Source organism: Balearica regulorum, chromosome 4 (genome assembly GCF_011004875.1).
Source record: "Balearica regulorum gibbericeps isolate bBalReg1 chromosome 4, bBalReg1.pri, whole genome shotgun sequence".
NCBI classification, from domain to species: domain Eukaryota; kingdom Metazoa; phylum Chordata; class Aves; order Gruiformes; family Gruidae; genus Balearica; species Balearica regulorum.
Window position 1 is genome coordinate 50203086 of NC_046187.1, and position 1069937 is coordinate 51273022.

General features: G+C 37.0%; 2 protein-coding genes and 2 long non-coding RNA genes across 5 annotated transcripts; 3 read left to right on the top strand and 1 right to left on the bottom strand.

Annotated features, from left to right (window-relative positions):
- Positions 1-149068: 149068 nt before the first annotated feature.
- Positions 149069-631349, top strand: SGCZ (sarcoglycan zeta). The gene is made up of 8 exons (XM_075752098.1): positions 149069-149140; positions 413477-413671; positions 506179-506280; positions 556935-557022; positions 579838-579960; positions 605610-605682; positions 619904-620027; positions 630652-631349. Exons 1-8 carry the CDS (start codon positions 149102-149104, stop codon positions 630871-630873), a joined length of 966 nt encoding a protein of 321 aa, XP_075608213.1. The 5' UTR covers positions 149069-149101; the 3' UTR covers positions 630874-631349.
- A 153816-nt stretch (positions 631350-785165) lies between these two features.
- Positions 785166-798947, bottom strand: LOC142601756 (uncharacterized). 2 transcript variants are annotated; one of them, XR_012835357.1, is made up of 3 exons: positions 798375-798947; positions 785532-785689; positions 785166-785385 (listed from the first exon to the last, which is right to left on the bottom strand). It is a non-coding gene; the product is annotated as an uncharacterized LOC142601756 (long non-coding RNA). The 2 variants fall into 2 exon arrangements; XR_012835356.1 differs by lacking the exon at positions 798375-798947 and adding an exon at positions 794598-794712.
- A 23271-nt stretch (positions 798948-822218) lies between these two features.
- DLC1 (DLC1 Rho GTPase activating protein) lies at positions 822219-1060113 on the top strand. Its single transcript, XM_075752097.1, is given in 18 exon segments — positions 822219-822764; positions 838518-839685; positions 882203-882352; positions 885031-885171; positions 923181-923214; positions 1032937-1033008; positions 1036458-1036539; positions 1043818-1043881; positions 1046807-1048233; positions 1049409-1049585; positions 1051499-1051658; positions 1051902-1052100; positions 1054473-1054686; positions 1055077-1055191; positions 1056099-1056320; positions 1057022-1057239; positions 1057416-1057589; positions 1058128-1060113. Coding segments are annotated over 17 exon segments (4626 nt in total). The 5' UTR covers positions 822219-822764; positions 838518-838629; the 3' UTR covers positions 1058249-1060113.
- LOC142601755 (uncharacterized) lies at positions 897660-905122 on the top strand. Its single transcript, XR_012835355.1, has 3 exons — positions 897660-897940; positions 900043-900142; positions 901832-905122. It is a non-coding gene; the product is annotated as an uncharacterized LOC142601755 (long non-coding RNA).
- Positions 1060114-1069937: the final 9824 nt, after the last annotated feature.

Below are 1069937 nucleotides of genomic sequence, written 5' to 3' on the forward strand. Positions count from 1 at the left end.
TGAATGAATGGAAAGTGGTCTGCATTTTGAAGTACAGTCACTACAATTACTTCCTTGAGAACCCAGAACCTTGCATTTCCTAATGGTTACCTAGAATAGGAGCTTTCTTTCAGACACAAAGTCTGGCTTTTAACTTCTGGAGAAACAACGGTAGATATATAGTTGGTATAGGACCTATGAGGAACACAGGAATATGTTGAAGGACAAAGTGCGCAAAACTTTTAAAAATTTATAGTATTGAAAAATTATAGTCCCAGTTTCAATCATTGTCTTTATAACTGTCATGATGGATGCTGATTTAGGGATGTGACGCAGCACACCAAGCTCATAGGTCATTTTTTACTAAGTCATGAGGATCATCAAAATTAAGGACATGTGAAATACTAGTCTTAGGTATGAATATTTCACTAACAAATGAAAAAAGAGGAGTATGAAAAAATCCCCAGTTAAGCAGCACAGGTGGTTATTTTGGAACAATCTCTCTTACATGTCTCCCTGTGGAAAGGTTTAAATAAAAATAACACCTTTGAGAATGCTATTTGTTTCTTCTCAAGGAAATTTAAGACAAACGTACATCATTGCCACATCAATAATGAGTCTTTTTATTGCACAGAATTAGGTTTAATCTGTTCCAGTAATAATTGTAATAGAGTATTGAAATGCTGTTTTACTTGAAGATACTAAATATTTGTGTTAAACACCAGTTCAGATTGTGTACTTTTCATGGAAGAACAAATTAATGTTTGATTAGTCAAAAGAATATAATTTAAGGAGCACTGAATATTGTTTAGTTTAATGTAGATAGCCAAAATAATTTTTAATCAGTAAAGGTGACAAGAATATCAGATGAAACTAAAAATAAGTGTTTAGTCTCTTTAAATAAGCCATAACAGAGTTAGTCAGCTGTAATAGCAACATTTCAGTTATAAATAATCTCTTAAGGAATGATATTAAGAGAGAATTAACATGCATTCACCTAAGCATACTCTTAGGTTAACGCTGATAGCACACAAAATTTTAATTCCCCCTTTTTAGTACTCATCACTTTCAGACTTCTTTGTCTGAGTATAAAAGGTCCAATTTTCTCTAGAAAGTGTGCGATGAATGAAAATATGATAAAGGGCCCTAGACTCAGTTTGTGAGAGGTGGCTAGACCATGGATGGATAGGCAACATATGAACCTCATTAAGGTCCAAGGAAAAAAATACAGTTCTTCAAATAAGCAGCAGGATTCTGCTCTGTAAGAAATTCTTCTGTGCTGTTTATTGTTTTAACCAAAACAGTAAGTTTAGTTAAAACAGTAAGTTCCAGCTTTCAATAGCTCTCCCTATGACCTAGAAAAATCAAATGGTTCTAGCAAGACAAAACCAAAACATGGTAACTTACAGTAAGGTGTATCTCTTTGGCATAGCAAAAATAGATGTGCATATTGAAGCCTTTTGCATATGACATTTTCAGAGGAAAAGGATTTTGTAAGTTTAACTATCTTAAATATTTTACTTAATAAAGTAAGCAACAACATAAATATGTAAATTATTATATTCATCAAACATATGAGGATAATTTTAAACATCTGATATTAAGTGAAGGTAATGGAAACATTTTAATGACCTATAATAATCAGAGTAAAATATTATAATTTTCTTAATGACTTCGTTTGCATCCCTATGGATATTTATTCCTCACAGAAAGCAATTCTAACTTACTGTGGATAGAAAATGACACTGGCTAGGCTTCTAACTATTATTACTTTTAATACTAATGTTTCTGAAGGATGACATATTTCAAACTACTGGTATGTCTCCTGCTTTCTATTTAATATGGGACATATTGCTGATACCTGTTTATTTCCTAAAAAATCATTAATTCCACTGGAGACAGGCCTTAGTCACCCTCTTGAAAGTCTTCAGAAGAGATTCACCAAATGGGAAGACTAGCTGTTGGATGGCAGCGCAGTTTACAGGCTGTGAACATCTCCCAGTAGTACTTCATATTCATCATGCTGAAATCATTTCAGCATTCTTTGAATGCTGCAAGCTATTTAATACTCATACTAAGAAAAAGAGGTTTTCTCCACTGAATAAGTCTTTCAAGCTATCAAAAGGCAGTCTTCTCCCCTATATACAGATGAATTTTTAACATTTAATTTCCATGTATTTTAAAGCTTACCTATATGGCTGTATTAGAGGGAAGAGATGGAATACAGTATCAGAAGTCTTGTGGGCAATAAGCACAGAGTTCTGAAGCACCACAGTTCTCTGCCATCAGCGGCTGGCAATGCCAGAGTGCAAAAAGGCAATTCCCTGATCTAATTCAGAGTTAAAACTCCACAAATTCTGACGAAACTACCTATCCACTCGGAGCTCAGGGCATGCCACTGCCTGCAGAGGCGGAGGTATATAATGGCACAGCAGCTTGCCGGGGCAGCCAAAGGAGGTGCTGCTCTCTGTGTTCCCAGGTGCTTCTGGACCCCTTGTGTCTGGGACATGCAGGTGTGGGCAGGGGCTAACCCACGGGGGTTCTCCCTCCCACATGGCACAGCAACCCCCTCCAGGGTAACCCCTCTGAAGTCATCATGGGCATCACCAGTCAGCTCTCGTGATGTCTTAAACCTGCTGCCCTCCATAAAACCCTATGCTGCAGAGGTGGGCAGCGCTGTGAAGCAGAGTGCTTTCAGCAGCTAGTGCATGCCTAGAGAAGAGGTCCTTGGGTCTCGGGAAGAGAGCAGGCTTTTCCTCAGCCTGGCCAGCGTGCTGAGGTTGCAGAGATGTCAGCCAGGTTGGGCAGGTGGGTGCAAGACGGCCCAGAAAGCGGGGAGGGATCAGGCCAGAAGCCTTGTGTGCTGCCTGGCTTCCCGGCAGAAGCCGGTGGCCCCAGAGCATGGGGGCTCTCTGCACTACTGCCCTCCCGCCAGGCAGCCCAGCAACCTCATTCTGTGGGCATGGCCCTGCCCCTTCTCTGGGGAGAGCCAAGTGCGGCCATGCTGCTGGCCCTGTGTCAGGCCAGAGGTCTTTGTGTCCCAGGGGTGGTGTGCCACGGGCCGGACCTTCCCGAAGGCCCTTGAGCCTGCAGCTGTGCTGAGCACAGGAACCTGGTAGCAAGCAAGCTCCTAAAGGGATCCCTGGCAAACATGTGTCCCAGCTTTGCACTTTGGTAACAACAGTGTTCCCTCTCTTATAGACAATGCAATGCCCACCAGAAGGGCAGGAGGTTCCTGAGGCTCCTTTTCCTGCTCCTTCCCGTCCTGTCTGGTGAGTACCCCTGGCCGAAAATGGTCCTGTCAGACCTAGGGAGAGGGACAAGCTCCAGAGGAAAATAACCATCTCTTGACAATGTGACCCACAGCTGTTTTCTACTGCTGGAGCTCAATGGTGTGGGGAAAGGGAGTGTTGTGGGTAAGTGTCTCTTGCTGTGGGAAAGCCAATGACTGCAAAGGCTATGGCTCTGCCCTCCTGCCTCCCCTGGGAACACAGGGTGCCTCGTCGAAAAAAGCCCATCACAGCTGAGGCAGAGGGTGTTGGGGAGCGGGGAGGCACTTCTGTTTGTCCTTCAGTCTCCTTAGCACCTTAGTGGGGTTCAAGGCTCAGACGGATCTTTCCGAGTGACCTCTGCAGAATGGCAGGCTGAAGTGCAGAACACTTTGGCAGAAGGTGCCTCTGCTGCCTGCATATCTCTTCGATAGCCGTGGGGGTCAGGCAGAGACCCCAAAGATGCTCTGCTGAACATGGCTGGTTAAAGAGCCCAACCTTTTGGTCGGGATCTCTCCAAAGTGACTCAAAGTAGCAGGAAATTCTGCCAGCTCTCCCTTAGGGGAGTCTCCTTTGGGAAGCCCTGGCAGTGCTCCTCGTGCTTGGTGCAGTGGAGTGTCTCTAAAGTGTCAGTTTTGGCAGTAAAAAAGCTACTCAAGGAGTCCATCCCACCCCCTCTTTATCTTGCAGGAGATGTCAGGGCTTCCTGAAGCAGAGCTGCAGTCTCTGGGGTAAGAGCGCTTTCTTGCCAAGGAATGCGCTCGGTGGAGCCATTGTGTTACCTGCACTCACTGGCTTCACATCCAGGGCTCCTGACCTTCCCCATCTACTACCCACAGTGGTGGAAGGGAGCCATTTGTAAAGCAGAGGATGGAAAGGGGGTGGGGGGTTGGGGGTAACCCAAGCACATGGTACCCTTCTCTGCACAGCGTTTGGAGCCTGCCTGCAGAGGCTGGGCAGCTGCTGGACAAGATCTGCTTTCTCTTTGCCTCCAGGAACTCACAGCACATGCGGGAGCTCAAGGAGACAGTGGCTCAGGTGTCTGCTGCAATAGGGAACATACTGCAGGCAGTGAGAGAGGTCCTTAGTGACCACGGTGTCCAAGAGGAGAAGAGAGAGGTAGGGGTGCTGGGCATAGATCAGAGACCTCGCTGCCTTTCCGGGCTCCCTCCTGCTGCTTCCTCTTGGCACGCTCAAAGTTGGCACCTTTTCTGACAGGCCTTGCCTTGGGTTTTCTGACACAGAGGCACTCCTTGGCTCTGCGCTAGGACCGAGTGTTCAAGCAGAACACTTCGTGCATGCGTTCTGTGTTCACTTCCTGTGGGATGCCGGACTTGTCCAGGCTTGTTGGTGCCGAATACAGGGCCATTATGAGCCAGCAGAAGGGGCCCTGGGGGAGTCGAGCTTGGGCGGGAGCAGGGATTGAGCAACTTGCTTATCTTGCACTGATAAGCACTGGACCTGAACAGGGGCAGGAGATGAGCAATTTGTTCATTTTAACAAGATGCAGCGCCTGACAGGTCTACTCCTTAATCAACTAAGTGACGCCTGGGGTGAGGGGGAGCCTTCACAGCTTGACGTTACTTTGGTAAAACTAAACAGACCACCGCTCCTCTACACTGAACACCTCTGTTCTTCGCCACTTCCCCCCCACCAGCCCCGATCAACTGCACAACAAGCCTTGTTAAGGGCCAATTGGCACACGATACCTGACTTAGTCCCACCTCACCAAAAGTATAAATCTGGCATTTAGAATCCTCTTTTTTGAGGACGAGAACTCCAACTATCCGGATGGGTTGACAGGCCTGGACCTCTCTCCTCCCCAAGCAGGGACACCTCTTTGGTAAGACTTGTGCCTCCGATTATGTCGGATGTTACCCTGGGAAAACTATCATTAACAAAAGCGCTGAACTATTAACTTGAGCTCAAAATTGTTGCAGTTAGTGCATTTATCAATGGCAATTCCGAACTTTTATATCTCTCACCTCAATAAATTACCTATTTTTCTTTTCAACTTTGTGAAACTGTTTCAGTGAAAGTCCTTAGTGGGGCTCTGACAGGCAAACGTTGACTCTGATAAGTGGCTACACACATAATCCTTTAGACATAAACCGTTGACCAAGTCTGGGACTAAGACTGGACCTAGCCGCCGCACCTAGGCTCCTCTCTGAGAAGGAGTTTAGAAAGCAAGGGAGTCCTTTCTGAACCTCGTAACTCAACGGGAGGGCCTCCCTCAGCCACACATCAGACTTGTATCCTTTCACGCAACACTGCCATCCCTCCATTCCCGATTCTTTCCCAGCAAATTCTGCAGTTGACCCAGGTGACAATTAAGGTGTTTGAAAACTACAGCCCAATGACTGACAGGGCTCTGGAAGCCATAGCTATGCAGACAGGAAGTCTGGCTGCCCTCCATTTATGTCTGTCCCTCCTCCAAAGTCTCCCATGCTCTGCTTTCAAGCCAGAGAAATGCATTCTAATGCATCACTTCAACTCCTAATCTCTGTCCACCTTCATGCCAGGTGCCACCATTGATAAGGAGAGGACAGCCAAGAGGAAAGCAATGGGGCTTTGCTCTGCTGGCCAAGGCAGCTGCCTCACCTTTGCAAGGGCTTTCCTTTTCTTTCAGGTAGTGTAGAGAAAGCAGCAGTGGGAAGGGGTCCAGTAAGGGAAACAGTCTTCTCTCAGGGAAGATGGCGAGAGAGAGGATGGCAGACATCTTGCCATGTCCCACAGCGGCCCAGGCAGCAAAACGTCTCTGGCTTCCACAGCTCCCCTCAGCACGCCTCTGAGGCCAGGCCTTTGATTTCTAGGCACAGAGGGTCCCTCCATGGCCCTGGCAAAGGAGGGTCTGGTTGCTCTGGCTTGCTCCTTCATCAGGGCTGCCATTTGGCCCTCAGCAGGAGTGTGGGCACAGGGGCTCCCTGGATGAGCTGTGACTCTTGCCACCTGCGTAATGATGGCATCCCCCCATTTCTTTACAGAAGGCACTTCCCAGGACCTTTTGATACATCAAATTCCAGGTGCACAGCAACTAGGGAAACCCAGAGTACACCTGTGTCTACCGGGTTCAGGTTCATGGGAAGATGGCGAGCCATAACAACCATGTGCAGGCCCAAGAGCTCCTTTGAGAAGAATAATAAAACGAGATGTTTGGCAGCTCGACTTGTGTGTGTTCCTTGTAAAAGGTGTTCCAGGGAGCTTCCAGCATCTTGTGCCTCTGTTGGGGAAGTGAGTTTTCTGTCTCAGGAGAAGGACGCTCATGGTCCAGGCTGCCAGGGACAGGGCAGGGGAACGGGGCTTGAGGCCCAGGCTGCCAGGGACAGGGCAGGGGAACGGGGCATGAAGGAGAGGTCCCCAATGGTCCAGCTCCAGCTTCGGCACCGCAGGGTCACTCTCCAAAGCTCCAGTCTCACTGGGAGAGTAGAATCGCAGCCCCAGGAAAGCTCTCCCACTGGCAGAGGAGTGAAGCATACCTTTCTGCAAAGCCCTGTGCCCTCTCTCCATTCCTAAGCAGCGCCAGGTGGCACAGAGGCCTTGGGGGCCATCGTAGCTGGCAGGCACCCCTTCTCGCTGGAGCTGCTTCATGCAGGAGGGGGGCTTCCCTCAGGGCTCCTGCACTGGTTGGCCTTGCCCCAGCTGTGCAAGGCAATGAGGAGGAGAGCCCTTCTTCAGACAGGCCACATCAACGTGCGGTGTGTGTCTAGGCAGGAACAGGGCGGCAGGAACACAGTTCAGAGGGGCCGAGGACAGCCTCTGGCTACAGACCCAGCACCCTGTTCTCTGGGCCCAGCACCTTGCCTTGCTGTAAGGGCAGGGCTTTTCCCAGCAGCCACAGGAGAAGGCAGCCCTCCTGCCCTCCCTCCCAAGAGTGCTCCAGCCAAAACACCCTGAGTAGTTCTTGTGGCAAGGCAACAGCCTGGAGAGGGCTCAGCTCAGCTCACACCCTTTCTTTCTGGGCTGCTCCCATGCTGGGCCAGATGGAAGGTAGCAGCTTCACTCTGCTTCCCCTGGTAGTCTGTGAAGACATGGATCTGATGCACAACTTTTTCACTACATCTTTCTTTTTCCCTCATAGGGGTTAGGATGATATCTTAAAGGATACAAATTATGTTACCTGTAAGAACTGCCAACTTGCATCTTTTGAACTTCATAAATTAAGCACTGCTGTACCTCCTAAGATGAGTGCTATCATGCCCCCATAAGCTGTGTCTATTGAGAGCTTCAGGAATGACTATTGCCAGTCATGCATCATCTCTCTGGCAGTTCACTGGTAAAGACAACCTCTCACCTCACCCTTACCCCATCCAGCTACAATATGTTCTCTAACCTCTTATACAAATTTGTAAACCATCCATCTCAAACAACTGGTTATACACATCGCACACATATCCTACATAATGATTCAGCTGTTGTCTGTGGTGCTGTGACCCAATACCTGATTTTGTTATGGTATGACCATTACAGAGGCAGTGTTCAAATGCTTGCATGATTAAGTAAAGTTTTCCAGATGTGGTATTTAATAGGTTCTTCCTTTTGTGAACTTCATTGCAGCTGCTTCCACTAATAGAATCAGTTTCACAACAGGTGAGGAAATCTTTGTCCTCTTGCATTTTGTGAAAAATATAATTTACATTAATTTATTAAACTTGGGTAACATGTTCTACTAGCACTAAATGAAAGCCAAAACAGAAGAACAAATTTAGAGAACAGTTACAGGATAGAAAAAACAGCAATTACATGTGATCTAGAGATTATGTTAGTAACTTGTATAATATGACCTCTCATTCCCATGCATTAACCATGTGATGGTTCTCTAACAATTCTTTGATGCATAAGCAAAAAGATAAAATTGAATTAGGAGAGTATTATTGCTTTTCTGTAGCAACTAGTGAGACCAAAATTGGAACTTTACATATAGTACATACACTTCGTGAAATACAGTTAAAAGCAGAATAATGTATAAAGGCTAATTATTCACAAGAATAATGTGAGTTCTAGTTTATCTTACAGTAAAGACTGAGTAAGTTCAAACTGTTTAATTCCAAAGAAAAGTACAGCATAACATGATTACAGTCCACAGGTATATGTGTAGAAAAAATACATCTGACAATACCTCTTTAACATATATGAAAAAGACATTAACAAGAATCAGTGATTAGAAACTGAAGTTAGATTAATTCAAAAAAAAGTAAGGTGCAAAATGTCAACAGTATTAGCAGTGTGCTGTTTGAAAGGCTTCTGTAGATATCCTCTATCACTTGAAATCAAAACCGAATGCCATTCTTACAGATATATTGTAGTCCAAAGTTACAGCTTTTTTCAGGAGTGACCAAATGAAATTCAGTGGCCTCTTTCAGATAACTGAAAGCATGTTTATAAGAGTGCTCTTTGCATTTATAATCTGTGTGATGTTTTAATACAATGGGTTACCTTGAGTTTTATTTTGTTTCATTAATGGATATTTTAAGTTTTATTTTCAAAGCTCTTAACATTCAAACATTGAAAAAATCTGCAGCTTTTTAAGAATAAGTTAACAGTAAAGAAGCTGAAAAGATGTCTTTCAGCTCAAGGACATTTATGGAAAGTAAAATTACTTGATTTTATTTGCAAAAAACTGAAATATTATGTCAAACCAAATTATTCTTGACAAAAACGTAATCAGAAATATGTAAAAATGGTTGATTAAGCAACTTGTTTTGTTTCACTCAGATTGTAGTCATAATTTCCTAAAAATTTGCCTTAGTGTACAAAACCTCTTGGATATGTTTGTTCACTAAGTACGGTTGACAAGTTTCTTGCCAAACAACTGAAGTTTATATGTGCTGTGGTATAGGTGGAATCCAGAGGATGGAATCTGTGATGAAACAAATTTTATTCAGATGATCTAGAAGAAATAGAACTGCAGGAAGAAACAACTTCTGTTCCTTCATTTTCCGAAACTCAGTCAGCAGGAAGACTTGCTGTGATTTGGGTGTGATCACCAGTCCTACAGAATCAATATGCTTAAGTTCTTGTTTGTGACAAAAATCAGCGCAGACAAAAGTAATGTGTTCCAGACTTACCATTTATGCTATGATGCTTGTTTAATTGATATCAATAGATAAAATTACTTGAATGAAACAATTATGTCTGGGAACATATGCCTGGTACCAAAATAACTATATTCTTTATTTCTGTCTATATATAAATTACTATATGATTTACATACATATTTACCATCTACACAGAGTATAAAAAGAAAATGCTAACTGTGCAGAAAGTGTGTGTTGTGATTAAAACCAATAAAAGACATTGTGCTTTAAATGTTTGTAGCCTTCAAATCAGCTTTTACATCTAAAGTTGTAGAAGTGGACTGAAATTAGTAAAATATAATCAGTATTCTCACAATCTAGTGTTCTCCATCATTCTTTAAAAATTTAATTAAAAGATGGGAAATGAATCTTATGTCAGCAGATGAGTGTATCACCATACACTGTGAAACAAATTAATCAGCAAAAATACAGCACTGCAGAATAGTCTTGCAATAACCTTTTGCTATATAAGCAAGGATTTAGATTTAATGTTTAAACAAACAACTAACTGTTCATTTCTTGACTGAAGGTAAGGTAACTGTTATGTCATGCTTGTGTTATCATTATCATGGCAAATGAAAAAAAATCACACTCTTTAATAAGTGCTTTAACGGGAGTCTTAGATTGAATCATCTCTCCCAATTAGGGGGTATTCAAAAAAATATGACATGCAAGTGCTCTTCAGCTCTGTATTAATATGATGGCTTAGTCACAATTTAGGGTTATATAAGCATGAAAAGGATAGAACCTCTTGAAAAATGAATCCCAGCAGTCTAATTAATCTAATCACCACAAATTATATTCTCCCTCACTAATATATTTATTAGTCCAATAAGCTAATCTGCTTTCTGTGTTACTATACTGTTACTACCTCCAGTATCATGAGGTGCATTAATATTTATTGATATTTTGGTTATTTTTCTTTGAAAAAAACACTTGTCAGAGCCATGTCAACATTGTATCGTAAGAACATATCTACACTGCTATTTTCGTGTGCATTGGATCTAAGCACAGTGACACAAGTGGTGTGAGGACACCTGAGCTAATTTGGCTTTACAGCTGTGAGCTGTGTGTGCCACAGAGTCTCAGTGCGGTGCTGGCCTGGAGGAGCCTCCACAACACTCTGTCATGTCAGAGGACTTGGAAAAAACAGCTGAGTATATGTCCACTCTGCAGTCAATACAACAAAGTAAAAAAAACGAAAAACAAAAAACAAAAAACCCAAACAAAAAAAACCCAACCCCAAACAACAAAAACCCCAAACAAAAAGCCCAAACCAAAACCATGAGTGTACTACATCAATAAATTACATTCAGGACTTGTGTCAGGGAGGGCAAAGGTGAATGTTTGCATGAATGTGGCTGTTGTAGTTGTATGGAAGGAGGCATTTCGTCCCTTTAGATAAGTGTAATGGAAGAAAGGTTTGTTCAGATTATTACATTCCTTAGAGAACAACGGTGTTTCTGCTAGTACCACTTACCATTTAATTTAGGAAGAATCACAATTTGGGAGCATTACAAAGTATGACCTCTGCCTCCACCATTGTTACTGCCCTAGCCTAACTAATTGCAGCTTCCAGTTTATATCTGACCAGCCAGCACATACAACTGTGAATGCAACCACATGAACATTCAGGAATTATGATTAGCTATAAATATATATATTAATGAGATAAATGACCGTGCAAACTGAAGCATCCTAGGGGAAACAAAAGAAGGAAGCATAGTAAAATAAAAAAACCACAAATATGGCAATCTGACAACACTACCCATTCTGTTATCATTTCATTATAGAATGGGCATCAAAGGGAGTGCTGGCTAGCTTTTTAGTGTAGTAGTCCACCTAGGGCTTGAGCATAATAAACTTCATGTTAGGTCATGACCTAAGTTGTTATTTCTTCAAGTAGCCTGCCAAATACTCCACCAACAGCTTCACTGTTCTGCTGCAGTGCAAGGAGACTTTAGCTAATAGTTTCTCTTGAAAGGTACTTCTCCCTAAATAGTTCTCTGTGATACCAGCTTTCAGTCAGCCTTTGGAGCCTTGAGAAGCTGTTAGGGGATATATGACCTTGCGCTGGGCACGTGAGGATAGACAAGTCTCACCATTTAGACCTGTCTCTTCCTAGGCAATGAAATTTCTGTGACTTGGCAGCTCCCCCGAAATCACTTAAAATTACCTGGAATGCTCTGATGTAAAAGCTAAGTAGGTTTATTATAGTAAAAATCAAAGCTAGTGGAATCAAATATTATGCTGGGAAACAGATACAGGAGGGTAAAGCAGGACATATATGATTGGTTTGATTTTTGGTTTCCTCTCTTCAGTTAGTGACTCTGATGCCACGCTAACTCCCAAGAAAATTCCTCCAGCCTATCAGAGTTGGGTTACGATCCCATAGTCAGGGCATGCACCCAAGTTTGTCTTCACAAAGATATTGATGATTGGGTTGTTACTGTACTCAGTAAGATTTCTGTTGCGCATGAAATAATTTAAAGGCTTGTGGTAACTTTTAGTCCTGATGACCAATCCAACCTCTTCAACCTTGTGTGCCTGGCCATGCTTGTGTGCTGTGCCTGACATGGACTCATACTTACCTCATGAGGATACCTTTGAATGTAAGTTACAGCTAAGTGGAGTTCACTTAGTCTTCATACGTTTGTTTACAGTCAGATGTGTCAAACGAATGTAAATATCCCCTTTTTTGGCAGCCAGTTGGTGAAAGTAATGTCTTCTCTGACTGCATTTATTTAAATTTTTATAATATGTAGCTTAGCATCATTCATTACATAAATTTACAAATGGAAATAGTGACTGTTTAATAGCTTTTGTTAGAAATTAGATGTGACTAAGCAACAATGCTGTGTTAAAAATTGGTAAATCCACAATATAGGTAAAACTGAGAACTATGGAGTAAGGGAGATTTGTTATACTTTGTTACAACAGCTTTACAACAGTTTGGTTCTCTGACCATTTTAGAGTCTGTGCTAAACTAGAAATGGAAAGTACAGTACTGAAGAGGTGCTCAAAAAGGACAGAATGGAACTTAAAAGGTTTGAACAGAAAGACAACCAGAATGATCAAAGATACGAAACAACTTCAGTACAGGGTGCTGGGCTGCTTTACCTGCAGGAGAGAGTCATGGAAAAGGCAAGCAGCCAATGCCCATCTCTCGTAATACCTAACTAAAATTAGAACATGGCAATCTCAGAGAAACCAGAAATATCATTTGTAGTCCACTTTTATACTTTTCCCTGGACATCTACTACTGCTCACGGTTCAAGGTCAGATATCGGGCTACACGCTCTGAGTACAGCCATTCTGATGTTCTATGGGCCCATGCTAAAGGTAACATGATAAAAATGTGTGTAATTTAGGTGTGGATTTTGTCTGGCTTTTAAGATTTATATAGTCTTTGTGGTGTTCCTAATACAACAGAGCTCCTATTGTCCCAGTCAGTTGGGAGGGAGGGATAGGAGAGGGAAATCCTGGGCATCTTTGGGCACTCCTGTTTTAGCTACACAAGGTAGAACTGCTTTCGTTTGTAAAAGTCTGTTTGCAAACCACATAATCTCAGGGGACACCGGCAGCAGTCACATCCCTTTTTCTGGATCATGAATGGCTATGATACAATGAAGGCAGCAGCTCTGTGCCTCCCAAGGATCCCAGGGAAAGGAAGATTCTCATAAGTCCAGCCCTACTTACCTTACAGGTTTGTGTCTAGATTTGCAAAAGTCAGATGGAAGAAAGTCCATAATTTTGCTGCAATCCTTTCACAAGCACTAAAGCAAGCTTCTAAAAGATATTGTGCTGAGCATTAATTTTAAAAATCATAAACATATGGTTTATCTGTTCCCAGATGAAAAGAAATCAGAGAAAGAATCGTAGTTGGCTTGAAAGCCATTTAAACATCAGCTTATATAAAATGTCTTCAATCTGTGTTAATTTCTATCAGGAGGGTGTTTCAGCTAATTATTTAAAAAATACATATCCATACAAAAGTAAGTACTCAGAGCAAAGAGATTCTGCTCTGGATTAGGGAATGCAGATCAGCTCCAGGAATACAAGCAGCAAAGCTAACAAGAGATTAGCATAGAAGCTACAAAGCTAACAGGGGATTAACTTTCAGAAGAGCTTACCAGTTTGTCATTATGAACAAAAAATATAACACAAAAATGGAGATGAGAACAAAAATAACCATGAAGGAAAATATACGGGCTAAAACTACTAAACTATAGATGCAGTATATATATTGCACTGCATTTCTAAGCACAGGCCTGAACATACATTTCACACCAAACCTGCCTTACATCCAAACTGGGTGCAAGCCCAAGGTAAAACAAGGTGCTTTTTAAATTAATTTCAAAACCTCACCCGCATTATTCAGCAGTTGAGCTTCAAGCATGCTTCCTTCCAGAGTTAGATGGAGTCCTACTGTAAACAGGTAAAATGGGTCTGCCTTGGAAATCATGCCAGGTGGTCACAGAGCTTGGCTACTTGATTGATACTACTTATATTCACAACATAATACACACACACACACACATATATAAAAGTACAATGGTACAACCCTGGATAACCCATCAGTCAAAAGAAGGGTTTTTACCGTACAGTTGAGAAGCACTAAGGACAAGAAGTTAGAAGGTTTGTACAAATAACAGATCATATAAATAAAATGTTAAAACAATGCCCTGGGGAACACTGGAAATTGTACGAGTGCAACTGAAATTTGTCCTGAAACGTGGAACCTAGCACCCAAAGTTTATTTTTTCTGCAGAATAGTAGAACTGCATTGGTTGTTATTTCACATACAGCTTTTATTTGTATATGTTCACAGTATAATTATATCTCACTTAAAAACCCCCAAGCTCAATATGCTGAACTGTGCCATCTATCTGCATGGGAAATTTGAAAAGACTGAGAAAGCTGAATTCAGTTTAGAGAGAGCGTCACCATAAATCATGAACCAGGTTTTTCTAGTAAGCTGAATGCTCCAAGTTCTGCTTCAATGAGAACGAGCATTTGCCTTTCTTTACCTCTGCTCTGTAGAGTGGGTAGCAGATACCTTGCTGATAAGAAGCTTGGAACGGATTGTTCTGGTGATTATGAGACATAACCAACCTAATTCTGATACTTTTACCTGCACTGGTTTTCTATCAAAATATTTGTTTGACCTGCTTTTTAAAATTTTGGCTGTCAATGATTGCATACTGGTTTCCATTCCAGAAGAAATAGGACAGTTACAACACATAAGGGATCTGAAAGTTAATTGCAGTGAACTTTAGGTCCTTTCCCAACAGGCAACAAAACTGCAGTCCCTTAGCAAGTTAAACATTGGAAGAAAAAAACCTCCAAACACTGGCAGATGAATTAGGAAATCTTCCCCTGGTAAAGCTGGGAGTATATATAAAGCATAATAAAAATATTATGAAAGCCACTGTTTGTTACAGCCACTACCATAGTGGATATATGTGAAACTTCATATGTATTAATTTCTGTCCATCTGAAACAACTATTTTGTCCTTAACTTTATAATGAGTTAACATACTTATTCGATGTTCATTTTGCTCGTAATGAGAGGCACTTAAATTTTTAAACATTTAAAATTTTTAAATGTCAAGGCATTCCAGTCTTGTTTTTAGATAGCAGACAATATAAGTTGATTTCCATGTTGTATGATGTTCACTAAACTTCAGGTACACATTTCTGATGATCTGAACTAAAATCATTCGGAAACATTTGCTCTTCACAAATATTTTGATGAATCGTACCTGTCACAGATGAATTAGCAGCATCCCGAAAGGATACTTAAGTAAATCTATGTACCTAATACTCCGCTGACAGCACCTTGCAAAGACCTTTAAACCACTGCAAGGGCAAATCCTTTACCATCCCTATTTGGTAGGCTGTTACACTGCCTTTGGACAGGTGTAAATTAAAATTATCCATACAAATTTACTTGAGATGCTACATTAATTACATTTTTCAATTTAATTACGCTGACGTAATATCTGTGACAGCCATATTGCACATTATTCCACTTTTGGGTCAGTCAGTCTCAAACCATTCATACTTGAAGTCCCATCATTATTTTGTTGGCAATAAACTGAAGAGTGTATTTGTGCTGGTGTCACACCCGAATGGTGCAGGTTAAGGTGGACATGGTACCGTTTGCCAAGCTCTCTTCCCTCCGTTGCTAAAGGTAACTAACCTTCAAGACAAGGGTGCCTGCATATTTTATTCAGATTTCTGTGCTTATTACTACTGAAACGCAGAATAATATCTGCAACTTTTGAACTGCAGCACTACCTTTAAAATTTAAAAATCTAATCTTTAAGTTGAAAGAAATTATGTGGATTTTTCTGGGGAACCCATAGAAGTAGATGTCCTGTCCTATGACAGTTGTGTGGGATGTAAGCGTCTTAATCTTGTAGGCTTTACTGCCAGTCTCCTAAGAGTCTGGGAAAACAATTTCAGGCTGATGGCAGTTAAGCCTCCGGTAGTGAGATCACCTGTTTCTATTTAACTGTGATGTAACTGCCACAGTTATAACCCTCTAACACATCAGTCATGGAATATGGTATCAGGCAATAACAGAAAACAGCAGAGTTACTTCAGAGAAATCTGAACACTTGACTTTTTAATTCCCTTAACATATGGTAAGTGAAGAATTTAGTCTATTTTCAGAGTTTGAAGTCTCCTATGTGCTGCTGGATAGTCTTAGCTTAAATAAAGCCATGAGTACTTTGCATGCTATGCTCTGTTCAGTGTTCAAGTTCATCTTCCTCCCTCCTTTTTTCTTCCCCTGATGCCCCTCCTGAAAGGTAGAGTCAATAATACCACCCATGTTAGCACTACTTTCAAGAGATGTAACCCATCTTTACAAGATCAGCTGTTTAGCAATTCCTCCCTGAGCACCTTATTTGGCCAGGTGATTCTGGTTTTGTTTTTTTCCAATAGTATGGGAGTAACAATGCCTCCCACTGATTCTTCACGTGGTGCAAATACTTCTAGGACTGTCCACTGGCAGCGGCAAAGCCTGAGCTCGCCATTGCAGGTACATGGAGCAGTGCAGGCACTTTAGCTCACTGCTGCTGCACTTTTTCCTGAGACCACTGTCACTCTCACTTCTTTTGAGGCATTATGAGGTACTTCATTTTTCAAAAATAACAACACACTGGCAGGCCAGCATATTTGAGCTGTGTACCTCTTACCATCTACATGAACACATCTCAATTTACCCTTGCATCGTTCAGTGTGACTTTGCTGCTTCTTTCCTTTTATGATATTTGAACAGAATTTGGGCTAAACCGAGATGCTGATGGTGCAAGATGCCTTTACTACAGACTTTATGTACAATTTCTTGCTACACAGTCTAAATCTAGATGTGGCAGACTTCTGGAAACAATGGTATGCACAAAGTTTTTCTGTTGGTTATTTCCCTACTTGTGTGCTTGTTTCAATTTGCAAAACCAGTTCTCTTGGTATATTTTTATTTGAATATTTAGCATTAAAAATGCAAAAAATATGGAAGTACAGCCAGCTATTTCTTGAACAGATGCTTGACTAAAAACTGTGGTGATACAGGCACACACTTGCTACACTTGCACACTGGGGTTTTTTTGTAAGTTTTTTCCCTTTTATTTTCTTATGACTCTGTTGAAATTCTCTGTGTTAAATATTGCAATACATAGCATAGTACAAGAGAAACAAAGCAGTATTGTATGTTTTTGCTATGTTCAGAAACTGTAGATAAGAGAATATAAAGAAAGAAATAATAGGCAATTTTTATCCCAAAGCTCTGCATTAAAAAAAATTGGGATGACAACCATAAAATCATAAGTGTCCTAGTGAAATTGAGGCAGGTGGCAATGACAGCTGTTTCAAAATTCATCAAAATCTTTGGGGTTTTTGAATTATTGGGGATATAATATATCTGCATGGACTATATTCAGCTTTTGATGAGATTACAGTTTTGGTGAATAAAGGTAACATTAAATCTAATAAACCTGGTCTTTTGACAGATTTTTTTTTACATACAACAACATGTTTTTTTAACAAATTAACATTAAGTAGCTTCAACAAAGTAGATCTAGAACAGCTACTTAGCAGATATTCTGATATATAAGAGTAAAGAATCATTAAACTGGGATGCTTCTAGCAGGGCTCTGCAGAAAGCTGCTGAATGCTATTATTAAACATTTTTATTAATGTTCTAGGAAAAAAAAAAAGTCCATAGGCACACTGCTGACAAAACGTGGAGACTGGTGATACTAACAAAACAGTCTTGTTGAATCACTTAGAACACATAGCAGGCTGAAGGTATTCCAGAAAATAATGTTTTATACATCCATAAAGAAGAGTTGTGGTCCTTGATCACAGACAGGGGAATCCTGAAAAGGATTTACAAGAGAAAACCAATTCACAGTAACCTCGGTGTAATCTGATCCTTGGCTGTAAACAAAGAAGTGGGGACTTAATCTCTCAGGGTGATGTTGCTGACTGCAGTGTTGGAATACTACATATTCTGCTGTTCACATTTAACAAATTGTAGAAGGCAGAGAAAAGAACCAAAAATCACCGAGTGCTGAGAAAAAGCCTTAGAGGAAGAGACTTAAAAACATAATCTGTTTAGCATGCCAAAAAGAAGATTGAAAGGTGACTTGACACAATGCGTAAGTATTTCCTTGAGGAGCAAATACCTGGCATCAAAGGTCTTTCTACCTCAGCAAAGAAAGCCTTTAATAAACCATATTAACTAGAAGCCAGACACAGTCAAGGTAGAAAGAGGACATGCATTTTTAAAAAGAAGGATGTTTGTGCACTGATTCAAACTAAGGGAAAGAGACAGACTCTAACTGTTGATCTTTAGTACAAGAACAAATGTCTTTTTGTAAAATAAGTTGTTGGCATCATCTGGCTGAAATTCAATGGCAGATAACGTACAAAAGGTCAGAGTAGATGATCTAATGCTCCCTTCTGGCCTTAAACACAAGTAAAAAATACCTTCCCCCAAAAACCTATGAATATTAAGTATCAGAACTACAAAGCTAAATGATATCTGCTTTCACTAGCGTGTTTCAGGGTAGATGTTAATAATTAGTTTCATTAGTAGATGCTAATAATATGCATCTACTTCTGTGAGTGTTTAACTCTACAATCAGAAATCTGAGCAGAATATTATGGCAAACAAAGCTACTTAATTCATGTAACATAATCAACTCAAACAACGGCATATAAATTGAGTTAGAGTCTTGATGTGGTGAGGACAAAATCTGAGTGACAATAGCCCAGTGCAGTAAAATATAGTTCTGCTTCTGTATCAACAAGAGGAAGTGACTTGTACCCTTCATCAAGTTAGTAAGCAGATAACCGGTAGATGAGTTTTCACCACGCATATTATGTTGTCTACCAATATGATTGCTCCTACTTCTTAGGCATATATAACCTGCTAGACTATGAAACATTTTTTTTTCAGCAGAAGAATCAAGTGCATGTTAAGGGCCAAGTCCTTTCAAAAAGGAGCTTCATGCAGCTATTGAGAGCCCAGGAATACTTAACAAATCATGAGTGACTACATTGCAATGCAAACACCTCTTCTATATCAGGAGGCTGGCATCAGCAATGCCTGGCTCTCACCTAACTCGCTATGTTATGTACTTTCCCACCTCATAACAGCATGCCAAACTAATCAATGGTAATCGGTCAAAACTATCCAAAACTTTGGATCAAAGACTGTAAGTTAATTTCAGTCATTCTTCTTGCTTAGATAAATTAAATCTGTGCTCTTCTTTTGCCTCTGACTGCCATTTATGTATTAAAACATAAGAATTGATCCAATTACTTGGATGATAAAACAGAAGAAAATCAACAGTCTTAACAGTACCCCTTTTTTAATAGACAATAAAACCTTAATTGGGTATCTTACCTTATACTATCCTATAATACTAGTACAGGTAGTACTAGAAAAGAATATCTGGAAATGTTTGCCAGCAATAAAAACATTGAGGATTTAATTTCAATTGTGATTCATGCAAAACAATCTTGACCTCTTTTATATATTTTCTTAAAGATTGAATGTTAATTCTTTGAATGGAAAAATGCCCTATATTTTGCAAAGAATAGAATGAATAAAAAAAAAATTAGTAAAAGTCAAAATTCATATGGTGATGATATTTGTTTCTGTGGCCAAATCTAAAAACATAGGTAGTATTAAGTCCTAATACCTAGAAAAGGCAGTTTCATTTGTGTTATTTAAAGATGAAGCTTCCAGGGCATAATAGTTTGCTAGTGGTTTTAATAGAGTTTAAACCCTGTGAAATCAACAGGAATATTTTTGGCAGCTATTTATTGCAATTCAGAGTAATCCTGAATGAAGGACAGAACTGGTAACAGTCTAGGTAAGAAAAAGTCCTGTACAGAAAAATAAAATAAAAATAATAAAAAAATCAGCATTAGTATCTCCAAAAAAACCCATGAACGCAAGACCTTAGTATTCCTCATTAGGATTGCATTTTACATAATGTATGGATAGAAATTAGGTTTCTTTTAATGACTTTTGAAACATTTCATTGAAATATTTGCTGTGTCTCAGTTTAAAGTACAAACACACAGTTTTTAGAGAAATTAATTAAGAGTACAATAAAAGATTATTCCTATGTTGGTATAGTGAGGTCCAGAACATCTCAATTTCAGAAGCAAGTCCAGTACTTCGTAGTTAGATTTTCATAAGCAGCTCTATAACTTTATAATTAAAGGTTCATAATCAATATCTAAATTGCATGTTAATGAGTAAGCTTGAAGCCTTCACAGTTCAGAAACTGATGCAGGGAATTCGCCCTTGGGAATAAGTTGAGACGTTGCTTAGTTTGTTTCTAGAGGTAATTACTATTAACTTAGGGTTTTTCTCAGTAATGCCTCAAGGGCAAATGTGTAAATCAAGCGTGTTTGATAATTTGCATATAAGGTACCTTCTTAATTGTATTTAGCCATAAAGCCAAGGCACTTGAACAGTGCTTGGGTAATTGATCTCCAAAGTGCGTCACCTATGTTCTCTCCTCTACATATTTCAAGTTGACATATATGGCTTAGAAGAAGCATTTTTCTTCTCCCATTTCCCTTTTGGGGCAGTCTCACACTCCTAGCAATGCAGTGAGGAACAATCCCTGTGTTCCACCAAGTCCAAAGGCTACAATTATGCAATGTCCTTATTTAAACCTCACAGGCTCTGGACGAAGAGAAAAAGTTGATTCCCTTCTCTGTCTGCATACATCTGCATAATTTCTGGGCACAGTATGGCCTCTTGTGAGGTAATATACATCTGTTTTGCAAGAAAACCATCCTTCCTGGTTTAGCAACATCTTTGAAGGTACTTGCCAGTGGCAAAAGGAGTTGTAGCTCTTAAAGAATGATCACAATGATCACTTCAGTTAGCAGTGAGCGTGCTGGGGCCCTAGAAAGACTGATCTGATCTGGTCTGAATCGTCAAACCTTCACTGTAAAGTTGTATAACCCCTATTTCAGCATTACAGATGCTGCTGACTCGGGACTGTACATCTTTGCCTGTGAAACAAAGCATGCTGTCTGTCATGGTTCAATCATTGGCCTGTTACAAGTGTCAAAATGGGAATCATTTGTGCCTTATTTCCTCCTCTAAAACCAATGGACTGACCTCTTTGAATGCGCCTTCCAAAAGGCACATGTGAAATGCAGCTGAATCAAGAAAAAAACCCTTCACTTCCATGAACTAACTCCAAAGACATCTAAAAAGATGCAGCTTTTGCTTTAGAGCAGTTTAATGCTGTCCTCTTACCCAACCTTTAGTACTATATTGAATTTTCCCTTTATGGAGATGTAATAGAAATAATAGTTTACATTTTGAGGTAATTCTATCCTAATAAAAATGTAATAGTCCGTATGTAATTAAGTCTTTGTATAGCTCCTTTCTTTTATATGGAAGATACTGTAATTGGCTCATGGTAAAAAGAAAAATATCCATCTTTCTTACAAAGATCAGTGTTAGAGAAAGTAGTTTTAATGGTTTACTGTTCATACAACTACTTTACTAATTTTCTAAAACAACCTCTACTAAAGAGAAAAGAAAAAGGTTTGTTTAGCTTACATCTCCAAATATGACAATGGCAGCCCTTTTAAGATTTATCTGAAGTTAATTTCAACTAGTTTAGGTTGTGAGTTTATAGTTCCTCTAGCTAAACCGTTATTAGTTCCTGGCCTGTATACTCTGAATATATACTGAAGGCAGATACATGTCATAACATGAATTAAAGAACTCATCTGAGCAATGGACACCTAGAGTGCTCAGGCCACAGGGTATTAGCTCATGTCTAGATGAAGTGTCATTTACTAATCTGTAGCATTAAAACCAGAACAACAAAACCCAATCAGAATGTGACCATTGCATCCAGAGATGTTCTTTTTCCCTTGCACTTTTGGAGACAGTGTAGGCAGAAATGTCTGCCTTCACTTGCTGGCTCATGCACCCAGGGCAGGGAAACTTTAAGTTTGTGAGCAACTAATGCTCCTTATGAGTTCCAACATGTAGAAGTAGTATCAAGTAGCAAGTGCTCTACGTCACAGCCTTGAATGCTGTGTACTAATATCCACTTGTAGACAACCTGCCATAAATCTTTTAATACAACTGCTAGGATGAAAATGTGTTGAACCTTTACATTGTTTAAAATGCCTTTCCACAAGACTTTGCACAGACTACAGTTGTTAATGGCAAGACACAAAAGAACACAAATATCTCCACATTTGAGGTCAGAATGTAGATGCCCATTGAGTAACATCTTTAATAACTCAAAGGAAGCCCTGAGCATGGAAAGCTCTTTCTTTACAAGTGTACAGGATAGGTTGCCAGTTTGCTAAGCACTGTCTTCTGTTACCTACCGTTGCCCAATAAACCCTTTATATGCTTGAAAGAACATATGAGCTTCCTTGTAGATGAGAAAGTTTCAGTCCCAAGTATTTATCTGCTTCGCCTAACTTTTATGGCGTTTCAACTCCTTTCCAGTGACAAGCGATTCCTCCTAGAACTGAGCCCTGTCTCTTAGTTTTGCACTTCTAGATAAGCGTTAAGTCAACCAGAGGTTTCTCTGCACTCTACGTTTTGATTTTCTCACTCAGTCCTATGATACAGTGGTGCTACCAAGAAAAGGTTTCTGTATATGGGATCTTGCTTCTGTCATATGCAGAAATACAAACTGTGACTGTTTCATGTCAACAAGCCTAGTAACACCATTCCCCAGGTATCTAATCATATCAAATACATAATTTTGAACTGGGAGTGTAATACAACTTATTTTCTGCTTTAAATGGATGACTACATTCTTAAAAATCAAATACTTTTTATTATTTTTTAAACTATCCTCGGTGCTGTTCCTATTCAATGCTGCTGTTGTCATGGATTTACTAACTGTGGTATTATGTGTTAACCCCGGTTGGCAGCTCAGCACCACGCAGCTGCTTGCTCAGCCCTCCTGCCCAGTGGGATGGGAGAGAGAATTAGAAGAGTAAAAGTGAGAGAACTCATGGGTTGAGATAGAGACAGTTTAATAAGTAAAGCAAAAGCTGCATGCATGAGAAAAGCAAAAACAAAACAAAAAAAAAAAGGGGAATTCATTCACTACTTCCCAGTTCACTACTTTCCATCAGCAGGCAGATGTTTATCCATTTCAAGGAAAGCAGTGCTTCATCACACATAACAGTGGCTTGGGAAGACAAATGCCATAACTCCAAATGTCTCTCCTTCTTCCCCCAGCTTTTATTGCTGAGCACGGTGCCGTATGGTATATCCCTTCGGTCAGCTGGCTTCAACTTCTTGTGCACCCCCAGCCTACTTGCTGGCAGGGCAATGTGAAAGGCACCAAATGTTGCATTATTGTGGGTTTGGAAATGGGGAATTTTTTTCAATCTTTATTAGGTAACACTATTTGAAATGCCAGTGAGGTTGATTGATAAATTGTATCCCCACCACTCAAGGTTTGATGAGAGAGAATGGATTTTGGACTGCTAGTTGTCATTGTTAACTATTTAATTACAGAAAAACTCTGATCAGGCATCCCTCTTCCCTTCTCCATTCTTCTCCAAAAAAAAGAAAAAAATACATTTTCCTTGTAGAAAGTGAATAGTCTTCACTATCACTGTGACCACATATACAATTTTAAAGTAAAATACTTATAAATCTTTGGCAACACTTTTTTAAAGGACAATTAAGCTCTATTTTTTATGATATGCATCAATATTATTTCAGCTCTTAATTATGTGCCTTAATATGACCAGCAGCAAAACTTCTGATTAACCAAATAATCTATGATATTAAACCAGAAATTTTGTTCACAGTATAATGATTTCTTAACTGGCCATGTATTCTATAATGGATTAATTAATCAATTAAATAATGACTGATTTCTTCTTAAAAATATCCTTTCCTCTACTAGTTCTGAACAAGATGACTCATAGTGCTAAACTTTAAGCCCAAAAATGTAAGTCTTAAATATACTTCACTTTTGTTAATAAATTGCATTTCTTTTTCATTTTTTTCCCCACAAAAGTACTTGCCAGAATAACAGTCATTTTAGTGCAGCTAACTCTGGCATTATAATTTACAGGGGAAAATTACACTGTTTATAAATTGGTTTTATTGTCTACATTAATCTTTTTTGGAATATATGCCAGCTAATTTTCAAGGAAAGACTGCCTTATTTCTGGCTGGGACTCTTCTGAGCAGGGGTATGTACACAGGTGCTGTTTAGCATGCGTGCAGTGAGCCTCATACCTTCTGGAAGAGTCAGACCAGCTAGGCATGAACTGCAAATGTATGGAAAATATATATACCATGCATCCTGAGCAAGTCAAATCATTTGTGTAATACATGCGCAGCTGGTGTGACATTGGCCTTAATGTAGATGCACTGTATGGTTGAACTGGTTATACTGCACGGACATGACCAGATGTCTGCAAATCTCAGTGATCCAAGAATACAGTAGAAAAACCCACATGTCAGTGTTTCACATTCCCTCCTTGTCTCAAAGTAAAATTGAAAGTTCAGGTGTCAAGTTTGAATGATAAAATCTGATGAAATCTGATTTCCAGATTCCAGATCTAGTTTGTTTCTCTAAATGACTGATTCTCACCTCTAGCAACACAGCTTCAGTCTAAAAAAAAAAAAAAAAAGACATACAACAAAATTAGATTTCTAGAAAAATATGAAGTGTCTTTAGCACAAAAAAGTCCACCCTTAATGTCATCTACTTTGTGTGGGCAGGGCAGCTATAAACTTTAACGTCTTTGGAGCTACACAGTTTGAGAAAGTACTTTTTCTCTGTGCAGTTACCAACCCGAGATGGCTTCTGGACATGATCTACAGCTTCTGTAGATTATATTTAAGTACTTACAGCTTTCAGGAAAAAAACAGAATTCAGCAACAGATCAGGATAAGCACCGCTGAAATTGAGGCAGAAGTAGCATATCCTGAATGTAAATAATGGGCTGAAAACTGCCTGAGATCTCAGCAAAAAAAAGTTGAACGAGGAGCAGATCTAGAGGAACTAAGTTGCTGGTAAAATGATTTTATTTGTTCTCTTTAGAACAGTCACAGAAGGCTTCAACTGTTTTTCAACCTCCATAAGACAGAAAGCTTTTCTAGGTAGTAGCTCTTTGCTGCTTCATCTATAAAGCCTTAAGCAACAGCTGTAAGAATGTGGAGTAAAATACAAAGCTTATGGACATTTGAGCAAATCAATAAATGCAAATCAGACCTTGTTATCAGACAAATACCTACTGCATCACTTACTACAATCCAGGTTCTTGACTGCTCTGTATAAAACTAGGAAATGACTACACACAACCACCTTCCCCTGACTAATTTAGAATGAAAATTGCACACTATATTTCAAGGCTGTAAGAGAAATAAGAGTCTGATCTGCATTTGATGTGAACTGGGAAACAGTGGAATTGTACGAGAGAAAGCTATCAGTTTAAATCTGCTCAGACAAGTTAAAGCAACATTTACAGCTAACTAAAGTGCAACCTGCAAGAACCGCACCTGTATCAGCGGAAGTTTAGAGATAAGAGCTGCTGAGGCTTTCTCTGAAGGGGAGTTAATGCAGACACATCACCATACCTGTCAGATGATTATATGTAAGCAATGAAACTTTCTTCCTGACTCTCTGGAAAAATCCAGTCTTGTAAATAGCCTCTCTAACAGACAGAAGCCTCAATTTGAAGATGCGGGGCTTGTGGAAACACTATGGCTTAAGGAGTTTCTGCCTTGGCAAGCTGTCCCAGCTCACTGGCCCCTTTGTTCAGCTGTTTGCTGGATTCCCCTGTGGGCTGAGGGCAGCTTAAAACACAAGCATACATCGAGAAAAAGGGAGGGAGGAAGAGAGACCAGTATTTACAGAGGGTATTTTGATCCAGGTTGAACATGGCTATGCAATCATTTGGTTTGACACAGCTGACAACCTGGCAAGTTGCAGGAGCAATAACAAGAGCAGGCATGGTGAGGGATCCAAGGGTGACAGGAACTCCTGAAATCAACATTGCCACCAAAGCCTTTCATCCAAAAATGGAAACACTGCTTTCATATTACAAGGCTATTCTAGGCAGTGAATGACAAAATGAAAATCAGGTTGTGTGGCTCAGCAGAAAATCTTCCTACCACTTAAGAATAAGGAAACAAGGGAAGGATAAATAACATTGCATTAACAGCATTTGATCTTTAAAGTTAACTAAAATATAAATAACTGCATCTTGTCATTCAAAATCAGCCATGCTCCAGTTACGAGACAGACAATTAAAAGTTAATAAAGGAAATGCTTTAGTTACCTAAATGTGTAATTAATCCATTGTAGAATCTACATATCTTTTTATAAATGTATGGATTCTAGAGGCAAGTTCAGAATTCACCATAAGATCTTCCACATTATGTTAGAGAAAATGAGAAGAATCCATTGACATTTTCGTGCTTCAGGACATGTGCAACCACTAACTGGAGGGAATTGAAAAGTAACTTCTAAAAGTAGGTTACCACACTGTTCATGCGTTTTTCTCTGACTTACACTGATCATAGTCAGGCAGAATATATTGGATTAGAGTGATCAATGTTCTCATCTGCAGCATATCTGTGATTTCTACTGAACAGAATCAGACTTGCCCGATTTTGTGTTATGGGTATAACATTGCTAATAACTAATGCTGATTCTCCTAGTCTAAGTGATAAAAGACTAAACATTATAGCAGTAGGCATAGCAACGTATCTCCAGTGTCATACAACACTTGACATGCTGTGGCATGCAATTTAAGAATGTTTTGATTGTCTTCAAGGGCCGAGTTCAGCTCCAGATGAAGTGGTGCAAGTCTTCAATGAATTAAGCATAAGCTTAACCCTACTCTAAACCAACCCATAGGGTTTGTTTTTTTTTTTTTCCTCAATGATTTTGTATACGGCTTCCTGTATATCTCTTATTTTGTTGTAAAATAGATCAGATCTACTTCTCTCTAAAGTACATATAAAGGGACTATTTAAAAGTGCATGACAATCTGCCATTTTTGCCCATTTAGGATCATGATTAAGTCGAGGAAAACACATACCGTAATGATTGGAGCAACAGTCTGCATAATGGCATTTTCCTATAGGTTTTCCCAAGAACACTGCTATGATTTCTACCACCACTGTTATGGGCTACTTGTCTTTGAAGGAAACCTAGCAATCCTGAGTGACTGGCTTTACAGACATGTTTAAAACCTGACATAAGCCAAAAAGAACCAGGCAATAAGCAGCCATCATTGGTGAGGAATAAGTTTTTTGGCAAGAATTAAAACTAAATAAGGACATAAAATGAAACAAATCAAGTGTGTGAACAAAACCAGAATTTGGAGGAAAATATGCCAATTTAAAGGGGACATACAAACTAAAACATTCTAAATAATCAACAAATAATGAAGTCTGAATTTCAGTGCAAGATATATTGAATGTACTGGCAGAAAATATCACTTGGTCAAAGACTCAAGCAAATTGTGTGTCATCTTTAATGGACTGCAGTGTAGGCACTGAGGTCATCTGCCAGATGAAGGGCTTCATGCAACTCAGATCTTACTGGCTTAGGGACTGTCCAACAAATCTTTCAGCTGCTAGTTTGCAGAGTTACATGCCAGTATATGGACATGTATGGGCAAAGATATGCTGACATGCATATGTCAGCAAATTAATCTCATGTTTCTTCTCTGCTACTGAAATTTTCTACAAGTCTAACAAAGACAGGTAAAAAGTAGCATTTTCTATGCAGACAGCTTACAGGCAGAAAAGCTTTACTTTTTGTGGTATCTGAGATTTGAAACTTAAATAACTAAAATACTTTCTGAGAGAGATTTTATTGAATTTCTTTAATTTTTTTTTTCCCCTTATGTTCACTGAACTAGAATTTCAGGACTGCTGAGTGATATTTTCCTTAATAAAATTAGCTGGAGGGTCTTCGAAATTTTATGGCTTGTACTTCTGCAGCATAAGAAATCAAAACCATGCGGTATTCCCAGTCCTTGGCAAGCGTTCCCAGAGGAAGGAATTAGTTTTCACTGAACCACAAGAGTGCTTAGGTCATGGGGAGAAAGACACAGGGAGCATCAAACTAAGGTTTGTTTCTGAAAATGCTAAGACTCATTTGATGTTTCATACTTTGAAGAGAAGCTTAGCTTTGCTGAAGACTGAAGCTGCAATGAAGGATGACAACTTGTTCAGAAGTGCTTTGAACAGAACTTTAGCACTAATTACAGCAAAGGCCAGACAGGGACCCAGGCACTAACATTTCTGCTAAAGAGGCACAGCAGGAACTAAGGATGAGCCAGTTTTGAAATAAAACTGATTACTAGAGCAAAGAATTTAGTCTTTTCTTCTTCTAGTTTCTGTTGTTGTTTTTGTTAGGGTTTTGGCTTTGTTTTTACTTTAGTGTAGCTTGAAAGCCTTTCAATGTTTCTGCAATAATTTCAAGTAACGTATCCTGAAATTATTGGAAAGTACAAATGAACAAAGTCTATAACCTGAGTTTTAATACATATAAGCTATATATTAAATTCAGATTAATTTTTCTTTTTTCAATTTCTGTTGATTTTTGCTTTGAGTGTTTGAGGAGTCAGTATAATTTTGCAAGAAAAATTATGCCTGAGATAGATATAAGAATGAAGTCTGTCAGATTGAAGGTGGCAAAGGAGAACTCCTTTGCATAATTCATTTGGACATTTAAAACTCTTTGAAAAGCCATGGGGGAGAGAAGAATTGTGTAGGAAAAATAGTTGTGCAAAATCAGAATTAGTTAATCCAGTAATTAGAACTTAGAAGGGACCTGCCCAATCATCAGGTCTAGTCCTGAGATAATCACAGCTCAGTATGGCATGGAATTCTTTCCTTAGACTAACCACACTACCTGTAAGAGAAGTTTTCTTGGTTCCTGCTTCTCCAGTTGGATGCTTCATTCATTCAGACAATCACGCCCACAGTACTTAAACCTTCTAATTTCTAGATGAATTTTGTTGTGACATGTTTAGCCCCTCTGTTCCCCACCAGCAAAGTCATTTAGTTCAAACAGTTCTCCCTCCCAATATATATCCGTGCCCCTGATTTATTTATGGAGAGAAATCTTATCCCCTCAGACCTTATTTCCTTGAACTGAGCAGACTTCTAGTTCTCCCGCGCGTCGCTACTGGAAGTGCTCATTCCAAAACATCAGGTACCACAGCTGCTTTTCGCCCTCCCTCTTTCAGCACGGCCAGATGCCAGCAGTAGTTCAGGCACCCTGTGCCCCTCTGGTACGCCAAGCTTGTGGACGCACCACTCAACGATTTCTTCTCCTCAGTTATTTCTCTCTAAAGAGATAGAGGTCGAAGCAAGAATTATTAATAATAATATAATAAAAATATAATATAATATAATAAATATAATAAATATAATAATATAATAAATATAATAATAAAATAAATATAATAAGAGGTGCCTTGCATGTTGCACCACTGGCTTCCATCCATTCTTTGAGCAAGTGCAGTGCAATATCTCCTCTGTTTTCTGCACTGACACCATTTTCCTTCTTAGTGACACCTGCACCTTTCATCAGGAATCTTCCTACTTTTCTGCGACTATTGTTTTAAAAAAAGAAAAGTCAAATTGTTTGTTGACATCTTTGCTTTCACTATGTGTATACATACAGAGTCACGTGGTACATGCTGACCTACTAAAAATCCTTGTTACCAAATCAGACACTTCATTTGTTCATTACTGTGGTGGGGTTCTTCTTCAGTGAATTTCCTAGTAAGAGTTTATTGGTTCCTCAAAATATCAGTGCATTAAACTCTTAGAGAATGATTTCAACTTGAATTGGCAATGGAAATTTCTCTATCCTTAATTCTGCTAGTCTGTTTTTTCAATTTATTTACCATTTTCCCTTGTTAGGAAAAACTGAGATGAAGGTTTCATTTTGTCTTTTGGCCTGTATCTAATTAATGTGCTATATCAGTATCGTCCAAACTGCTAATGACCACTCTTACCTTATTCTACTTTTATTTGTGTTTAATTTGTTTTTTGTATGTAGAGTGTTTAATGTTTGCTATTGGTTTTAATAATTTAAGGTCAAACTCAGCCCCACTTTAGGCTGTATTAATTTTATCCCTACATTTCTTGATCTCTAACATTCAGCTTTTTTATAAATCAAGTTTTTTGTCCCACTTTTTCTAAATTCACCCTTTAATCCTAATATGCCCTGTGAAGGGATTTTGAATCTATTTAAATTTCTAATAACATTTTTACCTAGCTTAGAAATCAGATTTATTTGATTTCAAGAAATTTTGAGCCTCTTTTATATTCAAGCCCCTAAGCTCTTAGTTCAGATACTTTTACTAACTAGTTTTCTTCACTGATCAAATTTGAGCTTCTGAAATCCAAAGTTTATCAAAGAACCCTATCAATCTTCTATTGAACAGAAATAAATAAAGTTATGATTGTTGATAACACTTTCCCCCACACCTATCTAACCATATTTTGATCATGTTTTCATATCTTACCAGAATCACTCCTGGCATCACTTTTTGTTAGTGAGTAGCCAATGAAAAACTTTGCCAGCTACGAGATTCAAGAATGTAACTATATTGTCAGGTCTATCATTAAAAAAATTAAGGTCTTCAATACTGACATATTCTTCTGTTCTAATTCTCCTGCTTTATTTCTGCATCATTTTTTTCTATACAAATCCGATCCAGAGACTCTATTACAGTACTATCCCAATACAATCTGGTTCATTAACCTTTCCCAAAATGAATCTTGTCTCAAAGCACATTTTAGTTTATTGCTGGCTATCTCTTCAGCTCTCTCTTTTTTTTTTTTTTTCTCTCCTTTCCCCCCCCCCCATCTGATACAGCACTACATGCAGTGGTATTCATCACTTTCACTTTTATATCTATCTTTCCTGAACAATTTGTGCCTGTCAGTAGCTGTACTCTGCCATGATTGTCATGTTAATACCTGCTTTCAGGTTCTACACTAGTAATTCTGGTTACTTACTGGCACTATTTGATGTCTGAGGTCTTGAACTGAGCACAAGCCTTTCAGCTACGCCGCGCAGTTTTGTTGTCCCATCCAAGCCTTGCACTAATTACATTACCTGAAGTTCTCACCCGTGGCTATACATCCTTCTGATATCTGATACTGTTTTACTTACTGCCATACCCTCATTTATCAGTACTTCTCTGTGTGTTTTAGTCATCTGTAAAGCTACATATGTACCTCTCAAAACTATGAATTTTTTAAAGCTTTTCTTGCCAATTCAGACCAACCTCAGCCCAAACAATGTTATTTCCTAGGCTGCAAGGTAAGTAATGCCTTCTCTATTCACACTTCCAAGTGCTCCAGCCTCCCTTGAAGATTTATTAACCTTTGAGCCATTTGTTCATCTTTGTGGTATTTCCCTTTCCTCCCACAGGTCAAAAAAATTTCACTGAAGAGGTTTCCACTGCTTTAACTATCTTCCCTGCCTGCCCCAATGGACTTTTTCCATCTGTTCAGGTAAGTCCTAATAAGCATTATTTTCCAAAATTTGCCAGATGATCTTATGTGTATTGAAATGGATACCTTTTAGCTTCAGGTGCATATCTTGTAACAATAATTCTGGTGCTATATTTTATATCTGTTCTTGGCATTCAAGCTGGTGACAAACAGCTTTTGGTAGGAGCCTAGAAATCTCTCTCCCTTTGCCGCCGTGATCAAAGAGAGGGAGTTTCTCTCCAGCTCTGAGCTGATGCCTTACAATGCAAAGCCTTCCGCTGGCAGAAATACAGCAAAACTAACCCCTGGCGCAACGAGGTGTGCTCTTCTCCCACTAGGCACAAGTCCCTTTCATATTCCCTCTTTCAGCTTTCAAATTCATCTCACAACAAGAGACTAAAGCTCATTAAACCCAATGAGAAAATTTGTCATATTTTCGATAAGGGGTCAAGTCTATACCATCTGTAGTACTTCTAATTTAGTGTTTTCCTGCAAATATACTTAGCTTTACAGTGTATTGTCTTCCAGTTACTTTTAATGTTCTTTCATTGTGAGAGAGGGTCTGACTATATAATTTATGTCTCCATTTTGTTCTTTATTCAGTATACTTCTTACATGCCCTCTTATTCACCTCTTGTCTAAAGTAATTCATCCTATGAAATAAATTTTAAAGAAAATAAAAGCCCGTACATTTCTTTTCAGCTATCGTGTTAGTCACAGGATGAAAGCAAAGCTGATGAAAGCATCTAACAGACATTCCTAACAGCTGTTATGACTGGCAGAGACATATGAATTGTTCACTACATCCTTAATCTTTCTTTTTTTTCCTCCAGATTTATCTAGTTTGATTACTAATTTGTGGTAAGTGATGTCATCTAAAATAGGCAGTTCCTGAACAGATCAAATACTTCAATCATGCATAGGAGTGACACAGATTTCGCATCTGGCCATTACAAGTTTATAGACTGAAACTACCTAATTTTCTCTTTTGGTTGCTGCTACAAAAACAACAAAAAAAAACCCAACAGAAAGCACCACCAACAACAGCAAATTTCTCTTTCACACTCTAAGACTTGCAAGATGTCAAGAAAATTTACAGATAAAACACAGAGACCAATGTTAAGCAGTAATTCATCAACACACAGTATATCAAGCAAAGAGCCTCAGTCTTTACATTACATTAGAAATATCAGAGGGAGCCCTGTAACTGGAGTCAACATAGGGTACAGAGCTAAGTAGCATTCGACAGACATAAATTTCTCTCCTGGCTTTTTCCCAAATTGAGTTATTTTAAAGGGATTATAATGAGGAGCTATCCTAGCACCACAGATGCAAACAAATCACAGAACCATTACTGAAGACGATGACAGATACAATCTTTGATGGGATGTAAAAGTCTTGTTTAGCGAAACTGCCCAGATTCATATAATCTAAGAATTTTTCACTGAAATTGCAAACTTATCCCACTGAAACTCTGCTTCTGTTCTGATTGCCACCCTTTGCAACACATCATTTGACCAAGTATTTTTTGTCTAAAGGGAGAGAGTCAGCATATTTTCTTGCCATCCTTACTCCAGATTGGAAGGTATAGAAACTTGATTTATGCCAAAGTGTTGAGCTGTTCCCATAATTAAGTAACTGGCATGTCACTTCACCAATTAAAGCAAAGCCAAAGAGAGATTTTTAATTTTTTTTTTTTTTTTTTTGAAAACAAACTACTTCAGGTAGTGTTTCTAAATTTTAGCAGGGGAACAAGATTTTAAAAATTCTTGGAAAAATAAAACGTGTTTTCTCAATGAAACGGTTGCAAGCGATGCCTGTTAAACTCAACACCTGTTTTAGGGAGCTTAAATTTCAACACAGAGCCGGAGGCAAGTCAGTGCCCTGGGATGGGATATAGCTTCCCATCAAGCTGAGCAGGAAGCCACTGAGTTAATAGGAAATACTAGGTGTAAGAACTGTTCTTCAAATTCCCTTGGTCATCTTATTTCAGAGCATTAAGGTGACCCTCTATCCATCACCCAAAATAATCCCCTAAAAGAGATTTCCTTACCCCTCCTCCCCCTCCCCTCCCCTCCCCAGATTTGACCAGGGTGGTGGTTTTCCTTTTCATCTCCGTTTCCCCAATACCTATGTCGCTGGAGAGGCTTCTGCTCCCCCTCCTAACAGTCCCTGGGAAGCAAAAGACTAAGTCAGCTTTCATCTGCTGCATGGGCCAAAGCCACTTTCACAGGAGTGCTCTAGCTGCCAGATGAAAGGTTCTTTCAGGGTGCAGAAGGGAAAATCATGTTGGCTTTCAAGTCCTCACCACCTTTTCTGAGTTCTTTTTCAGCTGGGGACAGTGTGCTGGGTTTTGCACCCATTAGGAGCTTTCAGTTGCTGTGATCTTTTGTCTCCAGCCTCAAGGCAGTGAGTCACTAGGCATCTCTGCTGATGGTATGCTGATGAGCACGATGCTCGTACTCACTGGCTTCTGTCTCCTCATCTCGGTGTCTAATGGCTACAACTTGTTCGTTATTTTCTTGCCATCATCTCTTACTGGTTTCAACCTATTGTTCAGTTCAATCTGTCCCTCACTTTCTTCTGGATGTCTCCTTTGCCGTTTGTTTTAAGCTGTCTTTTTTTTTTCTTTTTCTTTTTTTCTGATCTAGGTGTCTTGGAAGCTCTATGTAGATGTATGGTCATATTCACGACCTTCTGACAAAGATGCTATTAACCCATGCAAATTTTATTCTTCTACCCTTCCTTCGCTGCTTCCACACCTGGACTTTCCTATTCAGATCTCAGCCTTTTGACCTTTGTCTTCTTTTCTCGTGTAGAGGGAACAGGCATTTGAGAATTTTTATTATGCTATTTAAAAAGTTAATTATTTAAAAGCAGCACAACTTGGTCGAATTAAAAAGAAAGTTTATACTAAACTTTTAGTTTAGAAAACTCGATTCTCAGCATATTCCTGTGAATAGAATTCTGTTTCATCCCCCAAGGGCTGAAGGATGGATCTGATATCCTTCAGGTTTTTAGTGAAACTCAGATATTATTTGGGGTTTTTGCTAGCTTTCTTTCTGTGTCTGTTGATTCAGCAGAGTCCAATTCACAGTGTGGAACTTCAACAAAATCAGCTGTAAGTATAAAACACAAGACTAATATTAGGGGGTTTGGGCAAACTTTCCTCTGCTTACTCTTTCTGTGTGTATCCTCCACCTTTTTTCTGCCTCATTCTTTTAGGCTCAAAATCTATACTAAATTTCCCCTAACTCCTGATTTACATTATCACAGTGTTATTCATTTAGAAATAAGAAAGAGGTTCCAAGACTCGTTGCATCATGGGCACCAGACAGAATACCTTTTTTTTTGCGTATTTTTGTGAAATACCAGATCTAATTGGTACCACCAACTACTATCACAAAAGAACAGCAGCAATAGCAACAAACAAGGGAAAAAGACAGTGGGAGGTATGTTCACATACTTTTTTTTGTTCTTAAGGTTGAGAAGATGGAGCTGCTTTACCAAATTCCACTCTTTGAATAGACAGGTTCCTATGTTAACTGTGTATTGCATTTTGACCAAATAGGCTTTAATGATTATTATTCTGCATATATTGATAGTTTTCTTTGCATATGCTATGTAAATCTCAAAAGTTATTATAATATTCATGTCTATAAGAATAATGCGACTCTGCAGAAATAATATAAACTGGAGGCATGCTTATCACTTTAAGAAAGTTTCAAAAGTGTTTTTCGGTGATTTAAGATTCGATTCACTGGCTCTCAAATGTCCATAATGTCATTGTCTTTGCCCACATAGCCTTCCATGATAAGTGGTTTATCTAAAAGCAATTATTATTTTGAACCTCGCCTTTTGGGAAGCTGAGGAGTTTCAATTTGCTTAAAGGCTGTGCTTCTATGTTCAACCATTCGATTCAGCTGTTTACAAATGACTGCCTGTCATGTTAAGACTGCAATTAGACAGCTTGGCAAATACCATCCACTAATACTGTAATTCAGCTTTAAATGTATTTTTTCCTTCCATGAGGAAATGTGTAAAGAAAGTGATTTGATACATTTCTTAAACAAGAGTAACTTTCAGTACACCACCAAGAATTCTCGTAATGGACCTAATCCTGCTAACGCTTATACAAATACTGCTTTACATATCTGATTAGGGTGAACCTCTTCCCTTAAGAGCTCATGGGATGGGATCCTATGGTAGTTTTCAAGGAAAGGCACGACCACATCTTAACACTTGCAGGATGTTAGGTATCTTCAACATACACTGTTCTTGGGAGAATAAGGTGTTACTCAAATTCAACAGGAGATGCTAAGTAAATAAAGAAAACATTTTTTTGAATGGTGTTTCTACCAGACTTTTTCCCAGTGACACTGGACAGACATTTGTATAAATGGGTAGAACTGTTATATTCCTGTTTCAGTAAGTAAAATGCTTCCAGGAAGCATCAGGCATATTGAGATTGCTTTGCACAGATGGTCTGTTCAGGCACAGTAATTGGAAACTTTTGGGACATGTCAGACTTATTGTGCATATAATCATAGGAAAATAAACCTAGAAGGAACCTGGGGAGATCATCTAGCCTAGTGTCCTCTCTAAAGCAGGATCTGTATCTCCCAGAAGGTGCTTGTTTAACTTGTCATTAAGTATTTCCAGTGATGAAGATTCCAGTCTCCTTAAGCCACACATTTCAGTGCTTTGCAGTTCTTACACATAAGAAAACATAGCCAGTGTCTGACTGGAAACCTTCTGCTGCCATTTAAAGCCATTCCTTTGCATTCTGCGTACCGCAGACATAGAGAGCAGTTCATCCTCTCCCCTCTACAGTAGCCTTTAAATGTCAGAAAACGGTGTAACCCCTTCTCAGTTTTGCAGGTATGCATCACCGCGGCTTAGCAGCAGTGCAGTCAGTCTCACTGCAGGTGTGCAGCACATCGGTGTTTCATTCCACTCTTCTGAACATTCCTGGGTCTGCTGTAACCCGGACCAGCTACTCTCCTGCAATGCCGTAGTCGGTGTGACAGCTCTCAAGAGCATCCCCTCTACGGTGTGTGTGTACCCTTGGACTGAGCTGCTCATGGTGAATGTGTGCAGAATGTCCTGGATGCGCAGAAGCTACCTGAGGACACAGAGCTAAAATACATTTGGAAATCCCAAATGCAGTCTCCAAGGTCATCCGAAGCAATCCTGCACAAGAAAAACTGCTTGGGAGAGCCCAGATGTGTGGCAGTTCTGTCAACAGGGTAGCAGGCTAACAGTGGCTTTTTTAAGTTCTAGTTGTTTAAACATGCAGATATAAATCTGGAAAACATAGCAGTAAACTTTCTGATGGTAATCAGCTGCCCCATTTGCAGTGCTCCACTATCAGCACTGAGCCAAAGTTAGCAAGAGAAAATGTCTCTGTGTACATTATGCTGTAGAGAAATGACAGCTTGAAAATATAGTCTTAGAAATAGTCATTTGCAGCCTTGCCAGTAACAGTTAATTAATGCACTTGCTAAGGACCTATATTCAGTCTCTGAAAATTCTAGGATTAGCATCTATATGGGTTTTATCTCTTTGATCTCAAGAGTGAGACTCCTCCTTTCCCCTGTTCATCTTGCCCAGTAAGCTGAAATTTAAATGAAACTTCTTTGCACTTGTAAGATAGAGGAATAAAACTCATTAAATTATGTCCATGTGCTAACAAACACTGTGGTAGTTATTAGTAATGTGGATTCTTGCAAATCTCCCAGTATTTCAAGGAGAAAGAGAGTAAGTAGGAGTTTTCACTTTAGGAAAGAGGCACAGGCAATTAACTATGCCATTTCAGTTTGGGAACAATGTATTACAGAGGGCATTCACAACTAAATGGAGGAAAACAGTTTAAAATAATAATAAAATTAAAAAAAAAAAAAAGTGAGGAAGTTTCTTTTCAGTCTTGTTGGGATTTTTTTTTCCCCCCAAGAATAATCATGTTCATATGGGAAAATTTTGAGAGGAAATTATTTTCAATTTCAGCACGGAAAGTATATTTGGAATTACTAGAATCTGGGGCATATGGAAATGAAGCTTCCTAAGCAGACAGCTGAAAATGGCCCATTTGGAAAGCAACAGAGATCTATAGGGAATGGATAGCTGCCAGGCCTTGGGAATGTTTCAAGACTACCACTGAAGCCCCCCAAAAACCCTGTCACCATTTGCTGAAAGTATGGGATATGAAAGAAACAAAATATTATGAAATAGAAAGCACCCTAAACAACTTTTTTCCATTAAAGTAAAATTTCTCCATCTAAGATTCACTGTTCTCTTATATTAAGGATATTTTTTCTCAAAAAAGTAATGAGGTTCTAGTTTTATGAGACAGAAAAAAATTTGCAGAAATGTGACGTTCTCTGCAATCAATGAGCTATATCACCACTAAACATGTGTCTAACACTAAAATTATGCAATGAGATATAAAACAATTACCTACCATCCCTGGCTAAGTACCACACAAATCAGTGAAGGAAGATCTATATATAGAAATCCTTTTGATACCTAGTAAAGGTATGCTGGGAGAAAAACAAAAATAACTTTGAAATGGCAAGTTAGATGTTGGAGTTTCTTGGCTAATGCCCGTCCTCTTCCTTATTTATCCACCCCCTTACTATTTTTCTCCAAACATTTCCTCCTCCAGTCCTTCCCTGTACTGATCTTAATGCCTTCAGTGTTACAAGGTTGTTAATAGCCATTTTATACAAATTGCCATCTTGGGACTCATTTTGGCATAACATTTAGTATTTGCTTAATTCTTTCCCAGTCTTGCAAATAAAAAACAATAAAACTTATCAAATAGAACTCATCTAATATTCAGTGCGATATGATGTGAAACAATCTGTGTCCTCAGGTCAGACATTGTTCCTCACTGAACAAAGTCTTAATTTATTTATATCTGTCCGATAGAAATACAGATAGTGGGTGTCATCACCAGGTTTTATTTGGTACTAGGGTAAAGTTGGGTATATTAGGGCATTTGTTAAAGTTGGAGGATATGATTGTCAACAGCTTCTTTGTCTCACAGCTTGGCCAAGTTCTGTGATCAGAGGGAGATTGACTCTGGTAGGAGAGTCCTGCAGGTATGAGTTGAGTGGCTCTACAGTACAGACGTCCCCAGCTTTTGCAGGCAAGGCAACCATCACTTCATCACACACAATGACAACAGTGTCTTCTAACTCAACCAGAGACCGTATAGGTCCACAGAGTGTCTGAAATGTGGTAGCACCTCACAGTTCTTTCTCAACAAAAAGGAGATATACTCTGAAAATAGAAGGGCAGAAAGCCAAAAGGCTGGGATAGCCCATTTCACATCACATTAAGCACCAACTGTGGTATTGGAGTCCTTCAGAATGGTGGTGGGCTCTAATTCCATCAATTATCTGCCATTTCCCAAAGCAGACAGCAACAGTAGCTCCTTCAGTCTATTGAGTGGCTCCAGCTGAGAGGAGGAAGAAGGAAAAGGGAGCCAGACTCTGGGAACAGCAAGGAACTGAGACTCTACAAAAGAGTCTGGTGAGGGAATTGGTGCTTGGCACTGGAAGACAGTCTGATCATTGTTCCTGCACAGAGAAGAGATTTTCAGGAAGTGAATTGCTGTTCATGGATTTTATAGCACAACAGTTCTATGTAGTTTGTCCTACAAAGAGATGGAAGTCCTTGAAGAAAAGAATTGTAGAACAATTTTTCTCCCTCCTCAGCTGATTTACATTACAAAATAAGCCTCTCCAAATTTTAACTCCTTTTCACTTTCTAAACACTACTGCCTCTCACGCAGTTCTTAGCATAGCACAAGTAATATATTTCTATTCCCCCCGCCCTCTTGGTATTCAGGAATAGCAAAAATCCAGACATTCCCATCAAGGCCTGTGTTTTTAAACATAAACATCTTTTTGAAGTCCAAAGAATTCTGAACATGGACCCAAATCCTCACCTCTATAAAGTCATTCGTGTCCGTGGGATTTGTGTACATGTTGCAAAAGATAACTATGCCTGCAGTTTTCTACTGTGTCTGTCCAGCACATTTATGTCACACTCTGAGAGTTAGAAACTAACAGGACATAATGGAGAGCAAATACTAAACTTTCAGAACACTTCATGGAAAGTTGGATGTTCAGATAATATTCTTGAGATAGACTTTCAGCACATAATTTCTCCACATATTTGGAGTTCTTGTTCTTCATTATATTCTTTTAAACATAACTGAGTATTGCCACCAGGGCTGATAAAACTGAATTCTGTACTACACCAAAATATCTGTTCCGTAGACCCATACACAAATTCTTTTGTGGTCTCCATCACTAACACTTGATCTTTGATTGCTTTTGCTAAGTAATATTTACTTTTCATAAGTATTAGAGGTCCTAAATATCTATTGGAAAGAAACTCTAGTAAGTTATTTAACTGAAACCAAAATCGTGAATTTGTTTGAACTTCGTATGACTCCAGATTTGGACCTGGAAATCTAATGAGTGCAAATACCCCTACAAATACAAAAAACAATTCAGTTCTGGCTCTGCTAACAAAAATATAACAATTCCCTTGGTAGTCTTCAAAACTGCAAAATTAATAATCAGAAGTTCATCCAGTTTGTCAGATTAAGTTATAGAAGAAACAATCAAAATACTTTTTAAAGCCCATTATTTGACAAATAATATAAAGCCTGTCTCTCAGAGCATGAGAATTTTGAATTAGGAAAAGTATTTAGCATCCATGCTTGTAGAAATTATTATTCTTCAGTACCCAGCAACTCACTTCAGACTTTTGCAGTATCTTAGTTTCCTCTTATCAAACACACGGTGCAAAGAGAAAGTTGTCCGAGCCTTAGGATCGGTGTGGAAAAGAGTTTTAAACCTTATGTCTTACATTGTAGCTTGATTCATAAGGATTATTAGGAGGAAAATATAGACGGTAGGACAGGGATTATCTGTGTAACTAACGCAAGGAAATAGATGTATATTAAGATGCATCTCTGATCCACATCTTATTTCAGTCAAACTGAATAACTTTGTGCTGCATAATAGTGACAGCTGGATAAGAGCACATTGCAGTGCTTTACACCTCATCTGCTCTGCCTGCTCTCACACCATAACCCCAGTTTGATAAGTGCTGCTTTACAAGACTGTTAAAACTGTCAAAAACTCCTGCAAAAGGTGCAGGACAGTCTCAGCAGAATATATTCAGTTACAAGTGAAATTTTGCCAAAATCCCATGCTGAAAAACAAGGGTAATAGTGCAAAAATCACTAATAAATAGTGTTACGTATACCTTCATTCCAGTGAATAATCAAAGAAAATTGATTCAATAAGCTAAAGCCTTCAATAGCAGATATTTGAGTTCAAGTCTTCTTGCTGAAAGCTATGCTCCCTCCAACATTTCACTTAAATATACTTGACATGAAGATAATCTTTGAACCTTTCAGAGTCAAGAGAGAAAGTTTCTATTTGTACAAATTATCTATACTTCATTTTACCAGAAAAAAACAGATCAAGCATATCATTGCTGATCCTATCAATCAGCTCAATGAGTTGTTTTCTTTAGAATATCACCAAACAGCAGGATTCTTCAAACCCAGGGTAGGATCAGGCTTTTTTTCCAGGTTTCCTTTTGTGTCTGTGGCTCATCAGGTTGCAGCACCTTTTGCTAAAGATGTATCTCAGCAGTTCCTTAAACCCAATTTAAAGTCTGGAAGGACTGCGGGCTCACAGAGCTAGGTGTAAACAAGTCTTTCATCCTAGAATTTTCTGAAAGCCTCTAGTCTTCTGAAGGCTGGACTTCTTTCATCCTTCCTTCATCTGTTCTTGGACTTTACTCACTCGTTTTGCTCTTGAAGTATTAGGGAATACCCCAAAAATCTTGTTCATTTTTACATTTCCAAAATCCCCAGTCCTATAACGTTATTCCTGAACCTAAACTCCTGTTTCTTTATTTTGTGTGTCCATGTCTCCCTCGTCCTAAAAATTTTCCTACGTAACTTTGGCCTTAGAAGATTACTATTCCCCTTTCCAAGCCTCAGTTCCTAACAAAACCTTCACCTATTCCCCTTTCACTTTTGCAGTTTTCTTTTTGGGGTGGCTATTATTTCTCAGAGTTATTTCCCAGAGTTATCAGTAAGTCTTTCTGTCTAAAAGAGCAAGTGAAAAATCAACAAAAGAACACGTAGTCAAGTTCTTACAGTGCCGCCCTATAATAAGAAAAAAAAAAATCCTGTTTGAGAGATTAGAAAGTAAAGGGAGGAAAAAAGAGAAAGTTCTATAGAAAATACAAAGCTCCAAGGGTGTTAAGAGATGTGTATTGGTATTATGCAAAAGAATCATTTGTAAGTTTGAACTTTTGGTCATTTAGTTAATATGTTCCTCTTAATGCACAAAAATGATTAGTTCTTGTGTCTAAGTAATATTAGAAGGTTAGGTATCCTATTAATTAGGCATTTAGAATTCAAAGCATAGATAAATATTCAGTGATTCTTGAAAATGAAAGAACATTAGCTATTACTAGTTCCACCTGTCAAATCTTATTCACTTTGATATTAGGAAGAGGGAATTTGCTAGAATAATAGAAAACATCCTAAAAGTTTTATGAAGCATCTCACAGAAATCAGTAATGAATTTCTTTCCTGCTGTATGCTGTTTGAACTGTGTAGAATGGGTCAAAGAGATTGGGGGGAAAAATATCTCTAATCTATACATTTTCAGACTGTTTTCAATATTCTGATGCTCTTTATATGCTAATCATGTTTTAATCATGAGAAAAATCTCCAGAAGATCTAGAGTTGCTTTATGGGATGACTGCCGTAGAATTTGGAGATAGCTGTGGAAAGCTTTGTAAAAATGATGTTAAGGATTAGTGTAATGTGTAATATAAAGCAATGACAGAAATGCTTTTACAACACTAGTCAGAGCTTTCCCCTCCCATCTTCTAGAGTTTCCAATCCGATGCTTTTACAGTTATGTAGTGTGATTCAGTGTTGCTCACAGAACTAGGTTACATGCTATATTGTGATTCGTATTTTTTCCTCCCACTTCTGCTAGTTCAGGAGCCAATGTGCTATCTATCTAGTGCTTTTCATATTAAATATTGCAGAGCTAAAGATAAGTGTCTGCCACAAATATTTCAACTCTACAAAAACCCAAACCTTCATACTTGTCTTTGAAGCACAGTATAAAGATCTTTGGCTGTTAGTTTTCTGGAATATGCTGTTTTAAGGTTGCTTTATCATGAAACACACTGCTACCAGGTTTTGGGGACAATCATCGTACTAAATTCTTGAGGTGATGCACGGCTCAGAAGGATGCAAGCAGATATTGAGACCTTTATATGCCGGTGCTACACATACAGCGAATGAAGTGGAGAAGCATGCACAGTGGATGTAAGAGCCATCCACCTAGCCTATTAAATGAGAAAATTACTCCAGTCCCTGCATTTGTAAATCTAGTACTGACTTCTCTGAAATATATATGTATCTAGAAAAAAATCAATTACTGATTCATTTCCTGAGCACAGACACAAAGAATAAACAGCATCTATGTGTTCTCATGAATAGTGTAAAGTTAGAAGCTAAATTTATTAGTATTTACTTTAATAGAGGCATAGAGAATCTGAAAGGCTACACATCGACTGCCTCTCTAGGTAAGTGTGCACAAGTTTGCCAATCCAACTGAGTACCAAGGTGAATGTTAGTGTAGACCCACAGCACCTTTGCTGGGACAAACTTCAATGTGCCTTTACAAATTTATACTCGATCACTATTAGTCTGACACAGACACCTCAGCTTACTTGCCTGTATCACACATACCGATCTTGTCTGTGTGCCTGTTTTGGCTCCTTGATAGCCACACTGTACTTTCAGTGCAATCTCCTTGCCTGCTTTGATTGCTGGCGTGAGAAATATGACCAGAAAGCCAAGCTCAGCATCATTCTGACACTCCAGCCTGCAACACCGTTCAAAAGAGAGAAACAAGCAAGACTTTAGTTCCTAATCTACAAATGAGAGAAATGTCGTAGCCAAAAGGCAGAGAAGTCAGAACATCAAGCAGGCAATAGTACTAATGGATTTTATAGTCCCAATCCTAGTCGGCTGGACCAAAAGTGATTATTTGCAGCTGAACCTTCCCTCTGCCTAAACCCTAATATACAAGGTTCTCCTAGTTTGGGAAGGATGGATTCTGTGCGCTGAAGCATGGGGATTCTACAAGATATACATAAGTACAAGCACCATTGAACACATTTGAAGGGGACTGAATTGATTGAAATACTGCAATGGAATTTTGTAAGGCAGGCAGCTGAATATGTTTATGCTTTCAGCCTGCATTCATTTTTCAGTTAACCCTTTTACCATAATTGGTTGTTCTGGTTTTTTTGTTTTTTTTTTTTTTTTTTTTTTTTTGATAAAGGCTAATTACTAGTAGTAATAGCATAATACCAGTCACCGTAACTACTTGTCTCATGATAACTTGAAGATTTGGTCAGACTAGTGGATGCAGTGTAGCTCATTTTCTATACTTGCTCCAGGCTAATAGCTTCTTGATGGAAAAACTTAGCTTTTGAGAATATTGTCTGACCCACACAATACTTTTGAGTTTCACTACATTCCTAATATTCTGATAATCTGAATCTTTCTAATAAGCAAACAGTACTTATACTGACACCGGTACTACTTAATAAAACCTACAAGTAGTGAACTTGTCATTTTAGCCAATATCCATGTGTTAAACTGAGAAACACCTATCAGAGAAGAAATGAGTTTATAGGCATCATTAGTCTAAGCTTTATATTGCTTGAAAGCCACGCATCCAGGAAGCCTTTTTTATTTAAAGGAAAATTTAGAGAAATAGAGCGTGATAGTGCATAATCTCCAATGTGCATATACAGCAATATGCAAGCAAACAGTGGGTGGCCTACTGAAGAGCAGCAGAGGCACAGATGACTGAAAAGAAATGTCAGCAGCTGTAGTGCTGTGGTTTCAGCTGGGTGGCTATAGGCTAATACTGCAATGGCTTGCTCAGCTTGCTTTCCACAGCTTTAGTGATGACTGATCCCTACAGTTTCTTAACCAGAAGCAAAATTCAGCTGAAGTATAATACAAGAATATTTGCACAGACTATATACAGCTTGTTCGGATTTCTACTTCCCTTTGATTTTCATGCCTATTTACTGGTAGTCTAAGCAGCTGATTATATGATCTTATTTAGACTTTAATAAACTTACTGTTAGATGACAACTCTAACAGACACAAGGTGCTTCCTGGATCCAAGCATCTTTTCCACTTGGAAAAAAAGACTTGCAGGAATAGAAACATTTGATAAGCAGCTGAACAGAGTCTCCACCCAGCGTAACAGGGAAGGAAAGTGCTTCTAAACTTTGCTGAGTACTTATCGCTGCAGTCATTATTATAAACCACAAGTCAAATGTTACAATTAAAAGCCTATTGATGGTTGACCACACTCTTTGCCTCCAAAGTTTAAAGTATTTCCAGGCATTGCAGGAAAAATCTGCAGGAGATAATTATGTCAAGCATTCAGAATCTTCTAATACTGACAGAAAGTATGTCTTCTTTAGGATACACATTATAGTGCTAATAGCAGTGTTTAACTACAAGTTCATTTCTGTTCAGATATTAGCATTACATCCACAAAATGCATATTCTGAAGTGCCCTTAAACATTTAGATATGTAATGGTGACAAAGGCTACCAGATAAATCCTTTATCTCTCATGTCTAGATATAGCCCTTAGAGTCCTATGTAGTTATGTAGACCCATATATATGCCTATAAAATTTAAATGTTGTGAATGGACTTTTGTGGTATCTCCTGTGACTAAGTATAGTAAGAATGTTTTGCCTTGTTATTGTGTTGTATAATTATTAAGTGAAGAGAACAAAGAGGTATCTGAAATCCTACTTCTTAGATGCTAGTCTTTATCATTTTCCATCTTGCAGCATTTCTTATGTACCCTAAATACCTCACATGTTGACACATTACATCTCGGCACTCAAAAAAGCTTCTACTTCCACATTAAGTTGTATTACAGAACTAAAGCTTTAGCACTTTCCTAGTCATTTTGATGCTTGGAGGACTCCCCCTTGATTCGGTAGGCTCTGTAAAGACTGCTGTTTATACACATTTGAAACACTTATCAGGAAGATGTAGGGAACATCCACAGTTGAGTTGCTCCTCAACAGTGGACAAGCCAGGACCTGAGACTCACTAGCAAGCAATACAGTCCTTAAGAACTTAGGAAAAGCAGAGCAAGTCCCACAGCAGTAATTGGGGCTAGCCACAGCTCAGTGACTGCTGGAAAAGCCTGTAGCAATAAGGTAGGTCTAAAGTCAAGCCAGGAAGTCAAATCAACAAGCCAAGGTGAAGTGAAGCACGGATTAGCAAGGTGGAAGGCTAGGCACACGCATGCCTAGAAGGCGGTATGTGAGAAAGAAAAGCCAGGGCAGGAGTTTAAATGCAGCTCCCAAAGCAAAGAGAAGAGGGTGTGTGGGTGCTCTCTTGCATGTCTTAGCTGTTGCCACAGGTGCCCGGTGCAGGGCTGTGGCATGTCAGGGACAGCCTTCAGTTCTGGGGCCTCAGTGCCCTGTGGGGAAGAGCAGAGGTGGTAGCGTCTGTCAGTGCACTCGGAAGGCTTCTCAGGGAGGGCTGCAAGGTGAACACACTCCTCTTTCCATGCACTTTTCCCTGGTGGTGTTGAGTGTGATTGACTCTACAGGATCATTCATTTGTGAATACTTGTCTGACTATAGTTCTCTTTAAGTTACTCCTGTGCAGTGTCTTTGAGCTTGCAGTTCAACTTCCAGTTTTCAATATTGTAATTCTTCTTTTTTTATGTTCCACAAGTTTATCTTCTGTTCTTTGATTCTGTCATTGTCTGTAATTGGCTGTTTCTGCATGACATTTGTATCAATAAGTACAAATGTTTCTGTAAGTAAAATTGATTTCCAGGAAATGGAAGAGTTCTGTTTACTCAACACTCCCAAACTTACATGTTCAAAATCTTGTTCTTCTGAAAATAATAACATACAGAAATCCTTTTTTATTGCGTTTTAAACACTTGGGGTTTAGATTTACAAGGTCTCTGCAATGACATCTTTGCAACTGTCAACAGAATTTGATGGAGAGTGTTGTGGGTTTTTTTTTTTTAAGTGCATGCTAAAAGTGTAATAAAATCATTGGAATCCACAGTGTAAGGCTCTATGAAAAGATACAGCAACTGCATCAAAACTTCCCTGCAGTGCTGTCATGGTAGTTTCATACAAAAAATATTAAAAACTTCACAAATATTTTCTCTAGGTAACTTTAAAGTGAATATTACAGCAATGTGTGATAGCAAAGCATTAGCCATATACTGCAGGAGCCATTTTTCCTTTTTAGGCCTGATTCAGCAGATAAGTGTCCCTTCATTTCCAATCTTCCAGCATCTTTGAGAAATCTCACCTTGATCATGAAAACAGTATCTTAGGTTACATATAAATTTCTTATTTAATGGCAACACACCAGTGTTTTCATTCTTTTCTATGTGAGTTTCTGAAATATACTCTTCAGACATATTTCAGAAGGGCCACAAAATATATTCAGGCTGCTATTTGCCATTTCTTACAAACAGCAAGTTTTATTCCGCTCTCATCAAACAAGTCAGTTTTGCAGTGATGATATAATAGCTCAGAAAATGTAGATTTTGAGATATGAGCTAGGTTCATAACACATATATTATTTAACTTAAGCTGGAATACAATGACCATGAGACAACAGAGCTATCTATTTCCTGAGCTGTAGAACAATCTTGACTTCTGTCATTGTAACAGCAGCATGATAGGACTTTTTTATGATCGGTGACTATTATATTTGCTCAGGTTCTAGGTAAAAAATGAAAATCCTCCCAGCTGCAGCCCTGCATGCTCAGCCTGAGATCTCAGACATGATATATCCTTTCGGGCTGTCATATATTTACTGGCAAAAAAAGCATCTACAAGGCCAAAGTCTCTCTTTGCATGCGCTCTTCTCTCCATTAGGGTTTCACAGGTGTAATTGAAGGCAAAATTTGACACCATTAATGGAATTTAGTTCACACTTCTGTTGAAGATATATGAGATGGAAAACCCTCCCTAGTACATTATTCAGCTTTTATCTCAGCCCTGTGGCTATTTTGGCTCTCTAATGTTAGCAGGTGTAGAAAGTAATAACGGTTTATTTTTTCCCTTGAAGCAATCCGATGGAAATCTGAAAACCCTTGAAGAGCAAGTCTTGGAAGAAGATGCCAATGTTACACGAGTGCTTTACGAGTTAAATGGATGGAAAACCATGTTAACTGAGACTATTCAAAGTGTCCAAATTCGATGAACTACAATGTCCAGCTTTACACAGCACTAGCAACAGACAGCAATTATACAATAGTTTTTGAGTGTATAACAGTATGTAGTATGCGCCAAGCAAACAAGCATTGTGCTGTTTAAAGCTGGTCCCCATGGATATACATGGAATTCAAATTATGACCGATTATGAATTTACAGCTAAGCATGTATTTCCCCTCTTCACCTCTGTGAAGATATTCCAGCTATAGAAAAAGAGTAACTAATTTTGAATTTGCTTAATCTCTTTTCTGATATTTTACCTGATATTTTACGATAACAGAGGTAATTATTATGGTCTCTCTTCAGACAAGAAACAGGAATCATGTACAAGAAAGATGTACATCAGGAAAATCAGGTGCCTACAGGCTTGGTCACAGACAGATTTACAAAAGTCAGTTCTGGCACGTCCTATTTCCAGTACCTGCATCCCTAAATGGATTTAGTAGAAAGGTTTAGACTGTTGGTTATACTCACCCGGAGCCTACTGGAATCGCTACCAGTCCATCAGAGGTGCCCCAGGCTGAAACAGCACAGTCCCTCGGTGTGGGCGGACAGTCCCAGGCCTGTGTGCGCTGCGTTAGCTGAGTGCCAGCCCTGGGGTACCTGTGGCCACAAGTACTTGCGACGCTATTGCACAGGCTGCTCTGACACCCCTTTAGATTTCACCATGCTGCCCCTACATCAGGTTCCTCTAGTGTCAGTGTGTGCTTCAGTTTTGGATATTCTCTTGCCCCATACGCATATGCTCAATTATCTGCTTAGTGTTCACAATTATTTAAGCTTTTTTTTTGCCCGTGACACAGCGTCTGCATGGTGCTGTGGTGGGCTGACCTTGGCAGAATGCCAGGTGCCCACGAAGCTGCTCTATCACTCCCCTTCTCAGCAGGATGGGGAAGGGGGAGAAAATAACATGGAAAAAACCCCTTGTGGGTCAAAATCAAGGCAGTTTAATAAAAGCAAAAGCAAAGGTTGTGTGTAAGCAAAGGAAAACCAAAAGATTTATTCTCTACTTTCCATTAACAGGTGATGTCCGTCCACTTCCCGGGAAGCAGGGCTTCAGTACATGTAGCAGTTGCTCCAGAAGACAAACATAAATAACGAATGTCCCCCCTCCTCCTCCTTTCTCTCAGCTTTTATTGCTGAGCAGATGTCATATGGCATGGAATATCCCTTTGGTCAGCTTGGGTCAGCTGTCCTGGCTGTGTCCCCTCCCAGGATCTTGCCCACCCCCGGCCTACTGGTGGTGGTGTGGGAATGTTGGGGAGACAGCCTTGGTGTGGTGCCAGCACTGCTCAGCAGCAGCCACAACACCGGTGTGTGATCAGCACCTTGCTGGCTACCGATACACAGCACAGCGCTGTGAGGGCTGCTGCGGGGAAAGTTAACTCCACCTCGGCCTGACCCAGTACAGGTGCAAATGTACACTAAAAAACAGCATTTCAAAAACAGATGATAATTGAATGCCAGAATCAGTAAGATCTTCAAAATTTGGAATATTTTACAGGGTTTTCGCCCTTTATGTTTGTCTCTGAAAATCAACCTGCAGGGACTGCTAACCCACCTTCAGGAATCCTGAGAGAAACAAGGGACCACAAATCAGAATGTTATACAGCACATACTAGGACAGAAGAAAATACAGAACACTTTCAATCCTTTCACTGGAAAAAACCCTACAGTCAGCAGCAGTATTCAGAGCAATTCTTTAATAAGATCACCAATAGGCAATTGGGTATTGTTGTTTCTCATTGGAGAAAATTAATTATTGGTCTAAAGACTTTTAAAGTTATGGGCATATAGGGAAATTTAGTAAAAAAAGTTCCTGGTGAGAATATGGCAAAGGGCTCAGATTTATCATGTTACTATCCTGAAACAGTGGTAGACATAGAAGACACATGGCAAGAGGCTTGTTTCAGAAGCACCTGGAACCTTAGAAGTCTGATGAAAGGACCAGAAATACCATTTAGGATTACTCAGCTCTTGGGCAGCATGGAGAAGTTAGATAGCTAATTAAAAGCTTTTGGATGTCATTACTTCTATAGCAGAAACACCTGAACCTGGAAGATGTTTACAAATGACTCGGATCTCGAACAGTTATGGAATATAGTAAAAGGCAAATTATGGAAGATGCTACAGTTAGTAATTACAGCATTACACAGAGAATGCTGCAGCCTAATTACATTAGTTCCGGAACCTTACCAGCATATCTGATTTCTGTATTGATTTCTGGGAAGTAAATGTAATATCCGGTTCAGATGTACATCCAATACCTCAGATTAATGAAATGCTACTGGGCTTGGGTGATGGCCAATATGTAACTAAACTTGACTTACCAAGTGATATTTGCAGATGCTTTTGGCTTCCCAGATTCCAGAAGCCAACTGTCTTTTCTATACTCTATGAGGCATACTAGTTTTAGCAGTTCATTTAATTTATATTAAGTTCCAGCAGCATTTCCAAGACTGATGGAGAAAATAACTTGTCTTAACCAGAGATGCACACCTTGATGCAGTGATCTATATCCCTCACTTATCTAGATATAAGTGGTACACCTACTGAAGGTGAAGATGGCCCTGGAACCTTTTAGGATGCTCACGTTTTGAATTTGTTGCTGAAACAGTGTTGATAACACACCAGTGTTTGGGCTGTTGCTAAACAATGTTTGCACAGCCTCACAGCTATCTCTGTGTTTCCCACTCTGCTCCCCATAGCGAGTAGGCTGGGAGCAGGCAAGGAGTTTGAAAGGGACACAGCCAGGACACACTCAGGAACATAAAACACCATGTTCAACAATAAAAACTGGGGAGAGGGAATTTTGGGGAGGTAGCCATTGCTTTGAGGCTGGCTGGGTATCAGTCTGCTTGTGGGATGGTGAGTGAATGCCTTGGTATAACTTGTTTTGTGTAATTTTTTTCTTCCTCTTTCCTTCACTTATTAAACTGTATTTAGCTTGACCCATGAGTTTTCTCATTTTTGCTCTTGCTATTCTCTCCCCCGTCCTGTTACAGGAGGGAGAGCGAGCGAGTGGCTCTGTGGTGCAGAGCCATTGGCCAGGGTCAACTCATCACAGACTGATGAAGAAAGAGCTTCTGCAAAGTGCCCCATTCTTACCAGTAAGCAAAAGATACTTCTCCTGTTGGTTTTATCTGAAAACCAACAAGTTACAGACGTTTTTTTACCTTAGTATGTTTGTTACAGAACAATACATTCTGTAAGGCATACTCATAAGGAACATGCGTGAGTGCAGTAGATGAGACAACACGCATCTTTTGCAATACCTCATTTTGTATGTGAAGACTTTCATTGGAGCCTCAGAGTTAAAGGTGTTCAGATCCATTCCTTGATCTTAATTCTCTCTCTTCCATGAAAGAACAATTAGATGGTGATAGAAGATGACTGTCTGTTTACCCAGAGGACAATTAAGATCTTAAATACCACCTGCTTGAAGCCTGTTCTTTCAGGTGACTGATGTTTAGCCATTAAAATATTTGCCATTTATACATGAGAGAAATCCTATACTGACTGTGTCATACCTACAGGTAAGACCCTAGCATAGAGACACTGATTCACTGTCAAATTATGACATTAATCGGGACCACATATATAATTTAGACTTTTTCTTAATGTGCAATATTCAGTAAAAGAACCTATGCAGGACATCCTGTTTTACAGATTATACAAGGGAGAAAAAATGCAACCTTTCCTTCTGCCTCATGGTCCTCAATCACCCTGTCATGTCTTCTGCAGTCCCAAGCCAGCAGCCCATGTCTATCCCAAACTATGACTATGACTGCCTGGCTGACTATTTTTAAGATGAAGCTTTTGAATAACTGAATGTTTCAGTCAAGAAAAAAATAAAACAACCAAACAAGGAAACATCCTGTGGCTGCAGAGAAGTTCCTAGATGTGAATATTACTTCTATAGAGTAGTCATGTCAGAAAAGGAGAAACAACCCAATGCAAATTAGAGCCAGTAACAATATGTGACATAGCGCAGCAGCATGTGGATTTTGCCAGATCAGGACCAGACGGAATTTAGATGCAAGAGTCCACAATAACATGGAAAAACCAGTTAATGCATTTTTTTAAACAAAACAACAGTTGTATAATTGCATTAGTGTGGGGCCAAGCCATAGCTAGCATTAGTTTCATAAACCCAAAATAAGGTTGCATTTGATTCTAGTGTCTCTGAGATCACATAGATTCTTGCATGTATCTCTGCCAGACTTTGCAACGGGTGTTGAGTCTCCATCAAACTTTTGAACGTAATCGATTTATTCAGGGTTGACTCGGCTCTATGCTGCACTTAAGAAATCCCTTTTCTTTTCTATCTATCTGCAGTTTCATTAACAGTGACTGCTTCTGTTTTCACATGCATAAATGCATGGATTTTTTTATTTTTTTTAAAATAGCTCAGAACTAAACAGGCGACAAAAATATGCATATTGAGTTCTGCTATGGGCAGTCTCTTGGGACCACACATAAATTGCACTGAGTTGGAGTATACGAAGGAAAGAATCTATACACAGTTTTTAAAGTTGCCCTCAGCTCCTCCATTACTATCTCTGCTTTCACTGAAAGCAGTCCTATTTAATATAGATAAGCAACATATGCAAGTGTTGACCACAGAATAGGCACTGCACTTAAAATCCACTTCCTTGTCTCCTCTGCAGTAACTTGTTTATTGGAGTACAGCCCCACTATATATGTGACCTAACAAATACCTTCTTTTCTTACTTTATGTGTATAAACTCTAAAGCAGATTGTGTTCCCTATCACTGCTTTTTTTATGGGACCAATGTTTAGACATTAAAGTAGGTAAGATCAATTGTCTTACACATGGCTATGAAAGATTAAATGAGCTCCAAGCAGTTTGACACCATTTAGTTCCTGGATGACGAAAAGGCAGAGAAGAGAGTGAATGGAGCAGTCCCTACTGGAAAGACAACAGAGAGACAATGATTGACCCAACTTTGGGACTGTCTCAAATGTCTAGAAAGAAAACACTGTCATTCACTAGTATTACTCTATCCACAAGTCACTTAGAAAAATAACATATACATTTATTCCTACCTCTTGAAAAATAACTGCAACTTCGGTATTGACTCTAGTATGAAGAAGACCAAGCCATTATTGCAATATTACTATTAAAGTTTCATAGGATTTTTCTGTGAGGATAAGTAACATTCTTCTGAGTTGGGGGTTCCAATGAGATGCCCCTTTTGTTTTCCCTGCCCCAACTTATTCCACTTTTCCTTCTTTTTCATTAATTCTTTTCACTCCATCATGATTATTAAATAACCACATTTGGTCATGATCTATTTGTCCTTGGGTGCACTATCTTGGTCCTTCTTTTGGTTAAAAATGCACATTTGTTTTAAACCTAAATTCCAGGGAGACTCCCACTGTACTGAAGAATCTTCTACACAGGTGCTAATCAAGCACAGACCCTAGCTTGATTACAAGGGTGTTTCCATAGGACTGAGGCTGTTTTTCAAAGATAATAGAAATCAAGATGTTATGAAAGGTCTTTGGTCAGATGTTTAATGGTTGTACATATGGTAGGCATAATAGATTACATTCAATGTGACTGTGAGAAGTAAATAAACTCTAAGCAATTTCACATAATTTCATTCCTGAAAGAAACTTTGACCTTGATATTTCTTGTTAGGTATATAAATAAAAATAAATGAAGATGCTTTGTGCTGAGCTGACTAGCAGGTTCTAGAATAGCAATGCAGCTCTACATTGAATCAAGGTGTTCCATAAACCTTTAATTTCCTTGAAAAAAACAGTAATTTATTTCACGGTAATCTCCTTTTTGCTGAACAAGTGGTTGCATTTTCTCAGTGGCAAAATAAACCAGCTGGAGATTTAATGTAAGGAGTAACTCAGCATTGCAAAATACTGTGATGCAAAGAGATTTGCAGTTTAATTCAGAGGTCAAAAGGCATGTTGCTTCTAAATGATATTGGAGAAATGGCTTGGAATGATGCCCCTTCCTTAATTCTGAGCAGTAAAGAACAGACAAATTAAAGTGTCAGTATACTGAATTGAAAACTGTTTTATGATAAGACACTTGGGCCAGCAACCAACTTTCCAAATACCACACGTGACAGCAGATTTACACTTTTTGATGAGAAGACTAGTGCTAATTTTCAGCATTCAACATATCAGTGAGATAGTGCTGGAATTCAGTGCTCACTTTTATATCATAATGGTATTTAAAAACTAAAAAAAATCAAAAGTTGAGGTAGATATGGCACCCTAATTCAGACAGCTAGAGCTATTTCTGTTGGTAAGAATTGGGTTTACTTCTTACAGGCACTGATAGTTGTAATTTTACTTAGTAAAATGCTGTGAATAACTTCATATCAGCTTATACAACTGACAGAAAAATATTCTATTTGAGACTGAAGGAAATAGATAACTATGAATTAAAAAGAATAGCTTTCTCCATGGCACAAGATGATGATGAAATAATGGTATTTCACTAATTCTGCTGCAAGCCTATAAATTCTGGTGATATGTATGCTGAGCAGATTCCTTTGTTTAGCTATGAGTTCAATACGCTCTTTACTTAATAACAGTTGATTTGGAATGCAAGTATATTTGGAGTATAAAATCCAAAAGTGATGGCTCAGTCAATATTTTCATTGGTTAAAAAAAATTACCAGCTGATTCATAGCCTTATCTTCTACTTCTCAGGATAAACTTCTTGTTCTCAGAAAAGTGCCTGAATATTCAGATAGTGGGATAAAAATGCTGTTGTCGGATGATGAATTTTTGTATTGCTAAGCTTTCTTAAGTGCTATATTGTATTAAAGTCAAGCAGTTGAATCTCCCACACTATTTCACCACTACAAACATTCATCTTGAGACTTGCTTTATCAATTTGAATCCAAATAATGAAAGAAAAAATTTGGTTCATTTTTTCTCTGCAAATATGGGTGTTCCTTTAGGACTTCTTTGTCTCAGTCTCATCAGCTTACAGGCATCTAAAAGCTCTTTTAAATTTGCTTTTAAAATTTCAAGTCCTACTGTACATGCAACTACATCAATACACAGAGGTAATCTGATGCACTTTTCTGTATTTGGATTCAGAGGGCAAACAGTGGGTGGCAAGAGGAGCAGCTACAGAAACAGCTACAATATGAGGTGAAAACCAGAAAGTAAGAAATGGAAAAACATTTACTCTCTGATGTCCCAATAATAGGCTGTCAATTCTTCTTTCCTTAGGATAGTGTCAGCTTCCCAATAGATAGATTCGCTGTCCTCTTAGCGAACCACTATTCATTACATCTCAGTCCCACGATTGTTTTGAATTCTCTAGGAATAAAATGTGTCTATAAGTACACGCATCGTGTGCTTACACTATTTAGGATTAATTCAAATCAGAGTAATGTTTGGCCTTTCTTTAAAGAGAAACATCTCTTCTGCAACCTGGTTTTCTTGTAGGAATATTCTAATCTCTGAACCTCCATGTGTCACTTCTCTTATTTTTCTCTTATTTTTGCATATGAGATTAGACATGTTTATCCACTGGATAGAATTTGCAAATCAGAGTTATTTGTTTGTCCTAAATCTATTTTATAGACATGTGCTAAGTTACAAATTCAAACTTACCCTTTCCAAAGCAGAGTGATATTTGGGTCGGGAGAGCTTAGAAGAATATTTGTCCATTTGATCCATTACAGATATCAAGAATCAACCTAAAGTTATACAAATCAAGACTAGAAATAAGACACATATTTTAACAGTAAGAATAATTAATCTCTGAAATATTTTATCTATAGAGGATGTGTATCCTCAACTCCATGGAGAATTTAAGTCAAGACAATTAGCTATTTTTCTACTCTGTAAGTGTTAGCTTATCCAGATGATGTTTTCTGAGATAATAAATGACTGAAATTCTGTGGTCTTCACTAACTCCCTCTGGCTATAAAATGTATGGGTGAATTTAGAAAATCACATTTCTCTAGAAAATACATTGATCTCTTCTATTTGATGTGGAACTGATCTTCATAAAAGCACGATGGTCCTCACCTGAGACTTTTAGTTCGGTATTTTTTATGTGCTTTGGAGGACCATGACCAAGATGATAGAAATAGCCGGAAGGTCACCTATCTTCTGTTGTGACCGCATTCTTGGAGGCTTTTTGCCTCTCACATGACACCGGCTGACAGGCAGCTCCTATTCTTTCTTTCCTCCCACGTGTGAATATTTCTGTTGGCAGATTAGCCAATTTGCTGGCAGCATAAAAGAGAATAGCATGCATGTAAGACCAGTAAAGTGAACACAAATAATTTCTACTGATGAGAATCACAATTTGGAATTAAAAAAATTCCTTAGATACTACTCTCTGGAAACTGCTGGCAATTGCTGAATTTAACAGCAATCCCAGCACCTGCAATTAGGTCAGCTATTTGCAGAGTGCCCCCAGGGAACCGTGGCCAGCCAGGTGTTCCAGTGCCTATTTATCACTGCTACCCACCCAAAAAAAAAAAAAAAAAAAAAAGAAGTGTATCTGTGCTATATGTTGCTGTATCATTTTTCCTCTATCTTTGTCATTTATTCTACATTTTATCAGAATAGTTTTCTGCCTAGCTAGATGCTAATGTAGCCTTTGGTTCAATCCCTCAGCTGATCTGTATGTGTGGGAAAGGCAGAAACAAGCGTGCTGTCAAAAGCAGAAAGTATCTTAACCGTGCTCATACGCAGTAACCAGCAGACATGCTCCAGTGTTAGAGATGTAAATGTCACCCCAAATCCGCAGGGTACCCATTAGATTTCTTCAGCATATAGGTTAATAAAAATGCATTTGTAAAATGATGGTATTCTTGTGAGGAAATAGCCATTGGCAGTAAACACAAGTAAAGTGTGTACTAAAGATTATTTTCTATGAATTAATGTTCTTTTTCATTGAATGTCTGTTGTCTACTTAAATTACTTAATTTAATTTTTTCTAGGGACAGTGTTGTCTCAGCTTAGCAGGTGACTACCATTCTCTGACATTTAAATAAAGTGACACAGTATTTTAGGACTCTGTTTCAAATCTATGCTTAGTAAAACAGACATCATTTTAGGACCTCCTTATTCTCCATTTTCAAAGGCATGGTTTTTGATTTTTCTCAAACTCCTAAGCTCTTATTGTGAACCTATTAGATGCACGCCTTGGTTTCTAAATGTGTGTAGCTAGATGACTTTCTAGTTAAAAAATATAAAACTTTTAAACGATAAGAAAAAAAGAGCATTCCTCCAGTATTATAATTTATGCCTTACTTCATAATATTTGATTTGTAAAATATTTTACTTATTTTTCCACATTTTCTCCTTTCCTTTTCTCTCTGTAATGGGAGATAGTCTGGTCTATCAGTTTTGTTTATTCAGATTGTTGTTTTGTACGATGAGTTATACATTATCCAACAATGTCATGATGGAACTGAGATGAAAATTAGGAGTCAGAGGTTAATGCTAATACAATTCAGGACTCTTCAAAACTGGATTTTTAGTTCAGGCCTCTACTTTGATCAGAACATTTTTTTTTTTTTAATTTTTTTTTTTTTTTACTATGACCTTATTGGGACATTCCTGAAAAGCAAGAAAACAGAAGAACGTTGAAAGGAAGAAACACAAATAATCAAACAATGAATCTACAATGGTCTTTTGGGGCTTAAAAAAAAATCCATTCACGTTCTCTTTCATTTTCTCATGTTGCATCTTCTCTCAGGGAAAGCAGCTTGGAAGGATTCATGTGGAAGCATTAGCAAGCAAATGAAATTGTGGATGGGCAATGATAAAACTAGTTAGCTCCTCAGCTCATCACCTTCTAACTACAATAAGAACTGCTTTGGGCAAGAGAGGTGCACCATTAAGCAAGCTAAAAGATGTGAAAAGAAATATCTATTAAATTTCTAAGTAGATTTTCTACTGACTGGGACTGAAGACCATTTTACTTGCTCACAGATTAACATGCAATCAATATTAATTATCAAAGAAAGGAGTGAATAATAATCTCATGATAAGATCAGCACAGGGTAATGAACTGAAGCAACATAAAAGCATTCTTTCAGTATAGTGAACTCATACATGACATCAGAATTTAAAAAACTCAAAATATTATTACCAGAAAGCTAGAGACATTTGACTAGGCTTCACTTTCATCTTTTTGTCTGTCTGCAAAGTTAGGTATAGCGCACTGCACAGTTATCTCAGAGAATAAGTAATAATGGCACTCTGAAGTTTTTTCAATAATACTATATTCAGATAGGAGAAGTCCAGTTCAGTTTTTAGTGCTAATTCCTTATAAAGTACCAAGAATCCCAGTGTTTTACAATGTGGCATTATCAGTTGTTTAATCAATATGCTCTGCTGGAGTATGTTGTCATAAAAGGCATTCTAAAATAAAATGAAACATCCTTCACTATGCATTGTTAAGCTCTATAGTCTGACCATTTTCAGCAGTTGTTATGCACTGCATAGCAATAATGATGATCCATTTTACTAGGTAACAAAATAGATTTGGTGGGAGGTGGAAAAAAGGAAATGGAAGAATTTCGTCGCTCAAATTCTTTTCCTTCATTTAATATTAAACAAGTACTGATTAAAGAGTTAACAAATAAAAGTAAATTGGAAAATAATCACTTTTCAGCTTGATCCCTCCTATTGATAGGACTCTCTTTTTTTGTAGGATGGTAGACTGCGAAACAATATTTCTGTCACACAGAAGTGATGAGAATGTGGTGGAGATATATCAATGTTTATATTGCTCTGGACTACAAAGTTGTGGAATGAACTGAGTTGCCTTTGTGCATAGAATATGCCCAGTCAACACAAGTATGATCTGGCTGGGTAGTGTGCAGTAGTGAGGCAAGATGTCTGGACTGTTCACACATCCTACAAAAAGTACCCAATGCAGCTGCCAGAAATATCTTCCTAGACTTAGACTACTTTATCTCAGACTCTAAATTGTTGAGAACATTCAGCCACACCACTCTAAATCAGATTCTTATACCACTGCTTTTATAGATTAATTCCATATTGCACTTGCAGCAAAATTGACACAGTGCCACAATTCTGAAACCTTTAGATGGGACAAAACATGTGAGTTACTGAATATGAATGCTAATGAATGATTCATAATCTGGCCAAACAGGAATACTCATGGAATAAGATTCTACTAAATCACAGTGTAATGATCCAAATCCTGCTTTTACAGAAGCCACTATTGTAAAAGCCAGCACGTGCCATACGATGATAGAGATGATGTCATGGTTATTCACTGCTCCAGAAAACAGCTACTTGCTCGATTTATAGAATGTGTTGAAAGCATCAGATGAATCAAAGGAAATAATTATACTGAAGTATTTTCAAGCAATGCACCATCTCCTTACTACTACTGATTTTTATTAATTTCCTTTTTTGAAGTATTTTTCCAATTTCATTTTTCAGATGCTTATAACTGGATTTTACATTTTTCTTTATTTAATGAAAACAAAAGAAATGTGACTAGTATTTCTTAGTAGAAAATATTCTGTATGCAATTTTCATCTCTCTTCCAGCGTAGCTCTTTTGTTCTTGAATAGCTTTTAAGGGAAGCTTCCAGTCAGACTATATTTTTAGTTCTAGTTCGAATCTTGCACAATCTGTCTTGACTGATAAAATTGTGGATTCTTGTACCTATCTAGTTTATCAGACTAAGGGATGTTGACCCCCCAGGCCATAAATGTAATAGTGTGGGACTGACTATTCTTCTGGATCATGGATTCATGAGACAGTATCTAGCTTGTATTCTTACTTTGACAGAGCCTCTTCTCTCATTTCTGTCAGTCTTCAGAGACTTATTCAGCACCGGAATTTTATTCTGTAGTTACTATAGAGAGATATATAGTTCCTTTAGGATCAAACTCTGCAAGATATTCCACTTGCATTAAAATCTTTGGAGACTGATGCTGTTTAGTATGCAGAAAGACCAGACCCTTCAGCTCCCCAAGTAAGTATTTATAATAGAGTTGGTCAGAAATTGGAATACTTCCATGGAAACATCTTGGTCTTGGCAAAACTACAACTTTTGACAGCAAACTGGTCAATATTTTTCTTTAGTTCTAATGTGTAGCTTCTATCAAAAACCAATATCGTTATTCTTTTCAGGAAGAATGTACATTTAACAGGGACTTCAGTTAAGGGTTTAGTATTCCTTTTTTCCAAATAACGTTCTCATTGTTCTGCTTGCAATTACTCTTACCTATTTATTGTTGTGATGTTGATAATATTGATTAAAAGAATGTTGTTAGACTCTCTTTCTCTCTCCACAAATTTTACCTCATGACAGGGTGTTGTCAGTAGAGGGGGAGAAAAAAAGGTCTGTTTTCTGTTTTATGTATTCTTTTAATATTCTCTTTCTAGAGAAATATATCCTGCGAGGACATCATTTCTCACTATTGCAAACTTGTCCAAATAGACATTGGAAAACAAAGACCATTAGTGCAATCTGGGTATTCTGAGGTATGGTGCCTGCTGCAGTTCTTCATCAAACCAGATGGAAATTATGCCACTTCAGATTTTTATCTAGTCAAATCTAAAGATTAATCTGCAATGTAATAAGGGCTTCAAATGGGAATTTTTTGACACATTAAAGGAATTAGGAATGACATGATCTAGGCTGAAGAACTTAGAGACCTCAGCATGAAAGCTTTAAAGGCACAGAGATTTTCTGCAAACTGTATTTCAAATAAAGGAGAAAAAAAACTTATTAAAAAAGACTCCAGACCTAATTTATTGAAAAGTGCATTAGGAATAGCAGCAATGATACAAAATAAAAAAGGTGAATTGTCAAAAGGCAATTTGATCTTGAAAATAATAAATACAACAATAACAAAAAGACAATATGAACTTAGGAAGGTTATATTTTAAAGGCAAACTAAGTTTTGCTGAAAAGCTAAAGAAATATTTTATCTCAGCTTTTGATAAGGAATATGCAATTAGGAAGGACAGAGAGGCCCTGATGGGTAAAAGTAACTGAATTGTTTACAGCCAAGTGGAAGGAAACCTCAGAATTTAGTGCACTCTGTGCTGAGTGTTAAGAAGGCAAAAAAGATGTCCATCTTCTGACAGAACTAATGAACCTTGTCATAATTTAGAGGTGTATAAGCTAATGGAAAAAGTAATAAAATGCAACGTGTTGACCAACAGTGAATAATGATGGACAAGTGCATTGTCTTTTTGAAGAAATAACTGAATGCATATTTAATCTATGTGAAGAAGTCACATACATATTTGCATGGGAAATTACTGGCTAATTTCAGAAGTGCAGAACTGTAAATTCCAACTGTGGACAGGATACAGAAGAAGAACTTTAGACATGAATAAGAGATTTATGAAAAGGGGAAATATCAGGCTGCAGGGAAGTGTTTTGTGGAGTTATACAAGGATTGGTTCTGGGACAGATCTTAATAATGTTTGCTGCTTTGGCATAACACAAAGAACTGTCATTATGAAATTTGCTGATAACTAAGTTGACAGACATCATCAATAAACTGGAGAATTGCAATATTCTATAGGAAAAACTAGAGCTTAGTGGTAGAAATAAGATGGCATTTATTATTATGAAGTCAAAGTTATTGCAATGTAGCAGACAATAGTTTTGTTATTGGCCTCTACCAGTGAGTGCCTGTCACCTGGAAAAAACAGGACAGAAGGAAAAAAACATTGTGCTGCCAGTGTGAAATCAGTTTAAAGATCTTCCAAATTTTACAGGTCTTATTTATGGGATGACTAATAATGTATCCAAGTAATACACCATGAAGAAGGCGTAGAGACTGTAAACAGTAAGATGATTCTATTAGATATTACAAAATATTACTGTTATTGTACAAGGACCTGCTGAATCTCCATCTGGAATACCATATATAAATCTGGTCATCAAAACAACTGCTGAGAAGGACTGTTGAAATGCTGAAGGGAGAACTAAGCTTGTTTAGCCTAGCAAAAAAATAGAGGTTGTAAGGGCATTGCATTGTTCTCAGTAAACACATAGGAAATATAAATGCTGGGAAGGAAAAGCAATATATAAAATCATAAAACATTTTTTGAAAGAATACATTTTAACAAGAGAAGAGTAACTTTGAAAAAGACTTATAGCCATGAAATTAACAAAATCCCAGAAGCGGCTATGCAGGAGGCCACTTCCTCTTCAGAAACAAATTCAGAACCATAATAGCTGCCATTCAGGCATGCTATCCAGACTATTGCACAGTTTTCAGCTTTACTTCACAAACAGAACACCTCCTAAATTTGGGTACTGTAAAATATTATATCAAAATCCTCTACTTCAGCTGTAGCATCTTTTGTTTCCTCATGTGTGTCAGAAGGGGAACCATTAAGCAGAACGATGATACTGTTAAAGTTTCTTGACGAGGACTTAGTCAATTGATTTTAGTTTTGGAAGTGAGGAACATTTTTCTGTATGATATTTTGGAACTTCCTCACCAACATTAATCCCCTTGCAGGATCTTCTATCACATGTGCAACAAAAAAGGACAGTTTACTGTTTCTCTCTTCTTGGGACTCATGACAGAGAGTTTGTGGAAGGCACTGGAACTAGAATTGGCCACCCAATACATCATTTGATAAAAGTTACTTCTGTCCCTGGGCTGCTGCAATTTGTACGACAGCAGAGTGAGAGTGCTGCGACAGAGTATCTGACAGCTGCATTCATTGGCTGTGGCCAGTGTATTCTGCTGAGGAGAAATAAGTATTTTGCCCTTACTTACTGAAGTCAATACGTTTGACTAAGTGCTGAGTGAAAACTGAGACATATTTCAGTAGCTCACTCTTTCCTAAAGTAGCAAAGCTGTAATAATTATGAATATCATTGATGGAAAATTTTATTCACTCACCCTTAAGCTGTACAGTTCATACAGCATTCATTCCAATAATCTTGTAATTCTGCCCTCATAAATAGTAATCATTATACCTCCCTGGATTTCATACAAGGAGCGCCTGAAAAACACATGAACAATATAATTTAATTACAGAGACATAAAAGATGTTAAGGGTGATAAATGTATTTTATGACCTTTAAAATGAAGCCAGACAACATTCATATCATTTCTGAGTTTGCAAGCCTTGGTGAATGTCTTGAGTTTCAGAAAAAAACCCTATTTTGATGGAAACTGATTCTTATTCCACATTCATAGGGGATTGCATTGCTGGTGCTGTGAATGATATATCAGTTTTACAGTCACCACACAAGGTGCTCAGATAAACTTTCTCCAGGTCCTGTCATACAAAATTGTATTAGAATAGACAGAAATTACTCATTTAATGGCAGACTAAAATTCAATAGCGTCACTCCAGAATGCATTGTAAGTACTAGGGGTGTTTGAAACCAAAAGGAATTCAAAATATAAAATGCTAGCTGCACCTGATACTACTAATAACTATGCACAATATTGTATATAGTGATATTGCATTGGACACATTCTTTCCTACATACAGTTATTTACAATTTCACTGTCAACAGAAATCATTACAAGAATAATCTCTGCCAAACATTAGAATTCCAAACATCATCAGGCTGGATGATTGGAACTGTAAAATAAAGGTCATATAGATGTTTCCTTACACTCTAGGAGATTATATATTTATTGCCTTTCTTTGTTTTTTCTCTCTTTTTTTTTTTTTTTCCCTTCCAGAATACACTGCATTCATTTATTAACAGAAATTGGAGCCCCAGCAGAGAAGCCCAAATAGTGCGTGGCTTTACATTGTTTGAATATAAATCTTGAACTGGTTCTATTGTAAATGGCTTAGAGTTATTCCAGTTTTATATCAGAAAAGACAATTTGGTGCAGAAATCTTTCCATTTTTAGATCCTAGTTCTAATGTTAGTATACCAATGATTAGTAATGTATAAACATTATTTCTCATATATATTTGACTGTTTATTCCTTTTATTTTATTAGTCTTATTTCTATTTCAGAGATATTGGTGGCCAGAGTTATAAAATACATTTGATACCTAACAATTATTTTTATTTTCCACGAGACCACTTATTTTAATTGATCTGATTGCTTTAGTACAGAGATCATATCACATCACATGCAAAGGTAAGTAAAAATCCCTCATGATAGTCTGCAAGCTTAATTTAGCACTTGAAAAGTTGTGAGTTTCCCATCTGCTGAGATTTAGACAATATATCTTTGCAATGGTATCTTTCTGCAGATGTTAAAATTGTAACTATGATAATTTTTAGCTGTGAATAAAATTGTCAGCGTAGAGAGAGCAGGTATGTTCCACAAGTAACAAACAATACCAATTTGTCTTTTTTTTTTCTTTTTTTTTTTTTTCCCCAATTACTTTTCAGGCCCAAGGCAAAGGAGTTGGTCTGGTACTGAAAGGAGATTCACTACTGCTTAGCTGTTATTGCCTAGCTGGATGACAAAGACCAGAAGAGAAAGATCATGGGGAGGATTCCGTCTGGCCAAGGCTATATAATCTGTAATTAATTTCCTTTTCCTTTCTTTACTGGAAACCACATCAAGGCCATCAGCCATCAAGTGAATGTAACAATTTATGCTGCTTAGAAGAGGAAGTATCTGAATGTCTTACATAACACACTGAATAACTGCTGGCATCCAACTTTATTTTGACCACTGCACATATGGAATTTTGGTTGTCGTGGGAGTTATTTCATTTGCTAAATAAAAGTTGCTCTTCTCTTTTGCATATATTATGCCTGAGTCAATCCAGATTTTCTTTGGCTTTGCTGTGCAAGTCTGTATTTATATCCTTCTTTCTGCAGACAGAAAACCATGTGTTGATCACTTACTTTTATTATCTCATTTTTGTTATGGCATAAGCATATTACCTTTTCTCTCTGTGAATAAGCACTTCAACATGAGCTTTCTGAAGCTGTGCTGCAACAGCTTAATTCTGCTTATAACTTACTTTCAGGCTCTAAAATCTACTTGTAAATTGATTTTCATGCTGTCAGTTGAAGGTCTTTTCCTGATACCTTCTTCTAAGCCATGGCAAGCATACTTTTGTCTCATACTAGCCACTGTTCTTGACAATACTCACCATTCTTACAGGAAGTAAAATTTCACTTACCTTATTCATAGCATCTGGATATATGTCAATCATACACAGGTTTTAATTATAAAGAGCAAGGCATTTTACCATCTCTGCCAAATTGAATAAACATCAAAATATCCTAAGGTCTGGAATATCACTTCACACAAATAAACATTTGAATGTTTGCTTACATGCTAAAAATAATAATCACTAAAGACAGTGTGAAAAATATGATTTTTACTCTATAATCAACTCTGTGTAAGCATACACTCTAATGGAACTAATTACCAATAGAAAAAAATTCTGAGAGAGTTACCCTGAGAGAATTCTGAGAGAAGGGTATGTTTTGTCTGTGTGTAATCTAACTTTATAATAGCTAATATATACCAGAACTCCCCAAACGCTATCCACGTAGTATTAGAGAAAGGGGATTTCTACACTAACTCTAAACAAGCTTTGATTCATTCAGATCCGCTGAGGCTTATTCACCCTTCCAAGCAAGGCTGAAGTTTCCTCTCCAGTGCCAGGACTAGGCAGGTGGGTATCTCTTCTGTACGTCCTCCCGGAACTCGGTTCTCTTTCCTTTTGCTGTATAACAAGTTGAAATGATAAACAACTTCACGTATGTGAAAGGCATTCTTTAACATAAGATTTCTTTAGCATTTCTTTAGCATCTTCCTTTCTCACTACACAACCTTCTTCCTTGATGGCTATGAAAATTATTTCCTGTCAAACAGTAAAAAGGACACTTTTATCAGCTATTAGCGCTGTACTATGACTTCAGCTGTGAATGTGTCTGCACCCAGTAGCTAGAAAGACTTGGTCAAGCGCTGCTCTTGCTTACACTGCAAATACTCTGGAGTCAACAGCAGTGAAAAAGTCCAGTTATGTTGACCCGCCCTTTTCTACTGTGTTCGGGGAGATGATGAACTTAGTTCCCTTCCTAGATTCTCTGCAATCTCTTGAAAGCGTGTTCATGCTCAGCTTGCACAAATATTTCCTGGAGCTTGATAAACAGGGTTCATACTTTTTGGAAGAAATATCACCAAAATAACCAAGTATCTATCTGAGGATAATAAATAGGAAGAAGAGAAATACCACTCTGAGTGAAAGCTAGAAAGCTTGAGGGAAATCTTTATAACCAAAGTTTTAAAAAATACCATTTGATCCCAAAAGGGGCAGAACAGAGAAGAAAGTCACAAGGAAATGCAAGAAATACATTCATGCAGAACAGCAGTAGCTCAAAACGGAAGTTAACGAGGTAATAGACTATCTTTCCAACTCACAGGATATTAAAACTAAAATAAAAACAAGACATGACCACAACTGATTTGGACACCTATTAAGATGTGTATAGTAGTAGTCTCCCCGGTTTCCTTATTCTGAAGATGTCAGGGCAGCTTCCCCTCAAGGTGAGTTGGAATACTATGAATTATCAGCTAGCTGTTTGTTGTTTGGGGTTTTTTTTTTTCCCCTGCCGTTAACTGTCCTTGAGTTTCATGCATATCTTTGCTGTTAGTACATGATTTTCTTCTCATCTTCAACATTTTGCTGTTGATGATAGAAAAATGTACATGCTTTGAATATGTATGAATGTATGGTACCTAGCACAATGGCCATCTAACTAGGACACTTGGGTACTAGTAGTATAAAAATAGAGGAGGAGATAGAATTATCCACAGATGAAGTAATCCCTGAAGTGTAGATCCATCAAACTGCAAAATTTTAACTGCAATGCCTCTCTTAGCTGTAAGTGAAATGTTAGCTTTCAAAATGGAGAAGTCATTTATAGGCAGGAGTCTTGCTTTTATGAACTTTTTAAAGTATGGAACTAAACACAGAGCTCAGGTTCAGATCAGAAGTTTTTCTGGGGTATAGTAACTATATGCAGATAGGTATATAGCATAAAATTCCGAGTTTAGTCTGGATTTACTTACTGCAGTTCTTCCAAAGCATATAACAAGCCGTACTCTTATTTTTAATAACTAGTTTCAGTCAGTCCCTAATGTCATTAGTACAGCTCATTAATATCAGCTCTTTCCTGCACCCTCTTGCGCTTTCAAAATTAATTAAGCTAGTGGCACATTAACTGGAAAGAAGAGGCCATAGCTTTATTTATGCAGAGAACAATAAGAGCATAAATCAAGAAGAGTAACCCTAATGTTTTAGAATTGACCTTACGAAGGGGTACTTTGCCAAATGACAACAGCATCTGTTCAAAAGGAAAAAAACATACCAAGTGAAAGGAATATCATCCACTCCTCTCTCAAATATCGTGGAAACGTTGCTCATTTCTTACTGCCCCCATCAGGAATGCTGTTTGGTACCTATCATCCAGTCCATTACACCATTAGCAGTCAGGTCTTCCTTTTACTGTGTATTTTTTTCATCCACCAAAAATCTTGGAATCTTTATTTGAATATAAAGATACATAATAGAAATATAATAACTGATGTGATATTTCTCTTCTGTGTCTGATAATATTTTTAAAGGAAGGTTAGCCTTCTAAGTTATATACTCTTATATAAATAAATATGTATTTATACATGAACACTACCACAGAATTAGCTTAAAACAGCCACAGAAAGTGGATAAACTAGATATTTGCAGATAGGCATGGAAAAGGACTGGTTTTTTCTGCAGCTGTTAAAACAGGTGGCAGCATGTATCAGGGAGAAATGTTTGTGAGGACTGATATTTTATTGGGTTTCAATTCAAATATTGGTGATTAAAAGGTGATACACGTTCCCCTGTGGGTCAGCCACTACTGCATCCAGAGCTGCAGGCAGCGTTTTGGCTGGGAGCAGGAAACCCCAGTGCGATGCCTCGATGTTATGCCGAGGATGCCTCCTTAGGCACACAATGGGAGAAGGCTTTCCATCACATGCCCTACAGTGCTGCATGGCTCCAGTTCCTTGCTCATCCTGCACAGCTACAGGGTTACGAGCCTCAGCCCGGCTGAGGCAACATCTTCTGGGAGGGAAGAAGGAGGGGTGTCAGGGAATCCCTACCATCTAAGCACAACCTGAAGGGTGTTGGGAGACCCCTGAGCTTTCACCAGCCTTTCCTCCTGAGGCCAAGGACCCGTGTGCAACTACCCATCTCCTAGGGTCACTGTTGACTTTTCAGATTTATTTCCACATGCAACCTGCACCTACTCTGTGTTAAACAGATGCTAACCAACCCTTGGGACTGACTTTTCTCACACGTTCTGGACACACTGGTGATTGCTATTTAGAGTAAAAATTCAAGAGACCCATCTTCCCACAAGCTTACATGTCTTTGTAGGTCCATGAGATCTGATTATGTTCAGTCCGGCTGCTTGTGATCTGTCTTTTGTGATTTTGTATAGGTGAGGAGTTAGACCACCCCTCCCTTCCTTCCTACTACAGAGCCCTCTTTTTCTCTCCCCCTTGGGCCCATGCCACCAGCCCAGCGTGCAAGTAACTGCCTTTCTGATCAACACCAGGCTCCTCCTCAGTTTCTCCATTTCTGAAAGTACTGGTGATATCCACAGAATACACTGGAAACAAACAAATGTGACATTTTTGACTCTTCATTAGAAGAAAGTATTTGGCAAAACTATTGTCATGGTTACCAGGCTAACAGAAACCTTTCAGGACCCCTTCTTTGCAGGGTCTCACTGAGTGCACCCACTCAGGTGTGTGGCCTTCAGCAGAGTATGATGCAGTAATATCACTCAGAACAAGGCCTGAGTCATCTTTGGGTACTAATTTGAATTAATATAGAGGGTTTAAGGTTTCCCTTCAAGGGCTTCCTTCTGGGAGCCTGTGGCAAAAGTTCATTGAAGAAACTAATAGAGCTTTTTCCGCATACAGCACGTTCTCTTCATGCCTCAAAGGCAGGAAACATTTAGAATAAAGATGGCTGATTGCTGATGCACGTGTATTATTTGGACTGTTTTATGCTGCTCTCAGCCTAGCCAGATCCCTCTCTGACGGACCCACCCCAAAGTGCTTATAGACTTCACTCTTCTTGGGGCCTTTCAGCCCACCAGCTTCTTCCTCTTTAGAAAAAGTAAAGGAGTTTTTGAATTGTGCCTGGTTCCTTGTGTGTCCTTTAATATAACCTTGAGACTAATAAAATTGAGAGGCAGAAGATTAAGTACTTCCTTGTTTTGCCCTTATGACGACGCTTGCCACTGCTTTGACTGGATCTACTCAGGCAGCCTGCCACCTCCAAAAAGCTACAAGGATTTTTAAGCTCAGAATCCCGGTTTTACTTGAGCAAAAGCTGAAACAGTGTTAAAAATATATTTTAAACCAGAAAATCTTGTGAGGAGTTAAGTGAGACAGAATGAAAGGCACCACAAACACGCTCCCTGTGCAGCCTCTTTCTCCCAGGCTTTCCCTCGGCCTTTCAGGGACTTCCTGTGGTGCGGCCACACAATCCACATGCGGCTTCACACCATATTGTCCGCTTCCTGGAATATCACTTTTTTTCCCCCCCGTCAAGTCCTGGAGTTGCCTTTGTGTCACACTTTACACTGCTCATGGTTTTCCCAGTTTTTGTGATGCCCAGTCTCCCCTGTGAAACCCATCCTGCCCCAGGGAAGCTTCCCTTCCCAGCACGCTCAGCTAGTGCCCGCTACGTGATGGGATGGGCAAAATCCCTTGCATTTCAGAGATTTACACCTAATCCAAGGATTCCTTACTTAAAGGAATCTGGCACAGCAAAATACAGCAAACATGAAAAGCAAATGCCATCTATCATGGTCCTAAAAAAGAGAAAAAAATTATTTGACCTTATACATACAGATATTTATGTACATGTATATGCATATATACATAGATCTCTCTCACACACAAAACTAGATATATAGAAATTCAGAAATGAGAAGCAAAAGATAATAACTGTAGATGGGATGCAATATTTTCATGATATGAAACACAATTTTATTTCTATTTTGATAATATTTACTGGGGGAAAAAAAAAAAGAGCCTGATTAAATAACATTCACAGAACTGAAGGATAAATATAGTGATGCTGATGACAACCCTCCTCTTACATACTCCAGACCCTGTGGTTTGTGCATCCTTCCCATACCTACCCCACCATGGTGCCCAACCTAAATTCAGAGTTGTCCTCTGACTCATCCGATTTCATCTACCTCCAGGGTGTGCTAAGTATCACATAATAAAATGCTAGACTTACAAGACAAAGTCTGTCAGACCTGGGGGAATGACTGAAACACCCTTAAAACCATCAGCTTCTAGAACCAGTCTTCATGATACATATCCAATACTTACAGGGTCACAGTCAAGGGGAGATACTGAGTGTAACCCACCTCAAAATACATCACAGTATTGTGGGAAGGAGTCCTTGTTACACTATGGGATTAATCCCTTTCAAGCAGGGGAGAAAATTGATTTTGTGCCTCCATCAACTGAGATGAATGCTGTAACCACTAGGTGGGAAGAGAAAGAAGCAGAATTCTTCCAAGTTTTATTAATCTACTCTTTCTTACTTTTTTTTCAGAAGAAACTATTGAGTAATTTTAGGTCAACTGGACTATTGTTAAAGAACTAGTTTATCAAGAAGGAAAACATTTCCTACATTACATCAAGGCTCCTACATTGAATACGGGCAGTTAACAATTTCTCCCCCAAAAGTTGTTCCATCCATTCTTAAGTTGCATGACATAGGGCACATAAGCCTGACTCGTGTTAGCTGCTTACCCTGTCTTTCGGTTTCTTAACACAATCTTCATAAACTCCTTTTAATGATTCAGGCAGCCTACAGCAATATACAGTTGGAACACAGTAAATCATATAAGATTCACAAAGTTAACACAGTTTCCCAGAAAATCCCAGCCATAACAAATAAAGCGACTTCATTAAGAGGTAATCCATAAACCTAAAGGTTATATATTAATGCATAACATGGTTTTGTATAGAATTTATATTACAATGAAACCTTTGAATTTCTTGCTGTCTCATGTTAAGTAGTAATGAAATGAGAACAAAACACTATTTTAAAACTTCTAATTTGAAGTTATGCTTTAATTGTAATTAGACTTTTAACAGACTTCTTAAAAGTTTAAAATTCTCTATGACTTCAGTTTCCAAGTAACTTCCAGCACTCACAATCACACATGCACACTGACTCCCACTCACCACTCAAGATCAGCCCACTATGAATGATAATTCCTCACTGAGACATACCAGGTAGGAGACAGACATTTGAGGACTAACATTTATGAACAGGCAAAACTTCATTTCAATGAATGAAACTACAATATTTACAGCAGCTAAACATCTGACCTTCATATTTCAACTTCTTCAAGTTATTTGTATTCTAAGAAAAATAAGCTTTTAAAAATACATCCTGTTTTTTAAATAGATGTTGTTTTGTTTGTATACAGATTCTTGTTGTAAAACATGTTTGGCTAACTATAAAAAAAGCTGAACCAACTTCAGTCAACCAGTCAACCAAAATGTTTCAGCTTAACCTAAGCATAAGATGTTTGAGCCCAAAAAGAGAAGTTTGGAACGTTATAATAGTGGACAGGGAGCTGTAAGGCTGCAACTCAGTTGTCACTAACAATAGAATTTACTGTGGAGAAAACAGCAATAATAGTAAATTTCATTTATAAAGTGCCATTCTCAGAGTCCCAGGGAATTTTGCATCCCAAGCAAGTAAAAGCAACATGGAAAATAGATCTTTCAAATTCTACTTTAAAAAGCCAAATCCACAACCAGCTTTCCAAATATAAATAGGAATTTCATTTCATTGTGAAAACACACACTAAAAGCTCAGACACCCACAGCTTTCAAATTATATTTAGGACAAAATCATGAATCAGAATGTTCTGACCTAAAAATTATACCAATAGGAAAAGGAAGTAAAGAAAACTTTAAGTACTAGGGCCCAATATTGCCAGAGGCCTTACAAATAAGGAAAAAATACTTTAAAATCAATAACATATTGAAAAGAATAAGGAAACAGCTAATGTATTTTTATATTTTCATGCATGTTTATTGCATTTGTAATTCTGAAGAAAAATCTAACTCAGTAAAACAATATACCAGATTTTATATATATGTATTTAGCATTGTGATAGCTAATATCCCACAGGACAATGAAATAGGAAAAAAAAAAAAGTTTGACTTGTGATCCCAAAGATATGATGCTCTGGTCCTTGAGGGCAACCATATTAAGAAAACAAGTGTATTTCCTGAAGAACATGGGAACAGAACAGGACTTCTTGTGCTGTACCTGTATTCAAATTTCTACGCTGAAAGGACTGAATTTGTTCCTTGCTATGCAGAAGAGGCAAGATCAATATGCTGCAAAGACAGATCAGCTCTGACTCTTGAACATGCTACTCTGACGCTCCATAGGAAAGCCCTCACCAAAACACTAAAATCCTCTTCGGAGCTCTCAAAAGGGAAAGGAGGAGGCAGGTGGTGCATGGAATGGCTCTCTGCTGGCAGTCAACCCATTTCCACCTGCTTTTCCCCAGTGGCAAGGACAAGGTTCTGGCTGGGAACGTCTCTCCCATGTCCTTTCTCTCTTATGGACTATGGTTTGTCAGCAGCGTAAAGTGTGGCTACAGATGAGACATGGCATCTGAAGCAGGACACGAAAAGTTGTGCTATGGCCAAATCCTTATCATTAACCTGGTTGTATGCCATTATGTGAAATTTTTTAGTGGTACCTGTAGTAAGAAGCTATAATCACAAGTATTTTACATCATGTCTTCACTTTGAGTCACATTATCTGGACAAATCCATATTTGGTTTCTAACTGACAAGTTCTATCACAAAATTACTAATTATTCATCATTGATCAAAAATTTGTTAACACTGATATTGTGTAGATAAAAGGCTCCAATACTCTGTTTATTTGGTCTATATGAAAGCTAAGAAACAAACCCCCATATTTTCAAGCACATAACTGGGTATTGAAAATCATGGGACATACTTTCAAGCCAAAAATTATTTTGGCTGGATGATGATACTTCCAACCATGCTCTATTATTGTCTGCATTTTCCAAATCCAGACTGGCCCAATGTTATGTATGTGCCATTACAATCTTTTAATGGGACACATTCATCTTTGGGTGCACGAGAAAGGTCCTTTCCCAAAAATAAGTATTGAAATTAGCTAACAGTGTTTACTGATGTGCATTTTTATTCTTTTTCTTTAAGAGAATCTATATTACATGGTAAACAAGGCAGCAGAGAATATATCATGCCACCAAACAGAAGACACACCAGCGGAAGAGGGTATTACTTAGTATTACACTTTAGATTAATTATATCTGTTCATAAAAACAAATCATTATACTAGAAGGATCTTAAGGTTGAATTGGAAATTGACATTTTCAAATGTGTCAATGAAGTAGATATTGTCTGTTATGTTAACAAGGCACATATATTTATACTATAATTACATGTATCAAATAGGCAAAAAATAAAGCCTCCAGCCCCATTCAGTGTCCAAAAAAAAAGTATTCTTTTTCTGGGTGTGCAATCAATTACCAATGATAATTACAAAGGGAGAGAAGCTTCATTAATGAAACAAGGGGAAAAAATAGAATGCTAAAGCCAAATGCCAAGAGTAAGGTCAACATTAATTCACAGAAGTGCACTATGCATTAAACTATGTCATGTCTATACTGCTTTACAGCAGGCTACAGCAGTTTGTCTGTAATAAACAAGGCAAAGTTTCAGCCCCGGTTTAGTCTAGGCTCCCAAACCTTCAGTGTAATGCCAACATTCATTTCTTTACCTCTCCCCATTTCCTTATCGTTCAGAAATATATTCAGTGCTCAACTGTCATTGCTTGAAAAACTGTATATACATCTTTCCTTTTGCTTCATTTAAAGCTTCTGTAGACAGTCCAGCATTTTTTTGTCAATGTGCTAACTGAAATTACATTTTTCTACAGTCATCCTCTACTTCTAGATGAGAAATAGTTTTACTTCCTCGGTGCTAAAAGCCATTGTTCATGACATTTGAAACGTGAGGTTTGCAGAGCTCTTATAGCTGAGCTCAGGCAGAAAAGTCCTTACAGTGTGGGTGGTTAACTGAAAAGCTGCAGAGTGGTACCAACTGGGTGATGAATATAAAAGAACCTGTTGACCTTTGAGTCTGCACTTCAGCAAGGCACAGTGAAAAAAGGTCTATCAATTTTCTTTGACTAAGATTCTGCCTGATAAATAGAAAGCCACATGCTCTAAGGAGTTGAGCCTTACCAGGTGTTGCCACCTAGCCTCCATGATGAAGCACAAGGGATTCGTCCTGATGTTACAGCCCTTCATTTGGGACTTTTTCTCCAGGCATCTTTAGCCAGGTGCAAAGAGACTCTGCAAGTAGGGTATACACAACTTTAAAGGAATTTTAGGGAGCTGTTTGGCCAAGCATTGTCATGCTCACCTCCTCTGATACAGCACACCAAGACCACACAGCACAGCGTACAGGTGCCAGAAAGGTGGCCTCTAGGAGAGAAGAGTTAGCCTCTATAGCTATGTGGGACTGGTCCTGGATGTTGCTGAGCCACTGTCTTCCTGAGGTACTGACAACTTGACCCAACAACCTCCAGCTTCCTTGTTTTCCTTTTGGGCTTTATACCATTCCTTGCTGTTGTTTTTCTTCTTGATTTATTAATGATCCTGTCTCAGCAATCCTACTTCTGTAACTTTTACCTCTTCCTGTCTCTACAGGCTGTCTCATGGCTCTTTCTCTGGCAGTGTGGGTCAGGCAGCTAAGCCACGTCAGGGCTGGACCCTGTGTTCTTTGTACCCACACAACTAAACCCCTGGGAGTGGGGGAGTTCATGGCAGGGATTTCGGGGAGAAGGTTTCATCAGAAATCCTTGAGAAGATCTACAGGCACAAAGCTGGCACGGAAGCTGCAGGTTTTGTAAACATCAGCAACAATAACCTATATTCTTCACTGCTATATACTTGTATTTTGATCTAGTACCTACTTGTTTATGCATATGCAGGCAATTTTTTTTATTAATGAGCCCCATAATAACTCCGATCCTCACACACATATAGAAAAGGACCAGTTGCAGCAAGTGAGATCATGAATGCAGCTAGAACAGGTTGCACAGCATCTGCACTCTTTACTCTTAAAGTTCTTTCGTGTTGTTAAATAATTGTCATCCTAAAATCTATCACAGTCTTCTATGCAATATTACAAAGCTGTGTACTTTCATGACTCAAAACCATTTTTCTTAGTGTTCCAGGAGAGCAGTATAAGGTTAACGCTGAACTGATTATCCAATTAATAATTAAAAAGCAATCATTAATTGTTTCAAGACCTTGCTTATGAGAATAAATTAAAAAAGAAATAGTGCATATTTCAAAAAAATTGAATAGATCTTTGTTTATGAAATAAGTCAATTAGGTTGCTTTTCAAAAGCAATCTGTTTCACAAATTGTGCCTGAAGACAGTAAGAAATATTTGCCTCCAAAGGTTAAATCAGAAATGGCAGAAGTAGCAAAACCTCCATCCACTGTATTGTTCTGTGTTAACGGTGATTTTCATTTTCCAAAGCAACACAGTAGTTGTAAATTTCTACATCTGTGTCTTCGTCTGAATAATGGGCAAAATATCCACTGACCTTTTTTTTCCGCCTGCAGTCATGGAGCAGAGATTGCACTGTAGTGCACTCTGTTTCACAGGGTAGTCAAGGTTCGCTGCCAATGTGCAAATTCGAAACCATATTACAAGTATCTATTTTAAGACATGAGAAATACCATTTTATATAAGACAAAGTATTTTCTGAAACACTACAACAGAGCTCATGAGGTGAATAAAGAGTGGTTTTATGTCAGTAATGGCACCACTCCATGAACTGCTGAACTCTTGTACAAAATGTTCTCCACATGCCTCATTGATAGAGACCATTTGATTGCAAATGTGCTCTCTGATATTAATCAGGAGGTTGTGAATCTTAATATCATCATGTGTTGTCACTAGGCATTTCCAGTAGGAAAGCGATATTATAGGGAACTTTTTACATAGATACAACAAAAATATGCATTAGTCATCTCCACATGCAGTGAAAAACTGCAATATAGCATGGGAAAATTCATCTGGCAACATCACAAAAATCATAGTAGTTTTTTATATAGCCTCCAACATTTTGCTACATAGTTTTAAGATAAAATTTGCAACAGGCCTCTTGCCTTCTGTTATCTTCAGGTGTTACGGTAGAATACAGAGGAGCGTGTTAGCAGCTCCAGGTTTTCCATGTAGTAATATATCCTAAACTAAAGATTTCCTAGAGCTTGCTCCATTTTTCTTTGATGCCTCTTTTCCTTTAACAGTGACCTCATTGAATGGCAGATTTTCATTTGTACCACCTGGAAAGAGACAACAAGCATGTCGCAGAAATAAAGACACAAGGGCTAGAATTTGGTTTATATTTTAAACAAAAGGTAAATATTTTGGGCATGGTATGAATGAAGTAAATTATTTACTTGTAAAGAATAAGGTTATAAGAAAAAGAATATTAAATGGTCCTGGCACAGAAACACTGCAGATTATCTTGCTATCACTGTAACACATAATCTTATTCTTGTGTTTATTAAGTTCTGCCTCAAAGCTTGTTAAGTGGCTTGTCTCCTCTCCACTCTTAAATCTATTTTGGAAGGTCACTGCACCGAAAGTAGGACATGTTTTTTCCCCTTAATTTCCAACCAAAGCTATTTTTCGCAACACCTATGTCTACTTTTTCTTGTTTTGAATTTGCTCCTTTGAATTTTAAAGAGATTTCCCCATAGCTGGTGTGTAGTCCTTGGGACATTCAGTCTTCACCTTCAAACTTTCATTTTGCTAGATTAAATAAACTGACCGCTCTATTTACTCTCACAGAAGACCACTGGTTCTCTGGTTCTCCTATTACCCCACCTCTGTACCAAAATCAGCGGGAATTCTCTCTTGCGCATGAATGTCTTGGAAGTCTATAGAGAAGTTTAGATCACAAATGTTATTAAACAATTATATTAATATTTCCTCATCACTAGAAAAAAAAAACCCAGCTATTTTTGCTGGTGGTTTCTTTCAGGATCAATCTTCTGCTGGCCACTGGGCATTTTGTCTCACTGGCCATTACTGGCACTGCAGAGACTCCTTCTTCGGTGAGCACAAGTGACTGCTTAGAAGCTATTTCTAACATCGGTCCCAAGATGACACTTATTTAACCTTGTCCAGCCACAAAGCTTGGTCGAATACCAGAGCTGTCACTCAGTGTCCTTTATCCTACAGTCTGGCAAATAATGAGCATAACATTGTGTAGCAGTGATTAAACGGCACACAGGAGATTTCAGCAGCTGGCAGCCAGGGATTGCAAGTGATGGCTATCCTTTATATCCATACGCTTTTCCTATTTGATACTGTCTTCTGTCATACATCTATCATGCATTTTAATAGGTACTTAGATTAGCCAAACACTAAGCATGTTTTCAAGGTCAGATGGCAAATGTTTAAATCTTTCCATGTTATCTTGGGCCATCTCCTCATCTGCTCATCCTTCCTGCATTATATTACATCTGTCTTGCATAGATCCTCGTTAGTCCTTCAATGGACCACAGACATCCTGCTTTTTAGTGTATGATCAGTTGCACATCTGCAACTGTTTTGAATGGTTTTCAGGCCTTTCATAGCTGCATAAAAATGGTAATATATTTGTGTGTACATGTATACATATATATAATACACACATATGCACACTGAAATGAAAAATATACTATGAACTCTCCAGCTGATGAACTGAAGTTTATAGAGTAAATATAGGTTAGTCCCTAAGTGTTTAGCTTGTTAAAATTTTGTCCGATTTATGTTTTGCTGAATCTCAGGATCATCTGTTATTTTCCGTCCTACATCTTGGAATTCCTCTACACGATGGCCATGTGGCTTCATGCAATCAACAGATTTACCCTTAGTCTTTCTTTCTGTGCCAAGATTCTCATGAAAGGTAGACCTTTATAGCCCAATAGTTGTCTTTTCAATGTAGTCCATTGTCTCACCTTTACTTAGTTGGTTTTTTCCCTACAATTACTGCATTAATCCTGTTTTCCCTCTTTGAACTTGTAGTCTTCTGTGTGGTACCATATCAAAACCTTTACTAAGTGGTTATTAAAAGAGACAGAAAAGTCTCTCATCTTGAAAAATTAAGTGTTCTCTCAAAGCCAGAAATTACTATCTTTAATATGAACTATCTTTGATAAACCTATATTATAGGGTTTTTTAACTTTGTTTTTACTTCCTGTTGAAGATTTAGTGTTGAAATCTTCAATACTCGTTCAGTACCATTGCATGCCGGATCTAACTGTTAAAACTACGGTCTTTCATGTTATCTTCTTTCACACACCCTCCACCCCACATAAGGACTATATTTGCAACTTTTAAGTCAGGCCATGTCATGAGTAATTAATAATATTTCCTTTCAAACTTTCATTTTTCATGCTAAATACTTGAGTTTCCTGTAATCAACAGTCTATTCCTGTTAATTTGAGAGAGGAAGCCTTCCATTCACATTGACAATTGCCATTAGTAGCTATTTGGTAAAGAAACTTTCATCTAAATATAAACACAGTGGTCACAAAACCTGCAGTTCCTACTAATGTCATCATAGAACCTTTCATTATTAATCTCCAAAGGTAATTTAGCCCGAACAGATCTTAAATTGTCCGTGTTAAGGGAAGGCTCAGGAGGACCTCATCACAGTATTCCAGTATTTAAATGGCAGCTACAAAGAAGACAAAGGCTCTCTCTCTTTGCAAGGAGCCACATGGAGAGGACAAGGGGCAACAGTACAAGTTGCATTGGGAGAGGTTTCATCTTGATATAAGAAAGAAATTTTTTTACAGCGAGAGCAATTCATCATTGAAACAACCTCCCCAGAGATGTGGAGGAATCCCCATCACTGAAGGTTTTCAAGGTGTGACTGGACAATGTGCTAGAAAATCTCATCTAGCCTCCCTTTCACATGAAAGCTTGGACCAGATGATCTTTCGAGGTCTCTTCCAATGATTCCATGATTCTATGTTACCTGTCTAGAATGTTTTATATTGTTACTATGCAATAGGACACCACAAATTTTACCTTTTTATAAATAAATATATATATTAAATTTCCCATTTTTTTGTTCTCATTTGCAATGTCTTTTAATCATGTCTTTGGTAACCACATTACTATAACAGGTCTTGCACATCAGTTCCATTTTCTTTCTTGAACTCCGCAATGTACCCTCATTTTCATTATTTCCTTTATCTTGATCGTTACAGCCAAAAGTGGAAATCATTAATTTATCTCATCCCATTCTCTATATTCTTTAGTAAAAGGTGTTCTTTCATGCCAGCTTCAATCCTAAATGACTAATACCTTAGTTAGAATCAATTCATCAAAAAAGCTTCCTTTGTTCCATCAATGGTCCCAGTAGTCATATATTCCTCACAATACTAATCCTTGAGCTTATCACTCTCTAATCAACTTTGACAAGACTTGGAAAAATGTGACTGAATATCACCTAAGTTGTCACTTTTTGAATATCTGCAATCACTGGGCATATGCATTTTGTTCCTGTAATTTAATTTACCCCAGCATAAATCAGTGAATTCTTCTATGCTCCAATCAAGGGTATTTCTCACCTTCTGCGCTACACCTAAATACTTACTCCTGCATCTTTTGGTCCTCTGTATCCTCTTTAAATTATCAGTTGTTATTAATAAAGGATCTTGAAATATATTGCATTGGCTATATTCAGTGGATGCCTACGGATGTTGTAATTTAGAATGTGAATGCCATCCCTTCCTTGTTCTTCCCCATTGTCATGTCTGAAACTTACCAATACCTCTAGTTGAATCCCTAGTCATTGGATCTTCTCTTCCACAAGACTGATTACATGGCATTTTCTACATATCAGCTTTCATTTCCTTTCATCAGATGACCTTCTTGCTTTATTTCTGTCTCTTCTTAATTTGGTTTCTATTTGTTTTCTCCCAAACATTTCTGTTGCATTCTTTCCACATAATCTACTTCTCCAGTCCTTCTTGTTTGTCTTCTTGAGAAAGTACTCATTTTGTGACTACTGAGTTCAAGAAAACATCCAATCTCTACTCTCTATGCTTTCCCCATCTTATCCTATTAAAAGGAAATAAAGCTTTTACCCAACATCTCAAAGACCAGCAGAATGCAGGTGAAAGCTAGACCACCATGAAGACTGCTATGAGATGTTCACTGTCACTCACTACACCACTAATTTCTAGGTCAACTAAGATGTCTTTTTCCATCTCGGCAGTGTGATTATAGTAGTGGAACTTGCAATACATCAAACTGCCACCTTTGCATTCATCTTCAAACAGGAACCAATTCCTGACATTATTAAAATCTTGAATACAGTGTTATATACCTAATGCCCCAATTTAACAGTTAACCGCTCTGTGTCCTGAATATTTCTTTGTATCAAACTAAGCAGTGAGAAGCCAAGGAAAAAATTAAAAGAACACCGTATATCTCAGTCATATAAAAATATTAGAACAGGTACTGAAAATGAATAGATTTGAATAGCGGATTTGTGAGAAAGACTAATTTGTTTTGTCTTTTTCAGAGCAAGTGGGTTCACTTCTTTTACTTCACCTCTATTCACCATAGAAACTTGTTATGTAATATAAAATTCTAATTTAATTTTATATGATCCCAGAAGCTAAATCTCTCAGAAAAGCTTTAAGATGGTTGGATTTTGTGATACTATAATATTAATATCAGCTACCCCTTAGCTCTTTTTTCCTGGAAGAGTGAAGCATCTCAAGACAATCTACTATGTCTCCTTACAAGACTATCCTCCAGGAAGGAAAGAAAAGCAAAAAAAAAGGTAAAAAAAAAAAAAAAGCAGCTAATAAAGGTTTGGCTGATTCAGTTTTCATTTCTGTGAAGTCTCTATACCTTCATGGAACTAAAGAGAGTAGAAATAAAATTTTGAATACAAAAACATAAATAGGGGTTTCATAGCTCTTAAATGTCATCCCTGAAGGATAAGGCTATTAGTAGGAGAGCAGGAAAATCTTGTTAATTTTATAGAAAGGTAATGATTTGCTTTCAGCCTATGCTTTAAACTTAGGCTAGCCTGCATTTTCACAGTTATATTTTGCATGGGAAAGAACGGCAAGTTGACACTTTTAAAATGTGAACAGTAATTTATCCAGTTCAAAAAGATCAACCTCCTAATTCCATGAACATTTCTTTGTGTAGACCAGTGAGAACTTGAACAACTACTGTTCATTACTTCACAAATCATCCTTAAAAAGGCATTTTTGTTTGAACTGATAACATTATTTCCACTAAGCAAAAAGGCAGGAAGATATTTTTTATTCCACTTTCCAAATAAAGATATATTTTTCAAGCTTCCTGAAAATATGTTTACCAGATCCATATTGTTAAATATAAAAGGTCAAAAGTTCTCATTTGGTGTCATTGAAATGGATGCTCTTATTTGAGTTCTAATTGAACTATGAGAGCCTTGAATACTATAGTTGAAGATGTGTTTACTTTTTGCAACACACATACTCATCCATTTTCACTGTCTTTAGTCAAGGTTTCTGTTCTTCTTTAGCAAACATCAACAAACAACATAAAAAAAGATATTGCTGATTTTGAATGAACTCATTTACTTTGTTGTAACTGATTCTCTGTAGTGTAAAAATGCAATAGCAATTACCTTATACTCTACATCACCTGGGTCTGTTATATTTGCCTGTGTTGTTTAAAATTTTCCATTTCCACTCCTGTAGAATCACTGTATAAAGTACAGCCATATGCCATACACAAGATGGATATATAAAGCTAAAATAGAGTGTGCACCTTCAAAATTCCTTTGTTATAACTAAATATCATGTTTTTATTTCTGCTAAAAAACCTCAATTCCTTTACACATATTCTAAGTTCCATTGTAAATTTATTAATGAGTATTTATAATAGACTAATCTGTACTCTGCAGAACCTCTATATTATCTTCTTTTTTAAAAAAAAAAAAATTATTACATATCAGACAACAAAAATTTCCTGGCTGTAGCCAGTGCTCAGGGACAGAATGCAGTGTGCAAAATTTTGCCCCTAAACAGCCTTGTGAAAGAGTTTTGTTCCTGAGACATTTAGAATTTGATTTTTATTAATTTTTAATAGCATTATGTTTAATATCAAGAGTGATCTCCAAGCAACTACTCTAATAACATTAAAACAATGAGTATCTAGAAATGCTTTGTATAATAAAGTAAGTGCATGTCATAAGTATCAAGACTAAGGGAATGAAAGCAATGCATGTAATTATTTTAAATTGATTATTTTAAACGAACAGTAATTAAAAAATAAGTAAAATGCATTTATGTACAGTTTAACCAAATAGTAATTTATGCCCTGTAGACCCAATCTGTTATAAATATTCATTATTTCTATTCTTGTAAAGAAAATACAAACAAATTTTCATATTTGTCACTACAACGTTAAAAGATAAGGCAATAGCACATTCCACAGGCAGATATCATGGTAAAAAAAAAAAAAAAAAATGAAGGGGGGGGTCTTGCTTAAGATTACATTTCTCTGCATGAAATTATTGTCAGAAGACCCAGTGGAGGGCTCAGTTGCCAGCTGTTTGTTTTGGAGCTCTGATGAGGGGTGAGGCAGCACTCAAGCCAGTGGGACGTATGGAGATCTTGTTTTTCAGCACAATCCTTCTTAAGAATTGCAGCTTGAAATCCAGCAATGTCTTATAAGTCCCATCCCAGAGCATTTTACATTGTACCAAAACCTTCCACCTTTAGTATAAGCTTGTCTGTCCTGTTGTGCACAAAGAAAACACTGAGAGGGGCAGACTGCTGCTGCTACTGAATCTGTTAGCTCTGCTTAGAAGTTAAAGCAGAGGAAAATGCAGACATAACCAGGTGTTTTTCCTTTCCAGAGTTCTTTTGCAAAATCTGTTTTCAGAAGGGGAAAATTTACCACATTTTAATCGGATAGAACTACTTTAGGTTTAAGCAGCTGAAAATAGCAAATGCCATAGGTTAGCCTTATACTTTGTATTCCAGCTGTGGTGTAGTTCATTAACAAGTCCGCTGCAGGGAATGACAGGCATTTACTAGGAAACTTCTTTTCTAAGGTTATTTTCCCAGCTTTCTCCCAGCACTATTAATAGAAGTTACCATTTAGCTTACCTTAACATTTAAGTCACTGACCTACTGTTATTCTCTGTCAGAACTTCTTAATAATTTTAGTTCAAATGGAAAAATGAAAAGCAGGAGGAAAGAAAATATCAATATGTGGCTTTTTTCTTATAATGAAAAATGAGATCATAATCTCAGGATGAATTAATAGACACAGGACCTACATCATTGCAGTATCCAAATAAAAATACCAAAACATCACTCAGCTTTTTAAAAATGCTGAAGTAACCCAAGTCTACTAAAACTTGACTGCTAGGAATGAACCACAGAGGCACATATCTTCTAAGGAAGCAGACATTACTCCTTTTGCATATAGATTGACTCATGAAATCCAAGCATACAGAGATGGATTTTGTTACTGGCCTAATGTTATTGGAGAAAAAGGTAAAGACATTTAATATGATGTGCCAGCTGAAGAGATAAAAATCAGTGTCAGCATGAAAGATAAAAGTGCATGTGACATACATTTTTGTAACTAAATAGAAGATGTCAGAACATCTAAGTGTAATGATAAAGTAAAAAATTGACACCTGTATTTGTGTTATATATAAAATTACTTGAGCCAGGATAATATTTGAAATAAAATCTCCAAAGTCAAAGAATTATTGCTGAGTTTCATTTACTGGGAGTAGTAAATAAATACTTTTAAACCAGTTGATACAGTCCTCAAATTCTGTTTATAATCAAATAGGAGCAAAAATTACATGCATAGTTTTAAGTAGCACAAAAGCAACAGCATAAGCCATCAGCCAGTGTGCATGGCTGAAAGGGAACGGAAAAGGAAGTGGTGTTTTGAAAGTGTGGGAAAAGGGGTAAAGGAGATGAACATCCAGCAAATATTTAAAAGTCAAGCCATTTTAAAGGAGATATGAAAAACACAAAAAATACATAGTCTCAATTAGAAGCTTCAACAGAGAACATATTTATGTGGAAGCAAACACCAATGCTAGCTCAGCAGCAGCAACAATTTTAGCTACAACAGCTCAGCCAGGTACAGGCCAAATGTTTATAGAGATTACAGGAGGGAAAAATTCAGTGGGCTAAGTTTAAATTAGAGATTGATGTGTAATTCAGTGTAATATCCATAAGGGCATACAAACAATTACTGCTTTGAAAACTTCACATCTGCCACAAGAAGATTGCTTGGCCACGGAGGGGAGAGGTTACACCAAAGGCAAGGAGTAGGAATGGTGATCACAGATCACACAGAAGGTCTATTTCACACTGAAAACTGAGAAATACCCCAAGGCTTGATCCAAAAATGTGCTTGGCTCTTTCATTAATTAAATTAATAACAACATAGTAAGCATTCCAAGTCTACCTACACAGGAGGTGATTTACTCAAGGTCAGTGCAGGTGTACGTTATGGTATGGGCATTGTTTTGTTGAATATAGATCTCAGATGTGTACAACTATAAATCTTTCAGTAAGTCATCCCGCTCTCCTCCCTCATGGATTGTTTTTACATGGGTTTTTCATACAGGAAAGAAATAGGAATAACTGTGAAATAAACTACATAACAGGAAAATCTACAGAAAAGCTGAAGCTGCATGGAATCAGCAGCATCAATGAATGTAAATGGAAACCAGACTATTAGCAGATGAGGTAATAAGCTAAACTGAATGACATTTAATTTTTCAGTGTATAGGCCCTGGAAGATAAACTCAACACCAGCTATGAAAAAAGAGATTCAATGTAAAGAAATGTCAAAAGATATACTTATTGAAAGAATTGGGGGATACGAATCTTCAGTACTGTAAATACAGGTTTTTGCCTCTATGTGAAAGAATATGATACTCTGGACCATGCCACATTGGAAAGATAATGGGGCAGAGAAGGTGCATTAAATCCAATCAGATACAGCACCACAGCTACAGAGATTTAATGTCCTACTTATATGTCTTCATTAGAAAATATCAAGCTACTTTGGTGGAGACAGGAAAGGGGTAATCAGGAATGAGGATATATTACCTGTACCCAGGTCCTGTATGTATGTACCCAGGAGCAGTGTGTTTGTATTGTTTCATTCTATAATTGTACCTATATGTATGAAGTCTTATATATGAAAGAGAGATCTATCCATCTGGGTTTCTGAAAGGAGTAAATTATGTCTCCTGTATTATCTTTTTAGCATTCTTGTAGCATAAACTTGTAGCATGCTTGTTGTTGCCATTATGAGAAGTTTGGATGTCATGCAAATATTGTCTTTTTAGTTATACAGGGTGTAGACTTTTTTTTTTTTTTAATCACATTTGATTGATTTTGTCATAACCAACCTTTGGTGAGGACAGGCAGAGAATTGCTGGAACCTCTAGGAGTTAATTTCCTCTATCTCAATAGTTTGCTATCTTCCAATCTTGTTACTCCATGTGCTGTAACTTGTGCATACATATAGTTGTTTTCATAAAGAAAATATTTTTTTTTATTCAAGCCCTGTTGCTTAGTAATATTCATTTAAAGCAAGCATCTTTTCATTTGGTCCTTGGTCCTAAACCTACAGATATCAGAGAATAATTGTGTGAACAATTCATTTCTTGCTGAAAACTCTTGAAAGATCCTCAGAAAAAAAAAAATTAATTACATCATTTACAAACTTACGTTCAAAACGATGCTACAATTGCCTGTTTCAAATGTGGGTTCATACTTTTGCAAATGATTTATCCTGATTTTCACCAAGCTATATGATGAACAATATCAGGCACAACCAGCTTCATAACAAACATACATAAATTCTGTTTTTCATATTGTATGATCAACTTGGTCTCTTCTCCGATAAAGTTGTATTTTAATGTTAATTACATTTGTTGTAGAGAAAAGATAGGTAGCAATTAGCTGTATCATTTCCATTCTGCTGTTAACTAAAGAGGGACATACAGACATAAATATACTTTTGGTCTGCTTTTCAGTCTCTCTGTATGTGAATATACACCATCGAACAAAAAATCCCTTCAATTCCCTCCACAAATAATATAAACTATGTTTTATGAAAAAGGATGTACATTGATTACATTCATATAGGATTCTGCTTTAAATGATGGAACTCTTATACAAATTCACAGAAGTAATTTTAGGCTAAATCCTCCCTATGTAGCAAAAAACCCCAAAACACCCGCAAACAAACCCTTAAAATATTTCTATATTTAGCATCTTGCCAATATTCACCAGAATAAAACCCACAAACATATATATATAAAATTCATTCTGCTAGTTATTGTTCTGCTCAGGAACTTTTGAAAATGCTTTCTGTGAGGGCATGATGTCGGTTCAATAGTGGCATTGCCAAACAGGTGAAATGTTAACTGTTGAAATTTCCAGAGAGCGAACCTCAACTCTTCTCTTTTTTTTTTTTTTATTTTTTTTAAACATCACTTCTAGGCATACTTCAGGTGCTTTATTCTCTGAATCTGTTACAGCAGTAAGGTAGTAGAAAGTTGGAGGGATAAGATTAGCACATGCTTCTCCCTCTTGGCTTACAAACATTGTGCCATTTGGTTTCTGACTTCTTAAATGAAAGGTGGAAACTTTCCCATAAAACCCTAGGGATTCAATTTCTCAGAAAGGTTCCTTTGTTAAGGAGGAGATAGCAGGGATAACTATTATAGCACAGCTAAAAATTTTAAAAGGGCCTGGATAGGCAAGTCTTCTGCCCTGTAGTATTAATATATGAAAAAAAATATATTAGAAGCCTCATACATTTTGACATCTTTGACCTACATTATTGGTGGATCTTATTGTTGTGATTAAAGAACTCCTTTTCATTGTGGTCACAAGTTATGAGATATATACACTGCCGTGTATGCAATGCCGCAGCTTTTTTGCTAACAGCATTGGTCTGTGACCCAGCTGGCCTATAGAACCACTTTTAAAAATTGAGATAGTTCAGAGTGACACTCCACAGTCAGATGCAGACAGTCTGAGGAGGGATGAAGTGTGACAGCCAGGACCAGCGAGGCACGTGCACCATGTCCCTGGCCAGGGAGTGGGCAGCATTATGCTAACGTGCACATGAGGCAAGAACATCACATGGTGGCACTATGCTGAAATATCGAAGTGAGGTATTTGCAGTTGAGAATAAAATAGGGAAACTCTGAGCTGAAGCCATTTTTATCACTTAATTGTCCTTAGCAAGCTCTGGAATAGTATGACTATAAATGGGCTACCTTCCTCCTAGCTGCAGCAGAACAGACATTTCACTTGGGTGAAGATCTGGCTTTTGTTTTAAATGAAATCTGCAACACAGATTGATAACAATTTCTATCTGTTCTTCTCATTTACTTTCATATATTTTACCTCCACACAATTATGAGATTATTGAATCATATTCTACCCATCATGATACATATCTCCTCTCAAAGCATTTTCCACAGAAATTATTCCCCACTCTGTATAGGACAAGATACACTTCATTCTCTCAGAAACAGGTCTTGAAATCACTAAAGGGAAGAGTTTCACAAGCTTTACCATATTCTTCACAGCTGACAGTAATTTCAGAAGAACGCTTTCAGCTCTTTAACTGTTTCATTTATAGCTACAGCAAATGTCAATAAAATTAATATGAATGGCAGAACATTTTTTTAAAAGCATTTAAAATTGTAGCAAAGAGCAGTGTTCACAGGAGCGCCTCATTGGAATTTTTATTCACATAAAATTATGTTGTGGCTTCTGTGTTATACAAGGCCACTGTATTGCCTGTAATTAGGTCCCACCTGCACTGCTGATTTAGCCAAGAAGTCATCCAGCCACTTGCACACACTTTTTAAAATATTGTCTTTGTTCTTTGGTGCCAAGCTTGAGAGATGCACTAAGCTAATTGAGAAAATAACAAGGAGATCAGCAAATAAATGAGTCTTTTGGAATTAATAATCTCTCACATAATTACTTTTTTTTTTTTTGGAGTATGTAGCTTACCTATGTGCTGTTCCATAAGCACCTCAATTGAGCATCAGGTTAAAGCTGTTCCCCTTAAAATAGGATTTTAAATTTTTAAGGGCTTGAGGCTATGCTTTCTTTGTTTGTTTATACTATTATGTAACTGTCTGGGTTGGAAACTTTTTTTTTTAAAAAAAAAGTTCCAATAACTGTCCAACATGATGGAACCTATTGGCAGCGCCAAATGGAGCACAGACAGCAGCAATGGCTTAGGGCTGTCATTTCCATTCCCAATGTGGTTTTATCTATTGAAGATGGTATTTGATACAGGATGTTTTTTCAGGAATTTCATAAAAAGGAGTGCCACCCTAGAACAGGCAAGCACCAGCTAATAGGAGCCTGGTGCTTATGGTCCCAATCAATAATTTTTGCAATAGTGATTTAAATCTGGGTCATTTAATCAGACTTCTTAGGGGTAAAGGTGCAATTTCATCCTTATCACAAAGAATCGTTTAAGGTACAGAACGAAATAAAATTTTAACTCTTTATAAGACATTGGTTTTTACTGTCTGAGTGTATTCTAGTGAGAAGGGCACAGGTTAAAGAATCATATCTTTCTGTAAGGTATTCAAGGAACTACATGTATTCCAAACATAACCAACCCAACAACCCAAATTGTAATTGCTCTTTGCTATCTATCTGGCGACTTCTCTCTCTGTCTCAGGCACCCATTGCTTTCAGAAGAATATTTATATCTTTATCAATGAAGCTTATGAGGTCTAGATGCCAGATTTCAAAAATATAGCTCTTGCCATCTAATAGGAAAGGTAATACTTTTTCTCACTTAGCAATGCAAGCCAAATGGTTTTAAAGAGAGCTCTAAAACTAAGCACATAAAAGCAGCCCTTGCAGATAATAAAGCCTACATGATGAATGTTTATTCCTAGTGCTACTAATAATGAAGATTCTTGGCTTGAATGATAAGTGGGCTTGGTATCTATCACTACAATGTCAGCAGATTAGAGGGCAGACTTTTAGCTGTAAGGACAGGAGTTACTGAATACCTTCACTCGTTAGTTACTGCCTGTGCACAAGGTTAAATCCTGTTATGGACAGTCATTCTCTGTCCTGAGTTAATCAAAGTAATAGTTAACATCAATACACGCTTGAAATAAAACTTATATGCAAGTGGGGCAAGAAGTTAACAAAACGTGCTGATGGTGTTGGAGCAACGTGGTAGGCTGACCTTGGTGGGACGCCAGGTGCCCACCAAGCTGCTCTATCATTCCCTTCCTCAGCAGGATGGGGGGGGGGGGGGGGGGAAATAAGATGGAAAAAACCTCATGGGTCAAGATCAAGGCAGTTTAATAAAACAAAAGCAAAGGTCACACATGAAAGCAAAGGAAAAACCAAAAGATTTATTCTCTAATTCCTATCAGCAGGTGATGTCCAGTCACTTCCCGGGAAGCAGGGCTTCTGTATGCATAGTGGTTGCTCTGGAAGACATTGTAAATAACGAATGTCCCCCTTCCTCCTCCTTTCTCTCAGCTTTTATTGCTGAGCAGATGTCATATGGCATGGAATATCCCTTTGGTCAGCTTGGGTCAGCTGTCCTGGCTGTGTCCCCTCCCAGGATCTTGCCCACCCCCGGCCTACTGGTGGTGGTGTGGGAATGTTGGGGAGACAGCCTTGGTGCGGTGCCAGCACTGCTCAGCAGCAGCCACAACACCGGTGTGTGATCAGCACCTTGCTGGCTACCGATACACAGCACAGCGCTGTGAGGGCTGCTGCGGGGAAAGTTAACTCCACCTCAGCCTGACCCAGTACAAGCAATCACTAGGGGAACGCGAAGTTCATATTAAGAGTGGTTAACCCTTCAGAAATAATATGATTTGTGTAATAATTTTAGTTTTTCTGTGTAATATACAGGACACTTTCTTTAAATTCAGAGGAATCCTAGAATGGTTGAGTATTCCAAGAAAGCTTATCTGATTAGGATTTTACAGCTGATTCCAGAAATGGTGTAAATCTGCACTGCTGCTCCTTTAAGATATGGAGTATTTCCAGTATCAAGTCTGAGGTATTATTAATCTGAAGAACACAACAGAGGTTAAGGAAAAATAGCAATAGGAGAAAAGTGTATTGTATAATCTCACCATGCTGCACTACAAATGAAAGCACTGACTCATCATTTTGTTAATTACTGCTCTAACATCATGCTGAATTAATTGGGTTTGGGAATCAGTTGGAGAAGAAACAAACAGGAATTCAGAGCAATGTACAGAAGTAATGGTGAGAGTTTTTGAATGAAAAAAAATGTATTCTCAGCAGAGATGATCTACTATTGGGACTCTCTTTTTGGTAAGAAAAATGGCATAGAATAGAAATATAATATTTGTTTACATTTAGGCATTTGGTTTTAGTGGCACTTAGTGATATGCTATAAAGTAGGCCCATTTTGAGTACTGAAGACACCATAATCTAGGTATCAACTTTTCAGGTGATGTGAATCAGTATAACACTAAACTTTAATAGAGGTGACATGGGTTCTTACTGGTGATGGCTCTTTCCAGCATGTAAAAATCTATGAATAAAGGCAAGAACGTGATTCCTGTCAAAAGGATGGAGATATTCTAGATTTTCGTTATTTCCATAGAGGAGAATGAGCCTCACTGTGATTTCTGGAAATAGTTTCAAGTTTGCCTTCATGGAGAGCAATAATACTTGAATTCTGATTTTCTTACATTTTGACGCTAGAGAACTATTGTCTTTGCCAGTTCATACATATGGGAAGAAAGAAATTAGCATTACTTCTGTTCTATGGCAGGAAGGAGGGGACTACTAAACCAAGGAATCTTGTATATGGCTTTTACGTCTGTAGAGACAATTTACAAGATGGCCTTTACACCTTCTTTGTGGTGTAGCCTCTACCAAAGTAAAATCTGCAGTTTCCTTGGAAACAAAATTTCATGCCATTCAAGACTTTGAAGTTAAAAAGGATTTTTACTCTTTTCTTAGTTGTGCTGCATTTTGGTTCTGGAGTCAAACATGGCTCTCTGATATGACATGAAAAATCCAAATGGAACAGAAAATTAGGTAATGAAATGATAGCTGATGTCTGTGAGGAATCTGAATTAAGAGAAGCTTCAGGAAGTTGCTTTTTTTTCTTTTTTTAAGTTTTATGCTACATGTTCTATACTTTGAATTCAATAATCAATGGACAAGTGATATGGACTAGAACATAGAAAGAAACACATGCTTCATATTCTGTTCCTACCAGAAACTTCACATGTGACTTGAGCAAATCACCTTATTTCTCATCAAAACTTTTGAAAGCTTTTAATCAAAAGTTGCCATTTGAAGGAGGTTGAATTGTTTAAAATTTTCAGAAACATCAAAATAGCTTATGTTGGCAATTCTGAAACCTTTTTGATGACAATAAAAGAAAGTAAAGTCTACTTTCTCTAATTCATTAGAATGTGAACTCCGTCATTTTTATAACATATAATGTCCTGGAAATTATTGGAACCTCTCTCAATTATCTCCTCATCCTGGAGGACTTTGAATACTTTTTTTAACCCTTTAAGGTACTCCATAACATCTTGGTGTAGATTGCTTTCAACTGCTTTCCACCAAAGCCATTCCATCTTACATGGAATACTTACATAAGCATTGAAAAAGAGAGATAATAACTCTAATAATGACTAGAAACAGCAGAGTTCTATATTATAGATATTTATGTAAAGTAGAACTGAAGTCAACAGAAAAAATGAAAATAATTACCTCATTTTGTTCACCCTCAACATACACAAGAGTACTGTTATTAGGAACTTGACTGGTAAGATGGAGTTAAGATAAAGAGAAAATTCATTCTAGAAGAGCTCTATGACTAAGATAAAGAATAGAAGGGAGAAAGACATCTTCCTTAGAAATGGAGTGACATCCTGTGAATTTAGTGATTTCTTTCCATGGTTTTCCTCAAAAAAAACCCCCCAAAAACCCCACAACAAAAAAACCCCAAACATGTTGAATGGAGCACACTTCTCAATATAAAAGAGATACTTTTAATTTTTTGACCAAAAAGAAGTTTGTTTTCAGTCTGTACCAATGTGGGGTTTTTTTCCCTTCAGTCTTCCTCCAGAAAATATTCATACATCTCTTGAGTGTGTGCCTCAGCTTCTCATCTGTAATATGTGGATAACAATACTTCCTTTCTTCTGCTGTTTGCCCATCTATTCTATTTAGATGGTAACCTTCCAAGAGCAAAAGCTATTTCTCATTTAATTAGAGGAATTTATAGCACTCTAGTCTCGGAGAGGGCAACTAGATACTATTGTAACATAAATAATGAAAGTATATCTATGAACAGTAGATTCACAGAGAAATTTCACTGGGACAGTTGATAACACACACAACACATTGAAATGCACTGAATGCATTGAAATGGTGAGACCGTTGCTATGCAGTGTAATTCATGTATGGCTCTGTCTGGTTTTAGTTGCTTTTCCAAATTATTAAAACTTTGGGGGGGGGGGGGGGGGGGGCAGGTGGAAAGGTTGGTGTTGGAAGATAATGCTGTAGCAACTATTCCAGAGCATTGTCTTGGTAGGAGACTGTTACAGCCAGGACAATAGTTTTGTGATTATGAATAAGGCAAGAATCTAAACCTAATTATTTACTGCTGATGTGTTTTCCTTTATATTTAGTTCACGAGAATGCTCAGTCATAGGGACTCCTTTTTTTCATACTTTTCAGTATTACTGTTGGCTGTTGTTTCTCTTAATTGTTTAACCGTTACCTTTAATAAAGATTTACTTTGCCATCACTATCATTAATCATGGTGTATTCCAGGAGAGACACAATCAGCAAAACCTTAAACTACTGCTCATGTCACCTGTCAGGACTCATATGGAGACAACAGATAGCAACTAATTCAGGTTTTTGAGCTTTTTCACAGGCCGCTTGAAAAGAAGCATATACTCAGAAGCATTAATGAAATGTATGCAACTTTTTGCTTGAAAAATTGATGCATTAAGCACATCAGAGAGGAAATGGAAATGTAACAATTCATATTTTAACCTATTCTAAATTAAGCCTAGAACATGAACTCTTGACTCAACTTTATGAATTATTTGTAGTAGTGAATCTGAATACACATTATCAGTATTGAACAACTCAGCACATCAGGTTCTGAAGTTGAAGTTCCTGTGACATTAGTGGGTAAAGTATTTAATCAAGGCAATAAGCATGTGTATGCATTCATGCATGGATCCACATGTCCAGATTCATTCTCCATGGGATGATACACACCACCATACTTCAGTCTTTTGTTCTTAAATGCAAATATGTAGCAGCTGGCCCTGTTGATGTCATAAATGAGCAAAGGGAGAGCTTCTAACAGAATTTAGGAAGTAAGTAAATGCAAAACCTAATGGAACTACATTAACCACAATAGAAGATAAAGTTATGAATATGTTTCTGAAAAGGTTAAGCAGAAATATATAGCCATGACAAAATAATTACAATGTTGGTTGATGTCTACCTTGCTTTAATATCCAGCTTTTAACATTACAAAGATGGAAATATTCCAGCAATACCAGAATTATATAGATGATGAAAATAAACATTCAAAATGAGAAACTGCAATTTCTGCTATGGTCTGTGTGTGAAAGAGTGAAACGATGCAAAGAATGTATTGACCAAACACCTATCACATATCTGGAAAGACTCTAAACATTAAGATTGCATTCAAGTCTGCAGTCATTCACTATCTTTATAAAAACCTTCAACCTCAGAAGTTCAGCTAAAAAGCATCTGGATCAAACAGAGAACTCACTCCTGACAGTCTCAAACTTATAATGAGAAAAACTGTCACAAACTTACTCAGCACATTTGAAATTCAGTGTTTCTCTCTGCTTTAATACCATGATGTAAGATATCTAGAGCAAACATGTTTTACCAAGGCTGTTCAAGAGACACACTTCTTGAATCACCTTGGAGAACCACCTAAGGTGGTGTTTATGAAGAGCTCACGTTTTTTTTTCACTTCTCTGCCCCAAGATACACCCTATGAATTTAACTTTAAGTCTTCAGGACCTAGCCTGATTCTTCTCCCTCCTGCTTCCACCAACCTGCCTCATTTTGCAAACAATCTGACACCTTGGTATTTCTGTCATGCCCACCAAAAGCCTTGTATAGCTGTGGTCTAAACCTTCTCAGTTGTTGTGAGGGAGAAAGGAGGAGATATAAATAAGGATGCAATTGAGCAAAATAGTTGTTGGTCACAAAAAACCTGCCAGGCAGAAAACAAAAGCTTAAAGGAAGGAATCTACTTTTAAAACATAATTGCCATGAGCTAGACAAAGAGCGTGCTAATATAGCCCTAATTTGAAAGCACAGTTGGCCAAAAAAAAGAGGAAACAAAATGGAGTGTAATTGAAACAGCACAAAGGGTAACTTAATATACGCTGATATTAACGAGGAATGGGTAAAATAATCTGTTTCATTGCAACCACAACCTTTTATAACAGTGTTATGGATCATCTTGTTTAGATCTAATAGAGATTCCTAAATAATGCATCTGGGTTTGTATCACATCAGAGAGCTTTACTGACTGTCACTGGCAGGTAACTCTTCATCTCCTGGTCTTTTCAGTGCTAATTACCAAAGGGACTTGTACACATTTTATAGAGGTTATTACTATGTAATATGCACATGAGGAAAAATGACTGCTTTCCTCCCTGACATAATAAGATTTCCCAATATTGTAAAGTTGTGTTTATCCCTTTTGTACAGAATCACAGAATGGTAGATATTGGAAGAGACCTCTGGAGATCATCCAGTCCAACCCCCCTGCTAAAGCAGAAGCATGTTTGGTTTCATAACCATTCACATGCATGTAGCCTTCCAAGGCTTTTATGCAGACTGAGCTTTTCTACCTTCTACACCTCTAAAAAAGGTATTCCCCTTGCCATCATCATTTGTGCTTCTATCCACTTTCTATCTATTTTACATCTTCCTGTACACTGACTGATTTACCTCACTTAATAATCTAAGTAAAATAAATTAATGAAGTTCATTACTTCACTGAGAGCAGAACAAGTTGAGCAACAATATTGGATGGAAACAGTTTTAGATTTAGACCTCCAAAATTTGTATGCTTTAATACAAACTAGAAAGGATCAAGAAGCAAAAACTAGAGAGTTTTTATTTTTGCAAGTAGTAGGCTATGATATAAGCAGAAAAGGGTGGTTTGTGTAACTTCTGTTGGATGAGCGTGACCTGTAGAATTGACAGTTTAGGCGTGCCTTAGGCATGTTTAGTGTAACCTCACCTACAAAACCAAATGCGTATATGGATTATTTGCCACATTTGCCTTTATCTTTAGGCAAGTACAGAATTGCCAGGTGGTAGACAGACCAATTTCTATATCAGCTTAAAAACAGCAGCAACAATATGTGGATTGTTTTAGACTGTGAAATCACAGTGGGTGACAGAGTTAATTAAATGAACTCTAGAGAACAAGCACTAGTAGATCAGAATTTCTATGAGACATTTGACAAGTCATGGAGTACCTAAATCCCACATCTGAACAAGGAGAGCATTGTATGATTTTTGTGCACACTTTGAGCATTTGAAGCTGACTCCCAGCCAGCCAATTCTCACCATATTAGACACTATGCAAGTATAATATATTAGAAATATATTTATAAACATATTTACAAATTTATAAATATAATATATTATATAATTTTTATATATATAAATTCTCACTGTACACTTGAAATATTACATGCACTGTGCAAGACATGGTGAGGAGTAATACATTCTACATCAATGCAACAGTAGTCATTAATGTTAATAGCCTATCCCAAATCTGGGAAGTATCTAACAAAAACAGGAAGAAAGCAGATATTCTGCCTGCTGAATGGGGCAGATGTATGTCCAAGACAGGAGAATTCAAAGGGCTGACAGTGAGCACAGCCACAAACTCGCAGCATCAGCTAGTCCAGGGTTGATGGCTCAAGAAGATTATGTCAATACAAGGAACACATTGGTCAGTGCCTAACGAAACTTACCTATGCAAGGAGGCCAGAAATCAGGAAGTCACTGAGAATATTTCCTGCCATGATTGTACATCACACTGTTATTAAAGAGCATTATTTTGGAGCATACCCTTGTTTCAAGATAGTTAATGTTTAATACTGCTAAATAAAGCAAGGTCAGAGAGCAAGCCAACACATGGGACCACTGACTGTTCACTCTTTTTAGTTGTTAACATACTTCCTGACCCCAAGACAACAATTTCCAAAAGAAATTATGGGAAAGGCAGAACCAGGTTTGTTTCCTTTTAGACTAGAGAGTCTTCTGTACCATCCCAGCAGTCTCTTCAGGGGTGTGTGGGCACCACATGGGGCCTATGGAAGCACAGGGAAAAGCTGAATATACCATTAATTCAGCCATTCCAGACCACTTGCACACAAGACCTGACCATAGCTCTGTTATATCTAAAAGGGCAAATTTAGTTTATAAGTTTCAAGATTAATTCCATCAGTGTTCTGGGGTGCAACAAACTAGGAAACAGTAATATGGAAGTACACCCCCAAAACAAAATAGAAAACAAACAACCAATCAAAAACCAGCAAAAAATACAAATATGTAGAATGGGAACAAGGAAGTTTTAATGAATATATAAGCAGGTAAAAATCAACAGATATTAAAAATAAAAATGGGATAAAATTCTAAATAGTAAGAACTTAAATTAATTTAACTGTCCTTTAAATTAAGAAAGAACAATCAGTAAGTATTAACTCTAAATGCTAGTGGCAACTAAGTAGAAGTTATTAGCTTAATGTTTGGAATTATTTTATTAGAGTACTAATCCATCTTTTGACAGATGTTTCTTCTTCTGCAGGTACAGGAAGAATATATTCTTTGATTCAGTTTCCAACTAATTCACTTCAATAACAACTTCACACAAAACTGGAAAATCAAATAAGAGCAGAAAAAGGAGGGAAAGATTTTTTTTCTCTGTTTCAATCCGAGAATATAATAAGGGTATGTGGTAGTGAGATCTCAAAGACTTCTGAAACCTTGAAGGAACTGGCAGTGACATTTGCTTTAAATAGTTTGAATCAATTTTTGTGTGTGTGTGTGTCTGTGGTCAAAATATAATTTGACATGGTGTTGGGAACCTATTCCTGTCAGAAATTATCTTCCTTGTGATTTTTCACTGGATGAATCGATGGTCTTTTGAGGTGCTTCAGGGCCTCTTGAACTCATGCTCACCCTGTGACTGAAGGTTTGTGGGTCTGATTTTACACTTGGATGGCAACTCTTTGCCTGCCTGTCTGATGAAAAACTGTATAGGAAGCAGCAGCAGCAGCAGCAGCAGCAGCAGGGCTTTCCTGGACAAAAAGGGCTGCCAGATTATCTGTTTCTTGGCCTCCAACCAGCACTGGCAGGCTGTTGAGTGCTATTTTATCAGGTAACAATTACTCACTGATATCACCTCAAGCCCATGATGCCTTTTTCCATCTCATCTCTTTCACAAGATGGAAAAGTTGCCTCAGGTTTAGAAAAGAAATTTGTCCAGCACCACCACAGCAGCTTCTGAGAGCTCTTAGTTCATCTGAGAGACTAAAGCAGCAGGAGGATGGCTAGTACTATTCTTGTGACATACTTAAAAGTACAAAAAAAAAAAAAAAAAAAAAAGAAAGAAAGAAATCCTATCCTTCCTGAGGTCTGCTAAGTTGGAAAAATTGCCAGGATGTTGGGAGTACTGGTAGCAAAAGGAAAGGAAGGATCAGGATTGATTTTGTGTGAGGCAGTCAGTTTCTTTGATGACAAGTTATAAATACTTTTTACCACTTTCCATGAAAAAGCTGGTGATAATAATGATGATGTGGGAATGAGAGCTTCTCCCTGTAGTGCAATACCATCTATTACTCTTCTGGAGCTATGACAGTACTGTATATATATATATATAAAAGTGTGCATTCTCAGGCTGTACTCAGCTTTCTCCATACTGGAATGGATATTACTGTGTCACTCATGTGAGCAAGATGTGGCAAAAGATTTCTCCTAGATCAGACATGGCACAGGTGAGAAAATGAGACTGTGTCTCATCCTCACTGACCAACTTCATAACGGTTGTGTAGGATGATCAGATTCTCAATATATTCCTTCCTGACACTTGCTCAGGCTATTGCCTATGTGTGCCTGTGTGGACCCACTGATGTAAAATGCCTGTTATCACTGTTTATACAGAAGAGGCATCACATAAAAAAAGGAATCGTGCCTGATCACTACTTACTGCTTCATTTAATTATGAGGCTGTTTGTCCTGCAGGTTTGCAGTGGATGTGAACTGGAATGACCAGCCCTTTGTCAGCACTTCTTGTATCTCTGCAGCACAACTCCTCCTGATGAATATTTCTTTTTATAGCATTATTTTAGAGCACTTTCTAATATCTTTAATAGTAATAAGGTGCCTAGATACCAGCTGTCTAAAAATACCTATGATGGTCTGATAGACTGATTAGGCACAAAGAGTGAAGTCATGAAGAAGGAACTGAAACACAAAGTAAAAGGTTTGGAAAGTGCTCAGGCAATCCAAGTCTTCCAGAAACTGCAGCTTGATATAAAAAGCTTGAGCAAAAATCCAGAAAGTACATGGAAAAATGAAGAAAACTTATTAAAAGAACAAAATTATGTTAAATAATGAAGAGCTCGGAATGTAAGTAGAGCGATGTGGGAAAGTGGTAAAAAAAATGAAGCAGCTGGATGTACATTTTAAATGCGGTTTGGAGAGACTAAAAACATAACAACTATAATTTTGTAATTCTGTTTTCTTCAGCAATGTTTAACTCCTTCCTGAAATACAGGTCAGAACTGATTGTTTTCTGGAATTTTTGCATTGCTGCATTTGACATGCTGATGCTTATGGTTCTTATACTCTTCAAAGATTGAATATCATGTATTCTTTTTGCTCAATAATAAAGTAATACCAAGAAACAACAAACAAATTATGTGTACCATTTAGATTAAAGAGGAGCCATTAGTAGATCAACTGGCATTTTCCTTAAAATCTATGGTACATTGTTGCTCTTTATATTAAATATAAGTTTCCACCAGAACATAAAATATAGTTTACATACACACATAGAGTCTTCTGATCTGTATTCAAAACTGATTTGTTAGTCTCCATAACACGATCATAACATGTGTTGTATGCTATCCACACTCTTCAGAGCTTGAACTGAATTACTTCCTCATACTAATTTTTAAAATGCTCAGGAACTGGCCAATAAATAGACTGTCTGTGATCTCTACAGCTGGTGGAACATCCCTTTGGCCAGTAGCTAACCGCTTCTTATTTGTTTGTGGTGTATGTTAGCAGACCCATCTCTGTTAGCAGGCAAATCTTTAACTCATTTATTAGTTCTACATAGTGGTCTTTAAGACCACATTTATAACCTTTCTCCTTAACTCTGTATCTGACTGAATGTTTGTTTTCATTGTACTGACCCCAACTGCAAACTCCAGAAAAATCCTTGTCCCCTTCCACTCTTTCTTTTCCTCTGTTTTGTACAAAGTCAAAAATTGCCGTGTCAAGGACATGAGCCATGATCTGACAGTTTAGCTGAGAGGAAAGAGAATGAGGAAGAGAAATATATCATTTTGTCTTCTACTCAGGGTTGTTCAAGAATATCGAGAAAAGAATACAAGAAGTTCCTCGATGGAAGAAAATTTTGTGCAGAATCATTGAAAATGCAGGTCATCTGATGACGATAAGAAGTCTTCAGACAACTTTGCACTAGTCAGCAAGAATTCCAACTTTACAACATTTAACCAAAAATCTTTTCCTTTCTTAAAACCGTTGCAGATAAGAGAGGACAAGGAGACTTCAGAATGTGATCAAATATGAAAAATATGCTTGTAGAAGATAAATAATATAGGTAAGTGTTATTGCACCTTTTTATATGAAGAAGCCTATAGGATGACTTTAAATCCCTGTGCATAATGAACTTATTAGGCCTCTTGGAAGTTTCTAAAGCATTTGGGGACAGATTGTTAGGAAGCGTTTCTTTAAACCAAGATGCATTTTTAAGCTAACATGGGAAGCTCAACTCTGCTGACAGCTGTTTAAAGTGAGACTTTGTTCACTGTACAGCTAGAGATCTTCTAAGAAGAGTGAAAACCTGCACTTGTGATTTACCTTCTACAAGGCGGTACATGTTTCAGTACCCTTCACAGGAATTCAAGTTGGGAATATGCTGTAAAGGTTTCTCTTAGTGGAACACTGGTAGCCCAGTGAACTTTAATGATTGCTCGTGGGTTAAACTGGAGGGGTATATGAACACTTGGAAAAAACTGATTCAATTCATCAAGACTCCTGAAAATAAAACACCTCCTACTTATCTCTCATAGACCTGATTGTGCCTTGTTGTTTCATAGCTTTAAATTTTTCCCTCTTTACTGATGAGCTAATTATCATTCCACCAACTCTGACAAAGACACCATTTTTCAAAGTAAAATTCCATACAAGATGTGGAGGGGAAAAGAAAACATTTAGAGAAGACTATTAATAAGATGAACTTGCACGTGAATTTTGAGAGCATGCTTTTTACTCACTTTGAGTTCTAGTTTAATTTAGCACTGCTACACTTCAACAGAAACTTAAGTGCATCTTAATCAGACCTGAAAAATGCACAATTATTTTTTAAATACTATGTAGAGTATATTATGCCTGATAGACTGGTGAACAAAATGTAATGTGTGTAAGTATGTAAATATATGTATGTATATCCACATCTACACACAAATATGTGCACACCTGGAGGTATTTAAAAGATGTGTAGATGTAGCATTTAGGGACAAGGTTTAGTGGTGGACTTGGCAGTGTTAGGTTTCTGGTTGGACTCGATGATCTTAAAGGTCTTTTCCAACCTAAATGATTCTGTGATTCTATGATTCTAAGGTATGCAGATGACATCACCCTAGGGACATCAGCTGATATGCTCCTGTGCAGGACTGCCATCTAGGTGGACCCAGACAGGCTGGAGGAATGGACCAACAGGACCCTTACGAAATCCAGTGAGGGCAAAGGCCCACTCCTGCACCTGTAAAGAAACAAGCCCCTGCAGCGGTACAGCATAGGGACTGCTGGGCTGGAGCAGCTCTGTGGAAGAGGCCATGGGGGTGCTGGTGGTCAGCGAGCTGAACATGAGCCAGCAGCACCCGGGCAGCAGAGAGGGCCACCAGCTTCCTGGGCTGCATTAGCAGGGGCATGGCCGGCGGGTCAAGGGAAGGGATTATCCCCCTCCACACATCACTCAGAGCACATAGAGAGCATTGCCCCTAGCTTTGGGCCCCCCAACATAACAAAGATGCACATCTATGGGAGGGTGACCAAGCTGGTAGGGACTGGATCACTCATCCTCTGAGCAGAGGCTGCATGACCAGGGCTTGTTCAGCCTGGAGAAGTTTTTACTGTGTGGGACCTAACAGCAGACCCCAAGACCTTCAGGGAGGGCATTGAGAAGATGGAGCCAGGGTCTTCATGGTGGTGGGTGGATGAGAGACTGGGTATAAATTGAAATGAGAGGTTCAGACTGGATGTAAAGAGGAATGTTTTCCCATGAGGAAAGTCCATCAGGTCACCCAAAGAGGTTGAGCAGGCTCCGTTCTTGGAGGTTTTCATGGCCAGACTGGGTAAAGCCCTGAGTAACCTGGACCGATCTCACAGCTAGCCCTGCTTCCTTAGCAGGAGGATGGATTTCACACCTTCACAATGCCCTTTCTGCTTGAGTTATGCTATGATACTATAATATACAATATATTTAAGCTATATATCTGTATGTATATTGATGCTAGATATGTTAGAGAAACTAATAGACTAGACTAGATGGGCTATACTAGTAGAATATGATAAATTATGTATAGAATTTAATTGCAGGGACAATGTAGGAAATGTTCTTAAGCTGCGCTGCTTTCCCTAGATCAAAGTTTCTACAGGTATTTGAGCCTGAGAGTAATTTTATATATTCAAATCATTTACTGAAATCAATAGGACTTTTCAAAAAATGAAACTAGGCACTTGAGGGCATATTGCTATACTGGAATCCTTTTGTGTGCTTTATTCCACAGAAACCATTTCTGAGAATAAGAACAGCAGGATGGAGTTCAATGTTTGCATACTGAAAAATTGAGAAAAAATACTAATAAGCACTATGAAGAGTGCTTACTTCATCAAAAAGCAAGATTTTAAGTATATGGAAACAGAATTTTTGTACTCTGACTGGAATGTTTATCAAGGTGCACAAGACAAAGAGGGTCTTCTGTGTCACTGAATCATCTGTGGTGAATAACTTGTACAATCCTTTTTCATAAACTGATAAGACACATCTTAAGAGTATTCTATTTGAAATTTTACATGTGGAATTTTAAAATATCTCTGATAGAAAATCAAAACTGATTTGCATTGGCTGCATAAACAAAAGAGAATATCCATTTTCTTCCAAGAACAATATCAGTAAATAGGTAGCCAAGCAATACTTAGTAGGAAATGGCATATTTTTAAAAAAATATCCATTCAGATATAAATAGAATAAATTAAGCATTCTCAGTTCTCATATTTCAGCAGTTCACTTCGACATTATTAAGAGGTCCAATCATTTAAAATTTACTTTGATAGGAAAAAAAAAATTGAGGTAACATTTCGAGGCAGAATGCTGTTCTGTTCACCTCTGCATTTTACTTTTCATTGCTTTTTTATGGTCTAGTTTATATTCCTCACAGTTTATGTCCAATGGCTGAGGTACTGGAACTAGCCAGAAGGTGGCTACAAGAAATATTTAAATTAACATATATAGCCATATGTGTAAAAAAATTACATAACTTATTGATGGAAGGTATTTTTAAACAACAAAAAGCAGATCATATAGTATAATCAGATTTGGGGGTATGACACCTCTTGTCTAATATAGTTATATAACTATGAATTCAGTCTTATGACAACAGGACAAAGCTTTATGCATGGGAATAGTGCTGCATTATTTAATTGGGATTACTGAGAATTTACAAAAGCAAGAACCTGATGGATTATGCTTTCACTTTGTGAAAAGAAAAACATTTCTTATACATCACATAGAGTTTTGTAATGAAAATACAGAAAGCATTTATTTAGAAACGCAATAAAGGTATTACAGTCTAGCTTGTACCCATCTTATTGATTTAAAAATAATCTAATTTGCAGTGTGTTAAAGGGAAACAAAACTTCCTAGAAGGAATTGTCTATATTAGATGGTGCCTCATGAAGGCACTGCCTTCTTTGCTACAGAAATCTAAGATGACATTAAAGTAAATACTAAACCCATGGTTGGTCAGAAGTTGATCTTAGAAGTCCAGTCTTACTCTGTGATCTCTGTGGTTCAGAGAGCACGTTTAACCTTGGAAATATGAGCATATGGATCACTTTTTTTTCTAATTTGGAATGTCACCTAGACTTTTGTGTTATCCCCTTTCAAAGCATGTTAAACACCACAAACTTTAAGAATTCTTGTGCTTTTTTTCTTTTCGTGTGACCTGTCCCCTGGCATATTATACTTGAGTTCACTTCTACAAGCGCTTACACTTAATGCTTGTTCATTTAACCAATCTTCAACCAAAGAATAGACCCAGTGTGGATAGTTTTCTTCTACCCCACAAAAGTTTTGAAAAATCTGAACATTTTTAAAATAAAATTTAAATTAATCTCTTCACTTTGTCTTTTGGAGTAAGCAAGAGATCTGTCAGAGACCACATGTAAAAGTAGAAAAGGGTGAGACAGAAAGGCAGGATGCAGCAAAGCCAGTAATTTCATGGTTGAAGAAGACACCAAAGACAAGAAGAATCAATCCCCCTTACTGGGATGGCAAGTGTGGATTGTCTGTCTTGGTATCACCAGTAGCTTAGTTTCCCATGACGGGAGTGAAATCTGCACTCCAAGGTTACCAAGCACATCCCCTGCACTGTGAGTAAGGCGTATGGCAGTGGGGCAGAGCAGCTCCAGCTGGAGGTGCTGTGGGGCTCTGAGCCAGTACTTCGTTCATAACACCAAGAAATCCAATTCCGTACTAAGAGTCTGTCAGAGCTGACACAAACGAGCATCCTGAACAAATAGTTTGTGATGGTTTTGCATAAGCACATGCTTTCTGCTGGTCAATGGTAGTTAAAGATTTATCTCTGCTCCGTTACAGCACTAGTCATGCTACTGGGAAAACAAATGTCCATAAGACATATTCATGACAACATGTGTCTTCTTTGGAACTTCTTCACACTTAGGGGTTTTTGGCTGTCAGACATCCTTTACTCTGATGTGCTTGTTTTATCTGTCTGTAGATCATGTCAGAGAACAATCAAGTTTGTGGTGACCAAACTGTGATGTAGCTACAATACCTGAATATAGCCAAATGCAATATATATAGCCAAATTGATATATAAGCACCATGCCATAACACTGCTGAATTTCTTCAGTGGTAGCTTTAATCTACTAATAGTCTCAGCACATCCACTGAGTCAGAGTGTATACAATCTATCTTTTCAGTCAGAAGCAATGTCCCACTGATGCTCTCTATTCCTCTATTGAGAACAATGAGGAGGAGGAGGCAACGTCAGTGTTTTAGGAGTTTCTCGTGGTGAATTTGTTGCAGGTTCCGCTGCTGTAGAGATCCCATCCATTTCCCCATCATTCTTATTACAAAGTATTTCTTAGGTAGCCTGCCTCTGAGGTTTTACTGGACACACATGATGACCTTTCTGCCAGTGAAATCCAGCCACAAGTGGAATTTTAGAGTGTGTATAAAATAATGGATACTGGCACCTCCAAAATCCAGATTTTTTTGAAATAATATTGCTTTTCCCAGAGTCACTTAAGAGTACTATTAAGTGCTTGAAAACTACAAGGTAATCATCTGTCACCTATCTGACATGCTGTAGTACTCAGTATAAGGCAAGAGAACACTCTCCCTTGACAGATGTAAAATAGCTGCCTGTAGTTCAAATGGTTAGTTAAAGCTTAAGATCTGTTTCAAATCAGAGGAGAAACTGATTTATACAGTCAGGAACATATTTTGGGTGACTACATCTTCTTTTTCTTTCTTTTTTTTCTTTTTCTTTCTTTTTCCCCCAAAAATATTTCCGGTGTCCCTGGACAGTGACAGAATAAACAACAAAAGGCAGTTTTCATTCTTCAGAAGTTCATACTGTCTTTCTAGCAAGATATCTGCCAAAAAGAACCTTTCCTCATTGTTTCCTCCTTCAGCTAAACTCATTTTTTCTATCTTTTCAGTTCTTTACCCTTGAGATTTTCCATACAGCTTGGCAATTCCTCTGCCATAGCATTTGTTATTTGTAACAGAAGCAGCTTTACTTTTCCAGAGTTCTTGTTCCAGCCTCTCTATGAAGAACAGTGCCTCTATCAGTAGCTTCTGTTCCTTCAGCTGTCTCCAGATATTCCTTCATTTAACCTGAAAGAGAGTTGATCGAGCATGCTATCATCTTCAGTGAAGTATGATTGTTGATAGATTAAATACATTATTAGCAACCAACAATACCACCAAACATAGTGAGAGAACAGTACTGAGAGTTCCTTTTTTGAACTAGGAAGCAAAATAAAATACTTGGGGCTTTATTGTTACTCTTTAGTCCTCATAACAGAAACTGTGTAGGTAAGATATTGGCCTTTTGGTACATTTGGTAAAATGGGTACTTATTTTATATTGTAATAATGTTAATAAATAACAGCGTACAATCCATACTTGGATTGTAAGATATAACCAGCCACCTAATCCCAATGGCCACATATCACTCGAATTAAATAACTCGTTAAATAACTGGGGGATTGATTACATTATTCAAGTGTGCTTTCAGCCCAGTAATAATTCAGCAATTTTAACAGGAAAAGAAAGGAAGACAAGAGACAAAAAACGATAAATAATAATTTCCTTCCAGGAAGCCTGCTTTCTTTTCCTCTCAGGGTCAGAGAGTGAGGTGTGTCTGTTTCCGAATGAGCGTACGAGCATCTGCTCATATGACAACGTTATTACTGGCAGATGAGATTAGGTGCTCCCTGTGTGTCAAATAGCTAGTTCCTACCAACTTATTTGTGCTTAGGTGTCAATTCTTGAGAAATTAGTTTTCATTGTTTTTCACATGAACGATGCCCATCTATTTACTCTCAGTGTAATTCCAATGGCTGGAAACTCGGACTGGGTGGCATCCACTGACCACACAATACAGATTCGGTCAGGAGAGCATCAGGGTTCTGGCTATCAGTGTTGGCATACAAAATACATTTCTGGGAAAAGTTTTTTTCATAAAATGAGGTGTAACTATGCCTTGTGGAATAGCATGATATGAAGACCATGTTTATTAATATGCATAAACCTTCAGTATGTACAATTCACACAATTTGATTGTCAGAGCCTGTGTCAACACAGCGTATCATTTACTTGGCTCTCCATGATGGGTGTGAAGTATTTAGAGCAGTTATATCTTCCACAGAATGCAACAATGCTCTTGAATTTTTCCAGGGTACAGATAATTCTCCATAGTTATTTGAAATTTTTTATCCTCAAAATTTTTTTTTTGACAAAAATATGTGCTTTCCTTGAAATTGTTTTTTAATGTTAAGAATGTACTTTTCACATAAACATTTTGATATTCTATGTGAAAATTCAAAACAAAATGGTATTATGAAATGTAAACACAGTGACATTTTGAAAATGTTTTATTGGAATCAATTTTTAGAAACAAAACATTTTGCTATCTACAGTAAACTCCTTCTAGCATAATTTTTTTTTTTGGCATGTCAGTACTGGCATATTGCAAGACAAAGTCTTTCCAAAGACTAAGAACACTTTATGGGGCATGAATCCTATTTTTCACACAGCTCTACCTACCTTTTCTCTTTAGAGATCTTTGTGACAAGCAATTCCTTGTGAAAGTTCTCCATCTTTTTCTTCCATGTCTCTGTGTTTCTCCATCAACCAGCAGTTTGTTAGGGTTATGGCCAGCACTGTTGCCTTAGATTCTGATCATAAAACCTCTAACCTCTGTAAAAGTCAAAAAAATCAGTCTCTTACAGGGGAAAGAAGACCAAACGTCCCCAAATGTACCATTTTATACGTACAAGTAATTTTGTGCTTTTAGTCAGTTCCATCATAGTAGATTGGTTTACTTATCTCAGTAAAGTTGCAGGTATGTATATTTCCAGGATTTTAGTTGTTGCACAGATAAGAAGTCCAAGCTTGTAACTGATAAATGAGAGGAATATGAGATGTTTTGATTGTGTTTATAAAGTTTGTAATTTACCATTGCATTGCATTTTCTTAGTTTATATATTTTCTGTCCATGTATTTTTATATTTTTTGTAATTGCATTTGCATAGGAGTGTACTGACAAAATGCTTAACGAAGACACGGAAAACATAAAAAATGCACCACCTCTCCCAAAAATCTCACTACCAAGAGAAAAAAATCTGTCCCTTTCAGGATCTACTTCCACAGGCATTTGAGAAGTCCTCACCACTTAGCGAAGTGAATGAAAGTCTCTATTTACACTTCAGAGGAAGTGAAGCTGTTATTTGAGTTACTATATTACATAATATATTTCTAACCTAGGAATGGGGAATGTTTAGACTGTAAGTTTGTCCTAGTCAGGATTTAACATTTTTTGGAACAGAAGGAGGATGTTATTTAAAGAATTATCAGGGCTCAGTGAACACTAGGATATATTATTTTAAAATTGATATATAAGCACAACCTGTTATTGAAAGCAACAGAAGTTAGAAATTTTATTATTCTATTATATGAAATTTATTTTAAATCGCAGGTTATCCTTTGGCTCAATCAGCAATAAGATTGGTGTTATTAAGCACCAAAAGAAATACATTGCTTATATCAAAATAAGGGCTATAATACATAAAATATTCTCATTAGTAGAGCCTATAGGCATATTATTAGCATAGGGCATAATATCAAGGAAAGGAGTATTTGGAAGAAAAATTGTGACAAAAATGGTATTTGCCACATATTTAGTTCTCTTTGGTGTTGACTGTGCTGCTTTAGATGAATTACTGCAGAACTATGTTAATTTGGCAGGTTTGAATATGGTTTAAAGCTATGGTTTTTGTCATATTTTATTATTTCTGGTTTTCTAATGGACTTCATATTATCATGTCATTCTGTTTAAGTTGTTTAAAAAGCAAGAGCTTAGGAGCAAATCTGTTTTAAACTTAATGGATTCTAGGCTGCTCTTTTAAAACACACACACACACACACACACACACAGAGAACAAAAATGAAGTGTATTTCTGTTCCTTATCGGAACAATATTGGGGTATTTCCTTCTCTGCATAAACTGAAGGAAGTTATAGTTGACTATTTACATAGTGATCCACATCTTTGAACCCTGACGGTCACAAATGTCAAACAGATGCCTCAATACCTTGAATTCCAGCCGCTTCCATAAAACCATGTTGACTGTCGCTCTAGTTAGGGAAGTTAAGTCAGAAAGAAGTATTTTGCTGTTTACAGTAATTTGCCTGAAAAAGTTCACTTCACTGAAGCAAGCAATAAGACAAGAGTCTTAAAGTACTATACACTGTTACCATGCTAAGATAAAGACTTCAGAAGCCTCCCTAACATTTAATATTACAATATATTTTTCTTAAACAAACAAAAAACCCCACAAAACACCAAAACAACAACAACAACAAAAACCCAAAAGCCCAAACCAACAAAGTTTGAATGACAGTGAACTTTGAGCATATGCTCTATGTTGAAGCCCACAGAATTTACTGAAGTTCTCTGAAATACAGTGCTTTCCTTATGGAGGAGTAACATGACTGTACTGATAGAGCACTACTTCAGTATGTGTTGTCACTTGCTGCTTTTAAATCTGATGCTCTGGTTGAATGGTGAGTGAAAAAAAGCAAATGACCATAAAAAACCCCAAACAAACAAAAAAACCCAAACAAAAACCAAACACAAAAAAGTCCAGTCTGTTATTAATGTGGAAGACAAAACAATCCTTGCCTCCTAACTTCTGCAAGTTTTCCCACCTGGGCTGAGTTAAAATTATGAGCCGATGCATCTTTCCAGGGTATCCTAGGTGATACTGATATGAACAGTTCTGAGAGAAAACGAAATAGATAGATAAAAAAAAAAGATGCTTGTTTTTTCTGTGTTCTCATTGTTTGAATTAATTCAACATTCTTGCAAATGAAGGAGCACTGTCCTTGGATACAAAGCAGATTCTATTTGCATTCCTTGCACCGCAATCTCATTGACACATACCATGTATCTGTGTCCAGAATGGGCAAAGTCAGCGACCCATATTCCTTAGTAAATGAAGTTCAAGCTTACTATTGCATCCTTAAAAATGAATGTATTTCAGTCCTGACCTTCATCACTTGTTCTGATCCCAGCCCTGAGCCTTTCTAACCAGAAGCTGCCAGTTGTAAATAATGTGCTACATTTTGTAATGGTTCTTCACTGTGAAAAGAGTATCACATAGAAATTGAATGAGATCACTGGCTGTATTTCTACTTGTGGTTGACAGAAACATAGCTTTCAAATCTGAAAGGTGCTTTACATGCTTTACACCCAAGACACCCAGGTCAAGCAGTAACACAGCTATTACAAATACAGATTCTTTAGATAAATATAGTGTTATTTCAACTCATTTTAAGAAAATGAGTAATAGAAAAGTTAAATAGTACAATCTTTGTTAGTTTAATTCACAGAAAAAAAGGTCAAAAGAAAGTACCTAGGTAAGCCCTATGTATGATCATGCTTCTCTAGAGCAGTAAGTCTCAAAGAGACCTTCTGTGTTATCTTTGTGCCATATTCTTAACTGGAATAATATTCTCTGTTTCCAATGACAAAATAAGATGGTTTTGTAAGTTTGTGATCTTTCTCATATTCAACCAAAGGTTTCAGAAGCTTTACTGTTGGGTCGTTGTATCATTTAACCTTGATCCAACAACTAGTGCAAAACAAGAATATCTGTATTCTTATACAGATATGTACAAGCATATGCAGGAATGTGTGCATGTTCATGTATGTATATGCATTATATAAAGGTGAAATAATGAGTTAATAAGAGACACAGAGCTGTTCAGCAAATGAGTTGGTATATGTTTCCCCAGTATCTACTTATGCTTCAGATTTAGACATATACAGATACCTTTTAGAAGTTTAATAATTGTAAATTTTATTCTATTTAAGACATAGTAAGCATTTAAAATAATGAGACGAGAGTCAAGACATTTGCAATTTTTTAAATTTTTTTTTTTTATAAGGGATCCTCTGGAAAAGACTCTGCTTTAACATCTAGCTAGTTAGAAGCTTAGGAAATGCAAACACTCTTCAGATAACATTCTGACTTTTGTATCCATATTAAAAAACCCCCCACAAAACCAAAACCAACCTTCAAATTTTCTATAGCCATGGATGTGATGGTAATTAAATGGTCTTCAGTGAACCAATGGCATTGGATCCACTGAATGATGCAGAAGTGATGTATTGAAACTGACTGACTTCTACAAACTAACTGAATAGTTGAAATAATTAGAAAATCAGATAATTTAATTGTACAGATGACCCAGGTCAGAGTTTGTGTACATTAGGACCAGAGAAGCTGTCATTACTGCTGACTTTGTTGTGGCCTCAGGTAGGCCTTATGTGAAACACAGGTGATACAATGGCTTTGAAATAGCTCTGTTTGTGGAGCCCAGCTCTGCTCGAGAGAGAGATGCTGTTAATCAGCACCTTGAAAAGTGCCTAACTCATTATAAAAATACAATAATAATTCTAAAACGTGATTAAATTCATAATATTTTAAAAATATTGCAGTTTATCAACTCTTAGTGATACCTGGCTCTATTTTAAATTAGATGTGTCTTACTGGAAAATCTTACTTTTGCCCCAATATTACTCCAAGCATAAGCAGAGAATCTTCTTTGATGTCCCAAGCTCTAGTTTATGAAAACTTCAATGTGAGAAAGACAGGCATCTATGCAGTCTATTTTTTTGCTACTTTCTTTAAAATGAACATGATTATCTTTCAAGGAACCCAAATTAACTAGAGTATGAGAGTGCAGTAACAAACCTGCTGAGTAAAGAGGAGTTTATTATTTATAAGACTGAATTAAATATGAGAGCCCCAGATGTGTTGTATCAAGCTTAATGTGAGACTGCAGCTGACAGGGATTCCCTAATTTACAGCTAGTAACTATTCCTTCAGCCTTTCCACTGCATTCTAGGTGGAATATATTAGAATGTGGAATTGTAATTTCATTGTCTATGATTCTCAAATATAGCCAAAATTGAGGGAATTTTGATTAACCTGTATTCAGAACAGATTAAAATTTCCTGATATTTCAGCAAACGGTCTTGCTTCAAAACATTAGGGGCTTAAAAATTACAGGAATCAAGTTGTATAAGTAAAATAATATTATCATATAGTAAAAGTACAAAAAGAATCTCCTGCCTCTCCTTAATATCAACAACCATATTTACAAGTCTTAAATATTTTCAAATCCCTTTTTATTTTATTTATTTAATTTATTATTTTAAGACTTCTCATGACAACAATATATTTAAATTTAGACAATGCTTTAAAATACATCAATTTTAAGCCTTGTTGTTGTTTAACCCCAGCCAGCAGCTGAGCACCACATGGCCACTTGCTCACTCCTCCAGCCCCAGGAGTGATGGGAAAGAGAATTTGAAGAAAAAGGTAAAACTTGTAGGTTGGGATAAGGACAGTTAACTAGGTCAGCAAAAGAAGAGGAAAATAACAAGATCAGTACAGAGTGGGCAATACACAATGTAATTTGCTCACTGCCTAGAACCCAATGCCAAGCCCTGTCCTGAGCAGCCATCCTTCCTCCCTGGCCAGCTCTCCCCTTATATGCTGAGCATGATATCAAATATCCCTTTGGCTATTTTGGGTCAGCTGTCCTGGCTGTTCCCCTCCCAGCTTCTTGTGAAAATTAACTCTATCCCAGCTGAAAACCAGGACAAGCCTATATCAGGAAATGCATATAATAGAAATAGCAGTTAAAAATTTCCTATAAGGTACTTGTGTTTAGAAGAAAGTGAAATGATTCTTAACATAAGGGTAAAAAAAATGCCCTTTCCACTGGTAGGTTATTCATTTTATACAATATATAAATTAAGTCAATAAAAAATTAAAGCAGTATATGAAACTTATCTCCAAGACATGGTGCCTAATATCAATTATTACTGCAGGCTAAACAGATACAGGTTGCCAAACTTGCATTTCTAATTCTCCTGTTTATAAATCACCATCTGTCCTACAGCCGCTGTTGTATCAGGAGACAAAGTTTCTATCAAACCTATAAAATGCAATCCAGTTTTACCTTCTCAAGATTTTGTGGAGTGTATTTCCTCCTCTTAGATTTTAAATCATCTTCCTCTGCTGCCATATTACCTTACAAAACTTTGAGGGAAGGAAGAGATGGGTTGACTTTATGTTTACATGAAATAAAAACACACACACATGTGTATAGTGTATTATAGCCTTTGGCACAAACAACTGTTTATAAAGGCATGCTTATGATCAATTACACTAGACCAGACCCTTTTGTCCTCCGTTCTCTCCGTTTTCCCAATCTTGTTCTTTCCCCAAACACCTTGACCCCCTCCCTTTCTCTGCTCTTATCTCCATCCAAGTAAAAAGCCCAACCATAATTACTTTTTTCCCCAGTGGGTTTGCTATATGTGTACCAAAATTTGGTATTTCTGGTACTTTTCCCTGGGTAATATCAGCCCTATATAGTATGACCTACTGGTATTACTTAAACGGTTACTGTGATAGTACTGATACACTTACCTAGGTACTGCTGGCAACACAAGATTGTACTCCCCCAAAGGTCCTCAATACTCCCCTCTAATTGTCTGCGAAGACTGTCCATTTTTCACATAACTCCCCCTTAAAAGTCTGTGAAAGCTGGTCATTCCTCCTAGCGCTATCTGTAATTTTTGTCAGCTTCTCACTTTGTTATTTGTTATGTCCAGCAATTTCTGCTCAGTAGTTTCTCATTTTCTGTTCAGTAAACCTCAGGCCAGGGTCCCCTGCCTGCATACTCTAACAATGTTCTCCCATGAAGATGAAAAATTAGAAAGCCAAAGAACTGCCTGTGGTTATATCTGAGCTCCCTGAGAATTTTTCCAAAGAGCAATTAAGTCTAGCATTCTGCTAAATTTAGCTTTCGGTAACAACATTCCACTTAGGTAATAACAATTTTGTACATGCTTTTTTTCACCACTCAAAAGAAGGAAAAAACCTCACTCCTTCTCCCCTCAGTTCCTACCATTATCACACCTACTGGTGGAAAGTCTGACCTCAGGAAATTCCCCAGCCCCTTCATGTTTTCAGCTGCCTGATGCAAAATCTCTCTATTAGCAAGTGAGTGGAGGGAAGCGGTTAGAGACTTCTTCTCTGGAACATATATTTGCACCATATGTTTATGTGAAGGCCCTTTGAGCTATGGTTTTCTTCAGTCATGACACAAGATGAGGATATCTGCTTAAAACGTGGAATAGTTCATTGTTCCCAGAGGCAGGAAGGGGGCAAGGTCAGTCCCCCCAAGTTCCAGGTGAGTGAGGACAGCCCCTCCTTCCACTGTCTATTCGCCATCATTAGGTAGAAGTGATTCAACTAACCCTAAACACAACTCTTGGGTCCTTCTCCTCTCATGACGCACCAGCTAATGGCAAATTGCAAGTGTTCATAAGTCCCCAAGCCAAATAATAACAAGTAAGGACAGCTTCAGAGAATGAGATGCAAGATGAATATGGGAAAACAGTAAAGAGAAAAAATTGTAGAAAAAGAAAAGGAGGGGAGGAGTAAATCCAACCACATATTAAAAATGTATGAAACAAACAAACAAACAAATAAAACCCCCAAAAGCCTAGAGTAGAGGAGAAAAAGCCCAGAAACCTTTCCAGAAAGAAAAGAGGAAGAGAAAGCCAATGATATGGGAAATTAAAAGAAAAATTTTGCCAAAATGTGAGAAAAATATAGAGAGTGATGGTTGATCTATAAGAAAGATCTTGAGAGAAATTATTTTAGGTGAAAAAAGAAGCAGAAAGACCTATTTCTGTGGAGGAGGGAATATAATTGTCCTGTTAATCATAAAGATTTGAATAATGTCTGTTAAAATTTTAATGGAAAATATAGCAGGAAATGAAGTCCTAATTAAAGGATGGAGAGCTGCTTTAATTTGCCAGGGTATATTTTTAATAAGCTTTCTTCTGAACTGAGAAGGTGTTCAGCAATTTTTAAATTCAGATTGTAAATTTAGTTGCTTGTGGAGAATTTTGAAACTGAATGTTCATTACCCATTTAGAAATCCTTTAAAACATTTTAATCAACTGAATCTCAAAAATCTTTTTCAGGTGAGTCTTTTTTCAGATGAGTCTACCAACCCATTTCTAACTTTCCAGTCAAGTCTGAAGTTAGGTGATGTGACGAAGAGCACAATAGAAATAGTCATGCTAAGCAATTCCACTCCTCATATGCAAATGGAAAATTTGTCAGACCATATAGCCCTAAACTAAATAATAAAATATTAAGCAAAATTAGGCTGAGGAATTGAAAATAAAATGTTAATATTTGGTTAGAAACCTTACTTGTATGTAAGCTTTGGTTTGCAAGAGAGGGATTTTTTTTTTTTAATTGGGAAAATCAGGAATGTTTTGAATTTCTATCTCAGGTTAAATAATCTCTTTTTAGCCTTGAAAAATCTTTTCACTGCTACAGTCACTGAGCACTTATGGACATAATGCCTAAAAGCGACATCCCGTTTGAACACTTAGTTCTTGTAATAGATATATCTAATGCAGCCAGAAGGAAGAAAGTCTGGTAGATGGGACTATTCGCTCTTGTATGAGTCAGAGATCAATTTTGCAAACTTAGGGAGTGGTATGGTTTAATCCTGCAGGTAGCGTAGCACCACTGTAGTTTTCTGTACAAAAGATCTTGTGTACCTTGGGATGTGCCCTGGAGGCGAGGACCTGTGGGTGGACAGGGCTGAACAAACTTGCGGCAGTATCTTTGGAGCCACGTTCAACGTGCGGGTGCATGCCCCAAATTGAACCTGAAGACCAAACCGTCCGAAGCATTGTCACGATGACAAAATAATGGGCTCTGGGTGTGCATCAAAATTAATTTCCATCTCCCTTCCCATCAGCACCTTATGTGTGAAAAGGGAGATAAGCCAAAGAGAGGCTTTTTATGCTGTGCCATTTAAAAGGTTTATTTAAAGAGGTGTACAAGCCTCAGATGGATTTTGGCCAAATCGTTGCACAGCTCATCTGAGCTGTCTCCCAGGGTGCTCAGCTGGAGGCATTTGCACTTTCACGTGTAATGTATTTGTTGACTAGAGAGCTAAATCATTAACTGTATATGTTTAAAATCTGACTTGAAAATTAAGAATCAATGTGTATCCAGTCCATGATTTGAATTATAAACTGCTCTTGGAACTCAGTAATATTTACTAAGTAAATATAATCTTTAAAAAGCACTTTGGGAGTGTATACACAGCCTTGTACCATTGGAATGGAAACTGCATGTAATTGGCAAAATATCAGAGAAAATAGGAGATTTTTTTATTAGATGTGACCTGCTACCCTCAATATCACTGGAATGCTGAGGAAATATTTTTTATTGGAATGTCTATTATCACCCCAGAAAACACTACCGACTTTTTCACAATTATTAGATAGCCAGAGGTTTGATATTGAAATCTGAATATTCAAGAACCTAAAGATGCAACAGAGCTGTAGCGCTTGCTAAACAGAAATGCAGCACAGTTTATAAAATGTTAAAGCTTTCACATATCTCATGAATATTATTTATAATAATAAAATAAATAGGTCCATTTTAAAATGAGGAAAGTGGAGAAATAAAGAAAGAATTCCAGCTGTGTTTGCACTACATGATTAAAGGTAATAAAACAATGTGGACATGGTTTCCTGCGAAGAGAAGTCATATTTTATTTATACCAATTCCCTTTTGCTTTAATAAACCATGATTTAAACACATGCACGCACACATACACCTTTATTTATATTTAAACCTAGCTTCCAGTCTAATTTCTTTGTCGGGGTGCCAAATGAAACCTGGAAGCCATTCTGAAGAGTTAAAACACAACTGGAGGTAGAGATGCTCTTCCAGCTTAACCTGAACTCCTCCAGGTGGCAGTGACTCGCAGGCATCGCCACTCCTCGGGGCATCATTGAAAACCTAGTCACAGATACCTGGGTCATGTGTGAGAGTGCACCAAAACAACAGGGTTTTTGGCTTGGCAGACAGCCTGCTTGCCTGCCTACCGAGCAAAGAAAGTTCAGCATTCAAGGAGGGAGAGTCTGTAAGGCTGGGACACTGGAAGGAAATTATGACGACCTGGCAGTGACCTCATCTTTTTTGCATTAATTAAAAAAAACCCCAAAACCTCCTAACTCCTTCTTGAAGCCCCTTGAACTGAAACAGAGGCACACACACAAAGTTTTCTGACGTAGAGTTAAAGGGGTACCCGAGCCTGTCGGCATGGCGGCAGCTGGCATGGGCATTGCATCCGCGTCGCAGCCCCAGCGGTGCTGGCAGCCTTGGCCCCGCAGCTGGCTGCCGAGCCTGCCAAGCAGCCACCAGCTGCTGCTGCTGCTGCTGCTGCTGGAGAAAATGTTTTCTACAGCTGAGCAGCTGAGGCCATGCAAAGGCTTGAAATAACAGTTTCAAATGGTGAGGGGTCGTGGCGCTGGGAATCGAGCATTAAAATTTTCTGTTACAAAACACTACGAAAATGTTTAAGCAAAGAAAAATGGCCTCGAAAACACTAAGTGGTGATTTGTTTGAAATAACAGAAGTTAGGAAAAATTAAGCACATCAAGTGTTTGCAGAAGTAAAGGTTGGGAGGGGGGGTTGCTCAGTTCAATCCCTAATTTGGCTGCAATGTGCCAATAAACAAAAGGCATGTAAAAAAATATTAAATCTTACCTAGTCTTTCAGTGATAAATTGAAGTAACTCCTACGATGCAGTTGTAAGAGCCCAAAAAACATGTAAAGAAATTCAAAACTAAACAAAGGTTTAGAGAAAGCATGTTCAATGTTTGGTCTTAGGCCCAAATCTGGGTGCCTGAAGGAATATTCTGAGTCACAAAAGTGTAACACTTCCACCAGCTCAAAGTTTAAAACAAACCCCTCAAATGGCTCTTTATCAGGCTCTTAAACATGGATTTAGGAACTGGACTCTAGACTTATTTTTACAGGCTTCCTGCTTTTGGCTTGGAGGTGCAGCTGCACTCAGGAAATGAGGATGTAAAAATAGCATCTTCTTAGTCAAGGATTTGGCCCATATAAGTATGTATCTCTTCCAGCTCATAGCTGCGTATTTCACTGATGATAAAAAAAACCAACAAATACCAAAAAGAACTCACATAGCAAGCTTCCCATTTATTTCTATCACATGGATTTCAGGACAAATGTGCTAAAAGAACACACACCGGTTTCTATTCTACTTGAATACGTGTTAACGTAGAGCTATCCAAGGTATTACTTCCAGGCAGGCTGGAGAGCACATTTTTATTTGTCTGGTTGGTTTGGGGGTTGTTGGGTTTTTTTGCAACAAATCTATGCCCTGACAGCTGCGTTCCTTAGGAGCAATGAAGCTGTCAATCATGAGAGCGAAGCCCATAAGAGCAGAAGATGGCTTGCTCAGCAGCAGCACCCAGGCTTGGGAACTCATTACCAGCAGAGATTAGAATGACCGCAAATCTCCCTGGCTTCAGAGCAAAGTGAAAAACTCACTTCCTTGGCTTAGCTCTCTGTGCTGGTTTCGGCTGGGATAGAGTTAATTTTCTTCAAAGTAGCTGGTATGGAGCTATGTTTTGGGTTTGTGCTGAAACCAGTGCTGACAACACAGGGATGTTTTTGTTACTGCTGAGCAGTGCTTACACAGAGCCAAGGGCTTTGCTGCCTCTCACACCACCCCACCAGCGAGGAGGCTGGGGGGGCACAAGGAGTTGGGAGGGGACACAGCCAGGACAGCTGACCCCAACTGACCAAAGGGATATTCCATACCGTATGGTATCACACTCGGTATAAAACTGGGGAAGCTTGCCAAGAGGCAGGATCACTGCTGGGAAACAGACTGGGCATCAGGTTTTGGGTTTTTTCTCCACAAGTGGTGAGCAACTGCATTTGTGCATCACTTTTTTTTTTATATTTATATTTTTATATATAAAAATCATATTAAACTGTCTTTATCTCAACCCACGAGTTGGGGTTTTTTTGTTTTGTTTTGTTTTTTTTTAAATTCTCCTCCCTATCCCACTGGGGGGGGGGTGGGGGCAGAGGGAGCTAGTGGCTGCCTGGTGCTTAGTTACTGGCTGGGGTTAAACCATGACACTCTCTGTCTTTCATGTCACCAAATGAAGGTGAGAAAAAGGAAGAGGAGAGAAAAGAGAAAAAGGGAAAAAGAACACTGGGAGAAGAAAGTAAAGAAAAGGAAGAGATTGAGGAAGGTAGAGAATACCCCACTGCTCCTTCAAAGTATCTTCACTGAGTGATAAAGAACATGAAACGTTACACAGAAACCATTATCAGCTATGAGGTTTAAAACATGTTTAAGAACATTAAAAGGTGTTCAGAAATCATAATTTCAAACTAGGAAATCTAAACATATAGATTACTGCACTTTTTAAGCGTGACATGACAAAAGATTCATGGGTTTCAGGACCAGAAGTGACCATTACAACCATTTCGTTTATCTGCAGTTTAAAACAGCCCTGTACCATCTGACAGGTCCGTCATTGGGTCCATGATTTTGGTTTGATTGGTGGTGTCACCTTTAGGAAGACCATGAGGAATGCATCTCACACTGCAATGAGGTATGTGCAAACAGCTATGCTCTCACCTTCTAAGCACTTGTGGCCTGGACCACTGTTTGTAATCCAGAGGGTGTATTTCTATTTATGTGGTCTGAATGTAGCTCCCCATTGGTTTTCATCAGTTATGTGTAGACCAGCACCTCTTACATTCTAAGTAACTCCACAGACTTATGTCAAGCACTGCAGCTTATTATGGGGGAAGTATTTGCATTTTTTAAAAATATTCAGTGTAATTCAAATTCTCCCTTACCTCAAGTGCATGGAGTAATCATCAAATTGGTGCATACGCAGAAAAAACAGTATGACTGGGATTTACAAGTCTGCCTTAGTTGTTCTGTTTTCTAATTATTGTATATTACACTTTACTCCATTAATGCTGTGTTAATGGAGGATTTTTTGGATGTAAAATATGATACAATAATTAAGTAGGTCTTGAAAGTCTCCATCACCTGGAGTTCCTTGGTGTTACAGAGATAAAATGATTGTTTTCTGACTTATCTACTTTCCATGCTCCAATTAACATGATAACAGAATAGCCAATGAAAATGTCACTGCCTTGTTACATCATTTTTTAAACTGGCATTTAAATTACTGGGGGAAGGGGGGAGGCAGGCAGGGACCATCCAGCTACAAGAAAAAATAGTGCTTATAATCTACAGTACATCTGCATCTTCATTGAACTGTACAATTTCATGTGGAATGGTTTGATCAATCACTGCTTTTTTGCCATGATGTAAAAGCTGCCTTCTCTTTGGAAACCCTAAATTCAGTTGAAAGTTTACATTTTCAATTGTTTACTTCACTGGTGAAAGTGACAGTATGCCTCTCACTGACTTTCATGAAGATTAAATGTTTAACAATTTAATACACAGAACCATGAAGTTACACTGAGTTAATTTAATATTTTGTTTTAATAATGGATTTAATTTGAGTATTTGCACATTCTGGAGATAAGAGGTCTTGTTTTACTGATAAGCAGATGTAGATACATATGTATAGATTATCTATTTTTAAGGCAAGGACTGAAGTCTTTGAGGGGATAAAAGCTTTTTCCTAAGGGATTGCAGTATTGAGAATGATTCTGCACGTCAGACAGCAATCCCAGAAGTGATCCTTTTATTCTGTCAAGTAGACTGTAGCACAGAAGTTTACAGTATGCTGGATTGGTCAACCATGAAGACTACGTACAAGTTGGATTTAGATCACATCAGTCGATGTCAATTTACTTTCAGAAAGCAGGGCATCAAACAGGAAGAGTGTTTCCAGTGCTCCCGCCATTCCTACTTCAGCTGGGTTACTTTCCTCAAAGTAGACTCAGCTGATCCTCCTCCTCTCACAGGAATGTCAGAAGAATGGTTTAATATGATATTTTAGTTATTAATTACTCATTACTCTCTCCCACTTGCCATATTGGTATGACTATGCAAGTAATATTTGACCCATTGCTATGAAATGCACAGTGACTAGATGTTCCAATTGCTGTATCAGAACTTCATTATTCCTGTCACTGTAAAGATGCAAGAACAGTCTGGATGAAGTATTGATTCATCAATTAATCATCAGTTCATCCTAGGCAATAACTCTGTACTGCAGAGAGTAAACATAGCAAAAGAACTTTTCTACTTATGCCTGTGATTTTTCCATCTATTTTTCACTGATCTGACTGTAATTAAATCAAAAAGCCATACTGAGTAGTAGTATTTTCTTTAAGTAGAAAAATGTTGCAAGTCAAGTTTTTACTTTCTCCAGCACTGAATAGGGATATTTCTTGGACACAGGAAGCTTACACGATAGTAAGTTAGTTTAGCAGACTGACAATGAGTGTATCTGTCCTATTTCTTATATGTCACTTTTTTTTCCCCCCAATTTGCTCTTTATGATTATCTATAGCCTTTATTAAATTACTTTTTACTGCATATTTTATTTGAGTATCTTTCATTGAAATAGGTCAGGGCAGATAAGTCCCATGATGTAGATAGTGGTCTGAAAAGTTATTAGCTCCTTAAAAGCCCAATATGAAGAACAGTCTTATTCATATTTTATACTTTGGCTCTCCTAATTATTTTTTACATCTAGAAAGGGAAACTCTGGATTTCAAAGAAAAGGAAATTTAAAGGAAATACAAACTATTGCGCTGCATGGAAGTGAAGTACTATCTCTTCATGTTCCTGAAAATAGTCTATTAATGCTTCTTATGATTACCCTTCAGACAATCACAATAGCCTTATTACTGGTTTGTGCTTTATTCCATGTCATCATTATATCTGACTTAAAGAGGCATGACTGGAGATACTGATTCTGCTGATGCTGTTTATCCGATACAAAGGGAGCCCAGACAATACAAAATAACAGTCTACCTGAAAGTCCATGAGCATGGCAGTTTCTACTGGAACAGAAAGCATTCAGAAGTTAACCCAGCACTCTTTGCACTTAAACTGACACTGTAAAAATAGAGAGACAATTCTCATAGAAAGGAATGAGTACCTGGATCACAGCTTTATTTGAAGTACACTAACCATTACCTTATAGTCTTGTGTGCACGCACTTGTGTGTCTCCAGTAAAATGAATTCTGAATTCTTTTCTCTGACATTAAACAATTTCAGATGATGGACAAGGAGGTGCCTGCCGACCTCTCAGGCTACGGCTACACTAAGAAGTACAGCGCAGTAGCAGTAGATGTGAACAGAGCAGACAGTGCTGATGACTAATGTGTACTGTATACGCTCTTTCTTCAGGATTTTATTTCAGGCTAGCTCTAGCCTCTGAGAACCGAATGCCCATCAGTAGTTGGGGGGCACAAGGGTGCTCCTGGAACACATCTTCTGGTTTATCACCACCCAGGATTGTATGAGAAAACACACTTCAAGGGCTTGCAGTAGAGACAACTGGAAAGGCAATGCTAACCACAGGGCACCAAATGGAGACGTGAGGAAGGGCTCTTCAAAAGTGCACCACCAATCCAAAATAAAACACTAATGAAGAAGCACCTGCAGAAGAAGCATTAGGTGTGAATTTTAATCCCTCCTGACAGGTGAAGGGAATGAAGTGTGGCCTTCCCAGCTTGGGTGAGTGATATAATTAGATAAAACAGTGGTAGTATCAGCAGTGCTCTGTCTGGCTGCTATTTTCTGAAAGAGAACCTACTGTGTACCTTAATGAAGTCTACTGTACAACCACTTTGTGTGCTTTATGGTGCCTGGTGTGCTTGCACTTGAGAATACCCGCCAATGGGATTTAGGCATATGTTTTGCAATCAGATTCTGAGAATCAGGCTCCACAAATTTCCTGTGAAATTGGCTTTGGAGGTTTTCCAGTTGGTGGGCAGCTTCTTCTTGTGGCCTTTAGCGAATCACTACGTTGAGTGGACGGCAGGTGCTGCGCTGTCTCCTAAACTGTGGGCGCACAGCTATTTATATGGTGCATGTACACCCAAAAATGAATGGGATAAGTGAATTTGGTTTGTTTGTTGTGGGTTTTTTTTCTTTTTTTCTCTGATGATACCATTTTCTTGAACTGTTGCAATGTGGGTTGGAATTAGGTCAGTTAAACTGCATAAGGAATGCGCATTGAATCTGTCATACAGCTTCATCAAAACCTCCACCTAGATAGGTAAGTGTGTAAGGGGAACTTTTAGAGCATTTGAGGGTAAACTTTACTGACTATAAATAAAAAGAGACAAGCTGGAAAAAATAGTAAATAAAAATAGCACTGAAAGGGAAGTAAATCTTGTGTTGGCTTTAAGCCTGGAACTAATGAAGTCAAGTAAGGGTGTGCTTGTGTGACCAATATTTCAAAAAGGGAACATACACTTCCCTGAATTTATTTTTTCATACTAATCTGGAACCCATTGCATCACCACTGAGCAAAAACATCATGTATCCAGGCAATCCAGAAATCTAATCTTTCATACATTGGAGAAATATACAATGCTATATCAACATACACAATGAAAATATTTTCTTACTATATCTATATTGAAACATTGTCGTTTCAGCCAGCTTCTTACCTTTTGACTGCTTGTTGACATCATAATTATAATTAAAATTGTTTTTTGTGGTTTCTTATCTTTAATAACCAATTGAGTTATAAAGAGAGTGATAATCCAAATATTATTAATAATAATAATAACAACACATTTATGTTTATATATTTATTCTGATATTGAGTTAATTGAACTGTGGAGATCCACAAAGAACCCCAAAGTCATTAGCTTCATTCTTTCAATTAATCAGGGAAAGCCTCAAAACCAGCCCTGGAAACTTCATGACACAAAGGGTCTGTCTTTAAGCTACAAGCATAGGAAAGTAGTTAAAGTGCAGATATATGCTGGTAAACACTGAAGGTCTCGGAATGAGATCTTTGTTCTTAGAACTTAAAACCACTTTAAGGACATAATGAGTAAAACATGATGAATTTCTAGCCATAGAAAACCCTGTAGCCTACTGATAGGGTATTTATTCAACAATTTCACTTTAATTCATAAAAGCCATTTATTCCCACAGGGGGATGAATGAGAACAGATAAGTTTAGGTAGATATAGATCAGCATATAGACCTCAGCTGCTGGTAGATCACCTTTTCCAAAGCCTTAAAGAACAATAACATGAGTAAGACTTAGTATCCTATGTGGCTCTAGAGAAAGGTCTGGTAAAAATAAAGACGACTCTACTGATGCTCCTTTGTGAGGAGCAGCAAGCAAAAATGAATGTGGTTTTATTTCGGTAAATAACATGTGGTAATGCAAATTGGGGCTGAAATGCTTTTACCATTTTAATCTCTTCATTTTGATCAAGCCAAGAATGTATTTCATGTGATAGCAGTTGAGCTTGTGATTGTGAACATATATGTAAAGACAGTAATGAACAGATATTGTCCTGGTCTAGCACTACAGATGATTATTCTATGAATCTCTCTATTGTGTATAATATCTAGCTCTGCAGAATCAGCTCTGTTCAGAGCTTCAGCAAATAAAATCTCAAACAACGCACTGATCAGGTACACTTTAAGTAGCTATGATTTATGATATTCAGTTGCTAAATTCAGACACTGTACATTATATTGTCATTTTGTAGACTCAAGAGTCTACAGTGATACCAATAACTTATGGAGTTCTTTTTTTCTGACAGCAATTGGAGATTTTACATTTGTAAGCTTTCATTATCCAAAGGCAAAGAGGAGATGAGGCTGGTTTAGAAGACTGCAGTCAAATTGGTTGAATTGCTAATTTTGTTCCAGATAAAATTGAAATCTTTTCAAGTATGGTAAGAAGGCTGGTTTGAAAAACAGTTGAGCCGAAGCAAAAGAAACATGGCTATGTGATACTGCTGGGGTAGTCACAGGATGCACTTCTGAAGCAACAGCTGTCGCTGGTGGGACTCCACCGGAGGAAAGTTTGTAGCCGTGTATTCACTTCATCATTACCAGTAAGTTTTAGTGATAACTGATGTTGAGAAGACAAAATATGCAGACGTGTGAGGCAGTGTAATAGCAAAACAAAGAAAATTAGGAAAAAATTTCATATGTTATTCAATTCATAAAGAATTCCTGACATTTCCTGTTAATAGCATAAATTTACTTTTTAAATATTCACATTCTCAGAGATATATATTTATATATTTCAGTAATATTTTACCATTTCATAACATGATAGAAACAATCAATGCAGGAAATACATATTATAAAAACAAGAGGAGACAATGTATTTTTTTTAAATTCTGTAGGGGGCCTACAGGAAAGATGGTGAGGGACTGTTTATGAGGGAGTGTAGTGACAGGACAAGGGGTAATGGGTTCAAGCTGAAGGAAGGTCGATTTAGATTAGATGTTAGAAAGAAATTACTGTGAGAGTGGTGAGGCACTGGAACAGGTTGACCAGAGAGATTGTGGATGCCCCATCCCTGGAAGTGTTCAAGGCCAGGTTGGATGGGGCTTTGGGCAACGTGGTCTAGTGGCGGGTGTCCCCGCCCATGGCAGGGGGGTTAGAACTAGATGATCTTTAAGGTCCCTTCCAACCCAAACCATTCTATGGTTCTGTGATAAATATCCATGTCAATCTGACATTTTTACATGGGTTCTATGTACGTGATCTCTATAAAAGGACATTTTATATATAGATATATGTAAAGTATTAATGTAACAAGAGAGACAATTATTCTTGCCCAGAATTTGTTTCTGGCTGAGACAGCACAATCCTGCACCATCCAGTCTCAGCAATTCTCACCATGAAGATTAAAAAATACGGACCTTTGTTTAACATTAAAGATATTACTAAAACATACCATGGAATGGTTCCAATAATTGCTATACTAGTATAAAAATAGCCCTAGTTTTGAAACCCTCTTATTTCTACATTCAAAGATCGCATTGACCCTTTGAGGGAGCGGGAGCATGAAAGGTTAGTTCATGTGTAAGTAACCTTACTCCCCCTTCCTTCTTGCTGTATCCCAAAATCTTTTCTTTCACTGCTTCCTAGGATACAGTCACTGCTCTGCAAAGAATTATTTTGCTCCTCTGTCCTTGATATGCAACCACATCCTTGATGGGATTAAAATACATTTTGTTTGCTTGTACCCAGCTTAACAAACGATCAAGTTGCTTTCACCAATTTCTTGTCATCACCAATGAAACTTATTGTTCCCCAATTTTTGTGCGAGTCCTTTAAGTTGCATCAACCGTATTTTTGTTTCTTTGAAAGTATTGTTAATTTAAACATGGAGATAGAAGAACAGATTTGATAAGAACCTCCCTTTCCTCCAATGTGCAGTCGTACATCTGTGCTTTGGAAGGCACGATCCAACTCAAAAATTCCCTGCTCATCACTAAAATAAAGCTATCTCTAAGGCAGAGTCTGACAGCCATTTAGTAACTCAATCTCATACAATAAAAAAGGTCTGGGGGAAAAAAATCATATAAAAAATCCTTCCTCTCATTAATGTACAATGTTGCTTTATAACCACTAAAACAAAATTTTTGTTAATGGATGGAATCTTTCCAGGTTAGTTAAATTCATATTATTTCAATATATTCTTATTTATTTAATAAGTTCAACAGGACAAATGAAGAGCGTGCTTTTTCACTGGCTTATTTCCCACCATATCTGAAACAAAACTCAGTGAGGAATAGGATAGGCTTTAGATAATGTGATCAGTAAATTATCTGTCAAAACAAATTCTCTTTCAGACGCTTCACAAAAGCCCTATTTAAATGAATTACAAAGCTTTCTGTCTTAAATGTTTATTTAAAAAAAAAAAAAAAATGCGGTCCAAACTGGATGCTTTGTACAGTAGGAAAACTTGCACCTCAGAGTCTTGTGACTGGCTATAGAAAAAACAACACTGATGATTCTTAAATTTTAAGGCAGGGAGAACCTTTGTTGTTAATTCTACAGCACTTTTGAAAATTCCTGTCTATCAACACATCTTTAATATGATAAGTAGCATTTATTTACAGGAGGTGATTCACCAAAAAAGTATGGTTTTGGACACAGCTCAGAAAAAGAGAACACAAATGCCATGAGAATCTCTTGTATCAAACCCAGCAAGCCTCTCACCAGGTCTCAGAAGTGACATTGGTGGATGATTCAAGAGAAAGGATAAAGACAGTGTAAGCATAAAAAAAGTTGCACCTCTCCTGGTGCAGTAACTCAGTTGTTGGTAAGCAGCAGTTTATGGACTTTTTATCTTGAGATTGCCTCTGGACCTTTGTTTTTATTGAGTCTTGATAGACCTATCATACATGAGTTTATTAATTTATCTTTTAGACAGACTTTTGAGCTCTGTCATTCCCTGGAAACTGTGACTGCATTGCATTTATTTACTATGAATAAGGCCTTCTCTTTAATTTTTTTTAAGCCTGTTGCCTAACAATTTTGTTATGAGATACAAAGGGTAAACTTTCCTTGGTTGTATTATCTGTGCTGTTCAAGATTTTTCATAATTCTATCATGCACTCCTCCTATCAGTCATCTCTTTTCCAAAGTAAAGAGTATTTTTAATCTCCATATTTCTGACCTGACTTATCTTCCACCTCTGAAACTGCCTTAGTTCCGCTGCATCTTTTTAACTGGCATGATCAGAATTACACCCACAAGTCAAGATGTAGACTCACCAGACATTATATAGTGTCATAATGACAATTTCTGTTCTTTATTACTTTCCTAATATTTCCTAAGTTCTATTTACAACTTTAACTGCCTCTGAACATTCAGCTGATGTTTTCAGAAATCTACTCATAATGACTACAAGATCTTTCAGAGCTCATTATTGTGCATCTATAGTAAAGTTGTTGTGTTTTTCCCACCAAACACATTATTTTGCATTCATTGACACTGAATTTCATCTGCCATTTCATTCCCATTTACAGACTTAATATCACAAAATATTCCTGCAGGTCTTCACAGTCAGCTGTAGATTTTAGCATACCGTTCTGAACATATCTTTTACCCACACCACTGACTCCATCAAAGGACTACAGCAGATCTGTGAAGCAAAAATTATGGTGCAAATCACATTCCCTTTGCATAAAGCACATTGACCTTTTCCAATGTAGTATAGTAACTTCACTATCTAATAAATCTAACTTTCTCATAGCATTTATTGATAGTCTCAGTTTTGAAGTCACGCACTTATTTTGTCTAGAAATATCTGGATACCTCTTGCTGCTCTTCAGTGAGGCTGATTTGACCAACAGATTACTTACCATAATCAGCATTTCAGCAGTTTAATATTTGAATTTCCTTAGTTGTCCTAGTTATCAAATGTATTATATTGATGCTTTGCTACAACGTATTCTATTGAATTATTCTGACATCTGACACTTCAATATGAGACAGTTGCTCCCTCCTCCGCCTCCTCCTTCTTTGTGTGTTGGTGAATAGAATTCATTTCACTTTTATACTATGGCCTTGTCTTTCTCAAGTTCAGTCAGTATATTTCAATTGTCTATTAAACTATTTCTGGTTGGATTCCTGCTTCTGATGTATTGGGGGGGGGGGGGGGGGGGGAGATTTTATTCCTCAGTAACTTTTATGCAATTAACAGCTTATTCCTTGAAATCTCTTTTGCCTTTTATTATTAGGGGTTTATATTTAGCAAAATAAATACGTATTAATGGATTAAAGTTTTTATGTTATTTCATATTTTTCTTCTAGGACGTGGCTTTAATTTTTGTGCAAATTATTTTTATTTCTAAGAGCTTCTTCTACTTTCCTGGTTTAGTACAATAGGTTCCTTGCTTGATTGCTTACTTCCATTTTTAAGAGGAATTTTGATAAACAATGTGCAGGATAATATATAGTCTTAAGCAGTCGTCTTTGTCATTGGAATTTCACTCTTCTAGCTGTTCCTTCTCATACCTTTAGTTTCCAAATTGCTGCACACCCCAGCACTGCATGCATGGAGAAAACACAAAAGAATGGGAGCAACATGCAGTGATACTTCCCCAGACTCCAACAATGTGTGGATCTTGGATTTCCTGAGCAAAGGTCTTTGTATTTATCTTTTGAATTGATTTTCTGTGTATTTGTCAAGTAGATTTTTAACTCATGTGCTGCTGTTTTTCTGTTCTTCAGTCCCATGGATATCAGCTTCTACTTCCAAGCCCTTTCATTAACAAATACTACAAATATAGATACTGAGCAGACATACAGATTTTTTTTTTTTTTTTTTAATGAACAGCAATTTTTGCAAAAAACATCAGTGAGAGAAGTCTTCTGAAGTTACTACTAAGGCAATAAAGCTGGATGATTTGGTAGGATTTTATTTCTATTTATTTATTTATTTCCATAATCCTGGGTAAATGATCAATATTAAAAGAAAGATTTTTGATCTAGTGATTGTAGCATATTCAGTTGAGACTGCAATTTACTTTGTAAATATAGATGACCAGAAAGTGTACGACCATGTAAAAAGGGGATAGTTTAATAGGATTGCCACTGAAAGACCTATTAACACACATTTTATTAACATCAAAACATGTGATTATTTTGACTATTGCAATTATGGGGCCATTAGGAACGTGATAGAAAGATTACGCTAATGAGGACTGCATTTCAAGCTCTTCACTTCTGCCTAAGTCAGCTCATCAGACTTCGAGGCTAGAGACATTCAATCTTTTGGTCATACTAGGCACTTTATTTTGAGGAATTGAAGAAGGGAAAATGTAGGCCTGTGAATTCTGACTAATATAAGGGAGTACTTCAAAGGCAAGTTAATGTATAGAAGACTCCATAAACTACAGATAAGTAACTCAGTTTGACAGTAAGAAAATAAAAGGCACAATACTTCTATCAATTATGCTGAGCCATTTGCTAGAATTTCAAATTTGCACATAGTAAAAATTTAACTACCTTAACAAGCCAAGGTATTTGCTCAATTTTCACAAAAACAAAACATATATGTGATGTGGTTAAACACTTGTAATTAAATGTTTACAAGATACTTATAAATGAATGCATAAATTAGGTGGAAAATTAATCAAATTAGATTACGAGAAAGTGGTTTGGATCTTTCTCCAAGGTTATGTTTACTGGGGACTGTGCCACAGCATTTCTCCTTAGATTAACTAACACAAACAACTGGTTTCATCTACCAACCACAAAATCTGAATTGTTCCTTTTAGTTTTTGTGTCAGTATGCCTTTGACTTTTTAAAATAATTCGGGTGTGACCAGAAGCCAGAAACAAATGCAGTTAAGGATTTATGAAGTTAGGAACTGTTTAAACTCAGCCTTTTGGCTGCAATTGAGTAAGACTCGAGAGTTGCTGTCTGACACCCTAATATGGTATAAGAAAACTTCTTCAAATCCAGAAGTTCACGAGCTTCACTTTCCTCGCTTCTGTGATGGATGGGTTAAAAGCCCTGAAGTATTCAGCTTTGAAAATGAGCTTTCTTGGATCTACACTCGGCAGTCTAGGAAACGGCCGGAGGCGGCGGCTGGGGGCAGCGCCTGGCTCTGCCGGGGGCCGGGACTCATCCCACCCGAGAGGTTTTGTGCATCTCCCTCTCTGGGAAGAAGAGGCCAGAAGTGGGGGGGGAGGCAATAACAGAAGCAATTCTGGAAATGTGTGTTGTTCCTGCTTCGTGTTTGGGTCGTTGGGCTTTGTTTTGATCTGGTTTATCTCTTGCCCTGTGGTATTTGGGTTGCAAGGTGCCAAAGCAGAGCTGTTAGCGGAGCACTAGAAACTCAAACTTTCTTCTTCACCTTTCAGTTTAAAATCATGCATTCTGCTGCCGGGATTCAGCTTGCATCAGGAAAGGATGGTGTAGAGTTTCACCACTGAAACACAGTAAAAACCAGTTCTGTGGAGATTTAACAGAATATCTGAAACGTCTGAAGAGCTTTTGTGGGGATCCACAGGCAGAATTAGAGGCCCTCTGGGAGCCGGGTTCAAATATTTTATCATCAGAACTATGGTTTTCTGTAAGGATGATGTGCTCAAAAAACACACAGAGGTTGTTTTAACCATAGCTTAAGCAAAATGCTACCTCCATTCTGTCCATAATGAGACTGTTCCCACAGCTGGGATTAATTCAGCACTTTTTCCAAGAAAAAACATCAGAGCAGTTTCCTAATTCCAGCAAAACCAGCATGAGACCACAGACACTGCTGGGCCCAGGCATCAGGAAGCGCCTGCCAGGGAAAGGATGGAAAGAGAAGATCCTGAACTTCCACCTGTGAACTGAAAGTGGCTGACTTCTTGCCTGAGCTTGATTATAATTAATCTGAAGAGGGGTGGGATTTTTTTTTTTTTTTTTTGGCAAAGCTTCTGGGTTTATTCTCTTTTGTTTTGATTTTGCATCTTTAAAAGACACTCTTTGGACTATTGGGGGCTTGCTGTTTTTGTTTTGAGTTGGTTGGTTTTGGGGTATTTTTTGCCAGTGAAAATGCTTCCTTCAAGCTATTTGACCATTGCCAAGGGCCTGTGGTTTATTTGCTCTCCAGTGTGGTGGCTTGTATTTAGCTTGCTGGATGGCAGCCTGGTTCCTGGCAGCTACTTTAAATCTGCATGACCAGGAAGGTTGGGAGGATGAGATGGAGTGAACAGCCCCATGTGCTGTTCCAGAGGTAAAAATCTATTCAAGTTTTAGAATGTTTTAAACATCAATGCACTGTGAATGTGACTAATTAGTCTTGTAATATACTTCTGCAACAAACCAAGAAGTACTTATTTTCTACGAGCTACCAAAGCAGTTACCTCTTGTGGTCTATTTTGCATATTAAAGAAAAAAGGTTGCACTAAGTTTTTATGACTCTGCTTTTAACAGCATTTGCATTTTTCTTTTAATAGTTTAAATGAAATATGATTAAATGAAAAAAAAGTGTTTAAATAGTTTTCCTATAGCATCTGATAGTTTAAATGAAAGCCAAAAAGTTATTGTTTTTAACTATAAAGTCTGTACTTTGTATTTAGATATCAATATTCGGGAACATTAGTAAGTTAGTATGTCATGACAAAACTTAAGAATATTAATGGAAGGAAATTTTCTTTGGACTGCCTGTCTGAATTCAACAGGAGCTGGAAGCAGCATAGTCACTTTAGTTTAAGAAAAAAGATGTTTTAAAGACTTTAAATTTAAGAATTTGTTCAAAATGGCCCTGCTCAAATTGAATCTCTCTCCGTGGCTTGGTTGTTTTACACCATGGGTGGGGTTCACAGTGCAACCATAGAGAGAAGAAAAATGGTAGCAGGGATGGGAGTACAGCGTCTTTTGTATGTGGAGCAACTAAGTACTTCTTTTGATTTGGGTTATGATCAGAATAATAAATATATTATGGGTTTTGTTTTTAAAAAAATTTCACAAGGTAATGTCCCTGAAAAAAATCTTCTGACAGCTGTCTTAAAATAAATGAGGTGAATGATCGCTGAGATGCCAAGGGAAAGGACTTCATCTTTTCAATCTACTCAAAGAAGCTTGTGGCATTTTGTGATAAAGTCACTTGCTCCTTGCATCAAGTCCTGTCATACAAGGACCAAGGCCAGGACACAGCACAAACTCCTAGAGCCCTGCTTTGAAAAGAAGAACCACATCAGAGGAAGGACAGAAGAAATCTGGTGTGCTTTTGCCAAGAACAATGAATTTGAGCCCAAAATATGGGACTGTCTGTTAGTCCTAGTCATCATGACAATTCCTCTGTTTGGCCTGGGTAAAGAGCCTGATAATTTTGCTCTTTTGAACTGGGAAGCATAATAGGTGCCTAAATACCTATTAAGTACCTATTATGTACCCATTAGGTACAATAATAGCCTATCTGAATATGGCCTTAATTGCTTCTATGTAAATGCTCCAGAAATTTGTGTGTTAACAACAATAAAGACTTTCACTGCTGGAAGAAAACCTATGAACAAGGTCACAGCTTCTTGATAATGGGCCATTATCCATTAACTGTATGCACATAAAAAGACATCTCTGTTGTAAAATGCCCTTACAATGGGACTACAGCTGAGAGATGATATTTTGCCAACCTTGTCCTGGGCTGCATCAAAAGAGGCGTGACCAGCAGGTTGAGGGAGGTGATCCTGCCCCTCTACTCCTCTCTTGTGAGACCCCACCTGGAGTACTGCGTCCAGCTCTGGGGGCCCCAGTACCGGAAAGACATGGAGCTGTTGGAATGAGTCCAGAGGAGGGCCACGAAGCTGATCGGAGGGCTGGAGCACCTCTCCTGTGAGGACAGGCTGAGAGAGTTGGAATTGTTCAGCCTGGGGAAAAGAAGGCTCCAGGGAGATCTAATTGCGGCTTACCAGTACCTGAAGGGGGCCTACAGGAAAGATGGTGAGGGACTGTTTATCAGGGAGTGTAGTGACAGGACAAGGGGTAAGGGGTTTAAGCTGAAGGAGGGTCAATTTAGATTAGATGTTAGAAAGAAATTCTTTACTGTTAGAGTGGTGAGGTGCTGGAACAGGTTGCCCAGAGAGGTTGTGGATGCCCCCTCCCTGGAAGTGTTGAAGACCAGGTTGGATGGGGCTTTGGGCAACGTGGTCTAGTTGGGGGTGTCTCTGCCTGCAGCAGGGGGGTTGGAACTAGATGATCTTTAAGGTCCTTTCCAACCCAAACCATTCTATGATTCCTATAACAAGTGTTGTCTAATCAGAGGCAGCAATTTTCAAAGGCGAGGAGGGCAGCACAGAAAGGATTTTGAAGCACTAAAGGTGAGTGGGGTGCTGGGGAGTCGGCTGTAAAATAGGGTAGGAGGATCTGAGGGGTTCTCTGGGCAGGGGAATCTGCAGGAATTGGCCAAGGCAGAGTAAATGACTCGTACAAAAGTACAGTCAAAAGTTCGAGGAGGAAATTGAGAACAGACCATCTGTAACATAGGGATGTATCCAGTTTCATCCCTTTGCCTGCAACAGAGACAGCATATTGTCATTCCTCTGTGTTGTTCTCATCATTTTCCTGCTGAAGAAAAAGACTACCAAGAGCAAAGAACAGACTTTTCACTGGATATGAAGAAATCAATTTTCTTTTTATGTGGTCAACATTCTTCAAGTCCAAGTCCATCAAACTCTATCTTTACAATACCCAAAATCACTTAGTAAAAATTCAAATCTTTTGCATGCAGAAGTTGAATTCTCTCTTCATTCCTGTGACAACAGAGGAATGAGCAGCCAGAAGATCCAAAGCAGGAGACTGAAGGTAAAGGCCAAGGAAGCAGAGCCCAAGTTTCGCATGTACTTTCCTACACAAAGATGCTGCAGCATTTCTGTATGAGTTCAACACGTACTGGAAGTAAAAGAGGTCCAGAGAGGTTTCTCTCCTCCTCATTTTTTTTTCTCTCAGTGATGTAGGGAACCAATGAAAAAGTGCTATTATACATGAGGAATGCAGGAGTTATCACAAGCCCTGTGATACAGTATTCCAGTGAGTCTTCAGGCATTTCTATTGTTTGGAGTGAATATAAAGCTATGAGGGCATTTGAATGAGATGAAGGGTATTCTGAAACTTCCTGTGTTCAGGTGATAACCGGCTCTCTGTATCATCACACATGTATTCTCAAGCAGTTTACCTATCCTGGCAAATCCCAGTGCTGTATGTTGGCTTCGAACTATGAAATTGATTGTTTTGGTCTTTCATCTAGGGACTCCAAATGACAAGAACTAATTAAACATACCTGTGATATGGGATTGACAAGCATAACAATTTCCTTTTTTGCTTTTGACCATTATCTAATGGGATTTTTTTCTCTTACTGAAAAATTAAAGTAATCTTTAATTAAAAATGCCACCATTTGAATGACTTCTGATGAGAGTGAGGTTAAAGAACATTATTTCTGGCAGCTTTAATCACAAAGTCATGAGACTAGCATACATGAATAATACAATCAAAATAATAGACTATATGCTAGTAATAGTGATTTATGTTTGCCACTTGTTTGCTTTTGTTTGTGTTTATGCAGAAAGAACTACTACGTGTTTTGCTAACTGCATAAATAAATACACCAACTTCCAGCTCTTGTTCACATGGTATCATCTCTACCATATAATGAAGCCCTTAATGTATTACAACACTGCTGTCCAGCCTCTGGCGTGCAAGTTGACTCTATCCCCCAAATGACTCATCACATTATAAAGTTTATTTGTTCTCTGGTCCATGAGCAACTCACTATAATAAAATGTGGCTATAGTTGTTAAAAAGTTGAACAGTCTTGTTTTATATCACCCTTTTGCTAGCTAAGTTAGAGCGAGCTTCAGAATGAATGCAGTTACCTAGTCATCGGAGGGGTTAAGAAAAAATCCCTAAGGCAATCAGATGGTTTTCTGAGGTCTTTTATTCAAGCATTAAAGCTAAAACTGAAATAATAATAAAAAAAAAAATCCTTTCCATGTGTAAAGAAATACCATATTTTTGTTCATTTAGGGCAGCTGACTTGCCTGGGGAGCTTTTCTCTTGGCAACATTCCCCTAAGAGGTGGGGAATGACCAGACAGGATAGGTAAAGGATGCATTACACTGAACCACCACCCCTGTTTTTCCTAGGCAAATAAAGTTTAGGAAAATACTAAGATATTCATTAATATCTTTTCATTGTCAGGATCTCCTCTGAATTAATTTATTCCAGATGAGGAAAGTTTGTGTTACTTTTTTTAAAAGTTTTTATTTTAAAAATGTAATAATTGTATACCTGCCTCTAATCTAGCATGTTTCACTCCTGACTTTAAAAATAAAGAGGTGCAAACTGAATTATTTTCTTTATTCAATAGCTCATGTAATGAAGTGCTGTGCTGAAAATAAATTGGATGGAATTGAATGCAGCACAGTTCTAAAATACTTTATGTATTTATACAGCTCGTTACCTTTGACAAATTTTTATCAAAGTTATAAGCAGCCATAGTTTATATCTGATTGTTATCTTGTCATATTTCTACAAATATTCTACTATATTTTAAGGTAACAACTGGTATAGATCCTTTCTGAACAAATTTTGTAGCTTTTTTTTTTCACATGCAACTGTTATGGCTCAGACTGAATGAACAATGGGTGAAACTGGTGAGTACACTAGTCATGGCAAGTTCAAGATTAATTTAAATAACTGTTAAAGCCTAAGTTTTGTCAGGTTACTCAAACCCAGTTCCCAGGTTGGATAACATTACGAAAGGCTGATCAGAGGCAGAGTCATGGGAGTGGAGGCTGAGGGAAGGTCTCGAACGCAGCAGCAGTGCATACGGTTTGCATCAACAGGCAAAAAGAAATCTCAGAATATCACAAACTGAGAGGGGAGAGAGGCTGAGGAAAAGAGTGCCCTTTGGAACTCTAAGCAGACAAACTACCCTAAGCTCTCTTTGTTTCCTTGAACACAGAACTCATATCTATCAGCTGATGCTAATGATGATAATGGGTAACAATATCTTAAACCCAAAGTAATTCAGTCATTTTTTTTCTTTGATATCAACAGATATTTTTGTATTACTTGGGAAAAAGACCCTAAGACTTCGTAGTTCAGAAACAGAGGTTATCTCAGGGAAGGGATTTGTTTTTTGGTTGTTTTTTTTTTTTTTTCCCCACACATCCAAAGCTTTATCTGAACAATTTTGAGTCCTGGAAGCCACCTAGCCTCCTAGCAAGATTGAAGTGGCCAGCATCTCCCACGTTCAAAAGCCACGCAGCTTCTGCTCGCTCTGCCTGGGTGCCCCTGCTCTGGGCAGCGCTGCAGGGCAGCAGGGATACATCCAGCACACGCCGCCGACGCTGCTGCTGGGGCTTCCCAGGCCAGCGGGGAATTTCCTTCTCTGCTAACTGTTTTGGGAGCTGGAGGAGTATGAAAAGGGGGTATCACCTCCCTGATCTATCAGAGGTGATGGAAGAGGCTAAATTAATTGCATCACGGGGGCGGCAGCAGACGTTCGCCACGCTGCCCGGTGCGGTGCCGGCGCGGCAGGTATGGGGGATCGCGGCAGCTCTTGGCACGGACCCAGCCAGCCCTGGTTGTGTGAGGCAGAGACAGTGCCTGGGAGACTTGGAGACATTTTCTTGAATAAAAGGGAAGGTTTCCATAGAAACTTCTCTTTTATTTTAAACAGATTTAAAAGAGAAATTTAGCAAACTATAAAATCAAGCTTCCAGAGCCCAATTTAAGCTATTCCTTATTGATTGCATTACAAATGAACATAAAAGCCTGCAGACTGGAACTGACAGCGAGAGACAGGCTTCTGCCAGCTCTCTTGTTCCCTCTATCAGTGCGTAACCTCTATTAGGTGATAGTGGCAGTGACACACACTTTCTAGCACCCTCCATGTTATAAAAGGAGCTTTCTTAGATCATGTCATCTAAAGGCTTTTTGTTTGTTAACGAAAACGCATCTCTTGGACTTAACATGCAATGCAGCCATCGCCCTTGTTCTGAATACCCCTTAGTTTAAATTCAGTTATTTACAAACAAGCTGAGCAGATGCAAAATGGCCACTTCACTGCTACACTACATTTCCCAGAATACCAAAATGTGGGAGTGGGGGCAAACACCCCTCTACCAGCTGGAGGTGTGGGAGATGGTATCCCTCCTTTGCAGGGGAGAGGGCATCTGGAAGAGGCTCTGACACAAGCAAGCACACATTTTAGTTCAACAAGAGCATAATAAAGTATCTCTTTGACAATCATTCATTTTTGCAGTTAGTAATTTTAAAGCTGCATCAAAACAAAACAAATTCCTTGATAAGGAGTAGCTACAAAACCTTCCACGCTGTTTTAGAGGAGGATTATATGCTGGCAGTGCCCTGTGCACTCCCATAAAAGCCTTGCTGCCATTCCACTCCATCCCATTCAAGACATGGCTCTCTACTTACTTCATATAAAGATACTTAAATTTTCGTTAAAGAACAAGTATCTGTGATCTGAGATGATGGACTAATCCATTAGGGATGAGAGCCACCGTCACCTAATCCTTCAGTGATCCAGCAGAAAGGTTGTTTTGCATTTCTTTTTTTTTTTCTAGTGGAAAATTAAAATAAACGCCACATGATGCATAAAAGAGGGCGGCTTTTCATCCTGGAATGTCCAAAACATCGGAGGATAGCACATTTACCCTTATAGTGCTGGTTTGCATCTACCCTGACAAAAGAGGACTCGGAATTTGAGTCTTCGTGAGCGGCAGGGTGCTCAGGAGGCTGAAAGGGCAGATGGCACAACCTCTCAGCTGCGGAGAGGGAGCGAAGGATGGGATTGCCTGTACAGCCAGTTCTTTGTAATTTGGCACCGCTATGCTTCTGCTGCTTTCTTTCCCTCATCTTGTGAAAGGACCCTGAAAATTGGAAATATTCCCACTTTTAGCAAGAATAAAACAAGACACTGGTCTGAACATTTCTTTTTCTTTCACTTTATTTTAAAGCTGGATGTCTACCCTGAAAGTCTGCTGCCAGGTTTCTGATGTGAGAATAGCTAGAAATAACTGAAAGATGGGGTAGCAGCAGTGTAAAGGAGGTTCTGGTGGCACATGCTACCTGTGTATCCCCGATCAGGAGGAATTATCTTACCTGTCTATCACGAAAACAGCCAAATAGATTTAACATCTCAGAAAAGAACTGTGCAATTCAACTGCTGTTCTTCTGCTTTTTGTCCTGTGTGAGCTTAAATCTAGATTCCAAGTTATAAAATATAGAACAGGTTGGAAATCACATATGCTGACTCACTGTGAATTGTTATGAGTAACTTAATAGCTTAGTCATCTAACATAGAGATACATTTGCAAAAATATTGAAATCTGGGAAGAAGAATGAAGTATAACAGAGCATAAATAAAATGCTCTTGTGTTTTTCTGAGATGAGTGGTTTGATTTTCGTCTGATCCCTGACAAATGTTAGAAAAGTACTGCCTCAAATATTGAAAAATAGTAATGGTACAATATAACTTTTTTTTCTTTTTTTTTAATTTCCACCTTGAAATGGAGGAAGACCCTGAAAAAGAAGTACTTCCTCACATTTTGGTTGTATCTCTCATAATTACAATTTTAACCTATTCACAGAGATAGTATAGTTTACAAAGATTAAAAATGCATTTTCATAATAGTCAGAATTTAAATATTTTTAGCCATTTGTTTTAAAGCTAAGAGTCAGTAGGAAGTGGACATTAAAAAGTTATGAGCAAAGACCACTTTATGGTCTCAGTGCCAATCAGCATATATCTAAAGAAGTTGTTGACTTCTGGTTTTGTGTCTTAAACTGCAACAATTAGCAGAATATTACTTTTCCTTTCTCCTGGTGGATATATCTGTACTTTATTCATTCCTCACCAATTTACTTACAAGGATGTTTTCACCATCAGTATGTGCTTAGGAATCTTAGCTATGTGTGAGATCACGTGTTCATAGGCATTGGTCCAGAAGACATATGTGTATTATACATAAAAATAACTTCCTTATACATTTCCACTCCATCTGTTGTTACGTCAGAAAAGATAAGCAATTTATCTTCGTATAGGTTGTCTTTAGATGATTAACATTTATCTTCAAGTGAACTTACTGAGAGGCACATTCTACTGGTGCAAACAGGAAAAAATAAAAGATACTGTGCCACTCAGGCGCTGCTGGCTGGCCACCTGGTGGGGTGCGGATAAAAGCCAGGCTGGAGACAGCTCTACAGCTGCCAAGAAGGCCAACATTTCAGAGCAAAACAGCTGGAACTGCTGACATTGGTAGAAATATTTAAAGTAGTTCCAGAGAGCACCCTTAGAGTTTCAGGTGGAGGAACTCCTGAAGGTGCCATGTATTTGTGTGGTATAAATATCATAACAGATCATTTTGCATTTGCTTGTAAATCATTTCAGTATATAAACTTGCATAAAGTCAGAGAATATTTCAGAGCACTGATATAGGACCACTATTACTATTATTCATTTATTTAGTTGTTCTAAAAATGGAAAAATATATTCCTTGAATTTAGACCACTGAATTTAAACATGGTACAATAAAAAGGAGTAGCAAAAAAAAAAAAAAAAAACCCGTAGAGAAGGATTTACAAAATCTGTAAACAGGTCTATTTGGATAAATAGTTTAGACAAGTGCACATCTTGCATTGCAAAGGGGTTTTGCTTGGTGGTTGGTTTTTGAAGTTTTGTCCCTTAGAACAAAACCTTCCTTTGGAACTGTCTCATAATTTTGTTTGTTGCAAATCCTAGCCCCTGCCAGCATTCCACACACAAAGAAGCAGGAATAATCCCTTGGAAAAGAAGTGAAAAAAAGTAGGCTAGGATTATGGAAAAAATATTAGCAGCAGTAGAGAAGTTAGTAGCACAGTTAATATTCTGTCATTCTTGGATTTAACTTTCACTATCAAGCTTGTACTGTTTTCTTTAAAAAATGAACAACTACATCTATCAATCTTTGCTGGCAGAGATAACCCTGTGTGCACACTCTATATATTAGGAGCTGAATGAATGGCTCATAAAAAGTAGATAAAAGAACAGTTGCTAATAATTTATTTAAACATAGCCTTCTTGAAAAGGTTAACTCGTCACATTGCATCTTCAATCATAAACCCCCTATTTTTATAATCAGCAATATTGACTATCTGCTTTTCCTTTTATTGGATGGGAAAGAACACACAATAAGTATTAAAAATAGCCTAAAAAATCAGCCCTTCTCTCTTTGTGGAAAGTGATGCCTTGACACTTATGGAGAAAGTTCTTAACGTGTACAAAGACATTGCAGTTTCACTCTTTCTGCCACCTAAAATTCCTTTATTTCTGCCTCTTAGTTCAACCCATTCAAACCCTGGCCCTCTAAAACCAATAGGCGCTGTGAACAAATTTCAGGCTGCTGTCAGAGTCGCTATTTATTAAGTGCTCCTGGCATCTTATTTGCCTTTAATTTATCTTTAAGACAGATCTTTTGATCATTAAGATTTTATATAATTTGAGTAGAAAAGGGGGAAAGTGAAATGGACTCTGCTACTCAGTCATCACTTGTATATGTCACTTTTCTGGGAGAGCATCCTCTTCTGTGCAGTTAGATATACGGTGGTAGTAGGTGGTAACATTCAGTTTTGTAGTTGTTATGTGCTTATTAGTGCATGCCACATACGTCTCTAAATAGTCATCAATAGTCATTTATTAGGACTAGGTTGGATTTGAGCTAGTGGCCTGAGGAAACAGAATCATCAGTACAACCCAGTCATCATTTGTTGCAAGTTTACTGAACATTAGTGAGAAATGGAGATGAGTATAGGAACCTTCATCTGTCTTGAGGTGTTCAAGAAATTCTCAGTGTGTGCATGAACCTGAGAGGAACGGTGAAACTGCAGAGCACTTCCTTATGAAACTTAAGAGTAATGCCTCACAGACATTAAGCACAGTGGCTTCTTTCCAGACTTCATTTCTTAGAACAAAAAGTATCTCCCTCCAGCACTAAGACTTGATTATGCCCTCAGATATGCACACCACTGCAAAGAGGAATACTTTATGCATTGGAAGGGCTAGCAGCAGCCTCCGTGATGGACTGTTGTTCCTTAGGGATACTGTCTTCCAAAAAGTGGTGCATTATTCCAGTTACGCACAGTGCTTCTGCACTTAAATATTTCCCCAAATGCAGGATAAGTTTGACCAGAAGTAATGTTGTATTCCTACTTTTTTTTTTTTTTAATGCTGAGACATATAGAACAATTTTTGTTCTATACCTTATTCTGTACATAAATAGAAAATGGCCAAGATTTCTGGATGTGATTCTGTGATTACACCATTTCTGTGATTCACCAAAATTCAAGTACTAAGCTCCAGCAGTATGCTGGAATACACATCCAACAGTAACTTAGATCCATAACCTAATATATACAAAAAGAAATGACCTTTGTGCTTTTCATATTGCCCAAAAAGACGTGTATGGGAACGCCAGGCTGTGTTTGCCATTTGACAGGACTACAGGACGTGGCCAGCTGTATTCAGTCCAGCAACAGAGATGCTTCTTTTTTTTTCACACATTCTCTAGTGCAATTGACATTCTAAAGTTTACAAGCTGCACTGATACAAGTAAGCCTGTTGAAAGCATTAAAATGGATATGTTAGCGTATATGTGTACACAAAGACTATATAACAGGAATTTAATATATAAATGCAGTAAGTATAGCAATAGCATATAAAAATTGCGTAGCAAGAAGTTGTCTGAGTACTGCACCTAACAACGACTGGTTTTCATTAGATTCGTCTCATGGTTGATTGACATTTTAACTGAATTATACTAAGGTTGCACCAGGAGCTTACCCCTAATTAGACAGCAGAGAATCCACTGGGGAGGTAAATGTAACTTTTTTGACAAAAGCTTTTTGTCAAAGAGTGTTCATTGCTAGACACAAGAGGATCAGCAAGGGATACTAAGCTTGACTGAGAAGGGACTGCTTTCATGCCTGATAAATACAGACTTATGATTAAAGCTTTTTAAACTTACCATTTACCTGCAGATTTTTGGATAGCTGGTAAGGTACACAAGGTGCACTGACTTTACCCTGCAGTTGTCCCTTTAGTGAAGGTATTGGCACGGTCTTTCACAAATGGCTGAGAGGATCTATGTAAGACCTCTGTTAACACAGGCTGAAGGTTGTCATTAGGTTCAAAGGTTACTAATAGGGCTCCGACAGAGGCCCATGCACGCGTCCAAACACGCAGTTAATCACACAATTCTCAAGCAGCACAAATCCCCCAGTCTCAAAAATCTGACTGACAAATATGTACAGATTGCAAACACACAGGACTCAGGTATTTCGTGTCATTACTTTGGAATAGCTCTAGTTACAATTGTAAGACTGTCATATTTACATTCAGAGCTGTAATCTAACATGATTTGGTGAGAAAGTATTCTCCTCACTCAGAGGTATTATTAATATTTGTGTATTAAATATTAATGTATACATGTATCTTTGCATGGCACTTTCTAGATATTAAAAAGAAAAGGTCTCTGTCCTCAAGAGCTTACAGTCTAAATACCATTGTTGTAAAAAGCATTTACCTCCTGATGAAACTGAACATAACTCTGAAACTATTTCTTTCCTATGGAAATGACCAACCTCTCTAAGCAGAGCACTAGAAAATGAATGTTTTTTTCTACATGAAGTGGGAATTTTTTTCCTGATTCATAACATTTATTTTAATTATAGCTAAAGGTTTACAGATTTTTCAACCTAATTATCTATTTGCATATTTACTCATTAAAATGCTCACATTACTTGCTAGAGATCAGTAAATAATTTTGCTAGGAAGCTTAGTTATTCAGGAATCCATATGCATTAAAAAGAATTATGCATATGGATTATGCATTATTAGAATACCTTAAATTCTTTGAGCTATAGAAATGTTGTAGTTTGTTGAGCTGGAAGTGTGAACAGCGTTTCTTTTTTGAATATCTAAACTGGTAGGCTGCAATTTGGATTACTATATGGTAATACTTTGCAGATTCTTTCATTCATAAACTTACACAGATGGATAAGTATAATTTCCTTCATCTTACAGTTGTGGAAACTGAAGCAATAAGGGAAGTGAGTTATTGAATTACATAAGGTCATAGAGCATGTCATTGGCAGAGCAAAAGGAGCATTCCTAACTATGTCATCTCTGTTGGACTATTCTATGCATAAATTTGATCTCTTGGAGCAATTTGGTAGAAAATGCATCTTTTCATGAGAAATACTATCTTATTTTTGCCCTTACTAAAAAAAAAAATAATTCCTTATTGTCATCAACTTGCAATTTCTCTGAATATCATATTGCTCACTGTGTGTTAATTTAATTGACAGGCTATAATGAATTTTTCCAACAAGTATTATTTTTACTGTACAATTTCTAACACATCAGGGAACTGCAAGTTTGATAGGCAATATCTGAATCTCAAATCCTAAGAGTGAACATAATCTGAATTAGTTGTATTAGAAAGTTAAGAACTACTTCCCCTGTATTAGCTTTCAAATAGGCCTTATACTGAAGCCTTCACGTGTAACTTTGCAAGTAGTTAGTGGTAGAGTCTTTGGAAAAGGAGAAAGAAACAGCACAGAGATGGAGAAAAAAGGGGAAGAGTTATTTGGATTGGGTGGATTGATGAGAAAGGCAAGCCCAAAAGTTTTGGGAAGGCAGCACCTGAACTTCCCAGGCCTAATTCAAGTCAAACTACTTCATCTCTTAAGAATTACTTATTATTTATAAGAATCTAAATATTGCCTTTATTTCTCCAGCTGTCCTATTTACCTTCAGATTTCATTCAAAGATCTGTAGACTTTTCTAGGATGACACAGAAGGGTGGTATAGAAAAGGTTATATGGCCCACAAGTTAGAGACCAACATGCAGCACAGTGCTGCAACTATATTCATTTGTATTCACGGTCATAATAATTCCAAGTCAATGCAAACTGAGACCATCATCCACAATATCTCTTTAAATATCACATTTTTTTGTTCTATATAAAAGTACTTCTGCAGTGAATAGAAGAATGATTGGGATGAGTCTTAGACATTTCCTTTGCCAAAACATTTTTTTTGCTCACATGATAAATCTAAACATAACAGCTCATGGGAAACATATTTTTTTGCTCTCCACTCTGGTTTTTTTTTTTTTTTTTTTAATTATAGTGTTATGGTCCCTCCTTATTCTTAGCTCTCATAAGCCCCAGGGCACAACAAAGGTTTGCAGGCCCCTCTGCACCTTAGAAGCCTTTGCTAGGCCAAGGAAAATTATTCTTTCTGCCTTGTGATGGGTTCTGAAGCATGGAAGACAGATTGGTATTTTATTGACTTCAGCCCAAAGGTCTCCAATTTTATGTTACTCAGAATACTCTCACTAAGAGATAATTATAATGTAACATACATATACCTATGTTAGTCTGACATTCACTGTTTAAAAAAAAATACACATTGTATAAAAAAAATTTCTCGGTATACAGGTTTCCCTTACAACTAGGGAAAAATGTAGTCATTCTGTAACAACTATATTAGTACTCGTATGTACTCATATTCCGTGCTGAAGTCTGTATCCCTAGCCTTAAATGTTGGGTTTATGAGTTTAGGTGTTTTTTTTAAAATGGGAAATACTTATGAAATGTATCGAAAGGGCTGTATTGACTTTTGAATTACTCTTCCCTTCTTTATTAATAGTACATTGGGAAAATTGTCCTCTGTATTTTAAAAAGATGAGAAACAAGAAAGCACAACACCTGTGGCTTCACTGTGAAAGATTCCATCATTTTCCATGGTTTCATTACGATTGACATCTTTTTTCAGATGTATATATGTAGCTCTGGCTTGAGTCCAATCGTATCTGTATTAAGCTACTGAGCATGTGGTCCCCGATTCAGCCATCTAACTTCAGGAACTCCCTGTACAGTCAGAAGGAAACAGTCGCTTCCAGAGATGATTCAGACCTTTATGAAAGTCACCCTTTGGAAGTGTTTATCTTCCTGCACGGGCTATACCCAAAGCCTAAAGCAACCTAGTAAATTATCTGTGCCTAGAGAAGACAAGCCCACCCAAGCAAGTTTTCTAGGCAACCCTATCTTGGAAACTCCTCAACTGGAGAAAAAAAATCTCTTTCAAAGATGAGCCCAATGTGCTGCTGAGAGGACAGAGCACTCTGTGCCATGTCGTTTGGGACGTACGCCCATCTCTCCATCTCTGGAAAGATAAAGAAATCATGCTAGCTATTTTGCACTGGAACTACTGTGCCTGTTTAAAAAGCATGATTTGTTGCTGAACAACTGTACTTTCTCACTGCTCCCAGCGCAGGTTTGAACTGCACTTGCTCACTCTTCAGATGTATCACAGAAGTTGGCCGCCATCTCTACGTTAGCTTGTTAATACCTTATGATTATAAAAATGTTTTTACAGACTTTATTTAGGAAAACAGCTCCCCTGTTTTTTGCATGCAGTCTTGAATGACTGCAGAATTTATTTTTTTTTTTAAGTCCAGGAAGCAACTTTTCGAGATTGGGTAAAATTCTGCTCTGATCTGGGGGACCATTGCAAAGTCCTGCATACATTCTCTATCCTGCTCTTGTACTTCAGAGTCAACGCCACAACAAAAATATGCAACAAGGATCTGCAGAAAGCAAGCCTTTCTAGCCTTAATAAAAGGGGAGAAAAATAAACCCAAACAAACCAAAAACCAAAACCAACCACCAAACAACCTAGAAGACTAAATACCAAAGAATAATCTAAACTTGACCTTAACCTCAGTGAAGTACTTCAACATTAAACACTCAGTTTTTAAGGATGCTTATTCTTCCAGGATTCTTCTCTCATACAGTCTTTAATTATATCCTGACAGTACAATCTTTAATTATATCCTATATATAATCCTTAATTATGCTTACCAGGAATGCCTGACATCATAGGAAGACTGGGGCAAAGGAAAGACATAGGACTAGGCAGTGAATGATTTTTGCATAGTGGTTTGTTAGTGGGGGGAAAAAAAAAAAAAGCAAAGCTGGAAGGCTTAGCAGATGAATGCACGAATAAAGGTGATATAGTAGCTAAGGCGGTTGGATTTACACAAAATAACAGAATTTTTGCATTGGTTTGCCACATGTTGACCTGACGAACAAAGAACTTAAGGCCAAAGTCACAGCTTGGTGACTTTGCAGACTGCTGCTTGCTTTGTGTTCTTCATTTCCAGACACTCATTTGCAAGCACCAGGCTCAGGGCTCATTTTCGGAGCTCAGACTCTGATTTGCTTAAAGATTTGCTGGTTCTGCTTTGGATCTAGCCTCTTGGCTTGGTTTCAGTTTTCCCCTGTATTAATAGTAGTGATAATATTTACCCTTATAGTAAAATTTTGTGTTGACATGGAGAATACAGTTGTTAACAGTGCTGAATGATACAGAAAACCCTCTTTAAGGAAAATAATAATTGCACTGTATGCAACGACTAAGACACAGGGCCATACATGAATAATGAGAATGAAAATGTCAGTCCTGTCTTCTGAATGAGGGCCCTGCAATGAGAAAAGAGATGTCTTACAGATTATAAGATATTTGAAGCAACTAGAAGCTTGGTATTAATTAACTCTGGAGTGCCTGCCTTAGCAACAAAAAACACTTTTAAAGTCACTTGTTAGGGTACATTACCTATGAAGAGTGAAACATATTTTAAAGTATTATTCAAGTGACTGTCAAAATCAATTTGTTTTGCCAGATTTTCTAAGGAAACTAGGCTTATATGATTGGCCTGTCAAATTTCCTTGTCTCTTCCCTGAACTCTTTACAGATATCAATCAACTCCAGCAGAGGATTCTCAAATGTATCACATCCCCACACATTTTGTACCAATATGAAAACAAACTGAGGAGTGCCCTGCTCAAGAAAGTTTGTGGTAAGGGAGCAACAAGACAGCAGAAGGTCATGGTGCCGCAGGACATTTTGTTTTTAAAAAACTGCATTTTGTGCAGCTATTTGTTGGTCTGCTAAGCACTACGCAAACAGGTGTAGATGTATGCTCCATACATCTACAGGGGGCTCAGGGGTCTTCTGGTTATCCAGTGGCAACGGCAGGGCACCAAGGTGCTCTCATACTACGTCCCTTGGTTGATGTCATACATTGGGGCAGTCCTCTCCCCTTCCCAGGACTGCATATTGACACATTTGGGGAGGCTTAGAAGTGCCTTCTGAAAGAGGTTTTCCTTCAGCAAGGTCTCTTACAGAAGCCTCTCCAGGTTTTTTATTTGGGGGTGTGTGTGGGGTACAGTGATATTTTTGTGTCCGGGAAAAACACTCTTTTAAATTTCTATAAGTCCTAAAACTTGATTTAGTGTCCACTTTGGCAATCTTTTATTTGGACATGAGTCTGTTGGCTCACACAGGAATGCCAGACCAAGTCTTTAATCTTTACAAATGGCAGTTCTAGATTAATGATAATAATGATATTTACAGTGCATTCACAATGAACCTGGAATTCATGTACAATTTGTGCTAAGAGGAGAAACGTCATTTGCCTGTGTCTGCCTTGCATCTGTGGAGTTTTCCAGAAGATGAGGGCTCTGTTCAGTCTCCAGAAATGGCTATTACTGGCCATCACCCAGGGTTTAAGCTTATGTTAACCTTGAAGTGTTGGAAGCTGAAAACAAATCTATATTGAACTGGAAACAGAGTATGCACTTTGAGCTATTAGATCTGTCTACTTATGTCGAATTATCAGGGATACCAGTTCTATTTAAAGTACTGTAGAAAGGAGATGATAGTACTAGAAAGTGATAGTTCTGAATTTGCCATTCATGGGGTTAATAAATAAGGCCCCCTAAAGACTGATAGCAGGAAACCCAAAATCACAGCCTTGTTCTCCAAAACTGCAAGTGACAGATTTATGATAACGGACCGTGATAAAATCAGGATCTTGGTGGGGAGCAATATGAATTTTTAAATCTAATTTTGATTCTCTTTGGAGTGATGTGAGAGCCTCAAGACACTGAATCCTTTGGAAAAAGAGATTAGTAAAGTAACACCCTGAGAGAGACTCAGACTTAATCCATGTGCCATCAGAAATGCTGCTCCACCAAAGCTGCAGCACGTTAATGAGACACTCAACAGCTGAACAAAAGCCCTGCACCTCAAGCCTAAGATTGAGAAGTTTCCCATCACCTTATTAATTTAGATACACCTGCAGATATAAATATGTATACATATGTTTTTATGGGGAGCGATACATGAGGCATTAAGGGTTTCTTAAATTGGTGAGTGTGGGTATTATTCCAGACACGTGGGGCTAGCGAGAGGAGCCATTTGGGGAGGGTGGCGGGGGCCGGGGCGCCGCGGAGGGGTGCGCGGGTGGGGGCCGTGCTCCCCCCCCCCCCCCGGGGCCGCGGCGGGGCGGCGCTGGCGGGGCGGCGGCCGCCGGCGTTAAGACCCGGGGGCTGCGCTGCTCGGAAAGACGACGTCGCTTTTTGAGAGCTGGAGAAATCCCCCCCCCCCACCCGTGCGGTCCGTGAGGCGAGAGGAGAGAAGTCAGTCACCTGGCGGTGAAGGACAGTAAAACAGGAACGAAGGGGGAAATCTCTGCCTCTCTCCCTCTCTCTTCTGCAAAAGATCCACCTCCTGTTTTCCTCCCAACTCTTTTAGCATAACCTTCAAAGAAGACCATCCCCTACAGACTTTCTTATCTTTTTTTTTTTTTTACTATTATTATTGTTATTATTGACAGAATACCTTTAGCCGCAAAACAATTTTTGAGTCTATGCAGGACTTAGGGGATTTTGTTATCTTACCAGCGAAATTGTTCATCGCTAATGTCTTGCCCTCACAGGGTGCGAAATTAGCTACCAGACTAGGCATGACGGAGAAAGGCTTTTATCATAGACTATTCTCTCCAGTTTGAACACATTTGCTTGAAATTTGCTGCATGATGCTGTCCAGGAAAGCAGGATTTTTTCTCGGGATGCAGCGATTCGCTGGTTTCTGAGCTTATTGCAGAAGAAAAAATAATCTTTAAACTGACTGGGTTGGTTTTTTTTTGTTGCTGTCTCCTCCTTTCATTGCCAGAGGACGCGAATCTCTTTCACCAGAGAAGGATCACCTGTCGCTTTAATCCTTAAGGGAGTTCTTTTTAAAAAAAAAAAAAAAAAAAAAGTGAAATAGTTTATTTATTTATTTATTTATTTATTTATTTATTTATTTATTTATTTTAATCGGTGGAGGCGTGATCGCGGAGAATGAGACTGAGGGGAGCTGCCAGGGTTTGGAGGACAAGGCTGAGTTTAGGCTGGAAACTGAGACACTAGATTTCCCCCTCCCTTCCCCCCCCCCCCCCCCCCCCCCTTTTATTTTTTTATTTATTTATTTTTTGGCACAACTTCGCTAGTTCCCCCTTCGCTCCGCTTCGCTCAGTTTCGCTCTATGGACAGATCAGCAAACCTGGACACGGAGGAGCTCAAGGTAGGCGACCCGCCGGGTGCCGTCATGATGATTTGGGTTGGATTCCGTCCTGTCCTCTCCGCTGCCTGGCCGCGGGGGCGGGGGCTGCGCGGGGCGGTGCGGGGCGGTGCGCGGGGCTCCCGCAGCCCCGGGCGGGGGGCGCGGAGCCGGGCGCAGCCGCCCCGCGGTTGGGGGGAAGCGCTGGAGAGCAGCTGCCACAGCCGAGCGCGGCTTCCCCCTCCGCCTGCGCGGCCGCGAGCTTCGTCATAATAGTATTAATAATAATGATGATGAGAGTGATGATGATGGTCATGATGGTGGTGATGATGGTGATGGTGCTGCCCGTGTGCTCTCGGCGTTGCATCAGCGCTGGGGGCAGCGCCGGGCGCAGCAGTAATCTCGCCCGGGGAGGAGGCGGCAGCGGAGCTGCGGGTTTCCCGGCAGAAGTTGCCTCTGAAGCCTTCCTCACCAGGGCATCTCCTCTTCCTCCTCCTCCCCTCGCCGCCGGGAGCGAGGGGGAACCCCTCTCCCCCCCCCGCCCCCCCACCAGCCCCCGGCGCGGCGCCCGGGTCCCCTCCCCGAGCCGAGGACGCGGCGGCGGGGTGCGGGGCAGGGGGCGCCGGGTCGGCCCCCGGTTCCGGGGCCTCCTGAACAATAAAACTTTGCATTAGGACGGTGCAAGTGTGAGGCTTCCCCCCCGGCCCAGCTCTGGCTCCCTCCCTGCTGAAGGAGCATGCCTGAGAGCGCTGAGCATGCTCCTTTGCGGAGATGGAGAGCATGACCACACCTGCTGTTAGACCCCCCCCCAGCCCTTAGTGAAATTGGGCTTAAATAATAATAATAGTACAAATATAAATCTCTCTGTCAATCTATAGGGGGGTTAAGAGGGTGGGGCAGAGGCGGCGAGGGGGAGCGGGCGCATGGGGCGAGCGCGGAGGGGCCGCCGGGAGGGCGGGAAGCGACGGCTGAGCAGGAGCCGGAGGGGCGGTGGGGGGACACACACACACCTCGCCGCGGGGGTGGCGGAGGTATCGCTGCAGGGCTAAAGAAGCGATGGGAGAGGAAGGGGAAGATAGCCTTCCTCCCCCGCCGCACGCACAGCCATCCTCGGGACACCCACTCAGGACGCCGGCTTCCCCGCGGATAAGGAGGGCTCTCCGCGGGGGAGGTAAACTCCGGTGAGCACTGAAGTGCTGCCGTGGGCTCCTTTCCTTCTCGGACAAGGCTGTCTGTATGACATCAATGAATAAATAGATTCACTCCCCCAGTCTTGCTCGCAACTGCTATAAATCCCCTGAGGAAAGGCAGACCAGAACCGTAGCACTGCTTGGGAATTTGACGTGACGGAAGCACAGGACGGAGAAGGTAATAAAACAATTGCTTGCTTGAGAACCACTGATCTTCATAGCGCTTCAAGTACCGCCACGCCGCAAATGCTGCCTGCCTGAGCTGGGGAGTCCTCTCCCTCCTGCCTCAGCCTTTCCAGGATTTACAGGAGACAGCTGGCGTGGGAAAGGCAGGAGCGGAGTCTTCCAGTTAACGGGGAAAAAAGTTTTATTTCAATGGTTTATTTTTAAAGGGTCTTTAAAGAAAATACGCTAAAAGGGGACAGCACTTCGCAGGAATTGTCCTTAAAGCCTGAGAGGCGCGTCCCGCTGTGAGGGGGCATCCAGGCGCAGGGCTGGTGTAGAGGAAGGGGCTTCCATTAATCTCGTAGTCATCTGCGCTGCAATTAAGACTAATGTTGCAGCGTGTACAGACTGAGCGACCTTGAGCAAAGCAGCATAGCTGAGAAGTGGCACTGCTCCTGAGCATCAGCACTTTAATTTTTATTTTTTTTTTTAATTTCCCCCCTTCCCCTCACACGAGTGAGAAGAGCTTCAAAAGGAGGCATTTCTGTAGATGCTGTTAGGATCCGGGAGGCTTTCTGGGACGAGCCGCTTTGGCACAATGCTTTTTCCTGGCTTTCCCAGGTGGTGTATCGGTGCGTGGCTGCTGGGGAGTGATTTCAAAGGCAAGCAGGGTGCCGGCGGAACCGGGAGCGGTGCCCGGAGCGGCTGCTGACGGGCTGCTCCGCCCGCGTCGCCGCCGGCAGGGGGCGGTACGGGCCCGGCCGACAGCCCCGCGCCTCGCCCCGCGCCCGCTGCAGCCGGCAGGAATTTCCCACCCGGACAGGGCTCCTTGTGCCAAACGGTGATGCAAAGCAGCCGTACGTCTTGCACCAGCAATTTTGGGTTTTCCCGCAGTGCGAAGCGTCCGGCCGCTTTCCCACCAGTAGGAATATAAGGGGTGCAAAGCTCTTGGGAACTAAAGCGATTCCCAGCTGGTGACCTTGCTGTAGTTGGGCACAATAACGAGTGGCTCCAACACTGCTCTGAGTTGTGAAAAGCTTTCCTCATTTTCTGGCTAGTCTCAGGAGAGCTTAAGTCATTTCAGTGTTCCACTCCTTCTCCCTTAGGCCATCAGCAGTCCCTTGGCAAACCAAAGGGACGGAGTCAGGGTGTACCTTTAGCAGGCAGCTGTAGGTCCTGAGGTGTTGAGTGAGCTCTTACCCACATCCTACCGCACAGAGGGTTCATTTAAAGAATGTCAAACATGGCAGCGCGTTGTCATAGCAGAACTTGCTAAGAATTTAAGAAGCAGGCTGGACACTCTCTTTCATTGATACTGGGTTTTCTCCATTATGACAAATGTATGCCAGTAAGCATAAAAAAAAAAAAAAAAAGATAACTTCTCTACTAATACTACAAGTCAAATGTGCTGATTCTAATGATAAGAAGTAATAATGATATTGAAAATACATACCATGTGATATAGAAAGCTTTTATACATCTCAGATCAGGCATTAAATATAAATTTGAAATCTGTGTCTTATGCATTGCACTGATTGTAATGAATTCTGAATCATATATACAATGATATATAATAAATATATGTTTTGAAAGGTCATTTGTGGAAAACAGAACAAGTATCATGTGTGCAACACCTGCTAATGAGGGTAGGTGTGCTTCCTCTTACTAGTCCATGCACGAATTCCTGATGAAACAGATCAGTACTGAAAAGAGAGACTACTCTTCTAGAGATTTTGAGCTGTTCTTTTGATCTGTCTCATCTTCTGTCTCAGATGCATACATGAACTTTCTTCTGACTTTTTAACTCACAAGCCTGTGGGGCTTTTGTTTTAAAGGAGTAGTACTGAAAACACAGACTAAATAATTCTGTCATAGTTGCACTGTAGTCTTGGGATTAGTGTTGTGAAGCACTTTCTGTTACCTAAAGTATATGTGATTGTCCATACCTACATTTTAAACATACATGAAACTGTATGACTGTGAGTATTATGTACTTTGTAGGGCTTTGTAATTTGTATGTGTGTATAAAATATGATGAATTAACTTACAAACTTTACATTTAATGTATTCAAAACTTACGTTGATGCATTTGTATTTAATTGCTTGAAATTGTTCGAGTTTGTCTTGCAAGGAAGAGTGGAGAGACCTTTGCATTTACTGGACTGCTGTTGACTTGTGATTGTCATTGACACTGGATAGGTTGTTACAGATTTTGTCCATCACATTTGTCCAGTTGTTTGACATACAATTCCTTTAATGTATATCGTGACCATTTCTTTTATGGTTGTTTAGTAACCAAAATTTGTGTAAGGTCTTAGAGAGTGGGAGATAGTATTCCTTGTGGTCTATAAAACACTCATACTTTTGTTGAGGAAAGTTAGTTTGTAACTGAACGTATGCTAACAGTGAGATTATTAGCATGATGGAATTAAAAACATCCTGGAAACCATTTCTTATTACTTGAAGATGCTGGTTCAGTGAGAATTTTTCATTACAAACCCATGATGTTATTTTTAATAGTGTGTTTAAGTGTCTTGAAATTATCACTTTTAATATGCAAAAAATGTTAAACACTACAGTATTTCTAGATCATCTTGTAAACATTAGCTGAATTTATTTATTCATTTCATGAGAAAATATTTACAGTCTGTTTACGGTTTTACATTTTCTGGTGATATAAAACTACTTACTTAACATCCTCATGAAACTGGTCACGGATGAGGTTTTGCGATATTAGTCTTCCAATGTGATTTATGTAATCTATCAAATATTTGATAAAGAAGTTGAAATAAGGAAACCACAAGAGTTTAAATAAGAGTTCGATTCAGTAGTTTTGTGGTCTTAAACATGTAAATGACTTCACTGTTTAAATTAACAGGAGAACTAATACCCAGAGGAATTCTGTATTTTTTATTTTTTTATTTATTTTTTAAAGAAGGAGTCAAAGAAACTCATGTGCTTGGTGTGGTGTGGGAGGACTTTTGATGAGACTAGGTAGGTGGTTATATTTCTGTTTTAAGTTAGTCATTCCATAATGAAAAGTATAGTACTCTATAGCACTCAACATATTCTTATGAAAGTCTACTTCATTTATTCAGGTCTCTGCTTAGGACACAGACATCTTAGTGTGGATACTAAGGGATTTATCTTTTAATGCAAAACCTGCTCTCTCCTACCCTTCTCTACCTACAGCCCTCCAAGAAGCCATCATGGTTTACCAGGGCCCTATAAGCAATACTCAATAAAGACAATTAACCTTTGCATTCACAGTCAGAGAATTCAGCCTTTAAACCATTCTTCATGAAAGGTCAAGCTGAATTGACTTTAAAGTAATATACATGCAAATTCCTTTTCTCTGTGTTCTTATTGTGGATTTCCTCTTTGTCTCCCAATATGTGTAAGAACTAGACATAGTCCAGGAGGCTGGCGAGAATTCTATGCATAAGATATAGTTGTTCAGCAGACATAGAAGAAAGGTCAAGACAACGGCAGTGCTCTCAGTATACACTTTAGAAATCATTCCTGTACTATCACTACCAAGAAACAGTACTGACCTGTGGCCGAGCTTTTTGACATTGTACATTACAGCTTTGCTAAGCTCAACACTCTTTAAATGGAAAATACATCAAAATCTGAAGGCTTGGTTAAAGGGAAAAAAAGCACTTTATCTTCCTGTTCTCCATGGCTTTTGTGATAAATTTTGTGTTTTCTTCTGCCACCATATTCTGTACTTTAAAAAAAATAGATGTAAGAGATTTGCATAAAGGTTGGCAACACGTTATTTTTTTCTGGAAAGGAAGAGGTTAGTGTGTGATGCTACTGTAGGTTGTTTTATAGGTCTGACTGTAAGACTTGGAGACAATGTATAACTCATGCTAGAGCCTTTGAAAGATAAATCAGTCTAATGTGAAGGAATGTTTGGGAGTCCAAGTCATGCTTTCTTAGTATGTCCCTTAACATTTTGGAAATTGATATCGCCTTCCCAGCTTGCTGGTTAGGCCACGAGCAAGATTGTTTGTAAGGTATTATGGCAGAAATGTCACAATAGAGTTTTTCTGTGAAATCATTTCACCTTGTGCTATTTTGTATTAACTTTGTAAATCCGTGTCCAACGTAGTTGTTTCTTCATCCTCTAAGGATCCAGCATTCCAAAGGACAAGGATCAGGATTCAAATATGAAAAAAAATATGCACTGAGTTACAAATAAACACTTTTCTCACTTTAACATGGAAGTTCCAGGGGCCTCTTCATAGGGAAAACACTCTCATTTTATTCTCTCTTCATTTGAAAGAAACCTGGGGAACATGGCTTAGAAGTTATACCATTGTCTTTATTTTGAAATACTCTTAAATACATTTAAAGAGCTTACAGAAACCTACTTAACATCCCGTTGTACATTTAGCTTTAGCCATATATAATGGCTAAAGCTAGAATTACTTAACAGTCCAAGAATGAAGATTGACATTTATCTACTAAGCCATCAGATCCTTTGCTAATTCTAAGATATTACATGTTAACTGTTTGTTCCACAACAAAACCCTTCTTTGTGAAGAAAGATGTTGGGAGGTTGCTATCCCCAAGCACTGGGTTTTGTTCCTTGTCACAGGAACGAATGTCTGTTGCCTAAGCCACAGCAGTAGGAGACACAAAATGTGAGATTTTATTCTCTCAGTTAGCAATATTACTGCAGCTAATCACATAAGGCCAGATTTACAGAGGTACTGAGTAAGTTAAAGCAAGCTTGTGGTGCTCAACAACTTTAATTAAAAAAAAAAAGAAGAAAAAAATTGTGCTGTCTGTACCCCCCTTCTTATACCTCTAGATAACGTATTAAGGAGGATTGTGTGATTTAACTTCTGTGTATTTGCTCTACTTGAAAAGTACTGTATGAAGACAGAGTATCTTTCTGCAATTTTAAATTAGCAGTAGTTCGTTAAAACAGTGCAGTTACATCAGCAGAAGTACATCAGTGATATGTCTAAAAATCGCTGCCACAAGCAGTAGCATGCCTCAGGCATAAAAATCTGGCCTTTAGTCATATTTCTCTGTTTTATCAGTCCTCTTCAGTTCATCTGGGCAGCATGGTCTGGAATTTATAGGTTCCACCTTCCTGCTCCTACAACTCTTGAACAGACAAATTATGTTAGTAAACGGATGCCGCCACTCCTGAAAAAATCACTTCCTTTCCAGTTTCTAAGGAGGTAATCATGTACATTTAATGAAAGTACATAAACTGAAAACACAATTAATTTGAATTTGTGCTTTCTAAATGCATTGTTCTTTGTACTATGATCCTGAGTGAGAATGTATTATTACAGCATTTTGGATTGGGCAGGTTTTTTTAGGCTTTATCATCTGTATCAGTCTGGAAAGAGCAGATTGTTGAACCAGATCCACACAGGTATTTTTGCTGTTCAAGAGCAGTGTTGATGATACTTGTACTTCTCAGTTATGTGGGTCGTCTTCTACTCAAAACTGTTTCTACAGTATTTGGAGTCATGAAAGGGGAAAAACTCGCTAACTTCATATTGAGTATAAGCAATGCAATTGCCCCAGTTCAGAAGGTACATGGCACAACAGCGCTTTAAAAATCAGTATAGATTTTAATTCAGGAAAAACTTTAGAGAAAATAAATTTATTTTAAAATAGCAAAATTATCTGATTGATTGGTACATTGGTAGTTGATATATTGTGGTGTGTTGGGACCTGTAGCTGAGAAAAAATGCTATAAGCCACTGAATTTACAGGTAGCATTATTTCCAGGTGAAGTGATTCAGTAATACTAAATTATGTTCTTTCTAGTTAAAGCTAGTCCTCATGCACAAAGTACTCCATAAACAGCTCTGCTCCTTAACTAGTAGAAGACAAGTAAATTAACTGGGTTACAAGAAGGTTTCACGTTTGCTAAACTTAGAGTTGCATTTAATGAATCACCAACATACATAAAACAATCAAAACTAAAAGTAGAAAATCAATAGAGCCCTTGCTGCTTTATAAGCTGGTATGTTTCTGCACATAGATCAACAGTGATGACAAAAGTTGAAAGGCAATCTAAAATTTCACAAGTTACCTATAATAAAGAGGAAGAGAGCCAATTGAATCGAACCTCAGAATCTGGATTTTATCTTGCATTCAATTTAAAGCCTTTTATTGGAAAGAGTGTTAAATCTGAGCTCAGAAAGGTGCCTAGCCATCACACATCCAGCCTGCGTGCCATGTGCTGGGAGGGTGTCAGGGCTGGGTAGCCCCCTCTCCGTTCTCTGTCTTTCCTGATTGCACTTGTGGCTTGGGCATAGATGTGGTTTGGCTGTAAGTAGCTTTGGAAGTAGACAAGCCATTAACAGGTCATTATGAGAGCTCAAAGTCCTGTGTTTTCCAGAAACATTCATTACTGCCTTTAGGAGCTGCTACAAGGAAGGTGCCTACAGTGCAGTAGAGGCTCAGCCCTGGAAAGCCATCCGCAAAGACCCCACCAGGCACTGAGCATCTGCAGATGCCTCAGTTTTCCCTAGCGATGCTGCTTAGGCACGTCATGCTAATGGCTAATGCATATGCTTGCATATTTCCCATCTGGACTGAGAGGACTATCTTAGGGGCATTGATATTCATCTACTAGCTATGTCAGATTCTCCTGAGGACTGTGATACAGTGAGGGTGCTCAAATGATGAATTCTTTGCAAGCGTGAGTGCACACAATAGTAGCTCCAATGGCTTTCACTTGATAAATGGCCAAATGAGGTAAAAATGCCTGGATCTTCCCCTTTATGGGAAAGATTTTTTTACTATTAGCTTAAATCACATATATTTCTAACAATAAAAGGTGATTGTAGCACAACTTGGAGGGGCTGTTTCTATTTTGAAGAAAAGATTGAGCCAATTTTCTTCACTCAAAGCGATTGCTTGGTCATCATAGTCCAGTAAAACATTCAAGAATGTGAATCTCAGTCTAAAAGAGAGACTCCTGTCAAGGTTGTGAGGCTTCAGGAGGTACATAAGATTTCAGTTTGCATCTTGTTGTTGGTGGTGGTGGTGGTGGTTTTTGTTTTTTTTTTTTGGGCGGGGGGGGATTGGTAGTAATTTGTCTTGGCTAATTCAGGAGTCTCTCCGCTGAGCAGGTTGGCTGTCGTAAATCCCATTCACCGGGAAATATATGTGTGAGGAACGAAGCTGAATGATCTATGCCCCAATAAACGGCAGAGAGCATTTCAGAATGCATTACAAAGAGACTGGAAGTTTTTCCAAGAACACTACTTAGCCTTAAAGCTGAAACTCATGGCATCATTTATTACCTTCAATAGTTCAAATATTAGCTGTGAATAAGTACAAACTAGGAGTTACTCACTATAAAAATACACTCCTCCAAAATGATACAAAATCCTAATCATCTCTGAAGTTTAGAAGAGTTCAGGCAAAAAAAGAAAAAGACAAAAATTTGGACTAAGATCCATCTGTGCTTTGTTTTGCTTGAGTCATCACCAACAGATGGCAAATACTCTGTAGAAATCACTCAGCTGAGTTACTCCAGTTTGTGGGGTACCTAAGGCATCTACCCATAGTTCTAACTTTATACTCTTTGGCAGAAACTCAGTTTCCTTTGAAGGTTCAGACAGGTACCAGCACGCAGGCTTGTGCATAATTATGCCTTCAGATACAGGACCCATTATGTAAATATTGGTAATAATTATCTTCCCTTTTATTTCTTCCAAAACAATAGGTTTAAGTTCTAACACAAGCCTGTCTAGCTGTGTCAAATTTTATAGGCGGTTGCAAAAATAGCTAGCAACAAGCTGGTATTGACTGTCACTTCCTGTAGGACTCAAGCTGACATCTATTATTTCAGATATACTTCAGTTTAGAAATATTCTACATGCCATTTCCCAAAGACTTCTGCAGTTGAGCAGACATGAGATGAATGCAAAAACTGTCTGTTGTGTAGAGTCATGTTCCCACTTAATCTTCATGCAGGGAAAATTATTATTACATTTCATCAATGTTTTATTAGATTTGCTTGAAAAAGTTGGCAGAAGAATATCATCCTTCAGAGACTAACAACAAGTTAGTTAGTGTGTGCTGTTTCCCCAATACTGGCACTGATACTCTCATTTTGGTAAGTATATCTTGTTTTCAGGGGAGCGAGATACTATTTTTAGAATTGATCTCATACCTTCCTTTGTTTCTCCCCCAACTCATTATGAGGTGCAAGTGTGTATGTGATTGGAAAATGATCTATTTGCCCAGAAGAGACCTCTACCTAGTTAAGCTCCTATTTTGTTCAGTATTAATTTAGATGAGGTAGATAATATTCACTGTTCATGTAAATATGTCATCTACCCAGTCTACCGAGACCACTTGCGCTATTGCTTAATAAAATTATGGGTATGTGAGTAGTGTCTCTGTGTCTCATGATAAAATTTCCATCATACTGCTGACGGGCATAAAACAGAAGGCACCCTTTGCCAAGGTGCTGTCTGTCCTATTGAGCCTGGACTTGTGTAAGCCTTGATCAATGAATAAATGTATCTAGCAGGCAGCAAACTGCAGCATGATGAGCAGAGCAAAGAGGGAGCGCCTAGGAGAGCTGCACTGAAGCCTAGCACCTGATATGTCAAGAATTATAGATTATATTGAGTAAAATTCATTTCAGTTTTGGGCATATGCTGCTGCATCAGACTACAATGCTATTATTTTGTAATAGACATACAGAGCTTGCCAATGCAGTTTTAGAATAGCCAAGTGGAATGTAAAGATTTCAAGTCAAAAGGGAAGGTTGAGCGGTGCAATAACAAATGACAGCACAGTGATCATGTGCTGAGCTGGTGGCAAACTGAATCAAAATGGCTATATAGCTGTCTGCACTATTGTTCATGCTGATTCCTCACTGACGTATCTTAATTATTCACAGATTTAGCACTATGTTCTGTAATTTTTTAAAATACAGGATAACGGAGTGTTTTGTGCTAATATTACCATTCAGTAAACAATGTGTGGGTGGCATGTGCAACATTTAGATGCATGTGGGAAAGATAATGGGCAAAATTTATTTTTCTAGGTGCTAGAAAAGTCAAATGACTACTCAGAAAATTTGTAGGAAGCACACGTCTGTGGATATGGTCTTGCATAGGAGGTAATGGAAGCAGAAAAATCTGAAAATCTGTGAAAGCAGCTGATGTTGCTATTGTCAGTATGAGTTGGATGGTGTTAAGACAGATAGGTCTTACTGTCCCAATGGAACATTACCAATGAATTGGTATGCCATGTGTTTTATAGTTTTCTGATCTAAGTATAGGATCAAAACCTGCGCTCCTGGGCACTGCAAATTTCCCTTAAATCTATGGTTGGGACCCATTTCACTTAGTATTCACTGGATATTATTTTAGGGAAAACCTGTCCTCTTCTGTTGAACAGGTGCACTTTTCAGTTTCTCATAATGCCAAATAATTTTTTTGCTACCTCACTCTTCAAGAAAGAGCCAACGGTACTAGCAACTACAGGTATCAATATTGTTTTCTCCATCTGTGGAGAAGATAGCTTACGTCTGCTTATAAAACTAATAAAATCAATTACATTTGTCTTATGATGCTGCTGTGATTTTTCTTTAAAACAGAGGCTACTTAAGCTGCAATTTCTATGACTCTATCATCACAGCTTTGTCTATGTGCGTAAGAGGACTCATTTACATTTTAAATTATGGGAGGTTTAATAATTTATCACAATGCCAAAATATTCTATAGCATTTATATGTAAATGCTTCCTGAATCTTCATGTGACTCCCTCCAGATAAAACTGGTAGCATGAAGAGGAAGGGAACAGGAGAGGATGACAAGATGCAAGTCTACTGGAAGAAGCCAGTAGCACGATGTGAGCCAAATGAAGGTGCCTGCCATTGTCTTACCCAAGCCAGTTCAATACAGTTCTGTGCTTTTCTCTCACTCTCACCTGACCTGCCAGCAAGTTGCACATATTGAATGTGCTTAACTTTTCTAGCAATGATAAAGTGCCATAAATTTTAATTTTAGAGGGAATGAACACTTTTAAACCAAGATCCAAAGGAAAATGCACCTGAATCAGCAGTAGTGCAGAGGTAGTACGCTCTGTTGGAGGGCTGTGGGGGGCAGCTGGCAGCTGGAGCATCTTAAATTGGATCACCACTCACAAAATGGAAGTGGGGAACTGCAAGTGCATATAATGTTTTTCAGAGTGTGTATATGCTGTGAGTTACTGCTATTCACATTATTCCAGAATTTGGCCCAAGAATCATGATGTAAGGGCAGATGGTTGAGACATATTTTACACAAATTGCGTACTTGCTGCAGAAGGTTATGATGGTGGTTTTATTTGTTGTTTCTTTTATTATTATCATTAGATGTCTGGTTTAAATAAAGAGGTCTAAAATTGCCTAAATTTTTTTTTTCTTTTGATCTTGTTAACTAAAAAACAATTGTGAAAGTTTCACTATGGAAAGAATATTTTCTACATGAGGAAGTTAAATACCTATTTCCACTTCAGATAAAAGCCCAGTTTCCCTTACCTTGCAATGACTTGGAGTTCATTCATATGTATTTTTACCCCAGTAACATAGAAATTATTGTTCTTTGTGAAAGAATTTACCTGAAACAGATTTAAATGCAATCTCAGAGCACAAAACATGAAACAAGAAAACAGAGTTAAACTTTTAAAACAACCAATTTTATTCTGCACACAGCAATTACTTCTGCTGTCAGAAGGAATAAAGTTTATTGCTGTTGGAAACTTGTAAAAAGTCAAATGTGTTCCTGTAAAATGCCTTGTCAACTGCAAGTAAACAAGACCACACCTTTCAAGAAGCAGGCATCTCCTTATTTTAGTATCAATACGCTTTGTGTCCTAAATAACTGCTCAGAAGTAGTTACAAAAATGTGATTTGAATGAAGAGAAGGAAATGTTACATTCCTATGTGGCAAAGAAATCTTGCTCACTGACTTTCTAAACTGCCTCAGCCAGAATACACGTGATTCAACTGTTCATCTCACAGGGAGTTGAGAGATGTCTATATCCAAAAGTTGAAGTGGGATTCATATGGATGTCTTTGTGATTGTTATTACACTTTGTTGTGGTTTAACGTGGCAGGCAGCTAAAACAACCACACAGTCCTTCCCTCACTCTGTCCCCCTCCCCGCCAGGGGGATAGGGAAGAGAATTGGAGAGAAGAAAAATGTAAAACTCATGGGTTGAGATAAAGATAGTTTAATAGGACAGAAAAGGAAGATGATGATGATGATAACAACAATAGAAATAATAATAAAAAAACCAAACAAGGGCTGCACAATTGCTCACCACCTGCAGACCATCGATGCCCAGCTAGTTCCCAAGCCCCAGTCCAGCCCCGGGCCAACTTTTCCCAAGTTATATACTGAGCATGACATCATATAGTATGGAACAGTCCTTTGGCCAGTTTGGGTCAGCTGTCCTGGCTGTGTCCCCTCACAGCTTCTTGTGTGCTGCCAGCCTCCTTGTTAGCCAGGCAGTGTGAGATGCTGAAAAGTCCTTGACTTGGTGTAAATATTGCCTAGCAACAATGAAAAACATCAGTGTGTTATCAACATTATTCTCATACTAAATCCAAAACACAGCACTATACCAGCTACTAAAAATAAAATAAACTCTATCCCAGCTGAAACCAGGACACACTTCAAGAAAACTAATCCTTATATCAGTACGAGTCATATCACAATCAAGTCTAATGACAGATGCAATCTCTGGGTTTTTTTATTAAAAAAATACCTTTCAGGAGAAGAGGAGAAAGGAGGAGGAAGAATTACCTGTCTGCTCAATTTATTCTTTTTTAATCTAGAGCCCATGATTTTTTTTTTTTTTAAACATACCTCTAAAAAAACCATATGTTTTAAAAGAAATAGGTAAAATTGTAATGCATTCCTCATATACAGTCTGTATCAGGATCAGTTTGATGGGTAGTTTGCTTTTATTGGTACCTTCTTCTGAAAAAAACCAAACAAATGAAACCCCCAAAGCTGTAAATTTTCACAGACCAGGACTAAGAATGAGATGGCAATGCTGTTTACTGGGATAAATCAGGTGCTACTAACAGAATTTCAATACCAAAGGTTAATAATATCATCATCAGTAGCTCCTGAAAGAGACCTGACTGCCTAAAGGCAACTTAATTTTAAACACTGAGACAAGTCAATCAGTATACACCTAAAAATATGCATTGAGGGATGCGGTTTGCATACATTACAGCCTTGTTTTTTCTTTCTAACTTGTGACATCTTGAATTCTTTTGTTCACTTATAAAGAATGTAGGCACATATATATTTCTTTGTAGGGTGTGGGTCTGCTTGCTGCTGGTCATTGGGTAGAGAAGGAGAGTTTCTAGGGGAAAGACAGGGCACAGAGAAATAGCCTTCCACTCAAAATTCTGTACTTCCCATCCTAGTGTTAAAACATCTCTCTCACCAGGCTATTTGTCCAGTGATAGGGGGATGTTGATGTGTTAAAAATATAAATGTCAGCTCAGCCAATGTACATTGACTACAGCCTGAGCAGTTAGAAGGTGGGCCTGTTTCCCCATTTTTACATTTTGCATTATCAGAACTGATAGCCTGTAACATTTAAAGTGGCTGAGGGCACAGTGAAAAGCAAAATACAGAGATGTCAGTAAAGCTGTCTCAGTGCTCTTGGGAGCAGTACCCTGGATCATGACTAAATGGATCTTTCTGACCAAGTGCCAACAATTCTGGCAAGGCTGTGTGAAGGAATAAATCTATGGAACTCAACTTTAAAAAAAAAAAAAAAACCAAAAAAACCCACGCCTATTATGAGCTCCAAGTATGGGGTTTTTTTATGATTTGTGTTTCATGGAACCCAATGAAACTCCCAAATGAAGGGAGAAACCCACTTTCACTTGACACACTTTGTTACACTTTTTGCTCTGAATATGCTATGATTAGACTTATTATGTGAGGAAATATCCACATAGGCTAGCAGAGAAGGTATTTCTGTTCATGGTCATAGGATAAATTAAGAAAATTATTTCCTAGACATGTGCTTTGACTATCAGCCTCAGAAAGCAAATGGTTCTGGACCTTTTAAGTCATGTGGAAGAATAAGATTTATTGAAGGAAATGTAGTTACCTATTGACTCCTGGAAAGCAGTACAGCAACCCTGATTTTAGGTGTAATTTAGAACATAATGAATTCAGGAAAGTTGTAGTTTTATCAAGAGCATTGCTCTTAAAACTTTTCTGAAAAGTCATGTTGAAAGACTGTCACTAGCTAGGCCCAATAATTAATACTGCAGCAAAATATCAGTGAAAAAAAATAGCTGACGGCAAAATACCATATCCACGAGGTATCAGTTCTGGGGCTTCCTCCAGTTCCCCCATCCGTGGGATATATGTATGCTTGCCTGTAGCACTCTCTGCAGAAGCAGTATGGAGGAAGCAGGTCCATCATCCATCAGGTGGGTCATGCCTCTGCTGTGAGCAAGGTTATGGGAAGGAGATGCACCTATAAGTCAGTGGCTGCCTTGCCTCCACCACTGAGGCTTCTTTGACACAGAAATTGACATTAAAGCTAATATATTGCGTCACAATTTAGGAAATCTAAAATTTGCTTCTGGGAAAGACTTCTGTTTCCTAACTTCTCTAAAAAAGGCAAAATCTACAGGAGACATCTGCTTTATCTGCACAAGGGAAGATCATGTGCTATTTTACAAATACGTAAGCAGAAAAAGATTTTCCTTCAATAGCTTTACAGCTGATATGGAGAAAGAGAACCCAACATAATGAGGATAATACCAGACCTTTGATTCTGTTTATTTTAATTTTCTATTGCCTTTTTACCTTACCTCTTCTGAGTTATCTTTGTGGCCTTTCAGTAGTTTTCCAAAAAACATTCCTAAGAAAAAAGATTTTTGCTGGCCAGTTTGCTGATATAGTGTTCTACAGTAGCTGAACCACAGCCATCTTTTGCTTTGAATTCTGCTAAGCATAATTCCTCAGCCCTTTTCTGAGTAGTATGTGTATTAAAAACGTATATATGTACATATAGAGTCATATGTGTGTACAGCTTTTATAGGACAGTATAGTTTTTCTTTTTTTTCTTTATTTTTAATTTTTAGACTTTTTTTTTAATAACAGTGCTTTAAAAAGTCTGTTATTGTAGAATTAGTCTGCGTTGATTTGGATCTGAGTTTGTAAGTACTCATCAGAACAATCTCATTAATTTCAGTAAAATGAGGAAAATCTTGCTGAAATTTTTAGATTAATATTCATTTTCCAGACTTGAAAATATGAGCCATGTATTGTGACATGATTGCAACAGAAGAAATATTCACAGAAGCAGGTGGGAAAAATTTTCGTATGTCATGACCAGTGAGATAGGCACCAGTTTTGTGCTCATTGACCTTGTTGCTGTCTAGTGGCTTTCTGTACCACACACCCTCATTAATGGCAGCAAAGTTCAATCAACATGTAGAACCAGGGCAGCGTGTGAGTCTAATTACTGCAGCAGTGTGCATGTGTGTGATAATGGGCATTTTGTAGCCGAGAGCATAACAACAAAGACAATAGGGGTCAAAATTCGAAGGTCTTGACAATAACTGGCAAGGACATCTTAGTTTTTAGTAACTGCCGTAGCAATTAATCACAGTGAGGATCTTTTGATTGAATCTTTCCTTGGCCAAGGTTTCGCACCCACCTCGGCTCGGCAGCGGCGCCAGGGATGGACTGACCCACGCTCCAGGGGAGGAGGTGTTGGGCAGCTCTGGCTCTCCTGGTGGTGCAGCACCCATGACTCTTCAGCCGGCTCTGACTCGGACACCTTTCCCTTCTACGTTGTAAAAGCAACTCCGCTGAAAAAAGTGAGGTTTCAGGCGGTATTATTTTCCCTTTATGAAGTCTATAAAAGAAGGCAGTCCCTGCTGTTACCTTTCTCTGGCTCAAGCCCCTTGAAGCATCTTCCCTTTCTGCTTGGAGTTGGCTGAGTCTTCTTTGATGAGGTGATGGGGAATTGGTGTATATGGAGGATGGATTCTCCATTGCTGCTAGCTTCAACTCAGATTAAACTTCAGCTCAGCTTCAACTCAAACAATCAAGCACAAGCATTTTTTTTAGAGCTTTTCACTACTTATGGATGGAAGAAAATGTAGGCTAGTCATAAAAATAAGGGTCAGTGTTGCAGCTTTTGCAGCCATGTCATCACAAATATTCTTTCTTGCACTGAACCACTTACAGCCTGTAATACACTGAACAGAGATTTTACGTCTCCTTTTTCCTTCAGTTTCCAGCAAGGAAAACAAGTGCTCTGCTTCAGCAAGTGAATCCACCCATGCTTGTGATACATACACAGGCTATGTATGTGAGAATTATACCAACAATTACTGTTTAGGAGTGCTCTGCATGCAGATGCCGCAGAGAGTATTGAAAATGTATCACATAGTTATGGGAAACACAATAGGAATCTTTCTGCGAGTGAAATAATTATATTTTAGCCACGTTGGAACCAAACAATCTAGCCAGCTCTAAGTCTTTATTCACATGTAAAAAGATCATTTATGCATTGTAATGCACCCTTGTCCAAATAATTGTGCTGGAATATTGTATGAAAGTTTTTGAACAGCTCTGTAATAGCCATACTGTTGGATGACAGCAGTATCATTAGTAGCCTGCGTAAGTATTTCTAACCATGTGCAAATTCATCTTTTATTCCATTGTAATTTATCACACAGTTTTCACCTCCTATATATTTCAAGAGAAATTAACTGTACTTGAAATGCTTCCCAAGCCCAATCAGCTCCGCGTGTAGGTTAGACAATTTCCTGTTGGTGTAGGGTGGAAGTGCTGTTCCAAGGCTCACATCTGCAGAGGGGTGCTGGAAGACGCGGTGGTTCAGAGGAGAGCCACAAAACAGGGAAGGTTGCTGTTCAAGGTCTGTTTATCTGGTGAGGCACAGTGATTTGTAAGGCAACCAGAGGCATATCTCAAAGATCTCTAATGTGTCTGTTTGAAATAATTTTAATGAAGTTCTTCAGCAAAGGTTCTTAACCTTTAAGCATCAAAATCCTCTCGTGAACTGTAACTGAATAAAGGACATATGTAATCAGTGTCAGTTCTCCAGGAATGGAAATTGAAGAAAATATCCCTAAGTACTTGTACTGTCTTTATATGGTGTCCCCAAGCATCCTCCTATGATCACCAATTACTTTTCTGATCTGCTGTGGCTGGTTTTGTGGTCTTAAATAACCGAACCACCTTGGTTCTAATGCTTGCACTAGCTCATGTATTTTGAACATCTTGAAAAATACCCGCCCAGTGAAAGTCTGAATGAGCTTGGCCTGCTTAATTTAACAAACAAACAAAAAAATGAGACTTGACTTGATAGAATACAGAGTAACTTCGGCATATTAAGGGACTTCATTGTAGTGGAGAAGGGCATAATAATATGTGCTCAGGGCACGAAGGTAAACATATCCCCATCAGGCACACGAATTTATAAAAGGGAGCATGATTAGCTGCTGGAGTAAACTTACCAGGAAAGAGATGAATTGTCAGTCTCTTGATGTTTACAGGTTGAGACTGAATGCCTTTCAAGACGGTATGCCTAAGGCAGTCATAAATTATGCTTTAGTTTAATTTGTGTTACCAGCTCAATATGAGTAAATAAGCTAAATGGGTGAAAGAAACCTGTGACATTGAGGATAATCCAATTGTTCCTTAAGACATTAAATATCTGGAAAAATGGAGTAATCTCAAAATCTCTGACTGAAACATTAACAAAATGAAGCAATGTTTGCAAGTGCCATAAGCACATTTTCAAATGAGCTGCAGATTTTTTAGTAGGTATGTGCAGAGTAATTAATTTTATCGCTTTTTATTTTAGCCAAGGTTTTGTGGAAGAGATATATTGCATTTCTGAAAGCAGTGTAGCTATCCCAAAATCAACTGAATGTATGTGCTATAGCACCTTTCACAGGTGCATGTATATAGCACACAAATGGCAACCATGGCTTGACGTTAATTGCATTTGTTGTGAAGCCAAACTTCTTGCTGACTTTTTCAAAAGAATTCAGTTGCACAAAGATTTAAAAAATAAATTTGCAGGGCATTCCTTTGTCAAAAAGACATAGCATCTTTCATCTGGAAAATGAAACCCCCTGTTCTTCTAGAATCTAATAGAAAGTATTTTCAAATGGTAATAGTATTCTAGGCAGAAATCCAGAGCAGTATATTTGCTGCCTGAAAATATAATTTAGGAGTTGTAATATATTCCCTAATTAAAAGTATCATGCACAGTAGTGATTTTATTATTCATGTATTATCTGGACCATTGAACTAATCTGAAGAAAAGCACTATTCTCAAGGTCACAAGTGAAGGGGTTCCCTTCCTATTTTTACAAACAAACTATTTGCTTTCCAGTAAAAAGGACTTTTTTGTTTGTTTGTTTGAAAAGTGACTTACTATAACTTGCTATGCAATTATTGTTAGACTTCAGCTAAATACAGGTTATATTTCTTGTCTGAAGGAACACACAGAATTACTTTCATGACTTTTTGTTTTGTGGTATATGGGTAATACTTCATAAATGTAAATAAATAGATTGAGAACTAAAATAAATACTATGTAAATCTTATTATTTTTAACTATAAGAGTAAAGCTAATTTTAAATAATTTGAAAGAAATTGGAATACATAAAATGTGGTTGCTCTATAGTGTCATGGTTTTGTCCCAGACGGCAGCTAATCACCAGGCAGCTGCTTGCTCACTCCTCTGACCACCAAGGGGATGGGGAGGAGAATGAAAAAACATTGTGGGTTGAGATAAAGACAGTTTAATAGAATAACAAAGGTAGATAACAACAACAACAATAATAAAAAACAAGTGATGCAGAAATTCAATTGCTCACCACAATAGAAGGAAAAAACCAACAACCAGATGCCCAGTCTGTTTCTGAGCAGCGATCCCGCTTCCTGGTGGGATTCCCCAGTTCTATCCAGAGCATGACGTTCTATGGCAGGGAATATCCCTGTGGCCAGCCTGGCCCAGCTGTCCTGGCTGTGCTCTCCCAGCTTCTGCTGCACCTGGCAGGGCGTGGGAAGCTGAAAAGTCCTTGTCCTAGTGTAGACACTACAACTACCTAGCAACAACTAAAACCATCAGTGTGTTATCAACATTATTCTCATACTAAATCCAAAACACAGACGTATACCAGCTACTAGAAAGATTATCTCAGCCAAAACCAGGATATATAGTTATTTTCTGTTGCATCAAGCCTACAAGTATAAAGTTTTGGTTCATGTGTATTACAAGTTTTTGTCTGTATCAATGATGAGTGGAGTCAGTTTGTTCCAGATTCAAGCTGCAGAGACTTGGCTCTAAAGCTCAGACTGTAGCAGTAAACCCAGGCGAGGTCTGCAGGTCCAAAATTCAGTCCCTGTGGATGGCCCAAAGACATAAATTCTTCTACATGGCAGAATATACTGGTCAATACTATACAATCTGGAATATATAGTCTATAAAATCTACTATGTACTTTCAAAAAATTTATCCACTTTTTCAATTGTATTAGGTGGTCTGATGAAAGATGTTGGGCTGTTTTTCCTTAAACATCTGTGCCTACAAATACTACTGCTTTTGCTCTTCAGAGCATTCAGCGCATTCAGATATTTCATTAACACTAAGCTAAAAAGTTATATTTTACTAGATCTGCTTTACATTTTCTAGAAAAAAAAAAAAAGCCATTTTTTCCAGATCATGTTTTTGAATTTTCATTGCTTTTTCACTATATGTCTTTTAACTAAAACATCTTTATCTCTGCTCTCCAAAACTCTGAAATCAAGAACTCAGAAATCTCTTTATGTAGTACAAACATGCAGTCCATATTTACTTTCTTAGTAAATTAGCCTAGGGTAAAAATTTGAGATTCAGGACAAATCATTTGGAAAACTAAAGTTTGAACCCTAGAACTGAGCAATGCTGTTGATTGACACAATGATCACCTGAAATGATCTGAAATGATCACCTTTCCTGTGTAGATTTCCAGATACTGAAGTTCCTTATATTTTACTAGAATTAAAATAAAATGTCAAGTATGTATATGTTCTCTAATCTCTTTCTTTTGGAAAATAGCATTATTTGTATTGTAAAAACTTCTGCTCAATACATTTTATTTTATGTTTTTGTTGTGTGATGAGTGAATTTTTTTACAGTATGCTACTTTTGCACTGCATTACAAAAATAAAAATTTTTTTTTTTTTAATAATTAAACCAAATTTGTAATGATGTTTATGCAGCTGAGTTCTAATGTTGATTCTGTCTAGCTGAAACCAATACAAGTTCAAAACTAACTCTTCCGGACTAATTGTTTGATTCATGGCAAGGCATTGTATTCAACAAATGCAGCATAAAATGTAAGGATTATGTAGACAAAGCTCAAAGGTAAACTCAGCGTTCCAGTCTGCTGACAAAACTTACTTATTTGTCTTAAAATTCTGAGCTGTTACACTTCAATAATTCTCTTTTATACCACAGAATATATCTGGAGAATTCCACAGCATTTCTAAATTTTCTATCAAACACAACACAGAAATTATACTGCGCTTTTATTTGCTGAGTGCTGTCTCAAAAAGAAGTAATAAGATAGAGAGAGAAGATAGCCTGAAGCCCAGGATACAGTTATGGCCTATAACTGCTTTGTTTTTTCTCAGCATGAGTTTGCTAATTCGCATATGAATTGGTGTTCATATATCATCACTTTGTCATTAGGAATCCAGTTACTGCATTCAAGCACAATATTAAGAAGGCTATCTCACTGTATTTTCTGTTGGCACAGGGTACTTTTCCTTTCTATTAAAAAAAAAAAAAAGTAAGCCCATGCAATACTGGAGTGGAAATGCCAGTTACAAAAGGTTATATATATACATGTGTAGCAAAATTTTTTATAGGTCGTGTGTTAATGAAATTAAATAAGAAAGTTCAGTACATATCTCTTAAATCCATTGCTAAATACAGCTTTACCTTCAGAGAAAACCAGATTAAGCCCTTTAGTGTTGTCTAACACTAGGTCATAACCAGCATTTTTTTTCCTTCATGCTAAAGTAGCTTAATCCATTAATCCTTATGCAAAATGTAAATGTTTATATTAGGCAATTAAAACAAGGTTTTGTTGTGCTCTTGTTCTTTTTCTCTTTCAATATACAGCTAATTTATTACTCAATAAATTCTGTCTTTAATATTTTTTCTTGCTGCACTGAATCTCTGTGCTTGAAAATCCAGACATACGTTCTAGATGATACTAGGGAAAACCAAGTTTTCATCTGGCTGGAAATTTTAAGCAAGTGTTCATTACATTCAAAACTGAATTTCTATCTATTTTGGATTTTTCTAATGAAATAGCTAAATGTTATTGATTGAAGGTTTAATGTTATTCCTTACCCTAGCAGCCAAAATATGCAAAATAATTGCAACCGTATATGCATTAAGCCCACCAAAATGCAGAATTGTGGTGGAAACTAATACCTCGGTATGGTGAAGTGAAAAACTCTTGCATGATACTTATTAAACCAAAGGAAGCTGGAGAGAATCATCTCAGAACGGTGTAAGATGACGTATTCTTTTATATAAAGTGAAAATGGATGGGGGCCTATCTGCAAGTACTTTGGAGGAGAGGTTTAAGATCTAAAACAATCTCGTTAATTGGTGATTTGGTCTGAAAAGCAGGATGCAGTTCAAGCAGGACAAATGCAAATTACTCCACTTCAGTAAGAATAATCAGCTGAGCAATGAAAGATAGAAACTAGCTAGCTAGGCAAAAGTTGCAGGGAAAAAGAAAAAAAAAAAAAAAAAAAGAGATGTTTTATTGAAGGGAACACCAGTTGCCAAATTCATATTGTTGTGAGGGAAAAAAAAGAGAAAACCCCAAACATCTGGGTATCCTGGTTTGGTTATTGCTTTTCAAACAAAATACTGGCCAGCTGAAGAGCCTGTAGAGAAAAGCATGGAGAGTGATCAACGGTCTAGAAAGCATGACCTGAGGAGGAAGGAAATAATCTATTTCCTTCATCCAGTGACAAGAAGGAATGAGCTAATGTTGCACCAAGGGATTTGTCGACATTAAGAAATAATTTCTAAGATCTGGGATAGACTAAAGAGAGCTGTTGTGGAGTATTCATCACTGGGGTTTTTTATGAATGGGTTACACAAAGGCCTGTGAAGATGCTTTTGGTGCAGTTGATACTAACTTAGGAGGAAGAAATAGATGAAGATCTTATGAGATAATTCCAGTTCTATTTTGTATGGTTAGTAAATACAGATATTCCAGCATAGAATTACGTAGAAGAAAGAGTAATCTTAAAAAAGAAGCAAACAAAAACTACTAGTTCAAAATATTTACATGCTTTTTGGTTTAAGTATTTTTTTTTATAATTATGACCCTCCTTGAATAACTTTAATTCACCCTTCATACTATGTAATTCAGTCTATGCTTTGCCAGTTAAATCAACATCAAATTTCACCACCATTGTTTCCTGCACAGCTCCTTCTGCATGATAGGAACTTCCCAGAGAGATCTATAAAGGCATTACTTTATCTTCCCCTATAACTCTCCTTAAAACTTACCATGGCTCTAAGGCTTACCCAGTCTTCAGCAAGTTACACTTTTGGAATGTTGTAAGAAAAATTGTTATTTTGTGGTTTCCATGGGGACAACCCCCCCCCCCCCCCTTTTTTTTTTCCTTTCCTCTTTCCGCATTTATTACTTGCAGCATAACAATATGTTTTTGGATGTATGAAGAATCTGAGAAATCTCTCAAAATACTGTCTCCCAGGCCAAATGCCAATGTTTCGGCAGGAATGCCCACTGCTTTTATCAATATTGCTGTAAAATCCAAGTCTCATCTCACTTGAGTTTGTTTCTGTCAGCTGATTTATGTTTCTAGTCAAAATGCATTGAAAGCAGAAAATGGAGCTGAATGGCCTTCAAAAAAGTGGAATACAAATTGAAACTCTGAACATAGGAAAACCTTTCTAATCTTACAGTTTTCTTCAGACTGTATTACTTCAACATTTTATTCTTCCTTTAACATGTTTTCAACCTTCTTTGATTTTTTGCCACCTTAGAAAGAAGTCTGTTTCTTTGACAAGATTACCTTGGGAAATGACATTTTCATGTACTCTACTGCAATGTACTCAAATGGTGCTTAGATATAAGATTGCCTATAATTTACAATTGCGAAGATTCTAGAGAAATGAAACAAATGAAGGTAATTTCCATTCTTCAACCTCTCAGATCCAGCACTGACACCTAAAACGACCTTCCTCACTTCTGTTCTCCCAAGCTCGCTCTATCTCTTCTTTCCTTATGCTGTACCCTTACATCTCTGAAACCAGAACAGCAGCCCAGTGCTATGTCTGCCATTTAATGCACAACCACCTCACATTTTCACTATTTTCTAAATACTCTCTGTCCCCATGTGCTCAGGCAGGACAGGAGGTCCTAGAACTAAGTCCTTATAACTGGCTCCCATGCATGTCAGCATCTCCCATGCTTGTTCTTCTCTTCACATATTTTGTCCCAGGTACAACTTCTTCCACACAGCTGTGATAAATCCCTAGGCAGAGAAAATATACTTGTCCAGTAAGCCTATATAGAACATGAGTTTTAGAAGCACATTTCTGAGAAGGAAAGAAAAAAAAAGTTGAGAGGAGTAACAAAAAAAAATAAATCGGTCACACGATTTGCTGATGCAGAGTAGGACTTCTGTATTATATCACACTCTCTTGCTGTCTTTAGCAGGAAGCCAAATATAATTTGCTTCCTGAGATAGTGGGAGTATGGTATCAAGGAAAGAAAGGGAGAGGAACATTTTATAACACAGTTCCTCTTTTATGGGAGTCATGAATTAAAACACTCCACAAGACTGAATTTCTCATTCATGGCCTCTGTTCCCCACAGATGGATGAAAAGTGGATAATTACAAGTGAGGAAGCCAGAAGACCTGGTGCTGTAAGTACCATCGCTGTGAGTCATGAGCCTGGAACAAATTTCTTTACGGCAACTTGGTCTCTCTTACTCTTTCCATGAGGTTATTCATTCTACAGCAGTAATCAGCAGCACAATGGGTCAGTCTTCTTCCACATATATTCTTCCCTAGTACCGAAGAAGATGATAGCAGCATGGAGATACCTTTCTTTGACTGCTTTAACTGGTGATAATTATTAGACTTCATTTTCAGACATACAGAAATTGTGAGAGACTGGAGAGTATCTCTAATAGAACATCGAGCTTGACTTACCAAGAAGTTCTTTCTTTAAAGGGGAGCTGATCAGCAGGCCCATTATCACAAGCAATCTGCCCCCTTTGGCTACTTGAGTATAATTTGCCAGGTGGTTGAAAACTTGATCATCTGTTAAAACTGATTTTTTTATTTATTTATTTATTTTTAATCAGACTGGCATATTTATTTCCACAGTCACAGATATTAAACTAGACTTTTGTGGCATTTGTCCAAGTTAAAAAAATACCTAATTTGTAGCCCATGAGAAATATTTTTCTCCTCTACTAGAGAAGGACCGACTGCTCTTCAGTTTGTAATCTTCTTAGATGTTTTGGACTGTCTATAATTTTATCTCCAAGCTTCCTTGACTCAAAAGCATCACCCTGGCTTCTCGCCCCAAACCCGTGTATTTCTTGAGTTTGGTGGAGGTATCAGTACAGACTCTAGAGTACTGATGAATAGAAATTTTCACTTAAAGAGATAGTAAGATCCTCTCTCTCACTCTGTTCACTCTTTCTAATTTAATTGTAAATTAGAAAATAACTGAATTTTCCAAGATACAATTTTTGTACAATTTTTATTGAAACAATTTACAAATCAGAGTGTTTGATAATCTTGCTCTTTTTGACAAGATTCTAGAACAAAATGAATCAAGACAAAGAAAACTCTAGAGTGCTAAGGTGCATTCTTCCACTGAGGATTTTTAAAAACAAGTGTAATGCCCCACACGCAACACACACATTTTTCATGATGCCCATATGTCAAAGTTTTTGAAATTATTCTCACAGTTTACCGTATTTTTGTGTGTCTTCTTGGTTGTATTCATGTCATTAGCTAACACTAGACAAATGACAGTGACAAAGATTATTTTGCAAATGGTACACCTTGCTTCTCTTGCTATTTTCTGTTTTGTTTAGTTGCCCCATTTTTAGACTCTAGGCTGGTCATTGAGAAAGACATAGCAAAAGAGCCACAATTCTGAAGCTCTTTTTCTCTTTATAAGAATATATGCATATTATTTTGCTAAGGCAGATCTTGATTGACATTCGCTGTTGGCTTATTGGTATATCTGGAACGTCAGAAGCTCCACATGACCGGGCAGCTGCAGGGTAGGCACACTTGAGCAACAGTGAACAATTTGACTTTCATGTCAAACAGTTCAGTGACTGCATAACTCAAGAAAACCAGTGTAATATATGGCTGAATAGCCATGGAGTCAAAACTTTGTAAAAGTGTAAAATTCACATTTATTGGGATAAATGTGAAAAGACAGAAAAATGTAGAATTGAAATAACTTCTAGAGTTAAAATAATGTCTAGAGATTACATATTACAGTTGAAGACATTTCTTTTGCCTAACTTAGAAACAACAGATTTTAGCTTTTGTTTAGTTGTGTAGTCAAATATTAATTCACTTAATGGATAATTTATAGGAGAAAGAAAGAAAGAAGAAAAGATATAAAACTAAATAGGGTGGAATATGTACATAATATGTTTCTCATGGAAAGAGATGAAAAAGGCTGTTTTTCCCACCACTGGTGATAGAATAAGATTAACTTAACCAAGAAGACAAATTTAGTCAAGGATACTTGCACAAAAATTAGCAAAGAAAAAATTAATTTTACAATAGATAAGATGATTCAACCAACTTGCTCTAGTTTAGATTCTTCAGTGATTTCTTCAAGGAAGCTGCAGAATAGCATGAGTTTCTTAGTATCCCTCTTTCCACGGTTAGCATATAGTAAATGGCCAGTTAATAAAAATTTTTCTACTCTCCTGTTTTTTAAATAAGGTGTTTTTAATTTACCAGCTTATTTTAAACCTCTAAGTGTACTTGTAAAAATGACTAGAAACCTTTTAGCTAGAATATTTGCATGTGTTACATTACTTTGTATTTGGCAATTGACTTCAATTATTATTCTTGTTACAGTTTTCAATGTAGACTATAATCTGTTAATGCTGTCTGCCTAATGTTACTGAAAGCTTGACTGTATTTTTTTTCAGTTTGTTCAGTCACTGGTGAGACATTTCATTATGGTGTCTTTTGTTAGCTTCAGAACAGAAAATGACTGACATTAAATGGCAGAAGTTTTTTATAAAAGATATTAAAAGTTTGTGCTTCTGTTTTTGAAAGTAACTGAGTCAAAAAGTACTCAAAAAACTTATTAGATGCTCACTTACAGATAAAAATTCTAGGACTGCAATACCCTGAATCTTAAGCAGCTCGAAACTTCAGGCTTTAACTTGTTCTCAGTGAACTTCTTTCTGTAGGAACACTGCTGACAAATTGGTTGACTCCTTTGAACTACGGTATGTCTAGCGAAACTTATGTAAGTTCCAATTTTACCAAGTTGCTCGTTCTTCTGTCACAGGAGGAAAAAAATGGCATTTCTCCTCCTTGTCCCTTCTGTAGTAGATGACCATTCATTTTATATAATCAGTTCTAACATTGTAATCTGTAAGAGAAGCAGCAGGAAGTGTGATCAGAAGTGCGCGTAAAATTGTGTCTTTTCAGATTAAAAAAGAGCTCTTCAAAAGGCATCGATAGGAAAAGAAATATACTTGCTAATTGGGTGTGGTAGAAATGTATGCCTGATTTCTAACTTCAATATGTGTCACTTCAGCTTCTAACTTTTGCTTCTTGTTTCTTTTTCTAACTAGATTAAAGAGCTCTTTCCTACCTAGTTTTTTCTCTCTGTGGACATACTTTCATGGAGTACTCAAGCTGTTCCTGCTTTTTATTAAAAGAAACAGCTCGAGCTCTTTGAATCTTTAATTGTAAAACAGGTTCTTAGGTATTCAAATTTTGTTTGTTGCTTTCTTTCAACATAGTCCACAATCCTTCAGCATCCATTTTGAGAAGGGAGCACCAGAACTATTGAGATCTTTCCGATGAGCAGAAAAGTCAGATACACTGCAGGGTCTACCTCGGAGTATATATTAATATGCAAATATATTTATATGTATATTTTTATATATATATATGAATCTTTGTGTGTGTATGCAAAGTTTATATTAGTCCTTTTTATGATGGCATTTCATAGATGACTTGGGTTCATGATCATCTTCTCATTGTTGGCCAATGCTTTCCAAAGCCTTAGTCCATTCTTTTCTCTCTTTAGTCTATATTTAATTTGTATCCTTTGTTCCTAGGTATGTATGTGAATATTTAAATTCACACAGTCCAGAGAGGCTCTGTCTCTTGTAGCACCCAGTATCACAGCCCTGAGGTGACGTACCGCAGCTGTGTGGTACAGCCTGTACTGTTTTCCCTCTGTGGGATTTGTTTCCTTGGTCATGCTGACCAGAAGGCTGACACGGCATCCCCTGTGATACCAAGTCTTGACAACAAGGAAAATGGAAAGAAACAATGACTTGACTTCTCCAATAATTAAGATAAAACTATGGTCTTACAGTTTATATGCCCACAGTGAGCTTCTTAATGTATAATTTCAGTAAACCATCTCTTTGTGGATTGTGACTGGGTAGCCATGATATTCACAGTGATATTCACTGCTGCCCAGTGGCAGATGCAACAAGAGATCTCAGAGAATCCAAACTTTTATGAGTGCTTCAATAAAATAACAAAAGCATGAACCTCAGCAGTAGGAAAATGGAGCGCTACCATCCTGGAATCTGGTCCTTAGCAAAAGAATACATGAAAGCGCATGAAAATACACAGTAAATATGTGTTTCAACTACTCAGTAATGCACGTATCATCAATCTGATTTTTCAAGTGCCTCTTTATTTTTCAAAATATTCCTAAAATGATGAATAAATTATGAAAATTGTCACTGTACATAATGTATTCACATCATGACTGTAAATCCTTGAACCGTAACACCACATTTATCATCTATCTTGTCACATTTACGGTAATATTTTCAACTTGGTCTGTGATTATATGTAGGTTCTAGCTATGGAGACCTTTTGGATTTATGAAGTGAAAATTTAGCTACTTGAAATACTGTATAATTTTAAAATTATTTTCAAATATTGAAGGTTCTTTTCTTGTTGTATGCAGATTTCAGCAATAACATGACATATCTCATAATAGCATTTAATAACTGTACAGTATGCTCCCTGCAGTACTGTGTAGCTCTTTATGAGCCAAGAAAATATGTAAGGCACTTACTGAGTGAATCTTTCATAGTTGAACACAATCGCTGTAGAGCTGACATATTAAACAACATTAAACACATTGAAATTAATGAAGTACTCTCTCTCCGTGTCCAGTGGGTGCTGTATTAAGCTTTTGTTCAGGCAAGTATAGAGGTAGATTTACAGAAACTATGAAAAAACAACCAACTTCGATTACTTGGGATTCAGTACCAGATTGATAGCCACAGGCATAATTCCTGTGCTTTTTACCAGTCTTACCACTATCAGAAGGACACTATGTTCCTGCTAGCTTACTTTCAATATTACAGTCTGCCTCCTGATTTTTGGCATAAAGCAGATAAACAGATTTCCTCCAAAGACATGGCTCTAACTTTGTCAGTAAAATATAGGAACCATAAAACGTGTTGCATACCCTGCTGCTACTATCTGTGGCTGAGCTGTAAGCAGTGTTTCCATCCACTCTTCAAGTGTGCTAAAAAAATCAGTATACAAACTTTATAATGAAATGTTGGTGGAAATAGAACAGGTATGAGTGATCCTCAAAAGGAAAGCAGCATTTTCATCCTTTTTTTTGTGTGTGTTTGTTACTGAATGACAGAGTATAGGGTAACTCAGATTGGAAGCAAACTCAGGAGGTCTGCAGCCCAAATTTTTGAAAGAAGATCAGACAAGGTTGCTCAGGGCTTTACCCAGTCAGGCTTTGCACCATCTCTCTGGGAAACCTGTGCCACTGCTGGACTGTCCTCTCCATGAAAAAGGGGGGTTTTTTATATCCAATTCGATGGGGTTTGGTTGTTTTTCTTTTGTTTCTCAGTGTGCGTTACTCAGTCCATATACTTAATAATGTATTATTTTTTTCAGGTAAGAGAAATGTTACTTTCCAGGGAAAATTAAGTAAGTATACATCTAGTGTCAGAATTCAGAGTCCTGGGACCTCAGTACATAGGAAACACTTCTGCAACTCTTTGTGTTTAAATGACCCAAGTCTGCTGAGGAATTATATTTCCCATTGCAGAAATGGCACATGTAAAGCCTGTAGTCTGTCGTAAATAGCTTCTCTTTTGTTTACACTTTGCCAGGATTTGGACGTGTTTTTTGACACATATCGATAAGTTAAAGGAATCCTTCTTGTATGTTGCATGTAGAAAAGCTTCAGACAAAAAACCAGATCTACTCTAAAGAGATTGTCCAATTACATTACACACAATTACATTGTGTGTTTATTCTGAAAGGGCAATTGGATAGGTGAACTGAACTTACAAATTATTACCAAAACAGGAAAATACACAAAAGGAACTGGAACATGGAAATAAAATTAGTAATTACTATGGATATACAAAGACAATTCATTAGAATAAACAGCTCAGAACATTAAAAGCATTAATACATAGTAGACAATTTTTGCTAATTGGCTGTATTTTTATACACTTGGACTATCTAGTTTATTCAAAAGGCTACTGGCCTGTTCACTGTGCTATGCTTCTCTTTTTGCAGTGCATCGCTACAGTACTTGAAACACAGTAGGGGGTATTCTTCAGTCAGTGTAGGAGTGAATTAAGCATGGTTTCCTGCAAAATGCCTGCACGGTCCGTACGAGCTGCAATTTGCCTATATAACTTTGACATCATGCAAACAACTTAGTGAGTAGGTGCAATGTCCGTCTGATTTAAACATTGACTGATTTAATGATTTTGCCTGTTTCAGCTTTCATAGGCCTAATTGTGGGCATTACACATAGCTGAGTTCCTCATCCTCATTATATTCTGGCTCAATGATTTCTCATGATTTAACTGCTAATGGCATAGGACTGTAATAAACTGCTTTTTTCATTAAAGCAAGTATTCTCAAATGGCCTGTTTTTTTTTCATTTTTCATTTGAAAATTTAGAAATGTCAGAATCAAATAGTATAATACCTGTTTTTCTTTGAATCTCATGCTATATGGACCTTATTTAAATCAAAATGGAGAAGTTAAAGAACATTTTCCTTAGTGTAGAATACTGGTGTGGAAGACTGCAATTTTCAATGTCCAGCTCAGTGATAGATCCCATTTTTCCAGAACTTTCTGACCCAATCTAATTTCAATTAGTACTTAACATCTGGGTTTATGTCTCTGACATAGTGCAACTACTACATGTTAGAATTCATAATCTACAGAAATTCTCAGGATACCTGAGTGACTGAAGTAAAATCTCCTGTGTAAACACAACCAGAATTAGTCAATTTAAGGTCTCACCTTCATCTATGAACTAATGGATATTTAATGGGTCTTTCTCATCTTCAGTTTCAAACAAAACCACAATGTTTGGGCTTTGTCTTTTTAGACTTCCTAGGCTGCTTCTTGAAAGATATAACATCAGGTGACTTTTTTTTACTTTAAAGCTCCCTCTGTGTATTTGGACTTGCCAAGGGCCTGACTGCAACTCTGGAGAAACACTTGAACTTGAATAATTCTACCAGAGATCTGGACCTGAAACTTCTATCAGATTTAGTACTTAGAACTAAAAATAGTTTAATTAATTTAGTTATGTATAGACACCAGTAAAAGTGAATAAAACTGTTTACAGCAGAGAGCACTACATTAGCTGGCAATCTGCAGGATTGGTTCATGACATAGAGCTTACTGTTTTCCACTTTTAACAATTTCAGGTGCAAACAGATAGGAGAAAAGGGTTTGAACAGTGGTCCTATACTCTCTAGTTCCAGCAGTGATAAGGCGCTGGTGCTGAAGTGGTTTCGAGTTAGTGTCTATAAGCAGGAATTCTTTTTAAAAAATCATGCATCATATAGAAGATGAGAAAAGTTCATCATTAAATATCTAAGAGAAGAACTGAGAAAGAATATTCATACTATCACCAGATATAGAGCAAATGTATGTTGAAGACTTCTGCAATATGCAGTGCAGAAAACAAGACAGGACATATTTATGACCTGAAAAACTGGGAAATATTGTTAATCTGGACCAAATTGACCAAATTCAATTGTTTCTGATTTTTTTAGATAAGAGACAAGAGGTTTTATCTGAATGTAATTTTTGTGTTTTGCTCTTCACTAGGCAGACAGTTGTTACCCCTTTGAAAACATTTATTTCTGAGAAAGCATTGCAGTCCAATATCAGAAGTATAGAGATTTAATTTCATTCTTTTAAGAGAAAAGCCTCACCAACTTCGGTTACTTCATAATCCTTAGTATGATGTCCTTAAAAGTCAGAAATAGCTGTGACAACTGATTTTTTTGGAAGTATGGTCATGTCAAGAAGAGGTTGCACTCATTCCTACATTTATTTCAGTTTATTCAGTGAAAATGGAGATGGTGTGTTTTCTATTAGATTTTTCGCAGGTACAGAATGCAACAATCCCATAAAGTGATACACAGGGTGGAATTTAACAATATTTTATCTTTTCTAAAGGCAGTGCAGAATCATGAATTTTTGTATATGGTACTTAAAGTATGTAATGTTAATTAGCAATTGATAAAAAGAAGTGGCTTTGTGAAAATCGGGTATTTCTGCAGAAATGCAAGCATGATTTATATTCAAACCTAATATGATTACTTAATTGAAATGTAATATTTTTATTCCTTATATTAAGTAAATTCTGCCATTTTGTTTTGAAGTACTGTATATTACCTTAGCTGAGTTAACATGCTGCCTGATAAGCATGTGTTTGCTTTTATTAATAATTGCATTTTCATACTTGCAACAAAAGAAGTGAATTTCTCATAGTAAAAGTTTAGGCAAATTAAGAACATTAAGGCATAAGAAGGCCCAGCTGAGTCAGAGCAATAGGCCATCCGGCTTAGTATTCTCCAGCTGAGAGCATGGCAATGGGAAGTGCTATTTAGGGAAAGTACACGAGCTTCTCTGGTTTTTGCAGTCTGCTCTTCCTTCTCTTCTTCTTCAGTGTCTCAGAATGACTGTTTTAGGGCTGTTGGCAGGTAAGATCTTCCTTATGCCTTTTAATTTCTCTTTATGCACCTATTGACTGTGAAGGGAGATTTTTTATAGTCTATTTTTTAATTTACTGGTAGTGTTTGCTTCCACAGGCTTGAGATGTAGCAACAAATTTTAGAAAGTACTATTGTCTCCGTACGGTGTTTTAAAATAGTTTCTTGCTAGTTTTATCAAATGGTTCCTAGTACTATGCATTTTAGTGACTAATAGTTCTGTGCTTATTCACCACATTCAGAAATTTCTAAAGCTTAATCATGTTCCCTTTGTGTTGTTCCCTTCAAATTAAGGAGTCCTAGCTTTGTTAATCTTTCACTATATGGCAGCTGCTGCAAGCCTTTAATCATTTTAGTAGCCCTTGTTTGTATTTTGTTGGAGTGTCCTGTACTTTAGCGTCTAACTCAACTCTGTCCTTGAGATGTAGAGTTGCATGTGCTGCTCAGGGTGTGGGTTTGCTAAGGTTTTCTGGAGGGGCCTTTTGTAAATGTATTCTCTGCCTTATTCTTAATACCTCTCCTAAGGGAGACTCAATGCTTAGTTGTCTCGGTTTGTGTCTTGCTGTATGTTGTCCTGAGGACATCAGAGAAACATCAATAATGATGCTAGGAAGTGTTTCCTATGTTGTCCCTTACAAATCCAGATCTGAGATAGACAGTTAAGATTATTTTTGCTATGCATTCACGAACTTTGAAGCTAATCTGCTATCTTTTGCATGCTCAGTGTGTGAGGATTTCCTTACTGTCTACATGAAGAGCTTAGTATCAGCTGCCTGCTGTGCGCTCACCCTGTAAACCACCCCTACAAGTCACTGATGTTGAATAAAACTGGTCCCAGCAGTGATTCATGGTGGGCTGCCCTTCTGAGTCATCTCCATGGTCATGGAAAAGTGGCTAATAAGTCCTGCCTGTTGCTTCTTGCTTTTTGACCAGTTTTATATCTTCCACTTTTCATTCAATCCGGGGGTAACTTAGTTTCTCTGTTAACCTCTGATGTGAATGCTTGTCAGAGGCTTCTTCAAAATCCAAATAATTTTTTTCCCCATTGATCCCCTTAAATATCTGCTTACTGATACCCAGGGAGATCCTCAGGAGATGTGTAAGCAAGGTTTCTCTTCACAGTATTTGTGGTGACTCTCAACAGACCTGGTCTTTCCATGTGCTAAGTTGAAGAGATATGTCTTAATCCGTTTTTCAGAGGATTTTTTTTGTTTTGCTGAGGATGGGTAGCTGAAGAAGGCCCTGGTAAAAGTTGATATCTGCATAACAGAGTAGCATGACTGTGAAACACGATTTTACATGGCAAAGGGTCCAATCTCACCATGGGAATTTTACCAGAGTTTTGGGACTGTGGATTCTACCCTGACTGAATTACTGAAAGACACTAGCTACCGGCACCTACAATGTTCAGCAGACAGGCTGAATTTGTAACTGGAATTCCTTTGTAAAGAAATACTGTGATTACTGATTTTGTGTGAGCATACACACAGACTTCTTGTCTTGTACCTTGTTGCAGCCCTTTTAGTTTTGGGAGTAATTGTAAGAAATAAATGTTATATTGTGTGTGTAGCCAATGGGGTTTTTTGGGCTCACATGCATGTATCTTGTTATTAAACACATTAAAAATGTTCTTCTAATGTAGGGAGGTCAATGCTTTAGTGTCAAACAAAAAAAAAAAAGGAACACTGCAGTTGTGATTGTCTGTGTCATTTCAGGCTGTGAGCAAAACAAGTTTCTAATTTCATGATTATATATTGTTCTTCACTATGCTGGGCCTTCGTATAGTATGCAGATGCAACTGGTAGTAGTAAACTGTAAGATTAAAAAAAACCTGAAAGGTCTTCTAGTGCATTTTTCCAAGAAAAATAAATTTCCTCGGGTAATGAGTGTCTAGTCTCAGGTCTAAGTTTTCCTGTTTTTGTATTCAAGTGCTCTGTACAGTCAAGAATTATATTGCTTCACACTAGTCTCTTGTACTCTGTGGCTGGTAATTCAAAAATGTATCACTTTAGCTATTTTTTTTGTCATATAGAGATTTCTGTCTCTTCCTAAAGTTGGTTGTTGCTGACCGTGTTGAAAGTTTCAGGTCTTTTGATGCTGTCTCTTATTTGAAATACTATATCTGTAAATACAGGTGACTGCTTTTATGTGATACTGATTTTCCTGGCCAAAACTTTATTGAGTGTGAGAAATCCTTTTAGGCTGATGATAATGCACATAATGAAGTTTCATGTCTGTGTATATATAAAATGGACATAGGCAGCATATGGCTTGCTTTCCAGATTTTTAATACTTAAGTGTGAGCAGCCAAGACATGTTTGTCAATTTTAGTTAAATATTTTGGCAGCTCATTGGTGGATGCTAATAAAGTGCTAATGTTAGATGGGTGAACTGATTCTGAAGAGTAGACAAGAAAAAATAGCTCAGATAAAGTCATTACTCTTGTTATTATTACTGTGTACTTTGGTAGCTCCCACAATACTCCTGGTGCTACCTGTGAAGATAGGGATACTCGTTCTGTGCTCCAAAGAGATCACAAGAGGTGCAAGTAACTGGTGACAGTTGGGGGTGAGATTATACATGGTTTAAAACATAATTCAGCTATTGCCAGCTGCATGTCAAACTGTGAGCATAATGAAAGCAAAATGTGGGGAAAAAGAATTTAATTAAAACATGAGGAAAAAGGAATTCAGAAATGTAAATAGATAAAATTTACATTCCATTAATCTAATGGTAGCTTCTCTACTCATGTATAAGCTTCCCTCAAGAGAAAAGATCCTTTAATAAAAACTCCAATTCAAACACATAATTTCCTTTTAATAATTTAAAATTATCACCAAATTCAAGCTAACTTTCCAAAGCAAAACTGAGCTCGAAGGACTGAAAGAAATGTCTAGAATCAGACATTTCTTTTAGCAAAGAGTGTTTGCACTATTTTAGTACTTTGAAGCATGTTACCAAAGAGTAGTTTTTAATCTACTTCTAGGCACCTAAAACAAGACTTCCATGCAACAATATCCTGTACTTTCTGCAAGTTTCCACACACCTTCACATTCAAAATTAGTTCCAACTATTTCCGCATCTGTCTTCAAACTTGTGTTAGATTCCTCCTCTGTTTTGCTTGTATGAAATAATATACATGGAATAAAATGCCTTTCACCTGTCTGCAGCTATTTAAACCAAAAACATCTAGTTTGAGCTCACCCTCTACTATCTGCTTTTGATAAGTAAAGGTCTATTGCCTTTCTTAAGTCCTGGAGCTGCTTATGGCTCATCTACCGTTCCAGGAGGGTGCGGGCTTTCCTCTGGTCCCCTATCATATGTGACAGCCCTGTACAGAGAGCTGAAATGGCATAAGCAGCTTGCATTTGGGCACCTGCCAGCATTTTCTTCCATAGCCAGCTAAGAATGAATCTCTCTTAGGCATAGAGTTAGCCCAACTACCATTTTGGACTAAACAGCTAGAATTTACGTTGTTCTAGAATCATAGAATGGTTTGGGTTGGAAGGGACCTTAAAGATCATCTAGCTTTAATTTTAAAATAAAAATTATTATTTACAATGTAAAAAATTATTTGGAAAATAAGCCTTCTAGATTCAGGTTTTCCTCTGTTTTGGTTTTTTTGCTGTATATATGAAACAAAATGTCTGTGCTTTTAATTTTGTAGAGTTATAATAGCAGCAGTGAATTTTCTTGTATGGATCTGTTTTAAATACTACCATTAGTAGCATTTTATGAATTACTAAAAGGTAATTATAATCCACAGAACGATCCACTGACTTAAGTTCTTCTTGACGTGGTATGTGCTGGATACCTAGATATATAAAAGATATACCTCTTTCCTGAGTTCTGCCTTTTCAAAGCATATTTGCTACAGATTTATTTGCTTATTATCTAGTGAATCAGTTCTAAAGTGTCAGAAACGTAATATTATTCCCTGAAAGCTGCTAATAATAATCAAATAAACTTAGATCTAGCTGCAATTTTTATTTAAGGTTGTGTGTGGTCTTTGTTGCACAAGAATTACTTTTTCCACATACTGAAAAATAAATCACTCTGGCTAATTCCAAAATAAAAAATAATGCCAGTTTGGTACCACAGTTCAAAGTATTGGCTACATATAGTTGATGTTCATTAAATAATTAAATGAAAGGTAGGTTTTTCCTTGGACATTTGATTAATGTTTCTTAAAAGATTTATAAAATAACTCTAGTAATTCAGAAACTTTTCTCAAAATGTAGTTATTCTTTGTTCAAAAAATAGGCCAGACAAAGCCGCCTCTTCAGAGTTGTGCTGTGTGATTTGTGCTGTGTGTCAGTGGATTTTTAAATGATGTTTAAGCAGCCATACAAAGCCAGTAATTTTTTGTTTGTTTCCGGAGAAAGGAAGGAAATATATTCCTATTGTTATTAACCGCAGCATAAAACCAGCGAAAGATCAGAAACAGAAATGAAAGGGCTTAGCACATTCCAGGATAAATAAAGGATATTTCCAATACAGGTTTTTGTCTAAGGAGGGGTGTAGAAAAGAAGTAAATCAGAACTGATAAGAGGATATTCCAGGGGAGGAAAGTACAGATTGGCTATTCTAAGCATATGCATCCCAGGATCCAAAGGATGGTGACCACATCACCTGTAGTGACTTATGAAAGGTCACTGAGAAGCTGCCACTGAGATAAATGTGCTGCCGATCGAAAGTATGATCCTGAAAATTACAGCACTGTGCAGGAGTCCTAACTTTAAGTCTTAGTCATATACTCAAACAAATACTGCTTTCACAAACACTCCAAGCTTACTGAGCAATAGAATAGGCAAAGAACAAAGAATATCAGGCACACACAGCTTCTAAATCATCTAATACATAACTGACAAAGGAAGTGTAGTAATACAGGATGGTTTATGTAGAATTTAATGAAGTATTTGTGATAGCAGGAATCAGTAAACCAGCGATTTGCGAAGTCTCATTGAAAAATGAATGGAGATTGACTCGAATAATGCAGGGGTTGAAAACTGTCCAAAAATCATAAACAAAAGATAATGGTAAGAAACAGGATATTGAATGTGAAGGGTGAGAAGTGTGTAGTGGGATGTTGGAGATCAATTTTATGTCTAATCTAATTTAACGTTTTCATTAGTGATTGGCAAATGATGTAACCAGCATGATAATGAGTTTCCTCAGATAAAGATGTACTAAGAAGCAATACAGACCAAAACAGTCAGTTCAGAGATCTAGAGAGGTTAAAAAACATGAGCAAGCTATTTGATCCAAGAGGTTACAAACTTACATGTGTAGTGAAAAGTCATCAAAGCATAGATAATTGTGGAATTTTTGTATTAAAAATGCACCTAATGTTGGGATAACAGGAAAATCATTGTGTGTAAGTGCTGATCAATAGGTGCCATATATCTGCAAGTAGGTCTGTGTGCCAGGCAAGAGGAAGATGATGAGTCCCTTGGTGTTCTCTAGTGTTTTCACATGGATACGGGTTGGCATTGCCACGTTTGTCATTGTGTCCAAAACGGCTAGTTCTTTGCTTTCTGGCATCATCCATACTTCATATTTTCCACTCACCTGCAGACAGCAACATAAATTGGTATAACCAATGTAAAGAGAGGAAAAGAAAGGAATGTTCTCTTATTTGAGTCCATTTGTGTGAATTTCCAGGCTCAGAGAGGAAATACTTCTCTAAGGAGTGAATCAGAAATGCATGTTTATCAGCAAGTTTTCATAGAAAAAAACCTTGAAAAGCACACCTGGGCTGTAAAGGCTGAATGCTGCTCTGAACTTCTTGCTCAAATATTCGATTCCTTTGCTGGTTATCTGATTAATTTTGGTTAATGTTCCAAACCCAACCTGCAACAAATGACCAGTATGTCTTTCATGCCATGTCTGTTCCTACATTTGTTTACTTCTTGCATGGCATGATTACTTAATGCAATGTTTTGTGTTGGGGGCCAGGATTTTCCAGAACAATTTACAGTTCAAGCTGAAAGTTACCTTTCAGGAGGCTGTATCTTTCCTTTTCTCCTCCTATGAACCCACAGTGACTTGGATTAGCAGTAGATCTGAGAGCTACAAAAGCTGCTCTGTTTTTTCCAGAAAGTGAGAAAATAAAATCTGGGTGGAGGGATTAAAAATGTTTAAGTATACTTTACGTAAGACTTTAAGTGTTTATCCTACTGTGCAATGGAGTTTCAACACTTGAAATCTCAAGGCACTGAAGTACGAAGTAGAGCACAGTGGAGCTGGATGGTTTCCCCACATCATTTAGTAGTGATGATGGAAAGAACTTTTCTGTTGTGTTGATTTCCAGACTCTCACCTTGCAGAAAGACATGCTGATACTGGCTGAGAAGAAAAATTGCAAAAAGCTTGATAAGAGTAATCACACCTGTCTGGGACGCTGTCAAATTCAAAGTTTGATTTCCATCCTTTGCTTTTTGACTTTGAATGTTCCATTCTTAAACTGGGGAGGTTAAAGTCTGCCTTTACTCTATAAATTGGAAGCAGATGATAGGTTTTTCTAACATGACTGCATCTTGGAAGGGTTGCTGCACTGCATGTGCTGGATCTGAATAATATGTATTTATCCTGAACAAAATAAAATACACAGTTCCTGGGTCTCATAATTTATTTTCCCTGTATCATTTCATCTACTAAAAGATACAACCCGCATGGAGTATGAGAGGTCACAGTCAGAGCTCAAGTGAGTTTCCTGGTTGTTCTTAGCTTATATGTCAAAATGGAAAGCTGAGTGTTTCTTAGACAGCTGAAGTGGAATAAGATCAATGCTTCAGGTTACAACTTTCTCAATTTTGCTTCCATTTTGCGTGTAACTTTGCATATGCTTCTGATTATAGCATAAAACCATGTCTACAATGTTCCTTCAGATAGGTATGCAATCATTAACATGCAAATTGTGCTGCCATGCACAGCCTTCATTTTAATCTTTAATGTATGTGAATGTATATGCCTGGATTGTCAAATGCAGATACCTACACTTATAGTAAACATCTTAAATCCATATTTAGGCACATATTGATTTATAGATGTGCTTTCATGCATTTCGGAACTGTGAATGCTCCCAGCACAGCTGGGAATTGGGAACTTTTATCTACCTCATTGTGGAGTGGTAGCTCAGTATAAGCTCTACTAATGTTTGGGCTTTGAGGTTCTAATGGCTTCCTTCATGTATATTATCCTTATTGATAGAACACAACAATTGGAAAACTCTTTTTCAGACTTGGAGGAAAAAGGAGGAGGTGTATTCTTAATCTAAATCCTGCTTGAAAATGATAGGATTAAAGGTTAGTTTTCTGTGCTCAGTTAGTTGAGAAACATATTCACAGTGAAATTATTTATAAATGACACTAAAGCTCTGCTAAATTACACAGCTAGGTATTTTTTTATTAAATTATTTGGCTGATGCTTTCTAGTCTGTGTATTCTGCACTAGCAAGCTCACAATTCAATAAATCTTTTCATTTTCACACAAGGGATATACAATGCAAAACAATTCAGCACAAGACGTTTTAGACACCTGGTCATGAGTCAGTCATCTGTGCTAGTCCTTGAATAAACTGGAGTAGCATCAGATATCCAGAGGAGGGCACTTGTGGCCCTCCAGTCAGTCTCTTCAAACCAAAACACTGTATTGCAAAGTTCTTGTGACTGAGAGGGGGGAAAAGACTTCAGAGAGTCTTATTTGAATTGAGCCAAAGTACTATTAAGCAATTATGGGTTGCGTGTGGCATCGGTTTGAAGATTCGCTTGTAGGTTTCTGCAATTAATTGGCATATTTATCACACAAGCTGCTATCAAGTAAGAGCAAGACCTTTTAAGTGCTTTCAGAACTGTAGCTGGTGGCTGTAGAAAGCCACCCTTGTACCGTGAGCACCAAAAGCATTTTCTGCTCAAAATTCAGTCCAACCTATTAGGCATGATAAATATTTACAATGACACTAGGTTTTTCTGGGCAAGAAATACTGGTTTTCTAGGTTTGGACAAAAAAAAAAAATCATGCAATGTTGTACTTGATGCAATATAATCCATTTCTGAGGTCTCACATGGAAAAATAACTTAATATATAAACAATTTTATTTGACTGTTAAAGTTTTTAGTCTCCAGCAAATTATGCATGTGAACCCAAAGTAGGTATTTGAGTATGATAGATGGACATCATGGTGTTTGATAATCTAGCATCAAAACCATGACACCTAAGTTCTAGCATATGAACAGAGCGGCCAAATTTGCTCTTGAAGAGTCTGTAGTCAAGTTAGGTAGACTAGCCTAATAGATCAGACATAAAATGTAATAACTTTTTTGTGGCTATGTTAATATGTGTGAGGATAGAGAAATAAAACTTAATCTCAGTTTTTTCCTCAAATAAGCAGATTTGGTAGTAGAACAAACATGAAAATACTCATGTTGCAAAAAATCATAGTATTCAGTAGGCTAAATTATTGTTATAAGTAATTCCAGTTAAATAAATCTCTTTTGGTATGAAAAGTTACAGCTGAACTGACTGAGACCTTGTATTACTGTGCGAAAAATAAACCCACCCCAAGTAAATCACTTTTCCAAGGGTCACTGAAGTTTTCTAGCCATGTTTTCCTTCACTGTTCTGTTGAAACTAACAGGACTGACTTCTGAGATCTGTGAACATGTATCATGCAACATAGAGCATTCTGAAGACTAGAATTTAATGCTCTTCTGGGCTAGAGAAATTTTTTAAAACTAATTGCAATGTCAAAAATGTGCTTCCTGTTTTAAATACTTTGTTAAATTTTAGTGGAGACTTATTTTTTTTAATTGAAAAATGTATCTCTTGCACCTACTGTTTACTGGATACTAGAAACAAATCTTGCTAAGGTAGAAAACAACTATTTCAACATTTATTGATGACGTTTAGTTTCCAACGGATGTCTTCTACAATTAAATCAGCTAAAACTTCTCCATTGTGTTGATGGTAAAAGTGCCAGGTGAGTGCATGTATTCTCTATCTATGGGGGGGAATGTGCAGGGGTGTGTGGCAGTGGCATCTCTTTGCTTTTTTTACTAAGTACTTTTTGTGAATTAGTCTTACTGAATGGGTTAGTCTTAATGAATGAATTAATCATACATTTTATTGGCAACTCTCCTTTAATTGCTGCAGTGATGCTGTGGCTATCGTGAGGTATGTATGAGGAAAGGATTAGCTTTCAGGAAGATACTGCTAGACTAGCTGATGTGGTTTGGAGGAAAGGGAGAAGCTATCTGATGTAGTCCTTCTGACCTGAAAGTTTGATATTAGTCAAGAGATAAGTTTCTTCTTATAAATCTTGCCTTGCTTAGTTTTTTCCTCTGAGATTTCAACTTATCAAACTAATTGAATAACACTAGATACAATTTGTAAAGTAGTATCATCAAATTCATTCCAGTTATCCCTCTCTACCATATTTCTCACCAGTGCCCTCTTGAGTTCTCATTAAGTGAAATTTGATGAGCTGTGGTGATAGCAGGGTCACCTTCCCTGATTCACAAAGAAGCTGCTGAGAGACAACATTCTACAAAGGATTACAGAACTAATCCCCTAATTTCTCTCCCTCCAAAGACTGTATTGCTTATCTGTTCAGGCTGGCATGACAAAAAGAAAAATAGCAATTTTTATTAACATATCTGTACAGTACCTGTGGCTGAGATGATCCTAAATTTAGACTGTCATAATAATGCTGACTGAAAAACAGGTAATAAAAAAAGAGCTGTGTGCATCCTCAGGAAATAAGAGATACCTAGAAGATATTTGACTGATGAAAATATCTGCTCCATTTAAGAGGGTAGAGCTGTGCTGTATTGTATCAGCTGAGGTTTGTCTTTCCCAAATTCAAATTCTACGTGTTGAAAAGCACATACCAAAGTTGCGAAAAAGGTTGTATGGAAAATCATGAATTCACCTCTTCTATGAGATAATAGGGATGAGGAATTGAGGGGGTGTGAGGGGGTGGGGAGGATGTCCATGCATAACAGTTATGAAAACAGTTGCTTGTTACAGTTGCGAAAACCCATGAAGGCCTAGTCTTGTATCTGCTTTAAAAAAAAAAATCCCATGCATTTAAAAGTGTCAGGCAAATGCCCATTATCATGAATTTAGTTAGTTGTCTTGTGTTAAATCCAACAGGCTTGTCCATGATTAGTGTCTGTAGGACCAGGATCACTTTATGAAGAGCAGTCCGAGGACTATTACAATATTGATTATGCGTGCATTCTTGGTGTAGGTGGGAAGGTGTTAAATAGCTCCACTACGTGGCAAATACAAAGACTACTGTTGTAACTGGTATCAATTTTTCCATTCCTTCTGTCCTTAGAAGGAAGAAAACATGAAAAATAGAGCCATACTTTCAGAAAGGGCTGCTAGCACTTTCTAACGAAAGCATCATTTATTTTCCTCAATATTTTCAGAGACATTCATTAGTGGCAGACTCATGATTGAATGTGCAATAAGTATGAATCTGCCCTTAGTCTATAATGTGTATGATGAACAGAGCTGGTACTAATTAATACACCCCATAGTTCTATTTTCTTCAGCTTGCTAGAAGTATTTTTCTGCTGGGAAGTTGTCTGAATTTTCTTCAGCACAGACATTTGTGGTGATTGTTACTAAAGATAGCAAAATTAAGTATATGAACTTTTTCTGAGGCTTTAGATAAGCATTTTTAAAGATTAAACAAAATAGAAAAAAATTTATGGTAAGTCTGTCCTGCAACACATGACATGCATTTGAAGTCACATGTGGTGGTAAGGAACTTGGAAAACTGCTTCAGGTTAGAGGCCTGATGAGAGAGCAGATAGTTTTGCTAATTAAACCCTACTGTAGGTAGCGGTGAATAAGGAATAGTGAGGAAAAGGGAAGCATGCCTCATGATTACGGGGTGCCTGCATAGAGGCTGCTGTAAGCTCTGATACCACACATCTGATTCCTGTCACCTAAAACATGCATGTGCATCATAGTGCCTAGATCATTGTCAATTGCTCAAAACCAGAATTTATCTTTTGGTCTAATGACCTGCCTCATTCTCTAAAACTGTTTTTAATTCTCATGTCAACCAATGGGCATTTAATTCTGCTAGAGGGTGCCAGAAGTTAAGGGATGGCTAGAAGAACTTTTCTAGCCAGTTGGGTCATTATCTATAAAAGCATGCAAAAAATCTTCACGTGCAAAACCAGATATCAAGGTGCTCCAATATGGAACAAAACAATTTTATACAGTTATAATAATGTACTATAAACTGTTCAGTTAAGTAAATGTTTTCTTAACTGATGCAAATTGTATCCTCTCAACACTAGTGGATTTTATTTATTGCCTAGTGTAACTTTGGCATACTAATTCAATGAATATGCTCTACTTTAGCAGCAAAACTGATATGCATAAGGAGGTCTTTTGTTTAATCTCTTTTGCAGTCTGTCAGTAGTCAGACATCTCCAATAGATTTATTCTTCCATCCCATATGCCCCTCAGGCACTGACTGTACGTTTCCTTCTTCCACCAGTTCACTCTTGTGCCATACTGGTTCCTGTTTTAATTTGATTTCAGTCTCTTTCCACTAGCATTTTCCTCTCTAATACAAAACACGTCATGATTTCGTATAATCTGAGAAGAACTTTGAATCTTAATTACTCCGCATGTTTCTCCCTGTATTTCTTCCCTTTCAGTGCTTCCTGCTTTGCTTCTGTGAATTTCATTCTTTGCTTTTTCAATCTGGCTTTGGATTTAATTCTACCGAGAGCATAGTAATCTCACTAGAAATACTACTGAATAAACAGCCTAATTTACTGTCTTTACTGTCAACACTTCTTATCTGGTGGGTTCTGGTTCTGATAATAATTAAGCAATTACCTCTGAGTAACCAGTTCACTCCTCCTGTGTTTGCTCAGTTCTCCAATTATTTTGTCTTTCTTCTCTTAATGGAGTGATTTGGAGAAAATTATTTGCGTAGAGTTAGTGAAAATAGAATTGTAGAACTGCAGAATGTTTTAAGTTGCAAGGGGCCTCTGAAGCTCTTATTCCTACGCCCTGCTCGAAGCAGGTCCAGTCATCTCAGTGTGTTCAGCTGACTTTTGAATATATCCAGGGGCACAAATTGCACAACCTCCCTGGGCAACCTGTCTCAGTGTTTGACTGTTCTCTGATTTTATCCCCCGCTGCCCCCCTCAGGATTTGGTATTGTTGCTGAGAGTTTGCTCTCCCCTATTGTCCAGGGGTCTTCTACTTGGAATCTAATATGCTTCACTCCTGGAAAGACACTTTATATTTGAGCTGAAGTTTGCCACTCTAGAAAATTCTGAGGGTAACTTTTCTTAGCACTACATTTGTCTTAAATTACAAAATTAAAAAATGAAATTAAATAAAAATTATTCTTCATTCTAGAAAAAAGTTTGCATATGAAAAATTTCAACTAAGATCATAATTACAAAATTAAAAGAAAAATAACATAAAACTCTCCTGGTTGTATTGTCCAGTAGATAACAACTCAATATGTCTTTTTGGCAAATACAGTAGTGATTTAAGAGCAATACTTTCAATTTTGTCAATCTTTCGGTGTATGTTTTTGGGTATTCAGTAATTGTTTTCATTGACACCAAAGTGAAGAACATGACAGCTGCATTTTCAAACGTTGAAGCAAAAATTCTCTGATTTCTAGATGCATGTTACAGGCAACTCTTGAAGTCAATATTGATTTAGGTGCCAAAGCACCTCTCATAGTAACAGTAAAATTGAGAACCCTGAGGAATATGGCAGACTACTGTATGATTGAATATGACAGCATTTTGCCATAGCTGATAAAATTGTATGCAAATTAACCAGTCATAACTAAAATAACATATGCAATCTACAACTGCAACCATTTGCAGTGGGATATGCTCACTCCAAGAGCTGTTATAACTATTACTGTGCAGCTCCCAGTTGTATCACCCTGGATGAATAGATGGGTACTGCCTTTGCATTATTATTACTGCATGACTAAAGATGCTGTTTCCTACATATGCTTGTATAAATCCAGCCTTCAGAACTGAAAACTAAGCTCTAATCGAAGGTTTCCACAGGGCAGATCTGTATACATATGCAGTTTAGAAATATTAAAGGGCAAAGATAACCTGCTTGGACAGATAAATTATATGGGCCAGGATATCCCCATATCTCCTTCCTTCAGTTTGAAATGATATTAGTTTAAGACTTACTTTTAAACACAAAAGACAATAAAGGTAGAATTTTTTATTAACTGTCATCTTTCCAATATCTCTTAATCCTACCTAGTCTTTCTCTGTAATCAGATTGATTTCAGACTGAGTGATTATTCCTACCTGTCCTGAGAAGTGAGACTTCATTTTTGACAGTTGCCAAGCACTTGCTAGAGTAGGCAAACTTGTGAGAGAAGTAAGATAATTTTGGAAGTAATTTGTGAAAAGAGTGGTTCTTCCCACTTCAATTTTGCTTGATTTATATCTTGTAGCAGATCTGAGCATTAACAGAGTAAGTTCTGTGCTTTCGTTTGGCTATTCTGTGCTTCCCTTTTTGATTAGAGTGATGATCTTGGTGAATGTTCAGAGCATTCATCTGTGTTTCTGCCATCTGCTTCTTGCCAGAGAGTTGCTGGTCTGTGCCTGCCAGACAGGAAGGGCATTTCCTCAAAATCGTCACTTGATGCTGACATCTGGAGTTTAAAAAGCATTACTGCAGGATCCTGGTCTTTCAAATTGGTCTCAGGTTTGTGTATGTGCAATTTAATGGGATTTACAAAGACTTTTAAAAATCCTCACTCTATCCTTATTAGCTATCTTCATCTGGACTCACTTTTAAAACTAGATAAGATTAAGGTTACAGCACAACAAGTTTCTAACAAAATAAAAGAAAGCCTGTGATTAGAGGTGGAAAACATGGTCATCAAGAAGAATCATAAAGCAGTGTAACAATTCCAAATTATATTTAACAACAATTCATTTTCATCTTAGTGCTTATCTTCCAAGAATCTCAAGGCAAGTTTTGGCCTTGAAGGCTAAGCAAAATGACATACCTGATGCTCCTAGACTGACTGATGTTGTTACCTCAAAGTAGCCTAGAGGTCTAGTATGTTAGCCCTCTGTTTCCCAGTTCCAAGTGTCTTTTTCCCTTTTTTCTCCAGATAAAATATGCTCTGCCTTTTCTTAAGCTTAAGAAATGTAATTTCCTTTTTCTTATGAATGCTTTTGACTTATATACCTTTGTTAAAGTTGATGTGGTAACTTGTGTTTTTGACAGTTTTCTCTCCAGTTGCTTCCCTTGCATATAAACACCCTTTGCCTTTAGGAAATAGCCATGGAATCACTGAAGACCACTGAGCTCTTCATAAAGGTTAAACTTGAAGATAGCACCTCAGTCAGTACTTAAATTTAGTTTTGTGTTGCCCCAGAGGAAATAACAAATCTTAATAAATCACCTTCAGGCCAAATGCTGGGCTTTGGAGATCTTCCAGTTTACTTTGTTCCCATTTAATGTGCCAGGTCTTTTACTGCAGCAGTTGGGTAAAACTTGTCGGTAGATAAATGCTTTTGATGTGTTTATAGTAATGTTCATATCAATAAATGTATGTCAGTATATTATGCTATGGCCTGAGCTTTACTGTATGTTTCCTGTTGTGCGCTTCTGTATTCTTACTCCTTTGGAAAACGAAATCATATTGCTGATTAAATTGGTATCAAAGTTGAAAAATCTTGGACTGTCAGTGAAACATCTTGGCTTTAGTAGGCTGTGCCTCTCTGTATACAATATATAGGCATAAATATTCAGCATTTCTAACCTGATTGTGTCAAAGATACTTTAACCAACATATAAAGAGCAAAAAGATGAGATGCAAATGAGTCAGGAGAAAACCCATTAAAAAAAAGACATTAAAATGACAGCTGCTTTCTGAAAATGGTCTTTTAAAATATTAACAGAAACCTTTCCACATGCACTTCTATAGCAGATGGGATGGAAGTAAAGGCAGCGTTAGCAGGGTTAGGGCCCAAAATCTTGCAGATTCCACAACCTGAACAAGTGATGCAATAAGCAGTTTACAGTCTGGTTTATCACTGCAGAACAAAGAAGCAAACTATAATTAATTGCTCTTATGTGCATCCTTGTCCAAGAAATAGAATTGGAAAAAAGGATCCTAAAAGAATATTGCTATAGATGTGAACTATGTCTAACGTAAATATGAAGTAGCTTTTTTATGCCTTACCTAATTACTTCCTTGAGTTATGTTTCAGTAACTTTAGAACTGCTATTTAACACTTTTCAGTTTAATTGCTGAGAATAGCATTAAAATCTCACTCATTTCATAACCAACATTCATCATAGCCAATTTATACAGGATTATCTTCTGTGAAAGAGCATCTCTGTATCCTCCCTCCCCCACTCCCCCCCCATTCCTTTGGATACCTTGAATATCACTGATGATCTGGAGTTCCTTGGAAAACTGTTAATATCTCAGTTTTCTTAATCCCTTAATTAAATGTTTATGTCTTAATTTTCATGTAAAAAGATTCAAAACCTAAATAGATTTAGAAGTGGATAGTTATTACTATGCCTCTAGTGAACTGGAAGGTATCAGTTCTGTTGTATCTGTATGGGCCCACAAAGAGCAATTAGGACATAGGCTGAACTTTAAGGTTTATAGTAGTGGCTCACTTTGGTGTGCCTCCTGACTCTTGCGTGTGTAACCATATAACCTTTATGTTATACTCAAGTACTTTCCAGTGGATTTGGAAATTGGGGTTTAAGAAATGTATGGGAGAAAGGTGGAAATAAAGGAGTGTGTGTCTATACACACACATGTACATATAAAGTACAAAGTAACTGAGCAGTGGTAAAACACCCTCACTCAAAATCTTTTGGAGGTCTGAGTAATAAGTCTAATCACTATTGAAACTTGATTAGAGATAGGTGTGGGTTTCAGACTCTAAGCTCTCATAAAACATCTTTTCACTCTTCCTCAGCAGAGTGTAGTGGGAGAATGGGCTGAGCAAAGCTTAGATGATTGCATCTATCTTTTCCCATTTGAACTCATTTTACTTGGTTCTCAGAAATATTGTTGAAGTGATATTGACAAGTTGCCCATAAGTGTCAAAATAAGACATGGATTTTTATCCTCTGGAAAATGTAGGAATAATTGTGCTAGCCTTTGCAAAATGTGCAAATAATTGGTGTTAATCATGATTTTCCTTGAAAATTAGCAGAATTATTAACTGAAAATTATAGTCATGCAATGCATACTGGAAGGGCCTCATCTGTCTTATAGGTCTTGCAAGTTGTCATAAACATCTCTTCCAGACTTCCAGCTTCCTGAGAATCAATATTGCAGTGTATTACATGATTGATTTAATTACACAGGGATTAAAAAGTAGGAACAAAGCCCCATGTATTAAAATGAGTATTGTTTTCAGATGTTCTACTTGAAAACACAATGATTTGGGAGTAATGTAACACGAGTATATAACCACTGAGTGTCTTAAGATATGATGGACAGATCATACAGATATGTATGCCCATCTGTATACATCTGCAGATGTGTTGATTTTACAGGAAAAACGTGTATGTAGTAAACAAAATACAGCATCAATCTTATTTTACTCATATTAGGCTTAGACATCAAAACTTCTTGAACAATCAATACTGCTATTTAGAATATAAAAAGTAAAGCCTTACAGTTATTTGAGCATATCAAGCTTTAAATTATACACACATAATATCTGAAAGTTCTAACCCAGACTTTCTCAAGACTTTGCATGTGAACTTCCCTCATGATGTAGGGAGGTAAGACTTTTTACTTTTAGTGTAAATTTTCTTAAATGTAATAGAGATAACAGTGGCAATCTCCTTAATCTGTAATGCACCTATTTTCCTTCATAATTTTTGTTGGGGAACTTTCACAGGAAATGAAAGAGCAGGGTTGCTTTGGAGATATGAAGGCAACTAGAGACTGAGGATGGGAGTAAACACTGAGGAAAAAATGATTAAACTGAATTGAAGAGTGGGAAAAGTGTGTGGGGGGGGTTGTTTTGGTTTGGTTTTTTCCCTGATAAGGCTGGAATGGGAAAGATCTGACAGGGACACAAAAGGAGACACGTTACTGATGACAGACATATTTAAGAATGAAATTGAGCTAGAATCATAAGCTAATACTGACCTACTTTTTCATGCATGTATATTCTATTAGAAAATAAAATGGCATTTTCCCTGTATAACACCTTTTTAAAAAGTTTTACTGTTTTTTGAAAACACTTGTCACCTTAGACCTGTTACATAAAAACATAAAATAAAAGAAAAGCTGGTGTTTTTCCCAGGGAGTTCACAACTTTGGGAGTAGGAAATATCTTCCTATCCTTTAATAAAGCAAACAAAGGATAAATAGTAAAATGCATTTAAAAGATACACTGAAATAAATTATGTCCCTGTGCAAGTTGCTAGTGGTGTGTTTTCTAGTCAAAAGCACATCACGGGAAATGACTTCATATTCTAGAAAACCCAAGTAAAGAGAAGATGGCAGATTTCACATCAGGAAGTATATGACTTTATTTGGAGTAACATCCTTGCTTCAGTAGTGAAACATAGATAGAAAATGTGCATAGTGTGGACTTCAGGTCTGATTCACTCTATAGATCTTCTGTTTCCTCATGCAGGTGTAGCCTCAGGCAGGCAAGGGAAAAGAAAACCCTTGTGGTACAAATTTGAATGACAGCTGGAAGGAAAAATATGATAGAACTGGAGGTGAGGTGAGATAGAGAAATGATGGCAGCCTTGCTTTAAAGGGTCTGGAGCACAGCATGGGAAAAGTGAGACTGATTCTGACGGCTCTGGAGAGCACCACCCTGTAGTATGAAAGCTAATTCTTGCTGTTTGCAGGCTGTCTTTGAAGTTTATGGATGTGTGTTGCTTGTTCCACCTCCTGTGCTAGCCCATGGGGATACTTTGTCATTGCTAGAGAATGCTCCCTATACTCATGCCACAGTTCTGAAATAGATTTTAATGCTTCAGTTCTGGTGCCAAGCAGTGCAGACACTTCAGATAATGCTGTAGATGGAATATGATTTTAGTTTCTGAATTGCAAATGAGGCGAGTTTTGCCCTGATGGTGTTGATTTATGGCATCTTCCACATCTTGAGCAGCTGTGTTTGCAGCCTGACCCTTTTTCAAAGGGTTTGTGTGTTAGCCTGTGTCGGTACACAGTAAACGTGAAAAATTTTGCTTGGTTGCAGTGTCTGAATACCACCAGATTCCACTGCTTAATGGAAGTTTGCTGGAATTTCATTTGGGTTCTGACGCTGCTCCAAATGTTTGGTACCTTTTAAAAAATAAGAAAAAAGCTCTTTAGGCTTCATATCCACCTAGTAGTTTACTTAGGCATTTGAGTTCATTCATTGCCATAGGTTCTCACAACTATGATATGATGCATCAAGATTTTAATCCAGTAGCTCAGTAAACAATAATGCTGTGGCATTAGAGGGAGTTAGTCTCCAGGGATACAAATATGCTACTCAGTGGTCAGCCACTGAAGAGTGACAGTGGCTGCCAAGTGCTAAGGCTACTGGTTATTGATGGTAAAGGCTGATAGGACAAGGGGTAATGGCTTTAAGCTGAAGAAGGGTAGATTTAGAGTAGATATTGGAAGAAATTCTTTACTATGAGGGTGGTGAAGCACTGGAACAGGTTGCCCAGAGAAGCTGTGGGTGCCCCATCCCTGGAAGTGTTTAAGACCAGGTTGGATGGGGCTTTGGGCAACGTGGTCTAGTGGAGGGTGTCCCTGCCCATGGCAGGGGGGTTGGAACTAGATGATCTTTGAGGTCCCTTCCAACCCAAACCATTCTGTGATTATATGAATGCCCACTGTCAGGACCACGCTTCAGCCAGTGGCTCGGGAGTGCTACTGATGGAGGAGGAGGATGTGAGGAAAGCAGTCACAAATTATATTTGGCTTGAGATATAATGCTGAAGTTTTTTCTGCTGCTGAAGCCAATAGGGATTTGTCACTATCTTCCACATGTGGCCTCTGGCACCACAGGAACATTTCTGTGCATGGATCTGGCCAGCATGTCTCCACATTAGGCATTAAACCCCCTAACTAGTTAAAAGAGAAACAGAGCCACTTAATAGGGTTTTAGATGATCCCCACCTGTTACAGTGCAATAATTCTGTAACCATTCTGTAACTTTTTAGCTATCGAAAGGCGAAAATGTGGAATTTTCTGTTCACTAGGGATCTCTCTGTGACAGCAATTAAAGACTTTCTATTAACCACATGCTAAGTGTATCTGCTTTTCTCTCTAACTGATATTAGTGATGCATATTAGCGTGTTACACTAATAGTTCTGTAAAAATCTTCAGTTTCAGGTTTTAAGTTTTCAGGTTAAACTTTTTGCACTTTACTTAAACTCTTTTTATCTTATTTCTTGTTTGTTTTGAAAAAAATGAAAGCCAAATACAAAATTAATCACAAATTACCAACTTTAGCTTTGGAAACAAAATAAGCAAACTTTGATTTCCACCCCCAGGCTGCAAATCTAACCTAAGATTAATATGTTTAAAGAAAATCCAGAATCATGAAAGCTTACTCTGTTTTTGACTTCTTTCAGCAGTTTAGCATGGTTTCAATTGCAGCCAAAATGCATCTGTATGTTGTATTTTCCATTTTAAATTTCAGCTTTTTAGTTTATATTGAAATATATTCTCTATCTATATAAGTATGTATAGATGAACTTACAAGATTCCATCTTACAGCGTTTTCTATTATACTAAATTATAACTAAGAGATTTCTCTTTAGCTTTTAACTCCATAAAAGCTAGTTTTTGAGATCTATTAGGAGAGATTCACCTGGTAGCAGAAGAAATCTTGAGTTCCTCCTGGGACAGTATGAGACTGCTGATTCCTTTTTTCAGGTCCAAGTTTCCAATCCCAGAGACTGGAAGTTCAATTTACTCTGGTGGCTGGAAAGAAGCCTACTCTGTCCTGTGAGTAGAAAAGAAAGTGTGGGTCATCTTCCTGTTGGGCACTTTCATTATGGGAGTCAGGTTATATCTTTTTAAAGAGCTTTAGCAGTTGTGAGGTCACTTGTTTTGTGAAGGTCATGCTCTCTCCTTTGTGTTGCAGCTGTAACAAGTGCGAAAGAAAAAAAAGGAAATTTTGGAGACTTAAGCTCTTATCAAATTCAGTAGCCTTTTATGCAGGTTCCTCTCCTTTTTTTTAGTCGTCTCAGTGTATGTGTTTGCATCATTTTTGCTAAAGGAAGAGAGAGATGAAACTATAAAGATAACACTGATTTTATTTCCTGTTACTGCTTAAGATGAATGACCTCCTTGTCACTTAAAGGTGACATCAATCAGATAGAGGAAAACTTCATTACAGTCCTTTTTGAGTAGAGATGTTAATTTAGTCTACTTGAATACATTCATTTTTCATGCTTTCGAAGCTATATCGGTGATCTAGGCATAATTTGGACACATGAAAGACCTGAAAATATTTCTGCCAATGTCTGTCCATAATATCTTCACTTTTTGACATAATTGTGTGCAGACTTCTACATGCAGGGTGAATAAACGTGACAGTTTTTGCTTCGTAAAAGTATCTATCAGCTTTGTATAATTGCATTTTTCACAGCACTGCCAACTGGGAAGAATCTTTGATAAATAAGTAGTGCTCAGACTAAACTCAAGATGCAGCACACCGCTAAAACTTGCAAGTCTTATTTGAATAAGGAAAATAAACAGATTAAGCAAGAAGGTATTGTGGTGCTTTGATTCAATAGTTATAAATAAGCAAAGAAACACATTCTCTGCTTTTGCGGTGATCAGCCTGACAGTATTGCAACAACTTCAGATTTTCTGCTTCTGCTTATTCCATTCTTGTTATTGCTAAAAACTAGATACACAACTTGCATTTTGTTGGAGTAACATTCCTTTCTTTATAAGCCTCAGAAAATGAAAATACAATTTCCATCTATAAATAAACTGAAAACTGGAAAAGGTCCCCTCCAATGTGTGTATGTGAAAGAGTGAAAGATTATTTTTTGAGAAGCCAGCATTATATATGTCAAAAATGTCTGATTACCATTTCTATATTGCTGCAACAACATAGTGTTTTTTTCTGTAATTAACCTTGCACAATACACATTTCATGGATGAAAATCTGTTTTTATGGGACAAATACTGATGTGACTGAAGTCAGAGTCAAGTTCCCAGTAGTGTAAGGTCTGAATTTTGCTTTCCTGATTTATTTTTTTTTATCCCTAGGAGTATAATCCTAACTTCTTAAGGAAAAATGTCCCATACAGTTTTAGATCACACACTGGTCCGCTCTGAGTGACTGTTTCTATAACTTCTGGTCAAAGAAAGGGAAAATAATTGTTGGTGATGTGACTACTGGTCATAGCCTGCCTGCATGGAGGTCTGAGGAGGGGCAGAACTGGAATACCCAGATGATTTGAAAATAGTAGACTCAAAGACAATGCCAACCTTTCCTTAGGCAATTGTGGAAAAGTAGACAATTACTTCAGAAATAATTCCCTATCATCATTTTACTGAAGCTGATCAGCCTCACATATTTGAAAAACATGCATGTCAAATCACATCCTCACAGTCCTTTCATGTTTGAAGAAATGATAGTGCTACCACTGTTATTCTTGTCAGAGGTACACTTATCAAAGAGGAAAGGAGATGTGGAAATGTGTGCTGCTTCCTGTGTTAATGACCAGCCTTAGCATGACTACAGATCATGTGCTAGAGAACGAGTTGTGCTTCCTTACAGCTGCTCTATCCTGATTGCAACTGCATTTCAGTCATGGCAAAACTAATACTGAACATGAATGGCAAAGGCCGTTCTTCTGTAGTTGAAAGAACTCAAGATAATCTATGTGATGCTTCTGGAATTATCTACATAAACAATAAACTTAGGTTTTAGCTAGACTTTACTTGGAGAAAAGAAAGCTGGAAAAGTTTTGATTGTGAGAAAAACGTACAATAGGAAGTTCAAATTCTTGAAATCTAGGTTGAGAGGAAGTACAGTTATTTATGGTAATGTGCAAATATTTTTTAACTTTAAGTGCTCTGAACTGCTTGTTGAAGATGGGCTTATGTGAGCTGATTTTAGGTCTCGAAGTTATTTTGTGAAATCAGATCACATAGGCTTAGAAGATCATGTACTAGAATGACAACTACACAGATCACAAAAGCAAAAAATGCCAGGAGACTATCTTGCATGTTAAGATTTTAAGCAGACCTATGCTTTTCCTCATAGTAAGGTCAATCATAAAATAGATATTTTTTTTTTAGAAATATTTACCTTCCTTGCATTTTGACCACTTATTTTCAATATCTCAAATATGTTGGGATTTAGATCTCTCATTTAACTTAATCTGGTAGTGTATGCCTTCATCCTAAAGTAGCGATGCCAGCCAGCAAGGGGAAGAGATGCTTGGATTTGTTCATTGAGAGAAGTAGAACATGTATGTGTCTGCACACACCAGTCTCAGTTACCTAATACTCAGAAATATACTATATATTTCACAATTAAAATTCATTAACTTTCTACTGAAATATATTGGATTATGATTTTGAGAAATCTAGAAATGGTGGTACATGTAATTTTGTGGGAAAGGTGGGGAAAAGAAGTTTAGTAACACAAAAGGTAATGTTGATCTGTTACTAAAAGAAGTAATATCACATTGGATTTCATGCTTTTGCTGTAATAATGATTGTGTCTTTCTCAGAAGTTTTATCAAAGACATGGGAAATGTAACACCAAAGGTCTGTATTTGTCATACATGACAGCTAGCAATTTGCAAGCCATTTTACATGCTAAAGCTCTATGATGTCATTTCATTTTACTTTTGTTACAGGTACTATAACAAAAAAGCTCCTAGCAGGTCAATTTGAAGTATTTTAGATGTCTTCATTTAAATATATACTGTTATAAACAATCTTCCATTTAATTTAATCTAAATTAACTACTCTGTTGGAGGTAGTTTATTAAAATCATAGAGTAGTTTTCATTGAAGATCATCTAGTCCAACCCCCCTGCAATGAGCGGGGACATCCTCAATTTGATCAGGTCGCTCAAAGTCCTGTCCAGCATGACCTTGAATGTTTCCAGGGATTGGGCATCTACTACTTCTCTGGGCAATCTGTTCCAGTGTTTCACAACTCTCATAGTTAAGAATTTCTTCCTTATACCTAGTCTACATGCACCTTCTTTTGGATTAAAACCCCTTGTCCTATGGCATCAGGCCCTACTAAAGTCTGTTCGCCATCCTTCTTATAAGCCCCTTTTGAGTATTGAAAGGACCCAATAAGGTCTCCCTGGAGCCTTGTCTTCTCCAGGTTGATCAACCTCAACTCTCTCAGCCTTTCCTCATAGGAGAGGTGCTCCATCCCTCTGATCATTTTTGTGGTCCTCCTCTGGACCCACTCCAACAGGTCCAAGTGGTTCTTATGCTGAGGACTCCAAAGCTGGATGCAGTACTCCAGGTAGAGTCTCACCAGAGCAGAGCAGAGGAGGAAGAATCACCTCCCTCAACCTGCTGGCCACACTTTTTCTGATGCAGCCCAGGGTATGGTTGGCTTTCTGGGCTGTGAGCGCACATTGCTGGGTCATGTCCAGCTTTTTATCCACCAGGGCCCCCAAGTCCTTCTTGGCAGGGCTGCTCTCAATCCCTTCGTCCCCCTACTCTGTATTGATACCAGGGGTTGCCCTGACCCAGGTGCAGGACCTTGCACTTGGCCTTATCAAACCTCATGAGGTTCACATAGGCTTGCTTCTTGAGCTTGCCCAGGTCCTCTGAATGGCATCCTGTCCCTCAGGCATGTCAACCATATCACTTAGCTCAGAAACATCTATGGATAAAAATGGATGTGGATTATTTTATAAACATCTTAAGGTTCAAATAGCTGCTTCTGTGGAATAGAACAGAAAACACTTCCTGCATTTATTTTCTTTGACGTGATTTTTCATTATTCCTTAATTTCACAGAGAAACTTTAAATATAAACCAGTTATTCCACAGCTTTCCCATACACCTTATTGTAAATACTGAGATACCAGCATTAAGAACACTTTAAAATGACAATTATCTTGCTATGTTGAAGTACATAAATATTCATATCCTTTTTTGTAAATATGCTTTTCTCCAGTATTTTCAGGGTATGGAAAAATAATCATGTGTAAAACCATACATGACTTTACATTTCTCCAAGTATGCATTTATAATTAATATAATGGATAATCTGAAAATAGGAAAAAACATTAATAAGACTACATGTGTTTTGAACACTGGGAAACTGAAATGTGGCTGTTGCTTAAAGATGGTTACAAATTGTGAAACTAGGATATGCTAAAGATACTGTACTTCTCCTGACTTTATTTCCTGTCTAGTGGCTTTTTTCATCTATTTGCTCTGTCCTCAATTGAGGGCAGAAATCGTTTTCTGTCTGATAATGCAGTATGTATCCTAAAGGGATCCCAACGTTTTTCAAAACTGCTGGCTATTAAGACCAATACAATTATTAAAAATAAACTAAGTAACCCAAAATTTTGAGAACTTTGAAAATAATTGTTACTAGATTCTCAGAATTACTTTTCCTTATCAAGGTGAAAGCTTCTGTTCCAAGTAAGTTTTGGGGTGGATTAAGGGACTTGTAATTTGTTTTCTTTAATATTAAATGCAGACTAGAATGACATACTTCTGCACTTGTAACATCCTGAACCTACCTTTTGAGGTAAAGTTGGTCTAAGAAAGCTTTTTCTAGAAGAAAATGTTTTAGTTTAAAACTGTAAACAGTTTAAAAATCAGGGCATATAATAAATTAATGCTAACATCAAGTATCTATTGAAACTTTGTCCTACTTCTTTGTAGTTAATATTTCTACAATATTGTTTTGTCACTGGTTTAGTCTGACACACAACAGTAATACATGTGAGTAGTAACCAAGAAAAATTTACTAGTTTTTTACTTTCATGTTTATGTTCTTTTGAATTTGCATATGTAGCAAGTAGTAAGAATATGCACCTGAGAGAATAAACTGAATTTTTAGCAAGCCACAGATACTCTTTATATACTAGATATAAATAGAGATAGTGGTTTGCCATAAATTATAATTTCAATAACACTTTCACCAGCACGGCCACCAGAATCGCACTGCCTGACTTAACTATTTCTGAAGCAGATATGTGCAACTTCCCTGTTAAACTACTGAATGCCAGCAAATCATTCCTTCAAGTGTATTTCCACTTGGAAAAGCTATGGATAAATTTGGGAAGACTGAAGGGGAGTAAAAAAAAAAGTTCTTTTTCCCTTCAGCTCTTTCCCTGTGTGAGTTGGTTTTGCTCTCGCTGAGCCCAAATGATGGTTGAAGAAAAAGGCACAGCAGCAGACTAACTAAAAATAGTAGGAAAGAGTAGGGGCAGCAAGAAATAAGAGAAAAGACTGAGGGAGGAAAGAGATAACTGAAGAAAGAGAAAAGAAAGGAGGACTACTATACTGAAAACATAGATGTTAAGAGGAAAGGAGAAAACAAATGCCTAATACAGGAAAGAGTAAAATCAGAGTCAAAGTGATACTTGATATTAGATCTCTTTCACCATGTTTCATTTTGTTTGAAATATTTTCTTATAACATTAATTCTTATAGCTCCTATTTTTTGTAATACACAGTACAAAGAAATGTAAAACATTAAACAATCAGAAAACATTATTCAATATTCATATAGCATTCATGAAAAATATTGCACTTCTCAGGTAATTTATTTCAACTTGATGTCACCGTATCACTGGGATTGATTTAGATATGTACACTGATTATGTATCCATGGCAAACCAAGGAGTATAATAAATTTGTTTTACCAATTAAATTATATTTCAAACAAAAAAAAGACCTTTTATTTTAAAGCAAGAGGATATCTCTAATCTGGATACATAGGAGAAAAATATGTATTTGCATTATACATCAGGTGACAGGGAGTGTCTTGTTTCCCAGACCCTGATAAATTTAGGTCTGCAAAATTATACTGATGAGCTACTCTAGTTCTCACAAAACAGTATGGGCTTGAGACTTTGTTGTTCTTGTCAGAAAGTTACTTTCAGCCCTTCTGTTTCTGCTCTGTTCATCTTGCATGTGTGCTGAGAAATACCATTTTCCACACACCTTTTTGTAGACTGGCTCCCCATTACTTTCTGCTTCTGCCTTATTCCTTTGTTTTTCTTGGTTCCTGCTTATGGTTGCTCTTATTCACTCTGCAAATCTTTTCTGTTATGAATTTTTTGTTTTGTTGTGGTTTAACCCTGGTCGGCAACTAAGTCCCACACAGCTGCTTGCTTACTCCCCCTACAGAGGGGTGGGGGAGAGAATCAGAAAGGTAAAAGTGAGAAAACTCATAGGTTGAGATAAAGACAGTTTAATAGGTAAAGCAAAAGCTGTGCACAAGCAAAGCAAAATAAGGAATTAATTCACCACTCCCCATGGGCAGGCAGGTGTTCAGCCATCCCCAGGGAAGCAGGGCTCCATCATGCGTAACGGTGACTTGGGAAGGCAAACCCCATCACTCCCAATGTCCCCCACTTCCTCCTTCTTCCCCCAGCTTTATATGCTAGGCTTGGCATCATATGGTATGCAATATCCCTTTGATCACTTGGGGTCAGCTGTCCCAACCGTGTCCCCTCCCAACTCCTTGTGCCCCCCCCAGCCTCCTCGCTGGTGGCGTGGTGTGAGAGGCAGCAAAGCCCTTGGCTCTGTGTAAGCACTGCTCAGCAGTAACGAAAACATCCCTGTGTTGTCAGCACTGGTTTCAGCACAAACCCAAAACACAGCCCCATACTAGCTACTATGAAGAAAATTAACTCTATCCCAGCCAAAATCAGCACGGATGTAGAACTTAATTTTAAGCTAGAACATAATCATCAATTCAACAGTTTTCCCTCTCTGTACTTGTTGCAATGGGCCAACTCTTCTACTGAAGAGAATAAATGTGGAAGGTCACCAGCTGATATGAAAATATACAAGTGTATTTTTGAAATCTTAATTTATGAATTTGAATTATCTGCTATGAATTCTGAAGTATCTAGTAACAATGACAAATTTAAGTTAGTAAGGAAATCGGTGTACTGAAGCACCTGACAACCAGACTTTCTTGTGAGCTGAGAGTTATGAGCATTTCTCCAAGGACACAAAATGCCAGTTTACAAGTGGAAAAGCAGAGTGCTATAGTTAAACATTATGTAGAGTTACAGATAAGGGTTTAAAGGGTGAAAAGAAGGCATCAGTCTTGTATATTTCTACAATTCAAACTATTCATTACTCAAACTATTCATTTTCCCTCTGCAGAAAAAGAAACTCCTGTAGATTAAGAACAGTAGTTTCTAAAAAGCTGATTGATTCACATAGCTTGCTTAAGGTTGTGTAATCCAACAAATATATCTAATTTTTCTCACAAAAGTTTCCCATTTGCTAAATAAGTACAGTGGGAGAGGAGGGTAGTCATGTAGAATGTACTTAGATCGTGCAATCTGGCTGCATCTGCTGTTTTGGAGCATGGTACACCTAGTTATAGGGATATACAAATTCACCAGCTGTGCAGTGAAGATACCAGACTTTCCATCCGTACATGCCACACCAGATGGATAAAAGGTGAAATCTCATTCCGCATGTGCAGTTGTGAGGTGATTCCTGGGGCACAGCTGAAGCTGCTGCCTCTTCTTTTACAAGTCACTTCCAAGCAGGCTCCAGTAACTGCCTCAAAGGACTGCTGTGGTCACAGGCCAACCTAACCCAAACCCACCTTCCCTCCCTTTTTCATCAAACTGAAGGGGAAACTCAACCTAAAAGTGTTACACAACTCATCCTGCAGGTATTACTGCATTGCAAAGTTGTCTGAGAACAGGAGAAATGGAGGCTACAGAAGGAAGAGGAATTTTCAGGAAGAGTAAAATTCCTTTTATGTAGAGGTCCCATCTCATTTGGGCATTGAGGATCAGGAGAATTGTGGGAAGGCACTTGGAGGAAGGAAAAGAGAGGGAGGCAAATGTAGCCTTTCAGGCCAACAGCTGTAAGAGCTGTACTGAACACGGAGCAGAACTGTGTGCTTGCTATAAACACCTATATGTCTCATTTAAAAACTAAAATACTTGCCTTTTACTTCCATTTCTTTAAGAATCTTTTTTCTGTTTTGTACCTACCTGTTTATTATTAAGGGGATTCTTCTCTTCTAACAGTGTTGATAGGGTTTATGTCAAATAAGCAGCTGATGAAGACCTAGCACAATGGTACACACCATTGTGACCTTTGTATGTGTTAGAACTACTTAACACTTTGATGTGTAACTGGAAAATGCTTATACAACCATTTCAGCAGAGATGCTTAAGAGAAACAAAGATTGCTAGAACTGCACAATTTGCAGAAAATAACTTTATGCCCTTGTTATTGCCTGGAAACATGGATTTTCAAAGCAAAAGCTACTAGGATGAAAGAGAATAGAAAATGAAAGAAGCATGCTTTCTTCTAGCAAAAATAATCTCTTAAATTTCTGTAGTGATTATTTACACACATTGGCAGTTGAAAACTTGCATATTGTTTCTTTGTGTAGTCCAAAAATGCATCTGTGCATTTAAACTAAGATAGATGGCAATGATCATGACATAAGATGAAACCAATAAAACAAAGAAAACCATAAAAAGTCAGCTATGCTTGACATAAAATAATTAGCCCTAGTGGCAAGAATACACCTAGTGGAAACCATAGAGACTATGGAGTATTATTGAAAAGGCAGCAGGAATTAAATACAAATCAGGCCATACCTTCTAAAAAGTGAAAATTACTATGCTAATGTTTAAATGCTAAGTCCATTATTTAGTGGTAGCTGTACAATTCTATGTAAAGTATAACAAATACTGTGCCTCCATAATTCTGTATTTTTTGGTGGCAGAAAGTAGGTGATTCTTAAAGCAGAGGCTCAATTTTAAAAGAAAGGTAACCTGAAGTTATACCTTGAGTTATGTTTATTACTTTAAGAAAATAATGCATAGTTATGACCATCTTTCAGGATTTTAAAGTAAATAGCCTTGTCATAGTATACTTTGAAATAATTTGTAGGAAAGAGTCACTGTTGGTGTATTTGAATATGAAATAAGAATTACTTCTGGTAAATTTTTGCTTGATCTCAAATTACAGGACAATAAGTGAACTGATAGCTAGAAACACTCCATTTTTGTAAGCATTGATCACGATAGATTTTTAGAAGCACTTTTTCTTCCTACTTTTCTTTTACTTCAAGTCTTGAAATAAAGTTTATAAAACAATGAAAGAACCAAACAGGACCTGAAATCATTAATCTAGAATTTTATCCATTTAGGGTTTTTTTTGCCAAAAGAGAGCGCTCATGGCTTTAAGAAAATTTATTTTAAAAGGGTGTTTTATAATCGTCACACAACACAGAATCCAATTCTTTATTTTTTTCATTAGTCTGACTCTACTTGCTTAAATTAATCTGGATTACAGCAGTGTAAATTAGACCAAAAGCTGGGTTTTTTTAATAGCCTACAAAAATACTATGAAAAGCGTGAATGTATGTAGAATTTGGAGTTCACTTTATATTGCATTATATTGTAATTAAGAATGTGAATATGATCATTTATTTTTATCATGTATTTAACTTTCATTTAGTGGGCATTACAATAACTTTTTAGAGCGTGACTTTGTTAATGTCCTGAGTAAATTTACAGTTATGACCCTCTTACGTTTCATTCAGTAGCATAAGGAGTGCTTATTGCTTTATCACTTATTTGAAAATATTGCACAGAGCAGCTGGTACATAATTAATGTTGCCCTCAGAAATTAACAGATCCTTTCTGATCAGATAAGGCTGTAAGCAGTTGATTTAATTTTGATGAACTTGTGTTTGAAACTAAGCCCTAGGAAAAGCATTTATGTGCTCTTATAAACTGGGTCCTTAACTCTTTGGCTTTTGCATCTAAGGGTTGTTTGAGTGAAAAAATAAGGAAAGAATCAGTATTTGCTGTATTTTGTCACGTAACAAGTTACACTGAGGAAGTTCTCTGTGTGGGGTGGAGGACTGCTGATAACTGAAGAATATTTTCTTTCCACTTTGAGGACATGTGAGATTGATAATTGTTTATGGTTATGCCTCCATGCACGCGTGATGCATGTACCCACTGCCTGCCACTGGCACCCAGTCAGAGTCTAGCACTGTTTGCCTGAGTAGTTACAATAAACTTTCTACTCTCCTCATGTGCTGAAAGGAACGCATGCTGACTGAGCGGAGTAAACGGAGGAGTACGAACATCCTTCTGTCCCTGAGGTCGCTGTCGCTGCAGTAAGCCTTTAGCTGTTTGCAGAGCAGTGCCCCAGCCTTGCCAGGCAGTGCTCATCCCCACTCTCTCCGGAGAGAAAAATTCAAGGTACCTCATTGATGCAGAGCTTACGTTTATTCTCACTCATTTTCACACTACTAAAGAGTCCCAGTTCTGTTTCCTAAAATTTGGGCTGAATGTTACCATCTGCTTTTCTACTGTGCCATAATTTCAAGACAACCCTGGGAACAGTTTTGAAAGCTTAGGAAGGGTCCAGGTTAACAGGCTGGATACTTCACTTATAAACAAATTGATTCCATCAAAGCATAAACAGGGTTTCAAAGATGGCAGAAAACTTCTAAAAAGGATGTGCTGAATGTCTTTGTGTGCTAATGTACAAAACCAAAGGACTTGAGTTATTTCAGTTGCAACAGAAAGGAATCTAAAGGAATAGGTAAAGGCATTGCCAATATGTAACAGTCTTAGAAGTTATGGAGGAAATATGTTCCTCATGCATAGTGTCAGGGCAAGAAGAAAGTAGCAATATTTCCTATATTTATACAGGCAAAGGTGTTGATATTATTGCTATGATGGTATATCTACTTCTGTTACAACTATTGTTGCTGTTTTCACAATAACAGCAATGTAATGTGACCACCCATCATCTGGCATACCAAGTAATCGATTTCTATAGAGAATGACATATAATATGTTATATTTAGTATACACACACAATTATGTTACTTTTGGGAAATAGTATGCATTTTTAATAATTTTTGAGCATATAATTTTTATTCTATTTTATTAATTTCAAAAGCTGTCCTCACAAAGCAAAGAACTATGCAGAATGAAATACAGCCTTCAGTAATGGTTCAGTTTCCTGATAATTGTTTCTCCAACACTTTTAAGAGAAAACATTGGGCTAAATGCAATACTACTAGTTTGCCAATTTCTGAAACTGGCCTTTATGATAATTTTTGCTCAGAGTAATCAAAAATAATACAGACTGAGTAGCCACACTAATAAAGGTATTAGATCTATGTTCACTTAAATTGTTGGAAGGAATACAGTATGCTTTTCCTTACCACTTCAAATAAAATTGCATAGCAGGTAACTTCCTACAAATCCTTATGCTCAATGGAACTAACAAGCAGAATCGTATTTGTACTACAATGACACTTTTTTGGCAAAAAGAATATTTATTAACTCAAAATATTTAGCAAATTAATGTCCATTTCAATAACTTGCTTGGTTTCAAATAGGCTCCTCCGGAACCTCAGAAACAAAATATTTTGGCTTTTAGATGTCTTGAAAATTTCCTTTGTTTGGAAAGTCTATTTTTCATATGAGCAGGTTTAAGGGGCAAAATGAAACCAATTATTTCAGCTTTTAAAAATATTTTTGGCCCAACTTAGTGAATAATTTTTTCCAGACTTTCAGGATGGACTGAAAAATCCATCCACCCCTGTCTCTGAACAGAACAAACTAAGAATTTTGAAGGAGTAATGTTGAATGCTTTATCTAAATGGCAAGCTTTTGGCACTTTCATTGGATTCTTTGGTGGTTCTCAGAATTTTGGAAAGTTCTTGAGACACTGGAAAGTCTTTAGTCCACAGCCCCACTTATGTTGCTCAGGTCACAGATCAGCATGTGTCCCCAGGCAGTGGAATACTTTGGAAAGAGGGCTTCTGTACCTGAGATGTTGTCTGGATTAACTGTTTTAGGTGGACACATAAGACAAATGGTTGAACTCCATCCTTTGTATTTCCATGGGATATAACAGAAGTGTAGACAAGTAGCTTCAAATAGGCATTGACATGCGGACAGCCCTCACAGTTGCCTCTTTAGGTAAAATGTTTTTCTAAAAAGTTGCAGTAGTGACTGTTTAGTTTCCTTTCTCCTGGTGCAGATCATGATATGCCTTTTGAAGAGCACGGAACTCTTAATTCAGCACTTTGAGAGATGTCACAAAATAACTGTTTGTGGCTGAAGCTCTGATTTTAGAGTTGCAGGAGCACAAGCCCCCAGTGACAGTTGCTTGACGTGGAGAGAGGAGTTTTACACCTGAAATTACTGTTTTGGGGGAAAAATGTTCTGATGTTTTCAAGTACACCACGAACTCTACAAGCAGAAAAGAAATATCAAATTATGAAAAGCTAACCAAAGGCCTTGCTGGTGTGAGATGTTTATAGCTAGGCAATTGATTTCTCATGATTTATTTGGCAATTGATTTCTCATGATTTATTTGGCAATTGTTTTCTCATGATTTATTTTGCTTTTAAATTGAACCATCATTTCTAAATAACTTAATAGCTCCCACCTACTTTTCATATAGCTACTTTCCAAGTTGTTTTTTTTTTTTTGGGGGGGGGGGGGGGGCGCGCAGAATGGGAGGGTGTTCTTTAATCTCTGACTTGCAGAGATGTCCTTGCTTGTCCTCATAGCCGTATTGGCACAATGTTTCAGACCAGGTCCAGTGAGGACAGTGACTCATTAAGTTCTACCACTTTCCTATGAAAGGCTTGTTGCCACAATTTTGTGCTTAGCATAACTGATATTATCTCAATATTTGCTTTCTTAGTTATAACACAGACAGTTAGTATTCCAGAGCTAAGATAACAATTAGTGATGTGACTGCTGGAAAGTCAAGGAAAGCTGGAAGCAAATGCAGTGAATCCTACAAATGAAAGATTCCCAATCACAGTGAAAAATACATGTTCCAGTATTCCAATATGTTGTTAATTATTGTTCTTTATCAAGCTAATCAGGCTGCAGACAAATATAACACAAATGATTATCACTCTCAATAATACCAGACATTGAATGAACCTACAGGTTCATTCAATAACCCCTAGGTCAATGTCTCCTAATACAACTTAGTGATTAATTATTAGAGAAGTAGAGCATGTGTGATGTGCAAAGGGCTACTGACTGATTAAATAGACTGTTAATCTTGGACTGAGTCTTTTTCCTAATTGAATACTGTCAGTGGACTAAAGTACATACATGTGGGTTGTGAATCACTTCATTCTGTATGGGTTGCAAGGAGTAACAAGATGGTTGTAACTTTTGTATGCTAATAAACTCAGGTTGAAGGAGGTCACTTACATTAGGAAAAGGTGTGAATAACTTTATGGATCCTGTTTGCCACCAACCTTCCAGCCTGATTTTTTTTGTATATCATTATTTAGGGTTTTTTTTCTTTTAAAAGAACATTCTTTTACTTTCAGTTATTTTTTTTACTTTTTTCACTTAGTTTTGGTTGACAGTTCAATAATAGAATATTTATTTTTCTATAAAGTATCAGGACTTGTACCCTATACATTAAATAAGGCAAAGATTGAAGAGGGAAAAAATTAATTAAAAACTGCATTTTACAAATGTATAGGAAATTGCTTCTAGAATTTTGCAGACAACTTTAGTCTTAACTTCTGAATTATGTTTTTTAAAATCTGTTTTTAATGTAGGCTTGCATGTACAGTTATTTGTAAAGCAACAGCATTATGGTCAACTGTTTGAGATAAAATATCATTGTCCCTCTTTGTAAAGAATTTACCTTCTAATAGCAAGTCAATCTAAATTAATAAATTTAATGACATATTCAATAACCCCTTGAAATGGCTACTGCTAAATCTTCGTTCATTGTACTTCTGCTTTCTGTTTCTTATGTGGCTTTCATTTGATATAAATGCATTCCCTAATGATCTTACAGGGGAATCTTATTGGATTAGAAAAAGGGCTTAACAAAACACCTTATTTTATTGAAATGCACAAAAAAATCCATGTGCATCGCCTATGGTCCATACAGATATAATGGAAATTGGGTGTAGCTCTCTACTATTAATCTTTCTGCACATCTAGAACTGACATAAGTTACCATGCCCAGAGAGTAAAATGAACTCAAAGCATGTTTCAACCTCTTCAACCTTAATTAATGTGGTTGAAATTTATTTTCTGAAATTAAACTTTTAAATCAATGTATTCATGCGTTGGATTTTACAAAAAAATATATTCAAGTGCTCTGATTTAAGACTTGTAGAGCATGTTAGTCTTAAAAGCCTTGTGCCCATCAAAGCAAGCACAAATAATTGAATTTCTTCCTAGCTATTGAATAAAATTAGCTTAATCACACCACCCACACAGCAGAATTTCTTTCCAGCCATCTAGCATATAACTGTTCAGCATCTTTGAATGAAGAACCCCATCCCTCCAGCAACTTTTGGTATACCTGAATGCTGGTTATTCTTTGACAGAATAAAGTTGCTAAAAAGACTCAAAATATTCCAAAGTCCTCTTAAGCACTCATCTGCCCCTCAAATAACAGTTTGGTTTTTTTTTTTTTAAAAACCCAAACACCAACCCACAATCAGGTGCTTTATACTGTAGGAAGAAAAACTGTCACATTCTGCAGCTGCAATTCATGCCTCTTCCATCTGGCACAGATTTTCATCAGCCTCAACAGATGTATTACAGTAGGTCAACACAGGACAACCTAGCTCATCAGATCAGACTAACACGTTGCTTCCTTTTATGGCAGTAGTAAATTAAAATTCTTGCAGTATTCTTGGACATTACAGCACAGCAGTAATTTGTTGCATGTTGTTGTGTCTAAGCATATTTTAAACTATTGAATGGATAGGTTACTGAAGGTTAGTTTCCATGTTGGCTTAAACCTCATTCATTACTCAGTTACTACATCCAAGTCTTAAATGTTTTTCCTCCTCATTAGCAATAGATCAGTCCATTAAACTTTGCCCAACAACAGGAAAGGAAGAATCTAGGTGGTGAATGTTCAGTATGTGCTATTATACAGTGATTCTTAAACAGATAAAAACTACTGAGGCTTTCAATAAATGACAATCTCATGCTAGAAGGTTAATATTTGCTAGTTCATTACAGTTGTTTAAAACTATGCAAAATTAAATTGGAAGCATCTTAATATATTCCCTACCTTCAGACGTGTAACAAACTTCTCTATATTTCTACACACAAATAGTATGTTTTCAAAATACAGTGACCATATTCTTGGATCTTTCAATCAACAATTGTTTAAAATATTTTCTAAAAGTTCCCCCTAAGCCATTAAGGTAGCACAGATTCACAGTATGATTAAAAAAAAAAAAACAAAAAAAAAACCAAAACACAACAAACCACCAAAAACCAAACAAAAAACCCCCCTTGGAGACATGATCCAGTCTTAAAACAAATATATAAACTTCTTTGTGGATGATAACACTTGACACTGCTGTACTGAATGAACTGCTTGGTAGGACTAAGTCAGTATTATATCTATTAACAAGGTAGTATCTGAAATTGGATATTCTGAATTTGACCAAAACTGAATTCTTTCACAAACTGTAGGAATTTTACAGTCCTCAGAGGGTGTTACTGGACTTTAGATATCCTTTTGGGGTGATGGAGCATTAGATTTGTATACTTATTCCTAAATGCAGATTTCTCTCTTCCTCATGAGTAGAGAGTTTAAAAAAGGGATCTTTTGCCTGCCAATTTTCCAACAACTTGCATCCTTTCCGATCTTCTTTGTAACTAGTGGAGCTGTATGAATAGGAAGGAAACAAGAAATGCCATGGTCTTTCTCCAGACATTCCTTGATGCCATTTAGTGATAATGAGATGAAGTAGGTTATCTAGCAGAAGAGGCATTCTTATTTTTCCCCACACATGTCTATAAGCAACATTTCAGTGCTGTGCTACAAGGATGGGTTTTTGATGGGTCTTCCTTAAACACACTGGACAAGGTATCCACTGTGGTTAGAGAAATTGAAGCAGCATGACCAAACTGCTTTATGTGTAGATCTGTACAGCAGATAAGAAATTTTCAAACAATGTCTAGCAAATACTATGACTTTTTCATTTGTCTAGTACACCTGCACTTCTGATGTGCCCGTTGCTATATGATTGTTTAGTCTTTATGGTATTTCAGCACTCAGAGCCAGAGAACCTGGTAGAAATCTGCTTCATTTTAGGAAAAAAAACCATTTCATTTAGAATATACATTCTAAATATTTATCATTAATTTATTAAGCATTAACCTATTCCTACTTTCTTTTAAATCTACAGTCCTTCCACATCATATTTCAGTCAACTCTAACAAAATGATTAACACTATATGAAACCAAATGCAGACTGTAAATGCCTGTAACTCATCTGCTTAGAACTGCTCAGTTCATATCTTGGGTGTTTTGACTTGCTAAAGATATGCTGGCTCTCTATTTAAGTTTCAGAAACTATTGTTGTCAAAGAGCAAGAAATCTGATATTTTTGGTTGTGCCTTAAGGGATCATTTGTGGACAACTCATATCACAGCATCTGATGTGCAAGTGCATTTACTTATGCCTGCACTATTATATTCCTCACTTTGAAAATCTGGCCCCAAGTCTCCTGATACAGTGATGTAAATGCCATTTTAGTATGCAATCCGGTAGTTGAGCAAGAAGAAAAAAATATTTAGGCCACTTCAGCATAAGAAAAAAGCTTTTTCAAAAATTGAGCTCTAATTGTTTAGTGCTGGAAGCTTCTCTTAATTTTTTTTTTGTTTTTTAAAAAAGCCCTCTTCACATTCAGTTTTTGCACTAGCAGATACAGTTACTATATCTATTTAATGTTAACTAATATTAATTGTATAAATATACTAGTAAGAATCCTGGCTTATTGCTGTTGTCCACCAGGTATAAACCATGCTGACAAACATGCCAAATATAAACTGTAATAAACACAAATAAACTATTTTCTATTAAATTAACTCTCTTAGTCATGTCCAGGACATCTACCTGAGGACAATAACCAATTGAATATTAAGTAAGTTTCACAGAACCTTAAGATATATTATGAACTGGAATTGTAAAAGGCCTCAAATTATTTTATTCTAATTAATTTTTTTATATGGAACAGGAAAATTTGGAAGTAACTGACCTTTAAGTGCTAAAACCATTTCTGCTGCAGATGATATTGTAAATGAAATTCCATTATAATGAGGGTAATGTAGCAACTACAGTAATTGCATTACAACAAGGAAATTTTTGCCTTGAAAGTTTTAAAAGCTAATTACTGAATGCCATAGTGAAACAAATGGAACTCTTTATTTCTATTGCCATAATATCTGAATTGCTACTAAGCATTTTCTCAGTGAAGACACTTTCTAAATGATGGTAGGTCTAAATATTCCTATTTAAGCTCTGAAACAGTTTTTGCACAGCAGTCACATTCAATCTTACTGGCACAGTTGCCTGCTGTGCACCAGCAGAGAAGCGGCCCTGAGGAAAAGGTGAAGTATTTCTTCATCAGGGTGGGTGATGAAGAAATAATTGTCTCTGTAAGAGATGATGGGAATCAGTGTGGTCTGAGTCACATCTGCCTTGTTCAAGTGCAGCTGCCAGGTTGTCCCTGGGGCATCAGCACAGACCTTGTGGGGTTCTCTCTTTGTTGGGGTCATCCCTTCTCCCCCCCCCACTCTCTGAATACCCTTTGAAAATCTTTCAAGAATAAAACCTTAACAGAATAAGACTTTTGAAAGGCAATGGGAGAAGCCATGAGTAAATTTGGTTTCTGATGTGAAATATAACTCACAAAAGAACCTGCTATCCATGTGTAATTGTAAATTTTTTAGATTAGCCCTCCATATTTAAACTCTACATAAAAGAAAAAAAGGAAATAAATAGCACAGTCTGAATTTTGTTTATCCTTTAGTCATTTAAATTTTAAAATAACCTTAAATTATCTTCAGGGAGAGTAACTACTTGAAATTATATGTTATTCTTTCAAATCAAACAGGCAAACAGAAATGTTTCTAGTTAATGCATTTTGAGTTTATATCCTCCTTTAAACAGTGAATATAAGTATTTATCAGGGTACTTTCTGGAGCTAGTATGTGCAGCCTAAATAGACATTGACATTTCAACATAAATGATTGCCATGAAAAGCAGTGGAAAAACTCTAGCATATGTATGTCTGCTGCTGTTGTAAATGACTTATAGAAGTTTATGATGCTTATATTGTATCAGGCTCCTGGAGTCTGCGAAACTCTTGGACTAGCGGCACTAGAAGGAAGCATTTTATCTTCCTGGATAGAAGCAAAATGTCAGGAATGTTAGTAGGACACAGACGTGCTTCACAGCTTTCCAAAGGAACAAGGTGTACTGCCTCATACTCGGTAACTATAAAACCAGAATTACAAGAGGTTGAGCCCCTGTCTGCTTTCTCACCATGCACAACAATGTTTTTGGGGGGTGGTTATGGGAGGGTAGTGTACAATGTCGCAACGACAGGATTCTTGTGAGTGTGAATTTAATTAAAGGTCAGCATTGGAATATTTCTTTCTCATATAAAAGTATTGATTATCTGGATACGGCTAATTTCTTTTGGAAGGGAAAGAAGACAGACATCAGACACCCCACTAAAATATTAGCATCTTAGATTATTTGCCTGTGGGGTACCGTTCAGTCGATCAGGCTTTGAAGAGGACTGACTTCCCCAGAAAAGCAACAGTGCACAACACATAGTTTTGCAGAGAAATGAGCACCAAAGCGTCTCACTGTGTGTTCTTGATTCAACCCCGTTGGTCTTTTTCCACAGTGCCCCACATTCCTTTATTGCAATGAATAATTCTTATTCTTAGACCCACAGTGACTGTCCCTCCTTTCATCAAAGACAACGTGGAAAATAGAGACAGGAATAAGTCATTTATTCTCTACCATCCGCACACATAAAAGTTTGTCAGTGTATGAATAGGTAGTTTCATCCTTTTCTTATTTTAGAATCTATTCAAATTTTCAGGCACTAGACCGTCAATGAAAAAACTTAACTAGCCTGGGCTACTTACTTAGAGACCTGGATACTATGAATAACACTCTCCTGAAATAAACTAATTTTTTCAGACACTATTACTGTAGAATATTAGTGGTACAGGCTGCATTATTTACAGATTTCCCAAAAGACATAACTTCCCAAGATTGTTCTACCTTTTTTTTTAATGGACATCAGCAAGTGAAAACGAGAATAAGTTCAGTTTCAGTTGTGAAATTAATCACCCGTAATTTCACAACCTAGCTGTGGTGTTGAATGTGTTTTTCTTAGTCGTTCCTGCTTCTCTAGTTAAATATGCAACTGACTGGTATTTTACATTCTCTGGAATTAACAGAATTGGGTTATGATGCAGGAGAGAGAATGGAACCCAACCACAGAAATGCCTTAAGACAACCCTTCAGGGGAATATTTGGGAATATTTGAACTGCAAGTTCAAATGAATTTTCACACTGAATAATCCTTGCAGAGTTGAATTTCATGAAAGAGTGAACTTGGTTTTCAAGACTCAGGAGAGAAGATTATTAGCTGAACAGCTTTGTTTCATTATATGACTGCTAATTTAATATTCTCTTACAAGCTTAAAAATAGACATTTTCCTGTCATTTCCCTTAAAATCATGCTTGTTTGACTTCTCTATCTTAAAAGGTACAAAAATACTTGAAAGAGCAGTTCTTATGCAGAAACATTTTTTTCTGGCAGCTATGGAGACTTGTTATATTTGGAATGTTTCGCATTGATTATGTTTTTTGCAGAAGGAGTTTTTTCAAAATTATCGTACCACATTAGTTATCACAGAACAAATGAGGATGGCCAGGACTTCTGGAGATCATCTGATCCAACCCCCCCCTGCTCAAAGCATGGTCAGCTAGAGTAGGTCACGACCATGTCCAGTTAGGTTTCCAACATCCGCAAGGATAGTCGCTCCACAATCTCTCTGGGCAACTTGTGCAACTCTCCCAAGAAAAATGTTTTATTACATTTAAACGGAGTTTCTTGTATTTCAGTTTGCACCCGTTGTCTCTTGTCCTGTCACTGGGCACTACTGAAAAGGGTCTGGCCCCATCTACCTCTCTTCATCAGATTTTTATATACATTGATGGGATCCCTCCGAGCCTTCTCTTCCCGAGGCTGAACAGTCCAAGCTCTCTCAGGTTGGACCTTATATGAGAAGTGCTCCAGTCCCTTAATCATCTTTCTGGCTTTTTGTTGGATTTGTTCCAGTATTTCCAATTACTACTTGTGTCAGGGAGCCCAGCACTCTGGATGTATCTTATCAGGGTTGAGTAGAGGGGAAGGATCCCCACTTGGGCCTGCTAGCAATGCTCAGCAGTCCAGAAAGCTGTTGGCCACCTTTGCCAGAGGGGAATGTTGCTGGCTCACAGCCAACTTGTTCTCCACCAGGCCCTTTTTTCAAGCTGCTTTCCATGGTTTATATATGGCTAGAGGAAAATATTAGAGGAATTACTGAAGAAACTAAATTTTCTTTCCAAATATGACTACTTTTACTTACATTGCTGTGATGACAGAAACAGACCAAACTGGAAATTTAAGCATCTGATTCTAATTAACCTTCTTGACTCTAACTAGTCTCATCAGTTGCAAATGAAGGGGAAAGGGTGAGTTGGTATGTTGTTTAAAGGCTGCTTAGAGGATGGATTCCTGAAGAGCATTGGGAGAGCAAAGCAAGGAGCTAATTTAGGTGATTTGAAGTTACTGTGTCGAAAGTTGCTAGCGAGGTATGTCTACATTGCTTGTGATTTAAGCCCCAAATTAGGGTGAGGGGGAAGGGAAGCACAAGGAAGGAAGTTCAAGGACTAACTTTGTCTGTCAGTGGTTCCTCAAGCTTCTGGAAAGTTAAAGTACTTTGAATCTGTGGAGGAGGTCTAGTTATGTTCAGTGACTAGAAGGACAGCTGAGTAACCTGTCCTCCTCCGTAATCTAAATCTGTGTTATAGATATATCCCTGAACTGAAAGGGTTCACTTGTCAACAAAACTCTGGGCTTTCTTTATTTGAGAATTTTTTCTCCCCCAGTAATATATGTCTGTGTGCCCCCTCCCTCCAATCAGCTCTGTGGCGCTCAGCTGCTCTGATGCGTAAGCAGCACTTCTGAAGCATGCTGTCTATGCAGTTCGTGTGTAATTGAGCTACGCAGATGCAGCAGCTGAGTCTTTCTTAGAATTGCTGCCTGTGTGATTGAGCTGAAATACTGGAGTTGTGGTGATTATGCAGCTGAATTATATTTGTTTATGCAGGACTCTCTAGCACAAGTAATGTTGCAAGTATCCAAAAAATCTCTTTACATCACTACTATTGCCAGAAGCACATCTGGTTTAGACTCCTGCCCAAAGCAGCTGCAGTGGTAGATACATCTTTGCCTCTAGTGATCTTCAGAGTATCTGACTGTGCCCTACAGCTGCCTTCTGCCTTTGAAGGATTAAAAAACCAAGTAAGATATAGGCACTAGACTTCTATAGATAGCTGTGAAAGGCTAATTGAGTGTTTGTAATTTCTAGTATTTTCAACAGTGGTTGAACCTGCTGAAAGGTAAAGCTTTGGTGTGTGGAGGGAAACATTAGGTTGTTGTTTGCTGTCAATATTAAAATGCACAAGCTTATGTAAGAGTATCTGCTGTGTACAGGCTATGTTTGGTAAACTATCAGTTACTGCTCTTCAAGCAAGCCAAAGCTCCCTATTAAGTCTCAGTTGTTGCTTTTGACTTTTCCACAGTTGTCTCAGCACGTGATAGTGAAGTAAATGCAAATTTTTACTTCTAGTAGAGAAGTTGTGGGTTTTCTCAGTTATTTTAGTTGCTTTGTTTCTGAGTGACTTTTCTGTGTCACTCTGAATCATTTTGTGCTATTTTGTTAGCAACATTTAGTTACTTCTGCATTTAGGCAGTAATTTCTAGGGGAGAAATCAGTATATCAAAGTGCCTTGAATAACACAAGGAAATTGCACAGTTCTATCTGTTGGTCTCTCTAAGTAAATGTTCCTATTTAAAGAAAGGCATGACCTGGCTTATCAGCAAAACTCACAAAGAGGTGAGCATGATTCCTAACTTGCAGTTCTTACCTGCTGGAATGATTTCTCTGAAATCCCAGGTGGTCTAGGGTGGTTACTCACTGCTATTGATGGAGGTATTTCTTCTCTGTTGTAAGATTATTCAGGTAGCTGTTATAAAAACAGCACAACCATTTTGCTGCCTCCTTGAGGTGTATCAGGATGTTGGGGAAAAAAACCAAAATTGTTTAATGTGATAAACTGCCCTTTTATTTAAGCTGCGGTATTGACAAAATACTGTCAGTTTTCTCTGATGCTTCTTAGCCATTTCTGGTTTTATTCAATGCCTTTAGAAAAAAACAGTAGCCAGATAGATGAGTTTAGGGGAATTACAGCAGTCAGTGGAATCTAAACTCTACCTGTTTAACTGGGTTTTCTTCCTGTTGTTTTTGGGTAAGGGGCGAGTGTGGGACACGGGGTTTGTTTGCTTAAGGCTTTACTTAAGTAGCCTTAAATGCAAGCAGTCATTCCATTTGAAGTCTCTTTTCATCTTCAGGGTATTGTAGTATGTCTCTGAAAAGCTGACATAACTGTCGAATTGGATTTTGTTTTTATTATGCTACTCAACAGAAAGTGCCATCACTCATGGACATCCCTTCCATTTCACCGTGACCATGGGTATTTCACTGTTACCTTGAGTTGCTGTACAACAGCGCAGACTGTCCGTAACACTGTCTAGCCTTATTACGCCAGTTGTTGAGAAGCTGCTGTTTATTTTAAGTCTTGGATCGGAAAGAAAAGTATCAGCATATTAAAGGCAAGGAATAGCTTTGTTCTCACTCAGGTCATAAGGCTTTACTCTCATTTTCTTTGTCCACAGGACTGCCATGGCTCTCCTAGAAAAGATATTGACAGCAGGGCGAAGGGGGGGAGGTGTGGAAGATAGAGGAGCAGAAGGAAGCACAAATGGCCCCTTAGTGGTCACGATAAAATAGCCCTAACCCTAAAGTGCTGAAGGCATTTGCTGTTTATTCAGCAATGTATGACAGAAACAAGTAGATCCTTATTTAATGTTTGTGTAAGCCTGTACCCTTTATGGGGAATTTAGTAAATTGTAACTAAATGTGTGGTCTTGAATGAAAAAATGTTGGATTTTGGGTGAAGTAATAACAGGAGCTATAAAAAAAAAAAAATAAAGGAAGTGAGCATTTATTTAACTTTCTTCCCTAGAATAGTAATTTCCAACATAAAGGACTGTTGACATGACAGGAGGCACTAAATTAAATTTAAGTGCTGTATTTAGAGCCTGTTTTCTGAATCTAGCTAGTAGCACTACTTGACTCCTGGCCTTACGACTTCATGCTTTTTAGATACTCTTATCTAAAATAATAGTAATGAAACATGGGAAACTCAGTTTGAAATACTAATCCAAATAGTGCCTTTCTAAGGAAGGCTCTTTTTCACACTTTGTGTAAGACTGCAACTTTCTGAAGTGTTGAGTACTTGTTTTTGAAATAACAAAATACTTAATTGCCTATTGCCAAGTGGTAGGGATGAGGAAATCATCAAGAGGTGTATTAAAATGTAAAATGGTTGGTATGATATCTCACTTAAAACTTGTAATATTTTGCTGTGACCGTTGTGAGCTGTGTGGTGTTATTAATGTCAACCATCTACTAAGGAAAAATTTGTAGATTGGCTGGTTGCTTTTCAAACAGCTGTTGGTGAACTGTTTTGAAAAAAAAAATCAGTTTTATGAGAATGAGATTTCACAACATGGTAATTATAACATGAAGTATTAGAGCTATTTAGCTGTTCTTTCCACAATGACAACTTGATGCAAGGTTGCTAAATTCTGTGGTATTCATCCGTAAACCTAGAAGAAGGAGGTAGAAGTGACAAAATCTAGTGCACCAGGACAAACCTACCTGTAACGGCAAGGTAACAAGGGAGTCTTAAGGAATAGGTCTTTTGGGTACTTACCTGATACATTCCTCCCAGTTAAGCACAGGAAGAAAATTTCAAGCAAGCATTCAACTGAGTCCTAAAAATAGGTAGCTACTTGTTTACTTTGTCACAGTGATGATATTGGACCTTGACAGTAAGGGCAAACAGCTTAGCTGCTCTTTACTGAAAGCTTGGAGGAAACAAAGGTTTGCAAGAAGGATTAACTTGTGGAAGTCCTCTGTGCCATAGGACACTGGGATGGCAGCAGATTCTGAATGATCCTTGCAGCAGGGCATGCTTTTGTGTCCAGGATCATCAGCTGTTTGAAAGAAAATAAAAATGACACCTGATATCACATTTGAATAGTAACAAACTATGACAGTGCTTTGTCAAACACAATGAAAAGTTAGAGCACTGTACCAAATTTTGTATGATCAATGTGCTGTGACATGACAATTAAAGATCTTTTGGATCAAGCAATAACTGTCTTATCCAGTCAGTAGGGAGTGTTTGACTACCAATTTGGCATATGAGCACATGGCTGGAGTCCATAATGGCTGATACAGTGGTAGACCCCTCTGAATTTGCAGCTGTACCTCATCTGATGCAATTCAAGCACCATGAGATAAAGATGTTAAAATATTTCAGGTTGCCACGACAAACTGTGCAAGCATGTGAAAGTGATGATTATAAGTGTCTTCAATGTATAAATTTTCAAATTGGTCTATTATAATTATTACATGTATATTTCTTACCTACATCCAACCAACACAAATTATGTGCTGTATTTTTCAACTTTATAAACAATGTCAATGAATTCAGCAAAATTAGATGGACTATGCCTTTTTATTTTGGTGAGATTTACACTCCTCTAAAATAAATCCTGGCTCATTTGAAAGGCGCTTTCTGATTATCTGCAAGAGAGTACTTCTACACATACATTACACTTATTGGCAATGGTATCAAAATATCTATCTAGGCACCAATTCAGTAACTTATTTAATCACTTCTGGAATTTATTGATGTTTTATTTCTTTTTTTTTTAACAGAATTGCAGACAAGCTTAGTTTATTGCAGGAATAGTGTCTTGAAGAGAGTGGATTAACATAGCATGGTTTTTGTTGTCTGGATACCTATGGAGATGCAAATATACCATTGACCTACATTAAGGTGGTAGGAAAAAAATTGCTGAGTTTTAAACTAAATCCTTACTGGGTAGGTTAGCTTACCAAAATGTGTAAATGGTACCTCTGTAAAATAAAAAAAAAAGCTCTAAAGCACTAAAACCAGTGAGATATACATATACTTTCACTGAAGTAATTTCTTTGCTCATTTAAATCAACAATTACCACCAATGCTAAATATGGTTAAGTGAAGATAACATGTGCAGCTCATTCTGGTGTGAATTTTCCTTAAGCACCTAGTACCTGAGATAGTTAACTAGCTCAATATCTGAGACAACACGTGTGACTCTAAATGTTCTGAATATTCACTTCCTATGAAAGGCTTCATAACAAAGACCCATGTTTTATTTCATAAGTGTTATGCCATCTGTTTTTTTGGAAGAAGTTAGGTCCACTGCTGAATTTGCAGAGGTGCCACTTTCCTGAAGTACTTGCATTAGTTTGAAATCACCTTGTGTCTTTCGGAGGCTAAGCTATCAAGGGCCTGCCTGGTTTAGCTGATATTTGGGATCATGTATTGCCATTAATTCTCTTTCATTAAGCTTTGCCACCCCTTTTAGGAGTTCAGGTATCTCCATTTCAGTTCTGCCTACATCCTGTTCATAATGCCAAAGGTTTGTTTAATGGAACATAGGGGAGTGCTGGGCAACCAATACTATAATTATCCAAATAATTATCCTACTTATTGCCAGCATCCAAGATCAGATGGCCAGGGTTTGCTTAGATAATCAAGGCTCCCTTCTCACAGGCTCCTCCTTGCTGTAGTTAATTTTGTCTTCATTGAAGGGTAGGGGGGCATTTCTATAGTTGATTTGTAGCTATTCATTTGCTGTTCTATCAATACTATTGTAACATTTATTCTTAATTTTACAACCTTATTTAAAACTTAGCTACCTCATTGCAAGCCTCAAACATAATTACTATGCAGTATTGGTTTACATTTTAATGGAAAAAAGGCACACCTATTCTACTTATTTTATGGATGAGGGCATCTTAGAGCAGTAGTGCTTTTTTTTTCCCCATGTCATTAAAACAGGATCTTTTTGCCAACAGAGCTAAACTCCTTTCTCCTACAGCTACTAGTTTCATTGCCCACTTCAGCAAATAAACCATTCACTTCAGGGAAGAAATTTCTCAGCAGAATTTTAAGATGATACTTGAAAAATACTACCAAACTGCTCCAAAATTTGTTTCGCTAGTAAACAGGCAAATTAAAGTTGTGAACAAAAGATCCAGATGATCTAATCATGAAATACCTTCATATCAGACTCATCAAGGAAAAACTGAGCCAAAAGTGCTCTCATAAATATTTTGTACCAAAGTATAAGCTTGAATGTGCTTTTATATACATATGCATACATTACACAATATAAAACAAGTATTTTAAAGTAATATTGCTGTCTTAGACTCAAGTGATCTACGGTGAGGGAAATGCTAGTTCTAGCTGTCAGTATAACCTTAACTCTGCTTCCAGTTATGCGTAGTACTACACATTGCATATAGAAGGGAGTGCTGCTGTTACATTGCTATCTCCCTGAGACCTGCTTTGTGCAGCGGTGTAAGTACGAGGGTTATAATGAAGCCAGATCTGTTTTGTTCCAGTGGCTTTGTTTACTTAGCTATATATATGGCTTTAACCCACTGTGATTTAATTTGGCCAGTGATTTCACTTTCTTCTCAGAAAAAGCACCTTATGTCACTAATCAAATATGACTTAATATATAGAATGTGGTTGTTGAAGATGTTTGCTATGGCACTCTAGTGAAGCTTTATTGAACCAATGAAGTTCTTGCCTGTGCAATGAATGAACCAGCAGCATAAAACACATGTTGCAGAGTAGTTTTTGTTTTAACAAAACACTAAGGCCTCCATGTATGGCAATGCGTGCAGGTCAAAACATCCACCTGGCATCCATTAGATCTCTAATGCAAACTGCTTTCAGAACCAGAAAGGAAGAACTTCATCCCAGCAACCACCTGGTAATTGCTTGTACTTATTGCTGTTACGTACTATAATTCTATAATAATATTATGAAATCTGGGATGTTATTAATGATTGCTTTGAGGCACTAAGGCCTCATCAGAAAGAATCTCTTAATTACATGTGGTAGACCATCATGCAGTGTCATTGAAATGGACAGTTCATTGTCCCTGGTTCCTAGAACTCAAACTAAGCTAACAAAACTGAGCATACCCAGCTCACAGACAATGCTTCACACTTGGAAACAACTTATTTGGTGATGTGTCTATGTACCAAAGCTGTGGACTGCCATTTGATACAAGCAATTGAGGGTGACTCTGTTACCAAGAAGAAATCTGTGTCAGCAGCCTCTGAAAAGTATTTGAAAAGGCTTTCAAAACTGTAGTTTCATTAAAAAATGTGTGATAATGGATCTGTTAATGTGATCTTTGAAGCATCACTAAACTTTTTTAGGAACAGATAGAGAATAGGGAAGAACTATTTTTAAGCACTCTGGCTTAGAATATGGTTCTTTATCAAGAATCTAATTTCTTATTTGAAAGTAAACATCTTACTGAGTGCACTAAAACCAGCGTTTTAGACAGGAGCTATTAATATTGCAAAGTAACCGGTAGGAGGGTGTTCCATTACACCTGCCAAAAAGGATCTTTCTGATTTCATTGTCTGTGGTGGAAATAAGGAGCCAGAGTCTCAGCTGGAGCATGCTAGTGAGCTTGCATTGACTCTGAGTGGGTGTTCAAAGCATTGCTGCTATTGATTCATAGGATGGATCATTCTTGAATGTCATCATGCAAATATTGCAGTATAGCTAAAACTAATAAGTTAGAGAATGCAAAAATTTAGAACCCTTTACAAGTGAAAGGACACTTTATCCTTGGCCAGCATACATAAATATACATGTGTGTATATATATAAATGTGTATATACATAAATATTTGTGTGTATATATATTTATGTCTATACATACATGCATCTATATAGTAATATACTACTAGTGATTAAAAAAAGGAGGGAGTTATGATGAAGATGCTAACCTGCTGTTTTTTCTAAGAATGTAATTTACAACAGGTTATTGGAACAGATGCGAGTTTTGTCAGAGACTGGAGGCTACAGTGACTTCATGGTCAAATGTATCTTCATGTTAATTGCCATGATTAACTTATGTTATAACTAACATAATTCTAAGAGTTCTGCTTTTTTAAGAGTAGAGAGGAGTAAAGGAGAATCTTATAAAGCTGACAGTCATCCTAGCCATGACAGCTGGGGCTGATAGCACTGTGCTTCCTTCAGATGGGTGATTTATGTATTTTTATCAGTGCTTTGACATTAAAAATTCAGGTTCAGAAAACACAAAATGCCATACCTAAATAAAGTACTGAAAATCCATATATTGTATCTAGCACTAATGCTCAGTCCATCTTTGTTATTAATCTTCTCCAATAACCTGCATGTGTTTAAGCACATACTAGTAAGTACAGCTAGTTATTGGGCTACTTTCCTTATGCTCCTTCTACTGTATCCTTCATTCAGAAAGAAAACCTAACTTATTTTGCACTGAATTTTGAAATGTACATTTAAAAATTTCATTCAAAGCCATTTAATATTCATACATTCAAAGTTGGTTTATATTTTAACTTAAACCCTTGTTTTTCTTTAATTTTATTTTTCTATTCTTTTGATTTATTTTTCTTGTAATATTTATTGTCCTTATTGTAGTATCCTTATAAGGAAGATGTGAAGAAATATTTCTCTAAATCAGGTATGCAATAATAATGTCTTCCCTTTTAGTTACTAAAAAATTAGCTGTTGTTTGATATTGAACAATAGTTGGCTTCACCTTTAGCTGCAGCTCTGGATCATCTCCAAGGAAGTCCTCTGTCCCTCCGTCCTTCTTTTCCCCCCACCTCCTGTGATCTTCCCCATATCCTGAGAGGTTAGTTGGTTGGAGATTTGAATCCTTTTAGAAAGGAAGGAAACATCTGAAATGTAGATGTTTGCCATAACATTCACACTCATTGATTAGTTTGTCGTTTAAGAAAGCGATTAAACTGAAGGTTGTTATTCAAAATTATTTCAAGAAAATGTTTTCAAATTTGTTTCCTCCATTTTTTTTTCCCCCACTAAGGGAAAATTTTGCTTTGTATAGCTTAGTAAAAGAATAAGGGAAGGTATCCTTTCAGATGAGGCATCTTTTACAACAGATGTTGACTGAAAGCAAATGCAAACCCTTCTTTGTATTTGCAATAGTATTGCAAAAGGTATTCTGACTTCTTCAGGTTTTTTTGGTGGTCTTATTAATAAGTACCTTTTATACCATACTACTGACTTACAGGGCCATGTGCACTCAGAAGTCATGGATGTCATTAAATGTTCCTGTACTACCAGCTTTGCTCTGACTGATACTAATTATTTTGTGATGCTACAGACTGTAAGGGAAACAAGGAAATATTTCTTTTCTTTCCTAAGTTGTAAAACAAAAATGAAACCTCGTAACTCCTAAAAAGCAAGCAGTAAGGAGTTGTGTAAAGAAGGTAGCTTTAAAAATCCTTGTTTAAGACCTTATAGTACAAGTAGTGTTTCCTGAACATCTGGCTCATGGATCCTTTTTTCATGGAGGTAACTAATTAGCAACCTCTGTCATGCACTGTAGATACTATTACATCTCAAACCAGTAATTGGCCATTAAGTCTTCTTAAATCAACTCATCTATAGGCAGTTCATCTATATGGAGTTAAGTGACATAAAAGAACTTTTCTCTTTTCTAAGTAGGATCAATTTTTCAATACAGAGCAAGCTCTTTGATTTCTTTTTTTTGTGGGATAGCTTTTGCATGTTCAAGTGAAGGTGAAAGAGAGGATGAGGACCAGCTCGTCTTGCTGTCTGCACCTTTAATTACATACTGTCAACTGGGTGAATCTTTCAGGCTGAAAAACCTTTCTGCGTGTGGTGGGTTGACCCTGGCTGGAGCCAGGTGCCCACCAGAACCACTCTATCAGTCCCCTTGTTCACTAGACAAGGGAGAAAAAGTACAACGAAAAGCTTATGGGTCGAGATAAGAACAGGGAGAGATCACTCACTAGTTATCGTCACGAGCAAAACAGACCGAACTTAGAGAGGGAATTCATCTAATTTATTACTAAGCAAAACAGAGTAGAGGAATGAGAAATAAAATCAAATCTTAAAAACACCTCCCCCCACTCCTCCCATCTTCCCGGGCTCAACTTCACTCCTGGCTTCAATCTCCTCCCCCCGCCCAGCAGCACAGGGGGACGGGGAGTGGGGGTTACGGTCAGTTCATCACACGGTGTTTCTGCCGCTTCTTCATCCTCGGGGGAGGACTCCTCTCATTGTTCCCCTGCTCCAGCATGGAGTCCCTCCCACGGGAGAAAGTCCTTCATGACCTTCTCCAACGTGAGTCTCTCCCACGGGCTACGGTCCTTCACGAACTGCTCCAGTGTGGGGGTCTTCCATGGGGTGCAGACCTTCAGGAGCAAACTGCTCCAGCGTGGGGTCCCCCACAGGGTTACAAGTCCTGCCAGCAAACCTGCTCTGGCGTGGGCTCCTCTCTCCATGGGTCCACAGGTCCTGCCAGGAGCTTGCTCCAGCGTGGGCTTCCCATGGGGTCACAGCCTCCTTCAGGTGTCTCCACCTGCTCCGGCGTGGGGTCCTCCACGGGCTGCAGGGGGAATCGCTACACCCCCTCATCCTCCCTCCATGGGCTGCAGGGGGACAGCCTGCTTCACCATGGTCTTCACCACAGGCTGCAGGGGGATCTCTGCTCCAGCGCCTGGAGCACCTCCTGCCTCTCCTTCTGCACTGACCTTGGTGTCTGCAGAGTTTCTTACATCTTCTCCCTCCTCTCTCTGGCTGCAAAAGCTCTCTCTAGCTGTTTTTTTCTTTCTTAAATATGTTATCACAGAGGCGCTGATTGGCTTGGCCTTGGCCAGCGGCAGGCCTGTCTTGGAGCCGGCTGGCATTGGCTCTGTCAGACACAGGGGAAGCTTCTAGCAGCTTCTCACAGAAGCCACCCCTGTAGCCCCCCGGCTACCAAAACCTTGCCATGCAAACCCAAAACGCTGCAGCATTGGTTAATTAAAGGGCCTGCTAAAAGACACATTTATTTCAACAAATCTTTTTTTTTTTATGCATGCCAGCAGTTTTGGATGAAACCTGAGGGTACCAAATAATGATGTGTATGTGTATTGTTTATCTGGCATTCTTGCCCTCCTCTGAGCTTCTGGAGAGCCTTACTATTATGAGTGTACTGTTTCAGGATACCAGCCCCACTGCCATTCACACTGAAAACCTACTACTGACCTTTCACGTGCTGCCCGTGCTGTCCAGAATAGGGTTGCTGTGACTGTAACTCCACGTGAATGCCAAAACCAGCTTAAAAGCCATTTAATGGAACACAAAAAATTTGAGTGTCTTGGGATGTGCCAACTGGTGGGATCCTCAGTGGATACTTCTGCCAAATTACATTTAGTTAATAGCTGTGCTTTTAAATCACAGGGAAGTGTGCAGCGGCTGTTCACCTGGTAGAAGAGGGATGTTTTCTACTGTATGCTGAACTGAAACTCTGGGATATTGGGAGACTTTTCATTTCCTTGCAGTTATCTGTTTCAGCTTATTTCTCAGAGTGGTGTCAGGAACATGGCTCAACTGTTTGTATCAGTAACACTTGATATGGCAGCCTAGCTGCAGTGTTTTCCTGCCTACATAGCTGGGTGATGCTCTGAGGTTTGGGCGTTCTGCTTTGTATTTGTACTGCTCCTCTTCATGCACTTTCTTAAACTCCTTCCACTCAGTCTTATGGGTAGTAGCTGGTAGAGCAGCCCAAATTCAGTATTCGAGCACTTCTGTCCCCTTCGAGTATGTCCTCTTTCTACTTTTCTACTATGGCTGCTGCTGCTGCCTAATCTCCTGAAAGGTAAAAACGTCTGTCCTGTATCGTCTGCAGATTTGCGCCATACCCTGGGCTCTGGCAACTGAGAAACAACCGTGGTCTGGCCCAGGATCTTACGATATTGCTGTACTTCGGCATGGAGGTGACATTTTTCTGAATGTACGATTCGACTTGGGTATTAAAACATATCCAAATCATGTCTGGGGCTTTAATATAGCTTCAGATCAAAGAGGAAGTTAATTTAAACTAATCCACAATTATCATTAAAACTTGTTCTGATACATTAGTCATAAGGTATTAGCTGGAAAAACAAAAGCTGAAAATGACAAAGGAAATTAGACTCAGTCATTGAGACTTCCCTATGCCTTTCTTTTATTTTACTGAACAGAACTTGTTGAGTCTCCACTTTTCATTTTGTTTTCCCCTAGCAGGAATAGACATTCAAGAACAATTTCCTTAAAATTAGCTGTAGAAAGTGAATGCTATCTAGTTGCTAGGAGATAACTATTTGTCTCTCTAATGAGGGATCACTTTGGCTGCTTCATGTAAAAGACCCCAGTTACAGATCTCCGCTGTCACATTTTTACCTAGAGATATTAGGCTAGCAAAAGGTTTTATATAGCAGTACATATCAGCAGACTACCAAAACAAGAACTCCAAGGAACGTTGGCAGTCCTTCAGACTTGTGCATTGTTTTAAGGAAACCAATGACTTGGAAATCTTGAAAGAAACAAAGGAGAAAGAAGGCTTCCAGTTGTTATAAACATCAAATTTATGTATGAACAGCCTCACATATCTGAAATTTGTGTATGCCATCTTCTGTGGTGCCATTTCAGTGTCAAAAAGCTGTAAAATGTGGGTGGCAGGTTCAGGAAAGGGGAAAACAGAGTTTTAAGGGTCGATAGAGATGTTCATTCGCTAACGTTGTAGAGTAGTAAGTTCTTGAACAGGTAAGTGTACTGTTCAATATCTTTTCTGTTCAAAAACAACAGTTTTCTCCTGTGAGACTTCTCAGCATTCATCTTAAGAAATAGCGTGGGAGGAAAAACCTAAATTGCTTCTTTCAGTGTTCTGTGTGCTGAACTCTGTATGTTCAAGGACAATACTGAATCAGAATTGATATGCTACGTTAGAGTCCCAGAAAACCTACAAAATGAGTCAAAAGGAAGAAAATAAAAACTACATAATGGCATGTCAGCAACTAAAACTATTTTTGGGTCTTCCTCACCCTGCACTGCTAGCTTTGGTTCTTTTTCACTCTGCCTGCTTGAAAGCACAGCAAGTCTAAAAGTATCATTTTATAGTAAGTATTACTCAACACAGACCTGGGTCTGGATGTTATGTATGGTGTCTTCTTAGATTTGACTAAGTAAAAGCTGGCTGAATTGATCTTAAGCTCATAGTTATCCCATGTTATAGATGACTTCAAATTTGAAATTATTCCCGTTGGCTTTGTATAACTTTAACCATCTTATGAGAATAATCTCACTGACTGTTTAATTAGATACATTTTGGATTCTCTAACTCTGCAGATGCTCATTTCAGAAGACAGAGCACTAATTATTAACAAATCTGCAAAGACACTGCCATCATCTGTGGGTCATCTGTACGTAAGCATCCCACCTGCAGTGAGCGACTCTGTGCACTATATCAAACTGAACAAATGGCTACTTCTGCGAGCTCAAACAAGTTAATCAGAGTAGCGTGTCTGTCTTGTTCTTGGTCAAAATAATACTATCTCCAATTGGATAATAGACTTGCTTCATTTTGGAAAAAAATTAAAGCATTTAAAAAATTTATATTTCTTCTCAGAGTATAGGGCTAGGAAGGATATCAAGAGGTCATTGGCTCAACTTTGGTAGAGTTGATCCTTTCAGACCACTCATTTTATTTCTGCAAGGTTCTGCTTCTGCAAGGCTCCTCCATCCCAATGCACATTAGGAGATACAACTTTCCAATTAAAAGCACCCTTTGCTCTGAAGGGCTGATGTTCCTAGGCTGACAGCCTGGCTCCCAGCTGGATCTTCTCCACTTTCCTCCATCTGCCTTTTCAGGGTCCAGGTCTCTTCTCACCTGTCCCACTCAGATGACCATCTCATGCTTCTGGCAAATATACGAGCTGCAGGAGCCAGTTCGTATGGTTATTCCCCATGTTGTTCTGCTTTCTTCACTCTCAACCTTTACGTAGGCAAGCCTCCTGCATCTTGCTGTGCTGCCACAGAGTAGCTAGAAAAATGGTGATAACTAAGTTACCTAATGTCTCACCTGAGAGATCTTAGATTTTGAATCATCAAGTCCTCACAGCACATTGATCTTAATTTTACCATCTTTGCTAACTCTTTAGTACCTTGTCTTGCAAACAGAATTATTTGCTTTCTGGGGGCTGGGTTTTTGATATGGTGCTGTCTACCATAGCATTTCCATTCTAAAGATTGTTGATCGTTGGTTGTCAACCTAATATTCATATACATGTGTGTATATATATGTATTAGTTTGGCAACCAAAGACTGTTTGTAAAACAAAAATCATGAGTGCAACTGATGTGAGTTGCACATACCTAGCATATCATATTTCTGTATTGGTTTGCTGTTATGCCTTAAAAACTGACAATCCAAAAAAACCCCCAAACCAAAAAAACCAACCAGTTGAGAGAACATCAGGCTTCATTTGTTCAAATAGCATCTTCTGCTTACTTGACTTGAGGACTGATGTAAAAGTTATTTTCTGTTTTAAAAAAAAAAAAAAAAGTTTAAAAAAAAGTGCTCTTTTGTAACAGGCCTTTATTTTTATTGAAGGGATGAAAGTAACAAAAAAAAAAGTCTCTTCTTTTGAAGGTGGGATACCAAATTCATAATTCCCCCATCATTATTTTCCTCAGGAGCTAGAATACTGTTCCCAAGCAGAGTGAATTAGTTTTGACACACATATGATGTATATGTTTGACGTTCTCCTGATGGTCTATATTGTATGATTGCTACCATTCACCTGTTTGACAAAGGACTATATCTGGAAACTACAGTTTTAAGTTGATCTAACCAAAAACTAGAGTACAAATGTAAGTTTAGAAACCTCTTTCAAAAGACATTAGTGTGATCATCATTGTATCTAGTATAATATCTCTGTAGCTGAGAAAATAACAGAGCTAATGTTGACTAAATGTTCTTTATTAATGACACAAATAATTTTAACTGGAAATCTTTCAGCTGACTTCTATAATCTTTGTATAAATGTTTGTACTGTAGAATAGGGCCTGCATCTTAATGTGTCCTTTACTTTGCCAGCAGTAGCACATTGGCTGAGATGCAGTGCTCGTTTTCTATAATACACTACAAACATGATGCAAGCAATGTTAATGGATGTTTTAATAGTAAAATAGTTGGAGGTCAGTGCTGGAATACTTTGAGGCTAAATGATGGTGCAGTCCACAGCAATATTCAAAATATCTGCAGTAGAAAGAGTTTTGTTGTTCCTTTAATCTCGCATTGAATCTAAATTTTCTGAAAACAAGACTGAATAGTCTGGAATCCTGGATGGTTTCATTCCATAGCACACTCATCTAAATGACCCATTGCATTCTGTCTCTTATTTAGCGGTCTCTTGTTGTAAAACCCTAATTTTAGCAGCACAACTCAGCTGTTCTAGGAATTAAGCTGCAGATTTAGGAAACAATAATGATGGCATGTGATTTTTGTTTCCCGCTGCTTGGTACATGAGAGCCATAAACAACCTTTTATTTAATATTTTTGGTGTTTTTTCTAATATGTTTTGAAGATGTTTCTGCCAGATGCTGTATCTTACAAAATAATTGGCCCACTGTACAGGTAAATGTGGTCTCTGAATATTTCTGAATTGTAGTCGTAATAGAAACTACAACAGGTAGAACTACTAGCATAGTGTACAGCGAGCCAATCTGTCAAACTCCACCCTAAAGCTTCTTGGTAAGTTAAAAATGGTGGGATTGGAATGGGCTCTCACTTGTCGTGATGCAGGTAATCCCATTTTCTTCTATAATTTCAAGTTGGAGTTTAGCATGACCTTCTCCTAGGGATAAAATGAAAAACCTTGTGCTGGCAAGAGTTGGACTGTGCTGTTGATGGAATATTTCTAGGACACTTTTTTGGTTTTGTGATTTCTAATTTTTTTTTTTCCCAAAAGTTGTAAAGGTGGTCAGATAAGTCATTGCAACAACATAGTGCTGTTTTGTGATAGTAACATGGTATTAAAGTTCTTGTAGGCAGCATTTTAAAGTTTGAGAAACACAGATTAGAAGACAAAAATGGCAAAAGAATAAGGGTTAGATAGCAATGGTATGGGGGGGGAAAAAAAGTCATCCCACAGAAACATTCTGAGCAAATAATGATAGTAAAAAAATATGCAACCTATCTCAGACACTTTTAATAATAAAACTATAAACTCCAATACTGATTTATTTTTCCCAAACTTTATTTCTTCTCCTGTATTTCTTACCTGGTATAAGTCGTATTTTAGAAAGTACTGGTAAAACATCATTATTAAAGTTAATTTCAGGTCTTACTAAACCTGAGTAGCTAAACTTCTTGCAGAAGTTGTTGGTACTTTTTATTTTATTTAGAAGCAGTATATCAGTATCTATGTAAACAGTCTTTCTAAATATAAAATGCCTATGCAGTAAATGTTTGATTATACAAAGTAAACTAACAGCATGTGAAAATATTTGTGGATTCAACTTAAATATTTTATAGCCTTGGAATACACAGAAATTTGTAACTCAGCAATTTATGCTATAGTCAGATGTCATTAGAAATCTGAAATTATGATGATACAACAACCATGGGCAACTTGCAATTAGGTACATGCTCTGAAAATTTTTAGAGGTAATAGATTACTAAAATAATTTTCAGTGCCTACAGACTGGGCTTTAAAAGTGGCTTTACTAATCCTCGATTCTTAAATTCATGCACAAGATATTTATTAAGGTGAAACCTTTGATTAATATTTGAACACAAAATTATGTGATAGGTTTTATACTTCTGGCTATGTCAGACAACCTGCTACCCCCCTTGCATTGTCTTTTCAGCTTCAAATTCTGCTCTAAACTAGAGTAAATACTCAGATTTCCTTTTATCGATGCAGTAGATGAAAAAGGATGAGGAGAGAATATGTTCACTATCTGCCACGATTCATGGTTTAACATTCAGTAACTACTCAGCCTGCCATTGCTGCTTTTATGTAAAATAACTATTCAATATACTCAATATACTGTTTCATGCTTTTTTTATTTTATTTTTTTTTTTATTGCTTTGCTATGTAGCAGGTTTGCCTGAGGGCTAGGTGGGTACCCGCACTACTGTTTTCTTAATATACATTAGAATTATTTCTGCTGTTTGTAGCTGTACCAAGGAACCAGCACCCCTGAGGGGGAAACCACCCTAAATTTGTTGTTTTAACTGGTAGCTAGTTCCTTCACAATAGTCTGCCAAATGACAAATACAGTGTTAGCCAGGCTCAGCTGTGAGCATTGTTGTCAGTCCTGGAAACCTGAGGAAGCCCAAGTGGTATAAACATGGAGCTGTTGGGTTTTACGGACAGTGCTGGCAACATGCATGTGAATGGTAGCAGTGCAGTGATGACCTACAGATGCAGGCAAGACAAGGGTGGTTGGTAGAAGTGGTGTGGTGTTAGACCCTCAGTAGTAACTGAGGAACGTAAATATTCCTTTAGTGGCTTGTTCTTCAACAGATACAGATCTCCTCTTAGTCTAGGTGGCACTTAGTTCAACAGTCAATTAGAATCACGACTACTGGTATTTCTAACAACGCATTAGATTACAAAGCTTTAATAAAATGGTAGGATAGTTTCTTACAGCTCTGTACTTATCAGTGTCATGGGCTTCAGAGCATTCCTAGAAGAAACCAGAGTTCCTAGTGGTCATACACTTCACCAGTATTGACTTTTGAGGTCGTCTTCACGTTTTGTTGTCATGGCAAGGATTGATTTATGGTACATGTACATCCTCATTTCACACAGTAATTGTTTTTCAATACTAGATTTGCTGATCCTCTTTTGTCTTTGCTACCTCTGTTTCTCCAGTCCTATCACAGTTTGAACCTCAGAATCTGGAAGCAAGCTTCTCCTTAGGGGAGAAAAATGAAAGTAACTTCAGGCTAAAATATCTGTTTTCAGAATGCTTTTTTACAGGATCAGTCAGTGTTAGCACTTTCATCGTATAACAGATTCTAGCCATTGCTGCAGTATTACAGCTTTCTCCTGATGCCACCTTGTATGTTTGTCTTGATTGACAAAGCTGCTGACAAGATAATATGTTTCATAAAATTGATTATTAAAACCCCACATCAATGCATCTACATTCCTGAAGTTCTGACTAATGTGTGATAGCTATGTAGTGATAATGGCTATAACTGTAGTAACAGTAGTAATTTTTCAGTTGCACTGGCTTTCAAGTGTAAATTGTCCTTGAGATGTAGCTGATTCTTAAGAAATCACTTGTAAAGACAAACATGGGAAAGTACTATAGTACTATCCCTATTTTATGAAAGTGTTAATCCACTCTCTATACTTAATTTATTTTACCTGATAACTCCATGCTTTAATAGTCCATTTAATTTAATTAAATTGAGATTCTGAGCAAGTGTAGTAATTCTGATTCTCAATAGAAAAATGTAATTAGGAATCAAAAATAATATTTTCTTTCATAATTGTCTATGAACATAGGCTATTTGACAAAATAATCCATGGGTATTCTGTGTTCATTGATATCTTAATTCACTGCAACACCTTCCCTTCATTATGTTTCACTTGGAATTTTCAATGGACAAGTATAGGAAGCTGAGGCACCAGGAGACACATTTAGGTATGCTCAAAAAGAACACTTTGATAATGTTCATCCTTGAGCAGCCATTACAACTATTGATATTGTACGAGCAGTTACACAGGCATACATAAAACCCGGTAACCACTAGTGGGTAGCCCCAGGAATTCTCTGTGTAGCTAAGGGCAGAGGAAAGCTCTTGAGATTGGGGTAAAAGTGGGTACTATAAAACAGTGTGTGTATTTATATACATCTGCACACTTAGTTTTACTACTTTTGTGTTGAATATCACATCCATATACATTTCTTTCAGGGAGAGGACACTTTTTTAGTTTCTGTGTACCACCTAGAACATTAGCATATAATAACTGGACATATTTAGATAGAGAAAAAATATTTAACAGATAGTAATGTTCGGTAATATATTTGATATCAAAGAAATTTCTATGAACTATTTCTCAAGTCTTAAGAAAGCCCAAAATTATTTAATATGTGATGCTTTCAGGATTTTTTCTCAGATAAGGTCTCTGATTTTGCATTATTCTGAAGTCATTACTGCAGCAAATATTTAGACATTTTTTGTTAGACTTGTTAACAGCCTTAAGGTTAAATGATCAGCTGAGGTTAATGAAACTGCTGATTTTGTCAGTGAAGTGGCTTCTCAACTGGTATATTTTTTATGGAGACATGACTGAGTTTGATTTACTAAACAAAATAAAAGGATCCATTATGCTCTTCTCCCCATATAATGAGTTTCTGTAACATAAAGTTGTTATGCTGATTGGTGCTCTTGCTGGAAAATGATTTGTTTCCTGTGGCTTTGTGTAAAAGTGTGACAAAGGGGAACTCAAGTTCTGCTAATGCTCTAAAATGTAATAGAAATCTTCCTTTTGCTCTCTAGTCATCTTAAATTGAAAAAAGAAATAACTGATTCTTAGTCATTAGAAGCACTTATAAAATCAGATCCCTTAGGATTGGAATGTTGGGTTTATGCATAAACTGGTGTTGTTATTAATGTCAGCATTCTTGCTATAACTTTATTTGAGTCTCTTTATGTAATTTGTTTCCTAAAATTGTCTTAGAGTAATCTCAAACCCAGAATGTTTTAAAGGCTTGAAAAGTACCAAACTAGCTGAAATACAGCATGTAATGGAACCACCAGTTTCATTAGTAGCTGTCACGATATTTCATCCGTGGTTCTTTTAGACTGAGTTGTACACATCAAGTAGAGTACTCTAATCAATGGAGACATTGAACTCTATCTCGATGTTCATAAGTCTTGTGCGAATTGAGGAGTAAAAATGGTTTTGGTGCTTTTAATTGAAAGGGAACTAATGAGCAGAAAGGAAAGATAGCAGGTGCCACTTTTTAAAATGAAAGTGCTAGAAAATCAATTTACTACAGACAATTGTACATACAGTCTGAACTTGTTGCTTTAATTTCACAAATACTATAAATAACAAAAACAGTTTCTACATCTCCCTGTGGAATGTAAATAGCAACTGTTGTTTACACACTTACTGCCTGGAGCCTCAACATGGAGCTATGGAAAGAAAAAATCTTGCTGAATAATACCCATCCCATGGTGAGACTTCTTTCTAATGTAAGCTTTTTGCAAAGACTATTTATGTCTCCCAGGTTCAGAGTGAATGAAAAATATTACCATTACAGAAAGGTTGAACCACTTGCTTTGAACACTCTCTGGAATAAGCATAAGAATAAGAACAAAAGTGGAAGTATAGATTGGCTTATCAGTGGGAATGGCAACGTCTTTGCCGGGTTTTGTACCACATGCATGTTTGATTCTGGTTCCACAAACCTAAATGTTGATTTCCACCACTGCCTCCACATGCACCCAGGCTCCCTGCTCTGATTTTCTGTAGTGTTACATTATTAATACTACGCATACAAACAAAGCTAAATTTGATTTATTTAACAAACATATTATCCACTAGAGTGCTATATTATCTGTGTTATCCAAGTTTGCTCAACTATATAGGGGCGGGTAGAAGCCTATAGAAGAAGAGAGCCTACAGGTAGAGAGCCTGGGAGATTCATGTCCTAGATGTTGGTATGGTGCTGTTTTATGTGAGTGAAATAACAAAAAAGGGTTGGGGTGAGGAGCAGCAGATTGGAATTCTATTCTGGGATAAGCGTTCAATATGACCCTCCTGTTTTTCATCAAAAAGACTTTCCAGTTTGGTTTTAACTGAATTAATTCCACCTGTAACACAAAACCCCACCCCAAAATAACAATAAACCCCCCCAGCAAAATCAACCAAACAAAAACCAACCCAAACTTTTCAAACAAATAAACAAAAACCTTTTAGTCGATCCATTAGATTAAGTATATGTTGTGTACTCGGTGTTATAAACTTGAAATATTGTCTTGTGTATAAATTCTGTTGGTGTAAGACTTTTCTCTTGAGTTGACACATGTACGTGTTTGTTTTAAAAAAAAAAACAAACAACCAAACAAACCCCAAGTAATTTTTCCAATTAATTTTCGAGGATTATTTGTAAATATCAAGATGATGGATATATGTGAACTCATGAATATTCCAAGTATGAAGCGTTCTATCCTCTACAGCATTTAAACTTGTTTGACTTGTAGATATCAATGTAGTCTATTGGGAAGCCAGTCTTCTGTGACATGTTTTCATAACTAGCTTTCACTGAAACCTCTTTTCACACTTTTCCTCATGTGACTATTTAGATACAGTTACACAGAGGCAGCCACTAAAGCATTCAAACAATGGTGCATAAATCTTTGTCAGCATTCATTAGCATTTTAGAGAATGCAAAATACTTAAATTGGAATCAAGTCAGATCTTTATCTGAATCCTCCTTGCAATCTAGTAGTAAAGACCCGCTGTACTTTCAGTAGGCATATGGATGATGGACTTCTTCAATATTTGTGTCTTCCGAAGTGCATTGTATGTAATGCTTTAGCACAGGCTGGATTTTCTGTAGGCTTTCTCTTCTAAATAGACCTCTCTGTGCATGCTTCTGTGATGCTCCAAAAACATCTTCTCAATAAATATATCCTTTTTGATGGGTGCACCTTAAACATTTTATCTATGAAAGGTATTTCCTGCTTGTAATTAAAAAGGGACATCTCAATTCTGGGTGTGACTGGTATAATTGAACCAGACCTTCTCTTTGTACACTTTTAACTCAGTAGAGGAAAAAATAACTATAAGGAGTTGTAGAAAAATATCTGTCACACCATGTTATGGCTCTATATTTGGTATTCTTGCCGTATGCAAATAAACTGTATCTTTAAAAATGAATGCTTTAAGAATCAGATGGAAACACAATCTTCATCAACAAACACCTGCTGTGTGAGATGAGTAGAAAAGAGATCAACAGTAGTTGGGAAGCCAGCCAGCTGAAACTTAGTTCAAGGAAATTGTCAAGGGAAAGAGTGAATCTCTGCAACATTGTCTGAATGAGAGGCATGAACCAAAAACATCTAACTTAGGCTTAGGAGAAACTTAGAAATATGAAGACCGTGTTGATTTAAGATACGATCTTTAAGAGCTAGTGGCCTGAGGGAACAACTATTATGCGAAAGCTGGAGCTTGATGTACAGAATATGGGTTTCTTCCATATTGTCATCTAGTGGCTATTGGAATGGAAAGAGACCAAAGCTGTGATCAAGAAACTGAAATAATAGAGATTTTTAATTTAATTTTCACTTTGATTTGACTCCTACCAGGACTGGGAGAACTATTTGATTTGATTGCAATGCTAGACTGCATAGTTACTGTTGTGTTAAAATGAAAAAAAATGGTGGGAGGGAATGGAAAGGGAAACTGAAGAAACGGTGAACTTACACATTATCATTTATGTGTTACTCATACTTATTTTAAAAACAAACAAACAAAAACAAACAAAAAAACCCCAACCCCAAACCACAGCAAAGCAGAGCAGTAGGAAGAGTGAAGGGTAGGAGGAATGTAAATGCAAAGCAAAAAAGGAACAACCGATATCTATACAATTATATTGCAGGTGTCAGTGAGAACACTGGTTAGATAAAAGATCTTTCTCAGTTTTGTTGTGCTAAACATGAAATAGAATTTTTCATTGCTGATACTGTGTAGTCATCAATTCTACATTCCATCTGCAGTGTACTTCCACTAAAAAGGAGCTCGTTTACTGCTTGTGTGTTTACTTTTATCTCTATTTGGTGGTAAGTGGAAATCAAAGCTTTGACATGTTCCATATATAACACTGAATAGAAAGCTTCAAAATGCAAATCCAATCATAGCACATTTAAAAAAAAAAAAAAAAAAAACAAAAAACACAAAAAACCCCTAAAGAAATTGAAGGATGTTTGAGAGGATGAGGTGAGTGGGACTGGTGAAAGCTTGTCAAAAGATGAAAGAAAGTACATTCTGGGCACTTGAATTATGAAAATAGAAAACAGGAGCCAGATGCAAATATTTTTTCTAATGGCCTTATGTGTACTGGTCTCCCTTGGTATGAATAGTAACTACTGCTCAGAGTGGAAGAGGTGCAAGGGGAGGGGAGACTTACTTCCCTATAGTAGATCTAGACAAGTAGCAGCTTCCCCACCCCTTAATTTTTTTTCAGTTTTGTAGAAATTCTGTTTCATTCTGATGTGAAGCCCTTTGAATTTATTGCATATAAGACACCTTAAATTTTCTTTTGGTCCATATCTCAGTGAGAACTGATCACACCTCCAAGACTGAGCAGAAAAAAAGAATAAAATTACTTGCTATTTTGTTGAGGTCAAGGACTCTGACTCGGTCTCCCATATGCTTTGAAAGTTTTATAATAGGCAATCTTTGCCAAATGTTTGTCACGTGTTTGGAATTTGGTCACTATAGAAGAGCAAAGACCAGTGTGCTCCATATTACTTGAATGTTAACAAAGGATGGAGGTGATGTTGTGTAATTTAGGCATGAATATGATTCTTCTATGATTCCCACAGTCTAGACCAAATGGCTGTAGAGGGATATGGATCTGAGCAGAAATCTACTATGAAAAGAAGCAACCTTCTCCAGTAGGATCTTCACTGGACATTTTCCTGGAAAATCTTTAGCATGATGAACGGCTATTCTCTAAGATTTTTATACAAATTTGCTAACAAACTTATGACAGAGAATGTGACACTCATGTCCATGACTGTCTCTAAGTCCACTGGAGAACTGGCATAATGAACCAGTATAAGACATTATCTTTCCTTGTCTCCGATCATTATTTTTTATTTCATTTAATGTCTATTACAATAGAAAATTATAGATAATAAAGATATGATATATAAATAGAGTCTAAAAACCAGCCAATTAATACTTAATCAAAGGAATATTCAGTAAAAGGGGTAAAATATGTAAAATAAACTACTGAAAGAGGTCTATTAGGACCCAAAATACCTGAAATTTAAACAGTGTTTAAATAGTTGCTAATTGAGATAAATATAGAAGAAATATGCTTAGATTCTGCAGACAGATAAGCAGGTGGTGGGAATCCTGAAGCTTTTTTTTTTCCCCTGTGAAGTAGGATATTTTCACCTGAAGTCAGGAGATAAGACAAATCAATCCATTTCACTTGTAATTCCACACTGATCACTATATGACCTTTGAGGTAATCACTCAGAGCCTCATTTCTCCCAGCCTATAAAACAAAATAGCATTCCTGTGAAGTCCTCCAGGAAAATGTTTCAGTAACACCCTTCATTTTGTTACCATGCATATGAGATAGTGGTTTGATGGCTCAGAATGTGACTTTGCAGTGTTTCTGCATATTAAGTCAAGCTTCCATGAAATGTTGGTTCTACAGGAAATTTAAATGAGCCAATAACTTTTGCCCCACCATGCCTAGAAAGCTACAGATATTTTTCTGCCTAGCAAATAGAACTGCAAGCATACTGTAGTATTCATTTCAGAATGGTTTGTTGGCTCAGTAGCATATTCTGTTTGAGTATTTCCATATCACTTGATGTCTTCTTCCTGTGCTGCTGGGGAACATATCATACAAGACAACCTAAACTGGGAGAAGCTGCCATATAAACACCCAGTGCCACAGATGATTGAATTCATAGCTGTATGTAACTTATCCAAAACAGAGCTCCGTAACCCAAGTTATTCAGAGGCAGATGTTGCTGGGCAGATACAAATAGAAATGAGTACTGCAAGTGGCTGTGAATTGCAATGGCATGAAGAACTATCTGTAACTTCTTAGCTACAGAATCATGATTAACTTTTAACTTCGATGCTGGATATCAGGCTGATTTTGAAACTCTTTGCCAGGGCAGATCTCTAGTGCAGCGCTCTGTCTTGGGCTTGGAGACAAGTTCTGTCTTCAGCAATCACCGCAGAAGGAAGGACAGCACCTGAGATCAGTCAAATATCCTTAAAGGTTGCCTAAACATGTTCACTGGAAGTGAGAGATCTGGTGAAGTAGATCTCAAAGAAACTCGTGAATGTTAGCTTGAAGCAAGTTGTTTGGAGATTGATGTTAATCAATGTCCATAGCTGCTGATGGAAGCTGACCTTCGGTGGACTCCTTTGGTCTGAGGAGTCCTACATCACTGCCGTAGGCAATGAACAGGATTTGCTGCTGGCTGATCCTGGGGGGGTGGGGGGCAGGGGAAAATGGGCTGTAAACAGAGGACTTTTCTTCAACACATCTGGGGCCAGAATGACAAGGAGCCCTATGAATAGCTTTAACTTCTATTTGATCTAACCATATGCTTATCTCTACTCAATAGATATTTGTCAGAGACTTTGAATAGTATTAGCTTTTTCCCCCCACATTCTTCATGCTGTACAGTACTGCTAACTTGTAGTCTCATAAGACAGTTTTACAACTTGAAGTATGTATTAATTTGCTAAATACACAAGTAGTCATCAAACACACCTGTAATTGAAAAACAGTCAGTCTGTAGTAGTAGAAGAAAACTTCCTTACAGTTCCTACATAGTAGGGTTCTTAGAACTCTCAAACCTGTAACTTTTGGTGTTTGTAACAAAGAAAAATATTTGCATTTGGCAACAAATAAAATGAAAACAAATCAAATTAGTGACATGAGCTCTGCAACTGCTAGGCTGTGTTGCCTCACAGCTACAACTTTGTTAATGAACTGGTTATAAGCAATGTTTCCTTGAAGGAATATGGGGCAATTAAATGCTGCCTTGCTATGAGCTCCTTTTCTTCCTGCCTAAAAACATTACACAGTGCAGTGTTGTGACAGAAGAAAACTTCAAAGTCCTGCTGCTAATGGAAGGGGGGAGAGGGGAGCTAGGGAGAATTGTGTGTTGAAGTGTTTTATGGCTGTGAAATGACAGCCTGTGTCTGGGATGAGAGGGACAAGGAGCAACGGGTGTGCACAGAGTCCTTCTGGTATGAGTCAGAGTGCCCTCATAGGCAGTGGTTGGAAACTTTGCAATATTTCAGAAATTTCTGCATGTCTATACTTTGAAAAGTAATATCTTTGACTAGCTCCAGATACTCTCTAAAGAAGAAACACGGTGTCATGTTAAACTCTACTGCATGTGTCTAATTTTGATGCTACTGCATTTGAAGATCTACTTTATCATTATTCAGACCTTGTGCATAACTATTCAAAATAATCACCCATTCTCATTTTATCATACTTTGGTTTGCATTTCCTTTAAGTTTATATAAATAACCTCAGAAAAATGGGAGAAAATACAAACTAGGCTTTAAATTCTTGTGTTTGCTAAAGGGAAGTGCTGTAATTATGGTTGTCCTCTATCACTGAAAATACTTTATAGCCATTTTCTCTGATGGGAGAATAAGCAAATGTATTCATTCTTACTTATTAGTAACAGTTTGATAAAATGCTAATAGTGATTCCTACAAATGTAATATAGAAAAACTGTACACCTCCAGCCCACTCTTAAAAAAATGCCAGAAGATACCATCAACATTGAAGGAAGGAAATAAAAATAGTGCACTGTTTTAAGAATGAGACATATTACTTCACCTTTTCTTTTTTAAAAGCTAGCTGCTTATTTCATGGAGGAAGGAATAAAGAACAAATAAAGACCCTCATAGCTTTTTAGCTTCTAAACTGAAAACCAGCATAACATAAATGAATAACAAAAGTCTTTTGTTACTGATCCAGAAAGGGGGGGCAGGGGGGGAACCTCACAAGAAACTACAAGCCTTGTAGTTGTCCTTAGTTTAATGTAGATAGTGCCTCTAATAAGTACTCAAATCATTAGAGGTTTTCTTTTTTTCATGAATATGCTATTTCTTCTAGGAGAAAATGCGTCACTGTATTTGAATTTCTACAGCCTTTGTTTTTAGTGGAGACAAGATGAAATTATTTATCACAGGGGAAATAATTGGGAATTTTTTCTTTTTCTTATCAATCCTTCTCATACCACATATACACATTCTTTTTTTATGGTATTTGTTTCTGTCATCTGGTACCATGATGTATTTATTTGGCAGCATGACTGTCATCTTCAGAAAGTCACCAACAGTTGGGAAAAATCAGTCCTCTGGCAACTCTAGGTTGCAACTCCGACTCATTTGCAACTTAAGACCTGCACTTTAGAGCATGCAGACCTTTTAGCTGGGATAACCCTGGAGTAGCTAACTTTTCTAGGCAGACCTCACAGCTGCTGCATCCTCTGTTTATCCCTCAGTGCTGTAGGAACAGGGAGAGGAAATCCATTTGACATGATCTTTTCCTTCTGTTTATGGTCTTGCAGCAGCAAAAGGAGGGGAAGACGAGACAACGATGTAAAGTCTATTATTCATCATCTTGCCCAAATTCTTCTCTGTGGAGTGTATTCTTCTCACTCTAGACCTCATTGAATTCCTATATGGAAACAAGTACTGTATATTTTGTGTAAAAGGATTTCTGTCTCCAAAGCCTTAATCTTAACACTCTGGACAAAGTTGATGCACCATTGGTGTCTGGTGCCATTTTAGATCCCTGCAATGTGTGAAATATCCTTGTGGAATTGCAGATATCACACATCAGATACCTATACCCTTCTGATGTGAGAGTTGGGCACCCAGTGATGTTTAAAATGTCAAACACCTGTTTCCCACCATCTGGGATCTTAGAGCAGGGCACTCAAGCCCTCCCAAGGAAGATGAGGCCCAGGTCAAGCTGCTGCCTTCCCTCCCTGGAGGAGCGTGTGCTGTGCCTCCCTGCTTGGGAAGTCTAGCTCATGACCAAGCAGGTTACTGTCCATCCCACCTGCATTTTCTTCCCATTGATGAGGAGGTGGAGTATGTTGGGACTGATAAAAGTTAGTGTGCATATTCTTTAACTCAAGTACCTCTCCAAGTCCAGTCCATATATGAAAATGAATTAACCATCACTGGTATATTCAAGTTTTCTCTAGGCTTTTGAAAATCACCAAATTTGCCACTTTTAGTATCCCACAATATTCTATGGAATTCCTACTGTACCAAGTAATGCAAACAAGGAAAGTAAAATTGCCTATCAAACTATGCAGAGTATAAAAATGATGCCTGCGTATACTGAGAAAAGGAAAAGATGTTTCTAAGGAAGCTGCTGTTCTAAGCAGAAAAAAGGGACACAGAAATTGTTAATCCATTTTGCAGCTTGGCAGATTTACAAGACGTTTTCCTTTTCAACTGAAAATATAGCAATAAAGCACTAAGGTTTAAATTATTCAAAATCAAGTCCCAAACTGGCCGATAATCTCTTAAACGTAGAAGTTTCAAATACATTATCCATTCTAAGGAGCCATGATACATTTTTATACCTAGTAAAATGTATTTCTGTCAAAATATGCGATGATTTTGACAGAAGTTGAAGAAACAGGATTTAAATTTTTTCATATAAAGTTTGTGCAGACCCTTTAGCAGCTAGATAGATTCTTATTAGAAGGTGGATGCTTAAAGTTTAAGATTATTGCAATCTTCATTTCCTAACAGGAATTATATGAAATTGCATTCATGTATTTTACCTGAAATTACTTGAAGATCAAATAGGTATGTAAAATATTTTCCCATTAAGGCCAAGCAACTCATTAAAGAGCTATAAGTAGATCTGGAACGGCACACAGTATCATCTTGTGAGACGAGTAATAAATACTCCTCAAGGCCATTCTACAGAATAGTCTTTTTTCTTGACATATATCAGCTTAATACAGGCTTCTAGATCAGAAGTTTCCTAGATAAAGAAAAAGAGTGTTGACTCAATTTTTCTAAGGTTCTGAGGCTCCTCACATGGGAATCTGACAGTAAATATATTTGGAAAAGTTAATGCAGAGTAAAATAATTTCAAAATATATACCTTGCTCTGCATCTTACTATTGCTAGCAACAGCAGTGGTGCTTGAACAGATAAGAGGAGATAACTAGTTGCTCAGGCAGTGTACACTTACCAAAGTATAGAATCTCTATTTTTTTTATGGGAATATTTTTCTCTTTTTTTATAAAATTCTCCTAGAATATTTAGTAGAAACTCCATCACGCTAAAAAGTAAACATAAAGAACCCCCAGAAAATCTTACAACCCTAAAACCTTACTTTTGCTTGAGTGTGCCAGATGAAGTCTGAAGTCCAGGAATTCTTTGCAGGTCTTAATGTGAGCTGGGGTGGGTATGTACCCAGCGTGCAAACTCTTACTGCAGCTTTGTGGGATGTTTAGCTGCCCTGACCAGTGTGTTTTAGTGCTGGGGAGACTGGAAACCTGGCAAACATCTCCATACCATGTCTCCACTACTGACTCAGGTTCAAGTTGGTTTTGGTTTTGTTTTGATTTTTTTTTGTTTTGTTTTTGTTTTTTTCTGCAGAGCCACTAGCAAACCAGTCAGTGCTGTACTGTGGCGTAGGTTAACTTATTGCAGGTCCAGGACTTTCTGTTTTCAAACTTGATGAAGTTCTTGTTGGCCCATTATCTGCCTGGCTGCCCTGTCCTGGATCACATCAGCCATGCACTTAGTAAGCTAGATAAAGCAAATAGAGGGAGGAGGCATTACGGACAGCACTGATGTTTCCCACTCTCTCTGTCAATAGTAGGAATACTAGTAATGAAAGCTGACAAAACTTAAACCCTTTCTCTGCAATCTGCCAGAAACTTTTCATTTATTTGTGCTTTTCTGATCCTTAAAATATACCCTACTTTCCAAGCTCCTTTCTCTTGTCCCTCCAACAAACAATGCCGGTCTCCTTGTGTTGCCTCCCAATCTCCACCACAAAGCACCCTGAAACTCTTCTGAGGGTGAGAGAATCACTGGTAGGTATATAACTCATTTGAAAATGTCAGTGCGGTGTATTTGTAAAACCAAGTAAGCCTAGAACTTAGGTTTTTCAATAATGAGTGATAGTTGATGGAAGTTAAGCTAATTAGGATTCTGATCAAAAAAAGTTAAAACTCTTGATCGTGCACACCACATTTAATATCTGATCTCAGTTTAAGAGTATGAAATGATGCCCGATTTCTTTTAAGATATGTATTATTTTTCATACTAATCTGTTTCTGCTGGTCAATACTTTTAATTGCCTTTGTCCTGGTTTAGGGTTCTAAGATTTTATTCTGCTCCATTTCTCAGAGAACTGGGTATTTTGGTAGCAAAGCGAGCAACTCGGATAGCACATGCCATAGGAATCATAAATTCAGATTCTCAGCAAACTACTTAGCTTCAATCTCTGTCACATCAACATTCTTTATGTTCCCAGCCTGAGAACTTTCCTTAATGAAAACCAGTGTGTTGATTTCTCTGGTTGGAACATAATCAAAAAGAGGCTGTGATCACTATACACCTTATACTTAGGTTGATTTCATATTCAGTAAAAACCACCGAGTTTCTGCCACCAGCCACTATCTCTACTTTTACTATGTAAGCATCATTTCAGCTCACAACTGTGCAAGTGGAATTCATCAACTGTTATTTTTCTGCTAAAGATCAAAACAAATGTCTGAAGCTGCTATTTGCTTTCCATCTTTGTCATAATCTTTGAGTGATGCCTTACTGCATCAGTTCAGTTTATTGTCCTGTGTTACTTCTAAGGGTCTGTCTTGTTTCTAGTAATAATGCAGTTGATTTTATTCCTCCTATAATTAAACATTTCTTCTCCTCATGTGTTGCTTCCATGTAAGATGATGCAAACATTCAATAATTTTTTCAAATTGCTGCACAAATCTGATAGCTGTTGGACAACTACAGCAGGCTCTTCAGAAGTATTTGCTTCTTTATGCATGCATGTTACTTTACACCTTGACTCTTTTCTGTAACAACCTGAAATTGTTTTGCCTTTAGTAATATCAGAAAACTATTTTCTTTTAGAATGTGATCACTGTTAGTCATTATTAGTCTCCTCCTAATTTAAGGTAAAATGTAAACTCTTGGTTTGACTGACTTTGGAGTGCATCTCAGAGAGTTTTGAACAAACTGTAGCAGTTTGTATTACTCGTTATCTTTTTGTTTTCCAGTTCAGTTTCTTCCTTATGTCACTTTCAAGTATAACCTTGGATGTCATTTCTGTGATGAAGAGATGAAATGTTATATTCACTGATTCTTTTCAATTACTGTTTTCTCCCTTGTTCACATCTGTTTGTTCAATATTTTCCTTTTTAGATTTGCAAAGAAGTAGTTCTTTTACTAATTACAGTTTTTGAACACATGTTTTGTCAGGCTTCTCAGGTCTTAGACAATATAGAAATCTAGGTGTTTGATGCCTTTCATTTATTTTCAAATGATTGCTATTATTGTAATCAGCTGAATGACTAATCTTCATTCTACTTCAAGAGAAATCCAAACAATACATTTAATTGCTCCAATTCTAACTTTGATTTCTAAGCAAGGTATCATGGATACATGTTTTGTAGACAAGCACTTACCAAGTAAAGTAATCCAGATCATAATACCCAAATGACCTACTAAGTTTACTAAAATATCAGAGTTGTGATTCTTAACTTGCTGCATTTCCTTGTTTCTTGCCAAGAAGAATGATTAGAAACAAGAATTAAAAAATCTTCATGGATCTTTTTAACTCTTCATTAGATGTAGATTGACAGAAATTATTTAAGTTAATCATGCCTATTTAGACAACACCTACTTAGACAACACGCATAGTTCTCATGTTATTCTTCAAAATAATGTAAAGGAGTTCTTAGTGGAAAGATATTCCTATGGATGAACCAATATCCAAGTCATCACCTTGTAATATTTGCAAGCGCATTGCTCCCTGTTTCTTTCATTCTGTAAAACTGAAATTACTGAGCAAAATGTCCACTGCTCCACGTATCACCTGTAACTGTAAATGTGTAAATGTATTGATTTTGGTGCAGAAGGAATTTATAAACAATGTAAGTGTTGGATCAACTTGGTAATTATACTGCATCCATTTTGAGATGTGTTGATTGAGCTTGAAAATGATTTAAAAAAAAAGTAAAATACCTCTACCAACAGGGATAAGTTGAATTCCTAAGTAAATTGTCATTCTATCATCACTTGTCCCTTAATTTATGAGATATTCTTGTATAGAATCAGCAACTGTACAGACATGATAGCAGTAACTGCTGTTTATTACAGAAATTTTATCTAAATATGAGGTGTGTTGTTTTGTGATTTAGTAAAATCCTAACTTCTCTGGAAGAGAGATGATTGCAAAGAATATTTCTGAAAATTTGTGAAATGATCACTTTGCACACTTAGGCTTAATGCTAGATGTTTTCAAGTACTCCAAGAATACTTTTGGGGGTAATATTTCATATTATTCTATTGCAGAAGAAACAAATATAATAAAACTTTCTGATCCTACTAGACACTGTGTCATTTAAAAGATGTCACCTTGAGTTAAAGCTGGCAGATTTGTTGGTAGTGTAGATTATTCATTTATTTCCCTTTTTGCTAACTGATGAGAAAATTCTTTTTCTTTTAAAAGCAAGCAATCTTTCAATAATAATTTTCATCAAATGTTTTAAAAGGATTTTTAAAGTGTTGAAATGGTACGTAGTAGCAGGTGTTTCTTATGACAAATGGTCTATATTGACAGGCAGTATATATTATTGTCATGGGGTTGTGTAAATAATGCCATTTTTGATACTAATGGAAGGTGAGGGAAGAAGACTTATTATTTTTCTTGTTGGACATGAAATGTTGTTACTTAGCCAAAGAAAAAAAATCTATTCAACTTCTCTACTCCAAACAAAATAGGACAGCCTTAATTACATGAAAAATACTTCCTCAAACTTAAAGCTTGATTTAGTTGTTGATATTTCACTCTTCAAAAATTGTCTGCACAACAAATACCCATCACTTACAAATTTTTTCATGTATTATTATTGTTGTTACTGCAACACAAATACCTAAATCAAAACTCTTGATTTTAGCATTATCTTCCCTTAGTTTTGGTTGAAAAGTTTTGCCAAATTTAGTCATTCTGAAATTGCTAAACTTTTAAACTCATTTGTCTGCCCAAAAGAAATAATTATTACTACCAGGTAGTCCAAGGAGGGGGTTCCATACATTCATCAGTTGTTTCTCCTGAGTCAGCCATTGATTTTTTCTTTCTTTGTTTTTGGAAAGCTAATGGAAAGAGTTTATTATAAGCAGAGACCAGGTCCTGGTTCTTGAAAATCCCATGAGAGATGGAGTCAGGTGGCACTTGAGAGAAGCAAGCAGTGAGCTTGGTGTGGCTACTGCATCAGCTGGGGAGAAAGTGGGGAATGTCTTTCACATAGAGGGATTTGTGCCAGGAAAAATATGGGTGAACCTGGCCACCTCTTTCTGCAGATACTGACTAGGATCATTACCTAGTTTCCATGACTGGTCCTCAACCACCTTCTCTCCCCACCTCACTCGTGTGCAGTGCAGTTCTCCCTCCTCTTCTCTGTTTTGCCATCAGAAAAACAAGTGCCATAGATCTGAGACAAGCTTGGCTTTATCCTGACTCTCGTGTGGTAAAGAAATTATGGATGGTAATAAGCCTCATGGTATCTGTGTTTTCCTGGAGTACTTCATTTTATAAATCACAGAATCATAGAATCATTTAGGCTGGAAAAGACCCTTAAGATCATCAAGTCCAACTGCAAACTAAACACTGCCAAGTCCACCATAAACCATGTCCCTAGTGACACATCTACATGTCTTTTAAATACCTCCAAGGATGGTGACTCAACCACTTCACTGGGCAGCTTGTTCCAATGATTGACAGCCCTCTTGATGGAAGAAATTTTAGCTAATATCCAATCTAAAACTCCCCTGGCACAACTTGAGGCCATTTCGCCTTGTCCCGTCGGTTGTAACCTGGGAGAAGGGACTGACATCCACCTTACTACAACCTCCTTTGAGGTAGTCGTAGAGAGCGACAAGGTCTCCCCTCAGCCTCCTTTTCTCCAGGCTAAACCACCCCAGGTCCCTCAGCCATTCCTCGTAAGACTTCTTCTCTAGACCCTTCACCACCTTCGTTGCTCCAGCACCTCAATGTTTATCTTGTAGTGAGGTGCCCAAAACTGAACACAGTATTTGCAGTATGGTTGGGTATAGGGGGATGATCACTTTCCTAGTCCTGCTGGCCACACTATTGCTGATACAAGCCAGGATGCTGTTGGCCTCCTTAGCCACGTGGTCACACTGCCAGATGTATGGTACTTCTGTTAATGAAAGCATGTCATTCTGGTGAACTAGTTCTCATTCAGGAAAACACAAATTTGAAGGTGTCTCTTGATTTAATGCTGTGTGCCTGCTCCTTCTTTCTTCTGGGAGGTGACTGCCCTGTCAGGGGGATGATTGGGAAGGGAGAAGCTGGAAGTGGAGGTACTGGGCACTCCTGGGGACCTGCAGCCATAAAAAATGCGAGTTGAAGATGACAGATGTGCCCCAACCCCCACCTTGGTGTTGTTTTCTAAATAGGATATGTTTTATTTAGGTTGGGGGCTCAGAAATGTTTTGGTTTTTTCTAGATTACTTTAAGGAACAAAGGCCTTAAAGTTTGTTCCTCTGCACTCAGGTTTACTCTTTAAAAAATCCAGCTCCTTCTCCAAGTGAGGTATTAGAAAATACCTCAATTTAGAAACTGGTCTTAAAAACCACTTCAGTCACAACATATATGTATACATTTATGAATTAATTTGAATTTATTAATTGATAGCTTAGACTAATATTTATTGATCTTAGATGTGTAAATGAATTTAAATATATCTTTCAGGTTAATATCAAAATGTCTTGGCACTGTACCCAGATTAGTCATTAGCAGTCAATTAACTTTTTCTTTCATGTGGAAACACTAAATAAAAACAAAAAAATAATTTATTTTTAGAAATTAATTAGAGGATGGAAGAATATAAACACTAGTTTAACACCTCAAAGGAATGTCTTGATTTTCACTGCCATTAAAAAGTTCGGGGTTTTATGAGTATGTTTGTGAGTATCTATGATGCAGTTTCATACCAAGTAGTGTTATAGCTTGTCCTGTTTTTGGCTGGGGTAGAGTTAATTTTCACAAGAATGCTGGGAAGGGACACAGCGAGCACAGCTGACCCAAACTAGCCAAAGGGATATTCCATACCATATGATGTCATGCTCAGTATATAAAGGGGGCTGGCCAGGGAGGAGAAGTTGCTGCTCAGAAAAGGGCTGGCCATTGGGTTCTGGGTAGTGAGCAAATTGCATTGTGTATGACCTGCTTTGTACATTCTTTTATTAGTATTGTTGTTATTTTCCTCTCCCTTTGCTGTCCTAGTAAACAGTCCTTATCCCAACCTATGAATTTTACCTTCTTCTGATTCACCTCCTCATCCCACCGGGATGGGGGGAAGGAGTGGGTGGCTGCATGGTGCTTTGCTGGTGACTGGGACTAAACCATGACAGTCCTTTTTGGTGCCCAATGTGGGGCTCGAAGGATTGAGATAATGACACATCTGACCAGAGCGTGTTAAAATAAATTGTTATAAGTGTGTGTTATATTAGGTAAATAGTTGCTGCTCACAATGGTGTTTTGTTTGTTTACATGGTTATGTAAATGCTTACTTGCTGTATGTATTCCCTGTGCTGCTGTTTATCACCTCTGGGAGAATGATCAGGGTTCTCATTTCGCTGTACTGTGTAATATCGACTTATGATATAACAACATCACTGGTCATGAGGTTAAGCTGGTATTTGTGGTATTGCTGTCATGCCCGTACCTTGGATGACATCTCTCGGAATTGATTAATAATCACTCCCAATCTATGGGGAAGATGGGGGGGGGGATACTTTTTTCCTCCCCTTTTTCCTTCAGGCTAGTTACAACAGCTTTTGAGAATGTTGAACTCCCTTGGGATGTTCAAGCCAGCATGCTCCTTTGCTATGTCTCCTGAATGTAGTTCAGGTCTTGTGTAAGGTTACAAAAAATTATTTTAAGAATACTCTCAGAAATCTGCCCTGAGGCTGGATAGTCAGGGGTGGCATGGCATGTGGGAGGATACAGGCAGGTATCTAGAGAACTCGCCTCCAATGGTTTGGAACTTCACTCCCAAACAACTACAGGACCCTGATAAAGTGGTAGAATATTTGAAAGGCAAATGCTGTGGCTATTCCAAGGAGGCACAACTGACAGCACTGTGCTGGGCCCTGGCCACTCTCTGCCAAAGTCTGGTCGATAGAAGGCAGCGCCATCAGGGGGGAGAGGGGGAAAACAGGGCGATAGGCACTGCAGCTACTAAACCCCTGGTGACAGGCACTGCACCTGAACGAAGAAAACAACCCATGCTGGTATCAGTCACCCCTATACACAAGAAGAAATACACAAAAAAGTCAGTTTGCTTAGTAAGGGATGATGATGAACCAGGACCATCACAAGAACAGGAGGAAGAGCCAGAACCAGAGATAATCACCCGACCCCTGTCCCAGAGTAAGCTGCGAGATATGAGAAAAGATTTCAGCTGCCATCTAGCAAGCACATCATTACCTGGCTGCTCCAATGCTGGGATAACGGGGCCGGCAGCCTGGAATTAGGGAAGCCAAGCACCTGGGATCCCTGTCTAAGGAAGGGGGCATTGACAAAGGGATTGAAGACACAAGCCCTCAGCCTCTGGAGGTGACTTCTGTCAGATGTGAGGGAAAGGTATCCCTTCAGTGAAGATGTATGTCATTCAGGTAAGTGTACAAGCTGATTTGTCATCTGGAGAGCCAGGGAATGATCAGCAGAAGTCACTCATGTTTTAGGAGTGGCCATATGGCCAGTATAAAAATCTAATGAAGACATGCAACATATATATATAGGCTCATGATCAAGGAGTGGATTTGACCATGGATACCATTGCACAGGTTCTCCATGATTGTGAAACGTGCTGCAATCAAGCAAGCCAAGTGGTTAAAGCCTCTCTGGTATGAAGGATGATGGCTGAAATATAAATATGGGGAGGCCTGGCAGATCGATTATATCACACTCCCACAACCCTACCAAGGCAAGCACCATGTGCTTGCAATGGTGGAAGTGACCGCCAGATGGCTGGAAACATATCCCGTGCCCCATGCCACCACCCACAACACTATCCTGGGCCTTGAAAAGCAACTCCTGTGGTGACATGGCACCCCAGAAAGAATCGAGTCAGACAATGGGAAACATTTCTGAACCAACTTCAAGAGACACCTGGGTCTAAGACCACGGTATTGAGTGGGTGTATCACATCCCCTGTCATGCACCAGCCTTCAGGAAAATCAAATGATACAATGGACTACACTCAGAGAAATGGGTGGTGGGACCCTCAAACATTGGGTTACACATTTAGCAAAGGCCACTTAACACTAGGGGATCTACCAATGAAGCTGGCCCTGCCCAATCAAAACTTCCACGTACTGTAGAAGGGGATAAAGTTCCCGTATTGCACGTGCAGAATATGTTGGGGAAGACAGTCTGGGTTACTCCTGCCTCGGGCAAAGGCAAACCCATCTGTGGGATTGCTTTTGCTCAGGGACGAGGGTGCACCTGGTGGGTGATGCAGAAGGATGGGGAAGTCTGGTGTGTACCTCAAGGGGGTTTGATTTTGGGTGAGAACAGCCAATAAATTAAATTGTATGATGTTAATGGCTAAATAACCCTGCCATTGTATGTCATCATTGTTACAATTGCTATATGCTGCATCAATGGTATTACAGAAAGAATCACCCAAATTAGTGCAGGATGAATTTTGATGAAACCAAGCAAAGTGTCACGATGATGGAACTAGAACTGGCTTCAGCAACCAGCGCCCATCAACTTCCTTGAAATCAACATTTTCAACACGCAGATCACAGACATGGGCCATGCCAGATACACCAGCTGTGAGCTCCTGATGCAGCATGCAACAATCCAACATCACATCATCTCTCCTGTCCTGAAAGACTATTATAACAGATGGCGCCCAAAGTCATGGATTGAATTAACTCAACGGACATTTTAGAGGGATGGCTTATAGACTAAGGGAATGATATCTGTGTGTGTGTATATATATCAAAGGCAGGAAGAGTGGTGGTGATTAATTGGAAAGTGTAGGACCAGGGCACAACGTAGATAGTATACCATAAGGGGTGGATAATATCCTGGGTTTTGGTTGGGATAGAATTATTTTTCACAAAAAAGCTGGGAGGGGACACAGCTTCTTCCAATTGTCCATCCCATCCTACAGGGGAGGGGAAGGGGTGAGTGAGCGAGCAGCAGCATGGTGCTTAGCTGTGAGCTGGGGGCTAAACCACAATGTGGCTAAAATATTCTAACTAATTTTCTAATTCCTGCCCTTACATTCTTTTCTACTTGAAGAGCAGGTCAACTCAGTGAGGAGATTTCTACTCTCTCTTAGCTGTTAGTGATTACGTTTGATTTTTTTCATTATCTATATTTCATGCTTATCAGATAAAAGCTGACCTGTGAAGCAAGCCCAGTGATATGTGGAGTCCAATACGCAATTCCTGATGGTAGATGATGTACAAAAAGAAGGTACAATGACCTTGCAGAGATTATTATAGAACAACTTGATGACAGGGAAAATTTCTTAACACACAATATTTTAAGATTTACTCATTCCCTCTAGATTTCTAGAGCCTCTGTAACTAATATCCTCAGTTATTTAGTTTTTGTGTGCTTGCTTTTTTAATCTCCCAAAGTATTGCTGTCTGATAGATTTCTTCCTTGCAAGATATTGCCTTTGGCAGCTAAAATATTACTATTAAGTTAGCTATAGTATACTACACATTCTGGACTCCATCCTAAACTTTCCTATTGAAACCTGTGCACATAACTATTTGCTCACTTTTAAAGTCCTGGTCTGTGACATTTTAGTATTTAGTTTGTGGTAGCTGATATTTGTGATTATTATTATTTTATTATGTATTGTATACATTATATATACACAATATTCTATGATTCTATGATTGTTGCCTTTCAATTCATATTTTACATTGAATTATAACTAGGAAGCTTGTAATATAATGCCCTATATTGCTCTCATGCAGTTTAGTAGTTTTGTCAGAGTCTCAGTTTGGTGAGTATGTGGAAGCAGTTAAGACTAGGTTTACATCATTATACAGATTTGGCATTTCCCTGCTTTTCTCTTCCTCCGTCCTGCTTCCCTCCATCCTGGACCCCCTTTCTGTAACCTTTTCTGTGCCCAGAGGAGGATTTTGGCATGCTTACTTGGTAATTTCCAGAGCAATATTGAGATAAGTGAGTGCTATAAGACTGCAGCTTGATGGTATCTTTGATTGGACCTATGAAGTGGCTAAAAGGCTTCAGCCATAAGTTCCTACCTCTATCCTTGTCATTATCCAGCTGTGCTGGATCCATTCACAGCTTCCCAGAGTGGTGGTGTTTTCATACAATCATACAGATGTTGACTGGGAGTCACCTCTGGGGATCCCTAGTCTCAAAGTCTAACTACTGCAGAGAATTGAGACAGTTTTATCTGTTTGCAATTTTTTTAAATGCCAAACGGAAATTTAGTGTGGTAAGTCCCATACCTTATTCACGTGTATCCATCTGTATTAATAAACTGGAATTGGTGAATAACGCAAACCCCAGGATCGTAGTAATGGTAGAGGTGGGCGGAAGGGTAGGAGGCAAGGCTTCCCTTTTGGGGAGAATATAACTGAGGATTAGGTGACTCCATTTTAATTTGGAGCTCTTATTGAGTACAACTTAGCTGCGTACTAGAATGCAAAAATTATAATTAGTCTAACTGGACACTGATATATTCCTAGAAACTTGCATCTGTTATTTCTGGCAATATCATATGACATCTACAGATCCATAGTAGATGTTGCTTTGGATTTATCCTGTTTTTCTTTAAGAGAGCATTGTTTAGGATAATTAGATAAGTAATTTCTTACTGTTTTCTGGCAGGCTGTATTCTCCATTACCTGTGCTTCAGGCTTAATAACTCTAATCTTGGGGTGAGGGGAAAAAGAGGAAGAACTTAAGGAGAGCAAACAACAATAGCTAATCAAGTATAGCAATGATGGAAAGCTTATTTTCTTGTTTATCTAATCTGTTTGTGCCAAACCAGGGCCTGATTCAACACCTCTGTAAGTTAATGACTGGCAGTTTGATGTCACTTTACAGTATCCAGCTCAAAATCTTCTTATATAACCAAACTGAAGAATTACTTAGCTTTTGCTAAAAATTTGTAGACAGAATTATTTATTCACAACTTTTTGCTCTGCTCCATTCTGATGTCTGTGGTTGATTATTTTGATCCTTTTAACCAAACAGCCTCCCCTCAAATAACTTGTCCTCACCAGATCTGTCAGATAAGTATCTGCATAAATATGATAGGCAATCATGACAAAATTATATCCTTTTCTCTTAAGTAGCATTACATGCTTGCAATAAATTCAAGTAAAACATCATTGAATTGTTAAGATGCAAAAATGCATGGAATGGTTTATTTCTGTAGCCATAAAAGTAAAAAGTATCATTTCATTAGAGAAGTAATAGAATTGGTGTCAAAAGTTATAAATATTAAATTTTATTTAAGAGCTTGATAGTTTCCTTTTGCAGAATATTCCTAAAAAAGTTTAGAAAGAGGAGAAAGCTTTTCCCCCATCCCACTCTTCTTTGTGGGAAACAAATCGCTGCAGGAACACTCAGATTTGCAGTTTTGATGGATTTCTAGGTGCTGTGCCCTGCTCCTTCCCCACTAGCCAGGTCTGCCCCCCATCTTGTTGCCTCCATTGCTCTTGCCTTATGCTAGTCTGTACTTTTCCTAACAAACTCTCTGCAAGTGTCTGTGGCCCTTGGAAGTGATTCATCCTATTTTGCATTCTGTGTCTGTTTCCTATATCCATAATCAGAATTATCTACTCTGACTGTAAACTTGTGGAGATAAGCGCTGTTTCTCCTCAGGGCACTATTGCAGTCTTGGTTGGGTCTGCAGCACTACTGCAGGGCTGTGCAATAATGATGATTAATGACTTCGCAAAAATCCTATTACTACAGCTGGCTTGAAACGTCCCTGTGAACGTTTCATCTGTAGATGTTGATTCACAGAGCTCAAAATGTGTCACCTGAAACTTCTTCAAACTGAGCCCCAGAGCTGCTGTCTGGACTCTGCCAGCCTGCTCTGTCCCTGACAGCTGCCCAAAGCCTCGTCCTCCTTTCCCCACCGGCATGATACTGCCATGCACTAAGCTGTTCAGCTCTTATGGTGGCACATGTCACCTCAGAAACCTCACTGACCAACCAATGAACCCTTGCAGTTTTGCTCAGGAGAGGTAGTGCTCTTTTTCTCCCTTTGTAGTGGCTGAGAGTGCATCTTTCAGTGTAAAATAGCTTCTCTGCTAAGCTTTCTGCTTTGTACTAACCTGTATGCAACAAACATATCTGATCCAGACTTCTGCCCGGCATAAATATGCAACAGTGGGTTTGTGCTGATTCTTGACATCATCTAGGATGCTATAAAATCTGGTACTGGATCTTTCATCAACATTCATGTGCCCAGGTCAAGAACTGGCTTAGGCCAAACTCCAGAGCATTCCCAGGAGCTGGAGATTGAATTAATACAGACCCAAGCTCCCAGCAATTTATTTGGACCAGATGGAGTGGGGAAGGTAGGGGTAGAGAATTTCAGAGTGTGATGGAGTGTAGTCCATCAAAAGGTAATGTATACTGAGCTCTATGTACGTGCAGCGTGAACACTTTGATCCTAAGGAAAAACTAGTGGTACAGATGTAAGACATGGAAATCACAGGTCTTTTGCACGTCTGCTGCTGCTGTTTCATGTGGGCACCAGTGATACAGTCAGGAGCAGTCTGAAGAGTATCAAGAAGGATTACAGAGCCCTGGGAGCAGCAGTGAGGGACTCTGGAGCACAGGTAGTTTTTTCATCAATCCTCCCGGTCAAAGGGAAGGGGTTTGAAAGGTCCAGTCAAATCTGGCAAGTCAAGAAGTGGTTACAGGACTGGTGCCACAGCCAGCAGTTTGGCTACTTAGACCATGGGATTTGCTTTGAGAAACCTGTTCTACTGGGGGCTGATGGGGTCCATCTGTCAGAGAAGGGGAAGAGCATCTTTGCTCATGGGCTTGCCAAGCTGGTGAAGAGGGCTTTAAACTAAAGGTTCTGGGAAGGGGGAACCTAAATCCATCCCACTCCTGCCAGTTTGATGCCAGTGCCAGCAATAAATGCCCAGAGCCAGGACAAGGATCACAGGTCAGCAGGAGAACACCTGAAGTGCAGCACAAAGGAATTCCAGCCACTCCAGCCAGCCAGCCAGTCACCTTAATCAGGGGCCCAACTTAATGCCTCTATGCAAATGCACATGGCATGGGGAACAAACAAGAGGAGTTGGAGGTGTGCCCACACCTGCAGGGCTATGATGTACATGCGTCAGGGCAATCCCAAACACAACTACAGGCTGGGCAGAGAATAGATTGAGAGCAGCCCTGAGGAGAAGGACTTGGATGCGTTGGTGGATGAGAAGCTCAACATGGGCCAGCAATGTGCGCTTGCAGCACAGAAAGCCAACCGCACCCTAGGCTGCCTCAAAACAGGTGTGACCAGTAGGTTGAAGGAGGTGATTCTCCCCTCTATTCTGCTCTTGTAAGACCCCAGCTGTAGTACTGCATCCAGCTCTGGAGTCCCCAGTACAAGAAAGAGATGGACCTGTTGGAATGAGTCCAGAGGAGGGCCATGAAGATGATCAGAGGGCTGGAGCACCTCTGCTGTGAAGACAGGCTGAGAGAGTTGGGATTGTTCAGCCGGGAGAAGAGAAGGCTCCAAGGAGACCTTATAGCAGCCTTCCAGTACCTGACGGGGCCTACAAGAAAGTAGGAAAGGGACTGTTTACAAGCGCATGTAGCATCAGGCCAAGGGGTAATGGCCTTAAGCTGAAGGAGGGTAGATTTAGATTAGACATGAGGAAGAAATTCTTCACTATGAGGGTGGTGAGGCACTGGAACAGGTTGCCCAGAGAAGCTGTGGATATCCCCTCCCTGGAAGTGTTCAAGGCCAGGTTGGATGGGGCTTTGGGCAATGTGGTCTAGTGGAGGGTGTCCCTGCCCATGGCAGGGGGGTTGGAACTAGATAGTCTTTGAGGTCCCTTCCAATCCAAACCATTCTGTGATTCTATGATTCTATGAAATTTGCTTTTGGACATTCTCTTCACCATAAAACATGTAGTGCATGTAAGGCCTGTCAGACCTTAACTTGCATGCTTTGGGACCCTGGGCAGCAGCCCCAAACTGATAGGTAATAAATATAAATTTCTGTGACTTCCGAACTTTATTCTAGAATGAAAATTTTCAATTCTTCCAGAAGGACTGACCTTCCTTTTACTTGGAAAGGCAATAGTCCACAAAATTAATTTGCCTTCAAAATTAAATTTGTGCATGAAATGTTTGCAGTGAGTTCGGAGTTGAGCAATAAGGAGTTTCTATTGGCACAAGTGTTTTGAGAAATAAAATACACTTTTTGGTCCTAGTACTTAAAATTATCTCTGAGTTAAGGTTAGGAATCAGATTTCAAAGTTAACTTCTGCTGTGAATACTTGTGCAAGTATATTTTAAATGTATGTTTGCTAATGTGGATTTTTTCATTTGTTCAATTACAAAGGAGAAATTTTATCAAAGTTTTCAGATGAATAAAATATTCCTCTAAAATCTCCAGTAGGGAATAACTAGAAGGGAAAAACTGCCTGCTGTATCACAGATCAATCCTGAAATATAAAAATGCATAATAACATATTGAATTATTTGAGTTTTATATGTTAAACAAAATATCTTTGATATTTAATGAGTAGGAGAAACATTGAATATGCTAAGTTTTTCTTATTATTTTTCCTTTGTAATTATGCTTTAACATAAATTCATTCAGAAATCAGTGCCTCCTTGTTCCAAAGGAGAAAATCTATCTAGACAGAATTATGCCAGAATTAAAAAAGAAAATGAGGAAGCTGTACAAGCTACACTAAGAACTTCAGTCACTGCACCCATAAGTTTAGGTCCTTCTTGACCTCTGGTCATGAAGGCACTGATATCATAAGACATTTATCTTATATATGATTTCTAACATGGTGATAACTGATTAAAGGTACCTACTCTTTAGATGCTGAAGGAAACCTATACAAGAGTGAGGACGTATTTTTTAGAGACTGATCAGCCTGATGGCTTGTTGGGTTCTACTTGCTAAGACAGTGTCTGATGGGTAAACCTTCAGAGTAATGGAATAAAAGATTTTTCAAGGAAAGTTTAGATCTACAGGAAACTTTTATTAATCCTTAGATCAATGAGGCTGTGCAATACTTCTCAGAAAAACCTTGCTCGAGCTGTTCCATAAGGAATAGTAAATCAGATAAAAGACGTGAAAATGTACATGAGAGGAGGAAAGATACTGTTTCAAGTAAGGCATCTAAGAAGGTTGTTCTCAGCACTTCTAAATTTAATAAGTAATATTTTTGGTTCAGCAATAATTCAAAGTTTTTTCTAATCTGCAATGTTACTGAATATACCATATCTTGCTAGTAGTGTTAATCTCAAACTTTTATGATATATTCAAAAGCAGTACCAAAACATATTAACACCTCCTCAAGAAAAGACAAGCTCTTTATTATTCTGGCTTAGGTATTTTATTTTTAAAATAATGCACAGTTTCAGTCTTATTCGTTTCATTTTCTACAACAACTTTTTATTTAATTTTTATTCTTTATAGTAATGCTGATTTAACGCCAGTTTTGTTTTCTTTGACATAAATGCATCCTGCTGGAAAGGACCCTTGCTGTTGAAGTGCAAGAATTACAGCATGGCAATTGTTCAATTAAAAAAAATCTTCTTAAATGATTTAAAAAACCTGGTCGTATTAGGGAAAAAAAATGGCATTTTAAGCTAAAAATCTTTTTCCTCAAGTGAGGACCTTACCATTTTTCCAGAACATACAACATTAATTCATGTGAAGTGGTTGAATTTACTGAAAACTGTCACATTTCTTTAAAAAATGCTACACAAAAGCCATGCACATACTCACGTGTGGATTTGAAATCTCAGTCTTTATGCAGTAGGAACATCTTATTTTATTTTTCACATGAGGTTATTTGTTCCTCATTTATGAATTAACGTGATACCTATTGGCACATGTAGTTTTAATGTACTGATAAAAACTAGATATATTTGGCATATAATTGGATTTTATTTTTGTATGCATCCCTAAAACTCAGTTACCTCTTTTGGTTTGAATGCAAACGTCTTTGAGAAGGTACAGCTTATTATTCAGGAAGCATCCTTAACTGTATCAAAAGGGAAAACAGATGACTACAGTATAATGCAACAAGGTGGCCTTTATTCGCAGCAATTAGCTAGAAGCTCTTTATGAAGTAAGAATTGTGCAGCAGTACTGAATAGGGAATTCAGAATTAAGAATCATTGGAGGCCTAAGGACTCTGTCCTCAGCAATTGCTTAATGTAGCTTAAATTGCATAATGGGAAAAATCTATTTTGTGTTACAAAAATGAAACAAATATTTATTTTCTTGTTAATGTTTACTGCAGTGCTGGTATGATTTTGGTGTAAAGCATTTATTTAAAGATTAATGTAAGCATGTGTTCAGCTGCATGTAAGAAATGTTATATGAGGCAGTAAGAAGCTGAGCAGTTTTCTTCTGTTACCTCGAACCTGTTTTCTTTGTGATGTATGCATACACAGATATGCCCAACAGAAAACATGGAGAAGACAGATAAAGGACAAGGGGCTTCTGGGGGTTGGAAGTGAGTCTTACAGATTTGCTGTAATGTAAACTAGATTAAGTGATTATACAATTGACATTTGGAAAAGCAAATAATAAATTGGGACTAATCAAGATGAAAATTTCATTAAGGATAAAAAAAAATATCTCTTCCTCCAGGTTCTACTATGGCATAGATTTAAGGACCTTGCCCTTGTCCAAAATTTTACCATGTTTAGTATTGTTTGGCATGCTCTACTTTGGGCTTCAAGACAAAAAATGTATTTTAAGCAGTTGTCTTAGGAATATAGAAGACAGGTCTAAAGTGAAGGCTTTATTAACCTGCTAATTAGTAGATTTGACAGCTGAAAGCTGCAAAGTTTGAGATATTTGCATATAACCCATAGATGCAGTACTGGTGAAAAGTAGAGGCAGGGGAGAGGCAGAGAGGTCTTTTCACTATCCACAGTAGTATTATGAGAATATTTGCTCCTGTGTTTCTCTGGAATTATTAATTCTGATAGGCATAAAATGTAGCTGTGAACATTTTAGTATTAGCTATAAACAGCAAAAAGAACACTCCTGGGATAAAGGTTTGGATCAATTTACCAATTACAATTCTTAAATGCTTCGAATTATGAACAAGAAGTACATTAGCTTTCAGTTGTACAAATTACCATTGTATTTTCCTCTGCCTTAAGGGACAGAATATTGTAGTCCCTCTTGATTGCAGTAACTAGCCTGCTGCTATTTGGTCCTTTCTGTATGGTACTCTTCCTGATGTTTTTATATTTTTTCTTTGGTGGCTGTGTAATTCTGCTCTTTATGGGAGTTGGCCTGAAATAGGAAATTTCTTCTCTGTGACTAAGCCTGTATGATACCAACTTTACTGTACAGTATTTGCTACATACTGAACTTTTTGTCTTTTTGCAAGACATGCAGAAAAAAGGCTGTAGTTAATGATGGCCTTGTCATTTTGCTGCCCAGCTGTGACAGCCAGAGTTAGCTATAGGCTAAAACAGAGCCCAGAGAAACGCAAGCTCTGTGGCTTCAGAAATTCTTCAATCTTGCAGTGCCTGTAACTGATACCATAGTTGTTTCAGCAATTTCTGGGTTCCGTCAAATCCCCAGCAACTTACTGAACTTTTGAAGGTGTCATATCCTTGATAAAAGGCAAAAGGTCTGCTGCAGCATGTTTTGCCTGCTGGGATGTTGAACTAACTGCTTGTCCAAGCCTGTGAGGCTTGGCTTGTTGAATCATAGTATCGGGGAAAAAAAAAAAAAGGAATATGAGCCATATACCCCATATAATCTTTTCAGTAATGGATATGAAACTTTAGAATAAAAAGTCCAAATCTTACCTTTCTGGGCTTAAATGATTTGAAACTGTGTTCTACTGCATGAATGAAGACTAAAAATAAAAATAAAAAACAAACCACCAGGGAGGAGGATTCTCAAGAGAAAACAGCAATGCCAGAGTGTGCAAAAATATGTATATGCATATAAAGGCAAATGCTTATATGCATATAAACAATTTCATTGGAAGTTCATGCCTCTAGGCTGGGAAAGGGAAGGTGTTAATGCCAAACACACTACATAATTATTTGGTTGTGAACAGATACTACTTTTTTTGTTGTTGTTTTTCTTTTAACTAAGTGAAACTTTAACCAGTCATTATCAGTCTTACATTATTGTACTGGACAGCAAAAATGTCTTTTCAGAACTCCATAATTATTAACTGTATGACTAAAAGTACTTTTCTGAGAAATTGTATAGTAGTCTATATTCTTTATAGTACATAGGCAAGGTATTCATTCCAACAGCTTCACCTAGCCAAATATATAATAAAGGTATACAATTAAGATTTACCAGTGCTTCACAGATCTTGTCCCTTCTTGATTTTTCCATGGCAAATTTCAAGTGCAGCCTGTCTTCTGATTTTGTAAACATATAATATTTGCACTTGAATAAAATAATTTAGCAAATTCATGTTAGGAAGAGAATGAATATCTAGTATTCAGTGTAAGCTACTGGATGGCATAGACCTGTTAGGCTAGTTTCTGTTGCTGAATTTGCAAAAAACTAGATTGCTCAGGCTGTCCTGCCTGCTAATGTACTTGATAGAGCAACTCACTCACCTAAGCTTCATATAGGGATCACTAGTGAAATGCCCTGTAAATTAAATCTTCAGATTTACTACTTCTCAGTAAGCCATCAATTCTGGCTGACTTTTTTTTCAGTTGAGAAGGTCAATTAGGTTCTAAAGACACTACTGTTTTCAAAGTTTATGAAAATGGCTGTTTTAATGATAACAGTAGGTGGGATCAGTGGATATCCTATGAACTACATATACAAAATGAATAGTCTTTATTCTGCTAAGGGGGAATGTGTCGAAGGAGCAGCAGCCTTTTTCATTGCAATGGTGTTCCCTGGTGGGGATCTGCTTATCTGTAGCTCAGCCAGTCCCCAAAAGATGGACGCCAAGCAAAATTCTATTTGGATGAAAGCTGGAGAAAGAGAGATTAAGAGAACTGAAGTATTTTTCTTTTTAGCTTGCTTTCATGTTGCAATGACAAGCTGCTGGGTAAAAAGGGTCAGAAAATACAAGCCTATAGGTAAGTAAAAACAACAGTTCAGTAAATCCGAGTGTAAACTTTAGGAAGTCACACTGACTTGCAGCATGAAGCAAAATGTGTTTTTCTGGGGTGTTATGGTGTCGATTTATACACTGTAGCCTGCAAACTCTGTAGGGCTAGTTATATATCTTTATAAAGAGTGCTACAAATGTCCTGGTTCAGGAGGGAATGGTCTAATTAGACCTTGCAGGACATAGAGAAGGCAAATGGACAAACATAATTTTGGAAAGGCAGACAGATTCCGTCATGGGAGAGTCTGCTTTACACAAGGAGTTGAGATTCTTCTGCTTTTACCTCTGATTCATCTTCCACATCTTCTAAGACCTCTATATCCAGGTTTTACACAACTCTGTTAGAAACTGTGCACCTTTCCACTGACAAAGAGTTCTCGTATCTCTGCAGATCAAGGTTTTTTTTTTTACTTTGGGAGAGCACAGAAAATTGTACTTGGCAAGAAAAGTAATAATCTGGAGAAAAGCTAACTTTGAGATACCAATCTTTAATCCTACAATGGTTTCATTAGAGGAAAAAATGATAAAAACAGAGTGTACTGTAAAAACAGACTATTAACTTTCACACTCTTTCCCCATTGTTTAATCCTGACCATAAACCCAGGGAACCAGAGGTGTGGAATATCGCTCATCACATTTGGAAATTAGATGGCCCTATCCTACATGTTCAAACACAGATATTTACCAATTTGCTACTAGCATCTTCTTGAAAAACTTCTTGAAATTCCAATAGTTCTAATCACAGCTGTTAGCTATGAAGACAAGGATGTGATGGTTTATAATGTAACATGTTTGTTTTCAAGTGAAATTGCTTTTGATCTGAAATTTTATCGTACCTAGGATTAGTTCTAGGCTTTATTCCAAACCCATTGTGGTCTGCTACAAGGTACCAGATGTTGTTTTTATCTAGTCTCACCTTCCTCTGCTTTCTCAAGGTGCTTGCCTGTATGTTAACCTTGTTTCTAAACTACTGAGATCTCCTGTCTCTACTTTTCACCTGCTGATCATGAAGGAAATTGATAACCTGACAGTGGCCACCTGTAAAGGGACTGTCAGAGAGAAAGAAGTTAACTACTAATACAAAACAGGTGTTTGCTGTTTCCTGTTTATCCCAGTGAAGTGATAACTATCAGCAAGAATTTCTCCAGAGAATAAAACCCTCTGCCATGCCCTGACCACTTCTTTTTCAGCCCTTGCATTTGCTGTAATTCTAGGATGATAGCTGGAAAATGAAGTAGGCTCTCCTGCTTTTTCCCTAATCTGAGACAAAACTGATCTCCAGGATGATGCTGTGGAAAACAGAAGAACATGGTATGTCCCTGTGAAACCATTACCTTATTGCTGATCTGCATTTAATGTCTTTGGTCTCTTCTGTGGCTGTAGTACACGCTGCTTGTTTTCTTACCCAAGGCTAATGGTGTGCACCATGCTGAGGAAGCCCAAGTGCTGCCCTTTGACCATACCTTTCTCTTTTGATGCACTTTGATTTCAAAGAACAAACCAAGTAGCTGTAAAGTTATTGCTTGATTTTTATGTTGTCTCCCAAGCTGACTTGCTGCTTCTCAGAGTATGTTTCAAGAGGCATGGTTTTGGGATAAACACTGGTGTGGAAAGCAGATTGTCAGAGATTGCTGTATTTTAATTTATAGTGATTTCTTTTAATCCAGATTTGTAATCTTAATGAACTTTTTCCATCACATAACTAGATTACAGAAGCTGAAAGCTAGTTGATTTTTGTGGTTGTTGCCTAAACTTCACAGAACTTTATAGAAAGAAATGTGTGTAGGGATGGGGGTCCTTAAAAGGCAGCGACTCACCCAGAGTCTCTCTCCTGCTACAGCATGACAGACCATAGTACCTGGCCAACACGGCAAGAACACCTAGGCAGAACAGTAGCTTACCGGCTGTTGTTCACGTTGCTCAATGCTGAGAACCCACATGCTTATTGGTTTTGACTGTTTCTGCCTTGGAAATCAGATGGATACCTCTGGGGTTTTTCAGGGCTTTTTTGTTTGTTTGGGGTTTTTAAAGTTAAAATATTAGGAGGCAAAGCTTCTTGTACAATTAACAAAACTAATTATGTTTAGAAAGCAAATTGATATGGCGTATATCATGACCTGTGATATATCACAGGCTGTTTAGAATGAGGAAACATTAAACAATGTTCCTAGAGAAACATGTTAACCTCATTTTAAGCTGCTAATACCAGTGCTGAAGAAATTGAACCAGTGTCGATTACTCTTAGCCTGGAAAGAGGAAAAATACAACAGTGATTCTGTGGATAGGGTGTTGGTACAGAAGAACTACATTTTTTATTTATTTCTTGCCTCTTTCAAAGAGAATGTCTTCATGTTGTTCTTTTTATAGACTTGTTTCATTTTTCAACTCTTGCCCTAAGATAATGGTATCTCAAGTTAGAAGCAATCACATTGGCACGGTTGTAACTGATTTTACTAGATCAGTTATTTCAGTGACACCAACTATCACTATGGTAAATCTGCCAGCTATTAAAGGTAAAAGAATGGTTCTGGTATGCTTAGTGATAAAAGTAATGATTTCAGATGAAGAAATTATAAAAAAAATGTATTCATGTGCAATGGTTAGCCCTCAAATTTTCTTGATATAGAAAAGTTTAATAAACCCTTATCAGTTGCACATTGGGTCAGTGAATACATTTTGTCTTGTGGTAATGTGCAAATTCAGCCTCCCAAAAATACCATCCCAAGTAGTGCCAAATTGAAGTCTCTGTCCTGGTTTCAGCTGAGATAGAGTTAATTTTCTTTCTAGTAGCTGGTATACGTCTGTGTTTTGGATTTAGTATGAGAATAATGCTGATAACACACTGATTGTTTTAGTTGTAGCCAGGCAGTTGTAGTGTCTACACTAGGACAAGGACTTTTCAGCTTCCCACACCCTGCCAGGTGCAGCAGAAGCTGGGAGAGCACAGCCAGGACAGCTGGGCCAGGCTGGCCAAAGGGACATTCCCTGCCATACAACATCATGCTCCAGATAGAACTGGGGAGGCGAGCTGGGAGGTGGGATCACTGCTCAGAAACAGACTGGGCATCAGGGTTTTTTTTCCTTCTGCACATGGTGAGCAATTGCATTTGTGCATCCCTTGTTTTGTATTTAATATCCTTCTTCTCTTCCTTTGTTATTCTATTAAACTGTCTTTATCTCAACCCACGAGGTTTTTTTCCCCATTCTCCTGCCCATCCCCTTGGTGGGGGGAGGGGTGAGTGAGCAGCTGTGTGGTACTTAGTTACCGGCTGGGGTTAAACCACAGCAGTCTCATAAATCAAAATAGAGATGATGTTTATTGGGATGAAATGGCAATGGCCAAAATTCAGTGTTGGTATGTAGCTATTGAATCATAATTGTGGCCACACTGGTCTACATGTGGCCAGATGTTGGTGACACGGTATGCAACAATGAATCACCAGATTGCATTACTGTTATAACCAAAAATTTGGTTTCAAAGCTGTATAGATTTAATGAAGGGAATGTTGAACTGCCTGCTTTATAGTGATATAAAGGCAGTTCATTTAGAAGAAAAAAAAAAGGGGGGGGGGGGAGTGAGGAGCAGCAAGTTAGTGTAATTAAGACTCTAATGACAAAAACAAAGCCACATCATAGAAGATCATATTGGAGAAGTCAATAGCTTGTGTAAGTTGATGATAACCAGTACCTCTAAACAGTAACATTACAGACAATTTCCAACTTTCTGTTTTGTATTCTACTTTGCTTCTATATCTTTTCACTCTTCCCATGAAGCTGATGAATGATGATTTGGAAGAAGTGAGATTTGCTCGGTAGCATTTTTGATTCGCCAAATTTTTCTGCTGTCTCTCCGGAATAAGCCAACACATCTCTTAACTAATGGATCTGATAGAGATTCTGAAAGTCCAATCAAGAAAGATCAACTGCTGAGAAGAATCCACAATTTAACTAAATAAATACTGGTTCAAATATTAAACTTGACAGAGAATGCTTTTTATTTGAAAGAAAGTAAAACTGGTTAATCATTGTGAGATTGTGTGAAATAATATAGAAACTCAGTAATTCATGCGGTTTATGACGTGCGGTTCATTCTAAAATATTTCTACTTGAGTACTCAACCACCAGCTTGTACTACTGTGTCTGTGGATGCACCTGCACCAATGTAATCTTGGTCAGGCAATGAATCTCCATTTTAATATAAATTATAAAAATAGTCTCTTTTCTGAATATAGGTGTGGTGGGTTGACCCTGGCTGAGGGCCAGGTGCCCACCAGAGCCGCTCTATCACTCCCCTCCTTCTCTAGACAGGGGAGAAAAAGTACAACGAAAAGCTTATGGGTCGAGATAAGGACAGGGAGAGATCATTCACTAGTTATCGTCACGAGCAAAACAGACCGAACTTAGAGAGGGAATTCATCTTATTTATTACTAAGCAAAACAGAGTAGAGGAATGAGAAATAAAACCAAATCCTAAAACACTTCCCGCCACCCCTCCCATCTTCCCGGGCTCAACTTCACTCCCGGCTTCAGCCTCCGCCCCCCTCAGCGGCACAGGGGGACGGGGAATGGGGGTTACGGTCAGTTCATCACACGGTGTTTCTGCTGCTTCTTCATCCTCAGGGGGAGGACTCCTCTCATCGTTCCCCCGCTCCAGTGTGGGGTCCCTCTCATGGGAGACAGTCCTTCACGGCCTTCTCCAATGTGAGTCTCTCCCACGGGGTGCAGACCTTTGGGAGCAAACTGCTCCAGCGTGGGTCTCTCCCACGGGGTCACAAGTCCTGCCAGCAAACCTGCTCTGGCGTGGGCTCCTCTCTCCACGGGTCCACAGGTTCTGCCAGGAGCTTGCTCCAGTGTGGGCTTCCCACGGGGCCACAGCCTCCTTCAGGTGCCTCCACCTGCTCCGGCGTGGGGTCCTCCACAGGCTGCAGGTGGAATCTCTACACCCCCCTCATCCTCCCTCCATGGGCTGCAGGGGGACAGCCTGCTTCACCATGGTCTTCACCACAGGCTGCAGGGGAATCTTGCTCCGGTGCCTGGAGCACCTCCTGCCCCTCCTTCTGCACTGACCTTGGTGTCTGCAGAGTTTCTTACATCTTCTCACTCCTCTCTCTGGCTGCAAAAGCACTCTCTGTTTTTTTTCTTTCTTAAATATGTTATCACAGAGGCGCTGATTGGCTTGGCCTTGGCCAGTGGTGGGTCCGTCTTGGAGCTGGCTGGCATTGGCTCTGTCAGACACAGGGGAAGCTTCTAGCAGCTTCTCACAGAAGCCACCCCTGTAGAACCCCCCTGCCCCGCTACCAAAACCTTGCCATGCAAAACCAACACAATAGGTTAATGAGCTGTTACAGCTTTGTAGCACTCATTTCAGAGGGCAGCAGCTTGGAAGCGAAGGCTTGCAGCATTCAGGTTGCCCATGCAGTCTTGGATACCTTCAATGTTTCTTGTATGTTTTATTGCTCACACCTTTGTCTTTCTCATGCTTCTTTCAACAGCTATAGCTATCTTTCTCTTCTCCCTTTCCTTTTCAACCTGTTCAGTTTTGCTGTCTAACTTGCATTAATCTTCAGTCTGATCATATCTGTTCCTTCTCTCCAACCCAGCATGATACATTAGCATTACTATTTTTGAATGATAGAGACAGATATTCTCATAAGGGTTTTAATGCCCCTACAAGTCTGACCTTTCAAAGTCCGTATTATGTTGTTTCTTGCCTCTTCGCGCTTGTACTGCAAAATTCAAGAGTTGCTTCCTTTCCGTATTCTCTCTGCTGGAAGCACAACAGCGTGCAAAATAGAATGAGGGCCACGTATAGCTTCTATGCAGCTTCTCTCTATTTGTGCGTACAAACCAAAACTGCAATATTTGGTTGTCTTTGAACAATACGTTACTTGCCCATGTGTGAACTTTTTTTAGGTTTAGTATAAGTGTGACAAGTTAATTTGATAAATACATCTTCCTATGGGATTTTCACTGGTAGAATAAAAGTGTAATTATGGTACAGTGTGAACTGCTTGCACAGAAATGCAGGAAATGTTTGGCTGACCCTGCAACAAAGATGACTAGAAAGAAGAATAGAGGGAGTTGTGTACACAAGCGCACACAAGGATTTTGTTTTCATTTAAATATTTTGATCTTTTGATTTTTTTTTTTCCACTTAGAAATGCACCTTTAATACTTCTCTGGGCATTTTCTAATGCAAGACAATACCTCATTCAGTGATTGTGTCTGTAAAGGCTTGTAAGGACTTGAAGACTTACTAATATATATGCATAGATATACCTCCTATTGCAAGTATTTTGTAAAGTTTTCCTTATCTTTGACTTTCACTTTAAGTACTTTTCTTTGGACTACTCTATAGCAGAAACTTGTAACTAGGATTTTTATCATTCTTTTGCTAGAGACAGATGTTAAGTTTTAAGAAAATACAATTTTTTACTTTTTTTTCAGAGTATGAAACTGTCCATCTTTAAAGATAGGTGAGCTTATGGTTCTTCATATTTTTTCATAAATAGCTAGGTAAATGTGCAGTGGAAAAAATGGAGAAATATTAAAAATTTCCTACTTTACTGAAGATAAATATCTCATTAGTGAAGAATAATGTCTTTAGCTGTCAAGCCATATTCTTGGCTGATGTAAGATGTACAATTTCAGTCTCTCTCTTCAGTTTTCTCTCTAGAGTTTATCCATTTCAGTTTAAGGCATTAACAATGCTATCTTTTTGTATTATGGCCAGGGAATTAATGTGTATTTCTGCCCTGTGCCACTTGGACCCCCTTCTGTGGGGATTTAGATACCTCTGTGCAACAAGTTAATTAGGATGATGTTGGTTCTTGAACTCTTGGCAACACTGTCAGAGCTGAACACTGTTTCTTTTGTAATGTTTCTCTCAGCCTCTGCTCAAAATACTGCTAATAGGTTAGTAGAAACTAAGCCTAGTACTACCATTTTAAACAGGAAGGATTTTCTTTATTCCCTAACGTGTTCTAGTTAAGAAAAATCATGACCTTTTGTATATAGAGTTCATTTAGGATCTCCAGCACTTTTTTTTTTTTTTTAAAGCTTGTATTCGTAGCATAGATCTCTTCTTGTTTCCTTTCCCCCTGGAAACTTGATCTTGCAGCTGAGACACTTTACAGTGAATCAAAACACTGTGTGTAAACTTACGAATCCTGAGTTCATAGATTGGTATCATTGTATTCTAGTTTGTGTAACTGTAAATGCCTGAGTAGCCAAGATATCCATCTAGGACTTGCATATGCTCCAACGTACCCATGGTGGGTGTTGCTGTTTAGGTTTAAGGGTAGTAAAGCTGGCTTTATGTGCTTGATAGCCTGAGGTCAATATAAATAAATAAATAAAACCCCACTTGAATCTGAACACTTCCGTATTTTGAGTAAGAGCTATATACACAGCACAGGTTTTCAGCTAGTTCCTGTCTCAGTAATGATTAAGGATTGTAACAAAGAGCTTTCACATTGCAAAATATTTATAAAGGGAAAAGGAACTTGGCTAAAACACTTTTTTTTTTTTTAAACAAAAAAATCTGTCCTGTTATTCAAACAAAAAAAAAAAAAAAAAAAAAAAAGGGGGGGGGCAAGAAAAAAACCTACTTTAAATAATTTTTGCAATAAAAAAATAAGCCTGTGTGGAAAGGTCACTCAAATACTCGCCACTTACTGCTTTTTATTGTGGTTAGAAGATTTAAATTTAATTTTCCCTCTTATTTTGCAAAACTCATAGCAGGTAAATTTGCTTGATGAATTAAAGTACAGATGTGTAGCAAGTGAACAGGTTCACCTGTGTTCACTCTTAAGTGGGAAACAGTGATGGTGTTTTGTGGGTTTTTTAGAGACAATACACACTTTATTTATTGATGTGTGGCTGTCCTCTGATTTTTTATATACAGTTTCGCACAACTTAATGTTGTAAAGTACTCATGGAATTATCAGCTAAAAATGTTAGTTTTAAAAGTAGGGGAAACATAAGATCATGAAGTTTAGAATTGTGTGTGCAAAAAACCACCATGATAAAAGCTTCTGCAATGGTCCTAGTTTCTGAAGAGGCAAAATAGAAAGGTGAGAACAGATTTTTATTTTTTTATACTTTGTTGGTCTCTAGGCGAGATGAAAGAATTGAAATAACAAAAAATGGAGGGGCAAGTTAAGCAGTTTTCAATCTTAAAATGGTTTTATTTTAAACTTTATTCTGAAAAGGCTAGGAATGGAGTTTTGACTCTTTCTAAACATATTTCTACTAATCAAAAGTAATTTTACTCTTTCAAAACAGAAAGATTCACTTATATCTCCTAGGATCCTAAAGAACTTCTTTCATCAAAGTAAATAAGACTTATGTGTTCAAGTTTATTTTTTATTGTTTTATTGATGCTTGGTTTGGTCTTGCTGACTTTTAGACAAAATATTCAGTGCTTTAGACAGCACTGAAGCAAACACCTTGCCCATTTCCATTACCATCTCCATGGCGAATCTGTTAAGTTTTAGCAAAGTATGAGTTTACTCCACAGCTAGACATATTAAGATGATAAGAATGATAAGAATCCAAATGAGAAATGATAGAACTTAAAATAGTGAGGTATTAAATTAATTTCACTTACTGCAGTTGCTACTCAACATGGTAACAGGACTTTTAAAAACATTAATTGGATTACAAAACGAAAATGCATGCTGACTCTAGCTTGTTCTATTTCTTCTGGCACTCTGCATGGGCTTGGTTTCTGTTTTGAAAGCTGCAGTATGAAACTCCCTATGAAACAGAGCTGTCTATCTGAGACATATCCATTAAAAATACTCAAGCAGAGAACTCTTTTTGCTCAGCAGGATTTGAAGAGGATTGCTAAGAAAATATAAATTTCTAAATTTATCTAATTTTATGTTGAACTGAAGCCACATGTCACAAAGATGAAAACATACCATAGTTACTGATACCTCAGCCTTTCCTTTTGCCCCAGTTGAGTTAGTTTAAGTACAGAGAAATGTACTTAATGAATCTACGGAGACAATGATTCGCTAATTTTCCTTTATTTAGATTCAGAGCAGGATGGTTTCCAAAGGTACTAGATATCCACTAATCCTAATATAGTCCGCACAAGCTGCAGGTGTTTCATACTGCTGGAAATAGGGCCATAATGGTTTAATGAAAAATATATAGCAAGCCTATTTATATAGCATAGAATGGTGTTTATCAGATTCTGACAGAGATACAGCTAGCCAAAAGTCTTATGCATACTAGCACCATATTTTAATGAGTTATATTCATCTATCATAATTCTGTGAGCTTCAGAGAAAATACTACATGAATTACCTTGGTTTGAGTGCTTTGCAAAAAGTATAACAAAAATCCAGGATAAAAATATATTCCACAGCTAAGAATGTAGAAACAAAAAGCTTAAGAAATTCTACTGGCTTTTTGCCAAGAAAATCTTTGAGCCTTCCTATTCCATGTCTGCCTGTATTGAGCAGATGAGCTTTAGTTCTTCACAGTTCTTGTTTGAATTGTGTTTTCTGCTGTGAAGTGCTTGGCACTTCAAAAACTATCACTTCCTAGTCTCTCAGTGTCTCTGTCCATGGCATGTGTTGAGTTGCATCTGTAGACATTCAAGGCAAAAAATAAGCTTTTTCCTTTTCAGTTTACTTTGGTGCATTGATTTGGCAGCATTGATTGATTTCTTCCCTAAGAGGAAGCATGGGGGTTTTCCTGTAAATTAACACTACAGTTTTCTAATTTTCTTACTCTGGAACAGGGTGCAGGGAGTTAAGTTGCATAATGGTCTCTGCAGATAAAACAAAGACCCTCAGGTCTCAGCTGTCTCTTGCCTGCAATTCTGAAGATGTGCTTCCCTCTTGGATATTGCAGTGACTGTGAAAAGCTGGTGATCCCTTTTAAAGTGAGAGCACCTCTGGTTATACACAAAGTAAGTAAATACTATTGCTGGAGATGGGCAAAAGCAAAGTCATATTACATTTATCTTCTATGTCTGCATTCAACTGAAGGCAGGAATTCTGTTCTTTGTAAGATTTGGCAGAAAGAAGCAAACAGAGCTTCATCTTAGGGTCTCTTTCAAAGAGATAATACCTTTCACAGAGTTGCATGATACCATATGTATCCACAGAAATAATCACTATTAAACACTGACAAATATTTTTACAGTACTTTTTTACAGTTAGAATTTTTCATTCAAAAAATTAATGAAGCATTGCTAAGCTTTCACTATAAGCTTGCTTTCTTGCTGTTACTATACACTTCAAATATTCAGTATTGACATAGTAACTGCGTATGTGGACTTAGAGATGTATGTTCAACACTTGAAAATAAGACCATAAGAAATTTAATAATATTTTCTAGTTGAATACCTGCCCAAATAAGGACCACCTTTGTATTTTGAGATACCTACCCTTTATTTAAAAAAGCCAAACAACCCAACAAAACCACAAAAAACCAACCAAAACCAAATCCTGCAATGATAGTGATTCCACAATCAATTTGTGCAATCTATTCTCTTACGTAATTGTTCTCTCTCTTAGAAATATTTTCCTAATGCCTAACCTAAGCTCAGGTATGATCCCCTTCTTTTGCTGTCTAATGCGAGGTTGACAAGAATGAAATTTGTTTTTTCCTTGTAGCTTTCTCTGTATTTGAAGACTCTTGTGCAGACCCTTGTCAGACTTCAATTCCAAGCTGTCTGGATAGGGACTCTCATCTTAGTGCCTGTCCGCACAGCACCATCAGTTCTTGTGAGCTGTAACAATGTACAAAAGGAACTGTCAATATACTATTGTTCCAGCATCCTATTATGCTATTCCTAATGCCCTACTAGATGGCATCTGTGTTAAATATATTAGTTCTCCTATTAAAGAGCAATGGAGCAAAAAATGAAGATAAGTCTCTTGCTTTCTCTCCTAAATATCAACAACTTTTATTCCATATATTTATTGAACCAAAAAGTTTGCACAGAAGTTCTGAGTTAGTTACAACCTAATGGCAAGCCGTTACGGTGCATTTCTTCTACAGCCTGATTCTCAGATTGTTACCTAGAGACATTCCGAAAATCCTCTGTGGTCCTGCCTTAAGATGGTATAAAAGTATCTTCAAGTTCCTGGTGTAAATCAATCTGATGAGAATGTTATCACAAATAACCATATCATAACAGAACATGTGTTGATGTTGCTACAGAACTCGTAGCTTTCCATCAAGCATAACCTCCTTAGTCTTTTGCAAGATAAAAATGATATCAACACCCTTATGTATGCTGGTTTGAGTCTGCTAATAGTAATATTTGCGAATTTGCCCCAGGAAGGAATTTACCAATTTCATGGAAATATGTTGTTCTTGCCTTTAGTGGAGGAGGAGTTGAAGGGGAAAAGGAAAAAAAGGAAGAATGTGATGGAATTTTCTGTGCTGTCATACTAATAGGCTTTTCTCTGACTTTTATTTGTAGTTAGTATTTTGCAGAGCTTGAATACAAATTTAAGGGTCCTTTTTCTTCTTAAATGAGTAGAAACTTTATATTCATGAGGATGCAACTTCCCCAGTGGCTTCAGCCTTCTCCTGGGAGGCTTTTGTTGTGCTCTTTGGTATCCCATTAGTCTTCAGCATTTTGGTCCCTTCCATCCTTTTGATTTACTCATTTTTAAATGAAAATCGCACTGCTACCTCAGTAGCTAAAAGTAAAAAAGCTACTCCAGGCAAGTGGTGGTCACAGCAGCATTTGCAATTTACTGCTTCCAGTGATCTGACTTCTGTCTGGTATGAAAAGGAGATACCGCTTGTCTCATTTTGTTTCCTAAATTACATTTTCTATCATGTATCCTTTCTGCCATGGCAATCTGGGCTGCTGAGAAGAGCCATATATTAGGGAAACAATGATCTGAAGAAAAAAACCCCAACAAAAAACCCTGAAAAGAGGAAAGTGCTGCTTTGATGTTTTTTCCACCAGATTTGCTGAGATAGCCGCTTCCGCGGAGCACTGCTCACAGGAGCACTCCTTGCTCATCATGGTGAAAGTAGACTTGTGCCCTGGTTATGCTGTGCCTGGGCTCTCAGCGGAGCTGGAGGAGGGTGCGCTGGCTGCCTGGGGTGGCAGCTGTGCTAATGCCAAAATAGAACCAAATGCTATTATCTCCTTCTGTGTTGTTACCGGGGGCATTGGTACAGCCCCTAAGCTTTTTTGAAATGAAATTGAGTCAAGGCTTCTTGTTTAGGAGCTATGATATTTCTTCCATTTCCATGCAACAAATTTCCCTTTTGACTGGAACAAATTATGTAGCTCTCACTGCAAAGAGAAATGAAAGAAATGCCAGGGCTATCATCCAAGGTGGAATTCAATTCTTACCTTTTCTATTATGTAAATGTGAAGCAGAACTATTATCTCTTTGATGGAGGCTATACTTACTGAACATAAAGTAATACAGTTCAAGTGAAATTGCTAATGATTTTGTATAGAATTACCGGTAAGGAAAATAACCTTTTTGGGAAAATATGACTTACTAAGAGATGATTCGTAACTTTAGACAGAAGTATAGTTACTATTATTACATACTGAAATATATAGCTTTATATCCTTTTTGCTCGGAGTATTCAGTTTTAAACCCAGTTGTTCACATTATCTAGCAGATACGTATCTTTCCTGCAGATTATTTCTTGAAAAACTAATGCTACGTATTTATATGGTTTGCTGTAACACTAAGGCTAGGGAAGGGAGGGAAGTCTTAGGTAGTTAAATGTATTTCTTCTTTTTTTTCCAGCATCTTTTGTCTTTCCGCTTCATGTCATGATTATTTGGATTTGTTGTGCTCCAAACTACAGTAATGTAACTGTTATATACTTTAAAACATTTACTATGCGCATCTAAATACAGGGAGTATCTATCCATTTATATTTGTCAGGCATTATATGCAAGATTAAAAAAAAAAAAAAAATCAGTTGGATAAATTTTGAATCACCGTTTCCATTCTTGGAGGGGGGTGTGTGTGTGTAGATATTCTCTAATAATGAACTATTTTCCAATAATTTCCTCTGTATTCTGGGATAATACCTCTGTTGAGCCAGCAGGATGATTCTGTTTTGAACCTGACTGGCAGTTTATTCTGTTTGATCAACAGTCACAAGTTAGGCATTTCATTTTCTATAAACCTGAGTCACTTCCAGATCTGTCAGTAAGCTCTTGTTATCTTTTTCATATATATATTTATATCTTGCTCTGAGAAGTTTAAAAAACACACTAGTACAAAAGAAGATGATGGGCTTCAACCAGTGCTAGAAGAGGAAGGAATTAGTTTAGTTTGGGGCAGATTCTTGTGACAGAAAGCACTTCAGAGTAGAAATTTATGCATTCTTCCCAACACTACCTCTTCTGCTGAGTACATTACTTTGAAAATACTGGATTATCATTAATCTTCCTGTACACATAAATAATCAAAAAAATATGCACTTTATTGACAGCCTAAATCACATTAACAGTAAATATCTCTGTGCATAACCAGCACTGATGATTAGAAAGCACTGAAGTATCTCTGATCATCTGCTTTATCCTTCTCCAAATCTACACATCCATTCATCCCCTGCCGCCCATGTGCGACCTGAAGCCAAGGCTCTGGGTGAGCGCGCTTTCACAAATCACTGCCTGCTTCTTTCTGAAGCTAACTAGAAGGACAGAGATTTGGTCTTTTTCTGTGTAATGAAAAATGAGAATCTGGCTCTTCCTTTGAGGCTATGGCATTGACAGTCAATTATCTCTTCAAGAATAGGAATTAATTTTCAGAAAATGAATGCATATACTTAAATGTGCGCTTCAAAAGATGTCTAAAGAAAGTGATGAGAAGAATTAATTTCATTGTAGGTGGCTAATACTTTTTTAATAAATAAACTCCTGCAGTTATTTCCCTTTGAAACTGAGGTTTATCTGAACTTTTTGAGGAGCAAAGGAAGAAGGTTGAAACAAAAGCATGTGTATATGATAAACAGTGTGAATTTCTCACATCTTTTTGTAAGCATGAATGGCTCCTTTCTTGTAATAACTTGGATTCTATTCATTTAGGAAATGTACAGTACCTCAAAGCAAACTTCATTTCTCTTCAAAATACATCTTTTATTTATTTTAAGAAGCTGATATCTCCCTAATTTTATTAGTTTCCCCACTCAACCCTAGTTGCAAAGATTTGGTTTTTTCTAAAATATTATATACGTAATAAAACCCAAATTTCTTTAATTTCTATCTCATGCACAGAGGTCGGTGTTTCTCCCAAGCCTGCTATTGCTCCCTGGTTTTGATGAAGCCATGCAAGATGTTACAGTTGTGACAAGTACAGTACCTTAGAGATATAAGTGTTATAGACTGAAAGGGGTGAGGGGAGCAGGGCACAAAATAAAATATCAATGTCTTCCCACCAACATAACCCAGCCTGCCATCATGGACAGATGTATAAACTGGGCATTGGTTATGGCGACTCAGAAGAAATTAAGTATTGTAAGTCTGAATAGTTTATCATATTTTTATTATATGAAACACTTTTGCTAAGCATACTAGGGATGAAAACAGACCTCTAGTTGTATATAATGTGACCAAATATATTCATAACCATAATTACTTTTTTCCTTTAGTACGATTTATTTTCCATCCTCCTTACTTGTTGTATGCTAGCTGCCAGCATTTCCCCCCCGCCCAAATCATGGGTGAAGACAGTATTGGTGAGCGAAATCCCCAACAAGGGACATAGTCTATGCAGTCAAAAAAGGCTCTGTAACAATATTCTTATGTTGTAGCATTGCGCAGGACCAGTTTAATCTCTCTGTATGTACGTATGTATGTGATTGTTTATTGGATGTTGTTGGAGAGACTATAGAAACTATTGGGAACTGGTGGAAAAAAATGAAAGAGATTAAGAGAATTTATTTAAATGAATGCTAAGTATATTCAATTGTTTTTACTATTGTTCCAAGAGTTCAATGACTGTTTTGTCTAACCTGCTTCTAATACATATAATCTACTATAAGAATTAGTGATAAAAAGAAAGCATGCGTGTCAGATAGTTAGTTTACCTATGCATGCCATCTTACCAATGATTTAGGGGGCTGCTACTGGAGAGAAAAAGATTACAGAAACGTGAGGCCAAATTTAGACAGAGTCACTGAAAAGGTTCCTTTCAGTATTTTTGTCTTTTCTTCTCCAGTTACCTATATGAGTTTACAGTACTATGATCTCTGCATACTTTTGCTTTCTGTTGAGGGAGCTTCACCAGATCAAATAGTTGTATTATCTCACTGAAAACTTTGAAATTTATATGTGTTACATTAAGAGGATAATACTTCATATACCTATTTACTCTAGTTTATGTATTTACATATAGAACATTGCTTGCAATTTACATAAACATACAAACCACATTTATCTATGGAACAGTTGAGAACATGACTATATGTTTGCTTAGAATAAAGTAGTATCTGACAAACTAGATACATGACAGAGAAATCATGTACAATTTTTGTTATTTCTAGGAAGTTCCTGAAAATATTTTCTACTGATTTCTGCTCTATCTCCATATGAAACTCTATTTTGCCTTAGAAGCACTGAAGGACTCCAGGCCATGTCACCTTGCCTGTTCCCAGTTAGTATTTTTGTGATGACATCAAGAGCAGGAGCTCCCCCTCTATTGTATATTACTGTAAAAAAGTGTGAAAGGGGCTGTCTTGTATCAGTTGACCTATATTCAGGAATACAAGTAGTAGGATGGTATGCAATGGTTCAATGGACTGAACAAATAAAAGTAGAGGGAAAACAAGATGAATTGTTACCATCCTAACTTATCCTCTGCTTTAATCTTGGTGGCAAATCTATGTGCTTGCTCACAGCAGACTGTAAAATTTTAGTGTTGTTCATGTCTCTTGCGTGTGTGTAACAGAAAAACTGCATCTGGCTTTAGGTTGTCACACAGACTACAGCTAACAAAAGAGGTCTGGTATTTCAACTTAATGCCTCTAAGAAATCTAACAGATTTCTTCCTAATTTTGGTAGATAGAAGGTAACATGCCTTTGAGAGACATCTAGCATGACTGTAAAATGCATGATCTTATGCATATCCTATTTCATATTCCCTGCATAATAATTAGTGTCATTCCATGTTAAGTAGGTTGGCTATTTATGAAGTATGTGCATGAGATAATTGCAGTTTGAGTAATTAAATCAGGTTTGGAATTTCTGTGCTCTGCTTTCAGTGTAAGGATTCATTCAAGTACTTGACAAATACTGTACTGTCAAGTACTGTCATAGGAACTAACACCTTATGTGATTCTGGAAAAACAGTGGAGAGAGTTGTAAATCTAATCAGCAAGCCTGCTGCAGGACTATTACCTTATTAGCCCTTTGTTACATCTTTCTGGCTGTATGTTCATATAGGAGATTGGACATGCTGTAAAGAAATTTCCATTTATGCTCACATGTATGATCAGAAAATCTGGTAGTGTTGGTATAATGGCAAAGCTCTGGAATTACCTTTGTTCTATATTTTTGAAAATATAATATTTAAACATGAAATGGATGATGGCATTATTCAGTGTCTAATTAAAAAGCATGATCTGCAAACAAATCACAGAATACTTTTGATGATTTTGTTTAGTATCTAACCCTCATGTTGTGCTGATTTCTTATGTAGGATTCTGCTTTGGCAAAAGTATTTTAGGAAAAAAGCATATTTTGGCAAGCTGGTTTGACTTTTTTTAATGAAAAAGCCAGATTTTTGTAAAAGAAATGTTGCTGAGTTTGTGAATAATCACAGTTTTCTGTAGATAGAATGGGGATTGCAGCCCGACAACCGTGTCCTAGAGGAACTCCTTACTGCTTGATTCTCCTCTTTTCCTTCTGTCTACTTTTGTTTCTAATTTTCCTCTAAGCAAATCTTGATTCCTTTCTACACTATACCTAAGTAAGCAAGCAAAGGCTTGCCATTGTATGCTTTACATGCATGAAGTTGTTCACATCACTTCTCTTACCTAAGGACTTTGAAACTTCCTATGTTTTCTGCCATCATTTAATTTCAAGTGACATTAAATATAATTCCATCTCTGAATTCAAAGGGCATACTGAAAATATTTTCCACTATATTAGATGTAGGAGAGAGCAAGAAGACTAAAAAAAAGTATTGCTTTTCAGCAGCAAGTTCATGGGAAGACTAGACAAACACGAAACATAAAAAGAACAGCATATTTTTGCCAGAGATCCATTTCATTTTAAAGCATCTGTGCACGACTGTCCATAGAAATAGGAGTTCACATCTGTGAAGAGATCACAGAAATTATCTCATTTCAAAACTTTAGTAAGTCTCAAGCATTTTTGATCTACTCCCACCTAGCTTTCCAAAATGTGCCCTCGATAGCTCAGGTAACCAGGAGTCCTACGGTTTGACAGACACTACTCCTTTACAGCCTGCCAGCCCAGCCAGCAAAGAGCTCTCAGAGGCCTTGCACATAAATTTTTAAGAATTGAGGAAGCCATGGGCATTGGCATTGCGTGCACAATGAATTTTGACTATGTGATGTGGAATATTTTTTCTGCATATGCAGTACACAGAAATTGTGCATATGTACCTTGGCAGCTACCCAAGGGGATTGTGGCAAAATAGCGAAGCAGATGAAAATTTGCTTTAAGTGACAAGTTTCAGTAAAGTATTTCATTTCCAATTTGTGTATCTCTAACCAAAACCATAAAATGAAATACTAAACTTAGACACTGCTGTAAAAATTTGATTTATAATTAAATTCATAAGAGATATTCCACTGATCACAGAAAAATCTACTAAGAGGTTGGATGGGACCTAGGTTTATTTCCTCCTTCTGTTGGGAACAAGTTTGCTTCTCTCAACTCCTATCTGTTTCTTTTAACCAGCTAGGAATATTGGCTACCTGCGTGGGCATATGATTGAAAACAACGATCCAAAATAATAAAAAAACCCCCTAAAACTCACTTATTTGACAGGTTTCAAGGAGTGGTAGCCAGATATCTAATCTGGAATGATCAGCTACTAGCCTGCTATGTCCCTCTTAATTTTTTAAAATTTGTTTGTTTTTTTTCCCCCTTTTAAATGGATCAGCATTGCTAGGATGAAGGAGATAATTTCTGGAATATCCACTAGAGTCCTTGCCAAAATGTTTGTGGGATAACTGGATGACCTAAGCACAACTCCCCTTTCTTTCTGATTCAGAGCAAGGATGTCAGGTTTTCTCATCCTAAGAGGTTAAGTATTGGGTAAAGATCAGCAAGAACACTGGCTATATCAGTCTAGCTAGCCTTTCAGAAACTTACTCCAAGTTAATAAATACAAATCAAATCCACAAATAGTTTTAGGATAAGAAGGAAAAACAGATTTCCTTTTTTTTCCCCCATGAATTAAGCTAATATAATTAGAATTCTAGGCTGTCATAATGTTATTTTTATAGACCCTTCACAACTGTAAAACAATATTTTGAAATTTTAATAAAGTTGCTTTTGATACCTCTTGTTACTTTTGACTATTTTCTGTTAACGGTAAGAGGTATCCATGTCATTATTGACCTTTTAGTCTGAAGAAAATGTTCATTATATGAACAACTTTGTCCTCTATTCTGTCCATATGAATACATCAGCATTTTCTTTATACTTTTCTGTTATACTTGGTCACAAGTTTGCCAAAGTAAACCTATTGTGGGGACACAAAAATTATTTCTGAAGAATTAGGAGCCACAGAATTTGACCATGGGCAAAATATAACATCACTTTTCTTGTGCTCATTGTTTAGGTATAAATGGACAAAGTAAGAAAATGCAGAAGAAAATCCCCAACAACTTGGAGCAAAACATATTGTCAGAATTGGTTAAAAATAAGCGTTCAGCAGTATCAGAAAAAAATAAGTGCATAGGGAGGTGATAAGTGTGGGTTTGTACGCATGTTTCCGTATGCACACTTTTGGGTCTGAGAACAAAAATAATGGATTATACAGTAAAAAAAAAGTTTGACATATTCTATCTTTAAAATTGCCATGGCTTTTCAAAAACCATGTAATTCAAACTCCTCAGTGATCCTCAATACTTTTAGTGTAAGAGAATCAGACTGCTCTATATATGCTATACAAGAATATGAAACACTAAATTGTTCATGCCTTACAAAAGGTAATGCTTTGCCCTTCATTTCTTAGTGTCATAAAAGTCATGCTACATCAGTTCCATACCCTTCTGCAACAAGGACATGCAGTGAGAAAATCCTCTAATAATTTGCCATGTAGAGAGCTGAATATACAAATTTGAAGGAGTTTTGGTTTGTTTTTTAAGGTTTTTTGTATACTGTATTTATTCATAAGTTAAATACATCAAACTTTAAGCTTACCACTAAAGGACACCCCATCTTTGCCTCTATAAAATTAATGTGATTTTTTTAAGAATCCAGTTTTCTATTAAAATCATAATCTATAATATATAAAAAGCACTATAAATAGATAAGTACACACACATGCATATAGTTAATATAGAAGTATCGAGTACTAGTTGTATGAAATGATCTATCTTTAGTAGACAGATTTGCAAGTGTTTTCATAATCTACTTCTCAAATAGTCAACTTCTGTTATGCCTATATCTTGACTCTTATTAAGGAAAAAAAGATATTTTTTTTTTCCATGTTACTGTTGTGTGATGAGAATTAAACTGTTCTGGATGAGGCAAAATATGCCATTTAATTCGGGTTTGTGTACTTTTTGGTGTTACTCATATGTAGAAATTCTAACTTTACAATGAAAAATTGGGTCAGTCTAGAAAATGCGTACTAATAAAACTTTCAAGCTCTATTATTATGATCTGTTGTTTTGGTTGGTACAAAACCACATTTTAAGCAAGGAATTACTTGAAAATGGTATTATGTTAGTAAAATTGTACTAAGCTAAAACTTTTGCAGCTGTTAGCTAATTAATACAGCACACTTCAGTGCTGAGCTAGTTAAATAGCAAATAACTTAATCTTAGTTTGGATCTTCACTCTTTCTATATCAAATAACACCTAGAACTGACGTGGTCATAGCTTGTGCTCTCTTCCTTATCTTCAACTTTTCAATGAAAAATTAGTGGTTTTAATCTTGGGGATTTTGGTTTCGTTTGGTTTTAAGGGAGATTATTACAGTCTTGATCTATGAGGTTGTTCTAAAGCCACTTCTTTACATTAATATTAATAACTTCTCTTATACTGGGCTAAGTGGGCTATATTGCTGAGCAGAGACTCTGAATCTCTCTCATCAGAATTTAGTCAATCTCTTTCCCTGAATTTCACATGCTCTTGCAAAGAGTGTTTCCTTTCTTGCTGAATACATACAATCATAATTTCATTATTGATCTGTCCTTTGGCGAAATAAATTCTAATAAGTGGAAGAGGAAGATACTGGGAACAGAAAAGGAAGAATATGAACACACACACACTTGTTTCTGCTAATTGTTTAATGCAATATTTGTCTATAAGTGAAATGAGCTTACTTCATTGAAATTGTAATAAACACTGCAACTTGTATGAGAATGTGAAAAAAGCCACAGATGCTTTTATGATGCCTTTCTGTTAGAAGGGAAAACATATTCAGTGCAGTAGCTTCTAGATTTACAAGACCAAGTGAATCTTGGCATTCGGTTAAACAAGAAGATATGGCAACAGGGTTATTGCTTCAAGACTGTCTTGCTGGCAGTGCAGAGCTGTGCGTGTAAGCATTTCTATAGCAACTGATTAAAAATTCCACGGAAATCTCTGATCTTGGTAACTAAAGAAAATCAACTTGAAAGTCTGAAGTCCCAGATTACATACTTAAATTTATCGTTTTCACGCTCAACAACCTACTGATCACCTTACAGAAGCTTAGTTGGATTATTGTGTTCTCATTTCTACCAAATTGTTCTCTGTGGCCGTTTTGTTAGATACGTCAGACAACTGCATGACCATGTTCTATGTCCAAGCACAGAAATTTGACACTCTTGTCTCTCTATTAAAGGTCTTTTTCCTTACCATGAATTTATAGAGAATGAAACAATTGATATTTATGGTCTTTTCATGACCTGCAGCTTTCAAAGAGTCAGAGGTGTTAGGGAGAAGGGCTATTCCAGAGAGCAGGGAAAAGAACCAGAACCTGGTTTCCCTGTTCCCCAAAACAGTAAGGTAACAGCTAGGCTGAAATCACATTTCTCTCCTATTTAGAGACAGGATAGCTCCTCTTTTTCCTCAAAGTAGCCTGCAGCCCTATGATTATCATTGTTCAAGGTAAAGGAAAGGTAGACTGGAGCTCCTTCTGAAGAGCAGGGCAAACTGGTCTCCCACTTGCTGAATAATTTAACCACTTGGTTTCAATGCAAAAGAGAGCTGTGACCTCTTCATTCACCCTGTGTCTTCAAAAGTAACAGTTGGTTGTGCTGGAATGAAGGTACAGTTAGACATATAGATGATTAATTCATTTTATGACAGGTGCCTAACTCTTGAGTTAGGTGCTTAAGCTTGGCCAGAGTGAATTTCAGAAACGGTGGGGGTTGTTCCCAAATGGTATAGGTGCAGTGTGCTGCTCCTGCAAGGCTTCCCATTAGAGGCTTATATTTTGCCATTCAATAACAGTGAAATCAAGGACCTGACTTTGAACTTAAACTCCAGCAGCTACCTTTTAGGCACTGCAATACTGTTTGTGTCAGCAACCATGTACTTTTTTGAAACAGCAGCACGTTACTACCAGTCAAATACTTAATGTTGTATAACTCAGCAGAAATGTAAGTTATATGCTACAGAAGTTATCACGGTGTAAATTCAAAGTGTTCAGTTCCATATTTGTTACCAGCTTGTATTTGGACAAATTACTGCTAAGTGGGCATTTTGCCTTGAGAAAGGTACCTCTAATTGCTGTAGCACAGTAACGGTGGTGCTAAAATACTTCCATCAGATTTATATTCAAGTTTTGGATATTTTTTTTTTCTGATGCAGGTTATATTTTGTTAGTTAGTAATATATATAGATATTAATGGTGGATTACTTACTGATCCAGATGGTCATCTGTGCCTCTCTCCTTCCCCCAGCCCCAGGGAGGACATAGTGTGGTGTCATGCACTGAACCTTACTCATTTGAATCGTTGCATTATGAGTAATGTAGCAAAGGTTTGTATTAAATTAAAGTTCATAATTCAACCTGAAAAAATGCTAGATTTTATAGGGAAAATAAAAAAATCTGCTTAACAAAACCAAAAGTTAATAAAATCATAATTATTAAAAAAAAACCCAAACCAAACAGAATGACATATTTTGGATTTTTTAGAGTATTTTTTAAGCTTTTCTGCATCTTTGTTATGATGGATTGCTTCTAGATCAAGTTCTTTATGTAAAATCTGAATACTCTTCAGTAGTTTTTTTTTTTTTTTCTCAGTAGACTTTGAGGGCTCTTAATGGTACTTTAGAAATGGGTTGTTTTTTTTTTTTCCCTACAAATGCTCTGTTATAGTGATTATTTTCACATTTGGTAATTGTCCAGCACATTAAATTGATATGGAGAGATGTATTGCTGTTATACTTTTAACCTGATTGCATGCATTTCCACAGTTCTAATTGCTATGCCTGAGAAGTTAGCCTGCTTGTAATACATAGCAAGAACTTTTTTAATTTGGCAGTGATTGTCAAAGCCTCTTTATCTGATTATTTAATTTCATATTTGGTGTTATATTACTGGACATGTGTGTATAGATATTCTGCTTTTCAGAGCACAAAAGGCTGAGAAACGTTCCTGAGCTGATGCCTCAGGAACTCCCTGTGAGAATGCCATTACAATCTCAACCGTGCATATCCTTTTAGTATTTTTGATAACTTTTCAGCACCAGGTAGTTTATCTGCACTGATAAAAAAGAACCTTAGTTACAAGGGTTATCTTGAGATTGAGAGGCCAGGAGATAACTTCCCTGTGAGAGTTTACTTTAAAAATCTGAGCGATGAGTACAAAATACTTGTACTCCTAGGAGGAAGAGAAAAGCATCCTGGTAGAAAATAACCAAAGACAAGACAAAACAAATCCCACCCCAGAAATGAAAGGAACTAACTGTATAGTGATTATTAAGTCTCAGAAGCAGCTGGTTATTCTCTAGTTTGATCAAATCTGGAATATGATCTTCCAGCATAGACTCAATTTATTCAGTATTTCCTTCACGATTTTTATAGCATATGTTTAACAGATTATAGTAGTTATTTTCTAATGATATTTATTATTTTTTTCAAAGAATATGTAAACCAGTGTCTTGTGTCATAGAACAGAAAGATTACTGAAATGTTTTGCTATTTTAATCTAATGTTATTAGAAACATCCTAAATTTATGGTTCAGTTTAATCATTATGTTATAATGTATTGGATATTGTAAAATAAAAAAGTTGCTTTAATAAGAATATGCACATGTAAGATTGTACTTTATTAATTTTTAAACATACACTGAAATGACTGACCAAAATCTGGATTTTTTTGTCTGTTAATTTTTATAGCAGCAGGCAATGGCTATATATTTGAAAGAGAAACTTGCACAGTATCTCTTTGGTCTGTTCTTGGTAACTAAGAAAGTGCTGCTTCATACTCTGAAGCACAGGATTAATTTGAATTGTTTGAGGCTTGGGTGCCTATTAGGAAAGGAAATCAGTCCTTTACCACTGAGTAGAATTACTCTGAGCTTTTCTGCAGATTTATCTTTCTTATTTAGCAGTGGAGCATAGATAACCTTAAAGATCCAGCACTGTCGTATTATAAGCCATTTATGATAGATGATGATGCATTGGACCAATTCTCAAAAGGGCAAAGTAAACTGTCTGGGTGACTAGAATACTACTTAATCTTTTATAGTCTACCTTGTCATGACTGTGCATAGCAATCAGAATGGAAGAGAATCACAAAGTCACCTGCTCCTCAGATCAGAAGGTGATTGTGGCTTTGAGTAGATATTAAGCAGCCACAGCACTGCCTGGTCAGAAAGAGCAAGTGTACTAGCCTTTTACTTCTTGAAGATCTTGGTCCTCATCAAGCGCTAAGGTTTGAAACCCGGAAGAGAATGATGTCACTTCCCTGTGGACACCACATCACAAACTGCCTTTCCACATAATCTGGTATCGTGCACCACAACATCTCTCCAGAAGAATCCTGGAGTGGAGGCAACACAGGTTAGTGATAGAGTGCTGGCGTCAGTGATGGAAAGTATTTCTTGTACTTTGCCCTAGGAAAGGAAATTAATTTCTTCATTTTCTTGGTTATACCCGTAATCACTTTTGCAATTAAAAACAAAGACATGCTTAGCCAGAAATATTGTAATGTAAAGATTCTCCCTAAATGTGAACAAATGCAAACTTTTACGGAGCTGATACCTATTTAATTTCTGTTACAGAAGTAAAGAATTATGTGGATGCTTTGAAATTCTAAGAAAGAACATAGTATTTTGGAAGAGCAATACTGTAGTTTCTGTGGACTAAAACCACGTACCATGTTCACTTCAGACTGTAATTAAATCCTAAAGATTATGGCTACTTCAGTGTGATTGTCTTGCATAAATATACTCTGTTATTCAAGAGTATCTGAGGGCAGCAAGACCAGAAGAGGAATTGGTTAAAAAAAAAATAAGGAAATCGTGGCCTGCCTAGACCATAAAACTTTTGTCTGGATCATCAGCCAACAACTGTTCAGAGAAGTTAGTCTTAATTAAATTATCTCTCACCAAATTCTGGGACTGCCTAGTTCATTGATTCGCTTTCTTTTGTAAAGCAGGTTTGTCACTCCGATATTAAGTGGCAGTAAAGCATCATGCTTTACAAAGGAAGGAAGTAATCAAGCATTCTGTAATTCTTTGAATTATAAAGCGATGTTCTGGATATTTTACAATGTGTTCATTGCTCAGGTAGAAACTTTATTCCACTATAAATTCTAAAATCTATTAGTTAGGGTATTATTGCAAATGAAGTTTATAAAAGACAGCCACTAGCACTAAACAGGAAGCATGACAGCAAGTATTAGGCCTTGGAGCTGCTGTCTATAATACAAAACAGCCATAATCCAGAACCTAGACCAGACCTAATTCTATTTCTTTAGTGTTAAATGCTTTGCCACATTTGCCCTCCCAACTCTTCTTAGACCTATGCAGTTAAACTCTTAACTTTAATACTTGTATAATGCCTTTTGACACTTAGTGTTTTTTGCCAAAATAGCTATCTTATCAAGATATCTTCCCAAAATTAATTCATAATAAGTATAGCATAATCCAGCTAAATTTCTTTCACTAACACATTTCCAGATTCCAGCACAGCTTGTATTTAATGCTATGAACAATACTACAACTTCATCTTTCCTACTAGTGATTAAACCCCAGTGATTTTGAAGCCTGGCATGTGTGGGCTCTTTTTCTTCCTCTCTATTCCCCGACTCCAGCTGATGTCTCTCCCAACATTTCCATCTGCTTGAGTGAGCTCAAGAGACCAAGAACTGTGCAAGAAATGTTCTAATCTGAGGGGACAGTTTGCTTGGCAAGCTTGATTTCTTTGGGAATGCGGCACATACTGTGAGATAGGAGTTTATTATGTGAAATATTGTTATAGGCTTTCAAAGAGGCTTCAGTAGTTGTTCTATACTGGGCAATAAAAATGTTTATCTTATGTTTACAATTTCCTGAGTTGTTTAAGGGGCAATAAAAAAAGGAATGGAAAATCTTAAAATAAGGTATCTCATCTCACCTACTTAACAAACTTTCTAAAGAAAGATACAGATCAGAAGTTATACATGTCATAAAACAATAAAATCTATTTTATGTCTAAAATGAAGGGCATTCAACAAACCCTGTTTCTGCAATATGAATTATATGAGCAATTAGTTACCTTGGTGAGTATGTGATTTTAACTAATAAGTTTACTGACTTAGTTTCATGTACAGAACCCATTCAATTAAAAGGAAATTCTAAAGGTGAATTTTCACAAAATTGTAAAATGCCAAGATTTCAGTTCTTCAGTAACACTGTAGTCATGTTCAAATGCTTAACTATTTTATTTGATGAAACTACATTTCTCAATATTGTGAAGCTCAGATGTTCTGGAGAAAATAGAGCTTCCTCTGAAAAAGTAAACTAAAAAATGGGATGTTGGAGACCCCATTGTGGTTAACATATTGGCTCTTTTCTGTTTGAATGATCTGGTGTCCAGCAACTGTTCTCTATGCCCCACTGAAGGAACAGCTGAAGCAATAAGAGGGTCTCTCTCATCTGTCTCACTGCTGTTTTAATGAAAAAAGTAGAACTTGGTTGTGTTCTAGAGCTGCTTACCAATGTCAAATTTGGTTGAAGGTAGACACTGATGTTAAAAATTATAGGAGGGTTTTGTTGTGTTTGAAAGCAGCTAGAGTACACCTAGAGAAAGGACTTGGCACATTGCTTAATGTCACTTCCCTAGGAAACCAAGCTAAGAAACATCCTTGTACATTCTAAATGTAAGCAAGGAAAAAGAGAAGTCAACTTCTTCGTCAGTATTTCCTCACTGATATTTCTTGTATTTCTTGGAGAAAATACAGCATATGTGTGCAGCAGTAGCCACATCAGGGAGAGAATTATTTTCAACTAACTGTAATGAAAGGGCTTCAGAATTCTAAATACAATAAAATGTAGCCCTAAGTATGTATGTATGCTGTGTCTGGTCACTTTGATTCTGCATCTATGCTTTATTTTTTTAACAGTGGCAACCTACTCTCATGCACTAAGTCCAAATGTAACAAGTAGCTGAATTCTTAAATACTTTAATTTGTTTTAGATGAATATTTTGGAAGTGTTGTTCATTACGATGCATAGTATGAAAAATGTGACGTGTTCTGTTTAACAGAAAATGCTACAACCATTTGGGTGTTCCTCAAAACACAATGTAAGTGAAGAGGAGTTCTATTGTTTCTACATTCTATTGCATCCTTTTTTGCTTCCTAATTAATATTGATTTGCATTTATGTTTGCTTTTTCTACAGGAGCAGTGCATAACTTATACTAGCTTTCTGTATGTATGATAGCAATGTAGAGATAATCTTACACATTTGACTTGTTTTACAGTACGTACTTCAATATGTGTACCTTTAAGTCAAAGATTGTTTTGCCTGAAGCTGCATGTGAAAATGAGAGTAAAAGCAATATATGACAAAAATCTCAAACTTCTGAACCTGCATTTGTTATAGTTTGTACAGATAAATTCCTGGTAAGATTTATTCCAGTGTGACTGAGAGACAAACTGACTTGTGCTCATATCTAATTTCTCCGCCAAACTCCAATAAGAATTTGCAGTGCTTTACACGGATTACAAAGTGTGTATTGTGATTAATGGAAACCTCTATTCCAATCATTATTTGGAAAAGCATTTGTGTTCAAGACATTACCCATACATGCTTATTTGAGTAAGTGAAACTGGTCTTGAGGTGGCAATGATACTTTTACTTCTTTGTAATCTTATCCTGAAGAACATGGGTACACAAGTGTGTCACTGTACTTGTGCAGACCTACCTTACCTAGCTTAGATTCTACCAATCTGATGCAATGCTAACAACAGAGCACTCTGCGTGCTGAGGACTACCTTAGGTTTTATAGCCCATGCTAAAATTGCTGTTTGCTGATAGAAGGACCTGAGTCAGGAAGTTAGAGCTAGCCTGAATATGTCTGTAGGATTTGCCCCATTAATTTGTCTTTTATTTCTCATAGGAGAGCCTTGGTATCGGAGACAATTAGTTTTTATTGCTGGTATGTTTTTGGTATCAGAATTTTTCAGTATAGATATGATCCTTGCTAATGACAGATTTTGCTGCTCTTTTCCTATTGTTTACAGTAAACAGACTCCTCTCTTGTTTAGTCTGGAAAGATCAAACATACATATTTAATTTCTGAACAAGGAAAGCGAAAGAATAGTTCTGATGCTGATCAGTGTTTTTAAAGAAAAATAACGCTTTGGAAAAAATGTTTATTTCATGTTTTTATGCTTCAATTTAACTTGTTTTTCATTGTTTTTTATAGTTTCTTACTTTACAAGAGTGTACTTTTCAAAAAGTACAGTTTTCTATTATGCTGTATATAAAATATTAGCACATTTTGTCATTTATAGGGCTTTCAAATACTTTTATATGTCACAAGTTACTAGTTCTCATTATTTGCCAGTGCCAAGAGTGAATTCTCTGACACACAATACCACATGGATTTAAGGAGGTCCAGAATGTATTCAGTGACCATCTGTCACTACGTGCACAGCAAGCTTGACTTCTGTGCAGTTGAGGTTCTTCCCAGAAGGACTGGAAATTGTGGCCTCACAGTAAAATTAAACTGTCTGGCTGGTGCAGAAGATGAGGAAGGGAATGGGCACCAAACTGTTCAAAGCTCAGGGACGTTGATGGTTCCTGGTGGAGCTAGTAGGTGTTTTGTGCATGACTCTGACCACATAAAAGTGTGGGAGGTTTTTTTTTATTGTTGTTTTCTCTTTTTTTTTTTTCCTCTGATCTGTTGATAATGACAGTCTATATGAAATGAAGAAAGTCTCCAATCACTTCTACAGGTCTAACATTTTCTTGGTTCTCTGTCCAACCTGTAAGCTTTTTCATTAGAAGAACTATAACAGGGATATATATACCAGTTGAGACTATAGGACTCAAATATAAACTTCACCTCAAATTAAAATCAAATGCATGAGTGTTCCATGTGTGATTTATGAAAAAAAGCTAAAATATCCAAATACCATTTTAATGAAAATTAGTGCTTTCCAGCCAACAGGTGAAAAAAAATGCAAGTCTGACACCTTTTTTTCTTTAAAAAACAAACACCATCCTGCCCCCCCAATTATTCAAAATTTAAATTTAAGACTGCTGGAATGTACATTCATTATATTGCTAGTATGTTTTAAGCAGCATAGTGAGGACAATTTGAGGTAAGCTTAAGGTGTTCAACTTTTAACTGTTCCTGAGCATTGCATTCTGAGGGAATAATTAAAAAAAAAAAAAGGGGGGAGGGGGGCAATACAGTAAGTTAGGTCATTAGGACAAAGAAGGGAACTCTTTTCTTATTTTACTCAAGTTATCTATTCATAACAAATAATTCATCACATATATTTGCTAGTTACTTAATTTCATAGTACTGAGACTAGAATTTTATGAAAGCATAGTCTCAGTTTGTGTGAAATGAGGACTTCAATATAGGATGTTAAAGCAGAATTTAATCTTTATTCAGTCCAAAACAATTTGGAAATAAGGAACTTTTCCTGTATTTTCTGAGACAGAGAGAGATACAGAAACTAATGTTACTAATATTCTGATAGATGTGTGTAGCCCTGGAGATTGGTAACCTGTTGGTAACCTTCCTCCTAGCTGGTTGTAACAGTAGTATTGCAAGACTAGCAATGTGGCAAACTATGGGGTACATATGAAAAATATGCAAAAAGTTGTGCCTCAGCTTCTGTAACACAAAAGCTTGTGTGCATCATTCAAACCTGTGATTGCAAGACATTATTCATGCAAATTATGTACTCATTTCCAGTCTTAGTCCATTTGCATTCAGCTGAACTGCACCTGAATAGAGTTTAAAACCAAGAACAGAACCGAAAGTTTAGGAAGAAAGTATTAGTCAAAAAAAGGATCCCCTTCATTCCCTTCCACCCACATTTCATGGCACAGGTGTCATGTCATATACTGTTGTATATGATATTTTTTAGGCAGTGAAAACAATCATACTAATGGCTGCACTACTCTCCAGGGTCATTAGTCCCATAGCTGTTAGTTACTATCATGTCTGTCTGAAGACTTTGGCCCTGGGAGTAAAAAAAAAAACAGATTTTTAAAATATTTTTTTTCTTCTTATTGACTAATAGGTGTATTGTTTTAAATATTGCTGCCATGTTTCCAGGTATCTGCATGCACAGTAATTGCAGGTGCACAGGAAATACAGAATGACACTACTAAATATTAAAAAAACCCAAACCAACCAAACAAAATCTACTAAAAAACCCAAACAAACAAAAAAACCATTTAGCTTGATTTCACATTGGTCTGATTTTCTAGAAAGCTGGGTCTCAAGTTTAAATTTACACTGCTCAATAGATTGTTCCTTAGATTGATAAAATATTTTCTATTGAAGAATTGAAGACCGTACTTTTCAGGTATTAGAAGCATGTTTTCCCCTACAATTAGCAAAAATGTATATAGAAAATGAGAGCTTACCAGTGGTAATAAATGGAATAGAGAAAAAAAAAAAAAAGACTGTTATGTCTTTCCAAGCTTCGGAATTGTTTCACCAAAAGTTTAGAAGAATATGTACTTTAGAGCATGACATACTGACTAAAAGGTAGCTAGAAGGACCCTCTTTTGTATACCAAGGCCATTTCTCCCTGCTGACTACAGATTACTGGCAAATTATTACACAGAGGGAAACAGACAGTTGAAATTAATAAATCTAAGCCATACACTGCTTGAATTGGGAAAATGGGGAGAAAACTCAATGCCTTGAATGCCCACAATACATAACAGTGTAAATCACAGGATTAATTCTAACATTAAACAAAATATTTCTGTAGGTTTCTTAGAAGGAAACAAAGTCTGTACAAAATTCAACTGTGCATTTTTGGAAATGCACACACTTAGCCACGTTTAAGAATCTGGCATGAACACTTCCTTCACGAGAAAAGAAACTGAATATGTCTATTGACTGTGAGAACAAAATACCTTTTTTGCCAAAACTGGTACAAATCATCAGTGCCAAGGCAAAGTGCTTTCAAAAGTTTGGCAGGAGTCCACTAAGACTTATTTTAATCAGCTATAAGGAGAAAGGAAAAATGTCAAGCTATTATGTCACATTAATTTTAGCCTATGTTAGCTAAAAAGAAAACCTTCACCAAACAAAACCCTTACATTCTTTAAAAAAGTTTGATTAAACTGTGTTGTACTTTGTCACAAAGCTGTTTCCTTTTATTCTAATTTTGATAGCAATTCTTGCAAAGCAATACTGATATTGGCTACCAACAGATAATGCTGTGGACCCCTATCAGTTGTACAGGCTAGTACCTGATGAAGTCCTTCACCTCTAACTCCATCTACAGTGGTTTGTAAGGTAAGCATCTTCAGGAGCTAACGGTTCTGAGAGCTACAAAAGTTTATTGCAGTTGAAATGCAAAAGACCAAAGAGCACAGCATGCTATTCATGTCTCAACAAATACATTTAGATATAGACAAGTGCATATCTTTCTAACTGTAATGGTACTTTTTAATGCTCTTTCTGTATGTTTGAACTTACAAAGATAAAAAGCTGCTACAGAATAGACCAAAAAGAACCAGGTTGTACGACACAGTGACATTCATCTGAGGGAGTCTGAGGCTCAGGGGCTCAATCAGAGTATTGGTAAGAAAGGCGGAGGGGGAATAGATGAGTGTTCATAAAATAAAGTATTACTATGCCAAGAAAAATAATTTGAATCTTCCTGTTGTCTCCTGCTTCTAAAGAAGCTAAGAAAGGCATGCTCAGGAAAACAACTACTGAACCCCACTGAAAATCATAAATTGTTGTGTGTGCCACGCCTTCAGGTGAGACTATGTCACTTCACTAACAGTTTTAAGATAGCCAAAATATCCAATGTAGCTTCACAATTTATAATATTTCTGACAAGTTTCATTTCTCACATTCTAAAATAGTTATAGAAATATCACTGGGTCTGCACTGAAGTAATTAAATTAGCCTCAGTAAGGAATGAGGAAACCTATATTTTAGCATTGCTTCTGTGCAATTTTTTACAGTTGTTTAAAAAACAAAGCAAACAAACAAAAAAACCCAGAACAAAACAATACCCCTGTGTCTGTCCGTGTCTGTCGTCCCCACGCCCCAGTTGTGGGACTTCACAGCCTCCATATAACAATTCTAAGGAGCTATTTAGGTAAAGAGATAGTAATTTCTTCATTTCACAGCTTGAAAAGTAAAACAGATTAAATTATTTTTTTGCCATACTGCCTTGAAGAACTGAAAAAAAAAATATCTGAATTTCAGTAATGCATTAAGGCATTTAATCACTCATTCTCATGATATCTGTCTATTTTATTCTCTTCATATTTTTTCTCATTTAGTCTAAAATACCAATTTGCTCTAGAATTTCACATTGCTTTGAATACAATCATAAGTATTTTGCTAATCTGTGCACTCCTATGGGATACACTGATGCTTCAGAATGAATAATATTTTACTATTAAAAGAGGAAATAAGTTTCGCAAGAAATTTTAGTTCCAGTTATAAATTAAATTGGCCTGTTTGTCTTATTCATCCCAATTTAGAATTTGCAGGTTTTAGTTTTGGGCTACTGTTTGGTTAGCATGTTTTCACTCTGTCATAGCTTATGTTGATTATTAACTGTTATTATTTATTATGTTGATATTAACTGTTTTTATTATTTGTTTTGATTGCTTAGATTGTATGCAACTGTACGTGCTACCATGAAAGGTCTCATGTCATCTTCCCATTTATACAAGAGTTTTCACACTTTGATGAATAATATAGTTTGTGTCTGAAGCTACTGAGGATAATGGGAATATATATCTTGCACTCTTTTAATTAAGTATGAAGTAGTACCCTTATGGAAAGTATTCATAGTAGTTACAGTATTTTAGGTGAGGCTATTTTCCAGTTTTAGTGAATAGGCTTAATTGTTGTGGGACTTCAATACACTAAATAACTCTGACTTGTTTTTTAGTTTAATGGTAAAAGCTACTGCTTACTTAAACCATTGAATCCATGAATCCTGAGAAGTTCTAATCTGCAGTAGAAGTTCTTTGTTTCTGTCTTTTTTTATTCTAATCACTCACAGTAATGCTTATTAATTGCATACTAATTTCTCTAACCTTTACTTAGGTCTTGGATAACAGTTCCTACAGATGTTTCATAAACCTGAATTTTATCACTTTAAACCTTGATGCTTCATATTTTGATAAAACCAGAATTCTGAAATGGGTGAAAGCCTGGAAGTAACTTGATTAGCAGAATAGAAATATTTCAGAGAGTTATCCCATTTCTTTTGCAGTTCAGGTTTAGTGAGGTTTATTTTCTAGCCTCTCTTTGATGGTATTCTCTCACCCCCTTCTCCTTTTAGACATGCTAAAAAGAGTAAAGGATACAATCAGAATTAGTGGGACTTGAATAAAATGTTGAAATGTTATGAAGACAACTCTGGGACCACTCTCCAAAGGCTCATCTTGCTCTCCTCTGGGTGTTTAACATTTGCATGCAGAGACACCAGTAATCCTCATCTGAGCTGACAAAAACCCCACCTGCTCCTTAATGTAGTTCTAGGAAGAAAAAGCCATTAGAGCTGAGACTGCTAGCAGGCAGCATATCTGCAAGCAGCACCACTACATCCCATCTAGTCGTGTATCTGACTCATTGGGCAGTCCAAAGGCTTTGAAGCTTGCATTTAATGGTATGACTAATGGTGTGGTTTGCTTGTGGTTTTTTTTTTTATTCTTTCCCTAAAAAGAGAATTATGTGCATAGTGAGGTGCTTTCTCCTGCAATGTATTTTTCTAATATTTTATTTTTTATTTATTTTTCATCATCTTTCTTCCAGAGTAATATGGTTAGTCCATGATCCTAAAGTACAGATCACAATGATTTCCATTCCCCTTTATTAAAGGATGCAGAATATCAAAATGTGCTAAAGATGGCAATCTGACAGGATTATGACACATCAGATAGGGCCACATGCCTGGCCTTGCATGGCTGCAGTTACATGATGTAATTAATCTTTCACTGTCATCAGCTAACAGCTGCCTTGTACCACAGGAACAATGGGGAAAATGGCAAAATAGTCCTGCTCTCTTTGTACATTCACCAGGGAGAGCAAGGAGATTTCCTATTGCAACTCTGCCTGTTCATGTAACCAGCCCTGTGCATACGTAGCAGAGTTTTTCTTCAGTCCTCCAAAGCTGGAGAGAAGTCGAGGTGCTGCCCCGGAGCCAGAAGTCTGTCTTCTCATTTCACTTCTTCCCACTTCAGCTCTAGGGGATGGATTTATTCCCCAGACTTGACATTATCTGGGGAGTATGATGCAGTGTAGAACTTAGGAGAAAAAGGCTCGTACTCTCCCATTCAAACTGAGTTTGTATTCATGCTGGGTAGTCTCTGTAAGGTAAGGCAACAGCCTACAGCAATAAACAACGAACTTTCTAATCCACCAGCTCCAAACACTTTGAACTGACCTATCTGCTACGAAAACAATAGTGTTTGCCACAAATATTTGCACATATTCGATACTGCAAAATTACACATGGCTGAAAGACTATTGATTTTCTTTTTTCTATGCTTGTTTTGATTCCCTAGAACAATACATTGTATGTAATGTTTTGGGGTTTTTCTCTTCTGGGAGTCCATGCTTTTTCAGATCAGACAGTAATTTTGAAAGTTGCTGCTGCTTTATCGATTTTTCTGCCCGAATCTATTTTGCTAAGTAAACTGATATAGGAAGTAGGGCTTGAGATCATCTCACAGGCACAATAACCAAGCCCTACCCCATTCCAAAACACCAAAGCTTTATAATCTTTAAAACTGATTTTTATTAGACCCAGGTGACCTGTAAAATAGAAAAACTTCAGATCTGCTGGGTAAGATGGAATAAAAATGAGCAAGTTTGCAAACCCATTGTCCCTTGCTTGCTGCGTCCTTGAAGGGGCAAGCCCTTTACTGTGGGCTTCCTCTCAGTCACCTCAGACACCAACTGCAAAATTCCTTCAGTCTCATGGTTCCTGAGAAAAGGCCTTTCTCTCCATTCCCAGAGAGACACAGCCTGCCTACACCTCTTCCTGCAGCAAGTAAGCCAGTCCTCCGTCTGGTCCTCGGTACGTGCTGCCTCTCCAGCACTAGAAGGTTCTGCCAGGCCAATGGCCCTGGGCTCCCTCCTACCTGGGGTGCAGCTGCTGCAGCCCACCCTCTTCTCCCCTGCTGCCCCTGTCTGCTTCACTAAAAACCTCTCCTACTACTCTGGTTGCTCTCTCTTGGAGACCCTTTCCATGGCAGGATGGTGAGTCAGGGAAGTTAAGGAGGGGAGCTACCCTTTTCCCAGTTAGCGTGGTCTTGGTAATGGTTTCCAGGACAACAAAATGGCTGCCAGGCATGTGAGGCACTAGTTCTCCTTGGCCCATTCATATTCCTGTAATGGCTGCTTTATTTTTTTTCTGCTGCTATGCTTCTTGCCCTGGCAGCGGTGGAGCTCGTAGCGCTTCAGTACGTAGGTGTAAAGGGGCACTAGGCCACACAGCCCTCTGCTGACACCAAGCAAAGCATCAGCGTAAGCACAGTGGCATCTGGGCCCAAGACTCAGTAAATGGCAGGTTTTAGGCTTTTTTTTTCTTTTTGTTTTCCTCCTTTTTCTTTTAACAAGAGTGAGAGAAAGAGCAATTACCATTCAATTTGCAGTAACTGAGGTCTAGACTGGACTTCCCTGATTTCTGTGCCTTTCAGGAGAGAAGTAGCTTGCAGTTAAATGATCTTTCAGGTACGGTTTCCTTGGGGGTGCCCCACTGCAGCACTTTTACAGGCAAGTAATGTTCCGTTACCAAGTTGTTGCATAGTGATGATAGAGACTTTTCATGCTCAGAAAGAAACCATTCATAGAGTCTGGGGACCCTAACCCTCCCAAATGGGGTTAGCTCAAATGACGTTCTGTGGTTTATTTGCTTACGTTTACAAGGATATGCTATATCACATTTTTGCTCATATGAAGCCAGATGCAAGTTCAATACTTCAAATGCACTGGCTCATTTTAATGATAAACTTTATAAAACATCTGTGTGAAAGTTTTGTAATAATGCTGGGTGTTGATTTCTACATTTTACATGGTCAGTCTGAAAACCCATGTATGTTGCAATATTAAAAAAACCCCTATTGATGAATAGTGTTTTGCATAGTTATGGTATTTTCCTTACTTGTGTCATAATATCTCTGACTTCTCAGAAGACGTTTATTTGCATTCCATGAATAGTGTGTTAGGAATTTCATGGCATTTTATTCATTTTGGTTTTACCTGCAAGAAGGTTGAATTAGTTTTGTGAGCCTTCACTCATTTCACATCTCCTGGTTTTGGGTACAGTACTGCTGTTTTAAAATTCAAGTCCTATTAGGACCATTATTAAATTTTATAGTGATTTTTTTTTTTCTTGGAATAGTAAGCTATATCACCAGGGATCCATTTGATTATATTACCTGATCTCTTGTATAGAAGACTGCAGACTTCTCAGACATAGTTTGGTTAAACTAATATGTATCTTTTTCAAATAAACCTTGGTTTACAAATGATTTGGTGTTTTTAATTAAAAATAACTTAAAAAGCTACTAATCATCTAAGTTTATTTAACTTTTACTAACTGAAGGTATTGATAATAGTGTGTGCATTAGAAAAGTATAAGGTTACAGTTCTTTCAAACTGAGAATGTTTGAGTTCTTGGCACCTTATTTTCAGACCTAAAGTAAAATCATCTATGCCATGTACTATAGTAAGGCCTTTGTCTCATGCAATGTATTTGATTTTTTTTTACCAAATAATTATAGCTTTTGCAAAAGTAAGTTGTTTTCAAAGATGTAAAAAATGGTTCTATGTACAGTTATTACCCAACATCAATGGTAAGAGACATTCTTGGTTATTTACATCAGTTTGCTTTTTGAAGTACTAATTCTCTGTGGGTTCATATTTGAGATACTACCAGCAAAGTTTTGAGAAATAGGGTTTAAGATTAGTAATCTCATGGAATAATGTATACGGAGTTGAAACAAATTGTCAAATTTCTGTACATTAGTGGATAATTTCATAAAATCATTTTCCTGAATGTGCTGTTGTGTCGAATATATGAAAGATTATACGAGGCCAAAACCAGGTTTGTAAAGAGCTCGCCAGTTGTTTCTCTAGATAGGTTTCCAATTGGCACAGTGTACAGCTTTCTTTTAAAATAACTGTTTGGAAAGTAGCTTGCTACTTCAAAAGTTTTAAGTGAAGCCATTTTTAAGGCCAGATCTATGGTTATTTAAAAAACCCACAAAACCAAACAACAACAAAAAACCAAACCATCAAACTGTAATCTGAAAGAGTATGGTGGCTTTGGGTAAAGGATGGAGAAATGTGGCTGGAGACACTGATCGCACTGTTTCTGTGTAGAGTGTGACAAGGGCAGGTGAATTTAAGTTACGGTCAGAAAGGATATATTTTACATGCTATGAGTGACAACTGTAGTTACAGGTATTTTGCTTTCAAATACATGTTTGCTTTATTTGTAAGCTATGTAAACTAACATAAAGACAGAACAGGTTCTGTAATGGAAATAATGGAGACAAGGAAAGGAGTGTATAGATTTCTAACACTATTTCTTAAGTGTGAATGGAGATAGAGAAGTATGGAGAAGTTTACTTTTGTGGATGAGGTTTTGGTTTAGGTGATTTCATAATTTCTTATTGCAGTCCTTTAGGAAGGAACTTATGGTGAGGTGGAAAGGGAACTAGTTTTTCCATTGTCATGCTACTATCCTGTGACATCTGCTATGTATGGTTACACAGGAAACTATGCTCACCTTGAGCAATGGGGGGGGGGGGGGGGGGGGGGGGAGAAGCTGACTGATTGCAGGCCAGAGGGAGAAAAATTGTTTTTCCAGCCAGTGGAGGAAAGAGTGACAATACCCTTTGATATTCTTCCCTAAGGTTTAGCAGCTTCTCATTTCAGTGAAAGCCTAAACATAACATCAGTGACACGTTTGGGTCAAATGAATGACATGAATCCTTGCATTGATGAAAGTCTACTTTATAAAGACTAGTTTCAGGGAGAAGGAAGATGGACTTGAGGTGGCCAGGGTCTAGCATCAGGTAGGTTTTTCCTTAGTAGTTAGGGAAGAGAAGCTGACTGTGAAACAGGTGACTAGCTGGCACCTACTGCTTGGCCATGAGACTATGACGTTTATTTTGGCATTCTATAGTATGATGTATGAGGAGAAGGTGGACTGTGGTAATTTTAATATTTAAACATTTTGATTTGTGGATTTTGTAAGCCATTTACTCTTCTAATTGTTAGAAATTTGTTTAGCCCCTAACTTCTTTTAATATGATCAATTAACAGAAGGCATAATGTCATGACATATTTAAGAACTTCTACTACTTTTAAGTATAATTCCTTATGTGAAAAATGCTGACTTTTTCTATGAATAAAATAACTTTGTCATTTTGTTCACTTATGTATAGGACTGAGATTTTTATCAGTTGGCTTCATATTTCTTTGCTGCCCAGCAAACATAAAATTTCTGTCTCCGTTTTCCTTCTCTCCACATTAAATGTAGTGACAAAACTCCTCCAAACCCAGGAGCTATGTAGAACAACCGTCTGCCCAAACAGAACAACTTTCTTTTCTATTCATTGGCAACTGCACTCTTTTATAGCATAAGGCACACAGTAGAATTTCTTTTTTCCAGACTGAAATTACATCATTATTTACATTTTTTCATTTTTCATTTTTCTCTTTTCTCAAAAAGTAATGAGTACAAAGTTGTGTTGTGCATTATAATACTATTGGTAGAACTGACGTAGGCAACCCATTTGCATTACTTGAAGAAAAAATGTCTTTGTGTTCATTTTTGCTTAATTTTAATAGAGAATATCCCACAGAGCTAACTTTCTGGTAGTTCAGAACTGTTCATTGGAATTTACCACTGCAGCTTCACAGGGATTAGCAAAGGTTGGACCTCAAAACCAGAGTGAGTAGTATACATGATATTCTACTGTGCTGCAGTGAACTGCAAACAATGTCTTTGGATGTGTTGACATTTCATAAGAATTAGTGTGTTTGTCCTGAGCTGTTTGAGGATAGTCAGTATAGTATGTTAAAAGAGGGAAGTTATAACATCAAAAGCACTTTATGTCACTTCTACATTTGTTTTGGCAACAGAAACTGTAAAAGAAGTCTGAAAATTATGTAGCAGCTTTTAATGAGAACTGCCATTAACAGCTGAATTTCCCCACTTCTTAGTAATTTCGTGCCTGTATTGTGTTGCAGCTCTGTGTAAAGGAGAAACTAGTTGATACCTTAGTCTCAGGGCACCAGATTGTGCCTGCACAGCCCCTGTGAATGAAATGCTTCTCTCTGCACCAGGACCACAAACCAAAACAGGGTTGGTTATAATCAGCTGGCTTGGCCTACTGCATTTTCAGGTAGAAACTTTAAAATCCCCTGTCATGCCCATTGCCTGCCCCTATTGCCAACACCATGTCCTAGCACTGACAGTATTTGGGTGCTGCGGCTCCACTGAAACCCAAATGTTCCTAGTTCTCTGGGAGTCAGAGAATAGTGGAGAAGGCAGTAAGTTGATGCTGTGGGATGCTCTAGTGAGCCAGGTAAATCTGTGCTCAGCGTACCTGTTGTCAGGCAATGCCTGAGGTGTATAGAAATAAACACCACTTGGCCTTGAAGTTAACATAAAAACATTAAATGTCATAAAAAGCAGAATCCTGTTCCTTTTTTCTAAAAAAGCATAGCATATATTTAGGAAAAGTTGAAGTCCCTTGGTATACTTTTAATTAACATTTTTATAGTGGCAATGGATAAATTCAGGAATCCTTAAATATACAAACTGTTTTTTAACTACCAGTTCAGATTTTTATGAAAAATTGCTTTATGAAAATTGCAAGACAAAACAATCTTGCCACCTAGGAGCTGAATTCTAGTAGTTTATATGTAACAACCAAGCTGTATCAAGGCAGTCTTTTTCCAGATATATTTTATGCTTCAAATTATTTCACATAGAAATCACACAAGCCTTAAATAAAATTATATGGTTAAATACATTTTGAAAAGCTTGCTAACATTTGTTTTTGAACGTTCTTAGCTTGCTTTGGGAATAGCATGGCTGAAACATTCTTTGTGTCTTGGACACCTGTGGCCACCAAAACTATGTTTAGGAGGTAGCTCATGTGGCTTTACATTAAAGCAGGTGTTTTTCTGGTGTTCATTCTCGGTTGCTCAAACTTATGTATGATAGTGGAAATGGCTACTAATCACCAGGATTGAGGAAACATAAAAAGCAGCATAAAACTATGATTTTGATTGAATGGATCCATCAAATATTACTTTGAATTTGCAGTGAGTGGGAGGATTTGTACATTTCTGCATAAGCTTTAGGAATAAGTTTTGTGCAGGAAATCTAGTTATGGATATTTATATCAAGAGTTGCCATTCTGAAAACTCCACTGTGTTTTTACAATTTTTTTTAATATACCAGCATAAAATTGCACTATTAAGGAGTGCAACTCCTTAAAACCACACAAAACACCAGCAAATCAAAGTTCTATGATTACGTTAATGAACTTTAAGCATGACACTGTTTTTAAATGCCTATGATTAGACTGAGATTAATTGGAAAGAGAAAATAACAATGTTGATCTCTTGAGAAAACAAGGCTGACATTTAATACAGCTTTTACATAAGACAAATCAGTTTTATTGTATATTGTGCATGTTTTATAACCATTAATACACTTGAAAATGGAAAATCCTTGTGGCTGTAAGAATCTTAAGCTTCTGTACATTTACCTGTATTCAGTTATAAGACCTGTCTTTCCTTCTTTCATCCACCCCATCTCTCCTTCCATCCACAGCAATTTTCTCATTTCCTTGGATTTGTTTTATTCATCTTCACCAGGTCTCTCCTCGTCCAGGAAGAATATTATTTTTGTTGTGAGCTAAGAAAAAGTAGATTATGAAGACTGTGGATGGGTCTAGTCATCAAACAAAGGTGTATCATACATTTTATCAGTTAGTAGTAGTAGTCAGATAAAGCAGCATGTAATTCAAAACACGTTAACAACGCAAATTTGGCACAACATGCTGTTGGATATTTTTTAGTCAGCTAGCCAGCCCAAGGCCGTATCACCATGGTATCTTTCCCACTGTTATTTCTGTTAATAATGTTACTCATGCTACAGATGACCCTTATGTTTTAGATGTATATTTTGAAAGACTATAATCAGTCTCTGGATTTCTTGCATCTCAGTCTGGGGCCTTGATCATTGGACAATATTCCTTTCTTACTAACACAGTGTATGCTGTTTCCTTTCTAAAATGCAGTAGCCGTCGTTATCTTGTGTCACTTGCAACAGCTTTTGCCAAAGACTTATTCCTCCCTAGCTGATGAAGTCACTGAAATTACAAATGATGGAAAAAAAAAATAAAAAAAAAAAAAAGGGACTCCATAAATAAATGAGGTGGGGGAAAAAAAACCCAAAACCTGCAACCTGTTGTGTATATTCAGTTCTTAATTTTAATATCTAACACTAGTGTCTGGTATCTACTTTGAATTCTTTCTATAATGTATTTGTATCCTTCTTGATTAGAATTTAGTTCACCAAAAATTGTAATTTATGTCCAGCTTGAGTTTTATGTAAATGATTTTTCTGGTTTTTTATTAATAGTTAATATTGAAATGAATATTTCCGTAACTTAATACAATTATGAGTTATTATGGACCAAGGAACAGGAATATAATTGAAAAATATCCTAAGGCTGAGCAACTGTGAGTAATAGAGACAAAAAAGATAATAGCAAGTTAGTGGTATTTTTCACTAACATCTTGCATTAACATCTTTTGCCACAGATGTTAAAGACCTTATGCATCTTGTAATGGGTCTTATCTGGAGCAGTGTTCTCTGCTTCATGGGGGAAGCTTTAAACATTTACGTGTGAGCCTGCTTTTTTTTCACTTTGCACCCTCACCTGCTGCAGAGGCGACGCATGATATTGTTACAGATGCACGTACATCAGACTTGAATGCAAACTCTTTTTTTTCTCATGTTTCTCCTTTCATAGTTGTACTAGAAAGGTAAACATATATGCCTAATATTACTCCTCAAATATTTTTTCTAGCTTTTTTTCAATGTCCATAAGAACTGACTCAACTCAGATATTCATGCTTTATCAGTTTTCTGCTAACACATGCAAAATTGCATATTTATTGGGGAAAACCCAGAAATTTGGCTATGTGTGTTTGAATCCTTATGCACACATCTCTAGTTTACAATGGTGTATACATTTGTGTGTAGTATAATAATTATATGTATATTCATATGTAGATACAGAAGATGCATATATGCATTTCTGTATGTAAATGCATTTGAAAGAATTTTTATGAAAAAATAATTGGTAGAATTGGAGATAACTAAATATGGATCTATGCCTAATTTTAATAATCTAGCTTTTATCTGTCCTAAGTTTTTTGATATAAGGAAAAATATACACATGGAATCCGTTTTAATACTTTTCTAATAGTCCTGTGGTAGGTATACTTAGATTAAACTGAAGAAGTGTGGGGGAAACACTTTCCTCCTCTTCATATAAAGACCAGGGTAGAATTATTGATACAAGTTACAGGTTAGTGGTGGACATGGTAAACAGCACTTGTTTTCTTCATAGAGAAAATGAAAATATTTGTTCACCACTGAATACCTGTGTACTGTATGCAGTTCAGCTCTCCAAAAAAATCAGAGTAGTTTTGAGGTTGTCAAGTATATTGGCAACAACTTCAAATTCAGTATCTCGGTCCATGGATGCTGCTATATGATACAGTGAACACTTTAATACTACATTTAAGATCTGATCAAGGCCATGCATTGACCTGTATTCCAGGACTGGAAGAAGTTTCTTTTGAGTTCTATTTGAGGGTGAGATAGATTGACCTATAATGGTGATACTTATACAACTATTACAGCAATTGGATTACTATATATTTCATGGACAGCAGTGAACAGAATGCTTTAAGTTAGGGCACAATTTCATTTCTATGTGGAGTTCTTAATTTTTTTAGTATTTGGTGTCAATGGTGGAACAAGCATACCTCGTATTAAATTATTTCCAGCATTTAAAGAGAGAGCAAATCAATAGGAGAACATTTAATGTTGCCAGTAATAGGTAAAGGTTGGTTTGTAATAGACCTTTTCTAAAAAGTGGCAAAAATCTACCCCGATTGCAAACTTCATATAGAAATTTTATAATGGTTAATATATATAAATTATATGATTTATATGGTAATTTTATAATAACTGTTCATGTCTAAATCAAAACGCTGCAAATATGTATAGCCATGTAACATGGTCAGCTGATTCAAAATACCTACTGGTCTTCAGAGGCTTTCTTACATGGTAGGATAATATTTGTGAAAAAGTCTAAAATTGCAGTAGTGTAATTTGAAATCTCAGAGACATCTTGGAAAGTTGTTTCAAATGGAGTAAGACAACTGGAAGAAAAACTGGTAACATGGATACTCTGAATCACTTGCTGGAATAGCCTGCTTGTTTGGTTTTTTTTTTAACTGAAGATAGAGAAGGAGTTTACATACTTGAATTTGACGTGTAAACTTGCCAACTAAGGTTAAATGGCAGAATATAAATGTGTTTAAAACAAAGTCCAAAGCATCTGCAGTATCTAGTGACGTTGACAAACAAGGAAAAGTTACAATGAGAAATTTTGCGAGATGAAGTAGTGCTTGGAAAGCGAATGAATACCTGGAAAAATGGAAATGCTATGGGAGCTAGCTATGATTATAAAAGAAGATGGAAACATTTTTGAGTTATAAGGAAAGTAAGGAGGAGTAGAATGTATCAAAAACTATTTAAAAAAATCACATTGAAATATCATGTGAATTTTTATGACAATGGTGAGTATTTCTAGAAGTTCTAGAGAAATGGAGAGGTTCCAGGGTACTTTGTCAATTTAAATGTTAATTATAAGCTGGGTTGGTTGATTTTTAGGGTGAGTTCAAAGGGAGGAAGGAGTGGCGGGGTGGCAATTTGGATTGAATTGGTGAGTCTTGCCTGTGTTTGAATAGGAACACCCATTGCTTCACCTAAGCATCATTTCTAGAAAAGGGGGTGTCAAACAGTTTTTGTAGGAGTGATAAAGAGCAGCAAAAGCTGTCTGTGACTTTTTTAAACTCCTTTTTTTTAAGGTTTTGCAGAGGATTTCTACTTGCTTATTGTGTGTAATACACTTTTTCATAATCTGATGTTTTAATGTTTTATTAAACTCCTCAGCTGATACATTTTTGAGGTTTTTTGTCTGTGTGATGCTAACAATAACCAGAAAAATGTGTTGTCAAGAGCTTTTTGTTAAAATGGTCTGAATAATTAACAACAAATTGTTTGGTATAAGGGACCTACATTTAGATATAGTCAATTTATGCCTAAAATAAGATGAAAACTTGGTCTCTCTATAATAAAAGCTGTTCATTTATTCCCAAGAACATGGAGGTTTATATGTCAGTTCTTTCTTCCAAGTCAGGCTGACAATGTATAATCTTGTTATGAATAGTTTGAGAGAGTGGAATATGACTATATCATGTTACTGAAGCAAAACTACTCAGTATTAATTTAAATGTGGGGAAACCATACCATTCATCCCAGTATTACGTTCCAGTTTTTTTCTTTCAGAATTGTTTAAATGTAGGTAACTGTACATCTGTACATACAAGTACACTTACATGATACAATGTAAGGAGAATTAGTTCTTTGGTTCTTCTGAAGAAGAATGGATTATACAAAACCGTTAGGAACAACTAGAGTTGTTTTTCTCCAGATCATTATTGTGAATTCAACTTGATTTAGGACTGAGAAATGTTACAATTTGATGGCTGATTTTTGACACAGTCACAAAATTGAGAACAGGGAAAGGGGTTGAGTGCATTGTAACCAGCGTAAGCAGAAGAAAAAGAACATTGAGATATAGGTAAAAGTTTAAAAAGAAAAAGATGTGATTGATTTTGAGTCTAGCAAGCAAAGTAGCTAGCTGTGTCATTGTTTTGAAAGCTTTTCAAACTAAAGGGAAGGTTTTTTTCTGATTCTATATATAGATTGGATAGAAATGTAATGGAGTAATACCTCAAAGTAAGTTAACTGTGGTTGCATGTGAATAAAAGTAAGCTTAATAACCTTTATAAAATATAAAATGTATCTTAGTTCCTCTGGAAATCTGTGCAGTAGTTACAAAAGTAAGAATTTTGATCTTTAATTTTCAGTTTCATTAAAGTGCTAGTTTATTATTGGAAAATATTTTGCATTTGCCATCTTGTATTATCAAAGGAAAAAAGAATCCCCAAAGTATTTTAAGTATTATATGCTTTTAGAAGGTAAGCTATTCTAATTATCATTAAAGGCTTGTTTTATAAGGTGGGAAAAAAATCCAAGACACTGCACACCATACTTAGTCAACCTTTTAAATCAGAAGGAAGATCGTGTCATGATAAGCAACAGCAATGAAACGCGTGTGAAATCTGATCTTCCACTGATTTATTTTTATCTTTTAGAAGGGCTCTACATAACAGAAATGAAGCACTGTGACTTAATGTTCAGAAATATGTAATGAGTTCATTCTTCAGAAATGTTTAAGACTGAGTCTTTAGGGATTGCTGCACTCAAACTCAAATTTCTCTTGAGATTCAAAACCCACAGTGAGTAACATATGCACACAGAATAATATTCTTTAGTTCTTACATTATACTTTTATGGATAAAAACACTACTTCTCAAAAACTATCTAGATATTTTGTTCTCATGTGGAAGACACTATGGCATAAAGTATTTTTAGAAGGCATAAGAATTATATTAGTACTTCTATTAAAAAAAACCTGGTTCCCCAGCTGTGACTAAGCATGGAAAACTGAAGTGGACAGGAAGCTGTTTTTGAAAGGGTGGGAGGAACAGATGTTATGAAAGAGCAATGATAAAGTTTATAATGAAATATGCCTTAGACTTATGGGGTTCTTGTTCCTCATTTAGGATTTTATAGAGCTTTTTTTTTTAAAGTCTGTTTACATGTTTTATTTCACAGAAGTCTATACAGACAGTGGAGAGAAAGGTGTCCATGTTTCTTGCCTTGTACTTCTTGCTAACTTTCTTCTAGATCTATTGCAGAAATTCACTTCATTTCTACATCTTCACTACTGCACTACTACTTCACTACTACCTTGCTTCCAGAGTTCCTAATTTCATAAAAGTAATTTGTCAGATGCATTGCTGAAGCCGTTTCTCATCTAGAGTCTGTCACGCTTTGCAGCTCAATAAATCATAGATAATTAAATATTCTCATTTAGTGGTTACTTGAATTCACACTGATTATGTAATTAGATGTAATGACACAAACCATTGTGCAAAAAGAGCCAATAATCTAAGGATGAGGAAAAAACCCACAACAATTTACAAGATAATATATAGGCATAAGGCTGTGGGATGAGTGGTCCCTGATTGCTCTATTTTGCATTTTCTTGGCATTGTGTACTTCAGTTTGAACACCTAACATTCTGTTTAAAAACCTGCATGTAAGATGTCCTAGAAATATTCAGAAAGGCATAAATGCTCTTGAGAAAGATATGCGAGGTTGTCCCAGCGTTATTCCCCATTTAGGAAGAACTGCAGGAAAAATTACTCTTGTGGTTCCTAATTGCAAGTATGAATCTTGAGCATGTAAGAGACTTGTAAACTCACTCTTCCTCAAATTGCAGGTGAAATGTCCACACTTGACCTCTTGCAAAGAACTATAGAAAATTGCAGCGCCCCCCCATATTGTTAACTTCTTCCATATATTCTTGCATGTAATTGTTACAGTGTTGGCTTCAATAACAGCTGCTTCTTTAATCTTTGGTCTATAAATTAGGTCTTTTACAACTGAGCGTAAGTGACGGATGATGATCTGTGATGTGCTGTCTCATTTGCTGATACAAAGTTTAATTTAAAAATTTATGAAATGTAAGCTTTCTCTATAATCAATAAGCATTTATTCTATAAACTGTATTTACTGAAAGATTAGGACATTTGCTGAGTCCTTTGATAATTTTGCATTGAAGTTGTAAATCATTCCAATGTGTGCTGTATGTATCATGTCTGTCACTTTCAGTGAAGTCTGTCTTGCATAAAAGATTTTGTGTGTGATGATATTTTACAGAATTTTTTAAATTATCAAATGCTTGAAAAATAGCTAATAGATGATGCTGCTGTAGTTGGAAGAAAAACTGTAAAAGATATGGGTTTTTTTTTTTCTTTTCACTTTGCTCAAGGAGAGCCTTTTATTGTTTCTAACAGTAACGTATAGAAGAATGGATCTTTAAATTCTGTGCATCTCTATCTGACACCCATCCTTTATCACACTCTTTAATGACAATAAGTCATGAATTATTTACTATATAGTGCCATCTAATGTTTTCCTGTTTTATCTACCTTCACTGTGAATTTGTTCCCGATTCAATTCTTGCACTGCTCTGGCTTTTGGATGAAGCCTAGAAAACAAATCTTGCAGGTGTTTTTATACTAGAAGGTCATAAGTTTTGCTGACAATTACTCCTGTATGACAAGATGCAGTAATTTGTTTTTCTTACATTATATGTTAAATCTTTACCATAGATTATACCCAGAGTTAACTTCACTCAGTTTCACAGTTTAAAATAAATGGTAGCCTTCAACATTCAGATTAGCTGAATAACAAGATTTCAAGATTCCAGAGCTCCTTCAGGAGCTTCAACTTCGCAAGCTCTATCTTATGCTGATCTTCTGCTTTTCAGGATCAGTGTTCTCCAGGGCACCTGCCATAGTGTCCCTTTATTTTGAGCACGTTCCTACTATCATGACAGAAATGTTGGAGAGGAGAATCAAAGACTGTGCTAGTAGCAAGATCTCTAAGGCACTCAGTTCATCCTCTTTTGAGTAGCTTTGAAGATGTTTGAAACACACTGTTCATAAACATGAGTTCATTGCATCAAGGAACCTCATCCTATAAAAAGATTAGTTTATTTTGTATGTCATTAGGAAATTCCAATTAATTTGGAATTATTAAATTTTTGTTAGCAAAGTAATGATGAGGTCAAGAATATGAACAGAATTTTTTAAAAGGTGAAATGTGTCATCAATTCATAGGAGGAGTGTAAGAAGGGCTGTTGGACATGAGGTATAGATTTATTCTCAAATTCAGGTGGTGGTACTTAGCAGAAATTACTAAGGTTGAGAAGAATTTAGTGGTGAGAGTACTGCTCTGTATTTTCCCTGTTCTTACGCTCTTTTTCTGTTCATTGTCATCTGGATATTAACACAAACACAGGACAGTAGTTAGATGGACTTTCCCTCTAATACATTATGGGTAGAATCATAGAATCATTTAGACCCTTAAGATCATCAAGTCCATCTGTAAACCCAAGTCCACCACTAATGTATGTCCCCAAGTGCCACATCTACATGTCTTTTCAATACCTCCAGGGATGGTGACTCAACCACTTCCCTGGGCAGCCTGTTCCCATGCTTGACAACCCTTTGAGTGAAGAAATTTTTGGTAACATCCAAACTAAACCTCCCCTGGCGCAACTTGACGCTATAATGGAATAAGTTAGTACTTGCTGCTTGTGAACTGTAGTACTGTCATAATGGCCATAGATAATCACTCTGATACCCAAAATAATCAAATTCTGCAAAAGACTCTCCATAAATGTTAACAATCTGGTAATTATAATTTTAAGCAAATAAATACATGTTTCTCCCCTCAAGTGTATTGTTGAGTAATGTGGGTCAGAGCTTTTAGATATACCATAGCAAATCTGTACCACATTTTCAGCAACTTGCCTTTAATACCCTATTGTTGTTAGTGTCTTTCACAGTTTCACACTGGAGAGTAAGAGAGGAATTAATTTAGGACGCTCATGGCTAAACGTAGCTATTCTGAGTTTGATTCAGGCCTGGTATGCTTTAAAAAAAAAAAAGATTAAAAGATAACATTTGTATTTGAAAATTTAGAGAAGAAATTCACTGCATCTTTATTTTATAGTTGCTGCTAATTGGTAGAAATGTTAGTCAAAGACTATACACTCAGAAGCCAAAATAATTCTGGATCAAAATCAGCTATGTTGAGTTGTATATCAGATGAAGACTCACATTTCTAGATAACTCCTTATGAGGAGTAAAAACAATATTCCAGTTCTGCTTAATTTTTAAAAATGTCACACCTTTACTATGATTAAGTGAAGGAAATATAGGCCCGTGGTTCTATTTTGACTTCTTATGGAACTCATCTTACATGTCAAAGAAAAAAGTTAAAGAGGATTTGAATGGGAAGAAAATATATTCAGGTACTCTTAGACTTATTCATATCGTGCCTTCTGATCCAAATTTGCATTATTCTTAAATTGTTAAAGCACTGTTCCAAGTATGCTTTTATATTGCAAACTCAAAAAAAACCCTCCCTGACTTATCTATCTACCTATCTGAAGAATCTACTAGTTAATAAAATCTTTTCCATACAAGTGCATGCCAATGTATTATCTCTATGTTAATACAACTGTAGTTCTATTAAAATTAATATAGAAAAAAATTAGGCTTAATAATTCCAAGGTTATGACTTTGGTAACTGACAATGGTTCTAATAGTACGTGGATGATCCCTACTTGCCATGTGGGGATGTATATTTTTGGTTAATTGGATAATGAGGAAATAAACCTTGTATGTTCAGTTGTTAGGATTTACAAAACTTTATGCTAAGTAGTAAGTTTGCTTGCATGCTTACCTCTGTAGTGAAAATACAATTCCCTACCCTAACAGGGATTTACCAGGATGACTGTAACAAACTAACAAACTTTCCTACTTAGAAGCTAAAGAGCTACATCGTTATTCATGTTGTGATCCACTAAACTCACTAGATTTCTGCGGAGAGTATTTACCTGGCAGGTTGTTTTCCCATCCCACCTTTGTACATTTTATTATTTTAGGGACCCGAACAAATCCTTCATGGTACTGTAAATAATTGTGGCAGAAATATTGATGGCTGACCTTGAGCTAGTGGTCAGCTTAGTTCTTAAGTTACACAGGTAAAGGGAAAGTATTATTTTGGAAAATAAAATAAGTGGAATGTAGAGGATTGGCCTCTTAAAATTAATAGACTAAGTCCAGTAGTATGGGTGGCTAAGTTTTAATACCATAAACTATAGTATTATTTTTGCAAAGAGAGAATCACTGAATTTTGTGATTATGACAGGAGAAGTCAGTGGATTTTGTGACATAATAATAAACACAAACAGTTTTTTTATGGTAATCATGAAAGAATCCAAGACAAAAATATCTGTGCCATTTTGAGGTAAAACCTATAGACATTATGAAAAAAAAAATATATTTTGAACTCTCCTAGTTAGCAGCAATGGTATTTGAAAATGATCCAAAGCTATATTGTAAATGAAAAATTACTAAAGATCCAAACTTTTCCTTGATAAAATGTTTTCAAAAATGTAATAAGATGTATCCATCTTATTCAGACATGAAATTCTTTTCTAGTTCTTGGCAACAAGATAAGTTACTCTTCCCTTGCAATGGTCTAAATAAAGGAGTTGACAAATAGCAAAAACAATTAGCACAGATACCTAATTGTCCATTTGGATTAATTTCTCAGTAGCTCAATTTGTATGCTGCTGATTTCATTAGCAACAAATAGTAAGTGTGGTTTTATGGAGAAGTCGATAGTGAACACAGTTGAAAAAAAACAGCAGGATAAAAAAGACATCAAAGAGATAACTAATTGTTTGAAAAAAAATCACATTAGAATGCTTGGAAACAAAGAGGTGATGTACTAAACTCAGGTCTCAGTTTTCTTTTAACATTTTGCAGCAATTTTAAGGTTATATCATTTCCATATATATAGAATTATGTGAAATTTGGAACTTATATTGTTGCTTGTAAGGCTGTAAATAGGTATTCATAACTTAGAATATTTTTTTATTGTGCTAAAATTGTTTTTCCACTCTTAAAACCTGCGGAGAACTAGCTTCAGAATTAGCTGCAAAAGACATAGAGAAAGAAGACTGTTGAGGACACCTGAATATCAGCATAATGAGAAATGTGAATTGTAGTATCTTCACTTTAAAGATTAGTGTAGAGTGGATGTCAGTGCGTTAACATGATAAGGTTCAGTGTGGTCATGTGTGCAGATTTTAATTATAACTGGTTTTACAGTAATTATATAAATTTTCATGTATAATATTTCAGGATTCTTTCTTGGGTTTTTGTAGAGTTTAGTCAAGAAGTTAATGTAATGAAATATGATGCTGAAATCTTTTGTTTTGGATTTAAGTATTGCTGTGGTAGGAAATACTCAAAAGTTATGCTATATGTGACAGAATATTATTGCATACTATTTTAGATGTGTATCTCATCCTGAGATGTTTGCTTGCCCTAAATATAGGACATAGTAATGTCTCTATTTCGGCTTGTTTTGGTCTTTGATGAATATGAAACGAACACTGAGTGTAATTTTTATCTTTGTGGGAAAGTGAGTTTTTTGCATGGTGCTTGTATGAAGAAGCTTATGCTAAATGATTTAACTTTAAAATCAATACAAACTAACTCATTAAAATGGTGCTATTAGCTGCCCCTCAGTGAAAATACACTTCCAGAGAGTAGAGGAACCCTGTTTTTTAGTACTGTTTTGTCTCAAGTTTGTATTCATGATTAAATGAGGGAAATAAAAGTTGTAACAATAATAGATCTGAAATGTATGCATTAGCTGTGATATCTACATGTCCAGATGCATGCAAAAAAACACATACGAGCTGAGTTTTATCTTTTTCTTAAACTCAGTCGAGAAACAACTCACATGGAGTAACAATGGCAGATTTAATATTTAGGAAAAAAGCAATTCCAATTTAGTCTATAATGATGCTTTAGGAGAAGCTCCTGTTATTAACCATGTCAGTCTGATTGCTTTTCTGACTGCAGTTTTCAATTAGGCATAATGTGTTCTATTCAAGTGTGAAAGGAGAGGAGGATTTTTTTGTTAGCAAATCATGAATTTGAGTAAGCAGTTAAAAGAAAACAGTGTATTGTAGCTGTATACAAGTTATTTTCTAGATTGAAATAAATGTAGCTACCTTGATTAAAGGTACACTTCCTGAAATGCCATCTATCACAAAAAGGTTTAGAGTTCTTTTTTTGTTAGATAGTTTGAAAGTGGTCATATGATAACAAGCCAGTAAAAATCTAAGTGACTTCGCATATACTAGTCAGTAAAGAACTTGTACATTTTATACAGAAGAAACTGTCTAAACACATTGAATCTTATTTTGCAGAAGGATGTTTTCCTACTTTTGAATGTTTTGGTTTGTTTAATGAGTTATAAAATAAAAATTCATTCTAGTATTAAAAAGGTAAGTTACTTTGTATCTGTGATAGTATCTGTATCATAGTATCTGTCCCTATCCCATACACGTTCTGTGCCTTGATAGAAAGATTGTAGTGTGGAGAGGTAAAGGGAGAACCTCTGTTCAGAATCCCCAGGTGTGCATATGTGTCTGTATAGAGGGACAACTGCATATGTATTCTATGTGTGGGTTTAATGAATGTAGAAGGAAGCACTGTCACCTCCAAACTGTAGTGGCTTTGGGATGATGTTTGTTGGTGGGTTGTTTCTGGTTTTTCCTGTTTGTTTTGTGTTGGTTGGTTGGCTTACTGTAGTGGCTAGTGGATTGCAGGTATTCTGGCTGGAATTTGGGAGCAAAGACCCAAATCATCATAGGAGAAAAGACCTGAGGAACCAACCTTACAAACAAAAGTAATACCTTTTCATTTACAATCACTTAACTATTAAAAATTAAACTTAATTAAAAAACTGAGTGCAAAAGCCAAAGAAAATCCTTAGTTTAGTTGAAAGGTGTACCCTTCAACTTCTTCACAGGGCTGAACATTTTGGCTGGATTATTTTTGTAGTATTGTTGCTTTAAAAATGACTTTTTCATTTAAGCAGCACTTCTCCCTGGCAAGCTAGTTGCTGTGATCGGTACCAGTTGAGAGATAGCCCTTTTGCTTTCTTCCCTAAAGTGCCAAGCTGTCCAAGTCCTGTTTAAATTTCCATTATAAGTTGTAACCAGTAAGCTGTGAATACTCCCACATAAGTTCTTATAACTGAGAACTGAAATGATTGCCCAGTAATGCACTGTGGCTGAATGAGAAGTAGTAGGATTCTTCAGAATAAGAGTGGAATCCTGGGACGAGAAAAAAAAATTGCATATAATTGTTAAGAAAGCTTTTGGAAAATAATGTTAAACTACCCTACTCAGCAGAAAAGTACTTAAAAATCCATAATGTGATCTTACGTCTTTTTTTTTTTTTTTTTTAATACTGTATCTTCTATTTCCTTCCTATGAAGAAGTATTTAATGGACAGGTAGATGCACACTGCCTGTCTCTCCAAAGATCACGATATTCTGCTCAAACCCCCTTCACAACCTGCAGTGGCCTATTGTTCTTTTTTTGGCTTCCTACCCCTGGGAGAAGTAGGTTAGAGACAATCACAGAGGGATGTTCTGCCAAAGTGGTAACATTGATTTAGATGATTGCAATTTATTGCTTTTAAGAGTATAGTTCTGGTTTTTATGCATCATTCTAGATCAGAAATAAGTAGTGGCAGAAGCTGTAAATTTTCCTCTGATTGTAGTGCACAAGAGCTATTCCTCTTCATTTTTTGTAGAGAAATCCTGTGACCTTCCAGATGGGCTTTGCTACAACAGTAGGTAAAACTTCAAATGGTCCATTACACAGGGCAGAATCTATTGTCTTTATGGTAGTCCAGTTCAGATGAAATATGCTAGTTAGAAGAAAGGACAAATTGATAAGACTGGACACCATTTACAAAAAATCATAATATCTGGAGATGGGACTTTCAGTTCAACAAAAACCCATCCATTTAATTACTGGCTGGTAGTTAACTAAATGTTCCTTTTTACTAAATACCTTTCCTTTTCTGCCTCTGCTTTTGGACCTTCTTGCATCATGACATGTAACTCAAGTTAGTATTACTGGCAGGCTTCAGCTTTGTTCCTTTTTGGTGGTTTGGATTCATGCTTTTTGCTCTCACTTACATTTCCTGGTCTATATAGCCTTATGTCATACTCCTAACCTTTGTCAGTGATGAGTGACCTTGCAGTTATTTTTTGACATGAACTGCACTCATACCATTACCTTGGACTGTCAGTTAATGCCTTCTTTTCTGGACCGAGATCTAGTTACTAGTTTCTGGGACAGGGAACAACACATACAGAACCTATTTTAGTGCTCCCGTCTGCTAAAGGCTGATAGAGTAACTAAAGCCCTCCTGGCAGGGACCATGTGCAAAGCAGCTGATGTTAATTTGCCTTGAGCTTTCAACATTGCTCCAGCTCTTATTGACTATACCTGATTTTGACAGCGTTTTCACACATTAGTTGTCTTTAGACAGGCTGTAGTTCTGCATTAGGATGCTACTATTAATTTTTTTCTTAGTGGCTCCTCAGCCTCTCCAAACCCTTCTTCTACCAACCTAGAAATCTAATCATCATATCCTGGGTTTCAGGCAACTCAGTGCAATTTTCTAGTTTGCCCTCCCAACTTGCATTTGGTCTTTAATCTGTCCTCACTTATACCTGACTTTTTAATATACAAACCCTGCATTTTTATACTGTTAACATTAATAATTTTTAACTCAAGGATTTCAAACATAACCCGTGCATGTTGGAAGATTGCTGTTTTTCCCTTTATAGTTAGAAACTTGGAAGGGACAGAAGGTTAGAGCTGTCCTCTATTGAAAGAAACACATTAGAGGTGTGGAATGCTCCTACAGATGAACTCTGGAACAGCTTAGGTTTTAAATAAAATTTATTCCAAAACCTTTTACAGTTTGAGTAACTTTTTGTGGTAAAGCTTCTGTCTTTAATACTTGTGGCATCAAGCTGTGGAACACATACCACATTAAAAAAAGGCTAGATCAATATTTTACTTTATGAAGGATAGCCATCTGGTACGGTATATTATTTATTCAGAATTTGTTTTATCTGAGAAAGAGGTACACCTATCATGATGCTTTGGTTGCTGTAGCAGAAATTAAAGAATTCATTTCTGATTTTAGCCTTTCTGTTACTTTCCATGGATGGCAGGCATTCTTAAAAAAATACTTCTTAAATTTGGTTTTGGTTTTGTTTCCGAAGAGCAGTAATCCTTATGCCTTACTGCCAATGTGCTGATGGCCAAAGCACTTATTTTCACAACCAAAAATACTAGTAATTACACATTCTTTTAATGGATGGTCACTGCTGTTGGCCTAAAAATTTGAAACAGCCTGTCAGTCTTTCTTGAAAGTCAAGAACTTTCTGTTATTGGACAATGGGTTTAAAAAGGAAACAAAACAAATGACCTAGCCAGTTTTAAGTAGGAGACCAGTTCAAAAGTACTTGAACATGTTGCGTATTATTAACATGGTCCTGGCAGCAATAATTTTCACTGTATAAGTATTCCTTTTTGGATAATAAATGTCACAGAAAATGTTGTTTGCTCATATCTATATGAGCTTCTTGCAATCCTAAATCATATTCTCCAGAAGTAGACATCACTGAGTTATTTCAGCATTGCCCTGAAAGTCACATGTATGAACTTGGAGTCAGAAGATTTGAGCAGTGATGACAAATAAATAAATCCACATCTTATATTTTTCCAACGTATGTTTGGTTACAAGCTAATTCTGAAAGATAAAAGCAGTACAGTAACAGACTGCAGAGATTTATCTTCCTCAACTACCTCATTACAGTTCTGTTTGGCTGACTTGAAAATATTAATTAGCTAACGCTAAATATATGGCCAGAAAATTTAAAAAACAAAAAGTTGTTTTTAAAAAATATTTTAAAAATACTGTGGTCATTTTGTGTCCATTTTTCCTGAACTGATGTACTCAGAAATTAAAACTGAATCTTCTCAATATATAAATAAAAAATGGAACCTGTTTCATGAATGAATTTAAGAAATGTTGTCATGCTTCAATGGATAGAATATTTAAAGATAGGGTTTCTACATTTGTCAATAAGAATTATAACAATATGTTGTACATTTTCTATTTGTTTACAAGTAGAATCTATTTTCAGGATTTTGGATTGGGCTAAAAATAAGTTGTCGTGATTATCAAACTGCACCTGCTTTATCATGCATGGGAATTCAAATCCAGAGAGTTCATTATTTTTTTACAAGATTTTCTTTTAATCTTGAAGCTCTGTGATAGCCTCTTTCTCCACTAAATATATACTGTGGGATTTATGTAAACAACATAAAATGTTGTTAAGGCACCTGAAAGCATAATTTCATTCAGTGGTTAATAAATAAACTAATAAACCAATTGTCTTTTGGGTTTATAGAGCTCTGTGTACATTTGGCAGAACAAACTATCTTTTAGGAAGAATTTAGTCAACTTACTAAAGGATTTAGATGTTTTAAAAGAAAGCACACCTCTGAGGAGAGGGTGTCTAAAAATTTGAAATAAGGCTAAGTTCTAAAATCTGCACCTTGTCTGTGAAATGCAGGTTTCATTCCCTGCTCAACTCTGGGCAAAAAGGCCTCTTTTTTTTTTTTTTTTTTTTTTTTTTTTTTTTTACCTTAATATTGGAAACAAAAGTGAGTGTTTGGAACAACTGTGCAAATTCTATAATTAATTATTTTAGACGATTGTAAGTGAGCTAAATGCAAAATTGCTGTGATTTTATAACTTCTAAATGTGCTCTTCAGAGAAATATTTTACCTGTATAGTCCCTATCTAATATTCCTACAGTGGGATCATGTATTAGAATTCAGATAGGTTATTATATCATTATACACATAAGTGTAGTTATGCGTGAATTTTTTTTTCCTGCTTCACAACCACTGAAATACCAATGCAGAGGAAGTATTTTCTAGCCAGCACCTCATGGGACTTTGGATATTATTTAATACTTTCTTGAATAAACAGATACTTTATACTATATATATTTTTCACGTGATACTGTATAAACTTCAAGAGAATTTTCAGCTTCAGAATCTAAAATGGTGGTTCCCAAACTCTACTGGGTTTTACTAGAAGTTGTTTCAGGTTTGCAACTACAAGTTTAGGCCATTTATTTTTCTGTAAAGGTCTATATTCCCCTTCTCTTTCCAACTTCTTTCCCCTTTTCCCCGCACCCCTGAGCCCAGGGTTTTCGAACTGAGATTTGAATGGTAGAGGTATAGTTTTACATTTAAAAATATCAGATCCTTTTTGCTAGAACTTGGAAAGCTTAATTAAAATTTGAAATGGAAAAACTCCTGAAAATAATCGTGATTACATGAAATAACCAAACTTTGGTGTTTTGGTAATTGTACTGTTAATCTGAAGCTTATATTTGTGAGTGAATATTTGTGGTTTTGCATATATTCAAAATGTTAACTGTATGAAAATGAAAGATGGGTTAATATAGAATTAGTAATATAGGATAAAGAGGTTTTAGAGAGATGTCACGCTGAGTATTAAGAAAAATTAAATGTTATGATTAAATGTGACATTTGAATATATTTAGATGAAGGCATCATTAAGACAGTCAAATAACCTTAATTCTGGGTTTTTTTAGTACTATTCACTAGCACCATGATTGCTGTTCTGGTATTTCAGTATTTCTGCAGATTAAAGTGATTTAAAAAAAAAGTCTTTGTTTCCTTTTCTACCTCTTACCTATTTTGGCAGATATTTCCTGTAAGATATTGTATTACTTTTCTATATCTTCTGTAGAGAAGCTTTTGAGGCTCACAGCCTTGTTTTGCTCAGACTAGCTCCTGTTGTTTCTAAAGGTTTAGAAAAAGAATTATGCGCCCAGGGCTACAGTATGCTTGGTAAAAAAAAAAAAAAAAAAAATTAATGAAGTTCTCCATAATAGAGAATGTATTTTAAGTTATAACTGCCTGTCATGAATACATATTTTAGGAGCATCATTCCTTAAAGCATTATTGAAGGATACGTTTTGTTGTATAAACAGTTTGTATTCTAATGCAGGTTATGGTTATTAGTTTATAGAAATAGTTTATAGAAACTAGTTTAGAATTAACATCAACAAAAAAAACCTTCTAAAAACCTTTAAAGAAAATATAAGTATCTTGGTTAATCTGAAAGTTTTGACAAGAAGTTCAGTTAGAAAGTAAAGTCATGTTTTAAAGACATCAGCATTTAAATCAAATGTTTAAATGTTTAATTGGGACCCTTCTACATTATTCCTCAAACAATTTAATTTGTAAGAAAGTAATATTGGAAATTGTAAAGGAGAGAGACTACTGTTTGCAGCATTGTAAATTGCCTGAATTTTTCATCTATGAGATTTCGAAGCATTTGATCTGAGTCCTTACGTATTTTTGAATAAAGAATGTGCCAATTCTTAATTAGTATTGCTTCAAAACTGTGAAGGAAGATTTAAAGCAGTAGGATAACATTATTCAGCAATTGTAAGAAATGAGAAGCAGTATTAATGTACGTTCTTGCCCCCTGTCTGCATCTAATTATTTTGAGGTTCTCACAATAAAAACAGGTCCCAGGTAGTAGACAATCAGTGCTAAAACTTAAGCAAAGTAGCTGTTGCTGAAGGGTCCTGTTATGGAAAGTGTTTTGCTAGATAAATGGTATTAGTGAAATAAAATAGTATAATAGAACCTTTGTAACCAACCTGATAATATAATTAAGGATTTCAGAGTTAGGAAATATGAGAAATAAGACTAACTGTATAACCTTATATCACATCTCATCTGCTTGTATTTATGTATAATCTGTAATTCTGTATGTGTATAGTGTTTCCATGGAAACTTTCTCATTCATTTTATAGGATGGACAAAGTTCAAAGACTAACTGCTAATTAATACTTTTTTTTCCTTTTCTTTACTCTGTGCATCACCCCGTTCCCCATTCATTAGTAAGTATTAAGTTATGCTCTAAAGACAGAATTCTTATGTGCCCTACCTTTTTTTCTATAAGAATTATCTTTGTGGTACACAAAAGTTTCACAATTCTTAATTAATTTATTTTTATAGTATCATGGAAGATGATCTCCCCATTTTCATCCTTACTCTCATAGTAAGTGATAAAGTATGCGTAGTGGGATTTTCAGTCTGAAGTATCAGCTAAAATTAAATATTCCATCTGGAACAGCGAATATTTACAAACGGGTATCAGCATATAAGCTCAGTATGTTCAAGCACAGCTCCTTTGGCTTCAGCTGCAGATAGAAGCTCTGAGCGTTTCTGCACGTTAGATCCTGTAGTCTAATTTAAATCTCCCTTATTTTGTTTGTGGAAAGATACCAGTGTTAGTGTCTGACATCTCAAATTTTTTACTTGTAGATTCATTAAGGTACTTTGGTCTGTTTCTTCTGCTGCATTGCAGAAGTAAAAGAAAGTATAATAACAGAAATTCAATACTTGCTGCAGTACAGAAACAGTTTTAAACTGCTTGTGTGGTAACTAAGGTAACCAGTTATTCCAAGAAATTGAATTTATATTTATCAGTTTTCAGTATGTGGTTTTATGTGTTTATATTTTTAATGGATTTTTTCAAATTAATATCTAAAAGTAGGCTAATAAATAGACTTGAGCTTTTACTTGATGTACATCATGTGATATACATGTATCAGTCATAGATGAGTCATTTGACTTGAAAGAAATTAACCCGGCACAGGAAAAGAAACAGTCACTGAACTACTTAATACTCCTTGATCTTTGTTTTGAAGTTTTGCTTTGATATATATTCAGGCCTGTGAGAAATGTTGCCAGCTTATGTTTGTACTAGCTTTTCCAGTAATTTGCATCCCAAATTGAATTATAGACTTATTGAGGGTGGGAGGGAGGTCTTCTTGTCCAATCTCTTGCTCATTGCAGGTCCATTTAGATCAGACTCTGCAGGTCTTGCCCCATCAAGTTTCAAATATTTCTAAGGATTGAAATTGTGCAATCTTCCATTATTTGACCGCTCTCATGGTATATTATTTTTTCTGTTATACATAATCAGAATTTCCTGTGTTACATTTTATATTTGTAGTCCCTTGACTTAGCTCTGTGAACTTCTGAGGAGAGTCTGGCTGTGTCTTCTCTATCTCTTCCCATTAAAGAAGGTAGTAAGGTCTTTCGCAGTCTTCTGTTCTTAAGGGTGGGGAAAACAGTTCTCATTCTTTCTTCAACGATCATGCACTTTGGGCACCTAACCCTACTGTACTTGCCGTATATCAATTTTTTCCTTGTGCTGGGGAGCCCAATGCTGCACCCAGTACTCAAGGTGTGGTCTCACAAGTGCTGAACAGAGGGAATAATCACATCCTTCCATCTCCTGCAGTCTTACTACTACAGTCCGTTGTGTGGCTGAATATCTTTGCCACGAGCGTGCACTGCTAATTCAACTTGTTATCCACCAAGACTGAATTTTGGGCCTGCTAGTGCAGGAAAGAGGTTCTGACATGCTGAAGAAGCTATCAAACGCTACCAAGATGGTTAGGGGTAGGAGTGCATGCTGAAAGAAGGTCAAGGGGTCAGGATTTTGTTCAGATTGAAGAAAGGAAGGCTGGGCATCTAGTTGCTGTCTTTCCATTTAAAGGCATTTAGAGAGAAGACACAGCCACACTTTCCTTGAAGACACACAATGAAAGGGCAAGTGGAAACAGTCACCAACTGTAACAGGGAAAACCTTAATTTGGACATAAGGAGAAGATTCTTCACCATGAGAGTGTTAGTGATTGGAACAAGCTAGCTGGAGACTGACAGGACTGGGCCAGAAATAGCTCTGAGGAGCCTGGTCCAAGGTGGAAGGTAATCTTGCTTTAAGCAGCCTTGGACTAGATGACTTCCAAGAGTCCCTACCAACTTCAATATATCTATGATTCTTTATTAGGACATTTCTCAGGCTACAGTTCCCCCAGTTGTGATAGCTCATTATCTTTACAATATCTATCTCTTCTCCTTCAGTGTACCTCTGGTGGAGAAGTCTATGGAAATTAGCAGACATACCTTTTTATATGATGAAAAATATTGCTGTCCTTTCATGCACAACAGTAAGGTACTGTAGACTTTTTTTTTAACTGCTTCATTGTGCTTTTTATTAGCTGTTCTTTCTTTTTTCTTTCTGTCAAACATAATGCACTTAGAAAGGTATAATTATTTGGTCATAGGAAAAGTCATTGGAAAGGTGAGAGTAGTACAGTTCATTGCTAAATCCATAGCCCAGGATAGTTCAACTTCTGATTTAAGTTGGATTGCTGGAATAGTGGTCTGGCAAACTAAGACATTTTTATGTGCATGTGTGTGTTTTGAGAGAATACTACTAGAAGAATACTACTACTAGCTTGAGAGTGACTGCTTTAGGAATATTATAACTTTTGGGTAAGGTAGGAGAATCTTATAACAGGGAACAGCATCATAAGAAAATAAAATACATGAATAAAGTATGCCTAATAGTAGTATGCAGCTGAAAGGATATGTAGTATTTATAATTAAGAGCATCTGATTTTTAGGAAGTTTGCTTTAACAGATTGCACATCCTCTGTATTATCTCTGAAAGAAAAGCTGAAATGCATACATTCACCATTTTCACATTAAGGTAATTACATACTTAACATTATATTTAATGTTCAAATAAGTTTCTGGGTTGTATGTATGGTATTTAGAGTTGCTATTTGAGGATGCAGGTACTTGTGCACACTAAATGCTTGGTTTGTCATTAAAATCAGTCAATTCTTTGACTTACCTGATTTGGACTTGGGATAACTGTGCTGTTCAAGAAACTTCCTTTCTCACACATACTCATGAGATTTCTCATGCTTCCCTCTATGCTATGATTCCCTCACCACCACCATATTTATTCTTTATTTTCAACAATATATTGGTTTTATTTTTTTGTAGCATGCTTTTTAAACTATTTTAGTAGTTTACTATTTATACATGAGATGCAATGAGAATCTTGTCCACAAACCCTTGCACAGACTTTATCTGCTACAAGTGGTTTGGACATCGTATGAAGCGACTGAAATATTACAAGATTTTTGCTGTTTACTGCCCGAGATTTTTTTATGAGAGATTAATGACTAGATATCAAAATCCTAGAGGCCTTGTTAGAGAATGTGGTGGGTTGACCCTGGCTGAGGGTCAGGTGCCCACCAGAGCCGCTCTATCACTCCCCTCCTTCTCTAGACAGGGGAGAAAAGGTACAACGAAAATCTTGTGGGTCGAGATAAGGACAGGGAGAGATCATTCACCAATTATCATCACGAGCAAAACAGACAGAACTTAGAAAGGGAATTCATCTAATTTATTACTAGACAAAACAGAGCAGAGGAATGAGAAATAAAATCAAATCTTAAAAACACCTCCCCCCACCCCTCCCATCTTCCCGGGCTCAACTTCACTCCCGGCTTCAACCTCCGCCCCCCTCAGCGGCACAGGGGGACGGGGAGTGGGGGTTACGGTCAGTTCATCACACAGTGTTTCTGCCGCTTCTTCGTCCTCAGGGGGAGGACTCCTCTCATCGTTCCCCTGCTCCAGCATGGGGTCCCTCCCACAGAAGACAGTCCTTCACGACCTTCTCCAATGTGAGTCTCTCCCACAGGGTGCAGACCTTCAGGAGCAAACTGCTCCAGCGTGGGTCTCTCCCACGGGGTCACAAGTCCTGCCAGCAAACCTGCTCTGGCGTGGGCTCCTCTCTCCATGGGTCCACAGGTCCTGCCAGGAGCTTGCTCCAGTGTGGGCTTCCCACGGGGCCACAGCCTCCTTCAGGTGCCTCCACCTGCTCTGGTGTGGGGTCCTCCACAGGTTGCAGGTGGAATTGCTACACCCCCTCATCCTTCCTCCATGGGCTGCAGGGGGACGGCCTGCTTCACCATGGTCTTCACCACAGGCTGCAGGGGGATCTCTGCTCCGGCGCCTGGAGCACCTCCTGCCCCTCCTTCTGCACTGACTTTGGTGTCTGCAGATGTTCTTACATCTTCTCACTCCTCTCTCTGGCTGCAAAAGCTCTCCCTAACTGTTTTTTTTTCCCTTCTTAAATATGTTATCACAGAGGCGCTGATTGGCTTGGCCTTGGCCAGCGGCGGGTCCATCTTGGAGCCGGCTGGCATTGGCTCTGTCAGACACAGGGGAAGCTTCTAGCAGCTTCTCACAGAAGCCACCCCTGTAGCCCCTCTGCTACCAAAACCTTGCCATGCAAATCCAACACAGAGAACAATATCGGTTTAGAAAATTTGGAAGATAAGCAGTTAGTCTTTATTTTCTTTCACAATTGTAGGTAGAAATTGTAAGTTAATGATTTTCAGTGTATGGACAGTATTTCTACGTAATTGTTATTTATTTTTTTAAGGTGTATAATAAATCAAGAACTTGATGCATTTGGATGTCAAACACAAGTAATAAACTAAATAGTCATATAATGGTCTAAATACAAGTTTGTACCACTCTGACTTGGTCTAATTTGTGTCAGGTCTCAAAATACCTGTCTAGTTTGTGGTCTTTTAGATTAAAAAAAACCCAACAACAAAGTTATTTCCTGAGCAATAATGGTCTAATTTATTCAGAATTTTGTTTTGTTTTGAACCTTATGCTTTCATTTACTAAGGTAACACCGTTCACAAATTCATCACTGATTCCTGATATTTATTCCTTCTCTTGTGTAAAGAACTGTTTTGGTTTTGTTAATGTTATTTTTACTCCTTTTTAGAATTTATGCTTAAGGAAGTAAGTTGGTTTTGTCACAGTATTTTCTGCCTGGTTTTGAAATTCATAATGCATTTCAGTTACTTTCTTACTATAGACTTCTCCACATCTTACAGTGCTTTGGTCTGACTTCTTGATGTTTTGTTTATATGATTGCAGCCTTATTTGTTATATATTTATTATATTTCATGGTTCGTAACTGCTCAGCATTGTGTCCACTGTCCATCTTGCAGTCTGTAGAAGGTGGAGATTTGTGGCATTTTTTTTGTTGGGTTTTCTTGTGTGGATTTTTTTTTACTGTGATCTTTAGCTTGATTAGAACTTCAGATTGGTCTCTGAGGGAGAAACTATACATTATATTGATTAATCATGAAAGTATTGCTTGCTTACAGCTTTTATGGTCTCTTTTGGTGTGTTTGTTGTCCATGTGTACAAGAATGCTGCAGTTAGAATATTCTTTTTTTTTTTTTTATCTAGATGTATGGCTTCCCATTAGTAAGAGTCAGAATAAAAAAAGAATAAAATAGACATTCTAATTTTCTACAGTTATAATACTGCCCATGGATATCTTTTTCTTATTCCAAAGTTATAAATTAGGTTTAATTTTACACTAATCTTTACAGAAATTTGAATAAATATATATTTAATAATTCGCAGTTACATAGAATTCCTACAGGTAATACTATTGAAGGAATTTTGCTTCTCATTCATGAGACAGATCTAAAATCTCAAATGTGGAACTAATGAAAAATGCTACATTAAAGGAATGAAATAAGGAGTCGTGCTTGAATTGGAAGTTTCTTGTGACAGTCTAAATACCTGAGAAGTTTTACCTAAAAAGTGAAGATAATTTACTGTAATGTCAAAAAGAAAAAAGTGCAATTTAAATGCAAAACATACAGGGGAAAAACCCCCAGTGTTTAGCAATATTACTGAGAGAAGGCAATACTGCTTTCTATTGAATCAGAGTGACAATGCAAAATATTAATGTAGGTAGTTTTCTATGAAAAAAATGTAAATTATTTGAAGCTAAGTAGAGTAATACTGATTCTACTTTTCTTTCTTGTAGAATCAGTATTAGCTGAGAAATAACTGGGCTAAAAAAGACTTACGGCTGAGTTGTTGAAATCTTGAGGAAAATATGTGGAAGGTATATATGTGGAATGCATGTATTAGTATCTATATAGCATATAAAATACATACAGGTAACAGTACAATATACGCAATCATTGCATAGAAATTGTTAAAATTATAGGCAATTTTTTTTTTCTTTATGACAGAATATAAAGTCTAGGATGTCTGAATACCATAACAGAGCTGCTGTTAGCTTAACACAAACCCTGTGACCTCTTCTCCTAAGGGCAGCCCTGTATGTAAGTCTACAGTTGCTTCTATAGTATTTTCTACTGATGTTTTGAATAGTGAGAAAAATAGTCCTACTCCTATGTATTTTCTCTATGTTTTATCTTATCATGAAATAGTTATCTTTCCAGTTAAGGGCTGAATGATATTTTTGTCTGTATCTTTTGCTGTTGCTTGAGACATTTTAAACCTGTATTATTTTTCTGTAAACTCATCATGAAAAGACAGAGCTTTGGTCACAGAAATAACACTCTGTTTTACTTATCAAATGCCAAGAGTTAAAGCAGGAACAGACTTTGAACTAGAAAACCATTTCGAATTGGATAGTAAAAAAGTCCAAAATACAGTATAGAGAATCAAAACTGAAGGAGGTTTGGGATGATATTCCTAACTGGACTTCAACTTAAACATTGTGTTTGTCTGGAATAAGGTTATTGAACAGAATTTATAGGAGCTTTGAGCAACTAATATATATAATTATGAAAGGGATTAGATTAGCACTTTCCTAAGTCTTTTTTTTTTTTAAATGTGTGAAGTATCAGTGAAACTTGTAGATATTTTTCTTTCAGTTTTTTTTGCTGCATATCAGGTGAATCCTAACAGTTTATCTTCTGAAATTTTACTTACAATTCCTACTTTGTAATGAACACACATTCCTATTAGATGCATTTCTGTTACTCTTGTTTTTAAAGCCTTTTAAATCCATGTCTAGGTATTAGCAATCTTTTAACAAAACACCTTGAGGAAAAATATGTTAACATATATTTAGCATTTTCTTTCATACGTTAACAGACAAAAAACAAGATAGCACTTTCCTATTTTATAAAATTGAACTGATTTTTACAAGCATTCACAATATCAATTATGCCAATGAGACAAATGTTTGGGGCAATAGGTAAGTGAAGTGTTTCAGAAGTGGAGATGTTTCCTGAAGGACACTATTATCTGCTGCTTCTTGTGGAAGACAAAAACTTTCAAAGAATGTTAAATTAATACTCTCTGTCCTTTTTAACATAGGATTTTTCTCTCTTAAAGTAATAAGGTGAGACAGGTTGACAATATATTTCAAAGGAGATTTTAGATAAATAATTAAAATCAAGACTAAATCATTTAAATAGACTGAATCAGAAAGGCACTTGCAAGGGTGTGTCTCTATACACACACACGTGTATATAAAACTTCTGAAAATTATAAATGAATGAATGAACTGAATGCAGGATGAGGATTAGGAATGTTACTGTCTCACAAATTAGTTCCCACATCACTATTTAGGAAGGTCCAGGGGAAATGATTTCTTTAGACCACGATAGCAGCAAAACACTGGGGTTAGAGGATCTCTAAACCACTGAGTATTGTGCAGTTGCTGCTCTGCACTTCACACAGTGGTCATGCCTTATATCTGATTTTGATTGTTTCAGTTTGCCTTTAAAATTCCTCTTAATTGACTGATATTTTTCATGGTTCATCTGATCTGTTTCATGTAACTACTATAGATGAGATGAAATCTACATCCTTTTCGATAACTTTCTTTCACTTACTATAAGGTTAGCTTAGAGTAGTTCAGATGTACAAGTTCATACTATAGGTTGAGTTTCATCAGACTAAATTTGAAGATATCTCTCACTACAAGGAAAATTACTTCAAGCAGTAATAACAGAAGTTAAAACTTCATGGTGAAAGTGTCATTATAGACAAAAGCATTGATTCCACAAGATTGGTTCCTATTATCATCATGTGAATGACAGCTGAAAGGTAGCCAGCTTAAGGTGGATAAAAATGTAGGTCAAAAACAATTAACAGTTCAGAGGGCTGGAGCACCTCTCCTACAAAGAAAGGCTGAGTTGGAGTTGTCCAGCCTGGAGAAGAGAAGTCTCGAGTGAGACCTTATTGCAGCTTTTCAATAGTAAAGGGGACTGATAATAAAGACTGAGAGAGACTTTTTACCAGACCCTGTAGTGACAGGACAAGAGGTAATGGTTTTGAACTAAAAGAGAGTAGATTTGGATTGGACATAAGGAAGAAATTTTTACAATAAGGGTGGTAAGGCACTGGAAGGAGGTTACCCAGAGAGGTTGTGGAGGCCCCATCCCTAGAAGTGTTGAAGGTCAGGTTTGATGGGTTTTTGAGCAACCTGATCTAGTGAAAGGTGTTCCAGCCTATGGCAGGGGGAGTTGGACTAGGTGATCTTTAAAGGTCCCTTCCAACCCAAACCATTCTGTGATTCTATGTTGCGCTTTCTAGTGGTCTTTCTATTGGAGGCACCTGTTAATGCCTAAGGGTTTCTTACTTGGATTGAAAGCTGGAATCCCTCTTTTTGGCACAGGAAAGAATTCATCAGTGCCGTATTACTCCAGGCAGAAGAGAATCTTAAGATCAGTGTTTATCTGCTATCAGCAGGGAGATTGAAGTATAATTCTTACAAATCATCATATACCAGATTATTTTTAAATATAACCAGGTGAACGAAATGGAAACCATTTTAAAGGACATGGACAGGCTTTGTCAGTTTTATATAATACAAATATGTAATTTTTTTCCTTGTACTTGAGATCTTAAGTTTATTATTTAAATAGTAGCCAGTCATTGACATAGATCAGTGAGAAGACAGTATTAGTTTGCTGTTGCTGCTCTTGTGGGTTTTGGTTTTTTTTTTTTTTTTTTGTTTAAAGAAGTGGATTGGGAAGGGAGACAGAGGTTCTGTTTTCTACTTAGACTGGAATAATAGCTGGTCCCCAAAACCAAGCTTATGCTGGAATTTTTTCCTCCTTTAGGATTGAAAAAGTTACATATATCAGTCATAAAAGACCTCCCAAGCGATAACAGAATGAAGAAAGATTAAGCACAACCTTGACTTCATTGCTCAACACTTCATCTTTCTGCTTAGTAAAACATGAACTGAATAGAAGAGCAAAGATCCCACAGTAATTTAGAAGTAGAGCATTGGTTGAATTCTTTAGCCAAATATGCCAAAACTTTAGCTTTTATATAATTCCTTGTGATTGATATTAGATCCTTTTGTGCATTATCTGCCAGTTGGAATGAAGTCTGGCATCCTAAAAGTGGCAGTTTTGACATTAATACAGCTTCAGAGAAATTAGATTTTCTGTAAAGCTTTAGCAGCACTGAAGATAAATACAAAGGGTAATAAGCAGTGTAATGATCTTTGAATCTGAAGCTTCATCTTATCCAGTATCCCGGAAGGCTAATGTAATTTCACAGGAAAAGGTACTGAGATGTACCTTTTCTTTCTAAGATGTACCTTATCTTTCTCTTCCATGCCTATGCTATCAACTCAGATGTAATATGTTAACATGTGAATGAAAAAAAAATTGTCAATCAAGAAATAGAGGCATACATTTGACGGTGGAAAGAAAGGGGACATGCAAGCATGCTGATGCAGAGTTTTGTTATGAATTTTGACATGTATTTAATGTATTAAAATCTCTGTTTTGAAATATAAATAAAAAGCACATATTCTGTCACTGATGCTATCATATTGATTTTGATAGCCTTTTATTTATGCAGTACTAATATGAAGACTATTCTGTAAAGTAATTGTGCAATTCCGAGTTAATCAAGGTATTTCAATACAAAATGTAAAAGGAAAAAAGCCTCAATGGTTTTAAAAGCTGTGAATAGATTACAACACAGGTATGAATTAATTGAAATGTAAATTTTTGCTATGACAGAAATGAGTTCAAAGTAGCATCAGTCCTCATTCTCTTTATTCTACCAACTATACTGGCTATATTTAGGTTTTTAAGGAAATCTGTAGAGCTTCTAACTGGCTAAAATATCATAATTAACAATTTCCTCATTATTTTATATTTTCAGGTAACATGCAGTTGGAACAGGAATTAATACATTTCAGGGCCAAAAAAATTTTAATACCCCATCTAGGCAGTCTTACATAACTGAAAGTCTAATATCAATATGCAGAAATGCCTATTTTTTCAACCACATTTCTGATCCAGAATCTGTTTCTGTGGTTTCACAGTTACTGTTATTTATATTCAGTGTTTATTTCCCTCTCTAGTCACTTTATGATTTTTATTTTTTTTTTTACCTCAAGTGGCCAAGAAAAGCAAAATCCTTATTTTCTGACCCTAATAGTAGAAATCAGAACAGCATAATCTGACTAAATTTTTTTCTTGAGTGTTTATAGATTCCTGTTTCAAATTGTGTTCTGGATTGTTTGAACTTTTAGTCTTCCAGTGAACACTGAAACCCAGAAAGTACTACCTGTTTTGAGATGGCAAAAATCATAAAAATCTTAGGGTTTCTTTGGCATAAATTCTACCTTAAATCCATAATTTCATGTAAGCTTTTAGAAACATGTAAATTCTAGGGAAATATTAGCTTGAATTTGGGCTGTTTAAGTTCTGCCTACCTGTATCCTAAATCTTATTTTCTCTGTAGAACTAATTTTGAGAAAGCGCTGAGAATCTGTAGCTGCTCAGTGCTCATTAGAAATAGTCAGTATCTCAGAGTTATTTGCTTCTGATCTAATGAAAATACACTGATAAAAGAAGTTTTTAAAACAGTGAAATAAATTTATAAAGTATCATTACTCAGAAGAAGGAAACTGAATGAATTCAATTCTGCTTGTTAGGTAGATCTTTAGTTCCATTTTAATGTGAAGCTAGGAAAAAAAGAAAGATAAACCAGTTTGATTTACAAACTTGAAAGGAAATTACGTCTTTTAAGTAGTAAATTTGGTTTTATATAATGGAAGCATGAGCATTCATATCATGCTTTGATAATAGCCACTTTGATGGCCTCTGTGCATTCCAGTTATTTTTATGCTGGTGAAATGGGAGTTCTGCCATAAGCATTTTTCTTTCATTTATGGAATTATGAATACTGAACCCTAATTTAGCTGTGAGAATTTTTTTATAATTATTATTATTAATTGCTTGGAGACTCTTTGGAAGCTGAAGAAAGACCAAAGAGGTCTATGTCAGTATTTAGAGTAAGCAAGCATTTAATTAAGCTTAGTTGCTTTGATGTATGTAAAATACAGTCAGTGCTTATTGACTGTGACATTTTAAGTCAGATTGTATTTTCAGAATAAGAAATGTTCAGAACATTTCAGAATAAGATCCATGAATTGGATATGAGATCAATGAGAAACTGCAATGATTTCTGTTGATCTTGGGTTAGGCTACATAACTCTTGGAAATCAATGTATCTACTCCAGTTGCATGTCTGAGTAGTTGAAAGCTGTATCTGGACCTGCATCTACATACACTTTGCATAAACGGCAACCTTTAACTTAGGAATTTTCCGGTTACAATGATTGATGAATTGCAAAAATATCTTCAGGGGAAAGATGTCCCACATTTTTGGACAGAAAGTTAGACAAGACATATATTAAGCTTAAAGCACCACCTGTCTTGAGAGGCAAGACTGTTAGTTTGCAAGTGCTATTTTATGTCTAAGACCCTTGAACTCATTATCAAGTAACTAAGTGTAACAGAGTGAGTCTCTTAATTGATTTTTGAAATTATATTTTAAGTAACATTACAATGAATTTTGTACGTGGAAATCTGTGAAACTTCAACTTTTTGAAGCCATAACTGATTCTTATATCTGATAATTATAGTAGTGTTTTTCATCAGTCCATGAAGATGGAGTTCATAATTTTCTTTCATTCGTTTTCATACAGGTACTATCCTATAAATAATAGAAAATATATAACAAAAATAATCCTCAGCAGAATTACTTTTAAGTAATAGAAGTTAATGAGATGAACTGCCCTACCTTAAGAAATGTTCTCTGCTCTGAATTCATTGATGTCTTTCACAGGCCTTAGATTTAAGAAAATGATTTTTAGAAATGCTACAGGTTACTTTATTTAATAGAACATAGTGTCGAACCTGAGAGAATAATTTTTGTCTTAGATATGCTTCTTAAATACCAACTAGTCAGCTTTATCTTAAATATTTTGGAAAGCAAAGCATTCTGTCTGGTATGGAAACTATTTTAAGTGTTTAGTTCATGAATGGTAGATTTTTAACTTATCTAATGTAGAAAATATAGCTTTCACTTCAAATTCATATCCCAATAATAAATGTATTTGCAAATTAATCCCAATTTGGAAATAAAGATACTCATTACACAAGCCATATACTAGGTTTGTTGTTTGCTCCTAGCAATTATTTTTCCAATTCGGTATTCTTGGAGGTATTTAACCATTTGTTTCCTAACACAGGAGAGCGGTTTTGTACTATTTGTTAGATGGATTATACCTTTGGTTTGGTAAGAACGGAATATTTAAGAATGCAGAAGAAATAAGATGTAACACTGTATGTGTTGATGTCATTATCCAAAGAACTGTTGTACAAGACTCTCCTACCTATTTTTTGTGGGTGCACTACAAAGATAAACTATTTTTATCTATTGATGACTGAGTTAAAAGAGGTATTTCAGCATACCCTATACATTATTGAAGGCTGGCCATGAAAATTGACTTTAATCAATATCATAATTCAGACAAAGACACAATCATCATAATTGTCATGTAAACAATAATAACCTAGAGACTAGTTCTTTTACTGGATTGTTTACTATAACATTATAATGTGAGATAGAAGATTTGGTATCTGTCTTGCTGCTTTTTCACTGGACAGTGATGGTTTTCATTGGGCAGGGATCATGTCCAAGCACTTTTAACTGTGTGTTCTGTGAAGTTAGATTTTTGCAATTGTTCATTTTAGCTACGTGGAACATTTTAAAGGGTGTGGGTTTGTTAATGGTAGTGTAACTTATTGATAGCTAGGAATCCTTGATTATCCTTGTATAGAGGCTTTGTTTGTATGTTTCCATGTTGGTGTTTTGAAAATAAAAAAGATGCTGTGACTCTCCTTAGATTTGAGAACCAGAAACCAAAATAGTCTTACTGCCGTTCAGTTAAACTGTTTCCTTGGCTACAACATAAACCACAGCTCTCAAGCAAGACCTTCTGCATGAACTGTCATAATATTCAGAGAGGGGCTTGTGCATTCTTTCTTAATTTATTGTAGTTGAAACCAAACACGCAACTGTAAAATTAACAAAATAAATTATTTCATTCTTAAAACTACAATGCTTAGGAATTGCTATGTTTCCTTTAACTACCAGCATTAATGTCACATCTCTGCATATGAAAGCAATGACTTAATGCTGCTGCTTTGAAATTTTTACTTTTGGGACTACGAAACCCTTAGAGCTTTCTACAGACTGTTAAACTATAGTGTTTCTCTGAAGATGCTTTGCATCGTTTCATGGAATATAAAATGTGTATCTAGTACACGTTCTCTAGAGTAGTTACCTCTCTGTTTTGGCATAGGATACTGTTCTCTGTCACTGATGAATGACAGTTTATGTAGGATCTTCTTTTTATAGTAGCTGTAAAATATAATGTCTGTCTTTTAAATTTATATAGGCAGAAAATTTCAGGGAAAAGAAGAGTGAATGTCAGGTCATGTAACAAAGAAATGATTGGAAAATGTGCAGATTTTTTCTTTCTGTTTATTCTTTTTTGCTAAACGATGTATGCTAGCAAGAACTTTAAGGATAAGTCTATATCATTAGACTGGATCTCTTTCCTTCTGGGAGACACTTAGAATTAGGTAACCTATTGGTAATTGATTGCAGATAATCAGTACACCTTTGTTGTACACACAGTTACTTGCATTCTGATTTTTGTTGTGTGTGTGGTCTAAGGACTGTTGTGGAATTAGGGGTTATCAGATTAAGATATCAGCTGAAGTTTTTGTAGTCTCTGAACATAAAGTACGGGTGACCAGATTACTGGGCTTTGCATGCCATGTTTTTTTTTTTCTCATTTTGCTCAAGGTGTGTATTTGTTCCTCTTCTTCCAGAATTACTTTCGCAGGCAAACTTAAAAGTTTCTCCAATTATTTTGAAAGGTTTGTATTACAATTTGTAAATCTAATCTTGTGATTAAATCATTGAGGAACCAAAATGTAGACTTCAGTTGAAGAATCTTAAGTGCATCTGGGAGTTTGTGAAGGTACTGTTTAATTCTCCATTTTCATTGTATGTTTTTCTCATGTTTTTGATTTGCCTACAATATTTATATCAAAATCATGATTAATCTTGGGATTAAGCCTTTTTTAGTACTGACTGGTATCCTGGAGAGGATCAATAATTACACATTAGATTTTGTATACTCTTTAAAAATGCTGCATACAAAAGACTTGTGGGGATTTTGAACAAGCTATCACTTACTAGGCAGATGGGACCATTGAGAAAGTATGTAAAACAATTTAAGCAAAAAACCCTCAATAACCAAACCTTCTAATGTTCCTGAATCCTTTGCATTTATTTTCAATTCTTCATTTTTTTTTTCTTAATACATTTCTTGATCTTTTTTTTTTTCTTCCTACTACTACCTTTTTTAATCATGTGCTAGCTGCTGAGCAAATTCCGAAATAATCTTTGTAAATACCAGAGAGATTCTGAGCAGAAGACACTAATGATTCTACAGGGAATCTACACAGATGTGTTGCAGAAATTATTTTCATAATGTATCAAAAAACCCCAAAAACCAAACAGAATAAAATTTCTTGGGTCTATTTACTTCTAACCCCTCTTCTCTAACTTATATCTTTCCTAGTCTTGAAGCTACAGAAAGATAGTCCTCCTTCATTAACATTATGGTCCCTCTTAATCTTTTTAAACCAAGTCTGTCCAGGCTCTTCCTCTAGTCAGTGAAAAATAGGTCCTTCACAGTTCATGGTAAACATCTATTCTGAATCACCTAGTATTTGTGATCCATGAAGGGACCCACCCACTGGATGCGAAATACTGATTGGGGTAAGCAGCCACCGTGCCTCACTGCAACAGAATCTTCTTCAACTTTTCATAGTATATTTTACACCTGAAAACATGCTGTGGTATTTCTGGCAAGTTAAAATGATGTTTTAGTGCTAAGAAGTATATGTAAGGAATACGATGGGATGGATAAAATGCATTGACAACATCTGACTGTGTATAAAATAATGAAGTGAAATTTCTGATAAGCAAAAGAGCTTTCAAAATATTCGGCATAGGTATGCTGATCCTCCTCAATGTGTTCAGTGGTCTGAAACCTATTGTGACAAAGGTAGTTGAGAACCTTCCCTGTTTGTAATACAACAAAGCAGTGACTCCTTGAATACATTTAAATAGCCTTTCCAGTGAGGGAGGCCTACTCATTTGGAGAGACTGTGTAGATGAGAATGCTGGTAAGAAGACTGGTTTAGTAATGTTTAAAACAGTACCAGAAAGTCTTTCCAGGAGGGAAAAATGTAGTGAACTCAGGCTTACTGTCATTTCCTAAGAGTTGACTGTGCTAATCATTCAATGGATATACTCAGCTGAGGTAATAACACACTTGGCCCTGAATAGCCGTAGTGATAATGAAGGGAGCATAAACAGTAAAGTGATATGATTCAGAGATAAGATGAGCAGTACCTACTCAGATAGGAAATATAATAACAGTGAAATCTGTCCAAAACTGAAATTTGTCTAAATTTTCTCTGGCTAAAGCTGGGGGACTGAACAGTTAATAAGCCATCAATAATGCAATCTTTACGGACTGTTGGATTTACCTGGAAAGAGGTGAATTCCAGGAAGAGGCTACAGACGATCTGAGAAACACTTCTTGGGCTTCTGTTGTTTGGATGTCTTAGCAGGAGAAAGAATTGTGGATATGTTGTAAGGAATGCGAGTAAGAGAAGAACAAACTATGAAATGAGAAAAAGAAGAGGAAGAGAAAAAAAGGAGAAAGAATAAAGGGTAGACAATGATGAAAACTAAGAAGAAAGATCATGTAAATATGATAACAAAATAGAAGGAAAGAAGGAATTAAGAACTTCAGAATGAAAGAAAAGACTTTATGTGCTTATGTGCCTGTATTTTATTATTTACTACAATAAATAGTAACTGCAGTCATAAAGAGGTTTACTGTTTTCCTAGGAGCTCTAGAATCTTTTAGGAGTCAGTCTTGGCAGTTTGTTCTGTCTTGTGAGACAGGGATAGAATAAGGAGTTTTTATTTTAAATTTGACCTTCATTTTCTTGACTTGCTCTTTTGTGTTTTTGGAGATGTTCACTTTGTCTAAAACTCTGGTTGTCTTCTGATTTTTTTTTTTTAATGCAATCAAAGCTCTTAATTTATTTCCATATTTCTTATATATAATGTTAGTGCTGAACCCCTTAGAAGTGTTACAAAAACTTCTATTGACTTAATTTTCCAGTCTCTGTAGGAGTCCAAGTTAATTCATACTTTATTAAATTTGTTTTTCTCTTTCCTTTTCTCCAATAATTAATATCACAATCCTTTATTTTGTACTTTGTTTTGATTTTTTTTACTCATGTTCAAATACTATATAAGAACAACGGAAGGTAAGAGGAGAAAAACATTGAACTTTCTTTTAGATCTTGATTTTAATTTGAGTGCTAGTATATAAAAGACGTTTTGAATGTATTCTGATACTGCAGTAAGTAGGAGTGACAGGCAATAGAATAATTTCTGCAATTGAACCCAGCACTCTTAGAGATTTCATTAGGTCTAATTATAACTAATTTCTTTAAATTCCCATGAAAATAACTTAATAGGCTGGAAACTATTCTATTGTACTTAGTTAATTACTTTTTAGTAAAAATGAGCAACCGGGGGCCTGCAAAAAAGAATAGCAAACGAATACATCAGTCACTGATACTTTCTAAAATCATTAGTTTAAATATTAGCATGACTTGCCCATTTATGAATTAGTTCTTTTAGCATGTTTTGGAGCCATATCTATGCTATTTCCCCTCAGAAAGTGAGATAATACACCAGTCAAGGTTATCTGTGTTTAGCAAAGCCATACTGATGGTGTTCCTGGGAAGAGGTGGGATCAGATTCTGCAAAGTTTTATGTATTCTCATCTTAGCAAAGTCAGTGAAGCTGCTGAACCTCCCAAAGTTATCTTTACTATTGCTACAACAGCCATGCCCATTGATATGACTTTTTTTTGGGGGGGGGGGGAAAGATAAAACCTTTCTTTTTCAACAGCGTTGTTGTACTAGAGAAAGGTTAATAGGCCTATCAGTGCAACAGTTCCTTCATCATAGGGAGGAATTGTTTAATATTGTTGTAATGACACTCCTTGCCCAAACCTCCCCCTCACCAAAACAAAAAAGAAAAAAAAAAAAGGAGGAGGAATTGTAGTGACTTCTTCGTACAGTGAAAGATACCTTTCTGGAGAGTCTTGAATATATTAAATGGTCTTCCAGCCTTTCAATACTCTAAATAACAGTTAGCTATTTGTATGTGGTCTTCACTTTTAACTATGTTGAAGAACATTGTGTTTAACTTTTTTTTTTTTTGCTTTCATTTGATTGAGGAAAAGGCTAGAATGATTTGTTCTCCCTGATTCTTGATACTTGCCACATCAATGAATCTTGAGCCTAAGACAGAGAAGATTATTCACAAGATGCTATGCAGGCTTGGTCAGGAAAAATAGAGATAAAAGAGAACTGTAGTCCACTGCACATTTCTTTCATGTACAGTCTCTTTTCAGAACAAAACTATTAAAAATCTGTTCAGACTTTCAGATGTAGTGAGACTTTCTTAGCTGCACTTAGCCGAAAGCAAGGGTCTCAATCTACAAAGTACTAACTCTGTAAGTACCATCTTGGTATTTCCTTTTTCCTTTTGTTCAGATGACCTGTGACTCTAATGACAAATATTTTTCATAAAGCCTCTGCACAGTATTCCTAAGAGGACACCTCTGTTTCTGCTTGCTTTTTATAAAAATGAGGGGAAAAAAACCCTTGAAAATGTCACCTAGACAGATGCAAATATGACATAAGTTTTTTAAAGAACCAGTAAAGAAAGAAAAAAGTCTTGAAATTCCTCACACTTTACACTTAGGATGATGCTTCATGTCTATAGGGTACAGAAACTTGACATACAATGTTTGAACTGCTTTCAGGCTGAGAAAATTATATTATTTGAAGACAAGGAAAATTCAAACCAGCAAATTTGGAGTTAAACTACCTGATAATACAGCTAAACTTACAATACAGTTTCTTTTGAGCAAAGAGATTGAATAGATGATGAGAACTAGGACTCTAATATATGCTATGCATTCAAATTCAAGTCCTATTTTATTAAGTGTAGTACAGTTGTGCAGATGAGAAAAGGAAGATGGAAATTGCTTCTAAATTACTACAGTCAGATCCTATTCAATTCTGCCTGTCTCTGAATAGGCAATAATATTTTTCAGCTTATGAAATGGGAAACTGTGTTAGTTACTTTAGTTCACTTTACACTCCTTAAAAAGAAATACGGGAATTGCCCTATATCCAGTAGAACACCATGGCTTTTTTAATGTCAAATTAAATGGTGGAGTGACTGTCCCTGGAGGTGTTAAAAAATGTGTAGATGTGGCACTTCGGGACATGGTTTAGTAGACGTGGTGGTGTTGGGTTGACGGTTGGACTTGATGATCTTAGAGGTCTTTTCCAACCTTAAGATTCTATGATTCTATGAACTGCTGTATCAGGGGCCAAATACTTAAAAAGTGGCTGCAATATCTAGCAGTAGATTGTTCAGACAGACATTTCTTTTATACTTTTTGCTTCATAATACTCAAAAGTAAGAAAGTTAACAGTGAGATATCTAGTTTTGTAATCTTTCATTGCAGAAAAATGGAGGTTTCCTTTGCATGTTTGATTATAGTGTGCCCTGAAGTAATTAAATAGAAAGAACTATACACTTGAGGGGGTTTTTGGTTTTGATTTTTTCCTCATCTGTTTTGATAATATGGAAGATTCCTTAATAAATGCTGAATGGTTACTTTTTGTCTTTTTATTTTCTTCAACATCACATGTTGACATGCATTCATTTATATAAATTAGTGAGGGTTTTGAGCTGTTAGAGATGAGTTGCCACAAGGCCAGGATATGTTTTCTTTACAAATATGCTTTAAGCTTTTCAGGTCAAAGAGTGTGTTCTTCAATCTTATTTTGACGATTACACTTCATAAGTAAAATGAGAAGTAGGTAGCATGCTTTTGGGATTTCTACAGTTCCCTTTCCTTTTCCACTTTATTCTGCTGACAGATGTGGATGAGCTTGCTGCCTCTAAAGCTGTCAGTTTTGTCTGTATGTGTGTACAAGTGTGTCATTTTTAGCTTCCTGAAGAGAGGTTAGAAATACCTTTTTCCAGGCCAGTTGTGGTCTGAACTCAGTGCTATTTCTTGGAAGGTTTGGATCCTGCTTTGGTATAGGAAGGAATCATATATGCATCTTTCTTGAGTGAATGCTTTAGCCATAGTTCTCCTAAAACAAAGGACTTGACCCTTGTTTTGTTTATTTACATCACAAGATAAGATTCTTAACTTTTGAAGAATGTTTTAAAAGCAAGGGGTCTTCCATCAGCCTAGCAAGGGACAATGTTGAAGAGGGTTGGGGGATCATGTTAATATTTCCTACTAGTTACTTAGATTTTTTTATCAGGAGCAAAATATCTCTTTTTTTTTTTTTTTTTTTTTTTTAAATTTAAAAAACAAATAAATAAAAGCATTTCAGTGTTGAGAATGTGCCCATAATACAAGTTTTTGGAAACCTAACAGCATGAGACATATCCATCCCATGTGCTCTTTAAATGGTCCTATTATTTATTAAAGACTTAATAAATAACACCTGGCCCACTTTAAGAGGGTGGTCAAACACTGGAACAGGCTTCCTAGAGAGGTGGCCAAGGCCCCAAGGCTGGCAGTGTTTAAGAAGCATTTGGACAATGCTCTTAACAACATGCTTTAACTTTTGGTCAGCCCTGAAGTGGTTAGGCATTTGGACTAGATGATTGTTGTCAGTCCCTTCCAGCTGAAATAGTCTAGTCCTATTCATGCAGTACTTGAGGGATTCTCACTTTCAAAAGCAGATTAAAGTTAAATTTTTAGATCTAACCTTCTTTTCATTATCAATTTCCTTTTTCCACTTTTGTGCTCAAAAATCCACCATTAGATATATTTGTGAACCACTGTTGTACATGGTAGGAGTGTCAGGACTGTAAGTATTGACTAGAACCACTGTTTTAGCCTTTCCTTTCTTTTTTGTTCATGAAAGGCTTTAAAGAGTCTTATGATCTTAGTGAAGTAATTTATCCTATGTGCTTTACTTCTTATTCTGTCTGGTCACGATGCTTTTGATTCCATCCTTCGAAATTTCATTCTGATGCATTCTTATGGCATTATTCATTCCTAGTTGGTCTGTTTATTTTGAACAAAAGCACTAGGAAAGAACACCCTGCTCTGTAAAGCGTGATGCAAGCCATGAATTTATAGCAAGTGAAAAGAAAAAAATGAACTAAAACAAAGCCCAAGCCTTTCATTTATCATGCATGATCTGTAAGTGTGTCAAACTAAAATGAGGAGGTTTTGTGTTTCTTTTCTTCAAACAGATGACTCAAGAAAACCCGGGGACTCGGTCTGTTTGGATGAGGTTTGTTTATGGGGTAGCACAAACATAATTTTGAAGGAAACTTTGTATCAATAGGTAATTATGAGAGGATAAATGTGTTTTGGCACTTAACAGGTTACTATCTTACAACTATAAGAGGGGAAAAAGGCACAGTTGCTGCAAGAAACATAGGTTACCTTCTCTTTTCTTCCAACTGCTTACTCTCAAGGGATGCTAATGAGCCAGCAGTTGAGGTTTCCACCCCACTGCCCAGCTGCAGTTTTCTGGCAGTGCAGGTAGAAGTGCAGGGGCTTGTTTAACCCACATTCTTATTCATTAGGGCAAATTCTAGTAGTAGGATACATGTATGGGGTAAGTATTGGGGAGGCAGGTCTGGTGACAATAATGCTTATTTCCTTCAGGGGAGCGTATACAACCACAAAATATCCTGTCACAAAATGAAGAGAATTGTCTTGTTACTTTGGTCTGTGTAAAGTGCCAGTCCCTCTGAGAGATGAAATAGGGACTTGTAATGCCAACTGTTCATATATAACCATTCATAACATTTATCAGAGATATCATAGTAGTTATAAGAGACATTGGAAGACTTTATTTATAGGCCTTTGTTTTAGATCTTTTTGCTTATGCTTTGAAGAGACTGATATTTATCCCTGGAGCAGATTTCCTATGCCTGCAACAGGAAAGCAGAATGTGCTAAGCAAGCTGTCAGCACTTCTGTCTTCATTGGGTTCCATGATAAACTATATTTTTTTTTAGTATCTGTAATGAAAATATGGACTGTTAATATGCTTGGAAGTGAATTCTGAAGGCCAAATTTCATCCTCTATTCTGACGAGTTACAAATGCAGTGGAGGTGCTGGAGTGTTGCCTGCTTACATTAGAGATGAAGTTTGGCCCAGAACATGATGGAAGATAATTTTGAATATCATTTAACCAACAGCTGGGACTCAGCCTTTTCTGATTAAAATATAAAAACATAGGTTTGTTTTTCACCAAAGCCTACTGCAATATATTTCACTCCAAGTCATTTCAGGATGGCAAGTAAGAATGCCAAATGAAAATAGCCACAAAATAACTGTAAAGATATATCTATAAAGATATTGTATAAACCACGTATATTTTCCCTAATGCTAAGTTGAAAGCAAAGAAGCAACAGGTAAAATCTAAACTGCTTAGGGATCCATAAAGAAAGTCAAAGAACAGTTAGTCTTGGTAGTATGTAATTCCGCATAGATAGACGAGAACTCACGCAGTTACAATTTGACAAATGGCCAGGAGACCAGAAAGACTAACACAAAGACTGTCATTGCTGCTGTTTTAGTCATGGGGATCAAGCTCCAGATGTAAGATGATATGAATCAATTATTGAATGAGGTCAAAATGAATATGTTCCTAGCACTTTCCTTTCCCTGTCGTTTCCAATTTTTCCAGATTTACTTTTGTTACTGTAAACATGGTAAAGGGACTATTTCTTATTCACTATGATCTAAAATATTTAAAGGATATTACTTTATTCATGCACATGTGCATTTCAGTATGCTCTCCTGTATGCATTTGGCCTCAGAAGATATTACTGTCTCATAGTGATTATTTTGTGTGTCATTTGCATAGACATTTTTACAGTTCCTGTTTAATACATGGTACTGGGGAAAATACATAGAGTGAACCAAAAGATTTTTTCTTTTTAAATATCTAAACAGAAGTGAATTGGTCATTAAACCTTATACCTTTGTCCTTATAAAATGCCATGTTAGAAGTTGATCTGTAAACCTCACTTTATGGGATACAGGTACTTGCTTCCTCATTTTAGATTACAAGTCTGGGTTATTTGAGAAGCTTGTCTCTAGTACTTAGCTTATGAGCACTGAATTTATGAGTAATTGGGGATATGGAGAAAGAAATGTCTTTAAATGCAAAAATTAGAAAAACATCCTGATTATCTTAATGAGTACAACCAAATAAAAGCAGTAGTGAAAACATAGAGATAGTTTTCAGAGGAGCACATTGGTAATATCACATGCAGCGCATTGCACACTGCAAATGCAAAACAGACTTCTATTTGCATCCTTGTTATTTAAGCTGTGAATAATGTACATTTTCATTTCTTGGGTTGAGGGTAGTGATGTGCAGCTTGTTATCAAGCAGTATTCATTTTGCCTTAACTTGGTATTACCAGTCCCTTCAACCAGCTGAGAATCTTTTTGTTATTAATAAAGTGATGTTTTTGTGCATCTTTGAAGTTTGCTCTTTAATTATTTTCCAATTAAAATATCCATTTTAAAAGTTTATTAGATTAAGCAGAGACAGTTAGTAAAATGTGTATGTTGTAGATTAAAAGATTGAGTCAGATGTGAGTAACATTTAACCTGATCTTTTTTGGAAGTCACTAATCAAACAGAAGGACTGTGAAGTGTGGCATAACTTCAATAATGAGAGCCCAAATACGTATCAAACTTACAATGCAATCAATGTTTTTCAGGCTTTCCTCTGAGATTGCTTCAGGAATAGGAAAACTTAATTAGCAGGCTATAGTCCTACAAAATTCCAGTGATAGACTGTCACTAGGGAATACAGACTTATTTTTCATCAAAATGTATATAAACACATTTTCAGGTTGTTTGCACCCCCTCCATTCCTCCTGTTGCAATTGAACTTCCAACAGGACCTGGGATATCAGAAGAAAAAGAAATTTTTGTGTGTGTGCTGCTGTCTTGTTGATCCATGAATTATTAGAAAGACACATGTCAAAACATACCCTTTACCTTCGAGAATACTGCAGCCACATTACTGGTGAGATTAATCTTTTCCATATTAATTAAAGATTGGTAGTTCCTAGTACATTTGACACAGAAAATCAATAAAAAGCAATGTTGGATCTTTTCAGTACAGAATTGTTTTCTTTTTTTATTGCAGAGCCACCCTCCCTTCCTTGCTGTCTGTCTCTATGTTGAGAAGTTCATCGGGGAGCATTCATTATTTGAGAACATAATGGAGTTGAGTGCCAGGTTTTACCAAATACTATTATAATCTTTCACATACTGATGAGCCTAATAAAGAAGGCAGGAAAGAAGCTAAAATAAAATTCAAATTTCAATCTAGTTAACGTTGTTAATATGTGCAAAATAGTTTTTGTTCAATAATGGGGAGTAAATAGAATACCTGTGTCCTAGTTGAGTATCTGTAGTAATCTAAGAATGTATATTGAAAACTCTTGAAACATAAAGGACTTGACTGTGACATGAGATCAAGTGACAATTAATCCTGCTTTTGCATGTGGGTGGAATTGTCAGTGTGGTTAGTGCTCTTTACTAGCACTAAAGAGAGTAAAATGAATCTTCATTTGTGACTTCAGTGATACCACAAAGAGGGCTTATCTCTGAAGAGGTGGCATATAAAATTCAGTAGTTCTGATGTTTTATGAAGGCATCTTTTTCCCAACTGACACACTGGCAGATGGCATGAAGCCTCTTTTATCTGAAAGCATTGGGTTTTTTATCTGGCATGACTATTAATGGACATAGTAATACTTTCTATTGAATAAAAGGCACATTTCATTTAAATAGAATGTAAGTTGGAGGTCTTTTTCTGTGTAATGGTGATATACCACAAAAATTAGATACTGTTTTCTCTGCAGAATAACATGTCTTGAAGAATCGTAGCCTGTCGCTGCCTGGAAAAAACAAAACTGAAAAACATGAATGAGATGAAATTATTTTAAGATGTATATTTAGAGATGGAAGTAAGTAGAAAAGCTGACTGTACTACAGCACACTGCTACAACGTGCATGTAAGCCCTTTTTTTTTTTTAGTCAGTTCATGCATAAAAAAACCAAACCTAGTTATGTTAGCCCAAAATATAAGCTTACCCAAGAAGCAGGACTAAAATAGTTGTGCAGTTTGTTTTGATCTGAGCTGTTTGGTGGCACAGCAAGAATGCTAGCAGCTATTTTAGATTTTCTATAGTCTAGTCCAGTCGCAATATGATGATGACAGACATGTGCTATCTGAGATTACTACCTATTAACAGGATACAAATGAAGTGGATATCCATAACAGATTTTATTATCTTTAATTTATCAAAAGACAGAATCTCTTCTGCTAGGATTTTGGATCTCTGTACTGGGGTTGGATTGAAGAAAAAAGAAACACATAAGTAAAATAAGGGCCTTTTTCATGCACTTCCACCCACCCTCCTTCTTTCTTTCAAAAGTGTGTCTCAATGCTTTATTGATCTGCCTTTACTTGCATTCTAGTGAAAATTTCTGTTGTGGTTGTTTAGTCACCGATGTGTTTGCTTTTCTTTCAGTCTGAAATTGTAAATTGCCAATAAAATTATTATAAGTCAATTTTAAACAGGATTTATGTGGCAGTTGGTAGTTGGAGATGCCAAAGAAAATTGAGCTGTAATCTTAGAGGAGACAGTGGAACGTGAAGGGAATTAGGTTTGCATGGATCACAAGGGGAGAGTTGACTGTGGTCGTTGCAGCAGAGAGATAGTATGTCTACTCAGGGCTGCTGAAAAGAGTGAGAGAACCAAGTATAAGGTACTTCCCTTGCCTCTAAATAAGCTAGAAAAACAAATACATTTTCATGATGTAGTACTACTATGAGTTACCTGCAGATTAGAATAGTTACCAGTAGACTGTGAAATACCATATTTTACGAAATGATAGCACAGAAGAGTTGTGAGCACAGTTCCTTGGAGGCAGACTACTTAAAGGAAATTCTGGCTGCACTGAAATGGAAATAGTGGCTCATTTGGGACTGATTTCTGGAAAACTAACGTCTTTAAAAGCGTTTATTACTGGTGATACTGTTGGAGGAATAGAAACTCAGGAAAAACTCAGTTAATTTCTATATAGACATTTTCTTTCTCAATCTCATATAGTTTCTGATCTCCTGTTATACAAGATTGATTGTTTCATTGTTTCCAATAATTAATTTTCATTTTGTTTGCTCTAATTCTCTTCTGAATTATCTTCTAACAATGCATTGTCCCCAACTGTCAAATGTGAGAGATTTGCTGCTTGGAATTTTAATCAAGCTCTTCAATGTCATGTTGTATTGTGGTTTAAATGTCTAGAGTCTCTGAATCAAAACTGTCAAAATTTTTCTTCTAACCTCCAGAAAAGCAAATTCTAATTTATTTTTGTACTTTATAATTGAATTTTTAAGTAAACAAAGTAAAGGCATTACTTTACCATAATATAACTGAGTTTTACAAGAAATATTCAGAGAACTTTCAACATTAAAATTTGTGCCAATCTTTAGCCAGTCTTCCCTCAGAGAAAATCTACGATTGATTTGTCAGCTCTTGTGAAGATTAATGGGCTCATAAGTTGGAAAATTAAAGAAAGAAGGGAATTTAGAAGTGACCAGGAAGTTTACAAAGAGATTGCTTCCAGGAAAAGTGAAATACTCCTTAGGATCTCATATGCATTTATGTTCTGTGTATATATTTCTGCACACTTATGCTTGCAGTGTTGTCTTGAATTTGTGATCACTTGCAGATTCTCTTGTTTTGCTTCAGATTTTTCTCTGGTTGGAGGGAGTATTTTTCCATGACTAGACAATCCTATCTGAGTGCTCCTCTGATGAAATGTAAATTCTTAAACCCATTTTGAAATATTAGCTTCATCTTAGACCATAGGTTCTAGAGAGAAAGCAGAAAGATGTACTTGTTGGTACAGTTAATATAAGTTAGAATGATTCCTGCTTAGGATAGACTAAATAATTTCAAGAGAAGGGAAATTAGAATAGTCAGATATGCTTCAGAAACAACACACAATTCAAAAATACTATTTTTAATTGATAACTTTTGATCCATTGACCGGTATAATGTGACTTGCGTGCAATACCTTTTCTTTCAGCTGTGTCCCAAGATTTATGGATGTCAAATCACTGTGATTTAATATGAATCTTATTTAAGGCATTGGAGGATTAGAATAAGAGGTAATGCATAGATTAGACTAATCCAGGGCAATGTATAAACAAAATGCCACTCTGAAATTACAGGCACAATTTGAATGAAATACCACTGTAATACATGAAATTCAGAGCAGGAACATAAATGTACGGTAATTATCTTTGCGACATGTGAATTTTCTTACTTTTTTGTTCTTCATTAGTAACATAGATTTTAGTAGGAAACTCATCATAGAAGACCAGGGAAAGACTATTGTAAATATAAATTAGGATGGCCATGAGATGTTAATAGTTAGTACTGAATCTAAAAAGATGTGGCTCAAATAATACATTTGATTTGTTTTTCCTGGGTTCATGCTACTGCTTTAGGTTGCTGGAAACTTGAAGTGATTTCATAAATACATTTATAAACTTAAAACAGCTTGCAGGTATCAGCCAACTTCAAATGTCAGTGCACATGGATAAAACATCCATCAGTTAGGAAGCAACCTATAATCATGTAGGACAAACGTCCTTTGGGAATGCTGTGGGCAGGATAAAGTAGATCTCTTCTGAATTGAAAACTATACTATTTACGATTACTTTTAAGTGACGTTATTGTAGTTCAAAGCTCACCACATTAACATTCTCTCTGCAGTTAAAGAATTCATTAAATATGGCTTATGAAACAGCATGTATCCTAAGGATCACTGCACTTTTGTACTTCCATGCTGAGCTCTAGAGTGGAGAGCTAAGTAATGTAAACATCAAGTTTAATCAAAGTTTCTTGGATTAGATTAAAACTGAAAAGATGATTTCCAAACAGTTATACCAAATGCTATTCATTACATTATGGAAGGGCTAGGTTATATTTTGAGTTTGGGTCTAAACATGTGTTCCAATCCAAACTCCCATCTGAATTCCCAGTCTCCCATCCAAACATTTTGGTCACTAGTTCATGTTCACTTGTTCAGCAAGATGTTAATTTATGATCCTCATGGATCACAATAACTAGGTCAGGACTCTTAATGGTTTGTTTAAGGTAAAATAAAATAAGGGGATTATGTAGTAGATTAAATGTTAAATTCAAAATCCTTAAATTTCAAAGCTTCAAAAATGTTGGGTGTAAGTGTTGGGTTTTATTTAGCTTTGTGCATTGCTAAATGTTTGGGAATAAATTATCTGATTTCTGATTTCTAAACAGCAGTAAAAAAATATATGATTTATCTTAGAAGTGTGTTCTTTAAGCTCTTTATATATAAATTTATTGGTTCATTATTTTACAGAGAATAGCAGCTAGGAAAGGTGTACAAAATAAGATGATTTTATTTTATGAAACCTTTGAAAACTTTGTTGAATTATTTGATAAACTGTCATAATGAGATAATAATAAAGATGGGATGCCCTTTTTTAATGATCATAGTTGTAATGTTCATGGAAAGAGCTTATTTTATATGTGAATGTGTATATTCCAAATAAGTAACTAATAATTAAGAAAGATAGGTGTAGAAAGTGATGATACCATACCATTGGTACTCGTTTCTGGAAGTGGGTGAGATCTGCATCAAATTGCTTTTTGAAAATGGATCTTTGATAATAAAACATCAGCCCAGCTCAGTGGTTGCTCAGATGGCTGTTGTTTGGCACACACTACTTAAAAATCCATATAGCAGCAGAACAAGAAGCTTAGTGAAATCACAGGAGCTTTGAAGGCAGTAAGGAATGTGCCACTGACTGTATGATATAATTGGAGTTAACATTTCTAGATCATCGAATCGTTTAGGTTGGAAAAGACCCTTGAGATCACTGAGTTGAACTGTAGCATTAGAGATTAGAGATCTCTCTCTTTTTTTTTTTTGTTTTTGTTTTTTTTATTCTCTCTTTTTATAATATGCCCAAAATTGTCAGCAAGAAATGAATAATTCCACAAAAATGGGTTGATTATAGAGGAAACAAATTTATTCTGTGACCAGTATGCTCAGAAGGTGTAAGATAAAATCACTACTATTTTACTTTCCAAAATAAATTTGCCTCCTTATCCAAAACAAGAATTTTGACAAACTGTGAAAAGTAGCTAAAGACAGGCAGAGAGACTTTGATACTGCAGGACAAAAGGCAGGTTTTCTTCTTCCTCCTGTTTTGTAAAATCTCCTTCAGTGATCTGTATTCTAGTTTGTGTGGGCTTTACTAAGATTCTTTTTATGAAATACACATAGATTTGCACATTTTAATACGTTTAAGATTTCATCTCAGTCACTGTTACTTCTTAGTCCCTAAAAAAAAGTTCTTACTCAGTGTTCTACATTTATGCAGAGAATACCTGAGTCAGGAAAATGTAACAGTGCATGCACAGTTTAATGCTATAGATATGAGCAGGTGTGGCTGTAAATAGTCCCTCATTAACAATTTATTTAAATATTGTAACAAAGTTCTGTAGAGCAAACTACTCCAGCTGGAAGGGAGGAGGTACTTGGGGAAAAAAAAATCAATAAACTTGGAATTTAATTATATCAGCAATATCAAAGACTTTTACTGTGCCAGAAAAATTAAAACACACTGGCATTTTCTGTAAGAATAACTAAAACAAGACAAATGAATTATTAGAAATGGTTTTTATGGAGCATAAATGTAAAATACATATTTCAACAGTGTTCACTGTGTCATGAAGAAATCAAATAGTGAGACTTAAAATGATGGACCAAAGATAATTTTTAAATATAAACACACAGACTAAAAGCATGCAAGTCTAAATATGAAAGATCACTTCTTACTGGGAAAGAAGAATAATAATTATATATAATTATAATTATATAATTATATAATAATTATATAATTATAATTATATATAATAATATATATAAATAATATATATATAATAAAAAAGATGCAGTTAGCTTGGAAAACTTTTCTAAAGGACTCTGAGTTTTCCTAGTATTAGAAAATGAAGGTGTTGTGGGTTTTATTCAATTTGTTAGAAAGTATTGTAAATTACTGCTTGGAATTAGATATGACTAGGTATGCAGAAAAAGGAAATATTTCCTTATTTATTTAGTAAAGTTCATCTTCTATGATTTAATTTTGCAGTTATTCAAAAACTAGGCAGGTACTGGAATGTCTTCTTGTTGAGGATTCAATAATAGTAGGTAAGTCTTTGGAGTCTTGCTACTGAAAATAAAGCTGAATGCAGATGAGTGATATAGTTGTTAGGAAAGAAGAGGTTTTTTGGTTTTCTCAAAAGATGAATGATGAAAGCTGTGAAGAATGAAACCATTGGAAAGACTGATTAGAGAACTGATGCAGTTAAAAATAAGAGGTAGAAGAAAAATATAGTTGGAAAAGATCTTGTGAAGAAAGCTTGCATTTATAGAGAAATTTTTTTTTTAATAGTTCTAGGGAGGGCAGAATTTGAGACACAGCTAGAGATTTGTAGATAGATTACAGTAAGATTTTTGAGGCAATATCGAACCCCTACTTTCCTTTGACTTTCAAAATAAATATGAAACCTTCAGAGCCTCCAAAGGAAAAAAAAAAAAAAAAAAAAAACAAAAAACCCAAAACCAAAACAAAAACTGTTGCAGGTTTTGTGAGGATGCAATTGAGGCAAGGACAGCATTTACCTCAAGGGACAAGTAATTATAAAAATGGAAGCTTTATCTTTAAATGTAAGCTGTTTAATTGAACTGATTTCAAATAACTCTAAATTGAGAGGTACTGAAGTTCTTAGTATGACCAAGCTTCAATTGCTCATATTAATGAGTGTTAGTAAAGGTGATCCTTGCAACTAAGGTTTCTTAAACCTCTTTTGAAAAAATCTGCTTGGATGTAGTAACTGGCTGCTGCAGCTTTCAGTAGGATGTTAATGTCTTGTTCAGGTGAAGTTTTAGAAAAGTCATCTTTTCCAGCAATAGATGCCCTGTAAGTCAGAGGTGGTTTTTGTGGTTTTTTAGTTTAAGTGTAGGAGTCTATATAAGTAGCACAGAGAGCAACAAGAAACTACACTAATAAAGCTATTCAGAATGTCACCATGTGTCTGCCCTGCAGACAAAACACTTCTAAGTCCTGCTATATTTAGTGTTCTTTCTCCTGTTGCTTCCCCCTCAATGTTTAACAAAAAATCCATCTTTTCTTCTATTAACAGCTGCATTAACAACCATGATTATTTCACCTGTGTTATGTTGTCCTTTCCACTGTGTAGCAATAGACTGCTAACTTTTTCTTCGCTACACTCCACCCTTTTCTGCTGTGTCTCATTTAGTCATGCAACACATGCATTAAAGGTGAAATACTGTGAAATACTGTTTAATTTCATTTAATCATCAATCTGTATACTTCTTATTGTTAAGATTGTTTTCCATCTTCACATTCCAGTAATACCAGCTGGATTCCTCAAATTGAGTTCATGAGGGTTTTGTTTGGGTTGTTGGGGTTTTTTAAAATTATTTTTCTGCAATAGAGAATGCTCTTTTGGTTCATTCCAATCCTAGTTCTAGATTCAAAAGTTTATTTCATTCTTCTGAAATACATGAGATAATAATAAGTATTCGAATACCTTGTGTGTCCCAGTACATTGTGTCTTTTTTATTTTTGTCAGTATGCAAGTTTTCCAGAATATAGATTTTGTTTTACACTGCTTTAAGTGCGCTTTCAGTCAGTTGTAGTCAAAATAATAATGGACATCAATTTTCTACCGCTAAGATTAGACTAGAAATAGTTTGGTCTTGTAAAAAGCAGGAGAAGTAATGGGTGGTTGGGAACGTGTAAGACACAGAGGTCTGTGGAAGTGAAAGCTGTTTCCTGCTTTGAAAATCTAGTAATTGCCTTAATGGGTAGATGGAAAATTAAGGCTGACTCAGTGGGAAGAAAAGGTGCTCCAGTGGGTAAGAAGATATAAATAATGAAATAGAATAGGTATGGAATTGCTTTTTGGTGGAATAAGGGAAGAAATTCTGTGGAAATGTTTCTATATGCTCTTTTTCTTTTTTTCTTTTCTTTCCTCCTTCTTTACTCCAAGATACAACCTTTTTGCATATAAAACTTCTTTTTACAATACTGTAATGGATGGATACGTTATCATCTGGTGCAAGTGCTTTGTCAATGCTAGTCGCAAGTTTGTGAGTGGTAAAATATGGTGCTTCACCCTATTGCCTTTCCTACTGGTTTTGTGGAACAAGGAACTACACTCTTGTTACACTGTGAATCCCTTTCAGGTGACTGAAAAAGGCTGAATGTGATAGATGTGTGTTCGTGCGTACAGAGAAAGAAGAAAATACAATATTTTTGTCATTGCCTAAGACCATGAGTTTTCCAGTATTGAAATCACAGTAGGTGCAAAGTGGCTAAGATGTAGAAAATATGAACAAAAATGCATTCATTTTTAAAGAATGCACTGAGTGACATATATGGTTGGAATTTGTAAATATTATGAAATACTAAAGGTAGAAACTGAAACTAGACTCATAAATTTGAAATGGAATTTGAGTCTCATAAACAATGTATGTCACTTCATATAAGTGACAGAGGTGTATGTGTGGGAGACATACCTTGAGCATCAGTCAGTGTGTTTTTATAGGTCTGTACTAAATGGAAGCATTATTTAATATGTAATGTAAGGTTTTAGTCATTCATTGTGAGAATGGAATAAACCTTAAATTTTATAGTTAGGACCAATACCATACACGCAGATGACAAATACCAAACAGACAATTCTCTGGAGCGAGTCCAGAGGAGGGCCACGAAGCTGATCAGAGAGCTGGAGCACCTCTCCTATGAGGACAGGCTGAGAGAGTTGGGGTTGTTCAGCCTGGAGAAGAGAAGGCTCCGGGGAGATCTAATTGCGGCCTTCCAGTACCTGAAGGGGCCTACAGGAAAGATGGTGAGGGACTGTTTATCAGGGAGTGTAGTGACAGGACAAGGGGTAATGGGTTCAAGCTGAAGGAGGGTCGATTTAGATTAGATGTTAGAAAGAAATTCTTTACTGTTAGAGTGGTGAGGCACTGGAACAGGTTGTCCAGAGAGGCTGTGGATGCCCCCTCCCTGGAAGTGTTTAAGACCAGGTTGGATGAGGCTTTGGGCAACGTGGTCTAGTTGGGGGTGTCCCTGCCCGCAGCAGGGGGGTTGGAACTAGATGATCTTTAAGGTCCCTTCCAACCCAAACCATTCTATGAATAAAAGGGCCTGATAATCTTGGGTTGGGGGGGTTGGAGTGTAGTGCCTCCCCCGCCCCGCCATTGCCATAATAGTAATATGGTGACATAAACTCATGTATTTTTGCTAAACTTCACAGCATGAAAATTTATAAGTTAAAATCAGCTTTTCGCTTACTCGATTTAATAGCCATATTTACTGCTTTTCACCTCCAATAAATAGTTTCACTGAATGCAGTTTGCTCTTTTGAATATTTTTGTAGACAGACTGCAAGTCAATTGGTGAAAGTAAATGCTGTAAATTTTGTCTCTATTCGTAAAGTTACATCAAATGGTAACTTCCTTATGGAAATCTATGAAAATCCTATGAAAAAACCCAAATAATTTTAAATGATTTTGTCAATTTGATCTTTTCAGGCTACCATATACATTATTTATCTGTGTTTAGATATCATTCATTTTATGCCATTCACTGAAAATCAGCATAAAAGGATTCTATGATATATATAACTTTAGGTTGTCATATATTTATCCCATTTTGTTATTCCAGTTTCTGATGCAAACAGGTATGGGAACAGTATAAAATGGTATCTTTCATCTGGATGAAAACACATTTGATTCTGTGAATAACACTGCAGATCCTAGCTAGCAGTTTCTCAGCAGATTTTCAGGCATTTCCTTCAGGAGATAAATATTTTCTGGATGGAAAAAATTAAAGATTGAAGTGAAGGTATGTTTAAGATTATTCAGCTAACCTCTGGAATTTAGAGCCCCTTTCTCTAAGTCCAATTAACTGGACTGCAAATACACCTGGAAAATATTCACAAGTAGTTTTATATTTTTGCATGCATTTTTAATTGCATAAATATAAGCCTGACTTTTTAAAAATACTTTGCAATTAGATGTTAGTTATTATTACAGACTTGGCTGGAAGACTTCTTAATAGTATTGAAAGTAATAACTTTAGTGCTATGATCTAAAATTTCTAAAAAGTACTTAAGCAATTAACTTGCATGAGTATTTTGCCCAGCAGCAGAAAGGGTGAGGTTTTCAGAATGTCAGTAAATTTGAAGAAAGCTGATGTTTTTCAGGTGCTTCAAGGTGCTGTTTGGTTGAAACAATTTAGTGATATAATGAAACAGAAAAAGAAATATTTTTCACACTGTTAGTCCTGTCAGAGGAAAGACCCAAGTCTCTGACTGTGCAGGTCTTTGCATGAGTGGTGCTGCAGCTATGAACAGCAAAGATATCAAAAAAAAAGCACTTCCAGAAATGGGGGAAAAAAAAAAGAAAAAAGGTGCAAACAAGTTTTGTGTCCTCAAGCTCATTTATAAAACCTTACCTTATTACCTTTTTGCTCATTAGTGACAATCTGGTAGCTTCTGATAGGTAGTCTTTTCATTTAAAAAATCACACATTTTATAGCTCAAATAAAGCTGGCAGTAGGTGATGATACCTAACCATTAGTGTTGCTAAATTTAAAATATTCACTTAACTACACTGGTAAGGATTATTATTATTATTTTTTTTTTTAATCTAATATCTCTTAAATACGGAAAAAGCCTCCCAAAAATCTCAAGGAAACAGGAAAAACTTCATGCACAAGTTTTTTCTCATTATTTTATACTTTTTTTTTTTCTTGTGAACTTTTGGAGCAAAACTATAGCTGAGTGCCTGGAGGATATTTGTTTATAATGGTTCATATTTTTACCACTTTCTTAGCAGCATGTGGGAAGGCAAATCCCAGCTATTTCAATGACTTTGAGTATAACTAAACATAAATAAATATCTATAAAATGTATATGAAGTTAATATCTGTGAATGATTTCTGTTTGGCTAATATTAAGCTACAGCATGATACTATCATCTGTTAAATCCTTCATTTGTTTTATAATGGGATAAAAATGCATTATTTAAAAAAAAAAATACTTGGAGGAAGAGACTTAATTTTCCCAATCACTTAGGCCAGTAAATACATTACAGTATATGTAAATTATCATTAGAAGCCTTATGTGTTAATGCCCTGTTGAAATATGTAGAATGATTAATTCAAAAATTAGGGGTAGTAATGAGGCTCACATCTCAAATATATCACTGCCTAATTTTCTGTAGCTTAGGCATGTTTAATTCATTTTATGTGTTTATATCATTTCAAGAATATGTTACTACTGCCATTTGTCCAAAGTCACATCAAGAATTTTAACATCCTTAGAGCATTTGTAACACACTGGATAGGAGCATGCGTGCTTTCCCCCCTTTTTTTCTTTTCTGTTTTTTTTTACATTTACGTAGATGTGTTTCACAGTAGATAAGATGAAATCAAGTATTTTGTAAAATAATAGCAGGAGTTTTGTGATTATAACTGAGTATTTTAGGCAATGCAAACTGGAATAAGAATGTAGAACGTGACATTTGTAAGAAAAACACCAATTTGATGTTTTCAGAATTTAATGTCAAAATAACTGTAAAAATCTCTCTGCTTGAAAATAGTAAATGTCATCATTCAGTTCACTTATGTACTAACATGGATATTTAGTCAGGATAATTTCCAGTTGTTGTTCACTATTTAGTTGCTGATTACTTGGCATACAAAAATGCTTCGTCTGATATTCTTAGGTATGTTTTGTAATGTTTGCACTAATACTTCTGTAGATTCGATAGACAATAACTTGGAGAAATTCAAACTTCAGATTTGTTTACCTCTTGGAGAGTAACCTTCATAGTAGGAAAGAATGGATTATACATCCTTAAAAGTCAAAAGCCTGAACAATTCTGTTGTGATTAACATATGAATTGCCATGCACAACCTTCCAAGAGAGTGCAACTGCTCTCCCTTCATGCTGCTGCCAAAAATTAGCACATAAGACAATTATGTTTGGTCAATATGTGCTTCTGTATTACGTTGAAAAAGATGGTACAAGAATTCGTTTTTACTGTAAAATAAGGGAAGACAGAAATATAATAGTGAGTGGATGAGAAGGTGAATCCTTCTGCACTTGTGTTCTTCTGACATTCTTTTTTGTTGGATTTTTTGCTTGAGAGTTACCCAATCCAGGCCACCAGGCTGCGTATCTCTGCCTGGTTTGCCACAGAATCCATAGTTATCTGGTTTTACAGAAATTACTTTTTGGTACAGAGAGAGTTGTCCTTCATTTGTTTATTGTTGCAAGACAATTTAGTGTGGTCCCAGCACATCTAAGTGTAACAATGTATAGCACTACAATTTTAAACAAGAATGATAACATATTTACCTTTGATTGTAGGTCTGTTCTTGCATATAATTAATATCACCCTCGAATTGCAATCCTAGTTTGTCTGGTAGTGTTGTAGAATTAGTAGGCAGGTAGCTGGTTCTAGTAAAGTAAAAATATGGTCGGTGGCTAAGAAAATGCTCATAGTGGAAACATTGAATTTTCTTTTAGTCTTACAAACTATCAGTCCTTAATTTTTGTTTGTTTTCTTGTGCAAAACAATTGCAGAGAATATGCGTTTCATTTAAAACCAACCAGCTTTTGAACTTTACAATGGCTGTAGAAATCTGTGGAAAACATGGAAATAGTCCTGAAAAGCATAAAGCAAAGAGAATCACTGGCTGTCTTGGAAAATGTTCTCCAGAACAGTATTTTACCATGGATCTCTATATGGACTTTGGGAATTTTCCATTTTTCCTACTTAATATAGTTTTTTAGGAACATGCACATTCTTCTTACAGCAGGAATTTAGTAAAGGAAATACAGGCGCTTTTTTGTGCACTGAAGGAAGCTCAGTCAGTTTTCACACTGACATACCCTTATTGTTGCTTTGTGACCTGAGCCTGAACATAAGCTTGGCACTGAAAGTAATTTCCACAATGTTGTCTTGATTCTTTTTTTTTTTATATATATTTTAAAGATCCAGTCAGGTAATATCAATTTATTTTTAGGAAAAGTCTCGTTTTTGTGATTTTTATTAGTTATTTTCTAAACTTGAGATTGACAATATGCTCAAAATTTTGAAATTATTAGGATGCAGTAATTTTTTTCCACTTCTAGATCATTCACAATAGAAAATTAATGTTTATTTGCAACAGCTGCTGTGTGAATAGCTGTTTGCTGACATGAGTGGTAACAGTTGAAAACAGTACCCGTATAAATGAGTCTCAGAATTAATCTGTTTTTATGCTAATGTATTTTAAATGACAGAAAATTATAAAATTTAAGTCTCAAAATAGTAATGCTTCTGAAAGCCTGGATATCATTATCAATAGCTAGTACTAAAATCCCTTACTTATTAGAATAGTAAGGGCGGGTGTACACTTAAAAATACTTTCTCTTTGCAACTTATGGCACACATACAAAGGTGAACAGGGAAAAATTGTCTTGTGCTGTCTTAGAGTTGTGTAAATGTTTTATTTACTGAATCCAAAAAGTGGAAGTAAAACTGCTTTCTGATCTCTGCTAAATTAAAAAGACTGACTTTAATTTAGTCTATGTCTCTAATTCTGGACAAAAGGGAATCTAAACTAACTTTTATATTCTTGTCACACACTGTCCTTTCTAACCAGTTATTGCATATCTCTTTAACTGCTGGATATAAAAAAAAATATACTCTGGATTAAAATAAAACCAATTCTGTGTTTTGGGATGGCACTTTCTTTAGCTGTCATTGTGGTGGGTTTTTTTACCTGTTATGGTACAAGTTGGGCTTTCCTTTTTTGTCACTCATTTTAAACTTACATAGGGCTTTTGGAAAAGGTATGAATTGCAGTTGACTAAGAAAAGGGTTTTAAATATCAATAAAGAAAATACATATTAACTTTTCCAAATTGTTTAAATGATAGTTTGAGTACATGGCTTTGATTAATTTGTAAATTAAGCATTTCTATGCTGTTAGTGTATTTTATGTAATTTATCTAGGTTTATTATTATTTTTATTTTCATATATTGGATTTCAGAATAGTAGAGTTTGACAGAGATTGCCACTTCAGTTTCAAAAGTAGGAGGGCATTTAATTTTTACATTAGAATTAAGATCTTAAAAGTAAGCACTCTCACATTAGAACTGTTATTAAGAATTTTGAAATATGCTTTAGGAAAGATGCAAAGCTTACGTTACCTGAACAAAATGGAGCACTAATGTCACTGGAAACCTTGTAATATTAGTGAGATGGTGCTTGATTTCAGCCAACATGTGTGTAATGAAAAATTTCACATTGTCCTTTTTTAGCTTTAAAGTAAAAGTTAATACCATTCAGGTCTGTCTGCAGAGAGCTTTGAAAGTAGCAGTTATGACCCTTGGGCAGTAAGGATGGTTTTGTTTTCATTTTTTTTCTCTAGAATGCATATTGTCAAGTGTCTTTTGATATACATAAGACACAAATTCAACAAGCAAGCAAAATAGTTGTGCTTTGTTGTTTATGATGATGGAAAGGATTTGTGGCAAGATAATTGGTTCATCTACAATCTGTAATTCTACCTCAACAAGTGAGAATGTATATAGACATGGTTGATGGGCAATTCTGTCTTCTGGACTCCTGCATAAACAGTCACAAGTAATTTTTTTGATAGATTGTGATAAAAAGCATACATGTATTTCCTGAAGAAATGTCATCTTTAGCTACACAAACATGCATTTTTTTATGTATTATGTTTAAAGTGATCAAAGCATTTTTGCCTCTGTGTAAATTCTGAATAAAGGTTAGGAGCTACAGATTGTGGTCATACAAAAACAGCTGGAAGGACTGAAGGACTAGCATACCGCAAGAGGGTTGTTCTACTGCTGTTGATGTATGGACCTCTATCAGCCAGCTTAGAGCCATAGAGAGAGGCTTAGGAAAGCTGCTATGTATGTAACTTAGGTTTGGGTGTTGCTGTAAGTTTTTCTTTTTGTAACAGTTTTGTTCTATGTTTTTGATGTGATGTGACTGGTAGCCAGAGAATTATCCTTGCTGGTGCCTACAGTAGGGATATAGTGTGTTAAAATGGTGGGTTTGCCTGTAACTTTTTCAGTGTAGTTTGGTTTGTCTGGATTAAGACATGTCAAGAAGAGAAGGCAAACTATATTTAGTTTAAAAGTTATTTCCTAGTTTAGTATGTTAGTATGGATGTAGCTTATATTGAATCTCTGTAAACCAAGTAAATGAGTGGATGTATTTTTAGGCAATATAAACTCCATTCAGTTATCCAGTTCAGGCAGATGGAAGCAATATAAACTGCGTTTGCTTATCCAGTTCAGGCAGATGGGTTACTATTACACAAATGTTTTGTATTTTCAATGCCCGTATTCATTGCATTGCTGAAGTTCTAGCAGATACTGCAAACAGTGGGTGGTAGGTGGCAGCTGAAAGCTGGTAACAGCTCAGTTCCCATGTAAACCATGATCCTAGTGGTGGAGGAAGAAATGTATGGTAACAGAGATCACACCTTAGATCCATGTAATCTGTGCAGAGGACTTCTGCAAATCTCTTGGCTATCAGTTTTATTGTTGATTGTTTCTGTGATTGTTCCTTGTTATGCCAGTATGATACACTGGTCTGTCTCTTAGAAGTGAAATGTGTAGTTGACATCTAGTCTGGCTTGTGACTTATGGTTCCTTTTTATGAGGTTTTACTTTGAATTAGAAATCATGCCCTGTCTGATGATGGCTAAATCAATGCATTCGGGGGGGGGGGGGGGGGGGGGGGGGGAACAAACACAACAACAAAAAACAAACAAAAAACCCAACAAAAAACAAACCAAACAAAACCCCCCCAAAAAACCCCCAATCAAACAAACCAACCAAAAAAAAAAACCCCAACACACAAAATATATGAGAAATGCTGAGGGGTTTTGTGCAGTCAGGATTTCTGATTCATTTTGCCACTCCATGGCAAATCAGAACCAAGTAGCAGGCTTAAAAGTATTGCAAGAAAAGTGTATTGCTTTTGAAAAATTTTTGGGGGACGATTTGCTAGGTACTGCTATTGACAATAGCACAGTTTAATAAAAGAAATCTTTGATTTGCTATTGATAAAGTTAAATGGTATATATTGCAGTTTCAAGCTAGTGGAAGAAATTTATCTTTTGGTAGCATCTGCATAAGTCAGATACACAGATATCAGAGGGTGGCTTACATACACCGCCTGTTTCTCTAGAAGGTGCTAGCAATGCTAAACATATAACAGTCCATGATCAAACACAGGGATGATGAATCCTCTAATGAGGATTACTTATACAGGGTAAGGAATAAATACTGATTATAGGAAGTGTTCTCCTACTTTTCCAGTTGATGTTAGAAGCTACCTCTGACAAAAGATACATCCTCTACCAAGTTGTGGAAAGTGTTGGACTTTTCTTCACAGTTTTCAGCAATTGCACTAGCATTGTCTTAAATGGAATTTATTGCAGACTCAAAACCAAAGCAAATTTGCTTGAATGGTTTTGAAAGTGTTGGAGGTCTTTTTGTGTTGGGGTGGGCTTTTTTTTTTTTTTGCCAGTCTCTGGTTTTGTTTATTATTAATTACACTGGCTTGTCATAGGCTTCAGAAGCTTTTTTACCAGAATCGTTGCCGTGTACTTATTGCAGAGGTTAAGCTGAAGCTCTTTGCTGCACTAGACCCTGCATAAGTAGTGTAGTCTTCTGGTAGAAAGTTCTTCTGTGCTCAAGGCTTAGTGCTGTTGAGTGTGAGGTTTAAGCCAGCCTATAATGAAATCTGAGAGGAACTGGAACTGAGCATTTTAAAAAGCTTAACGCTATGTTAGAGGCACTCGTAGAAGTCTGGGATAACCTATAACATTGAGCAGTTTCTTAAGTTTCTCAAATGGCTGATGGCTTCATGTCGTGCTACACAAACAGATGTGAGGCAGCAGAAAGTGTGGCCAGCTTTGATCTTTCATCTAAAGATGGTGTTTCCTAGCTAGAAGCATTGGAAAGTGTTACTTGGTGAGACTGTCCTACCAAGGAAATTAATGGTCAATGAAAACATGCACATTGCTGAGAATAAATTCAATATGATGCAAAGATGTGCATAGAAAAAGCAAGATGGCTTTTACTCTGTTTGAATGTTTGCTCTAGATGGGCAGGTGCATTTCTCTCTTTTTGCCCTAAAAAAAAAAAAAAAAAAAGAGCAGACCATGTTCTTTTATATTTTATTCAAGACCTGAAATTATACAGTGAATATTAACATATCTGAACTATTTTTTTAATAATTCTGATTTACCTGGTGAATGTCTTCCACCAATAATTCTGTTGAATTATTACCCATACTGTGAATGTTCCTAGTTTATATCATGTATATTAATTTTAAAATTACTTAGACTACTGAAAGTTACTACTGCTTAGATCTGCTTTTATGATTAACCATCTCAGTTGTGAAAATTTTAAAACCTTTAGTCACATGATTTACTGTTTACTTCTACTTGTGAACTTGCACACTGATGTAACTTATTTGAATAAAGAAAAAATTAGTCCACGATTTAACTTCTTATTCTCTGTATAAGATTTAATGTATGATGAAGAGTTTTAAGAGGTTAATTACTGATCAGCAAATTGCACATGTGACTCGCAGTAATATCTAGACCTGAAATCTGTAATTAAAAAACCCTTAAGATTTGGGGTAAAGATGAAGGGGAGTAGGGCTCTTTGTGATCAAAAAAATGGCAGTGTCTTCTGCTTTAATTAGGGTTTTGTATCTTTACTTTTGTGATTAAGTTTCAGAGGTAGCCCATGTTATTAATTATTTAAATTAAAAAGTGTTTTTGATATGGAGAAAGAATTTGCAAACACTCGTATTCATGGGTATGATTAATACAGTTTGTTGCATGTTTTGCATGGGAGTAAATCTCTAGTAATCATATTCTTAATTATAATTTATACTTACCTCAGCAACTGATGATTAATGTTAAACAATCTATTGTAGTACAATTTAGTTAATTTTAAGCTTTCCTTTCGGTTGCATCAGCTGTGACACCTATTTCTGTCTGTGTATTTATATATAGTTTTTCTTCAAACTTTTAATCTTATGGGAGGCATCAGAGCAAGTAGTTTTGTGCAATTCAGTGTTGTTGGTCTAGTCCAAAGTCTAGTGTCTGCCACTTATTTTCTAGCATCCAATATATTTATGACGTGTTTTTTCTGTGTTCCCTATCTGTACTTTACAAGCACTTCCACTTAATAAAGGAGTGTAGCCTAATCACAGATCGAATAAAACATAAAATTATGTTGCCGAGTGCCACTTCAGTAGTTCAGTGTTCTTGATGGAAGGCTATGTATAATAAACAGAAAAAGCGGGTCAGTGTGATTGCTAATGCACTATTACAGTAGTTTGAATAGAGAATTTTATCATCAAAACATTGGAAATAAAGGAAATAATTCTTACACAGAAATAGGATACTTCATATCCTCTCTGCATTACACATAGAAATTCTTCACTGATAAGTCAGAGAAATATATTTAAATTATAACACTTATTTGGTAATTTGTTTCTGTGGTTCTCAGTTTCTTTCTGGGGTTGCTAGAATAGCCTGTTTGTAAATGTAGCTGAAAGGAGTTTTGTTCATTACAGTGTAAATTCAGGCTACTGTTTGCTTATACTTTAGCAAATGAACATGATAACCAGAAGGGAAACCTGCTGGGCTCTAAGTCTAATAAGTACTGTTTTTGAAATCATGGATCAACTACTGGAATCTACTGGCTTTTCTTTTAATTACAATATCATGTGTGACCAAGAACTCCATCTACACAATTGCCTTGCAATTAGGTGCTTTAATACGAATAGTTTTGCCATTGACATTGGAAATCAAAGCCAGGGTTTACCTGCTACATCCCCTGTAGTGCGAGGGAGGGGAAGGCACCTCTGGCTGGAACCCAGACATGTGCAGTGTGTGGTCTGGGGCTGTCCACTGCCAGGCACTGAGCGTGGCGTGGGATCATTGTACAAGCTACGTTTGAGAGGGCAGAGTTTCCTTTGGACCTGCTGCTTAATATGTAGCTGTGGAACAGCCTAACTATATTTAATGTTAGTTCAATTTATATATGATGAATTAAATCTCATCAGAATAAAACATCAGCTGTTTGTTGTAACAAATTAGGTGTTTATGTTATATTACACTTTAATGCTTTCATGATTATGCTGATAGCTAGTTTCCCACAATTTTGTCTCAATATTGTCAATGTAATCTGCTCATGTCATTTGCCCTTTTATTTTTGCAAACTTCAGGCTTTTCTTCCCCCTCTTCTTTCAAAATTACCAAATCTTTCACATCGGCATTATATCATGTCTGCATCACATCTTCAGAATCCATATTAATGTTCTGAAGTGTTTCTTACACAGTTTTCTTAACAGTATCAATGCTCATTAAAACTTTTAGATTTCACTTAACAGTAAAGTGTTAAACACCTTTCCAATAACTCCTGAGATTCGTATCCTTTTTTTAATTTTAATAGTTACGTCATGCCTCTATTTCTTAAATACTTTTTCTACATCATAATTAGTGATTTTATGCTTCCAGTCTAGTTTCAGACAAGACAGTTACAATTTTTTTGAGTTGTGTTCATAAAGATTTTAACTTAGTGAGGTTTAACTTACATAATCAGGATTTTTAAATTGAGCGTGTGTAGTTCTGTCTATATTATATCTGTATAATTTCCTGGACTGTAACAGCTTTCTGTTCGCTTGTGCTTAAGCAAGGGATATAGAACATGACTGCTTGCACCTAGAAAGCAGATTGCAGTTTATTTTTCATTGATCAGTTCACCTTTATCTGAGGGAGGAATTACAAAATAGTTACAAAATTTTTAGAAGGTATAATATTCTGAATTCAGTTCTGGGTCATGAGATCATGTATACAAGGGCAGAATCATGAAATGCCTATAGAAGAGGTTATGGAAAATGTAGTGGATATTATAACAACATTGAGTCTGACTTGTATGAATCATATTTCTTTTTATGATTCTCATTCTTTTATTTGCTGAACAGTAGCTTACAATGAAGGGTACGTGGTTTTGATTTTGTTTTCTGTTTGGTTTTCTTATGTTCGGACATTATTCTTCAATTCTACAAATATGAGACAGGGAGACTCTGTAACAGCAGACTAACAAATTACAACTCATGCCTGCTTTTTAGTTGTAGTAACATAATTCTGTTCTCATTGCTCAAAGTCTAGGAACCAAGTATTTATCATCTTATCTGGAAAACCTCAGCATTTTAACTTCTATTCAGATGCGTAATGAAAATCTTACGGAACTTAGTAGGAAGTCTTTAGGATAAGCCTCTGTTTTTAATAGCTTCATTGTTGATGCACTTTAGGATGCTTTTATTAGTAAAAAGCTACATCTAGAATTTCTCCCCCCCCCCCCGCCCCCCTTAAGCTGCATTTCTGTGGACTTTCATCTGGTTTTGGACAGTAAAATTCCTGACCTGCTAAAAGAATGTCAATTCCGACCAGATACAGGTTTGCTAGAAGAACTTGGCAAGACTGGTTTTAATCCTGCTGTCATTTTTAAGAACCCAATAAGGTCATGACATTTGAAGCAGGAAAACTGACTGTGTACTCTGAGTGCCAAAAGCCTTCTCAGTCAAGTCTGTGCTGGTTTGCTTTCCTTCTGCGTTTCTGTTCATCAGTGTAGTTAAAGACAGCATTTATGGAGATATGCAACCACTCTGCTAGTATGTAGATATCTGTAGCCTAAGTCTTGTGCCCTATCTCTAACCTAGTGATTGGACATTGATCCTAGAAGCATGAATTTAAACACAAGCTCGGAATTAGGCAACAAAAAGCTTTAAAAGTTTCCGATGTTTCTAATATATGTGCTACTGATTGAAAGCTAAGAGATGAAAAGCAGGGTGTTCAAAGACTATTCCAGTAAACCATGTAATCCGTACTCGTGGATCCAGCTATGGTCTTTTTAGCATACTCTATTCTAGCTGCGTTGTTCCCTATTTCTTTTGCCTCTCAGTGCAGCAAAGCAGCATTAGCTGGTGAAATCGTCCTCCAAAACGGAGACCAAGGGGGGTGAGGAGAAGGAAGTCTTTCCCAGTCTACATCTCAAATTGCATTCACACAAGCTTAGCAGATTCATGGAACAATTTGTATTGTGAAGACCTAGACAGAATTTGCGTTGTAACATATCAGGTCGTAAAAATACGTATTTCTGCATTGAATCTTGCAATGCATTTTCAGTGTTGAATTATTACTGGCTTGATTATTAAGTGATTCAAAATGGGTGTGTTTTCAAAAAATGTTTGAATGAGTAGTAACTGCAAGTCAGTGAGAGTTGCAAATAATAAAAATGGAAGCTTAAAGCAGGAGTTGAAAAGTTTGTGTAGAGAAAACGAAAGGTACAGAAGGAGAAATATTCAGAATACAATACAGCTGAAGGGAAAGCAAAAGATAATTGTGGTAGAAAGGTGTCAGTTACAAAGATCTGAGAAAGACTGATGAAGTCTTAGAGAGTCATGACAGTCTGTTTGCAGAGATTCCAAGCAAAGAGTGAAAATAAATAGGTTTGGGTAGGTCTAGGAAAAAAAAAAAACAAAACCAAAACAAAACACAAGAAAATACCCAAACTTGTAAGATCATATGGGAACCTGTTCTGGTGTTGCTGTCACTGAGTCTCTCTGCCTGTATTATGATGGCTGCAAAGAAGTGGGACAGAGATGGGAAAATAAGCCTCCTTTTTTACTTAACCTTAAGTTATTTTATCCATCTATAAAAGGTTTGTAAAGGATGGAAATGTGAAGATCTCAGAGATGATTAAAATGAAAAGCAGCTAGTAAGTTTCTAAATAAGAATTCAAAGTCATAGGCACACTGCAGTTTTTCTTATTCATTTATTCCTATATTCTATATACAGTTCCTATACATTTACTGTGTACAGTACATTTATATGTAAATATATATTATTTAAATTATTTTTGTATGTTTCTTCAGTACTCAGGAAACACTAATTTACTAAACATATTTTGAGGTATATTAGGCCCAATAATGTCTTTTTCTGCTGTTTTGGTTTATTGCAGTGCTCAAATTCATTAGTATAATTTCAGGCATTTATCACAGGATGCCTGTGCTGAGAGAAGCTTAGTTTCTCTGGATGGTTAATATTTTGTTGCTGGACAGTGAGTGAAACTTCCAGAGGGAAGTTTATCTCAACTTAGAGCTGAATTACCATGTCGAGGTGCTTATCTTTTGCTACTATAATAGAGAAAGCTTTAGATAAATAGGCTGCTAATCTGAGAACTCATTTAAATGACTGAATTGCACTGCTGAGTTAGATGTGAGTACAGTCAGTGTGTGCGTATGTGTGGGTCTGGTGTGGTTTTTGTTTGTTTGTAGAGTTGTTTGGGGTTTTTTTCCTCCCTCAGGAGATATTCTGAAAAGGTCCTGCTTATTGTATATTATACATATTGTTTAGTATACTTACACATTGTTTGGTATACTTAAGCTACTTGTTGACTAGCACAAATCAGGAGCAGAACAACTTTGCACTTGTGTCTTGGGTAAGAGAAAAAACTACACCCTTCACTTCTAAAATTCCCCGGAGAACTAAGCTTGTCTCTTCTGTATTGATGGGGATGCAGCTAACTCTGCAATACAAAGCAACAGAAAATTCAGTAGTAATTGATATACTTTAAACTAAATAGTTGATGATTAGTATTATTTATTTATAAGTTGTAAATTTGCCTTTTAATTATGTACGCTGAGAAAACTGAATAATATTACAAGTAGGTAAAGGAAATGAGCACTGCATGAAGAGTTGCCAACTTTTAATTATGCAAATGAGCACCACTGCAGAAGAATTATTTAGTAATCTTTTTGTGTTAGAATTGCAAATCTATCTCCACGATTGTGTTTAGAACAAATGAAACTGGATTTGTGTAACCTCTTTTCTGTAGATCTTTGCAATTAATGAGATTGAGCAGAAGTATCAGTAGTCTTAAGAGATTGTAATGTGCAATGGGTGAGGGGTGTAGAACTAAAATATTACTGCCAGTATTCTTCTTGTAGGAAATCCTGTTATATTGTACTACGTTACTCAAGAAACAACAATTACCTAATTTTTTTCCCTGATTTGTTTTATATTTTTATTAAATGTTTTACTAACTTTTTATAGCTATAAGTTTTTACGTTCTCTTTCCCCTGTGGAGCCCAGTTGGGTATCTAAGCTGTGGCTCTTCCCAAGTGGTCTATTTTGTCATAGTCTCTTCCCACTCTTGCAATGCCCTAGATTATTTTCCTGGGGTGCCTCTCCTTCTCATTTGTCTTTTTGTCTCGTGAATTCTACAGCCTGGTGCTGCTCTTGCTGGCACAGTACTTAGCACTCTGGCACTGGCTCAATGAGTAAAGAGTGCTGAAAGAGCAGGCTAATTTATAGTCTCTTCACATCACCCTAAAAATGTATCTGAGCTTCAGTAATGCTGGTAGGCAGTAGGAAGTATATTTTTAAAATTCATTGGGAAAAAAAGAAGGAATTAAAAGCCCTGCAGAATAGTATTATGACAGAGGGATACGTGATGAATAAAGTGCATTTAGGAGATTGTATGCTAAACAGTGAATATCCTTTCCTAGTCAGGGAAACTGATGGGAGTTAGGTGACAGACTGTTGTCTGTCACTGTCCAGCTGGATTGAGCTTTCCTTTTCTGAGTGAGAACGCTTGACTTTCCAAGTGTAAAAGTCAAACTATGCTACAGAAAACATACACAGGGGCACATGTCTTCCCCAACACTGAAGAATAGACATATATAGGTGAGTAATGGAGGTAATCTGGTAGCTACCCATACCCAGAAATTTTATTTCTTACATTTTAGTGATTTATCTATGCTACACAAAAAGGACTGATATGAGACATTGCATATCATTGTATAGTATTAACTTTTTTTTTTCTTTCCCTTTGTGTGTGACTGTGGCATGGAAATGCTGTTTGAAAAAAGAAAAATGTATATTTTTGGAGGTGTAAAACCTGAAATTCAGAATGTGACCATAATTGACTCTTGCCTATTGACACTTTGGATGAGATCTCCCAAAATCTAGGAATATCAGTTCTGAAAGGCAGCATTCCCGAGAATATCATTAAAATATCACCCTTTGATATCTTTTACAGTGGTTTTTTTTCGCAATGCCATTTTATGAATGGTGACAGAATCATGGCAGATCAGCCTCAAAAGGTTTTATTTTTATGTCTTGAGCGTTCAAGAAGTCTAACTACTTAGTTTAAGTACAAACATTAACCTAGATATGAAATAAGACTCTAAAAGGGTAACTGGTATTATTTTGTTTCTATTGATTTTTTTATAAGATTATGGCTAAACAAGGACTCAAAAATTAATACTCTCAAATTTTAAGAAATTGTATGTCATTTCCTATGGAGGTCAGCTGTAAAGTTTAGCTGATAATTTATGTTAAATGATTTATTTTCAGTTAAAATGGATATGAAATTTTAGTTCTCAAATTTGGAATGCTATTGGGAGGACAAGTAGTTAATGGGGAAATTATTTTTATAGACAGAGATTAAAAAACAATTAGTAAGTCTGATATCCAAACAAACCCTTTCTTAAGATAGGAAGGAGAATTTGCTGTAAAAATTATGTCAAGTCATAATCCAACATACACTGCGAGTGAAACACAGCAAAAGAAACTGTATAGTTTGATTTACCAGTTGAACTCTTGTAATGAAGTGTTGCACAATCTGTGTTCTTTGCTCTGAATGGGGAAGTTGTGTTGTGACAATGTTCCAAATTTCACAACTTTTAGGAAGTTTTGCACTTTTCAAGTAGCTTGTTTATTTTTTAGTTAAATATTCTACTCAATCCAAAATCATAACACAGATTTCATTCTCATGTCAGTTGTTTATGAGCACTGCTCATTTGTTTGATAAACAAGACACTGCAAACCACCAAAATGTTTGTTTAAATGGAAAAACCATAGAGGCATTTCTTTGTATTTGACTGCATGTTCTGCTCAAGCCTTTGAGGGACTCAGTTTGCAGAACAATAAGATACTCTATATTGTTTACTATCTTAATAAATCTTTCTTGTTCAGAATTACAGTTCGGTCTTGTTCCCCTGTACTTTTTCTTCTATCTCCTCCGTACATAAAATTTATCTTTTTAGAGTTTTATCCCTTTAATTCTTACACTCTTTCAATCCAATATATTTATTTATATGTTTAAGTACATTTACTACCTTTCTATTACATACAGAAACTGTTCTTTCAAATTATTATTGTAACCTTGATCTTGGTCTCTTTTTTTCTTGCCATCTCCTTCTATGACTGTTTTAAGTCTGCCATATGGGAATGGCTGGTATAAATCTGAGGTCTTGGTACCACAAACACTCACAAAAGAAACCTCCTCACACCAAGCACCTTAAAATTCAGATACATGTTTCTACTTGGTGTGTGCATAATATAAAATTGTTCCTCATAAAAATTATTAAACATTAAAATGTTTGGGGGAAAAAAAAAAAAAAAAAGGAAAACAGACCAAAACATTATTCTGAACAGGATAGATTTATGAAGATGGCAATCATAATATAGAGTTTATTGTTGTCCACCATTAATTTTGAATGGTTCTGCTGAGATTATTATTAGCATAGAAATAAACATGACCACTCAGTCATTCAGGTTATTGTCCATGAACAAGTTCTGTTTACTGAACAACTTCATTGTAATGTGTTACAAGAGGTTATAACTGCTTGGTATTTTGTTCACCTTTTGACATGTCCGAAACCATAAATTGCAGGTTTGTGTTTGCTTTTCCTGCAAGGGCTCTAAAACCTGTCCCGAATTATTTATACATGCAGCCATCAACACAATTCAATAGCCAAAGTCATGCTTGCGTGTAGCTCTGGACAGGGAAATTGAGTCTAGTGATTGGAAAAAGGAATTTACCATGCTGCTAGCTCTTGCATCCATGAAGAAATAAACATTCTTCACACTCCCAAATACTGATAAGTTTTCAATTTCAGCTTTCATTGTCATTACAATTTACTCTCATCAATTCCAAGAAATGAAATGTTCAAGGCTGGAAAAAACTCATTGTAATGTTAGTTCTGCTACATTCAGATTTAAAAAACAATAAGGGCATATTCACAGTAAATATTATGAGATTTTACATTGTTCTTGCTACAAGGTTAGTCAGACCAGCATGCTGTTTTCTCCTTATGCTCTTGCAACGGAGTCATTGGTGCTGTTTATCAGAAGGCTGGCATAGCATTGGTGTATTCTGCTCGTTAACTGTTGATGTATAGGATAAAGAAATACATACTGAAAAATGGTGAAAAAATAATGGTTCTTTGCTCTTCTGAATTCAGAAAAGTAATGCTCAGTCATTAGAAAGAAATTTAGTCCTGTAGGTAGGTGTAATTCTGTCTCTTCTGCTTCATTCGCTTCTAGTTGGAGAAGTACTAATTTGGAGTCTGGGCAATGAGCAACTTTGGTCATTCCTTGCAATTTAGAAAGACTTTAGGAAGATGGAAAATGCTTCTTCTAGAAATTGTGTGTTTTATAAGGGAGAAGGTAAAATAAGAAAGTAGAATAGTTAATGCTAATAGTCCTAATAACGCTAGGGAAAAAGAAAGAGTTTCTAGGTTCAAAGGGATAGCTTGTCTTTTTTTATGTACAATATAAGAAATATATAATTATTTTCCAGTTGATGGGTATTTTTACAGGATACTTGATGTGCTGCCTATCAAAGCTGTAGGTAGTTGAAGATACTTTAAACAGTTCCTATTTGCCTCTGTTCATTTAGGATTCATGAATTTCCATTTAAGCAGAAGTGTATGCTTTTTACAAAAAGGAAGAGAAATGTGTCATTTTTAGAAGCTCCTTAGCTTGAAAACCAAAACCCAAATTATATGTATCAGTGAATGACGTAAAAAACCCCTTATACATAGAAACCAGTGGAAAAACACATTTCCCACAGGACTTTCAATTACACATAATCTTATCATCACAACTTCAGTGTTTCTGTCAATATGCATATGCAGCTTGGCTTTAGGGAATTTTTTTTTCCAGTATTCAAAATAAAAGTCACTATTGCTTCTTATCTAATGTTTTATAATGATTATGTAGCGTTAACTGTTCCTTTCAAAGGCTGCTGGTGGTAAAATGTAACAACTCTGGAAAATTCTAAATAAATGCTGCTTATTGTAGTTGGCTGTTGAGAAGATTGAAAAAACAGAATAGATCCCTTTTCTCCTCTGTCAAATTTTGAAACCTAGCTTTTATTAGTTTAGTTGTCAGTAAGGTAAAATCTCATGTTAGTAACTGGCTCCATGTGTAAATAAGTGCACATAATTCCTTAATTTAAAAAGTCTAAGTAGCTTTTATAAGTTTTGCTCTATTTGGATGGGATTTTTTCAGAGTGTGTTTTTTTGTGGGTTTTGTTCGTATGTTTGGTGGTTCAGGTTTTTTTTGTAATTCCTGAAACTAGTCTAAGGTGTCTTGGTATTTCAATAAGACCTAAACCTCAGAATTCAAGCAACCCTCCTCTTTAAATGATGTTTCTCCTGGAATAATCCAAGGCTACAAATAATGCTAAGGAGTTTGACTATAGATTCAGGACTGAATGCATGGTCCATTAATGTGTCTTTGGAGTACTGATGAATTTCTCTTAAATTTCTCTCAAATTCACTGTCAGAGTAGAGCTTTATTTCATGGTTGTGGATGAGTTACTTGCCACTGCATTATAGCTAATGTATTCCCGAAATTTTCCAGCATCCTATAGTTCCATATTCAACTCTTCATGAGGTATTTGAGGAGCTTTAAAATGTTTTGATGACTTTGTAAGTGTTAAGCTGATGCTCCATTTTCTTTTTTCTTGTTTGTTTTTTTAAAAAAAATTTTAAAGTATTTTTGAAATATGCAGAATGTAATTTGAATAAAACTTGAATTTTCCAGAATATGTTGCTATTTCTAAGATTGTAATATATTATTCACTCAGTTGAGTCAAAATATTTATGTACTGCTTCTGTTAACTTTTTATTGTAAAAGTAAACATGGACGTTCATATTTGTTGTAAGCACTTAGGCTTGTATAATTACTTGGTCACCTCTCAGAAAATTAGTACTGCAGTAGCTGAATCCTGCGTTCTCCAATTAGTCAGCCAAGATTGATTCATGACCATAACGACCTTCTTAAAGTGGTTGTACTATTTTGAAATATCACAAATTTATGTAGTGTTTTGTGTTTCGTCTTTTGAAATAGCTAAACAATTTATACAAAACAAAATGCATGCAGATTTCTTTTCTTGAATTTCACATAAGTTGTTGAGGTTTTTTTTTCCTTTACTATTTGCTTTTTATTCTTATTGCAGCAGCACTTACATAATGAAATGTCATTTAATTTTATTTTTTTTCCCATTTCATGGTTGAATTTTGAAGGGTTAATAACTCCAGATATAATTTGCATCGAAAACTTGACGCTGAAGAACCTTCTGCAAGCATGCTTCTTTTTATTTTTTTTTTTTTGTGATTTGAATGACTGTGAATATTCTTAACTAAGAAGAAAGAGCAGTATTTCAGACTACTACTTCTCCTGCAAAGCAAACGTGTCTGAAATATACAATATGAAATGTAACAAATACTTTTTTGTTACCTATCTACATTCCATCCAAGAAAGAGAGGGGAGTCAAAATTAAAAAAATAAAAATAAAAATGTTTGATACAGAATATAATGTCTCCTGGTGCAGGAGAGAAGCCCAGGATCAGCATATGCATCAATTTAATCCAATAAATTTTTAAAAAGATTACTGCAAAGGCCATCTAATCTCAGGCAGTTGTGAAAAGTTGTGTTGAAGCTGGGAGATATATTGCTATTCCACTATGAGTATCTTCATAGTGGTGTGTTATCTCAAAAATAGATACTTATTAGGGTAGGATTCTACCTATACCTTGAGATTTGCATTGTATTATTTGGAATATGATAAGCCTGTAAGAAGAATATTCTGGAGATCTTACCGATAAAAAGAAATGAATAATACAAAAGTTCTTTCTGTAAAAGGAATGGTCCTAAAGGTTACTTCTGGAATCTAATGTGTTCCAAGATTATGTTAATTCTGCGGAGACTTTAGTAACCTCTTGAAAAGATACTTTCTTTCAAGGTGTTTCATTTGTCATTATATTTTATGGAGTTATCTTACTAAATGTTGACTTTACATATGCGTTGTATATGTTGTACGGGGTTAAATTATTAATTTTATTGGTAATCTAAACTGTAATACTTTCATAGCATTTATTTTGGTCATTTTGACTTTGCCAGACAGTTCAGAGAAATATTGCTACATTTAGAATGGGATGCAACTGTTTTCACTGTGTATGTGGCTGGCATCTTGAGATGTTTTAAAAGGAAAGCTGTTACAAAATGATGTGGAGGATCAAAGAGATATGTATTGTCTGGACACAAGAAAGGATGAAGAGCAATTTTAGAGGAAGATTTTGGACAGGAGGTAGGCAAATGAAGACAGACTTTGGTGGTGGTTGCCTGGAAATGTTTGTAATACTTGATGGAGGGGCAAAGTCATAGTGTGTGGCTGGCAGGATAGTGCAGGACAGAGCAGCTCACATCCTGTGGGCACTGTCGTAATTTCTGAAGCTGTGGGAGCTCCTGAAGTGATGAGAAGCATCATGAAAAGCCAAAGGGAAGTGGTTTAATACTTAGGTAAATTGAACTGAATTACATACAAGTTAATTTAAATGGTTATTTATAGAGCTTCTTAACAAAAGCAGCAGGAAATAATACATGTGAAACAGCAAGAGGTAGAGGATAACGTGTTTTAGAAATGAACTCATATATAAGTTCTGTTTCTTCAACCAGTCGATAAATAGTGGCAAAATTAAAGTGTAAAACGTGAAGAAACAGCCAGGAGAGTGAGAGTCCCAAACAGGCTGGAGACAGAGAGAAAAGTAAAAGACAAAACTGTTTCAGTTGCAAGTATTCACAAAATCGATGAGGGAAGAGAAATACTGTCTTTTTGTGAGGTTAATGACCTAACTGGCACAAATTTGGTGGAAGGAAGATAGTCGAGGAGAACTGTAATGCAAAAGTAGAGAGTGTATAGGAAAGTTTAGGACAGGGAGATTGATAGTGATGATACATAATTTAGAATGACATTATAAAAACTAATAATAAATCCTTTTGGTTTTTTGGTGGCATCAGAAACAGAAAATCTTTCAGACATTGTAGGAGCAATCCACAATCAAGAAGGCAAAGCCTCTGAAAGATAAGGCCATGGAATGAAGAAAAAGCGATTTTTTTGCTTTTTTTCCTCACAGCATGTTAGAAAAGCTGTTTCAAATCAAACTATTGATAGAAGACAAAATTGACAAAATCAACTATAGCAAACTACTTACTCTTTCCTTAAGAATTCTTAAGCAATGCAGCAATGGGATAGAGGAGCTAAGCATCACATATAGCCTCTTGCTTGAAGATACCTTTGTATCAGGGGATGAGAAAGTGGCAAATATGATGCAGATTCTTAAAAAGGCCCGTAGAGTGCTAACCCCCACCGTGAACTGAGGTAGGAGACAACAAAGTTTAGAGAACCTTCTTACGGAAATCTATGACTATTAGATAACAGATTTTAAATAATTTTCTTTAGAACTTTAAATATATTAGAAGAAATCATAATAAAGAATAGAATTAGTGGCATAATAAAAAAAATCAGGAAAAAACAAATACAGCATTTGTAAAAGGAGCTGATTGATACAATCTATTAGAAGTTTTGAAGGATTCACTCAGTATGTGGATAGGGGAGAATTTCTTGGTGGTTTTTAGTTGACCTGGATTGTCAATGGTCATGCAGCAATAACTCTTGCCAGATGGAGAAAGTGAAGTAAATTATTATCCATAGGATGAGAAGGAAGGTCCTGACATATATGAAGACCTATCTAGAAAACAGAAAACAAAGGATATTATAATAGGTTAATGATAAAGTTTAGAATTGAGCTAATTCTGCTCCTTTGTGGCCTGATTCTCTACACATGTATTGATGTTAAAGTACAGAAAATAAATGCAGTTCAAGTGTGTAAAATAAGCATGTTTGAAAATCTTTTCAGGAGCCTATATTTAGATACTCTTGTGTTATTTAAATAGTATGGGATGGTTACATAAGTGATGTGCTGGAATACAATAAAAGTAATGTCAGTCTCATCTTGAGGTTATATTAAATGATGTAAGCAATTTTTAGTTTTGTGGTGAATGGGGCTTCACTTCTGTATACCAATCTAAAACAATTTTCCCATAAATATTTCAGTATTAGTGTGATACATAAGTGTGTGTGATATATATCTTATCCCTTTTTCCTCTTCAAATTTGTCTTCCCATCATCAATTTTGTACAATATCTCTAATATAGAAATCTGTGTAAAGCTAAGCAGTAAGAAGATGACTCTAACATAAAATTAATGAATATTCATGATTCTTATATTGATTGTTCATGAGAGTCCCTTTTTTCACTTGTTTCATCTGGCAGTAACTTTTTCACTATTTTAGATGGTTTTATTCCATATACACAGTTTTATCTCTTTCATTGGTTACTGTCCTTGTAATATTACCACTCATCTCACTTATCACAGTAGTTCTGTTCATTTAAGTGGCTTTTTAGGTATTTCAGAAAATTGGATAGCAGTTATGATATTTGACTTCATCTTTTTACTAATGGAAATGATTTTTTTTGGGCATGTTAAATCATGTCACAGTTATTTTCCTCTGAAGACATCTGACACTAATTCTTGCAATTTTGTATTAGTTAAGTAATCCATTACCAAATATTGGACAATTTTCCCTTTTTTTTCTTTTATTTTGATAAAAAAGTAGAACTGAATAGTATTAGTAACAAGAAGAAAGTTACTTTAAGGAAGCAGTAGATGTATTCTTCAGTCTAGCTAAATGTGTGAGAGTTGACGTTTGTTTTACTGCTGTGATGAGTGTGTTTTCTTGAACTTACTGTTCCATCTGTGGAGTCAACCTAAAGAACTTAATGTGGAAGTATCTCATGATTTACTTTAAAACAGCTGTTGTTTTATATTTACATAGCGAATCCTAGACAAACAGCAGGCTGTAGGAAAACATTAATCGAGGTTTTCTACAGTGTCAGGATGACACTACATTCTCAATATCCTTCCTAACGCATTCCCAACACTTTATTGGCTCATTTTGGCTGCTGTTGTACATTGAGCTGATAATTTCAGAGAAACATTGCTAATGACCTCAAGATCTCTTTCCTTCATTGTACCTTTTAGATCTGAGTTCACGGTTATGTAGGCATGGCTTAGATTAATTTCCCTAGATACATTACCTTAAAATTATCAACTCTGAAGGTCATCTGCCAACATGTTGCACAGTCACTTGATTTGGCAAAGTCTTCAGAAATTGCACCACCACCCAGAAGATCTTAATATCGTCTGCGACACAGACTGCACAGCGTACTGCCTTCTGCAAAGCACTAATGAAGTCATTCAATGAATCCAGTACCAGTCTTAACCAAGACCTTTTACCCTATCCAACAGCTGCTTAGCTTTTCTAACTCACTTTGATGTGGAAGCTTGTTAGTGCCTTTCTGAAAATCTAAATAACTTTTGCCCTTCACGCGGTCTCCGAGCCAGGATTTCCCTCTGCAGAAGTTGTGCTGGCTCTTTCCCACAGACTGTGTTGTACCTAGTGACATTATTCTGTTTTACAGAGTTCTTAAGAGATTGCCAGGAATGGAAGTCAGGTTTGGTGATCTGTAGTTCCTTGAATTGCTTCTTTGGAAAGTAATGGACTTCCTTTGCAGGTGGAGGTTGCACTGACAACCTGACACTGCCCTGCTGCCTCAGCTTTTTGCAGTGGCATTGCAAAGCTTTGCCAGCAGTTCTGCAGTTTCCAGTTGGTACTTGGGGGTGAAAGCTACTCAGTTGCAGTGACTTACTAACATCTGACTTACCTATTGATCTATAGATGCTGTTAGACTGTTAAACACCTTTTTTTTTTTTTTTTTTTCTTTTTTTTTGGTGTGGAATGTGTGATAGGAAACTGTTTCACTGTTTTACCTATTTATTTTTTCTATTTGCTTGCTATGTGTCTGTGACCAGTTGTCAGTTGTTTTTGTCAAAATGCCAATTGCACCCTTGGATGTTTTCACAAAAAGTACTTAAGAAAAATTAGATAAAATTGAAGACATAACCTTACCCTAAGGCCATTGGTGAGTATTACCAAAACATAGGGATATCAGTGTGTGTAAATATGTAGGAATAGTTAAAAATAGGTGGAATAGTTAAAGGAAAAATGCTAGCAACAGTTAGATGCAAAACTCAGTCTTAAATATATAAATTATAAGATTCAGAAAATAGAATAAACTGAATTGGGAAGTTGGGAAAACTTTTATTTATAAGAGTGGCCTTTGAATCTCTGATAGTCTTGTTATCTTCCAGGCCATCGATAAAGCAGTGTTAATCTGAAAATAGTTCCATATGAGGAGTGTTAGGATCAAATATGTGTGATTCTGCACAAATATAAATACTAACTAGCTTTGAAAGCTAGAGTTGGATTTTCTATCCACTGTTTTATGATAAGCCAAGAATTCTCCTTTAGTTAATGATGCTTCTACCTTATGAATCTCTTCAGCATTTGTTAGATATTACAATTATCTGTAATCTCTATACATTGTGAAAAGTGTCAGATGGCATCTAGTCATGGTGATAATCAAAACCAGTCTTAGTTTCTCAATTCATATAATACTTATCAGGATAAAATTGCTCCACATATATATGTTTAAATATGTTTATAAACAGTTAAAAACTTTTTTCTCTTATGTCCCTCCTGATAATAGATGTGACTCTCCAGGATTTCTTTTAATATCAGGTGTAGTTGTGAATATAGTTAGCATAGTTAGGATTCTTAATTAAGCAATTCTTTGCTGCCAGATATTTTACCATAAGAAAATGCTGTGCACATTGGTTTTCTTTTGTGGGGGGTGTGTGTGTGTGTGTGCACGTATAAATGTCATTGTAGATTGTGTTTGGATTTCAGACTCACATATTTGTGGTTCAACATCAAGTTTTTCACTTCACAGGGGATGTAATGTCTTTGCATTGTTTAGCTTTCTTAATGAATGTTTTATAACCAGAGGAATCTAGATTTGAAAACAATCCTGCCATAACATTATCATTCCTGGATTGCACATGATAAAAATGAGTTGACTGGAGTGTGCTGGCCAGTTTCAGTTCAGATTTGATCTCTCTAGACTGATTCTACTTTGCATGTACCTTAACCAGTGATACTCTGAAAGATAGATATAGAGAGAGATATATATATATATAGCTTTTGTTTTGTTTTGCTTTCCAGTGATGTTAATGATCTTGAACTCCATTTCTGGATATCATGTGCTTAGCTGGCTTCCAAACAGCATGTTACACATGGCCATTCTGAGACAAATCACATTATGGATGCTGCCAGATTTTTTTTCCATCTATTTCATGTGGCCACATTTGTAAGCAATAGTCTAGAAGGATAATTTTAATAAAGAAACAAGTTCTTTCATTGGTGAATAATTTCCAATATACAGTTCTAAGAGTTCCTTCTGGAGGGTTAAACTCATCTTTGTCTGATGGACAGCTTAGGTTAGATTGGTGAAAGAGATTATTTTGAGTGGCACTCCGGTACTGATTAGATGCAAATTGAACTACTACTCAGGGAAATTTTTTTGTCATATTGCACATTTTAAAGTTGAGATGGAGCTGTGTTATGTAGTTTCCTCTTGGCTGAATGTGTCAGTCTACATGTAGCTTCCTGCTTGCCTTTATTTCATAGGTAAAAGGTTTGTATGTTAAGACATTTCAGTCTCTTTCCTTCTTTCTTTCAACTCATCCAGTGACTTTCCATGAGTATTGGTTATTCTGGAAAGTACAGGGTAATGACTGATTTGTTAATAGAAGGTGCCAAGCAGCTTCAGTGATTTTAGGTGAAAGCTGAATTGTGGATGTTAAATTTCAAACTTTATTTTCTTAAGGTACTTGTTTAATGAAGGAAAAATATGTAGAGAACATTCTTTGTAGTGATTAATTCATTGTAATTCTATATTGTATTTAAGTTTCAAAGCTTTTTACGATTAGTGGTTAGTAATTAAATAATGGTAATTCTGGTATTAGTAATGATAAAATTAATAGTTGTTTAATAGGATTTTAGTCTTTGATAGCTTTCAGAAGTTCTTTGGATAAATGCTATTCTTTCAGATATTTTAAAACATCTCATGTAAGCATAATCTTCAAGGGGATGCCCTGCATATGAGCTGTGATTCTGCCCATGGCAAGCTTTTGATGATGCAAGGAGGAGAAATATATCCCTGTTTAAATCTTTAGTATGTTGATATATGCACTGACTAGCTAGACCACTCCTATTGACAAATACAGTTTTATAGGACAGTAAATATCTGTTAAATGGAAAACCAGAGCCACGTGCTGGTTATTTCTTTAAACTGTGATCATATTAGGGAGAAAGGAAGTACAGGGCATAGTGGGGTAAAATGCTTGTAAATACCATTTTGTTTCTCTTTAAAGCTACGAGTTGTACAAAAGATGATATAGAAGAAGTAATAAATTATTTAATTTCCTTTATGCAGCACCTGGTGTATAGCTTCATAAAATCTTGTACATCTGTCTGAAATATTAGCAGAATGAAAATAGAGCATAAATTAAGAGTTTGTCATAACTAATGACAAGAGGTAATTTGGCTGTCAAATACAACGCAACACAATAATTCAAGCAAGCAAATACTAATATGGCTAGAAAGAAATGCATTACCTTTCAAGTCTGTCTTTGAAGTTAACTTGAGATGACTTAGATGGGAAGAAGAAACATTTGGAAGGCATTGAGTACTGCATAACAGGAAAATGGATACAGGTCTTCCTAAAAATACTGCTTGAAGTTCTGAAGTCACTTAATCAGACCATCATATGACACACAACATCATTCTGGATAAAGTTTCAGTTGAAAATAAGGACCTATTTCCTAATCAACTTTATTAGGTTTCATAGTAATTATTAAAAAAAACCCCAAGCAAATGAACAACTCCCCCCCCCCCCCCCCCAAATCCATGGCATCGCAAAGGCTAAGAGTAACTCTGCGTTCTTTTGTGACTTCAGGCACTAGGTCCCTGTTCACACATTTATCTAAGAAAATTACTTCACAATGCAGTTTAAAAACAAATGAAGCTCCCACTTTGGAATCATCCTGCGAAAATAAAAAGGGACAGGCAAGGATTAACATCAGCTTCCAAAAAAATAGGACCTTAGCTCACTAAGAAAATAATGAAATTAAGATATGGTTAGAAAAAAACCGTAAGAATAAATTTGCTCCAGACCAAAATCAATGTACTGATTGAAAAGAGAGGAATATTTACAAAAGAGATGGATTTTAACGTGCTTACAAAATAAACAGGAAACAAACCAATGCAAAACTATTCATCTTAAAGCCTTGAAGAAAATGCCATCACACAGTGATTCTGGATGTTCCTGTAAGGAACTCCAAAGTGAAGTTTTAAAGACCTGTTCATTTTTAGTTTTGCCAAATGGTGTGGTAGGAACAGATTATTTTCCTTCTCTTTTTAAGAAGCAGTGCTTTGAGTTTCTAGTAAAATGGGACATTATCAATTTCTTCCAGTGATGTCTCTGTGGGTAACCTATTATACAAGTGTAACTCTTTACCTTCAAATACAAATATTTGAAAGCCATGTATTGAAGAAAATGAGTGCAGTAACAGTGCACCATCTCATCACTGTCTTTTGTAGACAAATTCTACATACTTAGCACATGCATTTTTTGATATGGACTTTCTTGGATGTTCCAGAAGGAAGAAAACTTTTAAAATATGGGACGCTTTCTTGCAATGAACTTTATAGGGAAGATTGTGCTGCTGTTGAAGGATTTCCCAAAGAATGAAAAGCTGTCTGCAGGTCCCTCATTTGAGGGAGGATTAAATTCCCTTTTTTTTCTTTTTTCCCTTCACTTATATCAGACAGCGTAAAGAACTCTTGTTCCCTTGTCAGGAAGGTGATACCAAAATCTCTTTAGATTAGAATACTGCATGAACAAAGATCAGTTTAATGATTTGCTTTTTAAAAACTTCATCCACTGCTATTCAAGTTTCTATCTATTTTTTTCTCCAACAGATTGGTGTTGTATGTTTTATTATGGAAAAACAGATAATTTAAAGTGAAGATTAACATAATGTTATTGTCCTTTTTTTAAATGACAAATTTTTATTCAGAATAATTCTGACATACTGCATATTTTAGACAAAGTTCAATTAATAGTGGAACCTATTTTACTACATATACTACAGCTGGTAGTTTCAAAATTAATTATTAATAAAATTCTACTATTTCCTTAATTGAGTATGGCTTAGTAGAGATTTTATCAGGTTTTATCTCCTCACAGGCAGGTAAATGTGTTGTCTGGTGAGTGCATTCTTTTATGACAAAATTAAAAAGTTTTATTTAACTACTTGTAGTTGTTTCTGACACTTTTTTTTAAATAAATAGTATTTATTAAAACATGTAAATGTACTTTGGAGAGGTCTGATCACTACATTTGGAAGTTTCATGCAAAATATTTTTTTTTTTTTTTAACCACCAGAGATGGTGATGTCTCTGAAATAGGGCTACAGATTGAGATTAGATTTGCACTTCCAGAGCATTTTAAACTATATTCGTGGTTGGCAGACCTTATTAGGGATGGATATATCCTAAATCAAATGTGACAACTAATTAATTGATTTGGGGCACATTGTTCTCTCCTATTCTTCTCCTTGTCTCCTTGTTTTCACTGCTTCCTTGTTTTTTTGAAAATAGGTAGGAGATTTTTGTCCAAATGACAACAGTGATCAGAACAATTATATGACTGAGAAGGGATGGAGTGGGCAACCTGTGTTTAGGAGCTTAAGGATCCTTCAGTCCTCCTGCCAGTAATAGGTATTGAGACTGATCTTGCGCTTGCCCAACGTAATTATTTCTAAATATCCCTGGATCACAAAGACATCTTTGCTCCTACCTGGCAGTCTTTGCATCAAACTTTTACAATATGTCAACCTGCAGTTTTTGTAAATGTAAGATGTACTTTCAGATGGCATATTTAAAACTTTTAAAATTATATTTTAAGATCGTATATATTAAAAGAAAAAATGAAATACTTTTTGCAACACTGTGATGATATTTTAAGGTGTTATAACAATTATAGTATAAAAATATTGATAATGTATCTATTTTTCAAACAGCAAAAAGTCATTAGTTATAAGCTCAGAAGAAAAGGACCAGTTTTTAAGTAGTGTAGAATGGTGAGTTATTCACAGTAATACCATTATAGTAATGCTTTTGAGTTCAGAATTTATGTGAAGAAGATAGAAATCCATAGGTTGTAAGCTAATTAACCTCAGAAATTTTGATTTGGATGTGCTTTTTGTTTAAAACAACTAATCAAATAGGAAAACTGAGTTTTATACACAGTATAAAATCACAGTAAGTTTAAACAGCTCTCTTGTGAATCCATTTATTCATAATATTATCCCCGTGAATCATGAACACACTATGAGTATCTACAAAAACTGTATTTTGTAGTGAAGCATTGCTATTAGAGGCTTCTGAAAGTATACAATAATTATGCTTCCTACATGTTTTAAGTAGACATGTATATATAATTACATTTTACTAAAATATAGTCTAACACAGAAATTACAGCAGCACACAAACAGGTCAAAAATCAATTGCTAGTGTATCATAAGTACACTATTGACTGTAGAAAATGATGCCAGAACACTGTTGAATATTGATTTTAAGTTCAAACATCTCTTCAACAGTCAGTAAAGACATGGTCTGTCACTCTTGCAGTAGAAACAGCTTGCTGCTTTTCTTACCTATAATGTTTCCTAATTGTCATAAATAAGGTCCTTGGTACACTGCTTTGATGTATTTTTTCCCCTTCTTTCCCTTCTTTTTGTTCAGTGTTGCTACTTTTATAGCATACATAACTCATTTTATGGCACAGTCATTGAAATACAGCTAAAGTGTATTTTACTTTTTTTTTACATTGTGGAGTCTAGAAAATACACAGTAGAGGGTTTCCCAGTGTGTGATGCTATAGGTAGAATTAGGCAGGCTAAGCAAGTTCTGGTTTCTTTCTTTTCTACGCAGAAGCGTATATTTTTTTTCTCTGTCTCATTTGGACTGGCAAGGAACACATAAGTAGTGTGCAAGGATTGCATCTGTAGCAAAGTCTGGCCATTTAATTTCAGTTTCCTAATTGTCTTTTCTGCTGCATGTTGCTGGAACTCGCAACTTGGATGACTAAGTGAAATATGCCATTTGTGTACGACTCTGCAGTGCCTTCTTGCTTTCAGTATTAACTGAGTTTGCATGTATATTTAGGCATATATCCTCAGTACTCATTGACGTCTTCATTTTTTTTTTCCCCCACTAGTTTAGAAATAGCAGGGTTTTTAAAGTCAGGACAAAGACCTTTGATTAGCTGAAATAATGATACAATGGGGGACTTGATTCCTCTGTTTATTCCAAATCATCATAAGCTGTAGATGCCTTTAGTGCCTTTCAGTTCTTTTCCGTAGCAAGGCTCTATCACCAGTCTTAGGTGAATGATATGATGAATGATTCAAATGAACAAACAGTACAGTGAATAAAGTTGCAGCAGGAAATTTTTACAGACAAATATAAAGCAAATAAATATATTTTTGCAGATACCAGTTCTTACACCTTGAAGAATCTGCATCATCCTGAAAAGAGCAGAAAGGAAAATTCCTGCTCAGAAAAAGGAATTTCTTAGATAGAAATGTTATCTTTATCTTTACACAGAACTGGATTTCCAAGGAGTTAGATAATCAGGGTATGCTCATATACCTGACCTAGAAATTTAAACTGCAATATTAAATTCATTCCCTCTCTAGGACAGAGGCCTCACTTTTAATTGTATACATGCCAGATTGCCTTGTAAATATTTCCCACTGATCTCATGAGATGATGTCGCAGAAACTTGGCTTTTAAGGCAAGAATGACTCACTTTCTACAGAGTGAATCTATAAGACATAAAGTAGGGGTAAAAGTTACTTGCTACCCAATTTTGTCAGTGTTTCAGAGAATAAAGTATTTCTGTGGTGTTTCCTAATATAGTAAAGTAGATTTTTATTTCATTTTCTTTTGACAATAGTTACTTGGTAATTGAAGCTAATTATAATTAAAGGATGCAGTAAATGTCTCCTTTAAGCATAAATATTTTTAAACTTTTTTTTCTTTTTAACTTTTACCCATATTAAATCAGACCAGTTAGCCTTTCTCAGGAACAATGCTGCTCATCATTAAATTGATATAAGCTTAAATTGCAGTACTTTTCATTCTCCTACACTAAGTATAATACAGACAAGGAAGAGCCCAGAAGAAAAATTTTTGTATTCACTAGGTGAAATATCTTCCTGTATAGAGGGCTCAGGGAAAAACTTAGCAGCTTTTCATTTTTTTGATCTGTCTGAAATTTAAGAGCCTGTATGATAAAATGAGATACTTCTTACATAAACAAGAAGATCAATCTAACCTCTCAGAGAGAAACATATTATGAATGATAGTGATTCCTCTGCTTTTTTTTGTCTGCTACATTGATTTATGCGCTATAAATGTTTGATTTCAGTCTAGATATATGAAAATGGGACTACTGTAACATACTATGCATAGATTTTATTTAATTTAGCAGGCCATAACATCACCAAAATTTTGGGTTGAAATATTTACTGACTGCAAAAGCCAGGCATATTGTTCTAAAACAAAGTGGTAAGCCTATCCCTGGAGTTAAAGAAAAAAATCAATTTTTTAGATCTTGTAAGCAAATTAATTGCCTTTTTGGCCTTATAATTCCAAAAGGGATTGATTACCCACTCTCTTCCAGTGTTGCAAATAAAAAACTCTTATCCAGTCATAGAGTCCTGAAGAGGCGGGCATTACTTTTCCAGCCTAGTTGTACATATCATGAGTTTACATATGAACTGTACAATATTGCCTTTCTGATAATGAATAGTATTGTAGGCTCAGGGAAAAACAATACTTTGGATCGACATTTTTCTTTGTCACATGTGCGTCATTGTAGTACTTACTGTCAATATTTTATTAAGTTTTCCCAAGGTGGTTTAGTGGAAAAAAAATGAAGCCACTGATGGCTGTACATGTGCTTGGTGTATGGATGTGGAAGAGGTTGGAGTTGACTGAAGACCTTGTGCTTGATTACAGGGGTAGAGGCTTCGGATGGGAAGAAGTCTACACTATTTTGGCAAAGCTCAATGCAAGCTTTACCTGCACTAAGAAGGTTTGAGAAGGAATTGCGTTTCATCAGACAGCCTAACGTTTAGCTGTGCAATGCTTCACTACACCAGTAGCAGTTTCTAGTGATGAGCATGTAATGTGAAGCCCTTCTAGAGAACTTAGAGTAATTGTGTATTTCCACTAGTGAGAATCTCTGTGCAGAAATTGCGTGATTGACTTTAGAAGCCAAAGATAATTCACTTTGTGTGTGTCAGTCCAGTTGTTTTTCTTTTTTCCTTTTCTTTGTGAGGTATCAGAAATGCAGTATTTGAAGTTCTGTCTTCTCTGATGTGTAGAAATAACGTTATTAGCCTTCTCTACAATATGATACTTTTGACTATAAATTTTGAAGGTGATGGCTTTTCTCGTCTGTGCCAAACCATCTTGGCTCCACTTACCTTTTTTTCCTGTTCAGCACCAGCCTCGCTTTTCATGGTTCCTTTCATGATTTCTAAAATTCTTTTTCCCATTTAACAACTGACTTTTTATTCTCGGTTTATTTCCAAGAACTAGCTTGCCTTTTGGAATAAAAAAGTGCTGTATGATTAGTTTAGCATTCATAATTCTAGGATTTTTAAAGTTCTGTGAACACAGTTTCTTTATCTTCACTGCCATTTGCATGCATAAATGATGCTGTGTACCGTTCTCTGAAGTTTTTAATGAAAATATTAAGTAAAAAGAGACTCACAATTGCTGAATCCAATCAGGTAATTTGCTAATCAGTTCAGCAAAATACCGTTATATAATGTCATAGCTAATCCACTGGAAATTAGTTTTGCAAAGCTTTTATGAGCACTAGTGTAAATGTTTTATGAAACCATGTTTGCATATTGTTCTTAATTCTATTGTTAATTTTTAGGTTGTTATTTTCCATTTTGCAATTCATTAGAAAATTAATTATTCTTTGAAACAGATATGTGAAGTGTTTACATTTTACCTTTTTTTCCTCAGTTAATAAATACTTTCTGAACGGATCCTGATTTGTTGACCAACATTTATGCTAAACAATGCCCCTTAAATTAATCAAGTATTTATGTTGCTGCTTACTTTCACAAGCCTACTCCACTGTTCTTCATGTAAAGCTCAGTATATATGTTAGCTAATTCCCATAATTCCCTGAGGTGTATAGTTCCTATGTTTGATCTGTATTCCTTCAGCCTCTCTTAACTATTCTTTTACCTGACTTCATAGGAACTATTTTTCATGATCTCTCATGAGTTATAAATTGAAACCAAAAACAAAACCAGGAATTCGGAGCCATAGTGATACTGTGCTGATTACTCATTTGGATTCTTATTGTTGTGTAAGATTTCACAATAGGTTGATGTTCACCAAATAGATCCTGTCTCCAATGATGTATTTGTCATATATCAAAAGAATTCCAACTAAATAAAATTAAGGCTTTGAGAAAATATTCTCTCATTGATTAGTCTGTGAGATTTTGCTTGCCAACTTCTTTTCTGTATTTATGTAGTACTAACATTTAAAATGATCTGTTCTAAATTATAAAAACACAATCCACTCACTTATTCACTCTGATTCCAAAACTGCAGCACCATTTTAATTATTTGCTCAGGTAATATGAGTTTTCTGATGTAACTGCTGTATGAAAGCTATGTCTATTAATTATTAGAAGTTAACTATTTTACAAAGGAAATTTTCCCAGCATCGCAAAGTGATAAGATTAGAGTAATGCTTCTGCATGTTCCAGATTCTTCCTTGTAACTACTGTCTTCAGTTCAGGAAATTAAATTAGTTTATTAAGAACTTTGGTACATATAGACTACTATAGTGCATATTTAAAACTTTTGATCTGTTTTCCACCATTACCAGTGTACCTTCCAGTAATGCATTATTAGGCTAATGTTTTTTTATTTCTCTCTTTCTACAAGGAGGATAATGGAATGTCTTGGATTTTATTATTAAATACTACATTTTTGTTATTTAATTGTGCTAGAAAAGCCAAGATTGAAGAAATGTGACTTTTAAGTTTTGCAGCATGGTATCATTTGTAATAGCCTCCAGTAGTTTTTGCAATTAGTGAGGATGCTGATTCTCTAGGTGCATGTAATCCTGCTTGACAAAACGCTGATTATGTCTCCAGCAAATTAGTCTTTTTGAATCTGAATGCTAGAAGAAGTAAATAAAGATCAAAATGGCTTTTAAGCCTGATCATGGGCTACTTGAAGAGATGGGAGGCTGAAAAAAAGCAAGTTTAGTAGCCATTTTAGAAATTAAGCAGAAGGAGATGGTTTTCAGAAGGAGTGCTGCTTTAAGTCACGTTGCATGGGACTCAGACCACAGTCTATGAATTCGGTATGGAGGTCATAATCCAACAGCAAATTATAGAGTCACCAAATATTATAATGAGATTTCTCACATTAACGGTTAAATTCCTAATATTTTACAGAACTCATAAAGAAGACAGATTTTTGTTTTTCTGCAGCTCCCAAGTACCTTTTCAGGTGTCCAGAAAAGCAGTTCTCTCAACGACACAGATATACATGGGCTGGATGCATGGCATTTGTCAAACATCCTATTTGGTTAATCTGAAGAAATGTACGGTGGAGAATCAGTCTGTTTTATTAAGTCTGTGTGTTGTGGATGTCACATGGTATGTCATGTAGTCTGTCATGCAGTACATACAGACTTTGGAAGGTATATAGAGATTCATTTATTCACACTGTGAAATAATTACTCACTGCTTGTTCCAGTAGAAAAATACTGTTTATGTGTGACTCACTTGCCTGAGGAATTAGGTGTCAGCAGCTGGCGTTGCCTATAAAATCCTTGAAATTAATCCATGCCAAAGAAAATGATGCTTCTCTCTGAAGGAGAAGTCACAGTTTGGGGAGAAGGGACAAGGAGTGGGATATTTAATTTCTAAGAGAATTCTGATCAGAATCCCTAAAATAATTCAGATAACTAAGGAAATTGAGTCAATAAAATAATTATAAGCATTTATTATTTTCAGTGTGTTTGTTTATTATGTTCTTGCAAGGAATGGAAAGCTTTGGAACCCTAAAAATGGTAGGTTCGTTGTTGCTTTAGCAGATGGAAGAGAGCTTGACAGGGATGATGGGAGTAGAAGGAATAGCTAGTGTTAAAGCAATGATGAGGTCACTTTCTATAAAGGAATAACTGCCTCAATAATATGCTGAAGTTAGCAAGGAATTAGCTTTCCACAGAGCTGGAGTTTACTGTGGAATGGCCCTAGCATCTTGAGTGAAGATCCTAAGTCCATTAATGTCTGGAAACAGGAAGTGTGCAAAGGCTGCATCACCAGAGGTTTGCATAAAGAGGAGATAATAGACCAAGAAATAGGATGCATCGACCAAAAATTAATGTTACTGAGGAAAAATGCATCAATGCAGTAGGAATTTTCTTAAATGTTAGAGACTTTATTTTCAGACTTTGATATCAAGTATCAGTAAGTCTGTTGATCAGAAATATAAAATTTAGGAATTCTTTGTAGAGGATAGTCCTCATCAGAAATACAATATAGAGAAAGAATTAGATTTTTGCAAACTCTGCCTTTATGCATCATTAATCACTACAAGAAAAAGAGGAAGTATTCTAAATTTTTCAGATCAGAAGGCTTGATTCATTGAACGTGGGTGAAGTATAGCAAATTGGTCAAATGGGACATTCTTTTCTGGTTCCACTATACTTCAAGTATGTTGTCTCTGCCACACTTACAAAGTTATTCATTCATATTGAAATACTGATGAGAGTGTTCATGAATGATTCTTAATTACTGGTGAGCTTACACAAGCCAAATTAACTCTGAAGAGTAACATACGTTGTTTATTAACCTGACAGAATTTATCTATAGGAAACTGCAGAGGCTTTCACTTACTGATAAGATAGGGTGGTAGAGGCAAACTATTGAAGAAATAATCTCTTCAATTTGGGGTTTTTTTGTTTTGATTTTTTGGGGGGGTTGGTGGTTTGTTTTTTGTTTGTTTTTTTTTTTTTTTTGGTTGTTGTGTTGCTGAAGATTTTTGCTGGCTCTTGAAGTTTCATGAATTTCCTAGATTGTGCTCAGTAAGAGTTTCTTCTTGCTTTTTGACAGTCACAGCTAGTTTCCAGGCTATGCAAAGGTGTTTTCTGCTGATGTGCTAGCTGCCTTCCCAAAATACACAGAGAATTACCTTACTTTTGCCAATTTTAACAGTGAATGTTTGGCTTCTCTCCCAGTTCTTTGTTTACTGCAAAATCTGTTGCTTCTTGAGCCACAGCTCTGTACCTTCTTTTTTTTGGTGTGTTTCTTCTTTTTCTTTCCATACATTCTTCCTTTGCATAACTGTACTGATTGGATCATGCCAATCTTCCTCACAGCTCATTAAGTAGGCTTTTACCCCTTGTCCATGGATATCTAATTAGTTATAAATTCCAGTCTGAATCACTGGTACAGCTAAAATGGACTTTTGGAGGACATCTGTTCATTGTTCTGTCTTTTTATAGCTGTCTCCACACTACCATCTTCAAAAATCTTTGTTTTCCAGTCTTTTGTCTTCTTCCAGATCATTAAGGAGTTTGTCTATCTCTCCTTGCTGCACCTAATCTCCCCTGAATATCCTGTTCACAAGAATCATACCGAGTAGTGACATCTGAATACACAGTCTCCAACAAATCAAGTGTGTCACGTTTGTCAATTTTCCATTTTGCTGACCCAAGCTTCTTGCAGGGACAGGCAGGCACACTGTCTATTCATAAAGCTACCCCAGTATCGTTCCAGAGAAGAGTAGTTATTTTTTTTTCCATTCTTCCAACAGTGCTTACAAGTATCTTAGAAGAAAGAATGGCATAGGCACTGGATCCTCTTTCAATCTCTTAGTATAAAAAGAAGGCTTCATTTGTTCAATTCCAATCAGTCTTCTCTTTATCAAGCTATATTTTTTTCTTTTTACAGCAGGGAGAACGCACATATATAGGGTGAGTCTCATTTAATTTTCATTACTTATTTGAGGAAAGTAGGGAAAAACCTCTAACTGCAGTAGACTAACAAAGGATTTATCCCAGTTCCTTCCAGTAAAGAACTGAAGGTAGTTGAATGCAGTAAAGATGAGATACAGAAGAGATATAGATGACCACATATAGATAAATCTCTCTAGATTTCCCACAGTGCTTGAAAGATTGGAGATTTTTACCCCAGAAATTATTTGAATTCAGTTCTATTGTTTAACCCATGACGTTGGCACCATCCTTTTGATTAATTTAAAAAAAAAAGAAAAAAGAAAAAAGAAAAATTTAGGAAAAGGAAAAAGGACTTGTTAATGTGCCTGGCAAAAATGTGACATTTAATAATTAGATATTTAATATCTTCAATATTAGCAAGTTCTTGAAACCCCTGTTCAATAAGGAAACAACTCTTGTGTGGTTGAGCTTCTGTTCTCAGTGCTTTGTAACCTGCTAAATCTGAACAGGTTGACTGTTAGGGAATGAATGTACTTCTGCATGCATTTTCTGGAAGGAGAAAATGCAAACAGAAATGCAATGGAGAAATGTGGATATAATTATGAGAATAAAATAAAGGATGTGCTTCCATTTTTGATGAACAAAATTTCCAAGGTGAAAATTTTGCCAAGGTGATTTAGGAGTTTAGATCTCCTTTTCCAAAGGAATATTATGTCTTTAATACTGTCAGCCACATTTAAAATAGGTTTTGAAAATATTGTCAAAATGTTTTTCACCTTGAGATCTTAAGTAATTTAGGAGCATTCAAATATACTTGTTACGTTTCTTTCCAAAATATCAACTAAAATCTGAAAAGAAAGTAAAAATTCTTTTGCTTTCTAAAATATAGAACTGAATTGTTTAGTTATTAAAGATAGTTTTAAAAGTACAACAACATAATTTCAAATTTAATGTAATAAAAAAGTAGATGTTGATTCACTGTTGTATTTAATGCTTTTTTTCAGATCATTGAGGAAGATGATTCTGAAGGTTATTCTTATTTGAAAGTTTTACAAATTGCACTTCATGTTCATCATCTGTTGGTATAAGGTTTTTTTTGTGTGAGATGTCATTGGTGGCTGCTGGAAAGATGAGAAGAGTTTTGTTATAATGTTAATATGCCATGGCTGCTGTTTATAAAGAGGCAGGCACAGGTACAGGCCATTACTGTGAAACCATATTTATAGATTATGAGACTACTAATCACAGGGAACTGTTACATCCATTATTAACAAGGAAGATGAGGGAGCTTAATGTAAGGGAGGAAATGCTGAAGACAAAAAGGCAAAGAAATTAGGGACTTTGTCCGATATATAATATTAAATTAAGAACATGTAAAGTTAAGCAATGGAACTGTAATTTCATCTTAGATTCCTGGTGTCTGCACTAACAACTCGAGTGTTTTCCCTTGCTTTATGGTATCATCTGAAATACATGGTCAAATTATAGATAATAACTGAAATCTGTATTTATTTTGCTTGTTTCTCCAACCATTTCCATCAATACAATTTCATTAAAATATTCTCAGAATATTGTAATTATTGGGTTGTTCATAAGTGTTATCTCAGCACAATGGTGGTAACAAAAAATGTTAATATTAATCCCATGGTAAAACCTGTCTCTTGTTTTAATTTTTAAATTTTGTTCTTTTAGACTGGAGCAGGACCCCATGTTGGTAGGTGCTATAAAATGAGAGATTACGAGAGAGAGAGAGAGAGAGAGATGTATTTTTTAAAATCTAATTCTGGCAATGTGATCTATCTTTTTTTATTAAGATAAATTCTGCTATTTTCTGGCTGTACTCTATTAGGAAGACAGGTTAAATATAGGTTATATTTTTAGAGCTGTGGATAGCAGTAAGATTTGATGCATGCTTGTGTTCATGTAAAAACAAGACTTTTGTTTGCACATTGATATCGTTATAGTTACTATTGATTCAGATATCTTCTGAAAGGATGGGGAATCTGATTCGTATTGAATATGAGGTCATCAAATTCACATTAAGATTAAACTGGTGAATTAAAAGCTCAGTGTCACTTTGGGGTATGGTATTGTTGCCTCCTTACATCACAGAAGCAGCTCAACAAATACAAGTCAAATCCAAAATGTAATCATTGTCTTTTTAAGGCATACTCCTGTTCTTCATATAATAGCACTTAGTGCAGCTCATTCTGTATGCTTTAATATCTGGTCCATGTATTTTTAATTTGAATTAACGGAGATGAACGTGTTAGGCCAGAAGACACATACTTGTGGCTTTAGATCTACAAGCATTTGTTTCCCAGCCATACAGGAGAGTTGCACTACACGTGTGTGCAAATAAGAGGAAAAGGAACTGTACTTAAAAGCTTGTTCTTCAGCTGTCTAGCAACCTGTTACTTGGTTCACATTTCCCATCTCTTTCCTGTTCTTTGATCGTGGACTACATGATTACCCACCACAAGAATTTTAGACTTCAACCTACAGGTAGGAATGAACTAGTTAGAGGACATTCCTCTCATAGTTCAAGTGTTCATTCCACCTGTTTCTTCCGGTCCAGCTAAGTTTGTTTCCCTTGGGGAATCTGCTTCTCTTAAAACTTCTTTCCTGACTCTTGAAGATTATGCTTTTCTATGCCACCGTCTACTAGAACTGATTTAACCAAATGTATCAGAGAGAAAAGCTAGTGCCAGTTTGTGTGAAGCTACTGAAATATTGGTCCTGCCATCTTCCATTGATGTGGTTGCCAGGTTTTCTCCTGATGGAATATCCTTAACAAAGACGTTCTCCATCTTAGTGGAGAACGTCTCCTTCTTCTCAGTGGCTTTAAGAGAGGGAGTTGAGCAGAAGATATAAAGTGCTGGTCACAGTGCTTGTGGCCATGCCCTGGCTTACTGAGATGTGTAGAGTGACAGAGATGAAGGCCCATGAGGATTAAAAGTGGTGGGCTTTGAACCAAAATCTAGTGATTTACTGTGGCTTTCCTGATTTTGTTGCTATTTTAATAGACTTTTAGAATTTATTCAGTAAAACAAATTTAATCTGTTTATCTAGTAGTAGGAATATTTGAGATAAAGTCCAGAGATCTATAACGGGTGCTAGTGCTGTATGCTGCTGTATCTTTCAGCAGTCTACTCATCATCTACTTGTCTCCTCAGGCATCTGCTTTTCTCTAAGGCAACTTAGCTATACTGAATCTTGTGTTGCTGCTACTAAACTGCTTCTGTGATTCCACCTAGTTTAATTAAGGTTATGTTTATAATATACCATGTTGACAGTGAGGCTAGATAGAACACCTCAAAAGTTATTCTAAAACACAACATGCAAGTTTAGGTGATTATAAAGCTAAATAAAGTGAAGTAATGAGTAAGCTTTTGAAACCAAAGCTTCTTTAAAAATACACTGAAAATATACTGGAAGTGTTCTGGTTGTTAAAAATGTAACTTAAAAAGAATATTACTATGAAACATCATAGTCTGAGATGTATTTGAATCCAGCTTCCTGAAGAATTCAGTATAACACATTACGATTTAGAAACATTTCACAGAATAGTGGGAAAAATATGATTCAATTCATTACATGATTATTTATTCTTGTTAACATGCTGTGAACTTCATTGTGCAGTGAACATTACAATTAAATATCTTAAACACAGAACAGCCATAAATGTTCTGAGTAATAATGGGAATAGTATCAGCTCACTGGTATCCATTTTTGTGAAGTGATAATTTTATTGGAGGACAATATTCAAGATGCAAACATTTATTGTCCTTTTATAGACAATTGTTCCGATAACTGTTTAGTGAGTACTGGCATCATAGGGAGAAAATTGTGTACCTCAGCTGCTGTCCTGCCTGTGGCTGTAATGAAGTCTCTGTAGTAATCTAATTGTATTGACATAGCAAAAGAAATGGAATTCTAATTGACAACATAAAGCCAAGGAAACTGTCAGTAAAGACATGCTGACTTAAGCCTTGTTGACACTGATGTCAAAACTGTTCTTTGTGGCCAAGAATTAAAAACAGATTCTTCTTCTGAATTATTAGACTTAAAACCACATAAATTATGTAATCAACTGACTTTATGTACACCTTGATCGTGAACTTATTTGTATGTTCTTTCCTTTGGATTTTCAGGGGTGCAAAGGGGTTTCCAAGTGTGTTGCTTAAGAAACACAATTTTGGAGTTTTGAGTACAGTTGCACCTCTGTTTCTGAAAGTAGCCAGAGCAAAAATCCATGCCTGAATCAAAAAGACATCAAACTCTCAGATTAGAATATTGAAGTCCCTCAGATTTCACACCTTTTCCTGGCAGTAGTAGTTGGATCTCCCTATGTAGTCAATCTGGAAGTACGTTTTTTCAAGTTGGAGATTGAAGAGTGAACGAGTGAAGCCTCCCCTGAATCATCTTTCACTGTAATGTGGTACTGACTAGGATGTGGTCTAGCCATAGCCAATATAAAATATGGAGCATAAAATTTTTCCAAAATCCCAGTGGTCCCTAAACTTTGACTGAGGGCCTACTTAATGTAAGTACTTTCTACTCAGCAATCAGTTCCTGAAGAGATTAATTTTAAGATTAAGTGCTTTTTAAAAAGAAGTGGTCTGTGTTTGTATCCCAACTGGGAGTATTTTTCAACAGAAGGTAGAACATGCACCTGCAATGAGCCCTTGCCACAAAGAAAGCTAACAGTATCCTGGGCTGCATCGGGGAGGAGTGATACCAGCAGGCTGAGGAAGGTGATCCTTCCTCTCTATTCAGCACCAGTGAGGCCACACCTTGGGTGCTGTATCCAGTTCTGGGCTCCCCATTAGAAAAAAAGACATGCACATATTGGAGAGAATCCAGTGACAGGCCATGGGAATGACTAAGGGACTGGAGCATCTCTTCTATGAGGAAATGCTGAGAGCTGTGACTGTTTAGCCTGGAGAAGGTTCAGGGCGGATCTTATCTATGTGTACAGATACCCGAAGGGAAGGTCCAAAGGGGGTGGAACCAGACTCTTTTCAGTGGTGCCTGATAACAGAACAAGAGGCAATAAGCACAGACTGAAACACAGGAGGTTCCCTTTGAACATCAGGAAATACCCTTTTACTGTGAGGGGGGCTGAGCAGTGGCACAGGTTGCCTAGAGAGGTTGTGGAGTCTCCGTCCTTGGAGATATTCAAAAGCCAGTTGGATATGGTCCTGAGCAACCTGCTCTAGGGTGCCCTGCTTGAGCAGTAGGTTGGACTAGATGACATTTAGAGATGCTTTCCAACTTCAAGCATTCTGTGGTTCTGTGACATACTCTAGTGCAGGTCTCAGAAGGACTATAGTCTCTCAAAGCTTTTGAATTACTGTTGCAGTTTTAATAGTGATTGACCTCAATTATACTAAACAGGAAAAAAAAACAAACCTGAGAAATGTTAAAATTGCCCATCAGGGCAATAAGGATTTACACTGATTTCTGCTGCCAGTAATGTACAATAGAGATGTGGCTTTTATGATATCTGGCCAACAATTTGTGGCCCAGTGACCACTTATACCAGGATCAGTTGCTGACATGATTTTGGCTGCCTTTAGAAAGGCTCGAATTGCTCACACCATAAGGAGAAGACTTTGTAGGTGTCAATTGTAGCCCAGATAAAGATGTTTTCAGAGGAAGCTGCTCTCTCCCTCCAATATTTAATTGTCTAAGAATGCAGGTCTACTACCTTGTCAGTCTATTCACAGTAGTTAATATATCCCCACTAACTCAAGATGATACCATCTGTTTCTATTATTTTTTGGAAATCAATTGTAGAGTACCAAACCCTTGCAGAAGAGAAGAAACAATTTAGCTGCTTCAACACATGCTGGAAGTGACAGCAAGAGTTTTGTATATAGCTGTCTGGCATTTTAAAAACCTTCGAATAACATCCATCCTTTTATTCATAAGGCCTTTTCAAGAGATACAAGCCGCTTGCTTGCCATCTTTGTATTTATTGTTGTAACGAACTCCTCATTGATTTCATCCCAACTCTTGATTTTAGAGTCAAGGTTGGGGTGTAACTTAAGTATTTGTGTATTTGCTGTGTAAGAAATGTTACGGTTCTTACAGCACTTCCTGCTCTGTGTGATACTTTTTTCACTATGTATGGTAAACTTCCAGCTAAAGTCTATAAAGAGAACAGTAAAATAACATTTCAACTGTAAGCTTAATTAATGCCACATACTGCGTAGAGTGGAAGCAAAATGAATGACCTGCTGTAGCATCATACAGAAAGAGAGCTGTCCGCAGCACGAGCTGCTGGCCAGAGGCTGTGTTACTGTCAGGATGAGTGGAGAGAGCCAGCTGGTTCTGGTAAATCATCTATGTCCTGAGCTACAGCTAGTTATGAGCAGATTGATTTTTAGTTATTATTTCTTTTTCTCTAAATGCTGATGTGAAGAATTTTCCCTGGTAGCTATAGTTTTTCTTCACCTCTACAGCTCATCTGATTGCTAATATGTTCCTTACCAACTCAAATCATTATTGGGTCTAGCTGCTGTCATACTGTATTTTTATATTTTATATTTTAAACTCATTTATGCTTTTGTCCTGGTTGCAGCTGGGATAGAGCTAATTGTAGTCCTAGTAGCTGGTATAGTGCTATGTTTTGGATTTATTTATACGAAAGTAATGTCGAAACACACTGATGTTTAGTTGTTGCTAAGCAGTGTCTACAATTAAGTCAAGGACTTTTCAGCTTCCCAGGCCCTGCCAGCAAGGAGTCATGAGCCTTCTGCAGGAGGTGCACAAGAAGCTGGGAGAGGCATGGCCAGGACAGCTGATCCAAACTGGCTAAAGGGATATTCCATATGATATGATGTCGAGTTGGCCAGGGAGGGCCGTGGCACAGGAGCTAGCTGTGGTCAGCGGTTGGTGATCAGTTGTGCTGTGCTTCACTTGTTTTGTGTAATCTATTATTATTGTTGTCATCATCATCATCATCATGCTCTTCCTTTTCCGTCATATGAAACTGTTTTTATCTGAGCTCATGAGTTTTACTTTTTTCAATTCTCTTCCCCTTCCCACAGTGGGGAGGAGTGAGCAGATGGCTGTGTGGTTGTTTTAGCTCCCTGCTGGGTTAAACCACAGTGGTTTTTCTGTCTATGAATTAAGAAAATAATGCACAAAGAATCAATCAGTCATGAAAATGTTTAGAAGCAGTGTCATGTGCCGGGCTACAATTACAATACCTGAGGTAACAAAAATCATATTAGTTTTTGGCTTATCTGTTTCATGATGTGAGTAGTAAACAGTTTCAGATTTGTATCTGTCAAATTAGATGTTTGATTTCTTAGGTTTTTTGAATATAGACAAGTACTTACTGTGATAATATCTTGTCATACTTGAAAATTGCTTTTAGCTTTAAATAAATATTTTCCATTTATAATAATTATCCAGTCTTTCCCAGAGGTACATTTCTACCACCATTAAGGTTATTTTTTTACTAAGTCTTGATATACCTTTGTCAGTAATTCTTGTTAATAAGAAATATCACAAAAAAATTGAAGTCTCAAAAGAATGGTCATGAAAAGAAGTAATGCTCTTGTTTTTATTTCATATAGAAATATAACAAAATAGTTGTGTTGAAGTTGTAAATGTTGAATGTTCTAAAAAATGTTGGCAGTTTAAAAAAAAAGAAAAAAAGAAAGAAAAGAAGAAAAGTTTTTCTGTCACTCCAGAGTATGGGTGAACGTCTGATGGCATCCATCTCCATTTTATTGGGAGTTGGTTCAAATGGGTAAATTTCAATAAATCGACATGCTTACAATAAGAGTACTCTTCACTGATAATTTCAAATCACTTTTAATGATTGTATTGATGTTTCAAACATACTCAGTTTGACTTTTCTGCTCTATACTCTTGGGAATGTAGACAGGCTTTATTAAATACTTTAAAAATATCTGTTAATATTTTTCTCAAAGGTAGGAGTAGGAAAGCTTGGTTAATAGCAAGGACTGTCAAGTGAAATTGATTCACTGAAGCTAGCAGAAAATCTGGGTAAGATTAGAGAGCACTGAGGGTCTCTAAGCAATCTGAGTTACAGCATTTGCTGCAGGGATTGTGGAACTCTTGAGACCTTAAACTTGAGCTTCTCAGAAAGCTAAAAAGAAATTGGGAGAGAACATGAACTAGAAAAACTATTTTTTGACCAGCTCTCATTGTAATTCCCCCAAACCTGTATTCTCTCTAAAACAGGAAAAAAACCCTGAAAGCAATGCTAAATGGAAGGCAGTGGAATGAGACTTAAGTGATTTGGTTCTTCAGGTTTTCCACTAGTTTGCTTGTTGTCTATGGAGAACTTTCTCTCTCTCCCTTCCGTTCCTCATATGCACAATGACACTGACAGAGATCTTGTTTGTTGTAAAGAGTTTTGCTTGCTTGAGACATAGATTTGGGATAGGAAAAACACTGGAGTCTCAGCCTGAATTATGAGAGAAGAATGCTTGTTTTAGATCTGAAGAAAATTGCAGTTATCTTGAAAAATCATTTGTGAAGTTTCTTTCTTTCTTCTTACCTTCACCCATCCCTGCTGAGATACCAGTTTTTTATTAGATTGCCTGATTTTCAAACATGTAGAAGCCATATCAAGCTGTGTAAAAGCCCTCTGATAACTTCTGTTTCTGTTAAGTATAATCACATTCTTCTGTAGTTATCTTTGTTTCTTAAAGCATCTTGTGCTTTGATCAAAGATATTGCACCCAGTTTAGCCTTCCACCTGTTTAAGCATCTGGATGCACATGGAGAGAGGTGATCTTCCTTAGAGCTTCTCGGTGTGTCATGGAGAAGCTACTGCATTAATCTTGTTTTTTATTCAACCACACTTTGAGAAGAATGTTTGAATTGCCTTACTGGGATGGTATTACCATGTGGCACCCAACCTCTACCATTTAAGTATATTGTATCTAAATGTATCTCTTATAATTTTTTTTTCCCCCCCTGCAAAATGGTAAAAAAGTTACCTTTTAATACATTTAATTGTATTCTTGGGTGACTTTAAAAAATGTAAGATGAATGAAATCAACATAGGTTTAGAGTATATGTACAGATGATCCTGAACTAAAAATCATATTTTGTCTTCAAAATACACAAAATAATAAAATTTTCTTTTCAGAAAATTAGTAAGCTGGAAGCCAAATTGCCTGCTCAGATCTTAACAGTAAATATTAGATTGTTTCTCCTGTTTGACTAACAATTTGTAATTAAGAACAATGATCCTTTTATTTCATTCCTTAGTTTTGAATCTGATTCTTCTTTTATGGCACTTAGAAAAGAGCCGTTACCCATTAAGATAAATTTAAATTTGTCTAGAGAATTATTTGCAAGGCATAATCATGTTCTAAACATTTTTAGTTAACACTTGTTTAAGTAGATTGCTACCCTAACTTCAGGAATTATACCAACAATCTTACCCTCTAGATTTAGTTCATTTGCTCATTGTCTTCTCCTTCATTTTTCTGATTTGAAAATTTACCTCTGTAAGAGATTTTCCCAAAGACTAAAATAAACTTTGAAAATGTAAAATGTCTCTGGTCCATTCTTTAATTACTTCTATAAGTCTAAGATATCTGTTCCAATAGTACGTTATGGCCCTAAAATATCAATAGTTTAAAGGTCATTGGCTTGATTGCGATCTAGATTTCATGCTGTGTGCTTACTCAGATTCACCTGTGCTTAGTGAACATGCATAATCATATTTTTATGGTACTGGAAAAGATCAAAAAGCGTAGGAGTAGCGGAAAATAAAAATTGCAAAATATATTCAGGTACAGTTGTGACATGACTAAATAGTTTACAGTGCTATGATAGTTTCCTTTATCTTGTTTATGATACTTATTCAGTGTAAGAACTGATGTAATTTCTTTGTAGTTACTGAATAACGTATCCCATAGTACATTGGGTTTGAATTAGAAATCTCAATAATTATCAGGGCACAGAAGTTATTTCTAATTTCTTTAGTGTGTGGCTCTGGGCTACTTATGACTTTGTGTATATATGCATGTGTGCACCATGGAGGTTACCAGTTTAAGATGCTAACATTGAAACCCTTCAAATATTTAATGGAGTACTTCTGTAATTAAATTATTTTTGGTTTCAGACCCTCAAGCATTCTAATGTCAGAAACCCACTTAAACTTTGAAACCATAGTTCTTTTCTCGTCTTGAAATGTGACCAGTTGTTTCGTATTTACAAGACCTGAATAATGGAATAGCATTAGGTATATACTGCAGTGAGATTTTTTTAAAATGTCCATTTAATAATAATTCCTCATCAATAAGATGTTAGTCACCTAGTTTAAAATGTTTATTTTTATAATGTATTTTGAAAGTTCAATAGGATAAAATAGCAACTCAGTCATCAAAAGTTTGTGTGTATATTTGTATGCATTTCTATGATCTGCATATGTACATATTTATTCATAAATACCTGTATGTATGTGGTTTTGCATAGAAAGTGTATGTGCACTTTATCAATCAGAATTCTTGGCAAAAACTTGTCAGGTTTTTTTACATGTGACCAGTTTTTTGAAAGATGTTCTATCATATTGCATGGTTTATCAAGGCTTATGCAAGTCACTTTCAAAAAATATTTTAATAGCTTGTCTTGCTACTGTTCTGGAATTTCTTTGCCTTTTCATGATTTACAAAAGCACAGAGCTCACAGCAGTTCCTCCTCAGTTAGAAACTTATCTGAAGTAGATAATGGCCTAGTATCTATTCAGTTACTGGTGATAAAAACATGATACTAAATGGGGGTATTTATCAAACATGTGTTTTTTCTTAATACATTTAAAATCTCCAGGTACTAGTTACCAGACCAACTAGGATTTGTTTTGGTTTTCAATAGTTTAAAAATCAGCTGATGAGTTTTCACAGGAGTATACAAATCAGTGGTGAGAGTTCTGCTAATAATTTTAACTGGCCAGATTAATAACCTTAAAAAATAAAGCCAAAATCACAATAATATTTTTATATTCATAGAAAATGGCAAATTCTTTGGGCCTGTTTATTATGTATATATGTGCAGTTCTTAGAAAACAGAGTTTTTGATCCTTGTGAGTGGCTGGGAAGGATTGATGTCACATGAATTGGGTCTGACCAACTTGCCTGAGGTCCAAAGGCAACTGGTGGTGTGTGATTTTATATTGAACAGTTTCAGAATTAAAATGTTTATTGGAAAAATATTCAACAGATTTAAGAAAAAAAATTGCTTGTACATGATTGTGGTAATAAGGTCTCCCCTAAGCCTTCTTTTCTCAAGGCTGAAAAAACCCAGTTCTCTCAGCCTTTCCTCATATGGCAGGCTTTCTGGTCCTTTGATCATCTTCATGGCCCTTCTCTGGACCCTCTCCAGCCTTTCTATGTCTGTCTTGTATAGCAGGGACCAAAACTGAACACAGCATTCTAGATGTGGCCTGACAAGTGTCAAGTAGAGTGGGATAATGACTACTTTATCTCTGCTGGTGTTGGCCTTGTTGATGCAATCCAGCATCCTGTTAGCTTTCTTTGCTGCTGCAGCACACTGTTCACTCATATTGAACTTATTGTCCACCAGGACCCCCAGGTCGTTTTCCACAGAGCTGCTTCCCAGTCAGGTAGATCCCAGGCTGTGCTTCACTCCTGGATTGTGTTTTCCCAGGTGCAAGACCTTACATTTGTCTCGTTGAAATTCATAAGGTTCTTGTTAGCCCACTCTTTCAGCTTATCCAGGTCTTCCTGCTGGGTGGCTCTCCCTTCCCAAGTGTCCGCTTCCTCACTCAGTTCGCTATCATTGGTAAACTTCATCAGGGTACATTTGATCCCATCATCCAGATCAGTTATGAAGATATTAAACACCCTTGAGCCCAATATCAATCCCTGGGAGACCCAGGGAAAGGATAATTAGGGTTGGGTAATGAGAAATAAAAACAGTCCTTCATGAACTTCTCCAATGTGAGTCCTTCCCATGGGGATGCAGTTCTTCATGAACTGCTTCAGCATGGGTCCTTTCCACAGGGTGCAGTCCTTCAGGACCACACTGCTCCAGCATGGGTCCCCCATGGGGTCACAAGTCCTGCCAGAAAACCTGCTCCAGCCTGGACTCCTCTCTCCACGGGTCCACAGGTCCTGCCAGGAGCCCGCTCCAGTGTGGTCTTCCCACGGGGTCACAGCCTCCTTCAGGTGCCTCTGCATCCTTCAACGTGGGGTCCTCCATGGGCTACAGGGGAATGTCTGCTCCTTCATTATCCTCCATGGGCTGCAGGGGGGACGGCCTGCCTCACCAAGCCTCGTTCAGTTGAACAGTATGCACTAAGGGAACTGACTGATGCCTGGCTGTGGTGATGGAATAAAATATTGTATTTAATCATATGCAAAGGGTGTATTTCATTGGGCCACATTCATAATTTTAGGGGGAATGTTATTTCTGGCATTCTCACAATCTGGAAGTTGAATTTTCAACTTTTTTTAAGGGTAGTAATTGTTTTGTAATAATATATAAACTAAGGTCACAAGACAATGGAAATGGTGTAAAAAATACTAATTACTTTAAATCTCAAAATGTAATCATGGATTGCATTTTTGTTACAATGGCTGGCTAAATAAATGTGTAGAAACTCATTATAAGGAGGATGATTAATTCTTTCATGCATTCAGTTTCTGAATTCATAAGGAATTCAGACACAGCTAGGATGAATACTGCCAGGATACAATAAGGGAGTGATCTAAGGTCTTGAAGCCTGGTGACTCTTTGCTCTGGGAGGACTGAGAAATGACGTTTAAGGAAGTTCTGTTTGTAAAGGTTTGCTACGTAAACAAACTGCTAAATGTTACATTTAATTGAAATTACAGGCAAAGAGAAGCAATTCTGTTTGAGAAGAATAAAAATGATAAAATGCTTGTTTATTAGCTTATTTGAAACTGCTTTATAAATTCATTATTTCTGTTTTAACTTATTCCGGTGATAGATGTATTGGTTTAATATGAATGTGTATTCTGTGACTTGTGGCTGTAATTATTCACAGTGAGTTAATTTATACCATTAATATATCATTCACTAACAAGTGCATGGTAAAACCTCAAGAGTTTTGATTTGGATAAATATCTAGCAATACAGATGTTTACGTAAACATTTTTGAGCTTTACATTTTAAAAATCTTATAAAATCAACATTTGTTTGATCCTTCAAATGGGTTCAAACTCTTTCTTGTTTCTACTGACCCATTTTTTTGCATTTTTTACTTTTTAGCGAAAAGAAAGGCAGATTTAATCATCATACTGATCACTCTATCTGGTTTATAAGTTTGTTGGGGTTTTGTTTGGTTTTGGTATTTCTTTGTTTTGGGTTTTCTTCCTCCTTCTGAGCAAAAAGCCTATTAAATCAATCTTTTTAATGGGCATGTTTCAGGAAGAACTTTTATGTAAACAGACTGAGATTGCTTTATTTTCATTTTTAAGTCATGGAGAAAAGTAAATACCTTCCAGTCTAAAGGCAATGTGACGGCTGAATATGAATGTAAATATCTGTAAAAGAAAGTTAAGGATGTAAAAAAATGTTAAACGGTAAACATTTTTGCTCCAAAGAAGAATTGAATTAGTGATAACTTCTTTAAGCAGTTTGCAAACAGTTACTGCTTGCTTGTATGCTAGAAGAACTTAAACTGGTTTAGGAAGACAACAGGTGATGGTAGTATCCCTCTCTCCTAACAGGCCAAATTAAAGCTTTGAAGAGTTTTGTTGTTTCTTTTTGTGTAAAATATGGCATACTTTTGTGTAAAATATGGGCGTATGTATATTGGCATAAATTATTCATTTAATTTACTAAATACAAAAAAAGAATGATGATTCCATTTATGATAGATGCATTTCTAGAAAGAATAGGGTTTTCTTCTATTTGTATGAAAGAGTGTACTTTTTTTGGCTACAAGCTACTTTGAAGAAAATAACTTTTATCTCAATCAAAACCAGTTAAAAAAAAAGTTACATGAAGTTTTTTCTCCAATTTCTCCAAAAACAAATTTTCCTGAATGACCTCTTAAAGGACAATAAAACAGTCTTCAGAAATAGAAAGTAAAATATATACATGGATTACATTAATATTTTTTTACGGTTTCTTGCTGATAAATTCAAAATGCAAGTCCAATTTGAAATATCAAACCAAAGGTTTATTTTAAATTAATGAAACCCACCAAATTCTTACTAAATGCCTAGCAAAAATAACATTGATGTGGTTGATGATGAATGAATGCATCCCTTCTGTGCCTGTAGAAACTGATTTTCTATACATTCTCAGATAATCTTTATGTAATAAAATCTATGAAAACCAGACCTCTCATTTGCTTACTTAGACTTATATCTTTCTTTTCCAGATGACACGAGAGCAGTATATATTAGCAACACAACAGAACAGCCTTCCAAGAACTGAACATCCTCAGTTTTACCCAGTAGGGATTTATGGATGGCGAAAGAGGTGCTTATACTTCTTTGTCCTTCTGCTGTTGGTTACCATGATTGTTAACTTAGCAATGACAATATGGATTTTGAAGGTTATGAATTTCACAGTGGTAAGTATCGCAGTAACTTTATGTACCCTGTTTCTTGAAGTAAGAACTTGTAGTTTTAGTTCTCTTTCCTTTACCATGCTATATACAAATCTTGTAATTTTGGATTAAAAATCATGTATCCTTCTTTGAGCGTTACTTCAGATATTTATACCTTTTTTGTATATTCTGCAGTGAGTGGACCTGTGCCCTGTATTTTCAGATATTTTTCGTTAATCTTTGCAGATTAACAAAACATATCTTTGCTCTAAGATATCTGGATCTTAGATTTATTTATATTTTTGCCCAACCAAAATCACCATCATGGTGACTGCCCCAAGGATCTCTTGGTTGCTTGTTAGTTAGGTCAACTTAGGGTGGCTTTTTTAGTTTATGTTATTCTTAGTATTTTGATAGAGTTTACTGACCATTTGGACTGCGTTTCACCTAGAACTTAGAGTAGCTGTTTTGATGTTGATAAGAAGGGGTAGGTGGGTATAAAAGCCACAGGCTTTTATGAAACAGCCTCCATCTATCTGGAATCTTTAATAGCAGCAAAGTGTTACCGAGTCTGTATTTCACATGTACACCTGAAAGAACACCTGCGTTCAGTGGAAACTGTGTTATCTGCCCAGCTGTTCTCAAAGCTTTGTTTGGATAAAGGTGGTAGAAGTGCTCACTAGTTGGCAGTGGAGTAGTGTGGTTTTGTACATCAAAAGCAAAGATAGAACACTCCACAGTTTAAAATAGCAGTGCTTCTGCTAGGATCAGTGTATTCTCTCTCTCTGGATTTTGAACTTCATAAGCCACATTTTGATGTAGCTAATAATACATTTCTAATTCCTAGGTTCAGAGCATATTTCTATTTTCCATTAGTTTATTGGAAATAAAAAACAGCCAACAGAACCAGAATTAAACATATGTATAAAATCGTTCTATATCGGCTGATGTTCTGTAATGCGTAGGGTTATCTGATACCCTTGTCTGGTGAGACGTATTGTGGAAACACATTGCTCCTTCTGAGTTGTCACTAGTGGATGAATATGTTGGATTCATATTTTGACAACTGTATGAATTTAATATGTACTGAAGAGCTGGAAGTTTTTTGGGGTTTTTTTTTGGGGGGGGGTGCTTGGGGTTTTTTTGTGTGTGTTTGTTTTCATTCATAATGTGCTTTCAAGCATAATGTGCTTGCAAAACAGAATATTCACATATGCTTTTGCTATTTGTATTAGAATCATATTTAGGCATACCTGTTGATTTCAGTAAAATGATCTGCTATTATTCCAGAGAAGAATTAAGCATAGAAATTTAAATAGATTAAGAAGGTGGTTTAAAAAGCACAGATTTTTTTCTTCGTGCAGAAGATTGCATTCCAGTAAAATATTTGAAAATACAGCTTCGATATCTAGGCAATGTTTGACCTTCCACATTACAAGCTACTATAGCACTATCCAGTTTAAAACTTACAATTTGAATGTAAAATCTTTTAAAAAAGAAACTGAAAAAGATATTTTGAAATATTTTTATTTCATGCGTGTCAAAGCTTTGTTAGAAAGTTAAAGATTTATGGTGAATCACTAAATCAGTGTAGGAAACTCGTGCAGGGAACAACTGGATTTTTTTAGCAGTTCTGTTTAGTAGTTAGTAGATTGCAGACCTTGCTTCAATAGCTTGAGGAATGTATGTATTTGAAATAATTACGCGAATACTGGCTTAACAATTTCATGAAAATAGTCTTTGAAATGTAATGCACTTGATTTATAAGCTTGTTATTTCACTATTACAATTCAGAAACCACAAAGCTTATGTCCATCTTTAATAGTCCTGAATTTTTTATAAATACAGATAAATGGTATGGCACTCACTAGTGTGAGTTAATCTTTAACCTTCCTGTTACAGAATTAAAATTAATTTTGTATATTCACATTTACCATAGTCATATATACCAGTAAGCGATTTGGAAAACAGAAGTGGAGCATATCACTCCTCTTTCATATGACCCCCCCTCAAAAACATTGCATATGCTTGGGAACATTGTTCGTTTTGGAATATCATATACCCCTTAACTGCCTCAGAAATGAAAATTGCTACTTAACAGTTTGTTATGAATAATCTGCAAAAATTACTGTTTCCAAATGATTTTGTACTTAAAAAGAATAACAGAAGCATTTCAATGTTTATACCACCACCAGATCATTCTTAATCAAATTCATATGTAGTATATCCCTGTTGACATAAAATTATTAAGCATTAATTTTTTAATGGCAATATATTTCATGCTTTTGTTTAATGAAATGTACTGCTTCAGGACTGATTTGTTTTTGTCTTCCAACTTTTATATAAATTTATGGAATCATCTGTGGTTAAACTGTTGCAAAAACCAGAATCCATAGGCATAAAACTGTGGTTTATGACCAGAAATTGTTTATTTTAAGGTGCACACATTTGTTTTACAAAGAGACTGTTAAAAAATATAGTACTTAAATGACATGACAATAGGTTATTTAATGTTATAAAGCTATATATGATAGCTGTAGGCATATCATATAACTTAAGGCTGAAAGAATGAAAAAAATCTGTCACTATTTACTTCTGCTTTTATAACAACCATTACTTTGGATCATGTTTGAATCCATTTTGTTAATCATACACTGAAGAATTCCAGGTTTCCTCTGCAGATTCATGGAATGGTAGTCTTCTACTTTGACTAGTTAGTATCCACATTAAGGTCTCTGTATGGGTTCAAAAACTGATTGCTAGAAGATTGTTGTTAAGAAATTCAGTAAAATCTTGATGCTTATGTCCACACATGCACAGTTGAGCACCAGTGGGAAATTTGTATCAAGTCTGAAGGAGTCACATTCTTAGTGACAGATGTCTGAGAGTAAAATAGTTTAGTTTATGAACCTAAACTTTGTGTATTGAAAGAATGCAGTAGCTTTGAAACACACATATTTCTTCCATGCACACATATATATGTACAGATATAAACTTAGAAATTGTATTTGTGTATCTGGGCAGTGGTAGGAAGTCAGAAGTATAGCTAGAAACCTTTTGAAAAGGAAAATACTTTTGCTAAACTAGTTTAAAGAGTATTTGCACAAAAGACGAATCTAGCCATGATAAAATAATTTTTGAAATTGAACTGATTGACATTTTGATATAATTTTAAATTATTGCTGTTTTAGCATAAGCCAATGTTGAACTTCTTATGAAAACAATAGTAATCTTCACTTCGAGGGGTCGTGAAGAGCCAGGGCATGAGTTTGTCATTGCTGGCTGACAATTGCAGCAATGTTAATTTGTATTAGCTGTTGACTTTCTATTTTTAACTGTGCAGCTGCAGCCACTGGCCAAATGGCACAATAAAAGCCTTTCTGAGTTCAATATATAGATTTTCCAGTTGGAAAAATTTTCTGAATACCCTGACCTTGCATGTAAAAGTCACATTCTGAATCTGAGCTAGTTATCCCATACTTGTTTTATACTGAGAGGAGAAATTGGGTCTCCTATAAGGCATTCATCTCATAGCAAGAGAGGCAACTGAAGTGAATTGTCCTTAAGGATGTTGAATATCTTATCAAAGTAGTAATTAAAAAGGAAATATGGCTTATTTGCAATTGTGTAAAAACATACTACAGGCAAGTTGTGCAAGTCTCCTTGTATCAGATCAAGCAGTATAGCTGGGAAAGATAGAGAAACCTTCAGGTATACAATCCAGTGTACAATGTAAGAAAGAAACTTGAAAGGTAAATAGAAGTTACTTATAATTGCCCTGATATAATATGTATCAGATGAGCAAAACTGAAGGTAATAAGTATCTATGTAGCAGAAGGAATATTAGATGGAGGAATCAGAGATATAGTAATCATTTTTTGAAAGATATTCCCCTACTGGTATCTTAGTACTGTCCTTTAACATCTAGTCGAGATCTGTTACCTCCCTGTTCGATCATCTGTTTAGAAAGATACGTGTGAAAGCATGTAAGAACTTCAGGACATTCCACTGATGGATGCACGTAGCTGTAACACACAATACTATCCTGGGTTTATGTGGAAAGTGATCATTCAGGAGTAGACTATATCAGAGGAAGATCTCATCTTGAGCAAAATACTTTGCCAATAACTCAGCCCTGAAATAATCCCCGGGCTAAACTCGTCATTGGAATAAAACTCTGTGTTGTTTTATGTGCATCAAGTGGATCTACTCTGTCCTGACTGGTAAAGATAAAATAATTTGACAGCCTCTACAATATGTTGTCCCCTAATGGAACCATCAAAATCTCTGAATCACAAGCTTGAACTGCAGACTCCATTTATTGTATTAAATGCTTTCCTGAAAAGTAAACAACTGCTATCTTCAAGAATGAACTCAGCTTTCCTCATGTCTCTTAAGCCTGATCTTCAAAGGAGACATACAGAACTTCTTGGGAAAATCAAGCCGGGAACTAAAATCTATAGCTTTTGTCAATATCAAAATAATAGACTGAGAAGACGTGAGTTTTACAGAACACTTATAATTTTCTTTCCTTGTACTAACCTTCCCATGGTCCACAGGCTTCCCCATGGAAATGTCTGTCTTTCACCTTCGCTCAGGATGTAATTATTTCTCACTTTGTCTAGGTTATATGTGTCTAATGAAGCTCAAAGCTGTTAGTTACTTTTTTGTGTCTATTCAATTAGCATACTAGGTGTTTCAAGAAGGATGGGACACTCAAGTCATAACTTGGTGACATAACCATAGGGTAAAGTATGGATACCTTGTCTTTACTACATCCTGGTTATTTCACTTATGTAATATATATGTATTTTAAAGAATAACAAGGAAAGAAATATTTTTTTACTGTGCCTGCACTCTTCTCATCATGTACTTGTATGGTTCATAGAATAGGTAATTAGCTTACTTTTTCTTTGAAGATTTAATAACTTGAACATTATTATCTGAATAGAACTATAATTTTATATAAATTATTCTTTATATAGCTGTTAAATAAAGCATATTGACAGTTTGTCAGTCTGAATACTTACTCTGTAAAAGAGATTTACCTTACATTTTTGTCACTAAACATCTACCAGTGTAGAAATATGTGACTGAAAGTTTTCTGCAGCTATTTCAAATTACAGTTTAAAAAAAAAAAAAAGAAATTCAAAGTATTCTTCTTACTGCTGTGAAGTGACATGGGGCAAACGGCATAGAAACTTAAGTCCCTCTCTTGGTGAGGGAGACGTTTAATATCAGTGCCTTTATATATTTACTAATATGTACACAATTGACATTGATACTGGCATTTACTTGATATTACATTATTCTGTTGCTTATTATATTACATTAAAGTTTGGAGTTTACTAAAACTGAAAAAATTGTAATGGAAGGAAAATGCAAATGTGAACCCCTTTAGTTCTTTGGATCTCTTTTGGGTTGGCCAGTAACTCAGCCAGATATCCTAGGAAGTATCAGCACCAAATCGTTTTACTGGTTTTGGTTGTACATCTGATTTTGTATGCCTCCATATTCTGCTTTCCCATTAGGGATCGATGTATGAAAAAGACTTATTTTTTGTACCTGTTTAAGAATGCAGTCGCCCAGTTCAGGTATTTTCTCTTGCTGTAGTTACTTCCATGTTGTAGTCAGTTTTGACTGCTGTCATAGCACGGTATTTTCTGTATTCATACGTGTTAAAACCCTCTTGCCAGTAGTACCATGGGAATTTTAAGATCAGGAATGAGACAACTTATCATCTGGGCTGAGACAGTTATTTCTCAAGGGAGCTTGAACCTAAATTTAGGTTCAAGTATAAGCAAAGCATAAACAGCAGTTTGAATTTCCTGGCTAGAATTCACGTGCTTCAAACTCACAATTGAACATACTCTGATTGCTGGCTGCCTGGCTCCAACTTCACATTGTTTGGACAGCAGGTAGTTTGCAAGATGGTTGAATGTCTGCCAGAAGATATACATACCAGCTAAGCATGATTTCTTTTTATGTGACAGCATATATAATAATGCAGATATATGCAACCATTAACTCTTCTCTGTTTGCATCTTTATAGATTGTCCCTATATTCCTTTAGGAGTTTAACTTTTGGAGTTAGAATCTTTCAGATCTGCAAAAATGTAAATCTGAATGATAAGATTTTCTTGAAATCACTTATGGAAACCAGTAAACACAAGTATATTTTTCTGGGTTTTGGTTGCTATGCAAGAATGTGGAAATCTTTCAAATTTTTAACTATGTTGTTGGGATACACACACATTCTTCTGATCTTAATATCCAATATGGAAAAAATACTTATAATTTCTTTAAAAGTAAAATTTGTCCCTGAAAGCTATAAATTGATACTTAAGGTTTTAGTGGTGCCCAAATAAAGCAACTGTGTGTGATGCTTTTATTTAGACCTATAGAAAACTGTCTTGGCATACTGTAGAATAAGAAAATAATTTCTTTGCAAAACTATACTGTAATACTCATTATCTGTTTCTCAAAAAGCATGACAGTGATATGAGCTGTCAGGTTTCTAAGATTCTGTAACCACCCAGATCTCTTTATTTGATGTTCAAAACAATATTTGTTCTGTTATCAGTTCCGTTGGTTCTGCTGATCTATGCAATGAAGATAGTATTTGCCCATGGCAGCTAATATAATTTCAAGTAGAACTAAGAAAAAGCTCTTTTCCATTTCTTAGCTAATTTTTGTTGAGAAATACCCAATTCGTAGCAGATTGGCATTTGAGAATTATGAAGTTGTATAATAGCTGTACTTATCTCCACTCAAAAATAATTTGGTTGTTTGGCAAACAGACAACTTCTTTCATTTTACAAAGGCAGCAGTTTGTTATTAGGTTTTGAATAAATATTATTATTATTTAATAGTAGCAGTTGCTGGGTGCTTGATAAAAATGTTCTGTCACATCTGCAAATTTCATTTATTACAATGGCAATCATTTATTGTAAATAATTTATTTTAAACTGTAAATGATCTCATTTTCAAAACTTGTTATCTCTTAACTAGATAGAAAACTATTTCTCTACATCCTTCAATATTTTAGTTTTCAAGAACCTGATGTCCCATTTTGGGAGGAATACAAGAAAGCTTTTGTTTCCTTTTTGTTTGTTTTTTGTAGTGAGAAAGATCCAGTCCAGAGCAGGCAATATCATTAATTATTAATGATTAAGAGACTTAGTCAAGATATCGGAGACCAAGGTTCAAATTCATGCAGTCTCCAAAATAGATCATATCGCAGGTAAGTGTCCTACTTATAGGCTATTAGTCCTTCTGATTTCTGGTATTCCTTTTTAATAGATACATGACCTCTATCTTACTATCTTTTAGTCTCAAACATTAGGTACCATCCTTATAACAAATTTTATTGAAAATTCCTGTGAAATAGCTGTATATTCCTGAAGATTTATAATTCCTTTGAAAAAATGTTTAGAAAATTGTCAGCTGGCTAAAATGAGTATTAGTTAGAAAACCATACACATGTGTGTACGTGCACACCTGCACACACACACAGAGCCTTATTTGTGTAATTGGCTGTTCTTTTTATGTTGCACTGGAAAACAGAAACTTAATGAATGAACCTGTCAGCTCTCAAATGCTTGCTCATAGCATGTCAGCGAAAGAATCTTGCTATGAGTTGATTTTACTTGTACTTTTTTATCCCATTTATTAACATTCATGTAAAAGCACAACTTTATGCATCTGGAGGGTGTTTTGTAAAACTCATATTCTCTGTCATTTGGAGTGCAGTGGGTAGGAATGAACTGATTTATTCTTACTCTCTTTCGAGTGTGTCACATAGTTGCTGTTCTAAGTACAATGAAGAGCTCATTTTAAGTATTTCTAATACCATTCTTCTAAATCACTTTGTATATGTACCTCCTTTGCTAGCACTTATGGGGGAAACAATCAATCAGTGCAAATATGGTGTAGATTTACTTGACTGTACAGTAATTAATGTGCACGATTCTAATTTCTGTAAATCTCTGTTATCTCCTCTCTTTTTTTTAATGAAAGGGAAAAAGTCAAAATCTGTCATGTCACAGTGGAAAGGCAGCTCATCTGAAATCAAGTTTGCAATCTCCTATTTGTTACATATATGCACAGCAATGGTTTACATGAATAGTCAAGCCACTGTTACACATATTTGGTTAGCTATTCTATAGTAGTAGGCATCTCATGCAAAGGCATCTTCCTGTAAGCATTAGGAAGATTTTATTTAAAACAGTGCTATCTAATAGCACTTCTCAGCAAATATGAATTGCCTTGTGCCTGCCTATGTGCAGATTACATTGTTGATTCTGGGTGGCTGAATGCAGATTTTAAATATTTTATTTTATTCCTGAGATATATATCTGTATGTTTTGGTGTTTATTGCTACAAATTATCTCTGATGAAGAAAAAAATGGAATAAAATTAATTTCTTATTTTTATATTTGCATATTTCATGCAAATTTAATAGCAGAATACTAGTAAAGTTCCCAATAGAAAAAGGGAATAAAAATTTTGCACCCTACTTAACCTTCTAGAAATGTGATTTCATTCACTGTGAAAAAAAAATAAAAAATATATGTTTATACTGTAGTTTAAGCAATTTCAACCTGACCTTGTATTTGGGGCTTTGGAAAATTGTATTACAGTATCCAGAACTTGAATGCTTAGGGAAAACTGCCTATAAACAATGTTTACTTTATAGAGGTGCATTGAGAACATAAAGAGGTATTTGCCTGTACAAGGTCACTGCTTGCTCATTTGTCTGATTGCTTCAGATTTGTTTCATGAAGCGTCAGCACCGATTTAGAATCAGCTTAAGGGGCACAGATCTGTAACTTGTACCTTTACCCCATGTCAGCAGTCCAGCATGCCACAGGTAGCTTGCCCCATGTTTCAAAAACAGTGTGGATGGCTGCATCTTCTTTCACCATTCACTGCAGTGATTCTGATGTGCATTCAACTATGACTTGTGCAACCTCTTGTAACAGTTTTAACATTCAAAAAAAATGCTGAGTGTGGCTATAGAAAGTACAGAAGAGGGCAACAGCAACTTCAATTCATGTGATAGGTTAGATGACAATGAAAATATATATTTATTTTCAGTTTGTGGACATTTGCCTTCTATTAAATAATAATGATGTGCTTTAGCTGAGTAAACAAGGTTTACTAGACAGCTTATTGTTAATCATTCACTGTGTAAATAGGCTGATACAAGTATCAGAAAATTTTTTCAAATATTTGTTTTCATGAAAATTGAATTAAGTTAATTCCAATTATCGGCTTTTAGCTGTGTTGCCTTTCCATGTGTATTCTAGCATGACATTGGTGTTTGTGGAAAGTGAGACTTTCAAGAGAATATTATACAAAGATAATTTGAATTCTTAAAGGTTTATCCAATAAGCCAGTTCTGAGATTTAGATTAGTCCAATTGCATAGCTTGAATAGTAGATGTTTGAAGAGAGTTGTTGATGTGCAATCATTTCTAATGGGTAAAAAAATAAAAGAGAAGAAACTTAATTTTGCATATTAAGGTTCAAGAAAATAATCAACAGAAAGTCATTACATGAAAAGAAAAGGCGGCTAATGCTTCAGCATATTTGTCACAAATAGGGCAACTAAAGCAGACCGAGCTAATTTTATAGGTCAGGCCAAGCAGTCATGTTTTGTAATGTTATTTAGCAGTAACTAGAAAGATATCAAACCACTTGAACCAACTTTAGTTACTTAAAGGCACCAACAATCTGTATGAATAATGAAATGTGTCATGGTTTCTTCTTTCCCTTGTATTATTGGGGCGATTTATGTGAATATAGAGTACAAATAAAAAATTACAGTCTGTGGTTGGAATCCTGCTTTTATTTGTATTAATCTTCCCTCCTGAAATCAATACAAGTCTGCGTACAGAGGCAGAATGTACTTATGTCAATCTAGTCTAAATTAGATCTAGTACATCTAGAAATTATAATAAAAAAGAAATAGGAAGATAAGATAGAATATGTAGTGATATGTATCTTATGTGGCCGAGTATTTCCTCCTCTTTTTTACAAGTCAGGATATTAGATGTGTGGTTGGAATCACAGGCAGGATTAAATGATGAAATCAAATGTTTTAAGTAGGAATAATACAGTAGCAAGAATTTTTTTTTTTTTTAATCAAAAATGTGAGTAAGATATTTGTGTGTCCTGCAGGGGATTAGGAAACATTTATAAGACCTTCATCTAAAAGATGCAACACTGATGGAATATCTTGTTTATATTTGACAATCATATTTTACTATACTGCTAGATACAATCAAGGAATAAAAATCAAGAAATACAATAAAAGCAGAATATAAATGATATTGTCAAAGGCAATGTAGAAATAGTGGAACCACCACTAAAATAGAAGTCAATGTTATTACATTGTCCTAAAGCTCTGAATTGCAATATAAATTTGGTTGTCTAATGACTCGTTATTTCCGGCAACACAGTGCATACCCTTTTTGTCACATCAGTGTCCATCACGCCAATACCGTATTCAGTTGAGCATCAACTCTCAGAGACTCAGTGCAAGTTTTTTTTACTGTGCCATTTATTATACCAGTTAAGTAAAACAAATAGTACAGGACCTCTTGTAAGATCTTGAGAGTTTCAAGTCTATTTATTGCATCTTACAAAAAACCCAAACAACAACAAAAAAACCCAAACCCAGATACATATTTTAATATCTCTAATAATGAAATGTATGTTTTTCTGGTGTGCAGAATTGTTTTTAATTATATATCTTTCTTTCCTCTGACCCCACTGAAAACTGTCTACACAATAGAGCAATACCAAGAAACTATTTCCCAAGCAAAAATTCTAGTCACTGTGTTTACTTTTCATATTATGTTCAAAGCTCAGGTTTATAAAAGCAAGGATGTGCAAGAGGGTAGCAGATTTCTGTCTACTTCAACAAAACCTAATTGAAATAATTCGTACTCTATTTTATTACACTTAATATATATAAATTTTGATTGACTAATTCAACTTTTAATCAGTCATTTTATTTTTGTATACTGTGACGGCACAAGTCAAAAAAGGAAAAGGAGTTCTTTTCTTTGAATGAAAATCAAAATTACTGTCCTGCTCTCCTGCTCAGTAGAGATGATATTTTGATAATGAAAATAGATGAAGGTAGATGTATAGGTAGAGATAAATAAATATATATGTATACACACACACTTGGTCATCTTCAAATCACGCTTTTAAGGCATTTTTTATAGAGATGGAGCCTTTTCCCATTTCCTTTATTGTCTTCAGGAATATACAACTCATTGAGACCATCTTTCTTGGTCTGGGCATGCTACATAGAAATAGTAGAGGAGACAAAAATCTATGTTAGCTCTATTGGATGAACATGCAATCCAAAACACCTCTGTTTGAAATAATTTTTGTCCCATTAGATGTTAACACACATACTTGGTTTAATTTATTTATCAAATTATGATAATAACTATTAAAGAACTTATTCATTTTTACAGTAGTTAACTTAAAAGAAAAATGTGTGATGTGAACAGTTAATAATAAAAAGAAATTTGCCCGTGGATTTGTTCTCAGGGCTGATTGATATAATCTTATGTCTATATACACATCCAAAACGTGTGTGTGGTCTTGTTTTTGTTTTTTTTTTTCTCAGGAGGGATGTAAACTGTTTACATTTTAATTTTCTTATGGTTTCATGTTGGGTTTGGCTTTTCCATAATTAAAATGTTAATTATAAAGGAAGAAGATTGATTTTTATGTTTATTTCTACATTATCTTCCTCTCAGTTTTAAATTTCATAAATGATTTGCAAAGTGATTTAAATCGCCTTATGACTCAATAACTAGATTTAGAATTATTTTATTGATTATTATCATTATCTTGAGTGTAATTTTTAATATGGATACATTCAAATGCTTAAAGAGAAACAAATTTATTAATAAAAGTAAGAGGCATACAATTTTAAAAGATGGTATAGAATTACTCAAGCTAGAATCTAGTGTGAGCTAGCAACCTCATCTTTATGGCACTTCTTAAGTTTTAATGGAAGGAACTGGAAAGATGGAAATTAGCAAAGCAAGGGTTATCTATTTCAATCACTGGGCTAAGAGATCATATTACTGTTATGTGTTTTGGAAAGATTACTTATGTAAAAATACATTTTAGTGGATATTGTCATTATTTCAGTTATTAAGGCTATATTGCTACTCCATAACATTTGAAAGTAACTGTTTCCATTTCTGCCATTTTGTAAACCAGTTCTGTTAATGTGATCAATGGTGGCTGGAGATGGAAAGAGTTAAAGCCGAAAAGAAAAGACTAGGAGAGAGATCAAGCTTGCATCCTGAGCCTTTCCTACTGCATGTGGACTTCATCACATGATGTGGATGCTAAAAAATTATAGAAGTTTAAGAAGTGATTGGGAAATACAGAGAAGAAAAATGTACCAAAGTGTGTCAAAGAATGAGGCAAAATTATTGAAGGGCAAAAATATCCTATTCTTATGTTTGGGTGTCCTCTGTGTGCTGCTGTCAGAAATGATATGTTGGACTAGGCTGACATTTTGTCCCATCCAGAATGTCCATTCTTATGTTTTTATGAAAGCAATGGTGAGGATGTAGTTGTCAGTTTATACATTATATTGATAAACCAATGGTTTGTATTGTGTGTTACAGTACATCGTAGTGTGCAGTAAAATTAAAAATTTAATGAGCACGTTTTGGCTAGAGAAGTAGGTGGTTTATTCCCAATGCTTGTTTCTGCATCAAATTAGAAATTATTTAGGTTCTTTAGGAAAAATAGGAAAGAAAATTAAGTGGTATGCTAAGTAGCAGTGTTGTGACACAATGGAACAAAACTAAACTGAGATACCTGGTCAAACCAAATGTTGGATTTGGATCCCTATATCAATGCTCTCTGCCATGAAAGTGTGACTTAGTTTACTAAATTATCTCCAAGCATTGTCTGCCTTCATATAATTTTACAAACAGATGAAGCTAAATTCTGATGAGATGGTAGAAAGAATAACGCAAGTTATTGGAATAACAGTTTATGAATCCGTTTAGGGTATTTTCTTAGAATTTTGAAGTTTTTCCTTCACATTTACAAATGCAATTCTGTTGGCATTGGTTGTATAACTTCTGAAAAATACTTCAAAATCTATAATGTATTTTCTTGATTAGAAAACATAGAATAGAATCATAGAATCATAGAATCATTTAGGTCAGAAAAGACCCTTAAGATCGAGTCCAACCACAAACCAAACACTGCCAAATCCACCTTAAACCATGTCTCTAGTGCCACATCTACATGTCTTTTCAATACCTCCAGAGATGGTGACTCAACCACTTCCCTGGGCAGCCTGTTCCAGTGCTTGACAACCCTTTCAATGAAGAAATTTTTCCTAATATCCAATCTAAACCTCCCCTGGCACAACTCAAGGCCATTTCCCCTTGTCCTATCACTTGTTACTTGGGAGAAGAGACTGACACCCACCTTACTACAACCTCCTTTCAGGTAGTCGTAGAGAGCGATAAGGTCTCCCCTCGGCCTCCTTTTCTCCAGGCTAAACAACCCCAGTTCCCTCAGCCGCACCTCATAAGACTTGTGTTCTAGAGCCTTCACCAGCTTCGATGCCCTTCTCTGGACACACTCCAGCACCTCAATGTCTTTCTTGTAGTGAGGGGCCCAAAACTGAACACAGCACTCGAGGTGCAGCCTCACCAGCGCCGAGTACAGGGGAACGATCACTTCCCTGGTCCTGCTGGCCACACTATTTCTGATACAAGCCAGGATGCTGTTGGCCTCCTTGGCCACCACATCAGTCAGTTGATTCACAATTTCTGCCTTTGGCTTCAGATAATACCTTAGGCAACACATTGTTACACTTGTGTAAATTTCTCAAGCAAAATCTTATGGGTGTTCTTTTACAAATAATTTGTTTCACTTCACTAAAATGGATTAAACCCTCTTCTAAAAAAAAAATCTATATACCTAGATTAATTTCTGTTCTTATTCTCAGGTATGTCTCTGTCCCTCTGTAAAGTCTACAAGGAAGAGGCCACTATATGGGGAACTCAGATCACTTTCATTTACCTTTTTTTCTTAATTGCTGCTTATTACAACAAGTTAGGGAAGCAAAAGTATGGTTTGGCTATCTCTTTCTTTTTTAGAATTCATTATGGGTCTGTTACACTCTGGTGTATAACTTCTATGTGTGTGCATGTGTGCCCTTTGTGTTTCCATACGCATGCATGGAACATACATATGTGTAGTTATGCAGGTATGCATGTGAACCATAGGCAGTCTTTCTTATGCTGACTGCACTTTAATATTGATCTGTTGTTTGCCCTCTGATCTTGATCAACTCAACGTGTAAGCCGGGATTTCCAGAAGCTTGTCCATACATTCAGATTTGAATATACTTTAGGATTTAGCTCTAGAAACATGATATCATGAGAATTTTAATTTACTTTGGCTATGTTGTTGGAGTTGATTAATCTGTTTGAAATAGAGCATCGTCACAGAATACTAGAATATTTTCCATAGTTCGTTTTGAAAGTACCAATACTTCAAAAAAATCCCTCCGTTATTTTTTTTATAGAATGGCAGTTTTTATTCACCTATCAACCAAAGGAAATGAAAAATGCAATCACCTCTGATCCACATACAGCAGGTTGAAGGTATGGTGTTAGTATTACTGAGATATGAGTTATTGGAAAACTCACATGAATATTTAAAAACTGGATAATGAAATTAACATGAATGTAAAAGTTACTAGAATTTTACAACTGAAGAAATATATGACCCAATGGATCAATTAAAGTATCCTTGTTTTTTGGCAGCTAGTATATTCCTCTCAGAGGGAATAAATGCAAGATGGCTTGATTACAATGTAGTGACAGAGTATGTTTTGCTCTGGGGGGGTGTTCATTTAATTCTTACGCATCTTCTGTCTTTGCTCTTTCACACTGAGTAAAAAGAGAATGTCCTTGGGGGAGGTAGAATAAGCATTTTTGTTTATTAAGAAGGTTGATTTTTGAACGATTGGTGGCTTTCAAAAAGTACTTGATTCTTGATTTTACTTCATGGATTTTCTCATGCTCTTTAGTCATCCACTGTCTTTAACTAAATAAACATTGTAATTTAAAAAAGCTTTTCTGATAGTAATCAACTTAATTATGGAAACAAGCTTTTTAATATATAGTTTTGGAAAGGAAAAGGAAATGAGAGTCAAGAAAAAAAAATGTGGGAGAGAACAAGAAAAAGGAAAGGAAAAAATATTCATTAAAAGCAGAACAAAACCAGTAACTGTACTCCTTATTCTTTCAAGGAGTCTAATGTGGGACTATGCCAAGTTCTACTAGCACAGAGAGATACTCTGAAATATACCTAAAACTGGGTTCTTGAAATGATTCTTGCATTTTTTTCACACAGAATAATACTAGATATACTTTATTATCTTTCATTGGAAATTAGCACTTGGTTCAACTTCCTCTGAAAGTCTCTCCTAGAGGAAATACAAGTCTATTCTTATCAGTTATGATTACCTTTCATGTCACTGTAAGATAAATTCTGACATATTTAACAATACCAGTAATGTGGGTGTGGGTTTTCACAGTGCTACTGTAGATGCTCGCATGTATGTGTTAGCAAAGAAGCAGGAAGTACATGGGACATTCATTTTTATATGATTTATAGTTTTAAATGTATCTTGAAATATTTAAGTATGCTAAAAGTGCTTGGAATATCTAAAGCTATTCATTAGTTGTTCCTTTATTACTTTGCCCAATTAATGAAGGGCTATAAATTTTATATTAATTTAGAAATGCATTTGGCCAATAGCCATTATGATCTTTCATGATGTGATGGTGACATAAAATAAACACAATTGCTGGATGCCTGAATGATTTTAGAAATATTTATTACTTACAATAAAACTGTCTCTAAACTCTATAATGATACTATAAAATTTGCAGTACCAAGAGAGAAAGGTCTTTAGTAAGAAGTGGTTTAAGGCTGATAGTAGGGCAGAACAAAAAGGAGAATACAGGCTTAGTCTTGGAAATGAGAGAAGATTGAAAAGAAACAAAAGGAAGAAAAGAGAGAGAAAAGAAGAAAATACCGTCTCTTCAATACGAATTAAGTTGAGAGTTTCTAGGTGTTGATCTGAGGCTCATTAGCCAGGTATAGCTAGCTACACAAGCTCTAAGGAGAGTAATTGGTGAGACAAAACATAGGTAAAGGTTGATGGATTAGCATAGAATTGTCAATGCTGACAGCCCTGGGTTTTCCAGAGAAATGTTTGTGTGAAGTCAGGAACAGATGCTGAACAATGTGGCACATCTGATTTCATGCTGCTCATGCAAGCTGACCCCTGGCATTCTGTGTGAGGTCAAAAGGTTTCTGAAATTTCAGTCAGCAGGAACAGTGGACATGTAGGTTGATGTCTCAAATCAGGTTCATGTCTTGCCTTTCAGCAAGTGTCTGATGATCGTGGGTTTAAAATAAAACCTAAGGCTCAGAAAAGAACAACTGAAGTGCTAGTTGTATAATTTTGCTGCTTTTTAAGATGTGTCATATCTGTAGTAATTTATTCCTCTCTTCATTTGATTATTCAGGGTAGAAACTATTATTACAAATTACTCTTTACCATTGAGAATTAATTTCAATAAAACAACTTGTAATGCACAGTTTAGGAAAGGATCTATGGAGATAAACAGCTAGAGTTAGCTAGAATTGCATTTATTACCTGAAGCACTATAAATTAATTTTTTTAATTGCATAGGAAAAATAATGATTCATCCAAATAAAGATCCAGTTTTCATTTAAAACTTAAATAACTGTTCTCCCTGTCCCAAAAGTTTACATGCTGATTTTTAACATTTAAATATTGTTACTTAAGCAAACTCTGTGTTTTAGAATCTAGCAGTTGAGACACACATTTGTCTCTAGCTGCTTTCTCGCATGAACTTTTGGTACAGATATGGAGAAAGGGATCTGAGATAGTCAGCAGAGAACTATTCAAAACCTGTGTTCCTCCATGGCCTTCGCTAAAATTAACATTGTTGGGATAAACTACTTGATGACATATTTATCACATATGAGACCCAAGTTCTGTATCTTATCTCTGACAACAGCAAATAGTGCAAGTGTAGGAAAGAATGTAGACCAGAGCAAGTGTATAGTAGTGCTTCCCCAGGGCTGTCCCATGTGACAGCTTCAAGATTTGGAGATTTTGAGCACTAGGTGACAGCCTTGTGTTAAGAGGCAGTAGATGGAGTTGGGGAAGAACAACTAAGGTTTGACACCATCACCCATAGTGGAATAGAAGGCAGACAAAATTGGCTCTAGCTTCTTGCTTCACAGAATTTAACTTTCTTGGATCCAGAAACATCAGGAAAAAACCTACTTTTTGATATTGAGAATTTAAAGGAAAGAGGAAACAATTGCTACTGTGTTTCATTTCGTTTTTCTTAAAACTGTGACTGACATCTTCAAGGTAGTGTTGGTCATCTCGGACTACCATACTCATAAAAGAAGACAAAGTATTAATCGAAAAGATCTGTTGTTTTGGACCAACTTCTTTCTTAATATGAACAATATGATTATATTTGATGGCAGTGTTCTAGGATAGCATTTTTGCTTTCCAATAGCAATGGAATGCAACATGTTTTTAATACTCAAGGACATAGTATGAAACCTGTTATTATTTGATTCATTTGCCATAAACTCTAGAATGTATTCACCTTCAATTGATTAAAAGATCTTGCTTTTATTTTCTGAATTGATAAGCTCTTACATATAGATGCCATTACAATGCCATAGAAATATTTATTACCCGAAAAAGCTAGATAGAAAATTTTATTAATTTTCTAACAAGGTAAAAAAAAGCTCTAATAAAGATATAATCTAGAATAACATAGCAAATAGCACAAGATATAATGAAAAACATAAGCAAATACAACAATTTTCCTGAACAACTATTGGCAGAAAGAAACCAATATAATGAACACCTGGTGCTGGACAATTTTATAGAAAATCTCATTATTTATTATTTTTAAAAAAATTTGCAGAATATTCTTAGTGCTGTTGTAGGAAAAAACTATGTGTGATGGTAAATGATGATAAAACTGAGGAAGGCATTTGCAGTGTTGTAGAGTGACTGCTTTGATCCTAGGCTTTCCTTAAAAAGGTGATTTATTCATACAGTGCTCTTTTGGCACTCAAGGACATACAGTATTTATTACTATAAAGCAACATGGAGAAGAAACAGCAGGAGTTGTCTACAAAACTGTGTTTGTTGTTAATATTGTGATAATTAACCCCATGAGCTAGATGAAAAGACCTTCTGAGTTGTTAATGCAGTTATCCAGAGCACCGACCTAGGATGGAAGACAGGATCCAGAAAGCAGATCACCAGCGAAATGGAAACTCTTGAGAAGCAAAGGAGGTAGTAGATGAAGAGTCAAGCCAGTGGTGTTAGCTTTCAATTTTTTTATTTTCCAATTTTAATAACATTTTATTTTGGTTTTAAGTAGACTAAACCAACATTATTTCTGGGGGCAATGTTTTGTTTGGGCTTTCTGAGATAATAGTACCTTAGGCAGGCAAGGAAAGCTTGTCAAATAGAAAAACTCTTACCTATAATAAACCTATAATATTATATAATAAATAATAGTAAACCTTTAACCTATAAAGTGAATGAAGTACCCAATGTTTTTCTGCATATAGTGTGTGCTTGTTAAGTCCATATTTGCAGTACTGATTCCTATGAAACAAAAATACTGACCATATATTACAGAGAATATATTTCTGTGTTTATAACTGTGGAACTGGTTGGCCAATTCCAAGGAGTATTCACAAAATACAGTAAAATTTGTGTAAAAAATAAGGAGACATACAGACAAAAGAGACACCATAAATATCTCAAGTAAAGGGAGGGCTTTACTTGGCAGATCTGACTTTAAGAGATGGGAAAGAATTCACTTGGACAGAGTCCTTCCTATATGTTCAAACAACGTGGACAATCTCCAGTCACAGCTCATGCCTCCCTTAACAGCAAAATCAATCATCCGTGAGACAAGCTGCAGAATACCTGGAATTACTAGTCCAATACTTAAAGAATTACTTGGGTTTATATCTTCTTCATTAACTTTGTTCCGTCACCACTGTATATATCAGATTTCTTGACTTCCCCCTACTTGCAGAACCCCTTGTTCTTTATCTGAAGCAGTAACACAACTAGGATTCAGGGCTAAACTCTTTCAAGAAAAAAAAAAAAAAAAGGTACTGATCCTTCTAGTGGCAGTGAATTCATATAAATTGGGATGCACTGAAGATTTCCAGAGAGAAAAAAAGGAAGAAACCAGAACAGCCCCTCCCCCATTACTAACAGCTTCACAGAAGGAGTGAGTTACCTTAATGAATGTTCGTTCTCAAAATCTGTAGCTTGACTGCCCTTTAGATATAATTTTTTTGTGGTCATAGAACTCATAAAAATGAGGAGAGTTCTGACACCTCCATTTCTGAGGTGAAAGACAGAGAAAGGGTCAATGGCACAGGTCACCACAAGATAATTTGTCATCAAATAGGGATTAGTTGAACAATTGTCTCCCATAGTTCTTGGCAGGATCTAGGTGGATTACCCATCTTCTGAAAATTAGATTCAGGTCCAAATACATGTATCCTTTCTCATTTTTATTTTGGGTAGTCCTCAAGATAAGTTTCTAAGTAAAAAATACTTTAAAACTTTATTTATTGGGATTTTCATAGATATCTCTCCCTGCATCCTCAATTGCGATGCAAGTTAACAAGATAAACTCTGGGAAAGCCTGAAAAGGAAAACTAGGAATTCATTCTTGTTTGTGGTGGGGTTTTTTTGTTTCATTTTCTTTTTTTTTTTTTTTTTTTCTTTTCCTGACTTTGGACACTATTATGATGCAGTCTTTATTAAGTAGGGAGAAATGAAAGATTGTGGAATCATAAAGATACTGAGATACTCCAGACTGGCCAAATTAAATTTGCATTGATCATTAAACATGTGTTGACAGAAGGATGTGTCTGAGAGTGAGAGACACAGACATGCTCTGATACGGGTCCTCCTGACATTTCCCTAGGATAGTATTAGAATTTAAAGTTATTGTAGTTATTTGCCCCAGAATCAGAAAGTTAGGTCAGAAAAGTGAGCTGAAATCAAGGTTCTGTGCTTTGGCCAGGAAGAAATCTATGGCAGTGGTGCTGGAACTGGGAGACATTGTTACTGCTTGATTTGATTGTTCTGAAAAGCAGATTGACAGAATTTCAACACATTTGAAGAAGAAAATTCAGGGAGTGATTTCTCAGACAAGGGTTTTGTTTGTTTGTTTAAAACACTATGTCCTGTGCTTCTCTTTCCTCCCACAGCTTCTTTGGCTTTTGCACTGTCTCACTAAGTATTTCCTTCAAGATAAAAGATCCAAATATTTATGAACCTTAAATTGAAATATAGGAGTAAGAACTAAAACTCTTTGTTATCTTTCCTGAAATTGAGAGTTAATTTTCACTGAGGTAGTCTGAGAGAAATTGTCAGTTAATACTCAGTGAAGTATGTTAACCGTATGCAAGAGTAATTAGCGAGTAGATGATGGTTTCATTTTCATGTCAGTACGAACTATAGGGGATTATGAGAAACTGCAGGTGAATTTAACACACAGAGTGTGGAATATCGCAACTGTAGATATAATTTCACAGGGATAAATGTGTAACAAGCATGTACTGACAGAGCTGCTCAGACTCAGGGTTTTTCTTGATTCTTTGAGAAATAGTTGAACATATATTATAGCTGAGTCAATAAACATGTCTGCTGAATGTATTTTCAATATAAGTAAAATGTACTAAATTACAAAGATGAATGGATTGTACAACAGATTAATGCAATCTGAATAGATCTGATGGAGATTACTTGAATGCTTTTCTTGAAACAAGCTATACTAATGACTGAGATGAGGGCAACAAAAAAGTTTGATTTGGATTGGGAAAACTTGCATTTAGGCAGTCACTGTTATCTTTTGCAAAGGATTCAGTCAGCCTCTTTGAAGAAGTGTAAAAAACTTGGATGTGGTGACAAACATTAATTGTTACACATGTTTACACAGAGAGATTTATAAAAGTAAAAGATAATTAGGTAGTAAAAAAGGATATGCATAGGACAACAAAATTTTTTGTGTTTTGTATAAAGTCCAAGGTAGTAAATATAATGGAATGATACAAAAGGCTAACTTCTGTTTGGTATTACTTTTTTGTCATAGATGGTCAGCCATCTGATTTATGATGATAATTTTTAAAAGTGTGATGCAGTATTATTTTTTTGGATGTATATTGAATATTTGCTGGAAAGGGTAAAACTATTTTCTCTCCTTAGCTGTTGAGCTACTGTATTGTATACTTTCTATTGAAATCTTTATTTTTGCCAAGTAAAGATTACCGTGGCATTGCTCTGGTACCTAGTAGTGTGAAAACTGTAACTTTATTGTAACACGAGGAAAAAAAATTATGAGTAAGGCTTATGTATTAGTAACAACAACATACCTGGGGAGCATTTTAAGTGCTGTGTACCATTTTGCCATTCTAGATTAACCTTGCTGGCCTTTTATATCTTGGGTACTCTTTTAGGTTGTTGGTGGTGGCCTTTAATTTCTTGAAGGTGACACGTATCTTACAGGTCCTGTGTCATGTATCAGTGATGATGTCTTGCATATTCCTGGGCATTTTACATGGTGATAAATGCCTACCCTCAGCAACTTGGAAGGTTTTATTAGTTTTCTGGTTTATGAGTCTTTACTATTCGTGATTTCAACATCTTTTCTGTAACATTTTTATATTTTACTGAAAACTGAAGGAATCAAGTGATTCCAGGTGTTGAGACACTTGGAATGGAAGAAAAAAGTCCTCATATAGTAGGATTTTATCATCATAGGAACTGGTAGGCCTTTGTTGTTGGCAAAAGATGTATCTGATATGTAAACTTGTTATTACTATCAACATGATAAAGGCACGTTGATTTACATCTTTTATAAAGTTGAGCAGAAGAAGAGCTGTAAACTAAGAAGTCCCAGATTCATGTGGTCTCATAGCTTTGGAATAATTTAGGTTGGAAGGGACCTGTTATTTGGTCTGACCCCAGTCGAAGCTGGGCCGGGTTTTAGAGACTTCTGCAGTCTGGCTGGTGTGTGTTGTGTTCCTCAGGGGGTGATGCATTGCCGCAGCCCTTTGGGAGGCAGCAGATCTCTCCTCTTTGAATCTGACTAATCCTTTTAGCCTGTGATACGCCCAGAGAACATGATCTGATTGATCCTTTCTGCCCTTTATAGATTCTTTCTGCATGTGAGAAGGTAATTGCTGCCTTCAAGTAAACACTGAAATTACCACTAAGTAATTACAACCTGGTCTCTTCCCTAACCCTGTTCTGCTGTACTTACCTCTGGGAAGCAGCTGAGCAAACCAGAGTCTAAATATATAAACAGATCCCTACCTGCAAGAACCAAGTCCGCAATACTCATTTCAACAGACTCCATAATGACCTTCATAGGAACAGTATGCATCCTAAAGGAAGGACTATAGCCTTTCTCCTTGTGAAGTTTCTAACAGCTTAGGAGAGATTTTTGTTAACAAAATTAGTTTGGTACTTTTGACTGTGTACTTTAATAACACATTATGGAGATACATGAGCACGGCAATGAAAAAATCCTTTCTAGTAATGGGAAAATTGATGCATATTAAGCATGTTACACAAGCTATTTTTTCTTATTTTTTGTCCAAATAGTTATGTCTGGGATTTGAGGACATTGAAAAGCAGGTGATTTGAGGCACTCTGTTCTCTGAGTCCCCCTTAACTCTGTGATCAAATAAATTCCCATTCACTTGAGGAGCGCAAATAATCTACTTAGCGAAAAAAATTAGGTTTACTGAGGTGGTTTTAAAATTTACTAGAGCGTCCTCTTGTGGAATAGTTATTCTTAGCAATACAAACATGTTAAGACCAAAAAACACCCGTGTATTGTTAATCAGGCAAAACTGTTCTGTTCTTAATGCAAATCACTCAACGTTTGCTGTTTATATGCTCCACTTTCTTTATGTTGAAGTGAGACAATGACAGGTACTTTTGGTGGGTCAATCTGAAATTCATTTTTTAGACTGTGGATTATGTCATACCTTGTCCTTAAACTGTCAGTTGGCTAAAGATATGTTGCAAAATATTTCTTAATTTTCCTAATGGAAGAAAGGAAATTTTTCAGTAAGGAAACTATATTTTCCTATTGTACAGAGAAAATATTGTATAATTAATGTCATTCTTACACGTGCACTAGAGAATAAAATGCATTGTACAGTTATCACAGAGAAGGTTTGTTTATCAGATCAGATAATCTCCATGTTTCAAAATAAGTTCATCCAGAAAATCTCAGTGAAGAGTGGGAAAACACTTGTCCCAAAATAGTTGTTCCATTTCTGACCTCATTTCTGATCCCTAATTCTAGAGGGAAACTTGCAAAATATTTTCAGCAAATAAATCTTGGAACTAAAACTAGCAGCACCAAAAGATACAGCAAGAATGAACTCAGTGGAAATACTGAGTTTATGACACATTATAATTTTCCTCATACCTCTGTCAGATCACCCTTAATTTTCCATAGATAATAACTACCTTTCTCTCTTTTGCTGTTCCTCCAAAGCTAATGACTTATTCCCTTGCTAATATCTCTTCCGCTCCACGGGTGCTAACCATACTTGTCTCTCACATTATCTGGCTGATTAACATAATTAAGTTAGAGCCAAAGCAATTGTACTCAATTTGTATTTGCTTCTATTTCAGTGTGAGTTCATTTCAGCGTATGAGTTTATCCCTTCAGCTATAGCTGTTGGGCTAAGAAGTGATATTACTTTTTTCTGCTTTCCAGCTAGTTACTTCTGATATTTTTCATATGTCATGGGGGAAAGGTGGTGAGAAGATGATCTACACTTCCACATGATCTATGTAAATCTTCATTGATCCTGCCAAATTATCAGAATATAAACACAGGGGAGTGCCACAAGATAAGAGATTTGGTAGCAATACTGGCTTGTAAAATTCCTGTCCAAACTGTAGCCACCACCCTTTCAGCCATTACAGTTGAGTTTTTGTGTCACTAGGTGACTGAAATAACCCATTAAAAAAAAAAAAAAAAAAAAAGGAAAGCACTCTGGTCAGTGTTACAGTTTACAGGGGAGCACAGCTAATAGAGGTGAGCTGTGGCTGCGGGATGCGGATGAACAGCCAGGAAAGTTACCACTTCAGGCTGCCTGTATTGCTTTGAACCTAGTTCTTGCTGAACTACAAACCAGTTGTTCTCTGAGGGTTACTTACAGTCAGGTCTAGGAAAAACAGATTTCTAAAAAGCAGCATCCCTTTTTTAAGAACAGATTTATGCTTTTTCTTTGGATTTCACATCAAGTTGGTCACAAAGTCCCCCTATGTCATTACTACTCTGTCTCATGAGATGAAAAAAATTAGCCTTATGTTCCAGCACATAAACAAATGGTCTTTAATTCACAGCCTTCTTATATTAAACAATAACTTAGTTAAATGAATGTTTGATTTTATATTTTTCTATTTTTGTGTATTGTTTTTCACACTGTACCACAACTTGATGTGCTCTTTCCTGATTCCTTGTGAGCAAGACTCTGCAACTTTATTTACCAGGCATTCAGTTTAGAGTGAGAAAACCCAAAGATTAATGAGATTATAGTAAATGAATGGAAAGTTGAGGCTGTCAGAAGACTAGAAGAGCATTTAGAAGGTGTCAGCAAGGAATGCAGGAATAAAGATCTATTACATAATCGTATTAAACAGAAACCTCACTGAGTCATGGACTCATCTTTGCTGCTATGGAAACTGTTTTCTGGTTAGTCATAGAAGCAGTGCGCTAAAGTGATTACAAGCAGGGAAAGACGTGAAATACAATGAGAAGCTTCTTTTTGAAATACTGATGAATGTCTGGACAGATAAAAAATGAGGAATATATAGTAAAATATTTTGAGGTTTTCATAAACTTTTCTTGTTCCACACTGAAATGAAAATAAACTTTTCATTATTTTTAAGAACAATCCAGTAGTCTGGCACAGACAATGCAATTATGGGATGTAGGAAACAAAGTTCAAAGGAGGTAATATAGCAGCTTGAATGTGTTTGATCATGCATTCCACTGTTTTTGAAGAAATCCTTCTAAATTAGAAGTCAGCACAGCTGATACATTTTCTGGTAATCACGGGGAGGTATCTTGTGAATTAGTATTTTCATCAGAAAAGTTTATTACTTGGAAATTTTGCAGTTACCTGAATAATGACAAATAATGTATCTGAGTTAATGGGATGCATTTCTTGGGATTACATCAATGGAACATATAATTCAATTTCACAATTTTCTTTGTGAAAATTTGTCATTGTTTTCTTTAGTTTCCACCACAGAAAAGCTCCCCATAGTGAATCCTCAGCTTTGAAATTATCTCTGATTATTTTTAATGAGATATCCTGCACGTAAAATTGCTTACAATGTTTAGTTACTGCTTCTTGATTTAGCAGAAGATTGTTTGTTTAAAAAAACAAACCAACCTACCTTTTCTTTCACAATAGTGATCTACAGACAAGGTTAAAATACTGTGTCTGTTCACTGGGAAGGCATATGTCCAAAATTAAACATTTTTAAACTGGTGTACAGCTGAAAATTATTTACTCACCAAGTGTTCACTTGGATATATGAACACAGTCCTGCAAAAATGACCACTCCAGCTCTTCTCTCATGTTCTCTTATCAGCGTAAGGAGTTCATTGAGCTTGTCATGGTGTCTGAGGAAGCACTGGCAGTTAATATGGGGAAGGCAGTGTCAGAACTCCCTTTCAGCTGTCATGGGTTGTTACATCAGGTCACTTTTCTCTCAGGACTGCAGCCTGAGACCGGGTGGACTCATACCTTCTTAGACACTTGTAAACCTCTGTTGATCTCTTGATTTTAAAACAAGGAATAATGTAGCTTATGCGTTGTACTCCAGTGCCAAGATAGGAAATTTCCATCAACAATACCAGTTTCAGATATTCTCTCCTCTCTCCCACTACACATTTCTGTCCCTTCAACACAATAGACCAGCTGTGAAGTACTTCCGATGTCAATAGTTTGGGTTTTTTTTGCATTGGGGCACAGAATCAGGAACTGTAGGGAACTGTAAGAAAAATTAAATAATTTTTGTTTTGTATGTGTATAATTTTATATATATATATATATTTATTTTTTTTCTCCTGCCAGTTCATTTTCCCCATGGTAAAGGGCTGGAAAAGAAAAATAAAAGGAACTGGAACAGCAGATGCTGCTGCTGCCGATTTCATGTTGTGAGACCACATCTCGAGGCAGTGTCAGTCAGTGCTGATGCAGCTACTGTTGCCCAGGCTGTCTGCTGCTGTGGGTGTCTCCTGGCTGTCATGCATTCATCTTCCATTCTCTCCCATTTGATTTTGTAGAGTCTCACAGGGACCTCGATGGGTGGGTTTTGTGCTCCCTTGATTCAAGTAATAACATGGAATCACAGATAGATGACAGGGTTTGTCTGTGGCCGTCACACCTACGTGAAAAGATCTCACGATTACAGTCAGTTCTTGTATGGTGGGCAATTTATGTCTTTGTTTGGAGGACATATATTTTAAAAGTTGGTGGTAAAATAAGCTATTGCAAACTTAATAGAACCTTTACAGAAAGGCCTTGGTCTCAGCTTTTACACATACTTTCTGTCAGTTTTACAAATCCCAGAATCTTAATTTTGGCAATACTGGATAGCCAGTTCAGATCTCCTGTAACTGGTATTAAGTTATATCATTTGCAAGTTAATAAGGATAAAGTACACATTTAGAAGAAAAGAATTTAACACGCATGTATTTCATTACATATCTCGCCTTCCCTACGGTGTGTTAAGGTGTTCTCATTTATATGAAATCCCTACAAGAGTCTGCCACAGGAACCTATTGGCAACACAGTTATGAACTTGGGAACACTTGCCAAAGAAGCAATAATTTTATTGTAGACAGGTAAGGGAAAATCAAATGCACCGACTCTCCAATTATGTCACTTCTGGGTATGAGAAGATGTTAGTAAAATATTGTTTTTATTATCTACTTTAGAACTGAAGTAGTAGAGATTGAACCAAATCTTGAGATAACTGCATAGCAGTTGGAACTGGACAGGACAGGCCTACTGCAATGAATTCTTAGATATTTTGAAAAATAATAATATATTATTAGATCTGTTTGGTACTCTCATATGAGAAGATAATTACAAATGATGAAAAGTACCAATAACATAAGCTATTACTGTGATACAGTATGTTTGTTTGAGTGGTGGATAGATAAAACCATTTCTGAAACAGTTCTAATTGTGCCAAAACCTTCAGCAGTGAAATAGGTATTATATAGGTAGTGTATAACTTAGTTTTGCTAAATATTATTTCTGTAAAAGCACAAATTAATTATGCTGCTTGAAAAAGAAATATATTTAATGAAAGGACTGAACATTCATGTCACTTAACACACAGGTTCTAAAAATGAAATAGAGCACTTTCTGATGTGTGGAATTCTTAGCTACTTGTGCCACAGTTATTTGGTAGGTAAGAAAGTGCAGAGGGAAAGATGAATAGCTTGTTGTTCTCTGCTAGCAGTAAGGTTTCAAAGCCACCACGTTACTGCGCTGTAGGTTGCTTTTTTCAGGCTTTTGTGTGAAATTAAACTGCTCATTTGAAACCCTGAAAACTGTTTTGGGACACTAATTCTGCTTCAGAAGGAGAGGTATTCTCTTTTATGGGATTTAGTATGAAGAAGTCTCTTCATAGGATTCTGCTCTATCTGCATCCTTCTCTCCACCCAGGCCTACTCATTCACTTAAAATGAACCCTTTATGAAAAGATTAAGGGTGCTCTGTTTCCCTACAAACAGCAAGGAAATAGGAGTCTGCAAAGGGAACGTGTGGGGTGGGACTGGGTCTCCGTCTCTCTTCAGATGCCTTCAGAGCAAAGGGAGTGAGGTGGGTATGAGTCTCTCTTCAGAGACTTTCCTTCCATTTGACACTACCCTGAAATGGACTCTCTGAAGTGGGATCTGTAACTCTGTATAAAAGACTACGCTTGTATTCAAAAGTCTGTATAGGCTCAGTAGCATAAGAAATGGGAATCTGTGCAAAGCAATGGAACATGCATTTTTCAGTCAATAATTGATAGAGACAGAAGACAATCAGGAAATTGCTTCAGTAGCTAAAAATGATTCAGTGATATAGTTGAAAATTATTTACTTGAGATTTTTGATATAACATTGTATTTCCATATGCCGAAATAGATGTTTCCCCACAGACATTTGTAATGGTATCTTGAATTACAGATCAGTGACTTCTTTATACATTGTGGTAACAGGATCTATTTCTTTGAGTGCTCCAATGTTACCTTCATGTAGATTTATGGAACTGTGCTTTTGTGCTTTCTGGAAGCTATGCAAAAATCTAATGAATTAAAGAACATATTCTCGAACTTTCTGTGGTATTTCTAATTTACTCCAATGTCTTTCATGGAATTTTTTTATGCTTTTATAATATTGGAATTCAGTATTATAACTAAGCTGTAAATGTAAGTGAATTTGGAAGATCAAAAGGAAGGGACTTTAACATAAATGTTTTAGTTGAAATTCTTTTATTAAGTCCAGTGGGAACTTTACTTCAGTAAACAGTGAAAAGGATAAGATTTGATTCTAAAAATTTTTAAAACCTAGATATAAGGAAATGGGATATATGTTAGGATACCCTAAGATTCAAGAGTTTAATTTTTTTTTTAAATGATTTTGCTGTAACAGTTTTTCAGCATACGCAATTTATGCAGGAATTATCTAATAATGTTGGAGAATTAACTCCTAATTACACAGTCATAAATAGTGATGCAAGGCATGGTAAAATAAGTCTCTTACAGATAAGTGTTATCATCCTTTCTTTCACAATGCTGTGTGGTTACTTCTTTTGATGCAGAAATATCTGACATTTTCTGTGCTTTTTGACAGTTTGACAGGCCATGTACTAGGAGTGTTTACCATGATTCATTGAAAACTTTACACTTAAAATCCCTAAAACTTAACAGCTTATATGAATGACAAGAATTTGTAATTAGAGTCAAATACTGTGCCTAAACAGCAGCTGATTCAAAAATATGAAATGCCATTTGCTCAATGACTCTATGCTGTGTATTTGAATAATACTCATTTTTCTTTACTCTGGTTGAAACTTTCTCTGCTTACATTTAAATGACAACATGAAAGTAAGGATTAAAGTTAAAAAGCAGGAAGTGTTTGTTTTAACTTACAGGCCGCTGCAATTTTTTGTGTATTAACTTCTGTGTGAGCTCTTCCTCTGTGTGCAGACTTCCTTCATCAGCATCCTTGATGATCTATTGATTAATTTTTCTGAACATTCATAAAGTGCTCAAGAATATTAATCAACATTTAGCGGGATGTAAAATCCAACTGGGTAAGATGGCCTCTCTTACCCCATGAAAATCAATCTATTGTTTTTATTTTGCTGTAGTTTGAAAAAGTTCTTGTTTGTCAATGACAATTTTCATTTGTATTTTCCTTTCAGAAGGCTTAAATCTCCACTAAGTAGGTTAAAAATTATGTCCAGGTCATAATTTGTACATAATAACATGCATATGGCAATTTATAAATCTCTTTCTATATGCTGCTACTTTATATACACTTAAGTACTTATTTACATAGATCTAAACTAATAAAGTAGAAGGCTTGATTATACTGTCCAAATTAATAGTCTCCCTGCACAACTCTGAAGGTACATTAGCACAGTCTAGACCTAAGGAAAGAGGAAGTACAGAACCTCCTCATATGTCTGTTTATTACTGGACTCTGACACATCATTCTGTCTATGTGAATAATAACAGAATAGTTAGATTTTTTAGGGTAATGGCTACTAGACAAAAAAGTTTGGAGGTGGTTGATTTTGCTGCTGTGTGTTGTGATGTGCTACTTAGTCATATGGCATTGCTTATCAGTGTTGCTTTGTTGCTCCTTGTAAGTTTTCTCCTTGGCTGTTCTTGTGGTATTGATGGTTTGGCCAATTTTCTGCCAATTTTACAATTCACTCATCTGGTCCACATCGTCTTTGTTTGGCTACCAGGATACAGGGTGCTACTGTATCCAAAAGCTTTGCTAGCTCAGGATAAATTACGTTATCTGCTCTCCCTTTCATCTACAGAACCAGTCATCTGATTGTAGAAAGTTACTTTAATCAGGTGTGATTTCGTAAAAATCACTTTTTTGTCCTCTTTGTCCTTTAGTTAGAATATTAAATGTCAGCTACAAATGAGTTTAACACAATATATTTAGAATATTAAACCACAAATTTAATATTAAATCTTTCATCAGAGAAAACACTGTTTGCTTTGCAATCAAATAAATTGTGCTTACTGTTAGCTTTTGACATTTTAATGAGTTACATTTAAATTTTCTCTCCACAGGAGCTGGGATTGGAAGAATAGATTACAAATAAATGAGAAGCAAAGTAATATGTTAATTATTAATACCTCTGTGCTGCTTGGTAATTAATAGATTAATAAAGTAACCTCAGGGAAACCCCTTGGTATTAAGAGTTAAACTCAGTTTGAAGAGAATAACTGAGTGGTCCATGGAACATCTGCACTTGAATTGAAATGAATTACCAGAAACTTAGCAGATGAACAGCTACACTTCCCTATATAGGTTCAATTATTTTTAGGCAATAAATACAATAAAACTTCAGATCGATTGATATATCACATGATATAGTCCCTATATTAGGAAACTATATAGCACTTACATCTTGTATTTCGAATACAAGAAATTCAGGCAAATGAATCAACAGCAACAGGAAGAATCAGCTGCAGTCTAAACAAGTTCTAACTCTGGAAACTTTTCAGCAGTATTTTTTACAGCACTTTGGATTTATCTGGAATCATTGTACTTTGTGTAAATTAAAAGCTAGTCAACCATTCACAAAAAAACCCCGACAACAACAACAAACAACAACCCACAAAAAACCCCCACCAAAACTAAAAAATCCCACCAAACTAACTCAAATACTCTGGACATTGTCTTTTTACTTTGAAAGTATCAGTAATTCTGGTTACAGTGAAGACAGAAATGTATCAAGAGGTCATTCCAGTAACAAAAAAAGGGATCCTTATCTGCTCCCGCCCCCGACACATATTAGATGGTAATGGTAGAGGAAAATGCTTTTCAACTCTGGTTGTAAAGATTTCCACCACCAATATGAAAAAAATACATACTTTCTTTAAATTGAGTACATTTAGATGCAAAAAGAACACAAAACTTACATGAAAGAATTTGGGAGAACTGTTTTATGGGCAAAAAAGTCAAAAGAAAGTATAGTAAACGCAACTGATATACTGTTTATTTTGAGTTGAAATTGAAGCCTGTGGTCACTTCTTTTGATAATATCTTAATGTGAAATTTAGCCCTAAAAGATACAGGACATTAGATGTGACTAGATAGTAGAACAGGTACCAGATGAAATAACTTTCTATCTTGAGAGTGTTAGTCTCTGTAAGTGCCTTAGCTAGCTAAGACTCTTGCAGTGGGCAATTTAACTAACTGTCTGTGCCTTGTTTCTGTAACTATTTCTTTGCAGATGATTTTTGTTTCAGACAAAGGTTTACTTCCATACAATATTAACTGTGTTGGTTTATTGCTAGTATTTTAATAAGGTCCATCATAAAACTAAAGTTGGAAAAGGTGTTTCTTGTTTTAAAAGAAGTCACCTATGCTTAACTCCTTGTGCAGCACAAAATCTTGATGATATAAGCCAAACTTGTCTTATGCAAAGATGCAAGCATATTTTGAAATTTCATCATTATCTACTGAGATATTAACATATTTTAAAAATACTGTAGTAGATGATAATCCCGTTTCAGAATAATCTTGTAGTGATGCAGAACTCTGTTACTAGAGAGGCACTGAGCTGGTAATATAGCACACATTCAATAACACTGCTAGAGAAATAAATTTATATTTCATGGGCCAAATTTCAGAAACTCATAGCACAAATTTTGTGTTATTTAAGTGTCCTATTATCTATATGCCTTCATGGTTTGATTATGTAGCAATCATTATCTTTACAGAATGGGGTGTATGGGATGGTGGTAGCACAGAGGTAAATTCACTGGGAGAGGGGATAACTAAAGCTCCGAGAGCATTGCCAGATGCAGGGCATGCTCTCAGGGTTACATGACTGGGAGATGTGCCACGCTGCTGCGTGCTGCTTCTCTACTCTCATTTCCAGTGAGTGCAGCTGTGTCTGCCATAGATTATTTTTAGACTAGTCTACATTTGTGCATGTCTTGTGTTGTTCATTAGAAACCTCAAAAATAGAATGTAAGTGGTGATAGAATAATTTAGAACAGTTTGAGGGGGAGGGAGAAAATAGCAAAATGGATTCATCCCTAGGAGAGAAGAAGAAAGTTCACAGAAAGATTTGGAATAGACTCCAGCGATGCTCCAAACCATAAATCTTACCCTTATGGAAAATGTCATGTTAATCAAAGGTCATGGTGTCTTTGTATCTCTTTCCCCTGCTTTCCCTTACCTCTCCCGCTGCTGGGGTGTGGAAGGGATGCTTGAGTGTCTGTATCTCTGTGTTTGTGGGAGACCAAACTTTGCTATAGTCTCTTACAACTGATGGCAGTAGGAGCAGCTTGTCCTAGATCTTCCAGTCAGTCTTCGGGACAACCTACCTCTCTTCTTGTCTCTCTGGGACTTTGTCCTTCTTGGAATGCGTAACCTACCTCTTTCTCCTCCATCTTTGAGGGAAACAGTCTGAGAGGAACAAGACAGACCACAAGGAGAGGGAACAAAGTGTAAGCATAGAGCAGGAGAGCAAAGGCATATTTGGAGACTTCTCTTGTTACCCCCCAAAATTCCCACTTGACCTCATAGTTCCTGTGTTTCCACAGACTCCTATTTCTTCTCCATTGGTTTCACCACCCTGGAGTAACTCCTCTATCCACTTTTCTCTGATAACATCTGCATTTCAAACTGGTGAAGATGATACTGCTTTAGTCATTACTACATTTTCTATCAGGAATTGTTATTAAGGATTATTATAAGTATTTCAAAGGTTATTAAAATGCTAAAATAATTCCTATTGTATTTTGTGGCACAAAAGGTTATTACAATAGAACAGTCTTTTCCCCTGTTTCCAGAGCAATGAGTTCGTTATCTGACTTTAAAGAAAAATGCCTCATATTTGGTAACTTGCCCAAAGCCACCAAGACCACAAATATCTGAGTATTTAGGTCAGAGCTCCATCTGGAAAAGAGAAGCAACTACAGTCTTTGTCAGTGAGTTCTGGAAAATATCACTGACTGTTTTAATCATGACCAAAAAAAGTAAATAAATAAAATGGCATGCTAGAGACATTGAAACTTAATCGTACAAAAACCTAAAAATTATAGACTGTGATCTGAGAATGCTAAATATATTATAATCAATTACATCAGTAAAATTCTAGTACATAGATTTCCAACTAGAATGGAAACTGAAGTAGCATTTCCAGCTAGTATGTAAAAGGAAAAAACACGACCGTATAGAAGTATATAAAAAGAAAAAAATATGAAGGCTAAAAATGAATGATATTTCCAGGTTTGATTCTTCCTTTTTGTTACAGAAATATATAAAAGCCATCCTATCCCTTCTTTACCTTGGCAAATGCTACACTGGCACACAATTCTAGTGCAAATGCTGGGGAGGCAGGGGGAGGACACTTGCAGACTAACTGTATCTGGAGGTATCCAATCCTGCCCTAAAGAAAAACCTTTTTTCTTCCTTACAGGTTTCTTTGTCACTAATCCCAAAAGCGAAAACTCGTTAAAGTGCAGTGCTGCTTTAATGCCAAGTAAATCGTGCAGTAAGTTCTAGTCGCTCTGATCAGAAAGACAAAGTGTGATCCACCACTAGAAACCAACTTAACATTTAACCTGTCTTTTATAGAAGTTTTATGAGAGTTACTCAGATAACATCAGTACAAATAGGTTAAATGGGAATTGCTGGGTAATAAAACAGTGGTTTAGCTGTAGTAGTATAGGTTGTCATCTAGATTACCAATCAAAGAATTGAGTAGAGATTGTATAATAAGTCCATGAGCAATGAGAAAATCTTCATATTGTTAAAGTTGCTTTAACATGAAACAGCCCAGGTTTTTATCAGTTCTGCGGTTTCGATCATTAGTTTAACTGCAGCAATACAATGTTGTCTTTGCAATGCCAATGCAATTCACCTCATTATTCTTGGCTAAGCCACATTTTTTAAATCGTGAAAAAAATGTTAATGTATGTGTGTTTTTATATGGGAGACTATATTAGTGGCTGATGCAATTACTACATCAAGCACCTAAGAGAAATATTAAAAACAAATTGCAGGAAAAGATCTGGTTTGGATTTCAGGTAGAATAAAAGCATCTTGTGCTCAGACTAGAGGAAAATAGAAAAAATACTCTCTCCAATGAATGAATCTAACTGTTGTGGGGGGTTTTTTGTTTTTGGTTTTGGTTTTGGGTTTTTTGGGTTTGGTTTTTTTTTTGCCAGCACACAAATCTTGAATATAGCAAACAATTTGCAGTATCACTCTACAGACATTCATGTGGCTACTAAAGGATCATAAAAGCTAAGACAAACTATTTGGTAGCTGTATAATATTAGTCTTTGAACTGAACAAATCCAGCAAGATAACAGCACATACAAGTTATGACATAAGCTAGGTTCTATGATATTTTATAGAAATGAATGGAAGCAATATAAATATTTCAGTGTCTATGCATACTTGCACTGCACTAAATATTGATGTTGGAGGAATGTTTGCTATATCATTACAAAAGAAATATATCTTAAATTAGATGGTTTTAGACATTAAAGTCATGCAATTGTATCAGAAATTCTGTTTAAATGTTAACTATTCAGTATTCTTAAGGGAAAATATACGTTATAATGTTGCTTTAGCAGAAATTCTATATAATATTTCAAGGCAACATTGGTGTTATTCAACTGGCTTTAAAATTCTGAATGAGAAGTTCTTAGATTATTAATTTTCTTTATCATCTAGATTTTATCAAGATTTATTTTAAATTCATGTGTCTGTGAAAAGTGTTTTTGAAAAAATGCATAAATTCTACAAATTTCACCATGTTAAGGGTTAAATTTCTAAATTCTAAATTTCCAGACTAGATGCAATCAAATTATCCTAAGTAGCCATTAGAGCAGCTACCAGAGAACTCACCTGGGATATACTAGACAATCTTTATAATGCTTTCTGACATAGGGTGTGGAGCGTGGATCCACCACCAGCATTGCTACCATCACATACAGCTAAAGACCAGTGTCCAGAGGTTCCTGATAATGTTGGTGGCATACACATGGTACAGCTCAATAGTTTTTACTGAACATCCGGAAAAAACTGTGTATCTGCACAAAATTGACCTATATTTTACCTGAGTCTGTAACAAATTTGGTTGTTGCTTGTGGATTTCTATTTTTGATGTTGAACAGAAAAGTTTTTCTAATAGGTTTCTGTTTAGGCTGATTCACAACACCTGTAGATTGTTCAGTTTTATTCTCGTAGAGAATTTACACAACCTGTTTTCTGGTAGTTTATTACGTACAGAGCTGGAAATAAATTTAATTTGGAGCAAGTCTTTCATATTGGTCATTTTAATATTGTGAATTGGAAATGTGCTGCATGCTGGAATTATTTATAATTATTATTATATTTCTCATCAAAACTGATGCCATAGAATCATATAAATCCTAGGAAGAAAGATATATTTAACCCAGTCAATAAATTGCAAGGATAAGATTACACTGGAAGAATTCACACAAAATTGTTTTTTCATTTGTCCTTAACATTTATTTAGACTCTACATGCAGATTTGATATACTAAATAAGTGAACAAAAATCTTAAGCCCTGGCTATTATCTTTAAGGAGGACATACTATCAAGGTAATTTGAAATTACTTCAGGTAATGGCTAGGGAGGTGAAGGTAGTAGAAAAAGGCCCTCAAAGACAGTTTCCTACACCTCTACCTAGATCTTCAGTTTAGTGGGCTTCATTGCTTGGATTTCCCCCACCCCCACCTCCTTCCATTTCTGGCACTAATCAACTTACAGCATAATTGGCTGATTTTATTTATGTTTAGTTGCTTTCCTTTTATGTAATTGTTGAAGAAGAATTTCGATGCTTACTGGAATGAGTATTTTAAATTAATTTTTGAATTCTTGATGTTTGAAGTGACACTATTAAAATAGGGGAACACAAGAGAAAAAGGAAAAATATGGCCAATTCCTTTCAAATAATTCTGTATGACCTGTACATTTCTGAGACTTTCACTTCTTTTTATGGGTGTTCCCTCACTGCAGGAAGAATTCCTTTGCTTTGAACTTTATTGTGTGAGAGCAAGGAGATCTGTTAAGACTTTATGAAATGTGGCATAGAACGGAGTGTCAACCAAAAGAATAGGTTGCACAGAGCTACCACTGGCAGGGCAATCACATTTTCATACTTTAGAGTCGTCTTTGTCTGTCAGATTATGTTTCACTCTACTGTTAAATCCCTATGGTAAAACAATGCTGAACTAATGCAAAGTGTGTTTCTTGAATTATATTCCTGAAAAAGATACAGGTAAGATATTAGTAACAAAATGAATGGTGGACAAAATAAAATGGGCTAACATATTTGTAAATATTGTTTTCCTAGAGGTCTTAAAGATCTCATTGGCAACTATAATGCAGCAGAGAACTCTCGAGCTGACTGATCAATGCTTTCATCTCCTAGTGTAGTAGAGAAGTAAAAAGAGACTGATAATCTATCTCCCTATAGACTCTATCTTCATATGATAGGTAGAAATATCCATCAACTTTGGCAAAAGGAAGGACTGACTGAAAGAGCTATGGTGGTTGTTTTTGAATGCAAAGGCACCATATTTTAACTGAATGCAAAGAAGTTTTCAAAGCTCCAATTTTTCATCCATAGAAATTGTTTGAATTTTCAAAAAATTGAATTTTTGAAACAAAGTCAGAATATTTTAGAGAGGAAATGGAAAATTCATTTCTAAAGACCTCAATGATACTTCCATTTTCTGTTTCTGTAAAACATCACAGCAATATGGCAGAGAGAACAATTTGGGGCATGACAAAATTTGAGGGATTTTAAATGGAGACTTTATGAATTGTGTTTTCTGAGATTTTGCATGTAAATCTTAGACTAGAAAGAAAAATTGCTGCACACAATTAATGGGATTATGGAAAAGATTGCAGAGCAAATAACTGAGTTTAGGGATAGATTTGTTGTGTTCAATCTAGAATCTAAAACATGTTTATTCCTGAACAGTGCCTTACGTGCTTTACTGAATGGATACATAGGAGCATGGAAACTAAAATCCTGCAGTCACGCTTCAGTCAGTTACATTAAGGTCATCTTATTTCAAACAGTTCAATCTGACCTTCCTTTTCTTCCTTATATGAAAATGAAAACCAAGAAAGGCAACTATGACAGTGCTAAAAGAATATACCACTGTCTCCTGAAATCAGACAGTACAGAGCAAGAAAATACAAAGTATGACTCAGTAACCTATAGATGGGATTTGAATCCCCAATGTTTAAACTCAGTGCTGCTCTCCATGTTGTTTCCCTGCCACACCGCTGTCATCCAAGCGTGGAGAGCATTTAGCACAGGTTAGATAAGCATTTCTTCTGTGAAATCCTCCCTTGTATTTTTTAGATCATCTCTCTATTCATTTTGGTGTTATCTACAGCCTAAGTATTTTCCAGAATATTTTTTACGAATGTGTGTGTCATGAGAATACTTTAGGATTAATTTTCCTGATGTTATTAGTACTAACACATATCAACATGAAGTCATTTGATATTCCTGTGATTAACACTGTTGTCAAATGGGTGGCATTTTAATTCAGCAGCAGTAAGCAGATGTTACGTGTGTTAGTATGTATTCTGATATCTGGTACCTTTACAGTTCCTTGTTAGTTCTTAATCATTGTGAATAGCTTTAAAAGTCCATTGGTTTGCAGAAGAGTTAGGTGTAATTCAGACATGCACCTAAAGCAAGTGTGTTTATTTATGAACAGCTTATTTGTTTGGCATTTAATTAATCCTTTGTTGTTGTTTTCCCAATTTCTCATTTCTTTTTCTCCAGCCCCTGAAATTAAATGGTTAGAAACTGTGTGTTCTGTTTCTTATAAAAAAATAGATAACTTACAGTATACATGTGTAAGTTGTTTCTGTACTTGCTGTGATTATGGAAATTGTTTGTACACATATTTACTGAACTTAAAATAATACATGAATATAGAAGGGTAGGAAAGATGATTATAATTTTAAAATACTTAATTTTTTTAGAAGCAGAAGTCTTGGCATTTGCTTCAGTAGTTTTAAAGAATATAATAAATTATAAGTTAATATACTTTTATTTCATGAATACTTTTCCTGGATCATGTTAACATACATTTAAAAAATAAAAAACTCGCACAGTGATTATTGAAGAAAACTGTAGAGGAGTATAAAAAAGCATGCAGTGTATGTGGGATTTTCATTAACATTCCTGGTTCATTCTGTTACATTTAACTCTAAATTGTTTCTTGATTCTGCTGATCAGCATTGAAGAGGTACAGTGTAAAACTGCTATAGTAATGCACTTGTTAATGTCACAGTTTCTGCCTCATATTACTCATTTTGATCATCTAGGATCTTTGCATGTCATTATGTACTGTGTCTGTGGGACTAGGAAGAGTATGACTAAAAGAAATATAATCAAATCTTCCAAGAGTTATTTAAGTAACAGTGTTCTTGTTCCCTTCCCAATTCGACCTTAATTTAACTTCTTATCAGCCTTCCATTTAGTAAAAGAAAATGAAATCAAAGATATTTAGTCACATGGACCTAATTTATATTTGTGCCTGAGGTGTTCATGAAGGAATTTAGTGTAGGTCTAAGAAAAAGGTCTAGACTTTTTCCATACATGGATTACTGATATTAGAGAAATGTTCAGTGACTTAAAGGCTCAATAAGCATTGGCAAATTTGTCTGAGTCAGGAAGTCTCAGTCTGGTAAGTTCACTAATCACCTCTCAGCAAGGGAATGATTAAGTTGGGACATGGTATCTTGAAAATGTGAGAAAACCTGTTAGTACTATGCCTTCTGTGAAATAGCAAGGACTTCATGAATTGATGCACAATAACTCAATATAAATGACTACAGAAGACTATCATAAAAGCAGTCTCTGAAACATTTCAATATCAAAGGCAACCAATATCAGTATGTATGCCAAAATAACTTAGATCAGGATTTGCTACCATACAGCTCCTTGCTGAAGCAAAATCTCAAACATAATATATTACTGAATCACACAGTCTGCATGTGGAAGTGAAGTTGCCTCATATACTCTTGCTCCCAGAGCTGCTTGGTCATGGCCACATTCTTACACTTGTTGGTATGAAAGCTCCTGAAACATCTGGATTTACTACTATTTCCCCCCAAGGAGAAATCTGAACACCATACTTCTAAGCTGTTGTCTCTAACCATTATCTGTCCATTATGGTTTTTTGGTTGCAAGACTTTTTTTTATTTTTTCTTTATTTGTCTTAAAGAGTCTGATAGTGTGTTGGTGAAATTATACCTTATGAAATACACTTCAAGCTGTTTCACAAGGACAGAATTATGCTACAGTCCTATCTCACATTCCTCCATAAGGGAATTCCAGAAGTCCACCTGAATCAGCCAATTCATCTATTGGCTTTCAAATTATACATGACAGATATATTGGCTTTCAAATTATACAGAATAGGTTAGTCCTATTCTGTTACTATAATGAAATGGAAGTTGATCAGATTCTATTGCTGGGCTTAATATAATTATCTCAGGGGTCCCAAAATACTTATATTAGTTGAATGTGAATCTTTAATGTGAACTCATCTTAATACACCATGGCATACATCCTGCTCCATACTCCTACCAGACCATTCCTTAATTTTATCAATAGAAGAAAGCCAAATCTAGTGTGTGTGTGTGTGTCTGCTGATGACCATATATGGCCCTTCAGAAAGGGGTCTATTTAGTAACAAAGAATCTATAATTAACTGAGCAGTCTATTTAGTTTTAGATGTCTATTACTTGCCCCAAAATTTCTAAGCTTGTTGCAACACAATCCAGGCAACATCTTCTGCCCCTTTTAGTAACAGGCTGATCACTCAGTCTGCAAGGCAGCAGTGTGTCAAATAATGTGTCTTGGCTCTGTGGTTAGATCAGATATTTTCATTTGACTACTGAGTTGAAACCTGCCTCCCACCAAGAATGTTTCTTAGCTGTCACCTAAATGGGAATTAACAATGACATACCTGGAAAAAAAGTCGATGTACTGCAAGACATAGTTTCTGAGTATCTTAAAGTCTATGACTCATTTTCTGAGTTCTTCCTCTTCCAAATCCTCACCATCAATGTACTTATAATTATTGAAGCCATGAAGACTGATAAACTTTTTTATGCCCTTCTTGTAGGGTGCTCACACAACCGCAGCAAATTCTGGTATTCAGTGACTCAGAGCATGGATTCATGTATAGAGTTGGATTTTTCCTGGGTTTATTTCTAAAACTTGCTAGAAGTCAGGTCAGTAGAAAAAAGCCTAAACAATGAACTATCAAAAAAATCAATTTTTTCCCAACTTCAGTGTATGGATGTGTTTTGATGAGCTCTGTAGTGTCATTAGAAGATCTTGTCATGAAGGAATACAATGAACTTCCTACAGCTAGGTAGAAATCTGTTTAGATGAAGTAAACCTCTCATTTTTACATTCTTTGAAATGAATACTGATAGCTATTTTAAGAGGTGTGGAAAATGGCAGAAAACTTGCTCAGGTTCTAGTCTAATGACCTTCGTACAATGCTGTGTTCTTTCCTTCCTGAATGGCACTGTTGATTGATACAGTCATACAAGAAAGAAAACTAAGCTTCATCTTTCCTAGCACAGACAAACTGTATCAAGGAGCTTACTGAGCTTTAACTTCATAGCTTATCTGCAACAAAGCAATGCCAATCCCAAGCTGTATTGTTATTAAGATAAAGAAGCATGTTGAAATTGTTGCAGGTTAATCTAGTGTGAAGCTATCTTTGACAAAAAGATAGTGGATGTGAATATTCTAAGCATATTTTGAAAATGATATTGTGATAGTATCGAAATACACATTTTCAAGTTATACAGGAGTACAGAAAGCCTTAGAAAATGTTGATTATGTTTTCTAAATTCGCTATGGGAAGTTTTGCATAATATATTAATTCTCTAGTAGGTTAAGCCAGTAACAGCTTCTTACCAAGTTATTCTCAGTTGTAGCGTGCTCTAGGATCATTGCTGATGGTGCTGACCTCTCCTCCTCTCATAATTCATCAAAGCATAAATAACATTCTTAATTATTTGTACAGTGATGATAAATATCCACATGAAGTTCAGAAAAAATAAATCTTAACCTGAAATAAAAAGCTTTGCTTGGATTCAAATGCAAGAAATAAGAGTTGATGTTATTTTTCATTGATATATAGCTGATTGATTTCTTTCGTCTTTAGGAATTATTGAAAAATTTTGAACCTATCCCCCACCTTCCTCTTCTTCAAGCATCTAAAGTAAAAAAACACAGTTATCGAGTGGTTTTTTTAGAGAAAAGTTTCTTTCAATTTTTTTTCTTGAAATTCAGAGATTTATACTTCTTTGTTGGATAAGGTCAATAATGCTACAACTTAAAGGGAACATTTTCTTAAAAGCATTCCACAAGCTGCTATGCTATGCAACTAATGATTCACAGAACCGAACATGCACAGAAAGTTCAGTGAAGGACCGTAACTGGGACCTACTTAAGGGATAAACCTCATTAGTGTTTTAGATCAGATATATTTATCAGAAAAAGAGGGGAAAGAAAGCTGCAGAGCTTTAGCTGAAGGACAGATCTCAAGCCTTCAAGAAATGTTAGAAACAATGCTTAAATATCAGAATGAAGGAAATGATAATTTCTTATAAATGAAAACCACCATTGTTTTTAGAATGGCAAAATAATATTCGTAGCCAGAATCATGGATTATCATTCTGGAAGTTATACCTCAAAAGTTATTCCAGTACTACATAAGAAGCACACAAAAAATATTTGAAGTGACTAAATAGTAATAATGTTAATATATTAGATTAAGATTTAAATACAGACTTTCCAGCGCCTTATATTCAGATCATTGTTTTCGTCAGTGAAAATACACGGCTTTGAATTTACTTGGGAAATTAATATAACCCAGATTATATATTCAAGTACAGTGGAACTCGAAATTTTGTATGTAGAACCAAAAGACTACTGGCAGTATCAAAAGGAGAGGAAACTTGGAAATCTAGCAAGCAGATGCCATACATAAGTTCCTTTTGCTGTGTTCGGGTAGGTAAAGCCAGTGCATTGTGACACGCATTATAAAAATCTTGTATAAGTTCCAGGATGTCATCTTTGCTATACAAGCTATAAAAACTAGATGTGATCATGTAAGTCTGATATAGGCTGGTATATATAAAACTCAGGAAATGTGTTTTCATCCTGTTAGTGGCACATTTCCCTGCTACCACCACCACCTTAATTTTCCGAACTTGTATTTAAGAATGAATAACTTCTGAAAATGAAAAGTTGAAGAGAACATTGCTATTTTGGGGGTAGTTGGTGTGATGAATTAAAGGTTCCGTAGTCTAGAAAATAAGCAATTTGGAATCCACATAACTGATAGAGATGTAGTTAATTTATATCTCTGTTTCAGTGTGTATCCTGGACAGCTACATTTTTCTGTGGACATATTTAACTGCATTCACACATCAAAATTCACTACAGAAAATAAATATTTAAATGCATTAACCATATCACACTGATGCACAGACCTGCAGTGTTTAAAAGACTTCATTGTTTGACTAGGGCTTAACTACAAATCACCTTACACGATGAGGTAATACAGGAATCTGAGGCTGGAGACTCACAAGACTATCTGTATCTGTTTCTTTCATGTGATCAAACAGGAATGGGGGAAGAGGGTGAGCGGAGTCTTGGTGTTCACCCACTGATAATGTCAGACAAGGCACGGTGTTGCAACCAGGAAGTACCCAGGACCAGCAGAACTTGAACTAAATGTGATGTACAAATAGGTTCTGCCTATTCCATCCCATAAACCATTCATTGCAGTCTAAGATTACACTGGAGAAGTAATCTTGATTCTTAGTAGAAATTAGCAATCAATTGCTGTCTAAATCAAAGTCTGGCTGTCCTTGGAAGGAGTAAACACACACTGCCCCTTATGACAAGGATGTCGTCATTTACAATTTAGAAAAATAACAACTCTCTGCTGCTGCCAAGAACACTTTATTTTATTTATTTACTTACTTGCTAACTGCACTTCAGTGTAGATGTGATTTTCTTACATGCCTTTCCATCGACATTCCCGCAGCGTGTGTGTGAATATTCATGATGCTGCGCTTTTCTGGCTGTTCTTCGATAAAGCCAGTGCCTGGCATTGAAAGGATGATAAAGTCAGAGACCTAACTGAGTGAATAATGTTACTGTCCAGTGAAAGCCAAGGGACTGGACTTTATGAGTAGGGATATCTCTTCTAGTTGTATAACCCTGTTTTAAGTCACTAATGTTCCTGTCTCAGCAAGTAAAAAAGTATTCACTTTAAGAAAAACAAAATAGGATTGAAACAGAATCCTATTTTTTACATGTCTCTCCTCAGATAATGTTTTTTAAGGCTTAAAAATCAGGTTTTTACAGTCCTCTCTGACTGTGGCACCAAAATTATTTTCATAATGATCATGCTTTGAGAAATCTAAGATTTTATGAATATGATCTTGAGCTTAGTAGAATTATGACTAATGGAAAAGTCTGATGAATACATGGAATTATATTTTAGTTGCATTTGATGATTGACTCAATTCATACCGATTAGTGCTCATGTAAACTAGAAATGAAACAGTGAAAGAGAACAGAATACAGACACTACGGTATAATTTGCTTCTGATGATTTATTTTCATCTGTTTATAGTCTAAAGCATTAGCATCTGGTATGTGACCACACACCAAAGATGTAAATAGGCCATATTTGAAAAGAAAACAAAAAAAATACAAACCAACACTGACAAAAATATTCTGTTGTTCACCCAAGTATTATTATTGCATTTTTTAAAAGCTTAGCCCAAACTTTAAAGCATAGGCTGCACTTTTGTATATGGAAAGCTATTTTCTAACTGACTTCTTCAGATTGGATTGACAGATATGATAATTTCAGTTAGTCTTTCTTGCTGGTACTAGAGTAGTGGCTTTGTGTAATCCTTTGCCATCTTAGGTAATGTGCCTCAGCAATGGATTCAGTACCATATGACTACTCACAAGATGTGCTTGGCAGCAGTAGACTCCAGATGGTGAACTAAAAAAATCTGTTTTTTCTGCAAGCAGCAGTAGCATCTGGGTATGTGGCTGCCTTTCTTGTTGATTTCTGCTCAACCTACTGGTCTCATTTTCGTGTTTTATATCATCATAGATATCAAAACACTCATGAGAAAGGCTCCTTTTAGGATGTATTTTCTTGTTCATGAAAAGTGATTAACTCTTTTGATCTCCTTTATAAAGTTAAAAGTTTTGGGGTGCAAGTGGTAAAATATGAAGCATCCTTTTATTGTTATGAATTGAATTTCCCATGGACTGAATACCCGTTACTGGTTAGAACATGTTAGGAGTTTCCCTAGAAAAGACTGCTTTTTCCTGTGCTTTGAGAATTAAGCAGTGTAAGTGGGAATGATCTGGAGATAATCTTCAGCAGATTCACACCTGAACTAAAACGAAAATTCACCCCTAGAGTTGTTCCCAAGGCTTCTGCGGGCCTGCAAGAAGTTTAGAAAATCAGTATCAAGCGAGATAAGGAATATAAAGCACAACTGTTTTGCAGTGAAATTTGAGGTGCAGGAATTTAGGATGAATACTTGTCAAATATACTGATATGTCCTGCTGTATCAAGAGCTTGATCTAGATGAAAACAAAGCATCTTTTTCTGTGATAAGAAGATGAAGTTCTGACACTAGTCATCTTTTCACATCCAGAGTTGAAAACTAGATCTGTCACTATTTTTGGTAGGGGAAAAACATGGAAACTCTTTGTTGGTGTTTGACAGTGTCAAAAATGATAGAAAACCGATATTGGTCAGTCCTCGAACTTTGGTAAAGATACTTGGAAGATACTAAGGGCATCCACACTAGCAATCCAAGCAAAGGCTGCCTGCAGTTGTCATGTATGCACCACATCATGTTCTAAGACAAATTGTGTAACTGAAGCTGTTTAGATATAACTGTCAGGTGAGAACAGCTGGGATACAGCCTGACAGTTGCGTCATACAGCATGTAGATGTGTACGCAGACCTGTGCAAAGGGGCAGTGAAGATCTGTATCTTCCACTCCTGAACGCTTTCATTGATAGGTTGGATTTGTCCATGATTTAAGAAAACATTGTCACAGGTAAAAGAGGTGTCACACAAGCAGGGAATTCCACACTACTTTGTTTCTGTATTAAAGCAAGCAGGATATCTTATATCAAGTTAAGCAATAATCTACTATTGAGGTTCAGGGATGAAATTCTAAATCACAGAATCATAGAATGGGATGAGAATCTTGCTATTAGCCTTACTGGAACCACAGTTTTACTATGTTTTTTTGTTTTTTTTTTTTTTTCTGACTATTACAAATCCCAAAAGGAGCTTGACAAATCACGGTACTCAGATCTCAGTTTTAGAACACCCAAGTTAAAGCTCAAATTCAGCTTCAAAGTAGGATTTCTGATGCCTCCGTTTCACAGAAGGAACTGTTTGGTTGCAATAGGTAGTTGAGGTGCTACTCTCTAATAACTCATGGAAAAGGCCCAAGCATAAATGTCATTATTTGTAACACTTACAAGGTGATAACTTTTACAGCTTTATTTGTCAGTTTAGATCTTACACTTTTTTTGTGAGATTGGTTTGAAAATCCTTTTTGATAATGACTCTCTGAAAAACTATAAACGTTTTCTGTTAATAAACATACTAGATTGCCTTGGTCTTATCCAAATGCTTGTTTATTGTAAGTTTATGTAATTGTACATCCCAGAAGCAATACAAAAACTATTCATGCAAGTATTTGACTTCGCAGTACATTATCTGTCTCTCATTTACACTGTGTGTTGCACTGGCTCAAATATTTCTTTTTTCAAAAGAAGTTTAAGTTTTGGTTTTTTTCTTCTGTGAGGTTCTGCCTTTACACTCTAATGTAGAGCAATAGTAATTTCCTAAATGTACTGAAAATTAATACATGCAGCTTACATAAATTCATATTGAAATAATACTAAATGCTTCATGGTCTCTGAAACCGAGAATATAATTGCAGTTATTTAAAAGTAACCAAGTCCCTACAGATTGTGCTATATGGCCACTAGTAATTTAAAATATTCACTTGCATTAAAGAACTGTTTATATAGTAACAACTTCATGTATTTGAATAATGAAGGCAAGATTATTTCAGGTAAATTGTGGATGCCCCCTCCCTGGAAGTGTTCAAGGCCAGGTTGGATAAGGCTTTGGGCAACCTGGTCTAGTGGAGGGTGTCCCTGCCCATGGCAGGGGGGTTGGTCTTTAAGGTCCCTTCCACTCCAAACCATTCCATGGTTCTATGAATATCCTTCAGCATTTCTTCAGTGTAAAAGGGAATAATGCACAATTTGCATACTTGTTCTGTTGGATCATGCTTCTAGAAACTACAAAAAAGTTAAAATAGAAAATGAATAATGCTACACTGTTCTTTTTATAATGGGACATGACCTTTAAGAAATTTACTTACCTCTCATATGTACTGATATAAACGGGATAAGTCCTGCTATTCTAATCAGACAAAACAAATTGGCAACAATATAATAGCCCAGTTTAGGACTGGAAAATGGGAGTCTAATAAAGAAACAGAGAAGTGTATGCTTGTCAATCTTTTTTTATAGATTTTCATACTGGGGCTGCAGAGAAGATAAAAAAGACTAGTGTGCTAAGAGGAGAGTATGTGTCGGTGTGCCTGTATCTGTTTTTCCCTTAGAGGATTTTTCAGTGTAACACAGTGTGTTGGTTTTGCGTGGCAAGGTTTTGGTAGTGGGGGGGCTACAGGGGTGGCTTCTGTGAGAAGCTGCTAGAAGCTTCCCCTGTGTCTGATAGAGCCAATGCCAGCCGGCTCCAAGATGGACCCGCTGCTGGCCAAGGCCAAGCCAATCAGCGCCTCTGTGATAACATATTTAAGAAAGACAAAAACAGTTAGAGAGCGCTTTTGCAGCCAGAGAGAGGAGGGAGAAGATGTAAGAAACTCTGCAGACACCAAGGTCAGTGCAGAAGGAGGGGGAGGAGGTGCTCCAGGCGCTGGAGCAGAGATCCCCCTGCAGCCCATGGTGAAGACCATGGTGAAGCAGGCTGTTCCCCTGCAGCCCATGGAGGGAGGATGAGGGGGTGTAGCGATTCCACCTGCAGCCCGTGGAGGACCCCATGCCAGAGCAGGTGGAGACACCTGAAGGAGTCTGTGACCCCGTGGGAAGCCCGCGCTGGAGGAAGCTCCTGGCAGGACCTGTGGACCCGTGGAGAGAGGAGCCCACGCCAGAGCAGCTTTGCTGACAGGACTTGTGACCCCGTGGGGGACCCACGCTGGAGCAGTCTGCTCCCGAAGGTCTGCACCCCGTGGAGGAGACTCACGTTGGAGAAGGCCGTGAAGGACTGTCTCCCGTGAGAGGGACCCCACGCTGGAGCGGGGGAACAATGAGTCCTCCCCCTGAGGATGAAGAAGCGGCAGAAACACTGTGTGATGAACTGACCGTAACCCCCACTCCCCGTCCCCCTGTGCTGCTGAGGGGGGCGGAGGTTGAAGCCGGGAGTGAAGTTGAGCCCGGGAAGATGGGAGGGGTGGGGGGAGGTGTTTTTAAGATTTGGTTTTATTTCTCATTCCTCTGCTCTGTTTTGCTTAGTAATAAATTAGATGAATTCCCTAAGTTCAGTCTGTTTTGCTCGTGACGATAATTGGTGAATGATCTCTCCCTGTCCTTATCTCGACCCGTAAGTTTTTTTTTTCATTGTATCTTTTCTCCCCTGTCTAATGAAAGAGGGGAGTGATAGAGCGGCTCTGGTGGGCACCTGGCCCTCAGCCAGGGTCAACCCATGACACACAGATGAACATATTTATTGTAAATAAACATTAACATGTTTAGCGCAAAACTATTGTGTGGAAATGCCTGACTTTTTACCTTTCAACAGTGGAAAAAAAAAAAAAGTCGGGTGATCACAAACAAGGGAAGGATGACTTTTGGTATAATATGGATAATGAAATACAGGCGGTGTGGTTTTAGTTGCTGTTACTGTTGCACCACAGAAGTGTAGAGAAGGGCCTCATGTCTGTCTCGGGAGAGCTAGGCTTCTTTCTCCAAAACACTATCTGGTTCCTAATAAAAGAAAGATGATGGAAATAAAAAAAGATTATCCTCCTCATTTTACATTTGAAATGAGGCACAAGAAGATCTTGATCTACCCAATCTCACAGTGGCAGCCTGAGGCACAGCTGGGAAGAGCAGTTTGAGTCTTTGTCCGATGTTACTCATTTGCCTCATCAACTAAAACCTCAGGGTTCCCCGAAGGGAACCTGAAATTACCAGTAGCACCACAAAACCTCTGTGAATAATTCTGAGATACATGCAAGCCAATTGGCAGCATTAACTCAGTTGAAGTCATTTTCTACTTGATAATTTTCCCCAATAGCTAGTTATACAAGCTATTTGTGTGTACTTGATTGCACCGATTAATGCTAGTGCGTAGTTTTTTTATTGCACAGCTGAAACCTGTCAAACTATGTAATATGTACAGACTTCTTGAAACTCTTAGCTCAGTGGTCACCCAGAAAAAATGTTTTACCTTCAACCAGATTAGTTCTTGAATCTAAGAGCAGCACCACCTGCAGAAGTGCTAACGTTGGCACAATGGAAAGGTCAGGTACACTTGGCCAACGACAAGGGTGACCAGTTGCCCCAGAACCAGCATCAGCCTACACTTAAATCATCTTCAGCTGTCTTCGGTTTCACAAAAGGAGAAAGAAACAGCAACAGCAAGTAAAATATCAAGGATGGAAATAAAATGCTCATTTTTAAGTCTCCATCCAAAGGAAAGGGGGGGCCTCTTGTATCACTTGTAAGACAAAGGAGATAGACTTCCACTTTGGCTCTGATCCCATTCATATCACATTCCCTTAGTGCAGCGGGTACTTGTCATCATTGTGGCCTTAGAGGAATTTAGGTTAAACTGAGGAGATCAGAACTGCATCCAAATGTGCTAACTTACAGGATTTGACAACCAATAGGGAGCAGATAAACTCTGTAGGCTGTAGAAGAATGCAAGAAATAGCAGTTTATGACTCTGCACTCCTTGACCTTCTACCCCTACTTTAGGAAGGCTCTTCTTCACAAATGAAGTTGTTTTCTCTCATTTCACCCATATTGATTTGCTTTGCTTAATTCTTCCTTGTACAGCTTTTGTAATCATTCAATTTGCGTTCCAATCGTCCAGTCTAACTGTGGTAAGGGGAGTTTGGCAAAGAGTACTGAGCAGTGCAACTACTCAATTAGTCATGAGGTTAGTCTTAGTGCTTCATTTTTCTGGATAATGAGTAGACTATCATAAATACCATGTTACTATTGATTTTGGTTTTCAATTTATGCTTGTAGTCTTTTTTTTTTTTAATTAATTTTTTTGGATAATCGAATAGTGCATATCTAAACAGAGCTCCACTGTTTAAAATTCTTGGATGTTCACTGAATCAGTTTAAAAGGAGTAGCCACATCCACTGGTACTTAAAAATCCCTTCCAAAGGGCTTGTCTTTGTTAGCTACAATAGGATTCATCCAGTACTGCTTAAATTAAATTAATCTTCATAAAAATTCAAGTACAATAAACTGTCATACTGTTTTTTGACAACATAGACTTTTCTGTTAGGAACACTGGCCATGCTTTTTAGGGAGGATACTGTATTTGCAATTATGGGATCAGAGTATCTCATATTTTATACAATATCAGTGATTTGCAAAAGTGTCACTTATAACAAAAAATATTACCATGTGTATATTGGATGGATATTTTGAACTTGTATTTTATGAGTTTAGGTGCTGCTTGTTAAATTTTCTGTGATGCCTTTTCAAGATGCCCTGAACTTAGGGGAGAGTAAATTTACCTATTTCCTAAAGCTACACTGAAGCTGTCATTCTGAAATACTGTTTGCATGTGTAATAAATGTTCTCAGAGAACATTTTTTGTTGTCTGGGGAAAATAATGGAAAAAGAACTGTTGTCATGGCTTCATATTGTCCGTGATTCTTCATGGTTGGGTTTTTTTTCGGGTTTTGAGGGTTTTATTTGTTTGGGTTGTTTTGTGTTGTTGGCTTTGTGTTGGGTTTTTTTTTTTTTATGACAGACAGCACGAGAAAACTATGCTAACTGAACCTGATTTTGTGTACTGAAGGGGAGTCAAACTCCTGTGGCTATGACTTAGCAGAAATAATCATAAAAAAGGTGATGGTTGTTTTGAGACACTTTTGCCAGAGGGTTATTGCTAAAGAAATGATGTTCACTGAAGAAGAGTTCAGATCAAGAAGGTTCGTCTTAAGCTGTGAGTGTAGGGAAGGAGTTACATGTATTCTCCTTCTTTATAAGTGACAGAATAAAGCTACATTTTGCCTTTGTTTCAAGGCGTTAATGATGGATTCATGTCTTAAAATTATGTAAGTGATAAAACATATTATTTTTTTGCCTGAACATCTTACTATTTGAGCATCTTATAAGTAATAAGTGATACTCCTATTCTGTCATTTTTGGCTATGTGTTTATTGCTAAATTAAAGAGGACCAAAGAATGACCACTGTCCTAGAGACCAAGTAGCATAGATTAGCTACATCTATACTACCTAGCATTTGGCTTGTCTCCTCTCTGGATCCCATATGGCCCCTTCTTGTTCAAAAATGCAATTCCTATTTTTAGGTTTTAGTTTGAGTTGTCTGAAATAATGTACATACTTTTTGCATAGTATGAAAGTGAAGCAGTTGCATACTCTAATGTGTAATGCAGTCATTTTGAGTTTGAGGGTGCAGTTTCCTTGACTGGTGAAGGACGGTGTGTAACAGGAGGATGCAAGTCTGATTCAGGCTGGCACATGCTGGCTACAGCAATGGTCCATGGAGGGGTGTGAGGGTGTGTGTGTGTGCTCTCCCGTTACCCTGCTTGTGTGCTTGAGTGGAAAACTTGGGCAAAAACTGTGCCAGGAGGCATGCTAACAGTCATTCAATGAGCAGAGCTGGTGGTCCAGCTCTTGAGCTAACTCCCTAGCCTTATTTAGCAGTGTAGATGTAGACATTTCCCAATTTTTTTTTTATAGTATATCTGTACATTTCACAGTTTTACTGCTATTACCAGGAGCATCCGAGATAGTCATTAAAGAACTTCTGGGTCAAGATTTTAGTTCAAGATATAGTTAAAAGTTTTGAAATGCTATTTTTTCATATCCATGAAAAATGGATGGAGTTCTTCTATTTTAGAATCTAAGCTTTGCTTGTGAGTTACATGGATTTATTGGTTCTAACCAGAAGTCTGTATTTTATGGTACAAACATCATATTTTCATCCTATTTCTTCCTTTATGTACTGTGATCAATATCTAAATCCAACGAGTGATTAAAGAATTATGATTAAGGTAATTACTAAGAATTATGCAGTAATTCTTTAAGGTAAGATATACAGTGAACATTCTGGATTGATTTTAGCTAACCAGTTTGTAGGCTATTCATTGGTTTAGCATCATATAGATCAGAAAGTTGTGACAAACAATTTATTTAATATGCATATGTTATTTATGCATGTATTATTTTTATGTAAGGAACAGATGTAGGTCCTGTTTGCAAAATTACACCCAGTCAATAATATTCTTTGTAATTTTTGCCAGGAAATCACACTTTTGTTCTTACTGTTCTTACTGTATTTCTTTTACAATATCTTATCTGTGTTATTTTTTTAAAGTTCATAATTGCTAAATTCTGACCACATGGAGCTTCCATTTTGGTCAGCAAGATCCAATCAACAGTGCCTCTTTTCTTCACCTACTCTTACACGTATCTGTCAGAGTGGTTTAATTATACACAATATTCTGAATTTGGCTGTTTTATAGCACTCTCTTCATAAATGAACCTACACAAAAATGGGGTTATTGATTAGAAAGGTATGGATGTTTTCAGATCCCTAAAGTGGCCATCAACCAAGATACCTCTGTATAACCAGTCAGTAAAGAGATATTTCATTGCTACCTCACTGTAATATTTCTTTCCTGTTGTGTTAATTTGCAAACATCAAAAATAGCATTTTTTTTGTGTCTGTGTAGCAGCTATCATAATCACTTTAATGTGATTAGCTTCTCTAAGCAATACTGTATTTAAAAAAAAAAAAAAAAAGGAGGAGGAGGGGGAATTAATTCATCACACAGCTGGTAAAAGATCTACTGTGGTCATTTACTCTAGCTTCCTGTGTAATACACACCAAGGAAGTATATTCATTTTATCTGTATTGTACCTTGCTTTTATAGTTAATTTCTAGGTACTGGAACAACATCATTATAGAATTTTTCTTCCACATAATGGGTGTTCTCTTTCAGATTGTAGTCCGTTAACTTTGACTCCTGTCTGTAACTTTAAAGATTGAGCTCCTTGAATCTTTCAAAATAAAGTATAAGGTTCTGCAGTATTTTTCCCAGTCCTTTAATAGTTTGTCACTTCTCTAAACTTTTTTTCAATTTAACAATGTATTTTCTTCTTGAGTTTCTATTGACCTTTACACTTTGAATTTCATATAAAGAAGAAAGAGCCAATATTTTACCTCCCCAAACTTGGCAGGTACATATCTTTCTGTTCCAACATGAAGATTCAGAATAAAGTTTTCACTTTTGAGATGAATGTTTTGCAGAAACTACTTTCTCATCTTAAAGTATTTTTACTTAATATAAAGACATAGTTTGTCAGAAGTAATACCAATTATGAATAATTCTGCAATTTCCTTTGCTTCCCTAACTATGTCTCAGCAGTGAAATACTCTCAGTTTGAAACCTGCGGCCAAATATTTATATCTAAAAGGTGGTTTTTTTTGTAATCAAGATAGTGAAAGCCTAACATGCAGTGATTTATTTTGAGAAATTAATTATTTCATTTCTAATGAAACAAGAAATGGTAGATTTTTTATCAGCTGTGCTACCAAACTTTACAAAGGTCATAAACTAAATGCTCTAAGTTTATATCTACTCTTCTTGTGGTTGCATTTTGAGTCACAGAAGAACAAAAACTTTAAAATAGTTTAGTTAGGTTATTTGTTCATCTGCTGCTGTAGGAAATAATTTTGCCAAACACCTTCTGGGTAAGGACTTAGAAAAATTACATCTGTCATTGATTTCTTTATTTACTTCTTGGCCTCTTATTTGATGCAGAACAATAATCTGCCTAATTCACCTGAGCCGTTTAAAGGGTAATGGTTGTAATGAAAGGTGGATACAGGGCATAGGTGCCTATCTCATAGTGAATGTATTTTGTATAAAGTGTATATGTATTTATATATATAACTGATACATAATGTTTACAAGGACTATGCAATATCACATTACATGTAACAGTTATTATCTCATACATAATATTTAATATATTTTTATGTTTTCAGGTAAAATGAATTGTCTCCTGTGATTTCTTTTTCTTTTCTTTTTTTTTTTTTCTCTGTATTATCAGTATTTGTAAAACAACATAAATCTGCTGTTTAAAAATTAACATTTACTGTTAAAATTCAGCATTTTACAGCTATCCTGTTTTGATAAAAAAACAGAAATCCCTGTTTTGATGGCTGTGTTCTTTGAATTTTTCATGTAACTGACTGATAGAATAACTTGACTAGTAGAATCTAAGCTAAATTGGAATTCATTACCATTGTTTGTAGGATTAGGCTTAGAGAAATAAAAGAAGAAAACAGGTTTCTGTTTTGGTTGGTTGGTTCAGGGGTTTTTGTTTTGTTTTGTTTTTTTCTACTTTAACAAAGTAAATCCTCATCAGAACCCTGCTGTTAGTGATTGCCAATTACCTGCAACTGCAGGAGCACTAGTAAAGCATTGCCTTAATTAGGGAGGCCTAAAAATGCCCTTGGGAACTAAGTAAGCATAAATGTAGCTGAAAGGGTTTGTTTCTCCTTGACAGGCATCAAATTTTGTGCAGAAACCATTGATAGGCATTCTTGGAAGCACCTTCACTGAGCTGCTATGAATGTGCTGTTATTCAAATTAGGTAAATTCACCATCTCGATATTAAGATTTATTTTTTTATGGTACTTTCTTAAAATGCAGTTTTTGTAATCATAGGCAGGTATACAATGCCCCTTCCTTCAGAATTATTTGTAATAATGTTCTTGTTGTTTCACTTGACACATAGTTAAAGAGAAAAGCAAGAACAGTCACCTTGAAGTTAAAAAGAACAAAATTACTTTGGGTGGTTTAAAAACCTGAAACTATTAGCATTGTAGACGTACCTGGCTTTAAGGTCCATGTTTCACTGTGTTATAAGTCTTGTGATGACTCTGATGTTTCTTTTTACTTCTCCATCTTTATGTAATGCTTGACCTTTGAGTGTGAATTTACTATTACATATGACTTCTAATAAGTCTTTTTACTGTTATGTTTGCAATATTATAATTGTGTTGCAAATTTAACATTAAGGAAGTTTTAGCATGGTTGCATTTATAGACAGGAAACCTTGTTTGTTCTAATTTATCCAGGGATTAAGTTATGAAATTTATTTTTTTCCCAAATTGAAAACACCCTTCAAATTAACCTTTTAGTGTACTGTAAGATATACAGTGAAAGCTCACTTAATAGTGTTAATAAAAGATACTGTCTGATGCTTTGATGGGCATTTACAGCAGTTATTCATTTAGCTGCTCCACAGTTATTCTCTAAACTTGCTTATTTTCTGACCAATAGAACATTTATACTAGAATGTTTCTTGGAAACAAGATGTGAAAAGTATCCTTCTCCTATACTCTCCATTAGATTATATAGCCCTGCTAGCGTTACCTTGGTAGAACACCGGTTAAAGTATAGATGACTTAAAAGCAACAAGAGTATGTTTTGCAGGTTTTTTCTTGGTTTTCCTTTGATTTTTTGTTTGATTGTTTGGAGGGGGTTTTGGGTTTTTTAATGTTCAAGGCTTTATTTTTATTCAAAACTGGATCAATAATATAATAAAAGATCATCTTTTCTATATACAGATAACTAGATACCATGCAGTGTTCAGGCAGTAATTTTTAATTTGTGAAAACAAAATTATATTGGAGGTGATGATGGTTTCTACATGTGTAAACATCCTGTGGCTGTAGGAGGAATGGAGTGAACTGGATTTGGAGGAACGGTTGTGAAGGAGGAGGATGCCAGCCTGATTCTTGAGAAAGCAATGCCTTACTTGCTAGGTCCTAAAATAAGTGTCTCTAACTGTAAAGCCAGAAATTGAAAAGGTTCCTAGAAAAAATCATCAGAAGAGAAATATCTGCGCAAAGGAATTCCATTTAATTTGAAACGGTATATTTTGCCATAATCTCATTTGTTTAGAATTAACTCTAACAAAAAGCTACCTGGGTCCTTTTCACAATACTTCTGTGACTTTTCTGTACAAGCTGTGATAAATAACTACGAACCAGATTATTCCTGCTGCTTTTCAAGGAGGAAGGAAGAATTACAAGCTTTTTGTTCTCTCACACAGTATAATACAGGTTAATTTTATATCGGTAGGTCATCTGAGCAACCAGGCTTTAACTCTTGTACTTACCATATCTGAAAGAAGAAATACAGGTAAGAACAGCAGTGTCTGGATGCCTTTTCTTTGTTTCTGAGGGAGAAGAGGAGTATTTTTCTTGTGATGATTTCTTAATTCATAGGTCTGGATTCTTTTATTTTTAAATTAATTTTTAAGTAGACATTCCTTATTGAAATAATGATTTTTTTTCATGTGCAGCCAAATAATAGAAAAGCAATTTTCTTTAGAAGTGAGGACACTAGGCAATAATTCCAGAATAAAAATTTCAAACTGGCTATTTTGGTGAAGTTTCAAGTTTAAACAAACCTTTTAATATCAATAATAGTGGTATATTTTTATTGTTTGTAGATTGTATTACCTTCTTTATCCCTTATTTTGGTCTTGCTTATCTTGTATGAATCTAAAATTTCTTTGAAATTGAGCACTAGGATCAAAAAATAATGGAGCGAAGAGCTTTCTAGCCTTTATTTTTCTTCTTGGATTCAGGTCTTTTTGTCTCTACAGTACTCTTTCATTTTTCAAAGCATTGTATCTACAGATTTGACATAGACATTGTGAAAATTTCACTAGGGCAGTATCTCTGAATTTCAAATGTTCTTACTTTTTGAGGAGGAAATCTGATTTTACTAGGCTTTTTGGAAAAAGAAGAGGCAAGTTGAATTTTTGAATTCTGCATTTAGTGATATTTTCATGGGTTCATGACCACTGTGGGCAGCAATGTTGTGAAGGGATAGAAAAATCAGTGTGTGGTTTGTTGGTTTAGGAGGGTTCTTTGTTTGTTTGTTTGGGATTTTTTTCCTTTATATGAGTTAAATTGTGTGGAGTATTGATTTATGCACTAGTCTGTGCTTTGCAAGTGGCTGAGGAGTGACAGACTAGTGACCCTCCGGATAAGAGGGAAATCTGCTGGTGATCCACCCAAGGCTCACTGATTTTGGAGGTGAGGGTGTACTCCTGTGTAGCCATTGTTCTCCCTTATTTGTTATTTTATTCTGAAAAATGGTTGCATTTGAATATTTTAAGTATCAGAATTATGAAAAATAGTAATGTTTTTATAATAACAAACTGAAAAGTGAAGCTGGGATGAAACAAAGCTGTAAAAGAGAGGACTGCTGGTACAAATTGCTCAAGTGAAGAATAGGTGTATGGGCTTGGCATTAGTTTTGCATAATGCAATTGAATGTAATCAGGAAATGTTCACACTGAGTATTTAATTAGACTCTAGGTGATCAATCTTGGTAGGGACTTTGCTAATTATCAAGTGGCTGAGTCACTGAGAAAGTCAAAGTAATGTTTCAGAGGACTGTACTTCACCGAGAAATTTGGATGTGTGATTAGAAGTGTTTGCAGTGATAAATGTTAAAGAAGGTGGATGGAATAGGAAAAGATTTAATAAATGGTTTAAAGTTAATCATGATCCCTTCCCAGGTAGCAGGAATAATGAATGGAGCTACAGATATATGAAAAACTGGAACTGTAGCCTAAAATAATCTGTATAAACTATAATTGAGCATCCAAGAAGACAATGCACTTCTGTGAGGGCCAGTATGTAGAGGTTAAAAATAAATATACAACTTAATACAAGAGGGGCTTGCAGTGAGCAGAAATAGTTAAGAGAAAAGCCCTACCTCTCCTGAAGAGGCTATGTTAGGTTTGAACTACAATGATAGGAGTAATTCTGTTTTTCTCCTACTCTTCCTTCTTTCCGTCCTCTCTTGTGCACATCTCCTTGCTGTATTAAGTGTGAATTTTACAGACCTGCATATACTTATGCAGAGCAAGTAAAGTGTGTGTAGACTTTCTCCCAAAAAGAGATAACAGTTCTACTGACTGCAAGAAGGGATGAAAGTCTGCAGAATCAGCATCTCTCTGTCTCATCTCTTTCCCTCTCTATCCAAACATTAGTAACATTCTTTTAAATTCTGCTTTGTTTCTACATGGCTTCTGTTAATGCTTTGCATTTCCCCACCATTCCAGTGTTTTCTGGAATTTGTTATTTATAGCATCTAAGACACATGTAGAATGCTGAATCGGGGCACATGTTATTTCTCAAACATTGGAGCTGCGTGTTCTGTGACTCTGCCAAAAAAATTCATATCCATTGAAATCTGTTGCTGATCAACTACTGTGATCCTGATGCCCCACCTAAATTTTTGTTATTGGATTATTCATTTATTATTTATTTATGTATTGGTTTATTTATTTGAATATTTAAATTAATGTACTTAAAACATCTATGTATGAATAATTCTTATATATATATATAAATTTAAGTTCTTACTAATGCTTCCATATTTTTCCATTACTTGTTTCTTGCCGTTACATTCATTATTCAATGCCTATGATTTATTAGATTATGAGCTTTATGTTATAGATAGCAGTTGTTTTCATTTTTTCTTTCTGCAACACTAAGCACAGTTGGATTTTTACCAGGTAAACTGTTAAACACTGTTGTAACACAACTAATAAATCAAATGTGGGATATTACTGCAGTCACAGAAGAAGTAAAATTAGTTTTGAAGCATTTAGGCAAATAACTTGTTTTTAACAGTACATGCTTAGACATACATTCTTCTACTCTCAGAATGCTGACAATAGTTTCAGTATTCTCAAATACTCAAAGTATTTTAATGAGTATTTAAAGACTTACTTACATATGTATTTATCTGTAAAGTTACAAATACTAAACATTTACTTGTGAAATAAAAATAACAATTTCAGCAAGAATGGCAAAAACTAATACAATGATAGTTTATGTGGAATGTGTAGCTTAACTTCAGTGGCCCTTTCAGAAGACAGGGGTTCACACTTTCAGGTCTACGCAGAAGAGACAGTCAGGTGCTCTGCAGAGCAAAAATAAATTAGTGTGTTCATAATCCATAGGCATGATGAATCTATACTGTCTATTTTGTTTTTGAAAGAAAAATATTTTCATAGAGCTATGAGTGGGATGCTATTTTTTAAATTTCTTCTTTCTTTGAATGATCTCTGCATGATTTAATCTCCTTATTGTCTTGCCTCATCAGTTATTATTTTACAAGGATTAGTTTAATCCTTACTTGCATTAGTGGTCACAGTGCAATAGAGAACACATACCCAGGAATGTTTTACTGAGAATTACAAAGTTCTGGTGGGGATAGACATCATAATTCCCAAGCCAATAACTGTCTATGGGTTGTATGAACTCTAATGTGGAATGCGGTGAATTTTAGCTGACAATGTAGGCAGATATCTTGTGTGGTTTTTGGTTTGGTGGTTGGTTTGATGTTTTTTGTTGTTGTTGTTGGTTGCAAAATGTAATTTTATGAAGTTTAATTATGAAAAAGCTAAGCATTGAGATTATTTTCCTAGTTCTTTCAGTGTCACAGTGACTAATATTTTTCTGAAGATTATCAGGTGAACTCAGGAACAGAAAATAGTTTCCCTTTGAAGTATTTTACTAAATAGGAGTATCATTCTTTGTCACTGTCTGAAAAAAAAAAAAAAAAAAAATAGCTGTAATCTGCAGATATCTGTCCCCTGCTAAGGAAAGTGTAGTTTTTAATTACATTTAATAAGTTATTTAATGAGAAATTTAAACAGAGTAGGATGAATTTGTTTTGTAATTGTAAGCACATTTATTGAGGTGACATTTATTTTTAATCCTTGTCTAATTTAATTTTTTTCTGTTTTTATGAAGTGTCTCTGATGTCATCACCTCTTATATTTGAAAACTAAACACTGCATTCATGGAGTGAGAATGTTTATTTACTCGACAGAAGATAGGTACACTTAAAGCTTTTTCATTCTGTTTTGGTTCGATTTTATTCTTTTCCTAATCAAATATTACTGACAGCTGGTGGCACAAGGTGTGCTGCTGGACAGACCTTGGGTCTGACTCAGTACAGCAGTTCTTGAGTTCTTGAAACTTCTTATAAGAATATTATAATGTTAATCCTATTGTTCTGGACTAGATTTTTTTCGGAGCAGTTTCAGAACTTTTGGAGTGGTTTTTTTACTTTGTTTTGATAAATCTATATTTTTAAACAAAACCCTCTTGAACCCATTACTGAATGTGTCAGGATTGATGTTGCTGTTATTCAGAAATGTTTCTAGTCTTTCAGTTGTGTGTGCGTTTGTTTTAATTTTTCTGATCGAAACTTTTTTTGACTGTATGACATATTAAGAGTTGATCAGATCAATACATCCAGCCTGCAACGCTTGCTAGTGACCACCTTCTTCATGGGCGTTTCAGAGAAAGTGGTGAGCTGAGCAAAGTACTCTGGTCACATTAGTCCGCTCCTAACATATAAAACTTCTGGGGGTCGCCAGAAACAGGGTCCAAGCAATTTCTACAACTTGCACCTGTCTGTCTCTCCAAGGGAAGGATTGGATCTCCTGTTCATATTGAATCTACCATACTGCATGTGTGCAGTAGTCCTACGGTGTGAGCAGAGGAATCCTTGTGTTCAGCCCTTCTCTGTACTTGTTAGAAGCTGCATGGGCTATTCAGCTAGAAGTACTGGAGATCAGTGGACCACACAGAGATTACATCTTTAACTTAGCTGTTATGACACATTATTTTTATCTACTGGGGTGTGAGATAATGTCAGAACAGGTTTCTACCCTCCAGGGTATCTTATATCACACGTTACTGATAAGCCCTTCAACCTACAGAAATATCAGCTACTTGAAAGCGATGTCATCTTTCACTTTAGTCCCTGATATGAAAAAGTAAAACTAACACTTACAAGAATAATAAAAAGTGCCAAAAACGTTGGGAGTGACCTTTAAAAGCTCTTAAATTTTTTTCATAAAAGAGAACATTCCAAAATGTCACATTTCCATTAGGTAGGGATGCCTGGTTTCCATCTATCTGTTTTATATATACATGTATCACGCTATATTTGGAGGTTTTGCTTCTTTGTTTTGTTATGAGTTAACATAAGCATTTAACATAAAAAAATATGTTGGAAACTTCTGTAAGTGATCAATGTTCATGTTTTCCATGCTTCAGGCAAGTTACAGTGATGTAATACAAATAGAACATAAAATAATTCCTTTCCAGCTCAAAAATAATTCCTCTAGTGTTTTACAGTATATCATTTTCTCAAAGCACTGGAAGAACACTGTAAAATTTTTAATTTATATCTTAAATTTTTCCTGTAATGAAAATTTTAGCAAATATTATTGAACATATTTGTCTCCTTTTGAGAAGACAGAATAAAAAGGAAAATACTGTGTTAGTCTCTCAAAGTAGCTCCAGTTCAGAGACACCTTTATTTTGATTTTGCATGAGAGTTATGCTATGCACATACTTGCATATGTGTTAGAAAGTTGATGTTCTCCTCTCTGTTGTTTGGGTCACCCTACTTGTCCCTGCACTTGCATCTGGAGGGTAGTGGTCAACGGCTCAATGTCCAGAGAGGGATCAGGGGTGAGTGGTATCCCTCAGGGGTCCATACTGGGACCAGTACTGTTTAATATCTTCATCAATGACATGGACAGTGGGATCAAGTGCACCCTCAGCAAATTTCCAGATGACACCAAGCAGAGTGATGTGGTTGAACACACCTGAGGAAAAGGATGCCATTCAGAGGGACCTGGGCAAGGTCGAGAAGTAGGCCTATGTGAACTGCATGAGGTGCAACAAGGCCAAGTGCACTGGTATCAATACAGAGTAGGGGGACGAAGGGATTGAGAGCAGCCCTGCCAAGAAGGACTTGGGGGCCCTGGTGGATAAAAAGCTGGACATGACCCAGCAATGTGTGCTCACAGCCCAGAAAGCCAACCACACCCTGGGCTGCATCAGAAGAAGTGTGACCAGCAGGTCGAGGGAGGTGATTCTCCCTCCTCTGCTCTGCTCTGGTGAGATTCTACCTGGAGTACTGCATCCAGCTTTGGAGTCCTCAGCATAAGAACCTGTTGGAGTGGGTCCAGAGGAGGACCACAAAAATGATCAGAGGGATGGAGCACCTCTCCTATGAGGAAAGGCTGAGAGTGTTGGGGTTGTTCAGCCTGGGGAAGACAAGGCTCCAGGGAGACCTTATTGGGCCCTTTCAGTACTTAAAGGGGGCTTATAAGAAGGATGGGGACAGACTTTAGTAGGGCCTGATGCAATAGGACAAGGGGCCTTAATCTAAAAGAAGGTACATGTAGACTAGGTATAAGGAAGAAATTCTTAACTATGAGAGTTGTGAAACACTGGAACAGATTGCCCAGAGAAGTAGTAGATGCCCGATCCCTGGAAACATTCAAGGTTACACTGGACGGGGCTTTGAGTGACCTGATCAAATTGAGGATGTCCCTGCTCATTGCAGGGGGGTTGGACTAGATGACCTTTACAGATCCCTTCCAACCCAAAACATTCTATGATCAAGAAAGTGAATGCCATTAGAGGTCTTTATGCAAGGCTGGTATGAGTTGTTTTGACAAGAAACAAAACCACCTACCTATGCTTCTGTAAATATAGTGACTGTGCCATCTCTGAAAGTTTTAATTTTAAATGAGAAATTAGCAATTTGAATTCCCTGAGCTTGCAGTACTGTGTTGAAATCCTGTACTGTGGAAACCTGTATTGTCTTTAATTGTTTTTTATTGCCTCAATTTTCTCATAACCATGGCCCCATTAAAAAAAGCTGTAGTGTCAGTCTGGGAAAATTTTATCCCTTGCCTTCAGGTAGAAAGGAGTAAATTTCTCCCAATCCCAACTGCTGATGCTACTCTTCAGCAGAAATCATAGCTACAAACTCCTTACTTTGCTGTTGTCATCTGTTAAGTGACATAATTTAAGCATCTGCTTTGCATAACATGACTTCTTAAAATGCCTAATACTGAAGAATCAGGCATGACTTATAGAGGGAATGTACAGCATTCATATTGTAATAACTGTACGATTGGAGCCCCACACTACTCTTTCTACCTCCAACTATAAACCTCTGAAATAACATTCCCTTCCTATAAAGATAGTTCATGATCAATTTATTTCCTGATTTGTTTCTCCCTTCCCATGAAACCTGCTCGGTTACATTATGCAGTGCTACCATTAGATTTGGTGGATGTTTGGTGCATTTATTTGCCCCCGATTTGGAGTCTGTTCACATATTTTTGACTCTGTCATTATTTCTAACCAGGAAATAAAAGAGCATTTAGAAGTAAATTTTTAAAAAAAGATGATCACATATACTTACAGAAGTATAATGTAATAATGTATAAGATATATAAATATAAGATAATAATGTAATAATTTTAATAGTCTTTGAATAAATTTGGGTTCCTTTTTCCCCTTTAGGATTTTTTTTTAAAAATATAATATTCTAGATTATAATTGTTGCCAAAGCTAAATGTTAATTACTAGATAGAATTAATTTTTTTGCCTGATTATACTTCTGCTTATTTAAAGAAGAGAACATCCTCTGGAATTATTGAAACTTTAACCTGATACCTGGCCTAATGTACCAGCCAGGCTGATTTTCATTTTTTGCAGTCTCTATCTATCATGGTTTGGAATGTCAAATAGCTTACGAAACCAATCCTTTTTAATTAAAGCAATGTCATTCCTATATCTATGAAGAGAATTTTGATGCCTTGTCATCTTGATGGAAAATACCTTTTTTTTTTTTTTTTTTTTTGTCTTGACTACTTGCAAGCATAGTGTGCTGTTCACTGCAAAAGCTTCCACCACAGTTGGTGGTTATTCCTATTTGCTAAAAAGTGTACTCTAAAACTAGGAATATAATGTTCCTCATAGAAGATGCTCTCTGTAAATTGCAAAAATCTAATTTTGATGCAAAGCTTGTTGAATTACCTAGTAAATAGGTGGCTTACTTAAACTGAACAGCACAAAGCATTTCTGATAAATTCATATAATTTGATGGATTTAAACTGGAAAGATACCCAACTGGAAGATTTATGATGCTTTTAAATTTCAAAGGATATACATCAAAGGAGACTTCATATCCTTATTTTACATTTTAAGAGTTGAATTGGCTTTGCCCTATAAATAATTAATACCACTAAGAATTTAACATCTGAAATGAAATATAGCATTTGGCTGTAATAATGTATTGTTTTGGAGCTGAGAGCGCATAATTCTAACAGCTGGACTTCAAAAGGCATAGTAGAATAAATTGTATCGTCACTTGATTTATTATTATGGAAAAAATGAAAGATCATACTCCAGGGTCTCCTCACATAGGTACTTCAGTGCTGTCAACGTTTTAAAAGGTAGAAGCTGCTTCAAATCTGTCTTTTGTGTGTGTGAGCCTTTCTGCTGTTCAAAGCCTTCTCCAGGTACACCAGTGAACTGCCTTGCCCTACGTATTCTCAGTGGCCAGTACTCGTCTTGGGAAGTACTTCAGAAAGTCTATTAGTGAATGTTCAGTTACTGAAATCCTAATTGCATTTTTTTCCCCCTGTAAATGTCTGTTGCTTAATGATTGGCTTATATTTTGAATCACAGGGATTTACTGTTGAATTTTGGCAGAGTACTACAATTTAGTTGTGTAGACAGACTTCTCTCCCTCCCCCAAGTTTTAATTTTATTTTCTTTCCTCTCTTTCATTTTTATATAAGACAGCTTTTTGTAGCACTCACTTCTTTTTTTCTGCTCTACTTCTAGCTGTGTTTTATCTTTCTGCTACGTTCCACCTTATTCATGCCATCTCTAAATTAAATAATTTCCTTTTTTCAACCTTGGTTTTTATGTGCAAGGCTTTCTTTAGTCATTTCTTGTTCCATTTCTACGCTATTTTATCTTACAGGAAGCAAGATGTTTCAAATGCTTATACCTTTTCTGTAGCAGTAAATATATGTAGATACTTCCAATGGAATCTTTTAGTTACAAAGACTCACAGGAATATCAGCAGAAGGCACCACTGGAAGTCATCTATCCCACACTCCTGTGTGAAGCGTCAGAAACACCAGAGCAGGTTCAGCTGGTGTCTTGACAACCTCCAAGGATGGAGCTTCTACAGTGTTTCTCAGCATCGTGCTCACACGCTGTCCTCCTCTCTGAGGAAAATAGATTTTCCTAATGTTCAGTCTGAGTCTCGCAGACTGCAATTTGTGGTGATGAATCTTTGTTCTATTGCCGTTACCAAGGCTCCACAGCTTTGTAACTGCTCCCCACTAGTTAAAATCTGTGTCATGTCTCCCCTCAGCCACCTCTTCACCAGACTAAAGAGGTCCAGCTCCCTCAACATCATCTTGTAAGGCCTGTGCTCTGGTTCTTAGCAGCCCTGCACAAGACTTTCTTTGGTATTAAACAGCTGGGGTGGAGTGGGGATGCAGAATTTGCCACGTATTCCAAATATGGCTTCATCAAGACCAAGAAGAAGGAGCTAGAAATTTCCTTCAGTCTGCTGGTGCACCTCTTCTTATTACTGCACCATGTGCAATTTGCTTCAGCCTCACTGAGAGCATGCTGTTGTCTCATAGTCAGCTTGGCATCTGCTGTAACCCTCAGATGCTTTTCAGGAGGGTTGAAACTCAGCTAGTTGTTTACCAGCCTGTACATGTGTTGTTATTTTTGCCAAATGCATAACTATGCATGTCTCAATATAAACTCTGGGATTCTTGTTGCCCCTGTCCTTGCGTCTCCTAAGGCACTTAGATTCTGCTGTTCACCATTATCAGCTCCTCACTTATTATCCTCCCCATTTAGCATCATTTGCAAATTTGCTCTGGATGTGTTCTGTCTCCTCATGCAGGTGTTGAGCAATTGTTTTAATAGAGTAGGACTTGTTATAGAATCACAGAATGTTTTGGGTTGGAAGGGATCTGTAAAGGTCATCTAGTCCAACCCCCCTGCAATGAGCAGGGACATCCTCAATTTCATGAGGTCGCTCAAAGCCCCGTCCAGCGTGACCTTGAATGTTTCCAGGGATTGGGCATCTACTACTTCTCTGGGCAATCTGTTCCAGTGTTTCACAACTCTCATAGTTAAGAATTTCTTCCTTATACCTAGTCTACATGTACCTTCTTTTAGATTAAGGCCCCTTGTCCTATCACAACAGGCCCTACTAAAAAGTCTGTCCCCATCCTTCTTATAAGCCCCCTTTAAGTACTGAAAGGGCCCAATAAGGTCTCCCTGGAGCCTTGTCTTCCCCAGGCTGAACAACCCCAACACTCTCAGCCTTTCCTCATAGGAGAGGTGCTCCATCCCTCTGATCATTTTTGTGGTCCTCCTCTGGACCCACTCCAACAGGTTCTTATGCTGAGGACTCCAAAGCTGGATGCAGTACTCCAGGTAGAATCTCACCAGAGCAGAGTAGAGGAGGGAGAATCACCTCCCTCGACCTGCTGGTCACACTTCTTCTGATGCAGCCCAGGGTGTGGTTGGCTTTCTGGGCTGTGAGCACACATTGCTGGGTCATGTCCAGCTTTTTATCCACCAGGGCCCCCAAGTCCTTCTTGGCAGGGCTGCTCTCAATCCCTTCGTCCCCCTACTCTGTATTGATACCAGTGCACTTGGCCTTGTTGCACCTCATGCAGTTCACATAGGCCTACTTCTCGACCTTGCCCAGGTCCCTCTGAATGGCATCCTTTTCCTCAGGTGTGTTCAACCACATCACTCTGCTTGGTGTCATCTGGAAATTTGCTGAGGGTGCACTTGATCCCACTGTCCATGTCATTGATGAAGATATTAAACAGTACTGGTCCCAGTATGGACCCCTGAGGTACATCTGTAGCTCTTCCCTTGTCCGCTGATGTAGTCACTCCATCACAGAAGGCCACTAGGTTGGTCAGAAAAGACTTGCTCTTGATGAAGCCATGCTTGTTGTCTCAAATTATCTCCCTGTCCTCCATGTGCCTTAGCATAGCTTTTAGGAGGATCTGTTCTATGATCTTCGTAGGCACAGATGTGAGGCTGAGAGGTTGGTAGTTCCCAGGGTCCCTCTTTCTACTGTTTTTAAAAATGGGTGCAACATTTCCCTTTTTCCAGTCACCACAGACTTCACCTGACTGCCACAACTTTTCAAACATCATGGAGTGGCTTGGCAGCTTTGTCAGCCGATTCCCTCATGACTCTGGGATGTATCTCGTCAGGTCCCATAGACTTATGCATGTTCAGGTTCCTCAGGTGGTCTTGAACCGGATCTTCTCTTACAGTGGGAGGGACTTTGTTCCCTCAGTCCTTGCCTCAAGGTCCATCCGCTCTAGAGGTGTGGGAAGAGAGGTCGTCAGTGCAGACTGAGGCAAAAAAGTTGTTGAATACCTCAGCCTTCTCCTTGTCCATTGTTACCAGTTTGCCGGTCATGTTCATCAGGGGGTATGCTTTCTTTGACCTTTCTTTTCTGGCTGCCATACCTATAGAAACCCTTCTTATTATTCTTTGTGTCCCTTTCCAAGTTCAGCTCCAGCTACACCTTGGCCCTCCTGACCCCATCCCTACACAACCAGGCAACGTCTTTATACTCTTCACAGGATACCTGTCCCTCCTTCCACTGCGCGTATTCTTCTCGCCCTTTAGTTTGACCAGCAGGTCTTGACTCACCCATGCTGGTCTCTTGCTATCCTTTCCTTACGTGATTTCTAACACATAAGGATCAAGACCTCTTATACTCTATGGCAAGCATCCTTTCCAGATCTGTCAGCTCTGTTCTGCTCCCTTGTCCCTGAGGGTAGTTTCCCAGGGGGTCCTGTTGACTAGCTTATTGATGCCTGGGGCACTCTGCTTGGAACTGGCTACCAAGCTTTGACTACTGCCTTACGTATCTAGCGACCAGCCTTTTCCTACCCAACTAGTGGTTTGTTCTCACAGTTTGTGCTTCCTCAGGTTCCACAGGAAGACGTGGAGGGAAGTGGTGTCAAAAGCCTTTTCTAAAGTAATGTTTGTCATTGTCTGCATACATACGCATTTCCATATGGAAGTCTCTTGCTGACCACATAGAGTGTGGGGACTTTTTACATGCAGGCTGTTGAATTTACTGAGCCATTTCTTCAAGTATATATGACTCAGAAGTATTATTAGTCACACTGAAATTATTTTCTGCTTTTATTGTCTGTATAAATTGACTGAGTGTTTTCCTAGGGAGACTGGAAATTAAATATAGATCAGTATTCATGTTAATTGTTATAGAATGCTCTATATTTTAGGTTGCTATTAAACATCAATCAAAAATAATCTACCTCTAACAAAATTTTCAAAACATGCAATAATATAGAAGAAAATGTTATAATGGAATTAATAGAGAACTACTGTGGAATGTGTAGGGGGTTTTAATTATTATTTTTGAAAAGGGTATAATATGCGTCTGACTTCTGGGACAGGTAGAAATGAAGGCTATTTCACAACAAAGTACCCCACCCATTACTTATCTCCAAATAGTAAGGAGAAGCATGAGTACAAAGCCTTATGGAGACCCTTATATGTAAGAGGCCTTGATTAGGATGAAAATTGTTTTGTGTGTGTTCTATGTTTGTAGATATAATATCATAGTGATGTAGCATTCACTTTTTTTTTAAAGTTTTTGTCTCATTTTGTATGTTAATATTTAAAAACTTGTCATATTAATGATTTCTAAAGCCATGCCTTCAACCCTCCTCAGTATTTCTAGTTAATCATTAGTATGTACTGTCATTAAAAAGCCATTGATTTTGACATATACTGATGCCCATACACAATTAATCTAATAAAACAACATATTATCTATTTCAGATCTATGTGATAAATTTAGCCTGTGCCAAGGGGAATAATAAAACAGATGGACCTGACAACAATTTTTAGTTATTTAAAGCTGGAAGCTGTATGGTATACCAATGTAGAAAAAAAAAAAAAAAGGGTTGACATATAATGTATACTTATTAACATTCTCTTTTATTATTCTTGCTTTGATTTAATTTCTTACACATGTAAACATAGATTCTAATCTCAGAATGGTAATGCATATATTTTATATCAGAATCTGTAGAGATAAGACATCAGATTTTTTTGAGAAATGTGGTAAACCAGTGCATATTAGAGATAAAAGGCAAAAGACCAGTCAGAATTCTAGTAGTTTGTTCCTTTTTTTAATGCAGTCTTTTATTTACTGCATGTTAATATTTGTTCTGTTGGCTAGTTTGGAATTTTTTTTTTTCCTTCTGATATGGTTCTGTGACAGCATGATTTCATCACATAATTGTTAAATACCTTCTTGAAATATACTGTAGATTCTTAGATAACAAGAACACTTGTTTGTAATGTAGGACACTTCAGCTAATGCAGTCTGTCTTCATAGCGTGGGAGCTGTATTATAGTGCAGACACTCAGCATTCTGTGACTGTATCTGTCAAAGTTATGCTTATGAGACTAGCTAATGAAAAAACACAATTAAAATCTGAAAATACATTTTGGAAATGGTGAATAGGATTTGTCTTTCTAAAACTGTCTAAGTTCTTGATATAACTGAGTTCTTTAAGTTCTTTATGACATTGAAAATCAGGAGCTTGGAGACAAAATACTTTGGTTGTGAGATCTGGGGTTAACAATATGTTTTTCCTCCACCTTCTCCTTATCACATAAGTTGTTTATGCTGAAGATAGGGACTAACATGGTTCTGACTGTTGGCAAACTTTGAATTTATAAAGATAGGGTTAGGAATGTAGGACTAGGATGATTTTAAGTCTTCACATAGTATTTGTCAGACCAGTTAAGAAATACTGTGTAGCGTCTTTGTGTGGATATTTTTAGAAGAGTGCATGGTGCAGGGGAAGATATTACCAACAGAAATGATGACTTATCTATTTCTTGGTATCATGGCATCAACAGTCAATACCTATCTGGGAGAAAAACGTCAAAGTTTCAGGCAAGCTCAGTGTGAGGATTACTAAGTAAAATTGAATTGCTGAAGGAATCAACTCAGGTGCTTTATGGTCTCCATTTCTGTGTGAGAATTGTGATAACTCCTGGCCTTCTATTATATCAATATGAAATTTGGAATAATTTTCAAATTTGACTGGGTTGTCATTATATGGTTGATATTCACTAGGGGAAAAAACCAACCAATAACTAGATCTCATCCTTTGTCACATTTATTTAACTTTATTGTAAAACAACAACTTCATTAGGATATTAAAACTCAAATATTGAAAATTATATTGCCTGTATCTGGTGAAATACTGACTATAGTAAAATTGTTGGCAGAAATGTCAGTACCTTCACCTGACCCAAGATTTCCCTCACTGTAGGTACTAGGAGCGTCTCCATTTCTTTGTATGCACTTGACCTTATCTCTGTATATTCCAGCTTTGAGTCTGAGTCTTAGTCCTTGACAATATTTTCTGTTCTCACTGTTTTTCTAATGTAAAAAATCGAGACAAACACCTTGGCTTTTAAACTTATGTAAAGCATGCCTAAAAACCCTTTTTTTCCTGTAAGGTTGATTGGACATTGAAAGAGGTTGTCCAAGGAGGTTGTGGAGTCCTCATCCTTGGAGGCATTCAAAGCCTGACTGGACAGTGTCCCAAGTAAGCTGCTCTCACTGACACTGCTTTGAGCACCTCAGGGTGGCTGGACTAGGCAAACCCCAGAGGTGCCATCCTACAGTGACGATTCTGCGTTTCTATTCCTTTCTTAATTGACTGAAGAAACATACGCATCACTACTGATACTGCATGAAAATGTGTTCTGTAATCCAAAATACACTTCCAAGTTTCCATGTTTTCTAGATCTAATTTTCAGGTGTATATGAGATTAGTTGATATGTAGGTATAAAAGGCAGATCAAACGTTATACACGATGTCTTTGAAAACTTCGTGTCCTTTCCTGTGCTTAAGTAATTCTTGCTGTTATTAGACAGCTGTATTATGTCTCACTGTGGTATAATCTTAATACATTTTTATCACCCCAGTATGTGTCCACCATCTGACACAGACTTTTCTATCAATGGACATCTTCATTTTGCAGTGAATACAATGGTAGACTAAGCACAGCTGGATTTGTGCTCTCTGGGGTTTCACTTAAGTTTTCTGTTAAAAGAACATAAACAGATTATTCATACTAGAATTCAAGGAAGCCTCCTGATAAAAATGCATACCACTATAAAAAGATTCCTGTATTTAAGGACCCTATTACTGCCTGGTATGTTTTGAGAACATACGATTGCAGAAAGATAGAAACTCATGTTTGTGAATGGAATTACATTCATTCAGATAGTAAAACTTCAGGTTTATACAGCCAGAAATTAATTTCCATCTGACATCAGGTAAATTCAGCTTATAAAGAGGCTGAGCTGGACATCTAGATCGTAAAGTAAAGAAACATTGTCTTTCTGGGGGTTTAAAAAAAACTGTTGCTGAGGTTTGTCTAGATACAGTCTTTTGCCTGCTCAAGATCATTTTATAAGCCTAAGCATGAAGCGAGTACTAAGTACTGTTTTCCTCAGCTAATAGAGGCATCTAGTTAGATTGGATGACTGGGCAATCAGTAATGGGATGAAATTTAACAAATCCAAATGCTGGATCCTACACCTAGGATGGAGTAATGCTGGGCAGAAGTATAAATTGGGAGAGGAGTGGCTGGAGAGCAGCCCAGCAGAAAGGGATCTGCGGGTGCTGGTTGGCAGCAGCTCAACATGAGCCAGCAGCATGCCCTGGCAGCCACGAGGGTAAACCACATCCTGGAGTGCATCAAACACAGCATCACCAGCTGGTCAAAAGAGGTGATTATCCCGCTGTATTCAGCATTGGTGCGGCCTCGCCTCACCTCACCATGCAGTTCTGGGGCCCACAATTTAAGAAGGATGTGAAGGTCCTTGGATGTGTCAAGAGGAGGGCAACAAAGCTGGTGAAAGGGCTGGAAGGAACGTCCCCTGAGGAGTGGCTAAGGACTTTGGGTTTGTCTAGTTAGGAGAAAAGGAGGCTGAGGGGCAACATTGCTCTCTACAGCTTCCTGAGGGGGAGAAGGGGGGAGAGAGGTGCTGAGCTCTTCTCTTTGGTATCCAGTGACAGGACCTGTGGCAGTGGTTCAAAGCTCCGCCAGCTGTTTTGACTGGACATTAGGAAGCATTTCTTTACCAAGAGGGTAGTCAAACACTGGAACAGGCTTCCTAGAGAGATGGCCAATGCACCAAGGCTGTCAGTGTTTAAGAAGCATTTGGACAATGCTCTTAACAACATGCTTTAACCTATGGTCAGCCCTGAAGTGGTTAGGCAGTTGGACTAGATGATTGCTGTAGGTCCCTTCCAACTGAAATAGTCTATTCTATTCTACTTAGCAAGAATGGAATGAATGAGGGAACTACAAATAAAAGTGTTGGCTAGTTATACTTTTAGTCTACATGTGTGTACTTAAAAATGTAAGTTAATTTTCTTCTTTAAATGAGTGTGTGTTTCTTAAGGCTGCCTGGATGACCAATGATATCTGAGATTTGCCTAGAGTAAAAATTCTGGTGAGCTGATCTATAGCTAGAAATTAAGAAACTCAGTCTGAATCAGTGAAGAATTGCCAAACCAAATCATGAGGTTTTGTCTTACATATGAACTAAGCAATAGGTAGGTATAGACAATGTTTCTCAGTTAAATTGCACTGACGAAACTTAGAGCAGAAATGGTTTTCCAGTTCTTCACAGATAACCTTTGTGTAACCTGACTCTACTCTCCAAGTAACATGGATGAGTCTTCCGCTGATGTACAAAAGGATTAGCCATAATTGCACTTGTCTCACTCTGTCAGTTGTGAAACAGTGCTATTGTATAAACTATCATAAATTATAAAAATAGCTTTTAAAAAGGAGGTGTTTTTTTTTAGTGAGACCACCTTAAATAGCTAGAAAAATAGAACAACTTTGAGAAACTGAAGTTTTTCACACCTAAAACGGAAACAACAAATCTCAAAACAACACAGCTGTAATATCACTGCTGTAAGTTATAAAATCAGTTTAAAGACTGGTTTGAAAATGCTGCCATAGAAGCAGTGTCGTAGAAGTTTACTGATGTTTAGGCAGTTAACATGCTCTATTTTTTTTTTGTTACCCTTTTTATGTAAATAAAATTTGTGGAAACAACTGGAAAAACACTTAGCATCAAGGAAAACACTGGTCATATATACTCTAAATGCCATATCAGCATTAAATTCAGTTCTGCTTATGTAGGTATAAGCATAAATAAGTAACTTTTTTAGATATTAATGGATTGACTGGCAGTTGTGTAATTTTGTGTGTGTTTTTCCTCCAGTATTTTGAAGGATTAGCAGGAGTCAATCATTCTGCTTTTTGATTGTGAAAATATTTGAGGGTAGAAGAGACAACTTAGACTCAGTACCTTGTTGTAAAATGATTGTCGTACACAAATTGTCCAGCATTGTGCAGAAGCATCTTTTGTCCATGACAAGGCCATTTATTCAAACACCTGGGCTGTTAGCCAAAATGTCGTAATGTCACCAACAGCATTTTTTTTGTAATAAACATCTTAGTTCTGATTTATATGGAATTACATTTGTTATGCAGGTTAAGTTCCCAGATGCCCTACCTGGATACAATTTTCAAGATGGATTTCAAACACATAAGATAGAGTTAGATTAGAAATAAAATTTAATATTTAGAATTTAAATAAAAATGATGCTTTAAAAAAAGTTATCTCTTTTGATCTAAATTGGACCTCAGTTAAAAGATCATAACTTATAGTTTACATTAGACTTGTTCTATAGGAATATTCTTACTACTTTAATAATGACTCTCACAGTACTCACTGTGTAATAATAGTCCATGAGAGAGTTATTTTATCACTGGTGAAGATTCAAACCGCTGGTGCTGTTTTTCAAAACACCAAGTAGGAAAAATAAGACAGCAGAGGGAAGTAAAAGTACCCATTATATTGCCTATACCGCTTGCAAGATAGCAATAGAGATCTGTATTTGCACTATGATCTTTTTTACTTTTAGAAAAGAAAAAAAAAAAGTGAATTATTTGCTGTAGTCGTACATGGAGATTTTGGTATAAAGCACATAAGATATAGTTAGGGCAGAACACTGTTTGCATGCAAATGACTCACATAATTTTTTATTATTTTTTTTCCTGCTGTCTACTGGCTTTTAATTTTGAGGAAGTGTTTATTGCTAGTTATATAACCTTCCTGGAAAACTGACACTTTCTAAATGCTCTGAATTTGAAAGTAGTTCTACGAAAAGAGAATGGCTGTATTGAAATTTAGGGGGTTTGTTCTCCTTTTTTCCTTTTCCATCAACATCTTGCTGATGACCTGTTATGCAAGTGTATTTTCATATGCATTGCAAATGCATCAGTCCAAAAACTTCAATGTCCCAACAGATGGATTGTTTCATCTTCACTGAAAAATGAAATTTTTGATCCTCTGCATACATGAAAATAGCTTCTGAACTATAAATATAATCAAAAGAAGGATTCCAATTGACTTCATAAGACATCAGATACAATTCAAGCTTATGAAGTGTGTTTGGGGATAAATTATCATTTGTTCTGTTCTTAAACACATGATGGAGTTAACAGTGAAGAACATCTTCCTTTAGTTTTTTTTAATCAATTATTTTCCTTTTCTCTTACTGCATCCTTCTTCCCTACCAAAAATGCAGTAAAAATTGCATTATCAAAATGTGGCTATTAAATCTCAAATGAGTCTCTTGTACTGGTGATCATACAGAATGCTAATAGTTATGACATTCAGAAATTTCATGACACTTGGAAGTGAAAGGAACCAACCCAACGAACAAATATTTGTTCCACATTTCAAAGCTGTCGAGATTGTAGGCTGTTAAGCATCTTTTCTTTCTATTTAAGTCTGTGCACATTATATTGAATAAGTATTTTTTCCTTTGAACCAAGATAGAAGAACTAAGATAGTCAGCCTTGAAAAAATATACTTGTGGCTGCTGCTTCTTTTAAATTAAGATATATCTAAGATGATATGCCTTGAAAAACAGGTATGCAATGCTGAGTTTTAGACATATGAGAAGTGACTTGACATATATTTATCTCCATTTTGTATTTTTCTTTAGTGAATCATTAGACACAGAGCAATTACCTAGAGTTTCAACAAGTGCCAGATTCACTGTAAAATAATTTTTTATGTTCCTTTTGTTCAGTAGAACAAAATGCCCTTGTATTGCAGTTAGTGAAGATCACACATTTAAGACTTTAAAGATTTAGGATTACCTTATTTCATTTTTTTTCCTCTTCCTCCAACCATACCTTTGATTTTCTTAGTATACCTTTCTTGTATGTTCAGAAAACCTCTGTACGCAGAAAGTACAGTTAGAAATTATTATAACAGCATTTAGTCTGACCTCCTTGTAAAAACAGTGATTTAAAAAAAGAAAAAAAAAAGAAAAAAAGGTGGCTAAACTGTGACTTTAGTGAAGGATGATGACAGATCAAAGGAAATGTGTGGTGGTTCACACTGAGTAAAGAGTACGCAAAGAGTTAAAATCTCCAAAACATTTTTCTCCAAGAAATGCAGAGTTAAATGCGTCAGTTGTCATCTTCCCCTGCCCACCCCAGGCTTCTCTTTCTTCATTCCCAGGTCTGAGATAGATACCTGTCTCTTAAGGTGAAAAGAGAAATGCCTCTGCTATTTTCCTTCTTCTGATGCTATAGCATGTCCTGTCTGTGCTAGCAGGAGTGGTTTACCCATAAAATCTCCTCCTTTAAATCTCTCCTGTTTTCTTACTTTGATTTCTCAGAGGGTTTGTGTTCATAGACATATTTTTGTACCTTTGTTGTTGTTGTTGTTGTTTTATCTTTATAGAACCCAATTTTCTTGCTAAAACTGACGCTTATCCGGAATCCATGTTCTCTGGATAGACTGCGCTGCATCTGCTTAACTGAATTTGTCAGTCAAAGCTTGTCACTACTGTCTGGAGAGTCACCACATCCCAACTCATCTTTACTGTTTTCAGTCTGTGATCTGTTGTCAGCCAAGTTTTCAGAACCTTCTTTCTTTTATCTTCCATCCTGTATCTAAACAAGGACCCTGCTCACTCTCCTCATGTGAGTGATGAGGAATATGAGTAAATGAATGTATGAAAGTGTTGAATGTGAATAATTTACTGCATGTTTAATTGCACTACAGAAGACCTTATGTAGGTATTCTCAAAACTGCCTTACTGTCTGCACAATAAGAAATTATATTGTTCCATTACTCTACTATTACTGCCACAAAAACCCCCACATATATGGGTTACGTTAGTTATTAGGACTAGAAACAGGTAGTTTTATTGGATTGCAAGAAAGCAAACTTTGTCAGTGTTTACTGCTGATCAAGACAGTGATTTTGTCATACTCCTGAAACAATCAAGGCAAAACACTCACACAGATCTTAAACCAACTCAGTGTACATACATTTAGCTGATTAATGAAATCAGCAATAAATGTTGAAATTGAGATCATATGTTAAATATAATGATTCTGTTTGGATTCAAGGGCAGTGTTAGGACAAATTATGATACTTAGAACAGCTAAAAGGGCAATCACTGAAAATTCAGATATACTTCATTCTTCATCCCTTAAAATCTTCCTTCTTTCTCATAATTTTAATTTTATCTTATGTTTTTGATTAAAAGCTGTCTGGGAAAACATGCAGATATACTGCACTGGGACTCTTGTAAGATTGTTTGAAAACAGCATTCTTATTTCCATTTGTCTAGAAATATACTCAGTAAAATACAGTAAACTCAGCAAACATGGGGAAAATATATTCTGAAAAAAAAAAAGTATAAATTCCAATGTATTCTACTGTGTCTTTTGGGTTTTTTTTATTTAATTGTGTGGCTTAGATATTTGCAGTGTTATTAAGTGGGCTTAAAAGAGTTTTAAATGCATTTTATACAAGGACTTCTTCAACAAAGACAAGGCAAAAATCCAAGCCTGCACCTTGTTAAGACACATACTGTGTTTAATGGTCTCTGCATGGAAATCTGAAAACAATTATAGACAGAGTAACAGGAAGAGATTCCAAAAGCCACCTGTTTAACCCTCTGCTGCAACATAGCTTAAAGTGTACATCATTCTTGAGACATGTGTGTCCAAAAAGTTCTTAAAAATCTTTACAGACTGATATTGCACAATCATGCAAAATCTTTTGGTCCCCTTCTTAGAGTCAAAACTTTCTACTAATGCCTACCTGAATCTCAGTTTCTTCATTTTAAGTTCATTGCTTATCGTTTAAGTATCCATGGGCATGAAAAAAGTGTTTTCATACTTTAAGTTTATTATTGTGTGCCTTTCTCTTTTCCTTTCTGAACAACATCATCAAGTTTAGCCCTTCCTTGTCAGTATTTTTTTTTAAATTATTATTTAATGCTTATTTGCATTGCCCATTGTTTCATTCTTATGCTGTTATTGGCTTTTTGATTGCTTTGCATCTCATCGATCTCATGGTCATCTTCCAGCTGCCTACAAATAGCTTGTTTGATTATCTATTCTGGTATAGAGCTCATGGTTTTTTTGAAAGAGTTCAGGGCAAGTTGATCTTTACTGCCATTGTTTTCCCTTTTAAAAGATAAATACCGATTCTACCTTTCTAGTTTTTACCTTTACAGTTTGCTCTCATACATCCTTTATGGGTTTTCATAGACTTTGTGTTCATAGGCTGTGTAATTGTGAGCCACGCAGCAAAAACTAATCTGGTGCAATATGAATGGATCAGTAGAAAAAAGCAATTTGTACCAAGGACCCAAAAGCTACACTATAGGTATGCATGCTTATATACTTTATGATTAATCTGGTCCCATGGACCAAACATCCCTGTTGCACATGTTACTCAAAGACTGCCAAAAGAAAGCTATCTTACAAACTTGCTTTCAGGTGTGTAGGCTTCTCAATGTTGCTTCAGCAAGTGCCAGAGCATCCTTTCATTCATTTAGTGGAGACGGCAGGAGCACATGGGTGTTCCTATGCCCTTTTTCAGGGAAGAGAGTTTTATTTTTGCTCTTGTTCACTTACATGTAACACATAGTGCCTGCTGCTTCCTGACTCTGAATTCGGGTGTTAGCCAGAGAGAGGCTCAGAATGGAATAAATGGTGTCTAAATAAATGGTGGAATAAATTGTGGCAGGGGCAAATGATCAAGTGGACACCATGAAAGTAATGACTTCCAGTCTCTCATTTCCTCATTTCTATGAGGAAGAGGCAGGGTATGTGAGAGAGGATATGCAGAGTTCGGAGTTTGGACAGATGGAGGTGCAAAGGCCTAGGGATGACTGGCAGTAGATGCAGAATTTACAGATGCAAGGGCACATAGCTGAGATCCTTGACCATGATCTGGCACTGTAACTGCAGTATATTGAATGTTATATGAGACCAAAGTTGTAGATTGGAAAGGAAAGATGGAAAAGGGGAATCTTTTTTTTTTTTTTTTCCTTTTGAATAATAAAGATAGGTGAGAGAAGCAATTCAGAAAAGCACTGCAAAGAAATACAGCAGCTAAAGGAAGAAAAAGTATATTGAGCCATAGGAGGTCTTGCTGCAATATAAAGGAATACACTTAGCTAGGAGCTGAGGGCATCTGTGTGAGCTGGTTACTGACCTTGAGACCTTTAGCCTTTTACGTGACACAAGAAGAAAAATACAGGAAGTCTCTGTGGTTTGAGAGCGTTCTGTCGGTGCACGTGCACTTGGTACTTGCTGTGGGACTTGCTTATGCTGCAGATCACACATTGATTGGGACCTTTCTGTTCCTTTTAGAGACTGTTGCTGCACTTTGAACAGATCTTCTGATTTTATTTCATCTTAAAGGAATCCCCTTCACATGCAGAAAAACTGCCCCACAGTCTGAGCCAACATGGAGTAAGTGGGGAAACAAGGGATTGCTGCAATCTACTGCTCTGAGCTATGTCACTGTTGTGGACACATTTTAGCTAATCGTTTATGGCTTGCAGATTTTGGGTACCTCAGCATGTAGTTCATTTTACTCAGATGGCTTGAAAATGCCTAGCTTATGCAAGTATTTGTAAATGCATTATTCCTTTCCCTGCAGGATCTTAATCCTTTATCACTGGTGCACCAATTAAAACAGAGAACCAATTTATGTTGACCTTTTGACTAAAGGAGAGATTTAAAAGGCAAGGAAAAAAACCAGCATCACAAATGTCAATATTCTTCAGTATCTATCAGAAGCCTTTCTTCTCCTTTGAGTAAATTGGTTCATTAAGGAGCTACCATTTCACTGTAATTCCTTTTTTCACCTTAGACAAGTCTCCCAGGAAATCCTCTCTAAGAGTCCTTTTACTGAAGTTTGCCTTCTTGAAATACATTATTTTTAGTTTATTTTCCTTCTAATCTAACTTTCGAGAATTCTGTCCTTTTGTGACTAATCTCAACTACATTGCCACTTAATCTTCACATTTTTAGCTGTTTCTTCTCTGTTAATTAGAGACATATGTGAAGCAGCCCCTACCCTCATTACTCTTTTCATGAAAGCATTTCAGTAACTTCCTCTTCAGCTTGTCTCCTCCTGTATTCACAAAGAATGTTAGTCAGTAACCTACATTATCACCAAGGTCTGTGTTCTGATTTACTCTTCACAAATATATCATCTACTTGATCCTTCTAGTCTGGCAGGGAAATCCCAAAGTAGCAATTTTTTTTTTTTTTTTTTTAATTTATAAGTGTCCTTTGCAGTCACTTAGCAGTTCTTTCTCCCTTTTGATCTGAACCTCAGAACAAGTCTATTCATCCATGCTCCCTTATTGCTTTTCCTCAGCAAGATGTACTACATGAATTCGAATTCTTCCACCTCCTCCTCTCCCTAGATTGTTATATTATTACTGTAACTATAAATGAGCTGCATGAAGTAATAATCAGATGGCTGGTGAGTCTCAAATCTAGTCAGACTCATGATTCTCGGTGTTAAGGATATATATATTCTTTTTCACTAGCACTTTATTTGCTATTGGGAATTGGACCATTGGTTGTTTCCCTAATCAGCTGCTTCTCTGAGGGTATCCAATTCATCCTCTATGGAACTCCTGCATTCCTTTCCAGCTGGTCAACTTCTTTTTCTCTTGGAGTTCCTCATGCCTGGCATGTTACTGATACCCTTTTGAATCATATGGGTTTCTTTGCTTCACCAGTTTGCTTATGGGCCTTCTACCAGTTTCCTAAAGAATATTTGCAGGGATTCTTTCAATCCTGGTTTCTGCTTTTAGAAGTATGTAGGTCTGTGTTCCCTGGTTTGAGCACAGAACCTGGATTGAAGAATTCCCCTCCAGGGTTCCTGTGTGCATACAACTGTAGGTAGCCACCCTGTATCCTCAGAGCTGTAGACTGGAAGATATGATGACAGAGATGACCCTGATGCTGTGCTTTTAAAAGCCTGAATTATACTGTGCTTTCTAAAACCCCTTTCTCCAATCATTCTCTTAAATTGTCCTGTTACAAAAGTCAGGGAGATACTGAACTGCTGATTCAGAAATACATAGCTTTCATTGACCTCCAGAGATCAGGATTTCAGTGAAACCATAGGAAGTTTGTGGTATGTAAGAACACACTACCATCCCTCAAAATGATGCAGTAAATTTATTTTTAAGATTTCTCTTGAAATTATCCCCTTTACAAGACTTCTCCCATTTACCAACCTAACTGGTAACTTCTCAAAGTCTTTTGCTGTGCTGAGCTATTTGCAAGGAGATTAGGTAGGTCCCTTGATCATTGTAGTTATACCGCTCCTCAAAAAAGCGGAGGTTATCATTTTTAATCCCTTCGGACTGCAGAGAAGGAACTTGAAGCTATCAGTTAGGAGATGAGTGTTCTATTGAGCAGGCTGTTAGATAAAAGAGCAGTTATTTTCAAGCAACTTCGTGGCATTTCTTACACTTTCATGTCCTTTGCCCTGATAGCAGGAGATGGATCTCTGCAGCAAGCTACTTTGCTCTTAGTCCCATTTATTTTATTGAGTGTATCAATAGAGCAAGGTGTTTCTTATTGAAAGATGTGTGGTAGCTGTTTTGAAAAAACACGCAGTGTTTGTACTGGAATACTAAGTATGTGTATAAACCTAGATATTATAAAGACTGCAATTGTAGATAGTCATACTTGAAAAGTAAAATTTTGCAAGTACCAAGTTTGATACAATGTTTCTTCCTCACATTAAAATAATCACTTTTGGTTTTGACAATAATAGATTCCTTAGACTGTCTTGAAAATTGATTTCTTTAATGCTTTTTGTTACAGTGTGATCAAGGAAGCAGTGTAATATCTCCTACTTAATGATATTTGTTTTAAGAAAAGCACACTTTGCTGAATATAAGTGCCAATCCAGGGAGTTACTGAAGGATGTGCTTGACTGTAGGTACTTGAGTACCTCCGTAGTATGACACACGAGTGTGTTGGTTTTGTGTGTGGCAAGGTTTTGGTAGTGGGGGGGCTACAGGGGTGGCTTCTGTGAGAAGCTGCTAGAAGCTTCCCCTGTGTCTGACAGAGCCAATGCCAGCCGGCTCCAAGACGGACCCGCCGCTGGCCAAGGCCAAGCCAATCAGCGCCTCTGTGATAACATATTTAAGAAAGACAAAAACAGTTAGAGAGCGCTTTTGCAGCCAGAGAGAGGAGTGAGAAGATGTAAGAACATCTGCAGACACCAAGGTCAGTGAAGAAGGAGGGGGAGGAGGTGCTCCAGGCGCCGGAGCAAGATCCCCCTGCGGCCCGTGGTGAAGACCATGGTGAAGCAGGCTGTCCCCCTGCAGCCCATGGAGGGAGGATGAGGGGGTGTAGCTATTCCACCTGCAGCCCGTGGAGGACCCCACACCAGAGCAGGTGGAGACACCTGAAGGAGGCTGTGGCCCCATGGGAAGCCCACGCTGGAGCAAGCTCCTGGCAGCACCTGTGGATCCGTGGAGAGAGGAGCCCATGCCAGAGCAGGTTTGCTGACAGGACTTGTGACCCCGCGAGGGACCCACGCTGGAGCAGTTTGCTCCTGAAGGTCTGCACCCCGTGGAGGAGACTCACATTGGAGAAGGCCGTGAAGGACTGTCTCCCGTGAGAGGGACCCCACGCTGGAGCGGGGGAACAATGAGTCCTCCCCCTGAGGATGAAGAAGCGGCAGAAACACCGTGTGATGAACTGACCGTAACCCCCGCTCCCCGTCCCCCTGTGCTGCTGGGGGGGGCGGAGGTTGAAGCCGGGAGTGAAGTTGAGCCCGGGAAGATGGGAGGGGTGGGGGGAGGTGTTTTTAAGATTTGGTTTTATTTCTCATTCCTCTACTCAGTTTTGCTTAGTAATAAATAAGATGAATTCCCTCTCTAAGGTCAGTCTGTTTTGCTCGTGATGATAATTAGAGAATGATCTCTCCCTGTCCTTATCTCGACCCGTAAGTTTTTTTTTTTCATTGTACCTTTTCTCCCCTGTCTAATGAAAGAGGGGAGTGATAGAGCGGCTCTGGTGGGCACCTGGCCCTCAGCCAGGGTCAACCCACCACAACGAGGTTATTATAATTTCAGCTTTCTTCTGTAATGAGTACAGAGTGACACTATAAGAAAATATTTAGGAAGATACGTGTGCCTTAATACAAAAGTGTAAAATATTAAGAAAACACAGGGTAAGAAAAGACCTTCAGGGTCATTTTGCCTAGTTATCATATGCAATCCTGAGATGAATGAATCCTCATAAAACTGATAAATTGTATCTGAAGACTTTTTAGGTGGCTTCTCTAGCTATTCTTATTCACCTGTTGTTCCAGAATCGTATTTCTTTGGATTCTGCAATCTAAATTGGGGAATGTTTTAAATCTAGGTCTCAGATCTGCAGATGAGAGTCCTAACTTGCAAGGTTTATCTTAAAATGGTCTTCAGTCTTTTCTGATGGAGCAGCATGGATTTTCTGGTAATATTAAAAGATCTCTTGAGAAGAAGAATCTTGGTACTGATGGGAAATGACTTAATTTTTTTTTCCAATAAAATTTTAATTATTTATAGAAACTGGATTGTTATTGAGAAGAGAGCAATCATTAGAGTTATGTGGTTATAACAGTCATCAATAGATTCTAGTTGTCGCAGGCTATGGAGGAAAAAAATGTTGGCCCTATCAGATACAGGGTGGTAAGTACTCTAATGAGTACATAAAGGAGGAGCTATTTTCCAGCCAGTTAGCTATGGTAAGTGTTCACAAACTGTGCTTGTGTGGTTTTTTTATTCTACTTCTTAGGGAGATGTGGATGAACTAAAGGCAGACGAGGAGCAACGGGAAGCGTTAAGGTGGAAAATGGCATGCAAGCAAGGACAATGAACTGTGATTATTTAGTTTAAGCAATAGTCTATCTGAAGGATAAACAGAAGTAAAGCAATTGCATTACAGCATTGGAGGTTCATGTTGTGTATTAAGAAAATACTTTGAACCTTAAAGATAGTTTAGGCAATACAGTAATTTGCCTAAAGAAGGTACAGAATCTGCCTTTAAGGAAAAGAATGAGAGAAGACCAATCCATTATGTCAGTAGTAGCTAAGGTATAGCTGATTTTGCAGTAGTGCAAGAGAATAGTACTCTTTTGTAGAACCTCTCAACTAAGTCCACTCAATTCGAGACATGCTTTACCATTTTTGAATGGGAATAAATGCTGCTGGAAAGGTTACCAATGCTTGTTTAGTGCTTGCATTCTTTGCTACCCCAATTGTTCCAGTCTTGTAATGCCCAGTCCTGAATTGCTTGGAAACCATAGTAGAAAAGTGAGATGAAACTTGAGTTAAATATGTACTAGGGATGGGTGAATATTTTATGACAGCTTTTTTTCATGGAGAATAAGGTTGAAATACTTATTCAAAATGTTATTTTCTGTAACAAATTCTATTCTTTAGTTATACACTAAAATATATGTATTTTGAGGAACTGCCTCATTGTGTAAGTTTAATTATCTTACATTATTATTCTCTCCTTTTGATTTGCTATTTTCTTCTGAAATGGTTTTGAAGTATTTTTAAGAGAAAATGTGACGAGCACATAGCACAGTTTAGTGGCACAAGAGCTGAAATGTTGGTTGAAAGGGCAAGGTGGAAACACAAGAAAACACCAAACACGTCATTGCACCAACACAACCAATTTTGTGTATGTGATTGAATGTATTACGAGGTATCTCCACCCAAATAATCTTTTTACTTTTCAAAATCTAGGTAATCTAGCATTAGTTCAGTGCTCAATAAATTTCATGTTGTAGCCAAGTGGTTAAATATTCAGCTCCTACTGGAATAGTTACGTTTTAAATTTGTTTTCCAGACTGGAAGTCTATTGAAAAAAATTACTTGATCACCTTCTCTAATCAGTTTGACTTCAGATATGGAAAGAAAAGGGGGAAAGATGATGAATAAAGGAATAACACTTCTGGATTTACCAGTTCTTGCTGTTTACCTTTGGATGAGGGACAGATCATCTTTACCTCATCACCTCATCTCTCTGTGTTTTCTTTTTCCAGCCAGATTTCCTATTTTTACCTAGTTCGTGGTGTCCTGTAACTGACTTTACATAGGCCAGAAACCTCTCACTAGCTCTTAATTAATGATTTTTGCCAGCAATTACAGAAAAGAAAATTTACCATTCCCTGACTCTGTTTTGTACTTCCATTCCACCTGCATGAAGTATGGAGTTGTTAAGGAATGTTATGCATATTCTGACTCATTAATTATTGATTGTAGGAGGCTATATTGGGATAGAAATTATTTTTTTTTTAGTCTGACTACACATTAACTGAATCGCAGAATGTTAATTTAAAGAGAACATTGAATAAAATGGTAGAGCAGAGAACATGCATCCGAATAAAGCAAACTGGATATTTGAGCGGAGAAGAATTGATAGTTAGGTTCTATATTTTTCCTAATTTATTAATTATGCTTGTTTTAAGAACATAAAAATTATAATGTAAAACCCCCCACAAGAGTAGTACTATAGTTCTAAGCAGATTGTACCTTTAATCTGGAACAGTTTATGAGAACAGATCACATAGTATTCTAACTTTTTCACTTGACATTAGAGGACACTTCTATTCATGAATGAAAAATAACATAACTACCCAGGGAATAAAATCAAACTTTTAAGCATGAAAGATGCATTTGATCTTATTGTCTGGATAGGTATATATTTTCTATTAATATATGCACATATAGACTTTTATTTTCACGTCAAGATTACTTTCATAATTGAAGAAGCTAGGCCATGCTCCACACGTTCACAAACCATTCTAAAGGACAGAATATATTCAGGGGATTCTAATTCCATTTAGTTTGGATAGTAGTCTGACTTTTCTTTCTTTTTGACAGGTTTTCCACTTAAAATCTCATTGTCAGTGCTGAATTTCCACAGGTTATTTTTTTCTTAGTCTGTATCCCTTAAACATTGCTGCACTGTACTACAGTAGTTTCTTCCCCAGCTTTTCCCTGATATCTGCACAGTGTCAGCAATCCACATTTTTGCCATTCCAATGTGTTTTCCTGGATATCTTTCTATCATTTTATCTTTATTTTTGGTTACTGAAATTCATAATTATCTTTCCTAGTAATCCAGGAAATTACACTCTATTTTCATTGCTGATACCACTACCCTTTTTGTTTAATGCAGGGCTGTAGCTGCTTTCGATTGTCCAAGCACCATTTTTCTCCAGCTGGAATTATGCTCCAATGCTGTTTATGAAATCCAGCTTTTTTGTGTGTGTGAAAACAATACAAAAAATTTCCCTTGTCATCTTCCTCTCAACCTTTTGTGTATATCTTCCATTTTATCAACAACGTAGCTGCTAGTATCTCTTATCCTGCTAATCATCCCCGTCACTGTCCCTCTACATTATCCACTTTCTGTGCCATCGTATCAAATTCAGTATTTTTTTCCATATTCAATATAATTCACCAGTGCTTCATTGCTTCAACCATCTGTCTTCTGATATCTTACTCTCTTTATTTTCCTTTTGCGTAGCATCTTTGTATGCTTAACAGATGTTTTAGCTGTGCTCCTTCATAGAACTGCAACCACATCCTTTCCATGTTTAGCCTCTGTTATGATGCCTCCGAGGCAACAGGCAGTGAATGCTTATTAATTTATAGGACACTGTGCTTAGACACTTAGTGTTTAAACACTACTTTTTTTAAAATAAAACCTTTTTTTTCCCCTTTCATGTTTTGTGCACTGCTTCCCTCTTCAGACTGTGAGCTTTTGGAGACAGAATCTGGGTTTAAATATATACTCAAAAAACAGGTGGAATATCACATCTAACAGCAGAAGTTTTGAAAAATTTTAATATTTTTGATGATAATGGATTTCCTGGCCTACCAACTACTTTGTTCTTCCTGCTGTAAAGTACTGAAACAGATATTTGCTGTATTTTATTATTAAAGAAAATAGGAAGAACTTCATGAAAACTGAAACACAAAATGTTATTTATCCATGTTTTAGTCAATTCAGATTAACCACCACTTCAGTTTACTTTTTGCTGTGCTTGTGGATGTAAGTTCAAGTATACGATCCTAAGGAAAAAGCTTGTATTTTAATTAGCGGGGTTCTTTGCCTTCTAGCTGCACACTTTGTGAGATGCATGACAAATTATTGGAGGATCTAGCAGAACTCTGTTCTCAACTCAGCTAATGAGAGTTTTAATTCCTGCACTGCAGCATTACACAGTCCTGCTTCTTCTTTCCAGACCAAGGAATTTGAACTCTGTGATTTTAAGTAGGAATGGTAGGTGTTTTTTCCACTTTCATGTCTTTCACATAGCAGTACTACCCATAGATTTGCAGGCTTTTTTAGTATTAAAGGTATGGATTTGACCCAAGTCTCGTGCAAAGAGGTTTTATTTCATCTAGGCTGAGGGAGCTGTAAGATTTAGTTACTGTCCTGCAGAAGAAATGTTATTCCCAATAGAAATAGCCCGCAGCTTGGCTTCAAACCTGCCCTTTCTGTAACTTACAAGCCAGTATTGTGAATCCTGTCCTAGGTCTCTGGTTCTCGTGTATGACACAGAGAGCTGGCTGTCATGCAGATTGCTAACCTTGTTCTTGCACGCTTCTTGTTTGTCAGCAATTTGTATAGAATTCCTTATCTACTTATCCCTTACAATGCCTTAGTGTTTAAATAATTTAAAAAGGGAAAAAAAAAAAAAGAGAGAGAGAAAAGAAAGCACAACACAGCACATTTCATTATATAGCAATATGTGTGGTCCAGGGTTAGGATAGATTGTGGTTTTCTTGGCTTGTTGAGAAGTATTCATAGTTCTATCATATGCTTTGCTATTTGGAGTTATCATAAAACATGTTTTCTTAATAGTTTATTGGGCAGAAATAGAACATATTATATATGTAGTACACCCTTATAGAATTTTCAGCACATTGCCAAGAAATAACAGCCTTTTAAAAGATCGTCCTCGCTGTTTAAAGACAGTGTGAATTAACTTCAGGCTTTCTTATATACCATTTATGGGACCATCTGAGAACATTAATCTCTACCCATTTCTATATTGGTCAAAGCTTGAAAAAATTCTGAAATGTCAGTATTAGTTGTTTGACTTCCAGAATTTATTTTTTTTTAATATGCTCTGATTCAAAGTTATCTCTCTCTATCAGAGATTTATAACAAGTATAGTTTGGGACTTCATTGGCTTTAATGTAGTGTTCAAATTCAGTAGAACTATTTCTAGATTGCTGCAGTTATAGGACAAGCAACAGGATAAAACAAATATTTAGTTTTCCCATTTTAAGGTTTTAATAGCTGCTTGTTTGAATTTCTGGTGTTAATAATTGTAATGTAATCTAAGAGTGCCATAAAATATTGATAGTGATGATTTTATTATATTTTTTTAATAATATCTATAAGGTAGGTATATTTATGGGCATAAAGATGAGAGGTTTGTTTTTTTCCTAGTGTCATAGTAGGGAAAAGAACAAAATAATTGAGGCACGGTCACTCTTAGGTTTTTTAATGTACTTATATGGGAAAAAAGGAACATACGTAGAATAACAATCTAAGAATAATCATAAATATTAAAATAATAATAAGAGGAAATAAAGTGATTGCAAATATGATCACTCACCACCTACCACAAACAGACTGATGCCCAGTCTCCAAGCAGTGTCCGCCTTGAAGGACCATCCCAGTTCTGCCCCCGATGTCTTCCTCTACCACCACTTTTTATTGCTGAGCATAATGTTACAGGTATGGAATATCCCTTTGGCCAGTTTGGGTCAGTTGTCTTGGCTGTGTCCCCTCCCAACTCCTTGCCTGTCTACTTACTGGGGGGCAGAGAGGGGGAAAAAGAGACAGGCTTGATTCTGTGCAAGCACAGTTCAGCAATAGCCAAAGCAAAGTGTGTTATGAGCACTGTTTTAGACAAAAAATCCAAAGCACAGTACCATACAAACTGCTATGAAGAAAGCCAACTCCATCCCAGCCAGTCCCAGTAGCACTTACTGTAAGAAAGTACTAGAATAGTTCATTGAAGTATATTTTTTAATAAAATTAGATCACACCAAAATGATAATCTGAGTGTAAGTAATTTTAGGCAGTTTATTTGGAAGATTAGCAGAATAAATGTCTAAAATGAATTATACTGATAATATTACATCAAAATCATATCTACACAACGATGCAAGTGTGTTTTAAGAGAGAATTCCTCTGTGGTTCTGTTTTAAAGTCTCATATTAATTTTCATCTTTCTGGGGGAGCCCCAAAGTTAAACTGATCTTCGTGATCATAAGTGCATTAAATGAGCCAAGAAGACTGGACATTCCTCTGATTAACCTTTTAAATCTTAATAACTTCTTAATCATGTTACTTCTGAAAACTCTTGAATTTTTCTCTATAATAGCATAGTTCTAACTCAATGAAACAAGAAACTCTTCTTATTCCAGCTCTTTTTTTAAACTGGACGGGGAGTTATTGATGAAGAAATGTACTGGGCAGTGATTCTTTGAACGGGGAGAGCTTCATAAGCCACGCTGTGATACATGTCTGACTATTTTCTTTATTTTACAATTCAGTCTTATTTCATATCAGTCATTACACACTTCAGGAAGTTACTTTCTGGAAGATTATTGCAGTTTATTGAGCAATTAAGGTCCACAGTTGCCCTATTTAAGTTCTATATCTTATAACACTATTTGTGCGTATGCTCCAGAATGTAGTGTCTGTCTTCTTGTATTGAATAATGTAATTTTACCGAAACTAGAGTGCTCCTCTCTGTCCCAGAGTCTGTCTGCATTCAAACTGCTGGACCTGGTAGGTGGGTAGCTGACTGCTAAAGAACATGAGGGCTTAGAAACGTCACTCGGAAAAGGGGAAGCCCTTATGGACGCAGCAGGCTCTATCGTTAGTTTGTTTATGAGACTCTGGCAAGTTAAACTTGCAATACCAAATTAACTTCCCCACTGATGAAATAAATGATAAAATGTGATAACTATGAAAACTTAGCGAACAAATTAATTTCTGTGCTTCAGTTCCATTTCAGTAACATAACAGTATCACTTGATATAAAGCCACTGAAAGTATTTGAAAATTAATTAATAGTTGTGAGGAACTGTGTCACTTCAGTAACAACCACTTATGAGAACAGAAGCCGAGAGGGAAGCTGATGGGACTGTCTCCAAAGCAGGATTTTAACAGAGTACAGTAAAGGGGGCAAAGAAAAATAATGAGCAAAAGCAAAATAGTGAGTAGCTGCTGATTAAGAGTAGTGCCAACCTTGTGTGATATTAGCTGGGATTTAGGAGGGTAAATATTACGCAAAATTATAGACTTTATCATACACATACATGCAAGATGGAACAGATGGAATTTTCCTAGGCAATCTAATTTCAACATTCAGTTTTCTGGAAGTTTGACTTTATATTTTTTCACTCCCCCCCCCCAGTTTTATTGTGAATGTTATTTTATGCCTGGCAGTTACAAACATTCCACAGAAGTAGATAAAACAACATATTGAATTTGCCTTTTCAGTTAGAAAATGTGTTTATATCCAAATCAATAAATCAGTACCTAATTCTTGTTGAGTATTTATTCACTGCCAAAAATGTAGCACGGTCATTGTGTTTTCTCAGGTTATTCTTTCCTATTATGATTTTATATGCTATTACTATAGCATATACAGAAAATAGAATTGCTGAAATTGAGAATTAATGGGTATTAATACAGATTGCACATTCAAAAGCAAAGTCTAACTTTTTTATTTTCCATTTCAAAACTATGCACCACTGTCTCTATTGCATTCCTTGTTAGAAGCCTACAAATGCCTGAATATTTATATGTGAAATGATTTTTTATAGACATCTCATATCTTGATTTAAGAAAAATATGTTAAAGTATAACATCACTTTGTTAAGAAGCACTATTTGATAATTCAGCTGTCATAGTGTACTGGTTTTGGCTGGGATAGAGTTACATTCTTTCTACCAGCTGTTTATGGGGGCTGCGTTTTGGATCTGTGCTGAAACCAGTGCTGATAACCCAGGGATGTTTTCGTTCCTGCTGAGCAGTGCTTACACAGAGCCAAGGGCTTTGCTGCCTCTCACCCCACGCCACCAGTGAGGAGGCTGGGGGGGCAAAGGAGTTGGGAGGGTGACACAGCCGGGACAGCTGACCCCAACTGACCAAAGGGATATTCCATAGCACATGACGTCATGCTCAGCATATCAAGCTGGGGAAGAAGGAGGAAGGGGGGGATGTTGGGAGTGATGGGGTTTGTCTTCTCAAATCACCGTTACACATGATGCAGCCCTGCTTCCCTGAGGATGCTGAACACCTGCCTGCCCATGGGAAGTGCTGAATGAATTCCTTGGTTTGCTTTGCTTGTGCGTGTGGCTTTTGCTTTACCTATGAACTGTCTTTTATCTCAACCCATGAGTTTTTCTCACTTTCACTCTTCTGATTCTCTCCCCCATCCCCCCATGGGGGGAGTGAGTGAGCAGCTGTGTGGGGCTCAGTTGCTAGCTGGGGTTAACTACAACACATAGTTTGAATACAAACAGCACTTGTGCTAACAAAAAGGCAGTTCTTGTCTTTATGTATCAGTTACAAGTTTGCTAAACATTATATGGACTATTAGAGTCCGTAAATTTCTCTTGGTGCCATGTTACTTTAACAAGTGTATTCTATATTATAGATAGCCTTAGCAGTAATTTTGTTATTCCATATTTTTTTCTGCATTGGAAAGGATTTATATTTATTTTCTGACTGTAGTTTCTGGTTTTTTAGTCATAGGCATATAGGCTGCTAGTCTTATAACTGACTTGTGAAGGCATGATTCCCAACATTATGTTCATTGCAAATCTATCATAGTATGGAAAGCTATCTATCACTGTATCTTTGTTATTTTTGGGAAATGATTGGAGCTGAATTACATTTTATAAGACGTAATTCTTTTTGTTGTCTCAAAGAATTAACATTTTCACAGTCTTGCTTCAGATGTGGATGCAGTGATGTCAGTCAAATACCTGCCATATTGGCATCATTATTTGTTTTAGAAAGGTAATAGCTATAGCAGTATACTTATCTATAAGTATAACGTTGTTTAATTCAGTGTCCTCTTCCAGCTTCAGCTATAGCAGTTGAGGACATTGTAATCCAACTGTTTACGACTGCCCAGCAAATAGAGGTTTACTTGCTTCACAATTCAGCCAACAGAGCAGAATGCAAGTTCTCGCCTGTTCTGCTATACTAGAGTCAGCAATGGCTTCAAAACATTTAATCATCAATTAGGTTAAATTTGCTAATTTTGCACTTAAGTGGATCAAGTTGAATTCCACTGGCTGTACGGTGAAGAATTTTCTTCCATCAGGAATATAGTAACAAGCGTCTAGGGATAAAAACTCTTGAATTTCTATCAGTGGGCAAAATGATCCTGTCTCTTAAGTATCAAGCAGGTTTCATTGTTTTTTTTTCTGTAAGAATGCAGCTGAAGCCTTATAATGCCACTTTTCTATGCTTGTATTTTATTGAACATTAAATCATTTGGTTTGGTTGTTTCATCCAGACTTTTACAATGGCCTTTTTTCTATTTCTATTCAGATTAAAACAAACAAACAAAAATAACCCTCAGCATTTTGAAGTTGTTCTTTTCAGCAGTAAAAATGCTTTTTAGTAGTCATGAGCAACTTCTAACAAAAATCTCTTTTTCTTTTTTCCTATCGGATATTTTCCTTTGTATTTTAATTGCTGGGAAAAGCAAAAAACAGTTGATTCAAGACATAACAATGATATAATTTTTTTTCTAATATTCACTACGTAAAATAATAGATTGCTTTACCAAATGTTGTATGTATTTTTGGAGATAATTAACTAGTTATTTTACTTAGCAGTTGTATTCAAGATCTAGCTTCACCTCTACACTAAGAAATACTTCTGATGTACATTGTACCCTTGCATTACGTCCAGCCAAGGAATAATGTCTGCAGTTCACCATCAGGCTGCACAGTTAAATACCTCAATCCTCAGTGAAGCTTTGCCTATAAATCCCCCCATCTAGCTCCTGTCCAAGGTCATCAGGAGAGCTGGGGACAGTGGGACAGCACTCATTAATTTTAGATATTAGGCCAGCTACTGTGTTCTTTTTACGTTGTTCTGGGTAAGGTTATTTCCTAAAGTGAATATATATTATTGATTGTAGGATGGAATGGGAAATTTGAGAGTCACTAAAAAAGGAATACGACTTGAAGGAATATCTGAATTTCTACTCCCACTATACGTGAAAGAAATCCATTCCCGAAAGGTAGGTGGTTTTCATCTTTCTTTCTTAATTTACAGCTAATATAAATGAATCTCTTCAGTCTCAGACTACAAAGTTCAATTCTTACACCTCCTAAGTCAGCAATCAGTAGAAGTTTTCTTTAAGAATACCTTAACAGTGAGAGCTTCCTTCATGTCAAAAATGATTTATTTTTTTTTTTCATGAAACCTTGCTTGCCTCTTAAAAGAAATGTCTTATCCTAAAGAAAGGAGATTCAAAGCATGTATATATTATACTTCAAATGACTTCAGCCTTGGGAATAGAACATTTGACTCCTCATTTGATGTAAACTACAGAAAAACAAGATTGGTGGTATGTGCAGAATGCAGTAAAATAAAGAACGGTTTTATATATGCTTAAGTTCTTTCTGGTATTTAGCTAGTGTGATTCCCTCCTTCCTTCCTTCCTTTTCATCATTAGGTACAGGCAATCTTGCTAAACTGCATAATGTTTCAAGGATTTAATTTTTCAAAGTAAACCAGTTTTAATGTTGTTTAAATGTAATTGTTTTATCATTTAGCAGCAGGTCGTTAAAAAGGAAGAAAGAAAATCAAGATGAATAGGTATTCCGAAATTCAGTGTAGCTCATTGTAACTCATTTGTTTTGATTCAGTCATGCTGTTTAATATTAACCTTAACAATGAATTAAAAAATAATTTTGAAATACTGGAAATCCCTTAAGTTCTTTTACCGTACAAGTGATGGCCTATGATCAGAGAGGAATATTACAATGGTTTTCAGTCAATCAGCAAAGAATTTTAATATGCATACTGCAAAAGTTGGCAGGAATGAAAAATATGTCTACCCTAAAGGCCTTTGTGGAAAATTCTGTCTGTTGAAATCTGTCTTCTATGTATATATATTTTTAAAAAAACCTCTCAAGTATATTCATAAATGAGATCATGACAGTTTCCCATTTCTCTTAATTAATTCACTCTGATGTTAATAGATGTGTGAGATGCACAGGTAGTCTTTTTGTCCTCTTTTTCTGTAAAACTAAGGTCTTTTAATGTTTAACAGAGTAGCAATATTGTCCTAGATAATGAAAAATTCTACAATATTTAAGTAACGGTATATTCTCCAGCAATGTTGAATTTTGATCACGTTATTGAACAGATATTCGTTTACTTTTCAACTCACCATACATACAATGGTACAATATCTTGTTCATAATGTTTCTTTTATAATAGTAGCTAAAAATATTAATACCTAGCTAAGATAAACCTATAATCCATCATTTAGTAATAAATTATTTCTAAATAAATGCAAATATCATAGCTTTGATATTGATAAGAATTTTGAGGGAGGCCGGAGGGAACAATGGAACAGTCAATGTATGAGTATATAAATGCCCATTTAGATGTACCAAGCACTGCTACCAAGAGTAAACAAATAAGGCCAGATTCTGCCTTCTAAAATTGGAAAGGCATCTACAAAAGGGAACTTTGGCTGTGGGTTTATATTTTCCTTGAACACCTTGCCATGGAAAAGTATGAACACCTCTACAGTAGGTTCTGTAATCGAATATTTTCTTTACAATTTTGAAAGTATAGAATTCATCAAATTAACTAGAATGCTTTTTCTTTTTTATATATATAAATAGAAAAATATTTTACGAGTTCAGTTAGACTTTAATATCTAGTACAACAAATCCACTTAAAATCATGCCTAAAGCATGAACTTCTTTAGTATGAATATTCCAATATGTAGACTTTATGAAATTGGTGTAAAATTTCCAGGCTGTATAACCTTTCAGGGACCATACTTTTTCTTAGAAGTTGCAGAACATCAGTAATGGTTTGTGCATTTTCTACAGTTTGTTTCTGTGAGTGGATGGTGTCTGTTATCATTCCATGTCCTGTTACTGTACCTGAGAGTTATGATTTAGGATATTTGCTTGCACAGGGCTTCATATTGCAGAACATTGGTTCTGTTAAAGTAAACATGGAAAGTTTTGTTTCAAGTGAGAGTAATGAGAGACTCAAGTAGAGTCCTAATGTCACTCAGAGCTGCTCACCTCTCAGAAAAAAATGCATACAAATGTAACTGCTGTAAAGGAATAGGATGCAAAGTCTACCAGTAGCCTAACACAAGGTCACACCAGTCCTGTGAGGCTCATGAAAAAAAGATAGACCTGTCAGCGAGTGCCCTCAAACCAGCAGAAGAAAAGAGATAGAGCTGATCATTAGCTGGACAAAGAATTTCAATTAAAATATTTTTGGAGTTGCAGGTCTATTTATATCTCTTAACATTAAAACACTTTTTACCTAGCTAAAAAAATGGTATGTACGTAGACTTGGTTCTCCTCTTGCAGTGCTTCTGAACTAGGTTCACGTTCCATTCTTTTGCCAACGTGCTCAGTAGTTGTGCTAAAGTTTCTGTAACTTGTGATGTATGCAAATGTGAATGTCATGAAGGAATGATGAAAAAACCCTCTGGGATTTGTGATCTCTCTGCATGGTATTTTCCTAGGTGTGTAGCATCTGCATGTGACATTAGCTGTTTTGTCACTTACAGAATTGACCTCAGTGCTGTAGAAATCTAAGAGAGCGCCAGGTTTTCTGAGCTCTCATTGTAGTCAGTGTAGACCTAATCAACGCAGACAGTGGACTCCGAAGAGCTATCCTGCTCACCAGCCATTAGCATTTACTTTGGGTGATACAGAGGGGAATACTTTTCCCCTCCTTTTCCATGGAAGCAGTAATGATTTAAGTTTGAAGTACCCAGGAGTTAAAATATACCGTGGAATCGAAAACTCATTTGAAGCTGATGTCTTTGCAGTCTTTACATGCATATGTTGCTTATTTATTTTCTGAGAGTTTGCTGTGTAAGCAAATTTAGTCATTCCCTTCTAAAAGAACACAGACATTAAAGTGCATCATTCGATTAACTCTTGAGATGACTTGTAACGTATTCGATAATAGCTTTTTGGAATGGGTGTATTTCCTCTGCTGTGGTGACATGGTTTGTAGAATGGAGGCTGGGGGACCACCATGTGGGGTGCTCAGCCCTGCAGGTCAGGACGTCGCTGCTTTCCCATTACTGATCACAAAGTAGAGTTAGGTGGGAAGACCAATGATATTAGCAGCAGGTGTGCTATATTATGGGTAACAGGCATGAGTGGACTTGTTACGCATATGCTGGAGCTACCTTTTAGTTACCTAGATCTGGAGATGATAAAACATGTTAATTCATAGCACAGGGTTCACCTCTGAACTACTTCTGACAAGAGTCCCAGGCAGTCTGTTGAGTAGTTATGTTGAACTGAGCTCTCCGCTGCTGCAGTTTAAATGTGAAGGGGTGGCTGCGTTTTCTAATGTAAAATTCACATATGCTTACCAATGCTGAAATCACCACTTTTGCCTGCAGCATACCTGAATCTCCAAATAAGATAATTTTGGCTGGGCTAAATGCAGACCTTAAACTGCCTTTATCAGAAGAAATGTATTGAACTTTGTATATTGGTTGAAAAATTGCCTTTTATCTTGTGATTGCTTCATTGAAACCCTAAATATGAAAAGTAAATGCTAAAATACTTTAAGTCAGTTGGAGAACAAATGTGCATGACTTCCTAAAAACAAAGCAAAACTTCTAGTGATATTTTCTCATGCCAGTGTACTATTTTCTATTGAAAAGTAGTAATGAAAAATCCAGGTCTTTGGTAAACTGAATATTCATTCATGTTTTGTCTGTAGAAGTTGGGTAAATGCAAATGCTGCTCAGGGGGTGCCTTTTCCCTAACCTTGTTCTTCTTGCTTTGCCTTTTCTACTCTGTTCAGTTAGTGGTGTCTACAGAAACACGGGTTCCTACCCAAAATCTCATGTTTACACAAAAAAGATACTGCTGTATTTTCATCAAATGACTTAACAACTGCATGTCACAACTTGAACCTGAGCAAATAAGGGCTCATTTGATCCTGAATTGACATCTTTACATCCCTGAAACAAGGGTACACATACTGTATGAATTCAATTTTACTGAGAATTTAATTTTGACTATTGCTGGTCTAGTTATATACTTTTGATCAAATTACTAGTCTGAAACCAGTAAGTTTAATCTACACAATGTTATATTTTCGATGTTTATATCATTTGCATGGATATGATGCAAAGAAACAATGCAAACTACATTCTTTGTAGTGTATCATTAATGAGATGTATGAAATCAAATAACACATAATGCAATAAGCTGAATTATTGCAACATTTCAGTTTTTCTGAATTACATTTTATCATCCTACTACCACAACCATACTACTGCGTTTGTGAATGGAAACAATCGAGTTTGTTATATAACAATAAAAGCAGTTCATGGTGTTTTCTTGAGAATGTATTCTTGGCTTTATTGATCTTTCTCATTGGCATATAGAGTAATTAAGTGTTGAAGAAAATCAAGTTTTCTCTTTGTTAAATTGTTTCCGTTGCAGATAAAAGAAGTAACTCATTGTCCCTTAAACTAATGCGGATTGCTTTGTTTTTTCTGTACAATTAACAAGGTTAAAAATGTATTCTCTGAACTTGGCATGTATTTTCAAGAGACATCCTTAGAGAACACAGAATTTAATGATTTAGTTAAAAGTCATTAGAAAAAGGTCTAGAGAATAAGAAACATTGAATACATATAAACTTCTAACTGAACACAGGAAACTCTGAAAACTCTCTGTATATCTTGTATTTTTAAATATTTGATTGTATGAGAACTAAGAAATTGTAGGTAGGTTTCAAAGCAGAACTTCTTTCAAGTACTCTTCTCTCCAGATTTTCACTCTGGAGACTGAATATCCCTATAAATATTTAGAGAGATTTATTTTATTTTGTTTTCTCTCCAAACCTGAGTCAATCTTGACAAAAGCAATTCTACAATATATTTCGTTCTTCACTGTCTCTCTCAGTGTGTATCAATTAACATGGAATTAACCTTTGTCAATTCCAGCCAGCACTTTGCACGTATTTAGGTTTGTGTTTGGGCCTTAGATGCCTTTGTGAGAACCCCAAGTTCTTTTTCTGAGAGAATGCCTTTGTTGAACTTCTCCCTCGGATAGGGTTATAAAACAGCAGCATAGAGATCACATCTAAAGCCTTTCTGCAGTTGAGGAAAGGCATCCACTGCTCTTGTCCATTAGGTCAGTCTTCTAATTATACTAGACCTCCAAATCAGGTGCTGCTTGCCCTTACTAAACGCATGCTTTCTTTACCTTCATCTACTTTGCAGTGATTTTCAGGGTGGTCTGAATCCATAATCTCCCTGGAAACTGAAGTGAGACGGATTGGGCTGTAGTTTCCAAAGTTTTTCCTTCTTGCAAGACGTTCATAATCTTTTGTAAGGTCCTGCAAGTATGTCGTATTTGTTGATTTTGGGGTTGGGGAGGAGGAATATGTTCCCCCACCTTACCCTGAAACATATTCTAAAAATTCAAGGCCAAGTTTGCTATATCCACTCTCTAGTCTGCTCTGTAAGTTACCCCATTGCCATGCAGTAAAACTAGGTTCAGAGTCCTGCAGTCCTACCACTACTGAGATATATAGATATCAGAGAAACTCCAATTAGGACACGTCATTACTCACCTTTTTTGTACTATCAAAAAAAAAATCACAAAGGCACCTAAGGAATCTGCGACCTTTATTGCTCAGTGTGAAGTGCAATGCTTGTTTCTGCTGCTACATGTCACAATCCTCTCAGATAAAATCTGAAATGCTCCCCAGTTCATTTTTCTGATACCTTCCTTTCAGCTTTGCCCTTGGGATCACTCACCTGTCACTGAGAATAAAGTCATTATTACGGCATAAAGGACTCCCTAAGTCATCTTACCTCTCAACATGATGTAGTTCCAATGTACTGAAAGCCCAGTGTCAGTTTATTGGCTATGAACAAGATATAAGGTTTTCTTAATCAGAAGCTTACCCAAGAGACAAGTCCCTCTTATATTTGTTGGTGGTCTCTGTAGGGACTGCCACTCTGAAATTGTGTTGGCTGTGCTTGCTCTTCACTGACAGCTGATAAGAACTTTCATTATTCATGATTTTGTCCTTGATTTGCTATACTTCACTGAAACCTGTCTGGGGGTCATCCAATAGAACAACTCTATCTTTTGAACACATCATTTTTTCATGTCAACCTGTACTCTTCTTATTATTACTGTGACATGTTGTTCAGTCAAGGAGGATCTCTGCTTTTTATAGTGAAAATTTTGAGTTAATGTTACCCAGGCTTTTTACGTTGGCTGATTACAGCTCATGAATAAGTCATGAGTGGCCTATATCCACGCAATTTTATATCAGCCTGAGGAATTGAATTTGTTTTGGGAACACTTCTTCAGAAGGATGTGGGAAAGTTAATGTTAAGTAACGACTCTTTTTTTCTGGGGTTTGGTTTTGTTGTTTTTTGGTATCAATTGCATTTTCAGTTTTTCAAGTACTTCTTTCACGTAATACATCTGTGTTCCACTGGGGCAAATTTCAATGAAACTGTGTGATATTTCAGTTTGACATTCATCATGTCTTGTGTCTGATCCTAATACTCATTCAAAGTGAATTTGGTTTGAGCTGCTTTTACTGTATGAGCATCTTAAGGTGAGGAATGACCTTATTTTCCCTGAACAACTTTAAAATAATGTAGTTGCAATTTACAAAGGTTAGGCCAATACTTAAAGAAATTCTGTACATTAAAATGAAGAAAAATTGTTTTTAATATTTCCATAGAAAATCTGATCCAAAGCAGGAATGTTAAAGCAGATGACTTGGAGAGACTTGAAAAAGAGAAAAATCTTTATCTTCCTGTATCTTTTCATGCAAGAATTTACTCATGTTTCTTCACAGAGAACAATATTTATCCTTTGCATCCCATTTTATAAACTTAAGGTAGACTTTAATTTTTGTTCCTCTGTAGAAACATTAAAACTATGGGTGCACAGACAAAACAGAGGGGAAAAAATGGGAGTTGCTGGGTAGGGAAAGGGGGGAAATATCCATGTAAGCCATTAAGCACAAAGAAAGTATATAACGTAATTTTATCTCCCCAAAATACTGCTGGTCTATTAGCCCTGGCTTGAGGGCTGCTGAGATCATTTGAAATGTATTTCTTACAAGTTGAGCTGTGTAATGTCCTCACTTGTAGGCCTTTGGTAGGCAAAGACAAATTTTCCCAAAAAACATTGTAAACAGTGTGTCTGTTAAGGTAGGAGATCTACTTCACATCCAGAGACTCAGTGTATTAACAGAAAAGAATATTCATGCAGTAAAATTATACATCTAATGCTGTTGGGAGTTGTCATCATGAATTTCCAAAGGAGAGCTCATGCCTGACCAACCTGACAGCTTTCTACAACAAAGTGTTTAGCTTAGCGGATGAGGACGGCTAATATTGTTAATTTTGCCTTTAGCAAGGCTTTTGACCCAGTCTCCCATTACATACTCTTAGACAAACTGATGATGTACACTAAAAGGATAGTGAGGTGGGCTGAAAACTGGCTAAACTGCTGGGCTCAAAGGGTTGTGACGACTGGCACAGAACTTAGCTGGAGGCCAGTCACTAGTGGTGTACTCGTGGGGTCAGTACTGAAGCCAATGTTTAATTTCTTCATTAATGACCTGGACCTGCACAGTGCATTCACAGCAAAATGCGTATGATACAAAACTAGGAGGAGGAGTGTACAAACAAGTAATTTCTAGAAGCAAAACAGAACAAGAAAAATAACGAAAGCATTGCAGTTTTAACTGCTCAGAGTTTTAATTATTTCCAACTCATTAATAATAACAACACTCTTATTTTTCCTTGTTTCATATCAGATGAATCTCAAAAGTATCAGGGGTAATAATAAAATCAGAACTTCAAAGATAATGCTTTGAAAATGAACATAGGAAAGATTTTCTAGGTATTCATTCTGGAACAGAAGTTGGTGTCCTAAAGTTTGAATGTGTAATTTCCTGAAGTGCAAGTCGACTTACAAAAACCATTAGATAGAGAAGAAATTATTTCTTTTCTTGAAATGAAGCAGAATTATTATAGTCCTCTGCTACTTGGTCAGCTTTGTTCGGTTGTTTTAGAGGGTTGTTTTTTGTTTTGTTTTTTTCCAATTACTGTTCTCAGCATTTCTGTATTCTAAGCAAGGAAAGAAAATTGCATTCTAATTGTTAAGTAATACCATATTTTTGGGGACACTGCACAAAATTTAGTGTCTTACATGATAATAGAGAAAATTAATAAATATTTTTAGGTTTAAGATGAAAAAAAAAAAAAAAAAAAGACTGAATCTTACGTCGATTACCTGGAGTGAAATTCACAGGATAAGATATAGTGTAATCATCACATCTTTTCTGACAGTCTCTGATTAGGATACCATTGCTCTCTTAAAAGGACAAATTGCTTGTTCCTTTGCAGCTTCCGATAGCTGACAAGCACAAGTAAATATCATAAGGATTGCATTTATAATACTGTCCTCCTCCTGTTTGAAATGAGCTTTGTATTTTCCTGCTATTCAGTAAGAACCAAGTTGGATTTTAATGTTTCATAATCAACAGCATTCTCTTTTTTTTTTTTTTTATATATGAACACGCAGATACAGCTTGGAGATTTATGCACAACACTTTAAAATTACTAGTCAGTCTGAAGAATTGGAACCTTTTATTCCAGATAGCAAGCATGCTTTCTGAGTTTATACTATACAGCCTTTGCTGTCATAAGAAATATATCATGCCATAAACCTCTAGGTTCAGAAACAACTTGTCACCAGCAATGAAATTTTCTTCTTTGAAAATGCTTTTACAGAGTATTTTTTGTTTATTTTTTACTATTCCCGGGAGGAGTTTCCCATCCATCTAGTACTGTGACTTAAAATTCAATCTCCTTTATATAGTTCTGAAATCCCTCCCTCAATGACTTTAAAATTTCATTGTTTTGTGCTGACAGATCAATTTCTCAGGAAACCTGCTGAACTTCCATCAGTTTTAGGAAGCAATATGGTTGCAATGTTACCTGTAATGAGGAAGCATCAAGTTAAAATAAGGTAGAGAACGTAAATAGGTACAAGAAGGGCTACAAGCATTTTAATAAAGTAGTAAGAATTACTAAAATTTTTTTAGGCAGTGCAAGTAATATATTTTAGATTAAAACCTATCCTTTTTCTTTCTCCTTTTTTAGGCAGTGCAAGAAACACATCAGTTATATTTTTTTGCTTATAGATCTTCAATATGTGGTTAATTCAGTCCCTCCTTAAAAAAGGCAGCAGAGTAATCATTGTCCTTTTTAGATGTAAAATAAATAAGTACCACATTTCATCATCTTATAGATTATGCTCTTGAATCGCTGCTAACATTGTTACTCCAAAGCACTTTTGAATTTATTATTTGAAGAAATAAAATGGAAGCATTGATTATTCCACAGCATGGACCATGTTTTGACACTGGCTTGCATCCAGGAGTAGTAACACACAGATTAGTTGAAAGCCTTGCTGACTTGAAGAGCATCCTCATGAAATAATTGCACAAAGTAAAATAATTTAAATTGTTTTCATTACCAAGGCTATGATCAATGATTTCCTTTTAACTAAGTTTATTAAAAGAAATTAAATTTTCAAATAAAAAGTTACCTAGAAATTGTAACCTGAAATACCATGCATTCTACACATAAAACCAAAAATAGATTGGAGTTCCACCAAATTAATATATTCTATGCTTTTTTTCCTGTTTCTAACTTTGGATCTAATTATTCTGTCCACTTCAGATGTAATTTCTTGTGGGTTTTGTAGAAAAGTATTAAAATTTTCCATGTTGCAAGGAAAAATTGCAATATTTCTATGGAATGTGAAACATTATTTTCCCATTAAGAGTCTTTTCCCTTTGTGTGAGGTTAAGGAAATGAGAAACTGACAGAAGACACTAAAAGTTTATTTTTCCAAACCTCTCTTTTTTTGACATCAACATACTCTGCTGACTCGCAGGTGACCAAAAAGTTCAATTATACCCATTTGTTATATTACAAGATATTATCAAAAGCTGTTTCAAAAAACCTCTATGGTCTGCTAGAAAGTTTCCAGAACTTCTCCTATATAAGGATCTGTCCAACTAAATTCCACTTAATATCTTTATGGGTTACCTCTTCTTGCCAAATTAACACATGACATAAATTAGTTGCTCAAGTGAATCAAAGACCCAGTGTCTCTTGTCTTCTTGAAAAAAAAATAGTTTGTAATTTTTTTTTAAGTGGTGATCAAGTTGATTTATCTTTTTTTGTTGTTTTTGTATCTCCTCTTTGTTACAGCTATGCTACCTACTTAACATGAATAAACTGCATTCTGTGGAATCCTCTTTGTATTAACCTTGGGCCAACTTCTGTTCTAGAAATGTGAGCGTACTCTTTGTGTTGCATTTAAAACTCAGCTACAGCAGCAATATGCACTCTAGCCTGTAGACACATGAACTGTTTCTGTGCTAAGTTAGACTTTAGAAGCTCAGTGTTGATCAGACTCTACTGATTTGCGATGAGCTTTTTTAAAAAAAAAAAAAAAAAAAAAAAGCTTAGAATTAAACTTCAAGAAAATTTTTAAGGTGATAACTGTGTAAGTTTTTCAAACATAAATTTCCAAGCTATATAAAGATCTGAAATTAAAAAAGAAAACCATAAAACAATAAACTGTGCATCGCTGTGCAATGTATTATTTGTGTCTCGTAGAGACAAACTTAAGGGTAGGATTATTTTAATTATTTCTTTTTTAGAAATTCAGTTGGAAATAAACTGGCAAGAACTTCAGACTATAGATGTTGGAATTCATGGGTGGGATTGGGATAAAGATAACTCACAAGAAAAGCAGAAGTCTTATAATGGAAGCAGCTGAACAAGATAGCATCCTGTACTGGAATTGGTAATTACAGTTTCAGCATTATGATTGTACAACAAACATCTGGGGATTTATAGTAAAGTTGGCTCTTGGGCTTTAGCCAGAGGCTCATTTGTATCTTTAGTGGAATTCAAATCAGTTGTCTGCAAAGAAAGTAACTAGTTCACAAAGTTTGTTAATTTAGGATGGCAATCTGTCATGCATAATTTTGCAACAGTTACTGCAGTATATACTCTTGCTGGAGTCTAGTAAAAGTGAAATCTGTGTTGATATGAAACTTGGCACTCCAGTAGTGATTTCCATGAAAGATGCCACAATCATTTTAGTAGAAAGGAAAATTGAAGTTTATGCTAAGACTATAGAATGGCTAGAAAGATTTTTTTTTTTTCTCTTGTTAGGTCAATACACAAATACAAGGTTTGGACAAAGTTTATTTTTGTCTCTGAGTTCCTCCATTGGTATCCACCGTATCAGAATCTTCCTATAAATCTGTGGTCTCTCTTTCTGCGTAAACTAACTACAAAATCCCAGAAGTAAAGTGCTTCATACTTGTGTTGTTATTTTAATAAAGTGTAGGTATTTTGGAACCTCAATTAAATCTCCTGACAAGCTGAGCCAAAACGTTGGCACAGAAAATGCAGGAACTGGATCAGCTTTTTTCAGGACCAACTACTGTATATTCTACAAGCAAAAAACCTTGTTTTTAAAAATATTTTAGTAAAAATATTATTATGACTATTTAGATCTGGGATACTACAGCATGTTCTTTTAAGATGCAGGTGCTGCTTCTCTTGTAAGATATTCTGCACTAGCACACAATAGTTTTTTTGAAACACTGTGATTCATATTGAATAGAATACTAATTTTTGGAGTAGCTTCATTGATTGTTCAACATGAATAGGGGCAATCTAATTTTCTACTTACAAAAGTGAGGAAAATTATATGTTAGTATATAAATTGGTAGAGTTCCTATACTGCACAGATAAGGTGCTGGGATTACCTGACAGCAGCTGATGCAAGAATGAAGTGGTGGGGTTTTTTTATTTTTATATTAAATGGTGGTGTTTGGATACTAGGGAAAAATTCAGTTAAGTATATGGAAAAGACAGGTATATTGGGGCAGGGGGCCGGGGGTGCTGGTGATGGGGGGGGGAAGTGTTTTTACTTAGCTGTTGCACTTACTCTTCCTTTTTATTTCCTCAAAGTTTTTCTCCCATTAGTTGAAAAAGACTAGCTTGAAACGCTGCAAAAATTTTCACATACAAACCACAGAAAATTGATATGATTTTCTGAAATATCGTCAGTAGAGTATGCAAAAGGCCATGTTTATGTTCTCCCAACTGAAGACTACATTTTTTCTTAACTTCATACATTGTTCTTAGCATTGTAAGGCATTTATCAATTTCTCTTCACAGACTCAGAGGAGCAGTAAAAAAACTGCTCTGAGCTACAAATAGAGTTGGTATTAAGATTTCTGTATTTCTGGCTATTTGTTCTGTACCTTTCTCAGGTTTGCAGTTGTTTATTGCTCTGGGTTTTTATCTGTGGATTTCAGTAATTTGGTTTAATTGCCAGTCAAAATATTGGAAGAGGCATCTGGTGAGCATGGCACAGATGCTTTTTGTGTGGATTCAAGTAGTATAAATCAATATAACTAATGAGGCATTCTACAAAGAACACTTTGTTGCATGCGTGCATTTCTGTAACAGTAACTGGCATAAATCTGGTTTTGACCTTGAGTTTAGTGCTCACAAGATGGTATCTCTGCAGATCTATATTACTGGATCTTTCCACCCAGTTTTCAGTTCAGAGACTGTGTTTCATGCCTGTCCCTATCTCTTAGTGCAATGAGAACAAGGTGGGCACCAAACACCTTATTTCCCACGTATCTCAGTTTCTACATAGGAACCACCTATGGACTACAGATATCTGGTATGCATGACAGTTGGCCCAGGGTCGCAAAGTGTGCCCATAACTGAAAAGGTGTTGCAGATGCATCCAGCATAATACAGCCTTGCTGCTAGATTCCCTTCCATTGAATAAAACAAGTTCAAACTTGGAACACGGCAAGCAGAGTAAATAAACTTAAACCAAGCCTTAACTGCAGATGAGTCCAAGCTACAATCTAACATGTGCCTCAACTCTAGCCCGAAAAGACTCTCCTGCCCAGGCAAGAGAGTCCATAGCCCTTCAGTTCTCCTAACACAGTGGTGAAATTATCCTTTATGAGGTACATCGAGACACTTGCTTCAGACCATCTGAGATTACTAATTTCTTCTATGTGCATTTCTGTGTGAAAAGATCTGATGCATTTGTTTGTACACTTGAGACAAATTCCACTTCATGTACAAAAAGTTTGCTGTTGCATCACTCGTCCCTTAAAGCAAACTACTCTTAGATGAAATAACTAAAAATATTAAGCATATGAATGTTTCCCTTAATTATATGAAGGTCAATAGACACTTTTACCAATATTTTGATGTTCTGCAGATTTGTGATTTTTAATAGTTTTATGTAGTAATTTAATAGTAATCTTCAAATTAAAACAAACACTTTACTGACTTCTTTATTTCTTTTTAATAGACCAATTCAACATTTGTTCGTGAAGATAAATTGCAGGTGAATGACGTGCTTCCCAGTAGCTGGGCATAATCTCAGAATTTCATCTTCATCTTGCAGACCTTTTAAAATATTATTCTAGATCTTTAAAATAGAATCTCCTCTGATATATAACATCACATTTAGCATTTTAGTTTTCATCAAGAGTGTACTTTTCAAGTGTCTCTCCAGATCCTCTCCAAACACTGTTATAGCGTAGTTTTGCAGCATGCAAACTGGATTCCTTTTCTGCAAAACTAACCTGGAATATGCTGAAGTATAACCTCAAAAATCATAAATAGTATTAATGTTGGGTCCTCAGCACTGCAAGTTTCATTGTAAAAGTCTCTTCTAATTGGATCAATGTGTTGTAGGTATAACTAATTTCTCACTTCTGCTAATCAATCTATTCCCCTTTGTTTGCTTCCCTTCCTTAAAATGAACCCAAGGGCCCTGCTAGTTTGTCAGCCCACCTGGAGGTTTAAGGAGAAGGCTTATTTAATGTCTTTTTATTCTCTATGATTAAAATACATAAAACTGATAAATCTCTAAAGACTGGAATTTTCAAACTAGAAATGTAACAGAAATCATTATCCTGAGAATAAACAAGAAGCCTTTTTCTTTTTAGTTTTGACCTCTAAAAATTTATTAGTTTCTTAAAGCTCCTAATTATATCAGACTTTGAGTATCTAGTCTTCTTGCTTGTAATCCTATTTTGCTTTTCTGTACAGATAAGAAACTATTTTAAGTAAGTTTCTGTGAGCAGGGAAAGTCTATAGAATTAGAATCCGCAGATCTCCATATGCATGTAGTTTTTGACAAATTTTCACAGACATACCTTTCCTTTGCAGTTAAGTTTTTCCTTGCCAAAGCATTTAATCCTTTTTTATTTGTTTTATTTTTTATTCAGTCTCTTTTGAATCTTCTGGTATCTAGTGTGTGTTCAAGAAATGTGTTTTAGAATTTATTTTACAAATCACTCAAAGATATCTCAATGTCTTGAGAATTTATTTTTTTTATTTCACTGTACTCATGGGAGAACTGTTTTGATTCACTTAATTTTTGGTAGTGAATCGTCTTTTTTGATGAACATAGTAGCTTTATTTGAGCAATTATTATTAATTTTTTTACATGGTTTCCCCTAAACTGTAGACCTTACATATGCTATATGGGCTTATTCAACATGCGCTAGGCCTCTAGCTTAGCAAGCTTTAATCAATCTTCTTTCAGTATCTTGGAGGAATCTTTGGTAATTTAATGTTTTGCTTCTTTGTTTTGTTTTTTTAACAAACAGAAATGCCATTCTAAACTGCATGTGATTTTGTCATAATTTGTGAATAAATATGTATTAATGAAAAATTATTATTGTACAAATCTGGGAAAATCAACAAGTATCTGCCTAAGCTTTTGTATGTTTTGGGCTTCTACCCTAAGGTAAGAATGAAGGGTAAGTTTGGTAAGACACTTTGACAGTAAACACATTCACCTTATTTAGACTGAGATAAGACTTTAAAGGTAAAAGATCGCTCCGAAGAATATCTTGTCCCCCAGCACCTTCGTATTTCATATCAGTTTTGAGACCAGAGGGTACCATTTCTAGGAGTTATGTGAATGCCTAGAATTTAGAGTTTTATTATCTTTATGTCATTTGCTTTTGTACTACAATGGGTACAAAGGTTGGGAGAAGCATAACCAGGTTCATTTTTTATTTCTAAAGGTCAATAGCTTTTTCCAGGATTTCAGACAAGATGGCCTCCGTGCCTCCACTTCTTGGCTGCAGAACAGGGATAATAGCACTTTCCTATATCACAGAAGGTTATACAGCTAGGTACTTTAAAAGATTGTGTATGCTGTTAGACAATGTAAGCAGATAAGAACATCGGGGCATGGCGGTATTAATACAAAGTGCAGGAGTATTGTATTTGTATGGGGTATTCTATATCATGCATTCTGAGATCATCCATTAATGTTCAGTGCCCTCAGTTACTATTACAATTATTATTTTATCTCCTGTCCTGAGGATCGAGCTTATAGGCATCGTTCTAACTCATCCTTCGCTTATAATTTATTTCCTGTGTGTTTTGAGACTGATGAGCTATAAATTGCTCATGAGATGTGATGCTTTTTCTAATCAGAAGCTATAAAGAGTAGAGCTTGGCATTATTTTATTGCTTTACTAAACAGTTTTGCTAATGAGGCTACCAATACAATGTCCCCATTAAAAGATGGAACTGATAATGATGTTGCTCCTGATTGGGAAAGATGGATCAGCAGCTTTATTATGAATTGTTTCTAGCAAATGTCTTCATCCTTTGCGATGCTTTGGGGGCAGGAGCACTAACACTAGAAATAGAGCATATGAAAGTAAGCAGCAGCTCTGTCAAGGTAAGATAGAAAAATAGGAAGATTCAATTCATCCTGCTCGTCTCAAATGTTTCCTTCCAAAATAGTGCAAGTAAGCTCTGACTCTCAGCAAATGCATTTATGGCATCATAATACCACATTTCTTACAAAAATACATAAGAAATGCAACATCACATCCTATAACATTTTCATAGGCCTGGTGTTTCCTACAACTTCTTTTGCTTGCTCCTTTTCAAAAATGAATAAAGTTTGATAATAAAGACAATATGCAAAGTGTACCATGTTCTGAGCAACTGAAGTTATCATTGACTTACTGGAGCCAGACAACTTATGAATTGCCTTCCCCTCTCTACGAAATGTTATTTTTTTCTCTATCCTCCCTGAGAATGAATCTTCATCCTCTGCAAGAATTAATCTAAAACTTTCTGACTCTGTGTGCATGTACTTTGGAGTGTGTGCTTAAAGAGGGAGAAAGTGATCCTCATCGCAGACATAGAGCTGTGGGAGATTAATGTTCAAGTCTCTGATCTTAGTCAAGATGACTTTAGTCAAGAAGGCTGTGGTCACTAAGCCAATATTTTATCTGGAAAGGATTTTTTTCTGGTTTTGATTTTAAAAATTCTTTCTGTTTCAAATTTAATCTGCTTTTATGTAACAATTCCTAACTAGTTTGTTTCCAAGCACCTCTTGAATTTCCAGAATAAGTGAGGAAGCCCTGCCTGGTTTTCATGCTTTTAAAGCATAGCAAGAGATTAAAGACACTTTCTAAGAGAGTTTGGACAGCTTAGAAATGCTGATTACAGAAAGTGTTAGAATTTTGACCAGTTTGACTGGCAGTAGATGCACGGTGCCAGGCTCAGGAGGAAGTTCTATATAGTGAAAAAGTATTTGTTCTTTTGAGTCTTATTTTACCTTTTGGAATTGTACAAGTTGGCAATAGTGTTTTCTGATGTAGATGCAAGTCTTGAATGATAAAAGTTCATGTTAAGTTCTCTGTTCCTCTCACCCTTTACTGGAGGAAGTGACAGCTGATTGTTGGCTGGCCCTTGGATCCACACTCACCTTGAGGTTGGACACATTTCCGTGGCTCTAAGAACCCATGTCTACAGTTTTAGATGTGTCTCTTTTACGTTTAATGTGGACAAGCACCATTGCAATTTTTTATAATTGCTGGAAAATTTTCATATTTTTTTAAAAATTATCCAAATTGTAGTGCAGGCATGCATATTGTTCCTTAGCCAGAGGAGAAGGCAGGGTCTGGGAAATTTTCTCTTCCCATTATTATTCTCAACAAAAAGAAAGCATAATGTATTGGCGTACAGGCCAATGTGACAGTGAAATAAAATCCATGCCATTTCAAGCAGATACAATGTTGGACACAAAATGTCCAATATAATTTGTATTTCAGAATGTGAAGGCTCATTTGGTGCCAGAAGTATCTGAAGTCTGATTCCCCAGTGTGCATCCAGATACCAGTGTAAGTGAAACAAAATTATCTAAATGTGTTTGTATATTTCTGAGTGACTTCTATGGTTCAGTTTCGGAAAGTAAGTGGTTACTTCACAGAAATCTGTAAAGAGGAATTTTCCATAAAGGTTCATATGATCAGTTGAGATATTTAATTACAATAGAAGCATATAGTTTTTTCACAAAAAAATTATTTGCACCCTATGTCTCATCTCTTTCAACAGCCACAGCACTGAGTGGTCATCTCTCGAACTTCAGATATCTCTCACTTCTACTCTCCTCCTGTGTAAATTATATATTATTCTCAGAAACTCCTGTCCTTACAGTCTTACAGGAAATTCTAGTCATCACTCATAGTGATTTCTTCCCTTACCTACCCCATTAGGACACACTGAAAAGGCAATCAAAAGAAAAGGAAATCATGTGCCAACCTTGAGCTATTAGTTTTACACCAGCTGAAAGCCAATATTAAGAATTGAAATAACCCAGCAAATGGACTGAATTTAAATAGCAGTGATTTTGAAAAAGTGTACCAAACCTGATTTGTTACTGTCAGTGGGGCAGATAAATACATTGAAAATCTTGTCAAAGACTTTGCTTTCTTTAAATATATAAAGTGAAAATATTTCAGTGTTGTTTAGTACCAATACAAATCCTGACAGATCTACATACTTTCAATCTGTTTAAGAATAGTTTAATATTTCAGAGAAATACATTGATTGCTAGTAAATTTATCATGTTGCCAGCAAGATCAGCTAGATTTTCTAACTTGCAAGGTCTTACAGAAGTTAATTATGTTTATATTTGCATGCTCAATTAGGAAGGAATGAGAAAAGATTGTTATTTAGGGCTTATCTTCCAAGAGTTTGATTTTTATTCAGTCGTATCTTTTTTCCCGTTTGGAACTAAAAATAGCAAAGTATTGAAAAAAAACCTGGTATTTGGGGGGAATTTGTTGGGGGGTTGTTTGTTTATGTGTTGGGGTTGGTTTTTTTGCTTTTGTTAAGTAGTAGCATATGCCTACAGCATTCTTTTTCAGTAGATTTGCTAACTCCATAGTTTCTCATGGATTTTAGAACAAGGATGCCTCTGTGTAGAAAGCAAGAAATAATGGATAAGGCTTAGATTTTGGTCGAAACACAACTGCTGTTAAGTACTAAGATTTTGAGCTAATTCCATAATAGATGTGGAGTGCTTCCTCCTTTGTAAATGAAAATTAGTAATTTTCCATAGATATAAGGTAGACGTAAGTCTAGGGTAAATTAATTTTTTAAGATTTAACTTAAAATTTCAAATGGAAGATGCAAAAAAATTTTAGTTATCATAATATTCACTGGCAATGCCCTTGAGCACAACTATTACCGTTGTAGTTAATGCTAGTAACTGATCTGCTGTTCTAGTTTTCTTTGTCTGGAATTGTCCAATACAGAAACCTTGAGAGTGAATCACAGAAGTATGTGTAATGTTTAATTATTATACTCTGTCAGTCTTCCCAATTTCTGCCACTTAATGACTGATTCAGAACCCACAATATGAAGATTTAGATAGCTTGGTTTGTTGGGGTTTTTTTTAATATATGCATTATCTATTGTAACAGTAGGTGTTCTGTTTCCTTGTGATAATCTCTAATCCTTTCTTAAACTATGTAGGCGGCTGTGTATCCCTAGTAATTCTCTTAGGTCAATTATTTTTTTTTTTTGTAAGGAAATCCCAAACGCTCCCCCCCCCCCCCCCCCCCCCGCCCCCAACTTAATAGTTTTAAATTTGTTGACATTGTTCTTTATTAGCTATCTCTTCTTAATGTATTAGAAGAGAAAGAAAAGAGAAGCCCTAACTTTCTTTCAGTATATTACGCAGTATAGTCTTGATTCTGTTTCCACTTCTGAGTTCCACAAAACTCTCTAATTTAGCTCTTTTCAGAAATAGATGCTTTCAAATCACTAGTGTAATTTTTAAATGTTATTGGTTAATATTGTTATTTTAAAATCTTTAAAATGTGATTCCTTTATAAGCCAGGGTTTTTATCAGAGCTTTGTTGCAGTGCGGCTAAAACAGAAGTCAAGGTATTAACTTTAAAGTCTACAGAGTTATACCAACACTTTAAATTATCAGTTATTTTTTCTGTTGATGGCTTATTTTGAATAAATGCTTCTGTTGAAACATTCTAGATGTGTCTCCATCAGTGAAGATGAAAAAAAGAGCTATCAGTTAGTCAGCAACTCCAGTCTCCAACTTTTTGACTTCTGTATTATAACTGATTTATTGACAAAAAAGTTTACAAATTGAAAAAATGAAAGGCCACTGATACACTAAAATACTTTGTATTCACTAGACTAATAATTCAAAAGAGCAGTTGTTTTGATTTTAATTTGTATTTTAATGTTTAATTCAACAAAGCTCATTCTTAATTATAAAATGAGCTGCAATGAGATTTTGCCTGCTGCACCAAAATGCAATTGTAACCAGGAGCCTTTACCCCAATAACTTAGGTTCATCTGATTGTACTGGGCTCTACCTAGGTCCTTAGTAATTTAATGTTGAATATTATCTGAAACAAAATCAATAGCTAGCAGCTTTTAAAGATTTACTGAACTATAGAAGCAGTGCCCTTTCCACATGCTAGCGCAAGCCTTGGGGCACTGCATCCTCTTTACTTAAATCACAGACAAACTTTGATCTCAAATACATTTACACTGATATTTTGAGAATGGTCGAAATATGTGTTCAAACCTGTCTCTGATTTGCATAACTTAAGCCCACTCTCCCTGTTATTTTATTCAATTACTCTGCATTTATGCAAATATACTTTATTATAGCATCAGCAAATTTCAGAGTTATTGTTTCCACAGCACAGTGTGCACGTTGTGTACCTAGTCTTTAGAGATGCTTCTTCCATTATTTTTTATTTGTATTTATGAAGGATGGGTGAGGCAATCAAAACAGCAGTGAAGATTAATTAGTCTTTTGTTGACAAAAAATAAATGCTCTGAAATATTTTGTTGTATTTCAAAGCTGGCACAAATAGTGTTTTTAACAAATAACTAGCTGATCATCAACATCTCGTCTCTGGTTGGTTTAAATGCAATCGGAAAACATCAAATTATGTTGTGAAAAATGTAGTCAATTAACATTAACCTGCAGGGAACTAAAGGCATATGCCTTTGGTCCCCTTCCCAGAGTTTATGAAAGTCTTTACAGCATTTTATTAATATGTGTGACATTGCTGGAGGCTGGATTTTTGTATTAGTTTATTATTATATTTTTGTCAGGCAAAGTTTCCGTGATATTTTAGCTCCAATTTATGTTTTTAGGTATTTTTCACCTTTAAATATTTGTAAACAACATACAGTACAGTACAACATAGGCACTTCCGTTTTCTTACCCATCTGCTAATGCTACTTTCTTACCTGTCCAGTAACCAATAATGATTTGAGTATGCATAATTTATACTTTATGCAATAACATTTTTCTTTTTAGCTTTTATGTATAATAACTAGCGTGGAACATATAGTGGTTTTGTGGAACTGCTGTGCCTTTGTAGTGTTTTTCTGATATATCTCAGCTTGTCCTTTTGAGTTCAGTCCTACCCCATAAGTCTTGTTCTTTTTAAGTTGTCCTATATATTTATTTTAATGAATTAAAAGTAATGAAAGAAAATGAAACTTTGATGCTTATGTTATTACACAGTATTAGCGAGAGTGACAGAATTAGTTGCTTGGTGACTATCTACATCTTGTCACTGAGTTGTTTACTTATTTTGGAGTTCTTCTAAAAATCGTAGTTGAAACATATTTTTCTTCACACTGGAAATGATCCCAATTTCTCTTTGGTTAAAATACACTTGTTCGGAAGAGCACATGAAACCTTTCTTGCATTTTCAGTCTTTCTGATTGGGAGGGCGACTATGAAATCAGAATAACAAGACAGTGAGTTAGTTATGAGGCATTTTGCAGTGACTCTCTGTCCCACTTCCCCTCTCTCTCTCTCAGTCTTTGTCATGCTCTCTTTCTCTCTCTGTCTCTCTCCCCTTTTCTCTTTCTCTCTCATTTGCTGATTTCCCCCCCTCATTCTATGTTTCTCTCTTTTTCTGAGTGGGATTGGTTTTGGTTTTTTGTTTTATTTTGGTTTGCTTTTTTCCCCTTGCTGGGTCTGTTTCATTTTGTATAATTATTCCTGAGCATTACGAGGAATCGTGATTAAGAGCTCATTAATGTGATACTATGACCAGGTGAGTGTTTGGAGCACTCCCCTGGAGGAGTTCCAGCACCTCAGTTCCAGTTCATGATCCAAGTAAAATTTTGTAGATTTAATATGAACTTTGAAATATTTTCAGTCACATTTAAAATTTCTTAAGATGATGTTGCCCAACTCTCACTCAACTCATTAGAGTAAATGCCTTTCCATAAATTTCATTTATCAAAATTTGATCCTTAATCCCTAGAATATGAAGGATATATACGTACATTTTATTATACTCATCTTCACTGCAAACAGAGTTCCCAGATGATTAAAAGTGCTTCTTCACACCATTGAAAAATATTTCCATTTTCTCATCGGCATGGTGTAGTCTCTTTGTATAATGCATGCCCCACAATGATGCTAATCCTCTCCTGCCTCAGAAGTTCCTACTAAATACAAAACTGCTTCTGTGTTTTGGACTGGATAGATTTGGTTTATGTTTGCTCTTCCTGACTATAGTAAGGAGTAGTTTATCTAGCTGAGTCAGACAGTATCGCTCCATTTTTCCCACATATGTGGAGGGAAGGGTGGGAGAATATAGAGTGGGAAAAGGCTTAAAGGAATAATTGTTCTTTTTTTCTCTAATGGTTCATACAAACCCTTACATTGCCATTGAAATTGTCAAGTACAGTTTTCAGTCTTTCATAAAAAGCAAATAGATCTAATCATAATCCCAGACTAACACAATAGAAGCCCCCAAATGGGACATTCTTGCCTCAGAAAAATGTTGCTGCCTCTTGATATCCTGCAGAGAGAGTCAGTCTGTCTCAAGCAGAATAGCACTGTGATTGTGTCAGTGTCTGCTCGCAGCATGGTGTCCTGTGAGGTAAAGGAATTACACTGAGAAATTTTGAACAGACTTTAAATAATCAGAGGGTTGTTATCCTTAGGACTAAAATTTTGCAGAGCAATCAGAGATTTCAAAGTGTGTTAGGAAGAGCACAGCTTTTTCAGCTGAAATATTAACTAAACAAAATCAAGACAGGTTGGATGGGGCTTTGGGCTACTTGATCTACTGGAGGGTGTCCCTGCCCATGGCAGGCAGGTGGACCTACATGGTCTTTAAGGTCCCTTCCAACCCAAGCCATTCTATGATTCTAAGACTAGGTATAAACAGAAATAAAACTGGCAGGTTTTATTTGAGGGAGGGGGAACAGAAAGGAGGATATAGATACTTGGATACAAAACCCATTATCATATACCAGTCCTGGTGCGTGTGTGTGTGTATAAATATATATATCTCGTACACCATCATGGCAAATGTATTTACAATCCAGACAGGCTTTTCTGGTATGTCAATGTAAGTGTGATTCTGGAGGAGGAAAATAAATAAAGCTCCTGGAACACTGAAAAGGTTAAAAAAATATTGTTTAACTCCAAAATGTCCATAGAAAACTCTGGCAGATGCATGTAGTGAATCCAGAGTTCTGAGAGTATTTTTATCCTCATCTGGTCACCTCTGCCATTCTTTGTACCTTACACAAATTACAAGAAATTAAGTATGGACCCTAAATATAACAGTCTTCTAGTGCACATTTTTCATATATTATATATGACTTCATAAGAATGACTCCTTTAGGAGAAAAAGTATGAAATCATGTAATGAATGTATGTTGTAGTAGAGTGCAAAAGTAAAAAAGATGTTGGTTTAAACTTGCACAAGCCATGAAAATTTGGCGATTTCATAATGTCTTGAATTTTCTACATTAACACTATTTCACTTCCTTTGAAGTTTGATTTCTTCAAAAAACAAACAAACAAAAGCAAAATGAGAAAGGAGCTCTGTACCTTTCATTATACAAAATCATACCTACTTTAGCAAGGTTATTGTCAGGGACAGAGCTCAAATTCTCACTTCAATTTCTGCCACTTGAGCAAAAGGATTAAATGCTACATGCAATAAGCTTTTGACCTCTATAGACCTGCCAGTAGACACAGCTAGCAAGAGCTGTATATTAGTGTGTATTCTGGTAATTTGATGACAGCAGTAGCACCACTGCTGTATAGACTCTAGAATATTGGGTTCTATTTCACATTTCAGATGGAATGTCTTTTAGAGTTCAGAGGTCCTCTGTCTTCTGTTATCTCACATCTTCTAAACACCAATTTCTTTTTCAAGTCTTGCGTATCATCCATCCTTGTGGCAGAATTCATCCCCAGCCAACGCAACCTCTCCTCTCAGTGATAGTTTGGGATTCAAATTCTGTATTTCTGTACTATCTAGTTCTTACTAATTTTAAAAGAAATTGTGTATCTTAAGGTTCAGATATTTTCTCTCATTAAACAATCAAAAAGGATGCTATTTTTGTAGTCTTGATTCTAGCAGCTGCTTCCTTTCCCTGTGCTTATGCAAAATTTTTACAAAGCCAAACATGTTTAAAGTGCTCCTCTGGGTTTTTTCTGAGCATTTTCCAAAGAGTAAAGACTGTAGCAGAGATTTCCTGAAGTTGCCTGTCCTTTCCCAACTGCCTGCTAATATCACCAAAATATATGATCAGCTCATGGGTCATTTGGACACCTTGCATTCACATCCTTCATGGAAATGATCTGCTAATGAGAGTGCTTCCCAGGGATTTTAGAGTATTATCTAGTCAACACTGACTAGATGTCGTGATGTTTTGAGCTCACAATGAAAATAGTATGTGTTTAACAAACATTGCTAAGCTCATAAGCTTATTTGGATGTGTGTGTGTGTGTACACCCTCCTTCCCCCAGAACTGGAAGTGTATGCGTGTGGCTTGCTGGAGTTTTAATTATGACACTTTTATCTACCTGTTTCTCAAAAAGAGAGGATATTCTATGATGATCCAGAACAGTAGGGATGATACTGTTATATAACTTATATGTTGATTGTAGTTTTAAAAATTGGCTGGGTAAAACATACAGTAAACTCTGATTCTCAGAAAACTACGGACAGTTACACTAAGTCTTTATAGTTTGGAAAATGAGCACTGATTCAGTTACAAATCTGCTGAGAATTGAAATATGTTTTCTAGATACAGTAACTAAGAAGAAATTAGTATGTAGGTTAAGACTGCAGCCTTTAAATATATATAATTATTTTATAAAAAGAGAAAAACTATGAGGTTAATAATTTGAAGCTTGGAATTAGACCCAGGGAGAGATAATGATATGATGTCCATAGCAGTCTTCAGTTCCTCTTCTTTCTCTTCAGTTTTCTTTTTCCCATTCTCTTCTGTGATTGCAAAGTATAGACTTAGAAGTCTACTAAACTGACTTCTTTTGGGGAGTTGCAGTGACTTCTGCGAGGCAAGCTTTTATACCCTGTGGTGCTTCATCATCATTCACCACTTAAGCAGCTTTCAGGAGATCTGCTTTATTCTATAGATACATTCCATCTGGCTGCACATAACAACAATCTTCAGGGAAGTCCTCCAAGATAATTTTTCTGAGTATCCCAGTCCTTAAAGGATTGGATTTATTAGTATTTCAATCCTATATTATTCCTAATCCATATTTTAAACATTGTCACATTGGTTACTTGAGCTTGTCTTGTAAGTAAAGATAAAGACTGAAGAGGCATCACAATGATATATTTTGCAAAGCACTGTCCCTCCAAGTCAATGCACACATCCATTGGATCAGATCCCAAGCCATAGAACAAACCCACAAATGCCCTCATTGGGACATTAATTATTTTTGAATAGGTGGTGAGAAAGAAGAACATGAAACCAACACATCTGTGCTTTCCCTCATTTTTGACCATTAATTTGACTAAATAAATAGAAGACAAAATTTGCCTCTACTGTGCTGATCACCACAGTATCCAAAGGTTATTGGATATTTGCAGCATAAGTATATTTACTTTGTCTTATGCATCAGTTCCAGCACATATTTAGAACTTGCATTGGTTTTACTGAAGGAGACAGTTTATTCAATCCATGGTTGTAAAAGTGCCTCTTGGTTTCTTCCTAAGAGCATCCACCCATGATGGCTCTCATTCTGCAATGCAGCCAGACAGTGAACTCTTAGTGGACCACACTGCTTCATTTACTTCATTACTTGGCCTTAGCCAAGTAATACTTTTCAGTTTTCTCCAACAGAAGGTTAGTGAGTACAACTGATAACTGGATTCATTATTTCTCCCAAACAGTAGAAATCTGAATTTGAATAAATAAATAATAGTAATAAACAACTAAATTATAAAGAAATAGAATAAATCTGGAACAAAATAATTTTTTTTTTCAGTTTTGTGTTGCAAAGGGATTGAAATAGAGGAGAATATACTTGGGCACTTCTAGAATTTCCTGTGTTTCAGATTAATAAATTCAATTGCCGGTTGTGCAGTCCACTGAATGTTATGAAATTATAATTGAGATGGGTACTAATGTAATCATGTGTTGTTTGGGTTTTTTTCTCTGTTGGTCTGGTTTTTGTTTTGTTAACTTTTTGTTTACACAAATCAGATTTTTTTTAAAGGTATTTATACATTAATGTTGCCAGGCACAGTCATAGGAGTAGCAATTCAAATGCTCTGAATCTGCATTTCATATTATTTTATAATCTGAACTCCTTTTTTTTTTTTTTTTTTTTTTCCCCCAGAGAGCAGAACTGGAAGTGGTAGTTCACTACTGATGTTTGTAGTAACAACCTTTAAATGATACCGCTGCTATGATAACCAAGCTTATGATTGGTGATAGCATGTGGCCATCACTTTCAAAGAGACTTTTCAGGTTTTGCTGTTGTTTACTCAATATCAGCATTGTAGTTTATAGGCATACTAATTGATATTTAAGGCCAAGTGTGTTGGGATTGTTTAGCATGGAGAAGGTTTCCGGGAGACCCTATTGTGTCCTTTCAACACCTAAAGGGGGCTTATAAGAAAAAGAGGGACAGACACTTTTTTGTAGGGTTTGTAGCAATAGTACAAGGGGTAATGGTTTTAAACTAAAAGAAGATAGATTCAGACTAGATATAAAGAAGAAATTTTTTACAATGAGGGTGGTGAAACACTGGAACAGGTTACCCAGAGAGGTGGTAGGTGCCCCAACCCTGGAAACTTTCAAGGTCAGGCTGGACAGGGATTTGAGCAATCTGATATAGTTGATGACCCTGCTCATTGCAGGGGATTGGACTAGATGACCTTTAAAGGTCCTATTCTATGATTCTACAATATTACTAATTATAAGAATAATTTTGTATGCACATATTGGAACATCTAAATTAAATATTGGGGTGATTAAGTATAAACAATAGTAAAAAACAGGACTCCTCTGAATTTTAGGCCTTAAATAGTTATTAGGCATAAATCAATTAACTGAAGAATTGACTGATAACTATAAACATTCACTCATTCTTTGTGATTATTTAAGATGAAATAAGAAAATTTTTAAATAAATTGGTGAACCTTTTAAAATCTTGTTTCAGGTTTTTTTTTCAGATGAGGCTAGAAATCCAGTTTTAAGCATATGCAGCAACCATGTTCTAGTGGAAGTGCAAAGCTATCAGGACCACACAGCAGGATGTGGAAGGAGAAAGGAGTTTGGTGTTTTTTGAAGTGCCTAGTGCTTAAATATAGTTTGTCTGCATAGTATCTTCATCAGATTGTGTTGGACTTGTCATAGATGTTTCCAGCTGAGGTTTGAGGACATGACACAATGAAACTTAGAAATCACTCTAATTATTAGGTTTTAAAATTACAATTCCCGTCATCCCACAATGAAGCGTTATTTTATTTTGGTTTTGAATAGCACAGCACCATCATTATCTTCTTGTTCATAGCCTGGTTGGCACAGTTGATGGGAAAGTGAGAGAGACGTTTAAATTCCCTTGGGCTAGAAAGGGAATTAGACCATATCTCTGATTTCTTGGGCAAGTGCTCTACCTATTAAACAACTATAAGAAACCTGGGTGGCAGTACTAACAAAATCAGCACATCTAGTTACAATGCTGTATTTGTGGGTTGATATTAGGAATCACCACAAGCAGTTAACAGATCCCAAATTACTTTTGTCAAGACAGACAAGCCTAGATAATTCAAGTAGTAACAAGACAGTATTATTTTTGTATATGGACAGGACCAAAAATTTCAACATCTAAGTAATTTTTTGTTTTTAAAAAGAAAACACTGAAGTTTACACACTTTACCAGAGCGCATCAAATAGATTTTTATGGGATAGGTTTGATTTCAAATTAGCCTTCATATAAGACATCTGGGTGCATTTTTTTGCACCTCACCTTTAAATCCTTAGCTGAATTTGAACACAGATTTTCAAGGATTGTATGATTTTTTTTTAAAAAAAAATGTGTTTCGTACTAGTTTAAGAACAGAACTATATTTTATTCCCTAACCATTTGTACAGAAGCCACACTTGGCTCCTTTAGAACAAGTGACTTTTCCCTCAGTTTCTTTTAGTTCTTGTTTTCATGGAAATTCTTGGTGGTTTATCACTGCTTATAGATCAGCAGCACATGAATAAATTAATTAAAAACAAACAAACAATTTCCTTGCCAGATGTAGGATAGTCGATTGCCAAAAAAAAAAAAAAAAGCTGAACATAACTAGTTTTTCAGACCCTTTTATCTTTCCTCTCCATGATTTCAGTTTTGGATCCAGTCTTTCCGCCTCTGTTTCCCTCCTTTTCTCTAAAATCTCTGAGATTTCTCAGCAAGAGTAAAAGGCCATATAAAATTGTTGTTCATTCCCTGTTGGAAACAGTTGCATCAAATCCCTGTATAAGCTTTTTTGCAATAATGACTCAAAGTTTATGTGATATAGCTTGGCTTTCATGTGTTATAGTAGGAGGGTATGTTTAAATAATAACAGTGCACTTTTTATATTTTAATCAATGTTTTGCAAAAATATATATAAGACAAAATTCTGTGCTTTGCATCTGTACTGCATACATATGGTAGGTACAAATATGTTCTAGAGCTACCTTAGTACCACAGTGATTTTGGTAGCAGCCTGTAGAGATCTGGTCCTTCAGTACTGACTTAAAGATGCTCTTATTTATGCAAGTTACTGTAGGTCACTCTGGTTCAGATATGCTACCAGGACTAATTTGGCATGGATTTGTACTTCAGAAATGTATCTCTTTTTATGCCATACTGAAATCAAGAAATTACTTTGTAGTTGGCCTCAGTGTGAAAAAGTTTCCATGCCACTGGATGACTGACTATTCATGGAAGAATTCCTTTGCTCCTTCTTGGTGACACACCTAGCGAGTGCAGTGAGGTATCTCCTCAGTCAGTCTGCAGAGCTAAAGCATATCTGATTTGAAGCAAGACTGGAAAAGTTTCATGTAGCCTGCAGAATGAGAGGAACTAAGAGACAAAGGTATTTTGAAAATCAAAGATGAATTTATTTCCACTTCAAGTTAATCTTTTTGTTTCCCTATTCCTGAGTGGGGAATATCTTCTGAGCATTTGCTACTAGTGCCAAGATATGAGTATTAGTTAGAGTCTTTGGTAAATAAATCTACTTAAACTTTTTCAGGTATGGCATTAAGATACTGATATTTAAAACGCAGAAACTTTAGAATAGTACTTTAGAACAAATGGTTGAGTTACACTAAATTAATATTTTTAACATTAGTTTATATATAGTATTATATAATTATATAGTATAAATATAGTATTAATAAATAAGGTACACTTGTCAATTGTTTTATATGACAACATGATGATACAGGTGATACAATTCTAAATGACTGTTTTAACTCTTCTTTTTCTGAAGAACATGTTTTGTCAGAGTGATTTTTTTACCCTACAACTGCTATAAATAAAATATGTGAATAGCTAGACCAAATAAGATACTGCCTGTTTCTGTGAAGGTTATAAAGTTTAAAAAGAACCTGAAAGTTCTTTTTCAGTGCAGTTGTAAATGTCATTCTAATCCATGTCTTTTTTTCGCTGATAAATACTGTCCGAGAGTCTCTAATGCAGTCCTGGAGGAAAACCTTTCTCCATGTTTGCCACTTGGAGACCACATAAGGTTCTAAGGGATGTGCTTTTGAAGAGCTTCCCACTGAAATGGTGAGATAGCAGGTTTCAAGCAAAGGCAGGTCTTTATGCATGAACAAATACATGAATTCTCCTTGATCCATGTTAGTTGTTATTGTAATATTTATTAACTTCTGAGGAAAGAAAATGCTGTCTGCTTTATTGGGGAATCATGTGGGGACCAAAGGAACAAAACTTACTGTCACTCTGTACTCATTTACGTTCATGGAGTCACATAATTGCTGCAGTTGGAATACACCTCTGGTTCCCATCTGGCCCAACTCCTCTGCTCAAAACGGGGTCAGCTGGAGCAGTTTGTCCAGAATTGAGTCCAGTCAGGTTTTGAATATTTCCAAGGATGGAGATTCCAAAAGCTCTCTGGGCAACCTGTTGCAGTGCTTGACCACACTCAGACTATATTTTTTTTTTCTTATGTCTAAATTGGTTTTCTTCTATCTCAGTTTGCACCAATTGCTTCTTCTGCTGTCACTGGGCACCACTAAGAAGACTAAGCTGTTTAGCTAGTTTTTAATCCACTTAATTGTCATTTTATGTAGGCCATCATTTGTCTATGAGGATGTCATGGGAGACAGGGTCAAAAGCCTTAGGATAAACAACATACACTGCTCTCTCCTCATCCGTCATGTTAGTCGTTTCATTGTAGAGGCCTGTCAGTTTGGTCAGAGATTTCTTCTTCATAAATCCATGCTGACTACTCCCGATCACCTTCATCAACTTGGGGTTGCTAAAATTGTTTTGAGAGTGTAGTCCTTCAGTATCATCTATGTATTGGGGAAGGAGGGAAGGTGTGTGGGGGGGTGGTATTTATTCTGAGTGAACTAAATAGAAGAAAATAGATTAAGAAATGTTTATAAAAATGCTATTCATCTAATTTTTTTTACTTTGGTAGATTGTTGCATGCTTTGTCTCCCTACAGAAAGACAGAGAGAAATGTACAACATTCTTTATCAATCAAATGAGATTACATCGAACACTAATATAAAATGTATTAATGAACTTTACCGCATTAGATAATATTTCAAACTAAAAAATACAAAAATATGACTCAAGAGATGTTGACAGGATTTCCCTCCAAGCACATTTCTAACGTAACATCAGCAGGGAAGAAGGCCATCTGTCCATGTGTTTTTCTGTAAGGATATTCAGGCTTGTTTGGAAAACAACCAGACCCTGTCCTTGTAGAGGTTGGCAAACCTAATGTAAAATGGAGTCATTTAACAGATTGAAGGGTTTTATGCAGTTCAAGAGACTAGAATAATGGAGAACGCAACTGCCTCAGCAGTAAAATTCAGTCTATGCTCTGTCCTCATCAAATAGTAATAATGTTAATACTTAGTGCTTGATAGCTCTTCAAATGTTAATATGTACAGTAAACCCTAAGCGAAGGCAATAGCATCTACTGCACTTACTTTTAAAGTAAGTATATTCTGAAATACCAGGGAAGGATACAGATTGGTTTTTTTCTCTGCATTACTTTGATGCTTTCAGTTCTTCTGTATTGTCTGAAATATGTTCTCTTCCTAAAGACATTGAAAATGACATGCATATGTGGCACCTGCAGTTAGTATATTGAATCTTGAAGCTGTATGAAGAAATAATTTGAACTATAAAACTAATCTAGAGACCTTATGCAGTTTCTCTGAACACAGCAATCTTGATAAATGCAAGGGGAAATTTTCCTCATTTGAGAATTTTACATTCCAGCTATTTATGGTAGAGGTACTCCACTTAACAGCCATAGATTCTCTCACTTGATAGCCTCTTAGAGTTTATCACTAACTTACAAACCCTTGAAGGTGGACAAGAATGTTGCACACTGCTACTAATATAAATAAGGTTGCTCTTCATAAAGAAATCTCTTGGATTTCGACTCTGCCTATATTTCGTTTTCCTATATTTGAAATTAGTTCTTTGAGAAATCTTGGCCTGTGTTGATATTTTAATAAATATAATTAATTTTGGTTAGCTGGGAAAGAGCATGGTGGTTTGCCTAAGGGATGTGGGAGAGAAACCAGTGCAGAAGTTACTGACTTAAGGCTGTATGGTCTACATTACACTAAAAGCCAGATTAATTAAATTGTTCTGATTTGAATATCTATGTATATAGCAATTAAACCTTTTTGTCTCTTGCTAAAGAGGCAAGACGTTGACTTCATAAATATCTTTGGACTCAGGCATGTGTCAGACTGTTGAGAGAAATGACTTTCCCTCCTTAATAAATTTTGGCTTACAGATGCACATTTTTTCTTGGATATCCTTGGTGATGCATGCTCTTGTCGTGACATGCAGGAAGAGACTACAGTATGTAACATTTAATTTGGTCTCCAGATTCTATAGAACTTCATAGTTTTACGGCAATACCATGTATTGTGTCCAGAAGATGAGAGTAAACCAATTTAAAATTAATGCAATATGTTCCTTGAGGATAAAAGGAAGGGAAGCTGCAATCTGCTGTTGTGGTTTCAGCTTCAGGACCCTGTAGAGTAAATTCAGTTCAGCAACAATATCATAAATGCCAAAATCGTTTTGTGAAGGTCTGGGCCTAAGAGGAGATGTTACAAATAATAAGCTAGGAGCAAATAAAAAAAATACCTTTAGCTAGATATACTTCAGAGATTTGAGCACTAAGCACAAGTCCAAGAAAACCTCTTAAAAAGGAATAACTCTAGATGAAGAATGAACAAGACTTTTCAGGGACTGAAATTTTAAGAAAATGGGATTTTTTCAGGTTGGTTTTTGTTTTTTGTTTTGTTTTTTTTTTTTTTTTTAATTTCTCTGGAACAATCTCACACCTGATTAAAAAAAAAAAACCCAAAACAAACAACTGCTGTGGACTACTAATTAGGAATTCATAATATTTCAATTTGTATATTTATTGCATATCCCAGAGAGAATCCAAAGAGGCATTCAAATTGTGGCATATACAACATACATGAGCATTAAACCCCCTTTTAAATGGTTTTGACATATTATGCAATAATGACTCGTGAGCTCAGTGATTCAAAAATTAAGTGACAGGATGGCCAATGTGGATTCAATATACTCATTAGTGCAACAGAAAGTAACAGTTTCTTTACTTTAGGGGTTTTATGGCCCCTTTTTAAGGGAAGTGAGGCAGGAGGATCAGGAGACAACATTTAAAATAAATTTCTGAACAGATCAGCCATAGAGAAAATTACTTCCATTTTTTTAGCTGATAAAAGAAATGGAATTGCCACATAACCTGTTGTTTCTAATAATATTTTGTGATGTAGAAATATCAATTTTGAGTCCCAAATTAGACAATCCTGTGTGTTACAGATGTGAAATGTGTATTGTTTCATTTCAGTAGGTATAGAATGAAACAAGTTCTTGAAAGCGAAAACAGATATGAGTCATAGGAATTGAAGCATTCAGTATTATTTTTGTGTTTTCTTTGTTGGACAGATCAACTTATCTTACTCTTCTACAAGACTCTTACACTGACAATGACATTTGGGCTTTTATATATCCAAAGTCAGTAACTTTAAAGAACAAACAATCCCTGACAGCTGGCCTTGTGATAAAGCCTGGCTTTGTCTTGAGAAAGAATGCTTGAAAGTGATTTATTGGCCAAAGTAATTTTCTGCTGAATTGTGGCAATTAGAATAAATATGAATTGTCATTATGCCATACAATTTTGTCTTAACCTTTTGAAATCCTTGTACAAGTGGGCATACAGAACAGCTGAAGCAATGGCAGCTCAGGGACGCTGCTCTGAAATACGATTCATTATCATTTCACTCTCAGTAGTGAAATTATTTTAATAATTCAGAGATGTTTCTGCGAGCCCTGACACTTAGCAAATTGAAAAAAAAACTGTAAACAATTTTCAGTACTCCAGGAGTGAGGCAGAGTTCCTTATACTTAACCATTATGTTTTACATGTATCCTAGATTAGTCAGTGGCTGGAGAAATGGAAGAGCTTGACTCAGAGAGACCCAGAGGGGCCCTATGCACTGTGCTGCCTATGGGAATTGTAAGACCCTGAAATGCTGCCAGAATAAATGGACACTTTTATGCGTCCTTGTTGGAATGATTTTCAAAGGCAGCATAGATATAGCCAAAAAAGGCTATGGGAGAAGATTCCAGAAATTCTGGGATTTGTCTTGATTTCCTTTAAGCCCATATATCTGTGTCTCCAGCCTTATCCACCTTGTCCTCTTTCTCAAATGCAAGATGCCTGTGGCTTTAAACACAAGTATGTGTTCTCCCCCTGTTATTGCCTGAAAATTCTAAATGAGCTAAAATATGGTCATCTGTTAATTTACTAAACTGTTAGTCATTCATTGAGCTAATATTTGGTTGCAGTTTTTTGCTGTTTCAAATGAGTATGAATCCGGGTTTCTGCCCTCAAATCACTGTTTCACAAATTGGTTCCTAATGCCATACCAGTATTCCCTGTTGATTTTTGTCATTTATTATTATTTAAAACAAACCTTTTTTTTTTAAGTTCAGTAATGAACTAAAAATGATACTGCCAATTTTCTGAATTAGTGAATGAAGAAATTTAAGGTAATTTCAGGTTTTCAGGCAACAGAAGGTACAGAACACATATTTGTGTTGAAAATCCCAGCCTTTTCCAAAAATCAGTTAGTGGTACAGAAGAGGAGCTGCACGGATCCAGCACCCAGCTCAACCAGACAAGTTCATTATCAGCAATGTCAGAGCAGTAGATTTTGGTTCTTTGATGCTATCGTGACAAAATGGAAAGATGGCTTAGAAAAATGCTACTGGTTTTTCTGTTCAGGTTTACTTTGTTCCTCAAAGTGCAGAAAATTCAGATTTTAAAGTTTTATATCAGAAATATTTCCTCGATTTAGATGGCGGTGGAGATAGCACAGATAGATCATTGCTGCATACAGATACTGAAAGACCATTTTGTAGTAAGCAGAGACCATCAGAAATATCTTGCATTTTACCTGAATCGGCATAAAGAAACCTATGTCATTTCTAGCACCAATCTTTCTACAATTGTTATTAGCTATTTACACCTATCAGAATTGCTGTGTAATACTTGAGCAAAAAATAATCTCTGGTTAGTAAAACATCTTTATGAGATTTCTGTAAGTCAACTGCTGACTGACCAATGTGTGTGCCTTTATCTTTAACATCAGCAAAGCAAAACCAGGGTTTTTTCTTCCACTTTCAGAGAAGATAAAACATATTGTGATCTAGTCTATGTCAAGGAACTGAATGAAGGACTTAACATTTTAAGTTATTAGCAGTGTATCACTTGGTGAATGGACTTCTCATTCAAGCAATCTAAAATTGAAAAATTAAATTAGACTTTATTAATTCATTGTACTTAACACTATGAGACGAATGACTTACATTTTATTAAGGGGAACCTGGAAATTCATCACATCGTGCAGAAGTTGATTTTACTTTTACATTCTGTGCAATTTCCATTGTATTTGTCATTCTACTACAATACTTGAAGAAAGTTTATCCCTAATTCAATCAGTCCTGCTGAATTACGTCTTTAGAAGAGCTGCCAGATATCAGAAATCACTGGTAATATGGTAGAATTGAATGACTCCAAATAAATCTCTATTAGTAAAAGAGTACTGGTAGACATATTATAAAATACATTAGGGAAAAGAAGATATGAAACAATAAAAGACAGAGATATTTCAATCTTAAAAGGAGATTCTGGAATTTATGGCATCTTCTTACAAAGTTAAAGCAAAGGCTGAAAAAATTGATGCAAGACAGCTGTGCAGAAGAAGGTAAACTGCCTACACGGGTTAGATTTCAGTCCTCTTCTCCTGTGGAAATTTGTTTCAGAATAATGCCCGATTGAGCCTCTTGCATTAATATCTAATAAAATCTTTGTTAGGTCTTGGCTACACTGGGAGTGAATTCTTCTGAGTGTAGCACCTGAGTTAGTGAAAACACATGAAAGTAATGTCTGAAACATGTAAGGTGCGGGGAAGCAAAAACCTTCAATCTTCTGTGTAAAAAAATAAACTAATTACAATCTGGGAAATATATTTGTAATATATTTGTGCCATGGATAGCTTTTGACATTGGGTACTCTGTTCTGTCTCTCTTGCCTCAAACTTCATCTGGAGCATGAATTTGGGTTTTGCTTCTTTACCCTTACTTTAGGATAATATTTCCTAAGTGTTGATACTGTAGCTGGCAGTAGAAAACATTGATTTAAATGCTGAATGTACTAGAGAAAATCACCTTAGACAATGCACAATTTTTAGCTAGGGAGAAGAGGACTTCCGTGACAATGAAGGACTTCACCTTGACAGTGAAGTCCCTTGGCAAGATGTCCATTCATCTTGTTGGAATTCGTAGCTTAGTCACCTGAAAGAATGGGGTAGAAATGGACAGCGTATTTGATGTATTTAGCCTTTTTTAGAACTAAAAGGTGCCAAGTTGTATAGATCATATGCTTCATTTAGAGTCAAACTGGGAAGAAATTCCATGGGAGTCGGGAACAAATTCAGGAACCTGCCCTTGAAACGTGTAGTGCAACATTGCAGTTCAGCTTGTCAGGAGAAAAAGCTGATAGAGAAATACACTGGGGGACTTCCCAGGTCTTGGGTTTTGGTCTTCTCTGTTCTTGACTTCACACTGGCATGAAAAACAGATGAACTGTGTCTGTCTGTCCCTCCTTGCTCACCCTTCAGCAGTAGGAAATCCAGATGCCTGGGCCAGGGAAGAAGTGGTTGCCTTTAATGATTCCTGGGAAAGGAAGGCAGGGCTAAGGCCTGCCATGTAGAGCACCTGCCTTATTGTGTACACGACACAGAAAGGATTCATACTCCCAAAGGGATGCTGAGAGGCAGCAAGATTAAAAACCGTAGCTCTGTCCCTGGCTGTTCAGCAATTAGCTGGAGCATTTAAAAGCAGCATCATATCAAAGCAACTTGAGAGAGACTTATGTGGGAGAATATTTAATTTCTTTTTATTTTGACTGCTGTGAATTTTCTATTTAGGCAACCTTTTGTTGGCAGGATGTTGTTTTGAAAATACAGCCTTCCTGGTTTTGAAATGAGATATTCATTATCTTTTATCAGTATAGCATATAAAAAGAAATCTGGATAAAGATAATGAAATTGAATCTCTCCTTCCTGATTTTGTGTCAAAATGAAAACCATTTGGAACTCTCTCTCATGTGATACAGTGGGAATATAGTAGGTGTTAAAAATCTCCATTTCCCTCTATATAAACTTTGACTATTGTTCTTGTACTTTCACTATTAGAACTCATAATTTATGAAACACGCAAATATGGATGATAATGTAGGTTATGGTTACATTTTTCCTTGCCTTTTGCACTCTATTTTAAAAAATTTTGCCTGTGCTTTTCTCACAATAAGCTACACGAATGCTGACTCAGGGTAGAATTGTTCCCAACTAGAGTTCTTCCTTTTCCCTCAGGATGTTTGACACTTCAGAAGTGCTGACCCAGAAAGAGCACACTGTTAAAATACAGTTTTGTGATAGACCCTCAAAAGAGAAACTGGTAGATGACTAGCATTCAAAGCCTTTGGCTGAGGTAGGACTATTTGCTGATGGCTGTACAGGAAAAATAGTGCTTTAAATTCAAACTCAGGAAATTGGGAAATGCAACTGTGTTTCATCATGGCTTTTGTAATTGTATTGGTTAAAAAAAAAAATTTTATTACTAGCTAATATTAGCCAGGTGAAGCCAAACTAATTCTGGTGTGGCTTTCTCACACCTGATACATAGTTCTACCTTTTTTTTGTTTTGTTATATTTTTGATTATAGATAGATGAAAGTATTGCATTTAATAATTGTTAGCACAGTTACTGAAGTTACTGAATAAGAAATATGAAGAGAATATAATTTTTTTTCAAAGTATCAAGATTGTATTGGTATATATTGTGTAGCTTTATTGCCAGGCTATTAGAGGAATCAAAATAATTTTCAAGATACATGCATGATTATATATGTTTTCATTCAAAGGTCTCCCGGTGCAAGTGATACATCCATTATGTCATCTACATATAGAAGTATATCTTCCAGCACTCACTGAAATGTTATCACCTTGGTTAAAAGATTAATGAATTTGAAATATAATACAAATATAGCATTTTCAGAAAATTGAACAATTCAGATTTTTTTATGTAAAGCTTATAGGTTAGCAGAAACACAGCTAAAATTAGCTGAAATTTATTTTTACATTGGCATTTAAGCAGAGAACATTTTCTTGTATCTTTGAAATAATGCACTTCACATTCCTCTCGCACCCCCATGGCATTGACACAATAAAACAGCAAGGATGAATAAAAGAAAAAAATGAACTACTATCTATGTGTCAGTTAGGATTCTCTTTAAAAGAGTTAACTATTTTGCCATCATTGGCAAAGTTATTCCAAAGAGATGTTTCATAAAAACCTTACCAGGTCATTTTTTTTACAAGAAAGAATATTTAACTGTAGAGTGAGAATCAGTTGAAAAAATTTACTTTAAATGGCTTTCCACTTTATTGCCTGTTAATCTCATCAGGGTGCTAACCATCTGCATAATCCCCCATGGCAAAATGGCTAAACTAAAACAAAAGAAATGTGCTCTTCAGGGGAGGAATTATCACACAGCCAGTTACCAATTAAGGGGCAGTTACAAACATATTAGAGTCCAACAGGACTGAGTTTCACTGACAGGACAGTTTGCCTTCTAAAGACTATGCTGCAGTTTAGCCCAAAAGTCTTTGCAGTTCACTAGTTCAGATTTATTTTTGCACAAAATGGTATTTTATAGAGCCTATAAGGACTTAACTATGAATATCACCCTGATATAAGACCACAGAATTATCACTGGTTTAAATTAATGTTGTATGTTGTTGTCTGAAGGGAAACTGGAACCCTTTAAATCAATTCTTGTTGATCTCTGCTACTTTGAATGCTCACTGTCTGAAGTTGGTTTAAATCCTTAATGAATATGACTAATGAATGCATGGTCAGATTCTGAGCAAAGAAAGGTTCTGATCTAGTTACTCCTACTTTGCCATAAATCATTTGGACAGAAACAACATAAATATTGGAAGACGTCAGCGCAGTTTCATGTTAGATCCTTCGGCAGAGAAATATTTCTCTGTTCTCAAACATAGTTTAAGAAGTCTCTGCTCTTTGCTACCCCTAGTTGGTCTTGCATGTGAATTAGTAGACTGAACAATATCTTTGCTTAGTCCAATATCAGCTAAGTTCTCATGACATTTTTTCTTGATTTTATTTCAATTGTATAATTGAGTTTAAGGATAAAATGTTTAAAGTCATATTGGTTTTTAATGAGCGTAAAGCTCTGGAATCCTGACAAGATTCAAGTAAGAAAGAATTTATTAGACAGGCTTCTGAGGATCGTAAAGAACTTCATGAAAAAGTTCACTGTTAAATATTTTAATTTATTATAATGTTGCATATATAGCTTTTAGAGTACATTTGGAAAACTTTTCCATAATTTTCATATATTCAAGCACTTTGACAGTTCTCAACCAAAGACTTTATTCTTTAAAGGAAGCATTCTGTGACAAGCATGAACCAAGTCTAAATTTTGTTAATTACCTTTGCTCAAAAGTCAGAGCTCAAAACACAAATCAGAACTTTTTTCACTGCTCTTTAGGATAAATGTGCGGGGGAAAAATTAGAGTCTTAAGTTTCACTGAAAATAACTAAGGTGCATTAGAATTATTTTACAGAGATTTTAATAAAGTTTTAGAAGAATATTAGTAAAATTATAATGGAAACTTAAGTATAATGGTTTGTACTGACCATTGCTGTAATATTCTGATACAGAATTACCTGGAACTGTTTGATCATCCTTTTACATTTAGTAGAGCTTGATTAGTTGCCAGAAACACAACATAAAATATATAACCACTATTGTGCCAGTAACGAAGAAAAAAAATGCAAAAAGAATTCTTAATTATTTGTATGTCTGCATGTACATTGTTTTCCTTATGCAGAAGTATTGAGAAGTACTCAAATACTAATTCAATAAATTAGCCTGAATGAGATCTTTTTGGCAGTTTAACACTGTTGCTAAGGAAATAGAAACATTTTTAATTTCCCATATTGCTCTATGAACTTGAATTTAAAAGAAATTCAGTCTTTAGCACTTTACTGATTAAATCTGGACGTAGCACAAGTGATCCAGGTCTGTGGCATATCCCATGTTCTTTTTATCTAAATGTCATCTGTGGAAAACTGCAAAGTCACAGAACTGTATTTTTTGTGGTCTCTGTCAGCAGAGGCAAATTTTCTTCAATATTTTAATAGCTAAAGTGGAAAAGTGGTTGGTATGGAGAAGTTAGCCAGTTACTTAAACAGAAATAAATTCTGAATAGCTAGAGAGTAGAAAAGAGACAAATTGTTAATTATAACTGTTGGAAAAGATCTGTGTTATTAAAAGGTGGCAATTATCTACAACTGCAAAGTTGACACTAGTGCTGTTCCCACTGGAAAATAATATGCTTCCCTGAAGGGGCATGTGCTGCCTCTTTCCCTGAACCATAATCCTCTCTACAGAATTTTATTTCCTCAATTTTGACCTTCAGAACAGGGCTGGTGATTTTTTTTAGTCTGTGACTGGTTAATCTCAAAGCAAAGTTTCTAACAGAAAGGCAATTTATTGAACCGCCAAGTCATGTCCTAAAATAAAGGTGGGATGAATATCTCCTTTCCACAGATGACAGGTTTTAAAGGAGACATGAAACAAATTCTGAGCTCAGATATTGGCCAAGTTTGTGTCATACTAATGGCAAAGCTTCTTGTTAAATGTTTTGCAAGGTTAAAGAATGTACAACAGCAAAACCTGAGGTAATACTTTTCAAGGTCACTTTCTAACTGTTGGTGTGTCAGAATTAAAGGTGAATACGCGAAGTGTAGGGGATGTTTGTTTTTTTCAATCTTGAAATACTTTCTTCTGCCTGTTGTGTTCAAGATAATGTAAGGGGGTTTATCGATTCTTCATAACATATGGTGATAAAAGATATATACTTTATTAAAAAAAATAATTCAGATTAAGATCTTGTAGTGGTTATACCTGGAGAACTGGAAAATAAAGACCATTCTGTCTTATTTATTACCTGTTTGCATACCTATTTGAAAATTGCGGAGACTGTACCAATCAAATAGGCATGAGGCATCTTAATTCCTTTTTATGTGAGCAATCTTTGTTACCAGAGGATTTTATTGTTGTCTCTCACTATGGGATAACCATACTTTCCTCCCTCGGGTGGGAAGAAAAGTTGCCAGCAGATGTCATTTTCCCTGGGAAATTCAGAGCAGCCCTAATCAGAGAATCAGGAACAGTGTGTAGTGAAAAAGGAGGAGGAAGAAGAGGTTTTACAGGTGCAATATTACCTAGGGAAGCCTAATGACCAAGAAGAGAAAAAGGTAAGAAAGAAGAGACTGAGCATTTCTTTTGAGAAGATAGGACGCTTCTCGCACCCAAATACTTTTGGCCCTGAAAAGACGACTGTGACTGACTGGGGAGTATGGAAGGGTGTTAGTCATGGTTCCATAATTAAAACAGAAGAGTTAAAAATTAGCTTCTCTTGCTCTCTTAAAGCCGGAGTATGTGGAAATTTATCTGACTCTTCTGGCTAGACAGCCAAAAGTGAATTTTCTCAATAACACCACAGATGTTACTTTCATGAAAGAAATTCTGCAAAGACAATTTTGGACTCAATTCCTGTGCTTAGCAGCTGATAAGATAGATGCTGAGACCTTTGCCATAAATGTTGAAGTCCTCAGCCCTGGGCTATCATGAGCAAGACGTTTTCTGAACATTTAGAGCACTATACTTTTCATAGTAGTCATTACAAAAGATAATCAGTGGATTATCTGTAATTCCCGTAATTGCTGTTCTTATTCTTTTTCATGCCTTGATCAAAGCCTTGTTATACCTCATGCTAAACATCCATGGAATTGATAGTGCTTGCATCAAGCAAGTGCAATAATGAAGCCTGAAAGCGTCTAACAATTGAGATAATAAGCAACGGGTACATGCAGGGGAAGCCCAGTAAAGTAACAATAATAATATCCCTTCTTTTCGGTAGGGTGTGTCAGAGTTCATTTGAGATATGTGTGCTTCTGGTTATTTAATACAGGATCAGTAGAGAGAACTAGCAATGCAGAAAGCATTGCCAAGGTAATTAGGATCCCGGCAGTGAGTATTTCTTCTTGAAGGAAGGCTTATCAGGAAATATCAGCATTGTAGAAACTAAGATAGCTACATGAAGAAACAAGAAATACAGATAACCATTTCTGCCTTTTGCTAATAGTAGTGGCATCATTTAATCATATAGGTTGCCATGACCTTAACTTTCTATAAAAGAATAAGTTTAATATTCACCTAAAATAAACCTTTTAACTAAACATGTTTAAAATTAATGACTGGTCTTGCATTACTTTTGTGTATTATATTTTTGAATATATTCATTTTAATATGCACTAAATAGACTTTTAAATATTTTTATTAATGTCAAATATTTCTTTGCTGCTTTGTATGATCTACACTATTAATTCCAGATTTCTGCTACAATTTATGTATTTCTGAAATTCTATTTTGTACCTTAACCTTCCTTTAGAAGTTGTTTATCCTTCTTCAGCTTTAGAATTTGAAGAGTTCCATCATAGAAATCACAGTGAAATAAAACCTGGTGATGGAAATACTATTTCCATATAGTCCTTTGCTGGATATCTGCAAGGTGCCACAAAAGTAGAACCCAGAACCTATTAATATGCTGTAGAGTTCACATTTTTCAGAACTTTTATGTCAGATTTTCCATAGGATTAGGTAAACATAATGGAATAAGCTTATATTGGCTACTTTTTCTATTTATTATTTTTTTCATTTATCAACATGTGAAAATAATGTATATTTCGACATACGCATCAAGTGAACAGAGGTTGACACACTCTTCTCTGTCATAGACATCTCAGGAGCTAGGAATCTGGTAAAAGATTTACATATATCCAGGTTATCATATCACTGACTACAGTATGTTTGTTGTTTGGTTTGTTGGTTTTTTCTCTCAGCTAGTGAATCTAAAATAAATGCAATTCAAATTCTGTAGAGAAATGCTCCCTCAATAGGGAATGGTGGGAAATTACTTTTAAATGTGTGAATATAATTTGATTTGTATAAATTTTCCTGTAATGGCTTCAACCTCTTCCTGGAGTTAATAGCTGCTATATTTCAAGTTTTAGCACTTTAAGTTAAAAAGGCATAAGAAACACAGTCTTGTTTCACTGTAATGGTATATCATGGTTGACACCTGCACACAAACAGGAACTGAAAGACTGCTTCCCAAGATTTAAAATAGCATAATGGACCGTTAGATTACTGTTGAGCTTAACTTTAATGGCAAAAATCCATTCAATAACTGATATACCCACACTGCAAGAAATGATGGCTTGAAAGGAATGAAGTTCAGTGATTCCACCTTTAATGTTTTGGCTTCAGATTTTAAGACTTGCATTGGTTTTCTACATTTGTCCTAATTAAAGTTTTCTGGGGACTTTGCAGCTCAGTGGTATATAATTTTACTTGCTGTGTCACAAGCTTAATGACTAAGGAGTGAGCTTTAGGTGTTTAACAAGCTTTCTTTGAGTACATTTGTAGACTTGTTTTATTTTTAGTTGGGAAGTTTATATGTAAAGTCCATTTGAAATTTTGTTTGATGTTTAAATCAATTCCAGAAAAGTCACATCTTTTGTCTGCTATTTAAATATCTGCTTCTGCTTTATCACTAAGTTTTTCTATGCATGACTGAATTCTGCTGTAATAAAATTTTTATGGTGCATTATATGAGGAAGTAAAACAAAGAGATTATTTCTATCTGGAGGTTATAGTCATGATCACTGTGCAGCTTTATGAGTTCATGTGGCTCTCCGGAGTGCTGTGCATGATTCTCATTGGCTACACCTATATTACTTTGGTAGGTATAACCAAGTTTGGATTCAGATTTGCTGTGTCATGAAGCTGGATGATATCTGTGATTACATTTAGCATGTAAGAAGGCTGACGTGGAAACATAGCAGGGGTTGGGAACTAAGATAACATTCTTTGATGAACAAGAAATATCTGGGAAATATGTTTCTGGGAACCTTTTCAATACTCTCAAGTGTGATATTTCTTTCAGTATCAACTAGGGTGTATTTTTTTTCCAACTCTTTGCTTGTGCTTTGTAGATCTGTCTTCCACAGCTTTTAATTTCTTTGGTGAGTCAATTAAGTGAGGTATATTTCCCCCCTTGATTTGGAAAAATATTGTTTATGTCTCACTGAAAATGTGGCTCTACATCAGTATTTGGGGTATTTTTTACCAAATCAGTTTTGACATAAAGTCAGATCTGCTACTCATTTTACCAGTGTGTTATATAAAAAAGTTGATTATTCTTTTCTGCCTGCATTTGATGATAATTATATGTAAATCAGTCTTGTCATGGACGAATCAAATGCATTGACCTAATAGTTTACTTGAATACTTTTCCAAACCTCCCTAATGTGCAAAACTGGTATGAAAAAAATACTGATTTTCAATAACATTTGGTGAATTTTTTAATGTATCTGGAATGTTTCCTTAAAGCAAAAGTCCAAAGACATTTATTGTGGTTTTGCAATCAGCTTCCTGATTCTGAGCGTACTTATTAGGGATTAAATTGTGACTCTTAGGTTAGAAAGAACAATTGGGCAGGAACAAAGAACACTAAAATCTACTGTGAAACTTTCTTTTGTGAGTGAAGGAATCTGGAAAATAGGTAAAGTATCCAATTTAATTGGGTCAATACTTGTATTAACTCCTCTCAATTTGGAATTGTCCAGGAATAACTTGGTCAATAAATTATTCACCTCTCCCTATTTGAAGTACCCCTATGTTGGGGACCCTACTGTCCTGACACCTTGAGAAGATTCTTGGGAATATTCTTGAGAATATTCTTGGAAAAACTGAATACAGGTAAATATTAATAAATAAGAATATTGGAAATATTCTTGGAAATAATATCTTGGGAATACTCTGATGAAGAATATTATTCATTTGTATTTTGACAGTCTCAAGCTCTTACAAACTTCCAGCAGTTTTAACAGAGACTTCAATCTTTTTAAGTACTCACGAGCTCAGCAATTGTTGGCATTTGTAGGTCTGCTTTTTCCAAATCTTCCCTTTTTTGAGTTCCTTCATGTTTGTTTAGGGCTAATAATAAAATTAATGATAGAAAGTTTGGCTCTGAGACTCCTAGCCTTATGGATGTGTGATTTTTGTAGTCCTTGGAGCTTTTTCTTCCACCTCCATTACTACCTCCCCATTTGCAAGGAAGGTCGCTAAGAAACGCACCGATGTTCTGGTTCTGGATAATGGGTAAACAGCTCTCCATCCCCTCACAGCTCCTTTGCTCTGCTTTCTGCCCTTCTTGATGACACTGTGTCCTTCGTATTCTGCTTCCAAACTTTTTGCACTTAATTCCTCCAAGGCAGTCTTCACACTTGTCCCTCATTTGCCTGAGCTGCAGTCACCCATGTAGTTATTGCAGAGCTACTCAGTTGCTCTTTGACTCCCTTGGGCTGCTGGACTGACCAGAGGACTGAGTATTTTCTATTTCTTTCAGTTCCCATTTTGTTGCCATGGTGTGGCCAAATAACTCACGCATTGTTGGTGCTTCTGTCTGGGTCATTGACAGACACAGTTGATGAACTTGTTCACTGTCACCCAACAGCATAAGCCTCTGAAGCAGTAGACAAACCGTGGTGCTATGCAGCAGTGGGGAAACACGTTCCTTATCTTTGTTAAAGTCTTGCAGTTCACAGCCACTGTGTGGTTGGATATGGGACATGCCATGGTGAGGTCCTCAGCAAACCAAAGTCTAAGACAGGTCTGTTGAAAAAAGCCCTGTAAAGGAAATGTCCTGCCATAACTATATTAGCTGCCCATGCTGGGGATTGCCTCAAATAAGAGTAGAATATAGGCTTACATCCTCTCTCAAACTGCCAACAGATAGAGTTAGCAGATCTAGAATCGTGCCTCCTTATTGCATTATTTTTACGTCCGTATGACACTGTGTGGAGGTCCAGAAACCTGAAGTGGTGTGCTTGGGTGCCCAAGCACAGGAATCAAATCATAAGAGCGCGCTAGTGCTTGCACTGTAAGCTGTGGTATACATACAGCTACTATTCCTAAAAATGTCAAAGTGGGTAGTGTTATCATAATTAACTGTGTTCTGAGCATAAGTCTGGGATTATATTTAATTATACAGTGTACCATTTTTCCTAGAATAAACTACTGTATTAAACTAACTGGAATTAAATTGCTCCATTTAAACTTTCTAATTTAAAGGGTGCATTTTGGAAATACTGAGCTTATTAGCTGCCAATGGTGTACAAAAAGCATGAAATTTGTGCAAAATATGTTAAAAATAACTGAAGGATCTGTAAAAAATTAGAGTTTTGCTATGATTACTCATGCAAAATATTTTTTAGTAAAATTACTTTATAAAGCAATCTATTGGTCTTTCATATACTTACAGTATATCTGCTCATCTAATTCTGAAAATAACAGTTGATATTTATTAGTACTGCAATGTGATCCTTACACAAAAAAAACCCACAACCCAGCCTTTTTTTCATCCAAAATTTCCATTGTATTTATAACTGGATTCAGATTCAGGAAAGTTTTTTAAAATATCCCCTAAATGCATTTGTTTATTTTTCTCTTTATGAATCCCAGCTGCAAACCTGTTTCAGATAAGAAGTTACTATAGTAACATCATGTTCGTCTGGTTTTCTTTTAATACACTGCTGAAAATCTTGAAGTTGTAACATTTTGGGTGTTATAACAGGAGTTATCTCATACAGTATCATGACCATCATCTAGTTCTTGAGTTCCTTGTATCTGTGAGGGAGCAGCAAGGGCTGACTGCTCCCAAGGGGGACAGACCTGCCAGGAGGTGTTCAAATGGGGCTGGACCTGGAGGTGTTCAAATGGCCCTGAGAGCATCCCTCTACAACATTTTAATTATTAGCATACTGTTATTACTAAAATCTCTATGTAACTGTAAGAATGTTCTTATTATGTTGCTTTTTGTTATCTACAATATAATTTTTGAAATGGCATCAGTAATGATGTCCTACCTCTTTTCTGAAGACCATATTAACATAGCAGTGCGGAAATAGAAAGTTCAAGTGTTTTGTTAATGAGAAGGTGTATATATAGCTTAGTATACTAAGAATGAAATATAAAATTATATCTGGGTTTTTTAAAAAGAAATTACTAATGAATTACTAGAATCAAGACATTTCTGTGTCAGTGTGTCATGCATCAGATATAAAGGATTATACTTCAGTACAGAATTTAAATCAGGAGAAATTATATTTGGGGTGAAAAGTTCTTTCTCTGATACATGTGATTCATTATGGATTGGGGAAAACCACATAAAGTTGCATTCCCCAAATAAAATCTTTTGCCTCAGATGTTTTTGTTTAAAAGGTTTAGCTTAAAACAAACAAACAAACAAAAAAAAACCCACCAACACAACAACCTGAGTTAATATAGATTTCAGATTGTAGTATTGGATTTTAGGGACTACTTTGCTCCAAGATCAAACACTACAAGTAATCCGAAAGTGGTCTTAAGTTTCCTGTACCTCAGGAAACTCCCTGTTGAAGTGTCCCATACCACAAGTTCAGGCAGCAAGAACAGATTCTGAACTCAGGGAACTGGGGCTGCAAGTATGGCATGGCCTTTCCCAGGGGTAGAAAGTTTGGGATGGGCAAGAGAGACCTGCCTTTTTTTTTTTTTTTTTTTTTTTTTTCCCCCTCATACATTCAAATTAACTCAGTGTCAAGAAATAATATTAGGTGATGAAGGACTTCTTCAAGAATGTTCCTTGGAGTTGCTCACGATAACTTTTACGCTGCATGTTCTAAATATGGAGCATGTGTGTTCCTGAAATTCATAACACAGAGCTACAAAAACCCATGGAACTCATTTTGTAGCACTATATTACTTTATTATATGTAAGGTAATATGTTCTTTGTGCTCACCTCTAAATGGAAGATCTGATATATAACTATATAATGTCAGCAACAGAAGTAATAAATCTTTGCCCCTTTTTTCATGTGTAGTTTTTTGTCAGGTATAATCTAAAGGCTTTTTCATTAAATAAATATGCGAAAATTATTTAGTAATATACCAATCTGGGTTTTTTAGACTTTATCAGCTGCTGGGTGACCTCAGCCTAGAAAATTATGTCAAGAAAGTAACTATGAATGTTCATAGGCTTGTCTGACTTCAGAACAAATCTTCTTTACTTCTGAATACTTCCACAGTATTTGGAGAGCTTAATCATCCTTTTTTTCTTTTTCTATTCTTTGTGTGTATATATTCAACAAAACATTTTTTTAAATTTCCAATTTCCAGGAAAACAGTGTGATGACATACTTCTAATTCCCTTCTGACATCTGAATATAAAGTATTGTCTATTAAATTACAAGCTGAAGTTCACATGAAGAGAGTAGCAGATATGGTGACCCAGAGAGAAAATTATCCAACATTTTTATGCTGTAGATATACATTAATTCATATTGATATGACTGACACTCATCTCACTTTATACTCGTCTTGCAGATCTATAATTCCACTTATTTCAGCTAAGTCTGAGTTGCTAACTCCTCTGAGTAGACTGCCTTTGCATACCTTGAACCTCAGTCTTTGGGCATTTCCTATGGAAAACAGAGGTGCAGGTAAACAGTGCAGGTAGACAAAATGCTGGACTGCTTAAATTGCTGGGAGTTTTGCCACTGGCTTTTCTTTGGTCCAGAATTAAGCTTGCAGCTATATATTTGACATCCAGGAACTAAGGAATATAGATTTAAGTTCTTAACTTCTTCATTCCTCTTTTTATCTTTTAAATAAGACAAGGAAAGGAGAAGAAGGAAGGCTTGGCTCACCTAATCTTTCATTATCCTGTACTTGAGAATTTGATGCCCAAGGTCTTTATTTACAATTAGAGCGTAAGCACAATAAATCTCAGAGGCAGATTTTAGCCTGAGAATCTTGTTAAGTGTTTTCCTAAGGTAAACAGAAAGAAGCCTTCAGATCAGACTGTGAACAGCGTTTGGAATTGTAAGTTACCAAAACCTTAGCTGAGCAGGCAGAAATAGGCATGGCAGTACCCTCCCTTGCTAAGGGTGAGATTATTCTAAGACTCTTCTCCAAATACTGACTAAGCAAAAGTGAAAAGGGCTCCTTAAAAATATGCTTTGGCCATACAACTGTCTATCAGGACAACCTCCTTTCCCAGTGCAGCAGTTGCCTGGACTAATGTTCTTCAAAGGACCATAAAGAAAGTGGAAATCAAATCAAGTGTTGAGAAAAAGGTCCTTAGCAGCTGCTTTTGTTGCCAGAAGCTCCCTTGATTGCATCACATGTTTTGCTCAAACCAGTCACACTGAACACAGTGTCTCACTGATAATTATAGCTTTTTATGTAGAAAGATGGACAAGCCAAACAGTGACTTTCATCTGCCAGATTCTGTGATGCAGAGCTAATTGGCAGGATGTTAGAGAGGTCATAGCATGGTCCAGTGAGAGATGACGCACACCTGAACTCTTAGAAATTAGCTCAGAATAATTTCAGACTTCCCAGGGAACTGAGTATCATTTAAAGTTAATAATCACAGTGAAAACAACTGGGAAAAGTGTTCCTTGAAGAGGAAAGCCCTGGATTCAAAGGAAAGGATTGTAGGGTATAAAAAATTTAAGTGCAAACCTAATGCATCAATCAGGTAAAAATAAATTGGTATATATGGCTCCTTAACTCCTTTCCTTCTCTTCTTAAAAAGCTTTCAAGAACCGGAAGAACCAACATATTAAGTGACACATACACACACAAGAAGTCCATCAAACCTAATATTCTCAATCCAGGAATGACCGATAATGGATGCTCAGGGAAGAATCTAAGAATACAATGAAGATATAATTTTAAGAAATATTTTCCTAGCCCTTAGTCATTCCTACCCAAAGCACTTCCCCAGATGCTTCTGTCCAGTGTCTTACTGGTGTTGGATAAATTTACGTAAGCATAGGTAAGTGCTAACAAACTGCCAGGAGCCTTAATGTATCCATGGTCTCACTGCAAGCTTCAGGGGAAGGAAGAGCAGTGTGGTAGCAGGTGACTCCAGGGAGGAAAGTACCTCTCTGCAGTAGTAGTAGCAGCCACCATTCAAATTTTCCCTCCTCTCATGCACTCACCCCCCCCCCCTTTTTTTTTAAGCCTGATTTCTCTTGCCTCTCTGTTGAAGCTCTTCCCCTTTCCCATGCATCTGTGCTTTCCCTGTGGGAGTGGATCTGGCTCCTCATTCTTCAAGAAGCAAAATTCAATTCTGTCTTCATTTCTGAGATTCCTTAAGCTGGCTTTGGAGACAGAATACGCCTACACATATATGTGTAAACATTCCTCAAAAGCTTAAACCTAATAGGATGCTGATGGCAATGTAGTCATGCTGCAAACTGACTCCAAAAATGTTAAGACTGTACTTAACATCATACAAAGTTTGTCTTCATGTTACATCAGTTTGATCACTAATAGTACCTGTCAGGTACTGTTGGTGGTGGGTCAGGGTTGTCTGTTATATGACCTCACCTTCCAGTGCTCTCTTTGCTTTTTGAAAATAATGATACTGTTTACATTCAAAAAAATGCATGGCTGGGGGGGGGGGGTTTACCAAGTTCAATCCAAATACTATAGGTTGTACAGATTAACAGAATAATGTAGTATACTGTCCGTTAGGTACTTAGAAAAGTGTGTGATAGCAATATATGGAAAAGGCTAAAGAAACAGGTTTGTGTTAATGCTTTTTGAATTTGTAACTTTGTAATATCCTCAGGAAATAAAGCCCAATTTATATAAAGTAAGTTCCACTCTGGTTTCTAAAGCAGGGATTCTATGCACAGAGGTTTTAATCTTAAAATAGTATTCTTGTTATTAATTTATATAAAAATTTGACTTATAAAATACTTCATTAAATTATTAGAAAGCCTGTAATATTTGACACAATTCCCCTCTCAGCATGCATGTTTATATTTAGTTCTAACTTAAATCTACCTCAATTTTTTGTTCTCTCATTTATTGTCTTATACATGTTTCCCAGGATAGCCCACTGGTCTTACAGTCTGACAGAAATGTAACAGTGAATGCAAGAAATCACATGGGACAGTTAACTGGACAACTGACAGTAGGTGAGTGTTCTTTATTGACTGTTATGTATATAAGTTTAGCTTTATTAATAGGTGTCATTAATTAACATCAAAGATAAAATATTGCTGAATAGTCAGGAAAAAAATCTCATCACCATCCTCAAAGAAAAAAACAATGCATACAATGGATCACAAGAGCATGATTTAGCATTAGCTGAAGGCAGAGAAAGTAGAAAAGCCTCAAATTAGTTAAAACATAATGTAAAATTATTATTTTTGAGACAGTTGTAACAAAACAAGCTAAAAAAAAAACCTCAGCAAAACATGTTTCAACAACAATTTCAGCGGGAAAATAACCATCATTTTCTTACAAGTTCTGTCAGTCTTCCATTACTTTAGTGGGAATTGGTTTGTTCCCATTACTCTTGCAATGTATTTGTATCAGCATACATTGAAAACAGTTGGAGTACAGACAGTAAAATAATAGACCAAAACAAAAATCCAAATACTTTCCTAGTTACTACAAAATTTGAATGGAAAACGATCATAGCACCAGTCATTCATTAAAATGGTGTCTGATATTTTGCAAAGTATAAAATGTAGCACGTCACAGTTCCAAATGAAATGGAAATAAAAAATCATCAACTTATCTGTTCCACTTTTCATGTATTTTTCCCTGTTTTTATTAAGTTTACCATGTTATACAGTGTTTGTAGCACAAATCATATTTATTGTGTCATTAAATATGCAGTAATATGTTTTATATTTTCAGTACTAGAACAGTAATGAAGATATTCATTGCTTTTTAAGAATACTGGCCAAAAAAAATCAGTACAAAGTAATGTTCTAGATGTTTTAGGAAACAATATATATTGACTGGGAATGGGATGAAAAATATACAGACATATGTGTATAAGATACTAATGTATATATAAATTTGAGGAGACACCCCTTAGACTCCATGTTTTTTTCATTTTTTTCACTTCTGGATTAAGCTGTGTTTCATCCACTCTTTTTCCTCATGTGCTGAGGATATGCTCACAAATAGTTTTAAGTTAAACTCTAGCTGTAACTTACTCTGGGCTTTCATACTGGCTGGAGATGGTGGCTTCAAGTTGGAAAAATCTTTGGCATGTGCATACAGAGTGACACGCCACCTGCACTGATTTCCCTGAATGACCACATCAAATGAGTGTGCAAAGGTAACCAGACTTGCTAGCAGATACAGATGAGGAAAATTAAGCTAACACCTGTTCTGGCAATATTGCACTTGCCCAGTGTATTTATGGAATGCAGTTCTGTTTCATCTAGTAGCTGTATTATTAAAACCTTCCACTTCAGCTGGGGACTGCTAAGAGGTGAGTTGCCCGTGGCAAACATTCACATTGGCTGAAATAGATATGATACTCTGATTGCTGACACCATGCCTGCTAGGTGAATCCAGCACTGAAAATGCATGTGAGTGTGTCGAGACTGACCTACTTAAAGGCATGATACTAGAAAGTTAATACTGTAAAATGTAAAGGCCTGAAGAAAACATGTGTTCTTATGTTACCATCATTAGAGTGAACGCCTGTAAGCTTCTTGGTGTGCAGCTGGTGCAGAGTGTCTGGAGAGTGGCAGTTTGCTAAATTGCAATATTGTATTTACATTATTTCTTATTCTTTATCTTGCTCTTTCATAAAGGCCATAAGGCTTTTATTCTTTCCTATGGTAATAGAAGAATCTGCTGCTTTATATTTTAGAAATTTCTCATACGGTACTGAATACATATTAAAATATTCCTTATTTTCTCATTTATTATTTAGTATTTCTTACTTAGTATAGGTACTCATAACTACCAGTACATTCAGTAGCCTGAACATTCTACTCTTGGAAATCAAAGAAATTAACAGGCACCTAAGAGTCAAAATGTATTATTCCTGCCCTCCCTTCCAAAACTTTTTGTTGTGTAAGGAAGAGCAGATAAAGACAAATTCTTGATTTTTATGTAGGTAGAAGCATGGAAATATCTGCTGAGAGAAGGGAGGGGGACTTTCCTGTACCAGGTTTGCTGACATCAGAAAATATTTTTTCCTGTTAGCTGTAAATATGCTCTGAAAAGTCCCTGCCTTCTTCAAAAATACTCTTTGTCCCTTCACTGGTGACATGTGCTGAAGCAGCTGTATATGTGGCTGCCCAGTGAAAGGGATGAAAATAAACAGTGGAGGAAGCATTGAGGAGAAATATTTTTAAACTACAGAAAAAGCAAACTATTATGACTTGGGGAAAAAAAAAAAATCTAGTTAACAACTTTGAAATGTTCTTATCTGTTAACTTCTTTAAAAAGTTGAAGAATAATAATACACATTTATGTGCATATCAGGAGCATTCTGAAAAGAAAGAAGGATGCCCATGAATTCAGATGGATGATAATGCACTTCCTACACATGTGCTATCATTGTCATTTTATTTGTATCTCACGGGACGTACGTGATGTTACAAGGCAATAAGTAGGTTGGTCTCTTGTCTTTGAGGTTCAAACTGCTGTCATGTCAAATTTTAGGACAACGAAAAATTTTTTCTGTGGTATTTGGAATTGTGCCATGCAAGACTAAGACAGCCTTAAGAGCATCTAATGAAAACTGTTAATGGAGGACAGATTAGTGTAAAGAAGCGCGGGTGGGGCTGGGAGGAAGAAGACTGTATGGTCATGCAGGGAGAGGGAAAAACTTGAGTGAAAGTCTTGATAAGGTACTCAGTTCTGTAAGTGACTATGGAAGACAAAATATTTCTGTAAAGTGCATCATTAAGACCTCTTGGAGCACATCCTAGTCTAGAAGGAGTAAAAGAAAAGTATATTTTAAAAGAAAATAATATGTCTAAGAATACTGGATGATTCAGTGGTCACATGTTTATATAGTGTAAAGCTAAGTCGTGGCTCCAGGTCTTACAAGGTTGCATGCGTTATTAGAGTACAATGTATTTATACTGACACTGAAAACTGGAAGGAGAGAACATCACAGGTGTAGCAATGCTTTCTGTTGGGATCTATACCAGCAGAGCTAGAAATGTTTTGTGCTTCGGTCTATTTATGACATATGGTCAGGAAACTACAATTTTTTTATCTGGATCTCCAAAAGGACTCCACAGACTTCAGTTTTTACACATGCCATTTAAGACCAACAGAGCAGATGTAGCACAGATAGAAAGGATATCTACAGAATAAAGATGTAAAGATTATTCATTGATTTTTGTCTCTAAGCTAGATAAGGAAAAATAATCACATCTGTCCCCTCTCAACCCTTATGTAGCAATATCCCTTGCATTATGCATGCTACTCAATTACCTAGACACAACTTTTTCTCTCTGTTTAGTCAATGTTTGCATAGTTTAAAGCTATATCTACTAATTTTCTGCCAATCTTATAAATGCACAACAGTTGTTCATCTCAAGCCAGAAGTCTGTTGTCTCCATGCTGTCTGCACAGATCATATATATATATGTCTGCCTGGTTTTGTGGAGGACATTAGGCTGACAAATACTAAAGGGATCAAAACTAAATACGGCTGAAAGAAGACATTTGAAGCCCACATGTGTGTTTACCATAACATCATCTTCACATTTGATTATTACTTTTTCAACTTTCTCATTTTTTTCATGAGGTGGATTTTTTTTTTGGGGGGTGGGGTGGATGGGTAGTGGTGACAGCATTTGGGGTTTTTTTTCCTTTGCTGCAATAATTATTTCTGGCAGTTATTTCTGCTATTGCTTGACCCTTTTCCATTCATAAAGATCCCTGGGGATATTTGAAACCTTTTTAGAATATGATGTACAGATAAATGCGCACTTCATTTTTGCTAAACTTTGGGCTCTTTAAAACAGAATCACAACTGTCATAGAGATCCAGACCTGTACAAGTCACAGCTTTAGAGAGCTCCTGAACCTATCAGGAGGATAGGATCAGCAGGATCTCTACAGCCATGCAAATTGAGAAAAATGATTTGAATACTAATGAAAGCTATATCACACTTTCACAATTACTTTTTGAAAATAGCAGACAGATGTACAGTTTTCAATTACAGCACTGGTGAAGACTGATAACAGTACTAAAAGATACAGCTATTCAAATAACTTGTCAAACTTGATGACACTTTCCATCCATTTACCACAAAATTTTGTTATGTATTCAAGATATTATTTTTTCTTAAATTGTACTTGCTTACTTACTCTGTTCCACCAAAAGCACATGAGGCATTGTGCAGAAATGATTGGACTTTAGAAACTACAGGTGTGCAACCTGGTGGGAGTGGAAATAGTGCCCTTCATCATTCTCAACTATAGCACATGTGCCAATCGCCTATGCCTATATCTACTGGTATGTTACCAGGTAAACGCATCTTGCTACCTCTTCACTTCCAAGGTGATCAAGGTAACTTATTACCTATATGTTGCTTGTGATGTTCCTGTTGCGAGTACCTCAATCCATTTTACTGTAGTTTGGTCCAGACATCAAAGAAGATCTGAAACCAGAGACAACATTTCAAGCATTCTTGCTTTTAGAATTACTTGTGGTAGAACTTAATAATGTGTGTGCACATGTGGCTCTAAATCTTTGATATCTGTTGTCAGACATTTACTTATTTAAGATTATTTTGAACTAAGTGTTTATTAAGGCAATGGAAGTAAAAGCATGCTTAAGTAACAATGGATAAAAACGCTTCTATATTTTTTAGTGTTATTTGTATACATAGTAGCCTCAAATGTGAGATCTTTTCTCCTAAGTGTTGGAGGAAATGGGTAGGTTCAGGGTGGTCATACACATATACCCTTTCCTCAAAGTAGGAAAAGGGAACAAAAAGGCTGAACTCCTCTCTCTCTTATCTGTATGGTTGTTCTTGTATTGTCAATAGTAGGGTGCTGGGGAGAGAAGGGGTGATGTTGTTTTACAATCCCTCATTAGTTGATTCTACCCTTCAACTGGGCAAATACAGATCAGAACTTAATTGTCAGGAACAGGTCAATTAAAGCTTTTCTCCTTTCTCTTACAGGGAGGTTTGCCTACTTGTAGTCCCAAACTACAGTGCAATGTCAAAAATCTAAAATATATTAGACATTCTGCTAGTCTAATTTTCATATGAAAGCAATTGCTTTTGTAATCACTGCAGTGCAGTAGGATTATGAATATTGTTAAGAAGACATGTTGCAAAAACAAAGTCAGATGAGTTATCCATTTCTCGCATTCTCTGTATTTGTATTCCTTAACTAAAATACAGACTGAAAAAACTCCAATTTTGGTCCTTAAAAGCACTTTAATGTGTGGAAATCAAAAATGCGGGCAATTCACTTCACCATATCTAGATGAATTAGTACTCCAGCTTTTGCAGTGCTGTACAAACAGGAGTATTTCATATTGAACTTCATACTGAATATGTAATAGCCTAAAATCTTCTTTGGGGGCATTTTATTATTAATCATGCTCTTCTCATTATAGCAAAGGTTTTTAACTTATGCTTAACTCACTCCCTCTTCCTTTTCTAGTCCACAGTTCTGAACACAGAATCTGTAATTTCTGTGCTAAATTACTTGCATCACTTACATTTTTTTCAGATGTTTTTACACCTTGAATGGAATCTTCTGTTGAAAATTACTCTGTTGTCTAATATTTTCCCTTGTTTTAACTCAGTTACTTGTCGATTCAGAGAATATTTAGATAACTTACACAGCATAATATTATACATTCTGCATGTACAAATTTAGAGTATAATGTTTCTTACCTAAGTTTTATAGCCAGCTAAACACTCTTTCCAAGTATAGGAATATAAACAATTCATCAGGAGGTGAAAATCAGGCAGCTCATCTGCTAACCTGTGGTATAAATCCATTGTCAGATCTTTTAAACAGAGGTAAATGTGAGATAACTAGCCCTTTCTAAGTACGGGTCAGCTACCTGGTACTTAACTGCAGAGTTAAAGGACCTCTTTCAGCTTCAGGAGTCACTGCAGAAGGTATGACGGAGTGGTGCCTGAGAGCCCATATGGCTTTACATCTCCTCCTGGCAAAGCGTGCGAGATGAGCCAAGAGGCAGTCTGAAAGCGAGCCATGTTGCTCATAACGGTTGAAATGTCCAGCTGGAATCTGAGTCTTATCCCTTCTCATAATTTACAGTGCAATGTGACATTGTCTCTATTTCTGTCTGTCTAATCCCTGGAAAAGTCTTTTTACAAACCATCTGCGCTATAACAGGTTTTGTAATAGGAACTCACATAAAATATATTCAGATATACTCTTAATGATTTTGGCTAAGCTATCATGAGAATTATTTTATTATCTTGAAGTGTGGCATTAGGAAACTGTGAAGCTCTGAAAACTGGTCAAACCTTCAACCTCTTTGCCAGCACTTTGATGGGTCTGCCAAAGTAGGCTTTTAAAAATTAACATGTTATTTATTTGAAATTCATCCATATTTCTCCTGCAATTCTCTGTTTAAGACATCTTCCAATAATAGAAAGCCTCTCAACTTGTTTGTTTTGATTCAGCATCAAGAGACAGTAATAGTTAATGGACTAGTAAAAACCAGTTGCAAACAACTCTTTTTCTAGTTTTTACTTCTATTTCAATTATAAATTAGTTGCATCACTCTGTGTTAATCTGAATATGTACATTTGACATTCAGAAGTGATGAACTTAGGCTTTTGTGACTAGGCCTTGCATTAACTGGATTGAAAAATAATACTTTTTCATATATCCATTGCATAATTAGCTCACAAAACTATTAAATATACTTGGTATCATTAACCATTTCCAATCCACTTTATGCTTGGGTAACAATCTCTTTCAAAGAGAAACATACTTTACACACTACTTCAAATTGCTTTTATTCATTTAGGTACATTTTCAATTTTCAAGCAATATCTTTCATATAATTATGATATTCTTGTTATATGTTATGTGCAGCCATAACACCACATTGCTGTTTAATATTTGAAATACTCTAAGTATAAAATATATCTTACATCTCCCATATGAATTACCATATGAAAACTGTGCTATAAAAATAAAGAGTAGTAAGCTGTTTCTGCAGTCATTTATTAGGACCAAGTGGTAATCTTTTCTGGTAGAAATGGCATTATTTAACCTGAAACATCCTTCCTGAAAAACAAGAGCATATCATGTCAGTTGATATGTCAAGAATTAAAAATTCCCCCATGAATAAACACAAATGCAAGCAGCAGTAGGACAATAATTAAATTCTGTGCAATTTCTGTGTGGTTATTTCAGGGTCCAAGTGCTTGTACATTGTTGGTTCTAAACAGCTGTAGCAAAGAACGTCTATGCTGTGGATGTAAGATCCCTTGCTTTAAGTTTTATCAACCTCACCAGCGTGTTCTACATAATCTTCTTTGAATCTTAAAAATAATCATTTTTTGTTAAATTATTTAAACACTACATTGGTCCTTCCAGAGCTGGGATGTCGAGAACTCTTCCTCTTATTTCTGCATTCAGTATATTTTTTTTTTCCTTTTTTCTGCCTTCTTCAGACTCTAAAAGTTTTCAATATTTAAGTTTTGATCCATCTTTTCTTCTTTTTGTTTTCTTTCCCTCAGTCTGAGCTCAGGAAGATTATTTCTACCTAGGACACAAGGTACAGCTTGTGTTAGTTTGTATCTGAAGTTGTATTGATCTAATGTGGAGAGCACCTTTTGCTGTCTGTAACTGACAGACAAAAAGAAAAACATACTTTGTACTTTCATAACTAGTCTGATACTTCTCTCTATAGTAGACAAAATGCATGCAGGTTATTTTCTCTCTCTTTTTCTAAGTTTATTCATCATCTGTGTTTGGAAGGAATTTTGAGGTCCAGTACCTGCTTTTTGATGTGTTTTTATTTCCATAATCTAGAGCTGGTTTGGAAAGGACAAGCACATGGAGGAAAGATGCCTTTACAAAGTTAGAATATGTATTCCTAAGTTTGACCTTTTGAAATCCTCCGAGGTGTATGCAGCTACTGGGCAGTCTGCTTTATTTTTCCTTCTGCAACTGCTCAAATTTTCTTGTGTATATTAACTATAAATCTTAATTTTCCTTGAGCTGCTGTTATGAAATTGGACATTTGGAATTGGATGTCTAGATGTGGCACTTAGGGACATGGTTTAGTGGTGGACTTGGCAGTGTTAGTTTAACGGTTGGACTCAATGATCTTAAAGGTCTTTTCCAACCTAAATGATTCCATGATTCTATGATTTTTTTCTTTTACATGTGGAAAAGATATGAGGCTGTGTCAGAAGAAGTTCAGATTGGACTTTAGGAAAAGGTTCTTCACTGAGAGAATGGTCGGTCACTGGAACATGGTTCCCCAGGGAAGTGGTCACAGCACCAAGCCTGTCAGAGTTCAGGGGGCACCTGGACAATGCTCTCAGCTGTATGGTTTAGTTTTAGGTAGTCCTGCGAGGAGCGGGGAGTTGGACTCCATGATCCTAATGAGACCCTTCCAACTCAAGATATTATACGATTCTGATTCTTTTGAAGGGGTACAGAATAAATCCATAGAGGAGAGGAAGAGGAACAAGTAGCAGTTCTTCCTCAGACAGCTTGCTGGAAGGCAGGCTTCAAGTGAAGTGTCAGGTCCCAGCTGCTGACAGTTGGTGCTGGCAGGAATGGCCGGGCGCGGGAAGGACTGGCTGCGTGCTGGCTTCCCTCAGGACAACCTTCGAAAAAGCAGCAGCCACAGGCCTCTTTTCTCATGAGAGGGAAATAGTTAATCTTCTGTACCCACTGTCACTTTAGAGAAGATGGGAAAAGGATGAAAGGGAATGCTAAATCAGTGATTTCCAGTCAGTGATGGTAGAGGGGGGAGCAAGAGTGCAGCGGTGACCCTGTGCAGAGGGTTGTCTCCTATGCTAGGTATGAGCCTCAGCTCGGTGCCTTAGTATTTCATCTCAATGCTAACTTTGACTCCAGAGCATCTGTAGTGAGACTGGACATATGCTGAAGTAGATTTCAATTATTAACAGCTACTTTGCCAGCAGTCCAGCAGTCCTCTGCTTACCTTTCTGCTTTATAGACTTTTTTATTTTACCTCATTATATTTTAAATGCAAGTCTGGATGTTGTCACCATTTCTACAAAATTTGCACTGAAAACTAGGAAAAAGGGTATTCTGTTTCAGTTCTCAAATATTTTATCCTCAATATTATTATTTTTTCCCCTGTACCATACAAGAGGACATGGAACTCCAAGCAGTGGTTGGATTTAATTGTAGAAGTAGAGTCTGAGTGGGAAGAGGTCATTAGTGGTTTGCATGGTGGTACAGAAGTGTTAGTGTTTAAACATTAATCCATTGCCATCTGTCCTGCTGTTGTTACCCACATGCTGTTGGCCAACACAGATAGCATAGCTACTACCCAAATTTTCAGAGCAGGGAAGGAGAAGTGATTTCCTTTTGTAGGAGAGAGATCCCAAAAGTCAAAGAAACAGACATTTTTCTAAGGTATTTTAATAGGTTTTGAGGGATACAGCATACATCTTCAAAAGATGGTTCTGATTCTTTGTCTTTAGCTTTATCAAATGCTAATACTTCATTTAACTGCAAAAACAGGTGTTGTGCCTGTATTGTGACGTTCACAAGGCTGCTGCTGGGTGTTAAGCATTATTAAATTACCTACAGCATCTGGCCCTTTAGTACGTCCCTGATAGGACATTAAGATTTTATTTTTACCTCCTTTTTTTCCCCTGATGTTTGGACAGCTCATTAATATTGGTAAGAATATATTATTCTAATAGGAGTGGCTTAGTTGAAGGACAAAATAAGGGCAAATAAATAAGAAGCTGTTTTTTCACTTAATTAAATAAAACAACATAATTTAAAAAAAAAAAAAAAAAAGAGAAGAGCAGTGAGACCTTTTTGATGTTCTCCTTTACTTCAGAGCTACAGAGAACACTTGGAAGAAGAAACTCAACAGCATGCTGCTGCTGTTGAAGATGTTGAAGTGACAGCAAAGAGATTTATCAGAAATACGAGTGAAAAGTAATTTGATTGTAGACTTAGAGTATTTATTCAGCTAAGTTATCTTTAAAAAGTCTGGGTTCTATCAGTTGTCTTACTGAGCCAGCTGTGGGAAATTAGCCTGGTTTTATATGTGAAAGACATTTTTGCAAGTGGATAGTCAGGCTTGGAAACATTTGTCTGTTTGTCCATGAAAGTTATTTGTCCACACGAGATCATGAACCTCTTAGATCGCAAGTTCTAGTTCATACCTATTAGATGACTAGTATTAAAAAAATAAATCAAACCTCTTCTATTTCCTAGAATTTCCTCTCACATCTTTGGACTGTCAGAAATTGCATCTCACTGTTATGTTACAATTATTGTGAGTTTTTAAAAACACTAACGTCAAAGTTTACTTTCTGTTTATTGCACTGCTTTGTCTGAGTCTAATAAAAATATGCAGTTCCAAAACCAACTTCAATGTATAACACTGAAGCTTTAATAACTTCTTGCAGAATACCAGTTAATATCCATAACTAGAACATAGCTGGTTTGTTGTGCTTATTTATCAAGATAATTTTGTTTATTTGACTTTTACTTATTTTGCCTCCATTCTGTACGGAGTTTCAAATTTCATATTATGCCAATACTAGAGGTGTTTAATTGTGCCATTTATAGATGGGCAGAGCTGTCTTCATGTAATTTCTCTCAAGCATGTACAGGACATTTAAATGTATATTAAATATACATTTTTTTAAAATTTCTATAAGACATAAATATATCTCTGAAAATACTTTCTTTTTCCTTAGGTTATTCTTAGGGTGATAAATATTGCAGTTGCAGCTGAATTATGAACAGATGACACTGAATTAATGATTAGCAGAATATTTTAAAATTTCAACTAGGTTTCTTCCTGTGAAAAAAAGCATTCCATAAGTCTGAAATTAATTAATCACTGGGAACAGTTATTACTGAGTGGCTAACATCAGTTATAGATCAAAATAATACAGACTGAGCATTTTTTCCAAATCAAAATTAAAGACTATATTTCCCTTAAAATAATTTATTCCAACATTAGAGTCTCCAAACTTCATGAGTTTCCTTTTCTGGTGTTTTGGACAGATGTTTTGTTTGAAGAAGCTGTTTTGTTGCTCTTCTCTCACATGTATTACCAAGGCACCTGGACTCTTTACCACTTAAAAGTTGTCAGACACTAAAAGCTTCCTACCCATTTTGCTTCTGGAATGGAAGAAGTGGTTTTCTATTATGGAAAAGCGCGACGGGGTGGTTTTGACACTCACCTGTCTTTTGAGAAGGAAAGGGAAATTTGCTAATCTGCTGTCTCTAGTTTGGTCTTTTCTGGGTCTTCATTTGCTTGTTTTGTTTGGGGTTTTTTTGTTGTTTGGTTTTAACTTCTTTTCTCTGTGGCACTTATATGTGAAGCCAGATGCTAATTTACCACATCTATTTTTCTCTATGGTGGAGAGATTATAGTTGACTTGCCATGTTGCCAAAGCAACAGCTTTCAGCAAGTCCAGACAAAAATTCTACCTGTGCTCTAGGTCTTGCCTCTGAATTTATACAACCATCTGCATCTAGGTTAGATTTCTTTCCAGATACAAAATCATACATTCCTGTGAGGACACTTCAGATTTCCCCATGATACTAAACTTGTTCCCTTACCATAAGATCCTACTCCCAAGTGTATTAATATAGTCTAAGTGGTGTATTTGAAAGGTAGACAGTCTGGTAGACAGTTCAAATCAAGATAAAGACACAGAATTTAAGTGTCAGCAGGGTAGGAATCTGAGGTAGATGTCTTCATCTGTGTGTTGAATTGCATCTTCTGTGTTACAAGTCAACAGTGAACTCCACTGAGAACCTTAATCAGAAGAGACACTTCCAGAATCTAAGAGGCCAAATCTGCTTTTATCCTGTTCCTGCAGCTTTCCTGGCCCTTGTCCCATTGTCAAGGGCAAGGAGACTGGTAATTTCCTAAATGGATAATACAAAAATCCTGAGAGCTGGGCTAAGCCATCATCATCTTACCCTATCATCATAGTGGATGCTAGTTGTTCAGAAATCTGCAAATGCAGTTCAATGATCTACTAAGTAGCAGAAGAGGTTTAAATTATCATTTTCTGGTCATTAGGCTATATTTTTTTACCTTTATTTTACCACCAAGTGGTAGCCTTTTGTACATTCTTTCATTATATCTATCTCAGGTAAAGCGTGATATGAAATGCTAACACCTTTTGCATAGATAACTTCAGTGCATTTGTACTCTCTAGCTAAAGCAGATAATCTGAGAAACAGTCACTTTGGAAAAAATAGGTTTCCTAGGCCTCCCTATGTTATAGCTATCAGTGTTTAATTCATTTTATAAAAATATAAAACACATTCTTTTTAACATTCTTTTTCCAAGAAAGCTTCAAAGTAATCTGGTAAGTCATATCCTTTGTTTCAGTCGTCTTCTCTCAAAACGTGATTAATTCAATTATTTATGTAAAAAAAAAAATAATTTGCATTCAGAAACTTTTTAACAGTCTAATTCAGTACATTGTGAATAATATTATGCAATATTTTCTAATCACAAGTTATATTTAAAGTCCATGGAAAACTGCCAAAATCATCTGGAAAAACAACTTGTATCTTTTTAATAAAATCTGGGGGAAAAAAACAAACCAAACAAACCACAACAAAGATTGAAAACTAACCTCTGAATAATAAGTGTGTATAGACAATATAGGTAAAAACATTTAAATTAGCTTTTAATTTATATTAATAAACCACAAAAACATGTTCAAAATACCTACAGAGTAGAAACAAATTTCAGAAGGACCGTGTCTGATGCCTGAAGAGAATATTATCAGTAAGAAAGAAAAAACTGAAATGCTTTTCTTTTTTAAATCTTCACCAAGCAAGATACACAACAGTTAGTAAAAAAGGTCACAGGAAGAGAAAAGGTAAGGAACTGTTAGGTGACATGAATGTATTTCACTTCATTCCATTTCAATTCCAGTCCAGTTCACCTCAGACTGATAAAGCAGGCAGCAGAAATGTACTTCCACTATTAGCAATTATTTTAGGGAGTATGCAGATGAGACATAAAGTCTCAAAGGATGCAAATAGGTCAAACATCAGATCTGGTTTTAATAAAAATAAAAAGCAAGGTTGTAGAGATTTACAGATAAGTGCCTTTCAGTAGAATTTCTGGGAAATTTTTGGAACATTCAGTAGAAAAGTCAGACTAAAAGTCTGACCTAAAGGAAATATATAATGATAAATAGAAACAGTTTGAGAGAGGAATGAATGACCTTATGATCCACAAGTTGTTTTATTTCCCAAGGAGAAATGCAACATTCCTGTTCTGTCTTTGAGTTTCATCTATGTAATGGAGACATTTCATACTCCCCTTACTGTCATGTGCATGCTCTTGCTATTTGATTTCAATGTGCTGTTCATTAAGCACAGCATGTAGTCAGCTATCTCATACTGTGTTTTGTCCTGTCTTTTTGTAACTCTCATTTCTTTTCAGTGGAATACGCTGTAAATAATATACTCCAGTTACTTAGTAGACAACTTTGGATTTTCATAAAACACGTAGTGGCCAAACAACATAACAGGAACCTTATACTCTAACTCAGCTAACAAAGACAATGGAAACTTTCCCACTGATTTTGTATGGAAATATAATGCACAGACTGCTTCAGTAAGCCTCAGCTTCCGTAAGGTATACAATCAACTTTGTAAATTATTTCAGTTGTAAAAACCAATCATATCACAGACAGCAAAAAAATCAAAGGTTGGGGATGATGCTGAAAACTTGGAAAATTCTCTTAGGATTTTAGTAGTAAATCCTATTCAGGTAGCATTGATCATGATGAAGAAAAATTTATACACTTTCTATTCCCACTCATACTTTGGAGTACTCCAAAATACATTAGAGCTATAATTAATTAATTATAAAGGCAATTATAAGAAGAATTTAATATAGCATGGCTATTTACTGGTGTCACAAAAAAAGATTCCTGGTTAATAAAGGAAAACATCCATAGGAAAGATAATGCAATAAGGCTAGTAATAAAAAATAATATATATTATAATTTGATCTCTTTAGTATTTACTTTATATTTAAATATATTTCATTTAACAGTTTAATTCAAAAATTAGCCATTGCTATGTTTTGCTATTTATTTTAAACATATTTATATTAGATATAGTATTTATATATGTTTATAATATATGTATTCAATTATCTAGCATATGTTTCAAATAAACTAAACTTAATGAGATTATAAATAGAGCAAAATATACAGTCTAAAGTCTTACACACACAACTGGGTGCCTGATGTATCTTTCTTTGGCTTGCTTAGCTTAGCTTTCTTATCTAAAGCAGTCATATAGGCGATTAAGATACTATAAAGTTGTAACCTGTCAGCTGAGCCACAGGAGCAGAAGATGCACATGGTTTTAACCATTAGAAAAGCAAAATAAATGTGTTAACTTAAAGCTCAGGCCACCTTCAAGAAGTACATTTTACTTTCATCCATCCATGTGTATTGCTTGCAGCTGCTGAAACCTATGGACAGGTGTATCAGATCAGACCAAAGGTCTGTTTAGCCATGTAATTTCTGAACGTCTCCAATAGAAACTACCATGTGATACACATAGTAGGAGGAAAAGCACAGGTTTGCACTTGTGTGAGTGTGGCCTCGTATGGAAGTAGCACGGAGAACACTGTCTGCTGCAACTTTTATACAGCTTTCTCATATATTTTCATACCTGGGGTTCCACCGTCAAGATGCACCAGGAAGGCAGACTGAGGGAAGGATATATTCTATTCATTGCAAAGATGACAGGCAATATTTTACGTGTGTTTTTTCATGAAGTTCCTAGTAGTAAAATCTGCCCAGTAGGGCAGAATTTTCCTGTGAGCTTCCATTTGACCAAGTCCTAAGCCTGTAATATCCCAGCCTTTGATGGATGCCAGTGGGTCTGTAGAACATGAAGAAGGAAGAACCATGCTATCACCATACCTGTTGTCCGATTAAGATTCTACTTCATTTTCATTTTGTTCATTTATATTTCTCTGTATAAATGTGTGGCTTATCCATATGCTGATAAATGATGTTGACAGCTGGTATTATTCACTGTAGTCTGATGCTAAAAAGGGTAACAAACGTGCATTGCTTCTGGCCTAGCACTTGCTCCAGTTTCCCGTGTCTGAGTAGGTAATCATTCAGACCAGGAAACCTTGAAAATCAACCTCTTCTAAAAGCAATAGCTTTCCAAGATCTCCATAGCATGACCATCACCTATTGACAATACTCAGCTAGAGGTTGTTGGGTTTTTTAACTGCCACTTTCGCCCTTTTTTTGATATAAAGAAGATAGTCCCTTCCCTTTCTCAGCAAACAGAACACAGAATATGTTCTGATTGCTGTGAATGTTTGCTTGTGTAGATGTCTTGCTCTCAGCTGAAAGCTCTCTTTATTCAAATTCCTCAGTGCTTCTATTCAGCCAGTATGAGTCCTTCATTTGCATTATTGTATTTGCATTCACTGAAAAATTTCTGAGACCTCTGGTGGTCAAAATAATATAATATTGAAGATTCCTATGAATATTAACAAAATTTTATCTAAGTATATGTTTCAAAAATATTGATTTTAGACCTGGCTGGGGATTGAATATTTATTAAAAATGCTTCATCTCTTTTATCTCCAATCTCAGAAGCAACAACACATTCTCATAAAACTAACTTTCTTTGTCATCCAAAAATACCCTGCCTTTAATAACTGTTTAAATAACCCATTTTTCATTGAAGAATCAGAAGACAGTACGTTGAATTTCATTATGTTTTGCATTTACAAAGATCATAAATTTGTGGTAATTCCCTTTGAATTCTAGGCCCTATATTTAAAGTGGTTGATTTCTTATCTATTTCTACATCTGAATTTGTTGTCTGCCTTGTCCCGTGGACAAGGAAGGTGATTTAGAAACTAGAGATAACTGCTAGTGTTCATCTATATCTGGTATAAAACCACAAAATGTCCTTATCAATGGAAGAGAAAAAGTGTAACTTCTCATGTATTTAGTTTTGTGGATAGTTACTGTTCCTTGTGCATCTCAGTTTCAACTTCTGTTTCAGTAAAGTGAGAATGAATGAAAATGCATTGTAAATGGCTGGCAGGAAACAGGGCAGAAGAAAAACCAAACCCAAAGTTGTCTTCACCCTGGTTTTAAAGGTTTGTGTTACTTTTATTGATGTCGAGAGGAGTGGGAGTGCAGTGCATTACTGCTGAGAAAAAAAGAACATACAATCTTCTTCACATATATGGTTAAAGTCCCGAGAGTAATGAGCATTATTAGGTATTCTCAAAAATCTAAAATTGAAGTCTGTTTGGTTAAGTCTGTGTAAATCTAAAGACTGAGTAATGTTTGGGTAAAAACTGTTGCAATTAGGGAAATTATGACTTTTAGTTTGTCTATCTTGTCTCCACAGTAATGACTTTCTACATCACTTCTTGTTCACAAGTATCACACAAGCATTATTACCTTTATTGTATCATTTTATGGAAAATTGAAAGGGAGACGAACTTTGAGGAAAATACTCAGAAAAAAAAAAAAAAAAAACGAACAAGACCTCAAACCTGAATATCCTTTCCCACGGCAAAAAAACATGATACAGCGATAAAGCAAAAAATACGTAACCACAGAATTAGTTGAGAAGAGGTTCAATCTGCTGGTAGGAGAAATCTGAACTGGCCAGCAAGCTGTAATGACTGTACATGCTCTCCAAGCAGTGAAAAAATCCACTATATGCTACACAGAATAAGTAGCAGTAAGGTTTGTAGTAATGCCAAAAAAACCCCCCACCCAAACTACTGATGCACACTTATCACATATGGAAAATTTGATTTCATCTTTTAATAACAGCTTCCAGCAGTTTCTACTTCTATCATGTGATTACAGTATTATACAAATCAAGATTTTTAACTGATCAGCATTAAATTCTATTTGGTAAATGGAGTGCTTACCCTTCCATCTTTAAAATCTTATCTTTATAATTATATCTAAACCTTGGAAGACTCGTGAGTTCTTGGTAGTACTTATGATAATTCCAAGTAGTGTTTATAATTTGTTTTTCTGAATAATAATAAACTAGAATAAGGCATCGTTGACTTTAAAAAGCAAAACATTAAAGCATGCATTCTTCATGGTTGTTATTATGGTATTACTTAATAAGTAAGTCAAGCTAGACACTGTACAAATTCAAAATAGACACAGGTCTTGAAATTTAATCTCTATTAATGTTAATCCAGGTTACAGTACTATAATGCTCTGTATCCATATTGTATGTACTGCTCAACATTTTTGTTTAACACATCTTCACTGTAGATAAAATGAATAATTTTATACTTTATACCATTTTTAATGCAGCTGGTTTAATGATAGTTTTGATTATGCAACTGCTGTGCAACAAGCATGTGTTATAAACCATCATTATATACAACGTACGGATGAATATGAAATGTACATGTTTCATCTATGTATTTTAAATGAATGTAATTTCACAGAAACTTAGTAATTTAATTCATTATTATACAATGGAAATTATAAGTAAATTTTCCTGGACACAAGTTGAGAAGAGAGTTTGCCTTGAACTTCCCTTGGTCCTGATTAAAGCTATTAAGAAGCTGACTGCATCTCTAGTATGAAGTAGATTAGTATTAGCACAGCTAGAAAGCTTTTCAGATAGCCATGTATTTGGTAGAAGTTACCTTTACAAACAGAATTTGGAAGATAGATTTCCTTGCATGTTTCTCTGGACCGAAGCAGACATGATTTGTTGAAAATAAGCATAGTGGATAGTGTGATTGCTCTACAAGTTTGAGCTAAAAATTTCAAAAGATTTGCTTTGTTCATGCATGATATTCTAAGAGGTGATTCTGTCATCATTTTTGTTAGGAGTACTATTAAAGATTCAGACATTCTATGAGACGTGTATGTTTGTAGAGTGTTTTTGGAACACAGCAATTTGCATTACAGCTAAGATAATACACTAATACTTTGCACATGCAACTGGGAAATGAAAATGTAATGAAACAGAATTCCATTTTGATAGCTTTGATTATTCTGTAGGCAGTTTAACTTTTCAAAACCATTTTTGTAACATTCACATCTGGTTCTATGTCAAGGAGACAAACTTAACTTGTATTATGTTTTGTTAGCAATCTCTCAAGTGGCTTGAATACACTAACCACTGTTTTGGCAATAAGTGAGTAATACAAAATGATGCTCTGTTAAGTTCTGAGTGCAACATAAAGTAAAAATCCATTTCTTTTAGCATTAAAAAGTAGAGTTACATCCTGTAATGATACTTTGGACTAGCTGAATTCTAGGTGTACTTTTATGCAATGTGGTGCTGAAGAATCACAAATGGTGAGCATCTAAAAGATATGCATCTCTCTGTAGAAGCTACAGTTCCTTGTTCTGTAAGTCGTACTTCATGAAAAGCTGTATTATACTAAATACACTGCAAGTTTTAAAAGGCAGTTATTGAAACATGGGCTGTCACTTGCAGGGATATACACTGAGTAAGAATTTGGCAGGTCTTTTTTCTCTTTGGTTTCTCTCATGTTGTCTGTTAATCCCTTTTCTTTACAGAACTAACAACTTTCATGTGTGTAAATTAACAGCGTCACAGTGCTTTTAATACCGCTTACTTTTAGGCAGCTAAGCAATCATCAGCTCTTAAATAAAGATGAAACAAGTTAGTATGGAGTTATTTGTGATTATCCTTTGGTTTCCTGAATAGTAACTATGGTGGCAGGACAATGACAGGTCCTTTTTCAGCTGTGCTTTCCCGTCCCTGCAGGATGCCGCTGCTGTTGTCAGGCAGGCAGCACACTGTGCTGGACTCCTTGCTTTGCAACCCATCGCTGTTAAAAACAAGTCTCCTGAGCCATGACAATAAACATTGGTTGCATTGTACTAATTTTTTTGCTAATCACTCGCGTGGAGTGTTTTGTTTTTCTTTGTCATGTTCTCATTACCTGTCTCCATAAATGAGCATGGTATTTTTACAAACAGTTCCCCAGACAATGCTTCACATAAAGCAGAAGGTACTCAGTCTACCTGGGTTTATTACCTGTTATAGCACAAACATCCCGACTGACCTTTAGCTAGATGTAGTAGGAAGGATTTTCAATGGGTTTTTTTCAGATTGTTTCCCCAAAACTTGACTGAAGTATGCTCTCTGACTGTTGAAGTGAGACTCAAGGGCTCTCCCTCCTCCTTCTTGCTGCAGTTTCCCTCCAAAGGAAATGCAAGCACTCAGGCAGGGTGCTCAGCAGGGACACCAGTCCAGGTGATGCCACACCAGTCTGGCACACGCAGGGGGACCAGAACACACTTACTGGGAGGAACGGTCTGCATTTTAGGGACTGGTAGACTTGTGCAATGTCTTTTCCTTTTGCAAAATGGGGGAAATAAGAATATCACGCTTCACATATAGTGGTGTTTAAAGACTTTAAAGGATGTGATCTTCTTGATTTTGTGCTATATTTGATAATATGTTCAGCTATGCAAAAGTTTCACATAGAGCATTCTGGTAGTTGTTAAGCAACCTGAAACCATGAGCTTATTGTTTTAAAATACAATTCAAATTTCCTGTTAACTGAAATTTACTTCTACAACAGAATTCTCACCTATGCTTTCTGATAATGATTCAAAATGCAGCTTTTGTGAAGTGTAATACATTCTATTCTAATCATTACAAAATAATTGAAAACTAGACTTCTGCAGGAAAATAAATATACAGTTCCAGAAGGGCTTTGAGATTTTAAAATCAAACTCGTGACTAAACCAGGAAAAATGATTGCGTCAAATTTTTCCTCAAAGGAATATGTTTTATGTCAATTTTAATATTGCTTTCATAAATTTTACATTAGATGAATGCCTTTTAATTGTATATCTTTAAAATAGTTCACAATGAAGAACAAACACTTCCAAACCAAAAGTAAACACTATTCCAAAAGTGTATCAAAATAGAATGTTTTGATAGCATCAGAATTTTTTTTCAATTCCAAAAACAATTTCAACAGAAACAGTAAGAAATATATATCAATGAATAAAAACTAGACAATGTAAAAAGCTTATGTAAAATGTAAATGGTTTCTCTGTTAACCATAGTGAGGCTATTTGATTTTCAACCTTTCATTTTATTAGGGCGACCTAAACGACTGAGGAACAGGCTTTTTTTTTTTTTTTTTTTTCCTTCCAGAGAACACAGTGGCAAAATATCAATGGTATGCAGACAGGGCACAATTGTTCTTCCCACTATAAAAAAATGACTAAATAGCAACATGCATTGTTATTTCAAATATCAGGCTACCACTTATTTTGTTATCAAAAATTTCAGCAATGACTTTGATGCTATCTTGGCCATCTTCCTTCAAACCACAGGGTTTCTGGAAGCACTTATATTCAACAAGAAAGCATCGATCCTTATAGCCTCTACAGGTCTTTCCATTCTGAACAATGAGAAGCATTCTAGAATAAACATTGTTGTACAGTGCTATCTAAAGAGGATTACACCTTGATTCTACTGTCTTGAAGTGTTTGCTCATGACTATCATATATCATTTTGAGCATTGAATCATGGCTGTGTGTAAATTATCAGTGGATCATATAATCTTCACAAGCCATCAGTAAAAGGTCATGTATAATTTCTGCAAGTATTTCAAACCAGTCTATAATTTATGATATTTTCTCCCTCTTCCAAATGAATAACATAGTAATATCATCTGTTTTATAACAGTTCTTACAGTAATCTGAGTCATGTGGTCATTGTAATTTCATAGAGTAACTCAATATAGTCAACAGCAGTATGATTCCTTTTGCAATGACATTGTTTTTCAAAACAACATGTAAGCTTAACATATTTACAAACTAAGAAGTAAAATTGAAAGAATTGATAAATTTCTGCTCCTGGACAGATACACAACAGTCTGTTGAACTAACCAGAGGCCTGATAATGCCAAGATCTCACTGGGTTCCATAAAATAAGCATTCATAAAACAAATAAATGCAAATATATACTTAACAGCTTTTTAAAAAGACATCTTTACCTGTGACTGTGCAAAAGAAAGGAGTATCCCTCCCACCTGTATTGCTAGCCTGCATCGCTAGCTAAACACTAACATTTTAAAGAAATAATTCAGATGTGCCTGTGGGCAACGCTATCAAGGACACCACCACTGACCTTTGGAAAGTGTTTAAGAGTAATGGATTAATTCAGTAAGACAGCTATGTGTGAATATATGTTGTCATTACGTTTGTCCTGATTAGACTTTGTTATACCTTTTATTAGTGAGCATCCTGAAATCTTTGTGAGATGTAGTGTTTATCCCATGGCTAACATTAGGTTATCTGAAATCTGTTCCTGTCTGTCTTTACAAAAATTTAGTGTTTTTTTCAAAACAAAACCAACCAGCTGATTATCGCATTTAAAATAAAGTTCAATTGTACAGAGAGACATTTTACATTTTTACAACAGAATAAACATGTCTACCTTCAAGAAAATGGGGCATTATAAGTATTTTTATAATTCCTCTTCATTTTCTTTTTACATTCATGAATTAAAAATAACTAGAAATTTTTCACAGTACAAATGTAAGCTCATTTGAAAGTAAGAGGAATTATTGTTTTGATTTTATAGATAATACTCCAAATTAAGGGCTGCTATGTCAATTCCCCATCCAAAATTAGTTATCACAGCTGTTATTATATTTCTTATTGTATATTTTGATAATGTACATTTGCATATTAAACTGAAAACTTCGACATTATGGAAGCAGGTGTTCTTTACAAATCTATAAGCCAGATTGATAAACTGAAATAACATTCATGGATTTCTTTGTCCATAATGCCTTCCCCATAATTTTTATCCATATAGATTGATGGGTCATTTCAGGTATACATTAGAAATCTAATTAGAGATCAATGGAAAATTGTCAGATAATTATTCCCTGAAATCTTCTAGTTTGCCTTACAGCTGATTGTGCTATATGCAGTTCATTGCTTTTCAACACCATTTTCAGAAGTAAAGTTTTGCTTTCACTGATTAATAAAATAAAATAACAATTTTCAGAAAAAAATTAGCAGACAAAACACTGAGGAATAAGGATAAAACCAGTAAATTGAAAAGCATAGTAAATTTAACAGAGTTTTGGTATCTGCAAACTTTCTTAATTGCACTGTTAGGTGTAATTCCATAGGTCTGTTTGATTTCAGAATTATTTTAGGGTTTTGGAGATTTGAGACATTCAAGAGTTTTGTTTCATAGAATGTGAGAGAAATCCTGACATCTCAGCTAATTGTTTTTGTTCGTTTTGTTGGGGGGGAAGTTGTTTTGTTATTCCATTGTTCAAGTTTGCAGTAGAACTGAATGAAAAATACCCTTTTCTGCTGTGTTGATTTCTTGGTCTTTATGGAATAGGCTCATATGTTATCTTTTTTTTCCATTGACAAGAAACTGCACTGTAAGCTGAGCAAACCCCAGAAAACTTTGTCTGAATTGGCATTTCAAGATTTCAGAGTTTAAGTACATTCTAAATGCTTGTGTTGAGTTCTACACATGACACTGAAATAGATGTTTTTCATAGTTATTTTAAATTCTATCCTGATGTGCAATAGTGAAATAGTTACTCTGCAAATTCATTTAACATTTTTTCAATAATACAAATTACCTACCAGGCTTACAGAAAGCCAACTATTTTATAAAAGCCTCATGTACTCTATGTATTTTGGGTATTCCACATAAGCTGATAATTACTTTTATTCTTACAAAATATCTTAGATGAAACATTCACTTCCTTGATTTCAGGAGCTGATGCTGTGGAGGCCCAGTGTAAGAGGTTTGAAGTGAGGGCAAGTGACGGTGGAAAAGTATTGTTTTCTGCAGATGAAGATGAGATTGTCATTGGAGCAGACAGACTGAAAGTAACAGGTATGGTAATAATGAAGTTTCTAAATGGATATAAACTTTGTTCTTTTTTTTTTAATACCCTTAGTAATAATTATTCTATGAGCCTTCTACAAAATTTTCATCTACTGCAGAGGAAAATGCCTTCTCATCATCAGTGATTGCTTGACCAACCAAAAGATATTGCATAATCTAGAAATTAGCTCCTGTAAAGGTAGATTTGAATTTAAACTCTGCAGGCCCAATTATGGTACAAATCACCCTTACCACAGTGATTTGGCTTTTATATGTTACCATGAATTAAGCATTGCTTTGTGATATCTATGCCATTTGTTAGATAATGCCCCTTCACAATGACAAAAACTATTGTTATATACTGTGACCTTTGTTTTTTTCTGTATACAAAGTATCAAGTCTAGCTTCCACATGAATTAAGGGTATGTAAAGTAAGCTTTACTTTAGGAGGTTCGGCTGAATTGTAATAAGTAGAAACCTTGTCTTGACTTGAACATTTGCTCAATAGAATAAGAAAAATAATCCTCATTGGTATTTTACTGTCATTGAATATATTTATATAAGGTGTATAAATATAAAGGAAATTTATATATATATATATCTCAGTAACCCATTTCATATTAGCAATATGTTAGCTTGTAAAAAAAAAATAATTAAAAATCAGTTACCTAACTTTGTTTTAGATAAATGCTTTAACTTTGACTTCTTAATGAAATCTTAGTTGAACTTGGGCACAACTTGGGTTATGCCTCGTAATGCAAAACTTGAATTGCTTCACCAGTGTGGGGTGTTTAGCTTTAGGTTAGCCTATATCTGGGGATGCCTGAGTTACAGAGTTTGAAAGCAACCTACTAGTTTAAAAGTTCAATTGTGTAGAAAGTATAAGATGGTTCTGGTTTATGATGATTATGATAAAATATCCCTTTCTGGTCTGTAAAACTAACAATTGCATTACTAGCAACTTTAAGCCTTTAAAAAAAAAATTAGGTAGTTTTACTTCCGTGTAATGCCAGGTACAGCATTAAAACAGATCCAGGGAGTCCAGGGTCAAGCTGTGACTGTACTTCATAAGCCTCAAGATTCTTGCTTGCCAGTATATGTGGGATAACGTTTCTTCCTCTTTCATTCCTATCTGACCTCTGTCTATGTTCTCTAGCCAAGCAATCTCTTTTAATACTGCTAAACCAAAAGAAAAGGCCTTTACAAGCAGACAGGTTAGTGATGTTGCAGTATCCAATATAATACACTGATTTGTATTGGTTTAACAAATGTGGGGTTAGGAGAGGGAGGCATTAGTGTTTTGTTGACTCAGCAGGATTCTTCATAGGTAGTAGCTGTACAAGAATTTTACCATAATAAACCCTAAGACAATAACTGGAATAACACAGGAAGAGAAAAGAAAATCATACTGAATCCCGCTAGGCTTTAAACTTGATCAGAATATTAAATACCAAGAAAGCTGATCTTAAACACACAATTGACACAGGAGATTTCAAAGCATCTATCATAAGTTAAAAAATAAGACATCTTACAAATGGCACTGAGAATTAGATTTCCTGCCATTAAGAAATGTAATCATAAATTGTAGATGTTGTGGTAATTTTTTTTTGTCAGACTTCAAAAGCAAAACACTGCTCAACTGTCTTTAACTTCACAGTGGGTTGAGCTCCCACAGCACCTGTTGACATCGGTAATATAGAAAGCAGAACTAATGAAAATTTATTCAATGATGCTTAACATGGAATATAAAATTGTTCCTTCTGAAAAGAACGGGATTTGCTCCTTAATTCCAGAAATATACCTGACTGTATGTGTACTTACATTAAGCTTCCCTTCTCAAATTAAAAAAAAAAAAAAAAAAAAGTAAAGGCTAGGAAAACCTACATTTGTGCTGCTTTGATATATTCATCTGAATTTCAGGGATTACTGGATACCTGTTGAGTCCCACCAGAGAATCTCACTAGTAGAGTTGTTTGTACCAGGAATTGATTTTCCTTCTGTGGCTAAAATGAAAACTAAAGAGTTAGGATTGACTTTTCAAAGAAATTATTTCATTTAACTAGAAAAAATATTTTAGGATTAAAATTATAAAAACATTGACTTTAATTACTTGCACACACACACAAAAGAAAGATTTAGGCAGCATTTAAATATCACAAAGAAAACAGGCATATTGCAGGATTTATCAGGTTCTAAATGTTGTCATTTAGGTCATGAAGTCAAATACAAATTACGTGCCATTAAATAACCTATGTCCAACATTTGGAGCTGTTTCTTTGGAAAAATATGTTAAGATGTTTTGTAATTGTAATTTGAAAGAGTAATTTATTTTAAAAAAATCACTTGAAAATTATTGTCTTTTGTGTTTATTCAAAAGTAATTTAATAAAGTTGGGATCATTCTTTCTAATCTCTGGATAATTGTCTTGAAATCAGATTTCATTAGTAAACTATCTTATAATGAGGTGATAAAAGGCTAGCTTAAAAATTTTATGCTTAAAATCCCTAGGATCCACTTTAGATTTACCCTTCTGTCATCTTGTTAGAGAAGAAAAATATTATCCCACAGAATGAAGGGAAGAGTATTAGATTTCTAAATGAATGAGCATTTCTGAAAGGCTTGCACAAAATAACCTCATATCCCAATTTCTGTATCCCTAAAAGGTGTTTTGCAGCATAAGTACTAATCTGCAGCCAAATAATAAAGCTATAATGAGACATCTATGCTTTACTGTTGACTTCAGTCTAAAGCTGAAATTGTTTAACATAGATTTCCCCATGGAGAATAAAAGTTATATGATCCATGCAATATCAAGAAAAGTATTTAAAAAAAAAATCTTCCAAAGGTAAAAAAAAAAAAAAAAAATTCTAACTTCATGGAAGAATAAAATAACAAAATCTTTCTTTCATATATTAGCTCTTTGAATTCTGTCCGAAGGTTGTGTGATACCTTTAAATTCTTCAGCAAACCCATGAAAAGTGATGAGTCCCTGTGAGTTGCATCAATCAGACTGCATTACTCTATATGATATGATATGACTGACGAAACCTGGCAAGGCATCATAATGTCAAACATCAACCAGAATTTTTTTAGTGTATTTTTCTCAAGTCTGTGTTTTGATAATCATAGTGCCTTGGGGTGAATATAGGAAAGGAGTTACGGAAAAACAGAGAAAACAAAAAATTAATATCAAAAATAAAAAATAAGCTGTGCCTATTTGGAGATGAAAGTCTCAGGTGTAGTTATTTGTATGGTACAACAATGAAAACCTGATTTTATTTTCTTACTTAGTTGTGAATAGTGTCTCCTTGGAAACATCTCACTGTGAATGGGTCCAATAAATGATGCATTTTGGTAATTAATTTTCTAAAGCATTCCCATTTCATGGGCATTTATAAACCAGTATGGCAATGTGAGATTTATTTTATATGATTTTTTGTCAATTCAGAAGAATACTTTTGTAATGCACAACTTCAAAAAGCAATCTATCATAAGGCAGTGCAAGAAATTCTTGATTAATAAAAACTTGAAATATTAAGTTTACAGCTTCTCATTGATTATTTTTGTAGCATTTTTATTTGTAAATTTTTACATTGGCAGTCTATTCCAGGGAGAAATGTTTAGTAGAAACAGGCTAGTAATACAGCTATGAATGTTTCCCAGATAAGAAAAATAATGGAGTCAGAAGTAGTACTTTTTGTTTTAGAGATACTGCAGCTATATATTTCCTTATTAAGAGTCTGTCACTATAGAATTAGGCAGTTGGCTGATTTAATTTAGACTTCTTATTCTTCCTTCCATTGTCACTTTTGCTTTTTCTTTTAACTGCTTTAGCTCTTTTCTAATTTATCATTCAAGGAAAGAAGAAAAAACACTCAACCTTTGCTTTGCTAGACAGCACTGTTAGAACTGCAGCTGATTAATGTCCCTGTGTGCAGGGATGCCTCCTACTACTGAACTTAACACGTATCATGGAGCTTTGTAGGGAGGGAAGAGAAAGGCATGATGAAGTAAACATATTGCCAAAGAGCTGGGAAACAAGCAGGAATAAGCAGCTGAGTTTCTGGTGGACTCACAGGTTCCTTTCTGCACGTTGTTAAACCTTCCTCCATCCCTTATATTCACCCTGTCCCAATGACTGGACAGTGTCTATAGCATCGTGGAGTCTTCTTCACTCCCTCTGTGGCTACAGAGCATGTGTGTCATTTTCCCTTCTGTTATTTAAATCTTAAGTTTTATCCCCTGTGCTTTTATTTCATATTTCTTTTAATTGCAATATGATCTCTGTAAGATATTCTTGTAGCAGAACTTGAAAATACTGTATTGGTGACACTTGTAGGTGGGAATACAAGCATATATCGCGACTCAACTTTATGCCTGCCTGCGTACTTGTGAGTAAACCGATCAAGAAGGCCTAGCTCAATACAGGTTTTTCTGAGATACTGCTACAACAAAAAAGTAATTTTTTCTATGAAGACTTCCACTGTATGTCTGTGTTAGTACAGTTTGTATTCCTTTTTTTTCTTAAGCCAAACTTGTAGTTAGCAGCTATATAAGCAGCACTAGGCAAAGCGGAGGTCATCTCGTTCTGTTAAACACCTGCTTTCTTTGGACAACGTAACTGAGGTTTTTTCTCCTCTGGCTTTTGAAGTGGTTTGCTCAGTTAAAGCTGAAAGGATATTATCAGAACCCTTTTTTCATTCAACTTACAATGTTTTATCCAAATTATACAAACATTTTGCTTTTTTTGAAAAGAGTGTTTTTCTCTGATTTTTAAAGAAGAGACTGCAATTCAATTCATATTGTCTCCTACATGTTCTTCTGACCTATATACTTCATTCAGACTTGGCTACATTGTTCTTTATTTAACCATGATTTTATCTCTGACTCATAAAAACAATAATGTAATTTGATTTTTTTACAGGTTTAGGTACCTTCTTCTAAATCAGTTGTATTTGAACATGTGGCTGTTTTGATTAATCATGTTTAAGAAAAGACAAGACAAAAATGGATTTGCAAAGTAAACTATGTAGGTTGTCCATCAGAAGCCATTGCTCTTCAGCAGTCAAATCCATTTACATTTTCTAGATGCAGCAAATAAGCTGTATCACTTTTTCTAAATAACTAAGTCTAGATTGTTTGCAAAATATTACTCACCTTTATGGTTTTGTTTTCTATTACTTTCTTAACTGTTGGCTTAGTTTCTTTCATCCCTTATGGCTGCACATCTGAGTGGTGTTTTAGCACAGGACCTGAAGTCCTTTTTAGATAAAACTGAATTTTGTTATAATGATAATTATGGTAACAGTAATACTTTTCCTCTAAAAATAACTAAGAAGCTAATAAAAACCTGGTCAGTTAATGTGTTACCAAGATTTTAGTAGTTGTTCTATAGCGTTCAACTGCTTCCATAATTTATTGAAACAAAACTTTTCATATATGTAGAACTCCATGTCTGTATTGTGTGAGCTGATATAATTGGCTGAAGATCACTTTGTTTATATTTCAAACATAATAATAGATCTCATCATGGAAATTGCAATTGTAATAATGCTTGCATATGGTTGCTAGCAGTAGTAGGAGAAACAAAAAGAAGAGGCATAAAAACTTTGCAGATCATTACGAACTCCTATGAGCCTTCTACCTCGTCAAACAGAAAAGTTATGTGAAAAGACAGGAGATAGCATACTTCAGTTTTAATGGATTTTTTTCTCAGATTAATAGCAGGACAGATGTAGGTCAAATCTACTTCGACACCAGAGCAGTGTCAAGGAAACATCTGTGAAGGGCTGCAAGTATCGTTTTCATTACATTAAAGTATGTGCTCATAGTGGGTTCAGTATAGCTTTGATCAAAACCACTTACTTCAGTGGATGAAAGATGAGAGCCTTGATGTATCAAGAAAACTTCAGAAGATACCTACATACTTATATTCTAATAATATTCCAATAATATCCAGAATTATCATGCAGAGCAGTGTATCAGTACCTCAGTTTTGATTTTAAAATTATGCTGTAGAACTGTGAGTCTGCAGGTAATTGAGATACAGAAAGGTCTTCCAGAGTAGTTAAACTGAAATGATAAAGTAGAAATATGGCTTATGGCTATGAAAAGGAAACATGACAGAAATATGAGGAAATATATGTGAATTGCAAATTAGGTTGGAAGAGTAGCAATAAAATATTTATAACAAGTACTGAAATTTAGAAAAATAAATGATTATTTGATGTATGTTGTCATTATAGTAGGTGTATATCTAGTGCCTTCAGAGACTGAATAAGAATTTCAGTATGAATGGGAAAGAAGATCTTGGATTTGCCATGTTCAGTTGGTGGATTGTCATTCAGGACAGATGAAGTTTGGAGAGTGAAGTGGCACAAGATGAAGGGAAGCACTTAATCACTTTAAGCCGGCTTATGCAGCCAAATTGTGTGACCACACTAAAACTACTGTATTTGATGTTGTAGTAAAAAGTTAAAATTTTAAGTAGATATGCCAGACTCTCAGTACCCTGAACACCAGGATTCTTTTATCATCATCTGTCAGTAAAGAAAATGCATTACATATATAGAATTTCTATGTTCCCTTAGTAATGACTGCAGTAATATATACACCAAAATGTACTGGATGAATAAAGTTTCTGATAACCTTATTTAGATCTCAAGGAAGCACTTAACATCCAGACTTGTCTGTATGAGAGCTCTGATTGAAAGATAATTTTATCACAGGAGTCCAACCACTTGGCAATAGAGCAACCTGTCAGAGCATTCCTCCTGAGGTACAACTGTAGAACAGATTACAAGCATATATATATATAAGTGAGCTCCAAGGTGTCTGCGAACTGGAAGTTTTACAGGCAGGCTAAAAGTGGTGAGACTAAATAAATAAATACATTTCTTATCCAGGACATTGTATAATGAAGAAGATTTATATCTTCTAGTTAAGGGTAGCATGCATCCAGCCAGCTCAGATTACTAGCAGTGTGTACTTACATCAGCCTGCAGGTGACTATGTAGATTGCTGGAGGACTACATTGAGCAAAAGATAATAGCAGCTTGTTTGCAAAAGAAAGATTTCGATTTCTGGCACTTGAACAAAAACATGTCAAGAAACAGAATGATTGGTCTCAGGAATGTATGTAAAGAGAGAGAAACCTTGATAAAAGAAGTTTTTCTGGAAAGGGAATAGACCCAAAAGCAGACAAATGTGCAAGCAGTTCTGCCAGCCCAGGAAAACATGTTCAATTTCTTACAGCCACTCCACTGAAAAATACTCAGCAAGGCTGTCCTGTAGACAGAGATATAGAAGGAGCCAGCATATAGTCAGGCAGGAGAAAGGAAAAGGAAGGAAAAAAAAAAACAGGAAAATTACACTCTTTTCATGTTTAGGTTAAGGAAAATTATCATCTACCTAGAGAGGCAACCTTTCTGTAATCCATGCTTTCTGAATGCCTTTCCTTCCATATTGAATTTTTTTCTCCCCTTTTTTCATGATACCATCAGTTACAAGACAAGACAGATTTTAATCATTTCTTCTCCTCCTAGGCTGTAATGTATTTAATTCTATTACATAGGGCTTATGTTTTTGTCCTGATTCTGTACTTGTCTGAGCTGTTCCTTTGCAAAACACAGCTAGCAGCTTCCCAAAGTTAGTAACGAGACTATTTGCTTTGTTCTGGTATAGGATGATATTGATCCAGAGACTGATTCTGACTTCCAGATTGAATCTGGTTTTCAGGTTAAACCTTTGACGAGATCAAGTTATTGCGTGTTTGTGACCAATGTAAGAATGAATATTTTTAGGAAAAACTGCTAAAATCTACATCCTGTTCCTCATTCCTTGTTAAAGACTGTGCAGAGTCCAGAGATGCAATTTAAAGTAGTTCTAGTTTTGAAGGGTCTAAATTGCATGATACCAGGCAAATCCACATGGCCAATGGAAGGGTTCAAGCCTGGTGGAAAATGGCCCCATTATGAGTAAGCTGAGATACTCTTAAATCAAACCAAACCAGTTTGTTTGGAAAACACACACTAAACCTTCAGAAGATTTTGATACAGGAGCTGCATTGGATTCAGTTTTTTGTAGTGAAATTCTAACTGTTAAAACCTGAGCTAAGCCTGACACTCACATGCCCTTGGGCTTTGGTAGTTTTGAAAATGCACATTTATATTACAGCAGTCAGACCCATCTCTATTTTTAAGATATAGCTACTCACAGGAGGGAAAGGTGAATCATAAAGGAGCTCCAGCATTCCCATTTTCTTTTTTTGCCTTAAAATACTTGCTCATGATTTATTTCTGCAAAAAAAAATTCCTGGAAACAAAATTCTGTGGTTGGAGATAAGGGTCAGGCTGCAAAGTACTGTAGGATTTAGGTTCAATGGAAAGAGTATTTGGCTCTAAATAATTGCTCTATAATGATGATACTACAGGCCAAAAATATCTTGCTTTGTCCTGGAACAGTATTCTCATTAGATGGTAGAAGATGACATCATTTGGATTTCAATTTGTAAAGCCTTCAGAATAGAAGGAATACTATTGCATTTTTAGGAAATATTGCAGGCATTTGACTTTTCCCAAACAATACATAGATGTAGCTCTTACTGTGAGCCATGTAATACATGTCAGAACTGCATTTTGTTCCCTCTGAAACCACTACAAAGTGGCTTTTTAATTTTTATCTGATTTTAAGGCAATATTTTTACCCCACTTTCAGTACAAGCTAATGTATTTAGTAACCGTAAACTGTATAGTGAGATTGTACAAGAATACGTCATGACATATGTCATACTTTCAAAACTTATGTGAACGAACAGGAAGATCTTGACTCTAAATTTAGGTAGAAAGTAGCAGAAAGAATCAATACAGAAATCCTCACAGGGAGGTACTGTTTGAGTCCATGGCAATCACAGTTTGAAACAAATCCTTACTCGGAGGGGAGGTTAGCAGATTTCCACCAGTAACATCTTGGACTTCACTGTTATCTGTAGATCTATTTATAAAGCAGGTATGCAGTCAAAGCTGTGAAAAAATATAGATTCAAATCATTTCTGCTCTGCAATACATCTTAAAGCTTATTCATAGCAGACTGCTATAAGCTAGGAATAATTTCACCCACGGGAAGCAACTCCATAAAAAAAATTATATCGCCCACAAAAATATGGCCTGCAGCCTTCAGCCTACATTGTGAATATAAATTCCTATCCTCATTGTGGCTAATGACGAGTTTACATTTCACAGTGTCTGACAGCATTAAATTCAGTACACCAAGACACAAACATCATAAGCCATCATTTTGGCTCTAGAAAAATATTATCAATGTGTATAGACCTTTGTATCTGAATTAAAAGTATATAACAATGTTCAGAAAGTACAGAAGTGTGTATATGTGCATGAAGATTAAGTGTAGACAGAAATGTGTAAGAATTCAGAATGGGTAATGTAAATTCCAGAAGGATGAGTGGCAAAAATCAACATATATAAAAGAAATGAAATTATATGTTGTAAGTATCATCTCATAAAAAGAGAATGAAGCAAAAACCTGCAATATCCAGACAGAAATAGATGCATCTGAAGAACGTATAACTGCTCTGAGAATCAAAATGCAAATGGATTTATACTTTATGGGTACTGATGAAAGGTCAAAGAACCTATGTGGTAATGTTGACCACCAAACCAAAAAGATTATACAGAGGAAGCATTTTATAAATAAAAAGAATCATGTAATGCACAGGGCCTGGTGACAGCATTTTGGACTATTTGGAGTCCTCTTGTTTCTTTTAACTACAGAGACAGCCATCTGTTAGGAAAAAAATGATCAAGACAGAGACTGTACAAAAGATTTATATGTTATAAGGATGACACAGTGTTGAAAAACTAACGTATGGAGTGTTGCTAATCAGTGGGGAGGAACTAAGAATGTGAAGGTGGAAGGAAATCTGAGAGGGCAACAACCATCTAATGAGAACATCCCCTGTTTGAAAGTTACAGGGAAAGACAACAGCAAAACAAAATCCAATTGACTTCCAGAGGTCAATCTTAAAACCTCAGAGAATTGATAAGTAAGACTCAAAGGAGTCCACAGAAAAAGTTAGGACGGATTTTGGATCACATGCTGAAGAGCGTCATGTGATGCAAGAAAGTCAAATATGAAGCTAGAATGTGTAAACAGGAGTAGAGCCTGCAGATCTGCTGCTTTGTTCAACACTGGCAAGCTCCTCTCCAAAGTGCTTAGTCCAGTTTGGTGTAGCACTGGTCAGTAAACAACTGGATAGAATCCAGAGCCAAGAGATTTATTAGTTGTCCAGAAGCATGATCTCTGAGGGAAGAGAGAAAAAGATGGTGCTGTTTAGCTTGAAGAAAAAAAATCACAGGGAATATGATATCAGTCTTGAGACCTTGAGAAACAGCCTGTTAAAAACAAGGGATGCTCGCTATCAGTTTAAAAAAAAAAACAAAAAACAAACCAACAAAACCCCCCAACCAAACAAAAAACACCCCCTCACCCCCCCCCCCCCCCTTTTAAATGGCAAGAATAGTAAACCACTGGAATAGTTTGGCCGTAGAGAATGTAGAATTTCTTTCTTTCTTTTTGTTTTGTTTTGAACTTAATGATCACAGCAAGGAATGAGCCTTAGAGGAGATCAGATATTTTCTTTTTATCTCAAGTCACAAGCCAACTAATGTAAATTCAATAAAATTTATTCTTTCTAACCTTAGGAGTAATGTTCTACTCTTTGTAGCTGTCACGATTATAGGCAGACACATTTCTCATAAGTTTCTGCTTGTTTAATAGAAGCCATCTTTGTATTAAGTGTTGCAGTAGCTGTATTATTCACATAGAATTGTTTATTATTTTAAATAATTGTAAATGCTTTATATTATTTATTATTGCACTTTAATACTTTATGACTAACTAATATTTTTGGCTTTTTTGAGCTTTTATTTATCAGATCAGTCATTAAAGGAACTCTACCTCGCTCTTGAATTTATACCAGAAATTATAAAAACTTCTTTACATAAAAAACAAGAATATTTTTGTGGGAGAATCATTTAAAGTTGGTAAATGTAATCTGTATATTATTTACTAAGACCTTGTAGAAAATGTGAAATTGGTAGATTATACGAGGCTTTAATGTAAAACACTTAGCAAGACTAGATGGAGATTGCAGACAATTTAACAGGTTTCAGTAATGTTTAGGATGTGCCAGGATAACAATATATTGTTGTTGTTCTACATGCAACACTGATAGAAGAGTCAGAATTCTGGCAGAAATTTACACTAGAATAATCCTTATTTACATGTGTTAGATACAGCGCTCTTCATTGTAGTTTTATTTACATTCTTTAAGGGTTTTTCTTAGCTATAGTACAGTGTTTAGTATGAAAGTACAAGTGGGTAGCACAACAAAAAAAAAAATCAGTATTGCGTTTGAACCTAGCTCTCCATTTGTATGTCTAACTAACCACTCATGAAACCTATGAGTTACAAAATTCTCATTTTGACCTTTGCATAAAAGTGTTTCTGTTCAAGCTAAGTGTAAACTTCCTTTTGCCTCTTTTACAAAGTATAAGAAAAGCAATAGCAAATAATTTTATTCCTTTCTTAAGATTTTCCTTTTCACTAAGCAGAGGAACACTGAAGTCTCTCCATAAATGCTGAGCAAGTCATAGCACAGTGGGGCATTATGAGAGAGGTGGAATATCCCTCTGCTATAGAAGGAAGGGCATGCATCCCGATCTGAGGTCCGGCAAGTAGTGCTTGTACAGCCATAGAACCAGCACGTAGGTTCTTGGCTTTGTCTGCCACCTTTCAGCATGTGCTTTCAGAGACAGGCAAACCATTTACCAACTCTACTGTCTGCACTTCTTCGTGTACCTTATCAACTTTGCTCTTGCTTGTTCCAGGGAAGTCCTTCAGAGTTCTCATCCCTTCCACATGGCTGTTGACCAGTCACAGCTTGACCATTTCTGTCAACCAGTGACTGGACAACAGCTTTATTTCTTTACCCTGTGAATACTTTTGTTTCTTGGGAGACCTGTCATTAAGATAAGCACAAGTTTTTCGGATAGAGTTGAACTTCATCATGTTCTACTACTCCTATTCAAAATTCTTCCATCTACCAGTCAAACCAGTTTTTCCCAGCAGACACTTGTCCAGGGAGAAGACTCCTTTTTCTGAGATCTGATCATCAAACAAGAATCTTAAGGTAAGTCTAAATAGTGTATTGTATGTAGATGCAAACAAGTTTTCCCCTTACTTGAAATCTAACTAGACACAATCTAGCATGAATGGCCTTGAAACTGCTAATTTCATTGATGTAGTCCGTAGTCTGACTGAATTTGCTCTGACTCTCAGTAGAGTCTATTAGATTTTATCTGGCTATGTGATAACTGTGTTTATGCCTGGTCAGATATTCCTGACTTAGAAGCATATCCTCCATAGATCATCTTCTCCTACTTTGTCCTTGCTTGTAAGCAATCCCTGAAGCTTTTCAAATGGGCTTTCCAGATCAGAGCGAGCAGCCTTCTTGGGAAATCCCTCTCAATTTCTTCAGACCTCAGCTGGTCTCTTTCTTCTTCATATTCTTTCTTAGAATTTAGTTCCTAAACTTCAGTGTCACCTGGATATTTAGATCCAGATAAGTTGAACACAACAGGGACAGTAATTTTATAGTCAAAGGACTGATCTAAGGGCCCCTGACCACCTAGCCTCTCTAAGTGTATGAATATCACCAGGCTCAGACAAATTTCTAAGAATAGAACTAATACATTTTTAAAAATGTATTAAGCAGTTCCACAGTAGAAATGGGTGAGTTTCCAGTTGTGAAACATCTGTGAAGAAATTGCATTTCTCTTGTATTTAATTGTTTGAATTTCAGTAAACAATTTGTGATGGTGATTTGATCATGATTACTTTTTTTGTGACTTGTTAGGATTTGAAATCCAAGCATTTTTGGCATACATCAGAAGTATGTTTGTTTCATTATTGGATAAGCTTAATCCTTGGAATTTAGTTGCCCATGCAAAGCTTGTAGTTAAAATGCCAAGATTTATTTTGCCATACTCATTTTCAAAACATTGTGATAGCAAACATACTTGCCAGGAAATTAATTCTATAGAAAATTTACTGAAAGCAAATGTAAAACAGATGATGCTTCTTCTCCATCATTGTCAGCCCCCATCAACTGGAACTAGCAGCCTGGAGCTTGAAATCAGTGTAAGGTTTGTTTTTAATTATATAGGAGCAAGAATAAGCCCTGAATGAATAAACTAAATTGATGCTGAAGTTCACCAAAGATTTTTAGAAGCACCTATGAATTATATAGATTGTTAAAATATACATTTTTCTCACCCATGGTTTGTCATTTTAGTTGCCTCATTGGTTTGAACAGATTTACATTTTTCAGAGCTATGTTGCCCATCCTTTGGGTTTGAATTTGCATGGCCAATAGCTAAGCATTCTGGCAGTAATCCTACAAAGCATTTAAATATGTGCTTGAATTTTGGTCCTGTGAGTTGTACCACTGAAGCTAAAGCATATAATGAAGAACTTTGCAAGACTGGAGTAGTAAATAGTTCTTGGGATCTTGTACCATAGATGAGATTTTATGGAGTCACTTGGTTTTCCTTCTTCACTAATTAGCATCCCAATTTATTAATTTATAAATATTTTAGCAAGGACCTCTTCCTATTTCGTATTTAAATTCCTAGGGGAAAATTTATCTTTTCACTTTCCTTCTCTGCTTTTCAATTAGTCTGCTTTCACTAGCATATACTTTATGCCTGATATATTTCCAAAAGTCATTCTGATTAGTTTCATTGATTGTCATTTCTAATTTTTATTATTTTTTCCAAAAGTGTCAAATCTTTTTTTTACATTATTATTTCATACTGTACAACTGTGCATAACACAGTGTGCAATTAATATTATATATTTTTAATTTCAGTGATCTCCTGTCAGTTCTTATCAGCTATTTTCATTTTCTTGGACCAAGGTACAGAGTTTTTGGATATTGTATTCCAAACCTAGGAGATCAGTGCTAATCTAGGAACGCAGATATTTTGCTTCCTGTTTGAATAAATGCTGTCACAAATCAAGTATACTGGTCCAAACTGTGTGCCTTGATGAGGCAGGTATGATACTGAGCAAAGTTAGTGCCAAACTGCAGTGTTTTGAAACAAAGAGCAACACTACAAAACACTGTCATTTCACAGGATTAATTCACAAAATGGCATTAACACTGCATAAATGGAAAAACACAGAACAAATGTGGCCAGCTTTGATCATATTTTGGCAAGCTAAAGCATCCCTACTTAACCACATTGATATTCTAAAATAACATTATACAGCTACCCTTTTATCTTTCTGGAGAGAAAATGAAAAGAATTTGGTTTTGGCCATTAAAAGAGCCTATTCTCTTGCTCTTTATTTCCTTCTGTGTACAGTTCTTCTCTGCATAGTGTATTTCCTATACTTCTGGTTTAGAAGTTAGTTACTTTTGGTATGTATTTTTGACTTCATTTTTAAATAAGATTCTGTACAGTAAGGGGAAGATGAGAAAGCTGTGTGAATAAGCACACTTCATGACAAGAAGAAGGGATAGAATGAATGGGCTTAGCAAGGTAAAGCAAGACCTCTCCTTTCAGAAATCATTATACTGTAGTTGGTAGCCCACACTAAAACCTACATGTCAATGTTTCCTGATGGTATATATTCATTCATAGATAAACTGAAGTGAATATGCATACCATAAATTTTAATATTTTGATATATGAAGAACATTTGTATTGATCCTGTCAACACTAATATCAGTAATGGGCACAGTGGGATATATTTATCTAGCTGTTCCTACTTAGAAAGCATTAGAATTCAGTTTTATGGTAACTGTTCTTTAGCAAATATCTTGGTTGTCATTGAGGCTATTAGATAGCACGTTTGTAAAACATTTGAAACATATTTTGTGAGCATGCTAGAAAAAGGCTGTTAAGCATGGATCTAAGCACACACACGTGCGCGCGCACACACACACATATGCCTTTCAGTTCTTCCAGGCAGCCCGATTCCTTTACAAATGCCAAAATGTCATTTAGCTCAAGTGGAGACTTTGCCCTTAAGTTATCAGCATTCTAAACCAATCTTAGACATAAAGCGTGATAGAAGTGACAGCAAGTACTATAGGTTACACCACTTACAGTGTAACTAGGAATAGTGCTTTTTCATGTCCTTTTTCTGCATTGCTTTCTGCAAAGTACGTACATTATGGTGGTCAAAGGTCTAGATACAGCAGCACGTAAAGCTTTCAAAGTACCTGGATATCACGCTAAGACACAAGATGTATCCAAGATCAACAAAGCAAAATGCTGGCGGTAGCCGAATGCTAGGTTCACTTGAAAAATTTCTTTCTCGATTTATGGTCGAAAGCATGAGGTGGGATTGGTAGTTACATCTGAAAGTCTTTTCTCATTAAACATCAAAGGGAAGTGCCTTTTTTAAAAAATATTTATTTTCATATCAAGGAAACCAGCTGTATTATTTTTGCTATTTTTATCTTAGCAGCATTACCAAATGATGGACTACTTTTTAAATCTGTTTTTACACTCACTGTGGAGCAGAGAAAACACAATAGATAAAGCATACTGTGCAGAAAGGGTATTTATCAACAAGTTTGTTTCATGTTTTAGCTGTCAGGACTATTTTCAGGCTTTTTATAGTTGCAATTTTTTTCTTCTCACTGTCATTCTTGGCCTTGCCTCCCCAGTTTATATTTAGATTTAGGATGAAAGCAAAAGACCAATTAGAGTTTCTGAATTTGAAGTTTTAATGAAAATACTCTTTTTTTTTTTTTTTTTTTTTTTGCTTTTCTTCAAGACAGCAAAACTAAGTAACTCAAAACAATTTCATTTTGGCAAAGCATTAATGTGTAAAATTAGTATGGATATTAAAAGGGACTTTTAATACAAAACAAGGAAAGGAGCAGAGGGAGCATCCTGCTGAAAAAAACAGAACACATTACTTACAGTGATGAGATGTCTGGAGGGGAGAGGGAGACTAAAGGATGGGAGGAATGAATCTGAACTAAATAAATTCTTTTGGAAGGTTTAAGAATGTAAGAATAGAGGTCTTTCCATGTAAGGTTCGCTTCAGTGAAAGCTGAAAGGCTGGGTTGGCAAGCATCATGATAGTTTGTTAACTAGTTAATATAGAGAAATACCTCTTAGAGTTGATCTGAAGAAGAGGCAAAATAAGAAAGATTTTCTTTTTTGTCTCTTAGCCTATCTCTGAACCTGGTAAGGTCTTTTATTGATAGCTGGACATAGGAAATATATTCTTAAAAGTCATAAAGCAAAAGAATTGATTTCAAGATGACTGTCAAATTATGCAGCTTTCTGTTCCCTAGACATGACCATCCTGGTGCCTGGTGTTCAGTATTCTGTTCTGAAAGTGCCTGAACATAATGTAGTTTAATGTCTAAGAGGATGTGAACAACAGGTTTCTCTGGCACCTGGCCACACTGAATGTTGACGCACAAATAAAGTCTGCTTGGTAATTTTAGCCAGACATGCCTTACCATATATCAAGGCAACGAGAAGTGCTTAAACCTTAAAAGTCTTATGGTGAATTTATGATAGGTGTATTGCAGCACTGACGAGAGTGTGATTTTCTAGTCTCTCCTGACTCACAGACACTAAAAGAGCAAAGACTAGACTAGGGTTATGCCACAGCGGAGCTGGACTGTTACAAGGCTTGCCAGGTAATCTGAATTGTGGTTGTAATCTGAGTCCTGATACTGCTCCTTGGTGACATAGAAAGGAGGATTGAGACCGGCACTGATAAATTACTCTGTGACCAGCGCAGTCCCATCTTGAAAATGGAGTGGTAGATCTAGCAGTAAATTACTGCCATAAACCCTCTTCCCACAGCCTCTGCAAGGTATGTGGCAACTCTCTTGTGGTTCTTGCCTGCAAAAATATCTGAGTCTTTGGCAAAAGATGTGTATTTCAGCCAACTATAACATATTGCAGTATGCTTTAGTATCTTGTCCTTTCCTGCAGAAAATATGTTGTCTTTCCTGCGATTAAGACAGATCACACATAGGCACGCGTTTGCTAACATGACCGTTGGTGGTTTAAAGTCATTGCAAGTTAACTAATGTGAAATACACCTGCTTCCATTTTGTTACTAAATTAAAAGGCTTTCTTCATTGCTATGCTGACTTGAAGGTGGGAATATTAAGTGACAAAATTGCTGTTGCACATCCTCTCTCTCTCACACAGCTGCAGGATTTCCATTTAAAACTGCAGTAAAGACTTATCTCTAAGTTAAGTCATTTGCCTTTTTGCATTGCGGTAATGCCGGGTTTGAATGTGCTGTATTCGTATGTGTAATTTACTTCTGGAGAGAAAACCAGAATATTAATAAAGAGGAGGAATTAAAAAGTCAGTCATAATAGGTGATAATCAAGATAACTAGTGGCAATATCAAATAGAAACTTTTTAACAACCTTGTGAGGAACTGATATTATAGCATTTTATTTCTGAAAAAAAAATAAAATGATTTTCAATAATGGGAGACACTAGCATTTTTGTTTCATTTTGGTCTAATAGGCACAAAATGTGTTATATAAACTTTTCTGTTTCAGCATTGTAGAAATACATGTGAGGATTCTTCTCATCTTTTCATTTTTTCATGAATTCAAAAGTATTTGAAGGCATTTTTACAGTGACATTTTAAATACATACTGTATACTTGTATATGATGGACTTTTTAAATGTGTATTTGTGCCCTCTACAGGGTGCACAAATGCACTTATCTAAATACTTGTTTATAACTTATCAATGGTATGCTAATTCCTATACAGTAAAAATGCTATGGTAGAGGTATTTCAAAAATCTGGATAATAGTCCTGCTGCTTTGTGGCTTCCTTTTGCATAAATAAAACAATTTACTAGATTGTAAGAATGTAGCAGTAATTATCACATAATCATAACATTTTTTCAGTATGTTGCAGTAATGGCAAAGTAGAGAACATGAATAAATGCACATTTACATATGGCATAAAGAACTGGCCACTAAAACCTATATAAGACACCATATGAATGAGTTTTAATACTAAGACTAACTTAGATGACTTCTGATATAGTTAAAATAGAGATTTCCAAACAAGCTGTCCTGATTTAGATAAAATTCAGATATGTCAACTGCTGACCAGGTGTTGAAGGCAAAAACTTCAAGGTGCTGAGGTTGCGTGCATTGTTGCTCTAGTCTCAGTCAGGTATCAGTAGTTAACTACCCTCGAGAGATGTCAATTTCTCTTTTTTGGCTATAGATCAAATATAAATAATATGTACATTTAACTTAGGTAACTAATGAGATATCTAGACTTAATGGAGAAACTCCTGATAAATTCTTCTGAGCTTTTGCCTGTTCAAAATCAAACCATTTATTTATAGAATATCTTAACTGAAGGGCAAATGCACTTTTCTTTTATCAAAAGCTAATCATTAATTCTTTTCTTTTTCTTTTTTTTTCCGAGCTTTTTGAAGCAGAGTGGATAGACATTCCTGGATAGGTTTTGTAGCTAGGCAGCAGTACATTATAGAATTTTCAGAAAACTTTGAGATGGGAAATTATTGCTGGTTGTTCTTGAAACTAGATGAAAAACAATTTTCTCATTCTCACATTTTTCCTCCTTAAGATTCTAACATTTTTGCACAGTATTCTGTACAAATACATGACACTTTTAGTAAAAATCCAGATAAAATTATAAGGAAATTTAATTAACCTTTAAGTTAAAGCCTTCATTTTGTACTTGGGATATCTAAGTTCATGTCCCATTCTTTTACATCCCAGGTGAATCCACTGGTTATGAAGGCATTGCCTGTTGTTTGATAGTCCTCTCATTCATTGATTCATTCATTTTTCATCAAGGAGACAGCAATTCTGTTTTGTAACTGATTAACTATTCATTAGAGCATAAGCCTCAGTGCTCCAAATCCTAGGGTTATCGTCTTCAACAAAGTGAAAATACAGTCTTTTTGATGTATTAAATACAAAAATAATCCCATTAAAATTCAATTTTTTGAATGTAGACAAGGGCAATTTTTGCCCTGTGTTCCACTATTGTGAACCCAGACTTTGCACCATTTTAAGAAAAATGCAAATCCAGACTACAATAAGTATCTAGGAACAGAAGATGATTTTTTGCTTTTTAGGAATTATTTACTGTGAAATCTAAATGTAAGCTTTAAATCTATTCATGTATCTATCTGGTGTAACTTTTCAAGGAGACTGTATCAATTCAAGCAGAAAATGGTTGTAGTTTATCATTTTTGTTGTCATGTGTATCTCCATCTGTCATACATCATAGGGGAAAAAAGTAAAAGATGTTATGCAAATTATTTTTTAAAACTTGTTCTTTGTAAACCCCTTATATATTTTTCTTGTGTTAAAGAAATATTCAGTATGACTTCTCAGCAGTTTCATTTAAATATACTGACTTTTCATCCCTGAAGTAGCATTTTAGAACCGCCATTTCCTATTACTAATTGAATTATGTTATTGCTACACGCAGTCCAAATTTTATTCAAATAGATTGACTTTTTTCAGCAGAGTAAACCAAGTGGTGGCCAAACATAGATTTTGGATGTGAACCTTCAAACAAGCGTGTGTATTAGCAACTGAACACACAGGCATAATCCAGTTTTATTTGCATTGCAAGACAAGAGGTGTCTTCACTGCCCACCGTTAGGAAGCAATGGTTCAAATGTTTGTACTCAATAGAAGTTAAGATGATATTTAAGAAGATAAATGCAGGCCGTTGCAATTTTGCAAGTATTTCATGGAGTTGTGATTTGCTTTGATCAAATTTTATCACACTGAATATGCTGAATTTTAATTTATTGGGAAACTCATCCTTCTTATGTAAAAGAAAGGCTTAGTAGAAGTCTTGCTTTAGTAAGGTTGCCATTCAGAAAATATACCTCAAACATTAGTCTGGTTCAAGGGCCTTGAGTAATGATTCTAAATAATTCATTGTAGAATTTACTTTTTCATAATAGCTTACCTCTGAAGACTTCGGTGCTCATGCTTTATTTTACAGGTAAACAGCTACATCTAGTCAGGCCATACTACAGCTTCCTACCTATAATATACCTCCAATATGGCCACATCAGTATCATACCCGAAACCTTCACTGTTTAACATCAGTCAGTTTTGCTGCTGAGGGACTGCACAAGATTGAAATCCCAGCAACCATGCCAATCATGTTTTCATAAAATAACCTACTTTCATTTTAGTTATGTACACCTCTATAACAAAAATCCAGTTTCATCATGCTTTTTTAATACACTTACCTAATTAAATTACATTTCAAGCCATTTATTAAAATTGAAAGTCTGCATTCTGATTCCTTTGAGTTTCTAATCAGTCCAAGATAAATTATAATAACTGGGCTTTCAAAAAAAGAAGAAACAACCATTTTCTGTGGTCTTTTTATGATCATTGATCCGCCTAGTTGAATATTTCTTGGTTCAAGGGTAGATATAGATTAGATGTTAGGAAGAAATTCTTCACTGTGAGGGTGGTGAGGCACTGGAACAGGTTGCCCAGAGAAGCTGTGGATGCCCCATCCCTGGAAGTGGTCAAGACCAGGTTGGATGGGGCTTTGGGCAACGTGGTCTAGTGGAGGGTGTCCCTGGCCATGGCAGGGGGGTTGGAACTAGATGGTCTTTGAGGTCCCTTCCAATCCAAACCATTCTGTGATTCTGGGTTTTTTTCAGTCTGGCAGTGATCAGCTCTTCCAAGGTCTTAGTGTCGAACATCAGCTAGCTAATCTCACAAAGGCACTTTTAAGTTTTAGCTACGTACATATGGTTAAAAATTTAAGAATTGTTGTTGTTTGGGTTTTTTTAATTGCAACTAAACTTTTAGAACATAAAGGCTATGTTTTCAAGGTCTCCAATGGTAAAACAATCTTGATTAATTACTTGTATTTCTCTGTGAAAACTGTGGATGCTTTAACTTAATAATGAGCTTGCAAAAAGTAAAATTGCAAGCTTCAAAAATAATAAATACTTTTCAAACTCTTTAAACTCTGTAACTCAGAGGAAAAATTGGCATTCTAATACTTGCATAATCTTAGTACTTCATCATATTGTTACTTGACTTTTCTGAAAAACCTAAAGAAAGATCAAGGAAGTAAGATTCAGCTATTCTTGTGACACTGCAATGCCATATAATTTGTACACATCAAAATGCTACACAATTCCATTGGCAGTACATTTGAGGTGATTTGCTTACAAGAATGATGTGAATGAGTGGGATAATGCTAATATATGGCTCATATGGCAAACTAATTTATTAGCTTTTGATTCTTGGCTCATCAACTTTTCAGCCATCATTCTTTTTGGAAAAAAAAAAAAAAAAATTAGCTCTACTAATCAATATGCTCAGGTGCTGGTCTTTTCATGCTAATCAGTTATTAAGTCACTGAAAGGTACCGGTGTTGTTGTGTGAGCTAACTCATAAATTAAGAAAGGATCATTTACTGGTTAAATAAATGACAAAATTCCCTCAGTGTGCACATATATAAGCAAATATAATCCAATACCAAATACCAATGTTGTACCTCCACTGTTTTTATGAAACTCACCATTTCCCAAAGGCTTAATTTCAGTAACCAGTAAGTTGAGGAGAAATGAGTAATTTACACTAGTTTCTGAATTCTGAATATTCAGTTTCAGCAGGAATGTGTGACTAGTTTTTCTTGTAGGGAAAGGGTCACTTTGATTTGCTCTGTGTCAAAAAAGTATCTTTTAAAGGTCTGGTGTTTATAAATCTGCTATGTATAAAGAGGTTTCTCTGTAAATATACAACTGGACTTTTTTCCTTTTTGCCTGACTCGTGCTACTTACTGAGTTTTCTCCAGCAATCTCTGCAGCGACTAGTATTATTTGACCGGTAGTTTACTTTCACAGATGCTCCTTTCTTAGCGAAGTCTTTACTTAACTCATTCTCTTCCACTGGAAGCTGGACTTAGAAGTAATTTTATTCAGTTACACTTAGAGTTTTGATTTTACATCCTTTGCACATACTCCATGCCCTTGCTATTTTATTTCCTCTGAAAGGTTCACTTTTTATAGCTATCCATTCTAACTCATGTTCCTTTGAATTCAGTTCCCTAACTACTTCCTTTTGAGCTGTACTTGAAAGGACTTGAAGGTTCAAGTCTTTTCTTTTTATTCTTTTTTTGTATGCATTCGTCTCTCTCTAGAATTTCACTCGTCACAAAGTAGGTCTTGGGTACGATTCTGTAAGTCTGGGAATACAGTTAATAGATCATTGTCTTATTTCTGTAAAAAGTAAGTGTTTTAACATTGTAAATTATTAAATACCTAAAGTATATTTCTTTCATTAAAAAACTCACGCTATTCACTTTGAATCTTGATTTATATTGTTGTATTTATTATTCATAGAAAGGTATGTTTGTAGTACCATTTCCTAAGCAGTACTGATCTACATGATCTAACCCATCAAAGCACTACAGATTTACATATAGTAAATAAAAAAATAAAGAATACCTTCCTATAGTTTTTCTTTTGTTCTGTATTTTTAAGTAATGCTGATCCATGTCTTTTATTTGCTATACAATCCCTTTCCATTTTTCTTGATCCTGCTGTTTAACTGCTGGAAACACATCAGTAGATTCTGGCTGGCTGATCTTTTTCACCTTTCTTCCTAAAAACAAGATAATTGTAAGTGCCTGTTTTTCTTCTAGTATAAGATAAAAGGAATAGCAAATATTATTGAACTTGTTGATAGCACGTTTTCTGAGGATAAAGCATTTACCACAGGAACTGTTATACTTACCATATGAGGGATTATATCCTCAAAAAGAAAAAGGAACTCGTTCGTTTTGGTTTAATTTTGTTTTATTTAATTATATCAGTTTATCCTTAAATCTGCCTGCCTGGATTTTCAGTCTGCTTGGAGAACTTGGACTTTCTTTCCAAAATTCTATTTTGTTAGAAGAGAAACACCTTCTCATTTTTAAACAAATGCTGCTGAAAGTGAGGAAATACTAACACTGGCTCGGAACCAGCTATCATTTATCTTTTGTCATCAGTCTTTGCCTGATATTATCTTTGGCACTTCTGTTTGATTTAGTGTCTGACCCGTACTCCAGTGATGTTTTATATATCTTTGTATTAATTCCGCTCTTTCAAACATTAGAGCTGTGGTCTTCTCATAAGTAAAGACTGACAATTCTGTGTGTTGCTCAGTTAGTTACATCTTCATATCCTATTGCCACCTTCAAAAATACAAAAAGCCCTTGGCCTTGAAAGTATTTAATTTTGCTGATGAAAAAGGTGAACGGGATCTGGAACCACATTCTTTGGTTTCTGGTGTTCAGTTGCAGTAGAATTTCTTGCGTGCCATTATAGATAGGAGTGAGATTTATTTTGAGTGACAGCAAGCCTGGCTATACAGACACTCTATTCCTCTCTCTTAAAGGCAGCAGAATTGCAAGGCAACGTCAGGTTTAAAAAGCAGATTCTGCACAGAGCCTCTGTGGATACTTTTAGGTAAAAAGATATGCTGCTTTCTCCCTCCTGTGGTTCTCCGTAACACTCAGTGAAGTTGGTTATAGAAACTGGATTTGGTTGTTTTCTTGTGAGATCGTCAAAGCAGCAGTTGTAATGAAATTGGTTTTGGTATGCTTTGCCAAGATATTTGTAAAGCTTACAGAGTTCTGGAGACAAAAACCTAGAACATTACTTCATTACTCTCAGAAATCTCCTCTTCCTCTCTTGAATACTTTATACCAGTAGAGTATTTTACAATGACGGGGTGGTTTGGTTTTTTAGGTTTTTTGTTTGTTCTTTTTATTTTTAAGTGAAAGTGGAGTTTAGAAGATAACTAACAATGATGATTTTCTGGCAGTAATTTAGTTTAATGTTTAATTAGGGGGTTTTTTGGCTTCTTGCTCAGGACGTTTTCTCTTTAACACTATAAAATAGTATCATCAGTTAAATATTATATAGCCTTACTCTGCTTTCAAATCCTGGCAAAATCAGTTTACTAATTGTTATTGGTTAGCTTCAAAAATATCTAAAAATCTGTCTCCATTAACAGCTAAAATTTCTGAAAATACTTGTGAAATATTTAAATAAATTAGTTAAATAATTGAAAATACTTTCTTGTATTTAAAATATTGTAACAATTAGAGTGGTGCCTCTGTTGTGTTGAGCGCTTCTTACACAGCTACTGTGAGATAGTGTTGGTATATTTTTAAGTTTACTCAGAATTCAGTGGTCAGAACACAAGAAAATTTCTGTTGTTGAAATACAGCAATTAATCACAGAATATTTAGTAATCATCTACAGCTATCCCAGACAGTTTCTTTGATCTTATTTCTAGTGATAGAAGGTAAATGTATTACCCGTTTTACACATTTTTATTCAGTTCTTTCATCTTTACTGTTGGTTCTCTGTTGGAAAGTCTTTCACACAATATTTCTAGGTTATTTTCATTACACAGTGCCCAGTATACCATCTTCAGAGAGGGAAAATAAAAGCTTACAGGCACATGGAATTTTTTTTAATTTTGTTTTATTTAAAAAAAAAAAAAGTTAGAGTAACTTTATATGTGGAGGACAAAAATTATGGCATAGGACAAATCAGTAAACAAAAATAGACATGAGAGTAAGGTTCAGGAAAAAAAAAAAAAAGACAAACTTTGGAATGCCTAACAACATAGGTAGGCTATTGCTATCCATTAAATGTAAATTGAGTGGTGTAAATGACTGTTATGTGTTCAGTCCTTGTGTCTGAGAGTTAAGAGAAATACTGATTTTATAGTGCTGTTTACTATGTGTCAGTTTCTTGAGTTTTCTATTATTTTAACAAAGAACTTGCTGTAATCAGATCTTTATTAAAATTTTTTTGGTCTTTTTTCATTATCCTTAAAATTGCATTTGGAAAATGGATTGTGTAAATATATTTGTCTATTTTCAAATAACTTCAGTAAGCATTTATCAGAACACTAATTTTTTCATTGACAAGGAGTTTTTCAATGAAAAATCTTGGTCATGTAACTTAAAATGTAGAATTATCATACGCAACTTGGACCTAGTTATAGAAATTAAAATTCAATAGCGAATGAATTCAGTTTTAGTAAATAGTTACTAATTTTCTTTGTTTTGATTTTGAGTGCCCAGTAGGAGATACATGTGCATCCACTACCAACACTAAAACCAAAGTACATTCCAAATAAGTCTCTCTAATTTATTGGAGAACAAAGGTATTCAGTGAGAAAGGTCTGGTGGAAGGAGATTCTTGCTTATCTGTAAAATGATCCACCTCCAAAGTGTTGAGATGAGCAATCAGGCAAGTCAGTGCTGAAAACTTTAGATCTATAAATGTCTTCAGATTTGTATGTGAAAATCACCTACTGCTAAGCAGAAGTCTAAGTTTTCACATCATGTTGGTCCAGATTTTGATATAGAAATGCAAACATAAATATGAAGAAACATTGATAATCATTAATAAAGGATTCAATCAGATATTTTGTCCTAAAAATGTCAATTTGTGGTCATACATTTAAATGTGTTTTTATTTTCCAAAGTAATTGTACTGTATTTTATTTATGTATTTTAGGCACGGAAGGGGCAGTGTTTGGGCACTCTGTGGAGACACCCCATATCAGAGCAGAACCTTCCCAAGACCTCAAGTAGGTGTTGTTCAAAAAGTTGTTTTAAAATCAAGTATTCTCAAAAATAATTAAGTCTAGATTAAAAGCAAATATCTGTATAGTAATATATACTGCCTACTTAATGACTCATACATATCCAAAACACTGGTAGACTCCCACTTGTTCTAACTAGTCAAAAGAATCCCCACAAACCTCTATCACACAAAATGTAAAATACATTAATTTTATAAATTACTTGCTTCCTGTAGCGTAATCCTCAAGAAGTCTACTTTCCCCAGAGATTGGAGTAGTCAGGCATTTTTATGGTCAATTGAGTACAGTACTGTTTAATAACATCAGACCCAGATTTTGAATTTTTTTTATGAGCCATTACAGAATATATAAGTCAAGTTAAAGTAAACAGCCCCAGATTTTTTCTTCAAGTGATGTTTCCAGGTTGTTGAGTTTTTTGAATACTATGCACACACTCTCCTCTAAAATTCATTACAAAGTGAGGCTACATTTGTAAATGTAAAAAATCCAAAGTTTTCTGTGCAAGTTCACAAAAGTGGAGAAATAAGTAAATAGTAAAAGATGAAGTCTAAAACTTACTGAAGCATCTATAGATCGAGAAAGAGAAAATTTAGAAAGGCTTATAGTGAAATCTTTTTCTTGAAGTGCAAGTATGTGCACTGCTAGATACTGATCTGTAATTTATATGGATGACTAATGGGAATATATGACAATCGCAGAAAATCAAAGGTCCTTCCTTGTGTTTCTCTCAGCAGAACTGGTGAGGAACAGTATAGACCTTGTTTCAATTCTACTATGATTCCTAAACATTCTATATCTATCCCTTTACCTGCCCAGCAGTGCTTACAATTAATTGTGGCAGAAAAGCATTGTTAAATGCCCTTCCCTATATTTGCAAAGGCATTTAGGATCATTGACCAGTAATGATGTTGCAGAAATCATGTGCAGGAAGCTGCCCATGTGGACAAGTTTGACCGTTGTATGTGGGATGTAAGAAGTAAAAGATTGTGTTTGATTATTTACACTAAATATTTTAAGGTAATGTGAATTTTTGGGGTCTTACAGAGGATCCTACTCATTGGATTTTTATCTTAATAATCCCTATCCCCTACCAAGACTCCTGTTGGTCCTTAGTTGAGAGTAGTTGTAAAGGCATTTATTAGTGATGGCCATCAAGATCTTATGGTCTCTAATCAAAGGGAGTTCAGCAGAAATCAAAGTGGAAACACAACAAGCTTTTATTTTTTCAGGACCCCAAAAATTTGAGTAAGAGGGTAGAACCTGTCCTGCTCAAAAGAATGTGGAGACACTGCTTTGTCTACTTCTCTCTAATAATTAAATAATTACAGAGTGCAAATGTACGGTGAAACAGATAATCCCGTGTCTGCAGGTCTAATTTCACTATGGTTAAAATCACCTCATGTTGCCTGCTGTCTTTTGGCTTTATTCATTGCCATGATGCCCATTGTTGCATAACGTTTTCCAATTCCACCATTCCTTCAGCTCATTTTTCCAAGATGGACTTAATTAGTGAGAATTCTACTGAATTTTCCATTCAACTTTCTGCCCTCTCATTAATAATGACCTTAAGATAAACTTTTTATTTAAAAAATCGATAACATGGAAACCCTTGCTGTATAGTCAAGCAGCATTAGCTTATATGTAAGTGATTTTATTCTTGATATTGTCTATATTGTGTTCTGCAAGTTTTTGTACATGTGTGCTCCTATATATTAGTTAGGATTCAGTGATATTCCTTTTTTTAAAATTCTCAAATAACTTTCATTATTTAAAAATGATGACATCTACTATCAGGACAGAGATTTCTTGGCTTTTGTTATGAATCTTTCTAGAAGGTAACCTGCAGAGCCTTTTTAACCTTGTAGCTTGAAAGAATTGTAAATAAATGTTGGTTTGTGTGATGTTTAATGACAGCAAAATAGTTTGACACTCAGATCATATGCATCCCTTTGAAAATTCCAGTTTCCATATGCCTTTTAATCTTATTTCAAATTATTTAAAATTAAAAAAATCTTTTGCTTTTTTTTTTAAGTTCAAATCCTACATTCACTTTCCCTAAGAATAAAATGGCTTTTTTTTTGCTATTTTAAAAAAATGTTGTCAGAAAGCAGTAATTTAGCATTTAGATGATTGTTTGCCAAATACACCCAAACAAATACGTCACCAACTCTAATATGACATTTCCCCATGACCTCAGAAACTACCTCTATCACAGAAACAAAACAATACCAGAACCCCTTTTTTGGCGTCATGCCCAACTGATACAGCTACATTGATATTGTAAAATCATTTTATCCTCTAAAACATAGTAGTTGTTACCCTCCCATTAGTGCCTGCAAATTGTTTGCAGGAGTCATAACTGACTCTCAATTGACTCTCAAATATGCCAGTGACTATTTAGCTGCATAGATGGTTGAGTTCCAGTGCTCTGCCATAGTGCTTTTTAATATTTTACCATAAACTTAGCCAGAGTGTCCAGCAGACCATACTGGCAGTCCTAAAGTGGTGTAGAGTGTTTTTTCCAAATGCTGCAACCCTGCGCCTTGGGACTTTTGAAATTAACAGTGACATCGGAGAGTAGAGAGTTTGCTGAGTTGATATTTTAAAGTTATTTTTTCAGTGGACACAGGTCATTGCAGTTTGATAGCAAATTGCAGTGCATAAATGCAAATATATTAGGCTATGAGAATACTTGTACACAGGGGTGAAAGATAAAAGAATTTAGATTAGATTGTTAATTAAAATGTAAATGTACCCTAATTTTTCATGTTGGAATATGTAGTTGTGGTCAAGTAGTAAACCTCAGACATCAAGATATGAATATGTTTAAATAATACCTTACACACACACACACAAAAAAAAAAAAAAAAAAAAAAAAAAGAAAAGATACTGGAAAAATATTCATAACCTTGGATATTTTAAATTGAAATTAAAAAGTGGAATCCTGACTACATTGATTACTGGGAATGAAACTGAAGTATAAAATTTGGACTAAGGTTTTGATACCCACAAAGGTCATGGTGTTTACCCCAAAAGTCCTGGGGTTTTAGCTCAATCTATTCTGGACAGGGAGCCAAAAAGAAAAAGTCAGGTTCATATTGCCTTGACATATCTAAACTTCGCCTCAGCCATTCTTTGTTCTATAGCCAGATTTTGAGGTCTTCAGACAGAGAAATATCTGTAATATTTGCTGTTAAAAATGTATCGTGACAAAATAAAACTCAGTTGATATTTAAAAAAATTCCTTCCTATGTGCTTAACCACTTTGGTCCCATCTTTCTCCTGTCTTACATTTTCAAATAATAGCTAGTGAGGTTTTGCTTTCAGAAAATGTTTTTCTACAGTCCTTTATGAAAGCTAGAAAGCCCTTTTGTGTCAAATCCCAAAAACTAATTAAATCTGACTTTCATTAGCTGGGATAAGCAGCATAAAAGAATCATGCCTTAGAATCAGGAAAATGAATTATATCTTAATAATTTAATCTTCATATTTCTCTCGCTACTTTTTCTCACAGGAACAAAGTTATGAAAACTAAACTGCCAATATAATAGGTCCCCAAATATTGGGTTTAGGCTAATAATGCATTAAAACATGGTGCACTAATAGGTAATATCCATGCACAAAAGAGGCAGGCAGTAGTTAAATGCAGATAGCTTTGCCCTCAATAACCTCCTTAATAAGGGGGTAAATTACTTTGTTGTCGTTCTCTGGGGATAACTGCAAGATCAAATTTAATAGGGTTTTTTTCTCTTCTATGTCAAGCCTCGCACACCATTGACTATCAGCTAATCCTATGAGCTAATGCTGGGCATCATGAGATGAAAATTGATCAAGCAGCAAGGAACCACCCAAGCTAGTAGGATCCTACTTTACCTCCGATAAGAATTAAAAATACACAGATCTTGCACAAGGGGTCTGTTTCACTCAAAGTTGCCGAGTGGTTTGTAAGAGCCATCTTTTGTGGCATTGAAGGGGTGGTTTACCCATAGAGCAAAGTATCTATTCTGTAAATAGATGGAGCTAAGGGAGGCATCAGAAAGGAATTTTGACATTAACTTTTTAGTCATGTGAGCAGGCTGAGAGTAACAAAAGCACTGGGTCACTGTTCATCTATTTTACTCAGAAATCGAATAATAAACCAAACCTCATGAAAAGGGAGAAGATGTAGTAGAGTAAAAAGCCCTGCAGCTTCCTTCCTGTTTTAATGATGCCAGCTTCTAGTTACTTTCTCAATATTTGCTTTTAATAAAGTGGAAATATTTACTATTTATGTTTTCAGAATTTTTGTTTGGTGTTTAAATAGTTATTTCAGTGTTTGGGCATGTGATTGATAGAAACTTGTTTGCTTAGTCTTATCCCTAGCTGTTGAAAATACTATTTTTCTTTTTTTCACATATATGTTCATACAAAAACAGAGATAGGTGCAGTAAAAATTTGAAAAATTGCCAGAAGCCAAGCTTCTTTTTTGGCTATAAATATGCTTTTATATATATATTACAAAATAAAAAATGAAATTGAAATAAATAGAGAAGAAAGCCAGTAATACAAGATCATAATTACTATGCAGCTAGGATGCAGTAGGGACAAAAAGTAACTAGGTATGGCTCTTTAACTGAAAGAATAATTTGCTTTAGTGTTCAGTGACGATTATTATATTTGACATTGGAGAAGGGAAAAGGCTCTCGTGGGAACTGGGATATGAAGGAAGAAAGTATTGCTATCACAATAGATAGCAAAATTCATTGAGTTTCATGTGGTTAATTTAGGGTGCTGGATAATCTCTGTCCCTGATCTGTGACTGAACTAAATGTGAAAATAAGGTCAAATAGCCAAAATGTATAATAACGCTTTCAAACTGGAAAACAGACAGTGGGACAGATGGATTGGTAAGGGTAGCATTTCTAGTGAAATGAATGGAAAGATGGCTTAAAAGAGTCATCTAGTATGTTAGAACCTTTAGTCTGAACTCATTAGTATGCAGTGCTTTAGAATATTATTTTGAAAGATTTTTTAAAGAAAAGAATTAAGAGCTTGAAGATAAGTAAAAATTATGATGAACTAGAAGGCAAGGAGATTCTGCCAATCCAAAGAAATATTTTTCCCTTGATAAGATACCTGATCTAGAAAACAGAAAATAGGTAGATCTCCCATCTGAAGTTTAAGTACAGAATTTGATATAGAACTATATCTGATTAGAAATAAAAAGGCAGGACAGATAAGAGTGTATTTGAAGAATTTGAAGAGTGGTATATAATAGACATGTATTGTTCAAATGCCTGCTTCAGCCTGGAGGGAGATCTTGAGCGCTAGAATAAGAATATAATAAAACTCAATAGTACGATGGTGAATATTGGATGAATATTAGATAGAAATCAGCATTCTGCCTCTCAGATGCAAGAGATTCTGGATAGCCTTTCAAAAGGAATGATAGGGACAATTAAAGTTCTTTATTATTAGTGACTGGATTATGTTTGCTTTATGATTATGCCATGCCATGGTTTCAGGGACACAGAGATGGGTTCCAGGCATAGCTGTCTCAGGCTAACAGGGTTATAAGTATAAATATAATACCCTATGAATCCTGTCTCAAAACCAGTATAAAGCTCGGAGCAATAGAAAACATTTGCACAGTGCTGAGTTAATGAAAGACAAGGCAATCTTACACTCTTTAGGTTAGTGTGAAGGCAGCTGAGTATCCTCCCTTACATGAAGCCCGCTCAGGTCTAACAGCAGCTGTGACCATCAGAGGCCCCCGGGGTCCCAGGGGGAGATGCTCAGGGTTTCAGTAGTGCCCTGCTGCGTACTCGCAGCTCCAGTAAGGCTCATTGCCTCTGAGGTTGCCCCAGGGCTGTGACACTGCTTCCAGACCCAAGCTGCTGCTGCACGTTCAAGAAAATCTAGTTCCACACAGTTCCAGCCTAAGACTTGATATGAAAACACATGCTTTGTTCAATGATTTAATTTTCCCAGGTATTCCAGGTAGAAGTATTTGACTTTTTTAATGAAAATTGAAAAAAAGTCCTCAATGTTTAGGGGCTGATGCTAGTGATGCCACAACTCATTTCTGAAATGCTTTGGATTCTAAACCAAATACAGTCTTGTTCCACCATACGTGCATGCTCCTTTTTGCAGTAGTTTTTTCTGATTAAATGTGATTTGATACACTGCTTCTAGTTCATAAAACTTATACTATACATCATTAAGGCCAAATAATGCCCCTGTAACAGCCATAATGTTTTCATTTCCTATTTTCCTTATGATTTTAAATGAATAGTCTTACTACTGCAATAACAAAAAGGGATATTTATATTTTTTTCATTTGTGCAACATTTCATTTCCTTAGACTTTCTTTATACTAAATTTCTCCCCAGAGATTTTTTTCGGTCTAGTTGTTCTTTTTCCCCTTTTCAGCAACATCTACATTTTTCTATGCCACTTTTTTGGCACTTTCCCCAAAAAATAAGGCTTCTTAATTTTGCTGTCTGTCTATTCTCTCACCTTCCTGATAATTTGTGTAGCAGTAGGCAGTTTCATCCATATTTGATAGAAAGGCAAAAGATCCTTAAATTTCTATGTGTTTTCTGCAAACCAGTGCTTAACTAGAGATGCTAACATGCTTTAATAAGAAAATCAGCTAGTATTATTAGTATTTACTGCTGTCAGTTTACCCATTCGTATATACATGGCTTCAGACTACCCTCAACTTCTGACATATCTTGCTTCATGGTGTCCTGGTTTTGGCTGGGATAGAGTTAATTATCACAAGAAGCTGTGAGGGGACGTGGCCAAGACAGCCGACCCAAACTAACCAAAGGGATATTCTATACCATATGATGTCATGCTCTGTATATAACTGGGAGGGGAGCTGGCTGGGGAGGGGGGATTGCTGCTCGAGGAGGAGCTGGGCATTGAGTTCTGGGTCGTGAGCAAATTGCATTGTGTACCACCTGCTTTGTATAGTCTTTTAATAGTACTGTTCTTATTTTCCTCTTCCTTTGCTGTGCCAGTAAACTGTCCTTATCCCAACCCACAAGTTTTGCCTTTGTCTTCCCATTCTCCTCCCCATCCCACCTGGGAGGGAGAGGTGAGGGAGCAGACACATGGTGCTTAGCTGGGGCAAACCACGACACATGGTCAGGTCATGGTTATAGTACGCAGAAGACATGGAGTTTCTAGCAGCGTTGTGGTCGTGGGTGCAGAGGGTATGGTTTGGGTTCTTGTCCTAGAACCATGTTGGAGCCAGAAAAAGGATTTGAAACGGGTGGGGTATAAGAAAAAAAAGAAGTTCAGAGGATGGAGGGCTGTATGGTGGGTAGGTACGTGGAGTACATGAGTTTGTAAAACTGTTCTGCAGTTCACCAAACAGCTCATATTGATTATATGTATAATTATAGAGAGAACTCCAGAGGTAGCCTAAGCAGTAGAGAAGAATGAATGATTTTACATGTCTTCTCGGCAATATTCCTTCTACTCTCTGCTGTATTTCAAGATAGCATTCACTGCCAAAAAGAAAGAAGAAAGCTATTTGGCTTCTTCATAGTCTCCCACTCTATTTTGTATTGCAGAATCTCTTTCTAGTTCTTTCCAAAGTGGTGCTTGTTCTAAAAAAGTGACTGAAAGTAAACTCACAAAACCTTTTTTTTTTTTTTTTTTTTTTTTGAATGGGCTGTTTCCTTCTTGGGCTCTTTAGATATAGTCCAAGTACAAGTCACTGGAGAGTGTATTCCAAGCTCTCTGCTATGCTTAGTCTGCAGAGGTTGAAGCAGACCTGTCAAAGGAATTTCAGCAGAATAATTTTCCACATGAGATGCAGTTTCATCAAGATGTGGATCAAAACCGTGTTACAGTTTATCTCAGCTAAAATATACCCATTTATATCAGCTTAAGGCCCTTTGGGGAAACAATATTGAAAATATCATTAGAAAATTAGAGGTGGTCTGGACTGTCACTTCCTAATCACAGGAAGCTAATGGTTTTCAAAACTAAGAAGATGTTACGTCAACGAGTTCTCATGTGTTTCCAGTTGTTCAAAGAGCCCAGTTCAGTTCTTCAGCCTCCCCCAGGCACTTTATGTTCAGATCTTACTCTTGACAGCCACTCGAGCATTATCTGTGGGCACGTTCCTTCAATCTCTTTCTGACAGGATAGATTTCTATTTTAAGAAAATATATTCTGAAAGACAACTCAGGTAATGGTACTATTTCTGGAAACAAAATAAACTTCATGTAAGGGTGCTTAGCAGAGTGGTGGGGCATGTGTAGAAAGGGTTTTAGGTCACAACAGACGTAAGGAAGATTATGGGAAGGGGAATGTTTTGGGTGGAATAAGGGTAGCTCCAAGATGTCACTGCTGTGAGGAAACCTTTTCCCACACCTTTCCTTAAGGGACTATTTTGGATTGTCTCATATGCAGATCTTTGTCTCACAGCCTGAAAGTTTAGACTTTCAAGCATGTTGTGGTATATCTCTAAGAAATGAAAGCTCACATTCTAAACCTTACATTTCTACTAATTTTGTTGATTTTCAAAGGTCTGAGTTTTAGCGGACATTCTAGAATGCATGACTTTTTACTACCAGAGATTCCAGATAGGTTTTTTTTGTTTGATATGTTCTTAATATTATTTCTGATTTTGATACTTTCCCTGTCTTTAGCTATTCTGGCTATACCCTCACATACTCTAAGAAACAACCATGCATTAAGCTCTCTTTAACCTTTCTCACATCACCTGCTTATTTTGTCAAGCTCTTGCTTTAAACATTTGCTTTCTCCAGCACTCCTCACCTTTCCTTGATGCTTCTTCACTTTTTCTAGTCTTTTAATAACATAACTGAAAAACTCTTCATGACGTTTTATTCCTTGCTTTTCTTCCTTAGTAACTAATATTTTTTATATTCTCAGAAGAGATCCTTTATTTCCCTATGTGGGGAAATTGTTTTTCTGATTTATAACCTGTGTCAAATAACACTGAAATATTCAGTTGTTTCCAGTGTCGCTGTGATAATGCAGACCCACTGAACTGAAACCAGTGGCATGTACAGGGCAATTAGAACTCAGATTTGAGCCCAATGAGGTGATTTGTGGGTTAATGAGAATTTCAGGAGTTATAATAAGGGCATGCTGACACATGCCAAAGTCAGTGACATGCAGAGCATGGACATAACATGAAATGCTATACTGAGTGCCATTCCACTGTTCCAATTAAAGTCAAGAAAGTTTCCTCCATATTTAAGTTTATTGTCCATGAGTTGCAAAATTGGATATTGGGGGGAAAAAAAAAAAACATAATAGTGTTGATATTTACTGGTTTAGACCATTACCTATTGCATAAAACATTTACCTTTCTCTTAAGACTCATGTTGTAAAGTCACAAAATAGAGAGCCAAATTGTGCCCTTAAAGGTTAGCTTCCCACATCAGCCAAAGAGAGCTTCATGTGAACATACGAGAATTTTGCTTCTTGATAAAGGATAGCTGATGATCTGTGAACAATATTAAGGATTCTTGAGGCCTCCACATTTACCCTTCCATTTCAATAAAACCAATTATTTCATCCTGAAAATACAAGCATTTGGCTAAAAACATCGGAATACAACAAGCTTCAGGAAAAATAACTATTCTAGCAATGATTCTTATGCATCTTGCAGAGGTACACATTTTGATACATGCAAATGTATCAAAAAAGGATTTGTAGTCACTTTTTTACATATGTTAAAAAATACGTGTATAATCTCTTAAATAGTATAACTAGTGAGATTGAAATGAGTGAGTAGTAATTTTATTTTCATAACATTCCCACTGTGATGTCAAATGCAGCTAATCAAGAATCCTCTGTTTGAATAGTTCCAGTATCTTAAAAAAGGGCTTCCAGTTTTTTTGTCATCATGGTCATAAATGTCCCTGGTTATTCTTTACGGATAATACTGGAATTTGCAGGCTGACTTCCAGGAATTGGATGGAATGAAACCCTGATTTTATCTCACACCATCAGCATTCGGTGGACTCCTTTAAGGACTCTTGGTCTCACTGGAGGACTCTTGAAATCAGTTTCCTTGAGCATTAGGGCAGCTGGCTGTTCTTTTCATAATAATAGAAATGGAAGGAATATATACTTAAAATTGAGGTTTATGGAGAACAACATTTTCAAAATTTTTTTTAAAAAAATCTTAATTCTAATTTGGAACAAAATAGTTTCACTTGTGGAAGAGGAAGTCCCTGCATCCTATGGGGTCTCAGGGTTGGGGGTGTTTGTTTACAAGGAAGTAGGAAAAGGGATAGAGGGAGACTTGGCACATCCGTTTGCCTTCTCTTCTCCTCTTTGTGTATCTTACCTCTCTGCAGCCCCAGTCTGCCGTAACTTTTTGCCTAAAGGCAGCAAGACCCACGTCACAATTATTTTAATCTGTAGAAATTTATAATAAGGTTACCAAATAAATGTGTAGATATTCCATTGGTTTTATATTTGCAAAACTTTTTTTTAATAGAGAATTCCTATGCTAACTGAAAACATCCCACAACAATGTATGTTGGCAAGACCATCATATATAATAGTTAAATATTTGAAAGTATTGAAGTGTTTCTTGACCCCTGGGTGTAAAGATGTCAGTAAAGGGGAAATTTTTTTAATCCTCTGTTTTGAATACAAATTCCAAATTGGAAGAGGTTCATATCAGTCATTTTACTAAGTAGCATGGGTTGGATCCACTGCTTAAATAGACATGAAGCAAATAAATTATTCACATTTGCACAAGGGAATCTTCTATTTCCTTCTATTTTAATACCATCTGCTAGCCAACAGAGCACAATTAACATAGATAAATTATATCCCATGTGAGTATGAGGGATATGCAAGAGGTAAATCTAAAATATTTCCTAAAACCCAAAATGAAACCTTTTGGTTCATTTTTTAAATTATTTTTCTCTAATACAATCTAGGTCAGCTTGTAAACAGAAAATACCGAATGAAAAATAAATGTTTCTGCATTTCTGATGAGAAATATTTTAATACCTTTAAAGGAACATATTCAAGATATTTGAAAAGTTTCCTTTTTTAGCAATAATTCTTTAATGAATTCAACTCAAATTCATATAGCTTTGATCCTCTTAAATTCATCTTTTTTCAGAAATTAACCATTGATAATTAAAAAGAAAAAAGCCCTTCTCTGCTCTGGATAGATCATCTGTCTGCATCACATATAGTGAATTGACAGATTATGTTATTTAAAAACCTCTTTTTAAAAGCCTCTTTGTCTTTCTATAGTGTTGTAGTTTCTGTCAAATAATAGCAGTAGTTACCTTCTCTATCATAGTTGTTTGTTGTTTGGGAAAGAAAAATTAATCATATGAATAGGATTCACTCATAGAAGTAAATACCAGTGTGACAGGCCATCAGTAAATCTGAAAGGAAAGCAAATTCTTGATATGCTATAGTAATAATGCACTTGTCCTTGGAGGGATGAGTATTACAATGTGGAGTGTTACAATAAGTTTATAGTAGAGATTAAAGCTTTCAGAAATATGACAAAGAAAAATATTATAGAGCAGCTACATATCAAACATAATTTATCTCAAAACATTGAGGAAATAATCTGTGTGTATAGACATTTGTATTTCCAGTAGCATGCTGCAGATTGCACAGCTAAGTCACTTTTCAGATATAGATCATCTGAAGAATAATAAGAAGAAATGTAAATTAGTAACTGTAAAACAGATTTAGCCATTCAGTTTCACTAATAGATGGATGGTGTTTTAAAAACTACTCTGCCAATCATCAGCTGGTCATTGACATTTCTACCACATTATTTGATTTCAGGAAACTGCTAGAAAAAAATCTATTGTCCAAAAAAAGAGATTTCTTCTCCACAGTGTGTAGAAGGCTGATATTAACAACTTCTTCTCAAGTTCAGAAATTAATTGCCCAAATGTCTTCATTTTAGACAAACTGGAAGTCATTTATATTAATGGAGTTCATGAAAAACAGTGATGAAGCTAGGCAAAACAACTCTGAGCTATACACTGTCATGTGTTTTGGAAACAAAAAAGTTTATTCTTCAAACAAAATCATAGTTTCTTGAAAGATATTCCTAAATAGATTTTTATTGTCCACCTACTGAAAAATTTCAGTCAGGTCTGAGAGTGGTTTTGATTTTATGAAAGCAGAAATATTTGTGACTTTGCTAATACCCAGCAATTCAATGAAATAAATGTAAAGAGCACTTTTGTCTTCCTGATTATGAAATGGCAGTTGAAACCACTGAGAAATGTTAATATTCTTGGAAAGTAGGTTATAAATCACAAAAATATGCTGCTGAATATTATGGAAGTATCCAGTCATTTAACATTTACACAATTCAGTTTCCTTTTAAATTCAAGGTAAAACCTCATTAAGGCAACAGAGTACTTTCAAAAACATAATTTCTAAACTTTATAGTTTATATAGTTTCTAAAATGTTTTGGAAGCTCTTTTTCTGCTGTCCTATTGTCATCAGAAGTTCACAGACCACCACCTGAAAAACACTGATGGACATGATTAAATAATTAATGGTATTTAGATTCTTCCCTGGTACAAAGAACTGCAGAACCTTCTATTAACTTCTCCTTACAGAGTGTCAAAAAATTGAAATAATATTGTTTAGCACTAACAGAAATACAGACTTTTCTACTGGTCCGATCTATATGTATCCTATGTATGCTTTTTTAATATAGGTAGCAGCAAATAGTGTTTTCCTCTATCTGGACACCTGCTTTTAATAGTTTCATGTTGCCGAATAATTGCTTTCCTTTTTTTTTTTTTTTTTCCCTATTGAGTGTCAGTGACATGTAACAAACAGAAATATTTCACAGACACTATCTCAGTGACTTACTTTGCATGCAAATGTGGCATTTGGGTTTCAAAATGACAATCCATCGCTATTCTCTATTCAATAGTTGAAATACACTGAAATTCTTTTCTGCCATTGTTCAATAGATCTTTCATTTGCCTTTTCTGTAGCAAATTCTTTGTCAAACTATTCTTTCCTTTATACATCTAGTACCTCATTATATTTTTGGATGGATGTGACCTAACACTCAAAATACAATTTGTTGAAGAAGGAAATACAATGTCTCCTTCAAACTACTAATTCTAGACATTTCTATCATTAATATATTTCATCTTACAAAAAGCCTTTGTTCAGGTAAAGTGGAACTGTGATCTGTCATTATATTATTGGGATATAAATAGATTAAAAGATTTGTCTCACTCTTAACAGGGCTATGTAATAAGTCTACAGCTGAACACAACCAGAATCCAAATTTTTGTTTCCTAGTTCAATACAGTTTTCATGCGATCATCTTGCCTATTCAGTGTCAGAGCACGACTGCTATGAAATCCTTGCATTAGTACTTCCCTTTCAAGAGTAACCTGTCCAATACTGGGAGATAATATAGCTAAGAAAATATCACAGTTCTGCATTAAGGTTGATGGAGGATCTTGAGTGTAGAGTAGAGAGAAATGAAAAGACTGACAGGAGTACAACAATAGCTGCATTGAGGAAAGATACCAAGACCCAGGGATATGCATCTTAACCCAGTTATAACAGGTTAAAGAACATAATGAGTATTTTGCAGAACAGAATAATAGCATGCAAAAAAATACAGTATTAGAGACATAACAGATTTTTTCTTCTTCTCTGTTTCGTACATAGTGCTGCTACACCTACCTGAAATACAAATGAATCTATGAATGCTGTGTCTTTCTAATCAGTTTTACATCATTATTTAAAACTTTTTAGGTGTTTTGTTTTCTTTTTATTTTGATGAACATTTATCAGTCACTAAGCAGACTTTAGTTATTAACATCTCTTTACAGAAGCACTCACTTCTGTGAGTGGTGAGATGTGTGGAATCTTATGTATCTGTATTCAGTATTACTACAGTCAAGTAAATTACGTACTAATGCCAGAAAGCATCACTAAGCAGACAAGCTTATATCAGTATGTGCTTAAATGCTGTCTTACACAGAAATAGATTTGAACACATACTTCCCCCCCCTCCCCCGCCCTTTCTCTGGGCCATAGAGAATAGTGAGAGAATCACACATACAACTAATTTTTACTTCTTTACCTTTCAAAATACTTTTGTATCTACATGCATTGCAGGTTTTGGGGCTGGGTGGTTTTCGGTGGTTTGATTCGGTGGATTTTTTCTCAGTTGTTATTTTTTTCTTTCAGACTTGAATCTCCTACTAGATCTTTGGTGATGGAAGCACCCAGGGGAGTGCAAGTCAATGCAGCTGCAGGAGACTTGAAGGCTACCTGCAGGAAAGAACTGCACTTACAGTCCACAGAAGGGGAGGTAAGTTCAGCTGGTAGAGAAATGTTCTACAGCTCTGCCCAGCATAATGCAAGCAGTGTGAGGACAGTTTATTCAGCAGCAAGGTAAACATCACAAGAACTGTTCTGCATTTGCCTACATTAAAGTAATTTTGGTTTAGCTTGCTCAATTATTAATACTTGTTTGTTTTTTGCAAATATTTAAATCACTAAGTTTCATTCACACTGAAAAAAAATGTTAGTTAAATGAATATAGGTAAGAATTACTTTCAATCCGAGTCAAGGAAAAAGCTACCCAGTTCTTTAGCATATTCAGGGGACAGAGATAGCTAAGTGATAGTAGTAAAAAATTACTTTGGATGAATCTGACAAATTAAGAGAGAGAAGTTTGGATTAATTTGTATTAATACTTAATTAAACCATGTTGAAGAGGTTTAACAAATTTGCTCCACATGTGGTTTATTTCCTTGAACTGTTACTATCTCTGTAAGAGAAACAGAGTACTTCAGTGGTATGTTCACTGTACTGTTTCATCCATGTCTTGTTTCAGTGATTGGCTCGACATAAAAAGATTTTGGTATAGATTCTTCATGTGTAAACCTGTGAGAACTCATGAAAACAATTTTAAATTGGGTCACTGGTTTGGTTGGCAATCCATGTATTGCAGAAACGCATGAAAGATTACTAGTATGAGATTCCTTTCATCTTCAATCCTTACAATGATACAACATTAAAAAAAGACTATGCAAGGGTATCAAAGGCTCTCAGATTCCTGTTAGGCACTTTGGAGAAATGGATAGATTTTCAAATTGTTCTCAGTGGGACTTATGAGCTTACAGCATTTTTGGAAAAATGTTTTTTTAATGTAAAGATCTAATTGGGAATGTAGCTTTTTAGAAATTTTTTGTCTTTTGTGTTTGTATTTTGTATTTTCTACCAAATGTTCACAGATACTTTACAAACTATCCAAATAAGCAAACAAAACCAGCATTCACATCTGTGACAGATAATCCCCTGCAATGCACATGCTTTGCATTACAATGTAAATAGGAACATTTTTGGCCAATATACTGCATCGAAGGCCTACTTTGATAACATTTTGCTGTTGATGCAAGTACCTGTCCTGTGTAATTTAAGCACAATATTTTCCTAATTCAGAGCCTCAAATATTTATATACCACGTGCCAATTTTATTTCCAAGTTTCTCCAAAAGCCAGCTCTTCCCACAATCTCTCATCTTTACTTACCACCTCTCTAAATACAAAGTCTTTGTTACTGTTTCCTAAAGTTTCCAAGATAGTAGTAAAGGCAATCTAATCCTCTTTTAATAGCAAATATTGTCCTCCTTCACCTTTGTCCTCTCTGTGGGTATTTTTATTGCAGGGACTACAGCTTCCTGTAACCTTTCCTGTCTCCCCTCCATAAATCCCTACCTGGCCCGATCCAGTATGTTTCCAACATTTATTAACGTGATTTTTTCACCTAGAATGTATTTCTTTGTTCTTTCCCTTCATGATATTGCCAGAGGGAAAAAGTAATACTCAAAATGAAAACAAAACAAAACAAAAACCAACAGAAAGACTTTTACTGTTCCTCAGTCCCCCATGATCCCTGAAGCAATGGTTGTGTCTGTAATGTCTTGGTTTAATATCGTGCATCGTTGTGGTGCTTTGTACAACTATTTAATCTGTGGATTCATCAGGCATTTTTGCCTATATCAACTCTGTGAGTTTATTGCCTGACTTCTAATTTTTCTTAAGCATTTCCTACAACTTACTGAAAAAGTAGTTTTGGGAATAATGTGCTATGACCTCAGTTGGACTTTGAGAATGGGAATCCAAGAAAAGTTATAATGTCTAGATTACGCGTTATTCAGAATTGGAATTCAATTCAATATTAAATGCTTTGTAGGAAAAAAAGCCAGTCTAATGCAGACTTTGCTGAACTTCATATTAAAAATCATTATATTCCTCTACATGGTAATTAAGACATTGCACATCTGTGATTTCACACTTAGATTGATAGCTATCAGAAAACAAACTATCAACCTTTCCCCACTCTTTCCCCAGGAGCTGTTCTGTAAACATACATCTGACAAAGTTCAAAGTGTCTAATTATCTCTTGAATACTTGCAATTCCAGTAAGATCTGTTAAAAACCGTACCCTAAATCCACAGAGAAATTCCATATTGAGGTCTGACGGAATAGTGGTCTGATGGTCCCCTATTTTATCTCTTACACTAGAGAAGGTCAGAGGAAAATGCAGAAACACTTTGGAAGGCATACGATGAACTTCCGCGGCATCACCAGTTGCGCAAAGTTAACCGTGGCCACATTAGTTAACCGTGGCTGGAGAAATTAAAACTTGATGTGAGGAACCAGGGTAAATATCTGAGAGATAAATTATGTCTGCATAACAAAATATTGATTTGTGTCCTTACTTGCAGCCCAACAGATACACCACAGATTAGCAGACAGTATGGAAAAAAGTGTAAAGGGTTTATCATTACCCATTTTTAAGAAAACACCTTCTAAAACAAAATAAAGTATCTATGTCAAAAATAATCTTCATTTTAGCCTAAAAATGTATGCTTTATCTGTCAAGTTTCTCTCACAAATAAAAGAATGTTGTCTTTGTGAATTGAATCCTTGAACCGTTTTTGTGATAAGGCTTTTTTTGTACTAGAAAAAGTACAAGTTGTTTGTATTATTCTCACACTGGTTAACTAAATTTAACTTTTTAATGTTTGTAATCTTATTTTTTAAAAAAATCATCAAAGATATGTGAATTAATATTTTCCTTCTGTAGGATAATTATTGCCCTATTATGCCAGAAAATAGCTATGTGGCATCTGGAATCAACCAGTCATAGCCATGTAGGAGAACGTTATGAATTTGCAGTGGATTGATCTATGAAACATACATTTTCCTTTTATTCAAGAATAACTTTAGAAGTATTTTTAAGAACATAAATGTGTGTATAAAATACTTTTCCTCTAGCCTCATTTCTCATGCAGTATAATCTTTAGCCTCCCACATCATAAACTGAAAGCCTCTGCAAGCATTCTGAATTCTGCTGTTTGATACATTTTCTTTTTATTTACTGCAGTATTATAATAATCCTTTTAGCCCTATCACAAATTATAATGCGTGATTCCAGACTGAATACTGGGGGCTGTAATTTAGACTCTGATTTTGCTGCCCTTTATAAAGCTCTTGAGCTGCACCCTTGTGTATCGAGGCATCAGCAGAATCCTTTGATTCAATTATAGCTTGGCATTTAATTGTGAACTATGTATTATTCTATAAATAAACCATAACCAATGGTTTAAAGCAACAATCATTTACAAGGAAAATGAAATGTGAAGCTCCAGGCTCTAGCTGAATCTATTGGTTCACATAAGAAGAAAAAGAACATTTCTTGTCTGGAAATTCAGCTCAATGACTGCTAGCTGACTACTGCTTCTTTCACATATAAACACAATGCAAAAGTATAGATCAATTTTGAATTCTCTAGATACTAGATTTTGCTAGGCATAAAAATGTTAGAATTGAACCTGAAACATATTATCATATAATGATAACAAGTTTAAAGTATTATTTGATGTTGTCCACTCATTGGTCTAACAACTAATTTTAATGGCTTTGACAATGCGTCACCCTTTGAAGGAGAAGGCTGCTAACTAGCCTCAGCTCTTATGAGGCTTGTGCAGCTGCTATGTATTTTTGCCAGCAGCTCGTATGTAAACTAGGCTCTGCACTTGCACTGCATCCCATTGACTGTCAAAGACCAAGTAAATAAAGGGAAAAAGATGCACGGAAGCTTCTCATTTTCACAAACATATTCATATTAGCCCCCCTGTCTGTGAAGTTTTTCCTATTTAGTTCTGTATGCCCTTGTATTTCCTTGTCAAATTAGACTAATTCATAGCATCGTTTGTAGACTATATCTGGTTGTTTCTGGCATAATGAGGCTGACCCCTTGGTAAGGCTTATAGCTGTCACATTAAAAATAAGCAATACAAAGTTTACTCAAAATCAGTGTAGCGGACAAGAGGCCAGGTTTATATTCACTACTTTAGCACAACAGTTTATGAAGCGTACACCCAAGATTATTTTGTAGAGACTATCAAATGCATATAGTGATAACGTTTGATCTGTAATCCTATCCAGTTCTCTCTTTAAGTCCAGGAGATGTATTTAACACAGAGATTAATACTGAATAAAACTGGGGTAATCTTCACATGTAAACCCAATGAACAGTACCATTTTAAAGCTTTGGTTTTGGTGGGGTTTTTGTGGATGGTTTTTATGTTCTGATACAGAAAAAAAAAGAGAGGATTTTTTAAATTATCTAAATACACTGAAATGGAATTACCTTTCTCTGCAAGCTGCTTGCCATGACTAGGGAGGAATGGCTGATCAAAGGCAACAACGTTTCCCGGATTTGTTCAATTCAGCTGAGTTATGTTTGCCTGAGATTAAATGCTTGCAAAAAAAAAAAAAAAAAAAAGTTTGATACGGATGAAGTGAGTTCAATAAAAAATAAGCAATGGCAGGTTCTAGAGCTCAAAGATCCACTGTTTATTCACCAAAAAATGTCTAACAAACATGTGCTGCATTTTGTTTTCAAAGCCCTTTTTCATGGTAATAACCAGTTGACTTGTCGCTGTTGTCTGGGAGGAAAGAGATTAGTGTAAATGAAGGATTTTTTTCTGTATTTTTTTAATTATTGGTTTCAAGAATTCTATTAAGAATTTTTGACAGATGTTTAAACTTATTAAAATGCCATGTTATTTTTAAACAAAACCTTTCATTATCGACTTAAGACAGTTTTTAATGTGTAAGTTAATTTATAGTAAAATACACTTTTATGTAGAAGTCTACAATTAAAATGCAGTGTTCCCAAACTACAAAAGCAAAGTGTTTTAAATGACATCACCCATCTTTCAACTGTTCATTGGCAAATTTTGAAGACCAACACCATAAACCATTTTATTAGAAAGCGAAAAAGAAGTTACAATGAATAATTTATTATATAAATAAAACATTTCTCCATTAATATCACATTTTAATTTAGTTCTGATTTGAATGGTAATTAATTAATAAGTTTTTGTACTCAGTAGACTAAGCACAAATATTCCAAATACATTTCCCTTTCTGGGTTGGGTACATAAATCACAAAGAAGTCACATCTGTCCCCCTCTGATTGAATGAATTTGCAAAGACTTCTAATATCATGTAGAATTTGATTCTGGGCACTCTTGTGTATGAGACTACCATTGGCATTCCAGAAACCCTGGAACTTGTAAACTTCTACTCGTCAACATTCACAGCAACTCCATTTGATCATCCCTGAAAATGATTTTCTTAATAGAAAGAATAAATACACCAGAAAGTTTTTGCTTCAGTAGCCACTCATATAAATTGCACTGAGGTTTTAACTCAGAAGTTATGATATATGCTTGTATTTATTTAACATGAATTTACAAAAATGTGTACTTAAAATGAAACATGATTCTCATAAACACTACTTCAGTACTGAAGAGTCAAAACATAAATTCTTCCATTCAAGCAGGAACTGTACACTTCACTAATGTACAATGTTATATTTAACATATATATATGTTAGTTTTCAAATCACTTTAAGTTGTCAGTAAATCAGATATGGTTCCAGAAATTGTGCCAGCATATGTTTAAATTTTACAGTATATGTGCTGTCAAGTTAATATTTTAATTTTCCATTGTGATATTTCTTTTCTTTTTCTCAGAACTGTCTTTCAGGTTTAATGAAAGCTAGTTTAGGTGAATGGTTTTAAAATAAATGTCAAAAACACAGATAAGTGTTAGAAAAAAATAACCATTTATCCTCTAGTTCATCTTCATCTTGAATGTTAAAACACACCGGTATGTGAAAATTCTATAGTTGAGTTGAGTGACCCAATCTGTATAATCCTATTTGTATGTATGCTTCTTACAGCATATGCAGAACAGTAAAAAGACTTGCATTGTTATAATTCAGATTAATTCTGAAGAGCCTAAGGGAATCCAAAAGGTTTAAGTGAGATGTCATTACACTGTCTCCTCATACTAGTTGATGAACACCACCCTTTCAGCTTTCCTTCTTTTCTTCCACATTTCCTCCAGTTTCCTGCCATTTCTTTCTTACTCTAGCCCTGAAATATGCTTTTGCAGCTCTGTAGAATTGCCTGTCTAATCAAACTGTACATGAATACAGAAAATTCTTCCATATTTATTTGTGTCATTTGGCTTTATCAGCTTTGCTTATCATCTCCTCTCTTGCGAGGACTTATTAAGGATCCAGTGAGCAATTTATACATGGCAGGCTTATACCTCTGTTTGAAATGGCTTGTAGGAATATTTGGGGTTTTATCCTATGCCTATATCTTGCCCACTGAAAGTTCTCTCCTTCAATTTAGTTCCTTGGTTTGTAGATAAATTATATTTTTCTGCCTTGCTTTTGTCTCCTTTTCCCTCTCACTGTTCAGATTAACCTCTGATGAGCAGATGACTTGCAGATCTCCATTAGCAAAATGGATGTAAAAAGAGTACAATTTTTCCATTCCTATCACACACCCTACAGGCTGATTCAGTTTGCTATTTTAATTAGTTAGAAATCAGGTCTACTTTTAAATATTATAGGACTAATATATTTTTGTCAGCATTAAGATGCGTAAGACAAAACAGTGATCTAGGATTTCCAAACCTTAAGTATTGAGAGGCAATGATGCTACTCTGCTCTCTGAGGTGAAACAGCATTTCTCCGAGTAGGAGCTGCCTTTTCCATTTTGTAATCTCTCAGTCAAGTCTCCTACAATGTTTCAAGAATGGATAAAATTTTTGGTTTTTTCCTTGCCTATGTATCTGTCGAGGTGTGAGACTCTCAGAAAGAGCATGACTGGCTTGCATGGCCTTGATGCATATGAAGTATTAAATGTTTTTTCTCATACCTTTCACAGCACAAAAGATTAGAGAAAGACCATGTATACAGGCACTGCCATTAACTACTGTCGTCCTGCAACAGTGTTCCCCAGGAACATAATACTCTTCAATTTTTTGTCTTGCCACTTCTTCCCTTCTCTTTAAACACCTCATAACAGCAGGCATAAAATGGTAAATAGTTTAAGTTTTACTGATGTTGGAGGACTTTTTGGCCATGAATTTCAGTTTCTAGCAGAAGATAGGAATGGAGATGATATATCCTCAAACATGGACTATGTTCCTCTGAAATTCCTTACATATTGGGCTATTACGATGATATATTTGGACCCCTGCTTAACTAATAGATAGCAATGTTGCATCTGTAAATTTAGTCTTTTATTTATAACCTTGACAACATATGTACAGAGATTTTAATGCTGGCTTTAAGCCATCTTTATTAATCCTCATTTCGGGCTTCCCCAGGGATTAGCTATAGGAGTTTGTTTAAATTGCACACAGCCTTCCCACTTTTCTGCAAAAGCATAGAGCGTTTTAGACTGACCACAGCAGATACAGCCTCACAAGAAGTCACTTCAGTTTTTCTCAGACACGGTGCCCTGGTATCCATGTTGCTCACCAGATGTTCTGGGATGCGTGCTGGGACAGGACCTGATAGCTACCACTCAGGATTATGACACCAGAAAAACCTGGACTGATCTACATCACAGTGTGAAATTTGTAAGCATCAGTGGAATGGCATGCACAGCGATGCTTTAAAAGATAATTTAATTTCATGAGCTAAATAACTGAGCTACATTGTATTGTAATGCACACTGGAGTCTTCAAGTAGTAAACTACAGAACATCAGCAATGAGGGGTTGCAGAAATGCAGCTGTCCTGATGTAAACAAACATAAAATCATTGAGCTCCTAGAAAAAAAGATAATAACGTTCAAGAGATTTTAATGTAGCCTGATCTCTGACACATATGCCCTCTGAGTTGTGGGTTTTTTTTCCTGAGTTAATTCTTGTTTGAATCAAGATATGTCTTTTAGAACCCATTTAATTTTGATTTACAGATTTGTCGTGATCCTTCCCCATTACCACTGCGGCTAAACTATTAAAATGGCCAGTCACATGCTATGTTAAAAGTACACATAGCTCATCTTTATTGTGGTTGGATTTTCTTACATGTATATCTCCTACACTGAAGTGCCTTTATTACATATATAATATTCTAATATCTCCTACTTCAATTTTTTTAAAACAAAAGCGTAGAAATAGTCTTTTTCTTCTTTGATATTCCCAGTATATCAGGGCTTACTGAAAATCAGTATGAAAAGTCCAAAAGGCTACTCAGATTTTTTTTTTTTTTTTTTTTTAGATCTATTTCTTAAAAGTTATTAAGAGCTGCTGATTAAAAGTATATGACATTACTGGCTCCTGTTTAATATCCTGTTGAGTTACTGTTGAAATTGAAAGTATTTTATCACAGTCATGTTCTGACATCAATACTTGATCTTTCTCCAAGTACAGAACTATGCTGAGCACTATTCAGTATAAAAGATACACTTCCACTTACATAAAGCTTACACTGTTGAATGCTACTGGATTTTTATGCAATACTATTGATAACTCCACCATTGCTACTTTAATAGTGGACTTGTTAACATTTCTTTTATTCTTGATATGAGAAGTGAAAGAGTACTTTTTATTATCTGTCACTCCACCGACTGAGGATTGTGTCATTTGTTTCCTTCCTACATTTTACCAATTCCTAGCTTCTAGTTTGCTATCAAATTCATTTTTTTCCCCCATCTGGTATTTTGTTTCCTTATTATGCTTTCTATAGTTACTTTCACATTTACTCCTAGCTGAGCTGAATGTTTTTACATGTGTAATCTCTTTTTTCAGTTGTAATTCTAGCAGATCATTTTTAAATTGTTCCCAATACCATCCACAGTTCTTCCATTCAAATTATTGCTGTTGGGGTTCTGACTCCTAAATATTTCAGGTCTATGATACTGGACTTTTAAAGCAGCAATGTGCGTATGTGTGTGTAAATACAGCATTCCTTTGTCATATAAATTACAGAACAAAGATAATCATTTGCTGCATTTGAATCTTGTAATCCCTCTATCAGTCAGGATGTGAATTAAAAGAGGCATCATGCCATGCAGTTCTCACCTGCGCCTCTGTCCCTTTTAGTGTAAATTCCCACCAATGACTGTATCTTACCCTGGGAGCTGGAGAACTCACAATGATGGGGGGTTTTATTGTTTGGGGCTACTTTCAGCCTGTATTTCCTTCGATGATCCCAGTCATTTACAATGCTTCTGCTGTGAATGGTGACATGAGTGTGCATCAGTCCTTGTGTGGGATTTTATCCAGTCGCCTTAATTTTTCCTGAGCCTGCTCTCCTTCACTTCTTTCACTTCTCTCCCGCAGGGGCTCAGCAGTGCTTCCGTGCTCGCTTTCTGCCATATACAGCTGATTTTATCATAAAATAATACTTGTTGCCTGTAGAAAAAAGCAATACATGCCATATATCCCCCAGTTCTTTACATGTACTGCCAACATTGTGATATAATGGTGTCAAGTTGGCTTTGTTGATTTTCAATACCTTATAAAAAACCCTAGCAAGTATTTAAGGAACTCGCCTTTTCCTAAACTTCATACTGTTACCTGCAGGGCTTAAAGCCATTTTGATTTGTTACCTGTCTTCTACAAGTTCCTAGTCTGCACTGAGGTAATGACTGATCTTATTTTGGCTCTCACTTACTCCTTCCATAAATAAAAAATAAATTCTAAGCAGCTGGAAACTTGTCTGTTTGTGCCAGTGGAAGACATGGGTTTTTCCTGCTCTAGTTACCTAGTTTCATGACACTGTTTATTCAACACCCTAAAAATGTAACATAAGTGTGAGTACTGCAGAACTTGATACAGATTCATGGACATTATCGATATCCACGGTTTTGTACTGACTCACGTTATTTCCAATGGAAGGAGATTAAAAAAGCTCTATATTTTTAAATCATATTCAACATTCAGAATAGCTTCATGACTTTCTTAATAAAACTTTAACCTGAAATATTTTCTCCTTTTAATTTAGGTCAAATAAGCTCTTTATTTTGTGCATATGACTCTGTATCTTTATTTAATTATTCTGTGGATGTAGCTATTGTTAAGCCCCTACAATTTAGCACAGTTCAGCACATATTTCCAGCTGCTTATGGGAACACACAGGGGAATGTGCTTTAATATCACTTCACACTTATTAAAATACAAATTCTTCCAGAGCAAGGATGCGCTACTGCCATGAATGCATAAATTTTAATCTTAAAATGTACAAGTGAAAATTCAATCTTTTCAAGAATATCATCAAAATGTTTTTGTATGATAGTACTTGTATCTAAACAAACATGTTGGGTGAAGTATTTGTATATATTGTAGTAATGAGTATTCATAGGTAAACAACTACACAGAGTTGAAAACCAAGAAATGTTGACAGCTTTTTTATTTTAAATTTTTTTGCTAATAAATATTTCTAATAATATCTTTCTAATACTTCTAATAAAATATTTCTATTTTTATATATATATTTCTAAAAAAACCATGACTGCCTCAAAACACTTCTTTAAAATATGTCACAATGCTGAAAGAAATTTACTTACTAGTTTGTTTTTTTTTCTTCCCCCTCTTGTAGATATTTTTAAACGCAGATACAATCCGCCTGGGAAATCTACCAGTGGGTTCCTTTTCCTCTTCTTCCTCCTCCTCTTCTTCCTCTTCCTCCTCACCCAGCTCTTCAGCTCCTCGCCAGACTATCTATGAGCTCTGCGTCTGTCCCAATGGTAAACTTTACCTGTCCCCAGCAGGAGCAAGCTCCACGTGTCAATCCAGTAGCAACATCTGCTTGTGGAGCTAGAACGACTCCAATTTATCCTCACACCAGAATAGCCTTTTGTTACTATCCCTCTGCTTCACAGTTCTGCTCGGTTTCCCTTGTGACAAGTTCGACGCTTCAAACGGCCTGCAGAGCAACTTCTTCCAGTGTAAGCAGGAATACAGCGCTGCCTTCTCTTGTGGTTTGTGTTGCCACTCAACGTAGAGATGGGAGTGAGATATTCAGAAATCAATGTATTCTTCATCAGGAAACCTGGAACGTAATATCACCTTTTGTCCAAAAGGGAGAATAACACAGGTGCCTTTGCTACATCAAGTGAAGCACATAGTTTTAGATTTTTGCAGGACCTGGATATGAACTGCACATATATATATATACAGTACATAAACAAATTTGCCCAGAATCTGATGGTGAGATGAATTGGTTCCCCCTGTATGATAAATAACTTTACTGTCTGAAAGCACAATTTTCCATTCATCTTTTTGGATGTAAACTTTTATCCCTGAATTTTAAAATTTTGAAGCATTGTGTGATGCTTGCTTTACTAAACAATTAAATTCACTAAATGGTTTTTAACACAAAAAGAGACAGAATCCCTCCCTGAGTTTGGTTTCTTTAAAGTGTGTTGTTACTCTTTGTCTACTAAGTCTAGGGTTTTGTACACTAGGTAAATTTTGGAAGTGCTCAGCAATATTACCTTTCAAAGTTAAAGACACATCTGGTCTTGTTTGTCAGATCTGAATGGCCTTATATATGATTTTCGTGGCTACTGCATGCGAAGCGATTGCGTTAAGTAGGACATACAGTTTCTTGGAAAGAACAGGGTAAAGAGGGAAATACTGATGATATGTTTGTTGATCAGTGTATTGCTCTTCACACGGTATTTATAATTGGCAAATGCAAAACCAAGAGAAAATCTTCAAAGGTACATCTTGTCCGTTCTCTAGCTATGTCTAGCTGTTGCCATCTGAACAGAGTACAAACGTTACTACTAATGTGACGTGTAATGCTGAGAAGCAATGCACTAACAACTGGTATGACATTCACATTTATTATTCTCTTTTGTTTAATATCTGCTGCTAAGGTTTTCAAAGTAATAGAAATATATATGAAACACATATTCAATGACATTCAATATTAAAAAGTACATTGACTTTATCAGGTCTGTGTTTAAATTATGCAGCCCCATTTGCACTCAGATCTCACTACTGACTCCCTTTTTTGACAAGTTTGATGTGGGATTTCATTCTTGTATCAATGTTCATACTTGTTTGGCTTGGTTGGTAATTGAAATCTTATAAAAAAATGCTTTGGTATGCTGCTAGTAAATTTATCGCAACATTGATTAACAAGAATATCTTGAAACTTGCAGAACCCAGGAATGTAAAACAGTATAAAAATGTTTCCCATTGTGGAAGATGGCTTGATTACGTGAGGTAAGTGTCCTTTTTAATTTTATCCTTTAAATTACATCACCTTGCACGTAGCTTTAGAGGCTTCTGAATGTAAGATCACCAGTGCAATGACGGCTTTTGAAAGGTACCTCTAAAATCAGGGCAGACAGTGCAAGGTGGGTATTTCTACAGAACATGTTTTCTTTTTTTCTTAGAGAAGAAAATGAAAAAGAACAAGCTAATACTGTGATTACCTTTGTATTTTATTACCACTTAATAAGGTTGATTTTGTTTTCGCTTCAGGTGAAATTCACTCCTATGCGGAAGACGAGCACAAGACATGTCCACGGCTTGACTGGTGCTTGCCTTTCCATTGGCCCTCTTCAGAGGTGTGAATTTCACCCCATACCAAAATTCTATATTTGCTGTTTCTGCCAGTTAAATGAAGATTTTCAATTGATTATTTTATCTCTTCAAAAGAAGGATGGTAACAGCTGATTTATTATTTCTTTGAGAATTTTATTCTTTAACTTGGAAAGAAAATATACTAGAAAATATTGCAAGAAAATATAGTAGAAGCCTGAGGATTTTTAGTAAGTCGGATAGAAAGAGATACAAATGACAAAGGTGATAATTAAACATTAGAAAGTGTAGCCATACAGTATACCCTTAAAACTTTAGGTAAAGAGATGTCTTTTCCGTATGCACACGAGTAATAGAATGGTCGTGTGAAAGTGATGTGGAACATAGTATTTCAGGAGGAAAAGTGTATAGAACTGTATGAGAACAGATCTATATGTATTCATTATCTGTGCACACTTACATACACTGCTTGCTTAAAAGTTGAACAAACAGATGATAGTGGCTAATCTCTTTGGTGAATAAAATTGTGTCTTCTTACAAATTGCACATAAGTAGGCTAAGATTTTTTTTTTTCCTCCTCAAATAAGCCCACAGGATGGCTTGCAGGTATTTTGTCATGAATTTTCCATTGAGAATTTCTTATTTGTTTGCTCTTCACCTTATGTGATTACTTACCTATAATACATACAAGAAAGGTTTCTGCCCACTGGATGGAAAGACTCAACCTTTATAAATTTTACGCAAACTTGAGCAGGAATGGGCAGAAAGAAAAAAAAATCTTGTTACTAGATTAATTTAAACAGCAAGGCTGGAATAATTTACCACTTTGCATGAAGAAAACTCAGGGCAGAGATGTGGATTACACATTGGACTCAAGAAAAAACCCAGCCAGTAAGTCCACATAGCTCTGCACTGTCAGGATTTTCTTGCTTGGAGTCCCTTTAATCTGAAGTAGAGAGTATTTTAGAGCTTCAGCAACCTATGAGATAGTATAATGAGTTCTCATAATATCTTAATATTCTGGTTAGTTTCATAATATTGATGTTTTACTTTAAATTCATTGAAAACTGTAAGAAGGGGAAAATCTCAGTTTTTATTTTAAAGAATATTTCTAGCCCACATCATTTCCGAGAGTATTGAAAAAGTGATTTCAACACAGGTAGAGAACTAAAAAATTAAAACACCAATAATCTGTAAGCAGCGTCATCATTCATTAGTGGAAGGAGAAACAGACCCAGTGGTTTTCAATGTTTGGAGCTGGCAATAGTGAAAACCTCAATAGTAGAGCTCTTCTGCTTATAGTACGCCCCAAAAATATCAGAAGAATGTCATAATCCCACAATGTCATTTCAGATGGCAGGAAACTAGAAGATCTCACCGCAAATATCATGTTAAAACATGGAGCCATAGCTGTGCTATTTCAGTGCTGGTTTTATAATGCTGAGGTCATTGTCTGCAAAGCCATAGGAAATTTTTAGGTTCTTTTTGTCACCTTCCTCATAGATTTCCTGGCCCTGTCTCCAAGTTATTTCAGTCTTTGTTCTCCACTTATAATGTCTAACATTCAGGTTATGATTAAGCCCCAGCTAATATTTCTCTAGGTAGAGTGCTTATCTGACTGGATATTTCGATTGTGTATTATAGAACAGAGATGTTGCTTCTTATCCTGGTTAAGGCAAGTTTCCCATTAACAACTCATTCTGTTATGACAATTGTAGGGAAAGATTGAAGACCTTAGGATATTTTTAAGCATTAATATAAGAGCAATTTTAAAAAAAAAAATCAGTTGCTAAAATATTCCTCCGAGTTTTTTTATAGTATATGAATACATGTATCAAATAAAGCTTCTTTTTGTACTAGAATGTTTGTTTGGGAACCACTAAGATGGCATTGCAGCTGTTTGACATCTTCAGGGCTATCCTTACGAGAACAACAAAATATATGAAAAGACCTTATTAGCTACATGTATTTAATATATACAATAGACTTATCTTCTGTAAAAATATCTGTGTCATGATACTATAGGATACTGTCTCTTTCTTGTTTAAAAAAAGAAAAATAAAAGCATTAGCCAACCTCTCTGAGCGCTGTTAGCGGTATGGTTTTGTATTGCAGTTCATTCATTGGTTAAGTGATAAGACCAAAGACTGACACTTCTATTATATCTAACACTATGACACTGTTGCTTCTACTAATTCTGTTGGAATGAAGAGATGACAAGTTGTAATTACAACATGAAATTGTAACATAGTTTAGATTTGTGCAGCATTTTGAGCTGTAGTTTGTTAACTTTTTTCCATGGTTTAAAATTTTTGTTCATGTGGTGCAATTACATTACTGTTCATGCCTACAAGGATTTTTGGTGTTCCTAAGAAAACAAAAGAGCATGTATTCCCAAATGTGCCAAGATATTGCTTGTTTCAACTGAAGTTATACTGGTTTGCTTTCAAAACAGTGGCTTGAATGGATAAAGGAATTCACTTTAAACTATTTTAGATACAGAGGACTATTAAGTCTGGGTTGAAGATACAGCCATAAATGTCTAGAAGGATTTAATGAAGGATGTTTAAGATATTCAGTTGCTAACATTATGTATTATTTTTATGGGATTTTTTTTCTTCAGCTTCTAAATCATTTTCTAAATGAAAAAATTAAAAACCCCAAACCTTAGACTATAGAATTGTTATCAGCTGATTCACTGTAATGCATATGTAAGTTGGATCAAAGTTTGAGTGTCATATTATTTCAATCAGTACTTAGTGAAGGTCTGCTAACCATTTTTATTCTGTAACATTCATGGTAATGATTTTCTTGTGTATGTAAATATATAAAAAGATGGGAACTATTTTCTTACACACACTATGCAATATGTTTGTAAACCTGCAATATTACCAAAATTACAAAAGCTGTGCTTTTGTACTCTCTTGCTTTATGTAAAACAAATCTTTTTTCTATTTAATGGACTGTCTGTCTTATAATTGTAGATAACATTATTCAAAAGCAGTACACTGAAACTTTGAGATTTTTTATTTTATTTTCCTTGGATTTTTGTTTTATGAAAATAATAGCAAGGTTTTGGAAGTTGGAAATTGCTTTTTCTTGGAAAGCTAGAACTTTTACAGCATGTAATTAACACAGGCAGTTTGAAATCTCGCCTGTACATCTTTCATTTGGTCTTAGCATTTTCATCTGGTGCTACTATATAACCATAAATAAATGCGATACATAAAATAAGAAACATATCAGAATTCATTTCAAGAATAATCAAGTGGGAAACTTTCTGAGGGTGAGGGGAAGGTATAGGATAACTGATGAGAAATTTTTAGGTTTTCTGTATATTTGTGACAGATTTTGTTGTTGTTGTAGTATGCATTTCCTTACTTCTGTCTACATTAGCCATATGGTAATAGCTTTAATTTGTTTTTCGATTTTTTGTCCTCACACAATATACTAGAGTTTTATTTCAAAAATGCTTTTGAAAACAATAGACACTGCATTTAAATGCAGTACTTTTGTTAAGAAAATCCAATTTTAAAGAAGTATAGGTTTTATTTCTACATCAGCATTAGTAAAGTTAAAATTAGTGCTGCACCTCATCTACTGTAAAAGCATATTACACTACTCAAGTTCCTTTGTATCTTGCCAGAATAAGCATAAACTCTGTGTTTGTGTTTAAACTGCACCAATTTACAAGCTACTAGCCATCTACACACTCATGCAAAAGGTCTTGTGGTGATGTCATCAACAAACAAATCCTATCTACGTTTAAATTGGGTAGTGTCAGTTCTGCTAACAGCACAGCCTTGCACAGAGCTCTGGCAAAAAAGCAGAGTGAGCATTTGGGTGGTTTGCTTGCACTGAGCTCCTTGACGCCATGATACAATTTCAGCAATATCCACAGTAGCCAGACAGTAGCTAGCTGCATAATGCCTAAAAAAATCATAATTTCTGTACAAGAGCAGCTGCATAGAACTATCAGTAATGTAGGTCCTGCTAAGTCTCAAGTTACTGAAACACAACAGCTGATACAGCAGGAAAAATTGCTCTTAGCTATTTTATTCAGGCTTGGTGTAGTCCAATCCAGGAAAATCTAATGACACTGAAAAATAGTTAGGAGGTATAGTGAAAAAAAATCCACCATAAACATTGTGTTGATTCAACACAGTCCATACTGGGACTACAATTTAATACAAGCTCTCTGTGTAAAACAGGGTCTCTGAAACTTTGAACTGACCTTCAGGTTATCTTGTTTGTATTCAAAAGTATTATTTGGTCTTTAACCAGTACATTTCTTATACAGGCCAGGACCAGGAAAAGTTTCAGAAGAGCCAAAGTAAAAGCATATATTGTATGTCTGCTTTAGAGTCAATATCATATATATATACCACAGTTAAGCCTAGCTTACTTGCCTAAGAAAAAAAAATAAACTGAAATTAGAAAGTTTCCCTCAGTTTTGGGAAAACTTAAACCTTTAAGGGCACTTGACCTTTTTGAGGAATGTCCAGCTCTTCCAGTGTCTCAAATTCCTACATGTTTAAGCACTGAGAGTAATTTATATTAAAAACCTTGGACTTTGGCTTAATCAAGTTCATTTAATGCATGACTTGATCTGAGAAGTAAAGGTGCCTTTTAATCACATGTATACCTCCTTGTTTGTGAGACCTTGTTTGTGAGGGAGAAGTTCAGCTTCCAGCATCATCTAGAGCACATAAAAGAATAGGACTTAAGCATTAATCATTCCTGAAGGCAAGACGTTTTGTTTTCTGTGCTTTACAGTATGTTTGCAGCTTGCATACGCTCATTCTTCACCGCAGAACGATCCACTTCCTAGCACAATAAGCTATTTCTAAGTATATGTTTCAGAACTATTCGGGAAAAAAAAATGCATAATTGGTTTCTTTTTAGAAGATGTGTACTCAGTTTTCTTGTCCCAAACACTACAGCAGTTAGTGAAAGTAAAATCCTCCCCCTTACCTCCCACCCACTCTTACCTCTTCAGCTGAGCTTCAGTTGTCCCCCTTAGCCGCCTCCTTTCTTCCCAAATAACAACAGAATAGACAACGGAAAGGATTGAGATAAGTCTTTTTAGTAGGCTCCTTCCTGTGTAACTTACTGGAACTGTATCAAAGGGGAAGTTTCTACCAAAGAGGAAGAGAATTTGTTTGTGAAAACAGAAGTTACATAAGAAGGAAAACAAACACAGGTAAAGATCAATTTTAGTCCAACTTACTAGAATGAGCACTGAAAGTGTTTGGACTATGAACTTCTTAATAACTTTTAATTTCTCATAAGTTTTTTCATTCAATGAATGTATTTTAAACACCATACAATAAATATGCAAACTACCCTGTCCTATGCTTATATTTTTCATTTTTCGGAAACAGAAAAATAATCACTGAGCTCATTATTTGTTCCTCTCTACTAATGTATTTATTTACTTTTACAAATTTGAAAGAAGAAAAAAAAAAAAAAGACCAAAATTGATAAATACTATAAATCTAACTATTAAAACCCTCTACTAATAACAGAATATTGCTTCTATAGCTCATGGGTGACATTCTTATTCATCCTAGGTAAATAAAGAATCTGAGTTCTTTTACAATGGCATGCCTTTCTGTAGTTTTGTGTGATTTCGGGAGATTGGGAGCCTCTGCTGGTAAAGGAAATAGAGTATCTACGTAGTAGTAGAAGAAGCAGCCGTGATAGTTTCTTTCACGCTACAGTGGAACTGAACAAGATGTGGAGACACATACTCATGTGAGGAGGGAGGGTGTTCTACAGCAGTTTGGCGTTGTGAAGACACCAGTCAGGATACCTTCCAGCTCCGTGCTCCCCAGGGTGAACAAGACACGGTATTACAACGACCTTGGACAGACAGACAGAAAGGCAGTGGGGTTTTTGATCTGCATAGGAATGGGTAGGACAGTGGTGCATAGGCAGTAAGTCCAGATCAGCCATGTTGCAAGAGTACACAACAGAAATACGATTGAAAGATGGATGTATTTTTTTTTTTAAGTGAAAAAAGAGTCCCTAGACTTCTCCCTATGCATAATAGTAACTCAGAGAAATGGACAGAAAGTCAGGTGGAGATGAATAATTTTTTATGTCTTTATATCCATGGAACTTTCTTTTTCCTTTCTTTTCCTGACTTTTTAAAAATACCATTGAGAAGGAGAAAAGCAGTAACCTAGGTATAAATTTTGTACTTCTCAAATAGAAGGTGACAGTGAACTCTCTGTTTGCATGTGTATCTCTGTTTATAGAAGGCAGAGCTGAAAATAGTTCAGTACACTAGGGTGGATACAGACACTGGTAAAGACAATAGGAAATGCTGACAAAGTCTGTGTCTTCAGTTAGGTTTTAAATGTCCATTAAAAGTTCGTGCAAAAAATCTATCATGGTCCGTGACTTTTTACTCTGCATTTCTAAAATGCATCATTAACATTAGTATAATCTTCCCTCTGAAAATTGTTCCCACTTCTAACTACAGGTACCACTTTGACTCCTACACATGGAGAATTCTAAATGATTGTGCAGTCTTCACTCATTTGTCAAAACTGAATTAACAAATTATGAGATGTCCAAGGTGAGTCATAAAAGGAAATGATAAAAAAAAATCTACTGCCACTGCCTTTTCATATTTTAGCCCAGTATTTTCCTCAAGGTAGAGGATTTGCACTATTTCTGGAAGAAATAGATTTGATATTCCTGATCTTCCCAGTGACTTGTGGAGATGCTGCAGACCATGCTGCTTCCCTTCCCTCCCCTCCTCCACAGGGCAGTTAAATTAAGGAAATGAATCCTTAACGTTGGGGTTTGGGCTAGAGTTTCATTGCATGGTCTATCTTTAGATTTTCCATAATCCCTATTTTTAAGTGTGAAGGGGAGAGAAAAATCCAATGGCAGCTACTAAAGCTGACATTATTCATTGCTGCAGAGCATGAGTTATTGCTCAAGATGATAGTTACTGCTACGGTGGAGAGAAATGCAGGGAGAGAAGGGGAGCATACAACTAAAACATTAAACAGAGAAAGAGCATGGAAACAGAATCAAGGCATGTGAAAAAGAGTGGTATGAGAAGAGGTTTACAGTTTAAAGGGGTAGACAATAATTTGGTGTGAAAATTTCTCTTTACTTCATCAAATATGTCATACCCAAAGCACAGGAAGCGGAGGCAAAGCTTCAGGATGCCATTGATTCAGAAATCATTTTCAAGACCAGAAATGTACTGTTCATAAGAAAGAGACGGTACAGACAATATCGAAAAACCTCTGTTGCTACTCTGGCTGTGATGAGAGGCACAGCAGTGGAACCTATAAACTATGGAAACTATATAGAAGACAGAAGGTTATATGTACAAAAGGACAGTCCTGGAAGAAGGGAGTCACTGAGGCTTACATTAGCCTACAGCAGTGTAAATAGAAAATAGCTGAAGCAAGAGTTAGGAAATGGAGAATAGTCTGCGAGTTGGTGGGGGTTTTTGTTTTGAGGGTTTTGGTGGGTTTTTTGAGGTAGGAGTTTGGACTGTAAGGTATTTTGTTGTTTCTCTCCCCCCCCCCCCCCCCCCCCCCCTACAGCATTTGGGAGCAAGCATCAACTTCTACTGTGATTTGTTTCACAGCACTCAAGAAATGTATATACATATATAAAAATATATAAGAAATATAAGAAAGCAGGCACACTTACAAGCATTTCAGAAACAGCAGCAGCTTTCTTGTGTAATGAAAGGTAGATCCACCAGCTAAAGAAGTGGACTGGTGAAAGCATGTTTTTGCTGAGGTTTTTTTAAACACATGTTTATGTCTACCCACATCCCATTTCACAGTTTTGGAGCCCAGATGAGTCCTCTTCTTATACCACCTTGTAAGAAATAGTTTATATCTCTACTTATGAATTAGATCATATGCAGTGCAAATTTTACATAAAGGTATTTATTCTCTATGATAACAATTGCCACCTCATCTTCATGTTTCCTAGCATAAACTGCTGGACTACAGTAGACCTACTAAAATTCTGATATTAAACTATTAGTAGTTCCATTTTCCTTTGGGAAAGTCTAGGGTACCATATCAGTCCTTTCTACAGTGCTGTGAATAAACGTCTCTTCTCATGCATGTTAGCATATATTTATGAGCAAGTCACCACACGATTAACCAGATTCCTGGAGCTGCTTCCTAAAATGATTTGTTTGTTTACCTCCAGTTTCCAAAATCTTGCATGACTTTAGTATAATGTGGATTTTATCTTTTTGTTTAACTGTAGTACATTATGTACTTTTTAAGAGATTTAAATTATATATCTAAACCACAAAACTTTATTAATGGCCATATGTTTCTGAGAACTGAAAGGGAAAAATACATTTAAATCACATTTTCTCACATTTTACTGAACAGTATAATTTCAGTTGATTTAGGCAATTTTCCTATCTATTTTTAGGAAACTTAACAAGCAAACATTTAATTAAATTTGACACTGTACAGTTTGCCTAACAAATATCACTTCAGTTAGACTATTGTGATGACAAAGTATTTACATTCCAAAGAAAAAATTTCTAAATGGTGTATTATTCCCTTTTAGAAGTATATAATGTATTATCATGTTGTGAAGTATGAGTTAAGTTATATCAATTTTTAAATAAATGTAAATAAAATTCTTTAGTATAAACTTCTGTGAAATGTGCACTTTCAATTTATTGAACTTTTCTATTAACATAATTAATCTGGAAAATAAGTTAAGCTACATGCTAATCCTTTTCATATATTATGTTGTTTTCCATTGTCTTGCATATGCTTTGTATGAGTGGGATATATTTTTGATGATTGGAACATTTCTTTGTGCAGAGTTCATATATTTTTGCTCTATTATTTTAATGCATATCAGCTTATCCTTTGGATTTATTTATCCTGAATGCAGTTTTGTCACTACACTTAACATTTAGGTTAAGCTCCTTCAAAGCTCTGAATATGTATTTAACTATAAGTATGTGAGTCATTTGAGTAAACTTATTGGAACTTCTGAACTTAGGAGCATTACAAAATATTTTTCTGGATCAGTCTTCATAAATCAAGAAAAGTAAGGCAATACCATGCAGGTTTAAAAATGACTTACCTTAAAATAAGTAAGGTGAAAGACTCCTCTGAATATTTCACAGTGCTTCACTTTTGCTTAGTTTAGTTGAGTAAAGCCACTCTTGAGAAGATACATTAATCAGTATTTCCTTTCTCAGATCTGCATGTGGCTTCTGTGCACCACTGTGTGTCTGCATCATACCCGTTTTTACTGCTGATTTGAATTATCTCAGCATCTATTATGGGGAAAGTGGTTTGTGCAAGTCCTAAAAAACACTGCTGACTTTATATGAACATACTCCATTGTGTCTTTGAGGATAAGTGCCATCAATCAGCAAAGGGAATCGGTGGCATTTGGCTATGTTTCACGTATACAACTCTAGAAATGATCTATATCTGAAGCCTTGAAACATGGGTAAAACCTTTACCCTGCACGTAAGGGGCAAAAGCAGCTTTGTTCCACAGTTCATCTGCCACAGAGCAGTTTGCTCATCCAGATGCTCCCATACTAAATTGTCTTCCCAGTTACATTGTATGGTGTGAATGCACATCGTCAGGCAATGAGCACCCCTGAATTCCACGTGCTCGGCTGAAGAAAATCAATTTGAATTCTCAAAAGATGAAGGTAGTGCAGATGGCCAGTGTATATTGCCAGCTGTTCAACACCACCGGAGTCTTGGAGAGGGATTTAAAAAACAAACAAGAAATTGGTTTGTAAATTGTAACAAGTTACTGAGCTGCATGACTACTCTGTTTATTATCATGGGACACAGAAGGGCTGAGACAAATGGAGAATGGAGTTTTCTTCACACCTGCAATAATCAGTAATCACGGTATGCTGGAAGGGAGAAGAGGAAGTAAATAACAGGTTTCACAGTCTTGCCCCCATGAAAATGTCAGGTCTGTAGTATAAGATTTTGTATGGGAAGATCTGGCTATCAGATGTGTAAGAATTGACTACTCTGTCAGCTGTACTCTGGGGAGAATAATTACCTGAAAAAAAATTTCAGGTGTGTGTTTTCAATCATGGTGATTGCTCCACTCATGCCTTCCCTTTTTCTAGTCTTCTAACTCCTTAGGACTCTTTCTGTAAGAGTTATAGTAAATTCTAACATTGTGAAAGTTCTCCAGGTTAATGGAGTTAAGTTCTCAAGTTTAATAAAATAACACATGGAAGTAATGCTTCATTTTATAAACCAAGTTTAAAGATCTTGTCATAATTGCAAATCAAATTATCCTAATCACCCTTTGAATAAAACACCTTAGATATCACTCTTGTTAGCATTCCCATTGGACTTCTGTGGATTCTGGAGAAAAGACCCTATCAATGCACTTAGGCCAACCAACGCCCAAGTCTAGGTCAGACCAATCTCTGGCAGTGGCAGCAGGGCATGGTATTTAGGGATAGCGTGGGAGTCTGGTCACTTTAGATGGCCCTTTCCCCACAGCCTCCCCTAGTATCCACAGTTGTATTCCCCACCTTGTACCTTTGGTATCAGTTTATGGGTCTATTGTCCGTAAGTTTCTGTAATCCTTTTTCAAAGGATTGCTGACACAGCTGGTTTTTGTGGCAGCAAGTTCCAAATGTTCATCATCTGCTGCTCAAATAAGAGTTTTCTTTCATCTCTTTTAAACTGACCTTCAAATAATTTCAGTGAGTGTCCCTACTTCTGAAATTGTGAGATTTAGAATAGAACAGAATAGACTATTTCAGTTGGAAGGGACCTACAATAATCATCTAGTCCAACTGCCTGACCACTTCAGGGCTGACCAGAAGTTAAAGCATGTTATTTAAGGGCATTGCCCAAATGCGTCTTAAACAGTGACAGGCTTGGGGCATCAGCCATCTCTCTAGGAAGTCCCCTCCAGCGTTTGATTAACCCCTCAGTAAAGAAATGTTTCCTAATGTCAAGTCTGAACCTCCCCTAACGCAACTATTTGATGCATAATAGCTCTCCAACCACCTTATGCACCACCATAAATGTTAAATGTATCCCCTTCAGCCTTTTCCAAAGGCTCTTCAAACTGAAGAGTCCCAGTCTTCTCTTCAGTTTCTTCTTACAATGCTCCAGAACTCTCTGATCAGTCCCATCCAGTCCTGGTCACTTAGTAACACCTAATTTATTTGGTCTGTTACTTCTCCTACACGTGTTTCTCCAGTGATCTAGCTGCTCTGACCTATCTGCTACAGAGAATGCATTGAGTGTGGGAATGTCCCCAGTACCATCAGCAGTAAAGAGCTTCCTTTCTCCATCCTCTGGATTAGGCTTGTAGTCCTGGCACAGAAGCCCTTGTAAATTTTGTCCTTGCTCCACTGTTTGACATTGCACATGCCATTCAGCCGGCCTGCCTGGCAGTCTGGTTTGTCTACTCTATTGATTGAGACTGTGATGTTTATTTTCTCCTGGCCTGTCAGAGACACATTGAACATTAACCACATCCTCTCAGGGGTCACATCCACCTGAACCAGGTGCTCTTATGTGCCTGTTGGCTTCCACCCAGCTCCTAGCATAAATACTCCTCTACAACCTTTTTAATTTTCAGTGCCAGCAGACTGGCTCCATTTCAATTAAAGTGCAGTCTTAATAGGACCACTGGGGGTTTTTTAAATCTATTACTCTCAAAGCGTTGCTGCAAAGGGTACACATGTTCCTCTGGCATTGTTCATCTCTCTTGACAACAAGGGTCATGCACGCTCCAAGGTCCCAGAGGTTCTACAGATGCATGTAACCACCCTTCTCAAAGCACATGAATCAAGGTCCACTAGAAAGCAAGAAAAATATGGTCTAAGACCATTGTTTGGACCTTTTGCTCTCCTTTTCCAAAACTGTATTAAAAACATACTACTGAAGCAGTATTTTTAGTTTTGTTTGACCATCTGATTTTAAATAACTTCTGGTCATGGTTCCTCCTTTTCTACTAATATTTTTTCTAATTTTAGGTTGCTTATCCTCATATTCTTAAAATTTTTATTACAACAAAAACTAAAATCATAAAAGGTGTTACACATTCAGCTGGCATATAAATTATGTTGCTCTATGAACATTCAGAAAGTTAAGACACAAAAGATTTTTTTACTGTAGAGGAAAATGGACTTTTCAAAAAATGTTACATTTGCAGAATATTGAGGGACACTTAGGGAATATTAGAGGAAACTTTGTATTTTGGACAGCTTGCTGAATTTTTCACTTTCTAAGTGCCTCACTAAGCACTCATATTCTGGTTAATCCAGTGTGGTTTCCAGCCCCATCAATCTCATGGAAGGTTTCTCTCCCTGAATAACCCAGTGTCTCTCCAGCATAGGTTTCTGCTCTTACCAGTTCAGCCTATCTTCCTGCCCAACCAATCCTATAAAGGTCAAAAAGGTGTTTAAAGGCCTTTGTAAGACTCTAGGGGATCCTGCTGGGTGCTTGTTTTATAATCACTGTTTGGAACTCTTGCAGATGGTGGCTTCTTGCTCCCGCTAGGCTTCTGCCTTCCTGACTAGATTTGGCTCTAGTTCCTGATCAAGTAGTCCCCAGTCCTAGCTCTTGTGCCAGCTTTTTCTGTGTAACTGCTGAAGCTAACTTCTGAGGCAATGTCAAGGTATACGTAGTGCTCTGGTGGGTTGACCCCAGCTGGATGCCAGGTGTCCACCAAAGCTGCTCTATCACTGCTCTCCTCAGCTGCACAAGGGAGAGAAAATATAACAAAAGGCTCCTGGGTCAGGATGAGAACAGGGAGAGATCACTCACTAATTATTGTTGTGGAAAAACAGACTCAACTTGGGGAAAAAAATAATTTCATTTATTGCCAACCAAATCAGAGTAGAATAATGAGAAATAAAAAAATCTTAAAACACCTTCCCCCCATCCCTCCCTTCTTCCTGGGCTCAACTTCACTCCTGATTTCTCTACTTCCTCCCCCTACAAGCAGCACAGGGGGACGGGGAATGGGGGTTGTGGTCAGTTCATCACACGATGGCTGTCTCTGCTGCTCTTTCCTCCTCAGGGGGAGGACTCCTCACACTCTGCCTCTGCTCCAGCCTGGGGTCTCTCCCATGGGAGTACAGTCCTCCATGAACTTCTCCAATGTGAGTCCTTCCCATGGGCTGCAGTTCTTCATGAACTGCTCCAGCATGGGTCCCTTCCACGGGGTGCAGACCTTCAGGAGCAAACTGCTCCAGTGTGGGCCCCCCACAGGGTCACAAGTCCTGTCAGCAAACCTGCTCTGGCGTGGGCTCCTCTCTCCATGGGGCCACAAGTCCTGCCAATAGCTTGCTGTAGCATGGGCTTCCCACAGAGTCACATCTTCCTTCAGGTGCATCCACCTGCTCTACCATTGGGTCCTCTACAGTCTGCAGGTGGATATCTGCTCCACCATTAAACCTCCATGGGCTGCAGCTGGATATCTGCTCCACCATTAACGTCTATGGGCTGCAGGGAACAGTATGCCTCACCATGGTCTTCTCCTTATGCTGCTAGGGGATCTCTGCTCCAGTACTTGGACCATGTCCTTCACCTTCTTTCTTTATTGACCTTGGTGTCTGCAGAGTTTTTCATCTCACGTATTCTCACTTCTCTCTTTGGCTGCAATTTCTGCTGTGCAGGTTTGTGGGGTTTTTTTCCCCTTCTTAACTATGTTATCCCAGAGGTGCTACCACTGTTGCTGGTGGGCTCAGCCTTGGCCAGTGGTGAGTCCATTTTGGAGCCGGCTGGTATTGGCTCTATCAGACATGGGGGAAGCTTCTAGCAGCTTCTGACAAAAGCCACCTTTGTAGCCCCCCTGCTACCAAAACCTTGCCATGCAAACCCAATACACGTGCCATCGGTGTTATGCATGGAGCAGTGTGATAAGTACTGTTGGTGTGAAGGGAGTTGGCTACCAGCAGGTGCCCTGTGGCTGGTACCTTCTCAGGGTGAGAGCTTTCCAGAGAGCTGAACAAACCTGTGTGCAGCAGTCTAGAGTGTCAGAGTCTAGAGTCTGAGGAAAAACTTCTGCCCATTTTCTATCAAAAAATGTTTTGTTTTGTAGTTTTTTCTAAGTTGAATTTCTACTGAAAGTGTAATCATAATAAATCATTGCAGTAAATTGATTAGTGTTTTCTGCAAGGAAAAAGCTAAGCCATTTTCAAGTTTGTTTTCTAATTATTGGGGACAATTGAAATTACTTTGCTCTCTCTTAGCATTTTAGTAAGGTTCCAGACTTATGAACAAATATTTAAACTTTTAACTGCTGGTAAGCAACAATCTTCAGTAAGTTTTCTGAGACTATCCACAGGGTTAACAGCTAAGTGACAAGTATTCACATCAGTAAATGACTTTGTACTGCCTACTCTATGAGCTTTACCCTAACTCAGAGAACTACAATCACGTCCAGTGCTTAAGACCAGCTTTCTTTTTAATGCTTTAGATCCTGTCTTAAGAACTATTCTGAATTATCATTTAAAAAAGCTTCAAGAAAATTAGATGAAACTAAAAAAAAATCTTCAGAAAATTGAAGCATCACAAGCTTTAAAGGGAAGAACATTGTTTTTCTAGTGGTGTCAATCTAATGCCTCCCATTGTGATTTAAAAATAGAAAACCAAGGGATAGTAAATTTTCAATTAGCAAATTAACAGCTCTCACAGTTATTGCATTAAGTAAGGCATTACATGTTTATAGTACCTTGGGAGCCATGTTTTTAATATCCTCTGAACTAGATTTTATGCAAAAGCTCTTCTTTCTCTTTCATGCTTGGCAAGAATAATAATCAAAGGAGGGGGAAAAAACTGGTCAGAAACTTCTGTCATGATTTTTAAGAGTCAAGTATTTCCCTTTTAAGTGTATGTGCTTTTTCCATGTCTGCCTTATCATTTTATATGAGAATGATTGACATTCATTGTTTTCAATTAATGATGAACAAACTTTAAGAGTTTAAGAATTTGAGTATAATATGTAAGACCCCTAGCATTTAGATATGCTTTTATAGTTTATCCTGACTTGTCTGGGCGTGTTATTTTTCTAGATTGAGGAAAATTTTATTAGAGAAGACTTTTTTAATAACAACTTACTATTGGTATTTTTAAAGGAGATCTGCAGTAGTCCATTTTTCGTATCTATATACATAAAATAATTTGATAAACCTCTAGATTATTTCCTCGTTACAAGAAAAATTTGTCACTCAGAGAAAATCAGAAGAGTGATAATCTAATCAAAATTATCACCAGATCTAGTGATATGAAGCAAAATCCAGAGCCGGTCAAATAAAGCAAAATCCAATAATAAGCTCACTGCATGCATTATGCAAAGGCAAAGATTTATGCTCAATTTCTTCATAACCTTACATGTGGGTTTTTTTCTCTGATTCTCCTGTTCACATAGTTGATGTTTCTTCTGCACAAAATGTATGTGCCCTTATTTGTAATATTACTCATTCCTACTTCAGTAATTAGATGTAAAATTTACACTGTAGGACATAGTACATTACATGTAAATACATTTGGTACTTGGCACTTATTAATTTGCTGAGAGGTTTGTAATTTTATATAGCCTGACCATTTCTGAACTTTTCAAAGAGTTTCTTTTAAAATATAGTTCAGAAATACACATGGTATTGCAGCTATGTTCACCATGATTTATGAAATCTAATGTATTTAGATATCTTAAATTGTATTTTCAATAATTATGATGGGTAGGTATCAAAAATATAGGGATTAGAGCTTTAACAGGTGCCAGCTAATACCATGCTTGAGTGCTGCAAATAGCCCAAGGAGTATATTTGTGTCTAATTGTCTACACTCCAGAGCACAACAGCTGCCACTTGTAGCAGATGCATCATCTGACTGACGATGTTCTCCAATGTGTCGGCAGGCTTCTCTGGTGCAGCTGATTATATATGATTGTATTTGGCATAGATGCATACCCTTAATAGACACTTTTATCATTGTTCACTGAACATTGGAATACTTTAGTCAGCTGTTTATTATGCCAGCTATAATGGACTATCAGCCAAAATTTTTCATTAAGATGGCTCTTCATTGGACTGTGTAAAATGAATCATTGACTTTAATAAACTAGAGTCCACATGTCAAAAATACACTACAGTGGGTGGAAACAGCAGCTTGGCAAGAAGTCTTTACACAGAGAATGGAGTCTCTTCTAATCTCTATGGGTAATTCCACTAGTATTGGGCTGGCACGTAATTAGGTGATGGTTCTAGGAAACTGCCGCTGCTACCTGTGCGGGTTTGTGTATAAAGGTCTCTTTCCTACAAAGTTCACACAAAGTTCTTTGCAGCATGTCCAGGTCTGACAGGCACTCATTTCCCAGGTCTTTTGTATGGCAGTATTTAGAGGGAGGGAGGGAAGAGGAAAAAAAGAGAAAAAAATAAAGAAAAAAACACTATATTTTTAGTGTCAAGTCTAACTTTATTATTTCTTTAAAAGTGTATCTTGCGCCCACGAAAACAAAGACCTTATGAAGGTACACGAAGCATTGACTGATTTAATGAAAAAAAAAAAAAAGACCACTACAATCCAAAGTTTTCCAGCGGATGAGTCTGAATGAGGCGTGGGAACAGCAAATAATAATAAAAAAAAAAATGTCAGGAGCTTTGAGATTTATAAGAATGAATATTCCTGTGAAGTTCATATCTCTTTCTCCTATAGCTTGGTCCGTATTCTTGATTTTCCTGAAAAGTTAATCACCTATCGCTTCCTGGAGGAATGATTAGAAAACATATAATGACTTACCTAACATTAGTCTGACTTCCCCTCTGCCTCCTTCCTTCCTCTTTGTCTCTCTTTTTTTTTTTTTTTTTTTTTTTTTCTTTCAAAGCAGTTCCATTCACAGAAGCTGCTACAAAACAAAATCCCAGCAGTGGACTGGGAAATTAGATGAACCACTCATAATCCAATACAGTTGTCAGCATCCAGGAAGGAGCTGTCAGAGATTATTATTATTAACCAGGTGTAAACTGTATGGGTTTATTTAGTTGTATTGACTTAATGTGTGGAAGAAAAAAATAAAATAGATCCAGGACAATTTTTTTTTTTTTTTTTTGTCTGTAAAATACTGCAGTGAAATTTTTGGAAGGAAAAAGATCAAATCACTTTGAGTTGATGAGGTCAAAACAATCTGAATTAATAAATAATTAAATTATCATATTTTATACTAGAGTAATTTGGGGAAATTTATACTAATTTGGGGAAAATTGATTTTGTAACCCATATTAAGTGCAAGATAATTCTTTGCAGCTGCTTCTGATAGGGGTCCACAATAGATCTCATGCCACGCAGAGTTTTGTTTCCCAGTTCCCAGAGACAGATTAAGGCATTCCCTTAAAATAAATTAAAAATATGGGACTTTTCATGTCAGCTACTGAAGAGGTAACAAAGCAGTGGGTTTTTGGAACTAAGCTACTGAAGATTGATCAAAGTCTTCCAAATGGAAAGAGTGATTAGTTATAGGATCATGAGCTGCACTGTGTGAATTCTCAGATGATCTAAGTCAATAAAGTTGAAGTCTTATTAAGTCACAGGTCTTTATGTCTTGTTCCTCATGAAGGGCAGGGAGTCCTCTGTAGAATAGATGTAATAGCAAGGCATCAAGATTATGTGGGCATCTGGAGCACCCAATAGTATGTTAGACCATGGTGATTTATTAGACTTAGTTAGGGAAATAAGTTTGATTAGTCAAAGCAAGACCTCATAAAAAAGGACACCTTTTGCATTTGTCAAGGTTAGTGGTGTAATCTTAGTATGTGCAGTACTTCAAACTTCAGTAGTCCAGCCTTGTAAATGTATGAAAACCTTTCTAAATGCTGCAAAATGAATTTTTTTTTACAAGGAATGTCGATTTTTGACAAGGCTAGGAGGAAGGCCTTGGAGGGGTCATTGAGAAAGCCCATATTCTGTATGAGTTTTGCTTAGATTCTGAATGGAAGACAAGATTAGGTGTAGAAGATGAGTTTCTCATCCTGGAATGACTCTGGCTGGTAAATTAAGGAGAATTCCACATTTTAGGTGGAACGACGCAAACGAAAATTTTCTCTGTAAGGATAAATTAAATTATGTTGACTTTTTAAAATCTTCCCATATTATAGTAAGGATCAAAATACTGAATTAATAATGGAGAAAAAGGAGTGCTAAATGGACACGCTTACATTACTCTGCATAGATACTGCACCCACACATGGAATATATATATGTGTGTGTGTGTGTGTATAATGCAAAGAATCTGTCAGTGGAACATCAGATTCCAAGTTGTCAAAAGGTGAACTGTGAGCTCCTTGACTTAAACCTGTTCTTATTGTTTCTAACTTGGGTGAAATTTTGTAGATGGTTCTTTGTCCTTAATATAAGCTTCCTAAACACAAAGAAAGTCTTCAGTTGGGACTGCATTGTTCTCAGTCACTCAGTTTGCTTTGCTCTCACTGCGTTTTATCTTAACAATGACAAGCACGTGAAATACTCAGATTCTATGTACTAATTATTATGTGATAGAAAGTCTCAAAACTTTAGTTTTATCGTAACAGAACTGAATAAAGAGTATTATCAGCTGCGTACAGAATTAGTTGCAACATGATATTCTTAGTTGTAATGGGGATTCAAGCCATATCAATCAAATCAAGCTGTCAGGGGGTTAGGCAAAAGAGTGTCTGATACTCAGTCTGACATGACTGAGTATCTTCAGTTCCCAGTCTAAGAACTGTATACTCACAAGACTCTATTACCTTGTAATAGCCTTCATGTCCTGTTGTGGCAGAAATGCACTATAAGTATCATTCTACTAAGCTTTTAATATTATTCTGTACATCAGGCAATGTGTCTCCTTGTAAAAATCCCTCCCTTCACTTCTGAAATGGCTTACATGTAGGCCTGAACTGATAACTCTGAACAGGATCAGCTGTTTAATAGCAAAGTTGTTTGTTAATGTCAGACTCTACTACTGTCAAAATATGCTAGATACAATGCCAGCCACGGTCAAAGTTTGTCTGCCTTATACAATGTCATTTGCACTGGCAGGAAGGTATCACAATGGTGGATCTAAAGCTACAGAGACACACGGTGGATAGTACAGCGTCTGAGCGGTATTTGATCTCTCCCTTTATGACTATGTATTTGATTTTCCTCCACAGTCACTACAGTGTAAATACTCTGTGCAAATAAGAATTAGGTCTGCATCCAAATGTGTGGTTTTTAAACTCTGCATCTATACGCACATTTTGATAATATAAATCTATCATGGGCATTGCTTGATGATGAGTAGCACTGAAACTGCCTATATAATTTTTTTTTTTAATGCCAGTATTTTTTTTTCCCTACTGTTTACATTATCTTCTCTAAAAGCTTTGATTACAGCCTCTGTACTAGTGACTCCTCAAACTCCAGCTTTTCCTCAGGCCTTTCACTTTTTTATAGTGTTAAATCATTTACCTATCCATCTCTTTGCTAATGTATAGTTGGAAACTGAAATTCAGTGAAATAGAATTTCTTATTGTGAGTGTTAACCTTAATATTTATGATATCTTTTCCTGCAATTATTTAGCATTACCACTCTTCAGCCTACCTGTGAACACATTCAAGACTTGTACAGTATAGAAAAAAAGCACAGCTGTCTCTTTCTTCTTCCAGTATTTAGGTTCCTGCTAAATCTCCTACGTCTCAAAGAGGAGAAAAATAAATATCTCCTTCCCTTAATTCATATGTCCTCACGTCTATCTATAATGTTCTGTTTTCCTATGATTGTCTTACTCAGGAACATTTCTGATTGCTTCATTAACACACCCTAATTTCTCTGAATCCTTTGCAGACCTCTTCACCTTGGAAGGTCTTAATCCACTTTGTTTTCAGTGTCCCTTTTTCCATTACATCATAATGTCCCTTTCCTTTCCATGATCTACAGACACTGATATAAACATTTTTGGTCATCCTGCACAGGTCTCTCGTTCCACCTTCTCATTCCCAATAATTTTGGGGAGTTTTTCATGATTTCAGATCCTATACTTCCCCTGCTATTGTGATATTTGAGCATTCCCAAAGGCAATAATCACAGTCATCAGAGACTAGTAACTAATTTCTGTTATTACTTTTCCCAAGGAAATTTCAGATGCAATTCTGAAGTGCTGTGTAAGGACTATATGCAGCTTAACTTCACTCTCTTAAACTTCTGTTCAGTACTCACTGTTTTTATCACACAATGCTACTTTTCTAAATCTGAAATTAAATTTTCAAGGAAAAAGTTAATTGCTTAATAAGGACATTAACAAGGAGGACATAAATATGTGTATATTTTTTTCTTTTGGCAGTTGTCATTCTTCATGTAATGTCTCGGTATTTCAGAGCCTTTTAGGAAGTATTTTGGATTGTTACGTTCCCTGATGTGTAGTGCCAAATGCTTATTACTAAATGCTATATAGAGATAGTGTGACTTTTAGATTTTTCAATTGACAAAGGTAAATTTAACACTTGTCACTTATGTAGGCAGAAGAAATAGCCATTGCCTACGGAAGGGTGTCAGACTAGGTTTTGCCCAAGTTGATTCCTGTTCCAATAGGCTGTATCTTTTGAGGGGAAAGAGCCATCGTGATTTCAAATCCCTATTGCCATCAGAGTGCCTAGCAAATTTTACCTGCACTTAATGAATGTTTCTACTGAAAATGTAGCATATTTCTAGTCTGAATTTTAGTTCCACAATATTTTTTTTTAATCTTTGCTGCTAGTAAAAAACATTGTTTCAATCAATTTTCATTTTCAAGAAATATATTGTCACATTATGGTTAGTCATTGTTCCACCTTCTCTTTTTGTCCAAACAACCCAAGTTCATTGAGACATGTCTATTTCCCCACCAATCCTGCATTCACTCCTGTCTTTCATCTCTGAAGATTCCTCTATTGTACTTTTAATTTTGGAAAGTTGATGTTCTGTCACCAACTAACAGGGTGATGTAGGATTTCAGGGTTTTGCCTCTGGATGGGTGAGACCTTTCTGGAAGGTCTAGGATGGCTTTATAGTTCACAAACATCTTAGCTGAGGTATCTGAATGTATTCACATTGTAAACATCCCAAAGCATGCCAATATACATTATTCATAACGCAAATCAGAACAGCTCATATCTGTCACAGCGTGATAGGTAAACCTTTTCTCTGATGGAGATGCACTCACCAGGATGAGATCCTTTTGAGACAAGCAGGTCAGGCTACAGGCAAGCTTGTGAAGAACCATCATTATTAAGTTACCTTTTACTCTTAGTCCATTTCTTATGCTAGCCTCCAGTCTTCATACCCAACTGTCATACTTGGATTACTATATTTATAAAAAATTATGTCCAATTTGAATGTATGCTTTCAAAGACAAGAGATTATCTTTTAACTTATGTTTAAAGCCCCATGCTTGCATCTACTATAGTATAGATAATAAAGGGGTGTAAGATTTATCTGAAATTATTAGTTCACAGGGTAATGTTTTCGTTTTCTTGACAAGCTGTAAGGGCAAATACAGAGGAAATTAAAGGCTTTTCTTTGGCAGGAAGCAAACTTCATTTTATAGAAGTTTTTTTAGCAAAACTGCCAATCCCCTCTAACATGGAGAGGAAAACCAGCAAAATGCCTTTTAAAAATTAGGAGAATTCAATGGAGCATTGAAAAGTTCCCTTTTCAGTGAATTTGAGTACTCAGAAGAAAATAATCAGTCTCTATTACCCCATGTTTGTCTTTCACAGCATGGTGACAGAGAGAGAGCGAGCAGCCTGGTGGACAGAGCAATTGATAGAACTGCTTGTTAAGTGTCAGCAAATGTGGAAAACTTTCGGCTTTTGTTACTTTTGTGAAGAATGCATACGCTGAATAAACTTTTGGAGGAAACCAAAATGAATGAGATAGATAGTACAGAGAAGGATTTCTGACGAGGATGGATTGAGCGAAATATGAAGAGGACTGCATTGACCTTTTCTGGAAATGCTGAAGGCAGAGAGCTACAACATGCATTGACAGAATGTGCCAAGTAGGTCATTTGAATAGCTTGGATTTTTTTTTTAAAGGAAGGCACAGTAATGTAATACAACCTTTGGCATTTGATGCAGACATTTTTCTAGGCAGAAGTCTTGGAGATTCTCGACATTCGACGCACACACCAAAACCTCACAGCAAGCAGTGCTTATGGATGTTTTTATACTATGCTTCTGCACCTTAGCTTTTTGTACAACACAGTCTGTCAAAGTTCTTGTATGCATGTGATAATATTGCTACCTTCAATACCAACCCCACATGCAACCGTTCCTGCAGCTCTTTGTGAATACTTTAGTCAAATTTCTGTATGTGGGAGCTCAGGGATCACTAGAATCGGAAATAAACCTGGTTTAAAAATTCTGTTTTCACCTGTACAAGCAAGGCTCAAGCAAGCTAAAGATAGACCTCAAGCTGTGGTATTATTCCGGGAGAAAATTTTGGTTTTCCTTGAAATAGCCTCCTATGTGTGGAGAATGGAGAACTCTCTGAAGATGTGCATCCCGTACTTGCAAAGATCAGGAAAGGTCTGAGGTTGGCAAGTCTAGGACTTGTGTGAAGCAGAAAGGACGGGTTGCAACAGGCTTACCAGAGGAGGAAATAGAGCAAACTCTAACCCCAAGCCTCTCACTAGGTTTAACTCTAAGCCATTGTGAATTAGGTTCCCATCACCATCTGGAAATCAACAGAGGACATTTTTTAAAAACAAGGACTGGACATCATCAAGAATAAAGATACTGGTATTAGTGAACCATGAAAAAGCCAAGGCTGTATTGGTAGACAAGCGAATGTATCTAATGTATCGGTGGACAAGGGAGTGCTGCAATTAAATGGATGGTATAAAAGGAGGAAGAGCTTTTAATATGCTTCCTTTAAACCATCTTCTGTCACATGCACAAAGAGAGTACAGTTTGTGGGCTCTGTCATTGCAGAGTAGAGGTGAAAAAGACAGACACTGGTAATAGTTTATGCATTTATAGAAGCCTATTTAAGTGTTACAAAGAAAAATGTTACACTTATGCAGAAGCCAAAGATTGATTATGTGAAAGCTTGTGCATGTGATTTCAGATCTTGGAACAGAATAAATGACTAACCATTTTGTTGGAAGTCAAAAAAAAAATCAAATAGTGACCAGAGTATGTTCTGGCTATCTGAAACAATAGACCAAGAAAGTATGGATTGAAGCACCACAGAAAGACCCATTCCTCTGCCTGGAAATACTCAATTAAATTCTAAATAGGATGTACCATGTGCTCATATATTTGCATCAAAGAAATTTTTTACTATCCTTAATTATGCTCGGCAATCTGCACTTAAATACAAGTGTATTCATCATATGGCAAAACAGCAGTGCAGATCCCCAGAGCAGAAGCACCTCTTCACAGAAGTTATTAATTGGAGATGGCTTGCTGCATAACAGAAAACTTTCATTAGTAGTGCATTGCCTGCACTAGTTTTATGCAGGATATTCAAAAAAGCCCTGTCCATCTTACCCAGGCAAAAGCATATTCCCTTCAGCAGAGCTTTCATTGTGCAATCCAGTGCACATAGTAGCATCTACAAGAATATTTTTCCCTTGCTGAGATCATAAGCGTTTGCTACATGCTGTTCAACCAACCAGTTCTCTGCTGTCGGACCCGCTTACATCCTAGGGAGTACTTGCTGAGGAGCTGAAGGGAGTTTGTCACGCAACTCCAGGAAAATGCTTTTTTTAAGGTTCTGAAGTGATGGCTGCATGTCACAGATTGACATTACAGATCTGTGCACATAGCAAGCTGCTGGTTCACTGCGACAAGTTTTTTTGGAAAACATTTACAGAATTGTTGGTCTTCACACACTGTTATCCTGCTCCTTGCTGTCCCCAGCTATTTGTCATGCTGTTAGAGTGGGCCTTCAAATGCCAAGTATTTCATCTGAGCATGCTGAGGAGCACTGAAGCCATTTCTTTTTTCAGAGTCCAGGGTTTCGAAAGTGAACACAGGACACCAAAAAAACCTACAAGAGTTTGGGGTGGAAGAAAAGGAATATGCCACCCCATTTCCGCTGTCAAAGAAGAGATGTCACATGTATGGCAAGACCACCACTCTGCATTGACCAGTGCAGATGGATCACAGGGCTTTCACTGAGCCTGAGGCCACAGTACCTCTCATTGCATTGAAATTGTCAGGAGCACTGTTCAGGCACAGGCAGATCAATGTGGATGCAGACTGCTTGCCATGGGTCTTTCACGGCATTTTGCTGGAACAGTGTTTCCCTGTAGAGCTTTGTGATTTATGTAAGGTTTTAATCTTGTGCCTTCCAAAAGTCTTGGTCTATCCACACTTTGTGGATGTTTTTAGATGCATAGAATTCCAATAATATTTGTAGGTCAGGGGCTTGTTTTTTTGACCTTGCCAAACAATTTGCAAAAAGATCAATTTTCCTCTGTTGACCACTGATGTTCCTACCCATCTCCCTTCCAAAGCGGACACTGGTGGTATCATCAACCTGAATGAGCGTGTCTGGGCTGCCTGGCTTCTCAGCTGGTAGGGTGGTTGAATAATCAGCTTTTTGGATCATTGAAATAACCTGGTCCCCGTGCAGCCCACGTGGTGGGCTGCAGGTTGGGCTGCTTTCTTCTCAGCTCTCTCTGGTGTAGCCCACTAGAAGTTGCCCATTGCCTCAGGCAGTCAGCTCTGCCACTGGCTGGCTCCCTTGGTTGTGAGAAGAAGGTTGAGGTGGTTTCCCAGCTGCTGGGCTCCCAGCCCTGCCTGCCACAGTGTTGATGATGCACTGTGTTTGCTGGCTCCATCGGTGGCAACTTCCCTGGAGCTACCCAGGAAGCCAGGCAGCCCAGCTGGTGGCCACCAAGCTGGTGGGCTTGAGGCCCAAACTGCTGATTGCCAAGGACCTGGCTGAAGAACTTGAGCTTAAATAACTAATGCAGTGTATGCTTAATGCACAAGCTTGTCACTTTCCAGTTTCAAGGATGCTTTTCTGGGCTTATTCTCTTGCATATCATACGTAAAGATTCAAATGACTTCTCTCTGTTGATCTGATAAAGTGGTAATTGTTTTGCACAGGTACCTCATTAAGTCCTGTACGTTTTGTATTGCAACAGTTATACAAATAACATTGGAAGTGATGCTGAAAGCTGTATTTTAGCTTTGACCTTTAATGCTGGTTGCAAATGAAGGAAAGGACCACAGCGCAGGTGGAAAACAGGTCTTTTCATATTGTGCTTATGGCAAGATTCTGTGAGCTGACCAGATTGTTCCAGATAAAAGGAGGAATTGTTTTTTTTTTCCTAACGGCAAAAATAGGAAAAATTATACAAAGGCTTATTTTACTTGTTTTGCTATTTTGTGATGCAGGGTTTTTTGAGTGATATTATTTATTATTTTTCTGTGTTTATGATGACCAAGTAAAAAAGTAATTATAAAAATGTGCACACTTGGTAGACATTAGTGATAAATCTGAAAGTATTTGAAGAAAATGCACTTTCCATTTATTTATCATTTCAGCCGTAACATTACTTTGTCTCTAATGTCATATTCAGAAACAAAAATTAAGATTAAGAACTTGCTGTAACTTTGAGTTCCTAAATGTCTGGATATAGATAATATAGAGGTATACAAATGTAAAGGTACACAAATAAGCAGGTGTTCAGCTCTTAAAAACCATATAGCACATGATGTTTTAAATGGAAGAGCTGTCAAGCATACATGGATATCTATATCAACTAAGTAGAGGAGAAAGTCACTTTTTTCTTGTCCGCTTTTTGATATTTTTTCCATTATTTTCTCATCTGATGTTTTAATCTACAATATTTTGAATAACTAGAGAGGAAAACTATCAACACATGGCTACCAAATATTCTTATGCTATGACTGTAGGTGCAATAGATAGTAGATGATGCCATTTTGTTTCTAATTATTATCTTGTAATTATTAGCTTTTAATTGATTTTATTTTTCTCCTTGTCTAACCATACCTAAAATTAAGAAATTTGAAAATATTCACAACATGCTGATGAATGCTAAAGGATCACAGCTCTTCTGGATGGGGGGAAAAAAAGGCTGATGACCACCTATAGTTAGAACTAAAAGATTTTTTTAATGGATTCTCATGCTTTTCTATTCCTTCTTAAATGAACAATACATCACAACATGACTTGTTTTTCACTTTTTATTTATTACTTTCAGGGTTAGCTAAGAATCCTGAGTGAGACTGGAACTTCTTTTATTCTCAAAATAGGGAACTTTTATGAAAGATTTGGGTCAAGACCTGTAGAGGTCCTAAATCATGAGCTCTGAGACTTGCTTATGTCCCATTGATAGTGATGTGTGATGTATGATATTTCTTCAGCGTCTATGCCTGAGATAGAAATTAATGACAAAGGTACAGCAAAAACGTAACTGTTTAATAATCACAATATTTCTTCAAAGGACCTAAATTTCTGCTTTCCACACTTACCAAAAAACTTTTCAGCTCTCAATAAGGGAAATAAGTCAAAACACCTGAAACTTAAGTTAAAAGTATGTTCAAATTCATCTGAATTCTAGACAAATGCCTTTACCCACCAAATCGTTCATTTTCCCTGATAAATCTGTACAATATATGTAAACTTGCAAATTATTTTTGAATCTCTGAGATTTATTTTTTTTTAATCTGGACGTGTAGATTTTTGCATTTTTCACATTTCTGGGCAATTTTCTTGAAGCTATAGAGGAGATTCTTTATTGCTAGTAAACCATTTAATAAAAACAATCATTTTAGTGTTTCCATACAATTACAAATATTATAAACATTCACTGAAATTTTGGTTAAATATGCCAGTTTAAATATATTTGTCTTTGTAAAAGCACATAATAAGGTACCAGATCTTAATTTTATTCATACCAACCTATATATAATTAAATTTCAGGACAATAATTTCAAATTTCCTTAGACTGATCTGAGTTTGGTGTGCAGTCTGTAATGTCTAGTCCTTAAATTATTTGTTTCCAAAAGGAGAAACAAACCAGTTAAACTAACAAAATACTACCATAATACAGAATTTGAAAATACTCCATGATTACCAAAGATTTTAATTACATATTAAACCTATCCATGAGGTAGTTTTTTCATTTACCCTCAGAATCAATTAACTGTATTGAGTGTTTGTAAATGTTAATTATTCAGGTCACATGTGAATCAAACTAAGTGATTTATTAAACATTTTAAACTAAATTGCAAAGGCTCAAACATTTTTCAATACTTTCCTGACTCTTATTTGATGTTTGGACCATTTTCATACATATGTTCAGCACTGACAACGTGTCGGTTGTAATTCTGTATTCAGTTTTGGGTGCTGCATTTAAAGAAAAAATAGTAGCCATTTGGAACGAGTCAGCAAGAGTGCAACAAAAACGAGTGGAGATCTACAATATAGCACTTAAGAGGAAATTATGGAAACTTTTTAAGTGTGTGACCTGAGCAGGTTATGGATCCTCCATAGCTGGTAGTGTTTCAAAACAACTTAATGACCAGTGGTTAGACTAGATAACTTCTTCTGTTCTCCCTCAGCTCAATGATCCTGTACAAAGTGTTAGAAAATTAAAATGTCATTGCTCTCATAGCTACCGATAAAACTATGCAATATAGCAGGCATTTTTAAGTCCTATAAATAGTATTATTGAAATATTCCTCAGAGACAGAAGTGATTCTTTGGAATTGCTCCTTGACAAGCTCTTACGTATGAATTTTCCCAGTTAGAACAGTTCAGCATACTTTGCCATTAGGCATCCAATTTGTGAGTCTTTGTCCAGCGAGCTATTACCAGTGCTGGTGATTTGTTTCCTGGAGGAAAATGGCACTACACTACCTAATCAGCATTCGGAAGAATGTTCCAGTTTTGAGGCAGGAATGGGGGAGACTCACAGGCACGCAGCCATGTGAGCAGCCCCTGCGAAGGGCTTACCTTCCTGCTGCTAGCCTAAGGAGCGTAATACAAAGTGTTACGACAGACAGCGTGTAAGAAGTGGCACTTCGCACGCACGCTGTGGAGCTCTCAGGAGATTGGGCGCTGAGATGCTGAGGATGAAGGAAAAGAAAGGTAACATTTACACGCAGCTTTCAAGTCGTCTCATTCTCCTCAGCCACAGCTGAAGATCTGTGATGGCAGCTAAAATACAATGGGGGAGAATGAACGCTTTTGGCTCACTGTCTGGGCTCCCCAGGCTCTGGAATATGGAGCCTTGATCTTGGCCTCGCTGGCGGGAGGGACCAGCTTCGATGTGTGTCTTGCAGAATGATTAGGGATCTGTGACTAGCAAAAATCCCTACGACCTTTCCTTTACGGGTATGTTTAGGTCAGTGTCTCTGATTTTTGTGCTAATACATATATAAATGTGCCCTGTTCCTCATGCTGTATCCAGTCCTTTTTCTATAGATCATCATATCTTCACAGAGAATCAGGGGGGTTTTATTCCTGACAAATAATAATAAAGAGGCATTGTTAACAGAATTCTGTGCGGAGTCTAGAGAAACTAAAAGTGAGGGGGAAAATTATACAAAAGAACACCACAAAACTGCAAAGCATCCAGGGAATATTAGCTATCCTCAGCGAAGCAGATTTTTGTGTGCAAGCATTGCTTTACTAGGCTTTTACAAATTAGACAGATGATAGCTTAGCTATGTTCAGTGAACCTAGCACAGTAATATATGACAGTTCATCTTTTCAGGTACATTAGCCCTTTAGAAGCCTACCATAATATTCCTGGTCCCTCCGGCTTAATGAAAAAAAAATATTCAGAATAAGAAGCCTCTATCTTTTTGTTTGTACTGTTCTTTTGCAAACTAAAGTTATTAAAACTTTGAAAAAAAAAAAAAAATAGGTTAGGGTTGGTTCAGCAGTTCCAATTAATTCACTGTTTCATCAACTGCTTTAAAAATTAAAGCTGACACAGAAATAGCTTCAGCTGTTCTTAGATACTGGTTTTCCTACTTTTTCTCCAGGGTTCAAGACACTACACTTGAAGCAGGTAAATCTTCATTAGTTTCTTACCTTGAATAATAAGTTCATATATCTTGAACTTTCCTGCTAAGTTTTGAAATAATTTTTCATTAAGAATATAATAGTAATCACATCTTCATTAGATCTGTTTTGCTATATGGATTAAAAATAATGCTCAAGTTTTTTGTATCTAATTTAAACAAATTTTGTCATTGAGTCACTTGTAGCTATCTTTTGGACATTTGTTAGATAACCATAAGAAGGTGGTTATACTGTGGAGGAAAAAAAAAAAAAGAAAAAAACCTCAAAGGTTCTAAAAGCAACTTGGAGCAGTCTGTTACTGCCTGCTTACAAAAGCTGGGGTGCTTTAATATTGTTGTTTCTGTCTGTTACTAATGCAAAGATGAAAAAAAAATACTGTGATGCTATTTATTTTAAATGTGAGTTACTTTTTAGTTTTACAGGTACTATCTTGTAAGCATAGCAGAAATGTGGTTAGTACTTCTGAGTATCTTTTTTTCTTCAGTTGCCTCTAGGCTATTTCTTTAAAAAAGTAAAATGTTGCTGATACAGGCCTTCTCTGCAAAAAGAACCAATATGGAAATTCATATTTTAGACAAAAAGTATTATGCAAAAATCTTTGGCAAGATTGATCTTAATCCTAAAGGTTAATTTTAATAGATTGGGATGAAATACAACCAAAATTAACTTTTATTTCATCTGACTTTGATATAATCATAGGTATAATTTGTGAAAATATAATGTATTTAAATTGAGTTTAATTCACAAACCTTTTACTTAAAGGATAAGGGGGAAAAGGTGACATGAGAAGGAAAACCATATGTTCTCCAATGTCCTAAAATGTCATCCAATTCAGCAAATCTCCAGAGATTATAAATAAAGTAGGAAAAACTGAGTTTTATTCAGAGATTCTTCACTATTTCTCTTCCATTCCTTTGTTTGAATGTTCTCACAGATAAAACTACAGAATGAAACAGTATATATTATTATCTTCAGTTTCTGCATTTCATCATTGCACCTGTAGTTGATGAATGCAGTCAGTTTACAATTCCCGGAAGAAAGTCAAGAGGGACTTAAAAGAATTTGAACTTTTGTACAAAGGTCAATATTCCTCTGTCTTTAACATTGCAAAGGGAAATGTCATGTCTTTATCTGTGCTTACACAAATAGGCGGTTAAAAGATTCCTTAACAATAGAATTTCACTTATTTACTGCATATTTTGTATTCTATTACAGTTGGCAATATCTGATTCATATCTCTGTGGGACTTTTTTTCTTCCTTTTCACCATCCAGAAGAAACATTGTCAGAAATTTTTCATATAAAATTTAAATGTATTCTGGAAATATTTCAAAGTTAATTAAATCTATCTTCTATTCTCATGAGGAACAGGATCCCTGGGAATAGGTTTTCTGGGTGTTCAGAATATGGCAATTATTTTCCATGTCATATACATGTATGTATATGCTATTAAAATAGTTTATATAAAATATAGTATTTTGGGGGAAAAGGAATGTCCTCATCCTAACTTTTTAATAATTTGAGCACTAACCCAATTCTAACACTATTTAATGGTACAGGCAGTTTCATAGATTCCTTCTTTAAGAAGCTTTTCCAGATATATTTATTTGGTTACAAAAGCTGGGCCATATATGGATATCTAACATAGGTGACATTTGACACGTCAACTGTACTGAGCACGTACGGTTGAAAACATGTGGCATTTAACGTGCTGTGATATCTCAGTTGCTCAGGAGGGACAAATGGCTGGATGAGAACATAACTTTCCCCTCACTGTTCTACCCTCTACATCATTTTCTATATGGCAAAGATAATCTTAGTGTCCATCCTCCAGTAAGATTATGAAGCTGGTGTTATTAATCACCCTAGCAGAAGTACAGGAAAAATGTTATATCCTCAACTATTTGGTATCGGGCAGATATCAACAGAATATTATGTTGCAACTTTTTTAATGGTTAGAACTGCAGTGAGGTTTTTTTCCTGGATAAGGATTGGGTAGGCAATACCTGTAAAATGCTGACTGAGGTTTCCTCGTCCCCACCTTCAGCCTGAGGTGGTATCTTTAATAGGGATTGTCCATACCTATCTCTGTAAACTCATTAATCTACCTGTGTAGAGCCAGCGATGCTGTCACTGCACCGTCCCTTGGCCTTTCTCCAGCTTTTCCTCCTCCTCAGCTCTTCAGCTGTCAAACCGTGGATGAGTAGTGCTGCCTGATAAACCAGTACTCTGATTGACTGTGAATGCAAACAAGAAACAAATAAGCTGACGTCCTTGGCCGTTGAAACAAGTCAGTCTCGTCTGCCAAGAGGATCAGGTTCCCACTTACACTGTCCTGCCCTCTGTCCATTTCCAGTTGGCTCCACACAAGTAACTAGGTCTGGATTAAACCTTACAATTTTGGACAGCAATAAATTCTCTACGTGTGCCCTGTTTTTTGAGGTGTTTCTATACAAACACACAAGTTCCCAGTATGTGACACTATTTGCCTCTGGCCTGTGAGTAAGGAGTATTCCTGTATGGCCTTGGCACTGTTTAGAGCAGGGGCAGTTTTACAGTAGACCATTGTCAAATGGTAAAATTTATTTGAACCAAATGTGATATTGCATGTTTTCCTTCACTGATTTTATATTTTTATATGCCTGCCACAGCTCATAGAAACAAAGGGAGCACATAATATCTGGTAGACACAGGACCACTGAAGATCAATACTGCTGCCTGGTTACTAAATTTTGGTTAAAATTTTCTGGCTTCCAAAAATTTACCAGTTGAGTAACCTTATTCCGAAGGCTATAATCTATGTGAGTGAATAACGTACTTAGAAACACATTGTGAAAAGAAATTCTTGGCTTCAGTTATTTTATCGAGGCAGAGCTGCAATCCTTTAATCTCACTTAAAAAAAAAAAAAAAAAAAAGTTAAGCAAACTTTAGTAAATTCTTTTGCCAAGAAAAGGAAGAAAGCCAAAGCTCCTTCCTCTTTGACAGTGAAGAGAGAGAGATAGAAACAGAAGACATCACTCTAATTGTTTCACACTCTCCTGTAGAATTGTACTGAAGGGAAAACATCACTGAGCAGCAGGGAAAATATAGAATTAATGAGCAAAGGAATATTAGTTATTATATTTTCTTCCTAGTGAAATTCTCAAAGCAGAAATCATGAGTGTGACATTATGATTGTAGAGGCTTCTACCAGAAAATAGCTGAAGCGCATTAACGCTTTCTAGTCTCCTCCATTTCAGTGCCTATCCAAGCACCGGTTCTCTGTCTGATAGAGAACTAGCCCTTCTCTGACACTGCAGCATCTCATGGGATTGCAGTGGAAAGCTGAAACTGGTTTAAGGTGGCCCTGCTGTTCTTCAGGTATGTTTTCCCTATACCTACAGTTATTCAAGTTATACACTGCTGAAAAATAATTTCACGCATGAAGTCAGTGTGGCTTGTTAGAAAGTTACTGGTATATTACCTCATATATAGTAATATTAGCTCTGGCCTGATCTGACAGGTATTATTGTGATTACAAATTAAGCAAGCTCCCTGGAAACATTTTCTTCAAACTTCCCTCACCCATATGCTTCCTCTTATATTGCTGGTTACTGAAAACTCCTTCTTCGTCTCTATTTTGTTCAACAAGCGAAGACAGGGAGCATCCTGTAAAGTGCAGTCCCTTCCTGAGCAGTCTTGGTTCACCTCCACAAAAATGAACATGAATTCCACAAAAGACTGTTGAACTGACTTTGATTTTTGAAAATTATTCACTATTTCACAAAGCTAGATCATTGTTCTCCACGTGAACACTGGTGGATTTTTTTGCTACCATTGTATGTCCTGTGCTGGATCAGCAGAGCACAGCTACAATTTTGTTCACTCTACAAAACTCAAGTCCATGCTTTTTTATTAATAATGGCAATTTGAATGAGAAATTATGCAGGTCTTTAAGGTTTTTTTTTTCATTAACTAGCAATCTTTAACTTCTTGCTGAGCAGAAGGGGTTTTTTTTGTTTTGCAAAAGAAGAAGAAATTTTATTCCTCTGTGGCACTGTACTGGAAAATATGGGCTTGCCTACATTTAAAGCTTGTCTCAGATTCCTTCTTGTGTACACATAACACTTAACGACACTTCCTAAAGTTTGATCATACCTATGCAATTTTAAAATATACATACATGTATACATAGCTAGTATACACCAGAGCTTTTTGTGTGATAATAGATATTGGATTTCCACTGCCCTTCTATGTCAAAACTTTTGAAGGCAAATGTTTGCCTAGCAAGAAAAGACAGAAAAACCTTTACAGAAACTCATGCATCTGTCCTTATGAATAAGATCGTCAACTGACCTAAATTCTCCAGGCTACATGGCTTGAACTTTAAAATTATTCTGAACCCGAGAAGTCCATAGGACAGATATTCCTGTAATAAGAGAAGAAACTGTTCTGTAAGTACTGGTGTTTATGGGGGTGGTGGGAAATAGGGCACGCTGATCTGACTGGGTTTTGTACGCTCTCATTTCACAGGAAATAGCTACAAAAAATAAGAGCCATATTAGGGAGTTAGGGTGATAATAGATGGCAGGAAGATGGGACTCCAGTGGGAGATAAACAACAACAAAAAGTGTGTGCAAATGGGAAATACCGAAGTCTGTTGCTGTTGAGGCAGAGTAGATAGCTTGAGACGATCTTAATTTGATGCTGCCTGTGAAATACACACAGCATGTCAACCTGCTCAGGTTTATTCCCTATTTGATATTGTTGATTTCAAAAAGATTGCACGTGGTGTAATGCTGTGCCAAATATGTCTAAATACACTCTATTTTTTTCAAATGTATGTCAATATTCAGTGCTGTTAAGGTAATGTGTATCTAAATAGCTGTGAAAATGCTTAGGGACAAGAACTGTCCTTTTAAATTTTCCTTTTCTGTAATTAGAGTGAAATAGAGCTCTGATTAACATGGAACTCATAGACATAAGCAAATCTAATAAAATTCAGAGTAATTTGGGGATATGTGGTGAAGAAGGCTGAGGCATAAAAGAATGGTTGATCATCCTTGGTAACATCGTACTGTAAACGTGTTATGTGATGTGACCTTGAATGATTACAGTAATCTATTCTTATCTTTTAGTAATATGTCAACTATATGCACCGTAACTAGTCTCCATGGTTTGACCTAATCTACAGATATTTGATCTGTTCTTATTAAGGAAAAAAATATATAAAAGAACTTGATTTAATTTTATGACAATAGAGGTGTAAGCACCTGCTGAACGTGTTCTTTCTGTACTGCTTTTTTATATTATTTTGCTTTGTTTTATTTACATAAGAATTATCATGATGTGGAAATTACTATAAATAATGCGTCATCTTTCTGTGTATAGACAAAAGCAGACTGAATCTGCTAGGTGAGGTGTTTGAAGCAGTATATTTACTAAGTTGTTCTGGCTGTTTGCATTTCATCTTATTTTATCTCCCCTGCCACTCAACAATGTGTATGGACAAACAGAGTCTGACACACAATAAAGGGAACTAAAATGAGAAAGAAAGCATCAAGGATAATCAATAGGAATATTGGAGTAATATGTTGTCAGCTGAGAAACTGAGATAAAGAAGGTTATATCCCTGCTTCTAGAGTTATTATTAATAGTATATGTGACAAATTCATCTGACTCAGATGAGATTAATTTGATCAGATGGTGATTTTAAAAAATGCTTTAATTCATTACTCATTTTATAAGAAGTTATCTCAAATCAGTATAGTGGAAAATAGTATAAAAGCTAGTGCATATAACCAATCTATCACTCCAGAGTATCACTTTTTGCTACTGATAAGATTATTCTGAAGAAGTATGACTGACATAAACTAAAAAGCTACAAAGTAGGTAACTCTTAACAGAAAACCATTGTCATGGTTAAATTTAACACTCTCTTGGTAGAGAAACATTTCTAGGGTGCTAGTCATGTATAAATCATAAGGGAAACACTTCTTTAATTAGGCACATGTACTTAAAAAGGGAAACACGGAGATCTTATATAATTGAGTTATTGAGCAGCTCTGCCTTTCAATCTGAAAATTATATTCATTCTAGCATGGGTCAGCAGTTGGCTGTCAAACCTTTCAACGCTTCTCTGCAGGAATGGTCTGTGTCTTTCTAATTCTGGGAAGATTCAATTTGGTCATTGGCAGAAGCTTCCTGTTTTACTTGAAATTCATCCAGTTAAATGAATTCTACAGTCCTGAGTGTGAATGCAGAGAGCCAAGAGCAGTGCCAACATTAATTTATCCTTATATATGAGCATAACGTCATGGAAGGCCAGTTTACCCAGTCTATCTCCTAGACAGCATGCAATTGTTATTGATCTTTTCCCTAGTTGAGTTTAAGAGATTGCATAGTACTTTATCATTGAGTATGTGATAGAAAGGCGGAGGGATGGCTGGTGTTTCCTTAGTATGCTTTATTTTACATCAGCAGCCACTAGGCAGGTAATTGCTGCCTTATTTGCATAGAACTCCTCTACTACTACTGAAGAAACCGAATCTAAATCCTGGATTTGAAAAGAAACTTGGCTAAAAACTCTACCCTCCAAATGGTCCAGAAGAAACTGACCATAAACTAAAATTTTTTATTTGCCAGCACTGTTTCGGTGCTCTTCAGGTCTTATCAACATCCTCTCAAAGAGAATAGAAAAAGATTTAAGAGTTCTAAAGTAAAACTAAGTCAAAATTATTCAACCAAGTTCAGCATGTAGGAGCATTAAATGAATTTCCCCCACCACCACACCCACACACATTTTCATTCCTCTCTTAGTCAGAATTCCACAAGGTTGCCTAGAACACTCATCCAAATCACAGTGTTTGGAATTTTGCCTCTCAATTAATTTTTTTTGTATATATTTAGCCAGTTTGTCACTCTGTATTATCTTAGACTGCACATACTCATTTTTTTAAATTAATTTGCTGTGTAGTTGAATATGCAGTTACATAATCTTAGAAATACAATTATCATAGCAATAGCAAGACTTGCTACATAAGTAGCCTTAAAAGGGCCAAAGACCAGTACTTTTGGGCAGGGAAACAGATTTTTTAAATATATTGCTATGTATCTACATCTACTACTGATTGTACATTCATCAATAAAGAATTTAAATTACTATGACAAGTCACCCACTCCCAATAAATACCTCAGTGAGAAATTATGTCTTCAGCCTAGTTATCCTTTTTACAGAAGTGGATAGGGAGGGAGATGTAGCATATTAAAAAAAAAAAAAAAAAAAAAAAAAAAAAAAAAAACCAAACCAAAAAACCCAAACCACCAACAATGTCTTTTGCATATTAATATGCATATTTTGCATATCTCTTCTGAAAGAAGGGCTTGGTGTTTTTATATGGAATCAAGTTAGAACAGTTTTGTAGCTAAAATTAGATTTAAAAGATAACTTTGGTGTTGTGAAGTAAGAATTTAATTATATGGTTGTAGCACTGTGTGTGGATGTTTCCATCTGGAGAATACTCAAGTTGACATTAGGAACGTCTTGATGTTTACAGGCATCAGTAGAGAATGCCTCAGATCAAAGTAGATATGTATCTACTTTGTCACTGTAAAGGGTACCTGATAAGATGGCATAGCTGAACATGAAATATTATTCTATATCATATTAAGAAAACTACACAAGATGCCAAAAGCAAAATGTGACAAAAATGTATTAGACCAACACAAAACCTAGTGTGTTCCCGTTACCAAAGGACAGGAAATGATACCATGATAATGTCATGGTTTTAAGCACAGGTTGATATTGATTTTACCGGGTGTCAGTATTGTCACCAGGGGCCTTATGTTTGGCTTTGTGTCGCCCTCCTGTGCTGCCCAGGTTCACGTGCTTTTGTTTTTCCCTGCCTATGTCCTTCTCCAGTCCCCTGCCCTCCTCCTGTACTCACTTTTGTAGAGCTGGGGTGGTGTTACTTGCGTGGCTTCTCAGCTCAGGAGTGAAGACAGGCTGAGCGCCCCTTTCTCTCTGCCTACACATTGCCTTCATCCCCTTAGTTTGCAAAGTGCAGCGTAAGCTGCCTCACATATGAAGTCAGTAGGCGTGGGATTGAGCTCCTAATTAAAGCACTTGAACTGGTGTGTCTATGAATCAGGATCTAGGTGTCTCCCACTACTGTCAGTAGCAATCTACAGTCAATGGAGGTTGGAGCGCTTGTGGCTAAGGTTTCCCTAAAGCACATGCCTACTTGCTGCTGAGGAAAACTGACGAATATGGAATTCTGGACACCATTGATATCGCTGTCTATATCGCCATTTCCTGTGTTGACTACAGCTTCCTTGACTGGAAGGAGTTCAGATATGCTCAAATTTGGATACTCTAATCTCAAACTAAATCTTTCTCTAGTAGTCTTTGATCCCAAAACAAGGGTTAAGGAATGAGATTGTGGAAAGAGGAGGTGAAGAGCAAGGGGTTTGATACCAAAAGACTGAGAAACACGGTGGCAATGCTAGCACTTTCTTCAGCTGCTGCCTCTGCCATGGAATAAGTTTCCCAAAGAAAGATTCCATCCAACCAGCTGCATTAAACTGGGCGAGAATCTGGGAGACTTTTCCCCTGTTATACATGAAATCCTAATGACTTTCAAATAGGCTTAAATAGCAATAAAGCATGTAATGATATCAAAACTTATCCACAGTGACATTGTAAGACATGGAGCATGGTGTATTCAAAGAACACATCGTGCGAATAACTGTCCAGAACTTCCATGAGTGAACTACATTGTTGGGGGGACACACACACACATACATGCACACACATGCACACAGGGGATTTTGTTTACTTGAAACCAACACTTCATAGGTTTGCTGTGTGATCATTTAGGTTGGAAAGGACCTCTGGAGGTCCAACCCAACTCAGAGCAAAACCAACTTCAAAGATCATGCTGATCTGTAAATTGTGTCAACAGCAAAATCAGGTTTGTGGGGTTGTATTTATTGTCTTTAGCCCCAGCTAACTCAAATTGTACTGCTTGGAGGCAGCTAAAAGCAAAGTCAGGAAGAGAAGAGTACTGGCTGGGAGTCTGGGGCTTCTTTCTTCCTGAGTTCCTTTGAGAACTCCCACAAGGAAGCAAAGCTCTGCTGTTGGACTAATTCCTGCTCTGCTTCGCACCTGCATCCTGGGGCTATGAGGTTCAGTTTATGAAACAGGTGTAATCTGAACTATTTCTTGAAAAAATAGGACAACAAAGAGTACCTACACCTATTTCTTTAGGACTAAATACTGTGTAGCTTTTTCCAACAATTGTTGACAGATTTTTTTCTTTGAAAGAATGGCAGACAGCTCAAAACTTTTGGGATATTTATTTCTACATTAAACTGAAATTTGTATAGATGCAGTTATTAGGTAATATAGGTCGCTGGTACCAGCGGTCCCAGTTACTGATTTAGGCTTTATTTTTGTCAAGGCCTGCTTGTAATACATACTTTTTTTTTTTTCTTACTTTTTTTTTTTTAAATAGAATCTTTTTTACATAAACTGTCTTGTTTCCAGAGGAAGAATATAAATGCTCAAAACAATCATAATGAATATATAAGGTATATAAGTACCATACATGTGGTATAAATATGAGTTGAGTATTTGTAATAGTAGCTATTACAATTTTTCACACAATCCTTGAATAAATGCATGCTAAAGGAAAAGAATATTTCAAAGTCCTAGATGAGAAAATTGATTGAACTTTTTTTTCCCTTTCTTTACTCTATGATGTATTTTCATATTCTAGTACAGAAAATTTGATGTCCTGTTTCCTGTCTTTCCTCCATCTCTCTCATTCATGACCTACTTCCACACTATTTTAAACAATAAATAATGATAACCTCAAAAATAAATATTCTTATATGTAAGACTATCAAAACCCTCAAAAGAATAAACGCCAATCTGAGGGCAAGAACAGTGATATAGTTTTGGTCCATGTTGTAATAAATATAGAGAAGCAATACCAATTTTGGCAATATTATTCTAACACAATCCACATTTGATAGCTTTAATATTTCTAGAAGAATTTTATACTTTATAATTTCTGTAATAGAAGAATCAAAGTCTTTCTTTTTAGCCAGCTAAAAACTATTCACCTTTGCTGTATAATTAGTCACATTGATTTAAATGTGATAATTTTGGTAAGCATTATTTGCCATGACAAAATATTGGCTGTGTTGCTCCTTTCCTACAGTTTCATATTACTTTGCTATATAATCTTAGTTTTTTAAATTGTTGTCAGTCCTGATTAGTTTTGGCAGACAATTTTGAGTGGTGTTCTAAGAAGTAAACCTTGACTGCTTTTTATATGACCGCTTAAATATTGTCTCTGAATTAAGTGTCACTCCATTGAATATTTTCTTTCATAATGCACATAATGTTTTTATATGCTCTATAATCCAGTATATGCTGCTTTACCAGGCTGTAATATTGTTCAAAGCTGTGTGCCTTTTTTAGTCATTAATTTGTTGACCTTTTTAATTTGCTTAAAAATATGCTCAGTTTGTTGTTGTATTATTCTCTCAGAAGGAATATAATCATTGTATTACAGGCCTTTGACCTAAAAACCGTTAAGAGGAAGCTAATATTACAGTCCTGTCCTTAAATGTTTAGAGCTATCATGACAATGTTTTGAGAACTCTCCTTCCTTTCTAAATGGAGTGCCAGCACGTTACATGCTGCCACATTATTAAGATGTGCAACTTGCTATTGTTATCCACCAGCTCTGTATCTGGAATCTGTGCTTTGGAACAGCTTTGTTATCTCTTTTCCCATAGAAAGTACTAGTGTGAACTTGTAGAAAATGTTTAAATTCCATCCTGGGCCTGAGAAATAACTGCTAATAAAAAAAAAGGTATATTATACAGGGATGTGTGTTCAGAAAACATTTTTTTTTTAAATTATTTTTCAGCAATCCAATATTTTGTTTCTGGACTCCAGCTCTCTCTTTTTCCTCCCACCCACTCCTGCCCCTTAGAAATAGTGCAAAAAGAGTGCTGCCCACAGTAAACAAATACAAAACTGAAAAAAAAAAAAAAAAGTAGAATTAATTCTGGCTTGGAACAGATTTTGATGCAGAGAAGTGTGACCCAGTTAACTGACCATGTACAACTTTCAGTCTTCTGTAATATTTTGTTCCTTGGTAGATTTGTAATGAGTTTATTCAACTGTCAGCTGTATATGTTTTAGGATACCAGTAAAGTTACTTCATTGCTGATGGACAAATTACATTTTTGGCTATGAACAGGGAGGAAACATTTTGCTAAGCAGAGTCTGCATTTCTTCTCTGCTGGTCATGAAGCTGTTGCTAAGAAACAATGGCGATTTTACTTTCATGAATATATTTTTCATGAAGTCTGAGCAAGATGCCTAATCAGTTTGGATCTAGATAATGTTTCTGAAACTGAATTTAAGATGTTGTTCCTTCATGGTGATATTCTGCTCACTTCAGAACCATAATGGATTGAAAAATAAAGATGATTTCGGTGAAATGGTATTCCTGTGTCCCATAGTTAGGGGGCAATGGGATAAAAAGAATGCCTCAACAATGTGATGGAAAAAAACAACAGCAGGTATGCTTAAAGCATGCGCATGTTTTTTATTAAATAGTATTGTATCTTTTACTCCCATCAGACTCAATTAGAAACCAACTGCTAAGTCCTTTCACTTCTTCTTGTACAGGAGACCTCTGACATAGCTGATTCCTCATTTCTTTTATTGCTTTTGAAAGTCTAATTTCTCTTGATAACAATCAGTTTCATCAAGTGACAGAAAAAGTAATTAAAGTTGTTCATAACTAACTCATCTCTCTGCCAACAAACTAAATAGCTAAACAACTGTTTAAGAATGACAACAATAACTAGACTTTATGAATAATGGAAAATTGGTCTCATGTTATTTGTTCCAGTAGACATGGTGGTGGTGGTATTGATTTCCAAATGACCAAACTGCAGTGATTCAGAATTATAGCTATTACCCTATTGAACACTGATGAAAACAAGAATACAGTCATCTGCATTACAAGATGACACCACATTCCTCAAACTTCACTGGTTTTCTGCACTGAAGTGAATAATTAATCCCAACAGTCATAAAGTATGTTAAACGGGGGGGGGGGGGGGGGGGGGGGGGGGGGGGGGGGGGGGGGAGGGAGGGCGGGGGAGAGAAGAAAAAAAAGAAAAAACCAAAACAAAACTTTATTTTTTCAAAAAAGTAATTGAGTACCAATTTCTGGAAATTGTGACCTTTTAAAGGATACAATAATTGGTCTGTACATTTTTCTTCACTCCTCTAGATGGATGTACAGGGGTAAGAAAACTGATTTCTTGATCTCAAAGCTCAATTATTAGCCCAACCTCTGTTTTGAATATCTTTATTACTGTGTTTCAGAGATGATACTTAGCAAAAATCATTATGAGAAAGTTTTGGCTGTGTTTTGTAATATCGTTAGGGAATGCAGTACAGACTAAAAGTCAAATAAAAACCTTAGTCATCCTTAAGACTGGAGGAGAACAGGTATGTTAAAGAAACAACACTTCTTTACATTGCAAAGTAGACAAGATCAGTAGAAATATTTTAGGTTTGCAACCATCATAGCAAGCCGAATTGTTGGGTGTCTCACTGAGACAAGTATATGACAAATACATATACGTGTTATGCAAAAAAATGGTAAATGTACTGCTTAAAATCTTGGTGCATACCAATGTGATTGCACTTATCTTGTGACCTGAAATTGGAGTTTGCACCAATTACTTTTCTCAGAATTCTCAAAATACTTGCTCAAAAAAGCCAATTGCTGTTGGCAGCCCTATTTTTTTTCTACCATGCTATAAGAATTTATATGTATACTACACTAAACAATATACCTTCAAATTGTTGGTTTCTTAAAAAAAAAAAAAAAAGTCACAAATGTATCAGTAAGCACCTGCTATTCTGTCTCAACAATGATCTGCTTATCCTTACAAAATGTTCATTTGATTTTTGGTGTCTTCAGCAAGTTTATTTTCTTAGGACTAGTTTCCACCTGAACTCACTGATGTTATCTATATAGGTACTTATATATATATTCATACTCTTATACCTATGCTGGAAATGCTTATGGCCACTGGGGTGGAATAGATGTATTATGCAGTGGTTAAACAAGTCAAGTAAAAAGTTCTCTAACCCCAACATCTGATGGAAGATGACATAATATAGCCAAAAGAAAAAAGGGAGGAGGGGAGAAGAGGAGGGGAAAAAATGAGTTATTTTCTTAGTAACTTCTATACCTATTACAAACCAGCTTTTTTTCTTGACTGAAGATAGGGACTTGAGTATTAGTCACAGAGAGAAGTTAATTTGTTAATTTTATTATATGAGTTTCCAGAGCCATATATTTTTGGAGAGTCTTCCATGCAATTAGTTTTGAAATATGTGTTTCAAGCCTCTATAATAACAAATTAAAAAAAAGTTAAGGGAGAACTTCTGCCAAAGCACCATATTTTGTTGGAGATTAGAGGAGGGGCAAAGCTTAGTGTCTTCTGTTTGAAGACAGGTTCTTTATAACAACACAGGAAGAAACAGTCAGGGAAACTTGGAAACAAAGTGATGTGCTCAGAAAAAATGTCATTGTGAATACATTTTTCTTCTACTTTCTCCTTTCTTCTCTCCCTCACCTCTTGAATTTCGAACTTCACTCAGCACAGACTATTTTTGTTGGCTAGTAGCAAATGTCCCATCAGTCAACTTTATTTTTGACCGTTTCCGTTCTGATTTGTAGATATCTTAATCTTTGCTGATACTGTACCTCTATAAATTAGCACTACCGAAGGATTAGCATTTAGAGGATTTCTCAACTCAAAGCTCCAGATTATAGCAGGGGTTAGACAGAAGTTCTTTACATTTCTTGGATGCTCTATTGCTAAGACTACAGAAGGTGCATGTAAAAGAATAGAAACACCAAGAAAGGTAAAGGAACAGGGTGTTAAATTGAAGATCTTCCTTGACTGGAGAGGTTCATTATACCAGATTGTTTCTAACTAAAAAAAAAAAGAAACAACCAACCACCAAACAAGAACAAAACCCTCAGCAGAATTTGTGTGGGATTGTAATCATCCTAATTGTTCTAATTCTCAAATAGCTGCTTCTGGTTTTGTTCCAGACTTTACTTCCCCCTCCCTGGAAGGTCAGCGCTGTGGCTGGCAGACCCCAGTGGCTCTGAACTTCCTGGCTCCTACCAATGGTTTCTACCACTGGGTGAGAAGCATCTGCACGTGGGAGCCATTCACTCTTTTCTAGTGCATTGTGACGGTACACTTGAGCAGCTGTAGTAAATGTAACTGCAACACTTTAAGTAAGTAAATTCTGGTCCACCTACATCAGGAAAACTGTACCCAAAATACAAATACCAATTCACAGCCCTCATCACAACTATAAGGGAAAAGACATGCTCTTCTTCATGTTAGGAGACTTTATTTTTCGTTGAAAAAATTGTAGTGTATTCTGCAATAAAGTAGCAGGTCACAGATGAAGCATTTTATACCAGGAAATTGTCTGACAGAACAGCTTGTGTGGGGAAAGAAGCAGATCTCACTGAGGGAAATCTCTAGCCAGGAATGAAATACCTTTTTTTTCTTTTTTTTTCTTTTTTTTTAAATAATGAATCTGCTGTATGTTGGGACAGGTTTCAGAAGTTCTAATAATTAAAAAAAAAAAAATGAGGGGAAGAAATTTCATAAAATTTGAATAGGCAATGGTGGGAATAAGAGGCTGGCAAAGGGCCAGATGCCAGTCTTATGGGAGCAGGGAGTTACTCGGATAAATTGCCAAGTCCTTGTTTGCCATATAATTAAATGCTTCTCCACAAAAGAAATCAGGATTTATAATAAATAATGTATTTTTACCATGTTAAATAGTAGACAAAGGTGCAAGTTATCCCATATCCTCTTTTCCATGTTTTGTAAAGCCATATTAATATTTCTAAATATTTCATAGCCTCTGGCATCATTTGAAGTCTCACTTAATAATATATTACTGCAACAACACTGAAACAAAGACGCTGTCTCTCCCTTTCTCTCTTTGTCAATGTTATAAGCTAGAGGTGCTATTAACGTAATACAACAAATGTAGGCATCGGTTTGTGTTAACACTAAGAAGATTTACCTCTTTTGCCAGGTGCTGGGCAGCGTACTCTGCTTTGCAGATTTCTCAGACTGCTCTGAATTTCTTCTTGAAAGTAGTGACAAGAAGACATCAGGCAGGAAAAGGCTAAAAGCACAGAAGAGGACAGAACTAGAACTGAAAATAATTTTGAGTTGTAAAAAAAATAAGCATAATTCAACAATGAGGAGTGCAATTCAGATAGGACTATGGCAATTAGAACATAATCTGTAAGACCTAAAGAAACAAGGTTATTCGGTCTAGAAGTCTCTGTCTAAGAATGAAGGGAGAGCAGACAGGTTAGACATTATGAAAATCCAACTAGAAAGGTTGCTAAGTCTGAAAATAGATTGAGTGGGTATATTGTCAACCTAGTTACTGGAACTGCTTAAAAGAATTTAGGCAAGCAAACTAAAAGACAAAGAAATTGTGATGCATGCAATTGTTTATATGTGATAGATTTCCTTTAAAAGACATATGCTGGGGAGGATAAATTTACTCTGTGGAGTAGGCTGCAACCAATTTTCTTTGAGTATTTGACCCTTTCTATTGTTGTTGGTCTGAGTTTGCCCGCTGTTAATGCTAAAGTATTGTGATACAAAAAAACCCAGATGCTCTGACCTTCCAGTATGCTACAGAATGTTCAAACGAGGTGTGTTTTTTATTGCTATGTAAGTAGAAAAGAAACTACACTACAGTCAGTAAAGCAGACTGAAAATCAGTTTTGTGTAGTGCCCAAAGGGCTTAGCCTTTGACAGCAGAGCACATTAAAGCTGCCTGCAAAAAATTTTGTCTAGTTCTTTTCTGTTATTTCACAACATAGAAATGATTTCTTTTTCAGTGGAGCACAAGGACAGTAATATCAGCTGGAAATATCCAACTTTTCCACCTTTCTTATTCTACATAATGTTGAACTTTAAAAAAAAAAAAAGGCAAAGCTCCTGAAATTTTATTTCTTTAGTCTATTTAAAGAGCATGTTAGTCACAGCAGCAGGTCAAATGATATAAGAGCTTGAATGTTGCAGCTAGAGAACATGTTGCACTGTACAGTCACCCACTGTTGTTCTATTTATGAATAGTTTGTAATTTAAACATAGCTGGAAAAGTTCACCGGAACAAAACATGCACAAAACCTGTAATGAACAATTTTTACAGTGCTCTTTAAGAATGTATGATACTCTCTCCCCACCATCAGTCCAACTGGTCCTTACCTACCAACAACTTCATACGGAGAGGGACAGGAACTTCCCTGAAGGAAATATCTGTGTCCAAATAATTAGCCCTTTATGCTGTTAAATAAACTAACGTACAACTCTTTAAGTATTAGCCTGTACGTCATTCTTTTCTCTCTTTGCACTCCACTCCAAACTGCCATCACACCATGAATCTACCCCAGTGTAGTGGTGGGAAATGGTCTGTGTTGGTTCTTTAACGTCTCTTTGCTCTTGGTATGCAACACCTTATTTTATTGGCATGTAGCAAATATTTTGATGATCTAAGGGAATAAGTGATTCTGCATGATGCTCAAAAAAATGTAGAAAATCTCTTTTCTGTTTTTTCAAGCAGAATTATTGAGACTTCACAGAGGGCACCATGGAGATTTTCAATTTCATAGAGATTATGAATAATTTATGAACAAACAGTGGAAAGAGTTGACTACACTTTAAGACAAACCTTAATGATTGAGTTTTATTTAAGTTTCGCCTGATTTATCTTTCAGAAAAGGAAATTTTAGAAATAGCATACTGCATCATAGTTCTAGTGTCAAGCATACTGGTATATGCATCTTTTTAATATTAATCTGCAGGTACAAACAATTAAAAGGCTTAGGTATATTATTTATGAGTAGCCTCTCCTTTCCCCCCCCCCCCCCAAATGATTCTGGCTCCATTGGTTTTATTCATCATACACTGAAAAATATATCTTTGTTTGTTCCAATTTTATTATGCATTCATTACCTACTGATCCAGTGGACTCCCCATCTTCATAACTATACAAAAGGTAACTTTTACATTACCTAATATTTTCTTTTAAATTCAATCCATACATGATCTGTAGCTGTGACTGACTCAGTCAATTCATTAGTTATGCTGGACTAGCTTTTGGAGATGAGGAATTTATCTGGTCTACCATACTCCCTATATGACTGTGAACAGAAAGTAAATTTTTTTCTCAGTTAAGTATTGATATTAGGCTTTGTGAAATCTGCTTTGAGAACCCAAATATATATCCCAGCATCCTTGTATCCACACTATTCAAGATTGATTGGATTAATGAGTTGTGTGAATCACAAAATATGCTGTGTACATTATAGGATAACAGAGTTTTATCATTCCCTTTATCTCAACTAATCCTTGTTCTACTCTGTTCCTGGTGGGAGCAGCTTCCTCTGCTTCCTATGTCAGAGGAAACTTTTGTGGACAGTAGGGGACAGGTTTTTACAAATCCTACCGAGATCTAAACTGCGCAGTGTAGACGTCCCTGAAAATTGTGTGAGAAATCTTCTTTGTGTTTCAGCTTGGTTCAAGATTAATTTGGGATCCAGACTTGTTAAAAGCCTCCAGGAGGCAGAGAGCATCATATCTTTAATTGAGAGGTATTGTGAAGATTCAGAAAGTTGAACAGGGAATAACTAATAGTTTGCATTCTGTAAAAACATTGCCTGAAGAGGATATTAAAATTTCCTTTTATTAAGAGATCGCATTGTCTTATGTTAGAAAGAGAACATATTCAAAAGGAAAAACAGTTTGTTTTGTGTCTCCTGTCTGTGAATGAGTCCAGTGTTCAAGGCTAGAGGAGATTGACAGGCATTCTTATAAAGTCTGCAGCCTCATTCTCAGGTTAAGCTATATATATATATATATTTATTTATTCTGTTTTGGTAGGTTGTCACAAGGGTGGGACTGCAAAATTCATTATCTTCATTTTTTTGATTTTTCCAGTCCTTTCAAAGTCAAAGTTACTGCTTTGCTTCACTTCAACTCCAGTAACTTCAGTTTTCTGCTAAATTAAAGGAATATTTTTAGTATCTCAGAAGGAAGGGAGCCTTTCAGTCTATTAACTATTTAAACTATTTGTGGCAGTGTTGACTAAGCCTCTTTTTGTCTTTGTGGAAAGGGCTATTATATGTTTGTTTAATTATTTTTGTTCTCTTTTTGCCAATACCTGAATCAGTGATTAAATGTTTTTGGGTGTTGGATTTTATTTTTTTTTAATTGGCAATAAGTTAAGTAAATATTTTCCAAGTTGAGATCATTTTGTTTGTGGTAATGGGTGACAATTTTTTTATTTCACTTCAATGTATATTGCTGAAAGCATCTGTGTCACATTTTTCCTTGTCTTGTTTCCTTCTGCAGATCCTCACTTGAATCCATATGGATGTAAGCTTTCCCTTGGTTTGTTCTCAGAAGATGCTTCTCCTTTTTCAGATGATGTGCTGTATGTAAAAATACTCAGTGTGCACTTTGATTTGCTCCTCCTTATGTGAGGATCAATCACCAGACTAGCATTTTTATGATTAAAATTATAATACAAAAATACATATAAATGTAATAACTTACAAATTTGAAAGTGTTATCTCAAATTATTATTTATATAGAACAAGACACTGTTCATAGGTTAGAGATTTTGAATATAAGTTACCTGAAAATCTGACAGTAGTTTTCTAAATTGTTACATTTTCTTCTGAGCCAGTTCTAATAGCTTTATGGATTATGCTACTAAAATGCAAAAATTCCAGTTAAGCCAGAAATCTCACAAGCATTTGGACTATTTTGTCTTACAATGTTAAACTGTAACAGCTAAAGAAAGTTTGTATTGTCTGAGTATTGAGAAATTCCATATTTTTAGACTCATGGAATGGTTTGGGTTGGAAGGGACCTCAAAGATCGTCTAGTTCCAACGCCCCTGCCATGGGCAGGGACACCCTCCACTAGACCACATTGCCCAAAGCCCCATCCAACCTGGCCTTGAACACACTTCCTGGGAAGGGGCATCCACAACTTCCCTGAGCAACCTGGTCCAGTGCCTCATCACCTTCATAGAGAAGAATGTCTTCCTAATATCTAATCAAAATCTACCCTTCTTCAGCTTAAAGCCATTACCCCTTGTCCTATCACTACATGGTCTGGTAAATAGTCCCTCTCCAGCTTTCTTGTAGGCTCTGTCAGGTACTGGAAGGCCACAGTTGTGTCTCCCCAGAGCCTTCTCTTCTCCAGGTTGAACAACCCCAACTCTCTCAGCCCATCTTCATAGGAGAGGTGCTCCAGCCCTCTGATCATCCTTGTGGCCCTCCTCTGGACTTGCTTCAACAGAGCCATGTGATTCTTATACTGGGAACCCCAGGGCTGGATGCAGTACTCCAGAGGGGTCTCACTAGAGCAGAGTAGAGGGGCAGAATCACCTCACTCAAGCTGATGGTCATGCCTCTTTTGATGCAGCCCAGAATATGGTTGGCTTTCTGGGCTGCAAGCACACACTGCCAGCTCATGATGAGCTTCTCATCAACAAACACCCCCAAGTCCTGATCCCTAACTGCTTGGACAATTTCTCTGTATTCCTCCTAGGCTACCTGCCCTTGCTTCCACCCTCTGTAGGCTTCCTTTTTGTGTTTGAGTTTGTCCAGGAGCTCCTTGTTCATCCATGCAGGCTTCCTGGCTTTTTTGCCTGACATCCTCTTTGTTGGGATGCATCGCTCCTGAGCTTGCAGGAGGTTATCGTTGAATACTAACCAGCTTTCTTGGGCCCCTCTTTCCTCCAGGGCTTCATCCCATGGTACTCTATCAAGTAGATCCCTGGAGAGGCCAAAGCCTGCTCTCCTGAAGTCCACTGTGTGCCGTCCTCACTGCCCTAAGGATCTTGAACTCCACCATTTCATGGTCACTGCAGCCAAGGGTGCCCTTGAGCTTTACATTCCCCACCAGCCTCTTCTTGTTGCTGAGAACAAGGTCTAGCATGACACCTCTCCTTGTTGGCTCCTCTATCACTTGGAGAAGGAAGTTATCATCAGCGCATTCCAGGAACCTCCTGCACTGCTTATGCCCTGCTGTGTTGTCCCTCCAACAGATATTGGAGTGGTTGAAATCCCCCATGAGGACCAGGGCTTGTGAATGTGAGGCTGCTCTTATCTGTCTATAGAGGGCCTCATCCTTTCGGTCTTCCTGGTTGGGTGGCCTGTAGCAGACCCCCAGTATAGTGTCTCCTGTCCCTGTTCTCCCTTTAATCCTGATCCACTAGCTCTTGGTCGGCTCCTCATCCATCCCCAGGCTGTGCACTCCAGCTGGTCATTCACATAAAGGGTGACATTGCCTCCTCGTTTCCGCTCCCTGTCCTTCCTAAAGAGCCTGTATCCTTCCGTTCCAGCACTCCAGTCACAGGAGCCATCCCACCACATCTCCATGATGCCAATAAGATCACAGCCCTGCAGGTGTGGGCACGTCTCCGGCTCCTCTTGTTCTTTCCCCATGCCATGTGCATTTGCATAGAGGCATTAAGTTGGGCCCGGATGAAGGTGGCTGGCTGGCTGGCTGGAATTCCTTTGTGCTGCACTTCAGGTGTTCTCCTGCTGACCTCTGATCCTTCTCCTGGCTCTGGGGATCTATTGCTGGCACTGGCATCAAACTGGCAGGAGTGGGATGGATTGAGATTCCCTTCCCACAGCCACTTTAGTTTAAAGCCCTCTTCACCAGCTTGGCAAGACTATGAGCAAAGATGCTCTTCCCCTTCTCTGACAGATGGGCCCCATAAACCCCCAGTAGACCAGGTTTCTCAAAGCAAGTCCCGTGGTCTAAGTAGCCAAACTGCTGGCTGTGGCACCAGTCCTGTAACCATTTTAATCGAGAAATCCCCTAATCTGGGAAGCCTGCAGGAAAAAAAGTTACTTAGGTTATTGCCATTAGTAGTAGCATTCTGATAATGTCTATTTGCTCAGCTTTGTTTCCTTTAAACTCTTTTGTATTTCAGAAAAAGAGGCACTCACAGAATAATTTCACAGGATCCTACCTTGGGGATTTGCTTTTAATTATTATTGTAGCAGGTTTTGGTCTTGAAAATAATAGGTCTGTTTGAGCTTTCTCATTGCACACTTCTTCTCAGAACTTCCTTTGTTTCAAAGGATTTTTTTTTCCTAGCTGATAAGCCTTATTTGTGGTTGACTTTTAACACTTGATTATATGGTGAGCAAATCCTGAACACTTGTTACCTAATGAAGGAGTCAGGCTGGCATCTATCTCATGAGGACCATAAGAAGGGCATCTGATTTGCATGAAATACCTGATTGTTTCTGCCCTAATATTTAATACTCAGGTGCTACTCGTATAAATTACAAGTGGAAATACAAGCCATGCTGTTTTAATGCCAGTGCCAATGCTTTTTAGAACAATCAGAAGACTCTTTTTTGCTAGAACTGCTTATTTTAAAAGAAAACGTTACAGATTGAGTAGGGCATGTAGTGAATGATAGACATAAGGGAGGACAGAGCTGGGAGGATGCAACTTCATTGGTTTTGTGGTGATAGAAGGGTTCTGTTTATTTAACGCTTCTCACACACAAGAACAAAGAAGGCTCCATGTCGGTTTACAGCCTCCCACTATATAACCAGTACCTTGGGTGAGCTTCCCTTCAGTCTAATCCTCAGAGCTTTCTCTGGGGAAGTTCTCATGAACTTGTTCCCCTTCCCCACTGTCTGGAGGGCAGCATGCTCCCGGTAGGCAGGCTGAGCAGGTGCAGTACTACCAAGCCACATGGCCAAGGCAATTACCTCTCAGGGATGGCACACTTATCTCTACTGTTCTTCAGCTGAAAGCTGCCAACAGTTTGCACCTTCTTTCTAGCACTGAAATTCCTGCTTTTACTTCTTTTATCTATGCCTTAGCAGCACAGTCAGGAAGATGAACACCCATCCTTACTCCAACACTCTAAATATCTGAAATCATTTCAGTGAATTGCAGTACTGTTATTTCTGGAGTAAATCATATGCATGTGATATTTACCATATGAAACATTTAAACATCCTGATGTTGTAATTGCTATATAAGCAGGATGAATTTGTTTAAAAATTGAAGGTGTTAGAGCAAGTAGTGAAACCTAGGCACGACAAAGAAATGACATAGCCCCTTAGATTACAGCACAGACATATGAGCTCGAGTGTGTCTGAGCGTTGCTAAACTAACCATGCTTGTCAAAGCACCTAATGCTGATTGAGGATGTGAGTAGATAATAGCTTGAATAAGAACCTCTAGCCCAATATTAGCGCAGGGGACACAGAAGAGCACCCTGGTGCTGTTCCAGTCCAGATGACATCTCCTCAGGAAGAATGCATTTATTCCCTCCTCTTCTTCCATCTCTCTGATTCCTAATGTTTGCGTGATCTGACAAGAGGAGCTAAGTCTTGTCCCTCTCATCTTCAGACACAGCCATGTGTCCCAGCTCATGTGATGGTAACTTTCTTTTTCAGGAGTTAAATTCAAGACCATAATTAACAAAATATATACTCTTCTCTCATGGCCATTCATGTTACCATTTTTCCTCACATTCTCTGTTTTATCAATTAAAACCTAGAGCACCCCGTGTACTGGGAGACTGTACTGCACGATAGTTCCTCACAGGCCGTAATTTCTGACACTAGGATCCTTCCATTTAGCTACAACACATAGTATGGATTCATTTTTCTGGGCCAGGGGAGGGACACCTTACTGCATGTTGCCTTACAAGAGAAGAGGTAACGTGCTTATCATCATACACAGGTATGTATCAGATTTTCTGTCTTAAAACATGGAAATAAGATAATCTGAAGTCTGCTTAAAAGAAAATGGGAATTTTCCAGGCAGTACAACCTGCTTCTTTGACTGGTCTGACTGTTGACAGAGATTTCATAGTCTTCAGGGGATAGTAAACTACAGCCATGAATTGCGCATTCGCAGGTATTAAAATCCAGTTCATTTTAATAACAGGAGCTTTCTGTTTATCTTCAGCGCTTTCATTTTTTTTAAAGATCTTCTCCTTACCATGTTATCCTTCTCCAGCTAGATTTTTTTTCCACACAGATTTTGTTATGTAGAAAACTTTGTGAAAGTCCCTGTTGCTAGGCACATGCCAAAGCCTGACAAAAAGTAAGACAGTGAAATGTTAAATGGACATGAAAGATACCTTTATCTTAGTCCCAATTATTTTGCACCAATAACAAACCTCAAATTTAATTCTTCCCCTGGAGAAGTAAGCCTGCACCATCCCTTGTAATCAAGTCCAAATTCATTAGACTTTTTCAATAAATGTTTTCTGTGGGATCCCTTGCATACCAGTGGTTGCTATGGCAACCATAGTTTGCCCATTCAGGTTATTTTCCCAAAGCATATAACAAAATTATCTCTTTTGTCTCCAAAATTCCACAATATGTTCAACTCTGAAAATTGGCATATGTCCTTAAGCTTAACCTTTTTTCTTTCCTTTTTACGCTGCTTTGCCTCTGATGTCCTATAAACCTGCAAGATATGACAGGTTTTATATATACCTAATCCAGTTCTACAGCTCTCTCTGATAGTCAATTCACTACAGGTAGCCTTTGCTAAAAATTTTCCTTTCCTAATTTTGAATATGATTAATTTCACTAGTTCAGTAGAGCAGAAACACCCAAACTACCTGGAAACCACGCTTGTTTCTTTGTCCCATTATTTCTTTAGAAAGCAATGGAATTTAATTTGCCCCATTTAATTTCTCACTCTATAATTCAAAAAAATATTTCAGGATCAGATGAATTGTCTTATATTAGGTCTGTTGTTTGGCATTAGAATTGATTTGATAGTTTTCATTCAAACACGAAAATAACATCACATTATCATAATAGGCAGTCTTCCAGAAAAGTGTGTTTTGGCATATTTCTCTGCCTTAATTGTTTTTCAAACATGCTTAAGTAAGACATGCCAGCATTTTCTAGGCTGAAATAAATTTGTTCAAAAGTATTTTCCATTTAAATACAGGGTATGTAGCCTTCATAAACAAAGCTTCTAAGAAAATATGAAATTTTAATATCTTTTATATAAAAAAGTTTTCCACTGTGCTGAGCCTAAAAACATTGTCAGTTTAGGTCACTTAAAATTTTGATCTTCTGACTTTCCCCCCCCCCAGAATTAACACTAAAATTTCAAAACTTCAGGGTTGCATAGGTTTCCTGTCCAGAAGAACTTAATATAAATCATCTATCCCCACTTGTCTTGCACTAGTAAGGAATATAACCTGCGTTATGTGGTGGTAACAGTGTTTTCCCACGCTGTTTGAGGAGGTCTTTTGACCACCCAGTCAATGTAGCTGTTATTTCAAATTTTATCACATAGGTTTCTCTTCTAATGTCTCTTGCCACTAAACGTGAGTTTATATTCTCTTAAGAGCCTCTCACGGTGCCCATTAATCTTTCTACCATTCAAGGGGTAAGGACTCTCCTGCCCGGAATTCCACACAACTCTCTGGACAGAGCTGGTAGGAGATAACAACTTTCTCTATTTGCTCGTCACTTCCAATTGCGTATTGCCGCATGCTGCCTTTCTCTTCAGCTCCTCCTGCTCGCTCTCCCCACAGCTCCCCTGTTTTTGGATCTCCACAAGTAGTATACCTGTGGCAACTGTTTGGTGTAATCTGCATTAGCACGGGCTTAGTTCAGTGCTGTCTCACAAGCCTAGCTCAAGAGTAGGATTATTACCAGGGGGCTGGATGAGTCAGCTGAGACAGAAATAAACTAACAGATGGTACTGAAAGCAGGACCCCTTCAAAGTGCCCATCCTTACACAGCTGTACAGAGAAAGTCTCGCACAAAACACTTCTTCCCACGTTCTTTTTATTCTTGCCTCTGACCGATCGAAAGACCTGTCATGCAGAAACTAATTTATTTCTTCATGTTGCATGGTAAATAACACAACTTGGAAAGTTCCAGATTGATGATACGAATTACTTTGAAATGCCTGCTTTATAAAATAATGTCAAATGATTATGAACCTTCTGGTCATGTTCTATATATAGATTGCAACAGGAAAAAATTTCTTTTAAATATTTTACCACCTTTGTGTCTATGTAATCATCCCTTCTTGTTGGCATGGAAATACATAGTTTTTTCCTCTGAATATGACTCAGAAGTTATGCTGTGAACCCTCTCTTCTATTCATCTATATATGTTTCTATGTTTTAGAAATGCAGCTTTCTTATTTGGGGTTGGGCTAGATGATATTTAAAGGTCCCTTCGAACCCAAACCATACTGTGATTTATTCTTATTATTTTATTTCTTTTCACAATAGCTAAGCCACTAAGAGTTTCTGTTCCCTTTTAACATCGGCTTTCTATCCTGGAACATCTTTATCATAATTAGAAAGTTATTTTGCTTTTTTCCTCACCTAGTACCTCACAATAGCATAATCTTTCATTTTTCTTTCTGGTTAGTAAAAGTCTGCTGTTAACTAGGACAGCATGCCTCTGACTTCTCTGCTTTAATACCTGGTAAACCTTTCATCTGATATGTAACCTTTTTCCTGTCAATTTTTTTATTCTGTCAAGGTGCATTTTTTTTTATCTTTATAAATTACAACATTTAACACAAATTTTCTCACTGAATTAGAGTTATTACACTGTAGGGCTCCTAATCTGACAATCATTATAGATTTTGTATCAAATCCTACTGCAGTTACTACAGCTGTAATACTACCATTGTCTATCTCTTGCTGTTAGCAGGTATTTTGAGAAAAACTGTGCAAGGTTTTTCCACATAAATAAAGAAAAAGCATTTTTCAAACATACAAGCATACAGATAAGTGTGTGGTGAGGTGTGTACTACAATTCACTCCTATTCTTTATTATTTAATCCTAATCCATGTTGCATATTGCAAATCATACAGGGAGTTGCAGTTTAAACTATGCAGTTTAAACCACTTAGGAAAAACAGATTAAAAAATCAGCTGACAAACAACTGTTTACTAATTGCTATATAGTTAAACTACAAAAAGCTGGAGTCCCTTGCTGAAGCTCTTTTGAAAAGTGAGCATTCTGCTAGTTTGAATCCTCTCAACTATCCTCTAATGAACAATCACAGGCAGATGAGTTCTTCCCCAACTGGATTCCCAGATAATCAGAGTTAATTGTGTTTCCTGTCCCAGACTTCTACTCTGTGTTTCTTTTTTTCTCACTGCTATTGGCAGATAAGTCAGAAGGACTCCCAGAATGTTTCGATCTTTTAGATTTTCAGGTTAGTGAAGTTTGCCGTTCATTTTTAAATGATAATGTATCATTCATCTGTTTGCTTACTTTCATCTGGTGTGCTTCTCCACAAACCAGGAACTTTGCAAAGAATATAGACGAAACAACTTTTTCTTCAAGAAGCTGAGCTCTTGAAAGAAGAGATATTAGAAAACATGTACATGTATTCTAAACATAAGATTTAGCTACTTTGTGTATTAATTACCTTGATGCACTGTGTATATTCTCAGGCAATAGTGTGCCCAACTTGTATTGATTGCAGGTTATGTCCTCACTTGAAAATCTAAGAAAAAATGAAAAGATTAGTAGACAAATCAGGGTACATGCATGTAGTATGGGAAGTCTGGAATCTCAAATTTAAGTCCTAAAAAAAGAAAGTGGCTGAACCCATCAAACCTGTTGCTTTTGAGACCCACAGGACCCTCTGAAGTCAGCATGAGTAAGTGAATTCAATCTTGACTTTATTTGCACTCCACTGTGTTTGATTGGACTAGCTTAAGGCTAGACTCTTTCAAAATTCCTACATATCAAATTATTTTCTTCTAATTCTCTGCTGTTGCACACATCCATTAAGATGACTGATCAGCCTCCTTAGTACTTAGCTGTCAGTTCATAAATTATAACACGATCACTAAAAAAATTAAAGCTTCTCTACCGAATTAAATTATATAGTTATCAAATATTTGAAAATTAATCTACTTGTAGCTGTGTAAATACTACAAACTACTTATCTCTAAAAATAGATTTGCACTATTATTCAGAAAATTGTGTCAATAACAATATTTTTTTAAAATAAATGCAATGTATTTTACAAATATTTTTAGCATTCTTTGAATATGGAGAGCCTAAGCTTCTATTTTAGATAAATTATCATACCCACAAGCATATCAGACACACTATATGATAGTATTCTAAATAGTGAAGCTATTAATGTACCTGAATATATGCATTAAAAGATCTGTTCAAAGATGATCTCACAATGTTTTTTCGTTGCTATTTAGGCTAATGTATGTAGATGTCATCTGAAGGGATTGTGATGTTCCTTAGGAATTTCCAATTTCTTGGCCTTTGTAGAGAGATATATTCTAATTCCCTCTACTTCATTTCCAAGATCATTTTTTTTCCTATACATTTTGAAATTCCTTCCATACAGTCTAGTAATTATTTATTTAGAGGGCTGGTTGAATTTTTCCTCCAAAGCAAAATCTTAATGAAAGGTACCAACTTTCTAGAGAAATCTTAAACATGTCTGTTTTCTTTCAATCAAAAAACAAAATCTTGAAATACTAGGAAATACTGCCATGTCATCTTACAGAAATTGTAGTCGACTAATCTGAGAAAAATGAAAGCTTTTTTTTTTTTTTTAACCAAGTGATGTGCAACCCATTCCTTTTTCTAATATAAGGAAACAAATATGAATACAGGATCACATTTTTAGGAAGATCCTTTGAAATATATTCCAGTATAAAATTGAGGATGGAGGTTGCACCAATTTACAGGGGTTTATGTGCTTTTATCCTTTAAAAAAAAAAAAAAACACAACAAACCAAACAAACAAAATTTCTGTGGCTGACCAGTTACATGCCTGGGTTCGGGATGCAAGTATCTATTGATTCACAGCGTAAACATGCAAAAACCCAACCCTATCCTGACTAAAGTCCAGAATTAGTTTCCATTAATGTCAGGGGTTTCATGGTTCAAATTTGGGTGATTAATTTCTTTGCACAGAAATACGTGTCGTTACAAGTGGTGAGACTTAGGGTTAAGCCTAAACAAATGCACCTGATGCAGAACTACAGTGCCAGTTTTGACTAATTATGAAGTCCTTTGATCATATTTTACAGTAAGTTCCAAAAGCAATAACTTGACAAAAGTTACTGTATTTACAAAATTGTATGTAGTTCTGATCAATGTCTGAGGGGGGAAAAAAGAACTAGTGCATAAGACAGTTCAACTGAGCAAGGATGCATTTTATATATGTAGTCTTACTTTATTTTACACTAAACGGATGGATGAAGGAACTATATATACTAGGCTGGAAGTTATACAACTCTTAGAATACAGTAATTCTGGAGAGGAACAGTATTTGGGGACAGGACAGAAATGGTCTTCAGTCCGTGACCATCAGACTTGCCCAGGCACCAGTTTGAAACTAAAACAGAGTGCTGTATCTAGCCTGCAGCAGTCAAGGTTAGTTTGTGTATGGTAGCATGAAGGATTTTATTGCTGTAATGGTAGATCAACAAGAGGAACTTACCCGCTGATTTCAGGAGTCATGGGGATTGAGAACAGCACCAGTGTTTTTCTGATGAAAGTCTGCCAGATTTACTTGTGAATTCTCAGCTTCTCTCCACTGTTATTCTTAAAATCCAGTCTTGGAATATTATTGCTTATTGTATAAGCAGACTGACACCATGATCACATTAAGTTCACATTTTTAATCTCTTTTTGTACTATTTAAAGATTTAATTGTCTGAAACATTTTGAAGTACAGAAGATACTCCACTGACCAGATTTATTGGGAACTAAAGTCTAGCATGAAATATCACACTTGGTTGGCTACTGTTAACTCTGCAATGTAATTTGACAGGAAAGGCAGGTGGATGATCTCCTCTGAGATTTGGGCCTCTACATAAGGCAGCCTAGCTGAAAAGAAATGTATAAAGAAAAAACCCAAACTTGTTTTAAGACTATTAAAGCTCTGTGAAACTGGGTGGGTTGGTTTGAAAGTGAGTGCATATAAACCTTTTGATTCAATTTACAATACCTCAGTCCATTACTATTCATTTTCATTTTCCATGTTAATGTAGACAAAAAAATAATCCAGCCAAAACAGGTGTGTTGAATGTTTTCAGAGCAAAATTTTGCATCTATGAACAGAACTAGAGGTTAGAAGTGATCATTATGTTTACTTTTGTACTTTCTGTTAATAACTTCAATTTTTTTAAATTACATTTAATCTTGATTTAAAGAGTTCTAATGACAGAAAAATTACTATAGACTTAGTCTATAGGAGGTTTATATGAAAAAAACTTCTAGTATTAGGTATCTTTCTTTTTAGGATTAACTCACTTTAAAAAAAATATTTATGTATTTATTTGTGTTAAACTAGTTTGGCTTTGGCTTGGAAGGTTCACTCTTGTCATAGTATATTCTAAGCTAAAATTCTAACTAATCTCTATTGTATTGCCTATAAATTCGATCAAAGAAAGTAGTAATTTACTTTTTAGCTTTCCTCTTTGTAGAATGTTGCTTCATTTTTCCTTGACTTTCTTCCCACTATTTTAGATTGTGAGTAGTTTTAATGACTTTTCTGAGTTCTGTTCACTGCTACAAAGAAAGAGATTATGAAAACCTGACTTAGGAACTATTTTTTTCTTCACTAACTAGAGAATAAACATGAGCTCCTAATGTAGGTGCTTAAAATGTTTAAAGCATGATGCTGGCAGTGTTCCCTACATCTTTCCACCTGCAATCTGAAATGGAGTCTGAAACGAACCTCTTTATGGAAACTTGGAAAGAAAACAAACTTTATAGACAAGATTTCTTAGACTATTATTATCAAAATGGACAGGATCCGGGAAGCTTACAAGGTAAGAAAGCACAGTGATGCCGGGTTAACTGCTGGGATCTACCAAGCTTTATGAAAATGAGATATTTAAGGGACCAATGCAGTAGTCATAGAATCACCTGAAACATAAAAAACAAACAAAAAACAAAAAAAAAACCCACGCCAAAAAACAGTGTCCTCCAGAGACACATAAGAGGTCAAAAGAATTACCTTAAGACTTTTCAGCTAGTGTATAGCAGTGAAATTACAGGAGCAAAACACCCTGAGGGAGTTTGGAGTTTCCATTCTCCCTGGAGGATTTTGCAGCAGTCGAGTCACTGTAAATAATGATCTGTGCTTTATGGGAGCTTGATCTTTACCGAGTCTGTTTAGGGAATTCATTAAATATTTGATTCCTTTTCCTGTGGCGCAGGTTCCCTTCCTTCCTGGCCAAATAAGTTAACCCTTTACTATGGCATTGAACCTCTTGTGAGGAGTTTGCTAAGGGAGGGATTGTAGCTACTTTTGCTTGCCAATTAGAGGACATATATGAATAAACATGGAATCTGGAAAAGGTCCAGAACCAAATTTGATCCACTGATTTAACTTCATTACCCAGTAAAAAATAAAATAGAGTTTACTGGCTTGAAAGTTGGGAAGAATATCCCAACTTGGGAAGAATATCCCAACTTGGGAAGAAGATGATAGGTTACTGAATTGTTTTCCTAGTGTATTTTGTCAGACTTTTAATGCCTAAATATGAAAGTTAAAGAAATTAGCTCCTACTAAGAAATATTTTTTTAATAGTGTAAAAAAAAAAAGGCAGAATGGCAAATTCAAATGCTACAAATTCCACAAATTTATGGAATCTTCAGAAATTTTTAAGATACAAAGTTTTAAAAAATGTTATATTTGTCTGCATTGGCTTATATAGTTTTGTCTAAGGACAGTTTATACTTGTTTTGAAAAAAGATATTTTAAATAAAAACCTTTAGAAACTATTGAAAACTAATGGCTGCAATGCACTTGGAATGTATCAGTGATAAAGGAGGTTTATATGAAAAAAACTTCTAGCATTTAAAAAAAACCATGTGTGTGTTGGGGCTCTTCTCCTGACTATATATCTATCTACCTATCTATTTCACCAGATTTTCATCCTTCATCTTACATATTAATCATGCTATAAAATGGAGGGACCCTTAAATGAAGAAATTAAATGAGATGACAGGTCTTTATATATAACAATGATTCCATGTAGAGATATTTAACTAAAAGGAAGCTTTCAGTTTTTGGAGATGACTGGATACATAGAAAACCAGATCTGGATTTAAAATTAAAAACCTCAAACACTTCCTGAAGCATTCTCTACCTGCTGAATCAAGTTCAAAAGTAACTTCAAGTTTGAAACAATTCCTAAAATCTCTATTCTTATGCAACACTCAATATCTGATTCTGCCTACAGCTGGAACCAAGATAGGATAATGTTTCTGTGATGAAATAAGCTCTACTTTTGAGACAGATTTCAAGACATGAGTATTTTTCAGGCCTTTGGATTTGAAATGAGAAGAAATAAACCTAATTCCACAAATTATTTCTTTGTAGCCTAAGCGGTCAAAGAAATTGCAAAGCTTAAAAAAATAGAAAGGATTGCAGTAGGACTTCAAACCGTGGTTGTGTTGGGTTTGCTTGGCAAGGTTTTGGTAGGGGGGGCCTCCAGGGATGGCTTCTGTGAGAAGCTGCTAGAAGCTTCCTCCATGTCCAACAGAGCCAATACCAGCCAGCTCCAAGACAGACCCACCACTGGCCAAGGCCGAGCCCATCAGCCACGGTGGTAGTGCCTCTGGGATAACAGTTAAGAAGAGGGGAAAATTCCTGCACAACAGAAATTGCAGTCAGAGAGAGGAGTAAGAATGTGTGAGAGGAACAGCTCTGCAGACACCAAGGTCAGTGCAGAAGGAGGGGCAGGAGGTGCTCCAGGCGCCAGAGCAGAGATTCCCCTGCAGCCCGTGGTGAAGACCATGGTGAGGGAGGCTGTCCCTCTGCAGCCCATGGAGGCTGATGGTGGAGCAGACATCTACCTGCAGCCCGTAGAGGACCCCATGCTGGAGCAGGTGGAAGCACTTGAAGGAGGCTGTGACCCCATGGGAAGCCCATGCTACAGCAAACTATTGGCAGGACCTGTGGTGCATGGGGGTAGTAGCCCAGGCTGGAGCAGGTTTGCCGGCAGGACTTGTGACCCCATGGGGGACCCACGCTGGAGCAGTCTGCTCCTGAAGGTTCATGAAAAACCGCAGCCCATGGGAAGGACTCACATTGGAGAAGTTCATGGAGGACTGTACTCCCATGGGAGAGACCCCAGGCTGGAGCAGGGGCAGAGTGTGAGGAGTCCTCCCCCTGAGGAGGAAAGAGCGGCAGAGACAACCATCGTGTGATGAACTGACCACAACCCCCATTCCCTGTCCCCCTGTGCTGCTTGTAGGGGGAGGAGGTAGAGAATTTGGGAGTGAAGTTGAGCCCAGGAAGAAGGGGGGGGTGGGGCGAAGGTGTTTTAAGATTTGTTTTTTATTTCTCATTATTCTACTCTGATTTGGTTGGCAATAAATGAAATTATTTTTTTCCCCAAGTTGAGTCTGTTTTTCCCATGACAATAATTAGTGGGTGATCTCTTCCCTGCCCTAATCTCAACCCAGGAGCCTTTTGTTATATTTTCTTTCTCCCTGTGCAGCTGAGGAGGGCAGTGATAGAGCAGCTTTGGTGGGCACCTGGCATCCAGCTGGGGTCAACCCACCACAACAGCTCTTTTATTTTAGAGCATGAGTCATTCTTGTCCCAATCCCACTGGTTTCTTCAGGGTTAACTTTTGCCTCAGGGGAAAAAAGAAAAAGAAAAAAAAGGAATATGCACTACCTGAGCTATGACCATCTTGCAGATTTCTTCAGGGCAAAGTTACCTGCACAGTATAGTCGTATAAGGGATTTTTAGCTACTGATTCTTGGAACTTTTTCAATTTAAGACAGGGAGAGGAAAAAAAAATAAAATCTGCTACTCACCTATATATGTGCCACCTGGGAATAACCGCAATACATAGCTGTATTACCTTCTTCCTCAAAGACAAAATCCATTTTGGCTTCATTTGCATTTTTATCTAAACCCAGACCAAAAAAAAAAATCCCAGGCTTGTCTCTACTAATGTATATTTATTAGGGGGGAAAAAAAAAAAAAGGCACAATACTTATCTAGGAATAGAAAAACATTTGTACATACAGCCAATACAAAAATCAGAGTAGCACTAGTTTACCTGTTCAGAAAATCTTGCTCTCTCTTTTTTTCTCTCTCTCACATATGATCTGGCAATATAATTTCTGCAAGCGTTTCCATAAAACGTGTAATTCACATACAGATTTCCAGGTAAACTCTTCATGTCTTTATGTATTGTTAGAGCAGAATTTCTTTTTCTTCAAAAAGAAAAAGAAATAACAGACAAATGGTACCACATAGGGAGAAAAGCACAAAATAGATCCACAGCAATAGCTTCTGTCTGGTATCAATCTGCACACAAACAATCTGCTAACAAGCTGGAAAATGAGGAAGAGGCCTAGAGGTCACATCCAAGTTCGGCTTTTTACTCATCAGTGAATGGTCCTGTGGGAACCCACTGGATCTCAAAAGACAGCTAACAGTTCAAGTTGTCAGGTTAAAAATGTGTACAAATATGAAAGCTGGATAAAAGCTCTAAGATTCTGCAGGAGATGTTGCAATTGCATGGACGTGATACAAGAAAAAAGACAAGTCTTCGAGATTCCAAATGCAAAGGAAATCTTAGACCACACAGACCACTGCAGAAAGGTAAGGTAGTCACTTATTCTACCTGTAACAATGACATTTTTCATCCAGAAGTAGTATTATTTATACTATGGAACTGTATTTTGTAGAGTAACTCCTGCAGTGTGAGGCTGCATACTCTATGAGATAAATTATATAGATTTACAGACATTTTGCAATAAATTAATTGAGGCAGGCATTTCTAAGGCTTCAGTGGGGTGGGGGAGGAAGACGTGCTTCAAATAGAGATTTTTAAAACTGTCTGTTTTATAGGGCAGAGAGATTCTAAAAAGCTGTGCCGTGAGGCAACATCTTCTTGGAAAAAGCTTTCACACTTCACTTCCCATGTCTCTCTCTTCTCTATGAAAAATGGAGGATGGGTTGCAGAAGTTGTTGAAAACTGTGATAATGTTTTTGAAAGGATTTTTAACTTGATTAGTCAATGAAATTTGAATGCAGCTGACAAATGGCAGAAGGTGATGCAACTGTGACCAAACCATGGACTGTATTGTGCAAGGTGCACCAGGAAGCACTAAAAGTACAGTGTTCTCAGCTAGATCTGCATCAGTTAGAATGGGCGTTGCATCTCAGGTAAGTCATGTAGAAAGTTCTTAGGCACACCAGCAGCACTGAAATTCTGTAATCCTTTATTTTAATGAGTCAGTAGCGATGCAGTTTTCTGTTCTGGGACAGCCGGTTGCAAATAGTATGTTTAGCCTTTCAAAGACACGAGCGGTACTCATTCTGAACACAGGCTGGAACACGCAGCGTATGGCTTCACAATTTCTTGCCCATACTAACGATATCACTTTTCAGGAAAATGATCGGAAATAATCAATCTGAGTAAGAAATGAAGAGAAAGAACCTAGCTGTCTTAGAAACATTCAAGAAATGTGTGATGATCAAAATCAGTCGGGAGAATGAAACATTGTTTTCAAGGGTGTAAGGTTTTCAGTAGTTCAGAGCTACAGCACTACAAAGAGCAGTGTGACCACAGAGCTGTTTGCTGCAGAGTGAAAAAATGTTGACTATACATTTGCATAAAGTATTTTCAGAATTCCATATGGATTCTGCATATTACTTTTGTTTTGCAGTGATTTTTCTCCCTTCTGAAGAATTTTTTCCTTTTTCCTCCACAGCATACAAATAGAGCAAAATATAACGTGCTGATATTTACACAAAGCATTATTTAAGTATATGTATGCTGTATACATTTAGAAAGCACATCTTTTTTTTTTTTTTTTTTTTGTATTCCTGGCATTCATGTGTAATTCTCTGGTTCACAGTAAAATATATCTTGATATTTTAGTTTGCTTTGCTATAGCTGATTTGTGTTTCCAACAGATGACCAAGTATCTGGTGCCTCAGCTACCTCAGGTATGCTACAGTTACATCTCCCGTAGGTAAAAGGGTCAGACACAAGCCCTGCAATAAAAAAATCCATATTGCCTAAAGAAGTTGCATGGCTGATTTGGTAGATAAAGTTCAACCTGTCAGTAGAGCTCCCCTACACTAACTTGAATGTGGCAAGACGCAGGTTTACTGTGATTGTTTTTTAAGATGGGACATAAATGTACACATTTTTGCTGGAGTACAAGTGTGACGTGACCTGTCTTGGTCATATTTTAACTTAAAATGTCTCTGGTGAGCTTCAGTTACTTATTTTTCATTCTTTCTGATACTGCGTGACCCTGTTTTAGCACTACATAGTTCTCTGTTCTGTGCCACTTATCGCTATATCATAAAGATAGGTAGAAAGACTATTGTATTTGGTCTGAAGGTCTTCAGGATTCACTCTGAAGAAACCCAGCACATAAACATAACAACAAAGTGTGGCCATGACTACTGTCCTCACAGCTGCTATTTTTCAGAGGTGCACTGCTTCCCTATTACTTCCTCTGCATAGCTTAAAATTTAAGCTTCAGTGGTTGATGCAAAAGTACAGATTCACCTTATTAATTTATATTTGTTCAATTATAGTCGTCTCTGCTATAACCTGCCTGATTAAGCTACCTGTCACAGACATAAGGAAAAGTATTCTTCCCTCCTCCTGTGAGATTAGCAGTGCATAAAAAAAAAAAAAAAAAATCTGAGAAGTTTCTTTAAATATTTTTTCTTTCCCAGAGCAATGCTCAGAGTGTCTCTTCCCCCTGGAGGTAGCAGGGGTTGGCAAGCAAGGAGAGAAAACACCAGGAGCAATCCCAGCAACAGATTTGAAAGATCTTCCCATCACTGACTAGAACAAGAGACTTTTTTGCCATAACCAGAGAGAGTTGAGGAGCCCAGGTTTAGCCTGCTCTGTGGCTGGACTTCTGGAGAAGGCAGGCAGAGCCTTACAAACTTTACTGATCTTTAATTAAAATCTGCAGGTAAGAAACAAAATATACTGAATGGTTTGTTCTGTGGGGAGATGATCTCTAAACATACATCTAGTAATTTTTAGGTTTTCAGGCTTTTTATATTTGTGTTGCTTGGTTGCTTTGGGATTCCTTTGGTTTTTTTTTTTAATTCCCCTTAGCCAGGTGACTGACATTGCCTCCAAATACATTCTCCAGTCAGTGAAAATGTTGTGCTGGTTTTACATATCATGGTAGGCTATGTACATGGCTTATTCAACAGAGACCAGTAAAACAAATCATGAGCCTTTTTCTTGGTGCCTGCAGACAGTCTTCAAAAATCCTGCTTAGATAAATGAAAATATGGTTTCACATACTTCAGAAACAGTTAGTCTAAACATTTTATTTAGTCAAAGTGGTAAAAATCTCTATTTGGTGATTTGGGGCTTTTTCAAAGGATGTTAGAAGGCTTTAGATTCTCATAGAACAGACTTCCATCAGATTGAAACAAGGTAGTTGTGATGGGCAGAGTTATTTATTTAGTGCCAGGTTTGGGAAACTGCTCAGCACCTCAGACTGCTGCGGGATGGGGCTCTCACAGGGCTGGGATGTGCAATGCAGCCGTTCCAGAGAACACCTACAACTTGTATCGCAGACTGACTTTTATTGAACTTCCATTTAGTGCCCTAAGCAAAATGCTTGTTCCTTGACATTTTCATATTATAGCTTTACCTTTTTCTGTTAGTTTTTAGAATGAATCTGTTACTCATTAAGACAGCTAGATTTGGTAGTATTATAAAGCAAACACATACTGTAAAGCTGGGGTAGCCACAGCAATACCAATAGCACTAGTTTTCCTACAATTGTCCAGTTTTTGAAATTTAAGAATTAATCTCAACATAAGCTACGGTAATTGAACAGACATTCAGGACATCTTTTTCTCTATGAAGTGATTAAAAAGTTAGTGGCTTCTTGATATCCATCAAATAGGAGAAACATAACATCTCAAAGTCATTTGTGGTAGACAAAAAAAAAAAAACCACAACAGATTGAACCTACTGATGATGTTCAAATGAAAATTTTAATTAACATTCTTTCTAGAGGTCACTGAGAGCATCCGACTCAGTTTTAGACGCTGGTTTGATTTTTAATCTTTATTGCCTGTCTGACAAACCCTTATGTTGGGCACCATCTTATTTAAAAGTGGGTACACCAAAGACTTTCAAGTTTTTCAAGCTAGTTTTTACTAGAAAACAAACAAAAATAAAGTAGCTCTGAAAGCAGAGAGGAAAAAACAGATCTGGTAAAAGATAATGCAATTCTAGATGGGTTTTAAACAAGTTTTCCCTCTGCCCAGTGTGCCCAGGAAATTTCAGTGTGTTCCTGGATTTGAACTGCTGTTTCATTCCCTCTGGGTCCTCAGGAAAATTTCCTCACTTATTATACACTTCACGTGTATACTAACCATGTGATTTCATTGAGCCCTATTCCTCAGCTCTGTAGTGTATGAAACGTATAGACTGTTCATATGTCAAAGTGGGGCTAGAGGCTGCTTTGTGTTCATCAGTTAGAATTGTTCAATTGATTTGACAGTTACTTTGAGAAAAATGAAAGTTCTTCCATAGGAAACAGCATTCATAACGGTATGATCTAAATTTACCTGCTGTCAGCTTCATCCCAGTAAGCTCATGTGACTCAGCTTTCTGCTGAGACGTGCTAACACTTTAACAGCAATTTTCCATAGATGTCTCCCATTTAAATACTGAAAATAGTCAACTATTATTTCATTCCTGTGTGCTCATGAACTCACAGGTCATGGTGATATAGTTGCAGCAATTTAAGGTCTGATAAATCTAAAGGATTTCAATGTGCACGTAATACGCATTCTAGGACCAAACATTGCCAACAGGAGACTTTTAAACTGAGATAATGTGATATTATCTCTTGTGCTCCTTTGTAGTTAAATCTGAACAGAAAGTACCTACACTTACCTAACCTCCTAATCAATATCAGGGAAGTTATACAGAGTCAGCTTAGTAAGACAAGCAGGAAGTAAGCAGAAAGTTAATTTTATTTTTAGAATGGAAAAAAAAGTCTACAAAATTCTCTGCTGTAATCAGATGGAAGTGGTAATATCAAAATCTTATAGGAGAGCTTCTGTAGATACCTTTTTATGCAATGTTTATATAATCAAATATAGACATTGTAGTTCTTACTTGTGAAAAATGAGCTATTTTAGTTCTATTTTGTAACTAAAACACAAACTCTGTCAACCTGATAAAATAGCTTTAAAGAAACTTAAGCTTGGGAATGTGATAACAGATGAAGCAGAGTTACCGAACACCCTTTAAAGTGACACAAATATTTGTATGTGTGATTTACTCCAGAATGGTTTGTTCATTGTGATTGTCAGTTTAGCAAGGATATTCAGTGCATCCAAAAGAAAAATGCAGACAGGCATCCACAGACAACAGTGATTTAGTTCAGCAAGCCAGGATCCTTCATTAGTACTTGCCATGGTCTGAGATACAATTCTATGATTGCTTGGTGTCCTGGTTTTTGGCTGGGATAGAGTTAATTTTCACAAGAACACTGGGAGGGGACACAGCCAGGACAGTTGACTCAAACTAGCCAAAGGGATATTCCATACCATATGACATCATAGTCAGTATATAAGGGGGGAGGGGCGGGCCGGGGAGGGGGGACTGCTGCCTGGGGACAGGTTAGACATCGGGTTCTGGGTGGTGAGCAAATTGCATTGTGTATCACCTGTTACGTATATTCTTTTAGTAGTATCCTTGTTGCTATTTTCTCTCCCTTTGCTGTCCCAGTAAACTGTCCTTATCCCAACCCACAAGTTTTACCTTTGTCTCCCGATTCTCCTCCCCATCCCACCTGGGGGAAGAGGGGTAAGCGAGTGGCCGCGTGCTGCTCAGCTGCCAAATGGGGCTAAACCACAACACTTGGTTTGCTCATGGTTTATTATATATTGCTGAAAGTCATGTTCTGTTTAAAAAGGATGTTTCTGAGCAGTGGAGGAAAAAGTTTCCTGCTTGCTGGCTTGACTGCAACAAGGCAGGAAAAGAGGGAAAATCCATACCTGAAGGCTGGAGAAGGCTCTTTTTAAAAGCTGGTCAGAGGTGGAGGGATGAGTACAAGGCAGAGGGTGACTGTGAGCGAGAAGGCAGCTTGCCTTTGGCAGACGTCAGGTCCCTAACCCAGCAAGATAGCTTTTGAAACTTGTATGAATAGATGCACTCTCTGAACAGCTCATGGTACCAGCCATGCACAGAGTTATATTTATAGCCAATACCTTAATGTGCATTTAGAAACCAGCTAGAAGAGCCATATGCTCCAGAGCATTTGTGCTATATATTTCTATTAATGTAAGTGGAAAAGGTTGACAAGAAAATGGCTGTTGTGATGGACACAGTAACCACATCTATATGAACTAGCATATGCTGGGAACATTTTACTAGACCGGATGCAAGTTGGCACTATTTTGTCACATCCATCCTACCCAACTCTCTCACTTTCCAACAGTCACTGTTAAGAAGAATTATCCTGGTCCCTGCTAATTCCTAAATTGCAGTCAGAAATTATCTGAGAAAGCAGGAGTTGGCCTAGGAAAAAAATGCTCACCTAGTCCTGTGCATCTGATTAACAGAAAATGCTGTCTTAATAGAAGTTATGGGTTCTTTTTAATTTTTTATAATAATTTTCCTTATTTTTTAATTAATTTCAACCTCTCGCCCAGGTATTACCCAATTTCTGACTTAGGGTAGGCAGTGATTGAGATGGAAAAAGCGTTTCATAGGAATCTGATGCTAGCCCCTATCCAGAACAATGTGTCGGAGAGATATACAAGACACCTGATCGTTTGCCAGCTGTGGACCCAAAAGCAAGATAGCTTCACCAATGTGGTACTGCAGGCAGTCCCTGCAAGTCAGGGCACATCTTTTTACCAGTGCTTTAAGAAGTATGCTGGTAGTATCTCTGCGTGTCATTGCACCATATCCTGTATATATATCAATTTATTTAGAACCATCTTCACGTGCATCTGGAGACTACCAGAAATCTGGTTTCTTCAAACCAAGTTTCTGACTACTTACAGGATGAAAGTTTGCAGGTCACATTATGCAGATTCAGGGCATTTATAAACAATAATAACAATTATTTCACCCCTGTAATGTCAAGTAGATATTAACCAAAATAACTGCAATGTATTATTCAACGGCTTGCACTTTGGTCTGTTATAGAAATAAATTCAAAGATGGATAATATTATGAATAAGCTGTAAGACAACAAAAATACATAGTTTTCTTTTACATGATTGCTCAAGTTCTTTTTCTGAAAATTGTTGAATGTGTTTTCCAGATATGTGGCTTAAGAAATGTATGAACCCAAGATGTAAATGTAAATTAGCATATGCTCACCCATCAGTGCACTCTAGTAATTACATGAAGGATTTATTTATTGGATCATGTTTTTCAGGCAAGCTTCCAAAAGCAGAACATTGATAATAATGTCATTTGAAGTCAGGGTTACCTTTGTGGATCCTAGTGATATGCATTTTTGAGTAGCTAATAATTCATCACTGTCATTTCATGATTAAAATTCAGAATGGTATCTGACCTTCTGCTCTATGACTTAGTGTCATTACAGACACACTAGCTTTATTTGGCCAGGGCAAAGTTGTGTGCATTTAGCAGCTTGTCAGTGGAAACCAGGCAATGAAAGGATTAAATATCAAACATCTGAGAACTACAAGCAAGGCTTTCTTGCTGCAGGTCAGGGACTAGAATAAGGTGTCATTCAGACTGAAAGCTTCTTACAGAGTTAAAAAGTAAAAAAATAAAAATCCATTTTATACCGAGGGTTGTAAGGAAAGAAAGGGTTCATACACCTTAGATGTGGTTTACAATGAGTCTGAATAAACTTTACAAAGGAATGAGTATATTCATCAGAAAACCCTTTTTATAAATCACAGCTTATTTAAAAAATGCAGAAGTTGAAGAATTTGGGGTGAGGTCAGCCTGATCAATTGAAGGTGAAAAAAGAAGAAGGTAGTCTCGTATATTCAAAGACAAACTTTGTATATTTGACTTGCAAACACTGAAAAAAAGAAAAAAGAAAAAAAAAAAAAAGGTCTGCCAGTATGTTATAGTCTGCTAAAGTTTGATATTGAGGCACAGCACAAAGTTGAATTTCTCATAAGGCTTAAGTTGCACTTGAGTTGGAAAGCTAATCTGTTATTATGCGATGAGGCTGTTGGGAAACTGTCTTACTTATAATGTGTCATCAACCAACTGAGGTAGGCATGCAAAATGAGTCAGGACATGAGGAGGTAGGAGACATAAACAGCAATTTATCAACATATGCAAAAAAATAAACATGGTTTATGGTTTCCCAAAGCTCAGATGCACTGAAGCAGTCTGGGACAAATTCATTACTGGAGCAAGCAAAAATAGTTCTGAAATCAGTGAAGGTCCACCTGCTTATACAGGAAAACCCTGTGGCCCTGCAACTTCAGTGCTTGAGACCTGAATCCCATGTGTCCACCATTAGCAGCAGCAGTTCCTCCTCTCGTGCACTCCTGGCTCCTTAAATTAGCCACAGCTGGCCTAGCCTGGGGCCCAATAGCTTCCAGTTTTCAGGAAATAGCTGACACATTTGGACTCTTTTTGTAAATCAAGCTGGCAAAGGGAACAATTGCTTGTCCTTTTCCTCTATCAGATGTGAGGGTCCTTACCAGCAAAAGCTGGCAAAAAGGGAAGGGGGAAATGAAGCAGAGGCTTTCTCATATTTAGGAGATACTAGCCCTTTCTTGCTGTGTTTGTCTCTAATTTTGCTGAGCTACAACCTCACTGCAACTATTTTTTTCTGCCCTGAGATAGGTAAGTGAAATGTAAAAGTTAATTTTCTTTTTCCTGTGAAGGAAGCTTTACAAAAATGGAATTTTACAAAGATCATAGAGCAAACAAACACCTTTGTGTATACGATGACATGGTTTAAAGCCCACCACTGAAATTAGGTCTGATTTGCAAGGCCTGTTTGAACAAAAATTGAAAGGTTGTGAGGAAAGATTAAATGGTTTGTTAAAAGTGAACTGAATTTAACCTAGGTACATTGAATTCCAATTTTAAGCTGTATTCACTCTTCTACACACTTTTCAATTAATTTAGAGTAAGTGAACTGAAAGGCTTATTGTACAGGAAAGCTCTAGTAATCTAATTTGTTGACTAGGCTGGAAAGCAAAGATACAGTACATCTGTGAAATCAGTTGCTTTGATTAGTAAGTCACATCATACAAAGTTAATGTTGCAGTAGTAACTTAGTTGTGGTAATATGATAAGGGCTAGTATACATCTGATAAAACTGGAAGCAAGTGATTGTGTACCCAGTAAGGTAATGTATTACTCGGAGATCATGAGAAATGTTTAAAGTGTGCTTTAAACTTTAAAATACATTAGCAGAGATTAGTTTCTTGAGCTTTTCCTTAATTACATTTTGCTTATACCAGGCCATCCTGCTAGCTAGATTTTGTGGATAAAATTGCAAGTGAGAAGTCAGATAAAAAATGCCTGGCAAGAAGACTAATTCACGTTCATCTAAAATCAGACAAATATGAGATTAAATAATTTCAATCTGTGTCTGACACAAAATAGTGCTAAGAAACTGTGAAACTGCTGGTTTTCTTGGGAGCCTGAACTATTCCATATCACTTGTTTACTACTGGATTTCACCTCCGTAAAAGCCAACCATTGTGCTGTTCTGCATATATCTGATCTCTGCGTGTATCTCTTACTTCCAGGTTCTGGCAGGTAGAATCATAGTCATAGATTTATAGAAAAATAATAAAGAAACATGGTTTTCAAATGTATTAATTGGGTCCTACTGGATGAGGATAAGTGATCTAACCACAGGAGCGTTCAACCCTAGCAGCCCAGACCCCTCTGGGGTCTGTAGCCCACAACTCCACCATGGTAGAACTGATTTAATTTTCATGTTTTCTGTTAACATCACATTGAGACATAGATACAAATACAGGGAATATATATATTTGCTTATTATTTTAAATATCACATTATTTATCTCAATATCAGAATATTGCAAGTTTGTTTGTAGCTTGATTCTTTAACTGTACAGTCATTAGGGACACGGGAAGTAAGACACTGTCTTCTTGGAGACCAAAAAAAGCTGATTTCTTTATTGAGCTGTTCAAGCTTCTGTATTAGAATGCAAATATGCTATTTAAATTTAGATTTTTTAAAAAAATTATCAGTAGAAAAAGTAAAGATATTAGCATCCTCAAAAAATTTTACATTCCAGAAAGTAAAATGATTATGCTTACCCACTCCAATTTTAATATTTAGAGTAAATTAAAAAGACAGTATTCAAAATTGTCATGCATTGTCACGAAAAGCAAGAGACCTTGTAGCTTTCCATTTGTCACCAAACTTCATTGGCTCTTCCCTGAAGAGGGACTGTTTGAAGAGAGATATACTTGCTATAAGAAGCAGCATAAACCTTTCTTTGAAACTGGTACCATCTCAGAGGGAGTTACCAAAAAATAGAAACCAGTTTTGTTCTCTGCTAAAATTTACAGGAAACCATTGCTTTTTAAAGTAAATCTGCATCACTTCTCATTCTCTATTTTCTTGCTAAACCACTTAGTTTCTGTATTATTAGGGTTACTTTTTCGTTAGAGACTCTTATCTGAAAAATAAACTATTGCACATCTTCAAAGCTAAAATGCATCTTGTGGATCAGTTGGTTTTCTATGGAAAAAACCTCCCTGTAATACCTACCCCAGTTAGAACTGATGAAACACAAATTACTACAAATCTCATTTCTGCTTAACAAGGTGTGTGTGGGGGGGGGTTGTCTAAATACCAACTATTTCACATGAATCCACCTGTTTTATTAAAATATGTCAGGAAGGTATATAACATCCAGGCAGACATTTCTGTGTCAGTGAGTTTTCCTTAGGCCTCATTATCATCTTGCATTTGGATAAAAGCATGCTGCAAACTTGAAAATTATTGTATTTTTTCACCGGCCAAAACTTGCTATCTACTGGAAGAAACTTGTCAGGAAAAGCCTGGTTTCTGGAGAAAGAAGGCAGAAAAGACAGGTGCATAGAACTTGCATAATTTAACTGGAAATACTCTCATATCTCTTTTTAAAGTGTCTCATATATTTATTTGTTGTAGCAAGAGAAAGGCACCAAAATGTTCATCTATAATTCAAGTCCATGATTCCTCAAATATGTGAATATTTGCATAAGACATTATAAATGCACATTTTATGTGAGGTCATGTTGTAAGATCATCGTGTCCATGTTTGAAATGTACATATTACAAAAGATTGTGGGTATACTAGTAGTGGATCGGCAGAAATACTTTGTAAGCAATGCACTCTCCCACTCAGATGCACAAAAGATTAATGGAGAAAGAAGGACAAATATAGTAACTTATACAAGCCCTCTTATGTTGTGAATTTCAGTAACTGTTAATGTAATCTTAAGCTCGGAGTATCCCCATGTCAAAATGAGTTTAATTTCTGAAACACCATTCAACATCTCAGCTAAACACACGTTCCATGAATTGCTCATAAAAGGCTTTACTTATTTAATTCAGATTAGTACATTAAATCTTTATCTACAGTATTATAATGACTTTTATTCCTGATAAAGCTAAGAAGCTCTGTAGTATGATGTTAAAAGCTCGGTAGTTGTTTCATCAAATAAAAAAAAGTAACAAGATCATATCTTTGAAATTGCTAAGATGATTGCTGTTTCTAAAATATGCATTAAAATCTACATTGTGAGTACCAGTAATTTTCAGAGTAATGCAATTCAATTTAACTTGTAGGACTCAGCCATACTTTATAGGATGTTTTTTTACAGCTCTTGCAGAATGTATTAATATCTGGTTAACTAGCCTATAGAGTATAAAATTATCTTTTAACAGTATATGTTCCATGAGCTTAACTGATTTCTGTCAGAAAAAAAAAGATTAAAAAGACAAAGCAAAATATACACACGTATACCACATCTTACTATATTATTTTTTTTACTTAGAAATGTGCTCAACCTATAATAATTTAAAAATAAAAAGAATACATGGTAAGGTAATTTACAATTAATACTTCTTAGTAAATTAGCACTTCCTTTTTTACCTTCTCTTTTAATGATATTCTAGCTCTGTTGTTAATGGCCTGGTTAATCATTAAACTCTTCTGAAAGAATACTCTGAAGTGAGTTATAGCCTGATAAAGCCTTATAGCCTATAGCATGTTCAGCAAAATCATGCTACAGGCTACAACCTAATTCCTTGCCATCATTGCCAATATTTTTGACAAAAGATGTTCAAAAGAAATGTCCAGAAACTGAGCCTTTTAATGTAAGGTATAAATGATTTTAAAAGATTTATAAATTCTACCATGAAATATTGTCTCTCTTGACCCTTTGGCATCTAAAAGTTACGGCAGAACATCCATTCCCATACTGCACTTAATTGGAAGCTGGAAAAATATCAATTCCAACACCAAAATGCACAGAAGTAAACCAACATGTTGAATTATTTTTCCTCCACTCTTAGAATCCATTTTCAGTAAAGGCAAAGATGGTCAGTGATAGTAAGTCTCCTTTTGTCTCAACTTAGCATGACTCACCAGGACTGCCCAAAACATAAAGCTTACTCAGCAATTGGCAACACGACTGTTTACCTACCTAAAGAAAAATACTGTTTATTTTTAAAAGCACATTCCCTGCAATTTATTGAGTTCATAAGATGAAATTTTTCCAGAGGAAAAAAAAAATATGCAGTCAAGTGTGTTTAATAAGTACTTTCACACAAAAATTAAAAATTGAAGGAGTGTTCTTAACAGATGTTGAAACAAGTGTTTGTGAAGCCAGCAAAGCAGGCACACATGGTGCAGCTTCCAGTCTAATGAGGCCAGGATCACTCAGCTTGAATTTGCCCTTCTTTAATTCCTAATGATATTCCCTAGCTGTTCTACAATGGCAACTGTGTCTTGCTGTTGTGCATTAATTAAATAATATTTGATGTGAAAAAGAACTGTTGAATCAACAAAATATCACGAGATCTCTTATTTCTTTGCGGTATTTTTTGGCCTTGTGTGTCAAAGTCCCCCAAAACTGTCAAAATTCAGACATGCTTCTGACCGTCCTATGCATGTCAGAGCTTTCCTGGCTATCCCAAGTCACCAAAACAAAACTTTTCTCTCTGCAAATCCTTGTGATGCAAGCTCACAAACTAGGAATGCACAGCCTCTGCGGAGGCTGCTGGAACTCCTGGGCCCTTTAACAAGGTTCTCAGATCTGCCTTACCTTTGGGTATGGAAAGTCGCAGTGCTAGTCTGTGTGAAATCATGCTTAGGTCAAGTCAGGTTAAGAATATTTATTATCTTCAATTTTTGCAATAGCAGACTGAGACAGCCCAGTTACAAATCTTCAAAGAAGTTAAAAAAGAAAGAAACCTGTGCTTGCTTACTTTCCCCCCGAGATCAGATCCAAAAGATGTCTTGCCCTGTATTCCTGTGACTTGCTGTGGACGTTTGGATCATTCGCTTCATCAGAGCTTCTGATGTCTGAATGTATCTCATCTCAGGTTGTAGTCATAAGGCAGACCACACTCCTGGTAAAATATACTAGTGTTTGTAGCAAATCCATTTCCTGGAATCCTGCAGGGATTCCATTTAAACTGAATTTTTTTCACACTGTCCCATCTTATCAACAAATTACTTAGCAAATGCCTCTGACAGTTCTCCTGTCACAAGCTGCTGTCTTCTAGAGCTGCAGGTTTTTTCAGGCACTAACATCTGGTAGCAGACAAAACCTACCCAATATTTGACTAGCCCAACAGCTCCTCCATTCAAGTAAAGCAGCTACTTCCATCCCGTACCTATAGTGAGTAGCGTATTTATACCAGTGTGAAGTGAAATTCAGAGTCTCATCTTTTATATTATGCTTTACTTTGACAAATATATTTGATATAATTATCTAAATGGAATTAGCGCATTTATCTCTTTATCCAGTCAAGACTGATTGAAAAATCACACACACTTTTTGGACAGATAACATACAAATAGGCCAATAGACACTTGCTCTCCGTTTCTTTTATGGCATTTCTGTACCCTTGCTGGTCTCCAGGATCCAGTGAGCAGACTGATCCCTGTAAGATCCTTATGGTAACAGATATTTTCCTTGTCCCCCCAGTTCTATGTGGATGCCCCAAGTTTGCCCAAATTGTACTCATGCTCTTGAATAACTCAAACTTTCATAGTCAGAATTGCAGATCGATAATAATCTCCCCTCACATATTTTTTGCCACGTTCTTAAGGAATAAGCCGAAATGCACATTAGTATTCAATTACAGCTTTATAAAATAAAGGTTGAGATTGAAGTATATTTGAGTAAAATATTAAGTAAGTTTTGGGGGGTTTTAATAATTTTGGTTTTTTCAACATATTAAAAGAATTTTGGAATATAAAATGGTTTCCTTTTTTGCATAGACATCTAAAGCAGTAATAAAAAATTGGTTTTCTTTTAAACAATTAAATCCAGATTCAAAAGTGTTTATTTTGCCAGTGTTCTCTAGAAGTTAATTACACTTACAAAGACTGCTTGTCAATAGTATAGATTTAGAAGTCCAATTAATCTAAAATTTTGCAAAACATTTCATACTGTAAATGCTCATTGCTATAAAATTAAAACACAAACAAAAACATTACGGGGAGCATAACGTGAAGGGTTTTCTAATGGATTTCTAATTATCCTGTCTGAAAGACTTAATAATGTCACCTCTTAAGATGTCGTAAAATTGTACTCCATTGAAAAGAATTAGATTTCAGCATAACAAATGCCACTGTAGTTATTGTCAGCATGAGTAGAAATTCATTAACTTTAGAGAGTTGTATCTACTTACAGCAGGACTGAACTTGTGCCTAGAACATTAAATCTACATCACCTACACTGAAGCTTGACTTTTTTACTGCTCAAATTAAGACTGAATTTTGTTACTGCTCAACTTAACTATGAGGGACTGAGAAAGTGTTGAAAATTGAAAAGGTTTCATGTGGTTTTCAGAGAATGGAGTTTTAGATTTCATTTAAATCTAAATCCTGAAAGCATCTATTCATTCTGAGTTTGAACTACCTTGAATAATTGCTTTAATGATAACATACCGCAATATGTAGTATGATTTATTGTAAAAAAACCTACATCATACTCAGTGAAAAACTTTAGAATAAATTCTACCTTCAGGAAGGCAAGCACTACTAAAATACAATTTTTATACTGAACATCAGGAAATGCTACATTAGAGAAGTCAGTGTATAATTATCTTGTTAAGCAGAACTCTTGCATTGCCATCACTTTTTATTTGTGGAAATATTTTATTAACATATAGAAAATTTTAGTAATAAAATTTCATTTTACAGAAAAACCTAAATTCATACTTAGAAGTAAAGACAGATGGGAGGAGGACAAGTATTAGAAGCTGAGAAACCAAGAACATCTGTGTTATGCTAATGCATAAAGTAGAAAAATAGGAAGAATTCTTGATTTATTGGCATCGTTCATAGCCAGATATTTTTTTTGACAGCCTCTCTCTGAGGATCACTAGAAACAAAATTTCAGTTATAAACATTTTATAGTATCTAGCAACTATGTATATCTACATCAGTTACTATAGTAGTAATACTTTTTTTTTTTTTTTTTTTTTGCCTGGCACTTCAATGTTGAACAGGCAATAAAATACATGGATAACCAACATGAAAGACTATCTCGATCAAAGATGCCCCAAACTTGATTTATCTTTTTTTTCAATAACTGGAAAGTTCATAATGGACACTTATAGGTAATTTCACAATGGAAGCAAAGTAAAATGATGTTCTACAAAGAAGTGTTTGAAGTTAGATAGATGATAGCCTGACAAAGGTTTGTCGTGAGAAGTATAACTCCATAAATTGTTTTATTTCTTCTATCAGCATGATGCTCTAGCTGTTGACAGTCTTGATTTATTTGCAGTTGTGACCTTTCAGAATGAGGAATGTTGCTCTACAGGGATCTGAGAAATAGCTCTAAAACATGAGAAATATTTTTTCAAGTATTTTTTTAAAATAGCACTTCAATATTTGTTTCAAATATTGCAGCAAATGATGCAAAACTTGTTTCTTCTGTAAATTAAAGAAATTGTCATTGTTAAATACCATCTCTGTATTTAAACCTCTGTGAAAGAAAGTGAAGTAATTAAAGGTTTACATACTAAGACATTACTACAGGCAGAAAAAAAGACCCAAACATTTTCTTTTGGGTACCTAAGTAGCTCCCATCACAACAATATATAGGCATTAGAAATTCATAATGTTCTTCCAGATTCTGTGATTTACCTAGGCCTTATCATTAAGTTTCCTATAAAGTTTCATTTCTTTGTGGTTGGCATGACTAGTTCAAACAGTGATGTAGCATAAATTCCCATAATTCTGAAGTTACCTGACTGAAATCCTTAATTGCTGTTCTTTTGATTACAAGAGTGTCCCTTCCTTTCATTGTCAGTAAGAATGTGGTTTTAGTTTGGGGTTTGGTGGTATTTTGGGATTTATTTTGTTGTTGTTGTGTGGTTTTGGTGGGGTTTTGGGGGACTTTTTTGACAGCTATTCAATCTCTGTAGCAAATCTTTTAGTAGGTTGACAGACAACACTTTCCTTAGCAAACATTTTGTCTACTTGTAATTTTTCTTACGTTTTCACTTTAATTTTTAGATTTTTTTTTAACCTTACAAGAAAATTTTAATTATCTTAAATTGATTCTACCCCTTACCTATTTACAGATACCACTGAACTGTACATACCACAATAGACAGGTGACGTTATCAGCTCTTAGCCCATAATTTTAAATATAATATGGTAGATTTTTGCCAGTTTTGCAAAGGAAAATCTCTGCTCTATATGTTCTACAGATTTCTTCTCATGTTTATTTTAAGATTTTCATCAAAATATCAAATACTGTATGCTGCTTAGTATGCGATCTGCCATATTACCATCTTTGTAACATTTTAAAATCTGTGGTGAACAGAACAATGCTGTGTTGTAGAATTATAGCATATCACATAATGGTTTGGGTTGGAAGGGACCTCAAAGATCATCTAGTTCCAACGCCCCTGCCATGGGCAGGGACACACTCCACTAGACCAGGTTGCCCAAAGCCCCATCCAATCTGGCCTTGAACACTTCCAGGGATGGGGCATCCACAACTTCTCTGGGCAACCTGTTCCAGTGCCTCACCACCCTCATAGTGAAGAATTTCTTCCTCATATCTAATCTAAATTGACCCTCCTTCAGCTTAAGGCCATTACGCCTTGTCCTGTCACTACACTCCCTGATAAATAGTCCCTCACCATCTTTCCTGTAGGCCCCTTCAGGTACATGAGGTCTCCCCGGAGCCTTCTCTTCTCCAGGCTGAGCAACCACAACTCTCTCAGCCTGTCCTCATAGGAGAGGGGCTCCAGCCCTCTGATGAGCTTTGTGGCCCTCCTCTGGACTCACTCCAACAAATATCATTTATTTATTCTTAGTGAGTAGCTTTGAAGTACATTGGGTGCTTCTGTTTTACTTAGCCAAGTGGCACAAGTTCTTTCCTGTTCCTCATGAACATTGAAAATTCTGAAAGTTTTGTTATTAAACACATAAGCAGTCATGTTTAAGAGATGATGGGACAGAGGAGTAAGGTAGTGGAAGTGCAGCATCCTTCCTCCACTTTACATAGGGTTACCATTTGCTAGCCTTGTCTACAAGGTAGTGAGAGTCTTTCAGTGTTGGCTGAACGTACTCAGTAACCTCTGCAGGGTGCTTGGTGTCTCATAGGACTGTGTTTGAAATGGGCAGTATTCCTTTGGGTTTTGGCAAAAGAATAGGAAACAATGCTGCAGATTGTGTCTGGTTTTCTCTTCTCATTGTGTTTAGAATTTGGTATAAAATGGTGAAAAGAAAGATAATGCTGTTACTCAAGCCCCACGGTAATAAGGAATTGTCAAGCGGCTAAATCAGCTCCACCCCATCAAGCATTTAGGCTGCTTTGATGACTTCTTAATGTGAATGTGCCATTAGTGCTTCATATTCCATTATTCTCAGTTTTGAGGTATTAATGTCATCATATCTTGCTCTCTGCCCCTGTCTCCTTCCCCAACAGAGCTCTATGTTACCCACAGAGATCAGCTAAGTTGTTTCTTCTGTAGCTCGTTACTTTGGGTGCCTTTTTTACCTGTCAAATTACTTAAGAGTCCAATAATTATTTAGTTGGAACAAAGACTGAGGGGTTGGGTGTACTGGTACATGGACTATTTTTGTTAAAGGGAAATTAAAAAGTAATTTTTGAAAGTCTTAAATATTTCACGGTCTTTAGGAGAAAATATAAAAGGTTTATTTAAGGAGGTTAAAATCAAAAACTTCCATTACATAAAATCTTTCTATAAAGCTTCTAGTTTTGAAGTAGATTTTGGTTTTAGCCAATTTACTACTGTGGAAATTCAAAACACAAATGCTGGACTTTTTCCACCTTTTTTTCTACCTTTCCAAGACAAATTTAACTTTGGCTGTGTTAGCATTTATTGATACACAGCACGAGCAGTGAGTGAATGAACATGGAAATGAGATAAATTCCATGCAAATGAAATTATTGCTAGCTTCCATGTTAATACAAAGGCTGGGAGTTTTAGTATTGTCAGTGAGAGTAAAATATTTTAATTTCTTGAATTATAGCAAGAAATTAAGGGATAAACTGTTATTAGAGGACTTACAGCACAGACTGACCTATAAACTATGTATACAAGGAATTTCATGTATTATGTATGTTCACAATCACTGCTACATTTTTGCTCGTCCTAGTAACATCTGTTTAAAATTCAGAAATCTTTTGTGTGAAATTTATATTCATGTCATTGCTTTCTTGATATCTTTTAAACTTCAAAGTATTAAAAAAAATAAAAAAGGTACAGCTAAAAATTATTTTCGCTTTGTTAATTATGAATATTTTTCCAAGTTTCTTTAAGTCATAAATATTGTAAAATATGTCAGAGTATCACTGAAACTCAAGTATAGGATACATCAACAATTAAATAACATTGCAATGAATTTTGACAAGATATAGTCAAATTATTAACCATGTATAACTGGGATCTCTGCTAACCACATTATAATGATTTTTATTTACATGAAATTTCTATATACAGTTCAGATGCCTTTTTAATACGTTCTTAAAAAAACAAATATGAAATATTCATGAAATTGTGTGCACAGATAGATTTTTGATAATGGGTGAAACATTGCTGACAGAAGAGATGGTTGGCTACAGAATCATTACTCCAATAGAGATATTCACTACCGGTCTACACTGGCATTGGAATTCAGGCTTTTACCTGGTGTGCGACAGTCTTTTTCACGTATTCCTATTAAAAAGCAAACAAAACACAAAACAAACCAATAAAATTTTTAACTGGCTTTTAGTGATACCTTGTCCACCTGGAGGATGGGCTGGATTCATACAACTCCTCCCTTTGGAGTTTTGGTTAGGTCATTGGGTGCTCTGTTTCTGAATCAGATAGCTGTGTTTGGGAGGAGCAATTTATCCATCAGCAAAAACCACAGGAAGAATTAGAATCCCCAGGGATTGCAGAGCCTCATAGCTGCAACCTGCTGCAGGATATGAGACATTTCCCCAAATACAAACCAGTATTCTGGAGACACAGCAAGGGTTCATCTGAAGGACAGTAGTAAACGTTGGTACTTATGCAGGTACTGGTCATCCCGACCAACGGACCAGTCAGTGATAGTTTCTGAAAGCTGAAAAAGCAAAGCAAACATTCAGACCTCCTGGAGGTTTAAATAGAAATGTTAAATTCCTTTTTCTTTTTTTAATTCCATTTCTGACTTCCAAAAAACCCCCAACCCAGTAATGTAGCACATCACAGTATTTAGGAGTACTATTTGCTTTAAAGGACATTCACACTGTTTGAAAAGAAAATATACAAGGTCTGGATGGAGTCACATTTAAGAACTGAGCAATTGGACACCCTCAAGTTCCTAGCCAAGAGTAGGAGGGGCTAAGAAAAGTTATCATAAACTGAAAGTACGTACAGACACTCAAACTTTATACACATCACTTAACAATGTAGGTACTTTAACGAGTTGTTCTTGGGAAGGAAAAAAATGTACCTATGTGTGTTTAGTTGACAATATTTCTATAGTAGTGTTGCTTTTTCATAAAGCTTTTTTCCATTAGTAGATTTCTAAGTGCTTTGGAAGGATATATATGCTTCATTTAACCTAATATCTCAGATGGCAAGACTGAGGCAGTGAGAGTTTCAGTGACTAGCAAAACCTTTTTTTTCTTTTCTTTTTTTTTTTTTTTTTGTCATTCTGAAAGCAGACATAGAAGACACATTTTGCCCACAATTGAATTTAATTCCCAAATGCTGTAAAGGTCTTAAAATATCTGATTTTTTTTTTTTTTTTTTTTTTTTTTTGTGGTGGTGGTGGGGGAATATCTCCATTTTGATGGCTTGAGATCCCACTTTAACAGTCCTTTGATACAGCAACAATGCCAGCATCATAGGAATGCAATAACTTCCATAACAGTAAAATATCCTGCTGTCTTTTTTTATACTATTTTCTTTCAGCTCCCAAGGCACCTTTCTTTAAGAAATCATTAATTTTCATAATATCTTGCAAGGTTTTGCTGTTGGCTTGCTTCTACTGCTTATAATTTGCAGAAACAATAAACTGAATCTGAAACAGTTTTTGTGTGCTACCCTTCATAAAAGTGCAAAGCTATAGTTACATTGAAGTACAAAATATTGAAAATGTAGGTCAAAGACGTAATGTCAAAAGACATATATTCTTTTTTCTTTCCCAATAGTGTCATTAACACTTTCAACTTAACTCTTGCCAATACTGTAAATTAACTGCTGTCATCTATATCACCAGAATTACTAAAGACAACATGATGTGATATACCAGCTTTACAAGAATAAGAAATTTTGCAGAACTTTACATAGTATCAGCTAGACTTCATATTATCTATCCACAATTTTTATTGCTTTGTGTATATCCTTAATAAGTGATGAATTAATTTTAAAAATTCTGACTAAGTAGGCACAGCAGAATAAAAAGAGACTCTGGTTTTAGTACCATTAAATTGAAGAGAGAGAATCGATCTTTCTACAACTGAGGGATAGAATTCAGTTCTATGTTTTCTGTAAAACTTATTTTTAAGGAGGGGAGAAGACAAATAAACAAAGACCAGTAGAAAATTAGTTTCCAATACTTGTTTGGTTTTGGTCTGTTTTGTTTTTCCTGCAATAAAGTGCCATTTTTGTAGAGTTTATTTTGGTAAAAATGGATTCAGTGATTTGGTTTGAGACAGATTGGATTGGATTTTATGAACTTTTTTTGTTTGTCCCCAAATCCATATTAAGACTAGGTAAGGTAATAGAAGATTGCATGAAGTTACATGGTGGGGGGAAGGCCATTCAATCAGCAGGCATACTGGGATAAAATAGACAAAGTAGATCAGAGCTCTTGGAGGCTCTGTCAAGTAATGCTTTTTTGTTCTCTTACCACTTGTGAGGCTTCTGCTAGCACACTCTGTCCAGAGCGCTACACTTCCAGTGCGGACATGAACCAGCTGGAGAAAGGCTAGGAGAAAGTGAAAATAATCAAAGTTCTTGGGTTTTAGACTCCCTGAGAAAAGACTGAAAAAAAAATGGAAATCCCAAAATCCTATATGAAATAGAAATGAAGAGGAAGAATGTAAGTCTCAAAATAGATCAGAAGTATGTTAGTGCTTCTGAACTCAGTCTCTATGCTTTGTAAGGATGTTTTGTGTCAATATGCTTTAGGGGGAAAAAAAATAGAAAAAGAAGCAAAGAAGTAAGATTTCTCATCTTATAGAAATTCTGTTTAAATCTATGAAAAAGCAGATAAAAGCTGGCCAATTCAGGTGGAAGGGGAAGAAGGGGACAGGTTTCTTTGTGGGTTCTCTTTGCCATGATGTGGATTTATTGTGAGCAATAGCTGTTGCTTTATATATATATCTTTCTGATATGCCAGAGCTGTGCTGCACAGATGTTTGGAAGAAACTACATCTGCACCTTGCACAGCCATTTGGAGTGTATTTCATCACTTGGTCGTATATTCCATTATAACTTGGGTCCGTAAACTCTCTTGTAACTGGATCTCTATAGGATATCATTATTTTTCTCCATCCTGTTTGTGATCAGCTCCCTTTAACTACCCGGTGTTCTAACCTTGATCCTGTGTCAGGTGTACAGTCCTACTCAAAACCCAGCTTCATTCAAAATAAGACCATTAATAATTGTATTGCTGACCAGTATCAAATTTGTGAATTAGAAGATTAAGTTAATCTAGCAGAATAATTTAGCTTTCTCTCTTACTTCAGACAGCTCAGGCTCTCTGAGGAGGTGTGCCCTTAGTTTATACCTCTTACCTTCACGTTCTGTTCTCAGTAAAGCATGTAAAAACCTATTAACTTTTCAGAGTTTGCTTCATCATTCCCTCCATCCAATTTAAATTAATGCTGTGTTCAGATCATCAGTCCTTCATCAAGCTCATAAAGGAGAGAGAATAGACATTTAAAATGATTACAAGCCAGACTATTTATAGTTCTAACGTCTTTTAAGTCCTCCTGTTTAATTACATGGGAACTATGGACATTTAGGAGAAGCCAGATCATTTAGTGTGACGTAGGCTACTCATTGCACGTTGGTTTTATAGGAAACCCATTATCTAGAAGTTTGCTTTGCATCATTGCTGTTTAATGTCTATTTCAGTAAATAAGTTTTTTAAATAATTATATTTAGTTGCATAATGATATATTAAAAATTGTCCGTCAATATTTTTGAATCTAATACTGTCAGAATCCCATCTTCCAGAGTGGTTCTATGAGTCTTGTGATGAAAAATGGAAAATATCCTCACTTGCATCCTTTTTATCTATATATAAGACACTTTTTAATTTAATTTCACTGCAGAAATTCACAAAGATAACTGATTGGAAGCACTAATATTAATTCCAGATTATTACAATGTGTTTATTGTATTTGCTGAAGTACATGCTGTTGGGAAAAATACTTGAGCAGTGGTCAGAGGGTGGATATAAATGGCATGGTAACAGAGAAAAGTTAATGGGCCAGTGTGAAGAAAATAACGGTTTTGCCAGTAAATTGTTATATTCTAATTTAAACTACATTATAATTAAGAAGTAATAAAAAAAATAATACAGTATAACCCATAGAACTATGATTTTCCCCAGATAAATATCTCCAAAGCAGGCTAGACAAGAACAATGGTATTCCACGTAACAGTTTTGTGTCTGTTTGACTCATCCATGCATTAGTCTACTAAAACTTTCAAAATCGCAGTGAATAGCACTTGAATATCTCTGTTGTCCGTGTGCTAGCCTTACCAGCATTTCAGGTCCACTAGCAGCCAGCCTTTGGTCAAGTGCTGAGATGTTATTTATTTTAATGCAGTTGGTCAATCAAGTCAATGTCATCCATTGCCATATTTACAGACAAGGAGAAACAAAGCAAAAGTCGGAGTCATTAATTTCTCTCTTGAGGATGAATCTATTTCCCTGGTAAATTGTGCATATCAAGAGAACCTACCCAGGTGAAGGAAATTTATGAAGGAGAAATCATGCATGACCGACATGATCGCCTTTTGTGTTGAGATAACTGGTCTGGTGAATGCTGTGAAAACTTTTTGAAGTTGAAGGGTAAATACTCTGATTTAAGATTACAAATTGATACGGCAAATACTTTGCTGATTAGGATGTTATAACATTAAAAAGAGGTCTCTAGACATTTTCTTTGTGACAATTTGGTGCTCTGAAGTTCTCTAAGTATCTGTAGTCCCTGATGGAGTCATGCTATGGCTGGTGGTACCAACCCCAGAGGAGAGTGGGATTGCAGAACTTCAGCATTGTCTTTCTCAGAGCCTGTCGAATTCTCTTATGAAGTTGCTGCTGTTGAATTTACCTGGGGGGGGGGGGGGGGGGGGGGGAAGGGGAAAAAAAAATTAAAAAGTCAACTAGAATAATTCCAAGTGGATTGCTATGAAGTATAATTAAATCAGTTGTTTATATATTCCTGAGAGAAGTTTTATAAATTGCTGCAAAATTGTCAAGACCTTCTGAAACTTAGAGTTACTACAAATACCTTGGGTAGAAAATTACTTGAGGAGACACTTGGCTTACAATAAAAATTTACATAAACCTACAATTTGTTGAGCTCCTGCTGCTTTCTTCTGAATTGATTTCAAAGAATTAAATATAAGATATTAGAATAATAATTTATAACCAAGTAAAGAGAATTAAAGGTTACTATGATCCAGGTAGAGGTCTGACAAGTGGTCTAACTAGTACCTCATGAATTTTGGGTAGATTTCTGCTAAAATGTTAGCTAAAATGAAGCCATAGGAAGCTGTGTCTTGCCTACAAAACCAAAAGGGTCTGATGACAGTCATGCTTGTGGGCTGTGGCTACCATTTTAGTGTTACTTTCTCTATGGCAAGGTATAAATATTCCTCATACTCCTCATTGCAAGGCATGAAGATGCCAGTACTGAATGTCATAGTAGTTGTCATTGTCACCAAGACATAGCTATTGTCTACTAGATTTATTCCTGTTTTGTCATTGTTTTATAGACATAATAGTATATGTCACCTATCATAAAATGTAAATTATTATTTGAGTATATAAACTTCTTTTCCCATAGGTATACCGATTCCTGTGAAAAGTTCAATGTAGCTGGAAAATACTACTAATTTATGGACAAAACTATAGCTGTCAGGTAGACACATACACTGCTGGTGCTGTGTCAGCCCACAAAATGCTTTCTAGAAAGGAAATGAAACTATGTTGTCAGAGCAAGGACTGCTGGTATAGCATACATTCCTCCACTCATTTTTGGTCTAAAAAACCAAAAAGTTTTAATAGCCTCTAATGCATAAGCCATGCATTAAAAGTAGAAAATTCAGACAAAACATTCGAGGCTATAAATAATATGGAAGGAAAAAAGAAGATAGGAGTGTTTTATTCCTGAAGGCTATTGAAAGGCATTACTAGAATTTGATGGTTGGACTTGATGATCTTAGAGGTCTTTTCCAACCTTAAGACTCTATGATTCTATGAATTCCTTGTTGGCTAATGCTGAACTTCCCCTAAGCTTTGGGGAACTACTATATTTAAAAAAAAAAAAAAAAAAAAAAAAAAAAGAAAAAAAACCCCCAAAGTAGAATCTCTGAAACTAGACAGAAAATACAATGCAATCTATATTTTGAAATATGTATATATACATCAAGCGAAATGGTATAGTGTACAAGCTTGTTGGGAGGGGAGTGTAACAAAATATAAGCAAGATGAACCAAATGTAAACAATAAAATTATGCTCATTTCTACCCCTTTGACTTTCCTCTAATTACTAGCTCCTTGCAGACTATCACAGATAAAGTATTTATTTTTTTATTCATACTGATAGGATACTGATTTTGTACTTGCACTATTTATTACTGAAATTTTTATAGCGTAAATTTCCCTCACTAGCAGATAATGTATGTGAGTAGGTGAAAGATTGAATGTCTTCATTTTATAAGTGTAAATTACTCTGCCTGGAAGCTAGGCAATCCACCTTTATTCTTGGGTCTGATTAGAGCTGTCACTTGAGTGCTTTGCCATTTGAAATCAAGCACCTTGGATAATAAGAAACTGGATTGTGTCATAATCCCAGTCTAAGAGAATTAAAACTCTCATATCAACATCAAAGGGAAGAAGGAAGGAGTAACAGGAACTAGAATTGCAAAGGGATTAGGTAAAGTGTCTATCCATATAACAGCTTGTGCTTGCATTCCTGAGTTCCAGAATACAAAAGTTTTCCTTGACTAAGTATTAAATGCAGAGAAGTTCAGACAAGTCCACAATGTGTTTACACCTCTCCTTCCTTCCAACAGATGTACAAATGGGCTTAGAAAGACTTGTTCTTCCATATTACTGACCTCTTGAATGCTAGTCTCTGTTGGAAAGAAGGTTATGTCTCTGTTGAAGGTTGTTTCAAAAGACAAGTTGATGTAAGTGTACCTTGTGACTCTGGATTATACTGAAGGTGGCTTTGTTACGCTCCAGTTCTCCAAGTGTGAGCCATGTATTGTGTTGAAGAAAACAAAACCATACAATGTAGATTTGCTATCCCAAAGTGAAGCACAGCAGTTCATAAAAAGAAGCTTTTAGACTTTAAATAAAAGCATATAGAAGCACAGGTTTAATCATTTTTAGTGAAATTTTTCCCTTTCCTACACCCACGAGAGCAAATATATGACACTGTAATATTTTACTCCATGTATTACCAAACAATTCTTTCCCAAATATCAGGTGTACACTTACCACACTATATACAGAAAAAAAAAAAAAAAAAAAGGCAATCTAACAACATAGTAAATCCTTGTGATTGCTTCCATAGTGGTAATGAAGCACAACATCTTGAGGTAGATGCTTAAGATTTGTTTCAGAGTATATAACTAATTCTCTTGCTAATTGCCAAAAATGCACAAGTCTTTTCCAGGAAAATACTTTTTTTTCAGAAAAAAATAGGTATATTGTTTTTCTAATATAAAGATTTCTTTTCAAAAGTCTGTTTCTAGAATTTTTCAGAAACTGAAATAACTTTGAGGTAGCAAACTGAAAAAAATATCTTGACGGTGTAATTCTTTTAAACTACACAAGTAATATAATGCTTATGTTCACTGGGTGAATACTTTTCTTTCTACCCTGGAAACAGAGAAATTACTTTATTCCTAAATATGGAAGATTCTGTAATTATAAGAATTGGACAGTTATCACTAATTCATGTAGTCGGTGTTCTTTATTATAAAGCAGCTCAGACGCTGTTGTAGCTGTTGATAAAGGCAGGGTATGAACCAGCAAAATTTTCACAAGGAGCTGGGATGGGACACCGGCAAGACAGGTGGCCCAAACTAGCCAAAGGGGTATTCCATACCATACGTATCCCAGTAAACTGTCCTTATCCCAACCCACAAGGTTTACCTTTGTGTTCAGATTCCCCTCCCCATCTTACTGGAGGGGGAGGAGTGAGCGAGCAGCCGCATGGTGCTTAGCTGCTGGCTGGGGCTAAACCACAACGTAGTTTTAGAATAGATTTTCCTCTTGCAAAGGTATAAAATACCACCAGAGTAAATTTTACTTCCCAGTGTCAGTAGGCTCCATATGGTGAAGTCTTACTACGTTCATAGTTCAGTTTCTGTGTCTTAGCCATGGAGAAACAATCCCTTCTCCACACTGATAACATATTATATATAAAAAAACACCACCCACCAAACACCACCAACTGTAAGGCTGCAAACATTACCAAGTGCAAACAGAAAGATAAATATTTCAAGTAAAAAGCACTAAAGATGAAAGGTTATTAACATCCTAATAGTAAAAGCTCAGACAACTCAATATTTCACTTGGTTTACGACTTTCATCTTGCACCTTGATTTACATCAGGACCTGTCGTAGTCTTGGAGGCATTTATTGTTCAGACTTATTTGTATTTGAAAATATGAAAGTATTGCAAAGAACAGTCTACATCTATAATTGCCAAATTCTGAAATGGATCTTTCTTTAACTTAAATCAACATAACAAAGTATGTGTCTGTCCACAAAAAAATAATGATGTTATATATATTGCAATAGATATATATGCTTCAAGAAAAATAATGCAAGATTATTCATTTTTAGCATCTCGTAGAACTCTTATTTAACTGATTTATGCAACACGAGAAGCTCGTTATAATAATTTTATATACAGCAATGAAATTTTTCATTCTCCAAGATAGCTGCAAGAATTTTTACAATTTAATCAAAAATAAAATGACATAGGAACTGTATTTTACCCACCCTCTTCTCCTCCTACATCAAAGCTCTATATGCATAAACACCTTGTTTTGTGGGTGCTGAGATGAAAAATTTCTTTCTCTCTTCCAAAGTTTGCATATTATACTAGAGTTTGGAATTTAAAAGTTTACTTACAATCAAGATTATATATTTTTAAAATTAAGATCTCTGCACATCTCTTCCTCCCTCCTCACTCTCCTAAAAAAAATAAATTACATCTACATGGAGATTCTGTACTTTTAATTACTGAAAAGATACAAGTCTAGTCTGTGCTGACTATCTTAACTACCTAAGTCCTACCATAATTCTAATATGATTTTTTAATACATAAACCTTAATAGTTTTCTCTTATATGTTTTATAGTTAGCTTTAGTATTGTAATGAAATCATGCTTTCCTAAACATTCAGAATGCTAAAGAACTGTAGAGTCCATAGGCACAAAACTATTCAAAAAACCTTCTGTTACTGGAAACATTAAATGCACTACTACTACTACGATGATGTAGTCAAAAACTTCTGCTTGGTAGGCATCATATGACGTCTCATGCACGCAGCAAAGTATTGCTTTACAATGTGGTGCTTTGGTGCATTAATTTTCTTCTCGGCATTCCAGAAGATGTCCTAACTCTAGCAATCATGAAAATACTCTATAGACACTGCAAAACAAGCCCAAAGATAACAGGCACTACACAATAAATTGATACGTTGCTGTGAAACCATGAGAAATAACTCGTGAAGTGGCATTACTTGCCTGGATTCTCAGTTTTGCCACGTTGCCCACATATGTTCAATAATGCTAGAAAATGTTGGTCTTCACTTTAGGCTTAATTTTTTTTTTTTTTTTTTTTTTTTTTTTTTTGGTCTTTACAATATTGGTCTGGTCAAGAAGGTTGGAAAAACATTTGAAACAAAACATTTGTAGCCATCACAGCAGAGCAATTGATTAAACAGCTCTGAATATGGGTAACATCGCTGAAGAAATTGAATCATTTTTAAATGGAGCTCAAAAATTTTTTTGTATCATATTAAAAATGGTGTTCCTAATGAGCTGGCAGTTACCTTCCAGCCCTATTTTTCTAATCACACTACTATCCACACAAAATATATTTTATGTAGTTGTTAAATTTGCAAAAAAAATTACTAGAAAATACAGATAGAGAATTTCCCTGAAAGAGGAAGATGTATACATAACTTCTTACAGGAAAACCAAGTATGAAGTCTCTTAGTGGTATTAAATGTAATGCATAACCAGATATATTTTTCATGATGAACAATCTCAAGAAATCTGAAAGCTTCAGATCATAATCTCAGACTTGACACAGTATACAGAAGACTGACACAGCAGTCTTCAATTAGTACTACAGAAAAATTACTGGAGCTGTATCCCCTCTGAAACAGCACCAATAATCAAAACCTTTCCGTGGGTAACAAATGTTCCTTTGTGCTTTACTGTCACAACATTTGAAACTGTCTGTTCTTTGCCTGTACACAGGTTCTTTGTAGTGAAAACCAAAGTCAAAGACCAAATAAATGTCACAGCTCAAATTGACTCACAGAAATAATATACGTACCTCTTTCTCCTTTGCCGTGTTCAGCTGCTGAGACAGTGTCTGCTGGGAGAATTCCTTTGCATATTATTTCTCAAACACAGTATTTCAAAGTTATTGCATTTTATCTTATTTCTATTTCTCTATTATTCAAAGCCATCCAGTGTTCTCTGCATATTTTATTCCCCCCCGTGAAGGTTATGCCTGCCACAGAGATCCCTTGCTCCTGGATATTGGGAGATTTCTTGCCGCAACAGATCCTTGTAAGTGACTAACAGCTTGCTAAACTTTGTAAGTTTTGCAAAGATTATATCTTTGATTGATTGTGCACATATAATCATTGAGACTTAAATCATTGACCAAGCCTGGGACTAGAATTGGATCCAGCTGCACCTAGTCTCCTCTGAGAAGGAGTTTAGAAAGCAAGGGGGTCCTCTCTGAACCTCATGACTCAATGGGAGGGTCTCCTTGATGCATCTGACCTATCCTGTCCTCTATGCGGTAAATACTCAAGTGTATCTTGCCATTGAATCTTGTTAAACCGCTGTCGCATTTACCATTGATCTTTGTTAAATTGTTGTTTTATATCAATAATCATATTGCTGCTTCTCTCTTACTAATGAAGTGCATCACTCCACCCATGACACTAGACAATAATAATAGTATTTTATATCTTTTGTGGTGGAACCAAGTGATACTAGCCGTGAAGAGCCATCTATTTAGGATTGCAGAAAGAACCTGAGAAAATTTAGCTGAAAATTAAAGTGAAAAGAATATGTCTTGTCAGTAATGCTCAAAATTCATGAGAGCAATCTTTGATGCCAAGCATCAGCTTTCCCAGCTAAAAAATTCCTATGGCATATGTTTTTCTTTACATCTAAAAAATGGCTCTAGGAATTACTTTAGTCTTCTGTGTGCCTGGATAAATATTTTTTCAATTTAAAAATATTTGCTTCTAAGGAGAGTTTAAGATCTTCAGTGTTAGAGGAAACCATGGATTTGCATAGTGATCTATGCAGGCTTAAAATAAATTTCCTGGTTTAAACTTCAATTTGTTATCTTGAAAATTAAAAGACATTTATTACTCGTATTTAAAGCCATTTAGTAGGTAGGTGTTAAATAAGTAGATGGACATTTGTAAAGAAAATCTATACTTAAGCATCTAAATAAGAAGCCACTCAAAATTCTCATTTCAATCAAAACCTAAAACTGTTCAGGACTCTTAGACATAATCAACTAAAAATAGCTTTTGAAATTCAGCTTTTTGCGGCTCTGCATAATCTGCATTTTGCTAAAGCAGGCTTGTATGGGGTAAAAAATGGCAGAATGCTGTCTTGATGTATATATTCCACTTCCAATCTACAGTCTGTACTTTGAGTTAAAAAAAAAATATCTAAATAGCACTTGGCGAGCTTGTAAACAGATTTTACTATTTTCTATGTTGGTATATCAATATAATTAGTGAATTGAGTGGCTAATATTTATGTCCAAATGTCAAAGGGTTACCTACATCACATAAAGTATTCTTAAGGAGATTGATTTATATGAAGCATAAGATTTTAATTGATTTTTAGGACACTTTTGTTCATATATTTCCTTTGAATTTGCATCTGTCGTGGTTTTACCCCAGCCGGCAGCTGAGCACCACACAGCCGCTCACTCACTCCCCCTCATCAGGATGGGGGAGAGAATTGGAAGAGTTAAAGTGAGGTAACTCATGGGTTGAGATAAAGACGGTTTAATAGCTAAAGCAAAAGCCACGTGCACAAGCAAAGCAAAGCAAGGAATTCATTCATCACTTCCCATGGGCAGGCAGGTGTTCAGCCATCCCCAGGAAAGCAGGGCTCCGTTAAATGTAATGGTTACTTGGGAAGACAAACCTCATCACTCCAAAAGACACCGACCCCCCCCCCCCCCCCCCCCCCCTTCCCTCAGGCTCCTTATAAACTGAGCATGACGTCATATGGTATGGAATATCCCTTTGGTCAGTTTGGGTCACCTGTCCTGTCTGTGTCTCCTCCCAGCTCCTTGTGCACCCCCAGCCATCCCGCTGGCAGGGCAGTGCAAGAAGCAGAAAAGGCCTTGGCCCCATGTAAACCCTGCTCAACAATAGGTCCATAGAACAAAAACATCTCTATATTATCAATGCTGTCTCCAGCACAAATCCAAAACATATCCCCACACTAGCTACTATGAAGAAAATCAACCCTCTCAGCTGAAACCAGGACAGCAACCCAGTTACGTTATGCATAAAACTTAATTGAGTCACAATGCAGATAAATAATCAGTGATCAAAACCCATGCCATTATGTTCTGCAGCAGAGGTCATCCTATGTTCATATATGCAGAGAGCTGGTTGTTTATCATCGCACTGCATTCAAATCCTATGAATTGCCCAGAGAAGCTGTGGATGCCCCCTCCCTGGAAGTGTTCAAGGCCAGGTTGGATGGGGCTTTGGGCCACCTGGTCTAGTGGAGGGTGTCCCTGCTCATGGCAGGGGGGTTGGAACTAGGTGGTCTTTGAGGTCCCTTCCAACCCAAACCATTCTGTGATTCTGTGAATATGCACTAAATACTTTTCTGTCTTTCTGTCTTTCTGTCTTTCTGTCTTTCTGTCTTTCTGTCTTTCTGTCTTTCTGTCTTTCTGTCTTTCTGTCTTTCTGTCTTTCTGTCTTTCTGTCTTTCTGTCTTTTTCTTTCCTCCAGTAAGCAATTGCTGCAGTTGCCACAGACACAATCTAGTATCACAGACAGTGGACAAGATAACTTAGGTGACTGAAAACAATGGATTCTCCTACTACTCATCAAGAAATTTATTCAGGACTAGGTGTTTCATCTGAAAACATCTGGAGATTCAGCATATACTTTTATAATCAGAAAAGGTGAATCTCTCTACTCCATTATCATGGTTTAACCCCAACTGGCAGCTAAGCATCACGCAGCTGCTTGCTCACTATCCCCTGGCAGGATGGGGGAGAGAATAAGAAGAGTGAAAGTGGGAAAACTCATGGGTTGAGATAAGGACAGTTTAATAAGTAAAGCAAAAGCCTTGACCCTGTGTAAGCACTGCTCAACAATAACAAAACCATGTCTATATTATCAACACTATTTTCAGTACAAATCAAAAACATAACCCCATACTAACTACCGTGAAGAAAATTAACTCTATTTCAGCAGAAACCAGGACATACCTCAAGATAGATTATGGCTAAAGGTTACTATCCTTTACCGTATGTAAAATTCACAAATAAATTTGCAAATAAATAGTTTGAAGTTCAGATTATAGGAACAGAACTGGAAAGGACAACTTAGTAACAGAATCCAGTCTCTCACGTATACAGGTAGCCATGTTAGATCATCCCTCTCAAAAAAAATCACGGTTACCTTAAAACCCTTGTTTAAAAAAGCCATTATTTTGGGTTGTTTTTCTCATTACCTCTGTGGAATAGCTGCATCAGAAACCAACTCACTTTTCCCTTTTCAAGTGTCTTTAATCCATTTTTGTTTTATTTCCATTTGCTTTTGTGCTCGTGCTGTTGTGTAAGCATGAATGTTTCTTCTGACTTATTCCTTTAAGTTCCCTCTTGTTTTGAGTTTTACTAGGTTAAACAAGGTACTGTCTTGCTTATTTAATTTCCAATACTGTATATTTAATCTTTCTCCATATAGCTCTAGTGTGAATTAATCTTTCTCACAGATGGATGTCAGGTATTATATATAATTATACATATATATGTGTGTTTTTTTTAATCAAGTGTTAACATACTTTATGTACTGGTAGTGCCTGCTGAACTAAAATTAATGTATCAAGTGCTGCAAGTGCACTCAGGCAAATTCATAGTTGAATCAAATGTAGGTTTTGGTTTTTTTCTTAAGGAGAGTAAATTCAGGGCTGAAGTTATAAATTTTTTTGTCAATTAAGTTTATTTTCTTAGAGCTGTTTGCAATAGTAATATTTTACCACTTATCTTCAAGTGTTGAGTTCTACTAAAGCTGATAACATGGTGTATAAAACATTTAATAACTGCAGTTTCCAAAATGTAGCACTTGTTTTGTCTGGAAATGATGGAGTGCACTAATGGCAATTTTTCTCCTTCCTTCCTTCCTTCCTTCCTTCCTTCCTTCCTTCCTTCCTTCCTTCCTTCCTTCCTTCCTTCCTTCCTTCCTTCCTTCCTTCCTTCCTTCCTTCCTTCCTTCCTTCCTTCCTTCCTTCCTTCCTTTTTTTTTTTTTAAATCAGTAGGAAGCCCTGAGTGTTGTTCCATATTATTCTTACAACACTGAGAGCGCCAACTTTTGTTAGTTATAGCACAATAATTGCATGTCAGGAATATGTTTCACGTGTAGATTGCCTTGAGATTTGAAGCGTAGTAATATAAAACACTGCCAAAAAGCAGGATAGTGAAAATGAAGCTGTGTTTTGGTTTTCAAAGTAGGTAATGTTAAATTAAACACTTGCATACAGTGCCTAATGCAACTACAGGTGCTATATGTAAGAATTTTATACTCTGGAGTAGATGGGTTTACGCCTGTTGTTTCATTGCTTATGTACTGGATAACCTGTCAGAGTTTTGCAGATCTTCTTTGCAGTGAAGTAGATAAGTAATGTTCATTTTTGAGGTTACTGAAGCATTGTGATATCTACAAGGGCATATAGAAATGGAAAACCAGCTCCATTTCAGTAATTTACTGCCTCTTCCTAAAGATTATTCAGTCTATCTTTAAAATACAGTTAGATTTAAATTCTTTATTTAAAAAAAAATATTCCACAAACAGGAAAGAGCTTGCTTTCTGTAATGGTGCTTGCACTCTTTTCCTTTATCACAAAAACCCCTATACATTTCATATGTTTCAAACATGTAAAATATCTGAAAGCTTTATGTACTAATACTGAGTATAAGGCTCTCCTGTGCCTTTAATAAAGCCACTGTAAAACCCACAGATAATCGAATCACTCTAATTTAATGATTGATGCATGGCTGGTGTTTCCAGTTGCCCAGTAGGTATATCAGCAATATGCTGTTGCTGCCACCCCCTAGCATGGGTTAAGGGTGATGCTTCCTCTACCCAGGATGGGAAAGTCCTCCATGCCACCCACTCCAGGTGCTGAGCTCTTGGAGAGAAGAAAAATTCATGGACCCAGCAGGTTCAGTGTTTTCTCATTGGGTAAGTTGCCATTTAACTTCTTCACTTCTGCCCCATGCTGACACACCGGCTGACATCCCTCTACGCCGTGTGGGGAGGCTACTCACCTGAGACACCTCTTTTCCAGAGGGCAGATGTCAAAGTCTCTTTACCTTATATCTCATTTTCTGAGTGGTTTTGTTCCTGCAGTTTCTATCTTTCTACTGAGTCCTTTATCCAGCATAGTGTTGCAGCTATCTCAGAAATAAGCTTAATTACCTTTTTATGCCACTAAAAATAACACAATGCATGTAATTAGAGTAAGACCAATGTTAAAGTATCAGTAAGTTGAAAGGTCCAGTTTTCCTTTTGTTTCCAAACTTCTAAACTTTGTTATTTGTTAACTAAATCAAGGACAGCTTGAAGTAAAAACACCATAAACAGTTTTTCCAGCATGCAACATACAGTTTCTTTTTAAGGAGCAAATAAACATTTGATGACTAAAAGCCTTAGATTGTTTTGCTACATGTCAAAACTGACCTTGGTTATAGATTATTTAAATGATCAGTGGTGAGATGTAAATAATTACAGGAGGATCATTTATGGATGCTGTAAATTATAGTGCAGCATTTTTTTAAAGGAAAAGAAAGAAAAAAAAAAACAACCCAGAAAACAGTTTTGCTTACTTATTTTCCTCCTTGTCTATTCCCCTTGTTTCCACTAGCTTTTTCACTTTATTTTATTTTTTGCCACTTGACTGCATCCAAGGTCAGGCTGAATGAGAGACAATCTTAAAACAGATAAGAGATGACAGAGAATGCATTCAAAACCAAATAATGCAATAATCTGATAGTGGCAGTAACAGGAGATGTTACCAAACTAGAAATTATGCTGTAAGTAATAATTTTTTTTCTCTGTAATTTCAACCTCTACAGAATACTTAATAAATATTAAGAGGATATGAATTGGAAGAAAAGATGAAAAATAAAAATAATTCTAGGTTTTGACAAATTGTTTAAATTTAAATGATGTGCCAATTCCTCAGTTAGCTCCATGATCTAATTCACTGGCTAAACTTCTATATAGTGATATAAGAGATATCACTAAATTGAGTATTACTTTCATGGCCATATGTGCTTACTTTTAATGAAGAAATTGTTGTGCAAAACAATATGGGATCCTAAGTCAAAAAATAATGATGTCTTCAGAAGTTTTGATTGGAAAAAATAAACAACTTTCTGGATATAACTCCCATTTCTCCCCCCTCAAAAAAAACCAAACCACCCTAAAAATAATTTTAAAAACCCCCACAAAACATTAATGGAGTTGCATAAGTTTGATAGACTGTGAGGGGTTGCTAGAAAATTATTTGTGAGTTAGCATTATTTCAACACGGTTTCATTTACATGACCTATTTTATTCCAGTGCACAAAACAGACATGCAATAAGGCAAAACTACCTTGGATATGGGTATCATAACACTGATGTTTTCCAACTTATAAATATTTGCCTTCCCTGCCTAATGTTCCTCTTTATTTTGAGTAATTAGCAAATAATTTAGCGTAAGCAAAGTGTAAAAAGAGGCTGAGCATAAAGGCTCTCTGACAGTGTAAAGCCTTCTTAAACCTGCAGATAGATGGGACAAGGTCACCCAACAGGTATTCCTTCCCAGGAGGTCTACACTACCGTGGCCTCGGAGAACCACACTGGCTTACTTGGGAGGTAAAAGAAGAGGAACTAATTAGCCCTACTAGAAAAACTGAAAAGCAAAGGTGATTAGTAGGTAAAGCATGGAGCTAATGTATCTGTATTGCTTCAAGTTTTCCAGACTACCTTGTTCATAGCTAGCTTGGCAGTAGTGGACCGTACTACGCAGTCATTACACTGAACTGTGAAAGGAGGTTCTGTGGAGCCATTTCTTTTTTTACTTCCAATTCTCCGTTATAAATGTCGCACAATATTCTCACCTATTCATAGTGTCAGAGCCCCTGATTTTATTCTCAGTAGTACCCCCAGTCATCTTTTTAAAGGTAGGGGTTTAGCTTCATGAGCTTCAAATGGACAAAGGGAAGAACGGAATATACATGCTCTCTAGTTTTGTTTAAATTGGAGTTAGATTGGCTTTTTTACTGTTGTACATGCTTATAATTCATAAAATTTATCTGTGTCTGAAAATGATGCATTCACTATTATTTGTTTTAATTATTCAGTAGTAACTGATGACAGAATACACCAGTCAATGTGTTGAGTGAAGGTTAAGGTCTGTCCTGCGTGAATATTGTGGGCTAGATTTCACTTCTGTCTTTCCTGGATTTTATACAGTTATAACTTAATTGAAAATAAAAGCAGTGGGGTTACATGAGTGTAATACAAGTATAATAAGATAGCAAAATAGTCTTGTAAGTATTAGATATTCCCAGAAAGCTTTTTAACAGATACTGTGGCGTTGCTTTTAAAGAGGTTCTTGACGAAATCTAAACATCATTATTTATAACACTTCTTAAGTACAGTTTGGTGGTCCCCTCAGGGATGCATCCTGACTAGTGAAGTGCAACAATATAGGTTGCAGCAGGTACTTCTAAACATCATGCCTGACAGCTTGACAATAAAACAAGCACAATATTTAAGTGTTTCATATTCCAGAGGGACAGGATGAGCTGCTTTCAAAACTCAATGTTCATGTTCCATTGCAAAATATGTGCGTGCATCCATGCATAAGCAAAGGCAGACAATAGGTACTCAGTCTCAACTGAGCACCATTATCCTCAGAATTCTTCTCTTTCAAATTTCTCTTTCTCTTCCAGACTGAGAGTATGGCCCTTTGCAGAGGCTTACATCTTCTTGCAGTTTACAGTGCGTTTGCGTTGTCTTTGGAGACTGACCCGTGCTTACTCTTCCTGGTCTCTACGGTAAAAGGAGGAATGCCAGCACTGATCTGAAGGCAGTACGCCTGAGCTAATACCATAATCGCTGCTGGGAGAGCAGTGGGTTTGGATTGGAGCTGGTGGGCATCCAGCCAGCTGGAAGGGAAGATGGAGCAAGGGCAGGTCTGTCTGCCAAAGACTGTAGACTAAAAATTGGTTGGTCCAGATAGACACCTCAGGATTTAAAAAGTCTCGGTGTATTTGGAGCCCAAAATTAGGACTGCAGTCCTTGTTCAAGCAATATTTAAGTGCAAGCCTTAGGTCTTAGGTTTACATTTTCAAACCTAAGTTGGTATGATTTTTTTATATATATATCCTAAAAAAGAGAGAACAGCTTTACACTAACTTGTCCACTGTCCAAAGCAATGAGAAGCAATTCATTATATCCACTTTGCAGTAGGCTTGATGACTACATAGGGGGCACACCAAAGTGAAATTAGGATGCTTTGTTTTCTTATCTGTTTTTTAACAAGAGAATAAAAGGAATCCTTTAAGATCAAGTCAAGGTTACCCAGGAAACTGAATCTTACAAACACAGGAACATGACTAGGTATGGGTAAGTTGAGAAACTTATTATTTTTTTTAAAGCAAATAAACAACTGATGTCTAACACAGAAAAAAAAATAAATTAAATATCCTTTTATTCCATAATTGGCTATGATAACGTGAACCATCCCTTGCTATTTTATGAAGACAATTTAACACACTTATTTGCATTAAATGGTCAAGTGAAAAATGTGTGTAAAAATATTTTAAAGATTCTAACAGTTTGTCTTGATTAGGCTGCTGCAAATTAAGAATTGTCACATAAAAACAACAGCACTACAGTTTTGTTTTTTCTTTGTTGGAAACAAGTTACAGTATTTTAATAAAACTGTCTGGAAGTGAGAGCAGATCAAATCTAGCATTGCACATCGTCTGAGTTTGCAACAGTCAAAGTATCTATTCAATATAATGCTTGCAGCTCCAAGGAAAACACTAAATATTTTTAGATGTACAGAACATTTTATCATTTAATCTGAAAGATTTGCCTTAAAATTAGTCTATATTTAATGTAAGCCTTGGTTTGGACAAAAGAGCCTCCTACATGTTCACGTGCATGTGCACACACACTTTCACACAATTGTATTTCTTCAAAAACTTTTCTCCCAAGTAAGTCAATGACAGCATACAGAATACTGACAGGTAATGACAGGGGAAGCAGTACATCAACTTTTCTGTCAGTTTGGTGAAGAACTATTCTATAGACCAATTGCAACAATGTAACTAATTATTTTGTGATGTGTACTGGTATAGGTTTGCAGTGGAAAGAAGTATCCAGTAGAAGTAAATTATCTGTGCATCAAATGCAAGAGGTCTATATGGAAGGAAGGAAAAGCATAGTAAAATTCCCCATAAAAGAAAAAAAAATTAAAAACCCTCAGAAAGTGAGTTCAATAAGCTTTCAAAGAACTCTGGGGATGGGTAAATGCTGGTTTTAGATAAATCAGACTGAAATATTCTAAAGCTTTTCTAGCCTGTGTGCATCTTTTATGTCTCTATTGCCAAGATCTTGGCTTTAAAGGGAAAGGAATTTTTTACAGAAGGAATGTGACATCAAAAATTTAAATAAGGATGTGAAAACTGTTTTCTTACAATCAAAAATAGATCAAGAATCAAGAATAATTTTTCAATGGAGGTCATCTTAACTTTTAGTATTCAGACTACTGCATAAAATATGATATTATGTAATGACAGTATAATGACAGTGGTATCTCTCATGGGTACATTTAAATGACGTACTACTGTTAAGACTTTAGAACATGAATTTCAGTCATTTGCATATAAATCAGAAAAACATGTTCAAGTTACTGTAATTTCAGTCACGGAATACCAAACTAAACTGCATATTTTATACAAAACCCACTTCTTAATTCTTTTTCTCACTTCATAGTTATACAAACTGAAAGCTTTAGATGGCTTTCCTGCCTTGTCCTAAACAGAGAGATACAGAGTTGAAAGCAACATTATGATTACCGTGTTATAGGAGTAATTATATCAACAAATCAAAAGTTATAAAGATCTTATATTTTTAATATAAAGCTGAGGTTTTGTGCTGCAGCAAGGACAGATTCTGTACTTGTTTTTAGAGGTATGGAATTTCAAATTGTTAGACTGCTTTAAAAGCAAATACCAGTGTACATACTTATGATGAGGTGTAAATCTTGTAGAGCATTTTTACTGCTACTGCTGGCTTAAATCTTACTTAACTTGTTCCTTAATGATCTGGAAAAAAAACAGAAATAACCATTGTATTTCATTCTTCGATCTTTAAAAAAAATCCATGGGTATATAGAAATGCCAAATTAAAGTGTAAGTTTGGGAGGGATTCTTTTTTATTTGCAAATTGTGACTATTATTTTACTACTGTAGGAGCATCCTTAAAGAAATTATAACAACAGTGTATTATTATAATGATAATGTATTATTATTGTATTTGGGCAATAAAATGAAAAGAATGTAGTGCATTTAAAGCTCATACACAATATTAACCATTGGAGAGGGCTCTCCATGAATGGGGGCCAAAGTGCAGGACAATCACACTTGAAACCCATTTGTTGTGAGAAATAGCCTGTGAAAGAATAGCTTAAAATAAAGACAATGTTCAAATAAGGAGATGAGAGCTTGTGATAGGACATGAAATGTGATGTGGGGAGAAAGTGTGCCTGGGTGACTAAGGAGAAGACTTGGGGGAAAGCAGCCCTTCTCTGAGAGGTCCCACATGGCAAACAGTTTTGGACTTATTTACTATTTTAAAAATGCTGACACATGTTTGAAACAGCAGAAACTCACACAGGGCTAAAATCATGGTTCTATCAAGAAAAATCTGCAGATCTGAATATTTCCTAGTCAGAGCAGCAGAGTTTAACACTTCTGCAAGTATTGTACTTATAGTGCTGGAGCCCCAAAGGAAATGTAACAGAAATTTATCTGCAGATCTGACAAGTTGAGGCTACAAGAAAAATTACAGTGATTTAAAGTTGTATTTCACAATGGTGGTATCTACTTGTTTAAAGGCAAGCAAATGCTGGAAGCCTCTTATTTTGAGATTTTTGGAAACTAGGATTTCAGTCTCCTGAAGAGATGAGAAGTCATCACTGCAGCCTATCTGCATCATCTGTGGGGCTCTTGTCAGTTCAAAATTGAAACATATATCTAGAAATTGTATGGAAGTGAAATCAAGTTAAATACAATTTGATTCACGTGCTGTTAAACCAGACCTTAAATCTTAAAATAAAACTGAGAGGCAACTTGATAATGTTCTCATATATCTAAAAAGACTAATAAGAGGGAACAAGAGTCTTTCAACATTGATTAGCACTTGCTGCCTTTTTGAAGAACTGTATCAGCCGGCGGTTTATTACTGATGGTACTTCATCCCACTGCCAGACTCAGGTGAAGTGCTATATGACCACTGGTATGAAATAAGACAGGTAAGAGTGTTCCACTTTCTTTCAAGTTATGTTAATCATTCAAATAGATGACAAATCAGTTGACAATTAAATCAGATGTTTCAAATAAAGCGAACGCCTTATGACCAAGATACCCACATTGTGACAGCCATAGAAATGTACAAGACTTGAGTATAAGTATCCATATCCATCTGCAAACCAAATCAAAAAATTGGAAGCAGCCTACATTTGTACATAGAGCAGTGAAGGCCATTTAATAATTTATTCTCTACAGTGGATTCTCTGTATGGTAGAGATACTTTAGTCTGTAGAATCATTTCCCCTTTATAAACACTGTGAATGCTGCATGGCAATATTCAGAACAGAAAAAAATGCAGTTACATGTTGGTGTGTACCCAAGAGTGCATGCTTGCAAGGTTGCATCACATCATAACAGGCTTTTGTATTCCCACAGAACATCTGTGACAATTTCTGTGCTACATTTGGGAGTGCCTTCCAAGAAAAGGTCTTACAAAGATTTCTATGGAAGCTTTGCATCCTTCTCCTGTCCTGCATTATGAGACAGGTCTCATTTGTACTGAGAGATGGAATTTTGCAGAACACACAAAAGGACCGAGGTCAGAGCAATCTCATTGTGTGGTATCTTCCTCTCATTCTTTTACTTCCATATCATTCTTTCTTGTCATGTATGTATAAGACAGTCTGATTTTGTAATTCAAAGAGAAACTCTTTAGTAAACTTGTGGCATACAGGACACAGTCCAAGATTAAATAATATTTGATATTAAGTATAACCATGGAGAAATATAGGCATTTTAAAAATTATAGATGACAAGTAGTTACACACTAACCTCAGGTGAAGGCAGCAAACAATTTCCTGGGGAGATTAAATTATAATATGAAAATAGATATTATGGTATGTAAAAATGGTATGTAAGAAGGTTCGAAGAATTTCTTTGAAATTCTGTTATGCAGAGGCAGTTGAAAAAGGGGAAGGACTGGAAAAAACCCTAACTCTAAAAGCTGTGCTAAGCGAAATATTTGGTAAAATCAATGTATGAACAAAAGAAATACATTTTAAACTAAAAATTATTATGATTCACCTAGTCATATGAAAAACAAACCTCATGTCTAAAATGACAATAAAGGGACCATGATTTTTATGCTTGCTAAATTTCTTCTGAAACTTCTGGTAATGGCTTTTGAATGTTACTACGAAGAGGCTTTCTGTACGAAACCGGAGACAGCAAAACTAAGAATGAGTTCAAAAGGGTTTTAATAATAACAAAAGTTATTCAACAGGATAAAACAGGATAGAAAGAAGGTGTCATGACTCAAACTTTGAGTCAGAGAACCTTGTCTCACATATTAGAAAGGTGGACTCAGAATGGAATATTTCTATTTTTGCTTCAAATGCACTCAGTGTGAGAGGCTGTTACCCTAGCTTGTATCAGAGCACTTACTTTAGATTTTGTAGAATATGCTTTTTGATTTCTGCTGTGAATGGAGTAGCTCCTGAGAGCTACTTTTGTGCTGATAGGTAATTCTAAGTTCATATTTGTAAGTTTTATTATGTAAAGTAGTAGTGTGGGATCCCACATAATTCCTGGGCGACTTAAACTATTTATCTCTACTGCAATCAGATGAGCATCTGGGTGGTTGCAGTTTTCATACGCTGTGTTTCGCGTGTCACACAACTCTGTGCCAAAAGGGGTTTAATCCCACAGGCAGGAAGAGGAGGAAATACAAGGGAGAGTAACTGATCTGCTGGGAAAGAGAGGAAGGAAAGGTTGTTTTATCTCATTTGACTCAGCAAGCAGGGCTGACCTGGCAAAGGAAGGACAGTACAGCACATGGTCATTAAGACAAGGAAACTTTGCTCGAAGTGTAAGCAGTTCTAATATTCATCAGGGAAATGAAGCAATTATAACTAGAAAGCAGAATGTCAGCCCCAAAACTGGGAATCCAGTGCCAGGAGGTGGGAAGCAGATCAGTGCTGTGTAACTGAGAGAGGAAGTGTGGGCAAGACTTTCCATAACCTACCCTATGCCAAATCATTTCTCTTTCATGATGTGCCCATGACCATGTCCTGACTACATTCTTACATGATTTTCCCCATGGTTAAGCTTCGAGGCCAGCTAAGTAGGAAGGCAAGCTGTTTTACATTTTCCCTCTCTCCTGCCACATTCTAGTTCCAACATTACAATCACAGGTGCAGAGAGATTAGGACTGGAAGTGTTCATTAAATCAACCAGACTGGATTTGTGTATCTTAGGCTGTTTAAATTTCACAAGATATTTTAAAACCCAAGAATTTGTTTATACTTGACCAAAATGATCTTTCAGAAGAGCAGCCAAGCTGAAGAGATGAAGAAACCAAATTTATTGGAGGCTTGTTCTAATATCCTGGAAAAAACTCCCTGAATTTCTTCAGCTTCAGATTTCTGCAATTTGTTCTTGTTGTTCCTTAGAAACAGAAGCCAGACAGTACTTAATTTAGGCGGTTCTTTCTTCCTCTGAAGTGATACGCTGTAAGTAGATCTCCTTTCAGTCCCCTCTTCAGAAGTTAAACTCATTCTTCTCTTTAAACATTTGTCTTTGAGCTATGGACCTTATTTGAGAGCCAATTCCCTGTACTTCGTAACACTTAGATTCTAGATCTTACTGCCTATTAAAACTGTTTCCTTCATTTTTTCTAAATTCTAAATGATATATATCTTTCTCTACTGTGCTAGGATAGGTTTTGTGGTCAAAGTATTCCCCTTTATTGAATGTGGAAATGTTGGTTTGGGCAGGTAAAACCATTCTTATAATATTGCTAATTTTCAGTTTTCATTTTTATCTAGTCATTTCACTTGACTGATTGCAGATAGAAAGGTAAAAAATAACAAGACAATCAAAATATAAAGCAGACATCCCCCCCTTTTCAAATAAAAGGAAGCAGTCAATGTAAAGCTAAATCAAAGAATCAGGCTATATAAATATATCTAGCGTTAAACAGAGAAAAAAGAACTGTATGTTAAGAAGTACATAGATTGAATATGGATTGTAAATTTTCTCCCAGCAGGTTTGCATAGGTTCTCATGTCTTCCATAGAAAAGATAATTATGTTCTAGGTTTTAAGTCAGGTTAAAAATGGACAAAAATAAAAAATTGATAACAATTAAAATTTTATTACAAAATGGTTATGATATGAGAAAAAGAATTCTGATGGAGGAAAAAAAATGAGGGGCAGCTGAGATGGGATCTCAGTCAAAGGCAGATGTGTTAAGGAGGCCCCAGAGACGCTATCACTTGTCACCGTTTGGAGGCAGGAAAGGGCTGTGAGCACAGGGACTGGCAGAAAATCAGAGATTTCCCTGAACAGAAATCTTTACATTCAAAGAATTTCATCAATAGAAACAAGTCGTGAAGAAAGGGGTGACCATAGCCTGACCTCATAAAAGAGGGAGCTATTGTCTTGCCAACTGGAAAAGTGGGAAGGGAAGAAGAAGACACTGAATCAAAAAGAAGACAGTGTGGACAGAGCAGAGCTAAAAGATATTCTGTATGACTTTGAAAGAAATGCTACGTCCTAAGAAACATGCTAGGGTTTTTTCTTTAAAAGAATTGAAAATAGAGCTGACGAGAGTAAATTTATAATACCTAGCTTCTGAGAGTGTTTGAAATACATCACAACATCAAAGATGAACCCACAGGGTCAGCAGTAAGGTGTCATCCAAGGGAGTTCAACCAAAGACAAATGGCACTTCTGAAAGAAAACATTTTGAGATGGAGAGAGAGGACAAGCACTATGCAACAAGCCTCAGTATTATGACCAGCTTGTTCTCTGAAGTAGAGACATAGAGTAAGATAAAGACAACTGCATGCATATATGCAAGATTAAACATGCATATAAAGTTGAAATAAGATTGGAGAAATAATTAGAAAATAAATAATGATAGTAAAATATTTGGTTAAAGAGTTTTAATTTACTTCCTGATTAGAAATTCGCAAAACTACTTTTACATCCCAGAATAAAAAAAAAGTGCATTCTGATTTTTTCCATGAAAGAAAATCCCAGATATTTAAGATTTAAGTCAAGGTGATGACCAAATACAGGAGGGGGGGGGGGGGGGGAAAGCATCAAAAATACATTCCCTTGCAAATATTTCAATTACATTGCTCTCAGGAGCCAGGGACCACTGAACTGATCAGCTTAAGCTGATGAATTTTACTTTACATTGAGATGAGCACAGCTTCATTTGATCTGCATTTTCATGTGCTAACTACATAGTGACCTTCTCAAATGGATACAACTAAATTACCTGATAACATCCCATGTGACTGTTTAAATTTCTCTTACCGTCTACATTTGTAATTCACTCATAGTAGCAAAAAATAGGAAAATTCCAATGCTGAAACGTATTTTTTTATGAGGGACTTGTTGAAGGATTTATTTGAAATTGAAGTGTGTGTAGAACAGATTATGGAATTTATTGACATAATGAACAATTAGAAATCACCAGGAACATATGGAATTCATCCAGTAAATGAACTGACACATGAAAGTTACTATAAGGGGTTTGTAATATCTCATTTGAAAGTCTTTTCTGTAACCAAAAATTGAAAGACGATACGAAAGGCACAAATATAAGAGTTTCAAGGAGGATCTGGAGACTGACAAAACTTAAGCCCTTACTATCCACGCCAGGCTAAAGAATAAAAAAAAAATCTTAACGCATAGGCTTTTTAGAGGGTCTTTTTCCAATGACTTTTACAAAGTTAAGCAGTTATAGTATAAAGGGGAAGGACCTTGTTTGTATGCTAGTCCTACTTTTATTCATTTTTGGGCATTTACAACTAGCTATTTTTGGTGACATGATCCTGGGCTACATGTAGAAATGACTGCATCCTTATTCTTGTGTGTTTTTCTGCCACTACTTGCTTTAACTTCACCATGTCTCTTAACCTCCCTTTGCCTGATGTGCTAAGTTGCACAACATATATAAATTAATTAGTTAGTGCTTCTATTAATCTGAAGGGAACAGCAAGTTCTTAAGTGAGGTGAACATGTACTATCTGGGCCATATTAAGCTTTCCTCCCACGCTATTCCAATTTCAATTTATAAATCTGAACATGGATGCCTGAAGACTAAAACTTGCAAAAACTTTTTTTTTGTGTGTGTGTGTCAGAAATGTAAATAACTTCTCACTAAAACTAGAGATAGTATAGGGAAGTTTAAAAATATTAGACTATTCTTGGGGAAGTTTTTCTGAAATGTCCTGCATTCATACCATTTTCAAGGTAGAGACAAACTTCTAAACTATCTTTACAACTTGTAGATAAGACAGGTTCAGCAAAGGTGAGTTTTGCCCTACACTCAGCCATTCATATTCATTCAATGTGCATAATACTGAATGAGCTCCAGAAGACTAGAAAAAAAAAATCTCAATTAGTTTCACATACTAATTGGGAATAGGATTTTGGTTCTGTATTAGTAAATTAAATTACATTGGATTTTTTGTTGATGTTGTTGTTGTAGTAGTAGTTACTTCCATATACTTTAAGGAATATGCTTTTTCTATTCATCATAGCTCCTTGTACTTCATTATTTTGCCTGCTAGTATATTTTCCTATCCACATTAGATGCCTTAAGAGTTTTCTGTTCTCCATCACACACTTTTTTTTACCTCCTTTTCTTGCTTCTCCTTCCTGTCCCTTCGGTATCCAGATGGACCCTACCTCAGCTGCACTCTTACTGAAGTCTCCGTGTGGGAAGGGCAACCGCTGGCTGCCAGGAAAGTTCAGAGAGTCAGATCCTGATCTCAGCTTGAGGATCTCACACCCATTTAGAGAAGTGGCTATTGGCTGTTTGGAGGTTCCTTCACCCTTATCCCACATACCTGAGCAGTTCGGCATTTCAGTCCAAGCAGAAGGACAACAAATGGCAAAGTATCTTTCTCCCCTCAACCCCAAATGAAATTTTCTGTTTCCAGCGGGTCATTATAATGAACAAATCTGCCGCTGCAGCATCTGGAGGCATCTGTGGTTATTACTCTTGAATGGAAAAGAGATTCTAAAAGCATGGGTGCTCTGGGGTATGTACATGTGGAGAGTGCGGGTGCTCCATAAATGATGTTATGAACATGAAAATCCCTCAGAGACAGTAATATCCAGCTGGGTGCACACTGCCAGGTTTCTGTTGGGAAACAGTTAAAAGGTGTTAAATTACTCTACAGCCAGGAGCCTTTTCATGAACCTTAAATGAATAATTTAGTACCAAGAGTAGATGTACTGTAAACATTGTATAAACAGAAATTGGAAAAACACCGTAATCTTCCTAAGGTTCCTTCTTTCTGGCAATGTAAAAGCCTTGTGGAATCAGCTGTTACAGCTACAGTAAATCCTAATTCACCATACTTATATAAATATATATTTATATACTATTTGTGCATCTTTATACTTATTAATTTATATATTTATTGCAAATTGATACATATGTGCATTAATGCATTTTATATTAGTGCATGGCTTATATAAATGTATATTATTGTATTTTAATATACACATTATATTGCACAAAATACATTTTTATATTTATTCATATATTTAATCTGCTGTTGAGCATTAATGTCAAGTCAAATGATTTTCTATATACTTTGAGCAGAATATCAAAATTCAGCTGTTTCCCTGGCATTACTCCCTCCTATTTCTGGCCCTCACTCCCTACTTCTGCCATTCACCACTACAGTTTTACTGTCTGACACAGGCAGAGGTTCCCAACAGTTTTCCATCTCCTCCTTTGTTTGCTTTCCCCTCTCACCCTGTTTGCAGGGTTCTCATTGTCAAAGTTCCTTCGTTCAGTTCAGTCTCTCAAAATCTGCTACATTACTCTCTACTTTTCAAAGTGTAATCTTACTCTTTCCAGTACCACAGCTAGCTACTTCACTACGCTCATCATGCTGGAATCAAGAAGTATCTATCTCTTTTCTTTCAATCTGTTTCTTGATCAGTTTGTTTCTTTTGAATTATTTTTTTTTTAAATGCCTTATTTTTTTGCGTAAATGTTTTCATATTTTCCTTTCTGTGACACTTTGTTTTCCATTCTTAAAACCTTGGTTTAGCCTTCTCTTCCTTTTCCTTTAAATTTTGCTCTCTGTTATTTTCTTTACTTTAAATCTGCAAATTTTCCAATCATTTGTAAGTAGATCCAACAGAGAACACCACACTTTTCCAGCCCAGCCCTACAAGCATTTTTTCCTTCCCATTTCTTCTGCCAGGAGTATATATAGTATGTGTGTGTACACACCCCTAAACATACAGTATATATGCAAAATTTATATAAAAAATAAATCAGCATAAATATTTCTATGTTTATATAGTGTACATATATTAAAAAAAATTAAGGATATATAAAAGTAAATAAAATCTAGATATAAAAAACAAATGTCAAAAGTGGGATGATGGACTTCCTTTTTTAATTTTTTTTTGCATTCCATGTGTTAGAGTTCAATGACGAATTAATATCTAGGGAATAGAATGCAGTTCTTAATGGACCTCAGCAACAATAACTCCATTTTTTATTCAACAAGTAAAAAAACCTCGAGCTTCAAGTTTCTGCTCTTTCTGATAACTTCTTATCATTAATATAGTATTTGTGGTATCCCACCATTAACTTGACTAGTCTGTGATCTCAATGTTTGGATAATAGCTATTGTATACAGAATTTGACATTTTAATTTCCAGTGGTTTTTAATTCCTTTTGTGTACAGAAATCAAAAATTCCTATCTATTTATTAAAATTTGTTTTACACTCAGTTAGACAACAATATCCTTAATATCTTCATTTAATTGTTTAAATTTCCCATGATAGGCAGGAGATCAGACAAGGCAAACATTAAATTTGCCATCCTCTTTTCCTAAGAATTTTTCAAATTTGGGGGCAGACATGGCTACTGCTGAGTATCAGTCTTTCGTGTTTTATATTTCATGAGTATGAAATATGATTTGGTCTGTCTCAGCTTTTGTTGTGCATATCTTTTTATTTGAAAACTCCCATTTGATGTACCTTTAAGGACTCCCTTGCTCTCTCAAGTTCTTTCACTTCAATCGGTTTTGTGTGTTTTCCAAAATTATCTATTTTTGGGGTTTTTTGAGATAAAGAAATCTGAGCAATATTAACATTAATTGTAATACTAATTCTAACAATAACATTTCACTTTTGATCAGAGAGAATTAATAATCTTACAAAGGGCTGTAAAGAAGAAGGTAGTTTACCCTGTGCCTAAATATTATATTCATATGAAAACATTCATATACTCTAAATGTGTCATAAATCAGCTCCCTCTAATGGTTACAGTTAGAATATCTATCCCAGATTCCAAAGCAACATAACTAAACTCCCAATAAAATGAAAGTCTTTGTCAGAGATTTTGATAGTGCATTCATTCACAAGCATAGCTCGTTGGCTTTGCCAGCGTAGATGAGTAGTGTATCAGCAGAAGCCTAGGGAATTCTGTCTTTATCAGCTACAGATTAGATAGAAACTTACTTCCTTTGAATGTCCTATAATTCTACAAAATGCAGCGACTGTGTAACAGTGATTGAGAAGACTATTTTCCCCTAGCATTAATCATGTGGTTTACTGAAATGCTTCCATGTCTGGTAAGACTAGATCAGTACATTAAGACAGCCTGTCAAAAGCTGGCTGCTTAATGTTCTTTACAATCCACTGCTAGACTCCAAGGCTGCCTATGAGTATTAAGATCACAGTCCTCTTTTGCATTTCCTTCACCTTTTCTTAGAATCTGTCTTTGTACATCTGTTCTCCTGGTTTAATCATTCCAACAAGTAAATATCCCTACCTGAAAATCAGAAAAAAAAAAAAAAAAAAGGTTTTATATAGTTAGGGCTCTGGTAGGAAATAACCAATAACATAAAATATAAAGCATATATTGCTTGTTGCAGGTAGTTAGTAATATGATGTCAGATCAATATGATTCTGTCTATTCCTTTTCCATGCCTCTGAGGAAGACAAAAGCTTATGACAATATTTTCAGACCTCACACAGGGATTGTGATGTGTGTAAGACAGTAGTATTCCTTGTCAGTATATTTTGATGCTATCTTATTTTGGAGCCTTGTTTTGTATGGGTTTTAAATATCCGGTATTGTTAGAACTATCACATCTGGTGTGCCTTTTCAATTGCCAGTAAAATCTAGCAATGGGTTATTTTTGTACTGTTATTCCAGTCAATATTAGCTGCATCTACCTTATGGTGTCAGTTCAGAGAAGTAGTCCAGGTCTGGCATCCTCAGTTACTGTGCACCGGCTGTTTTGACAGAACAGTTTTGGTACCCACTAGTTAGGCTCCTTTCTGAGGAAACTAGACCTTAGCTCCACAACAGGCATGCACCAAATAAGATCCCCACGGGACTGCATGAGGTGTTGAACTAGCGATTGATCAGCTTCACACCATGTATATGGGGAGGACGTTTGGCTCAGAGGACCCAGCTAAAGCTAATCCCAAGTCAAGTCCCCAAACAACATACAGATTGGCTGCAAGGCTTCCAACCCCAGCTGCTCCAATCTAGTGATCTTCTCTAGTTGTGCTAAATTATATGCTAGTATAAATGCAGATATATTCTCACAACAATACTGGGTTGTTCTCGATTTTGTCTTGGCCTGCAGAAGAGTGAAAGTATTGTAGAAAAAGGAATTGAAGAAAATGTTCTGCATGAAGGTGCCCAAAAAATTCAGTAGCTATGAGTGATTTTCACATTTCATAAAGATATAATAATGTTCCTGTTACAGTAGTGTACAAAAGCTGTTCAGTAGCTTTAAATATAGATCATCTATAAATTGCAATGAATATTAGTGTCTCCAACATAATATCTGGAAAGAGATGAGTGACTGCTTTTTTGGTGTTTCAATAACTGAGCTTGGAAGCCTCAGGATAAAATCCAGGCTGTAGTCTTCACAAAAGCAGAGTTGTAAGATGCTAAAACTTTATTGCTTCTTTCAATTTTTTTCAGCAATGCTTTGATCGGTAATAAAACCATTCTGATGCCCTGAATCTCTTTAGATATTGCATAGCAGAGCCGTGATATTTAACCGTAGGTTGTGGAGACTACTATGGCAAAAGGACATCTTATGTTCCATACTGCCACACCAGTTCTTTTCTGGAGATGCTTTTTCAGAAAATGGCAGCTCCATTCATGATGCAGTGTGGATAATCTTCGTTAGGGAAGCAGCCACCGAAGAGACCATATGAAAAGCGAGAACAATGTGGGGGCAAGGAGGAAAAACCAATGAATGGAGTGAGCAGGAGTGCATGGAGCCCATGCCACACACCTCTTAGTTGTCAACACCAAATGTAGAAATAGGAGGGGAAAGAAGTAAAAATCATCCACCTATGACTCCACAAAGAAGAAGTTATGGACTACACAGTGTACACTGTATGTCAGATTCATACTCCAACAAGGTGCATAGGAGAGCTTTTTGGTAGCTATTCTCTGCAGGTGCTATTAAGTCTGTACTCCAGCATGGCTAACAACTTTCAGAGAGGAAAACTCTTGTGGGGATTATTACAATCACACAGCTGTAACTTGGCAGATAGATAAAGGTCACTCAGAAAAGGTAAATAATCCCCCTGCTCCACTGTAGAATGAAATCACAGAAATATCATGCTGTTTTCTAGTATAAAACCATGGGGTTTATTAGGTATAGGACCATGAGACCACTTTAAAAATCCTTACTGGAAATCACAGGCAAAATACAAGCACATGTTTTACAAACTAAATTTGAAGACTGGGATAGAACTGCCCAAAATAATATTTATTTATTTATTGTTGTTCTATTTTAAGGGGAGGAGTGGGTTTTGAGTTGTGGGTTTGTTTTGGTTTTTTGTTTCACTTCCAAATTTCTTAATCTTATTAAAACTGATAATAAAATAAATAATTATTTGGTGCAAACAATTTTGTCATTACAAAGAGTCTGATAAATCTGTAATGTAGTAATTATGTCCATCATTATAACCAAAATGTAGTAAGACAATATACCATAATATTTGTAGCTTGACCTGCATATTCATAATTACATGGTTTAAGAAACTCTAGATCTCTGATGTTAAGTCTCTTATCTAGATTTTTTTTTTCCATCCTTCCTCTGCCTTGTAGATTGGCATTTTCTTTTGATTCTTCCCTGCTTTATTGTGTCTGACTATAACTCTTTCCCATGTCATTTTGCCTTATCATCTAGCTTCTTCACAAACCCTAGAATAAGCAAGACATAATCCTTTATAAACTTTTTTTTTCCTATGAGCAATGTGGCTGCATTAGTGGAATCTACGTTCCGATTCAATAATTTGTTTTAATATAAATCCATTCATGTTGTACTGGAATTTGGGAGAAGGAATAAGTGGAAGAAAATTCCATTTTGTCTGTGAAAGAATCAAAGAGAAAATGATAGCAGTAAGGCCTACTGTAGGCCTCCTGTTACAAAGAGAATGTAGATATTTGAAAGCAACTAAAACTTCCAGAGGGTTTCACATGGTAATAATAGTTATTTGTTCTGAAAGTTATACAGGGTGATAGAACAGAGCAGTCCAAAACTTCTTGAAATATTCCTGGCACACTGGAAAGGAATCAGATATTTTGTTTTAATGAATATTAAAGAGGAAGGTGACAATTTGAAGTTGGTAAGCAGTCTGTGTGAATTATGAAGAAAAATGTTTTACAGAAAGAGAAGCATTATGAGAACAGCAGACTTCAAAAACCAGTTCAACAGACTCGGGAACCTAATGGCTTGTAAAGGAGACATTACATATGAAATGCCAACATGCAGAATATGCATGAAAAGTTTAGAAACAGACAAATACATCTATATCATGAGGCCTTTAAGGACCTCCGAGTAGGGAACCCAAAAATGGGAATAGCACAAAAAATACAGAGAGAAAATTTATGAAGGTGAAGCTGCAAGATGACTTACCATTAGCAAAAAACATAGAAAGAAACAAGAAATGTTACCGGTGTTTCCACACATTAATATGCATAACTACATTGGAAGAGAAAAAAAAGAAATGCATCAATCCTGTACTTGGGCAGACAGAAGTGCAACTGATGGATTGATGAAATAGAGAAGAGTGAATTAGTCAATGTCTTTTCCTCTTTTCATAAAAGATATTACTCATTAAAATGATAGATTTTCAAAACAGAATGTTTCAAAACAGAAGTGTGGATCAAAAAAAGGAAACAGGACGCTGGAGTATATTTAGATGAATTAGGGATGCTTAACTTCAAGAGCTCTGATGTATTTATCTGATATTACCAGGGAAACTAGTTACAACAGTTCGGCTGTGCTGTGCTTAAGACATTTACCATCGGCGGTACAGGAAGAAGGGGAAGGGGGCAGGTAAACACAGGCGCTCTCTCTAAAGAACACCAAGGGTGAGAAGAGGATGTTCTGGACAAATCTGTTCCAGCCACCCCAGCTTCATTTTGGGAAGAACACTACAGGAGATCATAAAACAACCCATTTGTAAGTATCTAGGAAATAGTGAGACAATGTTACAAAGTGATGTGGATCTCTCAAGAACAAAGCATGTCAAACTACTCTAATTTCTTTCTTTGACAAGGCAACTGACCTAGCGGATAAAAGGGACTCCAAGGTTATGTTATACCTTGACATCAATAAGGCTTTTGACACTGTTCCACGTGGCATGTTTGTGAGATTAGTGTTAACAACCTGGATCATAGAATGGAGAGTACACTTATAAAATTTAATTATGATACCAAGCTAGGAATATTTACAGACACTTTGGAGGACAGAATACAAAATCAGAATGATCTTGACAAAGTGAACAAATTGTGTTTTTAAAAAAAAAAAAAAAAGGCAAAGATCAGATTCAGTACCAAGAAGAGCAATTCTCTCAATTGATTGTTTTTAACTGAAAAGAGAATCCTAAGAAATGATGGGGTTTCAAGACTTCCAGTATGTAAAATGATTACAATGACTTCCAATATTGTAAAACGATATGAATGACTGTTCTCCTAGGTCCTGAGTGACAATTACAAGAGGAAAAAATGCTTATTTTAAAGTAAGGAAAACGTATACTAAATAATTATTTAGATTTTTAAGGAAAGCTTTCGAACTGTAACAGTCCTCTTGCTCTCATGTGAGATTCCTTTCAGTGGTGTTTTTAAGAAGTGATAGCCAGCAGATGATGTAGGTACATTTTATCATGCACCAAAGAATAAGCATGGACTGGATGTTCTTGAGAGATCCCTCCCTGTTGTTCTATCATTTCTACTGTAAAATATGAATTTAAGTATTTTGCAAGATGAGAGAACTGCTGAAAGGAGCCTGAGTGGAAATAAAACATCTTAATATCTCTATCACAGTTTGTTCTTGTTAAGGTGGAAATACCATGACAGCACCTTTGCTTGCATTTTTTTTTCATATTTGCCCTTCAGACCAGAACCCGTGAATGCAGGAAAAAAAACCCAGGTTTAAAACATGAGGTTTTAAATATGCCTCTGAACAATTTGAAACTTGTAGAGAAACTTTCTTCTATTTCAGTTTCAGGTTATTCACTTTGTATCAGCATTACTTCTTCCTAGTAATAACTTCTCATTTAAATAGGGTCTCTGATGTCCTCCCTAATATACCACATTAGAGAAGATGAGAGATGGTGAGGATTGAGGTAAAATTTGGAACGCAATGTTTGACAAAATTTTCTAGTCATAGGAATACAGAACAAACACACCTAGAAAGGCACAGTAAAGTACTTTCTTTGGGAATTTTTGAATGAACAGACTTCTTTCTGATTTCATCTCAAATGTTTTGTAAAAAAGCAAGTCCTCTGAACAGGAAAGCTAGGATTAAAATTAATAAGAGCAATAGAGTTTTCTAAAAAAAAAAAGTGCAAGGATTTCTTTGGAGAAGTAAAGGACTTGTTATGAACCAAATCTATATGTTACCTTGATAAGTAACACTTTAGTTAAACATAAAATAGCGATCTGCTTATGCATATAAATGATAAATGGAAGTTAGCACTTCTATCATGGTTAGGACAATAACAGTTTCCAAGAATTCTGCAGCTGAAGTCCTTTTCCACTTAAAAACGAGGAAATGCATTTTAAAAGATTGTAATGGAAATAATGAATTTTCTAAAAAACCAGCATGAAAATGCACTTTTGAAAGTCAATGAAGACATAAATAATATTAATAACTTATTTGTCACTGACAAAATTGGACCTTTGCAAAATATAAACCTCTGGCTGTGCTGCAGTATGAAACCAAGTCTCCTACAGCTTATACCAAGCACCTCACTGCTAGATCCCAAAGTTTTGTTTAAGGCCAAGTGAGAAGATTAACGACGGTCCTGTGCTAACCCTGTCATTGTGGTTTTAAAAGCTAGGTTGGGGTTTTATTCATTGCACAATGCACAGACAGGACTTGGACACATATCAGCTTTATCAGCACTACGTCACTATTCTCTGTACCGGACCATGCTAGGTGATTGGGATGTGTCCTTAATAAAAGATAGTGGGAAAATTAGTGATTATCAACATAGCACAACTGGGAACTGGAAGAGCTGTTTTGGACCTTTCTGGAGATGAGAAGTTGCACCAGCCAAACAGGTTTATCTCCAGAGACTGCAACTCTGCAGGCAGGTGTCCTGGGGCTTAGCTCTCTTTTGGATGGTTTTATAACATCTATACCCTGAAAATGCAAGGTCTGAATCACAAACTCCTCACAGCCACCTTAACCTGCACTGCCACCCACAAAAATAGCCAGCCCTCCTGCCCCACCCAGACTTCTATTCCCACCTCTGTATTGCCTTTTCCAGGTGTATGTTTCTTAATTTGGAAATACCAGTACCATGACCAGTGTTTTAAGGCATGTGTCCATTGATATCAATTACATAGTTTTCAAAAAATCTGAATGCACTCTGTAACCTAACATTGAATCAGAAAATTTCCTATTAGTTTTAGAGTATGATATTGTACCTTAGCCACAGAAAGAGAAATATATTTTAATGAAGTATTTATTCATTATATTTTTATATTTCTAATGTATTCAAGTAGAAGCACTAATCCTTACTTATTTTCTTCTGCCTTCAATTTCATAACTTTGTATTCTTTTTCACCTGAGCATCATTTCATTATTTTTTTTTTACATTAATTTTTTTCTTTGCCTATGTCAATGGCATAATGGGGAAATAGGATCAGCTATTTATATATAAATATAAATATATATATATATATAAAGGATATATATATATATAAAGGATGAATGAGTTTGGATGCACTTAAATTTGAGAACTGGGACTCGCACAGAACTGGGAGTTGCACAGATGCAAAAAAAAAAAAAAAAAAAAAAAATTAGACTAAAAAAAACAATGCATATACACAATTGGAAAGAATAAATTAATTAATATTGCTACATTTTGTTCAACATTAGTGTTTGCACAAGTATACTGATGTACTGAAACCGAGAGATATATCACACATAGCTATGCATGTGTAGGTGTGTGAAAAGCAAACTAAGTAAAAGTTAATTATTTTCTTCAAAATTTTAAAGTTTTTCTCCCAACATCTTTGCAACAATATGACAAAGTAGTTCCTAATTCAGGTCTGTCTAGAGGAATTCTGTTTGTATATATAGTCATTATATTTGAAAAAAAATACTGTCTTCAAGGCAAGTGCTTAGTCACAGACCTCAGAAGCACTGATTGACTTCAGGTGTAGTGGCCTGCTAACTTTAAGAAAAACTTGAATCACGTGAATTATTCAATATTGAATTAATCAAAAGATACAGGCACAGAAACTCCACTGAAATGCATTCCTCATTTGTCATTTCTCTTAGATGAGTGCAGACTTTAAATATTTTTTACGTACATCAGAAAACCTACAATACTTCTGTAATGATTTTTTTTTTAAATCAGATTATTAAACATTTACTTCACAATTCAGTTTGTAGTTTCAACAATCATACAGACTTTCCTTACTAAATTCCTTGGAAGTTCTGACATTTTAGATGTTCTTGCTGTTACACGAATACTTCTGTCATGTGCCTCTATCTCCCATGCACACTTTTGCCTCACACCCTTTATATATCATCTCTCATATGACTAATATTGAAATATAATCATAACAGTTGCTGTGAATCTGTTTCTTGCCAAATACATAGAGTTCAATTGACTTCCTGGGGGTTGTGATCTCTCAGCAATTTGGCAAATTCGTTCATGTATTTAAAGTGATCATTGTTTCAAAAGTCAATAGTTACCAAAAAGTAACTATCTATCTGCAATAGTGAGGATTTTTTTTTCTTGCAGGAAACAAAACCAAACTCAAGATAACATTTGAAAAATCAACATCTAATTGCAATGTGACGATTTATATGTCAAACTACTTCCTAGGTTTTGAAACTGTAAATCAATGACTGTTCCTTTTATATCATTTCATAGAGTGTTTCCAAAGGAGGAAACTGACTTGGAGTCTTTGAGTGCCATAAATCATAGAAAAAAAATAGTTTGTTATTCAAAGGGGAAAAAAACCTGATTCAATTGATTTTCTGATAATACAAAAAAACTGCACCACATGAAGTTTCACAGGTATGGAAAGGCAGGCTCATTAATAAAGTTCATGGGACTTTGAATTATTTCAATTAGTTGAAGACCACCAAAATATGTTGGTAATTTTCAGTTTTAAAGGTGAGCTGTAATGCTGAGAAATTATAAGATCCAAAATCATTTAAAAAACATGAGAAAAATTTTTAAATGATGCTTGTTTTAAAGGTGCGGCTAGCTTCTTCCATTTGCACAACTACCTAGGTGCAGTAATCTGCTCAGGAACTCTTTATTGTCTTATGCTGTAGTGTTGTCAACTATTTAAAAAAAAAAAAAAAACTAGTCCTTGGCATATAGGCAAAAGAGTAACATTTAATATGCAATATTTTTAAACATCTTTAATTGCTAACACAAATCTCATATTTATTTTTTCAGATTTAAAATTTTTCAAGTGATTTGATTCATCTTTAAGCTTTCATGTAAGAAAGCCTGGTGCCTTATCAGGAGAGGACAGAGTTCACAGATTCCTTGTCCTTTGCTCTTAGGTGCTGCTATTACTGCATTGCCTCAAGATCCTGCAACATTTTAAGTAGGAGTAAGCCAAAGCAGGGCAAATTGAGTGAAGCAGATTGTAATTGCCGTGGCATACATTCCTATCTGAGATCAGGTAATCCCTACCCCCCATCTCCAAAAGCATCTTCTGAAGATGCCAAATTTATACATCCTAAGCACTGCAGGAAAATACGGAAAGATTTTCAGCTTGGATGACATTATAAAGCAAACTGAAAAGATCTGGTGCAGAATATGTAAGATACCTAAGTCACCAGTGCAAGCGCAAAGATTCAGCAAAACTGCAGTGACCAAAAAGTCTTTAAGTCTTGGTAAAATCATTGCATTTTAAAAGATAAAAAGCTAAACCAAATTTTCTTTCTAAATAGAAATTCTGATTGTTCTCATGTACTGCCTGCGGAGAGCCTGAGTTGCCCTTCTCCTCTACAAGATGCGTAGGCTGTAATGCCCCAAACCTGGTAGTCATTCACCCTAACCAAACTCAAGACCCCCGACGTAACAGTCTTTCAGCTCCTTCCTCTGGTCCACTTTGAGATTTAATTCTGGGTTAAATTAAATTAATTAGATTAAATATAGCATCTAGATTTAATTCTGCTTTCAAACCTGAGATTAGCATGCTCCCCTCTTGAAACTCACTCCCTGTGAAAAATGAGAAATAATTCAATTTTGGTTTATATAATATGGCTGAAGTACTAGAATGGGAATAAAGCCTGAAGATTTAGGTATGAATACACACTGGGGAGTCTTCAAACTCTAAGTACTGCAGGGAGTCTGATAACGGGCATTAAATACAATGCACCTTTCTAGCTAAGCAGTGGCGTTCACACCTTGATGTACCAACATCACTCTAGCTGGAGGGCAAACAGTGAGTCTCCTAAAGAAATCAATTAGAATTTTGCAATAAGAGCCTGCTCAAGCGTATGGGTTTTGACTCATCAAGTATACCCAAATCATGTTCTTGCATAACTGGCTCTTATTATATGTTATGTTTTCACTCGGTCTATCCCCACATGCCCTGCCTGGCAGGCTGAAGTTGGAATACAGACAAGGACAAGATGTAGTGAAGGTTGAAAACCAGACCAGACCCAGAAGCAGTCTTTACAGAGTAGACCGGAAAATGTGCTACTCCCCAGCCACCAGGAATATCTTTTATTGCCGATGACAACAGCCCTTTAGCCTAGATAAGCTTAGGCTTAACTGGGCGATCAGCATCATGTATAAGGGCAAATTTCAGCCCTTCTGATGACAGGGTGGCTAGAACTTGGCCACCAAAAAAGATGTTCTGCTAACTCTCAATAATGGATTAACCAAAGGTAAATACTTTGACATGGATTGTCTTTTTATGTAATATAATGCTTGTGATTTATAGTACTAACTACAGAACTGAATAATCAGTTCATTTTGGGGTACTATGATAATGTCACTGAAAACTATTTTTTTTTATAGTACCACAAACAACAGCAAAACAGACCTTAGCCATTGTACTATAGGATGCACTGCAAAAACCATCCTCGCTCAGACCAGACCTGCTACTAGTGTTCATTCTGTGTCTGTATAAGGATACTTGCTCAAGCTTTAGAACAATTTTTTTCAAAAGCATTTATATACAAATTGCTTTTGGAGATACATGTATTTAAAATAATGTTTGTTGATTATTTTAGTGCTCTTTTGGAAAAGTAAGCAGAATTTATGTTCATATCTGATCTACATGATCAATAATAAGTTGAAGTTATAACATAAGGATTTTTCAGAGGAAATACCAGTTATTATTTCCTCAGAACAGAGTCAATAGCTCTTCTGATAATACAACGATATTAAACTGTCATAGGTTAAAGAAGTGCAACTTCATCACCTAAAACCAAAGAAAGCTGCCCATCTCTTTTATGAAGAAATTCTAAAGTTTATAAGATTCGTAACCTAAAGGTAGGACAATAAGAGTGTTAAATTGCTTCTAAAAGCACTGCTTGCTTATTTCTGCATCATCTGTGCTCTAGGTCTTTTTATTCTTACATTGACGTGGGCTAATTTCCACATATTTTAGAGTCGGCTGCCACCTGCTGGGAGTCTGGCCTTGTTTCTTTTTTAAGGTGGTTTGGAGGGGCTGGGAGAGGTTGGGTTTCTATTTTGTATTCATAAAGATGGTAATATAAACTGTGAGTGCCTAAATGTATGAATTTAGGAATAACCGACTTGAAAACAGAAACTACAGGTCCCTGCCTGGTGAAATATGTTTAAAGGGAAATAAAAACTATTCTCACAGCTGCTTGTCACATGTGGGCTGTTATTCCCTGAATCAGCAAAGAAAGAAAACAAAAATTGAATCTACTGAATAACATCCCCCTAAGGCAATGCAAAACTGCCAAGCCCTCCTTTCCTTTTACCAGCATGAAGAAACTATATATAAAATCATCTATTATTCAATACAAATTACTTTAACAACTACAAAAGCTCTGCATTATAATGACACTGCAAGAACTTTACCCAAGAGCATCTACCAGCAGTTAATGAAGACAGGATACACTACGTATTGTACAGAGCTACTGCTTTGTGGACAGTGGTACCCGAAGCATCCTGGAAACTATCATATGCTTGGCACCTTGCAGACTCATGGCCATAATTATTGAAAAGAAATTCTATTTTTTATTGTACAAAGCCATTTGTCTAATATCCCTGCAGTTTGCAATGCTAGTGTGAGATCCAACTTGCCCTTCTCCTAAGGAACCCTTTTTGCAGTCTGCTGTTACAGTAGGAAGAGCAGAAATCTCGAACCACTTCCAAACCTATGTAATTATTACTGGTTTTTAATGCTAAACTCAGCTATCCCAGCCAACCAACCCTATCCCACCATTGGCTCCTGCCAGTTTTCAGTTATAATAGACATGCTGCCAGCATCACTGCCAGAAAAGCTACATTAAAGTATTAAAGTTGATTGCAGGAAACCGTTGTATCCAACGTGCTTGAGTAACTCTTCACCGGATGACAAAACGCCATCTTCAACAGAGAGGTGAGAATCAGGCTCTTAAACTGTAGGTTCGGATTAACAACAGGGCACAGTGAATGCTCTTAGTATGTGAAGACAGCCCTCAAAAAATGAAATAAATCTTAGATAAAGTAATTAATGATCTGCTCAATGAAGAGAAAGACAAACTTGAGAAGTTATGTACCTTGCCTTTCTCTTGATTAATCAAGACTCATCCAGATCACAAAGTTTGAAAGCACTTTAAACTCTTAGAGAGCAGTAAAAATCTGGTTTCCAGATGCCTAGATTACCTGAGCTTAGCATCCAAGTGCAGGACTTCTGTAGCAGCCTGGCTCCACTGCGGGGGAGACCTCTCCATGTAGGAACCTCATCTAATTCGCCTTGTCTACAGTCTGCCTCGGAATTGCAACAGAAGGTATGTCTGGCTACCTAGACGAACTCTTTAACTCAGAACTACATTTTATTACATGTAGTAAACACAGAAGTTCTTCTAAAGTAATGCTGATAGTTAAGCTGTAACTTAGTATGCAACCGTTACATACCTCCTTTAACTAGATTTACACAAAGAGTGAGAAGAGTTTTTTTCCAGTTTCTTTGGAGCAGGAGTTACTTGAGTGTGTTTGGCTCAGAAGACAGATGAGACTTGATACTATCAAGGATTATTTTGCCTTATGGGTGACAAGTTCTGTAAAAATCTGTTGAACCATATTACCAGAAACAGTGAAAAATCTTAGTAAAATCGTGACATCTATATTTGTGCCAGTGAAATTTAGGTAATAATTTTGCCAAGTGTGAGTGAGTTTAAGTTTCATATCTCCAATACAGGCCACCAGTGCAGAATGTTTTCTGAGTGCAAAAACAAATGTTATGAATCTGTTGAAATAATTTAGTCCAGTTAGTCTTACTGACATTAATATATATATATATTTCCTCACATTACTGTTAGAATATAACAGTTCAGTTGAGAATTAAAGACAGTGAACATTTAGACAGCTCATGTTGGAGCAAAACCTAGATTTGAACACACTAATTACCCCTCCTACCGTTCAGTTCAAAACTAACACGCCTCAAGCTGTTAGTACATACTTTGTGAACAGATGAGCACATTAGTCTGTGTCCTACCGTAAGGAAGAGGGACCGCGTTATCATATGTAACTGAAGAAGTACGTGGAGAGCGTCACCGGTACGTCTTGTAACTAACACTGCAGGCAGTGAGCCACCAGGCAGAAATCTCCTCGTTGGCACTGCACCACCTTGGTCTGGGCAGAACGCAGGACAGCTGTCTTGTCAAGGTGTGCGCTCTGAGGAAAGGCTGTCCTGCAGAAACCAAACTCATACTCATTCCCTGCCCCATGCGGATGTGCCAGGTTACTCAGAGCCAGCTCCTTCACTGAATCGCCAAGGGGAGTGGGCCACGCAGAAGTGCACTTTTTTTCTACTGTGCAGTTCCAGCTCCTCCTGTACTTCTTTTCATTTTCGTCCTCTCCCTCCATCTATCTTCTGTCCTAACATCCACTTCAGAAACAGTAGTCCTGGGACCAAAGTGAATATTCATGACTTCAGGCATCAGTCTTTGCAGCACGTTACTAGGACTCCCCTTCCAAGGGTACTGTAACACCATATCAGCTCCCTTCAGCAGCCTTCCTCTACAGCCTCTGTCATGTAGCTGGAGATACACTTTTATCTGCTAGGCAAAGGTGACATATATTAACTACATCTCCCTAGTGCTATGTCACATAACAGGGTTGTATTATGCTGCCAAGTAATTCTTACCAAAAAAAAAAAAAAAAAAAAAAAAAAGGGTAGCAGTAAGAGTTGGAGTTGTCAGCTTAGGAGTTGTTTATAACTTCTTTTTGCACTCATAAGGTACAGATGCAGCTTTAGTCCAGAGACAGATGATGTATCATCACATTTCATGTTATTGAATTCACAAATGTAAAAATATTTAAGCAAATATCATCTATTGCATTCTTGATTTTTTGCTTTTGTTTTTGTTAAGTACACCTGTACTAAAATTTAACATTTACTCTTCTACAAAACTGCTGGCCTTTTAAAAAAAGATTGGTTACAGGGAAAATATATGTGAAATGGCACCAGCAGTATCACTAGAACTACCATTAATTATCTATGTTCTTCACTTAGTGGGTGATTTATGTGTTCAATTTATATTTAAAAAAGTTGGGGTTTTTTACATTCTTTGCAGATAGTATTTTCCATACTAAAGGCATGTCCACACTCCAGTTTAGAGCTGAAATTCCCACACTAGTTTCAGACAACCTAGCAGCAGTGGCACAGAGTAACTCCTAAGATAATCTGCTTTTCAGGTTATTATTAAAACAGCTTGATGTTCCAATTGTATTTAAAAGCCTGCTACAGAGACACATGCCTTGTGAGTTGTGATGGTAGTCACATTCAGGGACATAGCTGTGCTTGCTATAAATTAAAGGAGCTAGCAATCTAGGAGTGTAAACAAACTATTCTATGAATTTCTTACTTTATGAGCTCTTTTTTATATTTGAGGAAACATTATCTGAAAGTACCATAGACCTCCTCTTCCAGTGTGAGTTTGTGGCTCTTCTCTGCTTACCTATTGTGTGCACAGTAAATTATCTTGTAGTCAGTCAGCTAACCCGTCTGAGAAAAGAGGATATTTTTAGTAGAAGTAGGCAGCAAGTAATTGATTATTTTCACCTCTGCAGTCTTTGATTAAAGACAATGTGCTTAGGGGGGAAAGTCAACAATCATTCCTAAACATATACAAGCATTTAATTGTAGTAATTAATTTATCTATACAACTCAGTGTACTTTTAAAAAGCTTCTTGACTGAGAATGAATGCCTCATCAGTCTTAAATATAACAGCCTGAAAGAACAAGTGAAGTCAGTAGAATAACAAACAGTACTGCAGAAACCTCAGGCACTTGCAGGAAACAAAAAGACATTTCCAGCTCTGTGCAGAGCAAAATTATGAAGAATTTGACAAATTAAGGCAGCAGAAGGAACATCAACTGATAGAGCCACAAAAAAGAAGTAGATCGTTGTATACATTGCCATACAAAAGAAATGAAAAAGCAAAGAAGCCTTGAGTTGTAATTACTGAAACAATTTTGTAGGAGAGTTTGAAGAATGCAGTAGTTATGGATCCCATTTTTATAAACGTCATGTTCCCCATCAGTTTATCTGTTTGCTCTAAATGAGTATGGCTGTCAGAATGTGAGTCAAAGGTGGCAGCTAATGGAAAACAAACATCCAGAGAAAGGCAGTAAAGATGGATACGCAGCAAAGACCGATCAGCGGTTTCAACGGCTATGCCATTAGGTGGGAAGGGTAGACAAGCCTTTGCTCTCTCCAAGCTTGCACGGTTCACCCTTCCCAAAGATAACAGCCTAAATGCTAGAGGGAAGCAAACTTGAAGTATACTAGTCTCGGGAAAGAGGAAGAGTGATCAGATTATAGGTTATCACCAGGTGATCCCAAACTGGAAATGTCACGTAGAGAAAGCACTCTGCCAGCAAGAAGGTTTATTTTTCACAAGACGATGTGGAAAGTAAATGAGGTATTGAACAGGCAGAGTTCTTGGAAGGACTCAATGAGAGACTGAGGGAAGAAACCTTGTACAAAAAGGACCGTCTTGAGTAGAAACAGATTTCCACCCATTTGAAAGAGGTCTCTTTTGAGTGATTTGAATCAACAGCCTGATCACAGCCTTCTTAACACAGATGGCAGATATAGGTACAAATGTCTTGTGAATGTGGATCAGCACAAAAAGGGGCTAAATTTCTGATATCTCACATTCGAGCTGCTGAACTACAGAGTTTCACCTAGAAACTAATGTAACCACCAGTGAAGAACATCCAGAAGAGACCTAAAGGGTCTAAGACATATCTCAGTGATACAGGTAGTCTCTCACAAACAACTCTGTTTCAGCAGGATTTACTGTACAGCTTAGATCTTTTCTTCTTCCTCAGAGGAAGAAGAGAAAATTATGGGGAACAAAAAGACAACGGAAATAAGCTAGAAAATAAAAACCGAGGGCTTTATTACCTGGTTGTATGCTTCCTCTAGCTCATCTATACCACCAAACTCCTTGATATTCTCTTTTAGTCAAGTGTGAAGGTAATGCCTGTGACATTAGTCAGATTTAGGGTCGATTTAGATTAGATGTTAGAAAGAAATTCTTTACTGAGTGGTGAGGTACTGGAACAGGTTGCCCAAATAGGTGGTGGATGCCCCATCCCTGGAAGTGTTTAAGACCAGGTTGGATGGTGCTTTGGGCAACGTGGCCTAGTGGAGGGTGTCCCTGCCCACAGCAGGGGGGTTGGAACTAGGTGATCTTTGAGGTCCCTTCCAACCCTAACCATTCTATGATTCTATGATTCTATGACTGTATCAAATTTCCTCACATAATCAGAAATGCAATAATATAGAGACAATATATTAGGGACCATAACTTAGATGTCAGTCACATATATTGTGTGGCCAGTTTTATCTTTCACAATTGTATGAAGTAACATGCATTTCTGAGACAGATGGTAGCATTCAAGTTCATCTAGAAGAGAAGTCCAGGATTCTTCAGGTTTTGGTTGTTTTGGGTTTGTGTGGGTTTTTTCAAAAATTAAATGTAAAATGTTTAGGAACAGCTAAATAAGACCATACAACATTATTTTTGTTTCTTTCCATAAATAAGAATGCACAAAGTGAATTGTACAATATTTTCTCAAAGTTTCTCTATAAAATAGAATGCTTGAGTGATTTTAGTTTGCGATACTGTAGATACTCATGTATATTTGTAGTCTTCTTTTTTGTTCTGTTGATATAAGAGTTGTTAATATTTATAACATCTGTTGTAAATACCCAGGGAAAATCTTAGAATTCCCTGAGGAGAAAGAGAAAAAGGGAAATAATTTTTTTCCCGCAAGAGGCAGAACTGCTGCAGACAGCTGGCTGAAATTATTCCCACAGTCTTCTGAAGAACAACGAGTCCCAAGATGAATCCCATCACCTGATCCAAACATGACGTAGTTCCAGGTTGAGTGGATTACTTTAGATTTCCTTAAAACAATGCAGAAATTCAGGATTCCCGAGTGTGAAGTCTAGCCCTCATTTTTTTATTTTTTGGTCCTATAGTCTTTCCCAGTACGGTGAAAAGATTAATATGTTGAGGTTTTCATTCTTTTATGTCATCAAAGTTTAAGTACAGGCCCAATGGTCCCTGACATTGCAGGCTACATTTGCTGAAACACTATGCAAGAGGGTCATAAATGTGCTTGACAAGAACAAGGAAGGTCTCCCTAGTACACAAATTCACATTCATGTGAAGCTGCAGAGCTAACACAGTTGATGGTGGAGCTCAGGATAATAGTAACGATGTAGATTTAGCACATTAACCTAAGCAAAGAGAAGTGTTACAGAGCTCTGAATGTACCTTTAAAGAAAATCAAGAACTACCAGCCTCTAATAAGTCAGATCAGGTCCAGCAGGATGTTTATCTGGTTTTGCCATACACAACAGGAGGGAAGATGCTGCAGTTAGGGGAAAAAAAAAATAAAAAAATAAATCAATGCCAGAAGCAGCAGCCTTATTTGTAATATTCCAGGCAGGCTGGTGGATGATGGTGAATGACAGAACAGATTAAATGTTTTCAGTTACTTCACTGTGCCTATGAGCAGCTGTCTAGAGCTTTCATTTTACTTGTTTTACTGGATCTAGGTTGTACATAAACCATAATACTAAAGCCTATACTGAGGCAATTAACCACTAATGAAATTGTTAGCCAAAGCTAAAAAAAAAAAAAAAAAAAAAAAGAAACAATACAACAAGGGCACACAATTTACCTTGGCCTGGTACTAGAATATAAGCATGGCATTAGTAATGGAGTACTGAAAATTCAGCAATGAATAGAGAAAATATACAAAAGTAAGCAGAAAAGAATAACCATTCCCTTATATCAAGAAAGATGCAGATACAGCACTTATTAAATTGCCAGTGAGAAAACCACTTAACAGATGTTTTTCTTTTTTGTGAGTGAGAATAGATGTCTGATCTAATGGCCTGAGAACTAGAAAACAACAAAAGACACATGTAAAACTGAGGGAAAGAAAAGAGCATGCTTCTGCTCACATTCAGAATAGGGCAAAACAAAATAGCTCTTCTGAAATCTATAAAATTATGCAGTATAAAATGGGTCATAAAGAAGTTGTTACCCAATAGCCAAAGCAAAGCAAAACAGATATTAACACAGTAACATACTTGATGTAAATAACCTGCAGTCAGTAATTTTATTGTATCTTTAAAATGTGACTTTATTCTCTGGAATAATTTCCCTCATTTGAAATAGTTTTCATATATATTATTTAGATATTGTTTCATAAAGGTGTTTTTACATTATGTGCTTGTTTGGTTTTAAAACCATGCTTGAATTCTGGAACACATTGATACAGATTACAAATTAGTCTTTCATTTTCAACACATTTAGTATTACAACGTTAGGGACTTTCCTCCCCCAGCCCCCATATTCTGCAAAATAGTTGGTTTAATACTTTCTGGTTTAAGTTTCTGTAATTATACTGCAAAGTTGTTGTAAATATATTCTCTGCACAAACATCTTCATCTATCCAGGCTGAAAGCAACACAAGACAATTTGCTATAAAGCCTTGGGAGAGGAGGGTGCAAACATCCCTGACCTTGGAAGAGTTAACCAGACCCCAAAACAATAAAACAATTAGTGACCTCCTGGCACCTGGAGAGCTGCCAGGTCCAATTAAAGATGGGTGCCAGCTGTGAGTAGTCACTAATAAAGTGCTGTAGGAGTAAGCAAAGCTTAGGAGCATCCCCTTAGAAGATAGGAGTGTTGAGGAAAGATGAGAGGGTTTGTCATTTTTTTCTCTCTATTGTTGTTATTAACAATAATGTTATAGTAGGTTGCAGGAATTGTAATGATGTTTGTGCGAAGGTTACAGAGAGAGCCATTTCTGAGCAGGTGTACTTCCTGGATCTAGTTCAGAGAAACTAAAAGGTCCATGGGAGAATACATCTTGCCTCTGAGTTTGAAAACAAACTTGTGTTTTCCCTGTATTATATACTGGGGAAATTACATAAAAGTCATTTTGAGGGCTCTGAGGAGAAATGAAGTTATTAAACTCTGAATCCAAGGTTGAAGACCTGGTGTCAAATTTTTTCCATGTGAAAGCCATAATATTAGAAGTCAGCTACAGCTCAACTGTCTTCAAGGTGAGGAAAACTGCTGTTGAAGAGTGGCTTCTAAGGGAAATGTTTGGCTTTGTGGTGTCCAGCTGTCATGAGATGTATATTATGGTGAGTCATCTTTCCACAAATCTGTGTGTGCTAGCTGTTAAAAATTACTGCAACTTATGTGTTGGGGGTGGGTGGGGTGGGTTTATTGTTACAAGAATTATATTTAAGGCTGCAGATAGGCTTATTCACTCTATTCCTGCTGTGATATTAGGATATGAGTAATCTGAGTAGACAGAAGCAACTCCCGTTGAAGGGATCTAATCCTAGAAAGAAGGAAGGAATTCACCAAAAATGTGTGACAATTGTCTGAAGGACTAGAAAAAAACTTGTGTTATATGATCCTTGTACTCCATGTTCTGTTCACACTTTTAACATAGTAAAAGGATAAAACAAACCAAAAAGCTAACTACTTACTGGAGATGTTTGGGGTTTTTTTTTATTTGCAAGTTCAGTCTTCCTGGTTTTTGGGAACAACATATTGCTCTTAATGTAAGTGAATGAAACTCAAAATAATATTGTTGCTCTGAGAGGTAAATTAAGGTATTCTATGTGTGAAATGCACTTCTTTTCATGCAGCACTCTACTAAAAAGGAGTTGTGTTCATCAAAATTTAATCTCAATGCCTGTAATTGAGGGCTGAATTCTGCTTGAGCTTTGGATTTTGCCATAGTAAAAGACTGCCACAGTCCTGAACTACATCTACTCCCTTTCCACCTCTCTATACTATTTCTGACTGTTGTGAGAAATAAGGGAAGTTACTTGATAAATGCTACTATAAAAGCAGATATCAGTATTTTTTAAGTATTTCAGCTGCTATTGGATGTTTTAAAGGTATCTGACTGTAAGAGGTTATCCCTTCTTGAAGGTGAGATATTTAATATGTTTCTATCAGCTCTTTATGAATGACTATCTGTGATCCATGTTCTGGTGTTGTATTGTTGATAGTTGTCCAAAAGCAATGCTGGTTTGTATAAAGGAAGAAGACTCTAGTATAGCAGAAAAGTCATGGGAAATCTGTAAGGGGCTGGAAGGTCAAACTCAATTCTGGTTGCTTCCAGCTGTCTTCCCACTGTGTAGACTGCTGTGGGAAAAGTTCCAAGAAGGATGAAGTTTGGGACAAAATAGAACACTGTATGCGCAGTACGCACAAGTCTTGCCATGCATATGCAACGCTTCACATTGGAATACAGATAGGAAACATCTGGCCCATACAGCACAACTAACACTTGCTATCTGCTTTGCAAAAACTAATGGACCAAAAGGCCAGTGTAAAATGGTTGTCCTATCCTGTGCACAAACTTTGTGATGCTGACTTCTTAATAACAAAATACTCAAAGATTTTTACAGAATGGATTTTGGACATGAGTGAATTGTACCTTTAGGCACTGAAACCCCTGAGAAGAAATAGAAAAAAATAAAACGGTTTAGTTTTGTGAAGAACTGTTACTCTGGAAGCTTTAACCTTGTTATTTGGAAAAACTTCTGTAAAAAATGTTAAGCAAGTCTTCAGTGTTTTTTCATCTCTTGTTTGAACATTTAATTTGCTTAATATACACGAGACTGCTCCAACTTCTTGCAAACAGAGTGCATCTAGCTCATTTTAGATTGTAACTTGATAGAATTGCTAGCTTCTTTTAATACTTTATCAGAAATACTGTGCAAACCAACCTGTTTAACCACTGTTTTGAAAATACTATTGCTAACACAAGTATCTGATGTTCCTTTTCAAGTGGATATTAATTTGAAAGCCAAAGGATTTATGTGCAAAGAGTAAAAGACAAATAACTCTGAAGTTGAGAAGCAGTAAATATTCCTTTACTGAGTTCATTTTGGCAAAAAGTTGTTAGTCTCTGAGAATAAAGTGTATTCTATCTTAATTTCTGATCAAGAGTCTTGTCCCTTCTGCATGTGCTATCTGGCTTGGCAGGTCCTTAATGTGACAAGGTGATGTGACAAGAGAAAATGAAATACAGGCTGTTTTGCATGAATTAGTTTAGGTTGTTTTTTTTTCTTCTGCACAAGAAAACCCAAGGGCTACAGAAACCTAGGAGAAGCAGGATGAAGTAAGATTCTTTTTCTATCTTCCGATTAATTTGAAAGAAGAATTAGGAAATAAAATGAAGCTCTGTCTCAGTCTTAGGAGCCCTCGTTACTCAGCAGCGAGCTAGGGGAAGGAAGTACTAACTAGCATTTCACAGAAAATTGTAGGGATATGAGGAATGCAGGTGACTATGCAATAAATGGCTTTCTTATTCTTAGGAGAAAATAGCACTGTAGAGAAGATATAACACAATATATAATGTTATATGTATATATACATCACATACACAGAGTATAGCTGGTTGGGATACAGAATATTCTATTTGTTTCATGCTGTATATGAATTCTCTAAAGATAATTCTTTGTCTTGAATTATACTGACAAATAGCACAGGCATAGCATCCTGTAAGGCAGTGAATGAAATAAGCTTTCCAGTGTGAAGCCAAAGGCATCTCACATGTCTCCTAATGTGACATTCTAATTAATCTATTCAAACTTTCACTTTTCTCCCGTCCCAGCTGCTGTTCAGAAAGGTATCAACGAAGTACTCCTTTATTTTATTTTTTAAGCCCATTTTTTGTTCTTTCCTTAAAATGGCTTGTATACATGCCCTCCAGAAAGCGCATATTAAATCTTAGATTTTGCAGCTTGTAAGTGTGCTGATACTGGGGAGAGAAAAGAAGATTCTTCACTAGCAAATACGGTTTTCTCAGCACTCCAAATCAAGCTGTGTGCCTGCTGTGAACTACCCAGAAAATATCTTGTCTGGGACCTGTGAACTTAATGAATAAACCCCTTTCATCTCCTGTGCTGTCAAATAATAAAAGTCCCCTATGCTTTACCATTCCTTGCGCACAGTATGATGCTGCAGCCCTAGGAAGTATGAGCCATCTTTCTACTGTCACTAACTACCCACCTGGGTATTATCTGAGTATTATGAAGTCCTAGGAGATTTCAAGCCATAAATATGGCTCTTGTCTCACTAGCTATGTATCTGACGGAAGACTAGAAGCAGTTAAATCTATGGAGCATTTCCTAGGGGAAAAACAACAGACTAAAAATAGTAAACCTGTATCTCATTTTATACACAAAACTGTTTAAAGAACAAGATAGTCATTGTAAAATAGTTCGAGGGGGGAGTGTTTCAAGACCGAGCTTACAGCAGTGCTAAACATCATTCACAAACTTTAGAGCTCTATTAATAGTGATATAAGTGTCACTCAAAGATGACTCTTCTCCAGGACTGAAAGGGAGAGACACTTAAATAGAATAATTAAAATCTCTTGAACTTCAACTCATTAGTAGCTTCCTAAGAGGGAAGGAAGATTTGGTAGAATACATCTAAGTCACTTGTGTACTTTTTTAACCACTGCACATGGCTTTTCTAGAGCCATGTTCAGAAGAGAAGGCTCTATAAATGCTTCAAAAACTAGCTAGATTCTAGTCTTGGCCTTTTAAAGTTTTTAGTCAAGCCTGTTCCTAGTATGAACTGTGGTTATGTGTGTTTTCTTTAGCTTAATTTCATTTAAGAATACTTTCCAATGAAATACTGAAAGTTCAAGCACAAATAAGACAAAAAGTAGTGTTTCCACTTTATGCATCCTGCTGTAAATATTAATAGGTTAGAGTTGAGAATTAAAAGCTTTACAGGCCTTAAAAACAGGCTGCCAAAGAAGTTTCTAACAGGGACTTTCGGAAGTGTATTGCAGGAATCTTACCACTCGATGTCACTGTTTCTTCTACCTTCTTATTTTAGGCTCTTAACAGTATAGTCAACTCTGCTCTTGCAATGCTTCCATGCCAGTAACAATATTTTTTATTTTAAAGTCTGCAAGACATAAGAAAGGTGGGGACAGGTAAGTCTGGTTGGGAGGAAGGGGAAGGGGCTTCCTTTTCACTCTTCCCCTGTGTAGAGTCAGGAGCTGTTCCTGATTGATTTATCCTGTGGTATGAAACAATTCTGACTCTGCTCCTAGCCAAAGCAAAAGTATAGGTCTCCCTGCTGAAATTGCATCATTTCTTTTTTTTTCTTTTTTTTTTTTGTTTTTTTGCCTCTGCTCCCAGACAGAGGAAGTGAGACTGACACACATGTTCTGCTGTTTCTTAGGCTTTAGATACAGCTTAAGTGACTTGTCATCAGAGCACTGTTAGAGCAAATGCTTAAGCATTAAAACAAACATGAATTAGTAGCTAAAGTATTTCTACTGCTGAAGAAATTTGAGCATCTATTTCTTAAATAAGTGTTTGTAAACAAATATGCTCATCGTTTGACCTACTTAATAGGCCTTGTCCCATCTAGAGGGGGAGAACTGTGCAGAGAAACTGAGGGGGGAGAAGGGCTACTGGCTCCAAACTGATTTTTCCTTAAGCTTTCACACTTCAGTCCTATATCTAGTAATTCAATATAAGTCTTGAACTTCCATTAAGGAATCATAACCTAGAGCTTCATAACTTTCTATGTTGATATTGTCTTTATAGCTGATACTATTTTTATTTTTTTGTGGCCACCTCTGTATTTTATGAGTGACTGTACTCTTATCAGTCAAGAAATATTGATTCTTCTGATGGTTTTCATTTTCCACAGTCTTAGTGGGATAAAATGTACATAATATCAATAAAATCCTGTTTTGTAAGAAAATGGTTTTTAAGGCCCTTCTGCGGTGAATCTCAACTGCAAGTTCCATAAACACCAATATGCAGGAGCATCTTGGAAGTATTTGTTTCCTTCTAATACAGTCAAGTCATATATGTTTATACTTGTATCTGCTGAAAGTGATGTTGAAACAGACTTCAGCAGAAATAATCCTTTTTCTTGATCTCTTGGACTATACATGTTCATATATCTAACTTACCAGCTGCTTTGTTCTAGGCACTTTGTTACTTGGGAAATTTCCTGAAGGTAAGGTTTGAAGTAATAAATGCAAATATTTTTGTATTTTAAAAAAAAACCTGCATTCCTGGTGGATAATATGAAAAATATAAATTGAAAAAAGAACTATGTTCTTTCTGACAGCTTTGATATGGTCATACAGCCTTACAGAAGTGCATTAATGCAGCTTGGTAAGTGCCTACCAGCTGGGCTGTGTTAAGTCACTCTGGATGCTCCCAGACCACCCAGCCTGCAAAATGTGACACATCAGCTCGGTGTCCTACTACTGTATTAAACAGTAGGAGGTGGCAAAGAGCATGCATGAAACTAGTTACTGGAGCATAGAAAGTCATCTCCTCGCTATTGTAATTTCTGCAGCTTGAACTGAAAGGCATTCAGTTGTGCGTTCATGTTTGAATCACTGAGAACTCTTTTCTGCAATATTCCACAGTTAAATTTGAGCTTTGAGACTTCAAAAGACTTGTTTATTTTGGCCAAGCAAAGATTATGAAGTTAGAAGTTTAACTTGAGGACAAGAGGGCAACAAGAATGGTGATTTCTCATATTGTCAGCATGATAAAATTACAATGATGACAGATAATTTCCAGACATCTTCTGGTACAGCTTCACAAGGATACCTTTTCAACATAATTATCTCTCTTTTAAACTAGAACTGGGGGGATATGTGTACAAGCATCACCTAAAATTCAGCTGAACCTTGACTGACAGAGCTGTTCTGCAAAAGTTTTGGTGTAGGACCATCCATTCCTTGCCACTTTGACAGAGAATTGTTGTGCTAGAATTCTCTGAGGAAAAGACAAATAGCTGCATTTGGTAGATCATTTAACAGCACTCATCCTCACCTTTTTAGAGTCTATTTCAGAAGGGTTTTAAGAATATAAAATTTTAATTGAATAGTACTGGGAGAAACGCTCATGAGCGCTGTTGTTCCCAGTTTATTGTGGATAGAAATCTTGTCTCAGGGAGCAATGGAAGCTTCATATAGGCATGGATAAATAGGGAACATAAATTTCCCTTTGGATATTTAATTTCTGCTCAAACTACTTTCTTCCTTTCTCCTGATTGAGATCACTGAGTTTCCAATTTACTAGTTAGACAAAATATATCTCATGTTTATTTCTTTTGTTGTTTTTTCTAATCCAGTACCTAACATGGGTGGGAATGCCTCAGGCTGCCACTGTGTAATGGGCAGTGTATAATAGGCATGTACTCTGACATTTAAGGGGAGTGAGCCTAGAAAGATTTGGAAGATGATAGTTAACCTTTTAACCACAACAGATGAGAAAAATTACTCCAGTTGTTTAGTTACAACTCTTAGTTCCAGATTGACTTACTGAAAGAGTAGGAAGAAGGTCAGCAAGGAAGGAAATGCAATAAAAACTGGGTTTCCAGCTAGTTGCCCACCTATGTAGGTACATAATTACCAGAGCTCTAGGAAAGAAGAAATGCAGTTCCAGTTTAAGATTAATGTATCTTGATTCACAAAACTGTATTGCCATAATAGCCAACCTGGTTTTACACAGAGGAACTAAGCTTTACCTGCTGCTCTAGCAGGAAGATTTGTTACCTCCATATTATGAGATGATTAATCAATACATGAACAGTGTCTTGTATCATGCAAGCGTTAGGGCTAACCAAACTGTAAGTTAGTACTGATAAATTACAAGCAACTTTGCACATCATATAATGTCTTTCTTTGAAAGAAAAAGTATGTTCAGATCAACAGCAAAATTTTTAACTCAAGCAGTAAACAAATGTGATTTTGTTACACCCTTTGGCAGCTGAGACAAAGTGATATAGTCAGTTCTGCCTTACATGACCCACGTCACGTGTTGTTTGTGACTCATTTTATTTCTACAACTGCATCTATTGTTCTGCAGAGCACAACAGTATGAAGGGATGTCAGTTGAAAGGCAAGAAACAAGTATTGCATTGTTAGAAGGAAAAAAAATCCATTTTTAAGTCATTCATGACTTAGTCTTTAGAGAGAAATGATAAAAGACAATGAAACTGTTATTTCTAAGAGATAATTCTCTTGTTTCTGGTGTAGATGGAAAATGCAAATGTATTTTGACTTTTTTTATAACCACTCCCACTTTAACTTGATCTTCAGTCAGTGGCAACTGCAGGTAGCGTAGTTCTTAAGGAAAAGGAGGTGAGCCATGTTTACATCTGTATGACTAGCAATCTCTGTCTTCTCATGAAAGCACTACTAATGGAATGAAGTAATAAAGTGTATGAAAGAGGACTTTCTTGCCTAGTAATTATGGTACTTTGGTGCTAGAGAGGAAGAATCTCTGATTTGATTTATACTAGGTGTTCTACAGTGTTGGCCAGAAACAAGAAGCTTGCGGGGTTAGGCAGATGCTGAGGAGAACTTCATTTAGGTATTCCTTCAGAATTTATCAAATATGTGTTTTTGTAAAGATTTGCCAGAGCAGTAGTAATTGCTTGCTTACCTGTTATTTATCACTTGCAGAATTGCTGATTTTGGTTGAATGTAACTGGTGGTAGTTGGCTGGCAAAGGATGGTTGGGTTGGCATTCAAATAACAAACCTGCCTATCCAATATCGAAAGATTAAAAAGATCAGAGCCTGTTGTGCATTGTTAGTGTACAAGAGATGCTAAGCTGACATAGCTTTTGCAACGATGTTTGTTTTCAATAGCTGTAGATAAATGCTTTAAAAAGGGAAACTGTAAAAATGACCACTGTGAGATTAAAAGTATTTCTACTTGTACAAGAGTTACAGTAGTCAGGATCTATTTCTGGGAGCTGGAGTGTCAGGTACTGTCTAACATTCACTCCAGTTATTGTTATCTGTCAGGTGTCAGTGGGTGTCTTGGAAATGCTTTTTGTGTCCTGACACAACAAACAATGATTGCAGAGTGCTCCTAAGCACTGGGTATCATTTTTGTTTTCCATTATACACAGGACTGGAGGATTTATCTGCATTTTCATATAACAGCTTAAGGAGCCACAGTAGGGCTGGACATAAGGATAAAGTCATCTTGGTTTGATTCTTAAACCTTGTCTTAACATTGTAAGAGGGTATTTTAATGTGTCAGCATAATTTCTTCCCCCCCCCTTTTTTTTCTTTATAATGCTGCTGGAGCCTGTTCCAGTGTGTTTGATGCTTGTTGTTATGGCTTGTATAGATTGCTTTTTTTTATCCAATTTTCTTGAATGGCTTTCCAAGGTGTTTAATATAAAGTGGTTAACATTTTGACTGCCTTCTCATAACATACTAGTAGATATATATTTAAAACTCTGCTGGAAAATAGTTCTGTCCAACTGGAATTTAACAGATATAAGAAATACCCTGTTGTTTTTCTCATATCTTGCATGACTGACACTTGAGAAGGAAGCTGATTGGATGAAAGAAGCGCTAACATCAAGATAAAGTTTAAAAATATTTTATGTTGGAATACTCTGTTTTACTAAGACGTGAAGATCTGGGGCCTATTAAATTGCACTCCAATATACATGTTTTCAATTTCCAATGTAACCATAAATTTACATCACTTTCATGTAGCAGTTCAAGGATATAGATATTTGGCAGGATGTGTATAACAAGGTTTAAGACTAATAAAGAAATACTAACAGCTGAATCTTCTCAAAAATTATTGTTAAAAATGCTTTTTTGCATTTTTCTTCTGAACAAGCTCCTCTCCTTCTCCAGGGTTATGTTTTTGCTGTAGCTAGATACTTGGAAGGACTCAGAATAGCTATCTTTAAAAAATATTTAGCTTAAATTTTGCTGTCAAGGAGCCTACACTTTAAGATGTCTTAACAGCATTAATTAGTATTCTTTTAGTCTGTTGTGACTTATCTGAAGCTTCAGAAAAATACAGATTCTTTCAGGCTATGTGGCAAGGTGTTTAGTCTCACAAGCAACACTGTATGGTTGACGATCTCTTTAGTCTTGGCATTACAGAAGGTATATTCTTATTAGACTGCAAGATCTTTTTTTAGCAAAAACAAATAGAATACGATATCCTGGGATAGAAGCTAAAAAGACCTGAAAGTGTCATCACGAAATTAGAAAATTTCTCTCCACTCCAGCATTTAATCATAGTGTAGTTTTCTTATTTGAAAACTGTAGTAACTTCATATTTCCCCTTCTGAAGCAGAATCCTGTAACACAGATGTAACTGTGTGTGGTGATATGTTTAATCTTTGTTTCTGACACTTGAAAATAGAGTTTTGGAAAAACTACTGAAATCTAGGCCTGAAGCGTACATGGAAATACCATCTGGTAGGAACAACTCCCTTGAGAAGGGGAAGCGCTGTACAGAGCTATGTGAAAATAAATTTGGAATAAACAGAAGAGCAAGTAACAATGCAGCTGAATGGACAAAGTCCAGATGTGCATTTGCAACACAAATCTCTGAGTAAATGATAGTTAGAATATGCAGGCCAAATACTTGCAGAATAAAACTTATTACGGTCCTTGTCATTAAATAAAAATGTTTCCTTTTCTTTCTACGCATCCACTTATGTTCTTTATCTTGCTTCCTTCATTATCTTGGTCTTGCAAGCTCTGAAGTGACAAAATGTCACATCACCATGGAGTTCACCTTAGGGTACCTGAAATTGTACCTTTTATAAAAAATAAATAGACAATAATTCTTCTGTGTGTTGTTGACACATGACTGAATTCTGGGGTCAAGAAATAATGAGGGAGAAGAGAGGGGGAAAAAACACCGGATCTGCTATTTCTAGTCCCAAGCCTGGCTGCTTAGCATATGAAAGAAATCTAAGCTTTGTTTTGTTTTGTTTTTTTAAATTGAAATCTTTACTTATCTATTTAAACAACAAGGGAAAAAAAAATATGGATAACATTGGCATCCTATGTGGGTATCTACTTGTGATGAGCTGTAACTAATGTGAGATATACTTATACTTTGGCACTGTGTTATAAATGATTATTTCCTCCCATGCTACTGCATGTTCTGCCCTGTGAGCACTTTGCAGCTCTGGCACTAGAGCAAATCTGCCTGGATCTTTCATATCCCTCCATACAGAGGCACAGAGCCCTTCTCCAGCCTCTCACCACAGCTTCCCTGGCAGTAGATTTATGTAGATTAATGGTTTGAACTTCAGGGTTTGTTAATGTCCCCTTAGCGCTGTGCTCTCATAATTGTGAGAATTTGGGACTTCTCTACGTAAAAACAGACAAACAAAAAAACCACCTATCCAAGCTCAAAACCTCAACACAAACAGCTATTTTGATGCTTTGTTGAAAAAAGATAGAAGTATAAGAGCAAAAGATCTGATCCCAAATGTAAGCCTAGTACTTAAAATTTGTCTTCACTTTTTTGATACTAAAATACACCGATAAGTAACATTGATTTCAGATTGACTCTATTACAAACAAAAGAAAAAGTCCAGGACATAATTTTAAAAACAATAAATAAAAAAGATAAAATTTCCTATGCCTGCAAGGAAGTGGGGGTGGAGAGGAGAACAGGGGAAAATTAAAAACAATAAATGAGTGCTCAGCTTAACTTAATTCTTGTTGCTTGAGATACATGCACAAAGAGAAAAGTTACATGACGAAAGCTTTTCTGGAATGGGAAACACCCATTTTTTTCTGTGGGTGTTTCTCAAAAGGCCAAACTGATATGTTCAAAAATAAATAGAAATTCTTGCTGAGATTAGACTTATAATATAAACTTCTGCTGTTTTCCCCTCCCCCAAAATCAGAGAGAGATGTTATAGTTTGTCAAATGTCTTTGTCAGAGTATTATGGTGTCTCGCTACTTACCTAAGTGCTTTCTGGAATATTTGTTTGCTTTAACTTTAAACAAAAATGTGATGAAAACCCGTTGACACTTTGTCTTGATTGTTGAGAGTGTGTGTTTTGTGAAGAACTATTAAGGTTTCATCTTCAGTCTTATAATCTATGTAGGGAATAAATTAGGTCCCAGTCTTTTATTTTCTTCTTGTAAGGGTAGATTGTAAATTTTACCTGCTACATGTTTGTTAGCTTCAAAATAGCTATACCAATGCTAGCCTTGAACTCCTATAATGTTTTAATGTCAATACCTTAAAAGGAAAACTTGGTCACATAATTAGTTATGATAAACAGCTTAACAAAATATTATTTTACATCTTCAAAACTTGTGTACAAACTCTATTCCAATCACTCTTCAATCATCCCTCCTTTCTGGGGAAGGGAGCATTATTCCATTTTTATCACAGAAGCCACTGGAAATGATCTGCCCATGTCAGCTAACACTATGCAGTTTCCTAAACCTCACTTTTATTTTTTTAAGCAATTCCACTAACTACTTGTTCTACTACACTCATTTCAAAATAGATATGAATCCTACATCTTAATGATATTTTTCTCTGCTCACTGGTTTCTGTCAACAGGATAACTTTTTTTCCCAATCTTGCATTAGGTACCATTAAGAACACTATGTTGGCATACTAAGAAATCACAGAATGTTTTGGGTTGGAAGGGACCTTAAAGATCATCTAGTTCCGCACACGACCTTGCCCTTCCATGGGCAGGGCCACCCTCCACTAGACCACATTGCCCAAAGCCCCATCCAATCTGGCCTTGAACACTTGCAGGGATGGGGCCTCCACAGCTTCTCTGGGCAACCTGTTCCAGTGCCTCACCACTCTAACAGTAAAGAATTTCTTTCTAACATCTAATCTAAATCGACCCTCCTTCAGCTTAAACCCCTTACCCTTTGTCCTGTCACTACACTCCCTGATAAACAGTCCCTCACCATCTTTCCTGTAGGCCCCTTCAGATACTGGTAAGCCGCAGTTAGATCTCCCTGGAGCCTTCTCTTCTCCAGGCTGAACAATCCCAACTCTCTCAGCCTGTCCTCATAGGAGAAGTGCTCCAGCCCTTCAATCATCTTCATGGCCCTCCTTTGGGCTTGCTGTACTGGGGTCCCCAGAGCTGGATGCAGTACCAGGTGAGGTCTCACAAGAGAGGAGTAGAGGGGGAGAATTGCCTCCCCTTGACCCACTAATCATGGTTTTGATGCAGCCCAGGATATGGTTAGCTTTCTGGGCTGCAAGTGCGCATTGCTTGGTCACGTTGAGCTCTGAATACTCGTGAAATAATGAATGTTCTGCAGTAGCAATTGTCTAATGATTTATAACTCTCACTAATCTATGCTAAACTTTAAATAAAGATAGTTACTATTTCTGAAAAACTTCAATGTACTCCTTTTATTTTGGCTTACATTCTACCCCTTAACATAGTAGATGGGAGAGTATTTGCCAAAAATCTATTTTGCAAAAACTATAAGGCAGCTTTTCAAAATGTGGTGGAAGTTACGAAGACAGGCTTCCTTACTTGGTACAGCCACAGTATTTAGGTTGCACTTTGTGTCCAACAGATAATGATTGCTAATAAACCAAGTGGTAAATCTGACATAATTTTTTTGTCAATCTTCTATGGTTATATTATCAACCTTGGGGGGGGAAACTTACCCACTTCAGTGAAACCCCAAATGTCTTCTGTGCTGTGGTGTCAAAGTAGTTCTGAACTATGATCTTAGAATCTGAGAAAAAGTTAGGTTGGAGCTATCAACTACAAGCTCCTTCTCAAAGACAAGATAATTTTAAAGGCAGTTGTCTTACAAATATTCAGGGATGGAGAATCCACAACTCCTCTGGACACCTGCTTCAGTGCTTAACTGCTTTCATTATTTAGATGATTTTTCTTAAAATCTAACATGATTTCTCTTGCTGCTACTCATGACTGTCACCTTGATCACTTGTTCTACTTGTCTGAGCAGAGTCTTGCCATCTCTAGATCTCTCTCCTTAAGTTGCAACCAGTTTCTCCTTAGCGATCTCTTTTTGTCTAGCCTAAACAAGAACAGTTCCCTCAGCCTCTCCTCATACATCATGTGCTCTAACCCTCATCTTAGTGACCCATTACTGGACTTTCCTGTTTGCCAATATTTCTGCTGACAAACTCTTCCTCCGATGAGCAGGCCAAAACCCAGCAGAGTGTATTCCAGGTGCAGCCTCACCACTTCCAGATGGAAATGGCCATTCTCTTGCTCCACTGGGAACGCTCTTTCTTTATAGCCCAATAAGCAGTAGCTATGATTGCAGCAAGGGATTGCTAGTGACTCTTTTCAGCTTCCTTTACACCAGGGCCCTTGGGTTCTCTTTGGCTACCCTATCAGTCTGTACCTGGCCTTTACTTTGCAATGCACCAAGTTGCTTTTTGCCAGGTGCAGGACTCCTCATTTTTGTTTGAATCTCATGACATTGCTGTTGGTCTGGTACTGCAGGGTACCTGGGTCCATCTAAGCAGCAACCCTGCTCTCCTCCAGCGTTTCAACAACCTCCCCACATTGAACTTGATGACTGTGCCTTCTGCCTTGTCTAATTCTATGATAAAAAGACTTCTAACTCCAGTATCATCTCTGGGGAGTGCCACTTGTAAGCAGCTGCTAATCCAAACTGCTGGCTGCTCATGCAAGTCATTCAGGCTATTTCCAAGAGGCAGATAAACTCTAAAGGTGAGTTTGTTTCTGCAGAATGTCATGCCAGCAAGTCGTACATCTGAAAAGTCTGGTTTCACTACAGTCTTTATACTGAACAACCCAGTTTAGTTACTCTTTGATCCCTATTTCTTTTTCTAGTCTACTTCTTTATGTGTTGACTCTTAGATAAGGTCCATAGTATGTGGTTTGTTTTGTTTTTAAAAAACATCAACAATCAAACCTAAAAATCCAATCTGAAAACAAAATACACAACCATCTATTACAACTTTCAGTCTTTGCATTGTCTGTACATTGTGTAAATTTTCATATTTTCTTTTATCTTACTGATATTTGGAAGACTGCTATAGCATAATAGAAAAATATTGTTTTACCAGTAAAAATTTATTTTAATGCATCCTTAACTAATTTTAAGGATTTAATGTTCTGTGTTAACCTTCTATGGCTTAATTCAGTTCATTTCCCCCCAACCCTCAGAATAACTGTATGAAATGAATTTTTTTAAGATACTGTATGTATTTTTAAAAAAGTATATGCACTCAAAACAAATCTTGTCAGCATAATGAATGAAGAGATGACAACCAACAGCATGTAAACTAGGTCACAATAATTTACAAATACTTTAAGAACTTCATACAAAGATGGTTAAACCTGGACTTGTAAGGAAGGTAAAAAAAAATGCATCAGAACATGAACAAAAAAAGAAAGATAAGAAGCATGGGAAGAAAAGAAAAAAAAAAGATAGCAGAACAACAAAATAGTCTCTAAATATTCGTCTTAATTCTGGTTTTGGCTACATTCATTTTCACAGAAACTAGGAGAGCAAAAAAATCCCCTTCTCAAAGGTCACTAAGAAAGATTTCAGATGGAAGTCATGGGAAACAGGAAACTCAGGGAATGTTATAGTATTTTGACATCAGTCTATGAATATCAAAGTGAAAATATTTATATCTGTTTAGTTATTCATGAGAAATCCAGTAACTTCTTCAGTATGAAGAGTTATGAGGAACACTTTCCATAGTTTTGAAGCAAGACAGCAAAACTGTACTCCATTATTACTTCTGCCATATGGTCATGGGTTTAGACTTATTCCATGAGATAATTATTCAATTTACCTGTGTCTCAGGGTTGCTTTGTTTGGGTTGGTTTGTTGTTTGGTGGGGGTTTTGGGGGGATGCAGGTATATGGGGTTTGTTTGTGGGTTTTGGTGGGGTTTTTTGAGTTTCTTTAGGAACAAATAGGCTGTAACAGCATGTTGGCTGAAAACTTGGACCTATTCAAATCAGCGATAAAGTCCTCAATATCACGGGGTCATGATTTCATCTAATAATTATAGACTTCTTCATCCTTTAGTTATACTGCCTATAGGCATATGAAAAACAGAACTTGGCTTCAGAAAAGAAGATGGCCTCTCTTGAGTTCCATCTTTGTCTGTGTCTTCACAAAATGTCAGATGTATCTTTCCTCCTACTCCTCTTTGAGGCTTCACCTCAACAGATAACCTGGACTTCAATCTGCATTTTTCAACATGATGTATTTCTAAAAACTTTGCCACTCTACCTAGGTTTCCAGTGATGATCACCTACGATATGTAAACTAGGAAAACAATAGCCTGAGGACAATCACTTTTTTCCCCACATAAGTGGTCCTACAACTGGACCAACTCCATAGCTCTATCTGGGCAGGAATAATCTTTTAAATGTATGTCTTGAACTCATTTGAGCTGGGAGTTTCTCTCCCCTTCTTAGTGAAGAATGAAGCTATGTATAAGATCAGAGAGCAAAAGAATTAAAAAAAAAAAAAAAAAAAAAAAAAAAGAGTTGAACATGCTGCTTAAAATTGAGCTCTTTGTCCAGCAGAGTCTTGAAAACTTCAAGGATGGAGACTGTGCAGTGTCCTTGCCAGTGTTTCATCACCCTCTTGAAGAAACAAGTTGTTTCTAAATTCCAGCTTGAACTGCCAAACCTCAATTTTTGGCTATAACATAACAGATCCTTCTTACTACATTCAGTGTCTCTTGCCCATGAAAATTCTTAATGCCTATGCTGGTCAGCACTGATGAGGGGAAAAACATGAAACCTAGGCTCTGATACCTATCCAAACTAGATCTTTTGAACTGTGGTCTCCATTATTAAATGTTTTAATATCTAGATGTGTAAACATTCAGAAATGTTTATTAGAAGTTTATTTTTTCTAATAATTACATAATAATTTAACATGTAGAAATTATTTCGTCTGAAAACCTGGCAGTTTTCAATTGCATTCTGGTTTATGTTCTAATGAATAAATAACTTAAAAAAAAAAAAAAAAAAAAGTCAAAATGAGAGATTTAGAATTCCCCTATAACTTTTCCTTTATCTTATTCACCACTACATACTGTGAAGAATAGGGTAGTGAGGATGCTTTCATGGCAGTTGCTTTAATAGTTTTTTGAGCATGATGGTTGTCCTCCTCAGAGCCATGAGAAACAAAGCAGGTGTCTGTGTTGAAATATTAAGTGATATAATCAAAGGAAATACATCTGGTATAACTAAATGTCACCTTTTTTGCAGATAACATAGGTAACTTAACCAGCCAAATTCAGAGTTATGAATAAATAAGTGAAGACATTTTCATTCTTCAATGTTTTATATAATTCAATATTGCTTAATTCTACTTAAGACATAGCAGTGTTTCTCTTATTTCTCTACCAATCTGAGGCATAACATGTTTTCCTTTGGGTTGGTATGAAAGGAAAATTTCCAAGGCAATTGATCCTTAAAAGAAGAAAAGTTGTCCATTTAATAACTGCTAACCCATATTACACCTTTTAATTAAAACATAGGGAAAGCTGTTTTGAATTTTCTGTAATGACACAGGAAGCTAAACTCATGCTTCCATTTCAGTGCCTCGTTTTCAGAAAAAGAGATGTAATTATTTCTGCTTGCAGTATAAATGGGATGCCAGCGCAATGCTCTTGGTGCTGGCAAGAACTGATGCTGCCATTGAAGTACCGCACACGATCCAACGAGAGGAAGCACTGCCCGCGCATATGAGGCAAGGAGGTTAGACGCAGCTATTTAGTCAATGAAAAAACAGGGTATCCTCAGAAAAATGTATGACAACTACCTCATCCGCAAGCTGTAAACAATCTTATCCTAGCAACAAGAATGCAGTAAGAATTGCATTGACATAAACACTCTAACACTTGGGCTTAAAAATTGTGAGCTTAGTGAAAGTTTGGGAAGCAGTTTGTTCAATGTGCTCAGTAGTATGCTAGTGCAGCGATGCCTCTCCAGAAAAACTGTAGAAAGAAAAACAGGTCTCTTCCTTGAAGTCTCGAAGAACCTTAGGCTGGCACTTACTAATAATTACACACAAAGTCAGTTATGTAAGTCAATTGGAAAATGTATAAGCTTTTGTTAGCCTTCTGTGTAGCAGCTTATAGAACTTTTTCTCACTGCAACCCTCTATTTCATAAATTAAGCTCAGCACAGCAGCAGAGAGGAGTATAGTTTAAAAAAAAAATCAGAAGAATGCAACCACTTAATGGAGCAAATATGCACGGGATATTTATTAACTGTTTACCAGTGTAATACTGTTTGATGTATTCCAGTCTGCTTGTAGCATATAGATCCATCTTGTACTTTTTTCATTATCTTATCTACAATTATATGACTTTCTGAAACTGTTGTTTTATGAAAAGTATGTTTATGGTAAATATGTTAATCTAGCTTCTCTGGACTTTATTGGTTAGGCTAGGCATCCTGTATAGCCAAATCTCTACAACAAAAATATTTTTTCAAGGTACTTATATTATGGTACAGCATGGCTTTTTTTAATAGGCTTTCTCAAAAATACCTTTAAGTACTGTTCTGCCATATCTTTAGTTAGATACACCAAGGTCACTCTGCAGATGGCTGTCCCCAGTTCTCTTTTGACAGCCCTTGTTACAAGGAAATCCGAAGTAGGCTCCTGGCAAATACTAGTGGTGATACTTTTTTCCTACTGATCAGAAGAACTGACTCCACACAGAAGTCTATATATCACCAGAACAAAAAGTGATAGACAACACACATCATCAGTCCATGGGAGCTACATGTAGGACGTGAGTTCTCCACGTGATCTGTACCTCAGCATGGAAAAGTAAGGCAAATCATCAGAAATCTTGTATGTTTTCTAGAGATGCATATTGAGCATTTCTGACTAGAAGGAGAAAAGAATAGAAAACAATGATGTGAGAAGATTTATATCTTGTGTGTGTTAAATGCCACTGAACTATGATTCTGCTCAGATTTGTTCCTGACAGCTGGAGTCTCTGTTTACAGCTTGTAGATGAAATGCTCTTTCCAATAACTAAAGTGCTTTGTGTCTTTCACTGAAGCATTCATTAGTTTGATGTGCAGGTATTGCTGAACACTGGTTACAGTTCTCCAACACAGTACCATTAAATCAAATCAGTGTTAGCAGAAAGATGGCATTATATGAAACTTAATTGCCTTTATCAAAGGACACTTTCCACTTACAAAATGCTACAATTTAATGTAATTAAAGAACAGCTGTATAGAGGACTTGTATCTGTTACTGACTAGTAACAGCTATCAAATACCCAAACTTGCAGCTATGCTTTTGCTTTAGCAAAAAAGCTATGCTTTAGCAGTAGCAAAGGGGCTGCATGCAATTTAACTTAAAAGACAATACCTTTGCTATCTGGTGTCACTTTTCCACAAAGTAATCTTTAAAGTAGATGAAAACAAGTTAGACAGTAATTTAATATAAGCAATGCAAAAGCCAGAAGGTGAAATAGCATTTCAACTGTATAGTAGATCAATAAAAGAAGGTCTTAAGTAAAATTAGTCTGCTAGGTCAGAATAATTAAGTTCCAAGATCTACCAGGGTGCAATTACCTCATACAAAGAGCAGAAGCAAAGTACTTGAAGTCTAGTGTACCTGACACATAGGTTTTGTTCTTTCAGCTATGAAAAGCAGTCTTAAATGCTCCAAAATTCTCTATCGAGTTGGGAAAAGAACAAGGTTAATTTAGACAAATAGCCTGTATTCTTTTAGTGGTTCTAAAGTGAAGGTAAAGGATTTTGAATGAATGAGGCAAGCACATATTTAAAATTGAATTGAAATTGAAATGATAAACTAGTGTTATATTGCTTTTAAGGTTCTCATTAGCAGGATGACATTCACACTTCTATTGACAGAAATAATTCCTATCAAAATAATTATTTTGAACTTTTTTACAAGTTAAAAATTGCATACTTGTGCTTTGGATAAAATTATTTCTGACATGCTTCACATCTACATGCTCAATATGCAGAACTTTCACTGAAAACCTTGTGTGGACATGAACAGATCACCTCACCAAGCCAAGACAAAATCAACTCCACCTAAATTATTTATGATAATTATTTTAACCTATTCTTAAAGCCTCCCAGGCAAGCTGGAAGACTGCAGAGTCTCCATCTTTACTGGCAGATTCATGGTAGGCATTGGAAAATCTTTCTTCCTGCAATTTAAACTCCTTGCTTGTTATACTATTTGCTGTAAAGATGGGGAACATCTCTGTTCTTGCTTTTGACATAAATATTATCATTCTCTTCTCTCACTGCTCTTCCTTCACCTTCTGTGCTTTGAGTTAAGCAACTGTAAATTCTTTTCATTTCTCTTGAAATAAAATCCTCAAAATTCAACTCTAGATAAGGTCACTACCTACTATTCAGGTTATGCTCATGTTTGAACTTTCTAGGATGATGTTTATTCTTTTGGTTGTCTTAAGTAGCTCAGATTCTTGAGTGTTGTATCCCTGTTGGGACAGTTTCAAAAGGTGTGGTAAGCACATAGACCACTTCATGACTTGCTGGTTAGGGCACCTGTGCCGAGTTGGGAAATGCAGGTTGCTATTGGAAGGGAAAAGAGTTGAATTTGTCTTCCACGCCCTGAAGGAATGCTGGAATTTACACAGGAGAAAGGTGTGATTGTACCTGTTGTGAGGTAGTTAACAAGAAAGCTGTGAGAGTGCCAAGACAAATGGAGTCACTGGAAGGATTTAGGGAAAGGAACCTCTATTTTCTGGTCCCCTTTTGCATTTTGAAAGAACTAGCTGGCAAAATTCTCAACTTTGCCATCAAGGGAATATCCATGAATATGTACAGAAGTGAATCTAGAAGTATGTAGGGAACTGTATTTTTACTTACCCTGATTCCTTTAGAGATTCTTCTGATTTAGATATTAGCTAAGGCTTGGGAGGGGTGCTTCTAATGGGGGTATCTAAAACGTATCAAAGTTCTATTTTTCACTTGCTGGTTTTGCATTGTTTTCAGATCTAGACATAAATTTTACTTTGTTTTGCTCCTTATCTATAAATGAGATAAGGGAAGTGCTGGATAAATTAATAATTAAATAGTCTGGTAATGGCGTCATATGACCATCCTTCTTACAGCTCCAGTAAAGTGGTTGGTTGAACACTGGGACAGTTTTTCACATGCGATACTTTGTCACATTCACTACGCTAACCTTGCCAGACACGTCTGTCTCTCAGCCAGCATTAGCAATTTGCTCTCATGTTTGTTGACTATTATTTTAAGTGACCACCCATATTCTCAAAGGGTTTTTTGCTCATAAATCTTAATAATAATCACTATAAACATCACCGTTCTTTGTCAGAGAGCTCGTAGGAAGCTATTTTTGACATTATTGGGTTAACATATTACAGAGCTTCTTCATTAGATCTGTGCTGCCACTGTACAGGGGAAATTAGTGATTTGCCAGTGGGGCGGATGTGCATCTGTTTTTTACGCAGTTTATCATTTAGGATTAAGAAACACTTAAATTTTTTTAGGTTAGGATTGGCATGCTTGACTCTGAGTTTCTGCTTCTCGGATTAAATGATTAGAATCACTAATAATCAGCCACACTACTTTGTCACACCCGTATATAGACTAAATAAGCAATTTTCTCATTTACCTCTTGTGACTCTCCTTTATATATATATATAAAAAAAGTGTATATATGTACACGTATATGCACACACTTCCCTGTAAAGCATAGAGCAGTTTTCAGCCTATTTGTCAAAGCTTTACCCTATAGGAAATACTTGAATCCTCGTCACTGTATGTATGTACGCATACTTACTCCTTGTGTCTTAATGTCACAAGCTTTTGTATGATTAGTTTAAGTGTAGAGTGGTTTCCTTGTCTGCAGCAGCATTCTTTAAAAGGGAAGATTCCCTGGTGAATTCATTATTACACAGAAGTCCCACCCCCATGAAACTGCTGTAGACACATAACAGGATTACTGCTCAAGAGTTTACTAGGATGCAAGTAAAATTGTTCCAGTCAGAAGCAAGCATCTTTGAGTAAGGTAGGAGAATGCTTCCTTATTTTGTCATGAAGTGTATAAGAGAAAGCATTTCTAGCTTATCTTCTGTAATTAAAATTTCTTTAGATAGTGCAGTATCTGATCAATTTTTATGAAGGAAAAAAATGTGATCTATTAAATACTCTAAAGCTGGCTTTGTAAAAATATCTTGTTAGGGTTGGTATATTCCCATTCAAACAGCCAATAGATGTGAAGGTTTCTTTACTGTTTGGAGAAGAAATATGGTTCAAAAACATTGAAAAATAGTGAAAGGAGGGCTTTTGTACTTAATGGATTGAACTACTCATGATTTTGAGAGATATCTAGGATTTGTTTGTTGTTTAACATTGTTACCTCACCTTGTAACTTCATAGCAACATGGAAATGACAATTTTAGTTTCAAAATATTGTTCATTGTATATCTTGAAAAAGATATATATTTTCTCTCTGAAGTACTATTTTAATAATAGTAATTTGTTATACTTATAGAAAGGGTTTGATACAAATCTTCTACCTTAATTAGCTAATGTGTCAAATGTATTCGTGTAATTCTAGGAATGTATTCTAATTCTAAGAATTAGCCAGATCTAATAACCTAATGGCATAGAAGCGCTCTCAAAATGTAGAGCTGCCTAATCGATGTGGTGACAAATGAAATGATCTGTGGCCTTCAAGGTTAGGAGTTAATTGAATGAACGGACAGTTGGGGTTTTTTTAAGACAGCTGCTCATATATTCCTAATGGAGAGCTTGGTTTTATTCTTCCTTAAAGTAATTGCACATTCATCCTTAATTGAAATTCCCTGGTTTTATCCAGCAAGTAGCTTTTAGGTAGGGCAAGGGTCTTTGACAACTTAAATCTCCAAAGTATAAATGTCAATATGATGTATAGAACACCTACTTGTAACTATAAATGACTAAAAATCATTTTAACCTGCACATAAAATGTTACCCTACTCACAAATTCTAAAAGCTGAGTGAGTGCTGGGAAATGTCTCAATTTATTAAATATATTCCATGTATCAGATGCTGTTTGCTCTCCTCATTATTGTATGAGGAAATATAACAGTTTATTTTTGTTGAAGTAGATTTTTATTTATTTGCATAACCAGCTACATACAGCATAAATTACTCTATTTACAGCTAGGTCAAGAAGACTATAAAATGAGATCTAGACTCTTATAAGCAAGTTATCTTACTAGGATTCAGACATCAGAAATATCGTAACAATTGTTAATGTTTGTGACCATCCATCTCAAAAAAAGTCATGAAAGACAGCTGCTTTTCCCCCACTTCCTCCAAGTGTTCTATCTCTGGGGGACACAGTGATCAGAATTAACTTCATTTTTGGCTGCTAACCCTGCACATCCACTTGTGCTCTGTGGGAGCCTGTATCTGTCAGTCAGATTTGGCCCATGTCATGTCTTGTCATTGCTCCTCCAACAGCAACCGTCCGGGAAGTCTGGGTTTAATGTATTTTCAGACTGGGAAAAAGAGGAAACCAAAGATACAGAAAAATGCTGTTCAGCTGCAGAAGCATAAATGGGTCATTAACTCATGTTCAAGTGGGGTCACAGTCAGGACCTGGTGAGAGGCAAAATTAAAACAACAAGAGAGAGCAAGGAACTACCTGCTGCCAGTGGTCCACCTGTCTGTGCTATGCCAAGATGGATAGGAGTTTGGCATGAGGTAACAGCATCATCCTGTACTTTCCTTCAGGAGTGGTTGATGAACGGAAGAAGCAGATGATGTCATCATCAGCAATAGGCGTGAAGCTATGCCCAAAACCTGGAATACAATTGTAATACAGGGATATCTGAATGGCTCTTCAAAGTTGGGGGAGTGTGTGGTGTGTCTCAGTGGCAACCAGGTGCCGCAAAAATTACTGCCACTGGACAGTTTGGCAGCCCTAGCTTCACCCTTCAAACCTGGAACCTTTTCTGGATTGACTGAAACGCATTGTGGTTCAGTGTGTGCAGTGGCATACAAACGCGCCAAATAACCTGACAGGCAGATTGGCTTTGCCTGTGGTTTTTGGGGCTCAGTTATGCTAAATCCAGACAACAATAATTCATCCATATCACTGCACCTGCTGAAAGTTTGCTATATTATAGCCATTTGATAAAGCAAATTGTTTGTTTCATCAGTTTAAACTTTGAACAGGAAATAGTGTTGATGGGGAACTAGAAACTGTTTCTCTCTCCACACCAAAATTCATTCCAGAACATCACCAGTGGCAGAGGAATACTGAGCATGTTTTGGGGGTGTACAAATTTTAGCTAAACATCTTGATGCTCCTATTGCTGGATCTGACTCTCGCCTCCTGGCTCTTGAGCAGGGGCATATTGCATTTCAGCTACTTTGTTTCAGGGAGGTACTGTGCAATGCAGCAATACAAACAGTGTTCTCCACGGGTACCTGATAATAACGAAGCTGTCCCTGAGCATATGCAAACAAGTAGATCTTTTTTTTTCTTGATTTATATACAGCTTGGACATAGTCAACACTGACAGGACTGCCTGCTAACCTTAGCATTTCACTGTACTCCAGTGCCTAACAAATCTGTGAACTGAGCAGGTTCCCTCCATTCCCACTCCTGGAGCCTGGGAAAAAGTTTTGGGGATGGCATCTCACAACTGTGTAGTGAAATAAAGTCTGTTTCCTTGGAAACTTGACAATGAACAATAACTTGTCCTTTGCTTTTCACACTTGAATATCATCCACATCTAAATTGTGTGAAAAGTTTCCACGTTTGGTTGCTTTATACTCTTCCCTGCCCCCCCCCCCCCCAAAATAAAGAAGAAAACACAAAGGTGTCTTGCATGCTTTGGACTAGAGGTGGCTTTCCAGAGGGGGGGGGGGGGGGGGGGAAGAAGAGGGGGAAACAAAACAAACAAAACAAACCCACATTAAAAAAAAAGGAAGAGCCTTCCTGTGTCTAAAATCTGCATCTGCAAATAGATATCCTGCATAAATATAGTTCAGTATTTTGTGGTTGGTAAACTACAAAGAAAAGGAGCTCCTACATCTTTCTGTATCCCTGGCTCTGGCCAAAGAGCAATCTCACTGTATAGTGAAAGGATAAGTTCCATGCATTAGAATTCATGGAGGTACACAAAATGCAAATGTGTTGTGTAGGGAGAGAGGGAGGGAGAAATCGTTCCATCCCTCCTGTGCCTGGCAAGGAAAGAACCTGTGTTACCACTTTCGTTTACTCCAGAGTGAAATGTTATCCTGCCCCTACTATGCAAGCTTCACAGTGGGGTAAAGTGTGTTTGTCAAAAGTGACATCTACATGATGAAATCACCTTCAGCAATCCATTCTATTGCACTTTTAATACTAAATAATAATAATAAAACAAATAGAATGCACTACATAGTGCAGTCTAGAGGGAATAATGGAGAGGGTTGATTCTGGTTTTTGGTTGTTTGGCTTTTTTAAAATCCAGAGTCCAGTAAAAGGCTGCTTCAGGTATGTTGTCAGAAGGTAAGGTTAGAATTAACAGCAGAAATGTTGACACACTATAGGTAATATTAGCTTCCTAAGTACCTCATTCACCTTTTAATTAGAGAAGCAACTTTAAGCTCTTAAAGTTCCTGCATGCTGGGTTTCTCAAACAAGTCCATGCCAACTGTAGAAAAATTTCCACGTGGGCAAGGCTTGGAGGATGATGGAGTGATTTTTTTATTCTTTTTTTTTTTTCTACTTCTGCCTCTACTGAGGTCTGGTGAAAAGTGGAAGAAAATGCTTACAGGACTACAGATTTTACTGATAATCTAGGATAACTTTTGTGCAGAGCCATGAGGACAAGCAGTCTTCATACAGTATACTGACTATCTTCTTAATAACTCACCTATATCTGCTCATACCAAACCAGCTTGTAGCTGATGGCCAACAAGGCTGTTAACTTGCTGGCTTTGATAAAGGCACCTCTAAATAAGAGAATTCTCATGCTGATACTTGGCTTTATAAATGCTTACTGCAGACCACCAGTAAAAAAATCCCTTTGTTATGCTGAATATTCTGATTTCAGTTTATATTTCCGAAATTACCATATGATCCTTTTGCAGGAATGAATCATACAGAAATTAAGATGTGTAGTAGAAAGAAATGTTTTTGGAGCATCTTCTTGGTCCATCTTATTGTTTTCTATCTTATTTCTGTCCTTTGCTTGATTCATCTTTAGGGAGAAAATAATGCAATTGCAAATGTTAGAGCCAAAATTAATGCAGTGATTGGTCTGGAAATCTCCAGTCATCCAGTAGCTAATGGCAAGTAGATGTGCACCAGCTGCATTTACTCTGTTATTTGTTTCAGTGTGGGGCATGTTGTTCTCATGCCTGGTTGTCTCTTAAGTGTTTGAAACAGGCGACCTTTGAAATGCAATGGCTGTTTTCACATAGGAAACCACCCCATAATGCCGAAAGACTAGTAGCTGTGTAGAAGAGCATGGAATAGTAATATAGCATATAGCTAAAGCACATTTGGGGGAATATTCCTCTTTTGAAAGTAGAAACTTGCAATAAAATAGAAGATGTTTCTATAGTTGAATATTACACATAAAGCCATAATGGGGAAGGAGGCAGCAGCAGAAAGAAAAATGGCCAAATTTCATCCTTCATACCTACTGTCTATACAGCAGGCACCTCCTTCCACTCTATTATCGCTGTTCTGGAATAAGATAATTTCATATTGAATAGTTTGAAGTTGTAATAATGAAGTATTTATCTTTTTAAGTAAATCTTCTTGTGCCATAAAACCATTGATATAGCGCAAATATGCACGTATGTATTGAGACTGTGTTTGTTACTTGAGGTCTAATTACAGCAAAAGAAAATCTATTCTTGGCTTGAGATGGAAAGACTTAGTTTTCTATTACATATGAATATATATTCACCAAAAATCAAATGAACGGGCAAGTTTACAAGATTTAAACTTGTTTTCTTAATAATCACCTATAAGCTAATGAGCTACTTGTATCCCAAACTTTATGTTTGGTTGTATATTATATAGATGTATAAATCGGTGTGCTTTGTCAGCTGTAGAACAAATTGTGTGCTATTTAAAGCACACATAAATATATAAACATATTTGGATTTCTAGTTTGTTTTCACAATGCAAACATTAGCATAGCAAAGGATGAAGCTATGAATTTAGATATCCATACATATACTTCCATAGAAAAATCTGGGATTAACTTCTGTTGTGTATATGACAATTCTGATACGTGTGTTTATACAAGGTGAGAATCATTGTTTAGTCTTTTGAAATACAAAGATATATTTGAAATGCAGTACTGTTTGTATGCCACTTAAATGAGATGTGCTTTTGAAAGAGTGGTTAAACAATTTATCACAATCTGTATCACTGCATGCAGGAACAATGAGGTACCTATTCATTATCTATGTAATAATGTGTTTAACGTACTTATAGTTTTACCTCGGTTTTATTTACTTTACGTGCAGCTTCCCTGTGGTGAAGTCCTGTTAAGACCTCTGTTCTAACAGGTTTAGCAATCAGTTTTACAGAACCAGTCTGGATAATTTATCTACAGTGTCAATTCTATTTAGACTCCCCTAATGCTACTGAAAGTTATACAACTGCATTTTACCTCATATTCACTTAATTGAGAGCTCTTGTGAAATCAGCAAAAGTCACATAAGTGTAATTATGTATGTCTTGCTAGAAACTGGTATAAACTAAGGCAGTATTTTTCAGCCAGCTCTCTGCTACTCTGAGTTTGTGCCTTGTCTTCATACCAGTGAAACAGCTTGATCTCAGGCATGTACTGGGAGGTACCAAGGCTATCCTGCCTGACCAGAAGGACTGCTGCTCCAGAAAGGACACAAGTCATCTTCTGGAGAGTTTGAGACCTTTTGGCATCTAAAAGAGTAGTAGAAGCCTAGGTGTAAGTAACTGAATCTCAAGCTCCTTTTATCCCAAGATTTTCGGTAAATGAACACACTTGCCAGTACAGCAGCTTTGCTCATAAATCTAGTCTGAGGTGGCTCTGTGCCTCAACCTCTCTTTCCTGTTATAATTAGGGCCTTTAAAAGGGAAGTCTCCACAAGTACCTGTAATGTAAACATGACTTACTCTCCATTCCCTCTATAATAGCTGTTGACAACAGAACAGCCTTGAATGCTATAGAGGATATAGCTATGTATGAGACTAAGGGTTGGTTATTTGAAGCTATTAAAAATAATACTATAAATTGCTGGATTTCATGCAGTTGCCAGTCATGTCATTTATGAGGTCTATCAAACATACTATTAATGTATTTTTAAGTTTGACAGAGCTGTAGCGCAGTATGGGCTTACTCCTGGCACTTCCTTATGTTGACATTTCATTACTTAAGACTTCCCTCAAAGTTTTTCTGTTGACTCAGCCTGGTCCTGGACTTTGATCAGGCTGAGCAGGTGATCCTCTGGACAGGTTGCTGTCAAATGTGATGAAGGCATTTCCCATCTTCAGTTAGGAAATACTCTGGGTAGACTGTCAGCTCTTGTTGCTCACATTTTGTCTCTCTTGCTGGGAGGGATTTGAGTGCTCTACCCAGGTCACTGCTCACGGGACAGGAAGACACTCAAATTGTGACAGGTGTTTGTAAACTGGGCTACTAACTAGCACTAATCTACACTTCTATAGTGCCTTGGACTGATAAAGACATATGGCTATCATCATCTCAAAAAAAAAAAAAAAAAAAAATTGAAAAATCCACAAGCCAAAAGTTGATTCCAGCCTTTGAGTAGGAGGGCAGCTATGTTGTTCTTGAACTAGGACATCTAGAGCATGTGTAGATGTTGATCGAGATACTGTAAAGAAAATAGTTGGGAGAAACTTTTATGTTTATTTTCTTAAATGCTATCTTTCTGATAATCTGAGTTATCTCTGTCAAGGATGGGAAAGAATTGTGAAGAGAGCAAGAAGAATGATTTTGATTCTTGAAATAAGTGAGAAAGAAAAATGATATACCACTAAGGTACTGGGTGCATCCTTTCCCTTTTTTCTTTATTCTTTGATGTCAAGACACAGATCTGTTATTTTGACACAAAAGAGAAGCATTTTCTTTCTTTTTCATGCCAAGAGTCATCAAGTAAATCTGTCAGGTGAATCTAATGTTTGCAGAAAAGAAGTTCCTGTAAGAAGCATCCAATTAGCCTACTTATGTCACTTAGTACTCTGTGCTTTAGTGTTCTCTGACTATAGATTAGTTGCTGTGCTTTAATTCCTGCCATTAATATTCACCCACCATAAGTTTGCTTTGCTATGCATTATTTATCAAGTTTAAAAAGTGTTATAGCAAGTTTTAACTAGGAAACAGGGAAAAATGTTGTGCTTTTAACCTAAACAGCTCACACACTGAAGAACCACCGTGAAAAATGCTATTAAAAATAAGGCAACTTTACAGATACTAGTGTCATGCTGCTTGCTTGCTTTTTTTACCTGTCTGTATAGCCAGCTGTTTCTTTAAATGTTAAGAACCAGAACTAAGTTTCTATAGACTTGAAATTGGAAAATTGGAAAAAAACCTCAAAGTATACCAAAGAGAATCTTCGCTCCCAGAAGCACAATCAAGCAACTAACAGGTAAAGGAACTCTTACAGATAATTCTGTATTTGTTATGCAGAATACAATCAGATCCTCAAACTGATGAATGTAAACTACTAATGCAAATCTGTTAGTCTATGCTATTATTTGTTAAATAGTATTCATAGTTTTGATAATATAATTGAAATTCTTTTTATAACAAAAAGATTATAAAAACTCTTATTTTTATGAAGGGCATTTGGATTGAGTAAAGGAACAGAGGTATGCAGAATCCTTTGGGGGAATACAAGCTTTTACAAGGGCACTGGATCAGGTCAGTCACTAATTTTGGAGAGAATCCATGAAAATTGTCTGTGTTCCTTGTGGTTTGGGGCTTGCTTGAACTCGGTATAGTAATCATGAAAACAGAAGGAAACAAGCATGGGACTTTCACTCCTATGAACTTCATGCAACTGCTGTGGGAAGGGAGACAGCCACCTTCTGAAAATGGGGCAGAAGCCTAAGCATAGTCAGTTAAGTTAAAGTTTAAAACAAGTAAATTGCTGTCTGCATGAACGTGATTTAAGTGATCTATTTACTTGAGTATTCATCTAAAAGTGACCAGGATTACCACTAGGTTTGTTGCATCAAGTATCCATCATATATCAAGTTAAGAGCAAGCTAGCTATGTGAATGTGTGAAAGCAGTTCTTCTGAAGAATAATTTGAATAAATATTTAATCATATTTAGATGAGTGATATGGCTATACAAATGAATACACACATAAAAGTAGACACATAGAAAGATGTAATTGCGGGTATCTGGGTAGAGCTCAAGACCTTATGTTAACTCTCTAGACAATGGGATATCTAAACATTTGAGGAAGTCATTCAGGAGGAGCTGTCAAAGCTGTGTTTAAGGTTTAACTGGTGATCACATGTTTCCCTTCTTAAAGAAAACCTAATGATTAGAGCACTAAAGTAAGGAATCAGATATTTGTGTTATGTTCCCTTCTCTGTCTCATTTCAGGCAGAAGAATATTAAATATCTACAACAGTTATAGCTGATAGTACCCCTCAGTACATACTTTTTTTCCCTCCCCACGATTTACATGGCTGTTCAGTCTGTTGATCAGGGACACTATTAAAGGTTTAACCTCAACCCGTATGTTACTGGTCAACTCTCCATCAAAAAGGAAGGGGTCTGAGCTAAAGGTACTGTGGGCAGCTGGGCCCACAGTAGCTTTAATTTTAATATTTTTTCAGTCAAAGCAAATATATTTTTGTCATTCAGAATATCTGGCATTTTGGATTTGAGGAAAAATATGCGATTTGGAGAAAGTGAATAAAGTTTTCTGTCATTAGTTAAACTTTAAACTCATATAGGAATATCTTAGAGCTGATGTAATGCAAGAGTTGAGGGAAGTTATAAATTGCTGGAGGATATTGTCATAGACTTATCCACACTTGTGGTTTAGGAATACATCTAATGTTGACTTTGTAAAGCCAGTTGGTTTCTATGAGTCACTTTTAAGGCACTTCATAGTCATATGAAAGTGAATTAGAATTTTATTGACTGATTTATCTGCTTGCTTTAGCAAATAATTATTTACTATTACAGATGATGATGATATAATAAGTAGCCCCAAAACATCTCATTTTGAAATTATAAAATTAAAAAGGTTGAATTTCTATGTATTTGATAGTCAAATACCCCTCCAAATGAAGTAAGGCATAACAATGATATACAGTTACATCTTTAAACTAATCAAGGAATTAAAAGGTTCATATTATTTCATTTACAAAGATGCAAGTATGTTTCATGCAGAAACCCACCTTATTCTACTTCTGCCATGAAACATCTCCTTTAAAGGCATGTGAAGCTTCTCTAAATACAGTATTTAATGCTTCAGTTGTTAAAAATCTAAAGCTTTTAAAGATTCAGATATATAATCATGGAACACAAATGAAAGCAAACCAGTGATGCCTGGAAATGAAAGGCTTTATGCTTCCCCTGTCCTGCAGTACACCCTGTGAATCATTTACTTTCCAAGCCTTAACCTAAGAATTTTTTTTTTTGGTAAAAGATATTCTCTTGCTATGTTTTTATTTGTTTTAAACTAAAACAGCAACAACACACTTTGTTTTCCTTGCAACACTGCCATAACTAATGCTAGACTTAAAATGGGAAGAGGGATTCTGTGCCTGGGCTGGACTTTGAGTGAGTCCTATTGGCTGAACCTACTTTATTTCTGAGGTATAGCTATAGTTCTTCCCATAACCCCCAAACCTATCACAGTAGGTGACTGTGATAGATGCAAGGGGTGTAAGGGACCAAATTCTGCTTTCTCTTGTCAACTCCATAAGACCTCATACATTAGGATGTTTCTGTCTCTGTTCATAACTGGCAGCCTTGACATTCTGAAATTCTAAACTTGTTTTCTCCGTGGTTATTTTCTAAATAACCCTGTAGCCCCAATGGTGAGGAGGGCTTCCCTGCTTCAGCAGGGGAGAGAAAATCCTTTGCTTTGCGCATGAGGGTACAGTCCTTTGAAATGTTCAATAATGTTCTGGATGCAGAAGGGTTAAGCAGCATGCCTGGGAAGATGGTAAGTGTTGGTTTTAATGCTGTTTCCAATTAAGTTTGACAAAGAATTGTATACAAGAGCAACAGTCAAGGGCGACGGGGAAGCTGCTTCAGAAGAAAGAACAGATGGTGAAGATGACAGATTTATGCTCCAGGTGATTGGTATAATAAGCTAGAGGAAATAATGCAGGAGAAAGCAAAGTGTTTAAAACAATGTTCCATGCATATTTTTGCTGTGCTTTTTATGCGTGGGCTGCATTATTCTGTGGAACATCTGACTTGACGTAGTTCTGAATGTACCTGCACCTGTCCTGGGAGAGAAGCTGTGGCTGACCCAAGTCACTTAAGCATTAACACATGTTATATAGTGAAATAAGGAATGCATTTCTTGCCTTATTACTGCTTTTCTATTTGTATGGAACTTAAAGGCTAAGTTGAAAATTCAAGGACTTTTTTTTTTTTTAAAGACATTTTGCATCTTCTGTTTTAATTTCTTTACTTCTAAGAGCCCTCAAAAAGCAATGAACCAATTGTACCAAAAGTATTTTAAACTTATTTTCCAACGCTGATGAGAATTACCTGGTTGAGAGCCTACTTTTCCCTGCTCTTGGATCTGAGGACTCCTACCTTCTATTCCTGGTGTGCTGAAAGGTATTCCTACCATCTACATCTGCTATGCTAAAAGCCATCCAATAGAGCAGGACAGGATAGATACAAGACGGCAGTGGGAGGGGATGACCTAATCAGCAATGAGCTAAAGGCTGTGGGTTAGACATTGTCCATACAATTACATCCTTTTTTTTTTCACTATGTACTTAGGCTTGTGTCCTCATGACACATCTTCAATATTAAGTGTTCAGCATCAGATCCAAGCAATCTTGTGCTTCTTTGTCCTGTTGCAGGACTACGGCTCTGGTGTTGCCGCACTTTGGGGTATATCATAAAAGGTAGCCAGACCTGACAGTTACACTCCAGCTCCCATGGTTCATCCCTCACCATCCCATTAGTCTTCTCCTCTGTGAAAGCCTACACACCATGTTCAATGGGATAAGGAAATAATATGCATTTGGTGAGTGTAAATACACTGTTTGAGAAGATGTATTTGACAGCTTGTGCTCTCTAGCATCAGCTCTGCAAATTATAAAGTCCTGCTAGGGAATTCCACATCAGTTTTGGCAGTATTGTGGGCAATTAACCTACCACTGGAGAAGACACCAATGATATAGACAACTTTGCTTTGGGAGGATCTTTTTCTAATGCTTTAGTGTCCTTTTTTCTCAGCTCATGAGACAAACAGATGGGTAGGAAGCTGCTGTGCCATGTTGCTGAGGTGACCAGTAGCAGCCGCAAAAATTCAGGATAACAAAATGTCCTTTGCTGAAGGTGTACACAGAGCTCACCTCAGAATTGCAGAGCAATCTGAAAACTTCACAAGCAATTCAGAAGCACGCATCTCTCGGTGTATGGAGGGTCAATCTGATGGCAAGCAGTGACAAAAATTGTTAGGGCAGGCATCTTCTGAGGCAGTAGATGTGTGGCTTTTAAGACAGTACTGCCATCACATGACTTATCAGTGCTCAATTCAGTTTTAATAACCTGTGCTATTTTTAACAGGAAAAAACAAGACATTAAAACTTCTGAAGCATGAATAGTACTGTGATTTTTCCTTGTTTAGGATGACAGCAGGCAGTCTTCCAGCACAACACACTAAAGAAAAATAAGGAGTCTGTTCACTACTTCCCATCAGGGAGCAGATGTTTAGCCACTTCCTGTAACACAGGGCTTCAGAATGCATAACAATCACTTTGGAAGACAAATGCAATAATCATAGAATAATAGAATCAGTTAGTTTGGAAAAGGCTTTCATGATCTTAAAGTCCAACCATTAACCTAACACTGCCAAGTCAAAGACTAAACCATGTCCCTAAGGGCCACGTCTACACATCTTTTAAATACCTCTAGGGATGGTGACTCAACCACTTCCCTTGGCAGCCTCTTCCAATGACTGACAACCCTTTAGGTGAAGAACTCTTTCCTAATATCCAATCTAAACGTCCCTTGGTTCAACTTTCCCCTTGTCCTATCACTTCTTACTTGGGAGAAGAGACCAATACTCACCTGGCTACAACCGTCTTTCAGGTAGCTGTAGAGAGCAATAAGGGAGTTCTTTTTTATATGCAGGAGTGGATATGATGGAGGACTACCCCTTAATAGGGTCATTCTCTAACATTTGGCTATGCGAAGCTGCTGTACTACACCAAATAAAGATATAAACCATACTAGAGTGTGAACTCCCTAGGTGTGGATTCGATGTAAAGCAAAAAAATAACCTATATGGATTGCTCTCACTTTAACAGTTTTCCCTTCATCCTTAGGATGTCACATAGCCACCTCCCAGTGGTGCAAGAGACTAAAAGCAATGTGTTGCTTTTCGTGTGCTTTTTGATCTTAACCCCTAGAAGGATGAGTTCTGACTGTCTCTTGTGGGCTATCATTATAGTGCAGGTCAGTTCGTCTGCAACTCCTAATAGCTCCTTGGCAAGAATTTTGAGGAAGGGAGAACAGGGACTGCATTTTGAATGCTCATAGGCAAACTCAGGTTAAACGAATATCACTAGTTCAACATGACTTGAAAACAGAAGTCTTCAAGAGTTGATGACCAGATACTTGAAAATTTAAGACACATAGAAGGCTGATCAGAGTTTTGTAATCTACTGGTGTTTTCTAGGTTTTAGGGAGGGTGTCATACTCTATTTTGGAATAATTTAAAGAAAACTTCATCCCATAACATGCTTATTATATTTTATGCACCTACACAATTTATATCCCTCATGAAATATGTGAAGTTACAACACAGAAATCAGAGAGCAATAGGTGAACTGCATTATTTGGGCCATTTGAAGTTCAGTGCAATCGGACCTTACTGTTGTAAACAGGTTTCTTAAACAGAGTTTTATTAGTAATGTAATGCAAATTTTATTCCTTGGGGAAAATCTTACAGCTGAAATTTTGCAATTCAAACATGCTGAGAAAATACTTTTTAGAGAGATTCTATGCCATGCCTTTCATGTATTATAAGACTTTAATCTTCAACCGCACTTCATGAAATTAGTTTGCACTCTGCTCAAAGAGGATCTTGTGGGTTTAAGTTTGAGTAGATACAACAGAAAGGTAGTGTCAACGGTGATCTGCCTGAGGATTGAGAGAAAAGGATGGTAGTAAATTATTACTGCACAGCCGGTCAATTGGAGAAAGTAGGAGAGCAGCAGTGAGTTGCTGTAGAAGGAATGGCAGGAAAATGGGTATGGACAGATCAAAGCACTTTATGAAGCTATTGCTTAGTTTAGGCAGAGAACTTAGTGTGCACAGGGAGAACATGATTCTATATAAATCCTATGATCTAGTTGCTATTTTTACTACTTTTACCATGTGGAATCTGCTATGGTAGTTTTCAGAGTATAATCTGGAAAAATGAGGCATTCATGTAGCAGAAGACCACTTACTTATAATAAAGTGTATTAAATCGAAAGATAAATAGCTAGCAGCTGACACATCAAGTGAAGTGAGTAGTCATGTCCACTTTGGGTTCCATGGTACAGCCTCTTGCATAGCAGGGAAGTTCTTGGCCCTTAGTCAATTTTTCCTTTTCAGAGTCAGCAGAAGCTGTCTTCGTCTTTTCTTCCTTTGCCTAAATTGGTCATATCTGCCCAAACCTCAACCTGCAGTGTGTCTCACAGCAAAATCTTCTTAATGTGGGTGGATTTTGTGAATGTTTTTAAGGCTAGATTCTCATCCTTGTTCAAATCATTGCTTTTGATTTGGCAATAAATAATATCCTGGTTATGACCCCATCCTTTAGCAGTTCTCTCAAATCTATTCCAGTTGTTCTGTTTCATTTCAGGACCTTAGTGAGTCTGACTGGTTTTAGACTGTGGAAATTTATCTGCAGTTAAGGTTACAAAGTCCAGTTGCACAGTAATCTGAAGCCTAATGTTTACTTTTAGAGCAGGTACCACCCCCCCCCTCCCCCCATAGTCTAGTCTTGGCTGTAGACCACCATGTGAAGAGGCAGAGGTCATCCAAATACTATGATTCCCGAAGAGCAGGGACTATGCTGGTAGGTAGACTAATCCACTCCATGGGGATATAAAGAACTTGTGAATGACAGCTGCAGGATGTACAAATGTCAGTAATCACCAATTTCATGTGCTATGAGCTTCCTCCATTTTCAGACACAGCATAGACCTGTTAATGGATATTAGAACTGTTTGATATCTCAACTCAGAGTCATCTGGGCTACACATTCCTGACTATCTATGTCTTCAAGTAAATTTAAAATAATTAAAATATACTTACATTGGTTTTCCTGTGTGATTTCATATATGCCTGTGGGATGTAGTGGCAGAGCAGCTGAAGTGTTAGGCAGTACAGGTGGAGAATCTGGTTGAGCTTTCTGTTGATCTCAAGATAACTCAGCTTCAAATGCCAACTGCATCACTACAACACTGTTGAGTGACATGTCATACTGATGGGCTATCTAGGTTTAGGATGGTTCTTTAGTATTTTGATTTAATTTTTTTAACTATATATTGTAGATATCTCACTTTCTGTTCCTGGATTCCATCTTTCTGGAGTTACTCATCCTTCTTAATAAATTAATGATGACCTATCAATACCTAATTAATTTTGGAATAGTCCCCTTATGCTTTCTTAGCTTTTTGTAGCTAATATGTTTAGAACTCTACATTACTCATGCATTTCTCAGGTAACAAAGAAACATGCTTAGCTCTAATTTTCTATTAATATTTCTAATCTCCTTTGCAAATCTTGCCTTTTTATCTCTGAATTTTCTTCAATTTGCTAACAATCTTTTGACAAAAATGCACTAAAACAGTTCCCTCTCCACTGTTTTCGCTATATGACTTGGAGAAGAAGGGTTATTGGGAATAAGCTATGCAGGAACATTCTTAAAATTCAACGGGTTGGGGTGGGTTTTTTTGGTGGTTTCCACTTTTTCCATACTGACCATGTGGGACTCTGCCCAGTCAGCCTGAACTCTATTTGAAGCAGCTAGAAAGTGCCTGTATCTTAGTCATACTTACTGGCCACCCACAAATCCTCAACAAAATTCTTTAAACTTCATCCACTGTTTTTATTGTCTTGGGTCCAACAAATGGAATGATCTGGATATTAGTCACAGATGTATAGGCTACTTCATAGTGAGTGTGGGCACTGCCCACACGTTGCTTTTATGTGACCTTTTTGGGCTTCCATAGCCCAAATGGGGAGGAGGAGAGGGGGTACGTATATATATATATATTCACTTGTGAGCTCATCATCCAGTATTTTTTGATGACGGGCTTTGGAAAGATTTACTGAAGTGGTTATATTTAGGTATGTTTAACTTTTTGTGAGCATACAGACAAATATTTGTCTTAGCTCTATTTCACCTTTCACATACTATAGTATATTAAACCACAAAACCACACTGGCATAGTTAAAGGGTGGATATTTAACATTATGCTCTTGGAATAGATGGGGGGGGCGGAGGCAGCTTCTGTGTGTGGTGTTTCGTTTTGTATATTTTGGGGTTTTTCCCCTGCAACTGTGCATGCCTGGTAGTAACTGCTTTTCATCATTAAAATCTTATCACTGATAGTGTACCACAACTCAGCTGTTAAATTACAATGGACAAAATTACAAAATGGTATCCTAATGTTATGGTGGTTTTAAAGGTGGTAATGCATTAAAACACTTTCTCATTCAACATAGGACCTTAATACAAAAAAACTTAAAATACACCATTCTGTGATTATTTGCAAATATATTGGATATGAATATTATTCATGTTCAATTCTTAAGAACAATCTGGAAAAATAGCTGGATTCAGTGCCAGTAACTTACATTACTGGTACTCAGCTGGTACTAATTGGTACCAATTTTAGTATCTGGAGTTGCCTCAGAGGTTGTTTCAGCTAGGAAATGAGGATGGAACCAAGTATTTCTTTGTTATGTTGCTGTTGCTTTGCAATTTATGTCTTTGGCTCTCGTTTCTTGAGTCAAGTGTCATTGATTAACAGGGAATTCAAGAGAGAAGACAAGCTTATATTAGAGACCTCTCTAGCCAGCAATCTTTCCTGAAAAAAACCTTTTGCTTTCACCTCAGGAACAAACACTGTTAGCAGTGTCACTTGGTTTTGCTTTTGCTTCATTTACAACTTTAATTCTTGTGATGGCTTGTGTTGTTTCTGCTGCTTTCTTTTGGCACCCTCACTCTCATCAAATAATTTCCTTGTCAAACTCTCATGCCCCCCTTAAAATGCAGCAGTATCTATGGACACTGTCCAAGTGTTCGCTTAGGATCACAGTCATAGACTCCTGCTGTCACAGATCTTAGCAAAACTTACTCTCTTTGCCAGGAAAGTCATCAAATATTAAACTCTAACTCAGAAGGTGGAGATGCAGAAACTTATTCCATATATTGTGCCCATTTGATATATATATTGGGTTTGTGTAATAAAAAAACATAGGTCATGGAGGTAAGTTTGTAAAGACATATAAATCTGGAGTGAATTTCACTACAAATGCCCTTTTATATTTCCGTTAATAACTAATTTATATCCCTGCGTGGCACAAGGACATACTGCCCACTGACAATTTCAGTTAAATAAGAAAAATGCATGAACTTTCTGTAGTATATTGTCAATGTAGTTAAACTTTATAATAGGAAAATGTTTCCTTTGAAATTACTTTATTAGGACTGAATCATTGCTAATAGCACAGGAGGCTACATGCTTATTGTCCTTACCTCTCTAAAAGCTCCAGTAAAGCAACAAACTATGAAGGTGTAGACATGACACTAAATATTGTGCTGTCACTGAACTCTGTAGATTTAATTTTTTTTATCTCCAAAACTGGCAATAGTATATTACTCTCAAACTAATTTACATTCCTACCTTGTATTTTGAATAGTACTGAAGACTTTGTGAAAATGTTATGAAAGTGTATTTTCACAACATGTGCAAGCTATGTGATAAAGTGTATAATATGTATTACACTTCCACTGTTGCAGTTTTCTTTTGACTAAACACCTTTTGAAAATAAGTTTCATTCATATCGAATGCTACCCAGTCAAATCATCTTTGCTGCATATATGTGCCGAACTGCCAAATGATTACCATAAAAATTTATAAACCTCACTGCCAATGTAGTATTGATGTCACTAAATTAGAGCATTTTTTGCCATGCACAAGAGATCTTGCAAGAAGGATATTTATGAATTAAGTGTAAAGGAACGATTCACTCCCCCCCCCCCCCCCCCAATAATAGCAAGAAGTAGGTGCTAAGGAGGTATGCATTAGTTGTGGTGGTTATGCTCCTGGTGAGAAACTTCATGGTTCTCTGCATATCTCCTACTTACATACTTTCTTGCACCTTAACAATAATTTCTTCAGTAAAACTGAGCCAGCTGTACTATATCAAACTAGGCCTTGAATCATAGCTGAAAGCAAAGGCCCAAGTTTACACTTCATATGATTAAAAGAAAAAGCCCTGGGAATCTGAATATATTATTGGGTAATAATCCAACATAGCTCAACACACTCCATGGACATCTGTTATATTTACAGCACCCAGCCTTTAGGATGTATGAATGTTGCACACTGTGTACCATTATGCATTTTGGAGCTTGGAATAAATCAGGAATTCCAAAGCATGCCTGTATTGGATTGGTAAAACATTATGGTGAGGTGAAGTAGGTCTGGTATCTGTTGCTGCTATTTATGGCCTGGCATGTTCAGGGTTTGCTTCTCCTTTCTTTCCCCCACCTAAGTTTGCAGAGTAAAGTGAATGGTATAAAATAATGACTAGAAGAAACTATAGTCTCAGACTTATCTGACAGGTGATTGACCCTGTGCCCTATATTCCACACTGTGTTTCATTGATCCTTGGAGAGTCTGCAAAAAGCCAAGCTTCTGTCCCTGCCCCTCCATTGCTAATTAATCCCGAAGATTTGAGAAGCTTCCTTACTGTTCCCATACTGTTCCCTTGTTCTGTTTAATCTTTACACTGACTCAGCTTCTCCCTTTTAATTAGGCTGCAAAAGTCAAGTCACTGATGGAGAATGAAGATCTCCATTAATTCTGGACTCACATGGCCTGCGTATGCAGGTTGGACAGCAAGAGATAACCTACAGAGGGTCCTTTAACAACCTGCTGTGACCCTTTTGATAGGTAGAAGAACTTAAAGGGTTCTTTGAACTGGATAAAAGAAGCAAGTTGTGAAATATTTAATTAATAAACTAATTATTTGAAGAAGCAGAGACTAAATCTTCTGAATTGTGAATAGTAGTACCTGGAACCTACAAAAAAGGAGAGATCAAGGTGGGAAAGAAACTTTCAGGATGAAATATCTCCCCAAAAATTGCCGTCTTTCAAGGGAAAGCATTGGGAGTTCATTCAGTGCATTATATCAGGATGAATCTCCAAATCTTCCAGTTTACCATTTCAAATGAGCTTTATATGTGCTGCATTCCACTTTGACTTCTGCTGGAATAAGAAAATTCTGCTGCAGTATGAGTAAAATCTCATGATCTGAGAAACTGGACTTGAACACTGAGCTTGTAACAAATCAGTTGTTCTCAAAATTTTTCATCCTGCAGACTAGCTCATTTTTCTAGTTGTCTCAGATAACGTATGATATGATTGCTTCCATCTGTTTATGAGGTTAAATTTCTGAGCCGTAAGTAAATGTAGAAGGAGAAATTCAGTTATGCATGTTGCTAACTGAATGGGTCTACTGAAGAGGAAAATGTTTTTGTAACTTTTATTTTCCTGAGTTGTAGTCACTGTAAATCACTTACTGTATTAAGTTATAAATGTGACATGAATCAATTACAGTATAAAACTGAATTCCTCTTTCTAAACTTTAATATTAATCTGTTGTGTCCCCAGAAATGACAATGGAATTACACCTGTCTGAGAAGAGTCATCCAGGCATCATGGTCTGTGATGACAGCTGCTAAATTGACTCTTAAGAGGGTTTCTCTCTTACTGAAGAATGTAGCTTAAAATCCTAAGAATCACAAATCTTAGGATTTATGTTACTTGGAAGGCTTACCTCTCCAAAAATAAAAATGTTACAGATTTTTCAGTTTTCTCTGAATTACTGAACCTAAAAATAAAATCAAAACCCTACATTTATTCTAATGATTTAAGGAGTTGAGCTTTTGATTATAAAATTGGACTCAGTGACAAAGGGAAATGTAAAGCATTAAATATAGGTTGCATTTAACAACAAGGCTGTTACTGACATGCTGCAATATTTCAAATGGTTCAATTCCAGTTCAGTTGGAGTGGACCTTATTTTGGATTGCTATACTTTCTGTTCAGAAGGAACTTGTCTGTCCTTCATATGACATTCATAAGTACTTTTTCTAGTTGCTCTCCGTTAGGAACCCTGCTTCAGTAACAGAGCTCTGTGTCAGACTTGGCTATAATGTTTTGCAGATCTTTCCTTCAGTCCTTTGGAACTGGTATTTTCTCCCCTTGTTCCTGAAACTTCAGCTAGGAAGCATGAAAGTATACCCAAGAAGGTACAGCTGACTAAAGTGAACAGGTTTTTTTGTCACCTTTTCAGCTTGAAAAAATGAATGTCATTTGCAAGACTAACTACTTTATAAATCACATCAATAATTATATCAGCTGTATACAAATTTATTTTTAGGATTTCTAGCTCATCATACTGACTGCAGTTAATCTGATCATATAGGCAATATAGCCAGCATTTTTCTGTTTTCCTCTGTTTTTCCTTTTTCCTCTTACTTTCTTCAAGTTTGACAGTTTCGTGGTATGATACAGAGCTAGGACAGTCTTCATGAATTTGTCTTCATGAGTTTTTTCAAACTGTTTTAATCACAAAGGTCACTGTGTATCAAGAACACCACCTCTCAAAAGACAAAGTTTTGTGAGAAGGCTAGTAATAACTCTGTTCTTTCTAACTGCAAGAAGGGAAAAGGATTTAGAAAATCACTTTGATCTTTGCAAATTATACCTCATAGACTCTGCGGGTTACCTAGATATGCAGAAAAGCATACTTCAGCATTTCCATTCACGCTCTGCTGTGAACCTCCCTTAGATTAGCATAATAAATTTGAACTACCCCTGTTAAGTGCTTTACTCTTGCTTTTAGGTATCTTCCAGGTAATTGCGGCAGCCAGTGCCGAATTACTACTTAGTATCTTGAATGGTAAGGAAGGAAAAGACTATCTCTCCATAACACATAAAGGACACTGAGTAACCAAGAATTTACCATAATATCTTCTTTAAAACTGTGCTGATAAGCATTGAAAGGGGTGAGCTCACTGAAAACAGAGTGCCTATCAATCTAGCCAAGACAAATAATTCAACCATTGATCTTGGTTAGACAGCTAGGAGTTCATGTCTAGTATGGAAACATTGGCCTTTTCTAATGCAAAATTTGAGTTATTAAAGACAACATAAACAACAAAAAAAAAGCATTGTGGAATTCAGTGGATATGAAAGCATTTGATATACCTTACCTTGATACATATTTGTATGTGACTAAATGTGAATGGAGGAAACTACTTTGAATAAAAGCTTCATGTAAAAGCATACAATACACGCCTTTGCCATATTTATCACTTTGAGCAAACAGAAGTTCTGTTTGAAAAATTTGTATGAAGTCAGGAAAACATTCCATACGTCTGCCTCTCCTTTCTCTAGTTTGTAAACTAATCTTAAAAATCTAGTACGGGATGAAGGGCATGGAAGTTGGGCTTCTATCAAACATTGACAATCTTGCTTTATTCTTCTTTTAACTACTCAGATGACAAAAAAAATGTTATCCAAAATTATCTTTTTGGTTAACTTCCACCTCTTGGTAATGCATATCTCACTTCTGTTTCCTTTAAACCTCATTTTGTCATGGGAGGCAGAGCAGAACCAGTTCTTTTCCTTTAACTTGAATATGTCATCAGCTGAACCTTCAGGTCTGATTCGGACCAGTTTTAGGTGACCACAACTCCTGCTGGAGTACTCAAATCTTAACACATCATATACTCTTTTTTTTTTTTTTTTCCATTTTACCAATTTCTAGCTGCTTCTTAAAAGCATGTCACTTGTAACTTTTTCCCTTATGTGTTACTACTCTTTGATTTCTTCCTCCCCCCCAAGATATTTGCTACGTATAGTTTGTCACCATTTCTCAAGTATCTTTTATTACTTTTCCCCCACTTTCATACCATGATGTATTTTATTTTTCTACAGTCTCCTTGTTCCTTTGTCCTTTAGAGACATCTAATTGGTAAATCAGGTAATGATAAGATATATAAAATAAAATAGGATTTTACAAACAATGCAGAGTTGCACTGTGTGTCAATGTTCATTTTGTTCTGAATCTGCATTGTTTTATCGGTATAAACTTCTGTTCAAAAGATCAAATTCCACAGTTATCTAATTAGCTCAGTGGGGAGGTTCCCTTCAACATTTATGTTGATATAGAAACACTAATTGGAGTTGCTTTCATAAATGATGGAGTATGGGAATAAAACAAAGTTTGTTTCTATTTGTCTTAAGTTTCTATTGCCTTCAAATCTTTGAATAGTCTCATTCTCATAATGAGAAACAAATTAGATACAAAGCTATTATTTACCCCGGTATTTTTTATTTACTTTGTCCCTTGTACTTTGAGATCAGTTCTCTCTGAGGAACAATCATTGTTTCTCAAATATTATAAAAACTCAAAGCCTACTGTTGTGCTTATCCTGGTTTTGCTTGAGTTAAACATACGGTCTTGAAAAAAGCTGTGAAAACAGTCTTTATCATTGTCAGTTTTGCCATTTCTAGAAGGACTGGCAGCTGGGGAGCTCTGAACAATCATGGTAGTCAGACTAAGAAAAGTAAGAAATGTGAGAGAGGGGGAAAAAATGTCTTACTAAGCTAAATTTGGAGAAATGTACTCTATTTTAAAATACCATGCAAGAGCCAAATATTGCCAATGAAAATATCAAGAATGGAAAGAGGAAGAAAGCATCAGCAAGGGATGAATAGAATATTTATTCTGCAAAAGGGGAAGCGGAAACCCTTCAAAGATGAAAGCTGTATGTGATCTTATTTTCCACTAAAAATCAGCAATGGATTTTTAGTCAAAAAAAAATCATAATGGTAACTATAATGAATTCAATAAATTGCATCTTTAAATGCAGATTACCAAATCACCCCAATGTCTAATCAAGATCAATAAGGGCTAAGCTCCTTCCTCCTCCCCCTGACAAAACCAACAAAACTTCCCTTGAGACAGGTTGTTTTAGAAACTCCCTTACTGAGGTTTCTTTTTTCCAGGCTCCTAATACAACTAAATTAGCAGGTAAGTGCAAATCAGGAGCATATTTTGAAGCAAATCTCCAGTTGTCCCTATTTACTATGTTTTGCATTGCATTACAGAGCAGGCTCGAGGAGCATCCCCTTGGGAATGAAACTAAACTGCATCACATGGAGCACACCTAACACATTCATCCCAGGGCACCCCACTAGCACTAGTTCAAAGAAATAAAACCTCTGAAATGTGTATAATGTAGATCTCACTTCCTTAGCTATTTTCCTCTACCGGTTTACTTTTATTCATTGACACTACTTACAATGTAGGCATAAGCACCATGATCCAAGACCAGGCTAAACAGACCATAAGATCACGTAGACACTGGTAAAGCAAGTGCTGTGTAAAAGGCTTTGTGAATAGCTGATAGTCTTGTCTCACTGGCATTTTTGAAAAAAATGGAAGAGGACTTGTCTGGACATAAAATTTTATATGAAAGGAATCAAAACATCTCTAGGTTTTCACAGTATTAGCTGTTGAAGACAAGCAATAAGGAAGAATGTTTTAAAAATAAAGCTATTTGGAGTAAAGGAACTTAAAATCTCCATTTTGGAAAAGTGTGGATGAAATTTTGTCTTTCAGCTGTTTCTTCTTTTTTGTGTGTATGTGGGTTTTGTTTGGGGTTTGGTTTTTTTTTTTTTCAGTCTTAATGTATTTTGGTTGTTCAAGCTTCTTTGTTTTTCAAAAGAAAATTGTTTAGGCCCATCCTTTTCTTCAAACTCCTTTCTTTTTAAGGTCAGTTTCTTAAGTGAGATGTATGCCACTCTGTGTCTGTTTTGCCTTTAACTTTTGGACCTGTTGGCTGGTTGCTGCCAGTTTGCGGATGCTAGGCTTGAAGAGAGCTGAAGGAGGTTGAAAGCTACTGACAATGCGTATTCTGTGAGAGCTCAAATCCTTTTAGGCATTGAGAATCTAAGTGTAAAAGACAATACTGTAAGATATCAGACTTAATTATCCCTGCTGTTCATGGAGTAACTTGCTATTTGTGTGAAATAGTGAACTAGCTAAATGCTATGCAGAAATGATAAATTTAACTCTTAATCATAAACATATTTTTCTTCAACGTTTACATATCAGACACTTCATTTCAGCTCATGGAGAAATTACTTGCATTTTATTTTCCTTATGACTTCTGGGAGCAGATTAATATGGAAACCACCAAATCCACCAGTTCTTGGTTTGGTTTTTGTTTGGTTTTTTTTTGTTTGGATTTTTTTTAAAATGGTGAAGGAGTTTGTGGGTTTTTGGATTTTGTTTCTCTTTAAAAAAAAAAAAAAACAACGCTTTTTTTTTTAAGAAATATGTAGCTCAGCATAAGCTGAGATGTATCCAATGTGATTGCACTGATATGTAGTGTATGGTTGTGATCTCCTAACCCACTTAGTGTTCATGCTGCAGACATGTCTGCTCATATTTATAAAAAAGTGAGCATATGCCCTGATTCACTAGCAAAATCTACATTAAGTGATTGCACTGTCCCCATAGAGTCCAATCCCATTCCTGGATGGAAGCCACATTTGAAAAACCTGCTGCAGCTATAGATGGCCTCCTTGTTTTCCTCACAGCATCGTTTTAATTACCATCTGGCAACTAGAAGGACTAGAATAAAAATATTTTCACGTTTGCATCACTGTTTTCTGTATTTCTGGCTTAATATGTGCACACTTGTCTTTTGAAAATGCTCTTAGTTGTCTTTATAACAGCTTATCTGAACAGTGCTGTAGGGACATAGCGGAGTCTAGAGAACAAACAGGTTTTGATGTTTGTCATTCTGAGGTTTCAGTATTAGCAGCCAATTGAGATGAATCAGAGGTATTTCTGTACTTAGCTGCAATTTTAATACTTGCTGGAATTAGAGGAAGGAGAGGGAGGTTAAAAAAAAAAAAAAAGGCAACAGATCTTTTTCTCCCAGCATCATCTAGCTCTGTGTTCTGCGGAACAGATGCTGCCTTTCATGCAGAAGAGACCGGAAGAAGTCTTCCCTTGGAAAGTGTCATGAATTCCTTAGAGAGGGTGCAGAATTTTACTCCCCCTACAGAAAGAGGTAGGAGGACTTACCTTCACCATGCATATGTGGTGAGCCAAGCAATCTCATTTAGGACACCTTAACAGGCAGACTTCCCAACACCAGCCCAGATGCTGGAGTGGCCAAACACGTTCCTGCCGCTGAAACCTCATCCACAGCTCGTTACACAGTGTGCAGATTCGTCTGGCAAATCAAGAAAGTTTATCTCTTTGAGTTCCAGCAGACCCAGTCCTTACTGTATTCAAGTTTTCAGAAAGATCAGTTGGAAAAAAGCTCATTCATAAAAAAGTTATTTTTTTCTCAGTTTTTGATGTAAGTGGACAAAACTGACACTCAACTAGAATGTTAACAAATATTGTAAGTTTCAGCCTTCTGTGTCTCAAAAGGAGAAATAAAAGTAGGTAAAGGGTTGTCACAAATGTTGGGTTTTCTTGAATTTGTAATTAGATATCCTGTACAAGAACGAGGTAGTCATAAGAAAACATGATATAAGAATGGTGGTACTGTATAACAAGACTAGGTCAGACCAAAAGTACATCTGGCCCAATATCCTGTCTCTCCCAGTGGCCAGGAGCAGATTCCTATTTGTGGGAAGTAATGAAAGAATATAAGAACAGGACCACCTCACAAGGAGGATTCCCCTGGTAGTTCTTTAGCCCTCCAGTTTCCTCCAAAGTAACCAGTTTGGCTCAAACTCAAGACCGAGTTTGTATCTTTGTTTAATAGGCCAGAAAGCCAACCGTGTCCTGGGCCGCATCAAAAGAAGCGTGACCAGCAGGTCGAGGGAGGTGATTCTGCCCCTCTACTCTGCTCCAATGAGACCCCACCCAGAGTACTGCGTCCAGCTCTGGGGGCCCCAGGACAGGAGAGACATGGAGCTGTTGGAGAGAGTCCAGAGGAGGGCCACGAACCTGATCGGAGGGCTGGAGCACCTCTCCTATGAGGACAGGCTGAGAGAGTTGGGGCTGTTCAGCCTGGAGAAGAGAAGGCTCGGGGGAGATCTAACTGCGGCTTACCAGTAGCGAAAGGGGCCTATAGGAAAGATGGTGAGGGACTGTTTATCAGGAAGTGTAGTGACAGGACAAGGGGTGATGGGTTTAAGCCGAAGAAGGGTCGATTTAGATTAGATGTTAGAAAGAAATTCTTTACTGTTAGAGTGGTGAGGTACTGGAACAGGTTGCCCAGAGGGGTTGTGGATGCCCCATCCCTGGAAGTGTTGAAGACCAGGTTGGATGGGGCTTTGGGCAACGTGGTCTAGTTGGGGGTGTCCCTGCCCGCAGCAGGGGGGTTGGAACTAGATGATCTCTAAGGTCCCTTCCAACCCAAACCATTCTATGCTTCTGTGATACATCTAATTACAAACAGACGAAAGGTTGTCCTCAGTGTGCTGCCTTAGATAATGTGAATCGTGAATTGGGACCTTTCTTAATTCATCAGAATTCTGAGTAAAATTATAGTAAGATTAAAGAAGAGCAACATTCAGTTTCATATTTTTTTTGTATGAACACCTATATTTTGCTTAAATGCCTATCTTTGCACCCTGGAGACTTTTTATGTCTGTAGTATTAGGAAAGTGTTATACTAAAGTTGTTCTCTCCCACAAAATCTCATTTATCTTTACGGTTACCATTTCCTAAGTATTTTTAAAATCTGCTCACATAGAATTTAATAAAAATTAAAAACATGCATCTACACCACACTTAGTTTTCCAGTAATTCTTTCTCAGCAGACACATCCCAGATCCCATTTCCTATCTGAAAGCTAGCCAATGTCTTGTAGGATGTCAATCTTTCTCCATCTTTTGTAATTGGTATGATCTCAACACTAAGTATGGTACTAAAAGAAATTTCATACACAGCTGGGAACCTCTAATCTATAAATAAAAGCAGTTTTTGGAACCAAACCTGTGCTGATTTATATAGTTGTTGATTTGGGTTTTCTTTTTGGAAAACATAAGTAGTAATTTTTGGAATACTGCAAAAATATTCATAAAAACAAATATAAAAGTTATCAATAGGGAACTAAATGGCATTTCTGAGACTATTGTATCTGTCATCTGGAATTTCTATATTTACCAGAGTTTCATGTTAAAACAAATTCTAAAACCAAACACTACTTCTGCCTCTCTTTATGTAAGTAAAAGCTGTACATGAAAAAATTTAAAATTCAGTGTTAGAAGGGAAGGGATGATCTGTCATCAGAGAGTCATAGATGAGAGTAGCCTAAAGATTAGAAAATACATGCATTGTAGAGTTTGAAATACTATCCAGATTGATGTCTGAGATGTCTAAATTATTTTTGCTTGCTGCTCTTAGCAGACTGAGCTCACTGACTAGATTCCTTTATATTCTGATCTAGACTGAATTTTCCAAAAGCAAACCAATTTGCAGAAGAACTTTAAGCTGTTTTCTCAGAGCTCTCTAGGAAGCCGTGGGCCATGGGGGCCAGGACAGGGCAAGACGACGAGCCTTTGCTTAGGTACATGGATGGGGGAGTTGTGCCCCATATGGTGTGGGGAGCTGGACAATCGACGAACAATTCCTTTTTGTTTCCATAACTAAAACACAGTCTGAGGCAATGCTCAACACTACATACATCTGAAGTAACACAATGAATTAACTCAACTCCAGAATCAATTTACATGTCTTTCAACTCTGTGGCTTGGCATACACCAAAACTGTGCTCATATACATGGCCAAATTTCATCCATGTCCCACATACCCCATCATTTCAAGTTTAAAGGCAGATTCTGGTCTATGTCTTAGTGTCAATATGCTCCTGGCATTAAAAGGATATTTAATTTGTTTATGAATTATTTATAGCCATTATATTTCTCATTGGTAATTTAGTAATTCTTTAATTAGTTGAGATTTTTAAGTTGTTTTTTAATTGACGTAGCTGATAACCTTATGTCTAAATGCTGTGAAGTGATCTGTATGCTAGATGTACATATACTTTAATTGCTGTCATATTACTAATTTTTTAATTTCCTGAGAAACTTCCATTTTAGCTAAAATATCTAAACGCCATTTCATATAAACGTTTTCTCCTCCAGGACTAAGGACCAGCACATTCTGTATATGTCTTTTTGAAAGTTTTTGAGATTGGGCGGATGTGGGACCTTTTCATTCTTACCTCTTTTCAGAGCCTATATGGCTACTGACAAAACCACCAGAAACAGACCACAATTCCTTCTGTTGTGTAAAATCCTGAGAACATCTACAGTCATTTGCAGACTCCAGTTCCTTTGTATCAAGCTCACATTAAATTTCAGTAACATTGCTGTAACAGAGATTTTCATATTGTGGTGTTTTGTTGAGGAGCTGCTGCCTTTGATTAATGAATAATATGTTTCATAAAACCAAGGAAGTTAAGAAAGCATACTTTTGTAATGTCTATCTGTTAGGGAAGTGTGGCATCTTAGCTTTTTTTAAGCTTTTTTTTCGTTGGCATAAAGAATTAGACTGTCCACATGATACTAGAAAAATAAAGCAAGATATGAGTTTGTAGCTCACAGAAGTGAGAATGACTATCTGTTTGTCAAAGAAAACTCATTATGTCTGTCGAGAGACAACTTAATAAATTCTAAACTTGGTACTGTAGATACATAATTGTTCTGAAGATCCTTCTACTTTGTACTGTTCTCTTCAATGGAAAGAAAAACACTAGCTTGGAATTTCTTTATCTAATTAGGATTTACCAGTTGCTGCTCATAAATGTAGTATTTGGTACATGCCTCAGTATCCAAATATATGTAAATAAATCCAGCTGCTCTGCATAACTGATTATCCTGTAAGAAATTTAACTTATAGCTATTTGTGTACCAGTATTACCTGTACTCTGAAGTTGTAAACCTATTCTCAATTGCTATCTAAATAGAATATCTCTGGTGCTTAATTATTTTGTTAAAATACCCCTTTTGCAGAAAGATTCTTGCTACGCAAAATACAAATTATAGAAGGAATTTTCTCTGCCAAAAATATATTTAATTATTCCCCTCCCCCCCCCCCCCCCGGGTCTTTCACTAAAAACCACAGAAATCTTCATCTTTGAGGCAGTAATTCCTAAATTTGATTCCATAAGGACAGCATTAAAAGCTATAAATATATTAAAGCTATAAATGTATTTGGCCCAAATTAATTGTGTTTTTGGAATGTAAGTTTATCCTTTTGGAAGCCTCGATGTTTCACTGGATGTACCCATGCAGTTCTTGCTGTATTCAAAACTTACAATTTTGAACTGAATGAAGGCTGTGTTTTGTATAGATTGATTGTTCAGTCATCATATATGATGATTTATATTGTCATGTAAATTACCATTATCAAATAACATATTTCTTCTAATGATTATGCAAACTGCTTTAATGCAGCACAGCTAAGGTTAATGACACTAAATAAAATGACACCAGGAAGGAATCTGTCTAAAGTAATCCAATAATTCCCTATTGTTTGGGTAGTCTGAATTTATTTTGAGTAATCGGTGGTTTCTACAAGAAAACAGTGATAATTATATTTATGTCTCCCAAGTATTTTCTCAGGAAACAGACAAACAGCCTTGGTTGGTTTGTTTTAACAACAAACACAGCACTGCTATAAGTATTTTCTTATTGCCTCTGAAGATGAAACGGATTACTAATGGAATGAAATGTCTTACTGAAAGAGCAACTTTTTAGGATATTTTGCAAAAGAGAAAATAAAGGCAGAGTTTGCACAAACTTCACAGATTCTGTAGAAATGTTAAACAATGTGTACATATCCAAATCCAAAACAAACAAGGCCTTGTCATTTTATGCTGTATAGGATGAAAACTGACAATAGCACCACATATTCAGCTAGGTGAGCATCTTAAAATCATGAGCTTCAGTGGGTTGAGAACTAATCTGGAAAGTAGATTAATATTATTGAAGCCACACATAAGTTAGCACAACACTTTTCCTTTTTTTTTTTTTTTTTTTTAAATGGGATATTTGGCACAACATTAACTAGTGAAAACTACTCACTAGACATTCAAATAAAATGTACATTTGCCCAGATATTTACAGGATTCTATACTGTTCTCCTTAACAGCAGTACTGAAGTAACAATATTTTAAGATTTTGCATTTTGCAAGATGGACTCCACTGGCCATCCTCCACATAACCTAACAACAGGATATCCCTTGAGTTAAGATATAGACAGAAGTGATCTTAAGCTTAATTTGCATGGTTCTCCTCAGCTCTCCGTCCCTCAGTCTGTCAAGTGATTTGGAGCGGCTGCAGCACATAAAATCAATACATGGTTGCAGATAGAGCATTCTAAGCAGGAGACTTGACATGTAAACTTTAAACCATTTTTCTATCCCTTTTTGGTTTTAATTTTCTGATTTTAAGCTCTGATACAAAATTAATAATGGACTATAATGACCAGTTTGACATAGTCTCTTGCTAATAATGATCACCAAGATATTTGTTTCGTTGTTAAATATGTATTTACTTATCATTTAAATATTCTATAGAGGTTTACAAATAACTTTTTTCATAGATAGGTATGCAGTAACTGTATAATCTAGAAACAGCCTTTGTTATACATTACAATTATAACCTTGTTTCTCAGTGTTTGATATTTCATTCAGAGTCACATATGAAGCTGGAAACAGCTAGAAAAAAGTTCAGTATTTTCAGCAATTATTCATTGACAATGATGCAGCTAAGGGATACAATCATGTGTGTGGTGATGGTCAGTAAATTCCTCATTCTTTCTGGAAATAGCTGTGTGGTCTTAACAGCCTTATAATGCATGTAGAAAAATTTGCATGGTTAACATCATCAGGAGACAATACTACACACAGTGGCAGCATAAGAATTTTATGCCTTTATACTGAACAAGAAAAACAAAACCAGCAACAATTGAATATACAGTGGTTTTACTTTTGTGTTCGCAATCCATTCTTTTGCAAGTAGTCTACAGGTTGATGAAGAGTTCAGTTTTCTTATCCATTCCCTTTGGACATAGCCATGGTAATAATTTTATTAATGTAAATTTTTGTCTCCTGGAACTGAACAGCACTGTTGAAATATACCTGTCTGAACTGGATTTGATGTAATGGTTCATAAGACTTTCAGCTGAGCATCTCCTGTATTTGTTAAATTCTTTTGGTACTCAGGTGATTTTTTTAGATTAATTCCTAGGAAGAAGTCCACTGCCATAGTTTCTTACTGCAAGCACTCCTAGAAGTTGGGCAGAGAACTCTGTTTCTGCATTCACCCACTGCCAACTTACGTGTTATTATAATGAGAGAGAATGATAAGCTCCTGGATGTTACTGAATGCTCTCATGCATCTAACCACAGACAGAAGGTTGAGGAACTGGATCAACAGCTTTTATGTTCTTAGATTCCACTTTGAATAGGTGGAAAAAATAAAATAATAAACAGTAAATATAAATATGGAGACACAACAACAGATCAGTAGAGGACAAGAGGAAATGGCTTCATGTTGCGCCAGGGTAGGTTTAGACTGGATGTTAGGAAAACTTTCTTCACTGGAAGGGTTGTCAAGCACTGGAACAGGTTGCCCAGGGAAGTGGTTGAGTCACCATCCCTGGAGGTATTTACAAAAAAATGTATGTGTAGCACTTAGAGACGTGGCTTAGTGGTGGACTTGGCAGTGTTAGGTTAACAGTTGGACTCGATGATCTTAAAGGTCTTTTCCAACCTAAATGATTCTATGATTCTAGGTCTAACAGGTTATGCTGAACAGACAAAGCCATTGAGATAACTGTCATTCCACAGGTCTGAAAGCAATTAGGAAAGATGAATCCAAATAGTTTGCAAAAGTCTGGAACAAATGGACCGCATCCTAAACTGCTGTAAATTGAAATATCTCCCCTGAGTTTAGTGCAGCTATTTTGATCCTATCACAAGAACAATAACAGCAACAAAACGTGACTTTTCAAGTAAATGTACTCCAATGTCTTTCCAAGAACATTCTTACAAATGAAATTTAAGAATTATCTTCACTGAGAGCTGAAGACTGTTGAAGGACCTGACTGCATATTGTCTACTCATACCCAATATTTAATGGCACTATCCTTAATATTTACCATATGTAAGCATGTATCCTGCTTTATCAGTGTCTGTCAGCTCTACAAAAATAAAATATACCACCCCCACCCATCTGATCATTTTTAACTCATCTTGTAACCACAATACCTTTGTACGGTACTTGAAAATAGAGGGCTGTTACTTATATCTTCGTGCTTTACTTTTAGTTGAAATGTGTGGTCTTTAAAACAAAAATTGTCTTCACAAGGGCTTGATTTAAAAATTCATAATTGCTTGAAAGACATCCTCAGAATAGAAGATACAGAGTCTTCACAACAGGAAATGTAAGATATAGTTCAGCAATACGCAGCTTTCTGAGTTTCTTGCCAAGTTATGACAGATACACTGATTGATTACTAAAAGGTAGAAGCAAGGCCAAAATCTGCATAGCATATTCCAGGGAGACTGGAACCACTTATTCTTCGATAAGCTCTTGAAACTGCGGTTTAACTTCAGTTTACATGACTGTGTAACAGTATCGACCAAATAGCTTTACAATGTCTTGCTGAACTTTAGCGTTCCTTATCTAGAAATCTGAAGTTGTAGATTGCAGTAATTGTACTCTTACAGGTTTTGTCATCAGTTTGCCAACACAAGAAAAGGTATGTTCATCAACCAGCACGTCCACTAACAGGTACACTTGAGAGCTAATTTGAGGAAAGTTTCATTGCCCTTAGGACGTTTAATTGCATCCACCTTTGGTGTTTCTAAAATGCTTGCCCCTACTAAAAAATAGAGTAGCCTGAAAGGGTTTCCTATGAAAGTTGATGAAGTTTTTAAAATACTAGCAATATTTGAAGCTTGTAAAGGAGTGAGATTTGCTTGGAGTAATGGCTAACAATCCATGCCAGGGAAAATGTAAGCAACTCTGACAAATACACTTTAAATAGTCTAATATTTTATAAACAAATTCCTTCTTTTGATCATTTAAACCTGAATTTGAATTATTTAAAAGTCCTAAACAGGAAATAGAACAAACAGTACTAAAAATGGGTAATCTGCATAAGGATAATAATCTACTCATTTTGGAAGTAATTTCATTCTTTTAATGAGTGTTAATCCTCATTTGGTATGAGCTTCATAAGCTCATACCAATCATAATCTTCAAATTTCAGAGTTTATCTTTTTTGGAAACATTAGGATCTTAAAAGAAAAAACAAAATGGCCTTAACTTTGTTCTTTCCCTTTGATGGCTTAATGATGATCTTTGTTAACATGTCACTGAGGACAGGAAGGTATATAAGCACATGCAAGTCGAAAGACATTTAAACAATGATCTAAATGTTTCTGTCTAAATTATTGAGAAGTTTAGGTTCTTTTACAATTACAATTCAATGTGTAATTAGCAAATTCCAAATGAACAGTTTATTTGGAATTGTTTTTATTTATTTTTTTTAAATGCTACATTATTTCTCATAGTGATACACCAGATATTGTTGCTTCTCCTACTGAGCTTGAGTCCTGAAAAGTGTCTGTCTAAAGGTTAATGAAGACATTTCTCAAGTAGTTCCAATTATAGCCTGTTCATAAAGTCTTGGCATTAAAAAGTTTTGCATATAGATGTAGCCTTAACATATTCAAATGAGTGTCATTTTGCTGAAATAACCATTTGTAAATTTACTGTAACTGTGAAATTGTAAAGAGTCTTTTTAGACTTCTTCACACAATGCATTTATACTGTAGTCCAGTGCACTGGGTCCTAGCAAGGATAGAGGAGACGTGCTTATGTCCCTGAACAGAACAAGTACATGAAATCTGGGTTTCTCTCATACCTGGCTACTGCCCCCAGCCTCTCTGTTATGCCAGTCTGTGTATGCCTGATGAATGCTTCTTTCCTTTTCTTTCCCTTCCTTCCTCTTGTGTTTTATCCATAATGATTTCATTAAATTGGAAACTTCTTCATGAAATCTCTTGGCACAAATAAAATAATATGTTTGACATAGTTCGAAATGTGAAAGTATGAAATTCTTCATGAAATCTGGTAATTCTACTGTGAAAAAAAAAAAGCAAATGTTGAAACTTTGAAAATGGTTAAAACAATAAAGCTGTCTGCCTCTGTCTTGCTTTACTTTCAGCAGTTTCCAAAATAGATTATTTTTTTTCTTGTACTTCAGTCATTAGAGTAAATATCTCAAGCTTAACTACGCACATTAGGAAAAAAAAGGAAGATGTCAGCAAAAGCTTTCATGTTTGTCTATGAGGCATATGGCAACTTGTATCGCTTAAGACAAATGAAAGTAAGACATCAGATCGTCAGGTGCTTTTTTTTTTTTTTTTTTTTTTTCTTAACAGGATTGGTTTTTAAACATGAGAACAGATTGGGTCAGTCCACAAACCCTGGTGATTCTGTTTCACTGAAGAAGTTTCAATTTTGCATGCAATAAACCATAGCTATATTGTGTGTTAATGATTTTCTATAAACCAGCTGCACGATTTGGACAAATTCTCATTGATTTATGTAGGGAGTTGACTAAGTAAGAGGCAAGTTATGGAAGAGCCCTACCAACATGTATAGTTCTAGGTCTAGAAAGAACAGTCATATCTTCAAATAAATAAAGAGCGGATGGAAATATCCATATCTGCTTTCTACTAAAATCGATATACAGCTACAACAGAAATTGCTTGAATATTTGATTTTTTTGTTTTGTTTTGGTAGTTCATTTTACATAGCATCATATAAATAGCATATTATTAGTTTCTCTTTCCATAATATGTTATGGAGCTTATACTAGTATGAAAATAATATTTTTATTTATGGATAAATAACATTATAGATATGATTTTTTCTACATTATAATAAATTTATAATTATTTTAGAAATAAAATATAATAATAATAGAATATTATAATTCTTCATCTAACTTTACCTAAATAGAAATTAAGGTTGTCTGAATACTAGATTTATATGGCCTAGCTTTGGGCCATATCGCTTTCTGAACCACGGTGTCCTGGTTCTGGCTGGGATAGTTAATTTTCTTCCTAGTAGCTGGTATAGTGCTGTGTTTTAGATTTATTATGAGAATAATGTTGATAACACAGATGATGTTTTAGTTGTTGCTAGGTCGTTTTTACACTAAGTCAAGGACTTTTCAGCTTCTCATGCCCTGCCAGCACGAAGGCAGGAGGTACACAAGAAGCTGGGATGGGGGCACAGCCGGGGCAGCTGACGGAGACTGGCCAAAGGGATATTCCATACCATATGACTTCATGCTCCATATATAACTGGGAGGAGTTGGCTGGAGGGCAGTGACCACTGCTTGGGGACTGGCTGGGCATCGGTCAGCAGGTGGTGAGCAATCATTTTTCATGTGCGTTACTAGTTTTTCTTGGGGTTTATTTCTCTCTCTTTTTTATTATTTTCCTTTTCATTCCATTATTAATAATAATATTATTGATATTGTTGTTATTATTATTATTGTCAATTATTAAACTGTTCTGATCTCAACTCATGAGTTTTCTCAGTTTTACCTTTCCAATTCTCTCCCCTATCCCACTGAGGGGAGAGTGAGTAAATGGCTATGTGGTGCTTAGTTGCCGGCTGGGGTTAAACCATGACACAGAGGAACCAACAAAGATGACCATCTTTTTGTTTGATTTAAACTCAGAAATAGAAAGCAGCTAATTTCTAACATTCTAGCATAGTCAGGCTGACTGCAAATGAAGTGCATTTTATCACTGCGTATGAAGTACAGCAGTGCTATTAACTTGTCTCATTAGTGAAATACCTTGTTTCTCATTATTCCTCCATTCCTATTTCCTGTTTTCAGTTTTTTTCATTGTCCAAGATGTAATTACTAAGATTTTCAGACTTAGATGTTCTGATTTCACGTGTTCTTTCTTTTTCCTTTTCACCATAATATACTGCTATATGCTTTTTTAAATTTTTATCATTATAAAGTTTTCTTAAAGCAGCTTAGAGCACGTATTCAAACTCCAGTTATTCTCTGACCTTCTGTAGATGTGATAGCAAGAACAGATATATAGGAGACAGTCTGTCCCCAGTTTTCTTAGACAGGAAATGGACAGACATTGTCTACAATGTCCTTCTTTTCTCTTTTTTAGCTATTCATCGTGTTAGAATATTTGAAAGCAAGTTTTATTTGTGAAACTGTTTTACAGAGCAGACCATGTCCTAATAATTTCATAACTTTTAAATATGTCCTCACTTTTTTTTTCTTTTGTCTTATTCCTGTGACCATCTTGTAGGGAAGAAAAAAGAAAAAAAAAAAAGAGAGAGAGAGAGAGAAAAAACCAAAAGAAAACTATTTTATTGAAATCAAAGCTTCTGGATGGAACATTAAGTGAAGGTTAGCTGAATGAAGAAAAATAATTAGAAAAACAAAAATAATTAAGATTCTGTCTTGAAATATCTGGGGGGGGGGGGGTTGGAACAATGTATTTCAATTTTTCATCATTTTTTAGATATTATGAAAACCAACATTCTTAGTAAATTTTAACTGTAAGGAAGCTAAAGGCTTTTTGTTTTATTTTGGTTCCCATAAAAATAAATTTCAAAATTGTTCAATTTATGCAATTGCATAATCGCAAGTAAAATGTGTCCCTTCGCATCCTGTAATTTGTTCAGTGAATTCCAAAATGGAAATCTTTCAGGAAAATAGTATAAATCACATTTTACAGTGGAGTAAAAGTTATGCATTCAAATCTTGGGCTAGCCAAATATATTTAAAAATAGTTTTGAAAAGTTATTTACCTCTGGGGCTGTACTTCTAACTGTTCAGAGCTGACCACCACATATGCAATTTCCTTCTATGGGCTTCAAAGACCTCCATCTTTGAAGATGCAGAGGTTAGGCTGGTAAGTCATTCCACATAAGGTTGTCTTCCTCCACTATCTATGTACATGAAAGCTGCTGGGAAAAATTTCAAACCCACTTCCATTTGGGCCTGCATAATTTTGCAACTAACTTTTAAAGTTAATACTGTAATTTTAAGGCTGAAAAATGCATATATAAAATTACATGTATGACAATGAAGACCACATTCGGCAAATTTAGCAGACTTTAGCACAAAGTTCCACATGCTGAGGAACTAAAGCTTAACAAATTAGCTCCAGATACGACCATATTAGTGGGAGTTGGAGACAGCCCTGCAGGGCTGGCTTTTCTTTGACTAAAGAAATGCCCTTGAGAAGACTCACTTGAGCTAATGAAGGCATTATATAAACAGTTAAAAGGCAGTTGTTGGAGGCTGGTAGAAAGCTCATGTATCAGCAGTTAGTAATTATGAAGGTTTCCTATCTCCTTTCAGAATAAATATCCTGTCCCAGTTGTGGCAGGCCTGCTGAATGGAGACTTTCTGGTCACTAAGTGTCCAGGCACTATTTTGTGTAGTGTAGCATATGCGATGTCTTACGTCTGCATCTCAATAATTCCCTCTGAAGGCCAGCCAAAGGCCAAAGATTCCAATCAATAACATGATCAGTAACTGTAAAATCATTTACTCAGAGCAATAACTAATACACAGTATTTACCCCAGCTGAAGGGGTCATCAGAAGGTAAATGAGGTATGACCAACCCACCTGGGAAGATGATTAAACTTACCAACACCACTTCTTTGTTTTGTTAAAGAAAAGGGGGGGGAAAAAAAGTTTGCTTCACCCCACAGTTTGGAAATCATACATGGTCATTACCATTATGATTCACATTGAATTAAATGAAATAAAAATTGAGTAAGTTATTTCACCTAAATATAAGACCGGTGACCAAAGATGTTTTTGCATGTGTTTATTAATAGAATTTGTTATATGAATAGCTAATATTTATTATTAATAGATACACTAATTAAAGCCATACTAGTCATTTCCATTAGCTTACCCTCAAACTTCTACAGAGCTGTCCGTCTGGTTTTAATCAAAACCAAATGGTAATCCAAGTTCTCAGGCTGGAACAGCTAAGAGGAAGTCATTCAGAGGAGGCAGAAGAAAGCAGAAAAGATAAACAGATGATATTTGCTAAATTTGTATAGAGCAAAGGATATAGATGCTGTGGGTTACTCTGGAGACGTGATTCAGGCACCCTGTCAAACTGGAACGAAGTAGTTACAAGTGTTTTATGTCAGCAAAATACTAATATGATCAAGATGGAGTCTGTCCTTTTGCTTTTGCAGAGCTGGATTTGTGTGACTCTGGAGGATTCTCAGAAGAGGTAAAGCAACATATACCACTGCCTGCAATACTGTGTTTAAACTGTAGCATTCATTTTCTGAGATCCAGCTTATTCTCGAGTAGGAATACAATTTTTGCATATGCATGTAAACGGTATCTATCTAACTGTGTGTATTTGCTCATCAGAAAAGTGCTGGTTCCTTTGTCAATGCAATGTGTTAATTGACTTTAGACCATGTTGTTCTCTGCCTGTTTCTCACTACCTGGTGCCAAAGACTGGGCATTTTGGAGACGTTCCCATGTTCTGGATAACTGTTATCTTAGCACAAAATCGACATGTATATAATATTTTTTCAAAGGAAAAGAAATCAACAACAAAACTGGAGGGAGGGCTTTGAAAACATTTTTACATTATGTAACTGTAGCACAGATCTTCCCATTTGACAGAAATAGCTCAGCAGGGTATTAAGCTGGATGTCTTGAAATGCTCGGTCTTATGGTCTTTTTTCTTCCCCCCCCCCCCCCCTTCCCGTGCGCTCTCCTCTCCCTGGCGCAGGCAGGCGGACTCGCGCTCAGTCTCCCTCTCCCTCTCCCTCTCTCTCAAAGGCAGGAAATACTTTTCAGGCAATCTGGGCCTGGTTGTTGAGGCCCCTTTCACAAAACATCAGTCTGAATTTAGTAGACAGAAGTCACTGGGAAAAGCTTGACAGGCTCGTGCTTAGTTAAGGCTCCCTCCAGCTGCAGAGGGTGTTTTTGTTAGACTCACACATTGAGCAAAACTGCTTAGAATAGAGCAATGATCTCAGTAGCGAAATCTCAACTTTTATGCTAGCAGAAGCTAACTGGGACTGGGCTCTTTTGTTTGTTTGTTTGCGCCTTCGTTTTGGTTTGTTTTTTTGGTTTTTTTTTTTTCTTTTATTGACCAAAGATTTTAGGGAGGTTATATCCGAACTCCAGATTCTCTTCATCTAGGTAAGGCTGTCTTGGAATCTTTCTGTACTTTAAACTATCAAAAATTAATTATTAAAAAAAAAAAAAAAAAAGAAAAGAAAAATCAGCAAAGAAACAATCAGTATCCAGCACTGGAGCTTTCTGCGTTCAGGATCTCAGCGCTAAAACTGGAGGTAATCATTAAAACATACATTTAGCTGTAGACTGTGCCAATTCTGTTTATCAAAATGCGCCAGATCTATAACAAAATCTTCTTGTGCGTTTTTCCTCATCTTTTAAAAATATGCTTGATATGCTGAACTTTGTTTATTTGCATTCATATATAAATAGAGCTGCATGGTCTTGCTTGCATATTTTTTAATGGACATTAAATAGGAAAGCTAGATGTGTGAATGATTTCTTTTTTCAACTCATTTGCCAACAGGGAGGGCATTTAGGGCGATGTTTTTTCTCTCCCCCCACCTTCCCTTTCATTCCCTCCCCTCCAGCAGTAATGATGAGCAGTGTTTTATGTAGATATATCAGTTATACCTCTGCTGGGCTTGGTCTCTAGCTTTTCCTCAGTTCTTAGATGAAGTTTGTGCTATAACTGACAATACACTCTTAAATGGGTATGCTCTACATATGAAATCCCAAGATTTATTTCTTGGCATTAGCTAAATTAGGTTATTTTTAGTAACATATGATTAGATATGCAGTTTGGGGTGTGCTGTTCTAGCATTTAGAAGAGGGAAAGCAAGATTAAGCAAATGTCAGCTGACTGTAAGTTTCTGTGTAGTTGTATGAATTTACTCAGTTGTTTTCTTCACCTAGTAAACGTTTAACTATGAAAAATAACGAGAATCTGGTGTTCAGGCGTTTAGGGAAAATTTGGGATATTTAACTGATGTGTGAATGGAGCTGCTGCTATTTTACATAAAGTGGTAATTTTATTATTAAATAGTTATAGACATCAGAAGCATTTTTCATGGCAATCTATATACAATCCTTTGTCATTCTGAAAATCTAAAGTGACAGTTGTTACTTGTAAGTGATATGAGAGATTCTTTCTTACTTATGTGCATCATTAAGGCTCCATATAGGTATTGGCCAGATTGGTAACTAAACAGGAGTCATCTGTTCACATATTTCAAGAAGTTTTTAACTGTGTTTTTGCTGAATATTTTTTCAAAATTATTGGAGAGTAATGAAATGACTTTGTGGTGTGAAAGGACATGAAGGACCAGTAAATACTCCAGAATGGGGTCAAATACCTCCTCTGCAATAGATTGAGAATTGTACGCTTTACTGCCGTTTGGGTAGAAGAAAGTTGCTCGTGGTGGTCAGAAGTGGCTCTGGGTTGTGAAGGGCATGGGTCGGAAGAGGACCGGGAACAGCTGGTAGGCAGCAAGTTGTCCCTGGGTACATCCTGGAGTGAATTTTAAAGTCACAGTCACTCATTTGCTTATGGAGAACCTTCTCCACTTTGGTGCCTTGAGGTGGGAGAGCTGTGGTAGGTACATGGTGGGACTGAGAAGTTGAGAGGAATCTGAATGGCTGAGTCTCTGCGTCACTCTCATGAAATTTGTGCTGGAACTTTGATGTCTCAAGGGATTTAGCAGTAGTGCCTTTTACTGCACTGTATTCCCATACTTGCTTCTGCAAGTATGCATGTACATACTTAGTACCAGCGAGTGCTCTAGTTAAACTGAAGAGAATATACCAAATAATAAAAATAATTATTCCGTATCAAGGGGCTCCTTCTTCTGCAGCACTGTCTTCTGGGTTTTAAAGGATATAATGACCTCATCTGATCTCACTTGCAGATGAAAATACTTGATACATGAGACAGTTGAACTATAGGGTGGACAACAGAATAGAACCCAGAAATTATCTTCTCATTTAACACTGAATTTTCTAATAAACTATATAATAAAATGTAACACAGATAGCTGCCTGTCTTTGTGATTTAGGAGGTTTATTTAAAGTCCTGAAGACAAATCACTGTTAGTATTCAACTCCTGGTTCTACTTGCTTAAATTCTCTGCTATGTTATCCTGGTTTTGTTTGTTAAGATTATGTTGTTCAAGAAAAAGAATTCACAGAAAACTTATGGTCTAAAAAATCCTGAAAAATATTTCATAGGTATATAACAATAATGAACATGGAAAATGAGAAGAATACAATCTAGCACTGACCATCTGCAGTTTTTGACCTTGCTCTGTTCCTTCAGAAATGTTAATGTTCTTAATTTGAAACAAGAACATAGCCCAAATAGCTATATCAGATTACTCCTTTGAACAGTTAAGAAGAAGAATGAATGTCTGCAGCCTTGAGGAAAATTAATGCAAGTGGTTACATTCATGTAATAGAAAATATTCAAATTGATTTCCTTCACCATAAATTTATGTGCCTGCTAACTTATTTTCTTTTGAACATTGTACCTGTTGACCTCCATGTTAAATTCCATAATCAGAGCACTTGAACAAAATTAGTTTTTCTGTTTGGGCCTAATTCATTAAGATCTCTGTAACACAAAGCAAAATGTATTCTCTCCCAAAAGAAAATAAAAAGCAAGATAACAGCTTGGGCAGGCAGTTTTTGAATAGGCAGGATTTATGGTAATTCTTTTAAATTGCTGAGCTTAAAATCATTTTTAAATTATTCGTTAGATGGTGGAACAATAGAAGGATGCTCATTTTGTCTTTTTCATAAGTCTCAAAAGTTAATTCATTTTTATTTTTTTAATTGTCAGAAGTGTTAAGCCGAATTTTATATTATTTTTTTCTGTTGTTTTTAACATGAATTTTGTTGCTGAAAAGTATCTTCTTTGATATAAAGGTTCCCTGAGGAGGGCAGTAGCAGAAGGAGGAAGAGAACTTATGAATAGTTTTCTCTTTTTCTCAGAAAGGCGATATATTTTAGAGTATTCTCCTTTCTTCTGTTAGTCATCTGGTTCCATTTTCTGTTGTCTGTTTGTCTGGAGAAAAAAATAAAAGATGTTTTTTGTATTGGTGATCTGTTCCTTTTACAAAACAAAAAGGAAAAAGACAAATATGGAGTAACACGGAGGTAAAAGCAATTGAAATAGCATATCTGGAAGGGCTCGATCTTGATTCCTTTCCTAATAGGAAAGAGCCTCTGGAGGTCTCCGGTCCGACCCCTCACTCAGAGTGGGGCCAGTTAGAGCAGGTTGCTCAGGGCCTTGTCCACTTGGGTTTTAAATATCTCCAAAGATGGTGATCAGTGTGAATACTTAGTAAGGACTTTGAACTTGGCTGTATACACAGGTGTATTTTTTTATATATTTTTATATATAGTGTGTACATGTGCATTTATACATATGTGTTTGTGTGTATATATATATAAAAAAATAATACTCCAAACCAAATTTGTATAGAATTTTCACATGCAAATCCTAGGTATATTGGGTTTGTGATTTTTATTTTTATGGAAATAATTATCAATACTGAATCTGAAGAAGTTTTTGGGCTGGTGACTGTAGCCCATATTTCACTATTGATATTTGCTGATGTTTTAGAAACTACTTATTTTAAGAACAGTCTGTTGGTAGAGAATTTCAAATCCACTATTTCCATAATTGCTTGTTTCTCTTGAATGAGGAAAATTGCTTATTTTGAAATTAGAAACGCCTGGCGTTTTATCTCTGGCATATTGTACATCCGCTACTTAACACAGATACATACAGTCTAAGGCAAGCCTCTGTATTTACATTAAAAACAATTTAAGCCATACAATGTACTCTCTGCTTCTTGCCTTCACTTCCCTCTAGACTCTTCTTTTTCTTACTCTGATTCATGATATTTCCTGATAGCTATTTCATTATACCTTGTGTCAAAATCCAGTAGGTTTGGATTAAATGCCCTTGAACTTTAGGAAAGTTTATAAACACCTTCTGTTACCTCTGAATCTCTAGTGGTTCTCCCACTCCCTAGCTCACGCTTTATCAGCTCTAGGCTTTCCAGGCTAGGTAGGTCTTAGCGGTGAGAGTTTCATACAGTCTGTTGCACTAGATCTCAACCATGACGAATAGTCTTTAATGCTAGAATAATTAAATGTTACCACTCAAACATCACTGTACTTGTGGACAGTTTGCCTCATGATCCAAAATTTCACTTTGCATAAGGGGGAGTCAGTGGTGAGATTGAAAAAGAAAATTCCATTAGACTGAGAAATGAGGAAAATCTATAATAGTATGGAGGACCTTTGCAAAGTGTTGTTTGGCGAAGGGAGCTAAGAGAAAATGGAAGAGACGAGATGAACCAGTGAGAAATTTGCCTAGCCAAAGTAGTTCAGGTTACACAACTGTATAGCTGCAACTTACTAAAGAGCATCCAACAACTTTAATTTTGTATTATTAACATCTTTGCTAAGACCATCACAAAATGTGAACCTATTTTCTTCTCTTAGTGAATTTTCTCCTGCAAGACACAGTCATGTAATGGGCAAGGAAGACTTGCTTTGGATTCACTGTTTCAGTCTGCAGCATTTAACCCCCCGCTTCTGAGCAGTCCTGAGAGGTTCAACACACTGGAAGTTGTACTGTTAAATTCATTACACGCTTTTTTGTCCACGGGTAAAGGGCAGACAGTGCTTTTCATTTTGCTCGAATAGTTTATCTTCGGATAATGCTGTTTTATTAGAGGTGGCAGCTCTCAATAAAAATGTGCTAAAATGAGAAGGTTTTGCTGAAGGGATGGTCTCAAAGAGTTGTACCCTCCACAGCAGAAGCTGGACTTGGAAGATTCCACGTGCAGAGACAAATCTCCATTTTTGTTCCATTAAATACCTATGTGCAGGAGATGTCAATGCCTTCCTGGCAACTTCGAAATCTTGAGTCACTGTCAGCTTAATTGGATATATAGGTAAATATTTTAAAAAATCTTTTGCATGTCGTGTGAGTATAGGCAGCTGGTAAAGGAAATAGACCTAAATTAGTTTTCAAATCAAGGGAAGACATCTGCATGAGCTCAAGGGTCACCTGTTTTATTTTTTCCTGTATTCGTTTACTCAGGAACACTAATTTCCAGGGTTGAGCATGTCTTTCCAAGCAGGCTACAGATGCTCAGTAGGAGAGTATCATCATAAATTCGGGAAACCAGCTGATGAGTTTGGAATTGTGTATCTCTGGAAAATACTATGGAGGTGGTCTGTTGACTATGACTGTAACAGCCATATTCTCATTATGACTATTATGGAGGCAGAGAAAAAGGGGGTAAAGATGTGAGATACAAACACAGTGTACACAAGTCTTTTGAAAAATAAGCTTCCTGAATTCTGAAATAAGAATATTATAATGAAAAGCAGTCGATTGCAAGGTTTTGTTCTGATGCAAACTTTTTTGCCCCCAATTTCACCAACCTGGGAAATAAATTAAATTTTTACATTCCCTTCCTTGAACGAAGTGGACTTAGTTGGGTCCCCCAATGCATTTACAAAACACTCAGTGTGCACTACACATTATTTCTCTCTCTAGTTTCAAGGAAATACCTGGTACAGCAACCATTTTGATTAATTTTGCTTTTCACATCTTCAGTTACATTCCAGAAATACTTGCTCGGTTTGCTTGTAGTACTTTTTTACAGGTGCACGAAAATGAAATTCAAAGTGACATGATTATTGGTTCATTCCCACCAAAAGGAACAGCCATCTCAGTAGTCATTCTCTCTAGACTCTTGACAATAATAATTTTGTCTTTATTGATGGGACAAAATAATTCTAAACTCTTTATGTACAAAGTATATGCATAATAATGTCAAAAATACTTTTTAGCCCTGTCTACACCAGGAATGAAATCATGCCTCCTACTATTCAGTAAACGGACTGGTTGCCAAAAGTCATTGTCCACAGTGCCTCAGATTTCATAGCTCATGGCTATAACAAGCACCAGCAACTTTTCTTTAAATGGAAACACTATATTGGAACTTTAAATCTAAAAGGCATCAGGAATACAATCTGGTTAATTTATATTGTTTTCAAAAGGACCTCCTGTAGCTAGAAAATTAGGGGTTTTTACTGGTCTTGGCTAGAAAATGGAATTTCTTCCATCGGAGGGCCGGGGGGGGAAAGAGGTTTGGGAAAAAATTATCCTAACTCAAGACCAAAGATAATCGTAACAGTTTTCTAGGTTGCCATGTCCTATGGGATGACCTTTTCTCATTTCATGTCTTCTTTTCAAGATGCTTCCAGTCAAGGGAGTGGGGGAAAGGTGGTGTAAGGAATCTGCCTACTGTGTGATTTTTCTGTTCTCTGGAGGTAGAGAGCAGAAATTATTTGGGACGAGGATTGAAAGGGCAATGAAATTTCCATATAGAAGACCTCCATTTTGAAAAAGAAAAAAAATCCTAACCCTAAATTCCAGAAAGGAAGCAAGAAAAACCTATGTAAAAAGAAAGGTCCAAACCTTTACATCTTAGATTACTTTTATACGTTCCAAAGAAATAAGCAATTTATATTATGTTGAAATCAAGATTGTGTAATAGCTTTCAAACTACTAAATTTTGAAGACCAGCAGACTCACAGATCAGAATTGCTAGGTATCATGGTTCTGATTTTCTTCTAAAAAATTCTATGCTAGAAAATGTTTTTGGCTTAAAACCTCTTCTCTTTCTTGTGGGCAGTTAAAATTTGATGGCTGTTGTCACTCTGGAATGATGCTATGGTGAAGGTGATGGGTTATTATAACAGCTAATAAGAATTTAATGCTGTTCATTAATATATTAAAATACCATTAATAAAATTACAGTATAGTATAATTATACTATGAATACTTGAAAAAATTATATTTCTGGTTTATTGAGTATTCATGAATACTAAATGGTAAAAAAAATATAAAGTTGGATATTTAATTTTTTTTTTTAAATTGGTTTTGATTTGATAATTAAATTGGGTGTAAATAACACAGATCTTAAGTAAGCCTGGATAACTGTGGATCAGTTTGGATCCTGTCATTTCCCTTTTGTCATCCTTGAGGAAGAGGCTTAGCTGATCTGAGGCTCAGCACTGGAAATGAACCAAATACAAACGCAACCAGGCTAAAACCCACTGTAATCACATGTTGGCTATAAGTAAAACCCTTCTTTGTATGATGATGAGCACTGGTAATGCAGCTACTTTTAGAGGAGGAATGAAAACAGCATGGAGTTGCTTTACTTTGGTGTTTTCTAATAATAAATTAAGGCATATTGACAAAGTTTGGGCTCATATCTTAGGAACCAATAATATTTTCACAAGACAAGCAAGACTTTGGATGTCTCTGAACAACTTGCCAACTTTATAGTTTGGGGCGTCTTATGTAGTGAGATCTTATAACTGCTGGACAGTATCACGATTTTTGTAACATGTTAAATGTCTTTTAAAGAAAGGATGTTAATAACCTTAACAGTATTACACATTTTCACTGACAGTAAACTATAATGAGCACATGTGACGTGTCAGAATCTATAAAGGAGAAAAGAAAATAACTTGCTAAAGGGGTAATGACACTGATCGCCACAGGAAAGGAAATCCTTATCAAGTCACAAGAATAACTTCAGGTACATGGATTGATGAACACCTTGTGTGGTTTTTCTTCTACCAGAAATCACAGATTTTTTGCAGTGTATAATTTATATTTATGTTATAGATTCTATTTCTTTAGATGCATAAGCAAAAAAAAAAATAAATTTCTGTTTTAGTATTTCCGCTTTCTATTTCTACTTTGGTCCTCTGCAAGATCCTGTAATATGAGGCACAATGAATAAGTGTTCTTCTTCTTCTTCTTCATGATACTGTTGATTTTCTTATGGCTCTAAATCCTCTCTTTACCAGGCAGGAAATCTTAGCCTATTTCATGGCTCCTCAGACAGAAGCTATACCATACTTTTCATTGTCTTTACTGGTTTTTTGCCATACCTTTTCCTGCTCCGTTTCTCTTTCCAAGATGAAATGACCGTAACTGCATACAGTTTTCAGTTCATGGAATAGTGAGAACTTAGAAAACATTATTATGCCACTTTATGCTCAGTTTCTCTTTTGCCTACTGTGCTACACACTTTCTAATTCTCCCTGTACTTGAAATTCAGTTCCGGATTACCAGCCACAGTGATTCTTAGTTTTGGGTTTTTTTCCTGATTGGTAGCAGATATAATAGAGGCTTTTATTATGCATTTATAGTTAGAATTATTTTTTATAACTGCATACCATTATATATATTAACATATATTTATATGCAATTTTATCTCCTAGCTCTCTACTGCATTTGGGTCCTTCTGTATCATTAACACACTTTATCACCTCACTGCTTTTCTCCTGAATAACCTATAAAGCACAGATTCTAATAGCTGCCTTTGAAAATCTATTAATAATCTCCCTCTTTAAAAAAATTTCTCATATATTCTAACTTTTGGGTTTCTGTTTTCTTTTTCTTTATTTATTTTCATTCTTCCTAAGATTTACTGCATATGGAGATCAGATTTGCAAGCATATAGTTCAGGACCAAGTGGTCTTTGATTTGATTTTAAAACCCACTTTTGGTGCATCCCACCATTGCTCGCAGCACCCCAAGGCTGAGTAATTCCCCCTGTTCCTCCAGCCTTCTTGTTGTGCAGAGAATACCACCCATAAGGCTTAGTAAGGAGATTGGAATTTGTGGGCCAAAAATCCCTCTGCTTCCTCTTCAGAGAGAAGAGGATTGGAAAAAGAGTCTCTTTCTTGCCCTAGAAAGGCTGTACTTCGAACACCTGTTCCAAGCCCTGGTCAGGATCCCTTCTGTCCCTGTGCATCTCCCTTCTCAAATAAAACATGTCTATGACTCCAAATGCATTTGCTATTAGTCTGGTAGAACGTCCCTCTTGCAGCTGCCCAGACTTCCCCCCTCTGCCTTGCAGGCATCGTAATTGTTCCCTTTTGTTCCTGTCTACAGAGAGAGTAACTTTGGGTATCTGTCAGGGTTACAAGTTCAGTAATTTCTCATTTGAGTATTGTTATTCAATTTTACCAGTTCATTCCTGATCACTTAATTTTCTTGTCCTGAAACTTCTTCTAACTGACATTTCAGCACAAGTCAGTTCCTCAGACTTATCTGAGGGTTGTTATCTGTTGCCATTTTTTGTGTTTGTTCTACAGCTGGCCAGCAATTGGTGGTGCATTGAAACAGTCTATTTTTAAAATCCTATATTATAAGATATGTGCTGGTAGGAATGTTTGTATGTTGCGCTTAGTTCCTACCTCTGTAATAAATACTGGTACCAAAGCCACGCTGTCCAAAGCAGTGCATGTTTCTGGTGTATATTGAAGGCACAACGCAATATCATTCCAACACTAGTGTTCAAGAGTGTTTCATACGGTTTTCTTAATATTGCCTATTATTTTAAAGTATGTTACAGAAAATGAGGACCAAGAATAATTCCAGAAAGCGCTTTTTATTATGGTTCACATGGTAGAATGTCACACTCTCATGTTGCATAGAAATATTTCAATAAAAAAAAGAAACATCATTTTCTGTAAAATTAAATCGCTATATTTTTTACATAGCTGTTATTCATTCTTCCTCTTTTAGAAAACTTTGGGGATTGGCACTTGTATTAGAATATCACCAAAATCTTAGCCTATGACTTTTAGTAATCCTAAATAATGCAATATATCATTCAGTCCTTTGCCACCTAAGACTGTATTATAAATACATTCAGAAACTCTCCCTATCTGTCTCACTTTGTATGACCAGAGTGTTAAGTTGCTGAAAAATTTCCATTCGGATAGTTATACCTGAGTGAAACTGTTAGCAAAATTTTTATTATCTCACAGGTGAAAGCAACCTCTATTAAGAAACAAACTCTGATCTTAAATGTTATGTATCCAACAACGTTGTTAATATTACTTTCTCAGAATAAAAATTCATCAACAAAGTATAAGGAAGGAGACGGATTAGGATTTTTAACTTTTGTCATTCACTTCACTTTTAATACTTTTTGTCTTGAAAGGCCTGCAGAATGAAGCAAAAGAGAAAAATTTTAGGTGAGCAGTGTCTAGTAAGCTGTACTGTCTCTATAGTTATATGGATCTCATTGAGTCCTTTAAAAATAATTTTTAAAGCAGAACCATATATACATTGTACCGGAATCAGTTTTAATATTCCTGTTTGTCGTAGCATAGGCAGGACTTCCTTAGCGTTTCTTGAAAAATGGGAATATCGGGTGTGCTCCACATGCTTTCACAGAAGTCTCAAATCGTCTGTTGGAGCCAGCAGGACTTGGGCTATGCATTTCAGTCAAGTATTAATTACTTACCACCTTGCACTGCTACAGAAAGACTGCACTTCTATTTCTGTCCACCAATTCATAGCTGAAAACAAACAGGAAGACATAGCCTCAAAGAAAATTACAACAATGTAAAAAAGAGACTATTGGGCTATGTTTGTGTTTATCTGTACAAAAATCAGCAACAGCTATATTACTGGCCTGTGTTGACATTTATAATATACAAGTTCATCACATGCATACATATGCAAACCTTATCTTTAAAATTTATATGAAAGTTTTCAACTGTTTTATGATTTCATTCTGAGACGTACTTGTCTTAAAAGTACTACATCTTTTCTGATTTTCAGAGTAAAGTAAATATTTTCAAAATAGTTATTAGTTCAAACAGTTTTTAATATTTGATCCTATATTATTATCTTTTATAGATAAAATAAATTAGGGAAAATGCATCTGATATTCACTAGATTAAGACCCTACAACAAATAATCCTTATATTTCTATTCTAGGACATCAGGATTTAGAACGGTCTATACCTATGCATTGTAAAGGCTGTTTATATAGAAACTGCAGACAAGGTGAGCCTCCACGTCAGTAAAATCCAAAAGGTGGTATATGTCCAGGAAATAAGAGAAGGAAGGACTGTAAATTCTAAAACAGGAGATACTTTAAAATAACTAGCTGTTCAAAGACTTAGAGGCTTATGGTTTATCTCAAATTATTTGTAAACAACATTCTGTCTCAGAGCTTGGTATGGAGTTACTGAAAGAGCTGAATGTAAGCCAGACCAGGAAGATGTAAGATTAGTTTATAGGAAACAGACCCTGTTCACTCAGACTTCCTTAAACAAAGTTTGCTGACTGGGGTCACAGCCCAACGAAGATAAAATAATGATAACAAAATAAATATTTCTGCTTGATCTCAGTTGCTTACGTACGCCTGCTATGTAAAAAATGTACTGAAACAGTCTTTCATCTCTGTATAAGTTCATAAGCCTAATGCTTTGCCTTATTTTTTCGCAGAAAACATTTGCATCCCATGTAAAGCATTAGCAAAAACTGAATTCCACTGGCAGGATGGTAGGGGCTGTACTGCCTGGGCCGCCCTCGCTGAAACTCTCCCGCCACTCATACTTGATAAACTCTGCCGTGTTCTTCACAACTTTCTCCCTTCTAAAGCCTTTTCTTTTTTTTATTGCAATCTGGAGGAGGTCATGCATGGTGCAATGAATTGTCAGTATGGTGGGTCTGGTGGGGATATCAGACCTGGGTCAGTGGCTGTCCTTGCCTTGGCCAGCCAGGGATGCCACCGAGGTGTCCTCCTGCATGGCAGTGGCTTATTTGCGCCTACTTTTGCCATAGCCCTCCCACTCCAATGGTGTGGCATGACTGTTGCTGCTGAATGGCCCTATGTTTCTATCCTTACCCCTTTCTTCCAGCCTGGGAAAACCAGGGTGGTCTCCAATCCTGTGTCCTAGGAGGCTGAGGGAGGAGGTGGAGGACCTGAGAGCCCCGGTCGTGTGCCCCTGCCTCCCCACTCTTGTAACTGGGAGGTTTTCTTGTCCCATCTTGGGCCCCAGAAGGGGAGTTGGGTCTCTGACGGGTCTGGGTAGTCACAGATACAGACATCTGAGTAAGTCTCCTTCCTCCCCTTTCCATTCTCACTCTAGCTCCAACTCCTAGGTCTTCCTGCGGCAGCCTGCGCAGCTTTCGCAGGGTGTCACTCGTAGGTATTCGGGCCGTTTTGTTTAAAGACACTTCTTGTAGGCCATCACGTTTCCTTGAGGAGAGAAGCAAGAGAAGGTAAAAAGCTTCTTGAAAAATGTACAACACAGCCATATCTGAATGGAATTTCATGAGATAAAGAAAGGGCACTTCTCTGTCTGATTTTCAAAAGCCTGCTGGGAACAGTTTAATTTGAACTTCACAGAAAAAAATCACAGGAATCCTCCTTGAAGGAAAATGCTAGACAATCTAATTATAGGAGAGCCTACTGGTTCATCTAATACATCACATCACTCTGTGCTTTATCTGTTGCAACCTGTTCTGTGAGATTTCATACAAAACTTCCAAAAATAAACAAGCATAAAAGCTTGCCCTATTTTTCATTTCCATTATATTTTACAGTGAAAGGAGAGAGGTGGTAAATTATTAAAAAAAGCCACCTAAAATGAGATCTTGTTTTGTAAACACCATGAAGCATCATAGAGGGTGTTTGAAGGGGATTCTGCTGCAGCATGATCACCCACTGCTCACTTCCATTTCCTTTCATCAAGAATTGCCCACTGAGTCAATATCGCTAATATTCCTTAAGTCCACACCCAGGACCAAGCCTGTTCTGTCCATCATTCATATTTTGTTTCAAACCTTATTCTTCAGACAGTTAATAGTATTAAGCAGTACCAATCTTAGTGCTATTGAAAAGTAAAACCAAAATATGAGTCTTAATTATGGGAGCAGCTGAGTGGACAGCATTATACTGACGGATGCTTTGACCAGAAGAAAAGGTCTTTTCATTCTACAAAACATTTCAACAGACTGCTAAGAGTTCATCTGCTTGTCTTAAAAATCTAGAAAAATCAAATATAAAGGTTTCTAGTTGTGGGATGATGATGACGGAAAGGGAGAAGGAGGGATGCTTCTTCCCTTGGTGAACAGTACAAAAGGACTTGAGAGGGGCATTTCTCAGAGGTCAAAAGATGCTGCATGTAAAGAAAAAAAGTGAGCAGCAATAGCAGAAAAGCAGTGATCAAGGCAGGAACCCTTTCTTCTGCAAGTGGCAGCGCACTTTGTTCTCTGGCAGAGAAAGGAGCACAGTTATGAATCTCATTCAGAGGTCTAGAGAGGTTTGGAGTCAGCCCTCCAAAGCACAGCTTATGTTCCTGCGTATGAGTGCAAAGGAAATAGGTTATTCTGAATACAGGCATAGAAGAGAGAAAAAAATTCCTTGTTGGCCCATAACTGTCAAGCAATTATAGTAGGAAAAGAATTTCTAAGCTGAATTGTAGCAGATAATGCAGACAGGGGAGTGGAAGAAATGTAAGCTTCCACCAGACTATGGGCTCCTCCATGTACCATGGGAATGAGGGGATTTCAGGGATTGGTAGCTGAAGCTGCCTGGAGAGGGGGCATATGTAAGGTAAATTTTTCCTACTCAGTGCTAACATAAGCCCATATTTTAGAGAACAATGAAAGTACCCTTGTCATATATTTATTTGTCTTGCATTTCAAGCAAAGTATTTGATATTCTCCTGTTTAATCATTTTTTCTGCAGTCCATGAGGCAGCCAAAACTAGTGATAGCACAAGTAAAACAGAAGGGTTCCTAAAGTAAAATTTATTTGTTTTTCATCCCCCATGAAATATAACTCTCCACATCCAAAAAATGAAAAACAGTAAGGGATCTGTTCTCCCCTTTCTGCACACGTGTAACTCCATTTAGCAGCAGCAAGATTAACACACACCTGTTAACTCTTTGAATGCCTGCTTTCTGCACATTAAGAGCAGCCTAAATCTTAGGTAGATGCATGCATATATGTCATTAGGAAGTTGCATTTTTTTAGCTTTCTACACTTAATATTCCTGGTATCTTCTTGATTTTTGTCAGAAATTCTCCTATATGGCTGTAACAACCACGTTTAATTTTCTGTAGATGGAGCTAATATTCTAGTAGGGGGAGAGAGAGGGAAGCTACAAAAGAGTTGCACCCAGGTACAACTCCAAGTAGTGCTAATGGAGGGCAGCAGAAATCATAGAGCCCCTTTTAGTAAACCTGCCCTTTTTCAGATGTCAAAGCAAACCACAGTAGTCTTGTAAAACTAATTTCATTGCTTCTGAAGAGTTTTAGGGTCGATCAGGAAAAGGTGCAGCAGAAGTTAACAGTCTTATCATTATTGATTTGCACCCTGCGGTAATTTTGGACCACAGACACTTAGAAATAGTAAGAGAATAAAAATATGAAGTGAAGTCAGAATAAGAATGTAAATGCATTACAAATTTATACAATAATTTGACTTTACATTTTAATATTTAGGCTTGCTCTCATATTCAGCTAGGAACGAAAAGAGCATCTTAAAGCTGTATTAACTTCTTACTACCAAATTTTGCCTCTGAAAGCAGATAAATTTTTTTGGCCTGGCTTTGTGTGGTTTTTTCCGTTTTCTTCAGCCTCCCACACTCTAATGACTTGTGCATGGAATTCTCTTACCCTATGAATATATTTTCTTTTTAAGCACAGTCTCCACAGAGGTGGAAAATGTGAATGTGAAATGAAGCTTGCCATCCTCAAGAAGGTTAAAGATTTCGGAGAATGTACAACTCTATCCTGAAAGTCAGTTTGTCAAGACATAATTTGCAGAGGTTCAGTTGCACAGGCATAATTCTGCATTTCTTTCAAGATGAATACTTTTATACCTTCAGGCATGTGATTTGTCAAGGCAGCTTTGTGGCCTGGTGGGCAATCAGAATTTGCCTTAGTGGACTGAAATGACCCAGAACAAACTCAGTACTTAATCTTCTTTATTGCTGAAATCAATAAGCAGATCCATGCTAAGTGCTGACAGTTCTTATGTAGGGAGTGAAAAGTAGAAGCGTCTGCTCCTTGAACCTCTAATGTTTTATGGGCCAGAAGTTTTGTTTTGTTATTTAACAAAGAACTTGTTCATTTTGTTTCATAATGCATAAATTAATACGAGGTATTTTCTTCGTACTAATTTGTACCTGCAATGTCGCAAGATTAACGTATCTTAAATGCCATCACCCAGAAGACCCGATACAGCAATTGGTGAAAAATACCCACCTAGATAATCGAGTGGGGACAGTGGGCTGCAGCAGAGCCCGACGGTCCAGGTGAGAGGCACAGTTAGGGCTGACCATACTGGCTCACAACCTAGCCATCTGGAGAGCCCCCTCCTCAATAAGGGGTTCCTCCCTTCCTTACAATAATAGATCCCAAATATATTCACCAGTTTTGGGGTTTTTTTTATTTCAGGTTTTATAATGTATTTAAGGTAAGGAATATGCCAAAACCTTAGATAAGTTTTCCTAGGGTTGTATTTTTTATTACCACACAACAGCTGATTTCCCCTGCAACTTGTAATTACAACTTGTCCTGAAGAGAGTGAAATAATACTAATAATAAAAGTGAGAGCCACTGAATGGGCCAAAGCTACTCATAAGACAAGTGGGTTATAACTTTGATAAATTTGGAATAACCCTCAAGTTCTGCTCTACCTCTTGGGAAAACAGCCAAAATTTTGCACTACATGGGTATCTCTGGATGAGGAGGAAATACAAAATAACTTTGTGTGCGAAGCAATCACAAGACATAATGCCACTTACACCCATGGAAATTAATATCTTATGACACACATAGTGAAGAGAGACTTATTGTCAAAATTTGGCTCTGGAGCTACTTGCCTGTCCATGTGCCTGTTTATACCATTCTTGTTTACTTGACATTGGAGAGTAATCAGAAAAAAATTATATTGAATTATGGGTGCTGTCAAGCTTTGTATGAAAAGTATTAAAACTTTAAACAAAACAGTCTTCTAAATTGCTGTCCTTCTGGTCCTGCAGTCTTATCTTGCTTTTACACTTTTGTTTAAACTGTTCCTTCCCTTTCTCTTTTTTTTTTTTTTCCCCTCCTATTTGGCATTGGTTCAATAGCCTAGTCCTCTTTTTATTTCTTTCAGATGTTAAAATGATGAAACCCTCTTTCCCTCTGGAGCAGTACACAGCAGCCATGACATCTCCTCTGGTCCTCCGCAGAAGGTACGTTGCAGCCTGCTGCTGAACTGTTATGACATGTCTCTAGCAATCAGAAAGAAAAGCTGGGAAGAGCATGTGACCCAATGGATGGGATTGGTTTTGGAGTCTGTGGAGTGTAATACAGCATGTCGTCACGGACTTGTAGCTGATAACTTGCAGACAAGTATGGAAAAAGATGAGGTTTTGAGTGTGGACCGGAAAGAAAAATGCGCTTCTTTTCCAGAGTGCTGTTACAGTGGGGAGCTGATTGGCTTCCCTGCAAAGCAGCTGGGAAACATTTCAAAGGAGGTGGATGAAAACGATAACCACGAGGATGAGGAGCATTTTCTAGAGGCCAGCACAGAAACTCTAGTCCATGTGTCTGATGACGATGATGACTATTCAGCACTCAACCTGGATAGTGTTAATTACCCCATCACTGCTGTAGGAAAGGAACCAAAAGATGAAGAGAAGAATTTAAATGGAGCAGGCTCCTTAACACAGATGGTACCAATAACAGAGAGTAACAAGGCAGCTGAAGCATCTGGATTAATTGGAGATATAAGTAAGGAACCTGCCTGTGACACAGTTCCTGTAGAGGAGATGGAAGAAGACAATGTTTGTGGCAGTATTGGCCAAAGTCCAGAGCTTTGTAATTATGAAGACTTAAATGAAGTAGTAGATGTAGAGAAAGAAAATCTTTCTAATTCTCCAAATGTGAAAGAAATTATTATGCCTGGGAAGCAGCTGCTTCATACTGCTGTAATTGCACAACAGCGCCGGAAATCTGATGCTTTTAGAGATGGGCTTGGAAAGTCTGAGTGTAATGTGGTAGAGAGTGGGATTTCTTCTGAATCATGCATCAGCAGTGATAGACAACTATGTGCAGCAGCGGGATCCAGCGACTGCCTTATGCAATCTTCTCCTTGCTCTCTCATCCCGGCAGTGGAAAATGGTCTGGATGAAAGTGGTTTCACAGAACCTCAAGTGGCCCCTGAAAACAAATGCCTTTCAAATGTCAGTTCAGCAGAAGACATTCAGTGTTTACATGTAAGGGATAATTTGACCACACAAGAATATTCAGACAGCCAAGTGAAACTGCGCAAAAGAAAGGTAGGATGCTCATAAACTGCAGAGATTTTTTTTCTAATGTTTTCCCCCAATTTCTTATGAAGGTGATTCCACGACTAATGGATTGGATATAAAATGTATTTTTCAGCCTTGTTTCAATAACTTGTCAGATTTTTCTTCAAATGGCTTGGAGAATAATGTGTCTATAGAACTGAGTTTCATGAGCTCTTTTAAAGGTCTGGAAATGGCTGAGCTGTGAATTTGAAAGGTGCCTTATATTCACTTTATTTTATATATATGATTTTTTATATTTTATATGTTTTTCTCAAGGCTAAATGAATAAGTGTCTTCTATGGGTTTGGTTTTAATTTTGGTTTTCTGCTGCTATCAGGTATCATTAGCCCTCTTAGGAAACAGATTGTATCTAGAGGAGTGGAAATATTTTGCAGTAGTTCTTTGGTTTTTCAGCTTAGCCCCATGAGCATATGTTCTTGCAAGAAGAAGTATTGCTGAGTTTGAAATAATGTTTTGCAATTTTAATGCAACCAGAGAGTTTAACTGTCTACACAAAGTGAAGAGTACCATTACAAAATTTTAATGGACAGATTCCCTGGCAATAAAAGTCCTGTTGGCTTTCATGGGAAGAGATGTGCTGGCTGTGGCACTACAGAATTCGTCTTAAAGTCTGGCTTTCCCAGCTATGCTGCTTATTCTTGCTAATAACCAATTTATAACTGTTTACTCCTCTCTCTGCCTCTTTTCATTTGGTGTCATCTAGCTTCTTTTGTTTGGGTTTTTTTTGGTTTGTGGTTGTTTTTTTTTTTTAAATCTGGTTTCTATTATTTGTGTGGGGTTTTTTCTGTCAGCTGTAGTGCCTCAGTAGTTGTTTCACTAGAGCACAAATTCACAGATTTAAAGTACTGTATGCCAACACAGCATCCTCAGCTGCTAGCCATTGCTTCCTTGCGTAAACCCTTTGCAAATATTAACATTCAACTGATATGGTTGGAAGCTGTATGTAAGTTTTGCAAAAGGTTTCAGAAGCCCTCAAATACAATCTTCCTTTGGTAATTCATGCAATCAGTTACCATGTTAACTGTTCAACTGATCTTGCAGTAAGTATGGCTCTGAGTTACGATTAAGAAACAGAAACCTGACTAGCAGTACCAGAAATGCTAAACTTACCCATCTGTAGAAAACAGTTCAAGTTTAAAACAAAAAAATTAACTAAATTAATATCATATTTGAGAACTATTATAACTGTATGCTCAGCTGCTCTACTTTCGCATCTCTTTTTTTTTACTAGGCATAGTTGTTAATATTTATGTGTATGATTTATATCGTTATCAACATTAATTTTGATAATGTAATTTCAAAGTCCTATAATTATCATTTGAAAATACAGATAAAACTTTTTTATTATGTACAGATACAGTCACTGTGCTGTGACTGCCCACATTAGCTTTCAGTGTACCATGCTATATTTTTTAATATCTTTGTTGCTAGTTTCCGTGTATCTCCTTGTATCTTGTTTTGAGGTCACGTACTCATCTTTTAAATGTACACTCACAAGAAGTATATTTGAGAATATATTTGTGATTTGTGTTTTGCCATTAAATATTTGAAAAGACAGAATATAAAAATTCCAGTGAGACTAATAGTGAGAAAAACTAAGAAAGGACGTGAACATAGAAAGGAGCAAAACAAGCAATTGCTTCAAGGAAGGTTGAGAGTTACGTGGCTGCAGCAACTGCAAAGCTGTGTGTACTGTAAAAAGGGACGGAGTCTGTAGATCTGAAGGGGAGTGATCTCATACCAGTTTGGTTAAAGAAGCCTCTACCAACAACTGTAAAATGTTTGGCAAAAGGCAAAAGGTATGATCTGCTGTTGCTTCTGGTATTGTTTATCTCTAAGTTCGCAGGACACTTTTACAGACAATGTTCCTGCGTGCAGGATTTTATCACTTATCTCTAATCGTACGCTATTTTACAAAAACCTGTGTTGGTAATAATCTGTAATGAAAAATGTGCCTATGTTTACAAACTTTCCCTGAAAGCCACTTTTGTAATTTTAACAAAACATTAGAAAAACAACAGACTTGAAACTGAATCCATCCATAAAAGTCAAGTATTTGCTTTGCAGTGACAGGAAGACTTAAGGGATTGGGAACGGTATATAAAACCTTTTCTCTCAAGGTCAGCAGTTCAAACAGTGCAGTTAAGGCCTAAAACACACCACTGTCTGATTAATGCTCAGTGTCAATTACAGTTCTACATAAATATGCACTCATAGAGGTCAGAATATGGGAACAGGCACATGGAGATAAATTGCTGAAGTTATTTGGGCACCCAAACCTTGAGGTGGCACCTTGGGGCATAATAGAAAGGTGCTGAACTTCAGATACTTCCATGACAGTTAAGATCTTAGGACCTTTGAGGAGACGTCATTCTGCTCTTGCTGGTATTAAATTCTTCTGAAAACCTGTTCCTTGTTAACATATTTTAAACTGCTTTTAATGGTGGCAACAGAGCATGACCTCCCTTCTTATCTTTTGATCTGTTGTCTTCAATCCGAAGCTGAGGTGAGACAGTGTGGATGTGTTGTGCTTGCTCTGCAGATGAATGCAGGTTTGAGGCTTTAAGGGCTTAAAGTTTAGCATCTTTAACCACCACTAGCTCCATTTCAGTAAATTGCTTCAGTCATGATGGATGTACTGACACTGAAGATACTTTATGCAAACAGGTCCAGCTGTTACAGCATTCTTTGCTCCCTCAAGTCACCAGGGTTCAGATTGTTGATATACAGCACCCTCTTTTCCTTTGCTTTCCCAGAAAGACTTCCTAAGGCTCAGAAATAGGAAACGCCTGAACTTAATTGTGAGAAGTTAATGATGTTAGGTCTAATTGAAAGATCCCACAGTTATCAAGCTATCCTGTTGTTGTGTTGAATGATAATCAATTCAGTTTATCCAGAACATGAAGTTGATGGTTCATGATGGTTCAGAATAGCAGAAGCATAAATGGATTAACTATATGTGGCTACACCAACTAGACCCTCCTGTATGCTTTCCTGGGTTAAATAAATTTTCGATTTTTCAATAGTCATTTGAGAGTTGTACATTCTGAATTTGCAGAGATTGGAATAATCTTTGGAACTAATGAGGAAGCTGTAATGCCTGGGGCATCCTGACAGTTCGCGTCTATATTCATATGTATAATATAATAAAGCTTTTAGAGAACAGTATCATACAAAACCAGAAGAGTATCCATTATTAAAATACCAACAAAAGGAGAATATATAATTACTATCCCCTGATTCATAAAATGGGAAAAAAAATGTCCATTACCTTGTAAAGGATCTTGCAATTTTTTGCGTGTGCCCTGTTTTATGCTTTCTCCAAGCTGGTAGTCTCATCAAGCTCAGAGTTAGCCAGAAAAATCCCAGCTGCTAAGACAGCTCTTTTACATTATGAATCAGTAAAGGAGTAGACAGTCATAATTGTGAAGTTTCACTCTGAGTAGTTTGAGTAAAAATCCATGAAATTTAAACCAAAAATGAAACAGCAGTGAACTCCACTTGCAAAAGAAATTTTGACTTGTTCCCTATATTTCATCATTCTGCCACCTCATCTTAGATTTTATGTCTAGTGATTGTCCCATATAAATGGGGAGAAACAACTAGAGAACCAACTGTGATTGTTCATTTCTCTCTCCTGTAGGATAATGATATATCACTTATTCTTTTTAATAAAATGCAAAGTTACTCATGACTGGGGGGGGGGGGGGGGGGAAAGACAACAAAACCACCATATATAACAGAAAGTAGTACTGGGCTCAGTTCATAAGGGATTGTAATATCCCTGCGTTTAAGGAAAGAAGAGATGGAGTGTTGAAAAGCATTCTGCATGAAAAAAGATAGAATTATTATTAAGAGGCTTTTAATAAGGCTCAGGAAGTTGTAGTTAATATTTAAAAGCAAAATTCAATCGACAAATTAGCTTAGCAAGATAGTGCCAGAAGATTGAAGGGGGGGAAACTGAAAAGATAAACAGATTTTTTCACTGACTATACACAAACATAAGACCTATATTCTGATTTAATCTGGAGTAAATATAGGAAACATTTCTCACGTGTATTTGGGCTGGTTTGATACAATGTAGTTTAATATCTGAATGTCAGAAGAAAAAAAAATGAGTTAACATACACAAATGAATGATTACGTGTCAAAATTGTTAGTTACCAGTTCAATTGTTTTCTTAGTTTGGATAAGGTATATACATTTCTATGCCTTTACACTTGCAGTTAAACACAGTTTACTGAAAATCTGTCATTCATTGCAATAATGAAATACTTTTTCTATGTCCTATGTTTTGTATTCCAGATTGTAATGATATAAGAAAAGAAAAATTTGCTGCTCTGAAAGCAGGCCTTTCCTCAGGCATCTCAAAGCAATGTTCCTTTGCAATGCTTAAAATTGTTATTTTCATTACCCTGTGGAAGAAACAGGTTCCAGAACTGCTCAGTCACTGGAGAGAGGCTATTGTCACACTAATTTTTTGAGAAGTCCGTAGAAAGAGCTTTGGAGTCAGTCTTCCAAAAATAAACTCTTTTGGACTTAGGAGTCAAGTTCAAAATAGTTCAGACAAACTTTGGTTCACCATCTGAAGTCCTGGTTGCTTATCTAAATTAAGTATTAATTCTGAAACTTTTGAGGTTCTCTTGTAATGTGAAACATTTGGTTTGCTACAGAGTTTTTTGATTAAAAGTATTAATAAATTCTATAAGATTTCAGATGATAAAGTACTGGCAAATTTACTGCACGCAGTGAGATGAAGAAATCGATATGTAATGATTGGTTTTGGGAAATGTAATTGATGTATTGTTGATTTGGTGATTTGTTTGTCAGCTGTATTCCTTCCAAGAAAATGTATAGCCTAGGAATACTTCTTCAGGAAGGGCTAATTGGGATATCAAACTAATTGGAGTGTATGTGATGAATTTTTATCATTTTCTCTTCACAGGTAATCTCAGACTGCATTTCAGTCTCATTAAAACATTTTGCTTATGCGTCACTGAAAAAGGAATGAAGTAAACAAACGTTTCGGTGTACAAATTCCTTATCTCTCTTTTATGAGACTTTTGCTTTTAATATTTACTACTTGCAGTTCTTCATGGTGGCCTGCTTAGAAGCTTTCCAGTTTCAAACAGTTGATGTTATCTCAAAGTCATTCCTACAAGACTAAAGAGTATAATAGTCAGGGCTATTTCCAAATGCTCGCTATCATTGCTACTATTTCAATCCAGATTTCTAGATTAAATGCTGTGTGCTCTGCAAGGGATGCTTAAGGACACAGCTAACATTAAGCATGACAGCAGCCACCAGTGTCAATGAGATGCAAATTAATTTAAGAAAAAGATTATCAGAAGGATGGCAGTAAATGTAGAAAGAAACCAGGGGAGAAGTTTACCCGGGGTGACACATGTCCTTCAAGCTGAGCCTGTCCCCCCCACAAAAGCTGTGAGTTTTTAAAGTGTAGTTTTGCATTTTCTGTACTGTTGTAATAAAGTTTGTTTCATTGTTTCATGAATTGTAATTAAACTTATGTGAGAAAACAAAAAAATTGCTTAGTTGAATTTAAGCCTTTCCATCCATTTTTGCTACTCGAATATTATGCTTGCCCATAAGATGTGAAGGCTGACTCTCTTCTGTTACAATTTCTAATAAATTCTGGTTTACAAGGCTAAAACTACGATTTTTATGGTGAGTTAGAAAGTTGGGTTCTTCCAGGAGCTTCTGCTTGAATCACCATGTAAATTGACTCCACAGGAAGCCTATGGAGCCTTGCCTGCTGGCTTAGTCCTCCCAGTAAGCTACCTGGGAGAGGTAGTAGGAAAACTTCCAAAAAAATCATAAGAGGTCCCTATTTTCTGGAATGATTTCCTTACAGTTTTTTCCCTGTCATCTCTACTATTCACATTACATAATCCTTTTCAACTGAGCACTCACTTGTCAGCATTAGATTCTTACTTAAAAAGTCATGTGAGCTTGTTGTGAACAATAGTATCTAACAGTTCAGATCTTTTTCTTATGTTGTTGCTGTTAAAATACCAGAGACCAAGTTTCCAGACCTGTTACAAGTACGTCTTTTTTGAAGTCTTGATCTCCCTTTACCTCAACTCTGGTTTTGTTGAATAGGGATAATTTAATGATTAATTATTTTTTCATACCAATTTTTAATTTAGCTTTTAAGACTCTTAATGTGTTGGGTTTTGTTTGGTGGTTTGGGGTTTTTTGAATAGAAGCTGGCTTAGTAGGGATCCAGTCTAAACTATTACTACATAACTAGTAATATATTGGCATGTGTAGGCTTGACAGTGATGCACATTTGTTAGTGTTGCATTATAACAATAATTCAGGTCAGTATAGGAAAGACAAGCATAGAAGATAAAAGTACAAACAAAACCAAGAGGAATGTACAGGAAATCTTAATTAAAAATGGAAATGGGCATTTTGCTGTATCCTGAATTTACATTTTTCTGAGATTCAGTCTGCAAATGTGTCAGCCAGAGGAAGATGACAGCTCTAAAAGTTGGTGATTTTCAAAGTCAGTTATCTTTAATTGCACCTTTACAAAACATGATGTCTAAATGCATTCATTTCCCACAGTTTATGTTTTTCCATTGAGTATTTTTTAAAAATAATCCTCTTGCAAATATTCTAGTGGAGCAATTCAACAACCTGGAAAACAATCCACATTCTCAGATTATAATGGTCATTAGAAATTCTGAAAATGCAGACAACAATGAATGTTGCTTGGATGGTTGTAGGAGACCAAGGCTTCACTGCTTCAGTATGGTCATGGGAAACCAAGGCTTCAGTGCTTAAATCTAGACACTAAAAAAGCATTAATGGATGTCAGTGGAACTACTGTGGTCTTAGAGTATGTTTAAGTGCCTTGCTGTACTTGGGTGTTATAATAATTTGTAACCTTAGAGACTACAGAAGCACCATCACAGCAAAATTACTTTCAAATCATACGGTTCTCTAACTATATTTCCTGTACAATTCAGACCTGCACTTATGTCAGAATAGCTTTGTTTTCAAATACAGAGATGAATAATATAATCTGGGCATCTAAGGAATGTTTTTTCTTAGTTTTGTGAAGGTCAATGGCAAATGCAAATATTGGAACTCTGATAATCTCTTTTTAGAGGTGATCTTTCAAACAGTGGAAAAATATTGTCATTTTCAGACTTTCTAAATGTTTTTCAGAGTTTTTCTGACTTTGTAAAGGTTTTAGAAAAGAGCGTGGATCTGTTTTACCAAACTCATAATGTGAATATGAACACCGTCAAAAATTGATGAGAGATCCTAAGCCACAACAGCTTTTTGAAAGGTTAGTTGCTACCCACATTTCTCAGAGCTACAGTCTGTAGTGTTAGTACAGTGGGCAACTATAAACTGAGATCCACAGTTGCTTCACCACAAAGAATTTGCTGCGTTTGCAAATTGCTATTAAATGGTCATAATTTTGAAGGCATTGGGAAGAATCTGGCAAGAGCTGCAAGTAAAGCAAAACAAATATCATGATTTCTTTAAAGAACTGAAACTTTCTTGGCTGTCATGAATATTTGTTTCTCTTTTCTGCATTGAAACTTGCTTCCTAAATTTACCACTTAATAATGAAGATGTGGTTCAAAAATATAAATGGACTAAAACAGTTGGATCTAAGTTTTTTAAATTATGCCTATTATCTATGGTAATTAGTAGAAAGTGGCAGTCATAAAGCACTCCTATTATTGTGGTTACATGACCATGAATTTTCTCTGTTGCTCTCACGAAAATATGTATCATAAATATTATCTCCATCTGGGAAGCTAAAGAATGCTTTCCCACAGACTTCCTTTGTGTTTGGACTGAAGTATGATGTATTTCAAACAATCTAAAAAGTATTTAAAACAAGCTCAGAACAGGATGGGATGATTGCCAGGCCATTACAGTATAACCTTTATGCAAATTTTACTTTGACACATTTTTGTGACAGTGTTCAGCGATAAATTTTAAAGACTGCCAGTGTTGTCTAGACTGCAAACCAAGAGACTGTTGCACATCAAGTTATGCATTAGTTGGATTTCAGCTACCTAAAATGGTCATGAAAGTATTTGTATTTATACACGGTTCATAGTCATGCACTATCGCTTCCCCAGAGTGATATTACACGCCTCCAGGAACCAATGTAGAGAGCTTTAGTTTTGTGCAGTTTATACTCAGAAATGTCTAATTTTGTCAAGGTTTGCAATAATTGGCTGGAAGAAAATTTTTTTAAACAGTTCTTGTTTGTTTTTAAAATTAATCTTTAAAAATTTCTGATTGGTAAGGGCCAATTATTTGCTGTTTGTAGTCTACAAATTCTCAGCTGTGGGCCATGTTAAGTGGACCAATGAGCACTTCCTACAATGATTCCAGATTTGTAATTAACACTGTATTTTTGAGGCAAGGTGTCTTGGGATAAATGAATGGGCATAGTATGCAAAACCAAAATTTTGAACAGTTTAGGAAATGGGAAGTGGAATTAAAACACTTCAGCAAAACCTTCTGGATTACATGACATTGCTATCCACAGCACACTTTTCCATTGGTTAAAGAAAAAAAAGGACTTTGCTTCCTAGAACTGTTCATCTGGCGCTTTCGCAAGCATAACGTTCACTTTGAATTAACAATCTAGTGAAAACGGAGAGATCGGAGAGGCGCACGGAGATACACCTTCCATCAAAAACCAGTAAATACAGCAATAACCTGGAAAGTCAGTATTAGAGCACCCTTGTCTGTATTAAAGGGCCTTTGAAGGCCTAGCTATGGCAGAGCAGCTTTTTTCAGCACAACCTTCTACTGCAGACATGACCTGTGCTAAAACCAGAAAGCTTCTCTGTTAGTGGTGCTGTGTCTGAGGAGGAGCACAGAAGGGAAGCCCACCTTGGCCAGCTCTGGCGGTTGAGGCTTTACAGCAGTGAGGTCTTTGCCGCTGCTGTCAAGGACTATTTGGTGGTAGTAGTATGGCGGTGGGTAAGTCCACAAGTTTTAGTTGGATTTAGTTGAGTTCAAGGACCAATTCCCATGCGGTAGTTAGAAGCAAACAAGTCAAAGAGAACCCCTCTTTGGGCTGAACTGCAGCAGGGTGGGAGCCATCTGCAAAGTGTTTTCCACAGGGATTTTGTTTGTGGTGTTTTGGTTTGGGGTTTTTTTCCTTGCTTCCCGTCATGGTAGTACCTCTGACTGAAACACCTAAAAATGTGTTGCTCATGCCTGTGTCCTTTTACTACTCTCTCTTAACGGTGACATGGGAGTTTTATAAAGGCAAGGGGGTCTATGCCACAGATAGGGTGTATTGAATATGGCTTTACAAAACGAAACAATACTGTTTCTGCTGCCAAAAACTATTCCAAGTTCCAGAAGATATGGCCTAAAATGGTTATGAATTCAAATTTAGAGAGATAGTCTTCCTCCTATGAAAAAAAATCAGGCAGCAACACAGCTTCTCTCTATATGTATGCGTGAGCGTCTGCGTGCGCGCGCTACGGTGAACGTATGGCAAATATAAACCAGATCCTTGCTCTCCTTCATAACTCTGTCACAGCTGACATCTAATGCTTTTACAACAATGAACATAAGGTACTTGGCTTATGCACACTGCATTAATGAAAAATTGACTCACTGTAATATGAGGATGTCCTTCAGTAATGTGCCATATTACAGCAATAGCTTTCATATCTTGAGTTTCACATTGTTCTTGCAGTCTCACCTTACATAAGGGTTAGAATAGAAAAGGCAATATATAAAATAGTTAAGTTAGATGGAAGTTTGTTTATCCTTTCCTGCAAGATGCTTCCTTCCCAAACATTTTTGCATGCAGCAGATTCAATTAAACAAAGGTTTCTGTTTGGATATCCTGAGTGTCTTACTCATTTGGATAGTTTTGCTTTAATATAAAATGTGTCATCTATTATACCCATTCAAAGAAAATCTTTAAGGAATTGATTCTGTTCTTGTACTACATTTTTTCATCTCTTGGGTGGCATCCTCAACCTTCTTAAAAAAGGTTATTTGCATGCACTAATAACCATATGATTCATGACTGATATGAAGGCATGAAATATGTGAAAAAATTCAGCAGTGCTAAAGCTCATGGTTTGTGTCATGTGTAATTTTAGCTTCAAAATATTTTAAAAGCTGACATCTTTACTGCATTGAAAATGAAAAAGCATGGCCATAAGCAAAAATTTGGGAATGTAAACTAAACTACTTTCCTACATACAGATTTTCTGAAACACTATGCTTCTGGTAAATGCCAAGCTGTATTTGTATCTCACACAAATTTAGTGGTGACTGTATGTTTACATCACACCTCACTACATCTGCTGAAGTTATTCCAGCATGGTAAACTCACCTGTTTACAAATATTCTCTACTGCTTGATAGATGATAAGATGATGTGGTAGATGAGCAGTATCCTGTTTAGGCTTTGCACTTATATGGGAAGTAAAATAAAATAGCCTGAGAGTGAACAAGAGAAGAAATAGGGCAAAAAAGACAGGGATATTGAGAGACCATCTTATAGGTGGGGTAAGACTGGAAAATAAGTAGGTGAAAGTGAATTGGTTTTCCATGAAAGTGGTCACTCAACTCTTAGTTGCACAAAACTTTCTCAACTCATGAAAATGACTCCCAGTTAACCAGTTTCTCTGTTTCCAAGCCTTCCTCAATACTGCTAGTAACAGTCAAACGTAATTTGGGGAGAAATTCCTCCATATCTGTATCTTGATTAATATTCTTGTGGGTAAATATTCTGCAAGACTTGTAATTTAGCCTATTTCACAAACATTTTATTACACTTTGAGAAAAGTCATATTGTAATTCTTACTGTAGGTTCTTTTGCAATATGTTTTAAATCAATCAATTGTGTTTTTGCAGACCAAAGCCTACGAATAGTTATGACTGTGGGGAAATGAGTTTTAATCAGATGCAGAAGAAATACATATATTCCTGAATTTTGCTCTCTTGAGAATAGTAACGGAAGACTCAGATTAGAATGTCAGTTGTTTTCTAGGTCATCCGCACTCTGTCAGACAAAAAAAAATCCTTCTTCATCTTACCCATACTCTTCTAGTCAGTATGTTAAGACCACTAATTCTCTCACACACACACACACTCCTGCTTTCTCAGAAATGCTTTGATTTTTTTTTTTCTTCATTCAAGGTACTAAGCTCAGTGTGGCAGTATTAAACTTTTTAGCTTTTTGGAGCTTAAGCGTATGTAAGGGAAAGATCACTCAGTGACATGAGAATACCGTGTATTTTTCTGCTTGGAAGCATGGTCATTTCACAGGGTTTGATTTCAGGCTCATGCAGCAGCCAAGCAGAGCCATGCAGTCACTGAACAGATTAGGAAGGGAATACGAAGTTGTTGGAGAAAAGGGTGAGCAGCTTCCAAGACTCTTACTCCACTTTGGTATGAGGGGAGAGCTGTCCCAAACACCCTCAAGAGCTAGTCTTGTAGCAGTGATAATAGTTCCTAGTCTCCTTGCCCAGCACTCATTTCTACAGTTGCACAAAATCTCTACTCAAATCCGTTTATAAGGCGCTCTGACAAAACCCTTACTATTCTGTGCCTTTTTCACAGCTTCCTTAGCAGGCATGGTCTGCAGTGACTTGGTCCCTGATTCTGTGCTTCCTCTCTCGGTCCTTTCCATTACACTTAGTTCATGGAGGACAAGCTCTCTTGTGTCAACAGCATTGCCTCATGAAGCATAATAATGACAGTTTAAATGTCAGCACTGTTAGTCATTGATGATTGTCTTAGGGTTTAAATAGAAATTTCTTATTTTCTAGCCGCTGCGTTCAGAGGGAGTGTTTACCAGCAGCGAAGTATAATTGCGGAGCTTTGATCTTTGCTTTGAAACGTCTTTTAAAGTGTAAAGAAAACTCATCTATGCTGAGAACGACATTAGAGGCTATTTCTGGAGTTAGACCAGGATTCTGAAGGTGAAAGGACACTTCTCCAGCTCTCTCAACAAGTCCCTGGGAAAGTTAAAAATAAGTCTTGCTGAAAAAAAATTTGGCACTTGTTATTTGAGAAAATTTCTTTATTCCAGGAACTGCCTCATGTAGCAGAAATTTATTTACCATCTGTGTAGACTTCAAAAATTTTCCATCTTACCAGATACACAACCGAAATAGAAACAGATTTTCCGTCCCTATGCTTTCCACCGACCTCTGCTTTAAGAGAGTGCTGTTGTAAAAACTTATGAAATTTTTGTGTTCTCCAAAGGGGGGTAGCTCGATTATAGCCCATCTGTCAAACTCTGAAGTCCTGGTTGTGACCTCTAATGATGTCACCTTACTGTTGCTAAAGTATGTCACTTGGGGGAGGGAAAGGAGGTGTTCACAGACCCAGTAGTTGAAAATATATGCTCGTTTTAACTATAGTTTTGGTTGTTTTAATTGCTGTTACAGTACTGACTTCTAATCAAAAATAGTCCCTCAAGAAATTAATTTGTTTTTCTTTGAGTACTTCCTTAATTTCATAGTTCTGCAGCTGTAAGGGGAGAAAAAAGGTTTAAAGGAAAAAAAAAGCTGAATCTTGAAGTAACTAGTCCTTTAAAAAACAAAGCAACCTGTTTGTTCGTAACTCTGTGTATCGCTCCTGAATACTGGTATGAGTACAGAGGCCAGAAACCAACACAAGCAATTTGTGAGAGTGAGAAAAGAGAAAGGAGTTCAGAAAGAGATGTCATGGTAGATAAACTTAACTTTTGTTTGCAGTTCTTATTTGTTTTTTTTTTCTTTCATATATTCTGTGGATACATTTTATTTTTCCACACTGACGATCCTTAAGAACCATGGGGACCGATTCTTATTTGATTCTTAGATGTCTTTTGATCCCATCTACCAAAACAATACTTGTGTGAGTAACAAGCTTGGTGTAAAAGGCAGGCATCAAAAGGCGTCTTTGAAATCCAGGAGTTTGATTTGCTTAAAGAATTTTTTAAAAAAACAAACAAACAAACAAAAACACCACAAAACTGTCTGCCGTTCTTACTATGTTTTTTCTACCTTATCTATTTTTACCTGCTTCAGTGTTCATTATGTTTGCCTGAAGGGGCTTGTCCTATATAGCCCTATCGCAGATGCTTTTGCTTTCATAATTCTGAGTCTTTGAACTAGTAAAATCATATGAGATGTGATATTGTTTTAACTGCAAGTATTACTGAACCCTTTAATCTGGCAATTTTGATCTGTGTTTTAAAGTACATTCTGACTATTTTTGGACTTTTGTATACCTTTTCTATTTGACTGGACACGATAAAGTAAGCTGTTATTTTTGCGCAAAATCATACAATTGTGAAAATGAACGGATGTGAATATTCTTTCCTGTTGCTCTAAATCATCTACAATCCCAAAATGAGGAGATTACAATTTATATTCTCAGCGTGCCAACACATGTGTTACTTAACAAGCAAAGGTTTTAAATATGAGTTGCAGTTCCCACAAAAGCAAAAGGTTTTCCTGTTGTTTTTAGTTACGTTTGCACTAGTGGGTTAAGGCATATATGTGCTGTAGTGGTTTAGTTTGGGCCAGGAGCATGCTTTTGAAGTTAGTTTGCTAATTGATGTGATATAAAACGTGATCAGTGACATGGTGAATAATGTGAGATTCAATACAGATTGCCTGATTTGATAGCTGCACGGCTGATTTGATAGATGCTAATGCTGTGCTTCACAAAGAAAAAATACATTTTAGGATTGCCAATAGCCAGGGAAATTTTTTCAGATATAAGCAAGAAAAAAAGGATCCCAGAGGGTAGAAGATTCATATCTGCACAGTGCAAGACGTATGAATTGAAAGACTAGGTATCGGATGTAGTCACAGTATTGTACACTCCTATCACTTGTATTGTGAAGACATTTGATTGTCCTTTACCCCTACAAAACTGGCTGTGAGATATGTAACTGTTATGACTAGACAACACTACCAACAAATCTTCTGAAGACAGATTTTTAAAAGAGATCAGTTTCATTACAGTTTCCTTTTGGGTAAATTTGATCAATATTCCCTGGTAGAAGAATACAGGTTTCTGACTCAAGGTTAAAATGTAGCTAGGCAGTTGAGATTTTTACAGTTTTTGTTTCAGCTGCCTGAAATATATCAGATCAAATGTAAAACTAGTGAAGAATATCTTTCCCCTTGTACTTGTGCTTTCTAGTTCTCTCGCTAATTCCCAGTAGTCTTGTGGTAATGCGTTCATTCTGTTGGCCAGCTGTTCAGCTCTCCATGAATGCATCCTCCTGATGTGTATTTCCCAGCGTTTTACAAGCCAGCGTCCTATTCCACTTCAACATAAAACTTTTTTTGAAAACAAAACTATAGACCACTGGGAATCTAGATGGGGAACGTCATGCAAGGATAATCAAACTCAGTCTGAATAAGTGATGAATGAGGCAGTAACAAATATTATGCAGTATAAGCACTAAACTGCTCGTAATGTGTGTTTGAAACAGAAATAGAGAGGCTATGTCTTGTATACTAGCGATTTTTTGTCTTTGACACAATTAGCTTTCTTTTGCTTTGCTTAATCAATGCCTGTAGTAGAAGAGAACTCTGATTCCCTTCTGTAGGCCTTTGATAGTAGAAACCTACAGTAACACAAATAATATTCCCCACCATTGCCATTAGTATTAGCTTTAGTCTTTGGTAAGGATGGAATTATGAGCTACAAAGGTAAAGTTTGTCTGTACAGGGGAATAGAAAGTGTGTGAGCAGACTAAAACAGAAATAGCTGATTTGTTCCCTCTTGGAACACATTTTTCACCAAAAATAGCTTGTGGGATTACTAAACACCAAGTGTAAAGGGAGCTGAAAATAGGGATGGTTTTACCCTCGATATTACCCCAGATTCTTCAAGACAAAAGAGAAGTTCAGCAGCTAGAAATCACAGCTCTCTTCTGGTCATCCCAAGGTTGTTTTGGGTGGTTGTCTTTTTTAATCAAAAATACAAAGGAAACGTTTGTCTGTAGCTTATTTTAAGACTCTTTGTTTATTGTGAAGCCTAACATTTGACTCAGTGGTATACAGTTCTTGGATTCAGTTTGAAATGTAATTCTGTACAGACAGGGGAAAAAAAACTGTCGTGCATAGGACTGTGGAATAGTAGGTATAGTTTATAGTGGATATTTTGGATTTGGGCCATCTGCTAATTTGGATGCTTTCTCTTATTTAACACCAACTGGGATTTACACCCAGGCCACAGTACCAGCAGGCACAGCAAATGTGGATTGTGACTTAACCCAGTAATGCACGAGGAGACTTCGTGTTGAGAGGAATCCATGGCATCTACTTGATTGCACTGCTGATTGTTCGGTGCCTGAGTGGTTCCCGTTACTCCATAACAAATAGGGAGATTTGTCGTCTTTACCATGACCAAAGCATAAAATCTTCTACCTTTCTCTGAGAGCACCCATGTTGAATGCATATGTATTATGTAGCAGTGGTTTTGATAATTTTTGGCAGCATGTGGAACAGTTGCTTTGTGATTATATCACTTCACATGTTCTGTAGAGAAATAAAATAAGCATTCATTTGTTCTAGTTCAGGCTGTCCTGTAGAAACAATCTCCATCTGTCTATTGTTTGTGTTTTAAAAGGCAGTATGAGAATTTCTAGAAAAATTAATCGTAGAAACTTTTTGTTAAAAACAGTATATAATATTTATCACAATCTCCAGTAAACACCCAACCTTTTTGAGTTATTGTTTAGAGAATCTAACCAAAACTTAGCAGATTGGGAGAAGAGTTACTGATAATAACATCAGTGCAAGCACGAATAAATCAAAACAGAGTCATCTTATTTATTCTCAAGGGCAGAGCTGGTGTTAAGACTTGGGAGTTCCTTGAATTCCAATGCCTCATTAAATCTTGAGGGTATAACATGCAGGCAAAATGAGCATTTTATTATTATGCATGTTTTCAATAGCCAGTAGAATCATATTAAATATGTAAAAAGGAATGTCCCAGTTGAAATAATATAATGTACATAAAGTAAGAGAAACAGAGGGTAGAAAAAGAGTTTGGCTGTGTTCTGGTGATTTTTGTGAGCTTAAGCCTATTGACTGACCTCTGGTAGCCAGAAATTTTGAACTGTCAGTGAAATCTATTTAAAAAAATAACCATTTAATTATGCTTTTTAATTAAAGATTTTCTATGGAATAAAATAGTAGATCAGTTCAGACTGGGGCATACGGTCTTTTAGGAGTGTTCTGATTATTTAGAGTTGTCCCGGCACTCGCTGGAGCCTTCCACATTTCCTTGTTTTCACTGAGTGTCAGAAAACATGCTTTCTTACCAGTGATGGAGGTATTTCCATTGGCTTATATCTAATGCCAAATGAACCGCCTCACCTGGGAGAGGATATGGCCAGTCGTATGGAGGGGCAATAGCAGCACAAAGGCTGGGTGTATTGGTGAGGAGGGTACAGACAGAAAAATGACAAGTCTGGAACAGTGCCCATTTATCGCTTACTGCTGTATCCTCACTATCCATATCCTCAGAGGTTATACAGAAGAATCCTATTCTTTGTTACTTGGTGGATTCATTGGACGTGACAATTGCTCTATAATCTTTTTATAAGCAGTAAAAGGGTTTTGTGACTGTGAGAAAATATGCTGATAAAAGGACAGAAAAAAAAATTTATAAAGAAGAAACGGGTCTCCAGTGTTGACATTTCACTTAAATGGACTGCTTCATGTGAGCCAGAGCTCCTACAATTAGGCAGTCTTTGCTAAATTACGGTGCAGTGGAATTTACTAACTGGAAAGATAACGCTTGTTCCTTGAAAGAACTCAAAAGATTTGATAATTAGCTCTCAGAGGAGTCCACTGGTTATTTTACAGCTGTGGAAAAAACAGTAGATACCTTATTTATTGACCTAGCTATCTGATAAATCAGGAAGAGATCAGTGTCATGGAATCTTTTTGAACAGACCACCTCCTGACACTGGGAAAGATCCAGATGAGGTCAAAACCCTCAGCTTCCTGTCTCAGAGAGGAAAAGGAGAAAAAAAAAATCTGATAAACATAAAGCTACACAGAGCTCCTTTGGAAATCTCTGGAGATGAAGGGAGGTGGGGGAAGAATGTTAAAAACCAAAATCTCTTGTTAAATGTAGCGAGACAGTACATGCATTCAATAAATATCAAGAAAAAACTGATTTACATTTTTTCCAGTTTGATTATGCTGTCAGAACTGAGCCTGAAACATGGGAATCAGTAATGAAACATCCCCCAACGGACACAGTCAGAGCAAACACAGTCAGTACTCCCCTAACCAGAGTGTTAAAAACACTTCCAAATGTTACCACTGCAGCGATGGATCAGAGAAGCAGGGTTGAAAGCAGAGGGGAACTTAGCCCAGTGGCCAGCACTGTTGCTCAGGTCAAGTCCCGCTTTAGCCTTGGGAAAAAACGCTTACCCTGCCTGTCCTTTTCAGATCCTAAAAATGAAGTTAATGTTGTTTTCCCTTGTGAGGTTAACTGTATTAAAGACACACTGAAATGTTGTATTAATAGGAGCGATACAATTACCCGAGATACATAAAGGGAAGTTCCTCAGAAGTCTTGAAAACTAGCTTTCAGTGCTGCAGTATTGCTCCTGCTTGTTACGCTCCCTTCCTTTCTGTATTAAAACTCACAGTTTGTTCCCAGTGAGGACACGTCTCCCATTTTTGCAGCACCTATGCTTTAAAATCAGATTCAGATGAAATTTTGATACTTGCACAGTCCCATATGAAATAACTTGTAGGTGTGCTCTTACTCATTTGCAGGTGCTTTCTGTCTCTCTGAGGTCTCCATGCAGCAGCTTGAGGAAACTAGATGACCCTTTTCCCAATGCTCTTTTCCATCATTCCTCTCTTTAAACAAGTATTCCTTTCAGCTCTCTGTTCATCTCTTCAGAAATTGCACAAAAGCTCAGCCTTTTCTGAGGGTATGTACTACTGAACTTAATTGCATGTTTAGAGATATTTATCCTCCTAAACATAAATATCTGTGGTAGCAGAAGAATCTAGCATAAGTGGAGTCGGAGCCATTCCTTTAAAACAGGCAACGGGGTCCTGGACAAAAGAAAAAGAAACTCTCAAAATGAAAAGGCCTCTCCTGGGCATGGTTGCCCTGGATGATACACATAGTGGATGGATGCAAATCGGTTTGGTGAAATCCTAATTTGTTGCTAGCAAACTCTCTGTTACTTCAAAAGGCCTTGAATTTCACCTATGGTCATCTAGTTCTGTGGGCCGGATAGTAAGCTCTATTATTTTGTCTTTTTTTTTTTTTTTTTTTTTTTTTTAAATGAAGAAGAGCCAAATGGTATTTTGCTCATGTTAATAAACATACTGACTTAGTGAAACAGACATATTGGCATTTATGTGTCATGTTGATATGAGTCAGAGGAAGCAGGATTTAACTCAAAATAACAATGGAACTGCAGTTTATAAATATTTTATTGGAAATTCTAGCACAATTATGCATTTATCTTTCTCCCACATGTAGAAGGACATGTTTTATAATAACAACATTTATTTTAATATTCAATTTCTATACAGTAAGAAATACTTTTAGATTCCAAATGTCCTGTTCTTTAAATTGAGCAATCACTGGTGTAGCTATAAGGTGCCTTGAAGGCACCTGAAGCCTGTAGTGTTCCTGGTGATGTTCATCCTCAGGGAGGCCAGCTGGTGGGGACTACAAATTCATTACAGTTTGCCTTGGTGCTGGCTGTAGACTGAGTCAGGTTCTTTCCCCAGACATGTATTTTTGTGTATTTCTGCTATGCATTTCTGAGACTGTAATTTCACTCTCTTGGCCTCGCTTGTGAATCAGTAGCCAGAGTTTTCACACAACGTTTCTTTCTTCCCCTGAGCTGATTTTGTCATGGTGCGTCTTGTGTTAAGCCAATAGAAGTTGGTGTACACCACAGATAAAAATCAAGCCCAATAAGCTAATATTAAATACATATATATGTATATATATAAAAAATAGTGTAGGGTTGGTAATTCTTCAATTCTACTGGGATAATGCAGTCATATCTCATGAGATAATGCTTGATTAAATTGGGAAAAAAATACTGGAGTACACTTATATGCTCTCAAGTTAGTTATCTCAAGTTCTCTAATAGAAACATTTTGATTGTATGAGGACATAGGCTAATCTGTGCCAGCTGCTCTGTAGTTAACTATTCCAAAAGTCTCATTCTCTCTTCTCAAGCAATTTTTTTTTTCTCTGCAGACATATTTCATGCAAAAGTTATGTCGACCTTTAAAGATGTTTTATGTTTTTGTCACAAGATGTGGTGACAGTGTTTATTTCTTTTAATATTGGGAAACCCTACATCTAAAACACTTTTTAAAAGTGTAACAAAGCATCTTCCTACTTCTATCTTTATGAAGGGTAAATAACCATACAGCTATATGGTTATTATAAGAGTATAGGGAAAGTTTTAAGACAGAGTAATGTTACTGTTTCCTTATACAGAAGATGAACTATTATTTTTAAAGAAGTCAGTAAAGTTTCAATCAAGAATGTATCCATTCCTGTAATTCCTCACCACACATACTTATTAACTGGAGATGATGGCTATTGTTTTTCTCACGGACACACCTAGGAATAATAGGTATAGAAACAGCGGTGCCCTACTGCCTTATCAACTTTCAAAAATACAACCAATAGATGTTCTTTTCCCAAAGATTATGTATTCCAAAATGTATACTGCTATTTTTTGCATAGTGTGTTTATTTAACGTGCATTTGCACGGGTAAATAACCTGGACTTCAGCAATTTTGTAGTTGCATTTCTAACTAACAGGTCAAACTACTGCTCAAACTGTATTTGCAAGAAAGCAAGGCAACAATTTTTCAGTATGGGGTATATATACATACATGTTTGAAAAAAGATCTGTTCAAGAAATATCCCAGTACCAAAAGTAATTGTTGCACTGGGAGAGTCTTCGAAGATTCACATTTCTGAAGTGTGAATCATAGCAAAACCAGTCAGACGTTAATCCTGAAAAGCAAAGGATCAAGTCTAAAATGAAGAGTGTCATTTCAGCTTGTTATCAACAAAACCTTACTTTATGACAAAGGAAAATAAGGTAAAAAATACATAAATACTTCAGTTTAGGGCAGATTTTGAAACAAATGTTTCTACTCCGTTCTGTGGTGGTTTTATGCCTTTTGCTTGAGGACATGCTATTGTTACTGCATCATGACTTCATGATTCATTAAACTTCTTTTCTGTATATGTAAGCAGACACTGCTTAGTGACATACCATAGGCTGCCTATTGCATAGTTGCAAAGGGGAATGAGTCACCTGGAAAAGAAGCCAGCCCAGCTGGAATAGAAGTGTGCAAACTTCATCTTTATTTTGCTTTAAACAAAAGCTTAATAATTACAATGGCATGTGCTTGTGCATCTTAAGAGACTGAAAAACTTAGAATTATCAGACATTTCCATACAAATATAAGTGCAAAAGAGTATCCAGGATTTGAGATTTATCTCATATGAGATTTATATGAGCATAACATTTTGCTTGAAAGACTTAACATTTAAAGTGTACTTCACTGTAGTCTAGCTAAGCTGGAATGTGCAGATATGTAGATAGGAACCATTAATGCATACAGTCTGCTTCCTTACCCCGTAGTAATTCTTCATTATTCATTGGTAATTTGGTTTAGCAACACACTGAATCTTGACATTTTCCCTTTTTTTTCAGTTCTACAAATAGTTGTTATATATGTCTGATCCTGATACTTTCCCCGTTGTTAACAACTTGATTCCACCAATCTGAATTTAATTCACTAAGTCATATTTGGAGACTAGTCTCATTGATTTCAATACAAATAATTGTGAAGAAATGGCAAGCAAATTATTTTATTCTGTTAACTTGAGGGGCTGAAGTACTGAAAATGCAGCTCAAACAGAAGCTGGGGATTTGTGAAAATCAGGTTAGGTTAATTGCTGGGCTTTCAAATCGAACTTCATAGTTACAGGAAAAAAATTATTCTTATGGTCTGCAATTCCTTACACTTTAATTTTATAAGGTCAGTTAGGGTATCAGACTCCTGACTTAATTAAGGGTCAAAGAGGCACAATCCTTAATATTATTGGTAAACCCAAGAATTACAATAGTTTCACCACTTAGCACTAGTCTCTAAATGCATTGAATTTCTATAGCACCATCGTTGTTATTGAATAGTAACACTAACATGCTCTAACTGATCCAAAAATATAACATTTTGAATGCTTGGAGCTTATATTTGGATTTCAAAGACCTAGCAGGGGCCTTCCCATGATGCTCATTAACAGTATAGAAAATATTTTTATATCTTTTAATTGTATCAGTTATAGCATCTACTATAATCTGTCCCATTCTTTTGTAGTGATAGATTACAGTATCTTTTGCATTATTTGAAACTTAAGTAATCCTGCAGCAGTCTATGAGTCTCTCACTAAACATCCTGGTCACTGACATAACTGTACCATACTCCTTCCCGCTGCTTTACTCACTGATTTTCCACTAAGTCTTTTCTCAGCTGAGGCTTAAATCAGACACTAACTTTCAGACCACAGGAGCTATGACTCATTCAATAGGTCCATCCTGCACATTGGATCTGGCAAAAATTTTCCTCTTGTGCCCACAATGCCTACACTTATACCCTTCAAAAGTCCAGTTGACTCACCTATGGCCAGTGCTGAACAACCTGTCCTGCTCACGGTCTCCGTGTTTCCCTGAGTCTGTGATTGCCTTTACAGACCGGCAGCTCTTCTCAGGTCATCCCAAAAATGTCTTTCTCTTTGGATCTTGAGACTGCAAGGCCACCTTTGATTTTAGGCTCAGTGTTATTAGCCAACTATCATCATTGCCTAAATTATGATCTGAACGTGACTTGTTCATCTCATTGTTTTAGTTTGCTTCTACTGTTTCATTATAACTTCTTTAAACCCCCTCTGCATCCTTGCATTAATATGCAATTGAACAGACACTGCTTATTAGCATGAGACATTAATCAGATGTTTTCTCCAGGCTTTCCTACTAGCCTTCATCCAGTAAGAATTGAGCATGGATTACACATTATTCTACTTGCAGAACTTGATAAGCTAGCCTCTGAAGGCTCTTCAAGTGCAATTCAAGTGTTTTCCATTTTCCAGTGACTAAATTACCCCTTGTCCTCTCTGACCTGGAAATCTTCAGATGTTTAGGGTTTTTGTTTTCTTTTTTCACAGAAATTCTACCTCAAAGTAGGGTGACATCATTAAAAAAAAAAAAAAAAAGAGAGATTTACCTAGTTTAGGCAATCGTTTCTGGTTATTTCACAAACTGTGTTTCATCTCCAGCCACAGATGTGTCATAGCGGATGTTGGCTTAGTTCTTACAGTGGCTTAGTGGTGGCAACCACTTGATACAACTTGGTTATTGAAGTTTTTGCAGCTTTAATAGTCTTTGTTGTTTGTTTCCTTGTGTCTATGTTTATGCTGGGTTTTGGATCAAAGATACAAAAGCAGACTTAACATGCCCACAGCTGCTCTCCTGTTCCCTTGCTTCATCAATATATGCTCATTGTTCATTGCATCTGTGATTTTGCTACTGATTTTTTTCTTTCTTAGCTCAACCATTAATAAACCACAAATGTCAGACTCATATTTTCAATGACACAGTACAGACTAAAACGCCATATAACTCAATGAGTCAGGGAGACAGACTTAAAAAAGTCTTGGAAACAAGATTTTCCTCCAGCACTCTTGAAAACCATGCTCTCCAAATTTTCAGAGATAATGATGTGCTTCATGAGGAACATTAGTTTTGCAGAAACTTACTTTAATATTTCAAGCTGAGGAACTGAAAGGAAATTTCATTGTGCAATTCTCAGTCCTTACATCTGTGATGTCTTCCTTAAAAAGGAAAACGCTGTCGTGGAATTCACTTGAGAGTAGGAAGGTTGAATTAGAGAGCCATGATTTGTGATTATTACCTCTTAATCCTAGAGCCTTTTGAAATCTGTGTTACTCCCGGCCCAACTGCAAGATCAGCATGATCAGCAAGATCATGTAGATCACTGACGATCCATTAGTGATCCAAGGTCAATAGAATTAACAGAAGTGGTTTATGTCAGGTAGGCCCGTTTCAGTAAAGGTTGGTTAAGATTTTTACATCGGCCTGAAGCAAGATGAATTAGGCAACGGGCAAGCTAACATTTCGGAAAATGCTTCAATAAATTATGTAATTTGCTTTATTTATTTCTCTTGCACCTGAACTGTTGATGTGATTTCCATGCCATTAAGAAATGGCAATCACACCAACTGAGTGTCATACAACTTGAGTTTCCCAAACAGAGCCAATTAAATCTAGATGAATAATTTTTCCCTGCAACATATCCAAGCTAACAGCCTTATTGAATACCTTATCAAAATGGTAACTTTCAATATTTTTAAAATACCCCTCACTATTTTTGCTATTTGCATCTGGACGTTTTTACACTTCTTTGATCACATGAAACTTCAGGTTACTTGTGAAGAATAACAGATAATGCAAAATATTGGATTTCTTTTTTTTTTTTTTCCTATCCTGAATTCTACTTTCTCCGAGGCCTTTTGTGTCCTGTCTTCTTGGCATGCATGAGTTTTATTCTATCTGCTTTTTTACAATGCAGCTTGTTCATTGTTAGTAACATCCTGCTGGAGTGTTTATTGTTGCCTGTTTGTCCAGTTAAAATCTACCAGAAGTGCAGTGCCAAGATCGTAGCAAGGTGCTGATTGATAATACTGTTGTTTTGTTCATGCTAGAGCAACTTTGAGTTTCTTATTCCTTCCTTTCTTATCTTTCTCTTTTCTTACTCATAATAAGTTTTATTTTCCTGTGTGGGGTTTTTTAAAAACTTTCATTCTATGGCCAGAGTTTATTTTTATATTTTCATACCAAATTAATCTTTTCAAATAAAATGTTACTACAAATCTAGTATATTTCCAAATGTTATATTTATTTTCAAATTTCTTTTCCAGCATGTTCTGAGATTTTGTAATATTTCTAGCCATTATTACTGGAATTCTCCAGTTACTGAAATCTTTTCTTCAGCAAGAAATACAGATTCAGGTGGGGAAAATTTTTTGAAAATAATTAAAACCATATTGCAATTAAATCATAAAAATATTTTTGTATTGTTTTGTAAGAATGAAATTGTATTCACTCCAATAACTGTTTTGGGGAAGAGTTTGGAACGCAATCCAAGTGTCTTGAGTATTAGTTAAAGTATCTGATTTAATCCTGGCCCTGTCATGTTTGTCTTTTTTATTCTAGCTCTTCTTGGAGATAAGTCTTGAACTGAAACCCCCTATTTGGTAAAGCCACACTTGGAACTGACATTAACTTTCTGTATCCATTTCTCCCCCTTTTATACATATATAAATTATGTTTGCATACGTATGTATCTCCTGCATTGTTGTGGTCATATTTACATTGTAGATATGTTGGGTGTTAGTCAGAATTAGGACTCATAAGCAACCTCACCTCCCACTCAAATTGCCTGCCTCCTAAGCGTAGACTCCCAGGTCCTTTGTGGACAGACACACTGACACAGGCTGACGGACTGAACTCAGTTTAAGCAGCACGTCGTTTCTGGGAGGCAGGTACTCCTCCCCTTTTGTTCCTGGGAGGCAGCAGCTGTGAAGGGACGCTGTCGGGCATCAGCTCCCCGAAATGGAGGGGAGACGTGCAGGCACGTAGTTGTGCTGCAGGCTGAGCTGGGAGGCAGGAGCTCTCCTCCCAGCTGGGACCAGAGCAGAGCACAACGCTTTTCCTTCCTCCCCGTCCTGCCCGTCAGAGCTGGGCGCTAATGGCGTTACCTGCTGCAGCCAGAAACAGAAAGGAAAAGGAAAATGCTGCAGCCATAGTCCAGGCTCAGCTGGACCCACGTCCAGCTAGCACATCGCTAGTTACCTTCTCCCTGGCGGTAGGGGCTCAGGTTTTAGCTCAGGCTGACATTTCCTTCTTATTTACTCCTTACTGCTGTCTTGATTGACAGTGTAAATACAGCCTGTGGTTTTTAGATAAACGTGTTAAGAATTCAAGTATGATACGCAATAATCTGCCACATTCAATATTTCTAATGTGTTTTGTTTCCTTTAATATTTTTCCTTACCTTGGTATATCCATATGAGATGTTTTCAGGCTTCACAGTAAGAAAGACTTAGGGTTTTTTGAGCAGCTTATTCCTTGAGAATAAGTGTCTGAGACTTTTACAATCCTTTCATTGTAAAACAAAATCTGCTAGTAGAAAAATAAACAGTCGGGAAGAATAAAATCTAAATCTGTTTTTCCACCGAATACCTGCGCATACAATTTGGAATAGTATATTTTTGGTATTGCTGATAGAGAAAGCGAAAATCCTCAGGCAGTCCTGGTATAGGTCACACAATACTCATCACAGCTGAATTATGAAATGTTGTGAAAGAAAATTATATAGCGATATGCCCATGCAATGCTATCGGTGCTGAATTTTCACTTTAGTTGCAATAAATTATGGGTGCTTTTAAAAAGCATATACAGTACTATTCAGTTTTGAAGCTATTTGTCTTACTTTCTAAAGAGGATTAGTTATATATTGCAGTGCAATTAATTTGCCAGTGGTCACGGCTCCAGGGTATGACTGGCAAGCATGCCCAATATGTGTAAGGCCGTATACAAAAGCAGTAATACCTATCCAACAGTGGTACAAACACTAAGTGGAATACAGTATAGAGGTAAATCATTGAGCAAAATGCTTAGCTGCATTCAGTAATAGTAACAATGCTTGCTACCCAATCTTACTTTACTAGTAATGTTTGTAGGTAACAGTTTAATTTGTTCCCATCTAGTAATGGAAAAATTAAGGACAGCCTTAATAATTGGTTGGAAGGGGCCTCAGGAGGTCTCTACTGAAGCAAAGCCAACTCTGAGGTCAGACGAGGTTACTCAGGGCTTTATCCAGTTGGGTCATGAAAACCTCCAAGGATGGAGCCTGTGCAACTTCTCTGGGTGACCTGCTCTACTGCTGAACTGTCCAGGGGACACTATCCTGATCATTTCTTGTTTCAATTTAAGTTCTTTGCCTATTTTCTTACCCCGTGCACCTTTCGGAAAGCGCTACCTCCATCCTCATCAGTTCTGGGGGCTGAGGCCTTGCAGCATGAGGTGTGGGCTTTGGGTCAGCCTGTACCCATGGAGAGCAGGGAGCAGCGGTGCAGGAGAGGACTGCGGCAATGGCTAGGGAGTGGTTGCTGCCTGACCGTCCCACAGCCTGCAAGAAAAGATTGGCTGTACCCCAAGTGTTCTTGACAATCGGTCATCTCGCCTACTTGTTGTTAGTTTGCTGAGGGCTGCTTACTGCCCGCAGGTCTCAGCTGCCAGCGGTTTTCACCTCACAAACGCTGGTAGGCAAAATGGCTTTAGCTGACATTTATTTGCTGTCACAACAGAAAAATGTCCTGAGCATGCTGTGCCTTTCCATTCCTAGAGATGCAAATTTTACATTGGTTTCACCTGTAGTGAAGGCAAGGGGGTTTGCAAGTTGTTCCTCAAAGTCCAAAAGAGACTTGAGATGTGAGAATGGCCAGAGATGGAAGAAACCAGTCCCTGCCATTGCAGTGTGGAGGGGCAGGAATGAACAAGACACTAGGGGGGGAATGTAATTCCACCTCCAAGGACAAAAAAAGTCTGCCATGGAGACCAAAAATTGGCAAAAAGAAGAATTAATGAGTTCAAGCTAGAGAAAGATTGTGATTCCACATTAGAATTAGGTTTTTAGTGCTAAGGAAGGTAGCACTGGAACAAAACCTTTGCTTGGGGCAGTTTTGGAGGTTTGTAAGAGGAGCTGGAGAACCATCTGTCAAGTATGACAGTCCTGTCATTGAGAGGGAGACAGATGACATGACATTTCAAGATCTCTTCCAGTTGTATTTTTTTATGATTCTATGACTTTCTATTGTTAGGTCCTTTATAACATATATAAATTTGTAATATTTAATATGGTGTGATATCTAAAGCAGTTAGTGCTGATGGTTTCAGATTAAAATAGTCACTGCACTTGAGAAGTCAAACTTGCTGTTGACAAAGCAGTCTGTGCTTAAAAACAAGTATACAAAATGCATTCACTTAATCGTTTATGGAAAATTCCTTAGTAGCAGTTATGCAGTGCAACTTTGGGCGTACTTCTAAGGATTTAGGATAGAAATGCTAAAGGAAAATGAGTATTTAAAGTGAATGACAGAAAAATCTAAGCAGCAAACTTTTTTAGGGGAGAATGAATTAAAGGTTTCAAAAAGGTAGCTGCAGAAGAATGAGGCTTTCTGAATAACTTTGTCTTTTGATTGTTACATAGGTTATGTCCTTTGATATGAATGGATAGTCAACCATAAAGGCTAGTTTACAGGCCAGTGTGTGTGTGTCTGAGCAAACCCTCAATGCTGTGCACTGTGCGCAGATCAATCCCATTAAGCAACATTTAACAGCTAGAATAATTCCAGTACGCATAAACATATTTCAAAGGCATACATGACATAGCTGAATATATTATACAGAAAAGCGGAATTCCATGTCTGAACCACAGACTTTTACAAAATTCCAGTCAACCACTTACCACATGGTCAGACACTTAGCTTTGATGAATTTCAGACAACAATATACAGAAGACAGATGCTATTAAAGGGTGTCTGAGGTAAACAAGTTTTTTGGGGTAGTTTTTACCCAATTTGGGCTATTATCAGCTCTGCAGAACACATCTTGTAATTGCTGCAGAATTTCAGAGAAGCTGACACGACTGCAGTGTCTTGGCTATTTAATCCAGAAAATAGTTGTAAAATATGCTGTGTGCCATATAAAGGGTGATTGAGCTTCCTTTGATTCTGTAATTTCTCAAAACCTCTGATTGCCATTTATTACTACTTGCTACCACTTCAAAGTGAAAGAGAGAGCGTGCTCTGTGAAGACTTTTCGAGCTATCTAGAATCTTTCTTCATGTGGCTGAAAAGAAATAGCAGTTCTCTTGATCCACATTTCTGCTCCCCACATATTTGATCTTAATTCCAGTTTGGGGGGCTTGATTTGCCTGTGACTAGGCTTCCATGTGGTTAAGCTAAAAAGTCTGATATGAACATCTAATTTTGTAACCCTTTTGTTGAAACACTTTTGCTGAGACAAGTACTGAAAACTCAAGGGTGTTGGGTTTTAACCCAACCCTGAACTTTGGTTCAGTCTTATTCACAAATACAAATTTTATCCTCATTCAAGATCGAGATTTTTACCGCCACCTCCTCAGTCACTAGTAGCAGTTCTTACGAATATCAATGTGCTGTGGTCTGTGATACAAAACTACCCTTAGTTTAAATCTTACTGTGCAGAAGTAATTTAATAAGAAAGTAATTGTCACTGGGACAATCCAATTTTCACATGGGAAAGAATGAGCTCTCTTCCAAGAAAACAAGGCACTTAAACTCCTTTCACTGAATATAAAAAATTAGCAATGGATTTTCTCATGCTATCATGTTCTCCTACAAACTTGTGACATAAAAAAAATATCTCTGGCATTTCATCAGCTGCATAGATTGGCAAAGCTTAGAAGGATACATGGGTGAATTGAGGGGCAGGAGACAGCAGTTGGCTGTTCCTTTTTTTGACAATACACCTCTCTTTCAGACCCTCACCAACTAAGTTACAAATGTGCAGACTCCTTTAAGTTCTTTGTAGTGGTGTCCTGAAGAAAAACATTTGAGAAGCCCCCAGACCCTACATCATCTGTAAAATCAGCATAACCTGACCTGTAAAAACAAGGTTACAGTTATGTGGTCACTTTGCACAAACATAAATCCAGGCTCTTGCAAAGAAAGAAAAAAAAAAAATCAGTACAGCTTTTTGTCCTGCTTTTGTTCAGTCTTCCTTGGCCAGTGCTGACATTTGCATGGCTACACCGAGAACCAGACTAGGGAGCTGCCCCTGCTCAGCACTGCCCCTTTCCTATGGACCATGTTCAGCTGGATGCCCGCTGGCTCCCTACTGGAAACTAGTGCTGGCGCAAGGAGACGTGAGGAGCGGTCTGGAAGAGTAGATGAGGGAACAGCAACCTGTAGTAGAACTGTGAATTTGGGGAAAATTAAAGTAACCATGACCTACATCAGATCACGATTTAGATCCTATTTTTTAAAACTAAGTTTGGAGGGCAACTATAAACAGAAAAAAGTACAAAGTTACTAAACAACTGAGTTCTGATCACACTTGAATCTTGAAATACTAAACTGTTATTAATATCGTGTAAGGTGTATGAATATTTTAAGTCATTGACTACTGTATGGTTTAGTCTACTGATTTACTATACAATAGTGAACATCCGTAGAGTTTGTCTTGTATTGGAAGAAATCTTTGCAAGAAAGAGCAGTCGATGTAATCCATGGACAGCTTTAGTCAAAAAGCGCAGCTAATTGCAAGAGGCAAAATCAAGTGCACTTATATAGCTAACAATCATTCTTCAGGTAGTAAATATAGAGAAGCTATGCAGAACACTTGGATTTACAGCAAAGCACCAGTCTTCCAGCAGTGTGGCAGGCAAAACTGGGAGGCAAGCAAGTATATCTTTGAGCTTGGGACTTTCAAATAATGTTTGACTACAACTTTTTCTGAATGTTGTCCTTTATTGTAGGAAAGAGACACTGGTCTCCCTAATCAAGCTCTTGTTCTTAGAGATGCATGTGCAATAAATACCATCACTGTTATAATGATTTTGGAGGGGGTTATATTGATTAAGCCCTGCAGCAAAAAGGTCATTCGGTTTTACAAATGTTTTTCTCTACATACTGACAACTAAATCAATCCTGTCATGCAAGTCACATACAAACATAAGTAGCATTCTGAGAATCTGTTCCAGTGTTTTTGTTGCAGAGAACATACTACCTCTAAAAGAAACAGTGCTATTTTGAAGTTGACTGTTTCTAAACAAATTCAGTCTTATTAGAGAAGAGTTTAAATTTTCAGCTTCCCTCCTCTGTTTGTCACGAAACGTCTGCACAAGAAAAATATGACACTGCTACAACTTCTGGAAGTTTGCAATAGCCTTCATCATCCATTGCTACATCTGCCACAACAGTAAGCCTAAGAAAATCTTTAAAGAATTCTTTCAGGTCACTTGTATGACTTTAAAAATCTTCAGTTAGTGCATTTTTTTTTTTTTTGATGAAATGAACCAGAAGTAACATCAAAATATTTAAAAGAAAATTCCAAATTTGCATGGAAGGGTTGTCTATGCAGGATGGAATATTAATAGTGCCAGAAAGTTTTGTGTATTGCCAAACTTCTATGAAGTTTGCTCTTCTACGTTTGCAGAAAATAACTCCACTTTTACATTTTTGTTGTTTTCTGTTCCACAGAAGTGTCCTGTTTCGATTAACATTAATATTTCCCACTCTGCTAGCCATTGCCTTACTTTTTAATACTATTTTCATCCTAGTGGTACATATTTGTTCTTTTTTCTACAAGCCTTATTATCTGATCTGCAGTGCTGCGCTTAGTGCTGCTGAATAGCACAACACAGAAAAAACCCCCACAACCCCACAAGAAATTATATCTTTCATTTTACCCTTCTTGACAATAGGACTGTAACCAGGTCTTGTCATATCACTCATAGAGCACATCATATCACATTGCCTCACCTCTTTCAACCTGCATTCTTAAAACTCTTAATTTAATAGGTTAGCATTTTAACCATCTAAGACAGTCAGTTCTATTTCTCACCTGGAAGAAGTTGGAGAGTGATTTATGGGTTTTGATTCTCATGTGACGCTGTGATACTTTCCTCACTGCACGAACGACGTAGGTCCATTCTACAGTAGAGCAGATTAACTGGTGACTCATTTAACATAGGTCTTACACATCTGGTTTCACACTTTTTGTGCCTTGATGCTCTGTATCCTTTCAGGCACAGAGTTGCTTGGACGCCCTGAGATTCACTATGGTTGATGTATACCTGTCTATATCATATAGCTTTCCATACAAGAACTTGAGCTCTTCTCTCCACAGTGAATCCCCCACCTCATTCTTTCTACTATCAACTCTGAAGTTCCTTTTTTTTTTTTTTTTCCCTGCAACCTCTTTACAGAGGCATAGCCCAGTCATGCTTAAGGGTATAGGGGAGGAAAGTACTCTTTGTTTCTCTTCTAATGACCTCCTACAGACATGAGAGGGATTGGAAACTGTGTTTGGCAGACAAGCCTAGTGACTCTCTCATGTAGATTGCTAACTTGAGCAAGATTACCAAAACCAGAATGATAAATGCAGATTCTTCTGACTCTAGCTAGCTAGATATCTAAATAAATGACCAGATTCTCAGAAGCTGTAAGCACTGGGCTGATTTCAGTATGTTGCAGGCGATTACAAAATGTTCCTACATTTTGTCATTCAATATCTAAAAATTCTCAGGCAACTCTTGGTAATGAGCCAATCCAATCTTTTTTTTTTTTTTTTTTTTTTTAATTAGTCTCTCCAGGTAAACTTGTAACATTTACTTCTGCATTTAGAAAAGAATGCCAAATTTAAACCTATCATCAACGTACAAAGTCTTTTCACTGCACAAATCAGAGTGCATGCATATGTGTGTGTGTGTTTATGTGACTTGTAAATACACAGAAATATAAATAAACCCACAGGACTCAAAAGAGTAATATAAAACTAAAGTAAAAGGCAGAAGCAGTTAAATATTTATATTTTTACCCAAAAAAAAAACCCAGATGAAAGATAACATGGATGTCTTCAAGCTAAGCCCTCATGTCAAGATTTGCAAGGTTAAATAACCAGCTAAACCTGCTCCCCTCATATGAGGATTTGTTATATTTTTTGTATAACAGCACATTTCTTCCGTAATGTCTCCTAGGTTTTCACAAACATTTCACTTGCAAAGAAAAGCAAACGTAGGAAATATTCTGCAACTGGCTAACTGGACTTGAAATAGCTGGTGGAGACTCTTCTCCCGGAAAATAACAGGCAAATTGATTAAGGTATTATTAGCAAGGGGATCATGCTGTGTTTTGCTTTTTTTTCTTTATAATATGCAGTTTTTTCATTTATTGACATTGCAATCATATTTGTGAACGGATACCTTATCTAAAAAGATTGAGTTGACAGTGCAACCTGTATTCTTAAAACTCTTCACTTACTGAGGTAGCATGATAACCATTTAAGACAAGCACTTCTGTTTCTCACCTGGGAGACATTAGAGTGTGCAGTGGTTTGTGGGGTTTAATTCTCAGGTTTTAATTCTCGTATCTGTCTTAGACCTGATTCAAAGTCTATTTGAATTGTGGGAAGAGTCCCTTTAATTTCAGGAGGCTGCTCAGTGCTACTATTGCAATATCTTCTGGTATTGTGGGGCAGAGCATCACTAATAGACTTCACATAGATGGTAGCCATTACCTGGTTTCTATGTTTTTATTGGTAAGCTGGAGGACAAACTAGGTTTTATATTCATTCCTCTTCCCCCATCCTCTTTGCACTGTCTTCAGTGCAGTGTAAAACTGAAGTATTTGGTTTTCTTTCCATTTGTAAACAATTACTTACTTCCAGGTTTGAAATGCATTAGATGATCTCTTCAGAGAGAAAAGCTTTTTTGCCCGTAAGTACAGTCAAGGATAAGAGTGGATGGCCCAGAGAGGTTGCGCATTCTCTGTCCTTGGGGGTTTCCGTAACCTGACTGAATCAAGCCCTGAACAGCTTGATCTGATCTCACAGCTGGCTCTACTCAAGAAGAAGTAGAGGTCTCTAGTTGGACTAGAGACCTCAAAAGTCTTATCCAACCAATTAACCAATAGTAAGTCTTATTTTGTTCTGTCCATGTACCTGTTCTTTGTCTCTTTCAGACCTTAAGACTGACAAAAGGTGAAGAAAATAAGGAGTGGGGATCGCAGGTGGAGAAAATGGTTTAAGCAAAGGTCCTAAATGCCACGCTGGTTCTCACTATAATATCATTTGTGTCTTCTTTAAAAAACATATTGCAAGAAGCGTTAAAAACTGTCACACAATGGTTGAGGTTGGAAGACCCTTCTTGAGATTGTCTAGTCCAAGCAGAGTCAGAACAGGTTGTCAAGACTGTGTCCAGTCAGATTTTTAATATCTTCATGGTGGAGACTCCACAACCTCTCTGAGCAACCTATTCTACTGCTCAGTCACCCTCACAGTAAAAGTTTTTTCTTAGGTCTAAATGGAATTTCTTGTATCTTGGTTTGTTCCCATTGCCTCTTGTCCTGTGTCTGGGTACCACTAAGCAGCACCTGGCTTCTTACATACTCATCGGATAGATTCCTCCTGAGCCTTCTCTTCTCCAGGCTAAACAGTTCCAGCTTTCTCAGCCTCTCCTCATATGAAAGATGCTCTGAACCCTTAATCATCTTCACTGGACTTGCTCCAGTCTGTCCATGTTGCTCTTGTACTGGGGAGTCCAGGAGTGGACTCAGTGCTGAACCTAGATGTGTCTCACCAGGGCTGAATAGAGAGGAAGAGGGTCCTCCCCTTGTCCTGCTGACAATATTGTTCCTAGTACAGTCCAGATACTGTTGGGGGTTTTTGGCCATGAGGTTACATTGCTGTCTCATAATTATCCTCACCTTTGTGTTTCTAGAAGTGTCTCATGTCTTAAGGAGGAACAATTCACAAGTAAGTTATGAAATATACTAATGGGCCAAATATGAAATCTCTTGTGTCTCATATATTCAGTTATATTTCCCTAAGTCTGAATTTTCTTTTGAGATTGGGGTGTCCTAAGTGTTTGTGCCACATCAGGCATCCAGACACATGTAATTTTCATTCTCGAGCACTTCCAAATTAGATGAGTGTGAACAGTTAAGAGTCAAAAAAACTTGTCACAGTTCCAATATTGATGTCCAAATGATCAGTTTTATTGCCCAGATAAATTAATTTCTAACATTATGCAAATTTAAGTCCTCAGAAAATGTTTGCATTTTGAACTGTGTTATACAGATAATAAACTTGTGATATAACATTTTTAAATATTATAAAATACAAGGAATAATAATAGATAAATTCAAAGAGAGTCAATGAATTGTGATCAGTTTGGTTACATTTTCTCACAGTCTGTTCCTTTCAGATGATACCGTTTGCAGTTTGGACTTTCCACAGTCTCACAGAAATGATTCTTAATTTATTTGATTTCAACAGATATGAGGACCCCTGTGACTGATCATTGGAATCAATTCTTCTCTCTTGATTTACTTTGAATATGTAGTTTGAGAAATCAAAAAATCTGAAAATTAGGCTTAAAGAAAATCAAAAGACCAGAATGGATCTCCTGAAGGGTAAACCCTTCCTCTGATTTAACTGCAAAACTAAAACAAAACAAACCATAACAGCTCCCTTTCCACCAATCTATAAAGTAGGCATATAAAAAATAAGTAGACAAATAGATTTACTTATTGTGTATTTGTAAAACACATGCCAACAACAGACATATCCAAACTAAATTTCATCATGTCACTGGTGATGATTTAATTTCTGATTATGAAAATAATGTCAATATTTTGCCTCATTTGACTCTGATTTATAGCTCAATAGGAAAGCAATAAGAAGTCCACTCAAGTATTTTCTTGTTGATTTTGCACAAAATTACTAGATCTGAGGTAGTTTTGCAATAATATAAAAAAATGCAGCATCAATCATCTTTCACTCACATTCTATTTAATCACAGTATTTTTCCAGTCTGATAATTACTGCTGAGATTACTGTCATAATATTCTCCACAAAGCAGAAGTGTTTCCCCTCATAGCAAGCAGAAATGGGGTACAGTAAAGGTACAAAATTTGATTTTGCTTACTTTGTAAGTCGTAGCCATAAAAGTATTGTCATAGAAGGTGACCTTTTAGAATAAGTATCATGCTAATTTACAAAATATGAAGAAGGAAAACAGAAAGTCACTGAATATTGTTTATGCTGCAAAGAGCATGATTAATTATTTTATGTTTTAACTATCTTTTTTTCCACGTCATGAAGACAGATTATGTTCATGTTGTGCTCTGTTCCTCTATAGGATTTGATTTTGGCAAATTTTCATAGCCGTAATCCTGACATGATCCTAAATCAGGAATGATTACTGGGAGTTGGGTGTCATCAGACTGGCTACTGTAAACAAGTGTAACTCCAAAGATAGATATCTGTAGTTTATCAAATTCTGTTCAGAGTATAAGATAATTATCTTCCACATTGGATGAGATGATATACTATTTAGAGTTGTTAATTTTAGGGCTGGGTTTGCTTCTCTTTGTTACCTGAACCAGCGCCACCAATTATTGTTTTCATTAGTATTGCAGGAAAATTTATATAATGTTAATGCAGTAATGACACTTCGAGAAGTTTGTTTTCTATCAATATCTACCCACGGTGATATGACATTATCTGGAAAGCGACCCTGATTGACTTAATTTCTTACTGCAGAGCTGTTGTGTTTCAAGAGCAACCACTTAATGACTAACTACCACCTGCAGACCCTGCTGAGTTAACACAGCCATATAATAATGATTCCTTGGATTGTTTTGTCCCAAGGTTTTGGAGTGATATTCCATTTCATCGATAGTGAATTGCTAAATTTCATTATTAAAATAACATCTCTACTAGATAGTTTACTCGGCCAACGTGAAACATGGAAAACTACAATCAAAACTGCCTGAACTAAAATAGAGTACAGCCTACAGGTTGAGTATGTGTTTAGGCAAAAACATCTGTAGAAAGGAAGTTACTAAAGAGGAATGCTTTTGTTTAGATTAATTTAGCTTTTAACGTGAAAGATGGCAAGTTTCTGCAGTGGAAATTAGGTTACATTCAGGAGACCTTACCTGTGAATAGCACATGAGTTTTAAAGATCTTGTGAAAAGTTAAGGAAATTGAGAAGTTTTACCTCACTTCTAGTCCTGAAATCTTCTAGTACCTGGAATTGTCAGTTTGAGTATATTTGGATTTTATGCTCTCTGTCATTTCCCAACAGATTTTTCTCTTTTCCTCAGCGAGTGCAGCACCATTCCTGCAAGCACTAAGCTCCATAGAAGGACTCATTTTTTGTCTGGAAGTATAAAAAGCATGTGTTTTGTTCAGAAAATATGTTATTCAGAGGCTGACTTTCTGATGTAATTACATTTATTACATTTCTCTTGAGGATACAGTAGTGAAAATCGCAATTACTGCATTATATAACAATCAAGTGCCTCTGAAATCTTTTGCAAACATAACTTATTTGTGGGTTGAACAGGAATTAAAAAGTGCTTATAAACCAGTACTATGGAATACTTAATATTTGGAAAAATTGAGTCAGCTATCTAAAGTTGTTGTAATAAGAATTAGAAGAAAAGCTACTTTCCCCAAAATATGCATGAATGTGTAGGGATATCTGCATGCATGAGCGTGTCTCCTCACCCGTACATGTGTATACTAGTGTATGCTTATGTTATTTGTTCCATTTTCAGTCTATTTTAAATATTAGTTTAAATTATGATTTATAATAGTAACCTTAGTGATCTTTGCTGGTGTCTAGGCCTTGTGTCTTATGTCAAAAAGGAATGGAGTGCTTTAGTTTTTTTCATTGTGTTTTAATGTTCTCCACCTGCAATTCCTCCAATACGATGAAGAACAGGACTCTAATATGGTACTGTAGAGTGTAAAATCTAGTGAAAGATAAAATTCTTGCGTGTTTTTCACAGTTTGTGAACTGTACACTGCAAAGTAGAAGGATGAAAATTACACATCTGATTTATACACCTACTAGTAAAAATCAACATATAATTCCAAAATAACATATATTGCATTATGCTTTGTGTTTGTTTTCAGGTGAAAACCCTCGCAGCATAAAATCAGTGATTTAATAACTTTCTATTTTTCAGAAAGGATATTTTTTAGCAAGGAAAGTCAAGAATGAGTAATCTAATGCCATCTGAAATACATAGCATTAATACAAGATCTTAAGTCAGTCCAGATGGCTGCAGATCAAGAATACCAGACAAAACTCAGCCAACTCTTTTTATAAAAGATCCCTTTCTTTTGTGGGTAATCAAGCTCGCCTTGCTGGTTGTGCAATAAGCTTGCCTCTAAAAACCAAAGTCTCTTTTGCAAAGAAATTTTGAGCATCTTGACACAAGAGTGTCAGGGAGGAGTGAGGCTGGTGGTGCCCTGATGTCCCTAAGAGGGGGGGTCCTTGGAGCAGGGTGTCCTCTCCCCTTAATGACCACAGGGGACCCCACTGGCACTGATGGGGGTGTCTGCTCTGGTCTGGAAACCAGCAGATGCTCTGAAAAGGAGCCCTTGCAGGGAAGGTGGGAGTGATTCAATCCCCCTGAGGGTATTAAGAGAGAGCACAAAGTTAGTTTTGTGTACCAGCTACTTCTGTACAAAGTTTTTGCTGTGAAAATTAAAATGTTTTACTCTTAAGAGTACATGCTTCTTTTCAAAAGGTACCCTTTGATTCAGCTCTACTCAGCTGAAAGAGGTATGCAGGACAAGGGGCTACAATAGGAAGAAAAGTGTGCGTGCGTGTGTGTGACGTAAAACTGTGGCTACAGGAGAAAGGGAAAAATACACGCAGAGAAATAAAGGGCGAGAGAGAGAGAGAAAGTGAAGGGTACCTGCTTCAACTGTTTTGCTATGCCCTGATAAGACTAAATGAATGTATTAAATCCAAACTGAAGTAGTGTTGTACTCCTTGACTGGTTTATTTTGTTTGAGTAGGTTAAAATCATCGTAACATCGTGATAATACGGATGTAAAACTGTTGCAACCTTAAAGAAAAAGGGGAAGGTACTTTTTAGAAATACTCTGATTAATGCTGCATTTGCACAGTGTTTGCTGTTTATCCATCAAATGTTCGAAATTAAAAATATAACATTATGCACAAAGAACATTATATTCAGGAATTGCCAGGTGTTCTCAATGCAGAGTGCTATAGGAACATCATGGTAATAACCTCAGTTTCTAAATGCAGGCAGAAAGCAGCATGGTAGTAAAAAGACAAACAAGTACTTGAAGACAAGGAGTACATAGGTGGAAAAAATAGTGTTATTCTTTTCAATAACAATTTAAGAACCAAAATGACAAAACTGTCTAAAAAAAGTGGCCGAATCTCATCTGTAACAATGTCCTCCAAAATGTTTTCATTTTATTAACATCGTGTGCTGATGGGGCCTGTGAACCGTTTTCCCTGTAAAAACAGATTTCTTTTAATATGGCCTTAACTTTGGGGTTTTAGTACTTAATTTAGAAGTAATTCAAGCATCCTTCATTCTGGGAACAGCTACAATGCTTTCTGATCTAAACACATGAATATATTTAAATTTAACTAGCTCCTTTATCACACCAGTGAGGATACAAATTAAAAGAAATATTGTTTTTTCCAGTTCATGACCCAAAGTATTTCCTCTTTGTGTGGAGACATGTTAAAAATAAAATCTCCAGACAAATAACATCTCATGTTTGACCTACTCTCTATCTTTGTGATATGCAATTACCCGATGCAAATGCCTAAAGGCAGAAATTAAGGTTGTAAGGGCAAGTACCTTCTAATGCCTGAGTTTTGATGTCATAATGGTAAAGGTAGGATATTTGTATAATTCTATAAATGTAATTTATATTAGTTTATTCTAATTTGGAAAGTAACTAGCTATCAGTGGGGAAAAATGTAAGAGACTGGATGCAAAGGAAATACTGTGTTTTCAAAAGATAACAAATGAATTGCTAATATCTTGCTGGCTTTAGATCATATCACACTTCACTAATAAAATCTCAGAATATACACACGAGGGAGATACAAAAAAGACAAATAGGTTATAAAGCTCTTGCAAATTTATTAGATAATATCTAGGCTTAAACTGTCTAAACATAAATTAATCTTATAATAATATTTATTTGGTGTGTTGTATTGAATTTCCAACTCAAGATTAGCCTTTTTTATTTGCACATTTTAAATTTTTAGTATAATGCTTAGGCTTTCACGTACACAATTTAATAGTGCCCTGGCTAAACAGAAGGTGATTACTGTGTTATTCCGTAAATTGTAAAATTAGAAACTATAGCTAAAATGTTAAAACTTCTCATGACAAGGTTGATGTCAACAGCACTCAGAACCACAAACCATTGCTAGGACTTCTGAACAGAACAGCTAGATTCCATGCTAATAATATTAATGTTTTCTGAAAGAAGTGTTTGCCTGCAAAGTCAGCTCCTTGTGTCAAGTCTGAATATCACTTTAAGCAATATTTTGCCACTTCTTCATTTCAGCAGATTCTTCTCCAGCATTCTCGATCTGCTACATGCAGAGCAAGTTTGGCAGGTTGATGCCAGGTGCCCACCAAAGCTGCTCTATCACTGCCCTCCTCAGCTGCACAGGGGAGAGAAAATATAACAAAAGGCTCCTGGGTCAAGATAAGGACAGGGAGAGATCACTCACCAATTACCATTATGGGCAAAACAGACTTGATTTGGGGAAAATTAATTTAATTTATTGCTAATTAAATCAGAATGGAATAATGAGAAATAAAAACCCAACTCTTAAAACACTTCTCCCCACCCCTCCCTTCTTCCAGGGCTCAACTTCACTCCCGATTTCTCTCCCTCCTCCCCCTACAGGCAGCACAGGGGGACGGGGAATGGGGGTTACAGTCAGTTCATCACACGTTGTCTCTGCTGCTCCTTCCTCCTCAGGGGAAGGACTCCTCACACTCTGCCCCTGCTCCAGCCTGGGGTCCCTCCCACAGAAGACAGTCCTCCATGAACTTCTCCAACATGAGTCCTTCCCACGGGCTGCAGTTCTTCACTAACTGCTCCAGCGTGGGTGCCTTCCATGGGGTGCAGTCCTTCAGGACCACACTGCTCCAGCATGGGTCCCCCATGGGGTCACAACTCCTGCCAGAAAACCTGCTCCAGCCTGGGCTCCTTTCTCCATGGGGCCACAGGTCCTGCCAGGAGCCTGCTCCAGTGTGGGCTTCCCAGGGGTCACAGCCTCCTTCAGGTGCATACCCCTGCTCTGGCGTGGGGTCCTCCACGGGCTGCAGGTGGATATCTGCTCCACCGTCAGCCTCCATGGGCTGCAGGGGGACAGCCTGCCTCACCATGGTCTTCTCCACGGGCTGCTGGGGAATCTCTGCTCTGGCACCTCCTTCTTCATTGACATGGGTATCTGCAGAGCTGTTCCTCTCACATACTCTCACTGCACTCTCTGGCTGCAATTGCTCTTGGTGGTTTTTTTCCCCTTCTTAGCTATGTTATCCCAGAGGCACTACCACTGTCGCTGACGGGCTCAGCCTTGGCCAGTGGTGGGTCCGTCTTGGAGCCGGCTGGCATTGGCTCTGTTGCACATGGAAGAAGCTTCTAGCAACTTCTCACCGAAGCCACCCCTGTAGCCCCCCCACTACGAAAATCTTGCCATGCAAACCCAATACAATACTTTTCTAGCAGGATATGTCGAACAATTTTTTGGGGGCAAATTCCAATATTTTTTTTCTTCACGTAAAATACCTCTTATCTCTCTATTCTGAAAAAAAAAAAAAACAAAACACAAAAGATACAAACTAAAAAATCCCACAGTCACCACCACTGTTTTGTTGTAGTGTGGCAATTAACTTCTGGGTTTTAAGTCAAGTGTGAATTTTAGGTTGATTAGCCTTTCCTGTGCTCTTTTTCCAAGCAAAATTAATATGAATAAATACAGATAGGGGACTGTATAGGAGGCTAGTTTTGGTAGCAGCACTGACCCCCCTCTGGATGGGTAAACTGGCTACATCTTGCCACCATGGCAAATGTAGCCCCATGCCACAAAGGAGGTCATGCTTGCTTTGTTAGCAGACCCTTATTTGCTCCATTGGGCTTTCTGCACCCATGCAGATTAGATGAAATAATTGTTCTGACACTTGCAAACTTCAGGCATCAGTTTAACATCAGTTAAAATGAAGATGCATGGAGTTTCAATGAATCATTTGGGACACTGTTTTCAGTTTTAAAGAAAGTTAAACTTAATCCCTTTCACTGATTGCTATGTTGTTTGAAGTAATATTCTCTCAGGGTCATTCTAAACTCAGTTCAGGTTCATCGGGAGGTCCTGCAAATTCATCAGCTTTTTCAGCAAACCAATCCAAATATCAGGTTGTAACAAGAAATGAAATACAAGTTTTTCCTGGGTTTGGCCTTTGCTATGGACATTGTTCATAACTCTGCTAAGGACTGACAGATTTGTATTTCTGCTTTTCTGAGATTTAGTTAACTAACCTTCAGTCACCTCTGTCTTCACATAAAGACCATGTAGACCATATTTTATGTGACTATTTCATCTACACAGTTCCTCTAATTCTAGCAAGAATCATTTAATTCATGTTTTGCAATGTCTTTGAAGCAGTCTATTAAAAGCCACTAACAGAATCCCATCTACCTAGAGAAGTCGCTGTGTAGCCTGAAAAACAGTTTTATGACTATCAAAAAAGGCTGATTTGGGCATCTATATTACCTACTTCTCGGGTATAATGAAGTAATTATAACGTCTTTGTTTTCATTTCTTGAAGAGGATTTATAAAAAAAATATTATTTTAAGTGAGTTAATGGAACTTCCTATTGTGAAAATCCATACAGGAACCAGTGGGGGTTTTCATATTCCTGAATTTTGAGGCAGGCAAGCTGGGTAACTTTTGCATTAACTCTCTATATAAAGGGGAAAGAGATGGAGAAATTCCTTGAGAGTATTATTTAGTCCATCTAACTGAAGATCTTGCTTTGAGTTGCTTTTTTTGAGGACCTTCTTTGTCTCCATTTGGAGATGGAGTATAGGGAAATAAGCCACATAAACTAGGTGTTTAAGGTTTTGATGTGAATGCCCCTCATACTTCTCTCTTTCCAGTCAGAGAATCTATGATGCTGTGTTTATTATAATGTCAACATATCTCATGTTTATTGAGAATTTCCAACCAGGACAGAAATCTCTGCCAAGAATTGACAAAATATAGTTACGCTGATGAGTTCTGCAAGGAAAAGTAGTTGTAGTTATCCTCAGCTGGAAAATGGCTTCTTTGAACTTCCTTCTCTCCCATTTTAATTGTACATTAACCTTCATAATTTGTATTTGTACGATCAAATTAATTAATTTGGGGTGACTATTTGGAGGAGTGTTTGGAATCAGTAGCTCTTTAAAGAGTATGGGTATCAAGGAAATGGTGATGATGCATTTGTACCAAACAATTGTGCTTTATAAAAAATTTAATTGCTATAATGGATGTATATTAAATATTAATATAAAATGTTTTCCAACAGTACGTCAATGCTCAGTGAATTGATTACACAAAAAAGTATTTTTCCCAAAGAAGAATTTTTTCTGCTTATTATTCAGTATATTTTCATGCCAAATTAAGCAACAAAGCTTCCTTAATTTGAGCTTATTATTTCAAGTAATGCTGTTTCAGATTTAGCAATTGTATGTTCTGTTCCTTAGGAAATAACAGAAGATGGGGATCGATCACGACTGGATTCAATGGTGCTGTTAATTATGAAACTGGACCAGCTTGATCAGGATATCGAAAATGCTCTCAGTGCAGGCTCTTCCCCATCCAGCACCCCAACATACAAACGGAGGCATATACCTGTAAGCCAGGTTGCTTAATTTTTCTTATTATTCTCAGAAGAATCTGTTTTTACTTCGCTTTTCTTTTTGTTTCAGTCCTCGCATTTATCAGCTCCTTGGTTCCAGAACTAAAGCTCTTTTCGTAAAGAATTTGTCATGTATTTTTGCTTGTATATACGTATGTTTTGCAGGCAGTAATAGAGGCATCCATTACTTCCTTTTGGTATCATTTTATAAATGAGAGCTTCAGAGCTCCCAGAAGAAAAAAAGGGAGATCAACAAGATTCAGAAAATGTCTGGCTCTTTAATTATCACTTACTGTAAATGCAGTGTCAGCACAGAGTCAGGATCACACCAGTCTTAGAGCGTATGTGTATGTGTCATTTCACATAAAACAGTTAGAACTGAAAGTAAGTCTGAGCTACAGGTCTTGTTTTTCTGCTGTTGGGAGGGTCCATGAAATTTTTGGCAGACACACACTTATGAAATCCTCTTAATTCAAAATAAGATTCTGGGCAGAACTTTATTTAAATTTCTTTAATTACTTTCTTTGATTATTTTATTTATTTAAATGAGAGAATTCCTTGCTGAGAGTAGTCTGAAGGGGGGATGAGACAGCTCACAAACATGATTCATGCATTCTTTTTTTCTAAAAAATGTTTACACGTGTAACTGTGAAGAACATGAAATGGCTGACCCAAGGTGTTCTCATGCAGGCTTCCTGTTAATTTCACCCACATGTGCTGCAGCTGGTTTTCAATTTAAGAAACCTGAGAAATACTGCCCCAAGATCTCCAGGCTAATGTTCAGGTCATTTGTTTTTGTTAGTGGTATTTTCTTTTTAAATAATGAGGAGGTTTTCCTATTAAAGCCAGACTTCATTGCTGTATAGTCAAGTCAGTCATCTGTAGGTGAGAAAAGCTCTTTAAGTTTCTGTGGGTTTGGTCAGCTGAAGATTATATGTCATTTTTAAAGGACATAACATAATTACATTTTTAATAGTTAAACATCCCCCCCCCCCCCCCCCCCCCCCCCCCCCCCCCCCCCGAATATTAGTGTTCTCGCAGTATCTCCTTGAGTACTGATGGGAAGGGAAAGCTGAAATAGGATGTTAACATCTGTTCTCCATATCTTGCCAATGAGTGCCAGTATTTTAGCTAATTTCTTACAGCAGTAAAGGGAGTTGGGGCAATCTGTATCAGTAAGCCTGCATGATAATCAGAGGTGGTACCTGCTTCCATGCTGCAAAGCAGCTCTCCAGAAAGACAGCTTGCATCAAACATGGTATATATGCTATTTCTATACACTGATTTTCTAGGAATTTTTGAGCCTTTGAGTATTACGAATCAGAAGATCAAAAGATTTGGTTTTCAGGATACTTGTGCATTGTGTTCAGTTTCATATTGATTTTATAGTAACAAAGCATTTGAACGTGATGCAAAAACGTGGGTTAATGAGGCACAGTTCTGCACTGTGGCAGCATGGCTCTGCTAAGCAGGATCATCTAAGAGTAGCTGTACGCAAGCTGACTTCTACAGAGGCATTTCCATGGCTCTGATGCTTCCCCAGTGCTTCACATTGCAGAGAACTCACTGGCAGGAAATATCTGACCCAAATTCATGGTCCTACCTAGAGTGCAGCTTTGTCTCTAATTTCTTAACCCTTGTCAGGAAACATCGCATTTGCGTACTTGGTGTAGAGGTACTTGTCTAATTGGCAGCTTCGGTTTGGCAGACCAGAGACTTAACTGGAATTAATGAATCAAAGGGCTGCCTTTTCTTTCCAGTTCAGGAGTAGAACCCCTGAGATGCTTCTGCCCCATGTTTCACCTATTCTAGGAACTTGGTATTAGGAAAATGAGGTTTTGTCTGCACAGAGTTGGTTGGGGTTAATAGTTCAGGCTTTTTTCTGCGTACTGTGTAGCTATATTCATGCAGGCTGCATCTCAGCTAATAATCCTGACAGTATATGGCTGGTTCTACACATAGCCAGGTCTTTGCCAGATATGTGTCACAATTTATCTGCAAGCAGTATAATCCCCTGCCCTCACTCTACGCAGTAAATCAAGCACGCGTAATATTTTTACTTCCTCAAAAGTAAAACATACTATATTTCTTCTTCTTTTTATTCTTAAAAAAGGAATGTAATCAGTGTCATTAAAAGTAAGGGCATTTTAACCAAAAATTGCATTTGGCTGATAAGTGTCTTCTGATTCAAAAAAAAAAAAAAAACAACCCCAAAAACAAACTAGGGAGCTGTACCTCTGAATTATATAAACTGCTGGATGGTGATGTCATTTCAGCTGTGTAATGGTTTACAGATGTTCAGTGAGCTTGCAATGCTGCTGGAGACAGAAGGTGGGAGCACACAGGAAATACTGAACATCAGAGAAAAATGTCAGACTTCTGCAGCCTCAAACTGATTATTCTTACCTTGCATTCTAACATTTAGGGGAATTATAACTTTGATGTTAGTGGTGATTTATAATTTCAGAACAGCAGCTATTGCAAACCACCACATTGAAAAGGACAGCAAGTGAATGTGTAGGTAATTGATAAGAATAAGGCAAATTACTCTTATACATAGAATTATATGTACATATTTCAGTGAACCTATCTAAATATTCCATTATTTAGAAGAACTAGATCTTTATTTCATATTCACATTTACTAAAGAGACTTGCAACACTTATTTTACAGGATGTTGAATCTGGTTCTGAAAGCGGAGTGGATGTCGCTTCAGTAAGTCACTCACAAACAAACTTGTCTCCTAGCATCCATGCTCCTGACCTAGCATCTCCCTGTTCGGTAGCCAGCTCTGGAGCGAAACCAAAGGCTGGGGTGAGTACAAAGATTACATTTTTTTAACATCATTCATGATATCAGGTTGGAAGTGAAATAAAGATATTTTATGCTATTCACTACATGGATTGTACGCAGTATGTGTGTGACACTGAAAAAAAAATAGACTAATAATACAGGTTGTCTTAAGGTATCATTTGAGTGGCAAACAATCCTAGAAGTTTCACGTTTCGAAACACACTATTATCAGCTGATGATTATAACAAGCTGAGTTTTTATGTGAGAAAATAAATTAATGGCACTATTCCATTTCACCTTGGAAGATATGGTTTCCTGGAGTGGTATTACTTGGAATATTTCCTAAGTCACATGGAGGATGCAGCCAGAGAAAAAGATGGTTGAATCATGTAGCCTGATTTATGATGCCCAAACCCAATCACCCTAAGTCCTCTTGAGAGGCTAAACTGCCTCTCTCAGGTGTACTGCAAGCAGAGGTGTTACCCTCCTGAAGGAGAATGTCATTCCAAGGCCAAATTTGGTGAACGGTTTCACACGCCGAGGATCGGAGGGAAGCCTTTGAGCAGGCAGACACTTTCCTGCAGGTGCCAGTGCACACAAGGTGGTGAAGAAGGGCAGGTCTGAGAGCTCAGAGATGGCAACAAGCTCTCATTAAGCTGTTAAAAAAAATGTTAACAGCAATGTAACTAAAATGATTTTTTTCCTTATTAGGCAGTACACAGGCAAGTTCCAGGTTCCATTTCCACCATTTCAGTGAAATGCTTGAGAGCAGCCAGTGGGCTGCTTGTACATACTCTTTCTGTACATATTCGATGCATGTTACTGTATTTTATGCCACTGACTTTTGGGAGACCGATTTCTCAAGCAGTTTGCTATATAGTTTACTCCTCAGATCGGAGGCAATGGAGCTCTCATCCTTCTGTATCCATTTGTAGATACAGGAGCATGATCCTTTCTTTCGCCATTGTCCATCTACTGAAGAAACCTTCTTCATAATGCTTTAGCCATCAGCATGTGCAGAAAAGCTTGGATGCCCTAGAAACTCCTGACATACTTTCTGTTCCCTCTTGCACTTGCTGTTTCCACTCCCTCACGAAGCAGAGGAATCTAGGCTCTTCTAAACTTTGCCTAGGCTGAAAAGTCTTAGCATAACTCCTGCTCCATCTGTTCACAAATTCAACTGCTGCTGCTAACCGGACCAGCAGAAAATCTGGGATAAAATATTAAAATATAAAGTGTGGTTAGCATAAATGTATATGTTTACGACAAGTTTATAAAAAGTAAAATGGAGGCCAACTGTCACTGCACTGCAGTAATAGCAAGTTAACTAATGCCTTCGATTGGGGCAGTAACAAAAGTTCTAATAAACATTTACATTTAGGATTGTTCACTTGTACAAAAATAAATTCACTTGTAATTTATCATCAGTGCATAACTATAGCAAATAGAGAGCTCTGCACTCTGTCATTGCATACAATGCAGCGCAAATTCTCAAATAAGTACATACGTTATGCTAGAAGGTGATATCCCATTTTGCCAGATCCTGAGAAGAGCACAGACACTCTCTAAGGTATTAAACATCCCTTTTAAATTTAGGTTTCTCTACTAATATTTGGGGAACTCTTAACACCTGGCTTTGCAGATGTATGGGTCACTACTTTTGGAGTTGGATATTATGTGTTAATTCACCTTTAATAAGTATTTATTTGACTTTTGCTGTGATGGATATATCATGCTGAACATATCTGTGAATATTGCTTTATTATGTAGTTTCTAATGTATACGATTTTGTAGAGATCTTTTTTTTTTTTTTTTTTACTTTGTAGAGTAACTGTGAATATTCAAAAAATCTCTACTGATATCGGGTTGTAGAACTACAATCCAGAGTCACCTTTTGTTAACCTTTTTGGAAAGTGAAGCTAAATTTCCTCCAAACTCAACTCTCTTTCCTAAAGTTTTGCATGCTGCAACTCACCACATTCTATTGTGGGATTTGGGGGTGGGCTCTTTTTAGCAAGTATATTCAGATAAAGACCATATTTTCATTTTTATCATAATAGGTTTGATAAGTACAAAAACATGGATCATTTTTGCTCAAGTGTAGATCTCCTGCGACCTAGGAAAAACATGAGCCTCTCAAATATGTTCTATTCCTTTTGGCTTTGGGCTTTCAGATTGTTTTGACTGTGTGCCCTTCTGATCCACAAACTGAGTGCTGGTGTGTGCTGTGGCTTCAAATGTTCAAAACTTCAGCTGCCTCCCGACTTGCAGTCAAACTTTACTCGAAAGCATAAGTTTTCTTGCAACAAACACACTAGGAGAAAATAACCCTTTGTTCTTACCCTTGAATATCTCTAGGCCAGTTGTTCATGTGGTCTGCATGGCCAGGTAGTCTGCTGCTAGGTGCTTGACTGCCATCCATACTAGTAGAAAAAAAGTTCCCCTATTCTTCTCATCGTGTTTAGCTTTGGACTCGACTCAGGATGAATTTTTAAAAAGGGCATATTTATTGGCACATCCTCGAAACACCGCCCAGAAAAGACATCAGGGATGTCTCTGTACAGATGATTTCTATGTAGAGATCACCTGTGAAAATCCTCAAAGTGTGGTGTTCTATCTGTAAGGGACACTGTTGTCATAGGTTTGGGGGGGGGGGGGGGGGGAGCAGTTTGGGTTTTTTGTTTGTTTGGTTTGGTTTTGTTTTGGTTTTTTTTTCTCAGAGTAGCCAGTGTAGGAATAGTTTTATTCTGCACTGGAAACTCAGCAAGCTACTTTTTAACGGTAATGGATTGTTTCAAAGCTTTAACTTCCTTTTGGTGTTTGCAACAGCAGATCTTCAAGGATTCCAGATGCTTAGTCTCCAAGGACAACTTATTTTGTTGTGTTTATTAATAATATGTAAACAAGAGTATAACTGCAATTAGCTACATTATGGAATGATATGTGGTATTTTAAAATAAACTATAACGAGCTGTTGACTGCATCAAAAGCAGATCATGCAATTAAAACACGGCATCATGTGCAGACTTGGGGGGGTGGGACATATGGGTTCAAATCTAGTCTCTGATAAAGAACTTGGAAAAGATATTAACTACACAAGACGTTTTCTTACAGATAGGAAATTTGTGTATAGACAAACTATGTCCATTCAAGTTAATTCAGCTTCATATGAATTTAAAAATAGAGGCCAACTGTCCCTTACTTAAAATACCTAACAATGTCACAATATGCTGGAATATCCATAAGCAGAATTTGATTTGATAATCCTAGTGGAAATGATTATGGAAAAGCAGGACATTTTAAATTTTCATGGGAATTTTTTATGAACTATTAAACAAGCTTTTCAGTAGCAGATGTATTCAGAATTGCATTTAAAATTCAGTATCAATTATAATTTTCTTTGCCAATTAACAGTAGATATTCTTTTACACAAAATTAGGTGTAGGTGTGTATTTACATACAGAAGTTATTTAACATTTCATAAAGATTCACTTATGGATAATCAAATCTATTCTCGTCAGTGTGAACACATGTACAGTACACATGTATATATTAGCATACACGTGCATGTATACACACACAAAGGACTCCTTAATGAATATACAGGCATGACAAAGAAGAGCAGGATTGTCCCCAGAGCATATAGAAAGGTATTTCTACAGAAAGGTTTTTCTATGATTCTGCAGGGTGTAGGATGAAAGGCTTTGCTAAGCAGATGTACATGGTGTTTGGGGCTTATGAGAAGTATACACTTGAATAATCTTCATCCTAAATTTAGGAATCTGCCACCATTACATTACATGGTCAGGGTAAAATAGCATGATGTGATCGATAGAGTATTTGGTCCACAGTATAACAACTAACTCAAAACGTACATGTTTGGGGAAGGCGCACAAATGGGCAGCCCTTGTAAAATAAGGATTCACAGGATTGAACAGGTACATTTCCTACATAATTTGGGATTGGATAGTAAGAAATGTTTTGGGCATTTTTATATTACTTATGTTTACAGAGTAAAGAATGTTCATGCTTCTATAACTAGCACATCTCTGTGTTCTGGGTTTCATTCATCAGTCTCGAAAATGGACAAGATTTTTTTAATATTAACACTTGAATATATACACTTGGCAGGAATTAATCACATGGGAGTTGAAATTAGCTTAAAAAAAATAAAATTAAATCAACAGGCCTTTGCCCCTGTAGTCATGAGAAACACTGGAATGGGAGTGTCTGATCTGGATTTGGAAAACAAGGAATGTAAATATCCTATACGCCATTGCCTTCTACAAACTGATGCCACACATCTGGTCACTTATAACATTGTTCAACAATAAAGACCAGAAACTATTTATTTTTAAATTTGGCTTGATTATTACAAAAACAATATGTGGCTACAGAATTTAAAATGTATTTTAATAACAAAAGATAAGTTACAATAGCCTTCTCCAGCATCCAGTTAAAAGCTAAATAGTTAAGGAAAGCTTGAATCAATTATCATTGTCTTTTTGTTTTTTTTCCCCCCCTAAATATAAAAAGTTGGCTAAAGGACAATAGGAACTAAGGCCTAAACATTATGGCCAAATTTTTGTCCTTGAACATCTGCTCTGCAAAGCCTATCTATTTTCTGTTCAGGTGAAAAAACCCAGTCGTGATTATTTTCTACTGCTTTTCTTGGCAGCGCTATCCCTCTTGCTTCAACAGTGTCCAACTCAGCCTTAATCACGCTGTGCAAAGGTAATCAGAAATCTATTATCACAAGAATAGCTGGTATCTAGGAGAAGATTGTTTTTCAGATAGGCTGTAATGACTCATTTAAAATGCATTCATTTCTCAAAGTGATTTTAGGCACCAGTTATGCCTGCAAGTACAAAATGACGTCGTCTGGCTATGCACTACAGTGGGATTCAGGTGCAGCTCCTGATTTCAGTGGAGCCCTGGATGAGCTCAGGAGCTCACTTTCACAAATCTTGTTTCTGAATTGGGACAAAGGGTTGTATTAATTAATCAATCAGTTTTGCAAAGTATTCATTTGTATGTACTAAAATAATTTAGCCTTTCACATATGCTTTTGATTATATTTTTAAATTCCAGATGTTTAGAGAAAGCCAAGTCATTCTGTGAAGAATAATTTATAGAGTTGTAGATTAAGAAATAGAGTTCAAGGTTCTTACTACTTTACTACACTGCTTTTAAGTTATGAAATAAAGGTAAAATTTATGGTAAGTACAAGGAAACTTTTATTTCAGAATCAAATATTCATAAAGAATCAGGGCACCAACTGTTGAAAAGTTTGTATTTCACACTGCATTGTTTTATGGTAAATTCAATGAACTATGAGGTGTGCAAACACATACAGAATATGTCAATGAATTTGTGCAGACAGATTTTTCACAGTGGGTCATGCCACTCGAAAGGTGATAGATTTTGGTCTCGCTGAATAGTACCTTTATATTTACTTATTTATTTATTAAAGTCCTCATATCACTTTTCTAAATTTTGCTGATATTATGAAGTTCCTTGAATTCTTATTTTACTCATTCAGGCAAAACTGGAAGTTATTTTGGTAAGCATTCAGGAAAAAGTCTTACTACACAACATTAATTAAAATATCATTTCTTTAAAACTGAACAATTTTTACAAATAGAACATGAGAAAAGACTTCAGGATCTGACCATGTTGATTAAGTTAGTATTGCCTTTAATATCTATGCTTAAAAAAAAGGGTTTTAGAAGACAGAGTAAGACAATGAATTACAAAAGCAAATTTTAACACAATTACATTTTCATTTGAATTCTAACAGCCTGTTATTTCACCCTACAAAAAGTTATGGTGTCTTTGACAGCGCTGCTCTGGTCAGGGTCAGTCTCTTTTTCCACCCCTCAGTATTGATTCCTGAGTGACCAAGGTGTATGGAAATTCACAGTGCAATAAAAGGTTTGCCATTTTATATACCTGCAGTATGACCCAGGAAATACATGTATTCAGCTGTCCACTTTTGACTTTTGTTTCCAAATTTTGATCCCAACACAATATTGGGACTCTTAACTAAATATCCAGCTTGTGAAGTGCTAAGCATGAAAACTTCTGAGTCTTTCCAAGACATCAAGTTGTACGTCTACATTTCTGTCTCTCAGCACGTTTATAGCAGCTATGCTTATATAGGTTTTTTTCTCATGTCTTCCTCCTTTTTGTAGAGTTGCTGACACTGTCTTCAACACTGTATCAGTCTGGTTATGTATGATAACCGTTTTTTATAAATGGAAGCAAAAGTTTATGACTTCTTCAGCAGTAACATTGCTATTTGTAGTATTTCTAATGTTAAGTACATTTTTTCACTTTATGCTGCCATCTGCTGCCTTGCTTTTGTAAATGAAGGGCACTGGGCAGGCGACATCAGGCATTTACACCGCGTCAGGCAGACTTGCTGATTAAAGCATTTCATAATTGAACATATAGATTTTTCATCTTTAAAAAAAGAGGAAAAAAAAAGAAAATGCTTTTCATCTTGTACAGATGCATTCCAAATATTTATAAGGTATGATATACTAAAGCTTGACATTTTTCTGTGGGAATGAAGTTTTAATGGGAATTATAGTGGATGGGGATACTTTTAGAAATGCTAAAAAATTGCCACTTAGTCCTAAAAAGAATTGATTTTACAATAACAGAGGAAAAATTCAGCTCTTAATGGATTTAAGATGTTTGGAAGCTTTTTGGTTCAATCCCTTGAACTGTAAGTTTCACATGAGGAATTCCTCATTTTATATTCACACATGCAGTAATGTGTTTGTACATTAAGTGCTGGTATTCAAAAAAACCATATCCCGTTTTCAGCCAGCTACATAATTACTGACACAACATAATATCACAACTGCATGTGTACTGCCATAGGAGGCAGTTCAAGAGCATTATATTAGAGTGCTGTGGTTCCTCCTGGCATGTTGCTTATTGCTTCAAGTGGACCCAACTGGGAGGAAAAAATACTGAACTTTGCACAGCCTCCCTGGAAGATATTCTCTGTTTGTTTTGCAAAATCCAGAGTGGTTTTCATTTTTCTCATTTTATTCAAGCCTCTTGTGTTTGACAATAGGAAACTTCTTGTTCTTGTTTAATTCACATTAAACTAATAGTCACACCTGAAGTTGCCAGTGTTCAAGTAGTTCAGTAGAAAAATGTGATTAAGGGTGTATTTACATTTAAAGGTATCGTGCTTAAATGTGTTACAGTCTAATGTGTTACAGTTATGTCCACCTATAATCTAACGGGCTAAGAGGTCAAAATTCTTGAAGATCAGCTGAGACCTTTGAACACATCTTGCATCTTTTCTGCATGAGCAAAAAAAGCTGAGGGAATTATCATTTCTGGTCACTTACAGGAATGTTACTGTGGTAGGGAATCTAAAAACTGCAGTCCGGGCTCTCTGACATCCTGTTTGCATTTGGGTCTGGGCAGGATGATTCCCAAATCCCTCAGAAAGGAGGGGTCACTCATTCTTTGCACAACTATTTCTTCACTACAAGTCAGAGTTACTGACACTTGGAATCAAATCTGTTATGTTCTTGCACATCAGCATTGCGTTTATTAGTACTGCTGTATCTGTTTGAGAAATGGAAACTGAAATCTGTGACTGGATGAATTTTATTGTCTTGCTCTCAGGAGCAATATCCTTTTATGTAGCTTCAATTTAGATGCTCAAGGCTTAATAGCAGGAAATCATTTATGTTGTTGTTAAATGACCATGAGCACATGCAGAGAAAAAGAGCTTTCCAAGTTGTCTAAGAACAAATCATATGAACGTCAGTCATGTGAGTCATACAATTTAAAATTTCAGCCTCAGTTTAGTTTGTTTCTTTAAACCTCATTCTGCAATCAGTTAAATGCATTTCCTCACAAGTGTAAATCTGTTTAAATCAACAAGACTGTGCATGTTCAGAAGTGTCACATGCATGGGTACATAGATACGTATTTCGCAGAATTAAGGCCTTGTGTCAGAGATAAAAGGTTTACTGATCAGAATGAGTTATCACAGTGACACAGAATACTCCTTCCCAATGCCATGTGCCTGGTATCTTAAAAAATACACACAAAAAAATCGTAAGTGACCTTTTCCAAGTATCATGAAGCTTCCCTCATGCCTACTATGACTATATTCAAAGAATTGACTTGTGCTTATCGATTAGTAAGTAATGGTTATGTAGAGACTCACCACAGGGCAGTCTAAGCATTGGGTCTCATGATATAAATGAGAATCCTATGTTCTCCAGCTACAAACGAATGTGTGATGCCTAGAAGCATTGCTGGTGTCCCATCTAACAAAAGTTGAGACAGTCGGTTCTATGAGTCAATTATTTGACTACCACAAGGTACCAGTAAGATAACATTGTGACTTCAGTCCTGCCAAGAACCGTGGTCTAAAAAATGTGTCAAGCTTCTGCATAAAAATGATGGTAAGCTGAATTTCAGCAGAGAAGGTGTCTGGAGTACAAGAATATCATAAGACCTGGAATGTGAAATACAAGAGTTCAGGCTGATATTCTAAATTACTGTGACACTGGGGAAAAAAAAGACATCTTCTATTTAGCTTAGGAATAGACGTGTTTTGGAAAAACATATTAGTAATAAAGAACAAATTACTCAGAACAGTTCTTTTTGATTTCAATATTTTTCAAAACTAATGACAATGATAGCAAAAAAAACCCGCACCCCACCATCTTATGATTCCCAAGATTGTCTAGGGAACAGCTGAGGCTTGCCCTACAAACAGGTAGACATTAGCAAAAAAAAATTAGGAAAAATTGTGACATTTTACTATTACTTTCAGGTAAATGTACCACTATTTTTTTAATAAGGAATATACCTTTTGATGCAAAATTAAATAAATAATTTGGCTTAAGTACTGCAAAAAGCGTTTGTGACCACAGATCTCTATCCTGAACAACATAGTTCAATCCTTGCTATTTGAAAACTGGTGTTAACAAAGATTCATGTGATAGATTACTGACCCAGGTTTTGGGGAAATGACTGTTCTATATGATCTAACAAAAAAATTGGTAGCATAAATAAATCAGTTTTAATTAGTTGTTAGTCTATTTTTCACTCGATATTTAGAAATGACACATTGTGACTTTGATAACCAGATGCTTTGACTGAAAAACAAAAGTGCAAGTGAACTTTTATAAGTCACCTGTTGCCTAGCATGTTCTTCCCAAAGTGTTGTTTATATTGTGAAAGGAAAGAAACATGCAGACATCAATTTGCAAGTGGAAAAAAGGTTGGTTTACCTATGGTCCGTGGATAAAATAACATGTTTAGTTATTTGCCCCCTTTCAATCAAATAGAGACCTCTCATGATGTTGCACTTACTGCCAGGTGTCTTGTCTTCCTCCAGTGGTTTGTGGATATGCACATGCTGTCTCATTTGCTAGCACTTTCCAGGTGAAAATTATAAATAAATGACTTATTTCTTCTAAAAGGTACTTGTACCATTAGGTTAAAGGGTTAGCTTAAATATTATGGTGATGGAAACAGTGGGTGGACATTGAAATTCCCTTAGTTTAAGATAAAAAGCCCAAAGAACTTTCAAAACTTAGCAAATAGCAAATTTTAGATGGGCTTGCATCGACATTATGTCAAATATTCTGTTTCATCAGCCATAGGTTGATTTTGCAGACTAGCAGTATTAAGGACAGAGATTGAGCCTGCTTTATTAAATATAAACCTGTGAAGGAAGCAAGCAAAATTACACTTTTTGTAAACCTCAGTGTATTCACACTTTAAAAAAATGTTAAAGCTTATCTAAAAATGTTTTTGTTCATAAGTAAATCTTTGTCTCATATGAAATCAGTAGAAAGGCCAGTTTCTTTAGCCATGCAGAAATGATCGGTTTGATAGAATAACAGGATATTGATATCTTTTTTAATTTAAACAACTCTGATATTAAGCTGGTTGAGTCTGAATTTTTGATAGCTTGCTGCACTTTGCTTTCCATGGCAATATGAATGTCAGATACTACATGAAATGTTCCCATTTGATGTCCAATTTTATTGCCTGGTAAGTTTAGTGCTAGTCTCTCTTCTGTGCTCTTCCACATGGACTGAGTTGAATCTTTACCAAGTTTCCCCTTTTTATCTTGAAGTTACTTAAATATGTTTAACTGTATGTCAGTATGAAATTTTGACTCTTTTGCAGCACTTGCAGAGAAAAGCTTGCATGACATTTATATCATTGTGGTTTTTTAAAAAAAAAAAATACTTTGTAAATTTTCTCTGTCAGCGTATAATACACAATAGTGCACCTCTTCATTGAAGAACTTGAACCCCACAACCCAGCTCAGAGTTATTGCTGCATGCATGAATAAAGATAGGCAAAACTGTTAAATCACTGTCAGGTAGAAGCTTGTGAGTGGAAAATTGCTGAAAAAGATGTAAACTCATTCTTAATGTCAACAGTGTAAAGAATTTATTTTCCCTGAAGAAAAGCAAAGTCCACTAAGCACTAACCAGTTTTATTAAGGGAATTTTTGTTGTTATTTTTTAAATTGCTATAATTGTTGTATACATCTGAATGGGGTTGCATTAGTTTTGGCATGAGACAGCATTTGCAACAGAAATCACTGCAGGAGATGATGATTGGTACAGGTGAGGTACTGTGTTGGGTTTGCATGGCAAGGTTTTGGTAGCAGAGGGGCTATAGGGGTGGCTTCTGTGAGAAGCTGCTAGAAGCTTCCCCTGTGTCTGACAGAGCCAATGCCAGCCGGCTCCAAGACGGACCCACCACTGGCCAAGGCCAAGCCAATCAGCGCCTCTGGGACAACATATTTAAGAAAGAGAAAAAGCAGTTAGGGAGAGAGCTTTTGCAGCCAGAAAGAGGAGTGAGAAGATGTAAGAAACTCTGCAGACACCAAGGTCAGTGCAGAAGGAGGGGGAGGAGGTGCTCCAGGCACTGGAGCAGAGATCCCCCTGCAGCCCATGGTGAAGACCATGGTGAAGCAGGCTGTCCCCCTGCAGCCCATGGAGGAAGGATGAGGGGGTGTAGAGATTCCACCTGCAGCCTGTGGAGGACCCCAGGCCGGAGCAGGTGGAGGCACCTCAAGGAGGCTGTGACCCCATGGGAAGCCCACACTGGAGCAAGCTCCTGGCAGGACCTGTGGACCCGTGGAGAGAGGAGCCCACGCCAGAGCTGGCAGGACTTGTGACCCCGTGGGGGACCCACGCTGGAGCAGTTCGTGAAGGACTGTAGCCCATGGGAGAGACTCACGTTGGAGAAGTTTGTTAAGGACTGTCTCCTGTGGGAGGGACCCCATGCTGGAGCAGGGGAACGATGAGAGGAGTCCTCCCCCTGAGGATGAAGAAGCGGCAGAAACACCGCGTGATGAACTGACCGTAACCCCCATTCCCCGTCCCCCTGTGCTGCTGAGGGGGGAGTTTGAAGCAGGGAGTGAAGTTGAGCCCAGGAAAATGGGAGGGGTGGGGGGAGGTGTTTTAAGATTCCTCTACTCTGTTTTGCTTAGTAGTAAATTAGATTAATTCCCTCTCTAAGTTCAGTCTGTTTTGCTCGTGACGATAATTAGAGAATGATCTCTCCCTGTCCTTACCTCGACCCATGAGCTTTTCGTTGTACCTTTTCTCCCCTGTCTAGAGAAGGAGGGGAGTGATAGAGCAGTTCTGGTGGGGACCTGGCCCCCAGCCAGGGTCAACCCACCACAGGTACATAGGTAGTAATCACTCTATACTTAAAAACAAAGGATGATCTTTTCTAAAGATTATATCTGTGGAACTTATTGATATTTTGGAAGGTAAAAGTAAATTAGTGTCAAAAAGTGCTTGGATGTTTTTTGGGGAAAAGTTTATAACTCATCAAAACAGCAGATAGAAGCTTCTGCTCGTTACCATTACAGCTTTAATGTCAGTCATGCAATGAAATCCTAATGCGGGAGTTGCATTTGACTCAAGAGCCACAGTTTGCCAACCTCTTCTGTTGGGCCTGTTGTTTGCAGTTCGTGCATGCCCTGTAGCTGCCATTGGGATTGCCCCGTTTTTATACACATCCTCTAATCTACTGCAGGACTCGGGGAGAGAAAAATAGTCTAGATTCATCCAATAAAACCATAGACATGCTCTAAACCATAGACAGCTGGACATGGAAGCCCTTACATGGGCTCTTTCTCTTACATGGAAGCTATTTCTCTTGTATAGTGCTTTATCTCAATATAACTTGTCCTAGTGACACACGCCTTCTCTGTTTCATGCCTGATAGAGCATTTCAGAGCAAGTCATAAATGCCAAACATTACTGGGAAACTGTTGAAAAGAAGGAATCTGAAATCTCCTGTTAAAATTACTGAGATGTATTGCATCAGTTCTTACGTCTGTATGTCTCACCATTTTTAGAATTCTGTTTCTTTGAAAGGAAATAATTGGAAGATACAGTGGGGGATAAATTTCACCACATGCAGAAGACTAGCATAAGGATTTTTAATTATGTAAGTCCTTAAAATAGTGTTGAAGAGCATCTTACTGTGTTGAAATGCTTACTATGTAAAAGCCTTTAATAAACACCACGGAAACAGAAATATTCATAGATTTGTGACTGTTTCCATCCTGTTCAGCAATAACTCAACAAGATATCTCAAAATCTGCAGAACAAAGGAAAGATGGTTCCAGAAAAGGTCAGTAGATCCCCTTGCTGGACAGTATAAAGGAGGGGAAATGGAGAGAGATGCTTGGAGACTTGCTGCAGAAAGCTGGGTTGCAGATTTTCTGGAAAAAAAATCTCAGGAGTTCATTTGTAAGGTAATGCTGGTTTAGGGGTATGGTTGTGTCTCAGGCAATACTGCTTTTTTTCTCCTCTTCTGCATGACGTTCATACAAGGAAGGGATTCAGATCACCCACCTGTCCCATGGTAGTATTGTCATGCACAGCAGGTGAGATGCACTATGATTGCAGGTGTACGAATCACATTTGAGCTGCTTAAAAACTACCAAGAAATCTACTGCTTTGAGCATCCACTGTGCTAATCTCCAAAGTGATAATAACTATTAGAGGCTGTTTAAACTGATATTAAAAATGTTGTCCTGATAAGATTGGAATTGTTCTATTTATTGTAGTGTTACTTACTCTAAAACTGTTTTCAACTAATCTCCTAATATTCATATCCAAAAGTTTGGTATTTGATGGGATTTTGGCCTGTGTTGAGATGTTATGAAATTTGAATGCCTTTTGGCAGAATTGTGTATATAAAAACAGGGAAGAGCAGAATGATTTTAAAATGACGCTTTGCTTTAGCTTAGCTATGCTTCTGAATCTTTAAAGTGGGGGGTTTTTTTGTCTCTTCTTTTTTCCTGTTTTTTTTTGTCTTTTTCCTTTTTCTGTTTTGTTTCCTCTTTCGTTTTTCTCTTGCTCTTTCTCATTTTCTCTCTTTTTTTTATTTTCTCTTTTTCTTCTATTTTCTTTGACTTTTCCACGTTCCTGACTTTTATTCTGGATTTGCATCTTGCATTAAAGTGAGGACAGTTATTAACACCAAAGCACACCCACCCTGATCCAAAGTACAATTTGTCTTCCCCATGGTCAATGATTGTCTTTCACCAGATCAGTCCCAGCAAGATGACTGGCATGGTTGTACAGCCACAGCTTTGCCTATCCCTGTAAGAATTTGATTTACTTCTTCTTATATGCAGCTTGGTAACCTGTCTTGTGACTTGAACAAGGCAGAAGTATCAGCATTTATAGCAAACATAGGTATTAGATGGTTTCCAGGCCATGGGCTGAAGACCAGTGCCTTTAGGGGACAAGTAACATTACTAATAATTGTTGTTTATGTTGTTAATCTTGTTACTACCAGATTCAGCCTCCATGAATCCATGTCTCTACTTGCAGCTGTGGTTATTTTAAGCGTGCCATCAGCTAAGTCATTTTTGGGGGATTTCTGATGTTTGAAGTAATGTGAATTTAGCTGAAGAGGGAATATGCAAAACCTCAAGAAAGAAAAATTGTATTAAAGGAGAAAGAAATAATGTAATATCTAAATATGCCTTTTTGGTGAGAATTTCCTGTGTTTTATCTAAGAAAGAATTTCAGGCTTGAGTCCAAGACGAGTAAGGGAGCACAGAACGAGGGCATGAAGATGTAGAATTTGAGTTAGAAAAGTAACAACAACAGTTTAATCTCTCTACCGGTAGATGGAGAGCACAGGAAGGTAGAAGCAGGCACATGAAGAAGAAAGAAAAATCCTTGCATTAGCTTCTTGAAGGCAGGGAGAGATGAAAGAAGAAAAAAGCAAGAAGTGAGGGTGGGGGTGTAACAGATTGCAAATTAGGAGGACATTGGAAAAACTGGATTCTAAAGGATGAAGAGGAAATTACAAGACCTAAATTATTAGCTTGGTCAAATCAGCTTGTTAATATTGAATAAATATCTAGATTATCTTCTTTCAAGCCTCGTACACGGTATTCTTTACTCCTGGAACATGGTTTGAAAACGTGGCATGAATAGTTTGCATTACTGGAATGGAAGAAATCCATGTCTGCCTTTTCAAGCACTTTTCCAGACACAGACATGCTGTGAGTGACATCATGGAAAACCATTTCTTCTTGTCCTTTATATACGCCTCTCGTAAGGAATTCTCTTGCTCCTGTGCTCTCTTTCTCCCTGTTTCTTGCCCTTTCTGTCTCTCGCTCTCTCCTATGTCTCACTTTGTGCTTTCTTTCTCTTTTTCTTCCTTTCCTTTTTTTTTTTTTTTTTTTTTTTTTTTTTGGTCTTCAAAGCCAGGGTGGGAGCAAGGGAACTGGTTAGATCTCTGTTTAATAGTTGAAAGAGCTTGGTTTGGGGTTTTTTTAATGCACAAAATTCCTCTCAGTGAGACGTGCCACACATTCTGATCTCTCCCCTTCAGGCAGTTACACACTATTAAATATGAGGTTGGAAATGACACGCGTCTGGAAATACAGAAATGAAACAGCCTTCCACTTTCTGCCCTGCACTATACAATGAAGGTGTTGTAAATTGTTAATTGAATGGCATGGGCTTCTAGTTTGTTGGGCTTTCTATAAATAGAGACTGTACATTCCAGTGTGTTGTCACTTTTTATTTTGTTCAGATTAACTACCGTACTTTTCTGTGTTCTAAGATTTTAGTTTGTGTGGGTTTATTCCCTGAAACATAGTTTGCACTCTGACATTTTGTTCTATTTACCTTCTCTTACCAAACCATCTTTATGGTATTTTTGTACTATCCTTATTTTAAAAGACAAGTAAAATCCAAACAACCTATAATGGTACTTGAGGTATTCCTTGTATTCTACAATCCAATAAATGGTGAAATATGATTATTGTATATTAAAAAATATTGGGCACATTATGTAATGATTAATTGGTAACTTATTGCCATGCAGAATACTGAAAGGCTAACCGAGTTCTGCTTGAGATGGAAAGTGGGGAGATCCTCCGGTCTTCCAAAGTCATTCTGAAGTTTTGGGTTCCCACTCTGAGAAGACAACATTGTCTGTATGTGATTGGCACTAGACTGGGAAGTTTATTCTTCCATAATAGTTTGTTAGGTGAACAAAGACCCCACACAAGAGGCAGCCGGTGAGGAATTATAGGCCATCCAGACTGAATGTGAAAACTGCAATGTGAAAACAAAGTAGGGTTTCATTTCAGAGAAGGGAGAGGAGGAGATGACAGAATTAATCTCTCAATAGTCCGTGATCCTGCAGAATGCTAGCGCTCTTTTTACAAAGCTGTAGCTCTCAGTCCGGCATATTTTATATGGCAGTAGTATAGCCTTAGGAGTATTCAACACAGTTTATGACTATTGATGAGTAAATGCAAGACTAAATAAATGTGGGATTAAATATAATGTTTCTTTAAAATGTGATGAGTTTCAAAGCACCTCAAATGATTGGCCAATACACATCTCCTTGAAAGCCTGAAGGAGTTTTAAGATAACAATATTTAAAATTCAGCATTTGTTGCAGTTGGCAGGTTTATCTAGGAAAAAGTGAAATTAAATATAGACCTTTCGGATGAACAGGAGCAATGAGTTTACTTTCACAATAAACTCACACTGTTGATATGTTGCATGAGCAAAAAGTTCAGCAATTCAGTATCTCACTGGAGAATTAGCGGGTTGATAGGCATAAGGCAGATAGCAAAAACGTGCCAAAGGATAGTACAGCCAATTTTATATCCAGCTTCCAAAACGTTAAACTGAACTATGTTGGCTCATTGTGGAGCTTTGCTACAGAGTCACATGCAATTTTTCTAATTCTTCTTTTGCTGTTTTGCCAATACAAAAGCAGTTCAGGAAAGATCCAGCTTTGCTGTTGCCAACATTGAGTAATGTTTCGACATGCTTAGGGATTTTGGAGTGTTTTGAGACCTCTGTATTCTTAGGAGAGGAAAAAAATCCTTAACGGGTTTCTCACATTGTTTAGAACATCCTGTGGATAATCTCTTGGAAATACAGAAATTTTAAAAAGGGAAAATCAGAGCACATAAACTCTATGTTAAGAAAAGATAGAGATTTGAGATTTATTTTTAAAAATTCAGATAATCTGGGTACCTAGAAGCCACTTCAGAAGGATGCATAATTGTCCTAAATTGTTTTCTTAGTTGAGCCATTAATTAATAAATTCTGATAATTACTAGAAGGACAATTTTTTTTTTTTTTAAATCATTTAGGTGTCTAAAGGCAGAAGTAGACAGCTGCAGAGCTGAACAAATACAAAGGACCTACCTGCCCACCAAATGCTGCGAATTGCATCTTATGTCACCTCCAGGACAAAGATGACTTCCAGGAAGGGAAATTCTGTTGCTGTATCTATTTCTGTTACCTCTGTAGCTAAAAAGTTTTCACTAAGTTTTATGCTTCTGAATTACTTTTGAAAATATCTTGGTAATGTCTTACCTATGTATTCAGTAATCTGACTGTAGACACTGAAAACTTTAACCTTAGTGCTCTTCCAAAGTTCCTTGCTAAAATGAGAAATTCTCCAGGAATTACCCAGGCTAAGGAAGCAGAAAGGCAGAAGAACAAAATTCTTCCTATGATTATTTTATTACTTGGTTCTGATTGTTCAGAAGAAGAGTAGGGAGAGAAGGAAGGGAGAATGGATGTTAAAATACACACTACAAATAGGAACTTCTTGCAGGTAAAGATCAGAGGAGAAGCACTAGGACTATTTAGCCGAGTCTGATTAGGTTTACTTCTCAAAGTATGCTGAAAGATGTCACAGGCCTCATTAAATATTTAAATATAGAAAGCTTTTCTCATTTGAAGTGAGTTGCCTCTTTCCAAGAAATATAGACAAGCTTAATATTTTATTTTATGACTTTTTTATTTGCACCCTTTTTTTATATACATATCTACCTATAATTACCTATCATTGAAGAACTTTATTTCATTAAGTACTCCATTATAGCACTGAGGTCACCTCAATGGCAGAAGAAACATTGCCAAGAAAAAAGGAGTCCAGGGAGTTATATGTTCTCCTCCTTGTATTTTTAAGGAGGAAGAACTTAGAATTTCTGCCAAAGGCCTAAGTGCTGCCTTGAAAGCAAAATTTGCAGCAAAATTTTCAGAAGTCTAATTGACTTTATATTTAAAGTCTTCTTTTGTAGGCAACTTGGACATTTGGGAGTCAATTAGGTTAGACTTCTAAGTACTTTTGAAAGTGGGTACCTCCTTTTCTTTTCCTTTATTTCTTTTCACGTTCCAAAGATATTTGCACTTTTCTGAAGTAGTTGTCCCTTTCATCCATCTGAAAACAACACACGGTACTAGATTCAAAGCAGAGTTTTCTGTTATGGGCTGAAGTTTGTGCACACATAGAATGCAGGTAGTTCTTCCAAAGTGCTACCATAGACAATCTCTGATAATGTTTCCCTGCCTTACATGATATTTATAGAAATATTTCCTGTGTTTCCTTTTTTTATTATTTTTTTGTTGTTGTTGTGGGTGCTTTGACACACCTATTGGAAAATGTTTAGCTGATAGATGAGATTATTTGCCAAAGGAATTTTGAGGACCGAGAACATTTGAAGAGGGAGACCTTGAGTCACTGAGACCCGATCTGTCTTGTAACTTTATTCAGAATTTCACAATCCTTGCTAAACTGCAAGATAAGGGCCAAAGGCAACAAACCAGCAGGAGCCGACTCAGAATGTGCCAAAGTTCACAGAACGGTTGCTTCAGGCTGGAGTTTGTTGACCCTTAATCACTCAGGGTCATCAGCGGTTCTGCTGCGGGGCCCTGCAGAACGTGAGTCCGATCAGATCTCCTGCCGCTGCTGTCCGGGCTACCGGGTGGAGTGAAAGCTGCGATACGCGAATTCCAAGGCAGCATTTCATGGGTGTCTGCCTGTTCAGCGTGCTCTTCTGGACTACCATCCTTGTTGTAATGCTTGTGTTTTCTAATTCTAAACTTCCTTAATCTCTTGCAAATGGTGTAGGTGGAGTTAATCACAGCACAGGCAGAAGATCCCTTCCAGTTAGCATACCTTTTATGCTCTCAGTACTGTGTTTTGGCATTAATTGATATTAGTGTAAGCACATACTTACACAGTTTGTTTTAAATCATTTTTTGTTAAGTCACAGTGACAACTGTCAAAAAATGCCCTTTTCCTGTTAAGCCTCCTTTGACTATTAGTATTACCTTTAATGACCATGTTGCAGTGAGTATGCTAGACTGCTGTAAAGGAGTAGTGTGAAAGATTGCTGCAGGGAAATAAATGGCATTTCAGACGCCAATCTTGCAACAAATTCAGCATGTAAGCATGCACTGATAAAAACCTGCTTCAGTCTTGTGATCCGTGACTTGTAGAGAGCAGTAGCTACTAAGGAATATTAACTAATTTAACAATGATGCCATTCATGGTATAATAAAATCTTTAATGCATATTTTTATGGGCTCTATCATACATTTGGGCAGCTCACGAGTTTTGACAAAAGTCATCTTCATGGCTATGATAGAACTTTAGAAAATATTCCTACAAGCTAAAGACGCATGTGAGTATAGTCCATCCAGCACATAAAATGCATAAAAATGTTTTGAAAATTCATCCACTGTCTTCAAAAGCTCCAGAATTGTCAGTGGTTTTTGCAATCCTCTTACATATAAAAGAGGCAAAAGAGAGAGGAGGCGTAAGGGCATATTGGCCTCTGGAGCAGCTGTGTGCCGCAGGGACTGAGTGTTTGGGAATCTTCAGAACTGGATGATCCTCTTTGAGAGGAAGCTGGAAGTGGGGAAGAAGGAAAGGATAATGACAGTTCATGTTTCACTACAAATGAAAGGAAAAAACAGTTCATGAAGAAAATAATCTGGTCATTGCTATGACTTTTAGTGATATCAAAAAAGGAAATAAACATATCTTTGGAAAGAATCTGTAAGTACTACTGTACTTTTTAAAGAAAAAATATTCTAGATCAAAAAATATTCTAGATTCTGTATATGTTTAGGATTATGAGATCCTAGATGCTTCAGAAAAATACTCACAGGGTAACATTTACAATTGCAGATAAAGCTGGAATATGGGAGGCTGGATTCCTTCATGTTTTTTCTCATAAGCCCCCTCCCGACATACATCAGCAAAGCTCTCTCATTGACTCTCCCTAATGCTTTCCGTAGTGTACTCTTTTGCGGGGGTATCTGAAAAAGTTTGATATCAGTCAAGATCCCAGTGTTCCCAGACTACTTAAAACATTATTTATATGACACAAATGATCATTTTCCTTGTACTCCCACATCAGTCTGCATGAGGATTTTTGCTTTATACTGGTTACATTCCTTCTGGTGTATGGGTAATTCTTCTGCCATGTTTGTACAGGATCTTGCACAATGAGGTTGTGGTCCAAGTCTGTGGCTTTTGAGTGCTTCAGTAATACAAATAATGTTGTCACCACTTAAAAATAGGTTTGTGAAGTGTAAGCATGTCTGATCTTGATGAGAATGAAAGCAAAAATACTATCTGGCTACCAATATCACCATTATTCTTATTTTTTAAATTGTTGCAAGTATGCTATTTAATTTCAGTAGCAGTCTTGCTTCAAGAAGTTTTCAGTCTAAAGACCAAGGTAAGAAAGTTCACGCTAGGAGACAGACAAAAAACCCTACAAGATTATTAGTGAGTAAAACATTTTCTAAAACATTTTCTCATTATATTCTCTTCAAATAACAAAGGGCTGGGGGCAGCGTTTGACATGGGAAGGGATGCTTACAAGTCTTTGGGGAAATAACAGTTCAGAGAAATCAATGATTGTTCTTGGTAAACTGGGATTGAAAATTCATTCTATATCAACAGAGAAAGACATCATTAAGCCAGTGGACAAGGCATCTATTTGCATGTTTGTCATCCAGGAAAGAAGGCATACTGGGAGAAAGAAACCAACCAGCAGGGTCAAAATCTCCATCAGAGTAAACATCAGAAGCAGAGAACAAAAGAATAGCAATGAAGATACTGATTTGGACTGTGCTAGGTAAAATATGAAGATGATGACTGATCATTTCCATCTGAAGTTGGTAGGTCTTGACTATCTCTACAGATGAAGATGAAAACAGTTTCAGGCAACAATACAATGAGTAATTTGTATTTTGACATATCGAAATTGCATATTAAAAGTATCATTCTAGAAACTTATGGAATACATAACTATTGTAAGAAAGAGTAAATGAAGAATTAAGTAGGAAGCTTAAATACAAGACCATTTTTATTGACGTAAAATGGAGTAAGGAATTAAAAAAAAAAAAAAGCCTGCACATATTTTTTTCTAGTTTGATTTTTCTTTTTAAAGATTCCCTCTCTCCTAGCTCTTAAAGAGCGGCTTTTAATCATTAATCTGTGTGAATAAATTACATTTTTATCTTCTTCAAAAACCACACATCATTGTCATCTACTAGCAGATAATCGTTAAGATTTACTGGAAAAAAACTGGCATGTTTTTGCATTCCCTGCTGTCTTGTGGTCTGACAGTATTATTAGCCAATTCTACCCAAAAAACACCATCAGTATTACCTTCCAAAATGAGAAATAGGCTCAGTTCTTCCAACCAGTAAGTCACCATCCCGTGTGAATCCATGTGGAGTATATGTAACTTGTTCCATAAAATGCATAGGAAATTATTTCCTAATTCCCATTGAGTTTCTTGTGGTCATCTGAAGTTCCCACAGCAGCAGTATGAGCTACTAAATCTCTCCTTACTGTTTTCACTGAAGTTCTAATAGCTCAGCTCCTCAAACTAGTAATTACTTTGTTACTGTGTTTTGTCTCATGGCCTACATATGTGCACGTATAAAGTTCCCACCGTTGCAAGCATCAGTGCAGGTCAGCTGCAAAGTTCAGCAGTGGGAGGTCTGATGTTTACCAAGATTTCTATTTCCACTGCTGCATCAAACAGATCTGCTCTGACTATCAGATTCTGGACATCTGCAACTGACTTTCAGCCAAGCAAGTATTTTCCCAAACAGTGCAGTTGTCCTTCCATTAAAAGGCAGTACATGAGGAAAATTATGGCAGTTGTGACTCTTCCCAGTCTTGGCCCAGTCAGCTGTTTGTTAAAACCGTACTGATCCCGCTGTGCTGAAGAGCTGTGTTCTTCACCATCAGGATGAATCCATCCACACGAGAGAGACTAACAGAGCATTTCATTCTAATAGTCCTGTACTAGTGCCTACTTTATTTTGGAATAAAGTAATTTTTAAAGATTTTGGTAATTTAGTTTACAAGTAGTAGGGAAGCTATTCATCAAAAAGTCTGTATAACACAGATTAAACAATTAGATGGAATAAGATCTTACATTGCTTTGAGAAAACTATTTTCAAGCATTACAGTACTGAGTTGAGTAACAAATACTTTGGTTATAGGCTGCATCATGTTAGAAGACATTTTAAACAGAGGTTCAAGATTCTCTTTTACATAGCTCCTCTAACTAATAACTAACAGGATAAATCAAAATTCTTACGCCCTTCTGATCTACTCTTATTACTCATGGAGAAGTGCAGGATAATTATTTTCTGACTCCTTTGTATAGCTGGCAGCAGGACATGGGCTTTGTCTTATTGTTGGATTTGTGAGCTAGGTGATAGAAGGCCCCGAGCATGAGGCAGCTCAACAGTTCCACCTCCTTCCCCCATGAGATACAACATGACACAGGCATGACGTGACTCTTATTTAAAGGGGTACACTCCATTGGTTCCCAGGTACCAAGTCTCTCAAATTCTATTTCGGTAGCAGTTTGTAAAACTGACTGGGTGAGTAAAACATCTCATGAAGGTGAGATTGAATTGCCCAAAGCAAAATTAATTGCCCTAGCATTTGAAGTCAGAAAAGATGAGGGAAAAAGATAGTCTTTAGTGACACAATTCAGCGCTTGCCAAAGTCGAGGAAGACTTCCCATTGATTTCTCTAAAATTTAATTACCAAAATTCCTGTGGTAGAGTTGTAACTCTTCAGGGTTTTTGCTCAGTGATTACTCCTGGAAAAGTTAATTTATCCACAAGTAATTCAAATTAAACAAATACTCACACATGGAAATGGGGTTAATTTTGTCACTTCGGGAGAAGTGAATACTTTTATAGCATATCATATCTTCAGTTCCTGGTAAGCACTTAGGAATCAGCCCAAAGGATAATGAGTGGTTTGATAACTGTATATAGGAATGTGGGAAAGATATCTAACAGCAGATGGCTTTTAAGTCTTGCCAGCAAAGGCGCAAGAAGATTCATTTGGTACAGAATGCAATTAAAGTTCAACCTTGCAATAACATTCACTTTCATATCAAAAGGGTAGTTAACTGTTGATACAGCTTGTTACAAAATGTCACAGATTGGAACCTTTTTAAGTCTTTAAAAGAAATTAGGTTAATGCTTATGTAACAAGGTTGGATCCATCCTTCCTGGTTGTCTTTGGAAAGGTGTGACATGGCTGCAAAGGTCTCTCTCGTTTCAATAGTTCCCATGCACAACCATTTCTTTCCTAGATTATGGAAAGATTGAGATTTGTCCTGAATCAGTGCACCTGCAACTTTCTTTAGTTTTTCAGCAAAATAAGAACTAAAATAAAACCTGACACTTGATTTAATCACCTTTAGGCATCAGAACAGGATGATTATGCCTAGCTGGTCAGGAGTATTCAGAGGACAAAACACCAGCTATATTTTTCTCTGAAGTATTCATCACAAATAGAATTTTTTTCCCCTTCATTGTAATGTCCTAAACAAAATATGCCTTTTTTGTCTATTTAAGAATAAAAGGATTATTTAAGTTAAATTTTTAAATTCATCTACTGCCAAAGACTTATAACCTACAGCCTGAATCTCTCCTGAACATTTCAGTCTCCTGAAGATTACTTATTTGTACTGGATGATAGCTGATTGCCTATGAGACACAGAGATCAGAAGAGCTGTTCTGTTCTACTTTGTTTCATGCAATTTCTGTGATATTTGATCCAGGTTCATAAATCTGAAAATACTCAGGTGGAAATTTTGAGCTGTCTTACAAAAAAAAAAACAAAACAAACAAACAAAAAAAAAAACACAAAGGACAAGAACAAAAAAAAGAAAACCTAGGAGAAAATATTACTACAGTATTCGTTATTGAAATTCTTTAACGACTAGAATACTTACGTATGTTAAACAACTTGCAAAAGACATAGGAATAACAGTGAGTAATTTTCAGTACTTTGTAATTAGTGATGGTCTTAACAGAATTTAACTGCTATCAGAACATAGAGATTTTCAGCAGCAGCCAGAAATCTGTAGCTGCAGCAGCTTTTTTATAGCTTCATAGGAGAGAACAGAGTTCTTGAAGATAGAGGCTATCTGCAAGTGCACTTTATAGAAATGAAGTACTAAAGCAATCTCTTGCTCCGTATTTTCCTTAGCCTCACCTTCCTAATGACTTATTTGCGGAATTTTCAATATAGGAAAAAAAAACAAAACAAAACAGGAAACTTGTTGCAGTGTATTTGTTCGTATGTCAGGCTTGTTCTTATGTATACACACATGAGTTTGGGGTTTCTCCAGACCTAGATAAATGGATATTTCTAGTGCTGGTATTTCAGGACTGCACTGGGTTCCTGTGAGTCACTTAGGAATATTCAGGTTTCATAAGACATATGCCAATCAGGAGAGCAAGTGCCAAAATATATGGTATTTTGTGTGGTGTTTATTAAGCTGAACGTTTGGATTATTTAGTCCTGTTCAAATGTAGCTTTGAAGCTATATGCACTTTTTACTCAGACCACATGGATACCCATGAAAATTTATTACTCCTTATGGCAACACCATCTCCTCCTGTTGCCATTATTTGTTTTCTTGATTTCCGTGGGAAGTACTTAAAGACAATCTGTCATTTATCTGCAGCATCTGTAAGGGTATGCTTTAAGCCAAGATCTTTTTCCTGCTTGGATTTCAAGTTTGAATTTATGCCTTTCTTTGATGCCTTCACAAGAAATTCTTACACTTTGTAGTTCTATAAACCAAGCTCAGTACACATAGCAGGAGCTATTTCAGCTTCCACAAGTTCCCTGTGTGTCAGCATCCCAATTGTTTGTTATTTGGGGGGCTCCCTGAAATCTCAGTGGTTCTAGTTTTCAAAAAATTTCATCTTTTCCTCAGACTGAGTACACAGCTGCTCTTCTGTGTTCAGCAAGGTCTGACATCATCTCCTCAACCATTTTGTCCTGCATCTAAAAGATGCATCCAGATGCCATTAGGAACTCAGAACAAATGAATTCTGTCCTCATTCTAAAAACTCTAACAGATAATCTGGTTTTGAACTAGACAGAAGCTGAAGATGTCAGTTTTAATGGTTTGACAGTTTGGAACTATGTCAGTCCAGCCAGTTTTCAACCCATCTCGCTGTTTGCTCTTCTGGCTCATATCTTCTCAGCTTCCAAATGAGACTGGTTTGGGAGACAGTGTATAAAGTCTTACTGAAGGTAAGATATACTGTATTCACTGCTCTTTTCTTGTCCACATAGCCAGTGATTATATCTTGGAAGGCAAATCAGGTTGGTCAAGGATGATTTGCTCTTAGTAAATTCATGTTGATTGTTCCTGCTTGCCTTCCTGTCACTCATGTCTTTGGAAATGGATTCCAAGGTGTGCTTCATGGTCTTTCCCTGGACTGAGGTGAGCTGACAAGCTTAGAGATCATTGCCTTTTTGCCTCTTTTGGAGATGGGTGCAGGTCTTTCTCCAGCCATCAGGGACATCCCACAATTGTCATGATTTTTAACAGATGTTAGTTGGCCCTGCAATCACATCACCTATCTCCTTCAGCGTGCTTGGGCTGACTTCATTTAGCTTGACAGGTTGGAATACACCCAGCTTCCCTCAATAGTCCTTTGCCTGCTGGGTCCTCACTTCTGGCTGTTCCTCTGTTTCAAATCATGCTAAGCCCAGATGTCAGGGAGTAGAATTTGCCTATGAAAAGTGAATCAGAATGGTCTAGATTTTGACTAGACTAGCAGGACAAAATCATGGAGAAATGAGCATAAAAAAGGCAGACTGAAAAATCTTAATCTAATTTATCGGCAGGTTGGCTTATTGCTTTCTCTCACTCTTTGGTACGAACTACTAAAGGTTTTTTCGTTCAGCAGCTGCAAAGTGATGAGTACCCTCCACTGCAATCACCACCCTTATTCTTAAAACGAAACACAGGCAAATATAAAATAGAACTTTCATTCTCTACTTCTGTCTTGAGAGACGTAGCAAGTTTTTGCAACTTTCTTCATTCACAGACTGTTCCTTCCTCATCGAGTTCAGCATGCAAACATTGAGTTTGGAAGGTCTCAAATACATGGGTGGTCAATAGTACTGCATTCTTCTATTCTTTCCAATGAAAAACAGGCCCTGGTAGAAGGATTGGTACAATGTCATTGTTTTGTTTGTTGGTTGGGTGTTTTATTTTCACTAAGCCATATTTCTGCTTACTTTGCTGCCAAGACACAAGAAAGAAATCTTTTTTTTAAAAAAAGCCATCTACCCTTCCTGTGGCAATTCTGTAATTTAAATTTGCATACAAAACTAGGGACTAATGAGGGTGGATTTAAAATTTTGTATATATCCTGCTCATATAATTCTTTTCACAAAATCTTTTTCACATGAAATATAGCTATTTTGTCAGACATCTACTCCACCAGCCTGCAGACTATCTGCTTTCAAAAAAACACCTATTCTTTTCATGTGGTGAAACAGGATTTGTGGCTTTCTAGGGTTCTTTGCACCATCATTAACGGTCAGGTATATTTTTACATGCTTGTGAAATACTGGTTCTAGGAGATTTGAGTGTGAACATAAGATTCAGTCAAAAGTGAGTGCTTTTGCAGAAAATGGTTCATACTTGTAATAGTCCCTCTTAACTAAAATACGGAATAATTCAAACTTTCCTCAGGGGACTGGTATTGGTATGAAAGCCAAGAGTGTACTTGGACTCTTGTGTGCTGTTTCCCTCTGGAAAGTTTTGAAAGTTTAGAAACTGTGAACTACATTTTTGTAATATGCCACACAAAGTTTGGGAAAGTTGAAACAATTCAGAAAGAAACTGTACCACTAGGGCATGATCCTGGGGAAATACGGAAAATGCCCAGCACTTCACTAAATTGGACCCACTTACTACTCTCAGGATCTGTGGTTCATCTGTCTGCAAGCCTGAGCGAGCTTTTCATGGGAATAGCGTGGGAACACAGACGTCGATGAGACACTTCTTTGCTTAGTGCCTGCAGAAACCAAAAATAAAATTCAGAACTAACTAAATAAATAAAGTCATCCTGAAAGAAGACCTATTTTAGAACTTCTAGAAAAGGGAGGATCTTAAAAGGGCTGTCTTTATAGTAAATGTAGCAATTAATAAAAGGTTTGTTATAAATCCTGGCTTTTAATAGTAGATTTTATTGTCTTTTATGCATATCCATATATGCAAGCACAAAACTGTGTCTTTAACAAGGAAATGGACACAGCATAGACAGGAAGATCATGAGTCAGGCAGTGTTCACTTCAGCCTTCATTTACTGGAGTAGCTGGCAAAGTTCCTACTGACTTTAGCAGAATTGTACTCTGTATCAGTAACAATTTAATTTTTCCATGAATTAAAAAGATATCATCTATAGAAAATAATAATGTTTGGAACTTATGTTAGATAAATGAATGGCAATATTGAAAGTCGCCAACTTTTAAGTGTCCCATAAAAGGACTTTATAAAATAAAGGTTTTTCAAACAGAGCATATACTTCACCAGCTATGGTTAGCTATGGTTTGAATAGAAAATTATTATAGTGTTAATTAAGATGAAAAATGCAGTGTCATTTTTATGATGTAAGGAGCTGTGGCTACTTTAACACCCACTGATTCTAACAATCAAAATCTTGGAAACAGATGGACTAAAATATGGAACTTCTTACTGGAAAATATTTGATATCAGAATGCAAGCTACAGAAATACGTAGCATTCTGGATGATTTACAATAAAAAAACCTTAGCAATTGTAAGAAAAATTGTGTGTATATGTTCTAAAAGTTAAGATTAATGTTATGTGTTCGTCTTGTAATACACTTTCAGACGTAATGCATAGAAAAGTCTATCACAGAACAATCAGAATACTTTGCAGAATTTTTTCTCAAGGCACTTGAAAGCCCCTAAACATGCCATTTAATGGTAAAGCACTATTATTTCCATATTAAAGATGAGAAGAATGAGGTGTTTGTAATATTTGTAACTGGCACAAAGATTGTCCAACTAGTATTCTTGTTCTAATATCAGACCTTGACTATCCCCAGTGGTCTTGCTCTAAGAAAAGTAATAACTAGCCTGTCATCTTAACCATGCAGTAAGCTCATCCTTACTTTAACCTGCAGCACTTATGGCTGAGCCTTAAGGTGATGAATGGAGCCCGGAGTCCCCTGCAGTCAATTGCAAAACACACCTCCTTCCTCCCAGGCTTTTAAAACGTGTCGGCAGCACGAGCAAAACTTCCCAGATGTATGAGTACTTCTCTTGCTTTCTGGATTTTTGTGACATTAAAGATCCTAGCTTGACAGATAGTACCTGGGAATAACATGGGATCGATGCACAGAGATGAAAGACGTGTGGCATGTGGGTTGTCTGTGCCAGTGTCTGTCCATGTAGGTTCGTACTATGAAACGTTAGCGTAGGCATTACCGAGTTAAGCAAGGAGTGCCAAGATCCTAAAGAAATGGAATAGGAATTGGTCATATCACAGCTCTGGAACAGCACTCTTACTGGTAATACTTCCAGCTGAGGAAACTATATGTCACATGAAATATGTATTTCTCTGGTTTATTAACTGTACTGGAGGAACCAAGCTTTTGGTTTTATGTTACAAGCATTTTAGCATAAAACAGCTGTGCAGATGAATGTTTTGTTTCCCAAAGAGGTTTTTCAAGGGCTTGGGGTATTTTTTAGAACTTTCATTGTTATATTTGGATTAAAAAAACCTACTTTGCATCATTTCCTTAGGCCCTTTTAGGAGATAAAGCTCACGTTTCTTTTCCCAGTGACAAAGAAACTTCTCATTTTTACTCGTTACATATTTTTATTTCTTTTTTCTGTCTTTTGGATAAAAAAGGAGTTCTTTTCATATAAGCAATATCTTTCCTACTTTTTTTTTTAATCAATTATCCTGAAAGAAACAGAAGCTCTCGAATTAACTGAAAAACAATTTTTCTTACTTTTTAACCCCCAAAAATGTCTTTCTGTTTTACTGCCTCTATCTGTCACCCACAACTTTGACAAGTGCTTAAAGGTTAGCACACTACATATGCAGAGAGTACTCAAAAGAACTCATTTCATTTCAGCTCTCTTTCTCTTGGATGACCTAGAGAAATACTGCCTTAGTAAGGTCACAGTAGTGGTGTTTGGTGATTTTTAAGCTCATACTCACTACACATATATGTTGGAGCATGAACAAACTGACATTCCAAGAATATGGTTAAATAAGCAAACAAGATCCAGGTAGCATATTTTAGTGTTTATTCCTCTCCTTCTTACCCCTTGCCATTTGTCGTCTTGTGAAAGCAGACAGGGTGTTTATGTTAATCTATTTTGCTTTATGTTTTAGTAAACCAAGAAAAAACATGGTAATTATCACACCTAGCCGACTTGGTGATAACTTACTGAAATTTGGCACTTATTTTCCCGTGATCACACCTGCCACCTTCCAAATTTAGATGCACTTTTTTCCACAATAAAACACTCCACTGACTCTCCCAAACCTATCACTGATTCTATCTGGCATGTTACCTCCCTCCTCTCTCTGTCATCTCATGATTAGCTATTATATGACTCTCCAGCTTCCTGAGCAAAGAACTATGATGTTCTGCAGAAAGTAAAGGTTTCATGATCATAGAAGTGATGTAGCTTTTGTGGTAATTTATTATTCTATACCTGGATAAAACTCAAGATTAAGAGCCTCCCTGGGGATCTGCTTTTGATCCCTTCCCGAGGTCCAACAAATGTAATATCACAGTGACTGAATTCACATGAGACTGTGAGCATAAAGATTTGTGCCAATACATACATACTATGTTTTAAAAATTAGTTTCTTGGTGTTTGCTTTTTTATTTTGAAGGAGAGACATCTCTAAACACTTGCAGCATCCTGCTGCTGCTAACGATGGGAAGAGTAGCCAGCTGGGGTTACCTGCAGAGATTCGAAAGAGCAAACTCACACAAGAGGATAGTGTTAGTAAATGTCAATAGTTTCTGCCCTCCCGGTAGGTGTCAATAAGTTGCTGCAATGCTCTACACCTGATTTTCTTTTTCAGAACATAAAGCTGAAGATAGTGAGGTCTTCCTTGATCAGCACAAATACCTATCCTTCACGTATAATATTCAAGAAACTCAAATATGATTTTATTGCTGCTAACCTCTGTGAGATCTGAATCAAGGAGACTAACATTAGTGGAATTCAAAAATGTAGATAGCAATTAATCATTGGATTTGGGCTGACCACACAGAAAGATCATTAGAATCAGGTTGCTAATTTACATATCTGATGATTTGTATTGCTAACTTTTTCTCAGTTAGCTCATGAACATGCAGCTTCTGCACTACGATAGACTCTAGTACTTGCAGCAATGAGATGACCTTCCTTATTTTCATGTCTGCATCCTTCAAAATTGGTAAGAGTGACTTGCTTTTCTTGGGATGAAGGGCAAAGGCCTCCTTTATTTTCTTTGAGGTGGCTAGGAAAAGACAAGAATGGTATGATTTTATTGGTTTTAATTTCCCCTTTTACTCTGCAACTAAGTGCTCAAAGATATTTGATAACTTAGAGTCATCATGTAACAAATTTTACTTTCTATCATCACATGATTGAAAGAATTTTTTATTTACATGAAACATGGAACTTATTCTAAGGTTGTAAGCTTTATATATAAAGATGAGAAAAGACTGAAATCACCTGGGATTCCTGTCAGCCATGTAGAAGCACTCCCCAAATTTAAGGGCTTTAAGGGAAAATCAGATTTGTAGACATTACATGATGTTGAAACAAATGTGAAACATGAGACTTTAATTATCTTTTACTGCTGCATTATAGAGCTGGATGCCCTCTGGTTCCCAAGTAGTTCAGCTTTGCCAATGTTTCAGGGTTTATTGATGTGTTTGTTATTGTAAAAGGTTTTATAAGATAAACATTAGCTAAACAAATGACTTCTGAGCTTGGGAAAAAGCTCTCTATGTGTAAATGAACCCTAATAGAACCTCTGGTGATGGATGAAAAGCATGAGCACTCTTGGGGCTGCTCCAGTTCTAGAGGTAGCGTGTCACAACTCAGCTTTGGTGTTAACATTCAAGCTATGTTCCTTTAGGGAAGAGATACATATGTTTGGTGGAATTGGAGGAAGCACAGGTTTTGTTACTACCAAAAGCTATATAAACGTTCCTTAACATTAAACTAAAATTTCACTGACCTCTCCTTCAAGTACTGTATGTCCACTGCAGTAATTAAAGAGCAGTTCCAGTGGAAACACAGTTCCTTATCTGGGGAACTCCTGGGAAGTATAAAAAACAAGTTTATTTTACGCATTTGTTTTTATTCCAAGTTAAGTCCTGATATGCAAATAAGCTGAGGTCTAAGAAATGCTAATTTTAAAAAAATCATAATTATGCTTCACAAAATGTGTGATGGTAACTCTCAGAGTATTGAGGAACCTGCAGCTGAAGACTTTAGCATCCCTAAAGAGAAAAGACTTAATTCTATATTACATCCAAATTCTACTTAATGGTCTGGACAAGCCACAGACAAGCTGTTGTCTTATCTGTCCTATAAACCAGCTGTATGCAGTCCTGACAGATTTCAGAGCATTGGGAGCTTACCCTGATCTACAGAAAGTCTATAACAACACCAAACAGAGCACAGGACAGCTATCCTGCATCTTTGTTCTGCACTTCCAATCCAGCAAGAGTCACGCTCTGCCAGCTGAATGACGAAGACGCAGGAAGTTACGAGACCACCCCAAGTGCAGGCTCTTGGCAAGTGCCTCATGGAAGGAGAACTGCCAACCATCCAGCACTAACTAGAAGGGGTCTCTGTGCGTGACCTCAGTGGCATAAACACGCTCAAGCAAACAGAAATACCTAGTCAGAAAACAAAGTAGTTGGGTAGAGGCATACAACTGACTGGAGGAGAACATATGCAGGCAAGCATACTACTTTGTACTTTCACTAGAACTAAATTCATAGTTTTGTCATAAACTTAGCCAGAGACCTCTGAATGTGACGTTAATTTCTTTTTAAAATTGAGTTAATTGATGCAGCTTTATTGTTGGGTGGATTTTAATTGCCTTCTGCTCTGCTTCTAGTAATTGCAATCTTTAGTAAAATAAAAAGCCACAAAGAAGAAAGACCTTGCTAAATTCTCCTCCTAAAGCTAGTCTGTCCTGAAATTTGATCATTTCGGTTTTTTCTCTTTTCTTATCCACTTGTGGGGAACTGAAAACTTACTTTAAAAACTTATAAGTTTAATGTAATAATGTTTTGTAAGTAATTCTGAATGATAAACCAATCATTCTTGGTTTTTCTTCTACATTATTGCTATAGCAATTCAGTTCAATGTTAAAACCAAAAGATTATTTTACTTTAATTAGGTTTTTCAAAAGGGTTCTTTACAGGTTTACTCTCTTAATCTGATGTATTAACACTTAAGGCTTTAGTTTCAAAAACCTGGAATTTTCCAGTAGAGATATGTATTCAATATTTTATTCTAACAGGGATATACCTGAGGAAATTGCCGGTTATGGACTGCAGTATTTCCCTAATTTCAAACCATCTGAGTGATCACGGAATTTTTTTCTTCCATAAAATAACTCAGTTAATTTTAACTACTACTTATCCAAATTAAGAAAACTAGAGCATACCTTCTAAATAAAATAAAGGACTCCAGATGATACAGAACATACACTCTTTGAAAAATTATATAATGCTTAAAAGTTGTTTTCTGTCTGAGCCTTGTTGACCTCAGTTTTCAGGTACGTGATTGCCCTTGTTTACTAGAATAGAGAGTTCCCTGTCATTCAGTTCATTAGTCCTTCCTTGGTAATTGTATATTGTGTTGCTATTACCTCCTTTCTTTCTTGTAGAAGCTCAGTAGATTGCTCTTCTTTAGAGAATTTTAGACTTTTGTGTGTTTGAACATTTGAGTGGAAAGAAGACAACAGGGATATATTTTGATCTACATAGATGTTTCTGGTCTTAAAGTGAATGATCCTATTAAAAAAATAAACATAACATTCATTTTTATGTTTGCAAGCTTTGGAGGTTGGTCTCTTTTCTACTCCTAATGCAATATAAAGCTTCCAGGTTTTTAGAATAGGAACATGGATTTGGTCTTGAAGCAAATCATTTCAGTGAAAAAAAACAACTCTTACCAAAACTGTTTTGCATAAAAGCAGCTTCCACTAAGGTGAGAATTTAGACCATGATTTTTACTCACAGGATTAGAAGGTGATTACCATAAAAGTGCTTCCAAAAATAAGGTGGAGGACTTATAACAGCTTGAGTTCAGCAACAGTTACCTGCTCACAATTATTACGAAGGCTGGATTTTCTCTTTCTAGTCAAATCCTAGTATGCTAATGTTTGTCCTGGAGTTTTGCTTTCATGCTGGACAGTAGAAGATGATATCTCCACAGGCAAAATTCTAGAGAAATGCTTGCAAATCAAGATGTATCAGATCATTAGCAAGGACATTTCCCAGCATGTCTATTTAAATGCATACCTGAAAAAAAGGCTGGGTAGCTGATGGCCTTCAGTAACGGAAGGGCTTTGTATAATATCCATTATGGTTAGATGGCAGCACTGAAAATGTGACTCACATAATGCCAAATGCACTTTGTCTTCTGTAATAAAAAAAAAAAAAAAAAAACAAAAAAAAAAAAACCCGTAGAAGTATTATTCTGGGGGAAAAGTGTTTGTTTATATTTACTTCTCTTTCCTGTTAAAATATTCTTAAAAACTCTGAACAAAAATAGATATTTTGACTTTGGTCAAACAAAACTTCATTTGTGCAAAAATTTTATTTTATATAAGTCTTTTACATGTGTTTTACAGTCATATTTGCAGACGTATTTACAGGGAATCAATTGCAATACAGCAAGGATGATACAAAAACTTTTAATATGACATGTCAACTAAGAATTTTGTAGGTTAAAAATCATATTTTTTTTAATTTAAAAGAAAATCCTGAGTGTATTTCAGCAATACCCTGATAGGGATTTCCTCTACCCCCCACCCCCCCCCTTTTTCTTTCTTAGTGTTGCTAAGACCATATACTATTGAAAATATACAGGAGCCTGACTTGAGGGTGTTTGTTGAAATCTGTGAAGGGGGTGTAAAAAGGGGGTATGCATGGATTTGGTTGGTTGGTTGTTTTTTGGTTGGGTTTGTTGTTTTTTTTTAAATGCATGTGACCCAATCATGTGGAAATTGTTAGTCCAATTCTTTAGTTCTGTGAGGAGAGTGAGAAATAATGTGAAGTTACAGTGAACCCATCTGGCCAAGCAGGAAAATCCAGTTTAATTGCTCCATTGCCAGAAATGTTAAATCACTTCCTGGGAATGCAATTCATTTGGAACATATGGAACTCATTGGAAGAAGGTCTCCAATGAATTCAAAACTGTACTGGAGATGAGAGCATTTCTCATAACAATCATGTTTTCCCACCGGGCAGCATGTAAGCAGTATGCGTAGCTGTATTAACAAAAAACTAAACCAATAGTAGGACTATCTGAGATCTTGTTGAACAAGATTTGCTTGTGGTTTACTTTATTTTAAATTTTCAAGAAGTGCTATGTTCATTTAGGATTTTTTTTCCTCAGCTTTTAAGCAGCAGTAGAGCATTCTGACAGAAATTTTAGCTCATTTTACATCTTGATTCAGCAGAATTACACTCTGTTTAGAAAACAGACATATTTGAAATGGCTTTCGAAGTGTTTAAGGCCAGGTTGGATGGGGCTGTGGGCAACCTGGTCTAGTGGAGGGTGTCCCTGCCCATGGCAGGGGGGTTGGAACTAGATGGTCCCTTCCAACCCAAACCTCTCTATGATTCTATCAAAGTATCGTCGAAGATGTCTTTATACTTTGTGGATAAAGAGGGTAGGGTTTTGGGGTATTTCTTGCTTTGCGTTGGTTTGGGTTTTTTTAATCAGGGAACTTACATTTACTATATTTTTTAAATACAATAGGAAGATTTACAATTTTTCTGTAAACTAAACAAATTTAAACCTTTGACTAAAGATATGATACATATATGAGTTCTCCTTAAATTGTAAAGAATTAACAAGTAAGACTTGCTTGTTTATATACATTATTTTAAGGAAATAATCTTTTGTAACTGTTAGAATGGATACAGAATTTATAAGTGTGCCACAGTACCATGTTCTGAGTCAAACATTCATGTTAATTGCAGTATTTATAATGAGAAGAATATTGATTTTTTTGGAAAAAAAATATGCTTCCTCTTCTGTTCTATAAAGAAAAGATTTCACTTTCATTAATTTGATGCTACTATAAGGGTTTTTAAGAGATAATTTTTTTCTTTTTTTCTTTTTAATTTGGATTCCACGAATTTGAGAATATATTTGGTTCTTGGAAAATACTATACTTTTTTCTTGTGCAGTTAATCAATAAGACCAAAGCAGAGAAAATTAGTTCTTCTAATTTTAAAAGCACATGAAGGAAATGGAACCATGTTTTGCTGAAAAAGTGGGCTAATTCTGATATCAGGAAGAAAAGTGAGGCAATAAAAGAAATCTCTGTGTTTACATAATGCCTTATGTAGGACCTGGAGTAGTGGCAAATGATGGTGACAGGTAGTCACCACTGTATGAGGTCCTTCTCCTAAGTATTCTAGAAAAACTTAATGTACTCTGTGGTGCTGTCATTTTGAATGTATTTCTTTATCTGAATCCTCTAGTAGCATTTCTTTTTTCCCATGCACCTGACTTGCTTTTAGAATTCTTACTTTCGGTAGATTGTATAATCCACATTGGTTTGTCTAGCATCAATCTTAATTGACTACTGCAGGATAGGAATGTGGGAAGTACTTTTATCTACAAACCTCACTCTGCATTTAAATTGTCTGGAAGTTATGGTCCTTCTTCATGCTAGTTAACAGAAGTACTAATTTTGTGACTTACATGTCTGTCCTGAGGCGTTATAGTTCTTTGTATTTCCTGTTACAGCTTTTTACCTGGGCTTAACAACCCGAACAACCTTAAAGACTAGCATCTAACAAATTTACTAAAATTTATGTTTGGTTATAAATCAACATGTTTTAGTGATAATGAATTAGAAATATAATATCTTTCCAGGAAATAACTTGAAGTGACCAATGGCAAAATTAACAATATTTTAAAATCAGATTTGCTTATATGAAAAGAAAAAAAAAAAAAATCTGCATGCTCATATGAATAATGATGGGAACTGATTCAGAACTGTTCATTCAGGCCAAAGTCACTACCAGTGACTCACGTGGCAGTTATGGACAGCGTTATCAAAGTCCATTTAAGTCTGTCACTAAGCCACCAGAGAAATTATCTTCTGTATTTGTCACTCTGTCATATCCCTGTTGAGTTCTGCAACTGCTTCCCCCCAGTCCACTGAATCACAGCTGTTCATCTTGGCCTTGCATTTTAGACCTTACAAAGGCTGTCCCCATCAAACTGTTGTCTCTTTTCCATGACACAGCTTGTGATTTCTATGCTGACACTCTCCAGTCATCTCAATGTTGTCTTCTAAGCTTATCTTAAAGGATGCCATCACACCTTGGGTTTTGGGTGGTTGGTTTTGGGTTTTTTTTATGGCTAATAAAGCTCAAAATTAAAACATGATAATAGCCTGTCACCATCTTTCCTTCTTTTGTCCTGATTCTTCCATTTGATTTACACTGATGTTCCCTTGTTCTTTTTTCTTCTTCTGTTTAGTTTTCTGTTGCTGTTTGTTTGCTCGTTTCTCACCTTCACCTCTTTATAAACTTCTCTCCTTACAAATTTCCCTCTCAGATGATAACAGTGAATCAGGGGTGTTTTCTTATTTTCTCATTTTTCTTAGCAAGTGTAACCACTTAGGTGTGGGAAAGAGAATAAAATTATATACTGTTTTTCAAAAGTCTATCAATTATTTTAAAAAATCTGTACATGATATACTTTTTCTTTCTTTGCAACCGATACCTCGATTCATTCTGCGATTTTATTGTTTCTTTGGCATGCTTTCTTCAATCTATGGAAGTTATTGCCTTCATTGCATTACTGGAGAAAAATGCTGCTTCTTCTGAAGAAATATGTTTGTACAAAGCAAGGGAAATGCTTTTCAAGCAAGGTGCTGCTGTGGTTTTAAATAATATTAGTCTGAGGGTATGACATTTTTGAATGCCAAACTCAAGCATCAGATATTTAACTAGGCAGAGTACAGGTGAAACAGAATCACAAAAAGATTCTTATGGCAATTACCAATCTGTAAGGTATTTATTAATAGATATTGTCTAAGTCATGTATTTGAAATTTTGTGCAAAATATCATCCAGGAAATGCTATAAAATGCTATTTTGTATAGCAGGACAAAGCAAATCCTGAAATAAAATTTTCAAAGTTTTATTTCAGGAACTCTATAGAAAGACTGAAACTGGGTGTTTTGTGATTTCTGTCTGTTACTTCCCTCTTTCTTTTTCTGTGAAATCTGCAGCAGGAAAATCTGCTGAACAAAGGCTAGACTGAGTGAAAGGGATGTAAAATTGATACCTTAACTCACATAGCAGCTCTGCATAGCCAATCTGATTTCTCATCCAGCCTTTCTTACCTTTATCATATTTGCATATTCCTTATATGTGTTCCATATAATTTCCTTTTTACCATTCTTTCAATCTATAACCTACTTATTTTAGGAAAAATCCACCCAGAAAGTTCTTCTGTATTAGTCTGAAAGAAAAGCATCTTATAAAAGATTTTTACATTCAAAAACCACACAATTTTCCAAGTCCAAAAACAGTTACAAACAATATGAAAACATTTCTATTACTTGTCTCCTAAAAATTACCTAAAAAGCAAGAAATTGTTATGTTATAGAACAACATATATTTAAGCCCAAGTCCTAACTATATGGAGCCAATGGCAGAACTCGTGTTTTGCAGAAGAAAGATTTGGTATTTTAGTCTCATCTTCAGCCATACAGTTTTTGTCTTCACTCCTTCAGAATCATTTTGTAATATCCCAGTGGAATTTTGTGGGCATGTATTCTAGGATGATTATTTCAAAATGTGATCATTGGAATATCTTATTAACTCCATCTCCTCCCTTCTCTCCTAGTCCTTTTTTTTTTTTTTTTAAACCAACAATTAATTTCATAATAGACCATCAGCCACTCAAATGGGAACTGTATGTTTCTCTCCAGAGTGCTTAACACAGTGAGACCTCAGTTCTTTCCAGACCTTCTGGACACTCATAAAATCTACCTTAAGATTTTATAATGTTTCCCTAATATTATTTTTTTAATAGTGGTGTTTTTTGTTTTTGTTTTTTCTTTTAGGCTATGCCAATTATTTCAGAGAAGGAGAAGGCTGGTGAGTAAACATTTACTTGTTTTCTCATTTCCTTGTATTTGTTTTGTGGAATACAGTGTTACTTAACTAAGTGACAAAAGACAGGCTTCAACAGTGAGATTTCGAAAGTGTAGGGTTACAGACCTGACAAATGTCTGTGTAAAGATTATTCATTGTTTCCTGAATAGGATATTTTCCTCTTTCTGCAAATCAGTCCAGCTTTCTGTGTGATAATAATAAAGATGTTTGAAACTATCCTACAAAGTATGTGGTTGAATTGCAGCTGCCCCTTACATGTCAGTCTTCCTCTAGATACTAACTTGTTACTTGGCGTTAAAATCTGATTTGATTTATTTGATGTCTCAATTAACAATCATGGATGCCAATGGGTTTGTTCAAGTCAGTGGAATCTGATGAATTAATGTGAACTTTACTGTCTGTCTTTAAGTATGGCAGGAAATTTTGATTATCTGGAGTATTTCACTGGAGATGATAATTTTTACTTTGGCTAAGTACTTCCAGAAATATTGAAAGCTTGTTTCTTCTATTCTTTTGTTATATATGTTCTCTGAACACTATACATACTTTGGTGTTGGTATGTGAAATCTATTAGTGGTTGTCTGGTAGACACTGTGAAATGGATGTATTGTTTTGATAAACACTAGGGAACACTCCACTCAGCACTCTAGATCTCTAGAATGTCTGTTGGTTTCTCTATCATTTATTTTAATTGATAGTTTGCTACTGTACTTCAAATACAGCTTGAAAAATACCTCAAAATATCCAAATGCCACCTGGCATTCTGATTTATGTCTGATTTTTCTTGGTGACATATTCTTGCATTATCCTGGTTCAGATTATTTATTTTCTTTTGTTCATTAAGGGAGAAGAATAAGTTAGAAAAAAAATTTTGAGAGAAAAGCTACAGTGCTAATCAGTACTGTAAAAGCTATGGAGCTGTCTAGTCAGGATGTTGCTCTTTTAGCTGTTGAAGTTCATAAATAATTCCCAAACTGTGACCCATATTTAATAAACAATTTCTTCATAGATTTCATAGGTGGTATTATTTGGTATTTATTTTTCTGAGGCAGTTCATATTTGGAAAATACAAGATAAAAAAACTATCTGAAAGTCATTATAAAATCTTCAGGCCATAGAGATGTAATGACCCTAGTTTTATACCAGAGGAATAGAGCTGCAAAAGTGCTTGCCATAGCTAACAGCTTGTAAAATCAGAAATAAAACTCAAAGGTCTATGCTTGCTTCTTCAGTGTTGAAACTACCTAACATGTCAGTGTTGATGAGGGTATGAAATACATGTATGTTTGACATATGCATAGATACAAGTCATAAATTATATGAATCTATCTCTCTCTCCCTTCTTCCTGCCCAGACTTCAGTATTATGTTTTTTGTGGAAAGCATTATATTTAATACTGCAAATATTAAGTGGAACTTCATGCCACATGGAGTCAGTTTGCTGACATTTCCATGCACGTGAGCACAAGCCAGACTGTGAATGGAAGTGTGGTTGCCTTTTAATCAGTTTTGGCTTTTGTTTAAGTCTTTACAGGTCAGGAGCTCATGAGGTTATGATTTTTTTTTTTAAATATTAAGCATGCATTAGGGAGATGATTATTTAAATCGGGCCTATTGACTGAAGTCACTTGGTTCTAGGGGTAGTTAGTGCTATTTTTTTCAAATGTGAATGGATCTTGATTCAGACATTGAGGTCTCATGTTTCGCAATTTAACTAGCCATTTGATCATTGCTGCTTACACTTCACCAGATAAATGGTATCGCATAAGATTCATGAATGACAAAGCCTTAACTAAGATGTGAAAAACCTTCAAAAAAGAATATAACATATTTGCATGTGTGCTGTAAGACAACAAAACAAATACTAATTTTGATATTTATTTGGAAATACCAACAATGTAACTCCTTCTAGTATGTATTATAACAAACAGACTAAAATATATGACAAAATATTATATGACAAAACAAAAAGGAGTTGTTTGTTTTACTACTGAAAATGCTAATAACACAGTAGGTAAATAGGATGGATAGCATTGTATTAAAATTGGATTAAAAATGCACTCAAAATGTCTACTCAAACATCTTTTCTCATTTTGAGAATTTGAAGTAATAATGTCTTGTAGCTCCTTCTTTCCTACTTAATGCCATTTCGTTTCATCTGGGGCTGGAATAAGGAATACAAGAAAATAGAAAGGCTGTTATCTCATTGTTTCTGGATCAGAAATTCTATACACATAAATAAAAACCTGTTTTTACAAGACTTTCTATTCTGTAGACTCTAGATACTTTGATACATTCAAATGTTTTTCCTATAGGCAACCAAACATTTAGATCCTTAAATGGATCAAGCTGTTTAAACAGCTTAGAAGTCCACACATTACTGATTATGTTCATAGCACTTGTTAATCCTTGAAATTAAATATTTTATCAATTTTATATATTTTCCAACATGCAGTAAATTTTGGCTACATCAAATACAAACTTTCAGATGGAGTACCTTAAAAAGAAAAAACAACACAAAACCCCCCCCACTATTCTTAGATTTAGAACAAAGCCAAAAATACTCTGAAATCATTGCTACTTTTCTCAATTAATAACTCAAAAGTTCCATAACCAGTTAATTTTTTCTACAGTGGAAAATGCAGTAAAATCTGCAATTGCAGAGTCCCTTTGGCAAAAATTTATAAATAATCAGTCTATTGAGCAGAACATCAGTCAAGCCTAACTGTGTACACTATTGCTTCAAGTTGTGTGAATTAGGGTATGACAAATGATGTACTGCGGCATCAGCTATTTCTGTGAAATGCATTTTTAAGAAGTCTCAATAATTTTGACGTTTCTGCCAATGGTGAAAACAAAAAAAATCTTTTAAAAGAACTTTAAGTTAGAAGTTAAGGTCAAGCAACATGCACAGTCAGGGAAAATGATGGCTCAAGCCAAGAGATAAAAGACTGGGGGATGGGAGTATCGGCACCTAAATCAGGAACGCAGGCCAGCAACCAGCTTCAAAAGACTGTTTTTTCAGATGCATACATCTTTCTTTTGAATAATATATGTGTTCCCATACCTTTATTTACCTTGCCGACTGGATGGAGGGTTCATCTCACCTATTAATAATGGAGTCTGTGTCAGAGTTGGGGGTATTGGCTTCATTTATAGTCTAAAAATAACCAATGTATGAACCTTTGGTTCACCTGGCGGTATGTCAGCATTTGGTTTACTGATGTGAATCACACATGAGACTTCATGAATGGTGTTGGTTAACTCTCCACTAACGGTAGACTCAAGATGGCTCCTAACATAGATACCAATATTTAGTACAATGAATCAACTAGTTCAGGGCTAACTTCAGTTTCTGGAGCAGTGTTCCCAAAAGAAAGGTGAAATGACTATAAGTCAATATTAGAAGTATTGCTTAAGTCTCTTTGTGGACCTACTTCATGATTTCCCAACTTATCCGCAAATATTTGTAGGGAACAGTGAACTCTGTTTGCGACTTAGAAACATTGCTACAACAGAGCCAGCGGGAGGGGTAGAGTGAATATCCACATCTGGTCAGGGACTAGCACGGATTATTTCTCTTGAGGTGATGAAACTATGTGCTATCATGTAAACAGGGCAGAAGGTTTAGTCTAGCCCTAAATAAATATTAACACCATTGGTCCATAATGTTCAGCATTATAATAAATAATTTTTTCCTGTGCATAAAACAACTGTCCTGCAGTATTTTGGTTGAACACACATTTAGAAGAGTTGCTGCTCTATAAATAAAATAAGGGGTTTTCAAGTCATTGAGTACTGCATTTTGGTTATTAAGTACAGAGTTGGATCAATTTAAAAACACAGAACACATGACTTGAGTAGTGTCATTTGCTTTTCTTATATCCTCTGTAGCAGTAAAAATTCCCTAGCAGAATAGCAAGTGAACACACTTGTAAGAGCTTTCATGATTCCATCAAAATATTCCTTCTTGCTTTAAAGATATACTATGGGAAAAGTGCACAACCTCTTTGGGTAAATCTCAGTACTCTAACTAGGTTAGAGAGGTCTACTTCAGCACAAATAAAAGTGTCAGCCTTTGGCGTGGAGTAGAACAGATACGACAGCCCAGTTCTCGTCTGTGTTTTTGTGACCAGCAAGCAAACAAGACGATAAAGTATTAAATACAGTTGAAGACAGCAGCCTCATTGGATCTCTGGCCAATGTAAAGCGTTTGAAAGCTCCCTGGTGTTAATATTACAACATGAGCCTAGCACAAGTCTAATTTTTTTTTTCTCCTCTAGATTTCTGGTAAAGATACTATTTAATACAGTACAGACTCGATGTCCTTCGGTGTTAATTTCCCTGGTTGCCTTTGATTCACAAGGAAGACAAATACACAGATGATAAAAGGGACCTTAACGGCAGGGTGTTTCCTCCTCACAGACTCTAATTGTCGGTGTCAGGCAGCGGAGGACACTTGGTGCTCAGCCCCATGGTGAGATAAACTGCAGAACAGGAGGTGATGGAGTGATGACAAGGTGGGTCGGGCCCATCTGTGAGAACTCGCAGCGGGAGGACCTTGAAAATTCAGTAGGAACAGGTTCACTGTCATTAAACAAGGCACATAAAAGACCAACTGCTTGGCACACCAGGTAGTGCTCTTTTAATTTCATTGCATTGAATTACAGCTCTAATCAAAAAGGGGGGGGAAAGAAAATCCCCACTAGATTTTGCAAATATGTTCTAGATCCAGAGAAATCAATCCTTTCTATGAGCAATATCCACTCGATGCTGTTTTCATGAAATCATTAAAGGTTTATCCACACATAAATTATTTTGAACTTAGAGCAAACATTAAAAAATTGAATTTGACTGGTTACAGGATATCAGTTTCCACATAAACTGGACAGAAATACAAGTTAATTGGCACAGTTACTAGTTTTTTGGCTGCTTTACAATATCTCTAGCCAGTATTCTAGAATAAACTGGGCAAAATGAATTATTAATTCTTCCTTCTTGTAAATAATGTATCTAGTTTTAGTAGAACAGTCTTATTAGTGTTTTTGTGAGGCCTTAGTATGAAGTACCAGTTCCTAGCCAATCTTTCTTTTATGTTGATGTTGCAACAGTTATAAAACTTGTATTAGTCGAGTGTTTGTGTTCTAAATAAAAATGTCAGGTGAGCACTTGCACTTCAATCTGTCATACTAAAAAACAGTTACAGAAACTCTGCCAGACTATGCATGGATGTCTGCCAAGCACTAATAGATGCTAATAAATATATTTTTATTCCCTTGTCATCCATTTCATTACTAGAAAAAAAGATTTGTGATGTCAATAGATACTGAAAGCTGAGATTTCATGCTACGATTCCTGATGACATTTAGTTGTTAGGTTTTCTTTATTTTTTCTAAAGGCAGTAAAATAGCTGATGTACTGATTTTTGGTATTTGATTTTTAGTGGCTTGTTAACTGCACACTACCAGAGTTGTTCTTCTGAATAAATTACTTCACTTTTAGAAGTCACGCCATATTCACTGTGTGACATGAATACCAACACATAAACTTTAAAATGCACATAGCACTGTGCAAAGCCAAAGTCTCATTATGTTAAGGCACTGTGGCCATTGGTTTTGGAGGAAACAGTAGATCCTGGAACTGCAGCTCTCCTCTGAAAGTCCACTGAGAACCATGCTAAATGTACTGGCAGAAGGATGGTCCCTAAAACTCCTCATGAATGTCTGTTGAGTCTTAAAAAGTGAAGGGTAGAGCCAGGTAGTGTGAATGTGCTCGGAGGGGGAGCCAGCTGTCAAGAAGACTATCTACCATTGAAGAAGGACACAAACATTCAGGTCCCACGCCTGAACAGGAAAACAGGTGTTTGCTGGAAGGCTAAAACAAATTCCATGAAATCATTGCACAACAGTAAAGTACAGCTGAAGTATCTGAGAACTAACAGAACCTCTTGTGCATCAAATTCTCAAATATTTAGCTAGCTTCGGTTTTCTTATTCCGCGTGCGTTAGTATGGGCCATCAGTACAGACCCGCTTTTGTACTTCTTTGGGAGAGCTTTTTAAATCAAAATATGCTGTTGTTATCTCCAGAGACATTCAATTTTGTTAATTTCTTTAATACAGTCTCGTCTATTTTGATCTCTAAAATACTGAGAGAGAAAAGCTTAACTGAATTATTTTAGATCAATAACAAGGATAGGCCATTATTTTTACATCACACTGGTCCATATCATGTACTTAAATGCTTTTGTAGCTATGATATTTTTATAGATTCTTTGATGATTGTGTTAATTGTGGAAGCAACTTTAAATATTTCCTCAACAAATGTTCAAATGCTATTCACTTTAGAGAAAACAAGCAGTGACTTATATTCCTGTGGTGAGCAATTGAATGTTGATTTCTTTGCTGGTTGGCTCTCTTAAGTTCTGTAACAGAATTACCTTATTCTAATCAAGATATTTTCCTGATAGGAATAAAGATGTATATAGTGCCAGGTGAATGATTACTGCTGCTGACCATCATGCTAAATCTTTCAGCTGTCCTTTTACTGTCCAATCCAACGTGGTTTTAAGGCAAGATACACTTTCCTTGTTAAGGCAAGCTATTTTTATCTCAGAAACTGTGATTAGAAAAAAAAATGAGCGTTAGCCTGCTAGTCTTCTAAACATGTTTTGCCATTAATAATATAAGTTTCATCACAAACTGGTAAGTTGTAAGAATGTCTCTCATAAGACTTCATCACCTATTAGTGAAATACAGTTAAACAAAGGATAACTCAGAATAATTCTCTTGAAAGGGACCTTTGGAGGTCCCTTCTCCAACTTCCTGCTCAAGCAGGAGCACGCCTGAGGTCAGACAAGGTTGCTCAGGACTCTATCCATTCCAGTCTTGAAAACATCTGAGGATGGAGCCTGTGCAACCTCTGCAGGCTACCTGCTCCACAGCTGTACTGTCTCCATGGAGGAGACAGGTTTTCCTTATATTCTGCCTGATCCTTTCTGGTTTCAGTTTATGCCTGTTTTCTCTTGTCATCCTCACATGCACAATGTGAAGAGCCCAGCTCTGTTGTCTTGTTGCCCTCCCACGAGGTCCTGAAGAGCTGCTGGTAAGACGCCCAAAGCCATCTCTTTAGGCTGAACAAGTTCTGCAGCCTCAGCTCACGGACCAAGAGATCCAGACCCTGACTAGCTTGGAGGCCCTCCTGTGGACTCGTTCCCTTTTATTGGTGTCTGCCTTGTATTGGGAGGGTCCTGAAACTGGTCTCAGTATTGCAGATGTGGTCTAACAAGCACTGAATAGAGGGGGATGATCCCTTCCCTCCATCTACAGGCCATGCTTTTATTGATACATCCCAGGATGCTGCCAGCTCCCATCGCTGCCAGGGCACACTGCTGGCTCACGCGCAGCTCGCTCTCTGCCAAGACCCCAGGGCCTTTTCCATAAAGCTGCTCTCCAGACAGTTTTTTTTATAATTTATTTATCAGCCTTTCCAGACTGTAAAATCCCAACTTGCAAACAAAAATATTGTGGGAAACAATGTTACATATTTGAGCTTTTTGTTGTCAAAGCAGAAAATACAGCAGAAGGCTTACAAATTTGTTATGTTCAGCAAATTCAATTTAGTATTACATTATAATTATAATGTGCTCACATTTTAAAATGCCACCATACAGACTGTAAACTGGTACTCAGTATATTCTGTCTAGTATCATATATTTAATCTTAATCAAGTTGCTTTTCAGTATATAGTTAGTTATCAGTTACACAGTGGTTTGTTAGCATTTATATTTACCCTGCCCAAACTGTGGTCTCTTACTGTGTTGGACATCAGAAACATTATAAAAGAGGTAATCCCTGACCAAAAATAGCTTTTAAATCAAAGCAAAAATGAGCAAATTGTTCTTCCTTTCCTTTTTTGGCTATAACAAGAATAACAGAGAATGGTGATAAAGAGTTAATCAAGTTATCTTTAGCTTAATTTTGTTCGGACTGAGTTCATGGTAAAGACTTGTGTTGATTCAGATGAAATATAAACTAGTTCACGTGGTCATAATTGATACTGACATGTAATCATTAGACCATGGTTTCCAAAGTAGTGATGTGACTGTTGATTTGGAAATCAGGTGATGGGCTTTCTTTTTCAGTGTCCAGAAACAGTGTCAGCTTCTGAAAAGCTGAGGTGCCTGCCCAGAGCCAAATTTTAAAATCAACTTTTGGCTACATTTTCATAACTATTTAGGTTCCTGAAGATGAAAACCAAGCTCTCTTGTTGTGACACCTGCTAATTGTACACTGATTCCCAGTAAAGATTACCTTTGGGCAGTAAAATCTGCACATGGCACAGAATTATGAAGGTATCTAGTCATTTCTGAAAAATTTAATAAGTTGTTCTTTACTTCTTTGGGTTCCTAGACCACATTCAGAACATCTGTAAGATCATATTATGCTCCTGTGTTCATATTTGGAAACAGGACTTGGACTGCTAAGTTGTTTCAGAGTTGTTGAAGATAAACTAAAGAGCTGAACAATTTTAAATCGTCTTTAATAAGAAGGGCTTAGAACGCTTAAGAAAGCATGGCAAGATAACTTTCCTCTTTTTGCATCTGTTAGAACGGTAAGAAATGGTTTCAGTCCCCGATCATCTGGGAGATGGGATTTACTCCACAAAACCAGCACAGGGTTTTGTTGTTTATATATTTTAGGTACTTACATGCACACTTTAAACTCCTGTCTTATTAGAATAAAAAGCTCCTTTTCACAAATCCTTAGGGAAAAGAGAGAGCTCTTTGATGTTTGATGAGAAGTCATGCTTATTTACATTCCTCTGAGGACATGCTGAAAACTCAGGTGAGACACCCAAAAGCACACTTTGGATTAGGCACACCTGGAGGCAAAGTGTCTTCCTGATGTGGAACCATCCTTGGCAGCACAATGTTAGGGTCGCATGTAACTGCGGCGGCACAGGTTGTTCAGACTGGGGTGGGTTTTTTTACTTGTGCTCTGAATGCCTTCTGGTATAGCAAGTGATGCTTGAGAGAATTGCTGTAGCTGCTTGTAGTATGTTCAGCCTGAGCAACTAGATCTTTTATTGTCTATAAATTCAAAGATACTAACCATATCTGACAAAAGGTGGTTTTCACTATCTGGAAGATTTTGAAATACCCTGTGGTATCTAGTCATCAAGTTTAGCCATAGCGTCAAATCTCCTCTGCAAATACTCTTGTAAAATTAGATTGCTTTTGCACGTATCAGGAAGTGGCAATCAAATTAAATGCTGGTTCTCTAGCATATGGTAGATGCCAGTGTACAATTCTTATAAGCAAAGTCAGCCAGTTACCTCATGCAATTGCTTTTCTACCATCTTCAGTCTACCTTTGTGTTGATTTTGGCTATTAGTGAACCTCCCCTTCATGACATTTTAGGAAAGAAGCAGATAACTGAAATTGTTGCTTAATTCCCAAGTATTAAAAAGAAAGAAAGAAAAGAAAGGTTATTGATAGACACAACTGCCAAATGGCCTATAAACTATAAATCTGCAAGGAGTTATTCCTGTGGGTAATCATTCCAGTCACATGAGTTTGGACTAAGTTTGTAAGTACAAGTTTACTAAATGCATGTCTAAAATGATTTCTCTGGTAGTTTTTCTGAGTGATAGCCTCTTTAGTTCAATTGGTAGGTACTAATTTAAAGTCCAATCTACTGTGGATTCAATTGCACCTGCTGCCATAAAGAAGAGGAGATATTTGGTAACCAGTTTTCACAGTGCTAGCCAGGTACATCATAGCTCCGTAGCTGCCTATAAGCAGAATTGAAAGGTAAAGAGGAGAGCAACCACAGATTTTAATACATATCAAAATACAGGCTTGAAATTAGAGCAGTTGAAATATCTGTTAGAAGGCAAGCAAAAAAAAAAAAAAAAATAGACTTTGCTTCCTCCAAGAAGATTGTCTAATTTACAACATCATCCTGTAATCAATGTTTCTTCACGTTGCAAGGAAGAAAAAGAAAGACTGAGACTTTTGTCAAGAATTTCTTATCTATCAATTAACTTACGTAGAGGACTGTTTACAGAACAAAGCCCATGCCTACACTAGAAAGATTTTGCTCTTGTAGTTACCATGTGAGGTTCTCAAAGCAGGGATGAGACTCCGGAATGTTTGGAGAGTGCCAAGGACTTATTTTGGTGGTATAGTTCATGCTAACTCTTTGAGTGGAGTAATATTTTTTTGTGTCAGCACAAGTGTGTCTTTGGCAGGGCTCTATTTCACATTCATAACTCATATACCCACTCTGGCAAACCTTTAAACTGTATATCAGGTTAATCAATTTTATCAGGTATAATTTCATTATTATCAGAGCATTTGTGGCTTGAAAATGATTGGAGAGTTGAAAGAGACTCATCTGTAGCTTTCCTAAAATTTCTTTCATCCTTTTAGAGGAAGATCTCTGACTTGTACTTTTTATACAGATCACCCTTGCAACTTAAGTCTGACTCTGTTTTGAAGCATGGATCCAGACTAGCATTTGTAGGAAAAATGCCTTTTAGCAGCCATTCAATTAGCTATTGCAGGATCAGACAATAACAATGGGTAAAATAGAAGACAGTGTTTCTGGCATACAAGTTAGAGTAGGATTCTCTGCTACCTTGGAAACAGTAATCGCTTTTTCAGTCAGGGATTTAATACCTGCCATTTCTTCCAACAGTAAAAGTTTTTGCACCTCTTTTTTTTTTTTTGGTCACGGTACAATAGTTACCCATGTTTGATTACTTTGTGTTGATAACCATTTGACATTATGTGCAACTGCTTGTCGCTTCCCATAAAAGAATGAGAGGACATCAAATGGAGGTGAGGTGGCAGATTCAAAACAAACAGGGGGAGGAGGGGATTTCTCCACACATGCTGGAACTGAACTGAAGGGCGCCCTGCCTCAGTATATTGCGGATGCTAAAGTTTTAAACAGTTTAGAAAAAGTCTTGACAAGCTAATGACAGAGAAACTGAGTAGTATAACCCTTTCCTCAATGAAATTAATGACAGTCCTACCACTGATTTTTGTAAGATTTAGTCAAATCACGACCTTCTCTATACCAATTCAAAATTTGCCCAAGATGTCAAATTAGTATTGCAGTATTTCCCGTGGATAAGTCACTATCTAAATATTGAATTAGCTTTTAATGTGTCAGAAATGATATTCTGTAGTAAAACTATATTGAATATTCAGCCCTAATATGTACACGGAATATAAAATTATTACATGAGTGTTTCTTCTGTTTTGTAAGAGGCATGTATTTCCTCCAGGAAACAGTACCAACTATCCATCATCAAATTAAGAATACTATATAACTTAGACAGCAACAGCAAAAGTTCTCTACATATTAGGAAACTTTCTAGCAATAATTAGAAGGATCTTAAAATTTGCAGAAATCAATGACCAGAATATGTAAGTCAAGGCAATTCTTCAGCTGAATAAAGAGCAAAGAAAAAAAAAATTATGAGCATATCTCATGAGAACATAAAAACACAAACACCAACAGAGACCATACTAAAAACTGTAAATATATATATGTTACCATTACATCCAAAACTTGGCATCATTTTGTTTGACATTGAAAAATTAACCAAGAAAGGTTCCAACCTAAGAAGTTGCTACATATATTAGCTTTTGCAGTACATTTCAAAGGCATTTCCAGAGCAGCAATGTATGCCACATTAGACAAACTAAGATGAATAAGAAACAGACATCTCTTCATAAAGCAAATCTAGATAAAAATCTTCAGCAAAGTAAATTGCATTTAGTTATATTAAAACACTGAGCGATAAGAAATGAGCCATACTTCCCCCCCCCCCCCCCCCCCGAATAATCATTATAGCTTAAGTAAGTTAAGCTAACTCTACTGATCCATAGAAAGAATTCCACATCTGGAAAATCTTTGCTACATCTGTGTTTGGGGTTTCATGCTTTTTGGTGCTTTGTTCACCAGTTCCCATGACTCTAACTTAAACCTCTCTCTTTTTTCTTAAGTGCATTCCAGTTCAACTAAAGATGTAGTGATCATTTCATTTCCTGAGATTTGTTATTTAAGCTTCCTTACCTGTTTTCCTTAAACAAAGCAAAATAAGCCCTTAAAAATAATGCAACATAAAAAGACCAAGTAAGTGTCTTTCTAGTATTCTGCAGTATGGACAATCGTTTTAATAGACTGAAGTGGGATGGAGAATTGTAATTGTCAAAGATAACAGACAAGTAAGTGTGGTGTTATTGTAGACTTCCAGCTGTGTTTAGCAAGCATAGCACTACTAGGTGAGACACTCTTCAGCACCAAAACTCCCTGTCTGCCATGTACCATGCAGTAGCAGCACTGCTTAAAATCTGAATTGTATTGGCTATACCAATACAGTGCAGACAACCAGAAGAGAGCTGGCTCCTATATTGCCTTATAGTTGTTTCCTATATAGGGCTATACAATTGCTTCCAAGTGTTCTTTTTCTCTTCATTTAGAAATCCAATGATGACACAAACAAAGTAGCACAAAACTTCCCAAAACTGGGAATTTCCACTCTTAAAAGAGCTCTGGGATGAGTCACATAGGTTCGCTTCATTTGCACTGTCAGAGGGAGATATAGGCTAAACGATGATCAAACTTGGAGTGTACACATCCAGCAGCCAGTCAGCGAGGACAGAAGGGCTACCTCATTCAAGGGCTCAATCACACAGCAGAATCTGTACAAGGAAACAAGACAGGATATGGGCTCAAGTACTAACATGCAGTTATCCCTCTGGTTTACTTATTATCATGCATCCTGCCGTAGTTTTGTCCCATGCCATCTGGCACTTGTCTACCCAAGACCCAGTGAACACTTTGAGAGATAGCATGGACCAGGGACTGCTTGAAACCAGCAGTGGTGGGAGATGCACCCTTACTCTCATTGTGATGTCTTGATCAAAAAGATTAATCAAATTATTTTTGGTGTCCTTTGCCTACCACTGACTTGTCCGGGTTTAGTCCTTGCTTAGAGGATTCAAAGATGAATTTGCAAGGAAATAACTTTCTCGGTGGAAGCACGTTTAGCCTCTTGCTTCCCAGATAAGGCTTGGGAAGGGCAATACCTCTTGTAATGCGTAGAAAATATGCCCCAGTGAGATTCTAGTATAAGGACTGAACCACTGCTTTCATCTAACTCTTTTCTCTGCTTTTGCTCCTTCTGACAAACTATCCTCAAGGTTTTATATTTGAACATTTACTGAAAAGGAGATTCTGGAAATTAATTCTTTTGGTTACAGACAAACAGGACCAGTGATTTTGCACTTTTGCCTTTTAATTTTTTAGCTGTCATCCAACAGTAATTAGTTCAGAAGGGAAAAAGGAAAAATCAGTGAGCCAGAAAATTACCTGTCCTGCTGCTCTGTTCTCCCACCTGGAGAGTGGGACACAAATGACTTCAGCTGCCTTTATGCTTCCTTAAATTGCAGGGCCAAGTAATCCCTGGCATAACTGTAGAGAAGAGGTGTGGTGGGCAGTGCTCTGGCAGGCAATGATGTCTGCCCCAGTTTATGCTGCCTGGAGAGCAGCTCTTTGTACCAGAAGTTGCTGCCCCAGCGCTCCCCCTCCTCTGGGACAGGCTTGTGGAACAGGCAGAGTTGTGCCAAGACACACTTAGCACTTGCTGCTCAGGTATTGGTATCAATCGTATTTTGGATAGCATGCTGAGTTATTAGGAAGGGTAAGTGGAAGTCACTGTAGCTGTAATTATAACCTGTATACCAAATTATTATCTGCATGAGTGCTCACTCTGTCAGCAACCGAACTACAAATTGATGAAACCAGACAAACCCTCACATCTGCATGACAGAGAATAAAGCAGCTCAGGGGCAGGGCTCTGCATTAATTTGGGAGAAAACCAGTCCTGTTTAACATCCCAACCCTATCAGCACTGAGCAAGCATTGCTTTACCAGTGTCCTCACACAGCAGGAGTCAGGGTTTGTTTTTATTCCTAAGGGGACCTTTGAACAGCAGATCTCGCTGATAAGGAGCAGCAGATTTCATTGATTCAGTCAAGTGAAGTCAAAGGCATAATACTTTCCTGAGACTGCAGCAATTAGACACTTATCTGTTAATAAAACAGCCCTTAAAGAAATTAGAAAAGTGTACTATACTCCGAGCAACTCTGGTTTATGCAGTAAACAGCTCAAATGTTGGAGTACACTTTTATCATAAAATTAGGATATCTTCTTTTTCACATACTCCTCCCTTACAATTTTTAAAGCATTTCAGTTTTCAACATTGTAAGGAATTACACAGCCTGTAGCAAGAGACATTCTGGTTGTTGTACTAAACAACCTGATTTGTTGTATATTGGTGTTTACTACTGATTTTTTTTCATTATTGGAGGAAACAACAGTTGTAAATCACAGTAGGAATTTAGGTGCACTGTAGTTTAATTAATGAAGTGTTAGTGGCCTTCATGTTTCATCAATTAAATTATGAAGTTCCTTGAGCAAGAAAAGGCTACTTTATATTCACAGACACACAAAGAAATTCCTACATTAAAGTGGAGAACATGTGTCAACTGACCCTACATATCTGTAACTGAGGGATAAAACACATTTCAAAGGAGCAGTTATCACCAAACCAAAATTTACAAGCTGCCAAAATTTAAATGAAAGGTTATTCTTAAAGAGCATCAAATAGGTTAAGGTAAGAAAACCAGAGCGCCATAATTCTGCTCTCCAGTGATGTTATATAATGGATATACCATTATGACTAAAGTATAATCATATCTGTAGTACCTAATTATAGTTAACTGATTTTGAAGGTGCAATACAATATTTTTTTTTCTTTCCTTCATTGCCTGCTCTGGATCTCTTGAGAGAAACACTGCCTAACTTGCAGACTGAATTCAGTAAATTGCTTCACATCTAACCCTGAGAGGCCATGTGCTACTCTGTAGCTTAGACTGCGGTGCTTCATCTTGAGAGCAGCATAAATTCATGAAGAAATGTGCCAAACCTATAGGTTACTGATTCCTTTTTAATAAGACTCACTTAAGTTTCCTATGCACCCTTCTAATTTTTACTGAACATTATGGAACTTTCTGGATTTAATACCCATATGAGTTCCACTAAAAATAGGGAATCCATTCCCAATTTCAACAGCATTTATGAGGGTTTAGCTGGATTCCACCCCACTGTGCCCTCAAACTCAGTGCTTCCCTCCAAGCCCTTCTGCCTTCACTGCCCTACCCCAAACATCTCCCGAGTGTGTTTACTGGTCTTTCCCAAAGAAGATCTGTGTAACTCCAGGCCTCCAGGTCCAGAGCCGACCCTAACTAGCTTGCCAGACCTCTGGACATGAACTCATGACTTCAGTCTATGTGACAGTTTAATTCTTCTAAGACATCTAAAGTTTTTAAGTAAGCCAACCAGTTTTGCATAGTATGTGGGGTATTTTTAAAAAATGTTCTTTTTTGCTTAATTACACAGAAAACACAAAAAATAACATATCCAGCATTCCTTTTCTTGCATCAGTTTCCTCGCTTTTGTCATATATAATTCTGGCTTAAGTCTGGTCATCTTGAATAGCTTAGGATCTTACTGCAGGTCGTGTTATGTCACTTGAATATGTGAGTCTTTCCAGCTCATTTTCCAGAGCATTTTCCTGTTCACTAGTGCAATCAACAGAAAGTGACGACTCAGGTGATGATAAACTGTCAAACTAAGTTCATCTCTACCATCTTCCACTAAAGCTTTCTTGACGCTTATTCAACAATTTGTTTCCTTCACAGTTCCTCTTTGATAAGTTTTCATTCCTTCAAGCCTTTTCCTCACGAATAGGAAAGAAATCTAGTTCTCCCACTGCTATTTGTCACAAACTATCTACGCCACGAGAACTGACCAAAAAGCAAAGTTAGAGTCTGAACCAGAGCCTGGAATGAAACTTTCTTACTCAGTAGCACCTACAAGGACTCACAGGCCATGTGCAAAGTCATTTGTTAGGGTAGATACCAGCCAATACAGGATACCGTTTCTTGTAAAGTGTATGTCTTAGCTAAATACAATGATATCCTTTGTCTTCCTTTCCTGTATGCTTTTAAGGCATTTTTTTTCATTGTTCTTTTAAAGTGTTCACTCAACATGTAACCAGGCGAGCATGATTAATTATCTCATACTTCATAAGGAAAAGCTATCCAACTGCAGAACAAAGCAGACCTTCAATGGGAATTGAATACTTTCACCACGTTCTTACTGTGTCTATACTTCATTTTTCATCTCTTGGCATTACAGCAGTCAGTTGTAGGATGCTCAGCCACCTGTATGAAATTTTCCTACCTGAAATGTTGAGAGAAGGATGTGAATCCCTAAAAGTTGTAGTAATTGTTCAGCTGTGGATCTCGATGTGGATTTCTGTTCAAATGCATACTGTCAATTTTTAAACATGATTTATAGCCTGGCTTATAGTTCAGGCAATAATTCCTGGTTTTCATTATGCATGAATCTGCTATGCTTGCAAAATACATATGCTTCTTCATGTATTCTGTGGGCCAGCTTTGATTCACCTTTGAACACGCAGAGTGAAAGTTGTAATTGCCTGAAAGAGAGCTTTGTGTTGGAGGTAAGTCACAGTGCTGCTTCCCCAACTGTATTTCAGTGCCTTCTAAGTTCAGGAATTCAAGCATTTCTGTAAACTGGATCACTGAAATGCTTCACATTGAGTCTATCTATTTTTTAACCTACATTGCACAGCTTGCTGAAAGCCAGCTCACTAAAACAAACAGTTGCCCCAGTACCGAATGAGAGAACAGTTTGGTGCAATAAGGGACACAGACAAAAATCTATGAAGAAAGAAATGAGATATTTCCTGTAGCAGCAGAAAGCTGCTAGTGTCTTAGGAAACATATGCCTTTAAAGAGGCCGCACTAGACGTAGACAGACGTAGAGAATTTAGTGTAGAAAAGTACTTAATAGTTAAAAGGATGAAATTCTAACTGACCTAGAATTAGGACTTGAAGCAGCCATGGAGCCATTCGCAAGCTACTACAACAGTCTCTGGTATTTAACAGCAACTATGGTGTCCCTTCAGAGATTTGAGACTGTTGCAGACTGTCTGTTTGCAGACTAAACGTCCCCCCTTCTACCCTTGTGTTTGCTGTGTTGGCACAGTCATGAGGTACATGTATGAGCTACAAAGCCATTCTTATTTGGGCTCCCCTGGTACAAGACACGTGACTTGCCTCAGTTCTGCTGCCTTTTGGGACTCTCCCACCTGCACAGTGTCTGTTGCATTAGTCCCCTAATCTGTTCCTGCTGGACTGAATTTTCTGTGGATCCTTCAGCATTTCCAAAATTACGTCACACATTCGCAATGCAAAACATGTCTTTACATAGGCTGTTGATATATAACCATGCTCTAGTCCTTCCTCTTCTTCCTAACGGCTACTGTTCCTAACAGAGGTCCCCACCATCAACATCTTTTATTTCCTGCCAGGAGTACAGAGATCATGTAATCTCCGTGCCGAGAGCGCTCTGCTGGGAACTGTAAAAGCAGTGTGTGTTTACAGTAATACTAGACACTGTTTCAGAACAAGTCAGCATTTTTTGCCCAAAAGGAATCCAGCACGTTGGTTCTCAGGCAAGGAGGAGCAGAACGGACCTAAGGTCAGCACGTGCTTGCTGCTAACACAACGGATTTCGTGAACATACGTGATTCCAGCTGCCCTCCTCCACGCACTTCTCTGAGAGCAGCTTTTTTATTGAAATCCATACAAAGCCCAGTTCTTTGGTTCAAGCTTCAGCCTCACGCTTGCCTAGACTTTTTTTGAGTTTCTTTGCTTGATAAATGTTAGGAGTTAGCAGCTGCTCTCCCATTATTTTTCTAAGAAAGCTCCTTTCATGGGGTGATTGTCACTGAGAAACTAAATATAATAATTGCAAAAGTTTGCATGACCTTCTTTGTGTTCCATACATTCATTCTTGACTTTCACATTGTTGTGCGTGGTGTTTAAAGACACAAGGAGATAAAGTCCCTTTTTCCGTAAAATGGTGCAGAAACATCTAACCTTCTCCAGAATATGAAGTTTTGCAACAAGCATGAAGTTAGATGTGATAAGTGAGCAGGGCATTTGTGGGATGACTTTAAGAAATGACAGTACTCAGAAAACTGGAGATAACCTAGACGTCCTTAGTAAAATAGAAAAGATTTAATCTGGGATACATTTACTTTGTATTGCTTCTTAGGGAGAAAAAAATACAACTACTGAGGATCAAAAAAATACACAGGATTTTGGTGAGATATATGTTTAATACTTCATAGGTAGGTATGAGAACTATATATAGACCTATATATAGTGTTTTGGTTGGTGATCAACAGTACTTTACTGAAAACATTGTAGCAAGGGCATGTGCATAGATGTGTAAGGTGCGTATAAAGATCTTAGTTTGAAATTAGAGTGAAAGCACGTTTTCTGTAGTGTTCTCACCTCCAAAGCATGGTAACCTTTAAAAAAAGGCATAATTTCCCTAGACGAAGACTATTAAAATATCTTTAATCTTGCAAGCCCAAACCCCAGGATCTAACTAATGTATCTTTCATCTGAATTAATTTTCAACATCTGTCAAGAACATATCTGAGAGCTTTTTTGAAAATGTATTTAGAATTCTACATCATTCTTAATCCTATCTGCCAGAATTTATTGTTTAGTAATTTGATCATCCATATTGTGAAATCTTACAGTTCTTATGTAAGAGAGGAGGTTTTCAACATCAAACAACTAGATTATTCAGGTTGAAATGAGGTTAATTAGGTAACTGAATCTCATCCTATTAATTGAAACTCAGAGCTGTCATGACTTTGTAGGGAGAGAGCCTTTCAAAGCTTGTTTAATATTGAGGGACTTACATTAAAACCTGTTTTTTAATTGCCCCTTTAATTTTTCTTAGGCATTTTCATATTCAGTATAGATTTAAGTTTTGACCTTTTGAAATATATTTCTGTTTTATTTCTGACATTATTTATTTCCTTATGCATAAAGTATTATTAAAGAGCATCACTGACATGAAAAAAATCTCCTGCTTTTCCTTCAAATGTCACCTAAAGACACACTCATTCTGGAGTAGTGTCTTCAGAAAGCTGCCAGTATGCGCAAACAGGGTTGAGCTGATTTAGCCCATGAGAAGGTATCCAAAGGGTACCTGTAGGGTGCTGTTGCTTTTTCTTTCTTTGGTTTGTTGTGTACAACAAGCAATGATACCTGTGTTTAGCCTGTAAACACCTTGAGTTTGCAAGTACTTAGTACAGTGTATTCCCTATCTAGCTGTGTATGCTGTTTGTTCAAATAATGACTGATAAGTGAGATGAGGTTCTTGGGATGGACTGACGTGTGAGTGTGTACATAGATGCATGTGTGAATGTCTGCACAGTATTAGGTATTGCTTAAATAATATGCAGGTTCATACATTAATTATTTAGACTTTAAAAGATAATGTTCCTAAAATAACGTTCTCTGTTTTCTTCTGTGCTTTAGACTGTACACTGCCTTTATTTAAGAGCAAATAAGGTATATTGAGAGTGCTGTATAGCTTTATAGGTGAATTAGTTTGCCAAAACATTTACAGAGGTTGTCTGGTTCCCTGTCTTCATGGGGAATTCACTTGAATTCTCCCCATACACAGCATATAGGAAGAAAGGCAAATTATACCCTCGTCTGTCAATATAAAATGATGAGGTAAAAGTCCAGTGATTATGTTTGACTGAGCATCTTTCATCTGCTCGTAACTTGGTTGTTTCATGGTCTTAAGTACCCACATTTTGTGATATTCCATTTCTTTGTCCAGTTTTCAAATCAAGGTGGGAACTGAACTATAGACTTCAGTGTTCATGACATGAACTTTATAAAGATTCTGCTCTGGATAGGGCCTGGGAGAGACAAGTGAGGCAAATCTGGGCCACTGTTATTCTGCAAGTGTCATATCAGTCATCTGAAAGAAGCAATAGAACTAGGGCTGGTTCAGCTCCTTTCTATCAATTCTCAGTTCCTAGGGATCAGGGGACCAAAAGAAAGCAAACACTAAGTAGAAGTTGTGCAAATAGGAGAGTCTGGTAAAGATGTTGATGAATTTGTGTAGAATAGATTTGAGGCCTACCTTTTCCAGAAAATTTTACCATAGTGTTCTTTAGCATGGCAGAACCACTATATTTCAGCCCTTTATTTATGAGGTCTCCAAGCCTCTGCCACTGTCTGTCAGCCATAGCTAACTCAGCCCTGCCAAAATACTCTCCATGCCAAGGGGGCCTTGGAGGCATTAATTTAAAGGGGAATTTTCAACATTTGATAGGGGTTTAGACTCATTGCTTCCACTGAATATTAATAATCAGAAAATAACCAAGATACGGGAAATGCAAACCTGAGAAGCTGTTTTTCTAGAGTTTGCAGATGATTAACATAGGTTTTTGTGTGTGTCACGCTGGCCTGAGTTTGGTAAAGAGACTTTATGACAGAGCAGCTTGATGAAGGCCCTCTCCTCGGTGCTGTGGATGGATTGGATGGAATGTCAGTTGTGACAGTCACAGGCATCTTGACAAGGGCTCTGATATCAAGTTAAATGTTCTATGATAGAAATATCCTAGATAAACTGTTTGGAAAACCTGCCTAGAAGAATGAGATTCACAGCCTGTAACCTCTCAGTAGACATCTATTGATTTTAGCACTCAGGGTACTCGCTTGTGTGTGTGTATTGGACACTTCTTCCAGCCTCTCCCCTTGCTCCTCCTCTGATATTTCCTTCATCTTGTCCTTTTCCGATGTATTGCTGCACGTAACACTGGACTGAAAGGAATACAGAATCCTGCTGATAGCTTGCACCTTTCAGTTCTTAGACTGAAGTTTTGATATGACAAATTTTATGTCTAAGCAAAGCAAACCTACTCTTAAGGTCGGCTTTTTCTAAAGAGGGTGTGAACTACGGTAGATATATGCTTCCTCTAGTATTATATTATAGTCTGGTCGTTTGTCATGCTGCTATTCCAGATTTGATCATCCTAACTTCTATGTTTAAACATATACTACATTGAGGACTTGCACCATAGCTGATACATGCATCCTTTTGTTTTACATTTGCACTGTTTTCTCCTTGATTTTGTACTCACATATTTTATTTCATCCTTACATAAGCTCCACAGATTACTTAGTCCTAGTTTGGAGGAAAAACACACACAAGCACAACACTCTCTTCAATGTCAGGTCAGTGTTTTGAAACCTTGTACCACCTTAAACATTTACACTCTTTTCTTGGTGTGCTCACGCTTTAAATACTTGTAGACTGTTATCATTACACTCCCTTTGCATTATTAGCTGTCATTTGGCTAAGCAGAACATGTTTTAATCTTTCCTAGTAAATCAAACTCTCCAGCCCCTTAATCATTTCTGTTGCTATCATCTGAATTCCTTCAAAACTTGTTGACATCTTTGTGGTACTGGAGAAGCTAAAACCACAGGCTACATTCAAGAAGGGAGGCATTTGTGCCAAATAGAGTATATCTGGCTCTTCTTCATGGAAATACTGAGAATATAAATAATAGTTGTTTTTTCTATGATATAGGTGAGCAAAACAGTTAATGTTGCAATTAAAATATCAGGAATAGTAAAGAAGAAATGTCATACATTTTTACGACACTTCTCTTCCCAGTCAAACATTTGAGATGTATACCTTTTCACCATTACTGAAATACTTTATTTGTAATAAATATACCTTAAAATGTTGCTTTAACCTATTAGTCTCAGATGTGAGGTTTGTTGTCTCGTTTGTTTGCTTCTTCAGCTTCTCTGGGGAGTCTTTTATTCCTTTCTTCCAATTACTGTATTTTTTCTAGAAATTTCTACATCAGTTAAATATGAAATAATTTCTCCATTATTTCACCAGCTCTTTAATTGTTTCCATCACCTCTTCTGTTATAAAGTACTTAGAGAAATATTTGTACTTACCTTGCTTCTAGTGTATGTAAAGATTTGTAAGTAGTTTTTCCATGTATGTGTTGCTGCTGCTATTTTAGATATTCAGGTTTTTTCCCAGAGCAGATAATCTTCATTTCAGAACCAGTTCATAGAATCGTAGAATAGTTTGGGTTGGAAGGAACCTTTAAAGGTCATCTAGTTCCAACCCCCCTGCAATGAGCAGAGACATCTTCAGTTAATGTGGGAATGCCACCATATCTCTTACCTTTCAAAATAATGACTTGACTGTAAAACTATATTAGATCAGCTATAGAGCCATAACAAAACACAGGTCAGGGTTTCAGCCCTACAAACACAACGTAAGTTTTGCGTTTTCACTGTTCTCTTGAGTCCATGAAGTGCAAAGTTTGCTGAACATATAATAATGAAATGTCCTAATAAAATAAATTAGGGGAACTTGCCAGCCAGTAGCTAGTCTTAGGACCTAAAAGTTAGGGTAAGTACGGCCGTATCCTGTCAGCCTCCTGGTCCCAAAACCAGCTACTCCAAGCTCACGGTTCTTCCCCATCCAGCTCTCAATACCAGTGTAGTAACCTGACTCTAAGTGTCCACACACTGCAGTGATGCTCCAGAGAGCAGATAGGCCATGTCTAAAATCAGACACCAGCAGGAACAGCAAAGTGCATGCAGAAGCAATTTTGGCTGATTAGCTGCGAAGTAAATTAAGTAAAGATATGAAGAAATCCAATTCCTAGAATAGCAAACCAGAGTGTCTCATTAAAACCTCATTTAATAGTGTTGCTAACTTCATGGAGTAAATATGAAACATTAACATCTAATAATAACTTCAGCTGGAGTTTTAGATTTCCTTTGTAAGTATTTAAGTTATGCTGTGTACATTCATTATTCACAAAGGCTTTATTATGGATAACAATGTGTCTTTCAGTTGATATGATGACTGCTTTAATCTTCAAGATAATTATGTTTGACACTCCCCATAAAGCTTTAACTTGCATCTGTGATACATTAAGCTTACAAAAGGTGAAGTGAAATGTTAGATTCTTTATCTCTGAAAGATTAGGCATTAGAATTTGTAATCAGCAGGACTGCAAGACTTCAGTTGAAATAATGAACCCCAGAAGAAAGACATCCTACAAAATAGCATGCAACAGTTAATGGAGTATCATAGGTTTTTCTTTTTTATTTTTAAAAAAAAGTAATATAATTGTAGCCAATATCCTGAAAAAAAAAAAATTCTATTCAGTGCAAAGACGACAGTTGTTTGAAATTGTGTTTATTCCAGTCCAACGTTTATTCCATTCCATCAGAGCAGGACATAAGGAAAGTTCTCACTAGCTATGTAATAGCTGAATATTAGTTGCCAAATGGAGGCGTGCAATTAAAACTACAGCAGATGACAGATACGCTTGCTCTCTCCTCCCCTTGCATCTCTCCCCCTGTTCCTGCCTCTGCTTTGCAAAGCTGTGCATGCAAATCTCCTTCCCAACCCCAGCACAACTTTCTCATTCCTTATTACATTTGATGAGGGACCGACCATCTTCCACCCTTTTGTGAGATTGAAGCAGTGGGTCAGTAAAAGCCCAGGTGAGGTGACATGGGTTCTCCTGTTCATGCATCCTGCCTCAGGGCTGGCAGCTTTGTGTTTGCAAAGACTTCCCAGGCTGCAAGTAACCCAGGTGAGAAAATATCTTCTGGGCTGTTGGCCACTAGCATCCAATGCTGCTGTACTGCTGTGAAATACAGTTTCTCAGAGGCTCATCGATGTCTACAACAAATGGACTTTCAGTAAGATGAAAAAAGGAGTATGTCTATAAAAGAGCGAATTCCCCTACCAAATCATAACGAAGTATTTACGGAAAACTTGCTAGAATTTTCCAGCATCAGGAAAATAACATATCCATTCGATTATTTTTCTGAAAGAGCTGGATTTAAAATGAACACAGAAGTAAAGCACCTCAAAGAAGTTATGTCACAGACAACTCCAGGACAAACAGTTAAAGCATGGCAGATAACAGAAACTGAAACCAGGAGTCTGAGGAAGTTAACTGGAGTTAAAAATAAATCCCAAATCTAACTATGCAAATAAACGTTTGCACAAAAATGGAGCAAGGAGATGTTACCATTCACAAACTGTCCAGCAGTGCTTTAATTAGTGAAATGTTGAAATCTACTGCAGGTCTGTTCCAATACCTATCAAAAGTTTAGATTCAGTTTTGATCCTACTTCCTATGTCATTGCTTCCTATGAAAATTCCAATTTTTCTCCTCTTTTCTCTGCCACTGAAGCCAAAAACCAGCCAGTCAAGAAGGGTTACATCCTCCTTGTCTTCACCATGACAAACAAACCTTCTAGAGATTGTATTTCACAGTGCCACAATGGCAGCAGCGGGGACAAGAAGGGAGGAGGACAGCTCAGCCTCTTTACATCACTTAATAAAACACACATTACACAGGGCAGTACTAATTAAGACAACTTACATGAGCCTAACCCTCTCTAAATCTTCTCAGAAATGAGCTTTTTCCATCTTACCCTCCAAGCACTGGGGCTTTTTCTTTGGTTTAAAATTTCTTGCTGCTCTTTGATCTCTCTGTTCAGAATGATCTCAGTCTGTACTCTGAATTATCTTCCCGCTCAACCCCTGACTCAGCAGAGTCCAGCTCACATAACGCTCCCCACACTCCCATTCTGCTCACTGCTATGTACACAGACACCAGACACCACCGCTACATTATTTTAAATTCACGTTTCACAAGAAAATTAGTTTTATTCACAATCAGTGTTCACGTTGGTCATTGCAGAAAACCTCAAAAACTTTGTTCTTTTAACATCTTATTTATATTGTGCCATTTTGTATGAGGGATGTCTAAAGAGGAAGACTTTTAACCCAAGGAACTCACAATCTTAGTATGACAGGGTAGACGTGAACAGGAGAGAGGGAAGGAGAGTGCGAGAGAGAAGAAACAGAAGGCAAGGACCGAAAATTGCTAATTATGAAAGAAGATTATAGAGACACAGTTTGAATAGGGAGTAACAATAGGGCGTTGAGAAGTGTTGGGCTATTCGGGTTCTTTATTTTTGGTAGGATCTGCAATTTGCTATTACTGCAGTTTCGCTTAGAGCCACGTTTGCATTTTCACTGGAAAGAAAGAAGTACCTTAGACCATGTATCTTATTCTATGAAATTTTGTTCGTCCTGCCCTAATCCTACTGATGGGACCACTCAAGCTGTAATGTATTACTCAGCTGACAAAAAGATATCTCAGTATGGGTTGTTTGCATGTCAGGTCACTGTGAAGGAAGAAGAAATAATGCTGTTTAGTACTATTTTGCTGTGGTAAAGCATAACAGATGGCTAATGCTGAAAACTAATCCCAGTTCACAGCCTATTGCCATCAACTATTCTGTATGAAAGAGATATAACTGAGAAAGTTCTATAGCTCAGGTTAGGTATTTGGAAGTCTTTGGACACCCCCTATAGATTAATACTTCCATAAACTTCTCTAGGCAGGTGCCTCACATATGGCTAAACAGAATGAAGCTTTAACACTTCCTTTCTCATTTGAATTTTAAACTACGACACCAGTGTTCACTAAATGTCACGTTTTCTCTCATTAATAGGCAGTATTTCAGAAAACAGTTGGCAGCAAGGGGAAGACTGGATTTTCTGATAATGTAAGGATAGTTTATAACCAGTTACATTAAAAAACAGAGTAATACAGAACAATGTAAAAACGAAACTGGAAGTATATCTTCTTTCATGTTATTCAGTTACTAATTATTATTTTGTATTTGTGGCTGTGATTAGAAATGTTTTTTGCTTTCCTGTGCTGGTTTATTTATTATTTTTGGAGCACACAGTGATAGTAAGACAGCAGTTCAGAAACAGCCAGATAAACTTTCACTTTGAAGTGCGCAGAACTCCAATTAAGCTATGGGGCTATTCGCAAAGCAGGGCTATAATCACACCGTGAAGTTTACTAAATATTTTTAGTGTGTATTTGGGATCATGTTCAATTTGAAGCTTATAAATGTGTAACAGAAGACTAGACTACTCAGTTTACATAAACCCATCAGCATGTATTTATCACAAAACAAAAGGCAATTAAGGTAGATATTTTGACAAGATCTTCTCAGTGTTTCACTGAAAGAAGTCTTCAATGTTTAGGCATTGAAAAGTCCATGAAAGCAACAACAGTTGTGGTCTGCATTGTGGACTGCTGGTAGGGAAGGTGTGTCTTCTTCCAAATCCTTAAGCGCACTTGTTCAAAAATAAAGGTCTGGGCCACCACATGAGGGTATAAAGCCTGCATAGTTTACAAAAGCAGTGTGCACAGAGGCAATGGCTGTCACCTGGAGAGGGGAGGATTGTCCTTGGGGTTTCCCCACACCTCTGCTTCCACGGAGAAGCAGATAGTGGAGGGACAGCAGGCAGTGAACTCTTCCATCCATGGAGGAGGAGGCTCAGGAAACTTTCTCTATCTGTGACATGGTTTTCTATCTCTTCTCCAGACTGCAGCCATTTAGGTCCTAGGCTGTTCAAAGGCTAACAACAGGGTATTGACATGTGTCACAGGGCACTTTTTTGAGAGCAAAATATGGTGGGAGACCAGTAACGTAGGGTTGGGTTGTGCACTCCCATCGTCAGCACCTTTGCAGTAACCACCACCCAAACTTTTGTTATTATCTTATGTGCAGCTACTCCTGAGATCAGGACGCAGAGCAGCTGCGGTCCATTTTGTCCAGCGCAGCAGTGCTCCCACTAGCACAAAACACTTGCAAGCCCTTGCTCACCGCAGCAGGGAGGAGTCAAGGGAGCAAAATGGAGGAGAGCAGCCAGCCATAGGCACCAGAGGTCAGATGATGGAGTAGGACATAGTTGTTGGGACAGAGATGGGGAATAAACTGTATAAAGCATGATGGAGCAGTTGTTAGAAGGTAAAAGAGAAAAACGGAAACAACGAATAACTTGTAAAGGAGTTTGGAAAGGAGAAAAAGAAATGGAGTGGCTAAAGAGGAGAGGGCATCATGCACAAATCAGCAGACAAATCCAGTCTGTAGGCTGGGAAGACTCCCAACCTGTTCTACACTTTCTTCTTTCAATGACTAATCTTCATTTTTACTTCCTTTTATCTATACCTCACCGTGACACTTGACACAAGAAAGAATCCTGTTATTCTCCCAGAGTACCATGTAAGTAGGAGGCTGACACATGGGAATAGTCTTCCTCACTTCCTCACCCTTACCCTGCCTGCCTTCCAAGCCTGGAAGTCTGGGATTCCATAACATGCTGATTTTTGCTCTTAGTGCAAGAAATGAGAAAAATAATGTCCTTCTGAAATTTTTATTCTCAATTTGGAACACAAAAGTAAAACTTGTCATGGACAGATTTTTTTAATTAAAATGTGTCTTTGGAAATTCCACAGTGTTACGTACCCATCCCCCTTCCTCCCATGACAGGAGGGAGGAAACAATGACGACAGAGAGTAGCTGCCACTGTAAGGTTAAGTCCTTCCACCTGCAACCAGCTCCTAGGGCTGCTCCCTAAAGAATCATGGGGAAAGCTGAGCACTGGCAAGTAGTCCATGGGACAGACAAATTGCCCAGAAAGCTATGTGCTAAATGGAACTTCTGAATATTTTTATATTATCTGATTGGCGAAGAGATTTTTTAAAAAAACAAATCAAACTGAATACAGATGTGGCTTTGTCATATCGAGAATTTTGTTGAGAATTGTCAAGCTTCTACTGAAAATTTTCTGTTTCAACAGAGTAAATTTTATTTGTATGTCTTTCCATAGGAATTTCTCTAAACCTTTATAGTCTGCTCTGATTGGTAGCTGCTTCTTGTCTAAAGATTTGTTACGAATCAGATCTCTCAGATACTGCAGATGTTGCAGTTACCAGATTTTCTTTTGGAAAGCAACACATGTCAAAGTCAAAATTCACTCCTTTCCCAGTGTGATCTTCTAGATAGCATTTGGAGACATCTGCTGAGAGATGAAACAATGACACATACTATGTGCCCAGCAGGCAGGTTTTGATTAGACCTAAAATTTTGATTCTGAACCACTCTTTTGTTTTGTGATACTTTTGGAGAGTTATGGCATTACATTTCTGTTTCTGTAAAAAGGGACCGATGGTTGCATGCCTCAGACCAGGCAAGCTGCATAGACCACCCAGTGAAGATGGTCTGAATTTGCTATACCATTTGTCACAACCCGCACGGAAGTCACAGGAAAGCTCAAACCGGCAGCACGATTAAAAAATTATGTGTGTCTGATTGACTATGCATATTTTGTATGCATACATCCTTCCAGACTCAAGGGGCCAGAATCACACAGATGAACCAGCGATAAACATAAGAATTTGCACATTTGTAAACACTCAGAAGGGAAGTTGATGCATTTTGAGCAAGCCTGAAGAGTGAGGCTTGCCTAACTGCTTCCTAGGAGCTGGATGTTGCCAGAACTAAAAATGAGATCACCGTTCATGTCCATCCTAGTGCCTGACGCATTCTGTCTGCTCTTTGCCTTAAAGAGGAAAAAGGATCTTTAATGTTATCTTTGCAGACCAAAATACGGACAGAACCACTAAAGGACAGAAAACAGATCTGTTTGGCAAGCTTAGCTCCTTCAGCTTGAAATGTTGAGGAGTGGTAAGGTTATAAGGCATTGCCTCTGCCTTCTGCCCTCAGCTGGTTTAAGAACGATGTGTTTAAGAATGATGAGCGGCACTTTACGTGTAAGGAGATCCAGCCTGGAGCGGAAGGCTGGAGAGGCGCAGTTTTGCTTATATTAACAAGACATTTCTAAGACACTTTCTGAAAAGAGAAGTGGCAGAAGTGAGTGGCTGCAGTCCGGAGGCAGACTAGGCCTGGGTGACAGGAAAGACGCCGGCTGGGAGCACCGGTGGCAGGGCTGATCTTGGCTGGGGAGAGCGCTGGGAGGGCTCGGCCTGGCTCCAAGCCGGCTGGGTGGACAGGTAGGGATCTGGCCCCTATAAATATTTGCCTCTGGAATTCCACAGAGAGTCTTCCCTGGGCATGCATGCTGCTCCGCACGTGTGCACGGCCGCCTCTTTCCTGAGGGTGTACTGTCACCTTTCTCCCCGAACACTGGCTGCCGCATTCCTCTCTTGTCAGCAACAGACCCCTCTCCTTCAGATTCCTGTCATATTATTTTTACTCCAGCACACATCTTTGTTGACCCATCTAGTTTACCTTTTGACCATAACTATTTCTTTGGGGGTTTTGTTGGGTTTTTGCGGGGGTTTTTTTCATCTCAGCCATTGAACAGGAAATACTGAATAAAATAAAATAATTCTGGAAGATAGCTGGAATATTGTCTGTACTGTGACTGTGATCACCATGAGTACTGTTCAAATACAAAACCTGTGCCTCCTAGTGGTCTTCCTTAAGTTTCCAGACACAGTGAAGCCAAGAGATAGAGCTGCATCATAAATTTTACCTAGGTGCTGGTTGGGGCATTAGGACTTTGCATATTTTTGCATGCATTTTGCTGTAGTATCTGTATACAGCTAACTGAATTGTAGATGTAACATATGGAAAGGTGCATAGACCATTTCCCAGCTAAAGGAAGATATTTGTTTTCAGGAGATTTTCCTGTACTTTTTTGAACAGAGCAGCAAACATTTTGCCATTTTCTTTGAAAACATTTTCTTTGCCAGTTCGTAAATCTCACTATTAAAACCTTTTTCCTTTAATGTCATTCCCAGTGCTCCAGTTTAACTGTTTGGTTTAACACTTTTCCCCATAAATTAATCTAATATATTCATGTTGACCAACATCAGAGATTCACCAGCTGAGGTCTGTACACATGTCCTTGGCACCAGTAGCATCCTCTCCAAGTCCATACTGTGAGCATGAGTTTACCAGAGTAATGGAGAAAGCTTTTCAATGCAAGCAATCTGAAGGTAACTGCAGGCGTGCGATTCAGGCAGATGTCTCCCCGCAAACAGCTATACCTGTAAGGCAAGAGGGAATCTATGTGGGCAGGTATCACTTGGCCAGTAATGTTTCTCCAAACACAGAGCCATGCCTGGGAACGCAGGAGGGGCTTGCCTGTGATGCAGCGTAGGGCTCTCAACAGGAGCATCAGATAATGGCGTCGCGGCTGCTCGGCAGCTTTCCCCTGAACACATGCGTGTTTCCCAGCACAGAGCTAAAAGCCACTGCTGGTATCCCAGCAAATTGCCTTTTCAGCATCTTTTGGGTATTGAGACATCCAGACCAAATCTGAGTGTGTTGTTCCACAAGGGATGTTATTTAAATAATGCAAGAATAGAAACTGAAACACAGCTCTGCTCTGATGCGTCCTTTCAACATGATTTAAAAATCATTTTATAGTTTCATATTGCATGGTAAACTCTTAGCTCATTTTATGACCACAGTGAATGTCATGCATATGAGATTTCTTTCTTTGATTGTACATATTTGCTTTTAACTGTCTTCCCCACTAGATCTCTCAGTCTGCACTTTTCTAAAATTAATGTCCTTTTATTTCCTATCCATATTTCTAGCCTATCTATACCTAATTGGTTTTCTGTCCATGGTCCATCAAAATTTTTCTGACAATTAAATTCTTTACACCATCTTGCTTACATTATCCATTTATATGTGTTATAACATCAGACAAGCAGATTCCTTTAGTCATCTTCCTCTGATTTGTTACAGTTTATCTTTACTCCTCCTCTGCCCTTTATTGGGTCATTCTGACATTTTTCAGCCCATTTCATTGAACTGGTTGCACCAACAGTTTTAAATATTTTGACCTGTGATATGTCTACATGTGTAACAGCACCCACAATAACTTCCAAAGAATTAAACCCTGGTCAGCAATGTATATATTGCTCTTTTTATTTTTAAATTTTAAAAAGTTGGTTTTGCTATTAAAATGAATAATGGTGGGTGTGTTTTTATTGACATTTTAGCCTGGATCAGGCTTTTGAAAAGGATCTCCCAACACCGCCCTTTGGTTCATATCTCCAAGCAGTCTTGGAGTATGTGAACTGAATGGCTTTCAGATGAAATTAAGCCAGAAGATGCACCCTGGTAGTGATCTCCAAGCCCTGGTACGGATTCATTCAGTTCATGAGACCCAGGTAGACCTAGTTCAATGTAACCCCACCTTGAGAAGTGTCAGAACCTCGGTACCGTTTATTTTGCTGTAAAAATCCATTCTTTCTGAGCCATGTTCTTGGTAATGTAGGCATAGCCCCTGGTGGTTAAAAATCTGCTGAGACTGCCTTCTCCCCCATTGCCTTCTGTTCTCCTCTGACAGTGGCACTCAACTGAAATACAGAGGTATACACATTTAGCTCCAGATTTAGGTATTGGTTACTGCATCCTCATTTAAAAATGAACCAGTGCTCTTCTGAGCTGGTCACTAATAAAAACAACAGCAGCTGTCACCTGAACAGGATGTACATGTTTTTGAAGTTTCTGGGTAGATAGATTACACTCGGGTGATTGTGTCCGCATTTTCCTAGGTAAGCATTGTGACTTGCTCTGCAAGGAAGTTTTGCCGTCATCATTATCATCATCCTCATCAAATGAATTTCAAGAGTGTGTAATCGTATTGAATTTCTATAGAGTTGGCTGCTTCTTTCTCAACTTGGCCTCAAAAAGTAGGAGGGGTGTAGTGAGGAAAGCAATTGCAGGCTCTAGAGATCCCGTGCTGCTGGTGGTTTTGTTCAAAGATGTGGACAGGACATTAGTGTTCTATAAAGATAAAAGACAAAGGCCGAGATGGGATCTGCATTAAAGGGATGGTGAGCCAATCCTTCCCTCAGTTACACTATCGCAATTCCTGTAAATTTCTTCTCATTGTCGGAATGAGATCATGGTTTGTCTTAGAGGAAATGAGAACTAGAGAAAATGAAGGAAACTGAGAAGGCACCGGAAAAAAGTTACAACAAGTAAAAAAGTGTGAAATAATTTATCTAGCATAGAATGAAAAGAAAAACTGTTTTGTTCTTAGGAAGGAATGCAAAGGGAATGGAAAGCCACAGGCTCAAACTTGTGATTCTGTAATTTGATCTGTATGTGCCAACCTTGTGAGAAGTCCATTTTAATGATAACATATACTTCTCAAGAAAATAATGGTATCTGACTTTAACGGCTGTAGTTGCTGTAAAAATGAAGGATTCCACCTTGAATCAACATGAAGACCTTATTCAATGTTCTCGCTTTCCCTGACAACAAAGGGGATTAGTTTTTTAGGCCAGCGTCTCTCAGCTCTTCACACATTCCCATACAGAATATTAGGAAGGGAAAGAGAGTTTCAGCTACCCCTTTATTCCTTCCTCCCTCCCTCTCTCAGGGAACCCACAGGACACAGTAACCCATTAAAAAGGTCACAATAAGGAAGGTCAAATGGCTTCATTTACTGTGACCATTAATCTCAGTTACATGCATAAACTTTTTACATATGGGAACTTATCTTTCCGTTCAGCAAAGATGTGGAGGCCTAGTTCCCTCTCCCTGTTCCTTCTCTCCCCTTTTCCTCTCATTCTTGTATTTCCATCCCTTCATTACTGCATTGGCATAAGCTACTACATACAGGGAACTCAGAATCAGGCCCTATTCTGTGCCACAGATAGTCTGATATGCAAGAAAAATATGGTAACAAAATAAAATACCTGAACTGCAGATACTTAAAATTACTTTATCTCTTTTCTATTTCTTACCTTTTTCATGTCAAAACATGAAAGATTACCTGAAATATCAGTTAAGCAGGGAAATATTATCCTAATAAATGAGCATGCAAGTATGTGCCCGGTAAGTTATTTGATTAAACAGGAAGCTAGAATCCTATAGATATCCACAAATAAAGCCCCAAATCTAAATGACTGTATCGTTAGCTCATTTGTAAACTGTTCCAGATGTAAGATTTTGGCAGCTTTCCAGTAGGCTGGCTGCAGTCTGAGCTTTCCTGCATCCGCAGTGAGAACTGCAATGCCTGACTCTTCAAGGAAAAGCTCCACAAGGCTGACGACAAATTATATAAAGTAACAACCTGCCTGGCTGGCAAAGAGAAATTCAGACAGATCCCCAGGCAAAGAATGCCCTTTTTCCTGGGGCCAAGCTACAGCCGTTTGACTCTGGATGTGTGATCGATCTGCACTATGCATCACCCTGTGAAAGCCCCTCTGAGAAGATCATTTAGTGATCATATCAGGGACTCCACTGCTAGAGCCTTGGATGTTATCTGGAAAAACACGAGAGACAGACGACTAGCAGGTGAGAAGGACATTGCATAAGCATATTTTAAGATTCGTAAGGGACCTTAATCAATAATGGTAATTTGTGGTATCATTTGCATAATGTATTGATGTCGCCTCTAAGTATTTCTCCAGCTTTTTGTTTCTGTGTTATGTTACTTCAGTGCTATGCCTGCAGTGGGACTGTATGTGCTGATCTAACTAGATGAGATAAACATCAGCTAAAAGAAGAGGAGCAGTGATTTTTGGTGCAAACTCCTCAAACTGAAGTGTGCTGAAGCATTTTATTTTGCTGTTAGGTCAGACTCTGTGCTTTACTGCTGTGATGTGCTTCAGTGAGTTGCGTTACGGAGTGTTTTGCAGCCAAGGAGTGTGTCAGTTGGAATATCTGGGCTGTGCACTGAGCGATTACTGGTATTTCCTCTGGCAAGGATTTCAGTGCTGTGAGCTCCAAGTGAGTGTCAGGTATGCCAGAGCTAGGCTTCTGAGATATAAATTACCAAGCAACTATATGGTTGCAGTTCACATTTTAATTTTGACTTGCAAAGACTCAAAAACCGGGGGCGAACCATAATAGAGGGCTGGAGGAGAAGAGAATTTAACTTGCTTTATTTTCCTCTTCTGTTATTGTCTGTCTAGATTGAATGCTTCTCATTCATCCTGCTGGGGATGTTACTTTTATTATTGTGGCATTTAGAGGTTTCAGAAAAGGCAGTAGAAATGCACAATGGGTGTGACATGCCAGAGGGATCACTTTGTTTGTATACTTACAGTGGGGGCGGTTTATCCTGGAGGGAGGGAAGGAGGGAGGAGAAATGTGAATAATGATAAGATCAAGGATGAGATGACCAAGAAGTAGACTGTACGGCTCACTAATGTAAACTGAACTTTTACATCATTCTCCTGCACTTACGTTTTGGAGAAATAAGAGCAGCTAAGTGCATAACCGACATTTGTGATGGCGCGCCAATTCCAAAACTGATTACATCAGGTAATCAGGCAGTGAATGACCATGGCCTATGAAGAAACACAGGGGCAAAAACCTGCTTTAAATTAGAGCAACTCATAAAAACCTTGTTCTGTCCACTGTGTTAGTGGCCAGATAAATTCTGTGCCTGTTCCCATAGATGGCAAAGGACAGTGAGTTTCTTGGGCAGAGGACCTCAGCTTTACCACTGTTTTACAGTAAAACCTCATGGTCACAAGAGATGGGGACATGACATCTACTTTAGTGCTCAACAGTTAGTCACAAATAGGGCAGTGTTGTGAAAGTGCCGGACATTCACCTCTTTTCCATGGCAAATTGAACTGAGCAGATAGTCCATTTCATTTCTCAAAGGTGTGTTAGAAAACTGGACTTCTTTGATAGCTTAAAGACCACAGGGCATGGAGCAGCAGTTACAACGTGCATCCTGATGTTTGGGACGTTGCTGAAACTCCACTGGAAGGAGCACCAAGAGGAAAGAAATTCTGAGTAAAAAGGCATGGATGTTACTTACACAAATCTATAAAAGGGAAGCTAGTGGGGCCAAGTCAGCCTTTGTTTAATCTGCGTGTTGCCTGGTCAGCTGGACACTTGTTTACCCTGGCATTCATTTCCATTCCACCTGCTAGAGATGTTTATATGAATGCTTTGAAGTAAGGTTTTTAATTTATAGTTAAGTTCAGAATGGCATTTGCATCAACAGACTCCAAGTACCTCTGGCCTGCATCCACGCAAGACAACTATTACCAACTGTCTTCTATAAATTCTTTTTCCTCTCATCAGCTCACATAGGAAAGCATATAATGGCATGTAATTTATACCTTCTGTATGTGACCTACATATGAAAATATGCAGGTTTTATCAGAATACGAAAAGGCCTTGATAAACATATATATTTAACCTTGCATATGATTGTCAAATATTTGGGGGATAGACAACTGCTAATTATATTTCTTGAGACTCTGTCACATTCCTAGAAACGAGGAGTGAACGTGAACCCTTTAGCCTCTTTAGCTGTGCTGATAAGGGTCGGCATGTTTTTATTCTACTTGGCAGATGGTTATGAGCCATCACAGTTTTTATCAATACAAGGCTTAGATGTTAGAGGACCCTTAAAAGCAGTGACAGTTCCATTTTCCAGGCTGTGCTGGTGATGTAGGCTTGTCAGTCCGCCAGTATATTTGGGCTGCTGTCAGTCAGAAAGACAGAAAATTGTCAGGCTAAACCACCAATAAGCAGTGCAATGTGAAGTAGAGATACCAGGGTGTATTCCTGAAAATAATTCATGAATAACAAGAGATTCAGGAAGAGAAACAAAACAGCAACAAGTTGTGTTGCTGTTCTGTTTGTTCTCCGGAATATCAGCGGTTTAAACTGCTGACTGCCTAAAAATGGTAAAGAAGGGTCATGACACTGAAATAAGAAATCTACTTAGATCAGCAATTTGTGTTATCAGGACACACCTTTAAAAAAGCACACGATATTTGCAAAAGAAAGAAGAAAATGTGAAATATGCATTCTTTATGGCATGTTCAAGAAAAAGTAATCCAAAAAATGCTTTGCCTTTAAAAAAACCCTGCTAGCCTGCACACAGAAATAGCAAATCATGCAATATAATCTGATATAACCATCGAACAGGCAGTACTGTCTACCTCCTATAAATAGACCGGGAAAATATCGTGGAAAATGTCTTTGCCATTAGATCACATAGTCTTAATGACACAAAAGAAAGGTAGCATTAGTCTTGGACAAAAAGTTTCAAAAGTATTTAAAATGCTGTTAAAATTGCATGGAACTAAAAGATTGTAGCTGAAGCCGCTTGGATTTTGAGCGGGTATGGTAAAGGGATGCAAATGAATACGGACTGTCGTCTCAGACCACCTCTGCGTGCTGTCCTACCCTGGCCACGATGGAGTGCTGCAGAGTGGCACCCTCATGTTGCCTTTGAACCCCAGCACCAGGGCTCAATTACTGTGTGTTCTGTTTCATCATGTGGTGGAACGGCCTGTGGTTCAGCCAGCTGGGGCCAAGCATGCTCCTAGAAATATGGTATATTATTATATCATATTATGATATATTATTATTATTGTGTAGATATGGTATTTTGTATAAATATGGCATATATTTATACAATACCTGTCCTGAGGAGCAGTGAGTTGCAGCTCGGCATAGCCACATCATGGTCAAACTACTTTTGATGGCAGCACAGCTCATGGGTTTCCACTCAGTGTCTTTTCTCCTCAGTTTACACAGACAGGGTAAATCTAGATGCATGTTTATAGTCATGTCTGGTGATCTGAAAATGTGGAAAATGAATCACTGAATAAATCACTAAACACAGTGGAGGCATTTTCAATCACTAAGGTATCAAAAATGCCCAGTAGAGACGGGACACAAGTTGGGGCAATGGAAGGAACAGCAAAGAATGAGAGGACGCAATGAGACTCAAGTTGCCAGATTCCCTAAATTGGCAATACAAAAATTGAAAATTTTCCTGTAACTACATTCACAAGAAATAGAAACATTTCCTTGGGAATTCCTACTTTATTCCCCTTACTGATGTCAGGCCCCATCTTCAGCTGGGAAGGGAAGCACATTCTGGCTTCTTCAGTAGACAGAGCCCCCAGTAGAGACCAGGATTTTACGTACAAGAAGGGCAGCAGTGCAGAGTGAGCTTCCCCAGAGCTTGCAAGCATCATTCACAGCTCTGAAACATACGTATCCTCAAAACATTGCAGACACATTTCTCCTAGTGCTTCCACTGTTGACTGAATTGTTTGCATGATAGACTGTAGATGACCTAGTGTAGCATTCATCTGCATTGCACTAAGTGCCCACCATATGACACGACTAAAAGAACCTGGCTTTTGCATTTTCACCTGTATTATTAGAAAACACATTCAGACACTGAGTACAACTGATTACTCCTACACCTCTTTTTTTTTTTAATGATGAAAAAGCTAAATTGTCTTCTGAAATATCTAGTATTATAGAAAAAAAAAAAAAAAAGAATATGTAGGTAGTCTAGGTTTGGAGAATTATTGCCAGTTTTGCTGCAGTGGCTTAGTGAAAGTCCGGAGGAAAACCTTACTTATTTAGTATTTCTTTTCTATTTAAAATTATATTATCATTTATTTACCTCCTTACTATATATCATTTTCAATTATGTCATTTTTTTCTTAATTAAAGTTCAGTAAAACCTCTCAATATTTCATTCACCCCAGAATTAAATTAATTTTATACCTTTTGCCATCCTTGTATTTCTTGGGTTTGTTTTCTGTTAATTGCAAAAGAAATGAAAAATTACTCATTTGCAAAGATCTGTTACAGACTGTTTCTCATTATGCCTGCTTTGCTAGTGTTTGTATAATCTGCAAAGATTATGTATGTCCTTGTAAATTACTGCTAAAGATGTAGCCACAAAGAAAATTCTGGGACTGCAGAAAAAGTAGTTCCATCAAACAATTATTTTCTATTTAAATTCCTTTCAGAAGACTATCCATCAGTTTTTACTTGGTTTTCATGTGTTTAATAAGGCTAAGTTCATTTTGAATCTACTTATGAAGACTTTCTTTGCAGGCCCCTTTGAGTAGACATTTTATTTTTTAATTTATGATGGTTAGCTAGAATTATATCATTATTTAAGTTTTTCTTGCTACTGGCCCTATCAATGTTTGCATGACTTGTCTAGGATCACTGGGAGCATCTGAGACACACTTTCTGCTTTTGCTGATGGAAAATTTCTTCTTCGCTATCAGCATCCCTGTATTTCCATTGGGTTTATAATTGCTGTTTTAACTTATACTTTCCCCACAACTCTGATGCCTTAAAACATGCCTTTTTATGGATTGCAAAATCTGTGACTATAGGATTTACTCATTTTTTAACAATTCCTAGCTATTGCTTATATGACCAGGCATATATATGTGTGTGTGTGTGTGTGTATATATATACACACACACGCGCGCACACACACACAGAGGAAGTAAAGAAAGGAATTTTCATCCTTGGGAAATTTTTGAAGCCCCAGGTTAAGGTAAAGGGGTTTGCATTACATTTTACCCATCCCTAAATTTATACTTACGCAGAAGATAAATTACTGCTTTAAGTGTTTGCTTTGTTCTGAGATTGGAGAAATAGATTTACAGCGTGTGTAGGTGAAATAAGGTTTTAGAAAACTGATATATTGTAGAGCTTGAGACCACTTGATATATATCTTCAGATACCTCACTGTTTGGCTATAACAGCATTTTTAGGAAATGACTAAGCCCTGATCTGGAGACAACCTCCCATAGATTTGATGCTTCATTCAGGCTGTTATATAAAACTTAAAAAGAGCCACTTTTCATGAGGTAGAGAATGATCAAGGTATTGATATGGAAAAGAAACAGGAAAATAGTAAACAGGTATCTGATAACAAAAGAAACTATTTGTATAACAAAGCAGGTACAGCATATCCAGTGCATAATATAATAATAATTTATTTTTGTTGAATGGTTAAATACCTTTATCGTGTTTGTTTCCTCCTTTTGAAAGTGCTCAAGAGCCTTGTTGTTATCCGTGGAATAGCTAAACAAGCTTGTAGTATAACCAGTTTTTTGAGAAAATATCAATGATGTGATTTATAATTCTTCACATCTTTCAAATTCAGACATCAAATATAATCAGAAATAATACATTTCATACGCAGCATATGTTTGTCTATTTTTTTAAATTGTTGCCACCTCAAATTTCCAATAAGATATATAGAGTATTATATGCCTTTTTTAGCACTGTTGTTTTTATCATGGACTGACTGGAATTTATTTAAGGCAAAGTCCTGCGGTCAAAATCATGATTAAAATGGCATTTGGAATTAAATGCATCATTAGGTTCTTATTCCATGTTCTATTTTTTAATTTCTCACTATCCATATGAAAATGTAGAGAAGTGCCAGAAAGATTGTAGCTGCTCGTAGTATGATTCCAGCATTGTTTATTTTCAGCTGCTGGAATGTCTTGTTTCCAACACCCTCGTGCTCCTGATTTGAAGTCTGACCCCAACAGAGGTTGGGAAAAGGGAAAGTGCGCATACTCTGTCACCTTGGGTATTTGTAATGGATATTTTCATGTGGCAAAACTAAATTACAGTGTTGGTGGACTGGACAATCAGAAAGTTTTATTTATGACTTTCACATTTTCCTCCATTAGTGAAATTTAAAACATTTATTTCATGGAGCTCCACCATCATTTCTGTAATCAGGCTACAACAATGGCACTATTTTGTCCAAGTTTACAATAAGAAGTACACAGTATGCTAAGCATATTATAAAAGTGGTTGCTACAAAATCCTCATGCATTCAAGTTACAACAGCTGGAGGGGATTATGGAAATACACCCTTTTTTCAGCATTCTGTTTTTCCACAGTCATTGTAGCCAGTTCTAGGACCACAGCAAACAGCCACCAACCCCATGTCCTGTCCTGTGCCTGGGATATTAGGGATGCGTATAAGAGGAATTCAGTCCCAGGACACTTCAGCAATTAGGAATTTTTAGAAATAACTTTGCAGCTTTACTGGGGACTCTAAACTGATTCTTTATGAGGAGGGAGGGAGGGAGGGAGCACACTCAGAGCAGCCCGCAAAACATGTCCGAGAGGAACTGAGCAGTTGTGTTGCTCCGCAAGTGGAGAATGAGCTCCTGCACGTGAAAAACATCACCGTTCCATCAGGCAGCTTGGATGTGAGAGGAAGGAAAAAAACGATACACCTGGCAACCACCTGTTAGGAAACCAGCCTCATCATTTATACTTTTCAGCATGCAGGGCTTGTATGAGGTACACGTTGTCAGACGGGGATTAAAAATGAGTGAGAAAGATGAAAATTATGGTCTGCTCTCTCTGGGCCCAGTTTCATAATTCATCATTGTGGAAATTGTTAAACTCTAGTCTTAAACGCTGGATGCTACAAGACGAGCAGCGTTGTGTCTCTGCTAGAAGCCTCTCCTTATGACAGACAACTGGGAGGCCTCATCTTCTCCTGCTCTTTGAACATTTGTATGCACTTCCCAGAAGCAGGGGCTCCCGATTCCCAGCCCCAGCCCCCCCGGGCTGTATATTCTTTCGTCACCAAGCAGATATTTTGCACATCTGAAAGACCATTATATATTTGAAACATTCCTAAAAACTGCTGAAAGTGCTGAACTGCTTTGCATCTGATTGCTTAGAAGGAGCCTTGCTCACAAAATATTTCAACTGCTACAGTTCTGCTAACATCTGGACATCTTCCTTACGTCAGAGGTGGATGATGAGATCCAGATGCTATGACTTACTGATGTTTTCATTAACTTCTTAGCAGTTTTGTCTTTGTTTTGTTTACCAACTGCAACTTCTTAACTCCAACTCGCATATGTGAATGTTACTGGGCAGAGCGGGGAGAAGAGCTGGAAAGAAGGGGGGCAGCCAGAGAAATGAAATTAGTGTTTGGCCTAGATCCAAAGTAACTGATTTCTCTTATTACAATGTGCTGTTCCAGGATGTGGAGCCTGTGGGAAGGTCAGCCCCAGATGATAGGAAACATTTCACCGAGCTGCTATTTTCAGTAAAAATGAGCTATATGATTTGCTAATTATGTTCTAATTTAAGAGTAAACATGTTAAGCTATGAAGACAACAGGAAATAAGGACATAAGATAATATCAATGGCAACCTCCTGAACTTTGCATTTACAATTATGCCTAAACCTAACTGCCATACAGAGATTATTTATCACTCTGAGGGAATGCCACTTTTGCAGCAGACACAGGAGGGAGCCCAGTTATATTGTAGGCTACACATTAGGAACTAACTGAATGCTTCTTTTAAGGAAGATGTTGGCAATAAACGGGGGGGGGGGGGACACGGACGACACCAAACCAGATCCAAGCAGCTGTATAGTATCTCTGTGGCAATAGCAATAAATATTTTATATGTTCGCTAATTTTATATGATAGAATTCAACTTACAAGAATTTCAACCATTTCCAAAGGCTAGTTCCTTCATCTTTTTCCCACTGAAAATAGAATTAGTGCTGGCAGAACAGCTTTCCTTGCAATGCACATCTCATTAAGAGGCTGAGGTGCATTTTCAAAAACTGACTAAACTTGTATTTTGCATTTTATGTAGTTATGCAGTTAAATTTGGGGAGGGGGGTGAGAGAGAGAGAAATATCAGAGCACGTGGATTGATTGATTGGTACTATTATTCACTAAACATTGCAGCATCCTTAATACTGTGTAAGAAACAGAGATTGAGAAAGTCCTGTTTTGAAAAAAATTATAATCTGTACAGCAACAACTATCAGTGCTCAGAGGGAGGAGATAAATTCAGAAGCCATATGAATATATTTATTACATACTCCAAAAAAATGCAGTGGTCACTCAGACCAGCACAGGCAGAGAATTTAACAGTCGTCTGAACTTCTTCCTGCAGTGCCACATTTGCCAGCTTCCAGAGACCCAAGGGGGGCTGGGGCTCTGTGGAGGAATAGAGGAGAGAAAAAAATGGTCCAAATTCTCCCAGCGCAGGAAGTACTGGGGTGCTGGGTACTGGGGCCTAGAGGTTGCTCACTGGTATCGGTATTTCCAGACTGTGAGAAGATCAGTTAGCAGTATAGTTTATTTTTGGAGCATGGATGTGTTTGTCTGAGGTTGCTCGATGTGCACATATCTGTGTTGATCTTATACAGAGGCATCTAGTAAAAATAATAGGAATGTTTAGGCAGATTTAACTTCCAAAGGGTAAATCAAACATACAACAAAAGAATGAAAAAAATAAGAAATGGATAGCAGCTAGCCAGTCAGTTACTTGGACAGCAGAAAAAAATAGTGTAGCACAAGTGGGTAGTAAGATCTGAGAAGGAATTTTCAATGTAATATATTAAAAAGCTGTGACCAGATGTGCATAAAGGTTGTAGGGAATGATTTTGTGATTTCATCTTACTTCTTCACTCCCCATCTCTCGTGTGATTTGACTTTAGTTGCATCTTTAATTTCCCATGTTCTCTTGTGTGACAATAGGATAGAGCCCATCCATGACTAGCTTTTGGATTATACTCTAATACAAATTAGAGTGGTTTATGTTTTGCAGTTTCTGGCAAACACAGATGAGAGTTTTGATCATTTCTCCTAGGAAACTTGCCCAACAGAAAGCCAATTGCTGAAAAAGCATAGGGACAAAGGAGAATCTGCATTCCGCTTTTCTCTTGTGCTTTCAGTTTTTCAGGTCTCTGCAGTGTACCAATACAACTTCATTTGGCAGAGAGGTAAGACAGAACCAACACAAGACTATGTTCAGCTTTAGATTAATTGTCTCTTTCTCTCTGTTGATGCTCCAAAAGGCTTTTAGTCTTTATCAGGATTCTGAGAAGCTCACGTTCAAACTTCGCAGCATCCTTTCAGAGTTTCTGCCATGTTACTTTTCCTGCTTGATGATGAAGCTCTATTATGGCAGCACCATCCTACAGTAGCAAAGTATCTGCGACCCGAGCTGAAGTAACAACTGGCCTGCCCTGGTGAGCCACAGACAAGAAGGGCTTGGCACGTGCCTTTGCCTGTTGCTGCCAGTCACAGCAGAAAATCTCAAGGCATTAAACTGGCTCTGAACCATAAGACTGAGGAAAATGGAAAATTGCGTTGTCTGGTGTATACTTTATATAACATTAAATGTACGAGAGGCTCTTGTTTGCTTTTACTTGATTGATCTGATATCCTTCAAGGCAGCCAAGTCCTTGAAATATAGAAAACAAAGTTTCGCTTTGAAAGGCTAGGCTGTAAGCGGTTTTCTTCCAGCCGTGATTTTTGTATAACATGTCTTCTTATCTGCACTTGTGCTTTGCAATGTCATTTGCACATCTTTGCAGTCAGTGTTCAGAGTTGAGAGGACAGAGATGTGGCTGTGAAGTGTTCCCAGAAGGCTGGTGCAAAAGAAGCCTGGCCTCAATCTTTTGTTTTCTTTCCATATCTGTCACTTGTCAAACATCTCTATTTTGCCCTCAGACAGGTAGGCAGCTTCCTGGTGTGCTGTGTTTGCCTTGACATACTAGCTCTTGCCATGCCTACTTCTGTTCATCCTGAACACTTTCATTTAAAGATGGGAATTTAAAGCTTCAAGCATGTGAGATTCATCTGCCATGATTTTTCTGCTGATCGGTAGTTCAGCAAACATTTCTGGGTTTTGTTGAACTCTACACAGAGATGAACTTCAGGAAGCACTGCCGTACACAACCATGTACTAAAGTGATGAGGAAATATAAAGATTTTCAATGCAAATGAAAACAATTTTCCTGAGCAGCCTGGTAAAGAGAGGTTTGCTTTACTCTCAATTAGGTTGTTAAAGAGTAATCAGTAATTTCGGGGGGGTGGAGGGGAACCAACAACACAAAAAAATAACCCCAAAATTTTTGAGTGATCTTTCTGGAAGAGAGTTCAGATTAAAACAAAATTTTGGTAGGTTTCAAAAGGCAAAGAAACATTGGATAGAAATTTTGAGGACAGTTGCATAAATCAAGCAGAACACTAATTTTGTCTCCTGCTGCTTTTAACCAATGATGCAGTGACAGAGATTCGTGTAACAGATCTGAAGAAGAAAAACTTTTGTTCCTAACATGAGAAGATGCTGCCTAAAAATCTCTCATTGTGCAGAACCAGGAGGAACCGGATTACGATCAGACATTTATGTTGATGAATTTGTTTGTTTTTCTGCTATAAGAATTTGCTGAATGGACATATTCACAATTCCAGCTCTTTAATACAAAAGTGCTGACTATATTCTTCTGCAGACCACGTATTTTAGAAAACCAAGAACCTAACGAGACTTACACTACTGATAAAATCCTGACATTCAATCTTGTAGCCAGAATTAGAGGGATTTTTACAGCTGTATCAATGAAGTAAAGGAAGATGATGTTTCCATGTGATTTTTCCAATCTAGTATATATTAGTACATATAGAGCATACATACATACATATATGTATGACTCTTGCTATGTTGATTGGCCTTTTGGATTTCTATATAATAGGGTGAAGTGAATGAGATAAGAAGCATTCTTAAGCAAAAATAACCCTGTAGTCAGAATTTTTAAGGTTGTCTACTAATGATTCTTCCTTACCTTTAGATCTAATTTTGGGGTCTGTCCAGAGTCCCCGGAGACCTCTTTGTTGGTGGGTTGTGAGTTCATCTTTTTGCATCTCAGATCATATGGGATAGCTCTGGTTCCTTTTCTAAGGCCAAAAAGACTATTATGATCAACAGCTCTGACCTTCTACGTTATAAATGCCATAAAACCTCACACAGCAACTTGCATATTATTTCAGAAAGCTATATATTTTAATTTAAAGAGTTCAGATATCTATTTTCTGAATTTTCATACTCTAAAATAGCTTCTTTGATTTGATTTTGAGTCTTTTGTTCATTGGAAGATAAAATTATCTGTGGTTTGTTAGGACGCTCAGGCAAGCTCTCAGATACTTCAAGCAGAGGGAAAATGACTGCACAAATATTTATCACTGGCATCAGCACAAGTATTATAGAAACACAGACTCCTTGGCTTATTTCCCAGCCATGGCAGCTTTTAAGAAAACTTGAAGTCACTTTTCAATTTGAGTCTGTTCTTTGAAATTACTTGGTAAAATCTGTTCCATTTCTTATGGGCATATGTTGTCATCTACAGGCTTTAAGGCTTTGGCCTGCAAATATTACATATGTTCGTTTTGTATCATTTCAAAAGAAACCTCCTTCTGTACCTGTTAGAATTGTGGAAGGGCAGTGAAGTATCTGCACAGTTATGTTCCATGGTATTTTAACCTTACTGAAGCTGACCAGTGTATATCTATGGTATCATCCTCTGGAGATTTTTTCTTCTACTGGACAGATATGCAGGACAGTTGAAAGGATGGACACTCAGTGAAAACAAAAAAAAAAAAAAAAAAAAAGAAAGAAAGGAAATGAAACATCTTGATTTGTTGATTGAATAGTAGGTATTGCTAACTTGAACGTAGCTTGGGAAGTTTTGCAAGTATCTTGTAATAGGCTATTGGATGTGAAGCAATAAAGTCAGATGATCTCAAATGGAAATACTTTTTCACTGCAGAGAATTTAAATAGCTTATGTCTTCCTACGAGCACGGAATTTTGCTGATGTGAAAGCAACAATAACCTCACTAAGGAAAGAATGTAGCCCAACAGAAGAATATGAACAAGTTGAAGATAGGTATTTCGATGAGATTTCAAAGATCAATAAAAAGATAGTCCACATTTTTCAATCTTTCCAACTACCATGAGAAGTGGAAATAATTCAGCAAGCCTACATAGAAAAGCTTGTAACTTGTACCCTTCCACTTAACTGCCATTGCAGCATTTATGGGTGACCATAAAACCTAATTCCTTTCCCAGTATCCCACTATCTGAATTCTTATATTGTTCTCACTATCATCCCATCACATCTATGTATTTAAGAACAGAAATAACAAGTGTCCTCTCTTTATTTTTTTCTCGGACTGCAAAAAGCAAAAATTATTACCAAGAATCTTGTTCCACTTCTCTCACAAGTCCATATTCTTCTTCCATATTTTAATTAGTAGTATTTATAATACTTCTTTTGCTCATAAGACATGTTATATTGTAATGTCACTGGGGTTAGCGTCCTCCGACAGCCCATTTGAAAGTTGAAACCGGTAGTTTCTGATCCTTGAGCCCACCACTGCTTTTAATAAGATCTACTGAAGCTGTTAGGAATTAAAGGTCATTACAGCTTTGTGTATATTTGGGCTATTTGGCAAAATTAGCTTGCCATGGTGGCCTGATGGGTAATGATGAGCACATCTGGTTCCATTTCTTTGGAGCTACCACAGCAAGCTGTAATTTCAAACATGAGGTTTCAGTATCCACCACCTGGGGAAATCTCCACAGGGATTTAACTCTTCTCTGCCCCCATTATTTAAGATCATTCACTCCAGTGCTTCCTTTGTCTTCAGTGCATCATACCATTTCATTACCATCATTTCAGTTTTCTGCCAGGGGCCAGTTTGCAATATTTGGTACGAAATTGTTCAAGACAAGGATAGACAACAAACATGTACTTGTGCAATGTCTGGAACAGGTGCTGAGCACCCTCTTACTGATACGTCTCTACATACAGTGATGGTGCTGTAGATGAAGTTTTGCTTGAGGACAGAAGGCTCATAGCAATGAGCAAAACTGATTATTTTTTCTCTGAATGGGAGAAATCTTTTTATACTGTACAGTATCTTGCAAGAAAGAGATCACAATTAGACCATCAGGAAAATTTATCTTTAAAAAACAGGAGTATAAAAATGTTAAAAACTATGATCTTTATGTATTATATATCTACAGGACTGCATTTTAAAGACAGTACAGTTAAAATGTCCACTCCAGTACCACAGTAGGCATAGCAAAAAAAACCCTGCAGATGACCACAAGCATATTTTGACAACACAGTTTCTTAGTGCTTAAAAATACATATAATTACTTTTATTACGAAAAAGGTCTCAAATTTGAAATATGACTAAATCTACAGTTCTGTACATCTTATATTTCTCTATTATTTTTCTGTTATTTGTTGAATTAAAAGGGCTTGAGTGGAAATGAGGGGCAACACAGATGTTTGGCTATATGTAGGAGTACACCAGAATTTCCATTTATATTTTCCTGTATTCTCAAAAGAGATAAGGTTAGAATGCACACCTGCCTGTTTTGCCATTAATGCTTGCTAGAAAGCATGAGAAATATAACAAAATATTACTCAGAAATATAGGAGGAAAATATGCAAAAAAAAAGGAGTAATCTAGTGGGACCAAAACTAACTTATACCAGTTCTTGAAAAACAGACAGCGTTTTATACCCAGCAAGTGGGAGCTTAAAATAGCCTTTTCACTAGACACCAATTTCAGTCATATTTGAATTTTCCTCAGCATTAAGGAATTATTAGTATAATTCACGGTTTAACTGAGGTTGGGAACACCACGTATTTTAATATATCATATTGGATATTGCAGAGAAGTCCTACTCAAAATATTTCTTCCTTTTCTCACAAACTCTGTCCAGAGCATGCTATATGCCATACTGTGGCTGAACTGGATTTTTCATCAAAGAGAGCGTCATTAGTTTTAATGGAGTTGCACCAAATATTCATTAGCAAAGTGATAATAACACTACAAAAGGCCCACAATACTTGAGCAAGTTTTCCTTGTCTCTTTTTCAGAAACAACATAGAAAGTCCTTTCATGTTTGAAGCTCCATGTGTATTTCTGCTGCCATTCCCGTACTCTACATATGTGCACAGAAATAACAATTCCAACTTTGAAATGCAGCTGTCCAAGGAAAGGCAAAGAAGAAAAATCTGCACATCCAGCAGTTTTGACCTTCTAAAGCTAACATAAGACTGCCCTTTCCAGAAAAGTGTTACTTGCAAACGCCATGCTGTTCATGTAGGACAGCAGGATCTCCTTTCTTCATGCTTTCCCTGCAACATGCATACGCAGTAACGTCATCCCATAAAAATTCCCGCGGTTCAACGAGCTCCCAGTGGAGGTGTGCAGGATATGAGTACAACCACCTCTCCAGAGAGCTCACTGTCTCAGATGAGGGTAGAGGAAATTTTCTTAATGTTTATCTATAACTCTATCCTTTAGTAACTGGCAGTTACAGAAATTAATTCAGAAGCATTTGTGATGTATATATTTGTGTGTGTGATAGTAAAACGCTTCAGACGTTATTCTCACTCACACTTGAGCCCTTGTAACAGTGCCTTGGTAATACTTGCTCCTTTGAAGTCCCTTTAAATTCAAGGTGATGGTACAAATAGCAATGAAACTCTAGCATTTTGGGCAGGGTGGCTTCTTTTAAGAAGAGAATATAACTGCTGAACCTCTGCAGCCGGTCATGGATGCGCTCAACTGTCAGCAAGTGTGCTTCAGCCTTACCTTACTCCTCTCCCTGTGGGGCCAGGCACACGAAACTGATCTCTTGGCGTGCAAGAAGGCAAGTGTGAAGGTGAGGTTTCTGGGTTTTCCCCGTGAACTCAGCATGAGCAGATGAGTTTACCACTGAATGTCTCGGACGCAAGTGAGCGCACTCACACTCCACTGGGTGTGAGAAATTAAAGGTGGGAAATAGCCTTGCATATAAAAAAAAATTAGAGCAGGGCTCAAAATCAAGCTTTACAGTCAAAATGTAATTCCGTTATGTGGCAAGACAATAAACTTCCAGGAGAACCGGGATCTGTTTTCTGAGTTATATAACTCCTTTCCCACTTGTAGCTTAATTTGAACTGGAAGCATGTTTTAAATATTACCATAGCGTTAAATAAATTGTAGTAAATTGAAATGTCACTATAGGTAGAAAAAGAAAAGAATAAACTGTGCTGAGACATATGTATTCAGCAGGCAGGTTTGTAAATTAAGGGTGAAAAGGGAAATTAAAGAGAGAAGCTCAAAATGGCATGCACAAGAACACAAGGCACTTGAAGAAAAATGATGCAGCATACACATTCACTGGAGAAGGAAAGGAGTTCACTGTTTAACTTATTACTTTCTGTAAAGCCTTGTGAAATAGCAATAAAACGGAGAATCTAAATAATCCATTATTTCAGCAACCGCTAGTAAAGTAGACAAACAGCAACGTGGAAGAATCTTATTTTACCTGTCTTTGGCATGACAGTTCACAGATTCTTAACAGCTTCTACAGTAAATAGCACTCCTGAGAGAATGACCTTTAAAGCTCTGCAAACCTCTTTAAAATTCTGAACTTTAAAATTAGCAGGATTTAGGCACTCTGTCTTCAGAAAGTATTTTGTATGCACGTCAGGTCTGTCATGAATGTGAGACTCTGTGTGTGGTCAGTACAGGTCTTGTTAAATTGTGTAACTAGGTGGGCTAAATACATGCAATATACTATGCTGATAAGTGTAACAGGAGTAAATAGGATCCCCCTGACTTATGCAAATAGACATCACTAGTTTATTTAGCCATCTGTTCTGATTTGCTTAAGTATTTCAAAGTTTGCCAGACATTACATTCACTTTGGTAGACTTTAGTTTTCTGCAAAAATGATTCTGAAGAATTCTGACTCATCCTGAAGAAGGATTTGTTTCTTCTCTCACCTGAGTTAATTCCTTACAGATAAGCAAATATCAGCTCATCTAACAATGCATTACCTCTGTCCTCACCATTCACACTCTTGAAATATCATCAAGCAGTCATACCAACTGTTTACAAAGATATCCCACTTATGGCCATAAGTGACATGAGTGCTTTATAGCTCTGTTATTTACAAGATATCAAAGTGGTTTCTTAGAGAGTAGTGCAATTTCCCTCCTGCTCTGGGCACATGAAATCAGTGAACCTAATAAACTAGAAAAGCCTCATTAATGGAAGCAACTATCCTTTGTGAGTGAGCAGCAGAAGCGAGCAGATCAAAGGTCCCCCACTTCCTTCAGTAGTGTCTGCACATCTGTTTTCAGTATATCGAATGTGTGGTTAAGCTTGCTGGTTCACAACAACAAAGCTTTCTGCTATTACTGTTTCTCTAATATATGCTGACTTCAGTTTTCAACCCATCTTTTTCTAAAAATATTTAAGCGTTTTAACTTGAAGTTATTGGTCTGATTGTTAGAAGCTGTGTCTAAGTTTAACTAGGGTGTTGAGAGATGAGATGCTCCTCATCTGGCTATACTAGATGTAAATAATAAGATTAGACAGCTCGGTGCCAGAGTTAACTTTCCGTCAAAATAACACCAAAAGATGGTATTTTTTGCAACAACATGCAGCTGCAAACAAGCCCAGGACTGGATCTGCTATTATAATAGTATGTGTGCTCTCACTTTTGAAAAAGAGACAGAAATCATAAAGAATTGTGTAATCTTTGTGTAGTCTAAGAAAGCCTAAATAAAATTCATAATCATTTCATAAGATTGTAAGATCTTATTTGTCTGGGACCAAATTTGAAATCCAAGTACTACTTGGCAAAAATCTCATTGATTTCCTTTTTTTTTTTTTTTTTTTTGGAATCCAAGAGAACCAGATTAAACACTGAAATGTTTTCAAAATGTAATAGTCTTTAACAGTAATCTCTAAGAAATACTTTTTTTTTAGTCTTTATCAAATAGGAAGAACTGTACACTATCAATTTAAAACACTGCCTACCAACACCATTCTTACTCTTTCCTGTATATTTTCCCACAAAAGATTTTACAGTAGATCATTCTTATGGAATATCACCCCTATTCCATAAGCACAGATGGCCACACAGTAGTAAATTGGTAATTAGAAAATGTACTAGAAGCTAAATTGTGGACAAATCTTGTATTGGCCATATACATTTGACTGAACAGCCCATCAAAACTGTAAGACACCAGTCTGATTGTGATGAACAGTGATTGTGATGAACAGTAATTGTGATGAACAGTAATTGTAATGAACAGTGACAAAAAATGAGAGGTTGGCTAAGCCAGTAATGCACTTTAGCAAAATTTTGCCTGAGAGGACAATAACAGCAGTCCTTTAAATTGTTCCCTCTCCTTCCATCTGGCATGCAGAACTGAGGAAGTTGATCAAATAAAATGAAAAATGCCACATATTTTTGCATAGTACTGCACATGTGTGATTAAAGACAGTGCTCAGTGCCTGACGTTGGTATGACCCAACACCCATTTGAGTCCAGTTGATTCCTTCCTCTGCTTTGGCAGATACGTGAAACAGTATTACAGGATGATGAAATACTGCAAATCCCTGAGTCAAGGCCGCACCAGGGCTTCATGATCAAGCTTTGCAGTGTATTTATTTCTGAATGATTGCAGCATTCACACACACACACACAAAAAAAAAAAAAAAAAAAAAAAAAAAAAAGACAAGACTCCTATTTACTTGTGAGAATGCAGGAGAAATCTGAACAATTTGAGAAAAATAAATCTCTCATGTAAAACATGTCAAGAAACCCTTCTCTCTACTCAGGAAGGAAAACAGATAATTATAATTCTAGTGTTTCTATTTGTAACCTAACATAATTCTTCAGCTAAAGAGGACAAGCAGTGACTTTAAATAGGTCTCCTTGTTTCCTCTTGTCCATATCACTCCCCGAAGTGCTCTCCACCCTATCCTTGTTTGAGTGATATCCTTATTCATTCTTATTTATGAAGGTTAGGTCATCCAATTCACCTACAAAGTCAACAAAACAACTTAACCAGGGCTTTAGACCAATAGTAAACATTACATATCATATGCTCTAAGTACAAACTAGAAATAGTATAAACACTTATAAAATGTTCAAGGAAAATGGATGCATGAAGAATGTTATATGTTTGTTTAGCTTTCCTTTGTTCACACATTCACTTGTTGTTTGTTTAAAAGAGAAAACTATACAGTTGTTTGATTATACTAACTTTAGATAGCAGAGAGAATGTGTATATATAAAGTTGAATTTTCCTCCCAAAAATGGAAATGACAGCCAAAGACTATCCTGATGGAAAAATGTAGCTCCTACAAGATTTATTCTTCACAGTATGAAACAAATATTGAAGGTAACAAGCATGTAAACTTAAATTTTGCAAGTAGTGATTCTAACTGCACTTCATTTTACATTCTTGTCTCTTAATGAGTCCAGAAGGATCTGGGCTGTATGAATCTGAATATAGAATTTAGGGTAGTGTCTTGCAAGCACAAAGCTTATCCTACAAATAAATTTGAGCATACTCTACACATGTACACTGCTCACAAACAGTGCATTTAAATTTGTCAGTAAAATTAAGCCAGAACCTGAAAGTATAAGAGGAAGTAAACTGGTCATCTATGTGTTGAAAGTACATATTTAACAATCTGTATCACCGAAAAAATATGAGCCATTTCTTTTCAGCTACATCATAAGTATTACTTTAAATCCATAATATTTCTTTAATCTACTTTTTCTTTTCAGAACTGATCATTCTTATTTAAATTTAAATTATGGTGCAAATGGATTTTTTGTTCTTAGAGCAGACTAACAAATAGCAAGATATTGTTGTGAGGCTTGTGATGTCATTGGTTTTCACCCAATTTAGGCTACTAATCCCCATGACAGATTAGCAGTCTGTCTTGGATAGCAACATAATCATACATGAGAAAGAAAAGATGAAGTCTGGATGACCTTTGGCAACTCATGACACCCTTGTTAGATGCCATCTGCAATCCATAAATATTACCTTATGTCTCTTGTTATTCCAAATAAAAAGAGTTCTCTATGTTCACAGTAGAGTAAGACTTCCCGAATGCCAATGCCATTGAGGTGACTTTGGTAAAGCTCCTAGGTCCACAGTGCTGAGCCACATGTGCAAAAAGAGGAACGCAGCTTTTTGGGGCAGCATTGGGGTATTGCTATAAAGTAGCTTGCGTTCCAGTAGTGGTACATAGGCCACAGCTTGGGCACGTCTGTCTTAGAGATTTCCTTTTTTCTTCTGATCTTAAGAGAACTGAAAAAACAAGAACAGAATCTGAGGGGGATCCTAAGTCATGTACTTATAAATTTGGTGATTCTGTGAATGTTTTGAGAATGCATCATGAAAAAGTGTCAGTTTTCCAGTGTATTACCTGTGGTCCTCTCTCTCCTTGATCTGGTAAAGCTCAAAGTATCTGTCCCTTAAGATCAACCTCTACAGGGTCTTGCCAAGGACATAAGCAAAGTATTAAGGATATGTGGTAGTTACGGAAAAGAAGGGGTTTATTACATTTCATTTAATAACTTGCAGATATTAAGGCGCTTACTCTCCACTCTGTCACGCTGTTGTCCAGTGTCTTAATACTTGCATTAAATGGATGTGAAAAGCCAGAACTTTGAAAGTTCAGGCAATAAAAAAATTGTGACAAGCACTCACAACTTGCTAAAGTGTATGTTGATAGTTATATAGAAAGCATGTATGTCAATGCTTTCAGCTAGGCATTTCAACAGCTTTTGAGAAGCTGTAGGGGACTTACCCGAGCTGTGGAACTCGGAACTATTGATTGGGTTTGAGAGACAAAGTATGATTGTACGTACTGAATGTATAAAAAAACGGCTTTCTTCACTGTCTCTTTAAACACAGTTACTTTTCCTAATTGAGAAAATTATTGCCAGTATCTACGACAGGGTGGATATATGTAACTGCCAAATCATTGGTCAGTTTACACCTTTCTTTTTATATGTAAAATAAGGATGAACAAATAATGACTTTCTGAAACTTAACTGTTTCTTGAAGGTCTTTGACAGAAGCATTCACCAAGTTTGTTTGTCCTATATCTTGTGAAAACGTGATTTTATTGTTTTCTTCCAAAGGATGAGTGATTATCTGCCCTGTTGCCATTCCTAATGAGAGTATTTGGGAGTGGGCTGTGGCTGTTCCAGTGTCCCAGTCCCTCACTCAGCCTTCTCTGGGAAATATTGCACGATAGTTTAGCTCAGGATTTATTTTATATCTATCAGTGTGATTTAGCTACTACCCATTCTCAGCAAGGGAACTTCCATATGCCATCTTCTACTTCTGCGCATGTGCCAGCCTAGATACTGCCTGACAACACTGATTTTAGACGCCAAAAATTTCTACCCTTTCTCTAATGAAACACTTCATTTGAAACCCTGTTGCACTGAAGAAAGTGGGAATTTTGCCAGGACTTCATCCTATCTGCTTTCTGAGACTACCCATGAAAATGTGCTATGTCATGTGATGTTCCCAGCACAGCGTTGGGTAGGGTATATCCTGCAGAAAGACGTCTCTTATAAACAAGATTTAGCAATCTTGGAGGGAATTTCCTGCTGTTGGTCAGATTGTTTTGAACACCGTTGACCTTGCTGCAGATTTCTATTCTAAGCACAGCCATTCATCTGTGTCGTAGGATCAGTTGCTTTGATGACAGTAACTGCTGGGGAGGTGGATAAGGAAATCTAGAGACACTCGTTCCAGTTGTGAGGCCTGCTGATAACCAGCCCAGACTATGCTCTGGCTAGTCTATACCAATTTAAACACTGTTTGGAAGGAAATAGCTTCAGTGAGGAAGGAAGCAAGGGAATGAGGAAAACAAACCAAAAAAATTCCAAGTATAGCATTAACCTAGACCACATCGTGTTGCCATCATACTACCAGTATTGCACAGCAAAACACAGGGTGAGCACGCTTCAGATTGCACCAAAAATGTATTTCTAAAATGCACTGGCATTTGAAGCGTTCTCAGACGTGCTTCAGATTGCCAGTCCTTATTATGCAGATGAATCTGCACCATTTGTTCCTACTTTGCAAAGAATGTCACATTCCTCAAAAAGAAAAAATATTTCATACACTTGGGATTGTAATGACTGATTCATGGACAGTTTTTTGTAAACACAAGGAGGAGATCTAGGAACAAAAGCCAAACCATAGGGAGCAAAACAGACTGATTTAGTTAGTTAGTCTCATGTCTTCTAAATCAAAAACTCTTCTAGCTTTTTAGTCTCTCTAAAAAAATTTATTTATGTAAGAATTATGTTTTAGTGGACTTAATTTCTGGAAATTAATTGCGTCTTTGTTCTCTTTGGATGGACGGACTTCATAGTCCCCAAGTTGTTTGTAACATAAAGTAGTTTTCATGTGTCAAATAATTCATAGCCCTCACAGGCTGAAGCCCCTCCAAAAAAGTACCTAATCATACGGAAATTTAAGGTAAAATAGAGACAGTCAAAAATTTAATTTTGATCATACTGCATGAAGGGCATCTTCTTAGTAGGGCTGATTTCTCCATACAGTCTCAACATTTCACAGGAAATCTTTCCATTTTCTCTCTGTTTTTCTATATAATAAAGAATAGACTATGACTATATAATAAAGAACAGATGTAGTCTGAAATTATTAGAAATGTTAAAAAAATTGCAAAGGCTGCGTAATGAGGATCAAACGTTTAGTAAATGTTCAATATCGTCATTTTATACTGACACTATTAAATTTATTACATCATCCGCAATACTTTAGATTCTTATGTAAAGAATAAAACAAGATTTTTATATAGTGACTTACTAAACACTTTCAAACAGCTCTAAAAGAACACAATGGATGCTCAAGGTATCAGTTTATGTAGGGTTTTGGAACTGGACTTCTGAGTCATATAAACGAAACTTTAATTTATTACCTTTTGTTTTGTTATGTTTAATGAATCACTGAATGTAAATGTTTCAATAGTTCCTCAGTGGAGGTTCTTGAATATATAAAAGTGCATTTCTTATTATGTCTTCAAATGGTTGTGATTTTTAGTGGTAAACTTGCAATATCTTCAGAAACCCTCCACCAACAGTTATGCAAGAACATCTCAGCTTTTTTTTTTTTTTTTTCATATCATGCAACTTTGGCTGAAACTGAACACAAATTTCTCACAGAACGGTGTATGTTCCCAACCAATGCTCATATCTGAAATGAAAAGTAAATGATACAAACAAAACAGCTTAGACATAGCTTGAAACTGATAGGTTACAGTATGCAAAAGGCAGGGAGAGAGAAATTGCATTTTATATTCTTCCTGAAAAGCTGTATGCTAAAGACAAGTACAAAAGGATAAGGATAAAATATTACCTGAAAGATTAATGAGAATACTCTTGTATTCAAAAGCTAGTATGTTGAATTTATAATATGGACTTCTTATTCTTCTCTCATGTATATTAGGGAAAATATAAATCCAAGATCCAAACAAGAACATCACCTAGATGACAGTGAGGGTGATGCAGTGATAAAGGACAGCAAATTTAGCCTATTCCATCGTTCTCTTTATATTTCAGCTGAGAGTCAAGCATTCAGGCTGTATAATGTTCTCCAGTTTTGATTAGGAGAGTAAGAACCAAGTTTAAACCTGTAGTATGGATGTCCTAGTTGTTAAACAAACAAATTCAAGAAAAAATTAGTCTGAAGAGCTACTTTTGGATGCAATACAGATTTTCATCCTGGGTCTGCAGAATATCCAGTCACTAATGTGACCAAGCTTTCTACAGTCATGGAGCACCTGTTCTAAGGAGAGTGTGTAACTTCTGTCTAAACAAGTTTGTGGAAGCTAGGCCTGATATAAAAATTATTGGGCAAGATTTTGGTCTGCATTTTGTAAAAGGTGTGACTACATAGTCTGGTGGGTCCCTTTATAATCCCTGACTAGTAATTCTTTTCTTTTTTTTCTTTTTTTTTTTTTCTCCCTTCTCACAGACAACTGCATTGTCCTATTGCAGATATAAGAGGTGATTAGTGTATGATTTTCTTAAAATCAGTGTCTAGAAAGTCTGATTCTTTTCCAGCATTTTTCATATATTTCTCTGAAAACAAGCTGAGCCTGATCATAGCATATACTGGTCATGTGTTTAGCTGTCATTATATTGTTTTTCGTAGCTTAGGTTGAGGTTAATTTAATCTGAAAGAAGTGACAATACAGTCCTTGGATGTAACTGCACGAAACAGGTCCCCTTCCTATCACACTCATTTTGACCACATCTCACCCTCCCTGCGTCATCGTGGCATTTATGAAACAGGGAATTTTCTTTTTCACAAATCCTTACACTAAGAATAGATGGTTTTCCAGGCATCTTTGTTTTAAGGGACCTTCTTTATGTCCCTCAAGGTCAGGCTGCTGAACATCTAACCTATTTTGAAATATCTTCTACTGTTAGTATGCTGCATGAGCAGGACAAAAAAAAAAAAAAAAAAAAAAAGACATTCTCTGCACTTTCTTCCATGTCATTTCCACCCCAGCATAAAGCTCTCTGTTAAGCTTATACAGCAATCAGCTATCACCTTTCCTTTTGTTTCTGCATTTCATCACTCAGTTTCCCTCTGGTCTTGCTGACACTCCCCAGCACACCTTCCTTGCAGTCACTTGCGTGTCAGTCAGCAGCTGCCTTCTCACACGTCCCAGCTCCGCTGACCAGCTTGTGAAGTACTAGCAGGCAGTGCTGTCTTCTTTTTTTGTTTTTTTTTTTTTAGCCTTTCTGCATTTCAGAAAGAAACTTAGTAATATAATCAATCAAAGGTTGATCAGACACTCATACGTGCATGCAACATTCATATTGAATTGCAAAGAAATGAACACTGTATTTAAAGAATGCACGATGCTGTTCCTGTACCAACTTTATGGGAGAGAAAGGTGAAAAATATGAAACCTCGAAAAATTCTCAGGGATAGTACTGAGAGGTGTTGTTTCTGATTTTGGAGGTGCCTAAAAATGACTAGGGCATAACTGTACATCTGTACATTGGGTGGATTTTACTACTTTAACACAAACAGAAGGAATGAGGGGTCACAAGCTTCAGTCTAACATTTCTTTAATCCTAGTAACACCCCTGAGTTACCAAATACCAGTTCTCAGGCCCACCTAGTCTTCCCAGTTTCCTTTTCAAGACCTTTTCCTATCACAACTATGGCTGTCTTGCTTAAATATTTTCCTCAGTGCTGCATACTTTCAGGTCTTTTCTTCATATCCCCTTTTATATTGTACCATCATGCTATTATTGTCTGTTGAATTGTATCTCATAATTCCAGGAAGAATATTTCACCCCAGAGTTTACTAAAAAGTTCCATCAGGTTGTCAAATGTGTGCTCAAATGTAATCCATCACACTCAGTCTCTCACGAAGCATTTTACCCTATCTATTTATTATTTCTGCTGCTTTTGTTTTAACATAATCAGGTTCTGACTTTTCCTTTAATGCATTTCCTTTAATAAATACCAACTGTTTCAGCCCACCAGTCAGAATGATCAGTCTTGCCTAACCTTTCTTCAGTCTTCTCTTTCTAAAAGCCTGTTAGGTTATCTGCATACCCTATCATGGATTAGAAATGGTTATTTCTGCTAAACAAACTGTTATGGTGAGGCCAGAACTGGCAGCTGAATATGGCACACCAGTGAACACTTGTTTTTGCAAAGGGAAGTCACCATCTGGCTGAAATGCAGCCAAGATCCTTCCTGGCTCCATCTGCAGGTGAGAGAAGATACTAGTGGAAGCAGCTGGTATGAAATCAGACTACTTAATCTTGCAAGATGTTACTTAAAACGAAGAGGCATATGTTTATGTATCACATAACACTGGCTTTCACCTTACCAGCAGACATTTATCTTACTAGACCTACAATAGTTGGAATAAATGCCGTAATGGTGGCCATCCTTCTAAGATCTAAGATGTTTTATTCTGTGCTATATTTGAGTATGGCTCTTTTGACAAACCTAGTAGATTGCAAAATTACAGGGTTTTGAAATAACAATGATGCAGTTTAATGACCACTTCTATAGCAGGGTGTAAAAGAAACTGGAGAGTCAGGAACAAATGCACAAATGAATTAAAAGTATTAAGAATGTTTAAGGAAGCAAAAGGGGAGCAGAATGGCCTAAGCTCTTGAATTATATCCTTATATCCTAATGCGCAATTGCAGAAGGTATGGGGACGGTTTTTGCAATATAAAGAGATGCTAGCCATTCCCAGTTTGGGGAAGGTCATAAGAGGAATGAGGATCTTACGCCTCTGTATCCATCGAGGAACGCTGAATTCCATCGAATGATGGAATGAGGAAAGATGTATTTCTAAAACAGCCTAAAATCTAAGACAGTGTGAGAAGGATATGTAGATCACCTTACTAGCTAACAGATATGCTGAAGTGGTTAAAGAAGATTTTAACTGATACATATAATCCAGGGTGAGTTTACTGTCAGTGTTGCAAATTCACATGCTTTCTTGGCTAGTGTTAGCCAGAGGAGCAGGGAAGTGAAGGAATGGCCTGTAACTCACCCCAGACTTGATGTGATGTGCTTCTTCAGAGTCCATTGACTTTGAAGATGAGTAATGGTGGTAAAACACAGGCTGTGTCCTTCCTGTCCCTGCCTTTGCACTGTTCTGCGTGTTTGTGTTGTCAGGTGCTGAGCTGGAGCAGGAAACAGAGTTAGCTGAAAATCAGTGAGGGTTTTTGGAGGTGGTGTTGATTTGTTTTGTTTGTTTGTTTGTTTGTTTGTTTGCTGTCAGGTTAGTTTTCAGCCATGGCAATTCCTCATCCAAGTTATTGCGTGGCCTTGTGAAGTTTTGTGGCAGAACAAAGGCAGGAATGGGAGTGCATAGGTGGGGGTGGAAAGCAGAGGAAGGAGGCAACATTTTGATCCTAGTTCGCATTTATATCTGCTTTAAATGACCATGAAACCACATCCGCCTTTACACAGGTAAAAAAAATGTCCAGGATATTAGCGCTGCTGAGATGTTACAACATATGGTTAGAAGTGAAAATGAAGTATCATCCCCCATCCCTGGCCTCACCGCTACCAAAAGATCTGCAGCAGCATTTGTTACAATGAAGGATCAGGATCTCCCGTACCCCATGCCATCCTCTACATTCTTCATGTTGTCCATATATATGCATTACTTTGCACACCCATTACACAAGATAAATTCTACAATACAAGCTGATCCACAGTTACACTGCCTTGCAGTTAAAACATTCAAAGTAGGTGTTGGTAGTTCTGTTGCAAAGATCTTCACAATGGATTTTGCGATGTAATGCAATATGTGTGCCTTGCTGTCAAGCACCTAGGAGCCCTGTCATATGAGCCTAGGAATTTTTTTAGAAGATCTATGGTTTAAAATGTTCTCAATCAAATAAACAAACCAAGTAACTCCTTTCCCTTTGAGACTCCTCATAAGCCATTTTTAATATAATTTGCCAAGCAAAAAGGATGATGTAAGTAAATACAAAATAAAATATTCATCATTGCAATCCCCACGCCCCCAAAAGTGGCTGTTAATCAACTGTGTGCTACACAAGCATCCTATGCTTATATTAGAGAAAATGTTGAAAAAGTTCTTCCAATGCGCACCAAATGGTACAAGGCTTTTCAATTTTAATAAACACACGCAAACAAACCAGCTTGATATGCCAGGACAGGAGGCCTGGAGTATTTGAGACACAGCGGCAGCGCCACGCAACAACAGTGCAGTTTGTATTGCTGGCAGTACTGGCATACCACTGGCCAGAACTTCAAAAGTGTCCAAAAGACCAAAGAAACGGCTGCAAACAGAGAGCAACTTTAAATGCCCATAGAGTACTTTGAAGTGATTATTAACAATGCATCCCATAGCCCGAGGCACGCACAAAGTATGTCTGCACACCAAGCTTCTGAATGGAACAGGATTTGTTTATCAGCCCCTCCACCAAGACCACAGAGGCTCCCTCTGAAACCATTTATTCTTCTCTGCTCCTGCAGCTGAATATGCCACAGGCATTTTTTATGGGACAGATTCAGCTAATAAACGATCGGTTCACTGGAGGTGGTAGTAAGTCCTGTCTGGAGAAAGCTTTCAGCTATCTTCCATGTCAGGGAGCAAAAGGCCCAAAGACAACCTCCTGTGTTTGCATTCCCCTCCTGGCAACACTGGTTTGAGTTTTGGTGGCCATGTGCAACTTCCGTACAACTGCTGGGTCCACGGACGTTGTAGGTGGGCACAGAAGAACCAGGAGAGATCGTCTGTACCGTCACGAGGGGAGTAGTAAGGAGCTTCCACTAATTACTGTTAAGACTGGTGCAAACCGTTTTCCTGCTAAAATTTGACCATTTTACTGCTGTCATGCAAGCCCAAATTGTGCCTCTATCATTTGTCTGTATGGTCTGTCTGTCTCTTCCTGGGACCCATACAAAAGGTTTTCTGGGGCATGAATGGCTGCTTTGTTTCCCTGCTCTGAAGGGATCTTAGGCAAATGTAGCTGAGCTCCAAGTTTGAAGAAAAAAAAAAAAAAATCTGGCCAGGTTTGTAGCCCTCAAAACCATAGTTGAATACTTTAAAGTTAGGATAGAATTTTCCCAAAAAATTTTCTGTTCTCTGTGAAGAAATGAGTTCAGCTGTGTGGCTAGGAAGTAATAGTCAGGAATGAAATAAGAAATAAAGATAATGACTTAGGATCTCGCTTAAAGTGAGTATTTCCCACTTTAAAGCTCAGTGAAGAAAAAAATGAATCTAAGAAACAGGATTTATTCCAGAGGCTGAAGTATAAAAGACTCATTAATGACAATCTCTGAGTTTTTATGCATTTTCAATATGTATTCGTAACCCTGTTGCCTTATGGACAGATACTGTATCAAGGTATTTTTGGCTAAAAGATACAACCAAGCCACAGCATTGCACTGTAGATTTCAGGAAAAAAGGTGATCGGGTGCATTTAGTTTGCAGAGTGTGTCCATTTATTCTTTAAGACTTATTTAGTTGGGTAAAAACAGAACCAAGTTTTTTATTAGCAAAGCCTAAATTCAGCTATTGCCCATCTATTTCCATGTATTTCCAAGAGAACTAAACAACAAATGCCATCCAGAGGGACCTTGACAGGCTGGAGAGGTGGGCCCGTTTGAACCGCATGAAGTTCAGCAAGGCCAAGTGCAAGGTCCTGCACGTGGGTCGGCGCAATCCCAAGCACAACCACAGGCTGGGCCAGGAATGGATTGAAAGCAGCCCCGAGGAGAAGGACTTGGGGGTGTTGGTTGATGAGAAGCTCAACATGAGCCGGCAGTGTGCGCTTGCAGCCCAGAAAGCCAACCGTGTCCTGGGCTGCATCAAAAGAGGTGTGACCAGCAGGTTGAGGGAGGTGATCCTGCCCCTCTACTCTGCTCTTGTGAGACCCCACCTGGAGTACTGCGTCCAGCTCTGGGGGCCCCAGGACAGGACAGACATGGAGCTGTTGGAGAGAGTCCAGAGGAGGGCCACGAAGCTGATCAGAGGGCTGGAGCACCTCTCCTATGAGGACAGGCTGAGAGAGTTGGGGTTGTTCAGCCTGGAGAAGAGAAGGCTCCAGGGAGATCTAACTGCGGCTTACCAGTATCTGAAGGGGCCTACAGGAAAGATGGTGAGGGACTGCTTATCAGGGAGTGTAGTGACAGGACAAGGGGTAAGGGGTTTAAGCTGAAGGAGGGTCGATTTAGATTAGATGTTAGAAAGAAATTCTTTACTGTTAGAGTGGTGAGGCACTGGAACAGGTTGCCCAGAGCAGCTGTTGATGCCCCCTCCCTGGAAGTGTTTGGGACCAGGTTGGATGAGGCTTTGGGCAACGTGGTCTAGTTGGGGGTGTCCCTGCCCGCAGCAGGGGGGTTGGAACTAGATGGCCTTTGAGGTCTCTTCCAACCCAAACCATTCTCTGAATCTGTGATTCTGAAATGTTTAATCTCTTTTGGTTTTGTTTTTTTTATATATAATTTTAATTAAGCAATTATCCTGTTTTCATCTGTGCTGCTACACTGAGTTCTGAACTACCTGAAAAGATTAGCCAAAATAAAATGTCAGCATTTGGTTTTGCTCACTGGTTACTAGTTAACATTTAGGAGTATAAATTGATTTCAGATGGGAATGTCAGCTGCATGCTCTGTCTAGAAATGAAGCTCTGACTCAGAAGGGTAGAAAAGACATGATAATCAAAATTTCTCAGATTAATTTCTTCCAAGCAGGGGAGTGACACTGAGGTGGAACTCATCCTGTATCCATTGCAGTATTTTCTTCTACTCCCAAATAACTGCTAAGTCTTCCTAAATAGCAGTGTACACCATTGTGAAGTCTTTCTCCCTGTGCTGCTCTTCTCATGCCTGGCCTAAAATCATCTCACACCACGTTTTTTAGGGTTTTCCACAACCTTGCAGACTTGTACAATTTTTAACCATCAAAGCAAAGCAGCAGGAGGATGGATTTTGAATGAAATAGAATAACAATTTGGGGAGTAATGTCTGGTTTATGCTAAAACAGAAAGACTTTTCTCACTTTGAATTAGGAAACAGTTTTGTTTCTATTGTAGACATTTCTAGCCATGCTAGTAAATGCTTCATTTTTAGGCGTCAGTTACAAGGAGAAAACAGAACAGAGGGCAGCAGTGGCATTCCTCCTGAGTGCTTTCAGTCAGTAGCCCAGCAGTTATGATATTAACCCAAGATAATTAAGACATACGTACAGCTTCTTGCACTGCACCAGGTGGATGTAGCGGCTCAGGACAGCATTGCTCACAGCTCTGCACTGCTTCTCGACTGCACTTCGCTGAACTCCTAACCTATGGAGTAGAGCACAGATGGGTGACGATATTTCAGAGCCAGCACGCTTTTATGTGTTTTGTGCGAGTCATGCAGTCTCCAGTGGGAAAACCCGAGCTCACCGGTGTACAGCCTGAAAGCCATGGGTCCTAGCCCCTTCAGGTGGCACAGAGGGAACGAGCAATAAACTGAGATGCGTTCAGGCCACGTTCATTTTAATGGTGGAGATGGGTGCAGCCAAGGACAGCTGGGTTGCATTCCCATTATGCGCCCCAGTACAAAATTGATCAAATGTCTGTCCTGAGATGTGAAGGACTAAAACACAGCTAGTTATTCTTTTTCTCAAATCAGAAATGTCAGAGGGACTATGACTTGGGTTTACAAGGAATCTGCAGCAGCTGCAGCCACTGCATTTTATTTGGCTGTTTGGGTCTATATGTAAGGAGCATGTACTTCCTCTGGCGTCTGACTGATTATTTGCCTTTTTTTTTTTTTTTTTTTGCCAATGCCCAGAACAGCATCCTATAGCACGGATGTCCTACTTGGCATTCTAATATTAATACATTTCACTAACCAACAGAATTCCATGTGGGACTGACATGACTTTCCTATCTTCTGTTGACGCTGACTATTTTTCCTTCAAAAATGGGTATCAGGGAAGTAGCAACCTCTGGGTTTGATTTGTAGCTCAAAAACAGGCAAATCTAATATCTAGCTCTAAGCAAAGCTTGGTCATCTACTCATTTGCTTATTCCCCTTCTCCCAACCTGCTTAAAGCAATTCTCGTACCAAATGTAGCTGTTTATAAAGCCTCTGTTCCTTTGAGTGGTGTTACTTTTATTGTTGGCCTAAGCTTGGCTCTAATTCTACTATATAATTAACCAGCACAGGGTTTCTTCATATTAATGTAGTGTGTGGATCCCCTCAAAGGACTTCCAAGTCTCCTTCATTCTCTGGACAAACCCTCAAGCGCCAAGTCACCAAAAGATTTTTTTGTCTTTTCTTCCCCACCCTTTGCCTTTTTTGCCAGCTCTAAGCAGCCATAAAATATCTGCTGCACACTTCTGTGATGCAGGAAGAATAATAATCAGCCCTGGGCCAAGTCACGTACAGAAGCAACAGAAGAGTATTTTAACTGAGCAGGAATGTTATTTATCTCTAAACTACTTACGTTTAACTGCACTTTAAAAAAATCCTCTTCTTTTGACCAAACAAACCTCCAAACACAGATGTTCACTAAGTATCCAAACATGAATAAAAGATATTCAGAGAAATTTGGGAGAAAACACTCAGAACCTAAATCCCAAAATCCTCACAGAGATTTTATTCAGTCAGAACTCTCTCTTAATTAATCAAGGCTATGCAATGAGTAAAGCTTTCAGAATTTAACCATCTCCTTACATAACTGCATTTTTTTAAATTAGGCTTTGTAATCTTATACTTTCATACAGATTGCACCAGCAAAGTCACAAGCTATAAACGATCTCCTAAAAGCAGTGAAATTGAAGCCAAGAGCTTTAGACTAACTTGAAATTTGCTGCTGCAAGGAATAAATGTGCCAGATCCTAGAATGTGGGTCACTTGTTTTGCCAGACCATCCAGTGTATGAACACACTTGTATCTCTCATCCTGAGGAGGGCAGAGAATAAGTATTTTGACCGTTATCAGCTTTTTGTGTTACACGGGTAAATGTGTGATAATGAAAAACTGGAATATGGAATGAATTATATTTAGATCATAGCTGTGAATTTGCTCTTTGTTAATATCCATGCTGCCAGATCCCATCCTAACAGTTTGGTATGCACATTACAACATCTATCTATTGCTAAAACAGGCACTAATTGGCTGAAGGGTATGGATCGGTAAATTGAATTACTGCCAAAGCCCCTCAAAATAGGGTAAAAGGCTATTTAGAGGGCATTTTGAACAAACATGCATAGCCACTGCTCCTGCTTTTCTCTCCTGTCAACAAATATGGAAACTCAAACACTAAATCTCTCCATAAATTTCACAACTGATAAGAAAAACAAAATAAACATGTTTTTAATTACTATTCTTTCTGTGCATCACACTAGCGCATAGTCCAATCTTTGGAAAAAAAAATTCCTTAGGATCATGAATCAACAATATCATTTCTTACTCATGTGATATGGGAGTATATCACATAATTATATGCTCTGGAAAGTGTATTCTGTGAATCTGAATCAAATAATGACTAGGCTAAAGTTCTTCATAGACCAATTACAATAGGTAATTTTGCTTTTTATTTCCCATTTTCTATAACTGATTAATTCTGAAGTGGAACATTAGGAGTGCACTGTATTAAACTCTTCCTACAGTCAGACCTTAAGAAAGCAAGAAAGCAAAAGTTATGGAAGAATCTCTTTACTCTGATCAAATAACAATATATGCTGTGCAAAAAATGGATGAAATTCTGTTTAGTTAAGCATATTCTTGTAGCAGGTTTTCTTTTTTATGCTTTGTTTGAGTGAACTTGTCTTTTATTGCCTATCATGCACAGGACAGCTGTTCAGATTAATAGTTTTTAGGCTATGTTATTCAGATAAGCAGGGGTTTTGTTTTTAAGTGCAATGTTTCTGTGCTTTGGCTTTACAATGTGCAACATGTGATCTTTGTTAAAACCCTGCTGTGGAATGCTGACATACACACAGGATTATTTTCCTTGCCAGGAGTTCATATAGATTTATATGAAGTTTTAAAAAATGCACACTCAAATTCTATTTTCCATTCAGAAAGAAACACAGCTGCCATGTTGGAGACAAATAGCTTTTAATTTTAAACTTTTGGATGAAGGGAATAGGCATCTTTCCTGACCACACTGTGGCAGGACAGAACTAACTGCATCCTATGACTTGAGAACCACATACAGCATCTGTAGGTAACTGAACACAACATTTTACCAACTGCTTCAGAAAAAAGCTATTCCTAAATTCAGCTTTCCTAAAAACTGACCATCTTCTACAGTGGGGATTAACTACTCTTCTGAACCTCTCTGACATTTCCATCTATGAGCACAAAGCAAAAAGAAAAAGATACCTTTTCCCAGAAGGATGGAGGTACAATAGGGAAGCAAAAAGATTTACGCAAGGGTTGGAAATAAGATATGACTGCCTTAGTCAGAAGCTAGTAGCAATCAAATGCTTTCTTCACAAAGAAACTCCAGGCTGAGATACTGTCAGTAAGATTTCACTGAATAAATATTCAAGGGAATGAATTACTTTCTCAAACCATGGATTGATTGCAGGGCCAGTCAACAAGCCTTGCAGAAAATTGTCTCCGTGGCAGCGTATACTCTGCCTGAACGAACTGACACAATTTCTGTAGTAATCCCCTCAAATCTTGTCCTTGCTGTAAGGTTTGCACCTGTAGAGTGCCATAGTTCCTTCTTTGTTTCTTCTTTTAAACCTCTACCCGTTTAATTTGTTCAGACAATGCAGTGGTGAGACAGCCACAATACGGCACTGGGGCATGGAAGTAAAAAACATGTGTGAGCCATCTGTAGGGTACTCGGCTCCCCGACATCTGCTACCCGCATTCCTAGGTTACGTGGCCAGATCATCTCCTGAGGTGCCTGGGCGGGCTGTGCCGTGCAGAAAGCAAGGAGCGCTGCTGCTGCTGCTGCTGCTGGGCTTCCTCTAGCTGGGAGGCGGGATGAGATACTTCTGCCCTTCCCACCACAGGGAAACACTGCCTTTGGTAGCTTGTGGTGTTTTCCCTTTTGCGGTATAAACCCTGCTCAGATGTGGTTTTAGGGTAACCGCACCGGGAGTGTCCCTGGCTGGGTGGCTCTCGGGGGCCCAGAGCAAGAGGAGGCAGCTGGCCATCAGCCCTGTGACTCTCCACGGAAGAAGCCCTTGCTGGGGTCCTCTTCCCCCAGCAAATCTCTCGGTATTGCTAGAAGGAACATTTGTCTGTCTGCCCACCTGCCTGTCCACCCTCACCTGTACTTCGGTCTCTTTCACCAGCGGAGGAAATCAAAGAGATTTCCTGGCTCAGAAAGTAAAACATTATAAATAAATGTGTTTTCTTTTACGATGCTGGCACTTTGCCAGTTCACAGCAGCTGAGATCTGTGCCTACTACTCAAGGCAGATACAAATGTTTACATAGACTATTCCCAGGCTGAGATTTTAAAATAAAAAATTAGTCTGAATAGGTTAAAAATCAGGCCTGAGAGAGGAGTTACAGGGAGTTTGTCCTGTGTCGGCTGGAAGAGATTGCTCTGTAACAGTCGTAAATACTCTTTTTGCTATGATGTGGTGTTATAGATTTTTCCTACCCAATAGATAACTGTAATGCTACTAATGAAAATGAAATGTAATTCCTTTGCCACCACACCCACGTTAGGGGGACCATCCAAGCACAAGACTCAGTGAAGTGAAAACAATTTTCTTTGGTCTTTGTAGAAATGGTCTTTGCCCCCACTCCAATTTCATGTTCCAAATCAAAGCTAAAAACCTGAATTTCCATAATATAATGCAAATCATCGTAGTAGTTTGCCTACCTCAGAATAAAAGTACACCAAGCAAATTACCTACCAGAAGTCAAACTATCCCACTCTTCTGTGAGGCTAATAAATGAGTTAATAATCTGAATGATTGAATGTGGTAAACAAAGCATATCTCATAGCACTTTTAAAGCTTTCCAATTGTCTAAAATGCCATTTGCCAGGAATTTTATTTTACTTGTAAAGTATTCTATCCGTAATGGAATAAGAGCTTCAAATTGTTGTGCCCTTCATGTAATAAAATGTTTTATTAGTTCTAAGAACTGAGTAGAATATCTGTAATGAGAGGAAAATATTGCTCTGACCTTACTGCATCTCTGGCTGTATATTTCTAGGTAAAAAGTCAAAGGAAAGGAGTTTGAGCTTTACCCTATCTATACTTATCTGCAAAATATACTCAGATGTAGTTTGAAAGACAGAGACAAATAGTGTGTTTAACCTTAGGAGGTGCTTGGGTTTTCCCTAATCTCGACCTGCCACATAGCTGAAAGTGGAAGCCTTTGAAATGTTTTTACAAAAATATTTACTTTTTATTAAAATTAGGAATGGAGAAGATTAACAAGGTTTTTCCTCTCCCTTTCTTTTTAACCTTGCAAACAGTTTAGTCATGAACCTTTGCAGGTCGGCATGTTCTGTTGTGTTTATCTGATAGCGACAGGACAAACTTCAAATATCTCAAGGGCTCAGTTTAATCTGTTGAGCATAGAACAGCCTTTTTTCTAAAGATGTCTAATTAATAGACCACTTATTCAGCAATGAGCTCTGCACCATGTGAGTTTCTGGGGGGAATTTTTTCGTTACAATTATGCATTTAAAAAACAGAGAGAAAGTGCACAAAATGAGTCAAAGCTGCAGAATTTGGATGTCTTGGAGTCACGTGCTGCTTAAAATCTGAATGTTAGATGCGTTGTCCATCTGCTTCTCCAGATGATTTATTGGCTAGCCCCGTAAGCTTTTTATGTTGAATACTGGGATACAGATACTGGGAAAAGAAGCCAGCACCCAATCCGCCAGTCTTAACCATACAAAACTCTCCTTGGACCCAGCCTTGCTATTCATGATACTCAGTGCAGATTTGCTACCAAGCCCAATAAGGACTGGAAGGGTGAAAACCTCAAGGGCAGTTACCTTGGTAAAGAGTAAGCTGGAGTTAGTATGCAGGCATTGTGCAACTGGATGAAGGACCAAGGGTTTCAGCATTGGGGCACAAGTTAGTAAGGACTGTAAGACTGCTTCTTTACATGAGAATTGTATACAGCGTAGTGATTCTTTGTCGGGAGCATTTTCCTAGCAAAAGCTCAGCTCCCATATAGTATATTCAACTCTTAGTCCCAGAACTAAAAAAGAAAAATCAGACAGAGAAAGGGAGGAAAGCATTTCTTTTTTTTTTTTTCTTTAAAAGAAGTTAAATCTTTTGAAAGCACAATAAAACATAGATTTGACATCAGTCTCAGTTCATCTTCATATGCAATAAACACACCACAAATTAATGACACATTGAATATTCGTGGCTATTTCAGTTCTTTTTCATAGCCCCATTGACATTTCCACAAGCCTCTTAGCAGCAGAGTCAACTTTTCTGCACTCGAGTTTGCCCCAGTTTAAGAGTACATTTTCCTGTTTCTAATCATCCATAATCTCCTATAACTGTCACTCATTATAGCAATCTGCCAGCTAGCATGAGCTGCTGATGACACTGCACAATGCATGACATCTCCATGCTACTGCTAGATGCAAAAGTCATGTTGTGTCCTAGCCAAAACAGCAAGTATTAAAATGACTGATTGAGAAACAATTAAGGAAAGGGAGGGTTTGATACCTGAGTAGATGACTGAATTTGAAGCTGTGGAGGAAGGCTTGAAATTTCTAAACAACCCCACTCGGTTTATTTTAACATCTTTTTCCTTCTGATTTAACTCCTATTGATACATGATGATACAACTTTTTGTGAAACAAGAAAAAATTGAATGAGAAGCTTGCTTTTTCACAGAAAAACTTGATTTTCTGTTCAGTGATGAACATGCAGGTGGGTCCTCAAATTATTGGCTTGGAAGCTCTGTTAAGTTGGCCCACATTTCTCCTAGGACCCTTGACCTGAAGACTCCTTGCTCCAGCAGTTTGCGAGGAATGAATTTTCTAATGCTGTTTTGCTAGTGTTCGTTTTGTTGATGCGGCTGTTGAATTATGGAAGACAACTTGCACTGCAAGTCAGCCGTGGAAATGCTTGTCTTAAACATGTTAACTCATTCCCACAGTCTTGACAAAAGCCCAAGCCAGCTGCTAATCTGTGTTAAATAAAGACAAGACAGGTGTTTGGGATTTATGTTCAATTTATTTATTAGTTTATTATGTGGCTTAAAAGTCTGAGATGAAATTTTAAAAGGTTTTGTCTCAATTACATGGATTTTAATACTAAATACATTCCTTTCAACCAATAATAGCAATCATGAAATGTTTTCAAGCTTTTTCTGCATGCTACTTATACAAAATATACTCAAATTAAACTAGTTAGTCTAGCCAAATACAGAAATAAGTACGAATTCGCCAGTATGTCATAGCAGCAGAAGCATTAAGATTTAATCAACCTGTCATTTGGACAGAAGGTTGTGGTTGCCAATGGAAATACTAAGAGTAGACTTTTTCAACACAATTTCCTAAAAGGAATGGGGCTTATGGGACAATATTAACCCTTCATCCGTCTATCTGTAGCCATTCCTCCAAGTGTAACCAAATTTGATTACGGAGCAGATGTTTCTGAGATATTGGAGAAGGCTCTTGAGCCTTGTGATAAACAGTTTTCAGATGGAGGAGACTCAGACTAGTACCCACAAGTGCGAAAGCTGTTGTGTGAGCAGCGCAGCAACCTGTCCTGTCAGCTTAGTGTCAGGCCAGACAGCACACACAAGACTGGGAACGGGCCAGAATAGGTGCTGTCTGTTCCCTAGAAGGTTATGAGATGTGCTGATATGGAGGTACCTCACTGCTGGTGTCAAGTTTGACCAGATAGGATCGATTAAACAAGAAAGCAAGATTGCCCTTTGAAAATTAAGTTGCTGAAACTGGTCTGCTTCACATGCTATCCCTTCCTTCTCTCTTTCTGTTTTGTAGTCTACGTGCATACAATTTCTTCACAGGTCTCTCCCTAGAGGTTTAGAAGGGCTAAACCAGGAATTTGGCTAAATAAGCACTCTGGGCTGAATAAGGAATCCTGGACCCCTTCCTTAGCCAGTTTGGGTGCAGCACTGATGAAGATTTTCCACTCTGAGGTTCATATGACTTGCCTGTTTGTTTATACAATGCACATTCATTCAGGGATATCCTTAGAGTTGGGATCAGCACTTGGATGAAAGGCTTCCTGACAGTACATGAACTACTCTGCAAGAAGTAACGTGGGTTTGGTGCATAGTAATGTACCAATGATAGGACATGGTGTTGGAGAATCTTTACTGTTAGGAAAACAAGGTTTTAAGCAGGACACAATGACAAAATCTTGACACAATCATTAGGAGAGTTATGACTTTGTTTTAACTGGTAGGATATTAAGCTCACAGCTTACATTCATTTTGTATATACATTATCTATATTTCAAAAGACAATATTTGACTCATACTCTCAGACATGCCTCTTCTCACTACTTTAGCTTCCTACTCCTTGTTGTGGCCCCCAGTTTGGCAGGTTGTTTACAAACATTAAGAAATGGTTCCTGTTCCAAAGAGTTAACACTGGGCAAGACAATGGAAAAGAGAAATAATGCAATGACATTACTCTCTGAAAGTCATGCATTATTCCAAGGGTGAGATGGAAATAGAAGCTAAGCCTCCTGGTGCTCTGTACACTGCTCTCTTTTAGTCTCTCTTTCGCTTCCTCCCCCCTCCAATTTCTACCTTTCTGCAGTCTCCTATCTAGATTTTTCTTCCTTCCTCACTTTCCCTTCTCCTTATGCTGTGTCCACCAAGTAAGAAAGGAAAATGCCTTTGGCCTCCCTCTGAACAGGACTTCTCCTCAGAGCTTTTTCAACTCTCTTTGGGTGCTACATTACTACACAGCTCATAATACCTGAGCTTGCTAGATTAAAGCTTGAGGAAGACTGCCTGCACGAGTCACAGCTGCTATAGTGACTGAAGTTTCAACGTATCTGGAGACAGTCATCTCTGCCAATGCATTATATATTTAAATATTATTCTAGCTAGAATCATCCCTAGAGTCCCAGGGACTCCATGTTCCTCCTAGTATGCTGAACTCAAGCCTAACCAGTAATACACTCCAGGTCTTTCACATTGCAATTTCTACATTTTGTATGCTAATGCATCAGATGGGCAGTAGTCTTAGAGAATTAGATGTCTTTACCACTTTGGTTGAAATGCTTCTTAGGGAATTACATGGCCAATACTGAGGAAACCTTGTAGAAGCTGTGGTTTGTTTGGCTAAAAATCTAAAGCAAAGTTGTACTTCTATTTTTAAAGGAGCAGCATTGTATTATTTAGATAAGTAGGGGATTTCCTTCTGTGCTTTTGATATCAATTTGTGGTGATTTTTAATTAATTCTGTTCTGCAGCATTAGATAATAGGTAACATTCATGAAGAGCTCCAAATTCTCTATCGGCTTCAAAACATGGAGAGCTCCACCAGCATATTGGTCTAGTTCCCACTGTGACCAATTAAACAGGAGGATACAACAGTGGGAAGATATAGAGGTTACTTGAGCAGTTTCCTTCAGGCATTGGGCAGAGTTTATTTGGCAACCTCTCTTACTGCACGAGGAGAAAGTTGGAAAAACTTGGCAACCATGTGCCAATAAACAAAGAAAAGTTTAGTGGCTGCTTCTGTTCAAGGTTGGCTGTGGAGGAACAGGGAGCTCAGCACTCTAAAGCAGCCAGCAAACGAAGCTATCTACTGGTAACAGCTAGATCTTAGCTGTAGAATGGGCTGTGCTTATTTGCACATCCATAGTGCTGCCCATTCCTACACACCCCAACAAAAGTGTTTTCAGCGGGGTTTATGTTACCTATACGCTAACTTGCTGGTGTTACTGCACCATACTCTGCGACTCTATTCTTCTGTAGAGACTGGCAGCCGTTCTATTTTAAGGTCAGAAAACAGACACCATTTCATGGCCGTTTTGATTATTCTTTGTTGTGGAGTTAAAACAAATTCCTCAGTTAAAATTCTCTTTCTGCTTTGTGTATATTAAGAAATCATGCAAAAAAGAGTGGGCCTAGCCCTGCAAGCCATTATTCACACGAGTTACTTCCTTAACAATATTGAATTACTGATAGGAATACGTGTTTGCAGAATGCATTCCTACTATTGTTGAGAAAATACTGCTAATTAAAAAAAATTAAAACACAGTTTCTTGCAAAAAAAACGCTGAAGAGTTTATTTGTATTTTAAAATTAACATTTATTATAGTTTTCACAAGAAAGATTAAAGTTTTAGCTAAAGCAAGCAGTGGTTTTACTTTCTTATTGCACATCTTTTGGGAAAAAAAAAAAACTTCAGGTCATGAAAAATTCCAATAGCGTCTTGTATTAAAAGCGTTAAAACTTGAATTAAAGAACATAATTCAGATGGAGTTCTGGCAGCTGTGCCAAAGATGACATCGTTGGCTGCTGACTCCATCCAGATTTTTAGAGCAGGTGTGTTGACTCACTCTCTGAGAAGCATGAGGAGAAACGCTGGCCTGGCTCCAACCCCATAACGCAGGGCTAACCCAGCTCCATCGCTACTTTGGGACTAACCACCGCTGTCAGACAGAGCAATCTGCATGGAAATGCTAAGTATTGCTTTAACATGATATTCCGGAGAGATTAGCAATGGTCTGTCCGAAGGCTAGGGGACGATACGCAGCCGTACGTTTACATCCTGAGTTCAGCCACCCCACTGCTATCACAGCTTGCGCGTTGGGAAGTTTATTGTGATTGCAAAAGCAGCAGACCCTTGGATGACCATGTTTTCCTGAGAAAGTTGCTGGGTGCTTGGCCTGCGATTCCTAACTGGTTTTGGAAAACACGTGTCTTTTCCAACACATTTTGAACATTGCAGCAACTTTTATTGGAGGCTGTCAATGCTTGCTTTAGTATTTAACACTCCTCCTGTTAGGCGGTGTGTCGTAAACATCATGGTATTTGTCATCTTACTGGTAGCTTCCCAGTTACCTTTTTTTCTCCAAGTGATGTATATTATAGAACGTTTATAGGCGTATATTTTAAAAGAACTTACTGTATCAAGGAAGAGATATTAAGGATTTTACTTTACAATTTATTTCTGTTTAATAAATATATACCTTTTGAGCAATCTGAGAAGCAGATTGGTACAATACAAGAGTGAGTTCAGAGAATACATCTGCCTCCTGTCCCCTTGCCTCTTTCTTTAAATCTCTCACAGAAAGTTTGGATGAACCCACAGGCCTTGCAGAGATACCTCAAAGTCAGGGATGAGCAAGGAAAAGAAGACGCCTTTACGGAAACCTTTTGTCCTACAGCTTCCACATGATTAATGCAATGGCTGTTAGTGTTGCTGCCTTAATTATTTCAAAAAGTAACAGTTGCATCTAACAGGAGTGCTAGCGTTTGGGATATCCAGTGTCATCGCAATTAAAACCTCAAGAGTTCAATGAGCACGCCCAGTTGCACAGAGAAGTACGGTGGAAACCAGAGAGCTGATTTCTGAACTAGTTGACGTTCATGGAGTATCTTTGTGCCCGTTTGGAAAATACAGTCAGGAAGTAATGAAAGCCCACGTCACAATGTTGTTTACATTTCTCTATAGGCAACAAATGTGTTATTTGTGTAGGCTGTCGGCAAGTGGCAGAATAAAACTGGGAAATTAATGCACAGATCTCTCATGCTCAATGATAGCAGTGGCTGACATTTTTTGTTGCTAGTATCAAAATGCTCGAGGGAGGCTGGGTCTGCTCTAAAGTTTCAGTGGAGCACCTCTGTGGAAGTCAGGAGAACAATGGTAACCTGAAAACTAAATTTGCTTTAAATAGGAGAATCTGTTCTAGCAGCCTCATGATAGCAACTGATGAGGATTGGGGTTTTCTGGGGAGGCTTACACAGCCATCCCAGATCTAGCAGGTGAGAAAACAGGACTTCATGCAGAGCTTGCAAGCATTCACTCTTCACAGACCCTTAATCTTGATTATAAAAAATAAAAGCATCTGGAAATACATCACTGTAATCTCTAGTCATTTATTTTGAGCGTTTTGAATTTCATAGTGGAAACTGTCCTTTGAGATATATTTTTTAACTGCTGAATACCTGTGATTATTTTATTCAAGGCATCTATTTGTTTAAGCAATGCTTGCCTACAATGTTGTCGGTTTGGGGTTTTTTTGGTGAAGCCAAGTAAATTAAAAAGAAAAGTATTTATTTAACAGGCTGCTTCTACATTAGGTTTGCCTTAAATGCTGGTTCCTAGTCGCCTCTCCTTTGCTCTCTTTTGCTTCCACAAGTCATGTTCTAAACGCGACAGGGATATTTGAAATGGGAAATCAAGATGTGAAGGAAGATGCTTGGTGTGGTTACTGCATGGCAACACACATTCCAGCTCACAGCTAATTACAGGCAATGCTGACATCTGAGAGCTGGGAACAAACTGGGATGTTAAATCTGCTTATTTGTACAGTAAAATCTTTTCCACAAAGTATTATTTTACTTCATGAAGCCAAGGGCAGTCTGCAACATCAGTGTTAGTAGAAACTTATTGTTGTGTTAATAAGGGATAGTAAAAGATGATGTAGCTTTATTAACTTAGCATAGAGATAGACCATGGACCAAAACATCAATCATAAGCATTCCTCTATTGAACTCTCGAAGGGCCAGACTCCTCCAGCTAGGCTTATTAATCCCCATGGGAATAATAATATCCCATTTCAACAGTGAGAACCAAACACTTCTCTTGGTTTTAGTTGATGGATGGCCTAACTATTCTTATTTTTTATTTCTTTAAGAGAAATAACATCCCTCTCCTTTTTTGAGATCAGACAGCATGGTAACAGGCAGTGTCTGAGAATCTCTGCTGGATGGGATCATTGGTGATGTACTGAGTACTCCCTCTCATAAATACCAAGTTTTCTTTCTCTGGGCAGTTTCCTTTCATGACGCTATTTCCAACATATGGAAAGTTCATTGCTTAATATAATATGGCCAATACTTCCCTCTCTTGTATGTTGTATCCAAAAGTGACCTAAACATGGTGAAATAATAACCCCACATTTAATAATATTGTAAGAATATCAGCCAGCTGTAGCAGATTTTCCAGAGGGTATATTGACAACTTGCATATGTGTTTGCAAATATACTGTTTTCAGCTTCTCTAAATTATATGCGTTCATGGCTAAACCTCATCAGAGAAAATACTCATGGCCTACTTATTTTTGCCAATGTGTAAAAAGGACAGAGTCCTTGGCTTTTCTGGAATTATTTGGATGTAAACCTAGGAGAATCAGGCTCTGCTTCCTCTAAAGCACTTACTGATATACCAGCAAGAAATGGGCTGGCACAAATCTTCAGTAACTCATTTTTAGTCCACTTTTTTCCAGCACCTGTCTGTTTTATTAGATAACAGAGCTGTGGAAAAGGGATATGTGCTGCAGCATTTCCAATTTCAGGTTTTTCATTTAAAAAGTTTCTTTCTTTGCTTTTCTGGGATCATTATTACACAGAAATAATTTCTTTGTCTGTTCCTGCTAAACGTTTGTTTGCTCTTACAAAAATAGTAAAACTGAGCATAAGTTACAGAGAAATATGAGAGTCAAGTTGTTCTATTAGCAAATGTGTTCGGTTCTGTCTTTCTGAGGTGAGTAAAACAAGATGAGCTAGATCCTCTCCCTAGCCAGTGGGGTATAAGAGGCAATATAACTAAATCCCTTACTTCTGGACTTTATTAGGATAAATTACAATTATTAGTAAGCCATTAGTAAATGCATTTTGCTGTAGCCCTCATAAGTCCCCACCAGTGTGATCCAGCAACAAAAATGGCTACAGGAGATTTCTTCTCCTTCCCTGATACCATTCAGTTCCTAACTGGTGGCCGTCTCTTGGCCTGTGACAAGGGTTTGATGATCTTTCCTTGCACTTAAAAAAATCTCCCTTTTAATTTGAATCGTATTTTGGGGGTTGAGTGGAATAGGCAGTTCGGGGCTTGAACCCAGCATGTTGCCCTGAACAGCAGAATAATAACCACATGTATTTTATTCACTCTGCCTTTTCCCACTCAGTTATGTTTATGTCCTATGCTGCTAAATCCAGTTGGAGAACAGATATTATTTGCATCGATTTTCATGCATCGGCTCCCACACAAACCCAGCTGTGCACCGGCCCCAACAGAGAGTCCTTAATTTTGTTCTCTCCTTATGCAGGAGGCAACATTTTAAAAAGTATTTAGCTAGGTGCCATGAAATGACTTCATGGAAATTGCGTGGCTTCAAATATAACCCTGAGGACATACACAGTAAGGGAGAAAGGCATTCCTTCTACGATCCAAGTCTTGGGGGGGGTGGAGAGTGAAGGCTGGAGGTACAAATCCAAGGTCCAGGGTCAGTAAATCAGGCTCTCTGCTTTCTACGCAAGTCTTCTGGCTGAAGTAGTACCTGGACCTCTCAGCCAGTGGCATGGGTCGCAGGACCCTGTGCAACGTTACAGGCTCCCGCAAGGGCTCTGGGGGAATTGCAAGCTGTCAACAAAATCTGCTTGGAAAACAAAGCAGAGTATGAATAAGCCGTTTTCCCTCTGACAAAGAAGTCGTCCAGAAATAGAGAAGATTTTTCCAGCAATTGGGCTGCAAGAAGACTCGATGGAGACGGCTTTGAAGGCAAACATGGCTGGGAGGCAGTCCCCGGAGGGGAGGCTGCTTGAGTTTGCAGCAAATTAAAAGCCAGGATCTGAAGTCCATGGTAGATCATGGAGGCAGAGCTTGTTATTCCCTACGTAGTTTGAAGGTAAAGGGTGAAAGGCTTAGCAAAGAAACTCTGGTTTGTCTGAACTTAGGCTAGGGTTTGTTTCGTGGATGTTTACGGTACACGTAGCAATGATAGCAGTACAGATACAACCCCTGCAACGCATGGCCTTTTCCTCTGGGTGCCTCCTATGTGTGCTCAGCGCGGGTGTCTGTCCCAAGAAAGTGTTGTGCAGGCACCGTGCATGACTGCTTTCATGGATGACCCTCAAACACAGTCTCCACAGGCAATGCCAGTGTGACAGAAAGCCTTTTCCTCTGCTTGTGCTACAGGAAATGCTTTCAGCGTGCTTCCTCGTGTCCTTTAAACCATCATCTAAAATTCCCTCTGTTGTCATTTCTTTACCCTTTCTTGCACCCTACAGTGTTTCTGCAGTATCAGCTCTGATTACTGTATTTATATTTTGGTCTAGTCTCATTTGTTACCCCATGGTAACAAATTTTAGCACAAGTTCAGGTCCGAGACAAATTAATTATTTGCACTTTCACTAAAATTTATGCAATTTCTTCACTCGTTTATTCACATGAGACTGGCCCTGCCAAATATTGGAACATTAAAGGAAGTAAAAGTGGTTCTACTTGGAAGTCTTACAGAAAAGTCAAGTCATACACTGATTCCTTGAACAAAATAACAGCTGCAAAAAGCAAATGACACAGGCTTTAAAATGTTAGCATTGCAAAATTATGAGGAAATTGTAATTTAATTATGTTTAATTATCTTTCATTAGAAGGAAAAAAAATCTGCTACACAGCATTTCAAGTGCCATTGCCTTAGTAAGGAAATTTTTTGTGAAAGTGTCAGAATGTCACTTACACATTCATACACCTGTGCTGAAGAATTGATTTATCTATGCTTAATCATTCAAGAAAATGTACGATACTGTGTGTGCAAAGGAGATAAAAATCAGTTAAAACACATGAAATTGTTTTTCTGTCCCACTCTTGCAAAATGGAACAATTCCCATTTCCCTAATATTTGATACCACTGAAGTTGTAACTAAAAAATTTATTTTTGCAGCCTGTGCTCTTCCCAGGTGACATGGGTGATTAGTAAACAACAGGAAGGTTTCTGACACTTTAAAGACTTCTTCAGCCATAGCTCAAATGAAGTCCTTTCTGTTAAATTGTCTTCCAGAGAAATACTATGATCAAGGTAAATTTGAAGTCTGTATGTCTCAGGCAATCTTTATTTTACTTCCAAACAGGAAGTACTCTGGCACCAGAGTACACGTACTGGTATAAGTGAAAGATGCAGCGCAGAGAGGTCATGTGAAAGTAGCTGAGACAGAACTTCATCCTGAGTATGTAAACAGCAGCAAATACAGAAAGTGAAAAACTTGGTGGAAAAGAGAAAAAAAGAAAAGAAAAAAGGAAATTTTCTGTTGATTTCAAGCTGAACCAGGGCAGTTCTGGAAAATACGAGAAAGGTTTTTTTTCTCTCTCGTTTCCCTTACCAGTACCATTACCTCCATTAGATAACTAGTCTGGTTTTGTAGTCTGAGAAAACTGAGCTCTAGGAATCTGAGCTCTGGGTGTTTAGTTTAAACTAAATGGACCTACAAACCATTTGGAGATTTACCCATCAGTGAATGCCAGAAAATATGAAAATGATCTATCTTAGAGTACTTTGTGTTCCTGACAGGGAGTTCTGGGGACTCACTGTCTTATTGCATAATGTTGGACACTAGTAACAAAACATCTGTTAGCAGAGAATGGAAGCTGCAGATAACTGTTGTATTAAAATGACCAAGAAATACATATCCTTGCATGCTTAAAATTACTTTGGTAAAGTGGTGCAGAATGGTATAGCTACAGTGGCAAGATTATGCCTTACGTCAAGGATTTCAAATACCACAACCACAAAGGTTATTGCTAGACAAGCAGACTATGGATGTTAGTGATAAGGTAAAAGTAAACCACATGGTTTGTATACCTGAATACATACCATACACCAAATACAAGCCCATACATCAAATGCAATCTGTATTTTCTCCTCCTCCTCTAAAACAACACAGACCTTAATTTCTTTCATGGCATCCCAGCTATAACCACTATATATAATGGCACCCTCAAGACACTGACTTGTGTTAGAAGCCACGTGCAGCCACCCAGGTGAGCTCTCCTCTCTGAGATAAAGAAGATGCTCCCTTCTCTGGGCCCTGGTAGCCCTGGAAGTGTGTAGAAGTAGTCAGATGCATGCTGAGGACAGAAGCTTTCAGCAATTTTGGGTCTTCTGCTGGGACTAGTTGAGCTTTTTCCTCTTGCTACAATGGTGGGAAAGTGAGACACAAGCCAGCTGTGTCCTGGAGGGTTATGGGATGCTGTCAGTGGTGCCTAAGGGTAAATCCCAGGAAAGGGGAAAAGACTTGCAGGGTTTGTTCACAATTTTCTCAGCCAGTTCAGAATGTAGCTGTGGAAAATGCCCATACCCTTTCATGTGCTTCAGTTTCTCCTAACTGTAAAATGAGAGCTTATGCATTAAAATTACTTTGAGACTAAATACGTTGTTTGCAGCATGTTTTACGAACCTCAGTTCAAAGTATCACAGTAATGCAAACAAGTGTGTTTCTTCATACAGTACTATAGGCTCCCTAGTTCAGTAATAGCACAGACAGACATGGCCTTTTTCATAATCTTTTGCCTTTAAGTTTCTAATGTACAATCAAACACAGAACTACTCCATTTTCTGAACACAAACTATCGCTATAAACCAAAAAAGCTATTTGGTTTTTGTTTGGTTTGGGGTTTGGTTTTTTTGTTTGGGGTTTTGGGGGTTTTTTGTTTGTTTGTTTTTTTCTCTAGGAAAGCTGTAAAATACTTAGGTAGGCTATAGCGGTTTGGCTGTTGATGATCTCTAAGAAATTACTGGCAGTAATTAAAATTGAATGTTTTCCTGTATCATATAATCAGTAATCAGAAACTGCTAGGAAAAACAGTGGTGATGTGAAATCAGTCACCATAATGTGTTTTGACAAGTCTTCTCATTAAGAAAATAATTACCCAAACCACTAAGTATGTAGGAAAAATATATCTTGCAAGTCTGGCAAATGATGAGCATGTTCCTTCTAATTTTCATCAATTTTTTCTATGAAATGGAAGAATCTTCTGAAACATATCTGTAATTGCAGCTAACCCTCCGAAGGGAGGTATCCAAGACTGTTATTTCTAGTGCCAAAACAAAACAGATAGTTGGCAATCAAAGCACACCCACCCATAAAGTACATTTTGGTCAAAAGTAGGCAATTCCATTTTGACTCCAAGGCTCACATCCCATCCTTAGCTCATCACAGATGGGTGCCTCATCATTCACAGCTGTCTGAAACACCCAGATATCTCAGGCACAACAGGGAGTGAGGAAATTTCATGGTTTGCTGATCAGTATGAACTTGCCTTTTTTTTATACCTACTTCTCACCTTCGCAAAACGCTGACCTGACTTCCAGCATTATTCACGATTATCCCTTTTTAAATCTCTAGTGGGAGATAACCTCTAACTTTCACTATGGAATCAGTCTCCAGGCAAGGGAAGAAGGTCCGCATGGTTTAGGATTCCTCTGTGCCACTCTTCCACCTCTTCCTTCTTCCTCTTCCTATGTGGTTTTTTTTCTGTAGAAGTGACTCCTCGCATTATTCTTCACTTCTCGGCATCAAAAAAATCAAAGTGGTTATAATAAACTTGGTTAATCCTGTCCTTGAATTGTCCAAGGCATCAGGAATGAATAAAATAGAGGTCTGTGTTAGCTAATAAAATAGAATTAGAGCTGCCCCTCTTCCAACTGCAGATGCTATCAGTCATCAATATCTACCCTCAGCGTGTTTCAGAAAATCTTTTACACGCACAGATGTGATATTTCACCAGGTCTGCCTGTTCTTGTTTTCTTCTGGCAGCACTCGTCTCAGGTCATAAAAGCACACAGCACCCATTCTGAGCAACTTCATATGCTGGTAAGGAAGAGCTGAAAAACCCGTAACCCCACAAATGAAATAAAGTAAGAAATTGGAAGGCAATAAAAACTGGGAACAAACAAACCAATCAAACCCTGATCAGGGAAAAAGATGCCAACAACTGTGCAAAGGCTCTGCCTAAGGGAACAAAAAGACTCCCATCCACAAGCTAGCCATTAAACAGAGCTCCGTCCTGGAAGAGTTTAGAAACTGAAAATTATTGGGCTACTGAAAAAAAAAAGCAAAAAAAAAAAAAAAACTATTTATAAGAAGATGAGATGTTCATGCCCAAGTGTGAAATAAACACCTTCCACCTAAGGCAAGGATTGATCATGGGTGGACCATATGCAAGACCTCAGGAAATGCATAGCGTGTTCCTCTGATACGGATGGCCTCCGACAGTCCCATGGATATCCTGCTTGTTGTTGCTATGAGGGTTATGGTAGTGCACATGTATTTGTTACATGGTTTCCTGCTGGTTTGGTAGGGGGACAGAAATTGTAATCAAAACTTGTCACTTGCCTGACTTGCGTTTTAGATGTTTTTCATATTGGCTATATTTAAGTGTTGATGGGTGACAAATTTGCAGATGTTAGAGATGGAGAAGGCCTACAGCATTGCCACTTCCATTCTCCCAGCAGTGCAGGACCATCTGTCTTGCTCATTTCCTAGCGACTTACCAGGTATCTTGTCCAAAAAGCGTTCCTTCCACTTTCTTTGTGAGTTTATTCCACACTTGAGTGACTACCACTGTCAGGAAGTTAAAGTGAACTCAAACTGAACCTAACAAAACCTCTTCTTAGGGCTCAAAATAGTTCATTTGTTTTGTTTTTCTTTAATTTCCGTGCATCTTTGACTTGCTGATACGTTCCAGAAGCAGAAGTTCCAAATTCACCTCTGAAAAGACTTTTCCTGGCCCATCGAAAGCAGAAGATACAGGAAATTGTATGAGAAATGTCCATGTAGCTGTCACCATAATTTCCAGGCTGGAAAATGAGAAGAAACTTTCAGAAAATGGCGGTGTTTCTCTGAAGAGATTCTTCTTAGTCTCATGCATGAAAATGATACTCTAAGTAGTTTTATATGTGAGTTTTGCAGTTAAATGTTACAAAGGGTTACTTTGACATTTTTATGGTCTGTTTTAATTAACTGAAGCAAAATCTGCTCTTCTGAGTGATTCATTTATCCTATCAACCTTTCTATTTTTGTAAGATTAAATCAGGAAGTTCGCATTAAGCTTCCTTTCCTGGAATTCCAGTTGAACATTATTACCCTTTGTTTAGACTGTATCACTTACTCAGCTGATAAGAGTAGACTATATTCCACTGGAGATACAAAGATTCAGCAATTTAGATCCCTTAAGGAGCATTCTATATTTTCCAATAAATAACTATATATGCTTCAGGAAGTTACTAGAAGTGGTGACATTTTTTTAAATCTGCACGTATACCATTACAATGATGTGTCTCAGCAAAGCATAGATAATTTTATTTTTTTTCCTTGACCGTAGGAGGCATGTTATAGCTTTCTATCATGTAGTTCTCATTGCAATCCCACAGCTTGATCGTGATCTTCAGGACATGAAAGAAGAACCTGGGTTGGCAGAAAAAGGCATAAAGAGATCAAAAGACTAGATGCTGATTCTAAGAGAATCAAAATTTAGATTAAGGCACACATTTTAAACTTTGAAGTTATTTGTCACATTTTAAACTTTGAAGTTATTTGTCACTTGAAATCTTAAAATCAAGGTGCATTCCTAAGGGAGGCATTATAAAACACTGGAGAGACAACGTCAAGCAGGAATCCGGAGCAAGATTTGTAGTTTAGATTTTGGCAATGATCCTTAAAATCTATGATTTAACAGTTATGTAAAAATATACATACACTCTTTAATTCTGGACTGTTTTCTGAAATTACAACTTACTATATACCACAAATATGTTTATACATGAATACATTTGCTGCCTGCATTCTTTGACTATTACATTTGTTTTACTATGTAGTACCCTGGCTCCTGGTCATGTGTGAAAACTGCCGAGATTTACAATGGTTTTAACTTCTTAGATAATTGCAATTAATTTTATTTACCTTCTTGTGGAGTCGGTTTTGGGTTGGGTTTTTTTGCCTAGGACAAATTCTAGCTTCTCAAACAAAGAAAAACACATTTGTTCTTAAGCTAACACCTGAATTTCTTCTTATACTTGAACCAGAAGCAGGTAATGCTCTGGTTATGCTGCTAACATAGTCCAGCTGAATCCCAAATTCTTATTTCCCAGGATTTCCTTTAGTGACTGGAACCAATTTGTCTTTCAGTATGAATTAGAGTAACAACTCTGCTTCTGTCTGCGGCCAAAGGTATCTGACATCATACTTACCTATACTTGTGAGTGAGAGCACTAATCTATAGCCTTATGTAGGGGGCATATTTTCCAAAGCATCTAAAGTATATGGGAGTACAGTGTGATAGGTATTCCTAAATTGACTGCCCTCAGAAAGACGGATACACAGATCTCTATATATTTCTGTAATACAGACAGACAGAAAATAGATCTTTATATATTTAATATGCATTTTTATGTTTTCATGTATTTGTGAAATAAGAAATGAAATTAAATCTACAGAAAAAGTACTTTTGGTCTTCCCCAAATCTATCAATATCTAATTCACTTGCATATTAGGCAAAATCTCCATAAATAAAAATAGATCATAAAAAGTTAATTAATGTGAATGCGGACAACAAATAACTCATATTCATATTAACTTAGAGGGGGCTAAACCTAAAAGGGTTCATAAAATAACTTAGTGTCTAACTCTAATTATTGCAAACAAAGATCAAAAGAAGAGCTTATCAAAAGTGGAGACAGTTTATTTCCACCTTGGAACAAAGGACAAAAGACACAGTGTCTTGTCCTTTCCTTTGAGGTTTCTCTGTCTGCTCCTTTCCACTCCCTTTCCTGATAGGCTGCAATGTCTTGATGGCTGATCCGTTCACTAAAACACAATAATCAATTCTGGGTAACATGTCAGGTACTTATTTTTATAACAGGAACAATGGAAATAGCATCACATTGTTAATAGAGGTAAAAGTGATTAAAAATACCCTCTTGAGTTTTCCTTTCTAGCTCCCATCGTCACAATGCACTGGAATTGATCCAGAACAAACTATGACTGTAGACACACACATTTTTACAGGAATCAGAGAACTTTGATTCATCTTTAGCCTGTGAAGAAATGCTTGTCTTTTAAAACTGCTGCTATATGTATGAAGAATAACTAATTAGCCTTTTAACGCATGCATTTATTTTTTCAGATTACTATTCCAAATCTGAATTTCTAAATCGGTCTTGTATATATTTGTTACTTTACAGGATATGCATTCACAGTCTATGTCGTTCTACTACAAAGAAATCTCACTAAGAGCCTTTATTTGCTAACACTGCAAATTGCAGAGCCACGTTCACAAGTTTGTGGCATTACACAGAGCTTGCATAGTAGCATGTTCTGACAATTATATCAAGTAATATAAGTAATTAAATAAGACATCACACTCATAGGTAACTTATTTAAAAATACATTAAACTCGTGCAAAGAGGAAGTTTTTATAATACTGGCTGGCTTAAAAAAAAGTAATTCTTAATTGCTGTCACTAGCACAAAGTTCTCCAGAATTTTGAACAGGCACAGAAAATGTTGTTCACTGTCCAACAAAGAAACACTATTAAGCACATCAATGCAAATATCCCAAGTGTGTTTTTATTCCCTTATTTAAAAAAAAAAAAAAAACCCCACAAACAAAAAAACCCAAAAAACCCCAACCCTGTGTTGATTTTGAGGTTATCCTATCCAGTATAAGCTTCTTGATATAAAGATGGCTAAGACAAAGATAATTCAAATAGATGAAATCTATTTCAGCGTTACAAAGATCAGATAAACAGTGCTTGGTGTACTCCTTTGAGGCAAGCCACTCATTCAGTGCCAAGTATTATTAGAAATTCATTTTCTTAGCTGACACATGGACTTTTCATGCCGAGAGACCATTATGAAAAGCCTTGCTGTTCTGAGAATCTGTACTTTGATTTCTGGCATTATCAGCCAGATCAGAAATAGTAGGTACAAGTGGCCAGGGGATAAAGCATCAGCTTTTCATTCTTGAGAAGCTATTCTTAATGGAATGAGTATAAGAGTTTCAAATGAGGTGCGGTTGAGATCACAAAAATGGTCTGTGAAAGAGCCTGAAAATCCATCATCTAAAAAGTAAGGCCATGATCCTGCAAGCATTTATGCACTCAAATTTCAATATACCCTCCAACCCAAATAGAGTTGCATACATGAATTTGTAGGAATGAGGTTTAAATTCCTTTTTACCCTGAAATAAACAAAGCCCTTTCTAATCAAGGCAGGAGGTCGTGCAAGTTGACAAATATTACTTCCAGACAAGCAGACCAACCCATCATAATTGTCTGAGCTTTCCATTATGCTCTGCACTATGTTATAGAACAGCTATGAAACGGTAGGTAGCTCTCAAATTTTTTTCCATTATACTTTGCGTGCTCTGATGATTTCCGCCCTAACATAACTAATTGCTATATAAAGCAATTCTAGAGAAATCCAGCAGGATACTTGGAGACCGTTCTCTTTCCTGTTTCATTTGCTATGTTTGTTCATATCCAAGGGTTCTGAGCACTGGCTATCACCTGGCTCCATTGAACCATTAAATTAATTGCTAGATACGCATTAGCTGTACAATTGCAGATACCGCTCGCACACAGTTCACTCAGTCTACCAGTGATCTCATGTCTCTCAGTCCTCCTGTATTTCCCTTTTGAGCTCTAGATTCCCACTTCTTCCTAGAAACTAGATATATTTTTCTTTTGGGTTGTATGCTTTTCCATTGGGCAACACTGTTAACAGCCCTGGATCTCGTGTTCCGCCTGCTCTTCACTTGCATTGGCCAAAGGAAGAGGAGATGAGGAAAAGAACTAAGGAGGGCACTTCGACCCCTTGCAATCACTATTGGTAGCAGTTAGCTATGAGGAGGGAAGAGGAAGAGGAAAATAGAAGGAAAGGAAATGGAAGAAAAGAGGTGAAGAAACTGGCAGCAGGTGAAACACTCAGCATAGGTGCTACAGACATGAAGATGAGAAACTGACTCCAGGCCAGAGCTCCTTACATGGCTTAGAGGGGGGGAAAAGGTGTTATCAGAAGGTAATGCAGGAAGCTCTTCTGCCCTTTGGAAACAGATCGAGCATCCAAGAATCCTAGGTTAGCTCAAAGCTTTCCTTGGTGGGCAATAGCTTGCTATTTCAGAAGCAGAGCTAAGGATGAATTGTCCTTGTTCTCATTCTGTACGCTAGCCAGGAAGCTTCCCATGTGGCCAAATCTCTTGATGAAGTCAGCTAACTTTCTGAAATGCAACAGAAATAGCAAAGGAGATAAGCTACCAAAATCTTCAGATACCTGTCTAACATAGAGGTGACACACTGTCTTTTGGGTTTGATTCAATTCTTACATATTGGCAATCACACGAAATTCTTGCCTTTGATCTAAAAGCAGAGAGTTTCTAAAAATGTATGTTTAAAACTGATTACTTTCAAGACAATCTAAGATTCTGGGGTATCTGGGTTGTAATTTTTTGACACATGGGATTCTTGCACCCTATGCCAAGCGGGATGTGGCTTTTATTTCAAAATATTTTCCAAAGAATTCAATTTACTTCAACAGCTGAGAAATTCCATATTCTGACCTGTTAGAATCTAAGTTTTCAGGATGTTTCAGGATGTTCTTTGTTAGGGCTTTTTCTTAGTGCTGTCACTGATTTACATTAAGGAGCTGAGAGGCAAGCATGTGGTTCCTTAGAGCTGTGGTTTCTTAGAGCTTAGGTAATTAAGTTTGTAAGGTCAATACGACATGCATGACAGATTCTAAAGAGCTACTGGTACATCAGATGGAAAGTTCTGCATATACACCTTTCAAGTCATTGTTTATACTTCCTGACTAAAAATCAGATGCCAAGAGCACTGTTAATCTTCAGGTTTAATAGACCTTCTGTATCTGGAAAAAATAAAGATTCCTCAGCAAAGAAAACTGAGACTATTTCTATACTCTAATGCTGCTCATGAGAAATGTAGTTCTACTGAGTGATGTACAGGCTCTTGTTTCAAAGGAGAGAAAGTTCTGGTTTGAGCTTGAAAGGTGGGGGACGTCCTATCACCGTTAATCACTTGCCCCATTGATCCTAGCACAGGTATGTCCCTGCCTGCCTTGAACTTGTGATCTCTGAAGTTGTGATCAAACAAAAAGCAGGTTAGCTGCATCAGACTTTTTTCTCCTGTGTTACTTTTCTCAAAACAGATCCTTCTCATTTTAGCAGTACAAGACCAGAAATGACCCATACCCTTGTTGGCACCACATCCTATAAATAATGTTGTTCATACATTTAACTGCGGTTCATGAAGAAATAACTAGGTTCCATATCTGTTTAAGGCTTATTGTTTTGTACAACCCATCATATATGTTAATGAATCTTCAGTAAAACCATCAGAAATAAAAGACCCAAAGAATCCTACAGCAAAAAAGGTTTTAGAAACATCAGAGCTGTATCTGTTCCATGGATGCATATTGTCAGATCCCCACAGGGCACGTCACATTATACCAGGGCAGCTGGGCACTTGGTGGTGATGGAGAAAGAAAGACGTTCTTCAAGATGCATTTGTTCCTATACTAAAGGTGCCGTATAAAAATGTGAATCGTTTGCTATAGAATGAGGAAGCCTGTTATCTGGAAGCTAAATGTGCATTACACTAGAATAAATTGTGTTTTACAGAGTTACACAGGTAGCTCCTTAGCTTTTGCAAATCACTGTGCAACCACAGGCTTCAAAAATGACCATCTACAACAGTAGAGAATCTGCGTCATTGCATTTTTTATTTAAAATAACAGAAAGCGAGTGAAGGGTTTGCTCTGTCGCTTTAGTGACAGAACTGTTGTAAAGTTTAAAGTAACAGCCAGGTAAACTCAGCTTGTCAGGTGTACTGGACAAAGAGATTTAGGTAAAAGCATTCTCCAATCACTGCTACTTGTCTTTGCATTTTGAAGTCTGATGAAAAAAAGGCATTTCAGAATATGAGAGGACCCTGATTTTTTTCTTTTTGCTTTAGTAAAAATAATGCTTTTTCATATATTCCCAGTAATAAGGAATAGTAAAAGAATTATTTTTTTTTTAAATTCAGAATTTAGATATTTAAAAACTGCTCTGGGCTAAGGTTAGATATGAGAGATGTGCTCTCTCAAGAACAAACTCATTTACCGTGTCTCTTTGTAAAATGATATGAAGGCAAAAGTAAAACCTCAGAAACAAGCAGAGTAAAAAAGGTAGCTCTTCATAATGTGACAGTGTTGAAATATGAAAGCAAACTAACCGCTTTCCATGTTTCTTTTTCTTGTGGTCATGTAACAGAATATGTGTCTTTGTTTGTAAAACATGCAAGCTCCTATTAAGCTGTCAGTCACTTCTATGTATTGTATCATGTTCACAAATAATATCATGCAGTACTCTCACTCTCTGTAGCATGCTGGCATAAAAAGAGAAATGTAGCATGGAGGAGGAGGAAGCATTTTTCAGCTAAACTGGCCATCCATTTAGAATTCATAATCCTAAATTTTCGAGTGACGAATGAACACCCCAACAATTCTGTTACTCCTCCTAATCTCTGTCAGGTCTAGAATCTGTTGACGAAGGCCAAACAGCCACTTCTTTCTGCCTGACCCTCTCCTCTTGCTATTGCTGGCTCTCATTCAAGTCAGGATCACATTTATCTGGGTAATATACACCTCATAAATCTTCTCCAACTCAGTTTGTTCTTGCTGGCAAGACAGCTAGCTTCCCCCTCCACTTCTCTCGTCTTTCCTCAGACATCATTATGGGTGTTGACACTCCAGCAAGTTACTTAAGGTGCTCTTAAGGAACTGTCTGCATGTACGCATCTCCCAGTAAAACGCAAGGTAATTGCTGCTGTAAGCTGGTTTTCAGTTACAATACGCAAGAGCATGGGCACAGACAATGAAAGAAGCAGTCAAACTGGCAATCTGTAAGAGGATTTTTATTAGGCACAGTGTCAGCATAATAATCTCATGCAGCACTTTCCACAGTACATCTCAAGGGCTTTGCGAAAAGAGGCACGTATTATTCTCCCTATTTTATCTGGGGAAAAATGAAGTATGAGAAAGGGAATGGATAGACCAAGGCTGTGCGATAAATTAAATCAGGACAGGACTGCAGATAGGTATTTTGAGTCTCAGTCTAGTGTGCTGTCAAGAACAGGACCAAGAAGGATTATGAATCTGTCCTGACTTACACCAGGCCTGACTTTGTTCACTGGGCTTATTAACATGTGCTTTCCTTCTTCCCTGTCTCTGTAGATTCACGTTACATTAACAATAGCTACTCTCCATGCTATAGTATCAAGCTAGTACCTCCCCTGATGAATGCTGAGGTGAAATTAGCCATCACGGTGTATGTGTTCCAGTTGCCATAGTTATCATGCTTTATTGAGTCATGGGTTTAAAATTATTTCCTGAGTCCTGGAGATTCCCCAAGGCTAAAACAGCAGCAGTCTTTCACATAATGGGTCAACTGGCCCAGGTGGATGCATGTGCCTATTTCCTCCAGAGGAAATAAGTTTAATGAATATAGAGTTCATTTAACTAAAAAGCCTGGGATCACACAACATGGAAGATGGAAGTAAGAAAAAACTTTGTTCTTGAAAGGAAATTTTTCATTGTTCATAATTTTTTTATGTACTATAATGAAAAAAAAAAAAAAAAAGGAACCTTTTTTTCCTTCCCTTCTACTCCTTTTAACCCCAGCTGGGCACTGTATGGCTGACATGGTCTGTCCCAGGGTATCATGCTGAAAGGTCTAGCATCTCGTGTGTACTGTAACAACACAGCTGCTTCATAAACCAATTTTTAACCACTGTTTTGACATGTTTAAGGCACTGGTCTTTCAGTTTTCATCTTCTTTAGTGGGCAACTTGCATCTTACATCTTGTTTTAATGAAGGTTACTGTTGTCTTTTTGTGAAAGCTGACCTTTTTTCTTCATCAGACCAGAGGTCATGCGTGAGCACAGAATGAGGTTTAAAAAAAAAAAATGCATCTTACCATTGGAATGCCTTGGAAACTGGTGGTTTTAAAGGTAGAAGGTAAAATCTATTTGCCTAAAAATGAAGAGGGAAGAGATGGTTGATTTAGAAATGTTATAGCTGTTGTCACAAGAACACAGGGTGAAAACAAGAGCATTGGTCTGAAAATAACCTCTTCTTTCCCAAGCAACACAAAGCTGAGTTATATATCCTACCTCCGTTATACACCATCATCAAATTGCTTATCTTTTGCTCACTCTGTAATTAATATTTTGAGTAAAACCATCCTTTGTGCTGTCTTGCTCTCCCACTTCATTGCACACCGTGCCTTGTAAATGCAGAGGAGGGGAAGGAGGGGTGCGAATCCCAGCACAGCCACTGCCATTCAGATGACCCACGGAGAGAGGAGAGGGGCCAGGGACGACTCCTGGTGCCACGGAGCTCTGCTGCCACACGGCCACCAAGGCAGCTACCACAGCTGACCCGAGGGACTGTGCCGTGGCAGAGGTACCAAACCTTTGATAGAGCTTTCGCTAATGGAGTGTGTTAGAGTCAGTCCCTGTGACCTGCATAGCCATTAGGTCTCGTTGGCACGACCGCTTCCACCACGTACGGGTGTTAGTCCTGATAATTTCAGGTTCAGATTCCTTGTTGTGAAGCAGTGATCAATTATGGATACTGTCTTTATCAGTAAAAGGACAGTTATTCTGAATTTTTTAACTAAAAAGAAGGACTTCATCTATGTGCCACAAGCTATATATTTACTCTGGATCATCTCTGAGACTTCATCCCAGGTTAGAAATTCTACCTACCCTCCTCTAGTACTTCTTTTAAATAAGGTTTAGTTTACCCCAAATCTGCTTTCCCTGCTTTCTTGAAAGTTAAATTAGTAGGTTATTTTTCCAAAGGTGAATCACTTTCTTTTGAGGTAAAAATATAGCTTTTAATTGAAGGGAAGGCAGACCCATTAACAGTAGAAAATTCTGCAGCCTTCAAAAAATAAATCATAACCAGTGATAGCATCTTAAACACAATATGGAAAAGATACTCTACATCTCCACCAATTTCTATAAGCCAATGGTATTTCATGTAAACTAAGGAGCTTACCTTCCGTGTTTAAAATGGAATGAAAATATTTATTTTCCTTCCTCCTCCTCCTCCTATTTCAGTTTATCTCTATTTATATTTTACCAAATTGTATCTTTGTCGAACAATATAATCCATTTTTACTTCTCATCCTTTTGTGCATCCACATAATAGAGCCTTTCTTAAGTTCAGTGTGAATCTGGTAATTTCTTTTTCAGCCTGAACTGTTGAACTCATGGTGCTTGAGGGCATTCAAAAGCAGACAAAAGTATACAGTGCACTTATCCCTCCTTTTAAAATAGTCAGTTATATGCACCTCAAAGAATAAGGTAAAGTTAATTTTCTTTATTATTTACTGCTAAAAGAAAGAAAAGAAAAAATGCCTACATGTTGCCTGGGATCAAATACAAGTAAAAGTCCCCTATACACAATGAGCTAGTAATATTTCTAATACTGTTTATTTCTAAAGGAAGATTTCTAGAGCAGAGAGCCCATCAATGACAAGCAGTAGAGCAGCACCTATACTTATGCAATATAACGATTTTACTATGTATTTTTTAAAAAACTACTTTGGAAAGATGCTTTGTTTCAGTCTTCTCTAGTAAGTGAAACAATAGCTTCCCTTCTCTAAAAGCAAGATCCTCTTAATACTGCTTATCTCTGAGAAGTGATAGTGCAAACACTCTTTGTCAAGAGGCCTGAACAATTACAGACTCCTTTAAATAATTACTTTTCAGTAAAGTCAAGTGCTAAAAAATGCAAACTTAATTATTTCGCTGACAATGGTTGGAACATGAAGGTACTTTGGACTGTGGAAATACTATACACAAATACCCCGGTTGACAAGGAATCCAAGCCTAGAGCCAGAGGCCTGGAAACTTGGGTTGAAACTGCTCTATAATCTATCATGCTGCTGCTAAGAAGATATTAATACTAGCATTTAGAATTGCAATCATGTGTCTGACAATCCTGTGTTTGTACCAGCAGGTCAGTTGACTAATTATGAGTTGGGGCTTCTCTGTGTACTGCGCTGTTTAGAAGAAAAAGGATGACAAGGGTACAGTTAACCATTAAGGCATTTGGGCCTGGGAGGAAAACAGAGGACAATCAAGTCCTTATTATTAGATGCCCGTCCTGCGAATCACTCCCTTATGCAGTTACAACAGAAGGAGAATTCACCTTTTAAAGTGAATAATTGTGCCTGTCGGGCAATCCTTTACAATTACTTTACCATCCAGCGAGAGCTCATTGATTGCATTAGGGATAACAGTACTCCACAGAAACAGTCCTCTTAGGCAGGCTACTTCTAAAATGCTGTGTCTCTGTCAGGCAGATGCCTGCTGCTTGAATAGCCAGAGAGATAAAGAAATAAAAATATTAAAGGCCAAAGCTCTACTGATTTCACAACGCTCTTTAAAGACGGATGAGTGATTAGGGTGGCTGTAGCCTGCTAAACACCCATGCCTCAGGTGGAATGCTCCTCTGAGCACGTTTTACAGCGGATGGGAGACCGGTGCCTTGCTTTTCAGCTCCGAAAATACGCCTGCTTAAGCAGCCCTATAGATTCCAAGTTAAAATGCAAGCCAGAGAGACTGCATGTCTTCAAGGGTTGATAACAAACTAGAATCAAAGCCTTTCTCTTTCAGATTACCAGCAAGGATCTAATCCAGGTCAGCGATAATCCTCCAGCATCTATTTAGTGATGATCCCTCCCAGCAGACAGGCTGCTCTGTCACAAAAGTCGGTGGTTCTGACATTGCTGAGGGAATCCACAAAGACTGAATGAGGATGCAGATTCCTCCTTTACTGTGGGATCTGATTAGCTTTGCAAACAGAACAGGAGAGCTGAATTAAAGCACACACATAGTGTTTTATCATCAACATCATCATTCATTTGCTATTTTACAAAGTGGTAGAGGTGAGAATGATAAGCCTTAACTACTGAGAGCTTCCCAGCTTCTGTGTCTGGGCCACGTTTGTCAAGTATTCACTGATCTCGTCACTCACCCCTTTCAGAATCCTCAAACAAAACTCCCTGACTTCAAATTCTTGTTTTGCATCTATTGCACAAACCTCTCACTTCAGATTTTACTTCACTCCTCTCATTATTAGCTTTTTTCAGTTCCCTTTCACACTGCCTCCAAACCCTTCCCATTTTTTTCCACAGAGTAAAAGTCCATTCTCTCCTCCTTCAAAAGCTTCCTGTGGGTCCTATACAAAAGCTTCCTCTACAGAGATGCAGGCTTGGTCCAGGAAGCAGCCTAAGCAGTCCGTGTTTACAAATATAAACCCTGCTTTTTACTGAGGGTATTAACATGACACATGGTGGTCTTCTGGTTCCAGCATTATCATTGTGATGGAAACGCCTTCGTACCAGCATGCTTTCCCACATGTTTTGGATATTTTTTCCTTTTTTTTTTTTTTTCTCCTTCCTTTTGAGGATGCTTATTGGAGAAACAATTTCTCTTTTCTAGAATTCACACTCTGAAAATCACGCACAATGTGCAACCAGCATTTTCCATCTCATCATGATTATCCTGTCACTTCCTAGTCTACCAACTGCATAAAACTATAGACAATACAGACAGAAAGCCAATTAGACTGGGATTACCTTGTCTGTTCAACAGCTGATGTGTAGCATATGTCTGTCTTCCCTGTGTTAGAGTTAAGAATTCACATTTTACGGGCCTGACCCACCTCGTAAACATATATCCTGGTGCCTAACAAGAAGCACTCAAAAAAGCAGGTACATGTGGCTATGCCAAAAAGAGCTGGAGCGAGTGTAGATATGAAGAGGTAATTGATTAAGCGGGTAACATTATGTAAAGTCAAGCTTGAAGATATAGTACAGTTCCATCCTCTTCTGGGCTATTAAATTAATGACCTGGAGCTGTGTAGGGGTTTCCAGAAACAACACTATAATAGCCAACTGGCCACAGTTTGCAGCCTATAGAAGGGGGAGATGTTTATTCTTCAGCAAATTGCCTGCTCAGGCACCACACCATATATACTCTATATCTGACAGATCATAGTGCAGAAACGACAACTGAATCTTAGAATAACAACACTGAGTATAAAACACAACGTTGGCTTGGGAGAAAATGAACCAATCATAATCTTTGATGGGACCCAGATATTTGCAAAATTTCACAGTACTCTTTTCCATGCTGATAGTTTGGCAGCTGCTCAGAAGTAGCTATTTTGTGCCATTTCAAAGCCCTGAATGGGAGCATCAACCAAGAAATAAGCATTCGAACCATCTTTGCAAAATATACAAGTAGGTGTATATATACAATATATAATGGTGTAGGGAGCGACTCCCAGGCACAGAGGTATGAAGCCAAGCTTTGCTTTGCTGTCTGCAAGCCATGCCTATGCCGTGCTGTGATCCCCACAGGGGAAACGTTTGCTGGGTTTCCATCCAGGTCTGGACTGAGACTTTGATGGTGTGCAGGCATTTTCAGTGCTTCACACCACTCTTCCACACGCTGCCCGGGGAGGGAGGCACCAGCATCCCCTGGCCACCCTGCACAGCTTGCTTCAGGCTGAAGGCTCAGCATCCGCCATGCCCGGGGCTGCTCAGGCCTTCCCAACCCTCCCCAGTTTATACCACCAAGGAGCCATGCTGCCTTCTCCATGAGTGCTCTTCTGTACGTTTCCTGGAAAAAGTATTTAGAACTTTGCTGACTGCTTTTTATAAACATTACTATTGCGTAAAAGGCCACCGCAATAGCTGATAGCCATTAAAAATCACGAAGGAGCAAAGGGGACAGAAGCCATTAGATCGTCTTTGACTGCATTACCTTCGATTTGTGAGGTTCCCCTTGACCCCCCAGGTGTGCAATGGGGGTGGGGGGGTGGGGGGGGTGGGTGTCACTTTCTGCTTTTATTTACCTGGGTAGTGACCAGGTAAACGCTTGCGCGGGCTGCGCCTCCTGCGCGCAAGTGTCCTTCCCACCGCAGCGGGGGAGCGCGGAGCCGGGCGCGGGGCGCGGAGCGGGGCTGGCGGCGGGGCGGGCCCTGCCGACGGGGGCGGGGGCGCCTGAAGGGGCCGGGCGGCCGCGCCGCTCAGCTCCTCCGCGCCGGGTGTCAGTTGCGAGCCGCCGCCGCGCAGGCAGGCAGGCAGGGAGGCGGGCAGGCAGGCAGCCTCGCGGAGGCACGGCGGCAGGCAGGAGACCATGATCCTCACACGTAAGCTCGGGCTCTGCCTGATGGGGGAGGCGGCGGCTGCGCGCCCGGGGGCGCAGGGTCCGCACATCGCGGCCAGCGTTGCCGGGAGGTGGTTTGGGGGCAGCGCGGTGGGGATTGGGGGGACGGGGGTCCCACTTTTGTTAACCCGCAGCGCCCGGAAAGGCAGCGCTGGCAGGAGTGCGGGCGGGCTTCCCGCGGGGGCGGCGGCTGCCCCGTCCCGTCCCGTCCCGTCCCGCGGTGCGGCGCGGTGCATCGCCAGCCGCGGGTCCTCGCCCCGCCGGCCGGTCCGTGTTTGCGGGGGTGAAAAGCGCAGCCCCAGGTGAGACGGGAGCGCTGCGGCAGCCCGGAATGACTTGTATCGCTGGGAAGCGGCGCTCAGCTGCGGCTCTGGTCGGGAAGCGCGGGCCGAGAGGGTTAACAGCCGCGGGACCTGAGGCGCGGAGCTGCGGGGGGGCCGCAGGCGCGGAGCGACGCGCGGGATGCGGCCTCCCTCTGTGCAGGGCACCGTGGCCATCTCTTCTCTCCCTCTCTTTCTTGGTGTTTGGGGGGGGTTGTCTTTTTTTTTTTTTTTTTCCCCCCCCCCCCCCCGGGAGTTCTTGCGAGACGGGAAACGTGGAGTTTCTTTTGAAGTTCTTCGTAATTAGCCCGATGGCCTCCAGGAGCCGGGTGGCTCCCGCCGTGCGGCGGTGGCCAGCCCTGATGTCACTCCCGGAGGCTTTGATCCCGGTGGAGGAGCAGCACCTCCTGCCAGCCGGGATCACCCCCCCTCCGCCCCTCTCTCCAGGCAAACAGAAAACCGATGCTTTTTTCCAGTCGGGCAGTTTTACCTTACGTATCACCCTCCCCTTTTTTGCAAACAACCGCCAAGGACTGAGTTGCACCGTAACTGTGAAGTTGTTGAGCGACGTCTTGCCGTTAGCCTAATGAGCTCTATTGCTAGTCAAGGGCACTTACTATTGGTACAACAGTCTCTTTTTTTAACCTTTAATTCCTCTGTTCTCTTTGGGATAATTAGAAATAACTAGAAATAATTAGAAATTAGATATAGATATCTAGATAACTAGATAATTAGAAATTAGAAATAACTACATTTGAACAATATATTTAACTAGGTCAGAAGGTTCTGCCTGATGTGTTATACATGTAAATTAAAAGACTGGGGAATGTAATTTTATCTTAGCCATCAATTATACATGCTTTTATTTTTTTACAGGAGTATGATCTGTTTGAATTGCCCTGCCTTGATCAAGAAATTCCCAGCAGCAAATCTGTCAGGTTATGCTTTAAGGCTGCTTGTAGTGAACTTCAGGAAGATAATAGACAGATTTCATACGAGCCTCTGAGTATGAATATATCAGCAGTGCCAGACTGATTCAGCATCCCTCTGGCACCCAGGCTATTGCTGGCTGACAGTACATGGAGTTGGTATTAGGCACCTCTGTTGATTCCACAGCTGTAGCCTGCTATCTTCCAGGTATCCTTAGTGATGTCCTGTAGCATCCTGATCTGCCTCTTCAGTAGAAGCAACAAGAAAGAGAAAGGCTGACGTGGCTAGGGAGTGGGATCAATGTCTCTGGCAAATGGGTTTGGGTTATTACTTCAGTTTGCCTGTGGGATCCTGATTAGGGCTGAGATTCTTTGATTATGGAATATAGTATATGCAAAAGATTCCTTTCATCTACAAGTTCATAGAAATCAAAGCATTTGGAACTACCTTTTGTAACCTCTAGGACTTCCTGATCTCTTTATCTTCTTTTAAAATAACTGGGTTTGTTAATTGATTTTTTTTTTTATCAAAAGGAAGTGCAGATACATTGTTTTAAAAACCATGGAGCTATTGTAAAATTTCATTTCTAAGTGTTAGTTAAAAGCAAGAATATATCTTGTCATGTTTTTATTTGGGTTTTGAATCTCAGTTGTATAGATTCAGTCTAGGATTTTTAATTCTTGAGTCAGGGTCTTCCCAGCCAGTCCTGCAGCTGCCTTTGCTCAGGCCAGAGAGAAAGATTGCTGCCTGCCATGGAACCTCCCAAGTCCCCTGTGTGTTTTGTTTCTGGTGGGGGCAGGAAAAAGGTACTGCAGTTGTCCTTATGCACTAATCTCGAATGTTTATGTTAGGATTCCTAGAAGAAGGCGATGAGATGTTACTTGGTTTTACTTTTCTGGTTCTTCTAATTCATTACATTCTAGGCAGTGGTTTGTTTGAGGCATGTGAATTTATGAGTTCTGCAAATATTTAGAGATGTAGTTTGCATGATAAAGTTTTTTTCTGGTCAGAATACCGCAGTATGTTATGTTTGGGCTTCTTGAGAGATGCAAACTCCTCTTCCAGTTCCCCTCTGATTGGAGTTGTGCTATTGGCTTCAGCATAAACACAACTGCACCCTTGGCTGGTTAAAAGGAGATGGAGGAAGAGAACTCATGTGCTTAACAGGATGGTTCTGTACTGTAAACAAGAGCTTTTCATGCTTAGCTATCCTTCCTAGCAACAGGAAGAAGGAAATGAGGCTATGCAAAAGGACCCTGACACATTTCAGACAATGCCAGACCCACCCTAGCATTCATACAGTATAGCCAGAAGACTCGGGGAAATAAAAATAACTTCAGATGTTTCCCCTTCCTTCCTGTGCATATTATAGAAATACAGCGATGAAATTATGTGCAGTTCACAGAAAACTTGCTGGTTTGATCTCCACTAAGTAAAGAGATGATGCCTCTATATAATTTATATATCTTCACTAGGTATCGCATTGTTCTGCTTACTGTCTGATCCTCAGTGTTTCAGGGCAAATGAATTACAAAACACTATATTTTCTCTAGTGTTGTAGATATCCAGTAATTTTGGTGATTTTGGCAATTCCAGGTGTATTTCTTGCTTGTACCTATGCTATCAGTAATTCTGACTGGTGCAGGGTATCAAGATTGTCTTGTGTGTTTTTTGATTTCCAAAGGAGTTTTTTTCCAAGTTTTTTTCTTTTTTCCTTTTTATTTTCTCTTCTATTTTCCCCTCTTCTCCCGTTTTAAGGAAAAACAAAGTCTGTCTTCCAGCAGTGATGAGCAAGTCTCATGACAGGGACACAGGACTGGGCTGTGATTGGAGCTTTCTGGTTCTTTTCACTGGACATTTATTCTTGCCATACTTGCTAACTCTTAGTACTACCCTGTCCTGCACAGCATACCTTTGAAATAAGTAGGTCAGTTAGTTAAAATACACTACTGACATAACTGGTAGAAGTAAAATAAAGTCAAGAATGACTTAACCAGCTAGGTTTAATTGACTGAGTTTCATCATCTGAAAGTTACAGGTGATACTACATACCTTTCTGAAGTACTTTGATGTCTTTAGAAGAGCATGATAAGCATTGTTATTTGTTAGGATGAATATTCTTTCAATTATTGTCTAGTATTTGTTTCCCTTGGGAAGGACTGTGCTGGATGAGACTGGATCAGGAAAAACTATTATCCATCTCTCTTCTAATGAAGACACTGTATGATTGCCTACTTATTGATGGTGGAGACATTTTTTTAAACTCCAAAATGGAGCACAATTCCTTAGACTTGGTTTTAAATATATTTATTTTATATTTGTCTAAATCTCTCTGTTCAAATGCTCGTCTCAGTCTGTACAAAAAACGCTTCCCGAGGAGATGCATGAAAAAGACATGTGCTGAAGCCAGCAGCGGACACAGTTTGACCTTCCCAGACCCATTCTTGTCATTTACTGAAGATTCAGGATTAAGAAAAATATACCCCCCTGCATTCTTGCATTTTGGGGATGTTCTTTCTGTGACCCTGTGGACCCACAGAACTCAATGCTCTGCTGGCCACCCTTCCCTCTGCTCTCCGTATGTGTGTCTGAGAACAGATTTCCTGTGTAAGATACAAAAACGTTCCCATGTAAAGCTTCGTGATCTGTTTTAACTTCTCTTCTTCTTTCCATAAAGAGTCTCTCTGCTTTCTTTTGCAATGCTGCGTTGGCTTTGCAGTGGTACCACGGCTCTGCTGCATCTAGACCATTCTCTCAAGGTGTGACCATTAGATCAAGTACTGAGAAAAGTGTGCAATATAGAATCATAGAATCTTAGAATGGTTTGGGTTGGAAGGGACCTTAGAGATCATCTAGTTCCAACCCTCCTGCTGCAGGCAGAGACACCCCCAACTAGACCACGTTGCCCAAAGCCTCATCCAACCTGGTCTTAAACACTTCCAGGGAGGGGGCATCAACAGCTGCTCTGGGCAACCTGTTCCAGTGCCTCACCACTCTAACAGTAAAGAATTTCTTTCTAACATCTAATCTAAATCGACCCTCCTTCAGCTTAAACCCCTTACCCCTTCTCCTGTCACTACACTCCCTGATAAGCAGTCCCTCACCATCTTTCCTGTAGGCCCCTTCAGGTACTGGTAAGCCGCAGTTAGATCTCCCTGGAGCCTTCTCTTCTCCAGGCTGAACAACCCCAACTCTCTCAGCCTGTCCTCACAGGAGAGCTGCTCCAGCCCTCTGATCAGCTTCGTGGCCCTCCTCTGGACTCTCTCCAACAGCTCCATGTCTGTCCTGTCCTGGGGCCCCCAGAGCTGGATGCAGTACTCCAGGTGGGGTCTCACAAGAGCAGAGTAGAGGGGCAGGATCACCTCCCTTGACCTGCTGGTCACACCTCTTTTGATGCAGCCCAGGACATGGTTGGCTTTCTGGGCTGCAAGCACACACTGCTGGCTCATGTTGAGCTTCTCATCAACCAACACCCCCAAGTCCTTCTCCTCGGGGCTGCTTTCAATCCATTCCTGGCCCAGCCTGTGGTTGTGCTTGGGATTGCGCCGACCCACGTGCAGGACCTTGCACTTGGCCTTGCTGAACTTCATGCGGTTCAAACGGGCCCACCTCTCCAGCCTGTCAAGGTCCCTCTGGATGGCATCCCTGCCCTCTAGCGTGTCGACCACACCGCACAGCTTGGTGTTGTCAGCAAACTTGGTGATGGTGCAGAATACTGTAACTGTCTGTAATATCTGGAAATAGAAAGTTCACAGTAATATTTGCTTTGGGAAAATCCAGGTTTGCATCTTTAATTCTGATTTAGGGAAAGAGGCATTCAGCTGGGACAGTACCAGCTTTATGCTGGCCTGTTTCACTGCCACTGGTATTTTGTAGCTAGTGCTGTATCATCCACACAGGGTGCAGTTTGGGGACTGGGTCATCAATGAGGTAAGCACTAAATGATTATGATGCCAAGGTTGTCTTTCTTCTGTACAATTCCTCCTATGTGGTGAATGGTTTTGAGGTTGAGGCTTAACAAGCAGAAGATGTAACTGTGTAAAATCTACTTTCTTCTGTATGAACCATTGAGACAGCTCAGATCAGCTCTTACACCATTATTATTTCCTAGGTCTGAACAGGTAACCCAGACTTCGGGTGTTTTTAGAGGAAGTAGTTGTCATGCTGGACCTACTTGCTTTTGCCTCCCTCCGGAGCTCAGTGAGCCTTTGATTTGAGCTTTGCATACAGTGTGCAAGTTTACTAGCTTACAGACAGGGTGCAATGGGAGAATATTAATGCTGGGCTTGGGAGTAGCAATGGTTAATGTTAGCCCTTCAGTATGTTCTCAAAGGTCATTCTAACCAGGTCATTTCTGAGGGAAGAGAAGGTTAAAGTCATCTTCTGTTTCCCAGTCTTTGGAGGAGGATTCGTTTCTCACTCTGGAATCTGTCAACATGACCTCCTTCAGAGGATTTGACTAACTGCTTTCTCTGCCCCAAGTAATCCTCCTCCAAGACCACCCTGCGTTAATCAGGCCAGATAAATAACCCACGTGCCCAATTATTTCTTAAGGATTTTTTAAGTCACTTGACATCTTGTTCCTCTTCGTCTGTGACTCTTCTTAAAAACAAATGGGAGAAGACCATCTTTAATCTATAAAAAGAATCACTCTTTGGCAGAAAAACTGCCACATGAAGCTTTACTTTTCTGTTTAAACAAAGTCAGTTCGTTTTTAACTTTAGAGTGTGTTGGTTTTTAAATCTCTTTCTTAATCCTCTTGTATATACTCAAAGTACAAAAAACATTTAGGAATAAAGTATGATCCTGATTTTAAACCAGGAGTTGAGGATTCTTTTGTGTCCTAGACCATGCTTTCCCAAAGTCTTCAACAAATTAGGAAGTAATGCAGCTAATTTTGGGCAGTTAGAAGCGTATTTAATAGTGTGAAAATAGGCAGTAATTGCAGTCTGTTACAGAGCGTATAGGGAAAGTGCTTGACAGAGACATGGAGAATATCCTTTATTCCAGTGCCCCTGTATTAAATCCTGAAATGGTGCTGATTTGATGCTTTTCAGAGCATAACAGTTGCTCCAGGTCCTTTTGACAGAGGAGAGGACCTCTTGCAGCCAGGGCATGCCCTGGGGGTGATGGTTGTGCCCTCTCTGCCCTCCTACCATAGGCACCATCCTTTCTTGCGCTCTGCTGAAAACCTGGGTGGCTCCCTGCGCTTGGGATGGGGCTTACAGCACAACTGGACTTGGAGAAAGCAGAAGTCTCATTTAAAATATTTTTTGAGGTGAAAATAATGAGAAAACTGGGAAAGTGATCCTCTTTATTTCTGACAAAGAGTATTGTTGGGTTTTGGAGACCCATGGGTCCGTGTTGGGAAGGGCTTAATTCCTCTGAAATTCATGGAGGCTCCCATTATTTTCGGCAAGTGTTGGCTCAATCCCTAAACATTTTAAATATTTTCAACAAATGCTGTTTCTCTTGTGAAGTTTTGAGCTGAAAAACTTTTGAAGTGATTTCGATATGCTGAAGACTATGAAAAGGAGATTCAAGTTAATTAGATTTCGGCTCGCAAAAGCAGTATTGTGTTTCCTGTGCTAGCCAAGAGGATTGGTGAGCAATTAAAACTACTGTATTGTGTAACCTGGTACAGTTAGTAGGGAGGGAAATTACATACAGCCAATGTACACCTATGTGAATATTTTGGAAACCAGTCACATATATATGTGTATATATATATATATATACACACTTTTACACTTATTTACCTTTCATCATTAAGGGAATAAACAAACTTAAAACTCCATCAGTGGAAGTAAGGCATTTGCACTTTCCAAAAGCTCTGCTGACAAAAAAACAGCATTCAAACTTCCTGATTTTTTTCAGAGAAAATATCAATATATGATCTTTAACATCTGTTTCCTTACTTCTTCTTCATCTGTTCCCACACAAATTCCAAACATACTGTTTCTTCTCCCAGTGTCCTGTGGCTTATGCATAACATCAGCAGCATAGTTACTGCAAGGCTCCATAACTTGAAAAAATCAGTCCCATGTTTAAGCCAAAGCTAGCAGGAGCATAAGGAGAATGTTTCTTCAGTTGTCATCATACAGTTGAGAAATATTTGAGTAACGTTCCCTCCCACCATGTCTTTCTAAGGTTTTTATGACTAGAAAGCAGTATATATATTTGGTATCATATATGGTTCCCTTAAAGAAATTGGGTTTTTTTTCCTCCAGAAAGGTTTTGATAAGAAGTATTTTCTTAAAATTGCACGTGCATCGGTATCAGCTGGAAGTGACTGTTGAGGAAGGCAGCGCTACGTGGAGATCACAGCATGTATCATTTGACTGTGGAAGGTGAATTGAAGGACAGTGAAATACAGGAGCACATCAAAAAAAAGGCAGCTGCTATTGCACTTTAAAGGTGAAAGGAGAAAAGGGATCCTCTCAGGAAGGTCACTACACTTCAAGACCTGCAAGTTCATCATCAGTTCCAAAGCCATACTTACTATTCTCTTGGACTCACTGGTTCTTCCAGAAATGAGTCCTTCATGGGCTGAATGTGTCAGACTAATATTTTAGGACAGTTGTATAAGATTAGATTGTTCTTTTAGAATAAGAAAAGGTTCCAAACATGTTAGAAATCTGGCAAGAGCTTTTGACGGGATTTTCAGAATTCTCTAGTTTTTAGTGGTTGAACATTTATTGACAAACTTACCAAGTTTCAGTCTTAGAGGGCATTACCCTCATAAAATGCTGTCTTCACTGATTACATTTTTGCTTTCCTTAGGCCTTGCTACATGCTGCTTTCTTTAAAGGTGTGGAGCACTAAGTTAATGATACTGCCTCAGAAATATTTAACTATATAGGTTTGAGAAAAAACAGACTTATGAAAAGGAACTTAATTATTTTCAAGCTACAGTTGCATATCTTCAGAGTGAACACCATCTGAGGCCATGGACACATTGCAGGCTAACTCTTAGGAAGTCATACTGTCCCAACTTTAAAGGGCTGCAGGCGTATGACATTACACAGAACTGATTTATCATTTTCAGTGCCTGGCCTGCTCATGACAGCTGCCATAGTGCGGGTTTTTTTTCCACGGTTTGTCTTAGATTTCACATCCGTGTTCATGTATCTGTAGACTGAGTGGTTGGATAGTGTGATCAAGCCTAGTGTTGGGACTCAAATTCGCGTGCCAGGGATGTAATTCAAGCACTTGGAAAAATGACTGCTTGTACTTAGGCAGTGGAATTCTATCCAGAGAAGAATATTTCTCATATATACCACAGCTGGCCTTAAAAATAATCCTGAATGATCTCAAGCTTCTTAATAGCTCAGGACAGAGTTTTGGAATTGAACACAAATTTTGCAAAGCACCAGAAATTTCAGAGGGACACGATATGTAGGGACGGGTAATTTCTGATACAGACAGAAAAAGAGGATGAGCTTCCGAGCGTGCGAGCCCTTCTGCAGCCATTAAACTGGAGCATCAGTCCTGGATGGGACAGAATCCTCTTTGTGCTCCATCTGTGCCTTAGAAAATGTGCAGGTAGTTTATGGAGTTTTATGCATTACAGTAAGGGGCAACCAGGTTCATCTCTAGCATTCATGGTGAGAAATCACGTTCTCTGCATTGCATGGGAGAGACTGTCCTGCAAGCTAATTCAGAAAGATAATTTTGTATTTAATTTTTGAACTTCTTATTTTCTGAAAAAAGTCAAATAGTGAATTTCAACTAGAGTGACCTGGTCAAAACTCAAGACCAGAAAAGAACGTCAAACAAACCAGTTGTTAGGTATGGCATTGGCATGAACCTTCAGCAATGAAGACCATGTTTGCTGAAATTTGATTTTAACAGCGTTGGTTTGACTAGTCTTTGCTACAGATTTTTACGGTCTGCTCTCTTAACAGAGCCAAAAGGTGAGATGAGTAGAAGGTGATGTGTGGAGGTGCTAATATGGCTATAAAGGTGTCTGAGTTGAGGCAAGAGGAAACCATCTGCTTGGAAGAACTGTTCATATGACGTTTAGCACTTAGGTGAAAATGGAGTAAATGCATGACTGTACAAAGATACATCTGCTTTGCACCTTGTCCTGAAGACCCTGAAAGAACTGGTGCTTAAGTTGCGTGTTATTTCATGGAAGCAAAAAGAAAAGGAGAATGAAAGTGAGTGATCTTGCTGCTCCTGGCTAGACTGCTATGATTATTTTTTTCTGAAAGGACATCATTACAGCTTCACACTGTGTGGTTTTTATTTTCTATAGGAAGGAAGGTGTCCAACAAAAGACTATAGACATCTTAGAGTTCTCCATTCTGCAACTGCAGTATCAAACAAGGTGTGAATTGAGATATTTTTGCTATGAAGTTTTAAACTTGCAAACTTGCAGGGCCAGGAACCAAGATTAACCAAAGTTAAACAAAAAGGAAGTTAGAAGTTTCCATTTTCACTCACCAGTTTGGGGAAGAATTGGGTCCTCCTAACCCCCCAGGAAGTGGGTAAATAAGGACTAATGGTTCCCAACCATACACAAAAGGAACTCCTACCCTTGATTGGAGCATGGAGGCCTGCTTTGTGAAACAGACTAACAAATAAAGCTGTTTCCAATAAAAATTTCCTGTTTCCTCTTTAACACATTTGCCTGCTGTTTGCTTACACGACACCGAGAATAAAGACTTCATTGTACTCCTTTATGGAGTTTTTTTGTTTTGTTTTTTTGTTTTGTTTTGTTTTACTTTCTAAGAGATTTTCTTGTGTATCAGGACGTTTAGAAATAATAGTGTGATTTCTTTCTTGCCAGCGGTTCTTTCGTACAAGAACCTCCTGCTGCTGCGGGGAGGGCACAGGACGCACATCTGAAAAGCTGCACATACATTTCTTGCCTGGAATGTATACTGAATTGTAGTTTATTGTAAAGGTTTTAACTGACAAGGATGTTTGATTCAGAAAGGAAGTGGCACTGCAGGGATGGAGCGGGGAGGAGGGAGTGAGACCAGTCCCTTGCCTGCAGCAGCTTGTATCAGCTCAGCTGCCAGGTCTTCATCGGAAGGATGCTCACGGTGGGAAATTGCTTTGCATATCAAGGCAGATTAATTGGGGCTGAAGTAGGACTTCCCTAGAATGGATTGGAAAGGAGTGTAGAGTTCCTCTGCCTCCTCCCTCTCCTCCTTGGCCCCAACCAAGCAGACGCTGTGCTCAGCAGTGAGTTCATAGCTCAGGTAATTATCTGTAACCTGGGTCCCCTGGGAGACTGAACGAAGGCTTCTGGGTGCCCTGTCCCTTCTAAAACTTTTTAGAAGTAGTGGAAAAATCTCATTTTGGAAGCTCTGTTCTCTATTTTGTCCCTTATTATCCCAGTTGCCATTGATCCAGATGACAAGGACTCACACAAACTTTGATGTCCACCTGGATATGAAACCGTGGCAGCTGGCAAACCAAGAGTCACAGGGCTGATACTGCTGAGCTGGAAGAAAAGCTGGTATTTGGAAAGTGTGGGAACGAGCTTTCTCCTCTAGCATAGTTTAAATGATTTGGCCAGAACCTCAGGTTTAACTACTGTATTTTATTCTCAAAGGCAGATTCCAATTAAGTTGTGGTAATGAACTTTTTACCTATATAAGCTCTCAGCTGTTAAAGTTTGTATCTCTTATGTGAGGAAGCTTGTTCAGTCTGCTCAGCTTTCTGTGCAGCCTATTTAGCGCACCCTGGGCTGGATTCTCCCTCCGTCTATATTTTGATCTTCCTGAATTTCACATACATGCATACATACACACACCGTTTTGTTTGTACTCTGGCTCCGCAGTAACCAGCAGGGTTGAGATGGGGAAGCAGGGCTGGCAAAGACCTTTCCGTTCATCTGGTCACATCGGTACAGTCAGGAGCAATCCTGGGTTTGGCCAACTGGAGTTGAGCAAAAGGAGCTGCTTTTTGAGGTCCTGCCTCCACTCTTGCCCATAACCCTGCCATATCCCTCTCTGACACACAATTTGAGTGGATGGAGGTGACACAGAGAGCGCCCTGGCTTTCTCAAAATGTTTGAGATGGAAATGGGAAAAATAATTGCTTTTAAACCCTTGGTGCTGTCCTGTACCCAGCCCTAGGCATTTGCCTAGCCTAATCCATGAACGGGTGCGCAGATGTTTTATTATTCTCTGCAATTCTTCTGGCCAACCAGGAATAACTCAAGTGTTTCATTGCCTAGGTAGACTTCTTGGGGGATTCTCAAAGGTATTTTGAAAGCAAATATGCTCTGAAAATCCCAAAGGCACCTGACACCTGGGTGCCCATAAAATAGAACTTCCACATAGCTTGCATATATATTTGCAGAAAAGATACACAAAGCTTCTATAGAGAACCTTAAAAAAAAGTTTAATAAATGCATATTCATAATATTCTAGCTCTAGAAATATTTTACAGGTCTTACACCTGGGGTACGCAGTAAAGGACCTGTGAACAAATATTTAAACATATTTAAGAGCCACTGTAGTAGTAAGGAATCTGACACTTTTTTCAATTGCACTACAAGCATCTACCTGCATTTTTAGGTAAATACCTGTTATTTGGGATGGGGGTTTTTTTTCAGTTTTAAATCAAGTAAATTCTCATTCAATCCAGACACTTCTGCAGGATGTGACCTTTAAGTGCATTTTAAGTACTTTAAAAAATTAATTGCAGATTTTTTTACTGTAGTATTTTCATTGTTTCTGAGATAGTGATATTCTGTTGTTTATTCTTGCTTTAGTGGTACAAGCTTTAAATATATTTTAAATTCTCCTTTTTTTCCTTCTTTATTAGTTTTCCATGTATTTCCTGAGGATACTGAAATTAAAATGCTACTTTAAGCCAAACTTTACAATCACTTGCTATTGCAATTGAAGAATGCTTTTTCTTAATGAGTAGCTAAGTCAATATATCTGTACGTGCTTGTTCTCATGTGATCTCATAACCCAAAGGTGAAGCAAACACAAGTTACACAAATGCCTGCTTGTCCTGACTTCAGCGAGAGTGGATTTTTAGCTGTTTATTTATCTGGAATGTTGTGCTTTGGCTAACCTTAACCCCTTGGTTTGGGTATGTATCTTAGCAAAGTAGTCTGGCAAAGCACAAATATTTTAACCCCGTTGTAGCAATTTGGAAAATTAGAGGGCGATTGCTGTCATTTTGGAGATGCTAAAAGGTGCCTGCCATTTCATCCATTTTTAACTGTGTACCTGTATCTCACTGGGAATATTTCATAACATGCCAAAATCTTGAGTTATTTTACTTGTTATGTTTGGCTTTTCACTGTCCTATATGCAGTAACTTGTATTCTGAGCAATTCTGAGCAAAACCTTTTGTGCGTGGGTTCTGCAGCAGGTAGCTATAGTATCTTCTCCAAGTACGTGGCAAAATTGTCTACTCAGTTGTACATAATGAAGCTTTTCTTTTTTGGTCCATCAAGAACAGTGAATATAATCAAAGCCAGATGAACTTTAAGAGTTTCTGATTGCTTATTGTCTGTTTGATCAGTTCTAAGCAGGGAGCTAAATTCCCAGTAGTACTTTCTTGAATTTTTAGAAGAAAAAAATTAACCCAATCCGTTTCCTGAACACTTGGAGAATACTCTAAATACCTGTTATATTTTCCTAGTTCGATCTGATAAGATAACATATCTTTATTTCTACTCGTATTAGGTAACAAATGAATTTATGTATAATTTATTCACAGACTAATATAACCCATGTTTAGAATGTTTCCTTTCTTTCAGTGTCATATATATGTATGTGAATAATTTCATTTTGCGGCATGCTGGTTTGGGCAGTGCGAGGGAAAGTTAGCTGAATTTCCTGTAATATACCAAATAACTCATAAATGCCTTGAAGACCTCCAGTGAAACTAGGTTCTTTTTGAGGAGTAAATATGTGCTTGAGTGAGCTGCAGCACAGTGTGTCGGTTGTTCTTGAGCTTGGGTCTGTCAGTACTATCTACAAGATGTTAAAGTGCACAGTATTACGAGCTCTACTAGGAATTTCTGTCAAGACAAAATAATTGTGCCAAGAGGATCGTAAGATTTGTTGAACAAATGCTGCTCATGTCGATTGCGGCACTGGTGTCTCTAGTGTTAACAAAACCTGTACAGAATAATCCATAACTTCTGCAGTTTTCATGTATGCCTGCTTCTCTAACTATTAAAGTGGTGAACTGTTGATAAATCACGGGTGAACGCCAGTGACTTTCCAGAATTTAAGATATGTTTGATCTTGAGAAGAAAAGCAAACTGGTATAAGCAAACCTGTGTCTCAGTTCAAAGTTGCTGAATACCTTCATGCTTATTTTGTAACGGGAGTAGTAGAAGTGGTGGAGAGGAAGTTTTTGCTTTGCAGATCACTAATCAGAGGGTGTCTTGTTTCTGTCCTCTTCCAGAAATCGAGGCCAAGGAAGCTTGTGACTGGCTGCGGGCTGCCGGGTTCCCACAGTATGCACAGCTTTATGAAGGTAGGCACTTGAGCTTGCAAGTTGATCATCCCCTGGCAATTTTTGGACAATAAGATGTAATATTCATCAATAAATGAGGTTCAGAGGCACAGCTGAAGTGCCAGTACATAAGATGACTTTTAGAGACTGAGCTGCTCTCTGCTACCCACCACGCACATAGATGTACCAAACCCGATGATACTCAGAAGCACTCTTGGAGTTTTAAATTTATTCCAGGTTTCTGGTTTAGTCTGAATCTTCCAAATGTCTTCATAGCACAAATGTTATGTTAGCACCATGGTGCATTCCCTGTAGTTCTACTCCACTCTTGTGAGACCCCACCTGGAGTACTGCGTCCAGCTCTGGGGGCCCCAGGACAGGACAGACATGGAGCTGTTGGAGAGAGTCCAGAGGAGGGCCACGAAGCTGATCAGAGGGCTGGAGCACTTCCCCTATGAGGACAGGCTGAGAAAGTTGGAGTTGTTCAGCCTGGAGAAGAGAAGGCTCCGGGGAGATCTAATTGCGGCCTTCCAGTACCTGAAGGGGCCTACAGGAAAGATGGTGAGGGACTGTTTATCAGGGAGTGTAGTGACAGGACAAAGGGTAAGGGGTTTAAGCTGAAGGAGGGTCGATTTAGATTAGATGTTAGAAAGAAATTCTTTACTGTTAGAGTGGTGAGGCACTGGAACAGGTTGCCCAGAGCAGCTGTTGATGCCCCCTCCCTGGAAGTGTTTAAGACCAGGTTGGATGAGGCTTTGGGCAACATGGTCTAGTTGGGGGTGTCTCTGCCTGCAGCAGGGGGGTTGGAACTAGATGATCTTTGAGGTCCCTTCCAACCCTAACCATTCTATGATTCTAGTTAAAACACAAATGAACTGTATTTTCATGAGTGTAGTCATCCGCTGCTAGGAGCCCAGTCTTGGAGAAACACAGAAGCTGTGCCCAGCTCCACCGGCCAGCTCTCCTAATGGAGCAGAGATTGGAAATTCTGCATATGCGTGGATGCATCTGTACACCTCGTGATTCCCAAGTCCTTTGTGTTTTTTCAGAACAGTTTGGGTTGGTGTTAGACACAGGCTCACTATGAAGGGAAGAAAGAACATACAAGCCATGGTTGCGGAGATGTGCAGCAGCTCCTCGAAGAGACTGCTCCCTCCTGCGCTCGCTTGTCCTTCTGTGGGGTGGATTAACTTTGCGTGTCCGCTTTTACAAAGGTTTTGCTCAATTAAAACTGTTGTCTTCGTTGCCTGTCTAACCTAGTAGGAACTTGCAGTTTTGGCATACGGTTCTTACACTGCGATGCAGAGTAACATACAGAGGTTTGTTGTAAAGTGCAACATCCTTTTTATACGTGTGTGTATATATATATATATATAATTGTTCAGAATTTCCCCGTCACATCACTTAAAATTACTTGCATTGTAGTGAAATTATTATGCGCTTTTATCTGCCTCTTCTTTTTTACAAAACAAACTCCAGCTGCTGCTTGTAAGAATGAGCATAGAAAGTCCATTATTTACCATGAATAACTGTTGGAAATTACAGCAAATGCTGAGCTGACCTTCTTGAAAAACGATCTCGTTGAGCTTTGATTTGCAGCTGCATTGGCAATATGAGATGATAATAGCACTTTCAAAAGCAGCACTTGGCAAAACCTTTCTTTGCCTGTTCAGAAATTAAATTTCCTTTTATTATTTCTCTTCCTTTTTCTTTTTTTTTTTCCATGCTAATGGAGATGCCAAGATTTTCTTGGGATGCCGAGCTTGGACTGTACTTCCAGTCTTTTTTAAAACTGGGGACTACCAGTTGAATATGTGGGCTTTTGGGTTTCATGTTATGCTGAGCTGTAAATCCCCTAACAAATTACTTGCATTCAGAAACATGTCCTACCTGTGGTTACTATTGCCCTACCTAGAGACTCTAAACTTAAGTAAAGTTTCTAATGTGGGACCATGTGCTGCCTAACATCAAAAGGACCGCAGAGGTGAGAGCAAGAGGACGTGGCAAGGCCAGCCATACATATTGAAAAGACAGCTGTCCTTATATGAAAACAATATACCATTGTCCTTTGCAAGCACGCACACCCCCCCGGCAGCAGAAAACCAGCAGCAGCATAAATTAAGCATTAAAAAAAAATTGATTCATGCAGACTATCAACTTCTTCCAAGTCACCTCTCTCACTCGAATTCTCCTATATGTTTTCTTGTGGGCATTCTAAGGTACTAATTTTCTCAGTGGAAAAACTTACATCAGCACTGGTAAAAAATACTACTTAAATGTGCTTACTGTCTTTACTTGCACCTTGGGCTTAAAATAGTGAAGGGGAAACCTATAAATCAATTGGGTTTAGTACCAGAGTTCTGAGAAGTCACCTGTAGGTAGTAGTCCCACGCATTACACATTTAAGATGGAGATTAATCAGTGAGCCTTTGCCAGTTGCTTTGCTAAAACTCCAGTTTTCTGTAGAAAGACACAATTTCTTGAGTTTTGCAGAATATGTCATAATTTGTTTATTCCTGAGGCAAAATCAGAACAAATAGTTCATTTGAGAGATTATCTATTGGTATAGAAAACCACAAATTAACACTAGTCCTGTTCTTTTCATCATTTCAGCTCATTCTTTCCTAGGCTCTGGAAACTAAAATATTTTATAGACAGTCACTTGGACCAGGAAATTTGTATGCAACTGCAGCAGTATATTCATAGTTTGTCTTTGTATTGCTGTGTGCCCTGTACACCCAGTGGCTTTGGTGGGAGTTTTGGCTGTGCGAGGAATGCCAGATCAGGACCCATATGACAGTCTGGAATCTGTGGAGGACAGTAAATAATATATGTGTGGTTGCTGCTTCAGAGCTGTAGTAAATTTTCAGCGCTCTGCCAACATTGCTTCCTCCCCCTCACTCTCCCAGTTGTTTACCTAAATAATCTCCTAAGGGAAGGAGGCAGTATGGGCTCCATGCAGCTTGGCTCGCTTTCATTTCAGTCCATATCTCATTAATGTTGTAACACTGTCAAACTTTTAAATAGCTTGATTAACAGCCAAAGAGATTTGGTTTTTTTCATTCCTTTCCAGAGATTTGGGGTTTACTGACCTTTTTTCTTTAATGTGAGATATTAGTACTTTGATGGAGATTGTATATTTATTTTAAATAAAGCTAGCATGATTCAGTTTATGCTTCTGATGTCAGATAGGGAGCTCGCATTTGCCTCTTTCCCTCCCGTTGTTTCATCTCTTCTTTACTCATTTGTCCTCTGTTTTACATATGAACTTTCAGTTATCAAAGCTGCACATCAAAACTTGTACATGAAAAGGAAGCATCTCTGGCATTTGAGGTGGTAACGTGTGTTTCCCTGAGAAGTGCCAATCACCAGCATCTCGGTGGGCTCAACTGGAGACAGCTGGTTGTTCTGAAGTAACTCACCACTGGGAATAAGAGTCATTTTGATTCCATCTGTCTCTATTTCTACAGATCTCCTTTTTCCAATTGACATCGCTCTAGTCAAGCGAGAGCATGACTTTCTGGACAGAGATGCTATTGAGGCCTTATGCAGGTAGGTGAAAAAAAACCACACTGCATTTTGAACAAAACCTTTCCTGTGCAATATGAAGTATAACCTGGGAAAAGCATAACCTCAACTGAATTATGTACTATTAAATAACCATTTGCTTGAGACCTTTTTATTATCCACTATCAGTATACAGTTTTCATTAGAATTATATATTGGGCTAAGTAATGTTTGGGGATCTTATTTAAAAAAAAAAAGTTGGGAAGAAAGTGGCAGGCGTCTTTGTGACAGATATTTCATGGGCATATTTTTTATTATTCTTCTTAATTTGCTTTCATTACTAATTCCCAAATTAGTTAAGCATGTGAAAGCAGAACTGTGCTTGCTACAGACCATCTGAATGTACAACTGTAGCATCAGTTCCCCCACAGGAATTGGGTTTTTTGGGAGCAGTACTAGCAAAGTGATGCTGCTGCACTCCATTACTCACCTTTCTTAAGTTGGTGAGCAGCTATGTATACAAACAGAACAAAAAGCTGTGTATACAAACCCTCATTCTGACCTCAGTGCATCACTCGCTGTGCACCGTGATGACCGAAGTGAATGTGGGTATGGCTCAAAGGGATAGTGGGAGCGAATCTAGAGTTTATCACCACTGCAACGATTGGCCTGCCCTCAGCTATGTGCTCCCATTACTTACCTTTGTTGTTTATGGGCTCCTTCCATAAACCAGTTCAACTCACCCTGCAAAAAGTCCTTTGCTGGGTTAGTAAATCAGCTGGTGGAAAGGTATTAATGAAGTTCAGAGTAGGTGCAAAGGATGGGGCAGGACCCCACAGCCAGCTGCAAGGACAGGAGAAGGGATGGATAGAGAAAAAGAGGGAGCAAGACTTGCTGGTGTGAGGCAGCATGTTTTTACAGACCTACAGCCTCAGCATTACCAATTTCATCATAAGAGCAATTGCAGTGGCCCCATCTGACACTTACCCATCCATCAGTTACCTCCTCTAGTGTGAGTCCACAATCTTAAAAGGCAAAAAAAAATGCCTTAACTTTTCCTATCTCCTATTACCTAGAAATAAGTGCAGTTTTTCTGCCTCTGTCCTTCAGTATGGCAGCTTTCCAAATTGTCTGCAAAATGAATGCTTTTGGATACTGCATGCATGATGTCTGCAACTCCAAATGTCAGTAATTCTAATGAATTACAAAACCCTTTTAAGAAAGGCTTTAAGTTTATAGTGTTCTCATGCCATCACTGCCATACTTGGAAGTGAAAGAGAGGGACTGGAATTTAAAGTTCTTCAGAAATATTTACAGGATTTTCAAACTAAGAAAACAGATTTGTTGTCCAGTCATTAGGAGGGGAAAAATCTCATTAATGTTAGTGTCACACTCAAGTTGTGCCCTACTCAAGTGTAGGGCACCTATTCCATCAATATTAAAATGTGATGCATTGGTCTGCTTATTTGTGTGGTCTGGAACTTGTGAAGTCATTCAACAGAAAGTACAGCAATGTGAATAAACGGTGGTTCCCAGAAGCATGGCCTCCTCCATGCCAGGAAAACAAAATACAGTCAAGCCAGCATATTTTGGACCTAGTGCTTGCCTGCTGCAAGAATACTTTTTAACGTGGGATTATTTATTTCTAGGGGGAAAAAAGAGCAGCAGATTGTTTCTTACTGGTGAAAGTAAGAATATGCCCTCCATATCTCTTTGAGATTTGCTGCTAGTGTGATCGATAAAAACAGTTAGCACTTTTTTCTGAACATAGAAGACAGTAAAAAGATCTGTATCCTAAGAATGGAAGCTTATATTGTAAGCCTTCTAGTAAAGGTGAGCAAACCAAAATGATATGGGTATATAGATATTTTGTGAAACTAGGAAATCTTTTAATTAAAGTCTGCTAATTATAAAATAACCACTTTCATCTTCAAATTGTTTTCTGTGTAATATGCATAAGAATCCACAGGTCTTACTGTAGCTTGAGACAAAGATTTTAAAGGCTGAGCTATATCATTCTGAAGCCTGTGGCTTATATATCAGAGTTACCTTTTACAAGGCAACTTTAAAACTGAAGCTAAAGTTTCTCCAGAAGCGTTCAGGTCCCACCTCAAAATAAAACTGAAGTAATTCAGTTAATCATCTCAGATGTCTGAATTTGCCCCTTTACCATTTGTGTTAGACAAAAGCAGTACATTATCACAACACTTCCACCTTTAGATTTTTTCTTACATCTCCTTGTTTAATTTTGTAAAGGTCATTAAAAAACACGGAGAAGGCACATTGTTTGGAATGCTGCATTTCTGCCTGAAGCCTGGGTTTATTTTGACTAATGCCGTGGTCAGTGTGTAAACAGTAAAGGGGTTTACTTAGTAAAAGACTTAGAGCTGTTTCACAACCGTAAGTCTATCGCTGTTTCTTGACTGAAAATCAGAATGGTTTTGGAGCTATTTGCATTTTCAGCACAGAGCTAAATGAACACTGGTATGTTACCAGTGGATGGTAACAAAATAGTAAGTCGTCTGTGCTGAGAATCTACTTTTCTGTATAACAACCAGTGTTCTGCCAGCAGTTCTAATTACCTTGTTCTAATTACTGCATGTGAAGAAATTGTTTTAAGGAAGACGGTAGAAATCACAGTGATGGGGATTTTTCTTAAGTTTGAAGCATTTTAAGTGATAGTTTATGTCTGAATAGTACTGTAAATTATCGTTTAATAATCTTATTAATGTAAACAGGAATACTAATCTAACTTTAAAACCAGCTTATTAGTAAATGTTTTGCCAAATTCCTTTCTAAATGGAAAAGGTATCAATAGCCACCCCATTAAGGTTTTTCAGGAAAAATTTAAGTGAAAGTGGTTTGAGACTTGAATTACAGAGATAGCATATGGCACTTGGTAACCGTAGAAGATAGATGGTTAAGAAATGTCATTTAGTGTTCTTATCATGAAATGTAGGGTTAAAAATATGAGCAATGACTCTTAATTTGCTAGGATGCTTCATAAAGTGACTGCAAAGCACTGCTGGCCTTGGTTTTATAAGACTTTATGTAGATTAATGACTCTGAATTTATCTCCAGAGGATAACTGGCTGCTTCGTGCTGATGAAACTAAGTACTGAAACATGCTTATCCTAAAGGTTGTTGCTAAGTACAAAATACATTGCAAGCCATGATGGAAATCCTGTTTAATCTCCTTACGCATAGCTAGAAAACTGCCACACTATATACGCAAGAGGTTTCTTAAATCTTTTACCATCAGGGCTTCTCATCCAAGAAATTGATTATAATGGATTTGGCATGAGCAGCATTCACTGCTCGTATCATTTGGTTTGTAAAGAGCTGGCCTCCTTTGCAGGTATAGAACGTGCAGATGAACCCCAGGAGCCAGCGTAGAGGCTGTCCACTGCAGTAAGACAAGAAAGCCCGTGTATCATCAATTAGTTACAGGTATAATGGAGTTGGAATTTGCCCTATAAGGAGGAATTAAGAATTTAAATCCATTAAGAAAATACTTTGAAGCTAGATTATACAGTTACTCAGATTGAAAATAGTAATTTAAAATGCGTAAATCTAATATTATGCGTTGCTACCAATTTTCTTGGGTGCATGGGGTGAGAATTTTCTCCTGTTAATGAGAGCAGAATGAATTACCTGGAGTTATATCCAGCGTAGACCTGACTGGTATCTAGATTAATAAAGACTTCACATCATAAGCCCGTATTTTAATTTCTAAATCAGCTAAAGGTAGCTGTCACACTGCAATTTTTGATAGTGAATGTCTTGTTCAGGCTGCCATTCTTAAAAGAAGTTCGGGCTAAACTAGTTGGGCCATTTCTGAGGAGAAGACTAGGAAAAATGCATCATTTGCTCATTTCTGAGAGAAGCTCCAGCGCCTCGTGTTTTGGGTGCAACAGATTCCGGCTTCCAGTGTAATTGCCCCTCAGGGCTGATAGAAGGTCTGGGACTGAGAGGCAGGTCCTGGTGCTTTGGTCACCCTCATGAAGAAGGGTTTTGCAGAGCCAGGGTGAAGGAGCATGAGAGCCTGGGTAGGAGTACATGGAGGGCGAGGAAGAGTGATGTCTTGGAGATACAATGCTCCACAGGAGTGAGATACCATCTGGATGTGAAAATGTATAGAGAGAGGGCTGACTCAAAGACATTATCTAATGATGGGAAAGAATATTATCTTGTCATCCAGACAGTCATCCCAAAAATGGTTGGGGTAGGAGGCATTGTAGAAATTGAGACAGCCAGACGGCAAAAGCGCCTGTAACTGCTGTCTGCAGCAATCCTGCCCCGTCCTCCATCTCCCATCTTGCCCTCGCGAAGGTGTCGCTGAGACACGTTTGGGCAGAATGAGACGGAGCTAAAGAATGAGGCAGACCTGCTGACTGTCACTAGGGAAATGATAAGTGAATTTATCCCTGGTAATGGAATTACCAAAGGAGAAGGTCCAGAGCCAGAAGAGAAATTGCGGTCATTAACAAGCATCGATTTGATGAGAAGATTTGTAGAAAATGAATGTTTGCTTATATGCTTAAAAAGTATTGCAAAGCATATGTGAAGGTTAATGACAGTTGTATAGGTAACTCTCATCCTGGCAAAGCCTAAATTTTGTAAGCTTAGCTTTGCAGACTCAATAATGTGTTTGGAAGGCAGTTTTGCATATTGTACTGTGTTTTCAGTGTCCTATAGCTCAAGGAACTGGGCACTGCGGAACTTGAGCAGAAGCTAAAGCAGGATGTGTGATGTATATAATGGAAGTTGCAGACCTGAGGCAATCGCTGCAGAGAATTTAGGTTTTAAAAGGGAAACTGGTTTTGTGATGAAATCATGTCAAATGTGTAACAGAGCCTTTATTTGCTTCACTGCTATTGTATTTAACCTCGCTCGTTGGGGGTTACCTTATCTTGCCCTTCATACTCATTTTTGTGAGGTGTGCACTGGGAGATTTTTTTTTTTTTTCTTAAACAACCTCTGTGGAAACAGAGGTCTTTGCTCTACCCTTTTTCACCTATTTCAGGCTTTTAATTTGAGTACAAGAAAAGTCTGGGGATGTAATCTTTGTGAAATCAGAGATCGTCTTTATTAGCGGTCAGACAGGCTGGAGCTAGATAAAGGCTGATACAGGGATTCAGTGATAACTTCCCTCTGCATAAGTCAAAGGTTGTAACACTGTGAAATTTGTAAATTATTACACAATATAGAACTGTAATCAGTTTAATATTCCATGGTCTTGTGGACCAGGAGTTTGAGAGGAGAATGTTTTTATTGCAAAGAGAGGGAGGTGGCTTTCTGCTGCTGTGTGGCCTCTTAAAAACCAAAATACCAGTTTTGTTGTGTAGCGTGTAGATGGGACATTCACCCTTCACCCACGCCGTAAATACAATTCCTCTGAAATTGACTGGACTTGTGCATGTACCCACCAGCTGCAGTTGGCAGGACTGAGTCTTCTGGCTTTTAAAGTCAGAGCAAAGATGAAAATGGAGAGATCTGGATAACTTTCCTAACCTGCCACTGCACTACTATTTGGACCCATGGCAATTCTTCCTGTTTCTCTTCTTTTCTGCTCTGTTGTGGCTGGGTCTAATTATAGATCAAACTGCTTTTTTTTTTTTACTTCATGACTGCAGCAAAAGCACCAGTAGGAGCTTTTCCATTTTCTTTGATGGCCTCAGGATCAAGCCCTGTGTAAATACCATCTGCAACCAATCCTGTGCATAAAAGGCGAGGGAAGAGAGGAAACTAGTATTCTTCCTGTGCACACATTTTTAGATTCAAGTTACAAGTTTCATGAATCTGAAAAGACTCATCTGAAGCAACAGGACAAGTCAGCATTTCTTTTTTTGTTGTTGTTGTTGTTTTTCAAAGCTGCTGATACAGGCTCTTCTTTACAATTTGCTCACATGAATTATGTGAAAATTACATAACTTCCTTCAGAATCAATTAGGCTTTTTAAAGCTTGGTTTTGCTCCCTGTTGAATTTGGGCTGTGATCTGGCTGAAGAAAAAGGGGTGGCTCTGCTTCTCCGCCTCCCCCAGCACACACTACCCTTCATGCAGCTCGGGGAACCGACCTGGGAGAAATTGAACCCAACAAAGTCTTGCAAGATTAGTTTTCAGCTCAGTTAGTCTCCTCATCCAACCCACAGTACAGCATCATGAGTGGAAGTATCAACCCAGGGACCAAACCATCGCTTCCATAAAGCTGCTGCTTCAGCTTTTCTGCCTTGTGCATCGTGCCCAGCCTGTTCCTGGCCTTTGCCTTGCCATAGCGCTGGCATTTCTCTAACCATGCGTTACCAATGTGAATTTTAGCTGAGCCATGTCCCTGGAGCAGTTTCTGGGGAGGCAAGGGCTGGGAGAAGGGCAGGAGACCACAGCAGCCTGCGCTTGGCTGTGCCTAAACTGCCATGGAGCTGTGTTTAACAGTGCTGAGTTTGCTGTGCTTTGAGCTGTTTGTGCTCAGCCCTGCACACTGAGCTTCTGGGGCACAGAGGAGAAGAAAGATTTATTTTTTGTTGTTTTAGGGATACCTACCAGATCATTAGCTCATCAGGGAACAGAGGGATGCTTATATACATTCATACAGTACTTCAAGATACACATCCAGGTTGCTGTCTCTTTTCACAAGGAGGCTGGTTAACTATTGTTGCTGCAGCAATTTTTTTTTGTTTACATTTTAGTCTTTCAGAACAAACATTTTTATGTATAAAAGGAACTTTCAGTTTAGGAAGGAAAAATCAGGTCTGTGTTTTGTTTTGTTTTTAAACTGGTGAATTGTCTTGTCCTAGGACTATATTGAAAATAATCATTGTTCACAAACAAACAGACACCTAGTAAGTGGAAAATAGGTTTTCCTCTGGGAGGTTTTAGCTTATAAAGTAAAATCTTAAAGCAGCAACGCTTTTTCACCCAGGCACATGTACTGAGTGTCAAATAAGAAGCCTTTTCCGTTATTTTCAGTCTGTTGACATGGATTGTTTCAGGGTTTGGATGTCTGCTATTTAAATAAATGTAACTATTACAATTCATGGGGTATAATGCATTCTCAACCTAGTGTAAGTTTTCGTTTCACTTCTCTTTACTTTGATTCAGGTAATTGTGACAAATAGCCATCCATCCCTCCCTCTGAAGTTAGAATACAGCCAAATGTAATGGGTTAATGGTTAAGTATAATTAGGGCTCTAATTGAAACTCTGCTTGTGGCTATTTGTATGCAAAGCAGTTTGGGAACAGGCTTCACAAAAGCTTTTGAACTGGAATAGCCTGTGTCAAAATACTGAAGTGTTCTCTTAATATGGTTTCCTTTGCTTTGCAGGCGCTTAAATACTTTAAACAAATGTGCAGTGATGAAGCTAGAAATTAGTCCCCACAGGAAAAGGGTAAGTTTCTTTAACATCTTCTGTTACAGCATTGTACATTAATAAAACTGAAAAAAAAAACCCCAACCATCTAGCAGATTGCTTAGCTGCAGTCTGGAATAACACCTGAGTAGAACCTGGCAAGGACACAGTCAAAACTCTGCTTATGTTTTGTTTAGTGTTCTCACTGAGTGAAAACTGCAGGGCCTGGCCACGGGTAAAGGTTATTTGTCTAGCAAACTCTTGCCCAGGATGCTGCTCCCAGTCTGAAAGGCACTGGGCTTCTCTGCCTGCCAGTGAGATTGTCTGCGTTGTAGCCTATTAACTGCACTCGGGCAGGATCGTAAAGAGTAGGCTTGATGGAGGAGATCCTGACCAGCCACGAGGAGCTGACCTGAATGTTAGAAAATCGTCTTTGGCGTCATCTTCACAGTTTTGGTTCTTTGCCATCACGTTAGAATTGTATTATTTTATTATGATGTAGACAGGATCAGTTAGACTGTGCTTGGCCTGCAAAGGAAAGAGCCAATCCTTTGTAGGATTGGGTACATTTTTTCCTTGTTTTTTAATTACATAGGTTCTAATGAAAGCAATATAATTACAGAATAGGTCAGCTACCTTTTTAGAAAGTTTACATGTTTCCAGGGAGCTCAGCAGGACTTAAAAGTGTTTCCTGAATCTTCAGGATCCCTGTGGAGCGTGGTGAGAAATAAGAGAGCACCTACTACAATTTCAGTAAGGTAGTACCGACAGAAAGCTGAGTTGCTGGGGTTTGCTGGTGAGGTACCACTCAAGAGCTGTCTTAAAACTCTGTGTGTGTCCTAGGAGGGATCAGTAGTTGATACTGTCCCCTGGGATATGACAACTGCAGATAAAGATGACTGAGCTAAGACAATACAATGCTGCCCTACCCTTAACAAGAATGCATACAAATGTTCTGAGGTTGTTTACCAGGAATTAATCCCCTCTTGCCCTGTCTGTTTGTGGTATGTTGGAAACAGCATCCAGGCTGCAGAAGATAACACTCTGAGGCAGCAGCCTATGTAGGAACCCTGTAAAAGTAGGGATAGACAGCTGAATTGCTGTTTATGACCGCCAGAAGATTTCTCCTTCTTGTTCCTGAACATTGCTAACACTGGAATGATCAGTATTGCTGTTAGAGGTCAGGCCAGACCCGACTTCAGGTCCAGACCCCAGATCTTCCGGAGTCTGGACGTTACCTTTTGTTTCAGTCCTTCCTGATTTTCATTCACCACCCATGTTCTGGCAGATGGACTTGGATCCTATTCCCTTTTGTTGTTGACTTCATTAAAATCACTACTTAGCCTTTAAAGCTTTTTAACACTAAGGAAAAATTGTGCTGACAGAAACATATGTTTCCTTATGTGTGCCTTATGTTGACCTCTTTGCAAATTAAAATCACTTTACTGCTCCTTTTTTCCACTCAAACCGCATTCACCACCAAACCATCATTGTTATCCATTGGTAGTTTCAGGTGACTCTTTTTCCTCCTGAAAACTTCAAATAAGCAAGCCAGTCTTCTTAGGTTTTCATCTGAGTCATGGACAGAAGTAGTTTGTAATACTTGGGAAACAAAGAGAATTACGCTTGCTCTGTGTCTCATGTGTATTTGGTTATAAATATTAACTATGGTGTTTCACTTATTTTCCTGAGCTGATTAAATATGCTATTTAAAAAAAAAAAAAAAAAAGGCAAACAAAAAAAAAACCCCCAAAAACTCGGAGAGGATCAGGAGCTAACGTGTGCATAAATAAAATACTTCAAATATGAATAATTTACTTGTTTTTCAGAGCATAAATGCTTGTTTTCTTGGCACACAAATAGTTACAGTTTGGGGCATGCATGTGTGTTTGTTTTTAAATTAAAGCAGTCTAAACAAATGAAGTGAAACTCATGGAACTGGGTGGCAATTAGTGTTTCCTACTCTGAACACCAAAGGTTATTTTGTGGTTTCATGGTGTCGTATTAAAATATCTTCATTGGTTTTATTCTTCCAACATGAAATTTTCCAGATATTTGGGAGACCAAATATATCAGTCCCAAGATCATTCCCTTTCAGTATTTAGATGAAAAGATTGTAGGCGTAAGTGATGTACGTGTAATTGTGCCCTCAGGCATTACTCATACATCAAACATCATCAGTGGAGATGTTATTTACAATTTACTTACGTGCTATACTGTCAGCGAACTCTTGCTGCTTGCTATCTGTGAGTGTTAAAGTTTGCCTGAAGCAAGACTGAAGTAGAAACTTCACAGGACATTCTTAAAATGTTAGCTGCTAGCCTGTGGGAGAAAGAGTGGACCAGGTAAGAGCCTGGAGGCATCACACAGTTGCAGTGCAAGAGCTTCTTCTGCGATCTCATTAGTCACAGCAAGGAGACCGTTCAGACTTCCCAAATGCGTAAGGAATTAAGCCGCTACAATTCAGAATGTATGGGAAACATCTCGTAATTGCAAAGAGGAGTATAAACACACAGCCACTATCAACAGAGTGGAACTTTGGAGAGAGTCCAGAGGGACCCCAACCCCTGACTGACTCCAGTTTAAAATTTTATGCATGCCAGGAATTTCCATTGATCTGAGGGCTATCCACTGTGACCAATTAATTAAAAGTCTATGGATAGTAGGGTTTTTAGAAAAGTGCAATTTAAAGCAGATTGTATTGTTTTTTTCTTTTTACGAAGTGTGTATCTTTTGTATTTAAAAACTGCTAAAATATATTGCCTGTCCCATGTTATCTTTTCCTGTGATGGGCTTTATGGCCTAATCTTTCTCTCCCTGAAGTAAAGGACTGTTTTCACTTTAAATTCAGTGAGAACAAAGTAATGCTTAAAGCAGTTTAGTGGGCATTGTATTTAAATGCAACCGCTGTGGCTATTTGGGCAATTTGCAAGCAGTACTTTTCAGGATTCTTCTTCTTTGCAGAGCGAAGATTCGGATGAAGATGAACCTTGTGCAATAAGTGGCAAATGGACTTTTCAGAGGGACAGCAAGAGGTGGTCGAGGCTTGAAGAGTTTGATGTGTTCCCTCCAAAACCGGACTTGAATACCCCCTCCCCGGAAGCTCCTCACCTTACTAACGCGGCAAGCCGTGAGAGCGTGCTAACAGACCTCAGCGAGCGGCAGGAGGTGGCTTCTATTCTGAGCATCAGCAGCACCAGCAGCCACCAACCAACCCTGCAGAGCGAGGCATCTACCACCAGGACAAACTCGGTTGTGAGTGTTTGTTCATCGAGCAATTTCATAGCAAACGATGACTCATTCAGCAGCCTGCCCTCGCCCAGGGACCTGAATAGCTTCAGCTTCAACACGAAAGCCAATGAGAAGAACGCCAAGTCCAAAACAAAGAGCCTGCTCAAGAGAATGGAGAGCCTGAAAATCAAGAGCTCTCACCATGGCAAGAGCAAAGCTCCTTCAAAGCTTGGCCTTATTATTAGCGGGCCCATCCTGCAGGAAGGCATGGATGAAGATAAACTGAAACAGCTTAACTGTGTGGAGATTTCTGCCCTCAATGGCAATCACATCAGCCTCCCCATGGTACGAAAGAGGAGCGTCTCCAATTCTACCCAGACCAGCAGCAGCAGTAGTCAGTCTGAGACGAGCAGTGCCGTCAGCACACCCAGTCCCGTCACGCGAACACGCAGCCTCAGTGCGTACAATAAAAGGGTGGGCATGTACCTGGAAGGCTTCGACCCCTTCAACCAGTCAACATTCAGTGACGTGATGGAGCAGAACTTCAAGAACCGGGGAAGCTTTGCAGAAGACACAGTGTTTTTTATCCCCGAAGATCATAAGCCTGGCACTTTTCCCAAAGCACTCTCCAACGGCAACTTCTCCCCGACAGAAAGCAATGCCTCTGTGAACTGGAGGACAGGGAGTTTCCACGGACATGGCCATCTCACCCTCCGGAGGGAAAACAGCGGTGACAGCTCCAAAGAGCTGGGCATGGGGAAAAGGCGCAACTCTTCCAGCTCAGTGAGCAGCCGCCTGAGTATTTACGACAACGTGCCAGGCTCGATCCTGTATTCCAGTACGAGCGACCTGGCTGACCTCGAAAATGAAGACATATTCCCAGAACTAGATGACATCCTGTACCACGTCAAAGGGATGCAGAGAATAGTAAACCAGTGGTCAGAGAAGTTCTCAGACGAAGGGGACTCCGACTCAGCGCTCGACTCCATCTCCCCGTGTCCTTCCTCTCCAAAGCAGATCCACCTCGATGTAGATAACGATCGAACAACACCAAGTGACCTTGACAGTACAGGAAATTCGCTGAATGAAACGGAAGAGCCCACAGGGATGCAGGACAGGAGGGACTCTGGGTGGGCGCATCGTTGACCACGGTCCAGCAGGTGAGATCATGAGTGCTGGGACGTGGGGTGGCCCCGGTGAGGTCCTCTCCAGCCCAAGTGGCTCTATAGTAGCTGCACCACACTTGGTTAAGGTGCAGTAGAAGTTGTGGCCATTGAAGCACACATGGGCTGTTCCCATCGCTTCCCAAAACAGTTATAGGCAAGGGAAGTATTTGTGCAAGACTTTTAGATGAGTGATTCTCACACTTCATAGCTGTGTTTTTGTATGTTCAGCCTGAGTCATCATTGAAAAACAGCCCGCTCAGCAGGTCGGCGTTAGGAGCAATGTTAAGGCAGTTTTGGGGAATGATAATTCTTCAAACTGATATGGTGTGTGGAGGGAGAGGGACCTCAAGAAGGATTATTCACTTTTTAAATTGGCTAGGAGAACCAGTGTAAGTATGTCTGGTTTGTGTCAGTGTGTAGTAAAAGCCTTGACTTTGAGGACTGTTTCAAAAAATTGCACTTTTCAGTAGCAGGCTGTTTCTTAATAGCACGCTAGGGCACTAAATCTGTGGGGAAAATGAGGTTTGTTTACTTTCTCTTGATCACTGTGGCACAGCAGGGGACCGGGGGAGTTCCAGCGGCCTCCCAGTTTCTGTTGGGAGTTTTACCATGCCGTGGATGACAGTATTTTGTATTGCGACTACAGCAAGGAGTTCAATTCTTTCTAGCTTTGTTTCCAGTTTTCCTTTAAAACTGGTGCAAATCATCTAAGGCCTGGTTTCTGCTGTCATTTAGTCACCTACAGCTGCTTGTATAAACTTAATGGGGCTTTTAGAAGTGCTTAGTTCACATTTGATATGTCTTTAAAATTTGGGCCGATTTTTTTTTTTTTTCTTTAATGGGGTTTTTTGATTCCCACTGCCTTAATACTGAGAGGGCTTCTGAAAAAGGGTGTTGGAGCCCTAGGAGGATATCTGATAGGGCAAGATCATGTAGTTAACACTGAGCTGTGGGCCAGCTCAGAGTGCGCAGTCCCACCTGATGCACCTGCATGTGCTGCATCGCGCCGGGTGAGGCAGACACACTGCCAGCTGATGCCTGTGAGATCTCGGAAGACAGCGGCTGCCAAGGGCAGGGAGCTCAGCGGTATGTTTGCAGCAATTCCTGCACGTGTCTCACAGAGAGCGTTCGTTGACTGGTCCTTGCTCTGTCCCCCATCTTCTCCGCAGGCACAGGCTGAGGTGGCACAGCTTCCAGAGCTCCCACCGGCCCAGCCTCAGCTCGGCATCGCTGCAGATCAACTGCCAGTCCGTGGCGCAGATGAACCTGCTGCAGAAGTACTCTCTCCTGAAGCTCACTGCTCTCCTGGAGAAATACACGCCTTCCAATAAGCACGGTTTCAGCTGGTAAGGGCACAGTGCCATGCGTAGACAGGCCGACTACACGAACACAACAGTTACGCTCATCCTCAGCAACTTTTGGAAGCATGCAATGAATCCCTCCATCCCTCTTTTTCCATATTTACACTTCTTCCTCCAGCCTGTGCTGACAGTGATTTGTGGTTTCCTAAGACGGGGCTAAAATCACTAACCCTTTATGTAAGTGTAATCTTATTAGGCTTGAGGAGTATGTTTATAGGGGGCACGTGAGGGAACAAAAGCAATGAAGTACAGGCCAGCTTTCTGAGCAGGAGGATGTCCGCTATCCATAGCAAAAGAAGGACGAATTGTTTATTGAGGCAGTTAGTGAGCGGTGGCACAAACCTCAGTAGATCTTAATAGGCTTGTTTTTCCTTAGTTATTGCTAAATATTTGCATTAGTTTATACAATTACATAATTAAATAATGTAAATTTCCTTTGGTTTGAGTGTGTCATTAGCCAAAATCTATGTCCCCTCTTTAAAGCACTATAAATCCAGTTAGCTTACAAAAAAGATGGGTGGGGGGAGTTGGGAGAACCATGTAGTTTTTTGTAGGCAGCAATTTCTGTTGTGGCCAGGTGTTTGTAACCCAGTTGAATGCTTTTTGTCAGAAGAATGAGATAGAAAGCTCTTTTATTATTGTATCTGCAGTACAGCCTGTGTACCCTTCAGGATGCAAAAGACGCAATAAAATTTTTCTTCTCCCTACCACAGGCCAGCCTCCTCCCTTCCCCAGGAGTCATAGAGAGTATTTAGCTTCAGCATCAAAGTACCTCCTGTTCAAAGGCTGTTATTATGTCAGCCTTTCTAAATACAGCAGTTGTTTGTTCTGAAAGACAGAAATAAGTATTGACCAGTTATCCCTGCATGCTTCAGATTCTCGGTGGTGATCGCAATGTGTTTTTTCACATTCCATTGGCATGTTTTTTGACAAAGCAAGTATTATTCATGCATATATCAATAACGTCCTAAACTTAACTATACAGCAATACAAATTAGTTCTGTTTTACTGTGTAACGGATTAGTCAGCTGTAAATGTAATGCAGTGTTTGTATAGCTGTACTGTATATTGAAATGGTAAATAGGTCTCCCTGTTTTCCAGTGCTACTGTGTCCTATTAGTTGTTGCACTGGACATTAGCTTTTCTCCCTGTTTAGGAAAATGATCTCAATATTTTCACATTTTAATGGCTTTTTTTTTTCCCCTTTATGAAACAAATACTCTGGGGACCTGGGGGGTAAATCATTCTTTGTATTAAGTAACTTTTTCCTTGGAGTCATAAGCAGATGGAAAGGCCTCTCATTGAAACTGGAGTGGGAGGTGGGGGTAACAACAGCCACTGGCTGACGACGAGGGGGGTCCCTCAAAGGGGTTGTTTATAGAGCTGAAGTTTTTAGCTGACAAACTCGAATGTATTACATCAGTTTCCTGCTGTTATGCACACTGGTGGGTGGTGGACCCAGTTTGAGGACTTTGCAGAACAAGTAGTTGACATACAAAAGCTCATTGTTCAAATGCCCATCTTTCCCGAAACCTAAAGAAGCAGTGTTATAAGGGGTCACTGACCACAGGATTTATTTTGACTCTTTTGTAATTCAATCTGGCCCCTGCAGTTTTACCCTGTAGCTTTTGTCCTACTAATATTGATGGAGTAGCACCATATTAATACTTAGAGGCAGCATACTGCCCCGAAGTGTCAAGCCTTTCTCTTAGAGAACTCTGTTTTCTGTCCTCTCCCCGTTCCAGCCTGAGTGGATTAGCTAATTTATAATGTCACTTCTTTTCCTATTACTAAAGTGTTTCATTTATTTTCACTGACTTTCTGAATTACTGGAAATACAGAAGATAAAGGGTCAATGGAAGTTTAATTTAATTTTGTCATTGCCTTTGCTTAAATAGGGCAGTACCAAAATTTATGAAAAGGATAAAGGTGCCAGATTATAAAGACCGAAACGTGTTTGGAGTACCGCTGCAAGTCAACGTCCAGCGCACAGGGCAGCCTCTTCCACAGAGCATTCAGCAAGCCATGCGGTACCTCCGCAACCACTGCCTGGATCAGGTGGGTTTTGCTGTACTCTCATCCCATGTGCACGCAGCACCCAAAGCCCAGCCTTCCATTAATTTTTATTATGCTTGAATCAGGCTGAAAAAAGTAGACTCCACATGGGAAAAAATAGATAATTAATGCAAGCAAAGCTTTCCATGAAATTAGAACCCCTGCATAAGAAGCTAAAGAGCATACTTACACTTCAAAGTTTGCTGGACTCATTGTAAATGTATTTACCTTTCCATATATATTTAGGTTGGACTGTTTAGGAAATCTGGAGTCAAATCAAGAATTCAGGCTTTGCGTCAAATGAATGAGAATTCAACAGACAGCGTCAACTACGAAGGCCAGTCTGCTTACGATGTAGCAGACATGTTAAAGCAATTTTTCCGTGATCTCCCTGAGCCTCTCATGACCAACAAACTCTCCGAGACCTTCTTACAGATATACCAAAGTAAGTGGTGAGATTGCTATGGTAGATGGCAAATGGTCATTTGTGTAGCAAGGGTTGAACTTTCTGATAGTGCTCCTCTCGGCACTACGCGTGTTGCATATGTTGTCTTTGCCTTTCTTCATCAGCCATTATAGTCCAGGCTGCCTCATAAGGGATGGATTTTTGATGTTCTAGTTGTATAATGATTTATAGTACAAGTTCTTTTCATTTCAACTTTTTCTGTAGTTTAGGAACATATATAAATCTTCCATCACTTGCTATAAAGTTTCCTCTCTTTGAGCATATTTGATATTACAGTTTGAAAGTTAGCCACGTCTGATGGCTAGGTAGAGGAGCTGTGCAAACACCACACAAACAGAGTTTGGAGCTTTCAAGGGGATTGAAATCCACTAAATTACTGAATTTTTTTTGCAAGAGCAAGGCTGCCAAAAACTTCTATTTCATTATAATTCATATTCTTCTATCCTTCACCACAACTTTTGAAAACAACATTTATGTTGAAAGCTTTTCTGTTACTGACTTGTAGCTACTTTACTGATAGGTACCATAAACAGAAAGTGCTTAGAATAAATCACATAAAAAATGGAGTTTATCAATGCAGGTGAAAAGAAATAATTAATCTTTCTGAGATGGCACGTTCAACTCCAGCAAGGGAGACACTCTCTTTTGTGAGCTAGATAAATTGAGTTCTGTATAGATGGTGATTTTGTGCTGGATCTTTCCAAACAACATACTGCCTTTCAGGTTTTCTTCAACATTGTTTCATTGGGAATACTCTCACTTTATAAAATGGCTAAAAGGGAATTAACGTTTGGTGACCAGAACTCCAAAGCTTTTTGAAATATTTACGTGGGGTCCAAACTGATTGATGCACAATGGGCACCATGCTGGTCCTGTGGTTTCTCTCCCTAACACCACTCCAGCGGTCTCCCCATGTATTCTTCTCATGGTAGCACAGCTACAACAGAACGTACTGCAGTAATACCTTCTTTGAGCCCTCGCTGTATTTTGTGCTTTCCTTATGATCATGGTTACAAAAAGGTTACAGGAACTTCCTTCAGAGCTCTGTAGGTGGAGGTGGCGGTTTAAAATAAAACCATTATTTCAGTGCACATATTTTTTGTGTGTGTTTGGATTCCCAAGAAGGTTTATGGAGAAAATTAATCAGACTCTCCACTTCCGTCCATATTGAACAACAACTCTTTGTGGGTTTAGTGCCAGAAAAAGTTTGACAGAGCATTGCAGAAGTATCTGTTCCTTTTCCTTTCACAGGCGGTAGGTCTGAGGAATACCCAGAGGTGGTCGGGAAGTATTATCTCTATGTAAAGCAAAGAGCCTTAAAGCAGCTGTCAGTTTTGCTTCCCTGCAAAAGACAAAATTTCCCTTTGCAACTCCAGGCTGTGCACTGGAGTTGTCCGCACGTGGCTTAAATGTGCTTTGAGCTGATTGAGGGGAGAGTGTGGAAAACAGTGGATTTTTGCTTAAAATTGCTTTCTAAACACACCTGCTAGCCTTACGAAGTTGCTGAAGCCCAAAGCAAATACCAATTAAATATCTCGTTAGCATCACGTGTATTATGAGGTATGCAGTGAGGGTGGTGTGGTGCTAATGAGGATATAAATGCTCCAGGACTCAGACTCTGATGTTGTCTTCAGCGATGGCTTATTGGAAATCCCTTTATAAGAAGCAGATCTGGTCTGGGTTATTTCATTTTTTTGTTCCCTTCAAGTTTGGAGGAGAGGGCCTTATATAAAGACACACGTCAAATTTTTCCAATGGCTGTTTGTTGTTAGTAACCAAGGAGCTGTTTAATGGTATGGGGCTTCACAGCGTTGACTTTCTTTTTCCACCGCATGACTTTGAATGATCTGCTCAATAAAGCAACCCTCTGTGTTTGGTAAAGCACTTTCTGGGTATTTTATGACATCATTGTTGAAGAGGTTTGCTAGCCAATTTATTTAATTAATTCACCTATTCTAAAATGCATTCATGTTTTGAATTTCTTTGAAAGCCAAAGAATTTCTAAATTGGCTGGACTGTGTTTCCTTGTTCACTGCTTGACTCCAGGCTTCTGTCATTTTAGTGCATCTGCGGGAGCATGTAGCTGTTGAAGTTAAATCTAAAATTAACTCTGGCCTAGGCACAACTTCTTCTTGCTTGCATTTCTTGTGAGGCAGGAAATAGCTGAGGGTAGTTAAACTAGTGGGTTAAAAAAAAAATTCCTTCATGTTTCCTATGAATGGTATGCATCCTGAAGGAAATCACTTCGAACTCGAGTCAAATATTTGAAGCTGGAGTTTGCTTTGGGATGTATTCATGCTGTGTGTGTGGAAAATCAATGGGCTGATGAGAGAATTACTAATATTATGCAGATGTGCCAAAGGACCAGCGTCTCCAGGCTATCAAGGCTGCCATTATGCTTTTACCTGATGAGAACAGGGAGGTCCTCCAGATTCTTCTCTATTTCCTGAGTGATGTCACAGCTGCAGTGAAGGAAAACCAGATGACACCAACAAACCTGGCTGTCTGCTTAGCACCGTCCCTCTTCCACTTAAACACTCTCAAAAGAGAGAATTCTTCCCCAAGGTACGTCTCTGGGGAGCAGGGGTCCTTGCTGCTGGTCCCGTACCACAGCCAGCGGTGATGTGCAACAGACACGGTCTAGCTTTAACCCTCCCAGTTGTGATCACCCTGGGGACACCTCAGAGGGCACCCGGCGTAGAAGGGTTATGGGATCCTACCTTTTGTTAGAGATTTTTTAAAATACAAGCAAGTTCATAAGAAGGAAGAAACAGAGGCGGTTCCAAAGAAGCAGCTTAGAGAGAGTAGCAAGAGAAGTCGGTAATGCCATGCCAAGATTTGGTCCCTCTAAATCAGCAGTAGATTTGGGAATCCTACTGTTTTCTTACCAAACATCTCTTGCTCTGCATTAAATAACTGGATATATGTGTGTGTGTGCTCTTTTTCCCTGTGAAGGGTGATGCAAAGAAAACCAAGCCTCGGAAAACCCGATCAGAAAGACCTAAATGAAAATCTGGCCGCAACCCAAGGGCTCGCTCATATGATCGCTGAATGCAAGAAGCTCTTTCAGGTAAAACACCTATTTGCACAACTGATGGGTGGATATCGGCCAACATGTCTTACATCTGTATAATGGAAAGCTAGGAATGTCTCTTTATTTTAATGAAGTTTAATACATGATAAATAGTTTTTTAAGAAACTTTGCATCCTGATCTGGGTACATACATGAATTAGATGTGGTGCCAGAAGAAAAAAGAGTTGTTTTGTTGGCACTGGCGCTTGAAAGTCATGAGGCAGTTGTGGGGTTTGGGACATTTTTGTTACATCCAAGCAGCATCTGAAATATGTTTTCAAGCTTTTATTGTGCAGCTATGAGGGTCTGTGAACTTCATCTCTAATTACAAAGCAAGAAGCTATTTCCAGGAATTTCAGTGCTTGTTTTATACTTCAATTCCCAAGAGTTAGCAAGACTAGCCCACAAAAGCGTCCTGGAACGTGACACTGTCAAACCATAGGTTGAAGGGTCTGTAGGAACTAAAGCATGCTCCCTCTAGGGCCCGCGATGGAGAACCAGACAAGTCCTGAGTTCTGGTTTTCCTCACTGTCATTGAATCTTTTCAGAGGCCTCAGCTGAAGACATGCCTGTCTCTTTTCTTGCGGCTGACAACTGATCCCTCCTTCCTTCAGTCTGCAGGATAAACTGTGCTGTGGGAATGGATCTAAGTTGTGTAGCAAAGAGGGATACTCCACAGAAAAAAATAAGACACCTCATAAATGAGAGACTAATTTGAGTTAAATCAAAGTCACAAACTCAATTTTGGCATTTCTTCACATTGAGTGCTTGACCTGACACATATGCGTCCCACCACTTACAATACGAGTGTACCCATCTTTCTGTGGCTATCAAGCTGCTAGCCTAACTCTGTGATTTGGGGAGAGAGCTGCAAGAGGATGATTTCACCCTTGTCACCCCTTAGATACCTGAAGAAATGAGCAGGGGCCGGAACTCGTACACAGAGCAGGACCTGCGTCCCCTCAGCCTGGAGGAGCTCCGGGGCAGCAGCAGCACTGCTGAGCCCTCCGACTACCACTGCTACCTGCAGGACTGCGTGGACGACTTGCTTAAAGAGATGAAGGAGAAGTTTAAAGGCTGGGTCAGCTGCTCCACCTCAGAGCAAGCAGAGCTGGCCTACAAGAAGGTATGCACCCTGTCACTCATGCCACAGCTCTGGTTTTTAGCTCATCTTCTCTAATATAAGCAGGCTTTTGACATAGGATATTATAGAAGGTTCAATGTGCACCTTTACTTTGCAGATAGATTTAAGAAAAAAAACCACCACCCTTCATTTTTTGACATAGTTGCACACCGTCTAAAAACAACATGTCTTTCAGCAGTAGGCAGCTAACGTGCACTGATTTGTGTTCTTCTGTTTATCCAGCCTAGGAATGTTCACTGTATTGCATTTACACGCCTTTACTCACATGTGCAAAGCCTTAACAGGCTGAGTGAAGCCTCCAAGCACTGTCACTATGCAGGCAGTAAGAAAGAAGTTTCTTGGCTCTAATCTTGCACAGCTCAGAGCTAGCACAGAGAGAAGTGTGTCAATGAGATGTAAGGTATTTAAAAAATAAACTTGGAAAATTGGTATATTTTTCTGTAGCGTCATGATTTAATAGTCGCCCATACTGGAGAAGTAATGTGGAAGTCAGTGTGCAGATGCCTTCGGCTGTTAGAAAAATAACTTTAGTCTGAGCTTACAATAAGCTTAGTACAATATATACACGTGTGTGTGCGTCTGTCTGTCTGTGTGTATTTAATTCACTGAATTTAGCCAACTCTAAAATAGAAAGGAAAAGTGTAAGGAAGAGTAAAACTGAGGACTGTGCTGATTTTCCCCAGGTATGCGAAGGTCCCCCACTGAGGTTATGGAAAACTACCATTGAAATCCCAGCTACGCCAGAGGACGTTTTAAATCGTTTACTTAAAGAGCAGCATCTTTGGGATGAAGATCTTATAGATTCGAAAGTAATCGAACCTTTGGATAGCCAAACAGATATATACCAGTATGTCCAGAACAGCATGGCACCTCACCCAGCCAGGGACTTTGTAGTCTTAAGGTAAGACCTTTATATGCGATGATATTTTATCCTACACATATGGCAATCTTGCCTACAAGTTCTGTGTAACGTAAGTTATATAGGTAAATATCTATTTGTGCATAATTTGAAGTCTTATTAGATCTTTGAATTACTGTTTGTCAAAGATAAGACTGTTTTTCCTTCTTTTTTCTTAGAACATGGAGGACAAACTTCCCCAAAGGAGCTTGTGTGCTTCTAGCAACCTCAGTGGACCATGACCGTGCTCCAGTGGCCGGTGTTAGAGTCAACGTGCTCCTGTCTAGGTATCTGATTGAGCCCTGCGGGTCAGGAAAATCTAAACTTACCTACATGTGCAGAATTGATTTAAGGTATGAATTTCCACTTTGTCCTTTTGTGGTGGTAACTTTTCTATTAGTTTCCATGTAGTCAGCGCAAAATTTAGGTGGTTCAACAGGCTTTAGCTTGGCCAGTAGTAAATACTTCTCAAAGATATGCACACAGATCTCTGAGATGTCCCAGAAAATTGGCTTCAGTGCACATTTAACAGCAGGTGTGGTCTGTTGCAGTGGAAGACGCCAGTATGTGCTCCACCATAGCTATTGGTATATAATCCCACTCCTTCCTCTGCCAGGTGTGTTTGGATGCAATGACATGATAATTTTAATATTAAAGTTAATAAAGAGGACCAAGTTGTCACAAAACTTCTCATAACTTTTCCTCACTGCCGCAAACTTGTTTTTGAGCAAGTCTATGTTATTAGTAAGGCTGAGCTGAGCAATAAGTAGTAATAAGGAGATTTCCTAGTCCAGCAATTAACCAGCTAGATTTGTATTTGATTCTGACTAAGAAATATGCATGCTGAGTTACTTGTACCTGCTTCATCATTACTTTTTCTCCACACATCAGGGGCCACATGCCAGACTGGTACACCAAGTCTTTTGGACACTTGTGTGCATCTGAAGTCGTTAAGATACGAGACTCTTTCAGTCATCAGAGTCCTGAGAGCAAGGAAGTAAAATCCAGGTGACTACTGAAGAGGAAGAGCCATGCGCTCCACACCTCAGCAACGTAGACATTACCCAAAACTAAGGCTCATCCGGTGCAGACCAGACTAGTGTACCATCTGCAAGTCATGTCACGACTGGATGACAACATGAGAACTTGACTGTGAGCATTACTATAGGACTGTGGCCATACCATACACTTTAAAGCTGCTTCCTGTCTGTGCAAGGTCTATAGTGTAGGCCTTGACTGGAATACATAGGAGGACTGTTCAAAAGGAAAAAAAAAAAAAAAAAAGTATTGTACTATTAGATGGTTTGAATTGCTTCTGAGAAGCAAAATTCTTTAAATGCAAAATATATTAAGAAATATGGTGAAGGCTCATCATTCCCATGTGAAGTACTTACTTAGCTTTATGTACATAACCATGTCATTTTATTTGTAGTGCGTTGAGGGACTGGTGTATCCACTGGAATAGTTGGTACTCTTCAATGTGTTCTCACTGAGATAAGCAGAGAAAGGTTTGCACAGAGATTAAAGTGTGAATGAGTGTGTTAATGGTTGAAAGGATAGCAGAAGTTGAATTTGAAATGTGTCTGGTACACTGATTGATAGGCAACCAGAATGGATTTTAGTACGCTGGATACAGTTCAGCCTAGAATGGGACTCCCCCGTGGACCAGGAGTAGCTATCTTTCCCATGTGCCAGTTCTGCATTTTCCTCAGCTCTAATCTTGTTAAAAACCCTAAGCTGATGTTACTAGAGGCTTGCTCCGATTACTCTCCACTCCTTACCCAGATGATCTTTCAGGAGTGATTAGCAGTTCTATAGCAATTTTCAGTAAATACGCTTTTGAGCAACGTAGCAGCTTAGAAACGAAATGTCTGTGCAATGGTGAAGAGAGCCAGTAACGTCAATTGTTAATTTGCCAAAAAATGTTTGTTGCTTTTACTCCTACCTGCGTTAACTATAAGTGTTTTAATGAGCTTTTATATATTTTACGTATTCTGATGGCTCAAGAGGAAAAAAATCACTGGAGTTGTGGTGCCGGGAGGTGGCAGGACTCCTGCAGCAGCAGGTGCGGTGAGGTGGCTAGGAAGAGTTGCATGAGCTCTCTCCTTTTCTCTCCATCCTTTGCCTGTTTTCCTAAAAGCTGCACGTTAACAAGAACAGAACCTGGATGTGAGCAATTTGGAGGGTTATATTTGGGGGCAGAGAGGAGGGTGGGGTTTTGCCTTCCTTGGGTTTTGTTGGGTTTTAGACCCTTTGGGATATCCCCCCCTCCTTGAGAACCAACTTGTATGAACTGTAGGAAGTCTTGAGGTCCTCTGGAAAGGTGTCTCTCTGTAGGTTTTACTGTAAAGGTAAAGGTTTGCTTTTCAAGGTGCAGTATTAAGTGATAAATGTATTTTGCGGCTAGGGTATGAATGAGTTGCAAGATGGAATTTTGACTGAGACTTTGTTACCATTGTCAGTATTATTTTAAGCTTTTTGATGAAGATTTTTTTATTATGGCAAATAATGTAGTACTTCCAGTAAACAATGTTCCTCATGAGTAGGAAAACCTTGTATATTCTTCTACATCAAACACTTTTGAATTTGTAAAATTGTATGTTGTACATACCATTCTATTGTAAACATGTATACTTGCCCACAGTGTACTGTCAAACATAGATAAAGCATGATAAAGATTATTTAAAATATACCTGTATTTATACCTCAGATATTCTTTTTGGGTTTTTGTACCTCAAGTATGTTTTCTATTGTAAATGTGCTTTACATGACTATGATCTACGTGAGAGAAAGGAAAATGTTTAACTTGCTATAGATGTCTGTACAGAATATACTCAATAAGTGCACTATTAAATGTTTAAAATGGGAGAAGCATAATGGTTTTTATTTGATTCTGCATTCTTCCTTCTGCGCTCGTGCCTAGAAGAGGAGACATTTTCTTGTCACCAGTTCTTCACATACTACTGCCAACTGCGTAGCCACCCTCCCCTCTCCCAGACCAACATTTTTAGTGTTATTAAAGGCAGGTACCAAAGCAATTTCAAAATTTTTGGAAGACAAGCCTTCATGATGGCAGACAGCTGGACAGAAATACTCCCCAGTCAATAGCTTTGTACATTTAAAAGTAAGAAGAAATCTCTGGTTTGCTCCTGTCTTGTGGAAGGGTACTCTTGAATGTAACAGGGAGCAAAGCAAACTCCTACCTGACAGGCAATTGTATGCAATGCTGAAAAATAGTTCCTTGCTTTCCTATTTTCTGTGGGGAGAATGAGGGCATGATGAGTTGTGGGTTCGCTTTAAAAAATGCAATTTTTTTTGTAATTGGAGGAAGTTAAAGCACACGCAGCAGTGAAGTGAAGCCAAAGAGGAGGCCAGGAGGATATACAAACAACTGACTAAGGTGAAAAACGAAGCCAAAGACAGCTGTTAATTCAAGCAACTTTAAAAAGTTTTTAAACTCTTAGCCAACAGAACATAATTTGGGCATCTGAAAGAGGATTTTGATTTGTGAGGCTTGTATGACAGAGTAGCTGGAAGGAGGCCTGCTGCTTTTCAGTTACCAACATCTTCACATTCTTTCTCTGCCTGAGCATCCTCTAAGTCCTGATCACTATCACTTCCCACTATGTTCCCCCAGGGAGCAGTGAGGGATGCTGCTTCGCAGTCTGGCAAAAGCAAACCTCTTGCTGTCATGGTACTAGTTCTTAGACACCAAAGAGTCTTTTAAAGAACCTTTCTGATAAGGGAGTGTCATTGGTTTGGCTCTTACAGGATCTTTTTTTTCAAATCAATACTAAAAATAAAGCAACTGCACAATTTTAAAAAAAAAGGCAACCCAAAACCCCAGGCTTGTTCACAGTTTTGGGCTTTGGAACAAGCAGAGTTAATTTATTTTTCTCTGTAATGATGGGTTTTTTTTGCGTTTTTAAGCACACTAATGCACAACAGGTTCCTCAGGCACTTCAAGGATTTACTCTGCGTTTCGTTTTAAAGTGCATTTAGGTTACTTTCAAATCAGCATTTTCCTAAACATTTCTAAAATATGAGTTAATTTTGACTCTTACAAATAGCCTCCAGCTCCTGAATGTTAGTTTTCTTGGCACCTTCGTTTGCAGGTGTCCATGTTGTAGCTTGACAATAGAATTCAAGTTTCCATGTCTGTGTTTCTTGTCAGGCATCACTTACGGTGGCACTGGCTCTTGCTCGGGCACTCTCTTGCTTTAAGCAGCGGTTGCCGCAGAGGGGATGCAGTCTGGTCCCGCACTCAATTCTGCAAGGCGCTGGTATGGCTAACTGCATGCATGGCATCCCCTGTGCAGCACGGGTCTGGTCTGCTGCATGCTTCAGTACTGCTTTCAGCAAATTCAAATGGAAAAAGTCACGTTTTTTACCGTCATTCCTCAAGTAACGCACTCCACAATTAGGTATTTATGGAGCTGTAAATAATCAGTGGCTTTCATCTGGAAGGCCAGAAGGCAATGTCAGTAACACAGTCTGGGAAAGTCAGACTGAAACGATGCGAAACAGTACCTCTGCGGTCTGGAGCAAGACCTTGAAAAGAGCAGGCCCTAGTATATATATCCACAGTAGGCTGTGCCAGGAGAAAGTTGATATGAAAACAGTATCCATGACTTTTGGGCTAAATAATAAAAGGTAGATATTTCCCCTTAAGAAAGACATATAAAAATTAAATGTTATACGCAGATCTGCTAAGTGCTGGAAGCAGTGTCCTGCAATCATAAGGAATGAAATCAAGATACTCTTTTAATAAAGCAATGCATTATATTTACAAAGACAAAATGCTAATTCCTTTGCTTATGTTATACCGTAACTTGTCCGTACAGCCATTGACTGCATCCATTATATAAGGAAATACTAAACATTTCTGAAAAAAATTACTTTCAGATATTTCTCATCTGTCAGCCCAGAGCTATTTTATTTCCCTAGCAAGAAAAGGCATCAATTTCTAAAATGATGACTAGCATGGCACTGGAGGTGAAGTACTGTTCTTACTACTAATGCCAATATGCAACATTTGCATCCATGCTTCTTTTGCATTGAGCACTATCCCAGACACTTGAGGCTTGCTCACTTTTGCCTCCCCACCCCCCCCGTATCATCCTACTATATTTTCCTGTATTGCCTGAGGCATCCAGAATGCTCGCAAGAAATGAACTTCCAAGCTGAGTCCAAGGACAGTAAAGAGCAGTGAAGGATGGGAAAGAATTCAAAGAAGAAATTCCATCAAAAGAGATTAAGGCACTGAAGGGGTACATTTATGCAGACACACTCAATACACATAATCTGGCCACTAGACAAGAAGGATGTAGTAAATGTCTACTAGCACTGGAAGGTCATAAAAACACAGAAGAAGAGTTCAGACTAGCTGAGTGGGTGTACAAGTTGGGATAAAAATTCGTTAATGGAAAATTTGAGACAGAAGGGAAGGAAAAGGCATTTTCCACACAGCAAGAGGTCTTTGAGGCTGTGGGACAATCTCTCCCTGTGAAGCAGCAAGAGCGTAAGTCATTTAAAATTGTGCAGGTTTGAGCCCTGGAATTAATCCCGCACTACCTTCCATAAAGCATCATGAAGACCTAAAAAAAAGTCCTCTCTTCATTCTTTGACGGGATTACATGACTGGCCACCAGTTTTCATCTGTAAGTGTCAGGTAGCGCTGCCTTGCTGAGTGAGAAACAATATGGTGTCAAAAAAATAAAAGTTACAGTTAAGTAACTCAATTATTTTGGAAGTTGCTAATGAGCAAGTCTTTCTCTAAGAATTACATTGTGAAGTTGTGGTGTGTAGTTTGCTTATGTCTTATGGAAGTGGACATTCATTTAAATGAGAAGATGCAGTGCCTCCCCACTATGGGCCAAGAGCATGAAGATCTCCCCAGCATGGGGAGGTTACCACATAACTGGGAGAGTCTTTTGCTTTTCTAACATTTCTAACATTTACTAAAAACCCAGAAAGATCTATAACTGATAAGCACGATTTCCGTATCATAGCAGGAATCAAATCCATTATCCCATAAGCTCCTTTTTTTTGTTACCAGAAGAAGAAAAAGCCCCACAGCAAGTGTGTTGCGTATGCTTCTCCAGGTACCAGTCTTCTACTAGTCACGTCATTAGCTCAAGTAATAAAAGGGTGATGTGGCGGGTCTGAACATCACCGTTACTCCTGACCCACACAGACATTTCTTTAAGCTTTCTAACACTAAAAATGGAAAAGCCCCTTAGGAACAGAATTCTCAGTGAATGAAAGTATATTACTATTCTAAAAATCAAATATTCAAAAGGGAAGAGTGTTAAAAATGCCAGTGCAGTTATGTATGTATTCCAGGAAGCAAAATTAAATAGCATTTTCCATGATATGATGAGATAAGCCTGTGATAAGCATAAAGACAGGATGGTATAGTTGAGACAACTCTGGTTTGAGGAGGCTTGTGCCTCATTTATTAGAGAAGTTGGAAGACTGTTAGCAAAGGAAATGGGAATTTCAAGAAAGCGTGGCCACAGTTAAATCTCTTGAGTGTCATTTTAGAGAACTCTCATTTTTTTTAAAATAAGCCAGCTAGTAGCAGAAGTAGATCATGTTCGTAACACAGCCCAGACTAAGATGGTGTGCAAGGTGTGGGTAACAGAGGAACGGTTCTTCTAAAATGAAGAAGAGGACCCAGCTGGCCAAACAATTCCAACGTGTTTAGTGACAAAGCAGTCTGAAATATCTATTCAAAACTACCAGGTCATCTGGTAAGAATTCTCCTTTGTTTCAACAACAATTAAAAGAAAATAAATTTCAGTCAAGGCATTGTTGTGAGTTGGTTAAACATATAATCTTCAGGTGGGCTATAATTCAAGTTCATAGAAACACTGATGGTGTGGTTAGCAAAGTTCCTATGGGCCACCTTTTTACCCCTACCACTGGGGAAAGTTGTACAATAGAGCACATTCTAAGTAGCCCATTTAAAAATTTGAAAAGGAATGCAAAGCAACCAAAACATTTGTTGTAACTCAATCATTTAGTCTCCAGCAGTCTGTACTCTCTTCATTTTTCTAAATACCTGCCACCACCACAGCAGCACAACAGAATGTCTGAAGAGCACACATGGGGTTTTTTCACTGACCTATAAGAATGCATTTTTTTGGTTGGAACATAAAAAGGGTTTAGGGAATTTCACAGTCTCTCCCATTTCTAAAATGTACAGTCCTTACTACCACTGCCCAGAGGATAAAAATTCTTATTGATGCCTTTGTCACCTACATAATTTATCAACTGGGGCTTCTAAAGCATACAACAAGTAATAAAGCATTTAGAATGACAATACAAGCAATAATCCAAATTGATATTGAATATCCACCTCAGTGACATGCCTACAAAGCTAGAACTACATTAAAATCAGTACACAAGTAAAAGCAAGAAAATGGTTAAAACTTCACTACCCATGAACAATTCCATTCACCAGCAGATAACAAGGAAAATTGCTTTGTGACGCATAGAAAAGCAGCTTTGAAAGCCTTGCTAGATCTTCTTCAAAGAAAGGGAGGTCCATTAAGGTAATGCGTCTGGAAACAGCACCTGCCCTCCCTCTACACAGGTACTACACTCCATTATCTAAGACTGGGAGAAGCATATACAGAATACTGAAGCTGTGAAAATCTGATGCTGCCTCCTGTAAACCCCTCCGCAACGGTGAGGCATCCACCTCCCAGTGAAGGGAGCAAGCAGATGAAATCAGAGGATGCTCGGTCTTACGTGGCGAGAACTAACAGTGATTCTCTTCCCCCCAAGGGCATCCCATCTCTGTGCCATGCTCCTCTTTGGATTAATGGTACATGCAGCATAGAAACACATATGCCTAATAATGTGGGGCAAGTATTCATTCAAAGTGGAAACAAACCACATTCAGAAGGGGTCATAACCATTCATGAATTCCAGGACTGTAATGGTGTGCTCAGGCACTCAGCAGCACTAACACTACATAGCTCTTGGTCTGCAAGCTCCCTGATTTGGCTTTGGAGGCCTCTGAAAACACATAAAACTGTGTTTTGGAGGCCTTTTAAGAATGACCTTGAGCAAGTAGAAAAGCAGAGATTTTTTCTGGTTAATGCCTGAACCATAGTCAAAAAAAAAAAAAAAATCACATTTGCTTTCTTCCCTTTCCAGCCTATGACAAGAATAAATGCTTGTGTATAAAAATAGCATATAACCTTCTAGGTAAAGCACTCACCTCGTGGCATCAGTTGCAAACAAGATCAGGCAGAACAGTTATCGAACTAGGTTCAATTCATCAGACTTATTGGACGGGGGAAGGAGGAAAGGCTATGCCCCGAGCATCCTACCGGATAAAGCAAGATCGATGAGGGAATGAATGACCCATCAAGAGCAGTGATGGAGTTCAGAGGCCCCGCCGCTGAAGAACACAGAGGTTTTAGCAGGCCAGTCATGGCTAACAGACTGTTAGGCATGTATTTGATAAAAACCTAAGCAGACCTCGGGGAGTTTTAAGTATCTAAAGTTTTAGGCTTGGATAGAACCGCATCCCCAGCTTACTGCTAGAAACAGAGCCCAGAAGCACTGATTCAAAATTACACCAAGTTGTCTGAGGAAAGAAGGCAAAACAGGCTGATTTCTGGCACCATCGGCTCTGCTACAGAAGTAATTATTTTCAGCACATCATTAACATTTGGAATTCGCTACTAGTCTTCAGAGGTGGGTAGAGCTTGGAGACAAATATATTTACAGAAGTTCCTGTTGTTTTTCTCATGCTTTAATTTCTGCACTAACCACATGGACTTACCTCTGGCATACTGTCACAACAGCCTGCAGGAAATTTCTTGTGCTGTTTTCTGAGGAGTCTTGCAATGGTCACTGTCAGAGAGAGAGCATTCATTTCAACTGATCAGCAGCACAATCTGGGACATGATATATTGTGCTCCTGTTTATAATGCACCATCAGAAAGGCAAGCCCACCATGCTTTTCTTTTTTTAATTCCTTTAAAACTGCTACATAATTTCTACTGTTTAAATACTCTGTCTTACTGATTTAGAGATTTTCTATGAGGCTTTATACAGCTTTTTTTTTTTTTTTTAAGCTTCTTTCCTGTGTCTCCTCTTCCTCTCTTGTTAAATTGTTAAAACAGTTTCCAGCGCCAGCCGCTCCGTGCAGCGGTTTGCTGGTTTCTGATGAAAGAGCTGCTGCCAAATTTTATAAAGAATGTTCCCTGGGGCACAGAGGGGAGGGAAGTATTCTTCATGGCCTCTGTTTTCTTCCCATATTGTTTAACAAACAAGCAAACTGCCCTGCAGTCGCTCTGACCCCTATTTAGACATATCCCTTTCAGGCAGCCACACAAATGAACTAGGAAGGAAGTGCCGTCACGGCCCTTACAAAAGATAGAGGGAAATAAAGGCAAACATTGTGTGTCTAAACAAACAAGCTCACCCTGCTCTGCCCTTGTCTTCTGCCTAATTCCTACAGGAACCCGTCCCAGAAGTAGCAGTTGGGGCAAGAGTATTTCCCAGGTTGTGCAGGACTCGGTTTCCACCGGCTCCATTCCCACCGCCCCTGCCACGTTTTGCCCCAAACCTCAGAGACAAATGAATAATCCAAAAACCTTCGGTTATAAATGGGAACTCAGCCCAGGCTCTTTGAATGGCTTAAGCCTGTCTCTCAGTCTGGTTTCCTGCATGGACTTCGTGCCCTCTGTGCCTCAGTTTCCCTAGTTAGACTTTCCCAGAACTTCAAGGGGAAAAAAAAAAATAAAATTTGTGCTTCGCTAATCATAAATTGAAAAGTGCAAGTTTTGCAAGAAGCTGAAACAAAAATACCTAGAGGCCAAGCTGAGAACAAGTTTTCCTTTTGAGCTGCTTCTTGCCTACACACAACTCCAAAGGATTTGGAAATCAAATAACTTTTGATAGACAAGAGATGAAACAGATTTGCTAGTAACCCCCATTTTGTGATGGGGAGCTAGAGCATAAAGGATCTTGGAACTAGAGATGCAACTAGAATAGTCAAAAAAACAACCTCAATGTTGCATGCTAATCATAGGAACAAGTTTTGACATATCAGAGCTGATAAACCTGGTTTCAAGAATGCTTAGATAAACTGGAAAAAATAAAAAGAAGAAAAGAGAAAATACAGTAATTTAAAAGATTATAAGAATTATTTTTAAAGTATTTCTACATTTCTCTGGTAATGTCCATTCATAGTAGTCCCAGCTTGCTGAAACCACAGGTGGATATTTACCTTAAAGCAGTTACTGGATCTGAAGCCGGCACTGACTGACCAAGTCATGGCATTGCCGTAGGACCATGACCCAGCAGAAGCACCACATCACCTGCACGCCCCTTGGGCTGCTGCAGGTGCCCTCTGTTCTCCAGGGCTCTTCTCAATGCAGCAAACCTTGGGGCTACTTTTGCCCAGCCATCAGCTTTAGCCTTACCGAAAGACAAGAAATCAAATTTCAAACAAAATGCTGGACTGATTTTTAAGAGCAAAGTCTTATTTGCAGTTTACTCTCGTGCTCTGTGGCTAACATAGATTTCTAGACTCTGTTTAAAACTCATCAGAGGGACTGCATAGGAGAACAACTCAAACATTTGTGGAGGATTTGTCAAGAGCGTTGCTTTGCCTTGCTCATAGCTTTTTGTCGATAGCGCCATGCAGAGCAGACAGAAAACAGAGCTGGATCTGGTCGTCATCATGCACGGACTGCAATATGTGCGTATTTGCGCCTGAGGAACTACCTATCACCGTGATGAATGGCATCGCATTTAACTATCTCCTTAAAGAGACAAGATGCTGTAAGTTTTTGTTATCAGTTGTGCCCAGATTTGTACCATTAACAAAAAATTGGATTAATATTTTTAAACTGATCAGGTTAATGTTTTTATACTCGTTTATCATGCTCCAGGGGGGTCATAAACTGGGATAAAAAATACATATATAGTTTGCAGTTTGTTTCAAGCCATGGAAAAAGAATAGTCTACAAGACGCTCTTTGTAAAGGCACCTTTCCCAGAGTGCTGCTCCCTAGGTCTCACTGCTCTAAAAATACTGTTTTCTTTCTTTATCTTGATTATTAATCAAGCATACTATATGTGATTTAAAGATGCGCACTTCATTTCACAAAAGCACCAACAATCCCCCAAATGTTTCCCCAATCACAAACGAGATGCTCCGGTTGCTCCCAGTAAAACATTGCAGGAGCAGGCAGCCCAGGCTGAGTGAGCAGCAAAAGCTTCTGAAATAATTTGCTGCCCCTGCAGCCCTCCTGTTTTCTATATTGCCACTTTCTGTTCTGAAAACCTCCTGTTAGAGCCTGCAAGCTCTCTTTTTTGAGCAATTCTCCACTGCTTGTGTATTTTTTGTGATTGCTATGGTTGCTCCAACTCGCCAGAGCCAGCACTGCAGCCAGGTCAGGCTCAGCTCTTGGTATCTTGTTTCCTTCTCCCTTCGCCCACCCTGATATGATGCAAAACCTTTCACAGGCGCACGCACAGCTCAGGCTAGGTGGCCTATTTTGTTTGTAGATTGCATCACTTTAGCAACACTTGGAGGTAAGGGGCCTGTCATCACCCTCTTGGGGAGCTCGAGTTCTGAACAACCAGCCTTTCCCCTAAAATGCATGAGTTTATGCAAGAGGAGGGATTGTCCAGAAGTTTCCCTGGCTGGAACAAGAGGAAAACACCAGAACTTGATCAGAAATGATACATAAGCCTTGGTAGTTTTTTTCAAGTACGGAGATTAAGTTACTAAACCCACAAGCTCAGGACCATCAAAAGGTATTTGTCTGTTCTATTTGACTACTGTTGTCTGAGAGCAAGAAACCTTTAGCTTCTGACGCGCCCCTGCACCACGACCCCTGCTGCTCCTGGTGACCCGAGACCCACTCTGGCAATGAACAGCGGAGCATACTCTTCCGTCAGCCTGGAAAAGCATCCATGACAACTTGTGTCTAAATCTGGTGTCTCAGAGAAGACAGCTGCCTCGCAGTGTGTCGCTGCTGGCGGCAAGCGTTGCACCCAGTCACTTTTCATCAGGAGGGAGACCAAACCACTCTGGAGCTGCTTTCTATTGATACCGCCTGTCAAGTGTTTGAGAATCACACGTAAACACCTGCTGAGGAGTCAGCCACTGTTCAACGTGGTATTTCTGGGCCTAGTAAAAATGAATTTGGCTTTCAGTCATCTTTTTGGATGTTATATTTCCTATGATATAGCCATGATGGGGGAAAAGTACCTACTTTCTTTCTCAGTAAACATGCATAAGCCTAGGCCTACTGCTCCATGGATGGAGATCTCTTTTGTGGCATCTCTTTCCAGATTGACTCACGCTGTGCTTTTGGTAGCCACCCATCTATTTCCTCAAGGTCATGAGGTGACCTCAGAAGAACAGTGGCAATACTGATCCCCTCATCAGGAGTTTTAACAGCTAAATTTAACACTCTTCTGTGCATGTTCTAATACTGCAGTATCTTAGGATTCAATCCCGTTGCCTTTAAAATGGGGGGGGGGGGAACATGGCAGAGGTCATTCAGTGCCAGCAGCTCCCTCTGGGGAAATACTCTGCAAGAGCCAACCTTACATTAAGTTTAACTTGTTTCCTGCCAGACTCTCACTCACAGCAATATTTCTAACTTTCTTTAATCGGACTGATATCTACACACCCCAGTTCCACATTTTGCCCCACTG

Excerpts from the sequence above, each read along its gene's own strand:
- SGCZ (XM_075752098.1), top strand. The coding sequence starts at position 149,102 with ATGGACAGATCAGCAAACCTGGACACGGAGGAGCTCAAG. Across the intron at positions 413,672-506,178 it reads AGGTTATGAATTTCACAGTG|GATGGAATGGGAAATTTGAG; the intron begins GTAAGTATCGCA and ends TATTGATTGTAG. Across the intron at positions 605,683-619,903 it reads GAACCTTCCCAAGACCTCAA|ACTTGAATCTCCTACTAGAT; the intron begins GTAGGTGTTGTT and ends TTTTTCTTTCAG.